At 47.6% G+C, this 1,111,675-nt stretch overlaps 264 protein-coding genes across 264 annotated transcripts; 136 read left to right on the forward strand and 128 right to left on the reverse strand.

The window, feature by feature from the left end:
* Positions 1-3,245: 3,245 nt before the first annotated feature.
* H6S33_007300 (uncharacterized protein) lies at positions 3,246-4,247 on the forward strand (the record flags this gene model as incomplete). The annotated part of the gene is made up of 1 exon (XM_044838966.1): positions 3,246-4,247. One exon carries the CDS (start codon positions 3,246-3,248, stop codon positions 4,245-4,247), a length of 1,002 nt encoding a protein of 333 aa, XP_044688836.1.
* A 6,135-nt stretch (positions 4,248-10,382) lies between these two features.
* On the reverse strand, positions 10,383-13,781 carry H6S33_007301 (uncharacterized protein; the record flags this gene model as incomplete). Its single annotated transcript, XM_044838967.1, has 7 exons — positions 10,383-10,785; positions 10,853-11,084; positions 11,143-12,046; positions 12,109-13,094; positions 13,180-13,234; positions 13,458-13,496; positions 13,653-13,781. The coding sequence occupies 7 exons, from the start codon at positions 13,779-13,781 to the stop codon at positions 10,383-10,385; spliced, it is 2,748 nt and encodes a 915-aa protein (XP_044688837.1).
* Positions 13,782-16,747: 2,966 nt separating this feature from the next.
* On the forward strand, positions 16,748-17,629 carry H6S33_007302 (uncharacterized protein; the record flags this gene model as incomplete). Its single annotated transcript, XM_044838968.1, has 2 exons — positions 16,748-16,990; positions 17,567-17,629. The coding sequence occupies 2 exons, from the start codon at positions 16,748-16,750 to the stop codon at positions 17,627-17,629; spliced, it is 306 nt and encodes a 101-aa protein (XP_044688838.1).
* A 2,899-nt stretch (positions 17,630-20,528) lies between these two features.
* On the forward strand, positions 20,529-22,207 carry H6S33_007303 (uncharacterized protein; the record flags this gene model as incomplete). Its single annotated transcript, XM_044838969.1, has 4 exons — positions 20,529-20,839; positions 21,025-21,717; positions 21,831-21,973; positions 22,029-22,207. 4 exons carry the CDS (start codon positions 20,529-20,531, stop codon positions 22,205-22,207), a joined length of 1,326 nt encoding a protein of 441 aa, XP_044688839.1.
* A 2,330-nt stretch (positions 22,208-24,537) lies between these two features.
* H6S33_007304 (uncharacterized protein) lies at positions 24,538-25,743 on the forward strand (the record flags this gene model as incomplete). Its single annotated transcript, XM_044838970.1, has 1 exon — positions 24,538-25,743. One exon carries the CDS (start codon positions 24,538-24,540, stop codon positions 25,741-25,743), a length of 1,206 nt encoding a protein of 401 aa, XP_044688840.1.
* A 956-nt stretch (positions 25,744-26,699) lies between these two features.
* H6S33_007305 (uncharacterized protein) lies at positions 26,700-27,047 on the forward strand (the record flags this gene model as incomplete). Its single annotated transcript, XM_044838972.1, has 1 exon — positions 26,700-27,047. One exon carries the CDS (start codon positions 26,700-26,702, stop codon positions 27,045-27,047), a length of 348 nt encoding a protein of 115 aa, XP_044688841.1.
* A 3,906-nt stretch (positions 27,048-30,953) lies between these two features.
* H6S33_007306 (uncharacterized protein) lies at positions 30,954-31,943 on the forward strand (the record flags this gene model as incomplete). Its single annotated transcript, XM_044838973.1, has 1 exon — positions 30,954-31,943. The coding sequence occupies one exon, from the start codon at positions 30,954-30,956 to the stop codon at positions 31,941-31,943; it is 990 nt and encodes a 329-aa protein (XP_044688842.1).
* Positions 31,944-35,560: 3,617 nt separating this feature from the next.
* On the reverse strand, positions 35,561-36,502 carry H6S33_007307 (uncharacterized protein; the record flags this gene model as incomplete). Its single annotated transcript, XM_044838974.1, has 1 exon — positions 35,561-36,502. The coding sequence occupies one exon, from the start codon at positions 36,500-36,502 to the stop codon at positions 35,561-35,563; it is 942 nt and encodes a 313-aa protein (XP_044688843.1).
* A 3,637-nt stretch (positions 36,503-40,139) lies between these two features.
* Positions 40,140-41,168, forward strand: H6S33_007308 (uncharacterized protein; the record flags this gene model as incomplete). The annotated part of the gene is made up of 1 exon (XM_044838975.1): positions 40,140-41,168. One exon carries the CDS (start codon positions 40,140-40,142, stop codon positions 41,166-41,168), a length of 1,029 nt encoding a protein of 342 aa, XP_044688844.1.
* A 13,907-nt stretch (positions 41,169-55,075) lies between these two features.
* On the forward strand, positions 55,076-56,107 carry H6S33_007309 (uncharacterized protein; the record flags this gene model as incomplete). Its single annotated transcript, XM_044838976.1, has 3 exons — positions 55,076-55,247; positions 55,316-56,019; positions 56,078-56,107. The coding sequence occupies 3 exons, from the start codon at positions 55,076-55,078 to the stop codon at positions 56,105-56,107; spliced, it is 906 nt and encodes a 301-aa protein (XP_044688845.1).
* An 8,707-nt stretch (positions 56,108-64,814) lies between these two features.
* On the forward strand, positions 64,815-69,078 carry H6S33_007310 (uncharacterized protein; the record flags this gene model as incomplete). Its single annotated transcript, XM_044838977.1, has 6 exons — positions 64,815-64,886; positions 64,961-65,779; positions 65,844-66,277; positions 66,340-67,786; positions 67,842-68,212; positions 68,265-69,078. The coding sequence occupies 6 exons, from the start codon at positions 64,815-64,817 to the stop codon at positions 69,076-69,078; spliced, it is 3,957 nt and encodes a 1,318-aa protein (XP_044688846.1).
* A 1,709-nt stretch (positions 69,079-70,787) lies between these two features.
* H6S33_007311 (uncharacterized protein) lies at positions 70,788-71,611 on the forward strand (the record flags this gene model as incomplete). The annotated part of the gene is made up of 3 exons (XM_044838978.1): positions 70,788-70,966; positions 71,029-71,333; positions 71,400-71,611. The coding sequence occupies 3 exons, from the start codon at positions 70,788-70,790 to the stop codon at positions 71,609-71,611; spliced, it is 696 nt and encodes a 231-aa protein (XP_044688847.1).
* Positions 71,612-74,014: 2,403 nt separating this feature from the next.
* Positions 74,015-74,371, forward strand: H6S33_007312 (uncharacterized protein; the record flags this gene model as incomplete). Its single annotated transcript, XM_044838979.1, has 1 exon — positions 74,015-74,371. The coding sequence occupies one exon, from the start codon at positions 74,015-74,017 to the stop codon at positions 74,369-74,371; it is 357 nt and encodes a 118-aa protein (XP_044688848.1).
* A 2,412-nt stretch (positions 74,372-76,783) lies between these two features.
* Positions 76,784-78,666, forward strand: H6S33_007313 (uncharacterized protein; the record flags this gene model as incomplete). The annotated part of the gene is made up of 4 exons (XM_044838980.1): positions 76,784-76,825; positions 76,939-77,411; positions 77,485-78,434; positions 78,491-78,666. The coding sequence occupies 4 exons, from the start codon at positions 76,784-76,786 to the stop codon at positions 78,664-78,666; spliced, it is 1,641 nt and encodes a 546-aa protein (XP_044688849.1).
* A 2,305-nt stretch (positions 78,667-80,971) lies between these two features.
* Positions 80,972-81,571, reverse strand: H6S33_007314 (uncharacterized protein; the record flags this gene model as incomplete). The annotated part of the gene is made up of 4 exons (XM_044838981.1): positions 80,972-81,116; positions 81,220-81,253; positions 81,314-81,437; positions 81,533-81,571. 4 exons carry the CDS (start codon positions 81,569-81,571, stop codon positions 80,972-80,974), a joined length of 342 nt encoding a protein of 113 aa, XP_044688850.1.
* A 311-nt stretch (positions 81,572-81,882) lies between these two features.
* H6S33_007315 (uncharacterized protein) lies at positions 81,883-82,384 on the reverse strand (the record flags this gene model as incomplete). The annotated part of the gene is made up of 2 exons (XM_044838983.1): positions 81,883-82,092; positions 82,154-82,384. 2 exons carry the CDS (start codon positions 82,382-82,384, stop codon positions 81,883-81,885), a joined length of 441 nt encoding a protein of 146 aa, XP_044688851.1.
* Positions 82,385-90,746: 8,362 nt separating this feature from the next.
* Positions 90,747-94,692, forward strand: H6S33_007316 (uncharacterized protein; the record flags this gene model as incomplete). Its single annotated transcript, XM_044838984.1, has 3 exons — positions 90,747-90,764; positions 91,030-93,898; positions 94,052-94,692. The coding sequence occupies 3 exons, from the start codon at positions 90,747-90,749 to the stop codon at positions 94,690-94,692; spliced, it is 3,528 nt and encodes a 1,175-aa protein (XP_044688852.1).
* Positions 94,693-99,427: 4,735 nt separating this feature from the next.
* H6S33_007317 (uncharacterized protein) lies at positions 99,428-101,773 on the forward strand (the record flags this gene model as incomplete). Its single annotated transcript, XM_044838985.1, has 3 exons — positions 99,428-100,192; positions 100,246-101,466; positions 101,522-101,773. 3 exons carry the CDS (start codon positions 99,428-99,430, stop codon positions 101,771-101,773), a joined length of 2,238 nt encoding a protein of 745 aa, XP_044688853.1.
* Positions 101,774-102,253: 480 nt separating this feature from the next.
* Positions 102,254-105,524, forward strand: H6S33_007318 (uncharacterized protein; the record flags this gene model as incomplete). Its single annotated transcript, XM_044838986.1, has 7 exons — positions 102,254-102,258; positions 102,634-102,666; positions 102,730-102,848; positions 103,048-103,224; positions 103,297-103,321; positions 103,401-103,967; positions 104,039-105,524. 7 exons carry the CDS (start codon positions 102,254-102,256, stop codon positions 105,522-105,524), a joined length of 2,412 nt encoding a protein of 803 aa, XP_044688854.1.
* A 1,016-nt stretch (positions 105,525-106,540) lies between these two features.
* Positions 106,541-108,335, reverse strand: H6S33_007319 (uncharacterized protein; the record flags this gene model as incomplete). The annotated part of the gene is made up of 3 exons (XM_044838987.1): positions 106,541-107,205; positions 107,279-107,751; positions 108,007-108,335. The coding sequence occupies 3 exons, from the start codon at positions 108,333-108,335 to the stop codon at positions 106,541-106,543; spliced, it is 1,467 nt and encodes a 488-aa protein (XP_044688855.1).
* Positions 108,336-109,699: 1,364 nt separating this feature from the next.
* H6S33_007320 (uncharacterized protein) lies at positions 109,700-110,329 on the reverse strand (the record flags this gene model as incomplete). Its single annotated transcript, XM_044838988.1, has 1 exon — positions 109,700-110,329. The coding sequence occupies one exon, from the start codon at positions 110,327-110,329 to the stop codon at positions 109,700-109,702; it is 630 nt and encodes a 209-aa protein (XP_044688856.1).
* A 704-nt stretch (positions 110,330-111,033) lies between these two features.
* On the reverse strand, positions 111,034-111,442 carry H6S33_007321 (uncharacterized protein; the record flags this gene model as incomplete). Its single annotated transcript, XM_044838989.1, has 4 exons — positions 111,034-111,092; positions 111,170-111,228; positions 111,279-111,334; positions 111,410-111,442. 4 exons carry the CDS (start codon positions 111,440-111,442, stop codon positions 111,034-111,036), a joined length of 207 nt encoding a protein of 68 aa, XP_044688857.1.
* A 1,312-nt stretch (positions 111,443-112,754) lies between these two features.
* H6S33_007322 (uncharacterized protein) lies at positions 112,755-115,115 on the reverse strand (the record flags this gene model as incomplete). The annotated part of the gene is made up of 1 exon (XM_044838990.1): positions 112,755-115,115. The coding sequence occupies one exon, from the start codon at positions 115,113-115,115 to the stop codon at positions 112,755-112,757; it is 2,361 nt and encodes a 786-aa protein (XP_044688858.1).
* A 1,810-nt stretch (positions 115,116-116,925) lies between these two features.
* On the forward strand, positions 116,926-119,851 carry H6S33_007323 (uncharacterized protein; the record flags this gene model as incomplete). The annotated part of the gene is made up of 4 exons (XM_044838991.1): positions 116,926-117,182; positions 117,253-117,363; positions 117,423-117,652; positions 117,711-119,851. The coding sequence occupies 4 exons, from the start codon at positions 116,926-116,928 to the stop codon at positions 119,849-119,851; spliced, it is 2,739 nt and encodes a 912-aa protein (XP_044688859.1).
* Positions 119,852-121,740: 1,889 nt separating this feature from the next.
* Positions 121,741-122,546, forward strand: H6S33_007324 (uncharacterized protein; the record flags this gene model as incomplete). Its single annotated transcript, XM_044838992.1, has 2 exons — positions 121,741-122,355; positions 122,454-122,546. 2 exons carry the CDS (start codon positions 121,741-121,743, stop codon positions 122,544-122,546), a joined length of 708 nt encoding a protein of 235 aa, XP_044688860.1.
* A 1,387-nt stretch (positions 122,547-123,933) lies between these two features.
* Positions 123,934-124,383, forward strand: H6S33_007325 (uncharacterized protein; the record flags this gene model as incomplete). Its single annotated transcript, XM_044838994.1, has 1 exon — positions 123,934-124,383. The coding sequence occupies one exon, from the start codon at positions 123,934-123,936 to the stop codon at positions 124,381-124,383; it is 450 nt and encodes a 149-aa protein (XP_044688861.1).
* An 811-nt stretch (positions 124,384-125,194) lies between these two features.
* Positions 125,195-126,793, reverse strand: H6S33_007326 (uncharacterized protein; the record flags this gene model as incomplete). Its single annotated transcript, XM_044838995.1, has 7 exons — positions 125,195-125,234; positions 125,300-126,233; positions 126,284-126,448; positions 126,504-126,542; positions 126,601-126,629; positions 126,692-126,708; positions 126,779-126,793. 7 exons carry the CDS (start codon positions 126,791-126,793, stop codon positions 125,195-125,197), a joined length of 1,239 nt encoding a protein of 412 aa, XP_044688862.1.
* A 949-nt stretch (positions 126,794-127,742) lies between these two features.
* H6S33_007327 (beta-tubulin) lies at positions 127,743-129,444 on the reverse strand (the record flags this gene model as incomplete). The annotated part of the gene is made up of 6 exons (XM_044838996.1): positions 127,743-127,869; positions 127,934-128,200; positions 128,277-128,649; positions 128,706-129,178; positions 129,238-129,279; positions 129,383-129,444. The coding sequence occupies 6 exons, from the start codon at positions 129,442-129,444 to the stop codon at positions 127,743-127,745; spliced, it is 1,344 nt and encodes a 447-aa protein (XP_044688863.1).
* Positions 129,445-134,330: 4,886 nt separating this feature from the next.
* H6S33_007328 (uncharacterized protein) lies at positions 134,331-134,827 on the reverse strand (the record flags this gene model as incomplete). Its single annotated transcript, XM_044838997.1, has 4 exons — positions 134,331-134,337; positions 134,392-134,491; positions 134,573-134,579; positions 134,738-134,827. 4 exons carry the CDS (start codon positions 134,825-134,827, stop codon positions 134,331-134,333), a joined length of 204 nt encoding a protein of 67 aa, XP_044688864.1.
* A 1,814-nt stretch (positions 134,828-136,641) lies between these two features.
* On the reverse strand, positions 136,642-137,079 carry H6S33_007329 (uncharacterized protein; the record flags this gene model as incomplete). The annotated part of the gene is made up of 3 exons (XM_044838998.1): positions 136,642-136,654; positions 136,736-136,898; positions 136,953-137,079. 3 exons carry the CDS (start codon positions 137,077-137,079, stop codon positions 136,642-136,644), a joined length of 303 nt encoding a protein of 100 aa, XP_044688865.1.
* A 5,105-nt stretch (positions 137,080-142,184) lies between these two features.
* Positions 142,185-144,355, forward strand: H6S33_007330 (uncharacterized protein; the record flags this gene model as incomplete). Its single annotated transcript, XM_044838999.1, has 2 exons — positions 142,185-142,422; positions 142,584-144,355. 2 exons carry the CDS (start codon positions 142,185-142,187, stop codon positions 144,353-144,355), a joined length of 2,010 nt encoding a protein of 669 aa, XP_044688866.1.
* A 3,320-nt stretch (positions 144,356-147,675) lies between these two features.
* Positions 147,676-151,690, forward strand: H6S33_007331 (uncharacterized protein; the record flags this gene model as incomplete). The annotated part of the gene is made up of 7 exons (XM_044839000.1): positions 147,676-148,094; positions 148,163-148,335; positions 148,401-148,574; positions 148,631-148,655; positions 148,740-149,327; positions 149,494-149,806; positions 149,882-151,690. 7 exons carry the CDS (start codon positions 147,676-147,678, stop codon positions 151,688-151,690), a joined length of 3,501 nt encoding a protein of 1,166 aa, XP_044688867.1.
* A 3,267-nt stretch (positions 151,691-154,957) lies between these two features.
* On the reverse strand, positions 154,958-155,866 carry H6S33_007332 (uncharacterized protein; the record flags this gene model as incomplete). Its single annotated transcript, XM_044839001.1, has 4 exons — positions 154,958-155,350; positions 155,402-155,415; positions 155,481-155,738; positions 155,812-155,866. 4 exons carry the CDS (start codon positions 155,864-155,866, stop codon positions 154,958-154,960), a joined length of 720 nt encoding a protein of 239 aa, XP_044688868.1.
* Positions 155,867-156,385: 519 nt separating this feature from the next.
* Positions 156,386-159,043, forward strand: H6S33_007333 (uncharacterized protein; the record flags this gene model as incomplete). Its single annotated transcript, XM_044839002.1, has 7 exons — positions 156,386-156,434; positions 156,493-156,538; positions 156,615-156,724; positions 157,052-157,114; positions 157,511-157,605; positions 158,568-158,640; positions 158,781-159,043. 7 exons carry the CDS (start codon positions 156,386-156,388, stop codon positions 159,041-159,043), a joined length of 699 nt encoding a protein of 232 aa, XP_044688869.1.
* A 4,866-nt stretch (positions 159,044-163,909) lies between these two features.
* On the forward strand, positions 163,910-166,431 carry H6S33_007334 (uncharacterized protein; the record flags this gene model as incomplete). The annotated part of the gene is made up of 2 exons (XM_044839003.1): positions 163,910-164,413; positions 164,701-166,431. 2 exons carry the CDS (start codon positions 163,910-163,912, stop codon positions 166,429-166,431), a joined length of 2,235 nt encoding a protein of 744 aa, XP_044688870.1.
* Positions 166,432-176,096: 9,665 nt separating this feature from the next.
* H6S33_007335 (uncharacterized protein) lies at positions 176,097-178,536 on the reverse strand (the record flags this gene model as incomplete). The annotated part of the gene is made up of 3 exons (XM_044839005.1): positions 176,097-177,023; positions 177,098-177,340; positions 177,397-178,536. 3 exons carry the CDS (start codon positions 178,534-178,536, stop codon positions 176,097-176,099), a joined length of 2,310 nt encoding a protein of 769 aa, XP_044688871.1.
* A 979-nt stretch (positions 178,537-179,515) lies between these two features.
* H6S33_007336 (uncharacterized protein) lies at positions 179,516-180,742 on the reverse strand (the record flags this gene model as incomplete). The annotated part of the gene is made up of 5 exons (XM_044839006.1): positions 179,516-179,658; positions 179,740-180,147; positions 180,227-180,286; positions 180,412-180,611; positions 180,675-180,742. 5 exons carry the CDS (start codon positions 180,740-180,742, stop codon positions 179,516-179,518), a joined length of 879 nt encoding a protein of 292 aa, XP_044688872.1.
* Positions 180,743-181,555: 813 nt separating this feature from the next.
* Positions 181,556-182,701, reverse strand: H6S33_007337 (uncharacterized protein; the record flags this gene model as incomplete). Its single annotated transcript, XM_044839007.1, has 7 exons — positions 181,556-181,616; positions 181,694-181,880; positions 182,031-182,176; positions 182,254-182,359; positions 182,435-182,451; positions 182,528-182,567; positions 182,632-182,701. The coding sequence occupies 7 exons, from the start codon at positions 182,699-182,701 to the stop codon at positions 181,556-181,558; spliced, it is 627 nt and encodes a 208-aa protein (XP_044688873.1).
* Positions 182,702-186,549: 3,848 nt separating this feature from the next.
* On the forward strand, positions 186,550-186,989 carry H6S33_007338 (uncharacterized protein; the record flags this gene model as incomplete). Its single annotated transcript, XM_044839008.1, has 2 exons — positions 186,550-186,612; positions 186,675-186,989. The coding sequence occupies 2 exons, from the start codon at positions 186,550-186,552 to the stop codon at positions 186,987-186,989; spliced, it is 378 nt and encodes a 125-aa protein (XP_044688874.1).
* A 514-nt stretch (positions 186,990-187,503) lies between these two features.
* On the forward strand, positions 187,504-188,026 carry H6S33_007339 (uncharacterized protein; the record flags this gene model as incomplete). Its single annotated transcript, XM_044839009.1, has 3 exons — positions 187,504-187,533; positions 187,619-187,785; positions 187,864-188,026. The coding sequence occupies 3 exons, from the start codon at positions 187,504-187,506 to the stop codon at positions 188,024-188,026; spliced, it is 360 nt and encodes a 119-aa protein (XP_044688875.1).
* Positions 188,027-191,964: 3,938 nt separating this feature from the next.
* H6S33_007340 (uncharacterized protein) lies at positions 191,965-192,395 on the reverse strand (the record flags this gene model as incomplete). Its single annotated transcript, XM_044839010.1, has 4 exons — positions 191,965-191,972; positions 192,036-192,177; positions 192,248-192,289; positions 192,387-192,395. The coding sequence occupies 4 exons, from the start codon at positions 192,393-192,395 to the stop codon at positions 191,965-191,967; spliced, it is 201 nt and encodes a 66-aa protein (XP_044688876.1).
* Positions 192,396-194,573: 2,178 nt separating this feature from the next.
* H6S33_007341 (uncharacterized protein) lies at positions 194,574-196,166 on the forward strand (the record flags this gene model as incomplete). The annotated part of the gene is made up of 3 exons (XM_044839011.1): positions 194,574-195,752; positions 195,816-195,894; positions 195,955-196,166. 3 exons carry the CDS (start codon positions 194,574-194,576, stop codon positions 196,164-196,166), a joined length of 1,470 nt encoding a protein of 489 aa, XP_044688877.1.
* A 3,614-nt stretch (positions 196,167-199,780) lies between these two features.
* Positions 199,781-204,179, reverse strand: H6S33_007342 (uncharacterized protein; the record flags this gene model as incomplete). The annotated part of the gene is made up of 4 exons (XM_044839012.1): positions 199,781-201,057; positions 201,153-201,938; positions 202,040-203,780; positions 203,901-204,179. 4 exons carry the CDS (start codon positions 204,177-204,179, stop codon positions 199,781-199,783), a joined length of 4,083 nt encoding a protein of 1,360 aa, XP_044688878.1.
* Positions 204,180-204,717: 538 nt separating this feature from the next.
* H6S33_007343 (uncharacterized protein) lies at positions 204,718-206,461 on the forward strand (the record flags this gene model as incomplete). The annotated part of the gene is made up of 5 exons (XM_044839013.1): positions 204,718-204,761; positions 204,893-204,927; positions 205,021-205,142; positions 205,224-205,386; positions 205,443-206,461. 5 exons carry the CDS (start codon positions 204,718-204,720, stop codon positions 206,459-206,461), a joined length of 1,383 nt encoding a protein of 460 aa, XP_044688879.1.
* Positions 206,462-209,260: 2,799 nt separating this feature from the next.
* On the reverse strand, positions 209,261-218,118 carry H6S33_007344 (uncharacterized protein; the record flags this gene model as incomplete). Its single annotated transcript, XM_044839014.1, has 12 exons — positions 209,261-211,105; positions 211,165-212,553; positions 212,681-213,246; positions 213,301-213,389; positions 213,442-213,498; positions 213,554-213,656; positions 213,707-214,235; positions 214,296-215,361; positions 215,422-215,469; positions 215,527-216,962; positions 217,020-217,688; positions 217,771-218,118. 12 exons carry the CDS (start codon positions 218,116-218,118, stop codon positions 209,261-209,263), a joined length of 8,145 nt encoding a protein of 2,714 aa, XP_044688880.1.
* Positions 218,119-219,766: 1,648 nt separating this feature from the next.
* Positions 219,767-220,876, reverse strand: H6S33_007345 (uncharacterized protein; the record flags this gene model as incomplete). Its single annotated transcript, XM_044839016.1, has 3 exons — positions 219,767-220,188; positions 220,248-220,398; positions 220,463-220,876. The coding sequence occupies 3 exons, from the start codon at positions 220,874-220,876 to the stop codon at positions 219,767-219,769; spliced, it is 987 nt and encodes a 328-aa protein (XP_044688881.1).
* An 8,139-nt stretch (positions 220,877-229,015) lies between these two features.
* H6S33_007346 (uncharacterized protein) lies at positions 229,016-231,691 on the reverse strand (the record flags this gene model as incomplete). Its single annotated transcript, XM_044839017.1, has 3 exons — positions 229,016-230,906; positions 230,970-231,311; positions 231,384-231,691. The coding sequence occupies 3 exons, from the start codon at positions 231,689-231,691 to the stop codon at positions 229,016-229,018; spliced, it is 2,541 nt and encodes an 846-aa protein (XP_044688882.1).
* An 809-nt stretch (positions 231,692-232,500) lies between these two features.
* Positions 232,501-234,974, reverse strand: H6S33_007347 (uncharacterized protein; the record flags this gene model as incomplete). The annotated part of the gene is made up of 4 exons (XM_044839018.1): positions 232,501-233,692; positions 233,743-234,611; positions 234,668-234,801; positions 234,878-234,974. The coding sequence occupies 4 exons, from the start codon at positions 234,972-234,974 to the stop codon at positions 232,501-232,503; spliced, it is 2,292 nt and encodes a 763-aa protein (XP_044688883.1).
* A 146-nt stretch (positions 234,975-235,120) lies between these two features.
* Positions 235,121-235,907, reverse strand: H6S33_007348 (uncharacterized protein; the record flags this gene model as incomplete). The annotated part of the gene is made up of 2 exons (XM_044839019.1): positions 235,121-235,194; positions 235,259-235,907. The coding sequence occupies 2 exons, from the start codon at positions 235,905-235,907 to the stop codon at positions 235,121-235,123; spliced, it is 723 nt and encodes a 240-aa protein (XP_044688884.1).
* Positions 235,908-238,700: 2,793 nt separating this feature from the next.
* Positions 238,701-239,969, reverse strand: H6S33_007349 (uncharacterized protein; the record flags this gene model as incomplete). The annotated part of the gene is made up of 2 exons (XM_044839020.1): positions 238,701-238,869; positions 238,930-239,969. 2 exons carry the CDS (start codon positions 239,967-239,969, stop codon positions 238,701-238,703), a joined length of 1,209 nt encoding a protein of 402 aa, XP_044688885.1.
* A 793-nt stretch (positions 239,970-240,762) lies between these two features.
* On the forward strand, positions 240,763-244,349 carry H6S33_007350 (uncharacterized protein; the record flags this gene model as incomplete). Its single annotated transcript, XM_044839021.1, has 9 exons — positions 240,763-240,876; positions 240,940-241,693; positions 242,120-242,166; positions 242,243-242,309; positions 242,506-243,063; positions 243,187-243,226; positions 243,311-243,446; positions 243,546-244,082; positions 244,155-244,349. The coding sequence occupies 9 exons, from the start codon at positions 240,763-240,765 to the stop codon at positions 244,347-244,349; spliced, it is 2,448 nt and encodes an 815-aa protein (XP_044688886.1).
* A 6,621-nt stretch (positions 244,350-250,970) lies between these two features.
* H6S33_007351 (uncharacterized protein) lies at positions 250,971-252,246 on the forward strand (the record flags this gene model as incomplete). Its single annotated transcript, XM_044839022.1, has 3 exons — positions 250,971-251,146; positions 251,247-251,485; positions 251,564-252,246. 3 exons carry the CDS (start codon positions 250,971-250,973, stop codon positions 252,244-252,246), a joined length of 1,098 nt encoding a protein of 365 aa, XP_044688887.1.
* Positions 252,247-255,930: 3,684 nt separating this feature from the next.
* On the reverse strand, positions 255,931-257,237 carry H6S33_007352 (uncharacterized protein; the record flags this gene model as incomplete). Its single annotated transcript, XM_044839023.1, has 4 exons — positions 255,931-256,087; positions 256,150-256,525; positions 256,587-256,742; positions 256,829-257,237. The coding sequence occupies 4 exons, from the start codon at positions 257,235-257,237 to the stop codon at positions 255,931-255,933; spliced, it is 1,098 nt and encodes a 365-aa protein (XP_044688888.1).
* Positions 257,238-258,733: 1,496 nt separating this feature from the next.
* Positions 258,734-261,882, reverse strand: H6S33_007353 (uncharacterized protein; the record flags this gene model as incomplete). The annotated part of the gene is made up of 4 exons (XM_044839024.1): positions 258,734-260,406; positions 260,479-260,649; positions 260,702-261,344; positions 261,409-261,882. 4 exons carry the CDS (start codon positions 261,880-261,882, stop codon positions 258,734-258,736), a joined length of 2,961 nt encoding a protein of 986 aa, XP_044688889.1.
* Positions 261,883-263,805: 1,923 nt separating this feature from the next.
* H6S33_007354 (uncharacterized protein) lies at positions 263,806-266,083 on the forward strand (the record flags this gene model as incomplete). Its single annotated transcript, XM_044839025.1, has 4 exons — positions 263,806-264,014; positions 264,084-264,112; positions 264,180-265,438; positions 265,496-266,083. The coding sequence occupies 4 exons, from the start codon at positions 263,806-263,808 to the stop codon at positions 266,081-266,083; spliced, it is 2,085 nt and encodes a 694-aa protein (XP_044688890.1).
* A 1,061-nt stretch (positions 266,084-267,144) lies between these two features.
* Positions 267,145-269,719, forward strand: H6S33_007355 (uncharacterized protein; the record flags this gene model as incomplete). Its single annotated transcript, XM_044838696.1, has 8 exons — positions 267,145-267,315; positions 267,384-267,599; positions 267,675-267,773; positions 267,823-268,179; positions 268,242-268,433; positions 268,501-268,735; positions 268,816-268,826; positions 268,892-269,719. 8 exons carry the CDS (start codon positions 267,145-267,147, stop codon positions 269,717-269,719), a joined length of 2,109 nt encoding a protein of 702 aa, XP_044688891.1.
* A 4,404-nt stretch (positions 269,720-274,123) lies between these two features.
* Positions 274,124-275,860, forward strand: H6S33_007356 (uncharacterized protein; the record flags this gene model as incomplete). The annotated part of the gene is made up of 4 exons (XM_044838697.1): positions 274,124-274,135; positions 274,194-274,238; positions 274,297-274,338; positions 274,391-275,860. The coding sequence occupies 4 exons, from the start codon at positions 274,124-274,126 to the stop codon at positions 275,858-275,860; spliced, it is 1,569 nt and encodes a 522-aa protein (XP_044688892.1).
* Positions 275,861-277,002: 1,142 nt separating this feature from the next.
* Positions 277,003-277,662, forward strand: H6S33_007357 (uncharacterized protein; the record flags this gene model as incomplete). The annotated part of the gene is made up of 2 exons (XM_044838698.1): positions 277,003-277,520; positions 277,569-277,662. The coding sequence occupies 2 exons, from the start codon at positions 277,003-277,005 to the stop codon at positions 277,660-277,662; spliced, it is 612 nt and encodes a 203-aa protein (XP_044688893.1).
* Positions 277,663-280,511: 2,849 nt separating this feature from the next.
* H6S33_007358 (uncharacterized protein) lies at positions 280,512-284,007 on the forward strand (the record flags this gene model as incomplete). Its single annotated transcript, XM_044838699.1, has 10 exons — positions 280,512-280,518; positions 280,576-281,286; positions 281,342-281,487; positions 281,556-281,653; positions 282,035-282,102; positions 282,173-282,606; positions 282,662-283,277; positions 283,330-283,601; positions 283,662-283,755; positions 283,808-284,007. The coding sequence occupies 10 exons, from the start codon at positions 280,512-280,514 to the stop codon at positions 284,005-284,007; spliced, it is 2,646 nt and encodes an 881-aa protein (XP_044688894.1).
* A 3,429-nt stretch (positions 284,008-287,436) lies between these two features.
* H6S33_007359 (uncharacterized protein) lies at positions 287,437-289,510 on the forward strand (the record flags this gene model as incomplete). Its single annotated transcript, XM_044838700.1, has 6 exons — positions 287,437-287,672; positions 287,730-287,919; positions 287,972-288,170; positions 288,230-288,556; positions 288,615-288,958; positions 289,013-289,510. 6 exons carry the CDS (start codon positions 287,437-287,439, stop codon positions 289,508-289,510), a joined length of 1,794 nt encoding a protein of 597 aa, XP_044688895.1.
* Positions 289,511-302,308: 12,798 nt separating this feature from the next.
* On the reverse strand, positions 302,309-308,741 carry H6S33_007360 (uncharacterized protein; the record flags this gene model as incomplete). Its single annotated transcript, XM_044838701.1, has 4 exons — positions 302,309-305,841; positions 305,883-306,528; positions 307,042-308,072; positions 308,132-308,741. 4 exons carry the CDS (start codon positions 308,739-308,741, stop codon positions 302,309-302,311), a joined length of 5,820 nt encoding a protein of 1,939 aa, XP_044688896.1.
* A 556-nt stretch (positions 308,742-309,297) lies between these two features.
* On the reverse strand, positions 309,298-310,949 carry H6S33_007361 (uncharacterized protein; the record flags this gene model as incomplete). The annotated part of the gene is made up of 3 exons (XM_044838702.1): positions 309,298-310,335; positions 310,416-310,875; positions 310,927-310,949. 3 exons carry the CDS (start codon positions 310,947-310,949, stop codon positions 309,298-309,300), a joined length of 1,521 nt encoding a protein of 506 aa, XP_044688897.1.
* An 8,523-nt stretch (positions 310,950-319,472) lies between these two features.
* On the forward strand, positions 319,473-327,136 carry H6S33_007362 (uncharacterized protein; the record flags this gene model as incomplete). The annotated part of the gene is made up of 23 exons (XM_044838703.1): positions 319,473-320,545; positions 320,599-320,751; positions 320,799-321,173; positions 321,231-321,685; positions 321,738-321,784; positions 321,834-321,910; positions 321,960-322,126; positions 322,176-322,423; positions 322,480-322,780; positions 322,832-323,091; positions 323,142-323,296; positions 323,352-324,301; positions 324,358-324,440; positions 324,489-324,777; positions 324,840-325,045; positions 325,097-325,155; positions 325,212-325,297; positions 325,355-325,445; positions 325,502-325,658; positions 325,710-325,874; positions 325,932-326,245; positions 326,298-326,387; positions 326,443-327,136. 23 exons carry the CDS (start codon positions 319,473-319,475, stop codon positions 327,134-327,136), a joined length of 6,495 nt encoding a protein of 2,164 aa, XP_044688898.1.
* Positions 327,137-329,250: 2,114 nt separating this feature from the next.
* On the forward strand, positions 329,251-331,128 carry H6S33_007363 (uncharacterized protein; the record flags this gene model as incomplete). The annotated part of the gene is made up of 2 exons (XM_044838704.1): positions 329,251-329,488; positions 329,546-331,128. Coding segments are annotated over 2 exons (1,821 nt in total), but the record flags the coding sequence as incomplete, so codon positions are not given.
* An 8,136-nt stretch (positions 331,129-339,264) lies between these two features.
* On the forward strand, positions 339,265-341,340 carry H6S33_007364 (uncharacterized protein; the record flags this gene model as incomplete). The annotated part of the gene is made up of 1 exon (XM_044838705.1): positions 339,265-341,340. A coding segment is annotated over one exon (2,076 nt), but the record flags the coding sequence as incomplete, so codon positions are not given.
* Positions 341,341-342,515: 1,175 nt separating this feature from the next.
* On the forward strand, positions 342,516-343,088 carry H6S33_007365 (uncharacterized protein; the record flags this gene model as incomplete). Its single annotated transcript, XM_044838707.1, has 1 exon — positions 342,516-343,088. The coding sequence occupies one exon, from the start codon at positions 342,516-342,518 to the stop codon at positions 343,086-343,088; it is 573 nt and encodes a 190-aa protein (XP_044688901.1).
* An 888-nt stretch (positions 343,089-343,976) lies between these two features.
* Positions 343,977-344,855, reverse strand: H6S33_007366 (uncharacterized protein; the record flags this gene model as incomplete). The annotated part of the gene is made up of 1 exon (XM_044838708.1): positions 343,977-344,855. One exon carries the CDS (start codon positions 344,853-344,855, stop codon positions 343,977-343,979), a length of 879 nt encoding a protein of 292 aa, XP_044688902.1.
* A 77-nt stretch (positions 344,856-344,932) lies between these two features.
* H6S33_007367 (uncharacterized protein) lies at positions 344,933-346,170 on the reverse strand (the record flags this gene model as incomplete). The annotated part of the gene is made up of 1 exon (XM_044838709.1): positions 344,933-346,170. A coding segment is annotated over one exon (1,238 nt), but the record flags the coding sequence as incomplete, so codon positions are not given.
* Positions 346,171-346,227: 57 nt separating this feature from the next.
* Positions 346,228-346,507, reverse strand: H6S33_007368 (uncharacterized protein; the record flags this gene model as incomplete). The annotated part of the gene is made up of 1 exon (XM_044838710.1): positions 346,228-346,507. A coding segment is annotated over one exon (280 nt), but the record flags the coding sequence as incomplete, so codon positions are not given.
* A 1,161-nt stretch (positions 346,508-347,668) lies between these two features.
* Positions 347,669-348,032, forward strand: H6S33_007369 (uncharacterized protein; the record flags this gene model as incomplete). Its single annotated transcript, XM_044838711.1, has 1 exon — positions 347,669-348,032. A coding segment is annotated over one exon (364 nt), but the record flags the coding sequence as incomplete, so codon positions are not given.
* A 57-nt stretch (positions 348,033-348,089) lies between these two features.
* On the forward strand, positions 348,090-348,976 carry H6S33_007370 (uncharacterized protein; the record flags this gene model as incomplete). Its single annotated transcript, XM_044838712.1, has 1 exon — positions 348,090-348,976. A coding segment is annotated over one exon (887 nt), but the record flags the coding sequence as incomplete, so codon positions are not given.
* Positions 348,977-349,146: 170 nt separating this feature from the next.
* Positions 349,147-349,390, forward strand: H6S33_007371 (uncharacterized protein; the record flags this gene model as incomplete). The annotated part of the gene is made up of 1 exon (XM_044838713.1): positions 349,147-349,390. A coding segment is annotated over one exon (244 nt), but the record flags the coding sequence as incomplete, so codon positions are not given.
* A 60-nt stretch (positions 349,391-349,450) lies between these two features.
* On the forward strand, positions 349,451-349,932 carry H6S33_007372 (uncharacterized protein; the record flags this gene model as incomplete). The annotated part of the gene is made up of 1 exon (XM_044838714.1): positions 349,451-349,932. A coding segment is annotated over one exon (482 nt), but the record flags the coding sequence as incomplete, so codon positions are not given.
* An 848-nt stretch (positions 349,933-350,780) lies between these two features.
* Positions 350,781-351,144, forward strand: H6S33_007373 (uncharacterized protein; the record flags this gene model as incomplete). The annotated part of the gene is made up of 1 exon (XM_044838715.1): positions 350,781-351,144. A coding segment is annotated over one exon (364 nt), but the record flags the coding sequence as incomplete, so codon positions are not given.
* A 283-nt stretch (positions 351,145-351,427) lies between these two features.
* Positions 351,428-351,953, forward strand: H6S33_007374 (uncharacterized protein; the record flags this gene model as incomplete). Its single annotated transcript, XM_044838716.1, has 1 exon — positions 351,428-351,953. A coding segment is annotated over one exon (526 nt), but the record flags the coding sequence as incomplete, so codon positions are not given.
* A 72-nt stretch (positions 351,954-352,025) lies between these two features.
* H6S33_007375 (uncharacterized protein) lies at positions 352,026-352,624 on the forward strand (the record flags this gene model as incomplete). Its single annotated transcript, XM_044838718.1, has 1 exon — positions 352,026-352,624. A coding segment is annotated over one exon (599 nt), but the record flags the coding sequence as incomplete, so codon positions are not given.
* Positions 352,625-352,845: 221 nt separating this feature from the next.
* H6S33_007376 (uncharacterized protein) lies at positions 352,846-353,563 on the forward strand (the record flags this gene model as incomplete). Its single annotated transcript, XM_044838719.1, has 1 exon — positions 352,846-353,563. A coding segment is annotated over one exon (718 nt), but the record flags the coding sequence as incomplete, so codon positions are not given.
* Positions 353,564-354,556: 993 nt separating this feature from the next.
* Positions 354,557-356,587, forward strand: H6S33_007377 (uncharacterized protein; the record flags this gene model as incomplete). Its single annotated transcript, XM_044838720.1, has 1 exon — positions 354,557-356,587. One exon carries the CDS (start codon positions 354,557-354,559, stop codon positions 356,585-356,587), a length of 2,031 nt encoding a protein of 676 aa, XP_044688913.1.
* Positions 356,588-356,664: 77 nt separating this feature from the next.
* H6S33_007378 (uncharacterized protein) lies at positions 356,665-357,500 on the forward strand (the record flags this gene model as incomplete). The annotated part of the gene is made up of 1 exon (XM_044838721.1): positions 356,665-357,500. A coding segment is annotated over one exon (836 nt), but the record flags the coding sequence as incomplete, so codon positions are not given.
* Positions 357,501-357,551: 51 nt separating this feature from the next.
* H6S33_007379 (uncharacterized protein) lies at positions 357,552-360,222 on the forward strand (the record flags this gene model as incomplete). Its single annotated transcript, XM_044838722.1, has 1 exon — positions 357,552-360,222. A coding segment is annotated over one exon (2,671 nt), but the record flags the coding sequence as incomplete, so codon positions are not given.
* A 1,111-nt stretch (positions 360,223-361,333) lies between these two features.
* Positions 361,334-362,743, forward strand: H6S33_007380 (uncharacterized protein; the record flags this gene model as incomplete). The annotated part of the gene is made up of 1 exon (XM_044838723.1): positions 361,334-362,743. One exon carries the CDS (start codon positions 361,334-361,336, stop codon positions 362,741-362,743), a length of 1,410 nt encoding a protein of 469 aa, XP_044688916.1.
* Positions 362,744-363,517: 774 nt separating this feature from the next.
* H6S33_007381 (uncharacterized protein) lies at positions 363,518-363,826 on the forward strand (the record flags this gene model as incomplete). The annotated part of the gene is made up of 1 exon (XM_044838724.1): positions 363,518-363,826. The coding sequence occupies one exon, from the start codon at positions 363,518-363,520 to the stop codon at positions 363,824-363,826; it is 309 nt and encodes a 102-aa protein (XP_044688917.1).
* Positions 363,827-368,831: 5,005 nt separating this feature from the next.
* H6S33_007382 (uncharacterized protein) lies at positions 368,832-369,314 on the reverse strand (the record flags this gene model as incomplete). The annotated part of the gene is made up of 1 exon (XM_044838725.1): positions 368,832-369,314. The coding sequence occupies one exon, from the start codon at positions 369,312-369,314 to the stop codon at positions 368,832-368,834; it is 483 nt and encodes a 160-aa protein (XP_044688918.1).
* Positions 369,315-369,828: 514 nt separating this feature from the next.
* On the reverse strand, positions 369,829-370,089 carry H6S33_007383 (uncharacterized protein; the record flags this gene model as incomplete). Its single annotated transcript, XM_044838726.1, has 1 exon — positions 369,829-370,089. A coding segment is annotated over one exon (261 nt), but the record flags the coding sequence as incomplete, so codon positions are not given.
* Positions 370,090-370,154: 65 nt separating this feature from the next.
* H6S33_007384 (uncharacterized protein) lies at positions 370,155-372,252 on the reverse strand (the record flags this gene model as incomplete). Its single annotated transcript, XM_044838727.1, has 5 exons — positions 370,155-370,249; positions 370,355-370,580; positions 370,730-370,903; positions 370,959-371,627; positions 371,680-372,252. Coding segments are annotated over 5 exons (1,737 nt in total), but the record flags the coding sequence as incomplete, so codon positions are not given.
* A 621-nt stretch (positions 372,253-372,873) lies between these two features.
* Positions 372,874-375,304, reverse strand: H6S33_007385 (uncharacterized protein; the record flags this gene model as incomplete). The annotated part of the gene is made up of 3 exons (XM_044838729.1): positions 372,874-374,005; positions 374,090-375,243; positions 375,302-375,304. 3 exons carry the CDS (start codon positions 375,302-375,304, stop codon positions 372,874-372,876), a joined length of 2,289 nt encoding a protein of 762 aa, XP_044688921.1.
* Positions 375,305-375,552: 248 nt separating this feature from the next.
* H6S33_007386 (uncharacterized protein) lies at positions 375,553-380,270 on the forward strand (the record flags this gene model as incomplete). Its single annotated transcript, XM_044838730.1, has 4 exons — positions 375,553-375,621; positions 377,183-378,106; positions 378,193-380,073; positions 380,181-380,270. The coding sequence occupies 4 exons, from the start codon at positions 375,553-375,555 to the stop codon at positions 380,268-380,270; spliced, it is 2,964 nt and encodes a 987-aa protein (XP_044688922.1).
* Positions 380,271-383,430: 3,160 nt separating this feature from the next.
* Positions 383,431-386,986, forward strand: H6S33_007387 (uncharacterized protein; the record flags this gene model as incomplete). The annotated part of the gene is made up of 3 exons (XM_044838731.1): positions 383,431-385,215; positions 385,279-386,877; positions 386,936-386,986. The coding sequence occupies 3 exons, from the start codon at positions 383,431-383,433 to the stop codon at positions 386,984-386,986; spliced, it is 3,435 nt and encodes a 1,144-aa protein (XP_044688923.1).
* Positions 386,987-388,349: 1,363 nt separating this feature from the next.
* H6S33_007388 (uncharacterized protein) lies at positions 388,350-389,705 on the forward strand (the record flags this gene model as incomplete). Its single annotated transcript, XM_044838732.1, has 1 exon — positions 388,350-389,705. One exon carries the CDS (start codon positions 388,350-388,352, stop codon positions 389,703-389,705), a length of 1,356 nt encoding a protein of 451 aa, XP_044688924.1.
* A 1,968-nt stretch (positions 389,706-391,673) lies between these two features.
* On the forward strand, positions 391,674-393,387 carry H6S33_007389 (uncharacterized protein; the record flags this gene model as incomplete). The annotated part of the gene is made up of 4 exons (XM_044838733.1): positions 391,674-391,824; positions 391,878-392,171; positions 392,220-392,995; positions 393,052-393,387. 4 exons carry the CDS (start codon positions 391,674-391,676, stop codon positions 393,385-393,387), a joined length of 1,557 nt encoding a protein of 518 aa, XP_044688925.1.
* Positions 393,388-396,298: 2,911 nt separating this feature from the next.
* Positions 396,299-397,892, forward strand: H6S33_007390 (uncharacterized protein; the record flags this gene model as incomplete). The annotated part of the gene is made up of 5 exons (XM_044838734.1): positions 396,299-396,328; positions 396,352-396,639; positions 396,747-397,149; positions 397,286-397,348; positions 397,426-397,892. The coding sequence occupies 5 exons, from the start codon at positions 396,299-396,301 to the stop codon at positions 397,890-397,892; spliced, it is 1,251 nt and encodes a 416-aa protein (XP_044688926.1).
* Positions 397,893-398,545: 653 nt separating this feature from the next.
* H6S33_007391 (uncharacterized protein) lies at positions 398,546-399,516 on the forward strand (the record flags this gene model as incomplete). Its single annotated transcript, XM_044838735.1, has 4 exons — positions 398,546-398,662; positions 398,715-398,848; positions 398,911-399,029; positions 399,092-399,516. 4 exons carry the CDS (start codon positions 398,546-398,548, stop codon positions 399,514-399,516), a joined length of 795 nt encoding a protein of 264 aa, XP_044688927.1.
* Positions 399,517-400,122: 606 nt separating this feature from the next.
* On the reverse strand, positions 400,123-401,618 carry H6S33_007392 (uncharacterized protein; the record flags this gene model as incomplete). The annotated part of the gene is made up of 6 exons (XM_044838736.1): positions 400,123-400,281; positions 400,364-400,519; positions 400,567-400,675; positions 400,739-401,163; positions 401,241-401,366; positions 401,421-401,618. The coding sequence occupies 6 exons, from the start codon at positions 401,616-401,618 to the stop codon at positions 400,123-400,125; spliced, it is 1,173 nt and encodes a 390-aa protein (XP_044688928.1).
* Positions 401,619-404,462: 2,844 nt separating this feature from the next.
* H6S33_007393 (uncharacterized protein) lies at positions 404,463-406,411 on the reverse strand (the record flags this gene model as incomplete). Its single annotated transcript, XM_044838737.1, has 7 exons — positions 404,463-404,582; positions 404,644-404,707; positions 404,768-404,875; positions 404,936-405,610; positions 405,709-405,875; positions 405,957-406,109; positions 406,301-406,411. 7 exons carry the CDS (start codon positions 406,409-406,411, stop codon positions 404,463-404,465), a joined length of 1,398 nt encoding a protein of 465 aa, XP_044688929.1.
* A 7,558-nt stretch (positions 406,412-413,969) lies between these two features.
* On the forward strand, positions 413,970-418,287 carry H6S33_007394 (uncharacterized protein; the record flags this gene model as incomplete). Its single annotated transcript, XM_044838738.1, has 6 exons — positions 413,970-415,819; positions 415,883-416,038; positions 416,093-417,633; positions 417,694-417,849; positions 417,907-418,172; positions 418,240-418,287. The coding sequence occupies 6 exons, from the start codon at positions 413,970-413,972 to the stop codon at positions 418,285-418,287; spliced, it is 4,017 nt and encodes a 1,338-aa protein (XP_044688930.1).
* Positions 418,288-419,038: 751 nt separating this feature from the next.
* On the reverse strand, positions 419,039-423,443 carry H6S33_007395 (uncharacterized protein; the record flags this gene model as incomplete). The annotated part of the gene is made up of 7 exons (XM_044838740.1): positions 419,039-419,108; positions 419,193-419,277; positions 419,345-419,942; positions 420,004-420,218; positions 420,495-420,561; positions 420,621-422,519; positions 422,592-423,443. The coding sequence occupies 7 exons, from the start codon at positions 423,441-423,443 to the stop codon at positions 419,039-419,041; spliced, it is 3,786 nt and encodes a 1,261-aa protein (XP_044688931.1).
* Positions 423,444-424,127: 684 nt separating this feature from the next.
* Positions 424,128-426,857, reverse strand: H6S33_007396 (uncharacterized protein; the record flags this gene model as incomplete). Its single annotated transcript, XM_044838741.1, has 4 exons — positions 424,128-424,718; positions 424,785-426,194; positions 426,289-426,666; positions 426,726-426,857. 4 exons carry the CDS (start codon positions 426,855-426,857, stop codon positions 424,128-424,130), a joined length of 2,511 nt encoding a protein of 836 aa, XP_044688932.1.
* Positions 426,858-427,791: 934 nt separating this feature from the next.
* H6S33_007397 (uncharacterized protein) lies at positions 427,792-428,960 on the forward strand (the record flags this gene model as incomplete). Its single annotated transcript, XM_044838742.1, has 2 exons — positions 427,792-428,442; positions 428,517-428,960. The coding sequence occupies 2 exons, from the start codon at positions 427,792-427,794 to the stop codon at positions 428,958-428,960; spliced, it is 1,095 nt and encodes a 364-aa protein (XP_044688933.1).
* A 1,866-nt stretch (positions 428,961-430,826) lies between these two features.
* On the reverse strand, positions 430,827-433,914 carry H6S33_007398 (uncharacterized protein; the record flags this gene model as incomplete). The annotated part of the gene is made up of 7 exons (XM_044838743.1): positions 430,827-431,227; positions 431,289-431,552; positions 431,615-432,898; positions 432,992-433,106; positions 433,166-433,300; positions 433,368-433,713; positions 433,745-433,914. 7 exons carry the CDS (start codon positions 433,912-433,914, stop codon positions 430,827-430,829), a joined length of 2,715 nt encoding a protein of 904 aa, XP_044688934.1.
* An 805-nt stretch (positions 433,915-434,719) lies between these two features.
* On the reverse strand, positions 434,720-435,755 carry H6S33_007399 (uncharacterized protein; the record flags this gene model as incomplete). Its single annotated transcript, XM_044838744.1, has 3 exons — positions 434,720-434,800; positions 434,852-435,172; positions 435,249-435,755. 3 exons carry the CDS (start codon positions 435,753-435,755, stop codon positions 434,720-434,722), a joined length of 909 nt encoding a protein of 302 aa, XP_044688935.1.
* A 3,001-nt stretch (positions 435,756-438,756) lies between these two features.
* Positions 438,757-440,550, forward strand: H6S33_007400 (uncharacterized protein; the record flags this gene model as incomplete). Its single annotated transcript, XM_044838745.1, has 1 exon — positions 438,757-440,550. The coding sequence occupies one exon, from the start codon at positions 438,757-438,759 to the stop codon at positions 440,548-440,550; it is 1,794 nt and encodes a 597-aa protein (XP_044688936.1).
* Positions 440,551-443,809: 3,259 nt separating this feature from the next.
* On the forward strand, positions 443,810-445,192 carry H6S33_007401 (uncharacterized protein; the record flags this gene model as incomplete). Its single annotated transcript, XM_044838746.1, has 1 exon — positions 443,810-445,192. The coding sequence occupies one exon, from the start codon at positions 443,810-443,812 to the stop codon at positions 445,190-445,192; it is 1,383 nt and encodes a 460-aa protein (XP_044688937.1).
* Positions 445,193-447,296: 2,104 nt separating this feature from the next.
* Positions 447,297-448,620, reverse strand: H6S33_007402 (uncharacterized protein; the record flags this gene model as incomplete). The annotated part of the gene is made up of 5 exons (XM_044838747.1): positions 447,297-447,352; positions 447,550-447,666; positions 447,743-447,767; positions 447,829-448,301; positions 448,401-448,620. The coding sequence occupies 5 exons, from the start codon at positions 448,618-448,620 to the stop codon at positions 447,297-447,299; spliced, it is 891 nt and encodes a 296-aa protein (XP_044688938.1).
* Positions 448,621-451,859: 3,239 nt separating this feature from the next.
* On the forward strand, positions 451,860-452,555 carry H6S33_007403 (uncharacterized protein; the record flags this gene model as incomplete). Its single annotated transcript, XM_044838748.1, has 2 exons — positions 451,860-452,063; positions 452,124-452,555. The coding sequence occupies 2 exons, from the start codon at positions 451,860-451,862 to the stop codon at positions 452,553-452,555; spliced, it is 636 nt and encodes a 211-aa protein (XP_044688939.1).
* Positions 452,556-454,390: 1,835 nt separating this feature from the next.
* H6S33_007404 (uncharacterized protein) lies at positions 454,391-455,976 on the reverse strand (the record flags this gene model as incomplete). Its single annotated transcript, XM_044838749.1, has 4 exons — positions 454,391-455,437; positions 455,501-455,572; positions 455,649-455,752; positions 455,841-455,976. The coding sequence occupies 4 exons, from the start codon at positions 455,974-455,976 to the stop codon at positions 454,391-454,393; spliced, it is 1,359 nt and encodes a 452-aa protein (XP_044688940.1).
* Positions 455,977-456,911: 935 nt separating this feature from the next.
* On the reverse strand, positions 456,912-462,540 carry H6S33_007405 (uncharacterized protein; the record flags this gene model as incomplete). Its single annotated transcript, XM_044838751.1, has 13 exons — positions 456,912-457,026; positions 457,074-458,455; positions 458,513-458,758; positions 458,808-458,959; positions 459,016-460,204; positions 460,266-460,585; positions 460,644-460,917; positions 460,977-461,020; positions 461,070-461,384; positions 461,441-461,534; positions 461,609-461,638; positions 461,693-462,105; positions 462,534-462,540. The coding sequence occupies 13 exons, from the start codon at positions 462,538-462,540 to the stop codon at positions 456,912-456,914; spliced, it is 4,581 nt and encodes a 1,526-aa protein (XP_044688941.1).
* A 796-nt stretch (positions 462,541-463,336) lies between these two features.
* H6S33_007406 (uncharacterized protein) lies at positions 463,337-464,075 on the forward strand (the record flags this gene model as incomplete). Its single annotated transcript, XM_044838752.1, has 4 exons — positions 463,337-463,432; positions 463,510-463,723; positions 463,785-463,916; positions 463,978-464,075. 4 exons carry the CDS (start codon positions 463,337-463,339, stop codon positions 464,073-464,075), a joined length of 540 nt encoding a protein of 179 aa, XP_044688942.1.
* Positions 464,076-466,116: 2,041 nt separating this feature from the next.
* Positions 466,117-466,795, reverse strand: H6S33_007407 (uncharacterized protein; the record flags this gene model as incomplete). Its single annotated transcript, XM_044838753.1, has 3 exons — positions 466,117-466,203; positions 466,318-466,534; positions 466,590-466,795. 3 exons carry the CDS (start codon positions 466,793-466,795, stop codon positions 466,117-466,119), a joined length of 510 nt encoding a protein of 169 aa, XP_044688943.1.
* Positions 466,796-467,266: 471 nt separating this feature from the next.
* On the forward strand, positions 467,267-467,841 carry H6S33_007408 (uncharacterized protein; the record flags this gene model as incomplete). The annotated part of the gene is made up of 4 exons (XM_044838754.1): positions 467,267-467,294; positions 467,381-467,391; positions 467,449-467,577; positions 467,713-467,841. The coding sequence occupies 4 exons, from the start codon at positions 467,267-467,269 to the stop codon at positions 467,839-467,841; spliced, it is 297 nt and encodes a 98-aa protein (XP_044688944.1).
* Positions 467,842-468,147: 306 nt separating this feature from the next.
* H6S33_007409 (uncharacterized protein) lies at positions 468,148-470,901 on the reverse strand (the record flags this gene model as incomplete). The annotated part of the gene is made up of 5 exons (XM_044838755.1): positions 468,148-469,252; positions 469,300-469,623; positions 469,674-470,150; positions 470,203-470,684; positions 470,776-470,901. The coding sequence occupies 5 exons, from the start codon at positions 470,899-470,901 to the stop codon at positions 468,148-468,150; spliced, it is 2,514 nt and encodes an 837-aa protein (XP_044688945.1).
* Positions 470,902-472,765: 1,864 nt separating this feature from the next.
* H6S33_007410 (uncharacterized protein) lies at positions 472,766-476,018 on the forward strand (the record flags this gene model as incomplete). Its single annotated transcript, XM_044838756.1, has 4 exons — positions 472,766-473,022; positions 473,091-474,033; positions 474,092-475,890; positions 475,940-476,018. The coding sequence occupies 4 exons, from the start codon at positions 472,766-472,768 to the stop codon at positions 476,016-476,018; spliced, it is 3,078 nt and encodes a 1,025-aa protein (XP_044688946.1).
* A 1,147-nt stretch (positions 476,019-477,165) lies between these two features.
* On the reverse strand, positions 477,166-479,807 carry H6S33_007411 (uncharacterized protein; the record flags this gene model as incomplete). The annotated part of the gene is made up of 13 exons (XM_044838757.1): positions 477,166-477,374; positions 477,435-477,665; positions 477,725-477,929; positions 477,980-478,043; positions 478,092-478,132; positions 478,185-478,236; positions 478,290-478,325; positions 478,376-478,685; positions 478,742-479,278; positions 479,347-479,413; positions 479,482-479,558; positions 479,622-479,639; positions 479,705-479,807. 13 exons carry the CDS (start codon positions 479,805-479,807, stop codon positions 477,166-477,168), a joined length of 1,950 nt encoding a protein of 649 aa, XP_044688947.1.
* Positions 479,808-480,628: 821 nt separating this feature from the next.
* H6S33_007412 (uncharacterized protein) lies at positions 480,629-481,080 on the forward strand (the record flags this gene model as incomplete). Its single annotated transcript, XM_044838758.1, has 3 exons — positions 480,629-480,743; positions 480,868-480,970; positions 481,044-481,080. 3 exons carry the CDS (start codon positions 480,629-480,631, stop codon positions 481,078-481,080), a joined length of 255 nt encoding a protein of 84 aa, XP_044688948.1.
* Positions 481,081-481,442: 362 nt separating this feature from the next.
* Positions 481,443-483,113, reverse strand: H6S33_007413 (uncharacterized protein; the record flags this gene model as incomplete). Its single annotated transcript, XM_044838759.1, has 8 exons — positions 481,443-481,451; positions 481,508-481,559; positions 481,614-481,793; positions 481,841-482,366; positions 482,419-482,565; positions 482,623-482,893; positions 482,962-483,005; positions 483,092-483,113. 8 exons carry the CDS (start codon positions 483,111-483,113, stop codon positions 481,443-481,445), a joined length of 1,251 nt encoding a protein of 416 aa, XP_044688949.1.
* A 946-nt stretch (positions 483,114-484,059) lies between these two features.
* On the reverse strand, positions 484,060-486,308 carry H6S33_007414 (uncharacterized protein; the record flags this gene model as incomplete). Its single annotated transcript, XM_044838760.1, has 4 exons — positions 484,060-484,576; positions 484,614-484,961; positions 485,041-486,068; positions 486,168-486,308. The coding sequence occupies 4 exons, from the start codon at positions 486,306-486,308 to the stop codon at positions 484,060-484,062; spliced, it is 2,034 nt and encodes a 677-aa protein (XP_044688950.1).
* Positions 486,309-488,660: 2,352 nt separating this feature from the next.
* H6S33_007415 (uncharacterized protein) lies at positions 488,661-489,466 on the reverse strand (the record flags this gene model as incomplete). Its single annotated transcript, XM_044838762.1, has 4 exons — positions 488,661-488,707; positions 488,783-488,906; positions 488,971-489,176; positions 489,238-489,466. 4 exons carry the CDS (start codon positions 489,464-489,466, stop codon positions 488,661-488,663), a joined length of 606 nt encoding a protein of 201 aa, XP_044688951.1.
* A 3,888-nt stretch (positions 489,467-493,354) lies between these two features.
* H6S33_007416 (uncharacterized protein) lies at positions 493,355-495,097 on the reverse strand (the record flags this gene model as incomplete). Its single annotated transcript, XM_044838763.1, has 2 exons — positions 493,355-494,739; positions 494,848-495,097. 2 exons carry the CDS (start codon positions 495,095-495,097, stop codon positions 493,355-493,357), a joined length of 1,635 nt encoding a protein of 544 aa, XP_044688952.1.
* A 1,928-nt stretch (positions 495,098-497,025) lies between these two features.
* H6S33_007417 (uncharacterized protein) lies at positions 497,026-499,818 on the forward strand (the record flags this gene model as incomplete). The annotated part of the gene is made up of 8 exons (XM_044838764.1): positions 497,026-497,536; positions 497,598-497,696; positions 497,771-497,847; positions 497,912-498,376; positions 498,439-498,630; positions 498,710-498,834; positions 498,906-499,043; positions 499,122-499,818. The coding sequence occupies 8 exons, from the start codon at positions 497,026-497,028 to the stop codon at positions 499,816-499,818; spliced, it is 2,304 nt and encodes a 767-aa protein (XP_044688953.1).
* Positions 499,819-501,867: 2,049 nt separating this feature from the next.
* On the reverse strand, positions 501,868-503,543 carry H6S33_007418 (uncharacterized protein; the record flags this gene model as incomplete). Its single annotated transcript, XM_044838765.1, has 6 exons — positions 501,868-501,972; positions 502,024-502,371; positions 502,421-503,121; positions 503,181-503,190; positions 503,343-503,372; positions 503,442-503,543. 6 exons carry the CDS (start codon positions 503,541-503,543, stop codon positions 501,868-501,870), a joined length of 1,296 nt encoding a protein of 431 aa, XP_044688954.1.
* A 619-nt stretch (positions 503,544-504,162) lies between these two features.
* H6S33_007419 (uncharacterized protein) lies at positions 504,163-505,948 on the forward strand (the record flags this gene model as incomplete). The annotated part of the gene is made up of 4 exons (XM_044838766.1): positions 504,163-504,173; positions 504,756-504,867; positions 505,103-505,486; positions 505,706-505,948. The coding sequence occupies 4 exons, from the start codon at positions 504,163-504,165 to the stop codon at positions 505,946-505,948; spliced, it is 750 nt and encodes a 249-aa protein (XP_044688955.1).
* A 371-nt stretch (positions 505,949-506,319) lies between these two features.
* On the reverse strand, positions 506,320-507,849 carry H6S33_007420 (uncharacterized protein; the record flags this gene model as incomplete). Its single annotated transcript, XM_044838767.1, has 3 exons — positions 506,320-506,773; positions 506,832-507,105; positions 507,171-507,849. The coding sequence occupies 3 exons, from the start codon at positions 507,847-507,849 to the stop codon at positions 506,320-506,322; spliced, it is 1,407 nt and encodes a 468-aa protein (XP_044688956.1).
* Positions 507,850-508,030: 181 nt separating this feature from the next.
* Positions 508,031-508,797, forward strand: H6S33_007421 (uncharacterized protein; the record flags this gene model as incomplete). Its single annotated transcript, XM_044838768.1, has 3 exons — positions 508,031-508,071; positions 508,132-508,407; positions 508,467-508,797. The coding sequence occupies 3 exons, from the start codon at positions 508,031-508,033 to the stop codon at positions 508,795-508,797; spliced, it is 648 nt and encodes a 215-aa protein (XP_044688957.1).
* Positions 508,798-511,600: 2,803 nt separating this feature from the next.
* H6S33_007422 (uncharacterized protein) lies at positions 511,601-515,192 on the forward strand (the record flags this gene model as incomplete). Its single annotated transcript, XM_044838769.1, has 6 exons — positions 511,601-511,726; positions 511,787-512,407; positions 513,597-513,665; positions 513,778-514,136; positions 514,202-514,884; positions 514,942-515,192. 6 exons carry the CDS (start codon positions 511,601-511,603, stop codon positions 515,190-515,192), a joined length of 2,109 nt encoding a protein of 702 aa, XP_044688958.1.
* Positions 515,193-515,464: 272 nt separating this feature from the next.
* H6S33_007423 (uncharacterized protein) lies at positions 515,465-516,119 on the reverse strand (the record flags this gene model as incomplete). Its single annotated transcript, XM_044838770.1, has 3 exons — positions 515,465-515,482; positions 515,536-515,637; positions 515,697-516,119. 3 exons carry the CDS (start codon positions 516,117-516,119, stop codon positions 515,465-515,467), a joined length of 543 nt encoding a protein of 180 aa, XP_044688959.1.
* Positions 516,120-516,349: 230 nt separating this feature from the next.
* On the forward strand, positions 516,350-518,809 carry H6S33_007424 (uncharacterized protein; the record flags this gene model as incomplete). Its single annotated transcript, XM_044838771.1, has 7 exons — positions 516,350-516,668; positions 516,745-517,056; positions 517,112-517,620; positions 517,675-517,958; positions 518,044-518,189; positions 518,279-518,431; positions 518,571-518,809. The coding sequence occupies 7 exons, from the start codon at positions 516,350-516,352 to the stop codon at positions 518,807-518,809; spliced, it is 1,962 nt and encodes a 653-aa protein (XP_044688960.1).
* A 1,582-nt stretch (positions 518,810-520,391) lies between these two features.
* Positions 520,392-521,779, reverse strand: H6S33_007425 (uncharacterized protein; the record flags this gene model as incomplete). The annotated part of the gene is made up of 2 exons (XM_044838773.1): positions 520,392-521,684; positions 521,735-521,779. 2 exons carry the CDS (start codon positions 521,777-521,779, stop codon positions 520,392-520,394), a joined length of 1,338 nt encoding a protein of 445 aa, XP_044688961.1.
* A 9,671-nt stretch (positions 521,780-531,450) lies between these two features.
* On the forward strand, positions 531,451-532,458 carry H6S33_007426 (uncharacterized protein; the record flags this gene model as incomplete). Its single annotated transcript, XM_044838774.1, has 3 exons — positions 531,451-531,697; positions 531,893-532,193; positions 532,269-532,458. 3 exons carry the CDS (start codon positions 531,451-531,453, stop codon positions 532,456-532,458), a joined length of 738 nt encoding a protein of 245 aa, XP_044688962.1.
* Positions 532,459-537,558: 5,100 nt separating this feature from the next.
* H6S33_007427 (uncharacterized protein) lies at positions 537,559-541,397 on the reverse strand (the record flags this gene model as incomplete). Its single annotated transcript, XM_044838775.1, has 4 exons — positions 537,559-538,203; positions 538,260-538,444; positions 538,509-540,680; positions 540,734-541,397. 4 exons carry the CDS (start codon positions 541,395-541,397, stop codon positions 537,559-537,561), a joined length of 3,666 nt encoding a protein of 1,221 aa, XP_044688963.1.
* Positions 541,398-546,762: 5,365 nt separating this feature from the next.
* H6S33_007428 (uncharacterized protein) lies at positions 546,763-548,529 on the reverse strand (the record flags this gene model as incomplete). The annotated part of the gene is made up of 4 exons (XM_044838776.1): positions 546,763-547,607; positions 547,842-547,986; positions 548,078-548,205; positions 548,274-548,529. The coding sequence occupies 4 exons, from the start codon at positions 548,527-548,529 to the stop codon at positions 546,763-546,765; spliced, it is 1,374 nt and encodes a 457-aa protein (XP_044688964.1).
* Positions 548,530-549,130: 601 nt separating this feature from the next.
* H6S33_007429 (uncharacterized protein) lies at positions 549,131-550,403 on the forward strand (the record flags this gene model as incomplete). Its single annotated transcript, XM_044838777.1, has 5 exons — positions 549,131-549,220; positions 549,275-549,351; positions 549,411-549,478; positions 549,543-550,304; positions 550,360-550,403. 5 exons carry the CDS (start codon positions 549,131-549,133, stop codon positions 550,401-550,403), a joined length of 1,041 nt encoding a protein of 346 aa, XP_044688965.1.
* Positions 550,404-556,062: 5,659 nt separating this feature from the next.
* Positions 556,063-559,081, reverse strand: H6S33_007430 (uncharacterized protein; the record flags this gene model as incomplete). Its single annotated transcript, XM_044838778.1, has 7 exons — positions 556,063-556,713; positions 556,777-557,022; positions 557,096-557,587; positions 557,644-558,163; positions 558,222-558,549; positions 558,630-558,700; positions 558,786-559,081. 7 exons carry the CDS (start codon positions 559,079-559,081, stop codon positions 556,063-556,065), a joined length of 2,604 nt encoding a protein of 867 aa, XP_044688966.1.
* A 2,473-nt stretch (positions 559,082-561,554) lies between these two features.
* Positions 561,555-563,052, reverse strand: H6S33_007431 (uncharacterized protein; the record flags this gene model as incomplete). Its single annotated transcript, XM_044838779.1, has 5 exons — positions 561,555-561,631; positions 561,693-561,714; positions 561,780-561,853; positions 561,942-562,690; positions 562,790-563,052. 5 exons carry the CDS (start codon positions 563,050-563,052, stop codon positions 561,555-561,557), a joined length of 1,185 nt encoding a protein of 394 aa, XP_044688967.1.
* Positions 563,053-563,629: 577 nt separating this feature from the next.
* Positions 563,630-564,667, forward strand: H6S33_007432 (uncharacterized protein; the record flags this gene model as incomplete). Its single annotated transcript, XM_044838780.1, has 3 exons — positions 563,630-563,669; positions 563,751-563,911; positions 563,987-564,667. The coding sequence occupies 3 exons, from the start codon at positions 563,630-563,632 to the stop codon at positions 564,665-564,667; spliced, it is 882 nt and encodes a 293-aa protein (XP_044688968.1).
* Positions 564,668-565,114: 447 nt separating this feature from the next.
* On the reverse strand, positions 565,115-568,559 carry H6S33_007433 (uncharacterized protein; the record flags this gene model as incomplete). The annotated part of the gene is made up of 6 exons (XM_044838781.1): positions 565,115-565,824; positions 565,889-567,101; positions 567,173-567,629; positions 567,700-567,770; positions 567,828-567,971; positions 568,038-568,559. The coding sequence occupies 6 exons, from the start codon at positions 568,557-568,559 to the stop codon at positions 565,115-565,117; spliced, it is 3,117 nt and encodes a 1,038-aa protein (XP_044688969.1).
* A 3,936-nt stretch (positions 568,560-572,495) lies between these two features.
* Positions 572,496-573,336, forward strand: H6S33_007434 (uncharacterized protein; the record flags this gene model as incomplete). The annotated part of the gene is made up of 3 exons (XM_044838782.1): positions 572,496-572,604; positions 572,754-572,953; positions 573,010-573,336. The coding sequence occupies 3 exons, from the start codon at positions 572,496-572,498 to the stop codon at positions 573,334-573,336; spliced, it is 636 nt and encodes a 211-aa protein (XP_044688970.1).
* A 238-nt stretch (positions 573,337-573,574) lies between these two features.
* H6S33_007435 (uncharacterized protein) lies at positions 573,575-574,993 on the reverse strand (the record flags this gene model as incomplete). Its single annotated transcript, XM_044838784.1, has 9 exons — positions 573,575-573,654; positions 573,708-573,874; positions 573,928-574,347; positions 574,409-574,465; positions 574,520-574,603; positions 574,659-574,688; positions 574,754-574,764; positions 574,839-574,861; positions 574,945-574,993. 9 exons carry the CDS (start codon positions 574,991-574,993, stop codon positions 573,575-573,577), a joined length of 921 nt encoding a protein of 306 aa, XP_044688971.1.
* Positions 574,994-575,755: 762 nt separating this feature from the next.
* On the forward strand, positions 575,756-581,184 carry H6S33_007436 (uncharacterized protein; the record flags this gene model as incomplete). Its single annotated transcript, XM_044838785.1, has 10 exons — positions 575,756-575,806; positions 575,886-577,472; positions 577,524-577,619; positions 577,670-578,164; positions 578,218-578,482; positions 578,541-578,752; positions 578,803-579,601; positions 579,651-579,966; positions 580,026-580,454; positions 580,512-581,184. The coding sequence occupies 10 exons, from the start codon at positions 575,756-575,758 to the stop codon at positions 581,182-581,184; spliced, it is 4,923 nt and encodes a 1,640-aa protein (XP_044688972.1).
* Positions 581,185-582,787: 1,603 nt separating this feature from the next.
* Positions 582,788-583,628, reverse strand: H6S33_007437 (uncharacterized protein; the record flags this gene model as incomplete). Its single annotated transcript, XM_044838786.1, has 4 exons — positions 582,788-582,880; positions 582,930-583,369; positions 583,420-583,542; positions 583,598-583,628. The coding sequence occupies 4 exons, from the start codon at positions 583,626-583,628 to the stop codon at positions 582,788-582,790; spliced, it is 687 nt and encodes a 228-aa protein (XP_044688973.1).
* Positions 583,629-584,297: 669 nt separating this feature from the next.
* H6S33_007438 (uncharacterized protein) lies at positions 584,298-585,014 on the reverse strand (the record flags this gene model as incomplete). The annotated part of the gene is made up of 4 exons (XM_044838787.1): positions 584,298-584,412; positions 584,468-584,570; positions 584,777-584,904; positions 584,992-585,014. 4 exons carry the CDS (start codon positions 585,012-585,014, stop codon positions 584,298-584,300), a joined length of 369 nt encoding a protein of 122 aa, XP_044688974.1.
* A 618-nt stretch (positions 585,015-585,632) lies between these two features.
* Positions 585,633-587,127, forward strand: H6S33_007439 (uncharacterized protein; the record flags this gene model as incomplete). Its single annotated transcript, XM_044838788.1, has 5 exons — positions 585,633-585,681; positions 585,744-585,899; positions 585,957-586,320; positions 586,380-586,654; positions 586,715-587,127. 5 exons carry the CDS (start codon positions 585,633-585,635, stop codon positions 587,125-587,127), a joined length of 1,257 nt encoding a protein of 418 aa, XP_044688975.1.
* Positions 587,128-592,945: 5,818 nt separating this feature from the next.
* H6S33_007440 (uncharacterized protein) lies at positions 592,946-594,253 on the forward strand (the record flags this gene model as incomplete). The annotated part of the gene is made up of 2 exons (XM_044838789.1): positions 592,946-593,364; positions 593,428-594,253. 2 exons carry the CDS (start codon positions 592,946-592,948, stop codon positions 594,251-594,253), a joined length of 1,245 nt encoding a protein of 414 aa, XP_044688976.1.
* An 837-nt stretch (positions 594,254-595,090) lies between these two features.
* On the forward strand, positions 595,091-595,747 carry H6S33_007441 (uncharacterized protein; the record flags this gene model as incomplete). The annotated part of the gene is made up of 2 exons (XM_044838790.1): positions 595,091-595,418; positions 595,497-595,747. 2 exons carry the CDS (start codon positions 595,091-595,093, stop codon positions 595,745-595,747), a joined length of 579 nt encoding a protein of 192 aa, XP_044688977.1.
* A 968-nt stretch (positions 595,748-596,715) lies between these two features.
* H6S33_007442 (uncharacterized protein) lies at positions 596,716-598,728 on the reverse strand (the record flags this gene model as incomplete). Its single annotated transcript, XM_044838791.1, has 5 exons — positions 596,716-596,808; positions 596,890-597,289; positions 598,069-598,233; positions 598,292-598,304; positions 598,377-598,728. 5 exons carry the CDS (start codon positions 598,726-598,728, stop codon positions 596,716-596,718), a joined length of 1,023 nt encoding a protein of 340 aa, XP_044688978.1.
* A 1,535-nt stretch (positions 598,729-600,263) lies between these two features.
* H6S33_007443 (uncharacterized protein) lies at positions 600,264-600,968 on the reverse strand (the record flags this gene model as incomplete). The annotated part of the gene is made up of 5 exons (XM_044838792.1): positions 600,264-600,324; positions 600,390-600,469; positions 600,531-600,656; positions 600,749-600,828; positions 600,896-600,968. 5 exons carry the CDS (start codon positions 600,966-600,968, stop codon positions 600,264-600,266), a joined length of 420 nt encoding a protein of 139 aa, XP_044688979.1.
* Positions 600,969-601,921: 953 nt separating this feature from the next.
* H6S33_007444 (uncharacterized protein) lies at positions 601,922-604,757 on the forward strand (the record flags this gene model as incomplete). The annotated part of the gene is made up of 2 exons (XM_044838793.1): positions 601,922-604,453; positions 604,506-604,757. 2 exons carry the CDS (start codon positions 601,922-601,924, stop codon positions 604,755-604,757), a joined length of 2,784 nt encoding a protein of 927 aa, XP_044688980.1.
* Positions 604,758-605,126: 369 nt separating this feature from the next.
* H6S33_007445 (uncharacterized protein) lies at positions 605,127-606,625 on the forward strand (the record flags this gene model as incomplete). Its single annotated transcript, XM_044838795.1, has 4 exons — positions 605,127-605,371; positions 605,430-605,724; positions 605,784-606,078; positions 606,132-606,625. The coding sequence occupies 4 exons, from the start codon at positions 605,127-605,129 to the stop codon at positions 606,623-606,625; spliced, it is 1,329 nt and encodes a 442-aa protein (XP_044688981.1).
* A 1,512-nt stretch (positions 606,626-608,137) lies between these two features.
* H6S33_007446 (uncharacterized protein) lies at positions 608,138-609,767 on the forward strand (the record flags this gene model as incomplete). The annotated part of the gene is made up of 8 exons (XM_044838796.1): positions 608,138-608,343; positions 608,413-608,462; positions 608,515-608,546; positions 608,612-608,691; positions 608,749-608,867; positions 608,923-609,131; positions 609,203-609,397; positions 609,462-609,767. The coding sequence occupies 8 exons, from the start codon at positions 608,138-608,140 to the stop codon at positions 609,765-609,767; spliced, it is 1,197 nt and encodes a 398-aa protein (XP_044688982.1).
* A 2,722-nt stretch (positions 609,768-612,489) lies between these two features.
* On the forward strand, positions 612,490-618,108 carry H6S33_007447 (uncharacterized protein; the record flags this gene model as incomplete). The annotated part of the gene is made up of 10 exons (XM_044838797.1): positions 612,490-612,567; positions 612,628-612,688; positions 612,745-612,869; positions 612,929-612,977; positions 613,031-613,186; positions 613,235-616,087; positions 616,146-617,585; positions 617,639-617,724; positions 617,774-617,888; positions 617,960-618,108. The coding sequence occupies 10 exons, from the start codon at positions 612,490-612,492 to the stop codon at positions 618,106-618,108; spliced, it is 5,112 nt and encodes a 1,703-aa protein (XP_044688983.1).
* Positions 618,109-618,458: 350 nt separating this feature from the next.
* Positions 618,459-620,136, reverse strand: H6S33_007448 (uncharacterized protein; the record flags this gene model as incomplete). Its single annotated transcript, XM_044838798.1, has 5 exons — positions 618,459-618,485; positions 618,545-618,693; positions 618,784-618,992; positions 619,080-619,912; positions 619,987-620,136. The coding sequence occupies 5 exons, from the start codon at positions 620,134-620,136 to the stop codon at positions 618,459-618,461; spliced, it is 1,368 nt and encodes a 455-aa protein (XP_044688984.1).
* An 803-nt stretch (positions 620,137-620,939) lies between these two features.
* On the reverse strand, positions 620,940-625,099 carry H6S33_007449 (uncharacterized protein; the record flags this gene model as incomplete). The annotated part of the gene is made up of 9 exons (XM_044838799.1): positions 620,940-621,049; positions 621,181-621,426; positions 621,514-621,637; positions 621,753-621,799; positions 622,164-622,246; positions 622,314-622,602; positions 622,673-624,054; positions 624,144-624,563; positions 624,615-625,099. The coding sequence occupies 9 exons, from the start codon at positions 625,097-625,099 to the stop codon at positions 620,940-620,942; spliced, it is 3,186 nt and encodes a 1,061-aa protein (XP_044688985.1).
* A 3,361-nt stretch (positions 625,100-628,460) lies between these two features.
* Positions 628,461-630,247, forward strand: H6S33_007450 (uncharacterized protein; the record flags this gene model as incomplete). The annotated part of the gene is made up of 4 exons (XM_044838800.1): positions 628,461-628,463; positions 628,610-629,890; positions 629,954-630,092; positions 630,147-630,247. 4 exons carry the CDS (start codon positions 628,461-628,463, stop codon positions 630,245-630,247), a joined length of 1,524 nt encoding a protein of 507 aa, XP_044688986.1.
* Positions 630,248-633,786: 3,539 nt separating this feature from the next.
* Positions 633,787-634,163, reverse strand: H6S33_007451 (uncharacterized protein; the record flags this gene model as incomplete). The annotated part of the gene is made up of 3 exons (XM_044838801.1): positions 633,787-633,798; positions 633,926-634,030; positions 634,098-634,163. The coding sequence occupies 3 exons, from the start codon at positions 634,161-634,163 to the stop codon at positions 633,787-633,789; spliced, it is 183 nt and encodes a 60-aa protein (XP_044688987.1).
* Positions 634,164-634,880: 717 nt separating this feature from the next.
* On the reverse strand, positions 634,881-636,591 carry H6S33_007452 (uncharacterized protein; the record flags this gene model as incomplete). Its single annotated transcript, XM_044838802.1, has 4 exons — positions 634,881-635,320; positions 635,605-636,013; positions 636,062-636,500; positions 636,566-636,591. The coding sequence occupies 4 exons, from the start codon at positions 636,589-636,591 to the stop codon at positions 634,881-634,883; spliced, it is 1,314 nt and encodes a 437-aa protein (XP_044688988.1).
* A 1,131-nt stretch (positions 636,592-637,722) lies between these two features.
* Positions 637,723-638,902, reverse strand: H6S33_007453 (uncharacterized protein; the record flags this gene model as incomplete). The annotated part of the gene is made up of 3 exons (XM_044838803.1): positions 637,723-637,767; positions 637,827-638,464; positions 638,566-638,902. The coding sequence occupies 3 exons, from the start codon at positions 638,900-638,902 to the stop codon at positions 637,723-637,725; spliced, it is 1,020 nt and encodes a 339-aa protein (XP_044688989.1).
* A 3,634-nt stretch (positions 638,903-642,536) lies between these two features.
* On the reverse strand, positions 642,537-644,078 carry H6S33_007454 (uncharacterized protein; the record flags this gene model as incomplete). Its single annotated transcript, XM_044838804.1, has 1 exon — positions 642,537-644,078. One exon carries the CDS (start codon positions 644,076-644,078, stop codon positions 642,537-642,539), a length of 1,542 nt encoding a protein of 513 aa, XP_044688990.1.
* A 2,718-nt stretch (positions 644,079-646,796) lies between these two features.
* On the reverse strand, positions 646,797-647,577 carry H6S33_007455 (uncharacterized protein; the record flags this gene model as incomplete). The annotated part of the gene is made up of 2 exons (XM_044838807.1): positions 646,797-647,097; positions 647,156-647,577. The coding sequence occupies 2 exons, from the start codon at positions 647,575-647,577 to the stop codon at positions 646,797-646,799; spliced, it is 723 nt and encodes a 240-aa protein (XP_044688991.1).
* Positions 647,578-650,089: 2,512 nt separating this feature from the next.
* H6S33_007456 (uncharacterized protein) lies at positions 650,090-650,691 on the forward strand (the record flags this gene model as incomplete). The annotated part of the gene is made up of 5 exons (XM_044838808.1): positions 650,090-650,092; positions 650,269-650,324; positions 650,384-650,476; positions 650,537-650,588; positions 650,683-650,691. 5 exons carry the CDS (start codon positions 650,090-650,092, stop codon positions 650,689-650,691), a joined length of 213 nt encoding a protein of 70 aa, XP_044688992.1.
* Positions 650,692-651,473: 782 nt separating this feature from the next.
* Positions 651,474-653,677, reverse strand: H6S33_007457 (uncharacterized protein; the record flags this gene model as incomplete). Its single annotated transcript, XM_044838809.1, has 2 exons — positions 651,474-652,645; positions 652,732-653,677. The coding sequence occupies 2 exons, from the start codon at positions 653,675-653,677 to the stop codon at positions 651,474-651,476; spliced, it is 2,118 nt and encodes a 705-aa protein (XP_044688993.1).
* Positions 653,678-653,861: 184 nt separating this feature from the next.
* Positions 653,862-654,421, reverse strand: H6S33_007458 (uncharacterized protein; the record flags this gene model as incomplete). Its single annotated transcript, XM_044838810.1, has 4 exons — positions 653,862-654,051; positions 654,103-654,229; positions 654,276-654,310; positions 654,372-654,421. The coding sequence occupies 4 exons, from the start codon at positions 654,419-654,421 to the stop codon at positions 653,862-653,864; spliced, it is 402 nt and encodes a 133-aa protein (XP_044688994.1).
* Positions 654,422-655,248: 827 nt separating this feature from the next.
* H6S33_007459 (uncharacterized protein) lies at positions 655,249-656,901 on the forward strand (the record flags this gene model as incomplete). The annotated part of the gene is made up of 3 exons (XM_044838811.1): positions 655,249-655,325; positions 655,411-655,433; positions 655,820-656,901. The coding sequence occupies 3 exons, from the start codon at positions 655,249-655,251 to the stop codon at positions 656,899-656,901; spliced, it is 1,182 nt and encodes a 393-aa protein (XP_044688995.1).
* A 6,792-nt stretch (positions 656,902-663,693) lies between these two features.
* On the reverse strand, positions 663,694-665,712 carry H6S33_007460 (uncharacterized protein; the record flags this gene model as incomplete). The annotated part of the gene is made up of 2 exons (XM_044838812.1): positions 663,694-665,561; positions 665,700-665,712. The coding sequence occupies 2 exons, from the start codon at positions 665,710-665,712 to the stop codon at positions 663,694-663,696; spliced, it is 1,881 nt and encodes a 626-aa protein (XP_044688996.1).
* A 9,648-nt stretch (positions 665,713-675,360) lies between these two features.
* On the forward strand, positions 675,361-676,777 carry H6S33_007461 (uncharacterized protein; the record flags this gene model as incomplete). The annotated part of the gene is made up of 7 exons (XM_044838813.1): positions 675,361-675,372; positions 675,819-675,911; positions 676,005-676,015; positions 676,109-676,113; positions 676,289-676,352; positions 676,424-676,572; positions 676,716-676,777. 7 exons carry the CDS (start codon positions 675,361-675,363, stop codon positions 676,775-676,777), a joined length of 396 nt encoding a protein of 131 aa, XP_044688997.1.
* A 288-nt stretch (positions 676,778-677,065) lies between these two features.
* H6S33_007462 (uncharacterized protein) lies at positions 677,066-680,622 on the forward strand (the record flags this gene model as incomplete). The annotated part of the gene is made up of 5 exons (XM_044838814.1): positions 677,066-677,906; positions 677,990-679,220; positions 679,284-679,949; positions 680,010-680,568; positions 680,620-680,622. 5 exons carry the CDS (start codon positions 677,066-677,068, stop codon positions 680,620-680,622), a joined length of 3,300 nt encoding a protein of 1,099 aa, XP_044688998.1.
* Positions 680,623-682,593: 1,971 nt separating this feature from the next.
* On the forward strand, positions 682,594-684,902 carry H6S33_007463 (uncharacterized protein; the record flags this gene model as incomplete). The annotated part of the gene is made up of 5 exons (XM_044838815.1): positions 682,594-683,908; positions 684,059-684,348; positions 684,405-684,586; positions 684,640-684,758; positions 684,823-684,902. 5 exons carry the CDS (start codon positions 682,594-682,596, stop codon positions 684,900-684,902), a joined length of 1,986 nt encoding a protein of 661 aa, XP_044688999.1.
* A 4,236-nt stretch (positions 684,903-689,138) lies between these two features.
* Positions 689,139-690,357, reverse strand: H6S33_007464 (uncharacterized protein; the record flags this gene model as incomplete). Its single annotated transcript, XM_044838816.1, has 2 exons — positions 689,139-689,739; positions 689,804-690,357. 2 exons carry the CDS (start codon positions 690,355-690,357, stop codon positions 689,139-689,141), a joined length of 1,155 nt encoding a protein of 384 aa, XP_044689000.1.
* Positions 690,358-690,739: 382 nt separating this feature from the next.
* H6S33_007465 (uncharacterized protein) lies at positions 690,740-691,665 on the forward strand (the record flags this gene model as incomplete). Its single annotated transcript, XM_044838818.1, has 4 exons — positions 690,740-690,806; positions 690,883-690,957; positions 691,032-691,481; positions 691,559-691,665. 4 exons carry the CDS (start codon positions 690,740-690,742, stop codon positions 691,663-691,665), a joined length of 699 nt encoding a protein of 232 aa, XP_044689001.1.
* Positions 691,666-692,001: 336 nt separating this feature from the next.
* Positions 692,002-692,573, reverse strand: H6S33_007466 (uncharacterized protein; the record flags this gene model as incomplete). Its single annotated transcript, XM_044838819.1, has 3 exons — positions 692,002-692,051; positions 692,166-692,477; positions 692,558-692,573. 3 exons carry the CDS (start codon positions 692,571-692,573, stop codon positions 692,002-692,004), a joined length of 378 nt encoding a protein of 125 aa, XP_044689002.1.
* Positions 692,574-694,740: 2,167 nt separating this feature from the next.
* H6S33_007467 (uncharacterized protein) lies at positions 694,741-696,090 on the forward strand (the record flags this gene model as incomplete). Its single annotated transcript, XM_044838820.1, has 2 exons — positions 694,741-694,778; positions 694,983-696,090. The coding sequence occupies 2 exons, from the start codon at positions 694,741-694,743 to the stop codon at positions 696,088-696,090; spliced, it is 1,146 nt and encodes a 381-aa protein (XP_044689003.1).
* A 2,160-nt stretch (positions 696,091-698,250) lies between these two features.
* Positions 698,251-700,140, forward strand: H6S33_007468 (uncharacterized protein; the record flags this gene model as incomplete). Its single annotated transcript, XM_044838821.1, has 1 exon — positions 698,251-700,140. One exon carries the CDS (start codon positions 698,251-698,253, stop codon positions 700,138-700,140), a length of 1,890 nt encoding a protein of 629 aa, XP_044689004.1.
* A 3,806-nt stretch (positions 700,141-703,946) lies between these two features.
* On the reverse strand, positions 703,947-705,249 carry H6S33_007469 (uncharacterized protein; the record flags this gene model as incomplete). Its single annotated transcript, XM_044838822.1, has 3 exons — positions 703,947-704,863; positions 704,929-704,969; positions 705,062-705,249. The coding sequence occupies 3 exons, from the start codon at positions 705,247-705,249 to the stop codon at positions 703,947-703,949; spliced, it is 1,146 nt and encodes a 381-aa protein (XP_044689005.1).
* Positions 705,250-705,677: 428 nt separating this feature from the next.
* H6S33_007470 (uncharacterized protein) lies at positions 705,678-706,304 on the forward strand (the record flags this gene model as incomplete). Its single annotated transcript, XM_044838823.1, has 2 exons — positions 705,678-705,756; positions 705,820-706,304. The coding sequence occupies 2 exons, from the start codon at positions 705,678-705,680 to the stop codon at positions 706,302-706,304; spliced, it is 564 nt and encodes a 187-aa protein (XP_044689006.1).
* A 2,671-nt stretch (positions 706,305-708,975) lies between these two features.
* Positions 708,976-709,800, forward strand: H6S33_007471 (uncharacterized protein; the record flags this gene model as incomplete). Its single annotated transcript, XM_044838824.1, has 3 exons — positions 708,976-709,448; positions 709,511-709,559; positions 709,645-709,800. 3 exons carry the CDS (start codon positions 708,976-708,978, stop codon positions 709,798-709,800), a joined length of 678 nt encoding a protein of 225 aa, XP_044689007.1.
* Positions 709,801-711,926: 2,126 nt separating this feature from the next.
* Positions 711,927-713,803, forward strand: H6S33_007472 (uncharacterized protein; the record flags this gene model as incomplete). The annotated part of the gene is made up of 9 exons (XM_044838825.1): positions 711,927-711,965; positions 712,066-712,110; positions 712,175-712,183; positions 712,243-712,297; positions 712,359-712,382; positions 712,446-712,572; positions 712,631-713,232; positions 713,295-713,733; positions 713,791-713,803. The coding sequence occupies 9 exons, from the start codon at positions 711,927-711,929 to the stop codon at positions 713,801-713,803; spliced, it is 1,353 nt and encodes a 450-aa protein (XP_044689008.1).
* A 1,356-nt stretch (positions 713,804-715,159) lies between these two features.
* H6S33_007473 (uncharacterized protein) lies at positions 715,160-719,883 on the forward strand (the record flags this gene model as incomplete). Its single annotated transcript, XM_044838826.1, has 5 exons — positions 715,160-715,237; positions 715,321-715,561; positions 715,736-718,600; positions 718,654-719,235; positions 719,291-719,883. 5 exons carry the CDS (start codon positions 715,160-715,162, stop codon positions 719,881-719,883), a joined length of 4,359 nt encoding a protein of 1,452 aa, XP_044689009.1.
* Positions 719,884-721,067: 1,184 nt separating this feature from the next.
* On the reverse strand, positions 721,068-721,973 carry H6S33_007474 (uncharacterized protein; the record flags this gene model as incomplete). The annotated part of the gene is made up of 1 exon (XM_044838827.1): positions 721,068-721,973. The coding sequence occupies one exon, from the start codon at positions 721,971-721,973 to the stop codon at positions 721,068-721,070; it is 906 nt and encodes a 301-aa protein (XP_044689010.1).
* Positions 721,974-726,762: 4,789 nt separating this feature from the next.
* Positions 726,763-728,679, reverse strand: H6S33_007475 (uncharacterized protein; the record flags this gene model as incomplete). The annotated part of the gene is made up of 1 exon (XM_044838829.1): positions 726,763-728,679. The coding sequence occupies one exon, from the start codon at positions 728,677-728,679 to the stop codon at positions 726,763-726,765; it is 1,917 nt and encodes a 638-aa protein (XP_044689011.1).
* Positions 728,680-731,580: 2,901 nt separating this feature from the next.
* On the forward strand, positions 731,581-733,581 carry H6S33_007476 (uncharacterized protein; the record flags this gene model as incomplete). Its single annotated transcript, XM_044838830.1, has 6 exons — positions 731,581-731,911; positions 732,070-732,218; positions 732,304-732,471; positions 732,523-732,650; positions 732,700-733,300; positions 733,378-733,581. 6 exons carry the CDS (start codon positions 731,581-731,583, stop codon positions 733,579-733,581), a joined length of 1,581 nt encoding a protein of 526 aa, XP_044689012.1.
* A 533-nt stretch (positions 733,582-734,114) lies between these two features.
* Positions 734,115-736,048, reverse strand: H6S33_007477 (uncharacterized protein; the record flags this gene model as incomplete). The annotated part of the gene is made up of 3 exons (XM_044838831.1): positions 734,115-734,488; positions 734,552-735,094; positions 735,151-736,048. The coding sequence occupies 3 exons, from the start codon at positions 736,046-736,048 to the stop codon at positions 734,115-734,117; spliced, it is 1,815 nt and encodes a 604-aa protein (XP_044689013.1).
* Positions 736,049-745,617: 9,569 nt separating this feature from the next.
* On the forward strand, positions 745,618-748,432 carry H6S33_007478 (uncharacterized protein; the record flags this gene model as incomplete). The annotated part of the gene is made up of 10 exons (XM_044838832.1): positions 745,618-745,700; positions 745,757-745,792; positions 745,867-746,377; positions 746,787-747,049; positions 747,116-747,256; positions 747,412-747,529; positions 747,595-747,687; positions 747,951-747,998; positions 748,093-748,297; positions 748,371-748,432. The coding sequence occupies 10 exons, from the start codon at positions 745,618-745,620 to the stop codon at positions 748,430-748,432; spliced, it is 1,560 nt and encodes a 519-aa protein (XP_044689014.1).
* Positions 748,433-753,477: 5,045 nt separating this feature from the next.
* H6S33_007479 (uncharacterized protein) lies at positions 753,478-754,371 on the forward strand (the record flags this gene model as incomplete). Its single annotated transcript, XM_044838833.1, has 1 exon — positions 753,478-754,371. The coding sequence occupies one exon, from the start codon at positions 753,478-753,480 to the stop codon at positions 754,369-754,371; it is 894 nt and encodes a 297-aa protein (XP_044689015.1).
* A 6,249-nt stretch (positions 754,372-760,620) lies between these two features.
* H6S33_007480 (uncharacterized protein) lies at positions 760,621-763,251 on the reverse strand (the record flags this gene model as incomplete). The annotated part of the gene is made up of 16 exons (XM_044838834.1): positions 760,621-760,662; positions 760,719-760,746; positions 760,908-761,037; positions 761,117-761,133; positions 761,417-761,461; positions 761,515-761,531; positions 761,701-761,745; positions 761,805-761,964; positions 762,131-762,145; positions 762,217-762,252; positions 762,301-762,342; positions 762,655-762,790; positions 762,868-762,893; positions 762,957-763,024; positions 763,117-763,190; positions 763,239-763,251. The coding sequence occupies 16 exons, from the start codon at positions 763,249-763,251 to the stop codon at positions 760,621-760,623; spliced, it is 894 nt and encodes a 297-aa protein (XP_044689016.1).
* A 2,386-nt stretch (positions 763,252-765,637) lies between these two features.
* H6S33_007481 (uncharacterized protein) lies at positions 765,638-766,026 on the forward strand (the record flags this gene model as incomplete). The annotated part of the gene is made up of 3 exons (XM_044838835.1): positions 765,638-765,772; positions 765,829-765,914; positions 765,972-766,026. 3 exons carry the CDS (start codon positions 765,638-765,640, stop codon positions 766,024-766,026), a joined length of 276 nt encoding a protein of 91 aa, XP_044689017.1.
* Positions 766,027-767,423: 1,397 nt separating this feature from the next.
* On the reverse strand, positions 767,424-767,681 carry H6S33_007482 (uncharacterized protein; the record flags this gene model as incomplete). The annotated part of the gene is made up of 1 exon (XM_044838836.1): positions 767,424-767,681. One exon carries the CDS (start codon positions 767,679-767,681, stop codon positions 767,424-767,426), a length of 258 nt encoding a protein of 85 aa, XP_044689018.1.
* Positions 767,682-769,214: 1,533 nt separating this feature from the next.
* On the reverse strand, positions 769,215-769,993 carry H6S33_007483 (uncharacterized protein; the record flags this gene model as incomplete). The annotated part of the gene is made up of 5 exons (XM_044838837.1): positions 769,215-769,221; positions 769,373-769,489; positions 769,586-769,642; positions 769,709-769,790; positions 769,921-769,993. 5 exons carry the CDS (start codon positions 769,991-769,993, stop codon positions 769,215-769,217), a joined length of 336 nt encoding a protein of 111 aa, XP_044689019.1.
* A 2,526-nt stretch (positions 769,994-772,519) lies between these two features.
* H6S33_007484 (uncharacterized protein) lies at positions 772,520-774,727 on the forward strand (the record flags this gene model as incomplete). The annotated part of the gene is made up of 1 exon (XM_044838838.1): positions 772,520-774,727. The coding sequence occupies one exon, from the start codon at positions 772,520-772,522 to the stop codon at positions 774,725-774,727; it is 2,208 nt and encodes a 735-aa protein (XP_044689020.1).
* Positions 774,728-779,548: 4,821 nt separating this feature from the next.
* On the reverse strand, positions 779,549-780,667 carry H6S33_007485 (uncharacterized protein; the record flags this gene model as incomplete). Its single annotated transcript, XM_044838840.1, has 1 exon — positions 779,549-780,667. The coding sequence occupies one exon, from the start codon at positions 780,665-780,667 to the stop codon at positions 779,549-779,551; it is 1,119 nt and encodes a 372-aa protein (XP_044689021.1).
* Positions 780,668-786,547: 5,880 nt separating this feature from the next.
* Positions 786,548-787,400, forward strand: H6S33_007486 (uncharacterized protein; the record flags this gene model as incomplete). Its single annotated transcript, XM_044838841.1, has 2 exons — positions 786,548-786,645; positions 786,698-787,400. 2 exons carry the CDS (start codon positions 786,548-786,550, stop codon positions 787,398-787,400), a joined length of 801 nt encoding a protein of 266 aa, XP_044689022.1.
* Positions 787,401-787,793: 393 nt separating this feature from the next.
* On the forward strand, positions 787,794-789,609 carry H6S33_007487 (uncharacterized protein; the record flags this gene model as incomplete). Its single annotated transcript, XM_044838842.1, has 10 exons — positions 787,794-787,836; positions 788,362-788,370; positions 788,526-788,645; positions 788,786-788,863; positions 788,922-788,982; positions 789,045-789,064; positions 789,127-789,208; positions 789,273-789,307; positions 789,373-789,490; positions 789,549-789,609. 10 exons carry the CDS (start codon positions 787,794-787,796, stop codon positions 789,607-789,609), a joined length of 627 nt encoding a protein of 208 aa, XP_044689023.1.
* A 782-nt stretch (positions 789,610-790,391) lies between these two features.
* H6S33_007488 (uncharacterized protein) lies at positions 790,392-793,591 on the reverse strand (the record flags this gene model as incomplete). The annotated part of the gene is made up of 8 exons (XM_044838843.1): positions 790,392-791,619; positions 792,039-792,060; positions 792,122-792,140; positions 792,682-792,688; positions 792,750-792,774; positions 792,834-793,007; positions 793,069-793,124; positions 793,182-793,591. 8 exons carry the CDS (start codon positions 793,589-793,591, stop codon positions 790,392-790,394), a joined length of 1,941 nt encoding a protein of 646 aa, XP_044689024.1.
* Positions 793,592-796,531: 2,940 nt separating this feature from the next.
* Positions 796,532-797,230, reverse strand: H6S33_007489 (uncharacterized protein; the record flags this gene model as incomplete). The annotated part of the gene is made up of 1 exon (XM_044838844.1): positions 796,532-797,230. One exon carries the CDS (start codon positions 797,228-797,230, stop codon positions 796,532-796,534), a length of 699 nt encoding a protein of 232 aa, XP_044689025.1.
* A 1,540-nt stretch (positions 797,231-798,770) lies between these two features.
* H6S33_007490 (uncharacterized protein) lies at positions 798,771-799,286 on the reverse strand (the record flags this gene model as incomplete). The annotated part of the gene is made up of 4 exons (XM_044838845.1): positions 798,771-798,788; positions 798,872-798,890; positions 798,946-799,154; positions 799,200-799,286. 4 exons carry the CDS (start codon positions 799,284-799,286, stop codon positions 798,771-798,773), a joined length of 333 nt encoding a protein of 110 aa, XP_044689026.1.
* Positions 799,287-804,922: 5,636 nt separating this feature from the next.
* Positions 804,923-805,764, reverse strand: H6S33_007491 (uncharacterized protein; the record flags this gene model as incomplete). Its single annotated transcript, XM_044838846.1, has 2 exons — positions 804,923-805,356; positions 805,425-805,764. 2 exons carry the CDS (start codon positions 805,762-805,764, stop codon positions 804,923-804,925), a joined length of 774 nt encoding a protein of 257 aa, XP_044689027.1.
* A 1,025-nt stretch (positions 805,765-806,789) lies between these two features.
* H6S33_007492 (uncharacterized protein) lies at positions 806,790-807,374 on the reverse strand (the record flags this gene model as incomplete). Its single annotated transcript, XM_044838847.1, has 2 exons — positions 806,790-807,118; positions 807,170-807,374. The coding sequence occupies 2 exons, from the start codon at positions 807,372-807,374 to the stop codon at positions 806,790-806,792; spliced, it is 534 nt and encodes a 177-aa protein (XP_044689028.1).
* A 1,268-nt stretch (positions 807,375-808,642) lies between these two features.
* H6S33_007493 (uncharacterized protein) lies at positions 808,643-809,214 on the reverse strand (the record flags this gene model as incomplete). The annotated part of the gene is made up of 3 exons (XM_044838848.1): positions 808,643-808,801; positions 808,858-809,007; positions 809,077-809,214. 3 exons carry the CDS (start codon positions 809,212-809,214, stop codon positions 808,643-808,645), a joined length of 447 nt encoding a protein of 148 aa, XP_044689029.1.
* A 1,392-nt stretch (positions 809,215-810,606) lies between these two features.
* On the forward strand, positions 810,607-811,628 carry H6S33_007494 (uncharacterized protein; the record flags this gene model as incomplete). The annotated part of the gene is made up of 2 exons (XM_044838849.1): positions 810,607-811,292; positions 811,451-811,628. 2 exons carry the CDS (start codon positions 810,607-810,609, stop codon positions 811,626-811,628), a joined length of 864 nt encoding a protein of 287 aa, XP_044689030.1.
* Positions 811,629-811,749: 121 nt separating this feature from the next.
* H6S33_007495 (uncharacterized protein) lies at positions 811,750-812,907 on the reverse strand (the record flags this gene model as incomplete). Its single annotated transcript, XM_044838851.1, has 9 exons — positions 811,750-811,878; positions 811,946-812,026; positions 812,096-812,175; positions 812,233-812,311; positions 812,377-812,451; positions 812,525-812,586; positions 812,645-812,711; positions 812,769-812,792; positions 812,893-812,907. 9 exons carry the CDS (start codon positions 812,905-812,907, stop codon positions 811,750-811,752), a joined length of 612 nt encoding a protein of 203 aa, XP_044689031.1.
* Positions 812,908-814,519: 1,612 nt separating this feature from the next.
* Positions 814,520-815,766, forward strand: H6S33_007496 (uncharacterized protein; the record flags this gene model as incomplete). Its single annotated transcript, XM_044838852.1, has 3 exons — positions 814,520-814,522; positions 814,594-815,618; positions 815,694-815,766. The coding sequence occupies 3 exons, from the start codon at positions 814,520-814,522 to the stop codon at positions 815,764-815,766; spliced, it is 1,101 nt and encodes a 366-aa protein (XP_044689032.1).
* Positions 815,767-822,194: 6,428 nt separating this feature from the next.
* Positions 822,195-822,644, reverse strand: H6S33_007497 (uncharacterized protein; the record flags this gene model as incomplete). Its single annotated transcript, XM_044838853.1, has 1 exon — positions 822,195-822,644. The coding sequence occupies one exon, from the start codon at positions 822,642-822,644 to the stop codon at positions 822,195-822,197; it is 450 nt and encodes a 149-aa protein (XP_044689033.1).
* A 1,962-nt stretch (positions 822,645-824,606) lies between these two features.
* H6S33_007498 (uncharacterized protein) lies at positions 824,607-825,017 on the reverse strand (the record flags this gene model as incomplete). The annotated part of the gene is made up of 2 exons (XM_044838854.1): positions 824,607-824,687; positions 824,754-825,017. The coding sequence occupies 2 exons, from the start codon at positions 825,015-825,017 to the stop codon at positions 824,607-824,609; spliced, it is 345 nt and encodes a 114-aa protein (XP_044689034.1).
* A 3,223-nt stretch (positions 825,018-828,240) lies between these two features.
* On the reverse strand, positions 828,241-829,051 carry H6S33_007499 (uncharacterized protein; the record flags this gene model as incomplete). The annotated part of the gene is made up of 2 exons (XM_044838855.1): positions 828,241-828,630; positions 828,716-829,051. The coding sequence occupies 2 exons, from the start codon at positions 829,049-829,051 to the stop codon at positions 828,241-828,243; spliced, it is 726 nt and encodes a 241-aa protein (XP_044689035.1).
* Positions 829,052-830,281: 1,230 nt separating this feature from the next.
* Positions 830,282-832,177, forward strand: H6S33_007500 (uncharacterized protein; the record flags this gene model as incomplete). Its single annotated transcript, XM_044838856.1, has 6 exons — positions 830,282-830,356; positions 830,599-830,670; positions 830,745-830,831; positions 830,899-831,300; positions 831,565-831,943; positions 832,008-832,177. The coding sequence occupies 6 exons, from the start codon at positions 830,282-830,284 to the stop codon at positions 832,175-832,177; spliced, it is 1,185 nt and encodes a 394-aa protein (XP_044689036.1).
* Positions 832,178-835,264: 3,087 nt separating this feature from the next.
* On the reverse strand, positions 835,265-837,303 carry H6S33_007501 (uncharacterized protein; the record flags this gene model as incomplete). Its single annotated transcript, XM_044838857.1, has 5 exons — positions 835,265-835,295; positions 835,355-835,498; positions 835,552-836,193; positions 836,247-836,747; positions 836,828-837,303. 5 exons carry the CDS (start codon positions 837,301-837,303, stop codon positions 835,265-835,267), a joined length of 1,794 nt encoding a protein of 597 aa, XP_044689037.1.
* Positions 837,304-839,569: 2,266 nt separating this feature from the next.
* Positions 839,570-840,867, forward strand: H6S33_007502 (uncharacterized protein; the record flags this gene model as incomplete). Its single annotated transcript, XM_044838858.1, has 4 exons — positions 839,570-839,577; positions 839,644-839,753; positions 839,809-840,044; positions 840,142-840,867. 4 exons carry the CDS (start codon positions 839,570-839,572, stop codon positions 840,865-840,867), a joined length of 1,080 nt encoding a protein of 359 aa, XP_044689038.1.
* A 5,181-nt stretch (positions 840,868-846,048) lies between these two features.
* H6S33_007503 (uncharacterized protein) lies at positions 846,049-846,536 on the forward strand (the record flags this gene model as incomplete). Its single annotated transcript, XM_044838859.1, has 3 exons — positions 846,049-846,295; positions 846,358-846,385; positions 846,473-846,536. 3 exons carry the CDS (start codon positions 846,049-846,051, stop codon positions 846,534-846,536), a joined length of 339 nt encoding a protein of 112 aa, XP_044689039.1.
* Positions 846,537-850,375: 3,839 nt separating this feature from the next.
* Positions 850,376-851,372, reverse strand: H6S33_007504 (uncharacterized protein; the record flags this gene model as incomplete). The annotated part of the gene is made up of 2 exons (XM_044838860.1): positions 850,376-850,842; positions 850,904-851,372. 2 exons carry the CDS (start codon positions 851,370-851,372, stop codon positions 850,376-850,378), a joined length of 936 nt encoding a protein of 311 aa, XP_044689040.1.
* Positions 851,373-855,388: 4,016 nt separating this feature from the next.
* H6S33_007505 (uncharacterized protein) lies at positions 855,389-858,689 on the forward strand (the record flags this gene model as incomplete). Its single annotated transcript, XM_044838862.1, has 9 exons — positions 855,389-855,517; positions 855,574-855,746; positions 855,806-855,867; positions 855,942-856,064; positions 856,132-856,188; positions 856,248-856,364; positions 856,414-856,669; positions 856,732-857,206; positions 857,280-858,689. 9 exons carry the CDS (start codon positions 855,389-855,391, stop codon positions 858,687-858,689), a joined length of 2,802 nt encoding a protein of 933 aa, XP_044689041.1.
* A 1,765-nt stretch (positions 858,690-860,454) lies between these two features.
* Positions 860,455-862,044, forward strand: H6S33_007506 (uncharacterized protein; the record flags this gene model as incomplete). Its single annotated transcript, XM_044838863.1, has 5 exons — positions 860,455-860,513; positions 860,591-860,811; positions 860,939-861,336; positions 861,609-861,848; positions 861,937-862,044. 5 exons carry the CDS (start codon positions 860,455-860,457, stop codon positions 862,042-862,044), a joined length of 1,026 nt encoding a protein of 341 aa, XP_044689042.1.
* Positions 862,045-865,446: 3,402 nt separating this feature from the next.
* Positions 865,447-867,627, reverse strand: H6S33_007507 (uncharacterized protein; the record flags this gene model as incomplete). The annotated part of the gene is made up of 2 exons (XM_044838864.1): positions 865,447-866,796; positions 866,944-867,627. 2 exons carry the CDS (start codon positions 867,625-867,627, stop codon positions 865,447-865,449), a joined length of 2,034 nt encoding a protein of 677 aa, XP_044689043.1.
* A 3,604-nt stretch (positions 867,628-871,231) lies between these two features.
* On the forward strand, positions 871,232-872,162 carry H6S33_007508 (uncharacterized protein; the record flags this gene model as incomplete). The annotated part of the gene is made up of 6 exons (XM_044838865.1): positions 871,232-871,277; positions 871,333-871,348; positions 871,419-871,509; positions 871,671-871,813; positions 871,868-872,039; positions 872,130-872,162. The coding sequence occupies 6 exons, from the start codon at positions 871,232-871,234 to the stop codon at positions 872,160-872,162; spliced, it is 501 nt and encodes a 166-aa protein (XP_044689044.1).
* A 5,385-nt stretch (positions 872,163-877,547) lies between these two features.
* H6S33_007509 (uncharacterized protein) lies at positions 877,548-877,799 on the reverse strand (the record flags this gene model as incomplete). The annotated part of the gene is made up of 1 exon (XM_044838866.1): positions 877,548-877,799. The coding sequence occupies one exon, from the start codon at positions 877,797-877,799 to the stop codon at positions 877,548-877,550; it is 252 nt and encodes an 83-aa protein (XP_044689045.1).
* Positions 877,800-880,406: 2,607 nt separating this feature from the next.
* Positions 880,407-881,204, forward strand: H6S33_007510 (uncharacterized protein; the record flags this gene model as incomplete). The annotated part of the gene is made up of 4 exons (XM_044838867.1): positions 880,407-880,434; positions 880,514-880,609; positions 880,699-880,790; positions 880,869-881,204. The coding sequence occupies 4 exons, from the start codon at positions 880,407-880,409 to the stop codon at positions 881,202-881,204; spliced, it is 552 nt and encodes a 183-aa protein (XP_044689046.1).
* A 1,351-nt stretch (positions 881,205-882,555) lies between these two features.
* H6S33_007511 (uncharacterized protein) lies at positions 882,556-884,170 on the reverse strand (the record flags this gene model as incomplete). The annotated part of the gene is made up of 2 exons (XM_044838868.1): positions 882,556-883,231; positions 883,296-884,170. The coding sequence occupies 2 exons, from the start codon at positions 884,168-884,170 to the stop codon at positions 882,556-882,558; spliced, it is 1,551 nt and encodes a 516-aa protein (XP_044689047.1).
* A 764-nt stretch (positions 884,171-884,934) lies between these two features.
* H6S33_007512 (uncharacterized protein) lies at positions 884,935-886,871 on the forward strand (the record flags this gene model as incomplete). Its single annotated transcript, XM_044838869.1, has 6 exons — positions 884,935-885,124; positions 885,213-885,491; positions 885,564-885,663; positions 885,724-885,832; positions 885,904-886,495; positions 886,561-886,871. The coding sequence occupies 6 exons, from the start codon at positions 884,935-884,937 to the stop codon at positions 886,869-886,871; spliced, it is 1,581 nt and encodes a 526-aa protein (XP_044689048.1).
* Positions 886,872-888,925: 2,054 nt separating this feature from the next.
* Positions 888,926-889,702, forward strand: H6S33_007513 (uncharacterized protein; the record flags this gene model as incomplete). The annotated part of the gene is made up of 1 exon (XM_044838870.1): positions 888,926-889,702. One exon carries the CDS (start codon positions 888,926-888,928, stop codon positions 889,700-889,702), a length of 777 nt encoding a protein of 258 aa, XP_044689049.1.
* A 3,300-nt stretch (positions 889,703-893,002) lies between these two features.
* H6S33_007514 (uncharacterized protein) lies at positions 893,003-894,304 on the reverse strand (the record flags this gene model as incomplete). The annotated part of the gene is made up of 2 exons (XM_044838871.1): positions 893,003-894,189; positions 894,247-894,304. The coding sequence occupies 2 exons, from the start codon at positions 894,302-894,304 to the stop codon at positions 893,003-893,005; spliced, it is 1,245 nt and encodes a 414-aa protein (XP_044689050.1).
* Positions 894,305-896,180: 1,876 nt separating this feature from the next.
* H6S33_007515 (uncharacterized protein) lies at positions 896,181-896,717 on the reverse strand (the record flags this gene model as incomplete). The annotated part of the gene is made up of 2 exons (XM_044838873.1): positions 896,181-896,483; positions 896,712-896,717. The coding sequence occupies 2 exons, from the start codon at positions 896,715-896,717 to the stop codon at positions 896,181-896,183; spliced, it is 309 nt and encodes a 102-aa protein (XP_044689051.1).
* Positions 896,718-897,237: 520 nt separating this feature from the next.
* H6S33_007516 (uncharacterized protein) lies at positions 897,238-899,226 on the reverse strand (the record flags this gene model as incomplete). Its single annotated transcript, XM_044838874.1, has 8 exons — positions 897,238-897,327; positions 897,396-897,452; positions 897,509-898,140; positions 898,192-898,233; positions 898,290-898,361; positions 898,428-898,481; positions 898,547-899,124; positions 899,177-899,226. 8 exons carry the CDS (start codon positions 899,224-899,226, stop codon positions 897,238-897,240), a joined length of 1,575 nt encoding a protein of 524 aa, XP_044689052.1.
* A 2,682-nt stretch (positions 899,227-901,908) lies between these two features.
* Positions 901,909-904,102, reverse strand: H6S33_007517 (uncharacterized protein; the record flags this gene model as incomplete). Its single annotated transcript, XM_044838875.1, has 4 exons — positions 901,909-902,313; positions 902,365-903,349; positions 903,403-903,697; positions 903,760-904,102. The coding sequence occupies 4 exons, from the start codon at positions 904,100-904,102 to the stop codon at positions 901,909-901,911; spliced, it is 2,028 nt and encodes a 675-aa protein (XP_044689053.1).
* Positions 904,103-906,560: 2,458 nt separating this feature from the next.
* On the forward strand, positions 906,561-907,800 carry H6S33_007518 (uncharacterized protein; the record flags this gene model as incomplete). Its single annotated transcript, XM_044838876.1, has 2 exons — positions 906,561-906,670; positions 906,732-907,800. The coding sequence occupies 2 exons, from the start codon at positions 906,561-906,563 to the stop codon at positions 907,798-907,800; spliced, it is 1,179 nt and encodes a 392-aa protein (XP_044689054.1).
* A 1,690-nt stretch (positions 907,801-909,490) lies between these two features.
* Positions 909,491-910,075, forward strand: H6S33_007519 (uncharacterized protein; the record flags this gene model as incomplete). Its single annotated transcript, XM_044838877.1, has 1 exon — positions 909,491-910,075. One exon carries the CDS (start codon positions 909,491-909,493, stop codon positions 910,073-910,075), a length of 585 nt encoding a protein of 194 aa, XP_044689055.1.
* Positions 910,076-918,921: 8,846 nt separating this feature from the next.
* On the reverse strand, positions 918,922-919,776 carry H6S33_007520 (uncharacterized protein; the record flags this gene model as incomplete). Its single annotated transcript, XM_044838878.1, has 3 exons — positions 918,922-919,225; positions 919,283-919,514; positions 919,566-919,776. The coding sequence occupies 3 exons, from the start codon at positions 919,774-919,776 to the stop codon at positions 918,922-918,924; spliced, it is 747 nt and encodes a 248-aa protein (XP_044689056.1).
* Positions 919,777-920,225: 449 nt separating this feature from the next.
* Positions 920,226-920,961, forward strand: H6S33_007521 (uncharacterized protein; the record flags this gene model as incomplete). Its single annotated transcript, XM_044838879.1, has 5 exons — positions 920,226-920,353; positions 920,559-920,573; positions 920,652-920,659; positions 920,749-920,841; positions 920,900-920,961. The coding sequence occupies 5 exons, from the start codon at positions 920,226-920,228 to the stop codon at positions 920,959-920,961; spliced, it is 306 nt and encodes a 101-aa protein (XP_044689057.1).
* An 8,015-nt stretch (positions 920,962-928,976) lies between these two features.
* On the forward strand, positions 928,977-930,331 carry H6S33_007522 (uncharacterized protein; the record flags this gene model as incomplete). The annotated part of the gene is made up of 2 exons (XM_044838880.1): positions 928,977-929,128; positions 929,197-930,331. The coding sequence occupies 2 exons, from the start codon at positions 928,977-928,979 to the stop codon at positions 930,329-930,331; spliced, it is 1,287 nt and encodes a 428-aa protein (XP_044689058.1).
* Positions 930,332-942,049: 11,718 nt separating this feature from the next.
* On the forward strand, positions 942,050-947,474 carry H6S33_007523 (uncharacterized protein; the record flags this gene model as incomplete). The annotated part of the gene is made up of 9 exons (XM_044838881.1): positions 942,050-942,052; positions 942,369-942,592; positions 942,683-943,066; positions 943,163-943,424; positions 943,502-944,151; positions 944,222-944,360; positions 944,761-945,118; positions 946,792-946,989; positions 947,056-947,474. The coding sequence occupies 9 exons, from the start codon at positions 942,050-942,052 to the stop codon at positions 947,472-947,474; spliced, it is 2,637 nt and encodes an 878-aa protein (XP_044689059.1).
* A 4,377-nt stretch (positions 947,475-951,851) lies between these two features.
* On the reverse strand, positions 951,852-952,424 carry H6S33_007524 (uncharacterized protein; the record flags this gene model as incomplete). Its single annotated transcript, XM_044838882.1, has 1 exon — positions 951,852-952,424. The coding sequence occupies one exon, from the start codon at positions 952,422-952,424 to the stop codon at positions 951,852-951,854; it is 573 nt and encodes a 190-aa protein (XP_044689060.1).
* Positions 952,425-958,866: 6,442 nt separating this feature from the next.
* Positions 958,867-959,727, reverse strand: H6S33_007525 (uncharacterized protein; the record flags this gene model as incomplete). Its single annotated transcript, XM_044838884.1, has 2 exons — positions 958,867-959,445; positions 959,545-959,727. 2 exons carry the CDS (start codon positions 959,725-959,727, stop codon positions 958,867-958,869), a joined length of 762 nt encoding a protein of 253 aa, XP_044689061.1.
* Positions 959,728-961,755: 2,028 nt separating this feature from the next.
* H6S33_007526 (uncharacterized protein) lies at positions 961,756-962,822 on the forward strand (the record flags this gene model as incomplete). Its single annotated transcript, XM_044838885.1, has 3 exons — positions 961,756-961,980; positions 962,044-962,222; positions 962,276-962,822. The coding sequence occupies 3 exons, from the start codon at positions 961,756-961,758 to the stop codon at positions 962,820-962,822; spliced, it is 951 nt and encodes a 316-aa protein (XP_044689062.1).
* Positions 962,823-963,885: 1,063 nt separating this feature from the next.
* On the reverse strand, positions 963,886-965,298 carry H6S33_007527 (uncharacterized protein; the record flags this gene model as incomplete). Its single annotated transcript, XM_044838886.1, has 1 exon — positions 963,886-965,298. The coding sequence occupies one exon, from the start codon at positions 965,296-965,298 to the stop codon at positions 963,886-963,888; it is 1,413 nt and encodes a 470-aa protein (XP_044689063.1).
* Positions 965,299-965,935: 637 nt separating this feature from the next.
* On the reverse strand, positions 965,936-968,457 carry H6S33_007528 (uncharacterized protein; the record flags this gene model as incomplete). The annotated part of the gene is made up of 4 exons (XM_044838887.1): positions 965,936-966,038; positions 966,141-966,230; positions 966,321-968,010; positions 968,064-968,457. 4 exons carry the CDS (start codon positions 968,455-968,457, stop codon positions 965,936-965,938), a joined length of 2,277 nt encoding a protein of 758 aa, XP_044689064.1.
* A 3,924-nt stretch (positions 968,458-972,381) lies between these two features.
* On the forward strand, positions 972,382-975,184 carry H6S33_007529 (uncharacterized protein; the record flags this gene model as incomplete). The annotated part of the gene is made up of 7 exons (XM_044838888.1): positions 972,382-972,561; positions 972,646-972,671; positions 972,727-972,961; positions 973,042-973,431; positions 973,520-973,720; positions 974,184-974,690; positions 974,756-975,184. 7 exons carry the CDS (start codon positions 972,382-972,384, stop codon positions 975,182-975,184), a joined length of 1,968 nt encoding a protein of 655 aa, XP_044689065.1.
* An 828-nt stretch (positions 975,185-976,012) lies between these two features.
* On the reverse strand, positions 976,013-979,895 carry H6S33_007530 (uncharacterized protein; the record flags this gene model as incomplete). The annotated part of the gene is made up of 7 exons (XM_044838889.1): positions 976,013-978,005; positions 978,128-978,178; positions 978,236-978,802; positions 978,861-978,885; positions 978,969-979,145; positions 979,209-979,432; positions 979,486-979,895. 7 exons carry the CDS (start codon positions 979,893-979,895, stop codon positions 976,013-976,015), a joined length of 3,447 nt encoding a protein of 1,148 aa, XP_044689066.1.
* Positions 979,896-980,684: 789 nt separating this feature from the next.
* Positions 980,685-982,085, reverse strand: H6S33_007531 (uncharacterized protein; the record flags this gene model as incomplete). Its single annotated transcript, XM_044838890.1, has 3 exons — positions 980,685-981,491; positions 981,545-981,734; positions 981,811-982,085. 3 exons carry the CDS (start codon positions 982,083-982,085, stop codon positions 980,685-980,687), a joined length of 1,272 nt encoding a protein of 423 aa, XP_044689067.1.
* A 644-nt stretch (positions 982,086-982,729) lies between these two features.
* Positions 982,730-985,195, forward strand: H6S33_007532 (uncharacterized protein; the record flags this gene model as incomplete). The annotated part of the gene is made up of 8 exons (XM_044838891.1): positions 982,730-982,955; positions 983,042-983,246; positions 983,306-983,523; positions 983,638-983,861; positions 983,914-984,022; positions 984,071-984,258; positions 984,319-984,849; positions 984,902-985,195. 8 exons carry the CDS (start codon positions 982,730-982,732, stop codon positions 985,193-985,195), a joined length of 1,995 nt encoding a protein of 664 aa, XP_044689068.1.
* A 1,154-nt stretch (positions 985,196-986,349) lies between these two features.
* Positions 986,350-987,277, reverse strand: H6S33_007533 (uncharacterized protein; the record flags this gene model as incomplete). Its single annotated transcript, XM_044838892.1, has 3 exons — positions 986,350-986,766; positions 986,824-987,069; positions 987,203-987,277. The coding sequence occupies 3 exons, from the start codon at positions 987,275-987,277 to the stop codon at positions 986,350-986,352; spliced, it is 738 nt and encodes a 245-aa protein (XP_044689069.1).
* Positions 987,278-988,124: 847 nt separating this feature from the next.
* H6S33_007534 (uncharacterized protein) lies at positions 988,125-989,121 on the forward strand (the record flags this gene model as incomplete). The annotated part of the gene is made up of 2 exons (XM_044838893.1): positions 988,125-988,199; positions 988,330-989,121. 2 exons carry the CDS (start codon positions 988,125-988,127, stop codon positions 989,119-989,121), a joined length of 867 nt encoding a protein of 288 aa, XP_044689070.1.
* Positions 989,122-990,511: 1,390 nt separating this feature from the next.
* On the reverse strand, positions 990,512-991,505 carry H6S33_007535 (uncharacterized protein; the record flags this gene model as incomplete). The annotated part of the gene is made up of 2 exons (XM_044838895.1): positions 990,512-991,408; positions 991,482-991,505. The coding sequence occupies 2 exons, from the start codon at positions 991,503-991,505 to the stop codon at positions 990,512-990,514; spliced, it is 921 nt and encodes a 306-aa protein (XP_044689071.1).
* A 297-nt stretch (positions 991,506-991,802) lies between these two features.
* On the forward strand, positions 991,803-992,417 carry H6S33_007536 (uncharacterized protein; the record flags this gene model as incomplete). The annotated part of the gene is made up of 2 exons (XM_044838896.1): positions 991,803-991,816; positions 991,883-992,417. 2 exons carry the CDS (start codon positions 991,803-991,805, stop codon positions 992,415-992,417), a joined length of 549 nt encoding a protein of 182 aa, XP_044689072.1.
* A 1,394-nt stretch (positions 992,418-993,811) lies between these two features.
* On the reverse strand, positions 993,812-995,041 carry H6S33_007537 (uncharacterized protein; the record flags this gene model as incomplete). The annotated part of the gene is made up of 1 exon (XM_044838897.1): positions 993,812-995,041. The coding sequence occupies one exon, from the start codon at positions 995,039-995,041 to the stop codon at positions 993,812-993,814; it is 1,230 nt and encodes a 409-aa protein (XP_044689073.1).
* Positions 995,042-1,001,523: 6,482 nt separating this feature from the next.
* On the forward strand, positions 1,001,524-1,002,264 carry H6S33_007538 (uncharacterized protein; the record flags this gene model as incomplete). Its single annotated transcript, XM_044838898.1, has 2 exons — positions 1,001,524-1,001,746; positions 1,001,810-1,002,264. The coding sequence occupies 2 exons, from the start codon at positions 1,001,524-1,001,526 to the stop codon at positions 1,002,262-1,002,264; spliced, it is 678 nt and encodes a 225-aa protein (XP_044689074.1).
* A 283-nt stretch (positions 1,002,265-1,002,547) lies between these two features.
* H6S33_007539 (uncharacterized protein) lies at positions 1,002,548-1,004,316 on the reverse strand (the record flags this gene model as incomplete). The annotated part of the gene is made up of 6 exons (XM_044838899.1): positions 1,002,548-1,002,756; positions 1,002,838-1,003,006; positions 1,003,059-1,003,177; positions 1,003,246-1,003,452; positions 1,003,506-1,003,840; positions 1,003,904-1,004,316. 6 exons carry the CDS (start codon positions 1,004,314-1,004,316, stop codon positions 1,002,548-1,002,550), a joined length of 1,452 nt encoding a protein of 483 aa, XP_044689075.1.
* Positions 1,004,317-1,005,025: 709 nt separating this feature from the next.
* H6S33_007540 (uncharacterized protein) lies at positions 1,005,026-1,006,153 on the forward strand (the record flags this gene model as incomplete). Its single annotated transcript, XM_044838900.1, has 5 exons — positions 1,005,026-1,005,274; positions 1,005,329-1,005,381; positions 1,005,438-1,005,780; positions 1,005,838-1,005,951; positions 1,006,025-1,006,153. 5 exons carry the CDS (start codon positions 1,005,026-1,005,028, stop codon positions 1,006,151-1,006,153), a joined length of 888 nt encoding a protein of 295 aa, XP_044689076.1.
* A 2,765-nt stretch (positions 1,006,154-1,008,918) lies between these two features.
* Positions 1,008,919-1,010,250, forward strand: H6S33_007541 (uncharacterized protein; the record flags this gene model as incomplete). Its single annotated transcript, XM_044838901.1, has 1 exon — positions 1,008,919-1,010,250. One exon carries the CDS (start codon positions 1,008,919-1,008,921, stop codon positions 1,010,248-1,010,250), a length of 1,332 nt encoding a protein of 443 aa, XP_044689077.1.
* A 1,141-nt stretch (positions 1,010,251-1,011,391) lies between these two features.
* H6S33_007542 (uncharacterized protein) lies at positions 1,011,392-1,012,237 on the forward strand (the record flags this gene model as incomplete). The annotated part of the gene is made up of 3 exons (XM_044838902.1): positions 1,011,392-1,011,581; positions 1,011,644-1,011,726; positions 1,011,779-1,012,237. The coding sequence occupies 3 exons, from the start codon at positions 1,011,392-1,011,394 to the stop codon at positions 1,012,235-1,012,237; spliced, it is 732 nt and encodes a 243-aa protein (XP_044689078.1).
* Positions 1,012,238-1,013,045: 808 nt separating this feature from the next.
* On the forward strand, positions 1,013,046-1,013,989 carry H6S33_007543 (uncharacterized protein; the record flags this gene model as incomplete). The annotated part of the gene is made up of 6 exons (XM_044838903.1): positions 1,013,046-1,013,067; positions 1,013,119-1,013,199; positions 1,013,275-1,013,433; positions 1,013,490-1,013,616; positions 1,013,701-1,013,765; positions 1,013,820-1,013,989. 6 exons carry the CDS (start codon positions 1,013,046-1,013,048, stop codon positions 1,013,987-1,013,989), a joined length of 624 nt encoding a protein of 207 aa, XP_044689079.1.
* A 551-nt stretch (positions 1,013,990-1,014,540) lies between these two features.
* H6S33_007544 (uncharacterized protein) lies at positions 1,014,541-1,015,561 on the reverse strand (the record flags this gene model as incomplete). The annotated part of the gene is made up of 3 exons (XM_044838904.1): positions 1,014,541-1,014,924; positions 1,014,993-1,015,061; positions 1,015,148-1,015,561. The coding sequence occupies 3 exons, from the start codon at positions 1,015,559-1,015,561 to the stop codon at positions 1,014,541-1,014,543; spliced, it is 867 nt and encodes a 288-aa protein (XP_044689080.1).
* Positions 1,015,562-1,016,768: 1,207 nt separating this feature from the next.
* Positions 1,016,769-1,017,705, reverse strand: H6S33_007545 (uncharacterized protein; the record flags this gene model as incomplete). The annotated part of the gene is made up of 2 exons (XM_044838906.1): positions 1,016,769-1,017,608; positions 1,017,682-1,017,705. 2 exons carry the CDS (start codon positions 1,017,703-1,017,705, stop codon positions 1,016,769-1,016,771), a joined length of 864 nt encoding a protein of 287 aa, XP_044689081.1.
* Positions 1,017,706-1,018,225: 520 nt separating this feature from the next.
* On the reverse strand, positions 1,018,226-1,019,041 carry H6S33_007546 (uncharacterized protein; the record flags this gene model as incomplete). Its single annotated transcript, XM_044838907.1, has 1 exon — positions 1,018,226-1,019,041. One exon carries the CDS (start codon positions 1,019,039-1,019,041, stop codon positions 1,018,226-1,018,228), a length of 816 nt encoding a protein of 271 aa, XP_044689082.1.
* Positions 1,019,042-1,021,663: 2,622 nt separating this feature from the next.
* Positions 1,021,664-1,022,407, reverse strand: H6S33_007547 (uncharacterized protein; the record flags this gene model as incomplete). The annotated part of the gene is made up of 3 exons (XM_044838908.1): positions 1,021,664-1,022,103; positions 1,022,155-1,022,255; positions 1,022,322-1,022,407. 3 exons carry the CDS (start codon positions 1,022,405-1,022,407, stop codon positions 1,021,664-1,021,666), a joined length of 627 nt encoding a protein of 208 aa, XP_044689083.1.
* Positions 1,022,408-1,028,544: 6,137 nt separating this feature from the next.
* On the reverse strand, positions 1,028,545-1,035,198 carry H6S33_007548 (uncharacterized protein; the record flags this gene model as incomplete). The annotated part of the gene is made up of 14 exons (XM_044838909.1): positions 1,028,545-1,029,002; positions 1,029,070-1,029,542; positions 1,029,599-1,029,712; positions 1,029,766-1,029,962; positions 1,030,016-1,030,400; positions 1,030,451-1,030,631; positions 1,030,694-1,031,379; positions 1,031,436-1,031,532; positions 1,031,596-1,032,042; positions 1,032,094-1,032,791; positions 1,032,851-1,032,993; positions 1,033,057-1,033,208; positions 1,033,341-1,035,015; positions 1,035,169-1,035,198. The coding sequence occupies 14 exons, from the start codon at positions 1,035,196-1,035,198 to the stop codon at positions 1,028,545-1,028,547; spliced, it is 5,736 nt and encodes a 1,911-aa protein (XP_044689084.1).
* Positions 1,035,199-1,038,261: 3,063 nt separating this feature from the next.
* On the reverse strand, positions 1,038,262-1,040,051 carry H6S33_007549 (uncharacterized protein; the record flags this gene model as incomplete). The annotated part of the gene is made up of 3 exons (XM_044838910.1): positions 1,038,262-1,039,059; positions 1,039,135-1,039,332; positions 1,039,404-1,040,051. 3 exons carry the CDS (start codon positions 1,040,049-1,040,051, stop codon positions 1,038,262-1,038,264), a joined length of 1,644 nt encoding a protein of 547 aa, XP_044689085.1.
* Positions 1,040,052-1,041,115: 1,064 nt separating this feature from the next.
* On the forward strand, positions 1,041,116-1,043,092 carry H6S33_007550 (uncharacterized protein; the record flags this gene model as incomplete). The annotated part of the gene is made up of 5 exons (XM_044838911.1): positions 1,041,116-1,041,564; positions 1,041,625-1,042,122; positions 1,042,185-1,042,826; positions 1,042,876-1,043,010; positions 1,043,065-1,043,092. The coding sequence occupies 5 exons, from the start codon at positions 1,041,116-1,041,118 to the stop codon at positions 1,043,090-1,043,092; spliced, it is 1,752 nt and encodes a 583-aa protein (XP_044689086.1).
* A 2,108-nt stretch (positions 1,043,093-1,045,200) lies between these two features.
* Positions 1,045,201-1,045,793, forward strand: H6S33_007551 (uncharacterized protein; the record flags this gene model as incomplete). Its single annotated transcript, XM_044838912.1, has 2 exons — positions 1,045,201-1,045,364; positions 1,045,460-1,045,793. The coding sequence occupies 2 exons, from the start codon at positions 1,045,201-1,045,203 to the stop codon at positions 1,045,791-1,045,793; spliced, it is 498 nt and encodes a 165-aa protein (XP_044689087.1).
* A 2,021-nt stretch (positions 1,045,794-1,047,814) lies between these two features.
* On the reverse strand, positions 1,047,815-1,048,180 carry H6S33_007552 (uncharacterized protein; the record flags this gene model as incomplete). Its single annotated transcript, XM_044838913.1, has 1 exon — positions 1,047,815-1,048,180. One exon carries the CDS (start codon positions 1,048,178-1,048,180, stop codon positions 1,047,815-1,047,817), a length of 366 nt encoding a protein of 121 aa, XP_044689088.1.
* A 1,897-nt stretch (positions 1,048,181-1,050,077) lies between these two features.
* H6S33_007553 (uncharacterized protein) lies at positions 1,050,078-1,053,611 on the forward strand (the record flags this gene model as incomplete). The annotated part of the gene is made up of 10 exons (XM_044838914.1): positions 1,050,078-1,050,140; positions 1,050,192-1,050,305; positions 1,050,370-1,050,432; positions 1,050,510-1,050,551; positions 1,050,639-1,050,725; positions 1,050,787-1,050,894; positions 1,050,964-1,051,041; positions 1,051,099-1,051,188; positions 1,051,242-1,052,228; positions 1,052,310-1,053,611. The coding sequence occupies 10 exons, from the start codon at positions 1,050,078-1,050,080 to the stop codon at positions 1,053,609-1,053,611; spliced, it is 2,934 nt and encodes a 977-aa protein (XP_044689089.1).
* A 2,411-nt stretch (positions 1,053,612-1,056,022) lies between these two features.
* Positions 1,056,023-1,056,987, reverse strand: H6S33_007554 (uncharacterized protein; the record flags this gene model as incomplete). The annotated part of the gene is made up of 2 exons (XM_044838915.1): positions 1,056,023-1,056,853; positions 1,056,910-1,056,987. 2 exons carry the CDS (start codon positions 1,056,985-1,056,987, stop codon positions 1,056,023-1,056,025), a joined length of 909 nt encoding a protein of 302 aa, XP_044689090.1.
* A 4,478-nt stretch (positions 1,056,988-1,061,465) lies between these two features.
* Positions 1,061,466-1,062,684, forward strand: H6S33_007555 (uncharacterized protein; the record flags this gene model as incomplete). Its single annotated transcript, XM_044838918.1, has 3 exons — positions 1,061,466-1,061,930; positions 1,062,017-1,062,052; positions 1,062,106-1,062,684. The coding sequence occupies 3 exons, from the start codon at positions 1,061,466-1,061,468 to the stop codon at positions 1,062,682-1,062,684; spliced, it is 1,080 nt and encodes a 359-aa protein (XP_044689091.1).
* Positions 1,062,685-1,064,626: 1,942 nt separating this feature from the next.
* Positions 1,064,627-1,065,448, reverse strand: H6S33_007556 (uncharacterized protein; the record flags this gene model as incomplete). Its single annotated transcript, XM_044838919.1, has 5 exons — positions 1,064,627-1,064,639; positions 1,064,712-1,064,786; positions 1,064,929-1,065,014; positions 1,065,112-1,065,131; positions 1,065,301-1,065,448. The coding sequence occupies 5 exons, from the start codon at positions 1,065,446-1,065,448 to the stop codon at positions 1,064,627-1,064,629; spliced, it is 342 nt and encodes a 113-aa protein (XP_044689092.1).
* Positions 1,065,449-1,071,800: 6,352 nt separating this feature from the next.
* On the reverse strand, positions 1,071,801-1,072,427 carry H6S33_007557 (uncharacterized protein; the record flags this gene model as incomplete). Its single annotated transcript, XM_044838920.1, has 1 exon — positions 1,071,801-1,072,427. One exon carries the CDS (start codon positions 1,072,425-1,072,427, stop codon positions 1,071,801-1,071,803), a length of 627 nt encoding a protein of 208 aa, XP_044689093.1.
* Positions 1,072,428-1,074,612: 2,185 nt separating this feature from the next.
* Positions 1,074,613-1,075,623, forward strand: H6S33_007558 (uncharacterized protein; the record flags this gene model as incomplete). Its single annotated transcript, XM_044838921.1, has 6 exons — positions 1,074,613-1,074,618; positions 1,074,682-1,074,741; positions 1,074,816-1,074,924; positions 1,075,005-1,075,060; positions 1,075,124-1,075,520; positions 1,075,595-1,075,623. The coding sequence occupies 6 exons, from the start codon at positions 1,074,613-1,074,615 to the stop codon at positions 1,075,621-1,075,623; spliced, it is 657 nt and encodes a 218-aa protein (XP_044689094.1).
* Positions 1,075,624-1,078,535: 2,912 nt separating this feature from the next.
* On the reverse strand, positions 1,078,536-1,081,736 carry H6S33_007559 (uncharacterized protein; the record flags this gene model as incomplete). The annotated part of the gene is made up of 2 exons (XM_044838922.1): positions 1,078,536-1,079,167; positions 1,079,246-1,081,736. 2 exons carry the CDS (start codon positions 1,081,734-1,081,736, stop codon positions 1,078,536-1,078,538), a joined length of 3,123 nt encoding a protein of 1,040 aa, XP_044689095.1.
* A 4,390-nt stretch (positions 1,081,737-1,086,126) lies between these two features.
* Positions 1,086,127-1,087,059, reverse strand: H6S33_007560 (uncharacterized protein; the record flags this gene model as incomplete). The annotated part of the gene is made up of 1 exon (XM_044838923.1): positions 1,086,127-1,087,059. One exon carries the CDS (start codon positions 1,087,057-1,087,059, stop codon positions 1,086,127-1,086,129), a length of 933 nt encoding a protein of 310 aa, XP_044689096.1.
* A 1,139-nt stretch (positions 1,087,060-1,088,198) lies between these two features.
* Positions 1,088,199-1,089,408, forward strand: H6S33_007561 (uncharacterized protein; the record flags this gene model as incomplete). The annotated part of the gene is made up of 4 exons (XM_044838924.1): positions 1,088,199-1,088,364; positions 1,088,423-1,088,623; positions 1,088,679-1,088,867; positions 1,088,921-1,089,408. 4 exons carry the CDS (start codon positions 1,088,199-1,088,201, stop codon positions 1,089,406-1,089,408), a joined length of 1,044 nt encoding a protein of 347 aa, XP_044689097.1.
* A 3,334-nt stretch (positions 1,089,409-1,092,742) lies between these two features.
* H6S33_007562 (uncharacterized protein) lies at positions 1,092,743-1,094,014 on the reverse strand (the record flags this gene model as incomplete). Its single annotated transcript, XM_044838925.1, has 7 exons — positions 1,092,743-1,092,897; positions 1,092,961-1,093,024; positions 1,093,082-1,093,281; positions 1,093,345-1,093,574; positions 1,093,628-1,093,682; positions 1,093,740-1,093,895; positions 1,093,954-1,094,014. The coding sequence occupies 7 exons, from the start codon at positions 1,094,012-1,094,014 to the stop codon at positions 1,092,743-1,092,745; spliced, it is 921 nt and encodes a 306-aa protein (XP_044689098.1).
* Positions 1,094,015-1,095,397: 1,383 nt separating this feature from the next.
* On the forward strand, positions 1,095,398-1,097,341 carry H6S33_007563 (uncharacterized protein; the record flags this gene model as incomplete). The annotated part of the gene is made up of 1 exon (XM_044838926.1): positions 1,095,398-1,097,341. One exon carries the CDS (start codon positions 1,095,398-1,095,400, stop codon positions 1,097,339-1,097,341), a length of 1,944 nt encoding a protein of 647 aa, XP_044689099.1.
* Positions 1,097,342-1,111,675: the final 14,334 nt, after the last annotated feature.

Genomic DNA, 1,111,675 nt, shown 5'->3' on the forward strand with positions numbered 1-1,111,675 from the left:
TTTTGATGTGCATTCCCTGATCTCCACGGATCCATTAGTATGTTGGTGATATTCTCTGATCTAGTGTTTAACGGCAATGAGAAAACGGTACGCGTTAATCTGCACCTGCTTGGCCGTATAAACAATTTGACCTAGTACTAGTGAAATTATTTTTTTGCTCTACAGGCCAAACAATTGCTACCAATATATGTAAGATCGTCGCCGCTTTCTTGTTTTAGGCCTTTTTTTCTTCAGCCTTTCGAAATTCCCTACAGGCTGCTAGCACTGTAGCCTGTAGAACTTTCAATATCAATTATCGAACACTGCGAAGTCTGCAAGCATCCCCCTTCTTCATTAATTTGTGACCCTGTGCCATGAGAGACCAATATTGTGCAGGTATCCAGTCAATAGGCTTTCTCTCGCTTTTCTTTTTTCCATATCCTTCCACCAGCGAGGCATGGGTGGTGGCATGTAACAGAGCCGTAAAAAAGGCGTGATGGTAACACAGAATTATAACCACCCTCAACACTGATATGCCGACGCCGAAAAACCGTGAACCCACATATCAATGAAGAGTAGTGACATGGCCCAGAGCTCTCTCCGCCAACCGAAGACCTCAAAAGAGTATATTTATGGTCAGGACTTGCTGTAATGGCTCTGACACTTGGACGGTCGATCCAATGGCTAGCCTTACATAGGAACTTCCAACCCATTAATTCATTCAGTGGGGAACTGCGTGCTACTGGGTTAAAGTTTGGAATTGGCCTTTGAATGATTAAAGTCTCGTCCAAGAAATGTAAAACCCAAAACATACGAAAAAAGATCTAAGTAACCTCCTTCGAGAAAAAACTTAGTCTGCGTGTACAGCTCATCTCAGCTTCCCCCCCTTTGTACTGTATCCCATACGCTCGCCCCGCATTAAGGTGCTGTAGCGTTATTCGCCTAGAGAGTCACATATTTTGACAATTGCTTGCCTGCTGCTGCTGCTGCTGCGGCTGCGTGGGAGCCCCGTTCTCCCCCGCCTACTCTTCCTTCGTCGTCATCGCCGCATGTATATTATTCGCGTGCGAGATACCCTTTTTTTTTTTTTTTTTTCTTTTTTTTTTTTTTACAGATCTCCCTTTCGTTGCCTATTGACTGCCTGTTCTGCCCTTGCGAGGAGGAGTTGCAGATTAATGCAATCGTGTCTTATCCTCCGCACTCCGATAGGGGAGAATAACTGCCTATCGGCCGGTCTCCTCGAACACCACCGTGCCACTTGTAGTGTCTGCCTATTCTCTACCTATGTATTCGCATCCCACACATCCTTCTTTCTCCGATGGTGACCCTGGTCCATCAATAATGCGTCTTGTTTTGGGTTGTGTGTGGCGCCCCGAAAGAGCTGTCCCAGCCCACCGGGCGGACTCAAGCCCCAAAAAAGAAATTCGAAATAACAAATAGACCAGGCCACCATTTTCAGATCAGGGGTGTGTTGTATTGTACTGTCGTGGTAGTATATGTAACACCAAGGGAGCTATGTAAAGGCCTAAGGATGATTATGATTATGATGATGTTTTGTCGATGATGATGATGGTGACGATGCTGGATGAGCATTTACAAGGAAGAGTGATATGTAGTTTCAGTGGATAGATAGATGGAGAGGTTCTTGAGGAGATTTGTTTGTTACAGAACACGAATTCGAAAAAAATAAAAACAAAACAAAAACCTTGGGATCGGGATAGTTATTATTACTATTGTTTTTTTATTTAAATTGTTATTTGCCTTGGAATTTGAGGGGGACGAGAGTTCGCGAAGACCTGGGGGAATGCAAGTGTGCGTGCGTGTGGAAATTATTTATATACGCTAGTCTTCGTTGACTCCATGTTTCTAGTTCTACCAGTCACAGGGGGGATGGGAGCTAGGTCTGGCACGGTCAACAAATTACTCGGGTCAACCGTCATGACCATGCATGACCATTACCATGACCGTGACCATGACCATGACCATGACCGGTGTCTAGTGTCCACTGTCAATGTCAGTGTGACGTGACCTAATTTGTCCTCACTCTTACTCTCATTCTGAACCACGGTAGATCGAAGCAGGCGGGCTCCCCCAGGCTCCGATTTTCCCCTAGTCCACTTGTGCATCGTCTCGGGCATCCTGCTTTTGGCAGCAGCAGAGCCTGCACAGCGCAGAGCAACGCAGATTTTGGGCCCTTTCCGAGTCTTTTGTTGGGGGAGTAGGGAGATGTAGCCGGCTACCGTAGTACTCTATTGCTGTTGTTGCTTGCTTGAGAAGGAGGAGAATGAGGACCGGTCAAGAATTAGACAACAGATGTTCTAAGGTCCTACTTTTTTACTACAACTGCAAGCGCAGTATTATTCACATCCCACATCGACATCCCACATCCACCCACTCAGCACTCCACTCCCACCCCCCTCTCCCCCAAAAAAACAATATCCCAAATCTTTACTCACACAAACCACCCCCCTTGCCAGCCGCAAAGTAAAGACTATAATTTTTTTTGTTTTAATTTTTTTCTGTAGACACACATTTCCACCCCCCGCTTTCCAAACTTCCCGTTTCCTTGACTCCCTGCGACCTGCCTCTTCCCTGGTCCGTTGGTTGTTGACCTGCACAATATTGCACAATATTGCACATATTTTTTTTCAATCGATAACCGAAACTCATTCGATCCGAAGGAGGGAGGAGGGCAGAGGCAGACCCGAAAAATTATTAGTCGTCGGATATATATTTCTCCCACCTACCTAGTCGTAGATATATAACTACATGCATATTCCCTCCCTCCGAGAAGTTCTCTTTCAACTGCACCGGCGAATACAGACTCGATTTCTAGGAGTGAGGTTTTATCAGTGTTACTATTATTTCTGCAGGACAAAAGGGTCGAAAAAGGATTCAGCAGAAATTAGGAGGGCCAGGAATTGACAGCAAAAAATATCCAACGATCAATGCCTGAAGGCCATTTACCAATACACAGTCGAAACCAAGTCAAAAGGCTCAAGCGACATCTTGGACACCCATACCAAAAGAAGAAGAAGCGATTAGGACATCCGTGCACCCTGCCTCTGCCCCCACACCCACACAGCAACCGATAAATTTACTTAAATACACAAAGTTCCCTACAACCCTACCCACCCTACCACCCCCATCAACCACCACACTACTTCAACATCACCTCAACTTCTATTCAACACGACTTGAATATTAGTTCGCATCTATCCATACAGTACCCATCTACAGCAAAGAATTATTTCTACACCGCTACGATGAGTTTCTTCGATAGGTTGTTCACTCTCGTCCTTACTAGGGACCAACGGGAACGTCACTCTCGTGTCAAGTGGGAGAAGACAGTAACAAAGTCCGAGGACCTGTTCATTCCCTCATCTCCTTGCACTGCTCCGATGACACCTTCTCTCTCATCTTCATCATCATCATCCTCAATATCCTCGGGTAGCTCTTCACCTAGCCGATCAAGGCCAGGAACAGCTCACTCCACCTCGCCCCGATTCGACTCAAGGCCTGAATTCAGACGCCACACATCAATCAAGAGAAATCCAATCTCATACGACTGCCTTGTTGCCGTTGAGAAGGAAACTAAGAAGCCAGCAACTACTACCGTCGTGCAGCCACGCCTCTACCCTCTCCCACCTTTGGGACCCATGGAGGGAGTTGGCAAGTACAGACGCAGCATCCACGTTAGCGAGCAGTTCATGGATGCCAACCGAAGAGATAACCTCGCCGCTCTTCAACCACTTCCGGATGAAGATGACGATGTTGAGATTGAACAACGCACTGGTCGCAGAAAGTGGCGCACCGATTCCACTGGCAACCGTGACACTACTACCCCACCAAGAGGAAGCTCAGCCTCCCCCAAGATGGAGACTGCAGATCTTCCGGATCAACCATACTACGACTCAGAACCCAAGAAGGATTCCGGTATCGGTTCATCGCCACCAGCGCCAAAGAAACAGAGACAGCGCAGCTTGCCTCCACGATGGAAGAAGCAGAGCAAATCAGCTTCGCCACCAGTGATTAAGGAGCTTGAAAACGACAGCGAGTTTGAGGATGAGGAGGTCGAGAAGAAGCCGGTAGTACGTGTTCAGAGCAAGAAGAGGCTGCATGCACCGGTTGGAAAGCGAGCAGGAAGGGGAGGAGTCAAGGCAAAGGCAGTGATTGGTCTGCCAGCGCAGAGGAAGAAGGTCAACGCACCGGTTGCGGCGCAGGTTTTGGGAGCTAGCATGGAGACACTTGTGTCTGGAGAGGAATAAGCAGTAGGAGTTACTCTTGCGAGTGATGATCTGTGATTCAGAGTTTTTATTTTTCTACAACTCTCACGATCCTTTTAACATGGTTTCATTTGTTTTTGGGAGGATTGTAATTTTTTTTTTTAGCGGGTTTTTCTCTTTTGTCTCTGTATAGCATTGGGTTGGGTTCTTTCTTTTGTTGGGTTGGGATTTTTCTCATTGGGGTGGCGTTCATTTTTTACGGTTCGGCTGGGAATGGAGTACGATCAAACGATTCGATGAGTTTTTTTAACTGTCTTTTAACATAAGTACCATATAACTAGTGCAGTACATATATAACTACCTATGATAAATACTTTTACATTACTCTGCTCTGCTTTGTGAATTTACGCTGTGTACTTGTCCTTGAAGCAATCGAACAAGAGAATAATTTGTAATTAGGCGACAATAAATTTGACTCCCTTGTTCCTAAAACTATAGACACCGATCTATACAGCTTGCGCCTCTGCAGAAGTGTCTTTGCGTCTAAGTTGCGTGCATCTGCCTATCCGCCGCGTACTTGTACATCCCCATCCGACCGAAGGACGTCCCCTCCAAATTACCACGATGTGGGAGGGTGGGGAATTAATCGGTATGCTGTCGGTCAAGACTTCAGGCCCAAACTAAGGGCGAGAATGATGAATGAGCATGGCCAGCCCTGGGCCAGGTGGAGTGGAAGCGGGGGGGGGGGGGAGATGTACTGGTACATTGTCGCGTGTGCACTGGTGTGGGTTTCAGGGCCCTCGATTCTGCCGGGGGGCCAGTGGCTGCGGTTGCGTATGTACCAGTACTTTACTCCAGCTGCCCACTCGTTTAATTCTGGTAACGGGCTCCAGTTGGTTTGTTTGGTTGACATGACTTTGACCGGAGATGACTCAAGCTAGAACAACTAGTCTGGTTTACTCTAGACTGAGGGACCATCACAACCAAAACCACCCACTCACAGCTTATCATTCGTTGTCGCACGCAGCCTATCAAGAAACAACAACGAGAAAAGACGGATTTAGCCACACTGGACTCGAACTCTTGTTTAATTCACTGCACCACCACCACGACCACTACCACCACGAGCTCTCATCCCTTCGTTCATCACATTCATCCATGGAAGAGGCAGGAAGGCGAGTACGCAGGAAAGCAGGCAGGCCATCTATCAATCAATCAATCATTCAGCCTAGTCCCCCCCCTCCCCCCAGCCCGACCCAACCTTATCACAGCCCATTCAGAAAACAAACAACTAAATCCACGTACAGGCTTCTTCCTCATCGAGCCGAGGGAGACGCACATACAGACAGCCCTATCATCATCACTAAACACAAGTCGAGTAATACCCCATCATCACATCATAATGCATCAGAAACCGACTAACCCCACCATCCACCAATCACCTCTCGCTCTCTCAATTCGAGGTTTTTTCCCCGGTTCAGAGAGCTCGAGCCTTACTGCATGCCCGCCGTTTCCCAATCTCCAATACAATCTGGCCACTCCCGTCTCACATTTTCCTTTTTCTTGGGCTTTTTGTTTGATTTCGAAGGTTACACAAGCAGAGCAAACAGGCCAAACACGGGTTGGAGATCGGATGGAATTAAACAGACTTCTAACTAAAACCCTTCGTAATTACAGAGAGCTAGAGGATACTAGCAAGCAGGTGCCCCTCTATGGACTGTGCTCTAGAGCTTACTTTGTTAGCTTCTAGACTAGACTGGACGAACCACCACTGCCCCTTTGCTATTATTGACATGACAGGCTGGGCAGTGGAGGTGGTGCCGGTGGTTGTTGTGGTATCCTGAGTGATTGAGTGGTGAGTGAGGTGAGTGATAATAGCTGACCCATACGGGCCCTGTATTTGAAAACTACAACAACTACTGGTCGGGACCGGGATCGGGATTCAGGTCAAGAGGAAATAAGCTAGGGACTAAAAACCAGATTTTCGTTTTTTTTTTTTGTTGCCCTTTTCCCCACCGCTTTCCCCCGGCGCAGCTGAAATGGAGGGAATGCAGTGGAGTGATTTGGTAGAAGGTGAAATTGATGATGGCAGCATAATGACGCACTCTGAAATTCTGATAGCGGTGGTGGTGAAGTAATGTTGCTTTCCCCCTCCCCCTCCCCCTCCCCTCTTTTGGAGGATTTTCGTGATTGCCCGCACTCATATCTCGCATCTCATCTGCATTGCGTGCGTGCGTGCGGTAGGTAACGGGTCGTACCTGCTTGCTGGATTGCTTAATTGCTACTAAATGTGAAAAGTACAATGTGGATGCATTTACCGACATCAATGACTTCGCACTAGAGTTGTTGTACTTAAGTGAGTTGTGACTGAGAGTAGTAGAGTGATAGTCTAAGACTCACACACGACAGTACTGCAGTCATTTATCGAGTCATATTTTGCGGGTACTCACTCGCTCACTCCACTACCTAGCTACATAGTACATGTAACAAACTACATTCTTCAAATTTCACAACTCCGTTTTTTCTGACTCGAACTCCACTCATGTTGCTACTTGACTTATGCAGCTACTATACTAGTACTGAACCAAAACTCGTTGGTTATGCATGCACGTGGGCGGAATCAGTCCCTACATGAAATTCTAACAAAGCTGAATAACAATTTCCCCCAATTCCCAAATTCTTTTTTCTGGGGAAACGGCCTCTCGTTGTTCTCGTTTGTCTTTTTTTTATTTTTTCTCTAATTCTCGTCTCCCAGCTTCCCCGCCCTTGGCTTTTTGCTGAGTTAGATCAGCCCATGTCCATGGCCGGTCTGATCAGAAATAAACCATTTCGAGTTGCATGGCTGGACCAATTGCTTATTTTCTTATTTCCTTCAATTACTCCAAACAATGTGTTTTTCTACCCCTCATGATCATCCATCCATCCCTCGCCCTCCCGACCCCTTGCTGCTTCGATCTGGCCGTCCGTCCGCCGCCAGATGCGCGTAATTAAATCTCATCGCCGTTAGTTTCTTTTTTTCCTCTTCATGGATTATTCCTGTTTCAATGCCCCATGGCCAGCTGCCAGCCCAAGATCTGATTGCTCGCCCCCGCAATTGGCAGGAAAAAGAAAATACGAAAACATGGATTCGAGATGTGAGAAGAGCAGTGGAAGGAAGAAGAGAACCGGGTAAGCTGGTCTAGGGCTTAGGGGGGAGGGCAGCGGATGTCACAATTGGGATGTTTATACAGGAATTGTTTTTGCCCGATCAGGCGGGATTCGAATTGATGAAAATATGCAGTGGAGGATGGAAACAGTGTAGAGTGGAGGAGGGTAGAAGGGAATAGAGTAGAGCTAGAGTACTACTATGGAGATAACTCTATTTCTCATCAAAACCTGGGGCGTGGGCACGATGGGGCTGGCAGTGCAGAAGGAAAGAAACCTTAACCATAAACCGTAAAAAACATAAAATCGAATTGACCATCGGTCAAGCAAACCACTCGCCCCCTCCACCCTCCACTCAAAAAGTCAAAATCGTTGACCTGCGTTTTGCAATCTCCCCTCGACGACTCTCGTGGTATCAATTTTAGGTCCCGTATCTAGAACTACCACCAACAGCACCTGCCCCCCCCGAAACGGTGCAAGATCGTTGGCCACACATAACCAACCGCACTCCTCATAACCAGGAATTAAAACTACAATAATGACTGATCACCCAGCACGTGACTTTTCCGCGACCAGCTGCCAGAGAGTAAGTCATGATCAGGGTCAAACAAACAAACAAACAAAAAGCCTAGATCGCGCCCCTCTCCTCAATTGATCCATCGGCGGTAAACAAACAAAAAGAACGAAGCTAGGCCCCACGGCGGTTTTTGTGTGGTGTGTAGGCGTATTGTAGACTCGACCATACCATCATGATCATGATTATGATCGTCAGGGCCAGAACAAAAAGCAAAACCTGGGCAGCAACAACCGCCAAATTACATACAACAAACACTGGTGTCTCTCGACCTCTCGACCTCTCGACCTCTCGGCCTCCCGACTGACACAAAAGAACCGACGAACGGGGCGGGCGGCTGCACGATTGCAACGTCTGATAGGGCCACGGCGGGAGATTAAACGAACGAAAAAAGTCTGGGGTACATATGAGTGAGGTAAGGTAAGGTACTAAGGTAGGCATCCAAAACAAAAAACAGCCCTAGCTCATCTTCCATGATATTATCGATCGAATCTCGAGCTCTGAATCCCTCGATGGATGGGGAACGCCGAGAGTGCTGCCGGGACGGTGTTATCGTATCCGTCGTCTAGTCCCTTTGTATGGCCCAGGTTGATTAAGGGCATATTGATACGATACGATACGATACGATACGATGCCTCGTTTATTGAAGTTAATAGTGGGGGAGAGGAGGATCCGGAGGAGCGTGAAACAAAAATACAAATTGCAAGGTTTCTATAAAATGAACACTCCCTCATGGATGGCCAGCCACAAGCGAGAAGGCATCCAAAACATGTTACTCTGGACAGCTAGCTAGCAGGCACAGCACGTATTCCCTTCCCTCCCTTCCGTCCCTTCCCTTCCCTCGTCGGCCCTTAGGTCATCTAGAACGTCAGAGTAGAGTAGGGCTTTCCCCACACATTCCTTACCTTAGCAGGCTTACCCTTACCTCACCTCACTTTCCCTTACCCTTCCCTTCCCCTTCCCCTTCCCACCCCGTACCGTACCCCCCACACCCACCGCGCCCAGCTCACCACACCACACACACACCACCCCCTCGAAACAAATTCAAACAAACCAAACAAGTAGGATCACCATGATGAGGCGGCACCGCCCCAACGGCGAGGCCAGGCCAGACCAGCCAGACAACCAGACAGCCAGCCAGACCAGACCGACCGGTATGGTCCAGCGTCTAAAAAAAGGAACACTCACCACTCACACGCTCACATTCACACTCACACACACACACACACACCCTCTCCCACTCACGCTCTCACTCTCGCTCTCCAGGTCAAGTCAAGAGTCAAGTCCGTCAAGTCACAGCGGCACTGTACCTCTCGCAAAGCAAAAAGAGAATCAACATGAAACAGTGGCAGCAGAAAGTGTAAGCCCCCGATTATCATCCATCATGCAGGGACAACTTGCTTGTCTGCTTGCCCTGCTTGCCTGCCATGCTGTGTGGTGGTTGTTATTGTGGTGGTGGTGGTGTCGTTACTAAGTAATAATAGTGATTCCCCACTTAACTCTGATCCCCCGCATGGGGGGTGGTGGCTGGCAGGTCATTCTCCCGTGATTGTCGATTCTCGGATAGTTAGTAGTACGGTAGTACCTGCTCTACTACCTAGTTCCTAGTAGTACGGGAGTAGGTAATAGTAGTACACACTTTCCCTACTGGAGTAGCAGGAGTGCAACTGTTCAAGGGCGTACAAGGGAGAGCGATTGGGCTGCCCTGGGCTTACGTCACAGAGCATGGAAGCATGCACCGAAGCAGTAGCGTGCATGCCAGGAAATTATTTGTTGAACTGACAACAACGCAAACACCAAGCGCTAACGCAGCATTGAAGCAGGAGGCATCAGATATCGCAGCATATTTGTTGCTGTAACTATATATCTGGAGATTCACAGCACGCGGGTCACGGAGCTAGCAGAGTATGATGTGCATGTATGTATGTATGTATGTATGTATGTACGGTAGTTGAGGCACTCACTTCGAACTGACATGATGCTACATGCATCGGTTTACGGAGTTATGTAGCAGCAGGTAGCAGACCATCGAGAAGAGAAAAATAAATGTGGTTGAGAATTTTGAGCACCCGGTTTTCGCGCCTTAAACTACACTCTTCCACCGGATTATTGTGATATCACCCCCCCCTCCTCCTCCCTCCACCCTTCTACCCCCCTCTCAATTCCACATCCCCACCTATGCGCAACAATCCCCGCTCCATCCATCACACACCCCCTCCCCTCTCTCGCCCGCTCCGCCTTATCTGTGGAGAATCGAATATCTCGAAAAATCACAAAACGAGTCAAAAAAGGAATAAAACGAAATGACTAAAAACGTGGCTTGACAACGGCGTGTAGCTACTCTCGACTGTAGGAACTCCCAAAGGAAAGGAAAAGAAAAACAAAAAGTGACTATTTTACACCGAATAAAACCGTACAAATTATTCAAAGATCACCCCCCCGCTGTCCCTTTCTAGCATCTACCGAACCTTCCATATTGTGAGAGGACCCTTTGTAGCACCCGTTCCAAGCACACTTCTACTAGCGTCCGCCAGAGCGCCCACATATTCTCCGAGCCTTCCCATCTCTTGAAAGCACGCCAACACACTTCTGTCGGGATCTGCAACAATTGTCGCAAGTTCGAGGCAGTTCGCCAACAATTGCTTACTGAGCCATTTACCGGCCTCCACATAAACATCGTGCATGGCAAAGGTAAGTTCGGGGATGTATATATTACGGATACTTATAAGAAACGCGGTATCAACGCTTCGTGGCGCTTCTTCAATAGCGGTGTCGAGCCATGTCTTGATCACTCCCGGGACTTTAGTATGCACATTCTTGAATGTTTCATCGAGAATGGCCCTCCAAGCACGGTCAGAACGCCTGTGTACGCACAAATGATTAGGGTCATAACCTATGTAAAAAAGCGTTTCGGAGGAGGTGTATATACTCAGGTCTTTTGCTCAATCTTTCATTCCAGGATTCCAGGGCGAGGAGAGCTCGCATAAAAATCTCAAATTCATTGTATACATCGAGCGCCCAGCGGTCTTCTTTTTCTTTGAAGATTCTTTTGAATTCAAGAGCGAGGGTAGTAGTATGACCGGTGTACTCGGGTGAGTTAATGATCGATTCGCTGTTTATCTTATCATATACCACCTTCGCGGCAGAAAGGCGACCAGTCACTGCCAAGAATCAGTAAGTTTATCCGTAGAGCCGTAATCGATAATCAACAAAACTTACCAAAGAATCTCTTGTACACCACTACGCCCTTCTTGATTACCTCGCTTTTGAGCGCGTCCCCACCCAACATGAGCCACTCCAATCCTCTGATAAGCAACTCATCCTCTTCTTCAATGTCATTGTGCAATCCGGTATCACCCTTCAATCCTTCCAGCCTGATCATGCATCTGCTATTTTTGGTATGCCTCTCCTCTGTTTCTTCCAGACAAAGGTCCATTGTCTTTTTCAGACAACCCTCGACATCGATGTTGTGCATCCTCATCAATTTTAGTAACTCGAGTCTGGTTTCATCTTTCACATTCATGAGGATACTCCCCATGACCTCGATCGCCTTATCTGACGTGAGACGTCCAGCGTACAATGGGATAAGTTCAGTCTTGCCTATTGATAAGAGGAACTGAATGTACGCAGCGATAAGGCTCTCCGCGTGTTCGAGGTGGGGCGAGTCTTCAGTAAATGCCGATTTAAAATATTGTAAAACGAGTATAATATGCACAATAACTCTTAAAGCCTGCGTATCTGTAACTTCGATCTTATAGATGCTATTGCTGATGTCGGCCTTTGGGTCTTCCTTTATGAGCTTAAACTGTCTGTGTAGTTCCTCAACAAGTCCCTCGATGCGGTTAGAGATGAGAGCTCCTTGGATGACGCGAAGTGCTTGGCCCGATTCGGGCTGTAGAACCTTTGCTGCGGCGAGAGAATCAATAATTCTTGGGAGAATAGTATCATCATCTGAGAGCGATGAGCCCTTAGAGTGAAACCCCGTGGAATTAAAGATCGGAAATTTTTCTGCTGAGGCCGGAACGCGACCAAATGAGGTAAGGTATTTAGAATAGTACTCTTCCACAAGCGAATTGATGTGTGCATAAAGGTTGTCTTCCCAGGTGGCACTGATATCTTGGACCTGCAGGACTGGTTTAGTTTATGATGCTTGAATCAAGACACTACTAAGGGAGCTCGACTTACGCTGACAACATCACCGCACAACGCTCCATAAACTGCTTTTTCCCAAACATCCCCTCCCGGCTTGCGAGCAACTGCATAGCACATTCTCCTCCACAGCTCCCTTCGTCTGTTACCCTTAACTCTCAAATCTCTTTCATCGTCCTCGATGTCAAATCTTGGTCCATCAATTGAAGGGTCCCAAGCTTCCTCACCGCCGCTCAAGCTTGCAGCTCTCCACAGTTCCCCAAACTCCATACATGCTTGTTGCGCACCTTGAACATCCCCTTTTCTGATGAACTTCCAAATGAGCTTCATGAAGTTTCTCTCCGCTTCTTCATCTTCGGCTTCAAGTTGTTTCTGCTGTCGACTTGGCGCATCTGGGTCTAGTTCTGTAATCAAATTCTTTTTCTCCGCCTTGTTTGAAAAGAAAAAATTCGATCCCGCAGTTAAGCTGGGCAATCTCTTCCCACCCATCCGTTTTTGCGACTTTAGCGACTCCTTGGTGTACATCCATCCGCTCCCATACCTAGAAGGCTCCTCTTCGAGCTCATCCGTTGGGCTTGGAGCATATTTCTGTAACCATTGCAGAATCAAGGACCATTCCTTGAATTTATAGTCTGTTTCCAAAAGAAATTCCTTGAATCTCACATTACTGGTATACGCCAAATCCTTCGGCATTTCCTGTGGTTTTACATCGCCGTCCTGTTTATGTGATAAAAGATTCCCAAATAGCTCCCACGTCTGATGCTCCAGCTGCCACTGTGCTAATTCTTCTTGATCTTCAATTGTAGAGTCTTCGGGGATGTGCTTCCTAATTTCCTCCACGCGAACGGTGGAAACTTCCTGAAAACGTTCGATGAGATCGAAGCCGGAAAGCGCCGCCTCGACGGTGTTGGGGTCATCATCGTATTGGAGGAGTTTAGAGGAGTCTAAACGGACAGCAAATGCGTCAACTTCGGCACATGTGTTGGAATTCCCAGGGTGTGTTGAATCGAAGGTCATCATGTCTGCCATGGATGTGTCAGTAAACAGCCACCGTTTGAGTGTATAGTAGATGTGAGTGTATTGAGGGAGAGCGGAGGGCGGGCATACCATCTTGTTCGTAAACCCTGGAGTCATTGTTGTCGTTGTGGGTCGCATCGCTTACCTGCAGAAGGACAGATTAACCAGTTAGAATATGATTCTAGAAGCTCCACGGTAAAACGCGGGGGACTGGCGAGCGCAGTGAACAAAGCAAAATCCCGATGGCACGCCTGCTGTGTGTGCTTGTACGTGCGCGTGTATGTGGGGAGGGTGAGGGGGCGGGGCATCAATCATCAATCCTAACGCCAAAGATCAGAGATCAGGAAAGAGCGAGTCATGATACGTACATCATCGCCCATATCCCAGGATCCATCCATTTGCTGCTCCTGTCACCATCATCAGCCATCGAAGCTGGCCATCGTCTCACGCGTGCAATCCCTTCCTCATCCAGAACGTTTGCACAAAAGCTCGGGTTGGATGTGGAAGGAGGGGGTAGGAGCGACCAATCTCGATTCGACACGACGGGAGAAATCAAGACGTACCTGTTGCTGCATACCCGGTGCCGCTGGTAAAAGGTTACTCGCACGAGAATTTGTACTGAAGGAAAAGGCTGGTTTCTGGGGAGGGACCCTGGTATTCGAAGAATCGGGATTCGTAAACATGGGAGCCATCTGCGCTGTTTCGGGGAAGAGGGAGGAAGAGAGGGGGGGGGGGAGTGGTTTGTAGGTGGTGGAGGTGGTGGAAGAGGTGATATCGCTTTCTTTGGGGAAGTCGCGTTTAGGAACTTCTCGCGAAAGCCCAATGACAATCATTTACCCAATTGAGACACACTCTAGCCACCCACATCAAAGCGTTATCCCATCGCCACATCTTGAATGTAAAACGCCACAGAATGCAACCAGTAAGCTCCCACAATCACATTGTCGGTAAAACTTCTCTCGGGGGTAGCCTTGGCATTAGGCTGCATAAATTCGCGTTTTCCCTGCGTACCTCTTTCAAAAATCAATGTCTTTAGGCACTAATTAGAGTCTCGGATCAGAACTGTTCAGTTTTTGATCAGGCCCATGCGGTCTCCTTGCGTGCTCAACGTGTCCTTATACCGATCTCATCGTCACCATCATAGCGAGCCTGATTCCTCCGGGGTTGTGTGGGCATTCGTAGCTTTGGGGGCGGTACAATCCGCTTTGTAAATAGTTTGAATTTTTGTAAATACAATAGTTAAATATCATTCCAACTCAAAAAAAAAAAGTCACAAAATCTGTGAAGTCAATATGAATATCCAAAACCAATCCCAGCATTCCAGATCAATATGCATACAGTATAGGTAAGTCTAGATGAATGCGAATAATCATACCAATGTAAAATGTAAAACGTGTGCCCGTCAGCTCGTCCTTTGGATACATATTGCCATCAGTCCTGATGCCGATGGAGAGGTTCTCTCTGTCGACGTGGCTGCAGGAGGGGCAAGCAAAGTGTAGCGGGGGGTAGCAAAGGAAGGAGGGGTAGTAAGGCAGTGCACATACAGTCGCACCTCGCTATGTCGTTAGCGCGTTCGAGGAGCTCAGTCCGTACGAGATAGCAAATATACGAGACAGCAAATAATAATTCCCAAGCTGACAGGGGTATGGAATCAAAAAATCTTCATTTTTGGATGGAATTTCATGCTGAATCTATCTAAATAACTGGAATTCGAACAGGTACCAAATTAGAGATAGATACAAGTATCAGTTGTTAAAATATCCTGAAATTCATATAAAGGTTATTGAGAGGTTTAACTCCTATAAATGAGAGATGGAGCGATCCTCTGAGCCTACTCTGAGCCCATGTACAGAGCAGTGCAGAATCCTCCTTAAGCTCACTTCTCTATTAGAATAGCTGCTCCCTCAACCCCCGCTATAACTGCTTCCAAGACCTAAAAATCCGAGATAGCAAATACTATTTGTATGGAGACAGGGGATATCTGTTCTCAATTTTCCGTACGATCCGAAAAGTGCCAAAATACGAGATAGCAAATAGGTTTTGGTGTGGAAAACAAGTAGCAGGCCAATTCGTACGAGACAGCAAGAGATCCGGGACATCGAGATACGACATAGCGAGGTGCGACTGTAGTGAATAACGGAGTAGTAAAACACTCCTAGAAGATCAGATGGAACTCCTGTTTCGGCTGCTGAAACCTTCCCCAGTTCCCCACGCTGCATTTTGATCGAAGCTTCATGTATGTATGTATGCTCTCTACTCTAAAAACAGAAGAAGGGTCTAAACGTCTCTCCAAATCTCCACGTCTGCGGTTACAGTGGTACACCATATGTAGCCCTATTCTCACAACGACTCAAACCCCCACTTTTATTAGGCAGCTTTTCAGCGTACATTGACGATTAATTATCTTCGCCGAGTTTCATGAACCTCAGCAGCACCCCCAAAGCCACCGGCATCTTGCCTTTTCTTGATCTTCGAATTCAACTCGCTCTCTTTCGGACAGCAGGTTGACTTCGCACCCGGACCTTCCCGTTTGTACAGTTCTGCACAGCATTTGTACAACTCGTCGATCAACTGCGCACAACTGGATTCGTTGTAGTTGCTTTTCTGGAGACAGGATTGGATCGCGCACTGGAATGGGAGGACAAGGTTTGGATTCGTTAACAAAGCCCTCGTGTACGCATGTGTAGAGGCCAGGAGGAAAGGAAACTGGAATGACCCACTGCACGAGGATAGCAAGGCGGGTCCGCTCGTAGAGCTTCGTCAAGTGTCTTTGGCTGTGAGTGAGGTAAAAAACGGCAGTTTCATGTCAGCGAGATATAATGGCATTGTGAAACTTATGGCCTCGGAGAACCACAAGGCGGATGGGTAATTGCCGTACCATGTTGGCCGCGGAGTGAGGGTAAATTAAAAGAAGATCGGGTCAAATTCGCCGAATATCGATGAGATCTAGCTCCCGTCTCAGCTGTCATGTCATTCCATCGAGTTTATAGGAAAGGGTAGCGGTCACAACTCGAAGTGTTGCATGACAGGGCACGGGCAAGCAAGGAAGCAGGTAGGTACGGTACATGTAAGCACTCAGGGTTCAATTCAAACAAGCAGACAGATCAATGAAGTCATTGTTATTGAGGGAAAATGGTGACCAAAAGGTCGTTGACCCATATGATGGCCAGCCTAATCAATTGTGGGGTTCCGGTACTTCTACATACAGTACCTACAAAGCTAGACTCATGCTCAAACATCACGATTTCGGTATTTATCCAGAGTTACTGAATGGTGAGGCTTTAAAACTGAGGCAAGGACGGGGTTTTGCAGGGGTTACATACAGGTACTCTGGGTGGATGAAGTAGCTACATGAAGCTATGAATCGTTTTGAGATGTGATGTTGCAGGCCCGCATCTCACAATCAGCCTCACCTGGCGCCAAGCCACACCAAACCCCTCCTACTGCGTTAGTGAGAACTCTCCAGAACGGCCCCTTCAACCCCAGAAACATCCTCCACTTTACCAACTACCACCTACAACTCCACCACCACCGCCCCCCCCTCTCCTTCCTCCACATCAACACAACCGATACACACCCCACCCCTGTTTTCCTCCTCATTATCACCCCCATCCACTCTCAACAGAACACATTTTAGTGTCTAGACAAACATTTCAAAATGAGCACAGAACCCGGTGCCAACGACTCATCGATCCCTCCCCCAAAGCCCGAGGAGGCCGCCAACGAGCACCTTAATATCAAGGTCACAGACGGAAACAATGAAGTCTTCTTCAAGATCAAGCGCACGACCCAGCTGAAGAAGCTGATGGACGCGTTCTGTGACCGTCAGGGAAAGTCCCCGACCAGCGTCAGATTTTTGTTTGACGGGACCAGGGTCCAGGGCAACGATAGTCCGCATACTGTGAGTATTCCCTACATGACTAGATTCTGTCTAGCATTCAGGCTTTTTTTACACGCGTTTCTCTCTCATGCCTGCATTCTTTTATTTTTCCACATGCGGAGGATTGTTGGTTGGGGGGGGGTGTCATGATGTATGGTTTGCCTATCATCTAGCTCTCCACTCGTTTAGCAGTGGCGATTAGAGTTTGGCACGCGTTCTTGACTATCCCTGGCACGCTGAACCGCCGATCTATCCTGTCATCCTCTTCGCTTCCTATTATTTGCTTGTTACTTCTTATCTTCCGTCCAGCGAGCTTGTCCGAAAAGCGCACCGAGTTTAGCTCAGCCTACTCAGAACTTTGGGGGCATTCACAATTGGGCTGCCTTACAGATATGTTTCGAGGCTTTTGCTCTTGTCCCGATAAGGGCAATTGCATAAACCTTTCTATTATAACTGTCCAGTTGTGGATGTCTTTATCAGAAGCCAGCTGTTTTTTTTTTTCTTCTCTATGCAGTCACTAGGCTGCCAAATACTGCAATATTTCGGTTTCCATTTATTTAGGATGTTTCACGCTAACAAGCCTTCATCAATATGTAGCTCGATATGCAGGATGGTGATACCCTCGAAGTCCATCAGGAGCAGATCGGCGGTACCTTCTAGATTCCTCACCATCTACACCACGATAATCCTCTGAGCTTACACCATTTATTGAACGCACGGATGGGAGGCAAAAAAAACTCAATTTCAATGGAGGATAATTCCGGTACATGTGGGGGGGGGAACATTTTGTTAAAATCGATTTGGAGGGTGTGGGGAATTTGTTAATGATTCTTTTTTCTGTTCTTCATTTCTTAACGGTTTGCTTTTTGTCGTCCTTATTGTTCTGATAGTCCCATTGTTTTACCTGATTCCATCAACCCACAACAGACAACGCATAACGGTCGAGTCCGAAGTATCACCCATTCTCCTCGGGGCTCACATATAACCCTTTTTTTCAACTCTCTTGGAACTGGTACGTAAGGTCTATTGGGGAGTCATATTATTTTTTTGTCCCCTTTTTTTGTTTTTTTTTACTTTCCTTTTATACTGGTTCTGGCGTAGATAGGGCAGAGAATTTTTACGCGAAAATGGTATCTACAACGTTATGATAAAATTGTCGCCCGGGAGCCCTTTTGGGGGCTGTTCCTTTTTCCTATATCGATTTCTCTTATTACTCCGTAGCTAGCACTTCCGTCCGTATCCTAAACTGGCATTTACTTGTGTAGTTGTGGTGTATGGTTGTGGTGTGCGGTGTGCATGGTGTGTCTTGCGGTATTGCTTGCCTACTGCTCTTATACTATATATAGCGATTTCCAGCTATGTCGTTATTCCTATTTATCCCGGGTATCTGGTTATATCTACTACCTCGGACGAAAGAGAGAGAGGACTCGATATATGTAGTTGTGCACACTCGAGAATTGGCCCTTCGTGTGCTACTACATGTAGCTATCGAGAATGAGAACAGGTTTTTTGTCCGCACCGACTCGCTCGGGGGTTGGGCAACGGCATGTATGCTATTATCGAGAAATATACTAGGCATTGTCGAATATACCACAATCGGAACCTCCATGTCTCCCAGCAGTACAGACAGACCCACAGAATTCAATACCACATTACTACATGCAGTACCAATGATTCCCCCCCCCCCCCCCCCGCAATAGTAATGATGCGCAGTCATGAGATATCACTCGGCGCCGTTACACGCCCGGCTGGATGTAGACTAGCGCGGAATTGGGCACTGGGGGGATTGTTCACCGGCTTTTTTTGGCGGTACAGTCCAGGCCTATGTATTGCTGTAGTGAGGCCGATCCAGACCGAAACGTTTGGGAGAAAATTGGTGGTGGAGGATCTAGGGTTAGGTTTTGCGGGGTGTGGTTGACGTTGAATTGGGGGGTGGGAGGTGCTGTTGCGGGTGGTGGGAGGAGTCGGACTTTGGGGGTTTGAGAGGGGGGGGGGGGGGTGGGTGGGTTTTGGTTCTTTCCCGTGCGGGAGCGATATTGGGATTGGGATTGAGTGCTTATTTCTTTATGGTGGGTATGTACCGTTATAGAGTATAGAATCCTTGTCAATAATATCCTTGTATCCTTGTTGCTGCTGTGTTTTCCCTCAGAAACAATGGCGGGCCGGGTGGAGTATGAATGCTCCTCAGGCAGACAGACTGAGAGGACCGGTGCTCGGTGCAAAAGATGTTTGGCCGTGCAATACTACCTAGAGCAGGTGTAGATTCGCATTCTGCGATGTTTTTCCCATGGCCAGAGCCCAAGCGTGCACCGTTTCCTCCACATCATCCATCTGCATATGAAAAACAGCTTCCGCACGTTTCCATCACTCGCACGTAGGTACAGTACAGTCACTCACTCACTCACGTACGCGGGCGTTCAGCACTCGGAGTCAGCATGATCACTTCGCACCAAACACCGCAACACCTGGGGGCTGTGCTGTGCTGTGCTGTGCAATGCGATGCTGTGGTGCAATATATCCTGGCGACAATTCAGACCTGTACTTCAAGTTGATTGCAGCACCTCCACTATAAGGGACTACATCTACATAGAGTACATGATGCTCTGAATGTATGCCCGGGGAGTCATCACATCGTACTCCACTCTACTACTACTACTACTACTGTCTGTCACGATGGATCTAGAGAGTCCCGACCTGCACTTGTGTAGTTCCTCGAGTGCATACTGTGCTTACCAGGTCTCCCTCCCTCCATGCAAACACGCGCCCACGATCATCGCACGATAGGTCCAGCGTGACAATGTCAACACAAACATCGGGGTCATCGCGGACTCCCTCCCTAGTGCCTACCTGCCCACCAGGGTGTGTAGTGTGTGGTGCATGCACATTCACACAGCTATATGAGTACAATGAGTGACGTATTTTTTTTTTTCCCCCCCGCCGGCCGGGCAGAAGGAGCCTCGAGTAAATGGGGATTAAACGGGCGGCGTTAGCAATTCTTCCACGACGTGCTCGTTGGAGGAAGCCGCCGGGGGGCTCTCCTCATGTGTGTCGAGTGCGCCGGTAGAGTAGGTGGTTAAGGTATGTGTAGATACATATTACATGAAGAGTAAGCATTCCCATCGAGCGATCTCGGGATAAAGTTGTGTCTGCGTGTGGGTGTGGGTGTGGGTGCACCCGCACTGCACTGCACTGCACTGCACTGCACTCGCCTCGCCTCACCTCACCTCACTCACCTCACCTCACTTCCTCACCTCGCTTCCTCACCTCGCTCACCCGGCTCACCGACCTCGGCTCCAAACCTAAACCCCGCCAAACTCGGCTAACCCGATCAGGCATTGTGCACTTTCGTCATCCACAGCAAGCAACCAAGCAACCAAGCAACCAAGCAACCAAGCAACCAAGCACCAGGCAAGCTCCCCCCGCCCTACTACAACCACTACCACCAAACCTCCAGACGCACCTTCCCTCCCGACCCCACGATCCAGCACCACAAACCCCAGCCAAACCCACCGATTCACACACACACCCCACTCACTCACACCCCACTCACTCACTCACAATGCTCCTCCCGCGCCTCCTCCTCCGCCGCACCACCAGCACCATCGCGCGATCCACACCCCGCCAATGCGTCAAGCTCGCTGCCAGTACGACCCAGCAGCGGTTCTTCGCGGCTGCAGCGCCGCCGGTGGAGGGCGCAGAGCTCGACAGGACACCGCTGGACGCGCTGCACAGGCGCAATGGCGGCAAGATGGTCCCGTTTGCGGGATACTCGATGCCCGTGCTGTATGAGGGCGTGGGCGTGGGCGATAGCCATCGGTTTGTGAGGGAGAAGAGCGGCTTGTTTGATGTTTCGCATATGGTCCAGCGTCGGTTTGTGGCCCTGTCTTGTGCTGTCTATTGTGTTTTGAAGTCTCTCTCTTTTTTCTTTTTTATGGATTGTGGTGGAATTGGTGAAAGTGGTGAAATTGGTGAAATTGAAGCAATTGCTTCAATTGAAGCACAAGCAATTGAAGTAATTGAGTGACTAACATACTTCTCCTCTCCGCCGCCCACAGCTTCGAAGGCCCCGGCGCCCTACAATTCCTACAAACCATCACCCCCACCGACCTCACCGTCCTCGAACCCAACCAATCCACGCTCTCCGTCCTCCTGCACCCCGTCACCGGCGGCATCGTCGACGACCTCATCATCACCCCCGAGAACCCCTCCTCCGTCTACGTCGTCACAAACGCCGCCTGCAAGGGCAAAGACAACTACTACTTGACCCACCAACTCGCGCACTTCAACACCAACAGCCCCGGCGCCGACGTGAGCCACACCGTCCTTGCGGACCAAGGCCTCATCGCCCTGCAGGGCCCGCTCGCAAAGGATGTCCTGCAGGAATACATCGACTCCACGCCCGCGCGCGGGAAGCTCGACCTCAGCACGCTGTACTTTGGCTATGCCACCACCGTTGCCGTCCCGCTCGGCGCCGGCAACATAGAGGAGCTGCATATTGCGCGCGGCGGCTACACGGGCGAGGACGGGTTTGAGATCTCGATCTCGCCGCGCAATACTGAGGCTGTGACGCAGGCGCTGCTGGACGTTGGCGCGAGGGGGGATAGGGTGAAGCTGACGGGCCTGGGCGCGAGGGATAGTCTCAGGCTGGAGGCGGGGATGTGTTTGTATGGCCATGATATCGATGATAGTACCACGCCTATTGAGGCGGGGTTGAAGTGGCTGGTGGGGAAGAATAGGGTTATGGAAGGGTATGTGTGATTTGGAGCTACCCCCCCCCCCCCCCCCCGGGGGAGCATCTTTCTTCTTCTATTCCTAGCACTGATGTTGTGGTTTGACATGGAACTAACAGTACGCCACACAGCACATTCAACGGCATCGAGACAATCTCGCGCCAATACAACGACTGGAAACAAGTCACCCGCCGCCGCGTCGGGCTCATCGTCGACGGCGCGCCCGCGCGCGAGGGCGCAGAGATTCTCGAGAAGGGCTCTGACAACGTCATTGGTACCTCCTCCCCCCCTCGCTTTCCTCCCAGGTGCATAGCTGACAAGAGGAACAGGCAAAGTAACGTCCGGCTGCCCGTCGCCAACACTGGGGCTCAATATCGCGATGGGATACGTCCAGAGCGGCTTCCACAAGAGCGGCACGGAGGTGGGTGTCAAGGTGCGCGGGAAGGTCCGTGGGGGGAAGGTGACGAGGATGCCGTTTGTGGAGACGGGGTATTATAAGCGTCCTTAGGGGGGGTAGTTTGGGGGGGGGGGGGCGGTAGGGTAGTTAAATAAAAGTGCTTTTTTTTGTGTGTGGTAATGGATTGAGTGGGTTGGCTTTGTAGATGACTGAGGTTATTGAGGTGGTGGTGGAAGGGCTGTGGATGTTAGATAGTTAATCGTGTAAGTTGCTGTTTTGGGGGTCGTGGTGATGGAGGGAAGGGATGAGTGATATTTCATGATCCTGTCCCACCTAGTCCCACCCACACAACCAGACCGCTCCTATATCCCACCATACCACCCAATCCTAACCATCCATGAGTAGCCGTCCCGCCTACACACAAATCACAGCGAGAATCCTCCCCCTAGCAGCGCACGCGGGGGGCCGGCGAAGAGGGCCCGCAGTATGGGCGAGAGCCAATGATCAAATCAACAACAACAAAAGTCGTCGTCGTCATGTGAGTTGCGTTGGTCTTGCTTTGCTGTAACCGGGGGGGGGGAATGGTGGGAAGTGATGTGCGCAGTGAGTCCTAGTAGGGCTGTGTTTGTTGTCGAGGGATACATGTAGGGAGGTTGGGGTGGGGTGGGGTGGATAGGAGGCTCTGCTGCGGTGTTGTGTGTAAGTATGGCGCTTTTGAGGAAGCGGGAGTGCTGGACGGGAGGGAAAAAAAAAAAACCTACCTGTGAGGCTACCGGTGAGGTATGATGGTACAGGTATCGTTATTCGGAGAAAGTTGGTAAAGTGGGTTAGTGTGTGATCTGTTGAAGGGATTCGTGGGATTCTAGTCGTAGACTATTAAGGTCTGTGGTGCGCGTCGTATGTAGGGAGGGCCCTTTCCCCTTAACGCTGGTTAAAAGGAGGGGGAGAAGGGCGGCCCCTCTTCTCTTTTATAGTTATAGTAAGGGAAAAACTCGGCTTTCTAGCAGATAGTTTAGAGCCACTTCGAAACTACATTTTAACGTAGCGTTGGTAACTCATATCTGTCCACCCCCCTCAAAAAATAACAAAAACCATCTGTGGTGCTTGGATACAATCATAGTTCATAACTAGCGCAGAGAATACGATTAATTGAATACTGTGGTTATAGGATAGAAAGCTAGATCCGTTATAAGTGTTGCAAGGCCAATGTTTAGGTCTAGTGCCGCAATGCTATCCGGCATCTGCTTTATATATGCTTTCTACAAGCCAAACTCCTGCACCGCAGTGCTCATATTCTGCTATTTTATGTACAAACTCTACGTAAGATAAGGTCTAAAGACGCTCCATACCGCACTTCATAGCTCCGGCGGGGTGGATCGAAGTTCCGCAAGGTCTTGTGCACGGGTCTAGCAATACTATCACCGGACAGTCTCCAACTGCCGCATAAGAGTATTCTACTACGACCCCCCGGAGCTCGGAACTCGGAATCATGCGAGTCAAGCGTGTATTCATTCCAATACCACAAACGAAATAAACAAGCTTCTTACTGCATGGTCTTCCCAAAAAGGTCGGTTGCCAAGGCCAATAAATCACAACCCTAACCCTGGTGGTTAAAAATAGCTTTGTTACAACCTTCACCGAATGTGTCGCTGTGCCGACAACCACAACCACCGGACTCACCGAGAGAACTTCCTGCAACGAAAAATGTGGATGGAAGATATCACGGATTGCGGCTTCGGCCGGTGAAGCCGTGAGTCGTAGTTATGTCCTGGGGAGTTGTATGAGCAGGATTGGCGCCTGTTTGCAGTAATTCGGAACCCAGATGGAATTCGAGTGGGCAGTAAACTCGGCTTCAGCTTAATATAGTAGTCGCTTGATATCTAGACATGTGTTTTTGGTAAGTGGAGAGTGAATTGGCGTCTAAACAGATTTCAGGATATGTGCTGAAATATGAATTTCTCCTCTGATAGCTAGAGAAGCGATGGTTATCATGAACCTGCCAACCGTGTTCTTGAACGGAAAAAGCGGGTCTTGGTATCTACCATACGAGTCTAATATATAGAGAGAGGGAAACAGAGGCTATGGGGTGGCCCAGAAACGTTCACCGAGCACTGACTAGACTCGGATATCGAGATCCTTTATTAAGTTGTCTGACCTGATGTCAATATTGTATTAGTATTAGTATTCAGCTAGTACTCCCACAAGCTTGTTATACTTAAGCAGCCTCCCGAGCTTTTTACCGTCAATGGATGCTGCTGTCCTGATTTACCTGGGTAGCAAACATTATACCTTTCTTTCTTTCTTTCTCCTTCGTTAATCCAGCTGGCCAGGTATCCAGGCAGGTCCTCAACGAAGCAAATTAGACTAAACCAGTCCTTCCATCCATTCCGTGCAGCGCGCTGCACACACCCATTCATAATACCTAGATTTATACTTTCACGATGTTTCTCCCCACGCACCACATGTTCCCCGTGCTCCTCACGGCCCTCCTCTCACTCACCTACGCCGGCGCACAAATCCCACCATCTTGGTCTACAAACTTTACGCCTGCCACGCTCAAGCTCGAAGCCACCTACTCAACCAACATCCGCCTGACCTCTGGTAGCGCCGGCGGTAACCTCTTCACCAGCGAGGCCTCCACCCCGCCCACATTCCGCCTCAGTGACGAGTCTGATCTCTCCCCGGGCGCGCGATACACCATCCTCCTCCTTGACCCGGACACGCCGGCGCTCGGTGGGAATGGCGACGAGTCATATCTCCACTTCCTGGGGACAGGTTATGCCCTCCGCGACGGGGCAGCGGATGCGGATGCGAGGCAACTGATCTCCGAGAGTAAGCCGAAGGTAGAGTACCAGGGCCCCAAAGACGCGGATGATGACCATCGCTATGTGGTGCTGCTGTATGTGCAGAAGGATGGGGCCGAGCCCGCGGTGGCGGAGACAAAGAGGGAGGAATTTAGTGTTGAGAAGTTTATGAAGGATAGTGGTATTGGGCAGCCGGTGGCGGGGCTGTATTTTCAGACGGCGAAGAATGGTACTGGGAAGAGGAGGAGGAGAGATGAGGTTGATGATAGGATGGCGGGGATTGAGAGGGTACCATTGGGAGTGTTAAGGAAGAGGGGCAATCTGAGGGATTTGGATAGGGAGGTGAGGGGCAATATCGGGCGGTTGTGGCCAACAGGACTATATAGGAGGAATGTGGTCAAGGGGCGTGACGAGGCGTGGAAGAAGAAGGTTGCGGGCTTGGGACCGCGGAATGAGAAGAGGGATCTATTAGAGGAGCTCGACGAACACTGGAAGGAGAAAGTTGAAATCCTGGAACCACAGAAACCAAAGCGACAGCTCATCGAAGAGCAACAGAGTGATGAGTGGAAACCGACTGTTGCGAGCCCGCAGTACTCAAAAAGACAACCGATAGATGAGCTCGATAATGCCTGGAAGGAGAGGGTTGCTGGTCTGGGACCACGGAACCCCAAGAGGCAGGCGATAGAAGAGCAGCAGGGCGATGAGTGGAAGCCGAGTGTCGCGGGACCACAGTACCCGAAAAGAGAATCGATAAACAAGCGTGATGAAGCGTGGAAGCAAAAGGTTGCTGGGCTAGGCCCACGCAGGAAGACTCGTAGAAAGAGGAGAGGTCCGTTGGTGTAAAGCCCCAGGAGAAGTTTCTATATAGACGCCGTAGATTAGCTAGGTAGTCGACATTAATATATGAGCATTTATGAAGCATCAGTCGTGCTAGTAGCTGAGGCGTGAGTGTGAGAGTAAAACAGGCGAGAGATCCAGGAACGAGGGTGCGTTAAAATTGAAATTTATCGCCTAGAGCCTCTATATCCAACCTTATCAAGATCTTAATTCGTGTATGCCACACACAATGCTGTCTGGCGAGGATGGCCCTGCAGTTGGGAATGGTAACCAGAGATATATTTGCTGTATAGCGCAAATTTTCGCGAAGTCACGCCCGGTGATGACAGCTATTTGACATAGCCTAGAATGGCTCATAATGTTGGGCTCGAGATCGTGAAACTCATATTAACCACTACCAGGAAGTTTCCGCTTGTGGGGTTTGTTGAGATAAAGCGAGGTTGTGAGGGGATCTAGAGTAGATAGTTTGACGGATAGACGCAATAGTCGGTCTAGCCAACTATCGCAAGGGACAAGGTGTTGGCATGACAGTTTCGTTATCAGAGTTAATTCCTTGGCAGTCGAGTGATGCTCCATGACGATAAGCTACATTGAATCGTTTTTTAGCTGTCCCGCCTCATGAGGGACTGATGTCGCAGTTCGAGCCCGTGAGGATATAGGACTGAGTTCGGCTCTCCTTCTGCTTGCGGCTCAAGGAAATCATACTTCAAGCTGCCATCATTCCCGAATGCTCTCAGTTTTTAAATTCGGCCTCGCAGAATGACTGCTGACATCAACTCTACTAGGGAAACTATAATGGTACGTGCTCTAACATCAGGGATGATTTTCACGGTGCAAGGGGTTTAGTCCTCATAAACATCACAGGAACGCTTATGGGAAAGAGACACCCCCCCAAGCCCCCTCCCACCGTAGAAATCCGGGCTCCATGTCACTGGTTGGATTGGACTCGGGCCTTGTTAAACATGGATGTCGCTATCCACCCCTCACATCCTTCCCCAGGAATCTCCCGGCTTGGTATCTCTCCCACTCAGACTGCTCAACAGCTTGTGCCGACACATCCACCAACAGAGCTTCTGGACGTAGGCTATGAGGAGGAATTCATCTTGTACTTCTCAGTGAAGGTCAGACAGGTCTCCTCATTAGCACGAGAGCTAGGCAGTACCATGACAGTGGATTGTAACTCAGAGATCTATGGCATTGCACCAATCGGTTGGCACAAGGCGCCTGAGGGGACGGGGCTGACGTTGCTTGATATGGCTGATGTGGGCGGAGGATGGGGTGGGGGGTGGGGGATGGGGGATGACACTTAGTGCGTAAGTGGGTGTGGATTATGCAAACATATGTTCCCCAGTTCCCTAGACTATATGTCATACCCCTTTGGCGCACTTTTGGGAGAGACAATGACGTCGATGTGGATGTACATTCCAAGAGCTGGGATCATTTGAATATAGGATATCGAGTGATTTTCTGTGATTGACCTGGATATGATGATGGTGCTGTGGGGATGCTGAAGCAGTCTCGTACCCTGGCTCTTGGCTGTTGATATCCTTGAGTCGAACGTGCAATATACCGGTATTTTTCACGGCCTCAATGAGATTCACGATCAAATAAGTGTGGGGCGGAAGATTAGACAAGGCTTGGCAAATGGGGTATAACACTTACATAGCTGGGATGGAACATAAAATGCGAGTAGGAGTGCCCGACATCTTGAGACCCTGAGCTCTAGGTGATTTCTCGGCTTCAAATGATCTTCCACTGGCCATGGCTTCCTGAGTTGTCGGTGTATCGTCACAAAAATGATGGGCCGGTTAGCGTAGTTTTGGAAGTGCTAGCGCGGCTCTTGATCTGGCCTTGAAATTCAAAGATTAAATTAGTCGTGTCCACACACATTCGAACTTAGGTACAGAGTCCGCTCAGCCGAACTGTTTTCGTCGTCGACCCTTCTCCTCATTCCACTCCCCTTAGCTTTATGTGTCCCCGGCTCCAATCTCAATGCTTGAATTATCTGGCCTTTAAATAAAGACACGTTCTTCAATTCATAATAAGGGATAAGCACCACCTACCGTGCCCTTTGGTTCCCTTTTCTCTTCTATATCATCTCTTAATGGATGGACGGCTGAGCTGAAAGGAAGAGTGTGTGGTAGCGGCAAAGTCATGGATGGAATTGACACTGATATGTTCGGCACCATCGTTCTTCGATAAAACTGTCAATCTCGATACATGTGGGGGTTGCAGTTGGTGGGGCCGCTAGGTATGATCAAGAACTCACTCAAGTCTCGATGAAACAAGTAGCTGATTGCTGATTTATCATCTTTTCTTTTCTGGATCATCTTGAGCATGAGGCCTCACATGACTCTTGGGATGTCTTGAACCTGCTACTCAAGACAGTACACGAGAACGTTACACGAATTGCACCGCACGTCGGACAAGTTGGATAGATTCTTGAATTCCGATCATATACCGCCGATAACATGCAGAACTTTGATGGACTTTGAATTCTGTACAATTTGCGCAGGAGCAAGGAATCACAGAGGTGAACAATTTCCAGATGAACTGCCCCCGAAGGAAAATATTGAGCCTAGCAAAGTATTCTCCTACACACCCTCAGCTGAATTACTGACATTTTAATGGCGGCTGGCTGCATCTGGAGAAACCCGGGTTTTTTTGTTTCGATTCTGTTGCACTATCTATGTGCCGAGCGAGTTGCGCCGTGCATAAGTAAATGTCGAAACGTGGGGCCCGCGGACGGATATTCTAATCTTACGCCAAGTCGATGCTTTCGGTCACGCATACAATGTGGTATGTGATAACTGGAAGATCTGGCACTCATCGCACAACACGCGCACGTTCGCACGCACACACATACGTACATCCGCCAGGCAGGAGTACGGCGGGAATATATGCAACCAGGCGCGCTGTTTCTGCTGGCGGCGCTTGTATTATTAATATCAGTAGCGGTAAGTGTGTTTTAGATAGGAAGATTATGATTTCGCATATCTGGCGTAATTGTTCGACTGGTGGGTGTAGTAGGCAACTCAGGTCTTGTTTACAACGATGGCACATATATGTGCATGTAGTTCCCACGGAAGTGGAGTACGTCTCCCTCCGGGGAACTGGAGAATCCAGTTCATGATTGATTCACGGGACGGAAAGAGCTATGAGTGCCCAACGGCCTAGGCAACGTCCAGGGTCCCAATGCATCAAGGACATACCTGGGTCCCATCATCGCAGATCACTCGGGGACTTGCCCACACAAAGACAGGCAGGAAACAACGACGAGTCCTCGGTTGAAAGGTCAGATTCCCCACAATCGAGTGAGACTCAGTCAACGCGCATCACGGGCCGATGCCGGCGCCCATGTTTTCCTCACTTTGGATGCAAGCAGTCTAGCGAAGAGCTGCAAGAGGCATCTTTTTGGGTTTCCCGAGGTGGGGACGCGCCGTTTCTAGCCAGAAGGGCGAGATGGTAAAAATCGGGGTTTGTTAGGGATCGGGACTCGACATCCACACCATCATGTAGCGGGGTAAAGGTACTCGTACTCATCATAAAAAGGAAGCATAGTGTGTGGTCGGCTGTTGTGTCGATAGGTTGAGGCGCTAGTGCGAGAGGTTTTCGTACGCTCAAGATAATCGATGCGGCGGATCGTGAGACATGGCGCTTGGGCTGTGGTTGATCTAGACGCCGGAATGGGGGTGGGTATTGGGTAATGAAAGGCCGAATAATTCTCGAGTATTCGGGAATGATTGGCGGGGAGGATTCCTTCACTTTTTTTTTCAAAAGCAAGATAGTGCTCAAGGTTATGTAGGTACCTCTAGTCCATAGCAGATTTACGAAGAGCATTGCAAGGATGAGAGCGATGAGGTGAGAAAGTTTACGAGGGGAGGGGAGGGGAGGGGGATGGCAGGTGATATATCGAGCAAACAAATCAAAACGCACAGCAGATGGGAGCTAGATGTCCTGTTTCCTAGCGCGGAAAGTCTCTTTTATCACAGCTGAGGGGTAGCCGGACTTTTGTGATAAGAGGTGTTTCTCGATGGTGTTCATCCCATGAGAGAGCTGAGATGTACCGTACTACTGTAGCTAGCTAGCATCCACCTTGAAGTACGACAGCAGCAGTAACAGCAGCAAGCAGCAAGCGAGGCTGCAAGGCGTTGCCAAAAGTTGGCATTTTTCCTGGTTGGCGGGCTCTCACACTAAGACATTTGGGAGACGTTAAGCTGCGGCTCTGTTGCCAAGACACAATTATTCCGAGCGTGCTTCCAATTGTTGTCCAGACCATGGCACGGGGGAGGGGGAGGGTTCCTGCAAAGTGCAGGCGGTTGCCCCTCTCGAGAAACCTCAACCACTCACTCCCAGTGCCAGAACCCACGAGTCCACCCAGTGTCCGTCATATCATATCAACCGTCTCTGCCACCCCCCCCCCCCCCCCCCCCCCCACACAAACCACTGATATATCACTCTGCAATTAAGTAGACTGTCTTAGAAGAGACAGGCCCGGATAGAGGGTGAGAGGGAGTTGGTGTGGTGTGTCTGTACAGTATGTCTGTGTCTGTCTGAGAGTGGGGTTTGGGGGGCAGGGGAGGGGGGGGGGGGGGCGGCGGTGGTGGACTGGACGAGGGAGCGGAGGAGACGTACGTAGGAGAGCGGTGGATCTGGGTCTATATACTTGTAGCTTTCCTGTCCTCTGCCGAATTTGATGATGGCCAATTTGCTCTTCTTCTTTTCAATTCCCTCTTCTTCTTTTCAATTCCTCTCATCTCTAGTGTTGACTGGTGAATTCTTCCATCTGCGTCCATCCTCTTGACCTGACATCTCAACTCTATCTGAGTCTCTCAGCTCCCTCTCATTCACTCACTCACTCCATCGCTGTACATCTCACTCGTCGAAAGTCTCTACGGATTAATATTGACTGCATCTTGCTCAGCTTTACGCCCCCTCCCTTCATTTCACTGCACCACACCCGTCCAATTACCCTCCCATCATCCGGGTGTCAGATTCTCGCCTTTTACTGCTTCTGCTCTTTGGTCCCTCTTTCCATTCTACGACACACACACACCCTCACCTTCATTCATTTATAGGCAGACTTCTGTGGATACCAATCTCACATCCAGTAAAGGTACACACACACACGCACACACACAATCACCGCCACCAGGGAGGGTGTCCCCCCACATAAATAGGGAACACAAACTCACCTCCAACCCCCCACCGACGTCATGACCTCCACCTCCCTCACCCCCGAGTCGACAGCGGTCCCCAACTCCACCACCACCCGCCCTCCGCCCTCCACGACCAGCCGAAAAAAGGCCCTGACCAAATCGCACTTCCTCTCCGGCGGCGCCTCTGGCATCCTCTCTGCAGTTCTCCTCCAGCCCGCCGACCTGCTCAAAACCCGCATCCAGCAGGCGCCCCCCAGCGGCTCCGCAACAGCAACGCTAATAGCGACTGTCCGTACAATCATCCGCTCCGACACGCCCATCCGCTCCCTCTGGCGCGGCACCGTCCCATCCGCGCTCCGCACCGGCGTTGGTTCCGCCATCTACTTCTCGGCCCTCAACACCGTGCGCACCTCCGTCGCCAAGTCGCGGCTCCTCCCCGGCGACGCCAATGCGCTCAAGACCGGCTCGTCCGCGCTGCCCGTGCTCAGCCCGCTGGGGAACCTGCTCACGGGCGCGGGCACCCGCGCCGCCGTCGGCTACGTCGTCATGCCCATAACGATCATCAAGGTGCGCTACGAGTCCAGCATGTACAAGTACACGTCGATGCTGCAGGCCGTGAAGGACATCCTCCGTGTGGAGGGCTTCCGCGGGTTCTTTTCGGGGTGGGGCGCTACGGCGATCAGAGATGCGCCGTATGCGGGGCTGTATATCCTGTTCTATGAGCAGAGCAAGAAGAGCCTGAGTATCCTGTACTCTACCGGGAGGAAGATGGATAATAGTGTGGCGGCAATGATCAACACTGTCAGTGGGGCGGGCGCGGGCGCGCTGGCTACGGCGATAACGAATCCCTTTGATGCGCTGAAGACGCGGATCCAGGTCGATCCTGGGCGGTACCGGAATCTGTGGCAGGCGGCGAAGCTGGTGGTCACCGAGGAGAGCGGGCGCATGAGGGGGCGGGCGCTGTTTGATGGGCTGGGGTTGAGGATTGCGAGGAAGGCTGTGAGCAGCGCGGTCGTGTGGACGATCTACGAGGGGTTGGTTAGGTGAGGTGATGTGGTAGGGCTGCGGTTATTATGTATATAGCTTGAGTTATTTGGGAGTTTTCTTTTTATTCTCTTCTCTCTCCCGTTTCTTTTGTCTTTTTTTTTCTTTTGGACGGGGGTGGCATTGCGGTGGTGGTGACGATGGGATCTCCTTTTCTTTTTTCCCTTTCTTTTTTTCTTTCCTTTCTGTATCCCCCTTTCTTTTATATTCGTTTCTTTCCTTTCCTTCTTTCGTGTCTGAGGGCTTGGTGAGCCGTTTTTTCTGCAGTTTATCACCTTTTTTTTTTTTTGTGTGTTGTGTTTATCCCGTAACGAATTGAATAAAAGGAATTCAGAGATATGGACATGTGTCGGGCAGAGGATTTCATGGGGCTTCTGATTGATTCCTAAAGTACCTTGGTGGTGGCCTCGTGCGGTGGAACTTGGTCATGGGCTGTCACTCGGTGTGTTAGTGATATGCCGTGATGCGGGCGGGACTGGGGTTGCTGTTGACTCATTAGCCGGGACGGGGACGGGGGCGGGGGGTTAGGAGTGTGCCTGTGCCAACATAGCTAGCTAGATAGAGCTCGGCGTGTAGATGGATCTTAGGGGTGAGAGGAGAGCTCCAAAGCAAGCCAAACACAACCTCCCCAAAAGCCAAAAGGAACAAGAGCCAACGAAAGCACCCCACAGAAAAAGGCCAAACTTATCGGTATAGAACCAATCCCTCGCTATGTAGTTAGCCAGAAAAAAGGATTCCCCGGCCCAGAGCCATGCGGACAGGTGTATCCTACACTTTGGGGAAAGGCCCGAGGTACCAGTCCTTGCGGATCGGCTATTGATCTTGCTTGACCCGCTTGAGGAGAAAAGCAGGAGTAGAGGGAACCACTGGCCTTTTATTCACCGTTCTTATCTTGGCCCCCCCCCCGGGGGGGGGGGGGGAGGGGGGATTGGCGGCGGGTTTTATATTGCTTTTTGATAACCTTGGCGAGAGGGTTCAACTTGTAGTGAGTTGATACGGGTTTTTTGAAATTATCGTTGGTAAAATCGGGGCTGATTTGAAAAAGGTTTTTAGGCTTAGGGAGGTGATTGCGGGAGGGCTCACGTCGTCTCCTCTAATTGGTTCTATCACTCCCCCAAGTAGAGTTGATGAGGTCTATTTAAAGACCTCAATTGCGCAAGCCTATCTCCGAGACCATCCCCATCTCCCTCCAGTGAATAGAACTATCAATACTCACTTGGTCTTTTGAACCCGTTGGTGATACCTCCCCATACCTCGTCGATGAAGCCTCTCAATACCTCGTTCATGGAACCCTAGCTTCGTTAACCCCCCCCCCCCCCCCCCCCTTAGTTAGTGTTCGCAGTCACTCTCTTCGATGACTAAGTCAATAGAACCCTTTAATGGTTTATTCGATCTCCCCGGGTTAAAGAGAGCCTGCGAATTTGACTGTTGCTTAGTCTTATTCCTCGATACCGGGTATGTTGGATGGGTGTACTGTAGATACTGGCCGCTGTGGGTACGTGCGGGTATGATATTTATGCCACCTAAATATAACCCTAACCCACCCCGCCATTTCCCCCCCGCGAGGGACTTGGGTTTCTTCAGTTCGATGTGCCGTACCTGCTTTCATGGACATCTACATAGGAGTTTGATGCATTACGAGGCGGCAAGACGACGGTCTCAGTGCTGGGACGGGGCCAGAAGGATGTGTTCTTCGATGGATGGGAGTGGGGGGTTCGTGGGGGTGGTATTTTGCTCTTATATATGGGTGTGGCAGTCGCGAGATTGGGTGCTGTGGGGGTGGTTGTGGTACACGTGGTACCTTGGATAGAAGCTCTCTTGTGCCGGCTACAGTGTCTAGAGGTATCTTGGCCTGAGATTATATCTTGATCCGTATTGCCTCCTAACTCCCAATACCTGAACGAATAGGCACTTGGACGCTAAGTACGTGGAGTGATTGTTTCAGTCCAACCGCTTCATTACAGTATCTATCCTCTCTCGGAGATATTGTATCCCTCGTGATATAGCTTCTCGACCTGCAGATACCAAGTAGAGAGTGGGAAATAGAGATAATTTGGGGAGAAACGGTAAAGATATAGACTCCAGCTGCCACCAACACAACCGAATCCAACAGATATACACTCACCTCCCACAACTAACAGTGGATACAAGACTATGCCGGCGACAATCTTGTCTAATTGTGGCTACTGGGGCAAGGTGTTGACACTTGCGGTCTCATATTAAGATGATCCGCATATATAAATCCTATATATAACACCACTATATAAAACCAACCCTAACCCTGCCCGCATACCCACCGAAATGTACCTTCGATACTTTCTCACGAAGGGTCTAGGGCCTATGCGGGGAGATTCTGGTCTTATGTTTTAGTCTTCTCTGTTCTCAAGATAAATTCTCGAGACTTCCCATCTCGTGCCCGCTTCGATTCCGGCCCCACCTTTTTTTTTTTATTTTTTCGGGCTAGCTTGAAGTTCCGAGTGAGAATCGGTGATCCGGTCACAACATCCACCACACCAACAACTAATCTTGACTACGACACAACACCTCGCTGACTACCCGCGATACTAAGCACACCGCTATACCCCGCATAAAGAGCGATTCGAGAACGAAGATGACAAATAATTTGGAGTTGGGCTGTGTGTTCCTACGCCACGTCACAATCAATGGATTATCAATCAATCAATCAAGACTACGTCTCGTCCCGGCCAAGGCGTTGAGATACCGGTCCCGGAGACAACGAGACAATGCTCCACACATAGTCGCAGCGCAAGGACATTGAATATAGAGAACATTCCCGTAAAGAATCCAAATCTAATCTTTTGGTATTGGTCAGCCACCCGGGAGTGAAGTTCAATCTAAACAACCCCCCAGCCCCGCCATTGGGAATAAAATGTTAGTGTTGTTGAAACCCACGCGTGGTGGTATACAGTAAAGATCTTTCGCCCTTTCCCGTTGGCAAAGGGCTGGAGTGAACTAAAATGTATCTCATGCATGGGCGTTTCTTATGTTAGCGAGAGGCGGAGGAGGTTAGTGGGGAGTTTTGGGTTCTTTGTGCGATATTGTTATAGTTGTAAGGCTGCATACAATTAATAAGTTAAACAAACAAGAAAATAATATCTCACGCATGCGATGGAGGGTAAGCTGCAGCGAGGCCGCAATATAATCCGCTAGGCTTCTCTCAAAGATATCTCGAGCATGCAAGGTAATAATCGAGCAAAGGGATATTATCCTCAACTTGCTAACGGGATCCAAGGCGAGGATAATATTTGATCCGGTCTAGTAATCCTCCGACTCTGCAGTGACCAGGTTTACCCAGCGTAACAATTTGGCGGCATGGGTGTCTATAGGCTATCTAAAATAGAATACTATGCTGTATGAGTACATACACGACTAGACAAGCGAACTTAGATTACGGACATACCAGGGCCCCTACACGGGCTCCCAATCTGCGTCCTCAACTACGAATATTTACAACTCCATCTCGTCGGAGCTTCCCATGCAAGAAGGGCTCTATCAGCCGTCCTTCTCCACAGGTAAATGCTAACCAGGTAAAATGCTAATCTACGATCCCGCTGGGGGGGGGGGGGGGCAACCCATTACACCTCCTCCCCCCCCAGCAGTCACGCCCTCCCCCCCCTCCGGCTCCCCTCGCCATCATCCAACTCCGTAATCGTCTCCATCTCCCGCTCCCTATCCCTCTCCCTATCTCTCTCCCGATCCATATCACCCGCATCCGTCAGCGCCAGCTCCGTGTCCGTCCACAGCGTATACCCCACCGACAGATCCGGCTCCCTCTCCTGCTGCTCCGCAATCCACCGCTTCACATTCTCATTATTGGGATCCCGCATCTCCGGCGGATACTCCGGCGCGTCGGGGCTCATTGGGAGCCCGTCGGGGCCGACGACTATCACCATGGCGTTGCGTGTCTCGTATATATTCTGCGTCAACTGTATGCGGCGGCGGCGGCGGAAGAGGAGCCACAGCGCCACGGAGATGGTGATTGCACCGACGATGGAGAGACTGACGGCTAGGGCGATTGTGCGGGTGCTGGGGGAGGAGGGGGATGGTGATGAGGAGTCAGCGAGCGGGGTGGAGGTGGGAGTTGGGGTGGAGAGTGTAGTGGTGATGGGGGCGCTACTACTGCTGTTGCTGGATGCGGTGGGGGTTGCAGCGGCGGTGAGGTTCCCGCTGTAGGGTACTGTGTAGGAGAGGTTGAACTCAGTGTTTGTGCTGATGACCGCCGTGGCCGTGAAGGAGGCCACTGTGCTGTTGCACACGCCGTCTATGTATCTCCACTGCCCTAGCGACCGTCCAAACGCATCTGCGGAGAATCCTAACGTGCTACAGCCCGGGCTACAGACTGCAAATAATATAGCTGCGTCGCAGTAGCAGGTCTGTACGGAGATATCAAGCGCAGTCCAGGCCTGGTCGTCGTGCGGGGTGCTGCCGGTGCATTCGTTGATGCCCGAGTCCCGTGTGCAGGCCTTGAAGCATGTTTCCTGTGCTGACACGAGCAGCCCGGTGTATGCCGTGATCAGAAGGAGGAATGCTAGCGGCTTCATTTTCGTTTTGTCCAAAGCGGTGATATAGGGTAGTTAACATACGCCTCGGAGCACTTGGTGGTGCCGAAAAGGTTCTAGAAAATCATGATTGGGGAACTTGTTAAGCTTATATTATATTATGGGTGGGTGCCCGCTGAAGATATAGAGAGACAGAATTGGTGGGGGGGGATAGAATATCCTGCAGCAAATGCAGTGTAATCAACATCTCTCGATACGAAAAAGCACATAAGACCTGCGGATATTTATAAAAATTAAACATTCGACGAAATGGGAAAGACGGATTCAGCTCAGCTGCCTAACTGATTGGACGAGGAGAGCAGGTGCTCACAGCCCGGAGGTGGGCGGATGTATGTACGCCGCTCACTGCAGAAGAGCTGGCTATATTAATTAAGAAGAACCCTTGCAGCAGGTCTGATTAGCGAATCCCTGTGTTACGATGTGGGAGGGGAAAACTGGACTTTATCACCGGATTCGAACAACCAGCGCCCCGGGTTGATGGGAATTTGAATCAGATCTCGTCCGTGGTAATGTTGAGGTGTCGCTCCTTCTCCCTAACGAGCCCCGATCTAGGATCTTGAATCGAATTCGGATTTAGAGACACCGTTGTTAACGTGGTCGTGGGGACCGCAGAGATTGCTTTGTGGTAGTTGCGGGTAAAGGACGCTATGTGTGTGTGTCTAATGACTTATCCGCCCCCAGGGCTTACTTATCCGAACCCCTACTACTGCCCCCGAGTAACGTACCGCGGCCTGGCGAACAGTAATCAACACTCCTATTGACTAATCCGGGTTGATCCGCAGGTCGCAATTTGTAAGTAGAAGGTCGCACAGCCCTGGGAAGTCGAGCTGAGGTAGAGAGAGTACTATTTCGGGGGGGTTGACATACGTACCAGCTAGGCGAAGTTGATCTTGCTGGTCATCGTGCGGAACGATCTGAATGATGTGCTTTTCGCATGCTTCTTGGGTTCGGGCTGTGCTTGTTCTGATCAGGGTGAGATCGAAGTGAACGAGTCAGTTGTGGTGATTGGTTGCCGTGGTAAGTGCAAGAGCTTGGAGTCTTTGGGTAACACAACGCTACTAATATGTCCCGGTGGGGGAACAGGGGTAAACTTTATATCAAAGTGCAATAAAACGGCGAAGAAACCCTTGGCCCGTGTGTACTCTAGGAGTGCGTCGACGCTGGCCTTATTTATGCGGCTGAAAAGGTAGAGGGTGCTACTAAGTCTCACTTTGGCCTCAAGCATGTGGATTTCGTACAGATTGTCTTAACCATAGTAGAACTATACATGCAGAGAGTTTGGATGGGGTATAACTTGCCTAAAGCACTTTTGTAAAGAATTTCCAAATTCGGGTTGATGAATCTTTGTTATTGTTATATTAATAATGTTATTATTTATTAATTATTTTAATATTATCAAGGTTTTTTTTTGGCCTCTATCCGGTAAGAATTAAATAATTAAAACTATAATAATTTTTCAGCGTTTCTGGTTTGAACTGATACAACTGTATTTAACATGTTTCAAGAGTAATCCCAAATAATCAAGTTTTGAGGACGCAACAACTCAATGACTACGTAAGTAATAGGTGTGAAATTAAAAATAAAAGAAATTGGAATAGCTAGGTATATATATTTGTAATTTAATATTTTGTTGCAGCACCGTTTGCCTCAATAACAGCCATGGCCTTCATATTCATACAATATAGCAATGAATTCAGTTTGGCCTCTAATATCTTTTCGCAATCATCCTGGGCTGTATCAAAATATTCAATATAGGAATGAGGCCTCTTCCCAACTTTATTTAACATGCTGCTGAAATCCACTTCGAACAGTCTGATAATCGTGATTATTAGACTGATTCAAGGGTTTTGGATTATTGTAACAAGTAGAAGTGTTTGGAGAAATGAATAATCTATATTTTGTAAGTTCTACCTATTCAAATAATCTGCTAAGACAATAATCAGCTCAAGAGGTAATTATTTGTTACACTTCTCTTTCTTCTCTTCAATAACATCTTGTATAATCATGACCAACATTTTGACCCTGAAGATTTTGCTGCAAATCGCATCTGCAGTCGGGTAGTATCAGGCGCTACACTGAGATCTGAATATCATGCAAGACGCTGTGTTAACAGGTAACTCATATCTCGATGAGCTTCTCGACTGTAACAATCCCGAGCTGGTAAAACAAGTAATGAGAATTTTGAGAGAGACTTTTTTGGTATTGTACTAATGGATGATGGAAAGGAACCTACTTTCTCCTACCCGTGCTATTGTACATCAGCAAGCTCTGTCATTTCTCATTGCGCAGAGCCTAAATCCTGGCGCGAAGTTTGCGCCCTGAACACCAGATGTGTCTGACGCTGCCAGAGGATAGCACTCCCGTCAGGCTCAGTCAAGCGATATCGCTTACATCAGGAGAGCACTCGTCAATGCTTTTCTCTCCAGGCAGCGCCGGGAGATACTGCTCACGTCAGGAGAGCACTCACCAATGCCCTTTCCGCTAGGTGCCGTCAGGCTATACACTTCATGCTTGGAGAGCACTCGCTAATGCCCTTTTCGCCAGACGTCACCAGGATATACCCTTCACGTATCGAGAGCACTCGCCAATGGCCTCTTCACCAGGTGCCGCCAGGCTCTACTTTTCATGCCTAGAGAGCACTCGCTAATGCCCTCTTCGTTAGGCACCGATCAGGGATATCACCTGCGTCCAGAGAGTAACTGCCAATACTTCCTTTGCCAAGTTCCTTTGAAGAATATTACTCGCCTCCGGAGGGCACTCACCAATGCTCTCTCTGCCTATCTCTGTATAACGGAGCCATTTCAACTGTCTGGTGTATGAGTATACACAGGGTCCAGTTACATGCTGAGAGTTATTGTTAAAAGCCAGTTGCACGGTGATATGCGAGTACCGGCAGTGTAGTTAGCTACCAGCTCTTAGAGTAACTACATTCCGGATGGTAGCAAGGGGATCTATTCATGGGAGCAATGACTGATGAGTCTGTGCCTCGCCAGTGACTAGAAGACCGGCCAGAGTGAAGCTCTGATTTTCCAGTGATCCTCTATATCCTCTGAGCATTGTAAGTCCGCTGAAGTGCAGGGGCTATGCTAGGGAAGTCTACAATAAGTGAAAAACTCTACAGCAATGATTAAGCTTACACCTGATCGGCAGCTCATTCATGCAAGCCCTCGGTTGTGTGGCAACAAAGGCTGCAGGTGTTACAAAGGCTTTGACTAAGGGTGGTTGCCTTGGGTATCGGAAACACCTGCTGACGCTTAGAGAAAAGCGGGGTAGCGGTGGTATTGTTTCCGGCACAAACGAAAGGCCCCACCGGAACTTAGTAAGGAGTTAGGAGCAGAGAATAGAGGCCTTCGGAGTATAAGTACTCAGGTTCATTGTCGCCCTTCAGTCCTGTTCTCTCCAGTCTTCATCAGAAAGAAAACCAAGTTCTTATCGGTAGTAGAGCCCTTAAAGATTATTGAGTTCTAGCGATAGTATCTTTGAATAATCTGCAACCTGATTGTCTATCTTGCATGGCCGTCTCTATTCTATCCGATTCTGTTTCTCTTAGAAAGGACCCCCGTTACAGATAATCTTTAAGGCTCAAGTCACCTTCAGATTATTCTTCCTCTATACAAAAATGTCCGCCTTCTCGGCTCCAGATGCACCCCTTCAGATTGAATGGCAGCCGGTGCCCCTCCAGCTTGATGCCACTGAGCAGACACAGCTTGTCAGGAAATCTAGGACTGCTCTACAGACCTTCATTCCCAGCTGTGAGCCTGCCTGGCAGGATACCGATGAGGTTTCCCTTCAACAGTTCTTCACAGAGCTCCAGACCTACCTCCAGCATAGCCTGCAGAATCAGTTGATCCAAGGCAGTCAGGCACTACTCCTTGTACAAGAGCGACAGGCAGCACAAAATGCCCTGATGGCCGAAGCTCTTGAGTACATGAAGTTGGAAGTCAACTCTGTCCAGGAAGAACTCCGGAGGTATACAGAAAGAGATGAACTCAATCCCGATGCTATAGAGATTGAGTGGACAAACCCAGCCACTCCACCATACTTTGTTGTGGAGATACAGAGAGCCCTTGATGAAGGAAGACCGGTGATGGGTAGACCAGGAACTCCGGTACCAAATACACACTCCAGGTCCTCTTCCCGGGCAGCTACCAGAATAATGCAGCGGAAGACCAGCCCCTTCGCAGCATTTCCAGTCCGATCCACTAGGAGAGTTGTCCCTATTGTGCAGCCAGTGGTGGGAGCATCTCCCTTACCTGCCAGCCATTTCAGTGGAGTACTTCCATTCCTTGAAAGAGCCAGTCCACCCTTTGACTATGAAGGAGAGCTCTACCCAAGTGCAGGCCAAGGACCTCCTAGCCAACTAGCCAGGAACCCCGGAAGGTTCACCATGTCTGGGGCCACTCAAGGAGCACCAACCTCACTATTGGCTACCAACCCGGCACCAGTAGCACCTGTGGCCCCTCCTGCTGCAGTCAACGCTCCCCCTCCAGCTAATGCACAAGGTGGAAGCGGTGGAAATCAGAACCCTCCAACTCCTGCGGCCCATGCTCCCGCTCCCGGAGATTCAGATGGTTCTGATAGTTCAGATTCGGAACCAGAAGGTGGTGACAGAAGAGGCTGGCGGAGATACATTAAGAATAATCTGTAACGGCAACTATGGATTTCAGTTAGGTGATAAGTTGAAATGGGACTAGGAGGTATTGCGCAGTGGGATTAGGATCTGAAATTGGGATTTCTGTTATGTTCTTTCAGTTTCTGTTACGCAAAGGTATTAGTCATCATCGGACTATGGTTGGATATATAAGGAGGTATTGTCTCGTGTCTTTACTTGTTTTCTCTTTTTCTTTATTTCTTTACGCAACCTCTGTATTCTACTCCACCAATAGTATTCTTGTTCTACGCTACGTCATAGGGTTCAGTTTGACTGTCAGACCAAACGGAGCCATCCCATAGTCCATAGTCACGAATATCTTCTACTACGTTCTTGCCTCGGTTGTATTCCTTGGCACTATAGTCTCTCATCCATAGACCTACATTATAGAAGCTGGAGAAGCAACAAAGAGATTTGTTGGCTATGATGTCCCAGCAGTACCGACCTCCGGCCGCCTCTCCCCCTTCTGCTACTACCAGGGCTCGAGAACCAAAGGCGCCATCACCCTCCAAATTCCAGGACAAAGCGGAGCAAGTGGAGACCTTCATCCGGCAATGTGAGAATGTTTTCTCCATTGAGAGCCTGTCATTCACCTCTGAGGAGGTCAAGATCTGATATGCAGGCAACTTGATGGAAGTAGAGGCAGCGATCCGATGGTATGAGGCATACCACAACTCAATCGATTAAACCTCCGCCAACCATCTTGCTGGTATGCCGGTGCAGTTGGATCAGAGATGGAAGCGCTGGGATTCCTATGTGGATGCTTTTAGAGCAGCCTTCGGCGAAGCCATCTCTAGAGATGATGCTGTAGCCCATTTGAATACACTTACCCACACGGCTCGAGGAGGAATAGACATCTTCCTGAATACTATTATTCAGCTGATGTGGAAGACTGGCTATGAGGGTCAGTTGGTGGATGATAAGATCAACAATTCCCTCCTTCCGGACCTGGGCATGAGTTGGGCTCTTTTCAATCCCAAGCTAAAGTCCTTGATGGAACGGATAGCTGCTCTAAGAGAGTTAGGGCACACCCATGAGAGTTATAAAGGGTTGGCAGCTGAGAAAGCGCCCCCTCGGATCAAGAAAGATCCTCCTGCTGAGAAGGACCGACAGCCTAAGAGGAAAAGAGAAGCTGTGAGCTCCTCTGGACCTCAGAAGGCTCCCGGACCTAAAGACAAAGCGGCGGAACTGAAGGGTATCCCGGGGGATATTCTAGAAGAAAGAAGGAAAGCAGAAGTATGCTTGAAGGTATGATCTTTCGGTACTCCCTATTGGTAGAGTGCATAGACTGACTTGTGCAATAGTGCGGCAAGTCCAGATGCAAATGGACCGATTGTTGGTCCAAGGAACCTACTGTTGTCCGAGTGGCAGCAGTGAGAGTACAAAAGTGGAAAAGAGGGAAGGGTAATTCCAACTCTCAGAAGAAGTCTAAAGTGGCTGCTGTAGTAGCAGAGGATCCACTTGTTGTACTCCCGGAGGTTACAGAAGATTTTGTTTTCCAGCCTGAGCAAGACTCGGACAATGAAATCATCTGGTAGAAAAGTGTCTGTTTGAGTCTATGTTTACTAGTTTTCTTTTATACGAGTTTTTCAGTTTCTATGTTTCTCTTGAATAAATTATGATTGTCTTTCCGCCTATTTGATTGCTCCAAGCACTCTGAGGATGGGTTTAAGACCCGAAACAGCTGGTCTGTCAGTGCTCTACCAAAGTTACATTTACTACCAAGCCACTTCCAAACCGCTGCTAAAAAGACTACTACATAATATACCTGCTATATTACCGTTTGGGAATAGAATCAAAAGATCTTTGATCTTAGTAGTGCCCGAAGCTGTTAGCTGTGTTGAAAAGGCAAAGAGAAACGAGTTTAGAACCCGCCGTTAAGCAAAGAAGGTTGGAACAGAGGCTTCCCTCCTTACCATTACATGGAAAAAGACCTATACTGAAGGCAGGACTGTCATGGATGGTCAAAGGAAAGGATGAAGGCGCCCAAGGGTCTTTCCTGTTTAACACCGGTTGTATAGGAGCTATCCTCAACCAGAGTTTTGTCAGAAAACATGGAATTCCCTTAGTGCGACGGGATCAACCTCTGACAATGTTTGATGCTCAAGGAGATGTCATGATGGGAGGAGGCGAGTATTACACTCACCCGGTCTGCATGACTATGGGAGATCATAAGGAGACACTCCGATGGGAGGTGGCTACTTTGGAAGAAGGAATGACCGGCTACCTGCCAATTAGTTGGGCTAGGAAGCATAACCCGGACATCAATTGGGAACTCAACACCATGAACTGGAGGAGTGACTACTGCAAGCAGAATTGTCTCCCAACGGCCACCAAGATTGAACTGATCTCTCCATATCAGATGCTGGAAGAAGAAGAGACAGTCTATCAATTAATTGCTTCAGTATGACATGATGAGGACGGAGGTGATATTGCTGAGAAAATACACCACCTATACCGGAAATGGGCTGATGTGTTCAGTCAAGAAAAGATTGAGGAAATGCCGCCGCATTCCTATAATAATTTGAAAACCAAACTCTTGCCTGGCACTGCTCCCCCATTTGGCCCGCTGTATCCATGTTCCGCTCCAGACTTGAAGGCCCTCTGAGAGTACCTGGACAAAGAATTGGCTTTAGAAAAGATCTCTAGATCTAATAGCCCTGCAGCAGCACCTATACTGTTCATTCCTAAGAAGGATGGGACATTGCGGATCTGTGTGGATTACAAGGATTGAACAAGGTCACTGTCAAGGACAAGTACCCGTTGCCTATCATGAGCGAGCTCAGAGACAGGTTGTTCAAGGCCAAGATCTTCACAAAGATAGACCTGAAGAACGGCTTCAATTTGATCAGAATAGCTGAAGGTGATGAGTGGAAAACCGCTTTCAGAACCCGCTATGGACTGTATCAGTATAATGTGATGCCTTTTGGTATATGCAATGCTCCCTCCGCCTTCCAGGCAATGATCAATGATGTGCTAAAGAAACTACTAGATGAAGGAGTAGTTGTCTATATTGAAGTCATCCTCATCTACTCGGAAACTGAGAAAGAGCATGAGCTACTGGTCATGAACATCTTACAGAAGCTAAGGGAAGCTAAGCTCTGTGCCTCGATCAGTAAGACATCCTTCCATGTCCGAGAAGTAGAGTACTTAGGCTATCACATCTCGGAGAAGGGAGTATCTATGTCAGAAGGCAATGTGGAGGCAGTTAAGGAATGGCCAGTCCCTGAGAATATCAAGGCAGTACAGGCATTCCTCGGATTTGCAAACTTCTATCGCCGCTTCATTGAAGGCTTCAGTAAAGTTTGCAAACCATTAACTGATCTCTTGTAAAAAGATAAGAAATGGTATTGGATAGTAGTATATGAGCAAGTCTTTGAAGAACTCAAGAGGTTGTTCACAAGCGCTCCAATCCTCCTTCATTTTGACCCTAGTAGGAGAACAGTGGTTGAAACAGATACCAGTGATTTCGCTAAGGGGGCAATGCTCTCTCAGTATGGGGACGATGGAAAGCTACATCCGGTGGCATTCTATTCTAAGAAGTTCTCCCCTGCTGAGATCAACTATGACATTCATGATAAGGAAATGGGAGCTATTGTAGCCTCTTTCCGGGAATGCGAATACATGCTCAAATCTTGTGAGCAGGAGATCACGGTTTTCACAGACCACAAGAACTTGGAGTATTTTAATTCTACCAAGGTTCTCACTAGGCGGCAAGCTAGATGGTCTGAAGACCTCGCAGGCTACAATTTTAAAGTTGTCTACAGACCGAGAGAAAAGAATGGCAAGACTGATGTGCTATCTAGGTGCTGGGATCACCGCCTTGGAGAGGGAGGTGAAACTCTGCAGCCGGAGCCACAGATCTTTTTTAGGCCATATCAATTGGTTTTAGATCCTGCAAAGCTAGCGGCTGTCAGGGTGAATCAATTGCAGAACACATTCTTAGAGCGCCTATCTGCGGCTGCTAAAGAGGATAGCTTCTGGCAGGAACTGCACCGCTCTCTGGTTGAAAGGAAACCAAATTTGGACCAGAACTTGTCAGTCAAGAACGGTCTCTTCTTCTACAAGAATAGATGGTATATACCTAAAAACAAGAAGCTTCAGATGGAAATACTGTCCAATACCCATAACTCTAAGGTGGTTGGTCATTTTGGCCAATTTAAGACACTAGAGTAGGTGAAAATTAACTTCTTTTGGCCCAACATGGATAAGGATGTTGAGGAATACGTCCGGAGCTGTGACAGCTGCCAGAGGAATAAGACCTCAAGACACAATAAGTTTGGTATGCTCCAACCATTGGAGATACCCTATCGGCCATGGACTTCCATCTCTATGGACTTCATTGTGGAGTTACCAGAATCTAATGGGTTTACAAAGATTTGGGTAATAGTGGACCATTTTTTGAAGATGGCACACTACATCCCTCTTCCTACCCTCAATAAAACGGAAGATTTGGCTAAGTTGTTCTTGAAGGAAGTTTGGAGACTCCACGGTTTACCTGATGATATAGTCTTGGACAGAGATAGCAGTTTCATCTCTCACTTTTGGCAATCTCTCATGAGTCTCCTCAATGTGAAGCTGAAGATGTCCACATCTTTCCACCCCCAAACGGACGGTCAAACAGAAAGAGTTAACCAGACCCTGAAACATTACTTGTGGAGTTATTGTTCATATCAACAGGATGACTGGGCAGAACTCTTGCCTTTAGCAGAGTATGCATATAACTCGGCGGTCTCTGAGTCTACGAAAGTATCGGCTTTTTATGCCAACTATGGATATGAACCCAGGACCAACTGGCCGGCCCCAAAGGAAGGAGTAGAATGGAACAATCCAGCGAGTGAGGTCATGATATCTCAATGGGAATCTATCTGGCAGGCTTTGAATGCCAGCTTGAGTAAAGCTAGATTAAGGATGGCCCGGTGGTATGATGTTCATGGCATGGTACCGCCCGAAATCAAGTCCGGAGATGAAGTAATGTTGGACTGGCGCAATGTTCAAATAAAGCGGCCTTTGGGAAAACTGGATCAGAAGAAGATAGGACCCTTCAAGGTCTTAGAAGCTATTGGTACCCGTGCCTACAAGCTCTCTCTTCCTCCTCAAATGGGAATCCACCCGGTCTTTCATGTCTCTTTTCTGGAACCTTATAGAGCACCGGTATATCCTGAGAGAAGAGTTCCAACACCGGTACCCGAAGAGATTGAAGGAGAATAGAACTGAGTTGTCCAAGAGGTAGCTGATGACCAGGTCAATAAGAAGAGGAGACGAGTGGAATACCTAGTACTGTCGGAAGGTTATGAAAACGAGGATGCTACATGGAAACCTTGGGAGCATCTCAAGAAGAGTGCTGACGAAGCTCTTCGGGATTTCCATATGAGGTATCCTAAGAAACCCAAGGACAAGCAGATTGTTAGGGTTTAGTTTTTCCTTTAGGTTTTTCTTTCCTTGCATGTAACAGAAATTGTTGTCATATAGAATGGATGGTATGTAATGGTAGCCATACGTTTCGGTTATGCGAAGTGTCAGAGTGTGTAAAGGAAGGATTGTGCAGTGTGTGTGGGATTTGTTAAGCGAGTTTCTATTATGTTCTTTCTGTTTCTGTTATGCGAGAAGATGAGTCATCGTGAGTTGAGGTTTGGATATATAAAGGGGCGTTGTCTCGGCTTTCTTCTGTTTTCTTTTCTTTCCTTTCTTCTTTATGCAACCTCTGTATTTATTCCATGAATACTATTCTTTGTCCGTACTACGTCATAGGGCTCCAACCAGTTTATCATACCAGTTAGAGCCACCCCATAGTCCATAGTCAAAGTATACCTTTACGTCTACGTCCACGTCTACGTCACTACCTAGGTTGTATTCCTTGGTACCACAGTCTATCGCCAATAGTCCCCATGATATGGTAATAGAATGGTTATAGATCTCGGAGACCAAGATACTGGAAGAGGGGAGTAGTGTAATGGAGCCATTTCAACTGTCTGATGTATGAGTACATACAGAGCCCGGTTACATGCTGAGAGTTATTGTTAGAAGCCAGTTGCACGTTGATATGCAAGTACCGGCAGTGTGGTTAGCTACCAGCTGTTAGAGTAACTACATTCCAGACGCTAGGAAGGGGATCTATTCATGGGAGCAATGACTGACGAGTCTGTGCCTTGCCAGTGACCAGAAGACCGGCCAGAGTGAAGTTCTGATTTTCCGGTGATCCTCTATATCCTCTGAGCATTGTAAGTCCGCTGAAGTGCAGGGGCTAGGCTAGGGAAGTCTACAATAAGTGAAAAACTCTACAGCAATGATTAAGCTTACACCTGATCGGCAGCTCATTCATGCAGGCCCTCGGTTGTGTGGCAACAAAGGCTGCAGGTGTTACAAAGGCTTTGACTAAGGGTGGTTGCCTTGGGTATCGGAAACACCTGCTGACGCTTAGAGAAAAGCGGGGTAGCGGTGGTATTGTTTCCGGCACAAAGGAAAGGCCCCACCGGAACTTAGTAAGGAGTTAGGAGCAGAGAATAGAGGCCTTCGGAGTATAAGTACTCAGGTTCATTGTCGCCCTTCAGTCCTGTTCTCTCCAGTCTTCATCAGAAAGAAAACCAAGTTCTTATCGGTAGCAGAGCCCTTAAAGATTATTGAGTTCTAGCGATAGTATCTTTGAATAATCTGCAACCTGATTGTCTATCTTGTAAGGCCGTCTCTATTCTATCCGATTCTATTTCTCTTAGAAAGAACCCCCGTTACACTCTGCCAAATGAATTGACTCACATCGGAAATTATTGGGCAATTCCTTCTTCGCCTTGCTTTGCAGGAGATATTCCTCACGTTCAGAGATCATTCGCTAATGTTCTCTTCACCAGGCTCCATCAGGGAATACCACCTGTATCCAGAGAGTGCTCGACAATGCTCCCATCATCAGGTTCCATCAGGGTATATGCTACTCGCGTCGGGAGACCATTCGCTAATGTGCTCTTCGCCATGCTCCACCAAACGAATTGACTCATATCTGGTGACACCACGAATGCTCCCACAAATACTTTCAGAGCACTCACCAATACTCATAGAGTTACCAAAGCATCTGTAGTAATACCACCTAAGGTGAGATAACCTCTCACTTATATCCCTTTGAATTGATACGCTTTCGTCAAATGCTAGGTAAGCACCATCAGTCCCTCAAATGATATCTCACATAGGTATCTTTCATGCTGCTATACGGTCAATCATGGAATACTAATACGAGCACTGTTGTGTATACTGGTGATGACTACTAAACCTTTGACGAACGTGTATGTATCTGTCGATACGTGAAAATCATACTAGCCTTGAGGTTGAGACCATGGTACCGCTTATCTGAAAAGTTCAATGTCAATGCATAAGCAGCAACCATGGACTGGGAAAAGATGCAGAATGACTTTACTGATTGGAAGACCAATGTCTGCCTACCACGCCCTCCTGGAGTGGGCTTGCTGGATAGTCAAACTCAAATACTGAGCGGCCAAAACTTTACCTCCTTCTTCCAATCCGCATACTTAGCACTATAACATGAATTTTGAATTAGAGAGTCCAATTGTGGCTAACTTTCCTAAAGCACTCACAAATGCCCTCACGGCATTCACTATAGAGCACTCACGACTGCCTTAGGAGCATTCAAATTAGAGCACTCACGACTGCTCTCACAGCATTCAACTAAATTCATTCTACGTACGCAAGTCTATCCTCGTATTTACCAACCAATTGCCAGCCTCCATCTCAAGCAAATGAGCCATTCACAATATACTCCGAATATTCACGACCTATATCCTCTTCCCCCTCCTCCTACAGACCTTCAGCAGTCTATGTGAGCTATCAGCAATACCACGATCCTTTACTTTAAACAGCTCTACTATATATAGCCTATAGGCTCATCCCATACTGTTCCGCACAGTGCAAAAAGCCTCCAAACATCTTGGTAAGCATCCCCAAAACACTCCCCATATAATGGAGGTCATTTTTAAGAGAAATAGAATCGGATAGAATAGAGACGGCCGTGCAAGATAGACAATCAGGTTGCAGATTATTCAAAGATACTATCGCTAGAACTCATTAATCTTTAAGGGCTCTGCTACCGATAAGAACTTTATGTTTCTTTCTGATGAAGACTCGAGAGAACAGGACTGTAGGGCGGGAATAAGTTTGAGTACTTATACTCCGAAGACCTCTATTCTCTGCTCCTAACTTCTTACTAAGTTCTGGTGAAGCCTTTCCTCGGTCCGGGAAACAATACCGCCGCTACCCCCCTTTTCTCTAAGTGTCAGCAGGTGTTTCCGATACCCAAGGCAACCACCCTTAGTCAAAGCCTTTGTAACACCTGCAGCATTAATTGCCACATAACCGGAGCCTGCATGAATCAGCTGCCGCTCAGGTGTAAGCTTAATCATTGCTGTAGAGCTTTCACTTATTGTAGCCTTCCCTGGCACAATCCCTGCCACTATCGGTGGTCTTACAATGTTTAGAGGATACAGAGGATTATTGAGTAATTTTAGCTTCACTCTGACCGACCTTCTAGTCACTGGTAAGATATAGACTCATCAGTCATTGCTCTTATGAATAGATCCTATTCCTAGCACCCGGAATGTAGTTACTCTAACAGCTGGTAGCTAACCACACTACCGGTACTTGAATATCACTATGCAACTGGCTTCTAGCAATAACTCTCAGAATGTAACCGGGCCCTGTGTGTACTCATACACCAGACAGTTGAAATGGCTCCGTTACACTCTACTGCTCTGAGGAAGCTACCGATACCCATGTCCAATCCTTTCTTGTTTTCCCCTTCCTAAAAGACGCGTTTCCAGTAAACCTAATGTTGTAGACCTCGTACAACTCAAGTCTTTGGAAGATTGGTATCGGAACCTGCAAACATGTGATCATCCTTACCCGATACTCTAAAATAGTCTCAGAGCTCCCGGTAAAGCTTTGAGAGCATCTCGCATCTTCCACATACCCTTTTATCAGGCGGTACAACATGGTATAACTTATTTGCAGTGTATCTGCAATATTGAAAAGTCTTTCCGATTTCGTGGAGGGGTTGCAAAGACGCTTTAGAGGAAGTCGGCCTTCTACTGTCGGTTGTTCATTTGGCGTTTTTCTACGATCTTCGATTTTGAAAATCTCAAGTAACTCATTTAGGTTATTTCGATAGCTGCAAACAATATCGTCAGTGCTCTCAGGACCTCCAATGATGCCTTTCAGATTCAGAATCTGAATCTGTAATGCAATCGTCGCCCCCCATAGTTCAGTATTTGCGTTGCAGTATCGACCTTGTTCGATGCTCTATATGCTTCTTTTACCTTACGTATATGGGTGAGCTCACTGATGTCGATGGAGTACTGAAGAATGCTCCCAAATTTCATGGATCGATTAGGGAATGTACTGGGTTACGAGGAGTTGGATTAGTCAGAAGGGTTCTATTGGGTTCTATCGGGTTCCGTTGATTGTTAATGTATGAGTCATGTTGGATTTGTCATCATTGGGATTTTGTTGGGTATATTAAGGGGGGTTCGTTCTTATTTCTTGTTCTTTTCCTTTCCTTTCTTTCCATATGCAACGTCTTCTGTATCTATGCTGTCTATTACTTGACAATATTATCTTCCTCTTCTTTACTCAAGAAGACCACCGCCTCGCTACCCCTTATCCCGTTGACCCTTACCGACGTCAGAGCCCCTTAGGACCCCTATTGCGAGTTCCCACACCGACCCCTACTACACCCTTCGTACCCTGTGGAATACTTGCTACTCGCCCCCTTGAGAATAAGGCTGCCGTAATGAGGTTGAAAAATTTATAGTAAGGATTAGTTATAAAAATAAAAACGAAGAATTATAGAAATGATACTATAACTAATAAAAAAAAAAAATTTATTTTTAGAAGAAAATTGGTTTTGGTATTGGATATCAGATTTCAGTAATAGAAATACAATCTTGATGTCGAACATATGGTCTTGGTATTGAAAATACAGTTTTGCTATCAAAATACGGTTTTAACTCATTATATCAGCAATTATACTAATTACTAAGTAATTCCATAAGCGATTATGTAAGCTGACAGGGGTAGAGTGTGCAAAACTGGCGTACATACGCCAGCTTTTCTCCCTCTATCCATCTCAGCTTATATAATACCTACACATAATATTCACCTTTCATGGTCTGAGTGTAGATTAATTTTAAAAGAAAGTGGACGGTCGCACCCTTTAATATATACTCCCCCTCCTATTCACCCCTAAGCTTCCCCACACTACTCCAGAAGATTCTACTACATTTGGTCTCTACTTGCATAGTAGTAATCGAGTGCGTGCCTTTGCACCTTTGCGCAACTCTCATCAATCCCAGCAAACTGAGCCTGATAACTAGTTCTTATATAAAATATCCTATAAATAATATAATTATAAAAAATATATTAGTCAATTTGCATTTGGAAATTCATTACAAAAGTAGTGTTAGCATTTTTCACCCATAAAACATTTCTGTACACATAGTTTTAGCATGTTTAACTACAATTTTAACCACTACCCACTTATTCGGATTTATTTTTTTATGGTTTCTTAAAACCAGACCCATATGGACTATAGAGGTTATTGCTATGCCAAGACGGGCACGTGTAGTACGACATTTCTTCGTGTAACACACCGATGCGAGTGATAGCCTATGACGCCCACATTTACTTCCTAATGCTTGACAACAGCGTTGCAGGTGAGCCCCAATAATATCATTTTCTTGATATATCTTCGGTTTTAGTCGGTACATATGCCTTTGAACGAAACAGCAAGGAATCCTACACCGCCTCTACCAGCATATCCTCTCCATTTAGCTCAATAACCCCTCCTCGCGATCGCCGACGTTAGGAATGGTCTTCTTTCATCCGGTACGGATAGCTGGAGATCTACGAAAGCTCCTAGCTGCCAGCCCCATCAGAGCTCAGCCCGCCATTGCTGCTGTCTAGCCCTTGAGATATACATCGCTGTAACGTAACATTCGAATTGAATAGAAGCCCGGGAATGTCTCGGGGCCGCAATAGTCCTATCGAGGGACAACAGCTCGGTGAAGATCTAGCGGATTGAATAGCCCATCAGTATTCCCTGGGAAGGCTAAAGACTGAGCGGTATTCTCTCATGAAATTCTAATTCTCAGCGGGATAGAAACGTCTGTAGGCAGAACTTGCAACTCTCGCGCGCGAGGTTGGCTGCTGCTTATCAAGTGCTTTGCCAGCAGGAAGCGTGCCGGCATCAGTTCACTCCTTGCCGGTAAACCGTACGACTAGCGCAGATATTCCATCCAAATGCAGCTCCATATCTCTACCACCTACCCCAACTTCTTCAGACCCGCGAGCATCTCTATCCAACATCAAGCAGTTCATCCGTAATCTCTCCGCCAGAGAAGACAACCCCACCCACCCCAACACATCGAACGCGTTCATAACCCGCAAAAACTTGTCCGCGCATGCCAATGTGCTAGATCAGGAGCACTACCCAGGCTTCTGGGGCCCGAGGACTACCTTTCTTAGATACTTTATATCTTTTCCACCCGCGTAGTCCCCGGGCCGACCGTAGGTAATATTTAATAGGCTGGGCCGGCCGGTCTCCGAGCTGTCTGGGACCCAGGTCCAACGGGCTAGATCGGGCCGGACCGACCCACCGCAACGCCCGGCCTGCCATGTGCGAACGTTCCTTTTACCGCAACCCAGAGCACACCATTTTACTCACAGAACGTCGTCTGCTACATCCAACGATGCCCCGCCGAGGGTCGTGTGGCATCCACACGTGTCCCCAGCTACTAAGATGTCCGGTGGAAACACGCCTCTCTGTTTCTCCGGCACGTGGCTAGGTACGTTCCCACTTTGATTGAAGCTGTGGGGATGCCCGTTTACCCCGGACCGTGGTATATTTACACAGCCCAGCGAGCTGGCGAATAGGTACGCTAGAGTCATCCGGCAGGTCGCCGTGAGAAAGCTTACAGCCACGGACATACATGGTAGATGCCGCATAACCGAAGGCGGAAAAAGATGGAAAGGCAAATCTTTTTTACAGCGCACGAACGTGTCCCGGAAAGCCAGCATCAAACCGCCTCTCATCACCACCTATAAGGCTGGGGTATGCGCGAGTCGACGACCAGATTCCCGTGTCCGGCTATCTCCGTCTTTCTGTAGCGAAGGAGGAAGAGAGATAGTGAGCCGGAAGAGCGCCGGGCCGTTCTATGAACCGGGAGAGTGTTCTTTTCAGGAAATAGAATGACCGAGTGATATACCATGATCCGGAAATGAACTTGAATCTTCGGCATTACGGATAGCCACGTGCAACACCACAGAAGAGATGAGAAGCCACGGTTGGTTTAAAGGGACCTTTAGGGAGTGTCATAGTGTCCTACACCATGGTTTCCCCGCCGAGTTCATGGTAGAACAGGTCTTCCAGACAGAGTAATGATACACTCCGGGGTGATTCCATTCGAAAGACCGATGACTCTTTAAAACACCACTTAATATACGACAGCATCAGCAATTCCCTACGCAGTTCGTCCTCGAGGTATCAGGAACCATATCGGAGGCCGAACCATCGGCGACGAGTACCACCATCCCAACGGCACCGACCATGTTACCCGCGAGACGCAGATTTGTAGCACAGTGTAGGGTCATCACAATCGCTAACTCACTCATCAATCCACCCATACCTAGATAAATGTCAAACTCAACAATTTCCATATATACCAACTTCTATTCTAGGCGGGGCAATATCTCTCCGACCAATATATGGCCACAATGCGTGAGAGCTATACGCAAACCCAGGTAGCCGTGGGAGTCGTCAACAAAGTCGTTTCTCTCCATTTTGTTGGATCTCGATATTAAGACGACAACAGGGCTAGGGTGCAAACGAATATGTGATATTGTGGTGTTTGGTACCACCGGAGGTGTCAGGGTTAGGTGACGTCCTACTATTCTGTGCATGCGCAGCAACAGAGAAAAGACCTTAACATCAGACACCCAAGATCCTCAAACCCAAGCTTCACATGCTCGCTCATCCCGCGAAAACATTTCCGGGCTAATGATTTGCCGGCCCCGACTCCTAAGACATGATTGACGCAGGAGCACCGGCGGCCGAATGAGCGGTTGCACTGAGGGATGAGAGATTGGTTCAGAAGTTGCCCTTGAGCATCTGCGATTCGTTAATTCCAGAGACGACAACATAAACCGCCAGTAGGAAGAGCACGCAGTAGGTAAACAATCAACCTCTTGAATATTATTATGACTCGCCGACCAATTGCTATATGTAGGTATATTCACAGTTCCGCAGTTCCACAGTTCCAGCCCCTCAATTCTGCGGCGATATCGAGATTCGAGACCCGACATAGAAGAGGCCTAAGCCTGTGTCCACAAAAAAAACCGATTCGGATAATTAAGCCGGATCGGGCCTAGATCCGTCTTCGCAGGGTTTCTACCGAGGCATCTCGAACATCCCCAACGATCCTCGGTCGACAGGAGGAACCCTGCACAACTGCTCAACCACCGCCGTCCCATAGCTCTATCTGTAGCATTTTTTTTTCCCCTTCCCTGACTGGCGGAATCGCTCCCGGACCAACAGAAAGGGCCACCAGTGCACAAATTGATTTGTAAAATAGCTAAAGGACATCGAGGGCTTCGTTAATGCTACGTGGAGGGTGCGCAGAGTAGATACCTAGGTAGCGCAGCGGTGAAACTGCTCCCCGAGTCTTTCTCAACAGAAGAGCTATCCGTTATCGATTTCTGCAATCGAATCCCGGCCAGAGCAAGCACAGGCACCGGCCCACAAGGAGATACCGGTACTGCTAACAAGCTAGCCCAGCGTTGCTAATCTGTTCGCTGTCAACCGTACCTTTCCAGATCCAGTCCCTTGATTCCTGGCTAGCTCCTTCTCGAACATGTTTATATCTACTCGCCTGCGGGCCTCTGCCCCGTACGCAATCGGATCCATAGCTTCAGCTTCAGCAGCAGCAGCAGCAGCAGCAGCGCCCTCCAGATCAACTCTCCACCTACGATCTTCCCTACTCTCCAGGAACTTTTGCTCGACCCCTACTCTCCAGAGAAACTTCTGTAAGGATAACCTCAACCTCCCACCCCCACTGTTAAAAGCAGCCCCACTGATCGTCACACGTCTCCAGACCAGCGCACAACCCGCACCCTCGAAGACGTCTTCTACTTCCGCCAGCGCACTTGGTTCTCTTCAGGCATTCTCATCTCGATCCTCGCCACCGTCCCAATCATAATGGCTACCCGAGAATATATCGCCCTCAGCGACGCTGAGTCCCTCACTGCCTTCACACCCAGTGGCCAGCTTGAGAGGGAGATCGAAGAAAAGATCAACACGCATCCCCTCACGCTTTCCCTGCGCTCTAACCCTGAGTTCACCGAGTCCCGTCCCACACTCAAACTCTCCCCCACCTACCGTCCCTCCTCCCTCACCTCGGGGGTCCTCTCCGGGCCTAGAAAGATCGTTGTTCCGCCCTTTACATGGTCCGAGGAAGGGGGAAAGTCGATGACGACCATCATGTATCTTGGCGAGGACCTCTGCGGTCATCCTGGAATAGTGCATGGCGGTTTGTTGGCGACATTGCTGGACGAAGGGTTGGCGAGGTGCTGCTTTCCCGCACTGCCGAATAAGATTGCCATGACGGCGAGCTTGACAATGAACTACCGCAAGCCGACCCCAGCGGGTAACTACTACGTTTTAAGGGCAAAGACGGTCAAGGTGGAGGGGCGAAAGGCGTGGGTGGAGGGGCACATTGAGACGTTGCCGAAGGATGGAGAGGAGCCGGTCGTGATGGTTGAGGCGAATGCGCTCATGATTGAGCCGAAGCAGGCGAAGGTATGTTAAACATTGAGATTGGTAGAAATCATGAAATTGGTACTGACGAATCCGATAGCTTCTCATGAGTATTGTCCCACAGAAATAAAGCGGAGATGTTAGTTTTGTTCTTTCTTCGTTCTAGATTGCTTAGAGGGGTGCCATAGATACCATAGATGCGATGACCCTTTCCCTCCTGGCTTTGTTGTTATTGTCTTTCTTTCTTTTCTTTTTCTTTCTCGTATTTGTGGATATCAGGACTGGGTGGTTAGCTAGCTGGGTTGGTTGGATGATCTGGCTGGGTCGTGTGGGTTAGATTTGTTAGATGACGCCATTAATTTAAAGTAGATCATGTCCTAGAACTCGATTAGAATTCGCCAAAACACAAATTCCTCATATCAAAAGGAAGTTGGTTTCGCTATAAAAATACGGCCAAGATTGTCGGCGTGTCGGCACTTAAGTCGAGATGCAGGTACCGCAGACGATTGTAATCATGAAAACGGGTCGGGCCGAGGATCGGCGTAAATTAAAGCCAAGCTCTGCATGAAACCATTAACTACACCTAGGCCTGTCAATTCGAGAACAGCCAAATAGAGGGTGATTACCAGGGCGTTGGATGAATGAACATGCACGTGTTTTCATCATCCCATACTGCCAGTCGTAGGGGTTAGAACTTCAAATCTAAATTTCCCCAACCTCCAAACGCTCGTTGTTTTAGTTATTTAGTGCCATTCGTGTGGACTAGTCGATATCCATAGCGAAAATTCCATAGGTCCTCCTCCATTCTAGATATTTCCCCCATTGCTGCCAATTGAATTCAATTCTGGAAGGCTCAAAATCTTGTAATTATTGGTAACGAGCTCTAGGCCTTGATTTACTGTTAGTGAGGGGCGCTATGATCTCCGTTCTTGGGAGTATATCTTCGTGCTCTTGGACCTGATTTCCAAGCTTACTGTTTGAGGAGATTGGCCCCAGGCCCTTAAGAGGAAGGCGGGGGGCGGCGTAGTATAGGAGTAATAGGGACTATCGGTGGCTGGATGTCTTACTTACGCCGCAATATGTAATCCTATCCCCTCTTATGCACTCTAGCTAGAGTATCTCTTTATAGGGAGAATATACTCCGAATTGCCACAATTGACGCATTTATCATCAATTGCCCCAGCTAAAACGGCCGCTCTGTGGCGGTTCACCAATAGAGATCAGTCAATTGCCAAATACCTCTTGATGCTTTGAAATGAGGAGGGGCAAAAGAAACACTTCGTTGGTGATTAAGGGCCTCTACCCAAGCTCCTAGTCTTTGCCTCTACTTTTCAGTTTAACGTATAGGACAAAGCTCACTAACAATTCCAGAGCTCAATCAAATGGTTAACTCTTGCCCTATGAAGGATACTCCTTGGATTCCACTCTGATTCGCCGGTTTATTCTGCAAGGTAGGTACAGCAGGCGGCGCTGTGAGCCAAGAACGGTCTGCATATATGCCACTGGACCAGCACGCCTCGTGGATATACACCGCAAGTTGATAGAACAGGCACGTATCAATCCCATCATTCCCATGTACCCCTCCACAGCCATTGCCATAGGCAATCATAGATGATCAGGCAGTCTCTCATAATCCAAAACTTCTCTAAGAAAAAAACCAAACCTCAATAACGACCAAAACAGGGTTTCTCTTTCGCGCGATCTCCCAGTACAATTTGTCACGGTTGATTCAGCTACGCAGATCGGTGGAAGTGCGGTAACGAATTATATCACGCCGAGCTTTTCTTATATTTCACAAAGATAGTTCTTGGGGTCTCATTAAAGCATATTTTGGTCTCATATCGAATATGATTGGATCATAAGGTGTCACTCGGGATAACAATCCCATTTGACTCGTTTATTGATAGAGTATATGCAGCCCCCCGGTTATGATAATAACCACATTGGGACATTATATAGCCCTAATCCAAGTATTCACAATAACCGGTCAGCCGAAAAGGTTAGTGTTACCATAATTCGATACCGCTGTACGTCGATCGCTCTATTGATCTCCTTCCCTGCTTGTAACCACTCAGTACGTATTGTATGCATAGAGCGTTTTATCCTACTACACATGAGCGAATTAGGGCAATTATGCAGCCAGTAGGTGCGCATAGAGGTTTTTCGAACTTTAAACCCCATCAAGTGTCAATTGCGGTATTCATTTACATAATATTATTCAGTCTGGCGCCCGGATTGCTCCGCTGGGATAGATAGGTTTCAGAATTCGACGGCAAAATCGAGCCCGGCCCTATGTATTGTTGCATGTAGAAGTACACTTGGCATTATCTATAGCATGTGCGGCCAGTCTCCGATTGATCAATAAGGCGATATACAATTCTTCGTAACCCACTGACGTTTTAAGGCAATTGATAATCGGCGAATCAATTTTAAAAACGACGGCTGTTAGGAAAGGGGGCGATAAAGGCGTCGAAGACTGGTTCATGTCCTACCTATCGCTGATATCTTTTGATGGTATGCCTTGCTTTAAGCCTGACGGGGATAACACCTTTCGGCATCCAGTCCGCGTAGTTGAAATGCAGGGGTGCGGGGTCTTGTGTGGAAGTTTGAATTTTATTCTAGAAGGTTTTCACTCACCTCTGATGATTATACTAGCTTACCAGCAAAAGAACCAGAAAATACAGTTGCTCAGGGCAGGGATAATTTGTATGGAGTGGCGCCATTCTCTCATTCAAATAACCCCTGTTTCCGTCACTTGCATTTTCTGGTTCTTTTTCTGGTAAGCAAGTACGCACTCTCATCAGAAAACAGACAATTCCCGAGTAGGTGGCCTAAGATTTCATAGTCCTCAGTTGATATCATATGATGCTGTGTTACTTAACAGTTTCAGATAATTTTCTTTTCTGTGCAATTGTGGATTGAATATGCGCACAATATTGCTCATTTTGACAGCAATCGGTCTCCATGATAAAGGCGCAAAAATTATCAGTGAATTGGTATTAACTATGACGACGTTCGGACAGAACTTCCGAATATTCGGTTAGTACCTGCCCATAATATCCGGACATTCATGAACACATACATCTATGTACTCCAGTCTTCCCCCCCGTTTTTCATGCAGGGGGATGCTCTTGCACGGAGAGAAAGCACCTACATGTATGTATCGTGACGCATTGACTGTTCCCATATCAATTGCAAGATCCGATATATATACTCGCTATCTACCATAAGAACCTGAAAATGCAGGTGCCAATATTGTATGGGGCCAAGACAATTCTCCATACAAATTATCCCTGTCTTCGTCACTTGCATTTTCAGGTTCTTATGGTGGATAGCGCGTATACAGTATGTATTTAATTTCACACACCTTTATTGAGTACCGTAGACCTGGCACTGGGTTTTCGGAGTGCTATCCTTCTATGCATGTAGTTGACGTCAACCAATTCTCCGAACCACTACTTTTCTATATCGATATCTATTCTCCCCTTACTCGCCATGTTGTCTCAACAGTTTCAAATCATGTGCCCCAGAACTCACTTATCTTTTCTTTATGCGCATAATGAAATCCCGGGCTCCTCAAGTAAATATCTGCCACGTTCATATGTATGTAAATCATTCATATTACTTCTTATTCTCCAGTAGAATTAACTGCGTAAAAACCAAAAAATAGACCTTTTACACGCGTTACGAACCTTGTACTTATGTGGTGTGCAGATTGTATGGATGCGCAGACCACTTTGCTCAAGGATCTTTTTTTTTTTTTTCCAAGTCTATGATAGGTGGGAAATCTGAAGATGGTGTGCGAGAGTTGACAGTTGTCTGAGGGGGCTGAGTCTACTAAATAGTGGGGTAAACGTAGTAATAACAACCCCTGATCAGAGCCTCAGTAAGTCCAATATGCGATTGAAGCTAAATTAGATATTCATCAGTAAAAGTTAGGACTCTTCTTTACGCACTCGGTTTCGTATCCTCAACTATGATGTCAGTCTCAGGAGACTCGATCTATAAAGGTGGTTACCACAGATTGTCTGAAACCGTTAGAAAATTACACGATGGCCCAATGTGTTAACGGGATACGCTGCTGGTATCCGAGACTGCATAGACTGTGTCCATATATGAACCACGCCGATAGGGCATCATCCAAAGTCGCGCTGTGGCAGTGCGATTAGTGGAAAGTACATGTATCTAGATATGTACCAATATCAGCGAAATCATGTGCGAACGAACGGGGAGTGGTATGTTAGATGAACCTCGATGGCCGTAGAGGTAGGTACAGCTGTCACTTCATGCACCATAATGGCCAGCGTATGAAGGCTGTGCATTCTTTATCGATGGTTGAAGAGCTAAAGAGTGGGGTGATACAGCATCATGTGGAAATGGCCAATAAGAATATCGAAATAAGCCTGGGATTATACAGAACTATAGATATATGAACTCTACCCTGATTACTAATAAGGAGATAATGGTAAAGCTCCATTTTACTACATGTACTCGGCAAACTAAAGTCCATAGCATACATGTATGATGTAGCTAGGATTCTCAAGGGAAGAGGTGCAAAGTCGTAATTCAAACTATGACTAACTCTTATAGGCTAAGGGTTAGGGTGTTCGACAGTTATCCACGTCTTGGCGAAACAAAGGAGCCAGCTCACAAAGCAGATTTGCGCAATTGCCTCTTGTGCCTCTCAGGCGCCTATTCGAGACTGAGGAAGCTGCATTCCACTACAGTGAGACTACCGCTGTCTTTTAGCTACGTATACACTATGCCAACAAAGTAGAGCGCTTTTGGTGCTGGCATTGTTTGGATTCTGGCCGGACTATGAATACACACATGTGGTGCAGTTTCGATATGCTCCGAGTGATAACTCATGAATAGGTTGCGGTAAGACACCTCTTCCGCATATATATTTTATCTGCCTAAGTACTAGCTGTGTTCATCTAGAATGTGGAACATACATGAATGAATGATGGGACACCATTCAAAAGCGGCGGACGGAGATGGAATCCCATTACCGGGATCGAAGCAAGGGTTGCCGCGCGTCTCATATCAAAACCCTGGTATGGTGGCATGGTGATTAAACTCCACTCAAAAGAATTTTTTTCAGATGTTGCTCATTCTAAATTATGGCCACTCGTAATCTATTTGGAATGACAGTAATATAATGCATGTAATTGATGGGCTCTGCATATTAAATTCCGGCATTGGCATCACGCAGTCGCAATGGGACCAGATGGCATCTCTACAGTATTGTAATCGATAAAAGATCCTCGTAATTGGTATATGAATATATACATGTATGTGTATACGGATACCAATCACTTTTGAGTTATTACCCCCCCCTCCCCTCCAAACACAAAAGCACATGTACACCACTTCTCACACCTAACCCATCACACCCACCTCCTTCCCCGCCGAAAGTTTATTTTTGAAGTTCCAGGGGTTCTTGCAGACGTTCAGCCCGAATTACAACTTATTAAACCTTAATTATTAATTAGAGCCTCAATGAGTTGCCGAAATCCGAGCCAGCATAGGTACATGCTAGAGCTCAATCAAAAGCGGTGGTGTCGTAACCCGGTTCGTACTAACTAACGGTGGTACCTGCATGAGGGATCTCCCTCGCTTGACAAATTTTCCGGTAGATCTGCCTAGACAGCCAGGGGAATTATTTCGTTGGTGTGAAAAACCTTAACAAGTACCAAGATTGCACTAAAAGTTCCTGATACCTACATGTACATGTAATGAGTCATCAACAGGGGAAAACGCTTTACGCGCGTTAGCTAGACGCTAGCAGTGCAACAACACACAGGACCAGTCAGTCTGATCATGGAGAAAACCTTTCGAAACTCGAAGTTAGAGATATACGGCCTAAATGTACGCGTTCCTATTTAAAGCCATCTGTCAGAGAATTCGCGAGTTGAAACACAAAATGTATTCTCAAATCCCCTGGGGCATATCTGACTCATGGGACTGCTCGAGGCGAACAGTCAAGGCAGTCTAGAGTATATCGACAACATGTAGGCGGTATAGCTCCCCTTATATACATGTGGTAGCACTTCTCATATCAGTTAAGATTCCAATGGTCACGATGTCTAAGGTGTAGTCACATACTGCCTTATCTCGCTTGATCGTTCTGAGACGTTTTAATTACGTTGGTGCGCAGTCCATGTTGTTTCAACATTTAGGTGTGTAATTCTCTGAGGTAAGTTAGCGAATAAGCCAAGAACGTAGACAGCACATCAAATATGCACATTGTTTATGGGTGCTATGTACTAAGATGTCCATGTACATGTAGCTTCCCCGCCGAGAAACCACGCCTATCTCATGTATGGTGTGCTGTAATATAAGTGCACCAATGACGATCCCCGGCCTCCGTGGCTCCAATACATAGATGTATACCATTAACCATTGATAAGCACTCTAGATACTTGGGCCTGATCTGATCCTATCACTAAATCCAGGATAAATCTAAAAAGTAATAGTTCTTAGCTCCCGATTCATCAGGAGTCACCGTATACTAGCCCCAACGTGTGGGTACATGTACATGTGCAGTACCGTATGTAAGGTATCAATACCTTTCACCCTCATATGAAGTATATACTTGTAATTATGTCATCTCATAGCGTGGCAAAGCTGCAGCTTCATCAGGCTCGACAGCTCAGGGGTATCATCTTTAAGTTGATCATGAGCGATGATGGCCATATATGCATAAACACATGCAGTCTGTATTAGAGCGTTTTAGCTGTGCCAGTTGAACAGAAAGTTGGACAGGTTGGACAGAAATTCTAACTATTTTAGGCAAAGACTTGCAAGGATCCAGCCAATAAGAGGTGCAGGACTTTCTGTCCAAGTGCTCGACTTTCTGTTCAACTGGCGCAGCTAAAACGCTCTATTGAGTATCATGTATGATGTATTTAGAACACGAAACGAATACTGGCTACTCCAGATCCCTACATAATTGTTTCACTCAATAATCTACAAACTTAATTTCACTTTTAGGTTGCAATTGGCGTGGCACCATCCGCCGTTTTCTTCTAGGATCGATGTATATATCATATTTATGGCAAGAGCCTTGGTAATGCTCCTTTCTGGAAAAAAAACGCAGTAAGGGCTAGCAACGTTACAGAGTAGTAAGCTTGCTCAATCAACTAGGAACTTTAGACTTGAAAGCATCAGTACAGCTTCTAACGCTAAAAGTGTAGTTTAAACGGAAACACGGGGACACGGGGACACGGGGAGACATGTAGATATGGTGAAACATTCTCTAGAATTTGTTTGTTTTATCAAACTGCCTAGTCCTGGTATATAGAATTGATATTATAAGTGACGTAGATTTGAGTGGGTCAATCGCGCAGCGTCCTGCTCACATCCAACCTTAATTGATTTCATGCAGCATAGTCACTACTCTACTGTTGATGCTTGTGCTACCAATTTAAACTAAATCTTTAAGTGAGGGAAGATTACCGAGCGACCGCATACAGCGTACAAAATCCTGATTTATTTACAAGTGATTTTGAATTTGCCTATGGGAAGTTTGTTTGCCTCCACGTGCACGGAGATGGTTCAAAGCAGGATGTTCGCCGTATCATTTGACAGAAATGCGAAGGACGCAAAAAGATCTAGCCATTTAATTTTGCACATCCGGAGGAAAGAGTGATTTATACTTGTTATGTTGTTGGTCTGTTATTCACGATCAACGCAGGTTCATGCTTGCCCCTTTCTTTACCTGACAGAAATGCGGCTATTCACCCCCAACGAGGTGCTTCGGGTCCTTCATACTCTACCTCGCATATATTCATACTCTACTTACCTGGAGAGATTAAGCTCTTTCTCAGCTGGGTCGCGGACGCTACTTATGGTAGGAACGATATTAGATGAGGTTGTTATGTGTTGATAATATCTCTGATTGGGTTGGGGCACCCACACTAACCTACATACATTTATTACAGGGTATGCATTCCCATAATCCATGTGATATAGAGACGGAGAGGGCTCCGCAATTCTTGGCGCCTCATGTGTTTCAACTAGAGAAGAGCGAATTTATTCCTTCCATCACTCACTCTATGTACTGGTATTGGGAGTTCGAATTTGCCATTAGAAGATAAGACGGACGCTTCAGGTGGCCATGGTTGTGGTGTTGATATTTGATGAGGTTACCGTAGTTTTTTTCCCCGTTTTCGGGGCTTGACTCGAACTGTTAAGTACGGAGAGGTGAGACTAGGCCGGGGGGCTGTGCAAGAAGCGTCTGCAACTGCATCCACAATCGAACCAAGACTTTCGGTTAAGTAGCACTGTAGGTACATGTTCAATTGTTTCTCATTTGCTGGTGTCCAGCTCACCTCAAGTGAAAAGAGTAGGGATTTTAGGATCCTTTGTCGTGTGGTGTGTGTGGTCCCATTGTATAATGAACATGAATGCACGTAGAATGTGGGTACTACGAGTTTGTTTATTATATGTACATGTACATGTATGCATAGTAAAACTCAAACCGCCTCTTCTTTCACTCTCTGTCCCGACCTCCCCCTCCCTCTCAAACTACTTCACTTTCACTTGCACCCACAACACAATTCATCGTCACGCTGTACTGGGTGTAACTGCCGTCTTAGACCAGCCACACCTCTATCTAAGCTCTTTGCTGCCTTCTTCAGCCGAACATCTTCCACCGCGAATGCCCTCTATCCCTTTGACACGATTTCAGCAGCGGTAAAGGGAAAGCTGCGAATCATACACCCTTCTTTCTCTCCTTAACTCAGCTCCCATCAAAGAGAATTGTTGCCACCAAGGAGGCCTATAATCGAGGTCGACTGATTTATTTTATCAGCATTGTAGGCCCATACTAAATGGACAAGAGGAACGATCCCCCACGACGGCCATCTGACTCTGACAAGATGTCGGGCAATAATGATATTTCGGTTTGCCACCCACTCTTCTTTACCCTTTATCTCTTTATAAAACTTCTTTGCTAAACGATTGCTCCCTATTATAGCCTGTTACTAAGTCAAGAAATAATTCTGGGTCACAGCCAAAGGACGACAAAACACATCTAAAGGTGCCGACCATAACAGGCCCTCAAACCCGGGGAAACTCGTTAGATAGTCACAGCCCGTCAGATGGCGAAACGCTGGTTCCACCGCTTACTACCACTACTGATGCTAAATCGACACACGAGGATGAGGATCCACTTAAACCTGACGCAGGAAATGAGCATGAATTTGTGGTTGAAGATAATGTGTTTGCATTCTCACCTGGACAACTAGGGAAGTTGTTCAACCCAAAGAGTCATAGTGCATTCAGGGCTTTGGGGGGTATAAAGGGTTTAGAGGTTGGTTTAAGGACAGACAGGGTCACCGGATTGAGTCTAGATGAGACAAAATTGGATGGGCGAATCACCTTTGAACAAGCCGTTCTGTCTGCACAAGGCCCAAACGGGCAGTCCAGAGAACCCACTCTGGTTCCAACAGCTACCAATGATGTCAATACACTCGCTGGTTTACCACAAGATGCCTTTTCAGATAGGACTAGGGTTTTCAGTGACAATCGCCTTCCCGAGAAGAAAATCAAAAGTATTTGGGCATTGATGTGGATTGCATTGATGGATAAGGTCTTGCTGCTACTTTCTGGAGCGGCAGTGATCTCTCTTGCGTTAGGATTGTATCAAACGTTTGGCGGAACTCACCCGGCAGGAGAAGCTAAACTTGATTGGGTCGAGGGTGTTGCTATCATAGTTGCTATCGCCATCGTTGTTATTGTTGGCGCTCTAAATGACTATCAGAAAGAACGTCAATTTGTGAAGCTAAATAAGAAGGTAATTTCAACCTTGCAAAGTCCAATTCGAGCCTCACCAACTAACCACAGTCGTTGATTCGTAGAAAGAAGACCGTATGGTCAAGGTCATCCGGTCTGGAAGATCTCTTCAGATTTCAGTCTATGATTTACTCGTTGGAGATGTCTGCCATCTTGAGCCGGGAGACATGATTCCAGCCGATGGTATATTCATTTCAGGTCACAACGTGAAATGCGACGAATCTTCTGCCACCGGTGAGTCTGATCAAATGAAGAAGGTTTCTGGAGATGAAGTCTTCGCCCAGATGGAGGCTGGCGCTTCAAACTATCATAAGCTGGACTGCTTCATTATCTCTGGCGCCAAAGTCCTGGAAGGCGTAGGCACCTATATGATTACGAGCGTCGGAATTCATAGCAGCTTTGGAAAGACCATGATGGCTCTCAGAGAAGATGCTGAGGCAACACCTTTGCAGATGAAACTGAACAACCTTGCTGAGGCAATCGCCAAACTTGGTGGAGCGTGAGTCTATCTACCAGTCCTAAGAATCTAGTTATAGTTTAATTCTGACTTTTACAAAACAGCTCCGCCCTTTTGCTCTTTATTGTTCTTTTCATTCGTTTCCTTGCACATCTTCCTACCAGCAGCGCGGACGCATCAGAGAAAGGACAACTATTCATGCGGATCCTTATCACAGCTATCACCGTCGTTGTTGTTGCTGTTCCCGAAGGTTTGCCCTTGGCTGTGACTCTTGCTCTAGCGTTTGCGACCACCCGCATGCTGAAAGATAATAATCTTGTCCGTGTATTGCGCGCTTGCGAAACAATGGGTAACGCAACAACCATCTGCTCTGACAAAACGGGGACATTGACCCAGAATAAGATGACTGTCGTTGCTGGTACTTTGGGAACAGCCTGTCGGTTCGGTTCAAAGGCTCCAGCTGCCGGTGAAAAGGCGGTAGAAGAAAAAGTAATGGATGATATTTCAATGGCTGAGTTTGCATCGATGCTGTCTCCTGAAGTTAAGCAACTTCTTTTGGACTCAATTGCCATCAATTCCACCGCTTTTGAAGGAGAGGAGGACGGCAAAAAGACTTTTATTGGATCTAAAACCGAAACTGCACTGCTTGGCTTTGGTCGCGATCATTTAGGAATGGGACCTATTGCCGAAGAGCGCGCCAACTCGGATATTGCGCAGCTTATTCCCTTTGACTCTGGGCGCAAATGTATGGGTGCAGTTGTTAAGTTGAAAGAGGGCGGCTATCGATTGTTTGTTAAGGGAGCATCCGAAATACTTCTGAACAAATGCACTCGTATTGTCGATAAACCTAGCTCAGAAATCAACATCACAAGACTTGATTCGAGGAACATTGAATCTTTGAACCAGGTTATCGCTGCCTATGCAAATCGTTCTCTACGCACTATCGGCATGATTTTCCGCGACTTCCCATCATGGCCACCACCGGACGCACGCACCATGGAAGACGATCCTAGACAGGCTGAATTCGATGACATATTTGACGACATGGTCTTTTTAAGTATTGTGGGAATTCAAGATCCTCTTCGTGATGGTGTTCCGGAGGCGGTTGCTGAGTGTCAGAAGGCTGGTGTCTTTGTTCGTATGGTGACTGGTGACAACTTGATGACCGCAAGGGCAATTGCTGCAGAATGCGGTATCTATACTCCCGGCGGCATTGTTATGGAAGGGCCAAAGTTCAGACAACTGACCAAGGCCGGGATGGATCAAATTATTCCAAGGCTTCAAGTACTCGCTCGGTCCAGCCCGGAGGATAAGAGGATCCTTGTTCGTAGATTGAAGGAATTGGGCGAGACTGTTGCAGTTACTGGTGATGGTACAAACGATGGTCCTGCGTTGAAAATGGCGGATGTTGGGTTCTCTATGGGTATCGCAGGAACTGAAGTTGCTAAAGAGGCATCTTCAATTATTTTAATGGACGACAACTTTTCTAGCATTGTCAAGGCTATCATGTGGGGAAGAGCTGTTAATGACGCTGTGAAGAAATTCTTGCAGGTGCGTACCCGGCTCTTAACTAATTTTCTTACCTCTAAAGCTGACCTCTTCCTAGTTCCAACTTACTGTCAACATCACGGCTGTGCTCCTCACTTTTGTTTCCGCTGTTGCATCTTCGGAACAGACATCCGTTTTGTCCGCTGTGCAGCTGCTTTGGGTCAACTTAATCATGGATACCTTCGCTGCACTAGCGTTAGCTACTGATCCCCCGGCACATAGTATTCTCGACCGTAAACCTGATCCAAAATCAGCTCCATTAATTACTATCAATATGTGGAAAATGATCCTTGGTCAGGCGATCTATCAACTTGTCGTCACCTTCGTGCTCAATTTTGCTGGTGGTCACATACTCGGATATGATCCGGAGCATTTGAACACTCTGGTCTTTAACACTTTCGTTTGGATGCAAATTTTCAACCAGTACAAGTAAGTTGATTTTTCATCATTTTTGACATAATATCATCCTAATATCTTGCAGTAACCGTCGTCTCGACAACAAATTCAACATTTTTGAGGGCATCACCCACAATTGGTTCTTTATCGGAATCAATGTTATCATGGTTGGAGGGCAGGTTATGATTATATTCGTTGGAGGAGCAGCATTCCAAATTAAGCCACTGAATGGTGTACAATGGGGCATTTCGCTCATACTTGGAGCTATTTCTCTTCCGGTTGCAGTCATTATTCGCTTAATTCCAGATGAGTTTGTCGCAAAGATCGTTCCTCGATGGATGAGTCGCAAGGCCGACCCGAATATCTACGTTTCGAATGAAGGTCGGTTCCAGTGGAACCAGGGAATCGAGGATATTCGGGAAGAGCTTTCCTTCCTAAAGATGGTCCGCGGTGGTCGTTTGAATCAACTCAAGTTCCGTCGTCAAAATCTAAAAAACAATCTGTCTCACATCTTCCGCGCCGGGTCAAAACAAGATATACCAACAATCAACACCTCAGAGAATAGCGACGCATCCTTTTCACCCCCATCACCAACCTCGCGCCGCAGAAGATCAAGGTCGAACTCGGCCTTTGCTGCTGCTGCTATGGTGCCGTCAATCGTTGCTGGTAGTATCGGTGGCTGGTCACCGGTTGAGAGACCTGCAGAGACCGTCAAATTTCCTGCTATGCGTGGGTCAGAACTGGAAGCCCGGGAGGGCGGTATATCTGTACACCCGGATACTGATCCGAATGAATTGATCACGAGAGAGAACCCGCCAGTTCCTGGAGCTCCCCAACCTCCAAGCCAACATCCAGAGTTATCGCCTGAGCCTGCTGGTCTGGCGCCTCCAAAAGTGTGATCATTCAACTAATTATTAACGATATTTCTCGCGATTTTCCTTTCAAGTGATATTAGGATACCCACAAGTAGCGAATTCGGAATTGGCAGCTTGAATTGATCGGTACCCGAAAGAAAAAGCAGAGAAAGAATAGAGAACACTTAATTCTTCGGCGAGCCCTTCCACCTACGTTTCATATACATACTAACGCCAATGCGATGTACACAATCATGATCATAATATTCTTTTCGTTGGGTTTTTATCTTTGGTGTTTCTCATTCTTTCTTTGTAATAGTTAGCATTCTCTCTCTAAATTTTATTTCTCTTCCCTTCTTTTACCTCCTAAATTTACTCTATGATGCCGTGTTGTATTATGATTATCCTCAGAAAGATCTTATCCAAGATATTATAATGTTATATTTCAATGAAGAGGCGGATGAAATGTGTTGTGGTTTGGAAACCTGTTATTTTTCTCAAAATCTCAAAGTTATATATATGGCTTAATAATATAAGTATAAACTCGTTACTATATAGGCCAATGGCGAAACCACTACTAGTAATGGCGAACGCTCCTCCATTTTATGGCGGGTGACAGCTGGAAGGGTACTCTGGTTTCAACCTGACAACACTTAACGGCTAGACTTGGAGAGGTGATCGCAGTACTCAAAGTGGCGATAGCAAAACCTTTAATCCTACTATAGTAATATTATCGCCCAGCTTGGTTCCCACTATTCCTAAAACCATCTAGTAGCCCAATTTTTAGGTGTTGAAGCGAAGGTATACCTTTCCAGCTGTCACCCACCAATAGTTTCTGGGCGGTGGAAAACTTGTTTCATCGGCGAATGCGCACTTGGTGGCCAATCAGTGCCTGCAAAACTGCACCCTTTAGCTTAACTCGTTTACGGTCGATTCCTTCCTCTGTTTTCAAGCACTGTGGCGTGGAGCAGTTAGGCAGGTTTTCTTGCAAATCCACAGAAAGTCACGCCCGTCACCCCTCCATCAACAGATCTTTTCTACTTTGGAGCAGATTCTTACTATTTTGGCAGCGTTACAGCCTTGATAACAGCTAGCCTGGTGAATATCTCCGCGCTAAAACTGAGTTGAACGCGGGACAAAGGGATAGCTCTGTAACCGTAAGATTGGTCTTTTCTTTTACCACTTTCCATTGATCCGGCCCGGAAATTGACACTCACGTAGAGTATGTATATACCGTACAAACCAGCACCAATCATGAGCCAAGCCTCGCCTTCGTGTGCACTGCGCAGAGCACCGTGGGGATACATGGGCTCTACGGACGCGAGATGAAGGATGCAATTTCAGAGAGAACTGGTTCGTGCACTTCTGTGAGCCGCCTCGGACCGCAACGGATGAAACCCTCCGTGGAGTCGACACGACGTGTTTTGAATGTACCTGACGAATGACGTCATACAACACTGCACGGACGTTATCCATCTGTTCTTAACCTCACCTCACCTCTTCTAGCATAGATACCCAACGCAAACAATTAGCCAAAGAGAAGTGTGGGGGAGCCCTTTACACATGATTCAGCGACGCCTTCTGCTATTACTGCAGTTGCTAGTGTTGTTTCTGGTGTGCTTACGTTTGGCATCCGTCATTGTGAAGGTTCTGAGAGATACATAAAGCCTTAGCACCCACCTCCTCCAACAATAGTGCTCCGAGCAGTTACAGGCTTGATATCGATTTTGTGAAGAAAGAAAAAGAAGAAGAAAATGAGTAAACACGGATTCACTGCTGTCCCACGCGACTTTAGCGTCGTTCTCAAGGGCCAGAAATATCTTCATGAACCAACCCCCCTCATGGTCAGCGATATCCAAATTCCAGATACACCACTCGCGAAGCGTGTTTTAGAGTATGCAAAATCAGAGTTAAGAGAAGAGACATTCAACCAGTATGTATCCCGTCACATTCCTAGGCAGACAGAGACAGGCGAAGCTAACCGACCGCCCTCAGCTCAATACGCGTCTACTATTACGGACGTGTCATTCAACAACAACAGTTCCCCGATTGGGATCTATCAGCAGAAACCTACTTCCTCACATGCCTTCTCCACGATATCGGAACGACTGAGAAGAACATGTCGGAAACTAAGATGTCATTTGAGTTTTACGGAGGCTTTTTGTCCCACGGATTACTTGTTAAGGATGATGTGAACACGGCCGAGGCAGTCACAGAGGCGATCATTAGGCACCAGGACTTGGGGACTGTAGGGACAATCACTACTTTGGGATTGTTGATTCAGCTGGCGACTGTTTTTGGTATGACACATTCCACATAGGGCGATCTATAAAGTTCAGTGCTTACCGTGCGGGCGGGCGGAATAGATAATATGGGTATCAATCCCGAGTTAGTTCACCGGGGTACTATCGACGACGTGGTAGCGGCATATCCTAGGTTGAAATGGAGCTCATGCTTTTCGGCGACTATTCGGGAGGAGAACAGGCAGAAGCCTTGGGCTCATACTACTGCGCTGGGCGAAGATGACTTCCCGGATGGCGTGTTGAATAACCAGTTGATGGAAAGGTATGAGATCTAATTCCGAGCTTATAGTTAGGGGGAGGGTCCGTAAGATTTTCTATGAGTTATGTATTCGGGTAGTATATGAATAGTGATTAGGGTTGAGCCAATCGGAGATTTTTATAAAATAACTCGGGGCCATCGGACTTTTCTGTCTCACTATTCGGGAATTCTTTCTTGAAAGAGACATACTTGAGTGTGACAGGGTCTACAAGAACCAATTAGCAAGTAGCTATATACGCATTATACTTCCTAGGGTGTCGCAGTAAAGTTACTAGTACAGTTCAAGAAATAGTGGTTCGGGGGACTGTACAGGCTTAGCTGCGGTCGTTATTCAATCTGACGACGTTGCGTGGCTTGGCACTGGTAATCACTGCATCTCACTCGGTCATGAGTCATCATCCTAAAAACAGGAAGGATAGGTCGTTTTGAGGATCGCAAGGTACAGCGATTCACAGGCATTTGGCGAATACACCCATTTGACGAACAGGGGCCACGGCCAATAAGAATCAGGATATCTTAGTCAAACTCGCAGTTTGACTGGTTGCTGGCTGGTTGCTACATACAAATTCGCCAAATGGGTGTATTCGCCAAATGCCTGTGAATCGCTGTACAGAGTCAGAGCATGAGTGAGGAGAAGCACCGTGATTTTGAGACAGCAGCGGACCTGACTCAGTAACACGTAAGGATCTAGGACAGTCAAAATCAGTAGCGCTGAAGCTGATATCTAGACACTTGATTGGCTGGCACCGCATTTTCCTTGCTGTCCCAATGGCTAAGAGCTAATTTACTGCGCCCTCTAAAGTGAATATGGGTCATCCGCTCTTCGCGAGGTGAAGATAGGCACTGGGTGCTGGCGGACAGGGATTCTAAATATGCGGGGGAAAACCTAGCTCCAGAACTTAGTAATTCTTCTAAAAATTCCGATTCGTTGAAGTCCCCAGGCCCATACGTCAACAACCTGTGTTCGTCATTATCCCGTGAATGAATAATGGTATTAAGCCCTTACGGAGTTACAAACACCGAACTAATTGGAACAGTTCTCTGAAAACATTGGAATAAACTGGTCTTGGCATATTTGTTTGTCGTTCACCACATGCAGTTTCGTTGTTTCCTCTAAAATGGCTGCAATATATACCTGCAGATTGTATAACGCATCATTCACGAAACATTTAACCATTACATAGATTATGTAACCTACAGACGAGGCTTTGTTACTTTACGCCTTATTACAATGTAGCCGTAATAGGATGACGAATTTAGGCATTTCGGCTCTTCTATACGTTGGAAGACATCGTACTAGACCTGGATAATAAGAGAAAGTGAGATAGATATATACGTGTAGCCTCGTTCGAAGTGTAGGTACTACTGGTATTCAAAACTTCAGGTAGCATGCGCGGGCTGTGTAGAATTAAGCACCCGTGTGCATACGAAAGCGGATACGTACATCGTCGTACACCAAACAATCACAAACAGGTGTGTAGGGCTTAATTTTACTGATCAGTATATCGGTTACCCGCCAATGTTAGTGCAATGTGTGCTTAAATACGTAAATACGTCATAGCTTCCATCCCACTCATTGACCCAGAGCATCACAATATATCACTCGGTCGGTTTGAGCATTGCAAAATAGAGCTGATGGTATTTATTTAATTTTATTTTATATACTTTCAAATAAAAGATTCTCGTTGAATCTATGTTCTTCATAAAGACTACGTTCAGACTAGAACCGAAGGCCTCACAAACCGACAGCCCAGATTTGAAAGTATTTACATGTCTACAGAGGAAGCAAGAGGATATATGCCTTCGTTTGAAGGGCCAAAGTAAGAAGGATACACGTCGAAGAGACGATAAAGGAATCTAAAGTATTTCTATCACCACATACACCATTTTCAAGTACAATATGTCTGTTTTGATATGCGCATGCGCACTCAAATCTACGGACAAGCCCACGCAGCACGGCCATCTTCCTCCCCTGCGTGTTATGAAGTCTACCAACTGAAAAGGCGTCTGGAGCCCTACTCAAAGGAAACCGTCCTTGGCAACGTGAGGCTGTTTCTAATATTTTACGTACCAAACCTTGGGGATACGACTTGGAGACAAACGAACGTACTCCACCACACAGTCACGGTCACGAACATCGTCATTCATCAAAATAAACCAACAAGAACACCAGTAAGAACTAAAGAAGTTCCTCATCATCTTCTTTCACTCCTCATTCGATATTCTGATAAATTCGATGAATACATTCCCTCAATATCCACCCATTCCTCGATCTTCCTCATCATCTTCTTTCACTCCTCGTTCGATATTCTGATGAATTCGAAGAACCCCTCAATACCCATCCACCCCTTGATCCCCCCCATAACCATCCCCCAAATTCCCAAAAGCATCAACTAACATAAAGGCAACCCAGGCCAAAATGCCTTTCAACATCAGCCCCGGATACATGCATCTCAACCTTGCCTACCTCAACCTCAACCTACGCTTCCAGGAGATCTACCTCTTCATCTACGGCGGCTCTCCACTCGAGGTCGGCAATTATTTATTTTCTCGCCCTTTCACTCGAGGCAGTTTCCATCTACACAGACTGGTCTTCATGATGGACTGTACTCGTTTCATCAATGAAATTTCTGCCACAGTTGCGAGTGGCGAGGCCGACACCGAGGAGACGCACCAGTTCGAGGATTGGGTTAGGAGTCTCTCGGAGAGTGTTCGTACTTTGAATAGGGTGATGGCGAGTACTAGGAGGCTTGGGAGGCTTAGTGGGGATTTTTAGATATGGGTATGGCTGAAAAAAGTGATTAAGAACATGCCCTCTTCTGTTTTGATTGGTCGATTCTTTGGAGAACGTATAGCTAACTGAGCAGAAAATGGGTGCTTGTTCAAAAATTTGTGCTTGAAATGGGAACGTGGAGATATTCGGTTTAGATAGATTGGCGCTTTGGGTCGAGAAGTGTACAGACCAAGCAAGAAATTTTAGCGAATACAGCACTTTAAAAGCTATCTTACTTAGGCGTTCACTAAAGGGACCGTTCGTGAACCCAATCAATACATAACCTACCAAAGCTAGCATAATTATCTCAGGATCGGCCATCACGATCTAGAGTAGTAAGTTCTCCGGTTCACCTTAAATTGCCCAAAGTTTGCGTATCCATACTGTCGTTAGTAGAAATTCGCCGAAGAGACCTTCTTATGATAACTCCAGCGGTGATATCACATGAGTTTGGCCCGAGCCTAAGGGGTTGAATAATCTACATTATACGCCTAGCGAACGGCTCGAGTAACTCAAGGCAAGAATTTTAGTTCAATTGCTTGAGAAGGCCAAATAATTACTCTCAAAAGACAGAAGTTCCATATGCCAGAGGTTTTATATGTATGCCTCGTGGACTTCGCTATTCAAAGAATGTATGTTGGAATCGTCAATAATTAATATTGAACTTAGAATTAACCATATGTATAGAGAACTTGTTATGCATATATCATCTGAATATGGAGCGGCCGTAGGCTTATGGTAGAATTAAGATGTATTCTTTAGACCTGTCAGAAGGCCTTAAAGTTAAAGAGGGCCTTGTGGGAAAGATAGCATTCATTTTACTGAATCGAGCTCGTTGATTCGAGTTTCACGGAGAAAAAGCAACAAAAATGAAAGCGGAGTCTTTGGTGAGAACGAGCTACCAGGTATTGCGATAGGCAGCGAAAGTATGCAAAAGCCAGATATGGCGGTGCAACGACATTGAAAAGAAGTACGTGGTTCGAAATCCACAAGCTGTCAAGACAGTTAGGTTCATGATAGTTAGTTAGTTGTCCTCATATCAACCTATCATTGTCACCCTGCAGATTAGTATATCGCCTGTTTCGGTGCAGATTGAAAGGCCTCTGCCAATGGACGTCGTCCTCGAAATCCTAGGTTGCGAAATTTCTTCTTCGATGAACATAGATAGATAGACGCCGGTGATGTCACGCCGCAGTGGTGTGATATTAGAAGCCGGCGATATTTCCTATAGCTATCCCCTATCCGCGGCGCAGTGAATCCTTGATGATCATGTAGAAAACTTTTCCATTCACTCGATCGCCTACTTCTAGAGTTCCATCGGAGTAATTAGTATGAGAGCGCCAATTTCAACTTTCACCAAAGCCAAGAGTTCCTGCTCTACTATTTCGCCCGTAGATTTTTCAAATGCGGTTAGCCTTGGTAAATATTTCGTATCTAGAGTGGATAGATCCTGGAGGGTTGGTAGGGTCAGGGTTGTTCACCCCTCCTCCGCAACGGCGGTTAACGACTGTTTTATCTACCTCGCTTCTCTACACGGCATCATGAAGATAGAAATTCGTAATGTGAATTGAAGATACAATCTAACGGGACCTCTTTCGAGGCAATGGGAGGAGCAACTGAACGACAATTCGGCCTTGACTCCGACCCTGAGCCCTCAATCTTCCGAGGGCAGAGGTGATAAGCTGATAGCTAATAACAGCGGTACCTGAATTAAAAACAGAGTCTGATAGTTGCAGGGACCACCACCACCACTATCGTCGATGTGCATGTGGTGTTTCTCTGCTTGTTTCCCACCCATTCCCCTAAGTGCAGTTGCTTCCCCCGCGCTGTTCCCCTAAGTGCAGGTGACTTCGGGCACATCCCCTAAGTGCAGTTGCTACCGTGGTGATGCCGTGCCCGACTCCCCTAAGTGCAGTTGCTCCCGAAGCTTGATTCCGGCAAGCCGCTAGTAACCGATGGACCCCGCGCTGTAGCAATAAAAAGCCCCATCAGCTACACACACACAAGCCAATTGCTCACGATATTGCACATTTCGGTTCTTCGGTTGTTTCCCTTTCTTACTTCTCTGTCTTATTATTTCCTTGCGCGTGTGACAGACAGACCAGCCAGTAGCAGCTTGATTTTCTTGTCTTTTCTCCGCATCTAGCTGTAGAATTGCGTAATTGCACGCGTGCCAGCTTGCTTCTCTCTTTCGTTTCCCCTCAGGAGACTTTCGTAAGCTCTAGTTGTTCTTAAAAGCTATATAAAGCTACGTCAACCCACCAATACCCCACGATGTTTGCCAGATCAGTTTCATCTACGAGATCACTTAGTTCAGCTGTACTGCTTGCTCCCAGTAGATCTTTGCTATCATCGTCAGCCCATCGTTCCCGACTCGCATCCATCTCGAAGATCACAGCTATAAGAAAAGCAACAATGGCTTCCTTCAAAGTACCCAAGGTCGAGAACGAACCCAATGTAAGGCTCTGCTTCTACCACTGCCATCCAATCCAATTAAATCCATCCTTGTAGACGAGCAATTGGACGTAGCTTCATGCTTAGACAAATAAGAAACTAACAATCCTGCATAGAGGCACTACGCCAAAGGCTCAGCTGAGCGTGCTGGCCTCGATGCCGCCATCTCATCCCTCCGCTCAAAAGCCCCAATCACCGTCCCTCTCTTCATAAACTCCCAAACCATCACCACCGAGTCCGTATCCCCGCAGAACATCCCCTCAGCCCACGGGACCACCCTCGCCTCCTCATCACAGGCGTCCCCAGCTCAGGTCAACCAGGCCATTGAGGCTGCTCTTGCTGCCAAGCCGCAGTGGGAGAGCTTGCCGTTTGTGGACCGTGCGGCCATATTCCTCAAGGCCGCAGACCTGATTGCGGGGAAATACAGATATGAGCTTATGGCTGCTACCATCCTGGGGCAGGGCAAGAATGCATGGCAGGCGGAGATCGACGCGGCGGCGGAGTTGATAGATTTCTTGAGGTTTAATGTTGCGTATGCTGAAGAGCTCTACGCCCAGCAACCACCCAAGAACGGTGCTGGTATCTGGAAGTATGGATTACCCCACCATGGCCCCACATTAGATATAATTAGACTATAGGCTAACCCCAACCCTAACCAATAGCCGCGTTGAATACCGCGCCCTCGAAGGCTTCGTCTACGCCATCACGCCCTTCAACTTCACCGCCATTGGCGGCAACCTCGCCGCCGCCCCCGCGCTCATGGGCAACGTCGTCATCTGGAAACCCTCCCCCAACGCCGTCTACAGCAACCACCTCATCCAGCAGATCTTTCTCGAAGCCGGTCTTCCCCCCAACGTCATCCAGTTCGTCCCCGGCGACGCCGAACAGGTCACCAAGACCGTCCTCGCACACAAGGAGTTCGCCGCCCTTCACTACACGGGCTCCACGGCCGTCTTCCGCCATCTGTATGGCAAGATTGCCGAAGGCGTGGTTGAGGGCCGCTTTAGAAGCTACCCTAGAATCGTCGGGGAGACGGGAGGGAAGAATTTCCATGTGGTGCATCCGTCGGCGGACTTGAGGAATGCGGTGGTGCAGACGGTGCGCGGGGCGTTTGAGTATCAGGGACAGAAGTGCTCGGCGACGTCGAGGGCGTATATTCCCCAGTCGCTTGCGAAGGAGTTCCTGGCGTCCATGAAGAAGGAGGTTGAAGACCTCAAGGTCGGTGCTCCCGATGAGGGGTTCGACAACTTCATTGGCCCCGTGATTCACCGTGCGTCGTTCGATAAGCTGAAGAGCTGCATCGACGCCGCCAACAAGGACTCGTCGCTCGAGTGTCTGACGGGGGGCAAATATGATGATAGTAAGGGGTTCTATATCTACCCCACCGTATATGTCGCGAAAGACCCGAAGCATGAGTTGTTTGACAAGGAGCTGTTTGGGCCCGTTTTGGTGGTCTATGTGTACCCCGATGCAGAGTTCGAGCAGACATTGAAGCTGGTTGATGAGTCGGGTGGTGGATACGCTTTGACTGGAAGTGTATTTGCGAATGATCGTATTGCAATCAGGGTTGCGGAGAACAGCCTGAAGAACTCTTCAGGAAACTTCTACATTAGTAAGTCCTCTATTCTAGTGCCCCATTGAGACAGCCATCTAACGTTTTAACCACAGACTGCAAATCCACCGGCGCCGTTGTAGGACAGCAACCATTCGGTGGTGCGAGGGCAAGTGGAACAAACGATAAGGCAGGCAGCATGAGTCTCTTGACGAGATTCGTCAGTGCTAGATCTATCAAGGAGGAGTTTGTGCCCACGGACAAGGTCATCTACCCTAGTAATGAGGTTTAGTTGGCGTGAGGTTGTGGGTTGTATTTAAAGTGGGAGCTGGGAAAAGTTCGGTGCTTTGTGTAAATAGTTTTTATTGAGGTTCATCTTTTTTTCTGGTGACGGTTTATGATTGCTTTATGCGCGTTCTCTCAGCAAAACGATCTCCCATGGCAATTCAATTCAGAAAGATACTGACAGATCAACCCGCCAGAAAGCTAACTCTGTATTTGTATAGATTCTAATTATAATGGCTTGGCATATATCTGTCTTGTAGTAGTAAACTTATACTGACTTTAACACAGCTACTAACTCCGCTCAAGGGCTCGATCTTTCGATAAACTAAATAAGTCCCTCCTCACACCCCACCAGACCGCCACGATATTCTCTCAGAGGGACCCACCTTATGCAAGAACAGAACTAGTCTCAAGAAGTAGCCTCAGATAGTATCTACTTGTCCCCATCGGAGTCGAACTACTTATATCCTCGTATTAATCCTATTTTGAACAGGCCACTCCACCTACCAGGGCTTCCAGGAAAGATATAGAGCTGGGCAAGGGGTTTTAACAGCCGTTTCTGAAGGTCGCTCATATGACAGACCACCGCGGATTAGAAGCCCCAGAGTGACACCTCTCACAGGCTAAGAAAAATATATACGTAGAGGGGCTTCCAGAGGTTGATATAGTCCGCGAGTTACACGGTCCGGACCGGTCCACTAGATGGTCGTTCCAGTCCGGAATCAATATTCTCTGTAAATAGTCGGTCCAGTCCATGTCTGAAAATGGACCGGTCCACCAAGTAATATTTGGTCCATTCACAAAGCCCTTTTCTGCCTACAATATCAAGGTGGTTTGGTGGAGAAAAAGTGAGTCTAAGGAAGTTTCGAGTGGAGGAGGCCTGAAAAGATAAATAAATGGATTTCGTTACTATCATTTGTCTAAGGTTGAGTTATGCGGTCCTGACCGGTCCGTCATGATTTGGTCCAGTCCAGTCCGGTCCAGGATTTTCCAAAATGGTCTGGTCCAGTTCGAAGCAGTTTTTTGGACCGGTCCTGACCATTTCAACCTCTGCCCGGGCTTCCAGAGATCTCCCTCACTCGGGCTTCTCCCCGCGACATGGCTCCTAGAGATAGAAAGAACGTGATAACTACAACAGACAGGAGCACAAGGACATTTGTCACGGCGTGATGGCGTGACCATTTCCACTGGGAATGTACGGAATGAAGGGAGATAGAAATAAGGGTTCACTCTTTTGCCGGACTGCTTTCAATAGCGCGTATCATTGCTGTTCGTGGGTTTGCGGGGTGTCAATGATGGGCAGGTTGAACAGTGATGGCCATGCGTAGGTACAGAAATCTTGAGTTAACTACGCAGCCGAAATAGATTCTTGGGTCCGAATATATATATACCGGCAGATAGTGGGCCTCTCCACCCGCATCATTCACAAACACGAATGGTAGTCCTTAAGAAATGGCTCGGCCAGTGTGTTACTACTATAACAGTGAGCGCGATAGTAGCCTTGTTGGTTTGGTTCAGAATGGGACGAGCGGTACGGTGTTGTGACATGTGGCATTAGAGGGTTTACTTGTCAAAGCATATAGTCGAGGGTTTCTTTCTATACACTGGTAGTGTATTTAGTGTGGTTTTTATGTGTATTGTCTCCCGTGACATCCTCGATATACATGTAGTTATCTTTCAAGCAAAAATGAGGTACTACTTAATTAAGCATGTTGATGATGGATAGATGGTGGGGGGGAAGATAGGCTTGTGTGGGAGTCGAGGGGCACGTTGTAAGAGAGCGGGTAGAAGGAAATATGTTTATTTTTTTTAGATGGCATCTATGAGTGAGAAGTTGTAGTTTCAGTCCTTAGCTCTCTGTCACAATTGTCCACTGCGAGTGATGGCGCATGATTCACGCCGTGACGTCCGGCTCCGGGGCGCGCTAGTATTCTTACGCCCGGGCTTGCGAGGTAGAATAAGAGAGAGCCAAGATACTATGCACAAGTAGTAGACTCATGTACTCATAGAATCGGCACATTCTAATCCTGGGCTCAATACCATGGTCTCACCCCGCCCCCAACTACGCACTCATCAAGTCCATCATACGAACGCACTCGTCCCACTCGTCCTCCACCACCAGACACCCACCACCCGCCACGCCCTTCACAGACCAGCACTTACCCCACCACAAACTCATAACGTCCCTCACCACATCACCACATCACCACCACTCATCACTCACCACATCTCAGCAGAACTCACCACCGCCCCGCCACACACCAACTCCAACCACTAGTCGCTCGATCCACAACTTCTCATTACTACCTACACTACCTCGCTCTCCCCTTGCCCTTGCCCCCCTTCCCCGCCGCTACCTCCTTCTCCACAAACCCCCTCAGCAGCTCCTCCAGCCCGTCGTTCCGTCGCGCAAGCAGCAGCACATCGTCGGTGTTTACCGTGGTCCTGCCTGCGTGCCTGTTGTGTCCCGCGCGGATTAGTATTTGGATCACTAATATACTCTAGAAGACTGGGACAGGAAGTAGGATAGGGACGAGTCGAGGATAGGACAGTAACGTACTTCGCAAAGCTCTCGAGGTCGCGGCCAACGTTCTCTATTGCTGAGTGTTAGCTCTGATGTCTACACCCGACGTCTACACTGGAGGGGGGAGGACCGAGTTGCGCCCACACAAGCTCTGTAAGCGCCGCAATAAACTGCGGGGTGGCGTTGACATGGAGGGCCACACATTCGGTGTCGACAATCTTGCCGATGGTGAACCAGAGGGCTGATTTGAGCCGCTGTTTGACGGGTGGGGAGGTTAGTATACGTTTTTATAGTGTAATTGGGTTATTTAGAGTGTTTGGTGTTTGAGGGGTAGGAAGAGGAAGCGTACGTCGCGGAGGGCTTCGTCGACTTCGGTGTCGGAGGACATTGTGTGTGGTGAATGGTAGTAGGTATTGTAAGTGGGGAGACGCGCCGGCGTGAGACGCGTTGGTGGGCGGTTGCCAAGGTGTGTAAGTAGTACGCACTAACTTTTAACCCAGGGCAATAGTGGGGTGGAGAGCTTAAGCTTGAGCTTTTGAGCTCCACGATAGCTCCGCTACAGCTTCATGATCAATTATGAGCGCAAGCAAAACAATACATGCAAACACAATCATTGCACTTTTCAATTCCCAATTAATTCCTCGCGGTCTGGTATTCCTATGTCTGTAGCTAACGAACTAAACCCCACTGGCTAGTGCACTACTCGTTAAACCACTCCAACTCATCCTCCTCGCTCATAATGGCCCTAAAGGACTTCCGCCCATCCTCCATCTCCTTCTCCTCCAGGTAGATACAATGCAGCTTATATGTCTTCTCCTCCTCCTCGTTCCTGCCCACAAACATCCTGACGTGGATATACCCGCCCTGCGTCTTTGGAAGCCGCACCTTGCCGAATATGTGGAGCCCATACTACCTTCCATTCAGCCCCCATACTCCTCTCTGGTTAAAGGAAAAGAAGAAGAGAACTTACAGCGCTGGTCCCAACCCTCACACACACCAGATCCTCGACTCCAAACGCAGTCAGATCCGCATCTGACACGCCCTCGACAGCGGCGAAATATTCGGGTGCGTGCTTGGAGTGCTTATGGCGCAGCTTGATGAGGGTACTTTTGATGGTGGGAAGGAGCTTCTCGAAGGCGACGATGGAGCCCTCTTGGGGTGGGTGCGGGGCGTTGAGGGGACAGGTTTCTGCGTCGGCCATTGTGGATGTGTTTTGGGGTCTTGGGTTTTTGAGGGTATTGGCTGATGGATTTGGACTGTAGTCTGGAGTTGGGAATGTGGGTTATATAGTTCTTTATTTATCTAGACACCTAGCTGTTTCCCCGCGTTCTGGGGCTTTAAGCACCTCCCCACATTTTCCCTTCCCGCTGATGACGATACGTACGTCATTGTCGCCTTTCCGGTTCCTTGCCTTGTGTGGTTCAGGAGATAACCCGTGGACTATGGACACCTCAGAATAGAGGTACGCGGGGTATTAGATGATTGAGTAAGGAATTACTTAAAGTTACCCCTCTGACATGTCACATGTGATGCGTGGGTGCATAGGATATCACTCGGCGTGACGGAACGAGGCAAGGAAAGACGTTCCGAGATTTGGGGTTTGGAGGGAATGTGGTAGCGTGATTGATCATGACTCGCTTTTGTTTGCGTACCGCGAAACGGCCTGTCGTACAAGGCGTCAAACTGCCATGATCGGGACGAAATCAAAGACAGGACATACAAACCGCCAAACAAAATTGTACCACCATCAAGGCATGGCAGACGTAACGAATCATCACGCCCAGTAAGGCAAACCATGCCATCTTATCAAACACGCTGCAGAAACCGAGTCCACGGGAAAGGAGGGGGCTTGGGGACCGTTAATTACCAAACAAACAGACAAGACGGATATGCCTAACGTACGGCTGGAATCATTCGCCACAATGGTGCACGAGTTATTGGTCGAGATATGGGATGAGAGCTCTCCGCGAATCAAGGCACTATCGAGTATTTCTGGCGCTTAACTAGGCATGACGAGTGGGCATAAAGTAGAGTGACACCTACTTATCCCGCGTCGATAAAAGACGCCACTGGTTCACCGCGATAGGCGCTGGCGGGTATTGGGAGTTCGCCGTAGGTTATCTAATATAGAGTGTTGATTGTCTATTACCTGGGCCCTTATGTATTCTTTATGGATGCTACTAATGGATGCCAAGATACCGTTGTTTTGAAATTTGCCCGAGGGCCCGGGTGATGGATGTTTCGTTTGGGGTTTAGGGAATATCGATATATATGCCAAGGTTCAATTGGTCGATTGGGTCTTGGGTGGTGATCAATTAAACTATATATTCAGAGCAGTTAGCGATACCATCTATATTATATAGCTCTCGATGTCGATCTCTCTGAAATGATATATGTCAATCTAACAAAAACTCCTCCGAACCCAAGACCTTGAGGTCTCGAGACCTCGAATGATCGTTGACGTCGACGACTACAGCACATGCAATCGTCATCGTAAGAGCTATTATCTATTTACTAGATGGACCCGTCTTCGTGCCCGTAGTTGAAGAAACAAGAACAGTTCTGAAACTCTGTTGAATATGATACCAGTTATAAAATTTGGTAAATTTCACAGCCGTTGGGATTGAGATATTCCTGCGGTCTTTTTTAAATGCTTGTGTAGGTACCGTAGGATATCGAAGTAATGCTCCCTAGAAATATGATGGCGTATTCGTCCGAGTAGGTAAAGATGATCTAAAATGGTTCTGATTATCCCCGTGTTGATGCAGCTATATGGCGTGATTTGATTTCTCGGCAGTGAAGTGGGTGATATATAAAATTTCCAACATATGTAGCAAGTGCTCGTAATTAAGGTCGGGAGCATCCGACACCGAAAGGTTGTTTTACAGCTTTGTTCAACTATTCCAACACGCAGATTTGAAGAGATATATGTATGTATTTCTTCGGGTACCGTTTCTCATGCTCGTTCTTACTTTTCCGGCTCTTTATCAGTACATGTATACGTATGTAGTTATTGTGTTGTCCATGATATTCTTATGAGACGCTGGCATTCCTCTTGTGTTTATTTTAAGAATCACAAAATACAATTTACTTGTCTCTTACGATTGACACATCTTATCCGTGACTTTTGTGGGCCAGCTTCTACGACATGAGTTCGATCAATTAACGTGTTCTCGTCATGAGTGATCACTCGCATATACGGCATTTTTGGTACCTTCTGATATATATATATAGAAATACAACAGGAACCTACATATATGCACAACTCCATCAATTTCGGAGTATTTCGCTCTGCCTGTGCAGCATCAGGAGAATCACATAGACAAGGAAGATAAATAAAGATTATGACATGGAAGTTTCTAGTGCTTCCCCGGAGAACATTTTGAAAATCCCTATATGGGATGACCATCATGCGGCCTCCTGACAACGCATTCCATACGTAAACGTTTATTGATGAAGTAGATGCATCTCCTGAACTCAAGTACTGCAGATATCCCCTATTCACCTTCCAATACCTCGTTGGGAGTGCCTACACGAGATGCGTGATGAATCTCACAGAAATCACAAGTCCCCTAACCTGTCGACCCTTCCCATTAAGCACCCGTTCAGGACACCGTGGACGCTGTCGCTGTACCAACTATCACAGCTCCGTTCATGTAGTGTAGTTGGCACTGTATGTATAGTATTCCATGTACTCCTAGCAGACAAATCACACGCCGAAACAAAGCCCAAGAACCACCATGCCGACGAAAGCGGCAATCGCACGCGGTTTCCTTTTTCCCCAGCCCCACGATTGGGGGCAAGTAAGCTTTGATGTCCCTTTTTAACCTGTTCCATGCGAACGACGAAAAGTGGGTTGCCATGTCAACAAAGTACGGTGACAAAGAGTTTCCCTTTAGACAATCCCATCAACAAACATCCCGGTTTGTGTGAACGCCTGTGCAGCAGCTGGTGTGATGGGATGGATGATGTCGGGGGCGGAATCGCACACTAAAGCGAAGACCGGCGTGATGCGTGATGCAGCAAAGTAACGCGGGATGGTTGAAAGGGAAAGCTAGAGTGTGAAAGGCTACATGTACCAAGACGCTAGTTAGCCATTGCGGCCAATTGAGGCGGATGCACCGTTTGTTGACTTGACAATTCGAGACGGTAATCATGACCAGGTTTGTTGTTGGATCATATTGTCAATTGTCTATGTACCTACTCTACTTCAGTAAGTAAACACACACACCCAATAAACCAATCATGCAGTGGAAATCCAGATGGCATGAACCCGGAAATGGCCCAATAGTTTGACATGTTGAGAGTGCTTGTTGTTGTTGTTTACATATCGGACGTAGAAACGTAACGGCGGCTATAGACCATATTCGAATTATCCGTGCATCTTTAGTGATGTCTGGATGTCTCAGTTCCCTTTTCGATGCAGCTCAGCTGAACCAACCAGGGCGAGAATAGATGCCTCGTTCGAAATATGATGTATGCATCAGTGTCCATTCCGAAAAAGCCCTCCCTATATCGTGCAAAGGAATTGAGCTGAAGGATGGAAGCAAATTTCAATGCACTCGCAATAATTATCATATACCCCCACACGACAATAATAACAACCACCACGACAACCATCATCATTGTAGGGAACATCAATAATCCGAACCCCCCGAACCAGATCCGTTTGTGTGAGTGTGGGTGTTTCTCCATGCCTCCTTTTGTTTCTCAAATAGGGTGGGCGGAAGCCATCCGATTGATTCGGGTGTCTGTGCGTTCTGTCCGTTTTGTTTTGTTTCGTTGCGTCAGTGGGCGCGGCGGCGGCCGGTGGACAGTCGACGGTGGACGGGTTGGTGTGCCTAGACCTCGACGTTCGGCTTGGCTTGGAAAAGCCGTTGCTACCCATCGTGAGCAGCTGCTTTAAAATTTGATGGTTGGAGTAATCAGGAAAACTGACTGGGAAATGGAGATTTGAGGCGGTGGTACCTTATATACGTATTTTTGCTCTCTCTCTAACAGGTACCACTCCTCTATCTACGACAGTCCAGTCCCTATCATGTAGGACAGGTCTGGTACATGTATTCTACTCTAGCTAGCTATGTAGCTACTACAGACGCATCCAATTGCAAATCTAGAGCCACGATAGCACTCGGCCATGTGTACACATACAGCTCTGAACTCTACTCCATAAAGTAAAGACAACACCGCACATGCAAGCACTAAAAAGTCTCTCCTTCTCCCTCTCTTCTAGAGCAATTGTAGAGCTAGTCCTCTAGGTAGAGTAGGGCTTCCTCCTCTTCCTCCAACTTCAGCTCTGCCCCAACCGACCCGTAGTTACCGTCAACGTCCAAGAGCCCTTCGTCCACGGCCTACCCTAACTCACATCTACCTAGCCGTAGGTACCTATGATCACATCACCCACGAGCATCCGTGCACTGGCTCACCGGTGCAGAGATTCAGAGAGTGGGGTGCAGTACATAGGGCTTAGGCTTTAGATTTGGAAACAAAGAGCTGCTGCCTGCCTGCTGTTTCGGCGATCCGGGCTGTTACTGTACTACTCCATAACCTGGTTTGCGTAGGAGTCGTGCCTCAACTCCGACACCTACGCCGAAGTAAGGACGTAAGGTGTGGAGATAAACTTTTTTACGCAAACTGGGTACTGCATCCTATCTTCCTCTTGCCTTCCCTTGCACCTGGCCGGCCATGGGGGCAGATGGAGGGGGGTGGGGGCGATCGTTTTAGTGGCATATATGGAGAGGACATATGGGATGGGATGGGTTTCCCTGAAACAAGATGTTCGCTAAGTAGAGTGGAGATAGAGTCGAGAGGGAAGGTAGTAGTACTTAACCGAAGATCACTGATCAACTACCTGCCTACATGTACTCTACCCACTCTACATACGTGTCGATATTCATTTATATTCGGAGGTATGAAATGGAGGGGAGGGGAGGGGGGAGTGATTTCCTTAAGATCCTCGCTCACGGCCAGTGAGCTGATAGGAGATTACGAGGCGCCCGTTCGCCTTCTCGCCGCCGCTGCTGCTGCGTGTAAATAGCGAAATTTATTTTCCGTTTCCCGTTTTGTGGGGGAAGAGCGAGAATTTCCGCGGGTTGTTTTGGCCAAAAGCCACCACCAGCCAGAGAGTGAGAAATGAAATTACGGTCTACCGAAAACGGTAGTTTTGCGACTCAATGCTCGTATTTATGGGGGTGTGGAGGGGTGTGTGTGTCCCATGGGATATGGCGGATGTATGGTACCTTACATATGCTGTATGTATGTAGAGCAGACAGAGAAACATTGGGCTGGGCTGGGGCTGCGGGTTACTCTCCGGCCCAGTTGCGCTGAGTGATGGGTTGTGATGGAGCCGTAGCACCGTAGCAGAGGAGAGAGTGAGTCTGTGAGGTACACAGATGACATCTGGCTGCCTGGCGGATGTTTATACGATCCCAGGGTAAACGAGACTGCAGACCTGGGAGTGAGGGCACGAATGTACAATACTGTACCTGCATACGGCGGGACAGGGCAAGATTTGGCTCATCGTTTTAAATCTCATCTCGTTTTTTTCCTTTTTTTTTTTCCTGATCCCCACGAACGGCACAGGTAATTGAAAGTGGAATAATATTACTTTTCCGATATATCCGGAGGTAAGCAAGGACAATCCCTCTTCGCCTTCCCTGGCTGGGTGATGGGTGCGAAGGAAGGGAGAGCAGCGAGGGAGATTAAGTACGGGGAAAAAAGAGACTGGGGGTGGAGATAATGTTTCGTTTCTTTTTGGGCGAGTGCCTGTGCTAGCTGGATGAGTGGTTGATGTGATCGTTTCTTTTCTCCATCTTGGTGTTCTAGAAAAGCACAGCGCGCGGATAATGCAGCATCGTCACACAGCGCCGCCGATGTTACCAAACAAATTGCAGAAAGGCAAGGCCAGGGCGTGCAAGGTCATGGTTGTGTTGCCACAGAAGAGGTGGATGAGGGAAAGGCAAACAAGCAGAGACACGATGAGGAAAGAAAATGCCACAGCTAAGGTGGTAGGTGATGGATGGAGGTGCTCTAGTCGCGGTAGCCACTATTCCTGTTCCTGGGCTGGGGCATCCATCGGGGGCTGGCAGCAGTGAAGTGAAAGACGAGACGGGGTTTAATTCCATTCTTGGCTGCCCCTGGGCCCCTGCTGCCGCCCCTGGTCTCGCACCCGTAGCCGTATGGGCCCTTTCCTCTTGTGGCTAAGCGATGGGCTCTTGAGTTCCCGAATTAGAAAGAGGTGGATATTGAACTGCTGCTGTGTTGTTCGCAGTGAAAAACCAACCAACCAGACGGGTGTTTTTGGTTTTTCTTACAGTCTGCCTTTACTCTTGTAACTCGTTCCTTTGCTCTTTCAGATCTGGCTTTAGCGCCCTTCACGCTCTTTTGTTGTTTTGTGTTTTTTTGGGGTCTCTGTCTTCTTTGGGGAGGTTTGATCTGATCTGTTTCTGTTTCGTTTCCTGCGATTGCGCGGTTTGGTGGTGTTTTACCCGTACTGCTACTGCTGCTGCTGTTCCCACTACATACTGCTCTGATATATCGGTCTTAAGCTTAGGGCAGAAACAAAACAACATCTGTTTCCAACTAGTACTACTATTCTACCAACTAGAGTACTACTGCTCCTGTCTACTACTACTACTGCGGGTACCTGCTCTACTCTATTCTACTGCCCACTAGGTGGAGAGTACTCAGAAGCAGGGCCTGATACTGCATAACCCACAAGTCCACACGATAACTGGGATTGGGATATCTATCATCTTTCTGATTGTGATACTGCCTATCGATTCGGTATGTGCATCCTATCCCACTCTACACCTACATACACACACCTACACCTGCTGCCATCACTCAGTTCTCGCACTCTGCATGTATGTATGTACGCCAAAGTGTACATGCATATTCCCTACATTGCACAGCGTCACATAGCATAGCAACTGGCTGGCTGTCTGTCCCTTCCTCGCCCCCCCTCCACCCCATTGAACACCCATCCTCTTCTTCTGAGCGTTTTGTACTGCATTTCCGTCTGCTGCTTCTGTCTCTGTCTCTGTCTACCGATTAGCTGATTCCGATCTCCTGCTCTTCCCCTATCCACGGTCACAGGCTGCTGCACAAGAACAGACACAATTGAATTCGGTGGTGTTTTTTATTCATTTTTTTTCTTTTCGCGATAGAGTATTTTTTTTTTTCTTGGACCGGACATTCCTGCAATTGGAATTCTTGTGTTTGTTGGGATCCCCCCGGGCAGGCTGAAGGAATTTGCGAATATTTATTCGAGAATTCGAATTCTGAATCAACAAACAAAAGCTTCCCACCAAATCAAAGCTTAGCTATTCAATCCAATCCAATCCACGACCGGTTTCGAAGGAAGGAAGGGAAAGGAATACCTAGATAAAAAAAGAGACATTGGAAAGGAAAGGGAAGGGAAGGAAGGAGTTATCATTCTAATATTTCCCCCGCGCACCCATCCGGATATATCGACTTTTTTGATCAAAAACACGAGACCTGTCTACTGCACTACCCATTCGAGGGCGCCACAGTAAAGATCCGCGCGCAGATATATATCGCGAAAAAAAAAAGGATATTCAAAATCCAAAACCACAGACACAGACGGGTCTTGGAATTTGAGTACCATACCTTACTCTGTCTGAGCCTTACCGGATCCTTTTTTAGCTCCATTACTCTCTCTCTCTCACTCTCTCTTCTATTTGGCCGTGCGCTCGTTCGTTCGTTGCTCTCTGGCTGTCTGTACCTAGGTGATTAGTCTCAACTACTCTCTAACTAGCTCTGCCTTGCCTTACTTCGTCGGTGCTCTCTCTCACTCGAGGGCCCTTTCTTCTACTTCTTCTGCACTCATTCGTCTGTTTGAGGCCCGGCTTGCTTCTTTCTTCGCCCCCCCTCCTCCCCTCCCCTCCCCTCCTCTCCTGCAACTGTAGACAGACAGAACAATACTCGGGAAAGAAGGTTATTGGGTACTGGGTTGCTCACCGTCTCTTCTCGACCTCTAGGTGCTGCTGCTGCGAGATACGGAATTCGAAACGAGGGAACCGAATCGAAAATAAGATACATCGAAATCCAAAACCACAACCACAACCACCCCCCAAGTACTATTACTTACTATTAACCAACCACTACGCACCCACCACCACCCCTCCTCCTATCTAGATCTTTTCCCTACCCACACACCGATCGATCTGGGTTTTTTGCTAGCCTTTATTTTATTTTACACTTGCCGGCGGTACCTGTCTGCATAGCATAGCATACGGGGCGGTCATTATTTTTTCTCTTACTTTATATTTTATTTTTCTGATTCCTTTCGATTCGATTTGATTTGGGCTGTTTACCTTTTTTTGATATTGACTCAATCAATACAAACAAACCCCATTCCAACCGGTACTACCCAGCTTACTTACTAAGTCACATCAAAACTCACTCACACTCTTTAAGGAAACCGTATCACGATGCAATGCTCATGATACAATATCTGGACTATTGTATATTTCTGTTGATCGCCCTGCCCTCTTTGTCGTCGCTCTTTTAAGTGTTTTACCGTGCCGGGAACTGGAAATATGAAAACCGTTTCTACTGTATGTATACTTTTTTTTATTTTCTTCACTACCTACCTACCTCTCTCTGCCTTACCTCTTACCTCTCTCTTTGTCTATCATCACATCATACCACCACCACAACCCACCCTACTGCTACTACTCCCCACTATTACTACCACCACAACCATTACCACCACGACTCCTACTGCACGTGTTTCTTTTGTCTCGTTCACTTGGGTTACAGAGGTACAGGAAAAACAGGAAACGGGGAACGGATTGACTAACAGAGACTGCCCGCGTCCAGCTATGTGCGACTTCCACGGTCGGAATAGCAGCCTGCGGGTTCGCTCTGGCACGCCCGTGCAAGCCGAACGACGCCCACGACCAGCTTACGAACCCTAATACCATCACCACCACCACCACCAATACAAAAAACAACACCACACCTATAATCCGAGAACCAGAGACAGTCACACCAAGGAGCGAGAAGCGGAAGAGTGCAAGGAAGAGCTGGGGCGGATATGTCAATGGGAGTACTGGTGGAAATCATAATACCAACAACAATACCAACAACAACAGCGGGCAAACACTGTTCCCCGATGAGCCCTCGCCCCGAACATCCACATCGCGCCGGTGGCTGCACCGCCTCTCAGAGTCGTTTTCGTCGTCTTCGTCCTCCTCGTCAACACCGTCTTCGCCTACCTCGTCAACGTCGCAGTCGCGGAGTACGAGCTCGTTCTCGTCGCGGTCGAGGCCGTACACGTCGAGTTCGCTGGTGCCGTTTGGGGCCCGGCGGTCCAGCTCGAGACCGCGGACGGGGAACAAGCTGGTGAAGCGCAACCCGTCGTCGCGAAATGCTGCCAGGCCAGCTGAGGACGGGGGGGAGCATGACAGCCCCACCACAGGCAGCCCAACCAGGACTACAGCACCCGCAGCAGCAGCAGCAGCAGCAGCAACCACACCAACAGCAACAACAACCCCGGCAGCAGCGAACCACCACTCGCCAAGCCACAGACAACGACCTTCCACTGCGGGCGTTCACCAATCATTTGCCCAGGGCCAATCTTCCCCCATCTCGCCGATCCATGCGTCACGGCCATCCACCTCCGCCCTCTTCTCGCACTCCGCTGCTGCTTCTCCTCACAGACATCAAGAGCAAGCAGTTGCACAACCTCCGCCGACGACTTCATGGCGAGGCTTCTTCACCCCGAAACGTCACAAGCCTTCATCATCAAAACACACACCCACCACCACCACCTCCTCCACGCCGTCCTCGCCAGGGGGTTTGAAGCTCCCTAGAAAGCCCTTCAGCGGGGTACGAAGGATTTACCCGAAGCAGCTGCGGAAGAGCGGTGGTGGCCGCGGGGAACTCATCGGGCCGACACTGATGCTCGCACCGACACCGACAACCACGCAGCAGCAGCAGCATCTGCTCATCGACATCGACATCGACAGCGAGTCGGTCTTCTCAGGGGCCGAGTCGTCGCTGTTTTTCGACTCGCGGCCAGCGTCGCGGATGGACGATCTTGTGGAGTTGGCGGCGGTTAGGCGCTCGTCGACCGGGATGGCGCTGGGGATGGGGGGCATGGGGATGGGTGCGACCTCGCCTAGAAATAGTGCGCGCCGCAGGTCGCTGTCGGGCGTGAATTATCTGCAGACGGCCCCGATCCACTACCGGAGCCTGAATACGTGCGAGAACGGCGATGGGGTCGACGGCTGCTGCGATGGGCTCAGCGCGCTGGATTTCGGGTTTGGGAGGATGGAGGATCATCAGTCGTCCCCCGCCGGCACCGACGCTGCAGCAGCTGCAAGTTGTGCTACCGGCACCCATGCGACCACCACCACCACCCACACCACCCATCGTAATACCTTCCACACACACTCTCACACCACAACCTCCACTTCCTCTTCTTCAAACACACACTCCCCCTCCTCCTCCTCCCCCTCCTCCCATCATCACTACCACTACTACCACACACGCTCTGCATCGCACGAGGAGGACATCCCACCGGTCCCGTCGCTGCCCCAACTAGACGGGAACATGGACTTCGTGTCGCGCGCCTACTCGCCTGACCCCGACCAGCAGCAGCAAGAGGGGGAGGACGAGGAGGAGAACGGCGACCGTCACGAATCGTCGCTCTCCCCCGAGGATTCCGATAACGGCGATAATGACGATGATGATGCCGATGCAGACGACAACATGCACCACCATCATCACGACTTTGACCTCGATCTGGACGACGGGGAGAACATCGTGCCGCTGTCAATTAGCGACCGCCAGCACCGCTTGTCGCTTATCAGCGCTTCGGAGCGGGCGTCCACGCTGGTGGGCAGCGAGGATAACATGGAGGATTTCCAGAGCGATACGGTGTTTGACTCGCTGCGCACGCGGGCGTCGGAACTCACGCCAAGAGCGGACCAGCTCTTTGACCAGCAGCAGGACGAGTCGTTTGGCAGCGGGCTGGAGCACCATCACCACCACCACGCACCCCACCCGCTGCGGTACAAGCACTACGTGAGCGGGGAGTTTGGCAGTCTCAAGAATAGCGACAATAGTAGTAGTAATATGCATACGACAACAACAACATCGTCGGTCGCCCACAAGGCATTCGACGACGACGAGGACGGCTCAAGCAGCGATTGGGATGCGCCGTCGCGCAATGGCGATGACGAGGGGATGCGGATTGTCTCGGGGGGGCTGCGCCCGTACAGCGGGCTCCTGTCAGCCGCGTCGCTAGGCCTGCACAGCAACAATGCCAGCAGCACGTCGTTTGGCACTGCGCCTGAGGGCTTCTCAATTAACGACGGTTCGAGCATCCGCGAGACGAATAGCAGCATCTTGGACTGGAGCGAGAGCGTTAGCCCGACACCGCAGCCACAGCCGTCATATGCAAAGAGATCAAAGACAATCCACGCCAAGGAGAGCATCATGCTCACCTCCTCAAGGTCCGGGCGCCGTGCTCCAAGCTATCATGTCCGCTCGCAGAGCATGCCACTGGTCAACTCGCATGGGAGGGTGCCACTGCCGAGCGAGAACTGGGATGAGGATTTCCTGGACGACGATGATGAGGGCGGATGCTTGAATATGGTGATCCCGCGCGCGATCGAGGAGCAGCAAGCAAGTGTGATCGGGCATCTTGGCTGCGTGCGAGAGTTTGCCCTGCTGGTTGAAGGTATGCAGACATCACATTTTCCATGTTTCATTTTTTTTCATTTTCCCTCATTCCTTTCTTTTCTTTTTCCAACCGCCCCCCCCCCACCTTCCCCCACTACTGCAAGGCGTGGTGATGAATGGCGGGGCTGATCCAATTGGGTACGACTCGCAGATCTGAAACATCTTCGCTCGCTCGCCATCTCTTCCGGCGTGCGCAATGGCGTCCACCAAGCCATCTTTGACGAGGCCGAAGGCATCATCGCTCTGGCGACCCTCGACGACGACCAGCCAATTCCCGCCGTTCCCGAAGCACCTTCACGGACACCGCCCTCCAAGGGCTCTCACCGCCGCTCCTCAATTCTACTACCCGACGACGACGTCTTTGGCGGCGGCGGCATCGGCGCACCAAGCACGCCGCTTCTCCGACGCTCGTTCGGCCACACACCGCCTAACATCTCGCCGCAGAGCAGGAAAACAATCGATAGGAACGACCCTGTCGAGGTTGCAAAGGGGATCATGGAACGGATGCAGCAGAGCGGGGGCCACCACGTGCGCGGGCAGAGCGACGACGCGGTCATCACAGGGAAGCCAAAGAAGGTGCAGTTCGACACGGATATGCTGAGGGAGCTGGTCAAGCATGTGGGGAAGCTCAAGAGGACGATGCAGAGTATCGTGGATGACGCGCGAGATTTGGTGGAGAGCCCGCTGGATATGGAGGATGGGTTTGAGTGCAGGGGCAGCTTTGAGGGCTTTGAGGAGGGGTGGGAGTTTGCGAGGGGCGCCGCGGCAGGGCATCTGGTAGGCGTCGTGTAGGATAGGAGAAAAAAGAGAGAGCTTGAACTAACTGGGGGGCTAGCGGTAAATGGGAAATAAGGGTTGGGTTTTCGGTTTTGTTCGGGTTTGGGGTATATCATCAGCGGTGTTTTTTTTTCTTTCCTTTTCTTGTTTTTTGTCGTTTTCTAATCTCTTTTCCTTTTTTTTTTCAGTCTCCTTGTTTCCCTTTCGTGTCCTCTTATTGTTTGAGCTTATTTTTTTTTTTACCCTTTCTCTCCTTGCGTTAATGCATTGCTTTGCTTTGCGGGGGGTCCCGGGGGAATCAAAAAAAAGTTTGGGGTTCTTTTTTTTCCTTTTCTGTTTTGCAAAATGGCGGGGGAATTCTGTTGTTCGGTCCTTGTCTTTCATTATCCATCTCACATACCCTTTTTTTTTTTATCTTACTAACTAGTTTTTTCCGGGGTGTTTTTGTCTTTTTGTTTTTTGCTCAGGTCTCTTTTTCTCTCTTTCTTTTGAGGCTTCTTTTTCTGCTCCGAGGCTTGTTTGTGGGCTCTGCGAGGGGCCTTTAATGGGCTTTATTCTTCGGCCCCGTCGAAGTCAGCGAGCTAAACGGTTATACATACATTCGTACATACTATACATACACCAGCCGGCGGATCACTGCTACGAGAACAAAATACAACAGCTACTACCTACTACCTACTACTACAAAAAAGCTACTATTACAACTACTAAACAACCACCACAACCACTACCACCACCACACATACTCACCAGCCCACAGACTCGCCAGGAGGATAAAGGAATCAAAGAAGAAAGCAGCCACAAAAGGGCCCATCATGTCCGCGGGGCCATATACCCATACCCCCTCCGCCCGCCTCCTTCACCCCCCTCTACTGGTATCTTATGATCACGATGAATTGATGGTTTTTCTTTCTTAACCCGAACGAGTTTTCTTTTTTTTTTACCTTTTTCTTTCTCTGTTTCCTTTGCCCTTTTTTCTTTGTCGGTTCATGGTTATCAGTTGTGCATGCCAATTCCCCCCCGGGCAACGTAACGAACGGAAAGAAACGAACGAGCGAACGAGTTTTCTATCTATTTTTTCAGATGGGAGCATGGGGGTTGCGTGTGGTGCGCTGTTGTTGTAGGTTTAGTTGTGTTGGTAGTGAGTGTAGTGTAGTTTTGTGATTTGTTGATGTTGTTGGCGGTGAGCGCTGGTAGATACATATACTTATATATATATGGATGGATGGGTTTGGTTTGGTCTGGTCTGGTGATGCGGGGGGAGGAATGCCGGAGGGGAGGAAGGTCTTTTTTTTATATTTTTTACTATTTTTTTTTCTTTTGTCTACCCAAAAGACGTAATGAACACCCATATACCCAGGGAGGGTGTGTATATGTGGAGGTGGAGGAGGAGGAGGTTGTAGTGTTTTTTCTTTTTTTTTTACTTTTTCATTTTTTACCTCTACTTCACGTATGGTACATATATGGCATTGTAACTATTAACGAAAGAAAGAAAGAGAGAGAGAGAAATTTATGAGCCTGCATGAATTGCATTTTTTTTTTCTTTCAGGAAAGTTTAAACTAGATTAGTAGTAATAAATAGAAGCTTTTTTTGTTTATTCTTTACGGGTAGTGACTGGATTGACCGGAAAAGAGAAAAAAAACCGCAATTGTTGTGTTTTGCTGCACCATATCATGGTGGTACGTACTGGGGGTGGGTAGTACGCCGAGTGGAGTACATGGGAGAGTAAATGATTGCCTGCCTACAGATAGGTTGTAGGTTCGGTCGTGTCTTTTTTTAATTACGTCGGTGTGACGGCAGGAGGTACATGTATGAGTGTGCGGATGTGCTGCTGCTGCTGCTGCTGCTGCAGGAACCCAGCTAGGGCGACTGGCCTGGATAAAAAGCCAAACCACGGTTCAGCTGTACTATCCGGGTTTTGGCAGCCACAATCCATGTATCATTCCCGAAAAAGTGTTGTTTACGACCTCACGACCGCAGCCCATAACAAAAACAACAACAACAACAACAACAGCTTTGGTATGTTTGTTATGACGACCCACCCCCCCCCCCCCCCGCGGGGGGGCTGACCCACTCAACTCCAAACCGACCGAACCGGCCCGCAGCCCACTTTACCCGTTGAGTGAATGGCGTGACAACTAGGGCCAGTGGGAAGCGAAATTTGGGGGAGATTTTGTCAGTTAGCGCTGTTTGAGAAGTCAATTGCGAGATCGGGGATCGGGATGCTAGTAGTTTTCAGCTGAGGTCTTTTTTCCCCACCGAGGGCTGAGCTGGATTGGCCAGGATAAACAATCATAATGTATCACTCGCCAGTAGTTAGTAGTATTTACCGAAAGCGGGTGTTTGTTACCTAGAGGCGTCGATAGGGCAACTATCACAACAACGCGTTTGGCCGACCAATTTTTTCATTCCTTTATCACTTTCAAAGTGCACCACGGAGTTTCATCGGTTTGTGGTCTGGTGAAATCTGGACTCATCTATGAACGGCAATTGCCACTTTCTGCACTTTGGGTCGGCCCCCTCCATTTTTTGTATGGTGTGTCTGAACCGTAGCTCCGGTTTCACGTTATGAAAGTCGATTGGCTGTGGCCTTGGTGTTTTCGATGTCTCGACAATATGTAAGTAGTAATGTAAACACAGTGTTGATATCGTGGACACATACTCGATCAGTCAATAACATTGCAATCTCTATTGTGGGGGGTTGGGTGCTTGTGTTAGGACCTGATGCTAGAACCACAACGGTCTTGACGTTCATTCAGTCATCCAAGCAGGTGTCCGTCGATCCAGAACGCAGGTACAAGAAAAGTTTGATAGAAAGAGATCACCAGTGCAGAGGCAAGTTATTAGTCCAGGAGGTAGAGGGGGAGGGAGAAGTGGATATTAGTCAAGTCGTGATCTAGAGTAGACACTTGTCATGACGTGATCCCCAGATCTGATACATGTAGTTAAGCCACCTCTTTTTCCGCTAAAATCTCGGCACGGGACCAAATTTACGTTTGGTATCACTCGCACACTCGTTATCTTATCTCGAATAGTACGAATCAAGGCTCATGATCTCAATCAATGTCTCTCCGCATATTACAGGACCAAAACAGAAGGATTTGTAACAGGCCTCTAGCTCTGCACATCTTACTGGGTATATAAAACAAGACTTTCTGTCCAATCTGTATGTGCAGCTAGATCCTCGAATGGGGCGATCGAGTTCATAGAGTACTTACATATTACCCTATATAGCCACAGTATATAGGGTGTTTTATTGGGTATATATAATGTGTAGATTTCCGGCTGCAATCAAAGGGAGCATAAATTTCTAAGGGGCCAAGACATATATAACATCCCGATATAACTATATTCAATGCATATGGAGGAGGATAACGACAGTTATGCGCTCCTTTTTCTCATGGAGGAAGACATAGTCTGCTAGTTATCTCTATCGATAAGTCTACACCCAATAATTGTCTTTGACATTTGATAGCCTTGGAGTCAATATCGTAGCCCCAATCTAGTTAAGGCTAACTACCACTCCAACTTTTCATAACGTTTTCTGATCCGGATCGCCACCTAGACCCTACCGAACACTCTAACTTCAGGAGCAGCATTAGGTACTCAGTCAATAGAAACCTTTACAGGCCAACCCCTCGCGGATAGATATTGCGCTGACAGTTTGGATGCCTAGCTGCTTGTCAAACGTATGAAATAGGGGATTTTACCCATGAGTTGCACATGAACTCTAGCAATTTGGGCGGAGACTCACATCGCATGTCTCGCCAGCTCGTGGTGCCAAAATTTGGAAGCTCTTTTCGCCACATTCAAAAGCTGCATAGTGGCGACGTTAATACACCACTAACGTGATACCCCGTACTCCAACTAATCTCTAACCAATCAATCTAGCCAACCTTTTCATGCGCAGTATTCACGCCATCCCACAAACGAGCTGCACTGAGACATTATTACACCACTCGCTTAAAGAGAGTTCTTACTGTGCCGCATCCTCCGAATTTCACAACTGGCCACTTGGAGGATTTTCCGGACTGGTGGTGTGCCCCGGGAGGCAAGGAATAAGATTGGACGTCAATTAGAGTGCATGGCGCTTTTTCAGCCCTATGTACTGATTGTCTTTCGTACGCAATGTGGCAGCCATTGGCGCGTTTGTGTTTCTCACATCGAAGAGGTAATTGGCAGCTTGAGGTTAATACTCTAGAGTAATCAATGCAAGATGACAGATCTAGTTCGAGGTTATGTGGGGCTGGATAGGGCCTCTTCGAGGGCTTCGGCATCTAGATCTGTAAGCTATCACTTGCAATTGAGGATATCGATGTTATCGGCGCTCAGTACCTTGTGCCTGATTTTGATGCCGACTACTTATAACTATAGCATTGCTAATGTTGGGGGAGGGAGAAATAAACGGACAAGCTAACTGGTCATCAGAGGGCACCTTTTAATTTTGGGATAACGTCGTAGTATCCATTAATGGTGAAGTGACTGGTTATGTGGTAGGTTCGGTATTGCGAAAATAGAGGGTAAAGGAGGATAGACTTTGGAAGGGCCATTTCGTGGGACTAAAAGTAACAACCTTTTGGTCATGATGCATGAATTATGTTGAAAACATGAAATCGCACTCGTGGTGCTTCAGCCGCGCTTAAAGCGCTCGAGACAATAGCATTGTCAAACCTCACGTTATCGATAACGAACAAATCCTCACGCAGACCCCGCCATTGCCACCCCGTCAAACACCTCAAATCGCCAATAATGGAGTCCGAAATATCTGCCGTCCTCCCATCTCTCGACCCAGTGATCACAGAGTACTCTGTTGGCTTCCTCAACCATGCGTCGACCTCAACCTCGCCTGACGCGGACATTGAGCTCGCTGAAGCAATCAGCACTGTAAGATCGATTCTCCTCGACGCGGCACCCCCGTCGGTGTCAGAAGCGTCGATCACCGCGCTGGTAGAGAAGCTTGCGAGACAGCTCGATGAGGCTCATGGAGATGAGAGGAAGCTTGCGTCTAGTAAGGCGAAGAAGTTGGACCAGACGATCCACATGGCGTCGCAGCGCAACATATCTTCGACTATGGGTCTTGTCGGTACTGGGATTGATATCGATGCAGTTGGAACAAGGAAGGTGGAGAGTAAGGTTGACAAGAAGAAACTCGAAAAGGCTGAGAGGAAGATCAAGGCAAAACAAGACAAGAAGGTCATGAAGAACGTTACGTACGAGGCGTCAAAGTTAATCACTACAGACGAGGAGAATTACGACGATTTTTATATGCAGGTCAATCCTCTTACTTTGGGATCGGGGTCGCAAGGGAAGAGCAAGGATATCAAGTTGGACCGTGTGGATGTACAGATCGGAGGATTGAGGATATTGAGCGATACCACGCTTACTTTGGCCTATGGAAGACGGTATGGTTTGGTCGGTCAGAACGGTATCGGTAAATCCACCCTACTTCGCGCACTCTCCAGACGTGAAATTGCTATTCCTACGCATATCACAATTTTGCACGTCGAGCAAGAGGTAGGTTCCCTTTTAATCCTTACTCTATAAAGCCCAGTCCTAATAATTATTAGATAATGGGAGATGATACTCCTGCTTTGAAGGCTGTTCTCGATGCCGATGTTTGGCGTAAACATCTTCTCGCAGAGCAGGAGCGCATCACTAAGGAACTCGCTGCCATTGAGTCTCGCCCAGATCCCATCACTGTCTCTGCATCCTCCGGCTACCCCAATACGGAGCGTGAAGAATTGGACACTATCCTCACCGATATCCACTCCAAGCTCGCAGAAATGGAAGCCGACAAGGCCGAATCTCGCGCTGCGTCTATTCTTGCAGGTCTTGGTTTCTCACAGGAACGCCAACAGCACGCTACCAAGACATTCTCTGGTGGTTGGCGTATGCGTCTCGCCCTTGCTCGTGCTTTGTTCTGTAAACCTGATCTTCTGCTTCTCGACGAGCCGTCTAACATGTTGGATGTGCCGTCTATTACTTTCTTGTCCGAATATCTTCAAGACTACCCCTCCACTGTTCTCGTCGTCTCCCACGACAGAGCCTTCCTTAACGAAGTCGCTACAGATATCATTCACCAGCACTCTGAGCGTCTCGACTACTATAAAGGTGGAAACTTCGACGCTTTCTACGCTACGAAAGAAGAGCGTCGCAAGACCGCAAAGCGTGAATATGAGAACCAGATGGCCTACCGAAAGCATCTCCAAACTTTCATCGACAAGTTCCGTTACAATGCCGCGAAATCGTCAGAAGCCCAATCGCGTATTAAAAAGCTGGAAAAACTGCCAAAACTCGAGGCTCCGGATGACGAGTACACAGTCGTATTCAAATTCCCGGAGGTCGAGAAACTATCACCTCCGATCATCCAGATGACCAACGTGTCCTTCTCATATACCCCTGGAAAGCCAATAGTGGAGAAGGTCGATCTCGATGTACAGCTTGATTCTCGAATTGGTATTGTCGGGCCTAACGGAGCTGGTAAAACTACGGTATTGAAGTTGTTGATTGGACAGCTGCAGCCATCTGGTGGATTGATTACACAGAATCCGCGACTCCGAATTGGATTCTTTGCGCAGCATCACGTTGACGCACTCGACCTAACACAGAGCGCTGTGGGTTTCTGCGCAAAGATGTTCCCCGGCAGAACAGATGAGGAGTACAGAAGACATCTGGGAGCGTTTGGTATTACGGGAACAACGGGGTTGCAGAAAATGGCGTTGCTGTCAGGAGGTCAGAAGAGTAGGGTAGCGTTTGCATGTTTGAGCTTGACAAATCCTCATATCTTAGTGTGTCTCCCGCTCATCCTTACTCTCCTATTTTCGTTCCGCTGACAAAAATTAGGTCCTCGATGAACCGTCTAATCACTTGGATGTGGAGGCCATGGATGCGCTCTCAGATGCGCTCCGCAATTTCCAGGGTGGTGTGCTCATGGTATCCCACGACGTCACTATGTTGGCGAATGTATGCAAGAGGCTGTGGGTGTGTGATAACGGGACTGTCGAGGCGTTTGCGGGTGATATACAGGCATATAAGAAGAGGATCATCGAACAGGCCAATTCGAAGGGAGTAGTTACTCAAAACCATCATTCATAGGCCTGGTTTGGTGTAGGTTGTTGTGTAATCTAGTAGTGAAAAGGAATCCAGCATTTGTTTTATTTATTATTTTGGGTAGGGGTGTCAGCGGACCACTCAGATTTGTGGTTTCAACGTTACTTGCTGCAGTACTGGGGTAGGAGCTTTTTAGCACAGATATATATACATATGGGGAATCATAGATGATTACTTGACCAGCTGGTCGCCGGGTTGAAAGGGTATAACATGTTCTTAATTATTCTCAACGGATATACTTATAATTATGCAGATGAGTAACTGGTCGGGAGACGTATAAGATCGAAAGGATTTGTAAATACGACGTAAATAGTTCTTTGGGAAGACCCTGCACTGATAGGCTGTCCAAGGCCTCCAACGTGATAGAGTACGTTCGAGTGGTTACACGAAGACTAGCTACACGAGAGCCTCAACCCCGCGGCTTTAACGTTGATCCTTTACACGCATCAATCAACATACCCCAACATGGAGTTTGTGGGGCTCGCCGCGAGTATCGCTGGACTCATACAAATCACTGGCCAAGTTGCTGGGTTTGCTTCAGGGTACATTGGAAAAGTCAAACGAGCATCAGAAGACATCGGTAATCTCAGAAACGAACTCAGCTCTCTGGAGGAAGTGCTCCATAGATTAGAGCGTGTTGGCGATAGATGCGCTCCAAATTCGTCTGAATTGCAGAAGCTTGACATTTCACTTCGAGAATGCAGCGTTAAGTTGCAAGAACTTCGATTAAGGTTGGAGCTAGGGATGAAAGGGAGTTGGCTACGGAAAACATTCAAGTCCTTGAAATGGCCCCTGGACGAAGCAGAAACCACGCAGTTTATGACGTATATCGAGAGGCGTAAAAGTTTATTTATGATTGCCTTGAGCATAGATAATTTGTGAGTTGTTCCAACACAGTGTTGTCGTTCTGTACTGATTATATATGATTTATCTATATAAAGTACAATATCACAATCAATCGAAGGGCAAGTCGTGGCTGTGGATAAGTCTGTGAAAGATATCCAGAACAGAATCCAGGTGGTTTCTGAAACCCAAAGTGACGAGAAGGCTTCTCGTGATAGTAAGTAGGATATGATTCCTATTTATTATTGTACGATCTCCCCCAATGCTCAAATTATTGCCCCGCCCTTTCTTAAAGAGCGGCGTTTTCAAAAAAGTTCTACAAAACTTAATAGACAACAATAAGACAATTTCAAAATAAACTCTTTTTTATGTACTCTATTTATCACAGAGGGTATGAGGTTAATTGAGTTTTACAGGGGAAAGACGCAAGGTGGTTCTCAATTGGCTGTATTCTGATGATTTTGATACAAAGCACACCGATATCAGCAACCGGAGGCAGAAGGGTACTGGCGAGTGGCTCTTAAATTCTCCAGAGATGCAGAGTTGGATTATGGGATCGCATCCGTCTAAATTACTCTGGGGCTATGGGATCCGTAAGTACATGCTACTGGGTCTAAAGGCAGTAATGTAAGATACATGTATCTAGACTAACTAAACATTGATAGCTGGTGCCGGGAAAACTTTTATTAGGTATTAGAATTTGTTTTGATATAACATATACATTAAAACTTGGATTAGTCGACTAATGCCTCATGAATCCTGTACGTAGTTCCGGTGTGATCGAGCATCTCAAAGACCGGGCTGATGCGTCTGACTGCGGTGTGGCATATGTCTACTTTGATTACAAAGAAAGAGACAATCAAACACCTATTCTAGTTCTTGCGAGCTTGGCTAAGCAGCTTGGGTACCAAATTCCACACCTACCGCAGAAGATCAGCACACTTTACGAGGAACATGTGAACAAAGGCAAACGACCTAGCCTAGAGGAGCTTCTTATCGTTCTTTTATCAATATTCGCTTCATTCAAACAGGTCTTTATAGTCTTCGACGCGTTGGACGAATGTAACCAGAAAGGTCAACGAGATAAATTTCTCCCCCTGTTCCATTCTTTGGGGGAGGGCGGTGCCAATTTATTTATAACAAGTCGATATTACCCTGAAGACATACAGGTGTCGTTCAAAAATGTACCAAGAATAAAAATCATGGCTTCCGGAGAAGATATAAAAAGCTATATTCTACAGAAGCTAGAGGAGAACCCACGAGTAAAGCGTTTGGCTGAAAAGGCTAAATGTGAAGATAGGATAATTTCCGAACTCACCGAACGCGCGAATGGAATGTAAGGACTAGTGACCTCCACTTCATTATTGTTTTCACAGCCTGATTAAGATTTGTTCCATATGTATGCAGGTTTCTACTCGTTCATTTTCATATTGAGTATCTCTGCCAGCAAACAACAGCAAATCAGCTTCTGTCAGCGCTTGAATCCTTCGGTACCGAAGACTCGTACACAGAGAAACATCCTCTAGATACTACATACGACCGTGTCGTGGAGAGTATCCGCCAACAACCGAAACGTCTTGCTGAGCTCGCAATAAAAATACTTTCCTGGATTGTGAAGGCACAGAGGGCACTCACAGTCGAAGAGATACAAATAGCGGTGTCTATAAATCCAAACCTTTCTGCACTTGACGAACTAGATGTGCCAGAAAAAGCGACACTACTCGAGGTCTGCGCCAGTTTGGTGATAATCGACGAGAGTAACTTTGTGCGTCTTGCCCATCTTACCGTCCAGGAGTACCTACTGAGGAGTACTGTTCTCTTGTTGGAAATCGACTACGAGATAGCCCTGGCTTGTATAACTTATTTCTCATTCGAAATATTTACCGCAAACTCGCCGCACTCAAAAAGTACGCTTAAACGCGAGCTATACGCGTATCCATTTCTCGAATATGGGGCCAGACACTTGGTTTATCATCTTAAACATTGCAATGAGATTCAATCGAAGGATGCAATTCTCGAATTTCTCAAACGTCATAAACAAAGTGCTTTTTGGTTTCGGGCGAACTTGAGTTTAATGATTATATTGAATTCGATCTATCTTGAGGAGATGATATTTCCTCTCCCGTTTCATATTGCAGTGTATTTCGGAAATCGTCTGGCAGTAAAGCATTTATTAGACGAAGGATTTAGTGTCTTGGACTTGGATGGATTCGAACGGTCAGTAGTACATTGGGCAGCCATGTCAGGAGAAAGAGCGATTCTCGAATTACTGTTGAAATACGGGGCCGAGGTTTTGAATTCTGATGCGGAGTCTTATACGGCCCTACACTACGCCTCTTCCTCCGGACACGTTGAAATTGCAAAGCTCTTGATTGACCGTGGTTCTAATATTTCTGCTACAACGTACAAGGAGGAAACGCCACTCCACCTAGCGGCGGACAGCGGTCATATAAAGATGGCCGAGCTCTTGCTTGACCGTGGTGCTCGTGTTTCTGCTACAACAGACGACAGTGAAACGCCACTCCATCTAGCGGCGGACAGCGGTCATGTAAAGATGGCCGAGCTCTTGCTTGACCGTGGTGCTCGTGTTTCTGCTACAACATACGGCAGGGAAACGCCACTCCATCTAGCGGTGGACAGCGGTCATGTAAAGATGGCCGAGCTCTTGCTTGACTGTGGTGCTGATGTTTCTGCTACAACGTACGTCGGCAGGGAAACGCCACTGCATATTGCGGCGGACAGCGGTCATGTAAAGATGGTCGAGCTCTTGCTTGACCGTGGTGCTGATATTTCTGCTACAACGAGCTACGGGAAAACGCCACTGCATATTGCGGCACTCCGCCGGAATTTTACGAGTGTACGAGCACTTGAATCCCGGTTGTTTTCGTTTTAGAGATCCCTTGGACGACAGGGGAACACTAGAACTTGTTGAGGCGTCGGGCATGTTTGAAGAGGTAGTTGAATGTTTGATTGATCGTGGTGCCGAACCCTACGCTAAAGATATCGATGGACATACACCACAAGACTGCATGCGTCTCCATTGCAATATCGACGAATCCATGATTTAACGACCAAATCACGACAAAGCAAAATACTCAAAACAACGATTTTCATTGCGTACATTCTTAATTTTGTCTCTGTCTCAATTTTCCATATGTCTTAGGCACCTGTAGGATGGGGGGGATAGAGTGTTCATGATCAGTCAAGTGGATTTCTTTTCTCTTTTTTTTGGTGAAGGGAGGGCCACCGCGCCCCGGGAGGGGGGGGGGGGATATATATGGTTAGTCAATTGAATATGCAAGCAATGTTTTTTCTCTTCTTTCTACAAACATCCGCTCCTCGCCCACGACGTTCCAACGCAAATGCAGTAAACGTTTCTGGGGGACAAACATAACGGCGCCGTGAGTATTGAAGCGTGTTTTGGAAGACATGAACGGTTGCGACAGAGCTAGAGACATTGCATGCCCCACAGTAGAGATGACAAAGCTATTTATGTAGAAGCAAGGAAATGAAAGCCCCTATGACCCACCACTATCCCCATCTCAGCTCCCCTCCAGGAATATATGCCTTATAAAAGAGAAACCGTCAACAGAATCATTGGTCTGAGAAACCCTAGCACTGTAGATTTCTGTTGCGCTGGGGTTGGGCTTACGTGGTTTGATATGGGGATCATGAGATGTCACTCGGTGGCTGGTTTCCTGCTGGGACATACCGGGAGCTGGGTTTGGGCTGATGGTGGTGGATTTGGTTTTGCATGGATATATATAGGCCGGTAATGTTCGCAGGGAGGGAGGGCGGGAGGGCGAAGAGGGGAAAACACAAAGAGAGAGAGGGAGGCGAGAAGCAACAACAGAAAAGGGAAAAGGGAAAAGAAACAAAAGGGAAAGAAACAAACTCAGAGTGCCAAAACTAAGCCATAGCCAAAAAGGCGCAAACAGCCACCCCCACCACCCCCACCGCACTCCAGCTCGCCCTCCCCGCCGCCGCCGACTCCTGCCCCGATCCCGACCCCGACCCCGATCCCGACCCCGACCCCCCAGCTTCCCCACCCCCACTCGTCCCAGTCTCTCCAGTCTCATTCGCCCCAGTTCCCCCGCCACCACCACTCGTCTCCGTCCCATTCGCCCCGCCCGTCTCCGTCCCATTCACCCCCAGCACCGTAATCACCCACACCTCCCCGCTCCTATCCGCACTAAACCAGACCCTTCCTCTTTTATCCACCGCTAGCCCCACGGGCCTAAGACACGCCCCCGGACAGCCCGTGCGGTTCTTTGTCCACACCACATCCAGCACCTCCCCCGTCGGCGTGCCTCCCGCGAACGGCAGCCACGACACTTTGTACCCCGCAGGCTCCTTGCGCGCCGAGGAGCCGTGGAAGGTGACGAAGGCGCCCGGGAGCGTCGGGTGGAATTTGATGTCGAGGGGGGCGGTGTGGGCGTCGAATGGTAGGACAGCGGCGGTAGTGTTGCTGCATGTGGTGACGGGGGGGAGGGGGAGGGGGGCGCCGACAGAGAGGGCGTTGTAGGGAGCGGGGAGGACGGTGGGGTCCCAGACTGTGAGGCAGGTGGGGTAGCCTGGTTCATCCTATATCAGTGACGGCGCTCAACCCAGCGCCAGAAAGACAGGGAAGTGGGGAAGGAGGAGTACCGTAGCTAGGCCCAACATAATTTGGCGTTTCCAGCGCCGTCGATAGCAGCCCATGATAATTCAGCTCCTCCGCCGGATTTCTCTCATTTACGTCCACCCCCTCCAGCACAATACTATCCGGCGCGTTCTCCACCGACCATACGCCGCCGACGTTATCCTGCGCGACGCCGACACTGTTGCGCAGGCCCCAGCCGAGCAGGGTGCCGGACGTGGTGAAGTCCTGGTTGGTGGTGAGAGTGCTAAAGGCCTTTAGCTGGGAGCGGCCGGTGGTGATGTCGCCGGAGCCGGCATCGATGTTGGATGCGGAGCCCCGGGAGACGAGGAGCGTGTTTGGGTGTGTGTGGGGGGTGTAGAGGGTGCGGGTGATATGGCCTGGGTTGGTGAGGTTTGTGATGAGGGCGGAGGGTGGGAGGGTGCTGAGGGTGGTGGAGTTGTAGGGGAAGGAGTGGACGGTGGTGGTGGAGGAGGCGAAGCTGAGGGTATGTGTGTTAGTAGTAGTAATTGATAGTGGTGATAGATAGCAGAAGTATTAGTAGTTGTACACAGCAGTAGTAAGCAGTAGTGATACTACATGTACATATATACTAATAATCCGCACAAATCGGGACATTAGTAGCAGCCACTAACCACATCCAGCAACCACTACTACCACACTCAACCACAACCACCACCGCTCCTAACTCCACCCCCAAAACCCTAAAAGCCAAAAGAAACTACAAACTACTCACATCGTCGCCCCATCACCACTCACCGCCACCCCATGATACAGATCCAGCCCGCCATTCTCCGCCACCACCACCCTCCTCATCACCTCCACACACCCGTCCTGCCCCTCTGCTAACTCCAACGCAATAATCCCCGATCTATCCCCCGCAACAAGCAGGTTCCCACGATCATCGAACGTGATGTGCCGCGGCGTGTTGATCCCCTTGACGACAAGCTGGAGCGTGTAGCCTGGGGCGACGGCGGGGGGTTCGTAGTCGGGGGTTAGGGCGCATGAGAGGGCGTGTGTTAGTGCTGGGAGCGCGAGGGTGCTTAGGATTGCGAGGAGCGGCATTTTTGACTATTGTTGTGGGAGGGGGAGAGGGAGGTGGGTGAGGTGAATGAGGTCAGAGAGGTGTGAGGCTGAAGTGCTGGGATCGGCGTGTGTAACGGTGGCGAGTGATTGGCTGTGATGCGGGTCATGGGGTGTCACTCGTGGGTGTCACTCGTGGGTGGTTTTTTGACCTGCGGATGGTTTCAAGACCTCGGTGGGTATAGCACGGAAGTAATGGTTGTCGCATCCCCAGAGGCATGGGTTATTTGTGTGTGTGTGTGCGTATTCTTCGCGGATAGTAAGGTGGTCCTTTCGTGGCTCTGCTAAGAGATCTCTTTCCATCACCCCGCAAGCCCTCTACCACAATGCGGGTCAGCAGCATCGACAACAGAGGGTCATAACGATCACAACCACCCCGCCGCGGGCACCCCACTACTTGATCGAAGTGCCGTAGTAGATTGGGAGTCGATCGTGATGTAATTGCATATGTAGTATCCTGTATATAACGACTGTATCCTCCTTTTACGAGCACGGCGCCGCAAGATCGAATCGATCATAGGACTAGTAGTAATACCCAGCAGCTCGAATCCCGACGCAGCAACACCAGGCAGGTCCTGCTACCATGAAGAGAGGGTTGGAATATATAGTTCTCGTGCGAATGCGTATTATTTCGAGATAGTGCTCCCGGGCGGAGGATGTGTGTGAAGTAAGACAGAGAGGCTGATTGTTTCGTTCGAACGAGAAGAAGGGAGAGAAGGGAAGTCCCTCTCTGCTTCTGCCGCCTTGTCTTAAGCTAGTGGTCACAGTGTCATAATCTTAAATCCCTAACCCTTATTAGTCTAAGCTAGCTACAGTTGGTCTAACCCCCGCAGCGTGCGTGGACGGAAGGGTTAGGGTACATGTAGTCCCTGGGCGGCCTGCCTGGGCTTCAGCGCGCCTGACAGAGCTAGAGGCAGTTCGGGGTTGGTTACAATTGCATGCATTCAAGGGTTGTTTTATGTGGGGTATATAGCAAGACATGGGGTTGTGTTTGGGGGCTCGAATCCAAGGTTTTTTTTTAGTCTCTGTTGGCGAAATATCTTGCGGTACTGATCATTGACATACTGTTCAATTGAGTCGTGGGAGCTGCACTTTTTGCTTGCTATCTCACGGGTCAGTGAGCTGATATATATATACTGATACTGTGATCACACCAAGACAGCCCTTCAAAGATGAAAGAAAATAATTTACATCTCCATTTATCATACACACATACATACAAGCTCATAACCCATGAACAGCCATTGATGTAATCTCGGGCCAATCCCTCGAGCTCATTACCATAATAAAAGTAAAAAAAAAGAAGCTATAAACAAAAGAAAAATATATATATATAATAATAACAATCAACCCTTCAACTTCTCCCACGAAGCACTAACCCTAAACAGCGCCTCCCTCGCCGACTTCGCCGGCTTCACCATGATCTCCACCGCCCTAATCGGCTTCACCGAGATCTGCACCGGCCGCGCAACCAGTGTCATGGCCGTCCCCGTCGTCGACGAAGTCTCGGTCCTGACCGGCCCCTTCGGCGTCCGGGGCGTCTTGGGCTCTGCCTCCGCTGGATCGGTGTCCTCCACAACCACCTTTGGTATTGCCGGCCCGCTCTCCTTACTACCCCCCGTTGCGCCTGAGTCGGTGCTTCTCCGCCGCGCATTCAGGGGGCTGTCGGAGGCCATAGATGCCATTGACATCTTCCGCTCCACCACCATTGCCCCCGCCCCGCGCCCGCCACGGAGGAGCCGCCGCCGCCGGAGCCAGATGTAGACAAACATGGGGATAGCGAGGGCAAGTGAGACGAGGGCGACGAGGAGGACGACGGCGGTGGAGTTGTTGAAGCCTGGGATGATAGATGCGGGCGCTGTCTGCGGGGATACAGGGGAGACAGAGATTCCTTGGGAGCGGGGGACGAGGGGCGTGGAGCGACAGGTGTGGAGGAGAAGGGAGAGGAGGAGGAGGAGGAGTGTGTAAGCTAACATTGTGGTTAACTGGTTTGTCGTGTCTATATGTCTGTGCCTGCGACAGTCTGGATTGGACTACCAAGTGAATGGGATCCAATTAATAGAGACGAGAAAGGAATTGATTGAGTCGCTTGATCAACAAGCAGAGAAATGAAAAATAGAAAAGAAAGAAAAAAGAAAAAGAAAAACGTGCACGCACGAAATGGAAATAGCAAAGGGCTGTAGCCTTGAAAAAAAAAAAAAGATCAGAAAAAAGAAGCTTCGAACAGCAACTATATGTCCATTCCTCGCGGACTGCGCTCACCTCACCTCCCTTACCTGGCCAGGCATTTCAACGCTCAGCGCATAACTTCGAACCGCGTCACGACCTCCCTTCTCTCCCTCTCCTCTCCTCACGCTGGTATTTGCGTATCACGTAGCAGAGCTGCCAAAGTTTCCAGAGATCTCTAACACGACCCCTTTCGTTTCCCCAGGGTGGTTTTGTTTCGCCATTGGCTCGATCGGGTTTAGCGAGGACGAGGTGCTGCTGATATAAACTTCCTAAGCGCCTCACACAACTTTTGGGGGTGGGCGCTGCAGGCAATTTGACAGGCTAACACCAAGCGGAGAATTAAATTTCGTTAATCGCGAAGCTAGGACGCGGTTTGAGAGTGACAGGGTGCGGTGCAAATCTGTCTGGCTAGCTAGCTGTCAAGCCTTTGGGAGCTATTTCGAGAGTCCCACTACCGTACTCTAGATGACCTGCTAGCTAGCCTGAGTGTAGATCCCTTGTGTAGGTACTCTACCTTCATGTTGGTGAGGTTAACCTCCATATACCATTCCAAACATAGCAAGAGCTGAGAAGAGAAGAATACGTACCAGCACCATTCTTTTCTGCAGGAACCCTCCCCGACCCGGGAATGTTTGGACTCCTCGTTCTGAATTGTTTTGGTCCCTGAAACCGCGCCGGGTAGTGTACCTACCCTACACGTGATCCCCCAACCCCAATCCGGCGCTTGAGCCCGGCCGATGGACCTCTTGACGCTGAAGGTCATTTATAGATAGACTTTACAAATTTACAACAACACCTCCTGAGCAGTGAAAATCACGGGCACTTACCTCGCTCACGAAAAAAAGACCCGAGATCGCCATCGATTACACTTACTGCCCATATATAAGTGATAACGTAGCACCAGGGAAGTCGACTATAAAACTTGCGGAGGTTTTCGTGATATGCGTGATGTGACGCTGTACGTCCTACGTGCAAGCGCCACAGAGGCACAACCGTTGGTATATGCTGTAGGTCATACATATATCCCGACGATTGGATTGTGGGCGTTTAACGACGTCGGACGTCGCAATTTTTTCAGCCCCTAGATGTGCACTTTTGCCAGTGAGACAGATTGGCCAGTCGGAATTGTAGCGTTGTCATTGAGAGGGCCCGGGGCGCCCTGCATGTTCACCGTTGATCACTCGGGTTCTGTCACAAAGCCTCCGCTTCGAAACTACCGATCATATATAGGCCTAGCTAGACGGTCAGTTTGAACTGAAAGATGGCAGTGATGTTCTCTGCTATTCTTGCGCATGACGGAGAGAGACGGGTTGGCGCGATTGACCAGCCTCAATCGAGCTGGCGAGGGGGCCGAAAGACAACTTGTTGAATCAATGACGACGTTGTACATGTAGTTATATATCAGTAGATCTAGAATAAATGCGTAGACTTGTCACCTATCCCTCTTTCCCGCTAGCGTCCACCCGAGGCCACAGTACCAATACACGTACCTTGATTGCGAGACCCAGTACCTAATGCGCAGGTCTCACAGAAATAGTCTGTTCCCGGGCTCTAGAGAGACGTTTCTGCGCCACTTGATCAAGAGGTAAAACAGCATTGACACGAGGCTCCATCAGAATAGCAAGATTAGGAGGAAGCGCGTTTTGGCTTATGCCGTTACTATATCAGCTATATGTATGACCTTCATGGCCCAATACTTGCACTTTTCAATCATGCTCCTGTTTCTGTGACATTGAGTGCTCCACGTCTTAGGTGTTATGCTCATCAGGCCACGCGTTACCAACTTCGGCTTCGACTTCATGCTGTGTGGTTTTTGTCAATACTGAGGTAGAGTACGTTGTGCGTCTAGGAGATCTCCGCTCTGTCCCGTACATATTGGTTCATGATCTGCATTTTTTTTTTTTTTTTTTTTTAAATCATTTCAATTTCTGTTTCTAGGTACACAATGATCGCGTAAAGTATAAACTATGGCGTAAAGAAACCTATCCCCTTTCCAAACTTATAACTCGCCCCCTAGTATAAAGCAAAAAACAAAATTCCAAGCAAAAATAAAATATAACAAAAGAAAGATAGACGCATATAAATAACAGTGAACAATTTAGAGGGAGGGCTAGTTGCCTTTCCCTGTGAAATCCTTCTGGCCATTGGCCTTATGCTCTCAGTGAGACTTTACTAGGACGCGTAGACTGTGGGTATTGGGCCCATGAGTACTGTTGATGACGTAGAGGAGGAGGAGACTGAGCTGAGGGGGGATGAGGTTCCTGAGCCTGACTCGAGTGGTGAGGGTCCCCGGCTGACCGGGTAGCCTGTTCTGGTTTTAGTGATGTAGGCCCCTAGCAGGAGGGTAAGGGTGTAGTTGTCCCAGATTTCCTCAAGGGATGTAACTCCTTCTAAGGTTTGGGAGCGGGTGAGTGCAGAGGCGTTGCATTGTAGTATGGCGTGGTCGGGGGTCTCGTCTTCGAGGCCACATTTCCGGCATTTGGGTGAGGTGTGTAGGTTGATCCAGGATTGCTGTGCTCGTAGATAGCTTTTCCCTGATCTTATTTGATGGATTCTTGTGGCGATGAACTTGTGGAGGTGTGTGAAGGGTAGGGGGGATGTGTCTAGTCTGTGTGTGTAGTAGGTCGGAGTTGGGAAATGGGTACGCCAGTTATCCAGCAGTTGTTGCTTGGCTCTGTGGGCCATCTTGCCTTGATCTACCCCTTCCTCGATTAGGGGGAGGAGCAGGGAGCAGAGGTGCTCAATAGGTGTATGTGCTACGCCTTTTTTCGCTCTGGAGTTCCATTTCTTTGGTGGGTTGGGTCGGCCTTTGAGGAGGGCGGTGTGTGAGAAGGTTCGGTCTCGAAGGGTGGTGGGGAAGTGGGGGTCTGTCCTTCCCGTTACTGGGTTTGCTAGTGGAGAAGCTCGGAGGATCCTGATGGCGAATTTGCACTTTAGGAAGTGGAGGTATAGTATTAGGGGGGGGGCTTTTGCTTCCGCCCATAGGACACGGTTATTAGTGGCTCTGAAGCAGCCTGTTGTCCATCTGAGGACTGCATTCCAGAAGGTATTCATTTCTCGGAGCGCTGACGTTGGGGTAAATACATTTGCTCCGTAAGTAAGCATGGGGCGGATGGCGAGGAGGGCAACTTTCCTGCAATTTGCGGGTGATAGGCCTTTTCCTGCTGAGGAGAAGCGGTTGAGAATGCCGAAGGCTGCTCTTGCGGCCGCCGTTCTTCTGATGAAGTGGGCGTTGGGGTTGAAGTTGGGGGAGAGCCAATATCCGACCCATCGTACTATGGGGCTGGGCTGGAAGGCTTGACCGTCCAGGAGTATTGGGAGGTGTGAGGTGGGGGACTTATCGCGTGGGGTTCTCCAGTGCATTAGCTCCGTCTTCCCCACCGAGAATGTAACGTTCTTCGGGGAGGCCAGAGCTGTAAGTTTATTGTAGTGGGTCTGGAGTATGTCGATGTTTTCCCCATATGATGGGGAGGCCACTGTAATGGCTAGGTCGTCTACATAGGAGAGTGAGATGCCGGGGGCGGGGTCATGTTGATGGAGGAAGTTAATATAGATGAGGAAAAGAAGTGGTGATATTGGGGATCCTTGTGGGACTCCGACTTGGACGGCTGTGGGGATTTTGGGGGATCCTTTAAACAACAGCGTAATATATCGGTCAGATAGGAAGGAGAGGACCCAGTTCGTGATGTAGGGGGGGGTATGTTTTTCTGAGAGGGTGGAGGCTAGGTGTTGTTTGAGGACGTGGTCAAAGCCTCCTTTGATGTCTAGGAAGAGGGTGGAGACTTTGAGCTTAGCCAGCTGCATGGCTCTGGCCTCGTGTATGAGTGTGGTGACTGCGTCTCCAGTGGACAAGCCGCTGACTGACCCGCATTGGTGGTTGTGGAGGAGTCCTACGGCTTTCGCTATTACGGCCAGGCGGAGTGTTATTATTTTTTCCAGGATCTTGGAGAAGGTCTGGAGGAGGACGATTATCCGGTATGCGGCGGGGGAGGAGTAGTCCGGTTTGTTTGGTTTAGCGAGGATTACTCCATTGGCGGTTTTTAGGGAGAGTGGGTGGTATCCATGTTGGATGAGCGGGTTGAGGAGGGCGGGAATTATGCGGGGGTTGGCTCTGTGGATACCTTTCCATACTGAATATGGGATGGTGTCTGGGCCGGGTGCAGAGAGGTTGGAGGTGGGGCCCAGTGCGGCTTGAACTTCATTGGGTGTAATGAGGGGGGTGTTTGGGAAGTGGATGGGGGAGGGGGAGGGGCCTTCTAGTCGAGGGGGAAAGAAGGCGTTGATGAGGTTGTTGTTGAGGAGGGTTGGGGTGGGTGAGTTTGGGAGGGTGGGAATCTTATCTTCCGTCCTGTTGGCCATTTTCTTCAGTCTCCACACATCCTTTGTGTCGGCGTTGGCGATGAAGGCGTTCCAGTGGTCTTGTTTTGCTTTCTTTATGGCATTGAAATAGGCGTTGCGCGCTGCCTTCATCTGTTCATGATCTGCATTGCTGGCCCATAGATACATGAAACCGCCTGTACTCGCGACAGGCATGAAGTACCCGAATATGCAGCCGCAAGTTTTTGGTGTATTTTTGACTTCTACTCCAATGGAAATTGCAGATTAGGACGTGCATTTTCGGGTACTTGTTACCTGCTGCGAGTATGCCCATACTCCCGAGATCCCGATGCCTTACAGGTATCTAGGCGTGCAGAATCAAGGTTCCAGGCTGTGACATGGAAGGCCGAGCTAGAGAGCAATTAACAATCCGGCCCGGGGCCGGGTTCGGTGCACACCAACACCGAGATCAACAAAATATGGCGTAGTTTCTATGCCCCATGCCATAAAACTTGAGTCTGCAGCTATGAGAAGAGATACTCGGATCTCGCAGCAGCTAGGGGCGAAGCTTATCTCGTTAGCTCGGGCAGATACTGGCGGTTAAGCTGTAACTGTACGGTATAATAACGGGTTGGCTTGCAGATGGAAGGGCTACTTTACCCGTATTGAGAAAGCCCGTTGGGTGAAGGTGGCCGTCTAACGGTCGGTTTTAATAAGCTAGATCAATGCTACTCGGGTCGGAGTGCTGCTTGGGAGGGCTCCCGTGCACGTGTGGTTAGGACACGAGCACTGATGGTGACGGTCACGCTGTGACATATGTGTCTTAAACTAGCCTTCCTCCTGCTATCTGGCCGTCCCATCTGTGGTAGGCTTTTTAACAAGCAGCTTTCCGCAGACGATTCATTGGTGCTTTGTCATATCATGAATTCGCCCTTTAGACGCCCACCATGATAAAGTATAGATACATGTATCAACTATCTCAACAGCTAGACTTTGGTACGTGCATCTCTCGTTGTGTATGCTAATAGAATTGGTAGATATCCAAGAATGAGCCATTTGGGGCCGTTTCGAAGCCTTTTGGCCGTGGGCGTCGTTGTGGTGTGGTTTAGTTTTACACAGAAAAAACCTATTATTGAAACTCCATTCCTACAAAGCTTATAGTAAACAAAATGCTCCAAAATCTGTTTTATTTCTAACAAACCCCGGCCGGCTCTCTCTAGGTTCTATCCCTGCGGTATCGATACTTCCAGGAAAATTCGGCCACCATATAAATGTAATTATGGTAGTTTCTTTTTTGCTGTATTCACGTAATACCAGCCTATCGTCATCCAGGGTTTTGATCACGAATCTAGACTCTGGATAGAGGATGACCAATGAAAGGGCACGTGCTCTCGTTAATAACTTGTCGCCAAAGCAGTCCTGCTATCACTACTCCATACAACCAAATAGTACCCACATCCTCAGAACCTCGCGTGTCTTCTCGAGTTTAAGATGGTCTATCGATAGCTTTCTTAGTTATCGGTACCTGGTACCCTGCAGCACTATTATATGGTGGAGATTAAGCTTGATCGACCTTTCAATGTTATTGGTTCGAGTTTAGCGAGGGCACTACGCTAAGGGTGGCGAAGAGAAAACAAGCTCTTAGAAACATGGATAAATACCCATGTTGAGTTACTCTAAACAGACTTCTGCCTGTCTTTGGCGGTTTGTGGGCCGTGTTGGCGGCGCAATTGAACTTATATCTACTAGAGCGATACCAAATCAAGCCCGTCAGCCTGCGACAAAGTCTGGGAACAAGACTAACGATTACTAGGATTATTGTTACCCAGTTGACCCGTTTTCGATTGTGGCTGATCTAGAAGAATCATAAAAAAAAGGGGACGACAAATCCACTCTTGGGAAGTCCTAGATACAAATATTACAACATTCCCTTCACTATGGATCTTCCAATCTTTCCTTCTCGGCATCCGTCGATTACATTCGTTTTCTATCTTTTAGGGGTGACCTAGCATTGATTAACACAAAAATGCTTCTATCCGCTCTTTTAGTACTAGTAGGCTCTGCCTCAATTGCAGTCGCTCGACCTGGACCCCATAATTCGGATCCGCCCATCCCTACGCCCTATCCGGGTGGTAATGGATTTTCATACGAGGGGTGCTACGCGGAACCTCGCGGGGTGAATGCGTTGAAAAAGTCTTGGTTTAACGATGGTATGACGGTGGAGAAGTGTTTGTCCTTTTGTGAACCAAAGTATGGGCAGTATGCTTGGGTCGAGGATAACAAGTAAGCTTTCTATATGTATTCCGAGCAATGGCTCCAGCTTGCAGCTAACTAATAATGGCTATTTGTATAGTGAATGTTGGTGCGGCGACTCGCTTGATTCAAGAATTACAAAGACGGGGGCACACGAGTGTAATAAACAATGTGGCGGGAATAGTAAACAACAGTGTGGAGGATTACGCAGGTAGGTATCTAGATCTATAGCGTTTTTCATTGGACATTACTAATTTTATCTACTACCAGGGGTAACTTATACAAACGAACCAGTTCTAGAGGTTCAGGAGCAGAGTGTAGTGCAAAAACATCTACCGTAACCGTTCCGAGTAATGATTCCCTCTTATTTACCGTCTACTATGATACCAGTACTAATGGTAACTTCAAAATAGCTACCGTTGTCCGTGAGGCTACGGTAACCGTTACTCATTCATCCACAATCACTCGTTCAACTACGGTTACGAAAGCGGGTACTACTGGTAAGTACCACGAAGTAAGCACTGGCATATCAACTTATTTTTTCTTACAATTTGGCAGTTGCGGTTCGAGCGCCCGGAAGCGGTAACAAGCCCTCTACGACTACGGTAACGGTACCGACTACAGTCACCGCTCCAAGGGAAGTCACGACGGTTACTATTCCTGGGGCTGGTCAAGTGACCACGGCCACTGTCCCAACTACTGTCCAGCTCCCAGCAGAGGTTATCACTGTGACAGTTCCGACAACCCTTACCATTCCTGGCGCTGGAGAGGTGACTACTGTCACTGTCCCTACTACTGTCAATGTACCGGGCGATATGACCACTGTAACTGTTCCCACCACCCTTACTATACCTGGAGCTGGGGAGGTGACTACCGTCACAGCTCCGACCACTGTCCAGCTCCCAGCGGAGGTTACCACTGTGACTGTCCCGACTACCCTTACTATACCTGGAGCTGGAGAGGTTACTACCGTCACAGTTCCGACCACTGTCCAGCTGCCAGCGGACATTAGTACTGTGACAGTCCCCACTACCCTTACCATTCCTGGCGCTGGAGAGGTGACCACTGTCACTGTCCCTACTACTGTCCAGCTCCCGGCAGAGGTTAGCACTGTGACGGTCCCAACAACCCTGACCATTCCTGGGGCTGGAGAGGTTATCACGGTCACAGTTCCTACGACTGTCAATGTACCTGGAGACATGACCACTGTAACAGTTCCGACAACTCTTACTATACCTGGAGCTGGAGAGGTTACTACCGTCACAGTTCCGACCACTGTCCAGCTGCCAGCGGAAGTTAGCACTATAACAGTTCCAACAACCCTTACCATTCCTGGGGCTGGAGAGGTAACCACTGTGACAGTTCCGACTACCCTTACAATTCCTGGGGCTGGAGAGGTGATTACCGTCACAGTCCCTACCACTGTCAACGTACCTGGAGATATGACGACGATAACAGTTCCTACTACCCTTACTATACCTGGGGCAGGAGAGGTGACTACTGTCACCGTTCCGACCACTGTAAATGTACCGGGAGACGTCACCACGATCACTGTCCCGACCACTACTACTCTTCCGGCAATGGATGCTATTACTGTTACTATTCCTACAACTCTCACCATACCTGGAGCAGGTGAGGTGACTACAGTAACTGTCCCGACAACTGTCCAGCTCCCAGCAGAGCTTACCACTATAACAGTTCCCACCACTCTGACTATTCCTGAGGCTGGAGAGGTGACCACTGTCACTGTTCCTACCACTGTCAATGTGCCCGGGGAAATGACAACTGTCACACTTCCGACTACTATTACCATTCCCGGAGCGGGAGAGGTGACTACTGTTACCGTTCCTACCACTGTAAACCTACCAGGAGACATTACTACAGTCACTATCCCGACCACTACTACTCTTCCGGCAATGGATGCTATTACTGTTACTATTCCTACAACTCTCACCATACCTGGAGCAGGTGAGGTGATTACAGTAACTGTCCCGACAACTATACAACTCCCAGCGGAGCTTACCACTGTCACAGCAACGTCTACTTCGACAGTTGACGTGCCCACAACTGTAACTGTTCCTACTACCGTCACTCTCCCTGGCGAGAGCGTTACCAGTACTGTTACTATCCCCACCACCGTCACTGGAGAGCCTACAACGATAACTGTTCCAACCACTGTAAATGTGCCCGGTGAAGTGACCACCGTTACTATCCCAACCACCGTCCAGGTTCCTGGAGAATGCACTCCCACGGCATGCTCAGTCGCAACACCAATCACCAATCCTGATTTCGAGTCCGGAGAAACAGGATGGGGCTCAACCACCACCGGTTCTGGACAGCTTGATATAGGAAGTACTGGCGCAATTAGCGGCCAACTGTACGCTCGCGCTAGACTTAGCTCTTCCTCGGCATCTGTGACGCTCACACAAACCGTATCATTATGCCCCGACACAAACTACCAATTCTCTATCTATGTCAGAAGACCCGTAGCAACAAGTGGGTGCGGACTTACCGTGCTTATGGATACCACGATCGTGCCTTTGAGCGGCACCATTGGCTCCGCGACTGGATGGATTACGCTCACGGGCTCTTATAGACCAACGAAATCTACCAGTACTCTCAGTCTACGCACTTTATGTTCAGGCACCGGATCGAACAGGGAGCTTAATTTGGACCTGGTGCGCTTTGTTCCTGTGTAGTGTCTTTAATGTAGAGCAGCTAGCTTGGTGGTTTATGTGATTTTTTCTATATTTTGGGACGTATTGAATTTTATATTGATTTTGTTTTGGGGGGGGGGGAGGTTATGTATGTACCTGGTAATATAGTGGAAACCATGTTAACACATTTTATGTCAGCCATATATTGCAATTGAGTTAAACGCTCTTGTTTTATGGGTATATATCCAATAAGTATATAATTATAACGCTTTTAAAAGCTGCTGATTGGCTCACTGAGAGATTTTGCTCCACTTGAAACATGCTGTATTAGATATGAACATGTGGTACTGTGGTGAGTCCATGGGGTTAGGTTGTTAATAGGTTTTCTGCCAGTTAGGTCCGGGGATCGATCAGTAGTCCGGATTTTGGCAGCTTGGTGGCTAGCTGTTAAAGGGATATTTGCAGCTTGAACGTCTGGAGAAATTGTCTGATATATCCACTGATACGCCCCCCGGGCGCCGCGGGGGGGGGGGGGGGGCACGAGATTAAGACCAGGCACACGCCGACCAGAGCAGATAGTGATGGATCGACTTTGCCTGAGAACCCCGACTGACAGGCAAATAGAGAAAAATAAAAGCCTATGTATTGGGTTGATTGAATATATACATGCAGTACCGGCCGAAGCTAGGCCGGAAACCACTTGTGTATAAATATAAGGATCCCCTACCATCTAAATCACGTATATATAAGCCCTTAATCAAATACCTCCATCACCAACCAGACCGCCCCCCCAAAAAAAAAAAAAAAAACTACAAGCATAACGCCGCGCTATAACCGGCATATTATACCGAGCTATAATTCCAAAAGGCTGTAGAAAAAACATTTTGGGGGGGAAAAGACACTTGAGTACTTGGAAAAAAAAAGTAATGAACATAAATACATATATATATATATATATATATATATACATATACGATAAAGTAGTTTCTCGCACGCGCACCCCGGACATAAGGAAAAAAAAATATAAGATTCTTAAGCCATTGCAACTCAAAGGCCGGCGCCTATATATGCGGTAGCTAGCTAGCTTGCGAACGACAGATGTAGTTTATGTAATTACCACAGACTTCCAAGATGCCCTCAAAGCAGTTCGTAGTCTTTCCATAAGTACATGTATTTGTGCATATATATATATAATGGCCCGTCTGCCTTATATACCCTAGCTAGATCCTACTATGCAAAGGAGTACTACCGGATACTGAACATCTTGACTATAGCTATTATTACCCCTACTTCCCTCCTCCCAACTGACCTCCGAACGATTTAGTTCTTTGTCCGCCTAATGTGATGAGCTGTATATATATTCCAAAATCCAAGCCTATCACGTGCACGGCGATAGGGAAGCCTGCATGCGCATCTGGCTCTTGTTCATCAGAGAAGAGTAACTATCCAGATAGCCATCAAGCAAGTCTCCCATCAGCTAGCTAGCTATAGCTAGCTGGGTCTCTGCATACTTGTAGCTCCCGGTGTTCCGTAATGCGCGCGCTTTGCCGAAGATCAATGGATCTTGCCCCTTTAGTCTCAAGGCTTCAACAGTGGACGGGCAATGCCCCGCCGAAAAAAATATCGGCACTGGTCCCATCTCTGGAAGGGTCTGGTACTTTTTTTACTAGTATATTCGTGGGGGGTCTCAGGCGGTGGCCTATTGTTTAGTCTCTTGATAATTATGTTCCATCTCCGCGGATAGTCCAACACCGTCTATAGCGCATACTAGCCCACGACCAATAAAAACATCAACGTAGACCGTCTAGCTCTGACGGTGTTTCGTTCTTCCTTCAATCCTAAGTTTGCCAGTCTTTAAAACTATATCAATTGAGTGCGTCTACATCCACTTCATCGGTCAGACCCGTACGCTCCCTCAAGTAAAACTCTCTATGGCGGCCTATTCAGCCAAGCTGGAGTTTGCCAAGCTCACCGAACGCAACTTTAGCGAATGGAAGTCCCACATAAGAACAGAACTGAGTATGAACGGAGTGTGGGGTATTTGCACCGGGGAGTACACCTTCGCCATGTTTTTCGAGGAACGAATGCATTTTGTCCCCGCTTTCATAGTCGAAGACCACCGCTATAATCCCATCTTCATCAACATTCACAAGCGAGATTGGGAGAGAATGTGTGCCATAGCCACGGGAGCAATACTCTCCTCCATGGAGGATCACTTGTTCTTGCGCTACGAGAAATACGAGGACCCGGCGCTTCTATGGCAGGCGCTTCTTGATGGGCATCAAGCCAGTTTTTACAGTAGTGATGATTATCTTTACTCGGAGCTGCTTGATAACACCAGGTTACTCGAGGGGGAGCCTGTGGCTAGCTATATCAATAGAGTCAACCACTTGCTTGGACAACTGCATGAGAAGGCAGCAGCGGCGGAGGGTCTATCGCTTATGATGGCGGGGCTCCCCGATGATTGGCAGATGGTCAAAGATAATATAATGGCCCATGAGTCTCCCAGCATTGACTCGGTAATTTCTCAGCTGGAAGAATTTCAAGTGCGTATAAAAGTATCCCTTGAGGCTGAAAGTACTTTTTTTCTCTCAATCGGTGTGATGTGATTCATTCTGATCAAAACCGGGAATAATCAATATAGCACCATTGCCAAAGGTGGAACGCGCAACAGGCCAGAATCTCAAGCGGCGCTCCCAGGGGAGGTAGGAGGAACCAAAGAGGGAGACGCCGGTAGTTCTCCGCTATCTCGTATTGGTTAAAGGGTAGGGTGCACATCTATAGCCACAAGAACATCAAAGCCATAAAAGCTAATTGGAAGGGGGTGACTCTATGGACCAAGAGCTAAGTTGTCTCATACAGATATTAGATAAAGACGAGCATCTGTATTTGAGGAAGTTGGGCCTGGATTACTTACCGCTACGAACTTGCCGCTAAAACGTTCTAGACAAGTGTTTCTTCTCAAGAGTCAAGATCCTAGATGACGCCACCGTGATAAACGGCGGAATGAAGAGTGCCGAACTGTGCGAAGGAGTGAAAATCATAGTATGAGAGTGACACGCCTTTGATTTTGTACAGATCATAGCATTCCATCAAAAGCGGATAGCAGACACGAAGATATGTGAGGACGGTGAGATAGAAGGTAGAGGGTAGAGGGTACCCAAGCAGAAGGGACATGATTTAGAGGCGCCTGTTTATGACTACATGTACATGCGGCCTATAGTAGTGGGTACATGTATCCTTACATGTGCTCGTTTAAAGAACTCGTGTACTTGGCCTTCGAAACCCCAACCAAGCCCTCAAGGCCTTTCGCCCACAGCTTCGGATAATCCATGTAAGACCTTACAGCCCTATCCACCAGTCCCGACCCCATGCACGGTGCGCCATCATCCACAGCTCCCTCCCTCCCTCCCTCCCTCCCTCCCTCCCTCCACTCATATCCGGGACCAGCCATCATTGGCCCCACCCCAGGCCACCCCACCCGCGCATACCAAGCACCGAGTGACCGCCCATGACTGCCCAGTCAAGCACCCCTGCACCCCTGCACCCCTGCACCCCGAGCCACCCACGCAGAACACACGCCCAAGCCAAGTCTCGCTGTTTCATGCCATGCCTCGCCTCGCCTCCTGTCTGTCCAACGCACCCAAACCCTAACAACCAACCAAGTAAATGACAGCTAGCATCTTCTGAACGAAAGAAACGCTGGGACCACTGACCACTGACCACTGACCACTGACCACTGGACCACCACTGGACCACTCACTGACCACTCACTGACCGTGCAGCTACCGCCACCTACGCGTACTCTGCTCTACATATAACAGCCCCTTGCGTTCCTGAACACCTCGCCTTTTTCCGTGCTGTGCCTGATCGAACGTTCCGTCGCTTAAGCTTAAAGCCCATCTGTCCCATCCACCCACCCATCCATCCATCCATCCATCCATCCATCCATCCACCCATCCATCCATCTCCTCTCCGCTGATCAGCCTACTACTGCGCCTACTCCGTCAACCGACCGAACCTCACTCCAAACCTCACAAAGAAAGCAAGAAAACACCCAACCAAACAACCAAAGCAAGCCCGAAAGCTCCCCCCCACCCCCCCCCCCCCCCCAATCCTCCACCATGGCCGACGACCTCCTCTTCCAGCTCTTCCACTTCGCGCACTCCGCCAGCACCTACACCTCCACCCTCACCACAAACCTCTACGACCTGCTCTCGCCGCTGCGCGAGTACGCGCACTCGCAGCCCGACCTCATGAACATCGCGCTGCTCCTGCTCATCGTCTACCTGTCGCTCAGCATCCTGGGCATGGCCTCGCGGTGGATCTACGGCGTGCTCGTCACCACAATCCGCCTGCTCTTCATCATGTTCGTCATGGTGGCGTCCATGTGGCTGTGGCAGCGCGGCGGCGCCGCGAAGGGCGATCTGGAGCGCCTGGCGGAGCTGGTGGGAAAGGCGCTGGGCGCGGGCGGGAAGGAGTGGGCGGCGGCGTCGTCGTCGTCGTCGTCGTCGGCCGGGGGGAGGGACTGGGCGGCCGGCGCGGCGGGGAGGAGGTATAATGATGAGTTTTAGAGCTGCGGTATAAAACGGGGTGCGGTATCGCGACGAGATATGGGATACGATAACGTTATGGATAGGCCTGGGGAATGGGGTTTTGGTGATATCGGGCTTTTTTTTTTTTTTTTTTTTTTTCGTTTTTCTTTTTTTTTTTTTTATGTCTTGTCTTGCGGCTCTGTTTCTATGTGCACGTGCCTCCACGAATTCTCTTTCTTGTCGATTAACCATTCTTTGTATGCAAGTCATGATTTTTGATGATTAAAAAACGTTTCCCGTTCAGTCATGAGTAAATAAATACATCTTGGGACGGTGGGTTAGAACATCCATTCAACGATAGACGCATCACTTTGTACTTTGTAGCACAGAGGTACATATACTTGTTGGCACTTGTAGATTATTTGTCCGAAATCGTGCACTGGCTTTGGTGCCGAAGAAATAACAGAAAAACATGGGACGATATAAGGTTCTAAATTAGTAGAAGTACATGTAAGTGAACCTTTTAAATCCCTCGTGATAATAGTAGCTAGTGATCTTAAGTTATGCATGACGCACTCTTTGGACCCTTAATGATGTAACCTTGGGGCTTGTAGTGTACCCTCTTCGTGCGCTTCCTATGACGCCAGTTTTGATCTATTCTATTCGATCATGGCAGGACACGGAACATCACTCGTAGTGATTAGCTAATCCGCAAGTAAACGGAGCAATGAGTGTGATTCTGAAAATTTTTTTATTTTTTTTACTCCATGGAATCATAGCAATCAAACAAGGCCCTCAAGATCTTTTTCTATCTAGTAAAGGCAACCCCGCGTGCGCCGCAAAACAAAATTTACAACTTCTCACCAACCTCGATCTTCTTCTTTCCGTACCTATTTGATTCACGAAATTAGTCTCGCCAACTCAAACCCACGTATTCTAGGTAGGAAAAACATACTTCTTGAGCCTGATAGCCTGGACGGCAATGAAACCAGCAGAGTCGGAAGGCGCAAAGTCACCAATCTCATCCATGGAGCTCTCGGACATGTCGTAGAGCTTCTCTGTGTCCGAGCTCCTTCCAAGGACAATGAAGGATCCCTTGTAAACCCTGCACCTGACAGTTCCGTTGACGGTCTTCTGGGACGCGGCAATTGAGCCCTCCAAGAACTCACGCTCGGGAGAGAAGTAGAGACCGTTGTAAAGAAGTTTGGAGTAGTTGTAGGTAACGAACTGATCCCTCAAGGCGCGGACCTCACGGTCGAGAACGAGTCCCTCAAGGTCAATGTGAGCAGACCTCAAGATGGTCAGACCAGGGGTCTCGTAGCATCCACGGGACTTCAATCCAATGAACCTATTCTCGACGATATCGATACGCCCAACACCGTGGGCCCTCGCAATGGCATTCGCGGCAAGGAAGAGCTCCAAAGGCTCGGTGTAGGTCTTAGAATCGGTGACAAGCTTGACGGGGAGACCCTTCTCGAAGTGAAGGGTAAAGTCCTGTGGCTGCTCGGGGGCGTCAAGGGGGTCGATGGTGAGCTTCCACATGTCCTTCAATGGGGTCATGTTGGGGTCCTCGAGAATTCCGGCCTCAAAAGAGCAGTGGGCAAGGTTCTCATCCATGGACCATGGCTTAGCCTTGGTTTGTGAGACGGGGATGCCGCACTTGTCGGCGTACTCGAGGAGATCGTTGCGTCCAGCGAAACGTTCGTAGAAAACAGGGAGACGCCATGGTGCAATGACCTTGATGTCAGGCTTGAGGGCGTAGAAGGCAAGCTCAAAACGAACTTGATCATTACCCTTTCCGGTGCAACCGTGAGAAACGTAGGCGCAACCCTCCTTCTCAGCAACAGATATCTGGGCACGAGCAATAACAGGGCGAGCGAGAGATGTGCCTAGGTTGTTGTTAGATTACAAAGTTGTTAGGTATGTAGGTGTGACTCACCGAGGAGGTAAACATTCTCGTAGATGGCATTGCACTGAATGGCGGGGAAGCAAAACTCCTCGACAAACTCCTTGCGGATATCCTCAACGTAGACCTTTGAGGCACCGATCTTCAGAGCCTTTTCCTTAGCAGCCTCGAAGTCTTCCTCTTGACCAACGTCGGCCACTTTTGGCTTATTAGCGATTGTGCTAATTGACAGAGAATGACGGAAAGAACTTACTGAAGCAGATGACCTCATACCCCTCCTCCAACAACCAAGCTGTACGAAGCATAGATTAGTATCAAGTCCAATACATAATGACAGCGAATAGGCATACCAAGGATACAAGAAGTATCCAAACCTCCACTACAATCATAGTAAGTATGGTTCTTCTAGCCTCAATTGTAGAGAGAATAGATGTGACTCACGAGTAAGCAAGACAGACCTATTTATTCGTCCACCGTTAATCCAGATTCGCTCAACTAGGGATTGTATTTAAAGCGCTGATTTCTTACCTTTCCCTTAGACATTGTGATTATACTAATTTAGTTTAGAAGAGGGAATTCAATTGTAGGAGATGAATAGATGGCAGGATGAGATGATGAAATGGGGAAGAGGAGGAAAGGTGAAAGAAAATTCTCGTTATAACTGTTTTTTTATCAGGAAGATGGCTGCTGCTGCACACTTCCCCTCCCCCGCGTCCGTTTCCGACCTAGTCAAGGTGGGGCAATCGGTGCCGACCACTTGCGCGCAAACATTCATTTTATCAATTTTATCAACATATGTCCCATGGCTTGGCCGCAACACCCGAAAACTTTTCTTCGTTATCGGGCCCTGACATGCAGGGGCCATTTAAATTTTACAGCCTTTAACTATATCACTGTTACTGCCGTAAGTAGTAACATAGCAAAAAACAACTACCTGGAGTTATTTACGCTACAAATTGGACCCGGACTTTGACCACGACGGGGAAATTCTGCCAGTGTAGGTTCGATCGAGGTTTCTTTACAAAAGCTGTATCAAGTTTGTGGGCGATTATACAGTAATTACTCGCCTGGACAAGCAGGCAAGCCATTCAACTCACCTTTTGACAATAAACGAGCGTTTAGCCCTATCCACTCTTAGTTCGTGTGAGCGATTCACGAGGATTTGCGGCGCTTCTATGCGACCCAAACACACATTACGGCTTTCATAATTAACGCAAAGCTTTCATCATCGAGCGATTAAATATATAATCCGTTTCAAAACAATCGCTGAGGAGACCAGCAGTTGAAAAAAAAGTTAAAGCGGTTTCTCTTCAAGAATTAGAGAGCTCCAGGGGCATAAGTTAAATAAATACTTCTTGCAGGGCACGCACCGGCACCACATCAAAATGCTGGACAAGAAAGGAAATAAAGAGGGAAAACACCAGTAGACACTGACTCCTTTGCCATTGCCATCAAGATTTTTTTGATGCTTTAGTCATCACCATCAACCCGTTTATTCCTCCTCAGCAGGCATCTCTTCCTCATAGTGTTCGCCCTCGTCGTCAGAGATGGACGCATCCTGGTATTGCTGGTACTCGGAGACCAAATCGTTCATGTTGGACTCAGCCTCAGTGAATTCCCTGTTTTTTCGCCATTAGTTCCTGACTGGGGTATAAAAGTCCAGTATTCTTATCGGGTACTCACATCTCGTCCATACCCTCACCAGTGTACCAATGCAAGAACGCCTTGCGCCTAAACATGACGGTGAACTGGTCACCCACACGCTTGAAGAGTTCCTGGATGGAAGTAGAGTTTCCAACGAAAGTTGCAGACATCTTGAGTCCTCGAGGGGGAATGGAGCAGAGGGCAGTCTGGACGTTATTTGGAATCCATTCAACGAAGTAAGATGAGTTCTTGTTCTGAACGTTGCGCATCTGATCTTCGACCTCCTTCATTGACACTTTACCACGGCTACAAAGGCTGATTAGCAACAACTCCAGATGTTCCGGGTACAAAAACGAAGATTCAGGGTGAAATTTTGACTTACAAGATGGCAGAGCAGGTCAGGTAACGTCCGTTGCGGAAGTCGGAGGCCGCCATCATATTCTTCGGGTCGTACATCTGTTGGGTGAGCTCTGGAACGCTGACAGCTCTGAAAGAGCATGCTCCGCGGGATGTGAGAGGCGCAAATCCGACCATGAAGAAGTGTAGACGTGGGAACGGGACCATATTGACGGCCAACTTCCGCAAGTCGGAGTTCAATTGGCCAGGAAAACGAAGGGATGTAGAAACACCTGACATGACAGCGGAGACCAAGTGGTTCAAGTCTCCGTAAGATGGAGTAGCAAGCTTCAGAGTACGCATGCAAATGTCGTAAAGAGCCTCGTTATCGATACAGAAGGTCTCATCGGAGTTCTCAACTGTATCTAGGTTAGGGACATGACTCCATATCGGGGTTGTTAATTGTTAGCCTTACCAAGTTGGTGAACAGACAAGGTAGCATTGTAAGGCTCAACAACAGTGTCTGAAACCTTGGGCGAAGGAACGACTGAGAATGTAGCCATCATTCTGTCCGGAAATTCCTCACGGATCTTGGAGATCAACAATGTTCCCATACCGGCACCGGTACCACCACCAAGGGAGTGGGTAATCTGGAAACCCTGCAGGCAGTCACATCCCTCGGCCTCACGACGAACAACATCCAAGACTTGGTCAACGAGCTCAGCTCCCTCGGTGTAGTGCCCCTTGGCCCAGTTGTTACCGGCACCAGACTGCCCGAAAACAAAGTTGTCGGGACGGAAGAGCTGTCCGAAAGGACCAGCACGGACAGCGTCCATAGTACCAGGTTCCAAGTCAACTAGGACGGCACGAGGAACATATTTATTTTCTGAGGCCTCATTGAAGTAGACACTCATACGCTCGAGCTGGAGGTCGGAAGTCCCGGAATAACTATATGATCGGGTTAGATGCACGATTATCAATTACTATAGTGTCTTAATAGAACTTACACTCCAGCGCCATCAAGACCGTGTTCTCCTGAGATAGTTTGCCTGATACCCGAGTATAATGTTAGAATTCCACGCATCTAACAAAATATGAGACACCCCTCCCCCTCCTCTATCTCCGCTTGACTCGTATTATAAGGGGGCGTACCAAAAAGCAGCACCAATCTGGTTACCACACTGACCGGTCTGGAGGTGAACGATTTCGCGCATTATGAATCTGTAAAATGCTTGTCAGTTATCGAAAATTTATTTCGTTATCCAGATAGCGGATAGCTATCGGCTAGGATGTTTAGAGAACGCGTTCCCCGCCAAATACGCAGGGGCAGAAAACCAAAACACCAGTTTGATGGATACTCACAATTAGGTAGAAATTGAGGGATGAAAAAGTGCCGGGAAAACGACCGCGAAATAAAAATGAATAATTGATGGAATGTGGGATGAAGAAGGAGTTGAAGAAGGGAAGAAGAGAAGGAAGGAAAGAAGGAAGAAAAGAAGGAAAGGGGGTTTATTCCAGACCCACGCTGCCAACACAACAAGCTATTGCCAATCAGGAAAGGTTGCCCAGCGGAGCATCAAGGGAGGTCAGGGCTCCACGCAGAGCACAGGGCGCTCGTAGGTTGTTCCTTCCAGAATCGAAGGAATGACGGAGCATCTGGAGGCTGAATACATTTACAGCTTCGTGGAGTTATGGGTGTCCAGTTTAACACAAGCCACATATATTTGAAGAGGACAGCTCTATCATACTTAATTGGACGTTCCTATTAATTTACAGGTGCTACTGTCCTTTGTAACGCTGAAAGAAAAACGTTTGTCACCGAAGACTTGTAATTATAAGAAAAACTCCATGTTTGTAGATTCGCATGAATTGAACTGAGGTTCTTAACGGTTCTGTTTATTCGTTAAGGTAAATGTTTGTGTACCTACTCGAGAGCTTCAGGTACCTACATACGCGACCTCTTAGAAAACACAAAGTAATATTACTAATTTCTTATGCAATTGCACAAGTACCTATACAGTTTCTACCGTAACTAGGGCAAGGGTTGTCAGGCTATGCAACGCTAGCCACTTCCAGATTCATTTAGTCTACTCTACTGCAATCCGATCTCGTCTGGCGAAGCAAATCTTTGTGTGGCTTTACTAACAGATCCTGTTATCTCTCTTATCAAATAATAGATTTCCCATACAACTAATTCCTCTATTATAAGGTAGGCAACACCGCCAGATTAAGGGATAAGCTTAAGGATATGGAAATATAACAAATTCAAATCGAAATATATCCACATAGGTTGCATGTCCTAATATAAAAGGGGATAGATACCCTATGTTTCCGAGAAATCTACCAATTTGTCTTTCTGCCCTCTTTATTTTTCATCTACGCCATTCGACTACAGTACCTGCGTGTACGAAGTCTTAATATTGGTAGCTATAGCATAGGACCGCTTATACCACTCTACCATGGTACGAAATGCATCAGTAAACGCATCAGTAAATGCATCAATTAAGTTGGTCTGGAATTCTTAATAATGCATCACAGTCTCACATAATGTATCAGCTAGTAAATGCATCAGTACCTAATGATATTTACGATTTTACAGATTATTTTACTGATTATTTTACTGATTATTTTACTGATTATTTTACTGATTATTTTATTGATTGTATTACACGTATTTGTTTCTGGTGCAAAGCAAAAATGAATGTGGGGGGATTGAACTTGAATCATTCCGAGTATCTAACCTAAAGCTTACCATTTGTACCATTATACTTGTTCAATAGGTAGACTCTACAAGCGAAATCTATAACCTACTTCGGTAAGTATTCGTAGCTAACTGTAAATCCAAAAATATCTAAATCGCTCGTTACCTCCAAGCTATAGAGGTTTTATAGTTAATTCAAGGGAGAAGACATAAATCTTTCGCTGAAAGAGCATTTAATAGGGATTCTTTCGCCACAAAATCAATCGAAATCAGGCTCCAGTGGTATATCCCTTCGTTCGTCAGAGCGAAAACGGAGACATATTAGGCCCGCGACGGCGTGGTGATACTCAGAAAATCTAGCTACCTACAGACTGTGGAGACACCAGAAAAGGTATAGGAGGGTCACAAAAGGTGACTTCACAGCAAAAGAGGTTCATGGAGCGACGGTTAGGCGCACTGCCGAGTAAAAGTTGCCCACTAGCTCCCGGTCGTGAAAACGCACGAGGGCCGGGGATATAGGGATAGATAGAGTATAAACGTACAGATTTGTTCATTAAACCCTTCTTAGTCTCACTAGAAATTGTATGATCAGCCGAAGACCCCGACGGAATTTGAGAACGTAGTTGTACAATTGTATTACACCCGCGAGGCTCCGGTTTTTGAATGTACAAGCCGATTTTCTAATCCGAGAGGCGCATAAGAAGGGCCGTGGGAGCTAGATCTATAGAGCTAAAGGTACAGCTCATCAATTAAACCCTCATAAACAGCCTGCTCCAATCAGCTGTCTGATAATGACTCTATTGCTTTTAACTACATATATGTATACACCCTGAATATACAATCTAGATTCTATAGTAGGAGTCATTCCTGACATCGGCTCCCCTAACTATTTATAATTTATATGAGATTAAAAAAAACCCAATTATAAACACCAAGGGCGGTAGTACTTTCATAGCCTCCAGGCTGCATACACGTAATAAATTATAAATAACTAAATACATAAGAGTGGTTCGTGCTTAATCGAGTGATATCTGGTGATTGTAATATTTGATCCTCCCCCACTACGTTGCGCATACCACCATAATGAATAAGAATTAAGAGATACCTGATAATTATCTATATTAAAACGTGAAGTCTGAATTTCCGCTCTCATAAATGATAATAGAGCTATCAGATGGGTATTTCTTGTCAAGATGGATGCGTGATAGTTAAGAACACCATGCAGTGTATCGTGAACCTAGTACTAAAATGAGTCTAACTAATTTGGCGGATATATGCCCGAAAACAGTTGACGTCTATACCACTTTTAATGTTTCAAATTTATAAAGTCAATGACTATTCAAATTATTTTTGAGGGCTGTATTGGATCCGGGACCGTCGACCGAGACATGATGATAGTGAACCACAAATCGCCACAAGTCCTGAAAACAGAGGAGCGATAATTGTAGATCTAGCTATAACTATTATTTACCTACATCCCCTTGCCTTGACATGATCCTAGGTTTATCGGACACTGATAAAGGAATAACCCTGCACAGTTTATACAGAAATACAGCCTTCAAATTGAATCCCCACCAACCAATCTCTGGGCCCATGAATCCTGTCACAAGGATAGTTGTCAGCTAGCTTCTCATATGACCTGCTTCACCTCATGCTAAATTCTTGCTCATTATGCCATCGCCCCATGATCCAGTATACGAGGCGAAACATATCGACGCGTATGATAATCAATGAATTAAAAAAAAAAAAAACATCGCGTATGATATCGTAGTCATAAAGTATATACTAAATAGCCACAGGAATCATTTACTAGTGGCCAACAAATACCAGAGGCTAATTTTATTATTCTGGTGTATTTCTCATGAGAATACTAGCCTCCGAGTTCTAGGAGGCATATTCCATGATGAATTACTTTGTCGGCACACGATCTATATAACTAGATGATGCCAGGATATTTCCTTTCTGATGTGGTTATCTAAGGCTGAATTAAAAGCCAGTGCAGATTTTGTAGAGTACTCAAGGACTTCATAAAATAAATGTGATATCTCATGTCTCTAATTATAATAATAGCCAATCGTTATCAATGTCCGCTAATAAACCCTCTTCGAATCATCTGCTTTGATACTTAGCACCATAAATAGATGTGATGTACTGAAATCTCTTGAGAATGATCCTTTAAGTAATGTTATCGGCGTAGTCCACCTCATCAGGCAAAGTCTAGAGCCTAAAGATGATTCACTTTTGTTAATCATCCACGCAACCGGAAATGATCTACTCCTATTATCTTGGCAGCGGCGGGCAAAGAAATTTATTTCTTCACATGTCCGTCCCTAGCAACTTCTTCATACTCTATTGTACCCGACTCACAGTCAATGACAACACGGCAATGTAATTTCAGCCTAATAGTATCGGGATGTCTGCTCAGATTACGGACGAATGCCGAAGATTATAGATCCAGAGTTATCGGCATATCTAGATTGCGGCAGCCATCAGGGTGCTCAACACATAAAACGGGAGTTTATTGATCATATGAGGAAAACCTACGTAGCTACGCCGCGCATGGTAAATTGGTGGCGGTTAGCTGTGCAAAAGGAGATTATGATAATAAGAACAGTGTATAGAGATCAAACCGATGATTCAAGAAATCAACAGTTCGTAATTGATCGTGAGCCTATTATTCTGGAAATCCCCGGTGAGTCTAGTACTGATCCTCACATATTAAGCGGGGCCGCGGGGTAAAAGTGATATCTGCAGAATGAACCATCCTGGACGCCGAATAAGACCGATACTTGGCAGTTTCTAAAGATTTTGATTTCGGGTTTAGAACCGTGCCACCTGGATGGATTAGTTTCCAAAATTTCTGAGTCTTAGGGCTTTATGAATCCTTTCGCTGCCTGGGCGCCTTTTGCCTGGAGCTTCCATCAACTAAAATCGACTCCCAGCATTCAATATAAGTACTTACGTACAATTATCACTTGCGTATATACTTCTGCGTGCACGCGTATTCTGCAGTAGACTGGGTACAGAAATTCACGCAATACACAAACTTCCAATATGGCTTACCGTTTGTCGTTCATCAGCTTGCCCCTCATCCCCACTCTAACCCCCGTAATTATAACCCCTTTCCCCATTCACTGTACTGCATAATATCTCATCTGCAAGATACGCGATCAAAGCTGATGTTCCAAGGCCTTATTTGATATATTTCACGTGTTTGTGAAAAGCCTCATAGGGAGTATCAAGTAAAACTCCTGAGGGAAGGCCAATTCTTGACTAATCATCGACTTTCATGGGCCAAGCTCATCAATCCCATTAATACTCATTCCTGTACCGATGCATCGGAGACTAAGCTTTACAAGAAGAACCAGCCCGCTCAACCCAGCCGGAAAATTGCATATGCTAGTAACTAACGGGTCAGAGTATGTACTAGTTGAATAAACAGTTCACCGGAAGTCCGCACAGGAACGGAGATGCAAGAGTGACTTGATGTTCACATAAAACATCCGGTATCGATAGTAAAATGCCCGTCCGGACTGCAAGTAAATATGTGATTTGGGGGACTAATTAGAGAAGTTAGCCAATGGATCGTCACCCACTTATGCATCAATCAACGGTTGAAGCCGGGGAAGTGGTTATCATACCCCCTAGCTAGGCTATGCAACCTAATTATGCAGCAGCACCGGTATGCCGAAGACTAGTTATGAACAGAACGGTTTACTCCTTATTATTTAACCGTAGGTACTTAGAGCAATCGGTATGACACTCAAGCCTAGACCGCTAATCTATGTATTATCACAAAAAGGAACATAATTTTGCCTGGCGAAGCAGAAGGCGTTACCCATCCTTGGGAGGAGGGGGCAGTCCGCCCGCGAGCCGAATTCGCGAAAGGAACCCATGTTGCAGGTTTATGCAGAGATTGTGCAGGTTAAGGTGCCCGGAACTGATAAGCTGGTGGATAGGATAAGTACGAGTAAGGAGTGCTAAATCAGGGCGGAGAATATCGGGCATTGGAATATCTTGATACGTAAGGAATGTAAAGAGCTGCATCGAAATAGAGGTTGAATCCGTACGTTCACTGCCAATCGGGGATTTCTTCCCTTTGGGGACTACAGACTGTTGATAACATGAGTACATACATCAAGTTGACTTACTTGATGTTAGGATCAAATACCGGTATCGGTTTATGTACACGTCGTGTAACAAACAATTGCAAATTAACAGCTGGATATGCAAATCACGTGATTGTTATCGTACTCGCTATCATCCATAAGAACCTGAAAATGCAGGTGAATAAGACAGGGATAATTTCTATGGGAGAACGGCGCCACTACTCGTAGTTTTTTGACGTTTCCGGACGCGACCACTATTGCATGCCATACAAAAGATAGCCTTGGCGGGTTTTTTCTGTGTATGCAATAGCAGTTGCGTCCGGAAACGCTGTGAAATTGCGAGTACATACAAATAATCCTTGTAACTGTCACTTGCATTTTCAGGTTCTTATGGATGATAGCGAGTACACAGAATTGTCGATAGTGAGATGTAGCCTTTCCGTTTGTAACTCATCTTGCATCGAGTTAGAGCAAGGATGAACTACAATTGCAAGCGACTCTACTATGATGCTCATATATATCTGCCCAGCCTAGCAATATTATAACAGACAGCGATGCTCAGCGTGTTTCTAGCTTAGCACTCTAAGGTGACCGGCTCATGCTCAGCACATAGTAAAGTGTCCAGATCACTCGAATGATTTCTAATCTACTCAGTTAACATCTCTAACGTCGAGCTGAGCACACGCAAGAGAGTCCCAGAGATAGCAATAACTAACGACAGGACAGCATAACCCACGAGGAGAGACAGCCCCCTGCCCGTGGCTTGCAATGCGGGCGCGCACATACACGTCGCCTCTAGAGTAGATCCATACTGTGCCTAGATTTACGGCCTCATATGTGGTGCTGAGATGAACGCGCAAATGGCTCCCATTCAAGTAGGTACTTTAAAGCCAAGGAAGCAGAGAGGTTGAAGCGGTTCGAAACATTTTAGATCGTACCTATCCGCCTGGATACGGCACCCGCAATACCTACAAGTCGCTCCAGAGAACCAATATTTTGTAGAATATTTAGAGTAATGTCCGTCCCAAATCAGTTGTCCATGACTACACAATCATTCAACCGCATGTGCATCTAGCTGGGCGAACGCACAGCTGGAGTACCACACAACCCAGACACACACACACACATACTCTACTCCACCTACTCACATGCTTATTACAGGGTGCATTCAAACGATGCAATGCACAACTAGCCCATATCATATCGTACAGTAGCTAATATTCGCAATTTATGCACTCGTCACGTTGTACATAGTGCTCGTACAGATCTACGAGGACAATGGGGCGCCATCTTCAATCAATATTGGTGTACCACCATACCTGTAACCTCTCATTATTCCGATGACGACAGTTTAGGCCAATTTAAATTATTTCTAGCTTAATCTGTCATATCCTGCATCAGGGAGCATGTTTTAATAGGTTCCGAAGAATATTACATGCGATGTTAAGAAGAAAGGGCTAATGTGGTTCGGTACTTACCACAACCATAGAAATCATAGAAACACCACAGTGAAAAACTGGACAATACGTGCTGGTATTAGAAACTGAGTTGGCGTATGTTTAGCTCATTTGTATGTCGGACTTTAGGTAGAAGGCCAATGATCATTCATCCGATCTTGATCCACATCAACGATACTCACAACAATCGGTAGTATACTATTTTTGAGATTCTTTGACAAATAAAAGATGTACTTACCTATTCCCCGGGAAGGTGAACATCAGTCGGAAGTGCTCAAAAGTTCCTCTAGACCAATCGATTTCTCTACCCAACTTCTGAGTCGCAGAGCCTTGGCTTTCTCGCTCGCATTTTGCAGGAAGCCCTGTAACCTGCGATAAAGCCCTGTTGGTTAACCGCCTATCTTAAGATCCATGTCGCCCATGATACTGGATTGACTGCCCAAGATTTCTGTTACCAGCATTCCCTGCTGCTTTGCTTTTTTCTCTATTCTTTTGAAACATCTGCTGGTCCCCCTGCATACAATTGATCTTTTTGGCGGGGTGTACAGCGGGCATCTCGTGGCTGATGAGTTGATTACGCATTATGTGGGCGATCGGAGACGGCGCTGCCATATTTCCCATGTCCTGAGTTATTGTTTTTCCCCCTAATCGAGGGTATTATCGTAACTGATTTGAGCGCGCGCGTTGATATCTCGATTGACCATATGAGACGACGATCATATCGAAGGATCCCCGGGACGGCGACTGATGGCCATGGGCTGGCAAGCGATTCGGCCGAGTCATCCATTATCACTCGGGAGTTGGGCTGGAACTTCAGATGAACCATTGTTTGTTTCATCCCATCAGCCCCCCCCCCCCCTTTTTCTCTCTGACCGCCGCGACCACTCTGTGGACTTCAAAGTTTTTGTGAAAGTTGCACAGAGGCTCGGGATTCTAGATATATACTCCCCTTCTAGTATGGAGGTTGATCCACCCTCTCAACTGCTCCTGTATGTACCTTGTCGGGTACATTAAAGATCGTCATCTGGAATAAACAGTACTTTAATTTTGTACCTGTTTATGCATATGACGCGATGTACCTATGATATTATTTTGGAGGTGGCCCTGACGTTACGAGACCCCATTGCTCGGAGTCATGATCGCCTCAAGGATGTTGTATCTAAGTCAACCACTTATCATCACTGAGGGGTGGAGAAGGAGGGGGGGTATGGGTATCCGAAACAATCTGCATCTGCGACAACTTCCATGCCAGCCAAAAGAAAAAACACATGTAGAGTACTCTATGCCCGGAGCTGCGTACACAGAGTATGTACCTACATTACACCACATCGCATATCCAGACAGGGATCAACTCTCCGGTTTTTTATCTTAAGTGTGAGCATTTTAACTCAAGTTGATCCCGAAAATAATGACCACACTCGAATATTCACACAATTATTACACCAATACAAACGACCCATCGAAAAATGCCGACTGACCGCGATTAAGTAGTACTAATGTATGTGGAAAGTTCAGACCAGGAGAATTCCGTCGTGATATTACCAGAGGTTTGCGGCAAGGCTAGTACTGTAGCAGGTTAGCGGGATATCTTAGCATGGCGGGGTAATAATTACTCTATTGTACATTAGTTGAGAGTGATGGCTTGTATTCCCCTCCATTCCATCTCACCTCGCAACCTCAGAAAGCTGGAGCTCTACCGATTCGAGACCACTTCCGCGGGTTCAGGTCGTCACTTCTGAATTCCTGCGGACGTGCATAAGTTTGTATTTATTCCTTCCCCACTTCTAAGTGAAACATCATCGCAGAGTTGAGTTGCCCCTCTCTAACTTCGTCTCCCCGGAAAGTCCCCTCTTAGGCATAGGTAACAAGACAAGCTTGTGATGGGTCGTTTGTTTGTCCGTTCTGCATTATATGGTTTGTTTATCGCGGCACAATCGTTACGCGCGTGAGACTTGATTGAGTTCTACATACTCTACTCAAGCACGTTTCTTGACTGAATTGATAGCGGCGTTCCATACCACACCAAAACCACACCCCCGGCGAGGATCTGGGGAACTCGTAAAGTTACCGGCCTGGGAACATCCCTGTCTGGGACTTGGGGGTGTTGTGCGTCAACGCGTGGGTGTTTATTGATAGATGATGGGGTGGGAGTCATAAAAATACGACACGAGAGAGTGGTATGGCGAAGAGCAGAACGGTCTGTTGGGACCGGACCTCGCCTTTGCTTTTTTTTCATTCTTTTTTTTCATTCTTTTTTATTCATTCTTTCCTTTTCGACCTCGGTGGTGGTGGTCTGCCTGTCAGATCAGTGCAGCACATATGCAGAGTCGTGCAGGGAAGGAAGGAGAGAGGTGAGAGCATAGGATGACAGACAGAAACGACGAGTCGACTCTGAACAGGGAAACTGCCGTTACACCCGTTTACGGTTGAACTTGCGCGTAAATAAGCTGCGGCTGCTGTTCTTTCTTTCTTTCCGTTCCTTTTTGTGTTCTCTTCTGTGAATGATTACTTACTGGAGAGGTTCCGTGAACTTCCTTATGTGTGCTCTGGAAACAATCATTTCGAACTTGAAATTGTTGGGCGTTTGAGATTTATTGGGTCGAGGGGCGTAGTAGCACGTTTAGTAGGCCGCCCCCCGAAAGCTTTGTAGGACTCTATCCTGAGCCTCTCTCACAACCCGAATAGATACCTTTTGTCATATATCATGACGCTTGCGGTTCTGGAATGGTGATCTTGAAGTAGAGGCCTGCATGTGGAGTAAGCTGGTTCCGGTAGGGATGTGTCATGGAAGACTTCCGAATGACCAGACTGGACTCTATACCCAACCGATACCGTTACAAATGTCATGTGAAAGTTGACGATAAATAGACGAAACAATCAACAAAGGATGTGGGTTCATTGGGGGTTAAATTGAGAGCTCTTATCGTTTTTTTTTTTTTTTTTTTTTTTTGAGTTTGCTGATGGGGCGTATAGGTAGGAGTAAATGGTAGTCTTTGTCCGTCAGCTGCCCTGAATTACTGTTCACGGTAAGGTGTAGGTACGGTGGACCCTTCTTTTTTTCTTCCCCTGGCCGATGTCGGGCAGATGCTGCCGTGAAGAAGGAGGCGATGCTTCGTAATCTATCTATCTATGCTACTCTCTCTGTACCCGAGATGTCAATATTTCACTCAAAACTCACTTCATCCGAACAAAAACATTGATTTTTCCGCGCCCTACGAGGCAATTTGATTGGTGTGGCTTTTCAGCACATCGAGATCCATATTCCATCTATCTGGAGACCAACCTTGATTTTCAAGAGTTTCATCTGGACTGAGCTAGAGGTGCATACCATATCAACTTTCTTCGCGATTTTATATACGCGGGTCCGCCCACCACCCCACCCTTCACCAGTTTCGTTTCACACTTGATCCCTCCATCCTTCCTTCTTCGCACGCACACCACCACCAGAAAGAAACGGCCAGCGTCCGTGCTTCCTTCCTCTCCCCAGCGCCTGCCTTTAGATTTATTTATTTCCTTTTTTTATTTTATTTTGGAGATTTCCCCAGGCTTCGGTTTAATTTTTTTTTATTTTTTTTTAGGAGAGCTTGAGCCATTCAGCCCCGCAGAAGCAGCTCGCCGCCACAGACACACCACACCGTTTGTCAGATTGCAGTTCTGATCTCTGCTAAGACTGCTCTGCACACCTACCACACCTACATCACGCCCCCTCACCACCACACCCCTCCTCATCACACCCTTTTCACCGTTGGTTTTTTGTCCCTTTCGACCTTTCCGTGCTTGTTCCGGACGTCGGCCAGTTCCCTGGGAGAGAGTACCAGCGATCACTTTGCCCGGGGGCATCCATACAGCTCGGGGAAGAAGTTACAAGCAATCAAGCACGTTGTCGAGGGCGGTTCAGGCTCAGGCGGGCTCGTTTCTTCCGGAGGGCACTCCCCCCCCAGCTCTTGGCAAGTAGGTATTGAATTTCAATCCGCGCATGCCACTCTCTCACACCGCCCTATCGTGACGACGCCTAGCGCCCGTAACCTGCAGTCAACCAGGATACACATCATTGCCCTACTCTATCAAAGCTAGTGGTAGACTCAGCAGCACGCACGCGCACACTAGCGAGACGAGCAAGAGCGAGCGAGACGAGACTTCCTTCCTTTCTGTCCGGAGTCGATATCCAGGACAGACACACCACCAGTGCCTCATATCACAAAACAGACAGGCAGTACCCACACACGCACGTTCAAGCAAGCAGGTATTTATATTTTTATTTTTGTGACCACACCATTCTTGCCCTAGTTCTATCGCGACCACCTCTCAATTGGACGGACTATCATCTATCTGTCTACTCTACATATCTGTCCTGTCCATAATCAATCACCCCTCGTTTTTTATTTTATTTTATTTTTTATTTTTGTCTATTTGATTCTCAATCGAATCGTCCTTACAGGAGGAATAGATTCTTTGAACAGTGGTTTTGTTTTCTCTCGTTTTGCGGTCCCCAACCTCTCTGTTACTGTTTTTAATTGGTTGCCGTGCATATCCGCCTCGGTTCCAGCCAATCACAGAGCATATCCAGCCACCCTTTCCCTCGCTCCCTCGCTCCGTTGCTCCCACACCTTCTTACCCCCTCCCCCCTTCCCCCTCAGAGAAAGAGGAAAAAGAAAGGAAGAAATAACACAAATCAAACAAAAAGAAAGTACAAAAGCGAACTAAAAAAGCAATCCCAGCAAATCAAGCTGCGCCCATCACTCAGATCCTCCCTAAAAGTTGCTGCAGCCCCCTCCATCATCATCCATCCATCCATCCATCCATCCACCCACGGTGTCCTCCACACCTTTGGTCTCTCCTCCCTTGAACCAGAGAGCAAGCGAAAGAGAAGTGAAGAAGCCCAGTTCCATCCACCATCTACCCCCCATCCATCCCTACTCCTTGGAGTGGAAGTACACAGGGCCTGACTGCTTGCCTACATACCTGCTGCTACTACATACTACCACCACCTCTATCTACCACACCCTTTTTGTATCCACCTCGCACACACACACACACACCACCCCCTTCCCCTCCCCACCCCATAACCCACACACGCTCCACGAAACCACACACCCCTTCCACTTCGCGTCAACAACCCACCCGGCGAGCCAGTCAGTGCACCTCTCCCGCACCTCCCCCCCCAAAAAAATAACTTGACAGTTGCTTGCCTACGGTAGTGGTAGTGAGTGGTGGTGTTATTGTTGCCTCTACTACCTGCTGCCTGCTGCCTGCTGCTTGCTGCTGCTGCTGCTGCTGCTGCTCTGCTGCTCTGCTGCTCGCCTATCCAACAACCCACCCCTCCCTCGCCCACCCCCCCCATCAATCCACCCCACCCCCACCATCACCTTGACTGCTGCTGCTGCTGCTTCTTCTGCCGTTGCTGTCCCGAAAGTGACCGTCTAACGTCTGTCGCTGTGGTTGCTCTTCTTCTTTTGGTCCCCTCGCGCGGCCCATACATCCATTAACGTTCGCGTCAAACTCCACCCACTCGCTCGCTCCCATCCCATCCTCAACCCACCCAATCCAATCCAGTCCCGAGCTTAATCCGCTCGCGCTTGTCAGAGCGAAGGAACCACTCACCCTCTCCACCACCCCCCTCACCTCTAACTGTGTACTGCATGACCTCACCAACGGCATTCAGAAACATAAACATGTATACGCCCCCTATGAACAGCGGGGGCCTCGATGGCTCTGGCACCATCGACCCAGCTTCCTTGAACCCCGCCAGCGCGTACACCATCGCGACACCATTCTCGCCGCCCACAACTGCGACAGAGTTCGAGAACGACACGAAACCTAATGCTGCTGCGCTCGCGAGTATTACCAGCCCAAGAGGAATTAAAAGAAGTCGGTCTCCCGAGCCTTACAGAGATGGAGCCATAGCCGGCGATGATCTCGGTGCAGGTACGTCTTCCAACTAAAAGAGAGAGAAACCCCCCCCCCCCCCCCCGGGGGGGGCGCCCCTCTCACTCCCTTCATGCGCGCCCGCGCGAAAAAAATAAATGAAAATAAAAAGAAATAAAAAAAAAAAAAAAAAAAACTAATAGGAAAAACTTGTGTTATAGGTGCTACCGAAGAACCGGTCCGCAGGAAGCGTGGGCGACCACCAAAGAACAAGGGCCCTGGTGTGCCGCAGAGTCCGCAGCTTGCGAGTACCCCACAGCAACAACACCAGCAACTACCCGCACAGACCGTAAGCACGCCACAGCAGATCCAGCAATTACAGACACCCACTCAGCAACCGGGTACCTTACCTACACCGCCGAAACCGACACCTGCCAAGCCGATGGTCAAGGCGCTGCCAACGGTACGCGACCATACAACTGACCAACTTACGCCTGAGGGCGACGAATATATTCCTCGCGAGTATGATGAGGAGGGCGACAAGAAAGTCATGCAAACGGGGCATCTTTGCAATGGCAGGGAATATAAATGCCGAACGTTTCACGTGCCGAATCGCGGAGAGAAGCTGTTCATGTTGGCGACTGAGTGTGCCAGAGTCTTGGGGTACCGAGACTCGTACCTCTTGTTTAACAAGAATAGGTCCCTCTTCAAGATTATCGCCACGCAAGCAGAGAAAGATGACCTTATCCAGCAAGAGCTTCTCCCGTACTCTTACAGGTCGCGACAGATCGCGATCGTGACTGCTAGGAGTATGTTCCGTCAATTTGGGAGTAGAGTGATCGTAAATGGCCGACGTGTGAGAGATGACTACTGGGAATCCAAGGCACGAAAGCAGGGTTTCACAGAAGAAGACCCAGCTGGTGAAAAAAGGCCAGGTGCAGCAAAGATCAGGGCCGCGCAGGCCAGTGAGCAAGCTGCAGCCCAACAGCAGCAACAAGCTGCTCAACAGCAACAGCAGCAACATGGTCAGGGCCAGGAGGCGCTCTACACACACGACCCAGCCCAGATTGACCAGCAGCCTGTGCCACAGATGGTTCAGCCTGGGTTAGGTGGCCCCGCTCCAACGGTTACACCGTTGCCCATGATCCACCTTGCCCCTACTGAAGAAAAGTTGAGAGAGCTGTATTCGGTTCCGAGACCAAGGCAAGAAGTCAGTGGCCCACCGTACCAAGACAGGATGACCAGTACGTCTCAGTCACAGGTTATGGAGCATGTGCACAACGCCGCGGACTTCAACAAGCAGCTTGGGCAGACGAGCAAGGCAAGGAGGGGAATGTATCAGGAAAACTACTTCAAGCCGAAGTCTCCCCCGCAGCCACAGCCGCAGCCGCAACAACATAATCCATCTGTCTTGAACCCACAGCAGCAGCAGCAGCAGGCTCAGCAGCAGCAGGCTCAACAGCAACAGGCCCAACAGGCTCAGCAGCAGCAACAGCAGCAGCCTGCGAACCCACAATTGCCGCACCCATCTCAACATGCGCCTATCCCGCAACACCCGCAGCTTCATGCTCCCCCCCCACACATGATGAGCCCACAGCAGCTGTCTTCTCTACATCATCAGCAGCAGCAGCAGCAACAGCAGCAACAACAGCATCAGCAATTGGTCTCTCAGTCGCCAGTAAGGTCAAACCAAGGAATTAAGCCGGAGCAACTGCATACACACGGTGGTGGGCCTTACATGCCACCAGCTCAGTACTTCCACCCTCAGGCGCCACATACGCCACAGCCATCGCACCCCCACCAGCACCCGGGACCGCACCATCCCCAGCCGCACCCCCAGTCAATGCCCTCCATGCATACGCAGCATGGGCAACAGCAGCCGCCGATGTACTCGAGCCCGACGCCACAACATTATCTGGGACAGCCACCGCCGCCGCAGAATTACAGGCAGCAAGGTTCCGCTCAGGGCGGATGGTGGAATACTGGGGGCTAAATGGTGGATGAATGGATGGACATGGCGGTTTCTAAAAAAGGCTGCAAGTGGACAATACGCTTCAGTTTATTTTTCCCTTTGTCTTTCATTTACACGGTCCCTGGTTGCAGACGTTTAATTAACGTTTTTACGATTCCCAACCGCCACTATTTTGGCTTATTATGATGCACCATGCGCAGATTTTCCCTCTTCTTTGTCCTCGCTTTGTTTGTGGTTGTATGTTTGCTGGATAGGATGGATCAATGGTTTTTACTTGTTGATGTTATGGGGCACCTCCAACGTGTTTATTGGGTCTTCACTATTCTCGTTTTTTTCTTTCCACTTCTTCACTTCGATGTTCTTTTAATCCTGGCTTTTTCCTCCTTGTTTTTTCAATGACGTCCCCAAGGCGCGGGTTCCCTTTTTTTTTGTTCCGAAATATCAAGAATCTCCGCGTCTAATTCCTATCTTGCTTTCTTGTTTGTTTGGTATACCCTAGCCCTCCTCCCTCCACCGCGGTATCTAATGGACTGGTTTGATCGATACATGTAGTCTTTCTTCATTATTTTTTCTTCCTTTGCTACTGTTTAGGGGCCAACCCAGCCAGCCAGCCATTTGGTCAATCATTCTTCTTTCCTCCCCTTCATTCCTTTCTTGTAATTTGATTTTTTTTTTCCATTTTTTTTTTCCTTCCCGGTTTATGTTCTTTGGGACTATTCTTTCTACTTTACTTTCTAGGGTGGGTTTTGGGAATATTGGTTGGTTTTTGATACCGTTTTTTCCTTCTATTTTTCTTTTTCTTCTTTCTATTTGTGTTTTGAGAGTACCAAACTGTGTCTGTAGGTCTGGTCTGATATGGTCTGGTCGGGTCTAGTTAGCTGTCGTGTTTGTTTTTTATGGTATCTACTTCTATCCTTACTCTGAAGAGTGAGAATGAGCGCACTGTGAACGAATGGACGTCAATTTTCCATATCCCCGGTCACCTGGGTGACTGCTCTATCGATATATCCTTACCAGCACCCTAGGTTACGGAAAGAGCAGCTGCAGAATGACGTGTGGTTTAGGTGCCATTTTAATCCGCGTAGAGTTTCTGGTGGCTGCATGATGAGAAGCCTCCCGTCGTTCCCACAGTTTGGCTTGTCTCATCTCACTCGGCAGGCTTGAAGGGCCGAGTGAGTAGGTGTGAGCCAAGCCATGACGAAAAAGTTCCCTGATATTACTACCCACACGGTGTGATTGAACCACTGCCGGATGATTAAAGATTGTTACTCCACATGATCCGTATTGCTATAGGAGCTCATTAGGGTACTAGTTTCAGGCCTATCATGAGACGTTTTAGTTTGTCACAGTCGTGGAATATTAATGGTGAATGTATCAAGTTCCGTGGAAAGCTCCGAGTCGGTCTCGATAGAAGGGATTGGCCTCTTGCTTGGGTCATTTGAGACGAGGACGAGGAGTGACTTCACATGGTGTCTTGTCTACATGTCCTGTGGGTCGGAAACACTGTTGCGCGTGATTTAGGTGTGGCGAATCCCCCCTCTTAGTATTAGATTCTAATAAATTCGATTTATGGCCAGCGAAGGGGCCGGGAGTGCCTGGGGGAGAGGGTATCAGGTGATCTGGGGCTGGAAACTTCTGGCGGCTCAACTGGTCAGCGAATAAACGTACCAGAATTGAGTTCGTCGTGAGAGAAACTTTAATTGCAGATATACGGGTCTAAACATAGAGGTTTGCATGCCTGGCCATAGCTATAGATAGTTGACGTATATACTCTGCATCTCTAGCTCTCTTTTAATTTTTCCTCTTGAGTGATCTTGACGTTTATTAATTGAAGTATCAGGAGTTGTCATATATCTACCTATCTTCAATGCGCGTAGTGTTTTCGCCCAGCTATTCGAGCCGAGTACATGGGGAGCTCTGTTTTTTTAGGATTGCTATGAATTTTAGGTCCTCTCCATGTATTGAACTGATCCTTGTGGATGTATTAAGAGGCTTGTTAATTTGTTCAGACAAGTACCCAAATCCTGAGTAACTATCATTTCATCTTTCCCTGGATTGTTGATCAGATCATACGGCGGTAGCCTTCTCCAACTACAAACCCTTGGATACACTACGCACATACTAGGATAATCATGTGTAAGGTTCCGTAGTAATGGTACTAGTGTGGTTCGTGAGCCGACCTAGTCCTTTGGGCATAGAGGCTTGATCCGGAGGGTCAATGATCAAGAATGCATGATATTGTTCTGCTAAGTGTTATGAATGAGGGAGTACGGGTAAACAACAGATATCAATCAACAAGAAAGCTAAACTACATGTATGTTTAAATGATATGGGGTCACTAATAAAATCATTTCCCTTACCGTTGTTATATCTTATTGTATTTCACTCAAAATGAGTGTCTCCAACTCGGATTCGTTGAATTATAAGGCGCGCTCTGAATAAGCCTAAAGCTCGGGTCGATTTGAAGCTTAAGCCGGTTCGGCTTATGGATCCCGTCATGACTAGGACCAAGCCTCTCAAGGAATATTATGTAATTACATGTAAGACGTAAATAGGACATTAGATCTTGAGTTTGTTCACAGCTCTCATAAATTTCTCGTAGAGGATGGACACGAGGCTATGCATGTACTTACACGTATATACTTAGATAAATCTGCACCTCTCTAGCATACATGTAGGTACATGTACATATGTGCAGAGCCAGTGGTTCGAATACAATTAAGCTAGTGGTTCGACAACAGATGGCAATTGCAACCAATAGTGCGAGTGATTCTCCATGCATACGTGCCCTGCGCATACTTATTGCCAGATAAACAGTTATCAATACGTACTCATACGTACATGTACTTTGAAACGAATTCAAGGCGGCCAATTTCATGTTTAATATTGTTGGATTTCATGGTGTGCTCGGTAGATATACGTATACGCATGATCGATATTACAATACGGGAACATGCCAGGTAATCCGCAGTACCATCAATGATGCGGCATTGGGCGAAAATGTCGAGTTAACTCCAAATTCTTCCAGAGATATCGTAAAAGAGCCGTATCACACTCTCGGGGCAGGCAAGAAGATCCCGAAAATGCGAGCCAAACGGGCGAATCAGAATCCAAAGTCGGTACTTGCGGTCATATTCGTTAGTCAGCATGGTCTCAAACCAAATTCACAGCCTCGTAGCCAGCAAAGCTAGTTTCTGCCTCTGAAGTTTCTATAAACACAAGATTTCTTCCTCGGCCTCTATACCTCACAGTGCTTCTCAATATTCCTTCATTAGTTTTTGAAAATCTTTAACTGTTTATCGTTAATCCTTTGATACGGAACTGGTTTAGCTTAGCCTGGAATGGCTGACCCTTTGAGTATTACTGCAAGCGGCATAGCCATCGTTCAACTAGCAGAAAAGCTGATAACCTTGGGTTATACTTACCTTGGAGGGGTAAAGGGGGCATCAAAAGATTTACGGGACCTAGTTGGCGAGCTCCAGTCTCTTGGAAATGTTCTCGTCACTTTACAAGACTATGTGCAGGCCGATAGAAATCTCGAGTCTACTGCCTTGCAGCTGATCAATGGACAAAACGGACCTCTTCCAGAATGTGCACTGGAACTCAGGAGGCTTCAATTGAAGCTGGAGCCGAAACAAGGTCTTAAAGGAATTATTCAAAACTTGAAATGGCCGTTGAAAGAAGCAGAAACCCAACAATGCATAGCACGAATCCAGAGACAAAAGAACCTTTTTATCCTAGCTTTAACTATGGATAATCTGTAAGTGGCATCGGAAATTGTTGAATAGAGACTTTAGCCTCTATTTTCGATACTAATTGGTTTCAAAGTACTGTATCTAAGGCGGTAAAGGCGTATGTGATGGATTTGGACCGTGCGGCAGAAGAAATCAATGCCAGCGTGCAGGACACGAACGCCGTCGTACAAGAACTTAAAGCAAAGCTCGAAGCCGAGGCCTCCACCCAGGATCTTTGGAGACAAAAACAAGATTCTATCCAGATGAGTGAGTGGCCCAAAAGGCTTAATCTCTTTGTGGTCTTCGCTGATATGTACTGAAATTTTTAATAGTGGAAATCCGGGAAAAAATATTGAATTGGATATATCCGGACCAAACAGATAAAAAACACTTAGAAATCAACAGCAGAAGGCGAAATAGCACTGGTGATTGGCTCATAAGAACACCCCAATTACAAGCGCTACTCAATACTCAGGATCCTAAACTCCTTTGGGGTTATGGCATTCGTAGGTCCATCAAAGCTTAGTCGCGTTGACCGAAACACTGCTAATCACGAATATAGCTGGAGCTGGGAAAACATTTTTGAGGTATTTGATTTATTATTATGAACTTCGGGGACAGTGTCTCCGGCCTAGCTAAAATCTCAAGGCATCGATCGCTGACGATTTCAGCTCCGCGGTCATTGACAATCTTCAGAAACAAGCATCGACGAAGAATTATGGGGTAGCTTATGTATACTTCGACTACAAGGAGCAAGATAGCCAGACTCCAACAAACGTTATCGCTAGCCTGGTAAAACAGCTTTCGATTCAGTTACCGGGCCCTCGCCTTCCCAAAGAAATTGAGACAATGCACGAAGCTTTACGATCTCGAGGAAAACGGCCCAGTTTAGAAGAGTTATATGAGGTTTTACGTGTATTATTAAAGCCTCTCTCGTTCGGATACAATCGAGTATTCCTCATTTTTGATGCCTTGGATGAATGCCATCAAGGAAATCAGAGAAAGCACCTTTTACCACTATTTCATCGTCTGGTAAAAGACGGTGCTAGTATTTTCATAACTAGCTGCCATTTTCCAGAGGATATTCAAGAATCCTTTAAGTTTTCAGAGAAGGTAGAACTTTTGGCAAAGGAGATGGATATCAGAACGTATATCCAAGAAATGATCGACGAGAGCCCAGGGACAAAGCGCGGTATTGGGGACGATAATGGTTTTAAAGAAGAGATAGTATCCGAGCTTGCTAGTTGCGCTAAAGAAATGTAAGTATACAAGTCAGTGCTTTTATTTTGACGCAAGAGCCGATGGGGAGAGGTGTGAAAGGGCCTCTTACAGGTTTTTAGATGATCCTTCATGTTTCCTTTTTGTTTCATCTAGCATCTCATTACAAATGCAGTTATAACTATCTAACATGTCATTTAAACACAGGTTCTTGCTCGTGAAATTTCATGTCGAATACATATGCCAGCAATCTACACGCAGACAAATCAAAGAAGCCCTCGTGAAACTGAAACGCTCGTCCACCGAAAAGCGGCCGTTGGACCCCACATATGATAGAGCCATGAAAAGCATCCACGAAAAGCCCGAATCACTCAGAGAACTGGCTATCAAGATACTCTCGTGGCTTGTACACGCTCAGCGCACCCTAACTGTCAAAGAAGTTCAAACGGCAGTATCTGTTGAGCTATATAGATACGACATTGATGAGAAAGATCTGCCAGATAGAGCTACACTGCTCGAGGTATGTGCAAGTCTAGTGACTATTGATGATCATGGGACTGGTGATATCATCAGACTTGCTCATTACACGGTTCAGGAATATCTCCAGGAGAAATCTATTATTCCTGGCGATGCGGCCTTCACAATTGCGATGACTTGCGTAACTTTCCTCTCCTTCGATACATTTTCCTCAGGGGCCTGTGAATCAAAGAATTCTATTAAGGAAAGGCTTCAGACGTACCCTTTCTTTGAATATGCTGCCCTTAATTTGTCTTCTCATCTCCATAAATGTGGAGAACTGGGGGACTCAGCGGTGGACATACTTCTCCGGTTTCTCGCAAATCCCGGATCTACCTCTTCCTACCTGCAAGTCGTCTATCTCTGGAGACGTGACTATTGGGAAGGTGACTATGATGATTTCGAGAAGTATCCGAAAGGCTGCCTTCCTCTGCACGTAGCATCAATCTTAGGGGTTTGTGAAGTGATTCGGGTGCTGATAGAGGGCGCCGATTTCTCGATCCCAAAGAATACTGGATGGGAGAAAGTTTATAAGGCGGCTTCCAGAGGGCACAGTTCGGTCGTCCAATTACTATTGGAGAAGAAAGCAAATGTCGCTATGAAATCCGGGGAAGACGGACTGACAGCGTTGCACATGGCAGCTGGACATGGGCATGAAGCAGCCATAAAGCTACTGCACGAGCTGGGGGCGGACATCTCTGGGGAGGATGAGTATGGAGAAACAGCATTGCACGTGGCAGCTGAATATGGACATGAAGCAGCCGTAAAGCTACTACTCGAGCTGGGGGCGGACATCTCGAAGAAGAGTGGTGGTTTGGGGGATACAGCGTTGCACATTGCGGCAAGTTTTGAGCACGTGGGTGTAGTCCAACTACTCCTAGAGAAGGGAGCGAGGATCTCGGAAAAGAATAAGGAAGGAAGGACGGCATTACATCTTGCGGTGGAATATGACTTGGAAGAGGTGGTTAAGCTGCTACTCGAGCGTGGGGCATACGCAGACATCTGGGGAAAGGATGCGGATGGAAAGACGGCATTGGATCTTGCGGCAGAAGCCGAATACGAAGGGGTAGAATCCGCACATGGAGATGTATTCGAGATACTACTAGAGCATATAGCGGACACGACATCGCACACGGCTACTGAAGGGTGGTACGAAGTAGCTACAAAGCTACTGCTCGAGCGGGGGGTGGCGGACATCTCGAATATAGATAAGTTTAGAAGAACAGCATTGCACATAGCAGCTGAAATAGGGCATGAAGTAGCTATAAGGCTACTGCTCGAACAGGGGGCGGACATTTCAATAAAGAATATTCTTGGGGATACAGCGTTGCACATTGCGGCAAGTTTTGAGCACGTGGGTGTAGTCCAACTACTCCTAGAGAAGGGAGCGAGCATCTCGGAAACGAATGATAAAGGAAGGACGGCATTACATCTTGCGGCGGAATATGGCGCGAGAGGTGTGGTTGGTCTGCTACTCGAGCGTGGGGTGGACATCTGGGAAAAGGACGCGGATGGAAAAACGGCATTGAATGTTGCGGCGGAATCCGAATACGGAGGTCGGGCACTCGTGATACTACTAGAGCATGCAGCGGATACCTCAGAAGATGGTGATAGAGGGAATACAGCATTGCACACGGCCGCCGAAATGGGGTATGAAGCAACCATAAAGCTACTGCTCGAGCTTGGGGCGGACATCTTTGAAAAGAATGGGTATGGAGAAACAGCATTACACATGGCAACTAAAAATGGGCATGAAGCAGCTGTAAAGCTACTACTCGAGCTAGAGGCGGATATCTTGGAAAAGGATAATATTGGGCATGCGGCATCGGAAATTGCAGAGAGGAAGGGCAACAGCGAGATGGTCGAGCTAGGCAATGCGGAGAATTAATATTAGTATCAGACAGTGACGCACCATATTCAGACTCAGACTCACACTCAGACGATGCTAAATGATTCTGAAGGTCAATTTCTTACCTAGAGTATGTAATTTCCTATCTATATTTATACCTTTCCTTTGTGTCTATAACCTTTACCACTACATGTAGTTGTGCTTTTCTCTCTATTTTCTTTGTAGCCAATACTATGTATTTAGGCCTTCTAGTCGAATGCATGGTTTGAAGCGTTTAGCATTTTTTTTCTTTTTCTTTTCTTTCACTTTTGTTCGTGGCCCAGTCATTTCCTTGGATTACTTGATAGCTCTTGCATTGCTTATCTTTTTTTTTTGTATCTACTGAGTTTATGGCTTCTACGTATACTCTATCGATAGAAAGTACATGGAAGTTAAGTACCTAGGCCTAAGCCTTCGTCGACACATTAGGCCCGGCCGGGTGAGTGACAATTGTGCTCGATCCGCCAAGCTCTCTAAAGCGATAACCTACTGCATCCCATAGCACATAAACACAACTAAAGAGTCATATCCCATGACCGACAACATAAGTACATACATGTACGCGTACGCCCATAACCAGCCGTTACCCTCAGGACAGCTGGAGTTAACCGCAAATACACTATCCTTCCCCCACTTAGAACCGCTAGACATAAATAATAATAAAAAAACAGCCTAGTTCAAGTCATCAGACTTAAGAAACTCCTCTGTCCTCTCCTACCGCCATGTACCTTTACACCCCCCCCCCCCCCCAAATCCTCATGTTTCATCTCAGAATGCCCCCAATGAATGACTTAAAGCAGGGTATGGTGCGCCCACTCTTAAAGGTAACCAAAATTGATGGAAAGTCAATCGCTTATAACTTCATCAAAGATGATATCAAAAATGTGGCAAAATAGTATGGGGCGGTAAATGTGTCAAAAGTAATTTTACCAACGGTAGTAAATTATTTTACCACCGGTGGTGAAAATAATACCAGTATTTATACCCTATAATGCTAATTTTTATGATAAAAGCACAGACCTTTTGGCCAAAAGGGGCCATATAATGCCAATATATATGAAAATTGTCCACCAGTGGGGAATCTCACCATCGGTGGCGGTATTTCACCACCGGTGGGAAATTTTCATAAGTTTTGGCATTAATGATTGAACATTTACTTATTTAGTATAGCGCAGCATAAAGACCGAAAGTCAGTGTTTATACCGGTGGAAATGTACTAATGTAGGATAGCGTGCAGATACAATGACTGAAATTCAGTGCTTATACCACCGGTGGTAAATAATTTACTACTGTTGGTAAAATTACTTTTGACACATTTACCGCTCCATAAAATAGAAGTATAGAAATAGTGATGAACTTTGGTTCTATTTTGCCAGATTTTTAATATCTATCATGGTCATGAAGTTATTAGAGATTGAAACTGACTGTTTTTGTACGTAAAAAGCGCCAAGACTGAACAAAGTGGAACAGTATTATACCCATCTATACCCTCAGAAAAGCAAACCTGACTGATCCGTGGCAGTAATGCAGCAGAATGGCTAGAAATGGGCCCTCTTATTGGCCCATGAGGCCCTATTACAGCCACAATTGTTCCACTTCCGTATGCCGCCATATCACCTTTAAGAGTGTGCGCACCATATATCTTAGCTTTTGAGTGCGAGTGATATTCCATGATCATGAAACCAGATCTATCACAAAACCCGGCATTTTAAACCTGATAGAGCGGACCCAGGGGGGAGGAATCTATAGGGAGTAAAGGAATTTCGAATGTGACCTGCTTTAGATCGCTACCACAAGGAGTGCATCGATATCAGAAGATAAAATTCCCCTACGTATCGCAGGGATGGGTAACTTCAATTTAATTGCTGAGATCATAAAACATTGGATAGGTCTGTTTAGGTTGCGGGTCGCGGGTTGTTCCTGGAAGAAGCCGCCACGCCCGAGATAGATGGCCGGGGAGGAATGTAGTCTAATCTTGGTGGCTGACTGATGATATTGCCATGGGGGAATATTCTGTTTAGTGTTGGGCCGATCTGTCTACGTCTGGGTTGCAATTGGGTGAACTACGTTGAAGTGAGAGCCGCGCACGGGAGAAAAATAAGCTATTCCGCACCCTCATAGATACCGCTCTTATAAGGTAAGTAGCTAGAAACCAAATGAACCATGTAGCTCCCTTTGGTATACTGCCAATACCCCGGCCTTCCCTGCCTCCATACGGAAAAACGAACCAACCGAGTGATTCCCCATGACCACCAGTCCAGGTCTCACTATATCCTGCACTAGACCATATCATAACGTAGGTCTAGAGACCCGGTGGTATATTCCATGTATAAAGAAAATCTTCCTGTATATACGGTATTACAATCGAGGCGACTTCAGCTTCATGAAGGATCACTCGCACCCGACCCACTCCCAGATTGGCGTCGAAACACTGAGGCTTGTCTATCTTAGGTCTGAAACCTAGTACCCAAGTATTATTCCATACCGTCGCCCCACCGCGCTTGTAATGCCCTCCCTAAGATACTGCCATAAAGGAGCCATGTGGTGGCGAAGCTAGGATCATGAAGTATCACTCGATCGAGATATTCTACTAAGTTTTTTAGAGTAGGGATTTATTTGTATCAATGATGGTGAGGGATAGCATTGGGTTTATGGTAATTGTGGGCGCGGCAGTATATACAAATATTAATTATAGGGCATGCGTGGCGGAGGGCGATAGATATCATGTATGCGGGCTTTTCTTTCTACGCCGCGACGATGAATCCTGGGGCCGGGGGTGTGAGAGTGAACAGTACAATTCACAGCAGAAACCATCTGTACCTGCATCCGCCACCTGGCTGGCATCCGATATTGTGTCTGCACCACCTACCAATGATACCCTATGCAAGAATCTGTAGAGTCTAGATCGATCTAGCATCACCCACACACCTGCCCAACGGCGCACACACACACGCGCATCATTCCAATCCAACGACACCACCCAACCCCCCTTACCTCACCCGGAACCATTCGAGCCCCGCGCGCTCAACCCCCTTACATCACACCTCATTTCGCCACCTCTCCCCCCTCCCTCCCGGGGCCGGGGACTACTACAAATACCCACCCACCCGCCACCGATTCCGGCCACCGATCCTTCCCCCTTCGGGGATGGGGGCAGAAGCGCCGATCACCACCACCACAGCCACACCGAGTGACGCTCCATGACGAAGACGACGCAAAAAAAAAGCCAACTGGAATTTCATGCATACCTACATACAACATTCCATGCTACGCCGTGACCACCTCGACCCCTTCCTTCTCCGCCTCGGCCAGGATCCACGTCCTGACCTTGCGATCCGGCGCCAGCGCGATGGCGAGCGTGCCGTCGCTGTCGCGCCGCGAGCTGTCGGCGCCCCTGCGCAGGAGCTCGATGGCGACGTCGCCGTGGCCTTCGGCGATGGCGTGGTGGAGCGCGGTGAAGCCGCTGCGGTCGCTGCTATTTAGGGGGGAGTTGTGGTCGAGGAGGAGCTTGACCATGGGGAGGGAGCCGACGGCGGCGGCGCGGTGGAGGGGTAGTTGCGAGTGCGTGTCGGGGATGCGGGGGGAGGCTTTGTACGGTGGGGAGAGGAGGAGGTGGGCGGTGGAGAGGCGTGTCTTGGAGGCGCAGAAGTGGAGGGGTGTCTGTTGGTGTTAGTGGGTGTGGGGGGAGGGGATGGGGGTGAGGTGGGGTACTTGGCCGTTGTTGTCTGGTGTGCTGTGAGTTAGCATGGTAGACAGGATGCTAGGGGCTGTTATAAGGGGAGGGACTCACTCTTTAGCCCCGCGTCTGCCCCCCGCTTCAGCAGGTACTCGACAAGGTCGTCGCCGTCCTTGACGCTGCAGGCAATCATGAGACACGACCAGCCGCTCGCGTCAACAGCGTCAATGTCAAAGTCTTTGACCTGCGTCAGCACCTGCACGATCGGGAGGTGGTTATACGAGCACGCCCAGTGGATCGGCAGACGGTCGTCCGAGTCGCGGCGGTGTGCCAGCTTTGGGTTTGCGGACAGGAGCGACTCGACCGCCGCCACTGATATCACGATAATAATAGCTGTTAGTTTACAATTCAGCCGGGGGGCGAGCGATAGGAGAGGGGGATGTACAGCGTCCTTCACGACAGGCTGCGTGAATGGCTTCTTTGTTTTCTGTTTCGTCCATATTGGCTAAATGTGTTTTGTGTGTGTGATAGTTCGATGCCCAGTCTGGTAGCTCTCAGCTCTCTCAGGCAGTCTGGCGGGGAGTGTAGGGCCCCTCTTGGCACGACGTCAGGGCCGGTGCTGTTACCCGGCTGCGCGTGCGGATGCATCACCAAATGCGGTATAGCGAGTGCGGTAGATTGCTGTTGTGGGAACGGCGGTTGATGCAGGGGTAAGAAGAGAGAAGCTTCCACGTATCTGTCCGGCCGGCGCCGGGGGGTAGCCTAGTTTTTTTTTCTCTTCGTTCTGGAAGCAGGAGGGGGGTTTAAATCTCGCAATTGTTGCGCTTTCTTTCTTTCTGGTACTGGATACTGAACAATAGACGATAGATTTCTACTACAGCTACGTACTACTACTTGGATTTCTATATATACTGCTTCTTCTTCAATCAATTCTGTTATAGATCTACTATTACTTATAGCTACTATCACCACTATTAGATAGCTATTACTACTAATAACTACATCATATACTACTCAACATGGCCCCCATCCTCAAGAAATACGCCGCGATCCTCTTCGACCTCGACGGTACCCCTCCCCGCCCCCGCGCTGCCCCGCCTCCCACAGCTAACACAGCTCGATCCAGGAACACTCATCGACAGCACGAACGCCGTAATCGCCCACTGGACACGGTACCTTCCTTAATTATCCCCTCCTCATATTACAATGTCACATATGTCAAATACTAACAAGAAAATAACCAAACAGCTTCGGAAACGAACACTCCATCGACCCCGCCCTCATCCTTGCAACCTCCCACGGCCGCCGCACAATCGACATTGTCCGCCAATGGAAGCCCGAGCTGGCCAATGAGGAACGTAAGTACATCATAAGTTCTTTTTTTAAATTTCTTTCTTCTTTTTTTTTGGTGTTGCCTTATTGCACCTTGTTGGTTCCTTTTTTGCGGGGTGGGGAGGACGAAACGGAAACGGCTTTTTCTGACAACAGCCTCACGTCACGTCACGTTATTGCATATCATTTGCAAAACTCCCATCCATTTCCTTTTTCTCTCGATCTTGGGCCTCTTTTTTCATATCAACCCACCACTCCCCAATCCCCAATCCCCCGGAAAACGTAAAGAAACGTAACAACCAAAAAAGAAAAGAAAAAACTAACGAGAGGCGTGAATTGGCAAAAACCAACAGACATCCGCGCCCTCGAGGCCGAAATCCCGAAAAACAATGCTGCGGACGCAAAGGAGCTGCCTGGTAAGCTAGCTTGAGCCCAAACCAACATCCCAATCCCATTCATCCCCCCTTGCCTTGCCTTGCCTGCCTGCCTGACGGGGCGGTGTGCGGTTTTTTCGTTACCCAACATCTTGGTGTGTCACATATCATCTTTCCCCCCCTCGCCCCCCGGGGAAAAAAGTAGTGGAGTCAGTGGTTAACGCACATGACCGCGAGCTGGGGGATGCTTTGCTTCTTCATCTTCGTTTTCCTTCTTTTTCTGGGCGTACGGAGGTTAGGGTAAGATATGATATGATCAATTGATCGATTGAAAAAAAAAGTCTTGCCCCACTTGCGCTCGACGTACGCGTGGGAAAAGAAGCGAGAATGAAGATGAAGAACCTCGCCCCTCAGCTAGGGTGGTCGCATATACAATAGGCGCTAGAAACCTTATTTCACGCCTCGAGGCAACAGGGTGTAAATGGGCGATTGTGACGAGTGGGACAGTTGCATTGGCGGAGCCGTGGGTGAAGGTTAGTTTAGCTCTCTTTTTTTGTTTTGTTTCTTCTTTGCCTTCTTTTGCTTTGGAATCTGGGGGCGATACGAGATATGAGATTTGAGATGGGATACGGGGTTTGGAACTATAATTTCATCTCATCTCATCTCGAGGGGAGAGGTGGGAATTGGTCAGGTTCGTTTTACCCAGCAGGGTGTTTTAGGCGGTTTCCCGGGTTAGGCTATTTCTACTGCTAGCTGCTAGCTGCTAGCTACTCTACCTCTCTACCTATCATCAATTCGAATTCCAAACATCCCTCAGGGCTGAAGAAGAAGAACGATCAGAATCGAGGGATCAGAAATGATGAGAGTCAGCTAGCAGCGTAAGCAGTAGCAAGTATCAGGAAGGAAGGGGAACCGATTGAAACACCCTCATCACCCACCCCCAACCCAAAACCAAAATACGAACACCCTCCAACGGCATCTGCCCCCGTCCAGTTAGCTGGCTGGGACCAATTGGAACACCTACCCCTCCGCTCGTTATCTTTTCGCGAACATTCCCTCCGCGGCCGTATTCTCAGCCCCAACAAAAATGAAATAAAAAAAACCGTACCTCCCCAGAAAAAAGAAAAGAAAAGAAAACCAACAGGCCCCGGTGCTCCGGTAATGGCGGCACTCCCCAATACCACTGCTCAATTAATTCTCCGAGCTGGGTGTATTGGGGTCAGTCAAGTCAGCTGCCCGGGGTCCGGGGGGAGAGGTGTTGGTTGGTTTTCTATTCTAGCTACATACCCTAGCTATCTAGCTGGCTATGGTTTGCCTGTAGCTGTTGTTGGGGATCCCCTTACCGTGTTCTCGGAACCATCAGCGAGCTGTTGGTTGTTTTGTTGTCTTACTGTTTTATTTTCATTCAATCTTTTGATTCTTGACAGCTAGTAGTACTAGTAGGTAACTGTGGCTGACTGTTTGTTTGATTGTCTGCTTTGTTTGAGAACAAAAGATCATGGCCTTCCCACGGCCAAAAGTGTTTGTGACGGCCGACAGCGTCGGTAAAGGGAAGCCTGATCCGGAAGGTAAATGCGCGCCCAACCCTTCCCTTCCTTTCCTCCCTTTGCCCTATGTATCTCGTAGACATCTTTCATCATCATCACTATCACTACTACTATTATTGTTGTTGTTCTATATGTGCTCACCACACACACACCCATTGTAGGATACCTCCTAGCCCGCAAGCTCCTCGACATCCCCGAAGACGCCGCCGTGCTGGTCGTCGAAGACGCGCCCGCCGGGATCCGCGCCGGGCGGGCGGCAGGCTGCGACGTCGTTGGGCTGCTGACATCGCATACCCGCGCCGAGGTTGAGGCCGCGGGGCCGGATTTTGTTGTGGGTGATTTGGAGAGCGTGGAGTTTATGAATAAGGACGGGGATGGGGGGGTGCTGGTGCTTGTGGGGGATCCGAAGGAGTTGGCGAATTAGATGGGTTTGGTTTTAGGTTTGGAGGGTGAGATTGAGATCAGGGGAGGGGTATGTTTGATTGGCTCGTTTGTGGATGTTTGGTTTGGGAGCGAGTGGGAGATGATGATGTAGAGTGGGTGAGTGCGAAGTGAAGTGAGGTGAAGTGAGGTGAAGTGAGTGAGGTTACAGGTTGTTAGTTAGATTGGCTATAGATCAGTTAGATTGGCTATAGATTTGGGCGTGATATTAATTAAGCTCCCCCGTTTCAGAAGTTTCAGTAGTTTCACTTAGTATTATTAGCATTATGCCTTCTTTCGGGCCTAACCACCCAAACCCAATCCCAAAACCTAAAAACCCCAACCCAACCCCAAATTAGATACTCACGATTCCTCCAACTCTCCCCATGATCTCTGCAACTCACAACTCAAACTCAATTCAACAACTACAATCTAATCTCTACCTGTTCCATATCAAGTACAAAAAAATAAAATTACCCCCCCCTCCCGGAATGAAGGGTGGACATTGCAACAAACGGGTGTTCCGGAAGCAGACAAACACGATCCGCCATCGTCCCCCAAACGTCGTCGTCTGTCGTCGGCATGTGCATAATTAACGGGCCTCATGGCTTTTTCCGGGGTTGCGTGATTGTAATGGAATCTCTACTAGCCTACCTACATAACTACCTATCTCTAGCTCTATGTATGAACTCGGGCCTAGAAATGAAGGACGCAAGCAAGGCCGCGGCGGGCCCTAAAGCAGGAATCCGTGGATCTCCTCTGGGGAGTAAGTGCTGGATGGGGGATATGAGAGACACATTAGGCACAGTGAAGGGGTAGCTTTAGATAATAGTTTCCTCTCGATGGTGATCTAGATAGGGCCTCCGTCAAGCTAGGGTTCCGTCTGAAATCTTGATCTTGATCTGATGCTCTAGCTCTGGAAACTAAAGCCGACCCAATTGGAATGGGACTCCTTCCCCCCCCCCCCCCCCCGTCAGTCTACGTCTAGGACAGGCCGCGCGGAGAATATCGCGGGTATGCCGTGCCTCCGTAAATGTCGCCGAGAGTCAGCCAGCCGGCGGCCCTGGCCCGGTATAGTTTCGAGATATCATATCTATGACAGAGGCCCGGGGACATCGGAAGGGAGTTCCAGCGAATAGTAGTTGTTTTTATTTTGGAGTGCTTTTGTAGATTGTAGATACATACTCGATGTGCGAGGGCTTCATATGCAGGTCCCGATCGGACGAGCAGGAGTAGGAAGGAAGGAAACGCATGGGCTTGCTTGCGTGCTTGCTTTTGGTCCCTGGAATACCCAGACATCCTGTCTGCTCCCCCTAACTAACTAGCTGGAGTGGGAATGAATGCAGGTCGATAAGCCACCCATCCACCAGACTTCAGACATCGAACCACCAGAAGGAGAGGATGAGGAGTGTTTCTTTCCCTCTTGGTTCGGTATTTGTCACGCACGTCAGGAATGATATCCCAGCTAGCTACACAAGTTAGTTAAGCACCCAGTGGTCCGTTAGCCAGCCAGGGGTAGAGGTCGAGTAGGGCGCATTTGATTGCTTTGGCGAGATATCATACACGCTAGGAAAGGGTTTGTGTTGCATTGCATAAGAGCGTCCTATGCCTGCCCTTGGCTGTGTCCGTGAGGTTAGCCAGCTAGAGCTGCGGGCTGGGCGATCTCTTTAGTCGTTCGTCTGCGCAATTGCTTGCTTGCTTGCTAGGTCTTGCTTGGTTTTTTGGTGGGACCCTAACATAAAGTAAAAAGTACTTTTTTTCTTTTTTTGGGTGGTGGTGGTGGTGGTGGAGTCGCGTGGGCAATTTTTTTTTTTCTTCCCACGCTTGCTCGCTCGCTCGCTTGCTTGGGTTCCTTCCTTCGCTCGCTTCTTAGCCTTCCCGGCCCGATTTCGAATTCCGCGGATGAGGTCAACAATCGATCGGGACCTTGTGCCTGGCTATCCCATCCCCATTCATCCATCCATCCCCCCCTCCTCGCCCGTGAGTAGGTAGGACAGACAACCCGCCCACGATGCGCGCGCTGCTGGAGATGGGATGGGGAAAAAACAAAATAAAAAAACGTAAAGTAGGCAGCAAAGAAAGCCAGATCAGGCAAAGCAGAGTGAAGCAAGGCAAGGTAAGGGCCAGCCAGCCATTTGGAGAAATCCGAGATGAGGCCCCCCGATAATTGTGGGGGACAATTGCTTCTTTTGATTGACCGCTCCGCTCGCTGGTTTATGTAAGCTGCTACTCTCTACTCATGGATATGTGCTTGTAGACTGTACCTGCGTCCGGTTTCTTTCCTTGTGTGTGGCGCTGGCTTGACGTATGTAATAGGGGGATGGATGTGATGGATCTGATGGACAGACGGCGGACGGACAGCAGGCACGCCAGATGAGACGGCGCTCTTGCATTCGCAAGTACCCGCCTCCGCAAGACTTGGGGGATGGAGAAGAAAAGAGAGGTCTTGCTTCAGTTCAGTTCATTCTCGTCTGTCAGCCCCCCCGCACTGACCTGCGCTTACATTTGTTTTTTACGTTAGGAGGTGGAAAACTGACACAGCTTCTCATCCCATCTCCTCTCTCCCTTCCCCCCACGATGTTTCTTGGGTGTTTTTATGCAGGTCTTTTTTGTAGGGGAGGGAATGGAAGGGGAGGGAGAGAGGGGAGGGGAGAAACAGTGTGGAGTTGGGGAGGGGAGGGATGGTTGTAGTCCCCGAAGGGAGACAAATATTAGATAGACACCGCCTGTTGCGGCTGTTGGAAACGTTACATAGAGTACATAGATTAGAGTATGTAGCAAAAGATCATTTACAGTGCCATATCTACTCTTTACTGTGCTACTTTGTATCTGAGTGACTGTAGATTGTGGAGCCCTGCTACTCTATTTGGAGCCACGTGCATGGTTCTGTGTAATTCGTGAGATTGCTTGGGTTGGATTGATACGGTTAGGCGAAGAAGCAGGTACACTTATTTTAGCACGATATCACATTTTTAGCCTTCCCGAACGCGAATCGCTTCGTTCGTTTATTTTATTACTATGCTCGACCGAGGCAGTCAGGCAAACACAATATCTGTCGCAATCGCCAAGCATCATCATGCGCAGCTACTTGCTCAGCTAAAATAAAATAAAAAAATGAAATATCGTCCAAACCAGGAACACACGCACAGAGTAGGGTACAGCCGGGAATATCACTCCATGATGCTCTTTCCACCGCGTTGGGTCGGGTGGGTCATTCCCAAAAGGAGGTTCTCGGAGAGTCATTGACGGTCCAAGCCTGACCGCCGAGCGAGCGAGTTGAAATGGAGATAGAAAAGACGAGATGACAAGTAACTAAGGGTGTGACCCTTGGATGAGAGAGAGATCCAGAAGGAGTCGATGCTGTGCCCTTTTTGGAGGGAGGGAGGGGGGAGGGGGTGTGATATTCACCAGATATATTCCCAGGAGCACGGTTCAGCCAATAATCGGTGTGCGCTGGGGGGAGGGTGAGGCATGGTGATTGTTTTCCCAGGTCAGCTTCCGTTCGCGATCGTCACTTTTTTTTGTACCTTCTCTATCCACCCCTAGCTACATGTAGTTCTTCTTCATCCTTTTCATCCTTCAGATCATTGTCTATCAGACCTGTTCTGTATGTTGCATGTTTGCCGGGCCCTAAATAGGTATTTTAAAACTGGTCTGTGTCTAACGTTCGCGGCGGTTCCTGCGCTTTTTGGGGCCGATGATATTGTTTAAAGACCTCTTTGCTTTTTTTGCTTGGCCTTACCCATCTCGTTCTGTCAGAGGGACCGAGAGGAGGTGACGATGTGCGAGGGGAGGGGATGGTGGATTTGATGGAAGAACAGACCTCCTTCCAGTCTGTCTAATTCGGCGAGCAGGTGGTGGTGGTGGGGAGGATGGTGAGACTATGATGCACACGCCCCAATCCTCGTCCCTATCCTCTTTTCTCTCACTTGGTCACTCACACTTCACTCTCAGTCGCTCACAAAAAAAGTTTGAGAGAAGGGTGGTGGAGGTGGTGGTGGCAAGGGATGTGAAGGGGGATAATGTGGATGGTGTTGAACATGATCGATCAACTAGGTCAATTAATTACTGATTTTCTTTCCCCCCGTTTTATTATTTTATTTTTCTTCGTGTTTATCTTGGACTACAAGAATCGTGCAGCCCCGCCCCTCTAAAGTAGTTCCTCTCTCCAGTGCAGGAAGGTATTCGCAGTGCGTCCATTCTTTGTAGTACGTGGTACCTACAGCACTTTGTTTAAATCCTCACCAAAAACTGAACTACTGCCCAGCCCCACCAGTTAGAGCAGCGAAGGACATCAACCCCCCTCCTTCAATTGGATCAACCACCACCACCACCACCAGCAAGTACGTACCAGTGCTGCAGCAAGTTATCCGGCCATTCTCTTCTGGATATTCCACCACCACCACCTAAACCCAAGACTGTGTGCCCTTGCATTTTCAAGTCTTATATCATCCCAAGTGAACCTGCTCTTACAGCACTTTATAAAACTATATATCATTTTCCATCCGACCATCCGTCCATCTCTCACTCATCCCACTCTTCTCATATATTATAATCATTATCCCATATAGCTTATCCTCGCTTCGAGAGTTCTTTGTCTGCTGCTCGCTCTCACTCACCGCATACCGCATCTATAATCTTCGTTTCGTATATAGCGTACCTGGCTACTACCGCGCACAGCCGAGGACGTTGCGTCATAGGTCAATTGCAAGCCGGGTACGGGCTCAGCGGCACAAACTTTCATTGGGCAATGCTAACATGCCCAGCAGATCCTAATCAGATATTCCCAGCAATTTAACTTTGTCACCTGCCAGGTCCCCCCCACCATCCCATCCTTCCATCCCCCCCAAACTACCCAACTGCAGCCAACATGGATTCCCTTCAATCCAATTTGTTTCCGGACTTCTACCAACCCGAATACAACCTCAATCAGCAACACCACCACCTACAGAACCAGAACCTGCATCCGCAGAATTACTACTCAAATAACTTATACCCCCTGCACCAGCAGGAAAACGCAAGCCGGTTTGCCTCGTCCTTATCCTCTGGTTCATCTACCACAACATCAGCGCAGGCATCCTTGTTCCCCACATATACGAATTCAACATCCTGTCTACTCCCGTCCTCGCCACCACCACAACCACCACAATCTCAACTACCCTTATCTCTATCGCGTAGAGGTTCCGCTTGCAGCACAAGCTCGACTGGAAACGAGGTTACAGCAACCGCAGAGCCAGAGGACTTCCCTAGAGCTCGTTTGACGCGCGATCAGGTCCTAGCATTGGAGAGGCAGTTCTCAGAAACACCGAAGCCTAATACGAAGGTTCGAAGGCTGTTGGCTGAGAGTACCGGGCTTTCCACACAGCGTGTTGGGGTGAGTTGCACATGCAGTTGATATTATAGCCCAATCCCAGCCGTCCCAGCCGTCCATAGCCCGTTTCTTTTTTCTTATTACGGATTGGTATCCGGCAAAATGGCCAATTCGGTCATTGCATCACTTTTTTCTTCCTTCTTTTTCTTTTTTTTTCTTTTGTTACCTGCATGACCGTTTTTTCCTTTTCTCTATTAATTCCTTCTCCCTCTCACCCAAATCCCCGATCCTCGTACCTCTATATCCATACCCTATAGATACTGGGACTAATCCTCTTTGTTGCTTTGCAGAATTGGTTCCAGAATCGGCGTGCAAAGGCAAAACTACAAAAGAGACAGGAGGAACTGCATACCAGGCAAATTCTCGAATCGGCTGGCCGACGGCGAGTAACGGAGCCGTCATCCCCGGTGTCTTTCAACCCTTCGCGCTCAGCGACGTATTACCAGGCAGGTAGTTCAAACAGTGCTACAACAACCAATATCACTGCAACTGCAAACTCAAAACCAAGACGAACAAAGTCAACCACTGAACTACCAAAAACACCAGCTTCACGTTTCCAGGGCTCAATGAATTCCTCACCGTACGAGTCGCCCGCTGAGGCAAGCTATGCATCTCTGGAGCGCTCTCTTGCCCAGGCTGCAGCTGCTACTGCGCGCGCAAATTCCATGGGAGGTTTGCGTGATTTGTATGGGACATCTGCCCATCTATACCTCAACGAATCTCTAGAAAACTCCTTCTCCCAGGGCTTGGATGGCACTCAGAGCCCATGGCCTACATCCCACTTCTCAGATTATGGCTCCAGTAATGCGACGCCATTATACACACCCACGCCTGCGGGCCAACTTGAGGATCCCTTTGAATATGATGGATTAACCCAGGCATCAGGGACCTCCCAGCACAGCCTACCCCATACATCTGCATTCGGTCAATATGACTACCCTGCTGAGGACTATGCCGCCTTCGCAGCAGCAATTCAGATGAACACCATGTCAAATACCTTTGCCCTGCCATCCGCCCCACCAGGAAGGTTTGTTAGAGAGAAGCAAACCAACCCTTGGGAGGAGCCAGAGCCCTGCTACCAGAACCCCATGCGCCGTGACTCCTGCCCTGGGGAATTCATTGAGGCCTTTGGATCTGTCGAGATCAAGCAAGAGCCCTTCGCACCAGAGCCCATCCAATCCGAGTCTCAAGCCTCTCTCGCCGCCCGGCGCCGAGGCCCTAGGCCAACACCACTCGGCTCTGCCAGTCTCCACCGCCGTGGCTCCGTGACATTGCCCCAATCCGCAAAGGAGCCGAAAACAGCTCATTTGTCACAGCCCGCCACACCCATGCGGAGGATCAAGTCCACCGGCGCAAGCCTGAACAAGCGCGGCGGCGGAGTGACGAAGGGATCTCCACCATCGTCACCATTCGCATTCAAGAGACTTGCAGGATACAACTTCCACGACGAGAACTACACCATGGACGGCGCTACAATCCGGCCTCGTACATCGGGCTCGTTCTCAGGATCGAGCTATGTTCCGCTATCACAGCTCTTCTCCCAGTCTGGTGCCGCACCGCCAACACCGGTTTCCCCGGCCGACTCTGAGAAGCAGGAAGGATCGGGACAGCAGGCGGCCATGGAGGCCGTGGCGATCAAGTTCGACCGCTCAGAGAGTCAGATGTCGCCGCCGCATACCCCTTGTAACAATAACACTGTCGACGAGGAGGACGAGGAGGAGCTGGCAGAGGATGGGTCTGAAGATGAGGATAGACCAGAGGATATCACGCCGCGCATTGGATACCCAGCGTCGTCGCCTAGTTGTAGTGCTCAGGATCTGTCGTCAGTTCCGAGAGATTTCTATGGGAAGGATACGACGATGGTGGACTTGTTCACGTATAGTATGCAGTCGGCGGCGGCGGAGGAGGCGATGTTGGCTGGTGGAAATGCCGCGGGATTGTTTGCGAGGGAGGATGCGTTCCCATTTGAGAGGTACTTGTCGAAGCCAGCGACGGCGCGCGCCGGCGAAAATGTGTTTTAGACTTCTTTTTTCCTTCACTTTTGGACTTTTTTGTTTCTTTTCTTGGTGGGGGTTTGTTTATTGGCTTTTTTTGTTTATTTAACTTGGGGAGTTATTACATCTTTTTTTGGGTCTTCTTATTTTACTTATTATTATTACTGGTATTTGGTTTTTCTTTCTTTCTGTTTAGGGAAAGGGGTTGGGGGGGGGGGTACACGTCTTTGGTTTTTCTCCAGCAAACTTTCCTATTTCTAACTCGGTATTTCTCGAGCTTTTCTCTCTTTGTGTTATCACTCTATACTAGCATTCTAGTTATCTAGGGCCAAAAGGTTGGCCTTGCTCTGCTCCGTGTTTCATATATAGTCAGTCTACCATTTGGCAGCCTCAGGAAGGCTCTGTCTAGGATTAACTCTCACTCTCTTATGTCTATTTTATCTCTCTCTATATATCATCTCTACTACTGGAGTGGCTATCTTCATATTTTATCAGTTTTAGTCTTTCCGCCGATCCTTTTGAGGGATTGGTTGGTGGTAGTTGGTGCTGGGTGGCTGTAAGTTATCATATAACAAGAATATGCTTGTCCTATCTTCATTAGTACTTGCAACAGTGAAATCTGCATGCCGTGCTCGAGAAGTTGTGTAAATAAGTGGGGCGCGATGGGTGTGAGAAGACGTACGACGTACCTACATGAAGCACCAGAAAGTGTTGTTGGACTGTTACCGTACCGTAATTGACAAAATGCCGCCCAGGTCTATAATGTACTATCGCTAATTTTTCGAATATTGGAACGGTCTGATTGGCTGCTGAGTGCAGGGATGTTGATTAGTCAGCACGACACATCAAAGTACTGAGCACTCACGAGAGGAGGAGGATGGGACCGAAGGCCCCTCATGATTGTAGAGGGAGAATTAAATTTTATTTAATACCCATAATTCAACGTACAACTCGCGGTCGCGAGTTGGCACACCCCTAGTACGTATGTACAGCTGCATTGCTGCGGGTGGTTGTGGTGGTGGGGTGAGTGGGTGGGTCGTTATCTTGGCTGGTATGCCGAATTTAATCGGTCTACTTACATAATTCTGCAACGCTGCAGTACCAATCTCATCTCTCCTTCTGGACATACTCACTACCGAACCGTCCTGAATATACTGCGCGCGATCGAATCCAGGTCATCGATCCTCGGTACTTGCTATTGTTCCACCAGTTATTACATATAGTTAATAGGGGAACTTATCGTAGCGTGGTTGTTATTATTATAGCGTCACAGCCTGTCACTCGGACATCTTTCGCTCGCAGCAGTGGTACCTTTCTTAAGGAACTTCAGCCCTAGATACCCTTCCTTCACCCCTCCTCTCTCCACATATCTATTTGTAGCACGTCATGTTCCATCTGCAGGATAACAGGATAACAGGATAACGGGTGTCTCGCTTACAGGTCAAAATGACGCTAACACCTGAGATAGCCATATGCATGTATCACCAACGTAAAGAAGGAAGAGAGAGCGGGGAGCAGGAGCCTGGGCCTGAACCGTCCGTGTTTAATAGCCAGACCCTGTCTTAGATACTGGGGGGAGGGGTGTGGGGAATCTAGACCTTCTCGCCGGTGGGGTGTATGCCAAATGTAGAGTTTGGAGCGTGGACCAGCTCGATCAGTGAAAGGGGGTTGCTCTTTTTTTTTATTTTTTTATTTTTATTTATTTTTTGTTTGCGCTTGCGATTCGTGAACTCCAGAGAGAGATAATAGGTTTGTTGGTTAGGGTCTTCGCAGCTGTTCGTTCGGTGTGCGGTCTGTCGTACTCTGCTTGCCGCCTTCCTGCAAGTCGTTTTTAAGACAGCTAAGGGTGCATATGGAGTGGTACAAACATCGGAATTGCGTCTTTGTAATTCGGCCTGATCGACAAAACGCGAGCACATAGCACACAAAAAGAGTAGAAAGGAGAAACGGTCAGGGCAGGTCTAGAAAGTAGAATAGAAGTGAAGTTGTCCTACATACCACGTGTATCCCCCTCTTTTCGTGCAGCAAGCACTGACCTTTTATCAAGTTCGTTTTCAGGCATACCCTAGGTAGCCCTCTAAGACCTTGTCTAAGTAGCACGATTTGTCGACTTTGTTTAGAATCAGATCAAATCGGCCCTTTGTCTCTGTTTCTCTCGAAATCTTTCCCCCGGAAATGACGCATCGGTTGGTGGTCCGGCATGAATACCTATCAAAACATATATCCAACATTACCAGCTCGTATTCAGTCTGCTCCAGTTATAATCCAATCGATTATCGTCGAGAGTCGCTGCATATCTAGAGCCTGCGTCATGTTAGCTGCTATCAGTTTTTAAATGTTTTCTTGACACATACCGAGGCTAACCATCGACCTCTTTGTGTAGCTCGTGGGTTGATATGATAAGTATTCCACTGTCTTCGCATAATTTTTGTTCCGTATGCAGATACTGCTAATTAGAGTGACTTGCATATTACGGCGTAAAGCCTCTCCTTGAGCTCGGACAGCAGTCTAACAGTATACCATTCAAAACGGCAAGAACATACCACCCATAGACCAAATAGAGATCTGGACATTGAGGTTCTACGGAGGAGGCCGTGATCGGGCTGCATCGTCAACGATAGTGAGACCACAAAACATCATCGTCCGGACATTTAACGAGGTATTTACGAGGCACTGACTACACTCATGCGGGGAGCGTCTCAAAGATCAGGGGAAGTGGGGGAGTGTTCAGAAATCAGGATTACTATCAACAGATTTGAAGAGCGGACGTTATCTGTGCACTGGGCAGCGCAGTGGGTGCGAAACACCTCCACCATTTGCTAGGAGTCCTGATTGAAGATGGAATGTGGGATGTTTTCGCGGAAGGAGGAGCATCCTACGATACCCCCATGCCTCATAGGAGGTGGTGTTTGAGTTGACGAGGCAGGATAGTTTTGAAGGCAGCCTTACTGTAACTGAGCCTGTAGAACCTTATTTTTTTTATCCTTGTCGGAAACCTGAAAACAATGCAACGATCCATAGAGCTTACGTAGTCAGTGTGATAAGATCAAGATTTTGGTGAGAAGATGATTGTGAGCTCAATACGTAATGCTAAACGTACTTAATGAACCACATGCAATGATTGATTTAATCTCCGGGTGACTGCCCCGCTGAGATACATGTGTCTTCATTTTCGAACCCTGAATGTCGAGCTTCCGGGCAACAAATCCACAACTATGATGCTTTCGTCCAATTGAGGTTTAGGGACATATTTGTACCTAGATCTTAAGATCTATTTTGACGTTATGCAGGGGTGCGTATGTACCTAAAATGCATGTACCTACATGTACTATACATACGCCTCTGGCCAGGCTGGAACCTCAAGTGCTGTTATGCAGGCATGTGGTTTCAACATGCATGGCTATATCGTTACAGTTATAAGCACTCGGCTAAAGGGACCCCGAGAATATATCGGAAGCTGTTACCCAACTCGGGCACACTGGTTTGGACTGACATCAGAGCTTCTTTTCTCAATTGTGCAAAGCATAATATTAGCACGGTGGATGCTGTGGGTAAATGGATCTAGGTGCCAAGGTAAGGGCTATGGAGTTGAGGAGGATCATTGGTCACCATAGCCAGATCAGTGTTCTGTGGCATTTTCCAAACATGGGCCTGGCTAATATAATTGACCAGTGGGATGTTCTACCGGCCCTCTCGTTAAAACGGCGTGCCCCGTTCGAACTCGCCAAGCCAGTAATTGGATGTCAATGGCGTCGTCCTGTTCAACATGTTTCCCCGTCAAAGATGATATATGATGAGATGGCTGCTTTTGTTGACCAGGTTGGCTAATTATAAGATATATAATAATAAATAAGGCAAATACTATATCTCAATGCCGATCTAATGCTGACCATACAGCAGTAGTGTCAGTAAAGCTGCATGCATCGGAGTGGTTCATATATATAGGTCACCTGAATTGTTTCTCGCAGATCTTTTCTCTTTCAAACATTCTCTTCAATACTTGAGAGGCCAATAGCTCTAGTACATCGGTAGTGTGCTACAGCTATGAAGCTTAGTGAGGTGGTCGGTACTAAGTTTGGCAAGTGTTGAAGACACATCCCTAAATATTTTCCCATCTACGAAATCAGGGTCTTAACAACGTCTAATGGGAGTCTTAAAAACCGAGTGGATAATTAACGAATTCTCATTGGCTACGTGGTGCGTAGCAACCACTTCCGTCAGTCATTGCACAAGCCAATATTACCATGACTCTCTGTGTCAAGCCCCACATCTCGAATAATATCTCTTGAACTGTTCTTCCTTGTTTGTTTCATACCGTCATCATTTATAAGATGTGGATATCATTATGCCATAGGAAGTGATAATCACAGGATATCACTCGTGTCTTGGCAACTTTTCCAGCCTTGTAGGGAACATCCTTACTTCAGATAGGCATGAGAACAAGCCCAGATAGTCTACGGTGTGAGAGCAAGTGCAACAAAAGAGTGTACTTGTGTGGTCTTACACTGAGTCATACAGATAGGATTATATAGGCAAATTAAGTGCGTATGTTTTGGTCTGACGTCGACCTGTACGCGTACGTACGTGCGCCAACCGCGCGCCCTTATCTATCAATATTGACTATCGTGAGAATATGAGAGGCCCGGACATCCGCAGAGAAAAAGATATTGACCCATGGGGTACCAGTGGTCAATTTTGATGAGTGGTTGTGAGATATATATAGTTTGATGTTTCAATAAGTGGAAGAGCTCACACAGCATGACTACAAACATGCATAAAGGCACCCCGCGGAGGTTTTCGTGATTGGTTCCCCGAATTTGACATATCGTTAATGGTCTTTGACCCTTTTTGGGGGTAAGTGGGTTGGTTGGGCTAACGGTTGAATTCCGCCCTTGACCAATTGCAACCAGAGCCCAAGAAGGATCGCAAAACCTACGGTAATATAGAAATTTTGGCATTGGTAAGGCGGGATTTTCCACTTTTGCTCTATTACGGTTATACTAATTATAAGTGTACACTAGCACTGTATAGTGGTCGTACTGGCATGTGGCAATTGGGAAGAGTCGTAGAAGATTGGCTAAAAAAATACTTATTATTCCTACAGTTTAAGTCACATGTGAAGGAGTTGAAGCTAGCTCGACGAGAAAGAGAAGAAGGCTAAAAAAAAAAATTTATTTATCAATTTATTTTACTGTTTAGAAAACTTTCTAAACTACATTAAACAACCCTAACCCTAATTTTAGGGCTATGGGCAAAACCATAATAGAGCTACTTCCCGAAATAATAAAAATTATTTCGGGAGGCACCGCGTCAGCAGTGGACAATGGGAGAAGAATGGGTGTGGGGGAAACGTGTCTTATAAACGAATGAAATGAGATCGATGCCAAGATTTACTTTTGGCCGCTCTTGAGTCAAGCTATAGGGCTAAAGCAGTTAAGGGTTCGAATGAGGGTATGAGAGTTTGCCAAGGATAATGTTAGTAAGTTTGGATAACAATCTCATTGGTCGAATGGTCATCATATGTGGTCAAGAGCCATGCCGAATAAGGGCCAGATGTAGATAACAACAGGACTAGAAGGCATTGCTCTGTCAGATGCATGTCAATTATAGGTATAGTAAAAACTACGCTCTTAGATCGATTGTAAACCAGCACCTACGTACTCGAACTCCGAAGCTTCCGAAAACCTCAATTGAGACTATTTTCTCTCTATCCAAATACAACAAAGCATACTTTTTCATACGCCCCTAGCTACGTAGATACACCTCTCAAGGAGTCCACTAAACTCGGTATTCGCATTTTACAGCAACTCGATAACATTACTGTACAGTATATATGGGTGGTTATCTAATGCCAATGGACCAATTACAAGCTTAAGGATCCGGAGGGAGAGATCTTAAGAAAGTTTGTACGTAGAACACAATTCTAGAGTCTAAACACCTACTATGCACAACCTCTGTAGCTAGCTACTTCGATCCTTAGATAATATAAAAGCATACCAGAATTCACAGTGGGGTCTATAAATCGGAGAAAATCGAAGACAGGTAATTAAAGAGTTCTTCATAGTTTAACTAGCTTGACTGCCTATCGGATATCATGATCAATTTTAATGTCGTTCCATTTCGTCAAACACACGAAAGGATCACATTATATACACACCCAGCAGATTTGTAATTCGAGGTTCGAGAATTAAAGGCTAGCTATATGATATAGCCCTTGCAATTGGCTAGCGCTAATAGCTAATTGGTCCACTAGTGTCAATGTTGAGTTCCCCAGTAGTTGGTATTGTGAACTAACAACAAGCAATGACTGAGCTTTATATGTGACTTAATGGATAAATCAATCAATTGGATGGGTTGGGCACTAGTTGATAGCTTTGTGATCAAATAGGAGTAATATTATCTCATGATCCAATTTCTTCGAGGTGTAGCTGTTACGTTACCCGCCCGTGGCCACAAGTTACCCAGCTTAAAGTAACTCAAGTCCCCAAAGGAGTAGGGTAAGCCCTCTCAAGCCCTAGGAAATCTGCAAGACAGCAGAAATACTGAGCATGAGTATCAAAGCTAGCACACCCGGCCTGAATCTTTTCTTTCTCGCCCATCATGAGCCTAGCTCTTGTCGAGGTGAAAGAACGACCGTGTTAATGATAAGATATAATTGCGATCGATTATTTTAGTTTCGATAGCCAACGTCGCCGTACTTCTATCATGGAGTCGAAGCTAGGGTTAGGATTATATTAGCCATAGCCGTTCCTCAACGTTGAGATATGGCCTAAGCAGTTAGAAAACTGCCATGCGTGACAGGCGACGGATTGTATACCAATATCGATAGGTATATACGTACTCTAGCTGATTATATAAGTTTGGCAAGCGGCATCAACAGTTGATCAAAGGGCTGGCCATATTAGGGCTGGTTTTGACGAGCCCTTGCATCATGATCTTTTGGTGGGGCACTATACCTTAAGCATCTAGAAGGCTACATATTCCAAGTGATAGGGGTTGTAAACGGATGAGTTCATCATGCATGTCGTTGCACTGTTTAGAGTTGAAGAAACAACCCTTGACTGTTTAAACCCCGACAAACTCACCAGCGAGCCCATTAATATAGTACCGGCAGCAACACTACCTCACTCTAGAATAATCGCTCTGTAACCTCTCCTGCCCTGAGTTCCCTCGCGGGGCCTCAAACATTCATTCGTGTAGATCATATTAGTGCGTACTTTGTACCTTAAATCTGCTGGAATTCCCTTTCCAGTGAATGTGCCGAAGATTGACTGGCATAACCATTCACCAACGTTACCCTATGTGCCACCGCTTAAAAATCGTGCAGCCTGCTGATCAACATTAACGAGCAGCGTAGACCATTCATCAATGTTGACGAATAGTCAGAGTTACCCTAGTGGTTCTCTCACCTTACTACATGCGGTTTCTTGGCAACCAACCGAGTGATATTCCATGATCTTACATCCCCCTGTACCCGTCCATAGACCGTTTCACCCAGGCACATCGCGGCACGCAATATAATCTACCCTCTTCAAACGTACCCCCATTTAACACATAGACCACGTAAAGCAACAGAAAAAAAAAAAACAGAAATACCGAGCAACAAAAGACTTACGTGACAAGTATCATCCCTCAAGAGCGTCGCTACCATATTGGGCATTCTCATCACTGCTTCCACCCCGGGTTGAACCGGTGGTGTCATGCAACGTAGTAGAGGCTATTACCCCTCGACCACGCCACGATGTTGTGGACGGGGCTTGGGTGGTATAAAAGCCGCCGGACAGCTCTTCTGTTCGGCCGCTGGAGCGGGTAACTAAACGCGGGCGAGCTGGACGACGCCGAGCATGAACTGCTCTATAGACATTAAGCGCGAGTTAGGCCCCTACCGCTTGTGGAATCTGTTTGACGCTAGAGTACGGATGCTAGTGTCATCGCTGTGTATACAGCGGGCAGAAGCAGCACACTTCGAGGGTCCAACGACATGGCCAAACTGCAGGGTCCTGGATTTGTCACTTAGCACGTATACGTATATACCGGACCCCGGACTCACGCAGTCACCAGCAGCGTAAATACACAACCAACATCCACTGACGTGACAGGACCAGAAGCACAGTAGAGTGACGACGCCAGCAACCGGACTACGCCATGCGCACACTGCGCACCAAACACATCAGCGAGCTATAGCGCCTGTACGAGAGTGCATTCTGGAATGGTGCTCTTATATCACATGGCGGCGTCCTATATCTATATCACCCAGAAGGAGGTCCAGAGACTAGTTGAGCTGCGCTGGGAGCAGTTGGACCTAACTACGCACACAGCGTCTCCCGCCGACACAGTACTAGTACACATTTTTAGTTGAAGCGGGCCACTGCATAGCTATAAGCACAACCAGCCAGTATATATGTGCTATACCTAAAGGCTCTAACTACAACCCATGGCCAAAGGCACATGCACATGCTATCAAAGCCCCGCACAAAGCAATTACAAAGATCTGACAGCAAGCCTCGTTCCAGAAACGGACACAAGTCTCACGCGGTCACGCCGTATAGTGACTATACCGACGTGACTGGGGACGCTTAGGTATTTAGAACGCATGGTAAGGACACCGTAGTGCGTTGGACCCTAGTCTCGTTTTGTTGTCGGTGGCGTGCAGAAAGGTCCAGGTCAAAGCAGGTCTGGGTAGGTGACTACATAGTTGAAGCTCAACTACAGCTAGCCACTATCCCATATGCTTATACAGTCATACGTTTCTACATCAAGCTTAAGCGCAACGCAGTTGGAAGTACCGTAACCCCTAGCGAATAAGCGCTTGGGCAAAGCCAGTAGTGGTTAAAAAAAAAAGGCAGCTGCTAGGGGAGAAAGATGCCTATTGATTAGCTCGAATCACGGGAACACATATGTATATACCCAGCATTTCTCTTGACGACTTTGCTTTGAGCCGGTGGTTTTATTCTCGTAGCTGATTTGAGTCAAGCAAAAGAAATGCCAAGACGATCGAGTGACCACTCATGATCCGCCACTTGGCCCTTCCAGAAGAGGGATCTGGTGTAGGATAACATATTTCTATACCGTAGGCGGGGGTATCTACCTACTACTCATCAAAGATATAAAATCTTTCCACAGAGGCCAGGTTTCATACACAGAAGCCAGCTAAACGCCCAGGCCCAACGACCGCACATAGCGCTCAATAACAGCTCTACGCTACGCCAAGAGCCCATATTTCCAGTCCCGAGGGCTAGACAGTATGTAGACTCCATAGTTAAGTGAGCTACCGATAAATCTTTTGCAGGGTTAGTTAGGGCAATTCTAGCACCTCGAACTACTCTAGGGGTCGTAATCACAACCTATCACTCGGTCCAGGACCCCATTTCACGACATGAAATCTGGAATCTGGAATCTGGAAGTTGAAGGAGGAAGGAAGGAAAGCGATTTTGATTATTTTATACTCCGTCCCCCACCACCCGGCCCTCTTTATACCCCGGCGCTACATGCAATACAAGAAGCCAATATTTATTTTTTCCACCAAGCCACAAGAACAGAAAAAAAAAACTCCACAGATCAGAACAGTAGCGCACGCTATAAACACGCCCTCTCACCTCACACAATGCAAAGCTACAGAAAAAAAAAAACGCCCACGCTACAAATCCCACCCCGTTCAAACCACAAAGCCCAGAAAAAGACACACACCCACCTTATTTATTAAAATCACTCACCAAATCCCTATACATCTGCTTCAAATCCTCCACATCCGCCCTCAGCTCCTCCACCTCCTCACTCTTCTCCCCCAGCATCACCAGCGCCGTCTCCTCCCGCCTCCTCAACACCGCCACCTCCCCCTCCAACACCGCCACCCTCTCCCCCCACCCCCGTTTCTCCTCCAGCTCTCTAACCAACTCCACCACCTCCGCCCTCGCCTCATCCCGCCCCCTCGCCATCGCGGCAACCTCCTCCCGCGCCGCCACCATCTCGCTCTCCAGCCGCCGCACCGTCGCCGACATGCGCTCAACCAGCTGCACCGACGGCCCCGCCGCCACCGTCGACACGCTCACCATGTCGCCGCGGTGCGGCGAGAACGGGATGTTGTCGAAGTAGTCGTTGTCGTCCTCCTCCGGCGCCGTCGCCATGCGCGCCGTGAGCGCCGTGGGCGGCGTGCTGAAGCCGCGCCGCGAGAAGTGGTCGCTGGGCGTGCCGCCGGTGGCCGACGAGGGCGTGTAGAGCTCGCCGCCGCCGGGGGAGCGGCTGGGCTTGCGCGTGCCGACGAAGTAGGACTCTGTGGTTGAGAGCGGGCCCGAGGACTTGCGGAGCGGGAGGGAGGGGGGCGCGGTGTGTAGGTGTAGGTTGAGCGGGGAGGAGGGGCGTGAGTCCTGTTGCTGGCTGTGGTGGTGGTGGTCGGCCCATTTCTGGCGCTCCTCGGAGAGCTTGGTGTCGAGGTCGCGCTGCCAGACGGTGCGTTCGTGCTCGAAGGTGCTGCGCAGGGTTGTGAGCTCGGTTTCGACGGTTTTGAGGCGGGTCTGCAGGGTGGCTGTGGTCTGCTGCGAGATGGCCAGATCGGATTCGAGGTCTTTGATGCGCGAGTTGGCCGTGTCGAGGTCCATGTCGAGGTTTTTGGACTTGATGCTCTTTTCTGGCTGTCAGTTCCCCATATATATATATCCCACCAACTCAGCTGTTATTTATTAGGAAGGAAACTCACCAGGTCCCTCGCCTTCCGCCTGATGTCGGCCTCTTTCTTCGTCAGCTCGTCGCGCTCCTTCTCCAGGCCCGCGATCCGGCCCAGCATGCTCCCCTCGATGCCCTGCCAGTTCTCGCTCGCAATCGCATACTGCGTCTGCAGCGTCTCGACCTGCCGCAGCAGCTTCGCATGGGCGTCGCCGCTCGCACCACTCGACACCTCCTCCGCGCGGGCCCGCAGCGCCTCCATCTTGCGCTCCATAACCTAAAACACACACACAATCAGCCCGGAACCACCAGCACAACGCAATTGGCACCTACCGCCTGCTCCGCCTTCAGCTCCTGCTCCATACTCCGTGCCCTCTCCGCATCGCGCGCAATCTTACTCTTCAGGTCCGCCACCTCGACCTTCAGCGCCTCCTCCACGCCCGCCGCCTCACCACGCACGCTCGCCACCTCCGCCGCCAGCTCCGCGCTCCTCGTCCGCTCCGCGGCGAGCGCCTCCGTCTGCACCTTACTCTCCGCCTCCTCGGCCCTGCGGTTCCCCTCCTCGACCCGCGCCTTCAGCTCCTGCATCGCCGCCAGCAGCCCCTCCTTGTCGCTCCTCAGCGCCTGCAGCTCCCCCTCCAGCCTCGCCACGCTCTTCAGCCGCTCCTTATCGCGCTTTGCGTCCTCCGCCGCCCGCTTCAGCTTCTCCTTTGCCTCGGCGGCGTCCTTCTCGGAGCGCTCGGCGCGCTTGCGCGCCTCGCCGGTGAGCCGCTCTTCTTCCTGCGTCTTGATGCGCAGCTCCTTGATCGTGTTGCGCAGCTTCAGCTCGCCGCGCGATAACTTCTCGCCCTCCTCGAGGAGCAGCGCGATCTTCTCTTGCGCCTCTGCGAGCTTCTTCTCCGCCGCCCCGCCACCTGCACCTGCACCTGGCGCCGGCGTGGGGGTCTTCCTCACCGTCACCCGCGCCTTTTCCTTCTCTTCCTGTTCTGCCGCCGCCGACCGCTTCAGCTCCCGCACCAGCCGGACCAGCTCCTCCCTCGACACCCCCGCAAGCTCCCCCTCCCCCTCCCCCTCTTCCGCCGCCAGCACCAGCACCTTCTCCCCGCCGCCATTCACCACCCCGTCTCCCTTCCCGTCCTCCGCCGGCTTCTCACGCAGCGACTCGCCAGAGCTCCTCCGGCTGCCGCCGCCGTCCGCTTTCGCCACGGCCGCCGCGAGGCGCTCCTGCATCGTCATGCGGCCATTCGCCTTCTGCGACACGGGGGCGGGGGAGGAAGATGTGAGTGGGGGAGGAGCTGGGGACGGGGAGGGCGAGGGCGAGGGTGACGGCGAGGATTCAAGGTGCTGGTGCTGGTGCTGGTGCTGGTGCTGGTGCTGGTGCTGGTGCTGGTGCTGCTGGCGCTCGCTTTCGTCGAGGAGGACTTTGTCGAGGCGGGACTCGAGCCCCGCCAGGCCCTTTTGAAGGAAGTTCATGGTGCATGTACTGTGGATGTTGATGGATTGCAATCGGTATTCGAGGGTGCGAGGTGTGAGGTTGGATGAGAGGTGGGATGGGAGGATGAGAGGATGAGAGGATGAGAGGATGAGAGAATGAGAGGATGAGAGGATGAGAGGATGAGAGGATGAGAGGATGAGAGGATGAGAGGATGAGGATGAGAGGATGAGGATGGTAGTGTTCGGGGGTGCGAGGGGAATGGATGGATGGGTGGGATGAGAGTCGTGCCCGTTGTGCAGCTGTGGTCTGCTGGGATTATTACTCTGACTGCCTGCCTGCCTGCCTGCCTGCCTGCCTCGATTAACTGCACTCGATTGATTGACTCGATTGACTGGAGTAACTGGCAAGCTTCACCGCACCGCACCGCACCGCAATATAGACTCTCTGTCTGCCGAACTCCCGGCTCTCACTCTTCTCCTGGTCCTGGTCGTGGTCCTGAACGCAGACGATAATCACAATCCTCTCCTCCACGATACCGCACTCTCCAGATCTATTTTAAGCCGCACCCAAGCTGCCGCCGCCGTCGTCGTCGTCGTCGTGGCTGCATGCGTGTGCATGGCCGGCGCGATACGATACATACGAGACACACCTACGCAAGCCGGTCCGGTCTCTACACACGGTGCATCATACAGCCGCTACTCACTCACTCACTCGCTCACTCACTCACTCACTCACTCACTCACTCACTCACTCACACTCACAGCTCAACGAGAACAATAAATACTAGTATTCCAGCGTCTATACACCAAACTCCATAACCAAGATGCGGCCCCGCTAACGCTAAAGCTAATGCTAACAAATACATCCGGCGCGTCCCATGCCACCAACACTCCACCAGTTCCAAGGTGTGTGTGTGTGTGTGGCTGTCTGGCGCATCCACAGTGACATGATCGATCACAACCAACCGTACCTCCGTCTAATAAAACAAAGCGTTCCAAAATCACAATTCCTCCCCATCTACGCCTTCTTCTTCTTCTTCACCACCGCAGCGCCATTCGCGGCCCCGCGCTTCCTCCGAATCACGGGCAGGTTCCAGAGGTTTGGCCAGTCGAGGTCGAACTGGTCTTGATCCCCATTGAGACAATGCCTCAACCATATGCCTAGCACACACACCCACCACAATCAGCACTCTCCCCCAACTCCACTCCCACTCCCACCACCCCCGCAGAGAAGAAACTCACCATAAACAATATAATAATACGCGCCCACCCCCGTCAACAAATGCCACCACCCATGGCCCTCCGCCAGCACGCCCCACGGCAGCCCCACGCCCCTCCTCCACCCCCTCAAGCTGCCGCACCACGCATTATCCACATTCCACAGCGCGAACCCGCACAGAAACACAAACAGGCCCCACCCCACCATCCACCACATGGTGTTGACGTCGTGCGGCCGCGTGCGCCGCAGCCGCGACTCCATGAGGTACCAGCTGCGGAAGAGCAGCAGCGCCGTCAGCAGCGCGTACGCGTTCTGGTGGAACGTCGGGTCGCCGAGCGAGTGGTAGATGAAGGTGATGCTGAGGGCGAGGGCGGAGAGGAGCAGGCCGTAGAGGGTTGCGATGGCGGGCGGTTTGCCGTTGGAGAGGGAGGCTGTGGGGGGGGGGGGGGGGGTTTGTTAGCAATTGCGGCTTCTAGAAAACGGAGCTCGCAGGAGTAGGAGGGAGCTTACCCCATGCCATTAGACAGGTTGTATATATCATACTCAGCTCATCCACCAGCTGCATCGAATCTACTCCGCACACCTCCCATTAGCCCCTTCCCTCTCAATCCCCATCTCCCCTCTCCCCCTCCCCCTCCCCCCCCAAAAACCCCACCTCCCCCACACCCACAACACCCCCAAAAGAAAAAACCTACACCACAACGTCGCATGAAACAAAAAGCTGCCCACGCCCACACACAGATACCCCGCAAACGTGACCGCAAAGATCACATCATGCCTCTCCGTCCAGCAGTTGCGCAGCCCCTTGACCGCCAGCCACACAAACACGGCGTTGGTGACGCTGTTGACAATCTCGGCGCAGTAGCGCGTGAAGTAGTAGTCTTCCTCGCACCAGCTTTTGCCTGTTAGCTGGTACTGGAAGAGGGGGAAGAAGGGGGAAGGAGAGGGGGGGAGGTACTTGAGCGTTGCCGTCTCGGGGCCCCAGTGGTGGTGCTTCTCGGCGGGGTAGGGGATGGACCAATGCATCGTATCGTCGTATCGTGTATTCTCTACAGCGGAGGAGGAGGAGGAGCGTGTCGCCAGGCAGTTCAGTAGTTAAATAGGTCAACAACTAACAAACCTAACCAAAGCAAGAAAGAAGCAGCAGGGTCCAAAAAAAAAAAAAAGGTTATCAACCAATGACGCAACAGGTACCGACAACGACGACGACGACAAGCCAACCTCTTCGATTCGACGTCAACGTTGTCAGCACCAGAACAGAATACAACCCCCCCTTATGTACCCCACAAAACCTCAGTCCTCCTACCTCCGGGCGGCCTTCTCCGTGGGTATTTGTAAACACGGAGGACCTCGTGGAAATACCGCGCCTGGGGGGGGCGGGGGCGGAACGAACGGACTTTGGATTTAAGACTGGATGGACCCCGGCCCCCCCCAGTCACGGGAGTGCAGGGGGAGTGCAGGTGTCGATGGTTTTTGTTTGGATGGATAGATCGGCACCTCTGGATGCCCGTGCTTGTCTCGCCGGTCCGGGACTTTATTCCGACCTCAGTAACCGTCGCGCCGCCATCGTGGTGGTAGTCATCACGAAATAGAATAAAGAGGAACAATAAGAATAGATAATAAAACGTTTATCATTGGTATAAGTTGAGATGCTTCTTTCCCCCTACAATAATAGATATCTTTTCCGGGAGAGTTGAATTCCCCTTTTATTTTTATCATTATTCCCCCATGCGCCCGCTTTTGTTAAAAAATGAACTGCCCATAACTCCAAAATATTCCCCATTATAATCGTCGTGTCTTTCTTTCTTTCTTTCCCCCTACCCTTGCATTGCGCTGCACTTATTTGCTCTTCTGGGCCCTGGTGCGCTCGCGCTTGGCATAGATCTCGGCGGTGAAGGGGCTGGGAGGGGTTTTGCACGTGTCAGCATAACCATCTCTCGGGTTTTATATTCAAGACTTTGGGGGAATTGAACATACTCTTCATAGGTCAAAGCCACCTTGTACACCACAAAGACCAGTGCGGTCAACAAGATACCAGCTGGCTTTGCGAACCAGAGCGCCGTCGCCAAGAACGACAGAGTTGAACCATAGTACATTGGTGCATCCGTGATGTTGAACGGGAAGCAAGTGACACGGGCGTCCATAAGGATCCCAAAGTAGTCACCTTAATTTAAGAAAGTGATCGAGTTAGCACTATCAATCATGTGGTCTGCTTGGACCCCTCCTCCCCCGCGCCCCGCAAAACGCAGAATGCGCAAAACGCAAAATGCGCAAAACGTAAAATGCACAAAAAACTGGGGAAGTTGGTGCGTACCAAGATAGGTACCGGTCAGACCCAATGCCCACATGGATGACAAAACAAGGACGTTTCCGGCCAAGAACATTCCACCGGCGGCCATCTTGACAGTGTCCGTCTGCAGCACATCGAGCGCTGGTTGATCGCGGAGGGCGCGCTCATAACTACACAAGGGGCTCAATTAATATCGGATTCGCCTATCTCGCTTGCGGGTTCGGGATAGGGTCCAAGAACAACTCACATGGTATCACGAAGAATCCCAATTCCGAAGATCACCGCCGCGAGGAAGTAGCATCCATACCGCGAGTTTCCTCCAAAGAGCTTGGTAAGGACTTTGTTGTGGTATTCTATAATTTTGTTGGCGTTAATTTCAGCCTTCCTCATCTACCTACTCCGCTTCTTCAAGGACCAGTAAGACGAACCTTGTCTCGCAACGACGCTGTAAATTATCACATGTCAGCCATGATTCAGCACAACGCAATTAGAGTTACTCTCAACGGCGGCGTGGAGCATACTTCCAGAATATAGGATTGAATGCAATAGATCCAGCAGCAACTTCAAAAGCACCATTTATCAGTAATAAAACCCCAAGTATTATCCTCATAGGGCAAACCCGTACCAAGCAGGCTTTGCTGGTTGAAATCAACCAGGTCGGTGATCGATGAAGTAGCGAACGCTTTGGTAGACATTTTGATTCGTTGAATACGTGATAATGGAGGGGGGGGGGAACTGGGGGTGGCGAAATCAAGCTGCTTAAAAAGAATAGAGTCCGTTTGAAAGAGGACAACTCAGCCAGTGGGTGGGCAAGGTGTTCGTGTTGGGAGTTGAATTGTTGAGTCTTGGTATCACAGGGTTAGGTTTAGGCATACCTCAGCTCGGGCCAGTACTTGGCATAGCGCTGTGTTGTCAGGGTAGTGGAGCCGCGACTCGGCACATGTGTCACGTTGTCCTTAACGAGGGGCCCTGAATGGCTGGATTGTGCGCCTTCCGAACGCTAATGCTGCCCATAGACGAAGCTCTAGGCACAGATGTGAAAATTCAGTCTTATGGATCATTGATAGCAACGGTACACAGCATAACCTGAAGTGTTGCAGATGGTTCTGAACAAGAATACCTCCTAGATCTTATTTAGACTCGGGAAAATATAAGCCATTGAGCAGTACAGACGGCACGGACTACAAGCTGAAGAACTTTCACAGTTGGATAGGTACTGATCAAGCCACCGGCTTTTTAAAACCTTAACTAGCACAATGAACTGGGAGCAGTTAGAGCTTAGTAATTTCACTTGGGCGGGCCTTGTGAGATAGGCTTCACTAGTTGAGAATTTACAACTGGCTCATGCTTTGGGACGAAATTATATAGAGTATATGGGCTAAGCAATATGAGCATAACGCTATTTATATACAAGTAGTTTGCGAGTGATGATTTGATATAGGTATGCCCATTAAGAAGATATGACAGCCGTTTCAACCCTCTTAAAATTTATCATCGTTCCTAGTACTATACTAGTGCTATACTGCGTGCATCGATTGTGAGTGTATTCCAACCAAACTCTATACATGTTTGTTGGCTTTAGCTATTGTTATAAGCCTCATGGTTGAAAGAATAAGGTTAGGATGAACCAATGGAGATTAAGTCTCTTCTAAAATAGTAGAGTACAATGAATGGTGTACGTGTATGCATGAGTACGGGCGGGAGTATAATATTTCAAGTGATTCGTTGGCAGTGACGTAACGTAACTACAGCTTAATTTATAAATTTACTTAATTTAAGAGCTGATGCCACGACTTTACTACAATTCCCGATATTGTATTCCGCCTTGACGCACATAAAATAAAGAGACAAGGCCAGGTAATAAAATTGAGCAATTTGAGCAATGGACAGCGTGGTCAAATGCCCTCCAAGTTCTTCCAACTGTGATACACTATTTCCATGTTGAAGCTTGGGTAAATTTTATTTGGGAATGAACTCTTATCCACAACCCAAATTTGGCTGAATAAAGCTGCGTTGAATTAGTATGCAGTGAGGTAGAGTAAGCAGACCCTCAAAATACTGGATTGCAAGGGTCATAGATCTTAAGCAAAATTCCCTCGACGTGCGTAACAGGAGCGCCCATGCACCCGGTACTATTACATCATGCACCCCAGTAGATACTCAGCCGCATGATTCCCAAATGAGGTCTGTTTTGATCAGATCTTACAGCAGCTGGTGAGGGGATCTCGTACGACCACCAGCGCCTTAGCTACGCCTCAATTTCTCCTCTACCTGTCAGAGTGGCCCGTGCACGCAATATGTATGTATGATCCTTACCAGCGCGTGAGTGGGAGCCGACGACGTCTCTTTGCACATCGGCTCAGGATGAATTACTTATGGAATACACGCGTTCTAAACAGGCCTCTGGCAGAGGCTTCGAACCTATATTCAAAACCGACACAAGTGCAGATACTCGATGTTACAAGAGCGGCCGATGGAACGATAGGGACAGAGAGGGTGTTGGTGGGCGAAGGTATACAGTCATCGTTACCGGAACTTTCCAATGGGACTGTCATTCGATGGATGTAAGTTCTAGCAAAAACAAAAACTAACTTGAGGCCAAAAAAATCCATGAAGATGTACTAACTACTTTATTAAAGACATACAAGAACTGTCGACATGGATTTTGATCTTCTTCTGGTAAGCGGCTTGGGTATAATGTACTATGGGTGATCAAATTAGCTCACATTGTTTCAGAACTTTGCTCTCACCCATCAAGAATTCACAAAGGAAGACAGAGTATGCATGTATCAACTGTTGAGACAGTTTCGAGAGAATCAACAGCGAAGTTCAAATCACGGTAAATACTTCGAGCCAGCTTGTCTTCAACAGACCCAACTCTTTGAAGGTAGGACTGGCGCTTTCTAATTCTGATATATGTCTAGCTAGGCCTTGGCTATTATTTGCTATACGATACTTATTCTCAGAGCTAAATTAAATCTCCAAATCACAGAATCGGAGACTAGGGCTCCCCCTCAATTTATATCGCTGCCTTATATTGCACTTGGTGACAATACTAGCATATCCAATACATTCCTTCCTCTTCGAGACTATACGTACCCCACTAGATCGCTATTGCAATACCATTACCGCCGCGAGTCGTCAGCCTTGGTTGCTAAAAGGGATTCGGAACAGACTTCTCGAAAACTGGCAGGTCCTGATTCAAGTAGACTAGTCATTGTCAAAAACCTATGGATACTAGTGTTGAATGAGTGTAAGTGCTTACGACTCAAAACTTGGCAGCTTTCGATATCTGATAGTATCCTTTATTAGCAACAATGATTACTGTCGCGCCAACTGATGGTGAACACCTTTGGTCAGACTTGGGGTTGATCAGCAAGCCATATTCCCTACGGTCTGAGCGCAGGACCTCAAATCTCTGGGAAACTTTGGATTTACTCGCAGATAGGCTCCAGCAAAGGATTTCGTCTGCAATTGATGAATTGGAATATCTTCTCTCGTATCAACGATGGTTCAGAACATCACTTCCAGCCTCATTTGCCAATCGGGTGGGAGGAGATTCATCAGGTTCTGGAGGTTCCCCGACAGGGTTTTGGGGGTTTATGTTTTACGTAGGTTGATCAAGAGACTTAACTTGACACTCAAGTGGGCGTTGAGCTGATATCTAGAGTAGCTCATTAATCCAGAGTGGATTCTTAGGCTGCAACATCGATTTTCAACATTGGAAAGCTTCTTGACTAGTAACAGGGCTCGGTTTGAAGGGCTTAGACACATGGAACAATCTGCAGTGTCCGCAGAGATTGAGCTACAATCAGAATCCCTTTACATGTCTCTTTATGAGGGTGTTGGCATATACCTTGACATATTCTCCAAAGTATGCAGGAAGAGTACAATAGCACTTTGTACGTATGCCCTAGACAGGTACCCATATAGCTGAAGTTGTCACCTGTATATGCGGCGCTAACTTAGAATGATATCTACTCTAGTGTTTCCATCAAATAGAGAGCTGCTGTGTAAAGTATGGTTAGACGTCAAACATCAATCGCAGCTATTCTTATGGAAAGTCTCGGCCATGGATTTAAATATTCAGGTGATGACAGCTACTGGCCTGTCTGAAACCGAACGACGTCACGACATACCCACAGACCTTGAGCAACTTATGTTTCTCCTTGTAGAATCCTTGACCCCTGGAGACTCGACAGAATCAGCCTGCTCCAGAATCAGTGATATATACTCTCAGTACATCGCGCGACTGGTAAGTCTCCGGCGCGGCTAGGTTGTGAGCGCTATTCTTACACTAATGACGGAGCAGCAATTATGGATCCAACAAGAACCATCGAAGCATCACACTGGGAATATATATCAAACTCTGGAGGAATTGGGGATAATCAGTGGAATAGTTGAATCACAACGAAAAGTCGTGGAGCAGATGGTGAGGATTTTTCATGAACAACAAGTACTATCGAACCCGCAAAACAATATATGCACGAGTGCGCAAAAAATATCAACATTCCCAGAAACATCCACAAAGACACTTCAAAAAATGCAACAGTTTCAGTCAGAACTCCGTGAATACCAAACTTCTTGCTCTCAGCTTGCTACGCTGGTAAGACATCACTCGACTTAACGCCAAACCCCCGATAATACTGACAAATCCACCTGATACAGGCTGCCCAAAGACAAACTGATGCACGGATGGAAAATATAGGCAAAATAATACTCGTCCTCACCATCACTACAACAATTTTCTTGCCTCTTGTGTTTGTGAGTAATCTATTTGGGATGAATGTTGTAGATATAAGAGAGATGAGGTCGGGACAGTGGGTGTTCTGGGTATCTGCTCTTGGAGTGACTATCATAGCTGGAATCTTCGCTCTGGTTATAGCGTTTTTTGGCGAAGGTTTGATGCTGAAAGTAAGAGTTATTGGTGGGTTTAATGAACGTCGGGAGGGGGTGTTAAAAGATAATATGAATGGGAAATAGTTTATAAGTTTTGGCCATAGCCTGCGGCATACCATGACTTTGATGGAGTTTATTTATTCTTGTTATTAATATTACTATAATAGTATATGTTCTAAATTATAAAATCCCTCTCTAGCAGCGATTTTTAACTCCAAATTAAAGGCTATTCATGCGGATTTAAGAATTGATTGCTTTTTAGAGCGCATTATTACTTGCCTTGAGCCCTAATTTACAACTACACACTTCCGAATACTTACTAGTTTCTGTTATGCTATCCATAACATATAAACAAACAGGATCCTACTTAAGTGTAATGAAAATTATCTCACACGCCTACATGAAATCTCACTCGACAAATCCACAACGTTTCGCCTTGGCGGTCACGCAAATGGATGTTTACATAAGACAGACAGCCACACCACGAGTGGTGATCCTCAAACAAGCAACGAAGCTACATAGGCCTGCAGCACCACAACATCTCTCCCCGCTGTCACGCCGTCAATCCACCAAACCGCCTCCCCCACCAACCGCAACAATGTCGATGCCCAATGAAGCCCTCCAGAAGGTTTGACATTCTCCCCGAACAAGGTTATAATCATAGATAAGAAAAGAGAAAAAAGCAAACGACTAACCAACAACTCTGCGCGCAGTTGATGCAAGAGATCGAGGCAAGAGCAATCTTCTCCCAGCAGCAACTCCAAATCGTAAAGTCGCAAATGGCCGGAAAGCAGCGCGACATCCGATTACTCCAATTGACATCTCGGGAGCTCGATACGCTGCCTCCTTCAACCAAGGTTTATGAAGGCGTTGGAAAAATGTGCGTGTGGAGATAGCCCCCGGCGGTGAGATGTGGATAGGCAGAGCGTACGCTAACGGGTTCGATACGCGAGTGCAGGTTCGTGTTGGAGGAGCTTTCGGATATTCAGAAGCGCCTCGAGGATGAGAAGAAGAGTTCGGAAGGCGACATCAAAGATCTCGAGAAGAAATTCCGATACCTCGAGACCACATATGAAAAGGCGCAGGACAACATCAATCAGATCCTCAACCGAGGGAGATAAAAAGATAAGGCAGAGTAGGCATATAGGCATATAGGCATAAGTAGTTAATCGGAAACAGCGATGATCAGGGGCTAAGGACGATGGCGATGGGGATAAGAAACATGGCTGAAGCAGCCGCTGAACGGAAAAGGCAGCAAAAACTGAAATGTTCTTGATGAATAAATTGGAAACTCACACCCCCTTCGAGTGAATGGTTTGCAGTTTTTTGGTGGGTGCTTCCGAGGGTCGGTGGTACGGACAGATGAATCATGATATTGAGAATAGGGCTACTGGAAGAGCAAACAGCGGAAACAGTAGTGGTTTCGAGAGAGCAGCTACGTTGGCACCCCCACGGCTCCTCTGGGGATGTCCATCTACATGTTTTGCTTCTTGTCCTCTGTTACCCACATATCCACTTCTCCTTTGTATCTCTTTAATTACTACTCTTAGTACAAGCTTAATGCTTAGATAGAGCGTATTGACTTTTTCGATAATGCCTAGTTACATATCATTACCCCCTCCACATGAACCCTATATCTGGCATATAGCATAATTGAATGCATGTACTCCTTATTACTGTAAGAGCATGAAGGTATATTTAACACACATATCCCACCAAAGTACTTCCTTCCGAAGTAGTTCATATTCTCAAGAGTGTCGTTGGTTGCCTAGCCACGCTCCCGGAGAAGAGTAAAGTACTCTACATAGAGTTCATGCAGCCTTAGCCATATTCTAAATCCTACTGTGGCTTGCAAGAAATGGCCCTGGTATCTTCTACTCTACCGGGTTGGTTTGGAGGCCAACACACGATCCTCGGATATTCACCTCGAAAGCACATAGAAAACCATCAAAGAGCACAATAGGTAAGATAGAGTAGGTACTTACTCACGGAGTAGAGGTGTTTTGTTGGTGATCTCGCATTGTTAACGTGCATACGATATGCTGTTAGATGTTGGGCGCGCACCAAATTAATAAAGAGAGCTTATGTACGACGCAAAGACAGCGGCCACTAGAGTAGAGTATGCAAGCCCACTCAACCAACGCAGATAAACACGACGGTTGATAGGGTTGCCTAGAGCAGGTACCTCCCTGCCTAGCCAGCTTCATCTTGCCTGCCCTATGCGTCCAGGAACCCAGATGGCAGCATCCGAGTCGTTGATATTATCGATGCTGCAGCTAGCTTAAGGTACTGCTGGGTTTCCAGAATTCCCTCATCCATGTTTCTGGAAGCTCTGTCTGACTGAGCTCTGTCTGACTGTTTGCATACCCCAAACATTAATATCGTACGTATGCACAGGGAACATGAAAAAGTAGAATGACTTTTTTTTTTTTCTTCATGAAAAGGACACGAGATTTTTCCTATGCATGAATTCCCGGGGCATGTGGACTAGGTGTAACGTTGACGGACAAGTAACAACCAACTACAACATACCAGCTTACATGTATTCTTTCACCAGCCAAGTGGATTCACGGTCAACGCCCTCTTTTTTCTTCTTCTCTTTGTTTTGAACAGGAGGGAAGAAAATAAAAATTTAATAGTCTTGACAACACACAACCCGGCGGCGGCGCAGCATCGAAAACGTTCAACCTCAACCGTTGCCGTCTGCCGTGCAGCAGATATGCAAGTATGTAGGTACAGTAGGGGAAGAGTGCGAAGTTTTCTACGGAATGATTTTTTTATTTTTTTTATTTTGTGGGGATATCTGGGATCATCGCAAAAGTAATCTTGCCATCTTCAAACGGTATATTCTGATTCGCAACACCCCGATAATATGATATGAACAGCTTACTGCCTGGTCATCTTCCCACCACAGCCCATCGAGCTATCTAGGTAAGTACTATCAGCTTCAGACGACCGTTGCATGCGTAACCTCGGGAATCAACATCCAGCCAACCCCCCCACCGATATCTGCATCTACCCGTAATCGTCCAAATCGACATTGAATTATTGCATCTCAGACAGCCAGACATGCTGCTGTGAGGGAGCAGAGATAACGAGAGAGTAACTCGGATCTCGGATCTCTGTCCGAATCTAGAGTTTCTCGTTATTTCTTCTTTGACCACCGACAACGACGTCGACGACTCTCTGATAAAAGCCGAATCGAGGGTTTGCGGTTTAGGGATGTACTATATTATAGTCTTGGCAGCCGCCGAAAAGCGGACAACACAGAAGGGTCCGACTGCTAGCTGGCAAATTGTCCAAAAGTCTGCAAATGTGGCGTTTATCTGCTAGATACTCTATTACCCTGCAAGGTATTATAACAACAGTAATACAGCTATCTATGTAGGTAGAGTACTCCAGAGTCATAGAGTAGAGGGGTTGACATTGTCGTATGGCGCAATCAAGATTTAAGGGCCGCACGACATGGTGTATATCGACATCTCAGATATCGTGCTCTGACAGGCCATGAGGCGGGGAAGAAACTCTGTGGGAGTTCCATATAGAGTAACAAAAATGTATATCCTACGTGCCTATAGATTACGTTTCCCCTGATCGACCACCGTTCTTAGTAGTAGTATCTACTATGGGGGGACCAGAAAGAGTGGGCGCTTCTGGCGCTTGGTTCAGGTGCAGTCGAAATGCTAATAAAGTTTAGTTGGGATTGTTTATGATAGGCGCCTACTCAAACCGCCGTGTGGATTGTGGAGAAGGTCACAGTATCCTAGGAAAATCAGATTTCATAGTGGCTAATCTACTTAAGTATGTTTCGGAAAAACTTCCGTGCTTCTGAAAAATTGTTCCCTTGCATGCAGGATGCTGGTCGAGTATTCTTAGCTCTGTGTGGAATTTTTTTTGGTGGGAGGGATCCCTGGTTGATGGTACTCTACTTTCGGAGAGCAGAAGAGGCTTATGATTGACCAGTTGCAAAAAGTTTGATGAGCTGTTCGCAAGGGGAAAAAAAAAAAAAAAAAAAATCAGATGTTTCCAACTTAGTGACTTGTTTATCTGATTGTATTGGAAAGCGTTTACCTTGTATACATGTAGTTAAAACACCGGACACTATGTAGATGTTCAACACTATTTTTGACATCATTGGCCCCGAAGCTCCGGTACTTTTGGGATGTCGGATCATTTCTTGCTAACGCAATGTGGAACGTCCATCCATGGCTATTATATTACTAGGTAGCTGCAGTATCAAAGATCAATTTCATATCATCTGATCTGTAAATTTCGCACCTGAGGCGGGAAAATTCAGTCCGCATAGAAGAGAAGCTACCTACCTACATGAAATTGTCGTTGTCGTTCGGTCATCTCATCACACTTGAACTTTTTCACAAGGAAGCAGGTAGTCTTTTGACAACGAAAAAGAGAATGGAAAAAAAAAAATTATTCTCAAACACTACCTCCTGTTTTTGTAGCATTATATCCCTCAACTGCGTCAACTAGCACCCTAAGGTGTTCGTGCATCCGTCGGCAAATCTCGTTAGAGGATAATGTCCTCCCGAGATCTACATCCACGAGAATGTTGATATTCGCCAGAAAGCATAATTCGTTACGTCTTGTGGCGGGGCGGGGGGGCTTCTTGACAGTTCTCTCTTCCAACTACTAGGCGATTTTCATGGGGACCATTGAAATCACTGCTAGTGCAATAATGAATTGAAACAGAACTTCTGATTGCCGTCGGACCCAACTGGCTGACCCCAGATTGTTTCCATATCTCCAGCATTCCTCCCGTAATTAGTTAGACACCCAGCAACGAGCGAGCGAATCGATAAAGTCGACTGGGTTCAAAGAGAAGAATGAGATATTTGAGACCAGCAGGCAGCGATGCAGCGGCGGTTCCCCGTGATACACGCAGGCAAGCAAGGAATTGTTACGTGCGATCAAAGCTTCTCACGTGGATCGCCTCAGTACGTACTCCAACTTTCGTGTAAGTAAACTGCAGTGCAGTGCAGAGCACATCTGCAGCCAGGAGCGGTTGGAGACGAAGCCTCCGGGTTTCGGATGGTATTCCTACCTACATACCTACCTACACATAGCTAATGCTCAGCTGGTATTATAGTTGGTGATTCCCCTCGTGATATGTACTTGCCCGTTCCATTTTCTCTGTGGTCAAATCAACGGATCCAGTCCATATTGGATTGGATTGCACAGCATATATGCCTGCCCCCTTTGGCCCAAGTTCTAACTTGACTTTTTCGGTCACAAGGAATAGCAAGAAGGGATTGATCTATTCCCAATCAGTACCTGACATGTCAAGACGGCAAGTTTCAGATAATGACGAGCCAGTTAGGACCTACTGCGCGCTTCGGCTTAGACTGGGCCGGACTATTATAGAGTAGCTGGACAGCTTGTGTTTATTTTAGGAATGAAAAAAAATACTTGGGATGCTCGAAATAAGAGTTTTCGGAAGTGAGGAATGATCGACAAAGTACATACATTCAACATGTCGCCACACTCTTACTTCTTGTTCCTAGTTTAAGCCTTAGTCTAGGCTTAACCACCCTTCCTTGTACTTCAATGATATTCACTGTGGTCTTTGCACGCATATCGGTGAAGAGCCGATGAGAAGAAGGAAAATATAGAGCACCACATCTACCATGCTCTACACCTGCAGGCTGCGCGGGGAAAGGGGAGGCTTCAGTACTCTGCATTGCCACATGGAAAGTGGGGGGGGAATAAGGATTTTTTAAAGAGACAGCCACCACGTTGGTAGTCGGGAATCGAGTCGCTGTCTGTAACTTCAATGCAATGGTTCCTATTGATTGCGACCTTATAGACACGCAGATTGTATGTGTGGAGAGATTCAAGTTCGCCTTATCTATAGATATAGACTGTAGTTACACGGCATTCTTGGGCGGCGAGTCGGGTGCTTGAACCATCGTGAATATGTCAGGGCTCGTGTTCTTTACTGAGTTGAGTACATGTAGTTCCGGGCAATGGCAGGCAGACAGAGACCTAGGGACATAGGCCCGTGCTGAAAAATTCCCTTGGCATCTATCCAAGGAGCGCGGTAAACTTGAGGCTCTGCTCAAGCGTCCACCAAACCTTTCCGAAACTTGTGTGAAACTGTATTTAGACCCAACCCCGCGCGATTTTGGCGTCTAAGTATTGGCGTTTACTTTGTCGCTGGACTACGACTGTGCCTACCTCTATCAACACCAGTTTTTTTTGGACCATCGATCTGAAAAGAGAGAGGGATATCCGTGTTTCGTGGAAGGTGTTAACTACTCTCAACGTTTTTTGTGGCGGACTTATGATAGGAGATGTTACTGTAAGGCACCCGCAGATATGTAGGTAGATTTGGTACACAGCATGTGAATAGACGTGCCAGCAGTGGCATTTGTAGACTCACAAAAGCAATGCAGTACCGTATGTATGTACTCTAAAGTATAGCATAGAGCAGTGACAAACGTCAGCGGCTCTCTCGGAAAAACCCAACAGCTAAAAAAGGCTCAATTGTGAATGGTACAGTGTATCAGAAGGGGACATTTTTCGTGATTGTTCGCATGTTGATTCGCTGCATGAACACATCTAGTCCAGCACAGACGTCTGCGGGGGATCCAAGATCGCGATTGTTTCCTCTATTCTGTGCCCCTCCAGCGCCAGCATACAGTTGAGTCATAAATAACCATCTTCCCTGCAGCACGGTACCGCCCCACTTGTGATGCTTGGCCCATTTTTTATGCCTACACTAAGCGTGACACCAAAGGTCCAAAGGAGTGTACGTACATGTACCTACTTATAAACTGTAGTTAGCTAGTTAGTACGCACGTAGAGCATGTATGTGAGCGTCAGAAGATGGATCTCAACAAACCTGTCCGGCAGTTTGGATAGAAGTAACAGTAGAGTTTACTGGGGTCTCATTTTAAATTTGAGAGAAGCCATAAAGGCTAGTTTGCCATAGAGTCGAATGAGGGTACCTACATATTGATTCCACTACTGCATATGGTGGTATGTGCATACCATGCCTAGGACCAGTAACGTTTAAGGATGTGAAGGAGGTCACAAGTGTGTGAGAAGAGGGGGTTTCAATTTTCTGGGGCGGTGGGAGGGTGGAGGTACGTCTAGAGTAGGTACATGGAGTAGAGATGGCGGAGGGAGGGGTATTGGGTGCTGGCCAGTGGTTGGTACCCCGTTTGGTATTTTTGCTGCAGCTTCTCGCTGCTTCCGTGCCAGCGCTGACCTACCAAAGTGCAGACATTTCCCCTCTCTGCGAAGCTTCGCCGCTGTGGTGTGTGTGACAGGAATCGTTAAAAGGCCCCCATCACCCTCTTGCTTCCTAATTCCCCCCTCTCCCCTCATCATCCCTCGTTCTATCTCTGGGAGTTGTCTCTACTTCGCAACACTTAAACTTACTACTAAGTACTGATTGATAGCCCCGAACTAATTACCATCGCTTACCCAACCGCCCAACTATCAACTGATCCACAAAGTCTACTATACTACAAAGATCTACAGCAACAACAATCTTAATAGGCTTTTTTGGGGGTGACTACGTGACTACACGGCCCCTCTTACCATCGCAAGAAGCAATAAATACTTTTTTTGCTTAGTGACACCTCCCCCCCCCCCCCTCCTATCTCATTTTACCCCACTCCTACAACCCTCCACAAACACGCCGACATGGCCGACTGGTCGCATCCTGGCGCCTCCTACAACGCCCCCTACCAGTCTCCCTATGTCAACCAGCCTTCCAGCTATGTCCATGCTGCTCCTCCCCCAGCGCCAATGCCTAGCCAGTACGATTACCCGCAGAGCCCCGACATCCGTTATGCCGAGCCTGGTTCCCCCATTGTGTACCCGGTATCACCAGTAGGATCCCCGCCTCGTTCTCGCGATAGCTCCCGACCAAGGCCCAGCTCCTTTGGGGGGGAGCCGTTCATTGGCGTTCCGGATGGTGGGCGAGAGAGAATGTATCACACTAGCCACCTGATTGTTGGTCCTAGCAGCCAAGCCCTGTCCCGCTCAGCCTCAGAGCGCTCCCGCCCCCGCCGCAGGGCCCCTGCTGAGGTCGATTACATTGACGTGGTTAAAACCGGTACAAGCAACAGAGGCCGTCCTGGCCGCTCTGGCAGCGTTAACTACTATTACGATGGCAGAGATGGAGGAAAGAAGTATACCCACAATGCTGCAGGGTCTACTTACAGCAACTCCTCGTACGGGTCCAGGTCTCATTCAAGGGTCCGTCACTCAAGGTCCCCGTCTTGTGATTCGTGCGGCTCCGGCTGCGAAGAGGATCATGCCGTAACGACTAGGTCCGGGGCTGTGGTCATCCATAGTGCAAATAATCAGGGAAATGCACTGGCTGAGCAGCTCCGTATGGTGCAGATGGAGTTAGAAAAAGTCAGGCTAGAGAAAGAAACGAAGCTGAAGGAGGAGGAAGAGCACAAACACAGGGAGGTAGCTGTCCAGGCCAGAGTTCGTGAAACACTTGCCGAGCAAAAACAGCGAGAGCAAGCAGAACGAGCGCGAAACAGCGAGATCGAGCGAAAGGTTGCCGAGCAACTTGCAGCCAGGAGCGCCAAGGAGCAGGCCGAGAAGGCCGCTAAGGAGGCCGAGAGGGCCAGGATCACGCAGGAGGCCGAGAAGCTTCTTAGGGAGCGACAGGCCGCGGAAGAAAGGAAGAGAGCGGAGGAAGCGGCTAACGAGGAAAAGATGAGGCTCATCGTTGAGGAACGGATCAAGAAAATGCAGCCGCCCCCGCCCCCGCAGCCCGCAGCACGCCTAACATACACCAAGTTCTCCAAAGTCCATCTTTGCAAGGAGGCTTTGGATGAGCGTAACATTGGCTACACGGAAGAGGTAAGGCTTGATTCAACTCGGTCTTGATACATGATCGTTTCTAATAATGTGTCAATTTATTAGTCCGAGCACTTCCTTGTTCATAGAGTTGTCGATAAAAACGAGCAGAATTACCTCTGGGCCCGCACCAAGGAAATTAGGAGTAAGTGACTCGGATGTTTTTAGATATGCATTTAGTCAAGCTAACGTTCTCCCGCAAAAGGTTACTACCGGCAAATTCAAGAAGCTGCAGACCGAGCCCCCACTGTCCGTACACAAGAAGGCGCCTATGTCAAATACGTACAAATTGCTGGCCAGCCGCACCCGATCGCCCTCCCAGTGACTTTCACCCAGACCCCCGGTGGTGGCCAAACCCAACGGGTTGATCCTATCAAGATCAAGTGGTCCGACATTTTCAAACCTTCAAAGTTCTAGGCTTGTGGATGTTATGCCAGGGCAGTGATTGCGATAGCGATGAAGCTGCCACTGAGAGCACGGTACGATTTTATGAGATAGTTGACTATCGGTGTATCACCCATATCTTTCATTTGTTCAGACCGTGGTGGATGGTTTGATGCCGGTTTTTGTTATGGGCGGCGGGGGATCTAGGAGTTCTTTTTATTTTCTATTTTACATTTTTCTGTACTGGGGGTTGGATTGTCACGGTAGGCGGGGGAGGGGGGCATATTTCGTCTATCTTATGGTTTCATGATATGATGCTCATCAGCAAACTTTTCTTTTTCTCTTTCGTCATCTTTGGAAGCCTCATCGATCTGTTGTTCTGCTAGATGTCCTTTATTTTTCAAAATCACATAAAACAGAGTCGTCGTTTTATATATTTTATTTTTTTCACTATTATATATCCATCTGTACTCTTACTTGGCAGCTGAAAAAACAAAGAAATCAGCCTGCGGTGAAGTTCTCGCTTTTCATATGTGTAAAAAAGCAAAAATCCGGTCCAGTGCTAGGGTTGAGGGGGGGGGGGGGGTCGATGTTGACCATGATCTTAGGGACTTTTGTCGATTGCGTGGTCGGTGGGGGTTGTGCTTCTAGAGTCAAGGGAAAATGTTTACCATCCCCTCCCTTGTCGTTGTATGTAGGTACCTACTATTCCGCACTCCTACATAATGATTATAATGCTTCACCTATCCACTCTATCTGGCTGTCCACTCTAGAGGCGACCCAGTTTCCTTCTTTTCAGATGATGTGATTCAGGTTCAGCCTCAGCTTTTCCACACACACCCTCGGCCGGGGGAGGGGGGGAGGAGGGGGAGCTCGAAGCGCCGCGCAGCGTCAGCAGACAGATATGCAATGCAACGAGTGCAGGCCGGTGGTGTGTGGTGGGAGGAGTGCTCTAGTCTACTCCATTCGGTGGTGGAGGTGGTTTACTCTATTTTCGCACGTTGACGTGCGGGGAGGGGGTTGGGGTTGGACACGGCACGTGACGTGATACGATAGCGGTGGTTGGTTGGGTTAGGGTTCGTTGGGCGAGTGATTGGTGGTGAATAAAGGCTTCTAAAACTAGGCGCGGCGCTAGCAACCAACGGGCCGTGTATGTGCCAAGCCTTGGGATTGTTTATCCTTAATCATTTCCAATCATTATAACTAGAGTAAGTACTTCGCTTTTGCGATATGAGACCAGATGGAAAGGGGATCGTGGTCTCTCATGATGGTAGACCAACAGACTAGACCACAGTGATCATGCCTCAGTAAAGCACTCTCTTGCACTGGTTTCTAGAATTCAAGAGGACAGCCAATGATAAGGGCAGCGAGTATTAATTGGTCGGACAGGAACCAAACACTTTGCTCGAGCGTGGCGCGTTCAAATCCCTTTGTGATTTGACCGATGTCTGTGCTCCTGGAATACTGCCGACAACTTAAGGCGTGGGCAAGTAGGTACACTTTCTGGGTGAGATGATAATACCGACACTCCGTTCTCTAAAGTACACGGTAGTTAGTAGAGTAGTCAGTGTGATGACGACGGCGGCGTTGAGACGCGCGCGGGATCGAAGGGTCTCATCTTTAATCTTGGTTTTGCATGATGTGGGGTAGGAGCTATCTACATCCTCATTTTTTATCGGACGAAGATTTAGAACTTTGAGCCGGGCCGGCATGTCATTTCGCCCATCAAATATATGTTACCACACCCTCTTTGAAACAGAAGTTTATCCAAAACGCCCAGGACGACCACTATTAGCATGGGCGTGATAGTGAACCTGTAGCTATACTTATTGCCCTTATCCTGATGATGGTCATCCAGCTGCTTAAGTCAGTTGAGTGTTTATTCCGCTAAATATTGCAATATGCCAAGCCCTCTTAGCGAGAAATGCAAGTATAAATAAAGCTACAAAAAAAAAAAAAAAAAAAACATATTGAAATCGTAGGGGATCGATACATACGTAGAATAGCCTTCTGGGAAAGAGCAGTCCTATATATACCTGGTACTACTGCATGTACCAGGGCACGTAAATCTTCTATTGTACAGAACAACTACCAACCAACTCATTGTTTTGTTTTGTTTTTCTTCAAAAATATTACTGGTGATTTTGGACCGCTCTGGATGATCTTGCGTAGTATTCATACGTGCGTACTTCTGGTCTGTATACCGTGATGACTTTCACGACGCCTCTTTTTCTATTTCGTGCCATGTAGACGATCGATGTTCCCAATTGCAACGACTTTCATAGTCACTACCACAGATCTAGTATATACATGTATGCAAAAACACTGCACTGCAAGGGTGGCTAATTCCCTACATACCCCTCATATTCCCAGATAGCCACAGGCCAAGCATATAGTACTTATCCAAGCCGACACACAGTATCCAAGCTACAACCAGAGCACCCTAAGCCTTAGTGTGCCCTTACCACCCTGAACGACCCCCTAAACACAGCATGATATGATCTCACCTCCCCTCCCCCCCCCCCCCCCCCCCCCGCGGGGCGCTACGGCACCGGGAAGATGAGCTACGGCGCGGGTGCCTCCTAACCTACTAGGTACAGGTTGGCGCTATATATACCATGTCCACGAGCAGCGTGGGATGCTTATTTTGCTACAACTGCTGGATATCGACCTCTTCTTAAGATCCAAATGAAGACTGCAATTGGTGAGAGGGTGTTTAATATCACCACGAAGAACAAAGGGGTCAATCGCCATGATGTCAAAGTGGAAGAAAGCTCTACACGCTGAATTGCAGTCTTCTGTGCCACGAGAGAAGAAAGAACTCAAGACCCATAGAGGAGCATTGATAACGCCATGGCTAGGCGGACTCTTTGACTATAGAGCCAGGTGTCTTCTGTGTGCACGTGTGTATGGTCACCTAGATGGGTACCTGGATTGCCAGTTTGAGTCTTGAGCTGCTAAGCTGCTGCTGTTATCTCAGCCTATCCTGACCTGGCCGGTCTGGGCAGAGCCACGATAACCCAGCTTCAACACGAACAATATCGTTTCTGGAATGGGTTCACTACAGCTGTGCCAAACGGCCTCGCGCTTAGCTACATCTCGGCGTTCGGGACGTAACAGCGACAACAACAAGATAGCACTAGCAGCTAGTCGGGCTATACTACATGTAATCCAGTCTCGTGCCAAGGCCGAGTGATGTACCATGATTACATCTGCATAACTAGGGGAAATGATATAGTCCTATATATCCCTGCCGCGGACGATAGGACGATGCATCTGATTTAGAGTAAAACTTACCATAATTCCACCCCTACGGTGACCGAACTTTGTTAGAAGTATCGTAGGGATGGAATTTCGAGAGGGTGGAATTATGATAGGTTTCTCTGTAATATTGATATTGTCAAGGTAATGATAAACCAGCCTCTTGAACACAACAGGACGAGGGGTTCAGATGGGATATCCCACTCATCTCATCACAAGCCAGAGCATCTAACCACTACACAGGACACAGCCAACATCTTGATATCACAATTACCTCTCTACACAGCACAAGTACCACCTCAACGAAAAACACAGAATCACGCTCTCTATTGCGCTATACCTACTTCTCCCCTAACTACTACTGCTACTACCACCACTAAAATTATCTACACCACCCCCTCCACCACCTTCCCCCCCTCCTCCACCTCCCCAGTCGGCACCCACACCATAACCCCATTCTTATCCATCCCCACGCCCTCACTCCCCGGACTCACCCTCAGCGTCTTATTAAAATATCGATCCACAACCCTCAACGCAGGCCTCACCCACACGCCCCTCTCCCCCCCCCTCCTCTCCCCCCCCTTCCCCTTCCCCTCTTTCCCCTCCTTCCCCTCCTTCCCCTCCTCCTTCACCCCCATCGCCGCCGCATCAGCGCGATACACAAACAGCCGATACCCCAGCGCCACCCTCGCCACCGGCAGCACCTGCACAACCGTCTGCTTCGGCCCACTGAACGCAAACCCTTCACTCGCCTCCATCACCACGCTAAACGTCAAAAAATAGTTCGTCGGGTTCTCAAGCACATACTGGAGGTGCAGCACCCCGGGCACATCCGCCTCGCCCGCCGCCGGCGTCGGGATCAGGCTCGACGTCGTCCGTGCCCGCGCCCTGCCGCCCACCCGCTGCGGCGCCTCGTCGTCCGACACGACTGGCGACACGGGCGCGGGGGCCGACACAACGGCGGCCAGCACCCGCGGCTCGCTCCCGGGCACCGGCAGCCGCGGCACCGGCAGAACAGTGGTGTTCGTGACCTCCGGCCACTCCGGCGCCGTGTCAGTCCTCCGCCAGCTCAGCTGCAGCGCCACATCCGCGCTCGCCGCGCGCCGGTCTTCAAGCGACAGCTTCTGCACGTCGAGCAAGAACGTGAGCGTCGCCGGCGCCCCACTATTCAGGTCTTTCTGCACTGGGGGGTCGACGGTGTCAGCAACAACGGTCGCAACGATGCCGCCAGACACCGCATGGATGGGCAGTGCCCAGTCAGTGAGGTGCAGCGTGCCCTCGCCCTGCGCGGCGATAGTGACGGTGAGGGCCCAGCGCTGCGTTATTCCCAGCGGCTTGTCCGGGGCCAGGTCGTCGGGGAGCGAGAAGTAGTCGGGCCACGGGGCCGGGTGCACGCGCGGCGAGAAGTCGAAGCTGGTGCGGAAGGGGTTGATGACGGGCATTTCGGCGACGACGGGCTTGGAGATGGGGGTCTCGGGGTCGGAGACGAGGTGGTAGTGCGCTGTGATCTCGATGGCGCAGTCGGCGGGGACGGAGGGCGAGGGGAAGGTGAAGGTACGCTTTGCGGAGGCGCCAGGCGGCAGGCGGCCGAGGGGGTAGTGCGCGGTTGTGGCGAGCTGTTCGGCGGTGGCGGAGTCGGGGGAGAGCCAGGTTATCTTTGGTGCTGCAGACAGAGTCCAAGATCAGTATGCTACAGCCAATCACACCCCATCACTCGCGCCGGAAATGATCACAACGACAGAAACCGAAAAAACTTACGCTCTTCCCCGGGCCACCCCAAAATCTTAACCTCAACCCCAACAACCGCCTCCTCGTCCTCCCCATTACACGCGCCAAACTCAATCCTCACAATCTCATTCACATACACATCGCCCACGACCGCGCTGCGCGCCGTCACATCCATCTTCGGCGGCCTCGGCAATATCTCGACCCTCCCCGGCTCCACCGCCCTCAGCGGCTTCCTCCTCAACTCTACCACCCCCTCCCCCTCCCCACCAGCCTTCTTATCAGCAGGCGCCTCGATCCACCACGCCCCACTCCCTCCATTCGCCGTGACCTGGCGCCGCCGCGCGGCAGCGCTCGGCAGAACATGCACGCCCCCCTCCTCCTCGTCCGCCTCAAGCATGATCATAAAGTCGAGCTCAAATCCGTCCGACACGAACCCGAACGTCGCGCAGACAGCCTTCGCGTCGCCGGCCTCACGCAGGACGGCGGCCAGCTCAAAGACCTTGGTTTCGCCGGGGGCGAGGGTCAGGTCTGTGTCGGCGGTCAGGAACGAGGGTGCGTCGGGGGTGGGGTGCTGCTCCGTGAGCTTGTTTTTGAGGTCGAGTTTTGTTACTGTGCTGGTTGTGGTGGTGGGTGGAGGGACGCAGGACGAGGAGTGGTGTAAGTGGATGGGCTTTAGGGGCCCTTCGAAGGTGAGCTTGAGTTCGGTGAAGGTGATGGGCGTGGAGGAGGGGTGGGCGGTGGAGGTGATGGAGAGCTGGGAGGTGATGAGGTCGCCGACGTGCACTTTGGGGGTGGAGAAGGTGTAGGTTGCGGTCACTGCGAGTGGGGGGGGTTAGCCGTGGCTCTTGTTATACTTGCGGGAAGAAAAGGACTTATGAAAATGAACAAGAGCAAGCACAAGAGAGAGAGAGATATACAAAAGCTCACAACATCCCCCCCCCTCACCACCATCGTCGGCCGCACCTTCACCGCCTCAATGCCAGCCAGACACTGCCCCAGATCATACCTCCACCCCCTCCTCTCTCTAAACACCTCCCCACACAGCAGCTCCAACCCCGCCACCACCACGCTCCCCCCATCGCCACTATTCCTCCCACACTCCACCACCCCCCACAGCACCTCCTCCAGCACCTCCCACCACCCCTCGCGCCGATACACCCCGGCCGCCGCCCTCAAATCCTTCAGCGCCTCCCCCCACCCCTTGCCGCTCCGCCCCGCCGCGGCCATCCGCAGCTTCGCAACACTATACAGCACCCCACACGCCATGCGCCGCTGTCCCCTTGCCTCAAACTCCCGCCGCGCCAGCCCCAGCAGCGCGATCCGCGGGCCCTCGCCCTCCCACGCCACCTCCTCCGACGGCGGAAGACACAGATACGTATCATAGCTACTCTCCTTCGCGCCGACGCTCACGCGCTTGCCCCGCCGCGCCCGCTCCCCCAGATGCTCCGCGGCAGCGAGGTAGTAGAACCCCGGATGGTGCAGGTAGTCGGCGGCCCCCATGCGCTCGCCGACGCCGCCCACCGACGCCGCCCCCTTCTCGCCGCCGACATACAGCGCCTGCGCCTCGCGCACGCCGTCCACATCCAGCAGGGACCCGCGGGCCGGCGGCACGACCGGCGCCAACACGGGCAGGCTCGCGGCCTGCAGCAGCTCCGCAAGGCATCGGTTCCACCGCGCCATCCACGCGGAAAACCCATACGTCTCCGTGCCCAGCCCCTTGCGGTCCAGCACGGCCGCCATCTGCGCCACATGCAGGCCCCAGCGGCGCTTGGCGGCCGTGTACTGCTCGTTCCAGAGGTGGCAGCGCACGATGCGCAGCGTGAGCGTGTCGGCGAGGAGGCGGGCCTCGGTCCAGCGCTCGCTCCAGGAGGTTGTGGTCTCGAAGACCTCCGAGAAGAGCTTTTCGTAGGCGGCCTCGTAGCTGCGTGCTGCCACGTCGAGCTCCTGGCGGAACTCGGCGAAGACGGCGAGCTTGAGCTCGTAGCGGAGGGACCAGGCGTGCAGGGAGAGGGCGCGCGAGGAGGGGACGGTGGGCGGCGGGACGGAGCCGCGGTTGCGCTTGCGGCGGGTGTGTTTTGAGAGCTCGCGGTAGTAGTCGATTGCGTGCGGGTGGAGCGTGGTGAGGAGGGTGGCCACGAACTGGTGCACCTCGACGGGCGACGAGTGCGCGGGGAGGAAGAAGAACGTGATGCCGGGGACCAGGCCCGTGCTGCGCTTGATGTAGCTCAGGCGCTCGTCGATGCGCGGCGACGAGAGGATGCTCTTCTCCGAGAGCAGCGCGACGACGAAGCGGCTGCGGAAGGCGGGCGACCGGATGTCGTCGCTGCTGATTGCCGCGGGGGAGGAGCCCGGCGGCGCGAAGAAGCGCTTCTGGTGGTTGATGGCGGCGATGAGCGCGTTGTCGTGCTGGTTCTGCAGCGGGCCGTCGTTGGTGTCGGTGTACAGCTCGTAGGCGGCGCAGAAGGCGGCGGGCAGCAGCGCCTGGTGCTTGCGCAGCCAGAGCGGCGTGAGCACGCCGTCGGGGTAGAGCGGCGCGGAGGGCGAGAGCGGCGAGAGCGGCGAGTGCAGCGCGTGGATGCGCGTGGGCGGGCCCTCGAGCGGCGTGGCGAAGTGCTCGTCGGCGGGCGGGCTGGCTTTGCGCGGCGGGAGCGTGTAGTCCTGCACCGGGGGGGGGGGAATCCTTGTCAGCACAGTCGATCCTTGACCCTCTTCTCTCCCTCCACCACCACCACAGCAGCCAACTACCGGGACAAGAAAAGAGCAGCGCTATATACACACCCTCCCCACAGCCCTGATCCTCCACGCCGGTGCCTGCGGCTTCTGGCGCTCCGTGGGCCGGGCAGCCCAGATGCCCGAGCAGTCGGTCTTGAGGAAGCAGTCGAGCAGCAGCTCTCCGGCGGGCGTGGTGACGGGCGCGACGGCACAGGCGACCAGCGAGCCGTTCTGCTCGAGCTGCGGGTAGGTGGCTGGCGGCGAGTGGCGCTCGGGGGAGCCCAGGCCCGACACGATGAGCAGGGGCGTCTCGTGCGTGACTAGTTCGGGGGGGTAGGCGTCCATGGCTGGAGCTATGTAGCTGGCGGGCCGTGAAGCTGGTGCTCCCGGACAAGTGGGCTGCTAGGTGGTAGTTATGTGTAGATGTATGATGTAGTTAATTGGGACTGGATTGGCTTGGTGGCTGCTGGTGGTTGTAGAGCTGTGGATATCCACTGCCTGTGTGCGGTGTCTATCAATTGAGATATCTCGACATCTCGACAGCTCGTAGTGGGGCGGGGACGTGATGTGTTGCGCCCCCGCGTTACCGTGAGCATGCATCGCTAGCGTGTGTGTCTAACCAGATCTGGTAACAGCGGTGCCTGCCTGCCTGCGTCACGTGGACTGGCTGGATGGTCTCTGGGCAGAGAGGGATCGATCTGAGGGATAAACACAACCCAACAAGCAGCTCAACTCTACATGCACGGAAGCTGTCTACACATCCACCACCCCATCCTGCATCTGTCTGCCTGCCTGTCTGTCTGTCTGTCTGTCTGCTGCCTGTCTGTCTGCTGCCTGTCTGTCTGCCTGTCTGCCTGACTGAGCCGGCCCTACACGCACCGCCATGAGTGCCGCCCAAGATAAGCGGAAAACCCTGAACGCAATCATGTAGGCTCTCACCTCCCTCCCTCCCTCCATCCATCACCCCCTACCAGCCCGCCAGAGAGCTCCCCAGCCAGAGGTTTCGAGAACAGAGAGAAAGAGAGAGACTGACATACCCTTCCCCCACTCCCCCACAGCGAACTCAAGCGAGCCCTCGCCCAAACATCCGATGGTACGCCCACCTCCTAGCCCACCTCCTCCTCCTCCTCCTGCTGCTCTCACCATCCCCCTCTAACACGCTCCCCCCCTCTCCTCCAACCACCAGGCTCCGAATCAGACGACTCAATCGCGTACCCGTCGAACCGCGGCCGCAAGCTCAAGCGCAAGGCCCGCTTCGTGCACGAGGGCGCCCTCAACGACGCAAAGGGCCCGCGTACCTACAAGGAGGTCAGTCCCCAGTCCCAACCAACTGCCCACAACGTACTCCCCCCAGTGCTGAATGTAACATGGTGTGTGTGCGGTTCCTAGGAGATCGAGTACTTCAGTAAACGCCGCAAGATAATCTGGCGCAACCGTAAAGCCCGGCACCGCGCCGCCGACCGCGACTCTGCCAGCGAAGACTCCGATGCCAGCGACTCGAATAGCAGCGGCGTTGACGAGGACGATCCATATGCGGAGGTCAAGCTCGACAGTAAGCCCACCGCCCCCCCCCCACCTCAGAACACAGCACTAACCCGCACCCCACAGAGATCCTCGCCCCCCTCGAATCCGCCGCAGACCTCCCCTCCCACCCCTCCCTCGCGCACATCTACACCACCACAACCCTCAACGAGCTCCTCCAACAATCGCTCGACAAGCTCTGCGAAGAGCACGCCCACACCATGAAGCTCAAAAACCTGCTCACCATCTTCCTCGGCGACGACCCCTACGTCAACCTCGAAAAAATGACCTGGGACAACGAAGACTACCTCTCCCAAGCGCGCGAGCGCACCCAGCAGCTCCTCCGCGAACTCGCCGGCCCCGCCCCCGACGCCGACTCTGCCCGCGGCAGCGTCTCGGGGCCCTCCCCCTCCACCGCCACCAAGCCCACCGAAGCCGATACAGACATGGCCGACGCCGACGCCGACGAGCACGAGCACGAGCAGGAGCAGGAGCAGGAGCAGGAGAACGGCGCGTCCTCGGCCACGCTGGAGTATGCCGCGCCGCCGCCCGACGACGACCCCGACGCCACGCAGGAGTACAAGATGGAAGAGATCCTTCCGGACTCACCGCCGCGGCGGATGACGACGCGGTCGACGCAGCAGGCCGCGGGCGGCAGCCCGCCTGCCGCGGCGGCCGCCGCCGCCGCAGCAGCGCCAGAGGTCGACGCATTCTTCTTCCCGCCGGATTATTCCGTGGACCGCGACTTTGGGCTGCCGCCGGCGGAGGCGGAGGACACGCGGTGTCTGCTGTCGACGGCGGTGCAGCGGCAGGACGAGTTCTTGCGCGGGCTGGGGAAGGTGCGGGATGGGCTGCTGCGGGCGGAGCGGTTGCGGAAGGGGGTGTGGGGGTGGTGCCGGGCGATGGAGGGGACGCGCGAGTATCTGGGCGGCGGCGAGGTGGAGGAGGTTGTTGGGGTTGCGCTGAGTGACGGCGAGGACTGGTATGATGGCGAGGCGTGGGGGCTGGAGGAGGCGCTGGAGAAGGGGAAGGAGGAGGAGGAGGATGGGGTGGAGACGGTGGTGCAGGGGAAGAAGACGAGGGGGAGGAGGGGGGTGGGGAATTAGTGGCTTTGTCCCCTTGGTTTTTTTTTTTTTTTTTTTGTTCGCTTTTTTTTTGTATCTTCCTTGTTCTTCGTTGGATGGCGGTGTCCTGGCCGCGTCAATGGGGGGCTGCTATGGGCTGTCTCTTATCTTCTCCTGTCCTATTTCTTGTGCTGTGCTGTGCTGTGCCGCGCTATGTATGTCATGCTGCTCTTCTCGTCTCGTATCTTCCATTATCCAAAATAAAAGCATCCATCCATAGCCCACTGACCCCATCCTTTCCTGTACTTTCTATTGCTACTCCCATCTGTGTATCTAGCTAGATGGCCAATGATACGTCTAGCCAGTCGTCCGGTCGTTCGTGCTTCCGGTAAAGGGTCGATGTTATCACAAGGCCGGAGCTGCAGCTTCAAGGAAAGCTTGCTCTGGACGACGTAGATCAAGTAGAGGTCGTGGGAGTAGAAGTAGAAGTAGAGGTAGGGGGGCTTAGCAATTGCGGCGTTGGAGTTAGAGACGGAAATGTAGCTCGCAGTATAAATGTTTCCCGGTATTAGGGTGCGGTAGATTAGAGTGTTATAACAATACTCTCTCTCCGAGTCCCACTGAGCCAGACAGACAGCGTAAACCCACCGTATGTGCTGGGCGGTGGAATATAAACAGCTAGTACAATGTTAGGTAGGGAGTTAGCTCAGATCAAGCAATCCAGGTTAGGTAGGGGGGTGTGAGAGGTGTGCTGTATTAGGTTGTGGTCGTAGACCCCATGGGATGGCGGGAATCATGGGGTATCACTCGCGTCTTGGCAGCCACCCTCCGAGTCGTTCTTAGCTTACCACCACAACCACCTCCTCCCCACTTCACCTCACTCGTGCAATCACTCGCGAAACCATCATCCACTATATATCAGAACTTATAGCCGCTCCCCGGCCAGCACCCAACTACACGGCAGCAACCCGACACCTTGCTACCCAAAGTAAATAGCCAACAAAAACAAGAGCACGGTTTCAAAAACCAACAAGGCAGCAGCCAATCAGTAAGCCCACGCCCAAGCTTCGAGAGGAATGGTGTGGGCCCCCCCGTTACAGCTAAGGTTCGAAAACCTATCACGTACACCGGCACCAAACACCGCCTGCACTCACACCCATCCGCCCGAACATCACCCGCACCCCACCCACCAAAGACCCTCCACCCCCCCCCCCAAACTCCCCCAAATATTCTTTTAACCACAGAGGGGTAGGGTAGGTGTATCTTCTCGCCCAGCCTAGCGGAGCATCGGCCACACACTACATCAACAAAAACCAATGCTACATCAGAGGACACCCAAGCCCTTTACACGCCAAACCACTACGTGCGTACATGGATGCCAAACCGGTCTCACACACCTCTTTACAGCATGGCTACACACGCGTACATTTGGCCCCTCCCCCCCCCCCCCCCCCGCTTATATCTTTATCAGAATACCAGCCGGGCCCAATCCCTCCGCGCGCGGCCATCTAACTATACCACACCACAGCGGAGTTCTCCCTAACAAGGGTATATACGCTCGGGTGCCGGAAAAATCGGTACCCTTATAGAGTATGGCGTGTACATGTAGCTTTTACACCAAAGCGTCATCTTGCACTTCCCGGCCCCCGAGGAGCGCCGGGGGCGTCCGTACTCTTGTGGGGGGCGGGTTGTTCTTCTGGGAGGTAACCTACCCCGTATAGAGGAGGAGGGATTCGACCATAGATAGATAGCTATATAGGGCTAATAATGGCTGTATTTTCTTCCGCTACAAGTAAAATACCCTTAGTACGCTTTTTTTAGTATACCACCAGCACTATTCACTACACGATAGGGGGGGGGGTGTGTGGGAGTGGGTTTCAAGGCTAATTTGGCTAGCGATATTTATTATTTATATACATATATTTTTTTTTTTTCTCTTTGGGTCCCCGGGGGGGGAAGAGACTCTAGAGGAGAGAAGAAAGTTGTCTCTATCTTGCAGCCAAAAGCTCGATTGATCAAGTCGATCGAGTAAAGACCTAACCCTTATTTTTCGCATAGCAAGAGTCGACTGTAACCGCCACCTTACTTACCGCCCTCCTCACGCCTCATGGTGTTTCCAAAACACCCAAAGAGCTCACACCAAACCGCGCGACATCTTAAGTTTGGGGGGGGGGGGGGGGGGGTTCCGAGTACACACTATTCTCAATTAATGAATTAAACAAACAAAAAAACCCTATTCTCAGGCGGAAGAAGGGCTGAATGAGTGATATTTCATGACTAATGGATATTTTAATTCACTTCACCAAAACAGCTAAGATCCCGTCATTAATACGTCCACATCGATCTGGATTAAGCCCATTGGTTTAGTTTAGGGTTTATTGGCGATATGTGAGGGCTTGCGGCTAATCCCAAGCTTTTGACGTGGGCATTATATAGATGAGCGCCCAGGCCTAGGGACGACCCGGGGGGGGGGGGGGGGGATTATTTTAACCAATGATGAATCAGTACATTCATAAAACCTACAGGCACTACTGGTACATATATGGATCAAAATGAACATGAGCCCCCAAACTTCATGGTACCTGTCTCGACATCAATTGAAGCTAATGAACCATGATTCCCTAGGCCATTTAACGACACCGGGTTTACACATACATATTGTAACAGAAATAACTCCATATTTACCGGTAATAAGGAAGATAATAAAGATAGACCCATAGAACTAAAATAAAAAATAAAAAAAATAACATCAAAGAAATCGATCTAAAAGTGAGTGCTGAATTATTTGTTAGTTTGGGCGATAAGAAGCCGCAAGGGAAAATGGTATAATTCCACATACGTTTAGGTAGAATCATCACAACTTAGCTCCCGTTGCACCAATCTCCTGTTGTTTTGAATATACTCATCACACACGGATAGAAGTCTGGGGACATTGTTGTCGATCGCACGCTGGCGGATATCTGTGACGGTTTCTAGTCGTATCATGTGTTCGGAGCAGAGCTGATCTCCCAGTTTGATCTTCAAATCTTCCAACAGCCAGAGGTTTGAGAGCTCTAGCTGATAGATTAGGTGGTGATAAGTTCCCTCGGCTTCGGCTTCGGCTTTTTCATCGAGGGCGGGAATCTCGCCAGAATATATATAATCGAAAATCGCCAAGACAGTACTGGCCTTGAAATCATCGGAGAGCTGGATCACCTGGAGAGTCGACTCTTTCCACTTTCCCGAGAACATAGTCTCAAAGTATTCTGACGCTGCAGCTAGAATTGCTTTATGAGACCCCAGGACTTGACCCTCCACTTCAAAATATATATCGATGAATTTCTCCTCGCGTCGGAATCGCCGAAAGGCGGCAAGCAAAATCTCTGAGCGATCTTCAAATTCAATAGGTCCAGGTGGTAGAGGCGGAGGTACCACCCTTTCCACGCCATAATATTCAAGTAGAACCGCAAACGGAACGAGGAAACTCAGGGCAGGCTGGACTTTACCGGAGGTGTATTTCCTATTCAAACACAAATCTTCGCTGCATTTCCAAGACTCAAAGAATTCCTCTAGAGTGATAGTAGACTCGTCTTCTGCTTCAATGTTAAGCCAAATTTTGGCCTTGCGATCCTTGGAAATGATCGAGGTTCTGTTCTCTTGCAGGTGTTGATACGTTGCTTTGACATCTTGGATGTAAGGCGAAATTTGATGTTTCTGGACATTCAATCGGTTCTCAGAAAGGAACATGAGATGATCTAGCACAACCTTTGTAGAGGGAGCGCCGCCCTGCGGGCTGATACTCGAGAGAACTATTCTTCCAGGTGTGATGCTTAAAATTGGACACTGACTCCATGCAATATTCTCATGCTCTTGGATAACAGCTTTCCTGAATTTAGCAAAACGGCTGTTCCCACGGATCTGTCTCATTTGAGATACTCGATGTGAAGGGCCTAGCTGTGCCTTGACAGGGAATGGGGTGTCGTTCAGAATCTGCCAAGTTTCTGGAGCCCATCTTTCCATGTCCTGGGCGTCGAATTTCAAGTATTCATAAATCATTTCCGCATCCGTGACCAGCTGGTCAGACTCGGGTATTGATGACTCCCTGCGCCGTCGCTCGATAGATCTCACACATTCCAAGTAATTATACTCTGTTTTATCTCTACGTAACCCCGCATCTTGCCAGAAAGTCAAGTCCTGTAGGGCTGGGAAGAGAAAGTGTGTTTTCTGGAGGTCTCTAAATGCTGCGCGGAAATATTTGTCCTTTGCACAATACAAGGAATTTGCCATGCAGTAATTTCTTTCTCCATTGACAGCTAACGGGTGTTTTGAAAATGGTTGGGGTTGATTCCGGTAGAGAACTTTCAAAAAGGTTTTGTAGCGTTGTATTTTGTTTGCTTGAATTGACTGACCCTGGCGCACATTTTGAGCTAGAAGTTGGTCGATGTTCATTTTTTTGACACCGAGCTGCTCCAGTTGAGACCTATAAGCTTTTGCAACGCTAGCATCGATAAAAACGACATTCTCAGGCAGCGCGTCAAAAGGAATATCGATATCAGGAGCAAACATCGCCGTCTGTGCCGTCCTGTACGAGGATATATCTCGAGTTTCGGCAGGCCAGATTGGGAGCTGTTCCAATAAACCCTTCGATTGGGACTGTTCCTTTAATAGCACGGTCATCATAGTAGGTTCAAGGAGTTCCCGTAAAACCTTAAACGTCGGAGTTAGTTTAGAAAAGAGATCAAATATTGGAGGCCTCAAGATCGAACCTCAATTCCGTCCCTTTTAAGACTTTCTATAATGTATTCTTCAATCGAATGTTGGGTTTCAAGAGCAAGAATCTCGATAGATTTTAGAAGTCGGTTGAAACCCAAAGCTCCTGTGAACTTTCCGATATGTTCTTGAGGTAACTGTTTTTTCGGAAAGGCCGATGTATCCAACAAAATAAGACCCTGGAACGAATTTAGGAGTTTAGAGATATCGGGACCAATATCCTCGGGTTGTTGCCTCAAGACGGCCGCAAAAGAGCCGCTAGAAAATTGGGCAGGCGAAATAAAAACAGCATCAGTATCAATGTTCTGGCCGACCCGCTCTCCGAAATACACCTCCAAGTCTCCCAGAACGCCTAAGCATTTTTTCTCTTGCCCCGGGTCCTGGTAAATGTATGTCTCATAATACTCCCACATTTTTTTGAGCCATCTTATGCGGAACTCGCTGTCTTGCCTGTCATTTATCTCTTGATATAGCCTAGGGATATCTGCAAACTCGAAGTATTTGATATTAAGATCACTTGTTATAAGACTTTTGACCACATCCTCGTCAAAGTCAGGATGAACAGAGATCTTTGGAACGAAATCCAATAGACTCCGTTCCTGCGGAGTACGAGCTACTAAATAGCAATCGGCAGACACTTTGAGACGAAACGTACCCAAGTTTTTGTCTGCGAGAGGTAGGAGTGTACTGCCTTTCAAATTGGGAATCTTAACTTCCCCCGCGGGCGGTATGGATATATTATCTTTGAAAAAATCTTTGAAGATAAATAAAAACAGCGAATTGAAGAAGTCTAGGCCTCTATCGTTTTCTGGATCGTTTTCTGGATCGAATTCTTTCCAGATTTGTAGTAGCTTGCTGCTATGGCGACGGAGATGATCCAAGAAATAGCTAGAAGACAATGATTCCATTGATTTCGCCTGGCATTCGATAAGATATCTCTTGATTTTCGAAGGCGGTGAGACAATATTATGAACCCCTAGCCTCAGAAGAAGCGGAACAACAAATTTGCTAACGTCACGCTCCAGGAGATCGAATACGACATCGCTAAATCTGAGCCTAAAAGATTTCTCAACGTTCGAGCCGGCGGCAGATGAAGGGTTTTGCTCAGCCGTAACTGGGGGGTAGAGACGATATGGACTCGCACTCAGTCTATTCCAAAATGCAGTCGATATGGTCTTTGATATAACGTCGCTGTTTTCTGATGGATATGGTGGCCAATAATTATATCCAGCGTCGCCGTGGTTTTGCATCAGGTAGATTACCAAGGTCAGATACAGTCTAGCAACACCTTCTTCCAATATCCACTTGTTCCATTCCGAACCCTCCTCCATCTCTGATTCTTCGAGTGGGGTTGTTAACATTCGATTACTTTGAACAACCATATTCTGAAAAATTAGAGACGTTAGCCATGTAGGTGAGCAACTAAATTCCTACCACAGTATCTTATCCAGAAGAGCGGAGACTTTTGGTCTTCGAGATACAAAAGCAATTTCTACAACAGGGTTTACTTACTGCATTCACGTGCACCGGAATTTCCATTATGCCAGATCTTCTCAGCGGCAAAGTCATGTAGTTTTTACCACGGAAACCTTCTAATTGTGGAGACATCAATGCGGCCAGACCATATCTTGCTTCTAGCCTATTTTCTATCGAAACTTTTACCAACTCGTTGTCGAGGTCTTCCTCAGATTTTTTGCCGGAGATCACGCACCACTCTCTGTCGGTTCTCTGGACGCCTTCATCTGTTGTACACTGCGAGTGGATAATGAATCTCTTGATGTTCTCTGTTTGGGCGTTAATAGTCAGGTCCTTCCGAGATACTTGCCAGACAGGTTCCTTAGAATTCTTCTCAAAGAAGGAAATCTCCTTGACCTTTCCAAGGAAGAGTAAAGAGTTTATCGCGTCTTTATAGTAGGTCATGAGGTACTCCCGTGTTTTTCCGAAATCAATATTTCCTTTTTTCAGTGTTGACTCGTAATTTGGAGGTCTCATAGGGAATCGGAATATTGTCCCGTTGAAGTATGTCGTTTCTTTGTCGAATCCACAAATATCCTCAAAAGGCAGAAGCTGATCAGGATCTTCAACTCATTAGTTCTGATGTATCTCTCAAATTAGAAATATGAGCGGATCACATTTTTTGCGAATGTCCTTAAGCTTTAACTTCATTCCAGCTCGACGCCTCCTCGTTTCTGAGTTCAAAGGCAGGTATTCCCCTTCTGGACTATCAAAGAATTAGCAGCAAAAAATTATCACGAAAATGAGATTCGTATTACTCAAATATCACAAAAGAATCGCCTGAAATAAAGCTTGGCACAGAGGTCCAATGATACCTAAATCCCGGTAAGTAATGTTTTAAGCTGTTTAGATGTTAAAAGAGTCCTTTACATAGTCAGAGCCCCCCTCCCAAATTTCCCAATCTTCGACTGATCCTCCCGTTTCGATCCAACCCCAATATCAATGACAGCTCTAAAATCTTTATCACTAAATTCTTCGTGGCCGTTAGAATTTAAAATCTCCGAAGTTCGCAGGTTGACTCACGGCCATCATTAAAACAGAACAGAGCGGGCCCCTGGGCTTTCTCTAGTCCTTTGTCAATCAGTTTTTCTACACTATAACCCTCAGAATTGTCAAGAATCCAGGTTATCTTCGTCGCTGATCCAGAATCTTCGGCGTTGGCAAGATACTCATTAAATGTGGTAGCAGCTCCGTATCTGTTCAGTGTATCGCTGATAGCAGTGACAGGACTCTCCCTCTGGGCAAACTCAAAGTTAGGATCAACAAGAGAGTCTAAGCTTCGGTTCTGAAACGTCGCGATCTTGAGTTGTTTGATAGTTTCGAGGGAGATTTCTTGGTGGAGGACTGCTTGGTCTGCGTCGTCAGGGCCAGGATCACCGGCAGTAAGGTCTTTCAACGGGAGGAGCAAGCATTCGCTGTCGGGTGCTTTAAAGCCATCGAGATACTCCTCCGCAAATCTTGCCCCTACTTCTTTGACAATGAAAAGCGCAACCCTAAGATCATTATCATTGAGAGGCCCTTTATCCGCAAGCTTGTCTTGGAGCTCTTTCAACTGCGATGAAACGTTAGTCCGGATCGTATCACAACACTGAACAAATGACTGTGGAAATACCTGGCGAAACGTTGGCATATTATTCATCCCCATTTTCTCAAGAAAAAACATGCATAATGGACTTTGCTGGAATTTCGGCGACAGAGTCCCAAAATACGGTGAAAGATCACCGTATGGAAGATCGTGGGGGAAAACATCGCAAGCTCTATGATAGAATCCACGGGTATCAGGGACCCATTCATCTTCTATAAAATCTTTCTTGCTCTCTATTAATGTGCCGAACTTATGATCATAAGTAATTAAGAATCGCAGTGCTGTGCTATCCCTGGCCTTTGTCGCACCCTTCAGTTGCCGCAAAATATACTTTGCTGGAAGCGGTTTGTCCCAGCCCAAGACCCTCTCCCATTCCTGAGAGACAGGTATTTTCATGACAGGCATTGCGTACTTAACCAAGGCTTCGTGCTTTAAACCTCTGCATTCTGCAGCATTATAAAGCCCATCTTTCTCCCCAGAGGAAGCTGGAATCCATTCGCAAATTAGGTGTTCCTCGGGAAGCTCCTCGCGGGGTTTATAATTCGTGATTAGCTTTTCTGCCTTCTCTTGAACTTCCTGTGTTGTGTGGGATTTTTGCGAATATTCCAATATCCTGTCAAGCACAAACTTGTGATCTATTTTTGATATCATCCCAAGTTCTCTGAGTGCTGAAATATACTTATTATAAAATTTTGAAGATGGTATCCGAAGTTCCTCTGGGAAAAAGTACTCTTCGAGGCTTCTATCGACCACGTCTGCTGGACACTTCTGCACTTCTCCATCTTCGTCAACAGGTACAATCTCTGTTCTACTAAGTTGTTGCTTGCATTCATCCGATAATTCCTCAAATTTTGCCAGCGCAAAAGTGACCAGTTGAACTCGCAAGAGGGGATCTCTCGTTGTATTAATCTTCGGTATAACGAAGTCCTCAATTATCTTCCCCATGGAGGGGCAAGGCATTAGCCCTATACTGAGTATGGGACCCCCGGTGTATTGACTAGTATCGATAAATTTCGTATGATCCGCATCTAACTTCACCGGGATCTCATCGATGCCGATATATGTGAAGCCGTCTCTCAGGGAGATCCACGGTCTTATTCAGTTCTAGTCAGCTATACTCTCATATGGACTGTGATGATTTTCAGAGACTTACTGATTTGATGAAACATCATCAGTACTAGCGCTTATTGGAACTGCCTCTCTAAAAAGGCTTAGCATACCTATCCTTTCCCTAGCCACTTTTTTTTCCTTCTCTGACTTCATGTTCACTTTGATCTCTCTACCCAAGTGCTCCAGAACTTTGACCTTCGACTCATCAGGCAATCGGTCCACAAAATTTGTTGAGTTCTCCAAAAGCCAGCTAATCAGGTACTCCACGTTCTCTGAATCATCTATATACCTCAAATCACGCAGCGTATCCGTAAAAGTCGAGAACACTTCCCCAGTATAAATAGGGTACTTTGTTCCATCACGTACATGAAGGTCCCATGCTGCGCCCTTCAGAAATCTGCCAATATATCCAAGATTTGAGACATCCAAGATAGAAAATCTCCTCTCTGTAGTTGATATCCTATGATAAACACCATCCCCCATGGTAGGAATAAGCCATAGCCCGTCCAGCACAGCTAGATTCGCCGAAAGTTGTTTGTGATTATTTTTACCTATATTTCCAATCCAGTCCCAGAAAAGCTCGACGAGTTTTCTAGATTCAGGAGATGATAGAGTGATAAAATTGGCGTTCCGGGCGGGGCGAGGGTTGGTGAAAATGTAGTTCTTACAGTAGGAAGCTGCCTCTGCTATTGTCCAGGTGGATACGCACGTTGCATTATCAAGTTCCTTAATATTTTTTTTCATTTGTTGATATGTCTCGGGAGACAATTTCTTACGATCGATCATCCTAGGATAGCGCTTGAATAGCTCTGTCTCCTTCATCGTGACTGGGAAAAATAGTTTCTGTTCTGAATGATCGAAACTGCAAAATTTATCGTTCGAGACTGGAAGAAGAGGAGCTTGGAAGAATCCGAGGGACGTCCCATAGTCTCCACTTGATAGCGCATAGTCCAGCAGAACCCCCCTATTTTCAGGAGTGAGATTTTCCAATGAATCTTTTAGTTTCGACAAACGGTCTCTAGCTGTGGCCACAGTAAGCTCTTCGAACCCCAAATCCTTGACATTGAGCTTTGACAACTCGGATCTTCTGTCCTCTGTCGGTATCACAACCAGGCACCCTGCTTGACTTAGACCATCTCTGATGGCTTTTCCAACATTTGATGCAAATAGAACCTCCTTTTTTTTGCCAACACGCCCACATATAGTTGGTAACAATCTCAAGTCTCTTTCAACAATCCTCTGAAAAACCAGACTCAAAACTCCCATCCACAGCTGCCCGGCTTGCTCTTCACCCTGTATGCCAGCCGGCCAGAAGTCCCATCCCGTGTGTTTTCTTTCAGGCATACCATTCAGGAAATCAATGTTTCGTATCCACACGTGTGGGAGGCACTCTCGAAAGAGCCAGGTATTCCAAAATGCTCCGAGCTTCGTTTCAGAAGTATCAGACATAGTCCGGTCACCGCCAGCATGGATGTTGGAGCGGTCTGGTGTGACGGAGAAGAGTCCGTGGATGTGAACTGGGTGCTTGGTATGCACTGGGAGAGGAAGGGTGCTGAATAGGCGGCCGTTAAATGGCATAGTTGCCTGCAGATAGTCGTGGTATCAGTATAAGTAAGAAGAAATCAATTCTGGTGAACAAACCTCAACCGGTGTCGCGATAGCAACCCAGGAAAAGAGCTTCTTCTCCCTCGCCCATTCCTGCAACTGCTTGTTTTCCGCTTCTTTCTTCATATAATGACTGATTATAAATTTCTCCGCCATCACAGCCTTCTCCTCGCCTTTGATGGTCTCTAAGGCAATTTCCATAACGAAATCCTTCTCATACACCTCCTCAATCTGCTCTACAAATACCTCTTTAAATCCCTTGTTGACACCGTCCCTTCCTTCAGCCGTTACCACAGCCTTTGCATAGAAGCTATCACTTTCAGGAGAATCCACACGCATCACGATAGTATTCACGTTCCTTAGAAATAGTAGGCTGTCTACTATCTCTTTCGCAAACTTCTCAAACACCTCTAGTATATCCTCCTGGCTTGTGGACTTGCCTGGAACAATTTTACTCTCCAGCGATGTACGAAGTGGAAGTCGGATTATTGTCCCGAGAAATGGGTTGTCGAAGTCCTTGATAATGCTTGAGAAGGCAGAGAGTTGATTCCCCATTTCGCACCCGTTCTTAATGTCTTTTACGTAGTCCCAACGGGGCCCCCCAGGCGATTGTGGAGAGACGTCCTTGGACCATGTGAGATGAGGGTCAAGGATAAGTAGGTCCCCGCCGGAGAGAATAGAGGGTGTATCTGTCCAATTATACACCTATTTAAATATGGTTACGTTCATTTAGTACTAGTACAAACTAGAATTGAGGGCAATGATAGCAGGCGCAACAAAAACCTACACTATTGAACCCCCTCCCAAACTTCCCTGTTACGCTCATGTCACTAGCCTTCCTGCTGTCACCAATACGGCTCAATGAACCAAAATCTTCTTCGGTAAACATGCTATCACTATATGCCAACAGTGCAGGCCCTTGGTATTCCGCTAGATCTGGGTGCAGAATGTCCGTGGTTATGTGGGTCTTCGTGTCCAGCACGAACTCGATGGTAGTGGCACCGGCATCGTCGGCGTTCTGGCAAAGCTCACGCAGGACACCGCCGCCAGCTGGGTATTCAAGTATGATATTACGTAGAATAGTCGTGAGAGGTTGATGCTGCGCGTTATTGCTCTTGGGCGCTGGCGCCGGCATTTTGGTAACTATAGACTAGCGGTACTGTTGATATGTGGATTTCACGAATGGTTGCTCTGTTTGAATCGGACTGAATCGGGCTGACTTTCTTCAATATATACGAAGTTTGGAAGAATGTGCCTAGAGTTTGATCCAACCAGAAATTTCAGGCATCCACTCTATTTCAGTTCAGCTTAGTGTTACACAGAACTACCTGGAGCAACAATGCATGCATGTATACCTTTGTTTTGACTGCAAAGATCTCGTCCAGAATTGTAAGTAAGTGCTTGTAGCCGTTTCTACTAATAGTCCCAAGCGCCTAAGTCAAACCCCACAGTTTACTGCCTATGATTATTATATAATGACATCCCTGGCTAGCTGGGACAACGTAAATACATGTACAGTCGCTCACCTAGTGACGGCGGATCCTGTCTGATGGTTGTGTTTGCAGTAATTTCCCCTTGGCGTCCCAAAGTTAACTCTGTTATTGGCCTCAAATCCCTGACCGCCATCAGACAGGATCCGCCTTCACCCCGTGAGTGACTGTACCTACAGTACAAGTTATTTAGAGATGATATCTCAGTAGTACTGGGAGTGGGCTTTATGTATAGTATAGGAAAAGACTAGGCACAAGCTAGTAGCGAATACTCATGAGTTCAAGAAAGAGAACAGTCCTATATGCCAGTCAACTCTATATAAATGTACATGTAGTGTTACGTTACGTCGACTGTCGATTAAATTTCCTGCTGTCCCGGGAAGTATTTATGTACTGTACGCATCAAACTTAAAGCTCGGAGCATCCCTCAGCCTTCTCCTCACTCTTATATCCATGGCTTGGCTAACTCAGAGACACATAACCGACCCGAGGCCCAGAGAGAAATCCACCCCCTCCGCGGGGTAAAGGCACAGTCCGTCCAGCCACACCAACAGCATTATCAATGTATTGCTTCACGCACGGTCCACCTGGTAATTCTCCGCTTCGCAACTCGCTTGCTTGCCGCCGTTTGAACTGGATGTGGGCTGCTGAGTCAGGCGTCCATCATAACCAACCTCATCTAGAGCAATGCCTGAGAATTAAGTGAAAACAAAACCAGTCTGTAACATTAAGCTTGAGAATTGAATCAAGAATTATATACACTAGTAATGAACAAAAACGCCTAGGGGTGTCCATGGGGGAAGGTCATTTTTTTCTTCTTTCAGTATTTTAGGTAGGTAAGAAGCGCATAATGTACAGTCTCCCCTACCGTACAGGGTGATACTGAAAGGCGGGAGAGAACTTAGGAGTCGAGAAAGAGGCAGATGAACAAGACGGGGAAAGAAAGCTTAAATGGCTTGAGATTGTTACATCGTCAACCAATACTCTTCCTCGATTCGAAAAAGGAAACGTGGGGAAGACAAATGCAAAACGATCTCCAAAATGTAAATAAAAGAACAGGAGAAACCCCTAAGGAAATAGAAACAAGAAAGAGTCCCCAAGCAAAAAGACAATCAGGCAAGACAACACACCAACCAACCATCCCTAAAAAAAAAAACCCCATGAAAGGGTCCGAATGAAAAAAGAAGCAATCGACCGAAGCAAGCAACCCAATGCCGATACACCAACCTATACCATAAATAACCAAGGTCCATCATCGTTTTACTCCTCATTGGTTGAGTAATGGTGGCTCATTCACCGAAACTCAACCGCCCCGAAATACCTCTCAGGCACATGTTTCAGCTCCAGTCTCTGGAACTTTTCGGATTTCGCATGGAAATAGATCCCATTCACAGTACCGGAGGCCTGATTGAAGCAGATATAATAAAATCCTTCAAAGCTTGCCCCCAAGATCTGCTTCACCCTGTGGTCCGGAACCAAAAAGTACTCCTTCCAGCGCATGAAAATATGCTCCCGCTGCGCGAAGTTCTTGTGAGTGAAATCTGAGCGCTTCGCTTTGGTCGCTAGTGGCCGATATGCGGGGAACCGCGCCCAGTGTTGAAAGTCGTTCTTCTCGCTAGAGCCCCATTCGGGACGGCGCGTTTGGAAGGTGTATTTATCACCAATCATCTCCCCCTCAAAGTAAGTTGTCAGGGTGGGATGGTCTTCAGTGAGGCCTATTTTAATTCTAAGGTTAATTTGGCGCCTAATTCAATTGAGCCATGAGGGGTTGCACCTTGGATACGGAGATAGCCGCAAAGGAAAGATTCGCTCATGTCAACGTGTTTAAGCTCTACGTGAACATCATAGGTAGACCTGTCGGAAGTCTGCTTTCCAGAGAATTTGCTTCCAGGACGAAGAAAGGAACAAGAAGAAGACGGCAGTAACTATAGGGACCGAAATCAGCACTCGGTATACAAAGAGATATCTCACAATGCAGTTGCAACATACCCGTTTCGCGGAGAACTCATATGAGAGTGACGGGACGAATGGCGATTCCGAAGAAAGCGGCAACCCGTAAGATGCGGGCTGTTGTGAATGATCGAACTTAGGCTCGAGGGTAGGTGATGGTTCTGCGGAGGGAACATCTCTGTCCATCTCCTTCGTGACTGTCGTCGTCGTCGTTAATATTTCGTCATCGGAGGAAGAGGAGGATGAAGAGGAGCTACTGTTTGACAACAGCTGCTGCTGGGGCATGTTTGTCGGGGTTGAATCTTGCTGTCGCCGGGTGGACAGGGATGCTGAGTTTCGAAAGACGATAGGTTCCTCTGGCTCAGGGCAGGCGAGCTGGAGGCGGGAAGGACGGGAAGGGTCACCGACGGGGACTGTAGGGGTCATAGTAATAGTCTCATTCGGTGTTGGCATATTTGGGTATTATTTTACTAGATTCTTCCTTTTACTTTCGAGTAGGGTACCTTATGGTACGGGTATGGTATAGGAGGGGGCGGTTGTGCTTTGGTCTGGAGAGGGGCGTTGTTTATGGATGCGCACGGGCAACAGCACGATAGACGATAGTGATAGTGATAATGATCAAGTAAGAACAGAAAGAGGATAAAGAGATAGATTGAAAGGACAAGGAAGAGCGGGAAGATGATCAAGGGCAGAGGAATAAAGTTGCAGAGGGAGAAGAACTAGGTTATTAAAAGAAGAATCTTTGCTCCTCACTGAATGGAACTCTCGAGGCGATCAACAGAGATAGATGAGAGATTCTTTTTCTCCCCTGTTGGCGGGTATTTGACAGCGCTGGCAAGTGCACAGGGAAAAAAAATAACCCGAGTTCGAGAGAAGATTGGGTTTTGGACGAGAGATGCTGTTCGTTCGAGTGGGCCAGCGTTCGGCTTTGGGCACCGTGAGTGGTTGGTTGACAGATGGGTATGGTGCAGCAGCAGAGCAGTAAGTACATGTAGGCAGCTGGTGGATGGCGAGTGTAGAGTGCCTAGTGTGTATGTAGGTCTAGGTGCCAAGATTTTGTGGGGAGGAATAAGTGGATAAAGACTTTGGTACATACAGCAAGCAGTCCGCCTAGAACCTCCCTCTCTATCCTACTGCGTTTCTAATTGGCCTTTGAAGAAAGACTCAGGAGAGAACCAGACCACCATACACCGTCCACCATCCAACAACCTTCCTTTTCTACCTGCGAGGATAAAATATGAACTAGACATGGTACCCAAGAACAGGCACATTCAAACGGCAATCCACACAAGAATGGTCACTTTTGCGTCTCGTGCTACTCAAGACAACGGCCGCGGCGGCGGTGGACAGGCCACTTGGTTGCCTGTTTGCTTCCAGTCCCGCTCACCTATCCAAGATACATATCACCAGGTACTCATTCATAAAACAGGTACAAGAACTCTTCTCTACCCACCCACCCCCCTTCGCAGTTGCTGCAGTTAGAAAAACCTCCTGCATAACTCCCGCAATTCATCAATCAATCACGTCTATCTACTCTACATACATACATGTATGTAACTTTCTTTTGTTCCTATTGATACATGTACCTACATCCTACCACCCATCGCCGTTCATCTTCTGCACTGGCATACTTCATCTTCTCCGTGCGCTACCCCGAAACCCCGCCAGCTGTAATGGCAATATGAGATCGCACACAATAATATTTAAGTGACACCGGTGCCGGAAATCTAGCTCATTGATACCGAGGACGCGCAACCCACAATTGCAATCATCCACCCCCATCCACCATCACCAAGCCCATTCACCCACGATCGCACCATGGCAATTAATCGGAAGGTCGAACAGGTAGGGCAGACCACATCGGCCAAACTGAACTCACCCACCTCAACTTACCCGTCCCTTCGGGTCTCCCCGTCCACGACCCTTCCGGCCTGGTTCGTCAACTCATAATTCCGAGACATTCACACACAATCGTCCATACGGTATTGTACTCTAGCTAACTTCCGCCCCCGCCGCCCAAAATAAAAGAAAAGGAAAAAGAACTAGAGTACATACCTACATAAAGTACTTACTTAGATTCCGATTCCCGACAAAAAAATCTTAAAAACTAGGCACGTGACACAGCACACCCAGCTTCTGGCGGTGAGAAAAGAAGAATTGCTGTCAACCTCGAAAATTCTATGCAGGAGTACATACATGGAGCAGACATACCACTCCATTGCCCTTCGCGCGGGCAGTCGTTGGTTCGATCGAAAATCAGCACTCGGACCCATCTCGCTATATGTCCGGCAGTTCGGTTCACTTTGAAAGGCTCTAGACTAGGCTGCAAGAAGAGTACGACTTTTTGAGTAAGTAGAGCGTGTATGAGCTAGAATAGAACAAAACTGGCTAGGCATGCATAAGAAGTACCGGTACATACAGCCCTTGCGTTGACGTTAGCCCTGAGCACCTGAGCACTCTACTTTGGGAGCTCGCGAGGTGAACTACATACATGTAGATAGCCACTTTATGCACGAAGCCCTCAAGCCACGATATGCTGGCCAGATCTACTGCACGACAAGCCACAGAAAGACAATATCTTACGTTGATCGCGCGAGTAGGCTACAGTTCTTCCAAACAATTTTTGTTTGCGAATTCTGATTGTAAATCAAGTAAGATACAAATAATATTCTAATCCCACAACAATTTGTCTTTAACTGGCCGTTTATTTAATTCGTTCATGTACCCTACGACTTATTGAAATAAAAGATCTACATCTATCTTCGCTTGAGACCTGGTGCAGGTCTAGGAAACGAACTAAGCATTGCAATACAAACGACTACGATCGAAGTGAGATGCTTTAGCGTCTATCACATGTATTTATGTCGCGGGGAAGCAAAAAACAAAAACAAAAGACTCGAGTGATGGTCTGTGAGTTGACAGAAAGCTTGTATTACTCTACGTTACCCCAACGTTATTAGAGTTGGGCCATCTAATTAACTCTCTAGACTCAACTTAGTCTGGTTACGTGATGTTACATTCGTACTAATTCTTGGCCACGTTTTCAAACACCAACCTCATCTGGTACTTTTTCCCAGATCACCAACGACCACCACCGCCCGAATTGGCCAATTCATGCCCGCTCCATTAATTGTATCTTTCCAAACCCGAATCACATTAATATATCATCATCATTGTTTAAAAGTCTCTGTGTTCATGGAAAATACGGTAAGAGACGCTGCAGCTTTTCGAAACAGCTCTGGGACCAACCACTCAGCTGCAGTGTTGCGATTTGACGCAGTATCATTATCAGGCTCCAACCCCTCTAGCTACCAAATTGAAGCCGCATCAAAACAATCTGATATTTGCCTGAATATAGTTGGCTATGGCTTACACTTGCTCGTACTAAGAGGTCCAGAACGGCGCATCTCTACACGTCTATTTGCCATTTTTCTGCTCAATCGGCCACGGTGACGCGACCATGTCAGCATCGTTTAACCCATATCCGAGGAGATCATCTCTGCGGACTACCCCTGATTAAATGGCTTGATGTACGAATAATTGCTTTTTAAGTCGCCCACGGTGCTTGTCACATCTTTACCGTCACATCTTGGCTCATGGGGATCCGGGGTCGATTTTTCCTTGCTTGTTTCTATTTCTAATCTCTGAAACCCCGGTTAGACACCCGTGGTTCCGATCCCGCTTATTTTTCATCTCTGGCTAAAATCGCTGTCCGGTTTGTGGGGAGAACTGGGGAGTATGGTGGTATGGTAGAGTATCATTTACGAGCTGTCAAATTTTATGATCCGCATAGCGTCCAAGGAGTGTTCTACCGGTGCCATGTGCCAGGATAAATCTGCTTTGCATACAGAACTGCCATCTGGACACTCATAATTCCTCAGAAAGGTTATTCGTGGCGACCTTGGAGATTATCATGACGAAGTGCGGGTTTCGACCCGAGTTTCAAATGATGAAGATGAGTGAAGATTAAGGAGATGGATCATATTTGTTTTCCCTCCTCCCACCCAGGTACCCGGAGAAAAGGTAAGTATCCAACTAGCGAGAACGCAATTCTACCCTAATACTCAGTGCATACTGCTGACGACCAGTAAGATTTTGGGCTTACTGGTTGAAACAGAAATACAGGAGTCTTGCGAATCGGAGGTTTTATTTTGAAACGATGCAAATCCCGTGGCATTACTCCATGTGTTTGTTGCCAATATTTATCGTACAATAACTTTGATGAATAAGTGATATAAGTATAACCCCGTGATTTATATTCACACATCCAGGTTGTGCCTGTCAGGCCATAGATCACGGGAAATCACTCGGTTATTATCAGCCGGCAATTTCCGTGTGTTGTGTACCATACAGTATTAGTTGGCTCCAACCTTATGTGTCTATTGAACTCAGAATCTCCTCATTACAATTTTTTCTAATTCAAAACTTTGGTTGATGAAACCTTTTGTGTTCCTGCGCTAGCACATCTAGAATATATGAGACCTTTCATGTTCAGCGACTAGTCGGCCCAGGCCAGGGGTAGGCCGTAGGTAAACTTATAATCTTTGGTGATACAGTTTCAACACATCAAGCTTTTTGACTTTGAAGTAAAGTGTGACTATGGATAAAGACCCTCTCTAAGAAACATTATTCCCAGCCTAGCTTTCCAATGGGCTATCCGGACATAAATATTCGCCGAACCGGAATATTTTAGCTGATACAGCTCACCTATATTATTTAGCTCAGACTAAAAGACAAAGTCTGTGTACAGCCTAGGTACGGCTATGAGAGAACTTCTGCTTCCTCCGATAGCAACACAGAGGTGGTATATCCCAACTACCACCGACTAATGATTCCTGTGCCATCAAGCAGAACAACTTATCTCTGTATGTATACATAGATAGCTCAGGCTACAAAGGTTCTATAGACCGGTTGGCCTAGTCCATTGAAAAATATAGAGGGCCTGACCTGGTCTGGTCTATTCCTGAGAGGGCTAGCTCAAATCTGTACTGCCTGTTGAAAAAGCATGTGCCTAGCGCTAGCCTTCTACCAACAGCTAAAGGTTCATGTCAAAGGCTATGTGCTAAAGACTCAACTGGGCTAAAAGCTAAGGCCAGGGCAATCATTTCGGTGGTACTCTATATATCCAGGATGAGAAACCAGCCCCTGGCTAAATTCCCATACATGTCGTAGGAACCAGACTTGGATATCTTGCAATTTGTCTGTCCACACTTGTGTCAGCCTGTGCATGATCAAGATGGCTTTAATAATATCTCTTCTCCTGGTAGAACCTTTTTCTGATGCACTTGCGTATTTAGGAACGAATTCCATTACCCCGGCGATAGTCCATTGTTACTTCTATATCCTCGTGCGCGTTGGGGCATCGCCTCACTTTGCTAGAACAGGGCAGTACATAATATCTGGCCCCAAAAAAGGCACCTTTACTAGTCTCGAGCGTCCTTGTGTACGGAGGGATCGCACGCTGGAAATTTACATGTAGCCATAAGCTCAGAGAGTGCAGCAGCGAGTTATCTCAATTGTATAAACGTGGGTAAAGTATACGCACATTGTATCTGCATAGACGAGGTAGCAGCCACCAAAAAAACACCGTTTCAATCTACATATCCATAACAAGTATTCTACTCCGCCTGAAAAGTCGCCCCACTGGCTCTATCCATCAAGTTACAGAGCGCCCCGCCAGCCAGCGGGGTAGGATTGGTAAACGGTTGAGCCTCTCACCAAGAGACCCCTACTAGGTATATTCGGTGAAGTCAGTACTTGATATATGTGTTCTGTTGACCAAGGGGCTGCGATACAAATTCGCTTTGTTTTTAGATAAAGAAGGCTCATACAGATTTATCCCCTGAGTCGTATCGACAACCAATATTATAGTCCTTTTGGACCAAAAATTTCTTCGGGTTTTTTCAACCAAGAGTTCAGAAAGGCCTGTGACAAACGTTTGAGTGCACAGAGACGTTCAGTAGCAAGCTCTTCATCTTTGAAGCAATTAGCGGTAAACATAGCGTACGTGAATGTCGGCATATTTTGATTTTCCACCGTTAATATACTCGCTCGTCAATTAAAAGGTCAGAAGTCGTTGCAACCAAACCCCCACACAAAATTCCGACCTTTAATTAACGCGCGAGTATATAGGAACTCCACTACGACCGAGGGGATAAAATTCAAAGGTAGCTAGGGTAGAATTTCACCTTCGACATGAGAGATGTAGCCTCCTAAATTTGACTAGGTCTCGTGGAAGTAATGAGATATGTCAAATATATATTATAGATTGACGGTCAAGCAAAAGCAGTATGATCCAGTGTGGTCCACGAGGAGGCTCGAGGCGATGTTTGAGGATATCCTCGAGATACCTCATTCTCGTTGGCCTCTGTCCTTGTCTGTCCTCAAGCGAAGGATATAAATACACTGGTCCTCGTGGACCACACTAGGCCATCGTCACGGTGGTAGTGATAGTGCCGGTAGTGTACCCAGGTCCTGCGCCTACCGTCTCAGGTTCTAGTTCCTTGGCAATCGAGCGAGTGATATTCCATGATTTACGTTCTCCAGTACCCGTCCCCAGGTTTCGTGCCCCCAGGACATCGCGGCACGCAATCCACCCTCGCCAACCTTATCGAACTCTATAGTGGACCATTATTACTAGCGATAGTATGCTCTGAGGTAGCAGAAAAAAGAAGAAATACTGAGAGACAAAAGACTTATGTGATGAGTATCATCCCTCAAGAGCGTCGCTACCATATTGGGCATTCTCATCACTGCTTCCATCCCGGGTTGAACCGGAGATGTCATGCAACGTAGTAGAGGCTATTACCCCTCGACCACGCCACGATGTTGTCAATGAGGCTTGGGTGGTATATAACTGGCTGGACAGCTCGTCTGCTTGGTAAGAGAGGATTCCTCGGCCAGTCGTCACCGTCACCAGCACCGGCACCGCCACTGCCGATATCGTCCTATTTTGGACCGTGGTTGGAATTAACATCGACGACTGCACTGGCAAGTCCACTTACTATATCGGGGAGCTTGGTGAACGGAGAGGCACAGTTCTCAGCATGGTGAACAGGTTGATCCATTCAGTTTATATGGGCTTGATGAACCGGTCGCTCCCGTGCCAACTTACAGCTTGGTGGATAGAGAAACAAATATAAATATTCCCCCTCGTATTTAGGCCTATCTACGTACCAAGCCTCTGAGTGAGACGAAAAGGACTCAGAAGAAATACCAGGGGCAAGGCAGTTTAAAGAGAGCTTCCCAGGCTCATATCCCCTACCCAGCCAGTAGTAAGTACTTCTCCTTCGTAGATTCCACTAGACCACTCTTCCGCACACTTTTCCAGGCTACTGTGTATCCTCTTGTCCCTCGTCGTGGCTAATTGGGATGAGAGGGTGATGGGGGGCGGCTCCGACACAAGCCCTTTGTTTTTTTTTGTTTAATTCATTAATTGCATGCAACCTTGCAGGACACAAGCCCTTTCGATTCCTCGGCCTAAATCCAAATCAACAGGAGCAAGGAAATAGGGCGGGGGCGTGAGGGTATGATTCTGTCCCTCTGGCAACGTGAGCATGCGGAGCGGGGTTTTGGAAGATTTGGGTGTGATGAGAAGAAAAGAAAGGAAGGGGAAAAAAGAAGTGGGGCTGTCTTGGCCAGCGGAAGCTTAGGCTAAGTCTTGAGTTTTATGCAGTCCTGAGATTTTAGAGATGGCCATGCTCTTGTAACCATGGAGAGTCAAAGTATCGATGCCATGCTTGTTTATCATTTCAAGCTCCCAGATTTGTGCGGGCTATTACAGTGTCAAGAACATCTGTCTGCGGTACGATATGCCCCTCCGCCAAAACCTTCATTCACCTTTTGATTATATGTAACCTGATTTGAACTTGTCGTCATAGCCATATATAGTCTCCCCGGCCTAAGCAAGCTTCGCGAGTTTTCACACCAGAACCATCCACACAGAGACACTCATACCTGGAGTTATAGCGGGCACTAAACAAGTAGATGATAAATATTAATTTTCACTACGGTATCTACATCCACCATGTGCAGACTTCATGAGGTCATCTACCCACTAGGTGTTCACAAGCGGTCACTCGGCCTTGGCAAGACCTTGATTTGGAAGGCGGGTATTAGTTGCAATGGTATTACTAGAAAATTCGGATTGCTTGCAGGTTCGCGATCTGGGGAACGCAGAGAATGAAGTCCTTAGAACTGTTGTTTTGGGGGACCCGCTCTTGGTAGTTTAGAGGACTGAGTTCTCTGCGTTCCCCAATCCCGAACCTGCAGGCAATCCGAATTTGCTAGCTAAAAAATAGTAGTTGCAATCTCAATAACTAGGAGCGAGATGGTAGAACCTCTAGCTCTGGCACCGCCTCAACTCATCCCCAATCTACATATACCTCGTAATTCTGGTGCGAGTTTCACATGCTACGGGCAACGAAGATTTTGGTAAGTTCCGATATTTTTATCCCCATAATGAAAGTCATATTCCAAGAAATAACCAGCTAACGAAGTACATACATGTCAAAGGGAAAACCTATTCCAAAGAGCGTCCCGGCCCCCCGCATCAAAAATAAACAAACATAAACAAAACAAAGACAAGATTATTTAATCCGGTGGCCTTCCTGGCCCCCACCCTCCATTACCCGTCTCCATGAACTCAATGCTCACGCATCTAGGCCTGGCCAACAATTCGTCATCCGCACCCTTCCTCCAGGGCGTCCCCAGAATTGGCCACAATGGTACCGCGCATACCTCATTCCATCCACAGGACTCTTCACACCTGTGCCAGCCCGCCCAGTCTACCCAGGCTACCAGCTCTTCTATGTTCTCTCTGGCCTTCACTACAATCTCTTTGTCAATGGAACCAGAGAAGTCCTCGTAGACACCGAAAGCAAGCTTACAGATGCCCTGCATGACGCCCTCTACGGCACCAACCAGCATCCTTTCCGAGTTGCCGATGCGGGAGAGGTCAATGCGGCCTGTATACTCCTTCACACACCGCTCCATGGCCGCTTCCGTGCTCTCATCACTGACTTGTAGGAAGGGCATGATAATCGCATGGCTTAGCCCGCGCGCTTTCTTGGACATTTCTGGGGTCGGCCTCATGAGTAACAGTTCCCGCAGTTCTATGATCCTCTCTAAGTATCGTCTTGCAATACCGTCCGCAAGCTCCCTCCAATCAATACCCGTACAGTATACGTCCTTGTTAAGAAGGTTATTTACAACCTCCGTCTTGACGGCCTCTGCCTGCTCTGGCGTAATAGCTGTAAGTCTATGAAAGCGCTTCACACCTGAGGGGTGCGAGACATTGTAGTAGGAGGTCATGCGGCAGTAATCAAGCTTGACGCGGCCCTCGGGGCTTGTGTAGTGCCATGTTGCGCTGCGGACCCACTCCCAGCGTGATTCAAGGGCGAAGGGGGAGCGCTGGCCAGGAGGATGGTGAGGGTGGCTACCGTTAGGTGGCTCGCCGTAGTAAGGTGGGGGATGATCTGGTGGAGGCTTGTCGCCGTCGGGCGGCGGGCAGTGGTGCGGCGGGCAGTGGTGCGGCGGTGGCGGATGGCAACGGTGTGGGGGTGGTGGGTGGTGGCATCCTGGTCGGTCCCCGCCATGGCCTGGAGGTGGGTGGTGTCTTCCAGGTGGTGGTCTATGGCATGGAGAATGTGGATGCTTTCCCTTATGCGGAGGCTTGCATGGTGAGTGGTGCCCATGATCTCCGTGATGTCCGTGCCCAGGCAAGAACCGTCCCAAAAACTTCCTGATTATTGATTTCCAGTCTCTCCAGGGCGGTGGGCCGTGCGGATGATGGCAGCCTGGAGGTGGGGGATGAGAGCAGTTTCCCTTCGGCGGTCCATGTGGCGGATGGTCTCTATGCGAGCAATGTGGCGGCGGTGGGCATCTATCCGGTCCATGTCCACCATGGTGATCTGGGGGAGGATGATCTCCTCTTGGGGGACTATGATGGCAATCTGGAGGCGGTGGAGGAGGACATTCTCCCTTTGGTGGTCTTTTACCATGTTTTGGTGGTGGTGGGTGGCATTCTGGAGGTGGGGATGGGTGCTCTCCCCTTGAAGGACCATGGTGACAATCTGGAGGAGGTGGGTGCTCTCCTTTTGGCGGTCCATGACCGCCTCTTGGCGGCGGATGATGGCAGTCTGGAGGCCCGTGATGGCAATCTGGAGGCGGTGGGTGCTCTCCCCGAGGTGGTGGGCGCCTATGCCCGTCTCTCGGCGGCGGGCTGTTATGGTGGTGGTCCCCTTCGTGTTTATGCGGGGGCGGGCAATGATCAGGCGGCGGCGGTGGACAGTGGTGTTCATATTCGCTCTCACTGTCATCGAACTCTTCGGAAACTTCCTCGAACTCTTCGGAAACTTCCTCGAACTCTTCGAAGTTTTCCTCGAACTCGAAGACCGTCACTTTTTCGGAAGTTGGCACGGTGACGTTGAGTCTCGATACCAACTCAATAGACTCAGACTCGAAATCACACCAAAGTAGCTCACTAAAAATATCGATAAGTCAAACTCCCTAAGGCCAGTATATAGATAAGATAGGGCAAACTTACAATCCTGAGTTCATCCTCACGAACCCCTCAACCACACCTTCACCCAGACCATTAGCCCACTCGCAAAGTTCCTTCCCCCGTTTATACTCCCCATACAACGGTCCCCCAGGTCTTCCTGGGCCTCCTGGGCCTCCTGGGCCATGCTCATCACCCTCCATCCTGTGACCCCAATCATCGTCCACAACCTTCCCATACAGGAACACATTCTGACTATCCAGCGTTCCCTCACCTCCCAGCGCAGCACTCATGCCGTCGAAGTATAACACCTTAATCGGTCGTGTTGAGGTATACGTATTCATAATGCAGTCTCCAAACGGCGCAATAATCCCATACGACATCTCACTAACCATCACCACTCATCAGTTATCACTCACCTCACTAAAACAGCCAAGAAAAGAGAAAGAAAATGCCTACATATCGAACGCGAACCACTCCGGACTCGGCGGAGTCTCCATGTCACGCCTGGCATGGTACAGTAGGGTGTGTGCAGGAATAGTACCGGGGATTATTGTGTGTCCCGTGGGTGCGAAGACATTCTGCCATTGTCGCATCAGGCCCTGGAGGGACGTGAAGACGAAGGGCGAAACATCGGGTTCGGTGTCATTGGGGTTTGATTCTTTCTCTCCTACTGATACTTCTCCAAGAGGTATCTGAGACGATGCAGACGCAGATACTGCTGCCGTACTGAGCAGCAGCGGAAGGATGGCTTGTTGTACCAGCATCCTGAAGAAAAGAAGACGGGCTCAGCACATTACAGTATGAAATGACAGCCAGGGCTGCGTAGGGGAAGCTCTTATAACATATAACTGTCCGCCTCCCCCTCTGGTACCCCCCACGCCCGTAATAATAGTTTGATACGTAGTGCATTTAGGGCAAACGAGCTAGATTGCTACTACTAACCTACCTACGTCCTCATATAGCCAGCGCCTACAGCCTCTCTACGTAAGTACATGTATGTCCACAAGACTAGGACTATATTCCGACCTATGTTCATTTTTTCCCTCCCTTCCCGGCGGCGCAAGGGACGCGCGTACGCTCACCTGTGCTCATTTATCCCGATCCCTGCGTGCAATAATTCCTTGAATTCGCTTATCCGCGCCTTACTCTCCCTTATCTAGTGGTGGAAACGGGGTGCTTTGGGGAAAAGGAGGACGTATGCCCTCGCATGATTGTTTCCTTTATTTAATTGGAGGTGAGTAGTGGATGGATTGATGGATGGTCGTAAGCATGATTAATAAATTCTGGAATGGACAGGGAGGGAGCTCCAATTTCTTGGGCGACGTCCTACGAAGCTTTGCCGAGAAATTCGGCATGGGCCGCCGGTGGCTAGAGCCGCATTTCTTGGCTTGCATCACGACATCGACTCTAACGTCAGGTCGGCGCACTAGTCTAAGTCTACAAATTGAAGATAAAAACAGTCCTTAGGAAGGTTAGATGCCTAAAATTTCTACTACAGTTTCGGGAGTCATAGTAAATTAGATGACAAAACGTAAAATGTCAGCCAATATGAAATCCTTGGCAAGTTCCTTCATTAGTACGCCAAGTCGAGGCAGTCTAGCATTTCATCCTCATCCACAGAGACCTTTTCGTTCTCGTCAGAGACCTTTTCGTTCTCATCTACAACGACATTTTCATCCTCGACCCCCAATTCCTTTGCTAGAATATCATCTCTAATCCTAGCGATTAATCTTGCGCATTCTTCGATCCTGCAAATCATTTCCTTGAATCCATCACCCTGCCAAGGATCATCTTTCCCAGCTCTCTGAACATTGCTATCCCTGGTCCAAGCTGGATGTTCAAACCCACCAATACCAGAACTTTGAAAGACACTGAAAACATCAGGGTCCCAGTCAGCAACACAACCGATATCTAATCCTTTTTGCTTCGAGAAGGCTTCGTTAACTTCTGTGTTGACAAGGCAGCAACCCCAGCGAGTGTCATGGTTGGTCTTGACACCCTTCCAAGAGATCGCAATACCATCGGGATAAAGTTGATTAACGTGCTGCGTATCAAAATGCTCGTATTTGGTGGTTTCGAAGAGATATGGGGTTCCCTTGATATAGTAACGGTATTTAGTCTTCATTATCACTGTTTCGACACTCATTCCAGGTAAATTAACGTATTTAATTCTCTTGACGGTTTTTCTGAGGTCCGGCCTACTCGGTAATGGAGGGCCGATTGGATCAGATTCGTCAGGAATTTCCTCAAGCCTGACCTTTCGCACAAACTCAGAAAAGATGGGGTAAATATCGGTGTCTTTATAGTAGTCGTATGTAATGAGTTCTATTTGCCAGGATATATCTCTTTCCAGATCGAAAACTTTGACGTCAACAGGTCCCCTGTGGTGCGAAAATGTGCTTCTAGATCGTTCACCACCAGTAAGGTTCTTGCGTACATGAAGCCATCTTCTCGCTCCAATTTTCCAAACCTCTCCAACCTCGTTGGTCATATCACTGGGGTGGTCCCCTAAAATGAGTTCAAACTTAACCTCGAGGCGAATATCGTTGGTTTGACCTGAATCGTCGTACATCTTGATTTCAAATGTCGCAAAATATGCGGGTTCGACTTTGACAGAAAGCGGTGGCTGCCTGGGGATATTGGGGTTTGGGCCTTCCTCATAAATGTCTACAAGACTGAGTATTTTATTATCTGCCGGACCGAAGAGGTCTGTACGAGTATCACATTCTTCTATGATCGCTTTGGCAACATATTCCTCTCCGATGCTATAAAATCGGTCAGTACTCGTCGATTATGGCTTAGGAAATAAACTTACTATCTAACAATCTCACCGGATGTTTGAGAATTACCAATCATATCGCAAAAATCCATCAACTCGAAGAGTCCACCTTTTGGCTTTTTATACCCAAAGAGCAATAATGTTCCGAAGTGAATCTTCATTGTTGAATATCCTCTGAAGTAGTAGATATCCTTTAGGCCTTCTTGGATTACTTCCTGTAGGTACCTGTAATTTGCTCCCTTTATCCTCCGTCTTTTGAGTTTCCACTCTCTCAAATATCCTTGCGTAGGAGCGGCTCCAGTAAGGAAAACTTGAATGCCAACGCCCTTTGGAGCATGCTTGATGGTAACTTGACGACCTTCCAAATTATGCTTCTTTACGATACGGACACCAGTACCAGGGAGCTGAGTTGATGGTGGATGGACTAAAAATCTCTTATTTGGCCTTCGATTTTTTGATGTTATCTCACAAAAGGCACCAAAGACCCTGTTCAAAGCCTCGTTGACTTTGCCTGGATTATGTCCAAGAATACGGAACATATTCTTGGCGCGAGAGAAAATGATATAAACCTCGCAATGAAACCTGATGTTATCAAGAGCTTCAAAGTTCATGCCGAGGCAGAATTGTGGGTTAATTTCCTGGGCCGGCCAGAGAAATACGCCAACTGCCTCGAACTTTTCGCCCTCGGCAGGTGGCTTACGAAATTTCTTACGTATGGCTGACTCCTGAGCAAGTCTTTCAAGGTGAGCTAGTTTCCGAGCACTGGGAACTGCATTGACCTTCGCCCAGGTGCCGCCATAACGGACCGTATTCTCTTGGATATCGGTGTGAATGTGGTCCATCAAGGCCATGAGATCCCTTTTAGCTAGAATGACATCATCTTCCGATCCCCATATTTGTATGTTCTAAGACTTTCTGTTAGCGCGGGACATGGTAGCTTGATATCAAACAGTTAACTTACAGGGTCATCTGGTTCAACTGGCATTGACAAATGAGTATTTGTCTTCACAGCAATATGACGAAGATTGGTATTTCTGGGGCCAAAGAACTTCTCATCGAATCCAGGATGACGCCTCAAAGGCAAACTGAAATGCGCTATAGAAGAAAATAGTATCAATAATCGATATTCTTGAAACACCAGCAATTATAGCATCGATAATAGGGAACTTACAATCAGGCTCAAATCCAGCTCTCTCAGCCCTATCAGCGTCATTATCCCTTAGAAACCCATCAGGGCCCTCGTAGCCGTCAGGACCTAGTCCTAACATATCAGGGTCGCTCAAGTAAAGATTTGGATTGATATAAACGGAACGGTCCGAGGCCCCCCATTCCGAATTCCGGGAAAATGAAACGCTCTCAGAGCGGTTCTGGGTTCTAAAGCTCGACCCAGATGGTGTGTAGGCCCGGCGGTCATTCACTTGACTTTGTGGCCTTGGTGGCCCAAGGCGATATTTAACCTGACCTCCAGAGGTCGAGGGGCCACTTTTGCTGTATTTATCGACTAAGTCATTGAACGAAGATGGCGGTGATGCGTTTCCGTAATTGAAAGAACCAGTCCTATTCTCTAGTGGGTAGTGGTTAACACTAGGAGGGACATTTGTTACCCAAGAGATAGGAGGCCTGGAAACTGTGTTCCGAACGGGTGGACAGGCTGTAGCTCTCTCATCTGCAGTAAACAGAGATGGAGTCGACTGTGTATGACTGGTATTCCCGTAAAATATCCTGGTTACAGGCCTATCTTGTGGAGTATCAGGTGCGGTACGAAAAGACAAAGTTGAATGCCTTGAGCTAGCTTCGGTGATATTTGAGGCTCGGGTGTGGGGTCTATCAATTGAAGAACGGAGAGATAAATTTGAGCGTCCTGGGCCATTAGCCTCGAAGATGGGTGAGGCACCGCTTGGCCTCTCCCGTGGAGAATGGAAAGAAACAGTTGACTGGCCTGCGATTGTGCCATCAATGGTAGTCCTCGAGGCTCGAGTTTCAGGCCTAGAAGCCTCTCTCCATTCACCACTGACAGTGGGGGCACGAGAGAGAAAAGTATCGGAGTCTACTTCACTGATGCTAGTAGCTCTGGAAGTTGTTGATTTGCCAGACCTGCCAGACTTTGCGGACTTTGCAGACTTAGGGGTCCTCACTTTACGAACTGCTTTAACTTCATCAGCTGGATCGGCCCAAGTATTTGGCCTGAGCTCATAGTCCATGGTTAAAGACTCTTATTTATGAAGCTCAATCTGTGGTGAGATGGATTGTCTGTCTTGTTGTGAGAAGTCGATAGTATCGTGGTTTGATGTCTGGGGATGAGAAGAAGCGACATTTACATACGTAGAGGCATGCACCCACACCCTTAGCCTAGATTTTGGGTGCCCTAATTTAGAGGTATGTCACAGCAGCCGTAACAGGTGAGCTTGGGGCAGCGGACGTGTACGCTTTCCTAAGCATACATTTAGTCTAGTGCTCATCCCCTGCGAGCAGCTTTCTTTTCATGGGAAGCTGTACGAGATCTGCAAGAAGCCGAAGATACAATCACATTACTTTCTCGTCCCATCATTTACATCACTTCATGATTTGGAAAATAGCGGGAATTTGACTATTGAATGTACCGTAGCAGTAAAATCAATGAAACCAGAATCCAGCCTGTATTAAAGGCTCTTGCTATCCCACTAGGGCCACCACATATCGGATTTTATACGTAACTCTCATGTACAAGCCAAATTCCATCCCGTCTAATTCCATCTCACTATATTTTGATAGATATTAGATTATATATCTGGCATGTATTATGCAGGCCTGTCAGATATGGAATATTTGAGAATATGGGCAATTAGAATGTATTAGATAATACGCTAGGCCACTTGACCAGCTATCCCGCATGTTTGATACCCGGTTATAGCTATAGTATTTCTTACTCTTTCCTTGCGTATCCAGTCATCTGGGGAGCTCAAAAAAAACAAAGGGTGGCCAGTAGGTCATGATGAAGTGCATCTAGGTCGTGATAGATTGCCATGGAAGTGCTAGGTGCCGCTTTGCCCTCGCTCCCTTAAGTATTACTTCCCGGCCACTGACAATTGTGGGGCGAGCGTGGTCTACTCTAGTGGTAGACGCCTCGTCAACAGAGGACACCGAGTGGGTTGAGTCCCCATGACCATCAGTAGGTCATGGGTTCAATCCCGAGGGGTGGGAGTCTATACTGGCGTTATGTGTAATAAATGGCACTAACTCCCCTGAAAAGCATATTCGTCAGCAAGACTTTTTGTGTTTAATTAAATTTGTTGACTTTTTTCTCTGGAGCTTGGTGGCCCTCTTGAGGAGGCCTCGTGGGTTAGGTGTTATATCGAGCAGATCTCTGGCTGGCCCTGTGATTGCAGCTTGAACCGTTATCTTGGCTTCTCGCCCATTATTTGGGTCCCCCCCCCCCTTTCTCCCCCATTGTCAGGGCCGGATGTAGGACTAGGGTATAGCGAAACTTTTTCAGACCATATTCTTTTCTAGTATAGTAGATATTCCTAGGTTTTTGTTGGTTAGCACGAACCTACCATATACTATTGAAGATATCACCTATGTGCAAAATGCAAAGCACCTCAAGAACCGCTCCCGTCAGTACCATGCGGTGTACTACATATTCTTAAATGCTCCCCCGCATCTCATTCAACGTTACTCAAAGCACTTCCACAGTTTTGTTGCCCATGCATGATTCACCCGCTCCCGAGTGATAATTTATGACTAAGTCTCCAAATGTCAAGAGTAAGCGCGGGGCTAACTACTCATCCACGAACGCTCAACAACAACATGTAAGCGTTCTACTCACGAAACCAATCCGGTCCTAGAGTGTTTGTGCCGGTCCGGTCAGCCAGCTCTTAACTGTCTTTCCCCATTATACGCACATCCCCTTTTAAAGAACTAGCACATGGTAGTCATTCTTACCATTTCCATCCCAGAGTTTAAACCCCAGTCGTAGTGATAGTCGCTTGTTCGCGAAGATACCTACGACACAGCAATCTGCTAGGGCGAATGGGTGATATCAAAGGCCCATTTATTTTCATAATTATATTACTACATGTATATGCCCAGCCCGGGGATATTGGCTAGCGCCATAGCTATGCTCACAAACATCAGTAGATAGGGCCCAAACTTCAAAGGTCAACTTCAAAACCTTGGGCTCGATATTGCCAAACCCGCGTTCCCGAACGATCCCGCCCTCTCATAGTCTACTTTACATGCCCTATAGAGTAGACGCCTTCACGGGGGTATGGTGCTCACGGGGGTATGGTGCAACAACTAAGAACGTCAAAAATGAGCATGGAGAATTCGAGAAAAATCAATAGAAGTCCTTATTTTGCACAGGGAATTGTATCTATAAGCTTTATTTGCTGATATTCCTCGTATTTTTTGTGCCCATTTTTGTCGTTCTTAGTTGTTGCACCATACCCCCGTGAGCACCATACCCCAGTGAAGGCGTCTACTACAGCCACCCGGCCCATAGTAGCAATACGGTACGACTACCCCTCTTAATGCTTCGGCCGGTTGCGTCAATAGTCCGGCCGCAGAGTGGTCTCGTAGCTGAACGCTCTCAGTAAGAATCGGTTAAGATGCTATAAATTGTACTTAAAATCAAGATCTAGAATGATGCCATACCCGTTATGGGGATATATGTGTGTCATGAGGTACTGGATATTTTGGCTACGATGATAGCTTTGGGGCAGGTATATAGAGAGATAGCAGTGGCCGTGTCAAGACGCTGAGAACTACATGTATCCAAATAGCTAGATTCTCAACGAGTCTTCTAGTCTAATGATATGGCCAAAAGAGTAGAATACCATAATGTGTCGCACTTAAATATTTCTAGTAAACTTTCCAATTTATTTTCTGGATATCTATTACCTATTCTACTATTTTTTCATCTGTGCATCATGCATGTCAAGTGCAGAAACGTTATCGCCATGGCCAATCACAGTCCAGGGCGCACAATCATTGACTTTTTATCCCCGGCACACGAACTAACCCTTCACCTCAATAGGTACACCATCTCTCGCACAAGTCACTCTAAGGCCTTCACTCGACCCCGTAGCTGTCATCCAAGAGCCCATAGCGCACACTCCAATCCTCACCATGATCTTCTTCGCAGCGCCATCCGGCCCATCCGCATCGTCATCTTTATACCTAGAGCTAAAATGGTTCAATATCAGCAATCCCTCTCTACTCTCTGTCCCCGACGCCTCTCCCAACTTAATAGCATGAGCAAACCGGCCCGCCATCTCCGGCGTCGAATGGCCGCGCGACTTTGTCCGCTCCTCCACCGCCTCATAAGTCTCCGTCCCCTTCGTGGCCGGGTCCAGCCCGGGTAGGAAGGCATTCGTCGCCTCATGCACCAGCACATCACTATACTCTGCTAGTGGTATAATCGGGCTCGGATCACACGTGTCCCCCAACACCGTGATCTTCCGTCCCCTCACCCTCGGCGGCTTCGTAAGCCTCGTCCCGTCCGGCAGCTCCAGCGCCGCATCCTCAGGACAATCCCACGCCTGCAGCAGCCCCAGAAACTTCATTGGATTCTCATGGCCGCTGCGCTGCAGCGCCTCCTTGTGCTTGCTTATCCTCGCGGCATAGTCCCGCGGGATCTTTCCTGGCCGCGGCGACTCTGTCAGCACGTATCCAACACTGGGCACAGAGTGCTTGATCTCCGCGGCCGAGATCGTGAACTCGACATTGCCGTGTGCGGGGTGCGTCCACGCTGCGAAGTCGCGCCAGAAGCCCTGCGGGTCCTGCGGGATGTTGGTTCCTGATGGATGCTCCTTGAGGTAGCAGTGCTCCGTGGGGTCTGACGGGGCATCGTGAGGGAAGTGGAGCTCGTGCACGACGTACCAGTCGCCAAGGTGCGTGTATGTGAGCGTCAGGCCGGCGCGGATGTACTCGCGGAGGCCCTTGGGGCCGTAGATCTCGATTCTGGGCTTTGTGGGTGGAGCGTCGGCGTCGTGGGTACGTGGGTCAGCGTCGGGATCGGCGGTACCGCCGGCGCCGTTCATGAGGGTTGCGAGGAGAGGGCATAGACCGAAGACGTGGTCGCCGTGGAGGTGGGTAATGAAGATCTTTTCGACCTTGTTGAGCTTGAGAGGGAAGCGCTGGATGCGGTGCTGGGTGCCTTCGCCGACGTCGAAGATGAGGGTGGAGGAGGAGGGGAGGATCACAGCGAGGGAAGAATGGTTGCGCGTGAGGGAGGGAACGGCGGAGGCAGTACCAAGCGGGAGGATGGTTATTGAGGGAGGCATCTGTCTGGTTTGCTGGTAGTATGTAGTAAATATCTATAGCAGTAAATAATAGCAGTATTGTATAAAAGTGTAGTGGGTGTATATTTGGGTTATGGTGGGGTGGACTGGATTACGTCGTTGTGCAGCGTGAGACATGTGGTTGGACATCATCATCACGAGCCTCACTTGATCTCACTGAGATTCATGAGCATCGTGAACGAGCACACTGAGACATGGTATTGTTACAAATGCTCGTGAAACACAGCTCGTCCAGTTACCAGGTTACATCTACTGACGTCCGCAGCATCTACAGATACCCGTAGATGTAGCACTGGTGCTCTGTGTCCCTGGTCGAGTAGAGTAGAGATGGTTGCAGGTTAGAGTTCACGATCAACAAAGTGGGATGAGCATCAAGCCCAAGAGCTGCCGACAGAGCTTGATGCTCAGAGATACTCTCTGCCGTGTGCCCTCTCTCACGTCATTAATCCCTCGTTGTTTACCAAGAGTAGAACAATTCAGATCAGCCTGGCCGTCTCACTCGGCCCCAAGAAAGCGCTCCAGGTGATTCCCTTGTGACTCCCGCTGCCCCTTCCGAGCCTCGGTTGGGCCAAATGCAGGTTGACAGGCCCTAAAGCTAGAGGTACCCGTAGTATCCCCGCCACTATCCTTCAACAGCCAGACAGACAGACAGACAGAAATACCCACAACCTCTCTCCCTCTTCTGCCTTTGGATATCTACAGCTACATAACTAGAAAGAGCCCACCTGCCTGCCTATCTACGCTCTCGCCAACTACCCAGAAACATACCGTAACCATGGCCTCCTCAATGTGCGGTCCCACGAACGCGCTCTCCTCGCTCAAGAACCACACAACAGCCGACCGCTCCCTGCAACAGGACCGAGTCCACACGCCCGCCTCTTCATCCCAGGTTAGTCCTTGACCGTCAAACCCTCTTCCTTACCTCTGGCAATCTATCTGACACCCCCACTAGCCCTTCCGCACGCAACAGCAAAAGCGCGCGCTCGACAGCGAATTCGACCAGTTCACCGCGAACGCCGGGTCAATACCCCAACTCCAGCATGCGCCGCCCCCAGCCCTCCAGCAGCACCACGCACCGGCCTGGGCCTCCGACTTCCAGCGCCTGCACATTGGTGCGCCCCCGCCGTTACTTCTCCATCAGCAGCCACAGCAACAGCAACAGCAGCAGTGGGGAGGCGGGTGGCATGAGGAGTTCATGATGCAGCAGCAGCAAGCGGCGCCGGTAGTTGAGCAGCAGGCGCAGTATATGAGGACGCCAGCCATGGGCATGGGTATGGGCGGGATGTACAGCCCTATGAGTCCTGTGTATATGGGCGGAATGGCGAGCCCAGGGTTGATGCAGCAGAACAGCGCCCAGCAGAACGATGTGCAGGCGCAATTTGACGATGCGGCGTTCGAGCAGGCGTTCGAAGCTGCAAGAGCGCAGCTTGCGGAGTCTGAGCCTGTGCTAGAAGAGAAGAGGGTAGTGGAGGCGGTGCCGGTGCCGGTGGTGGTAGAAGAGGTCAACAAGGTAGAGGAGGTGAAGGACAAGGAGCACGATTCCGACGAGCTGGCGAGGACGGCGGCACAGCTGCTGGAGTCGCTGAGTGGGAACCAGTCTAGAAAGTTCCAGGATAGCACATTCCTGGCGCTGATGAGACGGTTGAGGGATCGGGAAGTGAGGGTCGAGGGGGACAAGATGGTTGAGGTTGAGGTTGGGCCGGAGGGTAGATGAATGTTGACTGTAATGGATTCATAGATGCGTAGATGAATTAGTATTTCCTTAGGCGTTTTATATTTTACCTGTACAATTATGATTGTAGATTTGCTTGAATGTTGTTTGCTGCTTGCTGCACTGTGCTGTGCTGTGCCATATGATATAATGGGTTCCAGGGATTAGGCAGCTAGTGAGAGCACACCGCAGTGAGTGAGCGGGCTAGGACAGGGTTAGGTATGGACCGAGCACGCCGAGGCATAAGGCTGTTGGAGATGTTTAAACCAACATCAGCTACTGAGCTAACGATGTTGTCCACTCCACTGTTTACTCTGAGTTACTGTTAACTACATCTATATTTACAGTAAACACTACCAATTACGATGTCATGTCCACAATCCTTAACCGATATGAATCTAAGCACAATGTCGTATCGTAGAAGCGCTGCATGTAATTGATGAGACAGTCCTTCAAGCAAATGAGATGGTCCGTTCGCAGAGCTCCCCGTGATACCATAAACCAATTAATAGCCGCCGCCTACTCCACACGAGCAGGTAAATAGGTACACCAGCACACAAATTTCCAACAAGCACCTTCCCTCCAAGCAAAACATCCCCAATCCAGCGCGTGTCTGCAGTGCAATTAATCAACCTGTCTCTTATTGTTTTCCTAACGCAGAAATACCAAGAACAAGTAGAAGCAGAAGCAGGTCAGTAAAATAACATCGAATACCTTACCCTCTTCTTACCTACCTTAATCACCCCCCCCGAGATATTAATCTCCTCTGTAGTTGTTAGTTCGACCAAGCTAACCCCCCAGTTACAGCCTCCCGCTCACCCCGTCCAGCTAGAACCAGAGTATCATTTGCTTTTGGCTCATTCGCAGCTTTGTCGTCTCACGCTCACCCGCTGCAGTCCCCATTGCTTGCTGTACAGGCCTCTCAGGCTCAGGCTCAATCACCCGCCGCATCGACTACGACCACCACCTCGCAACCTTATTCATCTACGCTGCCAACCACGACTTCAACCTCACCTCCCCCTTCTCCCATCACCACCACCTCACCACCCCCTACCCCCTACCACCCCACAACTCTGCCGCCCCTCCGAGGAAGAAAATCCTCCTCTGCCTTCTCTGCCTCGTCCTCCTCCTCCCCTTCCTCACCACCCCCTCACCACGAAGAAAAGTCCAAGGCGCCACCCCCAGCAGGAAACGCTTCGCCATCCCCTTTGTACACCAACCAGGACCCGGAACCCCCTCCGCCGCCCTACACAGAATCTTCTTCCCCGCTACCCGAGTTCGCTTTCTGCATGGCTGCCGCAGGAGGTTCCGCCTCCATTATCACCCAGGTCCAGCAAGGGGGGCCTCAACTTGCTACACTAGGTGGTATGTAACCCCCCATTGCACGCACTAACTATAAACTTAAAAAAATACCCTTCTATCACGTGAATGGGCGTGCGTATGCGGGGAAAAAGTGTTTTCGGTAAAACTGACGCGCGGGATATACAGATAATGTGAACAATGACGAGAACTTGACGTTGGACCTTCGGTATGTTTATTTACACGCCCCTCCCCGCCTGTGGGGCTTTATATGTACCTGGTTGGTTACTAACGATGTTATTGTTATATTCAGGGGAACCCAATTCGTTCTTTCTCGCGACGAGCTTCTAACGCTCCCGGAGTTCGTCCTGCTGTCGCTCTTCCCGAACGGCCTGTTCCCAGATGGCCAGGTCAACCAATTCCAGGAGGATGGTGTGTACTCGGTAGACGTGTGTACCCATTTCTCAAATGTATCATTTTGTTTTAGAGCCCAAACTACCTAGTTTCAAACATGCTTAACTCTTTACCCTTGCGTGGTGTCTCTCTAGTTCGACCCCGTATGCCTCCAGTACATGTTGGACTTCTTCCGCCAAGTCTCTGCCACCATTACGGCCACCGCGGCCGCAGCAGCAGCCTCCAGTGAGGACGACGAAGATCTCGAGAACGGCGCCTCGCCATCAAGCCCCAGCAATGTTCTGCAGGACCGCGCTGGTATCATCGTCTTGCGCGAGGATCTCGACTTTTACGTCATCCCGCCCCGAAGAGACATCAGCCATCCAGAGATGATGGTCGTGAAGCGCAGCGCCGGGAATGTCCTACTGAAGCAGGACGGAATCTTTTCAGGGTTGCGGAGGACGGATGATGCCGGGACGACAGAGCAGCATCTCATTGAGATGTTGACGGCGGGCGGCTTCAACCCAGATGACACCTGGGGACATCGCGCGGGTGAGCCGAACAAGGCGGTTATCTGTAGTTTGGCGTTAGCCAGGTTGAGGACGGATATGAGGAATGCTTCGGGTGAGGGGAAAGACAGCAATGCGGTGGGGATGGCGCAGAAGCTACTTCTCTTCTGGAGGAAGCCGGCGGTATGCACCTTATATTTTGAGGTTTTCTACTTTTGGGGGGGGTGATGGGCTAATGGGTGGTTTTAACTACAGAGACGTTGCTGGTGGGAAGGTATGGAGCTAGAGGGTGTGGAGGGTGTAGAGGGGAAACTAAAGGTTTGGATCCGGCGTGTCTGGACCCTAGAAATGGTACGCTCCCTCAACATGTCGGGACTTGGGGCAATAGCGAACATGCGCAACCAGCCTAGAATTTCGCTATTGACCCAAGTGCTGTATCCCCCAATTTGATGTCTAATACCCACATCATATTTGCTGTACATTTGCCGACTAATTTGTCCTTCTAACCATAAAGAGCGTCATCGGGCTTCGTTAAAAAAACGATATAAAAAAGTTCTTCGCCACCGCGGCTTGGTTCGCTCAATCTTCCTTTTTTTTAACGAGACAGTAGATCACTGGAACAGAACAGAGCAGCATATCCAATTAAAATCATTGGTTATATTTTTCTCTTTCTCCCTCCTTTCTCTATTCTCTTTTTTTTTTTATTGTCTCTTTTTTTTTCTATAATATATTCGACACAGATACTGTAATAATTTCCCTCTAAAATGATTTGCAAGAGCGAGAGAGAGACGAGGGGAAAGAAGAAGGGAGAGGAGAAGCGATTTCTTTTTTTCTTTTTTCTTTTCTTTTCTTATTCGTTGTGTTTTTTATATATCTTTGCGGTATGTTGTGTTTTAACGCGGCTTTGTTTGTTATCTTGTTCGTTTTTTTTTTTCTTCGTTATGGAAAGTTAGTATACCATTTTTTTTTTTCCCTTTGCCTCTTCCCTTTTTTATTCCCCCTCTCACTCTTCTCGCTTCTCTCTCTTTCGAGTGGATTTCGGATTCTCGCATTTCGTTAGCGCAGAGCAAAGGCAAATTTTATATTCTTCGAGTTTGAGAGGATGTGTTTTTTAAGGTGTGTGTGAGGTTGTGAGGTTATGAAGTTGTGAGGTTGTGAAGCTGTGAGGTTATGAGATTGTGTGTGTCGGTGTGTTGATACAAGGTTCATAGGAGCTGAGTGCTCAAAAGGGAGCAAAAAGTAAATGGCGAAGAGAAGCCAAGAGCACGCGGAACAAGCGCCACAGGTGGCGCCCTGTAGGTATTTTGCACACCGCAAACCGCGACCCCTCGAGGTTCGGGGAGTAAGGAGACAAGGCTTGAAATGTCAATGATAAATTGAGCAGTGGAAATGATTAAAAACACTTCTTTCTTCCTACCCAAAGAAGGTAGTTCAGTTAGTGGTGGTGAAATGAGTGCTCTGCTCAGCGTCCATACATGAGGCAGCGGGAATAATTGCTGTGCATAAAGTGCATAAAGTGTGCGGCGTGCCCTGTCCGGAGTGAGCGATCATGAATATGTAGTGACCATGAAGGCGGTTGTTGGTAATAGTAGCTAGCTCTCGTCGAGTTGTTTCGAATTCGTGCACATATGCTCTGGGGGAACGGGGTTCCATAGTTTCGCCATTAAAATGAGGGCAGGAACGAGTCGTTCTTCCGTATCTATCCTATGATATCCCATACGTCCGGCTTAACGCGGTAATAATCCAGTGTAGAAAAATACCGGAGGACCTCGTGCATGTTTCAATAGGCCAGTCATGGAGACAGTTGGAAGTGATAGTAGTGGCCGAGTTGATGCTGTGTAGCTTAGAACTGAGAGACGGTTTTTGAGTTCGTCGTCATCTCCATGCGGTTTCCTATGTGAGGTTTGTTGTCTAGTAGAAGGTTGTGCTGTTACTACTAGATGGAGAACTAGCTCTCAGTGCTGCCTGCTGTCTGCTGTCTGCTGTTTGGCACCGGCCACTCAGCGCATAAAGGATGAAAGTGAAAACTCATCCATCACTCCATCCATCAAACCACCACCAATATCATTGTCGACGACGTCCCAGCGCCAGCGCCAGCCCTAACCCACACCACGACTCACCCCAGTTTCAAAACTGGCCCATCACCCTGCAGCCGCGTGTCGAAATACTGTTTTCTTCTCGTCGTTTGTGATATTCGTTTTCTGCTGTCCTCGTCCTCGTCGTTGTGGTCGTCGTTGTCGAGGTTCGAGTTGTGGTGGAGGTTTGTCGGTATCATGACACATACCCACATACCGAGTGCTGTGTAGTGATTCCATTCGCCCACCTAGTTAGTTACCAAGACACTCACTCTGATCACTCAGTCAGTTCGTTTGTCTGTTACATAGTTAGTTTAGTAGCTAGCTACTTGGCGCCCCCAGCCAGCGCCGCTGTGCTTTTAAAGATCCAGCACGCAAAACGCAAACGCAAAACACTCACCTAATTATAACTCAATTGTGTGGTGTGTGTATGTGCTCCTAGGTTCTAGAGTCCACGATCATATATCACAGTTATCAAGGGAGTTTTATCCCATCTCCCATCGATCTATGATTCACAGCTAGCTTAATTAGCTCGAACTCTAACTCCACCCTACCTGCACCCCGAGCGAGTGCTCGTGCGTGATGCCGGCCGGTCTCTCTCCCCCCTCCTCCATCCCAGCCCCATCTCCGCAGCCAGCTGAAGAAAATGCGGGGATGGATGTCGATCCGTAAACTGGCGTACATATGCACAGTTCACCGGAGGGGATGAGTCAGTGGGTGCAACCGGCGAATCAGGAGCTGCGGGTAGGGTAGGTGGGTAGGGGAGGTAGAGTAGGGTGTGCGGGTTCGAGTGCTGGGGGGTGATTTCGAGGCTTGTTTTGCGGTGTGTGCCACACTTACTGTAAATAACTAATCCCCGCACATGAAATCTGGCATGTAATTAGGTAGAGGTGTTTGAATTCAGACACGACGAGATCAAGGTTACAGAGATTTGAGGTGAGCTCGATCAATGAAATCGCATCGCGCGTGTGCGTGTGACTAGCTAGCTATCTACATAGCTCCGGGAACTCTATAGTACTCTAGGTATCCGCCTACGTACTCTACTGCCTATCGATAACGATACTTGATATAGCAACTCTACATCGGATTCCACAGTTGGCATGAAAAACACCCGATTACTACATGTATTTTGCACAACTGACCGGAAACCCAAAACGAGTGCTTCGAGAGTCTACGTGTATTGTATGTAACATAAGAACGCAGCCTTCAATCCTCAGGCCTAGGTAGAGTGTGTATGTAGGTAGAGTGTAGGGTTGGGCAAACACCCGACCGTCTCACAAGCCCGATACATACCGCTACCAGCCCAGAGGTATATTAGGTTACGGGACAGGTATCTAATCGTGGGGACCCCATACTCCCCTACCCACCCTACCTACCTACCCACCCTACCTACCTACCCACCCATCCCCATACCATATACCCAAACACCGGGACGACCGACAGACACCCACCCACCCTACATGTGAAAGAGGTCTCACCTCTAACTGAGGTCTTTAAATCCTCAAAAAAGTGCAAGGGTACATTCCAATAACCCATCCTCCTCCGCTGATTATACCACCCCAGCCGCCAAAACGAGCGTTATTCGTCGTTCGCTCGGAGGGCCGGGGGGAAGGGGAGGTGTGCGAGCGAGCATCTGCGGTAGATGGATGGATGGATGCGACGACGGCAGATCGTACGTGTATCTTGCAGACTGTTTTTCGCTTCTGACTCAAAGAAGCAAGCTGCGATGGAAATAAGCCTGGCCATGGTGGAGCTTGTGTTTTAAAGTGTAGGATAGTGTGGAGTGGAGTGGATTGTACGTGGGTGCGGGATGTCAATGATCATGGGGATGGAGAAACGCTAAAGGGAGGGAGGGTTTGTAGAAGATGAAACGCGCAAGTGAGTGACGATTGAGGATTGCGAATTGGGGACCTAGCTTGTAGACTCGCAGGCACTCAAGCTGTCAGTTGACGAGCGAGCGGTCAAGTATTCTATTAACTTCATACACCTCCATACACGCCCGGCTACCTACACACATAACAGACAGTACCGTGAATTGTGTCGTCGTAAATTCAGATTTCCTCAAAACGTAACGGGCCCTGTACGCGTACATGGAACAAACACGTACACCTTAATTTGCAGCCCGCGTACGCAGTAGGAAAAAAATTCTAAACAAGAAAGACCCTGAGGAGAAAACGTAGACCATCATAACGACGTACGCCCACAGCTACAGTACAGTACCGCAATTACGATTCAGGACAGGAATGCAGGTTGGTTAAGGGACCACCACGGACTCGGCCGAGATAGACAAGGTCTACATACGAATTTAGAAAAACGAGGATCCAGGTTGGGTGTCACGCCGTGACAACGCGCCGGCCTGATCGACTGGCTGTACCCAACCTGCCTCAAGATCTGCTTTCTCTCTATCCACGGGTCCGCGCCGCCGTTGTGATGAGCGGCATACATATCAATCGAGAAAAATATGCACAGTCGTTGACTCATTCCCAATTGTCTCCAATTGGAACCGTCGACAGCGTTACAAGTACCTAGACCACTGTAGCTAAAACCTGCGGGAACAATTTACCTACCTAAACCTGTCCAGAGGTACAGCCGTAGAGCACTCTACTGCGGTACTTACAGCGTGTAAAAAAAAGTGTCCGGAGGAGGGTAAGGAAGGTAAATGTGGGGGTCCCATTGGGGCATATACAAATTCAATTGCAGGAACAGATAGAGAGGGGGGAGGGGGTTCGGATCCCTTTGTTAGGTAGGCTCAGGCTCGGGCTCAGGCTCGGTATGTTCAACTCGACTCTCTAAAGGCACAGTTTCCTTCTCATTCAAGGAAAACCGAGGCTATGCGCGCCTGTGGCCGGCGGCGGGCGCGCTGCTGACCGTCGGCGACCATCGGCTCTCTCTCATGTATCCTAAACTGTAACAGAAATAAATTGAACACATCGAGATTGCTGGTGGTCGAGGTTCGTGTGACGTTACTGCTGCCCAGTCCCTTTTTCGTGTCGCCCTTGTTCTGTTCACAGGTGTTGTTTGTAGGAGGTGCTCTAGCTAGGTGCTCTACTAGCTAGGTACGACATCTGTACCTTGATCAAAACGTACCGACAAACGAAACGGTTGTTGCCTAATAATGTGGGATCGGCATTGACCTAACCGTTTTATTTTTTTATCAACAGAGTTTCGTAGACCACCCCCCCCCCCCCCCCCCGGGGGCGCCCGCTCTTTCGCCTCTCGTATCGATAGATAACTTTTTTTTGAGCACCATTGTTCTGTGCGCTAGTATTGCCGGGGTGGGAGGGAGGGGGGTCTGGTGGTAAGTATTACCCTGAAGTTCTAGGTATTCTACACACACACAAGCGAGTAACCGTAGACTCGGCAATTCTGTACTATCGTAGAGGATTTATTACTTTATTTTTGTGCCCTTTTTTCTTGTGGTGCTCCCTCGCGTTGGTTTACCGCTTCTGTTAATACTTCGCGCAGGTGGGGGATTACAGTGATTGGAAATTGGTGCCGGGAAGACGGGACAAAGATGGGATCGCTGTGTGAGAGGAAAGCGTTTAAAAAGAAGGGGGAGGGGGGTCAGGCAGGAATGAGGGTTGCCGGTTTAACCGCTAATTGCGATGCGATGGGCTCAAGTTTGATGTTGAAGAGTGGGATTGGAGGATCCGGAGGGGAGGGTGAATTCGAGGAATAAGTCTCAGTCGACTGGGCCGGGGGAAAAGAATCGTCGCAGTCGGGCCTTTAGAGTCCCCGACGACCGACTGGACTTTTAGCACTTTTGGCGTTTTCAAATCTATCATCAGGATTACCTACAAGTGCTGTTCGCTGTGATAAAAAAAAATAGAGGCCAGATAAAGAGGAAGAAGTAAAAAAAAAAAAAGCCTTCAGTCTCGCTCAGCTTCCTTAGCTCAGCCGCAGAAGCGGAAGTCGCAACAGCACAGGATTGGCTGGCTGCACTTACGAACCTAAGCCTTGTACTACGATCCAAGGGTCCGGTCCTGAAGAGGAAAAGACTGAGAGAGGTAGAGTGCTTAATAATGGCGGTTTGGAACATAAGACGTTGGAGGCTCAGTTATCCTAATTCATGCCTTGAGCAGTCCGTTGCGGGAATTTTGATTTGGCCTTGCTCCAATTATTTTGCGAGTTTCTGTCAAATCGATTGGGGCGAAGAATGTCTACATAGTATGGAGTAAGTAGAGATGGTCTCTTTTCTCAGTTGCAATGGATGCACGATGAGGGGTGCATGCATGAGAGCCTTAGGTGTGCGCCTTGGGGTAGGCGGAGTGCAAGAGCTGTGGGTGGACGGTGTGTGAAGGTGAAGGGATATGTTGGATGAGGTAGAGAGTGCAGGGAGGAGGAGGGCGCACTGGGACTGGGAAGGCAAAGAAAAAGACCATAGAGCAGGGATGCTTGTTAGAGAGACCTGTTTACTGTCCTGGGAAGTTTTGTATCGCGCTAAGGCCTTCTTTGGGCATCATCTACTGAATTTCGGTGTTTCTCTCACTTCACTCTCTCCTCACTTCCATTTTCACTTCACTTGAATTTTATATTGCTTTTTCTTAAAGTCCCACACGCACACACACGCACACACGCACTACAGGAAGAGCAAAATAACGTCCAATGGATTAATTCTTCCTTGGGCTTTCCCATCCCTCTGTTGCAGGCCCCCCCGACGCGGCCACTCAACGCGATTCCTATAAGATCTGACTCATTTCCCACCACCCCCCTCCTCTTCTCTTCCTTTTCTTTTCTTCTTCCCTCATATCAGCTATTCCTTCAACAAATATATAACTACAGTATCCACAATCATGGCCGCTTAAACCCCCCCCCCCCCCCAAGTCACGTCAACCATTACACTTCCTTTTAGGAACAGTCGTTTAAACACCTTCACCACGTCTTCCCCAGAGATCCAAGGACCTCTGAATAGCTCTTCGCCTAGCGACTTCACCCCCCCACCAATAGTCACCATTCTTCCCCCGGAAGGAACGCGTTTCCCCTCAACCGACCAACCATGGCTTTCACCAACCCAAAACGAAAGGCTTTCGCCGCAGACACAATCACTAGATCCCAGACCACCTCCAACGCCCAGGTCTCCAGCCCTTTCTCATTTCGATCCATCGAACGAAATCAGTTTCGACGATCCAGTGCTCTTCCCCTCATCGAGAACGGCCCCTCAACCATCTCCGCGTGCAATCCCTAATCAGGTGCAGCCACCTCAACACCCACGTAGCGCTTCTATTCCGCAACCCCGCAGAGTAAGTGAAATCGTGTCAGGACTTGGATATAGTACATCGCCTTCTTCGTTCAGCCATCGGCCAAATCCCCCACCATCGTATCAACAGTTCGCTCAAACTCAGTCTTCGGATCCTTCCCTTCACCAGCCAGAATCTAGGCAGCAGCAATCCCAGCATCGCCCACACCAACAGCCGATTTTAGACCCGCAAACCGCCGCTGCGTATTTCAAGAATTTGACGCAACAGCACCAGCAGTTAGAGTCTACACTTCGCTCATATAAGATGCAGCAGGGTACGCTTTCTTCACTTGATTTTGTCGCTTCACCGACTTTTAATCATAAATTTTCATCCTCTAACGCTTTCACCACAGAACAAATGAAGGCCTTTGATCCCGAGGCAGCTTTCAACGAGCTGTTCTCGCCGGAGTTCTCGTCTCCGCAGTTCACGGCAGCTCATGACTTCAATACAGCTGTCCCCACAATCTCTCCACAAGAACTTCTCATGAACCAGCCTGCCTCCGCAGCGACCACTCATTTGACTTCTCCTCTGTCGTTCTTTGATTCTCCCAATGATAGCTACGATACTTCTCCTCTCTTTGCACCCGACGATATCACACAAGACGGTGCTTGGTACTCCCTCTTCCCAGATGCGGCCCCGGATACCGAGGATTCTAGCGTTTCTCCGCCAAATCCAACTCTTCCAGTGCAGGGCTCTCCCCTGATTGGTAGTGGCTACTCGGATGATGATATTGTCGATGCGGTTGGAGATTCTCCAAGTACCTCTCCTCGTTTCCGCAGCACAAGCGCCGGGCCCAACCAGCGACGATCACAGACTTCTGGTGTCCGCAAAAGAGGCCCATTGCCTCCAATTGTGGTCGAAGACCCTTCGGACACCGTGGCCATGAAGCGTGCTCGCAATACGCTTGCAGCGCGTAAATCACGGGCGAAGAAGTTGGAGAGAATGGAGGAGATGGAGATCCAGATCGAAGAGCTAAAAGCGCAAGTCGAGCACTGGAAGAACATTGCCACACAAGCAAACAGGCGGCGGTCATAAGTTTTGAATTCTTTCTTGTCTATTGGGGATTAATACAAAAGTCATTGCTTTGCTGCTTTTTTTTGTTCATGTTGTTTCTTTCTTGTTCAACAGGCAAGCCAGTGTTATCTTTTTCCCGCTGCGCTTTGTATGATTTTCCTTTTTTCTCTCTAGGTGATGATTTGGATAGGATCTTATTTCATCGTTTCAATTCTTTCTTTCGATGTTTTTTTTGTTTTGCTGTAGAAAGCGAAGTAGCATCTATCTCTTTCTCGGTGCGTCCTTTTTTTTTTTTTACGATGTCTGATTCTCTTTCGGTTGGTACCTTGGGAAGAAGCTCTCTACTACCTTTCTGGAACGTTGGTTGGGATTTTCACCTTGTTCTCTTTGTGCGCCATTGGTTCGCATCATTATCAATCTACAAATTGTAGAAACATTAGTTTCTACAATCCAAAAAAAAACACATGTCCACTTGCCCACATCTTGAGTTCTCCACATTGAAAAAGTGAAACGTGAAAAACTGTAAAACCCCGCCTTGCCTTGCCTGCTTCTTGCTTTCCTTTCCCTCTTCTGGTACGGACTCTGGGGCTGCTGTGGATTGCGCACCGAGTGCGCACCAATGTTTCATCACATGATGAATAGCGTAGCGTTGCATAGCAGAGGGCAGACAGACAACGGTCTCACCCTCCTCCCCCACACCCACACTCACACCCCACACACCTCTTTCTCTCTCAGCCAACCGTAGCAATGCCCACCCAAGACAGGACATGAGACCCTGCCTGGAATAGATAGGCCCACCGGGCGGGCGGGATAGCGTGCTTCCATTGGAACGTACCTACAAACATGGCTTCATAGATAGCTTCATAGATAGCTTCATAGATAGCTTCACGGTAGAGTGTGATGTGATCTGGTGCCGGGAATAGATACTAAACTAAACTGTATGGCGACCGACTGACGGGGTCTCTATCTTCTATCTTTATCGGTGCCCACCTAGAGGAATGTACTCTATTCCAGCGACTTCTTTCCCTGCGTTGTGTCCGGTGTGGTGTCTGGTGTGGTCTTCGCATCTGGTGTGGTGGTGGTGGTGGTGGTGGTGGTGGTGTCTGGTGTAGTGGTGTGCACTATCTGCAGGGCGTACTCTCCTCTCCAGCCGGCCAGACAAAAAGAGGTGGGCGTGACACCGATTAGTGGTGGCTATGTCACGGCCTCATCCGCTCTGGCTCGGTGTCGCATGCACACCGAGTGATATCCCATGACCACGACGAGCACCTGTGATCCGTCAGGGGGGGGACTCGTAGCCCTCCAGCGCCCGTGTGCGTATACCATACCACATATCTGTCCTCTACTCGCACTGGCGTCGTGGACAGGGCGAGCCAAGGAACCAGCCAGGGCTGTTGCTGTTACGTACGCCCGACCTCAAGACGTCGCCCTAGTACTCTGGTCGGGTCAGCAGCTAGTGCTAACCGAGTGATAGGTTGTGATTAGTACTTCTTCCTCTGGTACGTCATCGAGTCGGTTGGGAGCGAGGGAGGGTGTCATACAGTTCTTCCTCGTGCGTACATGTAGGTTACGGGTACCGTCTGTTCAGGCGGCGGCGGGTGACAAGTACATCTCTCGACTCTCGAGGCGGCCAACCTGGGGCTAGAGCCGGCACCGGACCTCGAGGCGTGACTTCGGATCCCCGCCTTCACCCGGGCCCCGGTGTCTATCGAGGACAAGTGCCTATCTTATGACACACCCGCCTACAGTTCCGCACCACGATGTCTGTCCGCGCGGTACCGCAAAGAAGGGTGGGCGGGCGGGTGGAGGGGCGGTGTGATCAACAGCACATCCGCCCACCTCCCCGCGTGGACAAACACTAGTCCCAAACCATCGTTTTTCGTGAGCGAGTGATGGGCTATGCTTACATTGCAAAACCGCTTCCACACACAAGAGGTGTATGCCCGCTCCCCTCCGCGCCTCTCCCAGCATACTGGTACCGCGCCCTACTCTACATACATGTACCCAGAGGATTGCCGCTCTTCACCAACCAACACACCGAAACACACACCTACTAGCAGTATCATCCCTTGGCAGATGCAATACTACTGGCTATATAGCACTAGTATCAACCTAGTACCAATATCAACCAAAGTCATGCCCGCACGACGACCAACCCCGGCCTGCCCTCTCCACCTCTTGTTCCACGACGACTAAACAACCACCAACGTAAACCTCTAACCAAAGACACAAAACCTACCTCCTCCTCCAGCCAATGCGGCCCAAGTGAGGATATTACGTACGCACACACACACACATCGACATTTCCTAGCAAATACGTAGAGTATGTAGATAGAATGCAGTACGAAAAAACGGGGTGAAATCAATACTGTATGACTACGGGATTTAGTGAACAACACGGAACTAAACCAGCATTACAAAAAGAACACCGTAGTAATGCCGTATCTTGCTGCATTACTAGCGTATCAACGGGAATAACGTAGCGAATCCATACCCTTTTTTCGTATTGTACTTTTAGCCACAGTGCCAATATCGTAGTCAACTATAATATAAAACAAAAACACTCTCAGAATAAGCCAGCCAGCCAGATGATGATGAATCTCCAAGATGCCTCAATACAGATTTATACATAGATACATACATATATGGAAGGGGGGGGGGGGGGGTTACGGGGTAGTGTCTGGGGGCTGGGGGTCCTGTGTAGATTTCTCGAGCTCGGGCAGCGTGTTACTTTTTTGCAGCCCTACAATATATATCAGAGTGCTCCATCGTGTCGTGTTATGATTCCTGTGATCAAAGAGACCTCCGCAGGTCTGAGGACAAACTCCTTTGCTGGGCCAAACGCAAAAAAAGGGAAATTACATCTACCTACATGTATATACATATCGTGGCAAGCAGCCTCACAGGTGGGTCCATTATATCTATCCGAGTTTCAGCCATAACGGTAAAAAAAAAAACTTATGTGAAGCTAGTCTTGAATGCCAGCTTGACTTTTTGTCATTAATCTTCTGCAGATGCGAGACGCGATTCCAGTCATTAATACTTTACATTTAACTTAACTATCATATCAGGTATGCCCTATTTTATCCCTTGACGATTCCAACCAGCAAAGCCTTGGTAAAAAGAAAAAAAAAAGAAAAAAAAGGAAGAAAAGATACAGGTACCGACAAAACAAAGTAGGTGACTTTTAAGGTATATACAGACAGTAGATGTCGACAGGAATGAGAAGATAAAAGAAAAGATCCACAGGGAAAAGCGCAAGTAAGCATACATCGGCAATAAAAAAAAAATCTGCATCCGCAGTAAAACTGCAAGTAATCAATGATCTACCTAAGAAAGCAAGGGAAGGGAAAAACCAGTGCAAGCACCTGAGAAACAACAAGTACACCGAGGTTTAAATAATATGTGGTCGGGGGTGGGTTCTTGATCCTACCCCCTTGTATCCATTTCCCGCCGGAGAACACCAGCCAAAACACAAGGGAAAAAATAAAAATAAAAAATCCAATGGGCACTCCAGAGCACTGCTAACAAGAATTTCACCTTACACGCACATTCTGCAACCAGTCCAGTCATTATCGCACCATGGTATTCATAAAGGACGTTCGTTTTAAAGTTTTATATGCCGAAAAGATTTGATCCCAGAAAAAACTTCTGGCTTGGTGAATAGAAGAAACCACGTCTAATGTGCGATTAGGTGCCGATACTTTATTCGACAACACAATCGGATAAGTTGATTAAGAGTTGTGCTAGGCATCGTTTGGTGGCGGCATCGTCGCGCAAGACAGACGAAAAGGTGGCATCCCGAAGTGGCTCAGGGAGGCACTGGCGTAAAGCCTCACGTGCGCGTGGATTATCACTCAGTCTATCGGAAATAATATCAGTCAAAGGGTGACCAGGTACTACTTACTCACGGCTATAACTTACCGGAGGAAACATCTCACAACGTGCTTCAACAGTCTCACGGTTTGCTGTTCAACTAGCTGAGTGACCATGTTGCTAAGGACTGTCCCGACTGCATAGAAGCGCTCATAGGTCTGACAGATATACGCGAGCCCCATATCATCCAAAAGGATCTTCTGGACAATGAAAATAGCAACCGTCTTCGATAACTCTGAGCCAGTCTCCATGATCCTGAGGCATAGCGGAATAATTTCCGTGCTCAAGAGAAAGTTAATGACATCAGTATTGTCGTTTTTGACCAGTGCACCGATGACACCAAGAGAGGTGAGTCGCAGATACTCGAAGGGGCGGGACTTTGATGTGGTGTTTAGAAACGGGTAGAGAAACAGGGGAATGTGTGCTAATTTCCAAAAATCTATGTTAGGATACGGACGAAACAGTTTTAGGAACTGGGAACATACCGTTTAAAAAAAGAGCCCTGGTCTCGTTGTGAGATGCCACACATTGAAGCAAGGCGAGAGCATTACAGACACGGTTGGAGGCAGCAGCTGTCAAGCTAGAGGGCATGAGTAACGGGTAGACCGAGATTATCTCTTGAAGCAGTGCGGTCATTACACCTATGTCGATTTACATTGCCTGTAAGCCATATAGACACATATATGTGGTGATTGAATAAACCTTAGAGAGAGTACGAGAATCATACCAACAGAGTGCCACAATATCAATGCAAGATCATCCACCTGCTCTCTCTTCTTACTCAGTTCCAGCAATGCCGTCTCCCTGTTTCCTCCCTGCATCAACTCCGCAATCCATTGGTACACTTTCAAGTCCTCATCTGTTGTATGTCTGTTGCCCTGGCCCATCATGCCCATATTTGAACTAGGAGCAGGTGATGGACCAGAAGGTGTTGCTAGTGATGATCGACCTTGCAAACCAAATTGTTGCTGTTGAGAGTGTTGTTGTTGCTGCTGCTGCTGCTGCTGCTGTTGCTGTTGCTGTTGCTGCTGCTGTTGCTGCTGCTGCTGCTGAACATGTTGGGTATGATGCCAGTTGCTTTGGTCCGGATGGGCAAAGTGCTGCTGATGGCCAAACATTTGCTGCGACTGCAGCATTATCGAATTGGATATGATGTTCAGATTGCAGCAGGGCGGGGGTGACTAGCTAGGCTAACTATGTGAGTGGACGGCCACAGCAACAAAGACGACTGTGGAGATGTATAATTGTAGAAGAAAAAAAGAGAAACACAAGTAATGTGTTAGTATGTAGGAAGTGGGAACTAACGGACGGAATGACGGAATGGTGTAGGAGAGAACACTAGAGAAAATAGGTGAGGATGAATAGTGTTGTTCAAGAAGAAAGGAAGCGGAGGGGTAGAGAAAGCGCACGAGACAGAGAGGGAGTAAGAGAAAGAGGGAAGTAGGCAGTAGACGATAGAAACCTCAGCCTGAGAAGGAAGAGAGGGAGGGCGGCGGGGAGGAAAGACAACCGAGATCGGACACAATGCACTAACCCCAGTCTGGTACTACATACTACATTCTGGCCTGTGGCTCGGTAGCGGCTGGTAACAACTCTAGTAACATCATCAGCTGCCAGTACGCCTCTCGCATGGACTCACTATCGTGTAGTTGGTACTTGGTAGACCAAACAAAAAGGACAAAGATAAACTCACCTGCAACTGTTTGGTAATGGTATGCATGTCACATGGCAAGCAGCCTAACGTTTCACTATGAAGTCTAATTAACGTCTCTGCAGGAATTCTCCTCTAATAACCAAAAGTCTAGAGTACTAGAAATCATTGCCGCTTATTATTGTAGTATATGGCTGCAGCTTTTATCGAGGCGGCTCTGCCACGAACTTCCTGGTGTAGATCATACTTGCTCACTCGCATCCAATCTTGGACGAAGTGCTGGGTCTCCCACGGCCAATCTGTAAAGTAGGCTAGACCTGTATCAATAAATGTGAATGTAGCTTTATATTTATGCCACCCTTTATCTCATTCTGATCTTATCGCCTATCGTGTCTCACGTTATAATACATGTAGATATCATGTATGTATTGCATTTCAAATTATTGACATTAGACAGGAATTCTACAACAAAATACCGAATTATGAATTAAATTAAGCAATGTTATCCTCAACTAGAGAAAAAGAACAAATACACAAGGGAGAAACAAAATTTCAAACAAGTGCTAGTAATATATCAGAAAATCTCGAGCTTTCAGTGGCTATTCAATCACGAAAATAGTGTCATCATAGAGCCTAAACAAATATCTTTAACTGAAGAAGGTCCGTATTTTCCTCGTCTTTGGCGCACAAGGACTTGGTCGCATATTCAATTTGTACCTTGCGTATGCCTCGTGAAAGCATTCATTAGAGAGGTTATCCCCTGTCGGAAAAAGAGCGAAAAGAAAGAAAAAAACTGTAGCTCAAAATAGCAATAGCTGAGTAAACACCATGCGTATACGAGACCAGGGTATCCCAAAAGCCTGCGACAATTCCAAAAGAAAAGAGTGAGAAAGGGAGAAGTGGTAGTAGGGAATCGCTAAGCTAAACTATGCAGGCCAAAACCAAACAGTTTAATGAAAAGAAGAAAACAAACATAAATCGTTATAGCCTCAATTCCTGAAGAATCCTACTTGCCAAACCCTTGTATTGCCACGTATTCGTTTTGCTAACACTCTTGAATTGAATACCGTGCAGTGAAAGCAAAGGGACCTTTACGATATAGATTTCGAAATTGAGAATTAAAGATCCTCCTAGAACCCCATCATGCATTGATTCGTTTGAGACATCGCTGTTTGTATAGCTTGTGTCTGCTCTGTTCCTCTTGCCCTGACCCTTCATCGCCGGGGGTGGGGGTGCAGGCGCTGAACTACTACTAGTGGAACCACCAAATGAAAGCTTACGCCTGTGTGAGGGAGGGTTGACCATATTGGTGGCTTCAGGGGTTTGTGGGACATTCTCCTGAACGCTCTTGAGATCGATGCTGGGCCTATGAACGCAGGAAAATCCACCTTTAATCTCCTTATAGGAAACACCCAACTCTTTCAGAACCCGGATAATATCCATTCGTATTTCAACAGGTGGCTTTGTCGAAGTCGTCGCCACACTGAATAACCCTTTCAAGTAGACAGGCCTGACAAAATCGGATGATGGAGTGGTGGATGCGCCATCTCCGCTGCCCGCTGAGGTCGCTCCATCACCAACATCCTCTTCTGGGACATCGTTAGGGACCGATGTCGCCGCTGCAGCTTCTTCCCTACGAGTACGTCGAGCGATATTCTCTCTTCTTCCATGTCCTAAAGATTTTGCCCGCATTGTCAACGGTTTTGAGAAGCTATTCGCCCCCTTCTCGTTCTGTGTAGTTTCTTCTTTGACAGACAATGCCGAACGATCTGAGCCACTTGTTCCAGGAGGATCTCCAGATTGGTGCTGCCCTCTATATTTACGTCGCCAGTCCACCTCGGAGACACTAGTGGACCTCCCGATCTTGGCAGATCTCTTTGAGCCTGGAAGACCATCAGCTGTTGTGGGAGGGGTTAGAAGGTCGGGTGCTCCAGAATGTGATGCACCGGACGGTACAGGCTGTCGTTCTGTCGGAGGTCTCCGCACGGAGAGACTTTTACGAGGGGCTGCGATTTCGACTGGTGCTTGGCCAGGCGCCTGTACTGATAAAGTTGGTGGTGCAAGCGCCTTGGCATTATGTCTTCTAGTGCTAAACCGCCTAAGCATCCCCCCAACGGTACTTTCCTTCCTGACGACAGAATCCTCTTTGATTGCTGACTGCGGAACAACTGGCGACGGTGGAAGAGATACACCACCCAAATTGACCTTTTTCATTGCCTCCGAAACTTCCTCGTCACCGTGCGTTCTTGCCCTAGGACGGGTCCTTCCACTTGTAGATGCTGGTTCTCCCTTCACCTCATAACTAGCCTCACTTGTATGTGCGATTTCTGGCTGCTTGGGGATTGGTATTCGGAGCTTCTCAACGTCGGGGATTGGCAGTGGGGGCTGCGAGCCAGCGGGCGATTTGCTGATGGAATCCCTCTCCAGTTTTTCGCGAACCAGATAATAAACAGAAATCAGGGGATTATATGCATTGATAGGGTCAGGACTACTTGGGTGGGATAGTACTTCGGTACTTAGATTTGTCAGAGTATCTTTGGAGCTTGTGGATGACCGCCTTTTATAAAATTCAAAGCCAAAGGCCTTCCTTTTCTCAAGGCTTGGAGATGCCATAAGAGGTTCCTTCGCTGCATTTCGCACAGCAGTCTGGTAATCTTCCGATTCGATGACTTTGGTCAGTTGCGCTGCGATTGTTTCGCTGGTACCAAACTCAAAACCCGTCATACCACGAATGACCTCGGCATCCAGGGTACCAGAAAGAGGTTCGCGATGAGGTAAATAATTCTCGGGAGGGCCGGGGAAGCCTTTGAGGATCCATGGGTGATTGAGAATCTCCTGTAGGGAAGCACGCTGCCTGGGGTCGGTTACAAGCATTCTCGCCAAAAGATTTCTACAATCTTATCACTGTCAGTCAAATCTCCAGGGTTGATGCTTGATGGGGAAATATACCTCCGGAAAGCCACTGTGGATAGTCCACTACCCCACGCTTGATCTTGGCATGCAACGCGGGCATGCTTTGGTCATCGAATGGGACCTTTCCACAGACCAATACATACAAAACAATCCCAAAACTCCAGACGTCAACTTCCGGCCCAATGTATTGCTTGGCTTGCAAAAGTTCCGGAGCTGCAAAGTATAAAGATCCGCAAAAGGTCTTAAGGTGTGATCGAGGGGAAAAAAGGTTAGAAAGACCAAAGTCTATGATTTTGATATCGCCAGTCTTTGAAATTAGGATGTTCTCTATCTTCAAATCACGGTGAACGATCGAATTCCTGTGACAATAGTCCAATGCACTGGCAATCTGTCGACCAAACTTACGAGCTTGCTTTTCCTTCAAGCGCCCGTGCGAAATTATATAATCAAGCATTTGCCCGCCGTTAACATATTCACATAGCATATACCAGTGATTGTTGGTTTTTATAACATCGCGCATTCCACAAATGTAGGGGTGATCAAGCAGTGTAACTATAGCTGCTTCTCGTGCGGTTCGAACTTCTTTGCTCTCATCATGGCGAGGTGGGTAAGGCTGGCCGGTTGCTGGGTCTATGCCCCGCTCCTGGATTATTTGCCTGGGTACAATCTTGACCGCGACCTGCAGATATTGCAATAATGTGAGAAATCAAGGAAGCTATGCTCGGGGTTGATATGGTACGAACCTGTTCTGAGCCATCTGATTTCCTAGCAAGTTTCACTTTTCCCATACTACCAGCTCCGATGGTCTTCCCGAGAATCCATGTTCCACTAGATCCATGGATAGATGTTTTTCTAGGACGTTGTGATGATGTGTGATGGCCTGACCTGCTACCTTCCTCGGGAACAACAGACGGAGCATGTACTGGGGTCCCGTTGGAGGTTGTGACGGTACTAGTGGCTTCAGACATATCGGATGCCCGTCTTGAGTGGCCACCTGGACGTGACAAAGGGACAGCGGCGGGTGAAATAACTACAGGAGCAGCAGGAGTCAATCGCTGTGACTCGGGTTCTCGGGTGCCAATGGTTGAGGATTCTGTAGTAGGTGGACGAGATGACGATGCTGGAGGTTTGGAAGAAGACGAAGAGGAGGAAGGTTGTCGCTGGTGACGGGTGCTGTGCTGTCGTTGGACGATAATAGGCGCTTGTTGGGGTAACATTTCTGACGAGTTTAGTTGATGTCTGATTATAGATATCTAGAGGTTTTGAGTTTGGGTGATTTCGATTAAGATGTTTTAGATGCACGCGGGGTTTAAGGAAGTAGGTGTCCGAGGCCGTTGAGAGGATGTAGTTGAGATATAAGATTCCACGAGAGGGGGTTAGGGTTGATGCGGGGGGAACAGGATAAAAGATGCGGGCCCAGTAAGGATTAACAGTTGGAAACGAGACAAGCCTGTAACAGGAGTGGGACCGATGTAGAACCAAGGGTAGGAGCGGGAGAAGAACCGAGTGCCGGGATGGAAGTGTATGTGTTTGGAACGTATGTATCACTGTATGTGTATGTATATGTGTCTGCGTGTGCGTGTGTGTGTGTGTGCGCGCGCGCGCGTGTGTGTATATAGGAACTTGTGGAATGCAATATGTTGCGGTTCTTAGCGCGGCTAGTTGTGCTATTGCAGATGTAGAAGCAGCAAAGATGTGGGGTGAAGGGATATCGGTAGGGAAAGGAGGGGTGATTAAGTTGGCGTGAAGCAAAAGAGGAGGAGGATGAGAGGGCGAGGAGGATGGAGAGGATGGAGAGGAGGATGGGGAGGATGGGGAGGAGGTGGAAGAGGTGGAGTGGGAGAACGGGGACGAGAATAAGAACGAGGATGAGGTTGAGGAGGTTGAGGAGAAGGGGGGATGGGAGTGGATGTAGGCGCGGCGCAACGGACGGCGCAGACCAAACAAGAATGATCAAGAGGAGGAGGTGATGGAGTGTGGGGATAGAGAGGAGGGCAAAGCAGGAATAAGCAGCACCAACAGTTGCACTAGCTGATAGCAACACCAAGCGCACGGAGTAGAGGACAAATGACAAATCCCAAAGGATACATCTATGGAGTCTACAGTACAGTTAACACACATGTAAATACATGTATCAGCATTCCTTATTCGCCTGGTCAAGATACTCAAGGACTCCGTCCACGATAGAACTTTGACTGCATAAGGATGATCCACAAGCGATTTAGACCTATGAACCTGGGACAGGCGCGTGCGCCTAGCCTCCATCCACTCTCATCAATATAACCGTCCCCGCCTTTTTGACAGCTCTGAGTGATCATGATCCAGGCTGGCGCAGGCCCGAGACTGCGGCGATAGGTTTCGGCTTCTTGCCGAAGAAATCATGAACATTACCACACCCATGCAAATAGTGGTGGTACCTACAGTACGCACATGTATGTAATTGCATACACTCCTTCCTTTATCTTGTACAGTGCCAGGGGGCCTACAAGCTGGCTCTTGTCCGGTGATGAATAGTTCATAGATAACGAGCGCATATAATCTGAAGAGTACCGGGGAAACCTCAGCTGGTACTCTACCTACATGTAAGAAGTAGGTATACATGTATGTAGAGTACATGTAGGTACATGTACGTAGAGTGGGTGGCTAAAGTTACACAGGTATCAATAAGTTATCCCTTACACGGTCAGTCCGAGTTGAAATGTAAACTAACCGTATCTGGCATATGTTCTGTGTTGAACGCCGTTCATGTTTATCCCCGCATTAAGGCTGTGAACGTGATAAGATAAATAAACATTCAGTGCGTTCAGCACAGCACAGCTGCACAGATACGGTTAGTTTATATTTCAATTTGGACTGATCGAGTAAGGGATAGTGTAAGTGGAAGGATTATTAGTGGTTGCGGGATCCCTGCTGGGAACGATTTGGATATTGTCTTAGGCTGGAAACCGTCACTCGGCAATGGTTGCGTGCCGGTGCGGGAAGCCCCCGATTTTCGATACATAATCTCTCTTTGTGTTGCCTGCCGAGTGAGCTGTCTTGTGTCCTGTCTCATGCTTGGACCACAAGGACATCATCTCATCACGTCGACCTACCCTTCACCACTCCCAAAGCCTTCACCACTCCCAAAGACAACTCCTAGAATGTCCTTGAAACGAAATAGAAGTTCTCTTGAAACTGCTGGCGACCAGCAAAAGGATTATCCATTTGTTTTCTACGGAACAGCTTTGCCCCCTTATGATTCAGAAACCAGAGATGATGGTTCTTATGTACCTTTGTGGAAACAGGAAGTCACAGACGAACGAGGAAGGAAAAGATTACACGGGGCTTTTACAGGTGGCTTTAGTGCTGGGTAAGTCACATCCACGTCTCCTGGCGTGCGCGTGGTGTTCGAGTCAAAAACTAAATTATTATGGTGCAGGTATTTCAACACCGTGGGGTCCAAAGAAGGTTTGCTCTGCCCCAAGTATCCCACATTAATGTACTTTTCAGCCTCGTATTCATACGATACACGTAGGATGGACTCCTGCTACTTTCAAATCATCCCGTACCGCCCGTGCACAGGCTACTCCAGCACGCCCTGAAGATTTTATGGACGCCGAAGATCTCGCTGAAGCCGCTGAAGCCCAGAAACTTGAGACAAATCAAAATTTTACTGGTTTAGGATCTACCGGGGATGAGTTGGTGAGGAGGGGAAAACAGATCACTCTAATGGATCTATTGACTCCAGCTGTACAAGATACTATGGGGGTAAAACTCTTGAAGAAGATGGGCTGGAAAGAAGGACAGGGCATCGGCCCTAAGGTTCGAAGGAAAGTCCAAATTTCAGACGGGGACGAGGACGGTGATACAACAGATGGGGATTGTTATCTACTCGCGCCCAAAAATTCAACTTTGGTGAAGTTCAACAAAAAATCGGACATGAAAGGAGTGGGATATGTTGGAGAAGGATGTTTAAGAGAACAACCGGGCGAGCAGACGGAAGAATCAATACTGAGCCAATTATCGGGCACCAAGCTTAAAAAACATGTCACAAGAGGCGGATTCGGTGTCGGGGTTTTGAATGATGATGGGGAAGATGATGATGATCCTTACGAGATCCGCCCAAAGACGGCCTACAACCGAATAATTGCTGGTGAGAAATCAAAGAAGAGCGCCAAGCCTCCTATTAAAAAACCGACGAAACACGTTTTCATTTCCAAAAAGTCGATTAAAGCCAAGTCAAGCATTAATTTGCGAAAATGCCACGATGGACGAGTTCCATTGGATGGGTTTGTTCTCTCGCTCAGCCCTGCTCAATTACAAGATGGGTGGTATCTCCCTCCGGAAGTTCCGTCGCACTGGGCTCCATCAGGACCCGGTGCGTCTCAGAAGAAAGATCATCAAAGTCAACTGACAGTTCAAACTATTCTGGCCCGCAAAGGGCCCGAGACGGAGCTGAAGTTAGATCCTCGAACTCGTGGATCGTTATTAGGCGAAACGCCTTTACCTGGGAAGTCTGTATTTGACTTCATGACTCCAGCGGCAAGAGATCGCATCGCGTCTGTTACCGGGAATAAAAACTTGCCACAAGCGCTTAGCGAAGCACCCCCATCAACGTTTTCGTCTTCCGGCCCATCCTCTTTGGCAGAGTTAGTTCCAAAGTTGGACCCTGCGGTGGCACTTGGGGCTATCAGAGGTGGATTCATGCCATATGCTGATGATCCAGACAAGCGGACAAGGTACCGTACGTTTTTAGAAGTTCAGGCCGGACTTAAAGAAGGTTTGCCTGATAGAGTATGTTTATACATCATTCCGACACTTTTGTGAATAAGAGCTTACGATATATTTCAGAAATATGGGATGAACACTCAAGACTGGGTTAAAGAACTTGACGAGTTTATGGGCGCCGCACGTATCTTTAAGCCCTTGACTGGTATGATAGCGAACCGGTTTACATCCGCAACCACAAACACCTCCAACTTCCACGTCAATACCGCTGTGTCCACAAGCACTGATTTAGACATACCCATTCATCGTCCCCAGCCAATCCCGGAGGAACCTGCGGAAACAGCAGCCAAAATGTCGATGTACGGGCCTATAACGCGATCCATTGTGGAATTTTTCCCTACACGTTTATTATGTAAACGCTTTAACGTCAAGCCACCTATTCATGTGCAACAAACCGGAGGAAATGGTGAAAACGGTGCAGGAAGTTGGGAACCGACTCATGGCCCATCAAAAGAGCTAGTATCCAAAGCTCAAATGACTGAGATGATGAGAGAGGCGAGGGGCGACCAGAATTACACCTTGCCTGAGGCGAAAAATGCTATGCCCATGGTGGATACCGAGACAAACGAGGCCCTAGAGGCTGAGAGAGCAGGAGATGATGTTTTCAAAGCGATATTCGGAGATGATAACGCCGATGACGCGGATGAATGAATATTCCCAAATATACAGGTATTGCGTTGCGGACGATATTATGGCCTTGATGGGAAAGTGACATTCTTAATCGTACCAAGCCATTTTGAATTCTGTTAGAAGGGTCTGGAGGAGGTTCTAAGGAATCTCAAGTGTAGATTTGCCAGAATGCCAGTATGTGTAACATCTTTGTAAACGGAATGACCGCGTACTCAGACTTTGAAAATATATATGTAATTTCAATGCTATTGCATGCGTAACCTATTGTGTGTAATTCATATTCTGTGCGTGTTGGACTACCCCGAAACAACACTCCGCCTGACTTCGGATTAGAAACGAGACGATATATATGGAGGAAGTGGATCCCGGCGAGTTGATGTTGCATGGCATTGGATCTTGAGAAATTTTGTGGGGTGTTCTGCAGTCGCAGGTGAAAATATAAATAGCAACCCGAGAGATTCCATCTTCCAGATCAAATCCTACCATCTACGATTGTTTAAACTTGTCTAGAACGAGATAATGCATCTATATTAGACATCCGCAACGGCAGCCATATTATAATCTAGAGACGAAGCCAAACGAACCTCCGGCTCTAGATTTTCGAATGTAACTTGTAGTACTTATTAAACCACTATCATGCTGTACATTTCGTCAATGATATTGACGATAAAGCCGGGTAAGTGGATTTTCCTGCAGCCGGGTGAAGTTAGGGGAGTTTGCCTGCAGACGCGGCTCTGCGTCGCGTTTCCCTTAGCAGGTCTGCAGTTGTAGCACAATAGAACGCTGTATCATAGCAACTCCCACCCTGGACATCTCTTTTCCGCCGTATCTCCAACTTCCATCTTCTTTTTGAGTCAGTTACATAGTTTACGGTCTTATTTTTCTCTCTTGTTGTACGGAACACGCGAGTACCAAATTCAAGATTAGTGATAAAGTACATCCATAAAGCACATAGACTGGTAATGTCCTTGATTCCAATACTGCTTGGACGCGAATTAAAAGTTAATACTTTGCTAGCTGTTCAGCAAGCATCGATATAAACCCCTTTGAAACCCCCTCAAAGGAAGGGAAATAAAAAAGACATGCCAGCAAAGCGCAAGCGCGGCGTTGAAGTCGCCGAAAATGTTACTTCCTCGCCGCCGTCGTCGTTCGAACTGGATCGTATCAGAAACATGGAAGAGTTTGCAGCATTAGGGCAATACCTATTCATGTTCGGTGTTGGAGCTTTGAATCTGCCAGATTTTGGGCGAGAAGTAAGTTAGCAGCTCAATATCTCAACTCACGTTCACTCCCTATATTTTTTTACTTACATGTATAATAGGAACTTGAGGGAGCATTGTTAGCGCCACAATCACCCTTAATTGAGCAGATAAAGTTGACGCTCATCAAGATGGTCACTTCGAATGCACGTCTTTTGATCGAACAATTCGATGACCAGGCTAGGAAGCAATACCTATTGAACGAAGCTAAGGCGAATCCCTTTGAAGGTGATGATATGGCTGCAATATCTTTCAATGATATGGATTTATCTATAAAGGTCTCTTTCCTATGGTCTCACCTAATGGTGATATACTCTGATCTTGGGTGATATTGACTATTGACCCCCCAATAGATCCGTGTATTGCACCAACTCTCCCTTTGGACCTTTAAATATCCGAATGTGCTGCGTGAGAGGATGGGGGTCATCGATATATCTGAAGAACTCCTCTGGGTAAATCCTGATTGATTTGCCATTATTGAGTGGCGCTAACTGTCAATAGAGGATGGAACCTGCCGGTTATGACAGTAAGAATAATGAATACTTTATACTTGACGATAACCGTCTATATCGTCGTGCACCTTGGAAAGAAGGTGCTGTTTCACCCCCCAAAAAGAAGAAATCTCAAACATCACGTGCGGGGCGTAAGCGCAAGCGCATACCAAATAATTCTAGTATTGATTCCGGTGAGGCCCTGGCAAAAGTCAATGAGACTAGGGAGTGGGCATGTGTTTGTATATCTTTGGGCGATTGGGAAAAGTTTGTGTCGGGCTTAAAAGGCTCGAAAGATGCCGACGAGAAAGCTCTTTATGAATACCTTAATGGGGAGGTGTTGCCGGAAATACATCGGAGCGAGGAGGTGATTACTTGAAATGAATCCACATATCCCTTGTATCGTGCTGATAAATGACCTGGTTATAGCTTAAGCAAAAGAAACTGCTTGATATCGAGAAAGAACGGCAGAAGCAAGAAGCGGTAGCCAACAGAAAACGATCCTCTCGTATCGACGAAAAAATGATCCGTAAAAAGGAAGAAGAGTTAAAGGCTGCCGAAGAACGCAGGCAAGAGGAACTACTGAAGAAGAGCCAGGCTGAAGAGCGGAAACGAGAGAAGGTATATTGCCAACGAATTTTATCACGTGAAATCCACAAATATAAATACATATTTACACACGTTACAGGATCGAGAAGTCCGTTTGGTTGCATATGAGCGACAAATTATTCGACAAAATAAAGCACGGGGAAAAAAGCTACAGACTCAAGACGTTGGATGCAGCAGGGTTACGTCTGGTGACGAGAGCAGTGTCAATAGTCGCAGGGCCTCAACGAGAGTACAAACAAGGAGATCACGACGGTCACCCTCAGTCGAAGAAAAAGAAGGTGACTGGGTGTTTGATTGCCGTTGTGGCGTCCATGGTAGATTTGCACTTTCTATCCGTTTAGAGTTTTTGTTTTTGTCTTATTCTTTGGGTTCAACACTAACAGGTTTTTTTCAGGGAAAAAACATGTAAGATCCGGGTCCAAAGTCTGAAACCATGATTGGCAAATGGAACTGATTTTCAAGTTTTGTAGGCGGGCGGGTCCACAATCATTGCATGCGACAAATGTGCTGTCTGGCAACACCTTGCCTGTCAGAATCTTCCACCCTCATTTATAGAAGGCGACTTTACCTGCGAAAGATGTATGCGGCGTGAAATGGACAACAAAAAACGTGTTACGATAAAACTCCACATCGGTAGCTCAACCAAGAGTTCTCCAATGGATTTGCCCGAAGGTCATGAGAATACGCGGCCAATCTTTCTTGAGTCATCTAGCCAACCGGCAAGTCTCCCGCGGGCATCTAAACCCGGGATTCAAGAAGGATCTAAACTTGAGACATTCCTAGTTTCCGGACACAGTGGCGTTCAAGAACGTCATGTGGAGGCAGATACTCTGGGTCATTTAAAGCCTACTATGAATCACACTGTATCCGCATTAAGCAAACTCAAGCCTGATAATGGGACAGGTGGTGACAGTGTTGCCAGTGTCCGAGAAGAGTCGGCACAAGCCTCAGCTGATTTTCTCTTGCTCATGGCTGACCCAGAACATGGCATATCCGATTTACAAAAAACGGGAAATCTTGGTTTTGCCAACGGTGTGCAAAACTCCCGTATTCTCGCATCCCAGGAGGAGAGCTATCAATTCCACCAGGAGCCTTCGAAACCGTTGAATGGTAACTCCGGTGCCGCACCAAGCGGCTTCGTAACAAGTCTATCGTCGCCGTCAACTTGCATCCCGTTTATGGACAGCCAGAATAATAATACGAGTGATTCCTCCGGAAAGAGCGATGCGCATCCTTATCATGAGAACTCCAATTCTCGAAACATCTTTACCGGTCCGGTGAGTCCCGCAAATTTTTAAACACCAGCCGTTTCTGTTGGACTACGACGACTCGTCGCTTTACTTCATCTTTTCTCGAATTTATATGCATATACTTAAAGTAGAGTAAAGGCTCTAGGAGGTATATCTTAATTTCAGTGTGTGTGTGGGAAGGGGGGTGGGGGATTAATATGATCACCATGCTATCTCTCCTAGAGCCTGTGTATGGTACTAGAAAGTCTACAGGTCACTAAGCCTTAAATCACATAATCATAGAAGCCAGGAACATGTATAACCCTTCAACTGGTGGTTCATATCAAATCCTGGACTTAGAATACGATATACTTGAAACCAAATAGTATTGGTTCAATACGGCAATCTTGTGATATTTGAGCCATCATATGACCTCGTTTTGTTCGAATCAACCTATGTATGGACTACATGTAGTTGCTCATCATCCAGCCTTAATAACTTAAATGTAGGAATTTTTTACTACCACTACCATACAGAAGTCCTAAGTAAATTTATGTTCAAGCGACATATAATCGATACTGCCTAAATTATTAATTTAAGACCCAACATCGGATTGGACCGCGCCCGTGAACCCTGCCACGATATTTGCGGGAACGGCATGTTTTATAGTTTGAGATCATTGTGGCTTTGGGGAGAAGGTTTGTATGGAGCCTTGGCAGCGTAGGCAATTCAGCTTTGTTTGCATATTAGGTCTGATAGGCTTCAATTGTTACTACAGATTAACTACATGTATTAAGGTTATGTAGGACAAACTTCACTAGGCACGCTTGTTACTGTTGTACTCCAGAAGTTCTTAACAAGTTCAGTGTGGATGAAATTAAATCTGAATATATGGAAAAATAGATTTTGGGGGGGGGGGGGGGGGGCCACAGAAGGTGACTTTACAGCAAAAGGTTCACGGAATATGGGTTAGGTTTATTACCGAGTAAAAGTTGCCTACTAGACGCCTTCACTGGGGTATGGTGCTCACGGGGTATGGTGCAACAACTAAGAACGACAAAAATGGGCACAAAAAATGGGCACAAAAATTACGAGGAATATCAGCAAATAAAGCTTATAGATACAATTCCCTGTGCAAAAATAAGGACTTCTATTGATTTTTCTCGAATTCTCCATGCTCATTTTTGATGTTCTTGAACGTTGCACCATACCCCCGTGAGAACCATACCCCCGTGAAGGCGTCTACTGAGCAACTTCGTTTTAATCTTTACAGACGAGGATATGAATGGTATGTAGCCATTAGCTACATGTAGTGGCAAATGCGTCGTTGATACCTAGGGTTCTATCTTATGGATAAAACATTTACTCCTATGCCCTTCGGAAAATCATAACTAGAGTACATGTTTCTATAGTTCGACGCTAGTCAGCTGCGGAGGCTGAAGTCAGAATGAACAAAGGTGCCGTCTACAATGTAGCACATCAGACCGAATACGCAAAACGCATGCATGGCGTATTATATAAGCTGCAAAGGAAATACATGTAAATATATGTACGTACTTAGCACATGTAGCACGTATGCATTTGAGACGATATGAAGCAAGTCCGGGGAGTCATTCAGTGCCATTGCGCGCGGCCGGGTATTGATAGAATCGCTTTATGTTTGCGTATATCTCGTACAAGAAATGGTACCGTGAATGTATCAATCTGCGGTTAGGACGGAAGCGGTTGCCAAGATTTGAAACGGTCACCGGTCGGGCGTGCCTAGCCTACATATGGTTTTTGCCAAGACATAGTTGCTAGCGAGTGATCACGTATGATTGAAAATGAGACCAGGGGGCATCGGTCAACATAGTGCCCGAACAAAAAATGTTGATCATAGATTATTACACCATCTATGTGCCATTTTTAACCTTACTGCAGAAATAGAGGCGTGAGGTACCCGCAGAGACTATGCCAGGAAATTGTAGGTATCAGCGCACAGATTATTTAAACGATTTTTGCTGGAGAAGGAAAGCTAGTTTCCTGATTGTGAGAAAACAGATTTGCAAATACGCTAAGTCCTGAGTTTTGACTCTTATATTAATAAAACAGCAAGGGTAGATATGTACATGTATACATGTCTTATTCAGTAGCCGTGGTGCTCTGCTTGCGCATGTTATAATACTGGGGGTGTATTTTGATGTAATTCCCTTTTTGATTAATTAGATACATATGTAGATATATGTACCTACCGCAGTACTCCAGAGTGTACTAGATGAGTTGAACATGTAGATGTCTTGTCCCGGCCGCTTTTCCATAACTGGCGTATGCAACTGCCAATGATTTCACACCGTAGCCGAAAACTACACAGGCTATAAGCGGGAAACCTTCGGTGCACGCACCTGAAAGCCTCATAGATATACTCCTGTTCCCAGAGGTCTGGATGCATGCGCCGTGCACATGCAAGAAACCGGTACATCATGGCGTGCACCTGCCTTCTCCAGAAACCCCCAAGAATCTTCCATGCGCGAGCCAGTGTGTCAGGTATTTCTTGTGTTCTGTATTGCTTGTTCGCACATTACCCTGCAGAAGCGGTAACGGTACCATGGTTTGCTTCCCCCACTACTGCAAAGCAGTCCATCGCTGTATGCTTCTGTGCGAGATATGCATGCAATCTCCCTCAAGTGGAGTAGCAGAACGTATGATCGTCGCTGATTGTGCCGAACGGGCACTCGCTAGTCTATATCAATGCTTTCTTGCAATTTCCGTGCTAACTTAGTGTTTTACGAGAAATCCGTGTCCGATAGCACATCGAATTGAATCCAGTTTGCTGGGTCGGGAACCAGGCTCTCGGGGCAATATGTACCAAAACAAAACGATCCCCAGGTCTCAAGCTTCATTTTAGCGATGTGATGCCGGATTAGAAAACCCACATACGTTAATAGTTACCCGTCTAAATATGCTAGTATTAAACTAACTATTCAGCCGAAAAGTATACATGTAACTTACGATGTAGATGGCCGCATAAAATATTTTTAAAAGCTTCCTAACATCAAGTGGCAATCACACGACCTTTCTCAGCTTTCTCAAGTACCTTTTACCAAGCACACCTTCACTAACGACACATGCCCTCTCGTTCTCTTGATGGACTAGTCTTCTACATAGTTAGATTCTGGGTACATGTAGCCCTGCTTGCCGTTACTGTGGAAGAACAAAGAACTTCGTCAACTGCTAGAACTTCGCAGACTGCCTAGGCCTTCTCTCATCAGAGATTCCTATCTCCGAACCCTCAAAGGCTTCTTACTAGTAACGAACAAAGGGTATCCGAAGTATCACATCTCGAAGGTTGTGCACGCATGTTTGTTCGCATTCCCTGTTGGCCTGCGTAATTCAAGCGTCTAGCCAGTACCATCGCAACTTTCCGCTGACTGGCAATTATTAGGATTATATCGTACCTCAACGAACATTTTTGATATACGAGGGTTCGTTTACTTTAACTCTCTCTCCATCTTATTATGCAAAGATAGACAACACATATAGTTGTACCTTCGATCGTCGTTTGGTCTACAAAACTAAATTTTGGATTATCTAGACTTAGAGATAATTGTAATTCGGACGGATAATATCCTTCTGGGGAGTCTAGATCACTGTTTTGAACAGAATTAAGGTCTTCGTAGACAAGCTGGAACTATCATCGCCAGGGAATCAGGAACTTCGTCAAACGCTATCCTTGGACGCCCTTGAACTGCACCGCATATCTCAACAGCGTCTCTCGTGACAAAGAGGCATATGTCACGTTAGCGTAGTTTACTAGTTCCGTAACTCAATAACCAAACTCCGTTCCCTTGCAGTAGCCTGCCGCTCTAGGGCTGCCCTTTTATATTGCTGTCCATCCCAGGTCGGGCACCGTTCTTCACCAACAGCCCTGTGCCGAACGATCCATGCGTACGCTCCGAAAATAAGTCAATGTCAGCTTGATCACGGAATACGTTACGACTACCAAATTTATTAGCAAAACAGATAGATTGATGATACTCAGCAGGGATACCCTGACAGCGCTCATGAAGGTCACAGCAAAACATCTATCACCAACATCTTCATCAAACGTTAAATTAGAGCTGCCTTTTAACACCAATCACCTCGCCGACGCACCAACGAAGGAATCACACCATTCTTATCCCAGACAGCTACAATCAGAGAAAACCTATCTATCCTCTGAAAGGCAACCGTACTTCCGGTCCCCCAGTACGGTTCTAGAGGGGACATTCAACGAAGAAAATAGTTTCCTTCAAGATAAGGCACAATATAGCATTGGAGAATACGAAGAACAAGAGGGAGGTAAATATCAATCCAACGTGTGTAAATTCTTCTCATGTTTCTTCGGTCTTCATAGTCACTGAAAATAAACCTTCTGTCTTTTTTTTTTTTTTTTAGGAAAACATGACATCGAGTGCAATGGTAGGTCTACCATCCCGGATAGACACCCAACTCAATATGGATTTATTGGTCAGTATTACCACACCTCAGACAGCTAGTATGAGTGATCTGACATCAAATGATATAGAATGATGATTATGGTTTAGTAAATAGTGGATATCATGACTTAACTGTGAGTCAAATAATCAACTTGGGATGTATTCAACTTCCTAATATAAACCTGCAAATAGGATGGCTACTTTCGAGATCAATTCTCTCCAACAGGCGGAGAAGTGAGTTTCCACGATGATAAGAAGTATGGGCAACTGGCTAACTGATTTAAAGTATATTAATCCCCAAAATCCAGATCAAATAGTATCGCCGGTGATACATACTCCCCAGACACGGACTCGTAGTATGGGAATCGACATTAGTAGAGTAACCAACCATAAATCTTCGATCACCACTAAAAGCGGTTTAAATGGCGAGCCCATGAAGGTTGCCAGGGTCTGCAGAGTTGCGAGAAAGCGCAAAGGCACCGGAGAAAAAGCAGATAAACCGAAATTACCCAAATTGACAAAGTCTTTGAGTGAACTCACCAGGGACTATCATGACCTGCCAATAAGAAACATGGAATGCTGGGTTCATCGAAGTGCAGAGGTCCGCAGGCAAGAAGTTGAAAAACGTGGAGGATATGTCACACGGCCTATGAACAGTTTTATGCTATATCGCTCTGCATTTGCAGAGCGTACGAAGTTGTGGTGTCTTCAGAATAACCATCAAGTCGTCTCATCCGTTAGTGGTGAGAGTTGGCCCCTTGAGCCCGCAGCAATTAGAGATAAATATAACGAATTGGCAAAGATCGAACGGAGTAATCACCAAGCGGCACACCCTGGGTACAAGTTCTCCCCCAGCAAAGCTCAGAATTCGAAGAAAAGAAAAGACTCCAAAAGTGTTGACGATATTGGAGCAAGTGATAATGAGCCTTATGCCGAGGAAGATGATTATGCAACAACGGTAGGGGGTTCTCGGGCACGGAAAAACCCACGGGGTGGAAAGAAGAATCAGAAGGTTTTAGGTCAAGCTCAAAGTGTGGGAAATCCCATCAATGGCTATATGGGCTTATGTTACGACCACATGGAAGGCGGGGCCCAGAGATCTTCCTTCACTCACAACAATCCAGGAAAGACGCCTCCAATGTGCATGGGCAGCACAGACATGAGCGGGCAATATTATCAAACCACAGTACGCGCCAACTCCACAACCCCGATTTCTCACCCAATGCACCCAGCAATAATTGAAGATGTGACGATTCGGAAGACTCAAGCCCCAATGGGTGTAATGAATCAGAATAGGCTTTATCAAATGGACTCAGTTGATGGATATAGCTTGCAGTCTGTTTTCCAAAATCTCCATGATAATTCGAAAGTTGACCCTGCTTTACTCGGGGATGAGTCAGTTCGTGTCAGCCCATACAACAACTGCCGATTGCAAAACATTGGTGAGGATGATATGTTGTCTAGCGAATTTATCGATGAAGGTAATTACGAGCCTAGTCAATTCGATATTGACCGTCTATTCGCAGCTGCAACCGGCAGTCAAATACCCGATATGCATTTCCCAGATGGTGGAGTTCCCTCAGAACCCATCAACCACCTTGATGGGAGTGGCATTAATCCAAGATTTGATGTCAGGAAATTACCTGGATATGACCAAAGCATGCAAGGCTTCTTGGATAATCAGGAACCGTGGAGCGTAACTGGAGAAATTGGCCACGATGAAGACCAATTCCGTTACGATGAGTGGTTGCAATAAACTTGGACTTTTGAATACAAGATTGCAGATGTGTTTTGACCGAAGACCTCGTTCAATACCAATCACAGTAAGCTCGGAGAATAGGGGCTCGTTGGGTAGGATAGCTTTAAACCAAAGAATTGAGGATTACATGTCCTATGCAAGCACGGATGACTGTTCCTTTCTTCCTAAATAATGTGTCTCTTGGAAAGTTTTTCGGTTCTCATTTTATTTTATTTCCTTTATTTCCTTTCATTTTTCCTTTCTTTATTTTTCTGCTATCTATCTCTGTCAGTTTCATTTTTTATGGCTACATGTAGGTCTGAATACTTACTTCTCTGGCCGCTGGGTCATTTAACACTCTTCGTCAGCATATGCATCCATTATTCGTTTATTGTTCAACTTTTCTCCTTTTTTCAAGTTCATATCTTCTGGTGGTTGAGTGCTGATTGTCCTTCCTATTTCGATTTCTGTCCATAGATGGGCCTTTCTTCCATTTATTTGCATTTCATCCTTTTTTATATATTCAGGTGGTTCATGATACTCCGTCAATGATCAATCCGAATAATGCCTTTCAACCGAGAACTTACAGTGTATGAGAAAGGCCGCATGTGGGAATCAACCCTTATGATGGAAGCTCCCGAAATGGTCGAGCGAACCTGCACTTTAAATTCTTTTACGGTTGTAAAAGAAATAAAGAGTGGTGGTCGTGCTCAGTCAGGAACTACATCCTTTACTAACTAGGAAAATCCAGTTGTTGATCCCGGACCAACAGTTCGTTACTTTATTATTATATTAGACTAGGTATTATGTTTATGTGCAAATGTTCCTTGGCAACGTGTGCCACTTCTCTCGGGCAATCCTGCAGAGAGAGTGTTGTATGCGAGTTAATGTACGCCACTCACCAAGACCGCTGCACGCGTCTTTCTACCTTGCAAACCACCCCTCACATCCATACTACTGTATACTTCTACTAATACTTCCCTATTACTATTACCAACACACGAGCGTGATAATACAATGTACGGGGACCTTGGCCTGAAGTTGGTACGTTAGTTTATCAATTCCCATTAAAAAGGCCCTACCCTGAAAGTAGCCCACAATAGGTTCAACATGCCAAGCGGACACAGTCACTTGTTCACCTTCCCCCGTTTCAAGCAGAGATGGTTCGGGCCGTGACTCGTGAAGTGCGAGACCTCGATCGGGATGTCACCGAGATGCTAGAGCCGTTCGATGGACATTTTAACCCTTCAGAGGACCCAGCCACAGCATGTTCTCTCTTGGTTCGACACTTATGTATGCGCAGAAACAAGCGTTGTCTTCTGGCGTACCATCGGGTCAGATCAGACAAGATTGAGGAGATGTGTTGGAATGGGAGTGATTTGCTGGAGCAAATACAACAAGGCACAGGCAAAAGATCGGACGAGGAAGGTGGGGGATTAGGTGGTGCGAGTGGAGGAGGAGGAAATACCTCTGGGGTTTTGGGTGCTGCTGATGGAGTAAACACAAGCTCCCTAAGTCCTGAGGAGGCAGAATACGCAAGGCAATATAGTGACTTATTGGCAGCATATAAAGGACAGTGGACAGACATTGATTTGACAGGATCGTTGGAACCACCGAGAGATTTATTCATCGATGTTCGAGTATTGAAGGATGCCGGTGAGATTCAGACAGAATATGGGTAAGGATTCGCAAGCTTGATTTGAACGCCAATGCTAACCAGTTTTAGCGCCATCACTCTCACCAAGAACAGTCAGTTTTTTGTACGACAAGGGGATGTAGAAAGGTTGATAACGCAAGGATTTCTGCAGAAACTTAACTAGAATAGGATTTCACGTCTAGATCTCCAGTATGTTAATCATTCAGGTTTTATTGAACAAAAGTGAAGTACGCAGGCTCTTTCAACAAATGGGCGTTTTTAATGGCTGGTGTGTCTGATATTGCGAGATTGAGGGCATTAACAAAACATGGGGGGGTGAGCAACCTGCCACTTACCACATCTTACTGATACTACATGTACATGTATCAATTTTTTCCGTTATTACATTTAAGACTATGGCCCGGCCATAGGCCTGTTGGAGTCATACGGAGTTTATAGTTAGAAATTGACTGCTGCAGGCATTCAATAATATGAAGAAACATCAATTTAAAAGAGAAATTTTATGATTTACTCACCCGCTCCTAGCAACCTATTTCCAGCTAATCATGAAGAAATACTTCTCAAAAACATTAAAGATCACTACACGTATCTAGACGTTTAAATGCGTGCGTCTCGAGCTCACAGCACAAAGTTGCACAACTGCCGTTTTATTCAAACTTATGAAGTGCATATATATTGGTAAGTACACGTACTTATATTCACTTGATACTCTATTAAGAAGATGAGAGTACTGTATCTGATCGAAAGCGTCGCACAGCCGACGTACTATGTACATACATCATATACGTACCCTTGAAATTCACTTTTTAGTTGATTTTGCACGAACATATGCAGAACCAGCTATGTGTTGTGGTAATCTAATTGGCTCCGAGTTCCCCCATCTACCAACCAGATATTCCGAATTTGAACTGGGAAATTCTACTGCAACATGGTCCTAGGAGAGGAAGACCGCCTGGGGGGAAGTTAATGTACTCTAGATGTATAAGTACGTATACCTACATGTTTACATCTGTGCCGGTAGTGTCGTTCCCAGACTTTTGTGGTCACTCCAGTGTCGTTCCTCATTGTGGGGTAAATCCTAGACCACCGGCAGTGTTACTGGGAAGAGAAATAGTAGCCATACACACATGGCGCCGGCTAGTATTCCCGTGAAGAATGACGGACACAGTATGCCGAAAATCATAACTAAATAGATATATACCGTTCCCTCAAACGTCATGGAATAACTGCCGAATAGAAGTCAGTCTTAGCAGGTTGGATCAGGCAGCGCCAACACCGAAACGCTTTCAGGAAAGGATGTTTCGTACGACGCATGCCGGTAATGCTTAACATCAAAAGACGAGAAATTGTGTAGTTTTGGTGCTGAGACGTGACAGGCCAGGAATGTAATCCGGTGCAATTAACAGTACACACTCTAATCTAGCTATCCAGCGATATTTAGACGCTTCCCGGATTCGTAAGAATAACATGTTGAGACGTTACGCAAACCATGTCAAATATAATTAAAAATCTGAATTCAGGGTTAGGGTTTTACTGACATCAATGTCTGCAACTTAGTTTATCGCGACCGGCAGTGTGAAAACAAACAAAGGGATACATGTAGTGATAAGTGGTCGAATATCATCGGTATTTGCAACGCGTACCGCAGAATCTCAGGAATAACGAAACGAACTGGGCTGGAATACCACTTACCCATTGGTCAAGACGACCAAAAGTTACGCTTTGGGTCTGTCGGATTGAGGCTCAACAAGCATTTGACCAATCCGAAGCCCAATATTCCAGTCCAGTTCGTTTCGTTATTCCTGAGATTTTGCGGTAGTAGAGTAGTACTTTAGGGGCCCGCATATGTATTGATTTTTTTTACCTTGATAGAAGTAGGCGGCACGCAATGCCACTGCGGGAATACGGAATGAATCCAGGCTCATGATTGTCAATCAGGCTGCATGGCGTTGCAGCATCTTGGAGGTGTTAAGCGACACACGCCTTGTCTTCTCTGCCAACAAGTTGGCTTTTTTTTTTTTTTAGGGCTAGAGACTGAGTTTAACTCCTTGTATTTGTAGTTGGAGCTCCTTGAAAGAGCACAAAAGGTATTATTGGTGGCGACTCGCAAGGAAAATAACGTGCCCCTGAGACATGAAAATTGACGTCCCGAACCGTTTTTTCGTCCGGGTAGGGTATGCATCAACCAGTTGTCTTCCCCAGCGCACATGCACCAGTCAAAAGAATAACTCCAACTTTCACTCCGTAGGAGGTCCCACGAGGATTATTCCATAAGCTTCTTGCCTCCGCGTGTTGCACTTTCCGACATACAGACTCTTCACTCTAGCTAGATGAATATCCTTGAAATGTCCACCTCGGATACGCCAACGATAAGAATATTATTACCCATATTTTTGTCCTCCGCATACATGTATCTACAAGTGCCTGGTCCCCATATATAACTCAGCCCAACCGCAACTTGCCAGTTTCCTCCTCTGCGTGCTTCAATTTCGATTGAGAATTCTCATAGGTAGCCACAGCTTATTGACTCACGTAAATTTGCTAGCTACCCTCTTTCTGCTTAGGTCTTTTCTGTTTTTTTCTCCATGAGCGAAGTTGCCTTTCTTCCCTCACTTCCCACAAATTGACGTAATTCGAAATCTCCCAACTCTCACAGCTGGACAGCAGCTCAGGCTGGGCTTCAACATTGTCTGTAGACAGGTTTTGTCTCCCGTGGAACTAAAGTAGTCGCTGTGCGTAGGTTCTTTGAACAAAATATGTTTTCGTCATCATATCCCAGGAGGAATTCTTCCAGTTCAATCTCGGGTACACTGCCGCCACTAGAATCACAGCGGCAACAAAAGAATCGCGAAGGTGATCTGGAATTTGGAACGCCTCGACCCAAACCACGGCGCAGGTTGACATTTGATTCAAACTCCGTCCCCATTTCGAGATCGCCACCGTCTCCGCCAACTCAGTTAGGAAAACAAAATTCTCGTTCCTTTTTTCATAGCTCTTATCATGATTCGCAAAATGGTTGGTACCTTCTTATTTTTCGGAGGGCAATTCGAGGGTTACTAATGAAAGTGAATCACAGACATCGATAAGTCTCTCTGGCCACAGTATTCTTCATCAGGCGTTCGTGAGCACACCGCCGAACTTGCAAATCTAGTGCTTTCGGATGTCAATTCTATTCACAATGGTACACCGCCTCGAACTTTGCCTTCATCTCACTCAAACCACAATTTCGAGGGTGGTTTCTTGCCAGGCAGCTTTAGCAGGGCAAACAATCGCGCGTTTCTTCAATTAAGAAGCGCAGATGTTATAAACGAAGTGTCTGAACCTACGACGCCAGACGAGCTGGCGGGCACAAGGGGAAAGTCATATCTGACGCATCTGCTACGGAGCTCGCCTCCAAAAACCGACTCAGAGGCTGAAGACAAGCCAGCCTCTTCTGAAGGCCAATCGATGTTGGACGATATCGTCTCTGTCTGCCCACCGTTGACCGAGCAGTCATCACTGCTTCCAAAAGCACACCCCGAAAGTATCCAGAGGAGAGTCTATGACACTATCTCTAGGAACGATGATAACCAAACCCGAGATCCATTTCGACCAGTGTCGAGCATTAATATCAAAAAGGTAATCACTTGGCCCAGTGCAAAAGGGTTACAGGCGATAAGAAGCGTATTCCACTACAAGACGTGGAATAAGAAAGAATTGTGGGAAAAGGGAGTAGTTAAAACGACAAAATGCCTTCCCGCCGTATTCTTAGGACTACTTTTGAATATTTTGGACGGACTATCGTACGGTATGGATGGGCACTTATCTTGGATCATGCATCTCAACGACTGATAACTTAATAGGGATGATCTTATTTCCGCTGGGTCATGATATTTTCAACAATTTGGGTCCAGATGGTCTCTCGATATTTTACGTGAGCTGCATAGTTTCGCAGCTTGTGTATTCATGCGGCGGAAGTGTATTCAAGGGTGGAGTAGGTTCAGAGATGGTAAGTCTTTCTTTCATGAATTTTCATTCTGCTTCCTCATCTCCTGGATTTTAGCTAATTCATCTTAGATTGAGGTTGTGCCTTTTTTCCATAAGATGGCTATTACAATCCTCAACCGGGTTGGTGAAGATAATCCCAAAAGTGTCTTGGCAACCACGGTTGTTTCGTATGCCTTAAGCTCCATTCTCACAGGCGTGGTATTCTTCGGACTTGGTACCATGAGGCTTGGTTCATTGATTGGGTTCTTCCCGAGGCATATTTTAGTTGGCTGTATAGGTGGCGTCGGATGGTTTCTTGTTGCAACAGGCCTTGAGGTTTCTGCCAGACTTGAGGGTAACCTGAATTACGATCTGTCAACATTATATAAACTCATTGATCCATCGACTTTTGCACTTTGGACCATACCATTATTTCTGGCCGTGTTCCTGATATTCTGTCAAAAGTTTATCAAATGGCCGCTATTTGTGCCTTTATATTTTCTTTTTATCCCCGCACTTTTTTTTATTGTCGTCGCAGTAGTACCGCAACTTAACATCGTTAGTCTTAGAGAGAATGGGTGGCTGTTCGACGCCCCTGCAGACAACGTACCGTTTTGGCACTTTTATACTCTCTATGGTAAGCAACCCTTGAATCCTGTTGCTCTGCTCCCAACCAGAGAATTCATCTAATCTTTGAGTTTTTCTAGATTTTAAGGAAGTGGATTGGAGAGCATTGCTTAGCACAGTACCCGCCATGTTTGCTCTGACCTTCTTTGGAATACTCCATGTCCCTATCAATGTTCCCGCCTTGGGAGTGTCTACTGGGGAAGATAATGTTGATGTAGACAGAGAACTCATTGCACATGGAGTGTCAAACGCACTTTCCGGCCTTCTTGGTAGTATCCAGAACTACCTTGTGTATACTAACAGTATACTATTCATCCGAAGTGGAGGTGATAGCAGAGTTGCGGGTGTTATGCTCGCTCTGGGAACCGCTGGTATCATGATGATTGGACCTTCAGTAATTGGATACATACCAATCATGGTTGTCGGAGCACTTATTTTCTTACTTGGCATCGAGCTCTTGCGTGAAGCGCTCTATGATACATGGGGCAAGTTATCCAGGCTTGAGTATCTTACGGTAAGTAATTATTCTTTTGGCCGACTCTCGCTTTTGATGATTGCTAATCTGTCAGATCTGCATAATTGTTATTACAATGGGCGCATGGGATTTTGTTATTGGTATCGTGATTGGAATAATCCTGGCTTGCATGTCCTTTGTCGTTCAGACATCACAAAAGTCTGCAATTCGTGCTGCATATTCCGGGGTTTTTGCCCGCTCGACGGTACGGCGTCATCCCATTCAGCAACGATTTTTGCGTCAAGTCGGCCGCCAAATTCAAGTATACAAACTTGCCGGATATATTTTCTTTGGTACTATTTCCTCTGTCGAGAACACGATCCGAAATCTGCTCAAAGAGCAGAACTTTGAAGTTCAACCAATACGATATCTAATCATTGACGTCGGAAATGTCACCGGAATCGATTTTTCGGCGGCAGAAGCATTTACTCGAATGCGCAGGCTGCTGGGTGCTCGTAAAGTAGAAATGATTCTATCAGGGGTGAAACCAGACGATGAGGTTGGGAGGGGGTTGAGGGCAGTCGGGCTTTGGGGTGATAACGATAAATTGCAAGTATTCGAAGATTTAAATGCAGCACTCGAGTCATGTGAAAATGAATTTCTTTCTGCACTTTATCGCCAACGCGATGAGATTATCAGGCGAGAGCGTGATAATGAGTCGAGACATCTCGGTAATAGATTCATGCTCCGATTATGATCAGTAACATATTAATAAGTGCGCAGATGTCCCAAATAATTCCAGCTCAGGCATAATTAGCGTGGATGCTTCGCTTGGCTCGCCACGGCGGAATTTGGTCCATCAAGCAGCAACTTCAACCATCAAAGACGAGGAGACTGCCCAACCTTCAAAGTGGCAAAATTTTAAGCAGCCACTACCCTTGATCTTGCAGGTTTTTTCAGAAATGACCGATAAAAACGAAGATTTCTGGTTTAAAGCAGTGCCATTCTTCCAGAGAAGAGAATATACTGAAGGGACTGTTCTTTTTCGCAGAGGGGTAAGAAATATCGCAAATTTGGTATACAGTATTTTCAGAATTAAAGCTAAGGGAAATTAGGATAAATCCACGGAATTCTACCTTTTGGAAGAAGGTATATTTGTCGCTGAGTATGATCTCGAACAAGGAAAATTCTTTGAGAGTATCGTGGCTGGTAAATCTCACCTGACCTCCAAACAAGATAATCAACATCTGATAATAACCAGGAACTACTTGCGGAGAGTTGCCGTTCTTCTCAGAGACACATCGGACCGCCAACATGTTTGCCGAGAAGGATACTGTTGCGTGGGTACTTGACCAAAGAAATTGGGGGTCATTACAAGATAAAGAACCAGATGTAGCCAAGGAATTGTTGAAGTTATCATTGAAGCTTACGAGTGAACGAATGGGAGCTATAACAAGGTGAGTAGTGCATCGTCGCCATCTAATGACAGCCAGTCATCGTTCCGATACCGCCAATTTCTATACATCTTCAGATTCACAAATAGCTAACAAGAGAAATTCCTTAGTTATGTTCTGACAAGCGCTGGGTGATAAAACAAGTTGTTGATGCACACCCCTAGCCCGGACTGTTATGGGGCAGAAGGAATTCAATTAGTCATATCACAAGTGTATGGAGATCATGCTATTTTTCTCTTTCTGCTTAGACACATAGTAGGGTCTACTGTAGCAAAATTATTATATCGCATTCGAAGCATATCTTGCGAAGTTGAGCTGTCTTAAAAAACAATGTAGCATCGTACTGATCTTGCGGCTTAATTACTTACACTTGGGAATATAAAGTATGTGTAATGCTATTACATACTTGTCGACTGTGGGTTCTAGTACACCCGCGGGAAAAAGTGACGAAACAATGCCTGCACTTAACTTGAGCCCTAATGACAAGAAGTACTTTAACTACAAAATGAAAAAGAGAGCATATACTACGGCCTCTGAAGTGTATTTACTACCTTGTATGGCCTCCCTTCAAAAGTCACGGTTGTTGCTTAACCGCGTTGTTGGTGGCCACTCATTGTTTCGTCACTTTTTTCCCGCGGGTGTACAAGAACTGATATCAGAAAAAGTGTTTAGGATCTTCGGGTGGCTCACACTATAAAGTAACAGTATCACAGTACTATTATCTGCAGGACCGTATGGAAGCTACAGAAGCCAGTGTCGATTGCACTACAAGAAATGGTGGAAACCAATATAGAAAACTCAATCAACACAGGATTTCTACACATGTTCAGCATCATTATGTAGAGTACGTACTAGGTACATATATTTAAGAATTCTGTTCATTGACGAATATGATGCCCAGGTATTTTTAGCTAAGCTACCTATACTTGCTGGATTAAATAATTTATTGGCTCCGACTCTTTTACTCCAGGTCGAGCAATTGGATGAGATATATCCATCGTGAAAATCGTGATTCGTGAAAATAAGGTTGCAAGAAACACATACATGTATCCCGACAGGCGTACGGTAGTAGTTGATGTATGGATTACAGAATGGAGAGCGCACCTAAAACCACAATCTTCAGTTTCAATTGTCATTAAAATCCATGGAAGGCTGAATAATCGGATTATTCGAATTTTTCTTTCGCAGATCACCCTTCCTTGAGACCGAACAGGGCCTTAGTCCAGTTCCGTCATTTAAACTGTGTGAACATATTGGTAAAGTACAGGTACCTACAGGGCTAAAGCAGTACCACCTATCACTGGTGCCATCATTGAGATAGGTAGACAAGATTTTCCAAGGGTACTGAGCTTTTAAACTTTGACTGGATTGCGTTCACCCACGGCGAGTCCACGCGATTCAAACGGGCACTAGCGAGGAACAGCCAAGAAAACGTGTCCGTGCTCGGAGCCCTTGCAACAAGTCACAACCAAATCCGGGCATGGGAAATTAGGAATGGTAATTCCTCAATGCGCTGGACGGTATACAATCAATTACGGTTAGCCTGGCCGAGAAATTGGACGATGGAAAAAAGGCACACTAGAGTAGAGGGAGTACTCTACATGTACCTACATGTACATGTAGGTCATGTACGTACATACATGTACCTGCTTTGTACTCAGATACAGTCGCCTCCGTTATAACGAACCTGCATATTCCAAAATTTCTCGTTCGATACAGCAGATTATTCGGTACAGCAGGTAAAATTCTATGTGAAACTCAGATTCGGATCACCAAAACCCGTTCGTGATAGCAGATTTGTGGCTTTTTTGGCATTTAGTATAGCGGAGGGCAACTATACTCGTTTACCACGGAAAGAACCAGAAAATACAGTTGCTCAGAGCAAGGATTATTTGTATGGAGTGGCGGTGATCTCTCATACAAATTATCCCTGTCTCTGTCACTTACATTTTCTGGTTCTTTTCGTGCTAAACGAGTACTCTCCAAGAACTCATAGTTTCCTGACGTTTTAAAACGGGCTGCTATTACATGACATAGAAAATCGTGCCAAGGCCATGATTTTGGATGGCATGCAATAGCAGCCTGATTAAAAACGTATGTACCTACATGTACCTACAGGTAGATACACAGAATACTAACACTACTATCCATTGCTCAAACAAAGTGCGCTTTGCGTTGTCTCAATATGAAGGTACATATTTGTATTCTACCTGCACAAAGCCTAAATATTACTGTGATGGAGGGTGAGAAGATTAATACAGAGCGAGTCCTACTTAAAGTTGTAAAAACCTGCTTTAACGATAGATAAACAGATGCACGAGCCAAAAGCATTTCCTTGCATATCTATCGGGTGGTGTTTATGTTTTTCTTTTTCTTCCCTTAATCCTTCTCTTATTGGTTGGCACATTTTATTCCTTTCTTTTCATGAAAGGGCCAGGAAGTACCCCTGAGAGGTGTAGCGATTAGACCACCTCGATAGGGCTAGGTTCCCGGCCTACGCGATTGGACAATGATGCATCACGGAAAGACCCTGACCTTAGTAAATAAAGTAATATCTTGGCGGGGAGCAAAAACAGTGCAATCTAACATTCATATCCCAAAACACGAGATTGTTGCGGTGTGTGCGTGAGTGCGGGTGTGTGGGTGGACAGAAGGGCACGCGAGAAGACAGATGAGAGCGCATATAACCTCCAAACAAAGACTAGCGAGTAAAACCGAGGGGATGAAACGAAGTCATGCGATCAGTGAATGGAGAGAAAACTTGTGGAGGGTACCTAGGGAGGAAGGAGGGTGTCAAGAGGTACAGTACAAAACCATACCGATACAGAGTAAGATTCGGCAAAAAAAATACGTGATAGTGGGTATCTCATCAAGAGTAAGGGTGTGTGTGATAGATAATACAGCTGTAGCTCCATGTATCTTCCTCGGACAAATAATTTTCTTAAGGATACACTTACAAGTATGGACTGAGCACCCTGTTCTGCAATATTATTTGAGACGGGCTAACGGCATCTGGGGTATGAGACGGACTGCACGATGAGAGTGAGGGAATGATGTAGGGAGTAGGGAGAACAATTAGGGCGTGTGAGGGCTGGATCGCTGGCTGGACAAAATGGCTGGGAAGCTCTGGAGGGGTGCCTCATTGGCTGGGGGACCCTGCTTGCCCTGAAACTCGAGCCTCTCATGTGCTCCCCACCTCTGCTACCTCTTTTTTACTTCCTCCCTCTTCCTTCTCTCCTTCCCTCCTCCCCTCCTCTCTTCCACACCAGCTTGCACTCTTTTCTCCTCTTCCTCAGAAGCTTGCCTTAAACCCCCAATTACTTCCACTCAAACTTGGCTAGTTTTATCTGCTATCCCTTCGCAGGATCAAGCTTTTAAATACGACCTCAAGCACCTGCAAAAAACAAAATAAAAAACAATCTCAAGAATAGCAGACATGTCTGATAATTCAGGAAAGCCAGAGGAAAAGGTGGTTCTCGAGCCATCCAAGGCCGCCGAAGAAGTTCCTACAACATCAGAAGCAGTCACAGTACCAGGAACAGAGGAAGTCTCTCCAGTAACAGCCGAGGCGACCACTGAGGAGACGCCTGCTGAAGAGAAAAAGGAGGAGAAGCCAGAGCCCAAGGAGATTACTCACGGGCTTTTGGCGAAGGCCCATGGGGGGCTTCTGTCGTGAGTGGAATCAATATTCCTCTAGGTGATGCAGTGACCTGACGTAAGAAACAATAGATTTTTCAAACAAAAACGGTTCTTTTACTTCCAGGATGAGCCTATTTCTGAGGATAAGTTGAAAGTTTATCTTCACAAGGATGGCTCTTCCCGTTCAACCGCTGCATATGCCAGCCAAACCAGCAAGGGACTACTCCTATATGCCAAAACGGAAGGACAGAAGGAAGTTCCTCATGGAATTATCAAGTTGGTCAGTGGTCTACTTATGTTTCGACTTAATATGTGTGCTAATATACTTGCAGGCCGACGTTACCGAAGTTCAGCCAGTTGGCACCACCAAGTTTGTTTTGAAGCTAGCTGCGCAGGATCTTCATTTCGAATCTTCTGCTGCGGAGCGTGACAGCTGGGTATTCACCTTGAATCATAAGATCAATGAGGCCAAGGCGGCTTTTGAAGAAATCACCAATTCAGAAGGATATAAAGCTGCCTTTGAAAAACTTAGTGAGTCACGAGTGGTTGAGCGTGGAGCGGGTCTAGGCTAATCATGCATCTTTTTGCAGCCAAACCCACAGTTACTGCTGCCGCAAAAGCACCAGAGAAGACGTCTGAATCTCCTGAAGTGGAGGCCGGGGAAGTTAAAGACTCCGAAGCCAAGGCCGATAAAGAAGATGTCACTTCCGGAGCAGAGGAAGAATCTGGTCCAGCCGATAGGAAGGCAGAACCTCCTTCCAAGAAGAATAAGAGAACCTCTGTCTTTGCCTTCCTTGATAAGAAGAAGAAGCCTGAGGAGAAGAAAGACGAGATCGCCGAGAGCAAGGAAGAAGAGCAAAAAGAAGAGATTAAGCCTACTGAACAAGAGCCTGTTGCTGCTCCCGCCGTCACCGAAGGTTTGTTAATCCCACACCGCCGGACATTCATGAATGCTGGGAAACTAATGTTCTACAGATGCCCCAACAGAAATCAAAGAAACAGTTGAGGTTGACGAGGCGGATAAGTCCGTCGAGCCCACCGCCGCTCCTAAGCCCACAAAGAGGAACTCAATCTTTGGTGCTTTCATCCGCGAGAAGAAGGAGAAAGAAGTTGAAGAAGAGAAGAAGGAAGACGCTAAGGCTGAGGCCTCTGAACCAGCCGAAGTTATTGCCACTGAAGCTAAACCACTCGATGTCCCTGTCGAGGCTGCTACTACAGAGAAGACTACTGAATCTGCCTCGTCTCCTCCCAAACAAAAATTTCTCTCTACCTTTTTCGATAAGAAGGAAAAGAGCCCTGTTGCTAAGACTGCTGAAAAGGTAAGGGTTTTATCTGCCTCAGTCTCCTGATACCTAGCTAAGAAATAAATACAGGAGACCGACACAAAGCCTGCCGAGGCAGCGACAGAGATCCCCGCTGAGAATATTGATGCGACTCCTATCGTTGCTGTAGATGAATCTGCAGCTCCTGACGCTACCAGCCCGGCTACCAGCCCCAGAGAGCAGAAGCGAAAATCTAGCTTCTTCTCCTTCAAGAAGGATAAGAAATCAGAGGATGTCAAGTCTGATTCGGAAGACGCCGAGCCAGCACTCAAGTCAGGCTCAACCTCGCCTCTTCCCAAAGCTGGTGCTGGATTTTTGGGCTTAATGCGCAAAGCTAGTAAGTCAACAAAGAGTACCGGTAAGGAGGTTGAGAATAAGGAGGTTGCCGCTCCGGAGACTGTCACCGAGGAGCCCGCTACCGCTACTACTGGAGAAGCCGGTGAAACAGCAGTGTCCGCCGCAACTGCCGAGCCAACTGCTACCGCCATTGAAGATGTTGTTCCGGAGACTGTCACTGTTGGTCAAGCCCCAGTTCAGGCCACCACTTAAATTTAAAACGATTTCTCGATATGTCGGTATGAAAATTTCTTTGCTGTCTTGTTTCTGGATTTAGCGATCTCCAAATCCTGTATCTCTTCAACTAATCGGCATCTCTTTCTTTTTTTTCTTTCTCCTTTTTTTTTCCCCTCGCAATTTCTCATTTTCTACTTCCTCAATGTCATGTTTTTTTCCGTTTTCTTTTCTTGTCTCTATTTCCTTCAGAAACTGTGCCCATTGGGCTGCCATACCTCGATTACCGTGGCCTCCATTGGGCAGGAATTTCGATAGTTTTCATCACTTAATTTATACCTTGTGTAAAGCTTCAATTACCAAGATAAAAAAATGCCTGTGACTAGCAGACATAATTTTTCCCTTGTGTATTTTATTTCACCCTGTCCATTCTTATTCACTCCCATCCATCCATAATCACAATCTCTTATTTATTGTTCTTTCAAGGGCAATCGTTATATTAGTATTTAATAATTCGAAAACGTTTGTAGTTTTCGTCGCCAACTTTAGGTTGCTCAATTAGCCACTACTTAAAGTCGTGTCTCGATAAAAGTGATTTGTTTGCTGGCCTCAAAACGTAAAGTGACTTGTAGATGAATTACTGAATACAACTGAAAAGCTAACAAAAGCACCCAGCACGTGGGTGATAGCATACAGTAGATAGCACGGTTTAGACACTCATCTTTGCTGACAGGCATTGTATCTTTGAAGAATGCATGCTGACCTCATTTATACGTAAACACTACAAGGTCGTAAAAATTATGGCAATATCTTTTTTCTAGTATTAAGAGTAGTATAATTTTTATTTGCAGGAAACCCACCGACAGGATTTTGATCAAGAAATAACGTATTTTATGAGAGCTAATCCTTTTTTATGGGTAGAATACTACAAACTAATGCTAACTGCCTAAACTAAATTGCCCGCTAGTCACTTTTAAACCAGGTACTTATAGCCCGAACGGTTGTAAATTGGCAATGAACTTAACAGGGCCGATAGATCAAGTTTGGTATAGGTACCTTGTTTGTTGCCAATATTCTCGTGATTGATACATAGTTTAAAACCGTATAAACCTCTGATAGTAAGGATTAAGTACCTGCTGCTGTAGTCATAGAGATAGGATTAATAGGTGAAACGTCATAGCCATTATTCCTTGTGTGATGCTGATCCTCTTTGCGTGGGGGCTGAAAAATATCATGGGTCAGCTTGGCCAGGTGGCGCTTTATGATTGTAGTCTAATTACCCAATTATATATGGTTCGATATCAAAGGCCCGCACTCCCTTATTTTACTTCCGCTATCCCACCCCCCAAAAAGCAAATTTTATATGTGGCTTTACTAACAGATCCCGTTATCTCTCTTATCAAATAATAGATCTCCCATACAAATCTAATTCCTGCGTTATAGGGTGGGCAGCATTGCCAGACGAAGGGATAGTCCCTTGACCCGACAAGTCAGCCAAGGAGGAGAACTACATGTAGGTAGTATGGTAGTTATGACTATCACGGCGGTCGACCCGCGGGCCCGTCGAAGACTTCGTGGTATTGAGGATAATTATAATTACAGATGGCTGGTCACCACTGTGTCCATTCGCAAAGACTATACACTACATACGGAAGGTCTAAAGTCACCTTAGTACAATAACGCATGAGCGCCGCTACTTCGACTACCAAAGATTTTCAACCGGTATTATCATTGCCCCAAAAATAAGAGGTGATATATTCTTTTATCTATTATAGCAAAATTTACTTTCCTTCTTGGACAATATTATTCTAACTACATGATCTCAGCCAGGCGACTCACACACATATATATGTACTTCTGCTACCGTAAGAGAATAATAATCTAAAGCTTACTTTCTAGTCTTCCGGTGGCTCTGGGCACTACATTTATCGTTATCGACTGAGGCTACCTCCCACCTGAACAATTTCCTTTACCGGGTACATGGAGTGAGCTCTCCGTGTCAAACTTATTCTTGTCGCTGTCAAGCTGGTGTGCTTACGTCCTGGTAACAATTCTGAATCAATCACTCACAATCCCGATACTTAGCGTTTATATATATCTACATCTGTACTCTATGTACTACACATGCATACGGTACCTACCGTACATATATGTACATGTAGGTCCGTTGACAGGTGGTTTTAGATCTGACATATGTACATGTAAATGTAGTTCAGGGCAGTTTACTCGTAATTTCCTGACGTTTTTGAACCGGGCCGGGTCCGCATGACAGGTGCAGGAGGCCGGGCAGGTGGTTTGGGCCAATGATAGGTTTAGATCTAAACCATAACAACGCCATGTCAAGCTGCAAGAGCAGGGAGAGTTTCGGGCAGAGTACTTGTATTTTCCTGACGTTTTTGAACCGGGCTGGGTCCGCATGATAGGTGCAGGTAGGTACAGGTAGGTACAGGTACTCGTAGTTTTTTGACGTTTCCGGACGCGACCACTATTGCATGCCATACAAACGATAGCCTTGGCGGGTTTTTTCTGTGTATGCAATAGCAGTTGCGTCCGGAAACGCTGTGAAATTGCGAGTAGATGTCTCGAGTGCGTGAACGATCCAGCAGTAAGTACGGAGCTCGATCATAACAAAGTAGGTCAAAAGTTGAAATTGTTTCCCCCGTTGTCTGCAATACATGCCTCGATCCTTCTTGACATGCTGGTTGATTCTAGCTACTGGGTAATTCCTCCATTCATTTAATACTAGACGTTTGATTGCGGCTGCAGCAAAATCCATCCCTATTTGATTTTGGATATTGTCCTTCATTTCTATCCATATTCATTCAATTGAATTTAAGTAAGGTGAATTTGCAAGCCAAATAAATATGGTGATACCTAGTCTTTCACAGGGATAATCATGAGAGTGATCTATGTGTGTAGGTGCATTATCCTCCGGTATCACTATACTACCTCACTGTGCAATCTTCCGAATAACAAAGAGGTAGAGTTCTGGATTTAAAATCCGCTCCCGATATATAAACTAATCTACACCCTACTTTGTTTTTCTACTATGTATTTTGAGCTCTAGATTACTGCTTAAATAGTTCCCGTTCACGTGATAAAGAACTTCTTCTGCCAACTCCTCCTTATATTTGCGTTGAAGTTAAACTGTTACTGCGTGCCGAAACTTAGGTTACAGAAAGGAGAATGTTAGATTAGTTATTAGGTTTCGGTATATTCTTTAGGTTTCTGTTACACAAGTTATGGGTAATACAGACAGGGATTAGGAAAAGTATAGATACATAGGGTATTGCTCTTATTTCTCTTCTTTCCTTTTTCTTTTTACTCAACCTTCCTGTTTCCATCCTCGCTGCTAGCTTAGATTCTATAGTTCTTTGTCCTTTCTGTCTGTTTATTTGCAATACTATTATTGTTCTACATTATACAAGTTGGGCTATCTATATCCCATGATACGGATCAGCCACTTGAGTCTATAGTCAATAGTCTATTGCCTATAGCTATGGTCCACTAGTATGCCATACCAAGGGAGTCCACAGTACATCGCTTAGTCCATAGTCTCCATCTATACTACCTTTCGCTTCGATTATGTTCTTTGGCAACTATAGTCGATGACCTTATTTATGTCCATAGTCCAATGTAATGTAAATATCAGCTTCAAATTTTTTTTTTTTTAGATGTCTAATAGGGAGTATTGCATATATGGAAAGGTAGGTAAACATTATGATATATATGATTATAAAGTATTTCCTCCAAAAACAATTGTAGAACAGGTAGCATTTTATCTGTCAATGTTATAAGAAACTGTTGTAACAGAGCCATTTCAAGTGTCCGATGTATGAGCACATACAGGACCCGGTTACATGCTGAGAGTTATTGTTGGAAGCCAGTTGCACAGTGATATGCAAGTACCGGCGGTGTGGTTACCTAACAGCTATTAGAGTAACTACATTCTGGGCACTAGGAAGGTGATCTATTCATAGGAGCGATGACTGACGAGTCTATGCCTCACCAGTGACTAGAAGGCCGGCCAGAGTGAAGCTCTGATTGCCCGGTGATCCTCTGTATCCTTTGAGCATTGCAAGTCCGCCCAAGGGGCAGGGACTATGCTAGGGAGGTCTACAATAAGCGAAAGCTCTACAGTAATGATTAAGCTTACACCTGAGCGGCAGCTCATTCATGTAGGCCCCGGTTGTGTGGCAACCAAGGCTGCAGGTGTTACAAAGGCTTTGACTAAGGGTGGTTGCCTTGGGTATCGGAAACACCTGCTGACACTTAGAGAAAAGCGGGGTAGCGGTGGTATTGTTTCCAGACCGAGGAAAGGCTTCACCGGAACTTAGTAAGGAGTTAGGAGCAGAGAATAGAGGCCTTTGGAGTATAAGTACTCAGGTTCATTCTCGCCCTTCAGTCCTGTTCTCACCAGTCTTTATATAACGTGGGTCTATGGACGAGGGACTATAGTGTCAAGGAATACAATCGAGGCAAAGACTTAGTATCAAGAGATTCGTAACTATAGACTATGAGGTGGTTCAATCCTGATCCGAGATCCAAGATGAGCCCTATGACGTAGCGTAGAACAAAAGTAATATTCGTGGAATAAATACAGAGAGAGAGAGAGAGAGAGAGAATCTTATATTGCTTAGAAGCCGAAGCTTATCGCACACCTAACTACCCGACTACAACCTCCACCGACTAACCCGAAGACAAAAACAAAGTACAAAAACTAACTACCGCAGCTACGAGAACTACGTACATGATAAGAAAAACAGCGCACGAAGAGGGCGCGAATAACAAGTGGTACAGGTAAGCAGAATATAAGCGACAACAAAGAAACCTTCCCGCAGTAAGAAAGAACCCCAAACTTCTCCGTCAACTACATATAAGCGAGCACGATCCTAAACATGGTGTTCAACCGAAACGGTATCATTACCAACGTCCCCGGTGTCATATCTGTGGACGAACCTTAACAGGACTGGGAAACCACGCGCACGAAGGTAGGAAAGGCCAACCGCAACAGCGTCAGGTGTGAAAGCGAGGGGGGGTGGGTCGAATGTGGGTCCTCGGGCATCTGCTTGTCAGGCAGTGAGGAATTGAGGAGTGGTGACCAGTAGGTCAAGTAAAATTGGTGGGGTCGTCGGTCCCAGGAGCAACGGCTAAAGACTGTGCCCGAGTCGTGGTTGAAGTGGAGTCCTCTGAAGGGGACGTGCAGGAGGGTGGAGTCTGAGACTCAGTATGTATGGGGGTCGCAATCGAAAGTGCCGACCGTATTGTGTTGAGGGGTGGTCTCGGGGACCGGTAGGAATGGGTGAGGGGAGCGGGCCGCCTCGGTTTAAGAATGGGTTGCCTGGTTAAGGCCGAAAAAGAGGGGTAAGGTCACGGGACCTCGGGTAAAAATTTTGACGATAGTTTCGCGACCGAGAGGTCGCTAACTTCGCGGGCTGTCGAGCGCTTTGGCAGTAGATTCTCGCTGACTAGAGAGTACTGACAGTGTGCGTACCCGACGTGTGGGATCACTCGTGCGATGAGTGAAAGTAAGGAGGGGCGAGGGCAGCTTTCGAGAGTAGCCGCTGTTTTGGCGAGGGGTGAACGGTGGACGCATCCCGTAAGGGCACCGAACGAGCAAAGAAAGGGGGGTGTTGAGTGAGGGAAGTTCAGGGTCCGAAGCAATTCGAGAATCAGAATAACTCCATCTCGGGGGGAAAGAAATCCATCGCGAGCCAGAGGCGAGCGAATGAATACAGAAGAAGAAGAAGAAACTTATATTGCTTTGAAGTACAAGACTTATCGCACGCCGACCCAACCGCCTAAAACACAAACCGAACAAAAGAAAGAAAAGAAAACAAACAAACACAAACGAACAAAACAAGAACAAAGCAAGCACAAACAAACACAAACAATAACAAGGAAATTCCAAAACGACAGTCAACCGGAAAGCCCAACGACAAGGAGAAATAACATATCTCAGCGGACTCGAGCGCTGGATCCATCAAAACAAAAATATAAAAACAAATTTAAAGAGTAAAAGGAAACTGCCCTTCCTAATCCTGTTCCTAATCATTTTCTTCCATCTCCTCTTCCAGGTCCGCCTCCGCCTCCGCCGACTCGTACCATTTTGAGAGTTGAGATTGTTTTGCAAATTGTAGGATAAGGTCCGTTCTCAGGTTTGTAAACATCCAGTTTTCCCAGGTCATCACTCCGGGGATCTTCTCTATCAGAGGGGTGCGGATTCGAGCCCACGCTGGGCATTCCATTAGTATATGTTTCGCTGAGTTTTCCATACCACACTGGCATGGTTCGGGGTCTGTGTGTACTGCGTGTTTATCGATTCGGGTGGTTTGGCACCGGATTCGAAATACTTTTTTTGCTTCCGTAAGGGTGAGTTTCGCTATCTTGGGAGGGGGGCGGAGTTCCCCCCGATGGTGGTAGTTCGGTATTGATTGTGTGTTCCATTCTTCCAACAGGTGGTCGCGTAATAGTTTATTTTGGTTCCACTTATCTCTCGCATTTCCGGGGGTCTGGTATGGGAGTAATAGGGAGGCGAGTCGGTGTAAGCCTGTTCCTTTGATATTTGCTTCTCTGTATGGGAGGAGCTCGATCAGGGATTCATTGTTGGGGTGGATTGCGTCGGTGCAGAGTATTCTGGTTCCGTACTTTCTTGAGCGATATGTCAGGAGATGTTCTAAGGGGGGTAGGCCTGCTTCTCGGAGGAGTTTAGCTCTTTTGGTCCATCGTGGTAGGCCGGTGATGATCCGGGCCGCTTCGTTATATAGTAGTTCAAGGGATCTTATGATGTGGTCTGCACCAGTCCACCAAGCTTCGGATCCGTAGAGTAGACTTGGGAGGAAGCCCTGTGTTATGATGTGATGGATTGTTTTAACCGTTATTCCTGGCAGGCGGGCGGTGTATCGAATCTGGTGGAGGGCTTTAAGGCCTTTTGCGATCGCTGCTTCGATGTGGGGCCGGAAGGAGAGGGTCGGATCTATCCAGACTCCTACATATTTCAGCCTCTCCTTGGGGTGTATATTGGTATTGTTAATTTTGACCGGAAGTCGTGGTTGTTGTGTGGATGATGTGGTGGGCTGGAAGAAAATCAGGTCGTATTTGATTTGGAGTGGCTCAGCTTTTATTAGTCTCTCTCTCATTCGTTCCTCCATTCTCTTGATTGTGAAGCCTGGTGTTTTGGATATTTGCACCAGCGCATCGTCATCAATATATGTGGTGTCCATCTCTTTCGGGCTGCTTGTTGGGTCCAGGATTACTCCAGCATAGATCATAAATAGTACCGGGGACATGGGGCTACCTTGCGGCACTCCAGAATCATAGGGCTGTGGTTCCTCTAGCTCATGGTTGAATTGGAACTGTAGTTTTCTGCCGGTATTGAATTCCATGCACCATTCTGTTAAATAAGTAGGGAATTTTTGTTGTTGCATGATTTCCGCGAGGAGTAGGTGGTCGACACAGTTAAATGCTCCTTGGATATCGTTGGTTAGGATCGCTGGTCTGTCTCGCCGAGCGATTCCGGTACTGTTTTTCAGTAGTAAGTTTTGTTGTATTGGTGTTAAGGTTCTCAGGAGGGCGTCAATTGCCGAAATGGTTGGTCTTCCTCCAAATTGATTCGCTGAGAGTGTACCTAGGATTTCTCCAGCGGTGCAAAGTCTCTGAGCCACTATCTTCTCCAGGATTTTGCTGAAGCATTGTAGAAGGGAAATGGGCCGATAGGCTTTTGCTTCATGATAGTTTGCTTTGCCGGGTTTCGGGATCGGGATGCACTTAGCTATTTTCCATTCCGCTGGGTGCACTCCGTGCCGGAGCATAGCGGAGAACATGTCTTGAATTAGGGTTGTGTTTGCTCTCACTATTGCTTTAATAAAGGTATAGGGGATGCCGTCCGGGCCGGTCGCCGAATGCGCTGGACAGGAGTCGATTGCTTTATTAAGTTCTTCGGGGGTGACTATGTCGAAGGTGTTGCTAAGGTCAAAAGAGGGGGGCCTAATGTTTAGGGGGGGATGGTCGGGGGACGTCCGTTTTGAGGGGAAAAGTTGGGCTCTTAGAGCTTGGCACTTCCCCGCAAACGTTTCTTCACCTTGTATTGTTGGTATGATTGTGTCTCTCCTCCTTCCTGCATTTAGGATTCTCCAGACCTCACTACCCTTCGCCTCGTTCATCGTCTTTTCCCGCTGGTCCGCTTTTGCTTTCCGGATCATGACTGTCCATTCTCTGCATGCCTTCCGGTGCTCCTCCACGTGGTTGGGTTTCTTTGTATTTTTCGCCTTCCTTTCTGCCGCGTTTACCCTTGCCTTCATTTGTTTCATTTCCTCTGACCACCAGGAGTTGGCTCTTACCCCCTCCTTCGAGAGTGGTGTTACTATACTGATTGTTGCCCTGACCAGTTCTAGGAAGAAGTCGACAGTTTGTTCCGTATGTTCCTTGGTTTCCCATGCCTCTGCGGGGAGGGAAATGTTTGACATATGGTTCTCCAATAGCTTCCAGTCTGTTTGTCGCCACATCCGTCTTGGTACAAATGGTGGTTTTTCCAAGTGTAAGTGAACGGTGGTTCTCCCGTGGTCTGAGCCCGCTCCATAGGGTTCAGTGCTCCATCGTAGGTTGTGGTCGAGAGTTGGGCCTTTTACAAATGTAAGGTCGATGATTGTAGGCCTTTTCCCTCTGTCTCTGGGGAAGTGCGTAAAGACGCCTGGTTCATTCAGGAGGGTCAGTTTCTGTCTAGTTATCCATTGTTTTAGCCGTGCACCGTTGGCGCGGTCTGCTCGGATGTTATTCCTGTATTCATGTGATGTTACTCCGTACCACATTTGATGATGGCAGTTGAAGTCTCCCATTACTAGACAGTTGTCGAGGGTTTGGATTGTTTTCATCAGGAAACTGAACAATTTCTGGAAAGCATCTCCCGAGCCTCCAGAGAATCAAAAACCGTTTTGTTGTCTCAGGAGAATCTCAGGAGACTCAGGAGACTGTTGGAAGGCTGCTTAAAATGTACAATCTTGCTGATGTTTGCTATTTGGGCAAAGGGGCCACTTCGGCCTGGGGAGTATATATTTAGGATTTGGGTTTTCTTGTTCTGGATTTCTACCGTAATCGATACTATGAAGTTATCATGTGTGTAGTGATGTTTTGGTTTGAGGTTGGCATGTTTGCGGACGTATGTTGCGCATTTTGTATTGGTGTTGCTGGCTGTAAAAGTATAAAAGAGATTTGATTCTGGTGGGTATCCCTCTGCTGAGGTCCATGGTTCTTGTAATAAAAGGAAATAAATACTAGAGTCTGTTTCCGCTTCTTCTACCGCCGCCTTGGTAATAAGTTCGCTTGTAACGGGGACTATGAGCGTAGGAACTATGGGGCCAAGGAATACAACCGAGGCGAAGACGTAGACGTAGGAGGTTCGTGGACTATGGACTATGGGGCCGAAGGGTAGACCTAGGGCAAGAACAGAGACTATGGACTATGGATGGTTGTACCTGGTCTAGTATACCGGGTAAACCCTATGACGTAGCGCGAACCAAATAGTATTCGTAACTATAAAGTACAGAGGTTGCATAAAGAAAGAAGAGAAAGAAAGAGAAACAAGAAATCACAAGACAACGCCCCCCTTATATATCCATACCCTATCCCAATGCTGACTCATACCCTCGCATAACAGAAACAAAAAGAACATAATAGAAACCCGCTTCGCTAAACCCAACCACGCTGCATAATCCTTCTCCCTTATACCCCGACAACTCACATAGCCAACCCGCCTAGCTGCCGTTACAGACCACTCCCCCCTCTAAGGCCTATCTCCTGGTAGGCTTAGGCTTCCGTGGATAACATTCATGGAATCGTTTAACGATATCGGGCGAGTGTTCGACATCCGACAATGGCTGCCACGAAGCTTCATCATAACCAATATACTTTACCAAGTATTCAAACCTTCCCCGACGATTCCTAGAATCCAAAATATCCTCAACTTCCCACTCTGCTTGCCCTTCAATTTCAACCGGAGGCGGCGGTATTTGCTGCTGTCCAGGTACAGGATCGTTTGCTGTAGACGACAATAATGAAACATGAAACACTGGATGTACCTTCATTGATCGAGGGAGTTTCAACTCGTAGGCGTAGGGATTAACGATTCGCTTAACAGCATAGGGTCCAATGCGTTTCCAATCGAGTTTCTTTGAGGGTCGCTTGGTAAGGACATGGCGTGTCGATAAGAAAACTTGGTCTCCTACCCGATAGTAAGGAGCTGGAGTCCGATTCGCATTGGCCGACTCTTCTTGTATCCTTTGCGCTCGGAACATTTCATCTCGTAGAAATTCCAGCACATCCTTCATCTCTCGTGCAATCGTATTGGCTTGGTCTTCTGCTGTTGTTCGTCCATGTTCCAAGGGGCCGAAAGTTATTCTTGGATTCCTTGCCGTATTAGCATAGAAGGGCGAAACTTTGGTGGTTTCCGAAGCATGATTATTTGTTGCAAATTCGGCCATTGGTAACCATTGAGCCCAATCATCCTGTTGATAGGAAACATAGCTTCGGAGATACTGTTCCATCACGGCATTAATCCTCTCCGTCTGCCCATCCGTTTGAGGGTGGAACGCAGTAGAGAACTTTGGTGATATTTCTAGACGATCGCATAGTGACCTCCAGAATTCTGCAACAAACTGAGTCCCCCGATCAGATACCATAGTGTCGGGTAACCCATGTAACTTCCAAACATTGTCAATATACAGTCTCGCTACTTCCCTTGAGTCCGCCTCCTTTGTTGTTAGTATTAGGTGTCGCATCTTAGTTAACCTATCCACTACGACCAAGATTGCATTGTATCCATCGCTCTCTGGGAGGTCGGTAACAAAATCCATTGACACATCCGTCCATGGTCCATCGGGTATTGGCATCGGACGAAGTACTCCATAGGGTGCATTGCGTGGTGCCTTGCTACGGGCACACACATTGCAATTCCTAACATACTGGTCGACATACTTTCGCATTTGTGGCCAGTAGTACTCTCGATTCAGGAGTTCCAAAGTCTTCGCTCTACCTGGATGGCCTGCCGATGGTTTGTCATGATATTCCTTTAGGAGTCTTAGCCGAAGATCGTTGTCATCCGGTACATAGAGTGCGCCACGATAAAGTAGCCGACCGTTGTTATCTTCCGTGCATTCGGCAAGCGAGATCTTATTCGAGTGACGGACACCGTTCCGAAGCATCACGAGTACTTTGTTCGGGAAACTGTCAACTTGGTAAGCATTTGAGAACAACTCTTCTACAGTAGACATTCCTTCAGCGGATTCATTTGAAAAAGAACCCGCGAACAAACTTAGCTTTAAATCCAAATTTTTTCGCTTCAAAACCACCTGGCTTTGATGCGTCAACCGTTCATCCCCCTCCTTAGGTAGGTCACCCGACCTCCTAGTCAATGCATCCGGCTTTACCCCTTGTTTCCCTGGTCTAAATTGAATAACGAAATCGAAACGTGAAAGAAATTCCGACCAACGGGCTTGTCGACGGTTTAATAGCTTTGTTGACATAAAATATTCAAGGTTCCTATGATCGCTGAGGACTTCGATTGGAAATTGCGCTCCCTCTAGATGGTGTCGCCATTCCTCAAAACATCGTACAATTGCTAGGAGTTCTTTATCATAGATTTCATAGTTACATTCCGCCGGGGAATGCTTCTTAGAAAAGAAAGCAACTGGATGTAAAATTCCCTCATCGTCGCGTTGGGACAGAATTCCGGCGGAAACATAGTCGGATGCATCGGTTTCTACCACGATTTTTCGATCCGGATCAAAGTGCATTAGTATGGGTGCCGTTGTAAACATCTTTTTCAATGTCTGGAATGCTTCCTCCCTTTCACCCGTCCATTCGAATTTGACATTTTTCTTGGTCAGAGCTGTAAGCGGAGCAACAATTTTTGAGTATCCCAGAATAAACCGTCGGTAGAAGTTTGCAAACCCCAAAAATACTTGAACATCGTGGAGGTTCCTTGGTGTGGACCATTCCAAAACATCGATAACCTTCTTTGGATCCATCCTATTCCCATCCGGGGTGAGAATAAGGCCGAGATATTTCATTTCCTGGACCATGAATTCACATTTTTCAGGTTTAAGGTGAACATGATTCTCATCAAGTACCTTCAAAACCTTCTGGACGTGATCCTTATGTTCTGATAAAGTTTCCGAATAAATTAGGATATCATCCAAATAAGCCGTGACAAATTGATCGAGATAAGGCCGTAGGATATCATTAATCCAATGTTGAAAGGTGGCGGGGGCGTTGGCTAATCCGAACGGCATTACTGTATACTCGAAATGTCCATATCGAGTTCTAAATGCTGTTTTCCATTCGTCTCCCTCCGCTACCCTGATTGTAACGGGGACTGAGGACGTAGGAACTATGAAGCCAAGGAATACAACCGAGGCGAAGACGTGGACGTAGGAGGTTCGTAGACTATGGACTATGGACTATGGGGCCGAAGGGTACACCTAAGGCAAGAACGGGGACTGTGGACTATAGACTATGGATGGTTGTACCTGGTCTAGTATACCGGGTAAACCCTGTGACGTAGCGCGAACCAAATAGTATTCGTAACTGTGAAGTACAGAGGTTGCATAAAGAGAAAAGAGAAAGAAAGAGAAACAAGAAATCACGAGACAACGCCCCCCCTTATATATCCATACCCTATCCCAATGCTGACTCATACCCTCGCGTAACAGAAACAGAAAGAACATAATAGAAACCCGCTTTACTAAACCCAACCACACTGCATTATCCTTCTCCCTTATACCCAGACAACTCACATAGCCAACCCGTCTAGCTGCCGTTACAGACCACTCCCCCCTCTAAAGCCTACCTCCTGGTAGGCTTAGGCTTCTGTGGATATCGTTCGTGAAATCGTTTAACAATATCGGGCGAATGTTCGACATCCGACAATGGCTGCCACGAAGCTTCATCATAACCGACATACTTAACCAAGTATTCAAATCTTCCCCGATGATCCCTGGAATTTAAAATATCCTCGACTTCCCACTCCTCCTGTCCTTCAACTTCAACCGGCGGTGGTGGTAACTGTTGTTGTCCTGGTAAAGGATCGTTTGCTGCAGACGACAGTAAAGAGACATGGAATATGGGATGAACTTTCATAGAACGAGGGAGTTCCAACTCATAGGCATAAGGACTAACGATCCGCTTCACGACATATGGTCCAATGCGTTTCCAATCAAGTTTCTTCGAGGGTCGTTTGGTGAGGACATGGCGGGTCGATAGAAAAACTTTATCCCCCATCCGATAGTGAGGCGCTGGAGTCCGACTTATATTGGCCGACTCCTCTTGAATCCTTTGCGCTCGGAACAATTCAGCTCGTAAAACGTCTAGTATATCCTTCATCTCTCGTGCAATGGTATTCGCTTGGTCTTCCGCTGTCGTCCTACCATGTTCCAAAGGACCAAAAGTCATTCTTGGATTCCTTCCTGAGTTGGCGTAAAATGGAGAGATTCTCGTTGTTTCAGAAGCATGGTTATTTGTTGCAAACTCGGCCATTGGCAACCATCGAACCCAGTCGTCCTGTTGATAAGAAACATAACTTCGAAGGTATTGTTCCATCACAGCATTGATCCTTTCCGTTTGTCCATCCGTCTGGGGGTGAAACGCTGTAGAGAACTTTGGCGATATTTCCAAACGATCGCAAAGGGACCTCCAGAATTCCGCAACAAATTGTGTTCCTCGATCAGATACCATAGTTTCAGGTAACCCATGTAACTTCCAAACATTGTCAATATACAGTCTCGCTACTTCCCTTGAGTCCGCCTCCTTTGTTGTTGGTATTAGGTGTCGCATCTTAGTTAACCTATCCACCACGACCAAGATTGCATTGTATCCATCGCTCTCTGGGAGGTCGGTAACAAAGTCCATTGACACATCCGTCCATGGTCCATCGGGTATTGGCATCGGCCGGAGTACTCCATAGGGTGCATTGCGTGGCACCTTGCTACGGGCACACACATTGCAGTTCCGAACATACTGATCGATATACTTCCGCATTTGTGGCCAGTAATACTCTCGATTCAGGAGTTCCAAAGTCTTCGCTCTGCCTGGATGACCTGCCGATGGTTTGTCATGATACTCTTTTAGAAGTCTTAGCCGAAGATCATTGTCGTCGGGTACATAGAGTACACCACGGTAAAGTAGCCGACCGTTGTTGTCTTCCGTACATTCGGCAAGCGAGATCTTATTCGAGTGACGGATGCCGTTCCGAAGCATCGCGAGTACTTTGTTCGGGAAACTGTCAACTTGGTAAGCATTTAAAAACAACTCTTCTACAGTGGACATTCCTTCAGCGGATTCATTTGAAAAAGAACCCGCGAACAAACTTAGCTTTAAATCCAAATTTTTTCGCTTCAAAACCACCTGGCTTTGATGCATCAACCGTTCATCCCCCTCCTTAGGTAGGTCACCCGACCTCCTAGTCAATGCATCCGGCTTTGCCCCTTGTTTCCCTGGTCTAAATTGAATGACGAAATCAAAACGTGAAAGAAATTCCGACCAACGGGCTTGTCGACGGTTTAATAGCTTTGTTGACATGAAATATTCGAGGTTCCTATGATCGCTGAGGACTTCGATTGGAAATTGTGCCCCTTCCAAATGATGTCGCCACTCCTCAAAACATCGTACAATTGCCAGAAGTTCTTTGTCATAGATTTCGTAGTTGCATTCCGCAGGGGAATGCTTCTTTGAGAAGAAAGCAACTGGATGTAAAATTCCTTCATCATCACGTTGGGACAGGATTGCAGCAGAAACATAGTCGGATGCATCGGTTTCTACTACGATTTTCCGATTCGGATCAAAGTGCGCTAGTATGGGTGCCGTTGTAAACATCTTTTTCAATGTCTGGAATGCTTCCTCCCTTTCATCCGTCCATTCGAACTTAACATTTTTCTTCGTCAAAGCCGTAAGTGGAGCAACAATCTTTGAGTATCCTAGGATAAACCGTCGATAGAAATTAGCGAATCCCAAAAATACCTGAACATCATGAAGGTTCCTTGGTGTAGACCACTCCAAAACATCGACAACTTTCTTCGGATCCATTCGATTCCCATCCGGGGTGAGAATCAGGCCGAGATACTTTGTTTCCTGAACCATAAACTCGCATTTCTCAGGTTTAAGGTGAACATGATTCTCATCAAGTACCTTCAGAACCTTCTGAATATGCTCTTTGTGCTCCGACAGAGTCTCCGAATAGATCAGGATATCATCGAGATATGCCGTTACAAATTGATCGAGGTAAGGACGTAGAATATCATTGATCCAGTGTTGAAATGTGGCAGGGGCATTCGCTAATCCAAACGGCATTACAGTATACTCGAAATGTCCATAACGAGTCCTGAACGCCGTCTTCCATTCGTCTCCCTCGGCTACCCTGATTTGGTTATATCCCCAACGTAGATCCAGCTTGGTGTAGTATTGCGCTCTTGATAACTTGGCCAGGGTTTCCTTTAACAATGGTAACGGATACCGATTTTTGACCGTGATTGCATTGAGACCTCGATAATCTACACAGAGCCGGAGAGTCCCATCACTTTTCTTTACGAACAGTATGGGTGCTCCCGCTGGTGACTCACTGGCCCGAATAAATCCCTTAGGTAGATTTTCATCAAGGTATTCCCGTAGTGCTTTTAATTCAGTCTGCGACAGGCCATAGATGGGTCCATACGGTACTCGTTTACCCTCTTCCAAAATTATTTCAATGTCATGGGACGGTCGATGTGGCGGCAGGACAGAAGCGTCATATTCTTGGAACATATGGAGACGATGGTGGAACTCCTTTGGTACTAGTTGCTTGACGTTGGTAGTGGATTTATCAGCTGCTGAAACGACAACAGTATGATATTCTGGTAAGGGAATCGATACGCCATGAACAGTAACTGCAGTTCCACTGAGTGAACAGTGTTTAAGACAGTCCTGAGAATCAAAAACAAGTAGATTATCCTTTGGCCGAATGGTGACATCGTGACGTCGCATCCACGGTATTCCCATTACGATCGGATAATGTCCCAACTTTGTAACGAAACATGAGGCAATTTCTCGGTGACCATGAATATCTAGTGAAACATTGACAACGTGGGTAATTTCTCCTGACTGGATAGGTCTTCCATCCATAACATCTACCAGGCGAGATTTCTTAAGGGGGGTCATTGCAAGATTGTTGTTGCGTGCGAAAGATTCATCGATAAAAGCATATCCTGATGCTCCAGTATCAATAAGAGCGTAGGTGGAAACGAAAGAGTCGGGATTCTGAGAGACCGAACAGGTAACAACAAGAGAGTCTTCGGACATCTTATCTTCAGACACAGCAGCAACAGGGAGAACAGAAACAGGTGGCGGGGCTGGCCCCTTTGGTTTGCCATTTTTTACCAAAGGGGCTGACCTTTTAACGCCGGCTTTGAGGATCCATTTTCAAGTGGCCTTTCTCGCCAATTGCTAATGGAACGGGGATCTTGGGTGCGAGGAGTCAGGTAACGAGGCTTGGAGACATGGCGAGATTTAACTGTAGCGGTAGAAACGGAGATACGAGAACGAAGGTCAGCGATGGTGGCATTGGCTTGGGCCTCCCAGGCCTTTGCAACAGAGGTAATGTGAAGAATTTCATCTTCAGCATTAGCGAGGTTTTCGTCAGTGATGGCGAGGTTTTCCTGATGTAATGCCAGACGATACCGAAGCTCCTCCTCTTCGGCTTTAGACTCCTCCAGCTCAATCTTCAAAGCAACGATAACCTCGTCGCGACCTCGGATGATCTCGGTAGAACCTTCCTGGTTATCGCACAAGGTTTGCCAAAAATCGGCAGCCTTTTCGTTGGCTGCTTCTAGTTCTATGGTGAGGCTGGTAATAACCTCTTCCTGGGCCGTATCAATAATGGGTTCTGGTGGCGTGGGGGTGTCGAGAGGCTTGTTGAGAGCCTCCAAACACTCAGCAATAAGACCATGAGCCTCGGTAAGTTCTTCGCCGAAGTCTATATCGGCTGGAAGAGGACCATAGGTGATCAGAAATTCTGAAAGACGCTGTAACAGCGTATCCTGGATAATGTCGGACATAGTCGCGACCAGAGCTAAGCGAGGCGGTGTTGTATTGGTTGGCTGTAGAGGATGCAACCTAAGTGTAACGGGGACTGAGGACGTAGGAACTATGAAGCCAAGGAATACAACCGAGGCGAAGACGTGGACGTAGGAGGTTCGTAGACTATGGACTATGGACTATGGGGCCGAAGGGTACACCTAAGGCAAGAACGGGGACTGTGGACTATAGACTATGGATGGTTGTACCTGGTCTAGTATACCGGGTAAACCCTGTGACGTAGCGCGAACCAAATAGTATTCGTAACTGTGAAGTACAGAGGTTGCATAAAGAGAAAAGAGAAAGAAAGAGAAACAAGAAATCACGAGACAACGCCCCCCCTTATATATCCATACCCTATCCCAATGCTGACTCATACCCTCGCGTAACAGAAACAGAAAGAACATAATAGAAACCCGCTTTACTAAACCCAACCACACTGCATTATCCTTCTCCCTTATACCCAGACAACTCACATAGCCAACCCGTCTAGCTGCCGTTACACTGATCTGATTATATCCCCAACGTAGATCCAACTTGGTATAGTACTGTGCCTTCGAAAGTTTAGCCAAAGTTTCCTTTAACAGTGGTAACGGATACCGATTTTTGACCGTGATCGCATTGAGGCCTCGGTAATCCACACATAGCCGGAGAGTCCCATCACTTTTCTTTACGAATAGTATAGGTGCTCCTGCCGGTGATTCACTAGCTCTGATAAATCCCTTTGGTAGATTTTCATCGAGGTATTCCCGTAGCGCTTTTAATTCAATCTGGGACAGGCCGTATATTGGTCCATATGGAGGTCGTTTACCTTCCTCCAATACGATCTCAATATCATGGGACGGTCGATGTGGCGGCAGGACAGAAGCATCATATTCTTGGAACATGTGGAGACGATGGTGGAACTCCTTTGGTACTAGTTGCTTGACGTTGACGGTGGATTTCTCAACTGCTGAAACGATAATAGTATGATGTTCTGGTAGAGGGATCGATATTCCATGGACAGTGACTGCAGTTCCATTGAGTGAACAGTGTTTAACACAGTCCCGAGAATCAAAAACAAGTAGATTATCCTTTGGCCGAATGGTGACATCGTGCCGTCGCATCCACGGTATTCCCATCACGATCGGATAATGTCCCAACTTTGTAACGAAACATGAAGCAATTTCTCGATGGCCATGAATATCTAGTGAAACATCGACAATGTGGGTAATTTCTCCTGACTGGATAGGTCTTCCATCCATAACATCTACCTGGCGAGGTTTCCTAAGAGGGGTCATTGCAAGATTATTGTGACGTACGAAAGATTCATCGATAAAAGCATATCCTGATGCTCCAGTATCAATGAGAGCGTAGGTGGGAATGAAGGAGTCGGAATTCTGAGAGACCGAACAGGTAACAACAAGAGAGTCTTCGGACATCTCATCCTCAGACACAGCAGCAGCAGGGAGAACAGAAACAGGTGGCGGGGCTGGCCCCTTTGGTTTGCCATTTTTTACCAAAGGGGCTGACCTTTTAGCGCCGGCTTTGGGGACACATTTTCAATTGGCCTTTCTCGCCAATTACTAATGGTACGGGGATCCTGAGAGCGAGGGGACAGATAGCGAGACTTGGAGACATGGCGAGGTTTAACTGTAGCGGTGGAAACGGAGATACGAGAACGAAGGTCAGCGATAGTGGCATTGGCTTGGGCCTCCCAGGCCTTTGCAACAGAGGTGATGTGAAGAATCTCATCTTCAACATCAGCAAGGTTCTCGTCAGCGATGGCGAGACTTTCTTGATGTAGTGCCAGACGGAACCGAAGCTCTTCTTCTTCAGCCTTCGATTCCTCCAGCTCAATTTTCAGAGCAACGATAACCTCGTCGCGACCTCGGATGATCTCGGTAGAATCTTCCTGGTTATCGCACAAGGTTTGCCAAAAATCGGCAGCCTTTTCGTTGGCTGCTTCTAGTTCTATGGTGAGGCCGGCAATGACCTCTTCTTGAGCCGTATCGATAACGGGTTCTAGTGGCGCGGGGGTGTCAAGAGGCTTGGTGAGAGCCTCCAAACACTCAGCAATAAGACCATGAGCTTCCGTGAGTTCTTCGCCGAAGTCTATATCGGCTGGAAGGGGACCATAGGTGGTCAGAAATTCTGAAAGACGCTGCAACAGCGTATCCTGAGTGATGTCGGACATAGTCACGACCAGAGCTAGGCAAGGTGGTGTTGTATCGGTTGGCTGTAGAGGATGCAACCTAAGTGTAACGGGGACTATGAGCGTAGGAACTATGGGGCCAAGGAATACAACCGAGGCGAAGACGTAGACGTAGGAGGTTCGTGGACTATGGACTATGGGGCCGAAGGGTAGACCTAGGGCAAGAACGGAGACTATGGACTATGGATGGTTGTACCTGGTCTAGTATACCGGGTAAACCCTATGACGTAGCGCGAACCAAATAGTATTCGTAACTATAAAGTACAGAGGTTGCATAAAGAAAGAAGAGAAAGAAAGAGAAACAAGAAATCACAAGACAACGCCCCCCTTATATATCCATACCCTATCCCAATGCTGACTCATACCCTCGCATAACAGAAACAAAAAGAACATAATAGAAACCCGCTTCGCTAAACCCAACCACGCTGCATAATCCTTCTCCCTTATACCCCGACAACTCACATAGCCAACCCGCCTAGCTGCCGTTACATCGCTCCGTGCACAATTGAGTTGGTGTGCGAGCGCGGTGGTTCGAGGCCTAGGCATTATTTGTCATGTGTTGGTCGTCTTCGGGAACGGGTGTGGCTCCGACTGGGGTGGTAGCTGGTACTTGAACTATTGGGAGTAACTCTTGGGCAGGTGCGGCAGGTGGGTCTTGGGCGGGTAGGGCGTTTTCCTTTCCTTTGTTGAGGAATCGGCGTTTGACTCTTTCGGGGCACGCTGGGTCGGAGGCCTTATGGATTCCTTTGCAGTTCAGGCATCTGATTGGGGTGTGGGTGCATCTATATCCTCCCTGGCATTCATTGCATGGGTGGAAACTGGTGAGGTGATCTCCGGCGCAGTGGCCGCATTTCCCATTGTTCTTACATTTCTCCTGGCGGTGGCCGTACTCGAGGCATTTCGCACACTGGGTATCCGGGAAGGTTGGGAGGAAGGCCTCGATATGGCAGCTTCGGTTGAAGAGAGATAGGAATTTAACTCCTAGTGTTTCCATTGTAATTTGTCCTGGGAGCGCGATGACCATTGATGAGTGGGTTTTCTCCATTCGAGCCTCTGCCCTGGAGATCCAGCGGGGAACCTGGGCAAGTTGGAAGTTCTCTCCATAGTTGCTTCTGATTTCTGATGCTACCAATTGTCCCGCCTCGATACCCTCCCCGACCGTTGTGGGGATTCCATGGAGGAGAAACTTTGACCATTTAGAGTTTGCGCGGATGACAGCGACCGGTACCTGTAGGGTGAGGAGGGCCTCCTCAATTTCTTTGGCATATTCCATTGCCTTTGTTGCAGGGGTAACGAATTTTGTTTCCAAGATGAAGTTGTCCTTGGGTGTTCTTCTTGCTGAGATGAAATGACAGGACTCATCTTGGATTCTTGCGTTGACGAGGGTCCTGATCTCGGATGGGTTGACGTCGGATGGGGCAGTAGTTTCAACAATGATCTCCCTGTTGATTTTGGTGTACTCTGGTTTGAAGAGGGGGTCCGCTTTTGGCTTTGCGGACTTCTTTCTTCTCTCGGCAACCTGGAAATTTCCTTGAGCAGGACCGGGTGCCGAGGCCACGGTGGCCCAGGTGCCTGCCTTCCATCCACGGAGTGGGGCTTGTTGGGGGGGCTTGTTGGGGGGGCCTGAGGAGCTGCCTGTGGCGCTGCTTGGGGAACTGTTTGGGGGACCGCTGGAGGGGGCATTCTCTGTCCCTGCGGTTGTTGTGGTTTTCGCTGTTGTTGTTGTTGTTGGTGTTGTTGCGGATGCTGCGGTTGCTGCAGTTGTGGTTGTTTGTTGAGGAGGGCGTGGATCGCCGAGTGCATATTGGTGATCATGTTTGTCTGCGCCTCGATTTGATGTTTCAGTGTGTCCACTGTTCTCCGGAGAGTGATCGATTGTTCTTCGAGGTATTCCATCCTGTCGGAGGGTGGGCAGATCTGGCTGGTAGCATGTCTGATGGCCCAGGTAATGTAGTTTAAGTCTGTCTGGGTGTGAGTGGTATGGGGGACAGTACTCGGGTAGAGGTAGTCAATGCTCGGTTGGTAGGGGTCGTTGTAGTCAGATTCTTTTGCAAAGGTCGAGGAAAACTCCTGTTCCTGTGCTCCGGATGGGGTTGGGTTGGGATCCTGAGTGTTCCTGTTCTATGGAGGGGCTGTCCCTTGCTGGGAAGACTGGGTGAAAAAGGACTGGAGCGAAGCTTGCTGCGACATGACTGAATGTCCAGTTCTTCTGGCGGCGTAGAGTGATGTTTCGGATAAGTTTCTTTTCCTTCCTTTCGGGAGGTCAAGGCTGGAGAATTCTTCGCTAGAAGCCAGTTTTCGTAGGTTTCTTTCGCTTGGAACAACAAAACGCGACCGTACGATCGGGGACGGAGTGGCTCAGCCTGGTATGGTATACCAGGGTAAACCGAGAGGAATAAAATAAAATGTTTTTGAAGCGAGGTTAATTGTCAGGGAGTTCTTTGCGAGCCTTAGCGAGCAAAATGAATACAGAAGAAGAAGAAACTTATATTGCTTTGAAGTACAAGACTTATCGCACGCCGACCCAACCGCCTAAAACACAAATCGAACAACAAGAAAGAAAAGAAAACCAACAAACGCAAACGAACAAAGACAAAACAAAGCAAGCACAAACAACCACGAAACAATAACAGGGAAAATCCAGAACGACGCTCAGCCGGAAAGCCCAACGACAAGGAGAAATAACATATCTCAGCGGACTCGAGCGCTGGATCCATCAAAACAAAAAATAAAACCAAATTTAAAGAGTAAAAGGAAACTGCCCTTCCTAATCCCGTTCCTAATCATTTTCTTCCATCCCCTCTTCCAGGTCCGCCTCCGCCTCCGCCGACTCGTACCATTTTGAGAGTTGAGATTGTTTTGCAAATTGTAGGATAAGGTCCGTTCTCAGGTTTGTAAACATCCAGTTTTCCCAGGTCATCACTCCGGGGATCTTTTCTATCAGAGGGATGCGGATTCGAGCCCACGCTGGGCATTCCATTAGTATATGTTTCGCTGAGTTTTCCATGCGACACTGGCATGGTTCGGGGTCTGTGTGTACTGCGTGTTTGTCGATTCGGGTGGTTTGGCACCGGATTCGAAATACTTTTTTTGCTTCCGTAAGGGTGAGTTTCGCTATCTTAGGAGGGGAGCGGAATTCCCCCCGATGGTGGTAGTTCGGTATTGATTGTGTGTTCCATTCTTCCAACAGGTGGTCGCGTAATAGTTTATTTTGGTTCCACTTATCTCTCGCATTTCCGGGGGTCTGGTATGGGAGTAATAGGGAGGCGATTCGGTGCAAGCCTGTTCCTTTGATGTTTGCTTCTCTGTATGGGAGGAGCTCGATCAGGGATTCATTGTTGGGGTGGGTTGCTTCGGTGCAGAGTATTCTGGTTCCGTACTTTCTTGAGCGATATGTCAGGAGATGTTCTAAGGGGGGTAGGCCTGCTTCTCGGAGGAGTTTAGCTCTTTTGGTCCATCGTGGTAGGCCGGTGATGATCCGGGCCGCTTCGTTATATAGTGGTTCAAGGGATCTTATGATGTGGTCTGCACCACTCCACCAAGCTTCGGATCCGTATAGTAGACTTGGGAGGAAGCCCTGTGTTATGATGTGATGGATTGTTTTAACGGTTATTCCTGGCAGGCGGGCGGTATATCGAATCTGGTGGAGGGCTTTAAGGCCTTTTGCGATCGCTGCTTCGATGTGGGGCCGGAAGGAGAGGGTCGGATCTATCCAGACTCCTACATATTTCAGCCTCTCCTTGGGGTGTATATTGATATTGTTAATTTTGACCGGGAGTCGTGGTTGTTGTGTGGATGATGTGGTGGGCCGGAAGAAAATCAGGTCGGATTTATCCGGGTCGTATTTGATTTGGAGTGGCTCAGCTTTTATTAATCTCTCTCTCATTCGTTCCTCCATTCTCTTGATTGTGAAGCCTGGTGTTTTGGATATTTGCACCAGCGCATCGTCATCAATATATGTGGTGTCCATCTCTTTCGGGCTGCTTGTTGGGTCCAGGATTACTCCAGCATAGATCATAAATAGTACCGGGGACATGGGGCTACCTTGCGGCACTCCAGAATCATAGGGCTGTGGTTCCTCTAGCTCATGGTTGAATTGGAACTGTAGTTTTCTGCCGGTATTGAATTCCATGCACCATTCTGTTAAATAAGTAGGGAATTTTTGTTGTTGCATGATTTCCGCGAGGAGTAGGTGGTCGACACAGTTAAATGCTCCTTGGATATCGTTGGTTAGGATCGCTGGTCTGTCTCGCCGAGCGATTCCGGTACTGTTTTTCAGTAGTAAGTTTTGTTGTATTGGTGTTAAGGTTCTCAGGAGGGCGTCAATTGCCGAAATGGTTGGTCTTCCTCCAAATTGATTCGCTGAGAGTGTACCTAGGATTTCTCCAGCGGTGCAAAGTCTCTGAGCCACTATCTTCTCCAGGATTTTGCTGAAGCATTGTAGAAGGGAAATGGGCCGATAGGCTTTTGCTTCATGATAGTTTGCTTTGCCGGGTTTCGGGATCGGGATGCACTTAGCTATTTTCCATTCCGCTGGGTGCACTCCGTGCCGGAGCATCGCGGAGAACATGTCTTGAATTAGGGTTGTGTTTGCTCGCACTATTGCTTTAATAAAGGTATAGGGGATGCCGTCCGGGCCGGTCGCCGAGTGCGCTGGGCAGGAGTCGATTGCTTTATTAAGTTCTTCGGGGGTGACTATGTCGAAGGTGTTGCTAAGGTCAAAAGAGGGGGGCCTGATGTTTAGGGGGGGATGGTCGGGGGACGTCCGTTTTGAGGGGAAAAGTTGGGCTCTTAGAGCTTGGCACTTCCCCGCAAACGTTTCTTCACCTTGTATTGTTGGTATGATCGTGTCTCTCCTCCTTCCTGCATTTAGGATTCTCCAGACCTCACTACCTTTCGCCTCGTTCATCGTCTTTTCCCGCTGGTCCGCTTTTGCTTTCCGGATCATGACTGTCCATTCTCTGCATGCCTTCCGGTGCTCCTCCACGTGGTTGGGTTTCTTTGTATTTTTCGCCTTCCTTTCTGCCGCGTTTACCCTTGCCTTCATTTGTTTCATTTCCTCTGACCACCAGGAGTTGGCTCTTACCCCCTCCTTCGAGAGTGGTGTTACTATACTGATTGTTGCCCTGATCAGTTCTAGGAAGAAGTCGACAGTTTGTTCCGTATGTTCCTTGGTTTCCCATGCCTCTGCGGGGAGGGAAATGTTTGACATATGGTTCTCCAATAGCTTCCAGTCTGTTTGTCGCCACATCCGTCTTGGTACAAATGGTGGTTTTTCCAGGTGTAAGTGAACGGAGGTTCTCCCGTGGTCTGAGCCCGCTCCATAGGGTTCCGTGCTCCATCGTAGGTTATGGTCGAGAGTTGGGCCTTTTACAAATGTAAGGTCGATGATTGTAGGCCTTTTTCCTCTGTCTCTGGGGAAGTGCGTAAAGACGCCTGGTTCATTCAGGAGGGTCAGTCTCTGTCGAGTTATCCATTGTTTTAGCCGTGCACCGTTGGCGCGGTCTGCTCGGATGTTGTTCCTGTATTCATGTGATGTAACTCCGTACCACATTTGATGATGGCAGTTGAAGTCTCCCATTACTAGACAGTTGTCGAGGGTTTGGATTGTTTTTGCTATTTGGGCAAAGGGGCCACTTCGGCCTGGGGAGTATATATTTAGGATTTGGGTTTTCTTGTGCTGGATTTCTACAGTAATCGATACTATGAAGTTATCGTGTGTGTAGTGGTGTTTTGGTTTAAGGTTGGCATGTTTGCGGACGTATGTTGCGCATTTTGTATTGGTGTTGCTGGCTGTAAAAATATAAAAGAGATTTGATTCTGGTGGGTATCCCTCTGCTGAGGTCCATGGTTCTTGTAATAAAAGGAAATAAATGCTAGAGTCTGTTTCCGCTTCTTCTACCGCCGCCTTGGTAATAGGTTCGCTCCGTGCACAGTTAAGTTGGTGTGCGAGCGCGGTGGTTCGGGGCCTAGGCATTATTCGTCATGTGTTGGTCGTCTTCGGGAACGGGTGTGGCTCCGACCGGGGCGGTAGCTGGTACTTGAACTATTGGGAGTAACTCTTGGGCGGGTGCGGCAGGTGGGTCCTGGGCGGGTGGGGCGGTTTCCTTTCCTTTGTTGAGGAATCGGCGTTTCACTCTTTCGGGGCACGCTGGGTCGGAGGCCTTATGCATTCCTTTGCAGTTCAGGCATCTGATTGGGGTGTGGGTGCATCTATGTCCTCCCTGGCATTCATTGCATGGGTGGAAACTGGTGAGGTGATCTCCGGCGCAGTGGCCGCATTTCCCATTGTTCTTGCATTTCTCCTGGCGGTGGCCGTACTCGAGGCATTTCGCACACTGAGTATCCGGGAAAGTTGGGAGGAAGGCCTCGATATGGCAGCTTCGGTTGAAGAGCGATAGGAATTTAACTCCTAGTGTTTCCATTGTAATTTGTCCTGGGAGCGCGATGACCATTGATGAGTGGGTTTTTTCCATTCGAGCCTCTGCCCTGGAGATCCAGCGGGGAATCTGGGCAAGTTGGAAGTTCTCTCCATAGTTGCTTCTGATTTCTGATGCTACCAATTGTCCCGCCTCGATGCCCTCCCCGACCGTTGTGGGGATTCCATGGAGGAGAAACTTTGACCATTTAGAGTTTGCGCGGATGAGAGCAACCGGTACTTGTAGGGTGAGGAGGGCCTCCTCAATTTCTTTGGCATATTCCATTGCCTTTGTTGCAGGGGTAACGAATTTTGTTTCCAAGATGAAGTTATCCTTGGGTGTTCTTCTTGCTGAGATGAAATGACAGGACTCGTCTTGGATTCTTGCATTGACGAGGGTCCTGATCTCGGATGGGTTGACGTCGGATGGGGCAGTAGTTTCAACAATGATCTCCCTGTTGATTTTGGTGTACTCTGATTTAAAGAGGGGGTCCGCTTTTGGCTTTGCGGACTTCTTTTTCCTCTCGATGACCTGGAAGTTTCCTTGAGCAGGACCGGGTGCCGAGGCCACGGCGGCCCAGGTGCCTGCCTTCCATCCACGAGGTGGGGCTTGTTGGGGGGGTACGGGTGGGGGGGCCTGAGGAGCTACCTGTGGCGCTGCTTGGGGAGCTGTTTGTGGGACCGCTGGAGGGGGCATTCTCTGTCCTTGCGGCTGCTGTGGTTTTCGCTGTTGTTGCTGGTATTGCTGTTGTTGCGGTTGCTGCGGTTGCTGCGGTTGTGGTTGTTTGTTGAGGAGCGCGTGGATCGCCGAGTGCATATTGGTGATCATGCTTGTCTGCGCCTCGATTTGATGTTTCAGTGTATCTACTGTTCTCCGGAGTGTAGTCGTTTGCTCTTCGAGGATTTCAATCCTGTCGGAGGGTTGGCAGATCCGGCTGGTGGCATGTCTGATGGCCCAGGTGATATAGTTCAGGTCCGTCTGGGTATGAGTGTCCTGGGGGACAATGCTCGGGTAGAGGTAGTCAACTCTCGGTTGGTAGGGGTCGTTGTAGTCGGATTCTGTTGCAAAGGTCGAGGAGAATTCCTGTTCTTGAGCTCCGGATGGGGTTGGGTCGGGAACCTGGGTGTTCCTGTTCTGCGAGGGGGCTGTCCCTTGCTGGGAAGACTGGGTGAAGAAGGATTGAAGCGAAGCTTGCTGCGACATAACTGAATGTCCAGTTCTTCTGGCGGCGTAGAGAGATGTTTCGGATAAGTTTCTTTTCCTTCCTTTCGGGAGGTCAAGGCTGGAGAATTCTTCGCTAGAAGCCAGTTTTCGTAGGTTTCTTTCGCTTGGAACAACAAAACGCGACCGTACGATCGGGGACGAAGTGGCTCAGCCTGGTATGATATACCAGGGTAAACCGAGGGGAATAAAATAAAATGTTTTTTGAAGCGGGGTTAATTGTCAGGGAGTTCTTTGCGAGCCTTAGCGAGCAAAATGAATACAGAGGTTGCGTAAAGGAAGAAGGAAGAAGAGAAAACAAGTAAAAGCACGAAGCAACGCCCCCTTATATATCCAACCATAGTCCAATGATGACTAATACCTCCGTGTAACAGAAACTAAAAGAACATAACAGAAATCCCCATTACAAATCCTAATCCCACTGCACAATATCTTTTCATCTCGTACCAATCTATTACCTAGCCGAAATACATAGCTGCCGTTACAGACTTTGGGCATATTTGGATCATCATCTGGGGCAAAAGGTTTTTTTGTCTGCCATTGGGCTTGAGTACCGAGTAGCTGTAATTCTCACCAATGCTCATGTTTGTTTATATGGATTTCAAGTGTCTAGTTATTTTGAGTGCAAGCCCCCATCCCTTGAAAATTATTTAAATCGAAATGTTTAATTTCCTTTCTGTTTTTCAATAAGATCTCCTAAAGCCTTTTCAATCCTACCGATACTATCCTTTAGAGCCTTTATCTCTTCATTTATCATTCCCTCGTCCGCATTTTTTTTTTTTTTTTTCCCTCCAGTACGGACCAGTGGGCGAACCGCAGCCCTTTTTAAAAATTTTCCTTCCTTATCTTGTACCTCTTCTGCCTTTCTTTTTCCTTCTGTCCGGGTTTTTTTTCTCTCCTCAGATTTTTCCCAATCGTTTGAAATTCTCTCTAGGGCTCCTTCTAGAGAGACCCGCTGCTCTTCTGTTACAAAGAACTTATCGTCCTTCTTTGAGTTGTGGTGTATGTCAAGTAAGGCTAAAGTCCTTCTCCTAATATAATGTCAATCTTTTTCCATAAACATGCCCCGGTCCTGAAGATCTAGAGCAATCGCCTTCCATGCTTTTGTAACCTCCCTGTAAGAGGAATCCCAAGGTTTCGCCCTATAAACAGCCCATACCAATTCCTGGGTCTCATGATTAGGTTGTGAACTTACCCAGCATCTGCTGCGCAACCACTAACAAAAGAAGAGAATGAAGGCAAGGACATGGCAGAATGAGGACAGTTACAGAAAGGTCAGCGCTGTTTTTAACCCATGAAAGCGGTCACTCACCATTTCGTCACAGCTATAAGTGTCAAGTCCGTCACCCGCAACCGTCAACCCTGAAGCCCGCAACCGTCAACCCCTAAGTGTCAAAAGTCCGATTCGACACTTGGTAAATACGCTCTTTTACGCCTTAACACAATATCCGGCCGTAATGTCAAGACTCTATTACACCATTTGTATAAAGCTTTCTCTACTGTAGGTGCTAGCTTCTAATGGGATTTATCTGCTGCCCACCGATTCTTTTGATCGTTAAAAGTGTTATTGAACGTTGAGGCTGGTATAATAAATTCATTGCATATCATTACCTGTTTGGTTTTTTACAGTTCAGTTTTTTTGGCTAGGGTGCAGTGAATGCGGCTTTTTATTTCCTGCACTGAAAGGGATCCAACTTGCGACTTTACTCTCTCATATTGTTGTTGATTGTTATTCTAAAGATTTCTCAAGCGGGGTCGGCCTGTATTTTTTTGGTACTGATTAGACATTCGACTTTCGAGTTGTATTTGGTTTCACCGTGATCTATATATGAGAGACTCCTGTTACAATCTCAAATATAATTTGGGATTTGTTTGAATTCATTTTATTTATGGTACAAAATTTAGAATTCATTTTATTACAATAATAATTTAAGACTATTAAGGGCGCGTTCGGGAACAGCTTGAAAACGTAGTTTTCAAAGGTCAAAACGGAGTTTTGAAGGAAATTCCCTTTGCTGAAAAGTGAGTGTGTTCGACATCCCACTCCAATACTCCGTTGTGATCACTTAACAGAGTTTCAACAGAGAAATCTCTGTTAAGTCGAAAGGTAGGTAGGACCTACTTTTCAAGCCTCCGTTAACAAAACTCTCTCCTCTACTAGCACCAACAGTTCTCAGAACACACCACGAAAAATATTTACAGTGAAGAGTATATATATTCTTTCCGTTATGCTATTAGAATTTTTTTTAAATAATAGTAAAAAGAAAAATATTATTGCAACCAAAAAGGCGTTTCGCCTAATCAGCGGTGCCGAAGCCACAAACATTTTTGCAATTGTTGTCAAAACTCCGTTTCCAAATTTTCAGGTTAATAGTGTTTTGCTAAAACGGAGTTTTCACTTGGAGGTGTTCCCGAACACGCCCTAATAAGATAGTAAAACTGAATCAATAGCACATCTTTTTATTGATACCGTATTACTTAAATTACGCTGAAAAATAATTCTCTGTAATTCAAGAAAGGAAATTAAAGTTTAACAGTATTTTCTATAAGCTCTAGAGTAGATAAATAATTCCTCATCATTTTTCGAATGCCTTTAGTAGCGTGAGACAGAGCCATTTCACAGAAGACATTAAATTACATACTCCCAAGGGCCGTTCAGCTGCAACAACCGTTGGTCTTTATTCTCACAACAATCCAGAACCACAAAATTACCCAAAGTCGCCTAGTGAGTTCAGTTTATCGAGTAGCCACGACACCCGAACGGGCTCTAACTTAATACATAATGAGCGAATACTAACACCGTTGAGCAGAGTACAGCTATTCCTGATAATTCGAAAGACAGCAAATCATCTTTGCAGTAGTAAAAATCGTACCATTAGTACGGGATAGGGAGTAATCTCGTAGGTAGGTACATACATCCATACGTTCCCCTGTGGTTTCATCTACGCGTCCGTAACTCTACTTACAACTTTTTTTCAAATACCTAGCTGTTCGCATTCATACATACTCCTGAGACACATTATACCCCTCAGACTCTACCACCTACCTATCGCTCCAAACTGAGCGATACCTGATGGCATCAGGTAGCAACACATACAAACCATCTTCTTCTGAGCCGATACCCCTACAAGACCTGTCTCGATCCCGGAGAGACAGAGATAGAGGTAGAGATGGATACGAAGATGCTGGCATGAGCCCTAGCTCCTCGCGCTCGCGTTCTCTATTGCGTGGAGGAAGCTTAGGAGCAGAAATCGGTCGGAGGATATCGACACACAGAGCAAGAAAGAGCTACGATAGGGTTCGGGAGGATAGCCCACCACAATTTTCTCCACCACCGGTGCCAACGATTCCCGATTTACAGGTCCCACACTACGAAATCGGGGAGCAATCGGATCTTCCATCAATCGTTGAAGTTAGACAGGGATTTACAGAGGCATTGGGGAATGAGATTCATAGAGGTAGCTGGCTACCAAGACGAAATGCGAATGAACCACTGTCTCCATGGGTTGCTGCGGACGACGACGAACTTCCGGGAACAATTCCTAGCTTCGAGATGCACAGGGAGGATGATACTGCCTATCTCACCGAGCCGGCAAACATGCAACCGATAAGTGGCTTTTCAAACCACAGAAAACATTTATCTAGCCACTCCGTAAAGTTTGCTCCGGGACCTTCTTTAGGGGAGGATCTGCATTCTGCAGCAGAGGAAGGCCTAGGAGGCGGGGCCCGGTCTAGATCTGGCTCAGTTGCCTCGAGATCTGGCTCATTAACGAAGGGCCGCTCGTTATCGCCTGGGACTTCGCCTGTCCGGCGAGTATCAGTTGCTGTTCAGAATATGGCCCAACGAGTAGTCAATGTAAGTAATGATCCAGAGGCTATAGAGCAAACTTTACGCCGCCGTAGCTCTTCAAAATCTCACCGCGATGCGCCGGGGCGACCTTCTGTTCCTGCCATTGAAATTCACCAACTCGATGATACCGAGCCCTCGGACCAAGAGGAAAAGCCCACTACACCCCTTAGAAATTTCAACCGTCCAGACAACCGTCCATGGCATTTCCAGTCCAACCCTCTCAAGGGAAGGACATTTCGCACATTTGGCCCGAATAATCCTATCCGACTCTTCCTTTGTGATATTTTGGTTCATCCGTAAGCCCCTTTTGAAAAGTGGACTTGTAAGGCTGTAGCTGACTAGCTATTAGAATGGCGGAACCTTTGATTTTGCTGCTGATCCTGATACAAACAATCCTGCTTACCATTGATGCAGCACCTAGTGTTTACAACGACCCTCGTGCCAAGAGCTGGGGTACTTCAAATATTGATTATGCTTTACTTGTCTTATTTGTTATATACACGTATGTGGGCCACAGTTTGACTCTGAAGAGGTTCTAACAGGTATTAGTCTAGAAATTATTGCACGTATGATAGTCTCAGGGGTTTTTTTGAACCCCCACCAGGAGAACGATCCTAGAGGGAGAGGCAATGTTCGCCGTCAACTTTTCGCAAGGGGTAAAGAACTGTTTTCTCCAAAGAGAAGTCAATCCGTCAGGGCTCCCTCGCCTGCCCGACCTGACGACCCTCCATCCTTATTAAGAACAATCACCACCAATTTCCAGTTCGATGGCGGACCAACAACTGTTCAGTCTCTTGCTCGAAATCGCATGGCACGGCGTGCATTTCTTCGTCACTCCTTTAACCGACTAGATTTTGTTGCGGTTGTTTCACATTGGATATCTCTGTACCTTTGTATCACTGGTTTGGAGGCGGAAAAACATTTGTATGTTTTCCGAATGATGAGCTGCTTACGAATATTACGATTACTTGGAATTACTAGTGGTACTTCGGTAATTCTACGAAGCTTGAAAAAAGCCGCACCTTTGCTGGTGAATGTGGCACTACTCATTGGATTTTTCTGGCTTATATTTGCAATAATTGGAGTACAAAGCTTTAAAAGTTCACTCAGGAGAACATGCGTTTGGGTAGACCCTGAAGGCGTACAGGGTAATTACACACAGGATTTTCAGTTCTGCGGGGGGTATATCGATGCGTCTACAGGCCTTGAGTTACCATATGTCTACACTGACGGCACGTCAGGAGCCAAAAAGGCCAAAGGATATATCTGTCCTGTGAATTCCCTCTGTGTTGCTGATGTTAATCCATATGGTGGAACTGTCAGCTTTGATAATATCATTCAGTCATTCGAATTGGTATTTGTGGTCATGAGCGCAAATACATTTTCTAGTCTGCTTTACTACATGGCTGATAGCGATTATCTCACAGCTGCCTTATGTAGGTGAGCTTTATGGCATTGAAGAGGAGGCTACTAACACTTGTGCTTTAGTTTTTGCTTTCGGGATTGTTATTTTAGCGTTTTGGCTGGCAAATCTCGTAAGTGTAACAAGTTTGCACAAGAAAGTACATTCTAATTGAGTGATAGTTGATCGCCGTTATCACAACCTCATTCCAAGTAATTCGAGAAGAGTCAAGGAAGTCTGCGTTTGCGGCCGAGGATGAGTAAGCAATCTCACAAAGCTCTTGTAAAAAGTAATCTGACGGTCTCCAGTGATGGGCTAAATAAGGACGACGTGATCAAAGTGAAAGAAAAGAAGAGCTTTGTGAAAAGGGTTTATGAGGGCACTCGACTGTTTTGGATTACAGTTATTGCAATCGGCCTTTTTTCTTCCACTTTCCGCAGTTCTTCTATGAGTAAAGATAGGGAGATATTAATTGGTGCGTTTCATACTAGTCTTGACTACAGAACCCAAGGCTGACGATATAGAAGACCGTGTTGAGCTTGGAGTTACTGTTATTCTTTCGGTTGAGATAGTGCTTCGATTTCTATCTGATTGGCGTGGCTTTCGCAGAAGCAAACAAAACTGGGCGGATCTTGCCTTGGTTGTGATTACCTGCATAATTCAACTTCCACCAATTCACAATTCCGGAAGGGTCTATGAATGGCTTACATTGTTTCAAATCCTTCGGGTGTATCGAGTCGTCTGGGCGATTCCTGCCACCCGGAATCTCCTGGTGAGTTTTATCTGGTATTTTGATAGATTCTGCGCTAACAATGAACATCTTTCTAGTCGAAAGTTATTGGTAACGTGTCTGGATTGACTAACTTGATACTATTTGTACTACTCCTTACATTCCTATGTGCTCTATTTGCGGTCCAGATTGTTCGAGGAGACTTGCCTGCAGAATATCAAGGTGAAACATCACCTATAACGTTCAACACGATATTCAATGCTTTCTTGGGCATGTACGAAATATTTTCCAGCGAAAACTGGACGGGGATCTTATACATGGCTACTGATGTCCAGTCACAATATAACGTTGGATGGATTACTGCCACATTTTTGATTGGCTGGTTTATTTTGGGAAATTGTGAGTGAATATCTATTTATACTGGTTTGCTCTATTTCTAACAAGTCTAAGTTATTGTGTTGAACATGTTTATTGCTGTCGTTCAAGAGAACTTTGACGTGACAGAAGATGAAAAACGAATATATCAAGTCAAAGCATTTCTACAGAACAAAGATTATTCAGCTCCAACCCAAGGAATATCTTTATCTAGTATTTTTGGCGGGAAAAAGCGCCCCAAGGACCCTCATTCACGGCAAGCTGCGTTCGAAATGTTGACAAAACAAGCTGTTGTCGAATCATTTTTGGATGAAGGACAGATTCACAGCCGTCAGGTATGTAATCGCGGAAGTATTACAAAACACATCCATCTAATTTTGTGAAGCCTCTTACACGGGCTGCCGCCATCGATTTCTCCGCAGCTGTAGATAATGTGAATGCCGAACAAAAAAGGAGACACAATCCATTCAAAAAGCTGCACGACAAAATCGTTAAATTGTTCCAAGGAGATAAGGAGCCAAATCCATTCTATTCTTTCCAGTATGATTTGCAATTGAGTGTAATGATAAAGCCTTTTGGGCTAACTGAGGTATAGGACTCGATCTGTTGCGAATCTCGCACCAACTGCGATGGCCCAGGAAGTCGTGATGGAGGCAGAACAGCGAAAGAAGGCCCAACGGGAGTACCTGAGGAAGTACCCGAACTACAATGTCTCTTTATTCATTTTCACGCCCTCAAATCCCCTGAGACGCCTTTGCCAACGAATGGTAGGGCCTAGTCGGGCACATATACGTTATGACGGATTACCGCCGTACACACCTTTCAGTTATGCCTTCTCCATCATTGTGTATTGCGCAATAGTTGCTATGGTTATCATTGCCTGCGTGACAACTCCACTTTACCAAAAACAGTACTTTGAAACCTATGGCAGTTCACTCAAAAATTGGTTTACTTTTTCCGATCTCGGCTTCGTTGCACTCTTCACCATTGAGTCGACTATCAAGATCATCGCAGATGGATTAATCTGGACCCCAAATGCCTACCTTCGGGGATCATGGGGTGTTATTGACTGCGTAGTCCTTGTAACCCTTTGGATTAGTGTCGGAACATCCCTACAAAATCAAGGCGAGATTTCTAGATCTGTTGGAGCTTTTAAGGCTTTGCGTGCTCTACGTCTACTTAATATATCCGGCAGTGCACAAAATACCTTCCATTCAGTTGTCATTGTTGGTGGCAAGAAGGTTCTTTCCGCTGCCTTCGTCTCCCTCAGTTTGATTATTCCATTCGCCATTTACGGCGTCAATCTTTTTGCTGGGCTAATGGATAGTTGCAATGACGGGTCCAGCGACATCACAAATCTGTCAGATTGTGTTCATGAATATGCTAGCACACCATTTCAGTGGGATGTTTTAGCACCACGGGCAGTAGACAACCCATATTTTAACTTTGATAACTTTGGAAGTTCATTATTTATCCTCTTTCAAATTGTATCTCAGGAAGGATGGACGGGTGTGATGTTTAACGCTCAAAGCATTGTTGGAAGAGGTTTGCCGTAACAAGTATCAATAGTCGAAAAGGTCGTCATGGCTGATAAATTACAGGTCAACAACCTCAGCCGTTTGCATCTGATGTGAACTCCATCTTTTTTCTTGCTTTTAACTTGCTTGGTGCCGTCTTCGTCTTGGTAAGTAACGATTTCTCTCGCATATAATCATGGAGCTAACTTTAGTAGACATTATTTGTGTCGGTTTTCATGCGCAATTATACAGAACAAACCGGGGTTGCATTCTTAACTTCCGAACAAAGATCATGGCTAGAGCTCCGGAAGTTACTCCGTCAAATCCGTCCCTCAAAGCGCCCCAATAAAGGCTCCAGCTCCTCGTGGAAGAATTGGTGCTACGACCGTGCTACACATAAGCATGGATGGTGGCAGAGAGCGCTGACTGTCGTATTAATCTTCCATGCCGTGCTTTTGCTCATTGAATATCATCCAGCACCGCCTGGACTAGACCGTGTTAGAGGTAAGCGCCCTCCTTTGATGACTGTATGTTAGATTATCAACAAAGACTGATTGATTGTGTAGACTGGATATTTTTGGGATTTACATTTATTTTCGTCCTCAACCTGGTTATTAGAGTGATAGGGTTGACATGGAGCAATTTCTTGAAGAGTAGATGGGACATCTATGCGTTGATGTCTGTGAGTGGCACGTCGATCACGACTGTGCTTCTTCTAGCCGGATACGAAGAACGCACATTCATACAGCTCCAAAAGCTTTTCCTGGTTTCGGTAAGATATTCTTCATTGTTTATCTATCCTTGAGCTGACATTTGATCAAAGATTCTGATGATGTTGATTCCACGGAACGATGACCTTGATCATCTGTTCAAAACGGCAGCGTAAGTCAAGCTATGATTTAGACTAAGCTTATTTTCTAATGCATTCGTTGATCTAGAGCATCTTTGACAGCAATCGGTAGCTTGATGGCTACGTGGTTTGTTTTGTTTTTAGTCTATGCCATTGCATTCACACAAACCTTTGGTAGGTTTCGATGCACAGGTTTGTTTCAAATGATAACATAAAACTGACATTCCATAGGTTTAACAAAGATTGGTCCAAACGGAAATGGAAATATGAACTTCAGAACTGTCCCTAAGGCATTAATTTTACTGTTTGTGATGACTTGCGGGTGAGCTTAATCAAATATTCTTTTTGGGAGACGTGCAAGTTTCTGAGACAACCTAGTGAAGGATGGAATCAGGTCATGAGCGACTACGAGGTTACAGTTCCTATGTGTGTTCGTGGCGACAGCTTTTACGACAGCGATTGCGGGAGCCAAGGATATGCGCGCGCATTGTTTGTCTCATGGAATATCATTAGCATGTATATCTTCGTGAGCATGGTACGTAACCCAATTTCTGTCGACAATGTGTTTGCCTAACGGACCCATTAGTTCATCTCCCTTATTTTCGAGAGCTTTAGTTACGTCTATCAACGGTCAGGGGGCTCCTCTGCAGCGTCTAGGGCGGAGATAAGAAAATTTAAGGAAGCTTGGCAAAGGTTTGATCCAGAGGGTACAGGATATATTTCCAAGGAATACTTTCCCCGGTTATTAGGGGTAAGAAAATATGCCAATATCAAAGAATAACATGCATCTTGCTAACATTCCTATCAGACTTTGACCGGAATATTCGCAATGAGAATATATGAAGAGCCTTTTACAGTCCACGAAATATTAAGGAAAGTCCGTGTGGAGCAAAGAAGTAGTACTGGGCGCACGCCGAGAGTTGTAGAAGGCGTTAACCTCGACACTTTGAATAAGTGTATTGCGGAAATACCGAAACAGAAAATCCAGAAGCAGCGACAAATCTATACTCTTTTCTACGAGGAATGTCTTGTATCAGCTGATAAGGATTATGGCGTTGAGTTTGGCACTGTCCTATTGGTTTTGGCTCATTACAAAATTATCAACGATAACAAAAGCTTAAAGTAATTTTGCACTACTTACCACATAATTTGCTCATATTCTAACATGGAATAGACTAGAGGAGTATCTACGCCGCCGTTTCAGACTGCAAAGGGTGGAAGAGCAGATCCAACGAAATTGCGTCAGAAATTTTTTCTTAACACTGTGAGAGTTTATGAGTCTTGTTCCCTTCTTGTGCCAAATGTCTAATGGTATTCAGGTATTGGTCCAAGAGGTTCAAAAATCGCGTAAGAGCAAGGATGTCTTCCAGAAAGGCACTTGGGATCAATACCCAAGTTCCCGAAATATTCGTCGATGACGGGAGCTCCCACCAGACTAGTAGTCCGCTTGTTCCTAAAATATTGGTAGACGATGGAGAAATTCCTGCCACTTCTAGTACTTCGTCAGCAACTACTCCAAGAGAAATATCTCCCACCCCAATCAGGCAAGTACCACCTCCGCTGGATTTGAGCGGCGAGTCTTTCAATTTCAATGAACCAATAACCACTTTTGGATCATCATCTGCCGCACAATTCAGCAACTCTGATCCGTTTGCGTTTGGGTCGCCATATTCAATGGAGGAATCTCCGTCAATCCTCAGACAAAGACCTGGTAGAGGAATAAACTCCGATCTCTCACCCTCAGGAAGCCCGACTGGCGGTAGTCCAAATATGAGCCCTAGTATAAGCCCGGTTGCAAGTCCGCGTCTGGGACCACTAGGAGGAGGCTTGGTGCGCACCGGGTCCGGGAATGATAGCGCTTCTCGCTCACGGCAAGGTAGTGAAGTGATGTCGCAAAATGTGTTGGAGGTTCTTCAATCGTCGGAGTGGGGCGACCAAATTCGCTCGTACATTGAAAGCCGATCGGGAAATAACTCTCCTACTAATCAGGGAGGCCCGCGTAGTCCTCGCTAGGTCGCCGTCAGAGAGAATTTGATAATATTTGTTGAGTTTATACTCTCTCTAGGATAAGGGATTTACTAGGCTAGCAGAAAGATAGCAACGGGCGGATAAAATAGATTTCTTAATCTAGGCAGGTATTATTAGTTTTGGGCTTCTTTGCTTGTCTCTGCATAGTCATAAGCACAAGCGGAAACCGCAGTACTTCCCAAATTGTAGCGGTTCTTATTCCTAATGTTAAATGAATATTACCCTGCAACTGTGCACAGCTTGTCCTGTAATAATTGTTTACAATATTATCCCTTGGTATGTTTTCACCACCGAGCGCGATTTACTATCCCACTTCACAAGGCTATCCCATCTTATACGGCTGTCGATCTCCCCAAGCAGGAAATCGGGGCTTCCGGAAGAGGTAAAGACAGAACCAGAGGAATTATAGAAATACTTAGAGTGGTTTTGATATATCAAAAGTTTCAGAAGCTGCAAACAATTAATGAATTATAAATCAATCAATCATATCAAGGCAAAATCGGCCGTACCTCGAAAAAGATAGGATAAAATCATACTTTGTAACCCTTTTTCTACATGCAGCCAAGACTTGGCGATATTACTATTAGGGATATCAGATAGTGGTGCCGAAGGCGAAAATGGATTGGAGCGAGTGAGAGTTAAGTTTGCAAGAGGTAAAATTAAACATAGGCTTGGCGCAGAAATTATCCGAGTGCCATCTCATGATCCGAAGAGGTGTTCGTCAGGGCGTAGGCTCTAGCAGCGTGATTTTGATTTTCGGAAGGAATGTGGCCTAATAAAAGCATTCTTCTGAGTAGGCCCCGTCCATCAGTGAAGAAATAAGGAGTAACGATTGCGACTGCGGCAAGGGCTCCATGAGATATCACTCGGTCAGAGAAAGATTGCTAAGATTGTTTGTGGATGAGGAAATATGGAGATAAAAGACGATTCACCAGACTTGGTTGCATAGCGTCTACTCGGCAACGGAAGAATCGAGGAATTTGGGTTTAAAAGATTTCCAACATGCGCGGGAGATCTGGTGGGTATTGATCGATTTGATTGATTATTAATGGATGATATTTACTCAAGTGTTCGCCCGCAACGCAACCAACCCCCACGGTGAAATATAAAAAGCCGTATAGCTCCACGACCACATATTAAATGAAAAATATAAGAGTATAGGGTTATAGAGGAAAGACAGGAGATGAGCATAGGCTTTAAATAAAAATAAAAAGTTGTAGTTGTTGCCCCCTCATCTTTAATACATGTTACAATGTGGATAAATCACTGTAACGGAGCCATTTCAACTGTCTGGTGTATGAGTACGCACAGGGCCCGGTTACATGCTGAGAGTTATTGTTAGAAGCCAGTTGCATGGTGATATGGAAGTACCGGCAGTGTGGTTAGCTACCAGCTGTTAGAGTAACTACATTCCGGGCGCTAGGAAGGGGATCTACTCATGGGAGCAATGACTGACGAGTCTATGCTTCGCCAGTGACCAGAAGACCGGCCAGAGGGAAGCTCTGATTGCCCGGTGATCCTCTGTATCCTCTGAGCATTGTATGTCCGCCGAAGGGGCAGGGACTATGCTAGGGAAGTCTACAATAAGCGAAAGCTCTACAGTAATGATTAAGCTTACATCTGAGCGGCAGCTCATTCATGCAGGCCCCGGTTGTGTGGCAACCAAGGCTGCAGGTGTTACAAAGGCTTTGACTAAGGGTGGTTGCCTTGGGTATTGGAAACACCTGCTGACGCTTAGAGAAAAGCGGGGTAGCGGTGGTATTGTTTCCGGCACCGAGGAAAGGCTTCACCGAGACTTAGTAAGGAGTTAGGAGCAGAGAATAGAGGCCTTCGGAGTATAAGTACTCAGGTTCATTCTCGCCCTTCAGTCCTATTCTCTCCAGTCTTCATCAGAAAGAAAAGCCAAGTTCTTATCGGTAGCAGAGCCCTTAAAGATTATTGAGTTCTAGCGATAGTATCTTTGAATAATCTGCAACCTGATTGTCTATCTTGCACGGCCGTCTCTATTCTACTTTATTCTATTTTTCTTAGAAGAGACCCCCATTACAGATAATCTTTAAGGCTCAAGTCACCTTCAGATTATTCTTCCTCTATACAAAATGTCCGCCCTCCCGGCTCCGGATGCACCCCTTCAGATTGAATGGCAGCCGGTGCCCCTCCAGCTTGATGCCACCGGGCAGACACAGCTTGTCAAGAAGCCCAGGACCGCTCTACAGACCTACATTCCTGGTTGTGAGCCTGCCTGGCAGGATACCGATGAGGTTTCCCTTCAACAGTTCTTCACAGAGCTCCAGTCCTACCTCCAGCACAGCCTGCAGAATCAGTTGACCCGGGGCAGTCAGGCACTCCTTCTTGTACAAGAACGCTAGGCAGCACAGAATGCTCTCATGGCAGAAGCTCTCGAGTACATGAAGATGGAGGTCAACTCTGTTCAGGAAGAACTCCAGAAGTATGCGGAAAGAGATGAACTGAATGATGATGCCATGGAGATTGAGTGGACAAACCCGGCCACTCCGCCAGACTTTGTCGCCGAGATACAGCGAGCCCTGGATGAAGGAAGGCTGGTGGTGGGTAGACCAGGAACTCCGGCACCAAATCCAAACTCCAGGTCCTCTTCCAGGGCAGCTACCAGAACAATGCAGCGAAGGACCAGTCCCTTCGCAGCATTTCCGGTCAGATCCACTAGGAGAGTCATCCCTATTGTTCAGCCAGCAGTGGGGGCATCCCCCTTACCTCCTAGCCGCTTCGGTGGAGTACACCCACTCCTTGGAGGAGTTGACCGATCCTTTGACTATGAAGGAGAGTTCTTTACAGGTGCAGGCCGAGGACCTCCCAGTCCACTAGCCAGGAACCCGGGGAGGTTCACCATGTCTGGGGCCACTCAACCAGCAGCAACCTCACCATTGGCCAGCAACTCGGCACCAGTAGTACCTGTGGCCCCTCCTGCTGCGGCCGCCGCTCCCCCTCCAGCTAATGCACAGGGTGAAAGCGGTGGAAATCAGAACCCTCCACCTCCTGTGGCCCGCGCTCCCGCTCCAGGGGATTCAGACAGTTCTGACAGTTCAGATTCGGAACCAGAAGGTGGTGACAGAAGAGGCTGGCGGAGATACCTCAAGAAGAAGTTGGAGAAGCAGCAGAAGAAGCTGTTGGCAATGATGTCCCAGCAGTACCGACCTCCGGCCGCCTCTCCCCCTTCTGTATCTACCAGGGCCCGAGAACCAAAGGCACCACCACCCTCCAAGTTCCAGGGCAAGGCAGAGCAAGTGGAGACCTTCATCCGGCAATGTGAGAATGTGTTCTCCATTGAGAGCCTATCATTTACCTCTGAGGAGGTTAAGATCCGATATGCAGGCAACTTGATGGAAGGAGAGGCAGCGATCCGATGGTATGAGGCATACCATAATTCAATTGATCAAACCTCCACCAACCGCCTTGCTGGAATGCCGGTGATGTTGGATCAGAGATGGAAGCGCTGGGATTCCTTTGTGGATGCTTTTAGAGCAGCCTTCGGTGAAGCCATCTCTAGAGATGATGCTGTAGCCCATTGGAATACCCTCACCCACACGGCTCGAGGAGGAATAGACCTCTTTCTGAATACTATCATTCAGCTGATGTGGAAAACTGGCTATAAGGGTCAGTTGGTGGATGATAAGATTAATAATTCCCTCCTTCCGGACCTAGGCATGAGTTGGGCTCTTTTTAATCCCAAGCCAAAGTCCCTGATGGAGCGGATAGCTGCTCTAAGAGAGTTAGGGCACACACATGAGAGGTATCAAGGGTTGGCAGCTGAGAAAGCGCCCCCTCGGACCAAAAAGGATTCTACTGCTGAGAAGGACCGACAGCCCAAGAGGAAGAGAGAGGCTACAAGCTCCTCCGGACCTCCGAAGGCCACCGGACCTAAGGACAGAGCGGTGGAATTGAAGGGTATCCCGGGGGATATTCTAGAAGAAAGAAGGAAAGCAGAAGTATGCTTGAAGGTATGACCTTTCGGTACTCCCTATTGGTAGAGTGCATAGACTGACTTGTGCAATAGTGCGGCAAGTCCAGACACAAATGGACCGATTGTTGGTCTAAGGAACCTACTGTTGTCCGAGTGGCAGCAGTGAGAGTACAAAAGCGGAAAAGAGGGAATGGCAAGTCCAACTCTCAGAAGAAGGCTAAAGTGGCTGCTGTTGTAGCAGAAGATCCACTTGTTGTACTCCCGGAGGTTACAGAAGATTTTGTTTTCCAGCCTGAGCAAGACTCGGACAATGAAATCATCTGGTAGAAAAATGTCTGTTTTGAGTCTATGTTTACTAGTTTTTCTTTCATATGGGTTTTTGATTTCTATGTTTCTCTTGAATAAATTATGATTGTGTTTCTGCCTATTTGATTGCTTCAAGCACTCTGAGGATGGGTTTAAGACCCGAAACAGCTGGTCTGTCAGTGCTCTACCAAAGTTACATTTGTTACAAAGACACTTCCAAACCGCTACCAAAAACTACTATCACATATCACACTCGCTATATTATCGCTTGGGAATAGAACCAAAGGATCTGTTGATCTTAGTAGTGCCCGAAGCTATTAGCCATGTTGAGAAGACAAAGAGAAACGAGTGCAGAACCCGCTGCCAAGCGCAGAATGATGGAACAGAGACTTCCTTCTTTGCCAGTACATGGGAAAAGACTTATACTGAAAGCAGGACTGTCATGGACGGTCAAGGAAAAGGATGAAGGCGCCCAAGGGTCTTTCCTGTTTGATACAGGTTGTACAGGAGCTATCCTCAACCAGAGTTTTGTCAGGAAACATGGAATTCCCTTAGTGCGGCGGGATCAGCCTCTGACAATGTTTGATGCTCAAGGAGATATCATGATGGGAGGAGGCGAGTATTACACTCACCCGGTCCACATGACTATGGGAGATCATAAGGAGACACTCCGATGGGAAGTGGCTACTTTGGAAGAAGGAATGACCGGTTACCTGCCAATTAGTTGGGCTAGGAAGCATAACCCGGACATCAATTGGGAACTCAACACCATGAGCTGGAGGAGTGACTACTGCAAGCAGAATTGTCTCCCAGCGGCCACCAAGATTGAACTGATCTCTCCATACCAGATGTTGGAAGAAGAAGAGACAGTCTATCAATTGGTTGGTTCAGTATGGCATGATGAGAATGGTGGAGATATTGCTGAGAAAATACACCACCTATACCGGGAATGGGCTGATGTGTTCAGTCAAGAGAAGATTGGAGAAATGCCGCCGCATTCCCATAATGATTTGAAGATCAAACTCTTGCCTGGCACCGCTCCCCCATTCGGCCCGCTATACCCATGTTCTGCTCCAGAGTTGAAGGCCCTCCGAGAGTACCTGGACAAAGAATTGGCTTCAGGAAAGATCTCTAGATCTAATAGCCCCGCTGCGGCCCCCATACTGTTCATTCCTAAGAAGGATGGGACATTGAGGATTTGTGTGGACTACAGAGGATTGAACAAGGTCACTGTCAAGGACAAGTACCCGCTGCCTATCATGAGTGAGCTCAGAGATAGGTTGTTCAAGGCCAAGATCTTCACAAAGATAGACCTGAAGAACGGCTTCAATTTGATCAGGATAGCAGAAGGTGATGAGTGGAAGACCGCTTTCAGAACCCGCTATGGACTGTATCAGTATAATGTGATGCCGTTTGGTCTTTGCAACGCCCCCTCCGCCTTCCAGGCAATGATCAATGATGTGCTAAAGGAAATACTGGATGAAGGAGTGGTTGTTTATATCGACGACATCCTCATCTACTCGGAAACTGAGAAAGAGCATGAGCTACTGGTCAAGAAGGTCCTACAGAAGCTTAGGGAAGCTAAGCTCTGTGCCTCGATCAGTAAGACATCCTTCCATGTCCGAGAAGTAGAGTACCTAGGCTATCATATCTCAGAAAAGGGAGTATCTATGTCAGAAGACAAAGTGGAGGCAGTTAAGGAATGGCCAGTCCCTGAAAATATCAAGGCAGTACAGGCATTCCTCGGATTTGCAAACTTCTATCGCCGCTTCATTGAGGGCTTCAGTAAAGTTTGCAAACCATTAACTGACCTCTTGCAGAAAGACAAGAAATGGTATTGGACGGCAGCATATGAACAAGCCTTTGAAGAACTTAAGAGGCTGTTCACAAGCGCTCCAATCCTTCTTCATTTTGACCCTAGTAGGAGAACGGTGGTCGAAACAGATGCCAGTGATTTCGCCAAGGGAGCGGTGCTCTCTCAGTATGGGGACGACGGAAAGCTACATCCGGTGGCATTCTATTCTAAGAAGTTCTCCCCTGCTGAGATCAACTATGACATTCACGATAAGGAAATGGGAGCTATTGTAGCCTCTTTTCTGGAATGGGAACACATGCTCAAATCTTGTGAACAGGAGATCACGGTTTTTACAGACCACAAGAACTTGGAGTACTTTAATTCTACCAAAGTTCTCACTAGGCGGCAAGCTAGATGGTCTGAGGACCTCGCAGGCTACAATTTTAAAGTTGTCTACAGACCGGGAGAAATGAATGGCAAGACTGATGTGCTATCTAGGTGCTGGGATCACCGCCTTGGAGAGGGAGGTGAAACTCTGCAGCCGGAGCTACAGATCTTTTTTAGGCCAGGTCAATTGGTTTTGGATCCTGCAAAGCTAGCGGCTGTCAGGGTGAATCAATTGCAGAATACATTCTTAGAGCGCCTATATGCGGCTGCTAAAGAGGATAGTTTCTGGCAGGAACTGCACCGCTCCCTGGTTGAAAGGAAACCAAATTTGGACCAGAACTTGTCGGTCAAGAACGGTCTCATCTTCTATAAGAATAGATGGTATATACCCAAAGATAAGAAGCTTCAGATGGAAATACTGGCCGATACCCATGATTCTAAAGTGGCTGGTCATTTTGGCCAATTCAAGACACTAGAGCGAGTGAAAAACAACTTCTTTTGGCCCAACATGGATAAGGATGTTGAGGAATATGTCCGGAGCTGTGACAGCTGCCAGAGGAATAAGACCTCAAGACACAAGAAGTTTGGTATGCTCCAACCGTTGGAAATACTTTATCGGCCATGGACTTCCATCTCTATGGACTTCATTGTGGGATTACCGGAGTCTAGTGGGTTTACAAAGATCTGGGTAATAGTGGACCGTTTTTCGAAGATGGCACACTACATCCCTCTTCCTACCCTCAATAAAACGGAAGATTTGGCTAAGCTGTTCTTGAAGGAAGTTTGGAGACTCCATGGGTTACCTGATGACATGATATCGGACTGAGATAGCAGGTTCATCTCTCACTTTTGGCAATCTCTCATGAGTCTCCTCAATGTGAAGCTGAAAATGTCCACATCTTTCCACCCCCAAATGGACGGTCAAACAGAAAGGGTTAACCAGACCCTAGAACATTACTTGCGAAGTTATTGTTTATATCAACAGGATGACTGGGCAGAACTCTTGCCTTTGGCAGAGTATGCATATAACTCGGCGGTCTCTGAGTCTACCAAAGTATCGGCTTTCTATGCCAACTATGGTTATGAACTGTTACGGGCATGCCAAGTATTTATGGGAGTAAGAGAAAAGACCAGTAGATACCCCAATACCCTCTGTACGCTAATGATAACTCTGGACCACACCCGCGGGGTGTGGTGCGACCAATATACGACCAAAACACGGAGTCATAAAAAACACGTTTTCGACCCCAATAATAACCCCCGGAGCGTCAAACCGCCGGAGGGGTGTGCTTTGGTACCGGTGGATATATGAGGGACAGCTGGAAGCAATCGGATCGAAGATCGGATCACTCGGAGTGAATCGGCGCAAGCTACCAGCCGACCGAGTACCTATCGGCGGTACCTGTGGGCATGAGAGAACTCTGCTATGTGGGAAAGCGATGTGGGAAGAGGCCTGAGTAGGTAGCCTTGTCGTCCGAGACCTACGAGTAGCCGACGCTGACGATTATCCACCAGACGGCCGATGGAGAGGAAATATCGACAGGGAAACGTGCATCAGAATGGGTAAATAGGCTGAGGGGTTTCAGCGGGCTTAGGAGTTTGGGTTACGGACTTAGGAGTTAAATGTCTTGGTTGTTTCTCAGGGTCTCGTGCAGGCCCCGAGGGTATTCTGTATTATTAGTAGACTGGGTCCTCGAGACATAAGCGAGGGATATAAATACTGTGTCATTCACTGACTAGCCAAACCATCATCGGCGAAATCAGAGTCTTAACAATATAAATCGTTGATACGCGAGTTACAACTTTATTTGACTATACTTTTGAAACACTTTACTCTATTGTGACTTCGAACTCTACCTGAACTATTACGTCGAAGACGGTCAAACATCATACGCTAACTCTAGTGAATCTTTGTTGATAACGTAGCTCGCGGGGCCCGTATCGGATCAAGGAGAATCATACTCGACGTTGACTGAAGAGACCTTGGAGACTTCTACCTTTGTAGCTGTTAGCCGAACTCTGAGCTCTGCGTAGTGTACTCTTGTGGTCTGGTACGCATCCCTCACAGTATATTGTTACTCACAAGTTCACTTGGAGTAACGAAGTTACCTCAAAAAAAAAAGAAACTATCATCATTATCCCCTATTACAATGACTACCCGAAGGGATAATTATTTCATAGATACCTCGGCCGTAACTGAGGAGGCCGGGGAAGATTCTATGGTAATATCGAGGGCTGGTAGCCCAGATCCCCTACTCCAGGGAGGACCCTCTACACAAACTAGGCAATCGAGTAAACGCTCTGCTCAAGCCCAGTTTACGAGGAGTATGCAGGAGTTTTTGGATACCCATGAGGCACAAATGAGGTATCTTGGTACAGCTGGACAGGCCATTTGGCAGCAGCTACAAAACCTCCAGGAACAAGTGCAAGGGAGTGGGCAAATCCTGGATAAAAAAGCACGGCAAGAAGCCATTGCCCAAAAGCAACATCTCGAATCGCTCTTCGAGCTCGTGGCGAATGTTCGACAAGTACAAGAAGCTACACGAGCCGCCGACCATGAGGTTCTGGAACGAAATCATCAAAATACCCAGAACCAGTTGTTGGAGGCGGAACGACAACTGAGGACCGTACAAGAGGAGCGAGAGCAGGAAAAAAGGGCAAAACGGGAGCTGTTTGCGCAATTCAAGCAGTCCGATGATATAAGAAACCAACGGATAGCCGAGATGGAGGAACGACTACGACAACATTTGTCGGTAGCACCCTCCATGGCTAGTGCTCCCTTAGATCCTAATGCACCCCAAACGGTTCCTGTTGGCAATGGCAAGAACCCCCAACATGCTGGCCCCCAAACATCAGGGAACGGCAAGCAACCAGAAGGAGCTGGCCCAGTAGGTGGAAATGGAGGTAAGCAACCGGAGGACGCCGGTCCAGTACAGGGAAATAGTGGAAGGCGACCGGTAGGAGCTGCCCCAGTCGGAGGAAATGGTGGAAATCAACCTCCCCGGAACCCACCAAGAGGAAACCTTGGGGGAGACCCAGAACCTTCCGACGATGATGATGATGATAATAGCGAGTGGTCGCACGGAAGGAAGAACTGGAGGGTGAAACGAGGTGGGAACCGGAATTCGGCGCCGCCTGAAGACGAAGATATGGTGGACTCACTCGCCAAAATACCCTTCGAGTTTGACAATGCCCGGAAACACAACCTGCGACATTGGCTTATGGAGTGTGAGATCTACTTCCTACAGAGGCCAAATAAGTTCCGGAAGGAGAGGAACCAGGTACTGTTTGCCGGAACGTATACGAGTGGGTTAGCAAAGGAATGGTTCATGGAATACGTCGAAACCAAACTGTTAGGCCCGGACAGGGCAGACTATGCCACTTGGGCTCGGTTCCGTCAGGAAGTCATGAAACGCTTCCTAAGCACTCAGGAAGCTATGGAAAATGCGATGAAGATGCAGCAGTTTAAGTACTCTGCTAACATCGGTGACTACCTAACGAGGATGGAGATAATGAACCAGCATGCTCAGATGAAAGGGGCATCCTACCGCACCGCTTTGCTCCAAGGGCTACCGAATGAAATCCGGGAGCGCCACTCGCGGTTCGATCCAACCGAGGACGATTCCGAGTATACCCAGCAACTGGAACGAGCTGGCAAGGCTCACGAGTCTTACCAAGAGCAAATGAAGATGTTGGGGAAAGCGGAGTCGCGAGGAAGGGAGTCGAATAATGGTGGAAACTCGCGGCAGAAGGAAAAGGGGTTTAAGATTAAAGGGAGGGCTCAGACTGAGGAGAAAGAAAAAGGACAAGATAAAAAGAGCACCAGCAAGAACAAGTCGGGGAATAAGCCAATATACCACGACTACGACGAAGCCACCAAAGGAGTTCCACAGCCGGTCCGAGACCAGCGAAAGACCGATGGTGTCTGCGTACGATGTGGCCGAAAGGGTCATCTTTGGAAATGGTGTCGTTCAGATGCTAATAGCAGTGCATCTATCTCCTCTTTCTCCCGAAAGCGTACCCGCGATGACGATGGCGACCACGAAATGGAACCACCGGAACCCCAACCTCAGAGAAAGCGAATGAGGCACCGTGCCAAGAAGCCGGCTGCTACGGCTGCCGCGGAATACACCAGTGGGCAAGCGTTTGTGCGAGAACGCGGATCGGAATCTGAGATGGATTTCGATATGGGTTTTTGTTAGGGGACTCTGATGAGTCAGGTCAGGAGTATCCCCAGATTGCTATGTTATCACTGACGGAAAACAACAAAAAAAATATGAAAAGAAAAAGGCAGGAGGGGAGAGCGTCCCCACCGGAGAAAAAACAGAAAATTTTGGAGGAACCTATTCATGGTCCTCGACCTATCGTTAATCAGTTTATATGTTTTGCGGAAAAATGTTTACCTTGTAAGGTGTTGTTGGATACTGGTGCAACTGGTCCTGTTTTGTCTGCTGTTTTTGTTGATAGTTTTGAGGTCCCGAAGGTGAAACGAGACGTCCCGGCCCGGGTATTTGGATTTACGGGAGAAGTTATGAAGGGCACGGGACACGCCTTTACACAACCATTAATTATAATGTCAAGGGGACATCAAACACAGTTATCATTCGAGATAGCCCCTCTCCCACTTGGCATCGATGCAATACTACCGAACTGGTGGTTGAAAGAACACAAGCCGGTTATAGGGGCAAATGGGGAAGTTTCCTACGATGGTGAGAACTGCAAGAGTCGATGCTTCACTGACAAGGAACCTCAAATAGAGATGGACGAGGGTGTACTGGACGATCCGGAGGCCCAATTCATCGGTAACATCTGTCTATTGGAAGATGAATCGGTTAACCTCCGCGAAACTCTTCCCTCTTGGCTCCATAAGTTCCTTAAAGTCTTCCTACCGTCGGAAGCAGATAAACTACCACCGCATCGATCTTACGACCATGCGATAGACCTTGAACCAGGGAAGCAACCACCATGGGGACCCGTTTACTCCCTATCCGAAGTCGAGCTGAAGGTGCTTCGAGAGTACCTGGACAAAATGTTGCGATTGGGAAAGATTAGGCCGAGCAAATCACCGGCAGGAGCCCCAATCCTATTTGTGAAAAAGAAGGACGGTAGTCTGCGACTCTGCGTTGACTACCGTGGACTTAACCGTGTGTCCATCAAGAACAGGTATCCGTTACCGCTTATGGACGAGCTGCGAGACCGAGTGGCAGGCGCGGTTATCTTCTCGAAGATTGACCTGAAGGAAGGTTATAACCTCATCAGGATCAAAGACGGCGACGAGTGGAAGACAGCCTTCCGTACGCGGTACGGGCATTTTGAGTACCTCGTCATGCCTTTTGGGCTGGCAAATGCGCCGGCGACCTTCCAGAACATGATGAATGATGCGCTGAGGGAATTCCTGGATCAAGGTGTAGTAGTATACCTTGATGATATCCTAATATATAGCAAGTCTCAAGAGGAACACCGGGAGCTGGTCGGCAAAGTACTTAGTAGGTTAGAAGAATACAACCTAGTCGCCAACCCGAAGAAATCGTTCTTCGAGCTCACTGAAATCGAATTCCTCGGATATATCCTTGCCCCAGCAGGCGTCACCATGGCACTGGATAAGGTCATGTCTGTTACGAATTGGCAAGCCCCGCGCAGCGTTAAGGAAGTACAGATCTTCATGGGCTTTGCCAACTTCTACAGAAGATTTATCCACAATTTCTCCGGGCCTTCAAAAAACTCAAAACCCTATTTACGTCTGCGCCGATCTTGGTCCACTTCTCTCCAGATCGCCAGACTATCGTGGAAACGGACGCAAGTGATTTTGCTATCGCCGCAATTCTATCCCAGGTTATTGACGGAAAGACTCACCCTGTTGCCTTCTATTCTCGAAAGCTTAACCCAGCGGAACTCAACTACGACGTCTGGGATAAAGAGATGCTAGGAATTGTGTCAGCCTTCAAGCAATGGCGTCACTACCTCGAAGGACCTAGCCGAACGGTCCTCGTCTATACGGATCACAAGAACTTGGAATATTTCTCAACAACCAAGGTTCTTAACCGACGACAGGCAAGGTGGGCTGAGTCTTTGGCGGAATTTGACTTTAAGATTATTTACCGCCCGGGAACCAAAAATGGGAAGGCAGATGCACTATCGCGACGGCCGGAGTACCGTCCTGAAGGGGGAGGCACGCTTGGGAAACAGCCAATAGACAGGTTCTTCAAGCCCGGACAGTTGGCGGAAGAAGAGTTTGTGGTATCAGCGGTGTCGCTTGCCTCTAAGGGGGTGATTGACTGGTCTAAGAATTTTCTGGATCATGTCAGGCAGGCGGCATCGGGAGACCCGACATGGGTAGGATTGAAAGAGAGAGTTGAGCAGGGAGAGAAGCTAGGGGAAATGAAGGATATCGCTGAGAAAGACGGGCTACTCTTCTATAAGAACCGACTCTATATTCCGGCAGACGACCGCATCAAGATCCGAATTGCACAGTCAGAACACGATTCAAAGGTGGCAGGACACTTTGGACAAGACAAAACTTTGGAACTCATCACGCGCAACTTCTATTGGCCAAAAATGAACGAGTGGATTGATGATTACGTTCGGTCATATGACGAGTGCCAACGCAACAAACCCAGCCGCCACAAGAAATACGGTGCGCTTCTACCATTGTCCACGCCACATTCTGTCTGGCAATCGATATCAATGGACTTCATCGTGCAGTTACCGGAATCAAAGGGATACAACCAAATCTGGGTAGTAGTCGATAGGTTCTCGAAGATGTCGCACTTCATTCCCCTAGTAGCAGAAACGACCGCGCAGGATTTAGCGAAGATATTCCTCGGTCAAATCTGGCGACTCCATGGGCTGCCTCTTGATATAGTTTCCGACAGAGACGCCAAGTTTACTTCAAGCTTTTGGGCATCCCTTATGGAATTATTGGACGTGAGGATAAGAATGAGTACGGCTTTCCACCCTCAGACCGATGGGCAAACAGAGCGGGTCAACCAAACCCTCGAGCACTACTTACGAGCGTTCTGTAACTACGAGCAAGATGATTGGGCGGAGCTACTCCCGTTGGCGGAGTATGCTTACAACAACTCGGGTACCACCGCCACGGGTCAATCTCCGTTCTATACCAATTACGGTTACAACCCAAGAACCAACTGGCCGACGGAAGCCGAAGTGGTCAACCCAACCAGTGACCTGTACGCTCACTTCATCCGAGGAGTTCATGATTCTGCTCTTGCTCGCTTAACAGACACCAGGGAGAAAATGGGAAAATATTATGATCGGAAAAGGGACGAATCGCCTAACTTCAAGGTGGGAGACATGGTTATGCTTAACGCGGCCAATATCAAGACACGCCGTTCGACTAAGAAACTCGATCACAAGAAACTCGGCCCGTTTAAAATCATCCGACTAGCCGGAAAACGAGCCTGCGAACTGGAACTGCCACCACAAGTCAAAATCCATAATGTGTTCCATATTGAACTATTGGAACATTACCGACAGAGCAGTATCCCAGGCCGCGAACAACGTCCCCCGACTCCCGAAGATGTTGATAATGAAGGAGAGGTACTGTATGAAGTGGAAAGTATTGTGGGAAGCCGGAAGAGCAGAAGAGGATTAGTGGAATATTTGGTGAAATGGCGGGGCTATTCGATGAGTGACTGCACGTACCAAGTCATGGACGTTATGAATGAGGAGGTACTTGATTTAGTCCGCGACTTTCATCGAAGAAACCCCAAGGCCGTGAAGGACCAACGCCTGAGACTATAAGAGGTACCCTACGGGGCTAAGTCCTTCCCCTCCACAGACACCGAGGGTGATATGTGGAGCAGGTTTACTGGAACCATAGTCTGTCAGAAGATGTCCCGAGACGTGACACCCTGGAAGGGGGGTAAGCTGTTACGGGCATGCCAAGTATTTATGGGAGTAAGAGAAAAGACCAGTAGATACCCCAATACCCTCTGTACGCTAATGATAACTCTGGACCACACCCGCGGGGTGTGGTGCGACCAATATACGACCAAAACACGGAGTCATAAAAAACACGTTTTCGACCCCAATAATAACCCCCGGAGCGTCAAACCGCCGGAGGGGTGTGCTTTGATACCGGTGGATATATGAGGGACAGCTGGAAGCAATCAGATCGAAGATCGGATCACTCGGAGTGAATCGGCGCAAGCTGCCAGCCGACCGAGTACCTATCGGCGGTACCTGTGGGCATGAGAGAACTCTGCTATGTGGGAAAGCGATGTGGGAAGAGGCCTGAGTAGGTAGCCTTGTCGTCCGAGACCTACGAGTAGCCGACGCTGACGATTATCCACCAGACGGCCGATGGAGAGGAAACATCGAAAGGGAAACGTGCATTAGAATGGGTAAATAGGTTGAGCGGTTTTAGCGGGCTTAGGAGTTTGGGTTACGGACTTAGGAGTTAAATGTTCTTGGTTGTTTTTCAGGGTCTCGGGCAGGCCCCGAGTGTATTCTGTATTATTAGTAGACTGGGTCCTCGAGACATAAGCGAGGGATATAAATACTGTGTCATTCACTGACTAGCCAAACCATCATCGGCGAAATCAGAGTCTTAACAATATAAATCGTTGATACGCGAGTTACAACTCTATTTGACTATACTTTTGGAAATACTTTACTCTATCGTGACTTCGCACTCTACTGGAACTATTACGTCGAAGACGGTCGAATACCATCCGCTAACTCTAGTGAATCTTTGTTGATAACGTAGCTCGCGGGGCCCGTATCGGATCAAGGAGAATCATACTCGACGTTGACTGAAGAGACCTTGGAGACTTCTACCTTTGTAGCTGTTAGCCGAACTCTGAGCTCTGCGTAGTGTACTCTTGTGGTCTGGTACGCATCCCTCACATGAACCTAGGACCAACTGGCCGGCCCCAAAGGAAGGAGTAGAATGGAACATTCTAGCAAGTGAGGTCATGATTTCTCAATGGGAATCTATCTGGCAGGCTATGAACGCCAGCTTGCGTAAAGCTAGATTAAGGATGGCCCGGTGGTATGATACTCATGCCCTGTCACCGCCCGAAATCAAGCCCGGAGATGAAGTAATGTTAGACCGGCGCAATGTGCAAACAAAGCGGCCTTTGGGAAAACTGGATCAGAAGAAGATGGGACCCTTCAAGGTCTTAGAAGCGATTGGTACTCGTGCCTACAAGCTCTCTCTTCCCCCTCAAATGGGAATCCACCCGGTCTTTCATGTCTCTCTTCTGGAACCTTACAGAGCACGAGTAGATCCTGAGAGAAGAGTTCCACCACCGGAACCCGAAGAGATTGAAGGAGAACAGAACTGGGTTGTCCGAGTGGTAGCTGATAGCCGGGTCAATAAGAAAAGGAGAAGAGTGGAATACCTAGTGCTGTGGGAAGGTTATGAGAACGAGGATGCTACATGGGAACCTTGGGAGCATCTCAAGAAGAGTGCTGAAGAAGCCCTTCGGGATTTCCATATGAGGTATCCTAAGAAACCCAAGGACAAGGGGATTGTTGGGGTGTAGTTTTCCTTTAGGTTTTCGTTCCTTGCATATCATGGAATTTCTTGTCACATAGAATGGAAGGTAATAGAATGGAAGGTAATAGAATGGTTATAGATCTTGGAGACCAAGATCCTGGAAGAGGGGAGTAGTGTAACGGAGCCATTTCAACTGTCTGGTGTATGAGTACACACAGGGCCCGGTTGCATGCTGAGAGTTATTGTTAGAAGCCAGTTGCATGGTGATATGGAAGTACCGGCAGTGTGGTTAGCTACCAGCTGTTAGAGTAACTACATTCCGGGCGCTAGGAAGAGGATCTATTCATGGGAGCAATGACTGACGAGTCTATGCCTCGCCAGTGACTAGAAGACCGGCCAGAGTGAAGCTCTGATTGCCCGGTGATCCTCTGTATCCTCTGAGCATTGTAGGACCGCCGAAGAGGCAGGGACTATGCTAGGGAAGTCTACAATAAGTCAGAGCTCTACAGCAATGATTAAGCTTACATCTGAGCGGCAGCTCATTCATGCAGGCCCCAGTTGTGTGGCAACCAAGGCTGCAGGTGTTACAAAGGCTTTGACTAAGGGTGGTTGCCTTGGGTATTGGAAACACCTGCTGACGCTTAGAGAAAAGCGGGGTAGCGGTGGTATTGTTTCCGGCACCGAGGAAAGGCTTCACCAAGACTTAGTAAGGAGTTAGGAGTAGAGAATAGAGGGCTTCGGAGTATAAGTACTCAGGTTCATTCTTGCCCTTCAGTCCTGTTCTCTCCAGTCTTCATCAGAAAGAAAAACCAAGTTCTTATCGGTAGCAGAGCCCTTAAAGATTATTGAGTTCTAGCGATAGTATCTTTGAATAATCTGCAACCTGATTGTCTATCTTGCACGGCCGTCTCTATTCTATCCGATTCTATTTCTCTTAGAAAGGACCCCCGTTAGAACGGTAGTCAACGCAAAGTCGCAGACTACCGTCCTTCTTCTTCACAAATAGGATTGGGGCTCCTGCCGGTGATTTGCTTGGCCTAATCTTTCCCAATCGCAACATTTTGTCCAGGTATTCCCGAAGCACCTTCAGCTCGACTTCGGATAGGGAGTAAACGGGTCCCCATGATGGCTGCTTCCCTGGTTCGAGGTCTATCGCATAGTCGTAAGATCGATGCGGTGGTAGTTTGTCTGCTTCCGATGGTAGGAAGACTTTAAGGAACTTGTGGAGCCAAGAGGGAAGAGTTTCGCGGAGGTTAACCGATTCATCTTCCAATAGACAGATGCTGCCGATGAATTGGGCCTCCGGATCGTCCAGTACACTCTCGTCCATCTCTATTTGAGGTTCCTTGTCAGTGAAGCATCGACTTTTGCAGTTCTCGCCATCGTAGGAAACTTCCCCATTTGCCCCTATTACCGACTTGTGCTCTTTCAACCACCAGTTCGGTAGTATTGCATCGATGCCAAGTGGAAGAGGGGCGATCTCGAATGATAACTGTGTTTGATGCCCCCTTGACATTATAATTAATGGTTGTGTAAAGGCGTGTCCCGTGCCCTTCATAATCTCTCCAGTAAATCCAAATACCCGGGCCGGGACGTCCCGTTTCACCTTCGGGACCTCAAAACTATCAACAAAAACAGCAGACAAAACAGGACCAGTTGCTCCAGTATCCAACAACACCTTACAGGGAAAACATTTATCCGCAAAACAAATGGACTGATTAACGATAGGTCGAGGACCGTGAATGGGTTCCTCCAAAATTTTCTGTTTTTTCTCCGGTGGGGACGCTCTCCCCTCCTGCCTTTTTCTTTTCATATTTTTTTTGTTGTTTTCCGTCAGTGATAACATAGCAATCTGGGGATACTCCTGACCTGACTCATCAGAGTCCCCTTCTAAAAACCCATATCGAAATCCATCTCAGATTCCGATCCGCATTCTCGCACAAACGCTTGCCCACTGGTGTACTCCGCCGCAGCAGCAGCAGCCGGCTTCTTTGCTCGGTGCCGCATTCGATTTCTCTGAGGTTGGGGTTCCGGTGGTTCCATATCGTGGTCGCCATCATCATCACGGGTACACTTTTGGGAGAAAGAGGAGATAGATGCACTGCTGTTAGCATCCGAACGACACCATTTCCAAAGATGACCCTTTCGGCCACATCCCACGCAGACACCGTCGGTCTTTCGCTGGTCCCGGGCCGGCTGTGGAACTCCTTTGGTGGCTTCGTCATAGTCGTGGAATATTGGCTTATTCCCGGATTTGTTCTTGCTGGTGCTGTTCTTATCTTGCCCTTTTTCTTTCTCCTCACCTTGAGCCCTCCCTTTAATCTTAAACCCCTTATCCTTCTGCCACGAGTTCCCACCATTGTTTGACTCCTTCCATCTCGACTCCACTTTCCCCAACATCTTCATCTGCTCCTGATAAGCTTCATGAGCCTTGCCGGCTCGTTCCAACTGTTGGATGTACTCGGAGTCGTCATCGGTTGGATCGAAGCGCGAGTGGCGTTCTCGGATTTCATTTGGTAGCCCTTGGAGCAAGGCTGCACGATAGGATGCCCCTTTCATCTGAGCATGCTGGTTCATAATCTCCATCCTTGTCAGGTAGTCTCCGATGTTAGCAGAGTACTTAAACTGCTGCATCTTCATCGCGTTTTCCATAGCTTCCTGAGTGCTTAGGAAACGTTTTCTGACTTCCTGACGGAACCGAGCCCAAGTGGTGTAGTCTGCATCGGCCGGGCCCAACATTTTGGTTTCGATATACTCCATAAACCATTCCTTTGCCAACCCACACGTATATGTTCCAGCGAACAGTACCTTGTTCCTATCCGTTCGGATCTTCTTTGGCTTCTGCTTGAAGTAGATCTCGCATTCCATGAGCCAATGCCGCAGGTTGTGCTTTCTGGCATTATCGAACTCGAAGGGTATTTTGGCGAGCGAATCTACCATATCCTCGTCCTCAGGCGGCGTCGAATTCCGGTTCCCGCCTCGGTTCATTCTCCAGTTCTTCCTACCATGCGACCATTCACTGTTATCGTCGTCATCATCGTCGGAAGGTTCTGGGTCTCCCCCAAGGTTTCCTCTTGGTGGGTTCCGGAGAGTTTGATTTCCACCATTCCCTCCTACTGGGGCATCTCCTACCGGTCACCTTCCACTATTTCCCTGCACTGGACCGGCGTCCTCCGGTTTTTTACCTCCATTTCCTCCTACTGGGCCAGCTCCTTCTGGTTGCTTGCCGTTCCCTGAGGTTTGGGGGCCAGCATTTTCAGGGTTCTTGCCATTGCCAACAGGAACCGTTTGGGGTGCGGTTGGATCTACGGGACCACTAACCATGGAGGGTGCTACCGACAAATGTTGTCGTAGTCGTTCCTCCATCTCGGCTATCCGTTGGTTTCTTGCTTCATCGAACTGCTTGAATTGCGCAAACAGCTCCCGTTGTTCCCTTTTTTCCTGCTCTCGCTCTTCCCTCACCATCCTTACTTGTCGCTCCGTCTCTTGTAGCCGGTTGTTACGGGCATGCCAAGCATTTACGGGAGTGAGAGAAAGGCTAAGTAGATACCCTAATACCCTCTAATACCAACATCAACTCCGGTTCGCACCCACGAGGTGCGGTGTGATCGATATGCGACCAAATGCGGAGTTGCGGTTTTCCTAGTTAAAAAACACGTTTTCGACCCCAATAATAACCCCTGGAGCGTCAAACCGCCGGAGGGGAGTGCTTTTGGACCGGTGGATATATGAGGGACAGCTGGAAGCAATCGGATCGAAGATCGGATCCCTCGGAGCGAATCGGCGCAAGCTACCAGCCGACCGAGTACCTGTCGGCGGTACCTGTGGGCATGAGAGGACTCTGCTATATGGGAAAGCGATGTGGGAAGAGGCCTGAGTAGGTAGCCTTGTCGTCCGATACCTACGAGCAGCCGACACTGACGATTATCCACCACACGGCCGATGGAGAAGAAACATCGACAGGGAAACGTGCATTAGAATGGGTAAATAGGTTGAGGGGTTTTTAGCGGACTTAGGAGTTTGGGTTACGGACTTAGGAGTTAAATGTTCTTGGTTGTTTTTCAGGGTCTCGGGTAGGCCCCGAGTGTATTCTGTATTATTAGTAGACTGGGCCCTCGAGACATAAGCGAGGGATATAAATACTGTTTCATTCACTGACTAGCCAAACTATCATCGGCGAAATCAGAGTCTTAACAATATAAATCGTTGATACGCGAGTTACAACTTTATTTGACTATACTTTTGAAATACTTTACTCTATCGTGACTTCGTACTCTACCTGAACTATTACGTCGAAGACGGTCGAATACCATCCGCTAACTCTAGTGAATCTTTGTTGATAACGTAGCTCGCGGGGACCGTATTGGATCAAGGAGATTCATACTCGACGTTGACTGAAGAGACCTTGGAGACTTCTACCTTTGTAGCTGTTAGCCGAACTCGGAGCTCTGCGTAGTGTACTCTTGTGATCTGGTACGCATCCCTCACAGTATATTGTTACTCACAAGTTCACTTGGAGTAACGAAGTCACCTCAAAAGAAGAAACTATCATCAATATCCCCCATTACAATAGCTACCGGAAGGCTGGGATATTTCTTAGATACCTCGGCCGTAACTGATGAGGCCATGGAGGATTCTATTGTACCATCAAGGGCTGGAAGTCCAGATCCCCTACTCCAGGGAGGACCATCTGTACAAACTAGGCAAACGAGTAAACGCTCTGCTCAAGCCCAGTTTACGAGACACATGCAGGAGTTTTTAGATACCCATGAGGCACAAATGAGGTATCTTGGTACGGCAGGACAAGCAATGTGGCAGCAGCTACAAAACCTCCAAGAACAATTGCAAGGGAGTGGGCAAATCCTAGATAAGAAAGCACGATCAGAAGCCATTGCAACAAAGCAACATCTCGAATCGCTCTTCGAGCTCGTCGCAAATATTCGACAAGTACAAGAAGCCGCACGAGCCGCCGACCATGAGGTTCTGGAGCGTAATCATCAGACTACCCAGAACTAGCTACAGGAGGCGGAGCGACAACTAAGGCTAGTAAGAGAAGAGCGGGAGCAGAAAAAAAGGGAACAATGGGAGCTGTTTGCGCAATTCAAGCAGTCCGATGAAGCAAGAAACCAACGGATAGCCGAGATGGAGGAACGACTACGACAACATTTGTCGGTAGCACCCTCCATGGTTAGTGGTCCCGTAGATCCTACCGCACCCCAAACGGTCCCTGTTGGCAATGGCAAGAACCCCGAAAATGCTGGCCCCCAGACATCAGGGAACGGCAAGCGACCGGTAGGAGCTGCTCCAGTAGGAGGGAATGGTGGAAATCAAGCTCCCCGGAACCTACCAAGAGGAAACCTTGCGGGAGACCCAGAACCTTCCGACGACGATGACGACGATAACAGTGAATGGTCGCACGGTAGGAAGAACTGGAGAATGAACCGAGGCGGGAACCGGAATTCGGCGCCGCCTGAGGACGAGGATATGGTAGATTCGCTCGCTAAAATACCCTTCGAGTTCGATAATGCCAGAAAGCACAATCTGCGGCATTGGCTCATGGAATGCGAGATCTACTTCGAACAGAAGCCAAAGAAGTTCCGGACAGATAGGAACAAGGTATTGTTCGCCGGAACATATACCTGTGGGTTGGCAAAAGAATGGTTTATGGAATATATCGAGACCAAGATGCTAGGTCCGGCAGCCGCGGACTACGCCACTTGGACTCGGTTCCGTCAGGAAATCAGAAAACGCTTCCTAAGTACTCAGGAAGGTATGGAGAATGCGATGAAGATGCAGCAGTTCAAGTACTCTGCTAACATCGGAGACTACCTGACAAGGATGGAGATCATGAACCAGCATGCTCAGATGAAAGGGGCATCCTACCGCGCCGCCTTGCTCCAAGGATTACCAAATGAAATCCGAGAACGCCTGTAACGGCAGCTATGTATTTCGGCTAGGTGATTAAGAGCCAACGAAAAGGTGATGTTACACGTTCGATTCCCCCCCCTCTCAGGCGGTGCCGAGGGCAGGTGCTGGCTGGGGCTCAAGCGGGACGACGTAGGTTGCGTCCTTTATCGCCAACCAATACAACACCATAGTCTACAATGTCGGAACACGCCCCTATTGATTATCAACAACTCAGTACTAACCTCCAAACCTTTTTTCAAGCACACCCACAGGTCGATAATGTTATCGGAGTTGAAGCCTATGCGCTTCTCCAACAGTGTCAACATGGTCTTGCTCAATATGCAACGGATTTACAGGAGATAGAAGCGGAGGCTCAGAGAGCAAGAAGAATGTTTGAACGAGATCTTGCTGCTGTCCGAACCCAACAGACTGCTGTCGAGGGTGAGTGAGCACCCGTCGAGGACAATGCTCCACCTGCACCCCCAGTACCACTCGCTACAGGTACTACCTATCGGTCAGAAAAGCTTCCGGATCCTGAGGTGTTCAGGGGAGATCGTGATCGAGAAAGATTACACCTATTCAAGCAACAAATGAGAATCAAGCTATTGGGAAATGCCGATCGCTATCCCACTCTACAGTCTAAATTATCCTATGCGTTCAGTAGATTGGAAGGCGTTGCTGCCAATCAGTTCTTACAGTATGTCGGTGAAGGAGGTATCACCTTGCCTTCTATGCTACGGTTTTATGAGGTTTTGGACACTGCTTTTGGAGACCCCGATCGGATGCGTACGGCTAGGAGGAACCTTAGAAATATCCGTCAACGAAATCGAACGTTCGCCGACTATTTTGCCGAGTTTCAACGTGTGAGAGATGCGTACCAGACCACAAGAGTACACTACGCAGAGCTCAGAGTTCGGCTAACAGCTACAAAGGTAGAAGTCTCCAAGGTCTCTTCAGTCAACGTCGAGTATGAATCTCCTTGATCCGATACGGGCCCCGCGAGCTACGTTATCAACAAAGATTCACTAGAGTTAGCGGATGGTATTCGACCGTCTTCGACGTAATAGTTCCAGTAGAGTGCGAAGTCACGATAGAGTAAAGTATTTCCAAAAGTATAGTCAAATAGAGTTGTAACTCGCGTATCAACGATTTATATTGTTAAGACTCTGATTTCGCCGATGATGGTTTGGCTAGTCAGTGAATGACACAGTATTTATATCCCTCGCTTATGTCTCGAGGACCCAGTCTACTAATAATACAGTATACACTCGGGGCCTGCCCGAGACCCTGAAAAACAACCAAGAACATTTAACTCCTAAGTCCGTAACCCAAACTCCTAAGCCCGCTGAAACCCCTCAACCTATTTACCCATTCTAATGCACGTTTCCCTGTCGAGGTTTCCTCTCCATCGGCCGTCTGGTAGATAATCGTCAGCGTCGGCTATTCGTAGGTCTCGGATGACAAGACTACCTACTCAGGCCTCTTCCCACATCGCTTTCCCACATAGCAGAGTCCTCTCATGCCCACAGGTACCGCCGATAGGTACTCGGTCGGCTGGTAGCTTGCGCCGATTCACTCCGAGTGATCCGATCTTCGATCCGATTGCTTCCAGCTGTCCCTCATATATCCACCGGTATCAAAGCACACCCCTCCGGCGGTTTGACGCTCCGGGGGTTATTATTGGGGTCGAAAACGTATTTTTTATGACTCCGTGTTTTGGTCGTATATTGGTCGCACCACACCCCGCGGGTGCGGTCCAGAGTTGTCATTAGCATACCGAGGGTATTGGGGTATCTACTGGCCTTTTCTCTTACTCCCATAAATGCTTGGCATGCCCGTAACACAACGGTATACTGCTGAGTCGGGTATGGATGAAGTTTCTCGGATTGAGGCTTTGATGGAAGGAATTAATGCGGAACTCGATGAATCAATGATACACCATGATACTCCTGCGACGGTAAACGCCTGTGCGACACTTTTGCAACGGTTGGACAATCGCCGTCGAGCGGCAGAAGCTAAACAAGGGAGTAAAAAGTCTTGGAATGTTACCACTACTCCGACCCCTCGTCCCCCACCAGCGAATCCTGTTTCTGCTCCCCGTGCTGCCGCCCCAGTCGCCAATGTACCTGTTACTGAAAGTCATCCCTCATCCCGCCTGGGAGGTGATGTACCAATGGATCTATCTGGAGGACGCCGTCGCCCCTCCCCTGCCGAAAGAAATGCCCGCTTAGTTGAGGGCTGATGTTTCTATTGCGGAGGTGTTGGGCACATGGTCAGGGATTGTCCCCAAGCGAGGGCAACTGGAAATCAACCAAGAAGGCCTGTAATGAGAGGAGCAGCATTGACGGTGGAGGAAAATGATGGAAGCGATAACGAGTCGGCAAAAGACTTGTCCCTGCACTAAGTGGCTTAGCTCAGGGACCGTTTAAGGATTTTTCTAGGATGTGTATTTCTGGTTTTTCGGTATCAGAGGAGGAAATGGATGGAAACCAACTTGTAGTAACTTGTTCGATTTCACAGAATAAAAATTCTTTCATCCCCACCTACGCTCTTATTGATACGGGAGCATCAGGATACGCTTTCATTGACGAATCTTTTGCACGCCACAACAATCTTACAATGACCCCCCTTAAAATACCTCGCCATGTAGACGTTATAGACGGAAGACCTATCAAATCAGGAAAAATCACCCATATTGTCGATGTTTCGCTAGACATTCATGGTCATCGGGAAATTGCGCCATGTTTTGTGACGAAGTTAGGACATTACCCGATTGTGATGGGGATACCTTGGATGCGACGCCATGATGTTACGATTCGACCAAAGGAAAATCTACTTGTTTTTGACTCTCGGAGCTGTTGTCAATATTGTTCACTTAGTGGAACTGCAGTTATTGTTCATGGTATCTCAATTCGTTTACCGGAACACCATACAGTCATCGTTTCAGCAACTGAAAAATCTACCATCGATATCGAACAGCTAGTACCGAAGGAGTTTCACCATCGTCTCCATATGTTTAAAGAATATGACGCTTCAATCCTTCCACCACATTGACCATCCCATGATATCGAAATAGTGTTAGAAGAAGGCAAACGACCACCATATGGACCCATATATGGATTGTCTCAAATCGAGTTGAAAGCACTACGGGAATATCTTGATGAAAATTTACCCAAAGGATTTATTCGGGCTAGTGAGTCACCAGCGGGAGCACCTATATTGTTCGTAAAGAAAAGCGATGGAACCCTTCGACTTTGTGTTGACTATCGAGGTTTAAATGCAATTACAATCAAAAATCGGTATCCATTACCATTGTTAAAGGAAACCCTGGCTAAGCTGTCGAGAGCACAATACTATACCAAGTTGGATTTACGTTGGGGATATAATGAGATCAGGATAGCGGAGGGAGATGAATGGAAAACGGCATTCAGAACTCGATATGGACATTTCGAATATACAGTAATGCCGTTTGGATTAGCGAATGCCCCTGCTACATTTCAACATTGGATCAATGATATTCTACGACCTTACCTCGATCAATTTGTGACGGCATATTTGGTTGATATCCTTATCTATTCCGAAACTTTATCAGAACATAAAGAACACATCCGAAAGGTTCTAAAGGTACTTGATGAGAATCATGTTCACCTTAAACCTGAAAAATGTGAATTTATGGTTCAAGAGACAAAATATCTTGGTTTAATCCTTACCCAAATGGAAATAGAATGGACCCAAAGAAAGTTATCGATGTTTTGGAATGGCCTACACCAACGAACGTTCATGATGTTCAAGTATTTCTAGGATTTGCAAATTTCTATCGACGGTTCATTCTAGGATATTCAAAAATTGTTGCTCCACTTACAGCCTTGACAAAGAAAAATGTTAAATTCGAATAGACAGATGAAAGGGAGGAAGCATTTCAAACCTTGAAAAAGATGTTTACAACGGCACCGATACTAGTTCATTTTAATCCAGATCGAAGGATTGTGATAGAAACCGATGCATCTGACTATGTTTCAGCAGGAATCCTATCTCAACGTGATAACGAAGGAATCCTACATCCAGTCGCTTTCTTCTCCAAGAAACATTCTCCTGCTGAATGCAACTATGAAATCTATGACAAAGAACTTTTAGCAATCATACGATGCTTCGAAGAATGGCGACATCATCTGGAGGGAGCTCAATTCCCAATTGAAGTTTTTAGCGACCATCGGAATCTTGAATATTTTATGACAACAAAATTATTAAATCGTCGACAAGCCCGTTGGTCCGAATTCCTTTCACGTTTCGATTTCGTTATACAATTTCAGCCAGGAAAACAGGGAGCGAAACCAGATGCATTGACTAGGAGGTCAGGTGACCTACCTAAAGAGGGGGATGAACGATTGACACATCAAAGTCAAGTGATTTTGAAGCGAAAAAATTTGGATACCAAGCTAAGTTTGTTCGCGGGTTCTTTGGCAAATGAATCCGCTGAAGGAGCGTTCACTGTAGAAGAGTTATTTTCAAAAGCTTACCAAGTTGATAGTTTTCCAAATAAGATCCTCACTGTTACGGGCATGCCAAGCATTTACGGGAGTGAGAGAAAGGCTAGTAGACACCCCAATACCCTCTGTACGCTAATATCAACTCTTGACCACACTCGCGGAGTGTGGTGCGACCAAATTACGACCAAAAAACCCAGAGTCATAAAAAACACGTTTTCGACCCCAATAATAACCCCCGGAGCGTCAAACCGCCGGAGGGGAGTGTTTTGGTACCGGTGGATATATGAGGGACAGCTGGAATCAATCGGATCGAAGATCGGACCACTCGGAGCGAATCGGCGCAAGCTGCCAGCCGACCGAGTACCTATCGGCGGTACCTGTGGGCATGAGAGGACTCTGCTATATGGGAAAGCGATGTGGGAAGAGGCCTGAGTAGGTAGCCTTGCCGTCCGAGACCTCCGAATAGCCGACGCTGATGATTATCCACCAGACGGCCGATGGAGAAGAAACATCGACAGGGAAACGTGCATTAGAGTGGATAAATAGGTTGAGGGGTTTTAGCGGGTTTAGGAGTTTAGGGTACGGATTTAGGAGTTAAATGTTCTTGGTTGTTTTTCAGGGTCTCGGGCATGCCCCGAGTGTATTCTGTATTATTAGACTGGGTCCTCGAGACATAAGCGAGGGATATAAATACTGTGTCATTCACTGACTAGCCAAACCATCATCGGCGAAATCAGAGTCTTAACAATATAAATCGTTGATACGCGAGTTACAACTTTATTTGACTATACTTTCTGAAATACTTTACTCTATCGTGACTTCGAACTCTACCTGAACTATTACGTCGAAGACGGTCGAACATCACACGCTAACTCTAGTGAATCTTTGTTGATAACGTAGCTCGCGGGGCCCGTATCGGATCAAGGAGAATCATACTCGACGTTGACTGAAGAGACCTTCGAGACTTCTACCTTTGTAGCTGTTAGCCGAACTCTGAGCTCTGCGTAGTGTACTCTTGTGGTCTGGTACGCATCCCTCACAGTATATTGTTACTCGCAAGTTCACTTGGAGTAACGAAGTCACCTCAAAAGAAGAACTATCATCATTATCCCCTATCACAATGACTACCCGAAGGGATAATTATTTCATAGACACCTCGGCCGTAACTGAGGAGGCCGGAGGAGAAGATTCTATGGTAATATCAAGGGCTGCTAGCCCCGACCCCCTACTCACGGGAGGACCCTCTACACAAACTAGGTCAACGAGTAAACGCTCTGCTCAAGCCCAGTTCGTGAGGAATATGCAGGAGTTTTTGGATACCCATGAGGCACAAATGAGGTATCTTGGTGCAGCTGGACAGGCCGTTTGGCAGCAGCTACAAAACCTCCAGGAACAAGTCCAAGGGAGTGGGCAAATCCTGGACAAAAAGGTACGGCAAGAAGCCATTGCCCAAAAACAACATCTGGAATCGCTCTTTGAACTCGTCTCCAGTGTCCAACAAGTACACGAAGCTGCCCGAGCCGCCGACCACAAGGTTCTGGAGCAAAGTCATCTACAAACCCAGAACCAGTTACAGGAGGCGGAGCGACAGCTGAGGATGGTGAGAGAAGAGCGGGAGCAGGAAAAAGGGGAGCAACGAGCTTGGTTTGCGGAATTCAAGCGGTCCGATGCGGAAAGAAACCAACGGATAGCCGAGATGGAGGAACTACTGCGACAACATCTGTCAGTAGCACCTTCTGTGGCAAGTGCTCCTTTAGACCCTAATGCGCCCCGAACGGTTCCTGTTGGCAATGGCAAGAAACCCGAAAATACTGGCCCAGTAGGAGGAAACGCTGGTCCAGTAGGAGGAAATGGGGGCAGGCGGCCGGAGGATGCCGGCCCAGTACAGGGCAATAATGGCAGAGGACCGGTGGGAGCTGCTCCAGTTGGTGGGAATGGTGGGAATCAACCTCCACAAAACCCACCAAGAGGAAACGTTGGGGGAGACCCAGAACCTTCCGACGATGATGACGACGATAATAGTGAATGGTCGCACGGTCGGAAGAATTGGAGAAGGAACCGAGGCGGGAACCGGAATACCGCGCCGCCTGAAGACGACGATATGGTAGATTCGCTCGCCAAAATACCTTTTGAGTTCGATAATGCCAGAAAGCATAACCTGCGGCATTGGCTCATGGAGTGCGAGATCTACTTTGAGCAGAAGCCCAAGAAGTTCCGAACGGACAGGAACAAAGTACTGTTCGCTGGAACGTATACGTGTGGGTTAGCAAAGGAATGGTTCATGGAGTACATCGAGACCAAGATGCTAGGTCCAGCAGCCGCAGACTACGCCACCTGGACTCGATTCCGTCAGGAGATCAGAAAACGTTTCCTAAGCACTCAGGAAGCTATGGAAAATGCGATGAAGATGCAGCAGTTCAAGTACTCTGCTAACATCGGGGACTACCTGACGAGGATGGAGATTATGAACCAGCATGCCCAGATGAAAGGGGCATCCTACCGCGCCGCCTTGCTCCAAGGACTACCAAATGAAATCCGGGAGCGCCACTCCCGCTTCGACCCAACTGATGACGACTCCGAGTACATCCAACAGTTGGAACGAGCCGGCAAGGCTCACGAGGCTTATCAGGAGCAGATGAAGATGTTGGGGAAAGTAGAGTCGAAAGGAAGGGAATCGAATAATGGTGGGAACTCGCGGCAGAAGGAGAAGGGGTTTAAGATCAAGGGGAGGGCTCAGACCGAGGAGAAGGAAAAAGGACAAGATAAGAAGAGTACCAGCAAGAACAAGTCGGGGAATAAGCCAATATACCACGACTACGACGAAGCCACCAAAGGAGTTCCACAGCCGGTCCGAGAACAGCGAAAGACCGATGGAGCCTGTGTGCGATGTGGCCGAAAGGGTCATCTTTGGAAATGGTGTCGTTCAGATGCTAACAGCAGTGCATCTATCTCCTCTTTCTCCCGAAAGCGTACCCGCGATGACGATGGCGACCACGATATGGAACCACCGGAACCCCAACCTCAGAGAAAGCGAATGAGGCACCGTGCTAAGAAGCCGGCTGCGACGGCTGCTGCGGAGTACACCAGTGGGCAAGCGTTTGTGCGAGAACGCGGATCGGAATCTGAGATGGATTTCGACGAGGATTTTTAAAAGGGGACTCTGATGAGTCAGGTCAGGAGTATCCCCAGATTGCTATGTTATCACTGATGGAAAACAACAAAAAAAATATGAAAAGAAAAAGGCAGGAAGGGAGAGCGTCCCAACCGGAGAAAAAACAGAAAATTTTGGAGGAACCTATTCATGGTCCTCGACCTATCGTTAATCAGTTCCTTTGTTTTGCGGAAAAATGTTTACCTTGTAAGGTGTTGTTGGATACTGGTGCAACTGGTCCTGTTTTGTCTGCTGTTTTTGTTGATAGTTTTGAGGTCCCGAAGGTGAAACGAGACGTCCCGGCCCGAGTATTTGGATTTACGGGAGAAGTTATGAAGGGCACGGGACACGCCTTTACACAACCATTAATTATAATGTCAAGGGGGCATCAAACGCAACTATCATTCGAGATCGCCCCGCTCCCACCTGGCATCGACGCGATACTACCGAACTGGTGGTTGAAAGAACACAAGCCGGTTATAGGGGCAAATGGGGAAGTTTCCTACGATGGTGAGAACTGCAAGAGTCGTTGCTTCACTGACAAGGAACCTCAAATAGAAATGGACGAGGGGGTACTGGACGATCCGGAGGCCCAATTCATCGGTAGCATCTGTCTCTTGGAAGATGAATCGGTTAACCTCCGTGAAACTCTTCCCTCTTGGCTCCATGGGTTCCTTAAAGTCTTCCTACCATCGGAAGCCGACAAACTACCACCGCATCGATCTTACGACCATGCGATAGATCTCGAACCAGGGAAGCAGCCACCATGGGGACCCGTTTACTCCCTATCCGAAGTCGAACTGAAGGTGCTTCGGGAGTACCTGGACAAAATGTTGCGATTGGGAAAGATTAGGCCGAGCAAATCCCCTGCAGGAGCCCCAATCCTATTTGTGAAGAAGAAGGACGGTAGTCTGTGACTTTGCGTTGACTACCGTGGACTTAACCGAGTATCCATTAAGAACAGGTATCCGTTACCACTTATGGACGAACTACGAGATCGAGTGGCAGGCGCGGTTATCTTCTCGAAGATTGACCTGAAGGAAGGTTACAACCTTATCAGGATCAAAGATGGCGACGAGTGGAAGACAGCATTCCGTACGCGGTACGGGCATTTTGAGTACCTCGTTATGCCTTTTGGGCTGGCAAATGCGCCGGCGACCTTCCAGAACATGATGAATGATGCGCTGAGGGAATTCTTGGATCAAGGTGTAGTAGTATACCTTGATGATATCCTAATATATAGCAAGTCTCGAGAGGAGCACAGGGAGTTGGTCGGCAAAGTCCTTAGTAGGCTACAAGAATACAATCTGGTCGCCAACCCGAAGAAATCGTTCTTCGAGCTCACTGAAATCGAGTTCCTCGGATACATCCTTGCCCCAGCAGGCGTCACCATGGCACTGGATAAGGTTATGTCTGTTACGAATTGGCAAGCCCCGCGTAGCGTTAAGGAAGTACAGATCTTCATGGGCTTTGCCAACTTCTACAGAAGGTTTATCCACAATTTCTCCGGGGTCTGTAAACCCATTACCGATTGTCTCAGGGGTGATGCTAAGAACTTTGTCTGGTCTATGACGGCCCAAGCAGCCTTCGAAAAACTCAAAACCCTGTTTACGTCTGCACCGATCTTGGTACATTTCTCTCCAGATCGCCAGACTATCGTGGAAACGGACGCAAGTGATTTTGCTATCGCCGCAATTCTATCCCAGGTTATTGACGGAAAGACTCACCCTGTTGCCTTTTATTCTCGAAAGCTTAACCCAGCGGAACTCAACTACGACGTGTGGGATAAGGAGATGCTAGGAATTGTGTCAGCCTTTAAGCAATGGCGTCACTACCTCGAAGGACCTAGCCGAACGGTTCTCGTTTATACGGATCATAAGAACTTGGAATATTTCTCAACAACCAAGGTTCTTAACCGACGACAGGCAAGGTGGGCTGAGTCTTTGGCGGAATTTGACTTTAAGATTATTTACCGCCCGGGAACCAAAAATGGGAAGGCAGATGCACTATCGCGACGGCCGGAGTACCGTCCTGAAGGGGGAGGCACGCTTGGGAAACAGCCGATAGACAGGTTCTTTAAGCCCGGACAGTTGGCGGAGGAAGAGTTTGTGGTATCAGCGGTGTCGCTTGCCTCCAAGGGGGTGATTGACTGGTCGAAGAATTTTCTGGATCATGTCAGGCAGGCGGCATCGGGAGACCCGACATGGGTAGGAATGAAAGAGAGAGTTGAGCAAGGGGAGAAGCTGGGGGAATTGAAGGATATTGCCGAAAAAGACGGGCTACTCTTCTATAAGAACCGACTCTATATTCCGGCAGACGACCGCATCAAGATCCGAATTGCACAGTCAGAACACGATTCGAAGGTGGCAGGACACTTTGGACAAGACAAAACTTTGGAACTCATCACACGTAACTTCTATTGGCCAAAAATGAACGAGTGGATTGATGATTACGTTCGGTCATGTGACGAGTGCCAGCGCAACAAACCCAGCCGCCATAAGAAGTACGGTGCGCTTCTACCATTGTCCACACCACATTCCGTCTGGCAATCGATATCAATGGACTTCGTCGTGCAATTACCGGAATCGAAGGGATACAACCAAATTTGGGTAGTAGTCGATAGGTTCTCGAAGATGTCGCACTTCATTCCCCTAGTAGCAGAAACGACCGCGCAGGATTTAGCGAAGATATTCCTCGGTCAAATCTGGCGACTCCATGGGCTGCCTCTTGATATAGTTTCCGACAGGGACGCCAAGTTTACTTCAAGCTTTTGGGCATCCCTTATGGAATTATTGGACGTGAGGATAAGAATGAGTACGGCTTTCCACCCTCAGACCGATGGGCAAACAGAGCGAGTCAACCAAACCCTCGAGCATTACTTACGAGCGTTCTGCAACTACGAGCAAGATGATTGGGCAGAGCTACTCCCGTTGGCGGAGTATGCTTACAACAACTCGGTTACCACCGCCACGGGTCAATCTCCGTTTTATACCAATTACGGTTATAACCCAAGAACCAACTGGCCGACAGAAGCCGAAGTGGTCAACCCAACTAGTGATCTGTACGCTCATTTCATCCGAGGGGTTCATGATTCTGCTCTCGCTCGCTTAACAGACACCAGGGAAAAGATGGGGAAATACTATGATCGAAAAAGGGACGAACCGCCTAACTTCAAGGTGGGAGACATGGTTATGCTCAATGCGACCAATATCAAGACACGTCGCTCCACCAAGAAACTCGATCACAAGAAACTCGGCCCGTTCAAAATCATCCGACTAGCCGGGAAACGAGCCTGCGAACTGGAACTGCCGCCACAAGTCAAAATCCATAATGTGTTCCATATTGAACTCTTGGAACGGTATCGACAGAGCAGTATCCCAGGCCGAGAACAACGTCCCCCAACTCCCGAAGAGGTCGATAAGGAAGGAGAGGTGTTGTACGAAGTGGAAAGTATCGTGGGCAGCCGGAAAAGCAGAAGAGGATTAGTGGAATACCTGGTGAAATGGCGGGGCTATTCGATGAGTGACTGTACGTATCAAGTCATGGACGCTATGGATGAGGAAGTACTTGACCTTGTCCGCGACTTCCATCGAAGGAACCCCAAGGCCGTGAAGGACCAACGCCTGAGACTATAGAGGTACCCTACGGGGCTAAGTCCTTCCCCTCCACAGACACCGCGGGTGATATGTGGAGCAGGTTTACTGGAACCATAGTCTGTCAGAAGATGTCCCGAGACGTGACACCCTGGAAGGGGGGTAAGCTGTTACGGGCATGCCAAGCATTTACGGGAGTGAGAGAAAGGCTAGTAGACACCCCAATACCCTCTGTACGCTAATATCAACTCTTGACCACACTCGCGGAGTGTGGTGCGACCAAATTACGACCAAAAAACCCAGAGTCATAAAAAACACGTTTTCGACCCCAATAATAACCCCCGGAGCGTCAAACCGCCGGAGGGGAGTGTTTTGGTACCGGTGGATATATGAGGGACAGCTGGAATCAATCGGATCGAAGATCGGACCACTCGGAGCGAATCGGCGCAAGCTGCCAGCCGACCGAGTACCTATCGGCGGTACCTGTGGGCATGAGAGGACTCTGCTATATGGGAAAGCGATGTGGGAAGAGGCCTGAGTAGGTAGCCTTGCCGTCCGAGACCTCCGAATAGCCGACGCTGATGATTATCCACCAGACGGCCGATGGAGAAGAAACATCGACAGGGAAACGTGCATTAGAGTGGATAAATAGGTTGAGGGGTTTTAGCGGGTTTAGGAGTTTAGGGTACGGATTTAGGAGTTAAATGTTCTTGGTTGTTTTTCAGGGTCTCGGGCATGCCCCGAGTGTATTCTGTATTATTAGACTGGGTCCTCGAGACATAAGCGAGGGATATAAATACTGTGTCATTCACTGACTAGCCAAACCATCATCGGCGAAATCAGAGTCTTAACAATATAAATCGTTGATACGCGAGTTACAACTTTATTTGACTATACTTTCTGAAATACTTTACTCTATCGTGACTTCGAACTCTACCTGAACTATTACGTCGAAGACGGTCGAACATCACACGCTAACTCTAGTGAATCTTTGTTGATAACGTAGCTCGCGGGGCCCGTATCGGATCAAGGAGAATCATACTCGACGTTGACTGAAGAGACCTTGGAGACTTCTACCTTTGTAGCTGTTAGCCGAACTCTGAGCTCTGCGTAGTGTACTCTTGTGGTCTGGTACGCATCCCTCACACTCACTATGCTTCGGAATGACGTTCGCCACTCGAATGAAATTTCGCTTGCCGAATGTACGGAAGATAACAATGGTCGGCTACTTTATCGAGGCACGCTATATGTACCAAATGACAATGACCTTCGGTTAAGGCTTTTAAAAGAACATCATGACCAACCATCTGCAGGACATCCGGGTAGAGCAAAGACATTGGAACTTTTAAATCGAGAATATTATTGGCCACAAATGCGAAAATATGTCGACCAGTATGTTAGGAATTGCAATGTGTGTACCCGTAGCAAGGCACCACACAATGCACCTTATGGAGTACTCCGTCCTATGCCGATACCTGAGGGACCATGGATGGATATATCAATGGATTTTGTTACTGATCTCCTTGAGAGCGATGGATACAATGCAATCTTAGTTGTGGTGGATAGATTAACTAAAATGCGACATCTAATACTAACGACCAAAGAGGTAAATTCAAGGGAAGTAGCGAGGCTATATATCGATAACGTTTCGAAGCTACATGGACTACCTAATACCATTGTATCAGATCGAGGAACACAATTTGTTGCGGAGTTTTGGAAGTCGCTTTGTGAACGGTTGGAAATATCGCCAAAATTCTCTACTGCATTTCATCCTCAGACCGACGGACAGATGGAAAGAATCAATGCCGTAATGGAACAATACCTTCGAAGCTATGTATCTTATCAACAGGACGATTGGGCTCGATTGTTATCAATGGCCGAGTTTGCGACAAACAATCATGCTTCGGAAACAACAAAGGTCTCTCCTTTTTATGCCAATTCGGGAAGAAATCCAAGGATGACTTTTGGCCCTTTGGAACATGCTCGAACGACGGCGGAGGATCAAGCGAACCGTATTGCAAGAGAAATGAAGGAGGTAGTGGATTTTCTAAGAGAAGAGATGTTTCGGGCGCAAAGGATACAAGAAGAGTCAGCCAATAAAAATCGGACTCCAGCTCCTCGTTACCATTTAGGAGATAAGGTTTTCCTATCGACACGCCATATTCTAACAAAGCGACCGTCCAAAAAATTCGACTGGAAACGTATTGGACCTTATAACGTTGAGCGAATTGTCAATCCCTATGCCTACGAGTTGGAACTTCCCCGGTCAATGAAAATTCATCCAGTATTTCACGTTTCGTTATTGTCACCCGAAGCAAATGATCCTTTGCTAGGACAACAACAATTGCCACCACCTCCGGTCGAAATTGAAGGGGAGGAAGAATGGGAAGTCGAAGATATTTTGGATTCGAGGAAACGAAGGGGAAAGTTTGAGTATTTGGTACGATATAGAGGATATGATGAGGCCTCCTGGCAACCACTATCGGACCTTGAGCATTCACCTGATATCGTCAAGCGATTCCACGAGCGTTATCCAGGAAAGCCTAAGCCTACCAGGAGGTAGGCCTTAGAGGGGGGCGTGATCTGTAACGGCAGCTATGTATTTCGGCTAGGTGATAAACTGGAACGAGGAAAGGAGGTATTGTGCAGTGGAATTAGGATTTGTAATGGGAATTTCTGTTATGTTCTTTTAGTTTCTGTTATGCGGAGGTATTAGTCATCATTGGACTATGGTTGGATATATAAGGGGGCATTGTTTTGTGTTTCTATTTGTTTCCTTCTTTCCTTCTTTCTGTACGCAACCTCTGTATTCATTCGCTCGCCTCTGGCTCGCGATGGATTTTTTCCCCCCCGAGATGGAGTTATACTGATTCTCGAATTGCTTCGGTCCCTGAACTTCCCTCGCTCGACACCCCCCATTCTTTGTTCGTTCGGTGCCCTCACGGGATGCGTCCACCGTTCACCCCTCGCCAAAACGACGGCCACCGCCAGACGGTCGTTCCCCCTCCTTACTTTCACTCATCGCACGAGTGATCCCACACGTCGGGTACGCACACTGTCAGTAATCTCTAGTCAGCGAGAACCTACTGCCAAAGCGCTCGACAGCCCGCGAAGTTAGCGACCTTCGGTCGCGAAACTATCGTCAAATTTTTTACCCGAGGTCCCGTGACCTTACCCCTCTTTATCGGCCTTAACCAGGCCACCCACTTTTACCCGAGGCGGCCCGCTCCCCTCACCCCAACCCAACCGGTCTCCGAGACCACCCTCAACACAACACGGTCGGCACTTTCGATTGCGACCCCCATACATACTGAGCCTTCGGCTCAACCCTTTTTGCATGTCCCCTCCAGAGGACACTACTTCAATTACGACTCGGGCACAGTCTTTAGCCGTTGCTCCAGGGACCGACGACCCCACCCATTCTTACTTGACCTACCGGTCACCACTCCTTAACTCCTCGCTGCCTGACAACCAGACGCCCGAGGACCCACTCTTACACCACCCCCCTCGCTTCCACCCTGACGCTGCGGCGGTTGGCCTCTCCTGCCTTCGTGCGCGTGGTTTCCCAGTCCTGTTAAGGTTTGTCCACAGATATGACACCGGGAACGTTGGTAATGATATCGTTTCGATTGAACACTACGTTTAGGATTGTGCTCGCTTATGTAGTTGACGGAGAAGTTTGGGGTTCATTCTTACTACGGGGAGGTTTCTTTGTTGTCGCTTAGATTCTGCTTACCTGTACCACTTGTTATTTGCGCCCTCTTCGTGCGTCGTTTACTTTTATTTATGTACGTAGTTCTTGTAGCTGCGGTAGTTAGTTTTTGTACTTTGTGTTTGCTTTCGGGTTAGTCGGTGGAGGTTGTAGTCGGGTAGTTAGGTGTGCGATAAGCTTCGGCTTCTAAGCAATATAAATATCTTCTTCTTCTTCTTCTTCTGTATTCATTCGCTCGCCTCTGGCTCGCGATGGATTTCTTTCCCCCCGAGATGGAGTTATACTGATTCTCGAATTGCTTCGGTCCCTGAACTTCCCTCGCTCGACACCCCCCTTTCTCTGCTCGTTCGGTGCCCTTACGGGATGCGTCCACCGTTCACCCCTCGCCAAAATAACGGCTACTCTCGAAAGCCGTCTTCGCCCCTCCTTATTTTCACTCATCGCACGAGTGATCCCACACGTCGGGTACGCACACTGTCAGTAATCTCCAGTCAACGAGAACCTACTGCCAAAGCGCTCGACAGCCCGCGAAGTTAGCGACCCTTCGGTCGCGAAACTATCGTCAAATTTTTTACCCGAGGTCCCGTGACCTTACCGCTCTCTATCGGCCTTAACCAGGCAACCCATTCTTACCCGAGGCGGCCCGCTCCCCTCACCCCAACCCAACCGGTCTCCGAGACCACCCCTCAATACAATACGGTCGGCACTTTCGATTGCGACCCCCATACATACTGAGTCTCAGACTCAACCCTTTTTGCATGTCCCCTCCAGAGGACACTACTTCAAATACGACTCGGGCACAGTCTTTAGCCGTTGCTCCTGGGACCGACGACCCCACCCATTCTTACCTGACCTACCGGTCACCACTCCTCAATTCCTCGCTGCCTGACAAGCAGACGCCCGAGGACCCACATTCGACCCACCCCCCCTCGCTTTCACACCTGACGCTGTTGCGGTTGGCCTTTCCTGCCTTCGTGCGCGTGGTTTCCCAGTCCTGTTAAGGTTCGTCCACAGATATGACACCGGGAACGTTGGTAATGATATCGTTTCGATTGAACGCCATGTTTAGGATTGTGCTCGCTAATGCAGTTGACGGAGAAGTTTGGGGTTCTTACTTATTTACTACGGGGAGGTTTCTTTATTGTCGCTTAGATTCTGCTTACCTGTACCACTTGTTATTCGCGCCCTTTTCGTGCGCTGTTTCTCTCTTTTATTATGTACGTAGTTCTCGTAGCTGCGGTAGTTAGTTTTTGTACTTTGTTTTCGTCTTCGGGTTAGTCGGTGGAGGTTGTAGTCGGGTAGTTAGGTGTGCGATAAGCTTCGGCTTCTAAGCAATATAAGTTTCTTCTTCTTCTTCTTCTGTATTCATTCGCTCGCCTCTGGCTCCCGATGGATTTCTTTTCCCCCGAGATGGAGTTATTCTGATTCTCGAATTGCTTCGGACCCTGAACTTCCCTCGCTCGACACCCCGCTCTCTTTGTTCGTTCGGTGCCCTTACGGGATGCGTCCACCGTTCACCCCTCGCCAAATCAGCGGCTACTCTCGAAAGCTGCCTTCGCCCCTCCTTACTTTCACTCATCGCACGAGTGATCCCACACGTCGGGTACGCACACTGTCAGTAATCTCTAGTCAGCGAGAACCTACTGCCAAAGCGCTCGACAGCCCGCGAAGTTAGCGACCTCTCGGTCGCGAAACTATCGTTAAATTTTTACCGAGGTCCCGTGACCTTACCCCTCTTTTTCGGCCTTAACCAGGCAACCCATTCTTAAACCGAGGCGGCCCGCTCCCCTCACCCATTCCTACCGGTCCCCGAGACCACCCCTTAATATAACACGGTCGGCACTTTCGATTGCGACCCCCATACATACCGAGGCGGCCTGCTCCCCTCACCCCCAAAACTTAACCGGTCCCCGAGACCACCCCTCAACACTACGGTCGGCACTCTCGAATGCGACCACAAATACTTATTTGACTTCAGGAAGGTTACCATAATGGCCAGCTTTCGCGCGGTGCCCCCTGCCCACTATAGTCACCACTCCTTACTCCCTCGCTGCCCGACAAGCAGATGCCCGAGGACCTACATTCAATCCACCCCCCTCGCTTTCACCCCTGACGCTGTTGCGGTTGGCCTTTCCTGCCTTCATGCGCGTGGCTCCCCAGTCCTGTTAAGGTTCGTCCACAGATATGACACCGGGAACGTTGGTAATGATATCGTTTCGATTGAACGCCATGTTTAGGATTGTGCTCGCTAATGCAGTTGACGGAGAAGTCTGGGGTTCTTTCTTACTACGGGGAGGTTTCTTTGTTGTTGCTTAGATTCTGCTTACCTGTACCACTTGTTATTCGCGCCCTCTTCGTGCGCTGTTTTTTTTTTTTATTATTATGTACGTAGTTCTCGTAGCTGCGGTAGTTAGTTTTTGTACTTTGTTTTCGTCTTCGGGTTAGTCGGTGGAGGTTGTAGTCGGGTAGTTAGGTGTGCGATAAGCTTCGGCTTCTAAGCAATATAAGTTTCTTCTTCTTCTTCTTCTGTATTCATTCGCTCGCCTCTGGCTCGCGATGGATTTCTTTCCCCCCGAGATGGAGTTATTCTGATTCTCGAATTGCTTCGGACCCTGAACTTCCCTCGCTCGACACCTTCTTTCTTTGTTCGTTCGGTGCCCTTACGGGATGCGTCCACCGTTCACCCCTCGCCAAATCAGCGGCTACTCTCGAAAGCTGCCTTCGCCCCTCCTTACTTTCACTCATCGCACGAGTGATCTCACACGTCGGGTACGCACACTGTCAGTACTCTCTAGTCAGCGAGAATCTACTGCCAAAGCGCTCGACAGTCCGCGATGTTAGCGACCCTTCGGTCGCGAAACTATCGTCAAATTTTTTACCCGAGGTCCCGTGACCTTACCCCTCCTTTTCGGCCTTAACCAGGCAACCCATTCTTAACCGAGGCGGCCCGCTCCCCTCACCCATTCCTACCGGTCCCCGAGACCACCCCTCAACACAATACGGTCGGCACTTTCGATTGCCACCCCCATACATACTGAGTCTCAGACTCACCCCCCTTTGCACGTCCCCTCCAGAGGACTCCACTTCAAATACGACTCGGGCACAGTCTTTAGCCGTTGCTCCTGGGACCGACGACCCCACCAATTTTTACCCGACCTACCGGTCGCCACTCCTCAATTCCTCGCTGCGTAACGACCAGATGCCCGAGGACCCACTCTTACCCATCCCCCTAGCTTTCACCCTGACGTTGTTGCGGTTGGCCTTTCCTGCCTTCGTGCGCGTGGTTTCCCAGTCCTGTTAAGGTTCGTCCACAGATATGACACCAGGGACGTTGGTAATGATACCGTTTCGGTTGAACACCATGTTTAGGATTGTGCTCGCTAATGCAGTTGACGGAGAAGTTTGGGGTTCTTTCTTACTGCGGGAAGGTTTCTTTGTTGTCGCTTAGATTCTGCTTACCTGTACCACTTGTTATTCGCGCCCTCTTCGTGTGCTGTTTTTCTCATTATGTACGTAGTCCTCGTAGCTGCGGTAGTTAGTTTTTGTACTTCGTTTTTGTGTTCGGGTTAGTCGGTGGAGGTTGTAGTCGGGTAGTTAGGTGTGCGATAAGCTTCGGCTTCTAAGCAATATAAGATTCTCTCTCTCTCTCTCTCTCTGTATTCATTCTACGAATATTACTTTGTTCTATACTACGTCATAGGGTTCATCCTGATTCTTTGATCAGGAATACCGTCCCATAGTCCATAGTCCTGACACCTTTATACTACATCTCGTCTTCGGTTGTATTCCTTGGCATCACAGCCCATCATCCATAGTCCCCGTGTGTGAGGGGTGCGTACCAGATCACAAGAGTACACTACGCAGAGCTCAGAGTTCGGCTAACAGCTACAAAGGTAGAAGTCTCCAAGGTCTCTTCAGTGAACGTCGAGTATGAACCTCCTTGATCCGATACGGGCCCCGCGAGCTACGTTATCAACAAAGATTCACTAGAGTTAGCGGAGGGTATTCGACCGTCTTCGACGTAATAGTTCAGGTAGAGTACGAAGTCACGATAGAGTAAGTATTTCAAAAGTATAGTCAAATAAAGTTGTAACTCGCGTATCAACGATTTATATTGTTAAGACTCTGATTTCGCCGATGATGGTTTGGCTAGTCAGTGAATGACACAGTATTTATATCCCTCGCTTATGTCTCGAGGACCCAGTCTACTAATAATACAGAATACACTCGGGGCCTGCCCGAGACCCTGAAAAACAACCAAGAACATTTAACTCCTAAGTCCGTAACCCAAACTCCTAAGCCCGCTAAAACCGCTCAACCTATTTACCCATTCTAATGCACGTTTCCCTTTCGATGTTTCCTCTCCATCGGCCGTCTGGTGGATAATCGTCAGCATCGGCTACTCGTAGGTCTCGGACGACAAGGCTACCTACTCAGGCCTCTTCCCACATCGCTTTCCCACATAGCAGAGTCCTCTCATGCCCACAGGTACCGCCGATAGGTACTCGGTCGGCTGGTAGCTTGCGCCGATTCGCTCCGAGTGATCCGATCTTCGATCCGATTGCTTCCAGCTGTCCCTCATATATCCACCGGTCCAAAAGCACTCCCCTCCGGCGGTGTGACGCTCCAGGGGTTATTATTGGGGTCGAAAACGTGTTTTTTAACTAGGGAAACCGCAACTCCGCATTTGGTCGCATATCGATCGCACCGCACCTCGTGGGTGCGAACCGGAGTTGATATTGGTATTAGAGGGTATTAGGGTATCTACTTAGCTTTTCTTCTACTCCCGTTAATGCTTAGCATGCCCGTAACAGCTTACCCCCCTTCCAGGGTGTCACGTCTCGGGACATCTTCTGACAGACTATGGTTCCAGTAAACCTGCTCCACATATCACCCGCGGTGTCTGTGGAGGGGAAGGACTTAGCCCCGTGGGGTACCTCTATAGTCTCAGGCGTTGGTCCTTCACGGCCTTGGGGTTCCTTCGATGAAAGTCGCGGACTAGATCAAGTACCTCCTCATTCATAGCGTCCAAGACTTGGTACGTGCAGTCGCTCATCGAATAGCCCCGCCATTTCACCAGGTATTCCACTAATCCTCTTCTGCTCTTCCAGCTTCCCACAATACTTTCTACTTCGTACAGAACCTCTCCTTCCTTATCGACCTCTTTGGGAGTCGGGGGACGTTGTTCGCGGCCTGGAATACTGCTTTGTCGGTAATGTTCCAAGAGCTCAATGTGGAACACATTATGGATTTTGACTTGTGGTGGCAGTTCCAATTCGCAGGCTCGTTTCCCGGCTACATCAGCAAACCCGCAACCTCCGCCAGACGCTCTGGACGCTCGAGGCGCCCAGGGCGCTCGGTAGACAAACTGCCTCTCCAGAGAAGCAGCAGAGCGTTCCTGGCGCTCCCTGGCGCATAGCATTCCGCTCTGGCGCGCACTAGGCTACTCGCGCGCCCTGGCGCGCACTAGCCCTCCCAACGCGCCCCGACAGTGATACGCTTACCCCGACGGAATGCTCTCTCGCCTGACGCCCTCTCGACGGAATGTTCTCTCGCCTGAGACTACTACCTATCTCCTGGACGCTCCTGGAGCTCTCGCGACGCCTCAGGAAGCGTTTTGTCCGATCCTGAACCTCTCTGAGGACTCCTGGGCATATCGCTAATGCTTCTGGAGCACTCCCGACTGCTCCAGTGGCGTCCGACGCACCGCATTTTACCTTTCAGCGCCATGTTTTTACCAGGCATACTACTCTTTGCTTTAGTAGGCACTGCTTTGCAGAGCATCCAAAACCGTGATTCTATTACTAAATACTAACACTACAAGCGTGTTGAAATCGCCAATCGAATATAATACAGGTATATAGGTATCTCTCCAAAGCACTCGCCGCTGCTCTCCAAAGCACTCGCCATTGCGCTCCAAAGCACTCGCCGGTGCCCTACAGATCCTTTTCCTCCTCCCCTCCCTCGCGATCCTCATCTTCATCCTCCTCGCCTTCCTCTTCCGCTTCAATGCCCCGAAGTTGAGCCTGAACCACCTCTTCCTGGCCGTCACCGTTGTCGGAGATATCCCCTGGAGCACTCGGGGGTACTCTCCGAGCATTCCGGAATGCCGCAAGATCCGCCGCTAACGCTTCGTCGTCCTCGCTAAATCCATCTTCCGGTATCACTTCAATAGTGATACCCTTCTTCTCTCGTATCTATCAAGGTTAGCCTCCATATGCAGAAGAGCACTCCGCCATTGTAGCACCCATCTATAGCATACCTTCTCCCGGAGGTTATCCTTGATCACCTCCAACGTTGCCTCCTGATTCTGCCTACTCCTCCCCTTCCATGTGTTGCTCATCCTGTTGAACGTTTCTACTCGTGTGCAATGTCAGCGCGCGAATCCACTATAGCTCTGGAAGCATCTGTTACTGCTCTCAAAGCACTCGCTATAGCTGTAAGGGGATCAGGGATGCTTACTGACAACACTCTCATTCTGTGACTGGAAATGGTCAGGCTTCACGTATGTTCCCGTTGACCATGCCCGAATGCCATGCCAAATTGCAGTGGATATCAGGCAAATAAATGTAGGGGTAATCCGCTCTAGGAACTCGGGGTCTTTTACCGCTCGCATCCTGACCCCATCAAAGTATTTATAGTACAATATGTCGATAATCTCTGGCGCAAGAAACCGTAGACGGTAGGTCTAGTATCTGTTAGCAGCGTTCGCGAGTGCTCTCCAAGCATTCCGGGTGTCCAGGTGCTCTCCGAGCATTGACACCCGAGTGCTCTCTGGTCATTGACACCCGAGTGCTCTCTTAGCACCCCCGGGTGCTCTCTAGGGATTGATCATACCTCGTAATGCTGCGCAGGGCTCAAGAAGCGATCATTCTTTAAAAGATACTCTACTTGAGCAGCCCTCGCCTCAGGACTCGAGAGCTTTCCAAGCCCATAGATGGTCGAATCCGCCAGGCGCCCTTTAACCTCGTGCATCAAATGCGAACGGACTCGGGAGTGTAGACTTCTGACCTATCGTTGTCAATTACACTTCCAGAGCACTCGTCAACGTTTCAAGGGCATTCACCTGTTTGATAACGACCTCGTCCAGATCTACCGCACATCCCACCCTGCGACTGGCAGCTGCCCACATGTTCACTACGAGTACCGAAAGCCTCGCTGCAGGTGGAAAAGGCTCATGTAGAAGAGTGTGGTCCCCGATTAGCGTGCTGCACTCCTTCTCAATCCTCTGAGCTTGCATTGAGAGAACGTTTGCACTCCTCGAGCTAGGTAACAAGGATCTCTGAGATAGGTTGCTCGCATGAATGTTAACAGTGCTCTCAAAGCAGTCGTCAGTGCTATCGGGAATACTACAAACCTCGCTTTCTGCTATAGGAGCATTTCCTTCCCTAATAGACGACGAAAGCTGTGCAATATCGTAGACTCTTGGTTGCGCTTCTGGTAAATATACCTTAGGGCTTGAGGGAATCCGGGGACTGCTCATAGAGCTCTCGCCAACGCCCTCAAAAGGCGGGGAGGAACGATAGGGGCGGTAAGTAGGTGAGGACTCCCCGTATCGAGAGCGCAATGAGGAAAGATCGATATGGCGCGTCGAAGAGCTGTAATCATGATAATAAACAGGTTCAGAAGGCCTAGACTGTGTGGGTATTGGCGGTGCTCTCTGGGATGCATTCTGGCTGGGTGCCGAAGTGGGAGCTGCTCTCCGTACTACCTTTGCACCCGGACATGCTCCCCTCTGAATCGTTAGCGTTTTGTCCTTAACATTAATGGGTGGGATGGAGTCGAACCTGTACCTTATCCACCGACACGTCGGAGGAAGCAATAACCTCCGCTACCGCTCCGGTTGGTCTCCTCCGAGCATTGCCCAGTGCTCTGGCAGTAGTCGGCTGCACTGTACGAGGCCTCTTCCCCGTACTCTGGGATCTCTGCTGAGTGGAGGCTTGAGGTTCTTCCGACTCCTCCGGGTCATCCAGATTCTCCTCAGAGCTCTCCTGGGCGTTCTCTGGGGAGTCATCATACTCCGAGTGGCTGGTATCGGCGGTTTCCTCCACCTCTGGCACATCCTCCTGATGCTCCTGCACTTCAACGCTGTCAGTATTGCCATCGGGGAGATGGAATTCTACCCTTCTAGGGCTGCTTCTTCCAGTGGATGTGTCGGTAGAACACAGAAGCCCTTTACGCGCTATTGGGGCGGTTGTCGACTGACTACTCCGAGTGCGGGCTGGCAGTGGAGTCAATGGTCGGCAAGGCATCTCAGACTCGTCAGTCAGTAAATCTTCATGTTCTTCAGGTCGTCTTGGGAGTCGTGGGCGCTTTGGGGCAAGAGGTGCTGAACCGGAGGAGCGCTTGGTGGGAGCCATTCTGATGGCTAGCAGGAATATCCTCAGTGCTCTAGGAGCACTCGCGGTATCTTTGATTAGAAATCAATTCTTGGCGAGAAAATTTGCGCCGCTAATCAAGAAGAATTTGCACGGCTAATCCTCCTACGGCAGGGATCCGCTCAACCGCATCATTTGTAATCACTCGTTTTACTGCACTTTGCACTTTCTGAAGCAATACCGAGTGCTCTGAGAGCAATCTAGGAGTTTGACTCGACTCTGAAATAAAAGCAATGCAATTACGACACGGAATAATCTAATCTAATCTAATCTCATCTAATCTCATCTAATCTGATCTAATACGACAAAACACATCCATTGATATATGCTCGCAAGACAAAGGAAATCCAAAACATAAAATCGTACAGCACCTCCATCTCAGTAGCACTCGCGAGTGCTCAGAGAGCACTCCATACTGCTATTCAAAAACCCATCAATTCATATATGCTCGCAAGACAAAGGAAATCCAAAACATAAAATCGTACCGCACCTCCTCCATCTCAGTAGCAGTCGCGAGTGCTCAGAGAGCAATCTGTACAGCTTTACAAAGGTTAGTAGTGAGAAATCCGCAGGAAGAGTGGTGAGAGACTTTACCAAAGGAGACTAATGATGCCCACCACCATCACCACCACCACCGCCTCCACCGCCTCCAGCTGGCCCACCACCTCCACCACCACCACCACCACCGCCTCCACCACCGCCTCCAGAAGGTCCACCACCACCACCACCACCACCACCGCCCGGAGGTCCGCCCGGAGGAGGAGGAGGAGGAGGAGGAGGAGGAGGAGGAGGTCCGCCCGGAGGAGGATTACCACCACCACCACCACCACCACCGCCGCCCGGAGGAGGATTACCACCACCACCACCACCACCACCACCACCACCACCGCCCGGAGGAGGATTGCCACCACCACCACCACCACCACCACCGCCTCCAGCAGCAGCCGCGAGTGCGTCAGCAGCTCTCTTGGCTGCTATCCCGGCAGGCGTCCAGATTACTCCCTGTGCAAAGTTTGCGTCAGCAACCCCTACACCCAGAGGATACTTCCTCAGGTATTTGGGGTCTAAGTCGTCGATAGCATCCTGCTGTCTATCGCGACGTCTAACAAGAGTCTGGATTAGCCTTTGATTACTGGCATCAGTTCTGGGCAAATATACCCTCAGTCCTTTAGCATTTATGCGGTGATTTCCCTCCTCGTAATCAGAGTCCTCTGCTGGAATATCGATCGTGGTGTAATCGTCTTCCTCGATATGAGGGAATGCTCGTGTCAGCGGCGGTGTTTCAGCACCACCCAAATTAGCACCCGCGCCCACTCTGTGGAGTACCGCCAGTATCCTCCGAGGCCTGCCAACGCTATTCTTCAACCAACCCTCGACCTCTTCCGAATCAGTGATCTGCACCTCCATCGGCCGAACAGGAGGATTGGATGCCGGTGGAATGTTATCGAGTGCTCCCCAGATACTCCTGATTGCTCTGCCGGGTGGGGTGTGCTTCAGGATCAAATTGCAGAGCCCTGGAAACGTTATCTTGGTCAGAACTCCAATGAACGAATTCTGATTTCGTCGATGGTTCCAGTCATAGATAGGGGGCGGGGCAACCCTGGAGAATGCTCGTAGAGCATCCGGGTCTACCACCGTAACCATTATGGAAGGTCTATCGAGATCTGCGGACACTGGGTCCCGTTTACGCTTCTTAGAGCGTTGGGCGGGCAGACCACCATCCTCATCATCATCGCTATCGTCAGCAACTTCTTTATACTCGCGATTTCCCTGCCCCCTCGATAGCTTTTCCTTCTGCCCAACATCACCGATGAGTCACTTCAAAGCGTGCGCGAGTGCTCTGCGGGTTGCGGAATCGCCTCCGTTCCACATAGGCAGGAAACTACTGAGAGGGCGTATGTTCAACACATGGAGGCATAGAGCATTGAACGCTGCTGCTCCGGAAACGGTTTTGTTGACCCAACCGGTGTTCTGCATCTCCGCTTTGAGGCTGTTGCGGATGTTAGTGTACAATTTAGGGAGGTTGATCAAACCTAAAGCCATCTTTGCTTTGTTTGCCTCAGTCATTCTGCTGGTGTATCGGGCTTGAGAGATTGGGGATGATGCTTCTGGAGCACTGGCGTATGCTACCTGAGCACGCGGGGGAGTTTCTGGGGCACGAGGGGGAGTTTCTGGGGCACGATCTCTGCGGCTTTGCCTCTGCTCTGCCGGTGGAGGGGAACTAGGTATTGGTAGCCGACGGCGACCTCGGGATTGAGAGCTCTGTGAAGCACTGGCGACTGCTTCTGGAGCAGGGGCACCAATTGGGAGTACGGTTCTACGGACAGGGCCCGACGGTTGTGGCGGCGAGCTGCCCAATTCTGGGGAAGTGCTGGAGACTCGTTGAAGTGCTCGTCCTCTTTGGGGTTTTGGGCCTGCTGCTGGGCCTGCTGCTGTCCCTGCTGCTGGTCGCTTTGCGGAGTGTGTTGCTGGGCCTGCTGGGCCTGCTGCTGTGCGTGCTGCTGAGCGCTTTGCGGAGTGTGTTGCTGGGCCTGCTGGGCCTGCTGCTGTGCCTGCTGCGGAACCTTCGCTGTCGGACTCGGCTTCAGATTGCACTGATTCCCACTCTTTTGGGAAGAGTCTCGAGTGCCGAGTGGGCGGTGACGAGTGCTGAGGGGGCGGTGACGAGTGCTGTCGGGAGCTTGAAACCACTCGGGGATGCTTCCGGGAAGACGACGACTGCGGCGGGGGTGTCTCTTCTATCTCTTCTGGGATAGGCTGGAGGCTTTTCTGCTCTTTGCGAGACGAGGAAGGGGAGGACTTCTCGTTCTTCTTCTGCTCCTTCTTCTTCTCCTTCTTCTCCTTCTTCTTCTCCTTCTTCTTCTCCTTCCTTTCCTTCCTTCGGCGTTTTTTGCTATCTGATTCGTCGGTGTCTGGATCGCGATGTCGCTTCTTCTGTGAGCGCTCTGGAGTGCCCTGAGGGGAGGATGAAGGCTATAGTGAATATGTGATGAGTATGGTTCTGAAAGCAATAGGATTAAGGAGGATATACCATCTTATATATGATCGCTAGGTGTGCAGCTTGAAAGCTTGAACTTGAAACGAAACTTGAAACTTCAAGTTGAAGCCTAAACTTGAAAAGTGAGCTGAATGCGCTTTCCAGAGGTATCTTGAAAGCTTAGATAGCAGGGAGGGGCTTGAAGTGATAGGTAGCGCTGGAAGATGGTTAGGAAGCTCTCACGATCTGGAAGGAGGAGAAGGGTGCTCTTATACCGAATACAATCAGCTATTCCAGGGCTCATCATGCTTCCGAGAGCACCCCCGTGTGCTATACGAGCATCCTCGGGTGCTGTACGAGCATCCTCGGGTACTGTACGAGCAACCCCGGGCGCTCCCACCAGTGCTGCATATAGTGCTCCAAGCCGTGCTGAATGTTTGCTCCAATACATGACGTAGATCAATGCTCTAGGCGCACTCGAAGATTCTACTCTGGAGGTTTGATTCAATTGAATGACGTAGATGAATGCTCTATGCGTACTCGGGAATGCTCTGACGGTAGTACCAACAGTGGTGTCGATTGGATTCCTATGTTGGGTTGGTGTTTGTGTTCTTGTTGGTGTCGGGGCTCTGTACGCTATGAAGCTGAGTCGGAGAGTGTGTATCCTCTGAGCGCATATCCGATATTAGTATCGAATTTGGCGGTGAGAATGGTCTCTCCATGATCTGAATAGCATCCACGAGTGCTCAGAGAGAGAGAGCGAATGCTGAGAGGGTAGAACGGAGCATCGTTGGCGGCATGATTGTGGTGATTGTTGTTTCTTCTCGTTGTATGCTTGTGTTTGTGTTTGCATTATTCCGTTGGAGATGTATGACGTCAAAATCAGCCTCGCTATGGTGGAGGTGCGAGCGCAAGGCTCACAATCACTTGGCGAGCGCTCTGCAGCAAGCACTCTGTAGAGCACTTGTGAGGGATGCGTACCAGACCACAAGAGTACACTACGCAGAGCTCAGAGTTCGGCTAACAGCTACAAAGGTAGAAGTCTCCAAGGTCTCTTCAGTCAACGTCGAGTATAATTCTCCTTGATCCGATACGGGCCCTGCGAGCTACGTTATCAACAAAGATTCACTAGAGTTTAGCGTATGATGTTCGACCGTCTTCGACGTAATAGTTCAGGTAGAGTTCGAAGTCACGATAGAGTAAAGTATTTCAAAAGTATAGTCAAATAGAGTTGTAACTCGCGTATCAACGATTTTATATTGTTAAGACTCTGATTTCGCCGATGATGGTTTGGCTAGTCAGTGAATGACACAGTATTTATATCCCTCGCTTATGTCTCGAGGACCCAGTCTACTAATAATACAGTATACACTCGGGGCCTACCCGAGACCCTGAAAAAACAACCAAGAACATTTAACTCCTAAGTCCGTAGCCCAAACTCCTAAGCCCGCTGAAACCCCTCAACCTATTTACCCATTCTAATGCACGTTTCCCTGTCGAGGTTTCCTCTCCATCGGCCGTCTGGTGGATAATCGTCAGCGTCGGCTATTCGTAGGTCTCGGACGACAAGACTACCTACTCAGGCCTCTTCCCACATCGCTTTCCCACATAGCAGAGTCCTCTCATACCCACAGGTACCGCCGATAGGTACTCGGTCGGCTGGTAGCTTGCGCCGATTCGCTCCGGGTGGTCCGATCTTCGATCCGATTGATTCCAGCTGTCCCTCATATATCCACCGGTACCAAAGCACACCCCTCCGGCGGTTTGACGCTCCGGGGGTTATTATTGGGGTCGAAAACGTGTTTTTTATGACTCCGTGTTTTGGTCGTATATTGGTCGCACCACACCCCGCGGGTGCGGTCCAGAGTTGTCATTAGCGTACAGAGGGTATTGGGGTATCTACTGGCCTTTTCTCTTACTCCCGTAAATGCTTAGCATGCCCGTAACAGCACTCTGCACAACCGCTTGGCGGCGAGAGCCTCATTGGATGACAAATCGTTCGTAGAGCACTTCCGCCTGCAGGAAAGAGCCTCCGCCTTGGCAGACTGCAAATTCTCGAGTCCAATGAAATCGTCTTGCCCTTTTTGCAGCAAGAGGTACAGCTCCTCCGCGAATTTTGACAGACATCTTCGAACGATCCATCCTTTGGAAGCAGATGAATGGCTGGGAAATCAATATTCACTGCTGGAGCACGATCAACCTGCAGAGACCCCCGACAACACTGACGAGAGCCCAGAGAGCATTCCCGATTACTATTCAGACACGCATTACGATTCAGAGTCGGACATTTTCGACCAAGATTCGGGTAACAATTCGGACCTCGAATCCGAATCATATTTCATGATGGAAGAGGCAGATGGCGATTCAAATGGGCATAGTAGGGCATCTACGACAGTTTACGAGGGTGCTGGGGAGCCACTTTACCGCTCGGAGGACTACGACGAGTGCTCACAGAGCCTTCTCCAATACCCATGGCACCCATTCCGGTCAGCATACGAGTTCAGAATCGCACGCTATTTCACACTGTCCAAAGCCTCACAGGGGAACATCGACAGCTTCTTTCTACACGCTCCGCCGAGTAGTGGCGAGTGCTCCTACAGCACTGGGCGGGGTTTTATCAAGAGGTTGGAGGAAATGAACGATATACTGGGAAAGGCGAGCTGGAATCATTCGGAGGTGGATATTGGGGGGGAGAAGATCTCTTCCTACTACCGGGATCCAATGGTAGTCGTTCGATATCTTCTAGGGCAACGTGCCTTCCGGGAGTCATTGGTGTATTCGCCCGTGGTGGAGCATAATGAATTCGGCGAGCGAATGTACGGGGAAATGCATACAGGAGATTGGTGGTGGGAGATACAGGTTCGTAAACTTCACCCTGTCAACTTGAGGTGCTCTATGAGCAGTCGATGATGCTACAGGAGCAGTCGCTAATGTCTTCTCGACAGAATACGTTACCGGAGGGGTCCACTGTCGTACCAATTATCTGCGCGTCGGATGGCACACATCTGACAAATTTCAGCGGGGACAAGAAAGCCTGGCCAATCTATCTTACCATCGGGAACATCAAGTCGTCGGTGCGCAACAAGCCCACAGGGCATTCATTCATTCTCCTAGGGCTGCTACCAGTGCCACCGAAGCTCGGAAAGAATACAACACTCGCTAATTCCGTTTTAAGACGTCAGAGTCAAATGGCACTGCATCGTGCCCTTGGGGAGATCTTTCAAAGCATTCGCGAGTGCTCTCAGGAGGGCGAGCTAATCAAATGCGCCGACGGCTACGAACGACTATGCTTTCCGGTGCTCTCGGGCTGGATCGCCGATCAACCCGAACATTCAAACTTGCGAAACATTAGCACTCGTGCTTGCTCGAGATGCGAGGTGGAGTTTCACAATCTTGGGAGCACTCGTCGAAGCTCTATGCGCAATCACGAGGACTACAGGGAGAGGGTACAGCTATTTGGCGAGAACCCGGGCAATCTAGAACCGGTAGAATACCTTGTTGGGAGATCCGTCAAAACACTCTTCAATGCTTTCTGGGGTATGCCGAGGGTTAATCCGTACGATCTCAATAAACCGGACATACTGCACAATATTTACCTGGGGATGTTGAAGCACATGATGGAGTGGATTCAGGGTTTCTTGAAGAAGCATCATCGATTGGAGGAATTCGACAAAGCTTGGGCTTCGATTGCGCCTTACCCTGGACTAGCAGTACCAAACAAGGCATATCGTTCTACCACCCAATGGCAAGGGAAAGAGATGCGGAATCTGGGGCGGGTCGTTCTAGGAGCACTCGCGGCTGCTCTGAGAAACCCGGGAGTGGCTGTCAGGAGCGACTTCGCAAAAGCTTTGAAATGCGTTCGAAGCCTAATAGACTTCCACTTAATGGCGCAATATGGGAGTCATACAACGAGCACACTGGACTATATGGAGAGCTATCTCGAGGATTTCCATAAACACAAGGATATCTTTTTAGAATTCAGGGCGTACAAGAAGACGTTAAAGGATGCGAGAGATCGAACGAAAGCAATTAGTGGCTCCCAGAGCACCCAGCGAGGCTTGGAGGAGATCCGGGAGATTCGGGAAAGATCGCACTTCAACTTCATCAAATTGCACGTCTTAATGCACTACCGGGAGCACGTTGAGCGCTTTGGTAGCATTCCTCAATACTCCACGGACGTCAGCGAGCTTGCCCATGTACGGCAGGTAAAAGAAGCTTACAGAGCGTCCAACAAGGTTGATGCTGCGACGCAGATACTGGACTATGGAGGGAGGCGATTGGCGTTAGAGATTCGAATTCTGAATCTGAAAGACATCGTCGGAGGTTCTGAGAGCACTGACGACATCCTCTGGAGCCATGGGGATAACCTCAAGGAGTTGCTCGACATTTTCAAGATCGAGGACCGCAAGAAAACGCCAAATGAACGCTCAATAGTAGAAAGCGGACTGCCCCTGAAGCGTCTTTGCAACCCCTCCGCGAAATCGGAAAGACTTTTCAACGTGGCAGACGGACTGCAAATGAGCCATCTCACGCTATATCGTCTGATAAAGGAGTATGCCGAGGATGCGGGATGCTCTCAGAGCTTTGCCGGAAGCTCTGAGAGCATGTTGGAGCGCCGGGTGGAGGTTTTCACATGCTTGCAGGTTCCGATACCAATCTTCCAAAGGCCTGACGTATACGAGGTTCACAACATCAGGTGTACGGGAACAGCATCTTTTGGGAAGGGGAAAATAAGAAAGGATTGGGCATGGGTATCGGTAGGTTCCTCAGAGCAGTGGGGAGTGTTTCGGGGACGCTTACCAGGACGTGTGGAGGCTCTGTTCAAGGTGCGGGATAGCACAGGGCGCGCACATAGACTATGTGTAGTTGAGCTGCTTGAGGCGAAGGATCGTGGTATCGCTGATAGCTCACATGGGCTGCTGAAGGTCTGTAGGAGGAGGAGGAAGAGGATGTGGGTCGTGAATATTCGGAGTATATTAGGAATGGCCCTGTTACGGGCATGTCAAGCATTTACGGGAAGTAAGAGAAAAGGCCAGTAGATACCCCAATACCCTCTGTACGCTAATGACAACTCTGGACCGCACCCGCGGGGTGTGGTGCGACCAATATACGACCAAAACACGGAGTCATAAAAAACACGTTTTCGACCCCAATAATAACCCCCGGAGCGTCAAACCGCCGGAGGGGTGTGCTTTGGTACCGGTGGATATATGAGGGACAGCTGGAATCAATCGGATCGAAGATCGGACCACCCGGAGCGAATCGGCGCAAGCTACCAGCCGACCGAGTACCTATCGGCGGTACCTGTGGGTATGAGAGGACTCTGCTATGTGGGAAAGCGATGTGGGAAGAGGCCTGAGTAGGTAGTCTTGTCGTCCGAGACCTACGAATAGCCGATGCTGACGATTATCCACCAGACGGCCGATGGAGAGGAAACCTCGACAGGGAAACGTGCATTAGAATGGGTAAATAGGTTGAGGGGTTTCAGCGGGCTTAGGAGTTTGGGTTACGGACTTAGGAGTTAAATGTTCTTGGTTGTTTTTCAGGGTCTCGGGTAGGCCCCGAGTGTATTCTGTATTATTAGTAGACTGGGCCCTCGAGACATAAGCGAGGGATATAAATACTGTTTCATTCACTGACTAGCCAAACTATCATCGGCGAAATCAGAGTCTTAACAATATAAATCGTTGATACGCGAGTTACAACTCTATTTGACTACATTATTCTTTATACTTTACTCTATCGTGACTTCGTACTCTACCTGAACTATTACGTCGAAGACGGTCGATTACTATCCGCTAACTCTAGTGAATCTTTGTTGATAACGTAGCTCGCGGGGCCCGTATCGGATCAAGGAGATTCATACTCGACCTTGACTGAAGAGACCTTGGAGACTTCTACCTTTGTAGCTGTTAGCCGAACTCTGAGCTCTGCGTAGTGTACTCTTGTGATTTGGTACGCATCCCTCACAGTATATTGTTACTCACAAGTTCACTTGGAGTAACGAAGTCACCTCAAAAGAAGAAACTATCATTAATATCCCCTATTACAATGACTACCAGAAGGGATAATTATTTCATAGATACCTCAGCCGTAACTGAGGAGGCCGGAGGGGAAGATTCTATGGTAATATCGAGGGCTGCTAGCCCAGATCCCCTACTTACGGGAGGACCCTCTACACAAACTAGGCAATCGAGTAAACGCTCTGCTCAAGCCCAGTTCACGAGGAGTATGCAGGAGTTTTTGGATACCCATGAGGCACAAATGAGGTATCTTGGTACGGCTGGACAGGCCATTTGGCAGCAGTTACAAAACCTCCAGGAACAAGTGCAAGGGAGTGGGCAGATCCTGGATAAGAAAGCACGGCAAGAAGCCATTGCCCGAAAGCAACATCTCGAATCGCTTTTCGAGCTCGTGGCGAATGTTCGACAAGTACAAGAAGCCACACGAGCCGCCGACCATGAGGTTCTGGAACGAAATCATCAAAATACCCAGAACCAGTTGTTGGAGGCGGAACGACAACTGAGGACCGTACAAGAGGAGCGAGAGCAGGAAAAAAGGGAACAACGGGAGCTGTTTGCGCAATTCAAGCAGTCCGATGAAGTAAAAAACCAAGGGATAGCCGAGATGGAGGAACGACTACGACAACATTTGTCGGTAGCCCCCTCCATGGCTAGTGCTCCCTTAGATCCTAACGCACCCCAAACGGTTCCTGTTGGCAATGGCAAGAACCCCGAAAATGCCGGCCCCCAAACCTCAGGGAACGGCAAGCAACCAGAAGGAGCTGGCCCAGTAGGAGGAAATGGAGGTAAGCAACGGGAGAACGCCGGCCCAGTACAGGGAAATAGTGGAAGGCGACCGGTAGGAGCTGCCCCAGTCGGAGGGAATGGTGGAAATCAACCTCCCCGGAACCCACCAAGAGGAAACCTTGGGGGAGATCCAGAACCTTCCGACGACGATGATGACGATAATAGCGAGTGGTCGTACGGAAGGAAGAACTGGAGGGTGAACCGAGGCGGGAACCGGAATTCGGCGCCGCCTGAAGACGAAGATATGGTAGATTCGCTCGCTAAAATACCCTTCGAGTTTGACAACGCCCGGAAACACAACCTGCGGCATTGGCTTATGGAGTGTGAGATCTACTTTCTACAGAGGCCAAATAAGTTCCGGAAGGATAGGAACAAGGTACTTTTTGCCGGAACGTATACGAGTGGGTTAGCAAAGGAATGATTCATGGAATACATCGAAACTAAAATGTTAGGCCCGGATGGGGCAAACTATGCCACTTGGGCTCGGTTCCGTCAGGAAGTCATGAAGCGCTTCCTAAGCACTCAGGAAGCTATGGAGAATGCGATGAAGATGCAGCAGTTTAAGTACTCTGCTAACATCGGTGACTACCTAACGAGGATGGAGATAATGAACCAGCATGCTCAGATGAAAGGGGCATCCTACCGCACCGCTTTGCTCCAAGGGCTACCGAACGAAATCCGGGAGCGCCACTCACGGTTCGATCCAACCGAGGACGATTCCGAGTATATCCAGCAACTAGAGCGAGCTGGCAAGGCTCACGAGTCTTACCAAGAGCAAATGAAGATGTTGGGGAGAGCGGAGTCGAGAGGAAAGGAGTTGAATAATGGTGGGAACTTACGGCAGAAAGACAAGGGGGGGTTTAAGATCAAGGGGAAGGCTCAAGGTGAGGAGAAGGAGAAAGGACGAGCGAAGAAAAACACCAGCACAGAAAAATCCGGGAATAAACCAGTATTCCACGACGATGACGAAGCCACCAAAGGCGTCCCGAAGACGGTCCAGGACCAGCGAAGGACTGATGGTGCCTGCGTGCGATGTGGCCGGAAGAATCATCTCTGGAAATGGTGTCGCTCGGATGCTAACAGTAGTGCATCCATCTCCTCCTTCTCCCGAAAGCGTACCCGCGATGACGACGGTGACCACGATATGGAGCCAGAGGAACCCCAACCTCAGAGAAAGCGAATGCGGCATCGAGCAAAGAAGCCGGCTGCTACAGCTGCTGTGGAGTACACTAGTGGGCAAGCGTTTATGCGAGAACGCGGGTCGGAATCTGAAATGGATTTCGATAAGGATTTTTAGAAGGGGACTCTGATGAGTCAGGTCAGGAGTATCCCCAGATTGCTATGTTATCACTGACGGAAAACAACAAAAAAAATATGAAAAGAAAAAGGCAGGAGGGGAGAGCGTCCCCACCGGAGAAAAAACAGAAAATTTTGAAGGAACCAATTCACGGTCCTCGGCCTATCGTTAATCAGTTCCTTTGTTTTGCAAAAAAATGTTTACCTTGTAAGGTGTTGTTGGATACTGGTGCAACTGGTCCTGTTTTGTCTTCTGTTCTTGTTGATAGTTTTGAGGTCCCGAAGGTGAAACGGGACGTCCCGGCCCGGGTATTTGGATTTACTGGAGAGATTTTGAAGGGCACGGGACACGCCTTTACACAACCATTAATTATAATGTCAAGGGGGCATCAAACACAGTTATCATTCGAGATCGCCCCTCTCCCACTTGGCATCGATGCAATACTACCGAACTGGTGGTTAAAAGAACATAAGCCGGTTATAGGGGCAAATGGGGAAGTTTTCTACGATGGCGAGAACTGTAAGAGTCGATGCTTCACTGACAAGGAACCTCAAATAGAGATGGACGAGGGTGTACTGGATGATCCGGAGGCCCAGTTCATCGGTAGCATCTGTCTATTGGAAGATGAATCGGTTAACCTCCGCGAAACTCTTCCCTCTTGGCTCCATAAGTTCCTTAAAGTCTTCCTACCGTCGGAAGCAGATAAACTACCACCACATCAATCTTACGACCATGCGATAGACCTCGAACCAGAGAAGCAACCACCATGGGGACCCGTTTACTCCCTATCCGAAGTCGAGCTGAAGGTGCTTCGGGAATACCTGGACAAAATGTTGCGATTCGGAAAGATTAGGCCGAGCAAATCACCGGCAGGAGCCCCAATCCTATTTGTGAAGAAGAAGGATGGTAGTCTGCGACTTTGCGTGGACTACCGTGGACTTAACCGTGTGTCCATTAAGAACAGGTATCCCTTACCGCTTATGGACGAGCTGCGAGTCCGAGTGGCAGGCGCGGTTATCTTCTCGAAGATTGACCTGAAGGAAGGTTACAACCTCATCAGGATCAAAGACGGCGACGAGTGGAAGACAGCCTTCCGTACGCGGTACGGGCATTTTGAGTACCTCGTTATGCCTTTTGGGCTGGCAAATGCGCCGGCGACCTTCCAGAACATGATGAATGATGCGCTGAGGGAATTCCTGGATCAAGGTGTAGTAGTATACCTTGATGATATCCTAATATATAGCAAGTCTCGAGAGGAGCACAGAGAGCTGGTCGGCAAAGTACTTAGCAGGCTACAAGAATACAACCTGGTCGCCAACCCGAAGAAATCGTTCTGCGAGCTCACTGAAATTGAGTTCCTCGGATACATCCTTGCCCCAGCAGGCGTCACCATGGCACTGGATAAGGTCATGTCTGTTACGAATTGGCAAGCCCCGCGCAGCGTCAAGGAAGTACAGATCTTTATGGGCTTTGCCAATTTCTACAGAAGGTTTATCCACAATTTCTCCGGGGTCTGCAAACCCATTACCGATTGTCTCAGGGGTGATGCTAAGAACTTTGTCTGGTCTATGACGGCCCAAGCAGCCTTTGAAAAACGCAAAACCCTATTTACGTCTGCGCCGATCTTGGTACACTTCTCTCCAGATCGCCAGACTATCGTGGAAACGGACGCAAGTGATTTTGCTATCGCCGCAATTCTATCCCAGGTTATTGACGGAAAGACTCACCCTGTTGCCTTTTATTCTCGAAAGCTTAACCCAGCGGAACTCGACTACGACGTCTGGGATAAGGAGATGCTGGGAATTGTGTCAGCCTTCAAGCAATGGCGTCACTACCTCGAAGGACCTAGCCGAACGGTCCTCGTCTATACGGATCACAAGAACTTAGAGTAGTTCTCTACAACCAAGGTCCTTAACCGACGACAGGCAAGGTGGGCTGAGTCTTTGGCGGAATTTGACTTCAAGATTATTTACCGCCCGGGAACCAAAAATGGGAAGGCAGATGCACTATCGCGACGGCCGGAGTACCGTCCTGAAGGGGGAGGCACGCTTGGGAAACAGCCGATAGACAGGTTCTTTAAGTCCGGACAGTTGGCGGAGGAAGAGTTTGTGGTATCAGCGGTGTCGCTTGCCTCCAAGGGGGTGATTGACTGGTCTAAGAATTTTCTGGATCATGTCAGGCAGGCGGCATCGGGAGACCCGACATGGGTAGGATTGAAAGAGAGAGTTGAGCAAGGGGAGAAGCTGGGGAAATTGAAGGATATCGCTGAGAAAGACGGGCTACTTTTCTATAAGAACCGACTCTACATTCCGGCCGACTACCGCATCAAGATTCGGATAGCACAGGCAGAACACGATTCAAAAGTGGCAGGACACTTTGGACAAGACAAAACGTTGGAACTCATCACGCGCAACTTCTATTGGCCAAAAATGAACGAGTGGATTGATGATTACGTTCGGTCATGTGACGAGTGCCAACGCAACAAACCCAGCCACCATAAGAAATACGGTGCGCTTCTACCATTGTCCACACCACACTCCGTCTGGCAATCGATATCTATGGACTTCATCGTGCAGTTACCGGAATCAAAAGGATACAATCAAATCTGGGTAGTAGTCGATAGGTTCTCGAAGATGTCGCACTTCATCCCCCTAGTAGCAGAAACGACCGCGCAAGATTTAGCGAAAATATTCCTCGGTCAAATCTGGCGACTCCATGGGCTGCCTCTTAATATAGTTTCCGACAGGGACGCCAAATTTACTTCAAGCTTTTGGGCATCCCTTGTGGAATTACTGGACGTGAGGATAAGAATGAGTACGGCGTTCCAACCTCAGACCGATGGGCAGACAGAGCGGGTCAACCAAACCCTCGAGCACTACCTACGAGCGTTCTGCAACTACGAACAAGATGATTGGGCAGAGCTACTCCCGTTGGCGGAGTATGCTTACAACAACTCGGTTAACACCGCCACGGGCCAATCTCCGTTCTATACCAATTACGGTTACAACCCAAGAACCAACTGGCCGATGGAAGCCGAAGTGGTCAACCCAACCAGTGACCTGTACGCTCACTTCATCCGAGGAGTTCACGATTCTGCTCTCGCTCGCTTAACAGACACAAGGGAGAAGATGGGGAAATATTATGATCGGAAAAGGGACGAATCGCCTAACTTCAAGGTGGGAGACATGGTTATGCTTAATGCAGCCAACATCAAGACAAGTCGCTCGACCAAGAAACTCGATCATAAGAAACTCGGTCCGTTTAAGATTATCCGACTAGCCGGGAAACGAGCCTGCGAACTGGAACTGCCACCACAAGTCAAAATCCATAATGTTTTCCACATTGAACTCTTGGAACGTTACCGACAGAGCAGTATCCCAGGCCGCGAACAACGTTCCCCGACCCCCGAAGATGTCGATAAGCAAGGAGAGGTTCTGTATGGAGTGGAAAGTATTGTGGGAAGTAGGAAGAGTAGGAGAGGATTGGTGGAATATCTGGTGAAATGGCGGGGCTGTGAGGGATGCGTACCAGCCCACAAGAGTACACTACGCAGAGCTCGGAGTTCGGCTAACAGCTACAAAGGTAGAAGTCTCCAAGGTCTCTTCAGTCAACGTAGAGTATGAATCCCCTTGATCCGATACGGGCCCCGCGAGCTACGTTATCAACAAAGATTCACTAGAGTTAGCGGATGGTATTCGACCGTCTTCGACGTAAATGTTCAGGTAGAGTACGAAGTCACGATAGAGTAAAGTATTTCAAATAGTATAGTCAAAATAGAGTTGTAACTCGCGTATCAACGATTTATATTGTTAAGACTCTGATTTCGCCGATGATGGTTTGGCTAGTCAGTGAATGACACCGTATTTATATCCCTCGCTTATGTCTCGAGGACCCAGTCTACTAATAATACAGAATACACTCGGGGCCTGCCCGAGACCCTGAAAAACAACCAAGAACATTTAACTCCTAAATCCGTAAGCCAAACTCCTAAGTCCGCTGAAACCCCTCAACCTATTTACCCATTCTAATGCACGTTTCCCTGTCGATGTTTGCTCTCCATCGGCCATCTGATGGATAATCGTCAGCGTCGGCTACTCGTAGGTCTCGGGCGACAAGGCTACCTACTCAGGCCTCTTCCCACATCGCTTTCCCACATAGAAGAGTTCTCTCATGCCTACAGGTATCGCCGATAGGTACTCGGTCGGCTGGTAGCTTGCGCCGATTCGCTCCGAGTGATCCGATCTTCGATCCGATTGCTTCCAGCTGTCCCTCATATATCCACCGGTCCAAAAGCACTCCCCTCCGGCGGTTTGACGCTCCGGGGGTTATTATTGGGATCGAAAACGTGTTTTTTAACTAGGGAAACCGCAACTCCGCATTTGGTCGCATATCGATCGCACCGCACCTCGTGGGTGCGAACCAGAATTGGTAATAGTGTTCTCATTAGTATTAGAGGGTATTGGGGGTATCTACTACCCTTTCTCTCACTCTCGTAAATGCTTGGCATGCCCATAACAACCACCGCTACCCCGCTTTTCTCTAAGCGTCAGCAGGTATTTCCGATGCCCAAGGCAACCACCCTTAGTCAAAGCCTTTGTAACACCTGCAGCCTTGGTTGCCACACAACCGGGGCCTGCATGAATGAGCTGCCGCTCATATGTAAGCTTAATCATTGCTGTAGAGCTCTCGCTTATTGTAGACTTCCCTATCATAGTCCCTGCCTCTTCGGCGGTCCTACAATGCTCAGAGGATACAGAGGATCACCGGGCAATCAGAGCTTCACTCTGGCCGGTCTTCTAGTCACTGGCGAGGCATAGACTCGTCAGTCATTGCTCCCATGAATAGATCCCCTTCCTAGCGCCCGGAATGTAGTTACTCTAACAGCTGGTAGCTAACCACACTGCCGGTACTTGCATATCACCGTGCAACTGGCTTCTAACAATAACTCTCAGCATGTAACCGGGCCCTGTGTGTACTCATACACCAGACAGTTGAAATGGCTCCGTTACAGTATATACCCAAAGATAAGAAACTTCAGATGGAAAAACTGTCCGATACCCATGACTCTAAGGTGGCTGGTCATTTTGGCCAATTTAAGACACTAGAGCGGGTGAAAAACAACTTCTTTTGGCCCAACATGGATAAGGATGTCGAGGAATATGTCCGGAGCTGTGATAGCTGCCAGAGGAATAAGACCTCAAGACATAAGAAGTTTGGTATGCTCCAGCCGTTGGAGATACCTTATCGGCCATGGACTTCCATCTCTATGGACTTCATTGTGGGATTACCGGAATCTAGTGGGTTTACAAAGATCTGGGTAATAGTGGACCGTTTTTCGAAGATGGCACACTACATCCCTCTTCCTACCCTCAACAAAACAGAAGATTTGGCTAAGCTGTTCTTGAAGGAAGTTTGGAGACTCCATGGTTTACCTGATGACATAGTTTCGGACAGAGATAGCAGGTTCATCTCTCATTTTTGGCAATCTCTCATGAGCCTCCTCAATGTGAAGCTGAAAATGTCCACATCGTTCCACCCTCAAACGGACGGTCAAACAGAAAGAGTTAACCAGACCCTGGAACATTACTTGCGGAGTTATTGTTCATATCAACAGGATGACTGGGCAGAGCTCTTGCCTTTGGCAGAGTATGCATATAACTCGGCGGTCTCTGAGTCTACCAAAGCATCGGCTTTCTATGCCAACTATGGTTATGAACCTAGGACCAACTGGCCGGCCCCGAAGGAAGGAGTAGAATGGAACAATCCAGCAAGTGAGGTCATGATATCTCAATGGGAATCTATCTGGCAGGCTATGAACGCCAGCTTGGGTAAAGCTAGATTAAGGATGGCCCGGTGGTATGATGCTCATACTCTGTCACCGCCCGAAATCAAGCCCGGAGATGAAGTAATGTTAGACCGGCGCAATGTGCAAACAAAGCGGCCTTTGGGAAAACTGGATCAGAAGAAGATGGGACCCTTCAAGGTCTTAGAAGCTATTGGTACCCGTGCCTACAAGTTCTCTCTTCCCCCTCAAATGGGAATCCACCCGGTCTTTCATGTCTCTCTTCTGGAACCTTACAGAGTACCGGTAGATCCTGAGAGAAGAGTTCCACCACCGGAACCTGAAGAGATTGAAGGAGAACAGAACTGGGTTGTCCGAGAGGTAGCTGATAGCCGGGTCAATAAGAAAAGAAGACGAGTGGAATACTTAGTGTTGTGGGAAGGTTATGAGAACGAGGATGCTACATGGGAACCTTGGGAGCATCTCAAGAAGAGTGCTGAAGAAGCCCTTCGGGATTTCCATATGAGGTATCCTAAGAAACCCAAGGACAAGCGGATTGCTGGGATGTAGTTTTTTTCCTTTGGGGTTTCATTCCTTGCATATCACGAAGTTTCTTGTCACATAGAATGGATGGTAATAGAATGGTTATAGATCTCGGAGACCAAGATCCTGGAAGAGGGGAGTGGTGTAACGGAGCCATTTCAACTGTCTGGTGTATGAGTATACACAGGGCCCGGTTACATCCTGAGAGTTATTGTTAGAAGCCAGTTGCACGGTGATATGCAAGTACCGGCAGTGTGGTTAGCTACCAGCTGTTAGAGTAACTACATTCCGGGTGCTAGGAAGGGGATCTATTCATGGGAGCAATGACTGATGAGTCTATGCCTCGCCAGTGACTAGAAGACCGGCCAGAGTGAAGCTCTGATTGCCCGGTGATCCTCTGTATCCTCTGAGCATTGTAGGACCGCCGAAGAGGCAGGGACTATGCTAGGGAAGTCTACAATAAGTCAGAGCTCTACAGCAATGATTAAGCTTACATCTGAGCGGCAGCTCATTCATGCAGGCCCCAGTTGTGTGGCAACCAAGGCTGCAGGTGTTACAAAGGCTTTGACTAAGGGTGGTTGCCTTGGGTATCGGAAACACCTGCTGACGCTTAGAGAAAAGCGGGATAGCGGTGGTATTGTTTCCGGCACTGAGGAAAGGCTGTAACGGAGCCATTTCTACTGTCTGGTGTATGAGTACACACAGGGCCCGGTTACATGCTGAGAGTTATTGTTAGAAGCCAGTTGCACGGTGATATGCAAGTACCGGCAGTGTGGTTAGCTACCAGCTGTTAGAGTAACTACATTCCGAGCGCTAGGAAGGGGATCTATTCATGGGAGCAATGACTGACGAGTCTATGCTTCGCCAGTGACCAGAAGACCGGCCAGAGGGAAGCTCTGATTGCCCGGTGATCCTCTGTATCCTCTGAGCATTGTAGGACCGCCGAAGAGGCAGGGACTATGCTAGGGAAGTCTACAATAAGCGAGAGCTCTACAGCAATGATTAAGCTTACATATGAGCGGCAGCTCATTCATGCAGGCCCCGGTTGTGTGGCAACCAAGGCTGCAGGTGTTACAAAGGCTTTGACTAAGGGTGGTTGCCTTGGGCATCGGAAACACCTGCTGACGCTTAAAGAAAAGCGGGGTAGCGGTGGTATTGTTTCCGGCACCGAGGAAAGGCTTCACCGGAACTTAGTAAGGAGTTAGGAGCAGAGAATAGAGGCCTTCGGAGTATAAGTACTCAGGTTCATTCTCGCCCTTCAGTCCTGTTCTCTCCAGTCTTCATCAGAAAGAAAAACCAAGTTCTTATCGGTAGCAGAGCCCTTAAAGATTATTGAGTTCTAGCGATAGTATCTTTGAATAATCTGCAACCTGATTGTCTATCTTGCACGGCCGTCTCTATTCTATCTGATTCTATTTCTCCTAGAAAGGACCCCCGTTACACAAATAGACGCAAAATTTAGATTTTCCGCACTTGTTTACCCTAGAAACAACCTTCAACGATATCTTTAGTAGTGTTTTGACCTTTATGATAGCATACTGGTAAGCTCTGAGAGTGGGATCATGGGACATCACTCGGTCTTGTTGCTTCATGGCTTCCCCGCAAAACAAAATTTACCTTGCTTTCTATCCCAGCCGCCACCACACGTTATAATTTTATTTTGACACTGTGAACTTATTCTATATTAACCTTACGTTCCTGTACCCTTTATCTTAAGTTGTTGTGGGCTCCTCGAACTTTGTCTAGCCTTTGTTCTTCCAACACAGTGGTGTTTCTGTAGCAACCGTATTCTCCCTCGGTATGCTGGATCTCGTATCTGGTACCACGTGTTTTCAAGGCTCTAGCAGCTGCAGGTCCCAATCCTTCATGGGATACTTTTATGGAAGGATCTCATTACGGTTAGCCCTTCCTTAGTCGCATTGCTTTTTTCCATAGCTCTTTAATCTGAGCCACGACATAGCTCTCCCCAACCTCCATCATCCTCAGGAATCACTCATGTCTTCAAGTCCATTGATGCCAGCTGCCTCAAGATCCACATCTCTCAGTAGTAGTGTAGTTACAGACTCGGAATTTCCCCTTGGCAAAACAATAACCCTCGGCAAGTTATTATCTCTTACAGTAACCGAGGACTCTTTAATTATTCTTGGTACGCATGGCACGCGCTCGTTCCACACTTAGAAACTGACATCAACGGTTCAGACGAAAACATCAAAAAATCATCCCGCTCATGCTGCAGTGCATGGCCCACTGGTTTGCAATCACGCTTCATTGCTGAAGGACCTGCTGACACGGTGGTAGTTAACCGTAAACGTACTATCGCACTGTATAATATCCTATGGGCAGATGTCGGTGCGACAGCCATAACGCTTAATTTTGCCGAATCGGCATCAAACTCTTCAGTCCGGCCTACTAGCCTAACATACCCATTTCAACTCACCACCCTTGAATCGGTTGAGAAATGGGTGTTATATCTTCTCGATAGAGCATATGAGGGTTTGACCCACAACACGATTATCACTCTTTCTTACTGACGTATGCTAGATTCCCTTGCACTGAAGCGTTTCAAAGTCATCATCAATCCCTTCGGTGGCTCGGGACAGGCAGTAAATATATTCGAGAAGCAATCAAAGGCTTTGCTTGAAGCTGCACGTTGCAAACTCGATATTGAGCATACCACTCATTATAAACATGCAGTAGACATTGCCGAGAATTTGGACATTGATTTATTTGATGGAATCATATGCTGTTCCGGTGACGGGGTCCCACACGAAGTATTCAATGGTTTTGCAAAAAGGAACGACGCAACGAGAGCTCTGAATAAGATTGCTGTTTGCCAGCTGCCCGGGGGCTCTGGAAATGCAATGTGCTGGAATCTCACTGGTACTGGAAGCGCGAGTTTGGCAACCGTTGCAATTATCAAGGGCAAAAGGAGATCTATTGATCTCCTTTCTATAACCCAAGGAAATAGCCGGCTGATATCCTTCCTCTCCCAGTCCGTCGGAATGATTGCCGAAGTTGACCTTGGAACCGAGCATCTCCGCTGGATGGGTGATGCAAGGTTTACAGTTGGTCTGCTGCAACGCATATCTAGACAAACTGTCTATCCATGCGATATATCGATCAAAACAGCAATTGAAGATAAAGATTCTATCCGTGATCATTACCGCACCTATGAAGGCGATAAAGGTATCATCAAGCAAGATATTGATAATGGGAGTCAGTTCCCAGGATTGAAGTACGGGACCGTAAATGACCCGTTACCAGAGGATTGGGAAACAGTGCACCATGCAGAGATGGGAATTTTCTATGCAGGCAATGCAAGTTAGCTCCTAATCCAGAAATCTCGCCCCAAAGCTGACATCCATCCTCATAGATGGCCTGGATGTCCGCCGGTGCCAATTTCTTCCCGGCGTCCTGTCCCCGTGATGGTTTTCTGGACGTTATAACAATCCCCGGGACACTCTCCCGTCTATCCGCTACAAAAGTTCTCCTTGCTGTCGAAAAAGGACACCATTTTAATCTGGATCAAGTTAACTATAAGAAAGTTGTAGCATACCGTATAACGCCACATAAACGCGAAGGTGTGACAGAAGAGTACGTCAGTATTGATGGCGAGCGCGTGGATTTTGCCCCACTACAAGTTGAAGTGCACCAAGGTCTTGGGACAGTTCTGGCAAAGGGAGATGGTTATGAAGCTCCTGGAGTTTAATAATTTGGCCTAGTATAGGCGCTCCATTATACGTAAACTGGGAAGTTTTGGGACATTAGTTTCTTTAGGTTTTTATCGAAGAAGATTTTCCATGCAAGTCAAAATTGTGCCATGAGCTGAGACACCATCCATTCACAAGAACCTACACTTATCACCATCGGTTCCCACCACCGTCTTTCCCCAACCGTCCCTTAATTTCTACGGTGGTGAAATAGATATTATAATGATCTATTGGATAGGAGCCGTAAATACAAGAGCAACATGTGAATATCGAACTATAAGGGGTAGGTTCAACACTAAACAAAAGCAAGTCTTAAGACATCATTAATTAGGTGATCATCTTTCAAGGTTTAGGTTGTATCCCGAATACATCAACAATGTAAAGGTCCCAGAGAGTTATTACAAACACTTGGTAGTGATATGACAGTGTTCAACCGGATCCTGCGAACGCGTTCCGATTGAAAGGCCACAGTTACGACGGAAATTCTGCCCCCCTCAAGAGCACGAAATCCTATTACATAGAATACATAACCCTTCCTATGGTCAAAGGTATTCCCGTGATTCCGAATTCCTTCCGGTCGCTACTTATAGCGAGCACTTTTAACCTCGAAACCGTCAATCCCCGTTCAGTTCCCCTGCAAGACAATAGAGTCACAAAAGGCGTTCTTATAACTCTTCCTCTGTTCCTAACGTTGCCCTGGATAGTGTTTGTCGTCTCAGTGAAGTGTATATTTCAATTAAGTCGACTTTTGTAGCAAAACACGAAGGGGTACATGTATTTTGTAATCCTTCCCAAATTTACGCACACATAGATGATCGGGGCAGAATACTCTACTACTACCGTCAAAAGGACATCAGGATCTCGTTGGGAAGGGCGACCCCCAACGGAAACCGATACTACCAGCCCTGTAAGAATGAATGGATTTAACCCACTCGTGATATTGGGAAATACATTTGTTATTAATCTACCTACGTATAATGTCCAGTCATGTTACATGGAAGAGAAATTATATGTATCTGCGAAGTGCGAAGTAACGGAACGATTCCCTTTCTTTTAGCCGGCCGAAGCCAGGTTTGTACTCTCTTAGGCAACTATCTCTATCTCTTCAGACATCTACCTACACCTAGTAATAGACTTTGCTTGATCCGAAGCCTCTTACCTCTGGCAAGTCTAAATCTCACTCCGCTAACTATTTTCGATGGTATGTTACCGTTTGTGGCCCCCTCTTTCCCTTTTCTCGCCTCACCAACTGCTCCTCGTAGTTAAGTTTTTATGTCATTACTGTGAAAACCGAACACGAACAAAGATCCCTTCGTTCGTGCCCGATGTTCAATGTAAAATTAGCCAAAAACCGGTGTGGTAGACTGCTATAAGGGTGGATAGTCCCAAAGGGACGGAAGATTGGATGAAGGTCACAAACTGTGACTTTAAGCCTAAAGGTTTTCGAGGAGTCCAATGAAAGCCGGTGAAACCCCCCAGTTAATCCATGGTGTGAGGTTTGCACCGAGACTTCTGCCACAACAAAGCGATGACAGAGCGAGTGCTTAGTTGAGCAAAGCTAGTGCTATACAAAGCATATACTGCAAATACATTTAATAAGTATCAGCCACGATTGAGGCCGGTTTTAGCCCGGGAACATATATATTTCAAGTGCAGGTAGGGAAAATTCAATAATTAGGAAAGTAGATAATAGACCCACATATATGTTATTGAGAAGTAGTATTTGAAATAAAAAAATAAAAAAAAGCAAAATATTCCAAAAACCACACTGTACTAGTTTTTGATCTCTGATGTCATGATTTTGATATTATTTTAATTTGATTTTGTTTATTATGCAGCAACAAAAAAGCAGATATACATACAATATATATATACATTTACATACATGTATTATTCTCAAATCCATTAATATCAAAATAAATAAATATTCAAAATCCCGAATAATAATATACTGTCATATTAAATAATAATGCATTATGATGGAAAAATTCAACACCTCTGAAATCTAGCCTATTTTGGTATTTAGTTCAAAAAACGAACGCATTAAGTTTGAAACTACCCCAGTTAGGATTAGTAATGAGAAATATTGTTACCCTACCAATTGTGATTAGTCATAAGCAATATTGTTACCCTACTTTCTTGAAATTTCTCTTTAAATAGTCTAAGCTCTTTCTTGTAAATCATTCTCTGTCTTCTCAACTCACATCACTTTAATTCATTCAATCAATCTCAGTCATCAGCTATTTGGTACAGGACTTTGTTCTAAAAAAACAATTATAAATCTGAAATTGGTAAGCCTACCACTTTATTTACAAATTTATTTCCTTCCTTACTCATTAATGATTAATAAAAATATATCTACATGTACTTCTATATCTTGTCAACTGGATTCAATATAGTATTGAACATAACAGTCAATAGTATTGTTGTGTAACTACAATATTTGAATTTTTATCTGCTTGTATTGCCTGAAAGAAATCCACACTGACTTTTGTATTAGTTATATTGATAAAGGCATGATGGCTGGTAAAAAATCAAAGGCCATTGGCAAAAGAATTTCTTCTCCAAGTGAGCTTTGCTCCAATATAGAAAAGGAATTTGAGGTGTGTAACCCGCCCGACATTAGGCCCTTTGCGCAGACAGAGCTGGCTCCAATTTCTACCTGTATGATTGGTTACCGGAATTTGGAGCTGGAGTCTTTCACAACTTGTGCTTTAATTAACTCCCCTTTAGGTTGTTAGAGTTGTCTCTGAAAAGACCTGCAAATCTCAAGTTGTAAGTACAAGCCTGTGTTCTCGATAATAGCATATCCTCGATAGTAGCATATAGAACGAGTCGATCGGTATGGGCAAATCTGTTCTCGATACAAGCATATTCTCGACAGTGGCACACGAAAATCCGTTCCCGACCATGCATATGCTACTATCGAGACTCTGGAAAGTAGGTGTCTAACCGACTTATAGTATTACGAGATTGAGTGGAAAGGCTACAACACAACAACTTGGGAACCAAGAATCAACCTGACTGGTTGTAATAAGATTCTCAGGGAATGGCGCATGCGCAGTAAAAATCCACACGAAAGAATTTTATCCGAGAAAAAAAACCTCAAGCGTAGCTTGTCCGTTCCGGGCGTTCAAAAGGCTCTCAAAAAGATCAAAGCCGAACTCGACACCCCCGGCGGTTCCATCGAGGGTTTGACTGAAGGTGCGATCACCAAGGGTGACCGGGTCGAGATCGTACAGAATAGAACAGTAAGTACACCTCTCGGGTGAAACGTTGGAGCCTCCGAAACTATCTAATTCATTTAATGCTGTGTTTCTTCTTGCTTGTATGATGATGCCTAACGTACTTCTCATAGCCTGCACGGCGCAATTCAATCCCTCAATTATCTACTCCTGATCACCCCGACACGGTAAAATTCCAAGAGAAACTCGACCAGTTGCCTGGCCCACGAGTCACATTGGTCAATACTACCGGCGACGGCGAACACTCTCCGCCGCTGGATTTCGAATTAATACGAGAGTTACGCCTTTCTGAGGATGTTCCTGTCAAGGATTCTGACTTCCTATTTGGGTGTTCTTGCCCAGCATCTGGGTGCACTGATCCAACTGTTTGTGACTGCGTGAAGGACCAGATCCCGCAGCAGTTCGCATATAAAAACGGTGTCATCATAGCTGGTTTTGATAACCAGAACGTGATATATGAGTGCAACTCAAAATGTGCTTGTACCATTGAATGTGGCAACAGGGTTGTCGAGCGCGGTAGACAAGTTGAATTACAGCTATTTCGTACTCAGAATAAAGGATGGGGTGGGTCCCCTCATTCCATTGATATACCGCAGAATCTCAGGAATAACGAATCGGACTGGGCTGGAATACCACTAACCCATTGGTCAAGACGACCAAAAGTCACGCTTTGGGTCTGTCGGATTGAAGTCTGAAGCCCAGTATTCCCAGTCCAGTTCGATTCGTTATTCCTAAGATTTTGCGGCATTGCTCATTGTATTTATATATGGATACTAATTTTGAGAAACGAAGGATTGCGCTGTCCTGTCGCCCTTCCACGCGGGACATTCATCGATTTATACCTTGGTGAGGTCATTGGGGACGAGGAAGCCGTCAGGCGGGCCGAACTAGCCGATGCCAAAGGAGTCTCTTATCTTTTTGATCTTGATAAATTCGCCGAGATGCCGGAGTACCATCACCAGCTCCAGGCAGAGGGAAAATTCACAATTGACGGCGAGGCCTGCGGCAGTATCGCCAGGTTCATCAACCATTCCTGTGATCCAAACCTTCAGACTTATGCGGTTCTCAATGATTCTTCTGAGAGAAGGATCTATAATCTTGGCCTTTTCACGGGCAGGAGAATCAGCGCTTACGAGGAGTTGACCTTTTCTTACGCGGATGCCGACAAGCCTTCAACCACCGACAAGGAGGACACCGACCCCTCCAAGTGGATCTGCAAGTGTGGCGCAAAGAATTGCAGAGGATACATCTGGCACTGATACCGTTTAACAGCCTTTCATTCTAATCTTTAGGCGTAAATGTACGTTAGAAAAAAATTAATCCCTGGCTCATTCATAATCTTACAGAGCTTTATCAATCCGCAAGAATTACTCGCCTGACATTTCAACTTCTGTAATCACCCTTTATCACTCGGTTACTTACAACCATTGTTGATATCTGCATGCATGAGATATCTTGACTTAGATATACATATCCACGGGATGTAAAAGTACGCAAATACACGTATACAAGTCCTCCCACGCCCCGAAGCGGAGGAAGAGAATAATGTCATATCTAAATAATTCCGTCCCACGCGGCTTGGCACTAAAACATTATCGTAGTTACACAATAATATTAGTCCTAGACGCTACTATTTGCTTAGGAGAGGCATGAGAGAACTATATTGTACAGTGTCCTATCAAGAATGGGTTTTGTATCTGTATTTTGTGAGAGCAATTACAATTTGTTATCCTATTACCTGCTGTGTTGTCGCGTGTAATTTTGCTTCCTAAATGCCAACCTCTTGTTGGTCTAATCTTGACGTCTACGCGTCCGACTTGAAGACGTGTCAACGTTTCTGACCTTCGCATCACGAGTTTAAGCAAGCCAGTTTCCTTAAATCGTCACACATCATCAACGCCAAATCCACAAAATGCCTCGTAAGTCTGATAACACTACAGAGGCTAGAGATGGAGGAAATACTGTAGGAGTCAGTGGTGGATTAGGGGCAGGCGGGATAAGTACCAAGGAAGCTGGCGTGTCCATTGATGTAAGTTCCTATCTCAACTACCCACAATCAAAGAGTTCAACCCAATTTTTAGGACCATACTCTTCCAAAATCTATAGTAACTCGCCTTGCCAAAGGTGTGCTCCCGCAAAACACCAGTGTTCAGAAAGATGCCATCCTTGCTCTTTCTAAAGGCGGCACTGTATTCATCAACTACCTTTGTGCAACGTACAAATCCCTTGCCAGTTGAAACTTATGCCTGAATCTCAATCATACTGACCTGTAATTAGAGCAAACGACACAGCTAAAAACCATGGAAGGAAAATGATCAATCCCAAAGATATTCTCGAGGCCATGCAGATGATGGAGTTTGACGACTTTGTTCCTCGCTTGGAGGCTGAACTAGCTAGTCAGTTCCCTTACCTTTCAATTTTTCATCCTTTCAATCAACTAACTACCATACTTCCGCAGAATTCAATGAACTTGCTGCCGAGAAGCGTGCAGCAGCAAAAAAGCCTTCAAAATCCAAGGATTGTGTTGCTATATCAGGATCCGGTGCCGTTAAGCATTCGCCCTCCGAGTCCTCACATAATGGGAATGATTCCCCCCCAGCGCCCAAGAAGATGCGTGTAGGTGCGACTACAGACTCCGGAACGAGTCAATCAAAGAGCACTGGACATATAACGAATTCTGTTCCTGTTAGAGGGTGGGGGGACGAGGAAGAGGAAGAGGACGAGGAGATAGGAGATGAAGAAGAGGACGATATTGACGAGGCAGAGGAAACCGAGTCTGAAGCATTGGACGAAGAAAGTGACGAAGCTCCTGAAGAGGTCGATGGAAGAAATGGCCAGGATGAGGAGGACGAAGCACTTGATAACGGCATCGATAGTGATTAGCCACCCGTTGATGTCGATATTTGCTGTAGGAGCACCTCGCTTACTCTTGCAAGAATAAAATGCTAGGGTACAACGTTCATTGGGGGACTTTGAGGACCTCACTCACCCCCGGAAAATCAAAAAAATCACTTAATTGCATTGGGAAAAAAAAAAAAAAAAAAATCCCTTGATTCGTAGAGCTCTTTAGTCTAGCAAGTAGTACCACATAATTTGTAATTGGGACTCGGTCAAATACAGGGAACGGTAAACATCAATATCACTCCTCGGCCAAGATCCTTCAATTAAAATCTAAGCCACATGTACTTAGTTAGGTATATAGGCGATACCTTTATCAAGAGATAAGTTTCCACTTTGTAACTCTGCGCTGAGTGATAATGCCTGCTTCATCAGGGGTTTAGAGGTAAGTTGTATTTACAAAATGCATCAGGACATGCAACACAATATACTACCGCAGGTTTGTTTAGTCCTAGACAAATATTGGAAGGTTTTGGCTCTACAGCCATTCTCTAGTTTTTCCTCCATCACAAATTCGATTTCAACGCAGCGAAAACCGTGAGAGATCATTTCTACCAAGGTATAATGCATGCTATGCATATGGCCGATCGATCACTCTTTAGCTTCCTCTAGCCAATCGCCGAACTTCTCTAAACGTTCTTTTTCGCCTTCATCGTCGGCGTCCTTCTTTGAGCTTTTCTTGAACTTCTCCTCGCCGTCGAAGCCATATGCCTCTACTTTCTGACCCCCAAAGAAGCGACCGTTCATCACCTGGGATAAGCTGTAAGAAACACAGGAAATACACCCACATTGTGAAAATTGGGGTTACGAGAGTGTTATCAAATTATCATACCTCAATGCATGCCTTTGCACTCTGTGTGTTGGCAAATCGTACACTCACCACACCGTCCTCCTCGCCATCAAACAGCACAACGTTCGTTACATCGCCCAATTTTTCGCATTCCTCACGAATGTCTTCTTTTAAATCTAAGAGCATTGTTGGATCCTCCTAGAATGAATAAGCACAAGCCAGTGATTAAAACGCAAATTGCTTACCTCGAGCTCCTTGAGGGTGAACATATGCTTTAAGATGACAACTTTATCCCATCGCGAGCTCTTCTCTTGAAGCGCTGATGGATCATCATCATCCCAATCCGCTAGTTTGCTGTTACTCAATAGTCAACTTCTCAGTATCTATTTTTGCAAGCTTATTTCCAGGCGATCGAACTTATTTAGTTTTTGGGTCTTTGCAATGATCTTTCTCTTATCTTTCATGGTCTTTGTCACCGGTGCTGTTTGCTGCACTTTGTAACTGAAGTCCGCCGGCTGGACCTTAATGCGTGTACCTTCCACGCCAAACCGGAAGTCTGAATCGTCAAGCATTTGAACTGCCAATTTTACGCTCTCTGGCCGAAAGTATACAACCAACGCGTCGCCTTTCGGCTGCCCTTTATCATTTTTGTAAAGCTTGATACGCGGTTTCCCTCGATCTATCTCTTCAGCAATTACACCGCATTTCGAAAACACATCCTTGATCTCCTCCTCTGTGACGTCTTGAGGAAGATTGGTGATATATATAGCTGTGTTCTTGCGAGCTGGTGGTTCTCCGTCGCCTTTCTTACTCCCTCGAGCCTTTTTGGAGTTTGAAGCTTCCTGGGCAGTAATTTAACGTAAGTACTAAGTACTAGATCTAGTATATCCCCGATACAAGAATATTAACGCGTCCATACCTCGCTCCCCTCATTTGAAGTGTAGATCTTCTTTCTCTTCTTATTTACAGGGGCAGCCGGTTCAGACTCGTCGACTCCGGCCACTGCGTATGCTGCCTGTTGTTGCTCGGCCAGAGATTCATCTAACTTCGCCGAGAGTTAGTGGTCCCAACACACTGACATGAGGAGTTATGAACATACCACAGGTATCCATCGCTTGAGAGCCTCGTCAAACTCATACTCTGAGCCATCATCTGCTTCCAACGACCATTTCCCTGATACCCTGGACCAAGCGACTCGGGGATCTGCCTCAAACTCCTCACGCGTCATCGGAAAAGATGGGCCTTCACTTGGTACATGATCGGCTGAGCCCGTTGGTTCTACCAGGCCGTTGTTCATTGCAAAGAAGAATTGTGATATTTGTCTGAGGGCGGATTATGTTGTGTATCTACTTCAAAAAAGCGCTATGCACTTGGTGTATTCCAACGAGGTGGACACTGCCGGGAGTTCGTTCTGGGGTGCATACATTTACTTAGTTGGATTGTCTTGGCATTCCTGTTTGATCAACTACATGTATGTATAAAGTACATGTAGTCTCGTACAGTCACTCACGGGGTGAAGGCGGATCCTGTCTGATGGCGGTCAGGGATTTGAGGCCAATAACTGAGTTAACTTTGGGACGCCAAGGGGAAATTACTGCAAACACAACCATCAGACAGGATCCGCCGTCACTAGGTGAGCGACTGTACCCACCCCTACGAGCAGCTTGCATGCTGCTCACCAGGACAGCCGATATAAAGTACTTGTTCACATGATCCAAACTACATCTAGGTACATGTATGTAGGTATGTGTATACATGTGCTCTATGTAGAGAGCCGGTGGCCTACTTTGCGATGATAAATTATTACTACATGTATTTCTATCGATCTTAATATTAATCCCCGTTTCCTATAATTGGTTCTTACAAGCTTCATAAATTGATCATGACCACAATTTGGCCCCGCCCTACCATCCCAATCCACGTACCGCCATAACTCGAAAAATTGGCTAGATCAAAATTACTTGTACGGGAAACTTCTGGTGCAGATCGATGCCATTCAACCAATCACTCAAGTGGTAATCCCTGGACGGAGATAGCCAATTTTTCGAGTTTTGGCGGTAGTTAATCCTTATATCGCGTATTTCATCGCCCTCCTAATTTATGAACCTTTTAGTTTCCCGTGTTAATCGTGGTATTATGATTCCCCTTGCATGTTGACAAATGTGCGGGCTGGTTATAACGGTAGCACTTCTCGGTCCTTTTTGCCCGGGTTTCATCACAATCACCTCTTATATAAGGGTAATCTCTCTATAACGGCACCAAATTCCGGTCCCCAACGTACCGTTATAGCAAGCTTTCGCTGTACATACTAGCAATGCCGACTGGAATTTCGGTCACGTGGGGATACATCTAGAGAGTGGCAAAGGCATGCCAGTTTCTACTCTCACCTACGCATTATTTAACCTACACGTGACCGAAATTCCAGACGGCATCGTTAGTATTTCATACTTGTTCTTCCAAAATAAACTATATTTAAAATCAAAAAAAATAAAAAAAAATCAGTTTATTGTAATATAATAGGGGTATTCACTTGCCAGAATACGTGCTCTTATAGGCATGTACTTATATGAACCGCTTAAAATAATCGGCAGTCGCATATTCTGAAATATGTATGAGGAGAAAATAAGCATCAACTTACATTATTGTCCAGAATATTGACCATACAAGTATATGTGTACCATATAAAGGTACACTAAGCACAAATCTTAAATTAATATGGTAACAGATTTACTCCCACAATATGGCATATACACTCCAGAGGTATTCAGACCTTTGAAAATTTCAGTGCCATATAAGTGGCGTTGTAATGCAGCGCTATAAAGGCACATATTTCTAGAAGTGAATACCCCTAATGTGTTGAATAATGTACTCCTCCTAATTGTATTTAATATTGTGTTCAAAGTGATCATGAAAGTTGTGCATGGGTAATATGGTGCCGGTCACAGTATTTCCCTCGCAGAAACTCAACTTCGCCTAATCTATCTTGCCCCCCAAAAATAAGAAAGTCGAAATTCTAACAAATAGTATATGTAGGTAATCACCAGGACTACAGATTCTGTTTCTATTTGGTTTTAATATTGAAGAAGTACTCGGGCGTTCAGAATTCCGACTACTTAATGAACGTATGAGTAGATAGATTTATAAATTCCGGTATAAATTCTCTATTGTCGCCTACCCTAAACCAGGGTTTCTAGCGGTTTGTTCACTATTCTGTTAGAATATAATTACTTCCAAAACCGGATTATATATGCCTAACAAATCGTTTTTTCGCCCGGGCTATTGGCGCGGATTGTCGGTTTATCGAGACCGGTGCTATATTACATGTATATATATACTCACCACATGTACCTATGTTAATTATCACTACATAACTTCAATTAAGAAGGTTCACTTGATGCCAATGTGATCACTACTCTATATCCATCAATTCTCACATTTTACACAGTAGCAGACAGCATGTTGGCCACACAGGAGTTCTTTCGGCTGCTCAGAGCTTGGGGTGAGACAAATTTATTGTCATTTTATACGCTATATACATGGCTATGCTTTGATTAGGACGGTCAATTCAAGATAAGGTACGGTACATAATTAACGAAAACAATTCCATCGAAAAAGAATTTTGGTGTGTTTGCATTGGCTAACATGCAAGCAAAACGATAAGAAGAACCAGCAGTGCCATTTGACTTCTACAACTCCAGTTTAACACGGAATTTTCTGTCGATGTTTGCCTGCCATTCTAAATACTGATTCCCATGTCTTTTTTGCTATTGTATTTTACATCAAAGGTCATATCCGATATTCCTCGTGTCAATTATTCTTTATCATTCGAACTTGGTAAGAGCGATGGGTGAAAAGCCTCGACTCTAAATTCGATTCTACCGAGAAACATGTATCATATATCTCGCTTTATCTTTCCCTGAAGTCAATTGATATCCTCCTCGGCGTCCTTACTCCTCGCTCAAGCGACAGCCCCACCATGAAAAGAAGAAAAAAAAAAAAAAGAGAAAAAAAAAAAAAGAAGGAAAAGAGGTAGAAACACAGCGATAAAACAATTTCCTCCTAAGAAAACCGAATAACAATAAAATTACACCTACGACCAGGGGTATGAACAAAACTTATATCTTAAATTGCATTTTAACGATTAAGGCTTCTCTGGCGTTTCGCCTGTACTGTGACCCAGAGCAGTGCCAGTTTCCGAAGAGAATTTAGGAGCGGAATCGTCCTCAGAAATGACCTCGCGAGCGAGCTCAACATAATCGTACTAGGGATTGAAAATCATTAGTTCCCTATTTCGCCATCTATAACTGATGAAGGATACATACGGCAAATTCGCCAAGCTCGGCATCATCGATTCCAAGTATTTCAGCCTCTTCACTTGCTCGAAGGCTCAGGCCAGGTATTAAATTCATAACAAAAAGGATTATGCAAGTTCCCCCAAAAGCATACGCGAATCCAGCAACGGAGTCAGCTACTTGATAGCCGAGTTGGATCCAGTGGTGATTGATCCAACCACCATCAATTTCACTGTAACCATCCAAATGCGCAATGTAATCGCTAAAATCTCTTGTTAATACATCGATCGTTTGTTTTAATTAGATAATACAGGAGACTTACGCTGCAAAAAAGGCAGTCATAATGTTACCGACAATGCCGCCGACTCCATGCTCTGCAAAAATATCCAGGGCATCGTCCACGCCGATGACGAACTTGAGCTTTGTGGCGTAGTTGCAAGCCGCACCACCCACGACCCCGTATATGACAGCAGCCCATGGGGGAACAAAACCGGAACCTGGAGTTATCGCAACAAGACCAGCAATTACTCCTGAACAGAAACCAACGGTTGACCACTTCTGTTCAAGGCGATAATCAAGAAGACACCAAGTAATTCCTCCAACAGAGGCTGAGAGGTTTGTCACGACGCAAGCCATAACAGCCCTTAGATTCGCAGAAAGTGCGGATCCACCATTGAAGCCGAACCACCCAACCCAGAGGAAGACAGTCCCGAGAACAATGTGTGTAACATTGTGTGGACGATAATTCAGTTCATGAGTCCCATGCCCTCGTCTCTTTCCGAGCATTAATGAATAAGCCAGCGCCGCAGAACCGGAAGAAATATGCACTGGAGTGCCTCCGGCAAAGTCAAGCCCCCCCATTTTAAAGGACCATCCTGTAGCATTCCATGTCCAACATGCGATAGGATCATAAACCAAAGTAGCCCAGACGAACATGAAAACGACACATGGAAGCATGCGACCCCTCTCTGCCGCTGCTCCGATTGCCAAAGCTACACTAGATGAGGTCAGTAATCAAGATTCAAACCATTATATAATAAATGGAATATACCAAAAAGAAAACAGAAAAAAATTAAGGGAAGAAAAACCACATACGTAATGCATGAGAACATTCCCTGGTACAATGCAAAGAGAAGGTCCGGTATTTTCGAACTGCCTACAGATGTTTGACCAAGAACATTTCGAAACCCGATATTTTCAAGGTTTCCCAAGAAGCTGCCCGCTGAGTGGGAGAAGGCTAGAGAGTAACCCCAAAAAAACCACTGCCAAGATAGTTAGATTACATGTATGTCGCTAATACCTACGGGTAGGGCTGGCATTAAGGGTGGATGCAGGGCAGGTACCTGAAAGCTAACAACAGCCGTCGACATCATCGACAGCCAGATGAGTGAAAGGGCCGACTTTCTTCTCGCGAGTCCCGAATAAAAGAAGCCAACACCGGGAATCATCAAGAGAACCAGTGCAGTGGATGTGAGCATCCATGCATAGTCTCCTGTCTATTCAAAGCGATCGCATGTCAGAAAAAATCATTCCCCATTTAAACCCATCACTCTTCCCTTCTCCGTGAACGCCATTTTTTAGGTCTTAATTTTATTTTATCTTCATCTCTCATGTTGAATCCCCTTCTCTTTCCAGACAAAAACCAAAACAAAGGAAGTGATGAAAACCGTTGCGCGGTCGCTCGTACCTCGTACCAAATGTTAAAATCTTCGGTAAGCGAATCACCACCCGTCGGGCCTGAGCCATTATAGGGGACGAGTGGGATATAGTTAAGATGATCGACATCTATTGAAGACATCGTGTCCTGGAGGAAACGTCTTCGGTCTACTCGTGAGTACACAAGAGGAAAAGCAGTTGGTGAAGTTGAGGCTGAATGAATATCTCAATGATAGAAGGGAGAGGGGCGGAGAAGGGTCGAAGGATGTTTTGTTGTTGCAGTTGGATTATCTACTTTGCGGTTTAAATGTGGGACTGGTATGTATGACAATGGCAATGACAAAATAGAAAGAAGAAAAGAAAGAAAGAAGAAAAAACTAAATTAGAATAGTCGAGAGGAGCTGGAGAAATATCACAAATTGCGCAACTCTCAGAGGTATCCTAGAATTCTAAGTGTCGAGAGCGCCGGCCACAAGCTGGAATGGTAAAGAATGACAGACACAGATCTAGATGGGATTGAGGTAGCCCTGGTGAAAGGAGGTAAAAAAGTACGTTCAGACTTTTTTCACCACCGTGTTAGACGGGAGGAGAGAAGAGAATAAAGAGAAAACCGAACGTAGGCGCTTTACTTGGGGATGCTGTTGTTATATCTCTTGACAGAAATCAATTGTTCCATATCTCGATACTTGGGGGGGGCTGCTGCTAAGAGGGATAAGTGACCCTACTAGACTGTGGGGGTACAGTCTTAGGCCGACGGGGATAACAGGGTTCTAGGAGTGGGTGGGTTGAGCTGTGGGTGTCGCACGACTTGCTCTAGTACCTACACCACTACCGTCCGCATTTATGTGTCGCCTCAGTGGGGGAGAGTTTTGGTGATCGATGAGCAAGGGGTAACCAGACATCCTACCTCATCCCCCTAACAACCCAAACATGTATGTACAATAATATAAAAAAATGCACTCTTCTTTAATAAACCTACAGATGTAGAGTACCTACTCGGGGCAGGTAACAAGAACCTGAACATAAAAACGCGCTAGCAGGGGTCAAAGTGGTTGCTACCAGAAAAACGATGTTCAGGTTCTTCATGCCTACCGCGAGTACACTGGGCCTACTATACGCACATGTTATCTCTCGCTGGATACAAACACGCTGCATAGTGCCGCTTATGGCCACTACATGTACATATTAATATAATTGTGCACACATGTACATGTAGGCCTTCCGTCCCAAATGCTCGCGCACATAAGTTAATTGTTAACATGACGACGATACCCCAGGCTATACCGCTACTAAGTTTGCTTCACGGCCCTGTGTTCTGGTGCGTCTGCCTACATAATAACTTGCCCAGTGTCACAACCTCACTCATTCCAGCCAATTTGATTGTACACCTTACATCCGAGTTGAATCTCTATCCCTCCGCCTTCCCTCCCTTCCATGCGTGACGGGGCTCTGTCCCAGAATGCTCCGATCCACACTGTGGAAATTACCGCGGGCTGTTGATGAAAGCGGCAGATCGCCAGAATAATAATCAAAAATGCCCACCATAGAAACATATCCTCTTCATGTGTAGAACCTACATGTAGTTTTACACCTATCAAGGCAGCTCAAGTCCGCTCCGCGAGTTGCGCGTGCACAGACAGTAAGCTCTCGGCCTTGATATACATGTAGCTACATGTATTCATAGCAGCTTGTCGGAAGTAGATCGGAAACTCTACTATGTCCCGTCTTAATCATCTGAACACACGGTATTACGAATGTATTACGGGTAAAAGCAGAAAAAGCTTATGTAGATAAACTAGAATCTTATGGATCTAGATGTACATACATTGTATAAGTATATTTATTATCGTTTGGATTGAATTCTGGTGTTGGTTCATGGAGCCTAAAATCACCAAAGGAAACATTTACTTTGGGTCTCATGTTGGTACTCTTTGTCTCGCTAGGTAGATAAGGATGCGGGCCTGGATTGGCCAACCTTTTGTGGCACTGTCCATCGAGCAATCAAAATAGAGTATGTAGTAGTACCATACCTATCGAGCAGAGGCTTCTACTCTTGGTCAGTACATGTACTTACATGTATGTTTACCGAATGATATCCAACATAAGTGGCACCGACAAACCAAGCAACGAAACCCCTTGGGACCTGGGAGTCTGAACTATTAGCCCCTACTGTTTCAGGCATAGACTTTTCTAGGCGCGTTCCCGGAGCTTACCGAAAATATCGTGGGAGGACCAGGTCGTTGGGGTATTATGACATGGATTCACAGTTCAGGGTTGTTACAGTTCATACTGCTACTTTGGATACAGCTTATATACATGTACCTATGTACTACATGTACCGGGCGTTGAGGGTAAATACGAAGAATCTGATAAGAGAATCTTGCTGTGAAATAGGTGTGTTTATCTTATCAGATTCTCGGTATTTATGGTTGACCCCCGGTACATACCTGATATGTAGGTTACTTCTTAACGACTCCTAGATCCTAAGGACCCATCGCGACATAGGATGTATTTTGTCAGTTACTAGCCTATCAGGCACTGCAGGCCAGGGCGTTATTGATTAGCAAAGCCACAGAAACCAACACCTTGGCACTTAGTGGCCCGAACTTGTATTGTAGAACCTACTTCTTACAAATGGCATATCAATTATCTATCACTCAAGCATGGGTCCTGGATTCCTTATCGGCAGCGCGCCAGATAAAGGGAAACCTTCAATTTTGATAAAGAACGGCTTAAGGGGCCTAACCTGATCCATGTTGTTTAAATGATCACGCTAGCTCGCCACAGCACACGACCCCTACGAAATACGAATTGTCTTTACTCTAGGCAAAAGCCAAGCCCATCCTTATAATTGCATGCATGCCGGTACAGACCCGACGTTACCCAGGCCTTGGTGCAAAATGGAGTTACAGATTACTCAGACCTAAAGTGACTATATGCACCTGTCTCATTCCCTCTATCCAGGATGATAATCCTTCATGATAAGTCTCGCAATTAAGCGTCTCTTGGAACTCGAAATGCCGTGAAGAAGAAGAAGAGTTATACTTACTTCTGGGGGACATGAAGTCAGGAACCTATAGCATCTCAGATTTAACCCGTCTAGGATAATTCCATGTGCCTAAACGGCAAAGCTCCGCAAACACAGATATCAGACACCGCCTGGGAATATCCCTGATATCTTCCGAAGTATATGTTTTCTTTCTTCCGAGATCTTGGTAGGGGATTTTAGGTGAGTATAGTTGTTGGTTTTGCCTTTCCTTAAACCAAATTAGTACATTTATATTTACACGTGTATATCATAAAACATGAGTATATTATCATCAGCCCAAGATTTACATCGTGTCAACTTATGAACGGTGCCTAGGCCTTGTAAGTTTACGCAAACATCCCATTCCATACCGTGATTCGTGGGGTGTATCGGAAGTATAGAAAATGGTTTCTACTAGCACTGTACCCAGCTAGGATCCGGACTACTGATTGCATTCGAAAGGAATGAAAGCCTATACGAACACGTACCTACATCGGCAGATTCAGCTGATCAGTCAGCTGTTCCAACGCTTGATCGTCATGGATCACGGTATCACAACATGAGAAATGACGCACAAACAATATCCGTCTCAAGATCTTAGCACCTCGGTGAGTTTCTAGCTGCGTTTTAAGGTGTCCAAAAGCAGAGTGAAATATAACATTACTGTGCTCTAGCGAGTAGAGTACATACATGTATACGTATGGATATATGCACATAGAAAGATTGGACCATTGGCCAATTTAGTGTTCTATATATGGATAGTGCGTGCACAAGGAAGTGATTACTTATGTGGTAGTGCGTCTGGGTGAATCGCGATAACACATGCATAAAGGTATTTTTGCTTGACTTGTCTGGCATCCAACTCATATCTCATCCATAGCCTCGATATAATTATAATCTCTTTGCCTGTATGCCATACCATAAAGTAGTCTCATTTGAATACATGTATCTGAGCTTCCTAAGCCACATATATGAAGTACTTTATATAAGGCCAACTCTAGCTAGAATTGCGAGATGAATGGTATGTACATGTAGTTACTAATACACTGCTAGCTTCCAAGGCCAGTATGTTGAATGCCAGCTGTTTCCCTGGACCCATACAGGCTGGTTTGAGATTTGCTGTGCATGTTCACCGTTAAGGAGCGAATATACTACTAGCTACATGTAAGTAATCTGCAGCCAATTCCAGTAGGTAAACATGAGCACGAGCTCTTCTTTCTAGCATCGGATCCTGTGTCTTGTATATTGCACCTATGGCCTAAAGCTAAGGAATCATGCTATTTCTGGAGAATATAACATGTATATATATGGTATTCGACTGACGCGTAGTGTCCTTACGCCAGTATTATATTCAGCCTTGTCTACGAGGCCTCGTCAGCCCTACATAGATCTACATCCAGATACAAGTATTTATTTATTCCCAAAGACACGCGCGGTAAACAAGACTTGCGTTTTCTCTTGTTTTTCCTCCCGATCCCCACAGTGGCAATGCAGGCAAGTTAGACTTATTTATTTACCTTGAGATATAGATTCCAGGAACTCATGAAGCTCCAGGATCTTGTGGCCTCTCGGGTTCAAGGTCTGGGTGGGCCATTGGCCTTGCCCCAACTACGACACATGGCACTTGTTGAAGGGCCCAAGACCCTAAGTAAGCCGGATCAAGCATCGATACCCTGCACTTTCACAAAAAAGGTGAGGAACTGACACCTATCACTTAAGCTCATTTGAGATGTCAAGTTATGAATCATCGTGCATGTCGCAGAGAACATATGTATATACATATGGAAAGTCTTCAACGGCTACTAGCTCGACGCGCTCCTGGGTAGGGTGCAGAAACTCTTCCAACGGTCTGCCTACAACGTCAGTCGCATACATTTATATTTAGGTCCAGCCTAGCTAGTACAGTATGTTCGGCTGATACACTCTTGTAGAGCTCAGAAAAATCGGAATAACGTTTGGTTATGAAATTGTAAAGGCGTTAGATCATGATATCTCACTCGAGTGCATCCTATTACTAAGATACATAGTAGAATATCCCCAATATGGAATCGGCAATAGGTACTATTTGTAAGTACATGTAATTATAAAGATACATGTACTTCCTCTTAATCCAATTTATACCCAGATAATCAGGGGATAAATTCTTGAATGAAGTACACCCGGTTGATTCTTTAGTTGATCATTAACATATATGTTATACTAGATCAACTTACACCCATTATAGCGCACGGAAGTCATTACTTGCAATTGTAGGGTCTAACCGATTTATAATTATGGGTACGAGCTCGAGTCTCTATATATAGCCCTAGTTGCCTAACGGTGTGCGAAGTTCCGAAGTTTACATTGGCGTGCGTATGTGTGTACAGTGCGTTGATCATGAACCATGGAACCAAGAAGCTTGCTGTACTTAGGAGATGGTATGAGACTACCATGCATGGAACTGGAATGATGTATATACGTACATGTACTTTGGCTTTAGATCAATAGATCCATAATATATTTCAATGTACCCAGGGTGTTGGAAAGTGATGCACATTTTGGCCTGGCAACGCCAAATTACCCCAAATACCTATATTTTGGCACAACGAAAAACGCTCCCTAAATTAAAACTTCGAGTGTAGGACATCTCTGTAATGCCTAAGAATACATTTAGTGTTATTTGAATGTGGAGTAACCATTCTTCAGGCAAGAAGTCACTATTAGATAGCCAAAACCAGTAGTAAAAACTCAAAAAGTATCGATGACAGACCCTCCCACCAATTTTTTCATTATGAAGGGAATCCGCACACTTTAATTGACCTCAAGATAGACTTGTGTGAAGATTAATTCTCTCATGGTTGAGATATCACCAAATGTGCATCATTTTCCGACACCCTGGGTACATACAAACTGCCCAATTGCAGTATTAGTCATATTGTCACCAACATTTACATCTAATATATAGGTAACATATTTTCTGATTCCTAGACTATAGGCAGTTAAGTGAACACAGTACCCAAATTAAAGATGACATTAATTCATCTTATATAACTGTACGCGTACGCCTCCGGACCGAATGAAAGAAAAACGAAAGTGAGAAGGGAGCAAAGAAAGCCATAGAGGTAGAGAGAGCTGCAAAGACGTTCAAAAAGATGCCGAGACTATAGTAATAGGTGCAAAAAAAGATTGCGCTAGTACTAGTGAAAGAACCAATTAAACGCGGATCTACCCAACAAGAAGTGAGTTTGACTTGGATGTCTCTTTTTCCAAAGCCGGAGGTACTTCAGATTGCATATATGATTGAAAAGTACTCCAATTATATCTGTATATAGAACAGATAAATCAGTTGCAGATAAGTTTTGGAGTCTCATATTGCGCACGAATACATAAAGCATTTGACCCAGTCAGACCTAGAAACAAGTCGTATCCCTTCGTTTGTACATCCCCCCCGCGATTCACTGAAAAATCTAATAGTAGTACCAGAAGAGGGAAAGAGGCGGTCACCGTTAGCTTTGTGACCTCCTCTTTCGAATCATTAACACCAAAGCTACTCCGAAGGGATATTGAAATGTGGGCCCGCGGTTAGTAGATGTGAGACTTTTCCATGGTTCAAAGTAGCTTTTCTATGTTTACACACGTATTTGTGCGACCGTAAACATCATTCAGCACTACATACGTGTATGGCTGTTGTGGCTCTTGGTTGCAAAAATCTCCTATTGTGAATAAAGCTTAATTCCGCCAACCATTACGTGCCCATAGTTACTACAGTCATGAGTATTTACCTTATATCAGGTATCCCTTTAAAAATATGTGACCCTGCTGCGCTCAACTGAGGCGTCTCCGCCGTCAATTACCTGAGCTCAATCAAGTGTCGTAAATCCTTTGATAACGGAGGTCGTGAATTACTGGAGCGAACGAAGGAATTGCTCTCTCAGTACCTGGGTCTATTTCTAAAAATCACCTCTTGGCGGCGGCCTAGGCATGTATTTAGTAGGTAAGCTGAGCTTTACCTACTCGTAACTTCCTGACGTTTTTGAACGCGACTGATATTGCATACCATACAAAAATACGCCAAGACCCTGATTTTGGGTGTGTGCAATAGTGGCCCAGTCCAAAAACGCCAGGAAACTACGAGTACTGTAGATGCATATTGTATATAGAGTATGCCGGTTTGCCAAGTCCAAAAATTTATGATAGCAAATTGCTTTTGCAGCAAGCAAAAAAAAAAAAAAAAGAGGATCTCGTACGGGACAGCAAGGGATCCAGGGTATTGAGTTTCGGCATAATTAAAACGAGTTGCGACTGTAGATGTTCTGTCTGTATTAGAGTATATAGTAGTGCAGGCTGTTACCTACATAATATTTGGAGGCGACAATACAGGGGTATCCTGCGGCAATCCCCCCAGACCCCACATGTCCACGACATCCAAGACATAAACGACATCTCTTGCTCAGCAGCGCAGCTACACGCCCCAGCTCCAACCTTGTGAAAAACTCCCTATGTTTGCCCCACAAGCCTCTAGATATCCATTGTCTATATAATTTTTTCTATTATCGTACGTCAAAGGATCTAACGTTGTAACACGCTGTAGCAACATTTGCACTGATCACGACCACAAGTCAGTTTATCGGTTGAAACTCGGCTACTTTGTATACTTTGTGTTGTTCTCTACATCGCCATTGCCCCAGTAGTCATGACTACTGGTTCGGCCAGAGAAGCGGAGGTTGAATCGTTCACCCCACGCGGCGTTCAGTTTGCTACCGAAGTTCATCACCAGGAAAGCCCTATGAATGGGATGGCACGAGCACAGCTATCACAGCTTGATGGCTCTAACTTGGAAGATTCTCAACACGCCCCATATATGCGGTCCCAGTACGATGATCTGGATGGCGAGGAGGATATGATTCCTGGAGATGAGGATGCTGTTTCTCCGATTCGCAACGGCTCATTCGCGTCCTGGAACACTAGCACCAGGCCTCGGGGAGGAAGTAATTCCCTACCTTACGCTAATAGTGTTGACAATACTGGAAGATTGTCTCCGGAAAGTGTTCCCACTCCCGCTACTCGTCTCCAGCGACCATCTGGCCCAATACGAACACCATCTAATACCTATGCTCCTGTACGACATCCAATAAGCCACCTTAACACCCAGTCGCGAAATCGAACGCCTGCTACCAATCCTTCTCGGCGTGGTGACCCTAGTGCTTTATACAAATCGCAGGAGAAGGCATATGTCCAACGACTTCGTCAGGACCCTAATAGCGACTATTTCAACTCCTCGTCAAATATATTGACCTATCCTGTTGACCTGGATATGATGGATGACGAGTCACCATCTTCAGAAGTTCATTTCGACAATGATATATACGATGGGGACACCTTATTATTATATGGTCACGATGAGATGGAACCCTCGGCAGAAGAGCTTAAAATTCCAGAAAACAGAGAGCGGTTGGAATGGCATTCGATGTTGGCCTCAGTGTTGATGGGAGATGTGGTAAAGCAGGAGAAGAAACGATTAATTGGAAATACAGAGGAGAAGGAAGGCCTAACTATGAAGACGGAGCTTTTTGTTGGAATCCGAGCAAAGATCTGTGGTCGATCAATTCCGGCTCAAAGGAGGATACTTGATGAAGGACGGACCAAAGTGGACGATTTGATAGACAAGATAATACGATTCGAAATCCAGGGCAAAGACAAGACTCAAATGCTTCCACGGGCACAAGTGCAAGATATAATTGAAAAGTGGGAAAAGTGTGAGCAATTGTGGCCAACGAGGACTGCTATGATAGAAGAAAAGCCTGCATCCGGATCCCCGGCGTTTGCTGCCAGCTGGGATGCAATTGTTTCCTGGCATAATATCACGGAACTCATTAATACCGAGCTCAAGATCCTTCAAAACTGGGTCGGAAACGATGACCTTGATTTCGGTCGCCAAAATGTTATTTCAACTAGCGATGCTAATGGTATCGATCGGGAAGCTTCATTTCTTGATCGCATCTTGAAGGAGGATAATCTGAAATCACTGATTGGTGATAGTAATATGCTCATTGGACTGAGCTCTGTCATCGGAAAGGCAAAGAAAACTTTGATAGAGTATGCAGATGCTTTCGAGAAGCGACATCTTCCGCCATATGTCGAAGAACTGCTTGTTCTAATCGGTTTCCCTACGCGGCTCATTGAAGAGGTCATTGGGATGCGTTTGAAATACGCCGAACGGATGAGAGAGCCAGTATCTATGATGACAGATCAGCTAATAATGCAGTTTCAGTCTGTCCTGCAACTGGCAGTGAAGATCAAGCAAGAGTATACCGTCATTTCCGAGCCCGAGCCTGGGTGGGACTTGCCACCTTGCATGGATGAAAATTTTGAGCAAGTCGTGCTACAAGGGTTGAGATACTATTTCAAGCTCATAGGTTGGAGGATCGGATCGAACAAGAATACGTTCAAAGAAGCCGAAATTCTTGAGACCGAATGGCATTTTTCGAACGAGATTGGTCGTTTTATTGAGGGAGGAGATGTTGAGGTTGCCGAGCAGTTTAGGTGCGCTGCGTTTAGCTCTATCTCACAAATCCAGTTATGGTTATAGTGTCTAACAATCTTTAGTTCTCTAACGAGCAAGCTTTTGAGTCGTTTGATGGGCCATTTCGAGAAAGAGCTTCAAAAACCACCAGAAAACAGGGGCGAGGACATTAGTAAACGCTACAAGCAGACTTTAGACTCAGTCCGCGTTCGCCAGAGAAAGTTATTTCGATTTGCAAGGTGAGCTCAATTTTGTTGAATGTGCACTCTACTGAGCTGACTCCATACGTGTAGGCTTCTGAGCCAGCGGTTTGAGAACGCAACAGAATATAGTGTTGAAAGATTCAAACTAAGAAGACTTGTGGATTCGTTGATTGAGTCAGGCCACTTCTTGGTTTATACAGCGAGTGTTGAGCACGAAGGAGTATATCTAGTGGCCGATCCATCTCTATATGATCGATCTCATCAAATTCAGTCCATCCTTCGAACATGTTTTCACGATGACGTCGTTAGAGACGACCCGTCATGCCCCTATATTTTAGTTATCTATCCCCAGGATGAGCTGCAATGGGATGGCCGCATACTGAGTGTCGATATGAAAGAGCCAATTGTCGATATCAAGCCTGGAAGAATTCGATTGGTCGCCGATGGTTCTCAGGCTAGGCTTGCGAACGCTCGCATTGCTTTCGATCACTCTACGGGCCACAACCTCGATATATTGATAGAACAACGAGCCAATCTTCCCCGGGTTAACCAGGAGTTGATGAAAATCAAAAAGACCACTTACCGGCTCTCCAACACCATTATGGACAGTGTGGAGAAAATTCGACGACAAACCATGGGCCTGGGGTGTCAGGAGCTCATTCAAACTTGTTTTGCATTCGCGACTGAGTTCGGTCAGCGTTCTGTTCTTTACATGGATAACAACCGAAAGGCCATGAACAATCTCAAGCTCACTCGTCTTGCAATTGACTGGGTTAGCTTCATCTGTGATGACTGTGTTGCTTCTAACCGTATGACCTTTCGATGGGCAGTGAAGGCTCTCGAGTTTGCGATGGTCATGACTCGTGGCCAAAACATATTGTCTTTTAGCGAGTCAGAGTACGAAAGATTACGCTCTAAGGTTGGCGGGTGTATGTCACTGCTCATCTCGCATTTTGATATCATGGGTGCTCGATCAACGCTTGCCGCCCAGGCCGAAAAACAGCGAATGGAGGTTTTGGCAGGCTCCTTGAAGGGTGTAGACCTTGGAAAAATGATGGAAGATAACGAGGCAGCTGAACGTGTGCGGGGAGAGTGGCTGCGGCAACTCACGGAGATCGATGATGTCCGTAAGAATCTCATGCGTGAACGACAAGCTTTAGGAAGGGTTCTCGACGATAGCAATCAAACGGACAGATCACTAACATCACTTTCAAAATCGTCGTTTTCTAACGTATCCTTACGTTGGCAACAGGGTCAGTTTGTTGGTGGAGGCACATTTGGTACGGTATATGCGGCGATGAATCTGGACTCGGGTTACTTGATGGCCGTAAAAGAAATTCGGCTTCAAGACCCTCAGATGATTCCGCAGATTGCCAACGCAATTCGCGAGGAGATGCAAGTCCTAGAATTATTGGACCACCCAAATATCGTCCAATATTTTGGAATCGAGGTTCATCGTGATAAGGTGTGCCTTTTTATGGAATATTGTTCCGGCGGTTCTCTTGCAGGGCTCCTTGAGCACGGCAGGATTGAGGACGAAACAGTTATCATGATCTACGCCCTTCAGATGTTGGAAGGTCTTGCGTATCTACACGAAAATGGGATCATACACCGTGATATCAAGCCCGAAAGTAAGCTATTTCTCTGGGTACAAACCCTTTTCCTGGGTCGATGCTAAGATATGCACCTAGACATTTTGTTGGATCACAACGGCATCATCAAGTATGTTGACTTTGGCGCCGCCAAAGTGATCGCAAGGCAAGGAAAGACTCGAGGAGCAGGGACTGCAGCCTTGAAAACAAAGCTGAACAGTATGACTGGTACACCAATGTACATGTCTCCTGAAGGTAGTTACCCTCGAATATATTACGTTATCTTCCAGAAATCTCGCTGACATTCGACAGTTATCACGGGGACCGACAAAGGCCGACATGGCAGTATTGACATATGGTCTCTAGGTTGTGTTGTCCTCGAGATGGCGACTGGCCGTAGACCGTGGGCGAACCTTGACAATGAATGGGCCATCATGTGGAACATTGCTGGCGGTTCAGCGCCTCAACTGCCAGCCTCGGATCAACTTAGTGAGCCCGGGATTGACTTTCTGAAGAAGTGCTTTGAGAAAGATCCTGCTGTTCGACCATCAGCTGCCGAGCTTCTTCAACATGAATGGGTATGTATTTTGCGCTCTCGCGCTCACTTTTTGGGATTGCAATGACTGACATGTCACGTGGCTGTAGATTCTTACCATTCGCAACCAAGTGATTGAGCCTTCTACACCAGCCTGAGACACCTCGTCGCAAAGCGGCCGATGAAACTTGAGAATAAGCCGCTAGAGTTCGTTGGTTTGGGGGGGGGGGGGGGCGGGGCGCCTGTTTCTTTTTTCTTTTCTTATGCAACATTTCCATCCATCTTCTTGGCAATACCTTTTATGTCGTTTATAATGTTGGGGCTTGGTGGCAAACGGTTTGGGGGGGCTGCAATATGATATATGTGACCGCAGACCACGTATATAATGACCGAGCTTTTTTTTTCTTTCTTTCTTTTCAGACTTCTGTTCTAGGAATCTATCGCACTATATCATTGATAGCACTTTTGTTCCTCTCTCTGTGTTTGTGAATTGATTCACACACAGACGCACACACACATACATGGGCTTTCTCTCCATCTCCATCCCTCATCTTCCGAGTAAAGCAAATTAAAGTTAAAGTTAACGCAAATCTCAACAGAAAGAAAGCAAAAAAAAAAAGAGCGAGAGAGAGAGAGAGAGAATAAAAAAGAAAAGAAAAAAAAAAAACTCTAAATATTAATTTCTTTTGTCTAGTGGATAACACGATACTCTGTCTGTCAGTCCAGTCCAGTCCAGTCCAGTCCTCCAGGCTTTTTTACTTCGTAAGCTCTCTGTTTCCCCTTTTCCCGGTCTTCCCCCCCCGTATTTTACTATACAAAAAAACTACATACAGGTCAATTCACTTCAATTCGTGTCATTTCGTTCGTTCAATTCATTCGTTTCATTGCTCGAGAGAGAGAGAGAGGTCATCACGGCTGCTTGGGATCATTAAAAACGGCGGCGACAATCTCGTCGACGATGGTGTAGATGATGGATGTACTGGGTCCTGTCAGCTCTATAGTAGACATGTAGTGGTCTGGGATAAGGAAGAGGAAATAAATGAAAAGAATGCAATAAACTCACTTCAAACGCTGGTTATTAAACGCAGCAAAGAGTCTCCGCCCGGCGGCCTGCGCATTAGCTCTCCCCACCACACTCGCAGCCACATCTACGCACACCCATCAGCACCACCCAACCACAAAACCAGACACCAAGAAAGGAAAAAAAAAACTCACCAGGCAACAAAGTCGCCAACATAACCCCCGCCTGCTCCCTCGTCCTCGCCCTCTCCTTCGCCGTCCTCACCTTCTTCTCCGCCCCGGGCACCAACGCGTCCCTCAGCATCTTCACATACCCAATAACACTCTCCTCGCCCGTGACGACCCTCACCTGCTCGCGCGCCTTCCGCTCAATCGTGCCGCCGAGCAGCTGATGCAGCACGACCACGACGGCCCTACCCCGCAGCCACCCGCTGCGCCCGCGGTTGAGCTCAAACACCTCGAGGAAGAGGTCGCAGATGGGCTTGACGAACGGCTCGACCTCCTTGTCCTCGAAGGCGCTGAGCTCCTTCTCGGCCTCGGCCGCGTCGACGCGCGCCTTGGCCGACGACGACGACGACGCGGCGTCGGTTGGTAGTGGTGGGAGCGTGCCGAGGACGTCTTCCATCCCGTCGGCGAGCGTGCTGTAGAGGCGGCTGATGATGTCGCTGCCGCTGGTGCCGTTGGTGGTGCGCCGGGAGGAGGGGGAGCCCGGGAGTGCCGGGGCGATGCTTTGTTGGCTGAGGAAGGCGCGCAGCTCGCGGGAGCGGCAGACGTCGGGGATGAGGAGGACAGACTAAATAAAATCTACATTAGCACAACATAGCCACAGGTAAGAAGACAGGGAGAAGACACACCTTGAGGTACTTCTCCAGCGCGACCCTCCGCTTCTCGAGAAAGTCCTTCTGGAGCTTCATGACCACGCGGCGGCGGGGGAAGTCGAGCGCCTTGACCGAGTCGAAGCGGGCGCGCAGGGCCTGGTTGAGCTGGAAGAACTCGCTGTAGCGGCGGGCGACGGCCCATTGCGCGGCGGGCAGCTGCTCGCCGCCTTTCCGCTGAACCTCGATGATGTCTAAAGGTCAATGATCGTTAGTGCAGGTTTTTGGTATAGGCCGCGTAGCCGGGATTGGGAGTGGTGGAAAGGCTGCAGATGAGCGAGAACAGTAAGAGGGAAAGGCTGCAGGTGAGCGAGAACAGTAAGAGGGAAAGGCTGCAGATGAGCGAGAACAGTAAGAGGGAAAGACTGCAGGTGAGCGAGAACAGTAAGAGGGAAAGGCTGCAGGTGAGCGAGAACAGTAAGAGGGAAAGGCTGCAGATGAGCGAGAACAGTAAGAGGGGAAAGACTCACACAGCGCGTACTCCTGGCCGTTCTCGTTGCCGACCATGGTGCTCTTGATGCGGATCGTGGAGCGTCCCTGCAGACGGTTAGCACCACCCACCGCCACAGCAACAACTGAAAAACACAGAAACTTACAAACAACCCATTATCACTCTCCTGCACAATATACATCTGCCTCTGCAGCTCCTTCCTCCGCACCTCCCTCTGCAAACTCGCCAGACTCTTCCTCAAGATCCTCAACTCAACAACATTCCCCGTCAGCTCCGCCTTCCGCAGCAGACTCTCCACCACCGCCTCCTGCCCCCCCAGCTTCCCAATATCAAAGCTCAGCGCACTAATCGCCTCCGCCAACCCCAAGTCCCCGGGCGCCGCCTGATGCACAACACCCTCCTCATCCTCCTCGCCGCCCGAGTCAGACGCATACTCGGGCGCATCCTCATCCGGGAACAGCTCGTCCGCGAAGACCGCATCCCGCGTACTGCCCCCCACCAGGCCCAGCGAGCTGATTGACGGCGGCTTGGCGGCGGTCTTGGGCTTGGTCGGCTTGGTGCTGGGCAGGGGGCCGAGGCCCAGGTCGATGCTGCTGCGCGGGGAGCTGTTGGTGTTGTCGTCGCGGGTGAGCAGGGCGTCGTCGCTGGTCGGGCGCGACTCGATGATGTCGTTGAGCGCCGCCTCCATGGCCTCGACGATGCCCTTCTCGGGCGTGCGGTTTGCGCTGCCGCGGCGGTCGTCGAGCGAGGTGCGCGAGCCGCTCAGCGCCGCGTCGGGGTCCCAGTCGTCTAGCTCTGCCCGCGCGCCGTCGAGGGAGTGCCGCGACGAGCTGAGGGAGTCGTCCATGGCGGCGGTGGCGGTGGTGGTGGTGGTGGCGTCCGTGGGCGACGATGTGCCGGGAGCGGTGTCAGTCCAGCTGCTGCTGCGGTGTAGGTCTGTCGTGCCCGTTGCCGCCGCCGTGGCGGAGGCGCCCGCCTCGTCCGACGCAAGATACTTGTAGAACAGGCCGCTCGCGCGAAAGTCCACAAAGTCCTTCTTCTGCATCTCCTCAAAGACGCCCGTCTGCGCGCGCAGGATGGCCGCGCGGGCCTTGACGTACTGCGCCTGGGTGGCCTTGCTGCCGGCGGCCAGGAACTCGCGCACGGCGGCTTTGGAGCGGTCGCTGATGTGCAGCTCGGGGAGCGAGAGGTAGGCGTCGTGGATCTGGGCGAGGTCGGTGCGGTCGGTGGGCGTCCAGGGGGCGATGGAGGTTGTGGTGGTCGAGACGGACTCGCACTCGCTGTCGCTGGAGGTGATGTCTTCTTCGAGGGGGTTGCGGAGGCCGTCGACGACGAGCCAGAATTGGACGTGGGCGAGGTGCTTTTGGCGGTCCATGTGTTCCTGTGTATAGTAGTAGTAGTAGTAATTAGCTGTTTTACTCCTAGAGGGCGGGAGCTGTAGAGCTGCAGATGCAGGAGTGAGTGTAGCAGTGAGTGCAGGAGTGCAGGAGTGCGAACATACCATGAAATACGACAGCCCCGCCGAGTCCCTCAGCACCTGGTCCAGCGTCGCACTCTCCAACCGACTCGGCGCCTTCCTCCCGCCGCCCACAAACGTCTCACTCATACTCCTCAGCGGGCCCGCCCCGCCCGGCCCCGGCCCCGGGCCCGCCCCCGCCGACGACAGCGACAGCGACAGCGACGCAACCTTCTGGTCCACAACGCGCTTGCCCGTCTCGAGGCGCTTGAGATACGCCGCCCACGCCTCGTTGCCCTCCACGCGCCCGTCGCGCTTCAGCTGCGCGCTGATCTCGTTGCGCAGCCGCCGCGCGTCGCTCAGGTTCGTGCACAGGCGGATCGAGCGGATGAAGCGCTCGAACGTGCGCTCGTCGTCTTTGGGGCCCAGGCGCACGAACGGCTTCTGCTGCTGCTGCTGCTGCTGCGCGTGCTGGGTCGTCGAGGACGCCGACGCCGAGGAGCGCTTGGTGGCTGCGGGCGTGGCGTGCTGGTCGAGGGCGGCGCGCAGCTTGCGCACGGTCTTGCGGTCTTGCAGTGTGGAGCGGCCCTAGACACACGCGCCTTCCCATTAGCCAACTCCCGCAGACGCAGACGCAGAGGAAGCGCGATGGCAACCTACGATCGCCTCGACAAACATGTTCCAAAAGTCCGGCTCCGCCAGCATGGCCATGACAGGCGCGAGCACGGCGCCCGCGACCAGCTCCCGCACCAGCACGCGCACGATCGGCGAGTCCAGCTCCTCGGCGGGCAGCAGGTGCGGCAGCACGCGCTCGACCAGGCGGCGCAGATGCTCCGTCTGCGCGGCGCGCGTGTCCGAGTTGCGCAGGCTGGCGGCAGGGTGGAGGCGGCCCTCGCGGTACTTTGCTGCGATGGCGAGGTCGAGCTCGGCGCTCTCGGTGAGGTTCTTGTTGAGGTGCTTGCCGCGGACGAGGCGCTCGGCGGCGGAGAAGTCGTGCAGGTGCGCGGTGAGCAGGGGGACGATGCGCGAGACGGTGATGGAGACAAGGTCGAGGGGGACGAGGCGGGCGTGCAGGGTTTGCAGGGCGTGGCGGAGCGTGCGGTCGAGGTGGGTGGGGAAGGAGGGGTCGGGCGTGATGGGGCGGTACCAGGAGGTGACGAAGGTGCGCAGGATGGTGTCGAGGAGGGTGTCGAGCGTGTCGGAGAGGAGGAAGGAGGGCGGGTGCAGCGGCGTGCGATGGAAGGTGTCGGCGGCGGTGAGGGCGGAGAGGGAGGCGGTCCAGTGTGTGGGGTGCGTGAAGGCGAGGGGCTTGATGGTGCGGAGGGCGCTGGTGGGGGGGTGTCTGTTGGCGGTGAGGGCCAGCAGGGCCAGCAGGCCGAGGAGGGTGCAGGCGGCGCCGAGGAGGAAGCTCCAGAGGAGGTAGCGGAGCGGGGGGAAGAGGCGTGCGCCGAGGGCGAGGAGCAGCGAGAGGGCGAGGAGGGTCGGGAGGAGGCGTGGTGGGGAGCGAGGCATCGAGGGGCCGTTCCTTGCATGCGGTGGGAGGGAGGATGGGGAGATAGATCTGGAGGGGGTGGGGGGGTAGATGGAGGTGAGGCAGAGGGGGGGGGGTAGATGGAGGTGAGGCAGAGGGGGGTAGATGGAGGTGAGGCAGAGGGGGGGGGTAGATGGAGGTGAGGCAGAGAGAGAGGGGGGGCAGTTGATAGCTCTATCGCAGTGTTGCAAGCGGTGAGATTCGTGAGATGTGTGTGGGCAGCACGTGTTGACGTGGTCAGATTAAGGTGTGGCCCAAGCTTAGCTTCCTTCCTTGTCAGCTGGCAGGGACGGGCGGCCGGCGTCGTTTCAGTTCTGCGCGGGGCCAATCACGAGCAGCCAGTGAGGAGTCTGCGTTTCTCTTACGTACGGGCAGGAATATTAGTATTCCACGTGCGGGCGGGGGGTGTGTGTGGGGAGAACCGAGATCCCTGCATTCGGGTGGTGCTGCACACAAGGGAGGGGAGGAAAGGAAACACACCCGGGCCCGCCCACCCGCTGTCACTCGCTCACTCCCTCGCTTACGCAGGGACAGACTCTCACACACTCACTCTCACTGGCACGGGCACGCACTCAAACACTCGCACACACCCGCGCTTCTAATAAGGAATCGAATTGGATATACGGCTATGCTATCTAAACTACAGTACGAAAACCCCCCCCCCACTACTTCTCAAACTCATACCCCCCGCCCCACCTCACCCTCTGCCCCATCGCCGCATCCAACAGCCAATCCGTCTTCACCACCACCGGCGTGGCCCCCGCCCCCTTCACCATCCTGCCAAACGCGCCCCACAGCTTCCGATCCCCCTCCTCATCACTACTCAGCAGCACCCACCTCTCCTCCCCCCCAGTCTCCGCAGCAACCACCCGCTTCGCCATCCGAAACGCCACACACACACCCCCATTCGCCTCCACAATCTTGCGATACGTGTCGAAGCCGCCATGCACATTCGGCGCGCAGTAGATGGTCTGGCCCGCCAGCAGCTGCCCGGCGTTGGCCCGCGCGCGCGACAGCGACTCGGAGAGCCGCATGTTGAGCTTCTGCTCGCCGGCGGGGTCGTGCAGTAGGTGTAGGGCTGTGTCGGCGATGGAGGATGTGGATAGGCAGGCGCCGATCCATGATGTCGAGACGATGATGGGCGCGCGGGCGAGGGCGCAGCAGAACTTCTCCGTGCGCACGATGTGCGGCGCCGCCAGGTGGGTGCAGACGGAGGGGTCGGCGACGCACTGGATGCCGAGTGCTGCTAGGCCTCTCTGTTATCACTATCAGCATAACTCCCTATAGATGCTGACGCAGAAGACAGATGCAGAGAGACATACCTTGTCGCTCTCCTCCCTCCCCGGATTCTCCACCCAGCCCTTGTACGCCGTCAGCAGCAAAAACACCTTCGGCTTGACCCTCTTCCCCGCCGCCACCTTGACCTTCTTCGCGCCGCCGGCCCTCCCCTCCTCCTCCTCCTCGCTGCCGCTCTCCACGCCCACCGACGCCCGCTCGCCAAAGCTCCCCGTGCGCCGCTTCCGCCCCGTCCCCATCACCCCGCCCTTCCGCTTCAGCTCCTGCTGGTACTTCATGACATCGGGCATGATCGAGTCGTGCAGCCGCGCCGCCGCCGCCTCCTTCGCCTTGCGCCCACTCGACGACACCGATAGCGGCGTCTCAATGTCTCTGCTCCACCGCGACGGCGTCGACACCCTCTGCCGCTGCCGCTGCTGCTGCTGCTGCGGCGGCGGTGCCTTCCGCTCACTAATCGCCAAATCGCTCGCCCCCTTCACCACGGCGTCCTCCTCGTCGTCCCCATCAACACTCATCGCATCCCCGCCCCCGCCCCCCCCCTCTTCCTCCTCCCCCTCCTTCTCCAGCGCGCCCACATCCACCCCCGTCATGCCCACCACCTCCATAAGGTTCGTGCGCGGCGGCCACATCGCATACCGCCTATTCGCAAGACTCATAACCGTGCCCTTCGCATAGCACTCCTCGAGCCACAGGTGGTTGACCATGTTGATATTCCACTCCCTAGCCGCCGTACACTTCTCGCTGTGCTCCCTGGCCGTCACAAGATGCGTGTTCTCGGCCTTCATGCTCTTTGTGAAGCGCGCGCCGCACGCCTCGACAAGGTTCTCGAGGTACAGCCGCGCGTCGCCGCCGTAGTTGCTCACCGTGATGATCATGTCCTGCATCCCCGGCACGCCCGCCGGCGGCAGCGGAAAGTGCAGCAGCCGCCGCAGCGGCGACGCCCAGGCGCTGTGCGCGAAGATCCAGTACAGCCATGTCAGGTTGCCGATCTCGAGCCCGTGGCTCAACGCATACTTGTAGTCCGTCCCCGCGCGGAACTGGCACACGAGGACAGTGGCGTCCTCGACGACACCCACCATTGCGCCTCCGGCGCCCTGAATCACCTCTCCGAGGACGCCGCGCAGGCGCAGCGAGATGTCGAGGTCGGGTGCGAGAAAGACGGACTTTCCGTCGAACGCGGAGAAGGACGGCCTTGGGGTGGGCGGGTCCTCGGAGGCGCCGTCGAGCGTGGGCGGGCGGCGGTCGTGCGAGTAGGATAGGTCGGGCCCCTGCGGGAGGGGGATGGGGGCCGAGGAGGGGACGCGGGTGATCTCGGGGTCCGGGAGGAGGTAGGGGTCCTCTGGGATGCGGCGGGCGAGCTTGAGGCAGTCGTCGAACCAGTGGGGGAGGACGATCTTGACGTTGAGGTTCTTGCGCAGGGCTTGTCTGCATTTGTCCTATCTCTGTACATTAGTTACCTCCCCTCTCTCTCTCTCTCTCTCTCTCTCTCTCCAATGTACCATACACAAAAACAGAACACAAAGAACATACATTATCCATATTCAACGCCACCACATGCGTCGTAAACCTCGTGAGGTGCCCCGTATACTGGCCGCCCATCGCCACCACCCCGCCACAAATCGCCTCCTTGTCGCCCTCCGGCAGCTCCGCGACCGTCGCCATGACGCCCGAGAAGAAGAAGCGCGGGTCCGGGTTGTACGGGCGCACATGGACCATGCGGCCCTTGTCCAGCGAGGCCGTGACCCACGCGGGCGTCACGACGGGGATCATGAACCGCTCTGCCTCGGTGTAGCCCGGGAAGTCGACGGTGGTGCTGACGATGTGCGTTACGTTCGCGAGGTCGATGCGGATGTGCGAGTCGAGTGGGGGCGCGGGGGTGGCGCCGGAGGCGGTGAGGAGTTTGGTTGTCTGTGGAGGGGTGGGTTAGTACTGGGAGGAGGGGAGGGGGGAGGGGGGAGGGGACGTACGGAGGCGGCGAGAGAGGAGGGGAGGGTGTCGGAGGGGACGAGGTGGAAGACGACGTCGGCGAAGAGGGGGGGGGGCGCCTGGGGGCCTAGGTCTATGGCCGTGGTTGTGGCGGCGGGGGCGGGGGTCTCCATGTTGGCTGGGTGTAGAGCTCGCCCGGATTGTCTAGGTGTGTTCGTAGTGTTCGTAGTCTTCGTAGTCTTCGTTTGCAGTATAGTATCTATCTGTGAATATCTCCTGCAGAGAGATCTAGAGAGAGTGTGAGTGTCGAGCGTAGAGCGTTGGGTGTTGAATGTGAAGTGAAGTGAAAGTGCAGAACGAAGACAGCAGCTCTGACGTCCCAATGCCCAGAGAACGAAGAACCGGGAAGACGCGCCGGGAATGGGCAATTCAGGACAGAACTTTTTGCGGGAGGACGCGTGTGAGTCGCGCGATCTGATCCTGGCGCGTGGCGGTGCGACGGCGATTTAATTGGCTGAGTGCATGTAGTTAATTACTCACCGTGCAGGCCCTGGGACATGTGATGGATGGAGAGTGTAATTCAAATAGTATTTGGATATTGATATTGGTATTGCTCTGAGATAAATGTGGGTAGGGAGCTGCTGGCTGGGTACAGGATGGGAGACAGTCAATAGAATCGACGGAATGGCACAGAAGGAGAGACAACGATTGGCTGCAGCTGTGTAGCCGAGGGATCGTGAATGCCCCGCTACGGTTAAGAACGGTCTACACCATGGAATGGCATTGGGATGGAATTGACCATTGACTCCAATTGATAGTGATGCTATTCAACAAATCGTGAGACCGACCTGTAAAAGTCGACGGTCCACCCAACACCACCGATCACTCGCCTCACCCGGCCTAGCTAAGTAGCTCACCCCTGCCGCGGCAACCTTCGACCTCGGGACATCTCAAACATCTCGCAGCACATGCCCCAATAGCCAGTGTGCACGCACTCCCACCACAATGCCTTCTTCCCCTACCTCTCTCCCTCTCCTCTCCAGCTCAAGCAGCGGAAGCAGAAGAAACAGAACAAGAAGCAGTTAAACAAGAATGAATTCCCCCACCATGGCCTTCACCACAACAACCCACACCATCCCCGCCTCCTACCCCCGCGAGCACCTCCGCGGCACCACCCCCCACTCCCCCCGCCTCCACCTCGTTATAAACCAATACACGCCCCTCTCCGCCTCTCCCCCCTCGCCGGGGGACCTAACCCTCCTCTTCTGCCACGCCAACGGCTTCCCCAAAGAGCTCTACGAGCCCTTCTTCATCGACCTGCTGTCCACCTACAGCGCCAGCGGCCTGCGCATCCGCTCCATCTGGGCGCTCGACGCCGCGCACCAAGGCGCCTCCGGCATCCTCAACGAGCGGCACCTCGGCGACGAGCCCTCGTGGAACGACCTCCCGCGCGACATTCTACATGTCGTCAACACGTTTGCAGCGCAGATGCCGGCGCCGCTTGTGGGCGTGGGGCACAGCTTTGGGGGGCATGCAGTGGTGAAGGCGGCGCTGATGCATCCAGGGCTGTTTGAGGCGCTGGTGCTGGTGGACCCCGTGGTGGAGGAGAATGAGGTGTTCCCGCATGTGGCGATGCATCCGGCGGTGGCGTCGGCGCGGAGGAGGGATGTTTGGGGCGGGATGGAGGAGGCGGAAAAGTTTATTAGGGGGAGACCGTTTTATAAGCGCTGGGATCCGAGGGTGCTGGAGCTGTATCTGGTATGTGTGTGTTTGGCGGAGCGATGGGTTGGGACTGGATGGTGACTGACTGACCAACCGCCGGTGATGGGCAGAAATACGGCTTCCGCGCGCTCCCAACCGCAATCTACCCCGACGCCACCGGCGTCACCCTCGCAACCACAAAGCACCAAGAAGTATACACCTTCCTCCGGCGCATGCCTGACGGCACCTTCGGGCGTCCCGAGCCGGGCGTGACCTTCCGGGCGCTGAAGCAGCTTGTTCCGCCAGTCCTGTACATCGTCGGCAGCGAGTCGACGGTGTGCTTGCCGGAGGTGAACCAGCGGAAGATGGAGAACACGCCCAAGGCGGAGATGGAGGTTGTGGAGGGTGCTGGACACCTTGTTCCGATGGAGGCGCCAGGCGAGACGGCGGCGTTCGCGGCGAGGTATTTGGTGAGGCTGGTGAAGAGGTGGGGGAAGGAGGTGGAGAGGGATGAGGAGGTGGTGAGGGAGAGGGTGTTGGGGGAGGAGTGGTTGGGGTTGTTGGCGAAGTTGTAGATGGGATGGGGTAATTGTTAGTATTTTTTAGCTGGGGAGTTGCGTTGAGTTGAGCTGCAGCTTTTTTTGTTTTATTTTGTTTTCTGCGTCTGGATATATATATATGATGAGATAGTTTCCTCTTCAATCATAAATAGAGCGCCCAACTATCATAAACAGGATGAGGCACATGCTATATTCAACCCTTCCACTGGACTTTGAGCTCGAAGAGAGGTTTTGTGAGCAGTCCTCCGGCGGGTGCTAGCCCCCCCCAAGGCCAATCTCGACACACCACGATCGTATCCCAGCTAGCTGTAACATTAGCAGTCCGAATCCCGTAGCTAGACTTGCATCAATCCAAGCATCAAATTCCAACTAGAGAGTTAGTACAGCACCCGCCGTAAAGGACGTACATACTTCGGATCCAACATCTCATGAAAGTGCCACTTAATGTATGATAGATGAGAGAGAAAGAGTCCTCGAGCTACCCGTGAAGATATACCTGTAGTCTGGTATATCTGTCCTGCTTGAGCTTGTGTAGTGCTGAGTGTTCTCTCCACCTGCCACCACGTCGGTCCAAAAGACAGCAGAGTGATCTCGAGCAACGCAGAAGCGAAAACGCAACCTAAAAGCCAAACCCCTCCCACGTGGATGTGTGTATGTCCACAACAATCCAGAGAAGAGCCTCTGAATTTACTGCAACAAACACTCCTCCACGTCGGCGGTTGGCCGAAATTGGTATTTGAGATGGTGTCGGGGGGTCGATGGCGCTCTTTCGTATCAACTTTTCTCTTCCCCACCGGGCCCTGGCTAGCTAGCGTACCCGGGTGAGAAATAAATGAAGGCATGATTGATCAAGTGAGTTGGGTAGCTTGACGTTACGGCCGACAGTGCGCAGCTGGGCAACGCCCATCAACCCCGATGGTCCCGCAGCCCCAACCCCTACGACTACACAACCTCCCTCAAGACATAATACCACGTAGATGATGAATACACCACTATATACGCACCAATCAAGACACCGCCCCCCCCCCCCCCCCCGCGGGGGGCCAGGCCGGTAATGGACGCGATGCTCAGAACGGGCAAGTTGATCATAGACCATCACTCGCAGGCGCTAAATTCGCGTAGTCATCGAGTGATACTCCATGACTAACTCGCGCTGCGCGTGACAATTCCCCGGGGCTCACAGAGGGCACAAGTACTGCACCGCAGACAACAGATCCGACACGTTACATATACAAACAGGATCCGGGAAGACCCAATCTCCATGCCGGGTCCACCGGCGACTGCCGGTGCCGGGGAGAGGGGCGCCCTCAGCGAATTCTGCCATAGACACGCGCAATACCTCAACGCCACAAAACTCGTAATACCAATAGAGGGGGGATTGGCCACAACATAACACCGATAAAGCAGCCTGGGCTCCTCAAGCAGTACCATACCCGTACACCCGCACACCTCCGCCGACCCAACCCGGCCCGACTCAGGAGAGAGGAAAGAGAACTTCGTCTGCGTCCAGCCCGGGACTCCCTTGCAGAGTCTCTACGTAGAACCTTCTTCCAGATGCAATTAAAGTAATATATCTCCGGCTACGGCCAATGGGGTTACGTAACCCTGATCCCTACCTCTCTTAGCAGCGAGTGATGGGCTGTGTATAGGGAGCTAGGTTTGTCTCTCAAATACATGTACCTACACCGCCTGCCCCGCCAGTCTCTCCACTAACTATAAACCACGGTCGTTAAGCAAGCACAGAACAGAGTCCATTGAAAAAAACAGCCTAGGATATAAATAAAAAAAACACTCATAAATTAATAATAAACAACCAAACCACACTCCACAAATGTCCATGAATGCCACCTTTTCCCACCACTCCCTCCCCCATTCCCCACCTCAAGGCGGACTACTAATATGCATCCACAGCGTCCCACAAAAACACATCCTCTGCATACTCCCCAACCAATAACTCGGGCTCTTGATGGGTATGATATCCTCCACCACCGCACAGCACCTCGTGCACCTCCTTAGCTTAATCTTGTCATCGCCCTTCGGCAGCACCACCTTTCTAATCGCATCGATCCTATTCAGCCTCCGATACTCCCTGCTCGCGACATCGTCGTGGAAGCCGAGCCACGTCACGTCGTGCCAAAACAGCTTTGCGACGTCGAGGTCGTTGCGCAGCGTCGGCAGCGTGAGGTTGAGCAGCCGCTCGACGGCGGATGCGAAGATGGGCGGGATCTCGTTGTTGACGAAGAGGAGCTTCTCGGCGTTTGCGCGCTCGGCCTCGGCGACGTCTTTAAACTAATTCAATACCCGCGCGCACCCGGAAGGCTTGGGAGGGGGGTGAAAACTTACTGTGATAGGCCGCTCTGATTGTGCCGTCAATATCAGTCATGATGCGCTCAAACTGGCTAATCTTGACCGCACAGCTCTCAATCGGCACCTTCAAGCTTCGGAACGTCGTCCTCTGCTCCTCGTCCACCGGCCCGCCCTGCAGCATGGCCAGCTGCTTTCCAGCCGTCGTTTCCAGCCCCTTCAGGCTCCTACAGTTATACCTCAGCAGCGCGCGCGGCGCACTCGCCAGTGCCAAAAAGAGCGCGGGGGAGTTCCCTTCAATGACTGCACGGAGATAGTCTTCAGCACTTCAATCTAGACAGGGCCTACTAGAAGTTCGAACGTACCTTTCTCGCGGACGAAAGCAAGGTCGCTTGTTCTCCCCTTTGTGGCCTTGGCCAGCTCAAAGAGATCGCTGATAGTCAAGCTCATGATATCCATCAACCACCTCACGAGCCCCAGCAGCGTCTGGAGGGCCTCGGGGCGCAGGTCGAAATCGTTACTCCCGCCCGCCCCCTGCTGCCGCTGCGGGTTGTTAAACGTCAGCGCAAACGCCACACTCGCAACGCGGAGGTGCAGCGTCGCCCAGGCCAGCTTCCCGGAGAGGCGCTTATTGACGCGCTCGCCCTGGAAGTCGAGACTGTTCTGCAGACTCAGGCACCGCTGGAGCAGCGGGTTCCGGAAGAGGCGCTCGGAGGGCGACTCGGTTGCGAAATCCATCTTGAGGTTCAGAGCGCGGTGGGCCTCGGAGAGAAACATGTTGTTGAACACCGGGTTCCTGTACTGCTGTGCGACGAGTAGCAGGTCGTCGTTGTTGAGGTGGTTATTGCAGCTGTACGCGTGCTGGTGCGCCAGTGCTACGCAGGCAATCTCCATGTTCTCCTCCTCTTGCATGTTGCCGCTGTATTCCATGACCATGAGCTTGATCGAGTGGTCGCATCCCAGTCTGATCGCAACTGCATTGTTAGGGGACAGCGCAAGGTCAATACAGTCTTCTCCCTGCGGGAACCAAAACCCAGCTTGCACCATATTCATAACCAGGTCTTTACTTGTGCTCTGATTCTGCAGGGGGTTGAAGTTGTAGCGGTCGCGGAGCTCCAGGGAGCCATCTGAGAAGGCAAGGGCAACACAAACAGTGCCGGAGGTCACAAGGGAAACAGATATGATGGTTTTGGGGATAAAGAGATCGTCCATCCTGAACAGCTCGAGCTCCACGCTCGTCGGGCTAGAAACACTACTCCTCCTCACCCCCAGCTGGTCGAAGGACGGATGCAAGGTGCTCGGGCTCTCTTTGAGACACCATCTACATACCACACTAAAAGTCTCCCCGTCTGCACGCCGGCTGGAGAATACTGCTAGCACACTAGGGACGTTTGGTATCTGTGGAGGGCCGGGAGTGGGCGCCATGATTTCTAGATGTGATAGCTGCGCAGATGAAGTATCCTGGCTACCAGATTCCATGGGCATTGCGTGGTTCTCGACTTTGATATGTTTAATCTCGAGAGTTGGGGGAGCCGGGAGCATAGTGGGAGGTTGATTTGGGGGGTTCTGTTGAAGATTCCAATTTATAGAGATCCGATATACACGAAGCTGGTGGGAAAGCGTGTAGGCTGCTAAGACCGCAACGTTGTCTGGGCAGAGATGTAAGCTCTTTAATCAAACACAGAGGTAACCAACGGACGACAAATCTTGATTGAAGCTCATAAACAGAAAAAGGAAGATACCTTTATTCCACGAGATCGCCGCATGAGAGAAGAGGTCATCGAGTGATGAAAAGCCTTCAAGCTCTGTAGTAACTTCTTGATATCGACTATGTGCATCCTGGTACCACATTTTGGCCTAACCACGCTGTTATCAGCGCCCACTCTCTCCTAGATTATTCACGGCAGCACACATACAGTCCCTCCCCGTGTTATACCAATCGCCGCCACCTTCCCTTGAATGGGATGAAAGGGCCCATAGGGCCTGAAACTCAACGCTTGATACCTAAAGCTCCGGTCTTCTTGTCTTGCTGCAGGTCTATACAGCGCATACTACCTCCCACCGTCAGCACTCTCTCATCTCCGCCCTCCATCGCCCTCCGCAGTAGGGGTAAAATACAGCTCTCTCAACCGGCAACCACCAGAACCCCACCAGCGCGCTCAAATCGTCGTCCTGGTCCAATATCTGCTGCCGCGTAACATTCAGATGGTTGACCGCCAAAAATACCGTATAAAACGACACCCGGCCAAGCCTATCCATCACGGCCAGTTCAGCACCATGGCTATTCCAGGTGACGTGAGTAAGCTGCTGCCCTTCGTGGTACCGTGATACATTGGCGACCGGGTATGCGTCACTAAGCAGCCAGCGACCGTCCTCTGGCGAACACAAGAGATGGCGGGTTTCGACTCCCGTACCGGCGGCGTTGATTATCGCTATCGACCCGAGTTTCGACCATGCTATCTTCCTATAGGCTAGACTTTAGTTCCAATGCACACACGGCAGGGCCACTCGGGGGATGAGGAGGAGGAGGAGGAGGAGGTGGGCGGACGGACTGATTACAACCCCCGAGCCGGAGCTCGTCCATCCTACTGTCGATTCTCCGCGGCGAGGTGCGCGGCGCCGTGTCATCTTGAAAGAGGTCCTCAACACCAAAGCCGTTCTCCATCGGTTGTCAATCGGGTTCAAAACCTCTGCGGGAGTGGACTGGGAGGGGACTGTAGCTTATCTGTGGACGCTGGTTTGAACTGTGGGCGATCTGAAGGAGGTGTCGACAATGTTCGGAGGTAGTTACAACAATATAGGTGCAGCATACATGCACCTGCATGCATCACCTACTCTACTTGCTTACCAGCAAAAGAACCAAGGATAATTTGTATGGAGTGGCGCCGTTCTCTCATACAAATAATCCCTGGTTCTTTTGCTGGTAAGCAAGTAAGTATCTACATGTAGTAATTTATTTTCATCACGTGATGGCCATTATTAAAGATCCCTCCAATACCAAGAACACCTGAGCGATTGATTGAATTTGCGGTAACTAAGAGTAACCAAATACTTCGGACCTCACCTGCTCATTTTGTTGGGGGTGGAAGGTATCTCCACTCAAAAAATCTGAATTGAGATATGTGATCTACAAATCCTAGCCTACTATCAAAAAATGGACTAGGAAGTGTGATGAACACTGCAAACTCTAACCTGCCTTAGGATTCGCCAATTAAAGTACGATGACACGGATCGCAAGTGTAGGGACCATATTAAGCTTTATCTTAAAACCACGCATTGCGCAAATGGTCGTCATCATACGTAATCGTGAACTGCAGGGTATATTCACTTTTCACGAAGAGGCATCCTTGTATCAACCAATGTTTTCCCCCTGGTCGGTTTTATTTCATTGTCTACTTAAGCTTTGAAACTAAGACTAAACAACGTGGGAGAGGTAAATAGGATAATGACTGAGGGATCAATCAAACTATTCAAACTTTCCTTTGCTTCTCCAGCTTTGCCATAGCGGAAATGTAGTCTTCCTTGTTCTTCTTAACCATATCCTCGAAACGCTGTTACACATTAACCACTATTCCTCTATGGATTCAAGAGATTTTATATACCTTCTTCTCGCTCTCCGGAAGCTTCTCATATTCCTCTCCCATTACCTTTCTGGCAGCTACGATGCTGGGCTTCCCTGTCGCATCAAAAAACTTTCTCCCAGTTCCATACTGCTCCCGGAAATACATGAAGAGCGGTGTTGTAATTCTTTTTGGAAGTCTGTCATCTGGGATTGGGCTAACTTTTGAACTGACGCCAAGGCCTTTGAGACGACGACGTGCATTGTTGGCTTCGCGGATAACCAAGGGTGACAAGCTCTTGACCCACTTCTTGTATTCCTGGTCTCTTATAGGCTTTTGTTCTTCAGCTCTTTTCATGTAGGGCTTGTGTCCAAAATTGTTAGTGAATAATTAGGATAGGGTTAGGAGCCGCCAAATAGATGCGGAAAGACAAACATACAATTTTCACATCCTGCGGCAGGGCCTTCCATTCAACCGCGAGGACGGCAGCTGACGTCTTCTCCTTGTGCATCTGTTCCCCAAACCACAGAGTATACCCACTGCCACCAGGCCTGGGCGGCGGATTTAGTGCCTTCTCCCTCAACTGCTTGATCAAGAGCTTCTTCTTCTGCTCATCTGTGAGTTCCTTCTTCGCAGCTACTTTCTTGACTGGGTTTTTAGCGGCCGCCTTGGGTGTTGCGGACTTTTTAGTAGTTGATCCTGTTTTACCAGCAGCCTCGGCGGTGGCAGTCGCTTTGGTTCTTCCTCCCGCGGATGATTTTGGAGCGGTCTTAGGTGTAGCGGCATCTGCGGTTTTTGTGGTGGGCTTTGCAGCGGCTGCAGAGGCTACAGATCGGCTGGTAACGATGAAAGCGGGGATGATACACGCATTGAGCCCGCGGTTGAGTATCAAGCCGGAGCGAGATAAAGTGAGAAGGCGATGAGTAATAGTACTGGTAATTCCCATTGTTGATGATGTTTCAATTGATGATGGGAATGCGTGGAGTGTTGATGGGATTGGAGAAAAGTGGGACAGTTGGCTTGTGTGGCCTTGGCAAAGGAAAAGTGGGGGTGAGATTTTTCTGCATGATGTATGTAGGACTTGGCAGTCGTTAAACACAACAGGCAAACGTTCCAGGAGCACTGCATGATGATGTATGTACCGGGCGTTGAGGGTAAATACGAAGAATCTGATAAGAGAATCTTGCCGTGAAATAGGTGTGTTTATCTTATCAGATTCTCGGTATTTATGGTTGACCCCCGGTACATTTCAGGATCGTAGAGGAACTACATGTACCGGGTGTTGAGGGTAAATACGAAGAATCTGATAAGAGAATCTTGCTGTGAAATAGGTGTGTTTATCTTATCAGATTCTCGGTATTTATGGTTAACCCCCGGTACTCTAGCCTTTAATTTAGATACATGTATGAGTTTCTAAGGCTAAGTCCATCAATTGGGTATCAATTAAGGTCTTCACGAGATTATTCATAAAAGACCCCTATAGAGTATAGACCTTCTAGAAACCATTCTTCGATCCCTTTTGTGATAAGGTTTTTGCCCACATCCCCAGATCCTATCACCGCAGTGCTCCTAATGTTGGAGTCTACAGAGGGGCCACTTGTAGAATGATAAAATTACCTATATGAGATTAGTTCAATAATTATTCGGCGACCAAGTAAAGTACTGGCTGACGATTCTATGAATCATGTGATCACATATTGGCATGGAGCCTTGAGTACATGTATCCAGTGCGTACTTAAGCCTTCAGATAGAGTATAATTCGGTTAGAAAGTATATGTATGTAGTACATGTAATAGAGCGTATTTACTAACCGTCAATTCTGACAATTGGCGCTTCGCCACTCTCCAAAGCGGAATCCACAAGTGTCAATTTGCGGCTTGCGCATTTCATATCCTTATGGAGGGGAAGTGTCAATTTTGCATTTTGCAACCGTCAATTTCGAAGTCTCAATTGTCAAAAATGACACTCAGTAAATACGCTCTAATAACAAGGAAATTTGGGCCCTGGCCAGTTTACTGGCAACAATACATGTATGTACATGTAGTTAGACCGAGCCAGGGGACCGTCATTAAAGGCTGGCCCATGTTCAGGATTGTTGTCTTCATTTTACGTAGGAAAAACGCAGGAGCTCCCGCTCTCCCCTCCCCCCAACCACAGCTCACACCACCAGAATAAGCAGTATCCAAAGTAATACTAATAATCCTATTAAAGTGCTCCCTTCATAAAAGTTCCATCCATTTTGGCAAGGAGAGGAATAAATCGGTTGGAAGGATGTTCGACAAACTGAGTAACACACAAAAAACATCTACTCAAGCGGGTATCGATGTCGGCAGTCAGTTTTGATGGTGTTTAGATATGGCATGGAGGAGGTAGCTCAAGCGGAAGCGCATGAAATTTGATTTCGTTCTTGAAAGGATTTTTTAGTGGCTTCGTAATCTAGTATTTTAAATTTTCTAACTAGACAACCTTAATAATTTATTTTTGTATATTTCCGTAAATAAAATAAATACATGTAGTTTTTGATAGGATATATATCGGCCGTCATGACTCCATGGATCCAGCCCATTCTCTGCAAAAATAGCAGCTAGCAGCTAGGGCGCAAGCCGGCCCATGCACAACTATTTCGGTCACGAAGTATATTATCTAAATTATTTGATAGAGTTTCCTTGGATTTTAGATCGATCCTAGGGGATTCGTCACCTCGTTCAATCATTAAATAGTTATAAATTTACTCCTAGGGGTGTCACACTGCATATACCTACATGCAGTCTCGTGCCCATACATGTACCTTATTTTTGGTGTGATCGGAAATTTGTACAGCAAAATACATGTAGTCAACAACTACCACCGGCACTACTACTACCACCATCAAAAAGAATACCGGATGTATCGAGTAACGAGACTAATAACCTCCCATGTTTGGAGATTTATGTATTTCCTACCTTTTCTCCTATAAAATATCTGATTTCGAATATTACGTGATCATACCACATATACATGTATGTATACAGTTGATCCGAGATGTTCTTTTAGGAATTTCCGACAAGAGGTACTTGGTTAATATCGATTATTTTAACTACATGTATAAATATCACTTTTTGATAGTAACATGCATATATATATATACATAGCATTTCAACGGAGCTTTCGAGGCACATATAGCTACAATATATAGGCCAAGGTTCAATGCTCGATACAGTACATGATATACATGTTCTTATGTAATCGGTCGACCTAGTAATTCTCAAAGACAAGATACGTCGTAAACCACAGTATTCGTTGTCGAGCCCGAGTTCCTGTCGGTCACTATACAGCAATATATGATCTTGTCGTCCTCCCTTTTTACCTACTTGAATCAAACGGGATTTCCTAGCCATTAAGGCCTCGCAAATCTTCAGTTCCAATTACCTGAAGACTCATATGTACGCGTGCGCGTGAAAATGAAGACATTAGTCGATTTAGATATTTTAACTCTGTAAAAGGGTTTCAACCAATATCCCCACATGTATGCATTAAGTATACCTTAAAGGAACATGTTTCGAGTGATAGTCTATGAAGCGAACATCTCTGATTACAACTTACAGGTTGCCCTAGGCCGTCAATCATTAGCTGATCTAGCATCGTACATATATGACGTCCGCAAGTCGCTGTTAAAGCAACGTGCAACATTCAGAGCCATTCCAAAGAAATCCTTAGTTAGCGAAAATCGCACATCACATCCTTCCCATTCTGCTCAGCTTCTTTCAGGAGTGATTTTTCATGATTACATCCAGAATACCCCTTCCCCGATCAGGAAGAGGGGGTTGTCATGCTCACATATACGCGTGACCATATCCATGTCTCCCTACCTGGCAACCTCAAATTCACACATACATTTTCTATGAACACCTTGTTGGGCACTTCTTCTATTTGGGTGTCGGCAGCTCCACCCCGCGTTACCGCCCCCAATGAAGTCTCAGCTATTTTCCCAGTCTTCGCAGCCGCGATTATCACCGCCGCCGCCTCGCCCTCTCCAACTGTTGGCCGAATGCTCCCTCCGAGATCTACTTCCCCGATCTCATGATATTCGTCCCATACCATCTGCCGAGAGAGATAGAGTCCCCTATTACCAACCATATCTTTCTCAGTATACAAGGCTTAATTACCAGAACTTTAATTACGGTGGCCCCGAGAAGCGCAAGTTTTCACAGGCGATGGACGGGCCAGGACTTCAGCCTAACGGTCTCCACGATCAGATACAGCAAGATCAACATCAGCAGCAAAAGGAAGTGAATTCCCTGCCATGGACAAGTTTGGCATCTACTACGAAAGATACAAACGGTGAACAAAAAAGTGGATTAACTACTCTCATATGCGCAGCAGAGTCCTCCCCCGAGGCTTCGACTACAACACCCGATCCCCGATCCTCTATAATTCCAGCAACTGGAAAGATAGAACAAAAAGCAACCTCGATCTGCAGCGCCTCCTCATCTTGCTGTGATGACGATGATTGTTCCTCGAAATGCGAGGACGAGGACTGTGACGCTCCTGCATGCGAAGATTGCACGGCTTGCGAGATAGTTCCCCAGTTTTGCGATTCTGAATCTTGCCTTGAACAAAGCTCCTCCTGCCCAGAGGATGCTTCTTGTGTTCAGAAGATTATATGTGCTAAAGATGACTGCGAGGTCACAAGCTGCCATCCTTCGGACTGCGTGTTTGGTAATGGTGACATCCCGGGGTTCGATGTCCCTCTATGGAGCGTGCCGCTAGGAGGATTTGCGCACCAGCAACCTCAGAATCACAATCGTAATCAAGATCGGAATCAGCACCAGAATCAGCACCAGAGTGGCAGCGTTGAACCAAATCTTTTGTCTCTGGATTACGGTAATCCTGACCAATTGCAAGATTTACAACTTCACTACCCTTTACCAGCGCAACAATTGATCCATTATCCCATTTCACAACCAAACCTTGCATCAGAACCCTCGGAATCATCTCGCTCCTCATCTGCATTCCTTGAACCCTACAATGAATTTTCCTCCACTTTCGATCACGATTATGCTGCACCTTCAAAGCGTCGTCGGGTCTCTCAAACTACCCCCATCACTTCACCCGCTTATGAGTACCCCTCGAAGCCAAGTACACCGTTCAGTACCGCCGAACCCGTACAAAACTGGCCAAACTACAACCCCACAAACAATGAAAATTGGAATAATGGAATGTTATTCAACACTAATCCCGCCAACAGCAATAACTTAATGGATCTGAACGACTGTCACTGGGATGGCTGCAACTTCCATTTCGCTTCAGAGGTTGACTTTCAGATGCATCTATCCACCCACCTTGGTGAGTTGACTCCAGAACAGTGTTTATGGGATGCATGCGGGACCAGTGTCGATGGTCTTGAAGATTTGAAGGAGCATCTAGCAGTGCATTTGCTACCGCCGGATGTAGACTCATCTACCAGAACCTCCCCTGCACCGACCATCGATGACGGGGGGCCGAAGCGGTGCGAGTGGCTGGTCAGTACTGGCAAGAATGTCAGTAGCAGTGGGGAAGAAGAATTAGTGAGATGCGGGAAAACATTTGCATCCGCAGAGGAACTGCAAAAACATGCAAAAGACGAACATATTGCCATACTCAAGAAAAAGACAGGACATTTCTGCGGATGGGCAGATTGCTCCCGGCGGAATAGGCCATTTAGTCAAAAAGGAAAGGTTGAGAGACATTTACAAACACATACCGGATGTAGGTTGAAGTGAATCCCATTACTATATATCAAATAGGAACAAGCGCTTCTACTAGCACAAAGTTAATAAGACCGTCAATTGACGCTTGAGGCTTTGGAGAGGAGCATTTCAACTTATTCTTGAGATTTGTGCACAACTAAGCTCGTCAGAAGAAATGAGATTAGTGCTAATATGATGATGAATGGGGTAACAGTCAAAAGCTGCAAATGCACGTTTTGCAATAAGGAGTTTTCTGCTGCACAGGCATTACAACAACATATCAGAACACATACCGGAGAGAAGCCATACAAGTGTGATGTAAGCTTTCTCCTCTCCGATACCCCTCCTCAAGTCTCTTTAGATATATACCCGCAATATTATCGCATCGCTTCCCATGCTCTACATACCCCGCATTTACGAATATATACACGGGCCGATCCAAGCCATACCTTGGTTTCTCACTTGGAATTTGGATTTGTACATATCTTTCATGTCCCCTTTAACTGGCTTACGGAAAAATTTCGATTTTGCAGGTCTGTTTCAAAGAATTCGCTCAGGGCTCGGCCTTGACGATGCATAAGAGAGTACATACCGGGGATAGACCTTTGAAGTGTGAATTTCCGGGCTGCGGAAAAAGGTTCTCCGAAAGTAGCAATTTAAGCAAACATCGCAAGAGTGGGTTATTTGGCTCTATCTATTTTTTCTTTCTCTCATTATTTTGACAGCAATCGGAGGGTTTTTGGCGGTATTTACTAACTTATGCCTCCCGCAGCACATCTATCGGTTGGACAGCATCGATGCGGCTTTGCTGGTTGTGAGAGGACTTTTCACAGGCTTGGTACGTTGTCCTTGACCCAATCTGGCATGCCCCTTCCCCTTTTCTCTACTTTATTCTTTGGAAGGTGATTAAACAATGTACCTGATGAATAATTGAGCGGCGCAAATTCCAATGAAGGGTTTGGGGATTTGCAACTACGATTGCGCGTCTACTACTGGGTTGTACCCTCCCTCGCTGGATATCAAACCCTTCATTGGCTATGCCCGTATCTTTTCGTTCATTACCAACTATGTTACGTCACAATCGTGGTGAAGAGTCTGGCGAACATCCTATGCCAAGACGCCCGCCATGTTGGGTGGATGATTCTACCCAAGTTATGTGCCTAAAAGAGGGGTTAATATTGGTATTTTCCACAGCGATGATCCAATTCCCCCCTTAAGGACTTGAAGGCATACCACCCAAATGTGAGATGAGCGTGGGGGGATCATGTTGATTGGTATCCAATATGAGCCTACCTTTCTTTACATGGGATATTCATCATACTCTCCATCACGATTGGACATCGCAATCTCGATATAAGCCTATTTTGGGGGATGTACTATTGCATCTTCCCAGGTGGCGGCGAATAAGTTGGGATGGGATGAGAATACCTTGTTTTCTGCATCGAGATCCATTATGCTTATATCGGGGTTGCGATGTGCCGCGCAGAGAAAAAGCAAACTATTCCGACTCTGTCTTTCCGCGGAGCCATGTTTGGTATCAATTTGGAAGTTACCGTATTTTTGCTGACTTGATTCATAGACCAGATGAAGCGTCATCAGAAAGTCCATGGTAACTTCGTTTCTCTCACTTCCAACGATCACAACGACAATAACCCACTCCCGGAGGAATCAGACTCACTCAACAACTTTCTACTACAGCCTCATCCTACATAAAATCAACAGAACATGATCTCATAAATCGATCCGATATTCCTTCTCATACAACCTTCCTTCTTTTCTTGGCAACTGGGCTATATGGGTTTTGGCGTTCGCTGGCGCATTAAAATTGCTTCAAAGGTTTTTGGATGTTTAAACGTTTATGACTTTCTTTCTTCATTTAAATGGGGAGCACGTAATGGGCACTTTGCACAACTGGAAATACACATCTATTACACGGAGTACGTGTGGATAACAGCGTGCTAATGAGCAGATCAATTATAAACAGACTCCATTATATTTTTTTCAATAGACAAACGGGTTCTTTGAGTAAATTCGTCAGGAGGGAAAAAGAAATGGGATTTATTTTGTACATTTTGTTTTTCTGGGAGGAGGACAACTCCGATCTGCTCCCGATAAGGGACTTTCCCCTGAACTAGAGCTATCTATCTTCTTTTGTTATTCTTGCTTGATCAACTTCGTAAGCCCGAAGGTATGGCGTCGTCAGCTATCGTGAGTACCTCGTATGCAATATTGATGTGAACTGATATACATATAGGTGGTGTCTGAGCCTTATTGCACATGACTACTAACTTGCTTGATATCCTGGGTAATTTCTCCGTCAGCCTTGCTATTTCTCGGGAGGGTTTATTTATTTATTTCCGCCGTTCCGGTTTACCTGTCACATCATAAAATTTGTCTGATATTGAAAAAGGAAAAAAAATATTAAGTGATGGTTTTGATATTGCAACCAGTCTCGTAAAGGTTAGGCTTGAGTAGCCGAGTTTCAGCTAGCTTTCTCTTGTCAGAGTCTTGTGCTTGCATTTATTTCCCCCACATTCCCCCTTTCTGATTTCTTTTTTTCGTTTCTTCGATTGTAGGCTTTGGGGGGGGCGGGGGGGGCGCAGATCTTACATGCTGTGCTGCTGTCTGCTGTTGTGGGTGTGTGAAAGCCAACAAGAACATTTCTTTTCCCCCCTTTTTTCTTCTTCCTCTTTTCTTTTTGTGATTTCCAAGGCAGGAACTGCTGGCCACGCTGACAAGTGATGGATGGGATGGACTCAAACACGATGGCACGATGGATGAGAGTGAGGATGTTAGTGGTAGAGGTGTGCTTATTGCATAGACAGCATAGCTCTTTGGATAGATAGAGTAACGTACATGAAATTTGTATGTATGTATAGTAAGGTGTACTATTCAGAGTGGGTACATGTGGTTCATATATAATTATCACCGAATGTCTTTCCGCCATAATGGTCCACATGCGCTGGGGCTTTAAGCGCTGATACGTGTATTTATCGAAGAGATAGATATCTGTATTGTACATGTATGTATGTATCTATATACATGTAGTTCCTATCGCGAGTTGTTTTACTTCTTTGCTTTTGAGGGATATTCAAAACGCACACTTGAATTGCGTACTTTACTCTACTCGCACTTGTACATTAACCAATACATGTACATATACTTTACATTGTAGCAAGAAATAGAGAGAGCCATCCTTCTTCCCCGCTTCTTCCTTGGTTTTTGAAACCAACCTCCTCTTTTTACGTGACAACCGTTCTCACACACCAAAAACCCCCACCGTTCCGGCTTCATGTCGGTCGCCCACATGTCACTAAGGAGGGCCCTCTTCGAGGCGCTCGACCTTAGCTCGCTCGACAAGACCATTGGCCTTCCAGAGCTCACCCACACCCTCTCTGTTGAGGTTGAAAGGACAATCGGAAACAGAGACCACCGCGAAAGCATTCAAACGATGACCCTCCTCTTGTTAGGAGTTATTCATCAAAACAAACAGCTCACCGAAGCAGTCTCCAAACTAGGAGATGACATCACCTCCCTGAGGGAGTCAATCGCAGCCCCCAAAGCTGCTCCCATCCCCTCAGACCCCCTAATCGTTCAAAAACTGGACACCCTCATCGGGAGAACCAGCCTCCCCCCTCCCACACCCCAGGCCCCACACAGACCTACCCCGCCCGCCAAGCCTGCCCAACCGAGGGCAACCCCCATGTATGCACAAGTGGTTCGATCCACTCCCAACCCACCCAACCCCCCCAGCAAGAAGACAGCCAAGGCAGCCGTAGCCTCGGCCCCAGGATCCGCCCCGAAGGCGAAGCCCCTACCGTCTGCCCACCGCCGCTTCTTCGCCACCAGGACAACCCCCAGTCCCATCGCCAATGCCGAAAGGCTATCGGCAACCCTCCCCCGCCTCTTCGGTCAAGCCCTAGCCCGAAGCCACCAAGTCGCCCCCGTCACCTCCCTCACCGTCACCATCAACAACAGAGGCACAGTCTCTGTTACCGCTCCCCCCACCGTCCCATCAACGGTCTACACACCCTTCTTCGAGGCCCTCACCACGATCCTAAACGTGGAGGTAGCCTCCCCAGAAAACCCCTACACCACCTTCCGCCCCGCTCCCACCAACGTCGATCTCGCCATCCATGGCGTCCCCCTCTACGAGCTCCCCAACCAGGAATGCCTAGAGGAGATCCTGCCCTCCGCACTTAAACTAGCCGTTGGCATCACCCCCTCTGCCGTCCGTTTCCTAAACACGGACGAAACCTCCCGCTCCTCCAAGGCCACCACCTCTGTCATCGTCTCCGTGACGGCGGAAGAGGCAGCAACCATTGGAACCACCATCCGCCTCTTCTCCCGCCCCAGACGCTGCAACGTCATGTGGCGAGCATCCTCCACCACCCAATGCAGGAACTGCTGCAAGCTAGGCCACGCCACCCAGGGATGCAGGTCCCCCATCGCCTGCCCCCTGTGCACCCTCCCCCACAAGCTCCAAGACCACCGCTGCCCAGTTGCCACGTGCAGGGGAGCATCGGCACCTCTTGAAAACTGTTGCGAAATCTCTCCCGCCAAGTGCATCAACTGCAACGGGCCCCACCGCTCCTTCACTCCAGCCTGTCCCAGCAGGAAACCCACCACTCCTCCAACCCCCCCCAACCCCCAGACCGCGATGGAAATCTCATAAAAACACCGCGCCACACCACCACTACCTCCAGGAGACTAGGTTCTCGGAGGCCCCATTAAGGATTTTCCCCCTTTTCATAATTTTCTTTTGTCTCTGTAATCTTTTTATAGGCGGAAAAACAGTCGGTCGGGGATAGGTCTTTACGCCATAGTTTATACTTTATGCGATTCTTTGTACCTAGAAACAATAGAGCTTGATTAAAAAAAAAAAAAAAAGAAATAGAGAGAGCATGTAAATGACAGGCTGTGGGAGCTGGGCATACTATCATCCCAGTCTATCAATTAGTAAGTCTATATTAGGTAGCACCGTAGAGTAACAACTTAGAATGTAGTCGAGCTGCTTCTATGCTTCCTTCCACGGATCCAAATAGCCATGATATGCCGTCCCTGCCAAATTAAACCTCCGATTACTTGTAACCATTCCCTCGCCTGAAAAGAAAAGAAGGGAAAGCCCCCCCCCCAAAAAAAATAAAAATAAGAAAAAGCTAGAAAAAATAAATTGTCCTTCGGCCGGAGGAAACGAGATCGTGCAAGGGCCATCCATCTAGCTGCCTTACTTTCGTGCAGCAGCGGGGAGGGCGTTGAGTGGGCATGGGGTGGTTGCGGATATTATTCCTTGGTATCCATCACTGTCTCGGGGAAGCGGGCACTCCTTTCGCCTGGGCCCAGATTCCCGCCCCCGCGTTCAAAGTTTGAAAAGAAGACTTTTCAGACTCATGCGCTGCAGAGATTGACGTTCCTTGGCAAGCTGGAGAGCTGGGTTTCGTCTGATTTGATTTTCTGATACCTATCTGGGTAAAACGTGCACCACTAGGACCACGAAACAAAATATCTCGATAAGAAAATCGTTGAAGAGCCCAAATGTGCGCACAACCTATGGGCCTCTGTGGGGGTACGACGAAGCAGTCCATGTCCTGCCAAAGGAGCATGCTTTCCTCGCGCGGCGCTCAAGCTTTATCTGCCTAAATGCAAGAGAGTTCATCCGATCAATATCGTATTGGACAGTTCAGACGCATAGGACGTTCTACCGTTCTCTCTCTCTGTGGGTGTATAGGGACATAAAGCAGTACGTAAAGTAGCAAGGCTATATACGCCTCTATTAAAGGACGATACCTACATGTTAGGTACAATTAGGTTGTAAGTACTGATGGCACCAGCAACCGCTCACTGGCTGTTTGTAATCGAGTAAAAAAAAAAAAAAAACTTTCGTTTTGTAACGTTTTGATTTAGAGAACAAATCTCGCGCATTGACTTGGATCTGTGGCGTGGAGGAGGGAGAGAGAGAACGGGTAGTTTCTGTTATTTATTTAGAGCAATACGTATGTATGTAGTAGGGCTGAATGACCGCTCTGCTGGTGTTGGTATAGCCGTGTGAGAATAATAAAATGTCTCCACCCTATTGAGTTTGAATGCCGGGCATGCAGGCAGATCACTCAACGGCATAATAAATATCTATGTAGGCAGGAACCATATGACACCTAACCATTTTATGTCTATACGTGTACTAGGGTGTAGCGAAAAGTGATCAGAATCTGATAAGACAAATACACGTATTCACCGCAACATTCACTTATCAGATTCTGATCACTTACCCTCAACACCCGGTACATAATACACCAGCAAACCCGCTATATTTACAGACTGTAGCTACGATAGCAGTCCGGAGATCAAAGAAAACATATTTCCTGTTCTTGGCTTCTAGTTATACGACCTTCCCCCTATTTCCGAGGAGGTAGTATTTTCAGTGGGATTTCCGGTGAGATTTCCGGTAGATTTCCGCAGGGTCCTTTCCCCAGGTAGCGCTAAGAGTAGCGCTAGAGTAACGGATTGGATTTGTGTTGCTTGCTTTCAAGCATCATGAATCAAACCGAGAGAACAGACATCAGAATCCCTGTCCACATCATTCGCATTTGATACAACTGGCGAAAGAAGAAAAAAATAGAAAGGGCAAAAGAAAAAATGAATAGGAATTTTGCGTAATCAAAACGAGTTATTAGTAGCAACATCAAAGACTCCGTCCTCAACTACTATAATTAGTATCCCACAAAATGATATACTTTCATCTCAGTTTTCCGTGAGAGTCGGTGCAGAGATTACGAGGCGCTCTATGGAGCTTGACGGAAGAGCACGATTTCCGATTGCTTGAAGTAACGTCTTGCGTCTGTGTGCCATTTGTTAGTTGTTTTATCCAGCCACAACCTCCCCATTACCAATACACTGGAGCCCGGCCTGGAATTCAAAGGCTTGTGTACCCCCACGCCAAGAGGTCTCTCGCTTAGGTGTAAAACGGGGAAAAAAGAAGGAAGCACCAAAAGAAAACAAAATGGTGCAAGGAATCTGGTCAGTGAGAAAACAAACCTTCATCGATCAGTACTAAGCTTAGATAGTACCGGGTTGAGTACTTCTTGTTGACTTCGCGAAATGTGGGGGTCAAGTCAAACCCGCCAAGAAAAAGACGAATTGGAATAGTTTCGCCTACGATAGATGTAGCGTCAGCGATCGTGTTCAGAATCGGTAATAAGCTGCATAATGTGTAGGTTATGGCAATTACCTCGGGAAGGCGATCCATCCATAATCTAGATAATATATTAGATTCGGTGTGTTGAGTAAAATAGAGCACATGGAATGTGGATTCACCTCAAACCTGACAAGTGTTTCGCTTTCATTGTACTGATTTGGTGCTGTCCCTGTAGTTTCCCTGCGAATAATGGATAACTCCATATGTTTAATCTTGAGTCGAACCAAAAGAAAATATATACGCCCGACAATGACATCTTTTAAATGATATTTCGACTTAGAATATTCGAACTCGATGTGAAGGCAGTCTTCGATTCCAACATCCATCTTGATCGAACTATTACTTTCTGGGGGCATGCGGTACGAGTATACCCAAATATCCTTTTCACGGATCACATCTGCCATCCTCCGCGAGACAGTGACCCGGATAAAGTAGCGAAGCTTGACATTGATGCCATTGTAGGACTCATATTGCTTCTCGACATTCTTGAATTCGAAATCGAATGTTTGTGGATGTTGGAGATCACCGGGGGCAGCAAGCTCTTGTCCTAATGATAGAAACTCGTAGTGGTTTCCACGATCAAAGAACATCTCTGAATTAAACACCCATAGATTCAGCACACGGTTCTACTAATGAGATTTGAAATAGAATGCGCAAGCTCCGCATCGTGGGTGGAGGAAGGATACCCAACCTATTGTTCCGATGAATTGCACTTTGATGCCCGTATGTTCCAAACGCTTTCCATCTTTTGGCCGAATTGTCACTGCCCCCTTTACAGATTCGCCATCCTGGTATAGAGGGCATTTCTCTCGTCTATTCTTATCCAACTTGACATCTACCATCTGCCGGCTATCATCCCCATCATCAAGCCGAATGTCGATGTCCAGAGGAGTTGAGAAGAAGTAAGACATGGTAATTGAAGATATAAATTGTGGTCAGAGCAGAGATAGATGGATGTTTGAATCTGTTGCTGTTGCAATGATGCTGTCACTGCTCTGGTTGACACCTTCCAACAGCTGTTCCTAGTCGTCCGAGGGATTTTTTTTTCCGCAAGCCGTAGGGGTATGAGATTTCGATTCTGTGCAGAGTCGATGATACGCGGTACGATGGCGGTGATGTCGTGTGTCTCCGTGTGCAGTCACCTTAATGCTAGTATGTGAATAGCCGTCCCGGCAAATTTCCTGAGTTGGCAGTCGTAGCTGTGTTTGTGTCCGGAAAGGGTGATTTTGGTCCGGGTAACCTTTTTGTATAACTTACTCTAGACGTACGTGTCATACCTGCATATTGCTCTCACCCACATGCCAAGTGACACCCCATTGTGGGGATAAACTAGCCCACCCATCCATCCCTTACCAGATTTGAGACCCGGTACACCACGACACACATGTACCTGGGAGCGGACCCTTGGAGTTACCCTCCCCTCTTGTTCGCTCCACCACCACCAACTACGCGCTTGGGGCGACTAGAAAGGACGTACATGTACTGCTTGGGATGGTCTTGCAGACCGGCGGGTACTCGATATATAGAGCATGTGCACTACTCTACGACTCTACATGTATGTACCGATGGACATATCATTAGTATCAAGCAAATGAGAGTACTACGCACATACATGTAATGAGAGAAATCTCTTCTCTGGAATACACTCTACTTATAATCAGTTAGATATCTCAATAGGCATCCCTAGCTACTCTTTAGGTGACGTCATTTACTCAGGGTCCAGTCCAGCTGTTTTGAAAATTCTACTATGTAGATGTCTAGGACCCTGGGTAGAAATTTCTGGTTGAGATTATCTGGCTGCTCAGGGATCTGCAGATGTTCCAGGTTGACATCAATGGGATCAACTTCAGCTGCGGTGGTTCGGGGCCCTATATTGCCGACATACATACGTATGTACCTACAACGATATCTCTGGTTCGCATATTTGAAACTCGTTGAGTAGTCCGGTCCCACATCATGTATGTTCTTCAGACGTATGTATTGCGTCGGCGAGTGTGCACCAGTGACTTCAAGCCGTATGGACAGAACCAGCTTAGAGTATGTACTTACAGTACTGTATGTATGTATGTGCAACACAAAGAGGAGCTTTTAACTTGATTTATGGAGGAAGGCCTGTGTTTTAGTGTATGCACCCCAGGATTTGCATGCAAGGTAGCTGCGGCCAACTTAAGAAGCCAGATGAGCTGAAGTAAGATGGGGGCGTTGAGGCCAGAATGTGAACCACTTCTGAAGGGCCTTCGACAGGGCTTGCGAAAAACCCTTCACACGGGTCTGTCCAGTGGGGACCAGGGCCATCGAGTGACGCTCAAGCAACCGGAGAATCCAGTAGGTCGGTTTACGCCTCCGGTTGATTTCACAGGTAATGATCGAGTTGCCAAACCTGGTAGCCAACTCCTTGTATAATTTCTTCTCTAATAGGCCATCAAACTGATTTCCGATCGGCTCACTCACCCTGCCCTCAATTACTAAAGGGTATTCTTCTGTAGGCCTACAGATACTAGTCCCCCCACAGTTTTTCTGCAGCAGGGATAGGTAATCCCACGGTTCTGACCGAGCACCTCCAATCCAATGTCGCGTTGTTCTCCTTGGGCGTCTTCCAGAAACACCCAACTGAACCAGGGGAGAAAATGGTTTTGACAATGCCACGGGACAGGAGAAGGTCAGGTTGAAGAGAGGCAGAACCAGAATCCTATCGACACTGACGTTTGATCCGTCATCATACATTTGCAGTAACTCAGACATCAGACTTCATGTCGCGCGCGAGGCTCAACAGCGTGGATCACACAGAAAGCCCCACGAGTTAACTGCTATTCTGCGTGCACTGCATATGTAGAGGCATGTAATACATTACATTGGGATGGATGGCACAGCAGAGTACTCTCAATAGGTACTTTATGGGTGAAAGCTGAGCTTTGTGCAATAGGTACATGTGTTGCCTGCTGCTAAAGTAGAGCGTTACTCTTACAGTAGGCGCTATCGGCCAGTCAAGGAGTGCATCACCTAACAATTCTTGTCTGCTGAGACTGCTGCAACCCAATAAAAAATAACCCCCAAGTATAATCCTTGCTCCCTCCCGTGCTGTTCCCCCACGCTTTTTTGTTCCATCCACTCCACAACGTCTCCCTGTCCAGTATGTACAAAGTTCCTTGAGGAAACTTTCTTTCACTCCGAGTCCCGCTCTCTTTTGATTTGCTTCGTGATTCCGCACTACCCATTTGCAGGTTACCTCTTAGAGTGAGTTATTATTGAAATTTGGACCTGTCGTTTTTCTCCCCCTCTCGCAGTATGTACTCGCAGCAGGTAACAAGTACCCGAAAATGCACGTCCTAATCTGCAATTTCCATTGGAGTAGAAGTCAAAAATACACCAAAAACTTGCAGCTGCATATTCGGGTACTTCATGCCTGTCGTGAGTACTAGAGTAGAGGAGATGAAAATGTATCTCCGTTAATTACTGCGCCCAGCGAGATGCCTCCGACTACCTAGTACCTACCGCGCCCGCTCACCTACCTACTGCAAAAGCCGCAAAGAGGAACCCCCGGTGGCGTGCGGGGTTGAGAGAGGAGGGGGTTGAGGGAGTTGATGTAGGGAATGGAAAAAGCTGCGAGTTCGTACATACGGCATTTCCGCTTAGACCGGCGGGACCTGGGTGGGAACACTGCGAGTCGGAGTCCTGAGCCCGGGCTCTCTGGAGTTGTTTTTTTTTTCCCTTCCACTTACCACTAACTTACCAAGCTGGCTGTACTCTAGCAACTTGCTTTTTTTTCCCGCGTGACTAGCGAGACAACCTACTACGTACATGAGGGAATCACCCAGGATCAAGACAGGTTGGTGAAGGAGGTTGAGTGGCACTGGCACTGAGTGGCCAGCTAACCCAAATGAACATATTCATCCTACCAGGCACCATCTACAAGTATTTAAAGCTTCAGACAGCCCGCCGGTTTTGGGGGATCCTTAGTTATACGCTAAGCAAATCAAATCAATCAACAATTCAAAATCTACCCAGCCATTGCATCATATCTGCTCTTCCTATATAAGCATTGCTTTCGCAATTCAACCTCCTTCACCCATTCCTCAGTTCTCTCTTCCTTCTTAAACTTGACCCTTTTATCAGAAACCAGTTCACCACTACTCACATCAAAATCCTCAACATGCTCACTTGCGGCGATAGATCTGGTTCAGTTATTTCGCCAAAGCCATCTGCTGCACACCTCCTAGGGAATATCCATTCGGTGACAACTGAGCAGCAAGTTCGTCATATTTGGATTATCACCGGCCCTGCCGGCTGTGGGAAATCAACGGTTGCCCAATTTATAGCAAAGCAGCTCAATCTTCGCTTCATTGAAGGGGATGATGTCAGTAGACTTTATTTTCAATAATCCTGGTGTAATATCTAGCTAATAAGTCTTCTACAGTTCCACCCTAAATCAAATGTTGAGAAGATGGCGAACGGTATTCCCTTGACCGACGACGACCGTTGGGATTGGCTTGAAACTCTACGGAACAAGGCCGTCGAGGAACTTGAACAAGGAGCCGAGGGCTGTGTTGTCACCTGCTCCTGCCTCAAGCGCAGATATCGCGATGTCATTCGAATTGCTGGTCGGGAAGCGGACGATGTTGCCGTTCGCTTTGTCTACTTGGCAGCTAGCGAAGAGCTATTGCTCTCCCGGGTCCGCGCCCGCAAGGACCACTTCATGAAGGACGACATGGTCCACAGCCAGTTTACCGCCCTCGAAGAACCAGACGAAACCGAGGTGGACGTTGTTCATGTTGATGTCAGCGGTACTCCTTCACAAGTACAAAGTCTGGCGCTGCAAAAGGTTCAGGAATGCATGGAATCGGATTAGAAGTTGGCTTTTTTTTCTCTTTCCTTTTTTCTTTCGTTGATGGGGTTTAAGGGTTGTATTTATCATGTTTCGTTTTTCTGTTATTTCCTACTTTGGGCGTGGTTCCTATGTCCTATAAAGCAGCGTTTGCATTTTGTCTACTTTTTGGGAGTGGTCCTGGTGTTCTTCATATTTATTAATGGATTTGTATTCACAGTTCGCATTTTAGGGGTCAGACTTCACGGTTGAATTAGGGAGTAAAATAAGCTGTTTTTCTTCTTTTCTTTTTTTGGTCTTTGGTTTTCTTTATCATAAATCGATGATATTTCTCTCTCTAAATAATGCATGCATGTTATTGTACTACCTACATTCTGTAATTCACCCAAAATGAGATGATCAATTGATCCGACCAAAAGAAATTTTAGAGATTAAACTGTGGGGTACACATGTATCGTTATCGACACATGCGTGGATAAAAATCTAGGGTTCTCTCGGGGAAGCGGTTTGTCACTCCGTTTGAGTTGAAGTATTGATAGGTAGATCGTCATCACGTCCAATTCTGAATAGGACGGAGCTGAGCCCCGGTAACTGTTGAACGACATGTAAGCAACTACCTATGTATGCCTATTAATTCCCCTGTGACGTTGATATCAAATAAAACCGTAAGATACGATAGATACTTAGACACCTATCGGTTGGCATTGCAAAAGAGACCCCCCTTCTCCTCAAAATAGTTGCTCAGTCAAACACTCCAATCGATATGCGTCGCGTCCGGAAAAATGAAATAGAGACGCAAGATGCACGCCAACGTCGAAGTAACAAGCGCTCGCTGCGGATCAAAATTACAACGCAGTACCCCCCACGAATGTATGGACAGGGGTCCATTTTTGGGGCCAATAGTTGTTCGTGTGGGGTACGGGTGATTGGCATCAAGTTAGAAGATGGAAATTTCTTGCGAGTGATCCTCTAAAGTAGGGATGATGGGATTTTCGTGCATTGCATAAAAAAAGGAAGTGAGAAAAAAAAGTATGTTGAGTAACTACAAGGTACATACATGGTACATAGTCTAAGGTGCTCTGCATACCTGAACTCTCCTGCCTCTAAGAAGTGTGAGGCGAACCGCTTGCATAGTGCTGGTCAGCTGGCCACAAGAAGGGTAGATATTGGAGCCGTTTGAATTGCGTTGAGCTTCTACAATTGAGGTTCGCCACGATACAAGTCCTGTTTGTAATCCAGGCACGAGATATCAAACGAGGCTGACTGACGAAGTTTACCACGAGACCAGTTTTAAGACTGTTCGCGGTATGCGAAGCCGGAAAAGTCCAACAAAACCGAAACGATTGCCAAGGTCATCTTAAAGCTCGAGCCCCCACCTCGATTTGTAGCCAATGGTGTCTATAATCTTGGTAAAGAAAAATGTCCCCGCAGAAAAACGGCCTAGAATCTGGAGGCTCTGGTTTATCCCAACGTCATCCTCTTTGATTTTCATTTACTTGTGACTGCGGTTGTATTCTTTCAACTCAACCGAGTGATTATCTATGATTGTGCAAAGGTTAATATTAAACATACTATTTCGAGCTCAAGGGTCCACGAAAACAACCTTGCCCCACAAAGCAAAAAATGATGCCCCCGATAATAAAAGCCAGCTACAAAAACACTTAATCTATTTTCATAACTATAGATATGCTCCGAAGCTACTATATAGATAGAATTAAGCTATATTACCATCAACAAACATGCTTAAAACATTACTCTTCGCAATGATATCCTCGCATCTAAAATAAAAAAAACCATCGATTTACCGTGTCTCATTAAATTCCACCATCTTGAATAGGTCCACTTAACGGATGGGCTGATTATTTCAACCTGGCCATCATTAACTCAGGCTCCTCAAGGAAGGACTTCACCAGGGCTGCCATTCTTGCCATAGTTGCACCATCAACTACGCGGTGGTCCGCCGACCATGAAACGTTAATGATTGTTTTGGGGACTACAGTGCCATTATTGTCAAAGGCAGGAATCGTCTGCGCGCGGCCCATACCCAGAATAGCCACCTCGCTGGGAACAATCACTGGGGCCACAACTGTACCCCCGATGTTTCCAATATTGCTCACGGTGATTGTTCCGCCTTGCAAATCAGCTGGGGAGAGCTTTCCTTCAGCTCCAGCTGCTTGGAGTCTTCTTAACTCAGCTGCGATCTCCAAAATGCTCAGACTTCTGACGTTCTTTATGTTTGGTACAATAAGGCCAATAGGCGTATCCAGAGCAACTCCAATGTTGTGTTGGGGGCGTAATACTAGTTGCGGTTTCTCGTCGTCAGTATCAAGGCGGCTGTTGATGATAGGGTAGGATTCGAGGGCTTGAGAAACGGCCTTGATGATAAAGGGCATGTAAGATATTTTATGCACCACCGAATCTTTACTCAGAGATGTGTTGATGACGGTTCGAGCTCGCACAAGAGGATCTAGATGAATCTCGTCGGAGTAAAGAAAATGTGGAATCGACAAGCTTTTGGTCATTGTCTTAAACATCATGGTTTGAATAGGTGTAAGAGCCACCTTCTGTTCTTCAGTCACTGGAACCGTCCTAGGGATATCAGCCATTGGCGGTGGCAGTTCTCCAGAATCCCGACGCTTCTTGAATGCCACGACATCTTCTTTCAGCACCCGTCCATCCTTTCCGGTGCCCGAAACCTGAGTTATGTCAACACCGTGCTCCTTCGCCGAATGCCTTACTGCTGGTGTTGCGACTGACGCATGTCTTCCCGAAGGCTGTGTTGGGATTGCTTCATGCGACGACTGATGTGGTTCTGCTGTCTTTGTTTCAGAGATAGCTTCAAGTTCAGCTGACCCAAGTTGTGATGTGTCGTTTATTTCTCCTTGAATATCGATATCAACAAGTGGCTAGGTTTGAGGGAAACGTATTAGCTAGCTAATCAATTAGGAAAATATAAGAGAACCAAACACCTTTCCAACTATCGCCATATCCCCTGCTTCGTAGTGGAGCCTTTTAATCACACCATCGAATCGCGAAGTGATCTATTAAGATAGTAATATTAGAAATACATCCGATATCGTAGAACCCCTGCAGGATATAACCAAAGAATTTTCTTACTTCTACCGAAGCCTTATCACTCTGGACCTCGCATAGCTTATCGAATTGCTCTACCCTTGCTCCCGCCTCAACGAACCATTGTATAACCTCACATTCTCGTATTCCTATATAGACACACTCATTATCACCAAAGAAATTCAAAAACAACAAACAATTCTGTAGAAACAAAGCTACAAGAACGGATGGACAAACCTTCACCGATATCCGCCAATAGAAATGGTTTTACCTCTTGCAATCTCATAGATGAACTGAACTTTCTGATAGTCAATGACTGCGGTAATAGCCTTCGACGCCGTAGTAGCTGCATGGATAACTGAGGCCTAGCCATGGTATTAAAGCCAGTGATGACATTGATGCTTAAGGGGGGTGTCCGGACCGATTTGAGGGCGTAACTTAATTTCATCTCAGCGAAGAAGAGATGAAGTAAATGAAAAATTGATATAGTTGTATGAAGGGATGATACACGAGTGCCTTCTTCGATACTTGTAGGAGTTGGAAGAATGGTCCTCAATGGTAACGGCGGGGTTTGTTATAGAAGCCGCTTCTAGCCGGTTGACTACCGATAGCTTTTTGTGGGGGATGCAGGCACTGTTACAGGTGCATGACCTAGCTTTTGAATAAATACCCGAAGCCACGTGAGAGCATCTTCGGTCTGTTTAGTTGTTACGGTTTTTTTATATTGAGCTTTTTCTATTCTGTTCTCTTAAAATGTGAGAGGTTGGAGGAATGGAGGACAGCTGTAGCTTTTCTGCCTACATAAAATCTTACTTCTCTGCCTCAAGGGGTAAATACATGCACCCAGCGGAACAAAACGGAGGAACAGGAAATTAATTTAGAAAATGAAGCCTGACAAAAAAACCCAGAAGCAGAACAAAACAGCATAATAAAATACCCCCAAATTAGAAGAAAGAAGATTTCCGCTCCGGCCCGACACCAACTGTACACCCACAATGATGAGATAAGAAGAAACTAAAAGAACAAAATTGTCAAATGTACGCCGTGATGTGCCCACTTACTGCCATACTGTCCACAGAGGTAAAAGGATAATGTAGAACAGATAACATATAAACCCACTAGTAAAGAAAAATAAAGAAATGAATAAAGGGGAGAATATCACTCGGCCCATAGTGGACGAATATGATAGGTAGTTTGGATGGAGCGAGAAGGAGACAGAGGGAACGCAAACAGCAGCAAAATGACCCTGTCCTATTTAAACACAAAAAGGCCGTTTCACATTCAACAATCACACCTGCATTAATCGTATTAATCGCCATTCTGTCTGGCCGCACCCTCTGTGCTTTGCGCCAATTTCCCGAAGAACTCGGCCAGCGATTCCCAAGGCTTCTCATGATGAGGCCAAAAACGCCAGGCAATGTACCTAAAAATTATTAGTTACATTACCAGACTATTTGATAATGAACTTACCAGAGGTCTCTGTACTCTGTTGTCCCTTTTTTCTCGATGGTATTGATAAATTTCCCTACGGCAAGAAGTCCTTCTTTCAAAACTTTAAGTCTCATATTCTTGTCGAGCTTCTTTACGTTCTCCAGCTCTCTTAGTTTGCTACGAACAGGCCGTAGTTTTTTCTGCAATGTCTTAGCTCTAGATTTGTAGACAATATTGTTACTAGGAATCCTTACCCTAGCCGCAAATTCAGCCGCAGTGAGCGGTCTCTTCTCTTCAGAAACCTCTCCATTTTGCTGTTCCTCTTTCTTGGGAGAGGCTTGCAGTGAGCTTTTCGATTTCCTCCTTTCTCTGTCGCCTGCCTCTTCGAGCCTGTGTCGTTTGGTAGACGATTCCTTTTTTTCCGATGATCGGTGTTTCTCTGGTGACCGATGCTTCTCTGCCACTATGACAGTTGATTTGTACTTGTAGCGTTTAGGATTCGGTGCAGGAGAAGCAGAAGCAGATACCCTGTCTTTCTTGCTAATTCGATCGACCGCCGATACACCATTTCGTTTTGGGTGTCTTGAATTCGTATCCGGCGATCTCCTATGTGACTGACTGGTAGGCGCATCACCTCCAAAACGCTCCCTTAGAACACTGAGCAGATAATCAGCCCTCCGAACAAGATGGACTGCACCAGGCGATTTGGCAGTAGATTCAGCTCTCCCCCTCTCTTCCTTTTTATCGACGCGATGTTCTTCAAGGAAAAATTTGCCCTGCATATCAAGCTCGGGATCGTCACGGATCGCAACCCAGGCACCATAACCATGTTTGGCGATACCGACGCATAGCATGGCATCTTCACGAGCGCCCCATTCACAAGACCAGTTGTGCACCGACTTGACATCATTAATGCGGAATTTCGACCGGTCCGGGCAGAGGGAGACGGCTTTTCGAAGATCCTTCAACTCTTTAGGCCGTTGAACAATTGTCTCGGCGTTCAATTTCTTAGTACCCTTGTAGTCGAATAATATCGCTTTCTTTTCCTTCTTTCCGATACCGTCATCGAATGTTGACCGATGCCTTTGGATTTCGACCTCACTTAGCGCGACTAAGTCTGCAATCGTTGATTTGATCACCTCTGGGTCGCGATTAGCTAATCCAGAGTCATTGATGATATCGTTCCAGCACTCATCAAGGCAGCCGTAACGACCATAAGCCCTATAGAGATTCCTAATTTCACGCTCGTTTAGTGGCCTCATAGGATCTTCGTCAGGTTCATCATCACTGTAATCAATTCTTGCAGCTGAAAGCTCCTTTGCCCGCCGCTTGGCCGACCGACCTTCTGGCTCGCCATTTGCAATACCCCTGCGCTTGCGTTTTGTGCTCATCTCAATCTGTTCGTTGAGAAACTCCTCCTCCTAAATTTTAACTATTAGCCACAGCGTACAAAATTGGGGGGGGGGGGGGGGTATTACCTCTTGAACTTTTTCCGCACCCTTGATCGCGTCCAATTCCTCTTTCGGGATGATATCATCCCAAGACACTTCCGCCTTGAAATCTGTCACTTCAAACTGCTTCAAGAAATCATCGCCTCCTTCTCCGCCTAAACCGGGCTCCACTTGGGTAATATGGTCTTCTGCATTAAGCAAGATGTCATCGATTTTCAGTTCCTCGAGCTTTTTCTGGTTATCCGTGGCTTCAAACATTTTGGAAGCACGTGCCTTGATGAAAGTTAGTCTATACCCGATCAATTCTAAGGGTTATTCATACTTTAAGGATGGCAGAAAGCTCTGCAGATTCTAACTTGTCCTTCTTTTTGACCTTATCCGTAATACCTTTATCGGTGACGCCGAGAGAGATGACCAAATGCTCCAGGATCATCTTGTTCCGAGCGCGCTCTAGAACTTCTTCTTCAATGGTATCTAAAAGAAAGATGGTTATTTATCATTTCCAGGTTAACAGTGATAGAGGTAATTACTTTTAGATACTAGCCTGTAAACCATAACATGTGATTTCTGCCCAATACGATGGGCACGAGCCATAGCTTGTAAATCTGCTTGGGGATTCCAATCTGAATCAAAAAGAACAACCGTATCTGCTGTCATCAAGTTTATACCAAGCCCTCCCGCTCGAGTACTGAGTAAAAAGCAAAAATCTGGGCTATCCTTGGCATTAAAATGATCAATCGCGATCCGACGAGGTCCAGCAGCTATTGTACCATCAAGACGTTGATAAGCATATCCCTTAAGATTTAAATAGTCTGCTAAGATATCTAGCATTTGAACCATTTGACTGAAGATCAAAACACGATGGTTATCCGCTTTGAGTTTTGTAAGCAATTGATCAAGGAGAACCATTTTGCCACTGCTCATGATCAAAGCCTTTAGGACATCTTCGCGTTTGGTACTGCCTTGTAGTATTCGATCCTCTGCGGATGGGAACATAAACGGGTGATTGCTAGCCTTCTTCAGCTCCATGACAATATTTAATAATGACTGTTTCGGTCCTGTGGCTCCAGCATTCAAAGCTGCGTAATTCCGGGTAATGATATTCTTATAATATTCTGTCTGGATATCTGAGAGTTCGACACGAATGATCTTTTCTGTCTTTCCCGGGAGTGATTTCTCAACAGACTTTTTGACCCGCCGAAGCATATAGGGCTTTAAGGTTTCTTGCAACGCTTCGATCTGTCGAGCAGCATCGGCAGATTGCAGATCAACATCGTTATCGATTTGAATCCTCCCAGGCATGAGAAAGTCTACTAGTGCGCCGAGTTCTTTCAGGTTATTCTGCAAGGGAGTACCAGTGATAAGTAAACGACTTGGTGCTTTGAAGTCGTTCAACTTATCATAGAGGGCAGAGTCCTTGTTCTTGAGTCGATGAGCTTCATCAACTGCAAGAAATTGCCATTTGATTTGCTGCAGAATATTGGCGTCGTTTAGGATGTACTCATAAGTGGTGACCATACAATTAAACTTAGTCTTCTTGGGATTCCCATCGACAAACATCTCATATTCGCGCAATACCTCTCGTGCCTTACCAGAACCAGTATAAACGATAAAGTTCATATCCGGCGCCCAGTTCTCAAGCGTTTCGGCCCAAGAAGGGACAGTAGATAACGGTACTACAACTAAGAACGGACCATGCTGAGCCCGATCGTGTCGAAGCTGAAGTTTGCACCAATCAGTCTATGTTACGAAACTTAGATAGGACTCCTCGGCTGCCTACCCAACTCATAAAAGCCACTGTCTGAACTGTTTTCCCCAGTCCCATCTCGTCTGCAAGTATACCGTTATTGCCCTTTGTCCAATTATATGCTAACCAGTTAAGGCCCTTCATTTGAAAGTCCCGTAGTTCACCGCCCTTGATATAGTTTGGCTGAGCATCAAGTTTTTGGTAACTCCGGCGAGTGCCCGTATCAGTTTCGGACTTCTTTGATAAGGGTGCAGAGTTTGTTCGATCCCAGTATTTATCGATCTGTTCTTGGGCGATTTTAGAAACGAGGTCCTCGTCCTCCCATGTACAACAATCGTATGGAAGGCGTTTCCCTATAGCCATTGAATTAACACGATGAGACGATTTACATAGAGAAAAGGGACTTCAAACACTTTATCATATACTGTAACCCCTCGCCATGATTTTGATGGCCAATGACCCTCTCCACGATAACATACTCTGCAATTGCGTCACGTTCACGTTCACGATCAAGATCCATCGCCTCGATTTCTTCTCTTGTTGTGTTCGAGCTGATCCGCATATAGTAATCTTGTTCGACTACCTTTCTCATGTAGTTATCTAATTTCCTTATTCCTTTATAATCGACCAAGTTTTCATACAACTCCCATGTTGCGTGATAATGTGAAAGCCCTTGCCATTTTATCTACTTGAGTTTAGCACGAATATTGAATATCATGGCTAAGAATCGTAGAAAGGGCTTACATGGAACTCAAGATCGGCACGTTTGTAAAGAGGTTTTGAGGTATCTAGATCTTGTTAGAGATGAAAATAGAGGTTTTCGGGGTAAGAATATACCTATGCCCTCTCGGGGTCTGTGATCTAGAATAAGGTCTATCCCAGGACCAGCATCTGGCTCTGGCTCCAGATATTCATATCCCGGGGTAGCATCCTCCTCCTCGAAGTCATCTTCATCATCCTCATTGTAGTTCGTCACCCTCCCAGCTCGACGAGTGGAGAAACGAACTTCGGCAGGAGGGGTATCATTGCTAGTAGCTGCGACGCGTCGTCTCTTTTTGCGTGACTTGTGGGAAGGGCGGACTCCGTACTCATCCTCGCTTTCATCTTCGTCGGTTGAGTTGTATTCATGCATTGGCGAAGGAAGCTTAGATGCTGAATAATAGGGTCAGTACAGCCTCTTTTCCGGCGGTAATCTTGGGAGCGCTAACATTTAGATGGTTTTGTGGGAGCAGGCTTCCGCCTTTTACGTGAACGACTGCTTTTTGGTTCCGAGTCATCTGACTCTGAACTAGAGGTATCAATCTGTCAAATATATTAGATGCGTTTTTCAGGTTGACTCAAGGCATGCCATAGGATCAGCAGGGAAGGATGGTTACAGTCAGTCGTGCAGTCGGGCGAGCTCGTTCCTAGAAGTAATTGGTCAATATGATGTACCATAGGATGGTTTAGATAAGAATTACACTTCTGCGTAGGCCATATAGGTCTGGATTCTCGTTGTAATCATCCGCAACTCTAATCTTGGTAGTCTTCCGTGACTCTTTCGCAGACTTCACTGTACTTTCGTACCCATTGTCCTCAACTGGCTCCTCAAGCGGTGTTTCTATTTCGTAATCTCCATCTTCCGATTGACCTTCTACATCATCATCTGACGAATTGTCCGAGCTCACTTCTTCGTCATCGTCATGATTCGATTCGGGAGTCGAGGCCGACTCCTGTTGTGGTGTATGCTCCTCTTCTGCATCTGACAAGCCAGCCTCGCTTTCCGAAGAGTTTTCCGGACTAGATGCATGGTTTACAATAGGGTACGAGGTGTCCGGAGGGGACGTGACGAAACTTGGGTCGTCCGGGGGAGACGGGATAACCACGCTACCTTCTGTAATTGGACGTCAGCACCATTATCAAGCCCACAAGGCACCTAGAAAGCAGCGGAAAGCTGCCAGAGGTCATCAAGAGTGAGGCGACAAAAACGATTGCATCAGATAGAAGATGGAGGCACTAGACGAGGCAGGAAGAAGTTTCGGGGATGCAGGACTCGATGTTGATGATAGCTCAAGATGGAAGGTAGCGGGGGGTGAAAGAAGTCTTGGAAAGGCTACAGGTAAAAACGAAAGATAAAAGCGGGACAGTAACGTCACCTGCTTCAGCAGGCACGTTTTGAGGGGTGGCATGCAAGGGAATGGCCATCGGGTACCTTTGGGGATAGATTCAAGATGGAGGGACGAGCGAGCGGGATGCACGAGGATGACAAGAATTTTTGCAACAACAACGCGCGAAACACGATAGAAAAAAAAGGAGACCCACCAGACATGGTTTGCAGCTCGACTAGACGATCCGAATATAAATACGGTATCGCTATGGCGCACTTTATGGGGAGAGGATATTTCGTGCGAGGTTGCAGGTGGTTGGGTGATGAAGGACGGTGGGAGGTTGTGGTGGTTGCGGGAAGGAGTTGTGGGGGTTAGGGTGGGCGGCCGACGTAGGTATGTACTGTACCCAGCAGCTGGGTGAAGAGCGACGACGGGGAAGGGGAGGAAAACGGGAAGAGCAACAGAGCAACTGTACCAGGAGCAGCAGGAGAGAGACGGGCACTAACCAATGCCAGGACCTAATATCTGAGTCAGCAGAATTCTATGCCTATATCAGCCGCATCTTATCAGATTAGATCACACTGTCTCTCCTCTCCACACTACATGTACACAAGGATCACCCACCACCATGTACTCTAGTGAGTACATTTTATCCAAGCTTATCTATATTAGCTGTCCTATTCACTCAACCCATACAGGACCGTGAATCTGGCGACATCCCTTCAACAACGAGCGCAGAATACGCTCCGCAAATCTATCGATCACACATTTGCATACAACCCCTTATCTCTCTACCATCACTTGTCCACCGTACATATTTCCCCCCATATAGTTATTATTCGTAGAAATGTCTACCACTACTCGCTTCCGTCTTCTTCGATCAGCTAATAATCACTATCTGTGTGGTCGCGTGGTGCGCTTATTTCTCCCATAGCTACTATCAATTCCTTTCTCAAATCACCGCAGCTGCTGATGGAATGCATTACCTGGATGTAGCCCCTTGTGCACGCGATTATCATGCTTGCTGAAATAGTTGGTCTGGCGCAGCTGGCCTTTCAATTTGATCTACACTTTGCTGCAAAACCAATTTTAACCATGATGGTTACGAACGCGGTGCGATTTATTCTTTCCAAGGGGTGAAACAAAGTTGTGACTGAAAGCTTACGCCGTAACCCAATGTCTGGCAGTAGATACTCGGCGGAGTAGCAGATACTGTTGCCCAAATCGTGTCTTCTGTACAAGCAAAGTCTCTTCGGAAGCCGCTGGATTCTTCCAAAAAGGATGGCATCTCGATAGAGATTCATGATTTAAACGAAAAAGGCCCTCTTCCAAGTCATCGAGGGGACCTTGTCGGTACCCAACTAGGCTTTGATTTTGAGAGATGGATAAGATTCATGGCATGGGGTATGTCTTTTACCTTCTGCAACTAGAACTAGATAGGATCAGTGGAGTAACAAAATAACAGGTTTAATCATGGCGCCAGTGTCATTCTCGTGGTTTGAATTTCTCTCTGAGATCTTCCCCATAACGCCGGAGAACAGAACTGGCCCTGCTTTGTTGCGTGTTCTTCTCGACCAAGTGGTTTTTTCCCCTATCTGTAAGTTCATACATACGATTGGACGAAAAGTATTTACATATCTTACTGATAATCCTTGTAGCCTTGGCAATCTTCTTCATTTACATGACACTGGCAGAAGGAGGCGGGAAAAAGGCAATAGCCCGAAAGTTCAGTGTTGCCTATGCTCCTGTTTTGTAAGAACCCCTTCTTATTTCAGTTCTCGAATTGTACACGGTTTAACCTAAAGGATTGCAACAGAAAAGTAAATTATATTATCTGGCCAGCTGTGCAAATCCTTAACTTCCGTCTTGTACCTCTCGCGTTACAATTGGTCAGTCTTCTGTTGATTCCCCCGAGTATCATATAACTTACATTTTAGCATAGCCATTTGCATCCACCGTCGGTATCGCGTGGAACACATACCTTTCGCTCACAAACGATACCTCCGATAATTGAGCACAAACCTATCTTAAAGTTGAACCCTATTCGAAAGGCGTTTATTTTGGAATAAAAGAAGACCTGATTCATCTGGTTACATCATACTTTGGCTTTTAGCAGATGCCAAATATTAATAGATAATTCCACCTCAAAAGTTTTTTTTATTTATTTATTCTAGTAGTGTTCTTCATGATGTTCCACACTTAGGCTTGAGGACTCAAAGAAGTTAGAACTCCGAGATTATGGAGAAAATACAAAAATGGAAATATTTAATTTAGATCGTGTCACCTTTGTTTTGAAACGCCTATTATTTGTGGTCGTAGTACTAGTTTTAAACTTCAGCTGAACAATTTTATTCATCAGGTTAATATGGACCTTGAGTTTGTGAATGTGCTATTCGAATCATCTAACTACAAGCTAAACTTAATACAGGTAAATGTACTTACAATACAGGAAAATGAGATGTAATTCGCGTGTGAGTGATCATGATGCGGCATCGTGTGAGAATACCTACATGATACATGTATGCAACCAACCCACGTGCTACCATAAATACCGGGGAAAGCTGTAGCATTACTACAGCCGAGTATGAATCCTGCTGCAATTTCACCAACCTTTCCGGCACTGTAGTCGTCCTCGTCCGCATTATGTACATGTACATAGTTCACCATATTACATGTATGTACATGAGTCATGACATTATAATTAGTCTTGCGCAATAGCACCCCATTAGATTGTAACCCTTACGCCTGGTTATTCGCTGTTCTAAATTCTAAATCCAAGTATTAATTATACCTACATGTAGTCACTGTCCCGGACATTCATATTTCACGTGACTATGGATGTGGGGCGAAGGCCGAAACCAATGGGCTGATTGTAATATTCTTCATAGAGTATCACTCGGTCCAATCATTAGGGTACCTTGCATCAAGTACATGCATGTATGTACAGACGCTGTATGGAAATCACGGCCTATATTTTCAGACCGATCAAAATAAATGAATATTATTATAGCATAATTATCCATCGAAACAACAACTGCCTTATGACACCCTGGAATCATCGGATATTATATTTTGGAGGGCCTGATATATCTAAGCGCTTACACAGTTCTTGCCGACTACATAATAGTTTTTTTTTACTGGAGCCTTATACTACATGTAGGTACTGTGAATTCTTCGCTTGGGGGATAGTACTCTAGAAGAAGAATCCTGACTGGGGGTTGTCAGGTATTAGGGGCACCGGACAATGCAGGCAGTAGTTGACGCCTAGCGCGCGCACTCATTGGTGGACTAGAAACCTGCATTACCTGGTACCTGCCCACCCGGCATAAAGTTTTAGTTTCCCTGCGAATCGGAGGTAGGTACATGGTTTTAGATCTACCGTTGCATTCAGGCGTACCAACAAAGTACATGTAGGTTTGGATTCTACGTGTGCACCTTCAGGGGATTAAGTCGCAATTTTCGTAATAAGACTTCAGAGAGGCAAATAATATTCAAAATAACACCAAGAGCCACCAAGCACCTACAGTTGTTGAAATGGTAAATAGAAAGTACCTTTTGGAGCATAAAATGAGCACGGCGAAAGTAAAAAAGCAAGGTATGCGTGCTGAGTGTAAAACTAATAACAAAAGCAGAAAACGCATAATAATGATAACAAGTCCAATAACAACCTTTCAAGCGGCCCAGCCTCCATAAAGGAGATACTTATAATTCCTCGGCTCCGTCAAGCATAACACATTAAGTATGCCATACTAAGGCATAGGTTCACAACTTCCATAACGACCCGGTGGCCTGCCTATTTAGCGAGTGAATATGACTTGGCCAACGAGGCAAGTGATAGGATCCCCATCCTCCAGATATGCATTTGCGGCAACGTTGTATTTTCCCTGTGCCAGAAGGTTGTTAACGAAAGCCCCACAAGAACGATCGGAGCGGTATAAGAGCAAGGTGCCCTATACGGTCGCGAATCATGTTGGTAAAAAGAGGAATGTATCACTTACGGGAGGAACTTGTTTCGGGATATCAACCACCTTGGTCAAAACCATCTTGTCTGCCTTGATGGGGCACTCAAGATCGACCTCATTGACGTGGTCGCAGAGGTCAAGTCTCTCTTTGATCAGAGTAATAAGACCATATTTGACAGTGACTTCAACCTGAGCACCTGCCTCAACAGCCTTGTGGAGAGTGCCAGAGGCTTCGATCGTGAGCGGTTGTCCACTAGAACTGGAGTTAGCATATTGCGGGCTGGTGGTTATTATTGGAAGCGACTAACGGAATAGGTGGGTTCGGGACCAAATCGACTTTATCGATGGTTAGAACATCGTCGTCGGTAGGTCCACAGTGGAATAGCGGAGATTCCCCGGGGACCTTTGCACCACTCTGTACCGACGGGTTTGAGTTTCCGGCGAGCTGCTGGAAGAAGTTCGAGGCAGTGGCCGACGCGACGAACACAGAAATAGCAACAGTGGTGAGTTTCATTGTGTGAAATGTAGATATATAAAGGGCTTTTAGGAAAATAGATATGGAGGTTTGGAGCGCTGAGAGCGAGGGAGGAGCGAGCGGAGGAGGAGGAGGAGGTGGAGGCGAGGGTGAGATTGAGAAGGTAAAATGGGGAAAGCAGCGGGTAACTACACAGGTTATGCTGAATCTTGATCCTGGCACAGAGGCTGGGGAAGCCGAAGAAGTGTGACCAGTGACGCCACTGCTAGGAGTGCATCTACATGTATCCACCATCTAATGGGGAGAAGGGCGACCCACGGCAGCGCCAACTTTCGCCAAGCCCTCGTTACTGCAGCTCTCGGCAATTGAAGTGCGATAATTGACGGACAGCTCGACTTAGGTACTGACTATCATCCCGGTTTTTCTCAACCTCTATTCAAATCTCCCATATTTTAAATCGTTACCAGCGCCCGAGACTCTTCTTTTGATACCTGAAAAAGTTAAAACACCATGGCTTCTGGTTACGGTCTTCATGGCGGTACGTGGGCCCCTCTTTTCCCCCGCGTTCCGGGGAATGCTCTCAATGGGGGAAAAAAAACTAAAACTGATCACGTCTGTCCATAGGAGTCGGTAGAGTAGGTTTCCACGTCTGATTGCAAACGATACGAACTGACAGTAATGTATCATCCCAGTGTTTTCCATTCTGGCAAGACATGTTGGCCTGCTACGTTATGAATACAAACTCTGGGAGCGATGAGGGAAAATGGAAGTGTGCCCCTCAACATGACGACTACTACGAATGTCTCCATCACAAAAAGGAGGTCAGTAAATAATGGATGCATCCAATCTCCCTCCACACTTCGACGTGGGACCTATATGAAAGGAACAGAGCTACTCTAGCTTACGTAGGGGGGAGGGTTAGAATGAACTCATACTGATATCTTAGTGATTTCTAGCTTGCGAAAGCGAAGGCCATTCAATCTGCATATATCCGCCGCGCGAAGACTGATCCTGATTTCGCTTCTGGAGTCCGACCCGAAGGCGAGACAGATGTCAAAAGCCTGGGGCTATTAGGCTCGAAATAAGAAGAATTGTGGAGGTTACCAACAAGTGCGAGCACAGGAAGTATTAAATCTTGTAATGCATAAAGGTATACACACATGTGAATAAACATTCCGAGAAGATTGTGGTTGAGTGGGGTAAACATCGTTTCACACAGCTAGCGAGTTCAACGTCTACGTCTAAAAATACAGGGCCTCAATAACAAAATTATATTTTTAAGGCCAAAAACCAACTCCAGTTTATATGTAATTAATTGAGGCAGGAATGTGGTGTCAATGACAACGACACAGGTAATCATGTGAGGAAGGAAAACGCCAATTCGCTCCAATTCATAGGTCATAATCATCATCATCCCATCCCAAACTGTTATATATCGATATCTCTTTCTTTTCTTCAACCATCCTAGCCATTGGTGCAAAAGATTTACAAGGTGTTTCCCCAATAGCATCAGTATCATAAAGCATCACGCCTCCCGCGGGAGATGACGGCTCATCTGTCGGGTCAAAAGGATTCTTTTCCATAAATTTGGAGACTCCGGACGGGTGGGTATCGTTATGAGGTAGAATTACAGGATTCTTTGTCGCTGACGAAGGGACAAAGTTGGATCCTAAATCGGCACCTAAAGAGCGAGGCTGTTTTTTTTGCGGCGTTGTAAACCCACCTGGGAATGTTGCAGTTCTTCGGGTCTCTGATGGTGGTTGGAAGGGACTGGTCGCGGGAACAACATCAAAATCCATCCTACTATTGCCCCGTCGGAGCGGCGTGCCAGGGATATCACGTAAAGCTCTTGGATTGGGTACTCGGGGGGCATAGAACGGGTCATGTGCATGTAAGCTAGATGAATCTTCTGCCACAGTTTGAAGGGAGGGCTGTGGAGGCATAATCGTCCTCCTCCGCTTCGGAGTGGCCATAACCTGAATTTTCGCTAGAGGGTTCCTGGCCGATTTCTTCGACTCTGGTTTCTTCTTAGCAATCTTCCACTGCGACATATCATTCGAGTGAGATTTACTCTTGTTATTAGAGACCCGCTTCATCGACTCATCAACCAGTCCAGAAGCCGCAGCAATGCGATTGGGTTTCTTCAAAGCGTTTATAGCTTCCTTCAACTCCTCATCCACCCTCTTCTGCTGTCCGCTTCTCGAAGTGATTTGCACCTCTCGTTTCGCAAAACTCTTACAATTGAGCGTTCCTCCACGAACATTTTTTCTTGGCAAGGAAGCTGCATCAGCTGCAACAAGGGCTGCCAGTGTGTCTACACTGGCTTCTCTCGTGTTAGAGTTAGCAGCCGGCGCAGTGGAGACCCTTGTCACAGGAGGTCTTTTTGTCTGTGATTTTCTTTCCTTCTTGGGCTGTCCCGGGGTACGAGTTCTTGAGCTCGACCCTCCACATTTTTTATTAATGGCAGCGCATTCTTCTGGAAGCCTCGACGCGTAACTTCATTTTATTAGCGAAGGCAAATTCAGAAGAGTCGTGGAACTTACAATGCTAAGACCACTTCCACGCAGAAATGTCTGAGATGGTCATATTCCCTATCAGTAACCTTCTTCTGATCAGAAGATTCCTCATCCAGTACTTCTGGACTTGAGCCTATAGATCTCCAAATACAGAGTCGATCAACGAGCAGATCAAGGAGGAGTTTAGGATCTGGTTCGTTAGTCTTGGACTTTCTTTTCCCTTTCTTCTTGGCCTCCTTTTTACACTTCCTTCCGGATGATTGATTTTTGATTGGCAATCGTTTTGCCAATGCTGCCTGTTCTCGTTCCAGTGCTAGCATCTCAAGCAAGATGATGATTTGCAGCTCGGTCCTGTTCCAACTCTTAGCATTTGATGTCAATAGAGGATCTTGAAAACATACTCTCTAATTTTGAGCTCCTCCACTTTCCGCCTCATTACAGGATCGTTAGCCTGTACCAGTCTCTCCTCCCATGTAGCAACTCTCCACTGTTGCACATATTCCTCCTCTCCGACCCTAAAGTCAGATATATCCTCTACCGGGTCTTCTGTAGCAACTTGAACCATCGATTTTCGATATTTGGAGTCCATCTTATTGAACGGTAGATACATATCTAGTAAAAAAGTGCGGAATCTGTTACTGGAATCTAAGGATGTTGATAATTCGCTTCCTTGTTCATGCTGCACAGCCACACGAGCTCGTGAGAGGGTTGATTTGGCGAAATACGCAAGAGAGGTCTTGGCAATATATAAAGTTTTGTAATATTGCACTCGAGTCTTTTCAAGAATATCAGTTAAAGTGGGCTCTGGAAAGTCCTCTACCACTTTCAAAGGAGTGTCTGCGGCTGCTGGAGGGGATATCGGTGCATTTGGTTGGATTCTAGGAATATAATATTAGCATTTGATACGTTACATGTCACAAATCGACGTACGGTAAGAGCGTGCTGTCTTGACAGACATCTAGGTCTGAGCAGCCCATGATCAGTTTGATAGTAGGCTCTTCTGCACATATGGCGTTGTTTATATCAAAATTAGGCACTTCCAAACCTGACCACCAGTCTGCACTTAGTATTTCTGTCATAGAATCTGTGTCTTCAGAGGTTTGCTCCGGGTTTTGGCGTGATTTCTTGATAAGTGAAGCCGTTTTACGGACATCCTTCATCTTCAGCTGCGTCGATAGTTTGTACAGTGTGCAAACATCATCCTTGACCTTTTCAACAGCAGCTAACTGCCGTTCCCCGTCTATTTTTACGATGATGACATTTCCGGGAACATCCAAGGCCTGTATTTGAGTTGGTATCGAGAATAGACGTGACGGATACCCGGCGAGCCATTGCAGTGGGATATAGGAGCGTGGGATAACAACGGCTGGAGTAAGCTTGACCGAGGGATCAAAAACCGAAGATGAATAGGGCTATAGGAAGTGATAGTTAGAAGCGGTGCGAAATGAAATTTATATCAAAAACCGAGGTTCTGAGATGGTGGGGTGAGCGAAATGGAGTTACCTTAATGACGAAAGGATCCCCGAGCACTGATTTCTCGTCTTCACGTTTTCTCTTCCGCGATGATGTTGGGACCATCGTACTTGAGATAGTAAGAGAGCCATCGTATTCTGGAGTATGGTGAGCCATGCCGATTATGAAGGATTCGAAATGAACTTTCGTTGGAGGAATGTAGGTCCAGCTATCGCATCTCTTTGTTTAATCATTCATTCGCGTGAGTCGCGTCTGGAGCCAAATAGGCATTAAAACCCTAACCCTAAGTGCTACGCCTGCCTAATAGAATAAATAGAATACCAGATATATAACATGCAGAGTATGTACTCTATTGCATTTCTGTATTCAGAAGTACATGTACCGTAGTATTTTTCCCTTTTTATTGACCGAGCAAATATTATCAACCTAAATCTTCACCGAAGGATTACCAACCACTCACCGTCTTCAAATTCTCTGCTTGGGATCCTTACCTCTACATACATACATGTACCTACGAACCACGGGAAGGCTGAACTACATGTACTCTATTATTACGAAGACCTCCTTATCTTCACAAGGAATAAAGATACATGTTGCTATCAGGGGAAAAAACTTATGTACAGAAGCGCCAATAGTGCCGCTTAGCACTGTGTACCTACATGTACCTACTTGTGCTGTGGCGATGGATATGAGGCTTCAACGTGTCCAGCGCCAATTTCGTTTTCTTTACTTGGGCGGTTGAGACGCCGCCACCAATCCGGAAACAACAACTCGGAACGTAGGAGAAGCTGATCACCGAGACGCAGACTTCCATTTATGGCTAGATTCAGGGGCAACCCAGGGTTTATTGGGCGGGGCAGGCAACACCCAGGCCTATTCCGGTCGACATGAGCATTCCTAACGTCGCATGTCTTATTTTCAACAGGTCAACGATGTAGCCCGAGAAATGTTGGAAAGGTGGGCTATCGAAATACTTTCTAGCATAGAAAGGAAGAAGGGAAGAAAGGATTTTGTAGAACATGATCTCGAGCAGCTTGTCTCCACAGCTCACCACCTCTACACGACCGTTAGAGCTTATTGCGAAGGAGAAAAAACCTCCCCATCAGCATCGGGGTGCCTTCAAGCCTTAGGTACTCGACAGCGCCACCAGTAGGCGTTGAAGGAGGTCAAGCCCAAACAGGATTTGGTACCATTTTCCTTCCATGTCAGATGGTAGGGGTTCAGGAGAGCCCCAGCCAGTCAAACACCGGGCGCCTCTGGCAAGCAATCGGGAAGGCAAACATCAAGCTCTTTCGATTTTGCCCTTCATATTCATGAGTTCGATTCCTGAAGCTTGGTCCCTGTGCTTGCTGTACATACATCATACCTACTACTTCTACTACTTCTACAACAGACAACAGAACTCAGCACTTGCTCAGGCTAAGCAAGCTTTGGTGGACCGCTAATTAAGTAACGTCCATCATCTCTTGAACAAAGACGTGTTACCGCTTCACAGCAGCAACCAGATTATACAAGTAGTTTCTTGTAGTATTGAGATATCAAAAGGACCTACTTGGATGTTAGAAAGAACTTCGCGCCTTGCAAAATTCTCCACCTTGCTTTGACCGACTGACTTCGGGAAAGTCCAAAGAACATCACCATTTCGATCCGCTAACCCTTGTAGAACCGTGCAACCGCCCTGGAGGCCCCACGGTCCACCCAACTTATAAGATAGCATACATACGTTCACCAGGTGTTGCCCGTTAGATTTGATCTGGCCTGTGCAGGTGGGTGATTGGACCCTCCATTTCCCCAACATCTCTAGTGCATCACTGTTCATTACAACCCGAAATTTCCCGTCTCTCTTTCTCATTATCAAGGGCCCCTTTTCTTTTCCATATTCATACATAAATTTATGCACGATTTTTGGCCCCGTATTGTTCTGCCGGTGCGCTGACATTCTATTCTTCCAGAAATAGTGAGAGAAAAGCATTGATTCTACATCCCCTCCCCCCCCCCCCCCGAAGGTCTAACCTCAAAAATGGATGCACACGGCCCCTCTACTCTCCCGTCTCTACCTCCCCAATCTCCTCCTCGACCCTACGAGCAGTTGGAGTCTCCTCCCTTTTCTTCAAACTCTCTTGTACGCCGCAAACCTCTCCCTCCCTCTGGCGGCAACCAGTCACCGAGTCTACAACAATCTTTAAATAAAAAAAGTTCAAGTAACCGTGCTCAAGGTCTCTTAGAACATTCTCCTCCACTAGACTCAGACGGCATTGTCATACGGGATCTCGACAAGTACGGACAACCAAGCTCCATGGCATGTTCCGAAGACCTATTCCTCTGACATATATTCTCTTCTCTAGATTCCCTCACGGAGACTCCCCCAATCTTGGACAAGGTCGCTGGGCTGCCGACTCACATGGTGAATTTGACATTCGAGTCCAGTTTCCTACACCACGAGTTTATCCACCATCTCCATTGACCTCACACACAAGTCATGCGAGAGTCTGGAGCGAATCTTCAGTAAACAAAAGTAACCAACATATCGACCCACCGCACCGGCGGCCTGCCTCAACAATGGCAAGCTCTTCGGCAGCGTCAGATTCTTCGCCGACGATTCCGGCAAATTTAAATCTCCCGGATGTTCCCTTTCGCAGTCGCTCTCCATCGATATCAGAAGCTACTGAGGAAGCAAATAAGCCACCAAGATCACCAAGTGCTAGAATAACCTCGTTTCTCCGGTGGGGAAGTGCTTCCGATCAAGGGGGAATCGTGCCATTATCACCATCTACCTCAATTTCTGAAAGACCGGTACCTTCACCAAAGTCTACCAACACGCAGCAACTATATTCATCAAGATCTATACCCCCAGCAATTGACATTCCTCGCGCAAATGCTGCAGCCTCCGATGGCCTTCATTCCGACTCAGGGGTTTCCTTTGCCCCTCAAACCCCTTCAGCAATTGATGCTATTGAGCAAGAGGTGCGACTAGTTTCCGCAGACTTAGCTGCCTCTATCCGTCGAGAAATGGAGTTAGAAGACCTTATTGAGCGTTTGCAAGCAGAGGCCGCGGAGCGGAATGGCGAGAGCAAAAGGACGAGTGATTACTTCTCGGATGCTGGAACCTCTACACGATATTTAGATTCAGAAACCAAGCAAGAGGTTGACGTAGATAAGATGCAACGGAAGGCCGAACAGGATATTTCAAGAGTACGATTAGAAATGTTAAGTAGCATTCAAGAAGAGAGGGAACGAAGAAAGGCAGTTGAAGCACGAGTAAAAGAAATGGAAGAGCAATCTGCGAGGGTAGGAATTTCTCTGCATATTCTTGCTTACGTTGAACAAATTGCTTACCAATATATAGCGTGAGAGTGCTCAGTTTTTGACTGCAGGTTCCTCGGGAAGAGTTAAGGAGTTGGAGGTAGGACTGGAGGATGCTAGGCGAAGACTTGCAGAAGAACGCCAGATGAAGGAGAATTATGAAGATCTTCTTACTGCTCTTCGAAGTGAACTAGAGGAGCTCCGAAATGAACGTGATAACCTCCGTGATGAGATCGTACCTCGATTACGAGCACGCGTCGAGGGACTCGAGTCGGAAACATCAGAATTACAGAAGGGTATGTACGAGAACACCCAGATACAGCAGGATCACACGCAAATGCAAGAAGAGCACTCGAAAATGCAGCAGGAACTTCTCAACCTTCGAAATGAGAATGCTTCTTTAGCTTCAGCGATTCAGGTTCAAGCTTCAGCAATCCAAACATCGGCCGTACAGAAACAAGCGCGACAGTCGATTATTGGAAGACCATCCCGTCCTGTTTCTTTGATGGGCTCACCTATCTCGACGATGCCTCTAGCCCTAGATTTTAAGGATAGAGAGACCCTCGCAGAGAAGGTGAAGGGCATCGAGGAACAAAGAGATGCTTTACATTCTGCGCTGAAGAGTTTACAAGAGCGACACAGATATGAAAATAAGAGAGCCAAGGAGAGGATAAAGGCTTTGGAGCTAGAGCGTGATAAGGCTTTACAGCAAACCAATAGGCGTTATGGTAAAGACCGAGAAATGAGCACAATAAGGAAAGAGATGGAGCGGTTACGCCGCCGGGCCGATGAGGCAATTGAATCAAAGGTCAGATGCGAAAAAAATCTTGGGACATTAAAGATGGACCTGGAACAAGCTGAAACAGAAACTGCCACACTGAGAGCCCTGCTTCAAGAACACGATTTACTCGTTGGCCGACACTCGGAATTACGTGATTCTTATTTCCGACAGTCCAAACAGATGTCACACCTGAGACAAGAAAAAGCCAGCGAAGAAACATCGCTTTCTCTGCAGAGAGCCTACAATGATTTACAAGACATACATGCAAGATCACTGGCGCGCTTAGATGAGCTGGAGGAGAAAGGAAACGATCTTTCCGAGGACATTACGGATCGAGAAAAGAAACTTTCAGAGGCGCATTCGGAGTCGCAACGAGCCATTACCAAACTAATGCAAGGTGTTGCTCAAGCGGAGGCTGAGCGGGACGAGGCTCAGGTTGAAGCGGAAGCGTACCGGAAGCGTGCAGAGTCACTCCAAAATTCGGAGAAGAAACACCTTGCTGAGGAAAGAAGCCTTAGTATCCAATTGAAAATATCAACAGAGAGGATTGGAGAATTGGCAGCACAAGTTCGTTCTCAACTTGAATCGAACAACTCCCTGAGGGATAGACTGGCGGAGGCCATTGGCCGGGGAGAAGAGGACCAGAAGCTATCAGCACAAAAGATTAATGAGCTTCAGGAGAGGCTTAGAGTCTTGGAAGACAAGGTCCTCGAAGCCCAGCAGCAAACTGAAGAAGCTGTTGCTCGCCATGAAGAGGAAGTACGAAAACTTAAGGATACACACACTTCTCAACTTCGAAGACTGAAAACAACAGCGATGGGATCGCCCACTGGGCTTGCGGCAAGATCACCATTATCTCCCATGCTGCGATCACCACGGCTAGAATGGACTGGTTTTAAGAAACCTTCGCAATCAATCCCAGATTCTTCAAGAATTGAATACTTGGAGAAGCGCGTTGATGAGCTAGAGAAGGCCCTAGGCCAGGCTGATAACGAGATGGCAGAGGTTGTCGGGAAAATGAACACAGCCCAAATCGAGGTTATGGAGCTACAAAATGAAAGGTATTATAACTTGTTGCAATGTGAAATTACCAGGCTAATCTTTATTTAGGGATGAATCTCTTCGTAAAACAAGAAAGCTTCAAGCCGAAATCGAAATCGAGAGGGCCAATTTCATCAAGTCTGTGTGAAATGCACAACTGGCTCCTATGAAGTTTCAAAACATCTAGTTATCGTTTTTTGTTTTGTCAATATTTCCTATGTTAACGATCTGGTGTTGAGTGGCGAGTCTTTCAGTGGGACAGACCGGGTACTGGTCATGACTTGGTTATTTTCAAAAGTCTGATATTTTGGGATTTCTTTCTTTGGGCTTGGCATCACTGCGTGGATGTTTGTTTCTTTATTTTTCCTTTGGGTAATTTTTATATATCTGGTATTGCATTGGGATGGGAAGTTTCTTTTGTTCCTTCATGTTTCAAGTTTTTTCTTGCGTATTCGCCGGTCGTTTTCTTTTTATCAGCTACTCCGTTAATATCTTTTCTCTTCTTTTGTGATTTGGCAGTTGGGATTTTTCTTCTTGATGGGCCTTGCTGGTGACTTCATCCCTTCCTTGTCTATCTCTACCACTTGTAGTGTACATGCTAGGACTTGTTTTATTTTGTGGAAATGAGGCCAATTCTATCAAAGGCATATTGCCTACCTGCCGGCATTTAAACTTTCCTTGGGCTTAGGTTTATAGGAAATTGTATGCTAACAATGCCAATTAAACTGAGACTGAACTGCTATGTCTCTGTGCTTGTGTTGGTGCCATCCCTCGGGTGGCGTGCCGCTTGCGGTTGTTGATCCCCTCGCTATATGTACCATGAATTCTTATTCCAATCATAGGATATCACTCAGTCCATATGCATTCATTAGCGCTTTTACCTCTCATCAGAATAGTACTATTGTTGGGAAGTGGCGCGAACCTCACTCCTATTGTATGTACAGTTTCCGGTAAAATTATTGCGAAAGTGGGGTTCTCCGTGACCCGATAGTCCTATTGGCTCTTAAAACGTTTTTTGCTGCGACCACAGACCACAAATCCCCTGACTTTCGCAATAATTCTACTGGAAACTGTGCATAACTACTACAATATTTGTAGCAGGTCTACGGACAACAAAAACTAACACCCACCAATAAGTACATGTGCTTCTGCAGTTGACCGTGCGTTTCCTATCAATCAATCAATCAACCGTGAGTTCCTAGAGGGAAACCGGATTAAATAACTGCCTGATGATTCACAGATAACTGCATGTAATCTTCATTCTTTATTCTCCTCTTATCCCATTTATTTCTTCCTTAAGCTTCCCCCTCTGATCCAAATTCTTCCCATTTCTTCAACCTATTAATTGTATCCAGCGCTGTAGTCACCCTCAATCCGACTCTTGCATCAAGCTCGAAGGCCCCCCAATTCGCTGCTTTATCAAGCCAGGATTTGATCTCGGGGTGCTCCTTCTGGCCATGTTCTTTCCAAAGCGCAACAGCCCACTCATAATGCGCCGTCGGTGCTGTTTATATTCGTTAGTACCAATAATAATATAGGGATCTACTCAATTAGAGGAGCCCACCCATCCAGTTGTCGTTCAATAACCCTTTAAACGCATTCCTATCAATCGCAAGAACGTTCTGGATGTACATCTTCGTTTTCTCCATCTCATCAAGGTTTCTCGAAACAACGCTAAGTAGAATCCACTGAATTGCCTGTTCATCAACTGCATCATTGATCATCTCCTCATTTCGCCATTGTAAAGCCTTTTTTGAAATTTCAAAATTTGATTGATCCATCCGCTTATACCCATCTATATAATACACCTTATTAGCTTTTGTATTTTGACTATATATATTCAACGGTACTTACTCCAAAAATAAATCATTTCTTCTACTGGGCTGACTCCGACGCCTTCGATAACCCGCATGCCCTTTGCTAGTGCCCGTGCCTTCCATTTCTTGAGTTTGCGGTCCGCAAACATTTCTAGAGGGAGACCTTGCGCCATGAACCTTTTCTTACCCATGAAAGTTGGAATCTTCTCGAATAATTCCTCTGCCAGTTCACCGTGCTTGTCCTAAACTTCCAATCAATTTTCATTCATTCACCTTTTAGGTATAAACGTACTGATTTTTCCTTGTCTGTGTCGATGTATTTTCTATAGAGCTCCACTTGACATACAGCAGCAAAGCTGGGAATGGTCAACATCTATATGTGGCATAAGGTAATAAGGACTTACTAGTGGTAAAGTGCTGGACTCCAGGTGTTAAGTTCTGTGAGCTTTGACAAGATCAGTTGCCCGTCATCAATTAATACTGATTATCACTCATACCTTCAAAAAACCCTCTATTGTTTCTTCGTAACGGTGCATGAACATCAAGTTCCTATCGCGATATGTCAGAAAATGAATGTTATCTATGAATGGGGATTTTCTTACAAGGATTTTTCGAATAATGACAATGCCTCTACCTGTCTATATTGGGATAAGTGACCTATCGCACTGGGAAGTTTCAAGAGATATACCTCATCTGTGTCTGTGCTGGCTGGGCTAATATTGCTATGGCCTCGTCCATTTGGCGATCAACAGCTAACATCCTAGCTTCTTCCAATCGCCACAAAGCGCTTTTGGAGTACTTTGCCCTCAGTCGTTCCAATGCTTCTTGACACTTCTGCTTAGGGTAACCTGCACCAGATGGATGGTCTTGAGGTGGTAAAATATCACAGAACTGTACCGAATTTCCATAGTATTGTAAGATGGCTAGTACGGCGATCGCACCATGGAGGTTACTGTAGGTGGATGCTTTCCACAGCATTTCTATCCCCTTTTCACGGTCTTAAACAAACCTTTAATGTTAATATTGGTCTAAAAATATCATCAGGATTACATACCGCCTCTAAATCCCACTGCGGACATCACTACTCTCATACTTGGTGGAATCATACTGAGAATAAGTAGTAGAACCCCAAAACAAAGATTGACTCCCGAGATTACAAATTCATCCACAAGATTTTCTGACCGAATTCTGGCGGTATTGGGGCGGGAACCTGTCGATCGGATACTAGTACCAGAGCCCTTCATTTCCAACCCAGGAGTCAATAAACCCGAGGGTTCACATTCGGAATTACTCCCTGTCCCAAGACTTTGCCTACTCTGCCCAGCTCCGTCCAATTGCATTAGACCCCTAGCCATATCATTCTGGATACCTTCCAAAGTTTTATACGCGGTTCGTAATTTGTAGACTGCTTTCATGGATTCTATTACTGATTCTGATAGAACTGCAACCACAGCAGACATCAATTGAGCCTCCGCATGCGCCAACGCAAACTCGGCGCCTATTGGGCAAGAGCTTCGGTGATGGTTCTCCTTGATAGCCTTCTTCCGATCCCGTTCGGCAGATGCTTCGGCATCTGCGAGACGTTCCGAGGCTATTGATTTTTTTTTAACAAGGGTCAGATGATATTAGAACCGTCCAAGAGGCATAAATTATAAACACCTTCTTTCATAATTTCAGTCTCAAAACCTAGACTTGCACGAAGAAATGCAACGACACCACCAGCGAGCTACACTCGAGCGCAAATTATTATCTGTCTCCGTGAATACAGTAAATAACGATTGGAGGGGAAGGAACCTTGTGGTAACTTGAATTCCCCCCTTCGACAGCTTTCTCAGCACCGAGGACGTCATCGTTCAGGAGCAGGTCCATGGCTTTAGTCAAGTTAGCATAATGCCATTCATTGCAGAGAAATAATCAAGAGGTGTAGAAGGGACCTTTCATTGCTTGGTCCACTAAATCACATTACAATATCAGTAAAGTCATAGTTGGTCGTGTTTAAACGCTCAGGGGCACAAACATGCTTGCGGCTCATCTAGAGCACTTAAGGATTGTGTAGATTTGGTATGAGTGACCTGTGCTGGAACTTCTCCACCCCCGAACCCAAGCCATCCCTTCAACATGATCGCAACGAAACAAGGCTGTTAAGAATATCACGGAGAGTGTATAAAAGGAGAGTAATAAAGCGGGGTGAGAGCCAATATTGAATTTGCAAATAATGAAGATAAAGGCGTGGTCAAGAAACAGCTGTGGAAGAGGAGAAAGATGTGAAGGGGGAGGAGTGGCTCGTAGTTTTGCAAGCCAGCTTTGTTAGCAGGATATAAAGAGGGACTAGAATTAGGTGTAAAATTCTGAGAAGAATAGAGCACAGACGGAAGGGTACTGTCGGGAAGGTACGCGTGAAGATGTTTCAGTCTTGGGCTTTGGGCAGCTAGGTTACTGATCTTGAAGATCGTTGTTCCGGAGAAAAATATGTGAGATTGATAATCTGCACTGGTGGGTTCTGTGTATAGTTCTAGACTGACATCTCTTCAGGTAGTGGAATTCTGTCAAACAAAACAGTTTAGGTTTACAATTTGGACTTATTTATGCGTAGGATCACTCAATAAAACATGGTACAAGTATGCATCCTTGGAGTCATCGTAATACGGACGCTGCCCCGCTGATAACATATAAACACCGGTGCCCGGGATTTTGGAGCCTCCGCTGGGCTCTGACGTTAATTCTCCGCTTCTAGCTTACAGCGAAAGTGTAGGCTTGGCAGACCTTTTACCACTCCTCATTTAGCAAGGCTTGTTTTGTAAACTAGTTGACCTCAAAGTTACCCTGTCCACTACGGTCACGGGGACTTAGCTCATGTAGTAGTGATATATCTGAAGCATAGCCCCAAGTCCCCCTCACAGCGCTTGTCAGATCATTTATTCCGCCATCTTCAAAACTCATCATGTCATCAAAAGTTGCTGCGCCGAAGTCCTCAGATCCCAAGGACGACAAACCTACACAAAAGCCAAACGTCTCTTTGGAAGAGGATGACGAATTTGAGGATTTCCCTGTCGAAGGTGAGCTCATAGACCGATGTCAGACCGATGTCAGAGCGACTCCATATTATCAACCAATGATAGATGGGCGAAGAAACATAAATGGTGATAAGAGATAGAAATGGCTAACAGTTGGTTGGGGCAGATTGGGAGGATGCAGAGGCCGATGTGCCTGGTGGAAAGGGAAACCTTTGGGAGGAGAGCTGGGATGATGACGATACTAGCGAGGACTTCTCTGCGCAGCTCAGGTTATTATTCATTTACACTTGTTGACGCTTTATGATATTTGGAATATGTGCTGATATGATACCTACCTTCAAGAGAGGAGCTCAAAAAGACCGGAGCGAACAAGTCATAGCTGGATATGGCATTTTCGGAGTCAACACTAGTTAGAATAAAACCGAGGACACTTGTAATATAGCCCCCGCGGGAATTACAGAGCGATTCAGTCTTAAATAAGAGCTCCAGTTACATGTTCACAATATATCCGTTTTCATCTCAACTATACTTTCTACACTTCCCACACTTACCGTACGCTTTTATGAATATTATATCTTTTAGCCACACATGTGGAGGTTTTTCTTTTTTGGAGGCACTATTTTTTTTTATTAATATCTAAGGAAACAGCACGTTACAAATTGGTTTTCCGAGAAACTGCCATAACATCATCCAATAAGATTCATGCGACTTTGACCTTGGTTGGTATAAAACGAATCTCATTTACTTACTCTATATGAATATTAGAAAACGATTTTGTGAGGATGAAAGAGAGAACAATTACTTACAGAGAGGGCGGAGACACCAGGAAGATCCTTTCCTTCAAGAAGTTCCAAAGAACTTTATCACAAAGCTGTCAGCTGCTGGCTTGAATTTGGAGCGGGTAAGACTTACGCTCCACCGCCAGTTGAGACGTGGCTCAACTTGTCCTCCACGCCGTACTTGGCAGCAACAGTTGCAGTATCACCACCACCGATGATAACGATCTTGCCAGATTGGGCAGCATCAACAGCAGCATCCAGCATAGCCTTGGTGCCATTTGCAAAAGCATCGAACTCGAAAACGCCAGCAGGTCTAATCTAGTTAGTAAGGGTTGCCAAGCCATTGGGTTAATATCTTACCCGTTCCAAAGGATGGTCTTCGCCTCGTCAATAGTCTCCTTGAACAATTTACGGGACTTCTCTCCACAGTCCAGACCCATCCAGCCATCAGGAATACCCTGTTCATCAGTGGCATATCCAGTCTCGGCATCCTTGGCAAACTTGTTGGCAGTGATATAGTCGACAGGCAAGACAACCTTAACGTTGTGCTTCTTCGCCTTCTCGATGATGTCACCAACAGTCTTAGAACCAGCCTCGTCGTAGAGGGAGGTACCAATTGCAACGTTCTCAAGGGTTTTCTTGAAGGTAAAAGCCATACCACCACAGATGATCAAGCTATCCAGTTTGGGAATCAGGTTGTCAATGAGCTGGATCTTATCAGAGACCTTGGCCCCTCCAAGGATGGCGAGAAAAGGGCGCTCAGGGGACTCAAGAGCCTTGGCGAAGTATTCGAGCTCCTTCTTGACGAGGAAACCAGAAGCTTTCTGAGGAAGGTCGACACCGACCATAGAGCTGTGTGCACGGTGGGCAGTACCGAAAGCATCGTCTTTTACCGGTGTTAAGCCCATTTACCCACTATTGTCATGTGTGGGACTTACTGATGTAAATGTCTCCAAGAGAAGTGAGCGACTTGCGAAAAGCCTCGACGGCCGCAGGGTCAGCCTTAACTTTCTTTCCGTCAGGCCCTTTTGAGGAACCTTCCTCCTCGGCGTGGTAACGCAAGTTCTCAAGAAGAATAATCTCGCCTGTATCCATTAATTAGTTTCTAAAGCCCATACTTACAGTTTTGAATCTATTCTGACCTCCACTTGACTTCTGAACATATTCTTCGACCTCCTTTCCAACACAGTCATTCAAAAAAGTAACATCCTTGTTCAAAAGCTTCTTCAACTCCTGTGCTACAGGGGCCAAAGAGAACTTCTCGACACGCTTGCCATCAGGACGGCCCAAGTGGGACATCAAAATGATGGCCTTAGCGCCCTGCTCAGAGGCGTATTTAATTGAAGGCAGGGCAGCGACGATACGCTGGTTGTTGGTGATGGTGGTGCCATCGAGAGGGACGTTGAAATCAACCTAGAAAGAAAGAAAATTTCGTGAATCAGTTCTATAACTGAGAATGTATGGAGGTCTGAGATACTCACTCGGATTAAGACACGCTTGTCCTTAAGATCAACATCGGTAATGGCTGTAAAAATGGGGAGTGGGTGTCAGTCTGTAAGGAGGGGAAGCGTAATTTCTATATTAAAAATTTAATGGAGATGAATTCCATACCGAGTTTGTTTGAAAGAGACATTTTGGGTTTCCGTTATGATCGATTGATAGGAATTATTTGAATTCCGAGCTTAAACCAATACTATTCGATGCTTTTCAGTTGAATTATTCGGACAGGAACGGGACAAGAGAGGAGTATATTTATCAAATTATCCTCGGCCAAGAAGAGGGTGGGGTGGAGGGGTAAAATCTCGTGGTGGTTAACCTGCCTGACCATGACGCAACAGGCTCTGGTAAACGAAACCCCCGTATTCGGCGTGGGATGCGCAACCACGCGTAAATCCGGTAAGTAATAAAATCCTGTCAAGGGTATCGCTCCATCGCAATTAGTACTGTAGCCATATCTGGTTGTTTTGTTGGACAAGATTGAAGATAGTACTCTGTGTACCTACATGTACCTTGTTACCAGGAATAGAAGCATCTCCTGTGCTTTTAGAACATCAGTTTCGCAAAGAAAAAGAAAAAAGCCACACCACGTGTTTTCGGCCACTATCAAACTTAACTCGATGGGACTATTACTCTAGGAACCTGGCCTAAGCCGAAGGTACATACATGTACGTAGGATACATCTAAAGTATGTGGATACAAAAACAAACTACAGACGAGCTTGCAAAGTAACTTGTTCATCAATCAATTGCCTCATAAATATCAGCCCTTGATATCCTGACCAATAAGAAACAATACTATTTTAACTAAATGTAACACGATTTTGCCCGACCCGAATCCCTTCTTAGCCTCGGTCCCGGTTCAATTCCTCAATCCGTGTTATTCCTAATAAACCATACGCCAGCTCACATCTCAACATAAATTCATTAGAAGAGTCCAAGCTCATATTACGCCACCAGTTTAGGGTCGATAAGAAAAATAAAACACCTATTTAATACACAATAAAGAAGACAAATTGGCCGCAGCCCAAAGCCAAAAGACTGAATACATGTAACAAGAATTAGACTACCGAATACACCTACTTATACATCTGCAAAAGCTCTTTCCCAGTAATCGAGAAATTCATCAGTGACTACTTTGACCTCCTCCTCCCTGGCTGAAGCCCAACTGGTGCTGGCCATGCGCCCGACCTCGATTTTTGTCAAATTTGGGATTGAAAGAGTTTCTTTAGAGAGTTGAATACCGCAAGTCTCAGCGATCCTAGGTAACCCGAAGAGCCCAAGAGCTCCTGCAGGCCATAAGTGTTTGGCTCCTGCAAGCAAACGCAGGCCATGGTTCAGGTTCTCTTCCTCTGCTGGTTGATCCTGTAGAAATGTCTGGCATGCAAGGAAGGTGTAGTGACAAAATGGAAGGATGAAATATTTGTGCCCAATTTCATGCCGATATCTATGTGCAATCTTGATTATTTCTTTGGCAACCTTCTTGCAAATGCTCCTCGGCGAGTTCTCGGACAAGCCGCTCACTGGTACTTGTAGGAACGGACGGAAAAGCATGATGGTTGTTGCTCGACAGATCAAGCTAACATCGTTTAGAGGTTGTCTATGATGAAAATAAGTACAAGCAAGTCTTTACTTACTGAAGTTGAAGAATATGCGGTAAGGTTGTGGATGATAATTTTAGCTCTTCGGGAAGCTCCACATCCCAAGCCAGAAGACGCCTATGAAATCTATCCAGCATCTTTGGCGTGACCTTTTCTTCTTGGGTTGATGGGGAATAGAAGGCATTTACAATATCCTTGGCAATTCCTGACAACTTGATATACTGTAAGAATGCACCGTGAACATGAGGGACTTTTCCTGTGGAGTACCATAAAAGCTCCGCTTGTTCTAGGTACTCCTCCCTATCTAATTCATAGTCGATCGTTGGTAGCTCCCAGGCCCTCCCAGTGAGTTGGGGTAGCCTTGCTATTGCAATCGACCATGATCTATATTGGCAGCATTAACCACAACTCACGAAAACTAGAGGGGCAGGGGGAATAAAGAAAATAGAAGAGGAATCCATACAAGTCAAGATTAAATAGCCCCCAGTATGTCACCCTCCAAACCTCAAGGTCTGGCTCGGTATAGTCTTGCGAGCTCTTATGTAGTGTTTCAGAGGCTGCACGAAGAGCAAGACTTCCGTAAAACCATCCCTTGACGTCCCTAAGATACCCACTTTCTCTCATGCTTAGGATTCCAAGTGCCTGTATCGTTGTGATTTTGTTTTGCACGTTTTCAATTTCTAAAAGGCGTTCTACTTCAGTGTAGAAATGGTCGCCTGCAGTTGTTGGGTCTTCCGGGTCTGTACGAGTACCGGGTCTATCTGAAAAGGCACATCCCAAGGCAAGCAGAGCGTTTACAAGAATAGAACTGCAAAAATCAGATTTACCTCTAATAAAGTCTTCTAAGAACCTCCTTCTCGAAAAAATTGGAGTACAGGCGTGCTGCCATATGAAAAAGCAGTCCAGTATATGACGAATGAAACCGACATCATCAGTCACAGTCGTCCAAGAACGAACTGTTGTGTTGATATCCGGAGGAGGAGGACTGCCTAGCGATGGGGGACTTCCAACAGAAGTGGTAGAGCCTCCGAAAGAACTTGGAGTCGTACCACGCCCATTATTATTATACGTCCACCCTTCCTCCAGTTCCGGAGATCCATAAGAATATACATATCCTCCGTTGGAAGATTCAATGTCTGTGGATCCAGTGGACTCTCGGTGTTCTCTTGGCACAAGCGGACTCGATCTATCGGATTCTGCTGTGCTTAATTTGCTTGGAGGTGGTTCTGAACCCGGAGGATGCTCCTTGATGTATTTCGCAATAACTTCGATATCCTCTTTCATGCGCAGTCGATTGACTATATTACGCATGTAATCTTCTGACGAATTTTGCAGAGTTCCTAAAATGCAACGAAGATTGTTGTTGTCCGAAGACAACTCGGTAACGTGTTTTTTCAGGGTACCCGATCGCCGTCCGTCACTTTCCTTGTCATAAAAACATTCAGACTTATCGTTTGCTAGACACGCCGCACAGGGAGTTTGTCCGTCACACTGTGTTTGGGGTTGTGTTAGCCCGGCCGTGTTGAAGCGCATCCCGTTCCTTTAAACAGCGGATTGCCGCCGGTATCATGACTTTATTCAGGAACGAACCTTTGATCTCCGCTTCCGACATGGCATACAAGCTGTAGCTACACAGTTCCGTTTGACCCGCCGGTCCAGGGGTTTGGTAACTCGATTTTCGTCTGCCGACGTAGCTGCAAACGAAGGCTTCGGTAACAATCGTCGAGACATTATTATTTTTATTTTTATTTTCGAAATAAAGGGCTCGAGGTGGTCTATTTTGTGCCGCAGCGTTGGGCCTTTTAATCAACCTTGCGGGATGTGTATCTTTCCTATAACTCGGGCGAGAACTGCTCGAGCGCACGCGAAAGGGTCTTCTTGGCAAGAAATCTGCCTCTGTATTATAAATTGCGTATAAAGCCCGCCTCGTGAGTCTTTGCCTCGATTTTCTGCACCGAGTTCTAGCCAGTAAAACTACTAGGAGAGGTTGCGGAGCTGAAGTACCGGGTGAAGCTGATTGGTATGTGAGAAATTCGGTGACATTTGGATGCCGTTACCATCCTCGATGGGGGTGGTATGGCATGATGCCGCCTCGCTTCCATCTCGGAATTCCATATCTTGGAGATCTGATTTGTCGAGAGTCTGGTGGATGAAAAGAGCCTGATTTGAAACGGGTGGCCTAGAAGACCCAAGAATTGAGCGAGCCGGGCAACATGTGGGCATGCCGGTCACTAATCCGCTGGATGAGGTTTAAAGGTGGAGATGTGGCATGAAATCGTTCAAGGATTTTCCCTACAACGTGCATGTCTCTAAATAAAACCATGCATACTCTTTTATGCCCTCCGAGTGATCTCTGATGAATACCTACATGTACCTACTCTACTGGTAATAGTACCTGGGCGCGGTTAGAAGGCGGGGAAATCCGCTGCGGAAATGTTCTGTTCATATCTGAGAATACGGATCGATACCAATGAGGACATAACTATTTGGATCGATTTGAGACTTTATTTCTTAAATGCTCGATATTATGAGCTCGGGGAGGGTGTGGGTAGTGTTACATGGTACATTTTATAATATCAGGGTGTAGTTCGAGGGAGGGAAGGCTGGAGACACCGGCCAGGACCCTGGCGTTTGAACCCATTGGAACTTTTAGCGAAGTCGATGATGAACTAGATATTGAGAGCATGTCTCTCTCTAGCTCTAAGGTCATTGAGACCAATCAATAACATAGCATGCGCACATTTGCTTGTATATATCTACTCTAGAGTACCTACATGTAGACAGTCGGGACCACGGAAGCACGTACCGGCATTCAGTCTGTTGGGTCACCGAATGTTTGGTATAGTCGTCAATTAACGTTATAGAGATGTCTGAGACACTGGGCCTATCATAGAGTAGATAATATCGGCGGAAGGAGGCCCAGGCGCATATATATTTAAGGCAGTTGGTGGTTGGGTTCCGGAGGCGGGGATTTGGCATGAGAACCTGGATGCGGCATCTTCAGTAGCATTAAGATTCAAAAAATTCCTTTTTTCTAGAAAGAAGAAAAAATCTTCCGAGGTTGTAATGTGCCTTCGCGATTCGGCATTGTAACCTTATTGCGAGTGCGAGTACGTACATAACAAGCAGTTGCAGCCTTTCGACCCGATCACAAGCATGAAAACATAGTGGGTGCAAAGCTCATGGAGTATCACTCGACACCCATATACCCAAGTACGTGTAGTTATGTAGTTATACGTTGCCAGAAGGGATATTACGGGTAAACTCAAACCCGCAATAGAATTTGCTTTTTTGTCCGTTCATTAACATTGAATAATTGCCTCTCTCACCGCTCGACATGGCACTGCAGGACCAGCTAGCTAGGGCAGCTCGCTTGATGAGTTGTCTCTTCCAAATTGCAAGAGCGAACTTGCATTCTTATCTCACAGACGTTGCGCAACCATGGCCATGGCCAAGATTAAGATCACTCGATCATATATATCGCTTCTGTAAAGCGGTAGTGCTGGCGGATAGGATGAATAATCTATGTACTTTGGTCGTTGCAAGAAGTTGAATAGTAGGGGATGGGCATATGGGATAGCCAAATTTTATATGTGCTCAGTACATGCTTAACCCTAGTCTCGTACCTATCCCCTACTTAGCAGCAAACTACTCTCGCCAGTATAGGCCAACTAGCAATACTTATATGTATCCCTCTACTCTAGAAGAAGCATCCGACAAACCTTGCAGGCCTAGCAATAACAACAACAACGAGGAGACCGACACTACATGCACGTAGAAGCAGTCCTAGGTCGAGATTCGAAACTGCATGAACTTAGGTATTCTACGATCTGCGGATGCCAATGCTGTAAGACCACCGCTTAGGCAGTATTGCGGGAAATAGAGCTGATCTTGCAGACGTTGATTCATGAGAGCTACCTGCAATTTTAGCTAGGAGACAAGCCAAAATTAATTCCACATTCAGTAGAATAAATGCAGGTGCACACACCCATTTCATTGTTTTGTATTTACGATCGCGAGATAATTACAATACACGAATAATACTTTACTAACCAACCCAAACATGGGGGCCAATAGATACCTCTACAGTGACATCTCCATCGTTATTCCAGTCCTTGGATTATCGAGCTCTGCAGGTTAGATAAATCTTGGTATTAGAGCCTTTATTTTCATTGGGACGAATAGGAAATATCCATGGGACATACCGAACCAGTCGAGCCCCATGGAACCGCTTTCACGGGTCGCAACAAGCTCAAAGTCCATCCTCTGACCATTAAAGCACCGGACACTAGGTCCGTCCACAATAGCCTCTCCACCATCTATAGGTTGCTTCTCATACATTCAAGGTTAGCCAAACACGATACCAATCAAGCAGAATAGAGATATCACATACAGTCACCGAGAACACTGGTAGCTGATATCTTTGTGGCCTATTTTCCCAGCTGAGCTCTCCAGGAACAATGAGGCTTGTAACTAGATACACATCGAACCTCCCACTTCCCTGAGATTTCCACTCATATCCCCAAGGAATCGATGGCGGTGGCAACATGAACTTGACCACACAATTTGTTGCCTCATTCGCCGGGATATCGAAGCCAACTTCACGCACGGTTTATAGTTAGCTCAGCTCAGATGCAGGGTGATGTGTCGAATCACGTACCAAACATCGTTGTCTCGTTCATGTCAAGATCATTGCCACTGTAGCTTATATGGCCTGTGTTTTGTGTGCTGTACGCAGTGCCTGAGACTGCCTGCACTGCGGGAACCAGGTAGTTGGGGAAGACCTCATAGACAATATCACGCTTTTTAGCTGTAGGGGCTGCCAAGGCAATGGAAAATGCAGTTAAAATGAAAATAGCGAGGACTATCAGCCTTGCCATGATTGTCATTGAAGTTACGAATCTAGACCTGAATGAAAATTAAGGAGAATACTGTGAGGTGTGGAACGACTGAGGGATTTGGGAGCACCCTGATATCTAGTTCCTATATACTTCTTGACAAAGGAAGCTAAAGCTAAATACGAAGGGTGTCGCGGTCAGTTTGGCTATATGTGTTGCCTCCTTGCGCATCGTCAAGGGGTTCTATACTCCGGCATCAGTATTCAGGTTCACCCCCTTGCGTGAAATAGGTAGGCGGAATCCTACAACATCTCATCAGCTACAGGGGTCTTTTGTAACAAAGATTTGCGGTCTTTGAGAATTTAACAATAACATACTTTAGTACAAGACATAAATTCAAATTCCAGTTATTTATTTTCTCGGGGATGGGGGGCTCTCCTAATTTTCCCCTGCGAAGAAGGCACCACTACTGCTGTCTGCCTAATCAGAAAATTTTTCTACAATTACGACCTTCGTCTCCCAGTTCGCGGGTGAGATGTCAATGATAGCTTTTTTCATCTCTCACCAAATCTGAAGCCGGAGAACAAAAATTATTCAGGAGGATACGTTACTGGCCATGGCTGAGCAAATTAGCTATGTGCAAAGATTTACTCTTTATAAACCGTCGATACCGATACCCTATTGCTTGATACAAATTTGTGGTACTATTGGGAGATAGATCAACAAAAGTAATAGGATCTCTTGGCTCCAGCTATCTTTTTGCCTTTATGAAGAGGTATCAACATTGTCTCGACGGTTAATTATGGGATACAGCAAGTAACCTTTCTTAGATATTATACCTATATTATATATATGTAGCTAGTTGATCGTCCCTCACCTGTCTGTAATTCAGATAACATGCTGCTAATAATGTCCCTAGGAACTACTAGTAGGATACTGACTAGCCAAATTAAAGGGACATCCGACGCAACGAACCACTTCCGCCTGTAGCTAATAGGAACCTGCCGGAAGCTCATCGCCATTACTGTGCCCACTTTCATAGTCTTTATGGGGGCTGTGGATGATATATTGTCATAGGAGCCGGAGGCATAGGGATAACAACCTCCCCAGAGCTCGAGAGGCGCGAGCTGTATATTTCTGTCCTTAAAGAATCCCTTGGAAGAGAGCACCAGACGACTTTCTCTATCCATATATGTCGGTGAGGAATCAATATATTAGATGAAGCATTTTCTTTTTTTTTTGGGAACAGATTAGGACTCGACATAACTCGAGAAGGGACTATTATTCGACTATTAGTTAATTTGTTAATAGAAGCCATCCCGTGGATATTCTGAAGGTGTTCAAACCTCAAACCTAAAGCCTTGAAGATAAATTACAAATCTTGCATAGCAACAGCTCACCACATCAAATTCTGCAAAACAAGACCAGAGCACATAACTCTCCCCTATTCGACAGTGGAGAAATAATAAGGCTTGTAAACATGATATCTATATCCCTAGTTGCTAATAGTGAAGCGCTAATTTTTTTTTTTTTTTTTTTTTTTTTTGGAATTTTTAGAAAATGTTGTTTTGTTGTTTTGGTTATTTGAAGTATGAGAGTTGTAAGCAGACTGCCAGGTGAGTAAATCTGTAGACACCCCCTGCGGGGGTCTACAGACCACATTATTTGAACGCCTATAAACCTTCAAAAATATCCACGAAATGGCTTCCAGTATGTCTATATATATTAGGGGTATTCACTTCTAGAAATATATGCCTTTATAACGCTGCATTACAATGCCCCTTATATTATGGGGCGGTAAATGTGTCAAAAGTAATTTTACCAACGGTAGTAAATTATTTTACCACTGGTGGTGAAAATAATACCAGTATTTATACCCTATAATGCTAATTTTTATGATAAAAGCACAGACCTTTTGGCCAAAAGGGGCCATATAATGCCAATATATATGAAAATTGTCCACCGGTGGGGAATCTCACCATCGGTGGCGGTATTTCACCACCGGTGGGAAATTTGCATAAGTTTTGGCATTAATGATTGAATATTTACTTATTTAGTATAGCGCAGCATAAAGACCGAAACTCAGTGCTTATACCGGTGGAAATGTACTAATGTAGGATAGCGTGCAGAGACAATGACTGAAATTCAGTGCTTACACCACCGGTGGCAAATAATTTACTACCGTTGGTAAAATTACTTTTGACACATTTACCGCTCCATATTATATGGCATTGAATCTTTCAAAAATCCGAATACCTCTGGAGTGCACATGCCATATTGTAGGAACAAATCTGTTACCATATTGATTCAAGGCCTGTACTTAGTGTATTAGTCATTCATCTTTATATTATACGCATATATGGTCTATGTTTTGGACAGTAAGGTAGGTTGATGATGCTTATTTTCTCCTCATATATACATGTATTTCAGAATACGCGACTGCCGATTATTTTAAACGATCCGTATAAGCAAATGCCTATAAGAGCACGTATTTGAAGAAGTGAATACTTACCCCTATTATGTACTTGTATATATAGCTACATGCATGTATATCTGGAAGGGCGACGTTCGAACTCAAATGATCAAGGCCGGTACGCACGCGGCAGATACATACTTTATCAAGAATTCTCAGGGAGGGTTCCAGAAGCACGCAGTCTCTTTACTTAACAATAATCTCACCTATAAAGCTAGCTAACTATATATAGGGAGGCCGCATAACTATATCATAATCTATCTTCTCGAAGATTGAATTATTCAGTACCATAAATGCTCTAACGGCGGTGCTACTTAGCCATTAATAGTACTCTCCATAGCCTAAGGAGAGCTACATGTAGGCAGGTACACCACCAATATTCAAAAGATTTTATGGAAATGATAATATGTTAAGTATATGTATGGCTGTACTTGCATCGATCCAAAATAAACAAATAATTACGAAACGTAAATAAAAGAATAAGCAACGTCCATGACCACACACACGCACTCCCAACAACCACCTCAACATATATACTATTGCCTACGTCTCTTTGCCTCCTAGGACTACATGATAAATCAATTAATCGTCTACATTCGCCATGCACACGATCCGAGTGATAACCTATGATTCACTCCCGATGCACCCCGCACGCACCCACAGCCTCGCTAGCTAGAGCATTCACCCTCTCACTTGCAAATTAGCATGAAATAAGAGGTGACTGTATTTGCATTTTAGAACACACCACTGGCCTAATCGCGCGTCTAAGACCTGCATATGTTTTTTATGTAGCCATATACGCTCGTACGTGTGCCAACCAACTCAAACAAACACCCTCACCACGCAGCCAGCAGCGGTGGAAGTTACTGCCGTGTATATGCGATTCATATACTTGTATACACAAAGCTCCGGATCCAGTCCGCAAGAAAGAAAATTATGTGTGCACATGTAAACCAAACGAATGCCATTAGAAAAAAAAGATTCCCTCAATTCAAACGATATCCAAAACTCCTGTCGACACCATAAAAGAAAGATCTAGGATTCAAAAAGCAACCATAGTATAAAAAGGAAAGAAAATAGGAAAGTTAAGGGAATTGACATAACATCCCACGACTCCAATCGAATATGAAGAATAAATAAAGGGAAAGAGCGAAAATAAATAAAGCAGTAACCAAATGGAAAATCCACAGTCTTCCAGTTCTTTCCGGGCCGTATTTTATAACATATCCTAAGACTAATGTCCTTCTTTCCTTCCCCATGCACGTACACGCTTTTTTCTGTCGTCGTGACTTCAAGCAATACAAGTTAATTCCTGATGTAGCCTGTTAATGGAATTCAAGACAAAGTCCACTTTTCATACACTATACGCCACCAATAACCCAGTAAAAAAATTCTCTCTTCCTCCGTAGGGTCCGTAACTCCTTTATCATAGCTCTCCGGAAAATTTACATTATAAACATGTCTACTCAGTTGAGCAAACTCGAGATTGGGATTGAAGACGACCTCTCGCTGCCAAACAAATTTCCAGATGTAGGCGTAGTAGGAGATGTCGAAATTATAGCCATCGCCGGAATCTCAACAGTAATAGTATTTGTCTTTGCCGGAATCTCAACTGAAGGCGCCATCTTCTTTGTAGCTACCGAACTTGTCGTTTTGGGCGTTCTTGGTGCTCTAGCTACAGGCTTTGCTTTTGTTCCTTTGACGGCCGTCATGGATACCGCTTTCTTAACTTTGAACGCGGTGGCAATATTGCTCTTCTTTTTAGGCTCCGCCTTAGCCTTCGTGCCTGTAGCTGTTGATTTCGCTTTGGTTTTGACCCTCTTCGCTGACGGACCAATTTTGGTGTCGGGAGGCGGTCGTTTGCGCGCGCCTTTCGCTTTCGGCGGAGGACTTATAGAAGGGCTAGGAAGTTGAGTAATCTGGAGAAGTGGGGGAATATGGACTTCAACATTGTTGGTGCTCCTGGTGAGCTCATCAGAATCTATATCCATCATGAATGAACCGCAGCTGTCGCTATCTGTCTCGAATTCTGCCCGCAAGGGCGCCTCGCTGCCATCCCATCTTGGCATGCTGGCGGTTTTTGCAACCTTTTCACAGTCCCCCCTAACAATAAGATCAAAGGCGCCCTCAAACTCTTTCCCGGTTGGTGGGTCGTCTTCATTGATCCATACAGTCATTCCACCTCGGTAGTCTTGAACCACTCCACACATTTCTCTGACGATTCTCCGCACCCCAGGTACTTTCAAACTTGTTCCGACTACTATCAGGCAATCTGGACGCGACTTTAGGTCTGCCTTTGTGACTGCACCAATCGCCTCGGCGTCCGGGTTAAATTCGTTGTACAGGACAATCCTTGGTCTTAATTTCCCAACGCCAAGCGCCCGCTTTCCAGCCACACCCCTCACGGAATCCATTTCCATACATTCTGTGCAGTCTGGAGGCTCCGACCCTTTGAATAGGCTCGCGTTAAACGCGGCCAACCACCCACACTTTGAGCAGACCATATTTTCCAACCCTCCATGCAATTGAATAGTCCGAGGCCAAGGTCCCTTATTACCGAGGGGCACTGCTGTCTTTAGAGGCTGCAATTGCGTGTCGATACAATCAACGTTTTGTGAGTATAAACGAAGCAATCTTCCTTGGTTCGCTAATGTTGCTAAGAGGTGGTGAAACTCGGTTGGCGAGGCGTTAGATGTCATGGTATGGAGATTGCGAACCATATCGTGGAACGATGAAGTGAGTTGATCATCTTTGTAAACGGACGCATCAAATAATTGCTTCCCAGAAGACTTTAATTTCATATCTGTTCTTAAAGTGGAAAATAATCCATTTGAGGATCGAAAGTCGGGAACTGTGGTTGGTCGATTAGTAAGCATTGTACTACACGACGCCAACCAAGTGGCTGGCAGACAGAACCACAACAAAAACAAGTGGGAAAGGCGAATAGGGGAATTCTTACTTCCAGCCCCTACAGAAATGCCAGCTCCTGCAATAACCACTATCTTCTTCTTCTTCTGTAGAAGCTTCACTAGGCAGTCTACCGAACGTTTATGCTCTTTCAGAGCAATAGGTTCTACGGGAGGGAACTTAAAGTCCAGGATCTGAGGCAGTTTTCTCGCGGGGGGTTCCACAGAAGCGACCGTGGAGGCGACGGTGGCAGAACAAGAGGTTTTCTGCCTCTTTGTCGGCGGTTCGGGGCCATTTTGCATCGTGAGCTGGGGTGATGCAGAAAACGAGCGAGAGTTGGTGATTACGGATGGCGTTGGAGCAGGAACAAATCGGTTGAGGGAAGGGGATAAGGATGGTGGCTGTTGACGGTGGTGATGATGATGATGATGATGATGGTGTAGAAAGGGTGGAAGGGGGTGGGAGAGAAAAAAGAACAGCGAACGAACGTGAGGTAACGATACGGAAATGACTTGGGGGGAGCTAACAGCGGAAGAAGCAGTGAGGAAGGCCCGTAAAGTTCACTAACGTACCTAATGGAGTAGACTACAGACAGTACCCTACATACAATTACTATGTATGTACATACATAGATGCTCCCGCAGAAGCATCAGGCAGCGGCACAGAAAGCTGGACGCTGGACGCTGTGGTGCTGGTGCTGGTGCTTGGCATGATGTTTCAAGAAGCAATAACAAACCTATTACTTCAAAAGGTTCCACTGAGGGAAAGCCTAGGTTGAGTTGTGATTGTAAGAGAGAGAGGCCCTTCCCCCCGATCCCTCATCTTTCGGCTCAACTGGCCTGCCCGGGGACACGGCGTCGAATCCGCCTGCCACAACTTTCTCCATTCTCAGTGTCTTTTCTTCCCCACCTCTCTCTCCTCATTCGTTTCCTTCTTATGCGAGGGACTCGTGTCTGTCGATACCGGTATGGTAACGATGTGGACCATCACCCCATACAGTTTTCGTCCTCCCGCATAGAATCCCAATTCCCACACCTCTCCCACCTTCCAATCCATACTCTAGAAAAGTTCACCCAGTGCCTTCCTCCCCCTCTGTCCGATACTCTTTTCCCATGGTAGCTGGAATGTGGAAGAAATTGAATTCGATATACGGCTAATTGCATGCACATTCATCTTGTACTTCACTCGCCTGTCCGTGAGGGAAGCGACCGGGTGACCGATGGCAGTTTATCTGCCGGGAGAGCGACCTATGCTAGGCACCTTCAAATGCAACACGGCGTAGATGATGTATGATAACAGAGCCCCTGCCCTTCCCCGTCAATCTACTACGATTGAGGCTAGAATTGAAGGGGGAACCATGCAAGTCATGCATTGGCAACGCTGTCAACCGACCGCCCCGCACAAGACATGTTTTCAGCCGCAAGATTATGAGGACCGATCGCGAGGGGCACCCAAATAGCAGTGGTGGTGCCATCATTTGTATTTGGCACTGTGGCTTTCTGTTATCTACATGTAGTTGGCCTGAAGGCGTTCGATCAGATAATTAAAAGCAGCGTCATCAGATATCACTCCGATGTTTTTTCTACAGCAGGGTAATTGCGTTGAACCCCGGCATGACAAGATGTAGGTACACGACCTTTTTATCAAATTTATAAATCAACCTGCAATATATATTAATTAAGACTCAACTGTAAATACATGTATTGTGGACTCGCTAGTAAACTGCCAGTACATACATGTAATTATGTACATGTAGTTTACCTTTTACCCTTCATTATCCTCGGATTGTTGATGATCTGTCCTCCTGAATGATACTGTATAACCTTAAAATAGACGGAATAGGACGTATGTCCTGTACGTACTATCTCAATCTAACCCCCAAATCCATAAGCTTGTTCTGCATTCGGAAACTTCCATTATGAAACATGTAACCCTCTTAGCTGGTTAAACGTAGGTACATGTACCGCATGCTTATCCATTCCCTCCATCCTTGTTCCCCGTTCCACCACTAGTGCGACACAAGATCACGTGTGGCAATTAATTCCGAGCCCTCCTCTTGACGCGATCCCTTCCTTCCTGGGTTCTTGTAACCACTCAGACTCATATGCAATAGATGTGTGACATGCATGCTGCGCGTCTTCCCAACCGGCACAGAGCTCTTGACTCATAAAATACTAAAGCTTAAGGCTTGTATATAAACACTCCTTTTTCGCTCCTTTCAATTACCGACATGTGGGAGCTTTGTGAGCGCTCCGAAGACCCATTCCTAAACAAAGAACAGTTCTTTGCCGGTCTTTACTCACTTGGTTCCGAGCCAGAGCAAGAGGAAACAAGTGAAGCATCTCTAGCTCTTGCAGCGAGCAGGAACCAGAGATACAAACGTATTGTTCGACGCAGTTCTCGTCTGCAGGTGGCCTCATCGAATTCTACAACAAAAATCTCATCCACTGCTTTAGAATCAGTTAGGAGTACAAGTATACAAGCTTTCACCAAAAAGGTTTCCACTGCTACTCCGGGGCCAGTTGTATCGGAGAATAATATCAATATGGCCGATTCCACTTCAGATATATCTGCTGTCACTGCCACCTCTTCAACGGTCCCGGCATCTCTCGAGTGCGCCCCGAGGCATTTGCCGCCACCAGAGTCATCAAGAATGCTGCCAGTTCACACAAAAGTAGCGAAAAGAAAAAGAACCCCTGCATTGCCGGCGGAGAAGCAGATATTCGGCGGGATGTATTTCTGTAAGTTATATTATACTAATCATTGACCGTGAGCTTACTAAATGGTGTCGGTGAAATTAAGATTTTATACCCAATGACATCAAAAACCCTGTCCGCAAGTTTCGGGTCCAGAAAGCCGACGAACACGGCGGTTTCTGTCTCAAAGAGTGGAGGGAGCAGGGTACGAACATGCATGCCTCCCATTGATTTACATACGCCTCCAGGAGAGAAAATTAGCTGACAGTGTATATGTAGACATCACGCATATCATTGTAGACTCAAAACTAAAGTATCCCGACGTATTGAAATCACTTAGACGAGAGTTCATTCCCGTAAACTCCCCCCTCATTTTTCGCCTTTCCTCATCCGCAGTCACTAAATTCCATACCTGTACAGGACCACATAGCCATAGTCAATGACACATACATCAGCGACTGTCTCGCCTTTGCACGCGTCCTAAACCATGACCAGTTTCAATACAAAGTCGCCGGTCAGCCTTCCACTACCGAGAACTCATTTCTTCTCCCACAGCAGCACTCGCCACCCCCATCTTCTGCTCCAGCGGAAACCCCGCTCTGTGATCAACAGAGCTCCAGTGCTACAGCACAGAGTCTCCAGATCAGGCCGCAACTATCCAAGGGAGCTCATGATACACCAAGTCCAACAGCGGAGGATAGTCCTACAGATTCCCAGCTTGCTATTGAGGCCAAGTTGGAAGCCAGTGTAACGACTGATGATCTAGTATCACAGCAGCTCGCAGCGGAGCTGCTATCCACTCCAGGACCAAGTACTACACAAGAACGTGAGGTTAAAGACGAACTAGATATCATGATTGCCGAGGCGGTGCGGATGGGTGATTTGGTATGACACACCTGATCCAGACATGAGATATCACTCGGTCAGCTGATGTTCGGTTTGTGTAGCCATTAGATGATGACGTATCTGCGCCCGATGATGAGGGGACTTCGTCTGATGAGGAGCCTATTCGTACAATAAAGCGAAAGAGGCCCGTCGCGAGGACGGGTAATTCGAAGTGGCAGGATAAGTTCCAGTGTATGCATGCCAATGATGGGAAGCAGCAGGAAGGGAACCCGAATGCGAGAACTATTGAGATCGTGAGTTTATAGCCGATCCCAAAACCTTACATAGTCGTTTTTATTATGTAGGGGAGCTGATACAAGTGTTCAAGGATAGTTGTCGGAAATGCAGAAATACTATGAGATGACGAAGGATCAGTGGAGGTCCATCAGTTATCGGAAGGGGATTAGTGTGCTCAGGAAGCAGACGAAGAAGATATGCACGGCTGCTGAGGCGAGAAAGTGAGTTATATTCTGTGGGTACGGATGCGATGATGAAGATTAAGGTGAAGTATGCTGATCTGGAGGACTAGGTTGCCAATGATTGGCGAAAGCCTAGCAAAGAAGATTGAGGAGATCGTGGAAACGGATCGGTTACGGAAGCTGGAATATGCACAGCTAGAGCCCGGGGATGTAGCGTTAAAGTTATTTCTAGGAGTTTACGGTGTTGGGTATGTAAATCTTCTAGCCCCCAACTATCATACACACCTCATTAGCCTAAGTGTATTCATGTCATTAACACTCCTTAGCCCCAGTATTGCCGCTCGGTGGGTCCAATCAGGTTACAAAACGCTCGATGACATCGTCAAAAACGTGCGTCTTACTGCCTCCCAGAAGATCGGCATAGACCATTACCAGGACTTCGCATCCCGCATTCCCCGCGACGAAGTCAAAAGACACGGGGACATTGTCATGTCCACGGCCGCCAATCTTGACTCTCAGCTGCGGCTCCAAATCATGGGTAGCTACCGCCGCGGCTCCAAAGATTGTGGTGACATTGACATTATGATCACAAAGCCCGGTGTCAACGCCCAAGAGATCAGCGGGCTTCTCGACGAGCTTGTTGAGCGACTGTTTGAGATTGGTTTTGCCATGTGTGGGCTTGCGATGTCACGTGGGAGAGATGATGGATCGAAGTGGCATGGGGCATCGAAGCTTCCAGATGTTCCGACTTGGAGACGGATTGATTTGCTAGTTGTGCCGTGGGATGAACGTGGTGCAGCGCTGCTGTATTTCACGGGGAATGATATCTTCAATCGTTCCATGAGGCTATTAGCGAGTAAAAAGAGCTATGGGCTGAATCAGAGGGGTTTGTTTAAAGATATTTTAAGGGGCCCACAAAGGCAGAAGTTGAATGATGGGACAAAGGTGGCGGGAGACTCTGAGGAGGAGATTTTTGAGATCCTGGGAGTGCCTTACAGAAAGCCAGAAGAGAGGATTTGTTGAACAGTGTGGTTATGCTTGTTTGACTAATTTATACAGGCGTGTTGATTGTAATTATTATTATTTTAGATATAAGAGCTATGGTGCGCCCGCTCTTAAAGGTAACCGAAAAATGAGGCAAAGTCGATTGCCTAAGGCTTTTCAACAAAAAAAGTTAAAAAAAATCGGGTCATACAGATTGTAGTACTAGTGATAAACTTTAACTTGTATGACCAGATTTTTGATATCTATTCTAGTTGTGAAGCCTTAGGAGTTTGAAATTCCGCATTTTTGTATGTAAAAAGCGCCAAGACTGAGCAAAGTGGAACAGTATTATACCCATTTATACCCTCCAAAGCGAATTGTGGCAGGAATGCTAGAAATCGGCCTTCTGATTGGCCTAAAACTCACCTTGCAGCCACAATTGTTCCACTTCCAAATCCTGCCGTGTCACCTTTACGAGTGTGCGCACCATAGATGTCTAGCCGTACTTTGTGTGCAATCTTTAGGAAGATAATATCAGTGTCCAATTAACACTTAATTAGCCAGGTTTTCCTATTTTTATTTCTCCTACCCTGAAAACATTCTATTGCAGTGACTACGATCTGACCACTGTTACGCCGAGAGAGCCTAGGGACGGGAATATGGAGACTTGAGCTAGACAGTCCCCACGGATATTGGGATAGATTGTCGTTGTCCGGCCCCAGATAAAAGCAGATGGTTACAATACCCCTATTCTCCTCCCCCACCGTCCTCTCTCACTAAGTCTCCTCCCTATCCATCCCAACTATCTTTAATTCTGTCTGCCTAGTGAGGGGGGGGGATCCTTCTAAAGTGTGGGGAGATACTTATTACTCAATTGATCACGTAGAAGTTCGGAGATTTCTCTTCAGCTAAACCCAGTGATGATAGCATTGGTATGGCCATTAAGACGCTTTAAGCTAAGATCAGGAGCATTAATTACACCTCGGGCACGAGCTCTGTGATTCCAAGCTTTCTGTCGTCTTAAAATCTTTTCGTAAATCTTGGATTCGTCATGTCGGAATAGGGTTCATGCAGCGCAGGATAAAATGATGCAAGCAAGGATTGAATACACTGGGTTCTGGCAAAACAGATATGTAGGTATGTATTTGTATATCTGAGAATTAGATATCAATTCTAGTCTTGAAACTGAAGGAGACGGCTCTATGGCCACATGGGCTAGCTAGCTATAGATGCCACGTCTTTATGTGTTAGCCAGCTAGGATCGATCCCATCCCCTATTGGTTTTACCTACGGTGGGTAGCAAGCTGTTTATAGGAGGTGGGTACCAGACTAGTATTAGCCTTGTGAGAGGAGGAGATAAGGTTCCGACTAGGTTAATAGTAACTCTGAACCGGTCATTGAGTATATGCACCTTGGCTCCGTGGATCACTAAGTTGTAATAATCTTCATAGAATATTACTCGCGGTACTAGGGTGTATGATATAACGGTCATGCTATCCTTTCTATTTAGAATATATCTGGATTATTCGCATTTCCTAGCGTAAAACACTGATTCTACAAGTGTGGATCCTTGGGAGCGTATATATATCACGCTGCGGCTTCCGGCGACGCCCAACAACTACATAGCATTACTCCCCCCCTGTATACATGTATCAACGGTACAAGGTACAGTTCCAAAAAAAACCGTGTATCCTTGATCATGGTGGAATGAGAGACACACAGGATCCATTAATTATATCTGTCTTTATTAAATTGTCAATAAACCAACCAATCGTTTGTCTTGGTTGGGTGTCGGAATACCGAGTGATAGGTTGTGAACCCATCACTAGTACAAAATGTGGCGCACTTAATCACAACAACTCACTCGGCCAAATTGCTTTTTCCGGCCTTCAAGTATTGAAATGGTAGAAATGAAGATAACGAAATAAATTCTAGCCCCAAACCCGAGAACTCTAGATCTAGGTCTAATACGCATACGAAGACTGAATGGAGAGAACGAAAAAAAAAAAGGTTTTTTTTTACATAAAAAGCGGCCAAAAAGCGAAAAAATAGTTTTGTGTCACCCGCCTTCTTTGACATAGAAATCCTCTATTTAGAGGTGACCTTGTGGATCGACTCAGCAACGTATTTGACATTGCCCGATGTCAAACCTGCTACTGAGATTCTTCCATCCTTGGTTCCATAGATCGAGTACTACGCTATGTTAGATGATCTCTTCACGCCGGGAAAAATGAGAGAAAATACCTTAGTCGCCAATTCTCCAACCTGCTCCGGTGTCAAGCCTGTGTAGCAGAACATTCCAATCTGGCTAGTGATGTGATCCCACTTCTTCTGGGATCCTGCGGCCGTCAAACCATCCTTGAGCGCGTCACGCATGCTAATGATGCGATCTGCCATACCCTTAACTTCAGCGAGCCACTGCTTGTTGAGCTCTGGGTCATTCAAGATCTCGCTCGCGATACGAGCACCACCAATGGGGGGGTTGGAGTAGAGAGGGCGGACAAGAATCTTAATCTGTGAATCGATCCGCGTCTTCTCGGCTTTGTCGGCGGCAAGGAGGGAAAAAGCACCCACACGCTCACCGTAGAGTCCCTGATGGGGTCAATATTTGATCATTGAAGGAGAGGGGAAGATAAATTACCATGTTCTTCGCGAAAGACTGGCAAAGCGCGACCTCGTGACCTTGCTCGACAAAGTAGCGGAGGGCATAGGCATCCTTGTCGGTGTCTCCTGATGCGAACCCTTGGTAGGCCATGTCAAAGAAAGCGAAGTGAGCGTTATTCTTCACAGCATCGGAAATAGCACGCCATTGCTCGGGGGTCGGGTCGACACCGGTAGGGTTGTGTGCGCAAGCATGGAAGAGGAAGATTGAGTTCTTTGGCGCATCCTTGATGTCGGCCAAAAGCCCATCAATGTCAAGGCCGATGGTCTCCTTGTTGTAGTACCTATATTGCTTGACGTTCAACAAAGAATCCTTGAAGATGGCGCCGTGGTTGGCCCACGAAGGAGTCGGGATGTAGATGTTCTTTGCGTGGGGCCAAAAACGCTCGAGGAAGGCCCCACCAATGCGAAGAGCGCCGGTTCCTGAGATGGATTGTGTGATAGCGATGTTCTCGAGGATGGGCGAGTTTGCGCCGTATGCGAGGGTGGCAGCTGCTTTGGTAAATGATGGAATACCGGTGATTCCAGCGTACTCTTTGTCGAGCGCTTTGTCGAGGAGACGCTTCTCAGCGGTGCGGACCGAGGGAAGGACGTAGGGCTTGCCGGCGTCATCACGGTAAGCGCCGACTCCGAGATTCACTTTCCCCGAGAAAGTATCTGCTTTGAACGCCTCGGTGATACCTAGAGGGTGACATTAGTGTTGTCGGCGAGGGTTTGATTACTAGTGCTGTGAGTCATACCGAGAATGGCCTAGAGTTTGCGGAAAGAAGTCGTGTAAGTATGTGAAAGTGTAATGGATCATTGCGAATGGCAAAAAAGATCAAGAATGGATATTCAAGAGTTTGAGTTGAAAGTGAAATATTCTCTTATTCTCGACCTTTCGTTGCAAGCCAATGATACACCGGAACTTCAATTGGAGAAAAACTTACATCCTACGAAATACCACAAAGCATGTCAGCACTTCATCATAAGGAAAAATATCAATCAGAAAGGTGGCTTACTGGAGGACCTTGGGGAACATTTGCCCAACTACTGGAAGCCCTGGAAGCAGCCACTATACGGAGTGGAGTCCTGGTGGACGCAGTTTTGACAGAGGATAGCATTTTTATCAGCTTTAAGAACAGTTGCAGAGAGGTTGGCAATAGGTTACAGAGCAGAGGGAAGAGCGGGGGAGAGAGCGGGATGATGACAGTAGATATAACTAAAACCCGTAGTGTGTTTGGGGGTTGAATGATGTGGGGGAGGCGAGCTTTAGGCTCAATGCCAGTGTAAGACTACGATCAACTATTACAAAAACGAAACAGTTGGGGGAGCGAATTATTTGGGCCCGCAGGATGGTCTGAGAGACACCGAGGGGGAATAGTGCTTTTGTTAGGGTCAGTGGTACTCTAGAGTGGATAGATACAGGGGTTTTGGTGGGCAGAGGTTCGGAAGCTTCCCGAGTCCCGGTTTTTAATATTTTCTCGGACCAGGGTTTGCATGTGGGTTGCGGAGCCTCTTGTTATTTGTGTGGGTTAGCCACTTCAACTATCCAATCATTAAGTCAAGCCACAGGGCTGAACCCTGATATCCACAGTCCTCCGTTCCAACGCCCACAAGGAAAAATTCTTATTAACGAATTTCCCTTAAGTGAAGGTTAAACATACCACAACGTCAACGATAACTACCCATCACCAAACACCCATCACCAAACACCCATCGACAACACCCCTCACGGTCAAAATGCCTAACGCGTATGCAACCCCCCCCCCCCCCAATTGTCATTATTTCCAGAGACGGGCGATATGGCCTCCGCTCGCTGGGCTTGTCTTTTCCGTGTGAAGACAAGCCAGCTCGATCTTCTCTTCTCCTGATATTCTAAGGAATTTTTTATTTTCTTTAGCAAGAAATAATCAATTAATGAATATCGGGGTCTTGGGGTTGAAATTGTTTGAAAAGACCTTTTCTCCCTTAAATCCATACTGTCTTGCATTTGATACATCTACTACACATTGCAAGCGATGGTAGGGGGTTGATTTGCCTGCACATGTTACTCTCCCTTCGTTATGCTTTGGGGTCTTGTTGGATAAGCTTGCAGATCCCAGAACTCCACCTCTTTGCCCATCCTTACGGTATGTCGAGGAGCTGTGGCTGGGACGGCCATCCTTACCAATCAAATCAATTATAGTCGAGTTAGATTTTAGCCTCATGAGATAGCATGGGAATCCGCCTTCCTGTTGCCTATACTCGGCGCTGTCTTGACTTCACCATCTTTTTTTTCTCGCGGAAATGGCCATACTGATGTTTTGCTCGTTTTTATTGCGTGGGATTAACAGGACTGTTCCCACTCAAGACCAGATTCTCGTCCCCGAGACCCTTCTCAAGAAGCGCAAGGCCAATGAGAAGACCGCTGAGGAGCGTGCCTCTGAGGCTGCGGCCCGTAAGAAGGTTTGTTCATCCACCTTCTATTTTCTTTTTTCGTTGCAAGAGGTGGATAAGAGGAGGGAATTTGATGATGATACCAACCAAACATGAAGACTAGCCTCACCGGCGATGTTGTCATTGTTAACCATCTTTCGGGACTGAGAATAAATATGAAACACTGTTGTTTTTGACAATCCGGGAATTTCTTTCAGTATTTCGTTGCTGAGCTTTGCTAACATGTGCTTTTGGGAACACTCAGGCCAACAAGGAGAAGCGCGCTACCATCTTCCAGCGCGCTGAGAAGTACGTGAAGGAGTACCGTGACGCTGAGCGCGAGAAGATCCGTGTCTCTCGCCAGGCCAAGATCGATGGCTCTTTCTACGTCCCAGCCCAGGCCAAGCTTGTCTTTGTTGTCCGTATCAAGGGTATCAACAAGATTGCTCCCAAACCCCGCAAGATCCTCCAGTTGCTTCGTCTTCTCCAGATCAACAACGGTGTCTTCGTCCGCCTTACCAAGGCCACTCTTGAGATGCTTCGCGTTGTTGAGCCCTGGATCGCCTATGGTGAACCTAACCTCAAGAGCGTTCGCGAGCTTATCTACAAGCGTGGATACGGAAAGATCGATCGCCAGAGAATTGCTTTGGTATGTACTCTTTTTATAGCCCAAAGCACTCGGCCTTTGTTTTACTTGCCCCAATTCTGCCCTCGATGATGAAGAATTTCGGATGTAAATCACTATATATGTCCAAGAGCGCAAACCATGTGGATATTTTCCGTTGCCTTCCTTCTGAGCCTCTCATACCCTTCTTCATATACCCACTCAATTCTATAACACAGTAAATCCCCCACTAACACGCCTTAGACCGACAACAAGCTCATTGAGGAGTCCCTCGGTCAATATGGTATCATCTCCATTGAGGATCTCATCCACGAGATTTTCACTGTCGGCCCCAACTTCAAGCAGGCCTCCAACTTCTTGTGGCCATTCAAGCTCTCTTCTCCCACCGGTGGATTTAGGGCTCGCAAGTTCCAGCACTTCGTTGAGGGTGGTGACCTTGGTGACCGTGAACAGTTCATCAACGGTCTGATCCGTAAGATGAACTAAGTTGGATGTTAAGGATTTGGTGTTAAATAAACTATGTTCAAGGCAAAAGTTTTTTGTTTGTTTCAATTTGTGTGGAAATGGGATGGCGTTTTTCTTTTTTTCACTGGGAGTGATCGTCCGAAAGTGATCTTAACTGCTCGATCGAGAATTGTAAATTGTAACGTAGTATAATTAATTGTTCCATATGCCATCAGCCTACCACCGGAGGATGCCATTGCCATGCCGAGTCATCCTGCAGGTGACCATCTTAAATCATCACTCATCACTCGGGTCATCGTTTATAGCTACAGTTAAAAGCTCTACCCTGTAATACTTCAAATATCTACAATCCGATATCCTATCCCTAACTATACTACAATGATTCCTACTCACTAATACTTCAGCCTCAAACATCCCTTAAATAGCTCTGCGGGATTTCCACTGCTCAACGCGTAACTCTCTGCCACGGTCTCCAGTGTCACTGCACCCTTATATATTCCGCCCGCGGTGTACCAATCCATCAAAGTCTTGACCTCTTCCTTTCTTAAAGGCTCACAGTTAACAACCTTCGCACCTTCTATACTTGGTGCAATACGTTCATCGGTTTTATCCCAGGGACCGGGCTTCTCGCCTTTTAATGCGAGTGTAAGGTCGGGGGTGCGTGGGGAGGGAGCAGTTGCGGCGATAGTGAGACCCCGAGGGAAGTTCTTAGTCCCATTAAGGTATGAAAGGAAGATGTTTGGAATACCAAGGTCGTGTGCGTGGATTTTCGCAAAGCCCGTGTCGCGATTCTCACTGAGACGAGAGATGAGGCTAAGGTTGTCGAGGGCAAAGAGAACAGGAGGGCTACAAACAGGAATAACTTAGTTGAATCTTCGGAGATAAATATAGCTTGGGGGAGTACCGGTCAGTCATTGATAGCTCGGCGATTAGTGCCATGAAGATGTCATGCGACACTGTTGAATCTTCAATGCCAGCGTCAACGAGTTTAAGAAGCGTTGGGAATGTCTTCTCGGTTTTACCAACTCTATGAGGCGTGGTAGATTCCAAAATTTTCAGCAATGGAGCGTTGGCCTTGTGGATACGCTGCAGGAGGGCTGCTGTATATTCTTTCTGAACCCACACGTTCCAGTGTGTATCGTATTCGTATTCTGTATGCCCGAGTACTAGGTCCAAAGCTACGGGGGTATTAATAACTGCACACTTGTATGCGCATGTAGGGAGGAGGAGAAAGAGGAGATACAGTTTGGAATGGAAATGACGACCCAGTCGCTCTGGAAGGCCCATGCCATTGCTTGTGCTAGTAAGATACTTCTCCCACTTCCCTTGACACCATCCAAGATACGACGCTCGTGTAGTTCAATTTTATTGAGACGGGCCTCATTGACCGCATTAATCATTGCGCCGATCTCCGTGCTCTCCTTCCTAACCAATGTCCCCGGTTTCTGGAAATACGGCCAGTGCTGTCCTGTCTTAAAGGCTTCAATGTGTCGCAACTTATCTACCACAGATCCGGGGATCTCGAACACCGTATTCTCAGTTTCTGGATTTCCCGCTAGCTCCTTTGCCATCTCTGGAAGGGTGATCGCCGGTGCATTGGTATTACTAAGGATGATGGTGTTCTTGATGACCTTGCGTTGGCCGTCTAGGTAATGTTTCTTCTTGACTGGAATATCCTTCTTTTTTCGCTTATGCTGGAACTTGTTGGACGATGCGCGCTGCTTAGCGGCGATCGCTTTGAGGTTTTTAACGTTACCGCCTTTCTGAGGGTTGGCCTTTTTGGGGGGATTTGCCAGTAGGGCAGAGGAAGTGGTGAATGAAGCGGCAGCTCCAGATGTCGGAAAGACTCGCGGAAGAGGGCGCAGAACGAGCGGGAGTCGGGGAGCCCCCAGACAGCGGAGTGAGAGCGGTAGGAGGACCATTGCGGTAGTGGTACTGAGATTGCCCTGGTAGTGGGGGGTGGGAAGAGTCTGGTGGGGGGGTGATTGTGCATCCTCAGTTACCCTGTCGCGGCGTGGGCGTTTTTTTTCTTTCTTTTGAGGCTCTGGGATAGAGATATTCTTTCTCTTCCTGTAAATAAATCAGCGATCGATGTCATCTACAATGCCTACAGCAATGGAAATAGATACCAAAATGGAGAGATTGTATGTCTCAACTCTATCATCATTCTTTCTAAGAGTACGGCTACTAACGCTACAGCACAGGCCTGTTCTGGTAGAGAAGCCGATTCCTCTTGAATTCGACATGGGCAATCTCTGCGCTTTCGATACCAACCCTCTCGATCCTGCAGCCTATAAAGAATCGCTTGAGCAATGTCTCCAGGAAGCAGCTCGTGACGGTGCACAAGCGCTCATCAACCAGGTCTTAACTACGATCACGCTAAAGAGCACTCCTGATGGCGTATACGCTGAGCTACCGGAACCAGTGACGCCATTGCCCAGAGAGAAGCCGATTCCAAAGGCGAAGGAGCCCACGAAGTGGTATGCTGACTTTTCTCATTTCCGCCAATCTTCTAAGTCAATTGCTGACCATGCTACAGGGAGCTATTCGCCAAGAAGAAGGGCATCAAGGCCAAAGAGAAGGATGGTAAGCTCGTCTATGACGAGGAGAAGGGCGAGTGGGTTCCTAAATGGGGCTACAAGGGTAAAAACAAGGACGGCGAAGGGGACTGGATCGTTGAAGTCGACGAGAAGAAACAGAAGAAGAAGACCGGTGAGGAGGAGGATGTGGACCCAAGATCTCTGAGCCGTGCAGAGAGGATAGAAAGAATCAAGAAAAATGAGAGACAAATGAAGAAGAATGAGAAGAGGGCTGTTACTGGTGGAAAAGTATGGGCTCCGAAGAAGGGTGCCGGTGTCAAGAAGAGGTAAAATTAGGTCTGACGATGTAATGAGGTGTTTGTGTAATTCTTAAGTTGTTTGCATGTACAATATTATCGGGGTTTCAATTCTAAAAAGTTATCTGTTTCCGAATAGTACTCAAACCAGGGGCTGAATTGAAATCACTACCAGGTATTCATTGTTTATGACCTGGCCGCATGCAAAGGTTTAAATCTCAGATCGACCTCATTTTCCATGTTTATAACTGCATTAATCAATTCGCAGTTTTATCTTTATACTCTATTCACTGAGATTTACTTATTTAGGACTCGTTTGGCAACTAGACAAAACAGAGTTTCCAAGGGCCAAAGCCTAACAAAAAGGTCGCTCTAGCCCACTACCAATTACTTTATATACGAGCTTTTTTATGTATTCGACACCGCCGGTTTAGTAATTCGCGTGCAACAAGCTCGCGAGCTTTAATTAAAGTACATCTATGTAAATATTCCTTATATAAATTAATTCCTCGTGTAGCTTATTAGGATTATAGAGAGTAACTAATTAATTCTTCACAGTCCACCATGAGTGGTCATGAGCTATTATAAGGCTCGTGCACAAAGGATGACTCTTTGTATCTACAGATTATTTATATAGCTAACGACCAAACTAAGATCGAGGCGTTGGAATGTGATTGTTCAAAGGCAGCTAATTGCGTACATATATGCCCTCATGAAAATTGTGTCCCTTGAGTTCCCTGGATCAACAAGTTGTTTTCTCCGGTTCGTTAAAATCGAAGTAAAACACTTTAATAGGAGTGCAAGCAGCAACATCGTCCCAAAATTGCTGATGGATTACCAGACGGTCATTTGTCATAGCTTGAAATTTACAATCCACCGCCCGAGCCGCGTCTTCCGTGAAAAGTAGGGCCAGCGTTGTAACAAGCTTCTGTATTCAAAAATTTGCCCAATGTTAACAATAACTCTAGTCCTGTCAGTGCAATATGGCATACGTAAAGCCCAAATTGGGGAAGTTCCACATACTTCGTAAGTATCTATATGCTCAAAAGGACAAATCATCCCTCGTCCCTTTGTGTTACCCCTATTGTCCACTAGGTATAGTGTTGCTAGGTCCCCCATTGGTAGTTTTGAATCGATGTCTGCTTCCATTCCATCAGCTGATTGATAGGCACCCCAATCGAATACATATGTCAATATCTTTACTCACCAGTCTTGTAGTATAAATGTGTCTCTTGACTTCCAGATTGAAATCGTAAGATTGATGGCTTCGTTGGACCCTTGAATGAATTTATAGACAACTGGCATATCAGCTGAAGTGCATTCAAAAATGAACTACCCCGCAGCGCGATTAGGTAACCTGCATGTGATGATCCACCTAACGAACACTCCGATCAGACAATAGGTGCGATATTTGATCTAATTAGTAATCCATAATTATTATAATGTGCAAAAAAGACTCGGGCTGCAATGTATGGTGCGCCCACTCTTAAAGGTAACCAAAAGTGACGAAAGTTCAATCGCTTATCTTCACCACCAAAAAGATAGAAAAAATCGGTAAGATAAAAGTATAGTAATAGTGATGAACTTGAGCTATATCTTACAGATCAATTTTTATATCTATCATGGCCATGAAGTTATAAGAGATTGAAATTGGCTGTTTTTGGATGTAAAAAAGCGCTAAGACTGGACAAAGTGGAACCGTATTATACCAATTTATACCCCTTGAAAAGCAAACCTGATCGAGTTGTGGCAGTGATGCAGAAAAATGGCTAGAAATGAGCCCTCTGGTTGGCTCATGAGTCCATATTGCAGCCACAATTGTTCCACATCCATATGCTGCCGTGTCACCTTTGAGAGTGTGCGCACCATACGTACTATCATGAGAGATCACTCGTCATTTGTTCACCTTCCTAGCTTCTCAATCATATACATACATGTACTCGCTTGTCAACTATGTATTTGCCCAACCAGCAAAACACACCAAAAATCGAGGTTTTCAACAACTCATAAAAAGTCCCATAGTTATACCAAAACTACAACGACCAAGTATAGTATAATTTCGATAATGGAGATTCATGCTTCAAATTCTTGGCCTAATTGAGATACTGGTAAAGGTGGAGAGGAAAGAAATAAAAGGACTTTTAAGACATCCTTCGCCTCGTTCTTTATGGATATGGCCTAAAAGTGGCCTGTAGAGTCTTTCAGGTGTCTAGATAAAAGATGCATAATTTCAGGGGAGATGGGAAAGCTCTCGAGATTCTATATGTTTTGCTGGTTGCGCAAAAACATACTTGATATGCGAGTATATATGGTCCATTCCCACCTATGGTTATTTAACGATCTATACATGTAGCTAAACACACACATACATATACATAGCGCCTACATGTAATTATTATTCCACGGACTTAAGAAAACATTACACTTTGGAATACATGTATGATCGATATTGGATGTCCCTAAGAGCTTTGTGGCATCACATACATGTACAGTATGTTGCAACAAGTACCTACATGTATATATGCCAAGGTTAGTCTCGTGCCCAGCCTGTGTTTGCTTGATTTGTGCCTGCACACAGTGCGACAATAAAACAGTCTGGGAACGAGACTATGCCAAGGTCACTAGAGTATTCAACCGAATTGACCGGATCTCTCTGTTCTCGTTGCTACATGTATCTACCAAACGATACTGAAGCTCCCCATGCATGCTCAGGGTTAGGTTTCAGCACCGCAATATTATCCCGAGGAACCGTATTCCCCGCACACCCCTCCCAATATTGTTAAATGGATATAAATTAAACATCGTCGTTAAAATTCACCCCAATCAACTCTCTCTCGATGTCTTCCAGCTCACCTTTTGACCTCACGGGGAAAACTGCCCTGTGCACTGGCGGCACCCGTGGTATTGGCCAAGCTATGGCCCTTGCGCTAGCTGAAGCTGGCGCTGATATTATTCTTGTACAGGTGGGTCTCTCATCTAAATTTACTTTTATTTCACTCAATTAACATCGAATCCTATCGTAGAGGGATACTTCAAATACGGTGACTCAATCGGCTATTAGAGCTCTCGGTAAATCTTGCAATATCGTCACCGCCGACCTATCCTCAGCGGAATCTGTTGCTGCACTTATTCCGACTCTTGTAGCCGATCCCTCAAAGCTCCCCAACAGACGTATAGATATTCTGTTGAATAGTGCCGGCATCCAACGTCGCCATCCTTCTCATAAATTCCCAGAGGACGATTGGAATGAAGTTCTTCAAACCAATCTTTCTACGGTCTTCGTTCTTTGCCGTGACATTGGGAATTACTGGCTTAGTGCTTTACCTCCTTTGAGAGGAGGACGCATCATAAATGTTGCATCTCTTCTCTCCTTCCAGGGAGGATTAACAGTTCCAGCATACTCTGCTTCGAAAGGCGGTGTGCTACAACTGACAAAAGCGCTCAGTAACGAATGGGCTGGTAGAGGAATTGGCGTCAATTCCATTGCGCCAGGATATATCGCGACGGATATGAACAAGGCATTGATTAGTGATGAGACTAGAGCGAAGCAAATTATGGACCGTATTCCGGCCGGGAGGTGGGGCAGTCCGGAGGATTTTAAAGGACCAGTAGTGTTTTTGGCGTCCGAAAAAGCAAGTGGATATGTAAGTGGGGAGTGTTTGGTTGTTGATGGAGGATGGATGGGAAGGTAGAAACCTAGCTAGGTGTGTTTGTCATGTGAATTTCATTTTTAGGAGAATTGTTTATAGATCAAGAAATTATATAAAATGGCGACCTTGTGATGGATTGACTACATGTAGGTAAAGATAACATTATACCGAACGGGGTATTGAAATACCTCTTTTATTATCCCACGCATTTCTCGATTTACTATGTTAGTAATATTCTTTGGCCTGTTGGCTAGGCGCTATATTCTTGTTGATGATTTCAGCGGAGTGGATATATATATTAAGCTTAAAAATATTTTTTCGGATCCGAAATTAGGAATTGCCTAGGCTATAGGCGCTAGCCTAGCACTACATTTATTTAGGAGGAAGATCTAGATATATTTGATCCTGACGCGATCTTGGAAAATATTAACCGGGAGAGTATTATTTAGATGAAATCTGCAATTACATGAAGGTCGAGTTGAACCTAACATCAAGACTAGGGTTTAATTGGTCGAGCCCCGCGAACTCTAATTACATGTATAGCCAAGGGAGTTGTATTAGTTTTTGTTTCGCGCGCGCGCGGGAAAAAATCACCAAATTCGGTCGAAGTGAGCTTGAAAAAAACCAAAAGAGTACATCATATACATGTAGTTGCAGGTCGGTGGCCTATATACAAACTTTTTTCGCACTGGAGCTAATATATCAATATTAATACTTGGATGAGAATAAATTAACAACAACAATTGCAATTAACAACGACGTTGGATGTCATAGCCTATTCGGGTTGGATTAACACATAACAATATTCGCACAAGAGCTGCGAGTGATCTTCTGTGAGTAAGTGGTTACCCGGGCTGACTGACCAACCATTATTTTTAGGGCACAGGGCTATCGGGCCATTAGTGATTAACGCTCTCGTTCACTCCTCCCTCCATCATCATCTCTGTGACATCCTTGAATCTGATCTCCATCGGCGACCTCCATCAATCCATCATCAGAAACTATCCATTTTTACATACAAACATCCTATTGTCATTCCTAAAGCAAACCAAACAAGGCATTTAATATGGTAAGTAACCTAGAAGAGTTGGTATCAGATATTACCAGAAATCGGTGTTATCAGCTACATCAAGGTTTTAAGGTAGCTAGAAGCTCAAGAGACTAACATGCATCTTCGATATAGGGTAGTGCACAGTCTGGCATGGGTGGTCCTCCTTCCGGGGACCAAAACGATAAGTCTCAGGACAAGAAAGTAATTATCCATCTCCTCATCTACAGCCGCCACTCCCACCCCCGGGTTTCATCACTAGAGTTTCATCAAGTTACCATTTACCATCAGATAAAGCAAGCTAATAATTTAACAGAAAGAAAAGCCAAAGTACGAGCCTCCGCCACCAACCACCCGTGTTGGCCGTCGCAAACGCCGCGCCGCCGCTGGTCCCGATGCTGCTAGCAAGCTTCCAACAGTGTTTCCAAATGCACGGTGTAAACTAAAATTATTACGGATGGAACGTATTAAGGATCACTTGCTTCTCGAGGAGGAGTTTGTACAGAACCAGGAGCAGCTGCGCCGGAATAAGGGTGAGAAGGGAGGCTTAGAGCAGAGGCAAGAGGAGGAACGAAGTCGAGTTGACGATATGCGAGGAAGCCCTATGGGTGTAGGGAACCTGGAGGAAATGATTGATGATGACCATGCAATTGTTTCCTCCGCGACCGGGCCTGAGTACGATGTTTCCTCCGTAGTGATACAGTTTTGATAGAGTGCAAGACACACTAACGGGTAAATAGATACTACGTCTCTATCATGTCCTTTGTCGACAAAGACCTTCTAGAACCTGGCTGTTCCGTTCTTCTTCACCACAAAACCGTCTCAATTGTCGGTGTCCTTACAGAAGAGTCGGATCCTTTGATTTCAGTTATGAAGCTTGATAAAGCCCCGACAGAATCGTATGCAGATATCGGTGGTCTGGAAACCCAGATCCAGGAGGTCCGTGAAGCTGTCGAGCTACCCCTACTTCACCCTGAGCTGTATGAAGAAATGGGTATCAAGCCTCCAAAGGGTGTCATTCTATACGGAGCCCCTGGAACCGGAAAAACCCTTCTCGCCAAAGCCGTAGCAAATCAAACATCTGCCACTTTCCTGCGCATCGTTGGTTCTGAGCTTATTCAGAAATACCTCGGTGATGGACCTCGTCTCTGCCGTCAAATTTTCCAGGTCGCTGCTGAGCACGCGCCTAGTATCGTATTCATTGATGAAATTGATGCTATCGGTACTAAACGTTATGATTCAACAAGTGGGGGTGAGAGGGAAGTACAGAGGACTATGTTGGAACTTCTAAATCAATTGGACGGTTTCGATGACAGGGGTGATGTCAAGGTTATCATGGCCACAAACAAGATCGAGACCCTAGATCCTGCATTGATTAGGCCTGGACGGATTGATCGTAAGATTTTATTTGAGAATCCAGATCGTAAGTTCGCCCCTACAAGGAGTTAATTACAAGAAAGCCACTAATATCTAGCTATAGAAAACACAAAACGAAAGATTTTTACTCTCCACACCTCAAAAATGTCCCTCAGTAGTGATGTAGATCTTGAAGAGTTTATCAATCAGAAGGACGACCTCTCTGGTGCTGATATCAAAGCAATTTGTACTGAGGCTGGTCTACTCGCACTGAGGGAGAGGAGAATGAGGGTACAAATGGCGGATTTCAGGACTGCTAGGGAAAGAGTCTTGAAGACCAAGAATGAGAGTGAGCCGGAGGGTTTGTACTTGTAGGCGTTTTTAGTTAGGCGTCTAAGTACAAATATGAGGATCTGATGACGATTAATTCATTCTTTTCATTGTTGTGTATCATAGCACTCTTTTCCAATACCAAGGATTTAGGTCCTAGTTTTTTCCCCATGAAATACGAAATTTCTAAATTTACATTTGGGCTCTCTTGAATGTAGTTTTTTCTTCGAATGATATTATTTACAAGGTAACCCATAAATGATAGAACGCCATGAACATCCATTGTAAAAGTAAGTTTAACCTCCAAGGTTTCGGATTTAAAACAACGTATCTTCCTGCAAAATGTTAGAGACAGGATATATATACGGAACTTGAACTGGATGCATACGTCTCTAAGGTATTCTCCAACATCTGCTTGCCTAAAGGTCGTAATACCGGTAGGATCAAGCCTTCTAACTTCGGCAGTCGATCTTGCAGTTACTCCGAACCCCTGCAACCATAATCAGCACCCCAAATCCACCCCCGAAAAGAGAGTTAGGAAAAACAAACCAACGGTGTATCATTCATTGAGTAGACAATAACCCCCTGGTGCTCTGGTGTATCCTCACTAATCCTACCAACATGTGCCTTGACAACATTGTTCCCGTACAGAAAGGGCATCTCTCCATTCGGTTTCACCCAGACCTTGTATTTCGCATGTTCCGCAATATGGTTTAACGCTGTGATATGAAGTTTGAATTTTCCAGTCTTTGTGAATTTTCCTAAACAGGTTCCAAGAGAGAGGAGAGAGTCGCGAGCGACAGAGGTGGCTAGCTTTGCAATTGATTCACGGACATAATAAACTCGATCCTTCTGGATGCGGAAGCAGTGAGGGTCATCTGGTCGGTCAATCAAGTGGGTGATATTACGGCCGATGTAATTTGCAAGCTTCTCAAAGAGGCGTTCAGTTTCTATATCAGTGAGAGGACGCATTTTGATATTTGGGGGATGGGCGACTTTTTGGTGGGTCGTCTGTCGTGGAGGTTTTTTCTCTTAGGAAAACTTTAGTTGAAGCGTTTTGCGGCTCTGTGTGGACAGGGTAACTAGAAAGCCGGGTCAAGACTTGGCTTGAAATTTTCCCAGTTGGTTTGGGGTTGTTCAGTGGAATTTTTGTTTTACTAGAATTCTTCTATTACAATATACACTACGCTAGACGATACACAATGGCGGCACCAAAACGGAAACAAGATAACTACCCCGTGGCCAGTAAGAAGCCTAAATATGGGAAAGAATCTACCAAAAAGAACCCTAAAGATGGTGAAACTAAGAAGAGCAAAAAGGAACTTGCTGCTGCTGCGCCAAAGTCAAAACCGGTATTAAACGTGGAGTCCGATAGCGACGAATTGGACGATGACGATGCGCTCGTGGGCATCAAGGATGACGGGAGCGAGGCAGAGGAAGAAGATGAGGAAGGTGACGAGGAAGGTGACAAAATGGACACTGAAAGGAAAGCAGGCGGGAGCGCCGAGGCTGGAACTGGATGTAAGTGGTTTATGAATATCTTGTTAGGCTGGAACTACTTAGGTGGAAACTAATGCAATTGTTCCTCGTTCGGCAGCTTCAAAATCCAAAGAAGCGCATGCGGAACAGAAACGTCTTGCAGCAGAACGCAAGCAAGCAAAGCCACTCGGGAACATCCTCATCAGAGGGAAAAAAATATGGGAACAGATTAGAAGACGACATTTGCCTGCTGCCGAGCGAAAGGGTCTCATTGAAGAGTTGTCAAAACTAATCAAAGGAAACGTTAAAGAGCTGGTCTTCAAGCACGATGCATCTCGGATTGTACAGACTGCGTTAAAGTACGGTGACAAAAAGACGAAGGAAAATATCACACTTGAGCTGAAAGGAACATATGTCGCTTTAGCGCAAAGTAAGACGCTAATGCCTCGCCTAGAGAAACACAATTATTGACTTTTATAATTTAGGCAGTTACGGAAAATACATGGTTGTTAAGCTCATGCATTACGGTTCCCCCGAAATGAAGAAAATGGTTGTAGAAGAGTTCTACGGAAGCGTGCGAAAGCTGATCAAGCATCGTGAAGCATCTTTTGTCGTTGAAGATTGCTTTCGGGAATATGCCACCCCAGCACAAAAAGCAATGCTTCTCCGCGAGTTTTATGGTGTTGAATTTGCCATTTTCAAAGACGAAAAAGATGCTACGACATCATTGAAGGATATTCTTGAGAAAATGCCTGATAAGAGGGCCATCATTATGAAGTCTCTATTTGACCTTATCTCTGGCGTGGTAGAGAAGGGCGCTGTGTTTTTCACAATCGTTCATAAAGCCATGCTGGAGTATATTTCCAACGCTAAAATTGGTACCCCAGAAGTAACCGAGTTCATTGAGCTAGTAAAGGAACACGTACATGATATTGCCTTTACAAAAGATGGTACTCAGGTTGTTATGCGATGTTTAGCGCTGGGAACTGCAAAGGTATGGAAGATGGCTCATTTACAAGAGTACAAACAAAATATTAATATTAAGCAGGACCGAAAAGTGATGATAAAACAACTCAAACCAGTCACTGTGCAACTTGCTACAAGCGAAGTAGCTTACCTTGTCCTTGTAGCAGTATTCGAAACTGTGGACGATACTGTCCTTGTGGCCAAGTCCCTGCTGCCTGAGTTTCAGTCAAACTTCAATAATCTTGCAATTGACAAGTTCGGTCGGATCGCCGTCCTATATCCTTTTGCCGGACGCAAACCTAGACTTCTCCCACCTTCGGCACTTCCTCTCCTCAAAGAGATTGACGAGCTTCGCCAGGCGACCAGGTATGTAAAGAGTCGGCATGCTCTCTTAAACAACATGTCGAATACACTGAAGAATCATTCGCTGACACGGCATTTTAATCTGCAGTAAGAAAGACCCAGAAACGCGCCAGTCCGAACTAAGGAACCATTTTTCTCCTGTTCTGATAGAGGGCATCACCGGGAACGCCGAAGATTTGTGTGCAAACTCGTTTGGGTGTCAATTTATCATTGAGGTTCTTTTGGGCGCCACCGGTAAGCCACATGCTGCCCTTTCCGTTAGCAAATACTCGAATTAAGCCTTTTCTGTGGCTAACGCTAACCCGATTTGTCTTTACCTGCAGGTGATAAAGCCTCAACGCTAGAAAGAGTTGCCGAACAAACAGCAGGCGATCCAACTTCTGAAGGCCATATTGTAGGCACGGCCTTTGGTGGTAGAATGCTAAAGACTCTTGTAGCAGGTGGTCACTACAATCCTAAAGAAAAGAAGGTTGAAGGTAAGATACTGTTACACCAACCATAACCCTACAGTCCACTACTTGACCCTTCATCCCATGATTCTCTTTACTTTTTTACTTGCGCGATTCTCCCTCCTCAGTCAGGAGAAAAATGCTAATTTACTCCGGATCTTTCCAGTTGTCACGCCACTAATTAATTTCCACAATCTTCTTTACCCCAAAATCAAGCCTCACCTTCTTTCCTGGGCAACAGGAGCAGGATCGTTCATTGTGGTTGGATTGCTTGAAGCAGAAGGCTTTGAGCACGGATCCGATCTGCGCAAGGAGCTGAAAGAGAAGAAGTCCATGGCGAGGCTGAAGTCTGCAGTTGAAGATGGAAACAAAGGATCTAGTGTGATCCTTGAGGCTCTTGAGTAAAAAAAAATATACATATCACTCTGGGTCTAGCCTTGGCAGAGGTGGTTGGATGGATAATAGGGAAATGATTGGGGAAGCATCTGTACTATACTTAAAACATGGACTGTTGTCCGTATGAGGAACTGGGCTGGTACATGTATGTACTTACAACTGTTCACGCAGTAGTCAAGTCAGGGATTGATCGTGCCGTGTTGGGTTGCCCTACTACTTGGCCTGCGTATTTCATCCCGTTTTGCTGTAGGGTGACACTTCAGGAGGAGGGAGTGGAGGGTCAAACAGCAAAGAGAAAAAAAAAAGGAATTATCAGAATCACATACATGATGTATGTACTCCACAAGTACCACAAGTGTAGCCTTATCAGAGTACACCATCCTCGATGGGCTCACCGATTCCTCGTGCTCATTCGCTGCTGTATCTTTGTTGTCGTTTGTTAGCCCAGCTATTCAAACAGCCTATTTGAGTACGTAAGTGACATCTCCATGTCTCGGCAGGTAGCACGAAGAGCACGCCGTATCCTTGCACGGGTCTTTGCAGCAGGCAACTAAGCCAAGCTTTTCGGCCCGTGTTCCCAATTCCAGGAACATGAATTTTGGTATCTGGGTCACCGCAACTCCTAATTCCCAATAAGTAAATGCGGCTTACTGAACGGTCTTTATTGTCAGAAAAGCTAGCCCAAGACCCACGTGAGGTACGTTTGTAAATTTGAGACTAGAAAAATCTCTGTAATGATCGCAAAAGCACAATGCAAGATATAGCAGAGCGAATTATGGGCAACCACCAAGACGCCGAAATCCGTCCAACGAAAGTACAGTCGTTTACCGTCACTTGACGAATACTGCCAGGGGTTCCAAGTATGGCAAGAAACAGTCAAGCAACAGCCAAGCTGTGAGATCTCCAGTTCTTTAGTTTCTATTGGCTCAAAGTCCCCTGTTCGTCAACTGGCAGTATTCGTCAAACGACTGTAGTAATGATAGAGCCAGATGCACTTTGTCTTGCACTTCCCAATACAGCATTCCATGAGGCCAGAAACGGAAACACAAACGCATATGTAGACAGATAATTAGATATTAGGGGTGCTAAATAATAATCCCCGATTCGCTATTTCATAACTTTTTTTCCAACCTCAATCCAAGATTCACGGTTTATCCATTTTGCCTAACCACCCCGTTCTGCTTGCTCAATCAACAAAGATCGAGTCCTCAAACAAACCACCTACCTTTACTCGTGTAGTAATGTCAAGCAAACATAAAGGAAGCAAATACCAATAAAATAATGCATCGCAACAAAAAAAAAAAAAAAAAAAAAAGCCATAAAAAGCAAGAAATACCCCAAATATCGTTACCGTAAAATGAGTGAACCGCCCAACCCTCCCCTTATGTGTCTATGTAAATGAATGAACGCCATCTGTAAATTGAGAGCGAGTAGGGAAGAAAAAAAGGAGGGGAAAAAAGAAATGCATGCATGCAGCGCCATAGGGCGCCACAGCAGTCAGACTTTGAATACCATCAAGTCGAAAATGAGAAAGCCAGTCGTGAAGCGTGAAAAAACAAAGGAAATGCATAAACAGTAATCAACTCCTACTTCAACTCTGGGCCTCCAAATCCACATCCTTCCCTTTATCCTTTTTCAACAGATTCTTTCCCTTGCCCTTTATAGGTTTTCGTTCTAGCGACGAGTCAGAGCTAGATAATACTTGTTCACCTTGCTCTGATCCTGGAAGCCAGTTGCTATCACTATCAAATGGAGTATCTTTCCGCGTCGGCAAGGAATCCATTGAGGGCAACTGTGGATAATGAAGGCCATCAAGTCCACCCTTTGGGATTGCAATGTCCAGGGCATATACTGGGTCAGATGTAGCTTGTGAATAAAAAGGCTGGCTTGCTTCACCAGTTGGGGTGACACTGCCAGGATTATTTGACTGCCGTTTGCGCGGTAAAAGCTGACCAACCTCAGCAGCATGAGACAACCGGTGGGAATGAAGAGCCGAGAGATCTCCCTGGGTTGTTTCAGACACAGGGCGATTCAATGCTGATGGGAGCGAAGGTGAAGAATATGTTGCCAAAAGCCCACCCGGTCTTGAATATCTAGGGTGCTGGCGACGTTCAAGACTTGAATCAGATTCACGCGATGACTCTTCTGACGGCCCATCCTCGTCTACTGAAGGAAGACTTGGGGAAACTTGACTCTCAGGAGGGCTCGGGGTTCGGCTTGAACCCCGCTTGCCGCTCTTTGAATAATCGTAACCAGATGACTGTCGTCCTTCCAACTTTGCGAGGGTATCGGCATCCGGGACTGTTGGAATAGACTTTCCCTGCCAGTCCTGTCCATTCTCGGAATAAGGTCGGTGATTCTGTTGAACCCTTTCCGTTGATGAGTGTCGGGTAATCGGCGGTGTACCGTTGAGCGAAGATGCACTTGAGCGCACTGAAGACATTCCGGCATAACTTGCTGGGGGAAGCTGTACGTAAGGACTGGGTTGATAAACCATTGGTCTTCCACTTTTCATTGAGGGCACAGGTGATGAGCTTCCAGACCCATTTCCATGAGCAAATCTGGGGCTTGGAGGTCCCTGACCGCGAGACTTCTGGCTTGCTGCGTCGGATCCGACAAGGGTAGCCTGGCTTTGAGTGTAGCGAGCAGGAGTATTGGGCCGTGAAATGTAAATGCCTTCCACCTCTACCCCGGCCTCCAATGCCTTGATTCCAAACGGGATCTCATCCTGCTTCGACTTTACGAGGTCGGTTCCACCACCAATGCTTTCTATGTGTGATTTTCTAGCCTCAGCGATCTTCGTATGCTTCTTGACTCTGTAATTGTTGTATATTAATTTGAGGCATCCAGCAAGAAGTGTCAAAAACATTCCAACAGCCAACACCTTTACCAAGTCAGCAGATTTCAATTTATCAAGTGCATAAGGCAACAAACCAACAACATCTTCTCCCACAACTTCATGTGATCCCAGAAACTCATATTGGGCAACGACTAGTAACAACAAGCGGATAGCTAGATGCGTAACGTCGATTCTGTTCAATTGATCTTCTCGCTGGCTATTGTAAGACGACCAGAGGTTTGTATTGGATATAACAATTGATTGGGCAAACGGTAGTGAGGTGTAAGGATGGAGGCCACCCGGGATTTTCAAAGCGAATGTCAACGATTCCTAATGGGATTGGGTGATCCTGGAGTGACTTTAACGGGAGTATGCAGTGAACAGCGGGACGAGGGATCTATGGGAAGAAGACGTGTTAGCGATATGTAACATGACATTTAAATATCAAGTGCACGGGCATAAATAGAATCAGTAAATAGGTATTCACATTGTATCAGTCTCTTGCCTAGCAAAAGCAAAGAGAAACAATAACAATTATATGCAATTGACACAAGTAGCGACTGTTTGACGAAAAGCAGGGCTGTGAAACGAGTGCAGTGTTCAAAACGACTGTGGGGGATGAGGAGGGGAGGAATGAATTAGGGGGAAGAGTACAGAGTATATAGGATGGATGAGGTGAGGGATAGAGATGAAAAGAGAGGTGGGGGGGGGGGGACGCCTGAAGAAGATTAGGTAGAGAAAGCAAGATGTTGGGTGGTGGTAGCCCTGGTGGGATTGAAGCGAACAGGTGAGACACACTAATTGACCGATGGGGGGGGCGCACTATTTACTGGACAGCACAATAGCTCTTGGTACTCCAGGTCTGGGGTCATAGACGAGAGTAGCGATTGGCGGGGGAGACCGCGGAAGTGAAAGAAAAAAAAAGTTACTTGCTTATTTCTTCCAAATCTGTACTATTCAGGCTTTCCCGTGTCCTTGTAGATTCGCCAACGCACGGCTCGCACTTGTCCAGTGATGGTTGTTTCAATTGGTTTGGTGTAGGTAAGTATTGTAATTGTAGATTATACACCACAATGTCTCATCCTCTGGTACTCTACAGAATAACCTCGTCCAGTGCCTCGCAATCCCAACAACGGCAGTCGTCATTGGATCTCCAGGAGAAAAAGTAGATCGCCCTCCCCGGCGGTTCGCACTGCTGGCAGCCCAGGTATGAGCATGAAGCAAGTGTGTCTTGCTTGGAAGGGTTGATTTAGGATCAGATCCAAAACGAAACCCTCCAGGAATAACAGGGCCCTCGAGAATAGGTTTTTATTCTTTTTTAAGAACCCTAACACTGGCGGATCAAAGATAGATACCTCTAGACCTCAGTGGTATGTATAATTTAGAGATAAATATTCCAATACCTAAAGAGTAACCCCCCCCCCCCCCCCCCCCCCCAAACCCTCTCCGGCAATTCTGACTTTGATAGAGAAGATGATTTCTCTTCCTCTCGTGTAATAGCGTGACTGTGATGCACATAAGATTTTGGTGCCATCAAGCGAAAGTCAGCTACAGGTGACCAAAGAATTATAGAATCTGCCACAAGGTCAAGGTTGTGCAACAAGGACAGGTACACACAGGTCCCAAGGAAATAAGAGAGCTGGCTATGGCTGCTCTAGAAGATGAGGGAACAAGAACGGAAGGGAAAAAAGAAAGGTTAAAAATGTACGCATAGTGTAAAGATCGCGGATGGTGGTGGTGGTGGGCGCCCCTGTCAGAAGAACTTAACCACTCCCGAATTTCTGATGTCGTCAAAGAATTTACCATACAGGGGTGTTTTTTTTAGAACGCTCACAAACAGCTAACTGCACTTGGATCAGAGTTGTGATTATGATCGGCATAGCTCTCCCGATCACCCACGCTGATTTGATGAGGAAATGTTGATGTTGCGGGGAAACCTTTGTTGGGCAGGGGAAGCCTCCCGAATTGGGACAAGATTGATGTCAGGGCCTCTCACATCCACAAGCGAAAAACGCCGACAAGTGCTTTGTCTCGGCCTCGATCCTGTGTGAGTGTCCAGTCGGAGATACAGGTCGACTCACGTTTTTGGTGAATTTTTGTTTTGTAGATACATACATACATACGTAGGTGATGAAGAGTACTGACAGTGTGACTGGGGAGTGCGGGTCAGGGATAGAGATATTACTCTCGCTGAAGACCCTGGAGTACAGTACTCTAGAGTAGTAGTACCTAGTGCCAGGAACTATGTACATGTAGTTAACTACAAACGTCTCAAGTGCCTATAGCTACATGTAGGCTACTAGAATACTAGAAAGATAACAATAATAATTTAGGGTACTTACACGGGTTTTTGCTCTACTCATTCAGCCTGCCGGAGCCATACTTTTCAATAGGATCCAGGTCGACTGATATGCGAACAGATGTAAGTACATGTATGGATACATGTATAACTTATGTATATGATTTCAAAACAGGAGACGAACATGCGTTTCGAGGCTCGATAAAGTGTGAATACCAGCCCCCAATCACAAGGTATTCGGAATCGATCTCTCACTTGGGAAGGAGGCGTGTGCGGATGCTTACCGCTCCCATGCAACACTGGGGTAAAGTCAGGAGCAGAAAAACCTCTATGTCACTTAAGTCACAGAGGTTACACTTAAATGAGCCGCACGGCCTCTCGGCACGGGTCAATTCAACGGTGACGGCATTGAGAAATACGAGTGAGACTTGTAACAGCACACCTATCACAATCAGAGAATCAGAGGGTTGGTGCCCACCAACTGTCGTTGGCAGTCACCACTATCACTAATAGCAGACGCCACAAACTAAGCCAATCGACCTTTGGATTTTTAAGTTATCTGGGCTGTGCTCTTGGTGGCAACCATGTATTGTTTATTTAAACATCTAGTGGCGACTGCAAGCCTGTAGGTACTTAGGTAGAGTATTTCCAAGGATATGCCAAGCACCTAAATCTACATGTATGCATAACTTCGCTATCCCTAGTACTTACCAGTGCTACGCTGCAAAGAAAGCCACTCGCCTTCGGAGTTCGTAACTCAAGATGTTTAGAATATTGTATACGTATGAAGGATAGTCTGACAGAGCTTATACCCATTGAATCTGTCGGTACACAGCTAGGGCACAATCTACTCCTACCTACCTGTAGTCGAATTGTTCCGTTACCGGGACACCCTGCATTAGTTACTCTTCCCTAACTAAATACCCTAGAGTGCTTGTATATACCCTTGTAGAGAGAAGAGGCGAGATCTTAACGGCTCGGTTTCCCTGGAATTTTCCACGAATTGGAAAAAGGAAATTGTGCCACAAAAACATATTTTTCCCAACGTGCTGCGTGCTGTCACTGAAATTTTAATCGTGTGAGTGATGAGTTCATCCATGTATACAGGAATCCAGTCAGTCATTGACGTATTGCATTCCATTCCTCCGCCCAGCCAGGCGTGTTGAAACTTCCAAAAATACAGACACTGCGATGTGCTGTTCATTGCAATACCGGTTCGGTAGAGCTGGGTTGCGTGCTAAAGGGCTCAAGTCACGGCGGGACTCCTGACGGAAATCCCACGTGTCATAGAACGATCAAAACGGAACACTCGACTTCCAGTACCAGTCAGCCGCACCATGAGCCACACTGCCTGAGAATTCCCTCTTTTCCTCATTTGCTTTTTTTTTTCTTTCTCCCTCTCTCTCTCTCTTAGAGCTCGGATTGGAAATCTAAACCCCTCACTCTCAAATGTAATAGGTACCGCCATCACGGTCATCTATTCGCGACCTACCCTATGTACCGGGTGTTGAGTTTAAGTGATCAGAATCTGATAAGTGAATGCTGCGGTGAATACGTGTATTTGTCTTATCAGATTCTGATCACTTTTCGCTACACCCTAGTACAGCCTCTACTATTCTAGAGTACCTACATGTCCCCAGTTACTCTACGTACATACTCGCGACAGGCATGAAGTACCCGAATATGCAGCTACAAGTTTTTGGTGTATTTTTGACTTCTACTCCAATGGAAATTGCAGATTAGGACGTGCATTTTCGGGTACTCGTAATTTTTTTGACGTTTCCGGACTGAACTGGGTCTGCATATGAGCGAAAATCGTGCATAACAACCATATTTTGGTGGTATGCAGACCCAGTCCAGTCCGGAAACGCCAAAAAATTACGAGTACTTGTTACCTGCTGCGAGTACTCTATGTAGAGTACATGTAGCTGCCTACGGGAGCTTGCTTAGGCTCATGTACCAGTCGGGACTGCCATCACTCGCAGGAAAGAAAGAAAAAAAATCTACTCTCAAGGAACTTGCCGCTTAAATGGAGCTGAAAAGAACGCCTTCTTTGGGGCAAAGTCTTGGAATCTTGAATTCCCGATTTACTCGAACGCAGGTATGTCGGACGGGACACCCACTCTACCGGTATATCTCGGGTTGGACGTTCCCGGATTTCTGCTAGGTACAATTACCGGGCATCTGCGGATTGAGTTGCAATAATTATTACAACTACTCAAAGTAAGTGATCCCCGAGACATATACCTATACTCTGTGATAGGTTCAAGTATACTAGTATTCGTTGATAGAGTTTCATAATGTTAACGCGTAGTCTAGTAGCCTCCCATATGACGTGCTGTATGGGGCCCGTTCCATACAATACCTGAGAGAGAAGCTATTACTCTACATTACAAGCAAGATGAATCTGGACTTATAAAAGAAAATTCTACTCAGACAAGTTAAAAGAGACATGCTTAGACTACAGTTGCAACTCGATATGCCGGATTGCCAAGATTCTAAGGATTTCGTACGGGATAGCAAAAAATCCGGGATAGCAAATTAATTTTACAGTAGGAAAAATAATATTCTCAGAGGATCTCGTACGGGACAGCAAGGGATCCGGTGTATTGAGTTCCGGCATATCGAGTTGCGACTGTAAGCCAAAGGGTAGAGCACATACATAAGGATGTGAATGATGCAGGTTAAAGTTCTTTTTTGGTCTCAAACCCCCCTGTACTCTCTCGGCTACCTACTCGTAACTTCCTGACGTTTTTGAACGCGACTGATATTGCATACCATACAAAAATACGCCAAGATCCTGATTTTGGGTGTATGCAATAGTGGCCCAGTCCAAAAACGCCAGGATCCGGAGACTACGAGTAGAGTAGTCGGTACTCTAGGCATCGATGCAAGACCACTGCGGATCATCGACGGATTTGCGATCCGTCCGTAGTTCAATTGGTACGGATATACTCGTAGAGTAGGTACAGCGTGTTCCGTCTGCGGTCCCGAAAAAAAGCCCTATTCCGATGACTATGCTACTCTACTCTAACCAAGGAACCGAGAGATCCAACCACCCCTAACTCTATCGTTATTGTAGTATTATGCCCGTACTCACAGCACGCCAAAAATTTCGCTACCGCAGATTCGGGACCGGGAGTGGCTCACCGTGGGGAGCATATCGTTGGCTAGTTGTCATTGGGCGTTCCGGACCAAGTATTAGGAGAGTACTCTACGGGCTCTATAAAAAAGAAATACCACAAATTCCTGGTTGCAACGCACAGAACCTATGCTGGCCTTTGCATATTGAAAATCACTTTTCAATTATAAGTTCTTAGCCCGCTCTCATTACTTTTTCTCAGCTAAGCTTGGTTGTAGCTGCTACAAAGAGATACAGAACATCGTTCACGGGTTGTCACTCGATGCTTGGCAAAAGCCGTATATCCAATATCCAACAGAAGAAGAGCCTTTCGCCCGGTGAATTTGAGAATTATGGGTTTTGGAACGTGGACCGTCCCGTAAGGCATTTCTTTTTGCATATTTCAGCCGTTATGAGACAGTGCTCTATCATAAATGGAGAAATACCTCAGATAATCACAACGTACCCATTCATTCATAACTTTATATATTCTATAACACTATATGGTCATGGAGGTATGAGCATTGATACTCGAATGCTCATCACTACTCCACACCGCTTTAACATTTTATATTTTTTTTTCCCTCTCGCATACTCTCTGTTCACTATTTTGTCTTGTTCTACAGGCCTCAGGGGAAGGGGGGGGGGGGGGAGGTTGGGGTTGCAACCTACATGTATCTAACCAGCACATTCTGCACACAAATGTACACATTAAAGTTGAGGCTTTTGGTGTTTTACACCGCCACTGTGTCAGATCTCACTAGCTTTACTTAAACCTGTCAGGTCATGCCTATGTACACGTTCAGGACGTCCCAATCGAGGGCGATTGAAAGAAGCTAACCAGATCAATGTTTTATCTAGAAGCACTAAACCAACCAGCTGCCATTTTCCACGCTCGGGCTTAGGTTATTGGGGTACGAGAGGCTCGATGGTAGCACACATACCCTCACAGCATGCGCAGGCGCAGAAGTCTACATCGATATTTACGCCCCCCGCCCCCCCCCAAAAAAAAAAAAAAAAAAAAAGAGAAAAAAAAAAGAGAAAAAAAAGGAGAAAAAAAAAGAAAAAGAAAGAAAAAAAAAAAGATTTTTATGAATTTCGTCGCCGACTGGCCTCGATTCTCAAGACCTAACCCACTCTCATCAATATATAACAAGATCGTCATCGTCATCCTTGCTCTCGCTAGCTTTGTAATCTTACACGTGAGCTGGATGAACTGAGAAAGCAGGCTTCCGTGTCCTCGTGAATGGATATGATGTACCGTGTGGGATTCCTTTTTTCAGGACGTAGTTTATGCCTCAGAGGGTCTAAGAGTAATACATGAGCCATGGACCACGAGGAGAGGGTTATACAGATGGCCATAAACTATTAAGGTTTTTTATTTCTTCTCCCAAAACCTCTCGGGAGGAAGGCGTTCTTTGGGCTTCACGTTTATAACAGAACCTAAATTCTCTCAGCTTGTGCACGGTCTTGACGGATTAACAAAGGCCCTTGTACGACAGTATGATTATTATTGTTTCACCAAGTACTGACTCCCCACGTACTCGGCCGGTGGAAGAGGGGTACCAAAGCATAATTCAGGTAGTCGCCGGTGTGGTGGTGGTGAATATCGAATTGGCAACCATTATTTGTTCTTTTTGGCTGGTTGTGGGTTTATAATTAGATTTAGTAAGAAACGGGCTTAATTGGCTTTATTCTCTATTGTTTCTGGTACTCGAGATACATAGTTTGAGGCCGGCTTTCTGCGCCTGCACACCAAGCATCAGGATCGCTACCAGTACTATCCCCTAGTAACCTAGATATTGGCCCAATCGGACCAATAAATCGGTTGCTACAACAGAATTTAGGTACTTACATAAACCCAAAACGTGAGTATAGAAAAATCTAATCTAAGATGTTATGGACTAAAGTGGCTCAAAGCCCTACTCTACAAGTACCGTTAATTCTCGAAAAATCCACTAGCTCCGTATTTGTATGTGGTAAGTCCGGGCAAAGGCGAATTGGCGTATCAAACTTCACGGATTCGTGTAGATACACACTTTTCCCTACCCGGAATTAAGATTTAACCAAGCGGAGATAGTGGATTTCTCGAGAATTAACGGTACATGAGTAGAATAGCACGTTCGGCTCCCAGATCAATATCGCAACTCGTATACTAATTAGCCGATACTCGCTATAATAGTGTGATGGTTGTAATACTTTTCCTATCTACCCAGTATGTACCTACCTTCATCCAATGACTCCAAACAACTCCACCGCGGGGCATCAGCCCGCGGATCAAATTTCGTAGAACCACGACATACCTATTAAAAGGGCTACATGTATCTTTGCAACAGGATAGGTGCATCAAGAAATTACATACAAGGCCTGTGTGTGTGCTTAATATAACGTACATAGAAGTGTAAAAATGTTAACTGGAATGGATCCGCGGGGGCGGGCAAAGTTTAAAGTGTCAATGATCACTCAACTGCCCAGCCTTTACCAAGGCGCCTAGCTGGTTGGTAGGATGTTACCATCACATGTCAGGAAGTACAAAAACCTAAATTCGGCCAGAGCCTAGAATCGTTTCAACTATCGCTATGCAGCAATCCGCGATCGAGGTTAAATGATAATCCGTTCTATCTTGGTCTAATAAGATGGTTTTTTATATTATGATATGAATGGGCCTAAAGGAATGGTCAGTTTGGCGCCGGTATTAATAGAGTTCAACAGCCGAGCGCGAGAATGGAATGGAATATTGAGATTAATACATGTAGTCTACTAACTTTGCTCTTCGACTTTATATCAGTAGCAATCCAAACTTTTGTTGTAGAATCACGTACTATTCGCTTCACAAAAAAAATCGGGGCTCTGCTCTACTCCTGAAAACTACTAGGTAGAGAATGCATATCACAATTATGCACCCCACTAGCTAGAAGAGGAGTCGAATTCTGCCACACCCACCAATGCAATCCCGATTCCTAGATCTAGAAGTAGTAGTAGATCTCGCTTCTAGAACACTTCTTTATTTTCCTAGCGCTAGAGATATACCGAGCTTTTGGCCGGCGGGCCCTGAACCCTTTTTCCTTTTTACAGTCCGATTACCGGCAGATAAGACTTGGTGGCCTTGGGTGGCATCTAGGTGGAGGCTCTGCCATGCTCTCAACCGATATCGTGGAGGTCATGGGAAATGACTCGGGCTCTGAATGCACGAGACACGAGCATACCTAGGTAAAGGTAAAGGTGCTCATGTCGGCATGACAGGAATATATTCTACCGGTAAATATGTGCTTCACATTCCTCATCAGCCTTACCCGCGGCCGAAACATGTGCTGTATGTATGTTTTTCCTGCCTCTCTTTCGAGCAGCTAGGCAAAGCACATACATGAAGCTCGTTTGTTGTTTGCTGGCGGGCGCCGGGCAGGCATATGACTTCTACTATACCTAGAGTACATGCATGTACTCTAGAGTAGGTACTGTATGTAGTCTGGTTACGAAGAGGGCTTGAATCGATTTATCCAAATGCATGCACATACCACAAGAAGTTTTTTTTTCTTTTCAAAAGCTCTTCGCCCGTTTGAATCTTTATGCAAGGCACTCACTCGAAGAACCCTTACAATTTACCTTACTTATATAAGTACCTTACTTACGTTTACTAATATTTACATGCAGCAGCAGCTAAAGCACACGCTCTTCAGCAAAAAAAAAAAAAAAAAAAAAGTCCGAGATGGATTAGGCACAGAACGTCGGCAAAACTGATGATTCACGGGTATCCGGTTTCCGGCCAGCCCTAAGGCATAGTACAACTGACCGAAGAAGGAAACCACCTTGTGCATCCATTCCAAACCGGCTTCCGGGGCGGCGGATGAAGAAGGGCAGAAAGGCGGAGCTGATCTGTGGAGAAGGGTCCTCTTCTTCCCCTCACAGAGAAAAAAACAGCCTCGGGATGGTTCAACTCCGCCGGGGAGTGCCGGTATATGCGAACGAACTGATTTTTCTTTGGTTCTTTTCGCTCGTTCGGATTTTGGAGCTTCCGTTAGACCCATGCAAATACATACATAACTTGGAAGGAGGACAGGCATCTATCTGGTGAGATGATGGGCTGTTGTTGCTGCCGGTGCTGTCTCTATCGTTGTTGAAGTACTCATACCCACCACATACATTCACTCTTTCCTTCTTTTGCCTTGTCTCGATCTTTGCTTGGAAGTGCAGTCTTCCTTACCAATCTATTATTGATCCTGCCCAGTACCAAGAGTGCCCAAAACAGCCTCCATCCATTCAGCTCTCTTTCGCTCCAAAGCAAACACAACCCCTCCCTCGCTCGCTCCCTCCCTTCCATCCACTGTCAAAACATCTTTTTCTAAACATTCCAATACCTATCTATACCTCACCTATTATTCCTACCAATCAATATGCCGGTTATACGTAACCCCTTCCGCAGGACTCCCGCTGCTCCTCCAACCACCACTACCACAGCTTTCAACAATGTCTCCTCCGACTCTGTAATCACCGAGAATCTTTCCCAGTCGCAGTCGCAGGTCTCGCTCGGATACGAGGATAATGCGCGCCCGAGGACTACTCTGGCTGGGTCAAAGCCGAAGGGTAGTGTAAGCGCGATCAGCATTCCAAAGGCAGATGATGAGGGGTACAAGTTGAGTGGTATGTAGCTTGCTTCCGGCATCATTATCATTGCTTTTTTTTTTTTCGTGGTGTTGCTGTTGCTCCATCTAACCCCACCTCGCACAAACTCCAGTGACGGAAGAGGGTGGGGGGGATATCAATGCACCATACTGAAACCTCACTTTTTTCAAAAAATTAAAAAGAGAGCAATCACACTAACCCGCCCGCCTATAGTCGTAAACGACAGCGGAGTCTACCTTCCCCCCTCCCCCCCGGAGAAGAAGAGCTTCTGGAAGAAATCCGAAAGCTCCTCCCACAGCTCCAAAGTCCGGACCCCACCCTCCGAAGAGGAGCAATTTGTAATCCCGCGCGAGTCCTTTGAGTGCTACCGTCGCTCATTCGACATCTCCGCGCGCTCCCCGGTCACGGACATTGCGCCGTCCCGGGGCTCTTTCGACCTGCGGCCCGCTACGCGCGCGTCGCTGGATGTGCGCCCGACAACTCGCGCGTCTCTCGATGTGCGCCCTTCGCGCGCGTCGCTCGATGTGCAGCCGTCGGCGCGGCTGTCGTTGGACCAGCGGCCGTTGAGGAGGGGCCCGGGCTTCTCGAGCACGCTGGAGGATGCGTTCGAGGAGGTGAAGCTCACGGATGAGGCGGCAAGGCCGAAGAAGAGGAGCATCTTTTCGAGGTTTGGCGCGGATCATGGGGCGGGGAGAGATGCGGTGGTGATGGGTAGGAAGGAGGCTATGGTGGAGGTTGCGGAGAGTGAGTTGAGGCCGATTACTGCGGGCAGGGATTAGTGGGTGTTTCTCTTCTTATTTTGATTATGGTTTGGGTTTGATTATATTGGGACGGAGGATTGGGCGTAATGTCTTTTTTATGATTTTCGCAATGTGGATACCTTTCTGCTGATGGGTTCATTTTTCGGTTTTACTAAATACTTTCTTTTATTATTTATTGTATACATACGCATAGGGATGGGTCTTCAGGGGGGTTGGTGGGGTGGGGTGCAGGGGACTTATCTAGTTGCTACATTTCTTTACTCTAATCGCAAGATAGAGAATATTACCACATCTTCCAAAGGCTAACAACCGCTCCAATCCCTCTCGGGCTCCAGTGTGAAGGTGAAGACAGAACAAATCCAATGTTAAAAGGACTTTCTGGATTGCCGTGGGGTCAATGGGCGATATGTAGTGGAGTGAACTGTGTCATTGACAAGAACACTTCACACACGCATAATGCCCGTAGCTGTGCGTGATGAGTGAGCGGCCATGAAGGCACGCACACGCTCTGTACACTTGCAGCATATTTCGTATGCCTTTCTCGTCCTGACCATTAAGGAATTAAGCCGGTAGTTTTGGTGAGCTTGCGTATACGTCCATGTATGTAGAGCGGGTCGTCTTTTCTGAAGCCAATGATCGTGGTGCAGGTATGTAGGTACCGTACCTACCGCCGGTACTCTACCTTCCTGCATATTATACAGAGAGGCACGGGCCGGGTGTTAACCACGGTATTCTATGCTTCTTGGTAGCTAGCTAGCTGGACCTCTAGCTACATGTACTTGCATGACTCCTCTGTGGATGGCTGAATATCTCCGCAGTAGCTAGCCAGCTCTATAGGGTCGTTGTACGAAGACTCAATAGGTAATAGGATAGATGTTCTATTACGAAGGAGGATGAAAGCCTATCGAGTCTTATACATATAAACGTGACACGTCTCGATAGGCTAGACTGTGGACAGCGTTACTAAGACCACCTTATAATCGTGGTCGAGCTCGAGGTGTCCGCGGTGGCCAGGAACCCTAAACCTACAACCCCACCCGTTACCAGTGCACCACCACACCAGAACCGGTGTTGTGTAACATGCATGGCGGGGTGTCTTGAACTGGTGGGGGTTATGTGGGTGCTGCTGAGCTAGGCGTAGGTAGAGTACTCGGGCTCAGGGTTAGGGGTATATATGTATGCTGGGAGCTGCTGTTCTGTGCCCGGACTGGTGATGGGGTTTCGGAATATTATCCTGTTATGGAATTAGACGGTTTCTTTGTATATGTCTGCTATTGGCTGCTCTAGCTCAGGCAGGATGGGACTGGATGCTGCGCTCAAAGCTCTACCTGGACGGAGGGTTAGGGGTGGGTTGTGTGGCGTTCGATATATCTGGGTGTTCTTGTATCGAGAGTGGTCTCTGGTGCCCTGTCCTGATCGGTGCCGTATCTCAGATGCTGCAATTGGTTCGAGGTGGCTCTGGGGATTCTGGGTTGGAAAACCTAACCCTGGGATTATTTTTCGAACTTCTGGCCCAAGAATGTAAGCTGATGTCCCGATTAGTTTGGTACTAATTGTACCTCATCATAGGTACTACTCAGCTACACTATATGCGGGTCATGGCCATAGCTGCAGATGAAGAGGTTATTTGGAGACTCGAGTAAGATATGCCCTAGTTGCAGAATAACTTATAAAGATTGCACATCATCTCCAATATTCCAGCTAGCTAGGTCTCACTACACTAAGTATGTACTTGCACTTGGACTCATGCTCAGAGCTAGAGGTAATCATTTGGACCCGTGGACAATATTGCGGAGACACACAAGTACCAAGATACAGGACCGGATTGCGGACCTGAGAGTCTTACTCAGGGCGGTAATCATCGAATCGACATGTTTACCAGCTTGACGCATGTAGGTATTGACTTCGAATATGCCGACATTCTCTAGCGGCCGCATATACTTTTGATATATGGAACAGGTAAATCTCCGTGATACATCATGTCAACTAGTCTTTCTCTCTCACTCACTCTCACACTCACTCAGTTCTAAATCTGCAGCGGCCGCAGATTCCGAAAGCACCCCGCCACGGTAGAGTACGATATAGATCTCCGTGATCTCTACATACCCACATGACCAAGTGGGGGCGGGGGTTAGTTTGATAAGGCTTGGACTTAAGCTTGGTGATGTCGCAATCCTGAACAGTGTACCTCCCAGCGGCCGCACATTCCAAAAGCACCTTCTTTTTCTTATGATTCTTGATATAGAAGGTTCCATATATATCGGTTTTGCATGTAGACTAGGGCTTAGATGGGGTAGAACCCGGGACTCAGTTACTTACTAGCAGTGTAGTTGAAGATTTACAGTCAGTCTCACGGGCCCATGGATAGATGTTCCGTGGGTTAGGGCTCAAAACCAAACTCTTGACGATCGATAATCATATCCACTTCCAGAAGGTCCCCACATCCCGTTTCCTCCTCGGCCAAGACCAACCAACCGACAAAACCACCACCCAGCCGGCCCTTACTTTACGTTGATAGCCCCCTGCCCTGCCTTGGACGTGGGAACGTCATGATCATCGCCCCGTTCCGAGATCCCGCCCTGTCTCAGTCCCGGGTTTCTCTTTCTCTTGTTGTTGTGGGTTAATTAGCGCTTCCTTTGCGCGGGAATGGCTGGCCGACTGGCTGGGTTGTTTGAGACTATTTTACTACTGTACCTACCTGGTTGGGTAGGCATACGTAGAGTAGAAGCGTAGCGGAAGACATAAATAATAATTGTTATTATCATCATAAAAACAAGGAAGGGAAATTAGGGCCCCGATCGCGACTCTTCGACTCCGAGGAAGTAGGAGAGACCTCTGTCTTTCCCGCTCTCTATCTGTTCCACGATCGTTTCACAATTTCAGTTCAGTTCAGTTCAGTTCAGTTCAGTTTTTTTTTTTTTTTTTTTTTTTTATTTTCTTTTCGGAAAAGGCAAGGAGCCAGGGAGGGAGGGAGAGGGGGGGGGGGGGGGGGGGCAGAGTGAGGAGGGTGTTGCATCAGACGAAAACGAAAAAAGGACTGCAGTAAGCAAGCACAGCAGCTGTCGTTTCAATTGGTTTCAGCTCCCCCCTCTCCTTTCCCCCGCGAGTGGAGTATGATCGAAGAGTTACGTTACGGGCTCGAAGAATTACGTGACTGCACCTAGAGGGAGACGCCCGGCCGCTTTAGTGCTGTTAGTTGGCTGGATCAGCTTGGTTGTGGTTGTGGGTTGTGGTTGATCTACTCTACCTAGCGCTGCAGGCACAGGCTAGGTTAGTACACAACCAAAATAGTAGTACCGACAACATGCACCACCACAGTCAGTAATCGCGCGTTAATAGGCGGACAAGGCGGGTGATATCCTGTGACAATAGCGTGATTGGAGATGCATGCAATCAGAACAGAACATACAGACAGGCAGACAGCTCAATGATCGGTCTGGCCGGGGCCACGTTTTCCTCAGGTCGCTGCGCATGGGGGGAGTTCAGCTAGCTGGGGGTATGCTTGCAATGGTGGAATGCATCCTACTGGGTTTGTTTGTAATCGGAGACATGGGTTAATAATGATCGTGAGGTTGTGGTAGTGAGGCTTTGGGGAGCAGCACCCAGCGGGAGTAACTAATGCACTCTGCTGGGTGTCATGATATGGCATGCTGTATCCGCTCTAGAACTGGGCTTTAGAGATCCGGCTGTCCTTGCAGCAGCTCGTTGTGTAGGGAAAGCCTAGCTGGCCATGGGTAACTGCCTAGGAGGTATATTAGAAAAACTCGTATCGAGATATTATACAGCTTAGGCTTGTCTGATGATGATCATGATAGTATTATAAGGATAAGGCTTGCCGGCATGGAGGCAGTATGATATGACTGACTAAACTATACATGCCTCATGGGGAGATATTGTGGGGTATCCAGAGTAAACTACCTAGAGTAGAGTATGACTATGCAGGTACTCACTCACCCCCGATCCCAGATCGAGCCACTGCCTTTAAATTTTTTTTCGCGATCAGTCATGATCAGACAGTCGACACCTACGTGTCAGGAACATCAGGTACTAACTAGGTAGCTATGTCTTAGGATCTTTGGTATAAGCTTATGAGAACCTCAGTAAGGCTGTCCCTACTCTGCATATTGAGCAAAAGGTATGTAGGTATGTGCACATTATGTGCACATACATATATAGTACTTTACCTTAATCATGCAAGTAACTACTCTACATACGCCTTGGGGTTACGGTAGCTGTGGGATATACTCAAAAATACCGTCCAATGCAAGTCTTTTTATCGAATTTTCCTCATTGGAGGTAATAGTCGAGTATGTCGGTACTATGTAGTTAGCTACTCTAGCTACAATGCATAGCATAGCTGGTGGGACAAGAACCTACTTGCATTGTGATTGTCCGGCACTTATTGATTACATACATTCCCAGAGCAGCTGTGTAGCCACATGTAGCTAAGTTGAGTATGTAGATGTAGGTCAGAGACAGGTCTACATACTCCAGCTGACTATTAGGTAGTTATACTGTCAATACCTGAATGGTGACTTTATTCGTGGGGGCCATTTGTAAAGAAAAGAATGTGGCTGTCAATGCCATCAATCATTGGATCTCATGAACCAATCCCTCAACCACGCTTTGCCGTGACTCGTGAACAGGTCAGCACTTGACAGTCCAATGGCATACGTGACAGGAAAGTTGTGCTTTTGCTTCAACGCTCTGCAGAGATGCACCTATTAGCTACAGCATCGGGCGCAGGTACCAGGTAAGGCTAGATGGGGCCGGTCTCTATGTGTGTATGCCCGAATCGGGACTCTTTATATGATTGGATAAGTAGTTAGGTGTCCTGATTGAGAAGACGGGATCATTATTGCTTGAATCATGAGATATCATTCGTTGCTACGTTAATAGCTAACGGTTACTGCTAAGATATTGGGTAAAGTCTGAACTACATACGCATTTTAAACTACTCGTCATACTAACCAAGAAACAAAACACCCCAATTGCAAAAAGCAGAACAGTAAAAACAAATCATAAAAAAGAAAAAGGAGGGGAAAAAAATAAAATACACATTGCCCTGGTGCCCCACCACCACTATTACTACTACTATACTTCTCCACTAGGCTGCACTCATACAAAGAATCCACCGTTTAGTAACAACCCGACCCTCTCAACCTCAATCTGGTACGCCTTTCTCACATCCTCTACAGTCACGACTGTCCTCTTGACCGCTGCACTGCTAACCTCGTTCCCGACCCTTGTCCTCTTCGCAGAGCTGCCTTGTCCATCTTCCACCCTCTTTGTACTCAAGATCCACGCCTGCTCTTCACCCACACACGACATGGCATTCAACAGCACCAGGAAGCCATCCGACACGCTGCGGCTTCCGGGGTCAGCAGAGCCGACACTGGCCGTCTGGATGCGTTGCAAACGCTCATGTAAGATGGCAGCGGCACCACGGTAGTCGCCGCGCTGGACCCTCCACGCGTACAGAACCTTGTGGAAGGGCGGGCCGGTGGTCACGTCAATGATGGAAGAGCACTTGTAGACGAGGGCCTCGTCAACCTCGTCTTGGAGGCCAACGAACGGGTAGGAGCATAGCTTGGAGCCTTGGCCGGCTTCAACCATGGACCCGACGAGCTCGCGGAGGGCAGCACGCTGGAGCGGCCCGTTTGTGTATTGGGTAAGTGCAAGGTATGCTTGGTCGTAGAGGGAGATCTGGAGGTTGGACTGAAACAGCTTTAGGAGGATCTCGGATTGGAGATCAAGGTTTTGCTATGAGGAGGGAAAGTTAGCAGATGGGAAGTTATGGAGCAGCGGAGTCGGCTTACAGCATCATCTAATGCCACGAGTGCTGCCTGGCAGAATTCTGCGACATAGGCGGGGGCTTTCGCTTCCTCGAAGAGGCTGGCGATATGGAGATAGTACGGCGGCAGTCCCTTTCCAAGTGAGGACTCGAGCTCAATCTCCGTCAACAGACTCTTGACCGCAGAGTAGTAGGTCGGGTTCGCCTTTGCTGTACCAAATCATTAATTCGGCACTCAACAAAGTCGATCTCATACAACAATGGGAATACATACCAAGCCCACAGGCACTCCTCCTGAAACCTAATGCCGCCGCCTCTACATTTCCATCTCTCAGATGTATCCTCCCTGCGACATAATTACCCCAGCACGTGCTTGGCAGATACTTTATAAACTCTACCGCCGTGCCAACAGCATCGATCGCCAACAGCGCCGACGAGATGGTGCTGAACCCGTTACCGTGAGTCCCCAGCTCTAGAGTTGTCAGGAACTGTCTAACGCATTCAGACAACGCCAAATTACCACCCCTGCCGAGGCCTAGAGCCGGGGGACCATAGTTCTCACCCAAGAGCCACTGCAAAACCGATGCTCTGCGCTTCTTCATGGTTGCAGTTATCTCGGGTTCTATATTTAACTTGGCAAGACCCTTGGACAACTCCTCTTCGGTAGAGAGGCGCTTGTCCGGTATCAAGAGCGGTGTGCGGGAAACCCAATCGAGGACTTCATACTCACGCACGTAGTCCAGAAGTTGCGTAAAGAGCCTCTGGGGTTCCGCGATTCTAATGGAAGATTCTTCGGGTACAGAGATCAAGACAAGGAGAAAGACGAGACTAAATAGGAGGTTGTGATTGACGTTGATGACTTCCTGACTTCCAGTCACCAGTACAGTTCCACCGAAAGTGGTAAGCTTCGTGGTGCCCGTATAGGTATCTGAGTGGAATAGACTCGATAGGATACTCGAGAAGGCATTCTGAGGGTCGTTCATGGCCGCAAATGCATTCTCAATCTTGTCTATGGTGGATGGTGATAACTCATCCGCAATGCAGTTATGGTAGAGAGAGTTCATCCTATCTTCATAGGAGAATAGAGCATCTTCCAATACCTCCTTCTGCAGCCTCCATACACAATTATCGTATGCCCTGTCCATGAGATCATACTTCAGGTCCGTCGCGGCCTGAATAAGCCTTAGCACATCCGAAAGCTCCTCTCCTTGTAAGGAAGCGCCAAGCCGTTTCGGCGTGCGTTCTGATAGCAGCTGCAGATTACCTGCATGTGTCCCATAGTTATGAAGGATGACCTCGCTCTCTGTGCATTCCCTCAACGCCGTAATGCCGTCCGCATTGACAGTCCATACGAACCCGCTAACTGGGTCCGCAACAAGCGATAGAGCCTCGCTGCGCTGCTTGTCAAGCTCCGTACAGAGTCTACAGTATCGTATCCACTGTAAGCCAAGCTCATGCCTGTATTTCTCATAATCTGGAGACCCATCGACCGTTTTCTGCAGCTCAACCTGGGCTGGAATGAGCTTGGCAACGCGAGCCTTGATAGGCTCGTTCTCGTCATCGTTGCTGGCAGGCACGGAGTAGTAGTCCTCATACACCGCAAGCGCTGTCCGGAGAACATGGTCCGTGAAGCGGCCCGGAAAGAAGAGCCAGTCAATCCAGTAGTCCGTGATATCCTCTGATGTGACCTCCGATGGAGTACGGCCCGGGGAAACGTGAAGTGAGTCTGGAGTGGCACTGGTCCATTTATTCCAGTACGTAGGGATGGCTTCCATTTTGAATTGAAGATTCTGGACCTTGAATGTGGTGTTCGATTTCCAGAGAACCCAGAGGTTAAAGAGGCTAGGGTCAGTGGGGGATGCTGCAGTGATGCGGAACTCGGAAATGATCCAGACGGAGTTTGCTGTGGGGGGGTCGGCGCAAAATTCGGAGGTGGGGTAGAGATCGGCAAGGCCTTCAAATTGACCGTATTCGTCCCGTAACACGGCCCAGAACTTGAATTTCCCGGTTGTGGCGGAGGAGAAACTAACAAGATAGCACATATGGTCATCTTGTAGTGATACATCGACAATTGTGAGCAGTTGTGAAGGCGCTGGATCAAGGAGGGTTTTAATAGTGTGGTTCGAGGTAGGAGGCTCCTCGTTGAGAAGGTCTACGGCATGCAAAAGGTGACCTTTGTTCAAAGCCCAGATTTTCAGAGTGTGGTTTACAGAAACAGTGAAGAGAAGAGCGTTCGCATCTTGATGGCTATCAGTCATCATTGAATCATGAGATTGCCTTGGCGTGTATACTGCCGATGAAATGACCGCTGAGAATGAAACGCTATCATTTCCATATCGCAAAAGTCCAGTCCGCCCAAGGAATGGCATTTTGCTCTTCAGCAAAGAAAGGTAACTCCCTTCGCTGAACGTTTTCTCAATGTACTTGGAAACCGATGTATCTGGTTCTATATATCTGTCAGCTGCTGCGCACCCACAAGCACAAAGGCGAACCGCATACCGTCAGGAAACAAATGGCTTTTCTCCAGCTTGAGTAATGTGCCATCTTGTAATGACACAAGCAAAGATTGATGATCAATCGCCATCAGGAAATGTGGAGAATGTATGATGAATGAGTTCGGCGAGTAAGTTCTGCAGTAATCGCTATCTTTGCTGCCCTTCTTTACGACCGAATTCTTGAGTAGAAACTCCGACGACAAGTTCAACGTGTAAATGACATTACCGGTAGTCAGGGCATAGATCACCAGCTCATCGCGATCCGGGTTATCTGTAAAGCCCACACAGTTCTGCCTGATCGGTTCCGGAAAGTAGAATCTGAATGTGGTCGCAAACTCCCCTCGTACATCGTTTGGCTTTGTGAAATCGACCGACGTCACAGACAACACCTGCGCATTTTCCAGAACCCTCCACATGATGCATCTTGGATATCGCTCGACCGGCCTGTAGTGTACCGACGCAGCTGTCGCAAGGAATCTATGAGAGAAGAGTGTATCGGGCTTTCCTTCTGGGGTTTTGATGAGTTCTGCGGAGTGTTGGGAGCTCCGTTTGCTGGGTCCACCGTGATGGCCAGGAAGGAAGATGTTTGCGGTCAGTCGGTAGGCATCGTCCCAGTCAAGGTTTATACGCGTCTCTTTGTAGAGGAAACAGGGGGTTAGGTCGGTCATCTCTTCTTCTTGCGCAGACTGTTGGACCACGCTGTGGTATCTTGAGCTGTTGGTGAGTTTTGGTTTCCTTGTGGACGACGCGGATGTTGGGCGACGTGAAAGCAGGCCCTGCCAAGACACAAGGTTGTTGTCGCAAAAAACAGAACCACAACCGGAAAACGAAACACCACCGGAAGTGTGTATATTCTACTTATATGGTAGAATTGATGTCCACATTATTTTCTACAACTTTCTGTGGTTTCATTTTTTGCTAGGTGTGGCTAGCGAAGGCCTGGGGTAGTAATCCGAGTCATTTTCCATGACTGAAATCTACTTAAACCCCATGATGTGGTCACTGATCGAATCGATCATCTCCCTTCGCCCCATCCACAAGCTTACCACTACATATACATCTTATACGCGAGTATTATAGCCCATACTGCCTTACCCTTCTATTATGCAGAAATATATATACGACTACTAATGAAGCTAGAGCATGCAGCCTCCGGCCTCATCTTTAGTGCCATAGAGTCACTGAAGCCAATGATACTCAATTGTCAGTTTGTTAGCACCGGAATTCAAAGAACTTCATCTCGATGTGAGAATGTCACTCCGCAAGGATCCTATTATTCAAAGATATCGATATCAACTCTGTGCTTCCCGGTAGCCAGTTGACAAACTAGCCAATCACACGTCTACTCGCTAGTTAGTGAATCGGTCCATAAAATTGAAGATCTACCAGTTCAAGGGATTGATCGAGGATGTATATCTTCAAATAAAAGACAAGGTTCTTGTCCGGCTAGCTTTCGCCAGCCGCTCATGATACCGGAGAACTATAATACGGTTCTTCATGCTAGGAATATTCCCTTCCACCGCTCTATTAGAAAACATTTTATCAACTATCCAAGTTGTGCGTCGCCCCTGGCGAGGTTTGAAAATGGAAGCAGTCAAGCCATGACCGACTACACTACTCGTGTATTAGTTAGAAGGTCGGGGTTCTTTGTGGGGGTTTGGCTGCAGCGACTTCCAACCTTTTAATTAAGGCGCCAATATACGTACAACGCAACCTTAAAAGAAAGAAATTTCTGAATTAAGGGCAGGGGTGGCTTGTACCTCACCTTTAATGCATCATCGAATCATCAACCACAACCGTGAACTATCCGTTGCAACTCTTACCATGCCTGGGGATAGATTGTGAAGATTTGGTCATGACGAGTCTTGTACCATATAATAGCCCGCGTCGCCATGAGGAAGTATCCATTCTTTTTGACACGTTTATAGCATCGAATAGGTGGGCCCAAAGATCTCCCGGGAAGTGCCCGGGTGTCAGTCTGCTACTCAGTCATAACAGTTGCAGCAGATCCTCTGCCTGGGCTGATCAGCTAATAGGATACTTTATCTATGATATAAATCTATTTCTTGTAATACTGATGAAGACGAACCGCGCCAGAGGACCACACTGGCTGTATATGACCTGGTCAGTGGGGTTTCGGGTATATACGCATGCACCATTTCTCTATATTGTACAAAGTTTCTTGGGGATGCTATACGTAGATATACAATCGAGTTTTAATTGGTTGTGCGTAGATACCAGAAGAACATACCGAGTGATAACCTGTGATGTAGGTTTGCGTTGTGGTTCACACTCCTAACAAACAATGATCTCAGGTATGATTAGGACAAACATCCGGCCCTTGATCGGAATCTATGGAAAACTAGCACTAACGTGGAAATATAAGCTCAACCATGAGTCGATAAGTATGTATCTCTGTCAAATTGGCGCGTTTCTAGAATATTAGTAAGACAAGCAGGAATTAGATCAAGTCGCGAAGATTCTAATCCGTAATTAAAGGTGCGCGGAGGCTAAATAGTTGTTTTCACCATAGGTTTTTGACTTGTAATGCTGGAATCACGAGGATTAGTTCGACCGAGTGATAGTATGTGATTAAACCCTAGCCCTCACCTATGAGCCACTTTTATATTCAAAAGTTCTGTCACTCCTGGTTGCATGAATTATATATATTCTAGATACATTACAGATCATAATAATTCATATTGTTATCCCGCCTTGTTTAGAGAGCTAGGTGGTGTAGTATATACAGTGCTGTTTAAGCCAAGCCTTATCCTGCTCCGGCTGAACGAAGAATTCAACACAAAGTCCCAAGATACTCGGAAAATCTTTTCTCGCTAATCGTAAATTCATGACGTTTCCGAACACGACTACTATTGCATACCATACAAAAAAGCGCCAAATCCACCTTTTTGTATGTCATGCAATATTGGTCGTGTTTGGAAACGCTATGAAATTACGAGTATATATAGAATCAAATTTCAGTTATACTTTCTCTTGAGTTATACCTTTCCTTGAGTACTGAAGTTGTTCATGTATATCATGTACGACCACAGTACTTGGCATGCAGATCTGTGCCATCTCCATTACCGGGAGCTTAATGTATGGACAGGTTCTGATCAGATGTGACAAGAGTATGTATATGTTGGAATTCTCGCATCGATCTGGAGTATGATTGCGATTCCCCGCGCCCTGGGTTGCTGCCTCGACTAAGTGGTATTACCCTATGGCATGGACCATATTGCTAGCCAGAAAAAGCAGAAATACAGATACAAATATAGAGTTTAAGTAGCACATGTTGAATTCTCATTCATCAGAGTGACTGTACACTGGCTGTTATCGTGCGTCAAATTGGAACAAGTCCCGGATGCATATTGTGTGTTGAGACATAGGCTGAACTTCGCATTTATTGAACTGTTCCCGATCGAAAAAAAGGAGTTTAAAAAGAAGCGGGTCAAATAACTATTGCACCTTGAGGTCAGCCAGTACTAGTGCCATGTACAGTAAAAAGACGAGGAGCAATTGGTGGAGTCAGATTTCCTGACAAGATGTGATAATTGAGATCACCTAGGTTGGTAAAGAGGTTATTCCGATGCATCAGCTTTCTCAGGTCAGAAGATTTGATATTCTATTACTCTTGGTATACTCTACTCTATTTTGAGAAGTCAATGTAGCCTTGGATTCACTGATTAAGGCGTGTCTTATTCAAAACACAACTCATAATATTCAGTGAGTGGATGATTCATTTAGCGTGACAGCCTTCTGTTTCAAGAATACTAGAGTAATACCGATATGCACATATCCCAATACTCGGATCCTTTGGTATGTCGACAGTTTGCAGCCCTGGTCAAGTTCTCAAATTAGGAGTGCCCGCATAAAGACTGTATGCAAACTACAAGTTTGTTACACTTGTGGGGTTACCTATCATCGGCTGTGATAGTGATTAGGAGCGAGTTCTATTTGTTGGTGGATCTTGTATAATTGTAGGAAAATCTGTTGACCAAAGAAGGTAATATCTAGTATCGCTTACAAGGCCGCCCGAAAAAGGCGTGGCTTGACGGTGGGGTGCATCGAAAGCTTGGCGAATCCTAGCATATGTGTTTCTGAGTTAGTAAAGGGCGAAATACGCAAATTAAAATGGAGCGTAAAGCCTTCACAGATACAATGGTCGATATGATCATTACCCCTGCTTACTAAACCTCGAGCACTGTCAAGTATCTACCTCGAGTGGCCAGCTTAATATATTATGAGCCCCTTGCAATGTGTTGTCTGAAGGACAGCGAGGTGCCTCACTTTGTAGGCCATACTGCCAGTGGCAGCGCTGTTATCATTTGCAGTCTGACTACATTACGATGGAATCCTGTCGGATGTACATGTAGAGTCTGGGGTTAGAAGAAGCCGGAAGAATATATTAATGCTGTATGAAGACTTGAAGGAATCAAAACAAGAGCGCTCCGGGGGGCAAGATCATGGGAAAGCCCGGACTGGGAAATGTTTGGTCTTTAGGATCAAGCCGGGTACTACATGTAAGTATGAATATGAAGGGGGTGGAGCGAACATACATACATTTATGCACCTTGAGCCGATACGACCGCTCATCACTCGACATCATCAAGCAAGTATCAATTGTTCAAGACCATCCTTACATTTGGAAACCCTTTCCATAATCTCGACACATGCACAACTGACTTAACGTTTTAGACCGGGTACCGTGTCAGACCTAGAAGAGTGTCAATCCCACACAAATTTGTATGGGGGTTTCCACGGTGAAGGCCACCTCCACCACCACTCGAGACACTTACTACCAAATTTTTAAGAAATGAATTTCATTTAAAAATACATACATTTGAATAGTTTCCGGATTAACTATCCTCTATTATGGTGATTGTAGAGTCTTCGTTTTTCGAAGGCTTTATTTCTAGTTTCAGTGCCGTTGCCATGCGACACACTTCTAGGTCTGACACAGTACTGGGTCGAAAACGTTATCCCCGTGAACCATGCCCCGTAGATCTGGCCCGATAGAGGCCCTCCAACGACCACACCTTAGCCACCACAGCTTACGATCATTCAAACCTCACACTTCAAATCATGTTTGAAACCTTTCTTTTCCATCTATTCAAGCGAGAGAGAGAGAAAAAACAGAGTGCATAATCAGACACAAAAAAAAGGAACAAAAACAAAAAAAGAAATACACATCACCCACGCTCACCAAACCCTCACAGACCAATCCATCCAGAGAGGGTTTAAATTTTTAGGATCTTCTCCCCTCAAAGCAGCAGCAGCAGCAGCATATCCCCAACAAACTTACTTAGTACCCGGCCCACGTTAAGGAGACCTATTCTTACCAGACCGGGCCAGAAAAAACCAACGCGGGGAAAAGATTACACGTATACTAGACATACTGTACCCTTACCTACCAAGGAAGGGGCCTGAGGGAGAATGTTCCTGGAACAAAATAAAATCATATCAAACAAGCAGAAAAATGAAATAAAGAACGATAGAAATACAAACCATAATTTTTCGTCCTTCCGACACCTCCAAGACATTGACCAGGAGTGCGTGAAGAAAAAGAGAGTGATAGGAAATAGGACATTATTTTGACAAGAAAACCACATGGAAGAACGGAAAGTATGAAAGCACAAAGAAGAAGAAGCTGATACAATACAAGCGCGCACGAAACTGACTATATCTGGACTCACCCAACCAGTCATGCTTTCCATGGACCGGCTTCGCTCCACCCGCAGTTCTGCTTGTTGCCTATGTGATTTGCGGGGGGGGGGGGGGAAAGAAGAAAAAACTTTCCATTTCATTCCGGAGTGTTACCAAATGAGTGATACAAATGCTGTTTTTGTTTTTTTGAAGACATTGATGAGTTGTTACCCGTGATAGATGAAGATGGCGAAAGTAATAGGTGATTGTTGAAGTGGACTTTTGACGGTAGTTGGGGAAAAAAAAAAAGGATTGGCAGATGACGCATGGTGAGTTATTCCTTTACCTTCCTTCAAAGAGTTTAGAGGTTCAGGTTGGTCAATCACACTACTGATACCTTCTCCTGTGTCTATCGCCGCTTCCATACCCTCCATCACCGGCGCCGTCGTAGGCGCGCTTTCTCGAATGGCCGTCGTCGTAACCGCCCCTATCACCGTGTGAACCTCTATCACCATGAGATCCTCTATCACCGTGGGAGCCCCTGTCGCCATGACCACCTCGGTGGTCATCTCTGTGTCCACCAAACCTGCCTCCGCCAGCGTCGCGGTCACCTCCATACCTGTCGCCGCCTCTGCTGCCACCATCACGGTCATAGCCACCGCTACGGCCACCACGGTCGTTACCAGCACTGCGATCATACCCACCGGATCCTTGATACCCACCGCTACCTCTGTGGTCACTGCCACCATACCCACCGCCTCCACCGCCTCCCCTACGTCCTCCAGGCCCAGTTGGTGCATTTGGTGGGGCCTCGGCTCCACCAGGATATCCGCCGCCTCCGCCTCCGCTGTAGCCATTCTGACCACCTCTATCGCCGCCTTGGAAACCGATACCGCCTCGGGGGCCACGACCGCCTCCGATCTCGAATCTGTTGCCTCCGGTGAACCCACCTCCTCCACGACCACCCTGGAATCCTCCACGGAAGTTACCACCTCCGCCACCTCTAAAGCCACGGCCTCCGAAGCCGCCTGGTCCGCCTGGTCCACGGGGTCCGTCACCACCAAAGCCGGAGGGACCTGTGGGGCGCGTTACAGGAATTTTGGTGTATCCACGGCCGCCGAGACCGCCACCAAGGCGCTTTGGCTTCCATCCCTTGACAGTACGGCCGCGTTCGACATCGACGAGGACACGGCGATCCTTGATACGTATTCCATCGGTTTCTTTGTAAGCAGCTGTAAGGAGCAAGAAAGAAGAGAAAATCGTTCAAACCCGTGTCAGTTTATTTCTTATTTCATACTTTCCTTTTCTTGTACCACTCCTTTTGTGAGAAGGAGCTTTTGCTCGAGTGGGGTTGGTGATATAAAATTCAGATGGTGAGGGAAAGAGGAGTAGATAAGTCAAAACACGACACGACACTGAAACGGCGGCGCAGCTATGTTTTTACTTTTCACGTCCGGGGGACTAACATGCGAATTGCGGCAGGGGAGGGGAGATATAAAATGGATAGGGGGAGTCTTCGGTTTCAATACCCTTCATGTCCTTCTCACGTTCATATACAATAAACGCATACCCTCTGTGCTTGCCTGTATCTTTGTCGTGCACAATACGTACCTGCATCATGAAAAGAAATGTCAGCGGGTGATCATTACCAGGAAGAAATAATGGTAGGTTGGGGGGGGGGGGGGGGGAATTCTTATCTCACCCTCTCGATGGGACCAAAGCGTCCAAATTCGCGCTCAAGATCGTTTTCCTTGACTTCGTAACTCAATCTAGACACAAATAAGGTCTTGTAAGGATCACCTCTGACAAGCGGGTCATGTTCTGGGTCGTCTATTAACACTTATATTAGCCAACCGTGTCCTTTACGGATTATCCCATTTGTATAGATGTGCACATACAAGCATCAAGCCCTTCCTTTGTTTTTTTCTCCAAGGCCGCTTTTTTCTCTTCTCTCAGTCGGTCCCGTCGTTGCATCCAGCTCTCGGTTGGAACATAGTTTGGATCCGGTTTCTTGAGCTCTTCAAGAAACGCCGCAACGCCACTGATCGGAGCGGTTCTGCGCTTCTCTGGAGCATAATCGCAGTGGGGGAGATAACGGAGAGGTGGTCGAGGTGCAAAGAGCACCAAAAGGTTTGCTGGGAGTTTATCTGTCATTGTTGTGTCAAAAGGGGTGTGAACTTTTTGCGCGATCTAACGAGGCGATGAGAATGAGGGTAAGGTGCGCGACTAAAGTAGGCGTCTCGTGTGTCGGCGTTGATTTGTTGAAAATGGAATGGAATGATGTTGAAGCAACAATGACGATAGGATGAAATGTATTCTTCCCTGAAGATGGAGGTTGGTTGACGCGCACACAGGCCCTTTGTTTCCGGCGATTCGAGTTGGGAGATGTTGACCCCCTGATGGATGTTTCAGTTGTCGATTGGCGAACAAAACAAGGCCTTTGTCAGAGTTTGTGTGGTGGCAACGTTACACACCCCACTCCACTGTCAGCAGATAAGAGGATTGTCGGCGATAATCTTGTGGCACATTATGCACGTGATCGCGCAATGAGTCATCAGCCACTAAACGCGTTTTCTTGAGCCGCCCGGGGAATCACTTAAGCTGGCACCCCTCAACGCGGGCCCAAGTCGCGTTTCCTCTCTCTCAGCTCCTTGCCACGCACTACACACTCACTACAGCACAACCTCCCACCCAGAAGCATTCGTTTTTGATCGATTACAAAAACCAACTATCTTCACCGCCTGCAATCGTAAACATGTCTGGAGAAGGTCAAGAGGAACAGTTCGACGACAATGCTTCTCAGTTTGGTGGACCTGGTGCTCCCACGCCGCTTGCATCTCTAGAGGTATGAAACGCCGCCCTCCTCAACTGTCTTGGAAACAGAGCTGATTTTGTCCAGGGTAATGGTATCTCCGCAAGAGATATCAAGGCCGTTGTCGAGGCGGGATACAACACTGTCGAGTCGGTGGCGTACACGTTAGTTCACTTCTTCCCAGAGCCAATATATACCAAAATGCTAAAAATGTCATCAATAGACCCAAGAGGCAGCTTCTCACGATCAAGGGTATTTCAGAAGCAAAGGCAGACAAACTTATCGCCGAAGGTACATTTCCAACCTAGAATTAATATTCGCTGAAAGCGAAAAAAAATACTGACAAATCCCGTAGCCTCCCGTCTTGTACCCATGGGCTTCACCACAGCCACAGAAATGCACCAACGTCGCTCTGAACTAATTTCAGTAACGACCGGTTCAAAACAACTTGACACGCTCTTAGCCGGAGGAATTGAAACTGGATCTATCACAGAGGTGTTCGGCGAGTTCAGAACGGGAAAGTCGCAGTTATGCCATACCCTTGCTGTGACCTGTCAGCTGCCCTTTGATATGGGCGGTGGAGAGGGTAAATGTCTCTATATTGACACTGAGGGAACCTTTCGTCCTGTCCGCCTCCTTGCGGTTGCGAATCGTTATGGTCTCAACGGGGAAGAGGTGTTAGATAACGTTGCATACGCACGTGCGTATAACAGCGACCACCAGTTGCAGCTGCTTAACCAGGCTGCAGCCATGATGACTGAAACGCGATTCTCTCTCCTTATTGTCGATTCTGCGACTTCGTTGTACCGAACGGACTTTGCGGGTCGTGGAGAGCTTGCGGCGCGACAAACGCATCTTGCAAAGTTTATGCGCACGTTACAGCGCCTGGCGGACGAGTTTGGAATCGCTGTTGTCATCACGAATCAAGTTGTCGCTCAAGTGGATGGTGGGGCCGCCATGTTTAACCCAGACCCCAAAAAGCCGATAGGAGGGAACATCATTGCACATGCTTCCACTACTAGATTGTTTTTGAAGAAAGGACGAGCAGAGACGAGAATTTGCAAGATTTATGACTCCCCTTGTTTACCCGAGAGCGAGTGCATGTTCGCTATCAATGGTATGTTCGAGATTTCCTCTGCACTTTTTCAAATCATATGACTAATCGATCGCAGAGGACGGCATTGGCGATCCAAACCCCAAAGATCTTGAAAATTAGACTTTTCATTTGCTGTATTATTATTATTATTATTTAGCCACCATTGCATTCCGCTTATAAGCTACATAGCTAGATATCTTTTCTTGTAATTTGCGGGATGGGAGGGGCTTTTTTTACTTCTTCAATCACGATTTTTCGATTTTCATAGCAATTGGCGTTTGTATGTTTTTCTACTCTTGTATAAATACAGGATGGTTGGGGTTTGGAATGGAGTCGTGATTGGATTTCGTCGAAATAACTGATATTGCTGGACATTACCCTTTCGAGATTTTGTGCATGTGTGATCATTGACTCCTGTTTGATTGGTGCGTTAAGGTCAGCTGACACTACTGAATGGCACTCCGCCCCCGTTACGGGGAAGAAGAGTTTGTTCTCCGGTTCTCTATAATATTTCTGTGGTGTTTTGTAAACAGCAATAGCCTGAATACGAAGCCCGCAGCCTCATTCGCCTGCTAGCCAGCGCAGTGCAGTGCGCAGTGCGCAGGGTGGGGCAGGGTAGAGTCTACGACGCCATACATTCGCCTCAATACCCCACGCTCTAATCCCTACAATGCCCACTACGCATAGTCCTCTCTTATTCTCTTATCTGTGTCGCAATATCCAAGCTGTAGATGAAGGCCATTCTACACCTAGCATGTACGCCCACCCGGAGACCGGCTCCACACGGCTCTCGAATCGACGGCTGCATGTAGTATCGAAGATAGGAAACAAGCCGTTAGATTACACCGCCAACGGTACAATCATCGATTGGGGAAAGGGGATTGTGCCTCTTCTAGATGTTTTAGAAGTTCATGCGCGCACCTTATTCGAGCTGTGCATACCGATTTTGTTGGGGGTTTGTGAGAAACTAGGTGGCAGTTCACATGATAAGAGGTATCGAAGTTGTGTGGTTTCTGATATAGTGGGAACAGTGGGGTGTTGACGCCGAACTACACATATATATTACTGGCTTGTAGGTAATCTGTGGCTGACTTGACTGGCCCGGTATGGAGGGGGTCATGCATGGGAGTTTCGTTTAGATTCTTGTTCTAACCTCTCGGTTCTTTAGCGGGGGAGGCATGTTTAGGGCTTCAAGATGAAGGGGGGATTGGGTGGGTGGGGGAGTTGGGTGGGGGGCGGGACTCCCACTGGTCCCAGGTCGTCCACCTCCACAAAAAACAGTTAGTCTAGCGCCGATGATAGGTGAGAGCTGCCAAGTCTCGGTATCGAGTGATATCCCATGAAGGACACCTTCGCGAGGCAGTGGTCACTTTCCTGGTTGGGCGATTGGAGACGCTCGTGTCGGGAAGGGTGGGATTGGATTTTCGGATAAGAAAAACGAGTCTAGAAGGTAGGAAGTGTTGATATGATTGGTTTACGGTGCGATCCTTCGCCCACCGCGCTGTGGATGTGCTAATTAATCATGAATTATCACTCGACTGAGTACTCTGTGACTTTTGGTTCGATCTTTATTCCTTTTGGGCAGTATGACTTGTGTAAGTGGTTATGGCTCATTAAAGTGAGCCGTGCTTCCGGTCTCTCCGGAGTAGGGAGCTTTCGGCACCCGTCCTTGGCAGCACTGGCCCGGATTTGAGTACGCTCGCTAAAGGGCAGAGGAAGGGATAGGAGGGGAAGGCGAAGGGGAAGGAAAATAAAAGTACAGAGAGGTATAGGGAGCTGGCTATTTCTGAGCTCATAGACCTAGCTATAGGCGCTATTACCGGACGCACAGTATTTATAATTAGTCCACCAACGCATTAACGACCAATGAATCGAATTGTTAAAACTCTTAGCAAGCTGTCATATAGAGGAGGCGAACTCTGCAACTCCCGTATCTCAGGAAGCTAAAGGCAACTTTGACTGGGTAATGAGATCGACGGCAAAGTTCGTAGATCTTGAAAAACTGGAATTTATATCGCTGGGATGTATATACGTATGGGTAGACCATCTATCATTGGCACGGATATACTTTTGGTCCTCCCCGCGTCCCTACTTTTTCCTCGTAACATTCTTCGCTCCAGTCGATCTAGTCCGCGATCCGTGGTATAGCGACTTGCGTCTCACCACTGGATTGAGTGTCCCATGATCGACTGTATACGACGTCCCTCTTACGATAACACCACCAGAGGAGAGCTGGTGCTAACCAGTAAGTAGATATAGTGATCTTCTTTTCCACCTCTGAGTCCCTTTGTCCCGTCCCTTTCATCTACATTACACACCACTCTTCCATTCTTTCATAGACATAGACCTATATGAGTACACGGGATATATATATTCTACCCTCTATGTTGAATTCAAACGCTCAGGTATCTAGACTTATAGTAGAACCAACAGATCCTGCTCAGTTTCTATTCTAGTTTATGACAAACTGACCTTCATTGAGAGAGTCTTACATAGTCTATGGCCCAGCGGTTTGTGTCTCATCACTGAAGAATTAACAATCCAATTCTGTGCACGATATCTCCCCCCACATACGTGCCAAACCGGTCATAGAAGGTCCTATGCTCTCTTTTGACCCAGTGGTATTTCTTCTCCTTGACGGGGTTGATAGATCTGATCGTCTGAGGTATATATGTACAGGGCTCACAGGGTTAGCATGGAAGATTACATCATGTGGTGGACCACGAACAATCGATACTTTAAAGGCAAACACCGTAGGCATGGCTTCCAATTCCATAGGGAAGGTGATGAGTCATGGAGGTATAACATCCAGTGTCGAATTGTCGATGACCAACTATTATATTGTTTATACTCCGTAGTCATCCTACCAGCCCTTCCTTTTCAAATACAACACAATACTCCTTGGGATTTCATGAGCTTTCTTCTAAATTTTCTTAGCGAGGTGCTCCGCATGGTCCGCTTCTAATCTTACATGAAGAGCATTCATCGATTACATGTAGTTCTGTCAGATTGAGACATTGAGACACCCTAGAGGAGCCCGTGATGGAACGAAGGGGTGGGGATCATGTTCCTAATTCCGAAAGATGCCTTCATTTCAATAGGGTAGTGAGCTATTTGAGTCATTCTACTCCCACCCTTACCTTACACCTCCACAGCAATGTTTACTGCTACCCTGTAGGAAGATGTCTTGTATCGGTATTCGAGTGATGATCTATGACCACAATAACTGCTAGGTTTATGAAATCCTGGCTTATCTTTTGAGGGTTTGTATATTGACCGTAGATTAATGTTGGATTAGGTTGGTCTTATCTTATGGGCGAGTGGGATGACCGTATGTCCCGCGAACAGACGTACAATAGTCCTAGCCCAAGTGTTCTTTCAGCAATCCTACCTCATGCCTGCTATGCCCGTCTACACGACCCAATAAATCATGAATGTGCTCCTCACTATACCATGAGATCAAAAACAGGGGTAGGTGTAAAGTAAACGTGAAGAGCTTCGTAGAGAGCGGCTAAATCCCCCAGGGCTTATAGGATACATCTTGTGCTCCTATGCCGAGCCTTAGTTGGCTAGTGCCAAACCTTATTGGTTTCTGTCCAGAGGTCAGTCCTTGTGCTAAGATCAAAAGTGAAAGTCTGGCCCTTCTATGCAGTATCGTAAGTTGAAAAACATCGCTGAACCCGACTCGTTTCTTATCCGAATCCATCACGTATCCCAATCAAACCCCACTGCCGTTCTTACAATTTATATTATACTATCAAAAGTTGCAGGAGCCTCCCCGAGAATTCACAGATATCAGGCCGACACCGAAGGAATCTATATTTCCTCGTAGTACTAGCCTCTGTTCTGTTGATAGGAACGCTACTTCATTCTGGCTGTTTATGGTACCCCACTTTCAAGAAATAAGAAGGAATAGTGGCTAATAAAAAGCAGTGACTATAGGCATTTAACAAGCATCAGCGTGGGTCATTTCATCGGAGAGAAAATGGGCGAATGCAAAAACTATATAATTCATTAGTAGTAGCCCAGGCTCTGTCACAAAATGAATTAGGACCGGATAAAAGAAAGTGGGCCATGGCACACCGGAAGATCATTTTGCATCATACTTGCAATAATATCAATGGATACAAAGGTATTCCGCCTCCGCAATACTAAGGCACTACCGCCTTCACTGGTGGGAATGAAACTAAGGGTCATCAACAGCACATAACCGAAAGGCAATCTTACTGTGGAAGATGAGTGACTACTATAGTACTCCAGTAAAATATACTTCACTCTCAATTGGAGGCAAGGAATCCTCCATGCATATTTAATTCTTGGGTGTACGTGGCAAGTCGCCAATACAAGCCTGTTTCTTCAGCTGTGATAAATAAAATCATCTAAACTCAATAATCCTCCCGCGTGTCAAGTACTGAAATATCCCAAGGTTGCAACTCTAGTTGCTTCAAATTTGTATGTGAGCTCCATTATCGCATCACGCCCACGAGAACCAAGCGCATGTGGCTACATTTATAGCTACCAATTACAAGTAGCTTATTACCATATATCTACCTGCAGATTTAGAGAAGTATATTCAACTATTTCCTATTCTGACATTATATTATTGCACTCAATCGGACGAACTCCAATCCGGAGTGGACTCGGGATGATTAGTCTTTGGGCCCGACGGTCTAACGACGCTTGTCGATAACCGAGTCCAACCAAAGCTTAAGCCGACGGATAGTTCCTCATTTCCATTCCCCACGGCTCGGGGGTATTAAGAGAGCTCTATTTCGCTCCCTGAGCTTTTATAAACACGATAGGAGACGCTTTTAGACGTAAAAGGACAGACAGCGCCTTTTTTTCACCAAATCATGGCAGTTACTTGAGTTGCCTCGATCGAACTGCTTTGTCGAGTGATATTGCATGATTGCATCACCTGAACGATTAACTGATATCCACTCACAGTATCCGACCATAGACATACTTACTCTACACGGTTCTGCCTCCCAAGACCACATTGAATAAACTTTATACCTTTCACTTTCCTCTGTGGCCGCGGCAACAAAAACCACGACCTCCTAGGTTCATCTATAGGATGGTCAATTACCAATTGAAAAGCCTTAACACTCAAGCCCGATGATACCTATTAATGGGTGAATGTTTGCCCTAGGTAACAACAACTCAACCCCAAATGTCCATCATGCATCATTTGGATCATATGATATCATTGGTTTGGCTGCTTACACACCCATTTCCAGGCTCTTCTTCCGACATCATATATCTCCTTACATATGGCTAGGCTGCATACGAAGCTTGAATCGTGATGTGTTCATCTTATTCACATACATGTCGAGCCAAGATATCCGCAACAATAGGTGTTGAGAAAGCCATTAAACTATCTACATCAAGATCTAATTCGCGACTTCCGAGATCGAGAGGGGGGAAGGTTTTGGTATGGGAGTGGAGGGGAGAAAAAGGGCGGAAAAAGAGCTAAACAAGAAAAAGAAGAGGTGAGACCGTCTCTCAACTAACAGTAGCCCTCTCTCCCGTGGACTCACTGGATATACGTCAAATGGATAAAAAAAAGATGATGGAAACAAAACGCATGCAAGTAAACCCCGTAAAAAGATCCGAAGGAAACCAAACAAAAACCTTTAAACCAAAATATATCCGTGCCTCAATGCCACCGCCAAACTAAGATAAAAATGAAGATAAGAAAACACCTTTTACGATTAATTAAAAAAAAAGGAGGGAAAGAAAAAATAACTCCAATCTCCCAGCCCAATCCGCAGATTTATTAGTGCTCCCTCATCAGCGTCGACGCCTCCATAAAAAATTCGCTATAATTCTGACCCGACAAATCCCCAAGCGGGTCATCAAACTGTTCTAACCCTAATAGCTCCGCATCCCAATCATTCTTTGGGATGCTATACTGGCTCCCATTCAGATCCTGCATTTGGCTCATATCAGAAAAGCCAATGGGCGAATACCCCGATGCGGATCCCATCTGATTCGGTGTCGCATGCGAGCTCGGCGTAACACCCTGCGAGCTGGGCGTAACGCCCTGCGAATTATCGGATAAATCCATCGACGCCGGTGACTGCCCATTATCTGAATTGATATTGTTATGATGCGACGAATGCTGACTATTACTATTACTATTGTTCAAGTTATAGTCCGGCAGCATGTTTCCTTTATTTGCACATGCCTCTACAAACAGCCTGACCTCGGGAGCCATGCACTGGCAGACATTTGGCAATTTCCCCTGGAGCTCGTGGACGACACTTGCGGTGGGTGGGCCCATCCGTGCGTGCTGCTCGATCAGCGTCCGTAGGTCGCCCGACATACATGGGCAGTTCTGGGCGAGATCGGGGTTGGCAACGTCGTCTGATACCTCTGGCATCATGGCAGTGCAGCCGTCACAGCCACCGGGATAGATCTCTGGCTGCTAAGCGTTACAGTACATCAGTTGCAACCCGTAAATGATGTTATCTTAGACGCCTGAACTTACCTGGCCCTTCTTGAGGCTGTACGGGAACCTGTTAACATTCTCCGGTGTGTCCATTGAGCCTGTTAGGTCAACGTCTAGCTGGACGAGGAAGGACTCTGTCAATGGGTTCTTTTTTTTCAAGTGGCCCATTGCAGTCAGGAGGAACTGGAGAGATGCGCGGACTTGCTCGTCGCGGGGACGGGATTTCAAGTATTGTACGAAGACGCGGGCAGCAACGTAGAGGCAAAAGGAAATGAATGGGTTCATCTGGAAATTGATACCTTATGAGCCTCCAAATTGTTCCCCAGGCAGGCCGGAGTTTGGAAGATTAGAGACTTACCCCTGATAAGTCGAGATGGCAAACCATCCTCATGATCGACGCAATCTCCGCAGCGGCAGTTATACACCTAATCTTACTATCAGATGATACCGAAGGCGACATTCTGTTCTTATCCGCCTTGAAGATTGCAGCCTGGTGTAAGCAAATGGTTGAGGTGTGGATATTCATATTAGTAAACACAATATTGGCATCGTTCATTCCACTAGGAAGACGGAATTGGGCAGGAAGCGAAAGCTTGATATTTGAAAGAACATTATCCATATTTCTATGGCGTGTCCAGAAAGCGCCGTTAATGTCGCCGTCCGCATCGTCCGCATCAGGCCGATGCAAATGAATGAGGTTTCTTCCAAAAAGACAGGCCATCAAACAGACGCCGCCGTACGGTGATAATTTCGACGCCCCATCAGCCGTCATGGCCTCCTTTAGAGATAAGCCCGGCTCTTGCCGGCCTTGCTCGTACGCCTCCTCCGTTGACGGGAGGTTTGTCAAAATCTACGGAATAATTAGCACTATTGATGAGTAGATCCAGAAAGCCCTGCTCCGCTCACATCTTTCTCCTCTACGGTCATGGGCCAGCCCGTTCCGATACTCGCATACCGATCGATACAGAATGCGACCCAAAACGTCCTTCTGCGTTCCTCCCTCTCGCACCAATCCTTCGGCGCCGGCAAACACTGTTTGACATCCAGACCCACTCCATCAAGCCTGTGCATTCCCATCATCTGCGCCAGCCGCACCGCCCTCCCCGTTGACAGCCACGCTCGTGGGAAATACATTAGCTTAAACTCGTAGCAGGCAATCAAGCTCCATGTCTGCGAGCATGCCACAGATATGATGGCCTCGCCGTGGCCCCGCAGCTCCGTTTCCTCAATGGCTTTGCGCGCACGTTTGTAGAGAGCCTCTTGTCGGTGCGAGTGCTCGTCGGAAACGGATGCGGCCATCGTCCAGATGGCGTACCGCAGGCAAATGGGCGGGCGCTGGGCGGGGCCCATGGCGAGACTGGCGAGGTAGCGGCCTTTATGGATTATTGGCATGCATGGGTGTATCTTATCGAAGTAGGTCCGGTGTCTTTGAAGGTAGGGTGGTCAGTGTATGTGTGTGGACTGTAGGATGGAAGCCCACATACAGCGAATCAATAACCGACTGCTCCGGCAGCGCCTCCTCAAACCCCATCGAAATCAGATCCCACTGTAACTGAGGCTCTTCCAAGATGTTGCTCGGCACGGGCATCGGTATATCTAGCATGCCCGACCCTGCATCAAACGGGCCTTGTCCCGGGGAAGCTCCAACGTAATATCGCTCCGACATATTCAGTATACCGCTGTCACCTCTATTGGGGATACCATTGCCGCCGTAGACCTGAGGAGGGTTGACTAGGTGGGGTACGAAAGAGTTGGTCACTGTCACCGGTGGTTCCGGGGTCGTATTTTCCTTGAGCAATGTTTCTACCTGAGCTTCGGCCGGTGTCAGAACTGAGACAAGACAAACTCAAATCGCCGGGGAGGAGATCATCGAGGTACATAGAGCAACATACCAAGACGGGCTTCTAGCGCTTTGACGTATCCTCTCTTGGGGCCGCTTTTTCGCCTTATCTCGTCGTATGCACTGCAATCACCGCTGTCAACATCCGCACAGCAGTAACAGCTCCTATAAAATCTAAAGCCGCAGAGAAAAACTGAGATAAGCGCACCATTCATGGCCCAACCTCGAACACGTCCCGCAACTAGGCTTTGAGCCATCGCACCGGAGCTTCCTTTTCCTACACACGACACAAGCTATCCTTTTCGGCCTTGGGACTTCCGGCGCCGCCGGGGCCGTCCCACTATTACTGTGATTGTTATCCCCTCCTACAGACGTAGGACTGGCATTATTACTCCCGCTGTTTGAACTGGGTGTTGGCGCAGACATGCTACTCATGTCAGCAAAGTTGTTGAACTCTTCCGAGAAGTCGAAACTGGCGCCGGGGAGCTGGGGGCTAGCGTTCATTCGATCGGGCGGTAGGCCCGGTGGGTAGCTGTGGTTTGAGCTGTTTTGCTTGTTACTTTTTTAATTTTTATTTAGAAATCACTGAAGGGTCTTTTTTTTCTTTCGGCGCGGATAGTTGGATTAGTCCGGGGGAGAGTGGTGGCGGTGGGGTGGGGAGTGGCTGTCAAGTAGGTAATATAGTAGTAATAGTAGCAGTAGAAGGGTAATAGTAGGAGCAGCAGCAGAAGCAGCAGCAGTAGTGTGTGTAGGAGTGTAGCGTCTACTCCACTATTGAACCGTGTAGGCAGGCAGACAGGCAGCTGGGTAGATGGATGGAGCCGGGCTGCTTGCTTCGGTGGTGCTTGGTTTCCTGGCGTGCCGTTCCGGTTGGTTTAAGGTACAGAGGAAGGGTTGCGAGCGGCGACGGGCGAACCTGATGTCGACTCGGGCTTGAGGGTGTCCGAGAGTCCGGGGGTGGAGGGGGGGGGGGGGGGGCAGGACAGGGCAACGCAAGCGAATTCACGCAAACTGAGTCACTGGTGGGTGCACAAAGCGTCTATTGGGACGGTATGGGAGTTTAATGTATGCAATGTAGAGTACGAATACAGGAAGGAGGAGGAGGAGGAAGGAGAGGCAAGGCTAGGAAGGGAAGGGAAAGGAAAGAAGAGGACTCGGGAAGTGGCCCGAGAATTATCAAGAGAGCGAGTGGGTGAGAGATCGAGAGAGAGAGAAGAGGGAGGGGGGGGGGGGGGGGATGCGCGGAGGCGTAAAAGAAGTGAAGGGTTTAGGGAGTGAGAGTGAGAGTGTGAGGAGGGAGGAGGAGCAATGATCGTAATTCTAATCATCCTCTACTGCCTACTACTTACCAGGCCTACATGTAGATAGGTGGAGAGGAAAGAACAGAAAAACTTCTTCTTCTGCAACTATTCCCAACCAGACACAACGAGCAGACGACTCTGGGCGCGCATCGCGGGTTTGGCTGGTGATATGATACTTACCCGCCTACCTGCCTGTCTACATCTTTCCGATGAATCTAGAGTAGGTAGATAGTACCATACATGGAGATAGAGTACTTAACTAGCATTGCATGGCATCATACTCTACCACTCTACTGCGAGGCTGTGTGTTTGAGTGAACGCGCATCCCCCTCTCTGCCTGCCTGCCCTCACTCCAATACCCCCCCCGGTTTGTGGTTGTTAATCGATGAAGGAACATTCTAGATTACAGCGCGGATGGGAAAGTAATTGATCGGGTTTCATCCTGAGGGGGGCATGTTATGTCGCACAGGGGAGAGGGGAGGGGGACGTGGATGGGTGCCCGTTTTATGGTAGGTAGTGTATTTTACCTACCTGCCTACCTTTACTTGCTTTTGCGGAACTGGTTTTGCTTGATTTGATTCAGGGTCCTCTAAATAACTACATAAACTAGTGCGCACTGTCGTGTGGTTGGCTTTCGATCTTAAAACCACCGTCTCAAACAGGTAAATTCAGAATACGTACTCCTCCTCCTCCTTCCTCCCATCGCACGAACAAAAAGAGAAACACACATCCGTCGGTACCGACTGCGCCCCGCAACTTAATAATCCGCTCCCCCCTGTGCCTGGAAGCTTAACCACCGGAGAAGAGAGGGCAGCAGACGGACGGACGGTGTGTACTCACTGTGAGGGCCGGCGTCGGGGAGGGTGTACTCACTACATACATGCGCTACTATACTCACCGCTGTCCGGGGGTGTGGGTTGTTGGTGGGGGCTGGTAGCTATAGGTGGGATTGGTATTGTGCACTGGAGGGGTAGTAGGTAGTGGTAGCGGAGGACAGGACAGGACAGGAGGGGAGAGGGCAGCAGGAGGGGAGTGGACAGGAGGGGAGTGGACAGGAGGGGAAGGGAGAGTAATCAGTGCTGTGCAGATAAAAATGGAGAGTTAAGCACCGACGTTTCTGCGCTGCACTGGCTGCCGAGAAACCCCGGATGGGGATGGATGATGTGGGAGTACTCTAAAGTAGGATGCAGATGCACTCTAGAGTCTACAAGGGGGTTCTGAGTCTTACAGGTTGCGAACCAAACTAGGCGGATGGCATGCATGGCATGGCGGATGGGTGGGTGGATGGGTGAGCTTGCCTTACATGTATGTATATCTGCTACCTTTAATGCTCTACTGTACCAAACATGAACCAACATAATCAACCAAACAAGCTACTCCAACCCACGCCGAGCCAATGTCATGGCATGGGGTTGTCTTGTTCTTGTCCGGTCCGCGCTTACATTATCTCTACTGTACATACAGGTATTGCTTATATAAAAAATTCCCCCTCTTCTTGGGGGAGGGAGGCTACGGGTTTATTCTTTATTCTTATTTTTTTGCTGCAGGGGCATAAAACGAAAGTGGGTGAAAAAAAAGAATAGTAATATATACCTTTTTTTTGAAATAGAGGAAGAAAAAATAGTATATATACAAACGCAGCATGGAGGGAAGGTGGGCGGGGGTAGGGGAGGTGTCTATTTCTTGGCCCTTCTCTTTCCGTGGTTGCGGGGGCGGGGGGTGACGACGTACTTGTTGACCTTCTTGGGTCGGCCTGTGAGGATTTGTTAGTAGTAGTATGAGAGAGGGTGGGGGATAGTAGAGGGAGGGCTCACGAGTCTTGTAGCCGGATTTCGTCTGGAGGGTTGGGTGGTTAGTAGCTGTAGAGAGGTGGTAATGATAGGATTGTAGAGAAAACTTACGGGAATACCCCAAGGCGAGACGGGATGTCTGTTACCCTTACTCTTTCCTCGTCCACCACCGTGAGGATGGTCCGCTGCCCGCCCACGCAGTCAGTAAATCACAGCTTCCACTACTACCACTATCTCCCCAATTGAAGACCCCATAGAAAGACCAGCACATACCCGCATTCATCGCCACACCACGCACCGTCGGCCTGATATTCAACCACCTGCTCCTCCCCGCCTTCCCCAGCTGCCTATGCTGCCACGTCGGATTACTCACGATGCCAATCGTGGCCGGCGCCCACTTACTCACCCTCCTCACCTCGCCGCTCTGCAACTTCAAAATCACCGTCTTCGTCCTCTCGTCCTTACTCACAATACTCGCATACGTCCCCGCGGAGCGGCAAAACACGGCGGGACCCCGCGCCTTCGACCCCACCGCATGCACGATGCTCCCCACCGGCACCATATGCAGCGGCAGACAGTTCCCCTTCCAGCACGTCTTCGCCGCCAAGATACCCGGATCAATCTTGCCGCCCATCTCCTCCATCAGCTCCGGCGGCACGCCGTCCATGTAGCTCTGCACGGTGTCGCCGGCGCGCACGCCGTCGGCGGCCAGGATGTACGTCTTCTTGCCTGAGGCGACGTTGGTGACGAGGGCGATGTGGCCGGAGCGGCCGGGGTCCTTCTCGATGCGGTCGACGAGCTGCGGGCCGGGGTCGAGGCGGTGGAAGTCGACGGTGCGGATGCGGCGGCGGTGCCCACCACCGCGGTGGCGCACCGTCACGCGCCCGCTGTTGTTGCGCCCGCCCTTTGCGTGCCCGATCTTGGCGAAGGTGAGGGGCCGGTAAGGGCCGTATTTCCAGATGTGGTCTTCGACGGGGCGCTTGAGGTGGCGGAGACCGGGGGTGCGGGGCTTGTAGGTGCGCCTGTGTGTGCCCCCATTGTTAGCACAACCCCCATAAATACATAGCATAGCACTATGTCTCTATCATAAAGAGAGAGAAAAACTGTAGTGTAGAACATACATGCGGAAACCCTTCCCCGTGCTACTGCGATCAACGGCCGCAACCATCTGCGAGCGCCACCCCACCTCCTGCGGCGCCTCCTCCTCGACAAGGTCCTCGACGACCTCGAGGGCGGGCGTGGGCGGCTTGCGCGTGCGCACACGGGTGGATGCGAAGCGGAGAGCGGTGCTTGCGAGACCGGGGAGGGCGAGGGGCAGGCGCTGCGTGAGAAGACTGCTGCTCCCTAATGGCTGCTGCCGCAGCAGCAGCCGCGAGAGCGACATTGGCTGGATCATTTTGCGTGGCCTGCGTGTCTCTGACGGTTAGTTTCTACTCAATTGTAAGGCTAGTAGGTGGGGTGGTGTGGTGGGGGGAGTAGTGGGGGGAGGAGAGGCTCAATTGCAGTAGACACTCCTAACAAAACTCTCTCTGCAATCACTCACCAACAGGACCGGTGTGTAGCTCTGTGGCTAGCTGGAGTTCTCTCTCGAGTTGGGATTGCTTTTGAATCCCCAGACGTTTTGCAGTTCGATATCTTCCAATCCTCGAATGTTTCGGCGTGTGTTGCAGCGGTTACCCGGATCGGGCTGTGCGCAGTGAGGCTCTCTGCTCTGCGCGGTGCCGGGATTGGATTGGCTCGCGCGGACGTCGAGCCCTCTTTCTTGTCAAGCGAATCATTCACGGCCAAAGAGAACCGGTCCTGCGTTTTCATGCTGTTTTAATCATTCACCCTCTGTCCATCCATTACTTGCGTCCGATACTCGCAACACTCACTGCGTGCAATCAATGCCCACAATACAATACAGTACATCCAATACATCCACAACATCCAACACAACACCCACCTAGCAGTATACCACAATGCCAAACTTCCACAAAATCAGCGCCCACAGATCCGCCTGTAACCTCCATCCCCTCTCTCCCACCCTCTACGTATGCTCCCACATACCACACCGCTAACACAATCCCGCCCACCCCTCAGGCCTCGCGCTCTACAAAGCCCTCCTAACGCACACCAAGCACCTCCCCTTCTCCAAAGCCATCAAGAAGGACGCGCACACCGCCATCACCAAAGGCTTCCGCAAAGGCCGAACCATCCAAGGCCTCACCAACATCCGCGCCGCCCTCAAGTCCGCCTACGAGGTATCTTCCTTCCTTCCCCCTCCCTCCCTTCCCTCCTTCCCTCCCCCACCACCACCCCACTAATCCCCCACCTAGACCGAAACGCTCTTCCGCCACGCCGCCACCGGCCACCCCACCCACACCCCACACCTCCTGCAGCAACTGCACTCCCACCGCGCCCTCAAGCGGTCCCAAAAAGCACTCTCCACCGCGCCCTCCCGCCCCCCACCCACCTTCCCGCCGCCCACGCCGCCCACCACACGCCTAAAGCGCCTCAAGCGCCTCGCGGCGCAGACCGACCCCGTCGCACGGGAGCGGTGGCAGCGCGGCGCCGCGATCCACCGCCGAGGCATACCAACCATAGGACACTCGTCTACGTTCCCTGTACTACGACGGCCCGGGAGGGAGCAGAGCGTGCGCATGGATATGACGATCAAGCGCAAGATCATCAAGCGGCAGCAGCGGCTGGACTTGGGTGAGGTGCTGGAGGGGCATGTAGTTGTTGCGCGGGACGAGGATGCGTTTGATCGGCTGCTGGGGCTGGAGGATGACGGGGCACGGTTCGGAGGCGAGGCGGACGCGGCGTGGAGGGAGGTGAAGGGGCGGATGAGGGCTGCTGAGGAGCGGGCGGTGGCGCTGACGAGGAGGTTTGAGGAGATTAGTGGGGGGGAGAGGAGGAGGAAGGAGGAGGCCGTGAGGGAGTATAAGAGGGCGAAGAGGCAGAGGTTGAGGCGCGAGAAGAGGGAGAGGGAGGCGAAGGCGGGGGGAAGGTCATAGGTAAGTCATGAATGATAATGGTCAGAGCGGTGTGTGTGCACAGTCACTATTGATCGAGCGATTTAACAAGTCTTTTTTTATTCCATTCTTAGAATGACGAATCCCACCCAACTCCATTTAACCCCTATAGATAGAAAAAGATACCAAACAGGCTCCCACCAGCAATAGCTGCGAGAGCCACCTACATGACAGAGATAAAACCGGAAGAGGAAGAGACAAGAGAAAGAAAGAAGAAAAAGCGGATTTTGCAATGCGACACAACAGATATGAGTCCTAGAGGGGTCGCAAAATAGGTATCGTTGAGAAGAGAGATAGAGAGTTAAGAAAAAAAAGCGAGAAAAAAAAAGAGACGATATAAAGAAATAAAGAAAAACCCCCCAAGAATCAAAAAAAAGAGAAAAATATAAATGTATACCGTGAAAATAAACAGGGTGTCCATTCACAAGGTCATTGCCGCCGGTAACTGCGTGCCTTGCGTGAAATTTGGTACAAGTCGTCGTCCCCTTCATCCTCGTAGCGTTCGTTTCCAACAAGCAGAACTTTTACCGTGTTCCCGAAGCCGACGGCCACTGACCTCTGCCCAATACGACACACGGGACCGGCTGTGCTCACAAGTAACGAATCGTCATTGTTGCCGCCATTCTTGTAGGATAGTGGATATGCTGTGACAACGCCGTCTGCATGCATGGTCCACGCTTCCCACTCGTCCTCGTCCTCGGTACTGGATCTTCTCTGCATCTGCTTGCGTCTGCGTAGACTGTACGCTTGTGATGAGGAAGAGCAGGTATCGTGGTCGTCAGATGATTGGTCCTCCTGGGGAGCCTCTCGCCGCCGGATTCCGGTAACCATGTTCAAGTTTGTTGGTTCCCAGCCTTCAACGTTTTCGAGCCAATGCGTTGTCTCCATGACACTCTCGAAACCGAAGCACTTGCGTTCTCTTCGATCACGCTCAGCTCGTAGACAAACATCCCGCATTTTTCCCCGTGACGAGAAGAAAGTGTGCATAATGAACATGCCTGATTCCTTTTCCGTATAGGCGATGGAGAACGAGAGCACAGCAGGACATCCGCAGTATAGGCACGTTCGTCGTTTAGCATGGAAGGCCCTTAATGAGCTGGACTTGAATTGACCTGTCTGGAATGTTCGAACAACGCTTCCTGCAATCAATATTAGAAAAACTATCCGCATAAACCCGCACTTCTCCGCATTAGCACTACATACCTGACACAAGATCCACAAGATCCACGCTACAGGACCTAGAAACGACAATCATCCCCAGTGCTGACAATGGCAAAACCGTGGTGGCATCGACTCCCGCCTCCAACGACGGATGTGACCAAGGCTGCTCCAATAGATTGAGCTGCCTCGAGTTCCACTCTCCTCCAGACTTTGATGTCACAAAGATTCTCGCTTTTTGGCAGGCTGTGACGATCCTCAACGGGGTTCTTGGCGTGAAAACCCCATGCGACGACGAAACCACCACACCAGTACATATCCGATGTTGGATGCATTGCCCAGTTTTGATGCAGATTTCTGAAAGCCACCCGTTCTGCCTCAGAATAATCAATGATGGTCCCCGGTATACTGCATCTCCATGTTTTGACGACTCGAAGAAAAATGCCGCTGGCTGTTGCCCTGCCAAATCAATCGCTACTGAGCCCTTGAAGGTCGATTCTCCAACATGCCATATCGATATCATCCCTACCCTTGGTGCGATCGCAAGCCACTCTCCTTTTTCGTCCAATGCGATGGCCATTACGGGCCATAGGGAATGCTCGGCGCAGGTCGGGCGAATGATGTCTTTTGACGGAACCTGCCACCTTGTCTTCAACTTCCAGACCACAATCCTCCTATCAAGTCCAACCGATACCACCACCCCTCTTGTTGAAGCCGCGAGCATCACCACATCCAATGAGTGCCCTTCGTACAACGTGTGACAGGTTAATAAAGGTCCTTCGTTCTCTGTTCCACAGTCGCTCATGTCATCTGCGATGTACTTCATGAGAAGATAGTTCATCAAAATCGTCACGCCAGCCACCACTAAAACTATAGTCAAGAGAAATCCCTGGAAGTGTTTGGCGACTGTTTCCAGATCAATCATGCTCGCAAGATTTGGTAACACGCCGGGTATCTTTGATCGATTCGAGCCGCTAATAACGCAAAACATCGGGTTATAAACTTTAGCAACCATCCTATACGCCCCAGGCTTAACAACTCGTATTAATTCTTTGCCGGTAAGTTTATCCTGTAACTTCAGCCAAGATGTGGGTGTTCTAGCCACATTGATTGGCATGGCGGCCACCTGATTTCTGGTCACGTTTTCCGGGCTCCCACTCAGGCTACTCGTGACCATCTCGACCAATGATCTAAATGTGCGTAGGGGGGACTGGTTCTCCAAGAAGTGCATGTTGAGTATCACAAGGAAGCAAATCATCTACAAAGAAATGTTAGCCTTAGATAAAAAAGAGAAAGAAGAAAACAGTTGCAAGAGACGGAAAGTATTACAATCGCCGAGCCAGCAATTCTTGTGCTCACAGGCAGTACACCTTTCAGGATAAGCCCGAGAAATGAATCATTCTCATTAGGTGGATCTTCCCAGGGGTCTTTGTTGTCATGGTCATCATTAAAGCTCATATGATCGAGCGAATCTTGTAATTCAAGACGCCGTACATCAACACTCAAAACAGCTAGAAAGTAGGTCAAGTGCAAGACAAAATCCATAATCAGGGCCACCCCTGCAAATGTGCAAAATTCCCGGACGGCCGGCACAGAAAAATGACCAATGATTAACAACAGGCCAAGATCTGTTCCTACAGCTACCATTGAGAGAAATCCGACCTCGCCGAGAGCAGTAGCTATGCGGTTTGTTGTAGGCTGTTCTGCCGGTGTTTCTAGCACTGCGTTGATGAGACGAAACATGTTCTCTAGCCCAATGACAATAACGACGAACGGAAAGAACTCTCTAAGCAACCGGTTAATACGGGTAAATTAAACAATTTTGTTGAATGTTTAGAACTGAACACGAATCATACCTCGGCACGTGAGACACAGGTACATTGAAGAAGGCCAATATCGTAAAACTGGATATGATAGAAAAGCCTATCTGAAAGCCGTGTTAGCGCTTTTGCTGCCTCCAACTCCGACCTCAAAGAGTAGTTACCTGTGTTAACACAGTGGCAATGAGGCCTAACCTCGATTTCACGGCCCTTAAGCCCCTCAAGGACATGGCGAGATATGCCAAAGTGAAAAAATAGCATCCAGCCAGCATAATATTGTCCAACTTGCTCATTGGTTGAAACCGGAACTACGTGATTCCCCATTGTCAATATCAACATTGCCCTTCCTCCTTGGTTTGAGATAATCGACAAACCTCGTATAAAGTGTTTTTCCTTTCTTTCCCGTCGCTCGGATACACCTGATACCTCTGATGTGTTTCCGCGCCTTTTGCCAAAAGCTCCGCTTGTCGGTCCCATATCTCCCCTGCTGGCGAATCTAGCTGATAAAACAAACTGATAACCAAAGCGTCTGCCCCAACCAACTCCTGGTGATGGAACATCTTCCCGGCAAACACAGATCCCCATCGCAACGTCACATTGGCTGATGAACGGCGACTGAGACCCTGATTTACGGTGCGTAGCAGATTAGGGTCATTCTGAATGGCTTCCAGCGAGCAATTCCAGTATAGCAGAGGCGAGTGTATAAACATGCCATCCTGCATTCTTTCAGAACTCTTATTCCTCTCCCCATCCAATGCCGAGATGCTGGTCGGTTTCGAAATCATCTCATTAAAACATCGCTCCCCCGAGAACGAATTACAAGAAGTTCCCGGCCCCAACAACAGCTGCTGAATCCTCAACGCTTCCTCCAGAACGTCTTTGTTGAGCGCATCCATGTACGACCCCTGCACCCACACCTGCTTGATCCCAATGTCGGGCACCGTGTACGAACTCGAGAAGGGCCTCGCGGAGGTCCAGACATGATGAGGCACGGAAGGCAGTCCGGGAGCTGTTGTTGAGTAGAGAATCGGGAAAGGGTAACATAGCACGACAGCGAACACCACGGAGGTGACAATGGAAACGATCGGGTGCCTGGCTACCGTTTCGCCATGGCGCTGGAAGAATGACCGTAGCGGAGAGGATGTAGAGAGTCGCGGCGGCTCCGCTGTGTGTCTAAATGGCGATATCAGAGCCCAAAACTAAGAGGAGTCAGAGAAGAGAGCTTTTTTTTGCAACACTAACAACGCCAAATAAAAACCAAAAAAACACCCCCGTGTAACGAAGGGAGAGGGGGAAACGAAAAAAGGGAAAGCTGTGAATATATTACCATAAGTAACTTAACGCAGGACAAAAAGAGGCATGAGAATTAGGACACTGTCCGTATTAACGGAGGTGCGCTCTATCAGCGCCGGGTAACAGCTAGCTAGCTTCAGTTGAATTTTTGTTTGTGGGCAGTAAAATAATTGATGGGAGGAAGTTAATGCGGTTGTGACTGGGACAGTTTTAAAGAGACCTTTGCGAAGTAAGGCTGTGGTCAATTCTGCAGATTAAGGTGGTGGTGGGGGGGTGTGTGGTTGTTGAAGGTGACGGTGAAGAAGGCAACGACAACGGTGGGATTTCTATTTTATTCTAGGCTTCTTTTTTCGCCTCTTTTTTTTTTTTTTTTCTTCTTCCCTTTGAATTCTCTTTTTTGAGGGGGGTGTTGGGTTGTTCAGCCCGAGGAAACAAGGTAGTGGTGGTAATAGGGAGAGAGAAGGGGGGGGGTACGTATTGGAGGAGGAACGCCAAAGGTTTAGAAAGTGTAGAGCAAGAAGAGAGTGTGGAGAAAAAGAATAAACCCGAGATGTCTCTCTCTGTATGGATGGATGGAGAAGTAGGTAGGTCCGTAATGTATCATGTAATGTATGTACCCAACAGACTGTAAATAATAATATAATAAGGACAACTATTAAATAGTAGGACCCCAGAAGAAGGCTTCGTTCGGTAGAGAGAACAGAATGGGCTAGGGATGCAATAGGAAGTGCTGGCGCAAAAAAAGGAAAGATGTTGGTTGTATGTGGGCTTTTTTCCTTCCTCAGTCTGTGCGGTACGACCATACGTGATGTGGGTGTATGTAGGGTGTGTATTGGGCTGAACACTGCGTGGTTCTAGAGATACAACAGTACAGTCAGTACCTACAGTATGTGCGGTATGCTCAACTAAAAACCTCGCAGGAAGCAGACAGAACACAGAATTTTGAGGAACGTCTGTCTGTATGTCTGTCTCTGTCTAATGTTTCTCTCTATCTACCCCACCCCACCACCACCATCACCTCCCTCACCTCCATTCTCCCTCTTTCTCTTGAGATCTCTAGACCTCTCTACAACTTCTCTCCAAAAACACCCGGCAATAGACAGAACAAATTTCTCTCTGTCAACCAAGTGCCTACTCACCCGGCGGTCCGAATGAGGCAGTAGAAGCCGCACGGATGCTCAGGCCGACATCGATTTGATCGAACTGAGAAGCAAATCCCCCCCTCCCTCCCACCACCCCCCAACACTTTTTGTTACATACCGGTACTGCAATTACGGTGGTATCGCACATCTATCCTATCTCACCACACAAACAAACAAAATAAATAAACAGTACGACGAGCACCAGTAGCAGCAGCACCAAGAGCAGCAAGACAAGATGATTACAATAGGATCCTCCGCAATCACGAGGAGCACCTCGATGTAGCTACATACATAAAATAAAATGCATACCGACACACCCTACCTACAGCCTACAGACAGACAGACATATAAAACAGCTTTCTTAAGGCCCACGAAATTGCCGAGTGATTGAGAAGAAGGCCGAAGAGATACGTTCAACGACTGCCGTTCCCTGCGAGACTACTACCGGGAGGTAGATACATGTAGGTAGCATGTATGTATGCAGCTTGCCATTTGTACCATTCCGTGCTGCTAGCGCCAACAATTGGAAGCTGCGCCGCGCACCATTAGAGCTTTCAGATGCTGCCGAAAGAAAGAGGTTTCTTGGGAGGCAATCAAGGGGGGGGGGTGAGGGAAACTTGAGTATGTACCTACATGTACCGTAGGGTTGATGAGATACCGATACCTACATGGCCATGATCCTTGTGGTGAGCTGGGTATCCTCCGTACCGAACCAAACCAAGGCACCAGCGGCAGTTTCCGTGACATTCAGGCGCGGCCCGAAGATGTAGGGGCTTGGGGCTCAGGGTAAGGGCTAGTTATCTTGTCTACTGAACCCGTTTATTGCCTTTCTACATGTAGCTAGCCCTTAGATACATGTACTTGTACTTGTATGATGTAGCTTTTCAAACCCCTTCCTCGTACTATCTACATACATACCCGACAGAAGCACATTCATGGTCCCTGTTTCAGGCATGAATCTTGTAATAATGTGGAGACCAGATAGAGATAGCTTATTGTAGTTAACTACAAGCGTCCAATTATTACAAAGAATTTATGCTTGAACCACCAATCCGACATGTCTTGACGTTTCCGCTCATCCGACCTTCAGAAAGCAAAAAAGGCTATGGCTGGCAACTCCAATGTCTCAAGGAAGATTCATCTACCCATAAGTTGTGGTACATAAGCTTCTATGCGGATATAGTAGCATCACGTTCTGATTTTTTCCTTCACCTCATCGGGTTCAGTTGGTTTCTGTTGTTGTGTTTTAGCAGGTTGTAGTGTAGGTAGGAGGTGCCTGTGGGTTTAGGGATAAAACATCAGGCCACTATCAACTCAACCTTCCACGGTTCAAACAATCACTCACCCGCGCCACCCTTACGTACGAAGACTTCCGCACGAGGCAAGAAAAAAAAAACACCTCTCATAACGTACCTACCTACCGCAATTATACCGCGGGGGCGAGCGAGGGAGGGGCATTGAGACAGCGCACGGGGGTACTCTACGGAAACTCTTAATTGGAGACCCTTAAGCTCTCCAACTAAGGGTCCGACGGTCAAAAGTAACAACTTGTATATTTCGAAACTGCAGTACGCCCAGAGATCTCACATGGGGGCATAAGATTTGTTGAAATCTTTCCATCCGTCATCTCAATGTTCATTGGAGGATCTAGCTTGTAATGGAAAATATCGGCGATCTTATCATTTCACTCCGACGACGGTTTGCAGATCCCCGTATGCTCGCTCATAGTCAAGACCGGTGCCCTCCTTTGAGAGTTTTTTCTCTCCTTCTTTTTCTTTTTGAGAACCACGTATCACAAGCAAATCGGTATTTTTGCTTGTTGTTAATAATACAAAAGTTAATAGGTAAATATAAGGAGGGCAAATAAACCACCTCTAAATTAGTAAAAGCTTAGTACATGTCGTCAACAGTTGCTCGAATACGAAAGTTACGAAAGTTTCCATTGAACCGATTGGAGGCCTCTAACAGAGAGAAGCACGCATGCACATGCAATCACTCGGGTACCGCAGACCAAGAGAAGACTGGGGGCGGAAGGGGGAAGACTTACATGAACAAGAAGATATATCCTTGACCACCTGCCAATTTTGTCGTTTTCCTCAGTAAGGACATGTAGTTTTTGTTGATTAGTATGGGGCTACTTGTATCAAAAGGATCATTTCCCTCCATGACAGCGGTTGGGTGGTCCATGCCTGACCATAGCTTGATGTAGCTACATGCTACTCTAGCTTGCTCGCAACCGAGCGCGAACGTCAAACATACTGTACCCCCCACCAACAACCACCGACAGGAGTAAAAAAAAAAAAAGGTCTTGAGCCTCACACCACCCCTCCATCCGGCCCTTCTATCACCTCGGCTTTGAAATAAACGTTCAGTCAATTGATACAAATACCTCACGACATGCCCTCCGCTAATATCTGGATCGCTGCCAGCGATGGTGACATCGTCTCTGTTGGCAGGTTCCTTGCGCAAGACCCCACTGCTGTCAATGCTCATGATGAGAACGGTTGTAAGTCTCTCACTCTCCCCCACCAAATGACTACCACCCCACCACCAATAATAGAATATATATAAAAAAATATTTTCCAATAAGGAAGGAAGAGAAAAAACAATTCATTTATTTACGTTTCAAGGCGATTTTCTAAAATGACCAAAAAGACACCCCGATCCACGCCGCTGTATCATACGGCCACATCTCACTGCTGAAGTCCCTCATCCGCACCCACGGCGGAAACGTCAACGTCGAAGACCACGACGGAGACACCCCTCTATTCGCTGCAGAGACTGTAGAGGTCGCAAAGGTCCTCGTGGAGGAGCTCGGCGCAAATGTGGATCACACGAATAGCTCAGGAATGACTGTATGGGCCACTACTTGAAATTACTCATAAGTGAGGCGACTTTTCTGACTTTTTAGGCTGCGGATTCAATCGAGGAGGACGGATCATTTCCATTAGTGGCTGCCTATCTGCGCGATCGCGAACCCTCCGATCCGGCGATCCCGAAGCCTCCGCCGGGTGTCTCGGTCAACTTGAGTGCAGAGGAGGATGTGAGCGAGTCTCTTCCACCTGTCGATGAGGCGCTGAGACAGCGGATACAAGAGATGGCGTCGCGGCAGAACTTTGAGAGCGAGGAGACGCAAAGGGAGCTCAGAGAGTTGATCACTCAAGCTGTGCAGGAGCATGTCATTGAGCCAGATGCGGCCAGGAACATCAGACAGCGGCAGGATGGAGCTTCTTCGTGAACAATTAAGTTTACGGAGTAGTATATATACAAAAAGAAATAGTGGGAATCATCTTTACGACCAGATGAACAGCAAAAGAAAGAAGTGTGCTTTTTCTCTAACGTGGAAAGAAACCGTGGATCCACCACTCTAAACTTTATTTTACCCATCCGCCAAAATGAAGAGTAAGAAACTGAAAAAATAGAAAAATAAACCACCGCCAGCATCCACGCTCCTCTTATTTTTTCTTCTCCCTTTTTTAGATGGTCAGGGCAGCCTTTGCATCTCTCGACGCTCTGTAGAAGTCTAGAACGGCAGTGTAAACAACCAACAGGATACCTAGAGGGCGTTAGAAAACTACTAGGAGTAAATATTTGCTGGGGTCCACATACCTCCTCCGGGTCCAAGACGGAGCACCTTAGGAATGAAACCCTTGTAAAGGGCTCCAAAACCCTCTTCCCGAGCAACCAATGCTATTGAAGGAAGGGTCCAGTTGTACTTGGGGACAACGCCCTTAACACGAACAGTGTTTTGAATTCGAGACTTGATCACATCCGCACTACACCCAAGTCAGGAACAGCAACAGATAGTACCGCAGTCTAGGGAACATACGGAGTGTTCAACATGGTACCGAAAGTACCACCAATGGATCCAGCAATCAGATCGTTCAACATCTGACCCTTCTTAGTCTCTTGCTTGGGAAGCAAGGATTTGACCTGATGGATGACACCAAAGTAACCAGCGTTCCACACAACGTGTCTCCACAATGTGCTCTCAAGACCATTGTACATGGCCAAAACACCCTCGGCCTTAACGGTCTTCTGAATCACATCGATCATGCCAGTGTATTTGCCCGCAGATGCCTTGTCTTGAAGACGGATCTTGACAAGCTCGAAAGGTACTACAACGAAGGACTCTGTTGCACCAGCGCTAGCACCAGTGAGGACCGACAAAGGCTGGTTCATCTCAGTTACGCCAAAGAGCTTCTTATAAACTTTACCCCATTCATCGTTGGCGGCGAATTTGGTAGCCCTTGAGTCATGTTAAAGCCGATTGGAGGGAAATTCCAGCACTAGTTTGATTTGGAAGTTACCTCTTGGGAGCTTCCATCAAGATGGGAGCTGTGATACCACGGTACAGCCTCGAAAATCTGGTTTCTGATTAGCATATAGAGCTATATACTCATATCTGGAAAAATCATTACCCCTCGTTCTTGACAATCTTGCGGAAGCAGTCGACCATGCCATTGTACCTGTCAGCACCAACAGCGGTATTGTCTTGCAATTGTCTAACGAAGCTTAGCTAGAGAGTCGAGTGATATTTTATGGAAAGGTGTTTCATACACTCGCGTCTTGACAACATCGAGAGGGTACCTGAAGCAAGCAGAGAGTATTAGCAAGAGAAGTAGAAAAGGTTGCGCACAGTGGAAAGAACATACATAGTGAGAATCTAATTCATAGAGTAGATAACTGAGTTAGTTTGGCGATTTCTGCTGTTGCATATCTTCTCATAGCTGTACAGACCTCACTGATTCCCGCAATTGCACCTATTTTCTCGAGTCAGCTTTGCGCAAATTTTCTTGTACAAAAAAAAAGCAATATCAGAAAGAAAAATTGTGGAATTACTCACCGGCCGCGAAGGTCACGGAAAAAGGAATAGGCATATCTTTGGTTGACATTTTGATGATGAGTGGAGAGAGAAAGTTATGGTGTAAAAAGAGTAAGGAAGGAGCAAAAGTTTGGAAGATTGAGAAAGAGTTTTTATTATCGGGACACGAGGGGTTTTAAAGTCACGATTGAAACACCTGGACTGTGGGATTTTTGAGCGACAAGGTGGGGGTGGAGAAAGCCGGGTGACTTCAATAGGTAACTCGGCTATGGATATCTGGGTCTGTATGACAAGATGGAGGCTCAAGCTGCATGCTCCATAAAGGGTTCATGCGACAGCAGAGGGAACTCGGCATGCATCGCACTAGAAGGGACGAGAAGGCCCGTTTCATCTGGAATGGGCAGGAGCGAGAGTGAGAAACATTGGGAAATATAATAATGGACAAATAATAGAATGGGTTTATAAATTATGGTATATTTGGCTTCAAAACTCAAGTAAACATGGGTGAAGCACCAGGCCAGGCCAGAAAATCATCCCGGGAAATTTTCCGGACCCTGAGATTGTGAATCTAGGCTATCTTGTAAGTGGTTATTGCTTGATTGTGGGGTGTTGCTCGCGTCGCGTGCTAGGCAAAACGCGTCTTGATCATCAATTTAGCTCCCGAAAAGAACATCACCAATTTCACAACACCTCAACGTTCAACGTTTGACGTTCGTTTATTTTTCTTTCGCTGCAACTGGTTGCTTTTTTCTCTTTTTAAATTAAATATATCAGTTATTATCCTTACGGCCTTAATTGTTCACCATCTACCAGCTTCACACTCTTCTATACAATGTCTCGAAAGCCTACAACGAGCTTCTTCGATACGGACCATTCCGCGAAAGTACCTCTTCTATCACCCCCGTGCCATTGACATTCAAGCACTGGCCGTATGCATATTTTGTTACTAACTGTACTCAAAGCGTGCCCTACGTTGGAAAAGGAACCCAAACGCTCTACAACAGCGTGATCCTTCATCGCATGCATCTCGAACGAATTCGGCAGCCGGCTCTATTCCAGTTTCCACCGAGACTAAATCTAAGCTAGGAGCTTTCGCGTTCAACAAGCCATTGACGCCAATTAAAGCAGCAACAAAGCCCGGAAATGCACCTGGAGGTGGAGGTGGGAATGACAATGATGACGCAGATTTAGAGGTTTCAAAGAACAACTCAAAAACACCAATCCCGGGGTCTGATGCGATGAAAGAATGTCCCAAAACTCCAGCCCCAAGACTACAGTTATCGGATTTGATAGGAATTGGTGATGAGGGGACCCCCACCCAGGCTCTTCTACAAGCAAGAGATTCGCCCGAGGATCGAATCATGTGGCAAATGTCGCCTCGGGGGACACCAAATGGTGCTTCACAAACAACACCTGCGCCAAAGAAAGGCAGACGGGGCAAGAAGCGAACTGCATCGCCGAATGTTGTAACTCCTATTGGAAAGAAACGTGGAGAGACATTCAACCTTCAGCGGTTGGGCGTTCTTAAAACACCTTTGGCAGATCCAGCAATGCAATTGTGGAGCAAATATTCGACTACTGGTAACTCAAGCGGTTCAAACCCCGACGCCAATCCAGCCGCACGATTATTTGGGGCTGAAGGGACGAACCAATCTCCTCTGGGATTGAGAAGGGCGTATAGTTGCGGGCCGGACTGGCCGCAAACGCGGTTAAAGAGGAGGAGAATAGTCTCATCCGAAGATATCTCTGAGCTAGATGAGGTCCCTGAAGGGCCTACTGGGAGCGAAGGAGAGCCTGGAAATCGTGCACCCGGACCGTCGAGATTGTCGAGGGTTAGTCGATTGGTAGATAAGGTGAAGGAAACGCTAGAGAAACCCTCCTCAATGCCAAACATACTATCCTCTTCACCATTACACGAAAATTCTCTTGATGGTACTTCCTCTCCAATTCGTCGGGGAGGGGGTGGGAGGACATATACGATCAATCCTCAAGCCGAAGAGAGCGATGACGAGGGCGACGACGGCGACGGCGACGGTGATGGTGACGATAATAGTAATGATAAGGAAGAGGGGCATATCGCTAGCTCTGACTCCGAAGACTTTGGAGATTTTGATGACGATGATATTGATATGATGATGCTGGATAAGGCGGAAGAGCTCGCAGAAAACAGCACAGGCGCGCATCAGACCATGGCTTCCTTAGCAGGAGACCCTGTCGTAGAGCCGGAGCTACCTTCAGGAAAGAGACAGCAGATTCTGACTCCTGTTAAGAAAAGGATAGTAGAAGAAGAGGATGAGGATGAATTCGGCGATGACGACGATGACGAGTTTGCGGCTGGTGTCGAAAACCTCATCTCGAAATATGAAACCCAAACGACTGTAAATAATCCAAACACATCAAGCCCTGATCAACAACGCCAACTCTTTCAATCACGGGCCGAATATCACAAAACTGCAACTGAGATTGCAGCATCCCAGGTCCTGGAGGAGTTTGGTGATATTGATTTTGATGAGTGGAATGACGAAGAACTGGAACTATCTAATGGCCTGGTGCGTCATGTCTCCCCAATCGTGTTTCGTTGGGCGTCTAATGATTTCAAGAAAGATTTAAAACCAAAAAGCATAAGAAGGTATCTAGTTCTTGAGATTTCCCTGGGAAGCTGGATATGGAAAAATAATGCAGACCGGGAAGAGAAGGTTTCCCGCACTTTCCAAATCCTATATATTCAAGAGTCTAAATCATTTAGGTATTGAGAGTGAAAGCCGAAAAAGAGAAAGTTGAGTGCATCATCAAACTTCGCGAGAACTGGTATGATACGATCGTGGTTGAAGGTGATCATCTACATTTAATCGGGTCATTTGATTCATCCCGTACATGTATCGTCGACAACGCCCACAACATGATCATTTTGCATCCCGACTTTCTCGTTTCATGTACAGTGGTAGCAGACTCTTTCAGCTGTGTTCGGAAATCGGTCATGCAGGATCGTGTAAAAGCAGCAGGGGATGTCAGCAGGCCGCTAGTGTACGGAAATATTCTACACGCCTTATTTCAGGCGGCGTTAATGGCAAATGATTTTTCAACTGTTTATCTGAATGAGGTTATAGATAAACTCGTTGTTGAGCATGTTGAAAGCCTTTATGTTCTCCACGAGGAAATACCTGTTGCGACGAAATATGTGAGGTCGAAGTCCTGGTTAATACAGGATTGGGCAAAAACATTTGTGGCACTGAAGCCAAAGGTATAGAATTATTGACTCCCTTGATAACCAGAGCAAAACTAATAGTCCTATAGAATAATGCCACAGTAACAGATCACCGTGGTAAAAGTGCTCCTATTGTTGCCGTAAACAAGTTGCTTGATATTGAGGAACATATTTGGTCGCCCATGTATGGACTCAAGGGTAATATTGATGCGACAATTCAATCCACAATCATCGATAGTAACGGTGAAAAGACCTTGACAATCCCTCTAGAGCTAAAGAGTGGGAAAAATTCAAGCTCGACTATGCACAGGGCACAGACTATGCTCTATACCCTCCTGATGTCAGACCGTTACGGTTCGTATCAAGCATTTCTCCGTCTTTATTAGAAGCTTAGCTGATCTATTGATGACAGACATCGATGTGGCGTGCGGGATGTTGTATTACATTGAGAGAGCAGAGATGATTCGTGTCCCGGCAATTCGAGACGAGTTACGCGGGATGATCATTGGTCGTAATGAAATTGCTAGCTACAGCCGTAATCGTACAGCTCTTCCTGAAATGCTACGCAATAAAAATGCATGCGAAAGATGCTACGCCAAAACACCATGTTTCATTTATCACAAGGTAATTTTATATTCTAAGAACTTTTAATAACCACATGCTGATTTTAGTAGCTCTTGGAAGATGGAACCCCTGAAACCAGTGGTGCTGAAAAGGCCTTCACAGAAATGACCCATTACCTTGGCAATTCTGACGCAAAATTCTTCAAACATTGGGACACTCTATTATCTAAAGAAGAAAAGGATCTATTCCGTTTCCGTAGGGAGCTTTGGGGGATGATCAGCTCTGAAAGAGAAGCTGTAGGAAGATGTTTTGGAAACCTTGTGATCGAGCCTGGCTCGGTTTCGGTGAACGAATCCTCCGGAAAGATTACCAAGTACACGTACTCATTCAACAAGAAGACCAACGACCCCACACTTACCTTTCTGGATTCCCAGATCAGTCTTGGTGAGCCAATCGTGATTTCTGACGAGAAGAGTCACTATGCGTTGGCATTGGGATATGTCACCGATATCAGAAGCCATAAAATTACGGTGCAGGTTGATAGGAGACTTCATAATGCTAGGACGAGAGAGCCAGGATTTGACAGTAAAAAGAATCAGGTCTTTGCAGGGATTATGGAGGTTACGAAGGACGGAAAGAATGATCAGAAGCCGCTGGATGCTTGGTTATTACAGGCTCAAGACGAGGAAATGCTGTTTAGGCTAGACAAAGACGAATTTAGTAACGGCATGGCTACCGTGAGGAATAATCTTATACAGATGATGGTGACAACCCCAGTAGAAAAGTATCGGAGATTGATTATCGACCTTGAGACGCCAAAGTTCAAGGATTCTCCAACAGCATATACCTTAGAAAACGCTGAAAGCTTGAACGGGGACCAACGAAAAGCGATTGAGAAAGTTATGACCGGTATGTTTAAGTTTCCTGTTGCAATTAGATACTATTGCTGATTTAACAGCTCATGATTATGCGCTTGTGTTGGGAATGCCTGGAACGGGAAAGACGACAACTATTGCACACATCATAAGAGCCCTGGTAAACCAGGGAAAAAGTGTACTTTTGACTTCGTACACCCACACGGCTGTTGATAACATTCTCCTAAAGATTCGGAACGACAACATTGATATCTTGCGAATAGGCTCAGGGGCTAAGATCCATCCATTGGTAAAAGGATTTGCTCAGCTAGCAGAGACCCCGAGGAAAACATTTAAGGAAATCCATGATGCTTTCCACAAGCCAAAGGTCGTGGCAACAACGTGTTTGGGTATTAACCAGTAAGTTGATTTCTATCTTGTCCAATATCTCTAGGCACTAGCATCTAACATCATTTCAGCACTATCTTCAATGAAAGAAAATTCGACTATTGTATAGTGGACGAAGCCTCTCAGATCACCTTGCCCGTCTGCTTGGGACCTATCCGCATGGCTACTACTTTCATCCTTGTTGGTGATCACTATCAATTACCACCGCTCGTAAGGAATCCGGAGGCTCGAGAAGGAGGTTTAGATATCAGTCTATTCAAGCTCTTATGCGAAGCACATCCGCAGGCAGTTGTCAACCTAGAACACCAGTACAGGATGTGTAAAGAGATCATGACTCTGTCAAATGAACTCATTTATAACGGAATGCTTAAGTGCGGGAATGAGCAGGTTGCGAACAAGAAGCTTGAAATTCCGAGTATTAAAGGACTTGATAGACTCCACTCCCAGTCAAAAACATGTACTGGCAGTCCTTGCTGGATTCGTGATTTGTTGAGCGAGAAGTATGGCGTTTAATACCGAGTGATTGATTATGATTGCTAACCTTCCGTGTCTTCAAGTGTGAAAGCATGTTTCATCAATACTGATACCGTCCCCGCTCGTGAAGAGCGTCGAGGTGATCGAATCAATAATCCTGTTGAAGCTGAGCTTGCATTTCAGCTCGTCGAAGGGCTTATTACAACTGGAATCGATCCTTCCTCCATTGGTGTTATATCCGTCTATCGTTCTCAAATCAAAATCATCCAGAACCTCCTCCGCAGTCGGCCTACTGTCGAAATGCACACTGCAGACAAATTTCAAGGCCGCGACAAAGAAGTGGTTATCATCTCACTTGTTCGCTCAAACGATGACCAGAATGTTGGCGAGTTGCTACGAGATTGGAGGAGGATCAATGTCGCGTTTACGAGGGCCAAGACAAAGTTAATAATTTTGGGGAGTAAGACAACATTGAGCACCAATGAGCTATTGGCCAGCTTTGTGGGGTTGATGGAAAGGAATAAATGGGTGTACGATCTACCGGCAGAGGCGCAGGCAGGTCATATCATGCCCATACTCCAAACGCAGTCCCAATCTCAGAGACAGGAAAACCGCGGAGGTGCTTCTGGAAGTGCTTCTGAAGGGGGAGCGGCGAAGTTGGTGAAGGTTATTAATGGGAAAAAAAATATTACGTCGAGGGCAGACTTCTTGGGAAATAGGCCAATTTTGAGGGATGTCGTTAATGAGATGGTCTAATTTCATTTTTGAACTATTTTGTGTGCTGGTTTGTTTATATTCTTCTTCTTCTTCTTCTTCTTCTTTTCTTTTTGAAACCTGTAACATTGGATGTTCTTATGTGCGGCCGTGGTGTAATATTTATTGGAGGGGGTAATATTTATTAGAAGGTAATTTTGGGGGGGGGGGGGGCGTGCGGTTTTTGAACGATTATGGATTATGCGTTGTAGATCTGGGGTTCTGAAAACAAAACCTCAAGCCTGTATATTAGTATGTATTATTGGAGGACACGTAGAGTGTACTCGTGTACGATGATGAGTATGCAAATGATAAATTAGTTATTGGTCTCCGTTAATCATATACCACTTATCTTCTACATTACCTCTACGGTGTACAATGTGCATAACTCCTCACGGAATTCTTACTGATCTTGTGCGCTTTGTATATGCCCGAGACAAAACGACATCTATACACGATAGGGGGGTTATGCTAGGATAAGAGAGAGCACCGAAGCGGCAGTACGTTGTTTTTTTGATAAAAATATGACACTCCGGGTTGGAGCCCCCCCGTCCCCGCGTGTATCCATCCGCCTGGTTGGCCGGTCGACATCTTAGTGGGTATACCAAAATATACTTTTCCCCCTCTCTGCCCCGCGCCTACCACCTCTCCCACTAAAGGATCTCTACGTGACTAGTACTAACGGTCTACGGTTGTAGTTAATAACGACACCCGCTGACCGCAGAGAGGAAGTAGATAACGGGTATGCTTATCTCCCAAATTTATGCTGCAACTTTCCTGGATCATAGTAGGGCCATTCTCCATTTCTAGATATCCCACCAGAATATGAGCGGTTCTCCACGCCTCACTCCTCTAGCTAGAGCTGACATATATGCAAGATGATGGGTCTATGCCTGCCGAGGGTAGGCCATGTTAGGTACTTGGTACCACAGGCACATCAAGTCAAGGAGGGTAGTAGGTGTCTTGGGTTACATTGGACTATTTAGGTCTGTGCAGAGGCATATTGCCAGCTCAAGACAAGGCATAGAAATAGCGTAGGCTCCACACGCCCCGAAGACGCATGCCAGATCATTGAATCTTCATAAATTCAGGCTCCCATTGAGGCTGTGGTAACTCAAGGACCCCATTCATTACTTAATTATTCCCTGGAGGAGGACCGTACAACACATACACGTAATCCTTGAGAAAGAATAAAAGATGAGCCCCCATGAAATGTTGGATATTGCTCTTGAGTACGGTCAGGATTTTGGACTACAATGAGTAGAAGAACTACACATCGTTGGTCATTTGGGGAAAGCTTGCTAGAAATCCAAGCATGCACATTTACGCTAAGAAACATCCATCGCTATCAGAGGAGTTGAGCTTGGCCGTCTGATCACTGCCGAGCGCTAATGACGCACCAAAGAAAGTAGCCCTAAATAAGCTCAAGCCAGTTCTGCTCCTTCAGCAAAGTCCTACCCTAACGAGCCAAAGCCAGGACTGATATCTCAAAACCTGTGAGCCACATTGCACCTACCGGATGTCAATGATCACATTGCAGGTTTTATGTTGGGGTTCAGGGTGGTAATATATTCAATGGATATCCGGCCGTGTACAATGTAGTTACTTATTTCTGTGCCAACTTCCTTTCTACGATCTTCTCCACTAGTGATTCCAGCATAGAACCCCCGGCTCCGCCGAGGTACGCCTTCACTTGTTTCTACAGTAAAATAAGCACCATTCCTAACAATCAGGGATAGTAAACTCACCTCAATGTACTTGCCCGTCATATCGACTTCGATGTTGACTTCACCGCCCACGGGCTTTGCCGCGGTGACGATCTTCTCTTGTGTGTATGCCACAAGCATAACCTCAAACCAGTCATCGCTCACGGCGACAACAGTCAAGCTCGCACCATCAACAGTCACGTACCCCTTCTCCACGATGTACATCAGCACATCCTTGTCCCTCGGCTGGAAGCGGAACGTCACAGCGTTTCCATCTGGCGTCTTTGACAATATCGTTGCAATGGTGTCGACATGGCCCTGTACAAAGTGACCGCCGAAACGGACGTGTCCGGCGACGGCGCGTTCAAGGTTTACGGGGGAGCCAACAGCGAGAGAGCCGAGGTTAGTGCGGCGGAGGGTTTCGGGGGCAACGCCGACTTTGAAGCTGTCGTTGTCGAAGGCAGTGACGGTGAGACAGGTCCCTGGGGGTTTGTTAGCTCGGTTTCGGTGAGAGATGAGTGGGGATAAGAACCATTGACGGAGATCGAGTCGCCGAGGTGGACATCAGTGAGGATTGGAGTGGCATTGGAGATGGTCAAGGAGGTTCCGCCACCGCCTGTGGTGGTATCGTCTTGTGGGATGAGGGAGGAGACAGCTAGGTAGGTTAGTTTTTGGAATGCTGTAAGCAATTGGGGAGATAGGGGACTTACTCCCAATCGTTTCTACAATTCCGGTGAACATGGTGGGTATACAATGGCTGATATGGGGAGATTGAGGACCAAGATGGTGAGCTGGAGGGGAAGGGCGTCATTATTAATGGTGATGTGGTTACTAGTACTAGTTGCCGGGTAATTCCGTTGAGACACTTAACCTGGAAAATCTATTCTGGGATCATTGGTACTACTACTAGTAGTAGTAGTCTACTGATGATGATCGGGTGTAGTGATAAGGTGAACGTAACTCGGAGCCATTGGGCGTCACAATTGCTAGGCACGATGAGATGCGAGCGGATACAAGTATAATAGCTCATAGGAATATTACTTTACTAGTAGCCCCGGTCTTTACCAGACGAACTCGAAGCTTTCTGCACACATCACCGAGTATTTATCTCGAGTGAGAGCTCATGATCACACGATCCAGATCCCAGTAAACATCTGATTATCAGATTCTATTCCGAAACCCTCAAAAGAAAAAGCAGAAACAATCTTCCCATATCGTGATCACATTGTTTATCATCATAGACAGAAAAAAAAGAAGCTTTGAAATTCAACACCCCGGGAGAAATGATTCTTTTGTGCTACAAAAAAAAAAAAGAGAGCCCACTTTTACAGTTAGATCTCCCTCTCTTTCATTCCTCCGTTCCCATTCTCACACCCAACTTTTTTTTATTTAGGAGATATAAGGAAACAATTAGGCGGCGGTGGCGGTCTTGGCAGACTGGTTAGGGTTAACCTTCTTGCCGTCCTTGTTGTACCTGATCCTTGGGGGAGGAGCACGGTTGCGACGACCTTCTCGGGAACGGACACTGTGAAAGCTATTAGTTGAGGAAGCTGGAGTTTGAGATTCAAGTATGTACGGACCGGACGATCTTTCCGTGGATGGCGCAAGAAACGCAGTATTGAAGCTTCAAGTACATCTTGGGGATGGTGTACTCCTGGAAGACGGAGGCATCGCTGATATCACCTGTGTCGCCGCAGAACCGTCAGCATCCCATCTTGCCAATCAATCTGAACAGCATTCCACTCCCAAATCCCCCCCCCCCCGGTTTCCCCTTGTTTTCCCTCCATATATTCCTCCTCTTATTCCCCACAACAAACTCCTCTCCTCCTAATCCTCCATTGGATATCCAAGCTGGAAAATCAAAGTGTAGGGTGAATGGGTGCACATACGGACAGCAGCTGACTCGACCATGTTACGGATGGTGAATCTCTTGATGGCCTTATCCTTAGGGGTGCATCTGGAGCAGTTGGAGCAACGGATCGGCTTAACGTGACCACGTCCCTTCTTGTTACGACCGCTATTTTTCCGGGTCAGCAGCCAATCCCATTATCTCATCTCCTACATGCGCCCCAATGTCCCGTCTATCTGCTGGGGGAAACCGTACTTGGAAGCTCTCTTCTTAACCATGATTGCGGTTTAGTTGTTGGTGTCTAGTTTTCCACCCAGTCAGCATTTCCTTCGCGAGCAGCAGGACGGCGATTTAGACGTACGAAAAGGGTTTGTCGGCGGGTTCGTCGGAGGGAATATCTCGTGGTTGGCGGGCGAGTGTCGTCGTAGAGTTGGTAGTGGCGTTTACAACTTTTGGCAGGGTAGCTGTGATTCGAGTGTGATTGTGTGGATTGGTGGTGGGTGTTGTGACGGTGTAGGCAAGGGTGCAGCCCTAGTCACCTGATATGGAAATTTCACGACTTCGGACCACGAACTCTTTGTTTTTTTTTATCGATTCTTTTGTATATCTAAAAATCATCGACCTTAATTACACGGAAAATCTAAAATAAACCCCCCATTCGTAGTGTAAACTCCCAGGGCCATGGTCTATAGAAACCAATTGTCTACTTCAAGTGACCTAAATTACCGGCCCGGCGCATTATCCATCCCGGTAGCCCCTCCATGAACTGAGCGTAACTTTTTTACTGCAGTCTTGGCGAGCCCACACTTCCCTCCCCCACTAAACAACGTCTATCAGAAAAAGAACCTCATCCATCGACATCTCGAAGCCATTTCGAAGTCACCCAAACCGCAAATATGGAGGTTCCCACGATAAACACCCTCATGGTCGAGGGGTCGTTCGACGGTAACTCCCGAGATATGTAGAAAATGCAGTATTGGAGGGCATTGGGCTAATGGACAGGGTAGACCAAATCCTCGAGATGGCCCAGTACATCGATACCCGCAAGGGATCGCAGGCTCTCGCTCCGGAGCTCGAGGCTCTTATTGAGGCTGGGGACAAGGAGACGGCGCTCAAGAAGATCGTTGACGCGAGTAGCGTGCTTTCTTCCGCGCCAGAGAAGGGTAGGTTAACTTCTATACATACTATAAATATATAAAGCAGATATTAACATTGGACAGAGTACATCCCCGCCTACAACCTCCTCATCCACCTGATCCGCAGCTCCGCCGAGCTGCCAAATCTCCTCCCCACAGTTCTCCAGAACCTTGCGACCCCCCCTCCTACATCACCACACAACGGACCTGCATTGTCGATCCATGCGCTCTCAACCATCTTCAATGTTCTCCCCGCCGACAGCAAGCTCCGATACCCGGTCTTGAAGACAACCTTGAAGCTCACCTCGGACTGTGGAATGTACGAGACGCTCCAGCCTCAGCTTAAGAACGTAGAGAAGTGGGTTGGCGAGTGGGGTTCCTCCCCCGAGGAGATCAGGGAGTTGTACCTCTCCATTGCCGACACTGCCGAGAAGTCTGGCGACAACGAGTATGATCACTTTATCTTGTTAAAAAATAATAAACTTATCTCTAACTCGCCCGGTATAGTGAATTTTACACCTTCCTTTTCAAGGCTCTCCAGACCATCCCCGCCGCCGATGCAGCCACTGAGCAGGCCCGAGCTCTTGCTCTCCGCCTCGTCAAGGCCGGTGTCAACATTCCTTCTCGCCTCGAGTTCGACGACCTGATCGCCCTTGACGCCGTACAAAAGCTTGCCAACACTGACCCTGAGGCGTTTGCTCTCCTCGAGGTTTTCATTGGTGGAGACCTTGAGGACTACGAGGAGTTCAACGATGAGCACGACGGCTGGGTTGATGACAACGGTTGGTCCTTCTAAAGTCTTCCCCCCCCCCTTTTTTTTACTTTTATTAACCTGGGTGTAGGTATCGACCACCCCATTGCTTTCCGCAAGATCCGTCTCCTCACCCTCGCCTCCCTTGCCTCGCAGGCACCTAACCGCGAACTCCCCTACAACATCATCGCCCGACGCCTCCACATTCCTAGTGAAGAAGTCGAGCTTTGGGTCATCGACGTGATCCGTGCCGGTCTTGTCGAGGGTAAGCTTTCGCAGCTCAACCAGACCTTCCTCATCCACCGATCCACATACCGCTCATTCGGCAAACACGAGTGGGAGGAGGTTGCTGGCAGACTAGATATCTGGAGGCAGAGCTTGAGAGGAATATTGGAGACTGTCCGGGGCGCTAGGGAAGCAGTTGTGGAGCAGCATGGAAAGGAGCAGCAGGCGTCTGCTAACGCTGTAGAGAGGGCTGGAAGGTCCTTGGAAATCGAGGCTTAGAAGGACGTTTAGGGGTTTGGTTTCATGGTTTGCGGTGTAACTAGGTAGTTAGTTGGCAGGCTTATCCTCTTTTTTCTTTTACTACTTACTTTCGGTCTTCTTTTGTTACTATCATATTCTTTTCTTCTTCTTTCTCTGTCAATTTCTTCTTGCTTTTTTCATGAGGCCATGAATTAAAATGGGGCGGGGCGGATGGGTCTAAAAATGGAGAGGTGAATTGATAGAGGGTTTTTGCTTGTTTTGCCAGTATATATATATTTCTTTTGCGAGGTTATAGTGTGCCATAATGCCTGGTTTATAAAAATATCAGTTGGTTCCTTTTTATTCCTTGCGGCGAAAACCCTGGTCCTGTACGAATCCGGTAAGGTCGGCTCCGGCCGCGGGTGATTTTCTATGATTCAAGCGTTGTGACTTACGTACTCTATGTAGACTTGCAATTGCTGTCTTCTTTCGGTCTTCCTGGATACATGAACTCGCCGGTACCTTATCAGTTACATGTATGTACATAGCCGCTTCACATTGCCTCTACACCTACGTGATGCGATGGTAGTCTCGTACCCACCTCCTACGAGTAAGTTGCACGATAAGAGGGCTGGGTACGAGCCTGATCCCTGGGGGACTTTGCATCGCTGTGTGCTGTGGAGTGTAGACAGAGATGCCCGGTGCCCTTTTTTTTTTTTTTTTTTTTTTGACAACCACATACATGCACACACCTAGTCTCGTACCCATCCCCTACTTAGCAGCAAGCTACAGCGAAAGCTTGCTATAACGGTACGCTCGGGACCGGAATTTTGTACCGTTATAGAGAGATTACCCTTATATAAGAGGTGATTGTGCTGAAATCCGGGCAAAAAGGACCGAGAAGTGCTACCGTTATAGAGAGATTACCCTTATAGAAGGTACCGTTATAGCAAGCTTTCGCTGTACTCACCAGTAGGGCACACATCCTAAGTACACGTAAAACGGGGCTTGAAGAGAAATATTTATCTATATAAACCCTTCCATCGTCCCTCTTCTTTTCTTCTCCATGTGGGGCAACTCACCCCCCACATTCTCCCTCCTTGCCCCTTGGAATCCTTGAGTAAAAGGTTTCCATTGGAATGGCCGGGATGGGAGGCCCTCTCCCTCCATGCCCCTTGTGGGTCCTTGATTAAAAGGGCTCCGATGGGGCATGGTCTCACCCCCCCCCCTCTCCTGGCCCCTGTGGCATAAAGGATGAAGGGAGTCCGGGGGGGGGTTATCTCTTTCCCCACTCCTCCTTCCTCCCTCTCCTCTGCTAGCCTGGGCCCGGGCTGGCGCTGAGAGGGCGCAACCTCCCTCTCCCTCCCCCTTGTGGGGAGGGAGGGGGCCGAGTTGCGTTAGGTCTCCTTGCCCAATCCCTCCCTCTACGGGGAGGGAGAGGGCTAATTTACGTTTGGTCCCCCTGCCCTCTTCCTTCCCCTCGTGCGGAGGAAGGGGGTATTTTACGTTAAGCCGTTTTTCCCTCTTGCGTCCTGGGTGATACCGAGGGCGCAAAAGGATAAAACGCTTGTGTCAATATTACGGGAATTTGGAGCATGAAGTTTCTCAGGTATTGTTCATTGGGGGCTTGCCTGACGGAGGGCGCGAGGGAAGAACCAAGGCAGAGTGCGAGAAAGATTGAGTCTAGATATTAACGCCCCAGTGAAGCGTAGACGAGTTCTCCAGCTGAGAAGTGTGGGATCGAACCCAGCTTCAATATCATGTTTTTAAGCCCTCGCAGCTCTCAATTCACGAATTAATATTGTGGGGTAAAACGTGAAATCGCGCTCCCACACTCCCACGCACCACTCCGGATTGCTTGACTACGAAGAACTAGCAAGTGCTAAGAAGTAAGTAAGGTCATATTTGCCCAAAACCGCACTGACCGAACCGAACGTTTGGGGTTTGCGGTTAACTGTGATTAGAACAAAGTCTATAGCTACATGTAGCTAGAGAAGTAGCTGTATTATACGATACGCAACATAGTACCAACAACACGGCTCCTAGATCTTCAGTCCGTCTTAATATCCTTGATCATAGCTCCTACTTCTTATAGTTTAATTCGAAACAACAGAGCCCGAGTGATAATCTATGATCCCAGTTACCCCTCCGTCTCTTCTATGATCCACCTCACTAAAAAGAAGAATTTGTCTAAGCTCTCCCTATGCGGCTGAAGCGGTAAGACGATATGAATCAAGAGTGTGGGCTAGCTATATGCGTGTAATCGTTCGGGGTCGAAAGTAGGAAAGAAACTCGTGGGAAGATCATCTATATAGAATCTAGAAACTAAGAAAGTCCCTTGCATGCATTGGCTCGAGTCCTGGTAAAAAAGATTGCTACTCTTCCTCCCTCTTCGTATGAAATACTCCCTAACTCAATGTCTGTATGTATGACTGGACGCCAACGGGGGGTCGTGCTTTAAAACATTTATACAAAAAAAGGGTACGTATAGTAAATGAACCCTCACCTTGTTCCTCCGAATCCATAGCCATTCTTTTTTTTTTTTTTTTTTTTTTTTTTGAACGAGACTTAGCATATATTAGACATGCACACTCAACACAACAGTGCAGAACCCTTGGGGGAAACTCTCATTCTAGCCGTACTTGCTCACGCCAAGGATGGTGCTCTACTTAAAAGGCAACTTCTCGTCACCCTTCTTCCCTCTTCTTTCCTTTCCTCTCATCCAGGAGTTTCATCACTCCGGGAGGGGTCACACCTCTCCCATGGATCCTGCCATTTACCAGGGGCCCATGGTAAATAGTAGAGGTTCCAATAAGTGGGATTCCGGCTCGCTCGGAGCCATTAGCCCTCCTAGAGAGGGGGGAATACTGGACTTATGATCGTTACAACGATCAAGAGACCGGCCCTGTTGGCTCCGGGGCTAATGCGAACCATTAACCACCTGTAGCTCTCCGCTGTGCAGAGTTCACTGTGCAGAGTTCACTGTGCAGAGTTCACTGTGCAGAGTTCACTGTGCAGAGTTGAGCTATAGGTGGAGGACTGCCGGGCTATCGATCAACTTCGGTTTCGAAGGCCTGGTCCTGTTGGGTTGTAGAAGCGGAGCTTGCTTCTCATTTCATCGTCTTCTGGCTTCATAGCGAGGAGAGGATGAAATGATTAGTGAGCTTTTTGTTTTTTCTTTTTGGCTCTTTTCCAGTTTCGTTCCTGGCCCCTTTGGCTCCCTTCTTGTTCCTTTTGGCTCTTGTTCCTGTTCCCTTTGGCTCCTGTTCCTCTTGGTTCTGTTCCTCTTTGGTCCCCGTTCCTGTTGGCTTCTAGTTCTTCTTCGGCTTCCGTCCCTCGTTGTCTTTCTTTTTGTTTTCCTCTGGCTTCTTAGCGAGGGGACAACGAAAAGATTGGGAACTTTTCCATCTCAGGTTTCTTTGGCTCTTATTTTCCCTTTGGCTCCCGACCCCATTCACTCTTGTCTCCTACTCCCCCTCCCCTCTCACCTTTAGTCTCTCGTGATCTCCGACTCTGACGGGAACGCAGCGCCAGCATAGTCCATGAGGTCAAGTACCTGTGCATAGGCCGGGCAAGGCTAATAACTACCAAGATCAAGGCAACCAGAAGCTACCGGCTGACTTTTCTCAGGGTATGTAAGGCCCTCGACAAGTAGTAACTTAAATTTAAATTCGAGTAAATACATGTAAGTATCGTGAACCGTCGTAGAAAAGCGAAACGATTATTTTGCCAGCAACGCCAATAATGGACACACGAACTCAGCATTCTACATGTACCTACGCTCCGACGGTACTGAAATGTAAGTATCTCTGTTCTTCTACTTTACTGTTAGCTATTACACGTATTACCATCCCAACGGCCTCGTAGACCACCCTGCGTCCTGCGCTTCCTTAAGGACTCGAAATCGAGTGATAATCAATGAACATTAGTACTAGGCTGTAACCAACCGCCTGAACACACCCAGCTTCGGGTAGAGCACTGATACACTTTCGAGGTCATCGAATCTCATATTCGAGACAACAATTAACCGGAAGAGCACGCACGGGGGAAATCAACATTGCCCCTCATGCTCACACCACCCAAAGGAATCCTAAAGCTGCCCCGCGTCATCTCTTCTCTACAATGTACTACCCTTAATTTTTTGCGCACCTAGGAGAGTTCTTATTGGTCGAGAGCGGAAACTCTGACCCTGTATAGCAATCAGCACACCCACCGAAGCCCCCCATTGATGGCCTGCTTGGGTTGGGGGCATCAAAATCTAAGGACTGAGCTGTACTAGTTATCTGTAGGTACAAACTAAATAGAGCTACTAGCTGCAGAAGCGGAGGCACCGAGTAGTACTCGGCCGGACCCGAGCCTGTCTATGACTCCGATCGTGAGTAATTAATGATAAGCGCTGATTACGTAGCAAGGATGTAACGGTCTGTAGTGAGGTTTGGGCTGGGTTTCGGGGGGTGGGCAGAGAATTTGGCAGCTAGGAACAGGGGAGGAGTTTACTTGGGGGACTCTGAAAGAGGGTTTAGGCTGCGCTGAGAGCTAGTGGTGGCGACGTAGAGCCATGGCTAACCAGAAGAAAGCTAGAGATGGGGAGCTGCGATCAAGCTCTAGACAGAGAGCCCAGGATATATCGCAACACCTACTTTGATACTTTCTAGAATCGCACAAGACGAACACATATCCACCAGTAGCCTGTAGGTCGAGCGAGTTTCTACCACTGTGGACTAATTCACGTGAATGATATCTCCCTACGCTCTAGCTAATCAGACAAACCACATTAATATGATATCATGGCCATTAGAATACCAGAGCTCAGAGATCGGGGCGGGTGATAGCATTGTTGAAAGGCGGCCACCAGGGCAAGCCTAAGTGAAAATTAAAGGTGTACGTGGAATGGTTCCGATGTGTGTACTGTATGTGTGTATGTGGCCGGATATTGATAGTCTACGTCTAAATCTACGTCTAGATCTGCCATGGCCAGCAGAGTTCACTCCGCGTTTCACATACATTTCACAGTTCTGTCCATACCACTGTGCCACGCACGCATGATGTCTTCACATCGAACTTTCCCGAAACGATTTATCTTACATACACTTAATTACAAGTATGGATTTGCCGTCACCCCGCGGTGGCCTCTGGCTGCTGTGGTCGAGCGGTGCCGGCTATCTACTTTCTGGACAGTATTTGAAAGCTTTTGGCCTTATTTTTGCGGGCTATGAGCGGTGGAGTAGGTAGCCAATGTAAGATTCTATATAGGTTAATTGAGAGTCATATTCCGTTTCGGCTGTCGGTACTTCTGTTTAAGGGACATGTTGTTGCTATTGGTTGTGAGTTTAGAGATATGTCGTTAATTGTTTATCAATAAGTCACTATAGCGGTCACTACTCGAGGTTAAGTATGCCGCTTCCCCGGTATAAGTTACTGCCTCTGATTTTTAAGTTAGTAGGAAGACCAGGGATACTCTACCATCTATATCTTTTCAACGATTTCCCCAATGCTTCTTCGACTCGAAGACCCATATGATCGGTCGAAACAATGACAATGGCCATGTTCCCCCAGCTGACGGACTCGGACGCTGTCTCGTTCTTTGTTAGCCCTTTGTTGGTTCGTCGGGCTGGTTCTTTGTCTGCCATTGCAATATATAGAGCGCTTGCACCGTCGCCTAGCTAGCTGTTGCCGCAGCCCCTCGCGAGTCCCCTGCACGAGTGACACCCCATGAAAGTCTCCTTGGCACGCGTGACTCAACCCTTGTGACTCTTATCCTTGCAGCTACACCTGCACGTGACCCATAGCTATCATATATCTTCTCCAATCTCGAAACACCACAACTTCTTCCTCCAGGTGCAGCTCCCCACTCACAATGCCCCCAGCACCCAGAAGGCCTTCCGACGAGCCCTCCTCCAGCTCAGAACGGAAGCTCATCCAGACAAAGCTCAATTTCCCACGAGCCTCTCCCCGACCCTCCCCCTCCGCCGCCGCCGCCGCCGCCGCCGCACCTTCGTCATCGTCTGCGTCTGCGTCCTCGTCGGGAACATCGTCGCCCCATTTTGCAACCGGGGTCGCTGCACCGCAGGGACAAATCAGAGGCGGTGACCGAGGCCCTGACGGGTTGTATAGAGATCTACAATGGGTCCGCCAGGATGCGCCACAGAAGCAAAGTACCAGGAATTATAGAGGCGGTGACAATAACGGCGCCGGCGACGACGGATACTCCCCAGGAGCAAGGAATGCTCCACGGACAAAGGACGGCAATCTGGCTGCTATTGCGGCGGAAACTCTGTAACTACGCCCGCCCCAGCTATATGATGGCCTCAGGATAGCTAGCTAACCAACCGTCCGCAGCACACTAATACCAGGCGTTCTAGCGCTCCACCCTGCCCCCCCTCCCTCGCGCCTCTTCACTGCCGCCGCGCCCCCACCACCCCTCGACCCCGCCGCCTGCCCCAGCTTCGTCCTCCCCTACTGCGACCCCGAAGGCCCCGGCTACCCCGGCACCCGTATCCGCGTCGTCGACGGCGACACCTTCAACGTCGCCCTCTCGCTCGGCCAAGTGATGAGCGACCCCCTCCCCGTGCTAGTCCTCAACCTTGCCAATGCCAGGACGGCCGGCGGCGGCTGGCTCACCGGCTCAATGGCGCAAGAAGAGGAACTCTGCTACCGCTCCACCCTCAGCGCAACCCTCACCCCCGCCTTCTATCCCCTCCCCCCCGTCTCCGCCATCTACTCCCCCGAGGTCATCGTCTTCCGCACCTCGGTGAGGTCCAACCACTCCATCATCCCGCGGCACGAGCACAAGCGCGTGTCCGTGCTCTCCATGGCAGCACAGTATGCGCCAGCGCTGACGCCGACGAACCCGCCAAAGTATGCGGTGCCCGCGGACCGCATCCTGATGCGCGATAAGATTCGGCTGCTGCTGAGGGTCGCGGCGCATATGGGCCACACGAGACTTGTGCTGGGCGCGCTGGGGTGCGGGGTGTTTATGAATCCGAGTGCAGAGGTGGCAGAGATCTTTCTGGAGGTGTTTTTAGAGGCGGAGTTTACGGGCGGGTGGTGGAGGGATGTGGTGTTTGCGGTGCTGGATACGGAGCATTTGTCGGGGAGGTGGGGCAAGTGGGGAGATGGGCCGTATGGGGCGTTTTGGAAGAATTTGAATGACTTTCCGGTGTAGTTGTGGGGTGGGCAGATGGGGTTTGGGGGGGGGGGGGGGGGGGCATGCTGGGGAGGGTGTTTTTCTGTTGACGGGACTTATTAGCGGGAGTATTATTCTCTTTTATTTCTTTCTTTTCTTCTATTCTTGCTATGAATATAGGGACGACCGGGATGGGTCTGTAGCTAGCTAGACTACCCAAAAATGCCCAAAATATATAGATACCCAAACAATACCAAACTTTTTTATTTTATTATTTTTTTTTTTTTGGCTGCGGGGGGATATAGATAAAGAATGAGAGCAAGAAGCGATATGTAGCTGGCGCAACAAAGGGTAATAAATATAGGACGGGGAAAGGGGGGGGGGGGGGGCAGTTACCCCTCTCTATCGATAATGCTGCCTACATGTATGTACCCCGAATTTGGTAGTGCCGAGAGACAGTACAGCCTTTGCCCACGGATCTCTTTATCTTTCTTATCCTTTCATTTTTCTTACTTTTTTTATTTTCCGAGAGCAATAATTTGGCACTTTATTCCTCTCTAGTAAGATGTAGCTTGTGCACATCTGGTTAGCCCAACAACAAATAGTAAGAGCCAATGATCAACACTGCAACTTTCCGTGCGCTTCAACCGCTTTGATCATTGCCGCTCCCGCCGGGGTGTGCTTGGTGGATTGTATACGTACTGTAACTGTGCATTACAGGCTAGATAGCTCGCACGTGCGCGGGGATGGGGCCTCGGCAACAACCGGCAACTTCGTCCTAGTAATCATTAGCTATCAGCATCATCTCAAGCTCTTAAGATCTTATAACTAGGTATTCTCCCAAGCTTCCCCCCCCCCCCCCCACACACACACACCATGGCCGCCCCCGCCCCCGAAAGCTGTCCCTTCTGCACAATCGCCGCCTCCTTCCCCCCGCACCCTCCTGCCACCCCGCACGCTGCACCGGCAGCTCCCCTCGACCCCCCAACCCACATAATCCTGTCCACGCCCTACGTACTGGCCTTCCTGGACATCCAGCCCCTCACCCGCGGCCACGTCCTCGTGTGTCCCCGCGCCCACGCAGAACGGCTCACAGACCTGACGCCGGCCCAGAGCGGCGGCATCGGCGCGTGGTTGCCGGTTGTTGCAAGGGCAGTGGTGAAGGTCGTGGGCGTGGCGGACTTTAATGTTGTGCAGAATAATGGTTGGCGTTTCCGCTCCCCCCCCCCCCCTTTTTTTTTGCCTGTTGGGAGAGGGCTGATGGGGAGAGTGGGGTGGATAGGCGTACATGCGGCGCAGGTGGTCCCGCATGTGCACTACCATATTATTCCAAGGCCGAGCAGTGAGGAGAGGGAGAAGGTGCTGGCGGGGGCGGAGGGGAGGTGGCTGCTGTCGAGGTATGGGGATGGGGTGAGGAGTGAGCTGGATGATGAGGAGGGGGCGGCGGTGGCGGCGAGGATTAGGGGGGAGGTTGCGAGGGAGGTGGCGGCCGGCGGGGCGGGTGGGATGGAGGGGGTGGTGGCGTTGCTATAAACTTCGAGGGAGGGGGAGTGCTAGGTTAATGTAGGTTCTGAGTGTGTGGGATTGGTTGATGCTGCTTGAAGAATTGTTGGTATATGATTACTTAGTACTAACCAATAGAAGTGATTTAGGGTGCTGTAAATCTTTCAATACTCATTGTGTAGGAGTGAACGTGTAGTAATAATACTGAATCGGTTGGACGTTAGAGAGATCAATCATGGTATATCACTCGAGAGACATGCATGGAAAGCCTGTCTAAAACTCCATATGCATATATATCCGTCTAAATTAGTGTGGTCCACGAGGACGAGCGTCCTTGTGTCCTTGCCTCGAGAACATGTCATCCATGACATACAATGACAATGCTCTAAAGGGACGAGGATTCTTGAGCTAGGACGCTACGTAACCTGTCCTTGTCTCGAGGATAATTCTTGGCATATTATACACTTAATCTGTCCGATTAAGATGAGGTCAAGGATAGAATATGCTTTTTAATTGAAATAAATACCGCTCTTTGCTCTTTCAAAATCGTCCTCCAGGACACTCTCAAAGCTCGCCTCCAGCGCCTCGTAGGCTACACTTATCTGCATTGGTACGAATTCAATTTGTGGTGGGAATGTGGCGGAGTCTTGTGCGTGATTTGTCTCGGGACCGGCCCGGGAGTTGTCGAGAGGATTCTCCTCATTTTCACTAGTCTTGCTAAGACAATATCTCGAGATGTTTCGATCGTGCCCACCACTAAAATACCCCCAGCATACATGTAAACGAATTATCTCATCCCCATATTCACTCCTCTTACAAAAGAAAATAGAGCAAGAAAATATAAAAGAAAAAACCCATAATTGACTTCCAATAAACACTCCTACGAAAATGAAATAATTTTTAAAAAAACTGATCCAACTTCGAGCTTGCGCTCCGCTGATAACTCTTCCCTCATATTGTCATCCTGCAAAGAAAATACATGCAGTCCTTTTTCAACATCACGATAATGAAGAAGCACCGTGGGTCGCTGCCCAGTTACTCATATCTACAGGAAACTTTCCATCTGCTGGAGGGTGCTTTCCAAGAGAACTCTAGAAACAAAATCAGTCTCCTTCATGATGATCTATCCGCAGCGCGCGCCTAGTTGGACACTTCAACATGGAATGACTTACCGATTGGGTTCCGTAGTAAATGGTTGGCCCGACATAATCTTTAGGAATATTCATAAACTCCTTGTAGACAGCAGTTCTAGTCCAGTCTCGATTCGATAGTACGTCTTCCTTGGGTTTAGATGATAGCATATTGGCAATATCATCATATCCATATACAAATGCTAAGTCTAACGCCGTGAGCTGATCATCGTTCGTTACTGTTGAGATATCTGCCCCTTTACGGAGTAGAAGTTGAACCACATCCTTTCGTCCATTTTTTGCTGCTAGGTGCAAAGGCGTCCATCCATTAGGCTTTGTAACTGCTGACGTGTTTGCCCCGTTATCGAGTAATAATCGGACTACACTTTCGTGCCCACGTTCTGCCGCTATGTGCAATGCTACCCATTTGCTAGGGTTGTCTCTGCAGAGAGATCAGCCCCGTTTTTGAGTAGTAATAAAGCTGTACTTCCACGCCCATTTTCTGCTGCCACATGCAATGCCGTTGACCCAGATGTACTCATTGTCGAGACGTCTGCTCCGTTTTCGAGTAAAAGTTGAACCACATCCTTGTGCCCACGTCGTACTGCTATATGCAAAGCTGTCAATCCGAAATAATTAGCTGCTGAGATGTCTGCTCCGTTTTCGAGCAATAGCTGCACCACGTCTTTGTGTCCATTCTCCGTCGCTATGTATAAGGCTGTCAATCCGAAAGAATTATCTGCTGAGATGTCCACTCCGTTATCAATCAATGATTTAACCATATCTTTATCCCCATCTTTCGCGGCAGAATGCAACGATGGTAGGTGATTGCGTGCCCGGTAGAGCCTATATTTAGGGCTAGGCGGTCTCTCGAGTAATATCTGGGTCGTATTTTGATTCTCAATCAAAGCTACAGAGCGCGGTATTTCGCGGCCGAAGGTGTAAGATTGGTTGTTGGGCATGTCACATGGGTATATTGGTAAACTCAAGACTGACACCTGTGATATATCGGAAATGCTCAACCCTGACATAAAGGACCATCCCATGCTCTGTGCTGCAATTGAGCTGGTCTTGGAGTCTGTTTGGAATACTGGATATCTGGAATGCGCCCGTTGATAAACCCCGGAAATCTTTAGAGTAGTATCGAAAGAAAAACTAAACTTGGAAATCATGTTCCCAACGGTTTCGCGGCTTATCGTATTTCGTAATGAATATAAAGACGTTGTATCTAGATCATCTCCTCCGGCTACTGGATCTGATCCTACTGCGTCCATTCCTATTTCCAATCTTTCGAGCCGCTTGAGGATGTCCTTCTGGGTGTTCAATATCTCATTGACGGATACGCAGAGCTTGCCCGAATTTTGTTCGGCTTGTGCATTGTTTTGACTATTATATGGGATTATTAGTAGCATACTTGCTGGAAAATAACAGCAAGCCAGCTGACCTTTGTAGTATATCTAAAATCAAAATCAATGAAGTCTTGTGGTTTTGCAAATGTGTAAATATTTGTGTGAAAGTACTCTTCTTACGTGCCCATTTCGCCCGTTCTAATATCTTCATATTGTAACTTGATTTCAGAGCGCTAGCCTCCTTCTCAAGTTCGACGAAGGTAAACACACATCCAGTCAAGACGACAGCTAAGTGCTCCACGAGGATCATGGATTCTTGCGAGCCAGTGGTACTCGTCTCACCCCAGAGATATCCCTGAAGAGTGGATATTGCGACCTTGATGGCGTAAACCTCACTCATAACATGCCGAGCCAAAATTGGTGCATCGATATCCTTAACGTTATCAATGAAGTCAAGCATAACTAATGAAACCTGCGTAGCTGTCGATATCAATCCAACTACTGAAGCACCGATAGAAAGCGGGTCGGCCATGAAAGCGAGCTAAATATTCTTAAGAGGTATGTTTGTGTCCGGAGACCTGGGATTCGAAAGCGTCGGAGATTAAAAGGTTCAGAGGTCAGCCTTTATGCGCTCTATCTACTCTTCTTACCTAAGATGCGGGGATTTCACGAATCAATTTGCTTCTTTACTCACGTTTTTGTTATTGGATCCCATACAAAAACGCGCCAAGTCCACAATTTTGTATGGTATGAGGATGGTCATAACAATAGATACATGTATGTATAAAGGAAAGGATTTAAGAGCTGGAGAGTGTTAGAAATATTTCCTGTGTATGCATCTTGATTACCGACTTTGTAATTTTTGCTGTGCGAATTAAGCACGGAAATTTTTATCACCCAATAATGTATCAACCATATTTTACGCGATTTCCTCAGAACCTAACATAAGGCCCAGGATATTAAGCTACTCTAGATTTTTACGGATTATATGAATCACTACGCATCACTCGATCGCGATATATATATATCGTCGGTGATCCCTACCAAAGTCTCAACAGGCGATCTAACCCGAAGACCTTTGTACAAATTTATATGTACCTGAATTATGAAATATTTTTGATAATTGAAGTGTGGGGATCATTACGAGAGAAAAACCAAATCCAGTACGATTGGTATAAGGTTATCAGCTGCAGTGAATCCGCGTTTCGCGTCTATCTACGGATTGTTTCCATATACTTAGCGGCGGTTTGGGATTTTTTATAAGCACATATTAAACCTTATTTAACCCTTATACAGACCATAGGTTTATAAGGACCTCTTTGGTATATAAGCTCTTTTTTAAGGCAGTTTTAAGGCTTACTTAATACTGAAAACACGCTTAAATCACACTTATTATAGTGAGTAAGGCTCTTATAATCCTATGGTGTACTAAGGTTTATATGAGGGCTTATAAAAATACCCGCTCGGGCGGTAAAGTACGCATGAAAAGCAATTTTACCACACACCCCACGCAGCAACAAATATCGAGCTTTACGTAAGTCTAGAGATACTTTTATGAGACAAGCTCATATTTAAAGTATTTGGAAGACGTGCATTCATATGTAGCTCCGACTTGCTTTTCACCGCTGTAACCCACACACCTATAAAACCAGGAGTAAAATCACCCAATATGATTCGAGTCTCATTGAACCCGTCTACTAAAAACTAGGTAGGTTTTCTCGTGATGTCATCGATACTAAAACTACAGCTGATTTATTCACTAGTGTCTCGCCACGCAGCGGGCATTTTATAGATGAATACCTATCCAGAAATGCAAGTTCACTTCACAGCATCTTTCTGGAATAACCGCTAGTAGGAACGTTTGGTAACAAAAGCAAATTCCTGAGAAACTACGATACTCCGAAGCCCCCGAACCCTACCAACTGAAACGAAGTAAAGTTAAAAAAAAAACACAAGCTAGGTTTACGTGCACAGGAAAGGATCAGTCTCGTTTACACATTTGTAAAATAGCCGTTCGGTTATGCTGTACCCAGCCAGATATCATGGCGTCTGCCTCTCCCCTCGAGTTTAGTAAGTGTTGCCCTCTGGGGGCTGGTGGAGCTTCCGGTGGTTAGGGTGGGCCATATGCCTACAATTGAGGATAGACGCGTTAGTGTAGTAAACGGAGGGGGGAGGGGGGTGAGTTAGGCATACTCTCGAAGAGCTACAAGGATCTTCTCCATGGTGAAGTTTCTAGCCCACTGACTCACACGTTGAAGCTTTGAAAGATCAACCTAAATGTTTCATGAGTATTAGAAACGGGGAAGAAGTTTATCGGGAGACTCTCAAGCATACTCTGCCATCATTCTGGTCAACGCCGGGGAGGTTTATTTTGGAGATGAAGTGGACGATAGGAGGCTGGTCCGGGTAGGAATCGCCGCAGTGGATCTTCAAGCTATAGATACGATTCTCGTGGGTACTCTGGACAACAGTAAGTGAATGATCTCGGTGATACGGGTGCTTTTTTGTGCTTCTAGAACGCGAAAGGAGGATCTCAAGCAGGAAAGACTCACATGGGGGGGGCCAAGAATCGTAGCGTTCCAGTTCGACATCATAACGTCGTCTCCCTCGGCAAGACCATAGGAGCAGCCGTCTATCGCGGGAAAGCAATCAACTTCACTAAAATTTTTGCGTATCTGTGTAGCGGATAATCGACTCACCAGCTCCTAGACCTTTCTCACCCTTCTCCAGCTCCTCGAGCAGGCGGAAGTTCCTGGGGACTTTGGCGGTCATGTTTTGTAGTTTGCGTTGTGAGGTCTGCTATAGGGAGGATGTCTGGGATATAAAAAAAGGCGATAGGTAGTATGATCAGAGCTGATCGTAGCAGGTGAAGTCGGAGGTGTGGATTATGTGAGGTGGGGTTGCTTTGCAACGGTTGGCTCCTTGTCGCGAGGGGAATCGCGGGGTGCTGTGATTTCGGCTGAGACCACACTTTACTGAAGGGGCTTCGTGTAATACAAAGGTGGTTAGCGTTTAGCTGAGCTCTGGTGACGTAATAATAATTTTCCGAAGTTTAAACGAGTGACTATTCATGATTCAACTGGGAATACATGTGCCGATCTAGTAAAACCGTCCGCGTAGGCAAGTACATGTACTTCTTATTCCACCGAACCACACAACTACAACCCTAAATATTTCTGGTCCTTTATTCCCTTAATTGAAGGCTGTAGCTCGAGTGTGATGAGGCTTTGTTGCTAGTATGTATCTACATGTACGTAGGTACACGTGCATGTATTGGCATATGTGTTCAGAGCTCTCAATCGACTAAATGCACTGGTTTACATGGAGTTTCATGGTCATTATTTGGGGCAGTAAACACAGCCGCTGCGTGATCATGTCGATGACTAGCCTCGTGACCGTACATGTAGCTATCTGATTCAGTAATCCCTAATGAGCTGTATCCTAGGTACAAAGCTTGCGACTTCGGCTCATATCGTGGCGCAAGATTTAAACTAGGCGTTCTAAAGTATGATGGAATAATATGTGGCACGTGATATGAAGATACGCTGGCTGCAGTGGCACAGTCACTCAGCCGCACCCCAATAAGCCAAGGGATAATAAACTACACGAGCTCCTGCTACAACATTCAACTACCGCTCAGAAAGAACGCGACGCAGAATGCAATTCTCCGCCCGATACTAGTAATACATAACAGACGCAACAAATAATTCATTCGCCCCTTCACGATGCCGGAAGTTTACACTGAACTGACCGCTCCCACGGCCGTCTCGCACTCACTCACTATCCACTTCACATCTGCGACGGCCGAAAACCTGATCGTCGCACGAACGTCGCTCCTCCAGATATTTTGCACGACAACACATGAGACTGAACTCCCATCTAGCAATGGAACATCTTCCTCTGACCCAGCTAACAAGGAGAAGGAGGGGGGAATTGATCGCCGTGCTCTTGACGCGGATGAGGAAGGGACTTTCGCGGCGGACATAGCCCTGCAGCGATCGCAGGTCCAAACGGTCACGAAGCTTGTTCTGGTCGCGGAATACAATCTATGCGGTTCGGTAACGGGAATGCAACGGATTAAGCTTCTCGCATCGAAATCGGGCGGAGAGGCACTATTACTGTCGTTTAAGGATGCGAAGCTCTCGCTGTTGGAGTGGGATCCATCGACAAACGCAGTAACGACAATCAGTTTACATTACTACGAAAGGGAGGAGTTCTGGCCATCTGTGGTTCCAGAAGGACTATCGACAACCCTTGTGGCAGATCCAGGGAGTCGCTGCGCGGCGCTCAATTTTGCGGGGGACATGATCGCAATCCTACCATTTCGGCAACGGGAAGACGAAGATTTATCGTTAGGAAATGTGGATGGAGCTGGTCATGATCTACACATGGCCGAAGGTGAAGACGATGATTGGGATCCTTCGGCCCCTGAGAAGAAACCCGAGGACGAGCTCGATAGCGAGATGGCCGGAACTACAGATAAAACAAAAGAGGACGCCATGGCAGCGAAGTTGGTCGCTGCGGATAAACCTTATCATCCATCTTTTGTACTCCCAGTATCTCGACTTGACGATGCGATTTCACATGTTATATCTCTCACGTTTTTGCACGAATACCGCGGGCCTACGTTCGGAATCCTTTACTCGCCTCGCCGGACATGGGCTGGTCTGCTGGCGGCAGAGGGGAGGAAAGATACCATTTCATATATTGTCATCACACTTGATTTAGAGCAGCGAGCCTCCACTCCAATTCTCAGTGTTTCGGGGCTCCCATATGATATCTTTAAGGTGGTTGCTTTGGCCCCACCAATCGGAGGGAGCTTGCTGATTGGAGGCAACGAAATTATCCACCTTGACCAAGCTGGTAAGACAACTGGGGTAGCAGTAAACCCATATACCAAGAGAAGTACCACTTTTGCCGGTCTTGCCGACCAAAGCGACCTATGCCTGGAGCTAGAAGGAAGCTCGGTGGTTGAACTTGAGGGTGAAAACGGCGACATTTTGCTTATTACGAAGAAGGGAGAGGCTGTTATCATTGAGTTCAAAACTGATGGCCGCAACGTCAGTGGCGTGAAAATCACTCGCCTTGCAAACCACCCTACCTCACTCGTTGGCGGCCGGGTTTCGACCCTCGTCGCACTTGGATCCCGCCGCCTCTTTGTGGGCTGCACAGAAGGTGATGCACGTCTTCTCAAGTGGAAGCGAAAAGGCGAGAAGAAGAAACCTGGTGAAAGTCTAAAGGAAGAAGTTGCTGAGAACGAAGATGAAGAAGATGTATACAAGATGTTGGAGGACATGGATGACGACCTTTACGGCGGTGGTGATTCTTCTTATAAAAAGACAGAGCGAAAGGGTGGTGGGGTAAAGCCGATGGGGGAATATATTTTCTCCACCCATGACCGTCTTCTTAACCTTGGCCCCTTCCGTGATATCGTCCTAGGACGTCCCACGTTTACCCCGGATTCTGTTTCGCGCCAGGTTGGTGTTACGCCTGAATTAGAACTCGTTACTACTGCTGGTCCTATCAATACACCCGAAGACGCCGGAGTTAGTGTGTTGCGCAAGTCAATCGCGCCGACTGTCGTAGGTAAACTCGACTTCCCAACCTGCCAGGCACTTTGGACCGTACGAGCTCGTTCGGGGAAGACGGCAGTCAATTCTGCGTTAGCAGGCTTAACAAGCGGCGAAGAAGACCAAGGAGGGGCGGAGGAAGAATTTGATGGGTTCTTGTTCGTGAGTAAGAGCGAGGAGAGTCAAGTATTCAGGGTCGGCGATACATTTGAAGAGGTCCGGGGCACTGACTTTGAGAGCGAGGGAGAGACTCTTGAGGTTGGTGTTGTTGGTGGAGGAATGAGAGTTGTTCAAGTTGTGAGTGAACAAGTTCGTGTTTATGACTGTGACTTGCAGTTGGCACAAATAATACCCATGTTCAATGAAGATACCGGAGAGGAGGGTCCAAACGTGGCGAGGGCGAGAGTTTATGATCCATATGTGCTCCTGGTTAGAATTGATGGCAGTATAGTGATCTACAGAGTTCATAAAGGAAATCTGGAACTTGTTGAAGAGGAGAGGGGCGATAGACTGAAATCGAGCAAGTACTCTTCGGGGTGTATTTATGCTGCTAAAAAAGGCGAGTTTCATCCAGTAGCTGCGGTATCAGAAGAGGAAATTGAGGAGAAAAAGAAAGCCCAGGAAGAGGAGGAAGAGGAGGAAACGGAGTACGTGTTATTCCTCATCACTTTTGAGGGATGCTTGCAGGTTAGATCCTCTTCCTGGACCGTGCACAAGTCGCTGTACTGACCATGATTAGGTTTATAGTCTTGCAAATTTGGCCGAACCTATATTCGTATCCGAAGGATTCAGTTCTCTTCCCCCGTTATTGAGAGCCGACGACACAATTGAACCAACAACATCTCATTCCCATCGGGAGAAAAATGTTAAAGAGAATATAGTTGAGATATTAGTTACCGACCTGGGAGACCAGGTCGCGAAGGAGCCATTCATGATTGTACCAGACACCAACCCTAGCCAAAATCCACGATATCTAATTAACAAATATTAGGTTCGAAGTGCGCGAGACGATCTTACATTCTACAAACCGTTTGTTTGTCCTGGCACTAGCGAGAGCAAACCCACTCTACGATTCTCAAAGTCTCCAAACCCGCACCTTACACTACCTATCAATCCCATGAAATCCTCATCATCAAAAACTATTTTTCGCCCCCTTGTCTCCATTCAAAACCTGGCAGGGTATACATGCGTGTTTCTCCCTGGCCCAGACCCATCTTTTGTGTTGAAGACAAGCAAGAGTATACCGCACGTGCACCGCCTGGCTGGAAATGCAGTCCGGAGTCTAGCAGCATTCCATTCCTCGGGTGCGGATAGAGGTTTTGTGTATGTTGACAACTCCGGAATCGTACGTGTTTCACTCATGCCAACTGAGTTTAACTTTGATGGGAACTGGGGTGCAAGAAAGGTTGCCGTGGGCGACGTCGTGCAAGCGCTGAGCTACTTCCCACCGATGGGCGTATATGTCGTGAGCACTACACAGCTGGTACCTTTTGACCTGGCCGAGGACGATGGGAGTATCGCGAAGGACGAAACAACTTTACAACCGGAGGTGGAAAGCGGGGCGATCAAAATCTTGTCACCATTAAACTGGAGTGTTGTTGACCAGTGAGTTCTCTGGGGCTCCAAATCCTTTCCCTCCAAAACGATCACTGACACAGCTTAGGTTTAAATTTGCACATAACGAAATTGCGTTGGTAGTGAAGACGATCGAGATGGAAATCTCGGAGCACACAAAGGAGCGAAAACAGCTTGTTGCTGTGGGCACGGGTATATTCAAGGGGGAAGACCATTCCGCAAGAGGTGGGATTTACGTCTTTGAGATAATTGAGGTTGTGCCAGAGCCCGGAAAGCCAGAGACGAACTGTAAGTTGAAGCTTGTGTGTCGTGAGGAAGTAAAGGGGACCGTATCTGCTATCTGTGGGGTCAATGGATACCTTCTCGCCGCGCAGGGTCAAAAGGTACTTGATTACAGTCTCCCCTCCCCCGTAGATGTGCGTTTCACGATTAACATCTATAGATAATGGTACGAGGTTTGAAAGAAGACCAGTCTCTTCTCCCAGTGGCGTTCATGGACATGAGTATGTATGTCACTGTTGCAAAGAACCTCGACGGCATGATACTATTTGGAGACTTCATGAAGAGCATCTGGTTCACCGGTTTCTCTGAAGAGCCGTATAAGATGACATTGTTCGGAAAGGATACGCAAACACTCGAAGTTGTTGCCGCCGACTTTTTGCCCGATGGCAACAAGCTATATTTCGTGGTTGCAGATGCGGACAGCAATATTCATGTTTTGCAATACGATCCCGAGCGTATGTTTTCTCTCCTATTTCCTCATTCGAACAAACGGTACTGACTGGATTAGATCCTAAATCTCTCGCAGGTCAGCGTTTAATCCGCCGCGCCGACTTCTTCGCCGGCCATGAAGTCAAGACCCTTACGATGCTCCCACGGTCTCGCCCAATCGCTTCAGACCCCGACCCAGATGTAATGGACACTGTCACAGACACCCCCGAAGAATTCCTTGTCCTAGCAGGGACCCTTACCGGCTCTCTCGCCATGATCACCACGCTCCCAGAAACCAGCTACCGTCGCCTCAACATCGTGCAAGGCCAAATTGTAAGTGGCGAAGAGCATACCGCAGGATTGAACCCCCGAGGATACAGGGCCGTTGTCAGTAGCGGAGCCGCGGGTGTCGGAGGCGACCTCCTGAGAGGAGTGTTGGATGGCGCCCTGGTTCGTAGATGGATCGGCTTTGGGGAGGGTAGAAAATCGGAGATTGCAAGTAAGGCTGGAAATGATATTCAGGGGATCAGGGAGGACCTGAAAGGGCTGGAGGGGGCGCTATTATATTTGTAGAGGAGCTCTGGGATCTATTTTCTCGGTGTTTGGATTTTATAGTTAGATATGGTATCAGTAGCACAAAGACGGGTATGAGTAATACTTCCTTCAGGAGTTCGACAGGAAATGCACGCCATGAGTTAAGAGGAAGTTATTGGTTGGTCTGTTCTAGAGCAATACTTTTTATAATGTGAAGCTTAGTTACAATACTTCCCCCTAGCTACTCCTCTAGCAAATAGGATATTTTAGATAGTGTCTACTTAGATCTTGGTGGCTATACAGCTGTACTCGTTGAATAGCGGACACGCTTGCGCTCGCCGGTGTCAAGTGATCCAAGTACGTATCTGTCACTGAAAAGCAGTGTGGTCCATGAGGACGCCCGAGGCGAGGTTTGAGAGTGTCTTCGTCCTCGTTGACCTCTGTCCTTGTCTGACCTCGATGCCCAACAACGTTGTCCTCGAAAACGATTCCGGGAGAGCAAAAATCGGTATTTATTTCAATTTAAAAGCATATCCTATCCTTGACCAATTGACCTCATCTTAATCGGGCAGATTATACAATCATATAAGTGTATAGTATACCAAGAATTGTCTTCGGGGGTCCTCGAGGCAAGGACATAAGAACGTTCGTCCTCGTGGACCACACTACTGAAAAGCAACTCTCATGTGTGCATGATACAAGGTGGTGAAGCCTGCATGGTGAATATAACTGTCTTGGTGTAGCTGATGTCGGAACTCGAAAGTTTGACAATGCGGATATATGTATCGTCTCGTGCTAGTATATACTTTGGATTTTGTCTCAAGCTTGGAGAATGAGGCATTGAAAGTGCAGTGCTAGCATGATACCGTTTGGTTCGGCACTTCGGTACATACTAGAGGGTAAACCGGGATTTACAAGGTGCACGGTGAATGAGCCGAGGAGGCCCTATATTTTTTTTTTTTTTTTAATTATATTTAATAAGGCTGCCCGGCAAAAGCTGCATGGGCTGTCTATAATTAGCGTTCCCTAATGACTAAACGAAACGAGTGATATCTCATGATATGGTAAACACCTTGTAAACCGCAGATATATGCACAAGGCTCCCAAAGTCCGCTTAAGCGATGCCAGAGCATCTTCTAGATAGAGTATGTCGGAGATAGAGCAGCAACTGTGGAGCAAATACCTACGTGTACTCTACCTTCCTCACCACACGCTATCACGTGAAGAGAAAGCACCGCACTTGATGCCCTAAACCAAGCTTTTCGGCAGCTCTAGCGCAGGCTTGGCATATTATCATATGCTTTGACAGCCATATGCGTGGGGATTTCAAGCCCTTTGTAAGGTTATTAATGGCCCACGGGGCTATCCAGTGAGGACATGATCCCCGCTTCGGCAAGCGAGATCCGGGAGGATCTTCGGTATGCCCCACTATGGGAGAGGGTATATAAAAGCACATTTTCTCCTCCTCTCGTTGGTATCCAACCTCTCTTTATTCAACAGCTAGACAGCTTCGATTACAATTGCATTGATATATTCTCCCCTCTAACGAAAATGAGCTTTAAACTGAACCCCCCGTTTCGTGCTGAGCATCTGGGCTCTCTGCTTAGGCCCGAAGAGCTGCTGAAGGCGCGGATGGCCTTCGAGAAGAAGGAGCTCTCGCCGGAGGAGCTTAAGACGGTTGAGGATAAAGCTATCGAGGAGGTTGTAAAGCTGCAGAAGGAGGTGGGGTTGAAGGGAATCTCGGACGGAGAGTATAGGTTAGTGGATGAACGTACTGTTTCGTTTATAGTAATTGAAAGTGCGGGCTGACGAGATATGATATGTAGACGTCATATGTTTTTCGACGGGTTCTTTGACCATTTGGAAGGGTTTACTTGTAGGTACTCTGTTCAACCAAGGAATTGATAAATATATTGATTGTGGTGTAGATGTTGCGGAACCACCGAGGGAGATCTTCAAGGTAGATATCTGCATAAATTCTCCAAATTATATTATATCTGGACTAACATCGATACCCACCATTAGATGTACGTCCCAGACGTTAGCGCTTTTCTCCTCAAAGGAATGAAACCCGCCTCTACAACTCTCTGTACTGGTAAAATAAAGTACGCAAATACTCCCCTAGTATCACCAATAAACCAACGCTGACTTATCCGTAATAGACATGTCAAATCTGGCTACCTTCCTCAATTCGAGGCCCTTAAAGCCCTAGTTGAGCCCTCAGAAGTAAAGAACATTAAGCTCGCCCTCGCGGCCCCAGAGTGGTACCACTTACGCCATGGTGTCTTTCCTTCCGCCCCCCCACTACTCTAAGTAGATTTACTAACGTCCCAAAGGCGAAAATGCCTACGACAAATCCATCTATGCCAACAACGAAGAGCACTTCAACGACATCGCAGTCGCATACCGCACAGAGCTAGAGATCCTCTACGAGGCGGGTTGCAGAAACATCCAGTTCGATGACCCGCTGTTGGCGTACTTTTGCGCGCAGCCAATGCTAGATGCAATGAAGGCTGAGGGCGAGGACCCCGAGGCACTGTTTGATGTAGGTTCCTCCTACGTGTCTTTTCTTTGAGGATAACTAGGGGAGATTGCTGATGGTTGTGGGTTGAGTAGAGCTATATCAGGCTGTATAACAACTGTCTCCGGGACCGTGCGACGAAGCTGCCGGATATGACGGTTGGCCTGCATCTGTGCCGAGGGAACTTTAGACATAGTGTGCATTTCTCGGAGGGCGGGTATGATGCGATTGCTACTAAGCTCTTCAATGAGATCAACGTGGATGTGTACTACCTTGAATACGACACTGAGGTATACTACAGACCCACCCCAATATCCACTCCCCATCTGCACCGCCATACTGACCTCTTAATAGCGCGCGGGAACATTTGAGCCCCTAAAGCATCTCCCCACAAACAAAACCATCGTACTGGGCCTGATTACGAGTAAGTTCCCGCAATTGGAGGATCTCGAGGAGATGAAGAAGAGGGTCTACTCGGCGGCGGAGACAATGGCAGCTGGAAAAGCCGAGAGCAAGGAGGAGGCGCTCCAGAGGATATGTGTGAGCCCGCAGTGCGGGTTTGCGAGTCATATGGAGGGGAACCTTGTCACAAAAGATGATATGAAGAAGAAGATGCAGCTGGTTGTGGAGCTGGCGAAGAGTATTTGGTCAGATGCGTAGATAGTGTAGGAGCGACTAGTTATGTGAATTTATGGTAAAAGATTGGTTGTACTTTTTGGAGACGTGGTCTCCTGTCTTGGGAGGTGTTGAGCTGCTCTTGTGAACACAATATAGGAATCAAAGAAGGAACTGAGGTCGGGGTGAGGTGTCGTAATGGATACACTTACCTTGTCAAAGTACTAGTCGATCCTGCCTATTGTATTATCCGATACCACAGATGTGCGATAAGATACCCTAACTACATGTAACCCTAACTAACCCGCACGCACCCCATTCTTTTCTTCTTGTCGATTACACACCAACGCAACCTCTATCATGTTACCTTGTACTAAGTAGCATGTGCTAGATTTTGATCTCTTGGTTTTAGAGACCAAACCATGAATACTTGTAGTTCCATCACGAAATATCACTCGACGCACCTCCTCCTAACGTAGGAAACCTCCGAATAGCAGCTAGTATTACTTACACAAAGCTCGTTACCCGAATATGAGTATGCCTGCGACTAATCGTCGGCGCAGCCTATCCGAAGAAATGGGCAGTGGTAAAGGACATGTCGATAGAGTGGAAAATTGAAGCAACGTGCGTACTTTACTTGATTACACGCGCGTAGCTATTCCATGGCCCGTCAATGCTGACCCCCCTATAATAGAGGAATTAAATTTGTGTGGGAGATCTATTATTTGATAAGAGAGATAACAAGATCTGTTAGTAGAGCCACACAAAACTTGCTTTTTTCTGGGGGGTCAGCATTTCACTGACGGACGATGGGATAGATAGTGATGTCTTTATATGTGAGGCCCGTACAATAAAACTATACAACGCCTCTACACTTCTATTTACGTCTGGGTGTTGAATTTCCTTGGGCTTTGGGCCGTTCAACGTTTGTTAGGTTTGGCTTACTATGTAGATCAGGACTGATAAAAGAGGATGTATGACTTTCTCCTGCGCCTATGCCAATAAAAGCTATTAAGTTACATGTACATGTAGTCATTGGTCCACACATAAAAATTCAAAAAGAACAAAAAGTAGTGTAATCATAATATGAATAGTATCGTACTCACACCTCAAGCTTGATTCCAGGGCTTTTGATGGTCGAAGATCAAATACATGGTGTCTAACTAACTAGATATGCAGTCTTGGTGTGCTTCAACTCACTCATTAGAAAGTTTTTCCGGTGTCCGAAAATACATAGATTATAGATGGTTCTTTAGGAACTAACGCCAAGAGATATTATACTGGAAACCTGTCAACCACCCACCGATACTTTAATTCAAAAGGATAATCTCACTGGTCTTACAAATTTTTCTCTAGTGCTCTTAATAAAAGCATTCTATCTCCCCTCTAAGTATTTATTTCATATTTATACTCAGTACACCCATAAGAAGGCCCATTACAAAGCCGCAGTATTGAACGAAAACCGATTGTGTTCTTCACTACTTGTGTACGCCTATATAGTTACCTGAATCACGCATGAGTACATATGTATTTATGTGTATAATCGAACCGAATACGTACTCGGAGTAGGCAAGAAGAACCTAGAAATAACTTTTTATAATAGCAACCTCTAATTCAAATAAAAAGCTACACCAAATTGAGTCCCTGCTTTCAGCCCGCATTTTCAGGTCCTTATTGCATTATCTGCCCTGCGTAGAGTACATACAAAGTACTTCATGATGTTCTAAGTACAGCGGTAGGTAATAAGTGATGGAACGGCCTGAGACACAGTGATACCTGTTTTAGGTAAAACGCCACCAACATACGGTGTTTGCAGGTATAACTGTACCTCAGGGCGTTCCATCACTTATTACCTACCGCTGTACATGTACTTGTTGCATGGAATAACGTTAATATAATATCGGCATTAGCATATGCTATCCCTAAAGTAAGTGCAGCAGAGCCTGGTGGCTACTCTTCAATGCTGGGAGCTAGCAATGACCTTCATAAGTCTCAATAATATATCGAGCACAGCATCCTATTTAAGTGCTTGTAGTTGAGGTTGATATCACCAATCTGGTAACAGGCCCGTTGATCCCTGCATGTACCGGGGGTTGAGGGTAAGTACTGAGAACCCCTTTTTGGGGAATTTTAAAAAGTGAGGGTTTGTAAAGGAATCTGATTGGGCTGATATAATTAAAATGACACTTGGCATCCAAGCAGGTATTTGGACAGTCTGCCCTGCAGCTTTTGCAACGCAGCCTCCTCAACCTCTTTTCTACTCCTGTTCTTTTCGAACTTCACCAAAACTTCTTTGATAACTTCGAATCAGTACTCAGGTGAACCTGTGAGCAAGGGCTATTCAGTGGTTATTTTTTTGTATTTTTAGGAAAATATTTGAATTTTTAAGTGAAGATAGATAAAACGTCTCGGTATTTTTTTCCACCATATAAATTTTGAGGCCAAGGCCAAAATTCATTGGCTGCTTTTGGTTACCATGGGCGGTTCCAATACAAAATCAACCAATCCTTCAAGGCTTCTCGGTATTTAACGTGCACACCCGGTACCTGTCCCACCCACAAACGGTTAGGACAGCGTGCAGATCACACCCACGCGGCTCGCACGATGACGACCTAAAGCTTCAAACTTGAAAGGCCACGCGCGACGAAACAATTAAATCACCTCAATCTCGTTAGGAGAGTCGAATTACCACGCAGAGCGATAGTTACCTAATCACAACCTAATAGAGCGTCCACCACGGGAGCTGTTTGAGCGACGGGTTTTCAGAATGACCGCTCAGTTTCTCACCAACGAGCTCACAAACCTAGTGCAAGAGGCGAAACGGAAGAATTCGGATCTGAGACATGTGCGATAATGCTACAGTACACTTCCGAGCTCGGGAATAGATGATACTGACAGGTGGTAGGCTGCGGAGAAATCGTTGTCGGATCTAAAGTCGCTGAGTCCCTTAGCTGAGGTAGCTGCCGGTATTTCAACGCAAGCCCGGAGGTGTCTCTTTGTTGGAGCTGATAGTGTGCTATAGAGCTATCTACGAAACCGGGATTTCTGTCGCCGTTCTTGATCGCCTGTGGCACTCGGAATGCGAAGTTCAGTACCATCGGGGTGGTGTGTCTACAGCGATTGATTCTTTCAAGAGCTCTTGCAAAGGTGCTGCCCACTTTTCCGGATTGTGAAAGTAGAGCCGTTAATGCTTACTTTTCCTGTAGTCGAGATTGCGAGAAGTTTTGGAAGCGTTCAGAGAAGCTGCGAATCTGGGTACGAAACAGTTGAAGGCTCACTAGTAGAGGATAGAGTTAACCGGGCTACAGGTGTCGAGATCCAGCTCAAGATTCTACAAGCGCTACCACCGCTATTGCAAAACTATGCGGAAGACCTGAATGGAAATCTCCTTGGAGAAGCACTGCTAATATGCTCGATTCTTCAAGGGAGTAAGATGGGCGTTGTTAATAATACTGCCGCCGCAAGTATGTTATCTCGCACAGTCTGAAGATGATATTGCTGACACCTCCCAGCACTATCCCAGATCGTAATTTCCATATTCGATAAAGTAGTCTCAGAAGATGAGCGTTTAACAGAAACCGATATTCACACTGTTGGCGAGGCACCTTGCGATGATGGCCTTATACCTCTCCGTCCTGCAGCATTTGATGCATATCGTGTCTTTTATGATCTTTGCCTCCTCACAGAAGGCCATCGTCCTCAATTTCTCCGTTTCAATGTTCTTCCACAGCCCTTCGGACTAGAACTTATAGAATCAGTTCTTACCAACCATCCGGACATTTTCCTAACGCACCCAGAACAGGCATATGTTCTGAAGACAAGAGTTTCACCACTCATCATTCGTTCTTTAGCCGATAGGCTCAACTTCCCAACAACAGTAAGAATCACTAGGGTACTTTATATTCTTCTAAGAAGACATCTTAGTATTCTCAGTCTTGAATGCGAGGACGCGTTGAACCTTCTCACGCAGATGCTAGACCCTGACGCTAGTGCACCTTGGAAACGTGCCCTCTGTATGGAAGTCTTCCGTGGAATCTGCTCAGAGCCTACCCTTGTCCGTAAAATATTCGCCACTTATGATGCTGTGGAGGGGCGCAAACCCATCATGAAAGAATTGATGGGCGCGCTCACGCGTCTTGCAACTGAACGGCCTAGCATCATAGGCCTGGGTTCACAATCCACAGTTCCAGTTGGTGCACAGGCACTCAAAGACCTTTCCTCCGAGCAAGCTGCATTAGAAGCGGGTGGAGTTGCTGGAATTATCGGTGGTGCAGTTGGGCTTGGGGAAGTCCAGGTTGCGGGATTGAGTACACAGTGGAGTTTAGTTAGGGTCCCGTGTATTGATCAACTTGATAAAAGTGAGCCACCCGCTATGCCAGAGAGTTATGTCTATTGTCTCGGTTTGACTTGTGTCAACCTATTCTGCGAGGGGCTTGCAAAGTTTATCCTTCCACTCACTATTCCCGGCGGCGAAAGTAAAAGCGGAGGTTCCAAACGGCGGGGTCGAGGCATGCTTCGGACTGGAACTGTGTCTCTCGTGGTAGCCCCCGGGAGCGATAGTGAAGCAGCCGAATCACCGAGGACTCCCAGCCCGACGGCGACAAAGGGTGCGGTTCTAAAACGCAAGCCAGCCCCAAGAGTGCACCGAATCCCCATTAACCCACTCACACTTGAGAACCATCCTTTGGCCGCGGAAATTACGATTTCTGCTGCGATAATGGAGGCTTGTTGGCCAGCAGTCCTGGCAGCGTGCTCTACCTTTTTGTATGCGACTTTAGATAATGAGTTTTACCATGGGCTCGTAAGGAGCTTTCAGAAATTTACGCATGTGGCTGGGTTACTGCGACTTACGACGCCGAGAGATGCATTCCTGACAACGCTGGGCAAGGCAGCAGTTCCGAGTAATGTTATTTCTGCCAACGTTGACGGTAGCGGTAGCAGTACTGCTGGATCCAAGGGTTTACTCAGTGTTGATGCTGAACGTGGAGCTCCTAGTCCTGGTCTAAGGGAAGAGACAGCAGTTGGACTTAATAGCCGGAACTTGCTATGTCTCCGTGCATTGCTAAACCTTGGTATTGCCCTCGGTCCAACCTTGGAAAAAAGCTGGAGTATCCTCCTTGAAACCCTCCAGGGTGCAGATTATGTTCTCTTTGCTTCTTCGAGGAAAAATGGGCGACAGATATCACTCTCGGCACCAGGAGGAGGGTTATCAAGAACCGACTCAATGAAGGCTGAGCACCAGGGAACCCTCATGACAAATGTCGGTCCTGAACTCGCTGCCGTTGAACTCGCAGCAGGGAAAATGTTCGAGTCAACTCGTGACTTTCCCGATGATGCGTTTATGGCCATTCTTGCTGCAATGTGTAAACTTAGTGACGGCGAGAGCGAATCAGGCGGTCGGGCAAGTGTGGAGAAGCCCCGCTCTCCGGCCTTTCCTGGCGGCCACAAAAGGATCGGGAGTGTGTCGTCCTTTTCGTCTCAGGCTGTGGTCACAGATAACGCCTTTGCGCTTGCAAAGCTCGGCGAGCTGGCAATGATAAATATGTCACGTCTCATTGGCCCCAATCCCGCAAGCACAGGTTGGGACCTTCTTGCGACCCATCTTGCTACTGTAGCTGGGAGCAGGGACCGCGGAAACCCAATTCGTATGAAGGCCGCAGAGGTACTGAACGAGGTTGTAGTCGCAGCGGCAAAGACGGTTGGGCTAGAGAGCACAGAGAACGTAGCAGAGGTACAGAGGAGGATTCTAACGGCGTTGAGAGAGGGTGTCCGAGGCGGTGAGGGTGTGGCACCAGACGGAGGAGTCAGAGCCACAGAGGCAGAGATTGTGCGGATGGGCTTGGAAGCGTTAAACGCGATACTTGAGCATTCGGGACAGAGTCTGATCGCTGGATGGGAGATTGTGTTTGAGATAATCACGGGCGTATTTGATTCTAGCATAGTATGGCGGCGGGATGCGGCCCTGCCAGTGGAAGATGCGCAGCAGGAAGGAGCCAAAAGCACAAAGAGTCCAAAGCTTATTCGGGGCTCTTTCAGCTCGCTGGAGCTCATCTGTAGCGACTTTCTGGCAAATCTGCCGACGAGCTGTGTGCTTGTGCTTATTGATGCGCTGTTTGCGTTTTGTAGCCAGAAGGATGATCTGAATATATCACTAACGACGATAACGTTTTTCTGGAACGTGAGTGATTATTTGCAGACGAAGGGCGGGGGTGCTGAAGGGGGCTCTGTGGGCAGGGCGGAGAAGGAAGAGGATTTACTGGAGATTGTGGAAAAGGGAGAGGGAGATAGCCATAGTGCGTTGTGGATGTTGCTGTTGCTGAGGCTGACGGGGGTGAGTGGTGACCGGAGAGCAGAAGTACGGAACGGTGAGTGATCGTTTTTTCCAGTTTTTGATTGAGAGCTAAACGCTGATGAGATGCGTAGGCTCAATACAAACGCTATTCAGAATATTCGATACCTACGGGCATCAACTTGGTCCGCAGGCGTGGAGCTCTTGCCTGAAGATTGTGGTCTTCAAGATGATGGGGATCAATCCAGCACCAGCACCCACTGGCTCTGACGTTGGCGTCAAAGCAAAAACGAGTGAATTCAAGCAATGGGACGATACAATCAATCTCGTCCTCAGCGGAATTGGAACATTGTACTCAAACTACTTTGATATCTTTGCGCAGCAATCCGAGTTCCGAAACACTTGGAGCGTTTTCATCCACTACCTCGAGAATCTCCTCTCCCGGCGGAGCTTTGAGGTCAACACAAATGTCTTTACAGTGCTCAAGCATGTCCTTGAGAAAGTCTCTCAGCCCGAGAAACTAGACCAAGCAAACCGCGAAGATGTCTGGCGCATGTGGAGCGGCCAGGGCATCAAGCTCGTTGAAGGAAACGTCGAGACCTCCCGCACAGGTATCCAAGAGACTCTGACAGCATATGTGGACTCCTTTAAGCCCCTTTACCGGCTTCTCGAGCCTACTCTCGACGCAGAGATGGCAGGCCGTACACTCGCTATAATGCGAGAGTGCATCATCTTCCCCGATGCGCCCTCATACTTCCAAGATATTGACATCCTCACGCCCCTGCAAGCCGTCATCCTCGAGGTCGTGCAACTACTACGAACCGACATTCCGGACGTGCCCAGCTTGGTTCTGAAGCAGATATCAGAGTTCAGTACAGTCGCATACGACACCAACCTACATGCAGGTATCGACAAGAAGGGCGTGCGCATCCCCACCTATATTGCGCTGGCGACCCAGAGTATGAAGATCATTGAGACGGTAACATTGCAGCACATTGAGAACCGAGAGATATATTCTAGCGGCGCCCTAAAGAGCGTTCTGGAGGCGCTAGGTGTGCCTATTAGCCTCAAATACAATTTCGCACCGCAAACAACGAGCTCAGTTAAGCGGCCTAGTCAGTGGATACCCGCGACTACAGTCGTGTTAAGGATCTTGACCCGCGCACTGGCGGCTATGGATTCGCTGGAGATTGCCGAGGAGAAGGTGTGGGAGCTAGTGATACAGATCATTGGCTCTGTTGTCTCGGCGGACACGACCAGCGGTGTCGGTGAGGTGACGCTACAAATGGATGAGGATTTCGATATTAGCTCCTTTAAGCAACTTAGAGAATTAGTTGTGCCGCGGCTAGGGAGGTCGGTGGTTCCAGATAAAGTGGTTAATGAGTATGTAAGAAGCGTCGTCAGGAGCTCACTTCTATATGGCATTGGCGACCTTGATATGGATGGAGGGGCGCTAGAGGGGCTGAAGAGACGGCGGCGCGGTATCACGAGCGAGTTGGTTCTAGAGAGAAGGGTCAGGATGAGCTACGTCTGTCTCGACGAGCTATTTGAGCTTTCCAAGATTGGAAGTGATGGTAAGGGTTCCTGCCGTTAGTTTGGTCAACGAGGTGCTAACTTGTGACGCTAGATTCGCCTGAGTTGCAACGACTTGCTGCCGCCGCCGCACCTTTCCTAGTGCTAAGAGCCGGGCTAGTATTGCAGCACTACATCTCTGTATGAACTTCCCTGACTATCAAATGACTTTTGGAACTAACAAAACTAGGACCAACCACTACGGGGGCGGATGCCGCAGCCCGTCGTCCAGCGCAAAGAGATGCTCTACGTCCTCAAGCGCCTAGTCAACCTTGAGTCCAGCTCGAAATCCATCTCAAAAGAATGTAAGTAGCACGTCCTCCCCACGACACACCACACCACACCGCCAGCTAAGCTAAGCTAACAAATACTCTAGCCCACCTGCCGCCGTCGACGAAGCAGCACCTGTTCACGCTGTTTCCGCTCATCTCGCAGTGCATTGCGGTCGCGCAGGGCGACCAGGAGCTCCTCACGTGGCTGTCGAGGGCGCTGAATGAGATGGGGATGGCGTTTGGTGTTTGTTAGCCGGTTTAGTTTAGTTGGTTTAGTTATAGGGGGGGGGAGGTTGGTTAGGGGGCTTGGTTTTTTTCTTTCGTTCTCGTTGGCTTGTTAGAGTTGTAGACAGACGTCTGGGCATCTGAGGAATCTATATCTGAAATCTGGACGGGAGCAGCTGTGAAGTAGTTCGGGGCAGAGAGGGGGGATGAGGGGAGTTGGGGGGGGGGGGGGGGGTGTTGTAGATGCCACGTTACGCTAGAATTGCAGAATCAAAATCAAAAGACAGTCATAAAAACACACACACATATCTAAATATATAAATATTACTGCTATTCTTGTTTTGTGCATAATCCTCTTTTCTCTCTCTAAACCCTCTTTCACGAAGGCCGGAAGCCCTCGAAATACTAGAATGGCATGGTGCGTTAGCATACATGCAGGAAAAACTGGTGAAAGCGATCATTACCTTCTTCCTAAAATTATTCAACTCATCAGCCGTCGCCTTCCTCGGCGCCCCCTCCGCAGCACCTTCCTCCCGAGTCTCCTTCACCGGCGCCACGCCCTCCAGACCCTCATTCCCGGGTTTCCGCGAATACGTTAATAGCCTCCGCGACCCTGTGCCCCCCCCCCCACACCTACTCAGCACCTCACACCACAAGAGCCAGAAAGAAAAAAAAAATGGGGAGGAACGGTGAGCGAGCATACACTTATTAAACACCTGCACACACACACACACGAGCTCCATCTGCGGATGCGTCGGGATGTCAATGCCCTCGACAAAGTCCTCGTTGGCCGTCGGCATCCAGAAGCACAGGCGCCCGCCGTCGACCAGGCGCGCGGCCGAGAAGGCGAGGATGTCGCCGAGCATGGCCGTGAAGCTGTATGGCCGCTTGGGGGGCACGTAGTCTGGCTGCCTGTTTGGTGTGGGCTCTGCGTTAGTTTAGAAAAGGAGTTTTTTTTGTGTTGTTGGGGGGGGGGGGGGGGGGGGAATATGTGCATACAGGTGCCTCAACACCCCATCCCGCACCACCGCCTCCCGCCCCTTCTCGCGATCCCGCGATCCCAGCACCTTCAGCCCCTCGCGCACGCCATACGGCGGATCACACACAACCGCATCCAGAAACCTCCTCGCCGCAACCGGGCTGTTGGTCAAGTCGCTCACAAACCCATCCACATAGCCGCCCACCAGCCCATACTGGACGAAATTATCCCTCACGCCCGGGCCGGCTGGCTTTCCGCGGATCTGGCGCCCGTCAATGTCGCTCCCCCACGTGGAGGCGCCGAAGGCGGCGGCGGCGACAATGAACGAGCCGGTGCCGGCGAAGGGGTCGTAGACGAGCTTGCCCGGCGCGGCGAGGGCGAGGTTGGCGGTGATGAGCGAGAGGGCGGCGTCCATGCTGGTTGTGCCGATGTAGGTGCGCTTCTTGAGGTCGTAGGTGTCGGGGAGGTTGCGGGCGCCGGCGGATAGGCGGACGCCGAAGTGGAGGGTGTGCGGTGTGGGGGCGCGGGGGGCGTAGGACTCGAGGAGGGTGAATGTTGTGGTGGGGTTGTGGAGGGAGATGGGGCCCGTGAGGGGGAGGTAGGAGAAGGTGTTGATGAGGGCGAGTTGGGCGGCGGCGGTGTGGGAGGCGTTGTAGGTTTCGATGGTGAATTTGAAGGGGTGCGCGGAGAGGGCGGGCCACAGGTGCGAAGTGCGCTGGCGGATGGTGTCGTGGAGGGAGGGCAGGGTGGGGGCGGTGGCCCAGAGCTCGTAGAGGGACTTTGTCAGGATGCTGCGGGAGACGAGGGTGCGCGCGGAGGCGCGCGAGGGGAGGAGGAGGGTTGCGTAGGGGCTCTGGGGTCATATATTAGCAAATTGCACTATAGAGAGAGCTTGTAGAGGAGGGAGAGAGAGAGAGGTATACACACATCGTCGCTATACCCCGTCCACACAACCTCAATGCCATGCAGCACCGCCAGCGCGTCAATCTCCGCCTTTCGAAATGTCTCGTGGATCTGCGCAAAGTGGATCAGGCACTCGATCGGCTCGTCGTCGCTCAGGGGGATTGGTATCGACATTCTGCGCTGCTGCTGCTTCTTTCTTTCTTTCTTTCTTTCTTTCTTCCTTCCTTTCTTCTGTGCTGCTTCTTCGGTGTGGTTTGGTTTGGTTAGTGGGGCTCCAATGGTGGGGTTGCCGTTGATAAGCTTTTTTTTTTTTTTTAAATCTCATATCGCGCCCTTAGTCAACAGAGCCGCAAACGTCAGGGGGTGCTCGTTACCATCATGGATTCTCACTCGGTACGTGTTGTGGGTTAGGGTTAATTGGTTTAGGCGGACAGCGGAAAATGGACGGATGCATCGCCATCTCGAACCCTAACTCTAAAGTTCCCATGTGGGGGGGGGGGGTGTTGTGACTGCGCTGTGGGATGATTCTTTCAAGCTGTCGAGAGAGAGAGCAGTTTGTTGGTCTGTGCTGTGACGTGCATGGACAGGCAGGAGGCAGGAAGCAAGAAGCAGGACAAGCAATCGTGCATGGGGCCAATGGATTGCGGGGGAATAATCCGGAAGAAATAATGGCTGCACGGAAAGCACATGACCAGCTAGCTGTTTTATTGTGTGCTGCTGCTCTGCAGCCCTAGCTGGGGAAGCTAAGCTAAGCTAAGCTACATAAGCTAATGAAAAAAATAAAAAAATAAAAAAATAAAATAAAAAAAGTGAGTTACTGTATGTATGTCGGATATATATGAAAAGCTACATGTGTCTATCCAATGGATCGCCCCTAGGGCCTAGGCTCTCCACCCCGCCCACCACTCCACTCCCCTCCCCTCCCCTCCCCTTCCCCCCCAAACCAAACCAAACTAGAGTACCTAGCCCAGCCAATCCTACCAGTCTGGAAAATCCAGCGCCATTTCCCCCGCAATCGCCTTAGTGTACCGCTGCAGCAGCTCCAACTGCTCGACGATGTCCGTGAGCGCGGACGAATAGGCGTACTCTACACACACCCAACCCCCCCCCAGTTAGCCCCCTTCTCCCCACTCACCCCTCTCCCTAGGCCCCCGCCGCGCCCCCCCCCCCCTCTCCCCGCCCCTAACACACTCAAAAAAGAATCATTACGGTACTCACGATACACATCCGCCCACCTCCGCGACCCCTCCGGCCGCGGCCGCACCTCCGCCAGCGCCTCATCCTCCTCCTCAATCTCCGCCATGCGCTCCAGCAGGCGCTTCCGCGCCGCCGCCGCCGACGGCAGGTACATGGGCACGGGCCGCTTCGCGCGCAGCGCGCCCGCAAGGATGTACAGGTTCATCAGGATGCTCGCCACGGCGTCGCGCCGCACCGACAGCATTTTGCGGGTGAACTCGTCGGTGCCTACCAGGGAGGGGGGAGAGTTAGGGGGGACGTGGTTCCACTGAGGATTGGGGGGGAAGGGAAGGAATGGGGGGGGGGGGGACAAACCGCCGTAGAGGAAGGGCTGGAAGAAGAGGGATGATTGGCGCACTTCGACGATGTGTTCGAGGAAGCGCTCGCAGCTGTCCATGGCGGCGCTGTAGGGCGCTGTGTTGAAGGGCCCGCGTAGGCGCTGCGAAGGGAAGGCGTAAGCTACGGTCAATCTGGTGCTAGCTGCAGGGCTCCTCCCCAGACAGACGTTGGGTGGGTGGGTGGGTGGATCAGAGATGTGATGGATGTGCACTTACTATCTCGTGTCTGGTCATTTCCAGCAGCTCGCGCATGCGGACGAATCCTGGGGAGACAAAAAAACGTGAATGGTTAGGTAGGGCCCCCCCCCGGATAGACAGACAAGACAGACAGCAAACAAGACTTGGTGCACCCCCGATTCGGCAAGACAGCCAATGGATGGCGCCCGCGATCGACGGGAGCTGCAGCAAGGAAAGAATTTGGTGGGGGAAAAAGCAAAGTTTATGTGCACATGTGTGTTATGTAGGGAAGGTGAAAGAAAGAGAAGAAAAAAAAGTGTTGCTTCAGCTCTCAGACAGGAGGGGGGGAAAGTGAAGTGAGGAATTGAGGTGAGGAAGGATGCGAGGAAGGCAATTCGAAGCAGGGCGGAACGAATCGAAAGGGCGGAAAGGATGGATGCGCATGCGTACCTTCCCTCAACCGCGCCTCCTGCATCTCCGAGCGCTCCAGATCCTCCTTGGTGGGCGCCGAGTCGGCGTCGTAGTAAATGTACCTGCAGTTCTCATTAGCCCTCTCCCATCCCCGCCCTCCCTCCCCGCCATCCCCGCACAAACACAAACCTCGCAACAACGCCGCGATACGAGATGCCCAGATTCAGCATCATAAACGACAGGCTCTTCCGCAGCTCATGCCGCGCCACAAACGGCCAGATGACCCAGTTGACCACGACGGCGCTCACAATGCCCACAATCAGCGCCGCCCCGCGCGTCCACGCAATGCGCGCCGACCCCGCCGCCGTGCCCGTGCCCGTGGCGTCCGCGGCCGCGTAAGCGCTCACCGAGACGACCGAGAAGGCCACGCACCCCATCAGCCCCGAGCGCGGGTGCGAGCTCGCCGTGAACCGGAAGACTGCGCAATCAGCCTCGACCCTCGCCCGCCACACACACACAAACACAAACACCGGAAGAGGGCAGCTTACTGCACGCCGCCATAAACACGGCCATAAACGCCCCCACCACCACGGGATTCCCCCCGCCCGCCCCCACCGCCACCCCACCACACACCGCGCCCACCGCCGCCGCCACGCTCCTCGCCACCAGATCCCGCGCGCTCCCGCCGACGCGCGGGTGCATCATGAACCACGCGGCCACCACGCTCCACCAGCTCTCGTTGGCCACATACCAGCCCCTACTCGCGGCCGCCCACGCCGGCACGCTCAGCAGCCCCGTCACCAGCACCACCTTCACCGCGAAGCGGCTCTCAAACTGCTGCAGCCGATGAACCACCCGCCACGCCTTGAAGCGCGTCGTCTCGTGCTCCGCCGTGGTGCCCGGGTGCGTCGTGGTCGTGGTCGTGGTCGTGGGGTCGGGGTCGGGGTCGGAGTCGGAGTCGGTGGTCTTCGAGAGGATATCCGGGCTCGGCGTAAACGGCAGCGAGTGGTACCGCGCCATGGCCTCGTCGATGCGCTGCTTACTCTTAAAGTAGTACCCCGCCGTCAGCCCCCCGCGGTCATGGCGCACCTGCGGCGACGCGCGGTAGAGCGCCTGCGCGAGCGGGTAGTCGGGGAGATAGACGCGCTTGCGGTTGCAGCCGCGCTCGAGGGCCAGCACCTTGGTGACAAGCGGGAGGATGGACTCGGCGGCCTGGCGCACGGGGTGGATGAACAGGAAGAGGCTCACGAGGTCCGGGTGCGCCGCGTAGGAGCTGGGCAGGTCCGGGTGCTCCATCAGGCGCGTGTCGGCGGCGTCGAATGCGCGCAGGGCGGCGGTGAAGGCTGTGTGCGTGGTTGTGAGGGTGTGGGTGGTGGTGGTGGTGGTGGGGTGGCGGAGGAGCTCGCGGTGGTGCAGGAGTGTCATGAGCGTGCTGTCGCAGCTTTTGAGGACGGAGGCGGAGGCGGCGAGGAGCGCTTGCGTGGGCGCTGCCATGATGCTGCGGACCAGCGTGAGGTGGGCGGCGGTCGAGGAGGCGAGCGAGTCGTTGTCGTTGTCGTTGTCGTTGTCGTTGTCGTTGTCGGCGGTGGCTGCAGCAGCTGCGCCGGCGGCGGTGGTAGGGGAAAGGTCAATGATCACCGCGTCGTCTTCCTGGTCTGGCGTCTTAGCGGGCGCGGGGGCGGGCGTGTCGAAGAGGCTGGCGTCGGGCTTGATGGCCATGATGTCGCGGATCACGGCCTGCAGCAGGTTCCGCAGCTGCAGGGCGTCGGCCGGCGCGAGCGGCGACAGGATGAGCTCGCTGCGCATGTCGCGCACGGCCTCCGAGAGGTTGACGAGCTGCAGCGACATGTGGCGGTGCGTGGCGGGCGAGTATGCGCGCTGCAGCACGAGCCCGTCCAGCGCCGAGAGCAGCGCTTTGTGCAGTGCGGTTCTAGCACGCAAAACATCACCATCATCAGCACAGGAAAGCAAAGTAGTAGATTGTAGATGTACATGGAGAGAAGATATAGAAAAACATACGCAACAGCCTTCCCGCCCGCCTCCGGCGCAACCACCACATTCACAACCGCACACAGCGCCAGCCCGACGGCCCACGGCACGCCCCACTCCCCCACCCTCCCGCGGTCCCACGCCCCGCGCGCCGCAACCGTGCGCACGTCCACCAGCACCAAGAAGAAGAACGCCAGCCCCGCGCTCATCATCGCCTGGTACACGCGCACCAGCGAGCACCGGATCCAGCTGGCGACGCCGATGAACACGGCGATGAACACGGTCAGCACGCCGCCGTACCCCGCCTCGCTCGACGCCGCGACCTCGAGCGCCAGTGCACCGACAGCGAGCCCGAGGGCGCCGCCGACGGCGCAGGACACGGTCCCCTCGATCTGTGCGCCGAGGGTACGCCCGGGGTGGTTGAAGAGTGCCGCGATGAGGATCCAGTAGCTGTAGGGCCCCAGCCAGGCCCGGGTCGTGGGCACGAGACATAAGACATACGCCGCAAAGTAGGCCAGGAAGCTCTTCCCCAGCGCCACGCCCTTGCGCGTCGTGAAGACTAGCTTCGCAGCGTCCTTTGCGTCTGCAATCTGGGACCGCACCCACTGGGCCGCTGTTGTGCGGTGGGCGGAGAGCGACGACGGGCATGGCGGGTCGTCGGCGTCCTGCTGCTGCTTGATGGGGCGGTAGAAGGAGGCGTCGAAGAAGCCGTCGCGCAGCTCCTCGACGCCGTAGGTGTTGTATTGGTCCATTTCGAGCTTCTCGAGCAGGTGCTGGAGCTGCAGGGTGGAGACGGAGGCGCGCGGGGAGTGCGTGGTGGGCGTGCGCGCTTGCGAGGAGTGCAGGCCGGAGTGCGTGGAGCGGTAGGAGCGCGGGGTGCGGTGGTAGACGGAGGTGGTGGCGCGGTAGGGGCGCTGTTCGCGCTCGAGGGTGAGGGCGTCGAGGTGGACGTGGAGGGGGGGCGTGGTGGTTGTCGGGGTGGACATGGCGAGTGAGGTGGGGTGGGATGTTGACTAGCTGTGTTAATAGGTTGTGTGGATAATGTTTTTGTAGAATTTCAGATATGTTGGCGGAGGGTTTGGTTGGAGGTTTAGTTGGAGATCTAAAGAGGTTAGAAATCTTGAGATGAAGTTGCGTTGCCTAGATCGGTGGGGGCGAGCTCGAGGTGATTATGGCAATTGAGAGGATATAGAGACGCATGCTGATGCGGTCATATGTAGTAGTAGATCCGTATCCAATATCCGCGTGAAGCCCAGAGTGCGAGCGCTCGTGAGGATTCCACTGTTGAAGTCAGTCTTGCAATGGAGTGCAACGTCCAGTCAGAAACGAAATTTCCATTTCGTGAAACCTCAGGCAGGTTGCTCTCCCATGCCATCCGTCCATCCATCCCCTTGGCGCCAAGTCTCTCAATACTCTAACTCCAGGTGTGCTGCGGAGTGCGGACCAATGGCGGCATGGCCGCATAAACACACTACAGACACAGATCAAGTGGTACAGGGAGGGAGGGTGGGTGGGGGCCCGATTTGCCAGTAACCTGGTTAAAGAGTGAGTGCTTCCAGATATTATTGACTGCTTGCTAGATCCAGCACACACGGACAGCGCTTTTGTTTGTTTGTTTATTAAGAATATGTACTGTACATACTCAGGCAGTTGTACGCTCTCTAACAATCTGTTTCTGTTTAGGGTAACATGTATGTATGTATGGAAAACGAACATGCCACGGACGCCTTGAGCTCGCGTTTTGACCCTTCTGAAATCTCCGAGTGATAAGAAAACGATAGAAAAGAAAGCCTGAGGCGTTATTACCCCGCCCCCTCATTGCATAAAAATAAAATTGAGTATGGCTATTTCCGACCTGATTTCCTATTTTGACGCGTTGGTTTCATCTTCTCTTTAGCTCTAGACATGAGCCCGGGCCTACGTTGCGGGGGAGCATGATGGATTCCTTATGCCTTTTTCCCCAGAGACGGTCATTCCTCATGGAAAAAAACCTAATTTCACTCGAGGAATTCCTTTCTATTTCTCCTAGCTGGAATGATTCCCACGATCCGGACTCCTCCCGATTTGTGCCAGCAGCCCAATTGCAAATGTTCCTCTCGATGGATTGGCCGGTCTAGAGTAATCTAGGGTTCGGGAGCTAGACCGGATTCCACCAAGCTTACTGTTAGGTAGGAAGTGTAGAGTGCTGAGCAATTTTATCTTTCCTTGAGGGCATGTATGCAGCGTTACCTGCCTGTTATGGAGCACGTAGGTGTGCTGTGACGTTGCCCATCGAGAAATATGAGGTCAGTCAGTCCAACAAGAATGGGTTTTGGGGAATCGATGGGAGAACAGCAGAGAAACAAAAAAAAAAAAAAAAAAGAGTCAGAGCGTTTGCGTGGGACAGGAAACAAAAAAAAAAAGAGGTGTTCCGGTACCGTGGGCGGAGATGTGCATTATATTAAGCTTCCCATGAGCTGTTGATGGAAACCGTTAATCCCCAATCGTATTAATACCTGGAGCTCTAAACACCCTCCCCCCAATGGCCCAATCAGTAATAGGTGGTTGGGAAGCTCGAACAACGAGTAATTGACCTGTGATCCCACCGGCCACTGTTTGTTTGGTTATATAGAACCAATGGATGGCCGGGGCATTTAAAAGACCGTCTCGACATTCGTTCACAGCTTATGAACAAATGCTGTTTCGATTCCGTGGTTTTTTCTGAGCATACATACATACACGTCCTGCTGCGGCTGAGCTTTCCAGGAAGGGTTCGATAGAGTCATGTCGATTGATGAGTCCTTCCAGTCAGTAGCATCTCGGAGGCTAGGTACCTCCAAGCTGCAACTGCACTGCAGGTAGAAAGGAAACCTCAAGAGAGGGGTGAAGGTGAGGGGAAATTCTGAATGTCCAACCTCCCTCCCCATCATGTATCAGGTTAGTTTGATACCTCTCAACCTTGAATGCGATCATCTATGTACTTTTTTTTTTTCTTTTTGCCTATTCACACTTGACAGAACCATCCAACCCTCGTTATGCCTGGGGGTTGTACTCTAGAGTGGAGGGTCAATGCTTGCTCGTTGTTTATTTGCGGGGACCCAAATCGGGAATCGGACGAGATGGGGGGGGGGGGGGGGGGACGCCAGCCAGAACGAGAGATGGGCACTGATGGCGAAACTTTCGCGACAGCACATTACCGATTGGATGGTAAGTGACGTCTTCTGCCGGGAGACATGTTTCTGTCTTTTGTTTTTGCCCCCAGAATCTACAGTCTACTGGGTGGGCTATCTGGAGGAGGGAGAGGGCGGCTGAGCCGGCCGGACATCAAGGCTGCCATAATAATATTTACCACCGGTGACCGTTCTTCTTCGCGGTCGTGTGTTGCTGTGGAAACCAACCCCACGCGCTTATCCTGTTTACAGGAAGAGCGGTGTCAGGTGTACGTGACATGAACGTGTTTAAGGACGTTATTTGAGCCATTGAGGGAGTGATGATTACTGTAGAGAACCGATAGTTTCTCGGGGGTTCAATTGTGCGGGTGTTTGAGAAGGCAAATAAATTTATTTCCGCTGCTACTGTTCCGCTCAATGTCTAGCTACTCAGGCGGAGGGGCTTGCGAGCTGCGGGCGGTCGGGGTGTTCCTTTAGTCCTTACTGTTTCAACAAAAAGGTTATCCCTTGGCAAGTTGGCACGCAAAAAAAACCAAAACCAGCATGCCTTAGGTGCTAAACCTCTTCCTACAGCCGACTCTCCCATCCCATCCCTCCTCTCCACCCCCCCGTTCTCACAACAACACACAAACACAACACATACACACCCTTCTTCTACCCATCCTCTTCCTCCTTCCTTTCCCTTCTTCTCTCCGACACCCAACCTTCTTCCATCTCTCCCCATCCATTCTTCACGCCTCTCCTTTCGTGATTGCTTTAGCACGTTTAATCACGTCTCGTTCCCTTTTGCTTAGCACGTTTCTCGTGTTTTCGTCCTGGGGTTTTTCTCATCCCGAGTCCACACAGTCTGCGTTATAACTCGAGGCTTGTCAAGACACGCCCTTCCAGCAACAATCATTCGACAGGTCGGTTAGTATTTCCCCCTGCTGCTGGCAGTCCAGTCTGCTTGTCCAATCGGTTGTCTGCACGTTTTTTTTACGGCGTCCCCAAACCTCTTGTCATCGATAACGCATCTGATGAATATTCACTGACGTATTTGGCATTAGGTACCCGCTAAATACCGTGCATTCGGAACTAAGCAGAAACATCGCCAAGTCGAAACTTTTTTTAACGATACCCCTTTTCATCGCCACCTTTTAAACCCGGTTCATATCGGGTTTTTTTTTATTCAACACCACCACCACCAACCAAACATAATATGGTGAGTAAACTTTATTCCCCCACAATTTTTTTCAATCCCATGAACGCGAGAAAACGCGAATTTTTTTTACTTTGCAATTTTTTATTTTTTTTTACTTTACCGTTTTTTTTTCAGCCGCGTTGCTAACTTTAATACTTGTTCTTTAGCGTCGAGCCGCCCGCGTTCGCTCAGCGAGCAACATCGAGGCCAATGATGAGAACAAGGCTACTACAACAACCCGTCTAACCCGGGCTAAGGCCGCCGCCCTTTCTACAGATGCTGCCTCCACCAAGTTGACTACCTCGAAGTTGTCCACAACCACCACAACTGCCGCCCAAAACAACCGAAAGCGTGCCGCCTTGGGAGATGTCAGTAACGTCGTGAAGGCTGATGGTGGAGCAGTTGAGGAGAGCAAGAAGGTTGGAGGAAAGAAAATTTCTGGCAAGATTGCCCTGACAACTAAGGCTGCGGCTACCAATGGGGTCACCAAAACTACACGTACCGCCAAAGCTGCACCAATCAAGAATACTGGGAAGGAGGAAGAGGTTAAGAGAACAAACAATGGATCTGGGGTTATGGCGAAGAGCAGGAAGAGGACCACCACCGCTGCTGCCGCTGCTGCTAAGGCCAAGAAGGAAGTCGTTGTTGAGGAAAAAGACGCGTCTTCGGTTACAACCACCACCACCGCTGCAGCTGCCACCACCGTCAAGGCCGTTGCCGCTGTTGAGCTTAAAGTTAAGGTTGATGCCAAGGAGGCCGAGCCAGTTGTTCATGCCTCTAAGAAGATCCGCACCAAGGAGCCTGCTCCTCGTCCTCCTCACAATGATCTCGACGATGAGGATGCTGATGATCCATTGATGGTTTCTGAGTATGTTAGTGAAATTTTTGACTATCTTCGTGAAATTGAGCCAGCCACTCAGCCAAACCCTGATTACATGGACCATCAAGATGAGCTTAAGTGGAAAATGCGTGGAATTCTTATTGATTGGCTCATTGAGGTTCATACTCGCTTCCGCCTTTTGCCTGAAACCTTGTTTCTTGCTGTCAACATTGTCGATCGTTTCTTGAGCAGCAAGGTTGTTAAGTTGGACAAGCTCCAGTTGGTTGGTGTCACCGCTATGTTCATTGCCGCTAAGTACGAGGAGGTTTTCTCCCCTCACGTTCAGTACTTCCGTCACGTTGCCGATGACGGATTCACTGAAGAGGAGATCTTGCGCGCTGAACGTTTTGTTCTTTCAACTCTTGATTACAACCTCTCTTATCCTAATCCTATGAATTTCCTGAGACGTATCTCCAAGGCAGACCAGTACGACTTCCAGACCAGGACTGTCGCCAAGTACCTTATGGAGATTAGCTTGTTGGACCATAGGTTCATGGAATTCTTGCCAAGTCACGTCGCAGCTGCTGCTATGTACTTGTCCAGGATGATGCTTGAGCGTGGACCTTGGGTATGTCTTCTTACTCTTACGCTCTTATTATTATAATCAATGCTAACATATGTTACCAATTAGGATGCCGATTTGATTCACTACTCTGATTACACTGAGGATCAGATCATGCCTGTCTTCCACCTTATGATTGATTATCTTGCTCGCCCCGTCAAGCATGAGGCGTTCTTCAAGAAGTATGCCAGTAAGAAATTCATGAAGGGTAAGTTACATCCATCACACTTCTTGATGTTCTCAAACTAACTTCTCTCTCCAGCTTCCATGCATGCTCGCCAGTGGGCCAAGAAGAATGCGAAGGCTCACGGTATTGATGTCTCTGCTCCGGAGCCTGTTGAGTCTGAGGAAGAGTCCCGGTGATCAATCAACATCTCCATTTTTTACAATCCCATTCCTACCATGCATCATAAATTCAATTCACTCTTTTACATATTTTAATCGGCTGGCGACGACCGACCTTCATTTTTTTTTTCCAGAACGGGCCTTGATATACCCCTTGCCAGAGGCGAACCTTGGAAATCATATACGTCGCATGGAAATGGGTGGGGGAGTAATAACGAATGATACGAGAAAAGGAAGCCGTTTATTTTGATTTGATGGTTAAGGATGGGCTGATGGCGGAATTGTTCAATACGTCATATTATCGTCGTGGGAAAAAAACTTACGGTTAAGGTGTTAAGTTAGCAGATGGGAAACAAATGTACCGTTGATAGGCTTTTTCTTCGGTGTTTCTGTTGCTCTGTTTGTGTACGTGTTGTCTCCTTTGTATTTCTTAGGTGTTGTATCATTCTGTGGTTTTTTTTTTACACTTTTTCTATTTTTTTCTTTCTTTCTTTCGATTCGGTGTGATCGTTCGCGCCAGGGTTTATTCAAGGTTGTTTTGGTCGTTTTTGTCTTTTTATTCCTTGTCCCTATTCAATTTCTCTGGTAGGCGCGTTGAACGAGTTGTATTTGTTTGGGAGGGTAAAAAGGGTATGATAGTCTCTGATTGTCGATTGGGCAATTGCGTCGAGCAAGACTGGTTTCGGGTGAGGCGCGGTTTTAAGTCTCACTGGTACTAATAGTCTGTTAGATTCTGGGTTTGGGGCTACTTTCCCGGGCAGTTTTTCATAGGCCTCATCTGCTTTTTTCTTTTTGTTTCATATCTATCTCCTCCACATTATTTATCAGGGCCACCGGTTCTAATACCTGATCGTGTGCGCCCATGTGTGATATATTACAAACTCCTCTGGCCGCCAAATTTGGCCGAAGTTTGCCCCTCCTCCTCCAACTGCATCATCGTCCGTTTTTATTTGCCTTTGATATTTTCATGTCGTCTGATGTTTGTGTACCACGAGCCGTATACCAAAAACCCAACCACGTTAATGATTCCATCCATCTTGTACGTACAACTGATGAGATAGCCCACTATACACTATACAGGAACCCCCCCCCCCATTTTACTAAGTAATATCTACGTTCATGGTTTTCGAGAATCCTGTCTATCGAGCTTCTTCCACTTCTCGCATGAGTAGAACTAACTGCAGATTGCTACATATGCACTCCCTCCCCCTTGACTTGCCTGAGCCCAGACTGGCAAGGAAGCGCAGGGAACAACCAATAATGCAGGCAACACGGAAGGGAGAGCGAGGCCGTACGCTGGGAGGCTGAATCCCCAAATAGGCACCCACATCTCACTGCACTCTGCAGAGATGTGATGTGGCGGCCGGCCGGTCGAGGTGGTTGGAAGTGAAAGCCAAGGGGGGGGGTTCATACATCTAGTTTGTCCCCAGCCCACGGCAACACTGCGCGCAAAGGTTGGGGCGGCGGGTGGCCTCTTGTACAGTCGCTCACCTAGTGACGGCGGATCCTGTCTGATGGTTGTGTTTGCAGTAATTTCCCCTTGGCGTCCCAAAGTTAACTCTGTTATTGGCCTCAAATCCCTGACCGCCATCAGACAGGATCCGCCTTCACCCCGTGAGTGACTGTAGGGCTCAAACACGCGCACGGACCCCGGTGCTTTTTTTTGGGGGTGCATGTTGGTGGCCGAGTGATATGCTGTGATTGCGCGGTAGGTATGACGTAGGGGATGGCGGGGTAGTGGAAGGCGAGGGAAAGAAAGGATGGTGGGGGAGAGGGGTGTCTCAGTTGGGACCGCTTTGTGGGGCGCTAGGGCGGATGCGGTGGGTGGTGGCCTGAGCTTTGGGGTGGGTTTGGGTTTGGGTTTGGGTTTGGGTTTGGGGTTAGTCTTGTTGGGTTTGGTATGTTAGGGTTGTTAGATTAGGCTGGCTTGCGTGGTAGGATTATGTTAAGGCGGGCTGGTGTTGCTTGCTTTGGGATTTGGGGTTGGGTTGTGAACTTTGTCATCAGAACAGCGTTTGTGGCCCTTGAATGATTAGTCCGTTCAATTCAGCGCATTTTAGACTACACAGGGACAGCTGGAGCTCTGAGAATAACTGGAGCACTTGGCTCAAGCTACATAGAGCTCAGTGGCAATCAATACGAGGGGTAAACGTGATCAATTTACAACCTAACAGCCAGCCAACACGGTAGAAAGCTAGCTGGTGAGAGGAAAAATAATTTCAAAAACCGTCTGCACATCCAGTCTTGGAAGCTTCAAGAGCTTATCGTCGTGTCAGAAAAAGCTTGGGCCAATTGACAAAGCCGTCAAACCCAAATCCTCGGGACGAACCCCTCCTTGGCTGGCAGACAGGTAACGCACAGACAGGATTGGCAGCCTGGGCGGACGGCTTGAGGGTCCGGGTCTGATGTCCTTCGGTTGGCATTGGTGTTGGGCGCGGCATAAGTACCCCACTACCCCACGTTGCCCGGGGAAAACTTTCCCGGTCAGGTTTTAATTGTGGAGGTAGCTTTGTTGGTCGTGGGGAAGAGGGAAGGAGGCCTTTTGTGCCCGATCATGGCGAGGGTGGTTGAAGCTGAATTGACTGCCGCAGTGCCTGCTGGCGAGAGAAGGGAGATGGTGAATTTGACTGCAGTAGTGATACTGGCGGTAGAGAGAGAGGTTGTAAATAGGTCGTTTGGTGCGCTTGCTGTGAGCAGTCGATCGGGCGGGTCGTCGAAAGAGGATCAACCAGTGAGGAGGGCCTTATTCTTGGTATGTAAGCCTAGGCTGAGCTCAATTTTCACGGTCCTGCGGAGAAAATAGGGCAACGACAGTTTGTGACCTTCTGAATTGCCCGAATATGTGCAGCGCTGGCAGATTGTTCTGTCGTGGGCACTGGGCAGGGGGGTAAGTAATAATACGTGTAGTTATGAAATGAGTGCAAACGCCAGAGTTGGGGTTGAGCCATGGCCATCCCGCGTTTGTTATCACTCAACTTGTGGCTGAGTCTCCCAATTGCAAGCTGAGGGTTAGAGATGTTTTGCTGCTTGTTTTGTTAGATTTGATAATAGGCATTAATATTTACCTCGCCCATTACCATAAGACCACAACTATCATCTCTTATTTTGCTAGTACTCTCATTCCCTACCCAGAGAGTTCACCACCTACAGAGCGCAGCGCCCAATTCTCACACAAATATATCTTTGCTGCAGCTCTAGATGCCACTTTTGAGGTGGGAAAGGGCCTCACACTCGATAGGCGGTGAACTCGCTTGCTGAAGAACGAGAGTAACTCGGAGAGAACCCCATGCTACTTCGAAAGCTCCTCCCCGTAAACAGTAAGATTAGTACCAACAGTCTACCCGTATAGCCAAGCACCATGGTACAAATCTTTCTATGTATCCCGGTCATTGCACTGGCCGTTTCTTGTAACTGAATCCGAGACCATATAATTATAAGGACTTGCAATTGTCGATATGGGTGATTTTTTTAGTTACCTATATATACACCCACCAGCAATTGAACTCTCAAAAGCTTCTACAAATATACCTTCCCATTACCTCCATTTTCAAGCCTACCTACTTCTTCTTCTACCCCAGTGTTAGCTATCTCTCCCAAATAACCCGCAACCAACCCAAACTGCAACCCAAACCTAAACCGCAACTCTAACCGCAACAACCCCAACCCCAACCCGTCCCAAATAACAAAAGTACTTACCGAAGCCGCAAGTACACAATCCTTCAGCGCCATAAACGCCTTTGCACACTTATCCCTATGCACATCATTATAGTCCTCGATCACACACTTCCCGTACGCCGCCGCCTTTTTGTCCCGCCACCGCACCGTCAGTCACAGAGCATTGTAGTTGTGTATAAGGTAGTATGTATACCTCGGTGGTGCATTTTCCGACTGCCGTGGCGAGCTTCTGAATTGGTCGTGTTCGGGGCTGCGACATTTGTGTTGTGTGTTATATTGTGGCAGAAGAGGTCTTGAGAAAGGTGTTTTAGATGACGTTGGGTAGGAGCTGCTAGGGTTGGGTTGGGTTGGATGGGTGCGTGATTAGTAAGCATGACTTCATGGGGTGTCACTCGGTGGAATATGGGGCGGGAATGGGCAAGTTTGGTGTGGTGGAGCTTTGGGGGAAAGGATGTCGGGAGTAGGGTTGGGAAGAGGTTGTGAGATTACGGTAATAATGTGGTTGAGTTTATATGGTGGGTCTTGGAGCATGGGATATCACTCGATGGTGTAGTACTCCTGGTTGAGCCTATGTCTTGTGCTTACTATTGAGGCCTCTACAGATTTCTTACTTTCATTGTATTGTTGATAATAAGATGTGTTGCGGCGCGGTAACAAGATATGCATGTATGGCACCTGTCGCCAGACTACCGCTGCACCCCGAGCCCACGAGGGTCAAAACCCTGACCTTTCCAAACACCCATCAGCCAGCTGTGTGCGCTCATGCAAAGCAAGACCTTAAGAGTCTGTTAGGCGTATCCCATCCATCGCGGTTGGAAGGCAAACTGTCTTGCGGTAATTGTTTATCAAATAGCATTTGCGAGCGCAACTCTATCAATGACACACAGAAGCTACAAGCGATACACCTGGCCGGGTATAAGAGACAAAATACAAACACTCTCATCCGACTTATTAAATTACTCATGGAGTAAGAACACTAGTTCTTATTCCTTCCGCTTCTTCTTCTGTTGTCGACAGCTGCGGCAGGCTCGGTGTCCTTGGCGACGGCTACAATCACCTTCTTGGCGACAGCTTTGGCGTCTTTCTTGACAACTGTTGCAGTTTCCTTCTTGACGGTTGTTGTAGTCTTCTTCTTGACAACCATTGAAGTTTCCTTTTTGACGACAGCTGCAGTGTCCTTGTCAGCAGCCGCGGTGTCTTTCTTGACAGCAAGTTCTGTGTCCTTATTGGCAGCAACTTCCGTGTCCTTCTTGACAGCAGCTTCAGCTTTTATGTCTTTCTTGACAGCAACCTCTCCATCCTTCTCACTCGTAGCTTCAGGGGTAGTTTCTTGCGTTGTGGGGTCCGCTGAATTTTCCGAGTCGTCTTCGTCCGCCTCCTCAAGCTCATCTTGCTCCCTATCCTCAGGTCTACCAGCTACACACCAGTCAACATACTGACAAATTCAACTTAGCAGTTCTATCCCCTGAACCGTCACACCGAATTTAAATATCAATTGCTAGCCCTACATGTGGAAGGTATGATAGTTTGAATACTACGAATGAATATTTTGGCATGACTCTCTCAGCGTCTGATAAGTATTAACAGCACTGAGAGAGAATGGCCGTTGACAGTGTTCAACAGAGCGCAACCTCTACATATGACTAGCAGTTGCCATTTCGATTGGTCGTGATAGTTTAAGGGATGATATAAAAACTCACCTTTATAGTCGACAGGCTCCTGGCCGTCAATTCTCATGAAGGCAAACCTCCAGACCTTGTAACCGCTCATTCCAACATCGCACCATGCCTTGACAACTTTATATAAGCCGTCGTACCTATAGCCTTCCGGTGGCCCCAAGGTAGCCTTGTACCCTCTGATGACCCTAACAGGAAGACCGCTCTCGCAAGAATTGCTCAATGCCAAATTACCACCAACAAGCTGCTGATCAGAGCTCTGTGGGGCCGTACGCAAGTTCTTAGGGTTCTTTGCAGTGCCAGATAGGTCACGACCACCAGAGCCAGTAAAGGTAAAGCGGAAGCCTTCATCAACATCATCTTCGTAACCCCCAGAGAGGGCGATAGAGTATGCTGACCCATTTCCAGAACCACTAATCCCGGAGACTGGGGGCTGGGAGGATATCAGTAGAGAACCACAGAGAGTGGGTAGGGATCTTACAGCATGGACACCATCAGCACTACATTGCATACGGGTTTCCCACCAGTGACCGACCTCGATTCCAGGGATTTGGCCATGCTGCTTTGGGTCAGGACGGAAGCGTTTTGGGTTGAGTCTGTGGGCGTTGCGCTCATTAACGTATGTGGGGATTAGAGCATCCGCGTCGGTGCTGGTAGAGTCCATTTTTTCAGTCTTTTTGGTCCTGGCACGCTTGCTACGACGGGTCTTAGCGCCTCCATCCTCGCTGTCGCTTTCTGGAAGTTCGACGTAGCCGTAATCTGGGGACTTTTTGTCCTCAGAAATACGTGCTGACTTGCGAGAGGGCTCGACAACGACAGAGGGCTTCTTGCGCTTTTTAACAGGAGCGGGAGCCTGAAAAAGTGGCTTTTCAATGCCCAAAGATGCCAGCAATGCTCGATTGGCTGCTTTATTACGCTCACTGATGATTGATAATGTAATGTTAGTTCAGACGTGGAAAATATTGGTGAGGGGAGGTTTGTTTACATGGCGAGCTCGTAATCGGAAACCATCCTTCGTCTGCACCCGCGGAATTTCACAACCTCCTAATGTGATTGCAAGAAAGCGATAAATAGCGCTCTAATTAAAGCAGGAAGTCGACGGTGCCCAATTGAAAGAAGTCGGGTTACAAAGGGGATAACGGTGATACGTTCAAAAGCCTAGAGGCCGGAGACGGGGACGGGGATGGGGACGGGGTGCGTATTTATTCCAACCCCCCTTACCTTCCAGCTCTCTACCGCGTAACGCAACCACGTATCCGTGCGTGCTTGCCAACAAACATGACATGAGCATGAGGTTGGACTAAGCTTTTTTTCTCTGGGCAGGGGGGTGCGGGCATAAGCGAGGTGTCCCTTGTCCCAGTTTAGGGCGAAAGATTACTCTAGAGAGCACTCGAGGGCAATTAATTCACATCCAGAGGGCCGGGTCGGCATTCCTCGGAGGTCATATGTGCTATTCGCTGGCTAGGTAAGGGTAGATTGAGTGGCGAAGTGAGGTTGAATACCTGCAATCCATTCGGGCACCAATTACCGCTTACTTAGAGCATTATGAAGGCGTCAGATAGACTATGAACTGACGTCCCAGACCTGTGTGGGATATATGTAATAGATGCCGACTATCAAGAGGTATATCTCGAAGGGAGCGGAGCTCTAAATTGTGTAGGAATATGGCAAGTTTGAATACAGGAGGAATTGTTTATCATGGCTGTTTAACGCGAAAGCGAAGCGACACATGCCGTCTTCTCGATTATGTGCTCAGCACAACGTGTGGAACCATTCCAATGAAAGGCGAGTGATCATCCATGCTCAAAACTAATTCATCCCATCTCCAGGTAAAATATTACTATTTGCACCAACCGCAGTAGAAATAATAATATATGAACCACACATGCAAGAACCACTCTAAAAGATTTATTCCCACCCTTTCTCCCAAACAGGTAGTCTACGAATCACTACAACCGATAAATAAAAAGAAAACCCAGGAATACCGCTAAACAATGTACTAAAGTCTAAAATGCATACAGAAAAGAGAAGGGAAAAGGGCCAACCAATGGTAGGAATGACCCATCATCGAGCCAGAGACGACGGAGACGGTAGAGAACACGGAATCACGAAATCGTATGATGCAATAGCCAGGCCATGTATTCATGCGGTCATTACCGCTTTCTCCTTCATTGGCTTGAACTTGGACTATGAGGCACATCTAGTTAGTATCATGGCACGTTTCACACAAGTCTTGGGAATCATACCGAGACCTCCTTCTTGACCGCACTGTAGACCTCCTCCACTCCCTGGGTGCAGTCCACCCTCACAACCTTGCCCTCCTTCTCATACATATCCACCACCGGCATGCTAGTGTTCACAAATGTTCTGAAACGCTTCTTGATGCTCTCAATGTTATCGTCCTCCCGTCCACTCGTCTCACCACGCTTCAGCAACCTCTTCAACATGACCTCCTCAGGGCAGTCGAAGAAGAGGGTAAATACGCTTGGGCACACTTCAGTCTCGAATTTAATGGCCTGGTCCATCTCTCTCGGGAAACCATCAATCAGAAACCTGGTCTGTCCATTTGCAATAGACTCCTTCATGGCATTCTCAAGCAGAGCAACAGTGACCTCCATGGGCACAATACGACCTTCACGGATGTATGTCTTGATGAGTTCGCCAAACTCGCTGCCAGCGCGGTTCTGTTCGGCGCGAAGAAGATCGCCGGCAGAGAGGTGCACGAAACCGTAGTCACGGACTAGGTTCTGGCATTGTGTACCCTTTCCGGCACCAGGGCCACCAAGGACAAAGATTACGGAGACATCCTTAGGGGAGAAAGTGGGCGTAGTCTTAGGCTTCTTAGGGCTGCGGGGAAGAGTCTTCTCGGTGGTGGGCATTGTTTCTGTTGACGGGAATGTCAGCTTTGGCCTACTCATCCAGTGCTTTTCATCCCAAAGCACCCCAAGCACCCCCGAGGACTACTAAGAAAGAAAAAAAGCATACCCTTTCGGCTGTTTACCAACAAATAAAACCCACCACTTCCGGCTGTAAAGATCAATACCAAGGGCACAACCGGGAACGGATTCTTGCTGCCTCCGGTCTCGCCGAGGTTCTTAGGGCCTGCGGCGTAGAGTCTGCACTGTCCTTGGCTGCTACCGAACTTGCTGTGCGTGAGCCCCTGGCGAAATGAGCCTGGGCTGATGCGCGAGGTCGGGAGTGTTGGTGAGCGGGGTGCGGCGGCCGAGGGGATTGTGTGGAGTCGAGAAACTCGGAGGGCAGGTAAGCTGTTGAGCTTGAAGGTGCGGGAAAGACCTGTGACGGAAGAGCGGATTGCTGACATCTTTATAACAATTGTTTGTGGGTGTGCTGGCTTATTTGTAAAGAAATCTGTCTAATTGGTGGAGGGTGAGTGAGTGAATTCGAACTGAAAAACAAGCTTGAGTAAGGAGCGTGTGTAGGTAGGTTTACGTGGGTGTGTGGTCTGATCGAAGGAGAGAATAGAAGATCGAGAGAAGGATCGGAGAAGGTCCTTGGTTCTTGTACTACGAGTCTGCTGTCGGCGGAGGTGTGTGTTGTTCGGAAACAGGTTTTCAGGGGGAGATACAGTGCAGTCGGGGGCGTAGCAACAGGGGTGAAACGTGGGGCGCCAATGTATGAGGGGGGAAAGGAAATGAAGTGTAATAAAACCGACGATGCAAACGGTCAACCGGATGCCTTCTTCTTTGTCTACTGGACACCTTTATTGTGATGTCCACGACGGTTTAAGTAGCCAAAAAAAAACCCCCCTCTTCTTTTAGAGCCTCAGATGACTTTAAACGAAAGGGGTCATGAGATGGGATTTCCATTCGAGCTGCACTCGCGAATCAACGATCTTCAACGACAACGTGACGCTGGATTTGGACCCTGCGTACCCTGCAGAGTCTTTGAGTAGAGTAGAGTGCTCACGACCCTCGGCCTTGCACCTCCGGATCGAATCAAACGCGTACTCTACCCTACTCCAGAGTCGATTCGAGAGTAGGTACCTACATGTACATAGAGTAGGCAATTAAATCCTGTCCTTCTACTCTTGATTAGGCATCTCCCCGAACCTCTATTCTACTCCACAGCAGCTGCCCGTGGAATGTTTGCTAACTCACTCTAGACCTATTATTAGTAACAGATTGATCAACATTGTGGGGTACAGTATCAGTGGCAGTGTGTTGCACAAGTCTCACCTCACGTGAGACATACATCCAGAGCTCCTCTACAAGCGCTATCAAGAGAAAAAAAGAAAATCTACACACAAGAGCGGCTACTCTGAGTCTCGCTTACGGACTTCACCTAGCAGTGATAGACTATGATCTGCGCTTCTAGGCGCACACAGAGAGAGGCTGACGAGTGTGTAGTGCCCGATGGTAGCCGGGGGGGAGGGCTGAAAACCCACAGTGGACGTATCAAACTGATTAGGTATGATGCACTCTAGTTCAAGATAGTACTCTACGTTACGGCTGAATCAAAGACAAGTTGATAGAGAATAATATCAGGAACCCAGCTTTGGGTCAACATGGAAGTTTGATCTCTTTGACTCAACCAACAAACCGATATGCCAAACCTATTTGATCGCAGGTGCATCTTGACAAGAAAAGCGAGGAGAATTTGCCCTGGTAGCGCGAGCTAGAGCCGCGTCTATCAGTCAGTACCACCATCATAATACATTTACGTTAATGGAGGAGGCGGTGTCAGCTACATATGTACATCTTGAAACCCACAAAATTAAAAATTCCTGTGTCAATACCGGCCTCTAATGCGAATATCCTCAACGGCCAGCCTCTCTGCCCAAATATCTTACCCGTATACTTTGATAGAGTCCTTCCGGTCTTCCGTCGGGAATTAATAGTCTCAAAGATTCCCAATCGAAGCAGAGGTAGCTATATATTTCAAGTGAAATAAAACATCAAGAAATGGTCCGTGGTAGCCACCAGCAGGTATATGTGTGTATGTACAGCGATGGGTAATAAGTGATGGAACGCCCTGAGATACAGTTATACCTGCAAACACCGTATGTTGGTGGCGTTTTACCCAAAACTGGTATCACTGTGTCTTAGCCCGTTCAATCACTTATTACCTACCGCTGTACTTGGAGCGTGGTAGTCTGTCCTTAGGGAACTACCGTAAACGTTAATTGTCTTGATGGGACGGACCCAAAGAACTGATTGTCATCCAAACTTTTGTATTCAGCAAACAACAAAACCGATAGTAATATGCAACGGCGGGACCGCGACGCTAGCAACATTGTGACAGAACAGTTGAGTAACTACATGTAGTTCAGATCCCGTCATAGCTTGTCACTCGACACAATATTTCCTTCTATTTTTCGATTTCTTTCCCCACACTCACCGGGCCAAGTTTAAGTCTAATTGAAGCGTAAGGACAGTTACTACAAGTGTAAGGAAATGCTTCTACTAGCTCTATTACCCAAGGGTATTCGTGATAGGCATTAACCTAAAGCAGTGAAATTAACTTTTGGGATCAGACGGCCAACGTTGCAAACCCAACTATTTTTCTATACATAATAGTAAAATCTAAAGTGCCAGGCGAAGCTACGTCGCCTGATCAAACCCTAGCTCGAGCCGAACAGTGAGCTACTCGTGGGGGGATGAGTACGGGACTAGTGCGAACCTGGCCTTAAATGCATGAAAGTGTACATGTACCGGGTGTTGAGGGTAAGTGATCAGAATCTGATAAGTGAATGTTGCGGTGAATACGTGTATTTGTCATCAGATTCTGATCACTTTTCGCTACACCCTAGTACATACATTAACGCCCGATCTGGTTTTTTTATAAGCCTTATTTCGAGCTCTAAGATGTAGAAAAGCCATATATTTAAAAAAATAAAATATAAGCGTCTTTTGGGCAAAAGCATGATATTTGCTTAATATTACCACCAAATAAGGCTCTTTTAAGACCTTTACTAGTATTAGGATGACCAAATAAATAAGCATTATGGAAATTCGTCAGGTTTAGCTGGGTTAGGGTTGGGCACTTAGCAAATATTAAAACGTGTTCTTCCATCTGTTCTTTAATACGTACCCTCGGCCCCTCTACCCCTCTATCACCTCCGTCCCCTCTATCACCTCCGTCCCCTCTATCACCTCCGTCCCCTCTATCACCTCCGTCCCCTCTACTCTCCTAGCACCCCCCACCCCCCCAAATCTCCTAATCATCAAAAACATAGGCTAATCAGCGAATCTAGCAGCAGCAGCACCGAACCAAGCACTGAATCCAGCACCAAATCGAGCACTAAATAGAGCATCAAATAGAGCACCAAATCGAGCACCAAATCGAGCACCAAATCGAGCACCCAATTGAGCACCCGGTTAGGCAAATTAGGTCGATAGGCAGGTAGGCGGGTAGGCAGGTAGGGAGGTGTGTAGGCGAGGAGTCTGAGATAAATAGATTGTCTTAAATCAATGTACATATTAAATTCAGTATTAATAAAAACTTCATTTCCGATATTCACTATGGCGAATAAGTGTAAAAGTATACCTATCAGGCTATCACGCTGATCTCACGAATAAACATTATTCAGCCTTATCTTTCAAAAATACCTTAAATAAGACTGATCAAGCTCGATAAGCCTGAAAAAAATTAAGGCTTAGCAAAACCATAGTCTAATAAGGACTTTAAAAAGCAATAAGAGAAAATTGTCAAAAAAGGCAAATATCATGCTTATTTAAGCCTAAAATAAGACTTAAAAAAAACCCAGTTCGGGCGTTAAAGTATCTTGCCTGTTCTTTTCATCCTTCCACCGATCCCAAGGAGAAGAGTCAGCCTACTCTCTCTGGCTATCTCTAAGCTTTCTAACCAACATAGTTCCCGAAATCCTTCAAAAGCCTCTGCAGACAGCAACGTAAGATGCACTAATAATTAAAGGCATAAATAAACACTGAGGTGCATGAGAAAATATATTTGCAGTCTGTATATACATAGATGTATCAATGTCCTCCGAGACTCAATATTTCTAATTCATCCCATATTACACTAAGGCCGAGAGAATGAGGATCTTTAAGATGCCACCGGGTAGTTGGCGAGGATTGTTGCTTTTCCTGGATGAAGGGAGTGTGCAGTTTCCGTGAGAAGCTACCCGTGGGGAAAGTGAGCTCTATCCACTCGAGCTTCTCCATTTTCTTTATTGGGTTAGATTTTAGGCCGATAACTATAAGCATACCGACAACCCAGTCGGATCCTGTGCGCATGGAAGAATCGGCCAATGTATGTTTGTTTTCCTTGAGATTCTGAACTATAATATCCAATGCCCTACTTTTGCAACCGCTTCTTGCAGGGACACCAGTGTATTTCGCGAGAAGTAAATGGATGGCTGTAGCTCCTCCTTCCTCGAACGGCGTTCCATATTCAAAATGTAGCATCTGGCTTCCCCCTCCAATGGAGTCAAGGAGTAATGGAATATCGAGATCTGCCCCATAAAACGATTCAAGTCTTTCCACGTACTTGCTTTCTAGCGCTTCGTATAGTATTAGCTCTGTTATGCTTGGGTTCTTCCATAGTATCTTGGCTCCTGCTTTGAAAAGGGAGGTGGCCATTTTTCCATTTTCATAGAGCATTGATAAAATCAGTACCCCCCACCCTCCCGTATTACCAGGTCGTTCTGCTTCGAAAACAGCACTGGCTTCGAGAAGCAACCCAAGTTTTTCTTCGGAGCCAAATGATACCGCAACGTTTAGAAAGATCGTAGCTATGTCTGCAACCTTCAAACAGGTTCTGGCTCCCGCTTTGAGGAGCAAATCGACTACTTCGAAGTCACAATCTCTTATTGCGTTAATTAATACCCCAAACCATCCACCGGCGAAGTCCTGTGGTGGGGGAACAACGCCTGATTTAAGAAGCAATCTGATCGTTTCTACGTTCCCATGTGCTACTGCTTCTTCCAGTATCGTTCTCGTTGTATATATATTTGAGCATGTCCCGGAAGTGTCGGCACCCGCTTTGAGCAGCAGGTCGACTATCTTCGCAATCCCATGCTGAACCGCGAGGTGTAGTGCCGTCGCCCCAAGTTTAGAGCGCGCCGAGACTTCAACACCTGCTCTGAGAAGTAAATCGGCTATTGCTATATTCTTTCTTTGTACCGCTAGGTGTAGTACCGTCAACCCGGACTTGGAACGTGCTGAAGTGTCGGCACCTGCTTCAAGGAGCAAAACAACCATTTCCTCGTCTCCATTCAACACAGCTTCGTGTAGGACTGTCAATCGATCAGGACCTCGGCTTCTTGTTGAAGTATTGGCACCTCCTGTGAGAAGCAAACTAACCATCGGCTTATTTCCGTCCTGTACTGCTATTTGCAAAGGTGTTCTCCCATCATTGCTCCTTAGATGAGGGTTGGCACCTTTCTCGAGAAGTAAATGAAGTATTTCCCTATTTCCTTTGAAAGTTGCCTTGTGTAAAGCTGTGTTTCGATGAGTATCGATACTCGATATGTCAGATTTCCGTTGGAGCAGTCGGGAGACCTGTTCGTCTTTCATGGATGCGTCCAGAGTGAATATTAACCCATTCTTTTCTGGTATCGAGATCGAATGTGTACCTTCTAGTAGCAATCTAACTGCTAGAGCATGTCCTAAGGCAGCGGTAACGTGCAAAGGAGGTTCCTTGAGTGTAGAATGATTGAATTGTCTCCAATATCTTACGGTAGGATCCATTATCAACATATAGGAATAAATGCTCTGTGGACGGGCTATAAATCTGAGGAAGGATTCTATCGACAACGTTTCATGACAGGTTTTGAGATGAAAAAACAGAAAGGCTGCCGCGTAATCCAAGGAAGGATACTTTTCGCGCCGGGTTTCGGGAGATTCATTAGATATGCAAGGACCTTGGGAAAATGTATCGAATGAAAGTAAGGTAGTACAGACTATCGCAATATTCTGATCTGCGTCTTCGGGAATTATCGATTTTCTTAGTAAATACTCTTGAACTGTATAGTGAGCCAGTCGAATTATATTGCTGGCTTCATCAATAACTACTAGGCTTGCACAGGACTCGAGAATAGTTTCTCGATCTGGAAGGTAAAGCTCATCGAGCTCGCACTGATTTGGCTCGATAGAAACTGCCCACTGGATTTCCTCTACTGTAAGAGGTCTTTGCGCTTTGACTATCCACGAGAGTACTTTGATTGCCAACCCGATATTTCAAGTTGACGATTTATGTTTTCCATGATCCTATCGTAGGTCGAATCCAAAGGCTTATCCCCTGTCGGGGAGCTTTTTAGTTTCCCTAAGACATTGATGATCTTTTTTGTTGTTATTTGCTGGCAGATATACTCGGTATGGAATTTTACAAGCAAAAACCTGTAATAAATCAGTAAATGTATGAATTCTTCAAGTTTCCGACATCATTTTGCGGCTTTATTATTTCCACGAGAAGAATTGGTGGGAACTTATTCTCGCAGCATGTGGTAGGATCTGGGGTACCACTTACATTCCCTTCGAACAAGCGGTAACTTCGGAAAGAATTTGTTCTTTACACTTTCCCTGCTGCACGAGCCGTTTCGTCCGTGGAGTCCCCTCAATTTTTTCACTGATGTAGGTCTTAATGTCTTCTTCGTCTGCCAAAAGCTCTATCTTCTCTATGTTGTGGAAATATTCTTGGATATCTTCGGGGTGTTGACGGCTGGTAAAGAAAACACTGGCACCATCTTCTCCCATACGATGAAACAAGGGAAGTAAAGGTTTTCTCTGCCTCTCAGGATGACATTCGTCCAAGGCGTCGAATCCGATCAAACAGACCGAAGAGTAGCGTTAGAACGGAGTATAGCTCTTTTAAGTTCAACCTCTTGTTGGCGTTCAATTTTCTTTGGTATATATCTTCGATTTCTTTTGGAAGCGGCAATACATGACTGGCTAACTGTTTAACAAGGCTGCTGAGAACGGCAGTAGGTCCCTGCTCTTCCTGTTGCTTATAATCGAAGTAGAAATAGGCGACTGCGTATTTCTCCGACGCCGTTGTTGCACGATCGTGTAGGTAATCGATTACAGAGGAGCTAAAGCGCATGAATTGCATATTGTCAGTTACTGGACGCCTTCCCGTAAGCAATAGCGGGCGTTCTATTGCCGGATAGATCAAATTTTGCTGTTCTATCGAATAGAACGGGGGATCTATGTGTTTCTTATAGACCCCCCCTAGGGAGGGGGGGGTCTATTCGATAGATATACTCTATCCATTTTCTATCCGTTGCAATAGAGAGAACACCTTGCTAGCGCGAAAAATAGTCCCAAAAGATGGCTTAACGATACCCAATTTGTATTAGGCACCGATTATAATCGATTAGATTTTTAGGAAATATATCAATCACCGTATGCTTACGGGAACCTTGTCTATTCGAAAACCATCCTCTATTGCAATAGAACACGTTTAATAACTTACGGGAAGGCGTCCACTATAGAAGAAGTTGCGATCGTGGGCTACTGTTTTGCTTTCAGAAGTACTACCTCTTCGGAGATAGTGTATTTAAGGGTTCATTGACCTATGAGGTGCGTCTTAGGATATCGAATATGCATGCCTTTACTTAGAGATTGACATATAATGACAATCCCCACGTAAGTTCTAAAACTATTCCATTATAGAAATAGCGGGCATATTCGATAACCATAACGGCGTATCCTATAGCTCAACTACACCTCAGCATGACAGCACCTCAGAAAAGGTAAGACCCAGCGACAATGCGTAGACATTTTAATCTCGACCCAACCATTCTAGTTTCGTGCACCGAAGACAAAACACAATGAATTAGGACAAGACTAAAATGCGTGCACGTACTATTCAAGGAAACCGTCTCCCAATAACTACACCAAATAGATAGGAAGTTATTCTTGATATATACCTCAGAAAGGTTTTTCCAACTCCCGCTATTAAATATTAGCATATATTTCTAGAACAGGGTATTTGGGGCGCTGACGAATCCCGTATCCCCATAGCAGCGAAGTACGTATGTTATCATGCACAAAATTCTGAAAACTCGGTGTTCGCATAAGCCAGCCCCTGTGTTTCTTTGCCTGGCTTCAGTGATTCTGAGGTGCATTTCACTGAAGTCACCTGAGTATACCCAACGGAAAAACTGATTGCGTGTATCGACTGTAGTGAGAGGTATGTTAGTCTCTATCTATAACAACTGAATTCTTCCAGATAAGGTTTAATAGTAGTAATACAGCTCATTCAGTAAGAAATTACTTGAGGTAAACATATGTCTACCTGCTGGCTTCGGAAGGGTTAATCAGATGGATTTTCTTACCCATGCCTTGGGTGTATTGTTTCTCCCTCCAGAATTCCTGTGCCATAAACTCCTCCATAGACTTGATTCTCAGATTGGAAAGCGCAATGCTCGTATCGTGAACACTATCGTTGGTTTTCCGAACTATGGAATTCGTGCGCCCAATTTCCATCTTTACTTCCTTTACCATATTATTCATAAAGCTAATATCCGCCTGGATAGTTTGCATCGCTGCATCGATATTCTCGGTGTAGAGTTCAATAACTTTAGAGAGAGATCTGTAGCTCGAGTTAGCTGAACGATCAAAGAAGTAACCTTACCAAGAAAAATGCTCACATTTGATCTGCCTGTAATGCAAACATGAATAAAGTTTTGTGTCTTTCAATCCGAGCTATATGTTGTGTAGTCTCCTTTTCTTCCAAGGGCCATTTCATATTACTGATAAAGCCTTTGAACCCATCCTTCGGCTCCATCCTTATCAGTAGTTTTTCAAGCGCTTGAGAACACACTTGCAATGGACTATTGTTTGCGCCATTGAGCTGATACAGTGCACTGTCTGCTGCATTCGAGCTTGAGTCTGCGTAAACCTGTAGGATAGAGAGGACTCTACTGAGTGCGAGTAGCTCGTTCATAAGGTCCATAAGGTCGTCTGGCGCCCGCTTCACCGCGCTCACGTATCCATAGCCCAAACAGGTGAGTTTTGCTGCTAGCTGAGTGATAGCTAGTATACTTGCAACGAAACTTAGAGGATCAGCCATGATGAAAAGAAACGTTCTTAGGGTGTTTAAAATTTTTTGGATACTGGGGGGAGGCCGTCAGATTGATATGGACTTCAATTGTTGCTTTGCGTGGCTTAGATAGCTTGGCGTAGTGAGTGCATGGTAGGAGCCTTCTCGAGTAGGACTGCATATCTACATCGAATCATGCATGATGACAGAAAAGAATGTGACGAGGGGAGTGATAGGGAACGGTTATAAGCGATTTTTGCACGGTGTAGTGGTTGCAGCGCAGTACTGCAGGTAAAGTTTTAAATTTTAGGAGAGGTTGTGCACGTGAACTATATACATGTAGTACCTACATGTATTTATATAGGGATCGGCCTGTTGTACTTACCACCGTCAAGAGCGAATCGACTGACGGCCTAGATATAAAGTCCTTAACCTTTTCAGACTGGGATTAAGTGGGTCATTGGCATACAAATTTGGTTGTAGTACTAGCTGGGTCAAATACATTACTGGTAACAATGTCGATGGACCCGTAATTAACTTTAGAAAATGACTTGATTATATTAGACTTATAAATAGATCATAGTCTACATTAATTCCCTTCATTTATAATTATAGTCTAGAGAGTGTGCTGAGAGTTTGTTTGTTGGACGCACGCTTAATTAATTAATCTATAAGATGTAGCTTTAAGCCTTCCTTCTTTCCTTTAATTCTGAGGGTTCACTACCTCCATTAATTCTTTCAGCAGGCTACCAGCCGCATCCCTTCAGCAAACTGGAAATGGGTATGAAACTACATATGGGTAAATTCAACGCGAGTTTTAGTGCCAAGCTCTACCAGCGAATGTCCTCTATCCGGATCCCCCTGGTCTTTATGAACCAGCGAAAACCTGGGAACACCAATCGGATGATAACCAGCATAGTTTAAGTTCCAGGAAACCTTTTCAAGAACGAACCATCAGATGGAGAAAGACAAGCTGAATATATACATAATCTGATCTAATCCTCCTATTGGTCCTGAGCAACTACATTTCTAGTCTCCGAAAAGTTTCAAGCTTTATATGGCACATAAATGCAGTTTCTCTCAAGGATGCTCTGTATTGGTTTTACCTGGGAATATCTTCTTGTTTTTGTTTACGGTGGTGTAGTTTTTAAATCCTTTTCTACATCAAGGGATCAGTATGAGTGACTGGAGGTGATTTGTTTATGACGTTAAGAGGGAAGCAAATTAAATAGCGATAACACAAGTCAGGTCACGCCGGCATGAAAGTAATACCAGCAGGTGTGGTTTCAAACAACACAGCAAGATCGAAGTTGTATAATTTCCCCGACAAACGGTCCAACTTGGGAATACAGAATCTTGTGTACTGTACCTAGATACAAAGAGAACGAAATTTCAACGAGTTATAAAGGCGCACATTAACCGGCGAGCTCTTACAAGCAATCAGGGCCTGGAGCCGGAGCCGTCACTCACGTCTTTTCAGGTCGAATAGTTATCCCTCTTCTAAGATTCAATAGCTCAAGTCAAGTCGTCCTAAGGCACGGAATATAGGCGCATGTCTCCCAGTGTCGGTAACTCAATAGATCCCCTTTACAGGCTGGAGATATCTACTAGGCCTCAGTAGAGTTTGAGCTTACTGCTATTACTAACCCTTTAGTACGAGCCTAGCCACTTCTATAGACGTACCACGCTGAATACCTACCAGCTACAAGGATGAAGTTATGGAGTTCTTTTTATTATCATAAAAGTACAACTTTAGCCCCAGGGAGTGGGGGGGGTTCTCCTGGTTGTGATGGTAACAGGTATACACAGTTCTCACAGTCAACTTGGTAACTCTGGGTCCTACCCACAATCTTGATATATACATCCCTCGTAGAGCAATGAAAGTGTGCTTAAAACGGATGCAGTAGTCGGTATGTCTCTGTCGCTGAGCTTCGGGTGCTTCTCCTCGGGTATGCAGCGCAAACAAAGTCAGATTTGTCGGCCAAAACCCTTGGTTTCTGTGACATGTTGGTGGCTCTGATGTCTTACTAACGAGCTCCAATATGTATAATGGGATATATAGATAACAAAGATCTGTTTCTTCCATGGGAGATCTCTTTGGGTTGAAAGTGTATCTAAGTGAGATATAATGAGAGGCGGGGTGTATCCATGAGCTCGAGTGTATGGCGTTGGAGATAGCCGTAGTTCTAGACGTAACTGTCTTAATGAATGAAGACAAAGTCAACACACACCATAGATGGGACGGGACGAGGGGAAGAAGGAGGGAAACCCCCAAAAGCAGAGGAAGCGCAGGAGCGGAGACAACGACACATGGTGGCAACCAAAGAAACTCCCAAGCTCAAGGTGGCTCAAAACTGCCCCCCCTCTCCCCGTTTAATTTACTGCAGAACCAGAAGATGAGGCCTAAGGGAAGACTATGCTATCCTCGACATAGTCCTCTGGAGTCTCTCTTATGCAGGTTGTCTTTGGTACACACTCCTCAACGGAGGCGTTTATGCCTCTATCTCTTTACGCACATCTCTTGGTCTCATTGGCACCAAATATGGTACCTTGCAGGCCAGACTTAAGCAACAACACTTCCTGGGTTAAATCACTTTCCCCACCCCCGGCCCTCGGTGCTCATACTGCCGTGAGATAACCGACACGGCCGGCAAATTCGCCCTTGCGTAGAGAAAAGTAGGCGTACCCAAAGGGTCCCAAGCCCTTAACTACTACCGTCAGCATTCGTACACCTCTACCAATAGATCTAGAAGACGAAGGAAAAGAGATAACGTAGCGTAGGTTCTAGGCCAGCCTGAGCCCATGATGCCCCACACCACACTAACACAGACGCTAGATCCGGCTCCAAATCTCGACCCGTCAAAATCGCACCCCCCCTAGCCAGAAGTACAGATTATTTCTTCGTGCTGTGGAAAAGGGCCGGGTTTGGGTGAGTGATTATCCATGATCGGCGGTCCATCACATGAGTCGGTGGCCCCGCAGTCACCAGCTTCCACTGGCCAGCCGAGATATCGCATGCAATCAATACGCCAGGTCAGAAAGTAGGGACTACACGGATTACACTCTCGGCCGCGCTTCGACATGGAAAGAGAGGTTGCATAAAAGTCTTGGCAGGTACCGCGCTAACCCCATCAGGAAACTTGAGGTTTAGAATCATGCACTTTGATCATTGACAACCCGGGTCTGGCAACTTTACTTGTGGGCGGCGAAGGCTAGGACTAATGCAAAGCATGCAACAACGAACGAAAAGAAACGCGATAATACATCACAGCACAATTATGAAATATGGGGAATGAGTGGGGGATATTTGGATATTCTGTATCAACGGTTACGGTCCTCGCGGTGCTGTTGTTAAAATAGTCGTTGGCTGCTCATATGCGGGTCCGCCTGTAAAGAGGATTTGTGGTCCTGCCTTGCTGTTCCCAGCCTTGTTGTCTTGTCTTGCTGTAGTTAAATTAGCTACGGCCTATCCTCCCTCTTTCTTTCTCTTACTTACAATACACTGAACACCATTCTCATTCATCACGACACGATAAAAGCTGCCGGGGGAAGGACTTGAGAGTTTTCACTTGATTTCTAGCTGGGTGTCGCAAAATGATTGGTTTTAACGACTTTTTATTAGGCCCCTACTGGATAGATGAGTTGCTGGGAAAACGATGTACAGCCCTAGGGATGTACACCATCAGAACGGGGCGCTTTGGGGGTAGTTGGCTGGATAGTTCGTGGTATTAGATTATAGATCAAGTCTAGTTTGTGAGTCCCGCATTCAAATATGGTTAATGTTCATTATTACCCCAAACTCCGGACTGCTACTAACTATATATACCACCCCAAGAGTCCTATCACAATTAACCCGCCCTACCACTTACCAATGCCTCGCCTTCACCCCTCAACATCAGCATCATTCCACTCACAAAACAAAAACCTCACAGCGGGGGATCAATACTCACATATATAATATAATCATCAAACACGCCCAACACCCTCCTCACATCCCTCCTACTAATGCCCTCCCTCACCGCAATCTTCTCAATCGCATGCTGCCCATTCAAATACTTCAACAACCGATCCCACAACGCCCTCACATCCGGCGGCTGCCCCTTCGTCATCATCTCCAGCCACGCGCTCTCCACCGCCGACGCCTGATGCGGCGCCAGCACTATACTCTCCTCAAACGCCGGATCCTCCGGGTGCGGCTCATACGCGAAGGCCGCAGACGCCACGATATCCGCGCGGCTGGGCTCCGGCGAGGGGGAACGTGAGCGCGAGATGGAGCGCGAGAGCGAGAGGGAGCGCGATAGAAGCGCCGTCTGCTGCTGCTGCTGCTCTCGGAACACGCGCAGCTTGATATCGCGCGTCACGCGGATCCACGCAAAGTTTCGCAGCTGTGTGACGAGGCCGTGGCGCAGCAGCCAGGCGAGGATGTCGCAGTAGGCGCTTCTGTGGTCGCGGGAGGGGATGAAGGCGGCGAACTGCTTTGGCTTCTGGGAGAGGAGGGAGAGGATCTTTGGAAGCGTGGGGAGGGTGGGGAAGAGTTTGGCGTAGACGGGGATGAGGGTGTGGAGGCGCTTCATGTCGGCGTTGGGCGAGACGATGTAGATGTCTCTGTGGTGGATTGGCGGGATTGCGCGGGCCTTGCGCCAGTGGATGAGGTGGCGCGCCATGAGTTGGATGTTGTGCAGCGGGATGCCGGAGCTGTTGCTGATCTGCAGGAAGCTCATGGATGGCTTGCAGGACTTTACAAAGTGCGCGAGCGAGTTGGTGGAGTCGCTGGACTCGGCGATGTCCTTGAGGATGCTGTCGACGTCGACGAGGAAAAGGAGCGTGAAGTGGCGCACGAGAAGGTTGTCGCCCTCGTTGTCGTCGTCACCGAAGGAATCGGCGGTGGTGAGCGGGAGTCCGGGAATCTGCGGGTCGGTGATGGATGGGAGAACGGAGGTCTCGGTGGTGATGGGGATCTGCAGGGACAGCCCCAGTGATTTGTTGAGGAAGATGTGCGCAATCTTGTTCTGCGAGATGTCGGTGAAGATGCGCGAGATGGCGTATGCGAGGCTGCTCTGCTCGAGGATCTGGCGCCAGAGCTCGGAGAATGGCATGCCTGCGGTGGGGGGGTTAGTGGGAGCTATCATTGACACCAGGGACTATCATTGACACCGAGGTGGGGAAATGATTGGTGGTACTCACAGTCCTGGACGGCCTTGTCGCGCAGACGGTTGATCTTGACGGCCTCCCGCCAGACATATCCGTCTTTGGCCTGCTCGTACTTGAGCGCTCTTGCAAACCGCTTGACGACCTCGTTAAAGATCTGCTTCGTCCTGAAATGGTACTCCATCTCGGGCGGATTGAGCACAAAGACGACATGGAACATACTCATCCCCCCGCCATGAATGCTGCTCCCCTCATCGTCTCCGTCCTTCTCCTCATCCGCCGCATCGCCCCCATTCGCCCCCGTCGCCGTCGCCGCCGCCTCTACTCCCTCCTCCTCCGCCTCCTCCTCTTTCCCCACCTCCTCCTTCTCCTCCTCCTCAGCATCGCTCCCCCGATCCGCAACCACTGCCTCCTCCATCCTCTCCTCCAACTCCTCCTCCTCTGTCCCCCTCCCCCTCCGTTTCTTCTTCTTCCGCCACAACCCATCCGGCCTCACATGCAGCGGGAAGCCCAAAAACACCACATCATCCACCGTCAGCTCAAACTTCCGCTTACACATCCCCGCCTTTGGCGCCAACAACCCCGCTAAAAAATCCGCCTTGAAACCCAGCACCGTCTCCCACGGCGGGCCCCCATCATCTTTCGTCGTCTCCTCCTCCTCCGCTGGCTCCTCCGGCACCACCGCCTTGCGGCTCCGCCGGCGGCCGATGCGGCTGCCGGACTCGCTGCGCTCGACGGCGGTTAGGTCGTGGAGTGTGGTGAGAGATCGGCGGTCGTCGTCTTCGTCGCCCGAGGAGGCGACGTCGGAAGCGGCGGAGGAGGAGGCGCTGGAGGCGGTGTAGGTGCTGGTCGGCGGCAGGGGCGTGTCGACGGTGGGTTTGGGCGGGTAGTGGAAGGTGAGCTTGTCGCCGGAGGAGTCGCGGGTGATGAGCAGGATCGCGATGAGGCAGGCGTTGGGCGCGGGCGTGCGCGGGGGGTTCATTGTGTGTGGGTTTTGTGGGTTTGTCGGAGGTGAGTGAGGTTGTGCGGGTTGTTCCGTGGTTGCGATTGCGATGCACAGACACGGATGATCACGATATTTGGGAACCGGGGCTTCAATTCGGATAATCTACAAGTGTGGACCCTATATATCTACACCACTGACTACCTGCACCGACACCTAACTCCTACTTTTCCCCTGCCGCCGCAGCAGCCTTCCTATCCTCCTCCCGATGCTGCCTCTTCAGCTCCTCATTCTCGCGCCGCAGCTCATCCAGGCGACTCCCTTTCCCGCCCACCGCCACCTTCGCCGCAACCGGCGCCGGCGCCTCCTCCTGGAAGCCGAGGTTCTTGAACTCGTCGACGGCCATCAATTGACTATCTCATATCAGCCACCGGATAAACTGAAGAGAGGTGTAGAAAACTAACTGGTCCATGCGGCACTTGAGGTAGTCCTTGGCGATCAGACGGCAGGCCATGTCGTTGGTGCCTTTGGCCTTCTTGAGGCACGCCAGGTAGGTGGTCATGACGGATCTACATTCGCCTGGAAGCGCCGCTACTGTTAGTGCTTAGGTCAGGTGGGGAGAGGTAGAGTGGTGTACCTTCATGGTCGAGAGGGAAGCTGCCGCGCTCGGGACTGGAGGGGTGCGGGCGGTTGGGTTAGTATGGGGTCGGCGACTATAGAGGAAGAGACCTACGGCGTCGGCGAGAAAATGACTTTCGAGGGTGGTCGTCCGAAGCCGCTCATTGTAGTTTCCGTTGTGTTGGTAGGTAAACACGAAGGTTTTAAAAAGTGTTTCGTGAATAGTGCCCGATAGTATGACATGGTATGGTCCAACCAGTGAGATAGACTCGAAACCCAAATATACACCAAACCCCACGCCTACAGCCCATATCACAGCCGTGTATGTTCTAAAGCCAATTTCTACTTGCACAGTAGTCATTGGCAGGGTGTGATGCATTTTGCTTGTTTTCGTGGTGAGGTAGGATCCCTGCGGCGATCTCCCGTGGGCCCTGCATGGTCATGGCGGCGCGGTGTGGGAGCGGCGGGGCGGATCTGTGTTAGTGCTTCCCATTCTTTATAAAATACATGTAGTAGATAGATAGGTATAGCTGACTAGTCAGTTTTAGCAAGTTAAAACAATTCTATGGGGCATTGAGCATTGAGCATTGAGCATGGAGCATGGAGCATGGAGCATTAACCATTGAGCTCAACATGGTACTATGTAATCTTCAATAGCATAGCATCTAGATCTAAACAATCAATCTGAAGTTAAAGGTCTTATCTAATCTACCCGCGCCCAGCTCCAGTGGTCCAGCGGTAAAAGCCGTCCCCGGACAATTCCAGAGTATGATCGCTAGTGCATGTTTGCTCTCAGCCAGGGTCCTTCCCGCTGCCTGCCGCACCTTTCCCTGCCAGCCATCCCACCCAATTTCCAATTTTCCACACGACATTGATCTTCTAGTTCATCCCAACACTAACTCAAAGTCACACACAACCATCAACTATCACGACATATACCAGCATAGCATCTGGTATAGCATTTCCTGGTCTTTTAACGTTTCGCTCTCACCATGAAGCAAGATGCGCGGAACATGGACGACCGTCAGGAGAGGTATGAGCTGTTTACGCTGATGGAGGGCGAAGAGAAGTATGTTATCACTTGATCAATTGAGGGGAGCACAGAAGAGAAGAGAAAAGAGAAAAGAATGCTAACTGTGGGTGTGTGTGGACAGGGTTACGATGGAGTGGGATTTGCGTAAGTTCTTTTTGTTTGTTTGTTTGTTTGATGGCTTTTTGACGCTTTTTTTTTTTTTTTTTTTTTTGGCTATGGCTATGGATCTGCGGCTTGGGTGTGCGGTTTTGTGTTTTGTGTTTTGGGCTTTGGATAGCGGGAGCTCAATACTGCTCCTTTGCTGGAATGAGTTGCTCTTGGTCTGCTCTTTGTAATTGCGCTGCTGCTTTTGCTATTGCCATGATATATCATGCTCAACTGTCCTACCTTCTATCCCTCCCAAATCCCAACTTCCTACCCTAAATCTCAATTGTGTCTTCAATATCATTCTACTCAATATCACTCTACCCAATACCACTCCCCCAAACATCACTCTCCTCGATATCACCCCACTAACATCCCCTTCCCAGGCCTCCCTAATACCGCTATCTTCACCTTCTCCCGCGAAGACCACACCCTCGGCAACCTCCTCACCTCCGCTCTCCTTGACACGGACCACGTTCTCTTCGCCGCCTATAAAGTCCCGCACCCCCTCTTCCCCACCTTCACTCTCCGTATCTCCACCGATGCCACTATAGGCCCCAAGGAAGCGCTCACCACCGCCTGCAAGCGCGTCATCGAGGACCTCAGCTCCCTTTCCAAAAAGCTCACCCGCGAATGGGAGCTCACAAAGCTCGCCGCCGCCAAAGATGGCCGCCCCGACCTCACTGAAGAAAGAGAGCAGTGGACGGAGCGCGAAAGATTCATGCGGGAGCAGCGCGCTAAGCATGCGCAGTGGGACCGTGAGCGAAAGAGGGAGCAGATGAGGGAGATGGAGGAGGAGCAGAGACGCATCCATGACATTGAGAGAGAGCACGAGAAAGAAATCGAACTGCTGAGAACGGCCAACCAGTTACGTGCGAGAGGTAACAGGGGGGATGCGTCGCCGCCGGCAAGACACGACGCAGACCCGATCTGGGAACGCCGCGGCGGATCTCCAGAAAGAGTGAATGGTGGTGCAGCAAGATCGGCGTCGCCGCCGCCGGCACGGTGGAGTACGTCTCCCCCGGCTTCTTCTCCTGCCCCTGCTCGATCAGCTGTCTCGCCGCCCCTCGCACCGTGGGGCCAAGATGAGCCGAACATTGCATCATGGAGTACTGCTGCCCCATCTTCTTCTGTTGCCCCTACTCGTTCGGCCGCTTCACTGTCTCCTGCGCCGTGGGGTATGGAATCGCCAAACATTGCACCATGGACCACTTCTGTCCCATCTTCTTCTGTTGCTCCTACTCGTTCGGCCGCTTCGCCTTCTCCTGCACCATGGGGTGCGGAGTCGTCAAACATTGCACCGTGGAGTACGACTACCCCGTCTGCCCCGTCTTCTGCCCCTACTCATCCAGCTGCTTCTCCGTCTCCTGTGCCATGGGGTGCCGAGTCACCAAACATTGCACCGTGGAGCCGTCCTACTATTGCCAGCGTCGCAGAGGACCCCGCCTACCATTCCGCAGAAGAATAGAGTGAATACGATGCTCACCCCGCGGGATCTGCTGAAGGTGGTGCGGCCAGGAGGGGGTGGGATCGGCGTCCGTCGCCGGAGTATCAGCAGTAGGGAGCAAAATTGAGGATGAGGTTCTACTGTGTTCTAAAGTGAAGAATAGCTGGCGGTAATTTTTAGTAAAGCTAGGAATAATAGTTCTTTTTTCTTTAGTCTGGTGTGATAAGAATAAGATTGGCTACATGTTTCCTATAGTTATCAAATCTAATAGAACCCGTTCGAGTCGTGAATAGAGCTGTGCTGTGTCGAGGGTAGATAGCAGCCAGTATCTTATCTCAGGGATAATTACAATACATAGCTGTTAAAAAAGTAGGACGATATAGTTAAGTGACTTGGTTCTTGTCTCGATAACGAGCCCAACAGCCACACAGTCACGCATTGGACAGGTGGCGACATAGTAATGGCAATTGTCGATCTAACAGATTTGGACAGCTCACCTATACTAGTTCGAAAAGCCAAATATCCAACATTGGCGCTAACAAATCCTGCGAGTGATATCCCATGATCCTTGAGCGTCTGCAGTTTGTCTTAATTAGAGAAGCCAATACTCATGCAACAGCGGCCTGGTCCTCCCCGGAGCAGTGTAACTATCTCAACAGAGACATATAGACATCACTGCTTTAGTCTCACTAAGTACATTATTCAGTACTTGCAGATGATGGTTAGTCATGAAGTATCACTCGCTTTTCCAGTACGGAGCGTACACAACCCAGCGTCAGGTACAGTTACAGAACGAATTATGCCGCTAGTAGTATCAAACTAGCCAGATAGTTATACTCAGCCGGCTATGCCCACTCCCGAAAAGGAAGAATTTATCTATACGTATACAAAAACGCTTCTGGGTACTTTTGGGTTCGTATCTGGGGTGTTCAATCACATGGTAGGTTCTATTTAGTAGATATTAGGCGTTTATTTATACGTATATATGTTATAATAGAAATCAGACATACCTAATTAATCTAGCATTTAATGTCTGTAGTTGGCATATTGAGAACCACGAGTGATAATTTATGAAGCACTTTACGGCGGGGGAGTCAACGACATAAGTACGCGGCGATGTCATTACAACAGTTAACCTACTTCCCTTATAACCAATAAGGTAGTTAAAAGTTCTTATTAATCAACATATCACAACCTTTTTTTCTCTCGGGGACAGCCTCCGTTTTGCGGCTTATGAGTTCGAAGATTGTAACTTAGGAGGCAAGAAGAATATCTTAGCAGCACAGCGTACTGTGTTGTAGAACGTGGATCAAATGTGCAAGGCGATTGTTAAAGTCAATATATCCAGAGATTGGACATTAAGATAGTAATACAACGTGGGAAGTGGGAAGAACCCATATGTAATTCAGTGAGTACAGCTCAATTTTTTCTTGGTGATGATATCATCTAGTTAAGCCAGCTAAGCTTAAATGCACACACGCCTTTAGGATTCATTAACTATCCTTAAACCGCCAGGCCGAATTGCAATGAGGCACTCAGACCCTTTATGATAATCGTGATACAAGTACCGCACAGAATTGAAATCTGCTACAAGATATTACGCATGCCAACGACTACAGATCCTACCCTCTGGCATCGATTTCATCACGATTACCATAAAGGGGTTGAGTGCCTCTGATTTCGATTCGGCCTGAAGGTTCAGGGGTTACTATCGCTACTGAGTATCAGTGAGGTACGGGTCGGACGGGTGTGGCATGGTTGTGTGACGGTCAAAAGTATCATTTCCCACCATGCACTAAACATTGCCAAGCCATCCTAGAAACCCAAGTTTGGTCAAATTGCAAAGGTACCGGGGAAAAAAAAGACTCTGTAAGTGTATGAGGGGTTGAGCCTACGCATTATTTTTTAACTAAAATACTCCTGGTGGCTTTGGACTGCTCTGGCCTATTGGGAGGGGAGGGGACACGTTAGGTCACTACTATACTATCACTAGATAACGTTTTCAGTGGCTGTAATAGACATAGTACTCTATTTTTCTTCTTTTTTGCATGTTATTTTATGAATTCATACCACCCTAGGCTTTCCGATTCGCTGAGTAGTGAATAGATAGGAACATTAAGCCTCCTGACCACAAAGAGCATGATTTTTACTATTCCGACAAGGCATTTCCTACAACCTACGTATACAGACCAAGTAGGTTCGGGGAGTTAGCTAGGGGCACCAACCTTCTTTGCTCGTATTGGGTGGTTTACTATATAAGGGGGTGATTTTGATTTATCTTAGAGATTCTGCTGTTGCGTTTCGGGCCGGGCGTGTTTATAATTTGAGATAACTATAAGGCTGAGCATGAGTGATTATTCATGATTAAATACATTGAGTTCACTTGTGGTCCGCCTTGTATCTTGCGATGATATAATACAGTGAACAATTGGAATTATGCTATTGAGAACACAGACGTTGATTGATAGCTTCCCAATGTGCGCAATCCAAAGTCTGAAACTGATCGCACTTGCGATATATGTGGGTAGGAATAATTATAGGGTTAGGGTTTAGTTACATATAAGGACGATCCTTGTAGCTTTGAAACAAGACATGCCAGTCACATGACGCCAAATAAAACATGCCATGGGACGTCCGTTTCAAGGATCGGACCTGTCTGAGGCTCCTGCTCTCCTGGTAAACAGAAACATCTTCCTCCGCCACCACCTGACTGGTTGACATCTACAAGGGTTGACATCCACCCCTCTCGTGGAACTGTAGCACATGGTCGATTTGGTATCACATTACTAGAACAGGTTTTTTGTGTATTTTGTAGATTTGTAAGCAAGGTGGCCCAATTATTTGGGCGTCTGAAGATATTAATGTAAGCTCGGCGTGTACTCTCAGTTACTTTTTAGGTAGCTGTATTTTGCGTGGTATTACTCAACCCCGCTCTCAAATTGCATGATAGTAATGACTTCTGGAGTGTTCGATATTACAGCCTTATGGGGCTTTTGCTTACTCCTGGTCGAGTCGACTCACGACTGTACCTACATATGATTTTGCATGTTATACAGGCCCTGTTTTCTCGATGTCTCGCTATGGTGAATGATAGGACGCCTAACCTCGTGTCACTAGATTACTATTATTACCCACACTAAATGAATGTGGTTAGTAGCAAATTTCGTAATAACTAAAAGACGGCAACTAAGGAACCCTGAACTACTTCGAGACAACCATTTACATTAACCCTGCTATTTCAGTCTCGAGACCTTATCTTGATTTCTGTCCAGGTAGTACTGGTATGTGAGGCTTTATAATAAAAAAAATAAAAAATCTGGGGATTCTGTATCACCTTTTTCCTTTTTTTTTTTTCCTTTTTCGATCTTCAGATCTCTGGGCCTGATCACCGACCAGCTTTCAGGCCTCGGGATCACTATTCCGAGTATTCCTTTTGGACCAGAGGTTCCTTATAGGACGTCAGCAAAATAGAAACCGAGTACGTACACCTCCACCCCAATATGGTCACCATGAACTTCCGGCGTCCGAAACAACCCCCCTCCAAACCTCCCCACCCAAGCTATCACCGGCACAGGTATCCATACTTTCAGGCTCACTATCTCCTGCGTCATCGATATTGTAACATAGCCTTCTCCATCAAATCAGAACATGCAATATTTAGTCTTGGAAAAAATCCCCAGAATAGCTGCCTACGTACATATTATTGACAAAGAGAAAGAGTGCTCACAAAAAAAGAAACCCCCACACACCCACACCCCCCGGTTCATCCCGAGGTAGAGTAGGAGCACTCAGCCGCACGAGACCCCACTCTGGGCTCTCTCATGAATCATGTTCTATGACGCAGCACCACGAGTGATATTCGGTGCCGTGATTTTTCGATTCTTTCTGAGGCTCCCCAGCCACGTGAACCAGTCATGCCTCGCTCAGTGGCTGGGTTTGGCTCAGGGGGGTACTGCATTCAAGCTACTGTTGCTCTGATCGCCGGTGGAACCTGAAGGAACGGGTTTGTGCGAAAAAGAACATTGGCTTGATGCACATAGTTTACCTGCCAAATGTATGCCATGCTGCCGCGCCGTAAGCCTGAGTGCAAGAAGAGAAGAGTAAAAGAGAGTTGATCCAATAGCAGCCTGCATGCAATATGGCAGTTAACCTAGCTACTTAGCGATTGTTACGACTGGTACGGTGTCTGTTATGTGCCTTGCCGTTTGGTGAACACCGGTAACTATGATTTCCGCGTAGATCCTCTCATGTATATACGTATCTCTCTTTTTCTTCCCTCCCTAGCTTCCCAGGCAGATTCCCGTACGCGTCTGCTTACTTGAGGGAGAAAAAAGAAAAGAAAAAAATCACTACCGGTACCTCAGCCTACTAATTTACGGAACAGGAATGATATGCAACTTGCCAGCTAAGACATACTTCCGGTGCTACTTTTTTTTCTTTTTTTTTTTTTTTTGTAGAGCAGATACCTGAAAGAATAGCCGGGTGGTTTTCTATTCATTAACTGTGCTTTCTGAGTGCACTATGAGGTCGATCACTAGCTGATCAAAGAACATGTTTTTTTTTCTCTTCCCCGATCGAATAGGGCGCGCGAGACTAGGCTGCCGCATTTCTCTAAAGCTTAAGGTATTGAAAATAGCCGCCTTGAATCTTAATCCCACCAATACCTCTTGTGCAAAACAGTTGACTTTTGCTGTACTACAACCATTCATGATTCATGATATACTTTCACCGTGACACCGTCCTGATAATCGGCTCCAGATAGAGCAAGGGGGAATTGGAGTAAAGAACAAGTTCTGACACGGCAGAAATGAAGAACTGCCCATCCTCCATTCTCTTCCTCTTCAAACTTGTGTGCGTAGATGGACATGTAGTTACTTCCTATCGGACGATAATTCAACGACCTATAGGTAGACATAAACATGCATGCAAGCTTAAGGAATACAATGTGTTCGCATGAATGCTATACCTATAGCTATCTCTGAGGAAGCATATATCGGGAAGAAAGTAAAAAAAATATAAAAAAAAGAGTTTGTGATCAGTAAGAATCACGGACCGTCACTCGACATTTTAAACCCCCTCTTCCCACGCGGTGCGGGTACCAGCATCAAACCCTCTGTTGTCAAACGCAGGCCAAGCCTTTGGCCAGTAATAGAGCGAAGAAATTTCTTCACCCCTCAACTCTACATGAAGAGTCGGTGTATGTACTTATGCCCCGTCGCTCCACAAACCTGGGTTGTATGGCCCTAAATTGCTGATATCGGCTTAACCTCCCCCAATACTCCACTCCACCGCATCCCACCCCGCCCGCTCCCAGCGTCAATATATATCAGCCCATTACCTGGCCAGACATCTCTGCCCCCCGGGCCCCGCCCCCTCTGGTACTACGATACATTGCTTTGCCCAAAACCGACTGCATACCTAATTAGCTAATGGAAGGGTTATCTTGGGCCGCATGTAGCAACAATCGTCATCTCGCTCAGTTCATTAAGGATGTATGAACACGTACTTGGTGCAAATGAAGGTAGATCTAGATCTAGATGGTCGTGAGCATAATACAAATATATATATATGTCCACGTATATGATACTGTGCTCCCGGCAAGGTGGGGTGGGATAAATGTAAGGTTTCAGAGGCAGGCAAGTTAAGGTTAATGTGATTGACATACGAGCGGGCTATCTGTCACTCATAGCCTCAGCCAGCCGGCCAGCTGGAATGGATGGCTGGGCTAATCTTATGCACCGTACCGGTACCTACATACTACATGTCCGTATACGTCGCATATATCTGTATGTACCTCCAGCATTATTGATTGCTACTTGTTAAGTACATGTACTTTAGAAGCCGAGTTGTTTTATATTGCAAGCCCTGCCCATTTATGCATAACCAGCTTAACTGTGTTTATGTATATTACTACTTGGGAATTTTGATTCGGTCCAGTTACAGGTGGTAGATATATGAACATTGTATCTATATATTATCCTATCTATGAGGGCCCGGTTTCCCTTTTTTTCCACGCAGATAGCAGCTATAGATGGATCGATATTTTTGCAAGAGAGGTTACATTCGTATTCAAATAACTACCAGATACCGTCATAGAAAAATAAATTTCAAAATAAAGCCCCGGTTACTAAGCACAATGAAATGGGAAGATCCCAATCATAGAAATCCACCCCACTCCAAGGGCTCTAGCACTTAATTAAGGGAAAGAAGGAGATATGAAAATGGGCAATATGGGGAAGGGAACGGAAACAAAGTAACGACTTGAAACGCCGCCAAGTAGAGTTAGTAAAGAAACCAAGAAATCATAAAAGCAGCAATATGAAACCCCTCAATACACCAGCAAATGCGAACATGAATAGAAGAGAAGAAATATCTTGATGCATAAACAAACAACGGAATAGATAACAAACAGGATTTAGCACGAACAATTGTAAGTCCACAACGGAAAGAAATTAAAAAGAAAAAAAGAATCAAGACCATAATCCTACCCTATTTATACACGAGAAGAGCTAAACAAACGTGGAGAGAGTAGGACAACAGGAATAAAAACAGAATATAAAATAGGGCCATGCATGTCCTTCAATCATGCGAAACATAAACGCCAAACATCCTTCGTTCTTCATAATACACATCCAGAGAAACGTCCAAACAACTTCATAAACCCAAGCAATTCCCCTGCGTCCAATCTGCATCAAATCGACCATGGTTTGATCGCATAAACTCTGAAGCTATCACTGCCGTCGGATAACTTGAGCCACGACTAGCATCGTCTCGAAAATGTGTAACGAGCAGGGAGGCGGATCATCCGCAACTTTACGAGATGTCCATTGTGTATTCATCCTCCTCCTTGAATGGCATGTCATCGCCATTTTGGTTCCAGAATTGTGGCTGCTGTTGCTGCTGGGGTGTAGCTCGAGCTGAGCCGCCATTCTGGCCAGACTTCCCTGCGGAACCAGACGGGCTCACACGCGGAGACATGACATTATTACCGCTACCTAGTGGATTTCCAGCATAATCGGTGTACCCTGGCACCCTTAGGCTCGTTCCAGGTGTCCTCGAATAACTAAAGCTCTGTACACCATTCTTATCGATCGCGGTGTATAGCTCAGATGACATCCTCTTGTCATCTTCGCTTGGCTCGAATGGGAAAGTACCGCCAAGGCTGGTAATAAGGTCTCTGAGCTTCTTTTCTTGTTCCAATTTCTCATGAAGAGACCACATCAAATCTCTTGTCCAGCCAACTGCTCCATTCAAAATGTCTCCCTTATTCGGACCCTTGTCCTTCTCCTCGCCAGCGATGCCAGCAGCCGTCACACCACTAGCTCGGCGACCAACACCCCCGGCAAGCATGGATGTCGCACGAGGCGGACTACCGCTAGGTCCTCCCATGGTTGGTGACAAGGAGCCGTTATTTACCAGATGCTTGCGTACCTTTTCGTCCTCGAGACGATGTTGGGGTACAAGGTGAGACAACTCTTGAATGCGCTCATTGATATTATCTCTTCGCCGACGCTCAACCATATTGTGACTTTCCCGCCTCCGGCGCCTTTTGGCCTCCTGTGTATTTTGAAGGGTGTGTCCGCCGGGACCTGGCTCGACTTTAGCAGGTAGCGAAGCGTGTTTTCCTGATTTGAAAACATCGGCAATTTGTGAATGAACCGTGGAATGTCCTGGCGAGGAGAGAGGGGAATCGAGGTAGGAACCCGAATTTCCATCCCACTGGTTCGATAGCGATTTGTGATGGCGATGAGCATTCATGTGAGTCGGCGGAATGGGCTGTGATGGAACACTTGATGACTCCAGCGACAAGGCACCAATTCCGGGAGTCTTGGGTGTATGGGGTGATCTTGAATGTGGACTTTTGCGCGAGCTAGTTCTTTCCAATACAGCTGGTCGAGCTTTCCTCTTACCAGTAGCCATGTACTGATCGAAATTCGTACCTTGAGTCGAATCAGATCCAATAACAGGTGATGCGTTGTATGAAGATGGAGTCTCAGCCGTCGCTCCATTGTAAGAATTGTTCATCTGACGGAAGTGCAGTGAATGAAAGCCACGAATGAATGGTGATTGTGGCGCATTATCAGGAGTGTGAGAAAACATCTCGATATTGGTAGGCCCAACTGATGCACCGTTCTCACCTCCGCCTCCATTTGTGTTCCGATCCATTCCCGGGAACAGATTATGGAGTGAACCATGGGTGCTGTTATCGTAGTCGTTCTGATTGGCATCGAACTGGCCGTTGTTTATATGACTATCATCCAATGGACCTCCTAATGTAGCCACAAGATCCTCATCGGGCATGTGGCTACCCATGTACCCCATATTATTGGAAGTTGAAAAGTTGGGGTAGAATCCACCGTTCTGTTGGATTGGCATCGACGGAGACATGGTAAGTTCTGATGGATCGATGCTCCCATCGCCACCAGCAGAATAACTCTGGTCTCCAAATCCGCCTTGCTGATAGGAATGGCTCGACATGCTATATGCGTCGTGATATGGTGTCTGATGAAGAAACCTTGACTCGTCTTGAGGCTCATTCTTGATGAAAGGAGCTGGCGAGTTGGGAACATTCCCACTGCTGGAATTGCTGTTGTAGGCGTGCATACCGTTGTTATGGTGAGGTATGTCGACTCTTAGGTCTGCGGAGCTCTTTTTAAATGTATTGGAGCTAAATGTAGGCACTAGGGAGGGACGCCGTTAGCTTCTTATTTTTTTTACTTGGTTGATTCACTACATCTAAGTGTAGGTAGGCAACCGATTCAAAAAAAAAAAAAAGATAACCGTGCAACCGCACGTAGTAAAGTAAAAGCTTAACTCACTAGTCATCGGCATAATAAAAAGACTTTGTGGTGTCCAATACTGGATACCGGAAAAACTGGAAACTTCAACTCTGGGTGTTGCTCACACCTTCTCACCTTTAACTGCCAGGAACCGCGCAACAACCTTGCTGTGCGCACTTGGCCTTAGTTGCGTCGAGCTGCGTGTATGCGTGTTGAAGTGATGGGTACCGATCTCAGAACGTCGGTGCAACAGAGAAATTGAGCACAAAAAGAGTAGTAAGAGCCAAGAAACAGTGACAGCTTGGTATGGAGGAACGTTTCGTTTCGTTTCGTGTGTTGGCAATAAAAAAAGTGTAGCGGAATTGGTTCTGGTTTTAATGACTGAAGAGGTGACTACCGACAAGACTCTTTGGCAAAAATAAATTATAGCTTAGAGAATATCGAGACGGCCGGATTCTACGGAGCGATGGAGATGAGAAATAGCTTTTCTACAAAGACCGAATGGAAGCCGTGGGTAGTGTGTTATGTAGTTGTAAGGGGGTGGGGTGAGTGGAAGTAGAGTAGATGTAGTAGTATGTAGTTAGGGTAGGGTAGGAGGTGGAGGTGAGTAGATGTGGGGCTGGACGCTGGTTGGCTATGTAGCTAAGTACGTTGGGTAGATCGCTGGTTGGTTGGTTGGAGGGGCAAAGGTAGACAAGCAGGGGAGGTAATGGATGCCAGGTAAGGAGGACAGTTCAGGGTTGCCAGAAAGCGAATTGATTGATTGACTGACTGTAAGATTGATTGACTAACGGGAAAGAAAATAAAAATTCCCGGCAACGAACCAGTTAGCGATATTGATGTGATCGCTTGGAATTGGTCGGTCGTTCTAGAAATGGAGTGCGCCGAGAGTGTTTGCACAGAAAGACCTGCAGGATTACGACTAGGGCGTGTGATGAACACAGATAGATAGAAGTAAAGCGGAGAGACGGGGTTTGCAGCTAGGCGGCTACTAACCAAAGTACTGCGAATCTGTAATGGGGGTAATTGTAGTAGATGTGACACAAAATGGCGAGCCTCTTGCGCGCGCAGCAGCAGAAGCAGCAGAGGCACAGGGGATGGTGGAAGAGGGGGGGGGGGGGATGAGTGATGGAGGGGGTGGTAGGATGGGGGTGTGGTAGTGCTGCTGGGTGAGCCTGGGGAGCAGGCTGAAGTCTCAAGTCTGACTGGCCCGGAGAAATATGCAGGTCGCTGCTACTCGATCTCCCTTCTGAGGAGCTGTTTCCTTTGATGTTGGTACCGTTGTTACCGGCGCCGCTATTGTGCAGTCGGTTTCGCGGAACTCTTTGGAATCTGGAAGCTCACTCTACGTTACTTTGTGGCTATGTGTGGCTTTACGTATGAGATAAAGCAATGGTAGTGTGTCTGTTGTTGACTTGTGGCGAACTAATTGTTTCGCACGTATTATATAGACTTGGCTGACTGATTGATATTTGGGTATTTGAGTGGGATGCAGTAATGAAACGGCAGGTACTGATTTCTGTGGGGGGAAGGCGTGCAGCACTGGGGATATGGCGAGAAACTCGGAAGTATGTGGAAGAGGGGATTCGAAAGAACGGGGAATCGGACGGGGGAGAGGGGGGGTAGAAGTAGTAGATCTCAGTAGTAGTACGGGGGGAACGATCAACAGAGGGGCGGATGGACGAAGGATGGATTGGGACTGGGATTTGGTTTTGGTTGGGAGAGTGCAAGCGACAGAAAGGAAGGGGAATGAATGAAAGGGAGGGTGGAAGAGCAAGAGCGGAGGGGGGAAGCCACCGACCGGAGGAGTCGATGACTGCTAGTTTAAATTTCCACACTCACTCACTCAGTCTATGGCTGGCTGGCCTTTTCGGTACGGTCAGGGCAACCTCACGATGATTTCCACCCCCAACTTTTGCTCCGCTCCACAGGTGGAGAGGTTCTACCCCAACTCAACCCCTGCAAGAAAAAAACCCTACCTACCTACCAGACAACGCCGCTTGCTACGATAACTGACCTGCATGTTTCTACCTTTCTCGTCCTGGAAAACTGGCCTAAAAAGAATTGAAAGTTTCAAGCAAAACTTTGGACAGCATTTTTAAAAATTGGAAAAAAAAACCAAGACAAGCAAAAAGTGACTGATAATATATTAATTATTATTGGAAAGCGCCATAAGACACCTCTTTCAGGCAATGAGTGGGCGGCCGTCGGAACCTTGGCGGTACCGAACATGAGGCTTGCGCCCATGAGGGCTAGCGCCACCCTCGTCCTCCCCTCCACATCAACTCTACACGAACGCTTCTCCCCATATACACCAGAGATCTTGGGTCCACCTAACGCTCAAAAACACTGAACAGCAAAGGAAGAATAGCAGAGAGTTAGACAGGCACATACGAGAACGAGAAGAACCAGTACTATACTGTAACTACTGTAGTGCCCAGGTGACCACATCTATCTCCTGTTCCCGAGAGAGAGAGAACTCCATATATTCCTCTTGAGCATACATACTATTGATCTATCTCACCTTTTTGGGAAAAGGGAGGTGCGGATGCAGAGCACCTGAACCACCACCACCTCTTCCATCTCCACCTCCACCTCCACCTCCACCTCCACCTCCACCTCCACCTCCACCTCCATCACGGCCATCTCGAGCTCCACCCTCCGTTCAGTTCAGTAATCCTGTTTATATTCTCCGATAGCAAGCTCAGCAGCACACAGCTTCCCCCCGGTTCAAGTAGTCATCCACGTTCCATTTTGGCTCGACTTTTCTTGTACCTTTCGTCATGGCTGCAGACTCGTTCAGATCACAAATGAACTCGCTAGGATGGTCCAGGAGAGATGAACCGGTCAATACTTCCGCGTCATCTCCTTTCTTAAACAAACTACAATCCTGGAATCCGTTTGGGAACGGAGGTTATGTCCGGCTTCCAACGAGCTCCGATCCTCCTCCACAACTTCCTGCTCAAACTCGCCAGGAAGAGGACGCAGGATGGTTAGCATGTGAGTCTTGTCTCTATTAGTCTTGCTTTCGATATTCCTACAGCTCCTGGGGTCAAGGTTGTAGGATTTGGCAGATAGAATGTAAATAGTGGTGAGAATGGTGAGAGTGGTGAAAGTGGTGATAGCGGTTGTGGGTTGTGGTGTTGAGATATACACATAAACGATCGCTGCCGCTGTCGTGCACGTTTAACCATGGCCATGCATGAAATTCACCGCCGCAAAAGAAAAACACTTTGCTGATCAGAGTCCTCATTTCTTCATACAGTAAGCCGATGGGATCGTCTCTTGGTGTTTGCATGCTGTAACTTGGGGGCTGCAGTTTGCTTCGTCCTCTGCTTTTCCCTCTTCCCTATACTGTCTCTACGACCCCGGAAATTCGCTGTTCTGTAAGTCCCGTAGATCCTTCTCATGCAAGCCACATGTTCCTCGCCAAAATAATTTCCGCTACTGACGGGAATTTCTCATATCAGCTGGACCGTGGGATCGATACTATTCCTTACATCTTGGGCAGTTCTTCAGGGCCCGCTCACATATGCCATGCACCTTCTATCTACCCCGCGGTTGCCGTTCACAGCTGCGTATTTTGGATCTATCGGCCTGACTCTTTTCTTTGCTCTGGGGGTATGTCAACTATTACTTCTTTGCTTTCTCCCCGCTTTCATTCTGAAATTCTATCCTCCCCTTACTTCTCTGAATATCCAAAACTTGTCACTGGGTCCATTTGACCCCGTGAACGTATTCTGGGAGGTAGCAATCACTTACGTGTGAGTCAGGTACAATCTGTGATTCTCACTCTCTTCTCCTGCATTGCCCAACTTATCGCACTAGTGTGGTATCTCGTATCGTATTTCCCAATGGGCTCAACAGGTATGGCGCCCGCTCCAATTCTTGCGATAGAAGTTCCTAATAGCTCCCCGCACTATAATACAGGCCTCAGATTCGCGAGTCAACTAGGGATGAGACGAGCTGCATCTTGGATGCAGGGCTAGATTTAGTAGGGTCCAATAGATAGAGGGGACCTATCATCTGGATCCTGCATGTGGTTCTTGGACTAGAACAGAACATAGCTTGTTCACATGCTTACTTGGGTTGTCAACTTAAGCACCGCCTTAACCAAGTAATAGCTAAGCCACAGACTACAGGGGTTGGGGTACGTAACTATTTTACTTTTCTTGTAGCAATGGAGCATCATATCTTTCCTGTTTTTATTTGTAAAAGGCTCTTTTTTTTTTTTTTTTTTTTTTGGTATTTTATTACTGGGCAAAACGAATGAATGAATGAAGGGATTCCGTAAAAGCGGGGGTAGAAAGGAGGAGGGGAAAAAAGCTGTACGCATGTCTACTTCGCAGTAGCAGTAGCACACAAGAGGGGTATCGCAGTGGTAGAGTTGTAGTATGTACCTACTGGCTCGAACAATAAGGGAAGGGGCTAGAACTACAGGATCTAACGATCGCATTCGTGCATAACGAATGCTGTGTATTATCTTTTGCACTCGGTTAATGCGCCCGAGTTGATATGCAGACCTACATCATCATGCCTCCAAACCTTCTTTCCCTGTCATATCTCACCTTTTTTTTTGTTCGCTGCCACAAAAGAAAACTCCAGATGATCTGCGCTAGCTGGTAGTCGGAGCGAGTTATGTAGGTACGTTAATAGAGCAGGATGACACCCCCCCCCCCCCCCCACCATTCCAAAGTTCGGACGAACGAAAAGGGGAAACTAGCTCCGGTAGGAGGAAGTAAATAATAACTGCTCATAAGGATCCTGGGTGAGTATCCTGCGGATCCTATTGGAACCCTTTTTGACGCGATAGGTACCAGAGGCTAGGAGACGAGGTGGAGAGAGTAGGCCACGGTTCCTTTGAAACTGCGAAAGAGACAAATTAAAGGATCCATACATCGGATGAATCATAGGCTAATCTGACAGGTCGCCCGCCCGCCACATTTGGAACATATGGTACATTCCTCGTTATTGCGGGGAGCCGCCCTCAGGTTCAAGTGCACAAATGTTAGTTCCATGGGAAGCTGCTCGAGATCATTTACGTCATTTGAATTTCTTTTTTCCCTCCGGATAACACGACTTTAAGAAAAAGGAGAAATATGTTTTTGTTTAGAACATGTTAACAGACTTGTTTGTCCAATACGAGCTCTCGAAGGAAGGGGAGAACTCATGATCTGGTCACATACCTAGGCCTAAACAGTACATACATCATCTCCCACATAATCCTAATCCAACCATTTCGTATTTTGTTTTTCCTTGCCCTAAGAATCTGATAGAGATAGAGAGAAAGAAAGCCTCGGCTGCCTAGTGGCCTGGTCTGGTACCTTGTTCCTGAAACTGGCGTTCCGAGCCCTCCGGGTTATGGGTCATCTTCAGCGTGGCTTATTGATCCCATCCTCTTTTCTTTTTTATTATTTTGTTATCCGCTCTATCTATTCTTATCAATAATAAATAAGGGAACATTCTCCATAGCCTGACTGGACTGAGGACAAGTGACTTGGTCTCACCAGTAAATGAAACATACGTCATTTATCTAGAATAATCGTACCCCGTGTGAGGTGAGGTGAGAGTGTAGTAGGGCTGTGTGCGTGTGTGTAGCCTTGTTTCTGATTATTTCATTTTCACGAGTGAGACTTGATGATTCGTTAGTCTGGGGTTGGAAAAAACAAAACATCCTTAAAGTTGACTTACATTAGTATCAGGTACGCATGCACGCACGTTTGAAACGCCTTTGATCATGAGATTCAAGTGCGCGCAGGTTTTACGTTCCTGAAAACTTCAAGAACCTGGAGATGTTAATAATTCGAAACCGGCCCTGTTCCTCCTCGTCTCGTGGCTGATGATGAAATTATACCGAAGCCTCCAGATATATGACAAAGAAAAAATGGGTGTCTAGTGAAGCTAAGAACGCGCAACGTCTCATGCCCCCTCTCTATACACGGTATATACGCATTGTCGTCGTCCGCCGGCTGTCGACTCCCGCAAAAGACCCCCGAACCGCCAATCCCCTGTTTATTCATGTATACGCGGAGGAGGGCGCTTACTCGGCAGATTTAAAGTAAAGGTGGGATCTGTCAACGGGATCTGTCGAACCTGCTTCTTTGCCTGCAGCATATCCACATCCACATCGATATCCATGTTGGTGGGAGGTATAGAATTTGGCAACGCGGAACGGTTACTCGGCCTGTTGCCTGCTTGCACCGTTTGGAAGCTACCAGTTTCGTTATTGATTTACGTTTAGTAATTTACTTTACAAACTTGATTTATCTACCCACCAGTATACTTGTACTCTATGTACATAGTAATATGCATATAGAGTAACCTGTATATGTGTTTATTTGGTAATTCTAGAGTACACAACTATCAACCTCCGAGTCTCTCTAGTGTAGAGTCAAGTACCTATAGAAATACATACGTATCGGTAGGATTTTAAATAGGGCAACCTTCTCCGGAACATGACATAGAATCCCTTGCAGTTCTGATTTTTTTTTTCTGGAGGTTCTAATCGCAACTAGCCGGTCCGGTAGAGTATATGAAACCACCCGATAAGATAATGAAGTTCTCCACCCGACTGCTATTGTTCCGATCCCGGATCTGGACCCCCGCTAGGAATCACCATGTAGTGGGTCATTTGCGGGGAAAGATAGTTCATATCATGGGACGTTAAATATGGAGGCTCGAGTTCCTGTGGGTTTTTCTTTTAGTCTAATCCCGGGCCGGGTGGGTTTCCGATTTGTTTAATATGGATTCATATTTTATTGATCACTTATTTTTATGACCTTTCTGCTGATTGTATTAGAGAGCAAGTATTGCATTCCAACCGGCAGCGTAACCAGAAGGTTATTTGACTTAACGTTGATTGGTTGGAGGTTGATTGGATGATTCCATGATTGGTTAAGATTATAGAAAAAAACAAGAGGATGTGATTGATTCTGAGGAAAGGTAAATTTGTAGAACATTATCCGCCACAATGCTTTTTCAAGTGTGGGTTGGTACTTCAGTTAGGTTTCGCAAATACTGGCTGCAGTACTCAACAAGGTTGCATGCAAGCAAGATGGAGAGACTTGGTTGTGGCTCCTGGACAACCAGTCAATCATAAATTTAAAACAAAAGAACCTTTCTGCGGTCCGATATGAAGAATGAGTACATGTAAGTCCAAGGGAATGGTTTAGAAGAGAGGGGGTGTAATTAGAATCGAAAGGGCTGCAAAGATCGAGTCTCTGGTACGTCGTACACGTTTCCCCGCTTCCGATGATCTTACAGGAAGTGTGAAGGCGGGGCAAAGTGATTGAATCGATCACTGCTGTTGTTACTGCTGTGGGGGTGCCCAAGGGCGCCAGAGAGATGGCTTTGTACCCCCATGCTGGGTGGACTCGGTGAATGCGGTTGGCATTCGATTTTTATTTCTGCAGGGAGCCTGTCGTGTATTCTTTTTACACTTGAGGGATGTGCTCTACAGACTCTACAGTAGAGTAGAGTCCACGAATTATCTGGGTTTGCGTTCTTGTAGCACAGAGAAGCAGTATGATCATTGAACTGCGAATAGTCTCCTCAAATGGTAAGAGTTGCATAGGATTTCCCCATCTCTTCTTGTAGGTCCACTTCGAGCTAGTCAGTTATGTTAAGAGAAACATGATTTCAGATTTCAATGCCAAGAACCACTTGGGTGTTCCGGAAATGCCGTTTTTAATCTAACCATATTTGGATTGATATTATAGACGTCAATTGCTTGCCTAGCATCCCGGCTTTTTGCTGCTGTTCCTTTGTCTGGTAGATATGATATAATTGAACTTTCTTTTGGGCGCTTCCTTACTTCGGCGGTAGACGATTGTTGTTCAAGAAACCCAATTAAGAGATTCGATCTTTAATCTCCGTGTTAACTGCCCCAGTGCACGTGAGGAGTCCCAGCGAACCGTGTAATTATAATTATATAAACGTATATAATATAGACAGCAACCATTGAGTTCCATATCTAAAAGCACTCTACAGAGTACAGGCTGTATACGACTGTATAGGCTTTAGGTAGGCTCGCACTGTGCTTTAGGTACTAATCTTCTGAGTACCCAAGGGATGCGTCAAGGTGCAAGTTTCACTAGTGGAAATAGGGATGCCCCATTCATTATTCATATCGATTGTTGTGTAAACTGAGGTTTTTCGCTGCTGGCGTTAGTTCTATGATAGAAGCTCTCCGAGCCAAGAAATCTGTCCATCATAGTACATACCCGCCATGCAGCCCATAATATCCAGTCGAAACTTCCATTGAGGGGAAACAAAACAGAGGAACATTCCTCGTACCTGCAATGTCTCGTTAACCGAGACTACGTTCCACAAGAGGGGGTAACTTACTTCCACTGCGTCATTGGTTTGCGTTATGATTCGTCAAAGCCATGACTGGCATCAAGCCCCAATCCAATCTAAGTAGCAACCTTCTTGATATATTGAGAGCTGACTTATCAAGCAAAGAGAACAAAAGCTTGTCTGAAGGTACTGGAACAAGTCATTGGATGAATTACATTTGTGGGCTTTCTATTGGAGGATTGTGTGAGGCCAGGAGCGGTAACATTGAAGCGTTGAATGCTTATGTATATGTATACTCTACATCACGGAAGCGAGGCGACGCATTTCAATATCCACATTACAGTTTCTTACTCAAGTACACGAAAGCTTAAGGAAACATAGACTCGGCAGTACATGTAACATACATGTATGTAGTCACTAGACTACATGTAATTAAGACCGAGAACAGACATCCCAATTAACTGCAACTCGGAAACAGGTTGAATAAAACAATGTAATTCAACTTGTAAACCACAATTGACATTAGAGGTATGTAGGACCGGCGTGTTTGGGGAATAAACTTTGTAGCCCGGGCTGGCTGTCCCAGCACTTCCTATCTGGACTGAGACACATTCTTGCTGATTGTGAGGGCCATCATGTGAAAGCTGAATTGGAAATGCTTGGCAATCGCCTGACTCGAGCTACAGGGTAAAATAAATTTCCGGGAATAGGATGTCTAGATCATAGACCCGAAAGCGGTTTTATACGGTCATATACATGTAAGCACCGTACCGTCCAATCCTTTGTAGATTGCACGTACACGTACATTAGATGTATACATACAAGCTTGCTCTGGGAATTGGAGGTTCTTATTAAGTACATGTACATATAGGCAGGAGAAGAATAGGTTGAATGAAGGTATCAACAGCGGAAGAACAAGAGGAACAGCAAAGGAGGAAGAGGGAAGTGTTAGGTCGTTGGGGGGATCCGAGACAGATGCTTGACGGTAGGATGTGGCTGGACAAGACATGAGGGACAGGGACAAGACAGGCGTGGGTATGCATGGAAAACTACTAGGCCTTTACGGGTGGCGGGGTAAATAAAAATTCTCAGAAGGGAACTAGGTTTCTCGATGCGATGCAGACGATGCGGACGCGTTTGGTGGGTTTAGAGTAACGGGAGAGATGAGGATAAACCGAGGGAGTGTCGGAGAAACATAAATCGCAGGAGGAGTCCGAGAGTCATATTATTGAACATCAGATTCCTTCCTTCCTCCCTTTTCTCCAGAATTTCATGATTCACTCTACATACCCTGTGGATCGGAGAATCACCCCTTAACAAACACAACTGTGTATAGACGACGCTACGCAAATTGCGTAGGCATACATAAACATAATTCATTGCCAGTATCAACTACGAATTCATGGGGATGTTTGTAGGTTTCCCTCTCACTTTTGTGCGGATATGAAGTCAATTACATGTATGTATACATTGCATTTATTAGAGGGAAAAAATGTGGAACAAGAATCAGAGTTTGTCCCCGCGTAACCCCTCCTTTGCCAATGTAGTGTGGGAGCCTCGAATTTCAATTACTGGCCTCTAAATTTCCACTCCGCTTCGCCCTCACTTCTTTTTTGCCATATCTTTTCTTTTTGCCTGTTCATCCATCTCATCGCCATCGACTCCCAAGGGTTGTCGTTTCCACACTCGCCCTTCTTTTGTCTGAGTCCTTCCCCCGCCCTGACATCCTCCACTCCCCAAATTCGCCCCACCAACGGTGACGAACGTAAGAAGGAAGCAGTATCATAATAGCCAAAGTACACCCTACTTGCCTACTCTGATAGTGTCGTCTTTGCCCGTACGCAAACAACCAGCTCTTAGCTATCATTCACCCCCACCCCCCTCAAAATCTACTACCCGCATCACCCGTTTCCCTCCTCCGTCTCTTTTTTTTTTTGGTGTGATCTACTTGAGGTTTGCGACCCTCATTTACCGCTTTGCCCTGCCTAGCGATCCTTCCACCTCCCACTACTACCAAAGCAGTCACGATCACTGAACGCCTCATAGATCTCTGCACTGTAAGTCTAAGAAAAGAACAAACAGAATTTTAAAAATTCGTTTCAAACACCAAAAGACTTTTTTTCATAAGTCTGACCTTAAAGTGTGATTAGGAACGGTAAACCCCCATTTCCATCCCAATTGTGTTTTTCTTTCACCTGTGGCTTGTGCCTGACAAACTTTCGGCGGTGTCGTGTGTAATTCCTCCGCCTTCCGGTTACTTTTTTTCCGCGTGGTTTTAAAGTGTCGTCGCTGACCATCGTCATCACTGTTTCTCTTTATCAATCAAACAGATTCTAGGAAAGTACTACGACGTTTACAACGGTCTTTTGAGTCCCTCGACTCAGAAATCTTTGTGTACGATACATCGTATTCCTTCTCAAGGAATCTAGCAGTTCCTTTTTTCCTACCGCTTGAGCGGATCTCAGGGAGATTGTACCCGGTTACCTCTCGGCTCCTCGCGGCTTGCCTGACTTTGTCCTTTCCTTCCGCCTTCCACCTTACAGCCGTCCACCTTCCTCCAATTCCTCACGGCCACTCGGTGACTCTTTGATCAAGATTTACTCTTCGTCATCCCGTACGTCTTTCTACCGAATAGCGTCACAGTTTGCCCACTCCAACTTGGACCTTTTTTCCACCCGATCAAATACACCCCACAGTTGCACTCACCTACAAGGCTGACACATCCAACCATCGACGAACTCTTGGTCATTCTTCCAGAACTTCTAGAAAACCCCCGTCGACCCATCCCCATCTCCTCTTCTACATACAAGTTGCGGTGAAAGGCAGCGTGTCTCCACCTGTGTGTGTGTGTGCGCGTTACAACTGAAGCTCTTTGTGAGTGTGTGAAGAGCGGGCGAGCACCGGCTTCTCCCGCCATTTGTGAAAGCAGAAATCGTCCAGGTTTCCCTACGACCTTGTTGACGGCTCAATCTCTTCACAGGACGCACTGGAACAACCCCCCGCCTTTCAAAGGATACCCCGCTAGGAATAAAAATTTCATTCCACATTATTCTTCCCTCACCACGGGTATAGGATCGAATTCTTTTCCTTTCAGAGAATAAGATATCATGACTACTACGTCTGCTAGCAGACCCATAAATTCGTCAGAGGCTACTTTCTCTTACGCTGCCGCTGCGTCAGGAAAAAATTCTGCTAGCTCAACTCCCACAAACAAGTCACAGACTGGTGGATTGTCTAAACCTACAGTCCCCTCATCAAACGTTGCTGGAACTTCAGTGTCTTCGACTTCATCGACAGCACAAAACATGAACGGCAGTACACCAACCACTGGGACCTCCACCCCGCAGTCGACATCTATTGCCGATTCACATGTCAAAACGAATGGCGATGCGATCGCTCAGTCTTCGTCTGCTGTGTCATCTCCAAATCTGGGAGTAGGGTCGGCCCCTACGTTACCAAGGGAGGACGAATCAGCCTCATCCATGTCGGAGGACAAAGGAAGTTCCTGGGAGAAGCAATCCCAAACGTCAAGCCATACAGAGAATAAGCCCTCCAGTGCTGGTAGTAGAACACCCGATATTTCCAAAGCCACTGACTTGGTTCCTGCTGCTCTTCCAGCAGTGAATATTTGGAAGGTAAGATCTGAAAACTTAACTGCCAAGAAGCCCAGTCCCACTGCAGCCGCAGCCGCAGCCGCAACTGCACCATCTGCCAAGACTCCTGCAAGCCCAAGCAACGCCATCGTTGCTAAGGACAATGTAGATAAGTCGGCGGAACAGAGGCAGGATAAGAGGAAAAAGCCGTTCGGCGAGGGCTCAGATGTTGCAGAGAAAGAAAGATCTAAGGAGGGGTCTAGTGGGGTTAAAGATGTTCCGGCCAGGGAGTTTAGAGACCGGAAGAAGAGCACTGATGCCGGAAGGGCCAATGGCTTTGCGAGCAAGGAGGATGGTATTTATATTCTTTCTTTCTTTACTTTTTTTAAATAATATTCCTACGACCGCCACAACGGACTAATTCATTTTCGGGAACAGGACCAACTATTCGAAAAACACCAAGGAAGTACCCGCCGGCAGAAAAAGAAGCGACTGCTCCAGTTCTTCCACCGCCTGTCACGGATACCGAGTCTTGGCCAACACCAGAGATTGCACAAGATGAGGTCGAGAAGGCTAAAAGGGACAAAGATGAGAAGGATAAACCCGCATCGTCCGTACTCCGGCCCGGTAGGGGTAGTACGTGGCTTCCTGTTGCAATAACCATACCGCATGTTCCACCATTCGCCAATAAGCCAGGGCGGGGAGGAAGGGGCACCCGTGGTGGTCGTGATGGTAGCAGCAGGGGGGGTTTAAGCACAGTGCCATCATCGTCCTCGCCCAACGGCGATAAGCACAATGGTGGCACATTTGGGGCTGGGATAGCAGTGGAGGGCGATCGCGGCCGTCAAGGTTCTAGTTCTGGTGCATCTCGAGGGGCTTACCAGGGAAAGCCAAGTAAGCGTGCTACCAGTGCTGGCGGCACTACACAGCGTCGTGAGTCAAAGGGCTCTTTGCCCATCCCATCTTCCGAGAAGAGGAAGGACTCGGCGGTGTCTCCAGAGGTCGGTGAACCGACTGCCGAATCGACCCAATCCTCAAAGACAGCATCTGCCGGCACCCAAACTCACGACAGAGCGCGCCAAGGTTCGAGGTCGGACGATCCCAACTTTGTCCCACAAGGGGATGGTCGTCATTTCTCCGAGGGCCAAGACAGGACTCATCACAATGCCAATGGACATTACCATCCTAGGGAACGTGTGTACAATAACCAGGGCTTCAATAGCAACCGCCCTGAGCACCACGGGGGCGACAATGTTTCGTCACATGGCCCAAGAGAACGTGGTTTTGAAGGAGGCCGTGGCCGCGGCCCTAGAGGGCGGGGGAATTACCATAACCAACAATATATAAACGGACACAATGGTGCGCATCATCAGAACCCTGGACCCCATTTTACTTCCACTCCTCCCCATTTCAATGCTCACCAAACCAATGGTCAATATCCAGCTCAAAATTCGCAGTCTTCACAGCGCCCATTTAGAGGTGGATCAAGGTCGCACCCGGGTCCCAACAACGGGAACTACAATAATAGATATCCAAACCCGAATATGCAACCACCCCCGCAAATCTATATGCCGTCCTATCCTCTCCCATACGATTTTAGCATGATATCCCCAACCGGCATCCCACCACAAATTGAATACACCGGAATCAGTGAGATCATTGCTCAGATGTAAGTTTTTAAGAACATTCTTCATGCCTGTGGCTTTTAGAGCTATTGTTGACTTTCGCACAGCGAGTATTATTTTTCAGTTGACAATCTTTGCAAGGATATGTTCCTGCGAAAACATATGGACAGTGATGGCTTTGTCAAGCTTTCCCTCGTTGCGGGGTTCGCTCGCATGAAAAATTTGACCACAGACATGAACATCTTAAGAGAGGCCTGTTTGAGATCCCACGAGATACAGATTGCCCATGGTGTTGATGAGTTTCACGTAAGAAAAGCAGTTGGGTGGGAAACATGGATCCTGAGCGAAAAAGAGCGTGATCCTTCGGCTCAATGTGACCAGACCAGCTGGCAGATTGATCCAAGACAACGCAGCCAGCAAAATAGTAATTCCGGCTCACCCCTCGAGATGTCTGGCTCCGCTGCACCTTTCATGCCCGGTCCTATCAGAGGTCAGGGCCAGAACGCCATTGCACCTGGTGCTCCACCTTTCGTTCCTTCAGGCATATTCCCTCCAGTCTTTGCCACCACTCCCCTGTCGGCCAACGTTCCCGAGTTCTCGCCCAACGGCGCTGTATATTTAAACGGAACGGCAGAAAACTCTCGGTCTGTTCCCGACGAGTTCTTTATTGAAGATTCACAGAGGTTAGTTGTCGTTACAAGGCGCCCTGGACATACATCCCCCTTGGGATCTCCTATATCTGGGATCAATGGTGTGAGTACCAACGGCTCAACGTAAGTCAATTACACCTCGTATAGACCGCACTCCTTTCCTTTTCTTACACATGTATATAGGTCTTCTATCGTGAATAGGCCATCATTTGGATTAGACTCTGAAGTTGGGTGGCTCTTGAAAGAGGACAACCAAAGCTTAGAATCCGATAGTTACATTCACAGGTTGTATCCACATGCTTTGTTGCAGGCTCAGCAACAGCGCGAATCTTCCGGAGCCACCAAGAACTCGGAAATGATCACTCTCTACAAATTCTGGTCTCATTTCCTCTGTGCCAAATTCAACAACTTGATGTATGAGGACTTCCGGCGATACGCATTCGCGGATGCAGACTCCTCTCAACGGTTTGGGTTAGAGTGTATTTACAAGTTCTACGAGAACGGACTTGTGACTCGCGAGTACTTCCATGATAAATTGATCCAGGATCTTGTCGCTTTGGTCAAGAAGGACGCAAAAAACGGTCAGGACCTAGGTCTTGAGAAGCTTAAATCATTCTTGTCAAGCCCTCAGCTGAGTGTTGAGCGGAAACAGAAGATTGAAAGCTTTGTGGATTCGGAGCTTCAGTTCGTGCTTCAGAATGGTGTGGAGTCAAAGGATGGATTGGTGGAATCCTATGCTGCTGTACGCAACGCATATACCCTTTAGTGATATCATGACTGACAGTGTTTATAGTGAAAATCTGTCGCGGTATGAGTCGGCTACTTCAAGCTTATCTTCAGGGGTAGTGGGATTCCGTACGCAAGATATTGCATCCTTTTCTCTTGAAATCTCTGTGATATTACAGTTTATCGTCACCGAAAATGTTCGTTTTTTTTTCCCCACTTTTCCGCAAACTAGAATTCTTTCTCCTCATTTTCAAAGATCACTGTTTACTCACTTAAAATCCGCTTTTCTTCTGTTCTAATACGGCGCCCAATTGGTTTTGTTTCTTTATTCTCATTCAAATTTCTAGGTGGCTGCACCTTCTCTTTTAAACTTATTTGCCCCAAACTCATTTCCTATTTATTCCTTCACTCCTATCATTGTTTGGGACTATCTAGTATTTGGAGCTAGCTAGGGAGTTTTCTGCAGCTAGAAGTGGGCAGAAGGCATTCAAAAGGGGAAGTATCCGATGCTTACAAAGATTTGGAGGGGCATTCATCAGTATTATCCTCTACCCTCCCAGTTTATAAAACCGTCATGGGCAGCAGTTTAAAACTTGATGTTAACTTCACGTACATAGTTACTCTTTTCACAGCTTTTCCTATCCCCCTTCATTGTTTTTTTTTTTTTTTTTTTTTTCTTTTTTTACTTTTTTTCTTGATTTGGGTGTGCTGTGCGCTCTGCCTAAAAAAGGATAGTATGAGTGAGGGTGGGGATGGTTTGGATCGACATTCTTTTTGCGAAAGATGGATGCCCTATGGAAATATCGATACTTTTCGGGCGAGTCTTTCCAGGAAACTTCTGTTATTGATGGCTAGGCTCCTAAAACATCATGTTGGGTCATTAAAGGAAAAGGATGGGAAAAAGAAAATTGTCGGAAAATCTACTAAAAAATAACGGAGAGCCTCTGTTTTTCCCTTGTGTATTCGTGTTTGGGGCGGTTGGGAGTTGTTCTTTGTTTGTCATTTCTTCTTCGACGTCAATTCTTGTGTATCTTTATCTCTTCCCAGCCTTCGTCCTCTTCCTTAGGGTTATAACAATGGTGTTTTGTGTTTCTGTCTCCTGTTTTGTTTACGTATTCTTTGGGCTGTTAGCTCTGCATTGCGTGTTGTGGGCTACCTATGTGCTATGTCTTATGGACTTGGAGTGGGGTTCGAAATTGTGAATTGGGTAAAAGAAAAGAGTTGATATGCGTATAGGATTGATTGACTTTTTACTGTGTGACCAAAGGCCTCAGCCTCCGTCGCAGCTGTTGCGGACTCGCTCGCTCTTTTTCTCTTTGTGTGTAGCGTAAAGCGTTCATGCTAATACCCCAGAGAAAATAAAACAGTTTGTTGCTAGAATTGTTGTTCAATGATTTTGGATGAAATCGATTCATTACGTAGCAGGGTTATGTTTATTTAATCGAGTGAGCGCAGAGCTGCATGATGCAGGTGTACGTACGAAAATACCCGGATGGACATTCAAACGTCAATGATGACTCACTCCTCTCGGGTGCGAGTGAGATGTTATGACGCAACTGCAATACCATTTGCCTATCGGGCGAGTCGTAAGATGTTTACTCATGAATCATTCGATCGACTGAAGAATTCTGGGGCTGGTATCATTAGTCGCCTGCTGCCCACTTTCAATAGTGGGGATAATACTATATTCCGATAGCTCCAGTTGTCGTCCAACGGGAATCTAACATTGTCGAATAGACAACTTCAAAAATTATGAGCTCTTGGTATTTGTTGCTGCAACCAATGTCCATTAAAAGCCAAGAGTTTAATGGAAGATGTTACACCATAAAGATGGCTGTGCACCGGATAACCAGGTATGCCTGTCACGTGAGCCCGGGTCTGCGCGTCCAAACCCCCAGTGGACACCACATCAAGGCAGCAGTTGCTATTTATATCCCTGCTTGCCCTAAGCCCGAAGCTTTGTATGAGGCTGCTGTTAATATAAACTCCTCTTTCTGAATTTAATCTCCGAACCACGATAACTCAAAGTTGCTTTGACCCAATGTTTCCATTCAAGAAAGTCTACAACGCACTCCAAATTAACTCTTCATCATCAAAACAAAGCACAAAGAGGCCCGACTCAATATCCATTCCGCTTCGCCAGCTATCAATACGTACGGTCTCGGAGGACGACAACGAAGATGTCGATCGTCACGTGGTACAACAACAACGCAAAGCTCCAACCTTGCCAGCAGATGTATGGTTTTTGATACTGCCGCAAGTCGACTACACTGAGAATTGTACTCTGTGTAAACATAAGCAGCTGTATACCCTATCATTGGTATGTCGGGTCTTCAACGAGTTCGCTACAAAAGCGCTCTATCAAACACTCGATTTACGACTTGAGGATGCTTGCCTTGAGGTGCACGGGGATTCGTTGGATTCCTATAATAACGAGCCATCCTTCCTTAGAGAAAATATTTTAAGGAAGAAGCTCGATAGATTAGAAAGCACGCTGCGGTCACCAGAGGGGCCAGCGGTGCTTATTCGACATTTGAAATTCCCAGTGATTGAGCTTCGCTGGAAGATGACTTATGGTCCAAATGATATCAATCCGGCACTATACACTGGCCTATCAAGGGGGGTGTACAATTACGGCAGAGATGAACCATCGGCCCATTACAGGCCGAAGGTAAGCACACATGACGAGTCGCAGTTGTATGTGCGTCCGGTAATGCGCAGAACGGATCTTGCCCTATGGAAGAACAACATCTCGGTTGGTATCTTGCCGAAGTGGATCACCATCTTTGAACTGGCATCAGCTCGGTTAGAGTCGGTTTTTGGTCTGGGAAGTCTGTGGACGTATATCCACGAATATGAGAGAGATGTGTTGCGGGAGAGGCTTTTTGATGCCATTGAGAAGAATCAAAATTGGGTTGAATGGGACTGGAGATGGAGCTCTTGGGGATACTCTCAACATTCTGCCGAGGCTATCTTGGAGGAGCCTAGACTGCTTGAGATTTTCAGCAAGATGAAAAACATTCGGAGCATTCAACTGGATAAAACAGAATGGGCAGACAAAATACTTGAGATCTTCCCAGGGACGCTTGAGTCTTTAACCATCGAATCGCTCAGGATAGGCGGTTGTGATTTCGATTTCATGTTCAAGAGGCTTCCAACAAAGGGACTGAAGTCGTTGAAGATCATAGTCAGCGAGTCCTACTTCAAACCGCTTGAAAAATGCGACCCGTTCAAACCACTCCTTGAGTACCTGAAGCTTTGCCACCAGCAATCCGCGGCGACCCTGACAAATCTAGACTTTCAGGTCAACTGGAATCTCTCAAGTGCCTCATACAAACTTTGTAACGACCTCGAAGGTACATATCTCGGAATGATGCCCGTCGAAGAGTTTCTCTCATCAATATTCATTTACGCCCCACTTCTTCGTACTTTCACCTTTGTCCTCGCAACCACTCACGAGGACGAAGTTCAATACCCTCCGACTGAGAAGCCAATGCCTTTTATAGCGCACAATCTCCGCTCAATGAGCATATCCCTCCCTGCACGAAACAACAAGTTATGGTTTGCGACCAAAATCAGTTCTGGGGCATTCCCGGCGCTACGAAAGTTCACCTTCCGATCTGCATTTTCGCGGAACAACGGGCCGAAACAGACCTGCACAAGATGTGTGCATTTAGAATGGCCTGAGATTAACAAGTGGTACGATTTTGCCAGTGAGCAAGATAACTTACTTGTCGAGGCATGCAGGAAGGCGGGAGTGAGACAGTGGGAGATGGAGGTTATGAACAGACCGTGGGTATGCTTTGGCTCTCAATATACCTAGATTAAAGGCTCTTATTAATGGTTGAACAGGCAGAATGCTCCTCATTCACGCTGGAGGAGTCCTGTGAAGACGACCCGAAAAACCTCTATTTTCGGCCCCCACAGAAGCACCTCACTGACTACGATGCTGGCCTGTTCTTCTCGGGACAGTCGGGTCCCGCCGTGCCTCGTAGAAACTCACCAAAGCGCAGAAACGCAAGGGATATTGTGACGTTTGTACCATAATCCACCGACTCTTTGCGTACCAACTAAACCCCATATCTAGGCCAGGTCAAACCCTGACTCGGGGAACGGTCTGCGATGTCTTCGCCCCCACCTTTGGGATTGGATACTACCAGCATCAGAACAACTCGATTCTACTTGCAATGATTTCCGCGCCAAGTGGTATGACAATAACCGTTCTGCACCATTTAGATAATGATTCTGATGAGGCTTGTGTTGAATTTAGCGCGGAGTCCAAGGGGTTCAAGAATAAACGAAAGGGTAAGCTGGGATAGCCATTTTGGCACCAGGGCGGCGACTCTATAGAGTGTTTTACCTTATTTTTTCCTTCTTTCTTTTTTTTTTCCCATTATTGGGTTCTGGTATTGATCATGGGATATCACTCGTTGCTCTATCAGTTTGTTAGCAATGAGTCACGATTAGTTATGAGGAAACGATTTGATGAATTACCTATAAAGTAAATATAGGAATAGCCAGCGACTGTTTGATTGTGTTGAAAGACTTAGGCGGAGATCTGGGGGAACGTCGTCGAGGGTTTAGCTGTTGCATGACACTCCTGGATATCGTCATTTGTTGTTAAAAGCTCTCGGAGAGAGCTCGGACCATGATCTGGCGCATTTGAGTATGAGTCGCCATTTACGTTTGTGCCTGTCTATCCCCTTGTCTTTTATACACCGTAAGATCTTATAGACACTTACGTGGTGCAGCGCATGAGCTGTTTTGAGTTGAATCGGAGGAAACGTGACTCATTGGGAACTCAGGCTCGTAGGTTTCGAGCCCCTGAGCTAGCATAGCTCACATTCTGTCTGAAAAGTATGTAAATCCATGCACGGGGAAGAATAAAAAGAGCCGCATGGTTGCAAGATCGAGCCTGAGCTCACGAAGACTGATGAAGGGGAACCGAGTCTATAAAGGTTCTTAAGCAGTGTGTTTCTATATTTAACTCAGGCCTCCAAACCTGACGATTATTACGGCTGATCGGTTCCTAATACCAAAATACAAAGTACAGCAAAACCTATCATAATTCCGCCCCCGTGGTGGCCGAATTTTGCTGGAATTATCGTAGGGATGGAATTTAGAGCGAGGTATTTGTTAGTAAACTGCTCCCTCCAAACGCTGGAAGTTTGGTAGGGATGGAATTTCGAGAGGGTGGAATTATGATAGGTTTCTCTGTATAGATGAAACGTACTAAGTCTTAGTGCCCAGGGGAGTTTCCCCCGCATGCTAAGGACTCGTTATTCTTAAGAAGCCGAAGGGGAAGACAGATGAGGAGGGAGAGGAGAGGAATGAGAGGAAGGAGGGGAAGGGGGGGGGGGGAATGGGAGATAAATAGGAGGAAAAGACAGTCACAACCAATGAATGTCGACATATGAACAGCATTGACGGAAAATTGTGTTGTTTACGTACGTATCTTGTCACAGTGTTTAGTCGAGATAGTTGGTTGCCCATATCGCCAAAAGCTGAAGTAGCTACCTTTAGTAATATGCCGTCCTTTACCCAGCCTTAGGTCAGCCACGTTTGGCACACTTACCTCAGCAGCCAAAGGCAGAAAAGTCTTTGCTGGCCCACTAGAACTAACAAATATACATGTACATAATTATGATGGGGCGCCTTGACTATGATTTCCCTCCCTTCCTTCCTTTCCCCATCAGCCCTCACACATGCCTAGACCCATCATCCTCTGAGTATAATTGGGAATTGCAACTCTTCGCATTGTTTTCAGATGAAGGCGCGTTCTGCTGTATTGTGCCCATCCCTCTATCCCTTTGACCGTCACTTCTTGGTCCGAAGGGCCGGCCTACTATCGGCTAGTATAGTTAGAAATGCGGAAGAAGTATGTATGCGCGATAAGCTATAACGGGTCAATTAGGTTAGCTTTGGGTGTAATATTATTGATTATTTTATCGGGCATGTTAGATCTGGGGAGGAATAAAGTCCATGGACTGCGCTGTTCGAGGTGCAATAACTACAAACTAGGTTTCTTGGCATGGCGCGCCTTATGCACTTTCGTCGTTCCCCTCGTTCATCTTCTGACGTTTGCGAGGTGAAGAACCAATCTGGGCCTAACCATCTTTTTCTTTTTCTTTTTCTTTCGTTTTTTGGTACGTCTAACGGCCAGCTCCATCCTCTCCAGGACCCAATTCATTTCAGATGGGTTACCGGTATTACAACGTTCCCTATTCCCACCCACCTTTTAATTCCAATATTTGCACTGTCACCAGCCTCTCGTGCACGTGACAAACTTAACTCACGTAACGCTATAGCTATTAAAACAAAGAGCCAATAATCTCACCGGCTAAGCCTGCAGTTGACGACTTTCTTTCAATAACCAGGGTACGCTATGAAGTGCGAGTGAGATTTTTCAAGTATTTTATTGGCCATTTGGGCGTTTTTGCTATCCATCTTTGGCCCATAATCCATCATAATAGGGCTGTCTTTGGATTGGATACACCAGGCCGAGATATTTGTGAACAGCACTCTCTCGCGCTAGAAGGATACGATCAGGACTTTTTATCCTTATAGGGAATAATCACCCTAGAGGGTTCAGGATTAAGTGTTAAAGGTTGACGAGACCGGGAGATCTTATCCTTATAGCTAGGCCTATAGGGCATATCTAATAAGTATATAGATATACCGATATGCAATGTGTTATTTAAAGGTTTTGATTGGCCAGGTTTGAGGGGTTTTCTTTTTCTCTATCAAATATGTTTGTCAGTAAGTAGATATTCTATCAAATATGTTGGAGTTAGTAGATATTCTATCAAATATGTTTGAGTCAGCCAGTAGATATTGGTTCTAACATACTTTGAGTTAACTAAATAGTATATCAGATATGTGCACAGGGCATCTTGGGGTTTCAGTGATCTTAAGCGTTGGTAAACTGATATTGTTTAAGCCATAACAGTTCCTACTCCGGCCAAAGGCCGGAAAATGCTTGTAGATAATATCTTTATAACTAGCGAGAGACTGCTGTACTAGGACTTCAATCAAGGCTTGTGGGTATCTATATGGGTTTTAATCTTGCGCATTGGCGTATTAACCTACCCCTCTCGTTGTCGTGCTCTGCTCCCTTCTGTGTGATGTGCGCTAATAACATGTGATTCCGATCATTCCCTCCATGCATCATGATCCCTGTCTGCGGCAGCAAGGATGGCACACAAAAATTAATTCCAGGAAAATACTCTCACGACTCCTTGGCGCAACGGTAGCGCGTTCGACTCCAGATCGAAAGGCTGCGTGTTCAAATCACGTAGGGGTCAATAACCTTTTATTTTGTAAACCCCAGATATCTGCTGTTACATATTCGTTGCGGTTTTGATGTGGTGGTGTGTGCGCGGTCTGCGAACAAACGAGGACTGGAAACGACACTGTAAATTCTGTGTTCTCCGCTGGAGGCCCGCACCTAGGCATGACCTTTGATACCAGTAACCAGGGCCTAAGTCTGCCTCAAAAAGCCTAGACTCAGTAAAAGGAGACCAAGCAAGCCCAAATCTTTTAAACATGACTTTGATGCCTAATACAACAACTTATTCCTCCGGCCGACAGCACGCTCCGCATCTCCTACTCCCTTAACTACTAATCGCCGGAGCAAGGTTCAAAGGTTTAGTGGCCACCTAACCCGGACCAGCATTTAATCATTAGAGCGGGAGAGAGAACGTGGAGGAGGCTTTTTGTGGGCTAGAGCTGCACATAGATGTTTTTTAAGGTCACGTATTCAGCGGTGGTGATGGCCGGGTTGTATTGTTCTAAACGTGTTTGTTTGGCTCGCATGGTTTGGTGCTACTAATGTTGGCGTGAAATACCGGGACTTGCGAGTTGGGACTGTCATCATGGAGGAATAAAACCGCCCCCCCCCCCGCCCCCCCCCCGCCCCCCAGGATGGCATGAGATACCCAAGTCAATTTTTTTGGAGAGAGAGAGAGAGAGAGAGAGAGGGAGAGAGAGGACTCTACGCTGCACTGTCATCTCCTGTTGTGTCAATAGTTTACGCACAGTTGAACTGTGGCCCTGAATGGAGCCTAAAGGCTGTTTTAACATCTGGTCCAAGTAATTGTTGGGGACTCAGATGCGGCGGCCTCCCCTTCAGGATGGGCCAGTATTAATGTCACTCGGGCCTATCGGGGGGGTACTGTGGAATATTGATACCTCTGGGGATGGATTGCTGTCTTGATGCTTTCAGCATGATAGCGGGATGTGGTCCGATGTTCGATCTCTAGATCTTGAATCTTCAATGATGATGATATTTACTTGGATATGAATGAGTCTAATCGGGGTTGAAGGTTCTAGGCATGGGTTTAGAGCGCAGGTTACAGGATTCACAACCATTAGACACTTTTCAGAACAGCACTTGTACTTTATTTTTTAGCCTTGGAATCAATTTATTAACTTTTACCTAAGAAAAAAAAAATGAGAAAGAAAAAAGTAGAGGAAAAGAAAGAAAGAAAGCAAGAAAAGCCACCTTTTACCCCAACCAGCCAGTCAAACCCGATTCTCGCCACGTTAGTCTAGTCACATTGCATCACACCCCATCACTCGCCCTCCCTACTTCATCTCCACATCCTCCTCCTCCTCACTCTCCCACTCCTCCTCCCCCTCCTCGCCCCCCTCCCCCTCCTCCCCCTCCCCCTCACTCTCCCCCACCTCCTCCCCAATCCGCCCCCTCAGCTCCTCCGCATGCTCCCAAATCCCCACATCCTCCCACCCAAGCGCCTCATAAACCAGCCCACAATTGCCCAACCACTCCCTCGCGCTCCCCCACAGCTCCCGCCGCTCCTCCGACCCCGCCTCCTCCTGCTCCCCATACAGAAACAGACACCACCCGCCCAGATACCACAGATCCGGCAACTGGTCGTCCTCCAGCTGCAGCCGCTCCAGCACCTCGAGCGCCGCGTCGTACTGCCGCGTCTCGATCAGCAGCTTGGCCAGGTTGATGCGCGCCGCATAGCTCGGCACGCCGGCCGCGTCCGCGGGCAGCTCCCGCCACAGCGCCAGCGACCGCTGCAGCGCCGTGACGGCGTCGGCGGGCCGCTGCTGCGAGATGCGGATGGAGGCGAGGGTCTGCAGGGCTTCGGCGGAGTGTGGGGAGACGAGCAGCGCCTCGGTGACGTAGGCCTCGCAGCGCGATTCGGCGTCGGGTTCGTCGCTGCGCACATCTTGTTAGCTCTCTTCCCTTCGGGGTGGAAGGGAGGGAGGGAGGGGGGTTGTACCATAGGTCGCTCATATAGATCTCGGCCATCGCACACAGCGCGCTACACAGCTTCCCCTGCAGACCACGGTCCCCGCCTTCCCCGCCGCGGCCCTCCTGCATCCACGCGCGCAGCACCGCCGTGCCGCGCTCGTACCAGCCCATCATAGCTTTCCCGCCCACGCCCAGCTGCGCCAGCCACAGGAACTTCTCGGGGCCGGACAGCGCGCCGTCGGGGTCCAGCGCGGCCGCCTTCTCGAAGTGTGTGCGCGCCGTGTCCTCGTCGCCGAGCTCGAGGTGGGCCTCGCCGGCCAGCTCGAGCGCTGCCAGGCTGGTGGGGTCGGACTGTAGGGCGAGGGTCGTGAGGCGGAGGGCGTCCGAAGGGCTGCCTTCGGTGTGGAGGGCGGTGGCGGCGGAGGCGAGGAGGGTGCTGGTGGAAGGGGGCGGGGGCGGGGGAGGGGGAGGGGGGCCGTGGGGGTTGGTGGAGAAGGTGCTGGAGGCGCTGTGGAGGATGGATTTGGGCGTGGAGGCGGATTTTGATTTCCGCTTGGGGGGGTTGGAGCGGGTTTTGGCCATTGCGTGTGGCGGATGGCGGTGGGGTGTGTGTTGAGTAGAGAGAGGTACAGCAGCTGAGGGGATTGTGCACAGCAGCGGAGGGAGGTTGTGCACAGCGGGCGGGTGTCGTCTAACGGTGAGTTGCGCGGGTTGCAATTTTCGTGGGCTAGGCCGGGCAGGGCAACGATCGTCGCGTCGCAACCCCGCCAACAAAACGGGCGTGACTAAACACGGAAACCCCTCCTCCCTCCATGCGGGTTGGTGAAACATCTCCCACCAGCTGCAATTACAATTCTCTCTCTACAATTCTCTCTCTACAATTCTCTCTCTACAATTCTCTCTCTACAATTCTCTCTCTACGCCGCGCCTTACTCTCGCAGTTTGAAGTGCAGACAGCTGGACCATGGCGACCGAAGAGCAGATCCAGGAGATCGAGGTCCTGCAGTCCATCTACCCCGATGAGTTCACACGTGCGTGTAGCCCTGCTGGTTTTATAACTACCTTTTTCAAGACACAGACAGACAGCTGACACTGCACACTGCACAGAGGTCACGCCCACGCAATTCACGATATGCCTAGTCCTCGACCCCCCCAGCATCCCCGGCCAATCCCACGAACCGCGTACCCCCCCCTCCCCTCCCTCCCTCCCCCACCTCCACCCACAGCTAACCACCCCCCCCCCCCCCCCCCACTAGCAATCCTCAACCTCCACGTCACCTACCCCCCCACCTACCCCGACGCCGCGCCCACCCTCGACCTCAGCATCGACGCCGCCTCCCCCGCCTCCTCGCTCTCCTTCCCCGCCGACAAAGACACGCTCCTCGCCACGCTCGCGGCCACAGTCGACGAGAACCTCGGCATGGCGATGGTGTTCACGCTCGCCACGACGCTCAAGGAGGCCGCGGAGGAGCTGCTGGCGTCGCGCGCGCAGGCGGTCGAGGCGCGCCGCGAGGAGCGTCTGCGCGCCGAGGAGGAGAAGGAGATGGAGAAGTTCCGCGGCACGCTGGTGACGCGGGAGCGCTTTGTGGCGTGGCTGGGGAGGTTCAAGGAGGAGGAGGAGGAGAAGAGGCGGGTGGCGGTGGAGAGGAGGGAGGAGGAGGAGAGGGGCAAGAGGGGGGCGGGGGTGAAGGAGAAGAGGCTGACGGGTATGTTCGTTCTGGGGGGGGGGGGGGGGGGGGCGGGAGTTGTGCGGTGAGACGGTGCTAACGCGGGTGTGCGACAGGGAGACAACTGTATGAGCGCGGCCTGGTCGGCGGGATGGACGATGCGGAGGATGTGGAGGAGGATGGCGTGGAGGTGGATCTGGCGAAGTTGAAGGTGGCGGCATAGGTTTACGCCCCCCCCCCCCTTACCTCTCCTTACATAAAAGTAGTAGTAATTCAAAAAAAAAAACGAGCTCTTATTGCAAATGACCTATGACCTATTTATCTAGCACTTCAAGAAATAACACCCCGGGCATTGAACTATAGTAGTAGCAGTAGCAGTAGCAGAAAGAAAAAAAAAACCCATAATGCAATCATTGCATTGTAGCTAGTAACAATAGTAAGAAAAGAAACCCCGATGCAATCATTATATTGCATTGCGGCCAGCTAGATAGCTAGCTAGCTAGCAATCTAAGTAGCAGCTCTTTGTACCCCCACCCCCAAACCATTCCCCCCTAGCCTCCTAGTCCGTCTTGAACATATCACTCTCATCATAATCATCCCCGACCCAACCTGCCCACCCAACACACACACCCATTAGCCCACGCCCACCAAAAACCCACAACCCCCCCAGTCCCCAGTCCCCTCCCCCAAAACCAAAAACCAAAAACAAAAGAGCATACATACGCAACGTAAACTTCCCATCCACCACCTTCTCCCTCGCCGTCTCCGCATCCTCCACCGCGCGCTTCGTCGCCCAGCTCGGCACCACCCCCACCCCCACCCCCACCCCCACGCCCATCTGCTGCTGCGAAGACTGTCCCTGTCCCTGCTGCTGGTACCCCTGCGGCCCCGGCCCCTGCCCCTGCCCCTGCGAGTCGGGCGGCGAGTGCAGCGAGAGGTGCTCGGCGGGGTTGACGAGGTTGTGGGTGTGCGGCTGCGAGAGCGGCGGCGTGGACGGCGTGGACGAGGGCGAGTCGTGCATTTGGGAGTCTTCGTCTGTGCGGGGTGGGGTGTTAGTGGGATGGATGGATTGGGGGGAAAAAGAAAGAAAAAGGAAGGGGGGGGGGGGGGGGTACCGGAGAGGTTGGCCATGTTTTTTTATGGTGGTGGTGGGGGTGGTGGGAGGTCGTGAGTGAGGTTTGAGGTGAGAGGTGGAGGAGATGGAGCTGTGGAGAGGTCGAGGTGGTAATCGTTATCTTATCTTATCAGATCTGTAGATGGGCGTGGTGGGTCTTGAGGTCTGGGCACGGTTTCTTGTCAAGGCAGTGTGATCTACGAGATGGGTGCACGCATAACGAGGTAAAAATGTTTTATTGGGGTTTCGAGGAGCCAAAGGGCAGATTGAAGTCACTCATATTTGGAATAACGCCGCTGATGGTAGAAGAACAATTTATTTTATAGGAAGATATCTACGAATGGGCTTGGGCTTCGGGAATGTGTTTATTTCACACTGTTTCATACTACGCTGGAAAAGAGAAAAAAATCGTTCAAATCACCATCACATCAAGAGGATGAACAAAAACAAGAATTTCATAAATGAAAAAATATTATATTGTATTTATTATATACGCTGTAAAAATTCCGTTAGTCCTCACCAGCAGCCCTCTACTCGTTGCTATATACTATTGCTATTCCTAAATCTGAAGCCAACAAATCAGTTCAATTCCAAAACCATTTGCCAGCAACAAAAACGTGGGGTATGATAAAAAGGGGGATGGGAAAGATGTCGAGTCAGGCTCATTAAATCAGATTTTTTATGGATGTGCTCATAACGGGCAGAAACCCAATCACACAGTGTGAATAATAAATGTTTCATCATTTCGACATTTCCCGCCCCTCAAAAAAGAAAAAAAAAAGAAAAAAAAAGGAGAGCAAAAAAAAAAAAAAAGTGAGGAGAAATAGCTTACCATTAGTTGATTAGCAGTCCGGAAGTGCACTTGTAGGTCCATGGCTATCTGAGAGCGCAAAAAGTCAGCGCCAACTCTTTCCCAGAGAGCAATTGGCAAGTCAAAGGCAGAAGATGTGGGAAAACATCAGCTGACGCTCGAAATCAACAAGCACCACCCCCCGGCTTCCCGGTTTTGTACAGTGGGTCGCGGCTACCACGAGTGGTGGGGGGCGGCGCGGTTCTGTCCGCCCGTACGTTCAAACTTCTTCATTTGGTTTTTGGGGCAAAATGTTCTTGAGGGGAGGGGGTTTGTATGTACCTGATTATTGGCGGCTATGTTAGCGATTGAATGATGGAGAGATGGTGAAAGTGGGGTTGGGATGGGGGAAGAGGAAGGGATAAAGGGGAGGGAGTCAATCGCGTGTCAGACAAGGCTGAAACTTAATTGTAGACTTTATATCAACACGAGTGTTAAGAAGGAGCATAGCAATTGTCGATGTATCATCATTCAAGCGATTGTTTTCCCCAATTGTTGCGTGGTTTTGAAGAAAAGAAGAGAAAAATTGAACTAACCTTTTGAATTGCACTTCCTGACCCTGAGCCGCTGGAGGGAGGAAAGAAGACAAAAAAGTGAAATTTTTTGCGTCTGGGGAGAAGATATTAGTAGATGATGAGATGGATGAGGATAGCGATGGGGGCAAGGCATGGAAGACGGGAGGAGGAAGATGGCATCAGAACTTGGATACAAAGTCCTCACTAAAAAGTAGGAGTTGGATTGTTCAAAAGTGTATTTTTTTCTCGTCATTTGAATCTTCCAGTGCCGCAATCGTGCCAGCACAGCGGGGCAGGGAAGTAGCGAAGACAAGAAAGAGATGGATAAAGACCTACCAATTGCCAATTCCAGCGGCATCTAGGCCACGAACGCTCATCGTTCACTCACTGCCCCAGCCAGCCGTTCATCATCGTCGTCGTCGTTGCTGTTGATGATGATGATGATGATTGGGGTGAAGGGATGGGGGCATAGTCGCGGGCAGCTTTTTTGAAGTGCACCAGGGCCAGTAGAATTTTTTCCCAGTCGCATTCTTGGTGTCTTGGATACTTGGGTGTGTCTTTGTTGAGGGCTGAAACCCTGTGGCGATGCATGCAAGCACAGCCGCTGCCCGAGATGGGGGCAGATCTACATATTGCGCCCTGCCACACGGATCTCCCGGATTCTTACGTAGTAATTTGTTAGTTAAGCAGGCGGTTAGGCAGCTGTCTTTAAAGCTCCCCTTTGCCCCCCGCATTTCCCTCGTCTCTGTCTTGAATTAAGCACAAGTGCTTGAACACAGAACACAGAACACAGGCAAAGCAAATCTCACAATCTTCAAAATGGCGGTCGGGGTCCACGTGCCCCTCCGTTTCTTACGGTAAGCTTACTTTCTTGCCCTTCCCCTCCCTCGCTACTGTTCTGTTCTGTTATTGCTGTGTTCCTGGCTGTTGTGGTTGCTGCTGTGGTTGCTGGTGTGGTGCTGCGATATCACATCACTTCACTAGCACCATGAGTCGCCACACACCCAAAACACACCCACCACACCACCACATCAGCTAACACTCCCCCCCCCACCCCCCAGAGCAGCGCTCAAGCGTGGAGTCGCAATCCTCAAAGAGCACCTCCCCGCGCAACCCCACACCACCTCAAAACTCGTCCTCGAACCCGCCCTCGCTCGCCTCCCGCACCCCCAACCCGCGCGCACAAAGATCAGCAAGCGCTACTACAGCACCTCTAAACCCTACAATGCATCCACCCGCCCGTCCCACCTCCGCACCCCCGTCCGCCGCGGCCTAGTCAATCACACCGCCACCACCCCCTTCGCCTCGACCCTGCGCCCCAAGCTCGTCGGCGGCGTCCTCCCCCGCTCAGCAAGCGGCTACTCCCTCGGCGGCTCCGCACGCTACTTCTCACACACCCCCGCGGCCCCCGCACAGGTCCTCCAACAGGTCTCCGCCGCCATGCGCGCCTTCGTCTACAACAGCGCCAACAAGCGCCCCAACAGCAACACCAATGGCAAAATCGGCGTCCGTGCCCGCCTCGCCAGCGCAGTCATGGAGAACGCGCCTGGCGCATACGTCGACTTCCACCTCGCGCCCACCTTCACCCGTCTCTCCCCGCTGAACAGCGCCGGGAACAGCCTCCAGGCCGCCGGGTTTGTCGACACTCTTGGTGCTGACTTTGGTGCCATGGTCGGTGGGATCACGGCCGTGTATGCGGATGTGCAGAGGCTTGCACAGCTCGGGGATTTGCCCGTGACTGTTGCGGGCCCCGCTGGAGACGTGTTGAGGGTGCATTTTAAGGGGTGTGATAGGGAGTTTGTGGAGCTGATATGCAACGACTTTGGCGTCTCGAGGGGCGTGGTGCATGAGGATGAGAGGTTTGCCTTTTCGCCCGTTGAGGCGTATCCGATTGGCAACAGCTGGAGGGATATGATGAGTGATGACCCGCCGGAGGAGTCGGCGTACTCGGAGGATGGGTATGATGATGATCATGATATCGGGTTGATATCGGGCAGTGAGAGCGGCGGGGGGAGCGAGTACTTCTATGAGCTGGAGAGAGGCGTCGTCGTGGGTACGCCCGATGCGTCGGCGTTTGAGGATGGGGGCAGCTCAGGGTACGATGAGTATGAAGCGGGAATCTTGCGATTCCTGGCGGAGCATGATGAATATAGGAGCGTGAGCTTGTAGTTTAGTTTGGTTCGTTCTTGGGCTTGGGATTGGTCTGGTTTATCATGGGTTCAATTTGTGTTTGGTTTGCAAAGGTCATTCGGCGAGGAATAGGGGGTGTCTGTCTGTTTGTTTTGCTTTTTTTTCGTTTTTTTTAAATTGCCGATTGCTATTAGTTTATCATACAAACACGGGACTCACATAACCGCGCATCACATCATGTATCTACAGTTCGTAGTACATAGCCCTGTCACCGTCGTTCTGCTATCAGCAATAACCAAGCTCTTATCTCCCCTCAGTTACTCATATATCTCCGTGCACAACCAATCTCCTCCCGCACCATCCATCCACCCAGGGTTAGGGCCCCCTCCTTCTCCTCAACCTACCGGGTAAATAAGGTTTCCGGGCCCGCTTACATAATCACCCGGCTCACTTGCCACGTTTTTTCGCTTTCCGCCCGAAAACAAACCCTTGCTCAGCTCCTCAGCCAAACAGAAAACAACCTCCCCCATCATCCCCACCCTGCGTACATAAGAGTTTACAACAGGAATAGCGTAGCCAAATCATATAAATAGAAAATAGACGGCGATTTGTAATTGTAGCGAAGAGGCGTCAGGTACCGTTTATGTCTGCAGAAGCTGTTGGCCGACCGACCCGAGGAGGGCAGTAGGGGGGGGTAGGTGGGAGTGGGTGGCCCGTAGTGGGCACAGGGTTGGAGTTTGGGTTTGGGTTTGGGGCGGGTTTGCTTTGCTTTTTTTCCTATTGAGTGAGCACTTTTTGGGGACTCTTTTCTTTTTTTTTCTTCTTCTGTTTTTTTTTGTTTCCCGTGGGTCGTGTGAGGACGGGCAGCCTGCTGACTGGTGAGATGTGAGGATGGGATGGGTAGGATGGGAGGAAACAAAGCTGTGTGGACTGTTGACCGCTATTGGGTACAGAAGCTGCACTTGTAGTTTTAGTTCTGGTTGCAGAATGCAAAAATGTTATATGCACCTCGAGAGTGATGCAGATGCGATTGCTTGCTTCTGCTTGCTGCTGATGCTGATGCTTCTTTAGTTCATAAATGTATGTCTCTGATGCGGAGCAGGTGGGGGAAGAGGGACCTAGGTAACTTTACTAGACCAAACCGCGGAGACAGAGACAGACCGTGATATGGGGGATTGTGCAAAAGGGTTTATTCCACTACTACCTACTACTGCTAGAAGAAGAAGAGGAGAGTACTACTACTACTGCTGCTTTGCCGCCTGAGCCTCCCCCTCTCACACTCCCTGTGTGTTTTTTCTCCCCTTCTGTGTGATCGCTTGCTTGCTGCCTTCTACATACATACAGACAGACACACATACAGACAGACAAACGGACCCCATCGGACTGTAGAGAAGACAAAGCTGCTTTTCGGTTTTCGGTAGAGTAATTTGCAGCTGCAGGGGTCAAGGGATTTGAGAGATTGATTGATTGACAGCTTTAATCACCCGCCTAGTACAGGGAAGAGGAAAGAGAAAGGCAAGCAGGCAGATACATATTTACCAGGCTATCGTGTTTAACCTCCCCAGTCCCCCTTGCCATATTTCTTCTCGGCAGCATCATCAACAGCATCATTGATCATTGTTTGTTCTGTGGCTGCCGGTGGGTTTTAGTTTGGGTTGGTTACCTCTCACTCGTTTCTCCTATCCCCTGATCGAGTAATCTCTTCTCGGTGTCTTCCTTTTTGTTGCCTCTCCACATCCACCCATCCACTTCTTCTTCTTCCCTTTCCCTTTCCCTCCTCGACACGCAATCTACTTTCTCAGCTGCTGCAGTAGCACGCATCCTCTCGTTTGAAATTACGTTCTATTCTCGGGTTTAGTGACTCTTTTTTTATCTTTTGTCTTCCATTCGTTTGTGGGATTTCACCCCCCAATTACATCACTGGCAATACCGAGCCATACTATTATACAATACCAGGGGCTCTAGCCAATCCGCCTACGTTCGTTTCAGACAGCCAACCAGACAGTCAATCCATACAGTACCAGAGAGTGCACTTCGATCTACACCAACTACACATTCACATTCACATTCGTTCATTTGTTCACCGCTTCCGTTCACTTGATTTCAGCAGCCCCCCTGGGGCACTAGGAGCCCACTGCCTACTACATTCACTCTCTCCCTAGGCCTCCCCTTCCTTTTATTTCCCCACACCCAACCCCAATGTCCTCCACATCAGATTACATGCGGTACACCGCCCCCCGCCAACGCTCTCTCACCACGCTCCGCACCACCCTCCCCGACATCTCCGAACACACCTTCCCCCCCACCTCCCGCACACCCACACCGCCTTTCCGCCGCCCCAGCAACCACCTCCGCAGCGTCTCTGTGGCCTCCTTCCACTCCGACGGCACAATCGAGATTGACGGCTTCGGCTTCGACAACATGTCCGAGATTGGAGACGACGCAAGCATCTTTGGCGGTGAGTCCGTGTATGCCGACAGCGTCTTTGACGGCCCCGACGACGCACCCAACCCGCGCCCACACACGCCAGGCGACCTCTCGTGGCGCGCGGAACGTATCCTGGCGAATGCGAAGAAGAAGCTGGATCTGTGTGGGCAGAACATCTCGAGGGCGAGGAGTTCCCTGATATTGTCGCCGTCGACGACGCCGACGAGCTTTCATGAGCAGTTGAATGGTGTGAGGGCGATGCCGGCGTTCCATTCGCAGAGATTTAGGATGAGGAATGAGGTGGTGGGTAGTGGTAACGGTGCTGGTAATGGTAGTGGATCTGCGCATGTGAGGGCTAGCAGCGAGAGTGCGGTGATGAAGTCGAGGCGGAGCGGCATGATTGGCGGTGAAGGTGGTTTCGTAGGGCTGGTAGGGCTGGGATTGGGAACAATTGCAGACGAGGACGAGCGATCCCATAGCACGGAGCAGGCCACTGGCAATTCCATCGGCCCTTCAAAAAGCACCCAGCAGATGCGGGCCTTACGAGACCAGATGAAGGACCTCCGGGGCAAGATCACCTCTCTGCAGGAGCAGGCCAAAACAGACTCTATGCGTCGCCGCTCAATCAGCTCTCTGCGCTCAACACCGACCCCGTACGACTCTCCCACGCTCGACGACCTGAAATACCACCCAGACTCCCCGCAGGAGACGTGGGAGTCCGCCGAAGAAAGCCCCGACGAATATGCGTCGACCGTGTCTTCAGGCACACCACGAGCCTACCGACGCTCTATATCTCCGTTCTCAGCTACCCGCCACGAGGACCGCGAAGACGCATTCTCATATGACGCCCTCTTCTACGGCAATGGCATCTACGCAAACGGCACAAACGGCCGCCCAATCTCATACGGCAGCGACGGGACCGAATCCACCACCACAGCTATCCTGGAGCCCACCCCGCACTTCAAGCGCCGCGACAGCTTCGACTCGATAAACTCGTTCGCCACGGCCGCCGAGGACCGCTCCTCCTCCACCGAATCGTTGCGCCGCAAGGCCGCTGGCCAGAACCACCACCCTACTCCGTCACCGGAATGGCTAGCCACCCCGACTCTCCGCGACGACGGTTATCACTCGGCCCCACATACACCGAAAAATCCAGGCTATAAGGACTATTCCCCGTCGGCGGGACATAAGCCGGCTGGGAAGCCATACCCCATACACCCGTCGCCAACACAGGATGCACCGACCTCCATCGATGCGGTTGTCACGGCTGCAACCCGCGGCAAGATCAACCGGAAATCAGTCATCAAACTCGGGTCCGCGGAATCACTGCTGCTGACCAGCGACGGCGAGATCCGCCTGCAGCTGTCAAACTCGGACCGCGAACTCATCGAGAACATGATTGAGGGCCTGGGCGAGATTTGCTGCAGCATGGAGATGGAGCAGGAACCAATCCGGCGGTCAGAGTACCGGAGACGCCTCGAGAGCGCGCTGAAGGTGCTGAGGGGCGAGGTGGTGATCGAGAGCCCGAGGCCAGAGCCGGCTCCAACAGCGCTCAAGAGGGAGAGGAGCGTTGGTGCGAACTGGGGCGGGAGGTATCGTGGTTCCTCGGGGTATAGAGCCGCAGAGGAATGGATGGGGGAGACGGATGATGAGTGCTTTTAAAAACCCGGTTTCTCTTCGCATCTTTCTTTGGCTTTTTTTTTTCTCTGTCCGTCTGTGACGATAATGAAGGTCTCATTGCCACACACATATATACGCGCGGATAAATTGTGGTTAGATCTGTTACGAAGCTTTTTTTATCATTTTTTTTTACTGTGGTAGGTTGTATATCTCCTTTGGTTGAGGATATCCGGTGTTATCTTTTTTCTTTTCTTGTTTTCGGGAGTTACTCTGAGGGTACCTTTTTTTCTGCTTTTTTCTGTTATCATTATACCATTTGGCTTATCTTTTATCTTGCTATCCTTATCTTTTCTTAGTTTAGTTCTTATTGTCTAGTGCTCTTTAGCTTTTTTTTTGGCTCTTTTTGCATTTTCGGAGGGGGAGTACGTCGGTGGGATGATGTGGATGGGGTGGGGTCAGGGACGGGGATGGGAGGATGGATGGGAGGGTGGTAAAAAAAGTATTCGCTCTTTTGAAAGTTTTATTTGTCTGTTTTTGTAGTAGTAGTAGTGCTTAGTTCTGCTATAGCGGGGTGAGGGGATGAGGTGTGGAGGGAGAAGAGAATATAAAATGGTTGTGTCCTGGAGTTCCGTTAGCAAGTGCATTCGTTCGTGGAGACTTGCTTGAAGTCCTTTAACCCAGTGGTGCAGTGAACGAGAGGCAGCGCAGGGTCGAGTGATAACCTGTGATTATACTTGGCGCGTTAGGTAGGGGGTGTCCAGGAGCTTATCTTATCCATATGCTGTCCCCGCATCGTTGATGCAGGTTAGAATATCGTTTCGAATCCTGTAGGTATTCCCCTACGCGCGCACACGCACACACACTGGCCCCTTACAGGAACGCAGGGTGGTTCACATGCAGAGGTGCCTCGTGCTTCGAAGCGGTGGTAACTCGGCGGTTATTTCGATCTTCATTATGGACTGCATTATAGAAGGGAGAGACAGTGTTTGTTTGGTTCGATGGGGGGCGGATTGATATCAACTGCATGGCTTGTGTTCTCGGGGGCGTACTGGGAGCGGGGGGAAGAGGTTTGTCTTTACTTACATACTAATGGATCGATGTCGCCACGATGTCCTCTTTCATGTGTCCTCGTCGCACTCCTCTCGAAATTTCGTTTAGTTGGGAGTTCCAAGTATGTGTAGTGGCTACATTAGCTGATTTCGGTGCGTGATCATGAAAGGCGGTCAGAGAATATCTCACATCTAGTACCTACCCCTGGGGGACGTTTACGAGCTGATTTTCGGGCTTCAAAGACAACCCCTCGCTTTTGGGCGGGTTTTGCTATGGTGGGATATTGAGAATCACGATGCCGTGATCTGGCATAATCAGGACTGTTTTCGGAAATCATCTTGAAGCAAATAGAGAACCGAGAGCATAAAGTGTATTATACGAACTTATAATTAGGAACAAGAAAGAGGGAGAGTAACCTCCCTCTTTATAGGTACTTTTTAGAGAACAAAATGGCTCTAAGGCAAAAGTACAGATAGTTTTGAACCACGTTTAAACAACATGATGAAACGTTAGCAACAATGTAACTGTTAACAACATCCGCAACGACTTGGCACGAATAACAAGAACCACTTCATGGGCGAACCAAAAGGCGGAGTATTTGGGATCGTTTTCAACTCACCTACAAAGCACGCAGGAGAGGAAGTGATCGTGTGTAGGCCCGATCATAACTCGTCACTCGCACCGCCAATAACCGCGAAAGCCGATTGGTTGAGCCAGACTCTCTTAGTAGGGAGTATCGATGCCTATGGATCTAAACAAAGTGAAGAGCTAAAAGGAAATTGCGCTGAGACACACGTCTAGGTTTGGAGAGGACTGGGAGAGGGGAGTGCGGGTGGAGAAAACTGGGAGCGATGCGAAAACCGATCAAGCTTGTGAACCGGTATCGTAGAAATGTACGAAAACCCAAGAGTCCGAAGACCATAAACCTCTAGAGCCTATATATCTCCAGAGCCCGTAGATACCCCAAGCTTTAGTCCAATATCTCCCCACCAGAAGCTAAAAGACGACGGATAGATGGCGGGGGCGTACAACCATAAACGTTCGTTCACAGGTTGTCATCCTGGAGTGGTGCGATCCATAATTATTGATAAAAACTATCACGTCTATCTTCAAAGGGAGAAAATATATGGTGGGGAAGTTTGATGGTGGGGAGGTTGCTCTTTCCTGCAGTAGCGGAAAAGTGTAGGACGGCGCTGTGGGTGAAAGGCAGTTATACCGTTGTTCTGCTGGCTAACTTTAACACCTCTACATAGAACTGAGCTTGACTAGAGATGGGCACGAGACTAGTGGTCTCGGGAGTGAGTCTCAGGACCTCTGGCAAAACAAGACGAGACCTGGTGGGCGGGCAAGAAAAGACGAGACAGGACCAGGTCTGGAGGTCTCGAGACCGCTTTCACATTTTCCCCCCATCAAATAAAATCGTCAGCTGGTTCCAGTTCACTCTTTAATTAGTTTGACATTTCAAAAACCGAAGCACAATAAAATCGGGGCAAAAAGTTGATTGAAGTAAGGCTCTACCCGGGATTCGAACCTGGCAACTCGCTGTCGTACTAAGTTTCTGTTCAAGTACATATACCACTATTCTGATAGAGCTTGCAGGAATATGGGCTGGGGGAGATCTTAAAGATAGATTTACATCAATTAGTATAATTGTAGAGCTTTCTCATGTGCCAAAAGGTTACCCGACGAATAGTCTCGAGACTTTGACGAACTTTCCCAAGTCTCGTCTCGTCTCCTCTCGTGACAATCACTAAGCTTGACCTTGTGTTCTCATATATAAGGCAGCTGCCTCAAATCAACAGCCATTGAACTTGGGTAAAGACGATACGGCGTGTTACTCCCCTAATCAGATTTACTTATCCGCGCCAGGAGGTAGTTAATAAACGGAAACGTCCTCCACCTGTTTCTATCACCGCCGTCCCACGGGAAGTGTTCATCCACAAACAACCTCACACTACCATCACAACATGGAATCGAATGAAGCCCGCCAACCCAGAAGCTGCAATGAGCAATAACCAACCCAGAAGACCGCTGCGTATCCGCCCTGAGACACGCCCCCCAAGGTAAGTCCCGCCCAAACCCTTCCCGTCGCCCAGCTATTTCGACAGTTTTAGCCCCCACTGGATATTAGTGGCCGCCTCCCCTAGGCGGGGCAGTACTACTGAGTGATATATCATGATGGAGAACGGAAAGTCAAGGAGGCTAGCTACGAATTTACCGCTTCGGCGCTCCGAGAGCTGGCTCTGGGATGCCATTTGGTCTGGCACGATTTAGGAGTTCTAAGCTATTCCGGATCTCTAACCTGGACTCTTAACTCTCAGCTTAAGAACTTTTACCGACACGTAATTGGGCATAAATTAGAGAGACCGGCTTGAAATCTTCTTATAAGATACCCTTTCTTTCCAGCAATTACAGGTCTAGGTTGATTATGTCCACGGCGGAGTGGGCGGTTACCACTTTCGCGGATCATGCGCCATCACTCGCACTGCGTCATCAAATCAAATACCAGATATTATTGGCCTTAAATGGCAGCAGGGCTAGAGGCCTTGTTCATTTGCTACTTAACGCTGTGTCATGCTCGCAATCTAGCACTATAATTCCTCTGAGTCTGCTGTTCCCTCAAGCTTCAATCTCTCTTTAGCAACACGAGTAAACGGGGGAGGTGCTCGGTCGGCTGAGTACATGGCGGCACTGTATTATACTGATCGCACTAACTAAAGCTCTAACCTACTACTATTAATTACCAACCGCACGACTAAATATGGCCCCACATTTCAAGGTCCTTCCCGTTCTGGGGTTCACCTGACACGTTTCGCCCTCTTCGCAGGCACCTCCGGGCTCTCAGAATCGCTTTCCTCCTCCTTTGGTTCTGGCTCTTCTTTGACCGCCTTTGCCGCGCCTCTGAGTGAGCGTCTAGCAGGTGGCGGTACGTCCCCGCCCACCTCTTCTTTCTTCACCGCCTTTGCTTTCGCACGTCTCTTCGGTGCCGGCTTAACCTCCGCCTCACTCCCCTCCCCCTCCTCCTGCTCTCCATCTCCCCCCTCCACCTCCTTCACCTTCCTCGCCCTCTTCTTCACCGCCTCCCCCACCAGCTTCTGCAAGCCCGGCACATACGCACTCGTCCTAGTCCCCACCTTCACAAAGTCGATCTTCTCCCCCGACGGCAGCTTATTCTCCTTCTTGCTCCCCTTCCCCCACCGATGCAGCATCAACCAGTCCTCCGGAAACTTGCTGCTATCCGCCTCCGCCTTCACCGCCAGCCCCGTCACATACCCGAGCGCGCCATGCAGCCTCTTCACCATCTCCTCGTCCAGCGTGTTCGTGACCTGCTCGGGGTGGATGCGCGCGTGGTACAGTATCTCGTCACCCACCCAGTTGCCAATGCCCGCCAGCACGCTCTGGTCCAGCAGCCACGCCTTCAGGGGCACGCGCCGCGCCGCGAGCTTCTCGGACAGCCAGGCGACGCTGACGGGGGACTGGACGGGGTCGGGCCCGTTTTCGAGGAGGGGGCTGACGCTGCGCAGGTCGCCGGTGGGGTGGTCGATGAGGCGGATGCGCCCGAGGCGGCGCGGGTCGGTGAAGGCGAGTTCGGAGGCGTCAGGGAGCTGGAGGAGGAACTTGGCGAAGCGGGGGGGCCACTCGGGGTTTTTCTCGGGGGTGGTGGCGCGGTAGTGCGCGGTGGAGTCGTGTTGGAAGCAGATCCAGCCGGTCATGCCTTTGGGGTGTTAGCTTGGGTGTCGACTGGCTGTGGGGTGAGGGAGGGAGTGAGAGAGGGGGTACCAAAGTGCATGAGAGGGTGAGGAGAGCTGTTCATGACGAGCCTGGAGGTGTGTGTATATATTAGCAAATGATATACACATAATATATCTATTAAACTACTTATTCGCACAGACAGATAGGGGCATCTAAATACCAAAAATACTTCCCCCACTGCCGCGCCTCAAGCACCTTCTTGCCCTCGAGGGCCTGCTTGAACGCCTTATGCGTGGTGTCTTTGTAGACGATTGCGTCCTCGAACGGCGTGACCTTTGTGATCATCTTGCCGACCAGATGTGTCCGCAGCCGGTTGACGATCCGGGCGACTTCTGCGATCTCGGGCATATTGCTGTGCGTGTGTAGATCGATTGATGGATGTTGAGATTTGTATTTGTATCGAGACCGCCGGCCGGTAGAGCACTGTCTGCAGCAGTGTTAATGACTGAGATGCTTAGACAGGGGCTTTGGCTGGGGATAGTACGCAACGTGCAGCGCAGATGCTTGGCGCCCGTCATTGGTTGCCGCCGCCGGGTGGGATTAGCCGGGATGACTGTGGATCATTGGTTTGCACGATCGAGATCATCCCACCGTTTGTTTGGAAACACTGCTCGGAACTGGTCCTCTGAAAGTCTTCAAACACTCTACATACAAACACTACTACTACAGAAACCAATCTGGCGATATCAAACCTCCTGTGGTCCTCCTCCTCCTCCTCCTCCTCGCCCCCCTCTACACCCCCCTCCCCCTCCGCACCCTCCCCAGCGACAGCAGAAATGGCCACCAGCACCAGCACCGCCGCCGGGCACCCGCACCTCAGCCCGCAATTCTGCTTCTCTACGGGCGCACTCAAAGGTCTGCCCTGTCCCTCCCTTCCCTCCCTCCCCAGAGCACACAGCATACTCACATCCCCCATAGAATTCCTCCGCCTCTCCCGCTCCACCGACGACACAATCTCGCAATCCCTCAACACACTCAGCACCCCCTCGCGCACGCCCTTCGACTCAACACTCAGCACGCGGTCCTCACCCCGTCGCCTTCCCGCCGGCACCTGTACGCAGTTCACGCAGCGGGTGCTGTTCCCGTCGTGGCAAGCACGGACCGAGGTGCTCGAGTACTGCGGCCGCGTCGCGGAGGCCGAGGACCCCGAGGACCCCGCGGAGGTGGTGGGCGAGCGGGTAGTGGATGAGAGGCTGGATCCGTACAGTGGGCGGTACTTCCCAAAGGAGAGACGGACGGAGGTGTTGGCTGTTGTGGTGAGGGGCGAGTGGGGGGTTGAGGAGATTGTGAGGGAGAGGAGTTGGAGGGTTGTTGGGGAGCGGTGTGAGGGGGTTGGGCAGAGGGGGGTGGAGGGGAGGGAGTGGAGGGTGGCGTTTGAGGAGTGGAGGGCGGGGAGGGGGTAGTGTGGTGGTGGTGGTTTGGGGGGGGGTTGCTTTGCTTGGGGTAGTTAGTGCGTAATCTCCGCTCTTAATATATATATATGTGCTTCGAGTGATAGGCGGTGATTTGGTTGTTGGGTTTTTTTTCTTTCTCTTGTTTCCTTTCGTTAGAGGGTGTTAGACGGGAGTCAAGTTCTGTGTATAAACATAAGAGGTCCATTAAGAAATATTGGCTGTAGATATATCTACAAGTACATACATGTGCTCCAGGCTCGATTGGGGTTCTGGCTTGTCGGCTTGTCCGCTTCACCATAGTTATGCATCGTTTTATGATATCAATCTTCAATTGTGATCGCCATAATATCGTCAAACCCATACAAATATCTGAGCTATTTCCCATGCCCTACCCGCTATATACGTCGGGTTTCAGGGAGATTCATGAACTCACCTCCCCGGTGCTTTGATCAACTCCCACGACCCAGCGGCCATGCACGCTCGCCCAGAAGCGGATAGGATAAAGTCAATCAGCCAGATATTCCAGATATCGCGGTGGATAGACAAGAGCCCTCGTTCCCTTAAAAGGGCCGGTATTAATTAATACAATGCAGTTAGAGCCATCTGCCTCTACGAGGCCCGCGGGTTGCTATAAATCCACGGCCAATAAGCGGCCGGAGGCAGAAAGGCGCAGATATGAAACCCCCGCCTGCTCAAGCTCCTAGTAAAGGCCGTCGGTGGTGAATATCTGCCTCACTTCACCTACCCCGCCCGGACCGCTACGGTTCTTATCTCGATAAAACCTTACCGATATCCCAAGCAGCTGCAGCCAGCCAGTGATCTCTTGATCCTTTGCAGGGACCGGGTTGTCTGAGAATGACTACCGGCGGTGTGCGGTGTGCGGTTTCCCGCATTGTATTATGTTGGATACCGTAGCTTTAGAGTATGTACTGTCCGCTCAGAGTAGCATACGGTGGTTGATCCCATGCTCAGCCTTCTCTGGGAGGGATGCGCGGGGTCAGCGGTGATGGTTTCAAACGCGGGAACTATAGGTTAGCTGTAGTCGGGGATAGTGCAGTAACTGCATACATGTATACGAGTGATAGGCTATGTCTACGCCGGGTATTCGCTTATCTAATCAATACAGACACAAATTTCATTATTGCCCCGAAGTGACTTATAAGTACAATACCACGAGTCAGTACGACCCTCGAGGAGTTTGTGGGTGCCGTCCAAAGTTTCAAAAAACGGAGCCAAAAAAAAAAAAAAGCAAAACAAAGAAATTCCGTGTTCCAAGGTCCAAAGCAGCAAAAAGGAGAGGCATCCCGCTCTGCTCCTTTACCCAGTCACACAGTGTATGTTTTCCCACCAAGTCTGGGAGGTTCGAACTATCGACCCTTAAAAATCTATGAGCGCTAGTGAGTCGGTAGCATACTTCCGTCCTCCACCGTGACCCTCGAATAGTACATAACATTTAAACTTGAGGTATTCCGTTGGGGGTGGCATTGGGTATATCTGGTGATAGGAAGCAGATGCAGGTATATGTGGTTCTTGCTGTATTTAGGGCGGTTGTGAGGATAGAGTGCAAAACTACCGACAGGCTGGTCAATACATGTAGCTAGCGACACTGTATAATTCATAGCTAGATGTACTAAGAGAGAACACTTAGCACTGTGGAATGAGGATATACCAGACCAGCCGGTAAATCTTCGCAGTTGGGAGACTCTTCCTCAACCATCAACCAAGTCATCTACAGCGGTACTTTATTTTGGCCAGAATGCGGCAACATACAGCAATGGTTCTGCCTATCCGCATTCCTGCTATTTGTCTGTAGCCTCAAGTTGCCTCTTAACAGAAAGCTAGTCTCGTGTGCTGATCTGATTTCAGGAACGACTGACACAATAAATTTCATTACAGCTGTTTGCATACATGTAATATTAGGCCCAGGCGAGCGTCGTAACGCATACATGTAGTGCGAATCTTCAGGCTATTACCTCTCTAGGTAATTCCCATAGCTTCATTAGGCAATCCTGCCGAAAGTTTAAGTTAAGATACCTCAACGGGTATCTCGAGTTGCGTAATGGAGTAGCCTTGCTTAGCTTTGCAAGAGTCGTTCTATGTGATATGTTATTCAGCTGGGCCTAATATTATGAAAACAGCTGTAAGCCCGGGAATAAGATCTCACTACCAGAACCCGCAATGCTCCAGCAGAGTATTAGCCGATGCTTACCACTTCCGTCCTAGCCCCACCGCATACCAACCGCACCCGCCAATCAACACACAGAAAGACCCTGCAGATCTCCCGATCTAATTAATCTTGGTATCAATTAATTGATTACCTGCTAATTAACCCAAGTAGTACATGTAGCTATGGCATATCTTATCGAGCTATTGCGCAATGTTGCGCAGCGACGACGACACAAGCTACATACATTTTAGCTGGCTAGCACGCAATTGGGTTTGCGAATTATGTGTGTGGTTGACGGAAATGGGAGGTAGAGATGAAGGGATGTGGCCGGATGGCATAATACTGCTGATAGATACAGGTTGACGCGCTGTTAAATACTGAAGAGATGCTTTCTTTCGATTTCTTACTCCTCGTTCTAGAGGGCCCTCTGGACACTGTATTTCTAACTTCTCTTCTATTTCCCCTACTGTTTCTACTACTTCACTTTAATCTGTCCTAAGCCCTCCATCCACTATGCTCCCCCTCCCCCTCCGCCCCCTCACCTTCACACTCCTCACCTTCCTTCTCCTCCTTCTCACTACCCACCTTACTTCCACTACCGCCTCTTCTAAACTCCAAACCTCTCCCTACTCTTCCGCTGATCACCTCCTCGACCTCAGCACCATAACGCGCCCACATGCCCTCCTCGCCCTCGCCCTCCAAGACATGGACCCCACCACCACCGCCTACGCACTAACCCCCTACAAAGCGGCCTTCAACTGGCCGCACGTCATGTCCAACCTCTCTGCCCGCGCCGCCGCAGAGGACTTCCACTTCCCGAAGACCAAGTTCTATATCATTGTGTTCAGATCCCAGATTGAGCCCGGCACGAACAGACAGGAGCTGGGGGCGATGGATATGGCGGCGCATAGGGAGGCGGTGGAGAGCGGGTGGTTGCTGAAGTACTGGTTTGGTGTGCCGGATGAGTTGGGGTATAATTTGGCGACGTAGGTTTCCATGTGTTGGTGGTGGTGGTAGGGTGTGAGCGTGCTAACGGTGGTGGGTATAGGTGTGTGTGGAGAGATATCAAAGACGCAAGGCGGGGCGGTAGGGGAAAGGTATGAATTCTACTCTAGCCAGATTAGTGGGATAAGCAAGCTTGGCTGGAAACGTTATTGACAGTGTGTATGTGCGCGTGAGCAGGGACATCAAGCTGCAATGAGGGCCGTGAAGGGCCTGTATAAGAAATGGGAGGTGGAGAGGTTGGCGCTGGTTGTGGGCGAGGGTGTAAAGGAGTGGGATATCGTGAAGTGGGAGGAGGCAATGAAGGAGGAGGTGGGTGGGGGCGGCGAGCTCTGATAGGGCCTTTGGGCGGTGTCGAAGCCTGTGATGTGGAAGTGCTTTTGAGCGGAAGGTTTGGACTCGTGCTGTGCACGGTTTTGGTTGGTTATGAGGATTGTAATATAGAAAGGTAGCTAAATACCTATAACGAGTGATGCATTGGCGCTGAGGGATATATGGTCGTGGATAGAGATATTAGTAATACCATGGCCTGGTAGAAACTTAAAATTCCGGGACTTCCTATTTCAGCGGGTGGCAAAGTCACTTCTCCACTCACTATTAACATTAATCCACACGCTACCAGTGTGGAGCAGTGACTTTGCCACTGGGAGGGCCTGCTGAAATAGGAAGTCCCGGAATTTTAAGTTTCTACCAGGCAATGGGATATGTTTTGTTGCTCTTATTGGCCATGAGTTCGATGAGCCGTTGAGAATTTGGAGTTAGTGCTGGCCGGTGATAAATATTACTAAAAACTGCGCTTATGGTATCGTCATGTGGTTGATGGGCCTAGTGGTAGCCCTCGAGTCGCAGATACAGCAGCTGTTCTGTATATATGTTTACTAGTCTTTCCTGACAGCTACATATTGAGTCTGGTGGTAATGCAGACTTATTAGTAAGCCTTCATATACCGTATCATCGAGCCGGTTCATCCACAGCTGAAGAACAGACATTCCGATAAAAAGTCGGCAGCATTAGAGGGTTTTGGTGAGTCCCTGAAATCCATTATTCGGCCATATTTCCTTCACGTAAAATGGTGGCTTCTGCAGCAGAAATGTGCTTGAAATATGGCCAAAATATGGGGACCAAAACTCTCTACCCCTTCGTCTGTATTCAAGACTTGTGGCAATCTGTGGCTCACCACAAAAAGTTCACAGACTAGCTGGCTGGAAGCGGCTGTCGGCGGTGTAAAGTTATCTCCACTCGTCACGCAAAATCGAGTAGATCACGACGCTGTTTCCACACTAATAAACCGTGGTTCGTGGGAACAGACGAAGGGACATGTCGACGGGCCTCAAGAGCAGCCTGTAAAGAATATCAAGGCCCGTTGGCGCTTGACCGGCCGTGATATGATCATGACATCAACTGCCAGTGCCCCACAGCCACTCTAGCGGGGTTGAAAGGTGTCTGTATGAGGGTTTGGTGAAATTTGTCGAAGTACAGCTGAGGTAGGGAACGCGGGGTGAAAACCGGAGGATATGGGTGGTCAAGCGGTGATGCGCACGTGCGCAGGAAGAGCTGCACAAGTATCATTGACCCTCAAGCGTTCCACATGAGGAAAGGCATGCCTCTGTTGCATACATGTATGCAGTTGGTCCACCCAGTGGCATCCGCCCCCCCGATGAGTGTAACATACAACCGTCAAGATATCAATCCGGGCCGAAAAATCTGTTCGTGACATCTCTTGGACTGTGTCTTAAGACCCCATCGTGGTGGTGCATCGGTGCATCGTGGTGCTTGTGCGATTGGCTCGGCGCTATATGAGGGGTCCTGTAAGCAAGATTCCTTATCCAAGAGGGGCGTGTAGACTCTTGCGGAGAAATCTCTGGAGATGGTGATATAAAGGGCCTGTGGGTTTCCGCGGGTGAGGAGAGTATATGTGATGAGTAGCGGTTTGTTCGTCGAGTTGGTTGATGTGGGGTTTGTTCACCGAGTCAATTGACGCGGGGTTTGTTCAACGTTTTGAAGTTCTGAATGGAATCCTCATCCGTATGTAATCACCATTTCTTGACTCACCATCCGCCATTCAGGCCCGAGCGTAATCATCTTCTCTTCAGATATCGATTACTCTACCTCACTGTCCATGCCAATACGGCAAGATCTACGGCCCGATGTTTAAGTGAATGTTTGTGGTAGGCCGGCGCTGGCCGTTCGGCACCCCACAGCCTGTCGACGCCGCACACGAACCGCTAAGCAACGCTAACGGGGACCCCTCGCCAAAAAAGTGTGTTGGACAACAAACCCCTCCTTTTTCTTTTTTCTGCTTATTTAAAGTAGTCTATCACGTCCCCCGTTGTTCTTTTTTCTCCTCAAACCTTTCATCATCACATCACCCTTACCTCAAATTTTCTGTAAGTCAATTGAATTGATTCCATCACACGCTGGTGGCTGTAGGCTAATCGTGGGATCAGAACAAATCAGACAAGATGAGCGCTCCCGCACAGCAATTCAAGGTCGCCGATATCGTGAGTGCTCCAATTGCAATTGCCTTAAACATCTTCAATGGATAGATGAATGGAATGAATGAATAAAGGAGGATATACTGATATGATGATTTCAATCTAGTCCTTCGCGGCGTTCGGTCGTCGTGAGATCGAGTTGGCTGAGAATGTAAGATTTATTCCGAATGAACCATGATGGATTGATAGATCAGATATGCTAACAATGATGATAGGAAATGCCTGTACGTGTATTCGAATCCTCAAACGGAACGAATTGAGTTTCTGACTTGGACGATGATAGGGTTTGATGCAAACGCGTGCCAAGTACGCTGCTGACCAGCCCCTCAAGGGTGCCCGTACGTACCCCACATCATGAAAATTCAATTGAGTGAAATTTGTGCTGATAAGTAATCATAGGTATTGCTGGATGTCTCCACATGAGTATGACTCACTCCCTGATAATGGTCGATTGATTGGGTGAATTTATCTAATTTTCCCATGTAGCCATCCAGACTGCCGTCCTCATCGAGACCCTCACTGCCCTCGGTGCTGAGGTTACCTGGTCATCTTGCAACATCTTCTCCACCCAGGACCACGCCGCCGCTGCCATTGCCGCTGCTGGTGTCCCTGTGTAAGTTTTTTCTGTTCCGGCTTTGCTTGATATGTCAATGGTTCTAACACCGTATTAGCTTCGCCTGGAAGGGTGAGACCGAGGAGGAGTACAACTGGTGTTTGGAGCAGCAGCTCCTTGCCTTCAAGGATGGCAAGAAGCTCAACTTGATCCTCGACGACGGTGGTGATCTTACTGCCCTTGTCCACAACAAGTACCCTGAGCTCCTTGAGGACTGCTACGGTGTCTCTGAGGAGACCACCACTGGTGTCCACCACTTGTACAAGATGCTCAAGGATGGAAAGTTGAAGGTCCCTGCCATCAACGTCAACGACGCCGTCACCAAGTCCAAGTTCGACAACCTTTACGGATGCCGTGAGTCCCTTCTTGACGGAATTAAGCGTGCCACCGATGTCATGGTTGCCGGAAAGACTGCCGTTGTTGCCGGTTACGGAGATGTCGGAAAGGGATGTGCTGATGCCCTCCGCTCATTCGGTGCCCGTGTCATCGTCACCGAGATTGACCCCATCAACGCCCTCCAGGCCGCCGTTTCTGGTTTCCAGGTTACCACCATGGCCGAGGCTGCTCCTCAGGGTCAGATCTTCGTTACCACAACCGGTTGCACTGACATCTTGACCGCTGAGCACTTCAAGGTCATGAAGGATGATGCCATTGTTTGCAGTATGTTCCACGCTTTTCACACTATTGAAATTGAGCCTTTTTGAATACTAACGGTTCCCAAGACATTGGTCACTTCGACTGTGAAATCGACGTTGCCTGGCTCAAGGCCAACGCCGAGAAGGTCGTCTCCATCAAGCCCCAGGTCGACCGCTACTACATGCCTTCCGGCCGCCGCATCATCCTTTTGGCTGAGGGTCGTCTCGTCAACTTGGGATGTGCCACCGGTCACTCCTCATTCGTCATGTCTTGCTCTTTCACCAACCAGACCCTTGCCCAGATCTTGTTGTTCAACTCCCAGAACCAGGCATTCACCGACAAGTACCCCGAGTTCCAGAAGGCCGCTGGCAAGCTCGAGGTCGGTGTCTACACTCTTCCCAAGATCCTTGACGAGGAGGTTGCCCGTCTCCACCTCGACCACTTGAACGTCAAGCTTGAGACTCTCTCTGCTAAGCAGTCCGAGTACTTGTCTCTCCCGGTTGAGGGACCTTTCAAGTCCGACATGTAAGCAAATCCCTCCAGTATTATTTTTTCTTGAACATTCACTAACACCCATTATAGCTACCGTTACTAGACGGCTTCATTTCGTATAAATAGAAAAAAAACTTAGGTTTAGGTAAAAGTAATTGTCTTCAACGGCATCTTTTAAGGAATGTGGTTTTACTGTTATAAAATCTTTCCATGGGTTTCAAATGGGTTTTTAAAAAAGGGAAGGTTGGGGCGTACTTGGTTTTCAACAGCCAGTGGGGGTTCAATGTTTTGTTTTTTCTACTTTTCATAGTTACTAGCCAGTCTTACTACACTGGATAAATAAAAAAAGAGGCGAAAACCTCATGTTTCGTGATCAAACTTGTGTTCAAGTATTAATAGACTTTCGTGATGAGGATTATTGTAGGCTTCGAAAGTTGTTTCTCGCTTAATACCGGCGTTTGTTTGAGGTGGTTTAAAGTTTTGTGATACGGCAGATAAAGTTAAATTTGCGCTCAGCTGCTTTTACGGCTGGATTTATTTAACCGAGATAAACCTTTTCGTTCCGGAAGAGATTTAAACTTTGGGGTCGCATGGACCAGAAGGTGCTTGTTCACCAATCAATTGTTGTTGTGTTTGCTTGGTGGTTTAAGTATTAGTTTTGGATTTTTGGTTTCTGACTGTAATGGTCGAAAGGTTAAGGAGGTCTCCACATCCCAGTTCTGATTTCCCTTTTCATTCCAACGGCAAACGGTGTCCGGTTCGAACCCCGTGGTGGGCGTCTCACCTGTGCGAGTAATCCACAGCGCTGAGCGCCTCTAAGGGCGAGAAATATACTTCAGGGAAGCAATTCTGCAGAGAGTTCTCCCCACGGGGTGGCGGCGCCGGACTGCACTGTGCGCCGGTATGGGAAGTTAGGATAGGGCGGTGATCAACTTTTTGATGTTTTTTTTACTTCCCTCCCACGTTGCTTTTATCGTCGCGTGTGTGTGCTTCATCTTGTTGGCGGGCTTTTGGGTGGTTGTGCAGTTCATTCATGGGTTACCAAGCATCATCCCAATCTATTCCTTCACTTATTAACCTTACTTTACCGTCTCGAATGCAGCTCTCATCGCACGAGAATCTTCTGCTTTCTCACCAGAATTAGGTGTGACGCCACAGTTCATTAACCCCTGCACAGACACCTCCACAGCTTCCCACCCTCGTATGTAGTTATTTTAAACCATACCCGTATCAGACGTGCCAGGATCTTTACCCCCTCCAAACGAGGGTTCACTCGCAGTACGCAAGATACACACACATACATAGCTCCTCGAAAAACAAGCGCATTCGTTAGACAGCTGCCTGCACCTTCGTTCAAAATATTCAAAACAACAACAACAACCCCCCCCTTCGAAAACCTCTCACTGAGTACAGAGTACATACAAAGAATCTTACAACTTCCGCGACGGCATCTCCATGAATGCCTTTACTCAACCCATACCTCCGTGCCTTCTTTCGCTCAACGCTTCCTGCCCAATGCACTCCGGTACAAGATTACGTACGGCCTACCTACCTACCTACCGATAGGCAGAGAATAATAAGAATAGAGAAAAGGGAACAGAGCTGATGATGGTTCACTAGATCCTCCTGGTACCCACAACCGAGATTCTCACAAACGCTCGCGATCGGGAGTCCGGGGCGCTTTACGCCGATCTTGCGGGCGTGGATGAGTTTCTGGGGAGCCATGTGTTACGGGTTCCGAGCGGAGGCAGCTCGAGTCCTATGGTCGGGAGCAGGGAAAATAGGGGGAAAGCAAGGCAGTTTACAACATTCAATGGGCGGACTGTGGTTGTGAAGGATAGTTGGGTTTATTCGAATAAGGGTGCGTCTTTCCTTCCTTCCGCGGAGGAGGAGGTTGGGAAAGTGGGGTTGCCAGTGGTGTCGTTGGAACGAGGGGGGAAGGGAAGATCTGCGGGGCAGCCGTGATTGTGGTGCTGGACAGGAAAAAAAGGGAATTTGGGAATTGAAGGCCAGATGAACTGATGGGGGGATACAGGTTTCAGGAGCTTGAATCAGGCACAGCTACTGAACGATACGCTGTTCTATCCCGACATCAGCGACCCTCAACAGTGGCTTATCTACTTTATTTCACGCCCGCTTATCGGTAGTCTTGAGGTCGTGTCAACGATTCCTCCACAGTTACGAGACCGCACGGCTGTAGAAACAACTGCCTCGAGAGCAACCGGGCAAGCATCATCGTCGTCGTCGGGGCCGTCAGCAAAAAAGAAAGATGTAAAATCGTTCAATGAGCTTTTAATGCTCTTTCCCATGATTGCTCGTCAAATGCAGCCCGGGCTCGAAAAGCTATTCCAAGACTTTGAGGTCTCATTCCAGAAGTTCAAACCGCTCCCCATGCCTCCGCCTTCGCCTAAAAGTGTGGCATCTGGGGTTTCAAGTAGTAGGGCTTCGACACACTCAAGCGTTAGTGGCGACGTTTACAAACAGGCTGCTGATGAGGCCGAGATTCGTCGGAGCCTGGAAAATGCAATCATGACTGCAGTAGACCTGTTCCAGCGAGTTGACCAGTCTCAACTCAATCTACTCGCTTCAACGACGGACTTGACAGGTCCGGCGTGCGATAGGTTGATTGAACGTTATGTAGCCGAGCAGCTCCACGATTCTATCTTATTCCCGAGGCTCTGCGCTACGAAGAACATTGAGGATGAGGAACTGGAAGGTAAGATCATGGATATGGCCAATGTGGACTTGACGCAAGTTGGGATTCCGTCCCTAGATCAACAGGAAAAGAAGAGCCTAGTGAATAGACTCGGAAGAGGTATCAAGAGTTTTGCAAAGATTGGAACTGCGAAGAGCCCTCATGCTATGACAGAATATCTTCTTGAAACAGCGCAGACACTAACTCGGCTTGACGATGATCCACCTGAGTCGGAGCCCAAGAACCCAGAGAAGAGCTCAGTTGTAACTATGAATGCAGATATGCTTGTCTCCTTGCTTCTTATTGTTGTTATTAGAGCTAAGGTGCCGAATCTGCATGCTTGCTTGAGTTACATGCGTAACTTTATCTTTGCGGAGGATGTCGAGCAGGGCGAAACAGGGTATATCCTTAGCACTCTCGAAGCAGTATTGTTCCATATCGCGCAAGATCATGCGTTGTCTGCGGCGAGTAGGAGCAATGAAAAACTGTGGAGGAGTGTAAAGGCGGGGGATTTGGAGGCTGTGAGAAGGTTACTGGAGGTCGGAGGTGATTCTAGGAGTAGGGCAAGCAGCCGCGTGAGATCTGATGATGGATTCGAATCCAAAAGCGAGAACGGGAGTGATGAGGAGAACACACTGGGACAGAACGGCGAGAACGGGAATAGTGAGGGGCACAACATTGGACAAAACGGCGTACCGACAGTCCAGATATACAGCCCAGTAGCGGAACATGGAGGGGGCTTTATGGAAGAGCTGCAAAAGGTATCGGAGACAAATGGGGATAACGATGAAGAGTCTGGATCAGAGGATGTCGAGGATGGAAATGTGACCAAGACGACTGAGGAAACGACCGAGGAAACGACTGAGGAAACGACTGAGGAAACGACTGAGGATGAAACCACGAATCATGAATCTGCGGCCAATAGCGCCGAATCAAAACATGAAGAGCCGAAAAGTACCATTGAGGATACTGTTGTTGAGGAGGCTGAATCTTCGCAGGACGCACTAAAGAACGGTGAACAAGAAATCGAAGAGGAGAAGGAGCTGCCAGCGGTCCCTACTGTGACAAAACTTTTAACAAACTCCGAAACAGTTGAAGAGGTCTTCATTGACCCCTTCGAAGCCGAACCGGTTGATGCCCCATCTGCCCCGGCCGGTAGTATCTCCACTCTGCGAATAGAGGATATAATTACCGATGGACAAGATGATAGTGCCTCTGTCTTGAGTGTTACCCTTGCCCCACCAGTACCAACAAAACCCTCGCGCGGCTCTCCAAACGGACGAGCAGGAACAGCCCGATTCGAGGTTGATGAACCGGTATCTTCAAACAAGTTCCCATCCCGTAGGGAAAGATGGAGTACAGCCAGCCTTGCGACAACTCTAAACGATACAAGTAGTATGACAAGACTAAGCAGAACATACACATCGCAGTCTCAAACGGCAGATAGTTTCTCTGTCGAGAAACTTAGCAAAACTCGGAATGCAAACGGGGAGAGTGTGCTCATGATGGCTGTACAGGAAAGGCAGACAGAGGTATTGAAGTATCTCCTTGAGACTAAGTTCTTCGACCTCGAGTTTTTGGTAGAAGACACCAATAATGAGGGGACTACACTTTTGTCTGCAGCCGTCCAAGCAGAGGGCCAGGACATTGTGGACCTGATATGTCCATACCTATTCGAGCTCGATGAAGCAGCACTAAGGAAGTACTTTGCCCGCCCTGATACGGCTGGAAGAACAGTCGCCCATTATCTTTTCAATACCCCCGATCTCATCAAGCGCCTGGGCCGCTGGCTGCCATGGAAAGTAAAAGATAAGAACGGCCAAACACCTTTATTTGCATTATGCCGTAGCTACGATCACGCAAAGTACAAGGAGATGGTATCATCGGCGATCAAGCAAGCGCAAGCAGCACAAGGAGATGGATGTAAGTTGCATCTTGACGAGCACGTGGATAATAAAGGAAACACTTTATTACACATTGCGGGAGACCCTTCAGTCTTGAGGACCATGTTAAGATGTGACTCGGAGGTGAATGCAGTCAATGATCGAGGCTTCACGGCGCTGATGGTTGCGAGTAAGTATGGGCGGGTGGAGATGGTGAGAACATTCTTTGCGGATGGCAGGGTAGATCTGTTGGCGAAGGAATTGAGGGGCTTGACGGCGGTAGAGCTGGCGAAGGATGATGATGTGAGAAATCGCATCGATGGTATGTTTGTCCTTACAGACCTAGCTTTAGAGGGATGCTTACTGGCGGTGTAGACTTGGTGCTATTCCAGAATCCCCATGGAGATGATGGAAGGGTTACTGCAGTTGTGAGAAGCTTCTTTGTAGAGGATGCAACGATTAGGGTGGTCGTGAAGAGTGGTGCCCCGGCGGGAGAGAGCACGTTCACCATCACAACATGTCGGCGCTCCTTGACGGATTTTCAATTCCTTCAAGAGTGGCTCCAATTTGAGAACCCCGAATCATGGTTACCAATTTTAAACGTGCCGCGGAGTCCGTACCAGATCCCATCAAAACCATCAAGATCGGTGCTAAGAGATATACAATTGCGGGTTGATTGTTTTCTCAGAACATTGCTCGCGCACTCCACATTCTCGACGCATGAACTTTTATGGGAATTTTTTCTTGTCCCTGATTTACAGCAGGAACTGATGATGGAAAGGAGTAAGAAAAAGGCAGAGATAAGGATGGAGAGAATTAGGGAAGAGTTTACGCCCATAGAAGACATTAGGGACGTAGAGAACTTCGTAAGCTATGCGAAGGATAGTGTAAGGAGCGTCAACTACGCTTGTAGGAGTGTTACAAGAAGAGCCACGGCTCTAAGGTACAACATGTGTGGTGAGTTTAGTCCATTTCCCTCTCCTGCGGCAGAGACTGATTCCATAAACATCAGATCTATCGGACTCGTACAAGTTCTGCTTAAAGCATCTCAGTGGATTCAAGTTCCTCCAAGACACAGAACACCTGTCCGCCTTCAACCGCTTCTCTGAAGCCTTAGTACCTAACGAATCAAACCCCTATACACTCTTCATCGAAGACTTCCGGAACCTGCAAGCCTCACTGAACGGGGTCATGGCCGCAATGGACCGACCCCGCCAGCTTATCAATCAGATGTCGGTCCTGCAAAAACAAGTAGACAAACATATACTCTCACTCCGCCGGTCTGACCGCTGGCCGCTCGGTCTTCTTGACGACACGCGTGCCAAGATCCACCAAGAGGCTGCGGAGAATGTGGCAAAGAGTAAAGAAGAGTACATGCAGCTTAGCAGTGAGCTAAGATGTACACAGACCGTGGCTGCTGCTGAGTTGAGTAGCTTCCACGATCTCCATGAGAAGATGGCAAAAAGGGCGATAAGAGATTTTGCCAAGAGATGTGTAGTGGGGGAGAGAGCAAAATTGGAGAGTATGAAGAGGGCGATAAGGGGTATATCGAAGATGGGGTTTGAAAAGCCTCCTAAGCCTATGACGGCACCGACTGAAAATTAGGCTGGTGGGGAAAGTGCCTTTGCGGGATTTTGATTGTGATATTAGGCTCGCTATGATAAACGTTGTGCGTATGTGGGTGCGTGTATGCGAGTATCTCATTGTATGGGGGCGGATTACTTTGGTTTTTTCCTTTTTTTCACTTTTAGTTTTACAAGGTTTTGGTGAAGCATGTTTTGGTTACTCTTACTCTTTCTCCTTTTAAACTGTTATTTGCTATTGCTTCCACTTCAACCTTCAATTGCAGGGAGGGTATTTTTTTTCCTTTTCTTCTACTATTTCTAGCTCAGGCCAGGGGATAAAAACTAGAGATTCTTTTCACACTTTCCGTTTCACTAACTACATAATTGTTCCACTCCTCTTTTCTTAGCTACATATTATAGAGGTCTTTCTTATCATTCGGGATACAGTTATTATATCTCGGACCAGTTTATCCAGGGGTGTTTGGGAGTTTGTTTAGCTAGCGGTTTTAAGAAGAGGGGCTGGTTAGGTATCTGGATATTTATTCCCATCTTCCGATCGTGACTCTTAACTCTTATTGTGCCGCTTGTATGCTCGTATAAAAAAACCCTTTGTGTAATGTATCGCGAGGTAGTACAACATGACCTCACCATATGTGTACCACAGAATAGGTAACTTCAAACACAAGGCGTGATATCTAGGCAAGAATGCCTGTCAACGCCTACGCACTGTGACAGGCCTTGGTACTCACATACAGTTTACAGGCTGGGAGTGGTCATGTCATTTCAGGTACTTTGCATTGTGATACTTTGAATAGCCCCTCTGAATTGAATTTCCTCGGAAGCACGCAGGTCCCATCTCCAATCCGTCCCATCATCCCATAAGCCCTATGCAATAATCCATCCAACTAGAGAGTAGTAAATAATAGATGATTTTTTTTTCTTTTTCCACTGCCGCAGTGACAGACCAGCAAAAAATGGCAATGAAAACCCCGCCAAATGAAACTCCCCAAGCATGAGCTTCGTATGAAGAAAAGCCAAAAGAAAAGTTAAAAAAAAAGAATATGAAGAAAAACCAAAGCTGATGCAAAAGCACTACAGAAAGAAGAGGGATATAGAAATCGGGTATTATCTAGTTATTTAACGTTTTCGTGAAGAGTATATTTATATTATTTTTTTCTTTTTATTTTTTTTTTCTTTTCATTGGATTCAGGGGCATATCCTTTTTCAGTACGCCATTGGATATCCATGATCCTGTTGCTGCCTTCGCAACGATGGCTCATCAACAGGACTGAACATCTCCTGCTCCTGTTGGTGGATCCTCCCGCCATCCACCGGCAAGAACAGTTCCTGATTCGCAGGGTGCTGGTGGTTTTCCTCCACAGGCATAAACATCTGGCGACTCGGGGTTCTTGGCGATGCAGGTGGAGAAGCTACTAGGGTGGATCCCCCCTGCTGCGAGAACGAAAATCCAGACGGGCCATTCTGCATCGGTGAAGGGGTGTTTTGCGGTGGGAACGATGTCTGGGTTGGTGAGAATGTAGTCTGAACTGGCAGCGGGGATGTTGCCTGTGTTGGTGCTAGCATCCCCCCCTGCTGCTGAAAGGACGACGACGGAGCTGGGGAAACAGCTCTTGGAGATCCAGTATTCCCGAATGCACTTCTAGCCGGAGAGTATGGCGGCAGGCTGCTAGACCTTGGGCTTCCCAAAATATCCGCAGGGAACGGTCCCCTCTGTGACCCAGTTGGCGTACGCGGTGAATCCTGTCCCTGGAAAGCTTGTGGTGGATAACGTGGACCCAATTCCTTTTCAATCGCAGATACAGCTACGCCATTTTTATAATCCGGGGGTGGAGTCGAGGTGTGTTGGGGGACGTTGAAAGAGGCGGATGTTGGTGTGCCTGGCTTTGAGGTGTTCCCAGAGACAACCGGAGCTGGCGGGGAAACGGCACTGGCAAAGGAAGCGGTAGACTTTTTGTTTTTGAGTGAAATTTCTTCGTAAGGCTGGCGGCCCGGGGCTTCATAGGCTGCAAGAAGAGCTCTTCCCTGTTGACGTTTTCGGTGGCAGGCCCAGGTTGCAAGAACAAGAAGTAAAAGCGCAATGCCTCCACCGGTAGCAACGGCGATGATCATGTTGGTGCTGAAGAACCCATCCTTTTTTGAAGATTGGCTAGCTGAGGATGTTGTTGTTGTTGGTGAAGCAGTTACTGCGGTACCGGTTGTTGAGGTTGCTGTCAGTGTGGATGTTACAGCCTCGCATCCTAAAACGGCAGTACAAGTCTTTATTGCTGTGAGCTTTCGCTTCTACATCTTTGGGTTGAGATCCTACTTACGTGACTTGGGGGACAACAGTATGTATTACATGATACGTAACTTTCTGGGCAGGTAAGTTCCCGTGGATCCAGGCTCAATGGAGATGCATGTGTAAAGACTGAAAAATTGAGTAATAAAACCAATGCCGAAAGAATGGCTGGCGATGAAAATCGAAAGAGCTGCATCGAGACTGATATACTAGTAGTGTTGCGGTAGAGGTAGTAGTAGTAGATACCAGGAATAGACAATTAATTAATTCTGGCCAGGAATGATTGTAGTAATATTAATAGTAGTAAAGAGTGGACTATTAATTATTGTATAAGGAATGACGAGGTCGACGATTTAGGCTTTATTCCAATGAATGAATGTAAAGTCTGACCAAATGAATGACTGACTGACTGGCGAGAAAGAAAAAGAGAGTTGTGTATACTTCCCGTCAATTACAGAAACTCCGGAAGAAGGCCGGAGTCGGGGGGGTTGGCTAGTATTTAAAAAACTTTTCAAGAATGATCAAGACATCTCGAAGATCTGGGCTGCAGCCCCCACTTATGAGACTAATCCTAATTGTTGCCTGCAACATGGGTCCTTTCCTCTCCCCAGGTTCGTCCACCCACTCCACAAATCGTTGCAATTGGCTGCTAGTTTCTCGTGACGATGACCATAACTGGAGCAGCGAAAGTAACACATCCTCTGTTGGGGTTCTGTGGTACGAGGCGGGTACAAAAGTGGATTAACCCGAAGATCATATCCTAGTTCCACGAAATCGAACGGGATAAAGGGGAATTGTTTTTTCTTTTGTTTTTGTTTTTCTCCCCTTTCTCTTCTCATTTCTCTGCAGGGGTAAAAGGAACACAACGAGGCGTAGAATCTCCATGCGAGTGATGCGACTCGTCCACGAGAAACCTCCTGTAACTGCTACTCCTTCGCTCGACAAATTCATGTTCAATTGATCGTTACCCACCCCACCACTAATCCTACCCAAGCCAGCCAAGCCGAGGTCGAACGGGGTTCAAGGGGGCCTGTAAGTTTTCTTCTTTCTTCTCTTTCTAGTGCCTCTGATCTACGCCCTGGATGGTAACAAGCGGAACGGATACTCGGATTTCCGACATGTGTTCCTGAATTGAATTCTTTTTTTGGAAATTCTTTGAAGGCAAAAAATGATTTGGTGACAAATCTCTTGGAAAAAGAGTTGCGCTCAGGGCACGGCTCGGGCCGTACTGGTTGAAGCCAAGACAAGAACGACAAGAATCGCCCCCGAACTGGTGCCTGATGAATAAGAATTCGGCAGTGAGAGTTGGACCCTGGCAGGAACTCAGGAACCAGTTACTTAAGAGGGCGGGTGATTCACCAGGTACAGAATAATACCGGCAAACATACAAGCATATGTGCAGGCTCGTATCCTAGAGGGAGAATAGCATACAGCTGCAACCTGTGACTCGATTCTCGCTAAGGCAAATGCATACTTTAGGTAAGTAGCACCTGGAGCTTCGCCTCGTTACTAAGATGCAGGTACGACGAAATGAGATGGTCTTTTAAAAGATTTGGGTTTTCTTGATCACCTCGGGTACCAGGTAGCTGGTAGTATATAGCATTGCAACCAGAAAACCTTGTAGCCGGCTTCCAGCATCCCTCACTCTTCCTGTCTTGTTGTTCGCTTTTGTTCATCCTCGCTTTTTTGAGCTTGTTACGGATGCTAGGGGTGTTGTGTCTTTTCGTTGACAACTTCTGACACCTCATGTTTCGTTCTGTTCGACATGGTCAGGTAGGGTTGTTATCACCCACGTTTCTGAGGCTAAGCAGCTGGCCTCTACGAACAAATATCGGGTTCATAAGGAATAAGTGTATAAAAAACTAGCTCACGATATATATGGATGATAACTATCGAGAACCGCGATATTACCCGTAAAGCCGTCTAGAGCCTACTCTCTCTAAAAGTAATCCCTGGCTGTCAACAGCCCAACATCTGTTGCTGTCCAGTGAACGACTGTTGTTTCGGCACGCTCTGTTCAAGGTGACCCCAGCATAAATCTACCACCTAGGAAGACCCTGACACAGATACTACCCGGAGCAGTATTGACGCAGAGATGCGCCATTTCGATGTGGTGAACATACCAATACCTACTTCAATCCAGTAGGCACTAATACATGCATGTACCCTATGTACCGACATACAATACATCTTGTACCTACAAGGCTAGCATAGCTTGTGGTGACTCGTGAGATCAATGTCCCACTTACGTCTAGGCACATCCCCTCTTTCCTCCAACACATCAGTCTACATAGTAGGCGAATCAACAAGTTCCTCACACTTAAGTACAGCAATTGGTACACAATGGTCCCTATTTACGCATCTTATAATCAACAATTAGCTATAATCCATGACTAGTCCGCCAAGGGGAAAATGATCCATAGGAATCTAAGGTGTGTAATCCGATGTATGTACTAGTACTACGATGTCACTCGACATCCCTTGCCATGTTCTGTCTTTAATTTAAAGGCGTTAGCGATAATGGCAGTTCCACGGCCACAAAGGTTCCCCGGCTCATTAGGTTCAAATTCAATCATGAAGATCGCTTTCCAGAAGGTTTCCTGACTGGACTGATTCACTATGGGGGCTACAGGTCCGAAGAATAGCCTGTGCCGTAATTGGACTACGTAAAACACTCCAAAGGTGTACTCTAGGTACATGATCGCCGCTCAGCAGTCCGACACAGCACACATGTAGCATAGCCTCCGATGGAGACCCCCATCAGACGGCGTGTGGCCATGGGCATTGGTTGTCAACGCTGTTTAAGCTCGCTCGTGAGATTGAACATCAACTCGTGGGTATTTCGAATACAACGGGCTTCTGGTTCGACCTGCAGATGAGCTGCATCTGGCAACGACAATGGTCGAGAGGACGTGGAACATGTGTTCTAATCAGCACAACTTTAATTGATATAATCCTATTATTCGCAGGTGAGCTAGACTACTCAATATACTTAGAATAAGAATCCTAATATATATGATTTATGAGGCAGCGCAAGCTTTGATTACAGATCTACAGGGGAATGCTGAGCTGCGGCGTTCACTTGAATTCTTGCGTATTTCCTTAGTCTAAAGAGTCATGAAAGCTCAGCTGCTGAGGTTTAGGGGGCTGTGGAAATCAAACGCGATAGCCTACCTATCAACGTTGAATAAGTTCGGCAAATGGGCTGCGCATACTTCGGCTCGTATCACCCCATCGGTCACCCCTACACAACAAAAGCGAGACTTGATCGTCATAGCCGTCACCGTGCGCAGACAGTTCCATACATATGGGTGTCGATCTAGTGAAACTGTCTAGTTACAACACGCCAGAATCTCGCCTATTTGCAACACACCGTACATACAGCTTCAATTGATTGAATTTTATGGAGATTTTGGGTTGGGTGTTTGTACAGTTCGACAGAATAAGCATTTAGCTGGCAGGCGGTTTAACTAGCTTCTATGTTTAATTTTGTACCCTCTAGGAATACGGATAAGGCTGAGATTGAATAGATGACCGGATACTAGGATATAATCGAGTATCTTTAGTGGAAACGGTAACTCGAAGGACGAAAACTCTATGAACGACGCAATTGATGAATTGGTGAATCTAGTCGGCTTGGAAGATGTCAAGGCATCAATATCAACCATCGGAATCCTTAAGTATTAGGATACCGATCTGAGGAAGGAACGGTTCGACATTGTTTTCCAAGGGGGTAAAGTGCAAAAGATGGAAGAAAGAGAATAGTCAGCGGCCGGAGAAGCTACATACATACATATGTAGAATAGTGTGTGTGGTACTGCGAGAGGTAAAACTACATAGTAGCATTGATCACAAACTAAAACTAAACATATAAAGGTATGACAGTAGACATTTATGAGTGGTAGATAATATATGCCCAGCACTATCGATCAGAATAAGAGAGAAGACATATTACAAATATTGGAGGTCTATCGACGTGATAGGTGTATAGCATTAGGGGAGAATACGGGTCTAGCTAGAGAGATGACAAGAACTGGTCTGAAATCGGAGGAAGAGGAAAAAGATTTTCGTTTGTTGTTAGTTAGGACTGAGGCAGGTGAGTACGATAACCGGATCTATAAGGTTGCACGAATAATCAATTAATCGATTCATTCTATAATATCATCTCATATATATCAACCCAGGTAAAAATAATCAAACAAAAACAGATGTCGAGTGATAAGGCATGACCACACATAAAGGCTTCAAACTAGAACTCGATTTCATCCTCGCATGACCTTAATTTCAATCTTCCATTCTAGGCCTTTGTGTGGAATTGAGAGTTCCAGGAGGTGTTTTTTATGTGCTCATGGCCAGCACACCCTGAAAAAAATACCAGCCCAAAAACTTAACCAACATACTTGTTCATTTTCAATTTTCACGCTCCGTATTTCCCCGCTTTAACTTTTGGAAAAAAAAAATGGTTTACCACATATCTGTAGCTATCGACTAGGGATGATATAAAATGACAGAATTAGAAGAACCTCAACTACACATGTAGTGTATTCCCCCGATTACCCTCTTCTACGCTTATTGACGCCTCTCTATCCCTTCTCTCTGAATTTAAGCCCGCTTTTATTATTAATACATCGTAATACTCTGTGGTACCGTTGCGTCATATAGTGCAACGTTAGAAACAACAGCTACTTCCACCCAAAAATAAGTCAAGAATACATGCAGAAATGCGGCTAGGATCTGGGCTCCAGAAAAATCTCCATCGCTCAAGAATGGCACGACATACACCCGCTCCAGACTTTGGGATGTACCCTGCTGCTGGAATTTCCAATGAAGGTCCCCGTGTTTGCATTTGATGGTAGATTCGAGTATATTCTGCACCTTAAATCCCAAGGACAACATAACTATGTCAGAGAAAAGCTTAGAGGAGGCTATCATTGCCCATATGAGTTCTAGACCCTCCCTGGAAGCGATAATCTGGCGAAGTGAAGAGGTCGCTAAGTAGGTAATCTTTATATCTTCAACTATGGATAACGCTTGGGTTCTCATCTTGATATGCTGGAGTTTGTTGCAGAGGGTCATGGCGTAGTATAGTTGTTCAATTTGTTGGTCTTTGGTGCCCCTCTGCCAATCTTGAAGCATCAGAGGGGGAAATATGTATCCGAGGAGGTTACGATCCGATTGAAGGTCGATATGCCTGAAAATTTGATAGATGTCGTAGAGAAGCCTTTCTGTTGGCGAAAAGAAAAAGCCGTCGGGCCGAAACTCCAGAACGGCTTGTTTCATAAGCTTCATAACTGATTCATCCATACGAAGCTTCCCGAGTGCAAATGGGTAGTGATGTGCATAATTATCGAACTCTTTCGGGTCCATGTATCTTCTATCAAATTCGATACAAGCGGTGAAATCAAGCCCTCGACTAACTGCTAATTCCCTCTCCACGATCAAGCGGAACAGACCAAGAGATAGGTCCCAAACTTGTAGTTTATTGGCTTTTCTTATAGCGTCGTTCGATATTTCTACGCCACGGAGAAATTCGGGTAGAAAGTCCGAGTTCGATATACCGGATGATCCATTCTCGTCAGCTGCGGTATAAACGGCATAGGGCCTATCTGCCTTCTTTGGCCATAAAATTCTCATAATATCTTCGTCCTCCTCATCTTCTGACAACACATGGTCAGATATGACTTTTGTGGGCTGGACGTCATCTCTCTGGACTTTGGGTATATCAGAACTGGTATCAGAGCCCCCTAAAAATAATGCACGGCCATCATGCAGGCTCAGGCAGCTTATAGAATGCCAAGCTCGTGGCTCAAGGCTGCAAGCTTCGAATTTTATGTCAAGGTTTCGATAGTACTCGTGTAGATGGTTGGGTATATGATTCGTGATTGCACTCCTCCTTCTGTATTCCACAACACAACCGTCAGAACCGGCTCTGAACTGCAGCCAGCCCAGAGGCCCAGACCATAGTGTTGGAAGAGTTAGGGGCATCTGGAAATTTGGGTTATTCTCAGGTGAATTAAAGCTGAGCATCGAACAAATTGCCACCAAGTCTATTCCCTTCCATCGCATCGGAACAATCCCATCCACAAGCTTGGGCTCGGGTTGCATCTCATAGAGTCTGGTGCACCTGGGGGTCACTCCTAATGCCTGAGTGAAGTTAACCCATCCAGCATCTGCTAAGGCATAATTGCCGGCCTCAAGATGGGAAACGGTATTTTTTGTATCGTGTTTAATATATATATCGGGAAGACCAATCGTGTTCGGTTGAAAGCCGTTCATGAGAAGCATGGGTACGGTGATCGTTGGTGTGGAGATTTGCGTTTGCATTTTGAGCAATGATGGCTTCATCACCGTATCTTTCCACCCACCAAGACTTTTCTCCGAAATCCCCAAGCGATAAAGTTGACGTCGTGAAAGTATCTGCAAGGCCGCCACGTACGCAGTGATGAGAGTGATCAAACTCACGGCGGTTGCTACCAGAGAGCAAGCGGCTGAGATCAAATCGGTTGCTGAACTCGAGCTTGAGCCATTGGAGGTCATCGTAGGAATTGCTCTTTCAGTGAGGCAACTAAAACAAACAGTACTGTATCTCTAGGGCCGGGCCTATAAATTAGTTCCATCATAAATACATCTCCTAGATCACGTGAAAGAATGCCAACCGTATTGATTCGAGAGCTCGAGCGCTGCAGACCTTCAAGATGTACGTACAATTATTGATCTGATTGATATATTTTGTTCCACTCAAACTGTATAGGGGACGTTATGATCTTCGAGGGTATATAATGTAATGTGCTGATAGTAAACTGGGGAAGTACGTATCCCCTTCAATCAATTTCCAGTGCCCAATATATACCCCCCAAATAATAGGCCCAAAGAGGCTAGCTTTTCTACTATACTAACCTCTTTTGGAATGTTACCACTTCACAACACACGCATAATGTTGTAGGACGGCAAAAGGGGCTAATATTAGTTATTATTTGGGAAGTAGTTATTTGATCATCTATTATCGAAAATTCCGGTTTCTACAATAAGCCTGCCTGGAATTCAGAGTATTCACCAGTCATATACACGTATATGCTTTTTTATAATACGGGCATGTAGAGAGAATATCCGTTTGATTAGAGCCTATTTACTAACCGTTAATTCTGACAATTGGCGCTTCGCCACTCTCCAAAGCGGCATCCACAAGTGTCATTTTGCGGCTTGCGCATTTCATATCCCTATGGAGGGGAAGTGTCAATTTTGCATTTTGCAACCGTCAATTTCGAAGTGTCAATTGTCAAAAATGACACTTAGTAAATACGCTCTATTGCAGACTATCCCTTAAGCCGTCAGGACCGATTTCAATCCTGTTACTCAAACCCAATACGGAAGTCGTGATATAACATCGCAGAGAAGTGATCATAGCTCCTCACACTATTTCTTATCGTTAAACCGTGATAGATCACCTCATCATGATCACTTCTCTGCGATGTTATATCACGACTTCCGTATTGGGTTTGAGTAACAGGATTGAAATCGGTCCTGACGGCTTAAGGGATAGTGCAATAGAGAGCTCTTATATAATGATATACCGGACAAAGCTCCCAGGCTCGGTGATGTATTTGACTTGCTGATAAACATGGATTTAGATATGTATAGAGCGAACCAATTGGCCAAACTTAGATAGGCAACTTTATACAATTTCACAGGCAACCCCTCTGTCTTCGACATTCGGGGCACTCTCGAGCTCCGTCATCTTATCCCTCGAAAAATATTGGCTAGGTGCTTACCCATGACCGATCGCGACAAACGGCGCAAAGGCAGCGTATATACACCACCTCTCCGCCATCTTACCCCTCGACCCAGACCTATCCATGGTGCAAACTAGGTGATGTATATATATACACCATCCTTCCGCCATACTACCCCTCTCCAAGCACTTACCTAGACCGATTCACGTAATTGTGCTAGGGCGCTATCAATCCCTATAGCTACATGTAACGATGGTAAAGTGAAGCTTATAATTAAGCTCGTTCACGAGAACCATCGACATTATATTATACACATACAGTTCTACGTAACCCAGACAGTGGACCGAAATAATGGACTTTTTCGGCTTCTTCAACTTACTATAGCTAATGTAAACTGAAAACCCCGTTTATATATCACAACAGTCCCACTGGACAGCTGCAAGCTGCCACTTGTCTCTTAGATGATCCTATGCGAAACCCTTGAAACGCATCCTATTGTAAGCGGAAACTCAAACTTCAGTGTAGTTATAGTTCTAGGGAGATGCAATACATACATAATCATGGTATATCACTCTGAGAATTTGGGAATTGCTTGCCAAGCTTTGTGTAAAGTGCGCCCTCTTCACAGCTCCCAGGGAGGCGGAACCTGCGCATGAAGACTTTATGGAGCAACATTCCTTGCCAAGAAATTCTGGATGTGTACCGCAGCCATAAATAGCCCTTTCGAAGTTTCTTGCTCATAAAAACCGATTCCGATCTTCTCCATTACTTCTGATATTTAGGAGCCAATGATCAGAAAACCACGCCCAGGATTATCCTTGACACCATCTCATTCTTACCCCGCCGCATTCTTACGTTCTATCCGATCTTACTCTTTCCGCCTCCAAGATACGACCTGTCAAGGCGATCAGGATCTGCGCTCACTGCGCATGCTCGATCTCCCTTTCTTTTTGTAGGTTTGTTTACGCGTGTTCGGTAGGCCATTAGAAATTAAGCCGAGGGCCACGGGCACTTCTAGGCGGGAGTTTGACGGCGGTGATACAAGGGTAGAGACAATTCTCATTAAGTTTCGGGATTTGTATGAAACACAGTACGAGTGGTACATCGTTGTTTGCAGGTGGGATGTTGTTTGCTCGTTTGATAGATAGGGTTGGCCGAATTCGCGAAGCTGATCATGAACGTGCGATACGTCTATACTATATTTTTTGATTAGATTTGAAATATAAAGTACCGTGTTACTCTCAATGACGTAGAATTGATTAGATCACATATAGAGAGTTGAATTGAATCCAACCACGCATCCACAGCTTGTACTTAGGCCGGCCTAGCTGTCCTTGCAAGACTTCAAAAACAAACAACCTGGCCCGCGCCGTAAGAGCTGATCTGATTAGGTGATTGTTCTAGCCACTTGTCAGCAATTAAACTAGCTGCGATATATATACATATATCCTTGCGATAAAATCACTTCCACAATCCATCTATTTCACAACATCCTCCATCTCTGCGCAGGAATTGGCTCTTCGAATCACCTCTCCCCACTGGATATCGTTGCGCCACAACCAGACCAAACCCCACGCCCCCCAACGCCACACCTTAAATCCCCTAGAAGCGGCCCCCAATTAAGTTTGCACCCATCTCCCCCCCCCCCCCCCCCGAAAGTGCAAAAAATCGCGTCTCCCTGCAAAAGCCAAAAATAAAGAAAAAGCCAATGGCCACGACCAACAGCACAAGAACCCACCAACAGCGTTCGGCGCGCAAGCCTACGCGCGAGCCGGTTGTGGAGATCCCCGACAGTGACGAGGAAGATGGCAGCGACGGAGAGGTGGAAGAGGAGAGCTCTCGAGGGGCCTCAACCACCGCGCTGGTGGGGGGAAACGCGGGGCAACAACAGCTGGCCCTATCCGAAGATGAACAGGAGGAGGAGCAGGAGCAGGAACAAGAGGAGGAGGACGACGATGACGAGGGCGATATGTGGGAAAACGAGTCCCTCCTCCGAGACGTTGTCGGGGACGGTAGTTCTCCGGTGATCTTTGAGCCCCGTGAGTGCTACCTTACCTTACCTACATAATCTACTTCCTACTGCATTGCTTGCGCTTACTTGCGCTTGCTTCGCGTTTCCCTCCTCCTCCTTCTCCTCCTCCGCCGCTGCCAGCTAGCAACCAGTGAGGGAACTAATTGCTCCCGCGACTACTATTAGATGAAGACGCGTTTTCAGCAGAGGAAGCAAAGGAGCTTCGACAGCTCCTACGGCGAGTCGGGGAACAGAAATTCTTGGAACAGACAGTAATGAGCAAGAGTGGAGCTATCACTGCGAAAAAGCTCATCACAGCTTTTGGGATCAGGCCGGTGCGGAATTTCCCGTCTCTCCACCGGTTCATGCGATTTTCTTCATAGGGTAGAGAGGCTAACACGATGTTTGTTTGATTTACAGCCAGAATTCCTAGAAGGCTCGCCCGACCATGTGTACTACAGGTTTCTACAGATCGGTATTGCGCGGGAGCTGGTGAAACGGACAAAGCTACCACAGTACAACACTCCCGAGGATGTCAAGAAGCTTCTTCTTGAGTCAAAGAACATAATAGTTCTCACTGGCGCAGGTGTAAGAGCTCCCCTCCCTCCCGTCAAAGCTCACATCACTGACGCATTTCAGATCTCAACATCTCTCGGCATCCCCGACTTTCGCTCCAAAGAAACCGGTCTCTACTCCCGTCTTGCCTCTCTTGGTCTCTCAGATCCACAAGAAGTATTTGACCTCGCTGTCTTCAATGATGACCCCACGTTAGTGCTCCTCTCTCCCTAGCTACTCTACCTCTAACCCCCCACATAGGATATTCTACTCCGTCGCCAAAGACATTCTCCCCACCACCGAGAAGTTCTCCCCTACACACGCCTTCATCGAGCTATTACAGCGCAAAAACAAGCTACTCACCCAATACACACAAAACATCGACAACCTCGAAACGCTCGCCGGCATCCACCCCTCCAAGCTGATCCAATGCCACGGCAGCTTTGCGACCGCCTCATGCATCAAATGCCGCACGCGCGTCCCCGGGACCACCATCTTCCCCGACCTCCGCGCTGGCAAGGTCGCGCGTTGCGAGGCCTGCCTCCTTGCCAACAAGACTGCTACAGCAGGCAGGAAACGCAAGCGCGGGCGGAGCGGCGATACCTGGAAGAAGAAGCGGTACAGCGAGGACTCGAGCGCCGAGGAGGAGGAGTTCGAGTTCCGCGAGGCCGGCGTCATGAAGCCGGATATAACCTTCTTTGGGGAGATGCTGCCCGACACGTTCTACAAGCGTCTCATGGAGCAGGACCGTGAAAAGTGTGATCTCCTGATCTGCATCGGCACCAGTCTTAAGGTCGCGCCCGTGAGTGAGATCATCGGGTTGTTGCCTGAGCATGTGCCGCAGATCTATATCTCAAAGACGGTAATACCCTTCCCCCTCCCCCTTTTTTTTTCTTTCCGCGAGCACAGAGCGCAGAGCACATTTACTAACAGAAATAGCCGGTAACCCACGTCGAGTTCGACATCGACTTTCTAGGCTCATGCGACGACGTAGTAGTCGAGCTCTGCCGCCTCGTCGGCTGGGAGCTGAAGCACGAGATGATACCCGAGGACCTGAAGGTCGACATGGTCCTCGAGGAGGGGTACCCGAGCCGGTACATCTGCACCCGGAATGAAGAGCAAGAGCAGGACGAGGTCTCCTAAACATGTATCGGCGTTGATTTTGCTTTGGCATTGGCTTTGGGTTCTTTTATTTTTTTTTTCTCTTCAATACAATTTCCACCCTCACCACACTACCCACCACCCACGTCTTTTTTTAATCCTCTTTTTTTTCCCTGCTTTTTTTTCTTTGTCATCTATTTTTTTTCTATCCATGCCCCTTATATGTGTATTTTTTTTGTTTATCCTTTTTTTCTTTCGTTTTGTTTAGCTTGGGGGTACGTAATTGCGGTGATGAAATAGAGTCATGTCACGTGTATACGGAGGGAAGTTAGGTTGGCGGCGGGGACGGGGGCGGGGGGCGGGGGGCGGGGGAGGTTGCAGCATATCATAGTACCGTTCGTGCCATTGGGGGGGGTTCAATTAGTTTCGTCACATGCGGGATTCGCCATGCAAGAAAGAGGGTTACGGTCGATTAGCCATACATATAAATAGGGAACGCATAAAAGATAAAAAGAGCGAATCATTGGCACCGCCTACAATCCTAATCCTACCCAGCCTACCATATCATCCCCTCCTCAAAAAACCATCCTCTCCACCACCCTCTTAACAACCCCATAACACCCGCCAAACACCCTCTGCACACACCCGCCCCCCTCACGCTCCAACACACCCCGCCACACCCCCGTCCCGCTAAACACAACCACCACCCGCCCCGCCCGCTGCAGATAAAACACCACGAGCTGGTCCTCCATGTAGATATTACTCAGACCCGCCTCCACCCCCGCCTCCTCGCCCCCCTCCCCCTCATCAATGGCAAAGCCGGTAAACTGAACCGCCGGCACGCCATTCACACCGCGAAACACGTCCAGCACAGCTGTATCAATTGACGGCGCGACCGACTCGAGATACGGGTGCAGGTAGCCCTGCTGGAAGTATTTCGTCGTGAGACCTATCGAACCGGCGAATGTCAATGATCAGAAACGCGCGAGTGATACACTGTGATGCAACATACCGTCCTGCGTCTGTTTTATAAGCTCGCGCCGGCGGCGCCAGGCTGCTTTGAAAGTGTTCTGCATCTGCTGCATCATCTCCTCCTCACCGCCACTTCCCTCGCCAACACCGCTTTCCCACGCAGCATGCACAAGGCGCGCGAAAGCGACGGATTCAGTCGTAACAGGCATCATCTCGTCGCACCGTCCATAACGGAAGTCGCGCAGCAGGACGGGCTGCCAGATGGGTGGTATGGTGCCTGTGGGGGAGATATTGATGAGGGTGGCCTGGAGGGCGAGGTTGAGGAGCGTGTCTGTCAGGCGCGGTGAGGGCGGGGGCGGGAGGATGAGTGCCTTTACGGTGCGGGGGATGGGCTCTACGACGGCTGGTGGGAGCTGGGGAAGGGTCGGGGGTGGGAGAATATGGATTCTGATGGGAGCGGGGGGAGTGAGTGGGGAGGTGGGCGTGCTGGTGGGCGTGGCGGCGATGTTCGCGAGGAGGGTTGCGAGCTCCATTGCGGGGCCGCAGTCGGAGGGGGCGTGGTCGAAGGAGAGGCTCGTTGTACCTATAAACCATATAAATTCAGCACGATCCCACAGCATAGACCCCAGGCTCATCTACCATCCGAATACGACACCACCGTCAGCGTCTGGTCCGCAAACCTATTCTCGCTCCCCCCACCCGTCCTCACACCATCCAGCCTCTCCGCCCACCCCTCTTCCGCAACCCCCTCCTCCAACGCAACACTCACAAGACTCCCATACAGCACCCCCAGCGCACCCTCGTTCCCCGCAACCGCAGCATACGCCGCCCTCTGCACGCACCACCCCGCCCGATCCAGCCGCCATGACACCGCCGCCAGCGACGGCCCCGCCCGCGCCTCAACAGGGCTCTCCAGCACCTCTTGAAGCTGCGCATCAATAGCATCCACCGAGAAGACAACCCCCTCACTATCCACGAGCTCGACCCGCCACGGGCATCCCCGGTGCCACACTACCGCGTGCCGCGCCAGCGCCGGGTCTACGTACTGCAGCGCACATGTCTCCGCGGTTATTGGGACGCGGAAGGCGGTGCAGAGGCCACGCAGCTGCCATTCGAGGCGTTGCTGGGCGGTGTTGTAGACGCCGCTGCCGCCGGGGAGGATGTATTCCTTTGTCCAGACGGCAACGGCGCGGAGGAGGGCGGCGACCTTGTGCGTGCGGGTTGTGAGGGGGGGTGGGAGGGTGAGGAGGAGGGTGAGGCGGGTGCTGGTTGGGACGGGCCAGCGGGTGGAGAGGAGGATCTCGAGGAACCAGTGGGTGGACCAGTTGGTGGTGGTGGATTGGAGGGTGTTGAGGAGGCTTTGGGTTTGTGTGGGGGTGAGGACGGGGTGCTGGAGGGAGGTGTGGTAAGATTTGAGGAGGTCGGCGGGGAGGAGGGCGCCCGCGGTGGCGCCGAGGCGGGTGAGGAGGAGGGGGATATTGGGGATGGGAAGTGGCGGGCGAGGGTCCGGTGGGGGGGTGACGGCGTAGTTGCTCATCTTAGCTGTGAGCTGAGTAGATATTTTTCTATAAGTCTATGAGAGATGAGATATTAGAGACCAGCGCCATACTAATCAATAAGTACAGGTTAACCAACGGATATTTAACAGCTATTTAGCTATTGAGCGCGAGAGGCCCCGCAGTAGCTATCCTCCCCTCGGAGCCCGCCGCCTCAATCCCGAGTGAGTCAAAAGCTGCACTTTTTTCCCTCTATTCCCTACTTTCCCCTCTCCGATGTAGATTTGGAAACATTCCCCGTTTGGAAGGAGCACCGTATCCAATCCCTGCGTAGATTCATCTAGGGAAGCTTGGCCCCGGGTTTATAAATAGTCCGTAAATTAAAGCTAGGTGCTGTATTATATGCGTATCATCATTTCACCATCAATTGTTCCGCATCCCACTTGATTGGGCAAATAAATATCCGATAGCTAACGAACATGATCTGCCGTATTAAAGGCGGATCATGGGTGATCACTCGGCCCAATCACATGCTGCTGGAGGCCGTTGCCAAGTCCCGTTCTACTATTGCTAAACATGCGGGTGAGCCAAGAAGAGCACTTGACTCGCTCTCTCACGGGCCACGTTCCGGCCAGCATATGGTGCCCGTCGTGCGTGGTGAGTATGAGGGTGAGTATATATAAGGATGCTGGGCAATTCGAGATGCGGAGAATCGATGGGACCCAATAGATACATCTTGCTTGGCGCCGTGGTGTTTCAAGTGAGGCCTCTCTTCCGGCTGTATATAGATCTACTCGTTAGTAATAGCAAGCAGTTGATGAAACATCTCCACGAAACAGAAGGGAGGGAATTTGGCCCAAAAGTCACAAGTGGAAAAGAGGAGATTTTGCCCACTGTACGGAAGGTAGGAAGTGACCATCGCGCCAAGACCAGGTATCAGCATGGCTAGACTAACAGAGATATGGCGTAGGTATATGGGCGGATAGCCGGGCGGGAAGTAAGACTTCCTTCCTCTCCCATGGCCATGCATTGGCGGTGCAGATGAGAGGTAGATCAAATGGCCAAAACTTGGAGTGATCCTCCAGAGGTGTGGCGCAGGCCGTACGGCGATAGTTGAGGTGGCCAGTGCCATATGGGTCAGCTTTATCGGATCCTTTATCGATAAAGATATAGGCGAATCCCCAGCTCCATAGATGTCGTATCTCGAAGAACTCGAGTAAGAAGATACATGTAGTACTGGCTATGGTCGCTCCCCAGCGACGGAAAGAACGAGAGACGACGTATACCCACGGAAAAATACTAAGTAGTTGAATGTTGTCCAGACAGAACTAGTAGCCAAGTAAATATACTAATATACCAAGTCAACGAGAGCACACGTTACTTTTCCAATGAACACAGTACTAGGTACATCACTGTACTACTCAAAACACCGCCCGGCCCCAGGCCTTGGAGTACGGAATATCACATCAACTCCTGAACAAAAGGCAGTCGCTCCCATAAGCAGAACCCGATACCAAACTTCCCACTAGCACGATGGACACCCAGGGGAGTATTACTATAACGAGCACTGGTACTGCCATCCAGAAGGTCTCATCCCCTCTTGCACGGTCTTGGCGTCGATTATCTCGCATTATCATCTACACTAGTATCATACAATTAATGAAATAATCAATCAATCAATCTGCATTAGTATCTTCCTTCGTACAATCTACATTTGTAGGAGTTCTTACTGCCAAATACGCCCCAACGAACTCTCTCCATTAGTAGATTTTCGTCACTACGAAACCCTGCTGCTTGCCAAGTACCCAGCCCCTGAAAGCTGCACGCAAACCCCGCCATCACATGACTCCGTGGCGCAACGGTAGCGCGTTCGACTCCAGATCGAAAGGCTGCGTGTTCAAATCACGTCGGGGTCAGTTGACGAATTTTACTAATGTGGTCCATCCATTTGGAGCATGTGAGTAGTGCTTCTTTGAATATCATTTTTGCTGGGCTTGGACACAGGGGGGATTCAAGTTTCTGTTTGTTTTATTTGATTGCTGTGCCTTTTGAGAAGGAGTCTATCTAGGCGGTCGTCACTATCTATGTCTATGGGATTATTGTGCTCTAAAAGTCTTCTTTAAAAGCTTTGGGCCCTTTCATAGCCTAAAACTACTACTACTCCATGAATCAGCCCGTCCAGGAGTGTGATCATGTCTCTAGAGATTCAATATACTTTCTGCCGCTACTTTAAAGTCAATGCTACTCGGACAGGTCCGACTCTTTTAGAAATTATGGACCCAAGTGCCGGACCAAACGGCTGGACTTTGTCCCGTACGCAGACAGGATAGCATACTAATTAAGCGTCTACATATGGCTGCCCATATTAGTAAAAAGCAGTCAGTTTAAACCAATAGGTCCATATCGCTGTTTCAACTCGAGTCCCCCCAAAGCAGCGATCAGCATTAGCTCTCAAGCCTAGCTGTGAGCCGTATCGTGCTCGCACCGGCCGGCCGGCTGGGCTGTCCAGAAGTGGCTGTATGTAGAATCTATAGCCAGAAGCGGGCTAATTCTTCAAATTGTTGGTTTCTAGGCTTGCAATTGGAGTGTAGATCGGCCCAGGTGTAGCGGTGATAGGTAGAAATGATCGGTTTACCATAAATTTATAGCAGCAGAGAGTACGTTTGTGAGTGCCTTGGCTCAAATGCGGTCTTAGATTGGTCGAATATACAGCTTCCGGTAGAATAATTGCGAAAGTGGGTTTTCCGTGACCCGATAGTCCTATTGGCCTTGAAAGGTTTTTGCTGCGAGCACATACCAACAAACCTACTCTTTTAGTTCTCGCTTTCGCAATGATTCTACCAGAAACTATATATAGCTTCGATCCTCAACCCGTTGAATTGGGCCGTTTTTGGTACCAAGATGTAGTCCGCATCCTTGATACGCATGTAGTGCACCATCCAGGTAAGGCATCTCATTAAGACCCTGATCATGCCACCAAGAACCAAAGCCAACAAAACAAAGCCCTAAATCACAACTCCAAGGGCCAGGCTGACCCAAAAAATAGTCACTGACGCAAGATAAAGTTCCGATCCCCAACCGTAGAACTGCACCCTCCTATCAACCCAGCGCAGCACCCATCTCCACCTCAGTGGTTCGATTCGATTAGCATATGTATCCCAGGGCCAATTCTGGGTTCACAATTTCCATAACAGTGGTCGTACCACCGGCATGAACAGGTACCACCGTATCCACCAGACCATATACCCTGCCGGAGAGTTACGGGTACCTTCATAAGGGGGTTATATTCGTCCTTCCTTCCTTTCTCGGTATCTTTCTCATCTAATAAGCCCTCCCGCAAATGTACCCCTTCGCAAACCTTATCTCTCCATAAGCTTGCCCGGGTCAGTTGATTTATCCCCACTGCCATGGTACACCCGAACATACCCGCCATTCCGTCCACCCACCCACGCCACACCACGCCCTTTTCACAGGTCCCGATAAAACGGCACAAAATGTGACCACAGGACCCGAGACTTACAACCGGGATTTGTGGAGATAAAACAAGTCAGATATCCAGTCCAACCCTAACCCTTGACAATCTTAGCCATTGTTCACAACCGTTTATTCCGCTCGTGAAGCGGATCTCGCATTGCAGCAAGATGAGGCGGGGATCCTTGCTTTGCGACGAGGTGGTGGTAATGGGCTGGAACTCTTCACCCGCAGCGCTGCAGCGCTGCTCCTAAAGACACCAGATATCAGACTTATCCACTATCTAGAAGGACCGCCAAATTGTCCGGTAATCGATTCAGATACCCACGACCAAGGAAGCCACAACCTATATCCTAGTCCCACTTCTTCGTCTCCTTACTAGGAGCTGGTACTCTACTGCATCTTGGGGCAGCTATCTGCGCAGCTGCTCTTCTGGTGCACCGGACGCTATTTAAGCTCTAGAGCGCCCCATACAATACTCGTACCGCAAAAATTCACTCAAAGCCACCTCTAGCAGCAATAGTACAATCGGACCTGAAAACCCACCTCGGAGCAATACCACTAGCATCTTGGCTCCACTCGGGGAATATCGCACCTCCCTCCGCCTGCCAAAAGCCGAGTGACCATCCATGATTCTAAACCCGACGGGGGCGCTTAGTCACCAACAAACGAAGTAGTGACAAGTCACATTTCCCAATCGTTCCAATAACAACTACCAACATTTAAACGTGGGATAATAGAGCGTTTTAGCTGTGCCAGTTGAACAGAAAGTCGGACAGGTTGGACAGAAATTCTAACTATTTTAGGCAAAGACTTGCAAGGATTCGGCCAATAAGAGGTAAAGGACTTTCTGTCCAAGTGCTCGACTTTCTGTTCAACTAATAGAGTCATTCAGCTGCGCGAGTTGAACAGAAAGTCGAGCACTTGGACAGAAATTCTAGCTGTTTTAGGAAGAGACTTGCAGTCGTTCAACCGATAAGATATGTAGGAATTTTTGTCGAAGTGCTCGACAACTCTTGCTCTGATACTCTTCAGGCACAATATAGTAGGTACTTGCTGTACCAAACGATCATGAACTCTCACGCGCCCCCGCCAGGGTCCATAAGCCTCAATGATCAGCCAATGCAAGCACCCTGCATACAAGAGTGCTCTAGCATGCGCAGCACAGCTACCTAGGCGCCATAACCATTCACTCTAACTAGGTCCAGCACAAGAAAGAAGCACAACGCCCAGGATCAATGTCGACTAAACAGTCACGATGGACGGATACCCCCCTCACACGCCACGGGCTTTTGCGTGCGTTACCGATATCCGGAGCACATTATACATGCTGTGCCCCGGTAACTCAGCTCGGGGCACCAAAACAGGCAGGGCAGGTATAATTCTACACGTAGGTGTGTAAGTGTACATACATGTAAGTACGTACTCTATCTACTTTACTTACACCTTATCCGTGCTGTTCACGAGCGACAATCCACATAACCCGAGAACAAGTGAAAGGGAATGAAAGGTCAGACGAGTTTGAAACATCCTTTTCGCCGCAGGTCTCAAGTCACACAGGCCAGACAGACCCTTAACCGAGAAGAAAGAAGGCTGGGGTGGAGATTGATGGACATAGTACACGTACCATTTCTAACAATTGCGGTGGGGGGGCAAGGTGCAACAAAAGTAGAGCACACATGTACACGTAGGGCAGGAAGGCATTTCACCCATCGCCTCCCAGTAGGGCAACTCTGGGTGGCGTTTCAGTCTTCGACATTCAACCTCAATCGCACCACAAATATGGTGAACCACTGGATAGAAGTAAATATTCTCTACCACCGCCGCCGCCGCTGCTGCTGCAGTGAAAGGCCCTGATCAATCCACAATGGCCAGCTCGAATAAAAAGAAAATCTCCAATTATGTATGCATGTAGCTCATTCACTCCGCCACTCTCGTGACATATCATCACTGCCTGTGTTGTCAGTAAGGCAGGCTCCCATTGCCCTAACCACCGGGATACTCTACCTAGAAGGCATGGCCAGGGCCTCGGAGCACTTCTTTATGTAGAAGTAGCCTGCAAGGGCGTTCTGCCCCATAAGCGAAGAAGAAAGTAAAAGAAGCAAAAAACTGGTCCGCGTACCCCCCGACGTATGTAAGATCAAAAGGCCTAAGAACCGATGATGGGTTTTTTTAACAAGTAATGTAGGTATGCGATCGAGATTTCAACTTTAAGACTTTGTTTTGGTGTGTTATTTTCTTTGCTGATTGACATGATAGGCGAGATTCGAGATCAATGGCTTCTTTTTTTTCCCTGCATACATATAGAGTACACATTCTAGACATCATGTGCTGAGTGAGAACTAGAGTGTGTTCAGTTATGGCCATGTAGAGTGGAGTATCTCCTTTTGCGGCGTAGATTAGCTGCTCAATAGCTTCCGAAACGAAGGGAGGATTGGTGCAATTCCATCAACGACATCTTCCGTTAATTCTCCTTCCGCATTGCTACTTGGAAATTATGAATCGAATGGGGTTGGGATTGATGGTTCCCCGTCGACTGTCGACGTGCCCGGGTACATACGGCGCAGTACTAGAGGCAACCCTAGAATACTCAATTAGCACTTCCACTCGCCCGCATCTCATCGAGGTACCTTCATCTCGCCTACAATCGTGATTCCTATAACCACGTCAGTTCTCTTGCTTGAAAAATTTGCTTGTTGCGATTTGCATCACTACATACCCCACGCTCGTCATCCAAGAAAGGGGAAAAAAGAACAGGAGAAAACAGGAAAATTGCGAACCGGCCTGGTGCGACCCCACATCCAAAAGTAATTGCCGATCGTTGGGATATTATTCATTCTGTTCACGAGTGACATCGAATAGAGTAACTCGTAATTCCTAGTCCTAGTCAGTGCCAACGTGTCTGCGATGTTCGTCCCCGCGGACGGGAGATGGGCGTGCGGTATGAGGTCCGATCGAGATCTCAGATCAGGGAGTACAAACCAACCTATCTCAGCCTGGTACCGGTAAGTGGCTCTCCGAGGCGAAGTCTTTTTTTTCTTGTGTTGACAGGCCCTGCATAAGATTGTCTGATTTATCTACCCGCACGAGCCCCCTCAATACTTTCCCCACGAACCAGTGGGGCATGCAGATTAAGATGACATGCCAAGATCTTTTCTTCCTTCTTCTTTTAAAATGCTGTCCGATATAGCGTCCCTCCACTTGAATATAATAATTGTTCAATTAACAAAAGCAAGCGACGAAGCCACCGGCTATTATTGCATTCTATTGTTTGGATAACGTCCGGCACGTACACGCATGTTCAACACCACGTGGATTAACTGCCGAGGCCCCGGTATTCTTCACCGCAACCCTCATAGGAAGAAATAAATCATTCATCGTATAGATGAGGCCTGATCATTTCGAGTTGTTCGCTTTGAAAATTTCCTCGGACTCTCGTCTCAATTCATATAGGGAGCTAGACATCTGCAGTCATCATTAATGGAATCCAGCACTCGAGGTAGGTCTGTCCGACATCACACATAACGAGTGACACTTATTTATGTGAAACCAAGCAGACAGACCTTTGATACCCTGTGTGACTTTTTTATTCCCACGCTCATAACTAACCAATCTGCCGCGTCGGGGATGAGGGCTTGATTTGACGTCCAGCTGTAGCTTTCGGCAGTCGTGGTTACCCGGAGCGAGTGATAGTATGTGAATAATCTCGCCTGAACGTAAATTTATAAACCTTGAACGAGTTGCAATTGCGTTATAAGACGTGTATACGTTCTCATTGGCTGGAAGAAAATTGCCACTTCCTTCATTCCGGGATTTGGAAAGGCTTCTCTAAAGTCAAGACCAGTTAATTTCCCGGGAAGAAGGTTTATCAAACCGAGATTATGCCCGCGTAATGAAACGTAGCGAGCGAGAATTTTATTCCTCATCCATGTTCCCGACCTTACGATGCAAACATCAGGCGATAAGTGGGCATGAAAAGCCAACCCAGTGCTTAGTGAACCGATAGTAATCCAGGATCATGGGATAGAGCGTATTTAATCTGGTGTACTGGACTAACAACCGGCGAGATCGCTGAGACACCACTCTCTGAGAAATCTATCGACAAGGATATTAACCTGAGTCTGCATTTCTGCACTTTTTCCTAGCTTTATGCTTGTTTCTGGCTGTTTGTTTGAAAGAGATAATATTTGGTTGGCGGTTTCGACCGGATCGGACGCAGGGAACCGGCGTGGTTATATGCAGGATGCAGGTTAGAGGAAGAAGAGACGGAATGGCTACGATACGTTATGTAAAGAAAGCCAAAAGCCGAAGGGTCGATTGTGGACTCAGCGGCTATGTCTCGCCTCAGGTAAATTCCCATGGCAACATCAAATTTGGCTATCCCCAAGCCCGTCGATGATTATTTGCGGGACAAACGCCACGGGTCGTCTACTCTAGTCGTAGGATTAAGGGCATATGTAATTGGCAAGGAGCGCACTAGCACTAGCCACTATCTTGGCCCCTACGCAGAGAGTCTCCATCTTTTTAACGGCCGGTTATGGGATGAAAGTTGCACTTAGACTTCAAGCCGCTGGATCCGCTCAGCCTCTCAATTGGATCAGCTAGAGACTTTGATCTACCGTTAATCATTAAAAGAACAGCCCAGGTTCAGTTCAGATACAGGCCAGACCCGTGCAGAAATGGGGCGTATCCTGTCAAGTGATCCTGCCTGATTGGTTGCGATAGTGACGTTCTCTGTGTATTGCCATTACCTATCGCACCAAATTTACTTAGTTTGGGAAGACTGGTTTGCGATGACTCCTTTGCCCTGTAATTTTGAATTAAAACCGGGCTCTTATTTCGAGATTTAACGATAATCAAACTGCCACAAAGTCTTATCAGCTCTCAGGAATATCAATAATATCATGTGTTCATGCGCAATTGCCTTACAATATGGGAGTGAAAAGTGCTAGGGCGGGAATAAAAAAGGTCCAGAAGACCACCGGAGCAGAAAAGCCAGGTCCAGAACATTTCTGGCTATGCTTTTTCTTTCTTCTAGCTGACCTGCAGGCCGGCCTCCGCAGTTGCGACAAAAGACACACAGTCGAGAACCGAGGATTGCCGAGTCAGAGCATATGTGCTATAGCCTATCCCTACGATAAGGATATAGCACTTTGGCCCTAGCCGGTATCTATAAGGAGAGTCATTTGTAACTGAAAAAGCCTGTATGGTGAATATTAGAGCCATCAGTCAGTAGGTACATGAACATACATACATGGCGATGATGATGAAGTTCAAGTGATTAAGGACGAGGATGAGGATGAGGACGAAGAAATTATATTTCAACTCAAGTAGCTAGCTGTATCGTGATGACGTTGCCGAAAGTCAATTTAAACGTTGTTCATGTAATTCTATGTACAACTTCCTACATAAAGTTTCTAAACAGTTTTTGCCCCCAAAAAGCGATATTTAAACCCAATAAAAAATTCCTTTAAATTTACCAATAACAGGAATTCCCCTGACACTCCAAGACTACGACTAGGACCAGGGCCCACGGGTGAGCAACACTCCATACTGCTCTAGTGTTGGTCGGACTAGTCTTAGGCTTAGTCTTATTCTTAGACAGGGATCCCGCTTGTCAGCCCTACACCCACCGCCAAGATGCCTAAGCCATTTCCAGCCACATCTCCAGCCACAGTCCTTCTCCGCACACAAAGCAGCGACCCGATCTCCTCGCAAACCCCCTGCCGCTTCATGGAAACGGCGTGAGCTTTTCACCTGTTCATTCTTTTCTTTCCCCCAGCCCAGACGCCGCCCTTAACTACCCTCGCTGCTCACTAACCCCCACTTGAACTTTCCCGACTATCAATCATTCACGCACGCGGGGTCTGTGGAATTCCCGTTTCCTTTGGGGGCGCTGGGAAAAGCGAAACTGAACGGCCTAGCTGTGGATTAACTACTTACTTACACTTACACTTGCACTTACTTACTTGCCTTGTAGTTATTATACCCACCACCACAAGGCGATATTGTTTTATCCTGTAGCTAGCTTACCCCATATAGATACAGTATATACCTACCTACAGTTATATCATATAAAGAGAAAGAGAGGGAGTTAGCTATATATATAATAGCTAGCTAGGAGGTATATATTCCCACGATGGACGCCGCGCCAGACAGCCTCGATGAGTGGCGAAATCGTCTGTTCCATGTAACGGAGATCATGACACTCTCCGAGGAAGAGTATATCTTAATTCCCACCTCTCCCTCAGACACCCGCTAACCTCTCTTACCACTAGATGGAGCACATACTGGCCCTACGTCGACAATATCTGGTACGCACCCCCTCCTCTCCCCCTCTTCCCATGCACCTTCCCTCCCCTACCCTGCCCCATTAACGCACACTCAGGTCTCACCGCTCTACCCAAAAATCAAAAAAGGGTCCATTCCAAACTCATTACTACGACTGTCGCCTGAAGGGACGTCCCCCAGGCACCCCACAGAACCAGGACCCTAACAAAAAGAAGCGCAAGCGTACAGCGCGCGAGCGCGACCTCTGCGATATGAAAATCAAGGTGATCGAGACGTTTGGTGGGCCAGCCGGGAGGACATTTACGATCGAAAGAGTGAGGAAGGAGGGATTGGCGGGGAGGGTGAGGGTTGGTGATCCTGGGGGTGATGATGTACTGGAAGGTATGGGTATGGGGGGTATGGGAGGCATGGTGCTGGATGGTAGTGGTGGTGCAGGCGACGATGGCGTGGCGGGATCGGAGGTGATAGGCGCTGGGTTAGACCAGTATGGACTTCCGGGAATGCTAGGGGAGGTACATAGGCACTCACTCGAGGAGAGCGATCGAATTAAGAAATGCACGGTGGAGAGGGAGGGGATTAAGAGACAGAAGGAGATGAAGAAGGTGCAGGTGAGTTGCTCTCCTTGTTTTAAGTTGTTTCGTTTGGTTGTTGCCGGGGGTAATGATCGTGGTGCCTGTTCTTCTTGGTCCTGCTTTTTGGGGGTCGGTGGTGATCTTCATACATGTAGAAGCATGGGTTGTACTTCTCAACGTGCTGTACGCCCATCGATCCCATGTGTGCTACTCCTGTCCTATTACGTCATCGGAGTTAGGTCCTTTCCGACTTCCTGTGTTGCTATTTTATTCTGCGGAACTTCCAGCCTGATTTTTCTTGTTGCGCGCGTCTCCTTTTATACATATGTACAGAAACTTAATGTCTTTTCGAATTTTACAATTGCGTATAAACCGCAATCACTTATTTTCTCCATCTCAATTGTCTCGTTCCCGATTTTCTCCGTTTCAAATCTCTTCCTTTCAGATCTTTCCATTTGCGTTTTCTATTACCACTATCATTACCACCTCTCCCGCTTCTATCATCACCCCAACTCGTTTCTTTTCCGCCTACCACAAGAATCTTGAGATGTCTGACCCATCCCCCCCACCTCTGCCCTCCCATGCGGGAAAGGCACCCGGGCAGAGACAGCAGAAGACATACCCCAAGAAAGCGTCCGGCCAGGCCCTGCAGACCGTCAAGCGTCACTCCAAGCCTAATGAGCTTAAGTTGTTTGGTAGCTGCTTCTGGTCAGTTAATAAAATTACCTCCCCCATACTTTCTTTTCGCTCCGAGTTAACCGGTTGGTTGTATAGCCCATTCGTGCAGCGCGTTTGGATCGCCCTTGAAGTCAAAGGCCTCAACTACCAATATATTGAGGTCGACCCATATAAGAAGCCGCAAAGCCTTCTTGATATTAACCCCCGCGGCCTAGTGCCGGCGCTCAAGCACGGCGAGTATGCATATTACTTTCCTCCTCCCATTATCCCTGTGTGGATTTTGCGCAATAGAGCCAGCTCTATTCCTTAGAGCCGTGTTCGATCACGAAGCAGATTGCACAGCTGTATATGTTATTAATAACCCAGAGCTGATATGAGATGTGTGCGAGCAGCTGGGGCTGCTATGAGAGCACCGTACTGCTCGATTATCTGGAGGACCTTGGTGTTGGAACCGCATTGTTGCCCGAGCATCCGCAGCTCAAGGCGACATCAAGACTGTGGGTCGATCATGTAAGGAACCATCCCCCATCAATTGAGGTATGAAAGCGTGGGCCTTACAGCGGATGTGTGAGTAGGTGAACCGCAATATCGTACCCGGCTTCTATCGGTACCTGCAGGCGCAGGAACAACAAAAGCAGGTTGAGCTCGCAGAGGAACTTCGGATCGAGGTGGGTATCAGGGTCCCCTTTCTCTCTTTATATTATCAATTCTACCCATTCCTAGCCCGTGATCGGCATATAAGATACCCCTCACATTACATCGTACGACACCACTCCCAAGAAACAGGAAACCGTGGTTCCAATGATTCAAGCCCTGTTTTCCATACCTTGCTTTCCATTATTACTACTCCTTTCCTTATGTAGAAGTCACCATCACCACTCTTTTCCTTATAGAGAATCCTGCTAACCACGCTTGTCCTCCCGCACCGCAGATCGCAAAGATCGTCGATGCCGCAGACGTAGTTGGGCCTTTCTTTCTCGTAAGTCCTTCGTCCCATCTCCTGGCAACCCCGGGCGCCTGTGATTAGCGGCCGAGGAACTGCTAAAAGTAAAACCAAACCTAACCCTCATCAGGGCCCGTTTATAACCTTTGTCGACGTCTCCATCGCGCCGTGGCTCCTGCGCCTGTCGCGTGTTCTTCACCCATATAAGGGATGGCCATTGGCTCAACCTGGGACGCGCTTGGCCACATGGATTAACGCGCTGGAGGGTAGCGAGGCAGTCGGGAATACCCTGAGTGATCCTGTGCTGTATTTGGAGAACTATGAGAGGTATGCTGGTGAGTCGCCTAATGGCTGAGGTTTGGTTCTGATATAGTTGGTTTGCCGGCGCTGATAAGTGGTGGTGGACAGAGAATCGACCGGATACGAGCCTGGTTGCGAGGGCTGTTAATGCAGGTAGAGGACTGCCGTAGTGGTTGGAGGGGGGTAATTGGGTTTTCTTAATATTCTTATTGGTTTTATTATTGTTGTTGTTTGTTTTGTGAATCTTTCCTTTTGTAATGATCGTTTGATGTCCAACTTGACCAGCTGCAGCAAGCCAACCAGTCGGCCAACCCCTAATGAAACCAAATATGTACCTAGCTATGATTAAAGTTTTTCTTTTTTTTTCTTTTTTTCCCTCCCAAATAATTTAGCAATAGTTAGTTTTCCGCGTATCAAGCGATAAACCTATCAAACGTTGAACCACAGCAGCAAACCCCGCCCGCTTCCCTGATCGTTTCCCGATTTTACCATCCCGCCATTTGCCCATTTCCCCATTTCCAGATCTCATAAGCGTGTGCCAGTGACGGTAAGCTGCATTCACACAATTCCCTTCGCCGGTCGTGATTACTCTGATCGATCTGATACACAACCCCCACCCTCCTGTCCTGTCAGATGTGTCTCTCGCGATCACTCAGTCGCTCTCCCGCTGGCGGGAAATGTTAAAGTAGCTGTCAAGGTAGCTCTGTTTCTCTCCCGGTAGATGGGCGCTTTTTTTTTTTAAGGTTTTTCGATCTGTGATCTGATCTGTACCGAAGATGCGCAACAGCCCGAAAGGTTGCTTGGACCCTCTCTCGACACAAATTGAGGAATGGGCGGATATGATATCGAATAAATCACGTTTTATATATATATATATATATGCTGTGGAATGGGCTTTGCTTGCCTTGCTCGCTGCCAGGGCGCGCTGTGCGTAATGCAAGATCTACCCAATTTAAGATTTATAGGGGCACGAGGCTCGCAGGTTGAAGCAGCAACGATGACGGGAGACATCGTGGCTTTTTCAATTGGGTCGTGGGACGTCCCCGTTACATAACAAATGGCGCGCCTATTAGCCAACGGGCCCATCATGAGTAACAAGAAACAAAGTGTATTTTACCCCACCGGTGTCATTCCTTCGCGCCGGTTCGGTGGGGCGTACTCTATTAGTAGAGTTCTGGTCCTGCCTGTCCCTGAGGAGGTGGCCGACCACTACGGGAGAGAAACAGGCTGTCAAGTAGGGCAGCTGTCCATCAAAAGCAGGGCAGGGCAGGGCAGGGTGAAGCAGGGTAGGGGGTGAAGAGGGCAGGGGGTGAAGCAGGGAAAGCAAGGCATGGCAGGGTCACAGAAAACCTACCTACATGTGCTTTACATACCATAGAACTTGGGTTGACGTTGACTATTTTCATATCATTGACCTCCGCACAGTACTTGCGCTATGTCCACGATGTGCCTGCCAATCCACCCTAAACTAGCCCACTCGCTTCCCTCTGCCCAACCCAACCCCAAATTACCCGCATGAACGAATAATGACGTCGAAACGCACTATCCCCTCCACGGTCGGGTTGCAGCGGCAGTGGCTCGTTCGGCTGCTGTCAACCGAGGCGCAACAACGGGACGTTTTCTTTCCTTCTTTCCCTTCGCCAGGGGTTGTGAAGTGGGTTGTGTTGGGTGGGCCGGATCAGTATTCCGTCCAATAAAGACCCTGCGGAGAATGGTGATCGCCCAGTTTTTCTTTTGGAGGGTGGTGGACGGGATCCCGTCGCTGGCTGGTCTGGTACCCTGCAGTTCACTCGGGGGATCGTGAATGAGAGTACCTGGAAGAAAGGACACGAGACGTGACTGATGGTGCACTCGATGCGAGAAACAGGCTTTTTCGTTGCCCTCTCATTTCTTCGTTCGCTCCTTGCAGGAGTTAGAGTAGTAAAAACTAGAGTTTATCCTTCACTTTTTAATTATTGAACCACTAATCTAAGGCCGCAATCCCAATTTCGCAGGGAATTGGGAGGCGAAAAAAGTGGAAGCTATATCCGCTCAAAGATAAAGGTGGAAGACAGTACGTCCGCTCCAAGATAAAAAAGGTGGAAGACACGTCCGCCGTGGATGTCCCTCCTGTAAAGGCTTCTGGAAATAGTGCTGTTTTCGTTGCTTTTGCTTTTGGCAAAAGCCGTGAACGGTCGACTCATGAAGGGTCACTCTTCTTTTTCCTCTCTGATACTCTTGGCTCAACTAGATCGTATCCACCTGTTGTAGGCAGGGCCTTGTCTTAGCCATGTACCCTAGAGTAGAGAACTCTGGAGATGGCCATTACTCTGTACCTGACCCGTGTATCCTTCTTGTAGAAACGGGGGCTGAATTGCCTAGGGTAACTTACAGTAACTTGTTTCTTTATTTCCGGCCTTGCAATGTCACGGAATATGCGAGTGCGTCGTTATTCACAATGTAAGTGACCCAGCCAGACGGTGTGGTTGTTTCGAAACGAAACTGGCCACCTTACTTTGCCTCACGATTTCATGAACCCTTCAATATGCAAGGAGGAGAGAAAGAAAAAACGGGTAACCGTCTGTCTTGGTGTGGATTCGGACACTAGAATAGACCCTTTGCTCCGCATACCAGAACACGGACCCGGACACAGGCCTGGACCAGGCACAGGTTTGACCACACTCCATGTGAGACTGCACACCACCTCACACGATGTTGGGACAGGGTCGAGTGATAGCTGTGACTGAGAAGCACATTGCATACAAAGTGGATAGAGAGTAACTAATAGTAGTAATTATTAATAGTAATAGTAATGCCACTACTAGACGCATTTGCTGGGGTATGATAATTCCCTCTCCCAGGAGATTTCCTCCACCTAGCTGGGGAACAGAAGGGAAAAGGTGTTTAAGGAAGTCATTTTCGTATCTCCAGTCCCTGCCAAGCCTACTGTTTCCGGCGAGGGACTAAGGTGCAGTGGGTGTGGCTAGCTATGTAGATGTAAAGCAGATAGTCCAGGGCCGCCAACCAGACATTAGAACACTAGGTCCATCATTATGACTATGACTGGCTTAATTTTCTGTGTGAGGAAGGGGCAAGAAGAGAAGTTGAAAAAGATGAAGACCCAAAAGAAGAGTGACGTAAGAATAGCGTCCTGTCTGGGCGATCGACAATTGCCGGACCTCGCCGATGAGCGGCAAAAACCTCGATCGTGAAGGGCTGTCGTGGTGCAGGGGAGCAGTTATTGTGCGACTTGGCTCGTTGATGGGCGAACGAACGTCTCTCTCTCTCTCTCTATCTAGGTAATCATTCTTTTACAGACCTACCTACTACTACAGACACATCATCTTTTTGCTCTAGAAGTTTAAGGTGGTAGTGGTGGTTATTGTATCTACCCCTCGGTTGATAAGGGTGTGGCCCCTAAGGTCTCTAACTTCCTGGTTGCAGACCCGCGGGTATGTTGCCAAGAAGGGGCGTTAGCGAGTGAGAGAGCAATGATCAAAATGTCGAGCGAGTGGACCGTAATAACAGCAGTTTAATCAGTAAGGGCAAAGAAGAAAGAAAAAAGTCGTTATGCGTCAAAACCTAATCATCAAAATGGCTATGAGCAGCTTTCGCCCCCCCTCTCTGTGGCTGGTTGACGTTATACAAAGGGCCGCATATGAGGACAGGGTGACCTGCAGCACACTGACCGCGATGGGAAAACATTGACCGCGATGGGAAAAGGTCAATTGTGAAATGGGGGTCTTCTGGCATGGGCAATTTTGTTTCCCCCTTCAACGAGCGGGGCAGGGGTTAGTGGTGGTGGTGGGGCCCGGGATGGCTCGTGTTGCAGGGATGATGATATGGAGAAGTCCCGTCCGCCTGTTGATCGCGTTTGGCATTTTCGCCTGGCCTTGCACAACTTACACCACCACCGCCGCCGCCCCAGGACACACTCACACGCACTCACTCACTCACTCACACTCACTCACATAGAAGACATGCTTGCATCTAGATACTCCAAGTACTTTACTTTATACATACACCATGCATCATCAAGTGCTGCTGCAAACCCACAAACGCCATTGGGAATTGGGGTACATGCCAAAGTGCACATACTTACGGAAGCTAGCCTACAACCACTTTCACTTTTACTACCTACCGCTCATGCAGCCATCGTTCAAAGGGTGCAGCGTATACTACGGTGAGAAAGATAGAGAAGGGAAGGGAAAAGCAAGAAATGAAAAGAAGCATTGCGTTGAGAATGGTAAATGATACTACTGGATGCGGGACTTGGTGCATGACAAGGTTTGATTGCGTAGAATACTACTCTACCAGAAAATATTTTCCTTTTAGACCATCGAGGGCAAGTTAGCAAAGCAAGTGGGATTTGGGGCATGTTACTGCTACCTTTACCATGTTCTCTTCTGTTGCCTGAATTGTGCTATGAGATATCTCACTTATACCTTGCCTGTTTGAGGAAAGGTACACACATTCTTGTTCCTTCCTTCCACCAGTTCACAGTAACGTCCCCCCCCCCCCCTCGCTCCTCCCCCTTCCAAAATAATCTCTAAATCCCCAATCCCATACTCCCTGTTCGGTCATTCCCACCACTCCCCCCTTCACGTCCCCCACTAGGAACTAGAGTAGTTAGGTTTAGTGGTTTCCATCTCTTCCGCTCTTCTCTAACACAAACCACCGGTGCACCTCCTCCACCTCCACCAGACCCAGTCCATCCGCTACTGCGTACCCTACATACCCACTACATATGCACACAACGTGCCCTACACACTCTTATTTGACTAGCACATCTCGTCTGTCTCTCTCCGCGGCGAGGAACATAAAGCGAAGGGCGCCACCCACACACACCTGGGAGAAGGCGTCACCAATTGGTTTGCATTTGTCAACTTACAGGGTGATCACCATCCTCCTCTTCCCTATATCTATTTCATACTCCCACCCGTTCTGTACCTCTATTGCGCCCTGCCTACCAGCTCTTCCCCCCATTACAGACACATCGATCTACTATTCCGTCTGATTGTAAGAAACGAAAGAAAGAAATAAGAAGCTGTTGTATCTTACATCATCCTTGTCACTCAATACCACCCCCCGCCACTACTACTGTCACAATCACATCACATAACGACCACCCGCCATCTTTTTCGACAACGTTGAAAGACATATTTTCTTATTCAACAATAACTTGCTTATCGTTTTCTCTGGTATAATAATTGCGCGTTCAATAAGATCTGTTACAATGACAACCCCAATCCAGACTGTCCCGGACCACCATTGGACCATCAGTACCTCGACAGGTCGACGGGTATCCCTTCTCTGTGACGAGGAGATCAAAAGCGTATACGAGTATGCCTCATCTTCAGCATCTTCAGCATCTTCACCAACGCCGCCATTATCCCCAGCATTTGGCAGGCCGTATGCTACCCGCCATGATTCCATTGAATCAAACTCCTCCACGACTTCTTTGAACTCTTTATTATATTCACCCCGTACACCTCCAAATATCGGTCTTCCACCCTTGAATAAGTTCAGGTCCGGTGAAGCTGGGCCAATGTTTCCTGGATCGTCCCCTATAAACTCGTCTCCAAATCTAGTTACCTCGATCCTAAGTCACCAAATTCTCGAGCCGGAGCAGCTATCGCCAAGGACCCTTACCCGCACCCCCGTCAGCTCCGTGCCCCCATCTCCAAAATCCGGCGCCCCAAATCCAGTCGTCAAGAGGAGTGCTCGGCGGTACACATGCCAGTGCGGAAAATCGTTTACAACTTCTGGTCATTTGGCGCGACACACCCGAATTCACACTGGGGAGAAGAACTATGTCTGCCCAGAGGACGGTTGTGGGGCCAGATTCAGCAGACAGGATAATTGTATGCAGCACTACAGAACCCACCAGAGCGGGTCAGCCACCAAGCGGGCGGCGAGGAAGAGGAGAATGTCGGCCGAAGATGTTGTGCTCCAAGAACAGCGAGCGGAGACCGCCGCTGTCAGACCTGAGTTGCACCCCCGGATGCACACATATCACTCGCAGACGCACCCGGTATCGTACACACACTATTCAGACTCGTTCGGCGGTGAGAGTGGCTTGAATGCGTTAGCGAGTGTGGCGAGCGCGACTAGTTCGGGTTACCATTAAAGAGTGAAATTCTATTCATCCCGGTTGTTTCGTTGGCCCGTTTTTTTTATCCACCGCTGCGCGCGAGAAAATATACGCTTTCGGTCGTTATCTTTCGGAGGAAAAAAAAAAAAGAAAAAAGAAAAAAGGAGAAAAAAGGAGAAAAAAGGAAAAAACAGCCCCGCGGGGAGCCAAAATTTCTCCCCCTCATTCCTTTTACTGCAGCTGGTGGACAAAAACAATATTCATTGTCACCTTTGTCTGAGATTCGATGGTAGTTTTAATCGGCGGTTGAAACGTTAGTTATACTACACTTTCACTTCTCTGTAATATTTTTGAGGTTTTGATTGATTGCATCATCGATTTTTGTTTTCTCTTTCCTTTTTTTTTTTACCCTTCACTTCTGGCACATGATTTATCAAAGTTTTTTTTTTTTTCCCCTCCGCGTTTATATAAGGGTCTTCCTTTGGGGGACGGTTCTGCTTCAGGGTCGTTTTGGTTAGGCTCTTTTTTATTTCGTTTTTCTGGGTGGGGTTGCAATTTTGGGGGGCTTCGTTTTTCCTTCTCTTTCCTTTCTTTTTCTCAACTTCTACTTTATTCTTTCCTTTGGGATATTCGGGTTTAATGGCGTTAAAACGGTATTTTATGTTTTTCAATTATTGGTATGGGGTGGTCTTTTCATTTACAACAATGGTTTCTTTTCCTGGGTGGGTTATCAAGGCTTCTCCTTCATTTATTCACTACTGGGATCACTACATACAGAAACGATTCTTTATTATCTGAAAACTACGGGAAAATATTTTTCAACTGTCCTGGGTCTTTCCTTTTTTTATTTTTCCTACTGGGGTCACGGTGGGGGGTTTACTGACAACAAAACAAAAAACGTGACTTCACAGTTCGGGTCATACGATCAGAAGACACTTATTCAATAATTCTTGTTTGCTATTTCTTTCTTTTTTTCCACTTCAACTTTCTGCACTGCTCGATCTCGTTACTTGCTTCTTGAAACGTGTGCATATGGGTTATGGGATGGGTCTTCTCTTTTTTTTTTTTTTTTTTTTTTTAAAGGTATCAAGGATTGGTTTGCTTTAACCTCAAAGGTTGGTGTTTGGTACCAGAGAGCAAATTAGGTCAAAATTATCAATCTATACACAGTGAGATTGCTGCTGAGACATTTATCCAATTGAGTGTTTCGTAGTGTGGTTTGATATCGATCCCTTAACAGAAGGCCATATATCAGGTTGTTGCTGTTGCTGTTGCTGGTGCTATCTAGCTAGCTGTTGATATTGATTGCGCATTATTACTGGTACACGCAGCATTGCCCCGTTCCTAGGGCCAGAGGCTTTCCTCGGTGTCTTATTTCCGCTCTGCCTTGAATATTATTATTACTATTTTTCCTCCTCCTTTTTAACTTTGACATTTGTAAGGTTCAGATGCTCCCAGGTTTAAATCACGTTTACATACATACATGGCTGATCAGCGTTGCGGGGAACCAGTGTCGTGTTCCACAAGCTGTAGCCTGGTGTAGGCCCTACTGCACAGGTGCATGCAGTGTGCGCACGGTCCGTGTCGGTGTGTTAGTAGACGGATATGGCCTCCGTCAGCCTCCACCTAAGGTTTTCGCAACGCAACGCAAGGTAACGGAGGTCAGCGAGCGAGAAGCAACTAGCAGCTGTTGTTGTTCGACATCACCCGAGTAGCAACAGCAGCAGAGCCAGAGGCAGCAGAGCCAGAGGCAGCAGAGCCAGAGGCAGCAGAGCCAGAGGCAGCAGAGCCAGAGGCAGAAGCAGAAGCAGAAGCAGCACCTTGGCCACCCCCCTGAAGGAATCCAGGCCACCTTGCTGCCTCAAAACTACCCTTTCTTGCCTCGTTCCATATCACAACGCTTCCTCTCTCCCTACGTATTCTCCATCCCCATCCCATCATCCCTCCTCCGGCAGCAAGACCCACTCCATGCGGCCAACGGTTTTTTCTTCTCTCAGATTCCATTCATTCATATCATCATCATCCATCATTAACCATCACTCAAGTATTTATTGATGAATTTCATGCCCCAAAGTACTTACCACCCCCCGGTATTTCCCTCTATGCTGGGGTCTGGAACAGGGTCTAGTCCTGAGATCAAGGGTCCCGATGACATCAGCAATTTATTTCTTTCTTCTCAAGATGTCTCTCCCTCTAGATCTCCCTCTCTCTACCGGATATGGCCGAAGGATAGACGAAAACGGTTTCACTATTCCCTGCGTTCACTGACGTTTCCATATCTATAGACTCATTTCAAGCGTCATTTTGGAATCTACAGATCTGACTGACCCCCCAAATGCTATTAAAAAACCCTTCAGCTTAAGCTCATCGCGGCGATCTACGGTGATCCTGAACCCTTAACCTTTTTCCACCCTCTACCGCTCCCTTTTCTCGCGAGCTTGCCCCTTTTTCCGTCGCTTGGGTGGTACCTGGTTGAGGCTCGCTGCGTATCAGTTTTCTCCACTGTTTATCAACGCCGAGACTAATGTTGATGTGACGTCTAACTAACGTCATGTCTCATATCTCCTTTCCCGCGCCCGCTAGGCGAAACCCTGGTTGATAAATTCTCCGATTGGCTGGTCACCCCGACCCCCTAGAATTGGAAAACCATTACATCGATCGATCGTGGGTTCCAGCGAGCGAGCGTTGTGGGACCCCAAACCAGGGCAAGTAGAGCCGTAAGCCATCGTTAGTAACCGACTTCAGTGTGGATCGTGCTGTTGCTAGGAAATCGGTTTACAACGAACCAGAACTCCTGTGGGGAAAAAACGAAAAAAAAAACTCTTTTTTTCAACGTCAAGTCAGTTGGTAATTTTTGTGTGAACCTAGAGTGTTATTTAGTGATATGGACGGGGGTCTCCCCAAGAAAGGGGAATTCCGTCGGCTGGCGCAACGCGTATGAACCGAAGGGGTTCTGTTCTCATGTCTTTTCTTCCCTTTTGGTGCGATTTGATCTCGATCTCTCCAACTGTGCCAACGCCATAGGTGGTTTGCCTGACTTCCCGCACATTTCTTTGCTTCTGCCACTCCGGGGAAAGGATTCGAACCCGGGAATCCATTTTCATCGCAAAAGGTTACCCCGGTCCGGGAATCGGGAACCCCGGAGACGAGAATTGTGACTGAAGGTCCAGATGGCAGAGGGAGGGACGTGTTCTAGAGTTCTTGCCTGCTTGCAGGCCTAAAAACGAGGATCGAAAGAAATTGTGGAGAAAGTTTTTTAATCGGGACTCCCCTGGGAGATGGTCCTACGATCTGAACAGCGGATTCCGATCTTTGTGGGGGTGAGACAATGCAGGGGCCAGCTTTCTTAACTGAACCGTGGATCTGGTCCGTGGTAAACGTCCGTTCCATCGTTTGACTCCCCCGGGTTATGTGTCCTATCATCTATGGGCGTTCTCTATGTAAAGAAGCTTAAGCTTATGGTGGGTGGTGTGTCAATCAGGTGATATCGTGAGTTTCTAAACAAATGTTGTTTAGAGATCACCCTTCCTGCCCTGTTTGCCAAGCATCGCAATAGTCGTTCATGTCTGCTAGATCTCGGCGTTTCTTACTAAACTTTTCCTGGCTGGTGGTGGATATAAGTGCAAGAGGCTAACCAAGACTTCACCACTAAGTAGGGCTTGGTAAATTCGCTTGCATCCGTAGTGCAGCATTGCTTTATCATCAGGATGACACATTAATGTGAAATATGGTCATTTCCACTTCTCCAGATGCATAGTCCGTAGTTCATTACCCTACGCAGAAAGATCTTCAAAAATCAAAATGATCTACAAATCTGGGCCCACCACAACAAATTATCTTTTTACCTATGTACGTATCTATGTACGTATCCAGGAAACCGATAGAGAGATCAGCTGAAGAGAAGCTTTGATGATTAAATATAGTACTCATGCAGGCCAAGATGAGCCCTTCAACCCAGTACCCCCCCAGGCCTCGGTCCCGCTGAGAAAGATACACCAATTGTGGGTCTCGACTTGGCACACACGTGCAGATAATGAAATCAAATGATAACGTCCACGATATCAAACATACATACCACCACTAAACTTTCGCAAATTACTTCTCGACCTTGGGAGAATGGAAACAAGGCTCCTTGGCTACTCCATAGGAAACGATGTCCATATCCAGTATGCCAAATGCTGCTTGGTAAGCATCTCAAATCTCAACCGTGCAGAGTTCAGATTAGGTGGGATCAAGTAGGCTAGGAATTAAACGGCTGGCCGGTCGGCCGGGAAAACCCGTGAGGAATATTTGATTTGCCACTTTGGGCTATGTTTCTGCAAGCCACAATTTCCTACCGAGTTGATAGAAAAGGAGGGCGTGTAGTTTGATTTGAGGGGTAGTAGATGAGGCTAGTGCACGAAATTTTCCATGGACTTTCCCACCTAACCCTACTATAATGATGCCACTAATACTCGAAGTGGTGTTAGGGTATTCCTCTTAGCGTTGGCAGTTGAAGTCGGAGTTACCGATTTGTCTTACAAATTCTCACGAAGATGTATGAGGGAAATAAGTTGATTTAGGGGATGTAGGATAAGAGGGGGTAGAGGGAATGGCGCTGGATGATCGTCAGCCATCAGCTGTCGAAAAAACCGTTTTAACGATCAAAGCTCCAAGTAATTCCGAGACGTTGCTGAACTTCGACGGTGTTAGGACCTCGAGGTGGGGGAAACGACAAGAAGATCTAGAAAACTGACGAGATAGAGTACTTACATATAGTTAAACCCGCGTGGAGATATGCCCTTCCTTTTCATGGATGAGGAGACGCACTGATCTGCTCATCCTTTTTACTTTTTTCTTACGTTTTGTGTTTCCCTTGGCCCAATTATTATTGAATGTGTTTCCTGCAGAGTTTTCTGATGCTTTTCGCTTATGTAGTGGGTTTCGAAACCGGCATGGAGTAGATAAACTGCTTTTGCATTTAATTTTACTCCAACAAGGTGTGTGTGCTGGCTTCTGCTCTGGTTGATGAAGATCAGCAAAGGCAGGGCAAGCCACATTCGGCCCTTCTTCTCGGACAGGGCAGCGTCGTCGTCCTCCTCCTCCTTTCTCAGATGAACTGTTGTTTTCTATGTAGGGTAATGATATGTACATATGTCTGGGTAGTTTGAATTGAAACTGGCCCGCATGAGTAAAGTAAAACATATGCAGTCAAGACATTTGGTACTCGTAACACGTCAAATCGGTGCAGTCCGTGCTACCACCAGATATGCATAGTACAGATATACTGTGCAGATATAGGGTAATGATCCACCAAAAGGATTATTTATTTGGCGATCATATCTCGTGACCCAGAAGATACATGAAGGTCACAGCGCGCAGCCAATGGTATGTAGCCATTAACTGATATCCAGGGGCTTGGGAGATTGAGGGCGTTAAACTTGATTGAAAGAGTCGTCGAACGCGAAATGTCTACCTACTTTATGCACCCCATGAAACGGGATCTGGCATGTGCTCAAGCCGGGGAAGTGGAAGATGAAACGGTGGGGATTTTCTACACTACATGCACACTCTGGTGTAGATCTTCTGTGAGTCCAGTGCAAGTTTTTAAGGTGCCCTGCTGAACAGGTAGTGGTTTCGTCATTTTCAATGTCATTGCGTTCACGAGACGCCGGTGGACATGTTTATAATTTCCCTCTTTCATTAGCATAAATCCACTGTAGTGGCAGTGTAATCTAATATTTTGGCTTGGTCTATCATAACTGCTCGATCACGTTCGTGGCTAGTGAGTGGTTGGTTGCATGCAAGATCTTGGTACCGAGTGAGGGCTCGTGATGGCCCCTTACTTGGTTTGGCGAGTAACAGATGATAATTATAACTAGACTGATAAACAGATCTTCAAACTCAAATCTCCACCACGTTTTTGATCACCTAATGGAAGTAGATCCCGGACCATGCCATTGTAAAGCCACGAGGATATGGTCCAATGAAGTCTCACAAGTGCCGCGCGCGATCGAAGATCGATTTGTTATGAATAAGTATAATACTATGTACTTTAGTAGTTATGAAAAGGGGAAGTTACATCGAATTCTGAAAATCGAGACCTTCCGCGGTGGCAAATTGTAAATCATCGCCATCGAGAGCATCGCTTCTGCATCGCCGGATGTATCTTCCTGCCTGTAGAATAGGACTTTAAGCAAATCAAGCATGCGATGCGAAAATCCGAGCCGAATTCTGGATGGCCATGGGAGACGTCGGTAGATAAATCGAAAAAAATGCCCAGAGTTACAAGTTTTTTTTATAGGCCTAGCTATGTCGAAAGCGTTTGACATCAAATAAATCAAATGTCTACCGATAGTTATCCCGTGAAATATTTTCATTAGTGAGGTCTACTCAAAACTCACCTTAATACCATTGGCTATGCCATAAGGGCTGGAGTTTCATTGTACTTCTGTTGGTATGTAAACCAATTCTTTTGACCAACTATATAGCTGGGGTGTAGAGGTGGGTGTAGAGTAAGTTTAGCACTGAGACGGCAATTTTGACCCCTTTTCTCCGGCAGATTCCTAGGGATTATAAATTGTAGTCGAAACCCCGGGGCATTGAATTGGACGTAACATCTTTGGGTGGCCCGATAGGTTAAGCAAAATGTTTTTGACCGAGGTCCCCCTATTCCGAGGAGCGGAAGCACGTCTATCGGTGTGGATGTAATCATCATTGATACTGATGAGTTAGCAATATATTATATAACTTTACCCACTGCATATGTACAATCATGCAAGCAAGATCTGGAAGGCCATACGGAGATTGGTTTTATGGCTTATTTAAAAGCTGACTGCTTTGAATCGCCGGTTACATGTATATGTGATGTATATGTTTAATACCATTGTTTGAGGTATTTAGCCAACCAGTTCTCACGGCCCACGGGTAACGCCTCTATCAAATGCATGGAATAACTTCGTGTGTTACAGAAAAAAGCTTAGGTATGAGATTGAAGTCATATCGTGTCACGCAGCTTGTGAAACCTATAGAGAAGCACATCACAACTTATCACTCGGGTCGAGGACTCACCGAAACAGCAAGGGACCCGCATTAGATATACCCTGGCAACCTTCCACCAATTGCTATCACAGTGCCCGAGGAACATCTCCAAGAACACAACATTAGCTATCTCAACAAGGCTGCAGGAGGGATACAGACCTGCAGGAAACATGAATCTGTGTGGCACAGAAGTAAATAAATTCTTGAATGCCAGTCAACGTCAAATTCCAATCGGCGAAAAGAGATCAGAATAAAGTCAAAGCGAAAAGTAGCACGTCAGCCACCAAATAAGAGTTGTGTATATAAGTGAATAATGTCGCACTTGTATTTTTCTTCCGAAATCACATGTTTCATTCCCACCAGCCTGAACTTCTCACTCGAAAGATGTGCCTAAGATAGTGGAGTAAGTACGCGTTCCCGAAAGGACTGTTGCACTGTTGGAAGAATACCCAGGGCGCATGTTTCTGTTGCTGATTCCACCCCAAACTACCGAGTGCGAGATATCCGTGCCCCTTAATCATCTGCAACCCACTGTTCCAGCAGGCGGGAAAATCGGATTTACCTAACCGGATCCCGGCCGAGCGCACACGCAATTCAGGCGATTTAATCCTGGACATAATCAATAACCGAGACACACCTTTTCGAAAATTTACTTCACGAACGTATCATTGCCTTTCAATGTAACACGTTCTGCTCAAACAGCAAAATTCACTATACAGAGACATAATGTTGTTACATGTACCCAGGGCGGAAAACAGAGTATGTATGTACTAACCGCTTGATTGATACCCTGGTTGCCAATCCGCATGGCCAGCCCAACCGTGGATGATCAGTTGAATCAGATTCATGTTCCAGCATAACCTGGAAGAACTACTAGTGTGTGCCTTTTGCCGGTTGCTATATATGTTAGTAGCGATTCGCCAGCAGCAAGGGGTGCAGAAGTACCATCCGGCGAATTGAAAACTAAGCCGATATCGGTCGGAACCGCTATCGGTATTCAGTGGCCAATCCACTAGTTGGATGGATCATACCGAAATGCGGAACTTTAAGAGATGGATAGCAACGGCATCGGTCTAGATGGATAAATCCCCACCACCCCAGCATTTATATTTAAGGCCTGGTTGAAATCCAATTTATATAACCGGTTTATTCTTTTCCAGAGGACCAGGATAATTTAAAACTCCTTTCTATACTTTCTGGAGAAAACTGGGTATGCTTACTTGTTCGTCAGCCCTGACCAATGTACTATACCCCCCTCAAAAGATCGCCACATTAATATCATATAGGACAAAAGCAGACTCATTCTTATCTGAAGCAAGCGGTCTTACTGGTGGCCTCATATTCTCCCGTGAACCGTAGATTATAGAGTTGACGACTATGGATGGTAGATTTGCTGCTGTACCATGTGAAAGTGCATTTTCAAAGGGCTCGATATCTGCTGACGGGGTGATCAACTAGACTGGTCTGCTGTCTGATGGTGAATACGAGGAAAGCGTGCTGTCCCACACCGACCTGGCGACCTAGCTTGTGAGTTCCTACTATTGATATCATTATTAAATCAGAATAAAGGCTTGGCCTAAAGTATCGTGGGTGTTTCATACTTCGTCGTTCGTTTATCCTTAGACCAGAGTATATATGATAGGAGAAGCCTCATTATGTGACTTATCGTCTATTATGAACGTGTCAGTTTTGAAGATTGTGGCTGTATATCTGCCTATATGCCTATCGGGGTCTATTTGTATGAGAAATCACGAGTGATACCGCATGCTTGACATCATAGCTTCTATTCCTGTCTCCCGGGAGTGTGTGGATGTTATCGAGTGTGTTACTAGAGGCTACTTTGGTTAAACAAGTGTAGAATGAAGGATTTTAAGTTTTCGTACTTGATATATGCATATATGGCGGTATCCTAAACTGCGCGCGCTCTATACGCCGAGCCAATAAGGGCTTAAGATTACCCGAGCACTAAAGCCAACCCCATTTGCGGGGTTACGTACTCGCGCGGCCGGTTTGAAGCCGCTCAAAGAACTGTGGCGAGTGATCTGGCAGCCAATAAGAGCTCACGTTTTTGCATTATTCAGATCAATTACCTTTTCTGTCTGAGCGGTTTCAATCCGGCAGCGCGAGTATATACACCCGGATCATGGGATCTAGGTTCCGATTGATAAGGCAAGCCCATTCAGATGAGCTAGGATCGGGATGATATGATAGTTGGCATTGTATCAGCTCATTTGAGATGAGATGAGTGACTGCAGTAGCCTGAGTAAGCCCTGATATCGATAAGCCTGTCCGGTTCATTCGGTAGTTGCGGGGGTAGTGGGGGAGTGGGGGGAGTGTGGGGGTTTATCGACGCACTCGAACGGTCTCTTAAGACTATAAGACTTACAAGTCTTTATCTAGCCCTAGGGTCGGGTTGATGTCCCGAAATGATTCATTATTTCCACGCAGCCCTCTACGATAATGTTGGTCTCGAGGGCAGCAAGGCCCCGAAGCCGGGCCCCGATCCGGGAAAACACAGAAAGTAAGGGGATATCTGACTAATAGTATTTATTGTTAGTGAGGCCTATATTGATGACCACGAAGGTGGTGAACGAAGGGGGGAACGATGAGTGAGCTTGAGAGGAGGCGAATACACAGATAAATAAATGAAGAATATGGATAGGCGAATAGAGCGTATTTGCCAACCGTCAATTTCAAGAATTTACAAATTGTGGGGCTCCGAAATGGCAACCGGGGCTGTTAATTTTGAATTTCGGTGGGGCGGCGTGCTGTGAGATATACCAGGAGGATCACAAGTACCCAGTTTTGTTACTACCGAAGCTAGTATCATGGGTATGAATTTTCAGTTCCAATAGCGTACTTCACAGGTAGCGTGATGGGTTGTCTGGTTTTCGGGGTTTATTCTGTCATACCGTTAGCCAGATCGATTTTGGCCACTGCGGGGAACTGTCAATTTTGCCTCCCGAAACTGTCAAGTTTGAAGTGTCAATAGTTGAAATTGACGGTTGGCAAATACGCTCTAATGTGTATGTATTTTACACAATACCTATTGCATATTTCGGGGGATAATTACTGATCATTCAATCCATTAGACAGCGCTTGGTTGAAAACCAAAGACCCGAGCTCGAGGAACGGACGCATGGGGTCGGACTGCCTGCTAGTAGTATGTCATGAAGGCTCTGAAGACCGATGAAACAACAATGTTTTCGTAAAAAAACAGAAGCTATCGATCTTCCACATGGAATTCTGGCTGTATGTAACGCTTCCATCGGCCGATAACCATACATGAGTCGCTAAACCGAGTGATAGTTGGTGCGTAAATATCGTTTTTTTCAAATTTTTATATGATAGATGCGCGATTAGAGTTATACTACAGTACAATCTCGTTATAAGGATATTTTCTATAAGGATATTCGGCCTATAAGGATATACGTATGATTCAACTTTGGTCCCGACAGGGATTGTGTGGGTGAGCTGGGCACTTCTTATAAGGATAAATCGCCTATAAGGATATTTTGGGATGCAAAATTGTCACATTTCCATATCCTTATAGCGAGATTGTACTGTAGTAGTGTGCTCAAATGAAACTGTGTCAACAGCTTCAGACACAGTCAGTGTGTGGTAGGGCCTATGGTTCGCCTTCAGAACTACTAGCGGGTGCGGTCACAAACCGTCACCCGCACACACCTACAAGTCCTACTACTGCCCGCCTGCTACCTGTACTGCCCGCCTATGTATAGACCAGTCTGCCCATCAGCGAGCGTTCACCCAAAATTTGGTGGGTAGCAACCGTTGCATCCTCAGGGGAGCGGGCAGAATAAGGGGCAACGCTCGCGCTCGCTGATGGGCAGACTGGTCTATAAGGGTTCTATTTTTGTATTTAGATAAATCTACGCGAACACCACAAGTGAAGGTACGGATAACACACGTGATAGTATTTACCATGTACATATCACCGCGGTTGTATGTACCTGGACACGAAGTTACCCTACATACTGGTCAAACCGCAGACATCAGCACCTAGCTGTACATGTGCACTCGATAGCTACCAGTAATAATGAGAAACTTTTTGATTCTAGCGATTGGCTTATTCCTCTCATACTGTGTGTATTCCAAGTATAGCCATCAGATGATTGATTTTCAATGTTTCAGTTCACGTGTACAAACCGGTATGTAATGCGGCTCACGATGACGTACACGTCAACAGCTCTACTTAACCCCACTAACCACAGCTCAAGCCCAAACTCAACCAAACTACAAAGCTCAACTAAACAACTTCAAAATGTCAGACGAACAACAACGCGAATTCAACAACCTCAGAGACGAGCAGGCCGCTCAGAACAGTGGCAGCATGAAGGAACACTGGGAGGCGAAGCTCTTGGGCAAGAAGGTCGTTGATGGGGCCGCCTCTGAAGCCGTAAGTTTACGCCTCTCTGCTGTGTAGTGTACGTGATGAGCTGAGATTAAGTGGAGTCTACATTCTCAAAGAATGATCTGCCGAGTGGGCATAGGGTACTTGGGAAGGGTAGCATGATGACGCTGGATTACAGGCCCGAGAGGTAGGGTGATATTTCTTGCGTATTGCTTAGGAAGGGCTGTTGCTGACGGTGTGTTAGATTAAATGTTCATGTCGATGAGGATGGGACTTGTAATAGGATTTCTATGGGCTAAACGCCATATCTCCTAGTTCTTCGGCACCTCGCACAATGAAAATGCGGCGCCATATTTCTTTCTTGTGTTGATCATGAATGAAAGATCTAGATAAATAATGATATCTATTTGATTGCCGATATTTGGTCCATGTACTATGAGTGTTATCCACAATGGTAGCTCTTCTCAAACGAGCTCTCTCGTCAGATGATAAATAAGTTACTGGTTTTCGCGTTTTACAAGCACTGGATGCCCCTGCCAACTATAGCTTACCGGATTTGGATGTGTGTGTATATGTGTATGTGTATGTGTTTAACCATCTGTTTTGTTTTGGAGCTAATAATATGAGTCAAGAATATCTAGGATCATAAGTCCCGAAACCAAATCACTGTTAATTTCACAGGCCGAGGGTGTGTTGAAATGTATCTGCTGTCGGAAACGGTAAATCTTTGACTAGTCCCCCGTTGTACGGTATTTAATTTTCAATGTAGTGTAGTAGTTGAGGACTATATAAGGTTGAAAAGATCCAAATTTCATTAGTCTATCGAGATATCTTCAGTGATGCGGTACGAGTGATAGTGTGTGATTACATGAAGTAACAATAATATAACCGTTCCAAAAAAGTTAGAATACATGTACCTAAGAGAGTCCTAGGCTCAAGGACAGCAGTTTGATCACAGTATTCATGGTTGCATTTTCATTTGATATGCCTAGGGGTTACAGGTAGGCTGTTTAATAATTAAAGGGCTTGTCAGGTAGTGGCCTTAGGCTCTCATCTGGGAACAAGCTATGATTTTGACCATAACACTAAGCTGTTTAATTTATTTTTATCATTTCAGCGTCTTAGAGAGCAAGCAGGGAACTGACCTCAGCGGTTTCTTTCCATCTTCTGTCATTTTTTATCCCGTGTTTTACATCCTTTTTCTCTTAATTAATGAATTAAACTGAAAGAAAAAAAAAAAAAAAGGAAAAAAAATCCCTCCCCCCTGGCTTCTTCTTTGGTGCGTGATTTATATCAAGGTATTAATTGAGTGGCTGTTGATTGATTGGTAATTCATTTATTGTTCGCAGCTATAGCAAGTGGCTGTTAACTTCATGGATGTATTCGTTAAGCACTCGATAGGTTTTAGCTTTGTAGTAGGACTATAACAAAGTGTGCTCACGTATCTGTTCGAATGTTTTCGAAGTCTGCTTTTTTGCCATATATAGATGAGAGATGCTCTGGTTCATCTGACTGTCTGCAATTCGTTTACCTGTCTGAAATTTGTTTACCTGTCCACTATTAACCTATTTCTCCACTCATAACAAGATTTCGGCTCTCTTATCACTCACAGCATCCCAAAGCTCGGTTCATCAACCTCTAAAAGCCATACTTTAATTTCCATCATAAACTCTTTTGAATTCTCAGCACCTCTATATCACCAATCCTCACCCTGCTCTGGTTCCGTTCTCAGTTCAAACTCCACACACTTAATTTCAGCATCAATATCCAACATCTCCGACACTAACTTGACCTGTTCCAAAAGTAGCCTCATCCATGCTGCATCTTTCTGGGAGGAGCCCTCAAGCTCAGCGGAAGCGAGGTTTTTAAGTTCAGATGCAACCTCGTCGTAGCTAGTTTGTAGGTACTCCCTTTGTGCTTTTAGCATAATCATCTGGGCGCGCAGTGCTGTCATTGTTACTTGTGTTATACAGATATGGTCTTCCTTTTGATGTGGGATTGCTTCTGACGGAGGTTGCACATTATATAAGAATCGGCACGGCATTCAAGATGGAGGTATGTACCAAGATATGTATGCCGTTGTGGATTTTTCAAGAAAGCATTATGCAGGGGCTGAAAGAATATAGCAGTAGATAGTTCTAGCAGTCGATGGATCCGGATCCTTGGAGATATCCGTTTGCTGTTTATAATAGGCAAATGGAAGATAGTCATTTATGGTCAACACCAGTCGATTTTATTGTGGGCTACTCGTGGATCTGTTGATATCTCTATTGTGGGAAACTCTTTCAGAGCGTCTATTTGGACGCGAATAATTGGGCCTAAATTCGGAGAGGAGCATGGCCTACCGGAGAGTTTAAGGTGCATGGCTCTGGAGTACAATGCTAGAGGAGGCGAGCTTTATGAGGGTGTCTCTTCGGTTTTCTTATAGTGCTCTTTGATTTGAAAGCATTGACAAATCAAATTTCGTTAGAGAGTTGCCGGAACAGTAGATCGATAGAAACACTCCATGGTAACCTATACATGAAGACTGTGGCAATTTAATTGCCTGCTTAGCCTTTCGGAAAATGCAGGGAAACCTTGCACATTTAACAAAGTGTTTGAATGCGTGGTTCAAGAGTTGAGGATGACCTAAAACTCTTAGAGCGACCGAAAGCCCAAGAATCCCCGTATGGACACTAGTTCTGGGCTGACAAACTGAGGGCTAAACTTCTGAAAAAGGGACAGCAGACTTGGTATTATTTCAGTTATCGTTCACCAGGGCACGAATCACAAAATTAATGAATTATCAATCAATCAATCATACCGGGACTTTAAGGCATCAAACGGTTCACTCGACAGGACTTCTACTGAAGAGGGGGTAATGCACGTACGAACTTGCTACCCCCTTTCCGACGCCAAATACTTGAGGTATTCATTGATGCGCTTGCAAGCTAAATAGTAGATATGGTTAACTGGTAGCTATTAATTATATATCAGACTATAGCTAGACCCTAGTTACCATATTTTTCACAAGGAGCTCTGTAATTGCCGAGAAATGAAAGATGTTAGTTGAGACTAATACTCATACTAGGTGATCTACTGACTTGGGCTCTCTTCTACTTGAACTGGAGCTTTGTGAGGGAAGCAACAACTCCAGTTAGTATATCCCAAGCCTCCAGCACGAAGCGAGGAGAGGGCAAAAACATATAAAATTAATCAGTTAAAAGTTGTGGAGGTAGGTTGGGTCCGGCAGAAAATATTGCAGCAGGATTGGCGTGTCCCGACGATCCCCCCTTCGAATCGAATTCCAATCTGCCTGCTAGGGTATTCAAACCCAGGCTGATGACCGCAGCAAAACCAAGGAACAGGGCTGCCATAGAATTCCCAGTTTTAAGGCGGAATCCGACGTACTGTTGGGTGTGCAAACATAAGCTCAACACTAGATGCCAAAACCCCAATCTAATTTTGGTCTATAGGTTTTCATACACCAGGCCACTCCATGAGCAAACTATGTTCTAGTGAAAAAGAATCAATTTGTGGGATCAGATTTAAACTTTACACGCACAATGACTAGGAACACTAAGTCAAAATGGGGGGTATAAATTGAGATGTGCCTATATCTGGCCGAAAATAAATTGGAGAAGACGGCCCCAACCAGGTACTTACCCCAAAACAATTCCAAGCATCAGGTACGATTGCCACTCTAATTTAAATGCTGAGGAAAACATTGTTTGACTACACGCCGGCCATTGCTCATGTGTTTGTTTGTTGACAGCGCTTGGGCTTGCCGAGGTAGTTAGTTTCCCGAGTGATCATCTGTGATCTTTAAAACCAGAAGGTTTTGGCGAGAGCCGACTGGGATCCAGCTTCGCAGCATACCTGCTCGCAAGTAAAGGAGAGCAGAGGTTTATCTGCAACACCATAGCTTCGAGTAAACTACCAGTTCTCGAATAGTTAGTTACGTGTTAAAACTCACCTACCTACCAAGTGGTCGATCCATACAAGTTATAAAACAGCTTCCACCTCTCCGTAGTTATGTCCCACGAATCGGTTTCCACCCCTCGTCCTGCCCGACCCTCTGGGTCTGTCTCCCCCCAAACAAAAACAAAACAAAACGGCGCGCACTGACACCTCTCGGCTCATGAGGCCGAAGTGAAGGTAGAAGTCGAAGGAGAGGAGGGGGATATATATCAGACAGACACTAACTAACCCACAAGTACGCGTGGCTGTCTGATGCGAGTCCGGTTGCTGGGCAAGAGGGGGGAGGGGGCGGGCGTGTCGCACCATCGTAGCGCGGCTTCAAGGGTGCCCGTTGAAGAAACTTTATAACGGCAGATTGGAACGGGTTGTTGGTGCAATGAGGGTTATGGATGGAGAGAGGGCGTCTAAGGCGTTTAGATGACGAGTGGAGGGAATGGCCCATGAAGGTCTAGAAAGTGTAAGATTTCGATCATGTTTCCCCTATTAGATGGTCGGGCTAGTTAGGTGGAGGTTATAGTAGTTATGAATAAGGGTAATGCCTAGGGTCGCGCGGATGGCAGGTATGATATTTTACAGGGCTGAGAAAGGGTTCGGGAATGGATTGCGAAAGGATGTGCATGGGATCGATGGGGGGAGGTAACGTTAGAAAAGAGCGACAAGACAGGACTGGTCCGATTCTATCTTTATAATAGCCGGGGAGGACATTTAGCTGCCGTTTTGTTGTTTTTCACCTACTGGCTTTATATCTTGGTTGGTTCGCTAGTGCTGGAGGAAGGAAGGGCAGAAGGGCGAAAGGGCGAAAAACCACGCTACTGATCGAACGGTGCTGCAGGTACAGAAGCGAGATCCCGAACTGCGCCGCAAATAGAACAATATGCAAGCAATAGAGAGCAAGAGAAAGAGAGAGAAAAAAAGGTAAAAAGAAACGAAGGTGTTATCTGAAGCTTGCAACGCTAGGCGGCGATACAATTAACACGAATACGGCGTCAACAAGACGCTCTGGTTCGCTGGCGGTGGGGAATTGTTGTTTGTATTGCTTCCTCCAAGGACCCTTTGAACGAGTGCAGTGTTTGGCCAGACGCTCACAGATGCAGGAACAAGCGATGATGGTTGTATCGGACCCCATCCGTTGAATACAAGTATTGGCCAGGAAGGGTAGCTGCCGCATCCTTGGATTGATTCCCGATGGGGAAGGAGACTGGGATTTACCATGTCTCAGATTTCCCTGTTGACAGGGGAAAGCGTCAGGTACCAGCGAAACTATGCCCCTCTGCGCCGTGATGTGATATAGCGGTGGCCAGTGGGAGAGAGTGGTAGACAAGTACTTTAGAGTAGTTACTCTAGGGTATGGTAAATCAATTCGCTCTCCTTTACTTTGGCTGGATGCTGGTAATTGCTGCTTGCTGGGTTATTGCTGCTGCTGCTGCTGCTACTGCTGGAAGGGTCTCGTGAACCCTTCGACTCTTCTTTTCCAACCTTTCTTTCTGTTTCTGACGTTTCTGTACACCCGTCTGCGCACACTGACATTCTTTCCGCGAGAAGGAAGTATTATCACTCTATATTTCCGTTCTCTTATCTTTTTACTTGTCTGTCCTTCTCGTTCTCGCCTCTATCTCCGTGCTGGTGTCACTTGTCACTCTTTTTATTTTATTTTATTCATTTCGGACGTAACTCAAGAAACAAACTGTAAGGATTTCAGCCTTCTTTTCCTTCGGCCTTATTGTCTTTACTGATCCACCGCGATATCTCGCAATCAGTCCACCAGCTCTCTTCAGTCATTTATCGGTTTTATACTGGTTAGTAGTTTCCACTGCACTGCCTATTAAGATCTACCCTTCCCTTACTTCCTTACTTCCTTACTTTACTTACTACCTTCCTTCTCCTTCTGCCTCGTCCCTTTGTCGTACTGTACATTAGTACTCGCTCCTCGCCGTAGGCGGGAGCGAGTATATGTATGTTGTAGCTCACTGCGAGTCGACTGCCGTGCCCCCCGAAAACATCCCCGTCCATAATGTTTTTACCCTTCGCTATACACCCCTTCTTCCCTCCCTCGTTTGTAGGATCGCAGTTCCCCCCTCCTCTTTCATCGATCGATTGAGCGAGTAGTCCTACTACTGCTTGGCCATTCTCCTACTACAAACTCCTTTCTCCCCCCCACACCCCCCCTCCTCCTACTCACCCGCCTTTCCTGAACGGTTTTTTTTCTGACTCCAGTAGGATCTTGATCTTGATCGTGGGATTGTTTTGATTTTTTCACGTCTACCTTGTAGCCGGTTTATCTTGGTTGGGTTGACTTAGGTAAGTGTCTCAGTTTATTAGGCTTTTCTCCAACGCGGCTAGGCTACTACTACTCGACATCGACATTAGACTTACTTTTATTTTCTTTTTCTTTCGTTCTTATGCAGGTCAATGAGGCAAGCGTGAAACATAGCTTCCAATTACACACCTGCTGTCCAGGCCTATTGCAACCAAGCTGTGCCAGAGACAGAGACAGACAGAGACAGAGACGGGTTTAGAAGAGAGAGAGAGAGAGAGAGAGCGTGGGTGAGCGAGTGAGCGAGGGTGCAACTCCTTTATGCCCCATTGCGAGGCGGGCACTCTATTCTAGCTTGCACTCACTGCTACTGATAGCTACTACCACAACCACAATTGCTACTCCTACCGTCAATACCATCCAACCGTCTATATACCAGCCAATAACAACCAAGAAGTACAAAACAATATACGCAGTCAAGGGCCAAAGGACCCCCTCCCATCTGTGGCCCTGAGCGCTGCTGTCGCTCTAATATCTGCTTGCTTACCTCAAGACAAACCAGTCTATAACGACCGGCCATGTCGCTCCCCAAGCCCGAAACCCAACTCGGCACCCACTGTTCGACAATCTTCAACGACACCCTCTACGCCTACTCCTCCACCGCCTTCCAATCCATCTCCCTCACCAGCGGCGCCGAATGGCAGACACTCCCCACAAACATCAACACAGTCGGCTCCGAGTGCGTCCACGCACACAAAAACACCGCGCAAGAAGCACTCTACATTGTCGGCGGCACAACCTCCAATGCCTCCGCGATCCCTGCAAACGGCTTCATGGGCTTGCAGCGCTACCTCTTCAACGACAAGAAGTGGGAGACAATAGGGCTCCCTGTGGCTGTCACGTATAATTTGACAAATCATGGCGCTACGTTCCTGGAAACAAGCCAGCAGATCATCGTCTTCTCGGGCACCACATGGCCAGACACACAGACGCCCTCCGCAAACACATACCTCATCGCAACCGCCGCACCACACGAAATCACATCTATCCCCGCCGCCGATCCGCTGCTTGCCCCGCTGGTACTACCATGGGGCGATGGCGCCGCGCTTATTGTCGGCGGTGACGAGAATAATAGGGGGCTGCGGACGTTCACGCCGGGGAGCGGGTGGGCGGCGCTGGAAATGAGCTTGGCGTCGGGCCTGCCGGCGAAGGGGAAGGCGGGCGTGAGTCTGATGAATGGCGATGATGGGAGTAGGATGCTGTATACGTTTGACCTGACGACGGGGCCGACGGGGGTCACGCAGTTGCTGGTGAAGGAGGCGGATGCGGCGACGAGGGTGCGGGGGAGGCAGGAGACGTCGGCCGCCGCGTCCGCGCTGACGGCGTCGAATTGGCCGAGCTATAATGATACGCTGGCGCCGACGCTGACGATGGATGGCGTGTCGGTGGCGTATGAGGGGGACATGGTGGTGATCAGCCCGGCCGACGACTCGTACCCGCTCGCCGTCTTTGACGCCCGCACAAACTCGTGGAAGAACACGACGGAGCTCTTTGGCGTCACCAGCGACGAGAACGAGAAGTCCATCTCGACTTTCTCGGCCAACCCGAGTACCTCCTCTACAAGCACCTCCCCGCTGCCCACCGGCACGTCCACCACCGAATCCTCGACCACAACAATTGCAGCGAGCTCAGACTCCACCGGGCTGTCAACAGTCCAGATCCTATTCATCGTCCTCGGCGTCATCCTCGGCATCATCGCCGCCCTCGGCATCGCACTGGTCCTCATAAAACGCCGCCGCAAGCAGAAAAACGCCAAACTCGGCGGCGCCCGCCGCATGAGCTTCCAAGACCGCGGGACCTCTTACATGCAAGAAGATCCCGACACCGCCCCGCTCCCACCGCGCTTCCCCCGCCCCGCAATCGACAGCTGGGCCTCCAAAGACATCGAAAAACCGCCCTTCTCCCGCGACGGGCCCATCGTGACCGCCATCGGCGGCCAGGGCGTTATCTCATCAAACCACGCATCCGCCCTCCCCTCCGGCGACCCAAACATGCCCGCCCGCAGCTCTGGCTGGAGCAAGTACTTCTCGGGCAACGAGCTCGCCATGCCGCAGCGCTCGTACGCGCACTCGGCACACTCGTCAACATACACTGACCTCTCCATCTCCTTCCCGACACTCAAGAGCGCCGCCCCCGTCCGCGAGGGCCAGATCCACCCGAACCCGTTCCTGCGCAGCCCGGGCGTTGGCGTGGCCGCAAGCGGCCTGGCCACCCCTTCCTCGGGCGTCATGTCGTACCACGAAGCCAGCGGATCTAGCAGCCTCCAGAGATCGGGGTCGAAAGGATTGATGCTGCAGGATCCGGGCGTGGGCGTCAGTTCGCCATCCGGCCAGCGCAGGAGCAGTGGCGCGTCGGTGTCGTCGATGGGCGCGAGTGAGTATTCGAGCGGCGTGCCGGAGAGTCTGGTCGACCATGAGTGCAATGGGCCCGGCGGATGGAGCCCGGTCGGCGGGAAGGGGTGCGAAGCGCGGGGACAGGTTACCAGTAGCTTGTATCCGGATAGTCCCGGGCTGTATCCGCCTGGCAGAGCGATGGTGGCGAGTAGTGTGTATCCGGATAGCCCAGGGCTGTATCCACCGGCGCCGGCGGGGAGGGGGCCGGTCGCGAGCAGTGTGTATCCGGATAGTCCAAGGTTGCAGGTTAGGGCTTTGGCGGTGAACAAGGCGGGGGATCCGCAGCCAGGGCAGGATGTGGATAATCTTAGCTGGTTGAATCTGAGGCAGTAGGGAAAGCATTTGGGGTGGAAAATGGGGTGGGTTTAGTTCTTTTTCTTACTTGCGGGATATCGATATGGTATGAATAGCTTCGGGGCGTCTTTCTTGTATGTAAGTATAGTTATGTAGTTGTTTGATAGAAGCCGCTTACCTTTATGTACCTACACGGGAGGACATGTATAGGCTGATACCCCCTCCCCATCTCTTCTTTCGTTGTATTCTTCACTTCTGCTGTTGATAAGCCTCTTTCTTTTTCACTTCTCTTATATTCTTTTCATATCTTCATCGTATTGACCATCTGACAGCGAGCTAGCGGGCTTTGTGGCTTTTTTCTGACTCTTTTCTTTATGTCTATTCTTCTTTTTCTTTTCTTTATTCGTGATTACACTTACACTCATTCTGTTTACTTCGATTCTTGACACTCTTTTATTATTATTATTCTTTTTCTTCTATCTTTTGCCTCGTTGGGCTGTAGCTGGTTTTCTTCTTTTTCTTTTTCTTTTTCTTTTATATAGGGAGGATAGGGGTGCTGGGATCGAGCGGGGGATTAGTGGGCTTGGGATGGCGGGGAGGGGTGGGGAAAAGGGGGGAGGGCGGGATGGGGAGTGGGGATAGGTAGTTAATTTACGAGTGGATTTTGGAATTATGAAGTGCGGGAGGTGCGAAGAGTGAAGAGTGATATATACCCAGAGGTCCCTCACTCCTTTACGTGATGCAACGACCATACAATCCACATTTCTCAACACCGAAACTAGCCACCAAGATGCCAAGTGTATTTATGCTAATCTACAAGGTGGAGATCACAGTATTGGCAAGAGTCACCATGGATAGCTGTTGCTTGTTCTTTAATCACCATTGTTTGTCGGAAAGTCTCAAAAAGCGAATACTCTATCGCAGAGACTGCGTATATCATGCGTATATATCTTATCCAGACGTTGTATTATGTGAAATTTGGGTGCTGCTGAGTGTTTCTGAGTCAGGGACCCCTGGGGCACAGTAGAGGCTGCGTCCCCCAGCCTTCTCGTGGTTGGCTGTAACTTTCCGGGAAGGTTAGCGGAATAGGAGCTAACACATGTTACAACGGCTACGTGGTTGTAATTGGTGCAGCATATATGTTAGTTTTGAGACCCTATAAAGTTTAATCCAATACGCAATCATCACCACTCTCATCTTCCTACATCCTCCAGGCGCCAGATAGCAAGACCTCGATCACCAACAGCTAGCCTGAGACATTGTAGCAAATGAAAGGCACGAACCTTACTTACGGATGAGGCTGGGCACGAGACAGCAGGAGAAGTATAAATTCGTCCTACGGTTGCGGAAAGAACCTTAAATAGACGCCGAACCTGTGGTGGGTGCCAGTGTTGGTCCCCCATTTTCCTGACCACAGCTTCAGGTATAGTGGTCTTCTAGTATAGGGGATGCTACATGTGGTGATAGTATTTCATGGTGTCAGGTCGGTATGCGGCGGGGAGGGCGGCGGAGGCGGTCATGAGTTATCACTCGGTCATGTGAGCAGAGGCGGAATCAAACAGTGGTGGTGACTGATTGATTGATTACTTTATTAATTGTAAAATAGTGGTAGTGGGGTATGTGCGGTGATGTTTGTGCTCTGTAGGCGAGTATTTGGAGCGGGTAGAATGGGGTTGGGTGGAATACATGTTGTGACTGACTGTGCTCTCTAGATGTTCTGTACCTTCGTCCAATCTATCAATCATCTATCTCCTTATAGCTACGCATTCCTTTATCAACTACAGCGGTTCAACGTCTAATAGCTGGTGGCTGTTGCTAGCGGTGGTGCGGAGAACCTACATGTACGTGTGGTTGGTGGTGGGGGGTTGTGTCTCTGCTCGCGGGAGGTTTTGTGTTGTGCATGGTTGGGGATTCGGCCACAGAGCGGAAGACTTGGGATGGGGAGGTATTGGGGATGAGTGCCTTGGAGTAAAGACATTGGAGAGATGGAGGGAAAGTGTTGGTGGTGGATATCTTGATGGAGAGGTATCATGAAAGGTATCGAGTGATGTATTTCCAGCAGAGCTCTGGGGGCCTGCGAGCAGAATCACTCGTTGCCTCTTCCATCCGTGTCAATCCACGAAAGTACATATATGTAACGCATGCATTTATGTATCTCCCGCTCTCCTCCTAACGCAGCCCACCTACACGTACGCGTACGCCTACCTCCACACCCTAAGCCCTCTCCCTCTCCCACATTCAATCCTTGGCACTTCATCTTGCCATCGGTCAAAAAAAATATCCTAATCTTATATAAGGCCCGTCTCCCCCTCACCTCCCTTCCTTTCTCTTTAGAGCCCATCCCCTGCCTAGCCTTGCTAGTTGGGATCCTTCATCCTTTCCTCCTCCTCCAGGGAGGGATTGGTGGGGGGTTTCAATTAGTCGGTGCTCAAAATGGTATTGAAATAGGTATATGGGCTCTTGAAAACAAAGGGTCCCCTGGGTGGCCCTTTTTTTCAGGGGTGCTTCGGCAGCTTCGTTTTTTCATTGTCTTCCTGGCTGCTGCGAGGGGGTGATGAAAAAATTGGTTCCTTTTGGCTTTCTTTTTTGGGGTTTTGGCTTCTTTTTTGGGTTTGGCTTTTTTTTTGGGTTCTTTGGCTTTTTGGGATCTTGGGCGTTTTGGTTTTTTCTCTCTTTCGGTTTTTTGGTTTGTGGGGTTTCCTTTTGGCTTTTTTCTTTCGGCTTCGGGGTTCTTTTGGGTTTTTTTGGCTCTCGCTGGGTTTCGTTTGCTCTTTGGGTTTGGCTCTTTGGTTCGTGTTGGTTCTTTGGCTTTGGCTCCCTCTTGTTTCTTTTTGGCTCTTTTTTTGGTTCTCGCTGGCTCTCTCCCTCGTTCCTTTGGCTCTCTTCTGCCCCCTTCGGCTTTTCATCTCCTTCTGGCTGCTGCGAGGGGGCGGTGAAAGAAATTTGGTTCCTATCTTCGGCTTCTTCGTCCCCTCCGGCTCCCCGTCCTCCGTTTTACGCCCTATCAGTGATGGGAACGAGCCTGGCCAAGAACTCGAGCTGGAGGTAAAGGCTCGAGTTGTTTGAGCCTAGGCTGGAGCTTTTAGGTGTGTGCTCGTGGGTAAGAGAGCTCGAGCCTGCTCGGCTCGTGCCCATCACTACATGGAGTCCTTCCCCCCGTGCCTGTTGTTCTCGTTGTCCCCCCTCCCCCTCCCTTTGGCTTCCTCCTGGCCCCTTCACTAGGGGCCGTTTTTTTCGTCGTCTTCTGGCTGCTGCGAGGAGGGGATGAAAAGAATGGCTCTTTTTGGCTTACCGTGACCGCCTATAGCTCTTTGGCGGCGCTCCTGTGAGCTATATCCCCAGCCTCTCTGCATCCGATTGAGAAGTTGGCTGCAGGTAAGTAAGGCCGAGTGTAAGCTCTAGAAGCTTGAGCTGGCTCATGGGCTATGTTATCGGCTTAGTGTTGGGCACGAGCCTTGAGTTCGAACTTTCGGCTCGAACACCCCGAACACCCCCCAACCCCCACGAGCTGCCCAAGCCAGCTCGAGCCTTATAAATTATTAGGAATGGGTTGCAATTGATAATGGCGAGATAGGATAAGACAACCAAGATTGATCCCCAAAATCCCTCTTTAAAAATGAAATCCGTTGTCCCCCAGGTATAATAATGGAAGCTTGAGGACCGAGCCTATATAGCTCCTGAGCTCCATAATCCGGGCCAGATCGAGCTTCAGGCCAGGATTGTGCTCAATACTATACCGGACAAGTAGTAGTGTAGTAGATCTAGATACGACTGGACTTTAGTGCAGCAGTCGTTGGGCAGATACATACATAGCAATAATAGTAGAAGATACATGTAGCTAGATATCTCATGCTCCACGGAAAGCTTAAAGAGTACTGTGTACGCCCGAGTGTAATAAACCTAAATCCAACACCTTACATTCTATTTCCTACGTCCCGTTTTCCACGTTCCGTCAGTCGTCAGACCCATGATACACTCGCTCGTGGTGTAACGACCGGGAGTATTTGCGAATTTGCATGAGTAAAGTGAGCGATGCGGTGAGCGAGTGAGGAGTGTGCAGGCTTCCATCCCATCTCTAAAGCCATCCATAGATCGTAATAACAAGCAACACGACCCCATTTCTGCAACGTCTGGTAATCTGGCACTTCCCGGTCGTCCAATACCACACCCAAGCCATGAGTAGCCAAGACCGAGTGATGTCTCATGATCCACTCTACGTAGATCCCGTAGATTCCAAGTTTGCCCAGTGTGATGTAGGGAGAGAATCGTGGTTTGCATTTTATTTTTTCGTTAATATCGTCGTGCAATCGAAACAAACTCACCAATACTATATTTTCACCGCTCAATCCAGCAGTAGGAAATAAACGTAATAAGCAATTGCAGTATTTATTTCCATGCTTATCGCCGCCTAATACACAATTATAGTCCACACTAGTAAAAATCCACCACCACATCTAGATCTACCTATCTAACTGTCAGACGCACCATATAAAGAGAACAACAATCTTTCCCAAAGAGGGTAAAAGGGAAAAACAGGAAGCTAAAAGATAGTAAAGGATATTCAAACCCCGCCGCATATCCGCATCATACACAGACCATACATAAACTGTGCTAAATGGCGCTGTGTATACACTACAAGCAAGGTAGGCAGTTGACAAGATATAACAAAAAGTGTATCCCCGCAAATGAAAAGAAAAAAGAAAAAAGAAAAAAGCTCGGCATAAAGAAACGATACTTCCCCACCACCGCGATCGACATTAGTTTGATTAGTGTTCATGTAATAACACGAACTTAGAACTTATATATAAAGCCCCATTCACCAGGAATAGGCACTCCCGCCATCCACAACTACGACACCGTTCAAGCAGTAGCAGGAGCAGAAGCAGAAAGCTCCTCCTCCAACTCCTCAATGCTCTCCATCAACAAGTCGACGTCCTTCTGGGCAAGGGTCAACTCAGTCTTCGCCTCCCTCAAATGGGACTTCTTCCTCCCCAAGAGCTCCTCCTTCAAGCTCCTGATGACAGCGGGATTCTTTGACGGCGCGATGTCAGTTGGTGTCGCGGCCTTCTTCCTTTTCTCAGCCTCGGCCTCCTTGATGCGGGCTTCACGCTCCCTCGCGGCTAAGGCACGCTTCTCAGCAGCCGACATCGCAGCGGGTGCATCAGGGGGTGCCGCAGGCATGATCCTGAAAAGCCGTATAAAATTGAACTTCTTGGTTTTGGGCTTGTTCCTAGTGCTGCTGCTGCTGAACCCAGTCTCACCGGGGGCAGGGCCGATACCGCGTGGGAAGGCGGGCATTGTCCCAATTGCCGCAGATGCATCGGGGGCTGGGACAACGGGCTCTTGAGCTGCGGCAACCGGGGTAGATGCGGATGCGGATGCGGATGCAGATACAGATGCAGATGCAGATGCAGATGCCGATGCCGATGCCGATGCCGATGCCGATGCCGACGCGGATGCGGATGCGGGTCTGTAGGCCGCGGTAGAGGAACTTGGACCAAAGATGGAGGCGGAGGTGCTCTTCTTTGGAATCTTCGCAGTGGGTGGAGTGACTGATACTGCGGAGGCGACCTCCGAGAGACCATCAGTGGCATCATCGGTGACAACTACCTCTTGCTGCGGCTCGGGCTCGTGCTCACCCTCGTCTTCGGAGAGGTCTAGAATACCCGGGCGCAGGGCGAATGGGGTATCGGGGGCCGCGGAGCTTCCGGCAACTGACCGAGAGCTGTGCCCGTCATCAGAGCTCTGGGCAAGGGCTGCACTGCCGAGCTTGCGGACAAGGGAATGGACGCGGAGCGGCTGGCTCTGGTGCAGGTCTGTCCCGGCGTTCCGCTCAAGAAAATCGGTAGAGAAGCTAGGAGAGCGGGGGTTGGGCCTGACGTGGTCGTCATCAACGGGAGAGAGGGAGGTAGGGGAGGAGATTGGAACGGAGGTGGTGATGGTGGTGATGGTTGGATCACGGGGGACGAGGGTCTCCATGGTTTCAAGTGGGTACGTGCACGGGAGAGTGGAGAGCTTTTCTGAGACCTTTTTGGGGTGATGGGACATTCGCAAGAGTGAATGTCAGTGTGTGAGGAAAAAAGACCGAAGCTAACTGTGAAGGAGAGTAGTCGAGTTTTGTAGGCTTTATGGTTGACGGCTTTTCTCTTTCAGTCAGCGAGGTCTACTGGTTGGGGGTTTTTGGAGAGCTGTGGGAAGAGAAAAACGGGTGTATTCGTACAAGGAAAGTCCAGGATTTATAGACATGTGGGGATGAAGGGGCAACTGACGTGGAATTGGATAGATTCGATGATTAAGTAGACATTACGTGGTTGGACTACGGGGCGTGTCTGCGTCCCTCCTCGATTTGGGCGGGAATAAAAAGCGAGGAGAAATCATCGTGACCGAATAGTCCATAGAGGGAGTTCTAGTTCTAACTGACTCAAGTGGAAGCAAGTGAAGCTAGCCAAACTGTACTTCGTAGATAGCATGCTGCCGTCTTTGATGTTCTTGGCCCCTGGAGCGATCGAACGAGGCATTAAATATTCGTACTGTAAATTCCATGATAGATGCCACGGCGTGATTATTTTCATGATCTCTCGCCTCCGCACCGGAGACAATGTCATCGACAAAGAAAAAGAAGAAGGCGAGAGTTATGGGGAGATGAGTATCTGATGCAGCAGAAGACGTTAGCATGTTGTCGTTGCTTAGAACAGTCAGCAGCGGAGTTGGTATTTTGGTTTTTTGGGTTTGGTAATGTGTGCACTATGCCAGGTGCGGATATTTATTTACTCGTTGGCGTCCGTTTGGCTCATGACGCCTCACTCGGGCTCGCTTGCAACCCGGGGGTGTTTTGTTCATGTAGGTACGTCACCTCCGGGTATTGCAATCAGCTAGCGAGTTAAACCTAATTTATCCAGCACAGTTCTCGCCTTGGAGGGCCAAATGGGCCAAATTCAAGGGCGCGGTATCGCCCACCATGTGGCCTATGGGTTTGGGAAAATAGTGTGAGTGATCAGGCTCTAGAAGCCGTCGTGAGAACAACCCAATATGTACCGGCCCCACTTCTCACTCACTGCTAGACTTATGTATGAACACTACCCAGTAAGAGGAGGGGACGCATGAATAGAATTATGGAGTGGAAAAGTGCTCGTCACAGGACCCGGAAGTTCTAAATCCAGGAGTATTGCTCACCACTGGTACGACAAGCCACCCCACCCCTCCACCCCTCTTTCTGAAAGAAAAAAGGGATGGAGGATGGGATGCGAGTGAAACAGTGGGGAATATCGATACATGTAGTTTGACCAGAACCAAATACCCTGAGCGCGAGGTAAGACGATGCCATTTTGAATTGGGCTCGGCTCCGTGGGGCGGCCGTAAGTCAAAGTTTCTGAGATGGTAAGCTTATTAGAGTGTTTTAGCTACACCCGATCTCCGAAATCTTTGGCCAAAACACTCTATTAATAGTAGGTAGAGTAGAAATACTACGTGCAACCTGTTTAGGCATGATTGGCGTCATGCACTATCACTCGGAAAGGAAGATATGTCGAAATATCGCCTCGTAAAAAGTCGGTTTTGTTGTAATTTCTAAGAATAGGTTCAAATTATCGAGGCTCCGAAACAATTGTCTAGAAGGAGAGATCTTGCTGCCTCGACCTCGTCTACTCGACCTCGTCTACTCGACCTCGTCTACTCGACTGAGGTTAATAAGTACTCCAGTCCCTGAACGGCCTGGAACAACATTTCTTACAATCAGAGTCTGTGATCTCTTTTCGCACCCACTCATGCTGTAGTTTGTTCGTACTCTCCACAATTTTGTGAGATCATAGTGGGAGGGCCTGTTATGGGTCTCGAGACCCGGAGACTTTGCGTCTTTGGTACTACATAGTCGGTTGCCTTCATATTTTTGCCCCTCTTCCCTTACAACCGACTACCTACGCAACTTTATGCAGTGATTCCCACCACAGCGTCAATGCTCAACACCAAGCGGAAATCATCGTCATTTGACTTGTCCTCTGGATCTTTCTTGTTGATATCTCTTCGTTCAGCGGGGGCAACTACATATCGGCCCGGCTGGAATCTTTATAAATTAATCAACCTACACCTATTCCGTCAGTTTTATCTTATCTTGCTAGCGTTTATACAACTGACTCACGAAGGAACATTTTCGACCACAGTTACACCTCTCGCAACCGGCGTTCGTCATAAGTACTCGTAGCTTGTGCGCGGAGTCTTCCGGCTCGCTCTCCTTCGCTTAAATTTGGAGACTTCTTTCATGGCTTAGTAACATATATTGAAATACCCTATTGGGAATAGTTGATGGTCGTATCATATGTTATCACTCGAAAGACCCGAGGCTTGGCAACCCCCAATTAACCTCGTAGCGACTGGGTGTAGAATTCGAGGGAGTTCTTGTATCCACGATAGAATTCCTCTCTATCCCTTGGATGTATGGGACAGTGGGAAAATCTCTCTCATGCATTAGCGTGGCTTATCCAGGAAATGATTGACTGAAGTAAGGCAGCGAACTGCGAACTTTATGGCACCGTTAAGTATTCCCAAGACCGACAAAGGCAGAAAGCTGCTTACCCGGACGTTTTCTCACCCAAATTCAAGGTCACATGACGTTCATGCATGAGAGAGATTTTCCCACTGTCTCATACATCCAAGGGATAGCAGCCTGTTTGTATCTGTTTAAAAAGAATTTTAGATATCTCAGGGTCTCGTTCGCTAGTGTGACAAAAACTTCAGGGTGTGCTGTGGAGTACCGTGAGCCTTGGCGGATATATACTCCTAGCCTTTCAAGCCATCAGGCGTGTACGCCCATTCATGCCTTAAAACACCCGCTTGAAGTATAACTCGAGATAGCGAACTCGCACAGCCGGAATTCTGTTGGCTCAAGAACTCCAAAACCATAGTCCCAGGAGGTGTTGATGGCCCGGAGATCTAGTGCTCCTTTAAAAGACCTTGCGTTAATCTGGACCTGCCTGTTCTTTTAAGCTTGCTAGATTGTGTAGCAGCCATATGGAAGGGACAGTAGTCTTCTCCGGGGTGTTCCCCGCGCAGTTAAAGTAGCAAGCGAAGCCATGTTCCGTCCTGTCCTAATAATATGACCCTCCTGATATGCAGTTTTCGAAGTGACTACCTGCACGATGCGTTGCCATCTGAAACCGACCAACGTGATAGGAGCGCTTTTCGTGCTGCAGGAATCTTATGCAGCCAGCCACAGGGAGAGCTCACAAGAAGGAGAACATTGCTGAGAGCTGATGATTGTTAGTTTAAGCGTCCTTGATGGAGCTGATTTTTTGTAGTTGAGATAGCAATAACGCGCGAGAAGTTGGTGGGTTTTGGATGATCAGTGGGGGACGCGACGAAAGCTTAACCCGCAGGGTTTCTTCCCCTAACCCTGACAACTAGTAGGAGCCGCAAGTTGATGGTGTTCGACCCCCCACTACCACCACAATTAGCTGAAGCAACATCTCGGTTCAATCGTCCGTTTTTCATTTTTTATCTCTGAGGGACATTTTCTACAACAGCTACATGGACGCCCGTTGCTGCTATCCGACCTATAAACTGTAGCAGTAAAATGGGCTTGCTCAAGGTATCTCCAGTCTAGTTTAACTAGACGTGTCATCATTCTATGTACAACCGCAGGAAAAAAGTGAGGAAACAATGAGTAGCGTGACAACGAGTGCGTCTAACTTGACATCCCCACACCCGCAATACAGTCTCACGAGTATTCCCTAGCCATGCCTTTTGACAAGTCCGGAAAGTGAAGAGAGGCTACTCTTAATGAAAACATAAAAGTTATTGAAGCCCAAGCTAGGGAAGAGTGGGAAAGGCTAGATTGGGAAAATGTATATAAAATCATTGACAGCATACCAAAGAGAATTGCAGCAGTAGTAAAGAACAAGGGAAGTCATAAAAAGTGGTAAATATAGTTCAGAGGCCGTAGTATCTATTCTGTATCTCATTGTGTAGTCATATTACTTCTATTCGTTTCCATTTTCACTTTTTCATTAGGGTTCTGATTGGTTGCACTCGTTGTTTCCTCACTTTTTTCCTGCGGGTGTACAAAGGCCGTTATTACCACTGGGACTCTGACAATGAAGCATCACTACCGCAGGCCAGAGCCTGCACCCTCTATAGTACAGCACTACTATCATCACTCTTGAAATAGTACGCTCGGCACATTTCATAGTATTGGAGGATTCTCATTTGTCATCATGAGTCACGGGTTCTGACTCTTTCTCTCTCTGGTATTTATTAGTCATGTTTTTCTATTACTCATACGTCTATGATTCACTATGTTTTGTGTTACCTTTCTTTAGTATAAATACGGGGCATTCCTTCCTCTAGTTAGTTGGAATAACACGCTCAATTACTACACTTCTCTACATTTATTTTCTCTAATCACTACATGTATTATGGCGGTAGATTATATGGGATCTCCTCCACTGCAACCGCCAGCAGCCGGAAGCACACCAGTCCACGGACCTGAATTCCTGGGCGTATAACCCGTGAAGTGCAGGTCGGGGAATTTGAAGACGGGTGCTTGCTTTCTGGAGCACTGCATGTGCTCTTTTGTATCATCTATGACGATAAATATACCGATTATAGGCTCCGTACCACACACAACATAGTTAGAAATCTTAAAGACACGATAACACCCACCAGCCAACCGGCTGATGAAGGCTGCGGGGTATTTATGCCTTGGCCAATTGGATCAACGTCACATATCCCATAAACCGTCGAGACAATGCTGACGCCTTTTTCACAAGGCCAAGACGTGGCTAGAGCCAATAGTTTCTGATAGTTTTGCTGATCTCTTACTCGATTTTGCTGTGACCTTTTGTTTCACAAGAGGGGTGTCAGCGTTGACGGTTTACGGGATAGCTAAATAATTCAAACTGTACTCAAATTCTTCCAGACTTCAAAAGTATCGGAGAGTGGAGGGTAACTTAGGAATAATTGCTTCCGAGCCTGGTGTACCCATACTAGTGATCATCTGAGGCGCGGGTGTGCCCAAACAACGGATTGAAAATGTTTAAATCGATGCTCACTTCTAAAGCAAGGGAGAATACCTGCCTGCAGTGTTAGTAAACCACTGACATTCTCAAACGGGCCGAGGCTGCATATGTACCGTTCTCATTGCATGACACGCGGACGGGTGAATCGATCTTTTCTGCAGCATGGTTACCGACTGGCCTGGAAACGGTAACGGGCCTCTTTATATAAGGTTCTTGTCCAGATAGGATTTTCATGATATCCCATGGTCGGGAACCGAAACTCTTCTTATCTTGGGGCAACGAGCTAGATAGGCTGGACAATTGGTTCTTGAGTACTGCAGCTGTCTATTATCCATAACCGTTATATTTACCGTCAGTTATGGTGTCAAAGGATGGCAACCTCTTCGGGATTGCACAAGTTGATAGCTGGTAGGCATGAAGCCGCTCATCAAGCCAGGAATTGAATTATTGGAGGATTCTCGGCATATACATGCGACCTGTCCACGCAGTCTAGAGTAGACTCACCGCACCGTTATACATATTTAGATTTAGTTGCAAATCGAAGTCTTTGTCAATCAAACCTAAATGACATCACCACCCCACCCACCCCACTTACCCCCCACGTGGCGGGCTTGACCTTGGCAAGGGTTCCAGATGTCTAATCAATATCATTCCTGCGACCCAATGCGGCTTCTGCCGATAACATATAGCTAATGACCTATATGCATAAAACTCTACTCTGCGTGACAACAATTCATAACTATCATAAAAACCCAACCACTCCCAGTACAAAACCTTTCGCCAACCACAACAAGAAAAGCACCAAAAAGCCCACAAGAATAAAGAGAGGCACCCTAAAATCATCATAGCAATGTCCTCCGTCCGCACCAACGTCCCATATGGCCCCCACCCCCTCCAAACCCTGGATGTCTGCCACCAGAACTCCTCCCCCGCTGCACCCTGGCTAATGTTGCTCCTCTCATCCCCTCTCTCCACAAATCTCATACTAATACTTCGCTAGCTACATCCACGGAGGCGCCTGGCGCGACCCCCTGATTACAAAATCTACAGCACACCCGCTCCTGCACCACATCCTCCTCACGCACCCTACCCTCAACGCCGCAACACTAAACTACCGCCTCTCACCGCACCCCGACCAACCTCAAGCCGCCGCCCGCCACCCCGACCACCTCAACGACGTCCTCTCTGGAATCCTCTACCTGCGCGACAACTACGGGGTGGCCCCTAACCGTGTAGTTCTCGTGGGCCACAGCGCCGGCGCAACACTAGTCTTCCAAGTTCTGCCGCAGCTGGGGGCCGCGGGGCTATGGCCAGCGGCTGTTGTGGGTGTCGAGGGTATCTATGACCTTGTGGGACTAGTCGACGAGTACCCAGGGTACGCTGGGTTTGTTGAGGGCGCGTTTGGAGAGCGGGAGAAATGGAGTGCGGCGTCGCCAGGGTGGGAAGGATGTACGGGATACAGAGGAAGGACAGTGCTGGTACACTCGGATGACGATGAGTTGCTGTCGTGGCGGCAGTCGCTGGCATGGAGGGCACGAATCGAGGGAACGAGGGGGAGGGGGGGGAAGGGGCAGAGGGTAAGGCTTGTGAGGGCACGAGGCCTTCATGACGAGGTCCCGGAAGGGAGGGAGCTTGCGGGAGTGGTGAGTGAGTTGGTGGGCGAGATGACAATCAAGGAGACGGAGGTTAGGCATATGTTATAGACAGGAGACCGGTACGATAGGGAAGTCAACACTGTAACAATTATTTAGATTTCTAGGTACTGCTAATAATGACTTCTCATGAGCTCTCTTTGTCAAGCTTCCTCGAGTGATACCACGTGACTCATCCATTTCGCTCTTCTCGAACAGAAAAAGAGATTTCTCCATCCCTCACCCCCTCTTCTGCCAATGTTTGTTATCGTTTTCGTTCCTTTTTCTTGTCTCCCTCTTCGGGCACAAACGGATGGTCCGTGCGAGTGAGGGGTTGTGGGCCGCTCATATCCGAGATAACCGGCGAACGAGTGATTGTGTGTGCTCCCGCACCGAAAACATGGGTAAAGCATTGCACTACACACCTTCCACTCGCTATCGGAGAGCAATAAAAAAAAATCAGGAATGCGGTCGTTGTTTCCCCACACAGGCTTTGTATCTTACTTTGGTATGTAGAGGATTAGTTAGTTATGTACAGTGACATCAGCACATATTTTCATTTATTCACTCGTGGATTATATTAATTGCCCTGCATGGAGCGGTAACGTATGGCATGTATGGTATGGGAGGGTGCACAAGATAAGATTTCCCTTGGCCATCTAGATCTCCCACGTGTAGTGCGTGGTGTGCGATGTGAGCCCCGCCCCCGCCGGCTAATGTTTGAATTTGTCCGAGTAGTGTCGGCGATGAGCTTTGCCGTGCCGTCGGGATGCATTTTTTGCCGGTTTAGGCGCGTAGACGCCCATTAAACGAGGTGGTGTGTTCTTTTAGAGTACAGCGGAGCGGTGTGAGGATATTGTACGGATAAAACGTGGAAGGTCGACAGGTGGGAGCTATATTTATCACCACTGAGATTTGATTCTGCACGTAGGTTCACATATAAATGCAGTGCCTGTTAAGTGCAATTGTTGACTATATATCGAAGCTTTCAATTAGGCAGCTTCGATATAGAGTACCCTATGATACTGCATAGAGGCACATAGTAGGTATCCACAGTAGAGTACCTTGGTAGATAAGTACATATATATATGTATCTTCTGTCATATGTGCATACAATCACACCATAAGCCCGCTGCACTATCAGTACGGGGTTCCGTTGCACGTTGACAGGTAGAAGTTTAAATTACTGATCGACAGAACGGGACAGGGTTGCCGCGGCCGCTGAAGCTTGTACGGGGAACCTTGAAAAACTTACATGTAGTCTTCTCTCCCCCGATCATCCTGGTACTTCGTCAAGCAGGGGCAGCTCTAAGGCATGTACGTATCGCCTGTTTACTGCATACCCTGAATATCATTTCTTCAAATCGCAGCCCTCGGAGATAGACTCCACCTGCCGATATCTGGACTATGGGCATCTATCCTTCAAACGATTGATGAGTGCTAGATTCTAGAACTAGACTCCAATATCTGGACCGTGAACATCAATTCTTTCTGTATCTCCCAGAGTTGCACCACCTCTGAGAACTGCAGAGAAAGTAAGGTACCCCCGACCTCCTGAGCTGGAATATAAGATGAATACTAACGGAAACTTAGTGGCAGAGCTCCAGAGAACGAGTACTATTATTCAGACATCTCTGGACTGCCATAGCTACATGTATGTAGTTCCATCATATTTGGGACTCAGGCATTCCTTGGAGAGTATGGGAAGTGATCCAGGGAGATGGATATACAAACACGTTAGTACCACTTTCTCTCCGAATCAAACTACTCCAGAACTAACCATCGGGCGAGTGAATAGACAGAGCCGCAAAAGCCCTTGGGACAACTCTCTTTATTACTGTGTCTGGACCTTCCGCTTCACTGGGCCAGCAGCGATCCTGGTAGGATGAGCTCCATCTGAATATAGAGGATTGAAGAAAAGCACCTGCACCTCACATCGAGCAGCGGTATTGGTGCCGGGGGTGCAATTCGAAACATATGTATGAACCCAAACACACCCTCCTCTCCCGTTAAGAAGAATACTTGTACCGACCATCTCGTATAGCCCAGAATGAACAGCCATCCCATCGATCCCTCACATGCACATCGCTGGAGGAATTCGGGTTGGATACGCTTGGAGCAAACCTGGCCGGAAGGATAGGCTTATGTCTCCGGTTATTACCGTACCTGCTTCCTCTCTTCTGTTTTGTCCTATACTGACGGCTGGCTACACTGTCGTAGTGATATATACCGATGTGGGCACAGGTCAAGTTGCATATTCATAACCCTATTCAATAGGTAGGTGGGTTGCCGGTTGGAGGGTTGGAATAGTATGATGTTGGCTGTCGTCCTCCAGCTACACCTACACAAATAAGATAAGAAGCAAGCATATTGGAGGGGCTCGAGGAGGAAGATATGGATGTAAATAAAACGTAGTAGCTCAAGAAATGAGAAAAAAACACGTGGAGTTTTGAGTTAGTCCCGTGATTCAGAGATACTGTATTCAAAGAGTTTTCTCCGCCGAGTAGTGAGTGCTATTAATTGTGTGTATTATATTGCGACCCTTTTCTTGATAGTGATATGATGCATAACATGTAGATCAGATACTACATGGAAGTTGAGGAAACAGTACCGCCTGGCTGAATTTTATATAACTTGAGAAACGAGGCACATACATATATATTTTCGCAGAACTAAATGTATAAAGAACAAAGTACTAGTGAAATATAAAGGAAATATTAAAGAGAGTAATAACAAAAGAATCTATGGTCACGACTGAGATTTTACACCCACAAATATACCAAAGTCATAGCCGGGCCTCCTAGATGAGTGGTTAAACACAAAGTATGAGAAAAGATATATCGGAGGCGGAAAAACAATTCCTTCGTGGATCTTTTCATCGCCACATCCTCTAGTATTCCCCATATGAAGCCCTGAATTAGGAAAGGAGGTATTATAGAGAACTCGTTCTCATATAATTGCATCCCCCCCAATTCCCTCCCTCTCCGAGCGCCTGAAACAAAACGCCTCTCATTAACATTTTATCTACCTGTTCTACTCGCAAAAATCGGTCCTTGAAAATACTTAACCCCTCGAACCACGCTTCTTCTGAATCTTTCTAGCCTTTTTAGCGTTATCTTGCACCTTTTTTTCTTGCTCTCTAGCTCGGCGTTCGTTCTCTCTTTCTTCTCGCTCTCGCTCTCGACGTACTCTCTCCCTTGCTTCTAGATCTCTAACTAGACGTACGTTCTCTCTTTCTTCCTGCTCTCGCTCTCGACGTGCTCTTTCCCTTGCTTCTAGCTCTTTAACTAGGCGTACGTTCTCTCTTGCTTCCTGCTCTCGCTCTTGACGTGCTCTCTCTCTTGCTTCTAACTCTCTAACTAGACGTACGTTCTCTCTTGCTTCCTGCTCTCGCTCATGACGTTCTTTCTCTCTTGCTTGTCGCTCTCGCTCCTGGCGTTCTCTCTCCATTGCTACTCGTTCTCGCATTTGTGCTGCTCGATCTCGTAATTGTTGTTCTACCTCCCTTGCTTTTCGCTCTCGCTCTTGACGTTCCTTTTCCTTTTTTTCTCGCTCTTGACGTTCTTTTTCCTTCGCATCTCGCTCTCGTGCTTGACGTTCGTTTTGCCTTGCTAGTCGATCTCGCTCTTGTTGTTCTCTCTCCCTTATTTTTCGATCTCGCTCTTGACGTTCTTTTTCTTTTTCTTTTTGCTCTCGCTCTTGACGTTCTTTTTCCTTTGCTTCTCGCTCTCGCGCTTGACGCTCTTTCTCCCTTGCTTTTTGCTCTCGCTCTTGTTGTTCTTTCTCTCTTGTTTCTCGCTCTCGTCTTTGACGATCTCCCTCCTTTGATTCTCGAGCTTTCTCCCGTAGGAACGACTTTAGGTGACTGCTAGCATCGGTGGGGTCTGCACCGTCTGGTAGCTCTGCATTTTTCAGTTTCTTTGTTATTTTCCGGTGAAGGTGCTCTCTATGCTTCCTGAGGTTTTCATCGGCGCGATTTTTGGCCTCTTCGCATTCAATCATCTGGTTGTATACGATGTCGGTGGTTACGGTGGTTTCGTCATCTTCACGCACACGATCAGCGTTGATGTTGACATGGGAGAAGGAAAATATTGGGGAGTCGGGTATTTCGATGCCCGAATCATGAGTTGTTTCTGTTTCAAGGTCCGAATCATCGAATGCGTCAAACTCCGAATTATTATAGTATTCTTGAACACCAGGCCTGAAGGTCCTATATCCTTGTGGTTGGGGGGTAATTCTCACAGGGGTGATATCCGGGAGGCCAGTATTATAAGGGGTAGTGTTTGGGGAGCTGATATTTGAGGGAGCGATATTTGAGGATGCGATCTTGAGGAGAGGATATTCGAGAAGATATTCATGTGCTGAATAGTGTATTAAACGAACGTGCTTTCTAGTAGTATCATCAATGAATACCAGGTTGGCACAGACGTCAAGGAGTGTTCTTTCATCTAGTACTCCTATCCTCCTGAGTCTGGGATCCGCAAAAACCTCGTTTTGAAGCTCAATAACTGTCAACGGCCGCCTGGCCGTAACAATCAACGTGAGAACTTTGAGTGCTACATCTGTACGGGTCTGTTCTAATCGTTGAATTCTTTTCATAAATCCCTCATAGGCAGCGTTTAGAGGCCTACTTTTAGACCATGAACCTCTCACCCAGTCCACCGCGTCCAGAATGTTTTCTACGCTAGTCTGTTGACAGATGTATTCGACATTAAATCGCGCAAGTAGGAATCTATCGAGTTCGGTCAGAATAAGAGACTGCAGTTTGCAATATGTTATGTAATAATACTTGCATTCCTCGAGAGCATTTAACTAGATCGGATATAACATTATTTTTTACCCTCGAGACAAAGCGTATTGATGTTAGATTCTCATTAATTTTTTGTTTCACATAGCTTTCGATGTCTTCCTTCTCGGCTTCGAGCTTTATCTTGGCCACGTACTTGAACGAATCCTGGATGTTTGGTGTGTGCGGTCGACTAGTCACAAATAACTTCATTCCGTCCCCTGCCATGCGATGGCATAAGAAAAGTATCTCCTCTCTTTGATCTTCTTGGACACACTCATCTAGGGCATCAAAAATAAGATACACCCTGGAAAACGCATTTTTGGTTGCAAGGAGCATCCCGTATAAGTCGTCAAAGCTTGGAGTCCTGCCCATTGGCTCAAGCCTATGGTATACATCTTCAACTTCGGCAGGGAGAGATTGGATTTGACTGGCGAGCTGCTTCACCAGGCTTGCAAGAACAAGTATGGGTGTTTGTTGATCTTGCTCTTTAAAGTCAAAGTAGATATAGGCTAGCCCATAACGACTCGCCTTCAGTTGTGGATGTTCCTCAATGTGGTCAATTACGACAGAGCTAAATAAAAATTGTCAGGACCCTCCAAATTGCAAAGTTTATGAATCGAGTGATTTCATACCTCAAAAATGTCTTTCCCACTCCGGCTATCCCAATAATTATTAGTTATTAATGGTTTACTGCGAGGAATAATGTTCATACTTACGAATACCGTGGCCCCAAAGTATTTGGAAATCTGTATCCGAGAACCATTTCATAAACTCTATATCTCTCAATATCCACAGACCTGTATGAGGATGCCGGCGACCTTTGATCTTGCGGTGCTTCTTATAAAAATGCCTAGCGTATATCCAACCCAACACAACCCGACGTTGTTCCACTGAAGTTGGTATAGATTTAATATCCCGTCAAATTAACTTGGGGGCAATTTATGTACTTACTTCTCCCAGAGTTATGTATACCTTTGGTGTTTCGCTCAATTCGTCGTGCGATGGAGCTACACATACAGTTAGAAAAACATAACCAGCATAAACTCTTGGTAAAGTAGGAATACATATGATCGGCGTTGAGTGCTAAAGCAAAAGTGTTTTTGAGCCTGTCAAGCCCTTTAATTGTTTGCTGAGTATCTGCTTCATCCAAAGGCCATTTAAGTCGCCTGAAGAACCACCTCCATCTGGACTGGGGCTTCTCCAGCTTTTTGATAAGTAACTGTACATCCTCTTCACATCTTGTGAGCCGAGGACCAAGCCTCCGGAGTGTTTGCAACGAATCTGGATCTTGCTCAATATGATTTTGTAGAGAAATGAGTACTAGCTTCAGAGAATCGAGCTCGTCTACAAGCCTCTTAATCTGTTCTGAAGCTCCCTTGACCTTTTCACGGTAGCCATGGCCCATAAAGGCTGCTTTTCCGATGACATTGATGAGTGCGACGATAGCGGCAGCCGGCCCCACGATTTCAGCCATATTGAAGAACGTTCTCCCCGAGGTATCTGGAGTAAGTCTGATGGTTAGATGTATGGGGAAGTATTAGAGAGTTGCGACCCCTCTCCCCAAATAGCTGAGAGGCTTTAAGCCTCGTCTTGGCCAAAGTCTGCTCTCGCGAGATAATTGAGCGATAAGTATCTCCGATGTCGATTTCAATGTCCCGTCCCTAATATGCGGGTGAGCGACCTATCAGCAAATTGGCCAGGATATCAACACCATTTACATACTCAGCATGTCTTGATTATTGGACCTCATGTACTCCAACTTCATCCGCCTACATACACACTAGTCTGTATACGACAGACTTTATATATACGTTGGTCAAATTCTCAGCTTTCGGTCAGTCACGTGCATAACCTTGGCGAATATGTAGTAGTACATACATGCACCCCCACGATAGAGCGGTCAGCCTTCCACGGATTTAGTACAACAGTGCAGTGCTATGGTGTTCAGTCGGCCACAAAACTTCAATTTCAGTTTGCTTGGGGGATAAAATACCACGCAGCCGATCGCGAGAATACCTATCATGATATCAAGAACCGCGTTAAACCGGCCGAACAGGCCCTTAAACATTGTCGTCATTAATTGGGCTTTTGGGCATTCATCGGGCCGATGTATTAGCAAATTAGAAAGTCGCGCGATGTCCTCTCTCTACAATGCTCTCTCTCTCCAACCAAGGCTGCAGGGCGAACGTACAAGTACAGTGCATCAGCGCAGGGCGCACAAGGCTGAACGAACTAGGTACCTACATACCTCTCCTTATTAACCCTCGAAGCGAAACTTAAACTTTCAAAGACTGGATTCTTACTGCCTTACGATGACGCCGCTGGAGACTTGGGAGGATTGAGGCTGTAATATACTCTACCAAGTCCCCTTATTGAATGTTACCTGTCAATCATGGATTATCATTCGGGTTTAACTACATACATGTACTTACCTACATACAGCCTCCGGTAGAATTATTGTCGAAAACAGGGACAACGATCACGCCGAGAGCAGAGCGATTCTCCAACGCCACATTTCCGCAATAATTCTACCGGAGGCTGTACAGTCGCACCTCGTTATGTCGTAAGCGTATTCTGGGAGCCCAACCCTTACGAGATAGCAAATAAACGAGGAGGAGTACCTGTCCCGCCAATCCGTACGAGACAGCAAGAGATCCGAGATATCGATTACGAGATAGCGAAGTGCGACTGTACCTACATCTTCCTCTCAAACCGGGTCAGCGAGATAAAATAAGAAAATTTTCAAGGCGGAGTCGGTTCTATGACGCGCACAGTCTTAAAGGTGACATGTCAGTTTTTTTGAAAACCTTCACCATGCTCGCTTTGTGGCACGGTAGAGTACAATGCCATGGCCAGCTACCTACTCTAGAGACTTTACAGCTGTTAGCCTTGCTGCAAGTTAGTCGCGCCTGCTTCAGTGGAACTCACCCCGATAGAGTAATTGCAATTACATTGTCTCTCTTTTGGTGGCGCAGAGTAAGCTGTGATCAGACCTTTTAACCATCACAATCGGAAGCTTCCAGCTACCTACTCTACATATGTAGCAAAGAAACTGTCTCAGACATCGAGATGAACTCTAGTTGTATGTACAGTCGCTTCTGGAGCAACGACGAATTTGGCTGGAAACGATGGGTGGTTTTACTCGGTGCAATCCTTGGCACTTTCCAGTATATACCAAATAGGTAGAACATTTGAAACTTCTAACTTGATAGCCGCAACATATATGATCGTTTGAAGCGATATAGAACATCTTCATCATCATATATTCGAATATATACATATCATAACACCTTATCCCTTCGTCTGTCAATGCTGCCACCCTATATAATAGAGGGATTAAATTTGTATGGGAGATCTATTATTTGATGAGAGAGATAACGAGATCTATTAGTAAAGCCACACCAGATTTTCTTTTTCTTGGGGTGGCAGCAACTAGCTGACAGACGAAGGTGTAAAGTCATGCATAACTTTATGATTGACTTTTCTCACTCGCAGATTAGGTGTAAAACTAGCGCTAGCACCTTTTCAACAAAATAATTCACACACGAGATGTACCGGTATTCATTGGATCAGAGGAAAGCTTCCATATTACGAGGTCAATTGGCATGATTACCACAGGATTTGTACCGTGATTGATTTTTTGATGTCACACTGTGTGGTCGTAGCTACATGTACCTTGCGCGTACACCCAAATATGCCACGCCATGGTGACGTTCAGCAGGGCTACATGTATGTAGGTACGCTGGCCTTCTTGCAAAGATCTTACATAAGGCACGGGTAGAGAAATTCGACAAATTCTGCTCTCGGACTGCTGGATACTTCATGTGTAAAGATGTCTAAGACGACTGTGCTCCATGGCTAGCTAGTAATTAAACCAACTTTTTATATAAGTTGATTTGTGCAGCGCTAGCATAATGCTGGTTAGAAATGGATGGCGAGATTTATAAATGTTCAGAGCTACTCTACATGTACTTGAGTAACCATTATCTTTTTATTTATAGGGTACATGTATTTAATTCATCCATCTTGGATACATGTAAGTCGAGCGCTATAATTCCTAGAAATCTGAAATGCTCAGAAGAAATCGTTGCCTTTCTAGGTGACAAAAATAAGTAATACTAAAATAAATTGAGTAGGGCTAAATATGTGCTAATAATATATAGTTTTTGAGTAATACAAGTGGCAGATAGGTGTTGCGAATAAAGCAAACAGCTATCCCATAATCCGGTACTTAGATGCTGCCTATTTTGAGACAGAATAATTACTAAAAGAGGAAGGGTGGCAGCCGAATTGGTGTGTGATCCAGACACAAGCCACGGCTGAAAATACGCCACCCGAATCAATAGGCAGCTTTAACGGACTATGGGATACGGTGAATGTTGATATATAACATAAGTGCCAGTAAGTATATATATTATACCAGGCTACGACCAGGAATCTTCCTCTCATTTTCTCTTTTCTTTCTGACTTCCATCTCCACCTGCACCACTATCCCTTCTCCGTCTCCACCTCCATCCCAATACCTCCTATATCCCTTCCTCCACCTCTCTCTCTCCTCCCTCCTCCTCTTCATATCTTCTATTTCCATGCTTTCGTCAAATTTCCTCACTATCCTATTCCTCCATCCCACCCACACATATGTGCTCCCGCCCAGCACCAACAGCACCGCCACCACCGTCACTACGGTCAACAACCCCACCGCAACTCTTTCTTCTGCCCCCAGGCGGCTAGCGATATTTGCCCTCGTGGCATTATACACCTGCACGCCCGGGCTATATACGTCCATTGGCCTACACTCTCGCTCCGGAACGTGGTCACACATATGTGTGAACCACTCGTCGACCAGCTGTCTACTAGCAGCGGCCTCACTGATGCAGGTGAGAAACGTGCAGTTGCGTGCTGCTGATAGGAGAGCCGATGATCGGCAGAGACGTGGAACGAAGGGTTCCGTGGAGTGGTCGAGAACACAGAGATATGCGCAGGACGGCAGAACAGATGTCCGGTTTCCCGGGGACTGTTCGATGGCTAGGAGTAGCGGGGGAAGTAGCAGGAGGATGATGGGGAGTTGGAGGACGTGACTACGGTGATGCTGCTGCTGCATTCTGAGGTGCATGGACGTAGTGATGTCGAGGGACCAGAGAGACGAGTGAGATCTGGTGGGGTGGTAGTCCGCTGGGTGACGCTTTGCAGCTCTATCTGCATGCGATTGAGTGATGTCTAGTGATAGAGTAAGTCAAATGTTGGAGTAACTGGGATGGAGTTTTATCTGCTCTTACAGAGGCAAATATTTAAAGAGGCCAGCCGTATTGGATATTGGAAGAATCTCCAGAAACCGCTATACCGTTGAGTGGTATAATTGAAGGCTCTCCATCAAAGAGAGATGAGAAAAGGGGGCTGTTAATTTTGCTGGATAGAATTGGTGATAGAAAGGTGGCTATAAGGTGATGCTATCAATGATAATGGTATAGATGATAGTATAGATGATGGTATAGATGATGGAGGGGACTGGTCATCCTGATAAAGATCGTAAGTCATCTTACCCAAAAACATATTATTTCTTTTGAAGATGAATGGTTTTGAGACAGAGGGCAGTTGGGGGCGGGGGAAACAATTAGGCTTTATAGGGCTTAAATATGCTCCTATTACATCATCCTTTTTTCACATGTCTTTTTTCTCCTACGGTATTTTGGCTCGTTGGCCAGAATTCGGATGGCCCAAGAGTTCTTCGAATATTGCGGCTTGAGTCGGGGACACGTCATGGATTTTGGACTGGTGCACACAAACATAAGTCCCGGGAATAACTCAAACAGTCAGCGTGGGGCTCTGCTCGTCAAGACCAAGCTCTCTCAATAATATTAAGCTTTTGAATTTGGAAGGACCAATTTGAAACAAATCCTAGGTTCATATCTCCTCTGTTTTATCTTCTGTTCCGACACGGAGGTAATGCCGCCATGTTGGTTGGGGGTGATTAGAAGGTTATAATAGGGATACTTGCATATTACTACTAGTTGAAAGTTGATCAATTTTTCCAGTACGTACGAGGTTGACCTGTGTGCTCGACTGTCTACATATATATATACTCACGCCCGGTGTCATCTACAATATGTAGGCAGGGACCTTCCGTACACCCGGTCCTACCCAATAAAGAAGGAATCGACTTCAAGCGTTACTCTCGATCCCTAGTGTTCTCAACTTTTCCCCATCAACTCTGTTTGTCAATTCTGTTCTAAAGCCCGAAAAATTGCGGCAAGAGGGCCGAGTGATCTCTCATGATTGCTGGCGCCAGGCTCAGTCAAGACATATCACTCGTTCAGCCAGGAAGTTTGACTAAACGTTGCCGCCTGTCAAACCAATCGATTATGATGCGGTCATCCGAGCTGGACATCTTTGTCTAGCCTATTGTTGTTATGTATCAATAAAACCTTCCTCATTTCTTCTCGGATGTACATGTAGATGTCCTATAGCCAGCTCATGGATTACTTTCCATTGAGCGAGATTGCTGCTTGTCCGGGCCTTCAGGTATTTTCAGCGCAGGTTCAAGACACACTATCTTGGGACTGGCCTGAGGAGGAGGATTGGGGGATTTATTTCAAGTACTTAGATTTATAATCTCAGTATCACTGCTGTGACTATCCTGAATCGACCTGAATCGACTAAACAGTAACTACACACTAGCACCACATTAGTATCCCAAATTTTTAAAACGATGACAGTCTCTTTGATTCGATAGGGTATCAGAAATAGAAAAACAAACTCTCAAAAGACAGACAGATCTAAGCCCAACGATACCCGACATTTAACTCTACTAGTAGTAGTATTCCACTATACCTCACTCGGCATATCACTGTCACACCTGGGTCTGGCCCTCTCCTTTTGTCCAACTCAACATCCGCTCTCAACGCCTCGCCCCACGTAATACCACCGGTAATAAACTTGATCCAGATATGCCGTGCTTCTAAATGACATTGCTCTTGCCGCTGATGGATGGCCATACCCCCACTCTCCGCACAACCGGATGCAGTGCTAGCCTTCAGAGTCTAGTCTGTAGGGATACGTGAGCACTCGTTGACTCCGCCGGAAACCTCAATTCCGAGTAGGCAGCGGCGGTAGGATGCGGGAGAGGTAAGAGGGTCGGGAGGATGAGAAGGAGGCGGAGCGGGGGTGCGCATTTCGATGGGGGTTGAGTGGTTGTCGGAAGAGGGTGAGATAGGCGATTGATGTATCCGTACTGGGATTCGAGAGCCGTGTGTTGTTTTCTGTACTCATATAATAAAGTTCATATTAGTAGTGCAGGTTTCTAGTCTGAGATCCAATTGTATAGCCTATGATACTCTATCGCTTAGTATTCAGTGGTTTCATATCGCTCGAGTGTAATTGATATAGGGTGCCACATACATGGTAAATGCCGACTGAATGATTTCTGAATCCACTTTGCGGCTCCAATATCTTTTCCATGGTTCATGATGTCGTACCAGATCCGAACAGGGTTGTCGGTACAATCCCGGACTATGAAAATAAAGGTCCCAGTGTAAATATAGTACCGCTACCAACCCACAATTAAGTCATCCCGCCCCGCATCACATTCACATTACCACACCTTCCCTTCTCCTCATATTCCACATCCATCCATCGATACTTCATCCACTTCAACCATCTTAAAGACGTGCCCAAGAATCAACTTCCACGGGGCTCTGCATGTGGGCTATCACCAAGCAGACCATGGTACTTATTTCCCCCTTGATTGAGCGTTACGATAGCGGGATTGAAAGAGTGCGGTGAAGTTTTTTGTCTTGTCTACTTATTTTGAGGGATGCTAATATGGTGATGCTAACAGTGACGGATAGGTAGATAGATGATAGCGAAGTTAGAGAAACTCCAACTACTGATTTACTATGATAGAAGTACAGACGCACTACCTGCTGGAGAGCGGTATACCATAATAGGGGATCATCACACTACAAAAGCTTGATCGTGCAGTTTTGGTACCGCTTCATGGTGCCTGGCCGACTGTCACACTATGGGCATTCGAATACACGGCCTGGGCATGGAATCGCACTCGGTGCAAAACAAGGTTTCACCAATCCAGGGTAGCTTGGCAGATGAAATGGTTGGTTGGTTGCCACGCTACTCCCGATTAAGAAACCTACTAATCAATCATTACCCATTAATACCATTTATTAATCAACTCGAATCACAAAGCACTCAAGAACGCCCAACACTCAAAACTCGGAACTCAGAACTCAAAATTAGTATTTTCTGGATCCAGGAACGTTGAAATTCGCTGGTCCTTAATGACCGAATATTAATTACAAAACAATCGAAGACCCAAGAGGCACTCCTAAGAGAGTGTAAAAAAGAAAGAAATGGTGTCGATGCCATGTTGGAGGTGCACCAGGCAGATGCAGTAGCTCAAATAACGGGAATTATAAGGCTCACTGTCGAAACAGACGAAGAGAAAAATGATAAGAAATAATATTAAAGAAAAAGAAAAATACAAAGATACAAAAAAGGAAAGAAAAATAAGAATAAAAATAAGAAAATAAAGTTAAAAAAGGAAAAGGAAACCACCCAACACACAATCGCAGAGAGAGAAATCCGTAGCCACCGCCAATAATAAGTTGCGTTGAATTTCCCACGGTTCCTGGACAGGGGAAACAGGCACAGGACACGCCCGCCGCATGCTGCTTCATTGACACTTTGCAGTTTAGGTAAACTGGTGAAGTTGCAGCTAAGAGCTGGCGGAGAGGCGAAGAGGAGGAACCCACCCAAGGTGAAACAGTCGAGAAGGACCTGATCCTCCCCACATGGAGATGGAGCGAGAGAGACGAAGAGACCCACATACCCCTCCCTTAAGTGTATTAAGGAGGGAAAAGGTATGCCCATATGGGGCTGGGTATCTCTCTCGTCTGCTCATCTAAACGAATGAAAACAGTTAGAAAAGTTACGAACAACTAAGCCAAAGAAGATAAAGCTAATAAGATTCAAGTAGGAAACAGGGAGATATCTACATGTACTTACCTCAGATATCCGGTTTCCTTCTTCTTTTGATCCTCATCCTCCCATGATTTGATCGTGTGGTTTTGGCCAGCTTCGGGCCGATAGGCCATCACGCAAAGCCATGGTCCGCCCAAATGGGTGGATATTGCGCTGCTGATTGGTTGAGGAGGGACTTCACTCAAGACATTGAAAAGATCCATATGTATATCTCCCCTTCGCTAGTTCCGCTCTAGAAAATTGAGGGACGTATTGGAAGGACCTCATGGGAATGCGACACCCCCTGTAAATCCCACCCATACGCCCTTCCATTTTCTGCAGCAGAGCCGGAGAAAGAGACAATATACATGTGTTCGTCTTTTCCAGGGAGCTCCTGTCTGTTTGGATAACTCAACACTGTTAGAAACTAATATAATAACAACTCAAGTAGAGCTGGAATTACTGACAAAAGAAAAAATAGGAAAACGGGTATATAGACTTACAAGAGCCCACCAGGAGGAAGCCACATACTAACTCATCTTTGTTAGAAATATTCCTTCTAGATAAGTAGAAGAAAGGAGTAAAATGAAATACTTACGCGCTAGACGCTCCTCGTTATCCACACCCAATATTGCTCCAGTCCTATCAGCGACTGGAACTGATTCAATTGTGGGATAATGGGTTGGGTTGCAAGCAAGACCCTTGTCTTGGTCGTCCATCATTTTGGTGAGAATATGACGGATAAGGTGCAGAAGCCTCCCTCCTCATCTTCTTTCCCTCCTCATCTTCTTTCCCTCCTTTTCTCCTTTCCCCACCCCTCATGTTCAGGTGGCGGTGAAGCAAGAGAGACGGAGGGGAAGATTTTCACAGTATCTTCCCCATCCTCCTCCCCAGGTGGATGCCCCACTTTATGTTTGTTAGAAACGAAAATCTCATCTAAAAATACCACAAGAAAGAAAATCAGGTAAGTGAGAGAAGGATGTTACTTACGATTCTTTGCTAGCCACCCACAACCCAGCCACATCTTCAAAACATTCACCGGATGGCGAAGGATCAGATATCCCATAACCGACCCGAATGGGACATTTGGTGACGATCTTCTTCTGGTTTGATTCTTTGAGAAAGCGAGGGGGGTATCATTCTTGCCCCTTTAGTTCTCCCTATTAATAAAATCTACCTGTCAGAAAAGAATCCTAATACGGAAAGACCGCAAAGCAACCAGGGGAGAAAATGAAAGGAAGAAATGGAAAGAAAAAAGGATGTTAACATACTGAGATTTCACCCCGAATCCCCACTACCAAACCCCCCACCCATATTCAGCCTTGTTATTGATGCTGACACCGGCCCTCGCGCACGGGAGGGCCAGCCAAGTTCGTGTTCTCGATTTCCCTCCCTCGCCCCGTGAAATGTAGGAGAGAGAAAAAGGCAGGCCCAGGCAGACATATCATCCAGGTAAGCTTTTGTGGCCCTACTAATCATTCCAATCACCATTAGCAACCAAAGAACCACCACAAAGCAGCGAGAAAAAAAACACAAATAAGAAAAGAAGAGAAAAGGAAAAGAATCTTACTTACTCCCCAGGGGTCGTCTTTTTCGTCCAACCTCGTGAATGTCGAGTTTAACGAGTCGGAATCGGTACTCGGAGTGGACGGGGGCGCGGAAAGCAGGCCGGAGCCAATGCTCCATTTCTATCTCGACCTTTTCGAAGGATGAGATCGAGAGGACAGGCAGAGCCGGAGACAATGCTCCATTTCTATCTCGTTCTTCGAATGAAGAAAGAAGAAAGGCAGGGAGGTAATGCTTCATTTCTTTCTCGATCTTTGCATTTGTCAAAGGTGGAGGAGGAGGAGGAGGAGGAGGAAGCCAATGCTCCACTTCTTTCTCGATCTTCGAGGAAAGAAGGAGGGAGCATGGTTAAGGGAAAAAATGATGCAGTTTGATAAAGATAGGGAAGGGAGAGAAAGAGGGAGGGAGAGATGGAGAGAGTGTTGCGAGGGCGCACCAGAGGAAGAGAGGGAGAGAAGAGAGGGAGAGGATGTATCCTCAAGAAGCAAGGAACACCACCTCAATGAGGGAAGAGTGATGTTGACCCCGATGCTGCACCATCGTATTGGTTGGTAGAGGTTCCTCCAGGGTTTATTTACTTCTTAGAGGGTGGAAGAATTGCTGTTCACGGTCCCGAGATTTGGTGATGGAGAGGAAGAAGAAGGCAGAGGGATAAAAAAAAAGAGACGGAGGAGGATGAAGATGACGAAGAAACTGAAGAGGATGAAGAGGAGGATAGCTGATGGCAGAAAGAAGAGGCGAAGAGGAGAGGAGAGAAGAAGGCAGGAGTTCAGGTCTCTATGAACAAACGGCTTTATGTCTTCGCCAACGTATGTTCTCGGATGGCAGGAAGAAGAGAGAGGGAAGGGGGGGGGGGGGGAGAAGAGGAGGGAAGAAACTCTGGTCTTTCTCTACGAACAAACGCTTCCGCACCTCGCCCTGCAACACAAGTCCTCGTGCGTACCTGCATTACATCTATTTACATAGATGTATCGCCCTGGTTACACCTTATCCCCGCGAAGAGGACGGTTATGCCTTACCACGAACTTCAATAGCTTGATATGTACTATTCAAGCTCCAAATGGCTTAGGATATCTTTTCTTGGAGCAGAGACACCATGCCTATCTGGAATCGAGTGATACGAGATGACGCTCTGCAGGGGCGTGACTCTCAGCGACGAGGTTGTCTTTGTGGGTAACTGCAGGTTCGAGTAATTGGCAGTAATTGTGGCGGGAATTGGGGTTCTTTCATCGATTGACTTGGTTTATCCTGTCTAAATTGATAAAGACTGATAGGATAAATTATTATAGTCATAGCAACGAGTGGCTAACTATGAAGCAGTTCAAAAATTGAAGCTCTCTACGTATTGGGGCCACCTCTACCAAACGAGACCTTATCAATTAATCAAGACGGTAAACAAATAGCTACATGTAAGTACCTATACCGCATACGCGGCAACCATCCACACGGAAAACAGTACTCCGCTCCCGGCTGAGCTCAATGGCACACGTACGCATCATCCACCATAACCCGTCTATTCTACCTGCCTCAAGGCGTAGAGTGGAAATAAGCATATACAAGTGTTGTAGTAAATTAAGAAAGTGGTAGTATCTACTGCGTCCGCCATCGTTGCGGATCCTGGGAATGGCGCTGAGGGGACGAGTGGATCATGGTGAATCACTCGGTACCTCCCGGGCTCGGTATTGGTGGGAACAGGTATGCAGAAAGATAGCTGCGAGCGTATTGGATGTAAATTTCCTGCAGAACATCATGTTCTCCAACGTGTGGTTGGGTTTGTGGGCTAGGTGTTTGGTCTGTTTGAGCACGTGACGTGTCACCGATCTGCGTGCACAAACTTGCCCTGAGTTCAATTACTGTATACAAGAAAATGCACTTGGATAATTTTAATAGTAGAAACCGTGGTACAAACGTGCGCACCCATTAATGACATTTTGAACCCGAGCTTGACCCTGACCCTGACCATGACCTCTGACCCTAACCTCTAACCCTAACCCGAACCTGAACTTGAACCCGAATCCGAATCCGAATCCTCAGCCCAAAAGCGAGCACACCCCCATAAATGTAGCTACAGCAGGGTCTTTTTTCTGCAGGAATGTTATGAAAGACACACACGAAAAAAACAGACACGAAAAAAACACACGAAAAAAAACACTCGAAAAAAACACTCGAAAAAAAACGAAAAAAACACAAAAAAGAAAGAATCTTCTATTTCAACCCGCCGCTATAGCTAACTACGCCGCCCGGCTCATGTAAAACCAACACAAACTCATGCTCCTCCGTCCCAGGTAGTCCTGTAGGGGGGGTACATCATAGGTGGCCCTGTACCTGGTGCGGTATACAATAGACGCCTGTAGTCCTGTACCTGCTGCGGTGTATCATCATGATAGGTACCGCCGGCGGGGTAATCAACATGATCGGGGTCCCAGCCGCCGGCGGGGTAATCAACATCATGATCGGTGTCCCAGGCGCTGGTGGGGTAATCATCATGGCCGGTATCCCAGTCGCTGGCGGGGTGATCGTCATGGCCGGTATCCCAGTCGCTGGCGGGGTGATCGTCATGGCCGGTATCCCAGTCGATGGCGGGGAAATCTTCAAGACCAGGGAACATGGTGCGCATGTACTCGAACGCCGCCTCGAACTGTTCGTAGAGGCCTTTGTCGAGGGGGACGTTGGGCCACTTGGTTTGCTTCTTGGTGGCGGCTGTGTTGTGTGTTAGCTGCTGGGAGCCGGTTTGGTGTTTGGTAATTGGGGTGTGGAGGGGAACTTACTCTGGGGAGACTTTTCGGGCTCTTCCATGGCGGGCTCGTCGACATTCTCGGTGGGCTCGTCGACATGTTCGATGGGCTCTTCGACATTCTCGGTGTGCTCGTCTACATGCTCGGTGGGTTCGTCGACATGCTCGATGGGCTCGACATGCTCGGTGGGCCCGACATGCTCGATGGGCCCGATATGCTCGGATGCGAATACCGCGGTGCCCGTAGGAGATTCCTTTTGCGTCGGAGACATGGTGGGAGCTGCAGCGGCGACAACAGGGGTGTCGAGTGGCTGCACAGCGACGACGACTGTGACGGGTTCGTCAGGGAGCGGGTTGGTGGTGGAGGCGGACATGGTGGGTGGGTTTATGGATTGATGTTATTGTTGTCAGAAGGGAGTTGAAATTGGTATTTATGTTATTTTTATTGAGGTGGGGTCTTTCTATGGGCTACGGATCTATGTATGTTTTGTTTTCGGGGCCAGGGTTTAAGTGGGTTTCTACACGACTGATCTACAAGTGATTCTGGTCTGCGGTATGGAAACAAATACAGTAGACTCTCGCTATAAGGATACCAGTGCCCGGTCTGCAACCGCCGTTTTGCTAGCGTTCCCCACTTTCTATAAGGATGATTCGCTATTAATTCGCTATAAGAATACATATTCTTGGTCGTCCCGACCGTATCCTTATAGCGAGAGTCTACTGTACATGTATTTAGGGAAGAAACAGCAATGTTTCGCTGTTTTTGCAATTGCTACAGCGAACAAATTCAAGGGCTAGTGCCGTCTTGAAGCACCTGCCGCCGCCGCCACAGTCACTATGAGTATCTTGAAGCACCTGCCCGTGGTCATATCTACTATAATATAAAATAATCTACTACAATACAAAAGAACATGTCAGGTAAAACTTTCGGGAAACCCTAACCCTACATCTGGCGCCCTCACCATTGAGTGGAATACAGCAGGTATCAATCTCATGGCTAAAAAAAGGATAAGATGAGGTAGTCCCGGAGCTGGCGGGAATGTCTGCTGGCGTAGAGTAAGGGCCCGGGTACCTGTACTCGGGCTATATATAAGAGATCAATCACGGGTGCTAGAAGGAATTTAAATTCTAGAATACACACACACGGCCTTTGGAGCGGGACAAACAGTGACCCGGGAGGGAACACCCTAGTTTTACGATATTACAATATTACGGATATTACGGTATGTTTGCATGGTGGCAATGGTGGCAGTCGGAAGAATAGCTTCACCAGGGTCTTTTTTTTCTACCAGAATTTTATGTTTTACGAACAAACGACACACGAAAAAAAAAAAGATTTCTTCTATTTCAACCCGCCGCTATAGCTAACTACGCCGCCCGGCTGTAAGCCAACACAAACTCATTCTCCGTCCTTGTTAGCCCTGTTGCGGGTGCGGTATATGATAGGTCGCCCTGTAGCTGGGGTGTATGGTAGGTACATGTGGCCCTGTAGCTGGTACGGGACATCACCATGATAGGTAGGCCAGTAGCTGGTGCCGTATATGATAGGTAGCCCTGTAGCTGGTGCGGCATATGGTAGGTACATGTGGCCCTGTAGCTGGTACGGGACATAACCATGATAGGTAGGCCAGTAGCTGTTGCGGTACATGTTGCGCATGTAGTGGATCCGGGACGCCTCCTCGGACTGGTCGTGGGGGACGGTGTGCGGCTTGGTTTCTTTCGTGGCGGCTGTGTTGTTCGTTAGCTAATTGTAGTTTGTTGGGTGCAGAGGGGACTTACGCTGGGGAGACTTTTCGGCTGCTTTCTCGGCGGGCTCGTCATGCTCGGTGGGTTCAACAGATGCGGATGCTGCGGCGCTCGTAGGAGATTCCTCTTGCTTCGGAGATATGGCGAGAGCTGCAGCGGCGATAACAAGGGCGGCGACTGGCTGCACAGTGGCAGCGACGGGGCCGTCAGAGCGCGGGTTGTTGGTGGAGACGGACATGATGGGTGAGTTTATGGATTGATGTTATTCATGTTGTACGTTCATGGAAGGGAGGTGAGATTGGGATTTATGTTATCTTTATGGAGGTGAGGTCTTTCTATGGACTACGGATCTGTGTTTTGTTTTCAGGTCAGGTTTAAGCGGTATTTTGAGTGGTTCTGGTCTGCGGTATGGGAGGTCCGGGGCGGGAGTAGGGGATGTCGTTTCCTCTAATCATTTTTTTGTTCTTTTTCTGGACTGGTTGAAAACAAACATGTCAAAGGGACGATTAAGAAACAGCAATATTTCTCTGTTTTTGCAATTGCTGCATGCAACGAACAAATTCAAGGACTATACCTGCTGCCGTAGTTAGCATGAGGATCTTGAAGCACCCCGCCGCCACAGTCACTATGAGGATTTTGAAGAACCTACCCGTAACTAGACCAGTTTCCATATATACAATGTCATGTATATACACCTACATACATGTACCTACACCAAACAAACCCACCGCATCAATAAGCCCAAACACCAGCTAGAACAACCAACCACCATGCCCAACTCCTACAACTTCAAGTACAATCCCCAACCCCTCCCCGTCCTCCGCACCGCCGCAATCACCACTCTCGCCTCCAAATCAACGAGCGCGGAACACCATTCAACGCCCCCGACATCATGCAGGCGGCCATCCACATACTGAATTCAAGTTTGAATCACTCTGAAAATACAGAAACGAGGCTCACTCTACCACGGCTACAGTACGCAAAAAAAAAAAAAACGGGGCGGAAATATCACTACCATATAGGACTGCGGAAAGAGTGTGCCAGAAGGACAGTTATTCCCCTTTTGGGAAGAATATTCAAGATTGCAATTGGTCTATATGTGAGAAGTTCAAATTTTATACACTCAGGCTATATAGCGATAAAAAGCAAGGGCAATCATGTTGAACATGTGGGTAACTGGGCACAAAGAACTACCTGTCATCAGTAGCGATGGTATTTGGGTCAATTATCATGGAAATCAATGGTACATGAGTCCGTTGAAAAAGAGTAATGGCATCCGACTAATATCTGTGGTATATAAAACCTTTGCCTTTAAATTAAAACATACAACACAAACCCTAATAGCCGCCCATCAAAGCACCCCTTAATAACCCATAGCTCACTATATAATATACGCTCCAGCTAAGCTAGTGCTTCATGCATGGATACATCAAAGTCAGATTAATATAACTACCAAAAGCGTTTCCTCATCTGAACCGATAATATTCAAGGCATGGCCTCACTACCTCAGAGCCCTACTCTACGCCACAGGTCTTGGGACTCCTCGATTATGACCATCCAGGGTCTTTTTTGAACCTGCTGTTCTCGCCAGAATCGTAACTGAGTTACAAGAGGCTGCGTTGTGTCTGGCTTACTTGTCATGGTTGCCTTGTAGAGATCATTCACCTATATACATGTAGTTAGCGGTTTATTAGTGATTCTCGCGGACGGAGGCAGCATACCAGGGTTTGAGAACCAGCCATGCCGATTTCTTGAAAGAAGAGGATAACCTCCATAAGCTCCCCCGTTGGAATATTGACGGGTCTATATTTGCGATTGGGAACCTTTACGTCAGGGGACGGAGAGAGATCAAGATGGAATATCATAGTTCTCTACAATCAATATTTATTACATGCCGGTGTCAGTCCAGTCACCGTGTAGGGAGATAGCCAGAGACATACCAATACTCTTGTCTCCGTCCATGGACGCAATTGCTTCATAGCTATTTTTATGTCCGAGGCGTCTAACGGGGTGCCACGGGCATTGATTTTCTTCGCGTGGCCGACGATATACGTGATGCGCTCTGGTAAGTCAGACATGGTAGTTTTGTTGTTTGGGGTTGAGGAGTTGAGAGGAGCTGATTCGATCAGGAGTTTTGTGTAGGTACATGTATATATATATCGACTAGATTGAGATCAAAATGTATGGTGTGAGGGGTAGGTGCTTCAAGATCCTCATGTTTGTGTGTGGATTGAGCGGAGCACGCGGTACGTCGTACTATTGAGAATGAAGATACATGTATTATCCAACGTGGAGTTAAAATATCGATTACAACTATCACAAGTTGCAAACCTTGGCATACACTAACCCAATCAGGCAGTTCAAGTAATCTAATGGACGCCAAGCCTAGCAGAAGCCTAGCTTACAAAACTACTCATGATATCTACTCACATGTTGCGCAATTACAGTCACATACCATAATCACACTAGCTGCGGTGGGAACAGTAACTCACAGTTCACAATCGACAATTGACAAATCACAGCTCACAGCTCACAGATTACAGATCACAGATCACAATTCACAATACCAAACAAACAAGTACGAGTTGCAAAGCTTTTTATATTACTTCTAATGATTTTTTCTTGATGGTAAAGTGCCACCCCCCGCGAACACCCAAGCAGACTATAGCTAAAGAAACTAAATGAAAAAGAAAGAAATATGACCCCTCCATCCCGGCCCCGACACAACCTCCACCACCACACCAAATGCGTTTTTCCCGACCACCAGGCCACCAGAAATATCCTATTACTTCATTCCATGTTGGCCAATGACCCTCCTCCAAGACCAACCACCCAGCCCAGCCCACATCAGATATGGAGCTGGACAGGTTTCCACCGATGAAGAGGTTGCAAGAGGCAGACCCCTTGACGGCAGCGGCAGCAACGGAGGGATGAAATTTTCCGGGCCAGCCCGAAGCCACTCTTGTCTGGGACGACGAGGCCCCCACTCCATGTATGTTGCACGGGACCGGCCCGGTAAATACAATGGAGTGTTGTGGCGCGGCCCCCCTATATTATAGGAAGAGTTAAGAGATCTCGGCGTCTGGAAGGGAGCCAAGTGTGGGGCCGCGCCAGGTGCCAGGAGAGGAGGCAGGCAGCCAGCAGATATGCTGCCGCTCGGGAAGACGCCACCCCATGTCACTTTAAGGTGGGCCCCCCAGCCGGCAGATATGCTGCTGTTCGGTGAGACACCGCAGCACCGATATATTGGCTGCGGTTGCGGGAGACCGTCCACAGTTGAGATGACGGAGGAGAGGGGGGAGAAGGCAGGCGCAATGGGTTGTGGTGGTGGTTGTCTGTCCTCCAATGATCGTGAGGACAGTGGGGCCCGGAAAGATTGCCTGAGGGAGGGAGGGAGGGAGCCCAGATAAAGGCCAGGCAGTGAAGTTGAGTTCTTCTTCCTCTCGAGAACGCCTCGAGATAAAGGCTCGATGTCTGGGGTGCTGGCGGTTGAATTGACGGTGGGGGAAGAGGAGCCCCCGACGAATGAATGCCCGGTGGCACCCGAGTTCCCTGGCAATGAGAGGCAAGAGAGGGGGAGAGGCGAGAGAGAGGCAGAGAGAGGTGAGGGAGAGAGAATTAAGGGTCCTCGGTGCCTGAAGGGCCGCCGAGAAGAGCCAAAGAGCGGCCGAGAAAACCACACCAGAAGAAGCAAGGGGTGTGATCGACTCGTTACCACCCCAAGCGCCAGAGCCAGGACCACGAATGTCATCTACCAGGCCGAAGAACCGGAAGAATCATCTACCCGTTTCCGTAATCTTCGCACGCCTCCACCGGCAATGCATTGGGCTGGCGGGGGCAAGGCAGAAGAATATTTGTCAACGAATAATCTGGCCCCCCCACACACCAACGATAGAATTATTGATGTGTGGATAAACCGAGCCGGAGGGATAAGAATAGGTGTTCACGGTCCCGCCGGAGCCGTGAACACCGGCAAAGAAAGAGCAGCACGGTGCTGTTATTCCCGGAAACTTGTTGGAGGGGCACCCGCAGCCCCGCAGGATAACGTGGGAGATGGCGGGTCCCCGCAAGGATCCCGCCCATCTGAGGGTGAAGGCTGTGGTGGTGGAAGCAGCGAGGCCGGAGAGGAAGAAGAAGGCAGAGGCGGAGGCGCTATGTAATCGAGGAATCCACGATCGGCGAGGAAGGAGGAGGCGGAGGCGGAGGCGGAGGAAAAGAGGGAGCCACGAGTGAGGAAGAGGTAAACCTAGGAGCAGGAAGAGTGGGAAGCCGGCAGGCGGGGGGTGAAAAAGCAGTCCCGGACCGAGAAACCAGAAAGGAGAGGCGGGGAGAGGAAGAAGAAGGCAGAGGCAGAGGCAGAGAAAGCGAGGGAGAGGCCAGAGAGGAAGAGCAGGTGGAGCCGGAGAGGAAGCAGCAGGCAGAGGCACCCGGATCGCAGAAGGCGAACGGGATTCCGGAGCCGTCAAACGGCGAGAAGAGACAGCCGGATTGATTTTCCCCGGCCATTATGGAATCTTTAGATTCGGGAGGGGGAGACGCAGACGCAGATGTATCACGGGCGATCTTCTGGCCCCGCTAGGCCGTGGGAGAGAACCACCTCTATTATAACGATTTTAGTAACGATTTAGATGTGAATAGGAAGGGAGGGAGAGGAGGTCAAACCTAAGTTGCGGGTGTTGTACCTGCCCCGGATGTGGCATAAGTCCCCTTTTGGCCCCCGGTAGGCCGTGGGAGAGAACCATCTATTATAATGATGTTAGTAACGGAATTTAGAGAGAGAGGTAGAGGGAGAGGGAGAGGAATTCAAACCTCTGTGCCAGGTTTTGTACCTGGCCCGGATGCAGCAGGGGTTTTCTTTTGGCCCCGGTAGGCCGTGGGAGAGAACCTCCTCTATTATAACGATGTTAGCAACGATCTAGATCCGCAGAGTGGGAGGGAGTGGAAGAGAGGATGACAAACCTCTATGCCAGGTATTATACCCACCCCGGATGTGGCATAAGGTCCCTTTTGGCCCCCGGTAGGCCGTGGGAGAGAACCGCCTATTATAACGATGTTAGAAATGATCCGTATCTGCAGAGGAAGAGGAGAGGACAAACCTAAGTGCCAGGTGTTGTACCTACTCCGGATGTAGTAATAATTCTCTTTTGTCCCCGGTAGGCCGTGGGAGAGAACCCCCTATTACCAATACGATGTTAGTAACGATCCAGATCTGCAGAGGGGGAAAAGAGAGGAGGCCAAACCCAGGCACCAGATAATGTTGGCCCCTGCCTCGATGAGACGGCAGGTAAGATGGTGGAGAGATATTGCTCCGGAGCCTATCAAACAGTTAGCAAAAGAAATCAGAAGAATGGAGATAGAGATTAACTGACCCGGCAGGAAAATGCTCACAATATCTAGGCTTCTTTTTTGAGCCTTCCCTCCCACAAGTGGGAGAGATGCTGTTCCGGAGCCTATCGAACGGTTAGCAAAAGAAGTCAGAAGAAAGATTGGAGATAGAGATTAACTGACCCAGCAGGCAAATGCTAACGATATCTAAACTTCTCTCCCACAAGTAGGAGAGATACTGCTCCGGAGCCTATCAAAACATTAGCAATAAAATCAAGAAGAGAGATAGAGATGGAGATTAACTGACCCAGCAGGCAAATGCTCGCGATGACTATGCTTCGCTGTTGAGCCTTCTCTCCCACAAGTAAGAGTACATCAGCCTTTTAGAGATAAAATCTCTCTCAATCAACTCCTGGACTGATGGATCAAACTTGGGTAACCACCATTGCCGTGAAGTGTTGGGGTACCGTGATGCTTGTGTGCGAGTATGACACTTTTTTTCTAGGATGAACGGGATTGGAATAGGAAAAAGATTGTGGGAGCTCACGGTGGGCTTAGGGTTTGTGGGTTCGGGGCTTTTTAGGGCTTCGGCACGATACGGGGGAGTTGTGACTGTGGGATGGGATGAGCTCTACGGCGTGAGGAGTACATATCTGAGAACTGAGAGAGCTACGAGCTGGGGGATTGGTACATGTGCACCGACCCCTCTTAGTTTGTGGGGAGTTCCGCGGTATTGCGACAGGGTATATATTTTATGAGTGAGGTATTGTACTCATGGATGAGTGAGACCTGATACTACCCGGTTACGGGTTGGGTGGGAGCTGTTGTAGTACAAGTGAGTATATGCATGGGGCCGTTGAAGGGGGATTGATCATTGACATCGGATCCCTGTTCGCTGCCAAATTAAACACGACCAGAGAGCACCTAGACAGCCCCCGCGGGGGGGGGGGGGGGGTATCCATCTCATCCAACGCTAGATCTATCCATCTTTAATCGTAGTCTCTATGAAGCACACATACAAATGTGATTGATAGACGTCTAGATACAGATGACGTCTAACAAATGATCCAGATACGGTATAGCCGTCTAGTGTGCTACTATTTAGCAGCCACCCGTAATAATAACCCCGAGTGAGAAGTTATGATTCCAATCGATGCTTAAAGTGTTATCGTGTCCAATGGTGGAAAAGATTACTTAGTTTGTTTCAATCGCTTGGCCATGTGTCCTCACTCAAGCAAAAAGGATTGTCGGCGGACAGGGATGGCAGGTATGGCGAGGGAAGGCGTGTTGATTTCTGTGCTACCAATAACCCGCTGCCCCCATAGCCTAAGGAGACTTCCCGGCTTGGGTATGACGTTAGCGGAATAGGTGTCAAGACACGTTACAACGGCTACGTAGCTGTAACTGGCTATATGTAAGCATATGTGTTAGTTTTGAGAGGCTATAAAGTTAAGCTACGGCACCGACTTGATCCAATCATCATCACTCTCGACTTCCTTTCGTTCGAGCACTAAGCTCGATAGAGAATTCCAGACCTCAGATAGCGATCAGACCTCGATTATTAACAGCCTGAAAACGTATACTTAGAGCCACACAAAATGTTGACTCGCCGATCATTGACCTGACGTTGGGTTGCCGCGTAAGTAACCCTGCGCCCTAACGATCTTATCGTTATCCGATCAGCCCCGCCAACAAACCCTTACATGTGAACGCCACCCCGGGCACATTCCCCGAGTCTTTGCGGTGTTGAAGGGGCGTTCACAGCGGTGTTCTCGAGAACTATTCTATACCATCTCCATCTAATACCCGCAATCAGTTGAAAACCATTCTACCTCACGACACATCTCTGCTGAATAACACACGCCACTCACGTGCACGCCTGCGACCAGAAGCTTCCACGGTGGTGGGGTCTCGGGCCAAGCCAACGCACGTCGATTTACCTTTACTCCTCTTTATCTCTATCCTCCCCCTTCCATCCCCCAAACACCATCACAGCTCTCACAGCTTCCCTCACAACCTCTCTCCAGCTCCCCCTCATCTCCCCATAACTCCATCACAATGGTAATCCCCCAATCACTACCCCTCACCATGCTGAATCTGCCAAAGAGAACAAAGGCTAACTACCTCCCCAGGCCACCGAATCCAAAAAACGCCTCGCCCTGGCGATCATAGACTTCCTTACAAACTGCACCAAGGACGGCACCGTCTCCCCCGATGACCACGAGTCCCTCGAAGTCGCCTCCCAGTGCATCCAGGACGCCTTCAAAGTCGATCCCACCGACCCCGCTGCCCTCGCCGACGCCCTCGGCGGCCAATCCCTCACAACAATCTACGGCGTCTTCGAGAAGATGAAAGCCAAAGCCGCGCCCTCCGCAGCTGCCTCCTCCAGCACCCCCTCTGCAGCCACTCCTAGACCAGCCGGGCCAAGCGACGCCGACAAGGCCGCTGCAGAGGCCCTAAAAACTCAAGGCAACGCAGCAATGAGCAAAAAGGACTACAAGGCCGCCATCGACCTCTACACTCAAGCCCTGGCCCTCAACCCGCTGAACCCAATCTACCTCAGCAACCGCGCAGCCGCATACTCCAGCTCCGGCAACTACGACGCCGCAATCGAGGACGCGCAGGTGGCCGTCGACACAGACCCAAAGTACACCAAGGCCTGGTCGCGCCTCGGCCTCGCCCGTTTCGCAAAGGGCGATGCCCGCGGCAGCATGGAGGCCTACAAGGCCGGCATCGACGCCGAGGGCAACGGCGGCTCAGACATCATGCGCCGCGGGTACGAGACTGCGAAGCGCCGGGTCGAGGAGGAGGAGGGCGGCTCTGACGACGAGAGTGCGCCTGCTACCAGAGGTGCGGGCGGCGGTGGAATGCCGGATTTGGGAGGCTTGGCCAGTTTGCTGGGGGGTGCGGGAGGCGGGGCGGGTGGTGGAGGCATGCCCGATTTGAGCTCGATTATGAGTAACCCGATGTTCTCACAGATGGCCCAGAACCTGATGAGCAACCCGCAGCTGATGCAGGGGCTCATGAATAACCCGAGATTGAGGGATATGATGGAGTCTGTTGGCGGCGGTGGTGGTGGTGGTGCGGGTGGTGCGGGCGGCGCGGGGGGAATGCCGGATTTGGGGTCGTTGATGAGTGATCCTAGTATTGCCGAGATGTAAGCCTGACTCCCTCTATATCTACTCCCTCTTCTTCTCTTTGATACGGACAATGTGCTAACAACAAGAAACAGGGCAAGAAGCTTCATGGGCGGTGGTGCCGGCGGCGCTGGACGTGGCGCGGGTGCGGGCTCTACTCCCCCTTAGGTTTCAGATGTTAAAAGGGTGGGTGTTGGTCTATTGTAATTTCCCCTTACGATTAGCTATATCTCCTAGTGCTTCACATTTTTCTTTTATTCTTTTCTTTTCTTTTTTTCTCTCTGATCTAAACTGATTCCTGTGCTTTTTTCTGTGGTAATGAAAGATATGAGATTCGTGTGATGTGAAGTTGCGAAGTGGTGGTGATTGGGGGGTGTGTTTTGTTGTTGTGATTTGGGGTGTATTTTGTGACGGTGGGATGTGCGTGCGATTGTGATGGTGAGGTGGGATGATGAGATGGTGGGTGTAGGTTGCTGATAAACTTACCCCAGGAGCGCTCTTTGTTCTAGACATCTCCTTGCTCCTAGACATCTCCTTTCTCCGGTGGTGTAGTCTGGAGACACGATAAAAGTACCTACATAGAAACTCCCCCGTAAAATCGTGAAAGAGTAACGTCCCAACAGCTATAATTCTTCATTCGCGGGAAGATTACATACATATATCCACACACAACCACCCCCCCCCCCCCCTTCTGCCGCTACAAACACTTAGTAGCATTCCCCCTCCATGGTCACACACCTCCCAAACGAGTGATTCCCTGTGTCGCTGCGAACGAGTGCGAGTGAGCGACTGTGCATATGTATGTTTCTAGACGCCCCCACCCCACAATGAATGGGGGTTACTATGTATTGTAGTACGAGCAGTGGGTAATGGAGGATTATGATAGTTGTTACCACTACGAGCTCTTATACATGGCATAATTGATCGTCATGCTCAATCTGTCAATCCTGCGACGGCCCCCTATAATAGAAGTTTGTATGATCATATCTATTAATTAACAAGAGAGATAACGGACCCGGGATCCGTTAGTAAAGCCACACTAAATTGGCTTTTGGGTTTGGGTGGGGGTCAGAATTTCGTTGTCAGTCTATATATGGGATAGATAGACTATTTCGAGCTCTTATATACATGGGACAATAAACACTGGTGCGCATGCTAAGAATCTGGCTGATCCTGTTATCTTTCTTATCGAATTATAGATCTCCCATATATACGGATATATATGAGACTCTCAAATTTGCAGCCTTCCTCGGGTTTGATCAAGACAACAATGGCCTTGTTGATCGACAACCACCTGCACCCGAAAGTACATGAGTAGTTACTCTACTTACGTTGGGGGTAGTGTGGTCCATGAGCCGACCTGGCTCGAGGTTTTGGCTCGAGCCCAGCGAGCCTTACCCTCCAGCGAGCCTGAGCCGGCTTGAGCCGTTTTCTCTAAGGCTCGAGCTCAATCAATTTGCTTCCACTAGGCTCTAGAAGCCATATGCATAAGAGAAGCAAAAAGGAGATTTATACCGACTTGAATGCTTATTTAAAACAATTAATTCCTTCTCACGGTATATTACTACACGAAATGAAGTCTATATGCAACCTACGCCTGCTCTTTTACTACACTTGGTGCAAGGATAACCTGTTTTTTGTATCATTGACCACCGGCTCGAGCCAGTTTATGAGCCTGTCACCAAAGCTCGAGCCTTGTGAGCCTCTGTCTCCCACGAGCGGAGCCAGCTCGAGCTTATACGTCGGCTCGAGCCGGCTCATGGACCATACTAGTTTTGGGGGGGGGGGGGGGGGGGGAGAGAGAGAGAAAAAAAAATACCGAGAACTCCAGCCCTGTATATTTTTCATTTATGGTTCAGGAGATCGAGGATGGTGTTTCGATTGGGTGTTTTGGGGGGGGGGTGTGGGGCAACAAGACCGGTCGCTTCATCTGGATAGCGTTTTTGGGGCTCTCAGTCTAGATCGCGGTTGAAGGTTGTTGTTTGCAACTGATCCAAATTGAGGTGATGGATCCGGAGGTTGCGTTGCAAAAGCTGTGGACAGGTGACGTACCCAAACGCTTGCTTGGCTGCCATGCATGCAAGTGTCACTACATATATTTCTTGAACAGATGTAGGTACATATGCTTATATATATATCAGGCCAACCAGAGCTCCTCCGAGTTCTCAGTACGTACCCTCAGCCCCCGGTACGTTAGGTGTAGCCGGGGTAAGTGAGAAGACAGTTCAAGACACCCTTCGATCGTGGAAGGGTGTCGATCCCCCCCACTTACCCCTGCACCCAACGTACATCAGGACGTACATGTAGTTCATGATTGGCTCTAGAATCTATAATTCTGTGGCCATTATATATCATCTGGCCGCAAAAGCAAAAAAAAGTTACATGACTAGTAGAGTTCATACGTAAGCTTAAGTAGGTGCACGGACCAAGAGTTTGATCCGTCTATCCGGATCCAATATGGGGTATCAACTGACTTCCTATTATCCCCCTATGATATACTAGAGGAATGAAATTTGTAGCATATGGGATATCTGTACAGGAGGGATAACAAGATCTGTTAGTAAAGCCACACTAGACCTTTTTTTTTCTTTCTAGCAGTTTACCAGCAGCTTATATAAGGGATAGGATGGCAGCAATATTGACAGGCCAAGGGATACGGCCGTTCAGAGTCAGTTGATAAATACTCCCTGTTGACGAACAGGGGTACTTGAGTCAATAAAAACCAATAATAACCGACGATTTTGCATCTTGGTCATATATACATACCTAGCTTCCACCTCTAGCTCTGTTTGTCAACAGACGTTATCTTATGGATTCGTAAACGCCTGTACCGCATGCAGTACCTATCTGAGAAAATTCGTTGCGAGATAGTGGGGGTATAATAAGCCAACCACAGGCAGTCTTTGGACGTCCATATGCAATCCTTAGTGTAGAATATCCTTGCAATTGCTGCAGCAACTAGCCTACTCAGATTTTGCGATACCCATATACGATTTTTCTGACGTTTGTAAACTGGCCTGGGCCGCGTTTGCATACCATACCAAATCATCGACCTTTGCGCGCTGTATGGTATACATACATGTATATATATGCAATTATAGCACAAACGTCAGAAAATACGAGCACCGCCAAAACTCGAAAGAAAAAAAAAATGGCTATCTCTCTCTAGTGATTGGTTAAATGGAATCAAAGTATTTTATCGAAGTAATTTGATCTGACAGGAGCTAGCTAAGTTTTCGAGTTTTTGCGGGAGAGCACATACATTTAGAGACCGTATTTATATATGTACATTGCCGCTGATCCCAGGTGTGCATCCTCCCTCATGATGACTTAATTGAACGTTAGTAGAGTATTCGGTGATACGTTTCACTGCATGTCTCGGCAGCGGTTTCCCGGGACCCCATCTTATTTGTCAGAACTTATGTCAGGGTACCGTGACAGTAGGGGCATATAAGTCAACCAGAGGCAGTCTTTGGACGTTAATGTGCAAGTCTACTATGTGCTGGTTTAAATTTTGGTGTACTACATACAGCGCAAGCGGTATAAATTAATGATGTGCCTCGATGATCTTCGATTACTACATATCTCGAGTTTTATAACCTCCAACTGTAGCTCACTTGTAGTATTTTCGATGTATTGATACGGGCCTTATATATATGACTTTCATGACCGGCGCGCGGTAAGGCTTAGTCAGCAATTTTATAGGTGGTATGCTCAGTATCATGATCATGCACGTCAGATATGCGTCCATAGGGGATATTCTAGAAATCGTAATATTCTTTTTCTTTGAATTGAGGGTCATTGGTATAATCGTAATTTTGCAATACCCGCGTAGACTCTATAAATGTCAATGATTAAAGATATCACCAGTAATATCTATGGTTCGAAAGTCATCAAACAACATCTGCGTAGTCGGGGAAATGGGCTGATTCTTCTATATTATTAGACCACCAGGGATTTCAAGAATCTGAATTTATGGGCGGCCCCGGCCACTTATTACTCATTCATTTGATGCCTAAGGCCTCGAGATTCGCCTTAATTGGCCGTGAAGTTAACAGCTGCTGGGCTGTACTATTTACTCATTCCAGAAGTATTTCGGAAACTCGGATCAGGTGGTATGTACGTACATGTATGTATGCCTCTGCCAATGCTGCCCCGGCCAACAATAGAAGGAAGTCGAAATTTTATGATACATCTATTAATTTTGAGAAATATAGTGGGATCTATGTTGAAAACCCGCACTCTCAGCTGCACCAATGCCGTGGGAACAGTAATTTTTCATAATTCACTGTTTAAGGGACTACGTAAGATCGACCTAGTGTCACGTGAATCACGAACAATCACTCGCTAATTACCTGAATGGTTATGACGGCCTAAAATTAAAAGAGCGCTTTCTTTTTCCTTTTTTCTGCTCGTGGGGATTTTAATGAGACATATATGCTCGTATTCGTACATACTCGTACACCCATGGCAGCACTTGTCACTTCCAATTCCCGATGGTACGGTACTCCACATATCCCTTTCTGTTCAGACCGGCGGTCTTTTGCATGTGCGTACGAAAGCTACCACGTAATGTTCGACAACGCAAAAGATCCGGCACAAAACAATATATCGTTTGACACATAAATCACCAGATAACCACCATGTGCCACCGTTCTCCAAATTTACCACATTGATGTCTCCAAACAAAAGAGATTCCCGGAATGTCACGATATTATAACAGTAATATATGGTGACTGGATGAGTTAGTAAGGACCCCAAAAAAGAACCGTCACTCACTACCAGGGCCAATACTGGTACTGGCGCATACAGACATGCTTATAGCTTAGTAGGTTCCCAATCTAAACGCATGACCTTAGGAGTAAAGGGAACAACCCGCCTTCAAATTGCCCATCTCGAGTAATTCTATTAATTATAAGAGCCGCAGGACACCCCATGATTGACCAATTAGAGTAATGAGAGTTTAATTGCTGGTATATGGCGGATATTCCAGAACGATGAAACCCATTAAATCCATGAAGGCCAGCAAATCTAGACCAGCCTCTCTAGTCTGATTTTCGAGTTGTAGCTTCAAGTCGTTGTATATGTTAAATACTGCCATAGGGAATATAATAAGTGTATGTTGTAATCTCTATATTGTCGCCGACTATCGGGATAACCTATAGATTACCAGAACCACAGCTGGGTTCTCAAAGTGCACTGCAAGATGTAAGAATCAGCACCTTTCCTTATCAATATATACATCTCAACTCCCGAAACGTATACCTGTTACCACCAAAACAGTTCTTCTCTCTCAGCTTGAACGACGTATGAGTAGAATTTCGATAAATTCGTACTCCTCTACGTCACTCACTACTACCGGGAGAAATGCATCAATTTACACATCTCCCACACACAAAGATTTATAAAAGTCATTTGATACCCCTCCCATCGAGGGTTTTCGAAATGTATCAGGTGATCATTTTTCTATATAGCGCTTGGTGCATTTACTGATTGTTATATTTTCATGTCGGTAGAGAATTCTCTGTGGTGCTAGATTTTTGTGGTGTTTCTCACTGTGCATGTGTGATTCGGGCCTTCCTTAATTGGCCGTGAATTCATACTCTTTCGGTGACCGGTTTTTTTTTTTTTTTTTTTTAATTTCGGCGACCGGTCCGCATTGCATGGTGTAGCGGATCGGAACGGAATTCTTTCCGCAATCTTGAGCAAGATGACAAACAGAATAGATCCTACTAGTCAATGCTATGTTTCCATCATGATCATTATCTGTGGAACGTAGGACCTCTCTTTGAAATAGTTACAACGTCGACACCGCTTCGATCAGTAAATGTGCCATCAGGCCTCGAGGCCTCATATCATGTATCGTCTAAGTCTATTCATCAATAATATCTCACAACAATGTCAGCACGTATATCGGTCATCGCGGAATCCTCTGGTAAGTCCAGTTCGTCTCGGTCATATTACCTATTTCAGTTATTCTGGCGATAAGATCTGTAAATCCTTGCTGCTCTCTTCCGCTGAAGTCGAATTATATATGTAGACAATCTCACTTGAAGGCCGTATATACTTTTTCATAATTACCATTTTCCGAAAAATAAATCACGGAGAGACTGTGATAACTTCTGCTATCAGCTCGAGAAATTTGGCGTTTAGCTTTGGAGTAATTATACTTGGTCTACGTGCCTTAGAGATGAAATAATAAATTCCCAATTGCCAAACAATTTGATCACCCTACATACCATATGCATTCTAACCACACTTTCAACCCAGGTCCCTTCAGCAGCCATCCACCAGTACCCCTAAGCATTCTAATTGGAGTCTCGATATATTCGTATTCAGGATAATGAGAAGTTTCTCAGCCCAGAATATTTCCTTAGTTCGCTACTATTAACTTCTAGATCAATGAATCTCAAACCCATGGCTGTATGAAAGATTTCTGACCTTTGTATGTCCTACCTCCCTGTGTTCGTAGATCTCTGTCTTGTATGCATGTTTATCCCGGGTCCGCTGTCAAAATCAGAAGTGTTTTCTGTAGGCCTAGGTGTTTCTCCTCTTCTCGCCGACGCTGACCTTATAATATACTTAGTCTGTCAACGTCAAGGTAATATAAAAGTCCAAATCCACACCCACATCCGATCCACCGCTAAAGCTAGCAAAAACAAGCTCTTATGTCTCTCAAGTCTCCTCCTAATCACATCTATCTCGCCCTCCCTAAACGGCCATTTAAATCTCTCGATAAGTCCCCTAAAACCTGTCTTCAGCTCCAATGTCTCCATCAAAGCATTTAAATCCTGGTTACATCCCTGAACAGGACCATTCTCGCCGCCAAGTGTTTGTACAGCAGTGGCCAACGAGTCTGAATGTTCGCGGAAGTGGTCGCGGAGTATTTTTAGAACTTCGTGGAGTGAAGTGAGTTCGTCGGTTAGCGCTGTGATCTCTTTCCTAGAGCGCTTTACCTTTCCAATATATTCAGAGCTTAGAATTATAACTTTGCCGGATAATTGGATAACGGTAACAATGCTCGCTGCGAGGGCTAGTTCTGCCATTGTTCATGTTCTTGAGGACTTGCGTTATAAATAGGATTTGTGTCAGATCGATAATGATTGGGGGTTAAAGAAAATCGAAATATCAACTCAGAGAAAACATCTTCATATATACATGTACTCATGGTAAAGATAAGTTTCCGCTAAATTTGTGTGGTTGCAGAATAGAAGTGATGACGAAAACTTATTCGTGCCGCATGTATACATTGTTATCCAATATAAATCCTTGGAGGGGTCGTATAATAGAGGCTTTTTCCTGCAACTTGCAATGTCCTGCATATATGTAGGTGATTCAGTACTCGATAGGCTAGATCGAGGAGTGTTCTGGTGAAATGACTGAGTACCTACCCGCACTGTGATCAAATATGTCGTGATCTCTAATTAGTAGAAAAACACCCTGTTTGCCATGAATCCATGAGAGGGTTGACCCACATAGCAGTAGCGTAGCTACGTCGCGTGTCAACCGAACCCTTACTGGCCAAAATTGCCGATATCATTCTTTAGTGCTTGATATAGCCACTCAAATTGACACGCCCGAATATTAACATGTTTGTCTTCAGGATAGAATCTTAGGCCCAAGATTAAGTGCGGCCGTGTAAGTCCAGAGCTAGAGAACAGCATGTAGAGTAGGTATAAGCTTGTGCGAATGCGCATGCGCAGCATCCAGCGATTTTCATAAAGATATTCTCGCCGCGTAAATCAATATCTTTGCGCCTCTGTGCTTCATAATTTGGAGGGATAATAGAACGCCTGACCATATGTTTCATTTGAGAGAGGCCATTGGAGGTTTTGATACGTATACGTACGTACGTGTAGTCACAAAGCTTTCTATTTCCACTAGTCGATTCATAGATACCTTTCAAGTGACGTGTTCCCAAACTCATAGGAAACAATAGTGCAGATTAGGACGTACATTTTCGGGTACTTGTTACCTGCCGCGATCGCGAGTACAGATGTGTACCACACAATATGATAGACCCTACATAAATCTAGAAACAAAATTCCCGGTTACATCCCTTTAGATGATCTGGATCAAATACTCGTGAGTCAAATTACGCAGATTGGCAGACCTACGATATATATTCGCTAAGGCACTTTACCAAAGATAAAGGCACAGGCGATGAGGATCTTGGTTGATCGGTTTGTTATAAATGCTATGCAGCAAGATTTCATTCTCGTTAAATATATACAAGGGTTTCAAAAAAGACATGTCCTCTAAACCCCCCAATCATTCCCCGCAGACCACCTTAACAAAAAGGCGCACGGTGAACGACTCCAAAGGCGAAGGGGAGGTTCCAAAGAGACTAACATTCTTCCTCTGCTGTCCACACCCTCATTAAACGTCCTGGAAAAACTGGCGACGAAGGGCTCTAGCAATATCAGAGTTAAAAAATTCTACTGAGGGGAACAAGAGGGGTGGGGGGTGGGGTCGACTTAAATAGTCGCTCATTCTTCCAAGCCGCCACACCCTTCCAAGCATTCCATGCCAGAATAGGTAGAGTGCGGCTTTTTGACTGCTTAAGGCCTTCTTGGCATTTAAAATGACTATTTATCGCGAAATGTGGCAGGACTTCGTCCTCTTTTTCTTTTCTCCTCACTCATTTTAAGAGCAATTTTTATTGTAGGCACCTTCGGCATGGTTTTAATTAACTATCTACCGGAGGTCTCCTCTACTAGTTGCCCGAGAACAAGCACACGGCTCCGCAGCTGGAGCACTCTAGGGCTCGCCCTGTGATGATGTCTTCCTTACCAGCGATGCTACATACTGATTCAATACATTAGACTTCTGGGAGTTTAAAAATGTAGATAGATACATCTATCGAGATAAATAATAAAAACATCAATTGAATTCCAATCCATTTACTCCAATTGACTTCATAACTATGATCGATTGAAACTTTTAAACCCACAGAAAAGAAAGAAAAAAACTATCGTACACCTAACTACACCCATCCCATTAAAAACCTAATCACTATCGCTGTCCTCTACAACGACCTTCTTTCCCCCCTTCTTCTTCCCACTCTTCTCCTCCCTCATCCCCAATATCTACCCCACAGCAACCGTTAGCAACCACTCCACAGCATCAGCCGACTCCCAAAGGTAAAAACCTACCCTCATCCTGACCTCCCTCTCCTTCTCGCTGACCTTCCCAGCGCCTTTCAACACCGTTACGTTCTTCGCCACGATCTTGCTCTTCTCCACCTCGGGGACTTCTTTCTTCGCCTTGGGCTTTCGCACCTTGCGGATGCCTGCTGAGGGCTTGACCTTGACGCCGCGGCGACGGGCGAGAAGTGCTGCGAGGGCGGTGGAAGCGGCGGCTTGGGTTTCGCTCATGCTGCTGCTGGTGGCGGTAGAGGTGGTGGGAGTACGTGCCATTGATGTGAGGGGTATTGGGAGCTGAATAGGTATTTGCGAATTCGGCGACCTAACTAATCGAGGGGAGGAAAAAATACTGGACCAGGGTATAGTACAGTATGCAGCAAGAGCCGCATAGCTACATGCTAACTAATCTGGGCTAATGATGACTAAGCTCGGAAAGATCGATAAACCAGTACCACTCATCTGATTCAAATAGTTGACTACATGTATCTTTGCAAATTTGACTGACCGTTTCAAAGAGAACTTTCCGCACTGGTAGTACGTATACCTTCGGAATTGGATGTCTATCCTGATTATTGTAGCAAAGTCCAATTGCTGCTTAATGGAATTTCCGTCACCAATGCCTCAATCTCAGCGTCCCAGTACCACCAATATTTGAAACAGTACTCCTACCACTAGCTCAGATGATTCTTCTAAACTATATTCAGCCGCCCGGAACAAAAACACCTCGCATCAGGCAGCCACGCAATTATACTTTGCACTAAATGGCAGTGCTTCTGCCTGATTACTCGAAGCCCAAATGACTACATAATGTTTTGCGGCTCCGTCATTCGAAATATTCATGGGTTACCCATGGACCCACTATAATATTACAAGGCAATTGCTCTCCGCGGTATTATATTGGACAATGATAACAGAGTCTAATCTTTGAAATAGTTTCTGGTTGTCCGGCCACTCCCGCCCTGTCATAAACTATTCAAGGTTGCGGTATAAAACACCGCATAGATAGTCATCATGCCTTATTATCAAGCATGACGACATGCGCACTGACTGAATGATTCAATATACAGCCATCATGGAACCCCCAGGTGTAGGACACCAACGCATCGACTTCAAGGCCTGAAAATAAGCCAAAGATACTAGATTTCGACGAGTACTTCGTTCGTCTTGGAGCCTAAGACGAGCATGTGCGATGTCCAAAACATGGGTGCAATAACTCCACGTATCTTGAGCTATTTCTATCTGAAAATTTCACCGAGGGTTCCCCTCAATGACGATCTAGCTAAATCCAATCACAGATTCTCTATCAAAGGTGTGCTACAACACCCATAGGGGAGGAGAACCTGAAAGCAAAGTAAACCGGATCCCAGAGCACTCTAGAATGTGTATAGTGGGGGCTAACTAGATCAGATAAACCTAACCCCACAGCTGCCAGGGCGCTGGACTAGTCGTATTATCCCAAAGAACGGTTGTGGATAGGGCCATCCTATCCACGAATAGGGTACGAATTCAGTGCCACATTTACGAACGCACTGCTATACCGGAGAGGAATTTTAAGCCTTGCTTATGGATAGTCTTTTACAGCTATGGGGCCATGAACCTCTGCTACTAGTGTGGTCCATGAGCCAGCTCGAGACGGCCCGGCCCTTTAAGGAATAAGGCTCATAGAGTTTGAGCTTTTGATGGAGGCTGGTAAAATAGCTCGAGCCAGTAGTCAATGATCAGAAATACACGATTCCCTTCCGCCAAGTGACACGTATGGGCATTGCCATTGGGAAAGCAGCTAGACCGATAAGGTAGATCGTTGAAATGGGCGTTTCAAAGGGCAAAAGGACTTTGGTAGCCCAGATATCTTCTCCTCATTGCAGCCCCCTGGGTTCAGCGAAAAGTACATAGTTTGAGCTCGAGCGTAAGCTCGAGCCTTGAGGGAAAAGGCTCAAGCCGGCTCGAGCTCGCTGAATGATGAGGTTCGCTCTCAATGATCCGAAAGCTCGAGCTATGGACCACACTATCTACTACACAGCAATACTCAGAACAGCTCTCGGGCTAACTAGCACCGAGGATTGGGGGGCTATTCCCATCGGTTTTAAGGGTCGTTTGGAGATTATCCCCCTTGGAAGATATTTAGCTCAAGATACAGGGCACGTACCGGTCAGTGACGAGAACTTGAAAAGTCTTCTCTTACAGGCTATCATATAATAAATTTACGTTCATCCACCAGCGAGATTCAGTCACTGAGCTATTTGAGAGCCAAAAGGCTCCCCCAATCGTCAACGCTCCGCTGCCGCATTGCGTTCTTGAATGGGGCGTGTTAGTCGCTGGGATAGTAACCATGAATTCTTTAGTCATGATATATCACTCGGTCCATTCTATCCATCGAATTGCCCTCAGCTTTCGTCTGTGACGACTTTGACTCGAGTAGCATTGTACACTCTCATCTGAATATATCGGTCGTGCTTGTGGATATCCCGTGCAAGCGTTGACTTATGTACACAAGCTCTTGATATGGGGATAGCTCCCGGTGAGGACCATATTGACCGGTGAAGGGACCATGTCCACATATAAACAACCATCTACCAGTCACGCAACTAGAAATTGTCTTATTTCCTCTATCTACACCAACCATTACAGCCACCTCTAAAAAGACCACAACCAGGCCATCACCGATCTACATCTTGCAATGAATGACTTAAAAAAAAAAGATCTACATCTCCCAACCTCAACCCTAACCCACCGCACCGCACCGCACCGCACCCCTTACCCTCACTACCACCACCAGAGTAACACCAAAACTAAACCCCTAACCCACTCCCTACATACCTTCCTTCCCTTCCCTTCCCTTCCCTTCTCTCCCACTCCCCCGTACATACTCCCAAGACCCAGCCACCCATACTAGCGCATGGCCCGTGCGCTGCTAACGCAGGCACGGGGACACTCGGACGTTTTCTTGGGATGCTTATATCTTAGCTGCGCGCCCGCTATAGGGATGCGGAGGTACATATGCATGGGATAGGAGGTTGATCTGATGATCCTTTTTTTTTTTTGCACGGACGGACCCGCGGGCCCATGGGGAGAGGTACTGGGCGCTGGGTACTGGGAACTGGGAACTGGGGATTGTGGATAGTGGGAGAGAGAAAGTGGAAGGGGGGGAAGTGGGAGAGAGAAAGTGTGAATAAAGTGGAATTCCCTGTCTACATGTGCGCCTGCTAAAAAGGAAGGAAAATAGAGTTATGAGAGGGGCTAGCTAGCTAGCTAGCTGCCAGACAGCTGGGTGGGTGGGTGGGTGAGTGGGTGGACGAAGAGGAGCTGGCTGGCTGGCTGGCTGGCTGGCTAGAATAGTAGGAGGTAATAAAGAGAGAAGGAGAGGAAAGGAAAGAAACCTAAACAAACAAAAGCCCAAAGAAGATCCCACGAACCCAATTAAGAAAACAAGAAAAAGAAGAACAACACAAAAAAGCGAAGAAAAGCCTACTATCAAAACACTACAGAAGCCCACACCCTAACGCACAGTCCTATCCACCCTCGCCCTCTCCGCCGCAGGCAACTGCCGCCCGCCTGTATCCCTCACAACACCTTTGCGCCTCTCCTCCTCGCCCTCCTCGTCGCTGCTCTCGTCACCCCAGGCGTTCTCATCGCCAATGCTATGCCTCCTGTTGCCCCCGGCGTTGCTCGTGAGCCGCGCCTGCTCGTCCTCGTCGTCGAGATCGCACTCCGGCGGCTCCACCCAGCCCGCCGGCACCACGCACGGCAGCGCAACACCAATCGACGCCGCGCGGTTCAGGTATGCGGGGGCGGGCTGGCCGGTCAGCGCCATGCACAGGTGCGACGTGAAGTGGTTGCAGTTGCGCGTGAGGAGGTTGTAGCTCGGTCCCAGGAACTCGTTTGACGCCTATTCACACACACGCACATCATGTTAGCACACCCAGTCCACCCTTTCTCCCTCTCTCCCCCGTGTACAGAGCTTGCAAACGAACCTCGCGGATGATCTCGGCGATCTCGTCCTCGTTCGCATACGTAAACCCGTGGAGGATCTCTGTGCGGAAGGTGCCACCGGGCGGGACGGTGCGCGGCTTTGTCCAGTAGACGCCGGTCAGGCCGCGGCGGTCGTGGCCGCCGAAGGCGTATTCGCGGTCGTTGATGACGACGCCGGAGTGGAGGAGGCCAACGCCGAGGGTCCAGACGATGGTGGAGAGGCGGCCGGGCGGGAGGAGGTCGTAGGCGTTGATGAGGATCTTGGTCTTTGTGAGCGTTGAGCGGGTTGTGGATTGGGAGGCGCGGGAGGGCGGCATCGTGGATGGAGGCGTGTGCATGGCGTGCTGCTGTGTGGTGGTGGTGGTGGTGGTGGTGGTGGTGAGTGGTTGGTTGGGGGGATTGGAGATTGAGATGGGATGGGGCTGTTGGTGGCCTTTATTAATTGGCGTTGGTTGTAGGTGTCGTATCTGGTGGTTTGTGATACTGCGGGTTGACGCAATGGTGGTGATGGTTGTTGTAAGCTGGTGGTTATGCAGATCGAGGAATCCACTGAAACGGAGAAAGAAGAAAGCTAGAAGCAGACAGACAGGTAGATGTACTCGAGTCAATTGTTATACGGGATAACTATCTACTCTGGATAAAGGCGATGATGGGATAGTTGTAGAGACAGCTGCAATGGTAGGGACAGGTGATTCTTCTCTCAGCTGAGGATGATTGATGATCGGTCTATGGAGCAGCGGGAGCTGACGAAAAGAAAGAAAAGAGGCAGACAGCACAAATCAACCGCTGCTGCAGGAACCGCCGCCCACGCCCACAGAAAAACCAAAAATAAGATTTCGCCCAACAGCACGGACACCGCACGACGAACTCGGTCAGTCAGTCGAATCAGTCAAGCCAGTCAGGAGGAAGTGGAAGCCAGGAAGTCTCCAACCAGACCGAACACGCGGACAATAGGCCCCCTAACCCGTTCTATCTCTTTTCTCTCCTTCTCGGAGCAGCACAGAGCCTCAGTCCCTCGCTCCTCCTCCTCCCATGCATCCCACATCTCTCACACCTCCCACACAGCTCTCTCACACCCCGTGAAGCTTGCCTCTGAGACAAGAACAGGCCAAGTCTGGGGAATGCCATCCCACACCAACCGAACCGAACCAACCGCACGGATGGGATGGTGTGGCTGTGGCGGTGCGTTGCGTTGCGTTGCGGATCGTCGTGTGAGCGCCACATCCCCAACGCCTCACAACGCGGGGTTAGGAAAAATGAAAAGAGCAGCCTCCTCGCATCCCACCTGGTTTTTTTTGTTGCTGCTTTCTGTGTGTGTGATACGGTAGAAATAACCAGCAACCAATCCCTCCTCCCCCAGAGTTGAAAAGTGAGAAGGTCCATCTTTCTCACGTTACCCCTCATCCGCAACAACGTCGCTGCTGCTCCTTCCCAGGCGCTGCACAAAACATCTCTTCAACCCCACTACTACCACCTCCTCTGCCCCGCAATTTGCACAGTCCGTCTTTGGGCAGCAGTCGAACCAGAAGTTTCTACTCGTCTTCACACGCTCGTACGCGAAACGCAAAATGCCGCCAAAGAAGGCCGTTAAGGAGGAGAAGATTATGCTCGGGAGGCCCGGGAACAACTTGAAGAGTGGAATTGTAAGTCTATCTCGAGTTGTGGACTATTTTTATTTTTTCATTTTAAATATTATTTTATTTTTCGTTTTCTGGTTGTCTGGGTGATGCAATTTTTCGCCTCCTTCCACATCCCGCCCTTTTTTTTTTTCTTTGTGGGCCGGGTGGGACTGGTTTATTAGCCCCCCCCCCCACCGTCTTCATCGTCACATATAAATTGACACGCGGCTGACCCAACCCTCTCTGCTCCTTTACCATCAAAACAGGTCGGTCTCGCCAACGTCGGAAAGTCAACTCTTTTCCAGGCCATCACAAAATGCTCTCTCGGCAACCCGGCTGTACGTCCCAAGCAGATCTTCCACCATCTTGAAAGATGACCTTTCTTTAACACCCACTTTCCCCCCCTCTTTAGAACTTCCCCTTCGCGACCATCGACCCCGAAGAGGCACGCGTCATTGTTCCCGATGAACGCTACGACTGGCTCTGCGACCACTACAAGGTACATTCCTCCCCTCCCTTTTCTCCTCCGCATCACGCACAATTGAACCCCGCTGAGCTCACCCAAGCCCCGCTCACAAGTGCCCGCCAACCTTACGGTCTATGACATTGCCGGTCTGACCCGTGGTGCCTCGACCGGTGCCGGTCTCGGAAACGCGTTCTTGTCCCACATCCGTGCCGTCGATGCCATCTTCCAGGTGGTGCGCTGCTTCGACGACGCCGAGATCATCCACGTCGAGGGTGATGTCGACCCGGTGCGTGATCTTCAGATCATCAACGATGAGCTGAGGATCAAGGACATTGAGTTCGTGGAGAAGAACTTGGAGGCCCTGAAGAAGCAGACGGGCCGCGGTGGGCAGAGTCTCGAGATGAAGAAGCTCAAGGAGGAGCAGGCCATCGTGGAGAGCGTGCTCAGCTGGTTGGTGGATGAGAAGAAGGACGTGAGGAAGAAGAGCTGGGGGAACAAGGAGGTGAGAATTCTTTAGTCCTTTTTTTTTTTTTTTTTTTTTTGTGCAATTGCACTTTCCCAATGGTTTTTTATGCCATGTTGCCCCAACTACAATGATGATAAAGGGTATTATACCCGAACACAAACCCAGCTCGTTGAAAGGCTTCACATAAACGCAGAAGCCCTCATGAGATACCATTTTGTGTCTGACACTTCCCCCCACATCCCCACTTTTCTCCCACAAAAAAACCGAAAGAAAACCCCCCACTAACACCCCCACCCCCAGGTCGAAATAATCAACCAACTCCAACTCCTCACCGCCAAGCCCGTCATCTTCCTCATCAACCTCTCGGAGAAGGACTACATCCGCCAAAAGAACAAGAACCTCCCCAAGATCAAGGCCTGGATCGACGAGCACTGCCCCGGCGACGTCATCATCCCCCTCTCCGTCTCATTCGAGGAGCGCCTCACCCGCATGACCGACGACGAGGCCGCCGAGGAGTGCAAGCGCCTGGGCGTCAAGTCCGCCATCGGCAAGATCGTCGTCACCATGAGGGCCGCCCTGAGACTGGCGTCCTTCTTCACGACGGGTCCCGACGAGGTCAGGCAGTGGAGTATCAGGAAGGGAACGAAAGCGCCGCAGGCGGCGGGTGTCATTCACACTGGTGAGTTTTTGCCTATAAGGAACATATGCTACGAGAAAAGTGTATATACTAACGGTGAAAATAGACTTCGAGAAGACGTTCATCCAGGCGGTCATCTTCAAGTACGACGACCTGAAGGAGCTCGGCGACGAGGCGGCCGTAAAGGCCGCTGGAAAGCTCCAGACAAAGGGCAAGGAGTACGTCATGGAGGACGGCGACATCGTGCTCTTCAAGGCTGGTGCTGCAAAGTCTTAGATCACGGACAATTTCTTCGCTCTTTTTTTTTTTCCCCGCTCCCGCTTCTTTAGTGAAGTGGGGCCGCATAGTGTAACAAATATAAAAAATTTGCACTGAAACTTTTTTTTTGCTTGCTTTCTCTGTGAGATGTGACTTTTATGACCTTTTGTGATGCGATGCTCGGCGCTTTACCACGTTATTCTATCGATGCACCTGTGCGCGCGGAATGTTCTACACTTGAACCTTTGACAGTATGAGACTTTTGACCAGACAGACACACACCATCACTCGGTCCCAACCACCCGGTCTAGACTTTCCGAGCCTCGTATCCCCCACTTTCCCCCTTTCTTCCCACGGGGTAAACGGCCGGTACCGGCCCTCGGCTCCGTGAAACAGGGTGAGACACCGGGGCGGGGGGTCTCAGGTACCTGGGAACCTGGGATCTGGGGTTGGGATCTGGGGTTTGGGTTTGGAACGTGGTGGGTGGTGGGTGGAGTGTCGTACGGTGGGACCGTGATAGTGGACTCGTGGATATGGTTGTAGTGGTGATGGGCCGTGTGGGTAGTTGGTATTGGATTGGTAGCACGTGTACGGAGAAGATGGACAGGTTAAAATAGTTCACGGCGGACAGTGGTCGTGGAGGGGTGGGGCGAGTGAGAGGTCATGACTACTTGTTTATCTCGACCATACGGTCGTCGGAAAAGCTAGAACAAATAGCAGTAGGAAGAGTGCCACCTAGACGGCGCCGCCAGACTCAATAGTTTTAATTCTTGGGCTTGAGCGTGCTGCGGCTTCTGGATATGTACCACCTGAGATTCGGCATCTAGAGCTTGGCATCCAGAATCCAGCATGGACTAAGTATCCGGCGTTCAGGAGTTTAAGTCTCAGAGGTAAGGGCATAAACCCGCTTCCAGGCCTATTGAACGGTTTGTTCACTCCCCGCCAGTAACTGGTCTTCCCATTGGCTTATAGTTTTTTTGTTCCCCACTCGAACATGAGAATTGTTGATAGGAGACGAAGACCAGGGTGGTGATATAGGAAGAAGGACGAGGTAAACGTCAGCCCACACAGTAAGGTGTAACGGCATCCATTCGGGTTATGGACTGTGTCTGGTGGGCGAGAAAATACAACCAGTTCAGTATCTACCAATACGGGGAGAGCAAGAGATTATGAATTGAGCTTTGCCTAGGGCAGGCAAGGTCAATCCGAGCAACATTCTTGGCAGCTCACAACCCATCACTCGCGCCCAGCCAACTGGCCCCCAGTCCAAGAAAGAGGACCTAGCCAAAAATGAATATAATAGCTACCCCCCGTCCGCTACACAAGACTCCGTGGCGCAACGGTAGCGCGTTCGACTCCAGATCGAAAGGCTGCGTGTTCAAATCACGTCGGGGTCATTAGCGCTTTCGGAAGCTGCTCCTGGTTCGGGTGCTCCTTTCTAATGAACTTTTTTTTGTCTTGCTACGCTCTTTTTCCTGGCTGTTGCGCTGCCAGTGTATGTGGCTTTGTTTTTTTTTGTTTTTTTTTGGATACGTATATGGAGGAGTCTTGGCTTTAGGTGGTCTGGTATTGCAAAAAAGAATTGGCGCGGTGAGAAAAAGAGGGGGGGGGGGGGGGGCGGGTCTTCTGTGGGACCTTCTGTGGGACCATCGGTTCATGGTCCGTCACTCGGGGTGTGCACAGATCGGACCCTGCATATCGTCCATCTCGAAGGGATGGCCGGTCACACGACGTCAATGTTTGGTACTAAGCTTTTAGAGTTGTGTAATGTACTCCGAAGGACCAAACCCCTTATCCAATTGCTACTGCACGGCACCATACTCTATCGCTTGTATGGTCGTTGAACGTCTTAAGCTTGTAATACATCGTGTTTATAAGTTCTTGGGATACCAATAGAACCAACTATCCCCCCCCCCCCCCTCGTGCCGTGCCGCTTACTATGCCTATGGGTCTAGGGTTAAGCACAGAGAAAAGATAGATTTGCGCATATCGGCAGGTGGTATTTGGGACCGTGGTTGGCACATCGAGAGATTTCGCAGAAAATACCTAGGGTTCTATGTATCGCGGCCAGTTTGGTGGGCAGAGACGATTACCAAAATGTAAGTGCAATTGAACTTTTGGGCCTCTCTAAAACTCAGGAAACGGGCTCCAAGTCTCAATTAACGGGCTTTGAGGGCATTCTGGCCTGATTGAACCCCCAAACTCGTTGCGAAACCTCTTGAGACTGGTGGTTCTCAGAATTGTATTACATAACGCCAGCGCCGAGCCTTGTAGGGCCCTGTAAATGTGATAACCAACAGACACGCGATCTGACATAAGGAGCAAAAAATAAGTTAGAAATGGTACAAGTACCAATTCCTCCTCGTTTACTGACCCCGACGTGATTTGAACACGCAGCCTTTCGATCTGGAGTCGAACGCGCTACCGTTGCGCCACGGAGTCATACAATTAGCCTTTTCTCTTGGTTTTATCGGACCGTGGGCCCTGCCCATGTCGTTTAGTTGAATTCTCGTCGTTTTAGGGTTGTTGTGGAGTTACAGGGGTGCAAAAAGGACAAGATCTCGGGTCTGGCGCACTTTGTGGCATTCTAGGGTCCACGCCGTTACGCAACGGCTGCCTGCATGTTTCTGTTGAAGGAACCCGAGTGATCGGGGATTCATGTACATATCAACCACTCTCAACCTACACCTACTTATTGCATGCAGTAATGCCACTCTTTAACATAAGCAGAGTTACTGAGCTCATTTATACCCAAGTGCACGATATTGGTCTAAAGAATAAAAATCATTAAAACTAAAATATCATCCCTCATGTAATTCTTTTCGCTTTCGTACTCATTATCACCCGTCACATGTGCACATCTACTAGCCAATGAACTTAGAAAACGCAGCCCCATTCGAAAGCCATCGTAAGTGCACGGTATATGTCAATATTACCGTGCGTTTTCCCGGTACAGTCTTGTGGCCTAGTATAAAAGATCCAACAGATGAAGTTCCAAAAAAGAAGAAAAAAACATAAACAAAACTTCCTAGATATAAAACTTCTGATTGCTACCTCTAGCAGCTACCAAAATAATATAAGTGCTTCAAAAATAGAAAACGACTATCATAGACCGCCGTGCTTTGTAAGATGTTCACTGTGGACATATAGTTAGTAAAATGAGGGAAAACATGAAGCAAAAAGATATTTTCATACAATCTTTTGTAGGTATATCCAATGAATGGCAAACCAGTCTCCTCCCCGATTGCCATCGGCTGACCTCCAGCTTGTTGCTCGGCCATAACAGCCGCAACGGCGGGTGCAGTTGGAACACCTTCAAGTTCCTCTGTCGGGAAGTAACTATTGTTCCAGTTAGCCTCAGTGATACATATACTGATAGGTTAGGCACATACGAAGTATCAGTAATACTCGACAAATTCGGCTTGAAGGGCGCCTCAATTTTCCTCAAACTGTCCCAATCGACACCATCAAAGAATGGGTGCGCTTTAATCTCATCCGCGCCATGGCGCCCCAATCTCTTGTCTGCGCTTGTAATCAAACACCTAATCAAGTCCTCTGCTTCGGGACTCAATTGGATTTCCTCGGGGAAGTACAGCTGTGTCTGCCAGTTGACAATCTTCCTGTATGTTTCATGCGCATCCTCCGCGCAGAATGGTGGCCATCCCACAAGACACTCAAACATAATCGTTCCCAAACTCCACCAATCACATTCCTGTCCGTAACCATTGTGCAAGAAGATTTCCGGCGCGATGTAATCGGGTGTTCCGACGGTTGAGTACGCCATGAGGCGTCGAGACTTACGCCATGTGTTGATTTGGTTTCTATTTGAGACAGTGAGGTGGATTGCGTCAACCATGACCGAGTTCCTGGCTCGAGTGTTGTTTTGCTGTTCGCTGGGGGTATTAGAACCTCCCTCGAGTAGACGTTGGTAGTAATTCTGGTCGTGAGTCTTATGGAAACCTGTTGAAAGACCGAAATCGGAAAGTTTTATGTGCCCATCTTTGTCTATAAGGATGTTGTCCGGCTTGATATCTCTGCAAAGAATAAGCGCCCAAAATTGGGATGAAATTGTTTAGGGGTTGCTCACCGATGGATGAAACCTAGCCTGTGCACAGCTTCAATGGCGCACACGCACTGTGCCATGTAGAACCTCGTAACGTCTTCTGTGAAGATTTCGTACTTAATGAGCATTGTCATCAAATCTCCTCCTGGTAAGAACTCCATGATGAGATATAGATAGACCGCATCCTGGAATGAGTAAAAGAGGTTCACGACCCACGGCGAGTCTGAGTCCGCAAGAACATCTCGCTCAGCCTTGACGTGCGCCAACTGGTCCTTCTTAAACATCTCAGATTTAAGAAGTGTTTTCATAGCGTAGATCTTTCCTGTGTCTCTCTTCTGTACAAGGCGAACTTCACCGAACGCGCCCTTTCCAATGACCTTGACCGTCAGGAAGTCATCGGCATGTAGCCTCATTCTTCGTAAACGAAGAAATTGAGACTCCTGTTTACCCAGCTGCTGTCGACGACGTTTCTTGCGCTCATCCGACATCTTTCCCGCATCGAGTTCTTGCTCAAGCTCCACGCGTCTACCACATCACGTCATCATCAGCCTCATTCACGTTCCCGGGGAAACCAGGGGTAAAAATCAAAGGTTATTCTAACGAACCGTTGGTTTCTCTCCACAGCATATCCGACACTCTGGTTGTAATGAAGCTCCACCTTTACCTTTAAAGCCTTTGCCCTTTCCCTGGTCGAGGATGTGAAGGTACTATCATCTCTCTGGAAAACAACGTAATCATCTTTTACAGCACCACCAGCCTGTAAACTTCCACTAGTACGGGGTCGTTGTGGCGAGCCTGGACTGGCATTGCCCTGCCTGGGGTTGAGGTGTTGATTCTGAAGCTGCTGCGCGAGGCCGTTGGCGTCGTAACCCGCGGAATTGGGCTGCTGGTACTGCTGAGCTTGGAACTGTTGCTGCTGGGTGTATTGCTGCTGCTGGGAATTGGGATACGGGTACTGTTGTTGACCATTACCTCCTTGCTGTGGGAAATACCCCTGTTGCTGTTGGTTGCCGTATGTCTGCTGATAGGCAGCACCGGTGTTGGTGGGGTAGTTGCTACCGTCTTTGCCTGGAGCGCTCATAGCTGAGATAGGGGGGGTTATTATGGGAGAGGAAGCTCTTCTGGTACAATGGTTGGAAACAGAGTCAGAGGATGTAACGAGGTGAGGTTGTGTTTAGTGGAGGATGGTAAGTGAGGAAGAGACTTCGAGAGGGAAAGGGAACGAGGAAAAGAAAAGAAAATGCAGGCTGGGACGGGGGCAAAATGACAGCGGGGTTTCAAGGGTTGGGGGGGAGACTTGGGGGGATGGATGAATAAGAACGGTGAGGATGGTGAGGATGGCGAAAAATAAATAAATCCTGGGAGGGTAGAGGGAACGGGCACGGAACCTACATGTACTCTACTCTAGAGTAGGTATTGTAAGTAGAGTACGTGTGAGGAGTGAGCCGCAGATGCTGCAATGAAATATGTATGTACCTACCTGCGGAAGTATTAAGGAACTATCGATTACAGCTCTGTTACACAATAAGTGCCGTTGAGGCAAGCAGCTGTTGGAGGCGTAAGAAAGGCGTTGAAGGACAGAGGAAGGAGGTCGAGACGAGGAGAGATGCAGACCTCAATTTAGGACAGTACGTATGTACCTTACACAACCATGAAGTGAGAAGGAGCACAAGGACGATGAACCGGGGATGGAAGGGGAAGGGGACGAGGGGGTCCTTTCTGGGTTCAGGGAGGGGTGGGATGGATGGGATCTGATGGGTAGAAAGGGACGATCGGGATTGATATGGCAGGGTGGTGGTGACCGGATATTTGCCCTGCAGTTACAAGCTCAAACTCTTCGTTCTCCCGCAATTCCATCGTGAGAGCCGGAATAATGTTTATTTGTTCGTATCACTTTTTGGCTTTCTTTGCTTCTTATTGCCCTTCTCCGGGATTCGTACGGGAGCACGAGAACACCTGAGGCTGCAGAAAGCCAAATGGATATGTACCTTGGAAAGGGGCAAATCTAGGGGAGTCGATGTATTTTCTACAGGTACCTTGTACTTCATGTATGTACTGTATCTACAGTAGCTATATCTCATGTAACAACCGTATTCTGATATTGATAACTGTGAATCATAGAGCTGGAGTAGAATACATACATTTGTACTACATCGCACTCTAGTAGGCAATTACCTACATCATATATCTACTATTTCCATGACATTAACCTCTACTTTAGTGAAGTCTGTCCTTTCTCTCCTCACTGGTGGAAGTGCAGCCGCCCAGGATTGTGCAGGCGGAGGCACCTGGGCTGACACTCAGAACCCCATTCGTCCCATATTACGCCCATCGCCGCCTTTGCACTTTCGAAGAGAAGGGGCGGCTAGACAGATCACGGGAGGTGGGCGAAAATTCGTGGTAAGTATGGATCCCTGCCTCAAAACACAATACCTACATTCGTAACGTTCTTTGGAACAGCCGTATTGTAAAGGATATCAGGGTCCGTGTACCACTCTCACTTCGCATGTTCGGATCCAACAAACACATAATCGAGTGTCTTCTCATGAATTATTTGATTTAATCTTGGTTCCCAACAGATCGAGAGCTATGGGTAAGTTGGGCAAGCTTGATCGCTCAAAGATCAAAAATAGGCCTGTTAGAACACATGTCCCCAATCAGTGAAGTTGGTTGGGGTCCTATGTCTCGTGCCATTTGGACACCATATTTCTTCTAGCTAGGTCTGCACATGCAAGAAGCAAAGCGGTGATTCTTCAGCGCTTTAAATTCGTATCGAAATTTGAAATATCGGGTTCTGATCCGTAATTTATTGGTAGCTGCCGAGCGGCCCGTTACTCGGTATATGACGCTTCCCGTGTCGATGTTGTTGCTCGGGATCGATTTTGCTCTCGGGGCTCGGTAGAGGCTCTGAAACCTTGAAGTGGTGAATTGTGAACCCCTGAAGTCTTTGGAACCGTTAAGCATAAATCTGCGATCGCCGTGAAGCTCCCCTGGAGTTATCAAGCTTTTCTAGAGTTGATATCACCATGGTTAATCCCCAATAGATTGACCGCTCAACCTCTTGAGCTCTTTTGCCATCTAACAAGGTTCGATTGTAGAGAATAGCTAAAGTTGCATGTATCCCCTTGTGAGCTTGTCCTACCCAATAGATGAATGCCCCCAGAGCCGCAGCTGCGAATGTCAGGGCACCAACCCTAATCCAATGTCTTGGCATGATGCCAGTGTGGGAAAAGTGAAACCGCCTATCCCACTTCCCAAAAAAAATCACCGCCAACGACATCTCACGAACCCCACCTTAACGACCCTTTGATCTCCCCCCAGATCTACACCCCCCATCATCCACAATCATGGCTGCGTAAGTTCTTGTCCAGCTACTTGCACTTTCTGAGGGAGAAATGTCTAATTTCTTTGCGTCTCATAGCCCTGCAACTACTCCCTTCAAGTCCGTCCGTGTGGACGCTCTTGTCGTTCTCAAGATTGCCAAACATTCCTCCTCAGCGCACCCCCAAGTCATTACTGGCCAGCTTCTTGGTGAATTCTCTAGTGAAAACTAAAATATACTCCGACGGGGACTAACTATAAATAGGAATGGACGTGGACGGCGAGCTCCAAGTGACAAATTCCTTCCCATTCCCATCTGCCGATCCCGCTGCTTCTAGCGGCGATTTCAATGACAACAACAGCTCCGCCAACGCTGCTGCGGCTGCCCCAAGGGCAAAGGCAAATGCTTTCTACCAAGCAGAGATGATGAGGTGTCTTAGGGAGATGAATGTGGATGCGAACAGCGTTGGATGGTACCAAAGCGCCAACCTGGGAAATTTCGTATGTCCCCAGCCATTATATCGGAATAAAGAGAAAGAGTTATCAAGAGAGGATGATAAGTTTGCGGAATTATTGGAGCTGATATATTGGGCGATAGTTGAATGCCAATTTCGTCGAGAACCAATTTTTCTACCAGTCAACCCTCAACGAGCGCACCATCGCCCTTGTTCACGACACTGCTCGCAGCGCACAGGGGACACTTTCCCTCCGTGCATTCCGCTTAACGCCCGCATTCATGGCTGCTCAGAAAGAAGGAAAATTCACCTCAGAATCTCTTGCTAAGCACAACCTCACCTATCGCGACATCCTCGTTGAGCTCCCTGTCACAATTCGCAACAGCCACCTCCTTACAACTCTTCTTCACCAACTTGACTCACCGCCTCTTCCGGCTAACCCAACCCCGTTCTCCCTCTCTACACTCACCCCGACCCCGTTGTTCCCCAACTACGATAGCCTAGACCTGAGCATCGACCCTTTCCTTGAGAAGAACTGCGATCTTCTTCTCGACTCGATTGAGACCCACTATACTGAGCTCAACAATGCGCAATTCTATACCCGCCAACTTGCGCGTGAGCAGGCAAAGATCACTGCATGGCAAACCAAGCGGAAGAGCGAGAACGTGCTTCGTGCAGCGGCAAAACAGGAATTGTTGCCAGAGGATGAGTGGACTAGAATTTACAAGCTCCCCCAGGAGCCCAGCAGGCTTGAGAGTTTGTTGAACAGCAGACAGATTGAACAGTACGCAAAACAGGTGGATGGATTCACAGCTGGTGCGACAGCTAAGATGTTTGCGGTAAACGCGGGTTTGAATAAGACAGAGTAAAAGAGGTACTATAAAATGAGAGATGATGTTGGGGGTATCGTTCTTCTAGTATATTTTTTCCCTTCTTTTCTTCGAGTTCTATTTCATTTTTTTCTTTCTTTCCATTTCCTTTCTAGTTTGCGGCGCTGGCTTTCTGTGGCTTGGGTGTCGGTTTTTTTCTTGTAGGTGGGAGCAACAAAAAGTTATTGGTTGGCTGGTAGGATGCTTTATAAAATAGATCCGTCATCTTGCTAGATTTTTTGTTCATACCTTTTAACTTGAGTAGTACGAGTGTCGGGATATACTGCATGTTTAGTGAATGGTGCATGAATCTAAAGAAGGACACTTGACTTAAAATTGCACCAGTTATTAAATCTTTCGAAGGTTTTTGGTACTCATTATTATAAGTTCCCAGGGGGTGTGGATTCATCTATGGTCACTCTGACTTGCAATTGTAAGACTAGTCTTGTTGTGACGCGGTACTTTATGTTACTCAAACGCAAAACAGAAGTCATGATATAAAAAACGATGGATGCGTAGCTCCTCACGATTTACAGTACTAGTTCTTATCGTCAAAACCGTGATAGATCGCCTCATCATGGACGCTCCTCTTCACAACTTCTGTAGTGGGTTTGAGTAACACGATTAGGATCCGATGTGAAAACTTAACTTTGGCTATTATAATTATAATTCAAGCTTGTACAAGACTCCGTGGCGCAACGGTAGCGCGTTCGACTCCAGATCGAAAGGCTGCGTGTTCAAATCACGTCGGGGTCATTTTATTGATATCTCTGCCCCACTCTTCTCTGTCTGAAAGTCTGAACTTCGTGGCTCTAGTTCCAGGGTGCGAACACACTCTCATATTGATGTGCAGCTTTTGCTTTTAACAACCCCGAGAGCAGTTATTTATAAGCCTAGCATGAATCTTGCCAAGTTCCCGATAAGTGTGATTAAGCATATTTTAAGGAAGTCCTGTCTACTCTACGTTATACCAAGTGACTACATGTACTTGCTATAATTAAGGGGTGTCTACCTCGTGACTGCGAGTTGAATCCTGGATATCAAACCCCCAACCCCCCGCTACCTCAACTAGACCATTCGATTCAATTGAACGGAAAACTCTCAGAATGCCATACAAAAAAGGCTGCAGGAATCTATAATGCTATAGAAGTTTTCTGCCGTACCAACCATGTTAATTAACCTATATATAAGTACTTGTATTCAAGGAACTTTGTTAGTTCGTATTGAAGAAAAAGCGTATTGACTGCTATCCCTTAGGCGGTCAGTCCAGATCGTGACCGAACCAGATATGGTTGGGTGTGCTCAGTTGAACGAAATTACTGTTCATTCTCTCCTTGTCTCTAGTGAAACAGGTGGAGCTTTCTAGCGTGTGAGAAGAAACTCGAGGACAGAATAAACAGGAACTGCGTTTATCAGTGCATATGTAGCTATGGCTACTATATATGGTTCGGTCACGATTTTAGTTTAGACTGACCGCCTAAGGGATAGACTCGGAGGATGTATGATGGATAGGTTTCCCCAGGTACTGAGCTCTCAAGTGACCACCCTTTACTATCATTACTAGAATAAATGATGACGATGTTGTGCAATTTGGGGCAGTCGCTGGTACATACGATATTTGAATCAGGACGAAAAGTTACGGTATTTTTCCCAACTTGCGTAGCTAAAACTCTAGATCTCTATGTAGTTCTCTTGATTACCACCAGGAAGAGCTTTTAATTAACACACACGATATCTGTAATCTTAATCTTAAATTAAAAAGTCGTGCGGCATAAGACTTACATAGTTGATGGCACTGTAGATCGATCTGTAGTCTTTTTGTGTGGCATTCTGGAAGTTTTCCGATATATGTAATCTAGAGTAAGTAGGGTTACATTGATATTATCACTCTAAATGTTACTAAGGTTGGTGACACATTAAGAGGTGAATAACCAATTGCAAGCGGAAATCTCGGCGTTAAGTATGTATATACGTATGTAGCTCGGCGTTGGACAGGCTATAGACGGCTACTCCACCACTCACCCGGACAGTTGCCATAACCACTAGATGATCTACCTTATAACCGCCTTGTCAACGTCCAATCACCATCAACTTTCCGGGTGTCCGGGTGAGTGGTGGAAGTGCACGTGTCTATAGATGGAGCCTATATATAAACAATGGGTGGGATGACTGTCAGAGTCAACTAAATGTCGTGCTGATATAGGAAAAGAGAACTAGAAGACCAGAGGGGCCGTTAGAATTAATTCTCTATTCCACAACGTGCACAAAGTTAGTGGTGCAGTTTGAAATTGGACCGAGAGATCTCAGAAATACAGACACCCGCAGGAAAGGGAAGTAGACGTATTGATCATTAAGCAGGAAGAGAAAAGCCGAAAGAAAAAGAAACAACATATAAAATCAACCTCGCCGCCTAACGTTGACAAAAACCACTACACCGAAATCAAACGTGAGATCCTTTAATCCCTTCGTCTATGTTGACGATATATAGAAGACTTTACCTATTCAAGTGGTTTTTACTTGATTCTCGCGATAGGCTTCTAGATAAGATTTGGATACTCTGGGGTTTTCGAAGATACAAGTAGTAAAGCAGTATCATGTCACCTAAACTGATATATAACCAATGAGCAGAGGTCTACAATGCCCCAGCCATTCTAAAAAAAATAACACGGTAGTTTACAATGGCCTATGAAAGTATAAGTAATTAAAGGTCTATAATTACCCAGTTTTTGAAGTGTCGTTCTATCATGACCCGGTACTTTACATGAACGACCCATTAATGACAACCAATAAGTACTGATCTATTTCCCTACTCAGCGAGATCCCTACTGAGCGAGACTTCAAAGGTGTTCCTCGGCCGATGTTTACGTGGTAGAGGGTCCCAGTCTCGGTCAGTAGGGATCTCTCTGAGTAGGGAAACAGAGTACTCTTATTGGTTGCCTTACTTGGGTCATGATCATTGTACTTTAAAGTACCGGGTCACTAGCAGAGACACCTCGCGGCCGCGAGGTCCCCACCTAGGTGTAGTATTACGCACGTACATAATATGTAGGTACATACCTCCCACCTCCAGTGCACGTAGTTGCCCACCTCCAGCACTTGGCCACCTCCAGTAATTACCTAAACTCCAGTAACTACCCAAACTCCAGCAATTACCCAAACTCCAGTAACTACCCATATCCCGGAGTTACACATCTCCTCCTATAGTAGCTTATTGGTATTTTCCTTAGTGACTGAAACTCCAGCCCTCCCAGACCCGGAATTGCTCTCCCTAAGTCCCCCGCGTGCAAAACAGCCCTTTCCCCCGCACAATTTATAGGATTCGATGTTATTAATACATTGTTTACACTGTTCACATTTAAAAGTTTATACCGGCATGCCAGTGCGCTTCCCGCTCCCAACTGCCCGTCCAATTTTTGGTTGCTAGACCCTGCAGCTGTCGATCCTAGCCAACCAGCGCTCAACCTAGAATTCTCTAGTTGATCCAAAAAGCGACATCAATAAAAATATGTGCCTGGAGATTGTCAACAAACCCTTGGGAATCGATTCTCGAGCCATATTTCCGATGCTGCATCGGCAAAGAATTAATTCCTCTGGTTGTAATTGGCGCGCGTCCTCTTCTGTCGCCAGATGTATCCTAGCTTGGATTTTGCCAAGCAATCTTTCGTGTCCCACCTGGTGAGCAGCTTGCTAACTCGGGTGGTCGCGGGTCCCATATAACTGGTTGCTACAACAGGTCTGTGCTCGCGGAGCTCCTGTATAGAATAATTACTTAATAGGTATGCTCCGAGTGACATTTCGTGTTTAAGTACATGTACAACCGGCGTATCAGACGCAAGAATAGAGATTCAAGAAAAAAAGCTGAAAAACTGAAAACCGAATAGGAAAAGTACAAGAATCACAAAACCTACTCGTGAAAGCGCGTGTAGAAAACTACCCACCCATGCTTACACTCCATAAGCTGCATTAAAACATACCAATTCTTGCCTTCACCGTCATTTTCAAGGAACAGCCGTTTTTACCGTACTGGGAGCTAATTAATGCTTCTAAATCTAAATTTTAGCTATTGAAATCCCCACTTAAGCTTGCCAGAAAGCTTTTCGACCAGAAAGATGCATCCCAGGTCCCCTAACCGCCTTCTCCCGGTATTACCGGCCAGTAGAAAACTTGGGACAGGTTGGGGCAGACTTTGCGTTGGAGACATCTCGATGATCGTCGATGCATGGAGTTTTCTTGAAACAGAGGCTATTTGGGTTCAAATCAGGATTTGGATGCGCAAAACCATCATGCGGGCATAAGATTCTAACCCAGTGGACAGTAGCGACCACCCAAGTTCGTACTGCTATTTTTCTTGTCAGCAGAAAATAATTCGTAGAGTACTGCCTGACAAGTCCCTAAGTTACAGTGGGTTGACCGAGATAATATAGAGTTCGTAAACTAACTCTGGCTCTACCAGAGTGGCTGGAATCGATACAAAATGTGCCGTGTAATTAGCGGGGAGCAAATTTACAAACTTGATACAGAGTTTTCTTGACATCCACGAATTTTGGACCTGTTTTCTGTTCCTGGCGCATGTTTATATTAAGTTACTGGAGCTGACACCTGCTGTACGAACTTGGGTGGTCGCTACAGTACTCGTAAGATCTTAAGATGTAGTGATCAATTATGATCAAGTAATTCCCGGAGCCCGTTTGGCTGAAGAGGAAAGCTGGCAATCTGCGTAGTCTCCTCATTGTGGCTCGAGATGGGAATAGGCTGAGGTGCATGCGGGCAACAACCAAACTCAATAACACGGAAATGTGATTAGCGGCACTGAAATATCAGTATAGAACAGAAGGAAGCAGAGAAAATGACATTATCACAGAAGCTGGGAGTTTACATGATCATTCAATATCGTTACCATAGGGTCCTAGACAAGGTCCGTCCCGAATTTTTTCCCTTTGGATACATCTGGGTGTGTGGCCTAAGATACAACGAATTGAAGAGTGCCACCGCATGTCGAGTTTTTGAGAGTGTGCCGTGCTGCATGGCGCTGTGTACGTGTCGGCCTGAGTTGCTGCGTTCATGATTCACCTAAGTCCCTTATAAAACCCAGACTCTTCATTCCTAATTCTCAAAACTTCGAACTTCACTTATCAACAGAGACCCATAAATTCGATTTCCGTTTCTCTATCAACCTACAACATGCCAAATATTGTATCGGGGGGTTCTCGTAAGCTCGTCGCATCACTTAAGCTTCTTTGGAAAGGCTCTGTTCCTCCACCAGTTTGGCAGACTACCATGACAGCTGCTATTTCTGCACGAACCGCCTCTGCTCTTACTCCCCAAGCAACTCAACCCCCAGAAAACCTTCGCCGGATTGATTTCGCCACGGAGGTTTCTATCCGTAGCCCGATTCTCACTCTGGGCACTAACTTCGGCTGGAGAATGAGTTTTTCAAAAACCCTTGTATCAGCTGTGGCGCATCCGGAGGCGACAGTAGATGAAGGCAAGTAAAATACCTTTGTTTTGAACTCAAATCGTAAGTCATGGCTTCATATCTTGTCCCCATTCCATTTGAGGGGAACAGGCTTCTAGCTAGTACCGAAAGCTGATGTTGCATACACAGATTGCGACCTATGCCCAATGGCAATGGCACTGCCATCGCGGGAAGAAGATTGGGGGAAGATTAGTGGGAAAGATATTTGTTTATATTATTGACACAAATGCACTCTACTCAATTTTAGACAGAAGCTCTTCCGGGCCCTGTGACGAGCACCTCTACACTCCTACAGCAAATCCCCGATCCCTTCATTTATGCCAGGTTTTCATAATAGTGATAGGCAAAAATCTAGCTACGAAGAGGAGCTGATGCTGCCTTCATGCAAAGGGAAGGACGGAGTCACAAGCTGTGGCTTACCTGTAAAAATGGTTCACGGAGTGCATGAAGGTTAAGTACTGCTATCGCGATATTTCTAATTCTGGGGTTGGATATGAGGAGTGCCGTGTGAATTCAAGGTTGAGCGCCAAGGAATACCAAACCGTATGCACTTTAGTCCATCGATCCTGTATGTAATGTACAGTCGTGTTAAGAACTATTAAAATCCTTCCCACTCAACGTAAACCATCGATTAAAATAAGAATAGTTATGCCTTATAGACTTCCAGGGTACAAACTTCTTCTGTCTCTGAATTATTGCTCTATTTCTGCTTTTGTGATACAGTAACTAGCGAATATTGCGATTTGAATACTCCTAAGAGAATAACTACATATGAACTAGCCAGATAATTTCCACAATTACCCCAAGGGTATCCAGGGTCATAGATTCAAGATAGAAACTTAGCCTTTGAAGAAAGCTCTTGTCGTTGTTGAGATTTTGTGGGTAGTGCATGTGGGCCTAAATCACAATTTACAGCTGAAACTTCTTATTGAAGCTACACATTGAATATTCATTCCAAATTCTCAGGATTTTAGAATATAATGAATAGTATCCTAAATTTTCTGTAGTCTTAATTTCAAGCCCTTTGGAGCCATGGTTGTTGAGGGGGACTGTGTTATATATATATTTGCCGCTATCTCGTTGTCATCTACTGCCAGGACTTGTTTAACACGGCTGTACGTAAAACTAGTAGTGGCCCACCTCGCGACCGCGAGAATCTCTCCCACCTACATGTAGTCCTTCCACCTCCAATGAACATAGTGAGTATTTGGCCATCTCCAGTACTAGTATAGTAGTTGCCCATGGCCAGCTCCCGGAGTTGGCCACACTCGGTAGGCCCTTTCTTTCGTGCCCGAGCTTCACAGTAATTAACCGAGAACCGGCGTTGTGGTACTCAATAACGTAACTACAGTACCGGAAAGGGGTAGAAATTCAATACCGTATTCTTGTCAATACGCTAGTGATGCTGTAAGAATACGGTATTGATACGGTATCGATATGGTATTCTGCTTACGATGCTGGTTTAAACCAGTATTCTTGACTCGATACCGTAGCCCCACGGTAGCGATTTTACCCTCATTTCCGAGACTGTACAATAGGGATCGAGTGGATATTCCAGGAGAAGAAATATATGTTGAAAAAGCGGTCACAAACTGTGACTTCGAGCCTAAAGAGGCTCGAGGAGTGTGGGTCCCAATAGCGTTTACATGTCAAAACGAACGAAAGGATTGACCCTTAAAAGAATTTTGCAGTGAGCACAGACCAAGAAACCCACTCTTATAGCGCTGACTTTCGCAATAATTTTACCAGAATCTGTATCCCTTCGTTCTTTCCCGCAACAACAGAGACATATTAAGCCCACGACGGCGTGGTGATATACAAAAATATAGCTACCTGCAGAGTGTGGAGACACAAGGATAGGCACATCATGGGTCACAGCTAGAAGGTGACTTCACAGCAAAAGAGGCTGGGGGAGTGAGGTTTAGGTTTCCTACTAAGTAAAAGTCACTAACACGAGATTATATGGGCCGAGTGATATCGTATGATCACATATTAATTGACGCCTCCGGAAATATATTTTATGATTAGTGGGCTCTGAAGACAAATAGCCTACGCCTATGGAAGCATTACATAGATTATACTTTATACAGCTCGATGTATTTATAGGAACATCTCAAGAAGTATTTCCTTTATCCTACTCTAAGACTTCAACTGACCACATCGATATTATGATCACCAAACCCCATCAACAACCCCCAGCATGTAAACCCACTCCAACTCTCCGTCCCACATACGCACACATTATAAAGCCTACAACCATAACTGAAACCCTAAAACCCACTCCTCACTAAACACACCCCACCCTACGACTCCATTGTGACCACCACCTCTCCAACCAGCTTCGTGTGAGTTACTCTTCCATTACACCCGATCCTCCTCCTCCTCCTCCTCCTCCTCCTCCTCCTCCCCCCCCTCCTGCTTTGTTCTTCCCCCTGTCTTACATGTCATGGAGGGCCGATGGCCCGTACCATGGGGGCGTACCACTACTCGTACACCACGCTGTATTGTTACCAGCGGCGAGCAGTTCATGCAATATGTGCACGCCAGTCACCACGAACCCACGAAGGCAGAAAAAGCCAGTTAAAGAAAACGAAATATCAAAGACAGAAACACTGTCCAACCAGGCGTTGACAGCACCGCTAGCACCAGAGGTCGAGTCTGTGGTGATCATGAGTACAAACCTCTGAAAGGATTACTGCTGTTCCCGCCAACCCAGCTCGGTGACGAATGGCGCTTTTCCCGTGTCTTTGTTTGATCGATTAAATAAACTAGAAATTCCACATTCAGACTTGTAATTACTTAGAAGTCTATTTTCAGATATGATCATGAGAGCTCGTGCCGGCTCGTGCCCATCACTAGGCCGCCGCCGCCGCCGCGGCCGTTGCCATATATTGAGCAAGAGGAAAATCACCCACTCTGCGCTCTTTATACAGCGAGTTTAAGGAACGATAGACCTGAATTAATGAATTATCAATCAATTGAATCAATCAACGATAGACCTGAAAGTCCCGCCGTGTATATATATATATATACCCCACAAGTCGAGGTCATGTTTGGAGAAAGCGCTGGTTCAATTGCCGCTATCCACTTGGTCTTTGTCTTTTTCTTTGTATTTACCGACCATGGACAGCACCCCGATCCAAGTACCAGTTTGTAACCGCGGCCTCCGAATGGCACTACACAACCATCAAGGAGCAGCGTTGAAACTGGGTATGGTAATGATCGTTTTACCCACTTTCCAACCCATCCACTTACCACACATCCACTTCCACTTTACAACCCCACGAACATCAACTAACCACATACCATAGCGAGCACGCACTATGGGGTTAGGACATCAGGACTCAGGAGAGGCATGTTTGTCGACACATCCTACAATGCCAGGCCAGCGCGAATATAATAGCGCCCTATAATTCCAGCGGCCAATGATCAAGGTTTCTTCTTCCTTAGGAGTCGACCGTGAAGTTTAATGGGTTTCTACCGCGACGTCAAATCCCGGACCTATGCTAGCTAAGGGCACTTTTCTCTGTCCTGTCCGACACCTCACTCTTCACTGTCTTCAAATGTCAGCGTCGGCACCAGTATGGGCCTATCCCATTTTTTTTTCTTTTTTTTTTTTCGGGTGGAAGCAGGCAGGCTTGTACCAATAAGAGCACCTAACCACACACTAACGGCACACTCCTGGCTCTACAAAAGGCGTTAAACAAAAGGACTAAGGACTAGGGGGTGGAAGAAGCGCAAAGATCTATTTATCCCGATCCTATATATCTATACCCCCTCCATCTCTCCCCTCCATCCCTCCTAGCCACCCTCCTTCTACCCTCCAATTATGCGTATGCCCAGCCGGATTCACAGAAAGAAAGAGAGAAACAGAAAAAAAAAAAAAAAAAAAAAACGAAGAAAGATCCTCGATCATTATACCGTTAATTTCAAGCTCAAGCCAAGAGGAAGACAGCAATTGGCACAACATATAGAACGAAAAAAAAGCCCTAACAAAAAAAGCGAGAAAAGAAAAAAGAAAAGACCCCACCACTACTCCTCCCCCAGCACCCCCAAGTCCAAACTCAACTCCTTCGCCTCCTCCGCCCCAATCTCACACTCAATGACCCTATCCAGTAGCACCTCCTTCCTTACCCACCCCCTCCTCCGTCGCTTCTCCAAGCCTTCCAGCGTTCCCTTCAGCTCCTCGCGGCTCTGCTCTGCCCACGCCAACTTCCGTTTTAATAGGCGCATCAGCTCGCGCGGCGGCCGCGTGTCCTCATCGTGGTCGAACCCGTCCTCGGGCTGGTACCAGGGATTCTTCTTCTCGCCGCTAGCGGACCCGTCTTCGCTCGCGCTGGGGCTTGTTGACGGCGCGCGCGCGGCGTCCCGTCGGTGGTTGTGAGGGTGGTTGGGGTGGGACTTGGGGATGGGGTCGCTGGGGCGGAGTGCTTCGGTCTCGTGGACGGTGCGCATGTGCTTTGCGAGGGCGTCGGAGCGCGTGAAGCTGCGGTCACATTCTGCTTGTTCTGTTAGTACCCGGCCACCGTCAGATAGCAACCGAAGGGGGGAGAGGCTTACCGGGAAGGGTGCAGTAGAACGGCTTCTCCTTCGTGTGGCTCCGCATGTGTGCTCTCAGCGCATACCCGCTCGCGTGCGCCATGCCCTTTCGAGTACAGTCGTCCCACTCGCAGGCATACTTTGCGCGGCGGCTGCCAATGTGCGAGTCGTGGATGTGCTTGACGAGGGCGTCCATGTCGCCGAGGTCGCAGTCGCAGCCGTCCCATCTACACACGGTGACCTGCTCGGCGTGGTCAAAGTCGTCGTCGCTGGGCGAGCCGGGTACGGAGCCGGAGGTGTCGGACGAGATGTCGGAGAGGTGCGTGAGGTGCGAGGGCGAGTGGTGGTGCGCGAGAAGGGGGGAGTGGTCCGAGAATCCAGTGGAGGGATGGCGTTTGTTCGGGGTGTGCGGAGGGTGGGAGGCGGCGGGGGGGGAGTCCATGGGCGAGGAGAGGGCGGAGAAGGAGCTGGAGGAGACGGGGGAGGACATTGTGGGTACTGTGCTGGGACGCGTTGGGGAGGGTGTGTCGCGGTGTGTGTGTGGAGAGGGGGTGATGCCAATTGAGGTGAGTGTTCTGTGTTCTGTGTTCTGTGCGTGGTTCGTGGTGATGTCGTGATGGTGAGATGTGTTCTGAGTGTGGTGTTGTGTTATATCTCTCTCTGGCTGTCCCTGGCTGTCCCCGGCTGCTGTGGTTGTCGTCGTCCTTTGTGTGAAGCGAATCCGAATCCGTGCTTGAGGTCACAACCCAACCGCCAAACCATCCCTACAAATAATCGAAAAACTCTGCAAAGCTCCCCAGCAGCTCTCCAGGCCCATATAGATCCGCAATCCAAGCTTCTCCACCCCCAAATTCCCAGTCACGTACATGCACCCTCTGACCCCCTGATCGCCACTTGCCGTACAAGCTTTTAAGCGAGGGCTTGGCTGCAGATGCCGGGAAACCTCAAATTTAACGTCGTCGAGACCCTCGTGGCCAACCAGATGGTCAGTCAGGTCCGTTTTGCTGGATTTTCAACTTGACTACAGCCGGAAATTAGCATGATCCGGTGGTTAATATTTAGAGATCCGAACTCGAACCCAGTGGGTTGGTTGCAACCGATATCATATCCTAGGTGCCGAGGATTTCGATTACGGCTGGCTACTGACGTCGCCATACCATTCTTGCCTGTGGGTTTATCGGCTCTGAAGTTTTGGTTATGAGCAAGATAGTACTCAGACTCAAACGTTTTAGCTACGGATAAGTGAAATCCAAGTTACACGAAAAAGAAGTCGCTGTGACATATATTCACAGGTTATCACTCGACCACTCAAACTGTTCTGCCTAGGCCTATAGGCCCAGCGTGTTATAGCAGCCAACCAACCGTACCAGAGGGGAAAAAATCGCAAGTTTTCTTTATCGCCAATCCCCGCCATTGTACTTCATAGTTAAGTCTCCTAACCAGCCCAGTCCTAGAACCCCATAAGGGCATACACTAAATTATAAAGTAAGGTCACCTTCGATCTCGCCTCAAGGTTAATTTGGCGTGCACACAACCACGAGCATATATATATATACCATGAACATCGCCCGAGAAGCATCGTCCAAGAAGCATCGTGGATTACACCTCCATCAGCGGCCTCGGGTTCTTTCGGCAGCGTATTGGAAACTCGCGTAGGATTAAGGAACGTAGGCCTTTGCCATAAGCAATCATTGCTACAGGCAGCTCACTCTCTCTACGACGTCGGCTCAAAGATCGTACTCGCACATTACTTTACAGACCTGCAGACAACAAGAGGCACCGAAGGTTACCTTGTTTCTCTATGTAAAGGCAGTATATAACGCCCAGGGCGGACGGGTGAGTGTTGTGACAAATGGTATAGAGCCGTGATGCGGGCATGAAGCCGGAGGGGGAAAAGGGGGGGGGGGGGGGGGGGTCGAAAGGGGATGATAAGGGGGTTTACTGACTCGAGCACTCTTGTCTTGCTTGTCGTGCAATTTTCTGGGTGGTGGGGTAGTGGGGCAGATGCCCCCTCTTTCTTTCTTGCTCGTTGAAAAGTGGGGGGGGTTCCCCGCCCGCTGCAATGGCGGGGCTGGAACTAGTAGGTCTTTCGATATACCTCAAACCCCAAAACACCTCCAAGACCACCACCAGCTCAGCGAAAATTTGACAGTTACCTATCCCCTACCTCTACATAGCTCCGTCACTTAATCCAATCCCTACATGTACAGTGTCCGCCAATACGTCTGCACGCCTGCACGCCTCTAAATGGCCCGCCAAGCTTAACCCTCGATGTAGCTTCTGCGGCTTCTGCGTCTTGGTGTTGGGTTGCGGTCCTCCAGCTAGCGCAACAATGACCCATGACTCTGGAAACAGATTCTGCAATATCTGCGAACTCTGCAACCTCTGCAATCTCTGCAACCTCTGCAATTTCTTTAATCTGCAATCTCTGCAATCTGCAATCGGTCATTAGGCGTACGTCATCATCTGTCCCTTGTTTTTTTCTTCGGTAGTGGGGTGTTGAGCTGGTTTTAGAGTGCATTTTGGGCGGCGGAAAGTTTAGACCACAACGCAGTCTAACACGCTGTCTTGGTCACTGGCGAATCATATGCTGAAGTCCTAAAGTAAAGATATAAGGAGAATGCTCGTCCTCTAGCTAAGATAGAGCACAGTTATAAACGTTTACTCACATGATCATAGAAACAGCTCTGCTATTCCACTTGTTTAGTTTGTTTAAAGGCCACGATATCGGGTTTTCTCTCTATTGTGGCCGTTTCGGGCCTTGGTGAGGGGGTAATGGTGTCTAGATGTGTAGTGTGTAGATACCGGTTGAAAGGGCTTGAGAGACATTCGAAGTAAGCTCGTTCCAAACCCTCATATCGAGAGCAACGTACCTCATGCAGAAAAGCTCAACACAGGCCTGGGCACGAGACTAATTGCGATCATGACTTGAAGTGGGTTCGACACGTATCTTTAGATAGTATCAGAGTACACAGTCCTATTTGAGGCGGATAGTACGGCTTGCATTATCCGGATCCTTCATTCCTTTCGAATTTCGTAGACGTAAGTTCGTGTGTGAGTTAAGTCATAAAACATCACTCGATTGTATGCACGCTAAGGTGTAAAATACTATGGTCCTCTCCCACAAAGATGATGATTGGGAGTTTGAAGTAGCCTGTTTTGGCCTAAATCTCTTTGAGCTCTGTTTGATCTGTGCTTTTGGAATGTCCTTAAGCTGCCTTACCACCAACAACAATAATTGTCATAGCCTCCGGGCTGCAAACGATCAGTGAGTTATCAATCATCAACCAACAACAAGACACTACGAGGTGGAACTCATCCAGCGTTTTAACTCTTCCAAATGGCTATGCCGTTAGATCGCAATGGCTTGGTGCTACACAACTTGCGTTGGACCAACTTGGAGGGTGGAGCCATGCTCGTGACACTCGTATGTGGACTGTAGGCTGATCGTTGGGCAGTGAAATCTCTGTAGACCTAGGCCCAGAGCGTGAGATACATGTACCCTAGATCATGATTTTCACATCCTTCCTACTTATCAAATCATCTGAAAGCTACTTATGTTATGGTCAACATTGGTCTCTTGTGGCTGTTCAGTAGGATTTGCCCATGGCTCTGCTCGAAAACTTCTGGGTGTTTAGTACATTCAATGCTGCTGCCATTTCCCCAAATGAGGTTGATAACTTTGTGTGCAAGGTGGGGGAAGGGAGGAATGTAAGGCAGATGCGTAGGGGTAAATGGGCAACGCGGAAGAAAACAGCTCAATGAGGAGGGAGATATTTTTCTGAGAGGTAAACGTAATAAGACAGACCTCGACCGTTCCTTCCCTGTTTTTCTTCCCCAGATATTGTGATATCGTATGAACCCTCCAAGGTGTATTGCCCATGAGGTCATTCTATTTTTGCTAGCGTGGTGCAAGAAACATCTAAAGTCCACTTACGTTCTGGTAGAAATGTCAGTGGATGAAACGATAAATGACAGTATAGATACCTAGGCTCGAGCTGTCAATGTTTTCCAAGCAAGCTCTGCTCCCTATATTGTGATGCTCGAAAAGAATTGCTAGATAAACATATTTGCCTTCTCGTGACTCTGTGTGGTTGATTGAGCCAGCGAATTCCAATGTAGTTGTTGATTTGGAGACATCAAGAGCCCCCGAGAAATCTCCTACTAAATTGTGAGCCATCGTTCCCATCCATTTATCAGCCCTTAGCCATCACCTTGCAATCCCATGCTCACTTACCCTTAGCCAACCTCCATCCCTCCTCCATCCCTTCCTTCTTCCCTCTTCTCTTCCTCTCTTCTCTTTTTTCACCACCAATGATTACAGGTCTATTGACCTCACGCTGACACCGCTCCAACGCATTCGTTACAGTATTTGACCCCCCATCGGGGAAATACTTTCGTTTAAGCAAACAATTTGCTTTTTTTTTCAGACAAAAAAAAAAAATCCTATTCCGTGATACCTTGCTCTCAGCTTCACACGTAGGTGTAGTTTCCATCACATTGATCATGGGATTCTTTGAAATTGATGATCCTGTTGCTGACATCATTGCTCCGTATAGCGAATGGAGAGTCCCTCATCAAGCCGGGCCAGATGGTCTGGAAATTCTGACAATAATGACGGCCGACCATGGTCCTGTAAGTCATCTGCGTTCCCCACTGTTATACTGTCAACTAACAACTCTGATCTGAAGTCGGAAAAGCGATTACCTGTGACTCTGTTGCTGGCTTTTCTGGGGGAGGCATGCCGGGGACTTATCCAGTCTCACCTGACACCAGTGGCAGCCTCCGCAACTTTGATCCTGACGATCCAGGAGAAGGAACATGGCATGACCGCAGTGCCAGAAATAGTCTTCGGGGTACTGCGGTAAGTCGTGGCTCAGCGTCCGCTGCCTCTGAATTTGTTGTCGACATCGAAAATCTTAGAATCGGTGCTGGCAACAATGAGGCGGACGCTGGGACAGCTTTCCATACAGCGAGAACAGCCTGTAGGTTTACTGATTTTTCTCGGCATCTCAACTTTTTAAAGAAAAATGACTAACCTATTTCTGACATTTGATAGTTGTTCAACAGCCCTTGCCGGTGTACCATTATGGTATCACCAACATTTATTCCCCTTCTCCTACACGCCCATACCACTATTCAAATACGTGGTCGATGTCTGACTTCGGTCGGGCATCTGAAGGTAATAACAACACCTAGCCTCTCATTCCTACTAAAATGAAGTGTTCTGAGCTAATATATAACTCCAGAGATTCCTCGGCACACTGGGAACTTCTCGCATTCGAGAAGCAATGCCTTATCTGGAGGTGAGAGAAATTCGCCCTGTTCGAATTTTAGTTTATAAAGCTAATCTTAGCAAAAATAGTCTTTACTCTTGATATTCCTCAGCAAGCCCTGACAAGAGTCAATTCCACAATTTCCCATCATAGGGTCGCTACACCTGATATCGGTATCCAACTCGCTGCTTATGCAATTGCAGACAGTAAGTGAACTGTCTTACATAATAGGGAATTTTTACCAACAACTAGTAGAGAATCCAGGGATTCTAGGTTACATTTTCGGAGCAGTCAAAGGATTCGTCTTTTCTTGCGTTGGCTCTAGACACAAAGATCCTAGACCCGAAGATACACATGATGACCAGACTCATGGCATACCCGTAGATGAATTTGTCATTACTATTAATGAAGAGAGTGTCCGGGAGGGAACAATATCATCCGAAACTGAACTTGACTATGCAACTGAAATGGAGCGGATCAGGAATGTTCAGATGGGACTTGCTGATGAAGAGTAAGTTACCTATCCCCTGCGCACTTTATCATTGGTCTAGAATTGTTAATAAGGCTTTCTAGGGAGCGTCCACAATCAATTCTCCTTCCACCATGCCCCATATATGTTGCGGAGCAATTCACACGTCCCAGATCGAAATCATTTGCCCTTCCACCATGCCTCCTATATGCTGCAGAGGATCTCGCACGTCCTAGATCGAGGCCACTCAGTTATCCAGGTGCCCCAGAAGGCGGAGGTGTGGACGTTGCAAGACAAGACGTTGCGACAGAGATGCCCGGAGACCCTACGGATACTATCAATGATTTCCACGCTGGCGAGGATTATGCTTCCAGTGGCATCGATGATTACCATAAAGTGCTCAGGAATGGCATTGGGACTGAGGTGGGAGATTACCACGAAACCCTCAGAGACATTGAAGCATCCCAAATCAGGCCGGGCGATTATGAAGTATATACTCCGACCCCTAAGAAACTAAAGAAAAAAGGCAAGGAGCGCCTGAACGATTTCTTTTCCCCAATTGTGGATGCAGCTTCATCGGTATGTATAACCCCAAGCCTTAACAGAATGAATGCAAATTTTTACTGATACTGGAAACTCTTTGACCACATAGGTCAAGACATTTCTGTCTTCAACAAGATCTGTCGGGCATGAAGAGGACGACAGTGGCTTTACTTCCCCCGAGAATGCATCCCCTTCGACACCTACACTCATCAGAGCAGCTATCGGTACCAGCATTACCAATGCGCGCAGACTCGCCGGTCTTCCCCGAAATGGGGACGATATCACTGCGGATGTAGATACTCCCGAGCAGATTGACAATCCTAAGCTCTTAGAACTCTTTGGGGGAAAGCCCCCCGAAGAGTATCTCCGCCCTCGAACCCCAGATGCCAAGTCCAGATACGATTACTCGACGAAAGAGATTCGTTATCGGAGGAGAAAACTCGACTTGAAGGAAGAAACCGAGGAGAGCCTTTATCTCTTCAACCATAACATGTGGGGAGACGACGAGACCTTGGAATACGAGGACAAAACCACAGGAGAAATCGTTGAAGAGGACAGTCCCCACGATGATTCCGAAGAGGAACAGCCTGAAGAAGAAGAAATCCCGGAAGAGGAGGTTTATGAAGAGCAGTCTATTCGTGACAGTTCTGAAATAGAGGATTCTGACAGCGTCATCGTAGAAGATAGTATGGCCAAAGAAGATTCTGACAGCGTCGTCGAAGGAGGTAATGTGCGCAAAGCGGATGTAGACGAATACGTCAAAATGCATCACTTTGAGCAAGCTTTCACTACGATGTTTGAAGACAAAATGGTTTTCGACGCAGCTCATCCCGACAGTGACACTCCAGACGGCTCCGAGAGTGATCCATCTGACGGCAGCAACGATTTCGATGGCTGTAAGGTATTAGGATCACCTACATCTGGTACCGAGGGCAACTTCGATCTTTCTCCGGTCAAAACCTCAGTGGTCGAACATCGGATCAGTACCATTAGTACTATTAGCACCACTAGTGTTGTCTCGAAGACAGAGGCCGTCAAAGTTCTGCGCCAAGAATTGCATAACCTTGGTATCGGAAGCTCAGGAGATCCCCTTATAGACAAGTTGACATGGACTTCTCGTCACACAAGCATTGTGAGCGTCGTCGAAAGGCCAGATTCGTTCCAGAACCTCGTCAACCTCTTTGGAGATGAGGAAGAGTCTGAAGACGACTCAAAGAAAATCAAACTCACTTTTGGTGGAAAAAATTCTTTGTTTCGTAGGGATCAAATAGCAAATGCAACAAATGGCCATGTACCGTCTGAAATGGAACATATTTCTCGCTATTTCCGGACCGCCGAGGTTAAGCAGGGCATCGTCAACGAGGCTAGCGCCACCTTTCGCAAAGAGCATGCTGGGAGAATGTCATACACTCACCTGTACGATCCAGAAGACCGAGTTGCTTCTGACGAAGAGGAGCAAGAACATGAGAAGGAGTATAAACGATACTACGAGGAGCAACGGAAGCTCCAGTGCGGTTAGCAGCTTCGAAGTCCGTCAAACTCAGGAGTAGGCGCTTAATCTCTAGTATCTGTATACCAGACGATTATGCCCTTCACTCCCTTTTCTTTTTGTTTGTTTCTGGGGCGGATTGGATCAGTGGGGTGACTTATGGGTGCCAACCTTCAGGGCAGAACGAGTCAATGGGATATGGTAATGGTTGTGGCGTTTTGGAGGAAGTAATGATGCTGGTTTTTCTCTGGAATCCCCTTAGGGCCCTGGTCGTCGAGGTTATAGTTAGTGAAATACTTGAAGCTTTTCCTAGTTTGCCGGTTTTTGTGTTTTCATTTTATACTGCGTGATTGTTCTATACTCGAGTCTATAGTAGCTCTGTGCTTCGAGATGCCTGTACTCCATAACTATAGTCTTTCCTTTCCTTTGGGTGGTCGTCACTATCCGCTCTGGAGGAGTCTGGGAAATTTAGGTTTCGACTATTTCATGTTTAACGAGAGTATAACGAGGGTATAATAATGGGAAATGTAAACATCTCGCCCGTTACTTATGTTAATGCACATAAGCTAGTGACATACGTAATTTAAATAATTGTTATAAATGGCACAGTAACTATTACCAAGAAGACACGATTATTTTAGGCGTATAAAAGCAAAGGGAGTGAAGCTTCATCCAGCAGGCTTCGCAATCAGGAAGTTATTGGTCTCGAATTCTTTGCATACTCTTATTTTTGAAGTGAACCTTTTTCCCGCTGGCTTTATAAATGTTATTTAATGCAGATATCCAATGATCTTTCTTCATCTCATTCTCTTGTCCCCATGGTTATATACTCTCGAAACGCATCTTACGAATAAATTGATAAAGTCAGCTGTTGCTGTACTAAGAAGCACAATAAATAAATCAATATGAGTAGAAATGAATCATAATTAATGAATTAAACAAAAAAAAAAAAAAAAAGAAAGAAATGAATCATGTAAAATCACTCGCATTTGGTTGCTAAGTGAATGACACTTCGTGATCGACATCACTTTATTACGGGCTTTTGGAAGTCTTGGTGATCAATAACCCTTTTGTGATTGTTGAACCCGGTTTTCCGTAGTACAGCATAGTTTCCTAGGGTAAGTCCCATAAGACTGATACCCATAGCTCACAAAATAGCCAAAGATCACCAGGAACAGCCCCCTCGGACTACATGATGCGAGACACCGGCGTGGCTACAGACAAACCCTGAAGAATTATAACCCCTCTATCTCCATTATACTTCCATCTCCGATGGCAGTTATCGATCGCACCCCCCTCATTTGTGTATATCGAGTCTCGTATTTTTTCTCTTTTTTTCTCGCCTTATCCCCGTGTAATTAAAAGCTAAACGTTTCGGATATAGTTTTGTTTCACACGCCCTTCTTTTTTCTATGTATTGCCCAGATCTCTCAAGAACAGGATGTAACTGATATGTATCTGTGTGGGGATGTATGCCTCTCGCTAGCAAATAATCCGGCAACAATCCCATATCCGATATGTAGCCGGGGGGCGGGCGGGGCAGACAGCTGTTATATCAATGTTGAATTGCTCGCTCTGCAAACCACACGACCCTTTCCCTTCACTTTTATTGTTGTTGTTGTTGGGATCCTCCCGGTTAAAAAAAAAAAAAAAGGTGTTCCCTCTGTGATTGCCCCCTTGACAATAGTTCGAACCAACCCCACCAACAAGAAAAACACAACCCCCCCCACCCTCCCTCCCCACCACCGCGCCCCGTTTTGTTTACCCCGCCCCAAAAGCGGACCGACGGATAATCATGGGCCCCTCGCCGGAAAAGACGATCAAGAAGGTCCTCCTCATTGGAGAAATCGACCAGTAAGCCTCGCTCGCTCACTCACTTACCCTGCCCCTGTGCAGATTGTCTTGGCTGATGGAAACTGTTTTTGTGGCAGCGCTCACGACGCATGGAAGTCGCTCGAGGAGGATGAGGTCGTGGAAACAATCCACGTCAAGGCGACCAACAGGGCCGACTTCCTCCAGGAGGCTCGCACCGGCGCGTTCGAGGGCATCTACGCAGTCTACCGAAACCTCCCCTCCGTCTCAATCACTGGCCGGATCGACGCTGAGCTTCTCGAAGCTCTCCCGCGATCTCTCAAGTTTATTTGCCATGTTGGTAAGACACCCACCCACCCTAGTGCCCACCCACCCACCCACCACCCCTCCATCCATCCCACCCACAAGCCAATGATCGGGCCCTTGATTATGTTTCTCTTCTAATCATCCCCCTCCAATCCACCCAGGTGCTGGGTACGACCAGATCGACGTACACGCCTGCAGCGCGCGCTCCATCCGCGTGTCCAACGTGCCAACGGCGCCCGATGACGCCACGGCCGACGTAAACATGTTCCTGATTATCGGGGCACTGCGCGGCTTCAACTGCGGGATGGCCGGGCTTCGGCGGGGCGAGTGGAAGGGCGGGGCGCCGCTCGGACACGATCCTCAGGGGAAGATACTCGGCATCTTGGGCATGGGCGGCATCGGGCGCACCCTGAAGCGGAGGACGGATGCGTTCGGTATGAAGGTGATTTATCACAATCGCACGAGGCTGCCGGAGGAGCTGGAGGCGGGGGCAGCGTATGTGGGCTTTGACGAGCTGCTGGCGAGGTCGGATGTCATTAGCTTGAATTTGCCGTTGAATGTGAGTTGTTTTTTTTGCCCTTGAGGAGCTTTTCGGGATTGGCTTGTGATATTGGTTGTGGATTAGATTTGGGATTATGCAGCGGCAGTAAAGAAAAAAAAAAAAAAAAAAAAAACAGGCTGCATATTATGAGATACGAGCGAGGTCTCATTTTTTTCCTTTGTTTTTCTCTTCTCTTACTTTTTTTTTTTCAGCTTCTATGCAGCTTCTAGCTTCCATGCATGATGCGCCATAAGAAAAAAAAAACATTCCAAGTAGCTGACGAAGCACAGAAACACACCCACCACATCATCTCCACTGCCGAGTTTGCAAAGATGAAAGATGGTGTAGTGATAGTCAACACTGCCCGGGGCGCCGTCCTTGACGAGGACGCGCTCGTCAAGGCCCTCGACTCTGGTAAGGTCCGCAGTGTCGGGCTCGATGTCTTTGAGAACGAGCCAGAGGTTCATCCGGGTCTCATGGCGAATGATCACGTCATGCTTGTCCCGCATATGGGAACGCATACATACGAGGTATTAAGATGTTCTTTCCTGTTTTTTTCTTTCTCTCTCTTTGCTTTCCTTCTTGAGGGATGGTCCCTGACGGGCGAATGGCAAACAGACTCAGACAGCCATGGAATGCTGGTGTATCGACAATCTTCGTATGGCTTGCACCACAGGCGAGCTCAAGTCGCCGGTGCCTGAGCAGGCAGGACTTTCTTTTACCTGAGGTCTGGCTGGCCACTGCCTAGCTAGCTACATGGCTTAGTAGAGAGCTAGCTAGCGAACACAGACAGCTCTTCCCTGGCACACATGAAACCCCCGAGCCTTACCGCCGTAGAAGTTTAACTGTCTCCTTCTTCTTCATTGCCCAGATACAGTAACTACATGTATGTACTTCAGATACCCGCTTAGATAATCCATAGAAGTAGAGAATGAACGGGCCAATACATATGCATGGATGTAGCCAAAGTACCAACAGAAGAATGCTAGACCATACATCCATCTCCTGCCCCCGATAATAGCAGTGAATATACATGTATGTTGCACTCAAAGGCACCTACATTCTGATTCAGTGCACTGCCCTTCCTCGGTGCCCGTCCGTGTACCTACATACATATAGGTACATCCTCCCTCTACCGAAAGGAAGGAAGAAGCAAAAAGGACGGACAGAATTATTACCCGAGACATAGATGGCCAGATGGTTGGTTGGCCAGGGCACGAACAACCCCCACCGAATGGTTCCGACTACAGTGCATGGCATCGATATCCCTACGACTCGAAAGTACCACATACCTACATGTACATCCACATGCTCTGCTCTACACACCTGCCTGCTCTAGAGTACCGACAAATAGCCCACCGACGAGCCGAGGACAACATCGACTTCCCTGTCAGTATGTATGTATGTATGTAGTACTGCTGCTCCGAGCGGGAGCGGGATTCTCGGCTGCCGAAGGAAAGACAGAAAGTCCGGCGGTCAGTGGTGGGGTGTCATGTATGTAGTGGAGCAGTCAAGTCAAGTCAATTCAAGTGGAGCGCAGTGGAGTGGAGTGGAGCGAAGTGGAGTCGAGTCTCTCCACCGCACCTGGCTGCGAGGAAACGGTAAAGCCAAAAGAAGAGTGCGAAGAAGCCGCCGAACAAGATGACCCTAGTCTAGTTACGCTCCACTGGAGTAGAGTGGAATACACTATCAGGTCGAGTAACTTTGTACCCTGGATGCGATGCGAAATAGAATCCTCCTTATTTTCGCACCTTATTATTGTCTGTCATGTCAGCCATCCACCACAGTTACCCACAAGTAAATACAGTATTCTACTATATCCACATCCCAACTGTGCCTTATCCCTCCGGACCCTCACCCCCCCATAGCCTCAATTATCCTGCTAAGCGAGATGTCACCCCTTCCACTTCCATTCCTTACTCATCAACGTCCCCCCCCCCTCAAAAAAAAAAAAAAAAGACCCTGAACAAAAAAATCTTTTTAGCCCCCCCTCCCTCTTTCTACATCTCGTCTCCACCGCCCTCCCCTACCCTCCCCACCCCTCGCCAAAAAAGAACTCAGTCCTCTAGTGTACCGGAATGGCGAACGTCCCGGCGTGCCGTAATTTGCATTTGCTTTTTTGTGGGCAAAAACTGGAGTGCTAGTGTGTGAGATAGAGTACCTCACCCACCTGCCCACCTAGGTACACTACTTGCTTGCTTGCTTGGGGTAAACGAAAGTGAGGCAGGGACAGACATGGGTGTGTGCTCTGATCGATCGGAGACGAGTTTTCTCTTGTCTTGCTTGTCTTGCTTGTCTTGAGTTGGACCGTGCTGGGAGGGGGGGTGATGGATGGGTTTGATATCAGCCGAGCACCACCACCTAGCTGTGGTAATGATGGGCGTTCGAGAATCACATCACAGGACCCTCCCGGGTTCCTGGGAAGAGGATGGGGAGGAGCTCGCCTATTTGTGCTGGGTGCCCGGACAGGGTGCTTCTAGACTGACGGACCGGTAAAGAAGAGGGTGGGAGGGACAGAGGGGGATATGTGCGACAATAGGTTGTATGGGATGGAGGTTGTTGATCTGGTTACTTGTTATTAAGGCCTACCTACAATACTTACAGTGATAGCTTGCTAGAGCTATGTGGGCAGAGAGAGAGAGAGAGATCTCGAGAGAAGATAGAGGAGCTCCCGCTCGTCTCCATAGCTAGCTACATGATGAATAGCTGGGCACTGCTATGCACTCTATCGCCGGTTGCTTGATTTCTGGAGCGAGAGGTTGGGCAGAGTACAGTATGTATGTGGGCAGGAGGATATTAGAGTAGATACTAGAACGCAGGGGTGCTGAGAGGTCGTAAAAATAAACACGCCCACCACATACCACACGCAAGCACACGCACACATACACACCGTGCATACTGCTACTCGTACAAAAACAACAGCAGCAGCAGCATCACATATGAGAAGTCGAGCTGGGCTGCTGCTCCTAGCTAGGGGCCATGGTCCATGGGAGGACACGAAACGGTGAGTAAGTAGGCAGAATCATTGACGATGATGTAATTAGAATTCCTTTTCCCTATCCCCCCGCCATAAGGGGGGAAAAACCCCGCATTCTCCACGAGTAGCAAAAAAGCAAAGGACTTGAGAGGGAGGTAGAGCGAGAAACACGGTCACCGTACACATAGTAGCTGCGAGATACAGAGCCAAGAAAATGGTTTCCCTAAAAAATAGGTACATATGGGTTTTTTCTTTCTTTTCCCCGCCTTCGTTTGACGCCGCTCCCTCCTCCCCTCCCCCGTCTCTCTCCACCCTTGGTAACTTTTGGTAGATGGTGCGACTCGACAATTCGTGGGTCTTCCCAAATGATATATAGAATAGAGCATGATGTAAGAAAAGTGAAAAGCGAGTGAAATGAAAAATCCATATAAAATCCAAAAAGAAAAATGATGTTCCCCGTCTATAGATAAAACCATCCCACCAAACAAAAAAAAAAGAGATCAACAAAAATAGGAATAAACACAGTAAGCTATGATGCATGCAATAAACAAGACGGAACCCATAGAGGGCAGGGCAAATGCCCCAAAATAAAAACAAGAAAGATACTCCTCTGCTCACAAGACTAAAATAGAGTACTTAAAGGATTTTTTGTAAAAAAAAAACCAAAACCACAAAAACCGACACGCCGGAAAAACCGTCTTAACAAAAATCAAGGGAGGAAAAAAGGAAAGAAAAACCGAGTCCCACTCCCAAAAGTTTGACTAAAAAAAAAAAAACTTTAAGCGAATGAACCCCAAATTGCACAACTACTGATGATATACAATTGTATACCAAAGCAGAGCACGATGGTAATAATAACAATGAAACGAAAGTAAGTAAGAAATAGTATAAAGGAATCAAAACGCAGACCACCCAACTCATATATGCCCCTTACCCAGAAAGAAAAAGAAAGCATACAATGCTGGCAGAATTCATCCGCCGGGGTCTTTTTTATAAAATTTTGTTGCGTCGCATTCGTGAAATGGTCGTATCGTAATATGATGCAATGAATTTGGACCTTTTGTTGAACCCATCCGTCTAATCGACCCCATAAGGAAAATGTCGTATATCAAAAAAAGCAAATTCGTTTGCGTCAAACTCGTACTTGGTCTTTAACAATAAAGAGGTGTCTCCCTCATAGCATCCATCCACAAAAGCTCGGCACGAGCTGCAATCCGGCGATTGAGGGAAGCCTCTGTCTGGGTGTTGATGACATTCTCAATGTACATCTTCAGCTTATTCGAAAAGATCCTCGAATCCTCAGATACAGATGAGGGCTCGGTTGGATCATAACGACGGCTTTTGACGTGCCTATATTCAGCAATCTTATAGAGAAGCTTTCTGCTCTCTTTGTTGTCGACATATCGACCACAGTCCTCGAGGATGGCATCAATCTCCTTAATACTCTCTGCATCATGTCCTTTCGCGGCAGCAATTCTCCCTAATAACTTCCAAAACATTGCCGCACTTGATTCACTATCATCGGAAGGTATAGACGCTTTCTCAAGATGTTGACCAGTCAAAAGAGCTTCCACAGTATGGATCCTTCGCAAAGTCTCCGCGCCTTCGTCGTCCCTAGAACTATTATCCTCCTCATCCTCATCCTGGGTGTTGTCGGAAGCCGGAATACTAGTTCCATAACACATCTTCACGGCTGCCCACAGAAGACTAGAATGTTTCCCTTTCCTTCTAATAGCCGGATCCTCCTCTTCGACAAACAAACCACCTCGAGCCTTCAAGCGTTCGAAAATCTCGGCCATAACCTCCAACAGTGGAACATCTCCCAATATCCTGGATAAGCCGCTATTCCCAAACCATGCAGTCTCCAGAAAATTATCCAGTCCAGGTGCAAAGCGTGTCCTATAAAGTTGCTTCATACCCTCAACAGATGTCGATGGTGAAGCATAGGATGCAACTTCACTTGAAGGCGGTGTGAGAGGCTGTGACGATGAAGAGACTGATAATAAGTCATCGATCTTAATCCTTTTTGCTGCACTTCCACCTTGGTTATCTTGCAACTTGGACAGCCCAGGTGTTGCCGATCTTGGAATAGGCGTAACTCTAGTTGTGTCAGACGCTGAAGAAAACGGGCTTCCCCTATCTAGCCTCCTCTTCAATTCTGGCCTGTATGTTTGAGGTTCCAATATAGTTGCAGCAATGGGAATCTGAGGGTTAACAGACGCGTCAAGGCTCGGGTCGATTGATTGGTAATCATATGTCTCGCAGGAAGATGCCGGTGAACTTCCTGTGGAAATGGTCTGAGAGTAACTTTGACCACCTACTGATGAATCCGCAAGGTAAGACATTGAATACGCTGAAGCGATCAAACGGGGGTGTGAACCTGTGCTGGGAGCAGGCTGAATAGCTGCAGGTCCCGGTTGTGCTTTAAAGATGGGATCATATCCCAAGCAGTCTCTCTTGCTCTTTGCACAATTCTTGCACGATGGGTGTGCTTCGTCACACTGTGGAGCGATATAAAAAAGTTCACGTAAGTAAATGTTTCATTTAGAGCTCTTTGGTAGTTATGGATAGGGTAACTGCTTGTTCCGGAGTTTACCCGAGCAAATATTGAATAATATAATGATATGCGAAAATTGATTTGTGCGTACCTTTATTCTCCGCTTCCTGCAAGTCAAACAACCTGTTTTCGTCCTCCTTTTAATTTCCTTCTTATGCCTCCCACCAGACATGATACGCTCGTTATTTCCTACGGCTGGTAGCGGATACCTAAGAGTTTGATTTATAGGAGAAGAGGTGATATGGCTAGGATGAGTCAAAGCTGGAGGAGGAAGTCCTCCATGTTGAGGTAGTTGAGCATAGTACGAAATGGGTTGAGGAGACGGCTGTGGTAGCGGCGAACCCATCAAAGGGGAGCCAAGTGACGCCTGGGATGGGGGCGGTGGAAGAGGCTGAGAAGTAGCTGGTGGGTTCAGACGTATTGGTGGAAGGTTGAACGAAGGCAATTGTTGAGGTTGAGAGTAAGGAGATCCCCTTGGTCCTGGTTGTGGGGGGTATTGGTATGCGGACATTGAAGGCGAAGGGTAAGAGGAAGGCGATGGATACGATGTAGGTGTTGATCGAGCGGGAGCGGGAGCCTGCTGCTGTTGCTGCTGTTGCTGCATAGGGAGGGGAGCATACCGATACGGAGGTGAAGGTGTCGAGTGCGCTGAGGGGTGTTCTAGATGTTGGAGTAGTGGAGAACCACGAACGCTGCTCTGAGAATGAGAGTATGAGTGAGAGTGGTGGTGGGTGGGTCTATGGGCGTTGTGGGAATCGTATTCCACCATGATCATCTCGAATATCTTAAGAACCGATTCGTGTATCCTTTTGTTAATGGATGATGTTATTTGGACCAAGATCAAGCTGCAGCTCCGAGTATACAAACAAAAGACGGGTAGTGTGTAGACGACAAGAAAGAAGATGAATGGGGAGTGTGATGAAGTATATGTAAATGCCAGGGCTGAATGGCAGATCTAACGACAGGGGTGTGTGGGGGGGGAGGCGAGACTTTTTATGATGGCGAGATGGTGTGGGTGTGGTGGATGGTGGGTGGGTTTGGGTTAAAAGAAGGCTAGATGGATGGATGCAGAGAGGGCAGTGTGGGGAGACTATCTGTAGTGTCAACCCAGTTGTTAGCGAACGGCAATCCGGCGGGCCAAGCGGTTGGTGGCGGTCACGTTACGTTACGATGGGTTTTCTAAGAAGTTTCTAAGAAGGAGTGGTGGTTGTGCACACAGAAGAAAAGTTCGGATGGAGTAAAAGGAAGAAAAGAAGAAGATGGCGAAGATGAAGAGGGAGGAGAGAGGAAGAAGAGGGGGGGGGGGGGAGAGAGATAGGTGTTTGGATGATTGGCTAGTTTGCCGGTGGAAGTGGTCGTGGTGTACCTAGGGACGTTTGGGTAGGTAGGTTGAAGTTGTATGATGAGTGAGAGAGCAGTGACAGCCACAAGAGGAACTATCCGATACAGCACCCTAACAACGCGAGTGGAGCCTCGCGAGAAAAAAAAGAGGCTAAGGGAAAACGGCTGGGGTATATATGGAGACAGACGCGCCAACTGGGAAGCGGACAGGTCAGGGCGAACTCAAACTTACCAGGAAATGAACCGCACTCGGCTCAACGGCGGGTCAAGGGCCTTTGGTACCGAATTGGTTGTTGTCTAGAAACCTTCGAGAACTTTGAGGCACAAAAAAAAAATATCTAAAAGCAAAAAACGACCAATAAATAAAATAAAACAAAGTAGGCAGCTAAGGCACAGAGAAAAATACAAAAAATAGAGCGAGATAATGTAAGAGGGGGTGGGGAAGGGAAAAAAAAAAGGTAAAAGAACGGAAAAATTGATTTATGTGGGATAACAGTACTGTGCTGCGTTCAAGCGTGTACGTGCGTGAGTACGTGCTGAATGGTGGATGTGCGCGCGTGTGTTATGTGTGTGTGTGTGTGTGTGTGGAGAAATGGAAGGATGAATCGAAGGAAAAAAGAAGAATGTGAAATAGGCAAGGCAGGCAGCAATAGGCCGACCGGGTTAGATGGGAAGGTGGCACCGGGGGAGGTTTGTAGTAAGAGGTAAGTAAAGGAAGGGATCAGAGTAGGTTGTATTAATTCTACTAAATGCATTCTCAGCAGCACCACCAGCAAGTACTATTAAGTTACCGAGGAGGCGGCCAGAGGAGCGAGTTTCAACGCTGTACTTCCACTGGGATAAAAAGTAAAGTACATAATAACAGTTTCGATATGTATGTATTCCAGAAGAAGCAGAGCGGCAAGTAAAACCTCAACAAGTAAAGTACATGTATGTACCTACACGGGGTTACTACATGTATTTGTATACGTACAAAATAATTCAATTATTGACAGTCCCAGCGAAAGAAAATAAATTCATGAGAATACACACAAGTACTAGAGCTCGAGCTAGATGACGGACTCGAAGAGGCTCTGGGAAGATCGAGGGGCAGGATGAGTAGAGTATAGTAGCTCTTACTGGCACAAAAGATCTAGCTTGTGATTGAGTACATGTACAGTGACAGTGCCTCATTTTGTACAATAGGAACACAGCGGCAGATCCGAATGAACTGGGGCCGTGATGGCTCTTTCATAACTTTCTATATCTACCTCTAAAGTTTTGATGTAGTACTACTGTGTATATATTACGTCCGCACTTTCGTACACTTGTTTCTATATACCACTTTGCTGTACCTACATGGTATGTTTCTCTTAAAAGATCACAGGACGAGGCGGAAAAAAAAAAACCGTTGAACCGGAAGTACCTACATAACCTTGAAGCCCTAGACGGGAGGGCACAGACAGCAAGCGAGACGTAGGCCGTGAGTAAGTGGTTGAGCATGAGGGCCTCGTGGTCAGTAAGTATTCCTCCTGTATACTGGGCTGACTTTGATCCTATGAGAGCGGCTGTGGATAGAACATGAACCCGAAAATCAGATCAAAATAATGAATAATTGAGTGTATATACATACTGGAACTCGACACTCGTTTCTTTTCTCGTTCGTTCGGTAAGTCAACTTTGTAGTTGGCTCCCGTTCAGAGTGTTGCCTGCCCTACTGCACTGGTCGATGTGCGTGCGTGCGTTGTGTGCATGCCAGGAGTCTTTAATTCGTTGAAACCTACACGCGTGGTATCGATGAAATGATGGGCATTTGCCTTGAAGAAACTTAGAGCAAGGTACACAAAGTAAATGACAAGACAGGCCAGGATAACTGGCTGGAATGTGTTTGCCGTCTTCACGGTCTGCTGCGTGAACGTTCAAGCAAGTGGCAGTGATCGGTATGAAGGGTGAGGGTGGGGGTAGTGCTTTTGTGGTTCCACTCAGAATTCGAATTCCCCAGTCCCATTAAGCCAAATGAGGCGACACGGAGATTTGGGGTTGATAAATCAATTAATCTTTCGAGATTTCCTGTCTGTAGTGATCGATGATCAATCTGCAGCCGTGGAACTATAAACTTTCGAATACTGAAAGCAGAGTTTTTGTCCTAAAGCGCGCATTCTCTCATGCTGTATCCATACATACGTCCAGAGGTACATAAACAGTACGTGTCTGTCGAGTAGGAACAAGAATATTGAGTTTGCATAAGGTTGTGAATAATGTGGGGGCATGAACCCTTTTTCTCTACGTTGGGACAAGACTATGGGTAGGGGAGGGGAAATGCGGATGCTTGAGGATGTACAGATGGCCCATGGGATGCGTTAGGTAAAGGATCACTCAGTACAGATTGGCGAGAGGGGAGTGCAGAAGTAAGAGCGACACGGCTATGCATTTCGATACTGAACGGTCAGCGCCACCGTCGGTAAACCTTCCTGTGCCAAGTGCCCACACGAACACAAGTAGACATCGCCGAGAAACAAGTGTATTTATCCACTGCTCGCCGATGATTTAGGGGTGACCTTTAGAGATGAGCGCGTGTTTAGAGTAATTTCCAAACCTTCGAGATGCACGCCAGGAAATTAACTCTTCCATTTCTGGGGTGATGGATGATGACCTTAAAGACCTATAGGAGGCTGGCTAGCGGTGGTCATCAGTGCCCTTCATCAACATCACCGGTATATCATACATACTTGCATCTCAGGATTGCAAACACCTTCCTCTCTCTCCAACAACGATATTCCGCTCGCTGGTAGCGCTTGGGCGGTCTAGGCGGCTACATAAGATGCATCAGATATCAGGGCACCAGTTGCACTGAGTGAAAGAGCCTTGGGGGGGGGGGGGGGGGGGGTAGAAGCGTTCTAACGGCGGAGATGATACATCACCACACATCATATCAAAACAAACAAATAGATAATCGATTTTCCCTTTTTTATTTTATTTATTTGCGAGGCAGGTTGGCTCCCTTCATTATCGTGGCTGTATGCCCCAATGCACGTCGTCATCACCCTGCGTCAACTGAGATGTATCAGACTAAATTTGGCTCAAAGTCGCGAAGCGAAGCCACGGGTTCGCATCCTTCCATCCCACACGTCGGAGCCTTTCCATCCCTGACCATCGTCAGAGTCTGGTTCGATCAAGTGAGCCCCTCCTCCTCCTTCTCTTCCTCCTTCACCTTCCTTCTTTCTCCTCCTTGACCTTGACTGCCAGCTGGCATAAGCACTCGGTTTGTGATGTCCGGGAAGGAAGGAAGGAAAGAAGGGTGAACCATGGGAAAATTGTGCTTTTCAGTAAGTGTGTGGTAAGGTACCTAGTCTTTCAGTCAGTTAATTGCAAGCATCTTGGTGAAAAGAAGCCTCCTCTCCTTCTTGAGGGGAGGGGGTCGTCTGTCTACATCTGCCTACGTCTGTCTACGTCTGTCTACTGTGCTGCTGTTGACTATTCTGCATATATCGGCATCAGCACCTTTTCTTCTCGCCAAACGAATGGGAGCTTTCCCGGAATGCCCCCTGCTGGCAATTTGCCGAGGGAGCCTTCCGGAAAGTGTTGCCTTACTTGGTCTTCAGCCACCTGTTTGACACGGACCAGTGCATGACACATCTGCGGTATTCCCTGAACAGGAAACATTCTAGAAGAATGCCCCCAGATTTCTCTTGAAGGTCGGCTTTATTTGCTACTGGACAGACAACCGATGACTGCTTCTACTTTACAGCACTCATCCTGTCTGCCTACAAAATATCTTTTAATTCGTGGGCAAGAACATCTCCGGTCTTACGAAAATGCTGGCCAGTAGAATTAGTTCTGAAACATTCCCAATATCGACTCAACTTGGTTAGCACTATGCCAAGACCCACTAGTTTTTTGGCATAGACCATGTTCCTCACAGATTAATACGGTAGTTTTCCGAGCTACCGGTTACAGTGTCCTTCTCGAACGTTCGGGAGAAAGTATTAAGAGACAATTGGCCCTGCTTCGATTCGCAAACCTTAGAAATTCCCGGAGGCCCATACCCTAGTTCCCACCCCCCCAGCATCAAAATCACTTTGATGTAAGGAGGCTGTTTTGGCGAGATCTTCTTCAGATAAATTAATTGGCTCCTCGATACGTACCGCTCTTCCGCAGATTCTCGCGTGTATTTTTATCATGTCAAAGAATTATTTTATTTTTCCTCGGCCGGATATTTTTATTTAACCGAAGCGAATGCGCATGCCTAGATTGTGTTTTATCTGTTCAATTCCCATTGAACTCATCAACACCCTGGACCAGGATCCCTCTCTCTTATTTCTCTAATCACGATGGTTTCTGGCAGAGAGCATTCAGATGAGACTTTCCGCTCAAGCTTATCATCTATTGAAGAACCCCCGGTTGTGTGGTCCTGTATGTATAACTCGGGTCTCCACTATAAGTACAACAGGGTCCTCCCTATATCACGCCGGAGACTCTTGCCTGAGGTAGCTTTTGGTTGCTCTGAAACATGAAAACGGACACATATGCTATGGCGAAAAAGTATGGTTTCTAGTGGAGCAAGAAACGTTAACGTGGTCGGCGGGAGAGTTGGCGGCCTGACCGAAAAGCGAGTCTCTAGTCCCGATTCGAAAGTCTTGGGGGGAAATGATCAAGATTGCTTCTTTGTTTCTTAGTTGGATAATCAGGTTTTATAATTGCGTTGCCGTCCACTTTACCGTGCCTGTCATGTACCACAAAAACGTCCATAAGCGAAAGTTTTGTTAATCGGCGGGAGGGTCTCACTGCGTATCCTAGAAAGAATAGGAGGGAAAAAAATAATCCCGAAAGCGGAGGCGAACACTTTGCTTTTTGCCAGTCCGAATTGTGGGGGACAAGACATGATCTTTTTTACCGACCATCTTTCTGCTGTCTTTGCCGCCCCTTGCTCCGATCTGCCTGTCTGTCTCGTCGAAAAAAACTCATCGGCCGGGCGCACGAACCACAGGATCTCCTGCCAAGTTCAGTGGAAACAGGTACAAAAGCCCCCACTCGTCATTTTGGCGAGCCAGACGAGGAGTGCCAGCTCACACGAGAGCGCCGGATTTACGTCATCGTTTTCCGGCCTTGTGCAGCCCATGAAATCTCCTCACATTTACAACTGACTGACTAGATGAAAGGAAATAGGAGGGGAGAGGAAAAAAGTGGTTTTCATGAGTCCCATGGTTGCGGAATGTGGGCGAGTGACTGGATTTATGCCAGCCTCATCAACATCGACCTTCGGTGAATGGTTACTGTAGATTAACCTCACCCGATGAAAGCCGTTTGGAAATTGAACGAGAGAATAGAATCTCGATGTCGATAGATCATCGACATTTGCTCAACAGAAACAATAACAAAAAAAAATCAAAAAAGACAGCAGATTTCTCTCAGCCGAGTGGTTTGTTTTGCGAAGGCCCACTCGAAACAATTCAGCTCTCGTTTGATAAAAGCTGGGCCAGACTGTTAATGGCTGGCTGGCTAGTCTCCATTGTCGCCTGAAAAACTTTCCTTAGCGGTCATCTGAAATAAAATGGCCCTACACCACACCAAAAGGAAAGTCCACTCGGCAAGGAGGTGACCAGTCGATTAAGCAGAGACTGTGGAAGGGACCCCTGCGTGTTCAACGGAATGTCGTGCAGATTTACATTTCTTTGGGTCCGTTTCGTGTCACGCAAAAGAGGGTTCTGACCTATCAGATTATTTTCAGAAGGCGGCGAGCCTATGGAGCTGAAACACAGGCGAGCCCCGACAGGTGTAAGCGAAATTACGCGGGGGCTCTTATTTCTTTGCTGTCCCTTTATTTTTTGTTGCCTTTGCCCTTTCTTTTCCCTTTCATGACGCATGGGGAGTAAGTGAGCATGAGGTTAGTGGAAGAGGGGTTCAATGATCATGAGTTTATGGCCACCAGATGAGAGGGTGCGAAGAAATCCCAGGCAAAAGAGTCAGTCAGTCAAAGGAAGTAAAGTACCTAACTCACATGTATGTATGCAAGCCTGTTCATTTGATCGCGTGACAGACATACAAATCGCCACAGACGCATAGCCACTTTCCACACTTTGGTAGGAGGCACTCTGGGCGCAATGAACCTTGGTGGACAGATTTCATTTTACTCTTTTTTCTTCTGTCGAACAGATTCACAGTCTTGAAAAGTCACAGAGCTCGGGCAGGAACCCGAATAGATGTTCGAGCACTACATAACTTGTGCGGCGGCCGGAGAACCTTCGCAACGACCACCGCAACCTGCCATGTCGTGTGTCCTGTGCTCGGGGTCTAGCCCGTAGTTCCCCTACCGACTACATAGCCGACGGCCAAAAGGCGGCTAATCATCGAGCACGATTAGGTAATTTCGTTAAAGCAGCTTGCAAAAAAATTCACGCGAGCCGTCGAGCCGCTGCCCTACCGAACGGGACCAAAGCGCATTTTCGCTTTCTCGGGGATGCCTAGACTGGGGTTTGGCCGTTTTTTGTCTACATGTATGTACAGGCAGGTACTCTATGTAGAAATCATCGGGTGCAGTACCTATGATCTTCCTATCTATGGGTTCACTCTGGGCTAATAATCACATAATATGTGTAGTTTTATATAGGGATAATACTTCAGAGAGGGGCAAACAGTCTCGGTAACTACCACAGCTATACCTGCCGGGGGGTCTGGAACATGCATTCTTATAACTATGGGCGAATACTGGAATCAAAAGCATCAGTACCCCCGGTATATAGGATGAGGTTTTACTACTATCATTGCTGTCCAAAACGACATCTATTGGGAGAGAATGCGGTTCCATACAAATACCTGTTTATAGTCAGGATTAGTCTTCATAAAGGAAAGAAAGCACTTATCGACCCTTGCACAACCAATAAGTTGTCAACCATGCTCAAATTTCTCGCCCCGAGAGGCATGATCAATTGGCGTTTGAAGTACTAACGAATGAAGCCATGCCACTTGCAGCTAGAGGTATGGCGGGGAAACCTCAGTCAGCCTTCTAGGCCGGCGAAGAGCCAGGACGGCTAACGGGGGAACGTCAGAAACTTGGCTCGAAAACCTTAGGTGGAAAAAGGGCCCTTGCAAAGTCCCGTCAAGTCTAGGTATGCCACTAGACTCTTCTGTACTCGTAAGCTGCATCGGGGCTTCCACGGAATTTAATCCGCGTTCCGTGGAAGTTCCGTGCAGCCAAGGTTAATTCTCGTGAATCTGGTCTTGATCTTGAACTCGGGAGATGCTGGAGATCAACATGGAATGGTCAATGCAGTGGGGATTAAAATCTGCATCTGGTCTGGTCAGGGTTCCACGTTTCCCCCCTTCTCTTGCAAGACCCTGAGAGGAGGCGGAAATGATTTTTGAGCAAAAAAAGGGTCTGCTGACGATGGCGAATTGATATCGCCGAATAACTAAATGCTAAACACGCATCTCCAAGGGAGTTTCCCGTCAATCAAATTCTGGAGCACGACCGGTATCTCTCGCCGAATCTTCTTCCCTTAGGAGGGATTGCTTTCCGGACAGACCTGCAAAAATCCATTGCTGCATGCATACAATATGAACCACCCCCTAGCTCACGATACTGTACATTAATAGGTCGAAACCAACTTAAAACCACTTTTTATAAGCTTGCTAATATATTCAGGGTAAGGGAGGAAAGAAAAAAATATGGTTTCTTACTGGACAACAATACCTAATCCTCGTATCATGTTTTAGAAAAAAAACTGCATGATATAGTATGAAGTAAGCAGGCTAGACTGTCAAACACCTAAAAGGACACCGGTGGCACGGACAGCCACGGGTCGAAAAGAAGACAGGCATATGTATGTACATGTATGTACTCTAAATGAATACTTCAACATGATCTGACGATCCATAGAGTGTATGTACACACATCTACATACATGTATTCGGAAAGTATAAAACAAACTTATATGCGCACGCATTTACTCGGTAAAGCAAGGCCATAAATTACTCATTACTCGGCCGCGGACATATATGAGTAGAGTAGATGGATGATTTATGGATCTACGGCCATTGCTGATCTGAGAGGCCTCAAATCAAGCCGCCGGTCTATAATGGTTGATATTTATGCAGTGCTGCTGCTGCACAGATAGACTAGCCCTCATATTACAGTCCATGGATCCCTATGGATGGATGGTCATTGGTGCAAACTCTACTGCCACCACTACAACTACCACATACACAAGGCAACAGTACCGGAATATTATATTACATTGTCCCTCTACGGCGTACCTACTGCGAACGGGCCTTCCCATGGCACGACGTCGCTGTCCTGGCCTGATGTTTGATGTTTTTTTATTTTTAATTTTAATTTTTATTTATTTTTATTTTTTTATTTTTTTATTTTTATTAATTTTTATTTATTTTTCATGACACTCAGGAACTAGACGATAATGCAATGTAGCTGGCAAATTTAATTGTCAAAGTAAACCCCACCATCGATCTTGTTTATTATGTGCGCACATGCACGCACACATATGTAGTCTAGAGTAGACTGAAGGACGTACAAGGCACATGGCGCACATATCCGGCTCCTTTTTTTTCATTTTATGTTTTCTTATTTTTCTTTCCAAACAGGAACTGTGGATCTTCATGCTAACCATACCTAGGCCAACTTTGGTACCGGGATGTCTCTCTTTGAAAATAGAGTGTAATAGGTATTCCGCATATGTACCTGCTGTTTCCATATCAATGCGCGCTTAGATACATGATCGATAAGCCTCTAGGAGGAGTGTAACCGCCGTCACTACATATGTATTACCACCACCACTACCACCGCCAACCGACTGACTAGGTAAAGTAGCTACCTAGTCATCTTTGTATGTCCTTCCCCTGCCTGGCCGGAGGGGTAAGGAAAACCCGGGGAAATGCAAACGAGAAAAACGTGCGACCCCCGTCGATTGTCATCCGAGCCTCGTTTCTGGAAGAGTGTGATAAGATGGCGGTGGAGGACGTGGTGATGCGGAACGATTACGTACGTCGAGATATGGACTGGTGGTATACAACCTATCGCTAGCCATATGATGTACCTTGATAGCTGAGATTAGATAGATAGGTAACTACCATGAGTGATATATGTAGAGTAAAGACCCCTCCCATGTGATTTCGGTGCTGGGTTTTTTATTTCCCGACTAGGGATTCCACAGGGTTTCCAGAAATGTTGTCTGCTGCACTGAAGTCGAAACACCCCTCCCTAATTCATGGGTTCGCATCCATTGCAAATTTCGATACCGAGTGAGTAATGCCTATGGCGATCTATGATGTTATCTAGATGTGAATCAAAGGCGGGTACTTAAATCTGAAACAAGTCGCTAAGGTTTCAAGTTATGTGCAATATATGCCAATTGATAGAAATCACTTTTTTCTTTTCTTTGCATAGATACATACTTTTTGACTGAGCTCGTGATGGTGATCTAAGATATGTACCAGCCCCAAGATCTTTGGGATAGCCAACTCATCGGCGTCGGTGAGAAGGCGCGCATTGAGTTCGGTAACTGAGAGACCAGCAGGCTGTGATACACAGAAGTAAGTAGTCCATCCCGACAAATTTATGGCTCCCAACATAGGTAGGTTTGTGGTAACGTCGGTAATCAAAGTAGTCCTCATGATGATTGTTGATATCTCGTTTCTTGTGAAACGGCGCCTTTGTAACAAGAGGTGATTCCCCGAAGAAGCATATTGATGACAACTGGCACCCGAGTTTCATATTCTAGCAGCCAAAAATAAAATACAAAACAGCATCGTATTCTCCCCAGGATTCCGTCGCCTAGAAGTTGCGCGCAATTAAGTCCGAGTGACGGCCATGATTCCATATAAATCGGTGAGACACTCGGGTTTTCCGCAATCCATGAGTGACAATATGGTTATTGAATTGCGCATTGGCACGTCATCGCAGCCATATACAACGCTATATTGCAAGGTATCGTAAGTCAAGTGTTCCTTAAACCACCTGATTCCTCCTCCGTGTTGCTCCTGAAGTGTTTTCGATCTTTAGATGAACAAAAAGAAAAATCCCGCTGTCGTGCTAGCCCGGGCTGATACACGCATAGTTTCTCTGCACGGGAAATTTATTGTTGTTGAGGTGGCGCCTCTCATGATGTGCACCTGGAGACCCATGACTTTTCGATCAATCATTTAGGTACTCCATCGTATCTTGAAACTCGCCTTGTCACCCTCGTCGATGTGTCTGTCGTCAGCAAAGTGGCCGATCCAGGGCGATTGGACAAAGAGTGCGGTATGAGCCATGCCGGTCCCATTGGTAATCGGAATCCTGGGATTTGATACGCTTCCGCCAGGTGATGTCCGATGCCAAAGCAGGAGAATGCTGGTAAAACATATCCAGTGCCAGTTATTTGGATATATTGATGCCTTGTGTATACTGGCATCGATCGAACCTCATCAAGTCCCGACAGCTAATGTCAGTCATGCCGTTAATCAATTTCTCAAATCCACTATTATGATTGACCTCGATATCCACGTCAGGTTATTAACTTGACCTGGTTAACCTGGTATATGTTTCCACCACGCCGTCGGGGCCGGGTATCTAAGCTATCGAAAACTGACGCTGCCACTGGCATTACCGATATTTCTTGCTTTTTTGAGTTGAATGGTCACCATACCATCTTACCCCACAAGATGGAGGCAGTGTGCACCTTAAATAGACCCAATCACAACCGATATGCACTGATATCAGAAAATGGATAAGGATATGCAAGCATTAGACCATACAATCCATCAAAGAAAAACGAGCCAATCTGACGCAACCGATGGCCGGTGCCGTGGTGTAGGTATACATGATTTGATACCAATGCAGAACTCTTTTCTAGAAGACATACTAAGAGCTGATCAATAAAAAGCAATAAAAGCCTATGAGAATATCTTCAGTCTTCACGATGGCCCGGTCGCCGTAAAACTTCTGGAAAGACCTCTAGCTCATCATCTGACATCAGCGCCAGGTAGGCGTTACTTTGTAGATTGGTAATATTTAAAACTGTCTGTTTGCCTGTTCTGCTGCGATGAACTGGTCGCTTTCGAGTTGCCCTGCATGCAAGTATTTTGACATAGCCCCGGAAGCCGATGTTAGCGTTCGGACTTATATATCTGAAAACAAATACATGGCCTAGGTTTCCCTTCGCCTAAGACTGTTCCTGACAGGGCCAAGCATGTCAGAACCGTATTCATCCTATCCTGGGGGGCGGAATCGGTGGTTCCTACATAGGATTCTCCGGTCAACATGTCACTGCCCCGTCCAACCAAAGTTATGATCACTCGGCAACCAATCGAAGCTGTTTCGTACCTTTTTTATTACCTAAGCACCGGAGTAAAAACCGAGCCCCCTTAGGAACTTTATTTTGAGATCCTGGAGTTCCTTGACTAGAGAACTACGTTACTTGTAAAGTTTGCAGGCTATTCCGAATTACGCTCTGTTGATGCAAAGACCTTGTATAGCCACCGTAACCGTGAAGTCCAAAGGCATGCGGCTATCCTGAGACAGAAACTATCTGGGTACGTTTTCCTTAGCCACACACAGCTCTGCAAGGCGGAACCGTTTGATTTGAAGTGGCCACAATAGAACATGGCCTTATCCTCACGATAAATCATTCCTCTCGGTAATGGGCTATGTCATCATCGAGGAACGCCTGTGCCCAACATAGACCATGGAGGCAGCGGTTTCCAACTCAATTTAGTCTTGAATCTGTCGCTCTTTTCCTTCTGTAACATGGTGATGGTCGATTGGGTTAGAATTTGTTCGTGTGAGGAAGGAGGTGACGTTGATTTGTAGCTTACTTGCGGCTCAAGCCACCAGGCCTAAAGATCACGTTTACCCCTGAAGGCCAGTTCTTTCAGCGATCTGCATCGTGTTCGGTACGAAAATGGAGCTTCCCAATCTTAAGAATCTTCAAAGCAAGGATGGATTCATTTCTTTGTTGTTTTTGGGGTACATACGTGCAAGCTGGGAAATGGAGGTGGTGGTACTTGCCGCGGTTGCAGGAAGTGACGAAGGCCAGGAACATTGTCGTTATGACGTCATGCCGCTACTTCCAGCATATCATCCTTCCTCCTTAACTTCTTTATCTATGCCTGATCCCCTTTCCTGAACAAATCAATTACAGTTCGAACAAACTTTGCGCCTTGCGAAGAGACTCCTCATTTTGCGACTTGACAATCATCAAAAAGCACAGTCAGACAACAATCAGTTATCACATATTCGCAATGGATGTTTATTACTATTTCAACTACCGTATGTTTCAAACGTCACATGTTTATCGCAAGACTCTATTTTCTGTGCAACTTGATGCTGATGATACCAAAAACCACAGTCTCGGCGGGCTGGATGATGCTTGAGTCAATTCCCCTGATCGCATCACCCACAGTCATCATCACGATGCTTTCACCAGATGTTCGGGAAACCACACGTACGTTATTTTCCCCAGCCTTGCTTGCTACTGCTACCTTGACCGATCGGATGAGTCGCTAACACAATGACTGTTGCAAAAAAAAATAGAGCTCGAAGCATATCTCTCGCGTTCATTGGGTTTCACATTGATCGCATTCTCGATTTTAAACCTTCTCCTAACCGGAAGTGTACCACTAGTTGTAAGTACATCTTAGCTCCTGACGTGATCTTAAACGACCCACCAAAACCAAAATTGCTAATGACATGCGCGCACCCAGTCGAGCTTCTCTGAAACAGCCGTAGCGAAACCGGCAGGCACAGACATGGAGGATCCCACAGCACCGTACGCGGTGCCCTCGCTGTGTGTAACTCTAACGTATCATCTCACTGTGGCGTTCTATTGTTACACACAATGGGACAGTGGGTACTCTGCTGCTTACGCCGTTGCTATGGTTATGCACTCGCTGTTTAGTGCTCTTGGAGCATGGGTGTTGTTGTTTGGAAGCACTAGTGGACGCATCTCGAGGAAGACTGGCGCCGATAAGAGGACGAGCGGATTCCCGTTTAAGAATGTCGAGGCCGAGAAGAAGAAGTCCGGGAAGAAGTCGCTGTGACTCAGATCGGGGAAGAAGAACAGGCCTCATTCCAGTAGCTATAGAGATATCTAAACGAGCAGGAGGAGGAGGTGGATTTATTCATAGTGTCACGATTCCCTTTGTTGAGTTAGTTTCCTTTTTTGTGTTTTCGTTTTTGCTTCCTTTTATGTGGTTACGATGGGGTTCCTTTGGCATTGTTATGTGAGTTTTATGTCCATGAGGATTCAATTGCAGACTGCTTCTCCCTTTAAACTCCGTTGTCCAGAGTGAAAACAACTGCGCACAGACCAACTGCACCGCGGGTATGTAGATCACAAGGATGACCTCATAAACCGGGTTCGGGGATTATACCTTCCGAGTGAGAACCCATGAAGGAATATATTCGAGAAGTTCTAGAGGAAACGTCCAAATAAGCATACGAAGTCAGTATTTAGTAACAGGTATGCTAATTACAAATGACGCAAAGAATTGGGCCACTCTTCAACTCGTGGCTAAGTACCGCACCTCACTGCAGAAAGCTGTTATTGTCGATAGATGAAGACATTGTATAAAGACAACTAGCTCAGAGTAGTTAAGGAACACATATATAGCTAGACCTGTACCTATAAATAAATAGAGAGAGAGGACCGAGACCTGAATAGATTTCAGTAACTACATCACTATGCTGTGCCTATTTCACCATCAAGAACGCCCTTACTTCCCAACTATCTAATGGGATTTATTCATTGCAATTGCAATTGCATGTATGGTCCGCCATCTCATATTATCAACCATCATGGCCAGTTACCCAGACCCAATTATACCAACAAAGCTTCAAAATACACACTCAAACCCCATCTCAGGAACTAGATCTATATATTCGACAGGCACACCGCTCCACTCGATCTTAACCTGGAATTCCATCATCTGGACTTGAGCTTGTCGTAACCACACCACGCAGGTACATATGTACTAGTATTCAATTCAGAATCAAAAAGTCCTGATCTGATCTGCTCTAATTGCGTCCGTCGAACACTACAAGTACTTAGTATTTACAACAATCGCACCTGCCCACCAAGGTAAAAATACAAGAAAATAATAGAAAAGAAAAAAGAATAGCATGTAAAGGCTAACAGAGGAGAAGAGTTGGCGTAAAACATCATGCAGCGCAGCGAGTCCCCCCGGCCACCAGGAGGATTTTAGAGAAAACAAGGAGTCTAACAAATAACAGACCGGAAAGTATTTACACAGAAGGAAATAGAACCCCCTCACCACCCAGCATTCACCGCGGAGTATAAAAAACAAACAGATATGGACTTTTCGGCAACCCCTAAACAAAGAAGACCCTTTTTTGCGCGAGATGGAAGAAAATGCACACACAGCCATTAGATTAAATAAAGTCCCTCGCGCTCTTCTGCAGCTCAATCAGTCTCCACCCATTGGTCTCCGGGTTGGCCACCTCATCCGGTAGCCTCGTGATGCCAATTGCATAGGTAACCTGCTGCACCTTATCCTCCATGCCGGCCCTCAACTCGCTCGTCTTCAGGTCGCGGAAAACATGCACCTCCTGCGTCCTACACGACACAATAAACACTGGCACCTCTCCGGGGTCTAGGATACGCGCAGAGAGGATATCCACATTCCTGATATCCAGCACCTTCCCATCCAGCTTCAGCCCATTCACCGTGTACTGCTGGTTCAGCGCCGCATACACATTGAACTGCGCGGCGCTGAGCCAGGCTTTGAGGACCTCGCTCTCGCCCTTGAGGTAGGCGTCGAGCACCTCTGGGAGGATGTATTCGCGCAACTCGCGCAGGAAGGGCTCGAGCTGGAAGTTGGGGTCCATTTCGCGGAACTTGCGGATTACCTGGGCGGTCTCGTTTTCGGCAAAGAAGCCGGCGAAGCGGTCGGCGATGTTGCGGGTCACGGAGATGACGGGGTTCTCGGATTCCTCGTAGGTGCGCTTCACCGAGAAGAGGGATTGCATCAGTTTGTTGCTGTCGCGGAACTCGCGCCAGGATTCTTTCCAGGCGGCGTCTTTGTGGAGAGTGACGTTTGTGCCGGCTCTACGGGGGAGGAGAAGGAGAGTGGTTAATACCGTGCCTGCCCGGAGGATTTGGTGGTACTTACTCGGGGTCTTCTTCCATCTTCTCGGCCCTCTTGACACCGCCCTTCAGTTCCCGCAGCTCACGCTGCTTCTTCCGCTCCTCACGCTCCAGGTACCCACCGTACCGGGAACTGGCGCCATCATCAATGACCTCCTCCACATTCTGCTTGATATCCTTATATACCTTCGTGTCCCTCACCGGCTTCGTCACCGCCGCCACGCCCTCTCCCGTGGCGCGCGCCGCAGCCCTTCCCGCCTTCACCACCGGCGTCTCCCACGTCCACGCCGCACCCTTCCCAATTGCAACCGCCGTCTTTCCCAGCGTTTTTGCCGTCTTCTCACCAACCTTGCCCGCAACCTCCGCGGTGCTCCCGTATGCCTGGCGCGCCTTCTGGACCGCCGGAGACTCGCTGAACTGCTGCGCGGACTCTCCTAGCTGCTTGGTCGACTCTTGCCACTCTTGCGACTTTTTGAACTCGGTCTGCAGCGTCTCGTAGAAGACGGCGAAGGGCGATTTGTCGCCGTGTGGAGGCGGTGGTGGGGGGGCTTCCTCCTCCTTCTTCTTGTCGTCGGAGTCCTTATCCTCCTTGTCTTCCTTGTCCTCCTTGTCCTCCTTGGTGGATGATTCTTCGCCCTTGGACTCCTTCTCGGACTTTGTGTCGTCGTCGTCATCCTTCTTCTTCGGCTTGTCCTTGTCCGCCCACCGCCCGCCCAGCGTCGAGAACTCGCTCCGCAGCACAATCGGCCGGTGCACCACGGGGAGTGCTGAGACACGGTGTGTGCTTGCGTTTGCGTGGAGGCTGGTAGCTATTCGCTGGTTCCCGCCGATCCGGGAGCTGGCCGTCGCTGCCGTCCGAGCAGCATTGAGACGGATGATTCCCCGGCAGGCAGATTGCATTGTGGTGGTGGTGGTGGTGGTGGTGGTGAGTTGCGGTGGGTGAGTGTGTGTGTGTGGTGGGAGAGGTTGTGGTGGTGAGGAAGGGAAGACGAAGCTGGCTGGCTGGCTGGTGGCGGGGGGGGGGGAGGGACAGTTTTTTTTTCGGGCGGAAAATTGGTTGTAATTCTGGCTGGATCCGAGGGTTTGACGGGTCCGGTTACCCGGCGGAGAGAACAGAGCGAAGAAGAAGAAGAAGAAGAGGGGCCGGGCCGGGGTTGCGTTCGGGATTGGAGATCAAGGTGCGGGGGGGCTGGATAGATGCGTCGGCGGTGGGGCTGCGGGGGGGGGAGAGAGATGTGTTTGGGTAGCAATTATAATTATATACATGATAGTTTATGTATTTATTAATTGTAGATGCATCACGTTCACTTGTTATTCTTCCAGTTATACTCTATACAGATTGATATAGACATTAATGTGCACTTCATGAGCCATCGCTCCTCTCTGCCGATCTCCCATATTAATATTATTGTTCCCACTCCGACCCGGCTGCCCGGGTTCTGCCACTCTGCACGCACGCACGACAGGCGACATCTCTCACTTCACCTCCCAGCAGCCAGATGCCCCACTCTAGCTCTCGTTACCCGGCCTCGCCCAGCTAGCTACAACGCACACACACACAACATGTAGCTACATGCATGTATACTACATGTAGTCCAGCTATATCCCAACAGCCCCCAGGCTCTCAAAGTTACATATACTTACCCAACCACACACAACAAGAGATGGAGCCCGAATTCCACATAAACCAGCGCCTCTCCTTCACCCCGGGCCAGGCCTACACCGCCGCGCGCTGCACCGTCCGCTACTCCGGCCCCGTCGACGGCACAACCGGCACCTGGCTCGGCGTTGAGTGGGACGTCGAGGGCAAAGGAAAACACTCTGGCGTGCACGGCGGGAAGGAGTACTTCAAATGTCCGTTCCCTACCTCCCGAGTGCTAGCTAGCTCATGACTCACCAACCAACCAACCAACCAACCAACTGACTGACACGCAACAAACAGGCAAAGCACCCGGCAACGCATCCTTCATCCGCACCACCCGCCGCCCCGACGATACACTGAGCTTTCTCGAGGGCCTGCGGCGGAAATACACGACGGCCGACGACCCGCCGGATGCACATGCGGTGCTGTCGCTCACCGCCAACAAGGTGTTTGAGGAGGTGGGCTTCGAGAAGATACAGAAGAAGCTGGGGCAGCTGAAGGAGCTGAAGATTGTCATTCTGGATGGCCTGTGTTTGGCGAGGGCCGACGCGGCGGGGGAGATTGCCGAGACGTGTCCTAGTGAGTTTGACTTCTGGTCTTTTTTGTGGGGACAGAGGGAGTGGGGGGGGTGCTGATGCGGAGGGGAGACAGAGATTGAGGAGCTGGATTTGAGCAGGAATTTGTTTGAGGACTTGCAGACGGTTGCGAGTATCTGTGCAGCGCTGCCGCACTTGAGGTCCTTGAAGATTAGGTGTGTGTTGTTTGGTGGGTGTTTTAGTTATTGGTTTTTTTTTGTCGCTGACTGCAGCAGTGGAAACCGCTTCTCGTCACTAGAAGTCGAGAGAGTGCCCGGCCAGCCATCCCCGTTTGAAGGCGTGACATCGCTGGAAATCAGCAATACCTATCTCACCTGGGACGAGGTCAGTCACCCGCCTATTCAGTACATACTCGGGGGGGAAGAAAGTCACATGCTGATCATTACCACTCACAGACAACGCAAATCCTCACCCACTTCCCAAACATCCAGACGCTTGAGTCGTCACTAAACCGCATCTCCACCATCCCCGCTAACATCTCCCTCCCGCCCACAATCACAACCCTCAACCTCGAGCGCAACACCTTCACATCCCTCACCGCCGTGCTCCCACTCACATCCCTGCCGGCGCTGTCACGCCTAATCCTTGCCCACAACCTCATCACCGCCATCCTCGACCCCGCCTCAGAAACGACTCCCCCAACACAGGCGTTTAAAACACTAACCCACCTAGACCTAACCTACAACCACCTCCCCACCTTCCCGCACCTTGACGCACTTCCGCAGCTCTTCCCACAGCTGACGTCAATCCGCCTCTCCCACAACCCTTTCTACTCCCTTCTCCCCCGCGAGGAGGCACACATGCTCACCCTCGCGCGACTCCCCGAACATGTCTCGATGCTGAACCATACCCGCGTCTTACCGGCGGAAAGGCAGAACGCGGAGATGTACTACCTGGGCCGCATTGCGAAGGAGCTGGCGGCCGTGGGGGAGACTGAGGAGGAGGAGGTGCTCCGACGGCATGGCAGATGGGGGGTATTGTGTGAGCGTGAGTATTTTCCTGACGTTGCTGCTTTTTGGCGTGGGGGAGAGAGGGCTGATGGAGGAGGGTAGTGTATGGCGCACCGCGGATAGATCGCGCCACGGCACTGGAAAAGCGGTGTTTGGGCGCGCGGCTGGTAAAGGTTGAGTTTGTTAATGGAGAGAAGAAAGTGGTGAGGGGGGTGCCGAGGGGGATGGCGGTGTCGACAGTGAGGGCGTTGGTGGCGAGGTGGTTTGGGGTGGAGCCGTTGGGGGTGGGATTGTGGCTTTTGGTGGATGGGGAGGAGGGAGGGGAGGGGGCGAGGGTCGCGTTAGAGGATGGGGTGAGGGAGCTGGGGTATTATGTCGAGGGGAAGGAGGGGACGGTGTTAGTGGGGGCGTAGATACCTTCTCTTCCGAGTGTCTCTTCTCCGCGCTTTAGATCAGGTAGATTAGGCAGTTAGTCTCTCTGGGCGGCCACTGATAGTTGCTATGAGCATCCCGCCCATGTACTCCACACGTTCTCCCCATAGATATTCCAAGCACCATTATTCCCCACCCCCAACCCCTCGCCACCCACATCCAAACCATACCCAAGCCACAGTCAACCAAAGTATCCCGAAAAGGGCTAGCCAAGACCGAGTGATAATTCATGCACCAACACACTCGCTGCTCAATTGTAGGCCATAGACGGTGTATGCTCTTCATAGTAGTGAAATCGCGCCCGGTGTAGTAGGGGGCGGCTGTTGGCTGGAGGTTGTGGTGTTGTGATGGAACCTTTAGCTCTAGGCCGATAGATTTTAGCGATGTAGTAGATCAACACCTTCTTCATCTCTGCATAGCCTCCGTATCTCCCATGGAGATATTCGGGTGATTGTATGCCATAACCCACTACCATTCATAAAACAAGTCCCACTTCCACTTCCACTTCCACCACGCGCCATGTAAGTCGTAATTAACATCATGATCCATCACTCGACATGCCCGAGATCACCCGAGATCTCCTGACCCATATATGACCACCAACGAGGCAGACAGAAATAATGGAACCACAAGGACCAGCATTGAAGATTGAGGCGTGCCCGGGCGTGTCCGGGCGCTAATCTTCGGAGCGGGCCTACGCGGGCTGTGGTACGTGCTGGCCCCCCTTGCGTGATTACTTCGTATTCTCGGGTGGCTTCTTGAATCGGCTACCGCCGGTCTTTCGGTGGCGGGAGCGTCCGCTTGCAGGTTTGCTAGGTGGCCAAGGTACGTTCGAGTTTGGGTATCGTTTGGCACCCTTATAGCCAGTAAATAAAAAAACCAAATATCAGTAATCGAGAATTACTATCGGGGTAGAAGGAAGAATCTTACAGCAAGTCTTGCCGTATACAGTATACGCACCGTCCTCTAGCCGCAGGCCCATTACCAGCCCCTCGCTTCGATCTGCGCGCCGTTGGCGAGTTCGCGTCTGTTGATTGGCTTCCCGTTGTGTTCGGGCGCCCGATCATGCTTGTGTTGACAGAGCTAGGCGGATCGGTTCTGATTTATTGATTGATTACATGTAGTGTATGCAGCCCGCAGGCCATGACACTCGGTCGTATGGATGCGTCGGTAATAGGGAAGGTACTTGGGTGTGGTGCTTGTCTGCGCGGCATCTTTGAGCGCTGTGTAATAGGCTACTCCGCATCTTGACTGGTGAGTTGTACCCATAGAATATGAGTACATAGGAGATGAGTGGAAGGAGAAGAGTCTCGGAAGCCGAACCAATCCTCTCCTTTTATACTTGCTGCGTAATGGCACTCTGTCGCCATGATCTCGTCACAATTATATACCGCTTGTTGTCTCGACGCTGGAGACAGGTTGTCAATAGAGAGAATTTGCTGACTATCATTTTCGACAATTGACACATTGACAACTCCCTGATCATGATCAATAATGGCCAAATAAATCGGGTCTATATATCAGGATCGAAGTCATAGAAACTCTATGAATCAAATAGCCGCCTATCACGCTAGTACCTGTGAAGCTTAGCCCCACGAGTACGCCCTCAATTGTCGAAATTGACAGTTAGCAGGTGCCCTCTATTCAGTACCAGCTGCATATACGTACCCACTACCATAAATGCATACATACAACGCCTTACGCCCTGGAAGCTTTTGTTCTGCGCGGGTAACTGCATGTAGTAAACGAAAGAAAATGAAACCGTGACGTTACGTCACGTAACCTTAGAGCTAGAACCTCCATCATAGTATATCACTCGCTAATCCTCGCTGACTAATCTACAAACGCTCTTTTACAAGTTCGTGAAGCAAACAAACATCTTCAAACAACCATCGCTTTGATGTTTTGAAACCAAGTTTTGTGGAAGCTATAAGTTACAAACACCCTCTCTTTCTCTCTACTCTCTTTTCCCTCTCTAGTTACGTACAACAAACACACTTTACGCCACGAACAAAAAATCTTGAATACGGAACTCATGAGTGCGCGAGGTCGGAAGAAGGTACTGTTCGTGAGGACGAGATACAGGACAAGGGGGTTCAGCCCGCCGCCTTCGCCCCTGGGCCCGGCAGATGGTGAGACTAGCGCTGGCACTGATCATGGTACTGATACTGCTGACCCTACACTTCCATCGCCAGCTGTCGTTGAAGCTGGGGCCAGACCTGGGGTTAGCCCCGGGGCTGAAGAAGCGGTGTCCATTTCAAAATCTGCAGCCGCCGACGCAACAGCAGAGGGGGACATCGCCGCGGAAACGCTCGGGCCAATATCCACCAAGCGAGGAGGAGTCGAAGAGGAACCCAGCAGTTCGGGCGAACCCATTGCTTATATACATGTAGCTGGCACTGCATCACCTCGGGCCATATCCCCTGCCACTCCCGCACCTGCAGCACCAGGAGTATATAGAGCTGGAAGAACCCGCGCTGGTACCTGCATGTACTCACACTCATCTCCCATTCGCCCGCTCATGGACTCCGACTCTGGCCCCAGCACAGACCCCATATCGGCCGCGGACGCCGCGCTGATTGAGATCTCGAACCACAACTTTTTCACCCGTCACCGCATCCACGAAGCCGCTGTCGCGCACCAGGTCGCGTGCGAGATTGCTTTGGAGCGTGTGAAGCAGCATCAGAGGCTCGGCACACGCCCTGACGACTGGGATGAGGATCTGGCGCTGGAGGGACTGCCGCCGGTGCAGAGATGGAAGAAGAGGCCTGGGCCTGGGGATGGGCTCGAGGAGAAGGAGAATGAACGCTGATTGACCGCCAGACGTAGGCGAGTGACGGGTTGTGAAGGAGCCCCTGTTTCATCGCATTGTTTCATGATGCCCGTGGGGGAATGAAAAGTGTCAAAAAGTAGTGCAGTTTGAAATTCGACCAAGAGATCTGGGAACGCTAAGCCGCCTGCAGGAAAGGGTGAATTGATTGATCATTGATTGATCCTTTGAGTAGGAAAAGTTAGTTCGAGATCGGTTGGAGAGGAAAAAGAAAGACATATAAAAAAAGCATATAAGAAGACAACATCGTCGTCACGTAATCTTGACAAAAACCATTTACATTTCACAAGCCCGTAAATCTATAGAAGGAGGAGCTTCTCACGAACCACACACTCTTATAACTTTTATAGAAAACAGCTTAGATAGTAATTAGGATATTAAATATAGATTACATAATTTTAGGTAAGCCCCCACCAGCTCCCTCGGCCCCGCACGTATTATCCCTTGGACGGATGAAAGTTGTCAAATGCGCGACCACACTCTTTCAGCTATCACTAGCTTAATATGGCAATTGTTCGAAATTCTTGATTGGCTCTGTTGTTATTGCCAACCGTAAAAAGCAAGATAATTCCCTTACTAAGTGGTGCACGGTCCAGGTCGCGAATTTGACAACTTTCATCCGTCCAAGGGATAATATGTTGATATGGGAATTAATGCGTGCTATAAGCCTGACCTGACCTGAACCCGCGAGCGTCTCATTTAAAAGCATGTTCCTGACTTCCCACAGACTGAGTCATGTTTCAGTCAATAGCAGAAGGTCTGATATAAGGCGAAATTCCAAAAGGCATTGTATCGTAACCTATTCGCGATTACCGCCAACGATGATCGAAAATGCCAGCTCACGATGCATAACTGTATTTTTCCCCCAAGGCAAATACGTATCTCAAGCGTGGAAATTTTTTTCCCGTGGCGTGAATGGGGGGTACTCATTAGTTGATTTTATTATATATCCGTGCATATTGGCGCACATGTACATGCAGCCGATCTCCCCATGAATCGTAAACATATAGAAACACTTAGAAAAACTCTTTGATTGATAGAGGATTCCTTCTGAAATTACTGTGCTTGGTTCAAGCTCGATAATCATAGCTTGAGGTAAAATTATTGTAGAAGTATGGGGAAAGTCCTGGCCGATCGCGAGTCAACCACCTAAACCCTGTTTCTAGACCTCTGTAATTTCTATAACAATTCTACCTCTCGAGATCTCGCTGTACGAGATTTTTCATTTCCGGAACCGCCAATCACGAGAGATGATCAGTAAACACCTAACCACATGCTATTAAGGGGCCCGGGGTGCATCGATATCCGCAATACTGGCCAAAACCGGGAACATCGATATAGACAGTGCTTATGCGTGATATCATGATGGCTGGGTTAAGGTATGTGTGCGCTGCGATATCCAACAGACTAGTCTGCATGCTAGCACGGCCCAGCCTGGTGGCCAGGCCAGCCATGAGATTAATAGTCATACCATGCTTTAAAGAATGAGTGCACACACATCTGTGTACATGACCTTGTGGAGCGTCAGCTCACTAATACAGGGCATGACCTGCCCCGAGTTAACATCACCATAACCTTGTGAGGTGATCCTGGGTCAATCGCTTTTCAGATCAGCCACATTTGACCGGAATATAGGCGTGTATGGGAAGCGCGGGGTGTGTGCTGGCGCGCGTGTAGGCTATAGAGAGTGGATGTACAATATTATATCAGGTCTTGTTTCATTGGCTGTTGTTTCGACAGGGAGGATACGTATCTTAATTAACCCCAGCCACTACCTCACATATATGAAATATGATGTTTGTTTTACTGGATATTAACGTGGTTGTACCAAGTTATGAGATGGGATTCTCGGTGACTATGACGTGATAGTTTGTTAGGAGTTTAGAGATGTAGATATAGAGTCGACGGCAGCCCAGATGCGTCGTGTACTCTTGGGTTTAAACTCTTTGTCCTATTGGATCCACAACAACGTATATATATTTACTTAAATATATATATGTAGCTACATGTACTTAGCTACATATACCTTTCAATATGATCACAGGTTAATAAATTAAATCCTCTATCTTCTCCTTCATCGAAGCCTATAACTGCTCTCATCCCTCACACGACAGTCCCCGAGTGATTAGTTATGATTGTATCCTCAACGCACAAAAGAAGGCAAAGTGTATAGCTAATACTAAAATTATATCTAGAGATATAACACCTTTACTCACCACAAATATCGTTAATGACGTTGTCAGGGATAATATGTTAGCTCAACCCCCCCCCACCAGAACAGTCGCAGCCGGCCCAGAGATAGCCACGAACCATCGAGTCTCGTCAAATTACACGCACGAGTATTCTTATAGTCCTAAAGTTGGTGGGTTATGATATCGCAATATCGTTAAGGTGGTGTTCCAAGCTTGGAGTTGCGTGGAGATGACTGGCTGGCTGGTTGCAACAGTTAGTTATGGTAACCAACCACCGAGTAGAAAGGTCAATCACCTTTTTTGAGAGAGTTTCGTGATGAAAATAATTAATCGAGATTAAAGTATAGTGGCAAGCCGTGTATGAATTGAAAGGAAAATGTGGTAGGAAAAGTAATGTCAGTACGTATGGATAAGAAAAACAGAGCAGTCACAGTAAGCCCCTTCGATATATATACATGTATGTATTAGTTTCCTTCACACAGAACGCTGGCAACCACCATTACGACACACTTCCCCTATTTCTTCAAAAGATGAACTATGGGCACGGTTCTCACTATTCGGCGTCTCAAAACAAGTAGAACGGCGAACCCGGCATCTGTTCATGAATATGAATGCCGGCCTGCACTAGGATGATCTCTCTTCTGCCGAGGTTTTGATAGCTCTTAACTATAATTGACCTAGAGCTTGGATACTGGAGACTTAAAGCTCAGTTCTCTAGGAGTTTAACTACTCTTCCGGCTTGGGATTTATGTTATCTTTTTATGGCTAGGGGCGGAAAAGTAAATGCCTGCTTCATCGTTCACGCCGCCATTTTTACGATTAATAGGGGGACATTAGTACCACAAACAAAATATCGTGGATCCATTCCATTCAAGACACAAATAACATTTCATATTTGGATTGGGCCCAGAAGATTTAGATGCTACGTTATTAAAATCCCAAAATTTATCGAATAAAACAACTTGTGCAGCAGTGCCAGAATCTCGAATTATTTATATTTAGCATCGAATTTCAGCTATTTTAAGGGGAGTAAGTATCTACGACAATCATCAAAGCCAGCTAGTATATATACAGGACCACATACATCTACCTACTCTTTGGTCTCAATACCTTCCTCTCTCAGCCCATCCTCACTCTCCAACCTTGGCGGCCAAAAGAATTTCCTCATCCTCTCGGCCACCCTGGCGTCCAACTTGATATCCTCTTGCCACACTCCTTGCAGCGATTCATCCTTCCAGTACTTCTTCGGCCAGTCACCCTCCTCAACCTTCAGCTCCCCCTCAATCTCACCATACTCCTTGCCTGCCTCCAGCCCTGCTGCTACATCGGCTTCAGTGCTCATCGTCGCACTGGGATCGGGGCTATGGTAGAAAGGCCGCGAGTACGCGCCGAGGGCAATAGCGGCGGCTTCGCGCCCACACTGATCCGCTAGGTGTCGCCGTGTGACATACCGATATAGCCGGATAGGCGTGTTGAGGAAGCCGAGAATGTGCGGGTGCGGTATGACGCCGACGGGATCAAAGGTTGTGGGGATGCCAGGTGGGAGCTGCGCGGAGGAGTAGGCTTCAGGGAGAATATAGGATGGGGGTACAGAGGGCTTTGAGGGCTTCTTGTCCTCTTCCTTCTTCTTCTCGCCCTCTTCCGACTTCTGCTTCTCGGCGTCGGCGATGACATCTTCAATCTTGAGAACCTGCTCACTCTGCTCCGCAGGCGGCTTGTCATCGGCCCGCTGCGCATCATCCTTGGGCTCTTCCGGGGCCTCAAGCGGCCCCAGCCACCCCTCATGTAGGCCCCGAATGTACTCCTTCCAGGCATGGCGTCCCACCACGACCTCACCCTGAACCGCGCCAACCCGGGAGATCCCACCCTTCCGTCGAGTCTCTTCGATGATGTCTTCACCATCGACACCCAGTCTCTGCTTCCTTATGCCCTCCGCAACCTTGTGCCGGAGCTCACCCATCCGGCGGCCCTCCACAAAGTCAACGTCCAGCGCTGCAGCCGTAAAAATCGGCTTCACAAAGTCGCGGTAGTGTTCCTGTGAGGGTCTGATGTCTGTTCCACTTCCTGGGGGCGCACTCAAGTACACTGTGACCTTGCGGGGGAGCTCCAGCGGCCCGAGGGGCTCAAGGGCGAGGTGGGAGACACGAGAACACCACAGTGCTTGGATCCGTTTCTGCTCACGGCGGTCATGGTATACGATTGCGGCAAAGGTTCCCGTGATGCTGAAGAAGATGAGCCAGTTGCGCGAAGGCAGTTTGGCCTTGATGTTAGGGAGGCCTGTGGTGGGTCTATGTTAGCGGAGAGGTCTACAGTGGTAAAGAGAGAGTACAGTACCCATATACTTGAAGGCCGGATTGCCTTCAGCGGCTTTGGGAGGCGTGGGAGCGGCCATTGTGATGTGCAATTGCGCTTTCTGGGCGGCGGCGGCGTTGATAGTGCTGATATGCGGGTGCAGAGTAGGTTGCGGATTTTCTTGCGGCTCTGCGCAAAAAAACCTAGCCCTTAGTGTGTGTGGTGTGTTACAGAGTCTTGGCAACAACACCACGAGTGATATACGATGATGGAGTGTAGGGGACCTTTGGACGGTGGCATACTTTCGTGGGGCTTTGATGAAGCCTTTTTGACTCTTTTTAGGTCTTTTGGGAATTTTAGAGACAGAAGGGGTGCGAGTGATACTCTGTGAAGCCGTTAATGAAGCGCTTAAGTAGACGCTCGCGTCTATCTTTCAGTCCTAATACCTCGGCTAAGAGTATTTATTACTGCAGTCAACTACATGTAGTTGGTGGTTGATCAGTCAGCGTAGGAAGCTGAAAATATCCCGGCTTCTGTCAACATGCGCCAATAACCGCCGAATAAATACGCGACTATTACAACAATCTGCAATATGATTAGCCAGTGGGGGCGAAGTTGGTCTTGCGCCAGACTGTAAACGGTTATTAGTAGTGTTGGTGCATCGGCCGGCCGGGGGTAGAGAATTGATGGACAGAAGGCCGGCTGTATCCCGATTGGGGATTCAGGGGGAAGCCCGAACGCATCGCGACTAGGGCGGACCCGGATCCATGGCCGGTGGTCGGGGGGGACGGAGCGATACCCGGGTCCCATCAGGTTCTTGACCTTCAGCCTTCTTGGGTCATGATCACTCATATGTGGAAAGCTGATGTGGTGCATAAGAGTGCGGAATGGTATCGGAAAAATAGATCCACGGAGGCAGATCTAGGGGACTTGTGTCTGAAAGTTTAATCTCGGTCCGGGAATCGTGCATTTGCGTCCGATAGATCGATCCCCACAGCTTCTACCATTACGAGAAACAGAGGCGCTCCTAGATATAGATCTCGAGAACTACATTACCACCCTTTGTCTCTATCTTAGACAGATATACTGAAAAATTTCCGACAGCCAGAAAACCCGGGTAGTAGCTATGTAACTACTCAGCAAAAGTACCAGGAGGCTAGTCCATAACACATCAGGTCAGGACGAATGACCTCGACATGCAGGACATTAATACTGAAGACCTGAAGTTGAAATAAAGTCGTATAGGGCAGGAGCCTAACCTAATCCGGCTAGAGCACTAGGCTCACTGGGTATCACTCGGGCGAGGCTACTTAGCCGTTTTAGCCGGTTGTTTAGTAATTCGGGCGGGTGGAAATGATCGAAATCCCACTTTTGGGACCAAGTGGAAATGGGACGTGTCACATCGTGGGGGATGTGTATCACGTCATATGGTGAAAATGTATGTCACGTGAGTCTGACGTGGACGATGAGAGCGATTTTTTCTTGGAAAGCTGGTTAACAAGACAGTCATTATGTAATCGCGGCGATGATATTAGTTGATTATTGAGAAAGCCAAGTAGTTTTTATACAGCCACAGCATTCTCAGAGCCAAAGTCGGGCGTATCATACGTATTATCCCTTGGACGGATGAAACTGTCAAATTCGCAGCTTGCCTTTTTGAGCTAATACTAGCCTAAGCAGGTATCTAACACTTATTTTTGATTCGCTCTAGGTCTATTATCAACTATTAAGAGCAATGGATATACCCAACTCAGTGCGTGCACGGTCCAGGCTGCGAATTTGACGATTTCATCCGTCTAAGGGATACCGGTAGTTAATTAGCGTAACCATGTCACACAAACCATGTCCACAAACCATGTCGCAATCCTACAAAGTCATCGTCCTCCTTATCCTCCTCCCTAGGCTCGTCCCCAGCCCCCCTGCTTACATTCCACACTGGTGAGCAGCTTGCTGCTAGTAGGGAGACTACCTCCCCCCTATCCCTCCTCCGTATCCACCGCATCCGCCATATCCACCATATCAACCTCGAGATCCACATCTTCCCTTACATCCTCCCAATCCTCCTGCTCCTCCTCGACTTCACTTTCGCCTCCACTTTCGCTACCCGCGGCACTCTCAAAGAATCGGCAAAGCTCCACACTGACCCTCGCCGCCTCAAGCGCAAGCTCAAAATCGCGCTGGTCGCGGGCAGCGATTTGCGCATTGCGTTTGGCGCGGTTGAGGGCCTTTATGGCTGCCGCTTTGTTCTTGTGGTGTCGGGCTGTTTCACGTTTTGCGGGCTGAATGTGGGGTGATTTATTGGGGTGGGTGGGTGGTATGGTTGGAGGTGTTTGTTTGCTGTGTTGGTTAGTAGTGATGTGTGGTGAAGAAATGGTGTTGGTGGATGTGGATGGGAGGTAGAGTATGGGGGATGGGTAGGTGTGATTATATGAGAGTATAGATGGCTAACGGTAGATGTGGTAGGATGAGTTTGAAGCGATCTGGTAGTTCTAGCGCACGGATGGTACCGTCATATTTGTTTCGATTTTCTTGGCGAGCCTACAAACACAAGTACTGACGTTAGACAATCATCAGGATAGATAATAGCAACTTAGATCAACCATGCTTTATTCGATGACTGAGCCGCGTAGTTCTGCTAACTTAGAACGTATATATCTACGTTCTAAATGACCCAAACGATGATTCAGTGTCAAAAAGTTACAAAGAATTCCCAATGACACGAAATGATCCAGCCAATGCTGGACTTACTTCAAAACGTTACTACCAGAAAAATAAACACCCCATTCCCAGGAAGATGCCAATCCATCCAAACCACACCAACAAAAAGACGAAACTGATGTTACAAATCTTTCCGGATGATGCCAAACTATTCAGACAACGAACTATTTAAGAATACGGTCTTCAGCTTAGAGGGAAGAACTAGATGTGGGATGTTAAAAACAAAAACAAGAATGGAATGACGCCGTGAACCTACTAGAGGACATTTCTATAGGGGATGCGGACCTGTTACCGAATTCAAACCCTACGCATAGATCAACGGGGTAGAGGTAAATTAGGAAGGGTGGAACTATAGATGTTCCAAAGGGCATCATGATATGCGATATCCTCTGCGTTTCTTGCCGCCTTTACAACGAATAGTAATGGTATCAGCACGAAAGAAAGCGATTTATGCGGAAAATGGATTAACTTACAGCGTACTGATCTTCCGGCAGAGGATCTTCGGCCCTGATAATAATTTCTTCCTTCTCCTACAGAGACCCATCAGATCCGTACAACTAAACAGGCTGGAAGAGTAACAACTTACCACCTTATCTGCCTTGGCTTTATCAATTTTCTTCTGGCGTGCCTCCTTCTTTTTCTTAATTGTCAACTCGTCCGCAAACTTGACCATATTCTCTTCAATGGAGGAGCAGGCTCTGGACCATTCTTCAAACTCCCGATTCTTCTTTGCCAATTCCTCGGTGACCTTCAGTTCGTGCATGTATCTTGTCTCCTTAGCTGCTTCGTTTTTCCATCGGCGAATTGTTTCGCTTGGACCCTCCACCACCCTCCGTTCCATCTCCGAGAGAACTCTGTTACGAGGTTTCAGGTTAGGGCTACGTTTGGATACTTTGAGGATTTCCCAGTGGGAGCCCTGAAAGAGTGCATCAGGAAGAATATTACCGGAATCAGAGACTCCATCGGTACCAGGTGTAGTAGGAAGAGTCGGCTCCACTTTGGCATCCAGGGATGAAAGAGGCGCATTTTCCTTATGAGATTTACTGTGCCTCTTAGTCTTTGGAGAAGATCTATCTCTTTTAACGTCTGGTAAAACCACGTCGATAGCAAAATCTCTCTCTTTATGCTTATACTTGGATTTATCTAGCTTGATATTCCCATTGTTCAAGGGGGAACTAATAATAAAACGAAACTTGGAAATGTCTTTCTGGGACGTCTCTATGCGTGCGTGTTAGCAGTAGTCTGTAATGAAGGCCAATGGTAGCTTACGAGAGTCAATATTCTGTGTAAAATTGGTAGCAGCACGTTGAGCTGACACGATTTAACTATTAGCTACAGCCTTATGAAAGATGTAGGATAGGTTTTACCGAGTTTGTGGGAAATGCAGTAACTATTGGAGCGGCGATGAGGGGTAGAGGCAGGCAAAGAAATTTCGGGCTCTGGTGGCTTGTTAGTTTGTCTAATTCTGATAGTGCTCTCGAAGGGCGAATAATGAGGTATCTTACCCAGTTTTAACAGAGGTTTTTCAAAGGTTTCACCATGAAAAAAATTTGGAATCTCTGTAATTCGTTTACATCAGCATTCCTGCCATATGAGGAGGAAACTGGGTATAACTGATACACACCCAACAGAACGCCCCTAGTGATCTTAGTCGCAGGCCCCTTTGCGGCAGCAGCGGCGGCATTAATTCTTCTTCGCCTATGCAAAGTCTGAATAGCAGGAGAGAGTGTAAGCGGATCGTTCACTCCCTCGACCAGAGGAGCCAGGCATTCACGCCTTTTACTTGTCACGGGCATCGTCTCATCGGTCAGATTCTCAATCTCCGTTCCTGGTGCATTTCCTGGATGTTCCATAAGAAAGAAAAACATTCTCATGCATCGATTTGCGACTCTCTCGTCCCTTTCAGCCAAGCTGTGCCCATAGCTATGGCCCACATCGACGTGAGAATGCCTCCAAAGGTTCTCACACGGGCAATGCGGTGCATACAGTAGCTTTCGCTGGGTAGATGGTAGGGAAGTTGCGCGTGTACGCATGGTAGATGGTAGGGGGCGGAGAAAGATGATTGTGGCGATGATTTCGGTGGTGATGATGATGATGGTGATGGTGGGGATGGTGATGATGATAGGATGGTGGTGGTGGTGGTGGAAAAGAGAGAGAATACGAAGAACGTGCTGTTCGTTGAAGTTAACTCGTTTCTGGGTCCTAGGATTTAAAGAGTGCCGCATTGATCGAGTGATGGCTTATGATTGTTTACCAGAAGGTGGTCCATAAGCCTTCCGGTGATTTGCAGTGAATAGAGGACATTGTTGCCATGGGGATTGCCGAGCCCTATTGTCGTTGGAAGGCTATGACAGCGAAGAATGTATAACACTAGATCTTGTTGGTTCATTAGCATGATGGAAAGGAAAGCAGCTTTAGCATTAGATGAACTTGATGCGTATAGAAACATGATGGATGACATGCGGGGGGTCTCCTGTTATTTATATATGACGAGCGTCGAGGACATATATGATGAATGTATGATCGTTACTGGAAATGGCCCATAAAGAGGTTCAGACCACGTATTACTAGTGCAAAAACGTGTTCGTAACCCAATATTAAGTGTACATGTAGCTGACAGACGGATCAGCAGCTCGGTCTACGTCGCTATATCTACCCTCCGTACAAGACTCGTATGAAAGAATACATGTATCTTCATCAATACTGCAATCTTTCTGTGTTTGCAAGCGAAATGAAAATGAAAATGATGAACCTCACCCGCAATATAGATTTATCGTCAAACGCAGTGCTCTTTAGTGATGACTTGACCTTGATAAAGTCAGGTTTCGTCTACATATTAGAGTTTACCACATTTAGCTTAAAGGAGCTTTTTCAGTTTTCGCAGTGATGGCAACTTGAGTCATGCATCTGCAGAATACATGGTTTTATAACAAGATCCTCCTTTTCTGGCAACTTTGGCCTTCTCGATTTTGGTATAGAACTGATATTTGGGGCTAAGTTTGAGATACGAGAACTGAAAATAACGTGCTTGCTTACAATTGTACAATTGATTGAGCCCAGAAGGTTTTAAATACTAAATTATGCATGCGATGCATGTATGTTATTATTATATATTCCCCGAATCCAGGTATGTGACGCCGAAAACGTCATTTTCTTTGCAAAACGTTGTAGATGTATCCATAAAATGGATAAAATGAAAATCAAGAAGGCTCGACATTTCTGATTTTGATAGTATCTATATGTACTTCTTATAGCTTTTCATAAGTCTCACAAAATAATGTGAGAGACGCGTAAAGGTGCGGCGCTGGTGGGCGCCACTTATGCCGCAGTGAGTCGCACGCCAACATATGTTCTACCTCACTCAGGTCACAGAGCCAGCGCGCTCTCTGTCTAAGATATTTGGAATAACTCCAAGCATTGGGACTTTCTATTACTCCACGTATAGGTAATGCTGTACCGACATCAGACAGCCATGAAACAATCCACCTTCGCACCTAATTTTTGCGAACCACACTAAAAAAATTTAAAACTCGTCTCAGATGACGTGTCGCATATATGCAGTGATCAGTGCTAGTGTTCGTCCGATGTTCACTTCCACACCCAACATTTTGTTCTGTCATGAGCGTTAATTTACTCGCTCTGCGGCGTTGCACCTGGCATGTTGGGTGACACTAGGTGTTGCAGCTTTTATTCCCTACGCCGCGAGGGCACTAAACCTGCAGCAGAGGAATGGTGAACTCCGGAATGCTCAGCTCCCTCCTATCGCACTCAACTAAATATATACATCATAAGGTTGGCAACCATCGAACTCCACCATTGAAATTGATGGCTCTAATCGCAACGAAGCCTGAGTCTACGAATCAATGAAGCACCAAAAGTCAACATACGCAGCTGGTTCTGATCACCGTGGCTTCGGCCGCGGGAGTATATTTGCTGCCGCACCAAAAGCGAGAGTTTTGTTGCCCAATCAACAATAATGGAAAAGCTACTACTCGTAATTTTTTGACGTTTCCGGACTGAACTGGGTCTGCATATGGGCGAAAATCGTGCATAACAACCATATTTTGGTGGTATGCAGACCCAGTCCAGTCCGGAAACGCCAAAAAATTACGAGTACAAGCCTCGCAGATTGATTCCCATATGATCACGATCTCGTTATTGATCTATTAAACAAGGGGTTTTCGTGTGTGTCACGCAGGGAAGATAATGTTTCCTTTCGTCCGAGGTGTTACAGCAGGCTTCACAATAGTAACTGCCCAGGCAATTTTATCACTCACAGTAGATATCTGGGCGGTGGTCTTTTCCAATTTCCAAAGCGGGCTGTGGTTACGTACCGCTGTTACACTGAAAAAGAAATACCCTGCAGCTTAAAAATCTGTCTCTATTACAACAACTTGTTTCTCAGCCTGAATGTTATTAAAATCCCAGTTTTAAAGATAAAAGCTGAATTAATGGACTGGTATTCCGTCCAGCGTTGGCAGACATATTGGAAACCAGGCACTCTCCCCACGAGTAAAACGTTTTCAAGTGCGAACCAGATGACGTTTATAACTCAGTATATATACATATGTATGTATTTATATACATTAGTTGTAGTCGTAGGATTATTATTCCGATTATAGGATCCGGATCGGTTGGTAAGCCGATTGGGAGGTCTTCGAAGATTTAGTTTTGTGCTCTTTGGATGAAGCATATATGGCGCATCATCTCGAAGAGAGGATTCACCCGTCAACTTTGGATAAGATGACTTTTATTAAGACCAGTAGAAGATGTCCAAGGTCATAATCACAATATAGATCGTAGTAAGGCTCACAGAAAATTCGATAATGAACAATGACTAGTATAAAGAAAAGTTGATATGGTGTCAATTGACCCGAATAAATAAAAGATGAGTGTAAGAAAGACTGGGTCACGAAGGATGCCCTCATTTTACAAAAGAAATATCTCCAACTCATGGCACTCTGGCGCCCTTGGCATTTTGGCGCCCTACTCAGCCGTTTCCTGTTTCTGCTCCTCAGATTCGTTTGGAACCTCTGCCTCCTCCGACTCCATAACTCTTTCTTGTCCAGAATTGTGAAGATCATCCTTCCATATTCCTTCATATACACCTCGTCCCCATGAATAAGCCGTCTCAGGCCACAATGTTGACGTATCATGAGAATTCTTTCCTGCTGGCTCATTGAAGTTCCTGACTGGTCGTTTCCCTCGCCCTTCCTTCCACCATTCATTCACCACTAATGCAGCAATATTTGAGCCCATTAACGAACTCAATTCCATGGTACTACCAAGTGACTCAATAGCTGAGGTGTAATAGAAGTTGGGTGAAAGTTTGAGTGGTTGAAGAGGGGTGCTCTGGGTTTTGGGGTATACGTAGGGTATTGCCGCAGGCCACTACAATCTATGTTAATTATTAATGATAAAAATGTAGAAAGAAAGATATACCTCATGACGGTAAATCCAAGAGATAATCCCATCCTCATCTTCACCAGCGCCAAGCATTGCCTTGATAGTAGCGTCTTCAATCTTTGCTGGTGATACCAGTTTATAGAGCCACTCTGTAATGACAACGTCCATCTTGTCGACCCGATCACTCCGCTTCACACTCTTAATCTCGTAAAATCCCACTGAACCCACACCTTCCATGCCAGTCCTACTGTTCATGTCCTGGAACTCAAAATCACGTAGCGTAGTAAGTAAAGTCTCCGGAACTTCACCATTGTAGTTGAAGTATGCCCCCGACAACATCCTCGGCGATTTGAACAACGTGATATGTAGTCCCGCGTACTCCCTATCATCTGGTACATTCTCGAGAGGTTCTCCTTTGATATCTAGTCCTGAAAACTGCCATGGGGCCGTAAGAATGACTGAATCGAACTCGGTATAATCGCCATCCTCTGGGTCATTATCACCATGTGCTGGTTGACTGGCAACGACCCACCCGCCCCAATCCATCCTTCGCAGCCCAAAAACGGCAGTGTTGAGACGAAGGTCAACATTACTTCGATCAATCATGGTTTCAAATAAGTTCCAGTGGCCACCTTGTACAGTCATATCGCCACCGTCGTCGAACGCTGTCATGGCTGCAAGACCACTCATAGTTCCGAGGTTTTGGGTAAAGTCGCGACGCACCCAGGAGTTGACAAGTTCTCTCTGAAAATTGTCCTTGACGCCATGTGCGGTGAGTAGTTGAGAGCCAGTAGAGGTAATTACTTCTTGAAGTTCAAGGTCCTTAATAACCTCTAGGAGGGATGTGAACGGGAAGAAGCTGGTATAGATGCGGCTGAACTTGGAGAGTGTATCTTGTGCATTGTTTCTAGTATAGCGTGGAGAGTGCCCGTAGAAGTAGAATAGCTTGAAGCTCCACCACCAGCCAGTTAAGAAGTTTGTAGGATGAGCTTGGCGGAAGACTATCGAGCGACCATCGAAGCTACATCTCTGTCAGCGTCAGGGACAAACTAGTACGGGCGAGCTAAAACGTACACTCCCCACCGCTCCCCACTACGACCAGATAGATCAGTGTCCGCACGTCCATCGAGCCAAACGGTTTTCAGCCCCAATTCTGTAGCGATGTGGACGAGATTCTGGTTAGCTTCATGGAAGCCAGTGGCGGCAATCTGAACGGTATCACCGTCTTCATCGCTGAGACTAATTTGGCGCGTAGAACGACCACCAATATGGGAATCTTTCTCGAAGATTGTTATATCGACTAGGATCCCATGACTGCGGGCATATTTGCGGATATTGAAGGCTGCAGATGCACCTGCTGGCCCAGCGCCTGTTTACCCTCCCAAAGTGATTAACATCTCACCGAAGAAGATAAACAGGCTAATTACGTACCAATGATAGCAACTTTTCTCACGTACGGGGGATCTCCACGTAGGCGCAACCCCACCACCAAGCAGAGAGAAAGCACCCCACAGAATAGAAGAAAGTAGAAGAATGCGGCCAAACTACAGATTTGAATGATGGGGCCTGGGTACGTTGCCCAATCCCTAGTTTTGGTCTTCCTGGGTACGGTCCGGCTTCTTCTTGGGTGACGAGGCCCTGCCCATTCATTCAGGTTTGATAGGTCGGGATATAGTCCATCGTCAGAGAAAACAATTGATGATGGTGGTCTGTTGGCTTTATGCTCACTCTTGATGAGAGAGGATCTCTCGCTATAAGCCGGTGGTCTTTCCATCTCTCTTGTTGTGTGATAGTAGGCGGATTGGAAGCTGGAGGAGGAGGTAGCGCGATATTACAATGTAGACATGGAGAGTGAGGGCAACCTATTCAGGCATCCAACATTAAGGCCGCCTGCGCTCAATGAGGAAATGGATCGGCAGAGACTTTGTACTCGCGTTTCCGGACGCAACTGCTATTGCATACACAGAAAAGACCCGCCAAGGCTATCTTTTGTATGGCATGCAATAGTGGTCGCGTCCGGAAACGTCAAAAGACTACGAGTACTCTACCTACACTTCATCAACCCCCGGCCCGGTAAGATTATCTACATTTTCATAAGTGTGTAGCCTAGTGAAAGTTACGTAGAGGTAAGGGTCCTTCCTTCTTTCTGATTTTAGCATTGAATTTCGCAGTAAAATAACTACATGTACATGACGGTGAGTTGGAGCAAAGATCAAAATATGTACACGATAAATATAAATCTTTACCAGTTGAGACGTGATCGGCACGTGCACGTGGATATTCGGGCCAAGTGGTTTCTCGGAATGTTTTGGGAAATGGTGCTTACATAATTTCACAAATAATCACTCGTGGGCTGTGGCTTATGCCCTTTTGCTTGGCGGTCCAAATGTGGTTTGGTGTTGTTTCATACAAGCCAGCACGCACAAAACAAAGGTAAAGCTACATGAACCAATATACATGCAAAATAATTTTGCCTTTCTGGGTGTCTAATATCTGTAGTTATCTACGCATACATCTGAGGGGTAAACAAACCTGGGATTTAGAGTACTTAATTAACCAGCTCGATATGATCAGGTATTGATTGATCAATTGGTCAATTGGCGGAGCATCTTAATACAATTAATGATAAACAGTGGCCATGGTCCAATCATTCGGGTTTAGCTTCCTCGGGTTTAAATACTATCGGCAGTGAAATTATAATACCATATAATGAACCTCTGGGTAAATAGAAATAGTAGCTAGAGCAGTTAGCTCATCTAATTGCCTATCAAAGCGCCCTATTATGATCTAAACCAATCGATCTCGTACCTGATTTGGCTGTAGCTTTACTTGTGCCCACAAAAGCTAGGAACCTGTATGCTAATTTAATCATAAGGGATAAATGCGAGAAGAGAGGCATCATTATTAATGCCTTCAGGGCATGATGAGCTTAGTACTAGGTAGCCAGGCTATATATTAGGAATACCAACACCGAATCCGCACGCGGTAGTACACATGAACGGCGCATGTCTCTTAGATATCGATATGCTCCGGCTCTCGGCGGTATAAGCCTATAGCTATGTAGGTACAGGTACATGTACGTACACACACACATATATATAATATACTACATATACCTATTCATCTATAGACCAGAGTATAGTTTTCTTATATTAAGATATTTCTTTTATCTACCATTTAACACTTTTGAGCCTCCTCCACGCTCAAGCTGAGGTCGGATCCTGTCTTACATGAGTGGGCCGATTTACGCCGTCGATGGGTGGGGTCCATCCATAGCTAATTTGCTCAAAGCCTACGCGTGCGCATAGCTACGTGTTTGGAACAAGTATGTACATGTAAGCACGTACATGTACCGTAAGCTATAACCTCTGTGTACCAAACAAATAGGCTTATATAATGGAAAATAGAGAACCAAACAGATGTTCCACCCGATGTAACACCAACCTCAACGACATAATCATGTCGGGATCTCATCATGTAGTTCTCAGCTCAGCATCACTCATGCTCGTGATCGGCCGTCCAACAAGTTTCTCCCAAAAATCAAATTAACGTTCACACGTTTACGCAGTTAAGCTACATATGCATCTAATCGTAGTTTTGCACACATGGCCCACCCCACGTACGTCCTCCCTTCACCGAGTTTCATGCAGGAGACAAGGTAACAAAACTGAGATTTAAAGACATCCTTGGGGCAGAGAATTGAGTTTTAAACCGAGCATATGACGATATGATATGAAATTTTGGGACATGCGTTATGGGCCCTAGGTTTCGGTTCCACCGTCAATTCTGGTGTTTTTGAAATCATAATTTGTACGATTCCTTGCGTCGTGATCAGGGGTAGTGCAATTCAATGCAGAGAATTGAAGAAACCACCCCCTGAATCGAGTCGATCTCAGGACCGAAACTGCAGATCTATTATCCCAGAGTTCACGTACTATATACACGTATGATGTCCTTAAACACGTACCTAGAGCTAGCCCAGTTACTAACAAACATGCGCAACTACATATCTAATTTCTCGAATTGTTAGAGAGGATGTAGTTAAAGGGTTTCATGAGGTAGTGGTATGTATATATTCTCTAGATATTATAGATATATATAACTAACTAATATATAATTTAAAAAGTCCTCAGCTCCAATATACCCAAATCCTGCAGTATTACCCACTTTGAATTTCTATACCTTTAGCAGCAATCATGAAAATACCTGACGGGCCTTCATTTTTCACCGATATGTCTGATTTGGATTTGAAAGAAATAATTCATCATTTAAGGGAGGTAACATTGAATAATAAAGACCGAGATTTGGTTCGCATAAAGCTATGGGATTACCTTAAGTACTTGTAAGGATTAATATGTCTGCAAATTCTCTTACGGGATATTCAATCTGATCTTTTGGAATAGTGCTGAAGGCAAATCATACCCATTTGAGGCGCCCCTTAACGACCAGAACGAGTACAAACCCGAGATCGAGACCACAGAAATAGTCTTACACAACGTGGCCCTGGAAATACATTCTAGCTGGTGCGCACTAGCGGCAGTGGTCAATTTTATGATTCCACCTTACGACCCCAAAGAAGGAACTATTGCTGGATATGGATATTCAGTTGTTATCTTCCTAGCCAAATGGGCAGACACCATTGCGAGGAACTTCAACGATGTAGAAGTTGGTACAAATGACCAAGACGGTACTACACGCACGGGAAGAAGACCCGGACGCGTCCAGTTCAGTCCTCCTTTTTTCACCTTCACCTTTGCCAAAAGGAAGAGTCTCATCGATTCCAGCAACTGTAACGATTACATCACAATAGTCAGCACTGGTAAATGCGTCAACCTCCCGCTTGGTCCCCTGACCAGCGCTTTGAGTGAAAAGTTGATAGCTGCCAGATGGAACCAAGTGATTACAAGTTCAATCTTTTCAGGGATTTCCACTGAGGATTGTCCGTTCCCAAGAGACTCTTTTTTTAAGCCACCGCATGAGTTTAAGATGATCGAAAAGGATATCGAAAAAGCCCCGGATGGCTCGGTGAAGAAAAAGACATTGAAATTATTTAAACAGAAAGTTGAAGGTCTTCCAGCAGATCCACATTCGAAGGGACCAAGCCAGGTTGTCGCTAAAACAGTCAACTACATCGGAGGGTGTGCCGAGTTATGGGGATTCTTGGTTATGCAAAACCGCGTTAGACCTGGAGATCATTTCGATTCAATTACCATCGATGCCAAATGGGCCCATTGCACCAAGCTTATTGGGTACAACCAAACAACTGTCAAGTGCGAAAAATGCCCCGATGGATCTGGAAATTGGAGGTTTAGTAATAACGGCACGCACTGTAAAAAAGGTCGGAAACATGAAATATTAACACCAAAACCTGGCTGTCTCGGCTGTCTCTTCCTAGCCTCTGCCATCGAGGCCAAGCAAAACGTTATTTGGAAACAAGATAGCGGCATAACGCTTAGGCCCTACGAAGAATAGTCTACTCCCTCGAATCAACCGGTCTAGAGGTCGTTGAATACAGATGCATGCAGTTGAAAGTGAATTCGAGAGTTTGAGTCCGACTCAAAGGAGGAGCAACCAACCCAGAAAGCGGGAAACGAGATGAATCAATTCGACCTCCCATTTTTCCAGATATAACAATAATCGGTGGCTCTTCAGTTTTCGTACGAAGTTATGCCCATGAGCGATTTGGAATGGCCGGTATATATATATATGGAAGAAGCGTCAAAGGTGCAATTGATAGAGTCACGATATTTTAATTTTTTCTACATTTATTTCTAAGTTTAAGTTATTTATATATTTCTGATGTGTTTTCTTGAAGGGTTTGTGAGTAGTTTAGTACCTGAGGATCAATTTAATTGCAGTCAATATGTATTCGGATGGTTTTTTGTTCTCTTCTTTAACGGGGGAGGTTTCAGTTCATGTATGCACATGTGGTCATAGGTTGATTACATACAGTTATAAATGTACATAGCTAAAGTACCTTGCTGTTATGTATATTGGAGTTATTGACAATGTTGTTTTCCCGTGCATCATGATCATGCTCATAATGTTTGAAGTTTGCTTGCGTTGAGATTTTGGAGAACATACATGTATACGTATACTGATCACACCCCAGACAACCATACGAGCAATCAACACGCAACCCATGGCATATTGCAGTAGAGAAATTGGGGTGAAACCACTACGAACATGTAGTATGTACATGTAGATAAGAAGTACCTCAAGAACGATACATGTATTTATTTCCCGGGCCCATCACGCCCTTTTTCGTCGATAAAACGACTATATAAGCCCACTCTACTTTTAATGGTATATCTATAAAGCTCAGACTAAAGCCGTCCAGGCGAAAAAGGTAAAAAAGACGCACGCCTGTTGGTTACCGGCCACTCGCTATCATTCTTTGGGCGGCTTAAACCGGCCGCGTGAGTACGAGTCCAAGATAATATATATGTATACACGCGCTCCAAGGGTAATAACGCGATACTTTTGATCGGTTTATAATTTACCGCGCGCCGATATGCATTAGCATAACGTATTACATACGTGCGCGCGCGCATGGTGCGGCAAGCTCAATCGTTACCAGGTGGCGTTAGTCATTACATGTATGCATGGCAGGTCACGGGTCTCGGTCAGGCGGGTAAAAAGTGGGTTTTCCCGACGTGACCGACATTAATTCCCACTAAAAAGAACTTCTTGCCGTGACACACTCTTTTCTGATTTTCACGGATGCAGGCCAGGGGTAATCCGATTGTCTTCTCACTTACCCGTCGACGTCCTTAGTACGTCTTATAGTTGGCCAATATTATTCAGCCAGTGCCATGGCCCGGGCCGGATCACTCGTATATATATCTATATATTCTACAATGAGTACGCTCTCAAAGCAAGATATTCGCAACATCTATATATATATGGAGCCCAACTCAGCATGGCCAATAACTGCCCCTACAAAGATGTGCTTTCAAATCTAAAGCTCGACATTAGCTCACCGGATCAAATTGTTTTACTTTTGATCTTCGCGGTCCGTCTTATTCTCCAACTCCTCTTTGCGCTAGGCCGATTTCTTTCCTACAAACACTGTCCGACACATCTATGTCATCAACCCTCCCACACCTGCCCTGGTCATGAGCGAATTCGAAGTAATATTACTCCGCATGAAGCTAGATCAATGTCGGCAGATATACCCGTACCCACAACGCAACATAATATTGATATCCCTTCGACCGGATGTGGGGGTCCGGATCTTCCCAAGTGCACGGAAGATCAAGGTTCTTCAGCTGCTGAAACCAACAGCACGAATAGAATGTCCAGTAATGACGAGCGTTGGAACTACGTTTTGGCTACTGAAATATTACCTAAAGCCGATTACGAGGTACAGGAGGTCGACATCGATGAAGAGAACAACTCCGAAGATGACTTCTATTCCTCCCAAATGTGGGAAGGGTATAGGTTGAAGCACGAACCTCGGTCGCATTTTATCTGGCAGCATAGTACAGACACACTATTCGCACTTGCAATTGACGGATCAGTTTACGGTTTTTCCATAGATTTCGAGTGCGGTTATCTTATTTCGGATACGATTGAGGGTGCAATATCGTATCTTTCGGTTCCTGGTACAAGAGCGAAGGGGCCAGCAAGGCCGCCTTGGGGCCCATATGATATCAATGCCGAAGATATGTTTGGGGACAAGTTTGGCGATGAAAACTATGATTCTGGAATAGATGATTGCGATTCTGAATCCGAATGCGACTAGCTAGCGATATAGCGGCGCTAGCTGATGCTTTGATTCTGAGGATTAATTGTTTTTCGGCCTATTGATCATGATATGACCTTAACCCACTTTTCCTTGATCATCATAATCTCCATAATTACATACCACAGTCTTTTTCCTTTTAATTGTTCCTTTCGAATATCTTCCATTCAAATCTCTTAATATTTAGATACTTGTGCCGGTACACTACATGTAGTGTATATAAATGAAATTTGTACTCCCCTTATGTTCAACAGTTAATTAGACTACATGCAAGGCGTAAAATTTTATTATTCATGATTAGTGCGCACCCACGTGCACCAGCGCAAGCGACCAATTTTCGGTGAAATATTATATGTGCGTACAAGTACTTACATGTAGTACATGTATCTTGTCAAATTTAACCTCGTCAAACTTAACCTCTGAAACATGAATCACCAGATCATAATTCTCCCGCAGATAATGACTGTATAATGTGAATTTAATTTGTCCGCTAGTTCACAGTCATGACAGTTCTAGTTACTAAACCTCACACAAGGCTGTACGTACACAACAATTGTAACCCTCTGTTCTTGAGATCCCACGAGGCTAGAGACACTAAACACATGATATGACTCTCACCGTCAGATGTCTTGGCTCTGCTTGGCGCTTATTCTAATATAAAGGCTGTTCTCCTGTACCTACAGGTATACGTGGACGTCCACCTTGCTTGAATGCCTGGTTTTAGAAAAACCTTCATACCTCAAACTCTATGGTGAATACCTATATATATTGACCCGCGGACCCAACACCCCTTGGTGAATTGGAGTCAACAACGTTAACGGCTGGATTGATTCTATATATCCAATTAGCCAATTGTATAGGTATTGCGTGAATGGAACCGTGATCGTCGGGAGTCCCCAGTAGGGTACGTTCGAGTGCCCCTGATTTAAGCCAGTTTTAGCTTCGAATTCGGAGTGGCTTATTATTATAATTATTGATCATTTCATCGTTGTATTGATACACTAACAGAATTAGAGCACAGATCAGTGTCCGTCGCAGACGCAATATAACTTACCGCACCCGGGAAAGGTTCGCCTCGCCTGAGTAGGGGGCTAGGCTGGCCAGCCAGAGACACTGAACCAGCTAATTCTACGAGTTCGATCGCGATTTGGAATTCTAGCTGAAGACACACGTACCTGCTCAACTACAACCACGACTCTCCACCCGATATATCCAATGTTAGCTGTGGAGTACAGTTAGCTACCACTGCAGCTGTCTTGGTCTGAGAAATTTCTAACCCCATCGAACGAGGGTCTGGGGGGTTTAACTACGACAAGACTTCGTCCTTGTAGTCTTCCCAAGCCAAGTCTTATAATATCACTGATACGCTATAACGTCAGTAGACGATCGGGAGCAAAACAGCTGGTGAAGGGCCAACAACAGTGCCAGACGGATCTCTAGTGAACCCCAAGACTTCGAAACGCGGGCCATCCCCTGGACCGTACATAACAGTTTGGGATCCCGATCGGATGCTTTGTAACCACAGTTTCGTTCAGTGAGGCATGGGATCAACGTCGGCCTTGTTTGACAACCTCCACCTCCCCAGATTGCACAAGAAAGCCAAGGTTACAAGGGGAATCACAGCTCAAGACATCCTTTTGTATGGAGATGGAGGAAAGGCCCGATTGATATGATTTATGGGGCACATACGCACGAAACTACTCCGTTCCACACCCTTTCCAGCAAGTCTTCAATCACAGGAATCTCCTACATGGAGGCTCAGCGGCCAGTTTTGGCGTTGTGGAGGGCCTCAAGGCTTGGGACATCGCTGGATCCTGAAACGGAGTAGGTATGACTTGAGACTAGTTGATAGGGGTGGGTGTGTATGATGTGTGTCACTGAGATCCGCCATTCCTCCCGAAAGCTGGTATTATTACTGGTAAGGACCTAGTCGAATAAGAACTAATAGCAACACATCGCGGCGCAGGCCCTCCCCCTCCCCCTTTTCTTTTTTTTCTCAACATTAACTATTCGAGTGAGGGGCTTTCGAGTGGCCGCCCGAGAAGAGGTTAATCAACGCGTATTAAGAGCTAATTACTCTAGGGTACTCAAGAGAAGATGAAGGTACGTTAGAGTACTTATAGGCAGGTGAGTAATTTTGGTTCACAGCTCGATTATAATATCAATCTTAGGGTTACTGCTCGGCACTATTTGCTGATCGAAGAATAGGGGTGCTAGTACCTGCGATCATGAGCACGCGATCAAGTTTAACGTGTACCCCGATTGATTGGTTGGCGCAAGCGGTTCGCTATTATCCACTCTACAGACTTGTATGTACTCTATGTATGTACTGTGCGTGTAGGGGTAAATCTGTAGACAGTGGCCGTGGTTGCAACAACTCCCACTGTCTACAGACTTACGCCTACACGCGTAGTACCGGGTGTTGAGGGTAAGTGATCAGAATCTGATAAGTGAAGTTGCGGTGAATACGTGTATTTGTCTTATCGGATTCTGATCACAGCGAGAACCAGTACTCCTCCACCTTCACCCCATCGACTTTCAACAACGCGACACTTGCCTAGAAACAAAGTTCTTCTCTAATATTGGTTGTAGAGATTCCCACTAAAGGGAATTTAAAATAAATAAGAACTTGTTTCACTACGGCCTCTCGAAAATTTGGTTCAATTTGCCTGAAAAGAACATTGGTGTGAAATAATAACTTTCTGCCAAGATCAGGCCAAATTAGGTAAAGATTATTTCTCGATTAGGACTAGTGGCTAAATTTGAAAGAACATGAGGGTTAATTCTGACTGTCCGCCACTGTACAAGTAGACTGGATGTATGGTCGATCAATTCTTCACGTTACATGGTCTATCCTGGCTGATCTGGGCCTAAAAACAGGATTTGTATGGCCGATTAACACAATAAGGATCGCCTGGTAGGCGGAAACCTGCTCAGAATCTGGTGCTCTACAGGCTCGGCAACTTGGCGCCGAAAATTACTGTTTATGAGAATTTCTTGTTGACCTATATGGCAAGGCAGGCGCCGGGTTTGTACAACATGCAGAGCACCAGATTCTGAGCATGTTTCGGCCCACCAGACGATAATAACCTTACCACTCGCTGTACAGCCCAATCAACAGCGTAGAATGGGGCCCACTGTAGCTAACCGCTGCTAATTCTTGTACCTACTAAGAGCTTAGTTCGCGTTTTCATATGCAACAAAGAACTGCCTTTGATTATAATTCGGCCTCATAGGTTATAGATGGATATGTGGAGCGGCCCAATCGGAGATCCATCTCATTCAAATTAAAGGTTCTACAATTTTAAAGACAGGAGCCAACAGTATATTCCACGTTTTCTAACTTTGATCAGATAGATAAAATATACACCACTTAAGTTTCATAACCCCTGTGACAAGTGACGCTTCAGGAACAGATCAAGTTTCAAAGAGGCATTCGATGCAATATAGGTGTCCATGCAAAAGTATATATACATACACTTGTACGCATGAAATACACATATGACGTAAGTATATGTACATACTAGTGAGGAGCGGCCTCCGGCCGCATATAAAATGAAACATCAGTTCGAGGAACCGCCGACATGAAAAGAAAAGGCTGTAAAGGTCTAGAAAACTCACAGCTCTATTTAGTGTTTCGAATTGAACGTACAGCTCTATACAATGGTTCGAAATAAAGATCGATTCCTCGCACGCAGTCGGGGCCGCCTGCCACTGCGCGGCATGCTGGGCCCCTCCTTGCTCGCGTGAAGTGTTAGTTTCGGAAGAGCTCAAGAAGAACCATTGATGGAAAGTATAAAGGTTATAATATAACGTTGGTCAGAGGGGCTATTATATATCATGACAGAACTCGTGGTTTGATGACTTAGGAAAACATGCATGAAGACATGCATGTCGTCTCCCTTAATGCACCCAATTCTTTGTCTATCGACAGCTAGCTGTAGCCCACCGGACTATACTCTAGAGATGGGAGGTAACTAACCAGCCAATAGAAACCTTTCGTGGTGACAGAGATACCTGACTATTCTATTTAGAAGTATATTCAATGGTATAAGCTTCCCACCCTCCCACCCTTTATAATGATAGGCTTGAGAGACTGATAGCCTGGGTCCGACCAGCCTGTAGTCCCTGATCAAGCATAAATGCTAGGGAGATTTACACAAAGGGTTTACTTCTTTCTTTTGGCGACACATAATTATAAGAAAAGCCTATTCACCAAAAACGAAACCCCAACCAGACCCTATGATATGTATCGATACCTAGCTCGAGTTGGGACTATGCGATCTGTGTAGCCTAATCTGCTAAGTACCCAAGAGTTAGGATAAATTGCATTTTCTGGTTTATTTGCTACACGCGAGTATTGCTACCCCTTAAGCTTATGTTATCAATTGCTGACCATTTTCAGGGCCAAAAGCCAGTGAATTTAAATTCAAGTGAGAAATTGGTTAAGACCGAATGACAAGAAAATCAAAGAGTAAATTAGCAAAGCCCAACTGTTTGGTCCCACAAGAAGGGCCTGGTGATAGCTTTAGAGGTAAGCCCACTAATAGTCCATGCATATTGGAACAAAACGTTCTCAGCTATCCCTTCGTCTAGGGCGAAAATTTCTGCCCCCCCAAGAAAAGCAAATTTTGTGTGGCTTTGCCGACTGATCCTGTTACCTCTCTTATCAGATAATAGATCTTCTATACAAATCTAATTCCTATATTATAGGGTGGGCAGCATCGCCAGACTGAGGGATAACGTACGCGTGCAGCCGGCAATTAATGGCAGCACTGTCTTCCGAATAGACAGGTGGCTAGATATCCTTTAGATCTTCCAGTAAAGGGGGAAATCTTCACAATATAGGCTGATCGGCTGGTTTCGGCTTAATTGAGACATCTCATGCAATATCGGATCATATGTCCTGATTATGTCTACACATGAAGATACTCGGGGAAGGTTAGCAGAAAAAAATGGGATTGAGATAATTACAGTACTCGCAGCAGGTAACAAGTACCCGAAAATGCAAGCCCTAATCTGCAATTGGCATTGGAGTAGAAGTCAAAAATACACCAAAACCTTGCAGCTGCATTTTCGGGTAGTTCAGGCCTGTTGCGAGTACTACAGATATATGTACGTATATGTAGTCAGACCGCCGAGGCTTGCATGTAAGCTTCCAAGCCCGGTTTCCTGACATTTGGGTAAACCCTGAAACGTATGTAGATTTCATGACCCACATAATATCATTGATCTCCTATAGCTATACATCCGACCGTCCCCTCTACCGCATACGAATACTGCATGTGTCCGCGAGTCGAGCCGTAAAAAAGTGCAATTAATCTTAAACACGCGGCAGTCTGGCCTAGTGATAAAGAGCTGCTTCAAGGTACTGGTCCTTATATTATTGGAACATGCAGCAGCTAGTCATGTGCATGTAAGTGAAACATCTAATTGAGAAGTAGAGACCTGACATTAATTAGGTATTCCTTTGTATATCCTCAATGAAATTATATATGCGACGGTCTGTACATGTACATGTCAACGAAAGAATCATAGAGGCCGGGAAGAACAATTACAAGTTCTAGATATGATTAGAGCCTAGCCTAGCTTTGGAGTAAATTATGTATGTAGTTTGAAGCGCCAGTGTCTAGCTAGTTTGTCCTGTTTAATTGGTTCTGAGCCACAAGAGGAGAACCACTTAAGCAGTTGTATGGCAACCCATGTAGGTTGTTATCCATGTCCCGGTCCCTTAGACTCGTGGAAGAATGGATCACTTAGTCACAATGATGTAAACCGATTGGAAGCTCAAAAGTGTGTATATTGATGATGATAAGATGAGAAGGCATCACGGCTATAGTGTGATGCCAACACTACTAGTATTACATAAGAAAGAAAACGTGGCGTGACATAGGTACTCATCATTAACGTCTCTGCCATGCCTAAACACTTGTCCAGATCTGCGTAGAGGCTTAAAATCAAAGCTGAGGCCGAGGCTGAGCTGGCTCGAGCCTGGTCTAGAGCATGAGCCAGCTCGGGTATATTGAAATGCTTGTAATTGAGGTACATATTCGAGCCCTCTCTCGCTATAATACACGAATTCTGTGGTGCGCGCATATTGCCATGGCGTTTGCTTAGGAAGACGAGAAATATGAACAAGCGGTGATGGTGCGGAGTACCTAGTGAAAACGTAGCAGAAAGGCGGGCATAAGATAAGTGTCCAAAAAGGGGCGCAACCTCTAGATAGTCTCTTCAGTCTCATTCGTTCGCCGAGAAGGATCGAGACTTGGATATGTATGTACCAGGTGTTGAGGGTAAGTGATCAGAACCTGATAGTGAATGTTGCGGTGAATACGTGTATTTGTCTTATCTATACAATACATAATTACTAGTAGTGGCCCAGCTCGCGACCGCGAGTTGCACTTTAGGTCATGGGTATCAAGTGTTCAAGAATTGTGGAAGGCCTTCAATTGATCAATAGGGGCCTTCGGCCCCCTCTACCTCCCCTGCTACCTCCTACTCCTCTCTACAATTATGGGGGACCTCTGGTCCCGCTCAATCGTGGTGCTCAGTATTTTGATGTGTCGTGCTTACTAAACCCACCCCTGTCGCTGTCGACCAATCAAAATGCAAGGACTTTCAAAATCTTGAGTTTCAATACATATTATACCGACAACGGGGACTAGGGTAAGGGGTTTCCACTTCGGCTAGCTAGATGCCAATTATTGTATGGCGCGAGAAGCTATAGGGGGCGGGTGTGTCAACTTCGGAAGAAAAATAATGTTCGCCAAGTGGGCAAGGGTTAGCCGGGTGGGCAAGGGTTAGCCGGGTGGGCAAGGGTTAGCCGGGTGAGCAAGGGTTAGCTGGGTGGGCAAGGGTTAGGTCGGGCGTGGTATACGAGGTGGTTGCCATTTTATGCTGGTTCACAACCTTTATGTGTGGATTAGGTCGGGGTACACTATGTTGATGTGTGGATTAGGTCGCGGTTCACCTGCTGCTATAAAATCCACCATCAGCAACCATCTGTACCTGTCCACCAGCAATCCGCCCACCATCAACCCTCAATACCTCTTTACTAGTAATGCCAGACCAAGAAATACTTCTCAGTTTACTAGTGCCCCTTATGGCTATGCAGCTACAGGGAGGATTAGAAAGAAACCTTTAAAATCTTCAGTTCCTATAGTTCCTGAAAAAAACTGCTATGAAGCCGTTAGAAGCACCAGCAAAAAATTCATTAATTGCCCAGTGTGTTATAAGGATTTCAGTTACCAGTTTGATCCTGACAGGGCAGTTTAGAAACACCTTCTCCATTTTTCCTCTAAGGATCCTAAACACCAAGAGGCTCGGGATTCTCTTAAGGATATTAGGCAGCGGAAAAAACCTTCTGGTAAGTATAATTAATAATATTGATTTATATTATTGATTTAAACTAATTAGAGTAGATGAGGAAAAAAAAAAGCAGGATAGAATTAATTCGGCCAATTGGAGGACTAGAAATGTTAAGAAAGCAAAGCGAGCATCGGCTCAATATGCGGCAAAGGTTAAAATTGAGAGAAATTTGAGATGGGCAGGGGAGTTTTCAGAGTAGGGTTTGAAGAAATTATTGGAAGAAAAAATAGCTGAATGGGATTTGGAAAATTAAATTCTGTACTATTCGATACTGTACTAGCGATATATGTTGCTATTAAATAGGGTTTAAAAGACCCGCTATTTCTACCCGTCTGTGACTTTTATACTGTTTGTTAATATGAGAACCCCAACCAGTCCCGGCTCTATAAGCTTCCATAATATCTCGTGATTTTCTCCAATACCTCCATACAAATTTTTGTGCATGACAAAGACCTTCGGGTATTTGAGCTCTTAATGCAGAAAGTGTATATGTACAGTTTTTTCGTGTATACCATTTGGCGGCACCCCAAAAGTATTCAATCCAGTTCAGCTCGCAATGAACTTTGGGGTATAAAAGAGCTAGATGACCTTTATCGGTAACTAGTTGTTGAACCTTACTAGTTTACTCTTTAAAATCTGGTTGAATTGACATAATACGTTCTGCGCAACAGCCTTCAGGTGTACTAATATTACATACACCTTTACACTTCTGCTTTAATTTATCATACCATAACCCACGCTCCAGTAGTATAACTTTAAGCCCTTTTGGTCTACCTCTCCAGTTTTCCGGTACCGTCAAATCCTCAAGTGAAAAATTGAATGATTGTTGAATTCTGTTGCCGTTCAGACCAATATACCAACCGTCTCGCATATCAGGAGCTTTCGCGCCCGGTCTCAAGTTCATAGATGAAGCTTTGAGTGCGTCTTTTGCCCATGTATGATTTGAAGGTGCGTTATCAAAAAGGAATACCGCTTGAAACCCCGGAAAAGCTAGTTCAAAAATAGGTATTGCATAATTGTTGATTTGTTGCATCAACTTCTCATTATCCCACCAAACATTACCGCCACATTCAATCATCTCCATTGCGTCGCGGCGGAGACCTAACTGTTGGAGTTGAAGGTCTGAAATATATTCAGGAGCTTGCAGTGTTGACAGCGGAGTAAGAAAACCTGATAACATAATACCTTTTCCTAACTCTTTCTTCCGCTACGGTTGACTATCAGTTTTGACCCATTAGTGGGTAGGTCCTTCGTTTGAATGAAAGGTACACTCATCGTGTGTAACAAGTACAAATGGGGATTCTCCAGTAGCTGCTAATATTTCAGCTGGTGTACGTACATAATCGCCGTTTTTGTCCTATTCTAATAGTCGCGGCTTTAAAGCTTCAAGTTGCGGTAAGAAAGTGTTTTGCCGATAGTCGACTACATCCTCTCTTTCATGACTATCTTTGTATAAATCTTTCCAAACTTCCTTCTAATCAATGCAGCCATGTAACAGCTGAACGGCTAGATAAAGACCACTTAGTCTCATCTAAATCAATATCCTGTAGAGCTAGAATCGTCTCCTTCATAGAAATAATATCCTCTGAATAATCATTCTCAATTTCATTACTGGTTGATAATGAATCCTTCCAATATCGTACTACCGTATTGGCAAGACTTTGTGCAATGATTTGTTGTCCAGCACGGGCAATATATTCTCTAACTGCAATCAAAGTACCTTCATCAATTAACATTGATTGAGCTGATGCGGTTTTCCCCTGTAAACCTGATTGTATATATCTTCAATTGTTATCAGTAAATGTTTAAGGTTAATAAAATTCTAATAGTCAAGCTTACCGTCTTCTAATCCAACTTCTTTCTCTTTGTAATATAAAGCTTGCTAGCTTACTACCACTGTTGAAGGAGTATGCTACTTGTAGAGCTAGTTTTTCTCGAGTGTTGTTGGAAGAGAAAGTAACCGGTCGTTTCAATTCAAGATTCATAAAACACTGAACTTGTAAATGACGAGAATAATCCTGGCCCGTAGGACATTTAGATGACTTGAGAAGTTTTTTGATATCAAACAATGCTGAATTGATTAGCTGTTTGATTCACTTTAGTTTTAAAAATTTCGAATTACCTGATTCAAGTATCCTTCTTCGCATTTCCATATCGGTTTGAAGACTGTGTGCTAACGGCCAATTCTCTATAGCTTCTTTAACCGATGAAAAACTTGAGACTTCCATGCCCTGAGCTTCTTTCTGCATTGTAAGCTTCTTCCTTTTCCATATCGCCTGACGACTAATCGGTTTTCCTGTCCGACAACTATATTCAAGTTCTTTTGTTGACATCTTTGCTGTAGTAGTTTGAGGGGTACTGACTCGGATTCTACAGAAAGAAATCTTTACTCTCGTAATTCTCTATCTCTACTCTGTGTAACCAACTAATAATTCCGTTTGCCATATCCCTAGCCTTTAAATTTTTAAACCTTACCCTAGGTGAGACAGCTTAGCGACCCAATCAGAATTTTTTAAAGGAAAGTCTGTTGAAGTTTACACACCCACCCCTTATAACTTCTCGCGCCATACGCCTTGGGAACGTATATCTATACCTAAGCCTATTTGGGAGCAAATACAGGTAGTTAACATAACCAACTTTCACACACTGTAGTACCTCAAACCGATTACGTAGACAGGCAATCAACTTAAGGTTTCTTAGATCGCACTGTACTCTATACTTGTGAAATTAAGTTCGCCAGGCCAAGTTTTACGAAAAGAGCTGTAATATGTATATAGCGGTCATGAGTGCAACACTTGAGGATTCACATTTGTTTTTATCTGAAGGTTCTCAACATCCCTCTCCTCCCGGCCTCAGAAGCAAGGAATTTCAATTCGAGGACTTATGCTTAAGCGCCCGCAATAAGGCAACGTAAGGCAATTGCAAAATTGTTGGGAAGTTCCATCCAGCATTAATATTAATTTGTTGAATGAAATTGCCTGACCATGCGCGCATGATCATATTGCGGGACTTCCTTCACGACTTGTACTACTGCCGTTAAAAGGCATGCAGGGTGCATAATATCGCCTCGTTCTTGTCGGCGGATAGGATGGCTACCATATACCTACTCGCATAGGGTGAACAGGGCTAGGTATGTAAATACACATGTATATCCCTTTCTCTAGCCAGCGGAAGGCAGTCAACAGTAACGGCGTTCAGCACAGCACAGGTATGTATGTAGGCCTGCATAGCTAAGTACTAGTTCAAAGAACGAAATACCATCATATTCCACTGGAAGAGAACACTTGCTTCACGGCCGACGGAAGCCACAGTAACTACCGTTAGTTTGAGTGGCTCACGCCGTAGTTTTGTCTGCTTCCATCATAAGAGACCGGTCTCTTCCAGTGGAATAAAAGACGGTACATATGTACTTCCCTACATGTAGTTATCACGTAACTTATCCCTTGCGTTGATCAGACACGCACAGCTGGAAGTGGGCCCTGAAAATTGAGAAGGCACTCTGCAAAGACGTTAGCTAGCTGCTATTACGGCTTACGCACTTCGCATCCTGCTAGCATATATCATAAGCGCGGCGAGCGTCGTGCTAATTCTAGAACCGTTAACTTCCATATAATCATTCAGAGTTAGTACATGTAGTATAATCCAATCCCACCCAAGTCAATTGACTCACTATATATATAGATATTATATAACTTACTAGGACTGAAGAGCTAGGAGGTTGTTTCGAAGACTGTCATGTGAGCGTGCGCATGCTAAGGCCTAGTAATACACGCATAAGATCAAGAGTTCTATATATATTATCGATATTGATGATGATTACCATATATAAGTACACCGCGTACCGGTACACCACACTGATATATGAACCGGGGCCTATATATTGCTATCCATACCATGTACCACTAAAACAAATAGTTGAACTCAACTTAATTCTCTTGAGATCATGTGACAGTTTGATATCGTGTATCTTTATCTCTCAGAAGTGTCATATGCCCTTAACACAGATATAATATCTTAATGAGCTCGTGTATTTAAGTTCGCATGGTCAGCAAACTATGTGAACAGCGATGTGTATATAAGTTGAAGTTAACAAAGCAAAAACTTGCTATAAAGTCGATAGGCTCGATCAAGACCAGAATTTAGTACTTACGTGTAGTTTAAATTGATATCCATACCCTTTTTTAAAACTAGATACATGATTTCATGTAGGTTCGACTAGCTATAGCTTTCACACAGATCATATTACAGTATAACAGTGCGATACTCCACGCCTTAGAATGGTAACCTGCTTAGGGAAATCCAAGTTTAAGGCTCTCGATCTCAAGTGATTGTCCGAAATATGATAATTTCAATTGCCCAGATAGGCCAGCCACCTTTAGTTCGAGAATCATACTCTGAGCAAGAAAGTTGCAGTATTATGAAACCCGCTATAAAGTTAAATATATATATACACGCATGCCAGGTTTATAAGATTTCTCATAGCGCTGTCCGGGAAGAAAGACAAGTCTACAACTAAATTAACCCCGCGCCCTCCAACCGTTTTCAAGGCTAGTATTCATGAGTTCTTCTACAAAACCCGACCGGTATCTTATCAAGTAAAAACCTTCTTGTAATGCTCAACCACATATCTGTCTCCAAAAGAACCCGAGAGATGTGCAGTGGGGCCTGAAGGGCCATCAAGGCATTGCAACATTAATTAACGAAAGGGAAAGAAAACTGTCGCTGTCGATCGGATTATAATTAAGGCATGATGACCACGCACAGTGCACTGCCATGAATACGCTTGCAGCAGGACGTATTGGAGCACATAGAGGCTGGTGCGATTCTTATATACACTTACCTGCACATAACCAGCTGATACAGCTACTTATATGGAGCCATAGGGTCCCAGCCAGTACCGCCTTAGAGTTCGCTGCTTCAGGGGTAAAACTGCAAAGAGCTTTGCAGTTTTGTCTCGAGGTGATCGATTAAAGTACCACCACTTGTATGGAGCGGTAAATGTGTCAAAAGTAATTTTACCAACGGTAGTAAATTATTTACCACCGGTGGTATAAGCACTGAATTTCAGTCATTGTATCTGCACGCTATCCTACATTAGTACATTTCCACCGGTATAAACACTGAGTTTCGGTCTTTATGCTGCGCTATACTAAATAAGTAAATGTTCAATCATTAATGCCAAAACTTATGAAAATTTCCCACCGGTGGTACCGGTGGACAATTTTCATATATATTGGCATTATATGGCCCTTTTGGCCAAAAGGTCTGTACAACTGTGCTTTTATCATAAAAATTAGCATTATAGGGTATAAATACTGGTATTATTTTCACCACCGGTGGTAAAATAATTTACTACCGTTGGTAAAATTACTTTTGACACATTTACCGCCCCATATACACTTGTTGATCTGATATATATATAGCGCCCTCCAACTTCAAATCGAATCGATGTTTCTTACGAACAAGCATGGGAGGCCGTCGGCCAATTAATGAGAATGTATTCACCACCCACTTAATTGGGCGCCCCAATCACACGGACGGTTGAGAGTGCAGCACGAGAACCTACATCATCCCGTCTATCGCCTGGTAGGCCGAGACCTCAGAATCCGGTGCTCTACAGGCTCGGCAACTTGGCGCCGAGAATTACTGTTTATGAGAATTTCTTGTTGAAATCTCAATTATATCATTACCCTATATGGCAAGCTTAAAGGCAAGCGCCGGGTTTCGGCCCACCTGCAGGCGATAGCCTGTCAAGACTGACATTTTCCATCGGGGCCGCAAGCCTCAATAAATCTAGAAGAGAGATTGGACAAAGATAGTTCAGATCCAATAGTTTATGAAGTATTTTTGGTGCGTAGTAAAGGGCTTGCAGACAGATCATAGGATAATTATAATCGGGTTCTGTTAATTATACCTCTTTTCGATCATGGTCAACCTCCATCAACTAAGGGGGTGTCCGAGTCAGTGATAAAAGGGGCTAGCTTTTTAGAGTCTATGAAGTGTGATTGAGAAATCCGAAAGCCTTGAATTATTAGGTGGTGCAAGCCACTTCATGAATTCATGCAGATCGAGTACATGAGCTCATGCTCACAATTAAAGCGCTCCCTAGATACCGCGCCAGCGCGCCAGCGCGCCAGCCTCACCTTCTTATTTAACTGCGAAGGACGTTAATTATGTTTTGTCAGTGATCTCTAGTCCGCCTATCACAAAATTTAAAAACAACTGTTACATGGGATAAAATCCATATACAGGTTTTCCAGATCACCAAAAAACTCACACCATTACATATACATATCGATATCCTTGTAGATCATACATAGATGTACGTACGCCTACGTATACGTGGGTGAGCTGACATATAGGTGTCGATCGCACCACTTACAACATCAATTGAAGTCACAAGCTGCTTGCCAGGATATTTGCTCAGGAGTACTTGAAGCAATTATATTAACGCATGATCGAGTAGATTCATTGATTCATTGATTATAGAGTGCTTGTTGCGCAATTGCGAGGATTGGTTTTCGCCACCACTTTTCATTTACCAAGAAGTGGCGGGCCGGGAATTCATTCTCCCAGTAATTATACGAATCGCGATATAATCGATAACAATATATATAAATACTGTACTGTACGTACCTACAACAACCCTTAACATCAGGCTTGGCATATGCTTACGGATGGACTAAGCGAGGCAGCCGAGTGATATCTCTTGATCAAGCCCTAATATGATATTGAATCGCTTACAACACATATTAAGCTCCCCCGCCACCTACATTAATCTCTTTGAATGGCAATCTTAAGTGCTTATCCTATATAAATCGGAAAATTTCAATATTTTACCGACATAGATACCTTCACGTTCCTTTCGTTGCTTCGGGGGTGCGATCATTTTTTACCATGGTGGGAAATGGTGCTACTGTCTCAGGCTGCCGACGTTGCTATTCATCCATCTCTGAGTATTGTCTTTTTTGGACATACTTGATCTTTATGGTTCACTTCTTCTGAACGTTCTAGTTTCCTACTTGGGCCGATCGAGACTCGACCTAAAATGGTTAGCGTCTGAAAGGACCGAGTGATCACGTATGATCGGATACAAAACTTATCTCCTTCCAGTGCCAGTCCAAATCATAATAGTAGAACCATTTTGAACGCTGCCTTGTGTGGCGTATGCCATTGACGTTGTTTTATGGCTATATAAATAACCGGTACAAGTGGTCTTAGCTACATATGTGTGTAACTGTGTTTCCCCCGCTAAGGGCAGGCCGGAATAAGTGGTTCTTCGGAATAAGGATTTGGCTGTGCGGACGGTTTTGCTAGATCGACACCCATATAAATTCCAACTTCATATTCTTGTATGTTAGAAAATCAGCACCCTCATCACTTGAATTACATCGTTTAAAATTAGTAGTTCCACTATTATAGTCGATCTGTTCCGGGCCACCGGCCGGCGATCGCGAATACCTCGAATCCGCGAATGGACTTGACAAATTCGCGAGTGGACTTGAGGTATTCGCGAATGGACTACTAGCCTCATACATCTGTGGCTGGACCAGCCCATTCGCGAATAGACTGGGGAAAACGTAGTCTTAGTAGAATAAATATTGATCGCAAACAACTAATAATTGATTTAGATCAATGTCCAATAAACCCCGTAGCCTCAGGGGATCTCTACAACCTCCAGCGACCTCAAAGACCTCAAGGAGGGCAAAAAGCAAGCTCTAATCAGCAATTGGTATCTCTGTAACGCCTAGAAACAGCCAGCGATGTCCTTAAGGATTCGATCAGCATCCTTCCTATGATCGATCTCCATTAGGGCCCTGAAAACTCAAGTGGCCGCGTCCAAACTATTGGAGAATAGTTCTGAAAACCATATTTTACTACAATTTAAGCAGTCCATTCGTCAATCGACCGGTCCTGTCACAGATGTATGGAGCAAGCAGTCCATTCACGAATTCAAGGTATTTGCCAGTTGCCCGGAACAGATCGGCCGTATTGCGAGCTTTCAATTAGAATTTTTAATTTAAACGAATACCGTCCGGCCGATCTGGCACCATCAAACAGTTGAGATAATCTCTACTTAAAATAACATGTAGCTGCAGAAATTTAGGCTGTCCTCAAATCAGGTACACCTAACAAATTGTTCCCCATGAGCCTGTTAAACCTTATTCGAGTGATATCTGATGATGCTAACTACCGAACGTCTTCCCTTGTCCTTAGCTAGTGAGGCTTTAATATATATGGTTTGGTACAGCTAGATTGTATTAAAACCTGATTTTTTATCGTATGTACAATAAAATATCTGTGCAGTAGCTTTATAATTTACCGGCCTACAGAAGTTCTTGATCATGATATTGACATATCAAGTATTGACACAGCTGCAGTACTATGAGGTTACCATTTAATTTCGATTTCATTTGCATGGCGTGCTTCATGAAGTATAGGAACTGTAATTATATAGTAACCTCGAGCTAGCTGGTGGCCTCATTTGGTCATAATCAGAGTGGATTTATTCTCGTTCTTAAGATCTTCTGAGCCTGCTAAGTCAAAGGAATATTGTTGGTCGCTTTTTATTATATTGGAAATTAAGGTTTTTGGGAGCATTTACAAATACACCAGCGTGTCAACGATCCGAATATATCCTTAATCATTCTCAATTATGCTAATACCGTCCAATTTTTAATACCGGAAGCATTTATCGAAACTACGGGTCGAGTGATTTCCCATGATCGCTAGTCAGCTCTCGCTCCGCGTTTGGCTAGAGATAAATCTATCTTTATTAACCTTGAGCTGGCTCTGATCAAGTGTGAATGTAGGAGTTGACATGTTTCAACAGAAGACTCATATAGCGTGAATCGTTGTAATAACTCGTGCCATTATATTATATCTCAGCGTAGCCCACGAGGCCGAGGTGCATACGCATCTTTTGACTCGCCTCGAGGTAGCCCTAGGCATAACATACACCTCAACGAGAGCAGTACATCTCCATATCAAATTATAGAGTCTATTCGCTTCCAGTTAATCTGAGCTTTTTACTAAGTATATCATTCTCTCATAATCATATCCATTCTAAGTTAAGTGTATAGATATATATGTATATACTCATATACAGGCCTAGGGCTAATGATAGCTTAACCCAAGCTCTTCATGATGATAATCTTATAATAAAGTAGACTACTTGTAACCCAAAGACAAACGGCCGTAACTAACCTCACGTATGTAAAGTGCGAGAGAGGAGGGTTCGAAAGCCATGCAGCGGCTTGACAGACCTGATAAATACGGGTTGGGAATAATGCGCATGCAGCGTAGTTCTAAATGAACGGATAGCCTAAACTAAGCTGGATCCATGGACATGACGCTGAGATCATCGATCGCATGAATTTTCTTCACGGGTTATCACTCGTTATATATATATATAAGTTGCTGAAATGGCTGATGGGCTTGGCGTTGTTTTACGCGACGTGCGACCACATCGACAATATCTTGACAACAACGCACACGGCGCGCTCTGATCATACATATGAACAGCAAACACACAATGCATGTATGGAACCACCACACTACTACGTTTAGTTCAGCCTTGTCTTGCCAGTGTCAAAGGCAAATCCTAGAGCCCACATGCTTAGAGCCTCAACTAAGGAAGCCTAATCATGAGTGATGTGTGGTGATTTACGTACGTACGCCTAATCCATTGCTTAATCAAATTTTTATCGGCAGATCAAGAATCTCTGAGATCGCAGTATCCGTAGCGCTAATAACTTCAAGCAGGGCCATGTCATAGAACCATCATAAGACTCAAATCATATATGGGATGAAGGCTAAGATGTTGTGCGACAATTCCAAGAATACAACGTTGATACCATCACAGTACATTGCAACCGCACTCTACTGGACCTATATAGAGTAGCCCTGTACGTACTTTTTGAGGCTCTTAATTATCCCATTGTCCGTCAGTGCAATGCTGACCCTCCAGGAAAAAAGCAAGTCTTGTGTGGCTTTACTAATAGATCTTGTTATCTCTCATTAAATAATAAATCTCCCATACAAATTTAATTCCTCTATTATAGGGGGGTCAGCATTGACGGACCATGGGATAAGATCTTCAAATCGAAGATTTCCCCCACATTAACAACAGACCGATCTAGTTGAAGAGGTTGGTAATATAGGTGACGAGCTAGTGCTATGTACATATGCAGGACAATATGTGCATATATACTTGCTGCGAGAGCAAGTTTCCGCCACCACTTTTGTTGCAACCGCATTTTCATGCACAAATCTGGCGGAAACTTATTAGAGTCTTTTAGCTGCAAGAGTTGACAGAAAGTCGAGAACTTCGACAAAAGGTCCTGCACATCTTATTGGTTGAACGGCTGCAAGTCTCTTCCTAAAACAGCTAGACTTTCTGTCCAACCTGCTCGACTTTCTGTCCAACTCGCGCAGCTAAGACTCTATTCTCGCCGCAAGTACGTATGATGATGGATTAAACAGATATATATGATAGCAATTTATACAAGATTTTAATCGAGCTGGCCATGGGAAAAGTAATGCAAGCTGAAAAAACAAAGCCACATACGGTTTACCACAGAACCAATCGGCTTATTTCCTCAAACTCTCCGCGCGCTCATGTAACGATTTTGAATCTAAATAATAGAGATAGCTGTACAGCTGTTTGGTCTCCGTCTTAGCTACGTAATTACGATTAAACCCCCAATACCACATGTACTCACGTGCCGATCGAAGCATTATTAAGTTAACTAGCCATTTGTCTACTCGTTTTCAGTCTTTGAACGAGTAGTCATTTGTTATTAATGAGGTACTGTCCGATTGGGGGTATCAAATTTCTACTTTAGGAGACTGTCCGGCTATGATAGCGTGAGAACCGATAACAGTACAGATACATGTAGTATACAGCTCGCATCTATTGCAAAAGATTTACATATGCAAATAATCCGTATCGCGTTTCAACTTCATCGGGCACCACCGTACCAGTAGCCTGGGTTTAATTGTAATGTTGGTAAATTATAAAAAAAACTCCGAATATATAGGAAATGAAGCCAATTTACGCGATTCAATGCATGGGAGGAAGCAATTGGTGTATTAGAAGGTTTCAGAGAACCTTCTTCGAATCGAGATCGAAGCCTCCCTCGATTAAGGTCCTCAGACCTGCATAACTGTAACTAACGTGCGTAGCAAACATTCGTCAAAGTACACGTATGTGCAATGATTGCTGGCCATGGGAATTGCTATTCATCGTAGTATCAGGGGTTTCTATCAATGTACATGGCTGCCAATCATAATTGATAATGAAATGTATAATCGCTCAACAACCTTATAAAAAGGGTACGTAGAGTAAATATAAAGTCTCTGCTAGTATCTCAAATATAGTTTTGAAATATATCCAGCTGGATATATCTCAATTGCGCGCAAAAATTGGTACCAGCTATAACAACATCGATTCTTTCTTTTTTTTGAATATATTCTCTGTTGTAGCCAATGAAATCGTTTGATATCACCTATAATTATCAGAAGGAGTAACATGTCTGAGCTGGCGGTGAACTTTGGCCATATGCCGCTCGAAATCCACTTGGCAGCGAATTGGGAAATCAGTGATATAAAAAGCTGGTTATTCAATGTCACAAGGGATGAAAAGTATAGAATTTTCTGGGATGAATTCTTCGAAAATCACTTGTAAGTATTAATCATATTCTCCTAATAGCTAAACATGAAAAGAGCTATTTGATCTTAACATTAAGCAGCCAGGTCCTCAAACCCGATTCCGGGGCTAGTGGAAAACCAGATCAACCTGCAGGAAAATCACTACGACTCAAGCACGAGCCCGATGGAACACCCATGTTAGACCCGATTGAGTTCACCATATTGTATGGCCATGGGATGACTGTTAAGATGTATTCTTCCTGGGACGCCCTTGCCGTAATTTTGAACTGTGAACTCCCGCCTTACGACCCCACTGTTGGGCCCGCTAAAGGATACGCCTTTTCCATCCTTACCCTGCTCGCGAGATGGTCAATGTTAATGGGTGATTGTCTCACACCCAATAAACACTTTCCTCCGGTTTTCTGCGTCTCTTATACAGAAATCCAAAGCGACTCGACCCCAGACACCAGCCAAAAAAAAATGATCTTTCTACTCAGCACTGGAAAAGCACTAGATTTAGCATTTGGCGACGAGCGTACTCGTGTGACCAAGATGTTATTAGATGCGAGAAGGGATCAAGCGCTTCCCCGAAACCTCTTTGATGCAGAAGATAATCCGCTTGCAAGTCAAGTGCTGCTGAAAGGTCTACTACCACAAACTCTTGACGACCTCCGAGCCCAGGTCAAGAATTATTGTGCATGTTCACCAAAGTCACCAAAGCCGATAACTGGAAGAACGGTAGATGAATTCTGCAATAAATGGCCATCGGATCTTGGTTACAACAAGTGTAACAATCTTATAGGGTCCTGTGCAGAGACATGGGGATTTCAATTCATGTTGCAACTTCTTGGTTCCGGTGGTCGCTATTACTCTATTGCTTTGGGGCAGGACAAGAAGAAGCTGAACCGCATCAAACTCAGTCCAGGGTACAAATACTCAAGCGAACCCAAAATTACAACCAAAGGAATTTGCAACACCTGCTTCTATGTGGCATGCGCTATCAAAGCCAAGCGTAATATTACAATGGACGAAATTAAGGACATTACCGACATCTTCTTGGACGTCGCAGATTCGAACCCTGTCCCGACCACATTACAAGATGATGGATCGGCCAGGGACCAAGAGGTGTTACCAAACCTACCAAGGGAGCGAGAAAGCGATACCACCGAGCCTAAAACCTATGGAATATCAAGACGCCGGGGCGGTTTTTTAGGGCGCTATTTCTCATCGATCTAAAATCGTACGTGAGCCCAACCGATCGGGAATAAGTACATAACTAAAGTTATAGCTCTGGCAAGAGTTTCGAATTCCTACTCTGAAAAACCATGCCCCCCCGCGATATATGTCAGTGAACGAAGGATTTCGAGGTGTCGTTGATGACGACAGTGGAAATATTGGGGAATGGTATTTGGCTATGTGATTATAAGGACGGAGAGCTCGAGGTTAGGATCCGGAAGGTGGGGCTAGGGTTATTGTGATTTTTGTTGGGTGGTTTATTTCTTTGTATTTTGGAGAGTTTCTTATTTCTCATGCTGTCTTTTAAGCGGGTTAATTGTGGAGGTTTTTGTGCCATGCAGTGTAATTTCACCATTTTGATTTTATGCCATTATATTTATTTCTGATTGCGCAACTTAGCGGTGTTTAGTTATTTTTAAGTACGTGCCAGTCGGTGTATAGCATGTGCGTCTACTAACATGTCTTTGTGTATAATCTATCTTAGACTCCATATTGATTATATAATTATGCTAACAATTCTCTTTAACAATTGTAAACTTATAGCTTATGACGTACGCGTATGTATGTTCTCGAGTTAACGTCAACTACAAAACGTAACATGATCCTCTACTATCTCCGCTGAGTGATACTCAACCCCCATTACTCTAATTAGTGGGAATGATAATATAGGATTACCAAAATGAAGGTATTAATAACAGTATTACCACTGTTTAATTGTGCTTTAAATGAGTCGAAACCAGTACTAGAGACGTTACGACGTACTGAAAGTTCAAAGATATCTAGATCCCGTGAGTAATGATTGCACGGCTGGTATTGATGGACCTCTTTAAAAGCGTCAGGATGGGTATCAAAACTGTGGATATAATTCTCTAGCTGACCTCCTCACTCGAAAGTTGTTATCGATTGCTTTCATCTACCTAGCTGTATATCAAGACATTTGATTCGTCCTACTTGCAAAACAAGGTCAGAACTTTGTTTCGCCATCGTTGGTTTAATGCGTATGTTTAACTGACACACATATATATATATATATATTCCAACTGGGAAATTGTATAAATATGCATTATCATATTTATATATAAATACAAACGACCATATTAATAATATTAATATTGTGGATGTGGAGGAATAGTTTTATTGTATTGTCGTACACAGCGGATCGAATTCTTTGTATCAGTGCTTATAATAAGAGCGACTTTGGAATAGACTAGGTTTACGCTTGTGGGAATTCAACACTCAAGTCGATGGCAAATATATTGAGCGGGGATAAGTTTTGAGACAGAAAATCAAAAGCACGCTTCTCTTCAAACACCGACCCCCACGAAGCACAAACCACACCGACTATGAATATATAGGCATAAATGTGGATATTCTACGCACATACCCATACAAGTATCATTGAAATTAAATGAAACGCCTATATCACTATGTATACATGTAATAAGCATTAAGACGTTATAGTTGCATATATCAGCTAACACGTGCGAAACGAAATATCTTTCGCAGTTAAAGGCTCTAAAAGCACAACCCATGTGTCGGCTCACAGCTCTGGATTCGTATATGCATTTTCCCTGGATAACCTGTATGCCGGTCGACTCCCGCCGACGTTTACATCACAGATTAGTATCTACCAGGGGGCCACACATAAATCGGTGCCCTTTCGGATTTCCCATGTGCTGCATAATGTACATAATGCATATCGGACTTTGCCGGGGAAATATGAATATGTAAAGTAAGTATAGGAAATCTCGACAGACGAATTCGAAGCAACGGCCCTAAGACTTGGTGAAGTGAGGCAAAGGTCGTCGAGTGTCACCTTCATATTCGTGGATAATCATGATCATAAAACTACTGGATAAACAAAAGAATTCGGCAATTATGTAGTGTACTTTCGAAATTTCCCATCACGTGAACTCCCTCCTAGTGAGCTTCTAGAAATGGCTGCATGTATTTACACATGCAGACCTTTGCATGTGAGGAAAATATCGTTACCTGTATATTAGGGTTGGAGCTGCCAACTTGGTCAATTCTGTGGGTTGAGTGCGAAGCTTTCCCGTTTTCCTAATATACCATGTTTCATTCATGCGGCTCAGTAGAGTAGAGTACTCTACACTACATACTTCACATACATATACTCCTGCATGATTAGGCAGAGCTGGAGTGGTTCCGGATCCCGAATACTCTGGCCCATAAGATCCAGAGATGCATCGCTTTTTAATTATTTTCAGCCTTTCTGCATGCCTTTTCTTGGAGCCTGGTGGTCGACTACAACCAAATGAATATCCGAGAAGTGTATAGTACCCATATGTGATATATATATGTAGGTACTCTACCAGTAACCGCCAGTAACCGCAGCCGCTAATCAAAGAACTATAGGTAAATCATAAAGTATCACTCGCAGTTATGGGTCGATCCTACAACTACATGTGCGTGCATGTACGTATGCACATATTGTACATATACCAGTTCTCGAACGTAGTAGAGGATAAAATGAATACCTTGCAATTGGTAATCTATGTAAAGGGGCTATAAGACCATGCATACGTACAAATATGTAAGTACCCAAATATATGCCACGCTTAAGGAGTAATGACAGAATTGACAGGGTGCACGTGCACGTGAGCGCTTACTGGTTACCACACAGTAATTTCGGCGGCTTTCAATGATATCAGCCACACGAGTAGGAGTCAAAATCGCCAAGCCATAATTCTATAATCCAAGCTAAAGATACTATCTGAACAGGGTCTGCATGCGTCAAGCACTAGACAATTAAATATCGTGCGATTCCTCTTTCTCATAATAAAGCTATACCTAGCCTAGCACACGATAAAGAATATATAGCGTTTAAACGTTTGGTTGGTCAAGGTATATCCTGGGTGTCACCCCAGCTTACGCCTTGCGCATGTTACAGCGTCAGCTTTCTTGTCTAGTTTGCAAATCGCACCGACAACCCTACGGTCAGAATTTCGTTTCTGACCTTAAACAGATCATCATTATCGCCTGGTCGGCCGAGACCTGCTCAAAATCTGGTGCTCTGCATATACAAATCTGGTGCTTGGCTTTCCATATAAGGTATTGATCGAACTGAGGTTAAAACAAGAAATACCTACAAGCAGTAATTTTGGGGGCAAAGTTGCCAAGGCTGCAGAGCACCAGATTTTGAGCAGGTCTCGGCCGACCAGGCGATACGTTTTCAATCCATAGATCCATCGAAGCCTCGTGTATTCATGTAATAATTTTTCGATGGGCCGGCCGACGCGCCAGCTTGTCAGATCGGCGAGTGAATGGAGCTCTAGATCCCTTAAGCGAACGGATGTGAGTTCCCGCATGACTCGTTGTTCAAATAGCTATTATTTATATGTATGCCGCTCTCTCACTTGGGCATACTCCACATACTTACATATATCGCAACATTAGAGGCTTTCAGTTGATTTTTTTTTTCAAAGTGAAAGGAAAACTCATGCAGCTAAAGTTGCGTCTGCTTCTGCAGCTGACATGTCACTTTCTGATGAATACTTAATGCTAAATATTCCGTCCTCGAGTATTTCTCAGTCTACACCTGCAGGATGCTCTGTTTGTCGATAGTTCAATGCACTTCGGACAGACTCTTGGCTGCAGGAGTTTCCTTTTCGCTTTGAAAATGGAAAACAGGGATCAACTGAAAGCCTCTATTGACGGACGGCCAACAAATATCAAGTGAGATCTAAAGTCCTGCTCTCCGAGTAGAGTACTCGGGGCAGGTAAGAAGAACCTGAAAATGACTTTTGATGGTAACGACTTCTGATTCGCGGCTGGCGAAAAGCTACACCAAATTGAGCCCTGCTTGCAGCTTGCATTTTCAGGTTCTTATTGCCTGCCCCGAGTACTCGTAGTCTCCTGGCGTTTTTGGACTGGGCCACTATTGCATACACCCAAAATCAGGATCTTGGCGTATTTTTGTATGGTATGCAATATCAGTCGCGTTCAAAAACGTCAGGAAGTTACGAGTATGTACTTATGTGCATGCAAGCCTCCTTTTTCAGTCTCAGCCCAGCGTACCTAGTTACCGCAGAATCTCAATCAGACTGGGCTTGAATACCACTTACCCATTGGTCAAGACGACCAAAAGTTACGTCTTGGGTCTGTTGAATTGAGGCTCAACAAGGACTCGACCAACCTGAAGCCCAATATTGCTAGTCTAGCTCGATTCGTAATTCCTGAGATTTTACGGTACACCTGCGGGTCTTCTAGGGCTACGGAAAACATTCCTAGAGGCTCAGCACCATACCCTGACTCTGCAAGACAATGTGTTGTGTGGGGGTGGAGAAAGAGGGAGGTGCATGCATGTCGGGAACAAAGCTTGGTGCTTGCTATTGGATGGTACATACATTCTAAAAGTACTCTACTTGCTGCGGATACTGCGCTAGCTGCGCGAAGGGTCTTCTCACCTATCCCCAAGTACATACCTACAGCCACTCTGCAAAAGTGTTCGTGATTTAGTTTTAATGTCACTGCGCAGTGTTATTAATGTTGAGATTCAAAACAACGAAAAATATATAATATAGTTCGTGACTGTATATAAAAGAAAGTAGGTCATTGGACGCCTTCCCGTAAGCAATAGCGGGCGTTCTATTGCCGGATAGATCAAATTTTGCTGTTCTATCGAATAGAACGGGGGGTCTATGTGTTTCTTATAGACCCCCCTAGGGAGGGGGGGGTCTATTCGATAGATATACTCTATCCATTTTCTATCCGTTGCAATGGAGAGAACACCTTGCTAGCGCGAAAAATAGTCCCAAAAGATGGCTTAACGATACCCAATTTGTATTAGGTACCGATTATAATCGATTAGATTTTTAGGAAATATATCAATCACCGTATGCTTACGGGAACCTTGTCTTTTCGAAAACCATCCTCTATTGCAATAGAACACGTTTAATAACTTACGGGAAGGCGTCTATTAATCACCTTCAACATTGATTTCGGGCGCCTTTGGTTACTAGGAAAGTCTTTTATTGGAGGGTTTTGATGGTCCGCCACGGTTACATATGAAGAAATGTCTCACTCCGAAATCGGAATCACGAACACTTTTTCAGAGTACCGTCAGTACTTAATAAATTCGCTATCACTGTAATGCAAGCCGGTCCGTGGCTGACTCTCATGAGGGAATGAAACATGGCGATCACTGGGCACTGAGACATTGTGTTTGACGACATTGTATTCATTCCTCTCCGTGTGCTACAAATTCTATCTCTTCGCTATAATGATTTTCCTCTGTAATATCTGTAAATTGACCCCCTTGATCTGGTACTTCAGGTTCTCGCCTTCAATCCCCAATTTCAATTTCTTCAAAATCTTTTATCCTTAAAGCCCAATCCTCGCTGCTGTCCACAGGTAACGATAACCCTACATTTCTAAAAGAAGTTATAATAATATGTGTGCTCTCAACTGAAAATTGATACTATGCGTCTCCAACTGTCCATGTTATAAGAATCCGTCGCTGACTAACAGTCCACTTCTCAAAACCTGACTCTTCCCGTTCCTCAACCTCAATTATAGCTTCATCTGTAAGCTCCCGTATGCGTTCTTTAATAGGTTTATTAATAGAAATATCAATCGGCTGTATAAGACTTGTACAGCCTGCAGGAATAAGAGAAGGAAGAATATGATTCTGACGGAAAAAGTTCATGACTGCAGGAGTACAGTGTGATGTACATTTATCAAGAGCAAGTAATGTAGATCGACCATCAAGGGCGGGTAATAAATACAGCTCAATATATATTAGAAATAAAGCATTGTTCACATAAGCTGTATTATTGAATTCTACTATAATTCCCGAGTGATATTCAGGAGACTCTGATTAGAACATTGCCTTTCCCATGGCAAATAATCATAGGCGGGACACGATTTACCCCACCAGCAAAAACACAAAGTACTAGGCTTGCTTGCCGCTTGTCCTATCAACTTGTAGTTTCCTTTACCCATACTGTTTTATTCCCTATCATATCATACATCCTGCTGCTGAGGTATTCAAAGGGTAATGGTGTTTCGTCTAAATTGCATATATTGCTTAAAAGATATCTGTTCGTTGATCGATTCAAAACAACCTCCATCTAATTGCTAGAGGGAAGCTGTGAATTTCTACGGTTGAACCACAACCAATCAATTACTAATTTGTTGTAGTCTCCCGGGACCTTTTGTGCCTTTTTGGTAATGCAGCAGAGCGAAATACAGAATCCACCAAGGAATCCCTCAAACCACCCATTGGAAAATCTGAAAACCGAAGTACCATTTGTTGATAGAGCTGGGAAGAGTTCTCGGTATATGGCATTGACGTGTAACCTGAACCAACCTCTTCTAACAGATTGTCTCCTTTCTCGTCTCCCAAAAAATAACCGATATAGCTTGATTTCTAGCTCAGGCCACTTGCAAATCACTGCTACCCTTACACTCCTAACAGTACTATTAAACCCGAATTTTTCTATATCATTTTCCCTTTTTACCCATTCACTAATAGTTCTCTATGGTACACCAAAGATAATGCTCGCTTCTTGCTGAGTAGGTGGTCTCAACGTACTTTGATTTCTGACGGTTGGTGCAGTAGGGATCCGATGGTGATGCAGAAATACTAGGATCCGGATTTTCTGTTGCTGACTCCAAGATCTTTCTGGCCGTATAATTGGTCTGATATCTGGGTTTAGAACCCGGTCCTTAATAGCTTTTGGTTGAGGTCCGCAGCGTTTAGCAATACCAGAAGGCCCTGTAGTACTGCTTGACAGCCGCTGAAGAGATGCACCTGAAGACATATTGGATGACAGAGTTTACCCCTTCTTACAGGGTAGGACTTACATTATAAAACCCCAAATCTGTAGGCGCAACGGTAAGTCTATAAACAAGATCCTCAATTCAATAGTTACAAGGAGAATCAAGAAACAATTACCTCTTCCAGCGGATTCCAAAGGGAAACGGACCCAAATACTCCAAAGAAGAAATCCGCATAAAGGTACCAAGTGATATATGATGATACGCAAAGGGACCACTGCGCGAGCAAGTGATAATTAGTGATTTGGGAGCAGGTGAACGCGAACATGATCTACATATAAAAGTGATGAATGGGAACATGATTGCAAGTGAGTGAGCAACGGGCCTAATCCCTGCCTGATATCATCCAAGTTGTCTCACGGCCCCATTTGGCGACACCTCCAATCACGGTGATAGTGAATTTATCGAGTACCTACGGTAGCTGTATATATGTAGGTACATACTCTATACGCACTTAGGGCCCATACTTTTATGTTGTACAACTTAATATCTTGAGAAGGTGTTCCTACAATGTCAAAATCAAGCAGCCGGATGATATCCAAATATGTAATAGAGATTTGAAAATTCTACGTGATGTAGTAAATGCATCATGGTACGATTGTGCTTGCAGCCAGTTATAGAGGACGGTTGATTTAATGTCAATCTAATACCATCCAGGTAAGGGGATATGGATTGCATATTGGTTTTAAGTGCAATTGGAATATGTTGCATACAATTTCCATCTAGTAATCGACTCGAGTTCATCCCCCCTAAAAAAAAAGAAAAACATTTAATATAGCAGATGGCTTGGGGAAATATTCATCGAAATAAAGTGAGCTACAAATATAATCCATTTTCCATCAGCAAAAAATGGGTTTCCCCAAGACGAATTCCGGCACCCAGATGCCTAAATTCGTCTTTTGCCCCCAAAACCTCGTCTTTTGGCTCTGGGATCTCGTTGTGTATCCCCCTATTTTTGGCCGCTCATTATTCGACCACAAAACATTGTCTATTTAGAGCTCCAATTATGAAACCGGTCGTGCGACCTCATTAGCTCGTCTTTTGAATCAATCTATCCTACGCTCATCTTATGCCAAATGTCCCCATCTTCACTACCCGTCAAAAGACGAAGATGGCTCAATTGGGAAATCCTCGTCATTTGACTCGGATATAATTCTATCCAAAATCCAAGTCCAATAATCAGTTAGTCTAAAATACAAACTCTAATGACCCCCGGGCCCGTCTAATACCTTCCAACTAATATGTACAATACAATCTAGTGCGTCGAATATCCACTGTTTAACATGTCTAAGGACTCCCGTCTAATTCCCTTTTGTCTTCCCCGTTCGTCATAATCTCCTCTGCTCAAAACTTATCGTCAGAAGTCCACCTGTTTAAAGTCTCTTGTCTGGTGTTCATGTTGTCAGTATCATTATAAAAAACTCAGTCCAACGTCCCATCTTACTTCAGTAAATTGATCTGTATGTCAATAGATCGATCATACTATTGATAAACCATCTATTGTTCATAGATGACATTGTCTCAGGCACCAAATGAGCGGCGCTCAAAATGCTTTTTATGTTTACTACCCATATATCGTCAGGAGAGCTTGAGCAGCGTGATACCGTTATTAGCCTGTGGTCGACGTTGGGGTTTCCATTGAAATCCGGCTTCAATAGTTGTATCGCAGCCAGAGGTCTGGCCTTCCTTCATCTTGGGTCCTTGAGCTTAAAGACCGCATGCAGCCTTGCTGGGAATAAACTCTGCAAAGCTTCCAGGTCAGCCGGCTTTTGACTAAACCAGACACAGTCGTTGCACGCGTTTCCCTATCTGTAACCCGAAGTTCCCATCGTACGAAGTGTGTGAATTGTCCTCTCATCGCCCTCGCCGTGCAAAAGAACGGGTACGTTGAGCTGTTTGAATGTGTTTACCCGCCAGCTATCGATGTCTTCGGACATATCTTCGTATCCAAGACATAGTTCCTTCCTGAAATACCGCCGGATTTAATACACCAGTCTCTTTGCAGCACCTGCGATATCTACATTACCGACATTTGTTAATTTGACTGGGCATTTGACACACCTCTTCTCCACCCTGGTGTCGTTTGGTAAATAGACCAATGGCGCAATATCCTGCGCTTGAAACGCCGGGCCATCCTCAGGGTCTCTAAGATCCAGTCTTGTAGCTTGCATCCTCCTCCTCAGATTTGGCTTTAAGACGTCGAGATTGCTGATAAGCTCAGTGGTCGAAAAACCATCCCGGGCAATTTGTAGAAGATTTAATTCGCAAATGGAAAACGTATGATAACAGTTAAATGTTCGAAGTCTCTGGATTGCAGGATCGACGCGATTGCTCCGACGATACGGTACTTTGATCTGATCCCTTTGGTCTGACTCACAAGACTCTATCGAATAGTCTGTAATATTGCCGTATTGACGAATGTGCTCTGCGAAATGGCACATGAGGTGTATCTTGGGGAAGTTGAAGTGGAATTCTGCTCGCAAGATCTCGTCGGTTTCTGCCTGGAAATTTAGCCTTTAGTCTGCGATAACCCTTCATGTTTGGCCTAAAGAGTCATTTAGGCCTGCTAACTCGATGTCGTATTCCCTGCGCAATTCCCTCCGTCGTTCCGCCACAAGTCTGTCAGTCGCTCTAGTCGTGCGATATTTCCTGAAGATATCCTTCGTCCTATAGAAAACCTTTAGGTAACTATGCAACATGTCTATCATTAGCTCATTATGAGAACGATGCTGGGTGACTAGTGCCCAGTCGACCAATGTCCGGATGCATTGAAAGGTTTTCTTGAATGGCTCTGCCTGGGCAGATGACGGATTCCTGAGGGCAGACGCCAGGGCTGGTAAGATTATTTTCTGAAAATTACGCATCTCCTTCCCTTACCATTGACTGACCGCTTGATAAGGCATCGTCGGTGGGTAAATACAGGGTAAGGTGGCATGCGCGTCCATATGACGTTGAATTCATCCAAACGACCATGTTCCTTCAGGAAGTCTTCCAGCCTCTCCATAAAATGTTTCAGGATTCCCAAGTATATCACGTGCAGCATATCTGGCTTATGGAGGTCATAGGCTTGGATGAAGGGGAGATTCCAGAAAGAGTTGTACAGAGGTCGTAAACCACGAGAATAGAACCAATTGGTCAGCGTCTTCAGCTCCCGCCTTTCATCTCTCGTTGGATTCTCCAGTACCTTCATGGCCCTGTACTGACGCTACGTTCTCTTGTATTCATCTTGATCATGAGGGTAGGTCTTGAGCAGTTCAGCTTCGTATTCGCTCAGTCTATTCATGGGTATCTCACACTTAGGGCACAAGTTGAATTTGGTATTCAGAATATTGCAGCTCTCCATGTGGTCCGAAAGTCATGCCGTCAGAATCGGCCAACAACGTCTCTCGTACCCATATGAGCAGCCCATTAAGACACCAAGCCTTTGATCAAAGTGCAGCAGAGGCTCCAGTATAACTGACATGACTCTCCTCAGCATCTCCACCGCCCAGGACCGGGGTCTCCCCTTTGACATCGCGTGGCCAATTATCTTAGGAGGTATTGGCAATAGTGCGAGTAGCAAATGCGCTTTAGTCAACGGCTTGGATCGTACTTTTCCTGGTATATTCCCTATCGTTATATATATCGGACAGGTCTTCTTATTTCCGGAGAGGTTTGTCAGATGCGTGACGTCAGAGCTGTAGATAATCGGGACAATTGTGGCCCCGGTAGGAAGTCTTTTCTGCATATTCCACCACCCTTCCGCGGTATGCATCTCGGAATAGAGTTGATATCCGTCCGCGTCGTAAACCCTCTCCGGCTGATAAACCATGCTCAACTTGTAGCAACGTTGACTCAAGAGATACCTCGCGCATTAAACCAGATTCCTCTAATATAAGCCGGTCGTTCTTCCAAAGCCGTCCCCGACGGTCCCGTATTGAAAGTTAGGTGGGGAGCTCATCGTTTTATCTAGCTGGTTTTGGAAAGTATAAGCGGACTGAAAGGAACGTTCATTCTTTGTCGTCTTGTGCAACCCCTCATTGAAGTAGGCATCAATTGATGTAGAGGTCAGCTTGTGCTCGATAAAGAAACGAGCCAATCTCCATTCCGCCGAGTGTTTGAACGGTGCTCAGGGCTTCCAATTCTCTTCCATATAGTCCTGATAGCCCTGGACCCGCCCTAGTCTTTGTCCACTGCTGGGTAGGTATGCTGTGGCCCTTTGATTATTGTCAGCTTACTCTAAGATCGGGGGGGCGATCGCCGCAGGGCCATCGTCGTCGGAGTCAGGGTCAAAGTCAGATTCCGCTTCAGAGTCGGCTTCTGAGTCTGTAGAATCGTCCGAGCCATCAATTGTCAGAGTAAGCATACCAGGCCCGGCGTCTGGCAGAGTAAATGTACCAGGCCTGGCGTCTGGCTCCGTAGTTTCGTCTTCTAAACGTTCATCCTCAAGCGCATCGTCACCGCCATGATGCCGATAAATATATCTTCCAAAATATTCCGTGCGATGGTAATACCTTGGGCACAGGGGGCAAGGTGTGGATGAGATCTGCTTTCTTGATCAGTCGTGATGGTCTTTTGGCTTGTCGTCCGTGTCTTTTGCTTCATCGTATGCCTCATTCTCGCGTTCACTGGCACTTGTGTGGAGTGGGTTTATATTGCTGGAATTCTGACTGAGCAAAATGACGACTGTAGCATAGACCAACGATCATTTCCCCGGGGTCATCAGCTGTCAGCCAAGCTTTGCCAAGCACATGTGACCTGATATCACTCATCACAACATCGTATAACCTCACCATCAACAGTTGCAAACCTCCTTCAAAGCACTCGTTTTGGTTCATTTATTAACCTAATCTGGTAACGATGAGCCTTTGTTTGTCATCCCCTGCCTTGTGTATATGGTTAGGCGTTATGAGTTGCCGATTCTAGCATACCCTCACAATGGTTATTCGCACAGTCTTTGTTCTAAATAAGGGTCTAAATACCCCGTTGTTTTCCCAGAGTCTATCCTCCTGAAGACATCCACCAACGGTCAACCGTCTTTTGACCACCTTCCTAACGCAACTGACTACAATGGTGGAAACTCGGTCGTGTAAGAACAAGTCGGCATTAGTCCAAGCGGAAACGTCATCTCCGAAGAAAAAAATAGAATGGGCCGATAAGAAGGGCCCCTAGGTTTTGTCGATTAGCTGAGCAGCGTGCATAGCAGGGGTAAGATTTCTATCAAGTCCTATATCTCTCACCCTCTGACGCCCACCAGGAGTATGCGAAAAAGAGCAAATTTACTGGCGCCGAAGTCAAGTCCTTGCTCGGCATTACGCCGGCTCAATGGAGGAACATATTCAAAGCTGTGCACGACTACTTTGTCGAGAATGCGATTGCCAGCAGAACTATGGCAACAGATGAGCAATGGGACGAGGCCGTGAAATTCCTGCTCAGTTATCCGCCGTGGAATAAATTCAGATGCCTGCTTCAACAGCCGGAGTAAGATTGCATGTTACAAGGGGCCTTGATTAAAGTCTGTTTGAGCAGTATACTCTAAAATCTTGCCAAACATAAGTGTAATGAGAATAGAGAGAAGTTCTCTGAAGCACTTAAAGAGAAGGAGCGTGTGGCGAAGTCAGCGAAGGTGAAAGCAGCGAAGAAGAAGGAGACCAAGGGCAAGGCGACCGACACAAAAGGCAAGGGCAAGCAGCTCGAGGCGGCGCCAATTCGCAGTTCGACAAAGTGGGACAAGCAGGACCAGACACCTCTGCCCGATGACGAGGACGAGGTCCATCCTGATATTGATGAATTTGCTTCGTTGGAAGATGAAGCGGAGAAGCCGAGGGACAAGACTAACGTCGGAGATGAGACGGATGACAAAGAGATATCTGAGGAAGCCAACGAGGCCTTCTCGGTGAAGACTAGAAAGGTGGAAAGGGCATCATATCTTACTGATCGGCCTATCGGTATTTCGTATTGTTTCCCCTCCAAATACCGCTTTGAGCGACTCGGAGGAGCGAAGTTGAGGCCACTTCGGAAGCCTTGAAAAATGCCTAATTGGACTCCAAGAACCTTTGATGGGCATCCCTACCAGACGTTTAGTTCACTTCCCGGTCCGTATCTATCGGCGGTTATGAGGATGGTCAGGGGGGTACAACTAGACCCTGAAACCCGCAGCGGTCCTTCTGACTTACCACACCCGACGATACGCCGTTTGGTCGGGTCTCTTGTTCTCGACGAGGAGTTTTTCAAGACCACGTCGGGTCAATATCGTGTTTACCAGCCGTTACCGGAACAGGTCATCTTCCTACATTCGGACAAAGATGTCAGAGTATGGCTCAATGCTTGTAAAGTTACACCGCGACTGAGACTATTGGTGGTTTTTAATCAGCGCGATGAAAATGCCAGCCGACCCCACTGCGGCTGTCATTCCCCTACTTTTATGGTGACTGGGAGGTGCTGATGGACAATCAGTTGCGGATTGACCGGAGAGCATCGGGCATCAAGGGTGAGGAGACAGGAACTCGTTGGGGGAAACCGACGAAGAGGAAGAGAAGTGAGATTGTGGAGGTGAGTGACGATGCCGACGACAATGACAACGACGACGACGCTGACGACGACGCCGACTACGACAAGGAAGGCGATGGTGAAGGTGGAGGGTCGAGTTCCCGTAAAAAGCCCAGAGCAGAGAACGCCAGAGAGGGCAGCTCGAGCAAGGTGGGCCCGAAAGGTAACGTAGGGGGCAGCTCGATCAAAGCAGCCCAGAAAGATGACAATGATAGCGACAACGATGACAAAGTGCGCGAGGAGGACGATGACGTCGCCGACGAGGAAGAAGAAGAAGAAAAGGACGAGGAAGAAGAGGAGGAGAAGGCATCAAGGAGAAAGAAGACAAAGACACCCGGGCTCAGGATGCTGGCCAAGACACCGCCATCAAAAATACCTGAGCCCAAGACGCTGGCCAGGATGCCGCCATCAAAGACACCCGGCCCGAAGACCCTGGTCAAAACACCTGCTCAGACTACTGCTGCCCAGCGAGGAGGGAAAAGGTCGAGAGCGTAAGTTGGGCTAAATTCTGTACCAGTAGTATAGTTTCTCCTAATGTGGCTAATGCGGTCAATACGTTAGACTCCATCTGTTCGATGAGCCTGCTGAGAGCCCGCCCTATGGAAGTGAGCTGGAGGAAGAGCAAGGGGACTTAATAGCAGAGTTTCATGGATCGACTAGTGGATATACGGGGTTACGAAGAGTCGGATTAGTCAGAAAGGTTCTATTGGGTTCTACCGGGTTCTGTTGGTTGTTAATGTATGAGTCATGTTGGATTTGTCATCGCTAGGATTTCCTTGAGTATATTAAGGGGGGTTGTTTGTATTTCTCGTTCTTTTCTTCTTCTTCTTCTTCTTTCTTTACGCAACGTCTTCTGTATCTACGCTGTCTATTGTTATACAATATTATCGTCCTATTCTCTCTTTAAGAAGACCACCGCCTCGCTTTCTCCTTGTCCCGTTGAACCTTATCAACGCTAGAGTCCCGCAGGACCCCTATTGCGAGTTCCCACACCATCCCCTATTACACTCTTCGTACCCTGCGGAATACTCGCTACCTACCCCCTTGAGACAGAGTACAAAAGCCGGGCTACTGGTACAAAAGCTGACAGCACTCCGGAGTCTGAAAGAACTACGCAAAAAGAGATGTCTGCTGAAGAGCCTGCCGGGGAAGATAGTTACGTTGATGGTGGCCCTGATGGGGGTATTCCTCCCGGCGGGCGCGGGGACGAGTCAATCGATATGGAGGTGGATTACCTTACCGATGCATCGGCTAGTTCAATTGAAGTGGCTAAACTCCAAACAAATTCGCATCTTCTCCAGTTCGTACACCCCCAAACCTCCCCTGCTCCCACTAACATCAACCTCCCTGACCTCCCTGTGAAGGGCTGGACTTCCGGCTCTCATCCTGTGACTAGAAAGAAACTTCGCTTCGAGTATCACTGGTTGATAGTAGGTTGCACGCCCCAGTCCCCTGCTCGTGAGTTTTCTGACCCTAGTTGCAACCTTTAGCTTTTGACGGTTGTGCTTCTCGTCTTTTCCTCGGCCTATCTTTTATGGCGGTATTTTTTAGCCTCTTTAGTGGTTGTTGTGATATGTTTGGTCTATCTGTTTTAGGTGGTTTGACAGTTGTCCTGATCATCTTTTGGGGTTAGTCTTATCTTTATTGGGTCTTTTGGGGGTTAGCCTTATCTCTTTCGGGTTATTTGATGGGGATCCTTGTGATTTAGGGTTAGTGATATCTGTTAGGGTCTTTTGGCGCAGGACGTGAGGTGAGTTAGGGTTAGTTAGAGTTGGGTTAGTTTTGGATTCGTCTGATCATTAGTAGTATTCTGTTATTAGGAGCGTCACTCGACCGAATACAATACAGTGATGAGTATGTTGAGCAAAAAGACGTAGCCGACGCCAAGCAAGTGCTTAGTCATCTGACAATCCAAGTCACGTCCGACCTCATCTCTTCTCCTCTATCCAATCTGAAGGCGAGTAAACAATTTCTGTTGTTCGCTTTGCCTATGACGACTCTAGTAAATGGACTGGATCGACGGAACACAAATATCAGTAAAGGCCGGACAGGAAAGGTGCGGGATTGTAGCCTTTTTCGTCTCCTGCCATTACCCACTCTCCGGGAACTCGAACTTGCTGGGGACGCCAACTCGGACTTGAGAGGGTTTTGACTTGACCGCCCTCGACTACCCGCACACGATTTTGTGAAATGGTGTGAATCTGTATTATTGTAGAATTGAGGCTAACCCTTGGATTTTAGGTTTTCTACTAGCATGGCGATTGAATGTCCGTCATTTGTCTTCGCGTCATTGGCCTATATCTATCGGTCAGTGTAGGTTTCGAATCAGACTTCAGCAATTTGACCAGAAGGCGAGTAAATAATCTCTGTTGCTCGTTTAGCCTATATGACTCTAGTCGCGTGGACCGTTTGATTAGCTGTATAATACTCATGCCAAAAAGCAGTAAAGCTCAGACAGGAAGGGTGCGGGATCGAAGCCTTTTTCGTCTCCTGCCATTGCCCACCCTGCGGGAACGCGGGCTTGCTGGGGATGCCAGACTCAGACTTGAGACGGTTTTGACTTGACCGCCCTCGACTACTCGTACACGATTTAGTGGAAGGGCATGAATCTGTATTATGGTGGACTTATTTAGGCTAACCCTTGGATTTAAAGAGCTCGGAACAAATCGCGGGACATATCTCCTAGCGTTGTTTGCCTCTAGCTATTGGTCCGTATACGGATAAATGACATCACGGCAGAAGTCGCCTTCTAAGTCATCTCCCCACTCCCCCTTCCCAAAATTCTTTTATAAAGTTGGTACGTTGCACTGCCCATCCTACCGACAAAGACATCCTTGACAATGCCTCAACGAGAGAGTCAGTTTCGTTTGTCTAAATCCTCTCGTCCCTAGCAAAACACCTACAGAGAAACTTCCTCCCATCGGAACACCAGGTCGTTTAGCAGGGACAGATGACCGACCACCCAAAGACATGTATGAGCTTCACAGGAGATTCCAAGCACCTTTCCACATGACACAGCTAGACGATTGCCTACGAGATCGTCACAGGTGCGAGGATGAGAAACGGAGTCTGAAGACAATGTCTCCGAATACGGGGACCCATCACAAAGAGCTTCACTGATTGATTTACAGCTTCATGGCAAGATGTATTTGACAATAGACGGGAGAGTCCATGCCCAACAACCTACGAGCCCCCACTCTCAAGCCTACCACCCCAGGAGTCTCAATTTCAGCAATCTTCGTCGAGGGATACGTCACCATCGGTTACACGAAATAGAGAATCTGACGCGAACCAGCCGCATGACACTTTTTATGCCTCTCCCGGGTGTGGTAATAGGTCTCCTACCCGTTGAAACACCCTAACTAGTCAGATACATACTCACTCCGGTCATCAAGATTCTGAGTCTATTAGAACATCGTCGGGAGGGACCCACCCCGAAGCCCATCGTCAACTTTCTGAGCTTTCTAGACCGGCATCGACAAGAGCCCCTTCCGAAGTCATCAGGAGTACAGATTATGCTAGTGGCAGCGGCGGTGGATATTCTGGAGAGTCGTTGTCACAAAATCTACTAGCGCCGGTAGACCCTACCGATCCCAACAAAACCAGAACTCTCCGACATCGTAGCTTAGGGCAATTCGACATTGAGCTGAAGACTCTAATCGAAAAAGCTGGTTGGCATCTCACCAAAGAGACACTATTCAAAAACCCGATGCCCTCGGTATTAGAATTGGCGTCCATGGTCAGAAATTCATGGGATTTTGTCAGGGCGGGAACCGACTTTCCAGCAGAGTTGTCGACCGTTGTGTCCGGATAGGTGAGGTTTTATCATCAACGGACTCATTCACACATAATGGAGAAGGTAATGGTGGTAATCGCATTATATTACGGCCTAGCTGGCATGACTAACGAGCAAGCAAAAGCCCGTGTCGATTACCTCCTGATAGATGACCTTTTCAATTGTGATCCTACTTATTACGAGGTATATCCACTGTTTGTCCAGAGACACAGATTTGATACTAACATCTTTAACCCGCGCAATAGTACTTTGCCGCACCTCAAATACCGCGTTTTATCATCTACGCCTACTATAAGACCAATCGTGGGATTGCCGTCAATAATTCGAAATTTGAGAGTTGTATCAACCCGTCTTTTATTTGCCTGGTTTCTACTGTACTTTACTATTCGCTGAGAGTCCATGTAATTGGAGGCAGCAACTAGAAGTATAGTGTCTTCAATAAGGACTATTGCGGCGGTGAGCACCCCGTCTTTCATCTGGTCAGGTTATTGACAGGCATCATTATTGATGGTGGTGCTAGTAATTTTCAAGAGTGACATGCGTACATGGAAGAGATCCTTCCCCTATCATGAGACATCAAATCTAGTACTGAAGGGGATTTGACACGAGATATTGAAATGGATTAAGAGGACAAACTGCTGCAGGATTACTGCTATGGAGAGCAGGGAGGCAATTATTGACCCTGGAGTAGGCAGCTTTTTGGAGGGTCTCCGATGCAAGCCCAGTATGGAGACTGAGGACGACGATATGGGGTCCAACGAGGCAGGAAGTCCGCCATTTGATGATGACGATGGGGAGGAGGGCAATGTCACTCCATCTACAGTTGGAGACTATGTAGTCGATGCAGGAACCCAGATAGATGGGACTATTGGAACAATTACCGGGATCAATGTAAATATTGAAAACGATGTAGAGAGAGATGTCAGTATGATGCAGAGCGGAGAAGAGCGCTCAGGAGAAGTGGTCAGAAGATGGAGAGGGTGACCGCGCAGGAGTAAAGTACAAAGGGTCAGATAGCTCTCACCTAAATAGATGAACTAGCTAGAGCGAGGGGCGTTAAAAGACAATGAATCAATAAACAGTATCACCCAAAGAAAATTCAAACTTAGAATCAAGGGACGGAAAGACGAAGAGTTTAGACCAAAAGACGAGATATAGTTGCCGTAAGACGAGATGTACGAATGAAAAGATGAAGAGTTTGAACCAAAAGACGGGATAGTTGTTGGAAGGTGCAGATCAGTGAAAAAAGACGATATAAACTGTCAAAAGACAGAGAGTGCGAGCAGAAAGACGATATGTAGTGGTCGAGATAGGCAGGTTGAGGATATAAGTCGACCAATATGACATAGGTAATGAGACTAAAGGCGAGGTTACGAGGGCGTAGGACGACTTTCATAGACCAAGATGCGAGCATAATGGTAGAGGGGCTACCTCCTATATCCAAAATACGAGCTCGTCTTTAGACGTTGGGACGATGTCTTTGAGGGATGGGAGAAGGTTTTCGTCTTTAGCCTTCACGACGTCATCGGTTGACCAAGAGATGCAGAGCTCTCGTCGCGGGGCATCCAGGTTTCGGTATGCAGGTAAGAAATCGCTTTGTGTTATCTGGAGCGTCCGGGGTATCTGGGGCGCCCAGGCATCACAAGACGAGACGTCATTTTTTGTTAATGTCACCTGAATTGAGGATATTATGGTTGATATTTCGTTCCTAAATTAAGACTCAAAAGAAATCTTCTATCCAATAGAATACAGTATCTCTTCTTTTCCTCGTAACTGGTCTGGAACTACATTGTGTTTTTACCTTACCTGTAGTATATATAAAAAAGAAGGTAGGTTTTTTCTCTTGTGCATGCGGGCTTATACCTACATGTAGTGGTAAAGCTTGAAATTAAAACTGGCTAGGAATATTTACACAACATTTGCAACTACAGCCGTGTCTCCCTATAAGGGTATGATGGGACCGCAAGATGGTCCCCTTATAGGACAGGTACCCTTCTAGGTTTGTGGGGGTTAGAGTTTATGCCCAGGCTTAAGTCGGTTTTCGAGATTTTCGACAGTTCTGGGGGTAAATATTCTGCCTGTTGGGTAGGATGTAACCTATAAACTTAACGGATATGATATAATACAGTGTTTTGCGTACGGGAGTTGGAGCAAGCTTGCATTTTGCCCTCTGTAGCAGACCATTTTCACTAAAATAACCCCTTACCCTCATTTCTCTATAAGGGTACAGCACCAAAAACCATCTCAAAGTCATAAGGGTATTCTTATAGCAAGAATACAGCACTTTACCCTTAATTTACTATATAAAACAAATGGGCCCCTACACCGCACTCCTTATAGGGAGACCCGACTGTCCTCGTAGTTTTTTGGCGTTTCCGGACGCAACTGCTATTGCATGCCATACAAAAGATAGCTTTGGCGAATTTTTTTCTGTGTATGCAATAGCAGTTGCGTCCGGAAACGCCAAAAAAACTACGAGTACATGTCTCACCGTGCACCTCGCGCGCTCTCTTAGATTTACAAAAAAACAGTCGACATTACGAGTGGAAGAAAAGCAAGCCTATTCAGCCTAGGCTGGTCATGATATATCAATGCTTAACTGGTCCGAGACATCGACAGACAGATAATTATATAAGGGAAGCGAAGTTAATAATCGACTAGGCTACTGTATATATCTGGGGACGTATTTCCACAGCTATGCAAGGACTGCCTTGCTATTCGACTCTCAAGGCATATCGGTCAATGATCTAATTAATGCACTTCCTGACACACACACGTACATGGCCATTGCACGCAGAAACATTGGTGTGAGATTGTTTGCAGCTATGGTTAAAGAAAGCATTGCCGGTCTATAGCTAGAGTACACTGCGAGGCAGAGCTCAGCGAGTAGGTACAGACGTAGGAAAATAACTACATGTAGGTAGTACTTATTACCGACCCACCCCCTTTCCGTGTTTCTGATGGGTCCGGATGTGACAACTATTAATCAATCGAGAGCTAGTTGGTATACCTGCATGGTGTTGCAATTGATGAGGGCAACGTCACGGATAAAATCATGATATCATTATTGAATGGAAGCCAAGACTGCATAATGTAAGTTCCCGCACCGGTACTCTACCACGTTAACAATTAATCTCTGGATCTACTACTCTCTGCTAGAGTATTGTGCCGGATAAGTAAGCAATAGTAGATGTGTCAGATTACCATGCCCCTGCACATAATAATGATAATTCTATATACACGCACAATTAGCTACAGTTTATCCATTGAAATATAAGATGTCCTCTCTACACTTCAATACGTTTGATTTGCGAGTACATATCTTAAACTTGCCTAGACCTTATCTCAAGCCCTCTTTTGAATCGAACATCGATAATTCTGTGTTTTACGGTAATCATTCACGAAATCGTATGCAAGCCATCTGTATAGTTCGTCTATCAACCATCATTTATGCACGCCAAGAAGGTAGTGGTAGAGTATCATTTTTTCGTAATTAATCTGCACTAGGTGTCCCGTTTCAAACGATCGATATCGGTGTCAAGATCAAGTACGATCACCACCTAGTCCACAGTTATTTCATAACATTGATCATGGAATTCTATGGAAGCGATCTAGAATTAAGGTCCTCTTCTATACATGCGGCGCAGCATGCAGTAATGTATGTTGCATTTATTAGACTACTCTACTAACATGCATGCATGGTCTGTCTCTGAATATCATGAAGCTAGCTGACTTGTCATTTTATCCCCTTCGAATATACGGCTGGTCACGAGACGAAATTCCTGTATTTGGTTTATCTCCCCGGCCCTCATACTGCTTTGAAAAGGCAACTTAGACGTCTTGTATGACCGGACGACTACTCGAATTAATATTCAAGATCGTCGATAGATCTAGAGTACCTTCATTCCCACCTTTTGGTCGAGTTTTTTCGACTCTTTGAAAATGAATTGTGGGTGCACTGAAGACTCCATTGCATTAAAAAAAAAAAGAAAAAGAAAAGAGAGAAAAAAGAAAAGAAAATTAGGCATCGTTGCGATGAGTAGACGAGAAAATTTAAATCTAAACCAAGAAAATGTTGAAGTGCAAGCTAGATTTCATCAATATGGTGAACCGGCATAAGTGCTACAAGAAAAGAGATTTCTGGTGGCAGGTGATGGCTCGAGGGTTGTTACAAGCTCTCTGAGGAAAGGAACTGGTTCTTTCCTCTCTTTCCACGACTTCCTTCTCTCCTTTCCCATTACTCCTTCTTCCACCCTCGTCCAATACGTTTTAGACCCACATGATGGCTCCTGTATCCTCACTTGAGACTCGAAGCGTGGAGTTTTGTTAGATTTATGATACCGCCGATTAGGCAAGGGCGGCATTCGAAAGGAATCGGGTCTCAACTCCTAACTTTCAAAACTCATCATCTGAGCAGTCCTCGAACCCAGAATCGTAATATTTGTCTGTATTTGATAGGTCATCTCCGAATTTATTTCCGAAGATATCATCCGCGGTAACGTCGTAGAACCCTTGTGCTCTCCTTGTTGGACCTTGCTGCCGTGTGCCGTGGACGGTCATGTATTGTATAGCTCCTTCAACAGTATCTGATATTAAGAACCCACACTCAAAGTCGATTCCAAATCCGTACACCCCAGTGGTACACAGCACAGCAAGTGTATCTGTACTGTGCTGCCAGAGAATCGGCGTTTGAAGAACATGCTCTAGCCCAAAGGCATCCAGAATCTGCGATTTATAGTAGCTATCATCATCATCCTCTGCTTGCCAATCCTCACTAAGCAATCCGCCACCCACGAAATTACTCCAGGACTTTGTTTTGTCGAGTTCGGGTTGATTCTCCTGCGAGATAGAGAAAGAAGTTGAGCTCGAGGATACATTTTGTGTTGAAGAACTGGCCGGAATTTGGCTCTGGTGATCACGAAGCGCCTGGAAATCAGGTTGAGAACCTATGGTGGGGCGCTTAGGCATAATTGTGAATATGTATCGGTTTCGTAAAATCATTAAGATTGAGGTTGATAGAACCCCGCCGTCGACTGTTGATTTGGATTGATGGTTAGGGGACTCCTGTGTTGATTGATCGTCCAAGAATAGAACTTTGAGCGATATCGAAAAGCTGAGCATAACGATGCATGCTAATAGACTTAACATAGGGTACCTTTTGGGTTCCTCGAGAAATCTACCTATATCTAGAATCAATATTTGGGTATTTGAGAAGCGTAGGAGTGTTATACATGCGCATGCCCAAACATAGCCTGTTGTGTTTACTGGACTACCTGAAGTGTTTCTCCATGTAGTGTATGGAGTTGGTTTCAACATAGAGAGAATTATTCCTGTTGAAATCAACTTGATGCTAGAGAGACGAAGCTGTAGTATGAATTTGGGATACGTGGGCCTTTCCGGAGACGTCTACGTATTAGCTTATATATAACAATATATATATACTCGGTCCTTGAGAGCAGCGTAAAATTGTGGAACAAGCTGCTTGCGGTGGGCGTGTCTTGATCTAGCAAGAAATTAAACTTAATAATAGTATATATGTCATAAAGCCTTTAGTTCAGAGCTAGTGTGGAGGGGATATCTACTCGTAGTTTTTGACGTTTCCGGACGCGACCACTATTGCATGCCATACAAAAGATAGCCTTGGCGGGTTTTTTCTGTGTATGCAATAGCAGTTGCGTCCGGAAACGCTGTGAAATTGCGAGTACCAATGTACCGGGGTGCACGTTAAATACCAAGACACCTTGGAAATTTCCCATGGCAACCAGAAAGTAGCCAATGAAGTTTGGTCTTGGCCCTGAAATTTGTATGGGGGAAAAAGTCACAAGACGTTTTATTTATGTTCGCTTAAAAACCCAAATATTTTCCTAAAAATACAAAGAAATAACCAGTAAATAGCGCTTTCTCACATCTCCATCCGGGTATCACTTTGAAGCTATCGAAGATGTTTTGGTGAAGTTCGAAAAGAACAGGAGTGGAAGGGAGGTTGAGGAGGTTGCTTTGCGAAAGCTGCGGGGCACACCACCCAAATACCTGCTTGGCTGCCAAGTGTCAAAAATATTTACGTCAGCCCAATCAGAGCCCTCACTTTTGAAAATTACCCAAAACGGGGTTCTCAGTACTTACCCTTAACCCCCGGTACGTATATCATTTCATTCCCACAAGATCCATATGCAGACGTTCACGTATACGTAGAGTACATACATACAGCAAGTAGAGCGTGGAGGAAGCTCCGAGAGCTGAGGCGTGAACGTGGGTGTACGTAGGAGCATACATATAAGTGGAACCGGAGATTTAGATTTAGGTACGTACAGTAATCACCGTTACGCTATTCCGATCTCTCCCTCCATGCGTAAAGACTTTCAACCTTTCGATGGGAGTCTTCCGCAAGACGTGGTGATACGTGTCCCGAGTTAGAGCCGGACTGTAGATACATTTGCGATAGAATTAGCTGATCAGGGAACGGATCTCCTGAGAGCTCATTATACTAAACAAAGCGGAATATCCGGATGTTTTTCGAATTTCGGAAGGACGGGCAGGGAACTCTTGGGTTGATTGGGAAACATCGGAGGTATAGAGTCAAGTACATGTAGTCTGTACCGTTATTTTGGTTCATATCCCACGGAATCTAGATCTGTGAATTTAATCAATTGTGCTACTCTGATCATATCGACGGGAGGAGTCCTATTGGTCCAACCAGCGATACAAACCATGTTTTCGGAACATTGTTTCTACAAAGTGTTGAATGTCTGATTTTCCATAGACGTCTATTTCTGTATGCGACAATAATTTATTGCGTTATATATCCCTCTAAGTCTCATACCCGCTGCTAAATTATAAAGAGTAGATCATCCCAAAAAAGCCAGCTGATCAACGTCGACCCTAACCGCATATAATGATTAAAAGTATTCTACTCAACCAGCTTGGTTATATATGTACCATTATTCTTATTCGCTCTGTGATCATTTAAAGATCTGAAAACAGTATACACCACGGCCAAAATCATACGTGTCAATAGAGTCTTTTAGCTGTGCGAGTTGAACAGAAAGTCGAGCAGGTTGGACAGAAAGCTAGTCTAGCTGTTTTCGGAAGAGACTTGCAGTCGTTCAACCAACAAGATGTGCCAACTCTTGCAGCTAAAAGACTCTAATTCATGAAGATCGACAACTATCAATCGGAATCCCTACCATACGGGGCTGACTGAAACTAGGTTCATAAATGGGGCCGCGGGGGGGGGGGGGGCGTCTTTGTGCCTGAGTGGCCATGGGCTTGATCAATATGTTGAGCGACAATGTAGCTCTTGTACCTGGACCAAGTTTGACCACATATACACACTCGCGTAGAGTATACGTACGTGTAACCACATGCAGGTCGAAGACCAAACAGGTCGAACGTATGCCTTATCGTTCAAAGGAACATCTCGACTCAGTACATATTTGTATATACTACTGCTACACCAAACACATCTTCAGGATACATACTGGTCAATCAAAAGGTAAGAAGCAGTGCTTTCCAAATAGAATGAGTTCTAAGCATGCAGTACAGCAGTATTTTACGTACCTATATGTAGCTTCGCTCACCGCCCATGGCCAGCTACCCATCAAGCTAGTTAGTCCCGCAAGAAAGATAGCACGAAGGTAGTATCAATCGTTCGGGTTCTCACGACTCTGTACTCCCGCCCCGCAAAAAATGTAATCTATATATTTTTGTGTCTCTCTAATTGGTTTGTAGCACTATAGTTTAATTCCGCCTGGACCGGCCAATCGGGGTTGATTTTAGTTTTTGGGATACATGTACATACTAGAGTATATTTGCAAACATAGCTATAGGAGAGTAGAATAGAAATAGAATCTATGGTCTACTTTACATCTACTGACGTACAAGTGTTTTGAGGCCTGAATCAGGTGAACTCTGCTTTCTATGTCGTGAAATCGGAATCATCGAGTCATGTCAGGATGGCAGTCAGGAGATGTATAGAAGCCCTGTTTTCTTCGCGTCATAATATTCCAGTGAGGATATAATTATATATAGAACCACCGGCCTGATTGCACGATATTTCAAAACATAAAACACTCGTCGATACCTATTATAGAGAAGATTGAACAGGATCACAGAGATCAAGTTTATAACTTATAGCAATAAGCCTGGCCTGCAGCTGCGCGGCCGCGTGACCACTTGATTTATGAACTCAAACGCAAGGAGCTGACTACATCATGTATTGTAGGTAAGGTATCTACACCAAGTATTAGTGATATCTCGCCACAGTCATCTCTTCAACCCGAGTATATCTGTCATCTCTAGATCTCCTGAATGTGCATGTACATATATTGGATACTAACTCCGTCCCCTGATCAGTCCGTTGATGTCGGTGAAACCCTAGTTCCACCTAAAGGCTGCTGCCAAGAACACGGCTTTTCCAGAACGCGTTATTTTTTTATAAAGCAATAGATCTCTCATACGTATGTATTTCGAATTGGCAGACTAGTATGGGATATATGGCCAAAGATCTTCGAGATGACATTCTGATTATTTTGTATCACGTGTCTTTAATCTACAGTTCTTCAGCGCCATCGGTCCTTAAGTTTTACTTGGGCAATAACCATCAATTATCACTCGTATATTCCAACGTGATGCGTAGGTACTGCGTTACGCTTGAAATGATATAAAAAAAAAAAAAGGTACTGCGTTACGCAGATCGGCGGTCACAAATTAAGAAAACAATATCGAAACCCAAAACCGCCCCTTTTCATTTCTCAACGGGCGCCGGGCATTGTTCCTTGGGTGAGGCTAAAAAAAAGTATTCTGAGTTACGTTATACCTCTAGCTAGATCGAGCTAGATATCGATATATCAAGACGATTGAATTGGGGTGGTTATAATGAGAAGAACTAAAACGTGCCAACGCCTTAAATCGTCGAAAATGAGATCTCGAGAGCATGTGGTCCAAGTCATCCCTTCGTCTGTAGGCGATGCTACCCACCCTAGGAATATTGGTGTTAAGAGCTATATACATAGCTGAGTGTGGTGTTTGTTCACAGATTCTTGTCAATGAGATAATCTCCCACCGAAGTTCCACGCAGCCTATGATATGTAGTACTCATGCCTAATAACTAAATGTACCGTCCAACTACCGCAATCACACAAGCTGCTGTGCACCCCTTTTGAAACAGCAATATTGAAAAGGAAAACTTCCAACACTCATCGATCGTTGTTGCAACGCCTATTGCTCGTGCCTGCCATGACAAGTCATTTGTCAGCTCCTTGATGTCGCCTTACCGGCCTGCTGCAATGTAAACGTAGCCGACAGGTACAATACTAGGTGCTAAACATTTACATAACGATAACGGGGGATGTTTCCGCTCCGTTGGGCGTGCAGTTATATTATACATGCACTAGTGAGGAGCGGCCTCCGGCCGCATATAAAATCAAGCATCGGTTTGAGGAACCACCAATAACTGAAGGATATTTATAAAGGCCCAGAAAACTCTCAACTCTGTTTAATGGTTAAGTTGATCAAAATAAACACCGATTCCTCGCACGCACTCGGGGCCACCCCTCCTTGCTCGCGTACTGAGGCGGTAGTTTTGGAATAGAAGAACTCTTGATGGAGTATGAAGCCAATAATACCGTACCGGTCATAGAGGCTGTCATATATCATGATGCTGCTTATAGTTTGCTGATTTATAGTCGATCATCTACTCACATATCAAGTATGTTTTTGCGCAACCAGCAAAACATATAGAATCTCGAGAGCTTTCCCATCTCCCCTGAGATTATGCATCTTTTATCTAGACACCTGAAAGACTCTACAGGCCACTTTTAGGCCATATCCATAAAGAACGAGGCGAAGGATGTCTTAAAAGTCCTTTTATTTCTTTCCTCTCCACCTTTACCAGTATCTCAATTAGGCCAAGAATTTGAAGCATGAATCTCCATTATCGAAATTATACTATACTTGGTCGTTGTAGTTTTGGTATAACTATGGGACTTTTTATGAGTTGTTGAAAACCTCGATTTTTGGTGTGTTTTGCTGGTTGGGCAAATACATAGTTGACAAGCGAGTAAATGAATGTTTCAAAAACATGCCTACTGTCGTCTCCCTTAATGCACTCAATCCAGGATCCCGGTAGAATAAATCCTTTGTCTATCGACAGCTATAGTCCTCCAGATCACTACTGAGACATTGGGAGGTAGCTAGCCAGCCAATATAAACTTTTCATGATGACAGAGATACCTGACTATTATATTTATCTATATTTAGATCTAGCGGACCAGCACGTTCTAACAAGTTTGACAGCATGGCACGTGGAAGATTCCGAGGGAACCGCGACGCGACGCGGCGTAGCCTTGCCGCTTCACCTCTACAGCTGAAGGAAGACGCGCGGGCACGTACATCGGAACGGAACAGACGCCTTGTTGGATGTGTTCCTAGCTCCTGAGCTTTCATTAGCATAGAAATAGACGGCTGTGGGAGCTAATGAATATTTAGGTAACAACACCCAAGACGAAGTGCAACGGCAAGAAGTTTGAAAACTCAACTGAAACATGTAATCGTCGTGAGCTGGTTGAACAAATAGTTGTATTCTCTGTACACTTTTCTACTATATGTGCAGTTCCCCCCTCGATCGTAAAGCAACCGCATTAACCTATTTGACCATGGCTTGCATTATAATTACTGAGTGTTATGCGCTGAACACTATAGTACGTGGGCGGTATCTACAGGAGCTCAACTGTTCCGCAGCATCAGATTCCTCTTTAAAAGTGAAAACCTTCTTCTTTAAGACGCGCTGAACCGAATTCCAGCGATTGATTTAATAGATATTCTGTGCGCAGGTTTCTTTACGAGGTTTAGATGACCACCAGTAGATACTAGTAATCAACCGGCCGCCTAGTGAAAATACCCAAACATCTTTCTATTCACAAAAGCTCAGCTATTGCCTGCAGCTGGGTAAGGCGACGGTTTGCATATTGTGCACACAAAGTATCACCGTACAGATATATCAATATGGACCAACGTAATCTTTGCAAATTTATTATCTGCAAAGAAATTTCACAAGATTGGAATTATCAATGCCGAGGAATCTTCGCATATAACGCATTATATTTACGCTGTTAATATCATCGACGATCGGCTAAGCGTATATTGATATATGGCCTTCGGAGATGATCTGCAGCTATCACTTTTATCTCGCCGTAAAATCTAAACGGAAGTTAATTAAATTCTAGTTCAGTATTCGCCTACTTATTTTAATTTGCTCTGAATAGCTATTTCCACCAGATACATATAGAAAATAATTTCAAAAGGAAAAAGTAATATATCGGAATATCTCTTGCTCATCAGGACCTAGGCATGAAGATGTTAACTATATCTATAGAACTATAGCATGTAATATGAGCTAGATAACAGACCTTGATTATAACTCCGCGTCCTTTAAGCCATCGGTATCTGCAATGCCACCCACATGTGCATTTCTAGCCCTGCTAGCAACTACAAGAGAAGTTCTCCATGTGATTTTGATATTATCCAGAGTGTAAGGAATTCTTTCTTTGCTTTTGATATTGTCTCCTGGAATCACAAATATTTCAACTTTGTTGACGGCGTCTACTCCCTGAACTTGTGCATCCCATGGATATTGGAGCTGAGCGTCAATGGACCATTTGTACCATCTCACGAGTGGTGGACCACCATTTGCTGGGTAACCCCGAATTGAGAAGAGAATTGGTGACTTCGGAGTAGCGGTGTATGGAAGAATCGAGATTTGATGAAGATCGAATGACTGTGCCGGTGAGTTTAGTCGTGCTTGAAAGTATGGTTCCACCCCACCAGTATGAGATGAATCCTGCACGAAAAGGAGATTTGGAGGTGATGTGGCGCGATTTCGGGGAAAGAGCTTTTGCTCGGATTCGTTGAAGATGTAGTGATTCGGAGACCAGTCCACATTTCCATATCCTTCGGGCCAGAGAAAATTGCCGTCTGTTGTGACTTCGTCGAACTACGTAACAGTAGTTTAGTAAGGTATCACGCACCCCGCTCAATATCACTACCATATTAAGGAAACAGGAAAACTTGAAAAAGCTTTTGCTCTGCGTACCATCATTGTGACACTGAACTCTTCCGATACATTGATATCGTTGTCGGAGATAACAGGTTGTTCATACTTGGATATCACCTGTTCGATGATGTTTTCTTCGACGGACTTCGATCTTGTAACTGCAAGTGCAGGACTGGAGAAAAGAACGAGAGTACCACAAACAACCTTCAAGAGCGTATGCATATTGATGACAGCGTAGTTGGTGAAATTTTCTTCAAGAGCTTAATTCTGAGTTGAGGATTGTTGTTACAGTCTTGGTTAAAGGTGTGTTAATGACAAGACTAGTTAAATAATGAAACAGCTGCCAACACTCATAGTTTAATTCGGGCCATCCAATCAAGCAGGTGTGTGGCGCGTGTGGCTGACTACACAAAGTGCGGCCTTGGTTATTAACCCTTGCAACAGTATGTAGGTACCTAATATGTACCTACATGTACCTACTTCACATTAAAACACAAACTTTTGAGTTTTGAGAATAACACGTACCAAGGTGTCAGTATCCAAAGTATTTACCAGCGCTCTCATTTGACTGCGACCCAACTTGTGGTACTAATGAAGCAAGAAGCTTTCCTAACTAAAAGCGTATCTTCGGGGTGGGGCCGGGGTTTCTTTTGTAAAATTAGGGCCCGTTTGGCTGCAAGTCAGGACGGAGTTACAAGAGGAGGATCTTCAAAACTCCATTTTGGCAAAAAGGTTTGTGTTCGAGCAGCTAATTTTGAAAAGTAGAGGGTACCTACTTTTCAGCTCCGTTTCGCTCTTGCAGTCATTGCAACCAAAAAACCAACGTTATAACAATCAGGTGTTTGGCAACCCAAATAAATCCAAACTCCATTTTGAAAAAGCTCCGTTTATTCTCTCCTAACGGAGTAGCCATAAAACGGAGTTCCGACACCCCCATAATAGCCAAACGGGCCCTTAGGCTACAAATTACTTAGTCCTAGATCTAGTAGGATCATGATATTAGGACTCCTAGTTATATAAGCGTAGCCAGATTTTGTTTGCATTGTGTGGGATTGATTTATAAGAATGATGCTGACTCTAAATCTATTCAATACCTCAAAATTTTGCGACGACGAACAACCCTAACCCTATATCAAGTCCTACCGCAAAACTAGGTAGATGAGTCTAATAATCCTCTAAGTACTGCCTGGGGCCGTATCAAAACTGTAGTATACCATAATAAATTGTCTTGACAAACCCTTTTGCATGAGCTACTCCGCTCCATACCAGAAAAGCCCCCATGACCGGTTAGTCGACCGACAGACAACTAGCGGGTACTATAGGATATATAGACCAGGCCGACCCCCAGAAGCTCGGCCCCTAAGCTTGACCGTTATCCGCTATTATTACCGCTATTTAGAGGGCACGACGGCGGACGCTTGCTGAGTGGCCGTGCTCGCTGCGCTGGCCATGGGGGTCGATCTGGTCCATTCGATATCGTTTATCAACGTCCCTAGCTGTAGCCGGGCCCGGCCGAACAAACGAATATAGGAAAATTAAAATTCGATACAAGCGTATTGATATCCTTGATAGCAGCACACTAGACATGTTCTAGATTATATGCCATTATCGGGATTTAACTATACCCATAGCCCATATATAAGCCGGGTATACGTAGCTCGCGGCAGCGGCGGCGGCGGCGGCGGCGCCCCTTAGGCGCGGGTAGTGCATGGGTGATATGTGATGACCGCAAATCACCACGAAATCATTTTACTCCTGAGCTGAATGTATATAAGACGCCTAAATCCGCGCGCTAGCCATATGAAAGGAATATATTAGCTAGTGCTCAAACTCATATTTTATGCATATGTGGGACCGGTTTCCTTACTTGCGACTAGGGCTTTTCACTCGGTATGAATTCTGGCGGTTCTCCTCAGCTCAAGACCTTGGCTGATGTCGATAAATAGTTTTGAGTCTTACGGGTGTATGTTCGGCCGGTTGTCTAGGAAGAGGGAGATTTTATATCAGCTCTTTAAAGTCTGCGAATTTAGCCTGAATTTGTTGAAGCTGGCCCCGCCTTCGCCTCGGTCTATTACGACCCGCTCGGAATGGCACGCATGCATATTAGTTATCTCGGCATTCCGAGTTATAATTTCGTTGAGGAGTCTCATGTTTTCTCTTCATTATGAATTGGTGAGCTTGATCGTGTATATCTTCGGTGTATTTTTGGCGTTTCCATTTCTGAAGACAATCGTGTATCCACAACAAAACATGGCTCCCTCATTCACAGTTATTGCCACGGCTGGCAAGCCTATTCTCCACCGGGACGACTTTTGGCTCACTGAAGCCCCAGTGCACGACGAAGAGACTGGCCTCACATGGTTCACCGACATCCCTAGGGGTGCTATTTACAGCTTTGACATCAAAGTCGGGCAAGAAAGTTTGAAAAGAATTGAAGTTGGCGAGTATGTTGGATGTCTTGCTTTAATCGAAGGAGTAAGTCTGTCCTGTATTACATTGTGACTGGCCTCTTCTTAATTAAACGTTCCTGGTTGGTAGGACAAGGAGCACCTTGCAGTTGGCGCAAAGAGAGGATTTGGAAAATTGAACATAGAAACCGGGGGGCTGGAATACTACAACATATTGTATCCTGATGACCAGGCGAAGCAAGATTTAATGCGAATTAATGATGGGACTGTTGATGTCAAGGGACGTTACTGGGCAGCCGCTATGAGAAGGTTCGTAGACTTAGAATCAAAAATATCCCCATTGGCTAGCTAACCAAAAATAGTTTCGGGCTTGGAGTTCCTCAAAACGAAGGAGCAGTTTTCTGTTCTGATACAAAGAAGTCCCTACGCACTGTAAAGCATCCAGTTGCTGGACCAAACGGATTCGCATTTTCGCCCGACAACTCAATTATGTATTTTGTCGAAACCCGGCTCCAAACCATCTTTTCATACGATTATGACCCAGAAACTGGATCAGCCACCAACGAGACGGAATTCATCAAATTCGACCCTGAGGTCCATGGCCCAGGAGCACCAGATGGAATTGCTATATCTCAGGATGGTGATTTATGGGTCGCTGTCTTCAACGGTAACAAGGTGATCAGATTCGACTCGAAAACCAAGGATGTGAAGGGAATTATCGAGGTCCCTACAAGCAAACAGGTTGCTTGCCCAGCTTTTATAGGTGAAGGTTTGGTCATAACGACGGGGAAACTGGTACATATGGATCCGGAGGTTGGAAAGGGCCACAGCCCGGATGCAGGCGATGTTTTCTACGTCCCCCTTCCTGGTATTAAGGGAGCGGAGGTATATAAGGTCAGGTTCGACTAGAAGAATCATTATCAACGAGTAATTCAGGCTATCTAGAGCTGCAGGTACACGTCTCAATATGGATCTGGTTAACACACAATGCGAGGTGGTAGTTTTCAATGAGTGACAATGATAGTGACCCACGAGGTTGCTCAAGCAGAGTACCTGCGTTTTAAAAGACTATTTGATCAATTGAGCTACTAGATGAATAGATCTTATGATTAGCATGTCCTCGACAAAAGCTTGATGCAATGCGCTGATAATTATGGCAATGTATGCATATATTCAAGAACTCAAAACATTATGCTTATGTGCGAAGACCGCTAATAATGCCTCCATCTGATATATGTGTACGACGATTAAGTCGAGGTACGGTTCTGATTCAGTTTCAATGCGTCTGCATCATTCCTCTTTTAAAGAAGGCATTGTCCTTACTCAACTCCGATGATTATAGTTGGACATGTAAACTAGATCTAAGATTGAATTCAACGTCCCTGATATATATAGCTGGATGCCAGATTTAGAAACGAAAGGCTTTAGAAAGTCATGTACTGATCGTGGGTTCTTGACGACTAGTGATCCTAAGGTTTATGTTAGCCACTGATCTCAAAATTGATCTTGCACCGCACCAAGCACAGGTGACCTACCCCTTCCGTCGCTTCCATAAATCCAAGGCACGGCCGTTTTCGCCACAATGGGAAGTGGTACTACAGATTCAAGCCTGAAACCATTGCTACCTCCACCCTGGAGATCATTCAGATCACTATCACCCCTCTAGGTTTTGCCGTTAGGCTTCTTGGCTTGTCTTCATTTCTTCCGGAAGTCCATTCCTGCTTAGGCCGATCGGCAGTGGTAAAAGACTTCAAAAAAGCCGTGAGGATCCGGGATGAATTGGGGCTACGTGCATGTCAATAGACGTTTAGCAATGAGCTTTTTATAACCTTCATTTGCACAAACGTATGTAACCGAAATTGTGAACAGCCACATGATCTAATTGATATTATTGTGAAAGAAACGTCACGTACATATATAAGTCTATATTGGGGTAAAAACCATCAAATGTGTATAGACGAGCTGACTACCTTCAAGCTTGTGTCTCTGCTAAAACCTCATTTTCACTATCCTCATTCTTCTTAATCCACCCGTTCATGGCTACCACCAACCTCACCAGATCCCATTCACCTCTTTCGCCCACAAAGTCACATACTACAACACCACAAGTCCCACCCCCGCCATGATCTATCGCCAGATGGCGCTTCACCTCGACATTGACCTTTCTCGCCACATTCTCTGGCCAGCACCCCACCTTCCAAAAGTTACATCCTGACAAGAAGTTTAGAAACAGCTGATTCCCATCTGTCGGCACCGCGGCACGGTCAAGGTGCTCCCTAATATATCCAATCTTCTTCTCGATGGTCGGGGTATCCAAAACCTCACAGAAGTCCTGAACCCTGCATATCCCGCCCGGTGTTGAAGTATTGTAGGAATTGTATTCCCAGTCCTCTGCATTAATGCCTGCTTCCCAAGTGGCAGATAAGAACCGTCGGAACAGGATGCACTTCCCACGCGCTTCCCCCAGGGTCGGGACTCGAGTATGGTCCAACCACCACCGGTGCGCCTGGGGTTCGATATACCGCTCCCTGAGATGGCGCGCAAACACTTCATCAGTCGCACTACCCCACCCCTCGCGCTTGAGTGATATGATCACGGTCTCCCCCGGATGCTGATCCAGGAATTGATATGTCCTCTCCAGGAGCGTGCTTAACTTTTTTGCGGGTAGTGACAGCGATATAGGGAATGCAGCATGAACCAGAGTAAGCTCCCCAGAGCTTTCGACTTGACAGCGAATGTCGAAGAAGCGGATTCCATGCTCAAGCTGTGTGCGGATACTGACAGCCTGGCAGCGGACAGAGGGGAGTGCACGGTAGCAGGTGGGGGAATTATGGGTTCCGGGGATTGAAAGAGAGCAGAGAGAGACACTATCATGGAGTTGTGTCTGCCATTTATGCAGGGCAGCAGTGGAGAGGAGAGCTACATGCGCGTGGGAACCATGGAAAACACTGTGGAAGCGGTGGGAGGAGGAAGGGGTTAGACAGATCACAGATGGGCTCGAGCTGCTGTCTAGGTCTATTCTAAACTTTCCGCCATCAAGAACCTCGAAAACAAGCCTCACAACGTCTCCAGCTCCATGCGTAACTCTGATGTCAGTTTTGACAGTCGCAAACGGCAGAACAACAAGCTTCGCAGCACTCTCTGTGAATGCCTTTGCATTCTCTGCAATAACAATGCTTGTAGGACCTGGAGCAGGTGCAACACCACTTGTCCTCAAAGCACTTGAAAGATGGTGTGTCAAGTTCCCGATATTATGGAGATTCTTGATCGTTATTGGGGAGGGCCCTGTATGCTTGGATGCGAATGGGAAGGTCGCGAAAGACGTGACCGTTAGAGGTGTGGACGAGAGATTTCGGAGCGTGAGGAATTCTGCCCGGGGTGCCATGGAGAATTAGAGTAACTCGTACGTACCCGGAATATCATAGAGGGAGCAGCAGCTCAGAGCAGATGAGGGGATAAGCATTGACATGTCTATTGATATATGGTGTCGATCTTAATTGGCTTGTCTGGTGAATCCCTGAAATGAGGCTCTCACGCATGCTCCACAGTTAATACGACTTGGCAATGTTTAAGTAATCCTATCAACCCAATTTCTAGATTAGCGTAACTTTAAATTACCTTGACCAGTGAGAGCACGGCTTTCCTGTTTAGTTCAATTATTTAGGCCCGTTTGGTTGCAATCTATGGATCGTTGAAAAAATAATTTGAATTATTGCCATTCCATGCATGGCCAGGGTTAATGCAACCAAAACTAGCAGTGTTTTGTTAGGCCTATATCTACTTTTTCCCTCTATTTCACCTCCATCCTTTTGCTACAATTCCAGCTCGGTCAAATACTGCCATTCCTTTATCAATAGAAACGAGTTCGAGCACAAATAGGTCTTCAATGCGGCTATAGGTACATGATCGAAAAACTTGATAAATAGAAAATACAATTGTCAAGTACATAACTTATAGCACATGCAACTTCTGATGAGTGCATTTAATAAAAACTGCTGCCTAGGGTACCCGAACGGAATCCCTCAATACCTATACCCGCTGTGTTGATCATGTCGGCGTCGTTCATCGCCTGAGTCTTCATCCCTGTGCTTTTTGTCCTTCTTATCTTTTTTATCCCTGGAATCGCTAATGGGTTAGAAATGCACACTGTGTGACGAAGGGAGATGGCAAGGAGGAACGTAAAGAGATTAAGGGTATGATGACGATGCAAGGGGAGGTGAGAAGTACTTCTTATCTTTGTCCTTATGGTCCTTTTCTTTATACTTATCCTTATCCTTATCCTTGTCTTTCTTGTCCTTCTTATCCTTTTTCTCACCACTTTCTCACCCAGCGACGTCGTTAGCAATCAATATACCCCAAGCTTTTCCTAGACGGAAAATAAAAAGATAGAGTCACGTGTTTTCATACTGATCATCGTATTTATCCTTCTTCTTTTTCTCGTCTTTGTCCTTATCTTTTGATTTTCCATCCTTTGATTTCTTTTGATTTGCGTCGTTGTAACCCTGGTTTGCAGCATCCAAGAACCCCCCTAACGCCCCACCTATTGCCCCCGGCAGCTTTATGCCAGCAACACTTACACCACCACCAGAGGTACTAGAGACACCCGGAATCTTTGCGAAAGGGTCATTCTTCTTACCCTTTCCATCCTTCTTCGACTTCTTTGCTTTATCCCACTCCCCACCTTTAGTTTTTCCATGACCTCCTCCATGGCCACCACAAAATACTCCCCCTGTGTGGTTTCTGCCCTGTTTGACGCCTTCGGACGAAAGAACGTCGCTGAGGCTAGCGCCATGATCAGGGAGACGGTCAACCCATCTCTGTACAGCAGAGAACATAATTCCTTGGATTTCAAAATCCTGACCAACACGTCGAAGAGCAGGATGGTGAAAGATACTAAGAATTTGCGGAATAACGACCTCCAAGGGGGCATCGGGTCTCTCCCATGCGTATACAATACGTGGGACAGTATAACTAACAATTGCAGAAGCAATTTCACCGGCGGGAGCGTTGAGTATATTGGAGAAATGGTCCTTGGAAAGGAGCGAGTGAGTTGGATCTGTGCAATTTGCGTCGTCCCATGGCGCATATTGCTGTTGGGCAGAAGAATCAACGACCTGAGAAGAACCTGCCTTGAGTTCTAATGAGACCTGTGCAATGATAGGCTGAACGTATGGAGCAAGGAGGCCAAGAACAAAAAGTGCGAGGGTGTCCGAGATCTTCTCAACTAGAGCAGAGAGGCCAGGAATCTTTTCAATCGTGGATTCAATCGCACGCATGACCTTATCACGGAACTCAAGAATTGGGTAAATATCCCTAGCAGTCTTTACTGGATCAAATGAACCAGGGGCAGCTGGGCCAGGACCCCGAGTTCCCTGTGGTGAAATATGCATATTTGCCATTTCTTTTGCGTTGGAGTCGGCCTCAAGTCTATCCGCATCACTCGAAAATCCGCTCATGTTTGGGACTTGGGTGAGGAGCTCCTGGAGCATTGATTTTTGGCCTGACTTTTTTGATTTCTTCTGTTGCTCGTGGGCATCTCCAAGGATCGCGTTCAGTTCCGACAGTTCGTCGGGATCAACCTCGGTTTGGGAAAACTTATCTTGCGCCTCACCAAGTACCGAGTGCAGGAAGTCAACAGCACCAAAGGTACCAGTGACTAGGGGGAAGTGTACCGGCATCCCTCTAGTATCTGCTCCTGGTGGTGCACCGATAGCTATTGCGGTATGAACACCGGTGTGTGGAAATACCGCAAGAAAACCAAGTTCTCGCAATGCAAGCTCAACATAGTTGCTATGTGCAGAAAAATCCTCAAGACAATGCAAGGCCTGTCCAAGGCACCGGAGAGCTTCGCAAAGGTCGGCTTCGTTGCCCGCTACGCCATGCCCACCAGATGTATACAAGCGACCGAAGTGGATAGAGCGAGCTAAGGATTCCCGGACATAAGCCACCGAGGTGGCCCATCCACCGGATTCGTTGGCTATATAATTCTTCATACCGGTCCATGGGTCAATACCCAATTCGATAGGTAGCACTTGGGGACGAAGACGTGGATCGTAAACGCGGGCATCCATGCCATCGGCATAGCCTTTTGGGTTGTCTATACAAGTTAGCATCTCAGCTACTCAATGTCAATGGAAGAACTGCACCAACCAATGTGCTCCTCGGGTCTATAAACGCCCAATCTATCCTCCGTAACCTCGAACTCCCCCGTAGCATATCCAAAGCTCAAAAAGCTCAAAACCCAAACCAGAACCCTTATCGTATCTTTATTAACACTCTTCAGAGTGCCCACATCCAGCGCTTGCGAATAATCACGTAACCAGTTTCCGAAATACACACGTCTAATGTTCATAGTAGTCCATTTCCCTCCTTGAAGAGCTAATAATGTCTTCAACGTATCCTCAATATCTCCGTGACGCCAGTTATGTCCTTCGATTTTGGAAATGGATGCGATATTTCCCGCGCCGAACGCTGCTGCTGGAGAAGCAAATACCAAGAAGAGTAAGAGCGATAAGACCACAAGATTTATATTGTGAGTCGCCATGATTGCAATGAGTTATCTTGTTCGGATTAATCTCGTGTAGTTGTTCGAGATGAGTTGGGAGAAGTGGAGCCTTCGATTTTATTTGCCCCCGCCTTATGAAAACTCGCCTTTGGCGTTGGTTGCTATGCAGCGTTTCCCCTCCCGTGGTTACTTCCCCTCTTCATAAGAATCATACGCATTATTTACAAGGATTAATGCGCGGAGCTGGACCCCCTGTGTGTACTTCAAATACATCAAGCTGCTGAGACTACCTTTATCGGCTGCACTTAACTTCTCTTACGAAGCCAGCGCCTTATTGATAGGTGGGCCAAGACCTCATGCGCAAATAATCACTACATAGGGAAACTGGCCCATCTCAGCTCGCCCATCTTCACCGCTCGACTAATCGCAGCGGTGAACTGGGACCTCTAGAGTAAATTAATACCTAGACTTCTTTACGGGGGTGTGGTCAATTTCAAGATTTTGAATAGAAACCAAAAGAGGGATTCGATCGGCACCCTGCGTATCATATATCACTCCGGCGTATATTTGAGATTGACCATACCCCAGTGAAGGAGTCCACATGGCTGCTCCTGAAACCTGATTTTGGACTGTCTATCGATCTCCGCACTACCGCAAAAGTTGGAGTGTTGCACCCGGGTGTTAAATAAGATCCTGGTAAGTTTCTCTCACCAAAAACTGAAGGATTCGCCACAGTTCGAGCAAAAATTGGTACCATTTATATACCAGGACCTTTCTAACACCCGGGCTTTACGCTCCAAATCTTGCGGTGTGGACCTGGGTTGGGTTTCACATATGGCTGGCTTGAAGACTACTTTATATCAGAATATCCACCTCGAGAACCAAACATGAACTATGTTCATAAAAGACCCCGTTTCATGAGTCTGGTCTGGGACGGTGGTCGATCAACTGGGCATGAAGTGCTGGGCATTTCAGATCACGACTTTACCTACATTTATACATACACCTCTAGACGCATGTTAATCTCATAGGCACAGTTCCAACAAAAGGCAAGGAAAAATACATATGCCAAAGGTTTGAATGCCGCCCTCCGCCGGATGCAATCTGGTGAGGGAAGCGTCTTGGCGCCAAGGGAGATATCCCACAAACCAGATTGTTTTTGCCCTTACCGGGGCCTTAATATAATGGGTGTGTTGTCATGTCATGGGGGTGCATGAGGTACAAACCCAATGTCTTGGCGCATGTTTGGACTTACACTAAAATCAGCACAGCTCATGTTTTCTTAAGCCCCGTAATTATTGCATATAAGTTGTTGTTGGTTCGGAAGGTGCCTTCCTATCATTGACATCCAAGATCGGGTATTTCACTTCCGTATCAATGTTTCAAGCTCGAGTGATCAGTCATGATTGACTATTTTGTGACCATTTCATGGTGGTTTATCTAGATCTATAGATGTAGACTGTAAGGCTACGATAGATTAAGCCGCCAACGTTGCTAGTTGTATTCTGTGATTTGAATATATAAATAAGTTCATTGACTAAATTATCAAGTCTTGTTAATTAAGTTACGTCGGACATGAGCTTTTGTATTTCATACGTAGTACACATATTATATACATACTAGCAGTACAAATTAAATCGACTCGTGATCGAGCCTCGCGAATTTCCTCAGGCTCATAGGTCCCGCCAATCTCAACTTCACTTGGTGTGTACAAATATGGCTGTGTATTCGTCTAAATTGCTCTCGGTTGACCATGATTACCGGCATTCATCATTAACCTCATGTATATACCAAGACAGTTTTCACCCAATTATTCGCTCCGGATCCGTAAAAATTCTGCATGTAAGGTCGGACGATAACTCTAAACGGAGTGAAACTTGAGTATTTTGAACTTGCCACGTGTCCGAATTCGAACATGCACTTCACTCAAGTTTTGGCATATATATACTAGGTAAATCTCGTTATCTAAAGTTAACAGCTATCCCAACTAATTAATTAGCTATTCCTGGTGGAATCGATCGAATCTCCCCTTCGAAGTTAGCTACATGTATGGATGAGAATCACACAGTACACCTATTAAGTCTCTATCCAAAGACAGCCATGTTGAGGCGTCTGGGCTGTCGGTCGCTTATGCCAACGGGTACGTCTTGGGCTCAGTCAAAACCTATCTCAATATGCAGTGTCATGATCTACTCAGCCATGCTCGAGCACAGCATAATGTAATGTTACGTCTCAGTGATTAGTTGTTTTAAGGTTTCACATCACGGGTAAACACATCAAATGTATGTTATTACTTCTTCTTTGGCGTTGGGGATGTGTTCACGATTTACTCATGACTCAAGTCCTAATTGTATACCGTCATACAGGCAAATGTGTGTAGTCAAGTACTGATAGATAACTAAACTCCGGATCCTTTCCCCTAACATCTCATTAGGTAAATAAAACCTGATAAACCTTCAGGCTACGGGCGTTTTTCGCCTTACCTAAGTCTCAAGAAACTCAGCATTGATATGTATCTGAAATCAATTGCCTAGCCTGCCATAAATTACATGTATAAACCCCACAAACAAGATGGACCCCATGAAGTCTGAGGATGAGGCTACTTAATTCATATGATATATGTAATATGATACCATGCGCCATGATGGTGAATATACATGTACTTACGTATTTTGAGAAATTAAGTCGATATGAAATTAATTGTAGGCTACACTTATCCCATATGCTCCGCATTAGATCTGATCATATATGTAGCTTTTTATTTAGGTAGCCCCTGCATCTAATTCAACGTGAATACCTCTCATCGATTTCATTTCCGACCTTATATTGATCATTAATAACACTTAAGATTATACTTGTGCAACGAGCCGGAGAGAGCTAGAGGAGGTATTGTTATAATATAGGCATTTCGATTAACTCTTGTCATTTGTTAACCAATTCATGGACTAGATCTCGAGAGAAAGCTAGATGATCCAATTGAAGGGTAGCCGGTGGACGGTGAAAAGTGACTAGCCATTAATTGAGTTCGAGTGAGACGAGCTCAGTACTTGGATACACATATGCTACACGTATAGTCGTACGGTAGTATACAATTGTACAAGTATGTAGAACTCTAGGTCCTACAGGAAAGCTCGTGTAGAATCCCAAAGCGGTTCAATTGAAAAATGATTCCGGGATCTGAAACAGAATTGTCTTCAAATCTATGGCTATATATAGCTATAATAGATCTCCCATACAAATTTAATCCCTCTATTATAGGGGGTCAGCTTTAACGGACCATGGGATAGGACCAGCGCTGATCTTGATCCATGCAGGATGTCTCTTAAGAGATAACGATAGTGATACATGTACCTACATTACCGTCTATAATTACCAAATGCTTTGCCAAAACTACATGACTATGTGCGAACTCTAGAGTACGGATATATCTGGTCATTAGAAGGTATCCCTTGGGCGCGTGAGACATTTGCGAAATCTCTCTCATGCATTAGCGTGATCTATTCAGGAAGTGATTGAGTGGAATAAGGCGGCGACATGCGAAGTTTTTGGCATACGGGCGTACTACAAGTACTGGAAAACGCAGCAAATAGCTTACCCTGACGTTTCCTCACCCAAATTTCGAGGTCACATGATATTCATGTATGAGAGAGATTTCGCAAATGCCTCACAATGACCTAATTCAGGCACTTATAGGGGACGTTCGTAATCTTTATTACATGTAGTTTTCCCCTAAATACATGTATATATATGCGCACATGCGTACGCGCGTATAATTAATGCTAAACTTGTAATAGTAGCTACATGTATATGAGTACATATATGAAGGGAATGGACGATAAGCTTGAGGCAACAGATTACTTATAAAGTGCTTGCCTGCCACTGTTCCGGGAGCTCTCTTGGAACCTCTCAAACTGCCCAAACCTTCATCATATATCAATATCGGCATCCTTAAACTTTTCAGGCATGGCAGATATCCAGGCCTTTAATCACCCTAGTACTAGTGATAACATCGAGAAAGGAAATCCTAAAGGAACTGGAACTATCCACAACTCAGTAATCGATAGCAAAGAGACCAGTCATACCAACGCTGTGTTCGAGGATGTTGAAGCACATATCCGGTACAAAGATTTCAAAACAAAGCAGGTACGTGAGTGGTGTCGTAATTACCCAGGGCAAAACAAAGAGAACACACAGTTGCTTTTCACATACTAAAACCTAGGACAACAGGAGTTTAGTGGCGCTATTCTAGCATGGTAAGGGGACCTGATCAGATAAATAAGCTTTCGACGTTACTAAAATAGCGTTTAGGCTCACCTATCAATCAATCGGCGTTATCTATGGGGATATTGGCACCAGCCCACTTTACGTGTTTTCGTCAACATTTACATCGTCACCATCCAATGAAGATCTTATAGGTGCCTTGTCGCTTATCATATGGGCCCTTACTCTCGTCGTCACCCTGAAATATGTTACAATCGTCCTTTTCGCTGATGATGACGGCGAAGGAGGAACATTCGCGCTTTATTCTCTGCTCACCCGCTATGTATGCTAAACCATCGATTCTGCTTTAATTATGTACATGTACGTATTCGTATATGCACTAACCAACAATGTTTGACTTAGTGCGATATTATGCAACGTAGTCCCCGCGAGCCTTTGACAGTGAAACTAGAACGACAGCTCACCCAAGAGATGAAAGGACCAAACGCTCAATTTCGCTCGGTTTTAGAGAATAACTTTCTATTTCGGACTTTCATCAAATTCTTAGCAGTATTTGGTGTTTGTTTGGTTATTGCAGATGGGATCCTTACTCCCGCACAATCAGTTCTTGGAGCGATTCAGGGCCTCAAGGTCAAGGTACCTGATATCGAAACAAATACCATCGTTGGTATCTCATGCGCCATACTGATTGTACTTTTTCTCATCCAACCACTGGGTATTACAAAACTTGGAACAACATTTGCACCAATCGTTGTTATGTGGCTGCTTTTCAACATGGTCTTTGGGATTTATGTGAGTGGTGATTATAATTATACGTACACCTTTGTTAGATCAAGGGATTGAGAATAACCAACTGACAGCCGGGTGATTGTTATCGCAGAACCTCGTCAAATTCGATGCCTCAGTTTTGAGAGCTTTCAACCCTGCGAACTGTTTCTATTATTTTAACAAGAACGGAGAAGAAGGTTGGAAAAGTCTTGGTGCCATATTACTTTGCTTCACTGGTGTAGAAGCCCTCTTTGCAGATCTAGGTGCCTTTTCAGCAAGGTTTGGGCCCCCAGAAGATAATTTAAGCAACTGGGTTCCTTTTCTTTTTAAGCAGTTAAACTTACATTTTACAGAGCTATTCGGTTATCATGGCTCTTCTTCACATATCCATGCCTACTTCTTGCCTATACCGGTCAAGCTGCTTATATCAGCGTGAAGCCTGAAGCAGTTTCCAATCCATTCTTTAATACAATCCCTCCTGGGATGTATTATCCTAGTCTAATCCTCTCTATACTAGCAGCAATAGTGGCATCTCAAGCTATGATAACCGGCTCGTTTCAACTTATATCTCAATGCATGAGTTTATCGTATTTCCCAAAGATAAAGGTCTTGCATACCAGCACCAGATTTCATGGACAGATTTACGTACCGTTGGCGAACTGGCTAATGATGATTGGGACCGTCATTGTGACAGCTGTTTATAATAATGTAGGTTTCTAATCACCGCATATAGATATGATTATACGATCGTCTGTGGTTGCTGATAAATATACTAGACTACAAGCTTAGGGAATGCATATGGTGTCTGTGTGATTATGGTCACCTTTATCACCACCTGTATGGTATCCATAGTTGCTCTTGTTGTATGGCAGCTTCACTTCCTCTTCGTTTTAGCTGGCTTTATATTTTTCGGCGCTATAGACGGGGCGTTTCTGTCGGCTGCTCTCACAAAGGTACCACAAGGGGCGTGGTTTACTCTTCTGCTTGCCTTGCTTCTCTCATGTGTCCTGTTCCTATGGCGCTTTGGAAAGAAAGAACAATGGAAAACTGAAGTCGACGACAACATTGCGCCTTCTTCGCTTGTCGTCTGCGACGAGCGCGGGCGATTAATGTTACAACGATCAGATGGTCAAAAAGAGATGGGTAGGATTAAGGGGGTTGGTATTTTTTTCGACAAAATTGGTTACCATGCCCCGGCGGTATATACGCACTTTGTCCGGAAGTTTGAAGCCCAACATGAGGTTATTGTATTCTTCCATCTTCGCCAACTTATCCAACCAACGGTCAGTTAATTATAAATTGACCCCAGTTGTATTTATTCAAGTTAGACTAATCACTTGAATTTTAGGTTCGCGAAGAAGAGCGTTACATAGTTCAGCGCGTTGGCTCTTCAAATACCTTCCGTATCATTGTTCGTCATGGCTACAATGATCACGTCTTCACCGAGAACTTCGGTGTTATTCTCTACGACAAGTTGAAAGCTTTTCTCGATGCCGAAATTGAGAACAGTGGATCTGAGCTTTCCCTAAGTAACGCTCATGCGAGAGTCAATGCTAGAGCACTGCGGGAGCGGGACGCTTTGGATGCGGCGTATGAGAAGCAGGTCATTTATATTTTGGGAAAAGAGCAATTACGGCTAAGTCCAAAGTCTATTCTTCCGAGAAGATTTGCCTTGAGTACCTTTATTTGGATGAGGGAGAATACAAGAACAAAGCAACAGGAATTCAATGTCCCAATAGATCAGCTGGTTGAAGTTGGATATATCAAGGAAATTTAGAGTAACAAGCAGGGAACATATATCATGTAATTTGAATATGACCATTTCCATCAATGCAGATTTTGATATACGTATAGCTAGATAATGAAAAGGATTTGTTTGACCCGAGCATAGGCTTTCGTTCTTTTTTTAATATGTGGCCTCCGGAGTACAATCCAGGGAGATATGCGAATAATAATAATCAAGGATACATATGTAACTTATGTATTCTACTTTTTTAGGGTTTTAAGTGTGACCTCTACTCAGGCGTTCAGTAAAAGGTCGTGAAAAGTCGTCCCGTTGCAACGCTTATTTTCACGACCTTTTACTGAACACCTTAGTAGTTTTATGCAAAAGCACGCCTACGACAGCTTGTTTTCCATACGATTATAAGTTGAAGGCCGTTATGAAAGGGCTTTCAAAGTGACCCTATAGACATGCATATGAGTATTTACTAGATACATGTACAGCCACTCAGCAAAAGTGTTCGTGATTTAGTTTTAATGTCAGTGCGCAGTGTGGCGCACCCGTGACGTTGATGTTATTAATGGAGAGATTCAAGCTAAAGAAAAATATGTAATGTAGTTTGCGACTACATATAAAAGAAGATATGTTATTGATCTTATTCTTCATTGATTCCGGGCTCCATTGGTCACTGGGAAAGTTTTCTCTTGGGGGTTCTTGATGGTCCGCCACGGTTACATATAGAGAAATGTCTCACTCTGAAATCGGAATCACGAACACTTTTGCAGAGTGGCTGTACATAATATACTGTGTTGGTTACACATACTAAATCGGGAATGTCTTCATAATTAATTACATGTACGCAGGTCTATATCTTTGGGTATTCTATACTGCAATAGCCTCTCCTTTTCTCTGCTCTTGTTCTTCCCACCCTCTGCACTCCTTTTCTGGCCCTTCATCATTTCTTATACTGTTGCTTTCATCTTCACTTTCCTCCTCCTCACTCTTATCTTCTTCACTTTCTTCACTAGCCCCACATTGATCTTGCTCCTGATCACGCTTCTTCTGCCTCTCTCTCTCCCAATATCTTTCCTCGTTCTCTCTCATCCTCCTTACCCGGAGCTCCTCTTGTTTTCTCTCTACCTCCAGTTGCCATTGAAACTTAGGAAAAGGATGAGCATCACGCATTATAGCCATAAATCTGTGTGCCGCTTGATGATTTTTTGAAAGACCCTCGTCCAAAACTGCATCTTCGTATTCCAGGCGTAGGGATTCGTTGGCACCACTTTTGAGAAGCATTTGTATTATTGGCACCGCGGATTCCGAGTGATTCCGGCTGGCGCTGTGTAAAATCGACTGGGGGTGTCTTTCCTCCGGCACTCCAGGGGTCGTCGAAAAAATATCGGCACCTCTATCGAGGAGTAACTTAAAAACATCAGGTCGATTCCCCGATGCTGCACAATGGTGTAAAGAAGTGTAGCCCCACTGATCCTTCGCGTCAATCTGCGCCCCCTCGTCAAGCAGAAGTTCAATGACCTCATTTTTGCCTGCTCTTGCAGCATAGTGTAGTGGTGTTGCCCCTTGATGTGACCTAGCCTCGATATCGGCACCCCGAGACAGTAACAATTTGACTGTGGGTGCGTCCCCCGCGATAGATACTGCCCCGTGTAGTGGTGTTTCCCCATGGCTGGTCGATACTGGGTTGACATCGGCACCTAGATCGAGGAAAAGCTCTACAAGTCGCTTATTTCCCATTTTCGTAGCGAGATGTAATGGTGTTACTCCGCCATCGGCCTCCGCAGAGATGCTTGAACCATTTTCGAGAAGGAGGCGAATAAGCTCTTCGTTTCTAGTCGATGTTGCGATGTGGAGTGCTAAAAATCCGTCCTTGCCTCGCGCTGAGATATCGGCACCGTTCTCAAGTAGCAGTTTGACAACCTCTCTGTGTCCGTTTAAAACAGCAACATGCAAAGGATTTTCTCCGTTATACAGCGCTGCTTCAACATCTGCACCGTTCTCAAGAAGGAGTTTGACCACTTCCTTGTGGCCACCGGCAGCGGCAATGTATAGCGGCCTCTCCCACTTAAAGTCTTCAGCTTCAATATCTACCCCGTTATCTAGGATAGTCTGTACTACTATCTTATGTCCCATCCAACATGCTATATGTAGTGCTTTCTGTACAGGAAATGGTTTGTCAGATCCTAGACTGGCCCCTCCGTTATAATCATATGCCTGGATATAAGAGCTTATGTGACCTGGGTTTTCGAATAGTTTGAGAAGTAACTCCGCCGTCTGATCTTCTTGGCATAAGCTGATATGGAAGGGTAGGTATCTCCCAGCGTAAGCAAGGAAGGGATACCGACGAACTCGATCTGAGATGCCATATAACCCTTGCTCAGGTTCGGAAAAGACGTCGAATGACAAGTAAGTAGCGCAAGCCGTCGCTATATCGAGTTTCTCGCCGTCTCCGACCAGCGAAATCCCGATTAAGTATTCCTGGACCGTGTAGTGTACAAATCTTATTACGTTGCTTTTCTCGTCAATCGTAATAAGGCCCGCACAAACATCAAGCATAATTGCGTTATCTGTCCAATCCCACTCATCGAGCTCATAGCGATTGTTTTCCACGGCAATCGCTTCTCGCAGTTCATCAGCCGATAGCGTTCGGCGAGCCTCCACCAACCAAGACAGAATCTTCATTGCTATCGTGGTTGATCCTTTGGCTTGGTTTTTGATGATCGTCATGGCTCTATCATATGTGGGATTTAGAGGTCTTTCCTCGTTTGAAGAATCTCTAAGGCTTTGTAGTGCCCGAAGCATGAGTCGAACATTGGTCATCCCACAGATGAACTCGGTATGGAAATGGAGCAGCAAAAACCTATAAAATTTAGTCCTAGAACAGACCTATCTATTATGCACAAGATAGAATGGGATTATCACATTAATTAGAACAGACGGCCGGTCACACAAGACGTTGAAATTGCCATATTTGATGAATACGCTGCCTCTGTCAACACAAAAACAGCTTTGACGTCTTGCTTAACCCGCCATCTGTTCGAATTAATGTGTATTCGCATGAGAAATATCGGAGTTGTCATTACAGCTTACATTCCCTGCGCAGATTGAATAAGTTCATTTATGATCAAATCTTTACACTTCCCTTGCTTTACTAGGCGCCTCGCCCGAACATTCTCTTCGATCCTTTGCTCAATGAAGAGTCTCATATCCTCTATGCTTGGTGACAGCTCGATACTTGCTGATGCGCTCATAGAATCTCGTATGTCCTCCGGATGTTGTCGGCTAGTAACGAATATATGAGTTCCACTCTGTGCAAGCCGATGGAACAGCGGTAAAAGGGCTTTTCTCTGTCTTTTTTGATCGCATTCATCCAAGGCGTCGAAGATTAGAAATACTTGATCAAATTCCGTGAACGAGATCTTAAGAATAGAGTAAAGCTCATCTAAAGAAGGTCTCTTTCCATGAGGTTCCAAGCGTTTGTAGAGCTCGTCGACGGGCGGAGGTAGGGGAATTAGTTGGAACAAGAGTTGCTTCACTAAGCTCGCGAGAATTTGATATGGTCCCTGTTGCTCCTGCTCTCTATAATCGAAGTAGACATAGGCTAAACCGTAGTTTGCTGTTATTTTTCGTTCTTGGAAATGATCAATCACCACCGAGCTAGATAGAAGTGCCAAGTTAGCCCTATACGCAAGATACCTCTTCAGAAGTAACATACCATAAAAACGTTTTCCCAGCTCCAGCTGTTAATTTGACAAGCCAATCGTTAACCCAAGGCTCTTTAACTTACCCATCGGTCAGAAACGAGTAAAAGCTTGATACATACGTATACCGTAGCCCCATAGAATAGGCGAGTTGGGGTTCTTCTGAGCCCACTCTTGAAATTCGGGTCTTCTGAAAAACCACTCGCCAGTCCCCGGCTGCCTCATCGCAATGATATCGGCGTGCTTTATATCAAAACTCTCCTTGTAGAACCAGTTAATTATAGACTTCCGCCTCTCTGCTAGAACGCTCTCAAAAGATCAGATATCCATTAACACAATTGGTTATTGGTAAATGATCTTACATTCTGCATAGGTTATCTGGCTTTGCCTCCACAACCTTTGAGCAACGGCCTCTGACTGTAGACTTTGGATTACAACATTCGTTTCGCGAACTAGTTCGCCGGTATCTTTTGACTGCAATTTGAGACCGTAAATTGCCAAAGCTGTATCCCGGATATCAGATTTCATTTCCTCTATTGTGCTTCCCATTTCTTTTGTGTATGTCTCGATCTCTTTCGACAAAGTCCTATATTCTATTAGTATAGCTTAATTAGGGGGTATTTGACATGGTATACTTACATATGATCCGCCGACAAGGCTATATTGAAAATAGTTGTATGTCTGCCTATCATAATGATACATTTCTCCGTCTCTTTCTCCTTTAATGGCCATTTCATTCGATTGATCATTTTAGATCCATCCTTGGAATCTAACTTTATATACAACTCTTTGAGTACTCCATCGATTCTTTCGATAGGACCACTTGATTTATTGAGTTGGCGGAGCGCTTCCGATTGTGGATTCTCATCGGCAACCTTTTGTAGGGATTCCAGAACGGTTTTCAGACTGGATAACTCGTCCAGGAATTCGCGAATATCTCGTCGTGCGGTTTTAACTGAGCTTATATAATTATAAGAAACTTGAAAGGTTTTTCCTGCGAGTTGGGCAATGCCAATTATACTGGCGGTAAGGCCTATTGCTTCAGCCATAGCTCAGGGGATCTTGCTGTTAGTCAGAATATCAAATTGGTGAGTTTTCTAATAGCCGTAGGGAATAGTCCAGCGTTTTAGATCGGTGGAACGAAAAAGTAGGTAGGAAGCTACAATAGAAGCAACATTAGAGTATATAAACTCCCTGGATGCTTACAGCTCAGCCTACTTCAGGCGGACAACGATGGATTACAGGGACCTGGTTGACTCGTGTCTCCATGCATGCAGCCGGCCGAGTTGGAACAGCAATCAAGCTTTAAGTACCTAGGGACCTATGGCGCTGTATCAGGCCTAATCATAGTCTGAAAGGCCGGCTTTATGTGGAGAAAGAAAAATTGCTGATCATGAGCTTGAGCCATGAGTCACGGCTACCCTATGAAATCTGTCTTGGGCTTGTCAATCATGCACATGCATAGAGCAGGATGCATGGCAGCACGGGAGCCAACAGCGCGCTTTGCAGAGGCGCCCGGCAAAAGAAATGTAGAGGAGTTTATGCACACAATTACTAAGTAAGCGTATGTGGGGTTTCTGATTGACAATTAGCGCCGGATATAGCTATTGGCGGACGACTAGTAATAGAAAACTTACGAATGTTGTTATTGAAACCTGACGATGATCGAAACAGCAAAAGTATTATACAAGTAAGTTGCTACCATAACAGAGAGCGGAGTTTTTGCGCTAACTGTCGAAACCTAAGGAAAGAGGAAAGCTATGTGTAATGAAGGAGTCTTTTTACTACAGTGTAGATGTAACTCTAAATCTACCCGATCCACTACAGTACTGGCACAATTACTTTTCATAATCTCCGAATGAGACCGGGACCTTTGAGTGCTTCTTCTTCTCCTTCTTTTCAAACTTTGCCTCCTCTCTCTCTTGTCTGTCCTGATCTTCGGCAGCTTCTACTGCTAGTCCTCGTGCCTGTCTCGCTTGTGTCTCTGCTACCTTTCCGTAAATTCCCATTGCACCGGCAATCATTCCGCCGATATCACCAAGCTGAGCCGGGATAACGATAGTGTTGCTCTCTTTCGCAAGCTTTCCAAATGCTTCAACGTACTTATCCGCCACCGTCAGGCTGACCGCATTCTGTGCAGAATCTCCATTTGCACGGATTGTTTGAGCAACAGCCTCGAGACCTCTAGCAGTTGCCTCGGCCTTGACAAGGATGGCCTGCGCTTCTCCGGCAGCCCAGTTGATCTGCTCTGCCTTTTTCGCTTCAGAGGCTAAGATGACAGACTGCTTTTTACCCTCTGCAATATTGATCGCACTCTGCCTTTGACCTTCAGATTCGAGAATCTCCGCACGTTTCGAGCGCTCAGCGGAGACCTGGCGGTTCATTGCTTCTAAGACTTGATCGGGGGCGTGAATATCCCTAATTTCGTAACGGAGGCATTTTACACCCCAGTCAGCGGCAGGTTCATTGAGGGCCTGGGTAATGTTGATGTTCAGTGCCGCTCGTTCTTTAAGGACTTGGTCAAGCGTCAGTTGTCCGATTTCAGAACGCATAGTGGTTTGTGCCAATTGAGAGATTGCATATTCAGCATCCTCGACTCCATAACTAGCCTTGTAGGCATCAAACACCCGGATATAAAGGACGCCCTAGGCAAAGTTAGCCCTCTCGAAAATGAGCTGTAAAGAGACAGTGTGCTCACATCTAGATCTAAAGTAACATTATCGGCGGTAATTGCGCTCTGGCTGGGGATTTCAATAGCGACTTCCTTCAAGGACTTGACGTATTGGATTTTGTCGACGATAGGGAGCAAGATAGCTAGACCTGGTTCGAGAATCCTGTGAAATCTTCCCATTCTCTCGACAACCCATGCTGTTTGCTGGGGAACAAATCTAGAGGAATCGCAGGTTAAACAATGTCCTTACCCTACTCTTTAAGGGTAGAGCATTAGCAGGCAGATGTACAAACTTGATAATTGTATTGGCCGGTAATCTTTCCTTTCTGAAGTAGCTTGGAGATCCGCCTCTATCTGGCCCAGGGCTTCCAAACAGTGAGTTTCCCCCAGGACCAGGAATTGAATTGAAAGCTCTTCTTTGTGAAAGTTGGAATCGTTCATGTGATGGCTGTGATGACGACACAGATTTTGAGAGTAAGGTGAAGGACCTATATGCCACCATCCCCGCAGGACCTTGACGAGCATTACGGAGCGGCAGAGCGGAGAAACGCAGCATGTTGACGCTCATTCTGGGCATATAATTCAAACGTCGATGTAAGATGAGGACGTTTCCGTGCTTTCACTAAATTGGTACTGTTGAAGGTAGTAGATGTGAGTGGACTCATTGTGGGCAAATCAGTTGTCAAGGCTCTCTTGAGGCTCTTCGGTATCGGGCCTAGCGCGAAATAATGAAAATACATAAAGTCATACCCCGACATCTTGAAATATATCCTAAAGCTTTATATTTCTTATCGCAATCGCTTGGAAGCACATGCGGTCCCAGTATTAAAGTGTTGAGACTTGCAAGGCGGTCACGTGACACTTGATCTCAAGCATTAATGGTCCTTGAAATTCATCCAGCACTGTTTTTTTCATGAATTTGACAAGAGCTGAGTTCGATCAATTTCTGTTTTATAACTTACCTCTTATCTGCATATAGATTTCCAAAACCATAACTATCTTTAAATCATGAATTATTAGTATTAGAGCTAGACTCATGTACTATCACTCGCTGATTTAATATTTACTGGCCAACAACTTGGGGCAACAATTTTATGTGTAACAGACCGCCAAGACATTCCACAAACGACCTGGTAACCTGACCTTGTAGGCTCGACCAACAAACATCCTTCCTTCTATTCTTCAATATCCCATCCACATAAATTCACCAAAATGGCTTCCACAGTCGGAAAGAGCAGAACAGGCACAAATGCTACACCACTGGGCCAACGTCGTCTTCAAAGCCATGGTGAAAGAGATTTGGCAGTTGATGACCCCAAAAAGTCTGCTTGGAAAGAGCAACCGAAGGTGAACCTCATCAAACCGGAGAGAATTCTTAATGCAGAAATATTAGAAAGCGTAGGCGATGGAGTCAAACGAGGACGATCTGAAAGGCGTGGTATGTGTCGATTTTCCCCCGTCTCTTGTTCACCCCAACAAATACTCGCCAGTGGGTGCTGTACTAACCACCAATCAATGTACTAGAATTACCTGATGGCAGGAAACGCAAAAAGGCGAACCGCTGGGGAGCCGTCGACGAGAACAAGGTTGCTGGTCTGATGGGACTTCCTACTGTCATCCTTACCCCGATGACAAGTGAGCAGCTAGATGCCTACACTATCCATCTACGGGTTGAAGAGATCACCCAGAAGCTCAAGATCGGTGACATCGTCCCAGACGATGGTAACCGGTAAGTTCCAACTGCTATTTCGTCTTCTCCTAGTCCTGATCGTTAACCTCCGGGTATAGTTCGCTTTCTCCAGCGCCTACATATGATAACCAAGGACGTCGTATTAATACGCGTGAATATCGCTACCGGAAGCGCCTGGAAGATGAACGCCATAAATTAATTCAAAAAGCTAACACAGTATTTTCAAACTACCATGCGCCTTCTGATTATCGTCGCCCAGCCAAGACTATTGAGAAGATCTATGTGCCGGTCAACGATTATCCAGAAATCAACTTTAGTAAACTAACCCCCCCGCTTCCACTTGCTTAATACAGTGAACTCAAATTTCTGAATTTCTTCTAAGATCCACTAACATACATGTCTCTGTTTCCTCTACTTTTGGTACTAATAGTTGGGCTTCTTATCGGTCCTCGTGGAAACACTCTTAAGAGAATGGAATCAGAGTCTGGGGCAAAGATTGCTATCCGCGGGAAGGGCTCTGTCAAGGAAGGGAAAGGGGCCAGCGATAGAGCCACTGACTCTAATCTTGACGAAGATCTTCACTGCTTGATTATCGCCGACACCGAGGGCAAGATTGAGTTGGCGAAGAAAGCTATTCTTGAAGTTATTGAAACGGTAAATTAAAGTTGCTTCCTAGCCATTTATCCTTACTCACAACATATATCAGGCTGCTTCTATCCCCGAAGGACAAAATGCTCTTAAAAGAAATCAACTTCGTGAATTAGCTTCCTTGAACGGGACTCTTAGAGATGACGAAAATCAAGCATGTCAAAATTGTAAGATTGGTCCCTGTATTAATATTATTTCCAAACTAACTCATATAGGTGGTGGTCTCGGCCATCGTAAATACGAATGTCCCGAGAAACGCAATGTCACCTCCAACGTTATTTGCAGAATTTGCGGGAATGCGGGGCACATGGCAAGAGACTGTCGTGATCGCCAGAAGGGATCTGATTGGAGAAACACCGATTCATTTGCGCCTCAGGCAGATGCGGTGGAGCGTGAATATGATGTTTGTTTCCCCTCCAAGTGAGTCTAATTAAGCAATAATAACAAGTCTAATGGCTATTAGCAACTCATGCTTGAGCTTTCAGGCGATAATCCCCATCAAGGCGCAACTGGCCCTCCCGCTCGGCAGAATCTCATCGAGAATGGGCAAAATCAAGCTGTTGACGACAGGAGACCATGGGAACGAGGACCCACGGGTGGACCTGCACCGTGGCTCAATCCCAATAACAACTCTGGTGTACGCCCGCCAAGAACTGAGAATCACGATGGCTATAAGAACGATAGTAGAGATGCTTTTAGAACTCTGCCGACTGGGCCAAGCAGACCCGTTGGTGCTCCATGGCAGAAACAGCAGCAGCAGTACGGGCATGCTCAAAATGCGAGCGAAAATCCAGACAGTGGACTATCTCTTCAGTCCTACTCCGGCAATCCTACAAGACCAACCCCTTGGCAAAGAGGTCATGGAGGTCATTCGTACGAGAACACTCAGGGATTCTCCGCTCAGGGAGGGCAGTTTATGCATGATCGGAACCAGGAATACTATCATAGTCAGCCTAATCCACAGTACCAACAGCTATTTGAGTACAATACCAATGTATGCGTTCTCTCGTCTCAAATTTCTTCATTTACTTACTATTCTCAACTAGAAATATTCATCTGGGAGTCCATATGAATACATGAAACACCAACAAACACAGGGGGATATGTTACAAAACCAGCAACAATTTCATCAATCATATTACAGGCAAAACCACAGCACCAACTATCACCCCGATAGTGCCAATTCTCACAATCATGCTCGACCTTTGCTTCAGTCTGTTGGGGACTCTGTTCCGCCTCCGCCTCCGCCGTCGCCTCCACCTCCACCTCCACCTCCACCACCTCCGCCACCACCGCCACCACCTCCACCTCCTCCACCTCCATCCACCTTCCGTCGCTAAAACATGCCATACGAAATATGAGGGGTGTTGGATGGCGGTTGAAATCGATTTTGTCAGGCATACCATCGTGAACGGGAAATTGGCGGGAAACAACAAAAAAAAAAAAAAAAAAGGCTAGGCAACTAACAAGACTGGCAAAAAGGCAGGAGAATAAAAATTCTGGAGTGGAAGCTCACACACAGATCTTTAACGCTAGTTCTAGTTGTGGCGGGTCCCCCTTTTAACTACTACACAGATACCTTACTCATCTACATGTACTTAGTCGTTAACCAAGTACACAATAGCTACTGATGTCCTATAGTATTGACAATTGAACACACGCAGCATTAACACTTCCCGCAAGCCAAAAATATTAGCAACCAAAAGTGCGCCCATGATACACGCTGACAGTGTAGGGTGCCTTGGTACACATGACTAGTATATTTGATTTGTGGACTAAAATGATCGGCAAACCCAAATGGCCCATATCTTTTTTGGTCTACCCTGAACTGGTAGAAAAATCTTTTTTTCTTTTTTACCAATTGACCCAATCAAGACAGGCAGGCACCCGTCTGAGACCTGACAAGCATCGGTACAGCACAAACTAAAAACAACAAAAGATCGACGCTACTTGGTAGCTAGCTAGCCCTTGTAGATCTCAGCGCGCACCAGCCACAGCAATGTCCGAGTGATCGTTCATGATTGGAGATAAATGCATGTACGATAAGAACATAGCAAGACCGTGTGATTCAGTGGTTAAGATGGTTGGCTTGGGGTGCGTGTGTCGTATATACGGAGGAAGGCGGGTAGGTATTGAGAATTGGAATAGGAATCGAAGTTGGTAGGTACGAGTTGGTAGGTACGCTAGGAGACTGGGAGATTGGGAGAAGGTGAAACGGAGCGTCAATTATCATTCACAGAGTCTTTGCAGTTTGGACCTATATACCATCCACCGTACCGCATCGCCTCACAAGCAAGCAAGCAAAAGAAAAAAAATGGGCAATTTAAGAAAAATAAGAAGAAAAAGAAAAAAAAAAAGAGAACAGAAAACAGAAAACAAAAAAAATCAACACCACGGGCGCAGAACCACAACCAATTCCGGCCCCCCCCCCCCCCCTTTCTAGAACCTAAAACTACCTAACCCCCCCCCCCCCCTCTCTTTCTCCACGCACGCACTACCTCTCCTCCTCCTCCTCCTCCTCCTCCCCGCCCTCCACCCTCTTCACCTCGACCCCGGCCTCCAGCAACCTCCCATCCTGCCTCGCCCGCTCGCCCTCCTGCCACCGCACCAGCGCCGCCTGCGCATGCGTCTTGAAGCCGAAGCAGCGCGGCGTGTAGCGCTCGTTGCACTTTGGCGGGATCAGCCCCGGGTACACCTGGAAGAGGATGTGCGGGAACGACGCGCCAAAGTAGGCGCCGTCGATGGCCGCGTGGCGCGTCGACTTGGGCGAGTACACGTCCTCGCACTTTGCGCAGTACAGCTTGACCGACTTTTGCTGCGCGATGTCGGAGAGCCCCAGGGGGAGCAGCGGGTGCGAGCGGCAGAGCACGCGGGGGCAGCGCCCGAAGTCGCATTTTTTGTACTTTTCGAGCTAGGGTCGCCATGTCAGCGGCGGCACGACGCGGGGGGGGGAATGGGGGATAAATACCATCTTGGCGAGCCCGCGCGTGGTGATGATGTACCGAGCGTGCACGAGGCCGTACAGATGCCGGGCCGACTTCTCGATCTGCTCGCGCACCTCGTCCTCGCACTCGAAGTCGAAGACGTCGGTGACTAGGTCGAGCGCGTACTGGTAGTACTGCACCTCCTGCTGCAGGCCCGTGAGGTTGAAGCGGTCCGTGAGGTACTCCTCGTCGATCTCGCAGAAGTACTCGTGGCCGCGCGCGGAGATGAACTGGTCGAAGGACATGAGGGTGTTAGTGTCTTTGCCTTGCTTACTTGCGGGGGGGATGGGGGAGAAGGGGGTGGGGGATGGGAGGAGGGGGGGGATGGAGGAGAGGGAGTGATGGGGGGAGAAGGGGAGATACCCAGTCGCGCCAGTAGTTATTGTAGTCGCTGTCGGTCTCGGAGTTGTAGTCTTCCACTACGGGGAGGTTAGCCATTTGCTCTCCTCTCTGCCCACTCTATCTCCGCGTCCGCAGGGGGGGCCTTACTGGCTAGCTGTGTTGTTGGTGGTTGGTTAGCTGGTGGTAGAGGTTGTGCTGTGTGCTGTGGGTTTTTTTTGATAGAAGCTAGATAGACAGGTGTCTGTATATCCGGGCCGCCCTATCGCAGACAAGAGATTCCTGTGTATGTACCTACTGCTATCCCCAGTCAGTCACTCGCTCGCTCCTATACCGCGGCAGGCAATTCTATAGAGCAGGCTAGCGAACCTATCGGATCGGAGTCGACACGGGCAATTCTTTCGCTTTGAGCAAGGCCGGGTGACGATGGGTGTTGATGTTGTGCCTAGTTACACACGCACGCACGCACGCACGCACACACGCACACCTGTGACAGACGGGGTTTGGGCTGCGGGAGAGCTGTGGGAGTCCCCGCGTTGGCCGGTGCGGAGGAGGAGGAGGAGGGGGAGGGGGAGGGGGAGGGGGAGGGGAGGCGGGTTGGGTTGGGTTGGGTTGGGTTGGTGGGTTGGTGGGCTGGTGGGTTGGTGGGTGCGGGTTGCGTTGCGTGTATTAGTATGGCTGGCTGGCTGGCCCGGTCTAAGTCTGGGTCTGGTCTGTCTGCTCTGCTGGGGTGAAGAAGGAAAGAAAGAAAGAGTCAAGGGCGGCTGTGTGGTTGGCTGGCTGGTGGGCTGCTTGGCGGGTGCAGGGGAAACTTTATCCGCAGAGCCGCATTTGCCTTGCTGATAACGGCAGCCGAATCCTAATCCTCGCAACCTAAATCTGACAGTCTGTTTGTCGACTGCACTGCAACAAAGAAGGATACAACATCGCATGGAGAGGACCATCAATGTCTCTCCCAGCGATGCGTCAGAGACGAGCTGGGCTATGGCTATGTCTACATCTACACTCATCAACTAAGCAAGTACATACATAGCTCCCGGCCCCTGCTTTGAGTTCTGCTTGCTGTGCCGCAGAGAAGAGGGATGACTCGACTCACGCCTACAAACAACCACTGACAGCAGCACTGCATAGGCATTGACATACAGACATAGACACAGACACACGCAAAACATCTCCATCTACAGCTACAGCTACAGCTACATCCACCACTCGCCCAAAAAGCACTCCAACCTCCACCAAAAGCACACAATGGCCTCCACCCCCCACAGTCCCAGCCCCCACCACAATCCCCAAGATCTGCTTCGTATCCGGGCCCCTCATCGCCGACACCCCCTACCTCGACACGCACTACGCGCCCCACCTCCTCCGCGCCCTCTCCGCCAACCACCACTTCCTCCTCGGCCCCTCCCGCGGCATCGGCACCCTCGCGCTCCACTACCTGCTCTCGCAGTCCTGCGACCCCTCCCGCATCACCCTCTACCTCCCCCAAGGACGTTGAGCGCTACACTTGGTTCGTCGACCAGGGCGGCAGGATTGTGGTCTCGAGCGCAAACCACGACAGCCGCGATGAGGCAATGACGAGGGCGAGCCACTATGATGTGCTGCGCTGCCGAACGGTGGCGGAGTGTAGGGCGCTGTTTGGGGAGCGGTATAAGGAGAGGGTTAGTGGGACGCAGAAGAACCAGATTAGGAGGAAGAGGGGGATAGGATTGGTGTGGAGGGAGGTTGTTGAGGAGGTGGTGGAGACGGCGGGGGCTGTGGAGGCTGCAGGGGATAGGGAAATTTTGAAGAACGCGCAGAGGATGAGGGGACTGGAGAGTAAGGTGAAGGAGGCGAGGGCGTTGAGGGAGAGGTTACAGAAGGGGGAGGTGCTAGAGAAGAATCAAGTGGACAAGGCGGGGAAGTTGGAGGTTTGGGAAAGGGAGTTGGAGGGGTTGAAGTGATCATGTGGTAGTATAGATATGTAGAGTATGTAGAGTATGTAACATAGAGTATATAGCGTATATATGTTTTCGGATATGTAGCGTATATAGGGTCCATAGATCTAATGCACCTCCAGGACAGTTCCGCTTCCAGACTCATCAACTCTCAAACCCGGACTAGTAAAGACGGCCACCGACTACTATTAGCCAATATCCGCTAAAGCAGTTCTTCAAGTGCAATTGCTCACTATCGGAACATATACATAGACACCAAAATTGATGACCAGAAGATAGATACCGGATGGCTGTGTAGGAGTTAATTCGAAGAGAGAGAATTCTATCAGGAAGCTCAGAGGTAACCTCCATAAATACTCTACCAGCTTCCCTCAGCGTTATGTTGTTATCATATCTTCGCCACGATATCCTCAACCTTTATAATTTACTGTGGCCTACAAATTGTTGTCCTCCGGCTCAAGTCGTTCGCGACCTTCCGTGTGTGAGACATAGATTATCACTCGCCGCTGCCATCCGGACGCAGGGTTGTTACTTCTTTTAGTAGTAACCGATAGCCACCCGTACTTAGTAGCTACATGTACTTAGTAGATAGATGTAGCTATATATATACCAGTCCTCTGCGACGAATACCCAAGTTTTAAAAACCCCTGGTAATGATAATTGGTAGATTTCCTTCTTTGTCGTTCTCAGTTGAGCGCTATGTACTAAGTAGCTTGAGCTCTAAGTTCTGACAAGCTCAAGTTTAGTCTTGTAATTTTTTTGGTTTTAGTATCCATAGATCTCTCCGTTTCCTCGAGTCCTCAAAAGTTCTGCAGTTGCTAGATATCGACTCCACGCATATAAATCCTTTTCTCGCACCACAATTCCTTTCTCGGGTCCTAGATCTCGAAGTTCTGTACTTTGGTTGCCCCCACTATCCAATCCCCGTCACTTCCAAGCCTTCCAGCTTACTAACGCACCACCCATGTCTCGCCAACTAATAATTCTGGTCGAATAACTTAAATCCACACCTTCGAGCATCCCTTTGTGGTGTAGTTGGTATCACACCGGACTGTAATAGCTGCAATCATCCGTTGGTCACCAGTTCGACTCTGGTCGGAGGGATAACTTCTTTTTGTCATCTTGACCCACAACTTCCCCGGTCTGCTTTACGCCTGAGTCAAGATTCGTATGAGGAGTCCTTTTTCGCGAGCTCCCCACGGTTGGGGCGCTGGGTAAGCGAGTCACGACTCATCACTCGTGCCATATGTTCTGAAATCTGGAATAATGATTCTTTCTAAACAACACGAAGCTAAATACATATGCAAATTTATCAATGACCCGAACGCCGTGTTTTCTTTCTAGCTATAATACAAAAAGTCCCCATTGCATCGCTCTGGCGGGGTGTTACAATACCTTAGATCTTTTTCCTAATGTTCTTTACCTTCCTCTTCTTGAAGACGATACCATCGCTGACATTCTCCGGCTCCTCCTTCTTGACCTCCGCCGCGGGCGCTTCTTCAGTTTCGGCCTTGATATCCACACCCTCCACGTCCGTCTCCTCTTTTTTAATCCGCGGCGCTTCGTCCGCTTCCTCCTTGTCCTCCTTCTTCACCGCCGCCTCCGGCGCTTCACCCCCCCCCTCCTCCCTCTTCACCTCCCCCGCCGCCACCGCTTTCCCCTTCCCCTTAAACACCATCGGCTTAAACCCACCCACGCGCTCACCGGCCTTCGGCGGATACGTCTTCATCTGTATCCGAAACCCGCGCATCGCGCGCTCATCCTCATCCATCGCGTTCCACCTCCGCTCCTTCTCCTCCTCCTCAAACTTCCTCTTCAGTTCCCCCTGCAGCTTCTCCTTCTCACTCATCCCTCCTCCCCCGGCGCCCCCCCCCCCTTTCTCCGGCCGCGCCACCCCCACCCCCACCCCCACCTCCGCCGTCTCCCAATCCCCCACCATCGCCAGCTCGCGGCGCGCCTCGTCCGGCAGCGCGACGCCGAGCGACTCCAGCTCCTTGAGGTGGCGCTTCCGCTCCTCCTCTGTCGCGGCCCGTGTCGACACGGGCTTGTAGGTCGGTCCCGCCGCCGCGGCGGAGGAGGAGGAGGATGGGGAGGGGCCGGAGACGAGGGCGTTGAGGCGCGCGACTTCGCGCTTGGCGGAGGCGGCGGCGGAGGCTTCTTTTTCGGTTGTGCGGTGCAGGTCGCGCAGGAAGCGTTTTAGCGCGCCTTGGTGCTTGGGCGACGCGTCGTGGTTCTTCTTGCTGACGGGGGTGTCGACGACGAATGTTTTGCAGTGCTTGCAGTAGTATTTTGGCTGTGGGGGGGGTTGGGGGGTTGGGGTTAGTGGTGTGGGTTTGAAGGGGGGGGAGGGGAGGGGGGGAGCGTACGGTGGATTTCCAGTATTCGGACATTGTGGTGGTGAGGGGGTTCTGTGGTGGTGAGGTTCTGTGCGGGGGTGGGTTTGAGCTGTTGTGGTTGTCTGTGGCTGGCTGTGGTTGTCTGTGGTTGTGTTCGGGGGTGAAGCTGTCGATGGTTTCTGTGCAACGGGCACTTACCCGGCGTGCACCCAACCCGCCAATCCGCCCCTCCCCCGCAGTTGCACCACCAGAAGCCACAAGCCATCATCCTATCGATACCGTCCCTCGCAGCAGCACACAATCACATCTCCACACCCCACAACCAACAACCACCACCCCACCACCATCAAGATGTTCAAAAAAGGGTAATACCTCCCTCCCCTCCCCTCCCCTCCCCCTCTTTTCTCTCCCCAAAACTAACACCCACCCAGCTTCACCGGCACGCAAAAGACCAAACTCAAATCCTCCGTCCAACGCGCCCTCCGCACCAAGATCACCGACCAATTCCCCCTCCTCGCGCCCCACATCGACGAGCTCATCCCCAAAAAGTCGCAACTGGACCTCATCAAAGCGCCCGACCGCATCTCGCTCTACGCCCTCGGCGCCGACATCCTCTTCTTCCAGCACCACGACGACGCGCTGTTCCCGCACCTGCGCGTCGTGCACCGCTTCCCGCAGTGCTTCCCCACGCTCCAGATCGACCGCGGCGCGATCAGATTCGTGCTGAGCGGGGCGCAGCTCATGTGCCCGGGGCTGACGTCGCCGGGAGCGAGGCTGCCGGAGAAGGGGGAGGAGGAGGTGAGGGCGGGGACGGTGGTGGCGATTGGCGCGGAGGGGAAGGGGGAGGCGTGTATGGTGGGCCTGCTGAAGATGGATACGGAGGCGATCAAGAGCGTGAATAAGGGCGTGGGCGTGGAGACGGTGCATTATTTGGGGGATGGGCTGTGGAGGTTGGATGTTGACTAGCTGTGATGCTGGATTGTGGGGGGGGGGGGGGTTACTTTCTTTTCTTTTCTTTTAAATGGGCTGGTGATAGATTTTAGGGGCCCGCGTTTAATACCATGAGCTTTTTTAGTTCTTGTTCCTTCTGTGAATCGTGAATTGTGAACAAGTAGCCTGCAATCCCGTAATTCCGGCATCCCGATCATTACCACCCCAACTATCATTACCACCCAATCCAACTCACCCACTTCCACTTCCACCCAACCACCCACCCAACCAACCACAGCGCCCTCCTCACAACACAGCCACCGTACCCGGCTACCCCGTAGCACAAGACAAGGCAATGAAAACTACTTCAACCCATTGGCCAATAAACACCCAGAACTGGTCCATGCTCTATAACGTCTCCTCTATCACACCGGCTGCAGCCCCCAATTGGTATTGTACTGCCAACCCAAATCTTCCGACCCAGTCACCTTCCCGGCCCCAGTGCAGGGACACCCGCCGACGTCATTGCGGGTGCGGCTGCAGATGATACTGTGGCATTGGGTCTACCTACATGTATGTACTCCTCCCCTCCCCATCTCGTCCCGTTCCATCGTTTCATGACTACCCCTCCGCGCGCGCCGCAGTTGCATCCGTACCTCTAACCGCTCCGCACCCGGCTTGAAACAAGAAGAAAAAGAAGAAGAAGAAAACCATACGAAAATCTACACCCCTGCCAACTCTACATTTTCATACTGGACAACATGGACAACAGAAACACAGACAACAAAAAGACAGACAACGAAGCACCCCATACAAACACACACACAAACACTCTACACGAAACAGTAACAACACGAAATAGTAACAGCAACAGTAGCACCAACAGTAACAGTAGTAGTATAAGTAGCAGTAGTAGCACCAACAGTAACAGTAGTAGTATAAGTAGCAGTAGTAGTCTCAATAGTAGTATCAATAATAAAAACGCAGAAAAGAAGAAAAATAAGATCTCAAGAGCAGAAATATATAATAATTCCAAGTACAAACACTCCCATCCCATCCTATCCGTCCCATCCGTCCCAACCATCCTATCCAGCCCTACCCATTTCCAAGTCCCGTACCCCCATTAGACGCACGCAAAAGACTAAGACTAATTTTAAAAGAAGAAGAAACAGTAAAAAAGGCAGAGGAAAAAAAAAGCCGAACTATGATAAAACACAAAACTAGGCTGACTAGACGCAAAGTAACAGCACACAAAACAGAGGACCCGAAAGCAGAAGAACACAAAAAGCAGATCGCAGCCCGATACAAACAGATAAGAAAAGGCCGGAGAGGAAGAGAAGAACAGTTGAAAAATAAGGTCAATAACTAAAATACGGCCCAAGCAGCCAAAAAAAAAAAAAAAAGAAGAAAAGAAAAAAGGGACAGCACATCTACGTATACCTACTCTGCCCGTACCTATTCCGCGCAGGCCCCGCACCCCGTCCTTTAAACCCCCTACTCCCATCCAAGTCCGGACCCCGTGGTTCCCTCACAGCTTGCACAACACCAGCCTGCATTGACCCAGGCGCCCTAACGTTCTTCTCCTGCGCCGGTGCCGGAGGCGTCTGTGGCTTATCGTACACGAAGCGGCCCTCTCCCGCAGCTGCCCCGTAGATCCCCGGGTTCTGGGTCTGCCGTGGTTGGAACTGTGAAATGTAGTCGTAGCCACCATTGACATTTCCATTGCCATAGTTACCATTGCCGTTTCCATAGTTGCCATTGCCGTTTCCATAGTTGCCATTGCCGTAGTGGCCATTATTGCCGTTGTTGTAGTAGTCGTACTCGCCTGCACCCGCGCTGTACCCAGACCATTGTTGGCTCTGCTGCTGCACGGGTACCACCGTCTCCCTCGAGAAATCGTCCCAGTCGAGGCCGCCCTCGGTCAGATACACGCCGCCCTCCGGATCACGATCGACCACGATCTCCTGGCTATCCCTTGCCGTAAGCTGGCTCTCGAGCAGCTTTCCATCAACCTTCTGCAGATACCGTCTTCCACCTGCAGGCACCACCGGCGCAGCCGTAAACTCCCCGCCATTGAGCGAGAAAGACGTAATCGCACCGTTATTACGCGGCGGCGACGGCCGTCTACTCGGCGTACGACTCCGCGATACCGGCGTCGTACCTCGGCTGTTGTTTGTGCTGTGCTTCCCACTGCTGTTGGGCGTCTGTGAGGGGGATTTCGACTTTGGCGTTGTGTTTGTGTCGGGGGAACGTTTTCCCTGCTTCTGCTGCTGCTTAGGTGTGCTGTTGTTGTTGCCGTTGGTGCTGGCAGGCGTGGAGGGGGAAGAGGAGGAGGAGGCAGCCTCGCCCATAATGCGCTCCCGGGCTTCCCGGTACCGTCGCTCCTTCTCCTTGCGCTCTCGCTCGCGGCGTGACTTGTCTGTTTCCTCCGAGGTTACGGCCGGCGCGGGGGCCTCGGGGGTGTCGGGTGTGCGCTTGAGAATCTTTAGCTCGGGCCGGTATGTGGTTCGCGGCTGGCCGCTGATGGTATAAAGCTCAGAATCTGGGCGGAGGATGCGCGGTGAGAAGGCGGGTGCGGCTGGATTGGGCCGAGTGTTTGTGCTGGATTGCCGGGGCGCCCAGTCTTCTTCTTCCCATGAGGCGGGGACGCGGGTCGTCATGTCTGGTTGTGAATGTGTGTGTGGTGGTGGGTCCTAGAATGAAGAGATTGTTTGCTGTAGCAGATGACGGTGGTGGTGGTGGTGGTGGTTATATACTTTAGTAGTGGACCAGGTGGTGGTGGCTATAATATATTACCACCGATGATGACGGTGGTGGATCCGAGTGCTGCTGTGGGGTGGTGGTGCTGCTGGTGGTGGGGTAGCTGAGTATTTATCCCAGCCGTTAACTCGTCAATGGAGGCGGCGCCTTGTACGTCCACTCTGCTACCACAGCAGGAAACAGGAATGTATCCCAAACCAAGCACCCTCCTCGAGCCTGCCTGTCACTCAATCTCGATTAATCAATCAGAGGACCGGGCCTGAGTGCGTAAGGGGTGACGAGATGACGATTGGCGGAGATTAGAGAGGAAGCGGAGTGGAAGGGGATGGGGGATGGGAGGGGAGGGGGAGCAGAGCAGAGCAGAGAAGATGAGAGGAGAGGACTGGAGAAGGTGTCGTTACGGGTTGTGCGTGTTCGTTCTGTTTGGGAGTCAAGGTGTTGTTGTTGGTGCGAACTGGCTTAGTTAATAAAAAAAAAATAGGGCCGTTCGGTTGACACTGAATTGGTTGCAATCCATGGATTGAATAAAAAAAAACACCACCACCATCATATCATAACCACCACAGTTCAACAACAGAACAGCATCATCCCCCGAATGAGTGGACTGTGAGTAAAAAAAGGACCGACTCGCATGTACCTTTCCCCCGATAAAGTCCTGCTACCCGGGCTGCGGGGCGGTGGTTGGTTCGTGGCCAGCTGGGCGTTTTCAATTGGGTCGGTCTGGTAACCTACTCCCCACGCGAGTAGAGGAGTATCATGTAGGGACTCCGGCAGGGTAGAGTACCGAGTGAGTGGAAGAGTGGCTTTAGAAACCCAATCCCTCTGCGTGTTTCTCCAGTCCACAGAAGGAAGCCATAGGAACAATTATGATGTAGTCACTTTCCTCCACGTAGGTACATGCAGTTCAGTCATTACCAGCAAAAGTACCAGATGTTACTAGGAACACAATGTACCTCTCACCGGAACCCCTCCCTCTGCCGATCATGGTTCATCACTCTGACAGTGCGCACCATGACATGACAAGATGCCGAACAGCACCCATCCCCCATCATCATCATCCCTCCCTCCTTAGCAGAAAACCCCTCCTCCCTTCCCCCTCCCACCGCCGCCGGAAGACATACAGACAGCAGAAAAGAAAAGAAAAAACTCCTGCTCCCTCCGCCTCCTCTACGTGGTCCTGACGAGCGCCACCCCCTCCTCGCTTGCACTTTACGTAGGGCCGAAAAAAAAAAAAATACTACATACACAAGCCACAACAAATCATGAAACGCGAGGCTGAGGTTTTTTGCGGGCGTCCCCTTTGTGTAACCCTCATGCAGAACGTAGGTACCGAACGTGCGCAGTTTCTCAAGCAGGATCGCGGGCCGGGAGAAGGGAAAAAAAAATGCGTAGCTGTTTCCAGCAGCGTTGTTCGTTCGGACGACGTGGTGTGTGGTGAAGGGTAGCGGTGGGGTCATAGGGTGTCACTCGCGAGGTGGTGGTGCGCCTTGAAGATTGTGGGGGAGGCGAGGAGGGGAGGTAGCTAGGGGTAATGATAGGTAGTATGGCGCCTTGCGGCGAGGGTGAAGTTTCCTCATAGGGTAGTATGCTGTTGGGTTTTTATGCCTACTTATTTTGCTGTGTCGGTGGTGGGTTGCCTACATGTACCTACCTAACCTTCCTACCTTACAGTGGGTTCCTACAAGCACTACCATACTACTAGCTTTCCGCTCCAGATTCATACCTATTCACTCACGGTTCAAGGCGTATTAACGCAATAATAATCACCAGGCTCTACGAGTTCTCAATTGCCCATTGCAACATCCAGCTGAAAAACGCACCACGTGATGATGAATAACAGCGTTGGAATGTAGCATACCAGGTAAGTAAGTAGTTTACTCAGGACTCCAACCAATCACGAAATTACTTGCATAACGATCATTGCCGGCCGCGGCGGCCCCACTACTCACCACCTCCCTGCCTACCCCTCCATCCATCCATTCGTCCATCCATCGATCCCAATCTAAAACAAAAATGTCAGCACGCATAATTTCAATCTCGGCTCGCAGCACTTTGGCTCCGTACGTACATGCTGTATCATGAGAAGCTCCTCATTGCTCCCACCACTTCATCCATCTCATCCACCTCCTCCACCGCCTACTCCCCCGTCCTTCTAGCAAGGGCCACAAACGGCATATGACGTTCGATCCGAACCTGTATGCACCTTACCCCCGTACGTCTGCGCTGTTACACCGGTACTTCCTAACACCCAGTGCACCCAGTGCACCCACCGCTCACGACCCTAGCTTCCAGAACACCGCATATCATATTCATGCATACCCGTCATCGTGGTCCTGTATAGAACTTCTAAAATCCTTCAGCGACGTGTTCCATGCATACCCCCCCCCCCCCCCCTTCTTTACGCTGCTGGCACCACTATCACCGTTCTCGTTTCCTCATGACTGATCATTGAGCCTCCAGCTCACCAAGAATCTCGGAATGAGCCCACCATAGATCTCGATTCTCGACTCACATACCCCACGGCGAGATGAGCTCAACAGTCTCCGTCAACGCTGGCTACAGAGCTATGGTGCTTTGGGAGAGTGCTCCCGATCGATAATGGGGCGAACGGCCGCAAGATGAGCTCAACAGTCACTCTCCACACGCTACGGTTATGGGGCTCTGTAGTGGGGGAGCGCTCCCGGTGATGAGGCAGACGGAGGATACACCTGCCAAACATGCATACCGTATACCAACCCAACGTTCGTTCCAACGTATATACCCAAACGCTCCCGTACAGCCGACCGCACTCGCAGATGCGGTATTTTGGCCGATGCTCATATATGCTTATGTTCACTGAGATGCGCTGCGTTGGGTTGAGTTGAGCTGAAGATACCCTGGGTAGATCACTTTGGCCAAAGTAGGAAAAAGAAAAAACAATGATCGCCGCTGGGATGCTCAGCTAGGCCATGATACGACCCTGGGTGCTAGAACATCACGAGTACGAGTGTGGCTAGAGTGTGTTCATGAGGGAAGATGTTCTACAAGCACTGTGCTATGTGTGCTCGTTTTCAAGCTCGGGTCATGAATCGACCGAGCACTAAAGTTTGCTTTTCGGAAGAGATTACGGTTAGTATCTTGATACCACTCACTATTGTACATGTGCGAAGAAACAACGAGTTAATTAAACTATCATACCTACATGTACGTATACGTACGATTGATCTACCTACAAACCATGCTCCGGGTTTGAGAATGAGGCAGTGCTGATGATGGCCGTCCGCATACTGGAAACGGAAACAGTACTCGTTCTGTTGAGCGAGAATGGGGAGCTATGGTACAGTGAAGTATGTCACTTTCTGTGGATGGGTACGCTCAACATTGAGCTCAATTGGGAGAGCTTTGTTGGATGAGAGTTGGGTTGGGCAAGATGGACACAGTAGTAGTGCATTGTACGCAGATGGGAGTCACTTCACATTCTATAATGATGGCTTTGGAATTGGGAATGATGCTCACAGCGGTGTATCTACGGATATGGAAGTCACGTTCACGTTCTACAATTAATGGTGATCGATGGTTTCGGGATTGGTTTTTTTTTTCTTTTCTTTTCTTTTCTCTTTTTTTTTTTTTTTAGCTATATCCAAAATGGGGTTTCTATCTAGTATTCTTCGTGCTCGTCATCCGTATCTACACCCAGGAGAGGAGCCAAAGGAACAGGCAGGAGCGGAGGGAGACGGGACGGGAAAGAGACGAAGAGGGAGAGGGAGGAACAAAGAGAGACGAGGAGAGGAAACCAAAGAGCAGAACTGGAGAGCCAAAAAAGAGCCAGGGGGGAGAGCCAAAAAGCAAGCCGAAAGCCAAACCAAGAGCCTAAAAAAATCCCACAGAGGACGAGCCAAAAAAAAAAAATAAAAAAAAAAAAAAGAGCCAAAAGAAGCCAAAAAACCAAAAACCAAAAACCAAAAAAAAAAAAAATGCCAACCAAGGAGCCAAAAGAACCAACAAATGAGCCAAAATAACCCCCCAAAAAAAGCCAAAGAAACCCCAATTTTTTTTTCTTCATCCCCTCGCAACAGCCAGAAAGACAAAGCAAAAAAGAAAGTACAAAAGTACCCCTGAAAAAAAGGGCCACCCAGGGGACCCTTTGTTTTCAAGCAACCATATACCTATTTCAATACCATTATTAGCACCGACCAATTGGAACCCCCACCCATCCCTCCCTGGAGGAGGAGGAAAAGATGAAGGATCCCAACTAGCAAGGCTAGGCAGGGGATGGTGCTGTGCTGTGGAGAGAAACGAAGGGAGAGGGGAGAAGAGGCCTTACAAAGGATTCTGGTTGTTTTTCGGCCGCTGCCAAGCTCCATTGAATGGGACGGCTAAGCATTGCAAATCGGGAGACGGGATAAATTTAGCTAGCAAAGTGCGCGCTCAACTTCTGAGGCGGACGCAGACCGTCATTTGTCTGTCTGCTTTCCTCCTGCTTCTTACTCGCGGCGCACCGCAACGTTGGCCCCCTAGCTCCTGAAGCTGTATCCGTAGGAATAAACTTGCAGTTGTCAACACTTACGTACATGTACTTCCTATCCTATTGTCTGTTTACGTTCCCTCCTATCACATCTGCAGAGTATATGTAACTCGCTGATGATAGGAGGAGATACAGCATAGCCGCTCGCCCAACTTTTGTCAGTAGGTAGACATCCAAGAAACCTCAGTTAGGGCGAGTGATGGCTCATGAGTATCGTGATCAGCAATATGAAGTAATCATCCATCTTTTTATCATATTCGCCAACAGGGCGAATGAGAGAGAGGATGTGGAGAGCAATATCTACACATTGAGCTTAACTATTGGGTTGGGCTTACGTCTAAGCAAAACCGTGGGTGATTAGCTTCTCCCATTCGTGGAGCTCTAGAGCTGCTGTTCAGGCTCTGCAAACGCAACCAGACAGCATCATGCAACAATGTCTGGAAGCGAGAGCAGGGTTAGGGTTATTTATAGAAGATTGACTTGGTTTCCCTCCTGGCACTGGACGATGAGCGAGTGGGCACCTACGCTTGGGTGAGAAGACTCCCCTAACCCTGGAACAGGCCGTCATCTACTGGTCCGCTTGATCTGAACCACCCACCAGATGGTGGCAACATGTCAAATCGTAACCCCGGCTCAGTTACTGTCTCCTAGTTCGATAGACAAGGCTACATGTATTTCAATGCAGAACCGAAATCTGCACTACACATGTACACCTATCCGCCATTCACATTTATACCAGTTACTGTCTACATGTATGTACTTCAATTTGTGCCCTTTACCATTCATAGGCATCAACGCCCGTGCCCATCAAAACCTCTGGTGGGTAGATAATTCCTTGTTGGGAATATCAATTTTCAGTAGATTTCACTGGCAAAGTACATGTACATAGCGTTTACCTATCCCTCACGCTGTCGATCCTGACCCCCCTATAACAGAGGAATTAGATTTTTATGAGAGATATATTATATGATAAGAGAGATAACGGGATCTGTTAGTAAAGCCACACCAAATTTGCTTTTTTTTTTTTTTGGTGGGTCAGCATTTTCGCGACAGCTGAAGGGATATATACCGGAATATATCAAGGCCACTTCATATAAAAGATCTAGAGCCATATATGGCCCTAGCTACATGTAGCTGAAGATACTTAAGCGTTCTCCCGCATATTACACTTTATCCTAGTGCATGTACTTCCACATCCAACATCGTCATGATCAAGCATCTATTTCCAATGCTTCTATCAGCCCTAAACCGGAGCTTCTTTTGTTCTAAATATGTATGGAGTCCAGTACATAAGGTACATGTATATGTATGTACCACCGACACCTCCTGGGTAAGATTCAAGTTGATAGATAAAACAGGCTCTGCTTTACGGAGTCGGAGCGCTTACACGAAGTACCGTTCTGGTTTTCAAGAGAACTCTACCTCCGCGGCAAACAGTTGGCAATGCAGGCATAAAGGCGTGTGTTTAGACTACAATGAAGCCTTTTCAAGATGCACTATTATAATCGACTCGACAGTTGTTTCAGGCCCGATATCATGTCTCTTTTCTTTTGCTGCGGCTGGATCTTGAATGATAGATTATTTCGAATACTCTTGTATTTAAAGGAATCCGAAGGGGACTCGGAATGGTATGATTTCTTCACGTTTGTTATAGCATATTTTACTTTACTTTCTTAGCACACACTCGTTCTTTCCTCGATTCACTCGTTTTATTTCTTTCCTTTCGGGATTACACACGCTCATTATTTCCTGCTGCATATAATTCCCAATCCACTCCAATCGCTTTATATTTCCTCCCAACACCCACTTCACCTCTATCCCACCTTACAAACACCAATCTTAATTCCCCCACCAACCAACCCAACCACCACCACCACAATGGGCTGCATGACCTCCAAAGAATCCGCCCCCCGCGCCAGCCACGAAAAAATAACTTACCTCGTCTGCAAAAGCTGCCACGAGAGCCCCGTCCGCGACGTACGCCTCCTCTGCCAACGCTGCAAATACGCAAAGACCACCAACAAGCAGATCAAGCCCCGCTCCTTTTGTCCTTCCTGCGACTCTGAAACTGTCCAATACCCCGGCGAGATCTGTGGTGCCTGTATGTTCTTCTTCTTTTCCCCAGAAGTAAAATTGGAAGAGGTTGCTGATATGATCTGTGTAGGTTCTATAAGGGCTGGGTGGTCGGACCAAAGTGCGTCATCGAGATTGCCGCCTGGTCTTTTGGCTGTCACTGGGCAGGCAGGTAGTAGGGCTGCATCGTCGAGGAGGCCACATGGTCTCACGATCAAGACAGATCAGCGATCAGGCGGTACAGCACAAAGAATGCCACAAAGCCTTCCTGCTAAAACCGAGCGGTCAGGCGGAGCTGGGTCGACATCAAGAGTGCCGAAAAGTGCTCCGGCTAAGAGTACTGGACAGTCGGGTGGGTCTGCAGCATCGAGACTATCGCATAGGTTTCCGATAAAAACTGAACGAGCTGAAGGGAATGGGTCTTCTGAGGTGCTGCAAGGGTTTTCGAGAAAAACTGGACCGTCGAGTGGGTTTGAAGGGTCAAGACTATCACATAGGCTTCCGATTAGGATGCCGGAGGAGAGGGCGCATTTGAGGGTATTTTAGGTCGTGATGAAGGGTGTACTTAGGCAGCAATAGAAGTTAGTAGTTTAAGTCGCAGTTTCCGGGCTCTGGGTGAGCTTGCCAAGCATCTCAAAAGGGCGTTTGCTATATCAAGTAACAAAGAAAGAGTATGGCGCAGAGCAGAGTTGTTTCATGAGCACATGATTAAGGCTGGGATGTGAACCTAAAAAAGTCTACCGAAGCAACTGAATAAAGTCGAAGATTAAACATTATCATGATTGATTCGGTAGATGCTGCAATATAATAGGATGGCTAAGTGGTTGATCTACCCAATCTCTTCCTGAATATTAAGCCAAGGATCCCTCAGCAGCAATTGAGCGGTCCTGCGCTCGTTGGGATCCAATCTCATCATCGATCGAACCAAACGTGTAAACCCCACCACGTCCGTCTTAGAGAGACTAGGATTCCATCTACTGAGTGACTTTTCCAATGGGAAAGGGTGCATAGCTAGGTTTTTGACATGTATTAAGTCACCTGTAATGCGTTAGTTTATTCTCCGGTAAACTGCAAGATATATTGGGAGGTAAGAAGGACGTGGGGCGAGGATATACTAACCAAAGCAATCAAAGTACTTATATGAGTATTTCCCTTGACCGATTAGTTCGAGAGGAAATGTTCCGAAGCATTGAATCATTTGGCCCAAATGATCCTCTTCAGGTGTTATTCCTTTCTCTTTATTTTCTTTCCCCCAAAACATGACTCTACCTTGTAGAAGTTCGAAGATCTTTTAGGTATAAATTAGTTAGTGAATAGATAATCCTTGACGAGGCTCTTACAATACACCCGAAATTCCAGATATCAGCACTATGACCCCATGGAGCTCCGATAATAACTTCTGGAGCACGGAAGAATGGAGCTTGTATCATTTCAGGAAGTGTCTTGTCTACATACTGGGCTGGTAGGACTATTCTCAGCTAATGTTCAGGAAACCAGCACACATTAAATGGACAGGTAACAACTTACACATGCCTAAGCCAGCAAACTTGAACTTGAAAAGGTCTGGTCGAGGAAGGAGCGGTATTGGAAGCTTTTCTGAGGCAACTGCATATCCTGGTAGATCGCCGTATTCATCGCCATAATATCTTGGTGGGGTCTTTTCTAGAAATTTGCGAATAAAGCAATCAAAGTCTTCGACGCTGACTGAAACTAGAATGTTCCGGGCTTGGATATCTGCAATATTTATTAGGACTCTAAATCTTGTGCTTGATTCAGGCTTCACGTACCAGTGTGTGTGATGTCACAAGATCTATGCAGATAATCCAGTCCCGATAGCAGTTGTCTTGTCATCTCCTTGACTATGACCAAAGGAATTATCCTATTCTCGGTGCGTGCTGTGAATTCAAGGAGATTTTGATGCATTGGCTCCATCACCAGGCAACTATGTATCCCATGTGGTCCTGGAAGTGCAAAAATGGCAAATAAGTCGAGATTTCCACCACGCCCTGGGCTCTTAAAATCACCTTCTCTGATGTATTTAAGTGTTTCTAGCCTTCTTGATTCACCAATTCCGTCCGAGTTTGTAGCAGTAAATATTTTCAAGGCAACATGGCGATCGATCCTACATTTATTAGCAGTGGTTTTCAATCTAGAGATCTTTCGGGAAGCTGATATAAATCCTCACTTTTCATCTAGAGCAAGCCATACTGTTGAATTTGGACCGTACCCCAGCTTACGGACAACTTTGTATCTTTTCTGGAATAAGTCTCCAAGAATTGTTGGGTGGTATCCTCCTTTGCAATATCTTTGAATCTTTTCCTCTGGGAAGGGTATAGGAACTTGGACATCTAGGACCGGTGTCGGTTCAGGAGGGACCGTTGAGGCTCCCACGCTAGATCGTCTGCTTCGAATCGAAGAGGCCCTACTTTTAAACCAGTTTGTGATCTTCATCATTTCCATGAAATACCAGGGATCTATAGGGCAGCCTCTGTTTTTGGTCTTTTGTGAAGTTGCTGACCAATTGCTTGATGAAAGTGTCTTAGAGTCATGAAAATTTGGCGGAGGTCCCGCCTCGCACTGAGAGGAATGTGCAAACATAGGAGTGCCGACTAGTGGAGTTGTCCTCGCAATTAAGTAATGAATGGGCAATTGCGCAATGCGCACGGTATACGTATCAGAAAAAAAAATCAGAAATGCTTGCGCTATGTTGTAGTAAACGAGAAAAACCTGTGACCACTTTGGTGTTGTTTTATTAGCAGAGTCCAAAGCGCTTGTTCCAGTTACATAGAATGAATGCGATGATCACCTGCTATCACTCGATGCTCTTAACAGAGACCCGTGAGAGAGTTTTTTCCGCTCGCTGAAGATCTCGGTGATAGGATCCTAGTGAGTACCGAATATTGCACCACGAGTTTTCCAATAACGTTGGAGCGTTACTCCAACATCAAGAATCTTGTAGGATCATTGCACACGCACAGTTCATGTCAAATGAATCCTCATAGATTGATGTCGGCGGTATACGAGTTTATGAATAGCATGGGTATTTGTGAGCCCCGGGAAAAAGGAGAAATAAGCCGCGAATGGGTGAAACGTGAACATATTGTTTGGAGAAGACATTGCCCAATCACTCAGATTGCAGAGATCCAGTAAATAAATTTGGGGTTTAGCTTTGGCCAATCGGGTACCCGAGCCATCCCTGCAAGATTGGCCAGGGGTGTTCCAGAACAAGCCTAGGGGTACAAAACCTTGGACGTCACCACAGGCGTCCTATGGTGGGCGCGACCGCAGATGATAGCCTCACGTAATTATGGCTTCTCATGATCCAGATGATAGCTCGACCTTTCAGCTCTCGGACGAAGAAGGCGAACCATTACTCCCACTAGAACGAGAGACAAACAATTTCGCCGTACACGAAGACGAAGACTCATCCACGAACGATACCCAAGAAACAGAGAGTCATGAAAATGAAGTTGTCTTGACCAAAAGACAATCATGGAGTCTTTATCTATCTCACTTCTTATCTACTTGGAATGCAAGGGGATACGAGTTTGCTGCTGTAAAAATCCACCTTCCCACTCTCTAGTAATTTTAGCTAACATATAGAGTTCAGATTATCTTCACGGCATCTGCATATCCTGAGACACTCACGGCTTCTTCGATTAGGTTTTACTCTTCGTTTCACTTGGGGATAATTCCAAAGTCTGACACTCGGGGCTTAGAGGTATCATCACAACTATCGCAACCCTAGCATTGTCCGCCTCGGTGGGTCGATGGTGCGATACACATCCTTCTCGGCTACAAACTTTGCGCATAACCATATTCTTACAACGTATATGTGTCGTATTTGCATGTCTTGGATGGTTTTTTATTGTCGGGGAAGAATTTTTGGGTGGCGGGCTATTTTCGGTTATGCCCGTACCTGCATCCCGTAAAGGCGGCCAAGCTGGAATTCTCGATGGAAATTGGCTGGCAAAAGCCGCAATTATGGCTGTGGTGATGATCTTGGGAATTGGGGAACGGCTTAGTGCTGTAGGAAATATGATTGTGATGGAAAGGGATTGGGTATGTTTCTCCTTCAACGCCCACTCTTGTTGCTCGCTAACCATGGTGCTGGATCAGGTCCCGAGGTTGGCTACTGGTACCTCAAAGCCGTCACTTCCAGAATTGAATGCTGTAATGCGACGGATAGATCTTATCTGCAAACTTCTGTCGCCGATATTTATGTCCGCGATCGTGCTTTGGACATCTAGCATGCGGGTTACTATCCTAATAACTGCCGGTATAAACTTTTTGTCGATGGGCATAGAGTGGTTTGCTGCTAGGCGTGTATGGAGGGGGTGTGAAAGACTTCAAGCGCCAAAAGTTCTCAATGCCAGGCAAACGGGAGATGGAAGCGGTAATATGTTCAAACTGGAGAGATGGAGACAAAGCCTAAATCTATTCTTCAGGAGCGAGATATGGATTCGTGAGAACCTCCTCCTTTAACATCCCCCTGTTTACAGAAGAGAGGAGTTTTGACCGTTTTTTCTATAGCATCATTATCACTCGGCCTTCTTTACGTTTCTGTCCTATCGTTCTCAGCTTCGATGATCACCTACCTTCTCAATGCCGGTTTTACCTTATCAGTCATAACCGTAGCTAGAACTGGAAGTACCCTTCTTGAGGTCTCTTCAACCGTAGTGATGCCATGGAGTGTCAAATTCATGGAGAAAGCTGCCGCATGGAGATCAAGGAGGGGGAATGGAACAACACAGCCGGCAGCCAGTGAAGCAGCAGCAGTGGAGAGAACAGGGCTTTGGGGATTGTGGTGGATGGTTATAAATTTGGTATTATGGTCCTTTCCCGAAGCGTCGTCTCAAAAGCTCTACTAACCACTGGATCTTTCATCAGATTCCGGTAACAGTAGTTCTTTTTTACATCCCGGTGGATTCAGATGACCGTCCAAGCTCCCTTCTCATGAGCTCGCTCTTCGTATTTCTTGCATTTTCCCGCCTTGGACTATGGACTTATGACCTTGTTTCACAAACACTCGTCCAAACACGCATACCCGCGACAAATATAGGGGAGTTTTCGGGCGTAGAGATGGCTTTTATTAATACTTTTGAGTTGATCCAATGGGTCCTTACTGCCATATGGAGCTCACCAGAACAATTTAAGTACGTGGCAGCTGCGGGAAACGCATGTGTTGTGATCAGCGCAATAGCGTACACAGCATGGATGTGGACATGCCGTGGGCATTTGGTGCACTGGGAAAAAGTAAAGGAATGCAGCGGCTGCAAGTAAAAGGTTCATATGTAGAACTTGTACCACCAGACTCGATAGGATAATTTCTGTAATTTAAATGAATATCATGAAGAAATATGTAGTAAAAACGTAAAAATGAAAAACTCTATATATGCCTAAAATCATGCATGACTAAGCACGCAGGCTTTCTAACAACTCTAAAGCTTCGTTTCGACAGGATAAATAATGCCGTAACTTATATAATTTCCTGATAGCAACGTGGAATAAAATTTCTGGTTATAAAGTGCAGCCTATATGTATGCGGATACGCAGGCTTAATCTGCCTATATGTGTTCGTGTGAAACATCAGTGAACTTACAGGCGTGATTTTAGTTTTGATGAGCATCGTAACTATAACCCCAGGGGTATAGCAGCATGGCCTAGTCAATGCACTCTTCTTTCATGGGATATCCAGCTTCAGTTATTGCAGCATCAAGTGTTCTGTGTCCTCCTGTGCTTGTCGGGACAGACCTGTCTCTTCAGATGAACCTTTATAACAAGTGCACCTCGACCTCGCCATTGCCGAGCCGTCATCGAATCCCCAATAAGCTGAACCGGGGGTTACCTAGGCTTTAATCTTATGAGTTATTGTCTTTGTCAAAAGTCGCCCCACTTACCAGGAATTGATGTTTGTGTTAATTATCTTGTCATACAGAGCTCACTGAAAACTTAGAAACTGTGCTCATCACGTAAATGTCTTCGCACTTTTTCAGAATCCGGCCAGGAATGTCCTATAGAATATTGCTGCCCTCCAAAACATGCGGCGATTCTTCGAGAACATGCAAGGATACAAAGTGTCTAATTTCCGGCGATATTCTTTTTTCTTTGCCAGTAGAGCATGCAGAAAAACATGATTAGACGAGGTTATGCTAATTGCGGGACCCTGCGTTTGTATTTATTGCTACCACGACGGGGCCGAAATCCTAGCGCCGGCAGGATCTCAGAGCCGCAGAGCCTCAGCCCTGTGGTTTCGGACTGGACCGTGAACCGGAAAACAACCGGCCAACTCCTCTGGGAGAAGGTTACGTACGACATGTCCTCGAAAATTAACATCAAAAAAGGGGCAACCACATTTTGCTGCCCCGTCCTCCAAATTCAGCTTTCCCCAGGGCAGCAGTTGACACCGAAAATTGATTGTCCGAAACCTCCATGGCGTGGTGATGATCCGGTCGATCTCTCAGTGCCTCGGTGATATATGATTGGCCAGATGTGACCTGTCCCCTGTGCGTGCCGCGCCGAGCTTGTCTGGGGTTGTTGGAAGTTCGAATGAGGGGAATTTTGTTTCTTTCGAGTTCCCTGCCGAAGGGTTTTTCAAGGTGTGTGGTGCCTGGCGGGCGGCTATTTTTAGCAGGGGCCCAGGACGAGCAAACTCCGCCTCTGCCTGTCGAACCACGAGCAAACGTTGGGTGTCGAACAAACGAACCGTGTGTCATAAAAATTTTCTGCCTCTTCCTTCTCGTGATCGTTCTGCACTGCAGGATACCAAGAGACGAAGCTGTGTGCCGATAAACATACATTCTCCCCGAGTCCACGCGATAGCTTCGGAAAATAAATATACGTTGAATCGAAGGAATCAGAGATAGCTGGAGAGACGTGCATCAAATTGCCCCTCCTCACAAAAGGTGTGTTGTGTTCCCTTATTCCGAGCCCCCTCCCCGCACTTGAGCATCGGGCTCTCTGTGAACAGCTTTCGTTAGTCCACTAGCTATGAGCTTACCCCAGAGTCCATTAGATAGCCGTGCCGTAAAAGGATTTGCTAATCCAGAGGAGGTTAATCCAGACAAGTGGTAAGGCTGGCAGTTGGCAATCTATCTCGGTCACCAGATCTGTGCAACACCCCGAGCTACGAGTTCATAATCGATATAAAACCGCAACCTCCCCTCCCTATCAATCTGCGAATATCTCCAAAACTCAACCATGGCATCCACAGAATCCCAGAATGATAGCACCATCGAGAACATAGCGCCCACCATCAAGATTTCCGAGCCAAAAGTTACCGTCGAGGTAATACTCGGCCGAGGCAGAAATGAGTCGACGGGCACTAAGGTCCTTTCCGTGGCATGGGATGTGACCACTGTAGATACTACAGGCTTGAACGGCGAATGGGTCATTGAGTGGGATAACATGTATGCCAGCGATGGCGAGGATCTCCGGTCCGCTAAGAGTGAAAAGGGCACCTACTTCGCACTTCAACGAGGGACCAACACCCCAGGTGGAGGAACTCCCGTTCACGAAATTCCAGAGCCTGTTTACCAGCCTGCGCCGGACTACACCAATGGAGCACCCTTATCAACAGCAAAATTACTCGCGTTTGAAAATGGATTAGATGATTTTGAGGAAACAGAGGATTTGGTTGGGTTCTTTTCATCCAGGCCAATCGTTCAAGCGCCGACCCAGATTATCCCAGATCCAGAGTCCAAGAGAGCTACGGTACATTTCTTGCTCACCGGTAATGCGCTCATACCTGACGCCATTCATGTACTCTTCGTCCCCACGTGGGGCACTCCCCTTACTCTGGCAACTGTCCCCACTCCATCGCGAACCGATTACCAGAGCGGCGGTAAGAGAAATCTCCATACCGCATGGGCTGAGGCAAGAATGGATGATCTTGCTACACTTGAAGAGATAGCTCGAGAGCTCGAATTAGAAGGTGCGCGTGGGGTTGGTACTGGAAGCCTCAAGGTTGGTGTGGAAGGTGGGGGGATGGATGAAGAGGCAGTCAGACGAGAAGGGTGGATGGTTGGCGAGGAGATGATCTGGGTACGGGAGACGTTCCTGAACAAGCATATCGCCGAGGAAGAACCCGGCCCGTCCAACGACACTGGACTCGGACTCAACATCAACACGAACTCTGGATCAAAAGCGCCGCTTAAGCTCTCAACCACTGTCTCTCCAGGCGGCACTGTTTACCAAAGCGCGTCTTCCGCAAATCACCTCCGAACGACAGCCATCGCCCAGGAGGAGGAGGACGATCTCTTTGCACTTCCGCTTTCCCCGCGTAGTCCTGAGATGTCCGTTAGCCCGTTTAGCATGTTTCGCGGAGAAGCAGTGGGGAAACAGCCAACGTCTAGACTGAATCAGGTTGTGTCTATTGATACGAGTCTGTCTCCATCGGTATCTGTAGGTGGCTCCAAAGACAATACGCCGACGGGACTGAACTCAATCACACCGACGATGGGAAGGTTGAAAATTGGTGGATATGAGCCCTTGACCCCACCAATAGATAGGGTTGGAGTTGGAAAGGAATAGTCGGTTCCTAGTAGGGTATTTTTATGTGGCGGCCTTGGTGAACATTCAGAAGGACTGGCTAGGTTCCTTGAAGGACATATTGGAGGATATTTGAGGAAGCAACGAGGAGGAGGAAGAACCTGCATTCTTATCTATGCCGGTCGCTTTGAGAGGATTTGAAACCCTGATCTAGTTATTTTAGCTTGTCCACTCGTGTTTTTTTCCTGTTCCCTGATTGAGTTTTTTCATACCATACCATGCATATGCAGTTGGCAAGAATAGGCACGAAAGGCTGGGGTGGCGGTTGGTGTATTTCTCTTCCTTTTTTCTATTTTTCTAAATACCTTAACTCATTTAGCACCTGTTTTTCTGTACTTTTTACTGCGCATATCTGGAATTAAAAGGCGAAAGAAATGATGAAAAAAAAAGGAAGAAAACCCCGATATTGTTCCCCTCCGCTCTGTAGTTATATGATATTTGCCATGTGAGGTTTTTATAATTGCCGGGGGTGCCGAGATGCTTGTGAATCAGAATCAGGTGTGGGCGCTTCTGGTGATTCATGCATTAAATGCGAATGGTTGACCCAGAATCGTTAGCGGGAGTTTTGTAGGTGGGAATCACGCAAAATCACTCGACTTTTCGCTCTCGATCCTGGGCGAAGCATGGTTTCGAAGATACCCGAATTAGAAGTGCCCTCACCACGTAGATAAATAATCATCAAAAAATCTTTCCAGAAGATTCCATGGGCCCAGTGTGTATAACCGAGGAACTTAAATTAACCAAAACGATGTGAGCAATGATCTTGGTAAGATCGATCAAAGAATATCTTCGATCAGCTACATAGCCAGAATCTTGAGTAGTTTGACACTTATGGTTGGGTGGGTTAGAAAGCGGAGACAAAACCGAATAAAATCAGCTTTCAAAGACTGCAGGAACAGTTATCGCCGTATAATGAATCTACATAGTCGAGTTTCAATCAACAAGTTGACTTTAACCCTAACCTTGTAGTAATAAGCTCGTAGGGGAGATCTTAACAACTTCCGTCGTGCCTGACTAACGGAAAAAGTAGCTTGGGATCCTGCGCGCCTATGACTAAGCACCCAAACCCAACGTCATTCCGCAACGCGTCGAGATTCCACGAACTCCCAATTTCGCCCTCACCATGTCGTCCGGCTTCGTATCTGCGGGCACCTCCAACCTTGACGAGACCACCGCTGAGAGCGCCGCCGCTCCAGCGCTGTCAAACGACGCATGGGCTGCAGCAAAGGCAAAGGTTGAGGAGGCCCATAGGCCGCGAGACGAGGAACCGCAAGAAGAGAGAAGTCTATTTGCGATCCTACAGGCTAATAAAGGTAGGTCTTGCCCGGGAGAATGAAGTTAATTGGGCGCAATTGTTGATGCTAGGAGCTTGTAGCGAAGAAACAGGAGGAGTTCGAGGAGAAGCTGAAGTTTAAAAATCAGTTTAAACCACTGGACGAGGACGATGTTGAATACCTGGTATTTACCCTCCTTCAACTCTTCGAAGTGTGGAATCTAACTACCATTGTAGGACTCAATATTAAGCGGTGAGCGCCGAGCTGAGGAGGCGAGAAAGCAGGAGCTTGAAGCGCAACTAGACGCGTTCCGGCAGCAGCAGTCCGAGATCGAGCAGACGGGCGCAGCGCCAGAAGCAGAAGGCACTGCTGAGCTTACAAGCTGGGGAACTACGGGCCGAAAGCGGAGGAAGAAGGAGGAGGGCGGCAAAGGGGGGAAGTTGGGCCTGGGTGTGAAAGTGAGAAAGACAAGCTCCACTACAGCGGCAAAGGTGGAAAAGAAGGAATCCCCCAATGAGGATGAGAAGCCAGACGCCAAGGAGGCCAATCAAGAGGAGCTTAAGCAGACCAAAGCAGTGTCCCCGCCGGTCAACAAAGAAGTACCACTGACAGAACCTAAGCAAGCTGCCAAACCGCCTGTAGTTGGAGGATTAATGGGCTTAGTTGCATATGACAGCGATGAAGATGATGACTGACCTGTGATCCAAAGTGATTTCTTTTTGTAAGATAGGATATAGGATAATATTGTTAAAGATTTTTAATAACTCTGAAGGTTGTCGTGCGGGTTACTTATAACTTGTGGAAACCACATGTATATAATACTCTCTGAGGAGTCTTCCTTAGTCTTTAGGGTTCGCTTTTTCTTTTAAATGATGTAATCTTGATGTGGCGATAGTCAGTGATGCTCTTGGCTATTCACTAGATAGATTTTGCATAAATATTTACACAAGACAGGGAAACAAGTTTTTTCAGATAACTCCGAATACCAAAAAGAACAAAGAGATACCAACATGTCAATGGAAATCCTGCATGCATACACACATACCTTGCAAACAGAAAATCAAGTCGCAAAGGTGAGTCGACGTTTACATGTACTTTGATACCATGGAACCACGTGGACTCTGTGAAGCTCGGAAATATACACTACATGTACCCAGGACCATTACAACGGCCACAAACCTCTAAACTCCTTATTCACATTCTCGGCCACTTTCGAATTGACTGATAAAACGCCAGTATTTACCGTACCCGCACGATGCCGAGATCTACAAATCCCGATTCATGCTATAATGAGGAAAAACCCAGAAAAAGATATCGAGGATCTCCCTTTTCGATATTTCCTCTGATTGGCGCAGCTGTTTGGTTTTGTGAGTGAATAGAGCAGATTCTTATACGGGTTCAAAGTAAACAAAGCTTACTGTTGTAGCTATGCTCTGGTCTATGATGATCATCTGGGTTTCACAACGTCAGCCTAGATACAGTCACATGAACGCAAATCAGCACATGGCTTATATCTCAGATATCGGTATTTCTACCGATTTCAACGAATTGAAAACTTTTCTGATTATGGGTGTAGGGTCTAATGTCATGAAACCTTTCTTCATTGTGGGATGTTCAGTTACCGCCGCTATGTTTTCGGTGTCGTTATTTTCAGTCCGTATGATTTTACACATCAATTCAACGTCCGTTTGGATGAGGTGCTAGTATATATGAACCTAACCTATAATCGTAGGCCGCAACTATGCTTCGGTGGGAAAACTAGAAAAGCTCTTCGATATCATGTCAATTTTATCTGGTATAGCGGGTTCAGTGGGCTTGATACTCCTATCGATTTTTGACCTGGCGCGTCACCGCACTTTACACATCATCTTCTTGATGTTATTTATGATGGGTATTCATCTAAGCCTTCTGTATAATTTGTGCAAAGTGGTTAACATTAACGTATAGGCGTTATCTTGTCAGCATCCTCTACGGTGCACGAGTATTGCCATGTCGGAAGGCATTATGAGGATTTCGAGATACTTAGGGTCATCTCATTCGTGAAGATTGTGCTAATCGCCATTGAGGTTACATTGTGAGTTATTAACCATGCATACATTAATTCTAAAGGCCGATGTCTTTCTGAGGAGTTGTGCTAACCTGGTGATTTTAATTATAGGACCATTCTTTTGGCCGGATTCACATTAGGGAAATGGTACACCGCCGCTACATGTACCGAATGGGGTTTGTTCCCACCCTTCGTGTTCATATATGATGGATGTAAAGCTTACAAAATAGCGTGTGCTTACACCTACACCTTTTATATGCTTTCTTATTTCTTTGACCTTAGACCCATGGCTATAACCAAAGATCATGCCGAGCTTTTACGGCTATTGAACGCCAAAAGAAACCGCACACCACTTTTTGGATCACCTCAAATGGCCGAGACGCCTACTTCAGAGCGCTAATGAAGTCAAGGTTAACTCGGTTATAAATAGCCGATGGGGGGCTGGATAACGAGGGTCTATTAATATACTAATAAGCTCCATAACCAAACCTGACTAGAGGTGTTGATCATGGAGATGAAGGATTTATGTACGCTTAATCCACTTAAGCCCCAGATACGACTTCGGAATCCACAAAACCTTGAATTTAAGGCTATGGAATTGAATAGTCTACCCCGTTTTGAGTGTTTAATGTTATTAGTACCGATATTCTCGATTTACAAAAATACCGGACCACCAAGGTGCGCGAGTGATTATCCATGATTGAAAATGAACTTGTCAACCCACATTTCATTCTCGACTTTGAATTGATTGATTGATTACTTTATCTTCTCGAATTTGGAAAACTGTAGAAAACCCTTTGGATTGGAATTGATGAGGACATGCAGAAAATATAAAACATGTTTCTACTCATCTCATGTAACTTATTGGGTAAATGGTAGACATGACTACCAAGAAGTTCCCCCAATTGCGCCGTTTCGATCCTCCCAGTACTCCCACAAGCCCGGCCCACTCTACTTTTCACACATAGTAATAGTCGCCTTATAGCTCAACCCCTCCACCAGCGTCTGCACCCTCACCCTACAGCTCGGCGCACACCTCAACATCTGATCAATCATGACTTGCCAGGCAATCTCCCCGCCCTCGGCCACAGAGCACACCAAATGCTCCCTGCCCTCCTGCTGCAGAAAGACGCCACGGATATGATGGTCCTCGAGCAGCGGGTAGCGCAGCTTCATGATCGTGATGACAATCACGAGCGACGGCGGGTCGCGGGACCGGAACCACACGTCGTCCTCGGTCGTGTCGACGCAGGAGATTGTTTCGCCGACGAAGATGTGTAGGCCATGGTTGGAGGGGGAGGCGGGGACGATGTTGGTTTCGCGGGCGAGTTGGATCTGCGGGATCAGTTATAATTAGCAAAGTTGAAAATAGCCATGAAAGCGGGTTTGGAGTTTGTAATTACTCCGACTTTACTAGCTCTGCTGGTCACCCTCATGGTAACCCTCCTCGTCACAGCCTGCCGCAGAACTTTCTGTTGGCCTTCAAAAGAACCCGGATCCATGATGTTAGTTACTATAGTGTTCGAACAATTGCAAGCCCACACACACACACACACACCCCCATCAGCTCACAAGACCCACCTATAACCTGTCCCCCCACCTCCAACCCCAACCCCAACCCCACCTCCAACTCCACTTCCCACCTCTGTGTCCCCCCCTTCTCCCCACCTGCACCCTCCCACGGCCAGCAGTCCACACACACGCCCTCGCCCCACCCCGTATCGTAGCACTGCCGCAGCTTGAACACGCCGCAGCGCCCGCAGCGCTGGGCGCGCAGCCCGCGGCACCACGGGCAGCGGGCGCCGAGAGGGTGCAGGGGGAACACGTCGGTGCTGTAGAAGAGTTTGCAGGTGGGGCAGGCCTTGCCGGGGGTTGTGCGCGTGGGCGTGAAGGGCGGTTTGGGGTGCGCGGGGTGGAGCGTGTAGAGCGGGCGGGGCGGGGCGGGGAGGATGGGGCGCGGGGGGGTGGGCATGGTGAGCTGTGTGGATTGTTGGAGGGATGGTGGAGCTGTTGGTGGGTGGGAGTGGTGATGTGGAGAGGGTTGGAGCGTGGATTGCGTGCGTGCGTGCGTGGTGGAGGTAGATGTTAAGAGGTTGGAGAAAGGGAGGTAGGTATGCGTACATCTGAAGCGGGCGTCAAAAAATTAGAAAGGAAGGGAAGGGGAGAAGAACGAGATGGAAACTCTCGAGCTACTCCGGTCTCTGTTATCAGAACTAGACTAGCTAGATACTCGAGAAAGCTCTTGGCTCAAATAATGCTTCTCCGCAAGTCTTTTCGAGGATGTGATCGTGCTGCCGGATAGTGGAGCTAGAGCGTACACAAGCTTCGTAGGTTTATTCTCACTGGATTATCGATGTTCGTGATGATATGAGGGCTGGAGATATAAGCTACATATAGCTAGCTAAGAACAAAAACTACGCCGAGCTCAACCTCGGCCTCGAACAACAACCAATTGCTTTGGAAATTTTGATTGAGCCTTGAATATAGTTGGATATATATGCAGTAGACTCTCGATATAAGCTTATAGTGATATTCTCGTTATAAAGATACCATTGGCCGGCCCGCAAGTTTCCGTTTTGCTATAGCTAGCATCCTCTCACTTCCTAGAAGGATGATTCGGGGGATTTGAGTATACGGATATGAACTTACATCAGTACTTGTATCTTGAATGAAGGTCCAGAGACCTCTCAAGAACTAAATGCCATGCATTGACATAACTCAGTAGGCCTAGATGCATTCTGGCCGAGGCTGAAACAGTTTTATTACACTTTGATGTCTTTTCTCCTCGCGAGTCGTCTTCTAGTCTCGATTTAGTATTGTTCCCACTACTACTCATTATCAGTCACCTGTGTATAGCACTTCCAATAAATACTTTTTTTGTGTGAGATTGTATGTGAATTCTTTTCAAAGAAGACCCTTACTTGAATAAATTCACCTCCATTAGCTGCATTTGGCGTTGCGGTTAGATCCCAGTCGCCATTCATCGACTTTTTTCTAGTTTCGTGATGTTGCTTTAAGTTGTGGACCATGCTCGACCATTCATATATGTGAATATACAGTGCAATGTAAAAAACCAATATCTAGCTATAGGAGCGATAATGAAGCACAAGATGTACAACTACATTACGATAATCCGTTCCACAACAGAATCTATATTCCCTCGTACAATTATGTAACCTCTAAATGGCGACCACCTGCCTCTCCTCCTCCTCCCTCCCCTTCCTCAACCACACCTTCGCAGCCTCATAACTGCCCAAGTACAGCCCACTCCCAAACGCCGTCCACCCGCCCCTCAGCGCGCCCCCCCTCATGAACCCCCTCCACCCCTCCCCCCTCCACACCTCCCCCACAACCTCCCCCACCCCCCTCCTCTCCCCGCCCCTCGCCGCAGCCGACAACATAACCCTCGTCTTCACCACATCCACCGGCGTCGTGATCACCGCCGCCACACACCCCGCCGACCCCGCACACACCGCGGCGCCCACCCCCATCTGCAGCGGCGTCGCCTCCGCCGCCACAAACCGCCGCTTCAGCGCCTCAAACACCGGGAACTGCATCGCCGTGAACGGCAAGTTCCGCCCCACGAGCGTCGTGTACCCGCGCCACAGATAGCGCACCCTCGGGATTTGGCGGAGCGCCTGCAGCGACGACGACACGCCGCCGCCGCCGCCGCCGCCGCCGCCTCCGCCTTGGGACGAGATGACCTGCGCGTTCTGCTTGATGACCTCGGCGGGCGTGATGATGGCGCAGGAGCAGGCCTCTGCGAGCGACGAGGAGAGCACGGCCGAGTGCGTGTGCGAGAGGAGGAACTCGTAGGTGGTGAAGAAGAGGCCGGCGGCGGGGGCGGTCGCGATCACGACGCTGCCGACGCCCTGGTAGAGGCCCTTGTAGAGGTGCGGGTTTCGCCAGAAGGTTTTGCGCGCGGTGGCGGTGGCGGGGCTGGCGTTTTGGAGGCGTGTTTTGAGGGTGTCGAGGGGGTAGACCAGGAGGTCGACGGTGAAGGCGGCGATTGCGCCGGCCTGGAGGGGGGGGGGGAGTGCGGCGTCAGTATTGGGTGCTAGGAAGCAGAAAGACGGAAAGAGAGATACTTACGAGCAGAATATCGGTACTCGCCATTCTGGATGCTTTTGATGTGAGGATTAGATACTTCTGGAGTGTCGCTCTTTACCTGCTCTACGCTTGTTAACTACTCCAGATTGCTGTGTATTGCTGTGACGTCATGATCGCCGATCATTGGCGCCACCCGCCGCCCGCATCGATAAGCGGGCCCTCGCTCATGCAGGGCCCGCGAAAAAGCAATTAAAGACGAACGTTTTCACGAGCTTTGAAGCGAACGAACGGTGTGTGTATGGCTGGTATATCTATATTTCTTTACTGGATACACTCACAGGTATGCTCTCTGGCTGGTATATCTATATTTCTTTATTGGATACACTCACAGGTATGCTGCTCTCTGGCTGGCTAAATACTCCTGATCATTAAAGCCTACAAGAAAAAGAAAGATCAGATCGATAACAAGTCATTAACGTTAACAGCAACAAGGAAAAAAAAGAAAAAACCCCAAAAACCAGTATACCGCCATACCCCAAGCTACCACATCTCCGATATCCCGTTCCATGGCCGGCCAGCCAGCCACTCAATACCCCACCATTCGATTCCCCTCCCTCGCCGCCTCCAACTTCTGCGCATGCCAGTGCCCCAGGGTGATGTTATCGGGCATATCCTTTTGGATCGCTGGCTGGCCCTCCACCCTCTTCAGCAAAAACTCATAATTCCCCTCCCCCTTCGCCGGCTTCGTAAAGTTCCTCGGCGGCTGCCTCTTATCCACCGCCAGATACATGCCATCATACCGAAACCCCCTCCGCGGCGCAAACATTCCCGGACAATCCTTGCCACGGAACACCCGCAGCGGATTCCCCAGCGCCACGCTGCGCATCAAGTACTTCGTGTACCCCGTGGGCCGGCGATCTTCCTTGGCGTCCGTCCCGCAGTACCATATCTCGTCGCCCTTGTCGTCGTCGCGGTACACGCCGTTGGCCACGATGCTGTACGCGCCGTAGTTGTGGTCGCCGCAGATGCCGGCCTGCAGCGACGCGTGCGCGCCCTCGCGGTGCATGGCCTCGCGGTCGGGCCAGCTGTCGCCGACGACGAGCCCGAGGCCGCCCGGGCCCGTCTGGCGGTGCGACGCGGGCGTGTGCGGGGCGTCGTAGACGCCGCGGCGCCAGCGGGAGAGGAGGCGGTCGGCTTGGAGGCGGAGCGGCTCGCTGAATGATTCTTCCTGCGAGATTTGGGTGACGAGGTTGGGGAGGTCGTGCTGCGCGGCGAGCTCGGCGGAGATCTCGCCGTGGGCGGCTTTGAGCCAGGTGATGTTGTTGAGGAGGCGCGTGAGGGCGAGCTGGTCGGACTCGGAGAGGGCGACCCTCAGGCGCTCACTGTAGGATTCAAGGGACATGTTGCCAATTGAGTGGTCGTTATGAGACCGTCGTGGTCTAGTTGACAGTGATGGTGGTTGTGAGGAGATGCAGAAAGCAGAGGGGGGGGGGGGGGGGGGAGGAAGAAAAGGATCTAAAACTCCCAGCAGAGGGGCAGACAGCTGCCTATTTATACCCCGCGCCACCCCCGCCAGGCATCACATGAGTCGGTCACCAGATCATGTGCACAGCTAGCTACCTGTGAATCAATATATCTACATGTACACATACCCAGGTCAGGCACAAAGTTACCAGACAACGCAAGTTCCATCTCTGTGCTCTTTCTGCAGCAGTTCACGCCCAGCACACGCGCCCCATTGGTGAGCCCCAAAAACCTGTATTGTCCGGTACTTTATTCCTGCCCAGAGTACAATATATTGGGGGCCATTAGCAGTATCACAATATGACTCAATTGCCCCAATGACGCAATAGCTGCATGGCAGGCCCGGACCGGTCCGTGGAAAATTATCTGGGAGCCAATGATATGTAGGGGCGGCCCGCCATCACATCTGCACCCCCCATCAAAAGCGATCACGGGCCCCAATTCGTGGTTGATTTGTTTGTTTGTTTGCAGGTAGGTTATATCAGCTGGCTATATATCAGCCCATGTTATACGTAACCCATGAGTCCAACAATCGAATGTGTGAAGCAGCCAGTAGGCAACAGGCGGGCGCTGCAGAGATTTCAGGCGGGGTGTTAGCCCTGCTGACGCTCACGAGGATATGCACCAGCTACTTCAGCGGACGGTCGGTCATTGACCGTGGCTTCGATACTTGGCTCCGCGAGTGAGATGTTGTGACTACGAGTCCAGATACAGACCTAGCTACAAACCCGCGAGTGTAGCGGGAACACTGCCGCACGTACCGCTGTTGCTGGATGTGGTGCTCGGGCTCTCTACTGTTGGTTTCTGTACTGGTGGGGTGGAAAATCGAAGGTGGGGATCCTCACAGCTGAGACACACCGAGTGCGAGTCTGTGATGCGGTTGTTGTTACACAGCAGGGAACAGTTGACATCGTACCACCAAGCGCAAGCGGTACTACCACATCACAAATCGTTTGTCCGACTGGACCAAGTGATAATTCCACCCCCCCCCCCCCCCCCACAGTGACGGAAGTATCGTAGGGGGTGGAATATAGTATGTACATGTAGAGAGAGAGAGAGGATTATCCCTTAATCCGGCGGTGCTGCCCGCCCTATAATAGAGGAATTAGATTTGTATGAGAGATCTATTATTTGATGAGAGAGATAAGTATAGGATCTGCTGGTAAAACCACACAAAGGTTTGCTTTTTATTGGGTGGGCAGCATTTTTTTTTTCGCCAGACGAAGGGATAATACTTCTTAATTAGCGAAACACAAGTTTTGTAAAATACATATGTAGGGATGCAATTTTGAGAGCTAGGGGGGTGGAATTGTGATAGGCGTTTTGAGCTTTGGTCCTGTACTCGGACAATGTTATCCAACAGATTCTAACAAAGTAATGTATCTTCGGGACTCATTACATATATCTGTCAGGGCCAACTTCTACATCCGGCGCTCTTCTCGCTTCTCCTTTCTTCTGCTCTGTTCTCTTCAGTTCTCTTCTGTTCCTGACTGACTCGGCTCAGCTCCTTTCAAACCCAAAACTCTATTTCCACAGCGACACACACACACACACACACACACACACACACACACACACACACACACCGCAAACTCAAAACCCCAACCCCAACCCATAGGCAACCCCAACCCACTCAACCTCAACCTCAAATCCCAAACCCAGTCCCTCCACTCTACGTCACAGCCCCCTTCAAATTCCCTTCCCACCCCCACCCCCATCACCAAACCAAACCACCACAACACCGCCAACACCCACTCCGGACTCCGGACCCCGGCACGCACACGTACGCATCCTGGGCACGCTATCCCCGATGCATCCACCATCTCGCGGGGATTCCCGAGCGACGGTTTCCGATTAGATTTGATTCAGCAAGGCTGAGCTATGTAAGAAAGAGCTGGGTTGGTTTCTTTCTTTTTTCTTCTGTTGATGATTTCCCGGGACGAATGGGATTTATAGAATAAGAATAACCTTTAAGCATAAGCATAAAAGAAAAAGAAAAAGTCGTCGTAATGTAGGCTTGGCGTGTAGTTGCGGTGCGGTGGTTTGATTCACAAGGAAGAAGCAGAAGTGAAGCTGATTAGTATGGCAATGGAGGTATGGAGACAACAAGTCAATCAATCGCGAGAAGTGCACTGTGAGGGGGGCTTAGAATCATATGTATGTAGGTACGGACGCGTAGTTTGAATTTCTATCAGAGAGATAGGTAGATAGAGAATGCAGTGCCCAACAGGATCAGCAGACTCCATCCATACAGAGACAGCACTGGTATCCACACGAAAAAAAGAAGAGTTACAGCCCATGAAACCAAGCCAGAAAAAAGAAAACACCGTAGTAGTAGTAGTTATAAAAAGCAACAGGGAAAAAAAGGGAACCGTCTCATAGTATCAAATCATACAACCATTTCCCCCCACCAGTGACGTTAGTTACAGCCATTAAAATTTTGTAAAAAGAAAAGAAAAAAAGACATTTTCTCTAATCATCCAACCACAACAACAATTGCCTACAACGCAAGAGCAACAGCCAACACGGCCGCAGCACCCATAACGCTGGCACCAAGACCAACCTTGCTGGCGGCACCGGGAGCAGCAGTTGTGCTGGCCGCCGCACCAGTACCAGTAGCAGCAACCTGCGACGCCGCACTACTCAGCGCCGAAGCAGCCGCAGAACGGAAAGACGCATCGATGCTCGATGGGAGGGCGGAGATGTAGCTGGCAGCGGCAGCAGTACCAGCAGTAGCAGCAGACTCAATGCCCGACAGGACAGAGGTGTATCCGACGACAGTGGTCCACGCGGTGAGGTCGGAGCGGATGTCAGACCTGACGGACGCAACCCTTGCGGAGGCGGCGGAGGCGGCGGAGGCAATGTCGCTGGTGAAGGCAGAGGCGGCGCTGGAGGCCCTGGAGCCGAGGGAGGCGGCGTCGGAGCGGAGGCTGGAGGCGGCTGCGGTGGCTTTAGACTCGATGCCACTGCCGATGGAGTTACCGATCCCACCGACAACGCTGGTGACGCCGCCGATGGCGGAGGTCACAGTTGCAAAGGCAGAGCCGACATTGTTGCCAGCAGAGTTGATGTCGTTGACGATAGATGTGTTACTGATGGGACTGTTAGGAATTGGGTTTTCTTGTGGAGGGTAGGGTTTTAGTTAGGAAGTGACTTACATGATGTCCTTCTTCTGGACCTCAGCGCCCATCGCGGAGGAAAGGGCAGAAGTGAGGAGGAGAGCGGTGAAGAATTTGTACTGCATCTTGAAGTTTATGAGATTGAACGAGTGTTTCGTTGAAGGGCTGATTGATAAACCGAAAGGTAGAAGTGGTGGTGGTGGTTGTGGTGGGTGGGTGGGTGGTACTGAACGATTGAGTTGTGCGGTGATGGGAGTGAAATAGTGGATAGGACTGCGGGGTGGATGGGACTTTATATCAATCAGCCCTCCACCCAGCTAGTCAGACAAGCTCACTCACCACACGGGTGTAACTAAGTCATCGCCCACCAAGAGCCTGTACTGTTCTGTACTGCCCCTTTCATTTCTCCGCCGAACGATCCGAAAGCCTGACATCTGTGCACACTGGAACAGGAACAGGAACAACAGGAACAGCAGGGAAGCAGCCAAGCTGCCCAGTCCTGTAGGTAACTGCCTTCCATATCTGGTGGTGAGAAGAGTTCTCAGTCCTTAGTTCTGACACCTTAGTGAATGAGTCCCCTGTAGGCCTGTGACGGCAGAGAGCGCATGCACACCTCCCACACAATGCACATACCGCAAATCACACCCATATAGTCTCTGTCCAGCCACACGACAAGAAAGTGCGAGTTATTAACACTACATGTAGGGCCAGTGCTACTAGTGTCGCCCTCAGCCGCAGGAGGATCCCAACCACGCCAACAGCAGGCACAGGGTCTCTACCAAAAAGAGTAGCAAACGCACACACCAGCACAGTTTCGGCCACACGTTCCAGAATCCTTGGCGGCATTGATTGCCGACCAGGGTCCAAGGCTAAGCTCTTGAGAAACTGCCTACCTGCTTGCCTTTGCCTGCCTGTCTACGGTGTCCAGGTGAGGTGAGGTGAGTAAAGTGCAGTTCTGAAATGATGGATTGCCCGCTAGCCAGCCTTACAACGCCTTTTTTTCTTTTTCTTCTCCTTCCGCGTATGCATGCATCGGGAGAATGGTCTTCTTTGTTTCTTTCTTCCGATTGATCGTGTCTTTCTTCTGCTTCTTTTACGGGAGAAGCCACCAGAAGAGAAGAGAGAACACACACACGTATGTAACAGTCGCAAGAATAGCATCCCAATCACCCCCCCCCCCCCCCCCCCCCCAGACCAACCCTAACTAGCTAACGGTATTGTAGTCAATCGAGGCAGTGTCCCAGTTCCATGATGCAATCCGGTTCCCCCAATACCATCTCTCCCACTTCACTAATCACACACAACCACATCGGCACTCACGGCATTCTGTCTCCTTCTGCTCAGCTCTGTCTGTTTCTCGGTTAATCATCATCAATATTATTATTATTATCCAACTCTCCGCGCGCCGTAAACGACACCCGCGCCGCCCGTTGTCGCCCTCGTCTCAGTCGCGGCGTTGTGGGCTTAGAATAACAAACCTCCGGCAGGGCTGTTATTGTTTCTTCTGCCCGCGGTCGGTCCACGTAATCGTACCACGCTGATATTCTTATCGATAGCTGGCTGCCACTGCTACGCCTTGCGCCCAGGAAGGAACGCGCGACTATCACCACCGCCATCGCCATTGCGATTGCGATGTAAAAATCTGTAATGACATCAGCCATACTTCAGCGCCGTCAAATTAAACCTCTTTCCAAGGCGATCTAAAGACTCGTCTCGTCTCGTTTGGTGACAGGGCACTGCGATCCCGATCAGTAATCGGCTCATTGATCCCAAATCCTGTGCCGATATGCCGGAAGCTTGTTTACTTGTTACACGAGGTAGAGTGGGTAGAGCGAAAAGAAAGAAAGAAAGTCCGGGGTTGGACAGGATGCGGAGGAAACGGGTATTTCCATGTTTTTCCCACGGGGTTGTATGTCGCTGTTTCTTGGTTTTGGAAACGTTGCCCCTGGGGTGTGGGCTGCTATTTTTGAAGTCGGCATTTTTGTGGTGTGTTAAAGTGCGGTGGGAGGTTCAGATAGAGTAGAGTGGACCGGCTGAATGTGTGGCAGACACAGGTATGGGTATGTAAGTAAGGTGCCCTCTCTGTCGACGCCTTCGCGAGGCTAAGCTGGAAGTGTGGTAGAGTGAAGGCTCGTAATCTTCACGAGGAAATGGGAATTCGCGTTTTGTGGCGGGAAAGTGCCTGCCCGTTCTCGATAGATACATCGGAACCTCAAGAAACAAAACCCCGAACGTAGCGATCGTCCCCATAGCGCAGAGTAGCAGGCAGCACCACTTCTCACTCGCCCATCACCACCCCTAACCCTCTATCCCTGCAACGCGCGTACTTTATTGACCTCCGCTTCGCCCAGCAATTTAAAATAAAATTAGAGTAATTCGCCGCCCCAGCGATCACTCTACTAAGCTCTCTCCCCTATGTCATGATCATCGCCGCCGTATTTCTCAATAAACTGGATACAATCAAGTATTTCGGGTGAGGGTGGTAGATTATTTTATGTGTCGTATGGGGGGAGCCTGTGCATGAATCCATGGCCAGAATATGTAATCCCCCGTGCGCTCACCACTCTTAGTGAAACCGACGCGGTTTTGCGCTGAGATTAAGTTTTCCGCCTTACAACTGAGCAGAGTGTCTGATCGCAGATCGATCCAGGTCAGACTCTCCAACTGTCAAAAGAAAAAAAAAAGGTCCTCAACTCTATTTCCTCGCTAAAATCCAAAACCCCGAAACAGATGATACCACTCCATACCGCCAAGACGCTGCCAATGCTTGGGCTACGTACTCTATTTAGAGTAGCCTTCCAAGAAATCCACATGTGTGATGTGGCAAATTGTGGGACGGGAGTGTTCGGTCTTCTGTTCCTGCACATGCGCTTGTTTTAGGGAGGGCAAGGGGCTTCGCCGACTAGTGCGAGAATCTGTCATTGGCCGAGGGGTCTTGGTCTTAGTCTTGGTCCTGGCCCTGGTTCCTTGGTGGTGAAATAAGCACCCGAAATGTCGAATAGAGTGGAGTTTCCAGAAACATGAGCGTGTAAGATATACGAGTCTCGAGAAAACAGCTCTCTCTTCTTCCTTGGAGCTGATGCAGGCCGTTAATTTGGTCTACCTTGTTGCTAGGTCGTGAGGGAAACCTTATTCTTTTTTTTTTAGGTCACTGGAGCCACGAGGAGAGTTTTTTCTCGATGGTTTCGATTTTTGGATGGATTTCTTTTGGTTTGGAGGGCGTTTGTTGCGCATGTGCGCATGATCGAGTGAGTCCTTATGATTATCGTTGCTAGGCTTATCCCATGGCTCGTAGCAGAGGGCTTTGAAGCCCTCGCCAGTAACCAACGGTGCCTGGTTCTCGACTGTATGTCTTCTACTCGACCCCAGATCCCACCAACATGATTCTTAACGCGCGGAGCCTAGGATTGAATAGTTTCATGAGTGGTAGGTTGGAGGAGAGGGTTGTAGTTAGAGAGCCAGAACCAAGCTACGAGCCATGGGATAGGACGTCGGGAGGGCCACGTGTAGCTTTAATTTAGTTGTGAGATCTTGTGCCATTGAGAAGAGGAGTACTTGTACAAATGATGGCTCCTGTACTTTTCCTCGCCTAGTAAGATAGTTATGAGGGCCATCGTTTGACCCTACTACATATGACGGAAATATATTGCCAAAGCGGTGCCTGGATCGGAGGGCCCGTAAGTCTTTTGCTGCGGGGAGAGACTGTTACTCATTGTTTTTTCGTTTTTTTTTTTTTTTTTTTTTTTTGGATAAAAGTAAGCCTGGTGATTCTGGAGGAGGGGGGCGGTGCGTACATTACTAGGCCACTGCATGCTACCGGTATAGACTTACATGTAGTATACCGTCATGACTTCCGCGACGACTTTCCATTCTACTGTAGGAGGTATTTCGACAGAAGTACCGATATCATAGGTAATGGCTCTATGAGAATGTTCGGAGGGAACCTCCATAAATACTCTGCTGGCTTTCCCTTAGTGCTATGATGATGCCACACCTCCGCCACGACACCCTGAACCTCTATTGTACACATACGTACATGTATATACGTAGCATGTACTCTAGACGATTCATGTTCCTGGCGCCCATTCTCTCCTGCGACTTGATCATTGCCGCACATACCGAGAAATAAGAGGGTGCCCTGCATGGTCGTTGGGCGAGGCTGCGGTAACAACTTAAGTAAAATTGGTCAGCAAGTCTAATTTCTTTCTTTTCGGATTAAATAAAGCTGATTGCGGAATATTGGAAGGTTGAATTTTGAGTTCGATCCTGAGTGGAATCTTCGTGATTTCGGCGAATTGGACTATATGAACGCTTATAAGGATGACTGGCGGGGCCTGTCTGGGACGCAATAAAACAAAAGGGGAACCGTCCTACCCCTCGGGGTCTTTTAAACCAATTATTTGGTCTCCCTCACATTGCTCAGAAGAAGCGCGATGGCGAGTGATACATCATGACGTTGAGATTACCAACAACCAGGTTCGTTCCTTCCCATTTAACTTGATACTTGGGCTTTCGTTTTCGTATCGTGCAATGCCAAGGGTGGGTTCTTAGATCTTTCTTCGCTCGTATTTTGGAGGTGGCATTTATTATGTCGGACATGTTCTGGTGTTTTTTTTTTTTTTATTATTATTTAACGAGAATGTAGCTGAACACATACGATCCTAACCAATCTCAACTTGACCTTAGATAAGTAACAGTTATTGCGCTAGAAACAGCTTAGAAACATAACACTCTCAATACCTTAGACTTCGAAGGATTCATAATCGGCCGAGCGGGGGAGCCGGAGTAGGAGGTGTCTCACTTTTGGCGAGACGAACATAAGATCATAGAGCGACCCGATAGTATAACTTTATTAAAAATGCCATGCGCAAAGCAGACCGCAAATTCGCTTATCTCCCATAAATTTCAGAGAGCACAAAAAACTGTATCGGGGTGGGTGTGTGTACCTGTGTTACTGGCGGTGGGCTTTAGTTAAACGTTATATAAGCAAGCGGAGAGAGTTGCTCCAATCCGTTGTGGTGTAATGGTTAGCATCAGTCGCTCTCACCGACTAGATCGGGGTTCAATTCCCCGCAACGGAATAATGTTTATATCTTTTTTTTTGCGCTTTGTGAAGGACTTTTTGCGCATGGAGAGAATATTAGGATGTGCATGGAGTTGCCGACTTCTAGTATTTATTCCTCTCCAGTAAAGCCTCACCGGTATAACCCGCAGCCAATCACAAGAGGTCTTGGCACGCGGCAGAAAGGTACTGTGTCAATGATTGTATTGACACGCTATGGAACCTCCCACACCGTGCGGCAGCCACAACCTCGTGCTAAGCTAGAAAAACATATCTAAAGAAGAAAACTTACGGTTCTGTGGTTGGGGGAATTAAGAACACCCGAGTCAAAGGAAATGGGTGTTATAATTCTAGCGGGGTACCACCTACATAAAGTAGGTTCCTGAAGTGGAACAAAAACATCGAAATTCGATTTCCAGCCATTCCGCTCGCTACCTTAGAACAAATCAAAAGACATATTGGTCAGCAGACTATGTAGTAGTATTCACACCTTGCCAACCACACTACATATTGCCGGCGGTAACAAAAAGCGTTTTAAACGAAGACGAGAAGGCAAAGAAAGCAGCCCAAGCGAGGGAAGCAGAGAACGGGGGAAATAGCGAGGTTAGATGATCGATGACTACTTGTAGTCGATCGACTAGAGGAAGTGGGATTTATGCAGTTATGAAACTCGAAGGTCAGGAAATGTGTCATGGGAGGAGACCGAGTAGGAAACATGTAGGTAGGTGCTTTAACGGCGTTATTTGTGTACACTCGCTGAGCGAGAAGGGGAGAGATACAACCAGAGCCAAGATAGGAAAGAGGATGAGAGATGTAAAAGGCCAATTTCTGATCTTTCTACAAGTATTATTTGTTTACGGAACAAATTGAGGGCAAATTTGTACGTCAACATGCATATGGACATGCAAGTAACCTAAGATCGAATACATGTATGTATTACCATATATGATCATTTAGTCGCGGGCGTTTCTCCGGGTAGGTGACGAAACAAAAATGGAATAATCAGCTATGTAGACCACACTTGAATTGCGGTGAACCTATTACTGTGGAAATTCATCTATGTCTATCGATTTTGGTGAGTACAGACTATATCCACTGAGACAGCATTTATATATGCAGCAGGGCAATTTATGGGTAAGACTACTCGGACATTGATAATTCAGGAATAAATACAAAAATTTTGCTCCAATGTGCAACCCCTTACTCAAACAACTCTTGAAGTACCTGCCTCAACGCTGATGCAAATACTTGGGCAGAGTTGTGAGGCCTCGCTCGCTTCATCATCTCTGCGAGAATCCAATTGAAGTCTGCAGCCATGGTCACCCCAAGTGACTGCTTTAGACCTTCCATCCGAGACACCAAACCCTTGCTGCCAAATTCTCTTTCTAAAATTGTAGCTTGCTTCAAACCAACCTTGTATACGCCTTGGAAATCCTTTAACAATCCGTATCTCCCAGCAAATTTCCACTTATTCTCCTCAAGACCGTTTTGTGACAGACTGAGACTTTGAAGGAAGGCCTTACGGGATGATTTTCCATCCTCCAGGCCATTTTCGAGTCCATCGGCGTTGGAGAGAAAATACCGAGAGGCACAATGAAAAAATTCTTCATGACTAGCGACCGTAGGAGCGGCGGTATCTACACTAAGTTCGGATATATCTATCCACGGAAAGATCCTTAGTTAGCTTTTCAAGATTCAAGAAGAGAAGAGACAGTTGAAACATACGTAATGGGAAGATATTTATCTCAGTAGTTTGACAATCATTCTCGATGGCGTCAACAGGAAGTGGCATATTTTCTACCAGAGAACGCTTGCAATCTGAACAATTATTTTCTCTGGCGCCACACTGGAAATCGGCAATATGACCACATGTCAATGTAGCAGTCGTAGGTACAGTGCATTTGAAATCGGCGAGTAAGTGGGTTGAGTGTGAGTGACAAGACTGAAGACACACGTGTCCACAAGATAATGCTTCAGAGCAAAGCGAGTGACAATTTCCAAGTTGTTTTAACCTTCTCCAGTCAGCGGGAGATTTGATCATATGTATCGGACCACTATGGCGGCTGCATCGTTGGACTGGCAAGTCCCGAGTAACCATCCGATGCGTTTTCATGTAACGGATAACTTTGTTCCAAGAGTTTTTACTATTCTGTGCAGTGTCCGCATTGCCGAAAATATACATCCCATGGCGTGCCCGTCTGAATAAAGTTAGCCCAATGAAAACTCTCAGAGTGTAGATATATCTAAAACTTACGAGAGAGTGACGCAGGCGCGATTTGTAATGTCCGTAAATCCCAGACGTCCAGTATTATTGCTCCGGACAGCAGAGTAGAGGATGATATCAGCTTCCTGGCCTTGGTAGTTGTCACTAAATAACTGTCAGTTGGGTACCATTACTTCTGGAGAATTATTGGTACGTACATTGTGGTAACTTGCACCGCATCCGAGATATCAACATTAATCAATTTGAAATCTTTCGGTTCAGACTCTAGCGGGGGATTGTATTCAGCGTTTCTCCCAACGAGGCAGCTCATATCTTCAGCCGGAATGACAAGACCAAATGCCCCCTGTTTCTGGAGGGACCTATTAATCACAGAAACCTGTTCGCGGTATGGTGTCTGCATAATTTGTCAGTAGACTTCCAGGTATGAAATTGGTGTGTCAAACATACAAGTATCACTATATCGCGAATTCCAAATTCTCCAGATCCGATTAAATGAGCAGCATATCCTGCAATCATATCGGCCTCATGAATATTGTAGTACGATGTCCCGGAGAACGATTCCTTTGACTTGTGGTCTAACCACAAGAGATTCTTGCCCCCCATCCCGGGAACGTCAGGGTAGCACTTAACGTTATCACCATCCATCAAAGTTTTGTAAAGTCCCAAGGAGCGTACAAGACCAGCAATCTCAGGCCTCATTCTTCTTTGACAGTCAAGCAGTGCAAGAGGTATGCTGCTAGGGATGCCCGCGGTTGGACACACTAGCCTCTCAAATAGGGATTGGTCCTGTTTATAATACCCGCCTGCAAGTTCAGGAGTACTGCAGAAAGGTCTAAGAAGAGGTTAGTAAATTTGTAAATAGGAGGCGAAATCAAACATTACTTTAACTGCTTATGATCTCCGATCATTATTAATTGCTGCAGCGTACTTCCAAAAATTGGAAGCACCATTGACTCCACAATCTCACCCGCTTCCTCAACAATAGCCACCTCTATTTTCAGATGCTTCAAGAGTTCTATATCACTAGCCGCTCGAGTAGAAGTGCACGCAACAACATCAATGCCTGCGGTTTGGAAAATTAGCAAAGCCATTGTATGACGGACTCGAAAGAAAGTAGAGATTTACCAAAGCCGATCATCTTGGCGGCGTTTTCCTTTGCCAAGTTGATCTCCATGTCACGGTTTGACTGCTGGAGCGAAGCTCTCGCTAATTCAATATCATTATTGAGAGTAGGATCAAGAACATTTTTCCATCCACAGATAAGATCCCGACGCTCACTAGGAGTAAATTTCCATAGGTCAAGAGAGCCGTCTACCTCCTCTGTACAGAAGGATTCTTGAGAGCTGATCTCAAGCTCCTCTATTTTTAAACCCGAGCCCTGAAACCCCTGAGGAATTGTGGACTTCAGTCCTGCAATTAGAGAGGCTTCTTCCACCTGCTGCTCATCACTTGACCAGGAAATGAATCCGTCGGCTTCACGCCCGTCGCCCGAGAGTTTGAGAAAAGCTTCATAAAAGCTTGGATGTTCTTTCTGAAGGAACGGTCCAAGGCGACTCCACGCAACAGAGGAGTTGGTATACTCGCCTATAAGGCACGCAAGCTCCTTGCTAGATGCCTCTGATCGCCAGCGGGCTTGGTTGTAAGCTCTACGGATTGGATCGTAAACCTCCCTCGGGAGGACATGGGTTTTGTACGCGACGTGGTCAGGCTTAGGAATCTCATGGCCGGGGGTGACACCCAAACGAGCGACCTTGAGACCACACTTAATGTATCCGGCTATGGTCTCATCTAGTGCATGATTTGTTTGAGCTCTAGAATGGATGTTAGCAATATTTTGTGATCGTACTAAAGGAAGACGGAGGATTACGTTAGGAGAATCGGGGTTGTCTTATCATTGTTCCAGGCACGGCGATTGATAGCGAGCATTTTGATAATTGATTTGCCGATGAAGGACTTGCCAGTTCCTAGAATAACATTAGCGGTGTTTCCTGGGCAGGAGGAAAAACAAAACCGTGGATCTATCATACCTGGAGGGCCCTGAATAAAAGATAGACGGGAAGTAAATGAATTTACGAGCGCATTTATCTGACCCATAGTAAAGATTATTCCAGAAGAGTTTTTCTGAGAAAGCTGCGTTTTAAGTGTAGTCAAAAGCTCTAAATTCGCTCGCCCTGAGCCAAATTTGGTCTTATATTCATACCCAAGGGAAGAAAAGTCGATCTCCCGGGCCTGTAAATAATCTGGGATATGGAACATCATTTCTGGGATTTCCTTCTGGAATAAATTTCTGGCGAAGTACGAATGTTTATTACTTTCAAGCTTTTGAATAGTAGAAAGAACATGGATGAAGGTGGCTGGAAGAACACCGCCAAAATCTACCAATAAGCATGTGCCCCGTTTGGAATGTAGAGCAAGAATCTTTTCTAGGTCCACTTTTTGGGTAGGTTCATTGAACATCTTAACATTCACCCGACCTGCATTATTTGTTAGTATTTTTAAGATGATGAGATTAAGAGTGTACCTACCGATATCAGAGATCTTCCCGTGCTCATCCTTGTTTGACCAATCTTGAGTGGCTTGTAACCAAACTAACGAAAGGTCCCCATCAGACTGAATTAAGAGAGCCAACAGATGACCATTGCGGAGAACAGTTTCGTTATGAATCTGCTCTTTGGCAGGTGCTACGAACCAAAGACCAAAGTTAAGAACAGGTATTTTGCATTGTTCAATGAAACCGTGTGTTATTGTGCAATTTTTGTAAACTCTGTAGATTGGCTCCTGGCCATCCTTGCTGCCAGTAATAAACTGTTCACCCAGCAATACCTTCTGGATTAGATTTGAGAGTGCTAGCTTGACTTGTCCCAACACCGCCTCACGTTGATGCCGAAAGCCCACATCAAAGACATCATGTGGACATGTTATGGAGCTTTTGTGCGGAAGATAAATCGGGCGTTCCGAAATTACTTCATCCAAGGTGGGCAGTATTCTTATCCGTGTGAAGTCAGACCAGTCGTTGTCGCTCCTGGGACCCAGTACGGTTGAGAGACCAGGAGGATCAAGGTTATAGTTTGCCCCATGTTTCTTCCTACCTGGGTATACTTGTAAGGCATTAATGGTAGGAATTTCTTGCGATTCACCAATCAATATCGAATACACCTCCCCAACTGGGTTAATCACTATTGAATGATCCAGTGGACAATCATGCTTATGACATTTATGGAAACTATGGAGTCAGATTAGTATCAGTGTGACTATGACCATAAAACAGAGGAGTTAAATTACCGAATACCAAAGGGACATGGATGAGCACCATGTTGACAACTCTTGTCCCCAGCAGGGCAGGTACCGTGTCTAGAAAATTCAGAACAAATTGGCTTCTTGAAAGGAATATAGAATTTTGGCGGCTTGGCGTGAGATTTTTCGCACTGAAGAAAATTATTAGCTTTACTTTGTAAAATAAAAATGATTTAAGAGAATTTGATACACACCGGTGTACAATTTTGGATAAATGAACATTGTTTGTCATCACAGAAAGTGTACATAACAGGAAGTTCAATAAGACCTTTTTCTGTCTTAAGGAAGTATGCACTCCCAGAAGTCTGCTTAGTCGTCAAAGGGTCCTTTTGTACTTCGGTTTGCGCTGCAGGTAAAGTTGGTAGGGTATTAGCTGGGGGGTTGTGAGGTATGTAATTTTTGGGAAGTATATGATGTTTGGTATCAGGTTCCTTTGATGTACTACTCCCAGAGCTTATAGAGGTGTCTGAACGCGTACCAGACTCAGCTAGCCAAATTGGACAATCTTCGGAGCTTTCAGTAAGAACAGACTCACGTCTGATAACTAGGTTGGTAAGCTTATGTGCAGAGTCGGAAGAAATAGACAGCAAAGACTCTGATGTTAGGCTGTGAGTGACTCCACAGTGGTTGGATAGTTTGTTTGAAAAATTTTCAATAGCTGCGAGGTCCGGGATCTCTAAAAGATCTCCAGGTGGGACCAGAGTGGTTGTGTTGGGCTTGTGAGGGAAGGCCTTTGCAGACCCATAAATCGGCGTCTGTCGAGTAGGGCGTCCGAGTAGAAGATGTTGAGGGGGACGAAGATGAGGAGGTACGTATTGGGCTTCAAGAGGGGATGGAAGAACAATAGGGGGTGGTCGTAGGTGGGGAAGAAGTGCTTGAGGTTTAGCCAGAGCAGTATTAACGGATTCGGGTGGGGCAAGCTCAGCGGCCGTAATGGCGATATGAGAATCTTCCATAGTTGACGACGTTTTGGAGGAAGAGGTAGTAGTAAGTTTAATTAGTGGGTGGTTTTCGGTATCACCGACAATGGTAATATTATCTTTCGAAATGAATTCTTCAGAACCCCAGGCAAGATGCTCATCTTTGACAAGATCATCAAGAGAAAGGATTTTGTGGATCTGCATTACCATTGGCGGGATGATCGATTCCTCGTTGACGTTTGGAATATCTATGTCGGCCGCTTTTTGTTCTCCAGTCGATTTACTAGCGCATTCTAGAGCAGAAAGATTACGAGAATCTACCAGAGACGGTGTCTCAACGTCATTTTTCTTGGTGGAATCGACCATTTTTGAATCAAGGGCGTTAATCTTTTTAGAAAGGTCGATAGGCTTAATAGGTTCCGGGGATGTAGTGCTTGTACCATCAAGTATTGGAGGCGTAACCGTTTCGACTGAATTTTCAGCATTGACAACACTTTGGCCACGGCTCTGGGCAATAATAGCCCTGGGCTGAGTTGAGTCGGTGGCGATAGCGCTGGTATATGCGTTTGGAGAGATGGGTAGCATCTGTACTCCATCGGAAAGACCTATTTCCTCAACGACAGGAATGGCTTTACTGAGAAGCTCACTGGCAGGAGCAGGTTCAGGTACGCTGAGCGGGGAGATATGGACGGTATTCTCTGGCGAAGTGATTGAAGGGGTACAAGGAGTTTGAAGAATAGTTCTCGAGGTAGGGAGAGGTCTCTTCAACTCAAGTAGCACAGAGTTTGGAACGGCAGAGCGCATTTGATCGGTAAAACGTGGAACGGGAATTCTGAAATACGGCCCTTTCGTCGACTTGGTTTCAGGATGGGAACCTGCTTTGAACGTCTCACACTCTGATTGGACAGGGAATATAGTGAGAGGACCGCACGCGCTTTTCACGGCGATGGAATTGGAGCTTGGAAGGGCTTGGTGAAGAGGGAAGAGCCTAGCGGGGTGAGGAATGCCGGGAAGGAAGGGAGAAACGATGGGGTCTGAAACGGTATCCTCATGTGTGGTAAGAAATGCACCGGGCCCTGTCACGTCTTCCGACCAAAGAATCCTCGTGCCGGTAGGATAACGTATGGCGATGGCGGGGTATACATTGGTGCTTTTGCGTTTAACATTGGTGGCGAGTCGGTCGGGGTCACATGGGACTGCATAGTCTGCTTTATCTTTCTTCTTACAAGAAATCTACATTTAATGAAGTGTCAGACATATATTTTTTAACTGGGTGTGGGCGACAATCGACGCAGAGGAACCGAAAGAACATGTATCGAAGGGAAAAAGGTACATTTCTTGATAGTATAAGGCGGGGGGAAGGGTGGGGAAAGATAAGACACGTACGCTTTTCTTGAAACGATCAATTTGAAACATCTTTGGGCACAGGTCACCTGTTAACAGTGATAGGTTCAGTAAAGCTTAGCTGTGATGATGTGTTAGTTAGGAAGCTAATGGCTAATAACGCGTACAGTCACCCCAGAAAATGGTGTGCCGAAAATATAATAACTGCATGTACATGTAGAAACTCACAAATGTTTGAATGACGCAGGATCGGTCTATTGCAGAACGGGACTGGAATAGAGATGAGATGGGATGGAAAACAATAATTAGAGGATTTCTGTTATGGACGAAGAAGAGGGGAGAAGAAGGTACATGTAAGGTAGGGAACTGAGGTCGGTGACAGTAACATACAACGCCAAGACTGGGAGCGGGGGCTTTTTTAGAAAGATCACATCACCCAAGTCAATCAAATTTCTTTGAGATTTTATTAAAATTAATCACGACGTGCTCTCTTCGTCAAACTCTCACCGGGTTAAGCCTATAGATCAACAACTAATATTCACGGGCGAAGGTAATGCCATCGAGTGATAATTTGTGATCCATCACAACGCACGAAAAATGAGGTTTCTACATATCATGAACCTATTGGGATACAGAACGACAATACTTCCGGCCTAGAATCCGAGCCTGGGTGATTCCGGCGGACATATTTCTATTTTAGTGGGTTAATTCAAGTCACCAGCCTGGTTAGTTTTGTCATTCTCGCAATCTTCCGTCGGCGAATTTTCTTCGAGGTACATACCTAGGCCACGTCAGGAGGTGTATCCCCATCAATCAAATCCAGTTTAATTGACCCTTTGAAACAGCCACTGAGGATCCAATGAGTACTAATACATAAGAAGGACTTGATTTCTATGTGGGGTCTTCTGTCCCGGAAACCTGAGGAATCAGAAATACCTCTAGATATCGGGAACACTTACCATACTTTAGTTAATAAACAAGATCTTCTTCCGAACCCCCCCCCCCCCCCCCCCCCCCTTCTGCTCATCACTGCAACCGGATTCTTCTACAGCGTTGGATTGGTTGATCGAGTAGCGTGCTCTGGGTGTAGTGTAAAGTCATCCCGGCCCTCCATCAAATGAGCAGGGAATACTCCGAATTAGTTGGTGTTTATTCGGAGAATATTCTTCTCCCTAAAAATATAGTCATAAAAGATTTACTGATGCATGAGCTAGAGTCAGAATTGATCTGCGATGCGGTCGAGTGTTGTCTTTGTGATATCCCGATTGAGGTCATGACCTGTAGCTGTGAGGAATATAGGTAAACATACATTTCTCCGGTTTCCCGACGAAACAACCTTCCTAGGGTACATACTACGGAGGTCAGATATACCAATTTACTTAAGGTTGAAATTGGACACATGTGAATTGATCTCCCTCTGGTGCTGCATGATCATGATCTAACATCTGCTCTTTGAAAATATATTGATAGATGATAGTGCATCGATAGTGGCCTCATACCTACCCTTACGAGTAGCATGCTGTGGCACTCACGATCCGTAAAGGCAGCAGAGGATGTGATCCGTCGATCGCTGTTTTAAGGTATATGTACTTGACCAAAATGCTCGGTGTCAAAAACACATATTGTAAGACATACACTTGCGGGTTATTCGTGAAATATTTTCAAGGCTTCCCCACACCAAGAAAATGGAAGATTCTTACTGACTATGGATCATATAGTTATAGTCAAACGGTTGAAATATGAGTATGTACCGATATTAGTACGACATCACTACAAGTAGTAGGTGGAAAATGAAATTGTTAAGTAAAACAGAGCGGCCCTGTTTGTTTCCATTGTACGTTTATGTCCTCCCCCAAGATGAATGGAATTTTAGGTCTAACAATGGATTTAGACGCGACGTACGAAATATGCAAGCGGTAATATATGCCAAGGACTTGGCATCGATAACAACTTTCAACGAGTGATATTCTGTGCGGCTGTGACCGACATGTCAAGAATTGCTATCCCATCGACTGTAAAAACAGTTTTGTGGTTCAACCGTGTACTGAATTATTTATCATACATGTATTTATGCAACTAGTAACCACACGTGAGGAAAAAAATAAATATCGATACGAGATATAATATATCTTACTCTTCCTGTCTTATTTGGATTCGATTTGTGTTTTTAAGATTTTTTCTCCTGGTTGCGTTGCCAAAAGTTTGGTGCGCGCGGGTGGCCTGAATCCGCCTACAATCGATGGGATATGTACATGTAGTACACACTGGAAACCCACTACATTTACCCAAGGTCTCTATGCCATATAAATGTATGTAGGCTTAGTTCTGGGCGCCGTAGCCGTATAAGAGGTTCGAGTAAAATCGAGATTTTGTACTTAGGACCAGATTGAACACCTTTGAAAGCACCTATCTGTAAGGGCTTTAGCACACATAGATTCAAATTATTACTTTTAAGTATCGGGCTTACTCCCAGGTGTATTTCATGGAAATTTCATTAGGTAGATTTTCAGGGGTATGAGTACATGTATCGCTGGCTGATATATGTACATGTAGTAGAAAGATCTTTCGTTATGGTTATGGATTTACAATCAATATATGTAATTCTACTTTCATTCACGCTATATGATCAAGAAGTTAACTTCATATGTTAGCCTAGCTTTGACTTATGTAAATGTGGAGGTTTTGACGTTTGAACGGATATGTAAAGATCATGGGTAATAATCAGCTTGAAGTGTTTCTGGCTGCCCTTATCGATAAACATCATACAATATGCTATCAGAAACATTGGATCAGCCTCACGGTTACGAATTCTACATTTGGCTACACCACTAAAGGGCTTTGATAGCATCAGGATATATGAGATAAACATATATGTAGCTCTAATAAGAATTGATTCCTCCTGAAGAAGAATCGAGTCAAATATGTTAAACAAAAGTTGATTCTATTATTACGCATTTGGTATCTGTATCTGACTGTCGTATCTTCCACATAATCCCCAGATTATACTGATTATGAACACGGGATTAAAATGGTAGATGTAAATCGAAGCCTCAATACATTGCGTAAACCTTCCCGTTGAGTTTATAGCCCATGTTTCCTCCTTCGATGATAATGCACCCTTAGAAGTTTGCCATTTCAAAAAACCTTATAACCCGACTCCGAGTTCGCGCCAGCATTAACTTGAGGGGTGATTTGTTCTCTTGGAGGTTCCGAATGAGCGACATGCTTGAGTGGGGGAGGAATTGGGAGAGGCAAAGGTGCCAGGGGCGTGAGTGACTTGTCGATGGGCCTGTCTCTGCGCTGTGTCGGGAGTGATAGCACTCCGGGTTGATGCCGCTTAGGAGCCGGGTTGATGTCGTGGAATGGAGTCTTTCTTTTGCTCCTCAACACGTGCGTTGGTCCAGTGAAGTGTGTTGAATTCTCGGAGGAGGATGGAGGTTTCATCACGCTAGGTTGATTCTCGCCGGGATTATTGGTTGGAGAGGTTTGAGGGTTTAGAACAGTCTTCTGACTCCCAGTCCCCAAGGAACAGCTCGAAGGATCGGTATTAGCGGGATTAAAGTTAGGCTCAAGGATAGCTAAATTTTTGTCCGCTGCAACTTCACTTGCGTTTTGATTTTTGGCCACTTGTGAGTAATGAAATTTGACAAATGCTGATCTTCCTTGCTCTGCCGGTCTGTTTGCTACGTTTTGAGTCGCAGAAGAAATTTGGTTGGAAAAGTCGGATGCTATGAATGGACCTCGGTTGGTAGGTAACGACTCCTCTTCGATCTTGATGTAATGCAGCTTTCCTTCGGGCAAGACATCCAGAGGCGCCGGTTGCGGGAAAGAACCCATCTCCGTCACGGCAATCGATCTGTCACTGTATAATCCTACGAAACGCTTAACAGGCCAATACTTATGACTGCCCAACACAACGGGCGCATGTGATTGCTTTCAACAGGCAAGCAAATTAGCACAGATATGATGGTATTAAAAAAAAAAAAAAAAAGAAAGAAAAAACTATACCTTAATGTGTTTAGTCAAATCATGACGCCGCTGCCATTTACGACCGCAGTAGTCGCAATCATGCTCGAAATAGGGTATATGGGTATGCAGGTGAGAAGTGATATTATCACGTTTTTTGTACACTTTTCCGCAATAATCCCAGGCGCATTTGAGAGTAACTGATGAACCCCTCCTCACATGTGTTTCTGTTACATGGAACTAAAAAGAATGAAGAGAATTTAGCAACAGTCAAAAAGATATTGGGATGTAAGAAGTGATTCTAGACTTACACGTAAAAGCATCACATCGTCAAAGGATTGATTACAGCCAGACCACTTACAGAGGTAGGTGCTGCACTCAGGGATAGATTGACGATTTCGAAGAGAAGATCGAACACCAGGTAGAGGCCCGACGTCTCCCTGTTGGGCAGGCGGAGCGGTGGTGCAGAGAACATCATTGTGCATTTCTGACCGAACAATAAAGGTGTTCTGATGAGGATGAGAGACCGGGGTCTGTGGAATGATGGCCTCTTCACGTGAGTCCATCCCGGCGTTGGCCCTCACGAGAGCGTTGAGAAAGTCGGCAGGTATCAAATCGTCCGCATGAGTCTTAGATGTTGACCCAAGTAGTTCAGGACATATGGGTGGTTCCATAGGCGCGGCACCTCGAGGACGTGCTGTGGGCGGGGTCTCAAGAAATTGATTCCAAGAGAAAGACTCTCTCGATTCGAAGAGCGGATCATATTGTTGAAGACTTGCAGAGGGAGTTGCACTTGTCGTGCTCAAAGCTTCACCGGCTTGGGTGAATCTTTCGTCGTATACCGAGGTCTCCGCATCTTCACCAACCGCTACGGAGAGGGCTCTCTCATTGCCGTAAAGCCTAGGGTTGAACTGCTGTGCAACATTGACTGCATTATTTGCATTGACAATTGGTTCCATGATATGCACGTTGAGCGTAGATATGTGATTCTGCCAAGCATGTACTAATAACGCACGGATTGGAGGGGAGGGTGGAGAAGGGTGAGGAAAGGAAATTAGTGGACAGAAGTGGGATGTACTACAGGGAACTGGAACGTACATGCGTGACAGTGGAGGGACACTACATGTACATACATGTACATGCCTGTATATATTCAAGGTCACATGATGTTACCCGGCATCAGTCACGCAGAGAAGCATAGAATACATGTATGTAGAAATTTATTCGAACTGAGTCATTTGTGTAAATTGAGGAGGATTGATCCACATTGATCCCTGCTGGTCAAACGAGCTTCAAGAAAATTTAAATTACCCTCATGAGGACTTCAGAGGAGAGATATCTTATGCGAAAAGAGACTGCTTTTATGCCCCGTGATGCCAGAACTGCGCTTCATGACTTGGCTACAGGCTTTTACAAATGAAATTCGGTCTACATAGGAAGATTAGGAGCTAGATTGATATTGGTGTCTATTAGTGCATTTTATATTGACTATTCTTGAAACTTTGGAGTTCTAAATTAAAATTTAATCTATGGGAAGGAATACACTTAAGTCTTAGGGGAAAGGTTGATCTAATTACGTCGAGACATTCGGATTCAATATTACTAGGGGATCGGTCACGGGAGATTTGATATCACTTTGGATGCACCGTTGCATAACCTAAAGATGTCGTCTTTCCACTTTCACAGTGTAAGATTGGGGCTTACATGTACATGTAGTTACTGTATTAGTAGAGAGTAGGCGTGTATACATGTACACGTATGTACCGTATTTCTACCGCTTGTACCTACATGTATTTTGACGTTGTGGCGACGTTATACATGGATATATTTTTGCCCAGCCATGCACCCTCCCACACGTTTGAACTTTATCTCAAGTGGAGGAGACTAACCCACCATCCGTATATACTAAGCTCACTCTATCAACATTTTGCTCTGTATACACGGCCATATCGATTACTATAATCATTACACCAAGATCTGGTCTACATAACTAAAATTAGAAGGTCTACCTCTACCTGTCCATATGACTGGCTTCCTGGAATCGTTCAGGTTCGGTCGCAAAAAGCCGAATCTGGGTCACACCGAGCAGGTTTCCACCTCCCAACATGACGAAGACGATTCTTTCGACCATTCTGCGTACGAGGCATTTGCCGACCTCACACCTCGTACAGAAGAACCTGTTCTTATCTCTGAGATGAACAACCTTCCATCCATATTTCCTGACAGTCATGGTGAGCCCGGGGATGTCTGGGTCGATGAAAACCGCGAGATTCTGGAAACGCAGAGGGTGACTACGGCATGGACTAGAAGTACGGGAGCTTCGAACTTTACAATTCAAGATGATTATGTTACCTTCACTCGTGACCCACGAAGATGCTCGCAAGCGACACAAGACCGTGCGAATGCCCTGCGAATCAAAGCGGACCTATTCTACCGAGGTGCAGTCAGACATGGAAGAGAAAGACACGAGAGGTACCGGAATTAATCCCTCGCTCATTTTTCCTCACATGCATGTGTATTAACCTGTCATAGACTCCTCGTACTTCAGAAAGAGTTAGAGAGCGAATCACTATCGGAGGAGAGGAAAAACCGGAAGAGAAGTCAATTAGGCAATCAAGAGAATCAATTCTTGCGTCTGCGAAGAACAAATCTTCGGCCAGAGCACTTTACGATTTTGAAGGTAATTGGACGGGGTGCCTACGGTCAGGTCTGTATGGTACAAAAGCGAGATACTGGAAAGATTTACGCTATGAAAACGATACCAAAATATAGAATGAAAAACGCGGATCTTGCGCATGCTAAGGCAGAGAGGGATGTCATGGCGGATGCAAAATCACCATGGCTAGTTGGATTATGCTTTTCGTTTCAGGACGAAAGTAAGCTTTACTTAATTATGGAGTTTCTGCAAGGAGGTGATATGATGACTTTACTCATGAAATACGATACATTCACGGAGGATATTACAAGATTCTACATGGCTGAGCTTGTATCTGCTATCGAAGCTGTTCATAATATGGGATATATCCACCGGTATGTGTCCGACAATTCAAATTTGAAGGTTCTGAAGACTAATAAACTATGAACATATAAAGGGACATTAAGCCGGACAATGTTCTTCTTGATTCGAACGGCCACATTAAGCTTTCTGACTTTGGTCTCGCAACTGGATTTCGCAAAGGGCATAGTGCACAGTACTATAGTACCCTTCTCACGGGACGAGGCTCTTTACAAAACTCTAACGGCACAAGCGGACGGACCAGAAATTCTCTCATAGTGGATAAGATTCATCTTGAACTTTCTGATAGGAAGTCACTGAACACTTGGCGGCAATCGCAACGGCTTAGAGCTCACTCAACTGTTGGGACACCAGACTATATTGCGCCCGAAGTGTTGAGCCAGAGTGGCTATGGTAAAGAATGTGATTGGTGGAGTCTTGGAGCAATAATGTATGAATGCTTAATCGGATGGCCGCCCTTTTGGTCAAATATAGAGGGAGAGACCGCAGTCAAAATCCAGAACTGGCAGAACACCTTTTCCTTTCCCGAGAATGTTGATCTATCAGAAGAGGCCAAGAGTCTAATTCTATCTTTACTCACGTCTGCTGAATATAGGCTGGGGTCCCTTGGGGCCCAGGAAATTAAGGCACACCCATTCTTTAATGGAATAGACTGGAAAAAGCTTAAGACTTTTGATGCTCCTTTTAGGCCGCAACTAGCATCAATCACTGATACCTCGTAGGTCGCCCGAGTGATTAGTAGCTACTAGAGCTAACATGGTACTCAGATGCTTCCCTGATGAGGATGAGATTATATCTCAGGAATATATCGGCCAGTATGGGGATTCGCCGAGAGGTCTGTTAGCAGCTAGGCAAGGCAGGGAGCAAGACACACCATTTATGGGATACACTTATCATAAATTGTAAGTGGGGCGAGAAGACCTAACAAAACCAGGCCGAGACTGACCCAGGTGTAGCGGCGACGTTGTCATTTCCGATGTTTGAAAACACTATATACTCCTTCTTTTTAAATGTTAGCTGGCTATCAATGTCGAAAAGTGCTTGACCAATCAGATATACCTTCCACTACCAAGGGCACCCACAATGTGACAGGTTGATATTGAGAGTTTATTTAATGTCAAAGTCTCCCCAGGCATCACAGCTGTTGAAATGTTGAGATTTGCGATGTCAACATTTATACGCGTGTAAATTATTGTCACTTCATGGTTTTCAAAAAGGAAGACCGGCGATGTTCGGCTGGGGCAGGTCTTTTATTAAAAGATATTGTTGTTTCAAGTGTTATAAAATGAGTCAATGCTGATGGATCCCCTCCAAAAGAAAAATTGTGGACGGCTAGTGTGTAATTAGACTGGCCTAATCTATGCAAAACCATCTGAACTTCACCTCCGGAGGTCGATTTAGGATCGTGGTTGTTCTCTGATTCCGCCCGGCCTCCCCGTTCAATGACGGAGTATTTGAATTGGTTGTTCGCGAATAGATCTCAGGTATCGATAAAGGTTAATGGTCCGGCTCCGTATACCTGGTGCTAATCGAGCCCTGATATCACTGCCTTCAAGATGTCTTACACGGTAAGAGCTTATTTAAACTTTACTAGATCTAGAGCTGTAGATGCGATTTCGTAAGCTCTTGAGATGACTTTATCAAAGCTCCTGTCTACTGCCAAATAATGGAGGAAAGGAACTAATTTTATCACGGAAACCTGATCAAGTGATTTATCTTGATGTCCATGAGGGAGTAGATTAGTGAAGTATCTGAATCAGGTTTCTATCCCTTTCTGCGAAAATAAGAAGTAATTATTCTTATTATTATATCTGAATCAAGTTTCTATCCCTTTCTGTGAAAATAAGAAGTAATTATTCTTATTATTATATAGCGATTTTCAAAGCGGACGGCTTCTGGGAAGTACCGATAACCCTTAAGTATACCACATTTCCATCTTAAAGACTTAAACTCGTTAAAGTGCTTATTAGACGCGATGAATATTCTTGGATAATTGTAATTGAAAGAGAATAATACGTGTATATATAGATAGAAGAGGGATATCGATTTTGAAAAGAAAGGCTCGGGGTAGAGGGATTATCATCCCGGGCTTTCTCGCTATTATATTAGTGATTAAAATTGATGGAGGGTGACATGGGGCCGCTGAAATTCTTTCTAAAGCTGTAATCGTCGCTGCTTGTTGACGATGGTAATGATGGTGGTAGTAGCAGGTGCGGTAGCGAATTGGGTTCGTTTGGTTATGAGAAGGGAATACTGAAGAAAACACTTTGATATCACGGATCGGAGGAATAATATTTCCGCGCTGGTATGGTATGCGCGAAGGGAAGAAATATATAACAGTAGAATCCACGCAATTAAATGTGCTGTTGAAGGTTAATATTTTGCCTACAGAAGAATCGCTATGCTAACAAAGCTTTAATGGCGGTGTGCTTGAGATGATGGTAAAAATGGATTTGGCGTCCGCTTGGTGGTCTGGGCGTGGTGTGTCGTGCCGTAGGGTGGTTCTGTGAAGACAAGACATGTACAAGACAGGGCCAAGTCTGGAGGTTTTGAGATCGAGACCGCTTTGACTTCCCCCCAACATGAATATAGTCACAAAACTATTGCTAGCTGATTCTCTTCTTTCCATTTCAAAATAAGATTTGGGTAAAAAAAAGGATTTGAAATTGGCTCCGCCAGGGAATTGAACCCAAGTACCGGCTGTCGTCATACGTTTCCTAACCCGGTGTAGAGATCTCTATGGTAACAAAGCTTGAAAGACAGTGTGTTCGGGGAGGTGGTAAAGATGGGTAAATATTAGTAACTATGAGGGGGACTGTCAGGAAAAGGCCTGTCGGGGTAAACGTTCAGGAAAAGCCAGTATAAATAATGCGAGTTAATACATTCTTCCACAGAGTTTGACTCATCTCGGTTCAAAGATAGAATTTCTTGTCCATTGCCGGTAGTGGTCCACAGTCTAATATGTTATGTAGGTGACGTTGTGTGAATGCGGGGAGCGGGTAACTAATGGGGGCATTATAATGCGTGATGAATCGCCATGTACTACTTCTCCTCCTCCATCACCATCGATCATATAACAAACATCTATTAAAATGCCCCAATTCATCCCAACCTACTTAAACCCTGGCTCGGCCGTTGATACGACAGGGACATCAATTCCGACTCTCATCATTATTTTCACTGTTCTCGCTTGTGCGTCTATGCAGATCAGTCGAAGACTTCTCCCGGACATTGTCAACATCCTCCAGGAAATCGGGTATGCTTCCGTGTTCACCTACTAAAGCTAGCATCTTTCGGATCTGGCAACTCCTTTATTGCGCTCACTTCTAACTTACATGTTGAATCTGGTAGCACTGTTTTGGCACCTTGGTATTTCAGCATTGCTGGTGAAAAGTTCCCTGGGTACCCTGGGCCTGCTAGTCCAGATGTAGTGCGGTCATACGACAAAGCCATTCACTACCTTGAATATCATTATGAGGAGTGGCGTTGCGCGTTACCCATCTACAAACTTGCGGAGCCTTTCAATCCGACACCCAATGAGATTTATATCTACAGCGGACGATCACCAAGCACTACGCCAAAAAGATCTCTTTTGAAGACTCCCCGTCGAAGGGCTCCACAAGCGACATTTTCAGGCCATATTCCATCTCGGATGAACATAGTACTGAACATGGATGAGGATTAATCTCTCAAAAGGCGGTGACTACGTTCATCTCATATCAGAAAGTTTCAGTTTGACCCAGTGCTCCCCCGAAGAAAATAACTCTTCGTTTTTATCAAAGAGAGAAAATAACCAGAAAATAAAAAACAGGAAGAAAAGATATCAATCAACATGAACCCGAAAATTTAAAAGCAATCACCACACATCCTCACCTCAAAATTCATATTAGAACATTTCTGCTTCTAGCGTTTGTTCATGAAGACGGAGCATAACTGCTCTGGTGTACCTGCTATTGCTGCAGGTGGCAATCGGATCTTACCTCTAGCCAAGGTAAATGTCCGTGAGCCAGGTTCTTCTTGGTTTATATGGGGCCACAAAGCGTGTGTTTGTTCCGGACTCGTGCTTGGTGACCCTTGATTCACGGGTGATTCCGAACTGAGTCTATAGCAGCGGTGATTGATTGATATTGGTATCTTGGTCTGTATTTGGTAGAGATTGTCGCTCCCAATCTCCAAGATCAGTAATTTCTTCAATTACTTTGGTATTCGGCTCAAAAAAGCGTGGGGTTCTAGTTTATTGACATATGATGATTGTGAGGGGAGTTCCGCCACCCACATCAAGCTGATGTCTCTTTAGTCATTTCATTTCTCTAATTCGTTTTCTCCACTCCCCTGAGAGCCTTCCCTAGTGCTTGAATTTCTATGTACCGAATCGTGCAAGTCCGGCCCATGCAGCTGCTTTTTATGTACTTCTATTCTGTTTTTGAAGGGTCTTCACCAAGTCCGTGCGGTATTAAAAGTGATTCTTAATTACACGTGTAGCTATACGTGGAGACGACACAGGGCTCTTACGCTAACGTATATGTCTTCCCGTTTTCTTAGATGCCTTTAAATACAACCTTTTACATTTATGTGCCTCCTGATCGGTCGATACCCAACCCGCTTCCAACTAACCAAGTAGTCCTCTTGTAAAATATACAGCACAGTGATACTGAGTCTAGTATTCTTGAAGTACCCATAAGCCAGCGGCGGAAAGATATATGGCGGTTTGATGCAAATAAACTATGATACGCAGAGGGTATCAGAGACATAGATGTGCAGACGTACAGTAAGCGGAACGGGCTGAAGGCCCCAAGATCTTGTTGTTAGACTCAATAGACCCAGAGTGTCATCAGCCAACAAAATCAAAGTGACCAACAGATGCCTGAAGTTAATTCCCATATCCGTGACATCGGGAATAGACCCCACCACCCCCACCAGATGTCGAAATAGGACAAACAGGAGGCGTGCACAACAAAGCAGAGAGTAAAGCTTGATAGAAGGACAATATCGATAACTAGCACTAAGAACCACAACATTCCCACTCTCAGCTGAACCTCATGCTCATCCAATTTCAAGCTTCATGAGATATCACTCGTCTGTCTTGGCTGGGGAGGATTTGATTGATTGATTGTTCTTCATATAAGAGGGTAGTTACTCTGGAGCTAAAACAGGATCTCCTTTCATGGGACAGCCGAGCTGCAGATTGGCAGCCGGGTGTCGGCTCGGATCGCTGCATGTGGACACGGTGCAGAGTGTGTTAGAAAGCTAGATTCCGGCGGAGTTCTTGTGCTGCATGTGGGATAAGTGTGGGGTGTTATTCTCTCGGAGAACCGACAAGAGATAGATTATAGGTATCAGCTGAGTAGAGTTCAGCTGTGGTGTGTATGTGCTAGCTGTGGATGAATTGGTAGGGTAGTCCTTGGTTTTCGACGGTTATATCTTTTTGGACTGGTGATTGAGTTCAACTATTATTGCAAACAAATCTCGCCGAAACTCACAAAACGCTATTTCGGAAATCAATGTTTTTTATTCTAGCTAGATATAAATTTCTCCTCGCGCTCTCTTTAACTGCAAACCAACGTGCTATACTCGCAGACCCCCGCCCCATCTTATGCCTAATCCTCTCTCCAGATCATGCTCTTCTCTTTTTTCTCTAAATTGCAATTTCTTTCCTGCACGCATAAACCACTAATCATTGGCCTTCATCATATCTCAACTAAAACCCTACTTCTTCCTGAAAAACTCCAACAACACCGCGCGCGCCTTTCTCATCAACCTCTGTCTCCTTCCGTCCTCTGAGCTCCGCGTATCCGCTCTCTCAACATCCGCAATCCAATCCTCCACCCGAGTGGCGGCCTCCGCAATCTGCGCTTCGGTCTTGCCGCTTCCGGGTCGCTTCTTCGGTATATCTTCGAGGCTTGGAGGTGGCGCGGGAGGGATTGTGTACTGACGGGTGGAAGGGCGCCACTCGGGGGACGGTGATCGATCGCGGACTTCGACTTCTTCATCTGAATCGTGGAGGATCTCGCCGACGCGGTCGTCGCGGGCACCACGGGGACCGAAGCCTTCGGGTCTGGGGTATCTAGGCATATTGGTCTGTTGGTTGGTGAAGTGGATGTTGGTGTATGCGTTTAGTTGCGCGGGAGCTGTGTGTGTATGTTGGAAGTGTTGGGAGGTAAACTAGATTGACTTCAATGTAGCCTTGGTTGATTTGTATTAGTTTACTTACTGTGAACGGTCAAGGCAGGATGTGATGATGGGAAATAGGGGGCGAGATTGGTTGCTTTTATTGTGAATGCATTTTCAAGTGTGGAGTATTGTTGTGATGATTGTTCCATCGTTGACGTAGTCTTGGAATATCGAACCCTGCCGATTGGAACTTGAGAACTTGAGATATCTCAACCCAACATGAGAATTGAAACGAGACTTTTTCAAGCCAATGAGTCTTATAAAAGCTGTAAATACGTTCAACAATTTTTCAAGGAGGAGGCCTCGAGCAGAATGAAAAGGTATGAAGATAAGCAAAGTAAAAAAAAGAAAAAAGGAAAATGAAAAAGAATATCTCAGAGGATTGAAGGCGGAGCGATTTCCTGTTTAATGTTAAAGGTTCCGTCTGCGTGCTCACTCATATCGCACCCTTGATCCCATCTTCAAGATAACAGAAATCAGTAGATGAGATTATTATCGGTGGAGGAAGATTTTCCCACCCCCTTAAAAATATAGAATCGTCTTTCACTAGGTTTCTCTGATCTTAAGAGTATGTGAAAAAGATCTGACACGATGGAAGTCTCTGCTGAATTCTCAATAAAGATGAGCTCATGAACAGGCTAGCTTATCATATTCTGTTTTGGTTGTGGTTCAGTCTCACGGAAATGCAGACCAGTTGACTGCTCTGCACTCGTCTTTGATTATATCCTTGTAGCTGATGCTAGTCAAGAGTTACATCTTGCCGAAGAGAATCTGTTCACTTCCATGTTAATTATGCAATGGAATATTGACAAGAGGTCAGGAGCAATGATTGGACAGCACGAATATAGGAGGTGCTGGGCAGTTAGACCTACAGGTTCTGCGAAATATACTGAGCTATCTCACTTCCTTAGACTCCAATATGCTTCCTCTGAGATTTCGTAATGATACAGGCGAAGAAAAATAAAAGAAACGTACTGGGTCGAAATCGTGCTCCCAAGCTCTGATGAGTAGTAAAAATGCTCTCATTTTCTTAGGAGCGAACGCAGAAACAAAGTAGTTCTTCGTCGAGATAGCGTATTGACATGCTTGGAATTGTGGACAGTGAACAGTGGTGGAAGGATAGCTACCGAAATCTTGTTCCAAGAGAGAGGTGTTTAGCTTGGTCTCTGAGATTAACTCCAAGCCTCTGATACAGATAGAGATAAAGGCGCTGTCCAATGATTCTGAGGGTCGACGTATACGTATAGATCTCCGTGAAACATGTACCTTCTAAACACACAACAGATCTGTCAACAAATATTATACGATATAGGACCAAAAGCTCTAGCAATTGGCGGGAGCATACGTCGTTTCATCTAGCATTTCCCCCACTTATTGACTTTTACAGCATAGCTGGCCTAAACGCAAAGATGAAACTATGCGGTATAATTTCGAGTAATGATCGAAGGGGTCCGTGGAATCATTATCACTTTAACATTGCGCTACCTTCGAGCCGGAGGTTAGAGACAACTATGGCCGCTTGTGTCATTGTCTGGATTGGTATTAAGAAGGTTTGATAATGATGCTTTCATGTTAATCCCAATAGGCTAATCGAGGGGGTGGTCGTGCCTTGGTTTGAGATCAATTGCTGTGGATTGGGGGTTGTCAGAGTATGTATATACATGCACCTGTAACTTGTGTGAACTAAAACTGCAGGGTAATATTTCTAATACCACCTTTGGCTGACCGCACACAACCACCCCCACCACCACCACCACCACCGCCACAAAGCTAGTACAGTCATCGAAGAACATCGACAATGGCCATTCGCAAGCAGAGTCAACCACAAAAAGCTCGCACCCAAGAGGATCCTCCGGACAAGGTACGTCTGGTCGCTCTTCCTCCCTATCAGGTTTGCTGAGATCCATTCTAGTATCCGCCGCCGGAGGCACCGTCGGCGCCAAGAAGGAAAGGAACTGTAAAGGAGATATTAGCAATGCGTGAGCGAGGATATGATAGGAATAATCCTGCACAACCGATAGTCACCGTGTGTTCCTCCTGTATCAGAGCCAATTGGGCCTCAGATTTTTGCTAACCCAGTCTTTACGTAGACATCCTCGCCACAAGAGATGCAAAGCCCTCTAAATAAGCCAAATCAAAGGATAAAAAGTCTAGTAAGCTTTCCCTCTATCCAAGGTGGTACTTAGATGTTTCACAACCATTCCTCTGAAGGTGCTAACCGTTTTCCCAGGGAGCTTTCCAGCAGGAGGTAGAGAAGCAGGGGCGTAAACAGGTGACTAAACACTCAATTCAGGGCTATCGGCAATCTTGGATTTTTGTCGGCACATTTATTCAAACCTAACATTTTTACACGCATCAGAATATCCCACAAAGAAGAAAATCGTCATTAGGAAAGAAACCTGCTACATCCACGGAATCTGAGGACGAATATGACGCGGGAATGGAAGTAAGTATTCCACCCGGTCAGATCCTACGCCAATACTCATAGTACTCACATCCCTTCCTAGAGGATGCGATTGCAACAAAACAGGTTGTTCAAGGAGAAGAAGCAAGTAAAAGCCCGGGCAGATGCTTCCACAAGTAAAGGAGCGGCTTCTGTTACTACCAAAGACATGGTAAGCGTTCTCCATGGAAGGCCACCTTAGTAAATCTCTTTCAAGTAATATCTAATTAATACATACTAGGCGCAAAAAAAAGCGACTACGGTAGATAATAAGCGCATTCATTCTCCCGAATTCCCAGATCACTCAGCACCTTCTTTAGTGGGTATTCTTGGAGATCAGATGCTCTTAACAACACAATGAATCTAAATATTCTAGAAGTCACAGAGCGATGAACCTAAAACCCCTCTACCCAAGGCACCGAAGCGGATACGACTGGAAGATTACAGTCGTACAAGAGAGTCAGGAGTAAGCTTTCCTTTCGTTCAATGGAAGAGAAAACGAGATTGATAAGTCAATAGCATATACCTTTAAGGCGCGGAGCGGCTGATAGGTGGGGAGAGGCTTTCCAGCAACCAGAACATGATATCGCAGGAAGTCTGTTTGGGGAGGAACACGGAGCACATATTACTTTGGAAGAGGAGGCGTCTGAAACAAGCACTGCCAGAAGAAAGCTTCTAGAAGGGAAGTACGCACAAAGTAATGTGGGTTTAGAACAATCAAAGCCTGATCTAGCGAGGGGCTTCGACATAGGGCTTAAAGTTCAGAACCCACGCCCAAACCACAAAGTGGCCGCTGAGCCCAGAAAAAGAGAAGCTATTGTCAAAATGTTCAGGGACGACGTCCAAAAACAAGCAGAAATATCGAAAGCGGATCGACGACAAAAGGGCCTGGATGCTCTGTATGATAATCTGTTGGCAAAGGCTATACCGATGATAAGGGGTTTTGAGGTCGTGCTCGATGTGGCTTACACGGAGGAGACCTGGTGTAGACAGCTGGCTGAGCGTATCGAGCGGACCGTGGACAACGATGGAAGGACTGAGCACAATGCATATGTAAAGAAGTGTCGCTCGATTCTGTTCAACCTCAAAAAAAATGAAACTCTTTTTGCACTTCTGATTGCTGGGAGCGTCACTCCCGAACATCTAGCCAAAATGAGCTCCGAGCAGATGATCTCAGAAGAAGAGAGGGAGTGGAGACAAAATGAGCGGGAGAAAGCAACAGCCAAATGCACAATTGCTCAGCAGACGCAGGAACCCCATATTCGTAAAACGCATAAGGGTGAGGAACTAGTGGAAGATATTCATCAAAGGTCATCCCGAGAGCCGATAAGCGATAGCCTGTTCTCCTCTCCTGAACTTAGGCCTCTGAATGTGGATGAAAATAAAACTACACTGGAAAACGAATTTTGCCTTTCAAAGGTTCATGCTCAGATACCTCTGATACCGCATCCGATACAAGCAACTTCCACTAGCAAACAAGGAGCTAAAAATATGGAAACTCCCTCGGTAAGCAATAACATTCCCCACGCCAGAGACATACCATGCCTCGAATTAACAGGCTCACGTATTGATTCAACTTTAAATCAGCAGGGAAAATCAGGCTCTTCGCAGCGAGACATCACTAGACCTCATGGGCATGGACCTTTTGACACAGATAGAGGTGGGAATGAGCCGGAGGCCCCTGGTAGCACCTATACAGGGATAAATATCACTGATCAGACTTCGATGGATGGATATCAGTGTAAACGACACTGTTATCCCCCGTACGCACACCGCGAAGACATCTTTGAGAGCCAGACATGCGCCACTCCACCATACTCTCCGCCATTTACCCTACCATACTCCCCCACAGATACCGTTGTTGGGGCTCAAGAATCTATGGATAATACCGCAGGAGAAGAGGCATTAATTCAGGACCAGGAAGAATGCTCTGGAGACGAATGGTGGTCACAGCGACCCTATCCCTTTATTGATTTAACATCCGATGACGATATTGAGATAACTGGGTCCAGAATGTTGATAAATTCCAGTACTCCCGTTCAGATCTCTCGTCCCCATGGAGGGGAAGAGTTACAGGCTAACTGTACTACCTTTTGTTCAAATCAATCTGCAAGAGAGCTTTCGCCTGCATCTTTTGAGATTGGGGATTATGCAATCTTGGATTTCGAACCTGATGAGGAAAACAATATGATATGGGATTCTAGTCCTACGACTGGACATAATCCGTCGACTGACAGGCAACACAACCAAGAACCTCCAAATATGGATAATAGGCATAATTATAATGATAGACTTGATGCTAGCATCAGACGCGGCCACGATGAGCAGGTTCAAGAGTATGGAGTTCTATCTGAAGGCTATGAATACCACGTCCAGCAGTCTGGAAATCAGAATCCAGTTGATCTACAAGCACGCCACCACATGCCTTCCCAAGACTACGACAACAGACACAGAGAGTCATCGTCGCATTATCAATATTACACGGCCCAGGTCCAAGTAAATACCGGCGAATATGGGAATGCCCCAAATTCAACTGGTTTCCCCGCTGCTCGTGGCATTCAGGGTTCGGTACAAGACTCTGACGTGGATTCTCAACATTTTCGTCGCGCTGGACTCCAGGCTCACCAGCAGCTTAATCGAACAGAGCTCTACGAGCGAGATGGTATTCAATATGGCTCTTCCAGTTTTTATCCACATGGGCGCTCTTCAAATATGGTCGGTACCCAGCCTAATCTCAACCCTGCGCTCGATCCACAAACAAGGCCCGATTATTATAACCCCGCTGTGCGCATCGAGCTTGCACCATCCGGCACTAGACCCAAACCACAAAATAGTTATCCGTCTTCATTCAGGGGCTATGAGCCCCGACGCGATTTCGACTATCGTTAAGTCTCCAGAGGATAGTTACCTCTAAAACCTAATTCCAACTGCTGAATGATGGATACTTCTGCCATGTGAGTAACAATCTTTTAATGGCCGCGGTTAATGTAGCTATTCCTTCTGTGCGATAAGGCTTTCTTTCATTGATCTAACTTGACTCAATGCAGCTCAGGATTCATCTCTTCCAAAATAGTACCGCTTACTTAAACCATATTTCCTACTGTAATGAGATGGGAAATAGTGTTTGTAACTAGAGATAAAAGGTGGGGAAAGGAGGTAACCAAGCTAGAGGTCAAATAATTATCGCAGGTCAAATTCTGAAATCTCAACGGATCCTCTATATATCTCCTACGAGTTCCTGTCTTCGAATTCGTGTTATATATACTTGCAAAGTGGTTGATGACCGCTTTTGCGGTGCGAGTAGCATGAACCTGTTGTGCAGTGAATTGCGGGTGGCCGGAGTGGTCGACAGCCGTTGTTATATGGCAACCCTGGTGCCAATGAACGCCTTTATGTTTGTAAGCACAAGGACGAATGACTGTGCAGGACTTAAGGACAGGGTAACAACCAAACATGTGGCATGTCCTCAGCCCTAATGGTGATCTCTCATTGGAGACATTCGGTTGTTATTAGCTTTCAATGAGATTTGACTTCTGTAGGAATATATGGTATGCTATGGGGAGGGTTACATGAAGAGGGATCTTGACGCGAGGTAACATGCTATAGTAGATGATACCAATTTTTAAACCCTTTTGACCCGACGCAGAGAACAATAAGCTCTTGATATTTATGTGTGAATTTAAAGAGACCGAGGAGGGAAATAATTGTGGGACTGTAAATACGTATTCTAGGTGATGTGGATGCACTTTCATACTGTATCCCTGGCATCTCAACTTTGCAGTGAGGGCAGAACCGCAGGAGACTAAGCTTAATTCATACTGGTCATCAAAAATATTAATTCTTCGAGCTGGAAATTATATATATACACTCTATACACAATAATATTTTGTAGCATTGTCCTTGAGGTGAAGTGGAAGATTAACTTTTCTAGCTATCACTCGTCGTTGTGGCGGTGGATTATCCATGGAAGTCGCTATATAAAGGTGTGTATAGATCGGATAAAGAAATGGACTCTGGGAAAACGTATAAGGGTGTTTCTAAACACAGGTCAGATGTATCTTCTGCCAACGCTATAGGTGATTATCGATAGCATGGGGTTACGATCCTCTTTGCCTAAACAACCGTGCAATTTTAAGATTGAGTCAAGTGAGTTATCTGATAACAGATATACAACAATGGTTATTCTCTGCTATGTGAATCTTGGTTATTAAACTACTTGATTATAAAACAAATCTAGTCTATGGAGCGGTAAATGTGTCAAAAGTAATTTTACCAACGGTAGTAAATTATTTACCATCGGTGGTATAAGCACTGAATTTCAGTCATTGTATCTGCACGCTATCCTACATTAGTACATTTCCACCGGTATAAACACTGAGTTTCGGTCTTTATGCTGCGCTATACTAAATAAGTAAATGTTCAATCATTAATGCCAAAACTTATGAAAATTTCCCACCGGTGGTGAAATACCGCCGATGGTGAGATTCCCCACCGGTGGACAATTTTCATATATATTGGCATTATATGGCCCCTTTTGGCCAAAAGGTCTGTGCTTTTATCATAAAAATTAGCATTATAAGGTATAAATACTGGTATTATTTTCACCACCGGTGGTAAAATAAGTTACTACCGTTGGTAAAATTACTTTTGAAACATTTATCGCCCCATACTAGTCGCTATGTATGTCTGAGCCCTAGGTTGGGATTTGTATTGAGTTCTACTTTAACATTTTTTATAAACATAACATAGAGAGTTTAAATAGATTTGGTAGATAAAGGTAACAAGCCTACCAATGGGTTCTAAGACTATCCACAGGTAGGAAAGAACAATCTATGCAAGGAATAACGACTTGTAAAGCTAAGATCGATCAATTGCTAAAACAAAATACCCCGACAGAAAAGCAGAAAACCAAAGACTGACAGAAAAGCAGAAACGCAAAAACTCCGACAGAAAAGCAGAAAGACAAGAGCTCGCACGCATGAAACAAAGCACAAAAGCAAAAGGTAACATAAAGCCTTTGAAAGGTTTAAGGAGGCTGTAGCCCTCCGAACAGGGTTCTCTGCCTCGCTGTTCTCCCCGTTCTCCTACTCGACTGACTTCCTGGTGGATGAAGTTCTAACGGGGCGGTTTTCATTTCCTAGGTCATGTTAAAAGAGTGGTTGTAGAGAGGAGTGGTGGAGAGGGCTTACAATTTATTGATAATACTTAAGGACGTGATGAACTACCTGTGAAGGCAACCGGCCAACGGCAGTGGGGGTTAAAATGATGATTGTCGAAGTTATTTGTAAAGAAAAAATGGTTTAAAGAATCTCCTCAAGAGGAGTGCTTGGGAGGTTCTTCAGAGGTGAGAACCATGTGCGAAGACCCTTTGAGAGTTGGCTTCTCAGGAGGGCTGATTTGAGTGTAAGCTTGCCCATCATCTCCGACATAGCACTGGTGTTGTTGTTATTAATCAAGGTTTCTGAATCTTCGGTGGGGAGGACCTTTGTTGCGAACGAGTTGGAGAATTTGACCATTGCGAATTCGATGATTCTGGCAGCGGTAGCCTTTGCCTTCAAAGAGGCCCTTCTGGTCGTGTTCTTGGTCTTGGGGGAAACCTTTTTGGCGTTCTTGGTTGTAGCGACTTTGGGTTTGGGAGAGGCATGTTTAGGCTCTTTTCGGCGAGATAGGACCTTACGCGAGCTCTTAGGGGAGGATCGAGAGGCGGGAGATGAAGAATTACGGAATACAGGAGTGTTTGCAATCCGCGCACAGGCAACCTTTGCGGCGAGTTCGAGGATAATTTGGTCCTGCTCGGTGTAAGTGACGATGCTGGTTGGATAGATGGTCTCTGTTGACTCAATTTCCAGCATGAGATCAACTGGGGCGGGGTCTGCATTGTCGACGTAGTTGATCGCCTCGAAGATTGCGGCGTCTTGCGCATCGGGTAGGAGGAGGAGACTGATAGAGTTTTGATTTTCTTTAACCTTGGAAGCTCTCTTTTTGGTGACGCGTGCGTTTCCGTGCGACTTTTTAGTTGAGCCAAGAACCTTATTCCTGGATTTTCCGGTTAGGTTGGCCTTGAGGAGACCGACTGAGCTATGCTTTTTTTCGACCTTTGTTGCACCGGCCTTTCTTTTATTGCTTCTTTTCTGAAATGTATATTAGCGCACGGTGGTAAATTATTATAGAAGCATTAAGAACATACAGCTTTGGATCTAAGATTTGTGGAACGTTTTACGCCCTCGCACAAGGCCGGGGGTGATGAACTGGTACTGCTACTCATTTTGATGTTGGTGTTCTTTTTTGCTCGAGAAAAAAAGAGTATCTCGATATTTTGTCGACGAAAAAGCGTTTTTGATTTTTCGAGAAGAAGGGAAAAAAAGAAAAAGACTTTGTCGGGGAGGAAAGTCGGTGATTGGTTAGAGGAAAGAGCTGAAGCGAAAAAGCGAGGAATTTCAAGTCCTACGAGGAGTAGTGGCGCGGGGGAAGTTGATTTGGAAAAAGAAGAGGAAGAATGGCAAAGAGGGAATCTTGGGTGAATTATGACGTAAAGCGTTGGAGCTGCTTCGATTTATTGTTCGAGGTTTGTTACGAACAGAGGGATACTTGAACACTCGGAGGTATGAATACACCCAGGTTGAGTCAAAAGGGGAGCTAAGCTTGTGTTAGGAATTGGTGAAATGGTGAAGATCAGGAATAGGATTGGTGGTGTTGAGGAAGGTGATTGTGGATGAGTGGGGGGGTAAGTGTGAGAGGTCGCGAGTTCCGTTTAAATACATAATTTACTTGATCATGATTGTGGGGGGCTCTTGGCTAATAATTCAGATTAGGCTAGCTCGCTTTCAAAAGTACGCTAGCGCGAAAAATGCGTTGAACGAAGTGACGGGTTATGGGGGTAAGAGCTTATATCGCTCTCTGATTGGCTATTCCATGTGAACCAGCAACCCTAACCCAACTATTTAATACTTGCGAGACCGAGTTCCAACTAACTCACGTGACGCTAATTGTTTGCTTTTTTCTCTGCTCACAGGTCATATGATTTAATTGGAACTTGGCCTCACGAGTATGTTTTCGACTGTACGCTAGAAGGCAGTTACTAGAAAACAATCCAGGGCCTTCGTTCAGGGCATACGACTGCCTCCGGGCCTACAGGATCTATAGGGTCAGAGTCTGGGGGTGTCGTGCCAAGTAACATGTAACCACCAACCTATCATTACCCGGCTAAGCGTGCGTTATCATTGGTACAAGTATCTCTCGAGATCTCGCTATCCGAGCTACTAACTTGAAGTCAATGACGGATGAGGATAAAGAGGACTGATCAACAAAATATCATTAACTTTAGTAGAGTATAGACCAAAGAGCTCAAACCCTTCTAGCATCTAGCCATATGTAGAGCAATAAGTCCCATCGACAGATACTCCTATGCTGTTGAAGGTTAATGCGAAAAGAGATGTTCTTGAGGTCAACTATGTACTATAGGCGGATAGTGATACAGGATACCTTGGGGTTTCTACAATCTCTAGCTCATTTTTACACAATTTAGGATCGGCGCGACCCATTACTTCTCGCGGTAGTCCTGATTTCTCCGAACTATGTCGCTTTGTTAAGAACAGCAGTTACGTCAAGTAGTATTTGGAAAGCAGGGATATGTTACAACGTGATTGGTTCACACAACGTCATGTCTTGGCAACATAATAACACATACTCTATGTATCTCGTTGTTGGCGCATAGAAACGTTAAACAGGATTACGACAAGACAGGAAAGAAAGCTTGAGATTTAGGTAGAGTAGAAGAAATCGCCTATATTTTTTTTTTTATAAATCGTAATATTAAAAGTGCCAGTGGAAATCGTGCTCGTTGGTTGTGATCATTGGTCTTGGCGGCAACCAGATCAGTGGAAGACATACATACGAGTGACAACTCATGAACGAGGTAGGCTATGGAGTTACGAGTGATATACCATGAACCGCTGAACAGTTCCGCGCGACGGAAGTCCATATGGTCTTTGTTGCAATTACGAAATTTATTAAACAAGCAGAAGTCATGGTATAAGTATTTGAAGGTCAAATTACAGATATGCGAAGGGCATGTATGTCTAATGGATATCAAGACCTTCAGGATCATTTCCACCTGAAAAGTATCTTGAGAGCTTTATTTAACATTCCTATGGCGGGGTGCGTAAGTAAGTACTTGTATGTGTTGTCTCTACTATACCGCATAACGCGAATGATGGGGAAAAGTTATAATCTGTTTTGGAATTCCCTAATAATAATATGTCGGGTTCCTTAAGTACTAGTACTTAGTATACACAATCTCGCGGTATTCTTAACGAAGCGTCATGCTGCGGGCGTGATATTGCTAAAGGTTCAAACCCACGCTCAGGTGTCTTTTTTATTCTTTTTTTCGAACTTTTCAAGCCTGATTCTTTCACAGCAGGAGCTCACTCTCGCCACATATACAACATGTGGATCTCTGCACATCTAGAGCGCCTGAGGTTGAGCAAATCGCAGTGTTCTTTAGAGGATCCGGGGCTATTCTTGGAGTCTCGCGATCTTGCCACGTGGAAGGGTGTCTATATCTGTCCTGTATTAGTCATAAAGACTATAATAAGCCCACCCTCAAAAGCGAGTCCAAGCCCCTCCTTTCAACGGGGTGCGTGGCCGAGTTGTGAACACTTGGACTTCTGCAAATTACCCAAACCCTGTCACACCGTGCAGGTGGGCTCTGGACGAGATCACGTTCGGTCCCCCGCTCAGGTGTGTTTTTTTTGTTCTAGTCTTTTTTATAATTATCTGGATCTCCATTCTCATGCGATATTGAATCTTTGTGGCTCTATGCCTCTAGAGGACTTGTTGTCGAGTAAATCACAGCTTTGTTGAAGACATTCACAGCTATTAGCGAGGCTCATTGAGGCTCGAGATATGGCCACGTAGAAAAATGTACGTAACAGTCTATATTTGTCCTTGTATTAGTCAGAAACACCCTCCTAGGCTTGCCCTTAAAGGGCAGCGCAGATACATCCTTTCAACGGGGTGCGTGGCCGAGTTGTGGACACTTGGACTTCTGCAAATTACCCAAACCCCGTCACACCGCGCAGGTGGGCTCTGAACGAGATGATGTTCAATCCCCCGCGCAGGTGTGAGTTTTTTTTGGTTGTAGTTTTTTTGTAATTTTATGGAGCTCCATTTCCATGCGATAGTGAATCTGTATAGCTCTAAGCCTCTCGAGAGCTCGTTGTTGAGTAAATCGCAGCTTTTCTTTAAAGAATTCACAGCTGCTCTTGAGGCTGATTGAGGCTCGAGATCTCGTGATCTGGCCACGTAGAAAAATGTACGTAACAGTCTATATTTGTCCTGGTATTAGTCACAAAATCCCTCCTAAGCGTGCTCTCAAAGGACAGCAAGGACACACACTTCCAGCGGGGTGCGTGGCCAAGTTGTAAACACTTGGACTCAGCAAATCACCCAAACCCCGTTACACCGTGCAGGTGGGCTCTGAACGAGATGCGTTCAATCCCCCGCGAAGGTGGGAGTTAACAAACTTTTGCAACTTTTTTTGTCGGTTTTTATAGCTTTGGAATGTGGTCTGGGATAGGTGTATGCCTGTTTGTGCGTTGTAATTTGACTGGTTGTTCGTTGTTTTATTGCTGCTGGGTAAAATGTTCTTCGAAGCGTGGTGAGGGCGGTATGGGTTGTACACCTTTGTGTAGTAGCTATCCCTCACTCCCCCCCACCTCTCCCCCCTTGGGTTGGTTCCTCGTCAGAGGTCAAATTGCGACTGAGGATACAGAATCCTGACTGACATTTTGTTTCCGGAGTAGTCGCCTGCCCAAAGGAGAACAGAAATGTCACATCTTAAAAGCTGAGAATAACAGCTTTCAGATACGTAAGGTTGTGAGTAGTGGCCCACGAGCGAGTGCGTTAGACGATCATCCTCACTTCGCAATCGAAACATCGTCCAGCTCAAACGTGATCAGCCCGGGGCATCAAGGAACGCCATCGCTTTGAAGCTCGTCCCGTCGATTTTGGAGCAATGGCGAAACTGATTGAAGGACGGGCAGGGACTGTTGGTAGTCAAGAGGAATGGTGTTAGGCCGATGTTGAGCAAATTGATTTGCTGAAAAACAGTACTCGTCGTTCGTCGTTGCCCAAAACGACCCTACAGCTAAGGGGCGGGTTGATTGCAGGTCTGCTGTTCTGGAGGCGCCTTTTAAGTCAGCTTCAATTTTCTGGTATTACTGTCGACAATGAAGGTTTGAGGGGTTGTTTACGTTTGGGTCTGGGGATAGCAAGCATTACTGATTAGCAGACCACATTTCCTTCCTCTAATTGTCGGGCATGATAAGAATACGAAAAGGTCGATGGTCACCCGATTCGTGGAAGGTCCCTATGTGCTGGTGGTGATGGTGCTGGTGATCGTGGTGGTGACGGTGAGCGGAATCACATTCAACAGGCATAAAGCTGTTCCTGCAATTGCTCCGTCGAGGATGCAGAACACGATGGGAAGATAGAAAATCCTATTGCTGCTTCATTGGGACCAGGTTCCATCCAGCTGTGATAATATTTCACATGCTACGTCGATTTCATCCAAACCAAGTCTAGCTTGGCGCATGGCACCATAGAATGGACGGCCGCAAGCTCCCCCACTAGTGCTAAGCTGCGAGTTTTCGAACACCTTCTGACCTTCCCCAAATTCAAACCAACGCTCAGGAACACCAACAACCAAACTGGCAAGCGGAAATAGAAATCAACAAGCCTTCAATGGCGACTAATCTCCCCTTTCCACCGCACACACCCGGCGCCCAGGTGCACCGGAAGCGACGCTACACCTGCTGCACACGCAACTGGAGCTGGACTCCGAGCTGCCCGAGAGCTTCGCGCATTCCTGTTGCTAGGCAACGACTTGCTCGCCGACCCTCGGCTGCTCCTGCCACAAGGGGAGCAGCAGCTGAAGTCAAAACGGCAGTTCCTACCACAAAGGGAACGATGGTTACTGCGACGGTTAAGAGACGATTCGGATTCAACGCGGCGAAGAAAGATACAGGGGAATTGAAAACTGCGCCGAAAAGAGCAGGCGAGCATGAGAAAGGTTGTATGGCTTCAGGTCCTGGCCCGTGCAGTGTGACGGGGTGCTTTAGCTCGGTGTCAAAGCATAGAGCGAAGTTCGAGCACCTGTCGTCGCCGACGGTGGAGAAGTCGCCGGAGATGAGGAAGGTGCCTGTTAAGGTGAATAGCCGTTCCTGTCTTTCTTCTTTACTTGCATATGGCAGGTGAATTGAGGAATCAAGTTTCTAACATAAAATGTTTTGTAGACGTACTGGGTCCGCACAGGAGGGAAGAAGGAGGAAGTATTTTTCTGCCTCTCTACTCATGAGAACGCAACAGTGCTAACATCTAGCAGGAAAACCGACGCCCTGCCCCACCAACAAGAACAAAGCTCCCAGCCCCAGGCCATCGAGCTGCCTTTATCAAGTGCGAAGGAAACGGCCACGGCTCCATCGGCCGCCGCATCCGACCTGCCCTCGCCGGCCTCTTCGAAACCGGACCCCCCCACCTCGAGCCGAACAACATCCCCAGACCTCCCCCACTCCCCCTCAAGGACTGCCGTCTCGCCGCTCCACCACCTTCCCCAGTCACCGCTGGGAGTACACTGCGCGCACCACAGCCTGTCATCACCGCGGTGCGAGCAGTCAACGCTCCTGTGCTCATCCGTGAGCAGGAGGTCCTCCGGCGCCTCGATGAAGCTCACCTAAGTTCGCCCGTGTTTCGCTGCGCGGGGCCGCGCAATATGAATGACTACTCCGAGGGCGAGCTCACGATGACGTATTTTGGAGATCCCGAGGAGCAGGAGGAGTATCCGCAGCGTGCGGGGATCAGGAACTGGGTCAAGGGGACGTGGAAAAGTCTAAGGCTTACTGGCGGTGGGGAGGAAGCGAGGGTGATAGTGCTGCCGAGGGGATGGTTGGAGGAGGGGGAGTAGGTGGTCCTGGTTTGATGCTATGGTGTACTATTCATGGTGCCGCGGGCGGTGTGAGGAATGGTGGCTCTATGCGTGTATCTTAGGAAGGATTGTGGGAGTAGATTTTACATGGGTCGCAAAGCTGCACTGCAAGTTATTTTTTAGAGCAGCTTCACATTGTGCTTTATTTTCCCAGTAGACGAGATAGTCGTTGTAGATCAACACTCACAATAACTAATACTAAAACACCCCCAAGTTTGTCAAGTCTGAAACAAGGTTCATTAGTTTTGACTTCAAAAAAGCTTCTGCTCTCGACATTCCTAGAACCCATTATGCTTAGGCTACATACTCACAGACTATCACTCGTAATACCCCCACCTGAACACCAGACCCATATGAAATCCCACAACACGTTACTAAGCTGAGCATTATAATAGATTTGTGGTATCTATAATTCTCTTGCATTATATAGTCTGAACAGTCACAATTGTTTTTAAACTTGAGAAATGTCTTCACTGGTAGTGGACGGGTAATCATGGGTGATACATGTTGTATTCTATCTTTGAAATCGGTAGGTTAAGGACAAATATATTATTTTCTTTAAATACAAGTACGGCCATTTACCGCCAATGAATATTTCCTCGAGAACGCTACTCGACGATAAACCCAATTCTTAACAGTACCTAATAGTTCGGCAAAGGATATAGTAATGGCAATCAGAACACCCCACCACCCCTTCTGCAATGCCACACGCACGGAATGATCTGACTTAACAGAGTCTAGGTCTTGAAAGAACGGGAAATAAACATCGCACTTCCTTTTGCGATCAAATTGTTTTTTCGATACTCGGGTGCCGGCAGGCTCAGTGACGGTTTCTTGCTTCGATCCTGGTACGTATCAGCTTGGCGCGAGTGATAGCTTGTGACTGCGTTGCTGGTTTGATTAAGATAGATGGCTGCGGGCTCTATCCGGCGAGCTTGAGATATTTATTAAGTTGTAATTGAGAAGGAAATAACAGGCTGCGGTACTGGTGGTGTGTGGTAATCGGTTTGGTGCCGCAGATGAGTGGGGGTTCCGGATGTCGCAGCTCGTGGTATCCGCTGGCCGGATCTTCGGAAGGGACTACTAAACCCTGGAGAGTTACTTTGGGTATTGGAGGGGTGCCTCTAGTCGGACGGCTAAGAGTGATCTTGTCATCTGCACAGCCGTCTTACCTAGCTCCCCCTGATCGTTCGGAAAAATCCGCCCTCCCCCCGCCATTGAGGGAGAAACAGCGAAAAGAAACGCAAGAGCATCGCCTCTCGAAGCAAAATCAACCGTGCTGGCACAGCCCGAATCCTCCAGGAGCTTGCATCGCCCTAAACTACCCAACAGATGCAGCCGTGATGTATTTAAGTCCAGGCTAGCCTTTTTTTTGTGCCTCGGGACTGCGTTCGGGGCGAGAGGTAAACATGGGGTTCAGAAGGTGATGACTAGCTAAGAGTGCGCCTTCACTGTTGTTCTTGGACGTATCGAGGTCGGCCCGCGCGGATTGAAACTGGTTATGTGTCTAGGGCTGATATAGCAAGCCCACCTGGAGCTTAAGAGTACCGTACGTTTATTGAGCATCTACAATCGAACTTGAGATTGCTCATTTTTGAGTATTGGAGGGAGCGGATTGAAATAAAGTAGGTGTTTGAGGTGTGTAACTTAGGGAGGGCTAGATGAGGTAGGTTAAATCCCCTCATTTTGGACGTTGCTGTCGGACTTGGCTATATCCTCGTGTAGGTATCTGGTGAAGCTTCCAGTAGTGGGAACGTATTGGCCCTTGATACTTAAAGAGGCCTCAGTGGGTTTGGGGGGGGGGGGGGGGTGGAGAGAACTGTCGTACAGAGGCAATTAGCGAAATAATAAAAACAGTGGGAATGGATATGCTGTCAAGTTTATCATATGCATTATATCCCTTGCCTTGCCATGGCTCACATTAGGTTCTGATCCTACTGCGTGGTTTGAGGTTAGAAAAGACCCTGCTGCAGAAACCTGACGGTCTTATAGGTACTAGAGAATACTGGAAACGGTGAGACGGATGAAGCTTGATGTGACTTGGGATTCGAGTCTCTAGTCCCGATGCTTTGCTCAATGGTCTCATACAAAGTAGGTGCAATTAGTGAATAAGGTCTTTCTAATAATTGGTGTATTTCTGGATGAAGTGACGTTGATCATGCGCCTAATATCAAGGATATTTGTGAATTGAACTGATAGATTGCTGAGGCAAAACAAACTCACTCCTGAAAAGCTCGTTCAGTGAGCTGGTTGTAGAGGATGCGAGCCAAATGGCTGGCGGGATGTGGGACTGTTCTTCTGGTGGGGGGCTACTCAACCAGACACCTAAAGATAGGGCGGGTGACTAAGCCACATGATTGTCCGCATCACCCCCGCGGAAGAGTATGTAATTCTAACCTAATTAACGTTCGCGGAAAAGAGGGAACCTGACAAAAGCTTGGTAAAACATTGGGGCTCATGTTAGTAAAGAGACTTTACAACATTTATCCACAACAACGCTCCGAGAATGCCGGTTACGTTCGCTGTCGCCATTGAGCATCCGGAATGGCTGCGCAAGGCTTCAAATTGGATTAAGACAGGGTTTCGCTTACTTACATGTACCTTGAGGCAGGAACTTAGGGATTGGAATAATGATCATGAGCCATGATTGGTGGATGATAGAAATCTTTAGTAGGGTCGTTCTGAAAATGGGCTGGGAAGTCTCTTCCGCTGGCTGAGTTTTATATCGGGCGATTTCGGGCATTGGAACTGAGCAGCAAGGCTACGATGCGGTGAGGAATATACTAATGTATTGATATTAACTAGATGATAGAAAGATGCATGATGATATATTAATGGCAAAGACGCCAGTATGTGATAGCGGATGGTTTATGCGACAGAAAGACGACCCACTCTTAGCAACGTAATATCGACAAAGAATGATATGCCCTTGCCCTAAATGCCGCGCCCTTTTCGGACCTTGGAGAGTTAATGAGCGGAAATTGTGTTTGATTGGTTCTTTTCTGCTCCGCCGAGAGCGGTTGTTGTGTTGCTCTGAGTCCAGACCTCAACTAGTTGGTTGCAGTGTCTGATGATGAACCGCATCAGGAGTTTTAGCCGGACACGTCAGCAAATTTCGAAATCCCCAATAGTGGCGTGCTATGGCTATACTTTAGGCCATTGAGACACGCTTTCCTATCTCAGTAGCTTAATCGCAAGCCACGCTTGAGTAGGAAGTACGGGAATCTGCGTAAAGCAGTACCTATCAAAGCCAGCTGTCACATCAGTCTTTCACCACGTCAGCGCTGCGTCGGTGCTGCGGCCAATGGGGCTATATAAAAATTTGGGAAGCCACCATGAAATCTTCAGGTCTGACAGACCAAAGTCTCAAGATCTTTGCTTTGCTGTCAATTATTTCGTTTTTCTTATGTCGATGTTTTCATTGAGACGGGATCGAAAATTTGGATAACAAAGAGGGAATTGAGCCTTCTGGAGGAGGAAAGGGCGACTCTCGACGACTCTGTAAAGAATTTTTTTCACGGGGATTAGGCGGCTTTCGGCATCTGTGAGGTCTTGGCGGCTATTTTGGGCGAGGGGAGGTGAGACGACGACCCTGACTCCTGTATAATTGACCACTTTTGCCCCCCCCCCCCTTTTTTTTTTTAGCAACACTCGATTTTAAAGGGATCAAGACGAAAAAGCGAGGAAAGATACTGAACAGTGTGAACAGAGTAGCCCTACTAGCTACTTTGCGAGTCATATCGGCAGTACGGATGAGTGAAAGGGGTCCGACATTCAGAGTTTATATCGGTTAGTCATTACCAACAACGCTAAAGCAGCACTCTGTCACCAGAACTTTCGAACTTGCTGATTGGCTAGATAAAAGAGCCCTAATGTTTATACCTCAACGGGGATCCACATCTGCAAATGGCATGTACCAATAGGCGTCGACAATCAAACAGGACATAATCATGGATTCATCCATCACTGGAGCGAAGTCTCGTTACTGGCTGAAACAACACCGGTGGAGAGAACCGAAGATTAGGGGAACGGTAGTACGGCCAATGCACCCAGATTCCAAGTTTAACGGGCTCGGCAAGACGATATGGAAAAGCCACATGGAGCAGAGGTTTTATGTGTGGTAGCTAACGACCTGTCGCTAGACAAAAAACACAACCCCTGAAGATCACAACATCATGAGTGCGCTCTATAGCTATTAGCCAGATTTCATACCAGAGAGACGGATTAGAGGCCTCGATAGCAGGCCATCATCAGTCTGCCTTCACCCTTGCAAAGAAATAGCTCACCAGAGGGAATAAAAGCGCTCAAGAGCGAAATATCATGGGTGCGCCATACACCATACCCAGCGGCCAAGAGTCTCTCTTACCGGAAGAAAGGACCCGGCAAGAGCGAGAAGGCTGTCATGAGTGTCAGTAACACGCAGCGAAAGATCTCCTATTTCGAAGGGAGGAAAAACGGTCAAAAGCAAACTATGAGGAATGCAACTTCATCATGGCAAGCTAGAATCCCTCACTGGGTAAAAGGCAGAGAGCATGGAAGAATCTCTCACCGGGTAAAGAGAAGGAACAAGCAGGAGTAGGACGCTTCCGCTGCTGGATGTTCACTTTAATGGGGACTAAATAAAAGATAAGAGCGGATGAGAGGAGACAAAACTTGTCTTGTCTCGTTTTAAAGGAGATTTTCTCTTACTTAGAAGAGGAAAGGAAGCCGTCAGAAGCGAAATAAGACGAGTGGCTCTGTAGCTGGCGGCGTAATATATTTTGTTGTGGAGAGAAGAAACAGCGCTCAGGTGCGGAGTAAATCTTTGCGCTAATAACCCGAGGAGAAATATGTCTGACCTGGCGGAGAAAGGTCAATGCTCAAGGGTAGAATAGTACTGCCAATGCATCTTCACTTGTGATAAGGGGACGCTAGAGGATAAAACCTGACAAAACGATCCCAGAGAAGACCTACGGCGGCTCATATATACAAAGTACAGTTTTGGCGAGGGTTGGATTTTGGCGGGGCGCTACCCAGCCCTAACCCCAACCTGACTTTATCTAACCAAAATTTGTGGTTCTGGCTCGTTTGATTCGGGGCCCGAACGCTAAACAGCCTTGAGGGTTAGCCTAAATCGTGGAAAGACATTTGAGGGCTCGTAACTGAGCAAGATACAGAATCCTGCAGGTTCTAGACGTTGAGAGTGCTGATAGTGGGGAAATGGTTGCCCAGACTAACATGCTCAAGTGCACGGTATCACTTAGTGTTGCTCGGGCGGTTCGAGAGAGTGTTTCCGATGGTTGGGACTGGTTCTGAGTTTAGCCAAAACTGGACTGAACTGAATTACAATAACTGATAACTGAACTGACCGAATAAGAACCGGTTCAAACTCAAAAACGGTTTTGAAATCTTGGCACAGATCCACTCCGAACACTACACCGAACATGTTCAGGGTTAGGGTGTCTCCTGGCGTAGGGTGCTCGTCCGTTATATCAGCAGCTCCAACCGCATACGGTTTAATTTCAAGCTGTAAAATTAACGGAAAGGACGAAGATGAACCAAAGCCACCCGCTAAACGGTTGTAGGGAACTCGTTTGTGTGGATGAGCGACGAACAACTGGAAACGATGTATCGAGCCCTAATCTCATCATATAGCAGGAGAGCCTGTGCCTCGTAGGGGTGCTGGATTAGACTTACATACTGTGGTCCACCAGGCGTCGACACTCGAGGCCATACCTCGAGGCCTCTGCCTCGAAAACGTTCGAGACATAGGGGTCTATAACGCGAGTAGGTATGCTCGACGTGAACCCCTCTGCTCTCTCTCATTTGTTCGAGGCTTAGGTAGCCATGCTAGTATTAGGTGTATGCGATATTAGGGTGTGTTGGACACACTCGATTTTCAAATTTCGAGCTCAAATTCTGAGTTCTTGGCGGCGGTGAGACCACCTATGCTATGGTAAACACGCATAGTGTTCTTTCTCTCATTACGCTCTGTAGCGTGCGATATAACACTCAATATAAACATTGACAGAGGTTAATGGAGTGCAGGTGGGTCTTCCCCGCCGCCAAGAACTCAGAATTTGAGCTTGAAATTTGAAAATCGAGTGTGGCCAATACACTCTATTGCCTATACTGTTATTCCCGGATTCCCCAGTTCAGTCTCGCCAAGAGCTATACGGAATTAAAACCTTTTTGCTTCCCTTAAATTAAAAATCAGCATTAGCCCTTCAACAGTAAACTCTAACATTGAGAGGTCTGAGTATACTAACAATCTGCCTCGAGAGGAGCTCGAGCACCTCGAGGTATTATCCCTGTTTGTACGAGCAAGTAAAGACATGGAAGATACGGGGTGGAGGTACTCTGCCCTTTTCTAAACCCTGCTTATCCGTCAACCCTGCTTATCCGTCAATCAAGCTGGACGTTATATACTGTTCGTCTACGTTGAGGTCCAAAGGCTTCAATAGTTGGCGGACTGTCGTCGTTTCCCCACCATTACACCGTGGTTCGGCGGCATAGTATAGTTGACTGACTATTCTCGTGCTGTTCGTCAACGGTACAGCATCTCAATCTACAGGACCGGAGGGGTAGAAGTGACTTTGCTCTACCTCTTTTTTTCAAATCGACGGGTAATCTGAAGGCTCCAAATAGGGTAGTCCACAGAGATTGATGTTGAAGGCAAACCAGTAGAGACAAACCAGTAAAGGCAACTGAAGACATTGGGGTTGATGAGGCCAGCATCCTCGAGGCGAGCCGTCCTACTCGTCGTTCAGGCAGTCTTGTGTTACTCTAAGAAGAATTTTAGTGACATGCCATGCATCCAGGAGGGCTGATTGATATCTCCGAGAGAGAGCCTATACGTATCTTGGGCTAAACTAAATTTTATATTCAGAGATCAGCCTGGATGACTGGCCGAGGAGCTTTGTTTGGAAGGACACCGCCTTACGAGTATTTAGACGGTTTACCAAAGGGTATAATTGGGCGGAGACATGCAACGGGCCAAACGCTCGCACAGTTGGACCTTGTCGACGAATAAACATGGTTCTCCTACGGGGCAGAGGCACTTGTCACTCATCGCCTCTAGCAGCCTGGTGAACCACCCACACTAAGGTTACAACGAGGTGTAGCCCACCAGGCTGCTAGGTGTACCTTCCGCGCGGCTGCTTTATGGGCACAATTGGTCGCCGCCTGCCCAATGTAGGGGTCACTAGACAGATGCGTCGACCATCTCAATACGTACCTCAAACCTAGGGCCACCATAGGGGGCAGAGAACATGAACGCCTGTGGGCTTGTTTCAGGAAGGATGAAGTCCGTTATAAACCTAGATGTAATCTGAGAGATACCATTTAACGCGATCGACACACCTAGATACAACATAAATTTCCCGCCTAGAAGGACGAGAAATCTATTAGGGTACAGCACTAACAACAAAGTGTCAGCCCGGGCAGGCAGACAATAGGTTTGATAGTACGCACAACACTTCCTACTCAATACGATTAGGACCGTACTGCCTCCTCGTAGTGAGATGATTCGTTGTAGTTGCTAATCGCGTACATGCATCTGGTGAGGGGTAGTCTGTGTCTCATATCTGTCGAAGAGGACACGAGCCGTTACAGACCCTTCATGGCTCTAACAGAAAATGGGCCACTTGGTGCCCCAGTGTCTGGGCCTCATCACAATCTACAAGGATCCAGCCGAGGCTTTGGTGCTGAACATGCCGTTGGCAGCTACAAGTTATCCCCTGGATGTATGAGAGAGAGCAAATGTCTCTTACAGTAGCGTGGCCCATCCAGCAAATGGTTGACTTAGGTAAGGTAACGAACTGCGAACTCTATGGCACCACTAAATATTTCATAGACCGACAAAGGCAGCAAGTTGCTTACCTTCACGTTTGCTCACCAAAATTCAATGTCACATGATGTCCATGCATGAGAGAGATTCCCACAATTTCTTATATATCCAAGGGATGGGCGTTGACTTTCAAAACTAGCTTACTGAGAAAGAATTCAGGTCAGCTAGGAAACCTTCTGGCTAAACCGGCTCACTCACGAAACTTCCTGGATAAGCGATCTTCCTGGGCGAGCTGGAATAAATATCTTTACCTACTGGGCCTTTTACATTTTCCCATAGACCGATAAGAGGATTATATATGCAGGCAATCATAGATGTCCAGCAAAGCCCAGGAATTTACAGCACATTTCGAGTCATCATCAAATTACAGGAGTTCCAAGGCAGCGTCGAAAGGATATTATTTTCTCCTCGAATATCTCAAGGTCCTTTCAAAAAAACCCAACACCAAAATGTATAAAAAATATTCAAAGACTCTCATCAACGAATACAAGACATCTCAATAAAAGAGAGCGACAATAATTGAATAAAATAAAACAACATGAAAATAAAAATTGGGCGTAGGGGGAAATAAGTCCAACAAGACACTATGAGCACTCTATATCATTGCAGCTTCGACTCTGAAAGTGTTGAGTAATCGGAGATCGCGGGTGCTATCGGAGCTCGATATGGCTATACCCTTGCGAGAGCCGTGCAAGGAGAGGGAGTGCGTGTATTCTCGATCTTTCGGTCCGCGTATACTCAGCTGGACATGAAGATGGGATACCTGCCGCGGGCGGGGGTTCGGGCAGCAAGATAATAGTGGAGCTGTTTGTCCCATTGAGATTGCTGTATATCCCGATAATATTTGGATAACACGTACTAGTTATTCGGATTGTATCGACTGTAACGTATCTTCTTCAGTCAGAAAACAGGGGGTCTTTGCAAACATGTCCGCCAAAAAAAACTCAGACCTTGCTGGTTAAGTTATACGTACCGTATCGCCAACGCCAAATACTGAATAATCAAATAACAAAACTAAGGTGCACTTTCTTCGCTAGTTCAAAGTTTTGTTGGGTGTGTTACTTCAAAGAAACATCTCGATCATCTCCAGTGCGGTGATATTCGGTCCAATCAGGCGGTGATTGTGGGGGAACAGGCAGGGAATGGCGGGGAATGGCTACTGCGCGAGAGGCGATGGGAGCGTGTGCTTGTGTCGAAGGATGGTGGGGGCGGATTGGTCTCAGGAATCATCGCGGTACCAAAACGTTATCTCAGACTGGCACTAGCCTTAGATTTGGAGTTGATCTTCGGCTAGTAGCTCACCCAAGATCGAGAACGGATTGGTACTGTCAGACCCTTGAACCTGAGGTTCCCGTTGATTTCTTGCTGACTCGCACTTGGCGAGCAGAAGGCTCTCTTCGGAAACCCTCCCCTGGCATCCACACATCGCCTCCGGGCGGAAGGTCTCGATGACGTCGAGGAAGATTAACGATTCCGACGCGAGGAGAGAACTCTCCCCACGCCAGCTCGACGTCACACTTTCCAGATTGACCACCGGCCTCGAGATTCCCTCAGGACATCTGCCGATCGGCAGGAATCTCAGCCGGTCCTTCCTGCTCAATTCCTCCCATCCCTTCCCTGCCCGACTAGTAATCGGCACCGCTGTAAATGTTCCGTCCTGGTTGACGTCCAATACTAGGTATGGACGTCTCTTTGCAGGTTGTGGTGACCAGGGATTATTACTCCCAGTGACCTTTCTCTGCTCAGGGGTGAGCACAGTAACGCCCTTGGTTGACATGTAAATATCCCCTGGCCTCACAACCTCACGCCAGGACGGTAACAGGTGCCTAGTGACTACTATGGGCCGCGTCTTGGTATCGGGTTTCGAAACTTTATGGGAGCGTGATTTGGACATTTTTGGAGAGATTTGGTGAATTAAAAGAGAGTAGATGATCAATCATAATGGTGAGTGGGAAGGACGTATATTATAACAGAAGTTTCTTCATTATTCAGAATGCCGTCACGAAGCACCTATACCTATTTGGTTATTACCTATAAAGGCTTGTTGTGGTTTCTCGAATCAGCTTTCCCACAACCTACCTTTCCTCTATTAGATGGACGTCGAATGGAGGCAAGCTTCACCCTTTTTTCTGTTGTAGAATTACCAACTATAAGCTTCTGCTCTGATATTAGAAGTTATTAACCCAGTCAGGTATGAACATAAGCGATGTATTGGCCGAGTTTATTCGAAAATTGCAAGAGTTGAACTGTCCAAATCCGGAGATACGGATGGTAGGGTGATGACAACATTTGACGGGCGACGAACCAATGACATAAATGGAATCCAACAAATGGAGGATGACGTAATACAACTAAGGAGTTTGATGACCACGACTGGAATGAACTCGGAAACGTCAATTTAAAGACCACGATATCTCCCGACGGCCTTCTTGCTGGTCTGATGGCTTAGGACGCGGGGCTCGCTCCGTATCTATCTAATGTAGGTTTTATTTATAAAAAACACTTAGTAACAAATACTCACGTCTTCGGGTTTTATTTCAATCTATAGAGCATTTCTTCTAGGGCTACTTTAATTCCATTGACTTCCAGAATTCTGTATATACGATACATCGCATTTCAAGGTATTTTGTTGTTTTGAGGGTTATCGACTAGCCTAATCTCCCATTGAACACCGACATCCATTCATAACCCTCTTGTATCTAGTAGAATAGCAGAGGTCAGGGACGAGTTTCGCAAAAGAATACCGATGATTCTTAGGGTTGGGGTTCGACAGTTAGACGTTAAGCGCTAGGAGGATTGTACCTTATATTAATTAGGCATCTAAGGTGTTAAACCCTGACAGGAATCACTACATGGATAGACGCCTCCACCATTCACCAGGACACCCTCCTCACCCGGACAGTTGATAGTGATTGGTTGACAAGAGGTATAAAAGCCAGTTATAAGGTAGATCTTCTTGTTGTTATGGCAACTATCTGGGTGAGGGGGGTGTCCTGGTGGGTAGTGTAGTCGCCTACATGTGGAAATAATAAAATCGAGTGAGATCCTATGACTCGGCTCGTGTTAACATTCCTCCAGCTACATACATGTACTTGTGAGAAAAAAGGTCTGTGCCTTTCGATCTATAGCTACATACATGTATGTACACCCACAGGAAAAAAGTGAGGAAACAACGAGTGAACAAAACCGCGGTTAAACAACAACCATGACTTTTGAAGGGAGGCCGTACAAGGCATCAAATATATTTCAGAGGCGGCACTATATACTCTCTTTTTCATTTTATTGTTCAAGTACTTCTCGTCATTGGGGTTGGTGTTAAGTGTAGGCGTTGTTTCCTCAATTTTCTCCCGTGGGTGTATATAACGACTGGAATTCGCATGCTACGACGTAGCAAAAAAGACGGATTTAATATTATGTTGTCGACTTAGGTCCTCCCCAAAGTTACGCATGCCTTGATGGAAATGCCGGAAAAAGATATATTACAGTACAGCTCAAGAATTGACGCGACTCACGTAGATGGCGAAGCATCTTTGGGTTGCAAAACGAGAATCAACAAACATCACAGCCCGGTGAGGACATTTATATTTCGACAACAACATAGATGTGAAAGACAATTGTGTGCCGACGAAGCTTGAGAGTTGTTGGACATGTAGCACTTCTGTGTTTTGAAGGAAAAGAATCAAGGAACGTGTCGTTTGAAAAAGGCTTTCCGTTGCTGTGCGGGACGTGTCCATCTTACATGTATTTTTGCAACCTGGCAATATTTCATAGTACATGTATATGTATTTAGTATAGTCCATTGATAGATAAAGTGGGTGGCCTCCCAATAGCAAGCTCACTACCGCTACGGAAACCTGGCATAGAAGACACCAGGTGGTGTGCAAGGAAAATGATAATTGTTCATTATATTTCGTGAGTTATGTGTTCTCATAAGTGTTCAATTTTCTCTCTGGCGAGGTGTTAGAATAGTGTTTTTTTACCTATAAATAAGAACTTTGCTTCCTCTCCTCTTCCTCTCCCTCATCGAGCTCATAAACATCGTCACTCGGGGGCTGAGTCCGCTCCTCGCCTCTTTACATATGGGAGTGGGCCATCTTTCCTCTTGATCCTCATTTCCGGCCACCGTAGCCATAAATCACCTCAATCAGGTGAACGGCCTGCAGTCCGCGATTCAGAGCGCGACTGAGCCCTGCATAAAATCATTAGCTGTGAGCCCAGAATCCTTAAAGCCCAATCTCCTTTCAATACTCAAGCGCTAACTGCTTATCCATTGTTGTGACAGTGCCGGTGCCCGCCTCCTGTCGATATCAGTACCATCTCCACAGGTTCAATACAGGCATGTGAGCATGCTCGTGCTCAAGCCAAATACTCATGGATCATCATCTGTTCAGGTAAATTGTGACCCCAAATAAAAGGAAGATTTCATGTGGCTTTACTAACAGATCCCGTTACCTCTCTTATCAAAAAATAGATCTCCTATATAAACTCACTTACCTTATCATCGGGTCAACAATCAACTGTCAAAAGGTATTAATACAAGGGCACGAGAACTCGCCCTAACGCTAGAGTCATAATCCCCTGTCACCACAGCCTGCCAAGAGACGTCCATACCTAGTATTGGACGTCAACCAGGACGGAACCTTTACAGCGGTGCCGATTACTAGTCGGGCAGGGAAGGGATGGGAGGAATTGAGCAGGAAGGACCGGCTGAGATTCCTGCCGATCGGCAGATGTCCTGAGGGAATCTCGAGGCCGGTGGTCAATCTGGAAAGTGTGACGTCGAGCTGGCGTGGGGAGAGTTCTCTCCTCGCGTCGGAATCGTTAATCTTCCTCGACGTCATCGAGACCTTCCGCCCGGAGGCGATGTGTGGATGCCAGGGGAGGGTTTCCGAAGAGAGCCTTCTGCTCGCCAAGTGCGAGTCAGCAAGAAATCAATGGGAACCTCAGGTTCAAGGGTCTGACAGTACCAATCCGTTCTCGATCTTGGGTGAGTTACTAGTCGAGTTGGCTGGGGATATCTTTTCGCCGACAAAATCGAAAACCCGGCTTACCTATGAGCAGAGATAGCTCACGGGAAGCAGAAATTCTAGGTCGCCGCAACCTCAAAAAAGACGGCCGTACCTCATCTTGGCAAAGCAGGGTGATGGAACGTTTACAGCGGTTCCAATCACTAGCCGATCCAAGGTGGGGTGGAAAGGTTTGAAGAGGCGGGATCAAAGGTCCTTTTTGCCCATCCGAGATCGTCCTGAAGGGATATCTCGACCACTAGTCGAGTTAGCGGGTGTTACTGCTGGGTGTCGGGGTGGTACCACCCTGCTTACCTCAACCTCGCTGCTCTTTCTGGATGTGGTGGAGGTGTTTAGGGAGGATGATATGTGCGGATGCCAAGGAAAGCTCACCGAAGAGGGCCTAGTACTTGTAATGAGGGAAATGGCTAAGAGACCTGGAGTTACGAACCGGAATGGGGGCAGCAAGCTCCCTCCTAGACGCGTTTGCCGCGTTGATGCAACTTCAGCAGGACTGATCGTGCATAACACTGTTAGATTGTGTATGTCATATTCTTTGTTTCTTTTCTCGCTGTCTACACTTAGTGCTTTGAAAATCAAATATGTTCTTTTAGAAATAAAGATTATTTTCAACTTAATCTACAGGGAAGGACCTTTTTCTATTAATGGAAAAACTCGCGTCGCCTTTTCAATAGTTTAACTACAGAGTCCCATCTATATAGGCTTCAGAAATCTAATTCGTGAATTTTTAAGGCCGGGGAGTTCTTATGTACTAAAGGGAAAGGAAGGGTCACATTATTTTTCGCCTTCTGCTACATTGATTTGGATTAAGTTTAAATTGGCCATGGCTCTAATAAATCACTGTTTATCGATTTGAGCAAGGGAGATGTGATCCTAGTCAGAATTAAGGCGCTCACCCACCACTGTATGTACTCTCGCCTTATGTTATTTTTCGTTGCAAGAGATCATTGCGTAACTTATTATATGTGTCGAAGCGGCGTTTGAAATATAATAACGTGTTATAATCAACGTTTCACAATTGCAAGGGGGAGCGCGTCGCACCAAATACCAACCAATCCTTTGAAATTATTTGATACATACATAACTCTCAACATTTGGCATCTAAAGAGTAGCATTTCCCGCATAGGAATGAAATTGGAGAGTAATATCAGTGGGGCTGAAAAGAAATGACTCCCCGTGCGACACTTCCGCTCAAGCTAACCAGACCCTAGAGGTCAGGTCTCCGCACATAAGATATATGTCACGTCTCAAGCCGGTATGAGGTACATATATATCTACTAGAAGATGATGGGGTGGGCAAGCTACAAGAAATCTGAATATCAGAGCTGTGAAAAACATCTAGCCCTGTTATGTGAGATCATGATTTATACTGGAATTTGCAACCTAGAGTCGGATTAAAGCTTAGCGGTAAAAAGGTGTGGTGAAGATCAAGTTGTCCGAAATCATTATATATTACTTGTGAATCTGGGATATTTACATGTATATACATGTATGACATTCATCTCCTACATAAATACATATTGTTCAAAGGTCCCATGAACACATGTACAACATATATGAAAGTGATTCTCCTGACTATTCACAAGGATGTATTCATAAATTACTTATTCTTGTGTGAAGATCCTAGTAAGAAGCAGTCCTAGATACGAATACATGTAGTTTTACAGGCAACTGCAAAGGTCTTGATTTTCTATTTTCGCCTTGCGTCAACTTTCTTTAAAAATCAACTATTTACGAAACAATATCATGCCCTTGAAGGTTAGTTTAAGCACAATCTTTCATATTTAGGAGGTAATTGAAATAGGAGGGGTCTATGAAAAGACTAGATCACTTGAAACCACAAAACCTCCTATTCAGCACGTTGTCAAAAAGAAAGTTGAAATACTTCGCATGCTCTTGGTATTCTAGAGGCGAAATCAACGGAATTCAGCGGAATTTTTTAAAAAGCAGTGCTGGGCAAGGCATAAAAAAATCAAGGCCTCTACAGTTGACTGTAATCTACTACACATGTAGTTATCTCGTTATCATCTCCAACCTTTGGTGTAAGTGTGCGGTTAGAGGTTACATCTACTATTATAGGGAGAGATGGCCGGTATGGTATTATGTTTTTGAAATGCTCTCCAAGGTTGCAGATGTATTGATAGCAATATCACGGAAGGATATATGTATGTTGTACATTTTACAGGAATATTTTAGATGCTGTGGCTGGGAAATAGCAGTTTATTTTGTACACTATCCTTGCTTCTTGTGTTAGCCCGACTTTGAATACTGCAGTTCACATAAATAGGGAGAAAACGGAAACTCTATATAATCGGCTATATAAGATAGTTGTTTGAGTACCCTGGAATTCTATAGGTTACCAATTTATGCTTGCGGGTGCGTAGTTTAAAGGGAAATGAGGTCTTTAAATATGACATCTTTCCTAGTCGTGGAACTGTATTTGAAATAATTCTGGGTGGAAGGCCTACCCAGGAGGGAAACATACTTCTCAACAAACCCCATGTATGTACATAGCCTGACAGTTGGAATATCTGATGTGAAAAAGTGACGGAACCTATATTTTTCTTTATCGGCCAGAGAAAGTAAATGTTCTTCATTTCGTTTAAGTGAGTCTAAAACCTTCAATTATAAACCCTTGTTATTATGTATTATCCACCCATAACCCTCTATTGCATCCTTCAACGCTCTAAAGCGACCTGAATGACATCACTGCACGACATTTAACCCTCATTGACCGGAACCCCAATTCTGTCGACCGCTTAACCTTACAATAAGCGTCGCACTTCATCCGCAAATTTCTCGACATCCTGCTAAATTTATTTCCTGCAAGATCCTTATAGACATAATCCCCTTCAAAGCTTTGCTAAGTAATGCCAGATGCAACCTATTCTAGATACAGTTTTTCAATAAACTCCACCGGTTATATTAAGTAAAACAATGAGGAATACTTCCCACCATTATTACCATTATTTTATTTAGCTAGACCTCTGTCTGTTTCTTCCTAAGCATTTCCTGAAAATATTCTTGCAATTATCGAAGATCGTCGGATTTGGTGTTATGATGGTAGCAGGGAAAGGTGTGAAGGACATCGGAGCTTGCTGCTGATATCCAGTAGTTACAGATTGAGCTGTATAGGAGAGAGCCGTTCTCATAGAATCCAATGATGCTCTTGGTGGAGGCGTAATCACACCAACATAATTAGGATCTTCCGAAGTAGTCGCATCCAGGTTGCTCCCCAGAGTACTGGAGGAGTCAGTAGACTCTGTCGACAATGATGGGAACGAGATACTACCATAGCCGGCGACAGTAAGGTAGGGCGAGACTATTACAGCATCCACTTTGGTCTCGAGATATGCGGGCCTCTTTGAGACTGGAAGCGCAACGCTGGTATATTCAAGATCTACCAGTGTTCTACGAATAGCGATATCCCCGCCGTATCCAAGAACCTCCATAGCCTTAGACCGACCGTCCATGAATCTCTCATCCTTCGTTTGTTCCCGACCCCTCGTCGGTACTGTGTCGCGAGCGTTATCTTCCGACAAAAATGAGGTCGACGAAGATGAAGTATTTATACGTCCCCTGCTGCTATTTGGAGTGTTTCCAAGTACTATAATGTCGAGTAAACCCTCTGTTAGATATCTCCTCAAAAACCAACGACGGATTTGGGGGGGGGGGCGGTGTTTACCCAGAGAACTATCACAGTCCACCGAAGAGATAGAGAAACCACTTATCTCCTTACCACGAGCAACCTCATCTCCTCCATTGAAGATCCTTGTAGAGTCTCCTGATTCTTGGGTTGAGCTGAGTGCGGTTTGATGAGCAAGTTGCTTGCAAGCTAGAAAATAAGCAACTGACTGCTGAGGATTGGTTCCTTCCCCAACGAAGCGATCGACGTATCCTGGCTTTTGGTAGAGAGGCCTTACAGGGAATCCATCGTCCAAGCTTTTCTTGCTGATAATATTTTTTAGAGCAGAATTCTCCTCTAATCTGGTATCAACGGATACTGTAACGGTCCTTGCTGAAGAAGTACGATCATTGTTCCATTTTTTCATACCATTTGAAAAGGGCACCAGCTGTAAAGACCCACGCTCTTCTTTCATCTCCTGCTTTCCCGCTGGGGAAGGTTCCATTATCGGAAAGGATGGATTTTTTTCTCTTATGTTTTCATCTTCCGAAAATGGTTGAACTGTGTCCGGAGGTTCTACTACTCGCTGTTTTCTTTCGATGGCCTCAATTCGACTCCTCATCGCATCCGAGATTCTTTTAACCTCATTCCTCGGCGAGTTGACCTCTAGAGCTCTAAACTCCCTGTACACCCCATCCTTTTTCCATCCCGCTCGCCCCGGATGAGACGCTCCCTGAGACCCATCGGAACTGTTGGTGTTCATTGCCGGCGCACGGTTCACAGAAAACATTTTCACTCTTTGCTCCGCAGCTGCTGCTGAGCGGCCAATGCCTGGTGATCGCTGTAAGATAGCATTTTCAAGTCCATCCAATGCTGGAGAATAATGTGTAGATCCGTGCTGAGGTTGAAGCTCTTGGGCCAAGATAGTATGCTCTCGGGCCAGAGGTGAGCGGCGGCTCTTAGCGCTACGTTGAGTTAGACCATCCTCATCGTCGTCTTCTGAAGATAAATTAAGCCAGCTTCCCTGGCCTGAGTTGTTACTTGAATCATCAGCGTTCTCCATGCCGCTGTTCTGGTGGCAATCGGCGTAGGGGGGCTGATGATCCTGGGGGTGTTTGCAGGCAGTCGGGACGTATTCTTGGGAGTGGTTATTAAACGGGGAGGATTGATTGATTTGATCAAAAAATGATGTTTTGGCGTAAGGTGAATAGGGTAACGAATGAGAGAGGCGTAGTGGAGATGCGCTGCTGTGTGACACAGAACTATCAGTTAACATAGCTGTAGGGGCATGTCTGTGCGCTAATGGTGTAGTAAGCCCGACTTTATTCGAATCCTTGCTCTTCCTTACGCCCCTGCTTGGAACTATATCCGGAATATGGGCAGAACCAATAAAAATGTCGTACGAAGGGATTATGTAATTTCCAGACTCGTGAAAGAGGTTTTGTGTCCGACCCAGAAGCTGTTCCTGAAGCCTTTGATGAAAGTCAATGGTGTTCCTCCTAGTTGTGGGTGAAACAAATGAAGGGCCAAAGTTTAGAGAGATCACATCTTCCGTTGTTCCACCTTTCATCCACTCTATCAACTTCCAGGCTGCATTCGTCATGGTTAGGCGTCGAATCTCATCTTCTGGGGTTTCCAGTGAAGGATAATTCTTTGGGATGTTCTTTATCTCCCCACCTGTGATGCATTCCTCTGTGGATACCTCTATTTCGACAGGTCGTTCGTCGTTCTGTGAGCTACTAGGCGATCCTTTTTTCTGATCGAGCACATCAACCCGCAGGAGGTCGCGATCCCCCGGGTCGGAGTGATTTCTTTTGAAAGGTTTGTGACACATCTGCGCAGCGATATCTGATTCATACCCTTCATCTTTCTCAAAGTCCAGTTCTACCGCTGCTGGTATATCCCCACAATGCCTTTCTAGCCTCCTAGCCTGCTTTAGCATATTCCACACAAATATTGCATCAGTGATGTTCAATCGCCCGTCAGACCACTGCAGGAGATTGGTGATGTTCTGGACTGGTTGAGTATGTTCAAACAGACCCCTCCGTTTAGGTGGCTTGGAGGGAGTTGGTTCAGCGTCCGCTACCTTTTCTGCAATTGCGTCCAAAGTTCCTTTTACCTTAGGTTCCTCGCAGGAAACATGGATGCGGTTCAGGTCATCGACCCCAGGGTTCTCGCGAGGCAAGGAAAGAACAATCTCTGGAACCTGGATTATTGTACGGCCCAAATATCCATAGTGCGACTCAAGCAGAACCTGCTCGTCATGGGCCATCTCCCCTCTGGTTGAACAGTCATCCTTTCCTTCGTGTACTGATCCTGGAAACGCTTTCTGGATGTTGCTGAAGGTCAAAGGTATGTCAGAAGCGCCTCGCTCCGCTATTTGGTGGATAATATCTAATGAAAAACCATCCACTGTGGGGGGCTCCACGGGACCGTGGATGAACATATTGTTGGCGTAGAACTTTCTTCCACTGGACCGTTTGTGTACATGTTGAACCTCTGGAAGATCATGAATCCAGCACCAGATACTCGATTCCTGGTCCTCGTGCATGACAACAGTGGCGGGGACTAAAACGACAAAGTAGGCGCGTGGAGTATGTTGCCTATGGGATGGGAGTGAGGATGAAAAGGGGAAGACGGGGGGCTGATGTATTGATGAACTTGAGCCACCGTGTAGCTCTCAGGTCAGTAACGTGGGGTGTGGTCCGATGCCCCCCAACGATGGATATTGGTTCGCGTTCTGATTTTGGGGAAATCACCCTAGGGTGTGTTAGTGATAAATTGTGTGCTGCAAGCCAGCACACTTCACTTCTATCAAGACGTTAACATCTCAAGACATCAGTGAGGGAAAGTGGACCCTTACAGGACGTTATATTGTCAGAAAATATTTATGATGGCGTAAAAGACTGTGAAAATCAATATGTGAGCGCAGATAAAAGAAAGGCATCCAGGACATACCAACCCGTATGAAGTCACCTTTATTGACGTTTACCTACATGCATGTGAGTTGGTTACTTTGGCGTGACCTGGAAGAGCAGCCACGCGCGCTACTGTACATGTTCTTCTGGGTGACCTGGCCTATGTTTTGCCATTCTATTGTGGTTAGTATGTACCTCCTCGGTGACATGACACGTGCCTAAAGATTGTAAATCTGGATCCGGCTGAATACGGTCTTTGGCGTGATACTTGACCAGATGAGCAACATCCTTCTGTACAGGCTTGGCCTTTTTGTGAGATATCCCGCAATCCAGACCGATTATTATGGATTCACGTTCTCCGATAGCCTTATTTACGTGGTTGGGGGCGGAAACAGGTGTGATGTTGATGAGCCGAACCTTTCAATCAAGCCCATCTTCTAATGAGCCGCAATGCCACTCGAGTCCCAAATACCAGGTTCGACACGATCAGCTTAGTACGCGCATACCACCTTCGACTAGAGAGAGGCAGAGATTATAACTCCCACTACAAGTATCAACATGTACGTTACATACATGTATTTATGTGAAGTCGGCCCCGAACACCCCGCAATCTAGAACTACATGTACCCCACACACGTACACATACACCCACAGAAACCAACCAATATATGCCAGTTAACCTCACGCTCTGTGCATCTCTCAACTCCAGAACAAGTAAAGTGACATTACATTGCGTGCTCCAATATAAATATCGGGTAAATATCTCCTGTACCACAAATATCATTATTAAACACTTGCATGCTACTAACAGGTCTTATAAAACATGAATTTTAGATAAAAGAAAAGTCGGATGTCACGGGCTTTAATGAGTATTTCAATCAGTCTCGTTCAAAGACTGCTTTCACTCTTGATACATGCCGTTGTCGACGAAGTATTGCCTTACGACCTGGCAGCTCTCAATTTTAACAAAGCTGAAATTGAATAATGGCCCCCCGCAGTACTACAGCATCCTCTCCAGTCTATCCTTCAAGATTCCCTCCAGCAGAGAGCGGGAAGTCAAATTTATCGTTCGTAAGAGTAGATATTTCTTTTATAGAACATAGAGGTTTAGTAGAACGTAGAGCTCCTAGGATCCTATCAGCAAGGTAATCATGAGCTAGGCGCATCATTCTTATTCATTAAAACAATCTCCCATAGAAATACTTGTAGAAAATTGCAATAATAATTCGCTTGACTGTTTTCTTGTGACAGCTGGCAGTACTTCTTGTCTTTTAGTCCAAAGCTTCAAACCTTTTCTGAGTGAGATCCGAGCCATTTTTCATCAATGACCCCAGGGCGGAATTCCTTTGCCAAATATAATTTATTCCAACCCTCCCTTTGCATAAACTAACTTGGCCAATTAAATTCGAATCCATCACTCACGCCTCCTTCGAGTCTCTCCTTTAGCTCTTAAGTCTCTAATGCACTGAGATTGTATCGAAGAGTCTCGTCGGAATTTCGGCAGACCCCAATACAGAACGGAGAGAAAAATACGCTAATCGTCTGATCTCGCTTTCTATCACCTTGATACCTATTATATAAAATAATTTTGGTTAGCTCACATTGCGCTGACCATGTTCTCACTACATGGGATGGCTTTGAACATACTTTAATAATTACGCAAAAAATATTACTTGCTCGAGTGGATAACATAAGAGAAATTTATGGCCCACTCAGGTTCGTAGTTCGTCTCAAGTATAAGCGTTCGCCCGTAAGGCAGGCGCTAGTGCTCGGTCATTTCCCCCATAGACAACGGATCCTCGTTCGTCTTTGGCAGCCTAGAGGTCTGGTGTCGACTCAGTCCGGTCACATTAGAATCTGAAACATGTAAACTCAGTTCCACCATCACAATAGCTTGGGCTGCAAGTAATATCAATCAAGAGGGTAGGTTGGAATTCTGTTCCCATGGGTTGGCCTTCCCGAACTCGAGGTGAGAACCGTGGACGTGATATCTGATCACATACTTCATACCACCTAAAGATTGTGCAGATATTAGAATATGATTAAGAAGACAGTGATTAATGGATAAAAAATACCTCTTTATCAATCTAAAAGCCTGTTAAAATTGTATCCCATCATTTCCCCCTCTCCCTCCAACCTCAAGTAACAAAAGCAATTGCCATGACTACACGCGCTTCCTAAACCCCATTGCTAACACAATCCTCCAAACCAGGATGTAGAAGTTGTAAAGCCTAAGGCAACACGCTAATAAGCTCCAAAGGTAGACCGAGCATGATATCTCTTTTTATTTGGAAAGGCTCGATGCCTGTTAACGTCCTGTTGAAAGAAAGCCGTGTTGAGTGGAATAAGCTTCCAAATTGCGGCGTTTTGTAGAGTAAATGCCGCAGTACTAGGCTAAAGATGATATAGAAGATGATCTTTATTCAGAGTCAGATTTAATTGCCATGTAAGGGCGAGGGGTGAAAACTGACTACTCTGGAAATGGCATGAGTAGAGCTTCCCGGTGAGTCTAACCTCAAGCACTGCTCAATAGAAAAGGTCTTTTTATTTTGTTAAATATCCCAGCTTGAACACTTAATATAGGTAGTGCCCTGACTTACAGTCAGATGTCGTACTACATTCGTCTCTCCACACTGTTCTGTACCGGCTCTTGTCTGAAACTCGAAAGTCGTTGCTGAGAAGTTGTAGTGTTGCGGGCCAAGAGAGGCGAAGAAGAGTTCAAGAAACAGCCAGATTCCCTCAGCTCCTATCCCACACATCTTCACCGATCTTCTAAAGTGCCTGAAGCCGATGCTCTTCCCAATCCACTCCTCGTGCTTATTGTGTGGCTAAAGTAACACCTACAGCACAGAGATTAGCTCAGTATCCTTATCCAGGCGTAGCTACTACGGTCGAGAGGGAGTGCTTACCTGAAGTGGCGAGAACACACCGAGCCTGCAAGCTAGGGCTGTGCTCTGCGAATCGCCGGAGCCCGCTCATCTCTTCCTGCCAGAACGCCGGGTATTGACCGGGTGTTGGTTCGTTACTGTAGTTCCTTCAATCTCTCTCGGCTGTTGTGATGTAGGCTAGAATGCGTGAGGTGGGTTGGGGCGTGGCAGAGGTTAGTGTTTTCGACGCGTCGGTTTGGAAAACTGAATAAGTACATGTAGGCGGGGGAACTATTCGCGTCATAAAAAGAACAGCGCTTCCTCTGGCTCTAGAGTACCCAGCAAGTGCAAATGAAGGTATATCTGGTACATACACGTTTCCTCTCTTATCTGCTCATGGTTGAGCCCGCGTGAAAAACCCGTTTTCGAAGGTCCTCTTGTCAGCTACTGGAACACTCGCCAACGCGAACGCTGGCCCAAAGAACGATTAACTTGTCTTAGAGATACTCCATACGACGGCCGTTAAGATCGGCCACGGTACTACTGTTTGCTGGTGAGACACACGTAAGGCCAAGAACACGTGTTGTTACAATTATTTGCGCACGGACCATAAACATCACGCTAGGGACCTCAAATGCCGCTAGCCGTGTTAATCGATCACTACTAATATTCGAAAATCGCTTAGCGTGTAAGTCAATAGTAATGGTAAGCATAATTGATGCCGGTTTTCAGAGTAGAGATATACATGCTCTCTTTGCCGTATTTTCTCTCACATATGACTTTCGGCTATATAGTAAAGCTCACGTGAGAAGGGAAGCACAACAAGACAAGATCATAACGTGAGGAATCAGATTTTCTTTTTTTCTTCTCGTTTCGATTCCTAGCATTTTTGTTTCGCAAACAATTCAACAGACTGAACAATTGCAACTAACTAACTCACAAACAAGGGTAAAACAGTAATGGGAACCAATTCCCGAATACTAACTCCCAAAAGACCCCCTTTTTAACATTTTGATCCTTGGGCCCTTACACCTCACTGCGTTTTTAAGTGCTTGGCTCGCCCGGCTTTCTGCGTTGTGGCACTTGAAAAAATGGGACCCTGTAGAAGTTAATGAGAAATATTGACAGAGAATATTAATTTCTTTTGGGTGAGTATTTACCTATCGAAAAGGCTATCCTCGATGAACTCAGAAGATGACAGACCGTGTATCCCGGGCAGCGGAATATCCACTCTCAAGTTGGCGACCCCGTGACTGACCTTGGGTTCATCTTTGGCTTGAACCACTCCCGAAGAAGACGGTTCATTAGATGCAAGAGCTCTACTCTTGAAGACTAGTCTTTGTCGAAACGGGGGTTTGACTGGCTTGACACACTCAAGCACAGGCGTTTCCAGCGTCATCAGGCTGGCTTCTGCGCTTTCCAAACGTGGAGTAATTGTCTTGCGTTTGAGAACATCAGCATAGCTGGGCTTCTTTGGAGTGATGACTGGAACGACGACGTCCAAAACAATGATCTTGTCGGGGGCGCTTGTGGTGACTATTGCAAGGGTTTCCTCTTGAACGTTGTTACGAGGCGCCACGGTAAGCGGCATTTGGACGTCTTCACTGGACCTGATCGGGAACTCCTGCGCAGGGAAACTTCCAAAAGTGATAACTCGCTTGTGCTGGTTGGAGTCAGTGTCCCCCGCGGGAGTTGAATCTTCAATCTTTGACATTATCGGAGACGAAGGAGGGTCGCTATCGATTGGTGAAGGAGGCATCATATTGGGATCCACGTGTTGACTTTCCTTGTTCTCATCCTCATTGAACATTTTCAGTTCCTGCCTCCAGTTGGAGACTTCGACATTTGTAGACTGGATATGCTTGTAGTATTGCTCAGCGTCACACTTGTGGCAGCTGTCCTGCATGTTCCTTTCCCGTGTTTCCCCGATTAAGCAATCTTCTGGCCTAGATCCAGGAATGTTGGGCATCCAAAACATCTGATTATCCCAATACACATACACGCATCCGCATGCAAAGCTATCGATGAACTTCTGTGTAAAGGGGACGGCACGCCCTCCAGCCGCAGGTCTAACAGGGCCCGAAGACATGGTTGGCTGTAGCCAAAAGACATGTTAGAATCAAGCTGTGAGGAATCAAGGAATCTAAGGAACTTACGGCAGAACCGTTTCCTTATCTCTATATACTCGTTTTGTTAAGAGGGTTTAGCTTGGTTGATAGAGCACCGTGCTGCTCAATAAATCTTTTTTAGATAGTTTTATCTCTTTTCTTTATCTCTTCTGTGTTCCGCAGATATAAAGGAAGGTTCTATTTAGATGAGAAGTGTTAAAAGACTCTAAATGATGATGATCATGACAAAAAAAGAACGAGGGAGAAGAAAAAAAAAGAGGGGGGGGATTGCTCAATGGAAGGGCGTTTTGTTTGTTTACCTTCAAGACGCGACAAAACGTGATGGTTTTCTTAATTTTGAAAGAGAGAAGAATTTAGAAGAAAGATATCAAGAATACTGTATCCAAAGACGAAGCACCAAAGTGCTCGTCCTCGAGAGTTACGCTGATAAGTTTGATGACTTGATTCGATGAAAAGGTACAATGAGGTGAGGATGATGAGAAGGAGAAGAAGGATGTTATTTTTCAGGATGAAGGGGGGTCATATATATAACACTACCTTCCAGCTTTCTTGGCGAACCCCCTCTGTTTCCTAGAAAGGTCCTGGTCAATCACCTACATGTATTTCACCCCCATTTCGCCATAGAGTCATTAACGTTGCTAGGTACCTGGGAATTACATGTACCAAAGGGTTTGGCAAACCATGGAGAATCTAATAAAATAACGCATAATGAGGTATTTATTCCTTTAGGAACTGTAAATAAAGCTTTGACAATAATTTATTACAAGTTGTCGAGTGGCTGTCAAGGTGCCAATGATTATAAAACACCGGCCATTCCCCTCTAAAGGCCTCCGATTTTGGTCGCTCTGTGCTGCACACACAATTCATTTGGGTAACTACCCAACGTAAATCAATGTAGGAGCCTACACAGGACCCTCAGCTCCGATCCTGTTGGTGCTGGGCAAAAGGCGCACACATAGAATGAGCAAAGACCCACCCCTCGGGCAGTAACCCTATTTCTTGTAAAATTCTTTTCATACAACAATAACTCTTACCCCCTCCACCTCTCCCACTCCCATCCACGATTTTGGATTCTTGGAATCTATTATTTCATTACATCATGGCGGGCAATTTCAACTTCAATTTTGGCCGTGATCTATTTGGAAAGAAACCATTGCCTCAAAAGTCCCCTCTGGCTCTCCGGTTCGTCCTTCTCAACCACAACGAAGACGAGGTCGGGAACGACCCCGAAGAAGAAGATGATGAGGACTGCTACGTTTCTACAGGTATGTGATTTTTATTCATTGTTCTAACCTTCCACCCCAATATTAACCAAAACCATAGATTCGGAAGACTATGTCAACTCATATGAAAGGTTCATTACCAGGAAAAACAATGACTCCCCTCCTGCCTCTCGCCGCCGCAGCCATAGTGGTGCTGTCTCTCGCCCGAAGTCTGATAGTCCTTTTTATCTCACTCCCGATTCATCTGCCAGTGACTCACGTGTATATGGTCAAACTTCTTTAACCCTCGATCAGGCTACTAGTATGTCAATTCCAAAAGACTCCACCGCTTTCAAAAAATGAACTGACATCATTAGAACGTTATCGTGGAGGCCAGAACCCCGAGGGACCTGAAGCACCAGGATCAAGAGCTGGCTTTTACAACGTTCTTGACGCAGGCCCAAACAACAAGTCGCATGGTCGTTCCCATTCTGTTGGCGATATCCTGACCGTCGCAGCAACCGTTAAAGCCCTCCCCTTTTCGGGTAATGGAGGTGGGCCTTCTCGTAAGTTTAACTTTTAATTCTCTTAATTTCTTTCTTTTCCTTACACTCTATAGGTCAACCCTACATGAAGTTTGAGTGTAACCGCCCCAGGACGCTCGCTCAGATGAGAACCGCGAAAGCTAGAAGGATACCCCCTCCACCGCCACTCTATCAGGATAGATCATTTGCCCAATCCTTCAAGTCCTTCTTTTCCTTTGGGTCGCCCAAGGCTCCCTCTTCGCTGGTCACTTCGCAGTCACTTGATGTCCTCCCCACTATTACGGATGCTCCCCAGAAACAATCTAGCATCTACTCCCGTAGTGGACTCAGTGCTCTCTGGAACAAGGTCAAAAACATGAAGTTTGCGGGGCGTTGCTTTGGTAAACAGGCAGTCGTTATGGCTCCTAGTCCTATTTTGAAACCAGTTCCTTCGCCGCCACGGTTAGGAGCGGGCTTGGAGGCTTTGCAACGACGGAACTTCAATGGCATCAATGTTGCTACTAAGGTTCCACCCGTTGACTATGATGAACTTTTTGCTTCCTACGGCGCGACATACGTTTGAAAGATGATCTGGGATCTACCTACCCCTCTCGCGTGAGTTTCCTTTCGATTATTTTACATCAATCAATATTAACTTACATCAACCTGATATAGTTTTGGAGAAGATTTCATCTAAAGATACGAGTTCTCTTTTTGGGTGCGACGTGTGTGTATGTGTGTCTGTGTGTGTAGTGTGTTGGAGGATTCTTGTAACTATCCGGAAGAAACATTTGTACATGAGGTTATACATATAGGAAGCGCCAATTGAGTACAAAGTTTTATTAAGATTAGTTTCAGACCACTCTCACTGGCAATTAAACTCAAGTAGCATATCATTTAGCCCACTTACTTCCTACCAAATAATGCTTTCCAATCGAGTGATACCTTGTGAGTAGTAGACTAGAGGTGGGAATTATTAGGATCGTCCTGTTTGGGAATCGCGCCAGCTTGGAGTATGCGGCGCGGGTTACATAGATTCGGAATCGGTCGTAATTTAAGTTTCGCTTGGCGGCAACTAGTAGCAGATAGTTCGGGTTAGCGTTGTGTAACTGTGAGTAGGATGAATGTCGGTCTGGGCATCATTCCTCCTAACAGGTCATAGTACACCCTCTCATCCTATTGAGTCTCAGTCCTTGCTCTCAATTCGCTTCTGATACCTCAACTTGACTGGGAGGTTGATATTCTTCCATAAGGTGATATTGATGAGACAGACATGTTTCCCATTAGCTGTGATGCTTCATTCATATTCCATGATCACGTCCCTCTTCTATCTCTCTTGCGGATTGAGGACAGAATCCTTCTTCACGCTATAGTATTAGCTGCATGCGATATCCTTGTATATCGACGGAATTAATGAATTCAAACACTGATATAAAAAGAAACCTTCCTCCGGAGAGTTAGACAGATGCATTTTTGTTTGGTTGCTGTACTTTACTTTCATTCAATCATGTAATGAATGGGCCTGATCATGTATTACGATCTCTTTAGTACTCTTATATCTTTTCGGTGTTAGTTTAAGCAGTTCGTCGTGCTTCAAAAACAGATCAGTACCGTCCGCCTCCGATTCATTCCTACGTATATACTCTGTCCAAATGCTATGGATATACGGGTCGCAGTTAGGACGGTATCATGATATCTTTCCATTTTTTAATTTCAAAGTGAAATGAACAGGTCGAGAAGAACCTGGGGGTCTGTGATTTTCTAACACTTGGTTTATTGAATGGGAACGCAGCAATCTTATTCTCAGTTCTCAATTAGAGGTGTGTGGATGTGCTCAATATCGAGAGCAGCTGCCTCTCATTACGGTCGACCTCCACTGGCTATAATTAGGATGGTATGAATAGCTAGTAAATATAATCTTGAAATTTCTTAATGGTCTTAATTTTATGGCCTGATATGTATGATTGCCTCAGCGTAGATAATCCCAAATAATCATCCCCTTTGATATTGCTTCTCAAGAGCATTTATTTTGATACGATGAGCAGCCTAATTCTCGGTCCGCTAATCACCGAGCGTTCCTGCTGGCATGTTCTACATGTATCAATCCCAAACAAATTTAAATCGGACCTCCAAGACACCAAAAACGCCAGGAGTTTGTTCCTTGGAAGAAGAAAGACCCTGTTTTCGAAGTGAATCTTTGCTCATAGCCACCTGCGAAAAGTATTCACAGGTATCCCAGCCCTCCTGTGAGTTGTATCGGTAAAAGTGATTTACTTTTATCAGCCGGCTCCAGTGACAATCCCTAGTTGATCAGCCTAAGACCAGGAACCAAGGTGGAATTGTGGGTATATACTTAGAAGTGTACAAACAACCCAGACCACACCTATTTCTACCAGCTTTTTTGAACAGTAACTTTGTAACAAATGATGTTAGTCTTTACCATATTCAGTTTGATCATTCCTAAACATACTAATCCTTTGCGGCGTGCACAAATCCGGTCCAAATCATCCAACTACCCAGAGCAGGAATCCAACCAAACGTGAACATACAGATCATGATTAGTCGTCTTCTTCTTTTGACAGTTTTCAGTCGAGCCTCCATGTTATTCCCATCCCCAGTGTATTGCTTATTCAACCTTTTTCTGATCCACAGATATACTGCAATTCCAAATATGCTGGTGGAGATAGCAATCCCATTTATGTAGACAAACGCACCAGTATACATCAATCTCGTATATGGATCCGAAGCTCTCGTCGTTTCACCTCTTCCTACACCTGCAACTGTACCTAACAGGTATATAGTAGGGATTACTCCGATTATCTCCAAAACAATCTCCGAAGCTATCATGGTGAAATGGCTCGATTGGTAGTTTCCCATCCACATTTTTCTGTCTTTAATAACACCGAGCTTTTTCATCACTCTCGCAAAACACCAGGATACCACAATAGTAATCCAAGTACCTCTTGGCCTTGCTAGCGACATAAGGATCACGGCATTTAGCTTCAAAATCCCAGTGTTATAAGCCAGGTAGGCTCCAACCACCGTCGAGATTAACTCTAGTATAATCATGATCAAAGCTGGAATAAAGACTCTTAGGCGTAAGAACGATTCCGGTTGAGGGATAGAGTCATTTCGTTCGTTCTTCCAGGGTTGCGACAGCCATCGGGGGAGAAACCGAGAGCGAAAGGTCGCACGTCCTAGAATGAAAGCTCCCAGCAAAGTGAGCAAATTGACAATAGCAAAGGTTGTCAGGGATGCGCCAGGGGATGCACATGATATTGCATCACCCTCAGCGAGGGTGTTTATGGTGTTGTTTTGGGCATTTGTATTGATCCATCCAGCGGGGAGAACAACGAGCGGGCGCTGGACCCCTTCATCAAGTTGTGAAGACATTAGACGTAGTGTCTTAATGATGCTCGTGGACTCGCAAAATGTGTCAGATATAGGATTGGTCTGTATTACAACTGATGTTGACCGATCTGTTCAGGGTTTACATAGGTGTCAACCTCGCGCGCAGGCACAAGACAACGCTACCCATTATCTGAGTGGACGTCACCTCTTCCCGTAATCCACCACAACTCAATCACTACCTGGCGTCTCAACATGCCCGTTGAACAACTCAAATGACAGAACTGCGATAAACGGCAGAATTGCATGAGACTCTGCGGAGGAAGGTCCCAGAGGTGGGGTCAATTGCCAAACCCATGGCCGGCCCAACTATAACTACATGGCTAGGTCTTCCAATGCGTGTGTACGTATCTAAATAATTCTAATACTTCATTTGCCCTCGCATTGTTACAGCGAGCACCCCCTGGCTCTCTCCATCTAGTAGCATTGATTTTCTACTCCAAAAGAATATTTACAGCAACACTTTATATAGCCCCAATTAAAAAGAATATAAGACGGCCTCTCTCTCTCTATGCCTTTATCTCCTCCATGGACCCCGATCCCTCCTCAACAACTACTACGTCCTCCTTTCTTACTGTGTCTAGCAGCCTAGATGGATGAAAGATGTTGAAGATCACAAAGCATGGGAACATCGGGAGTGCTTCTAGACAGTAGAAGTAGACCTCTATTTTTTTCTGTTAGTCAAAAGAGCAGAGCGGGAGATCTAGAAAAGGGTATCTATCAGTACCATGTGAAGCCAAATATCCTGTCCAACCTTGTGAGAACTCTGCTACACGATAGCAACTCCTCAACTAACCCAGCATGTGTGTCAGCTTACTCGCGAAGCCAATCTTGGGGGATGGACGAACCATAATGAGAACCGAGTTGGCATATAATGCCCATAGGAGGATCCTCCATCTAGGCCTTCCCGAACCCAATGTCGCCAAAGACCTTGACTTGAAATCGAATCTGATTGTTGCGGCGATAAAAAACCCAAAAGTGACAATCTGCACAGCCAATCCCGTCAACATAACATTTCGACCTGTATTCATCTTTTTCATATTCGTGCCTAAGTCCCCGCCATTGCATTAGCTTCCATCTAGCTCTCTTTCTCGATCGGAAGAAAACACACCACCACTGGCACCACTCATTATCCCCGCACCAATGCCCTGTAGCACAAACGACGTTATATCCCCCGTCAAAAATATCCAAGTGACCCATCTTGCTGGTACCCCCAGGGACCTCGCGTTGCGACCACCGGGGAGGACGATTTCGAGTAGGCGCCCAAAGAGTATGTAAGATGCGGCGGCGATGAGAACAGGGGCTAGGACGACGAGAGCAAACTGCGCGATGAAGAGGCCGCTATTGCTCATATTAGCTAATATTATATCTCTCACGAGCAAGGGAATATATACCGACTGAAGACATCAGCCTGCGAAAGTACACGGGTGGCATATCCGAAGGTTTCCACTATCGATATTACGTTGTTAGTTGCCGTGGGTATAAAAAGTGGTAGGAGGGCAGTACTAAGGCCGGCAACAATGATAACGGAGAAGTACCAGGCGCGATAACGAGCTACCTGGAGTATATGGAGGGTGCATGTTGTGGCATAAAGAGCGGTTGCGATTATTGCGAGCGTCCGTGAGGGGTTGTAATCGTAGTAAGACTTGTGGATTCGGGCTCCTAGGTTGGTTTTGTTAACACACGATTATAGATTCGAAACCCTTCAAAGGATACACACTCGTGACAAGTGTAGAGAATGACTCCATTGGAGCAAGTTCGATTGGGGGTATCGTGTACATTGCTCGTCCGATAGTAGGATTACCGAGTTGGGAATTGTTACTAATGATAACTCAAATCCAGTAACACACCCGCAATATAATCTTCCTAGAAGATTATAACCTCCAATATTGATCGATCTTCACCGGCTCGCAGATGTAAGGTAAGTTTAAGGTTGATGGGAACGGAACGGTACATATATTTATCTACGCCTCCGAACCCCCCGGCCTAACTACCCTTCTCCTTCCCCAGGCTTTTCAACAAAAAGGCTTCTTCTAGAGCACAGTGTGTCATTTTCCCGGTGGGGGCCTTTTTTATTTCATTGTGCTGGACCGGTTTTCCGCTTGACAGCTGCCACTTTGGGTTGCCGGCTGGTTGAGATCCCGGATGATCTTGTAGCCGATTCGATAAGGTTGCTGCTGGAGATGGTAGTAATCAACAAGGCAGCATATAAAGTGGTGAATAAGCGCGCCTAAAGCTTTTTATTGGATGCCACAGTTAACAATACCTCTCACTGTAGATAACTCATCCTCATGGGAGAAAACGAAGAATAATTAGTGCATGGAATATTAATATTTTAAATTTCTCCGCCGAAGTGCCGAGAACGGCACGGATAGGACAGTAACGACTAATTGAAGAGCTCCTCCTCGTATCAGAAGTGTGGAGGCAGGAGCAACTCAGGCAAGCCATGAAGATTCGGTGGGTTCACTGGAGAGAGGTCGGTAGGCATTCTTACGGAAGCGAAGCACAGTCCAAAAAGGGGCCTAGCTCGGTGAAACGGCGATTGCCAAGCCCAAGACACAGGAAACCCGTGACCACAAACAAAGATACATAAATGGTCGAAGGCAGTCTTTAACTTGTTTGCTTCGGGTGCACACATTCGCTTCTTGTATGTTGTTTTCGATTTGCTGTGGTGATTCCAACAAACCTCGGCATGTACGATACATGTAGCTCGGGCTTGGCCGAAATGTATCTGGGGCCGTTTCCCGTTACCGCAGAGCCGCGCCAAAACCCACGAAAAAGAAAGGAAACAGTAAACAAAAAAGTTCTTCGCAGCTGGGTTACCCGGGCGACAAAGGTTTTCAACTTTCCAGCCCACCTCTGACGTGGTGTTTCACACGGCACAACGACGAGTCAATGAGAAATCTTCATTCTCCCCATCTACATCCTCTCGCATAAACTGTAACGCCCCCTCTGTCCTCCATCATCTCCCTCCCAAAACTCATCTTGTCCTCATTTCCTACTGTCCAACCTGTTGACACTCGAGATAGAAATACCCCGCACGTGCCACTCGATATCAAACACCCCGCCCCCTCCTCCGAAAATCAGGTGACCCACTTTATTATCGTCCACTTGAAACCAACCCCCACGATCCACACTACACATACGAAGAGCCCTCCGAAAAAATGTCGACTGGTCACTTCACTTTCAAGTGGAATGATCCAACAGGGGAGGTTCAGGAGGTCTATGTCACCGGAACCTTCGATGCCTGGGGAAAGAGCACCCCACTTGCTAGGGAAGGAGATGCTTTCGTTGCGAGGGTTGAGCTTCCGCTCGAGAAGCACCAGTACAAATTTGTTGTCGACAACGAATGGGTCATCGATCCAGACGCACGCAAGGAATTCGAGGACGGTATCGAAAACAATATCTTGATCCAGGAGGACTTCGAGGGTCACGAGAAACCAGCCGCTACCGAGGAGGCCGAGGATGAGAAGGATGAGAACGAGAAGGATGAGACCGAAACTGAGGCTAAGGCTGAGACCGCAGCGGAGAAGCCTGAGGTCTCAGAGGTAGAGAATGCCGATGAGACGGAAGAGAAGGAGGGCAAGGATGACGGAGAGGAAGGCAGTGATTCCGAGTCCTCTGGAAGTGGGGAGGATGCCGATGAAGAGGAGGAGGACGCGGAGGCAGAGCCAGTTGGCGAGCGAGCCCCCGACCTTGATAACTACGACCTCGCATCCTCCGAGTCCTCGTTCGAGAGTGATGTACCCGAGCCCAACGACGTTGACGCTTCAGCCGTTCTTGTTAATGCCGCCGATGCCACTTCAGACGCCGGCGAAGAGACCACAGAAACCAAAGACATCACCGAATCCACCAAAGACGCTTCTGAAGCTACGAAGGACACTGCCGAGGCTGCTAAGGAGACTTCCGACAATGAAGAGGAGAGCAGCGATGACGAGGATGGGACTGCCCAGAAGTCTGAAAATGACCTCGAGCTTGGTGAGGATGCTGCTGTTACTTGGGTTGCACCCGAAGGGGGTGTTAATCTTGAAGCCCATGCTGCGGAGATCCCCAAGGAGAACCCCCCTACTTTCGCCGAAGTTGTAGCTGAGGGTGTTGTCGAGCCCAAAGTTGAGGAGGTCACCGAGACCGAGTCAGAAACTACGGCCCAGCCTGAAACTGCAGCCGAGCCTGAAAGCACACTTGAACCCCCAGCTGTGGCCGAACCTGCACCCAAAGCTGCCGACGAGAGTCCACTCGAGCCAGAGATCGTCGAGACACCCAGCATCAACGAGAGTGCCGATACCGAAGTCAACGACTTGACCTCCACAGTATCGCCTCTAGCCACAACTGCTTCACTAGCAGCTCAGGTCCCCAAAGAGAACCCCCCCTCATTCGCTGACGTGGTCAAAGATTCCACCATTTCTTCAGCCTCGCCCGATTCGTCCACCGCCGCTTTGGCTGCCGCTGTTCCGAAGGAGGTCAAGTCTAAGGATACTCCCGCTGAATGCCCTTACAACGCCGATGGGACGCCTAAGGCTGCTCCGGTCCCCAAAGACACTCCCGCAGAGTGCCCTTACAACGGCGACGGAACCCCCAAGGCCCTTCCTGTACCCAAGGAAACCCCCGCCGAGTGCCCATACAACTCTGATCGCACTCCTAAGGCTACACCAATCCCTAAGGAGACCCCCGACGCATGCCCCTATAACCCTGACGGTACGCCAAAGACCGCCGACCCCGCCCCAATCCCGAAGGAGACTCCCGCGGCTTGCCCGTACAATGCAGACGGCACGCCGAAAGCTGTCCCAATTCCTAAAGAGACCCCCGCAGCATGCCCATACAACCCTGACGGCACACCTAAGGCTGCGCCAATTCCAAAAGAAACTCCTGCCGAGTGCCCCTACAATGCCGACGGTACTCCGAAGGCCGCCCCTATCCCTAAGGAGACACCTGCGGCGTGTCCATTCAACACTGATGGAACCCCGAAAAAGACCTCACCTGCAGCTAAACCGGAATCATCCGGCACATCTCTTGACTTCTTCAAGAGCAAGCCGACAGTTGTCGTAGGACTGGTCACAATTATCGGATTTGTCCTTACAAGGAAATACCTTTTCGGCAAAAGCCGTTAAAAGGGCCTAGAAAGCGTTTCTTTATCACGGTGGGGATCCGGATTGATATTTTCTCGTCATGTATATGGAAACCGGGGGCAACATTGATGTCACGATTTTTTCCCTTTTTATTTTTTTGTCGCGATGATGCTCGATACCAATTTGCGTGCATATGTGCTAGTTGTCTTCTTCCCCTCAAGCAAGCCAAACAAGCAAGCAAACGCGGTTAATAGTTATCAACAGACCCCAAGAGTTAGACATTTTCTTTTCTTTTCTCGACTCTCCGTCTCTTTTCCTTTCTCTTTGGTCTTTTTTTTTCCATCTCGTGTCTTCTATCTCTTCTTACTTTTTTTTCTCCTTTTTTTTTTGTTGTGGCTTTCTTTTTTATATCTATATCCTAGGGCCCCGAGTATGTAATTGAGGGGTTTCGACCGACGGTTAAAAAAAGTTTTGTGTGGTATGCTGGTTGGTGGAGACGGAGGGGAAGGAGGAGGGGCGGATGTTTCGACCGGGTGAATTGAAACAATTGCCAAGTGTTCATTGTCATGTGATCGAGTGATGCACTGTGACGCTTCGGAGGTGGGGCAGTGTTCAATGTTTCGGCCTCTCGGAAATCTTTTGTTAAAAACAACGGTAGCGGGTAGCGGGAACTGGGTTCATTCTTGATGGCATTGCCACACAATCGTTATTTGATTTTCTATTTTCGTGGAACTTATTAAAGAACGCAGGGCCAAAGCATGGTGTTGAAGTTCATGGCAGAATGTACTATAGCTATATCACTAGAATATCTTTGATCTGGCATTCTCCGTGATCTTTCCCCACCACCCAATGTTAGATGTACAAGTTTCAATTGACGCGTTTCTACCACTACCCACTCATGGCAACTAAACATGATTCAATACTAGTGCTGCCGATGAACATCACTTCGCCCATCATGGTCGTCCAAAGTCCCCTAATCATGTCCAGACATCCCAAAACGAATAAAGCTATAATTTTCACCATGATCCCGGCGCTTCCCTGGCCAACACATCCCTAATATATCTTCCTTTTCCCAGGTACGTCGCTCGGAGTTCAAGTCCGCGGCCAAATATCTGCTGAACTCATCGATGGGGGTGTGGCCGCGGATACGCGCATCTATATAATATAGAAGAATAACACCTCCAGGCTGTTGTAAGATGCACATACTCTTGGCGCGAAATTGAAAGACGGGTGGTGCAGGTGGAGAGTGCTGCTGGTGCGTTTCTTTTTTTCTGGAGTCAATGATAGGGGTGCAGAAAGATGCTACATAGCTTTCCGGGGGAGGCAAGGAAGCCGTATTAGGAAGGAACACGCTTAAAGTAAAAAAGAAAGAAAAAAACATAATAGTTTTGGCAACCCCGCCCTTCTCGGCGTCTCTTTTCCCATATAGCCTTGTCAATAATTTTTTCCAAATTGAGCGAGTTCCCTACCACGCACCGTAAAACCGATCTTCTAGACAGTGCATGTTTGCCGGTATCTGTTCTCCGTGGGGTGCATCCTATTGGTCACCTTGAATTTTATCTTGTCCGATCTCTGCGAGCACAGGCCCGCCCTGAGATGCGTCGAAGGGGAACCTGTAGTACAGGGTGATCTTCCCAAGTAACGAACATACACGACAGCACCCCTTTTGGAAATCCTGAAGATGTTTCGCCTGTTTCCCAGCGAGAACGAAAAAGCCCACAACCACATACACCCGGCAATAGAGCCATCTCCAAGCCCGAGAACCTTAAAAATAAAATAGAATAAAGAAAGCCACTATGTTTTTTATGCATGAGAGCTGTATGCGGATAAGCGTATGGGCTGGAGATACTATGTGATGTAGACACAGAGAAGAGAGAGCAGACGGATATGTGTTGTAGGAAGATCTCCTGGCACCATCCTGTAGAGGCTACCTAGCCGTAGCAAGCAAAAGTTGGAATAAAAGGAGAGGAATAAGGGCTGTCAAATGTCGCGAGCAGAGGTGCCGTGAATCACTTAAACCCACAAACAACTCCGAAAGTAGCGCCAGAGCCCTCAAAATAGATTTCTAAAAACCTGCTCTCATCTTAGCCTACCCGTCCGCATCAGCGAGTATAGTAGGTACATCGCTCGCTCCAGGTGCAGAAATACACCACAGTTAATTAAGTACCCTGCAGTCGCTAACGCGGGTGTGTTGTTCAGACATGGAAAAGAGGGGGCGGGGCATATTGGCCTATCCATCTTTTCCGTATTCGAACTCCAATCTGAGATCGATGGACCGAGAATCGCCTCTTGTGGCTGTAAGTGCCATATATCTGTCAGTCTTTGGGTGCAGTTAAGCAGGTACTCCTAAGATTTTGTTTGGCGTTGGTGCTGGATCTTTATTGTGCTTCCAACTCGCAGGTGAAGGGGTAAAACAGGTGAACGTTATTTAGACGAGAAACGGTTGGCGTATAGTCGGTACGCGAGAGGTGGAGTGAAAGACCAGCGGAAAATCCAGCGGTTCAAAGCCAAGACCATTATCTCTAACCACCGATCGGAGGGTGAAAGTTGCGCGCCGCCTGGCCAAACAGCCAATGCCGCAGACGTGAATTCGCCGCATTGACCGTCAAACCCTAAAATCGTCGGGGATTGTAATACATGTAGTAAATGTGTTACGATTGTGGGGCCAGAGTTGATATGACAGGGTTGTATTGTGTCTTTGTAGTTACAGGCCCGGCAGACCAGGTTAGTGTGGATCATAACGTGTCACTCGTCTTGGCGATCCCTTGGCGTTGAACGTCCGTTGAAGCAGGAGTGTCGACAGAAGCATCAATCAACAACGTACCAACCCACAACATTTCATCCCAACCTATGCGAGCGAGTTTAGTCTAGTTCGACTCCATATCTTGCCAACATCGACCTTTCAATACACGCTCCACTGGTATCGGGGTTCCTACAACTTTTCTCACCGCTCTACACCCCCCACCCCCCACTCCGGCCCCCGAGCGGCGATTTTCAAGTGCATTTTCACAACATCCCACCGGTTCGACAATCTGCAAACCTACTGCGGCGGCGGTTCTTCCGTTTGTCCTATATCGACACAGGTTCTGAGCGCTTCTTCACTTTCTTCATTCTGACTACTGAATGCATACATACTAAATCACAGTAGCCGCAGTGCACTCTGACAAATACTACCAAATGCGCTCATCAGTAACTATAAATAGGCAGCATCCTCTACAGCTCCGCATTGTCTCAACGAAACCAGCCAATGTCCATACACATACGCACTCAAGGATATAACACTAGTCTGAGAAACGGAGGCTGTCACTTTGGCGACTCTTCACCATAAACCTCCGAGAGCTGTTTCTAGCACCTCAGCATCTGAAATACTCACAAATACGGACTCTTCAGTCAAAGCGCGTGCTGTTGGTGACCCTTTGAGGGCTTAAACGCGGGATCAAAAAATCGACCTCTTATCAGAGCAACATTTCAGCATGAGCTGAAGGCATCGCTACAACCAGTACACCAGGAATAATGTGGCTATGGTACTATGTGCTACTAAAAGCACCGGGTTCCCTCTGATCTCCGCTGTAGAAGATTCGTGAGTTGTTCCTCGCCTACCAGAAGCTATTTTTGGCATACCCTAATTAAGGGTCATCCAGCGACCGGGCAGACATGCGAATAATATGGACTGCTCGCTACCACCACGAGCTCCACAAGCAAAATTCATCAATAATACCCGTAAAATCAGGACCAGAGTATCACGGGCTGTTTACCTGACTATAATATCATTAAAACGAGCTCAAAAGCGGAGGCATTTTTTAGAAAAAAAAGGAAGAAAAAGTTAATTTAACTCCCACCGGGCGGAGGATTTGAACCATCCTGCCCAATGTAACGGGTTGGGTAGTATGTGCTGACAACCTAACCATTAGGCCACGCACCCCGCTGAAAGGATATTTCTTGACTCGCTTTTGAATGGGCCATTTTTAGCGGTTTCTGACTAATACATGACTGGCCGATGGGGGCCTCGTAATGATCATGTATTACATGTCCTGCTTCCTCGAGGAGTTGTGGTTCTAGGAGCTTGAGCCTCGGGCTGCTTCAACTTTTCGCCAAAAGAGAGATTATTAGGAATATAGTATGTCATCCATATTACTTTGTAGCGAGAGCTCAAGTAATTCTGGGCGGAAACCCCGTCTTGTTCAATGTTTACGGAAACCTCTTAAAAGCTCCGCAAAACGTCTCGTACGCGAGAAACACCCCCAACCCACCCCCAAACTCAACCAGAAACTCAAGACGAAGGAACACCCAACTCCTGCAGACTCATCGGAAACAGCTGATAGTGCACATATATTCAGTTTGTTCAAAATTGGACTAAAAAAAAAGGTTCGAAAAAATAGAAAAAGGACACCTGGGCGTGGGTAATTCGTTGATTCCAAGTGTTCACAACTAGGCTACACACACCGTTGAACAGGCATGTTCTTTATTATTTTAGGGTGTTGTGACGGATAGGTTGTTGGTAATGATCATAATAGCGCCATCGGTTGCCGATTTGGGAACCTAGACGAACCGAGGCTGTTTGAGAGCAAAGAACTTGTCGAACAGGGAACCCCTGAATTAATCTTTCTCATGCTTTGTCTGCCTCCTTCAATACTTAGGCCAGGAAAGCAGTACGCTCGTGCGAATGAGATCTTCCTTATCACGCGTTTAAAGGCGACAACTAAATAATAAAATACTCTCCTGAGACATCAATCATGACTATTCGCGTTCTGGCAATTTCTTTCATTGTTAGAGATATGGTTGATTTATATAAAGTTAAATACATTTGCTGTTAGCCAACTACTACATACATGTATGTACTAACGTATATTTCTCATAGAAGATCTAGTAGACATTCACATGTAAATTGTAAGCCTCGTACAGTTGTAGTTTATATAACATTTATCCAGAAGTTTTATAAGGACCTTTTCTACGTATACGCAAAGAATCGACTATATGGAGTTTTTAAGCCTGCGAAAACAATTTTTTCCGATAAGACTTTCGACTCCTGATAAAGTTCCTATATCAATGCCTTCAGGCTCCCGTGCGTCCGGGGCCGCGCGGACTTGAAATACAGCACCTGCCTCCCAAATATAAGCATTCATCTTAATATCTTATCTTCGCACGATAAAATTTAGTGCTTTGTAGCTAAATTAATATATAAGTACATACGCGATATGAACAGTCTTCTTGTCAAGTCTTACAAAACCGAGTTATCTTTCATGATCCACTCCTAAACCACTTTATCTTCCTTATCTTGCTAATGGTCCTTCAACACCTGCCAATATTGTGCGCCAAGTTCTCTACGTCTGAGAGTATCTGTCTTGTTTGTCATGGGCTGCATGTGTGAGCGCTGAGATTATAGTAGGGAAGGTGAGTCACTTATGTTCGAATTATTTGTGGAGGTTGATACTTGCATTGTATGCTATTCGAATTACTTTAAGAACCAACGGTATACGTAGTTAAGGGTATTGAATAGCAGTTGAATTGATATCGATATACCCTCCAGCGCAATAAATTGCTGTCTGGGTAGGATACGCTGTATCGCAATTTACCGGCTTTACAAGACACTGCGTATGTCTCGTGAGAAAAATTGCAAGAGGAAGTTGTATATCCAAATCAACTCCCATATCACGGTAATCACCTCAATAGGCTGCGGCGGACGTTCCAGAATTTCGTAGACGCTCGACAAATAAATTTCTTCGCGAGCCTGCGACTTATCTTCGAGTGCTGATTCTGATGACAGCTGCCGTCCCAGTACAGATCAAACTAGCGTAGTGTTTTCTCCAGCTTCCGAGTTATCTTTGAGGTGATCGCCGTGGAGGTCTTGTGTCGGAGTCTGTTTGTCATATCATCTGAGGTCAATTGATCAAGCTAGCACGGTTGCAACGGAACTCCCGCGGATTAGTAACACGCGACTGCACTGTGAACTGAATTCGAAGGTGAGTACATAAGCAGCACATAAAGCCTCACTATGGGCTAGAAGGAAAGTTGTTAAGAAGTTGTGCGTCGTGTTGTTGAGGAGCGCACACGTTTTTGATAATCAATTAGAGCCCGTAATCTTTGATTTTTCATCGGGAAGACTGGAAATTGACTGTAGAGGTAAAATTTGAAGGATGCGCGAAGTGTTTGGGGGGGGGCGGGGGCGGAAGGCGAGCTTATATTGGCGTTTTGACCTGGGCGTGAGAAGAGTGGCGTAGCCAAGTACCAGCGATGTGGCCGGACTTGCACCAGACCAATCTACGGAGTGAACAACGAGTGATAATATATGATGCAGACTTCCTCGCCTTTTTTTTGTTTTGTTTTTTGTTTAATTCATACTCGCATGCAGACCGTAGTCTATGGCGGCGCACCTATCCTCTCCAAGCAACCAGTGCAGGGCTTCATCTTTATGAGAGGTTAGCCTCAGGTGTGGAATACCCCAAAACCACCTCATCACTGTTGAAGTGCGATTTCTTGCGTCAATCTTGGGACTGTTTGCTGCGGATATGAGGATGTTAAAAATGAAGCTTCGGGGCCGTGAAGACTGTGATCTATTTTTCCACAACCTAAATCATAAAATATTGATTTTCGCGTGGCAGGAACAGGTATCACGAGATCCCAACGAGTATAAGAGTCCTACGATATTTATACTAAATTCTGATTGCAATGGTTAAGTAATTTAAAAGCATAGTACACGGAATTAAAGCTCTTCAGTTGTCCCTCTCCGGAAGGTTTCTTTACCTCCACAGTATGTACATCCCCAACGCCATTCCTTTGGTAATTCCTGTGAGATACCCAATTCTCGAGGGGTATCTATTCTTAGAAATGACGATACTAACTTAGTTGCCCTCTAACTATTCATATCTTAGTCAGAAACAACTAAAAGTGGCACCCTCAAAAAAGATAACAGACACGCCTATTCAGCGGGGGTGCGTGGTCCAGTGGTAAACACCTGGCCTCAGCACAACTACCCAACCCGTTACACTGGACAGGATGGCTCTGACAACGCTGGTTGTTCAATCCTCCGCCTGGTGGGAGTTCAAAAAAACTTTTGCTTCGCTTTTATATTATTTTTTGTTACGCTGGAATCGGCTCCGTGCACTCTGTTGGCAACCCCTCTCTTTGTAGGGTGCGCCTAGTAGGTTTCTCGTTGAATAAATTCGTGAAGTTGTTAAACAATCGCTTCGGCTTCGACGAGGAGGTTATTCTTAGAACGAGAACGTGACATAAGGATACGTTTCATGATCATGGTCTTGCCACTTATTAGTCAGAAACCACTAAAAATGGCCCATTCAAAACCGAGTCCAGAAATATCCTTTCAGCGGGTGTGCGTGGCCTAATGGTTAGGCTCTCAGCACTTACTACCCAACCCGTTACATTGGGCAGGAGGTTCAAATCCTCCGCCCGGTGGGAGTTAAATTAACTTTTGGTTCCCTTTTATATTTTTTTTTTTAAAAAGTAGAATTCGACCTCACATATCATCTATCTCTGTTGGCAGGTAAATAGCTTATGGGTGAGATACGCTGGTGTTCCTTGTTAAATCAATTCGTGAAGCTGTTCCTTTCGCCTTCGAGAGGGGACTATTCTTAGAACGAGAACGTGACATGAGGATACGTCGCAACATTACCAACCACAGATGAGCCAGAAACACCTCGTATGCCGCAAGGCGGTACTCCCGGCCTACTGACATGGGGAGACCGAGAACCTCGAGCTCCACTAGCTGTTGCCCTTTCTACTGGCGCTTTTCCACATAGGGCACTGTTTCTTCTCGTTTGTGTACTTGCGTTGGAAGTTTGACTTCGTGGCGTGGGACTATGCAGTAAACATCTACGCTGAGCATGAGTCCACGGCGGGAGACCAGAGGTAGATCTTATGACCCCATTCGTAGTGACGGAACGCTTTTACTTCCTACTACGCATCCGCTGTTGTTGGGCCAGGTGAAGGGAGCCTATACAGCTTATCTCTGCGCAGCCAAGTGCAAGAAGTTATCAACAGTACACCACCGCATGTCTTCTTCCTCTCCGCCTCTCAGCTCCGGTTCCCCATTATGGGGAAGCAGAGATTGCTGGAAAAAAAAAAGAGAATTTGTACCTCACGAATGGCTTAACGCTGGCTCTTTGGTGATGAGCTAGGGTGGATCATGGAGATGTCTTGCGTGTTGAGGGGACAATTAAGTCTACACCTTCGCGATCACTGATCAATATCGCCGAAATAAGGCAACCTATTATAGCAAGCTATCAGTATCCTCTGAACAATTTCCCACTTCCCTATCTCTCCCTAACCTAGTACGGGAATAAGATTGTGGACCACGTTCCAGAGTCTAATCGATAAATATCCATCAGGCCGAGGTCACTCTTATCCTTCTCTAGTCCTTGCCGTTTCAAAAACACACGATGATCTACTATAATCAAAGCCCTCCGCTTTACCCACCCGTTTCCTGCTTCTGTGTAACAGAACCCAGCTTCAATCCTTGGATTGTATATCCCCATAGTTAGACTTCCGTCTAACCACAACCCCAATTCAGATTCTCCCAGCGGCAGACATCTCTACTACACCCCCCATGCATCAAAGCATAAAGAGTGACAACGCTACGTCCACTATCCCTGCGATCTTCTTTTACCACTGTCTTGCCTTAGCAACCGTGCTTGCTATTCCCAATCCGAATAACCTATCAGACTTTTCTTTCTATTTCGCTCCTAGGCCGCGCGTTAGGAAAGCCACAGCTACTCGGAGCTCCTGAATATGATGGCCGAGGTACTGGAGACTGGTACTGGGATGGTTTGAAAAGGTCTTTCGGTAATGCTGACAGTGGTACTGGTAACAAATAATGGTTTTGCCTTCATTCAATTCCACCACGTTCGGCGAAGCCAGTCACCTAAGTCGAATGACCTACGATACTTCTTTCGCAGCGGCCCATTATTTCCCGGAAGTTCCGAAGTAAGGTGTGGGAGGCTGTTCTGATTATTATTTCTCATCCGGGTGCTTGTCTACACACTATAGCTAACACCCACAAGTAGATCATAACGGCACCTTGGAAGGAGGTAGATCTGGAGATACCGGGTTTGTACCGATAGCTACTACTAGACGAACGATGTTTAGGCAAGGTTGTGGCTCTGCTTCGTGTTGCGGGCTGATGTGCCTTCTTGTCGTTCTTCTTTTGTCTTCAGCCTGGTGAGAGGTCTTCTTGTATGATATGATATGATCTCTTCGCGTCTACTCCGTAAAATGCTGTGTCCCGACTTAGCTACCGATAAATAGTGGGAGTTTCATGATCAATCTCGTTACCTATTATAGATGCAAATGTCTGAGAGAATAACATATTGTTGGTTCTTCATTCAGATACAGTTGATCTACTTGCCTCAAGATCAGAAGGCTAAAAGTCTTCTTTTCCATAGACGTTGGTATCCGGTAGCTACGTGGGCTAACGTTAGTTATTTCTTCCCTAGTGTGTGGGTACAAGACGAGTGATAAACTATGACGCTTGTTCAAGACTTCTTTTTACTATACCTTACCTCGATAACAGGGCTTTCCGACGTACGTTTTAGCACTACATATATGTTTTATTTGAAGCCACAACTTTGTCTTTACATATCCCATCAACATTTCGGGTTTCCTTGCCATTTTGTCTCTTCTGCCCTCCGTAGAGGGTAAGAAAACGCGATCCGATGTCGCGGCAACGTGTCCTGTGTGGCTGCTACCTCCGAATTTGATAGATATAGCTATAGGAGTTCACTCAATTACCCCGGAACACTAGTGATAGGGCGGTGTTATGTAAGAATATTGCCTTCAGCCATCAGTTCTATAGATCTAGTAGTCCGCTGCTCTTAATCACTTCATCAACCTAGGTACCTACCACCTCGAGCCTCACAACGTCGCCGCTCCCCACGAAACGACCTTCTATCGATATTACGAGCCTCACTAAAACTGCTACATAAAGTCACTAGTACCCACGAGCTTCATTAGACTACACCAGAGACTTCTACGCCCTATCCCGCTAAACTATCAATACTTCGCCTGCTTGTCGTTGCGGATCTCACCCAATCGTGAAAGGTCCGCTAGCGTGCTCATGCCTAGAAAGAGTAGAGACCTAAGTTCACTCCACCCTATTTACGGTTTCTTTCCAATTGCTGGAGATATTCCCCTCTGGCCTTTCATTCCCTGACGGCACACTCCCCTGCATTTGCTGAAGCAACTTGTAATGATCATTCGCACTGCCTGAGTACTGACACCTCTCCCTTTAGTTACATTGGGTCACCTTCAACTTGCTGCTTCGTCCGCAATATGTTCCGGACCCCCGCGTACATCGATAAACCTGGCCCGAATCGCCGTTGGATTGCTCGCCGGGGGTAGTTATTCAACTCTTCATCTCCGCCGGGCGTAATACCCACCACTTTATCTAATTTCTGGAGCTGTTCCCTGCTTTCCTGAGCAATCCCGTCTCTCTATCCATCTCCATACCTGCTCCATCGCTGGAGTAACTCTCTGCTACCTATTTCAATGGCGGGGGAATTCCCTTCTTTTCTGTGCTATTATTGGGGCACCGCCGTTTATAAGGACCTGTTAGGATATAACCTTACACGAGCGCTCATAGGGTGGCCCTTACATCAAGTCCCACTCTAAGCTAATGATACACAGGAAATCATAACTATAAAGAGAATTCGCAGACTTTGCATGGATTGAGAGCCACTCATTGTCCCCGGTACATAAATGTAGTACTGAAAAGATGTTTTTCTAGTCCCACTAACCCATAAATGATGACAGTCAACTCTACCTCGGTATAGTAAAACACTAACTAGTACCTATCCGAATCAATAATCTACGAACATTCACACAGAACCTTTCAAAACACGGTACAGCATACTCCTGAATACACAACACTAACTATATGCTATAGAGGCCACCTTAGTCCCTGACAACCCGCCCTACCTGTAGGACCCCGGTCTCCAATCCGACCGCTATAATCAAAGCAGACCAAGATTATAAGTGTTAAAGGAGCCATCTATTGGAGTTTCGGTCTTAATGGATTTTTGTGAGGCAGAGGGGGATTCTCCTTCCTGGGAAGCACATGATTCCTTTAAATCAGTATTTTTTGTAGTATAATGTTTATTTATTTTCTAAGTCTCCAATAATAAATTCCAGTCACTAATCATTATCTCCGAAAATGATTATTTCAAATTTTAACACTTATTTTTGAATAAGAATATGTCCTTGGTGGTGGGATGCTGCGTTCTGGAAATATGTCAAGCCTGGGTACTGGTGATCGATCGATATCGTGGCCGATCATAAATATACTTATTAGGGTCGTGGTCAAAGTCATATCTTCCTCTTCTTCCCTTCTCTCTCTCTCGATCTCACCTGTAATCAGGCCCAAGTCCCAATACTGTACAGCCTATCACCGTTTGAACGCAAACGTTCTTTATTATCTCGTAATACAGAATACAAACCTTAAACACCAGAGAACGCACACGCAGAACGACCAGCAGGCCAGTAGGTAGAAGTTTAGTTATACATAAATTCATCGGATACCGCACCCCAGCTTAGTGGCCCTCCAACCCTGACTCTTTCCTTGGCTTGAGCCAGTCCATAGTTCCCGTCATATAATATCACTCGCAGCCATGTCACGTGCACGGTGCACCAACGGAAAAAAGAGTCGGGGAATCATGACCGCAAAAAGTACTCATAACCATCATCAAACTAAATACTGCCATTGCTAATCTATGAGTTCCTATAGGCTACTAGTGTAGTAAGTACACACAATGCTCTACCCTGCCTTACCAAGGGGCTCGGGATGGGCTCAAAGCTAACTCTGTCGTGCAAATAGACATGCCCCGGTAGTGTAGTGGTTAACATGCCAGAAACTCAGCACGTAGGTTTAGAGCTGTGAGGAGATCTTGGGTTCGAATCCCAATCGGGGCAATATCAATTCTTTTTTTCTCTATTTTTCTCGCTCCTATAGGCTACTAGTGTAGTAAGCACACACAATGCTCTACCCTGCCTTACCAAGGGGGCTCGGGATGGGCTCAAAGCTAACTCTGTCGTGCAAATAGACATGCCCCGGTAGTGTAGTGGTTAACATGCCAGAAACTCAGCACGTAGGTTTAGAGCTGTGAGGAGATCTTGGGTTCGAATCCCAATCGGGGCAATATCAATTCTTTTTTTCTCTATTTTTCTCGCTCCTATACTATAGGCTACTAGTGTAGTAAGTACACACAATGCTCTACCCTGCCTTACCAAGGGGGCTCGGGATGGGCTCAAAGCTAGCTCTGTCGTACAAATAGACATGCCCCGGTAGTGTAGTGGTTAACATACCAGAAACTCAGCACGTAGGTTTAGAGCTGTGAGGAGATCTTGGGTTCGAATCCCAATCGGGGCAATATCAATTTCTTTTTTCTCTATTTTTCTCGCTCCCCCGGCAGGCTGTCATTCCTTCTAGCACCCGTGATGATCTCTTATAGCCCGAGTACAGGTACTCTACGCCAGCAGGCCTTCCCATCAGCTCCGAGACTACCTCATCTTATCCTTCTTTTACATTATAATAGATATAATAAAGTAGGTCCTTCAAGCTCTTATACCGCTATACCAAACTACCAGTACTTCAACACCTCACACAAATTGTCAACAGCACTCACTCAAACTTTGACGGCGTGACCAAGATTGATCCTATTCCATACCAAGCAGCTTTAGTTCCTCCTTTCCCTTGGTCCCTTTCGTCAAAGTGTGCAGTCTCGCGTCGTGTCTACACTGGATCCGAGTCAAGAAAACTACAATGCCTAGCTGGATAAAAGAGTGCCCCAGTGGCGACAGCATGGGATTCAGGAATCCGGCATCAAGAGAACAGTACCGGGTTTTGGTTACCGGCTGTTTCAGATGCTGTCCGCGCTTCGCAGCATGCAGGTTAAAGGTTAGTCCTCCGGGAGTTGGCGGAAAGCATGGGATACAAGTGGATGAGGTTTTCCCGAACGCCCTTGTTAGAGGTCGAACGTGTTGACACAGCAGCATCTCAAATGATTCATCCACAGGCTCTTAAGCTGTATTTAGAATAGTCGGGAATCAAGTCGTGGAAAGTGCGACCCGTAACCGCCAAGCCAAACGAGTGGTAGTTTGTGATTGGTCATTTTTCCCCACAGTACCTCGCCATCCCACATTACCGTCACGTCTAGATTTCGTGCAAGTGAAAATACATACGCGTTCGTTCGTTGCTTTGTACGCTTACTCACATCTACGTACGTAGGACGTGGTCAATATGCTGTAGCTAATAGCTCCAGACACTCTAATCCCCCCCCCCCTTTCCAATCCCCTCCCCTTTCCAATCCCCTCCGGAATCTCATACGACTGCCACGCGCTTCTGATGAACACTACTATCGAAAGCGTAGTTATATGCCAAGATTAATGCTCTTTCTACTCTTTCCTTTAATCTCCTTGCGCTGTAACTCCCTCGAACACCAAATGTGCTGGTCTCCGAGACTTTTCGGCGTTTGTTTGATAAGATACGCTTGAAATTCTAGTAATAGAGCCAGCTCTTAGGCAGAGAAACTAAGGTCTGGAGTAAACTCTATCTCAATGAGCTAATAGGTATCATGGTTACTCGCCTTGCAATCAGGTGGTCCGAACTCTCAGGGTTTTTGCGTACCTCAAGTGGTCTTTATCCCACGAAACCGAGAGAAGGAGGTCCTATACGAACGCCCAAAGTCACTTATAGCTACTCTCATGGGTCTAATTTACATGCCGCGTAGTTCCGACATGGTGGGGAACCATCCCGGTAGAAAACATTATTGCGGCATCATAATCGATTTTCCACCATAAATCCACCATAGTACCACCATTGGGCGTGGAATTTGTGAGGGGGTTATGTACTTTGTTATGCTGCGCGGGGAGGTTAGATACCTTTTTTTTCTTTGTTTTTCTTTTGGTAGAAGCGAAGGGTAAGGTGGGACGGGGAGAGGAGAGGAGGGCGAGAGGGCCTTAGCCACCGCTCCAGAAAGCTAAATTGTTAGACGACACTAAAACATTAGGCCACAGCGCACAGACCGACTGGTGTGGTGTGGTGTAATTTCCATCATTGTTCAAGCCTAATTTTCTTTCCTACACCACTCATACCCTTATGCCCTCAGATATAGCAGACTTCTCTTTCAACCTTCCCAGCCTACTATGCCGGCTAAGGCCATCTCCATCTTGTGGCTTTCTACCACATCCATACCCTTCCCCGGAATGTTAAATGGTCATCGACGTGATGATGTCTAGCTTCTTTCTATCTACCCCGCCTGGCGTCCCTTTATACACGTCACTGGGAGAGAGTCGCGACCACACCGCCAGTCCTTATACGCTCTCGCCAGGTTACCGCCAGAAGACGCCTGAAAAAGTGCGCATATTGGTGTG

This window comes from Morchella sextelata, assembly GCF_020137385.1.
Source record: "Morchella sextelata strain SCLS chromosome Unknown scls_23, whole genome shotgun sequence".
NCBI classification, from domain to species: domain Eukaryota; kingdom Fungi; phylum Ascomycota; class Pezizomycetes; order Pezizales; family Morchellaceae; genus Morchella; species Morchella sextelata.